Source organism: Salminus brasiliensis, chromosome 24, assembly GCF_030463535.1.
Source record: "Salminus brasiliensis chromosome 24, fSalBra1.hap2, whole genome shotgun sequence".
In the NCBI taxonomy this organism is placed as follows: domain Eukaryota; kingdom Metazoa; phylum Chordata; class Actinopteri; order Characiformes; family Bryconidae; genus Salminus; species Salminus brasiliensis.
The window spans coordinates 20,210,165-21,205,153 of NC_132901.1; the positions used below are offsets into that span (position 1 = coordinate 20,210,165).

Below are 994,989 nucleotides of genomic sequence, written 5' to 3' on the forward strand. Positions count from 1 at the left end.
AAAGCATCAGCATAGAAACATCATATTTAGAGACTTAAACGCTCGATTTGATAGATTTTTCCTCGATTTAATATATCCTTCGCTCAGTTTTACAGTCCCTTCCCTCAATTTAATACATTTCTCCTTTAATTTAACAAATCATTCCCTCAGTTTAATAAATTGTTCCCTCTACTAAATAATTCGTTCCTTCTTTTAAATAATTTGTTCCCTCAATTTCATAAATTGTTCCCTCAATTTAATACATTTCTCCTTTAATTTAACAAATCATTCCCTCAGTTTAATAAATTGTTCCCTCTACTAAATAATTTGTTCCTACTTTTAAATAAATTGTTCCCTCAATTTAATACATTTCTCCTTTAATTTAACAAATTATTCCCTCAGTTTAATAAATTGTTCCCTCTACTAAATAATTTGTTCCTACTTTTAAATAAATTGTTCCCTCAATTTAATACATTTCTCCTTTAATTTAACAAATTATTCCCTCAGTTTAATAAATTGTTCCCTCTACTAAATAATTCGTTCCTTCTTTTAAATAATTTGTTCCCTCAATTTAACAAATCATTCTCTTGATTTGATCATCTGTTCCCCCAATTTAATACATCTCCCCCTTAATTTAACAAATAATTCCCTCAATTTATTACATTGTTCCCTATACTAAATAATTTGTTCCTTCAATTTAAGAAATCGTTCCCTTGATTTAATAATCTTTTCCATCAATTTATTATTATTCCCTCAATTTAATAAATTGTTCCCTCAATTTAATAAATTGTTCCCTCAATTTAGCAATCTGTTTTCTCAGTTTAATAAAATGTTACCTGAATTTAATCAATTATTCGCTTAATTTAATAATGTGCTCTCTCAATGTAATAATCCATTCCATCCATTTAATAAATTGTTCCCTCTATTTAATAATCCATCCCCTCAATTTAACAACTTCTTTCCTCAATTTAATGAATTGTCCCCTCAATTTAACAGTTCCCTCAGTTTAATAAAGTGTTCCCTAAATGTAATAAATAATTCCCTCTATTTAATAATGTGTAAAATTAAATAATTTCAAATCATTTAAAAATCCATTTCATCAATTTAATAACTTGTTCCCTCAATTCTCTCAGATTATTAAATAATTTCACGAATTTAACAAACCATTCCCTCACTTTAACAATATGTTCCCTCAATGTAATAAATCCACCCCTTAATTTAACAAGTCGTTCCATGAATTTAATAAACCGTTTCAATTAAATAAATTTTTTCAGGTTTACATTATTCAAAGGATTGTGCAGAGAGAGGAATACTTAGTTAGACAGCATAAGTTAATAGCACATGACCCCTGCATGATTCATTTTGTTGTGTTGAGTAAACACAAATCTGCCATGGATATTATTACACAAGGAGTACCCCAGGGATCAGTCCTTGGCCCTCTTCACTTCATCTTCTTCATGTTACTTCTTTGGTTAGGTCTTTCACCATTATGGTCTTTTTATATTGCTATGTCGACACACAGATCTATGTAAGTACCAAAGCTACCACTATCCTGCTACCTCCAGCCCTACTGTCTCGTACTCAAGAACTCGAACAGTGGATGAACAACATACATGACTAAAAGAGAACCACTCAGACCTGCTAATCTCACAGTGTCAAAGTTATTTCCTATCAATGTCAAGGCCTGGCCAGAAATTTCTCAAGCATAAAGTCACGGAGTCAGTGTCAAGATCCAAAAACCTTTGCTGTACTCTCAAACCTATATATGTATGTTGTTGACATGAAACAATAAACACACATGACCTGTGTCTATAGAACCACACAAAACAAGTCAGAGAAAGACAGGCTATATAACACAGGGCAGTGCAACACCACTTACGATGCAGGTAAGATACAACGCTATCTTATAGGATGGAAACATTGGGAAAGTCATATTACATATTACAGATTGTTCATATTATAGCTAACATTAGTTTACTTTACAATAACTCATCAAATGAAAGATAGGCAAATCCAGAGTTGTAGAGAACTAAAGTGGAACCACCGATTTCAGAATTTCTACATAATTCAAAGGTTGAGGTGGCTGGAAGTGGTTTACTTGGACCCCGTTGAAAAGAAACTTACCAACTCTATATTTCACAGTGCTGATAGTGGTGATAGGAGCAAGGCGTTGCAACATTAACATAGATATAAACATTTTGTATTTTGTATACATGTATTCTGAGTTTTATAATGTGAATGTGTGTATATATATATATATATATAAACTTGTCATAAAACCATGATAAAAACAGTGTTTCAGGCATCCGGCAGTGTATTCATACTCATGTTATGTTCCTCCATCTGTGAGGGAGCTTTTAGAGGCATTAAACACTTCCATTTACCACCATCTCATATCATATCACTCTGAATGACTTTGTTTGCATCTTATTGGTGGAATTACACAGCAATTAGAAAAATTAGTTGAATTCTCGTTGAATGGACAGCACATATGCTTACCTGCGTGTTATATATTAATCCCAAAAAAGGTTGATTTCCTTATAAATGACATTAATGAGTAACAAAAAGCTGTAATGAAGGGGTTGAAAGTATAAACATATACTGTAGCACATGCTATGTTCACACTGCCTATGTGACATGAAATAGAGCTGTATGCTAAGGTAGCACAACTCTAAAAATACATGAAGCGTAGCGGTACTACATTCTTGCTGATTGCTTGGTGTGTTAAAGGTCATGTTAGATAAATATGCACTATAATAAGTCATTCATGGATTCCATATACAGTCATATGCAACTGTACATTTGCTTCTCCATCTGCATCCAGTAAAATGTAGCTAATACATAATGTACACTGTTACAGACAGTGATAGTGATGTTAGAGATAAGTTATGAGATGTCCAATAGTACCCATAATGCAAACAGTCCAATACATCAGACAAAAAAGTGTGAGAATTACAGGAAATTATTCAGTAGATGTAATGTAATCCCTCCCAGTTCACATAGGAGCAAGTAGTAGTTTCCTCTAGCATGTTACTCTTACACTGCTTTGCATTGTAAGCCATGTAAAGCTGCCTGTGCAATGTGCTAGGCTGGCTTATTCTCAGTTAGCGGGCTCTTGGATTACTGTAACATGTATGGCGGCTGCTGTTTCCGTCCCTCAAGCAGGCATTAAGAGACATACATACGAATGTCCTGTTCTGGCAGGTTAGAACATAATGTTCAGGTAGTAAAATGTGGAAGAGTGAGGCACAACCCTAAACAATTCGGATTAAATTGATCTAAATAGTTCAAAAAATAGTTGTTATAATCCTCGCTTTAATCAGCCTGCAGCATCTCACTTTTCTGGTCGACTCTCTTTTCTTTCTCCTCCTGCTAATGATCTCCCAGCGTAAAGAGGAAGTTCTACCACCCACACCAAGTAAGTGGTTGAGAAACTCTTTCAAATCACCCATCGCTTCACAGTTGGGGAAGTGTTTAAGATGGACTTCTGCAAGAAAATAGGAAATATCTGTCCAACTGCTGTGAATGGTTACAGGTTACTAGGTTTCAGTACCTTGTCCTAAAGTGTGGACCCAACAGAAAAAAGGTGCTGCAATTCCACCCCCTCAACCAATGGGTAACATATAACTTGTATGTTATGTAACTTATTACATCCTTATTTTTCCAATGCATGTTAGTCAGTGCTAATTCCCACCCACTAGTTGAGTCCCCCATCAGTGCTAGCAAGTGCTTCCTTCAAGACACATGAAGCCCCACCCCACTTTCAGACAGCTGAACACGCTTAGAGGAGAACACTAACTGTCAGCTCTTTTACATCAGCTAACAGGCATCTATGGCAAGAGAGATGAGGAACAGGAAGGGCCATCCTACCCAACCAGAGAGAGCAAAACCAGTTGCGCTGTCTTGGACTTCTTGCTATGGATGGCTGTGGCATTACTGGGGAGCGATCTAATAACCTCCTGGTGCTCATGTTTTTTCCTTTTTTTTAATTGTATTTTTGGCAATTTAAGTTCAATGTAATGTAAAATGCTTTGGCAAAAGCTCTATTTCAAACCACTTCATTTGTAGAATTACTTGTGTGTAAATCTGGCCCTAAGCCCACAACAATCAATGCACTGTGGCCCCTCAAGACAAAAAAGTGGGGGCACCCATTTCTCATTTATTTTGAGTTGTTTCAAGACATTCACTCAGACATTCATTTGATGGCATTTCTGGGCAGGCCTTGAACAGTTCCCGAAACAGCATTGGGTATTTCTCCATGGAGAACAACTATGAACATGTGATGCAGATTAATTTAAGTGTTCTGTTCACACTGTTTTCCACTGAGTGACGTGCATATGCTTCATTTACTCAGATGTTCCTTATTGTAAGGTCCATCCAACATCCAACCAGGAGCAGTGGAGCTTACCTTGAAATACGGCCTTTGCAAACTGCATTATTTAGTTTGAGCACCACACTTCACCCCTGACTGTATCTGATTCCTACCGCAGTGGAAAAGAGAGAGTGAGTATGTTGCTTAGCTATAACCAGTAGTAGCTGCCATCTTGATGCCATTTTTGTGGATAACATCAGTACTGTCATACAGTGTCTGAAACCACATAAGCAAGTCTAACAGAGATCCCTGAACAACAGAATGCAGTTTAAGGTTAGAAGAGTGAGCACCATGCTATCTGCTATATTATGTGTTTTTCTTACACGTTAACATTGTAGCTAAAGAATTCAACTGGGCATGGATGACATTTGGGATTATATTTGAAGTTGTGTAATTTATTTAATTGTATTTATTTATTATTAACATTTGGTTTAATCAAACAAACATGAACAGCAAAACTATGTCACTCTCTTTCAGCTTGTTGTGAATGGAAATGCAAAACTAGTTGAGCCAGATCCCTGCAAGCCGTCGGTATCTGAAGAATGGGGCCTTGCTCTGAAAGTGGGCTCAGATAAGGGGCCAAAAAAAGGTCTGTCTGCGTCCATCAGTTCTTTGAAGCATGAAGACTGACACTCTTTTGGGGGGCCTTACAGGGGCGGGCTTTTGACAAACTGCCAAAGTTCTGATTAAGGGTTTTCCAAGGGTTTGTGGCACACAAGAGGAGGATCACATGTTCAGGATTTAAAGGCCTATGCTTCTTTTACGTAAGGGGACTGAGTTTAAAGACGATTTAAATATACACAAAACACATTTCTATTTAAAACTATCTTAATAAAATGAATAAAAGAAGTTAAACGTTCATTCAAATGTGTTCGCCTGCCTTGAACAAAATTATTCTGGGTAGGCTTTGGACCCACTGCAACCCTGACCATGACGAAGAGGATAAGAAGATTGATGAATGACTGAACTGGCCAATAGACTTCAGACGCTGGGCTGTTAGATTAGCTTCCAGTATTGTTAAGAATCAACCGATCATGTTTTTCTTTACAATGGGACAAGTGTTTGAGACAAAACTGGCATTCTGGGCCTTCTGGGAGGCTAAGATACATCACCGACTGTAAATACGAGCAGTGTCTACCCAGAATTCAGTCAGCTGATTAGAAATGGCACACAGTGGCAGCAGCTCTGTGCCAAAACTATTTGCTGAGTTAAACTGCTACATACAAGGTAAAGTAAATGACTGTTACAATACTCAAATAAAACATTTAAATGTCATTTACAAGCTATACATGTTTTGGCACATGTGGCACAAATTGAAGGCTAGCTTTTATTTATGTTAAGTGGTTTGTCACTGTTAAATGTAAGCAGTATCCCTTTTTTTCTGTGTTATGTGCTTTCTATAATGCTGTGTAGATGTTAATATCATTATAACTATGTTCTCAATGTTCTACAGTTTTCCTCTACAGTCTTTAGAATCACCTATTCTATTCATCATTCATTCATGTGATATTTCTCAATTATCTCACAGGTTCCTTTACTGTGGAGCTACATATTATTAGCACCACATTAGAATCACATTCTATCATATTTTAGACATTTTATTAGTATACTGTACTGAAAGAGGTGGGACTGAGGTAAGTAACTGCAAGTGGCTAGTAAGGCCCAGCCTCAAGGCCAGAAGTAGCCATTTCTGCAGCCAGTTGTTTGGCTAGGCCGCTCTCTTTTCATAGGTGCTGATGGAGCACCAATCAATTAAGTTTATTTTTAAGGCATGTAAGGGGATAGCCTGGTCTCCTTGAGAGGAATCCTGTTTTAGGTGGCACTCGACTAGAGTAACCTTCCTACCTCAGTGGGCAGCTAAGCATGTGAAAGCTTGAGCCCAGTCCAATGAAGCCCTGATTCCCAAATTCATTGAACCAAGCCACTGGCAAGAGCCAATGTCCATGATATCATCCCTGCTGGTGTGCTTGCTTGAGGGGTTTTAGAGGAAGTGAGGGGTACCAGAATAAGAATATGGACTATGACTAAGAACATCATGATGACAGCATGCTCTTAGTCAGCTGCTTATGCTAAAATCCTCTGACAAAACGCTTTTTAAAAATACAGCGTGGTACATTTGGGAAAGGGCTGCTGTGGGTGGAATAACCTTTTTTAAAATGAAGATCAAGAATCAGGAATAAAACAAAATGCTTTTGACCCCAGTTGACCTCAGAGGGAAGGGAGAAAGTCGATGTTTTAAACAAAATACAGGAATCCATTTTAAGTCAATGTGGACTACTTGGCTGGGCGTTACACCGTCACAAAGTGAAGGATATTCACAGTTTGAAGGGCAGGCTTTGACAGGATTTGGGCGGACGAAGGATTTGCTATCATTCTTTACAGATAAGAAAAGTATTCCAGTCATTCCTGTGGGCTCTGAGGCCTGGGAGATGGCACTACGCCAGTGTGAAAAGTGCAGAGTCACTGGCATAAAGACGAGGGCGGTACTGTATTCCTCTGGGCCTGTCAGAGAATAGCCTGTGATGACCCCAGATTTTAGGAATGACCAGAGAATGACTCATAAGCCACGATGAAAGTAAACACCACATGCTCTCCTTTGGACAGATAATATCTGTTGGATACACGACTGTTACGTACTGTAGAGATACTTTAGGGCACTATATATATATATATATATATATATATATATATATATATATATATATATATATATATATATATACTACTAAATGGGACAGCCAATCAGAACAAAGTTCTTTTACATGTGCTTTAAGGTACAGTAACAAAATGGAAAAAAGGATAGAAAATGATATATAATTATAGAAAATTATAAGTCATAAGTAGAAAAAATACAATATAGGATGTGGGTCTCCTAAATGCTTAAACCCTGTCGAAAAAGTTTGATTCATTAAAACAATGCTAAATGCTAAATCACGCTAAATCAAGACCTGAGCAGCCAGCTCAAATAGTCAACACTTGAGTGCGTGGCGTGCCGACTCCATGGCACTGGTAATATTTTGATTGAGGCTCCTTGATGGATTTAAGACTGTGCTTTGGCTCAGGTTTATTTCAGCCTGGGTATCATATTGCGCGTCTGCTTCGGTTCCCAACTCTGCAGTACTACTGCACTACGTTTATCGATGAGACAGCTGAAGTGGCTCAAGGCTGATTAGAAAAGCTTAGTTGTTCACAGACATAAATCTCTGTAGTGCAAGTCAGACTTTGGCTACACCTCAAATGGACAGTTAAAATGAATTTCTACGCTATAGGTAAGGAGCAGATGGATAGGATGGCTAATAATGGAATTACAGTTTACAGTTTTACAAGGGCTGGAGAGAAAAAAGGTGTTGTAGGCCATTATAAAGTACAAAGAGTGTGTGTATAAAAGACAACAAGGAGGGAGTTACAGATGATGCGAGACTTTAACCTTGTATACAAAAAATGTGTTCTCTTGGTGCATTGGCCAGGCGGCTTGCCAACCCAAACTGCCTTAAAGGGGAATTCCATCCAATAATCAGATTTGCTTGTTTACCAAAGGCCTTTATTAATGCTTAAAAAATGGGTTCAGTGGTTTTTAGACAGTACTCTCCATGTGTCTTTCTGACTTTCTGCCCTTGAAAATAACCTCTCATTATGAGTCCATTTAGACAGTCATTCAACTCCAAATTTCCACATTTCCCACAAGGAAGGCATTTGCTGACAAAGTTGTAAATACAGGTGGAAACAGACCATTTACCTAAATTATTCAGTTAATATTAAAAAGCTAGCTATGCAGCTCTGGATACTCTACCTAACAATTTGTGAAAGGATTTGTTGTATAGTTAGTTTTAAGTTGCTTTTTAAGATTGCTAACAGGCATAACAGTTGCTAGCTTGGTGCTAACACAAGAATAAAATCTACATAGTAGTGCTAATGCAAAATATGTCTCTGGACACCATATAGTGCATTCATGTGATTAGATTTAACATAATATGTTTGTCTGATTTTCATCATAAATATGTTTACATTTACAATTAAATTAAAAGCCACTAAGTGTTTTTTTTATCATTGATGGTTGAAGAAAACTAAGTATTTCATCATTGCAACCAACAAGTTATGGTTAAATTATGTAGAATTTTCTGACTTTGCTTTTAATCATTAGCTCTGGTTGTAAACCTCACAATCTCACCCTGTTTTTACAGACTCAACACAAACTGGAGCAAATAAAAATATGAATTTCTTGGGTAAAGAAAAAGAAATAAAACCCATTTCTACTTTACAGTTCCCAAAGCTCTGCTTTTCTTTCTGTGTCACTCAGGCCAAAACTGAACAAACCAGCACAGAAACAGCCTTTAAAACCACTGGAAAATCACTAGTTTGTTCTCATGACCACACTTAAAACACTCCTGAAAAAAAGCGTCAACACGTGTCCAGGACTGTTTACACACAAGCTATTCTATCTCTATTTAAAACTAAACTCTTTGTTGCAGTTGCTGGAGCTCACTATAGCTGATGGATCTGCAGAACAGGGCTTCGTATATGAGCTTCAGCACCTTCCAAAACCAGCAGACATTATGCTCTCATTTCCAAAAGGAACACATCTAGAGGCCGTGGAACAACCTAGTTCAGATAAAACTGAATATACAGTATATATTTTTTTATGGTCAGGGCTAAATTGGAAGAGGATAGACTATAAGGCTTGATGTTGTTTGAACTTAAATAAGTCATTTACAGGGGCCCTAAAATGGAAAATTTAGCTTGGCATAGTTAATGAGAATTCAGTACATGGACAAACCATGAACGTCAAACACTGTTGTCTCTTCATTCAAATACAAAACTCACATGAACGATATAGGGGCAGTAAAGTGGGTCAATTTCAGAACCCTAAAATATACGTAACAGTGTTTACTCATTTCATTTACATCCCCTAAAATTTACATGCATGCACCAGCACTCTTGCCATCATCAAGATGGCGGCGTTGTAAAAAAAAGTATTGTATTAAGTGGTCTGAGAGCATCTTTTCCATCTTTTCTAAGCAGCACATTACCTCCAGACTGCTAAGCAGTGAGCTTGGAAGTATCCATGCTAGGCTAAATGCAAATCCTAGCCAACTAGCTTTAACATCTCTTCAGCTAACAACAGGATATGCACTATGCGAGAATGAGCAGCTGGAGAATGATTATAAAAAACAATGACATGATATGCTATGTGGTTTCTGTGTGACCTACAGCAATGCCTCCCAGCCCAAATGGGAACCAAAAATCTTGTCCATGGATTTCGTGTTGGCCACACATATGCCCACCAGGGTCCAACCAGGGTCAGTTATGGGATTGGGAGGTGTGAAATGTGGGCTCTGTCTGGGTTGTACACTGCACACACGGCCTAGATGGAACCCATGTGCGAGTTGGGTGGGCTGTAACAATGGGGACCATTTGTGAAACCCAGTAACAATACATATACAAACCTCCCAGCCCATGTTCAACCCCATGAGCATGCTGGTTGTTTAAATTTTAATATTTGGTTGAACATTTGTTCTGAATGAGAATGTGGCAGGGTTTCCCAGAGTTGTTGGCTGTTGCTTGTTTCCAGCATGGGATGTTTGGCCAGGTCAAAGATGTAAAACGAACAAAAATCCAGACTTCTGGGTCATTTAAATGATTTTAAATAATAATGACATACTTTGGCCTTTTCTCACCTTGCAATAATGTTACAATTTAGACTAATCATGATCAAAATAGTACAAATTATGACCTGGCCCAATAAAATGGCCCAAAAGGTATCAGAGCATGTACCACGGTCCTGTAGTCAGCAACACGGAAGAAGAAAAAAGTCTTTATGCTTCCTAACATGGGACAAACGCATTGTTTTTAATGACCCAATATATGAATAGGAAACTTCACACCAGCCAAGCAAAAGCGTCCTCACGCCCAACTCAGGCCTTTCCTGTGTGTGTTGGATCCTGGATACCAGAACAGCATGTACTGTTTAATAGCTGTGTGTGATTAAGCTAGGTTAGGCTACTGGAGGCCATCCATTAGTGCCCTGACTCTGTGGTTCAAAATGCGCCCTCACTCTCCGTCAGCCACACTGGGAATCAATGAGCTATTTTCCATTCTCTCCACAAGCCAATATTAGCATTCATCTAATCCATATAAACCGAAATAACGTGGACGCTCACCGGGCAGGTACTACGAGGGCTAAATATAGTGAGCAGAGGCCAGCAACGGCCATCAAAGGAGCTCTGACTGATGCAATATTTGTGTGTTTCTCTGACATAGCTGAATGCTTAGACAACCTTTAGGAATAGAAAGTTAACAATGCTGTTAATTCTTCGCTAAACCCAGGGCACTAAACCCTTGAGTAGCACTTATTGAAGCTGTAAGTGGCTGGAAATGACTCAATGACTCAAAAAGCTCCACGTCTGTGCCACACAATGGCCCCGCACTGGTCGGCTGAGCTTTGGCCAGCGGCTGTGTTCCCTAGACGGTCACGTCAGTTCACACAGCAGACGCTGTGGCTGACATGAGAGAGAGCAATTCAGGGCCACTGCCTTGACGTGGCTGGATTCAGGATCACAGAGCCAGATCACGAGCCTCAGGAGAAAGTCTAATCTTTAAAAATGCGACAGTTCACCTGTGTCGACAGTGTCAGTTCGACAGTGTGACCTGAAGTTTCAGTAACTTCAGGTGACATGCAATTTACTGAACACATCAAGAAGAATTCAAGACTTTCCAGGAAATTAAACAATGGAAATTTGGACAATGTTGGCCCAATCTGACCCAGTGGATTGAGATAAGAGCTAAACCAGGCCTATTTTGAAGGCCTGCGTCACTGAAAATCACTCACTGTTTTAACATTAATGCGTTTGATGTAGTAAATAATCATAGCTAAGCTTTCAAAACATGAATGAATCAACATGAAGTGCTGTTTAAAGGGGCTGTATGCGATTTCCAGTCAATAAAATTTCACGTTTATTTTTTGTTTTGTGCTATGAAAGACAGAATTACTGTGCATTATAATATGTTAACATATTGTGTTTTATGTTAGATTAGCTACAGAGCTATGTTCACTATTTTTCAATTCAAAAAAGGGGCCAAAGGGGGCCAAGGGGGCCAAAGCTTTTGCATAAGATGGTATGCATCTAGCCTGGTATGTCATACAGTGTCACATGTAATAGGTTACTTACCAACTCGACAAGGCAAAGATATGGTATTTACACAGTGCTAACTGCTGTAATGCTAGCTGTTATTACTTGTTAGCTACATTAGCCTCGAAGCTCCAATGCAAAACTAAATGACTGAACGTCAGACACCAAACATGGCTTGTGGCTACATTTTGGCCACTGGTTAAACTGTGTACTTTCAGAGCGAGGGGGAAATGTGATTTTGGGCCGTTCAGCTTCTGTTTGATCAGCCTGTGCAGTCAGACATTGTGAGCATAACGTACATGGATATGAAATGAGAGCCGCAGTGAGGAAAAGAAGCAAGTCATGACACAGTAGCTGTGCTGGACTGAGGGCCGGGCAGCGCTATGTGAGCTGAGGTGAGGGTGCGGTGATGCTGCACTGTGCAACACACTGACCCAGCAGCAGCTTCAAGCTCGCCTCAGCTTCCCTTGCTGCAGGCAATCAATGACGACCGTGGCGAGCCGAACAGCCAGAAGCTGAGACAGCACACACACACACACACACCCACACACACAGACACACACACCCTTTTTCTCATTTATCAGCATCTTGTACAATAGCTCCTTTTGTCCCATCCCCCTAGCATAGGAAATCCTGAGCAGACTGATAATCTATACAAGTCTACCAGAGCAAGTCACCATGATTCGAATGGTACACAAATATACACACACACTTTAAAAATGATTAATTTAATGAAAGATTAATTCATTCTTGATCTTTTGTTATAATACATGGTGTCATTGGGGTGCAGGGCTAAGCTTTATCTTTTATATTATATTCATTTTGTATCTAGAATATTCAATTTATGAAATATCATGAAGTATTATCATTTTAATGTTTTAATATCATTTTTTCCATTATTATTGTTATTAATGTCAGACTGAGGGGCTACTTGTAAAAGTTGCAAAAAGGTTTGGTAAATCACACAGTTATTTTATTATGATTGAATTCAATACAAACAATCCAAATCTAATTAAAAATGGCAATTCAATCTCTCATAATTAACCCACCCATTACCAGCTTCCCCTAGCACTAGCAGTGCAAGAACTTACATACAGATACATGCAGAGCCAGCCACCACCTTTTTATAAATGACGGCATCGCCAGGCAGCTGACATGCCCAGAGAAAAGCATTGGTCCCCAGCTCCAACGCACCAGCTAACAGACGCCTGTGCCAGCCAGCATTGCATTAAGAGTAACCAGGGGAAAGAGCACAGCCAATTGTGCAATCTCAGACATCAGCTGGTGATGGCAAAGCAGCGTGGCTTGGTATTCGAACTTGCAACCCCTCCTGCAAAGCGGCAGCGCATTAGACCACTAAACCACTCTGAGCCCCCCGAGGCCAATTTCTTTTGACCAAAAAAGGAAATCAAAAACATAAACTGAAATATGAAATATGTTTTTGATAAACATGCATAAAACCATCCTAAATATTAAATGTTTTGAGAGTGTCCCTCTGGTTCAGGGAGAAGGCCTGTACAGTGCAATTAGAGATAGGATGGCTGGGACTGGTGTTTGGGGGTGCTGGGAGACTGTGATTGCTGAATGTGGGTGTTGTTTGTGGACTGAGGGGGCGCCGTTTGCTTTCATGTGCCTTGTTACCATAGTGGCTCAGCTCAACAACAAAGAGCCCACTGTATGTGTGGGCCGTCACAAGGCTGGCCTTTTCTCCCGACTGCTGCGTCCTCCCAGCGCGGTGGCATCACGGCACAAAAGACAGACAGGGTTAGACGGATCTTTTAACTCGAGAAAGTGATGCTGGCACAAACACGCATTTATCTATGCATTCAGCCTTCAACGAGCATCCACATAAACCTGTCATCTGCACTACTAGCTGATGATGGACTATGTACAGGATAAAGATGGTCAGTGAAAATTAAAGAGATCATTTGAATAAAAAAACTGTAGGTGATGAGTCAAAGCATGTTTAGTGTCTGACATTTTCACTAGCAAACAAGTAATGAAAGCTTATGGACCCTTTTCACACTTTCGAGTTCTCTCTTCCGTCGGTTTCTATTAACAGGTCATGTAGTTTCCAGTCGAACCCAAACAAATGGCCCAGTCCAAATTTAAGGTGTTTTGCTGTGTTTCTCAGTGCCTTCTCCAAACAACCACACCAACAGCCTGGGCATTTACACATTTCTGACCAAACACAAGCTAAGAGCAATCCATGGTAGAGGTCCCAATTTTTTATGTGGTTTCCATGATTTCTCTGGTTTAATATACAATTTACTGCCTACTTTTGGCAAGTTATGCCTTGCGTTTGTGTTACAAAAATGTACCAAATGGTGAATCAAATAAAAACAAAATTAAAAACATGATTGCTTATTACCTCTAGTACCTTATCTTTACCCTCTGATACAGTGATTCAGACTATCCAAATATCCTAATTTCTGATGCGGTGCTTTTCGGCTATTCCAAAATCCTGCATGTTTTTTTATAGGCAGCTCTAAGTCTCCCATAAATATACAGCATAGTAGCACACTGACAAGATGGCACAACTGGCGTTCACGTCTGCAGCCGTCACTTTTAAGACAAGACAACCAACACAGTGATAGACACAGATGGAATTTGGCCTCTGCCTTTAACTTAGTAAACATACTCAGTGATCAAACACACACAGTGACAGTGAGCACTCATGCCCGGAGCGGTGGGTAGCCATTGCTGCTACGCCTGGGGAGCAGAGAGGGTGAAAGGCCTTGCTCAAAGGCCCAACAATGGCAGCTTGTCGAGCCTAGGTATAGAACCCACAACCCTGTCATCAATAACCCAGAGCTCTAACCGCTGAGCCCCCACTGCCCGGATGCTCAGATGTGGTGCGTTACCCTGCGGTTTCTCTGGGAATAATTTAAAAAAGCCCTTTATTCAAGAGCATCCACAAATATTAACAGCCATGATAATGAGGATAACGCCAATGAGGTTAATTAATTTAATATGTTTGTTTTGATATTGGTGTAATTTTATCTAAATGGAAGAATAAAAATAAGGTCCTTGTGACAACAGGTGAAGGCTAACCGGATGTGAGCTTAACGGCATCGGAGTGTGAAAAGAGTCATGCCTAAATCATCACACATTTGCCCTAAACTGTGTTGACCTATTAAGTAAAATAACTAAAATATAGTTATTAACTATAGCACACATTGCATGATCTAAAAACATGGACTGAAGTTTATTACATAGCTAAAGTCGGTAAAGGCAGTCACCAAGGACCCCGGACTTGTCCTAAAAGCAGAGTTCACTGTTCATTTTATATAGATTTGGGGGAATTAAGTAAAAATGTGTATACACTATTTTTCTGCTCAAATAATCACATCCCAACCCTCAACTAACCCTCAATTGCTAAACAGGCACTTTCTGTTTTTAGAGTTAGACTCAGATCTGTTGCTTGTGCGCCACCTTGTGGCCGGCTTCCTACATGAACACATGATCCATCAGCTCGGCACTCTCTTGCTCCTGAGGGAGGCACATGGCTCCAGGCTGGGACAGCAGGGTGGAGATGATCTTCTGTGCCAGCTGAGGCCGCTCCTTCTGCACACAGCGAGTGGCAGTCTCACTCCAGCTCTCAGCACTGCACATGACGTCATCCAGGATGGTCTGCTGTAGGGCACCTGCAGACAGTTATAGACAATGGACAAATGGGATATGGTCCAATCATGTTACAATCATGCCAATCATGCCTTTAGGGTTTAAGTGCTAAATAAACAATATGTTGTGGAACCTTAATGTTAAACAGCCAAGTCTTTTCAGTAATTAGTAAAAAGATAAGAAATCAACAACATAAGAAGACATTAAACCTAAGACCACCGGTGACCAAGCCTAAGGCAACAAAAAACTCCATATCTCAGATACAAATAAGCAACCGTTGCTACAAAAGTCTGGTAAAATGAAGGAAAAAAAAATTAACAGCATTTAATAAAAGATGAATTGTACTAACCTTGCCCATCAGCATTAATTTTCTCTAGCAGCTGGAAGGCCAAATCCTCCAGGTCAGAGCTGAGGAGGGAGTGGCAGATGAAGCCCACAGACAGAAGGGTTGGCTTGCCCCCATACGGCTCAGTCAAATCCTGCAGCAGAGTCAGACTGGGACATCCCCTCAGCACAAACATGAGGTCCTCTGCACACACAACAGGAAATACTGTATCTCACAAAGACTATTTACACTCCTCAGGCCTCAGGCAAAACATGATGCATCCTCTTCACTGCGTAATAATGTTTAATTATGTCATAATTAGGGACAACAGGTCTGGTAATTTTGCTGGTCAGTCAGTCCCCCATTATATCTCTTGGACAAATTATACACATACACCTCACAGCGGTGATCCTGTAACTGCTGTGTTCTGCTTAGACATGAAGCACCTAGATAGTGGAAGAATAAGCTAGAATGTACAGGAACACAGAGGTGGGTGTAATCTCTGACTGGCAGGACTGACACTGTCATTAAGGCAAGGACACACAAAAACCCAAACATGCAGAAGAAATGATGCATGCAGGGGTGTATGAACTACGTAGGACCAGAAGGACATACTCTTATCTATTTGTACATGGACTACCATGGCCCCACTAAAAGAATATATACAGTATCAAGCTTGAATTAATAACAGTATATTTTATTCATGGTGTCTAATGGCAGTGATTATCATAAAAGCTACTATAATACACACACACACACACACACACAAACATATATATATATATATATATATATATATATATATATATATATATATATATATATATATATGCTGTGCGCCTACTACAGGTGCAATGCTGGATCTCACCTACTGTAAAGTCTCTGTTCTTGTAAATGAGTTCTACAGCTCTGCTGGTCAACCCTCGTCTGCACAAGCTAAGCACTGCCTTCCTCAGCACACCGCAGGCTGAGTACACAATGTGGGCCAGGGCCAAACAAGTGTCTGCTATGCGTGGGTCCTTGTCGCCATGGTTACTGATCATATCCCCTAATTCTTCACTGTACGTTAACCTGTGGGGGCAGAACAGGGAACATAATCAACCACTTTTAGCTCAGAACTAGCATTTTTAGCTTTGAGTTTTCAGTAAACCAAAGTCTACATTAAGGAGCCCACATTAACCCACAGCTCTGCACTGAATCAGTAATACTGAACTGATAACTTTTTACCTTTTCATTTACTTATGTTTCGCAATATTGGGCCATGTCATTCATTAAGTAATTCTCACATTCTAAAGTAATTCTTTACATGACAAAATGTTGCACAAGCCAATGCACCCGACCTACCCAATGTTGCCCTAAGGCAACAGACACATACGAAGAATATCTTTTTTTTAAGTAATAATATTTGGATGTCCACAGTACACAACAAAGAAAACTCAACGTGTACTTTCTATGGAAATAAATGTACTAAGAAGCTATTTCTATTATCTATTCCACCATTAAGTAAATAGTCCTGCTGCCACTATGATCCAAGGATCACTGGGTCGAATCCTGGGTCATGCTGCTTGCCATCAGCAGCCAGAGTTAGACAGAGCACAATTGGCCTTGATCAGGGGTGAATTAATGGCACTACCTCCCCACATCACTCCTAGTGTGATGTTGGTCAGCACAGGTGTCTGTTAGTTGTTGTATCTGAGCCAGCGTGCTGGCTGCATTGCGATGTGCTACCTGTGCTGGGTGACCCCGAAAGTGACCAGCTGGATGCAGCCATAACGCAGAGCACAGCGGACACCCTCCACAGACATCTTCCCTGGCACCTGCTTTCCGGGTTGGGCTGAGACTATTAAGACCTTAAAGAAGAGCAGTACAGGAGGAACCCATCCCTCATACACAGTGATAGCTGAGAAAGAAAGTGGAGAAATATTACTCACAACCCTCCACTCCAAAACCAAGCATGAGAGAGGAACGTACATTTGAATCTCTCCATGGTCTCCATGTTTCTTAGGACTCCGAGAGGGGAGTTGGCAGCATGATATGCGGCAGCCTCGTATTCCCCTAATTTAAACAGATCTGAGAACCTGTAGGTGGAAGAAACACCAGCATTGCTTTATTATCATAGTTCTTGTGAAAGAAGCTCAAAATTAGAAGAGCTGACCTACAACCTGTTTAGTACAGATGGAGAAGGGTCTTGTTTGGCATCAGTTCTTATCATATCGAGAAATAAACATCTTCTCCATGGCTAGCTTTTGTCATGTTCTGTCTCTTAGCTCCATACCTTTCAATGTAATCTACCAAAAGCTCTGATTTGTGGACTTCTCCAGGATCATCTTCTTCTTTGTCTGTGTTGATGCCATAGCTGTCAGCCTCAGAGACTGGAATATAAAAAAACTTAATTAGCCCTTAGAGAGCAGGTCAAACGCGGTGCAAATGTTCTCCAATGACCTGCTGTATGGTGCACGTAACCAAAAGGCACCTTTCATTTCAGAGACACGTTCCAATTTGGAGAACAGAAATTCAAGCAGAGGAGGGCGGCTTGATGTTTTTTCCCAGGAGCTCATGGCCTCGTTCAGAAAGGTCAGCTGTTTAAAACTGGAGAAAAGGACAATTCAGTGGTATTATAACCAGAAATATGGTATTGAGCATTGCTAATAGCAAGAACTAGGGCTGCACAATATGGACTAAACACCATATTGCTATTACATTGGTGCAATTGTGCAGCTCTTGCATGGAATCAGATAAAACATGGAGCCAAACTGCGTTTTAGCAAAGTGACATTCTTACCGAAGCTGCAGTCTGTCGTTCTCTAAGACTAGAACATCTTTTTGGGTCAGGCTGACCTTCATCTTTATATCCAGGGCTTCTTTCACTTGCACTGGTACATACTGAATCCTTTTCTTTCTCAGAAGATCACCTTGCTTTTGCTCCAAGAACTCCAGATGCTTATCCAGGGTTTCTGGATTTAAAGACTCATTGAATGTAAGACCTAAAAAAGGGAAAGGTAAGATAATACCCTAAATGTGAAGGACACAAAGCTGTGGTATAATCAGAGTCTGGGATTAAGCTTTAATGCACCTGCAACAGTAGTACATAAATGAAAAAGGGACATTTTTTACCTGGCAAATACAGGAAATGCAGAACACTCTCACTAGAATTCTCCAATAGCTTCATATTTGACACCAGAGTCGAGTTCTGAGCACAAATGTGTCTTTTTTTTAAGATACCTTTATATGTGGTAAAGACTATTATTTTATATAGCCACTCTACATCAAAGTTCAGTGCCACATAGAGTGAATTCTGGACTGTCGGTTAAAGTAGCAATGCTTACTGTGCCTTTTGCTGTGTTTAGTTGCAATTCCTGGTGTCTTTTGAATAATGTGAAAGGTAGTTATAGTACCTTTGTGTTTTTTAAATTGAGAGAATGGTAGGTACAGTACCTGGTATAAGTCCAAGAGGATTTTGTGAATGGTCATCTAAAGTTTCCTGCTTTTGTGAATCCCTCTGATTTCTTCTGCTGTCCTGAAGCCTTTTTATCTCAGCTCTGACCTCCACAGTATCTCTCTGAATAATAGCAATTCTGAAAGAACAAGTTATAATGTTGGCCATCTCACAAAAAGCTACTTCTCAAAGATACTGGGCTAAATGAAAAGGGACATCAGAGAACCATTAGCATGAAGTAGAGGCACACCAACCGGCACATCTTAAGGCACCGGCACACTGAACAGCACATCCGAAAGCAGTGGCACACTAAACGGCACATTATCTGGCACATCAACTGGCATATCTCAAAGTTCTAAACATTTTGCACATGTTAAATATGCTAGCCCACCAATCGGCACATCTTCATATTCTAAAGCAGCCACTAACCAAGCTGCCACTGTTGGGCCCTTGAGCAAGGCCCTTTACCCTCTCTGCTCCCCGGGCGCTGGAGTTGGCTGCCCACCGCTCTGGGTGTGTGTGTACTCACTGCCCCTAGTTCACTAGTGTGTGTGTGTTTACTACCACAGATGGGTTAAATGCGGAGGACACATGTCGCTGTACAGTGTACAGTGACAAATACATGCACCTTTACCTTTACCTTTTACCTTTTAACCAACACACCAACTGGCACATCTTAAAGCTGCTGGTATGCCATTTGGGACATCTAAAGCAGTGGTGGCACACTCACCAGCATGCCCACCGTAACAAACCATTTGGCCCATCTTAAAGTTGCTGCCACATCATCTGGTACAACCTTAAGCAAACACACACTAACCAGCACACAAAATGGCACAAATCCTAAAGTTACTGGCACACTATGGTGCTAAAGCAGTAGCAGACTAATCTGCACATCCTCACATGTTAAAGCAGCAGCACTCTAATCGACACTAATCGCAGAGGCTTTAAGATTCCTTAAAGAACTTTAAGAGTTTCCACCACAGTATCAAACTAAAGACCCTCTAAAAGATCTTATACTTTAACTGTGGCAGGTGTCAGCCTTTTAAAAGGGATCTGACTCCTACCATGATACGGTTAATTGGAGCTGTATTGGTGGCTATTTTCCATTTTGAGTAACAGAAGGTTTACTCATGCATGGTTCAAGCAACTCTCCCTTCTCTTCTCTGATTTACACCTTTACTTCTCTGATTTAGGCATTTTACCTCTCTTGGAGTTGGGCAGCTCTCCTCTGAAAGTTCATTAAGGAGGTGGGATGTGCTACCATGGCTTTCATTTTGCCATGAGCAAGCTTGGTCTTGAGGTCATTAGATTTCACAGCAGCAATGAAATCATCATATTCTTTCTTGATGGATGAAAGAAGCATTTTGTACGATGCTGCATGGTCAATTACCTAAAATTAGGAAATAAGAGTTAATTAAAGGTAGCTGCTAGTGAACATTCACTTCATTCACAGTGTTGCTTAAATTCAACCTTCAGAGCTTTAAATAAAATAGTTACTTTAAACAATGACCCAGGAGACAGTAATGTCTCCTTTATGAATATGACTTCAGTATAATTCATTAATTATAATGAAAGAGCCTCAAAACCAGCCCATAAATATTTGATTCATATATTTTCATTTAATTTAGGAGATGAATGGGAGCTGAATAAAATATACTGGAGCAGTAAAAGTATCATCATTCAAAAATACTCATGAAAGTAAAAATCCTTCATATTGTTAATTGAGAACATGTAACTGGGTGCATTTAACTAGTTCCTACCCACATCTCAGTGTAAGGCTTGTAAGGCCGTATAAGGATTTTTACTTTCATGAATATTTTAAAATCATAATAATTTTACTTCTGCTCCAGTTATCTTTTTTTTGTCTAACTAAACTCTAGTTGATCTCCTAGATGACATGAATATACACCGATCCGCCATATCATTACCCACACCTGCCTAATATTAAGTAGGCCCCCCTTGTGCCACCACAACAGATCTGACCATTCAAGCATGAACATGGCTGATGCATTTTATGGTATTTTTTGCATTTTTACGGACAGTCCACAAAACTATGAAAAGACTAAGGCACACTAAACAATATATCGTTTAGTACCAGATGAAAAACATGTATCTCCAAAATGCAGACTTTACAGGAGAAGGCAAAAATGTTCTTAACTTTGAATGGAAGTCAATGTAAGATAACAGTATAAGAGCACTTCTATTGGTCTATTCTTCCAGAATTATGTGTACAGAAGCAGCTACAGGCCTCTAACCATGGAAAAAACTAAAAACAGACAAAAATAGAGATACATGTTTTGCATTGGACAGCAGCAATATACTCTCCCATAAATCAGAGTTTATCTGACACATACATAATCATACATGGTACAACTAGTAGCGAAATGCTGTAAAAAGGGTTGGCTCAAATAAAACAATAAGGTGAAAAGAAAGAATATATAAAATATAAGGATCAAACCCAAGAATACATAAAATACAAATACAATTAAAAATAACATATGCACAGATTTCATAAGATAATATCAAAATATAAATATAAATTAGAAGTGTAAAGAATATACAGTATAAAGAATAACCGCCAAAATTCATGTTGTCAAAAGTAAGGTTTTCTCCTTTAGTCGATCTCTTAGATGCCATGAATATACACCGATCAGCCATAACATTAACACCACCTGCCTAATATTGAGTAGATCCCCCTTGTGCTGCCACAACAGATATGATTATTCAAGGCATGACTCTACAAGACAAAGGATAAAGGTGCACGTATTTGTCACTGTACAGTGTGGACTGTACAGCGAAATGTGTCCTCCGCATTTAACCCATCTGGTCGTGAACACACACAAACACACATACACACACACCCAGAGCGGTGGGCAGCCAACTCCAGCGCCCGGGGAGCAGAGAGGGTAAAGGGCCTTGCTCAAGGGCCCAACAGTGGCAGCTTGCCGAGCCCGGGAATCGAACCCACAACCCTGTTATCGATATCCCGGCGCTCTAACCGCTGAGCCACCACTGCCCCCTCTGAAGGTGTCCTATAGTATCTGGCACGAGACGTTAGCAGCAGATCCTTCAAGGTCCTGTAGGTTGTGAGGTCGGGCCTCCATGGATTGCATCAATGAGCCTCAGCTGCCCATGACCCTGTCGCTGGTTCACTGTTGTCCTTACTTGGGCCACTTTTTGTAGGTACTGACCACTGCATACCAGACAAAAAAACCCCAAAAGACCTGCCTGATGTTTTGGAGATGTTCTGATTTGTCAGACTGGCTCAGATTATTACACTTGCCCACTTTCCCTGCTTTTAAGACCTTCAACACCTTCAAACCCTGGCTATTCACCTGCTGTCTAATACAGCCACCCCTTGACAGATTCCACTGTAGATAAAGATAATCAGTGTTTTTTACATCACCTCTCAGTGGTATCAATGTTATGGCTGATTAGTGTAAATGTAGATAGCTATGATTCAGATATTTATAGCCATGTTTTGAGGCTGTTTTATGAGAAGTAATGAATTACACTTAAGCTTAGGTTAGCTAGCTACTGTTTAAAGTAGCTAACTAGTCTTTTAAAGCTCTGAATGATTAATATAAGCCAGCTACATAATCTTGTTAGCTAGCCATCATTAAGATAGCACCAGCTAGCTAACTTTACCTTATCAAAAGCCTCCTTATATATAATGTATCTTTTCTCATCAGGCACTTCTCCTGGACAGCTCAGGCGCTCGTTCTCACTCGATATAAACTCCTGCAGTGACTTTATGAACTCCCTGTCATTTGCATTTGTCTTCCCGAGCGGATCCGTTTTACCTTTTAAATCCATTTATGCACTTTTCACGGTTAGTTTTCTAATATAATTAAGATTTAAGTTTCATCTGATGTATCTGTCCTGCCGAAGACGCGTTCACAGCCCTGCACGGTCGCCACGGAAACGGAGGTGCAGTATGGGTAATGTAGTTCATCTGCTTAAACTTATTTTAAACATTTCTGCGAATCAAAGCATCTTGGTTATATTTGAGTATATATGCAAATCATGTAGTTTGTGTGAATTTAAAACCACGCCGCAAACCGCTGTTTGTTAATTTATCATGTTTTCATTCAGGCCTCGCGGTGGACTCCTGTGTCCCTGCGATCGCGGCGAGAAAACCCCGTCGCGCCCTCCTCAAGCCCTCTTCTCATGATCCGCCATTAGCGAGAGGCTTGTGGTGAGTGGAGCTCCGGGTTCATCATAAAAAATAAAGTGGAAAATGGTCGCATAATACATGTCTAATCGGTTCTAACGGTAGCGAAACGCTTGTATTTCTCTGCTTTAAGGTGGACTCGACGGCAAAATGCAGATTTTCGTCAAAACCCTCACGGGGAAGACTATAACCCTTGAGGTGGGCAGAGGAGTCGCATGTGTTCACGCTGTTCTCGTAGTCTGTGGGGTTTAGTTTTAATGATCAGTCCATCAGATCTGATTCACACGATTATTGATCAGCTTTAGCCAATATTACAGCCTGTTTTAGTTGTGTGTGTTTTTGTTAGGATGTCTCGATGTGTAAATGTTGCCTGTTGTAGCACGTGTGAGCAGCTCTGTTAGCCTGGTCAGGAAACCCCATTAATACCTGACTGGGGTTACAGTCTTCAGTAGGTCTCGGCTCTTGTTTTATGCAGAAGTATGTGTAGTTTTTAATGGGTAGGTCAAATATAGCAGATCACTTGGTGTGCTAGCTGGTAGCCTGCAAAATAATTTGTTAGTATGCTAGTGTATGGGCTACTGATGTGGTGTGTATGTATAAATATATGGGTAAATATGTACATTATGTGTACAGTAGATGTGTATATACACATTTGTATAAGTATAAGGTACAATCTGATACAGAATAAGTATGTACAATGCGATGTGCCTTCTCAGGAATACCTCTGTCCTGTATATACAATATATGGGCAGTTATGATTTAGTCCCTGTAGTGTGGAGGTTAAAGTTAGCGTTCATTTATTTTAGAGCTGAATAACTTTCCTCCAGGACCATGATGTAACATAGCATACTAATGGTGCCAAGAAATGCAATTATGAAGGACAGGAGAATGATGGGGTTGATGGGGTTGATGGGGTTTTCACACTACCTTGTGCATGTTGCATAATCATCCCCCTCTTTTGCAGGTTGAGCCTTCAGATACTATCGAAAATGTCAAGGCCAAAATCCAAGACAAAGAAGGTAAGATTAAATTAATGTTTAAATTGCCCTGAATGAATGTGCCTTGTTGAAGCAACAGTCTCTCTGTTCTAGGCTAAAGTCATTTACAGGTTGTTGTTGTTTCTACCAACTTGCCAGGTATCCCTCCTGACCAGCAGAGGTTGATCTTTGCTGGAAAGCAGCTTGAGGATGGACGCACCCTGTCTGATTACAACATCCAGAAGGTAAGCAGTGATTTACTTGTTTGTAAATATAATTTAAAGGTATTTTATTCAGGCTAAGTGTGCACATCTGTACAGTGTTAGTTTAGTTATTTTGGTAATTACAACAATTTCAGCTAGACACTGCTCTCCCATCCTAATAAGATAATCCTTTGAAATTGTGGGGAAATTCTGTATCACAGCAGCAAAGGGATAGAAAGACATTAGATGCAAAATGTTGATAAATTACATATATACATACACATACATATACAATATAAAGAACAAAAAAAAAAAACCTGAGGAAAACCAATATGTACAGATTCTCATGGATCCCCCAGATTGTCCGTTCATTCTGTGTTGCAAGCTGGAATGGAGAGGACAGTCTGAAGAATTTGGGTTTTTGAGGGCAATTTTAAGAACCACTCTTGGAGTAGACCAAGACCTGGTTCTGTCTCACTAATGTAAATATTACAAAACGTGGATATGCCATGGTAATGAAGTATGATGAGCCAACTGTTAATACATGGGCATTGAAAGGCCGAGCAGTCCTAAGCATTTGGTAGAATCGATCATTTATGCTCGTCATTACTAAGATTTATCCCAATATCGTATTCAGGCTACAAGTGCACAGAAAAATGGTGCTTGTAGACACTTCAGCCTGAAATTAGGATTAGGCTATGGGGGATGTTCTCCAGTTAAATAATGCTCATTGTAAGCATTCTAGGTTGGTAGGAAATGGACTACTGTATGTGCAGAAAATAAAATAAAATGGTGTCTTTTAACCAGTGCTGTGAAGCTAACTGACTTCCCAACTCTGTCCAGGAGTCCACCCTGCACCTGGTGCTGAGGCTGCGTGGTGGTGCCAAGAAGAGGAAGAAGAAGTCCTACACCACCCCAAAAAAGAACAAGCACAAGAGAAAGAAGGTCAAGCTCGCTGTGCTCAAGTACTACAAGGTGAGACTGGATTTCTAAAGGTTAATCAATTCAGCACTCTGATCATGGCCCATCTTGGATGTGGGAACCTGTAGATAACTTTAGCCTTGCCAAATTAACACTTTCTTCTTCTGACAGGTTGATGAAAACGGCAAGATCCACCGTCTTCGTCGTGAGTGCCCCGCTGATGAGTGTGGTGCTGGCGTTTTCATGGCCAGCCACTTCGACAGGCACTACTGCGGGAAGTGCTGTCTGACTTACTGCTTCAACAAGCCAGAAGACAAGTAAATGATGTACAGTAGTCAATAAAATTTTCACCACCCAACCTTCCCTCTCTGGTCTTGATTTTGTCTTGTCAACATGTCTGAGGACTAGATTTAATCAGTAAAAAAAACTGTAAAGTTTATAATCTGCTTGACAGTTAGAAAACCTGAATACAGTTTACAATTGGCTTTGTAGGCTAAGTCTAACGTGTGGGGAAAATTGGTGGTTAAAAATAAAACTGCATAGGAACCAAGTGAAGCACAGAGCTGATAACCCTTATGTGTAAGGCCCTTGTTGAAGTCCCTGTTAAAGGTATATAATTTATAGGTATGGGCGGTCAGGATATTCCGGCTTTGGTTTGGGCTTCTTGTGGAAATATACATTAATAAAAAATTCAATGAAATTTCAATATACTTTTAAATAGAAGCAGCAAAGAGGTTTTCCTTTTGGTTGTAATGATTTGTGCTGCCACCTTGTGCTTAAAGGCTGCCATTTCATTTCTTTCAAGACAAGACCACCATATTCATGGAAGTTTGCCTCTGCTTTTAACCCATCTGTAGTGAACCCGCACGGTGACAGTGAGCACACATGCCCGGAGCAGTGGGCAGCCGTTACTGCAACACGCAGGGAGGATGCAGTGTGTGTTTGTATGGGGAGGAGGTGTGATGATACAGATGAGCGAGACTGGACCGGTCCACTACGCTATTGTCTGTTCAGCAGCCTAATTGTGTGAGGGTGGAAGCGGCCTCTGCACCCACTGGTCCTGGTCTTCAAGCTTCTGTACCTCCTGCTGCTGGGCAGCTGTGAGAAGAGGCAGAGGCCTGACTTCCTCAGACAGCGGCTGGGGTATAAATCGAGAAGGTTTGGAAGCATAACACTCTGCAGAGCTTTCTGCTCGGGAGCGTTGCAGTGCCTGTACCAGGTGGTGATACAGCCTGTCAGAATGCAGGACACCCTGAGTATGCAGGGGTTCATAGCAAACCTCCTCAGTTGGAAGAGGCCCTGGTGTGCCTCTAAAATTCCTGTGAAAGTCTTTATAATAAAAAAAGTGTGTAGTTGACATAAATGGCTGCTGATGAAATGTAAAGTGGACTATCTACCAGTTATTCTGTATTTTTACAATTTGACCACTAGGGGGTTTCCTACCCTTAAATACCTGATTTTAAATGCGAGACAAATTGTAGAAAATTGTAATTAATTATCTTTATGTACAGTTCAAAGAATCAAGAAGGTAGAGGTTTGACAAAGCTACTTTCTGAACACGCCTTCCTTCGCTCCATGGTTTACTGTACACTTCTTCTTTATGCTTATTTAATGCTTGAAGTCTGAACAGAAAACAAGAATCTGAGGTCAAAAATATACATATAGTAGCCCTTCAAAATCCCTATGACCTCAGGAAGCGGTGTGTTTATGTCTGTGTTTGCTGAAGGCATCAGATCTTCAGGGGATACTTCCATCAGGCGTCATGAGATACTGTACTAAAGAGAAAGTCAGAAACATCAGTAAAAAAACAAACATATTAATTCATTTTATATTGATAAGATTTATTTATTGTATGAATTTTATTATATTATTATCATTTATAAGAACTGAACTGGGTGATTTGATTCATTAAAAAATGCAGGAACTGATTTTCTTTATTAATTAATATTTAAATTCAGCATGATCATGGGGCGGGAGATGGTAACATGGGGAAGATGGCATTGATCAGTAATTGGTGTCCATTGTTATTAGTTTGCCCTGCCCCGGTGCATGGTGATGTCATCAAAACCCTTTTATAGGCATACAGATGCCATTATATTTTAATACAGTATAAAAAGAGACAGAACTTACTCATTATTGTTACAGAAATCAGCCATCGGTTAAAATCCGATTACATTTATTACAGAGAGATTTGCAGATTTCTTCACAGTGGTGAAGAACACAAGGCACACAAGGCAAATACAGCCATTTGATCTACTATCCAGCACCACCAGTGAACCTCCATGTGATATTCCATGAGTCTGGACATGAGCCTGGACACAGGCCTTCAGCTTCATTTACATTTATGGCATTTAGCTGACGCTCTTATCCACAGTGACTTACAAGGTAACTCGTATTACAGAGGTGGGCCAATGTAGTGTTAGGAGTCTTGCCCAAGGACTCTTATTGGGGTAGCCCAGCACAGTCACCCAGACCAGGAATCGAACCCTGGTCTCCCACATGGTGTGGTAGCTCACTGGCAGGTAGTGGGGTTATCTGTTGCGCCACACCAACCACAAGAAGTTATGAGATCCTCACAACAGCACTGACCATCAATGACCAGCTTAGACCATCTGAACCCAGCAAAATCTGTTATTGGACTTTGCAGAAGGGGCACCTAAAGCTCAGTGAGCTCAATGCAATGGGAAGCTGTGTGTGTGTTTTGAGTGAGGGGGGTTGGTGGGGTGAGTGAAGCTTGCCCAGTTGAGCCAGTCTGAGGAGCATGGATGAGATCACTGTTTGCAGTGTTAGCTAAGACACAGTTTTACACCTCTTTCAGGAATTTTGTACCATTTTGCAAGATTTTCCATCTGTCTATGACTCGCGTGCTACTTAGGGACCCTTGTTGGACCTCTGGGTCGTGGTCCCTTGTTTTGGAGGCCTTGTTGTTGTGGAGGAGGAGAGAGAGAAGGGAGGGAGGGAAGGAAAGGGAAAGCAGCTGCTTCGCTTATCTCTGCCATTTTGAAGCAATCCAGTCAGTCCAGAGGAACATCCCCAATCATGACTTGTACCGGAGTTGAGAATCTGTGTGAGTACAAACTTCATCTGCTCCGGCATTTATGGAGGTGTTTACATGGAGTTGGCTGCGGAGCTGATGGCGCGGTGTTTACCAAACTTCCGAAAGTCCGCGAGACAGCCCTTTCCACATCGCCGCCGTGTTTCTGCAGCATACTAACAGTTATTGGGCCGGATTGTGTCTTTTTAGCGTAATTAGAGGCTGTAACGTTGATTTTAGGGAGGTTGTTAGGAGTGTGGAGGGGTGCATACGTGTAAGTTAGCTAGCTGTCTCTATAGCTGTCCCACGACAATGCGGGACAACTTGGAAAAAGCGAGGTCAAAAAAGAGGGTTTAGCGGTTTTTAGCGCATCGACCAGCTTAAAGATTTGGGCTAAATGTATTTTTGGAAGGACAATAAGCCACTTTACCAAGAGCAATGTTAACAATAAGGTGGTAAATGACAGTTATCGGAGTTGAACTGATGGAGAATCGCTTGATGCTCTGGCTTAGCCCGGGTTGCCAGATGTTCTGATTCCCCCTCGAGCGTCAACCCATTGGGAAACTGGTGAAGCTGTGTGTAAATACACCATTAAAAGTAGTTTATCAGCAAATTTAATTTATGTTTGATACCATAAATACTGAGAAAGTAAAAAAAAAAAAAAAAAAAAAAAAAAAAATCAGTTTCTGTGGATGTTCATGGGGTGTGAATGCACCATGCCTGAACCATTCCCATTAAGACATCAGATTTACACAGATCACTATTTATCCTAAATAAAATATAGGCCTATATATTAGTCTGGATCTATATTTGCATGACCTGTACAGGATCTATTAGACTTATGTAACTAAAAAGTAATGGAAATGTTTGGCAGCCAAAATCTTGGGTATCTTTGGGTTCTCTGAAGGCATGCATCATTCTGCAGTTGGTGTCATGTCCGTATTAGAACCTAGAAAAAGTGCAGTTTCTTTAATATGCAAAAATAACTGATGTTAGGAGACGAGAGCGTGTGTTCTTGGTAGGCGACGAGTACTTATTTAGATAGATAGCTACTTTATTGATCCTGAAATTTAGCAGCCAGTAGCAAGTAGTCGCACAATATAATGAGAAGATTTAAATAAATGTAAAAAAATATGAGACTCAGTCCTCACCCTTCCTCCTCCCTCTTTACACTTATTACATTACATTAATCGTATACCAGGGGGTGCCCAAACATTTGCAAATGACTGTGTGTGACGAATATAACCACCAGATGTTCAAACTGCGCTCTGCTACAGCCAGCTCAAATTAAAACACCACATTTAACAAAGCTTGTAGGTTTGTTTGGGGATATTTAGGTGAGGTTTGTAGTTTTGTGATGTATTATTATGATATTTAAGGGATCTCTTAAAGGGAACTCTTTAGCAACTTCACCATAACTAAAAGGATTTTCTGACAAACCAATTTTGGAACAAGTTTGATTACCACAGGGATCGTTGATGATGATGGTGGTGGTGGTTGTAGAAAAAGCCTTTCGATCAGGAATTCCATATATGTCACCCGTCACCACCTACAGAATGATGCATGACTCCAAAACTCCCAAACTACGGCTGCAGACTTTATATACCAGACCCATTTTGGCTGATCGACTGGGTTTGCAATTAGAAGAAAACTAGAAGTTTGCTTTTTCATTCAGTGCTTATTTTTATTGCACGTGATGATGAGCTTCTCCATGCATGGTGATCTGTTTTGGAGCTGATCCCAGGCAACGTAAAGGGATCTTGGCTGATTATGCAGACACAGATGCTCAGATTAGTTACACTTTTCATGCACGACATCTGAGAATGACTTTCCGATTATGTTTAATTTTGTACTGTGCAATTATTTGTACTCAGATCCTCCCTCTGCTGACTTTGGAGATGTATTTTGAGGTCCTAGACTTTGCTAATGACATGTAGCCTGAGGAAGAGAGAGCTGTTTGCAAGGTAGACTTGAATTGAAGATACACTGTATTTCTCGTGTTGTGCTATGGCTAACATCATAACGTGGGAACAGGGAGTGTTCAAATTATAGTCCTCCAGACCATAAAGAGAAGAAAAGAAAGAAAGGAAGAATGCAAAAAACACCATTGGGTTTGTGAAAGGTGTTATTATTATTATTATTATTATTAGCATGGTCACATAATGGCTAAATGAATGGCTCTCTGTCAGACCCTTCAGTTTAATTTTCAGTCAAACCAGCAATTATTAATTTCTTTATATTTCATGAGATTTCAGAGAAGATTCAAAATAAGATGAAGGGGAAACTTTTAGGGAAGTGGAAAAAAACAGGAGTTGCCAAAACTGGATTTCAGAACATAATTAAAACACTCAGGGAAAGTCATGCAAGACCTGGTACACCACCAAAACCATTCCCATCAGATAAACAACACTTACAACACTTTCTTCTTTGAGAGAGATGAAAATCAGGCTCCACCTTTGCTACATATCTGAAAACATCTAGAGGTGTTTGTGTTCGTCCTTCCACTGTGAGAAGACGTCTGTGGGTCTGAAAGGACGTGGAGCTGTACAATGAAAGATGTACATTTGATCAAATCCATCAAAGGAGCTGTTGGTGTTCCCAGAACAGCAGAATAACCATCCCAGAGTCCAGACCTCAACATCACTACATTTACATTTAGCATTTATTGTATTAAGCTGATCCAGAGCTACTTATAAGGTTACTCGTATTACAGAGGTGGGCCAATGTAGCGTTCAGAAAATATCTTATTGGTGTAGCTCGGCATTGAATCCCAGTCTCCCGCGTGGTGAGGGAGCTCACTGGTAAATAGTGGTGTTATCTGTTGCGTCCAGACCTCAGCATCACTAAATGAAGCTGAAAATGCTTTGACTTTTACAGCTGAAACACTAAAAGTGAGACAAATGGAAGTTAAAGGGTGGTAAAGGGAAGGTAAAGGGGCGACTCACTGAATACTTAAACATCTGATATAACATTTAGTTGTGGAGGCTTCTGTGTCATTTTCTAAATAACACAGTATGTGTGTTCTACGTTTATCCCTTATGCTGAAACTAACTTGCAGTTTAAGGTTCTGCCATACTGCACAGCCTATGACCTCAGCACATCCCTGCCAGAGTTTCCACCATGCAGCATGACCACAACACTGAGCGTCATACAGTTCTCTGTTCTGTCCCTCATGAATCAGTTTCTCCTCATCCATATTTGGTTAGCCTAACCATGTTTTGATGGTTAGGCTCAGGGCTGCTTCTCGAACCTTTAGGCTACAGCTGCCCTATGGGGAAAAAATCTGTTTGCTTCTGTTTTATTGCATGGCGACCTGAAGGGAACTCGCGCTTTCCAAGTGAACAAAGGATCTGCTTGCTGCTAAATGGCTAACATGCGAGCACAGGCATCCAGTGTTGTGCTGCAGTATTACAGCAGATGAAGTTGGAAAGTGGCACCATAGTGTTCCCCCTGGGCTGAGAGGCAGAGATAGTATTGATGTTTTTTTTTTTCCAGGAAATATACATCGATCAGCCATAACATTATGACCATTGAAGAACAGGATGAGGGGAGGCTAGCAAAGTATGCAGAGAAACGGAGGGACTACAGGACTATAGGAGCTACAAAGTGCTCCTAAATGGGAAGTGGACGGGTGTAGAAACAGGGAGGTGGTGTTAATGTTATGGCTGTGTTTGATTCTGAGCCTATACATGTTTTTTCTGGTAATAGAATAGTTCAGAGGAAGTTTTGTGATAAAACAGTCTAGACTAGTATGGCTTACATAACCATGTGTGATTCAGTGTGCACTTACATGACCTTGATTTCCATGCAGAAGAGGTTCTGATCACAGGACAGTGACCAGTCATGTGAGTTTTAGACGCAGTTTGACTGTGACCACACAGAAATAGCTAATATGATTAAGTCTGTGCCAGAAAAATGTACTAGTGATGTGCTAAACAGAAATAGAGACATGAAGGGCTTTTCCCCATTATATTACAAATGTCTTTATTCTTTATTTAATAAGCAGCTATTTCAAGCAATGAGGGGCAGCCTTGGCTTAATGGTTGGAGAAGTGGGCTTAGGACGAGAAGATCACCAGCTTGATCCCCTAGACCAACAGGAAGTGGTGAGGAGGAGGAGGACTGAAGAAACAGCACTATGTTCTTCCTCAGAATTAAGGCCCAAAATGTACTTCACGCAAGGATGCAGACGCATGTAGTTGCATCCAAAAATGCACAAGCAGCGTTCTGAGCGTTGAGAGTGTTGGCACTACAGCGTCAGCCAAGTTGTTTTGTACCCTTGAGGTTCTTGTTGGACCAGTTATGATTGTTTTGCTTTCTAGAGTTCCTTCCTCTAGAACCTCTAGATGGAGCTATAGAGCTCACGACAGCCAGCATTGAACTGAATCTGCTCAATGTGCTGTATTCGTCAGTCTGGTGGTTTTACTGTATCTTTCTCAAGCCCAAATATTTGTGGAATGAAAGCAGAGTGAAACTTTTTAACACCACTAACTGGATACCACAGTACACGACTCATCCCAGTGCAGTGAGTATTTGAACACAGCAGGGCTAACAAACACCACTAACTACACAAAACGGCCAACAGTGCAGACCATGTTTACCCACGACCAGAAGTTCAGCAGCAGCCGTCGGAAAGCTAAGGGAATGTGGTTGCGTTTCCACTTTCTTGAATTCTTGAGAGAGACGATGCGGGAGCATTACAGAAGCCTAGCACAAAGATGTGTTTGCACCAAGTTTGCTTGGAAAGGTTAATGTGGCATCCAGCCACACGCTCGATCAGTATCTGCTATCAGCTTCGCCCCCAAAAACACTGAACTAGTATGTCTTGGATGGTTTAAATAACCAACTTGCACTGCTGTCTAATGGCCATAAGGGTGTTCTTAATCTTACTCATATTCCGTTCATTCCATCATACGAAGGAATGAACGTCATAGTGGCAAATCAAGAAGATTGGGTTTGAATGAATTCATGGACAAGACATAGGAAAATGGTTACACATCACTGACACACAATAGCCATAAGAGTTTGAGTGCTTTTAGCAACTGACTAAAAAGGCTGAAAACTAATTAGTGGCAAACAAAGACAGAAAGTGAAGTCTGACTATTGGAGTGCACTGTGTGTGAACTTAAAGGGGCAATTAGTGAACGCTTAATGTATGAATTTGCAGAAGGGAGTTTTGTGTTGGTATTTCCTGTGTCCATGGTGAACGTCCCAGAGGAATGTGAAGAATGTCTCTCGTAGCCTCCAAAGACTCTGAAACCTCTTATTTCTCTGCCCACTCATCAAGTGCTACTGGATCTGGACCTGTGCCACAGTGGCTGGCTGATGCTGCCTGTGTCAGCTTTGTGTTTATAGCTGGTTTAGTTTCTCCAGCTGAACAGGGATGATTCAGCTCTTCTCGTTATGAGATTTCTCCTCAAGCTGATGCATTGTTTCGACTTATTGATTCCAGCACACACTTCTCAATAACAACATCAGTCTGGAAGAACGGTGAACTCTCAATACTCTGTGTTCCATAATGAATATGTCTGTGAGTAATGGTCTCCTCTAGATTCCTAAACAAGAGCTTTTATTGGATATGCAAGCCGAAGACCATTGATATTTATTATGATTATAGAACTAGGCCTGGTCGATATCTTAACATCTGGATTATCCATTATATTTACAGCTCATTCCAAACATCAGTTCCCACCCACTAACTAAGACTCCCTTTATCACTAGTATTGTTGTGATTAGGTTTTTTGCCCCCCAATCCAATCTGAGTACCTTAATGTTTGACCGCACCACAACTTAGGTAAGATGGGCTTGGGACTGGGCAATATGATGATATTTTATTGTATCATGATAAATGTTATCTTGCTACACAGTATGCTTTTCTAAACATATCGAGGATATTGTTGGTGCTTAAAGAACACTGATTAGCTGCACGTTTCAATACTAGCAGTGTAATTAGGCTGGTTTAAGTGCAGAAGATGTCGAATAAAAATTGCTGTCCACAGTACGTGAGAGTATCTGAATAGTATCTTTTAAGAATCTGTTGCTATAGATGTATTTAGTCTGATTACATGTGATAAATATTATTTATTGTAAAAATGTCTTTAAATACCGTGATATAGTATTTTTACCATATCGCCCAGCCCTAGATGTGCTGTTGATTAACACTAGTACACGTCAGTAGATTATATTTAGATTTTAATTACTGTTTTAAACAAAGTCTCATAGCTGGTTGTGTATTCTTTCGATGACTTTACATTAAAAGTAATGTCTGAGCATCTCAGTAAAAAGTCTCGGACAGGGGGCCTGGCTTAAAAACAGTCGCCTTTAGCTAGAGAAGCATTTCTTAAACTGCCGTGGCACTTCTCTGCACATTATTGTGTTTCCCCTACTTCCAACACAACCGCTCCCACAAAGTATGCCATCGCCAGACCCAATAACACTGAGAAATCAGCCACAAGCCCTACCCTTCGTCGGACTGTGTGAGAAGCTGCACACTAGGCTTGCTATGGTCCAAGGTGTTGCTTGAGCCTGCTGGCTGAAAGAGGGGACACCATATGGGGTGCGAGAGGACAAGCGAGCCGGAGTATGCGCTGGGCTTAGGCTAACTCCAGCTGTTAATGTGGTTATTTCATGTAGCTAATGTTAATGTGGTCATTAACAACTCCTGACTGGGTCGATATGGGCGGGAAACACTCTACAATGTGCAGGGCAATAACTTTATGGCTCTTGTTTGATAGCATCTATCCGCAAAATGACCCGCTCATGATTACGTCATGATGACCAGCGGCTATTCCTCCAGGATCCTGAAGAAGTGGTGGACAGGAGGCTGGGTTACAAATGTTGGGGTTGCTCTTTTAAACACTGCAGTCAAATCACTTTGTGTGTGTGTGTTTGAGTGTATAGTGGTACACACTCTGAACTGACAGCTGCTGTAGTAGTCAGTAGTCACTGATGTGTAATAACTCATTTATTGTGTGCTGGTAGAACAGAGCATTTCCACCATATTTTAATTTCCAACCTAATTCTAGAGTAACGACGGGATGGTAGGAATGCTAGATCTTCCCAAATGGAGATAATGGTTTTGGCAGCATAAACAAAAAACGGCAGAAAATAGACCAACATTTTCTGGGAGAGTGAAAAGTTTAAATACTCCTCATGTGATGGATTAACTGACACACTTTTTAACCGCTGCATACTTGCATTGTTGCTGAATCATGTTTACAATGAGACTATTTAAGAGTGGAGAGTTGGAAGAGTAAGAATTAGAGTCAGCTTCAGCTTTTGTTTTGGGTGTGAGCTGATAACATCACAGCACTTATCAGTTTAAATAAAGCTCTTTTATTATTTTGCTCACCGAAATAATGTCACAATTCTGCTAATGGTGGATGGAGCTCTGCTTTAGGGTTATGTCGAGATTTAGCCTAATTCCGACACTGCATCATTATTCATCTTGGTCGCGAATATTAATCAACATACAAAATGGTGCCTCAACAAAGAGAAGGAAAGGCCTATAGATTTGTTCAGCTTGCCAGTCCCACAATGTGACCAGACAATGCACAGATGATTCAGGATGTTATTTTAAAATCTCACATGAGGAAGTTAAAACATGGAACATATAATCGGCCAGAAAGTGACAAATTTCCTCCTATCCTTTCTCAGCTGTTACAATGACTTGCTCAAGGTGGAGATTTGTAGCCCAGATGTTTCCACTTGGATGTATTTAGAGAAAACTGCAGCCAGTGAAGGCGGCTAAGAAGCCAAAAGCTTGTGCCGTGCCGTTGAATAATTAAAATTGCAGTCATGTGAGAAATCGGCTAATGGAGACTGGCTGCATGACTGTATCCAGCTGCTCACTTGGCAGAAGGTCTCATTTGGACCCATCTGCGATTCTGTAATACCTTTAGACAATACCTTCCACAACGCACCCCATCCCATCCACAGCATACCCTATCCATCACATCATTCTTTAGGTGGGATGTGTATGGAAATACTGTGCAAGCAACCAGCTACTATGGTGGATTATGTTTTGGGCAATGGTTACCTCACAAATGCTCCTTTAAATGTTGTTTTTGATTGGTAGTTTGGCAGACTGTATTGTTTGGAACTCTGCTTTGTCATTAGCAAAAATGTCTTGGATCGCATGAATGTATAATCGCATGATGAAAGCCACATTTCTCTGGAAGCATTTACACCGAAAAGCAAAGTTGTAGCCCAGTCTGTTTGGTCCTGAAATGGGTTCTTCTAGTGAGTATTTCACAATAACAATCTTCCTGAATTATCGAATTCCACCTTTATTGTGTCAGTGTTGTGCCCCAGTTTGAGTGTCTGGTTTCTTTGAATTTGACATTTTGCATTCTTTTGAGATGTTTAATTTTTCACAAGTACTACAGTGTTGTGTTTCTGCTCTTATTTCAATACAGATGACCCCTAGGGTGGGTTTCGCCAAGGCAGACTCTGGACAGGATTCTGAGAAGGCTGTGTTCACAACGTTCTTCAATACAATGTGCTCCACTAACCTTCCAACTAACTGGGTGACGTTCGAGGAAGAAGGCACCCCACTCTCGTCACCTCAGAAAAACCTTAGGTCTCCATCTTCAAGTTCCGGGTCAATCCCTCGCCCAAATGGCTTGAAACTGGTGTTGCCTCCTTTGGGAAATCCATCAATGAGCTTACCCAGCCCTCTGGAATCTCCGCAAATTCACTTAAGCCTCAATGGGAGCTCACGTGTGCCCAGCAATACTCCGATGTGTACTCCAGTAAGGGAAATTCCAGTTGGTCCATCTCCTTTTCACTGTAGCCCCCGAGGACAGCCTGACTTCTTCAGCAGTTTCTCCAGCACACCAATCAACATCTCTTCTCCTGAGAAAAGTGCCTCCAATTGGACTCCTGATGTCTCCAGTTCCTTCCCAGCATTCCAAGATAATCCAGGGCACTTTAACCCATTTTGGGTGGAAGACAAGCACAAGAGAGACTCTGGAAGCTCCTCCTCAGACTCAGAGCCTAGCTCAAGCTTGCCTCGCTTCTTTATTCGAAGCAAAGATGGTTATGAGCCACCCAGAGACCATCTTCAGAACTCTTACTCCTACATATGCCATAAGTTAGAGCGGCTAAGGGCAAAGGAGGACCAAGAGGAAGGAAATGGAGAAAGGAGAGATTCAGATATAAGGACATTGAAGGATGCTGAGATTGGAAGAGGTCCTTCATCCTTCATTCCCAAGGAACTGTTCCACAGCCAGAGGAGGCATGGTTGGCCCTTAATGCTGAGGATTCCTGAGAAAAAGAACCGTATGTCATCTCGCCAGTGGGGTCCCATCTACATGCAATTGCTCCCAGGAGCCGTGCTCCAAATGTACTACGAGAAGGGTTTGGAGAAGCCGTTTAAAGAGTTCCAGCTTCATTCCAACTGCTCTCTTTCAGGCCCAAAACTAGAGAGCTATGGTGAGCAACGCAAGATCGCAACGTTGAAGATTGAGCATGTGTTGTATGTGGAACGAAAGCGTTATCACCCCAAGCCCGAAGTCACACATGAAGCTGAGGTTGAGCAGCTGCTGAAGTTTGGAACAACAGACTATGGAGACATGGAGGACTTGCTAGTGTCCCTTGAGGAGGAGCTGATGAGACTTCCAGGTCCCCATAAACAGCAAAAACATTACGAGGAGCAGGAGTTGTCTCTGCAGATTACAGACCACATCTGGATGCAACTAGATAAGAATGGAGCCACACTGGAGCGTGCAGCCATCACTCGGATCCACTGCCTGGCCTTCTTGAATGGTACGGGGGAATGTTTTCTGGCATTGAACGACCTTGCACTGCTGAGAAGAGACTCTGGATATGGCTCAGAGGAAGATGAGGAGGTGTGGATGGAGATTGATGACTACCATTTCCATAAGTGTGTGCGAGAGTCAGAATACGAAGACACAAGACTAATAAAATTCTCGCCCCCAGATGCCTGCAAGGTGGAACTTATGCGCTACAGGACTGTATCCCTCAGTTGTGGCGACCTGCCATTCTCACTAAAGGCAATGGTTACCGTACAGGGTGCCTATGTTGAGCTGCAAGCTTTCCTCAATATGCAGTCATCCTTCCCTTTCCCTGGTGCAACTTCAGAGACTCAACCAGTCTGTGAAAATGTGCTTATTCAGGTGCCATTGCCGGGTGACTGGGTCAAAATGCCTCGCTCCATGTCACTGCCATGGCAGAAATCTCTGAAAGCTCGAATGAACAGAAATGCCTGTTTGGGCTCAGTAAATGTCACAGACTCTCATCCTGTCATGCAGGTAACTGTTGGTACAGTCAAGTATGAGAATGTGTATGGATCCATTGTTTGGAGGATTGACAAGCTTCCTGCTAAGAACATGGGTAAGGGACCACTCGGTTTTTCCCCTGAAATTTGATTTTGAGGGATGGTAGCTTTTAGAAAGTAGATTAAATCAAGCAGATAATGTGTACATGGACTGTTCCACTTCTGTAGTTTTCTACTGGCACTAAAACGCTAGTATTAAGTGAAAGTGTATATCTAACAATTAGCAAATCCCATGCCAGAATCCCTGTTGTGCTGTAAAGTAACACCAGACGCTGGGGAAAACCAGTGGTAAACCAATGGAAAACCAAAGGGAAATCAGTGGGGAACAAACCACATTTTGGTGAACTCTGAAGATTTTGCTGGTGGTAAATGACTCGATTCTGGGGTTTGTGGTTGTTCTTTAATATTTGTAAAACTCAAACAGTGTGTGCTTATCTGTTTACATGAAACTGGGAACACTGGGTTGGTTTCTCAAGTATTAATAATCAGTGAATCCAATGAACTGCAGACAGCTTAACAACAATATATATATTCCCAGCCTACCCATGAATGAAAGTCACAAGTGTGATTAGTACCTTGCATGTTCGGACCATGCTTTCAGCCTATGATGATTTGGGAGAAGACTGTAAGACAGGAGGAAAAATTATGATAACTTTTGGACTGGGTGGCCTCTGGTTTGTGGTAGGAAGCCAGTCCCTCCTCTGATAAGTGGAGCCGGGAATGATAGATGACAGGGTTAAAAGGGAGGTGACTGGGTTGTGGGGGGTTGTCGTAGACATGTAAACAAGATAGAGATGGAATTTATAGGATGTTAGATTAGGGAGGAGGATCTTCAGGTATGCTCCTCCTCCCAAAATGTTATTTCATAACTCCACATAGTGCAATTCAAAATGACCTTATGCTTATTGGTAGCTACTGGCTGCCACTCATTCACAATATGTGGCAGCCAACTAAAAATAATATAAAAAAATAATAATAACATGATGAATAATGAAATAATATTAGGCATGCGCAATTAAGATTCTGTAGCAGGAGGGTCCCTAAATACTATACTATATAATATACTATGACACTTGTGAAAACAATTAAAAGCTACATAAAAGCTTTATAAATACAATAAAATTCAAAACCTTTAATGAAGATGTCAATTCTAGGTGTGTTGGTACTATATGATAGCTGGCACACTACGCTCAGTTAAGGGTTTCTCTTTTTTTGTCATTTTTTCAGTATTGGATCTGCGCAGGTAATTCAAGCCATCTTTGGTTGAATGTGTTACTGAGAAAAAATTAAAAAGAAAAACAAACAAAAAAACAAACAAAACGGTACAACAGAAAAAAAACAACAACCAAAAAAAAAAAAAAAAAGTTGCTAGGAAAACAGCATCAACTTTCACAGGAGAGTTGCGCCTCTATGTCCACTCTGCAGATGGGGCACTTTTTGTTAGTGAGGAGCCACTGATCCACACACAGCTGATGGAAGAGGTGCATACAAGTCCCTAAAGGTGCTTAAATGTACCTCTAATTTTGCACAGCTTATTTACTATGCAAATTGTTATATTTATTAATTTAAAAGTATAAATTTAGATGTTAATTATAAATGCTAAATAACAATATTTATGTACAGTTGGCTTTGAAGTGATTATTAGATTTGACCAGTATTTCAAACTGATATTTGATGTTTTTTCTGAACTACAAAAGAGTGGCATGTTTGACTACTTGCTTTTAATCAGCATTGGTGGATACACTATATGTCCAAATGTTTGTGGACACCCCTTGTAAGTTGCACTAATTGCAGACACAGATGTGCAAATGCACACACACTGCTTGTCTAGCCTCTGTAGAGACGTGTTGCCAATGGAATAGGACTCTCTGGAGCAGATAAACATGAACCTACTGGCAGCATGCCTAATGCCAGTCTTGGGCATACTTTTGGGTCTGAGTTATGGAGTTGGGGATTACGAGGTGGGGTGCTCATCATCCAACATCCTGACCTCACTAAAGCTCTTGTTGCTGAATGCAATCAAAACCCTGCTGCAGTGCACCAAAATCTAGTAGAAAGCCTTTCTCCCTGGACAGTAGAGACGGTCATATACATTAGCAGGATTGGCTCTTTTTAATACTCTTGATTTTGGCAGAAACAATGAAAGAGCAGTTGTCCCAATACTTTTGACCGTATAGTGTACATACATTGAAAAGACCAGATATCAGCACCAGCCCAGATTTCCCACAGTATGGATTGAGCATTTCTTAGCCTCTGAGTGCCTGTATAAGCCTAACTCTTATTTGTGATTTTCATGTACTACCCCACTGGAAGCACCTTTCCTCTTTAAGGGAGGAGAATGGCTGTGTGAAGCTTGTTTTTATCACATGCAGACCTGTCTCTGTCAGGCACAGTCATACCGTGTACCAAGACGGAGCACATTTCACTGTAATCCATTGCACTTGGATCTGTGCGTCCTTGTATGTAATGTTATGACTGGGGCAGGATTAATGGTTGTTGGGCCTACTTTTGTATTTGGATAAATGTTCAGGTTTGTATGTTCTGGACACTCTTCTTGATGGAAGTCTGATAACTACATTAATTCCAGTATTTGTCTTTCCTTGGCTTACAGCAGTGGACCATCCACACTCCTTCTCTTGTAAGCTGGAACTTGCATCAGACCAAGATATTCCTTCTGACTGGTTCCCTTTTATCACTATGGAATGTGAGGTTGCAGATACAGTTGCTTCACAGACAAGAGTGAAATCTTTGGGCACAGAGAGCGACATTCAGCCTCAAAAACACATCAGCAGCAGGGCCTACTATAAATGCCAGGTAAAGCCACATACGATACACATGAGGAATAGAACTGAAGGCCATACAAACTGAAGAATAAGATCTTAAGCTGTTTCATAAGGACTTAATAAGTGATTTTCTCTCTTTCCCTTTTCTGTCTTTTTTAGGTGGAAATTGAGAAGAAGCTGATCGAAGCAGAATCACAGAAGCCATCAAGTTGTGCTACACAGTGATCCAGCATGTGCTCTAACGTTATCACACCTAAAACCAACGCATTAAATGTTCTTACTTTGGTCTGTTTGTTAACATTTACACGCATGGCTCTTCCATATAAATGCATGAAATCATGTATGTGTTTGATAACCACAGAGTCAATATAATGCATACAGTGTATTGCATTCTCCCAAAGCAATGCCTTCCAGAAAGCTTATCCAGTAATATTGCACTTTAGCCTGTATCTCAAGACTGCCGATGACGAAAAAAACATGATACACATGTATGAAAATGAAATCTCCATTATACAAAGAACCCTGCTGCATAGATTACCCATTCTAAATAAAACCTCATATTGACTTTTGATATTATTTAATAATGTGGTTTGTTAAATTGCATTTTGTTTATGCATTGTGAACAATAAACAGACATGCAGCGGATTGCAGTTGCTGAAAAATATGTGTTTTTCTGAGGATCTCTCTGACGGTTCTAGCTAATTACTGAGACGCCATCTACGGTGCATATCAAAGAGAACCGAGGCTGTTAATCGAGACTTGTATGCCTTTAGTGTACATAAGCAACACTATTGAACTATTGAGTGGTGCAGTACAGTGGGTAATAACACCATGGCAGGCAGGATAGGGTTCAAGTCCCTGACCCTACATTGGCCTACCTGTCTAAGATGATGCATATGAAGGTTGCTCTGGATAGGAGTGTCTGTGAAATGAAATATAAATATATTGTTTATTATATTATGAAACATGACTAGCAGATCACCATTGCTGCACTGTGATATATGGATGGTTGCACTGTGGAATGGTCATCTGATCAGGGCCCAGTTTCCCAGAAGCATCTTATCTGGACCACCAAGTGGTCCAAGACCGTAGATTCTGCGCAAAGCTCTCTTGACCATTTAAGAACCATCTTTGTGCTAAGAAGCTTTCAGAAAGTTGGTGTTATTGGGTAACATCACCTTCTAGTTACAGTTGAACTGTGGTAAATGATATATTTGAATTAAATGAGATATTTAGATGTTTCCTGCTTAGTGGACAACACTGAGCGGCCATATAATTGACCCTTTTATTCTGCAATAGAAAGGGCAGCCCACTAATAGAGAGAGAGGTGTTTTGCTTGATTTATACATCACTTTTAAGATTATTAGACATGCCTATCCATGTTGAGGCCTACATGTCTTCACACCAAGAGTTCCCCATAATACATAAAGGACTTCTGTGGTCTTATGGGGTGTACTCTGCTCAGGTACTGGCTTTAAAGTCCTACATCAGCAGGTTAGCTGATTAAAATGACACAGAACAGCTGTGTAAGCTGTATAGGTCAGGTCCTTCACCCACACTGATGATGGGTGAACGTCTACTCAATGATGACAGACTGCTTGCTTGCTACCTTCGTCTGGGAAAATGCTCTCAAATTCTAACACTTTAGTAAGTATATGAGTGGTGTTTAGGTTTGCTGTAGCAGCTAACACGAAGATGATAAAGGCAACCTTCCCCTCAACTATTCTTATCAGTTATGTGCTTATTAGATACATTAATAACTAAATACAGAGGTTTACTGTGTCAAAGCTAGCTAGCTAGCTTAACTAGCGCTAGCAAGTTAACTGGGTAGTTGGTTAGCTAGCATTAGCTAGCTGGGACTAATTTAGCTAGAGCTAGCAGCTTGTCAGTCTGACTGTGTTAAAAACGACGTTAAACTACAACTACTGTCGAGTATGTGGTCGTAATTTGACCAAATTACTATTATTTACTTGCATAAATGTTAGCTTATGTTAGCTAGCCAAAAGATGTAGAAATTGGAAACCTTAGTCCTTATTCCCTCCCTTATTTTTCTCAGCCTCTTCAGCTAGCTATGTATTACCTTTTATAAAAGGTAGCTACATCTGCATTTCCATAGTTTCATCAGTCTAGGCTTTCCTCTTCATCATTTTCCTTTGCCCAACTAGCTAACCTACTCCTTTCAGTCATTTTCCTCTGTCTAACATCTGTTGCTTTCCTCAACCTGAGCTCTTACTACATTTTCTTTTCCGTCTGCTAACCTAATCCTTTCTATAATTTCACCCACCTAACTAGCTATACTTTCCTATCTTTATTTATTTTATTTTTTTTTACATTTCTAATGTTTTCCTGAGCCTAAACCTGACCCTTTTTTGTGTGTGTCTTAGGCTACACCTAAGTTCTCAGACTAGCCCCTGCATTTTCATAGTTCTACCAGTCTAGGCTTTCATCTGCCACCGTGTTTCTTCACCAACTACTTTCCCCCCTACCTAACTACTATTTTTTTCAATAATTTTCCTCTGTCTAACATCTGTTGCTTTCCTCATTATAAGCTCTTTCTTCTGCTCTTTTTCTTTTCTCTCAGCCTAAACCTAAACCCTTATATAATTTAACCCAACTAACTATACTTTCCCATTATTTCTTACACTTTACATTTCTATTGATTTTCTTCAGCCTAAGCTTAACCTGTTATATAATGTTCTTAGACTAACCCCTGCATTTTCATAGTTTCATCAGTCCAGGCTTTCATCTGCCACCATGTTTCTTCACCTACGTATTTTTTTCAATAATTTTCCTCGGTCTAACATCTGTTGCTTTCCTCATCCCAAACTCTACGATTTTGTTTCCCTCAGCCAATCTAAACCTTACCTTAATTTCACCCACCTAACTATACTTTCCCATCATTTCTTAAACTTTACCTTCCTCTTGATTTTTCTCAGCCTAAACTTTATATAATGTTCTCAGACCAACCCCTTCATTTTCAGTTTCATCAGTCTAAGCTTTTCCCCGCCATCATTTTCCTTTGCCTAACTACTCCTTTCCATCATTTTCCTCTAACAACTACCTTTCCTCAACCTAAACCCGGTGTTTTCTTTTCCCTCAGCCAACGTAAACCTCTTCATAATTTAATCTACTACACAACTACACTTTCCCATCTTTTCATACACTTTAACCTTCTATTGTTTTTCCTCAGCCTAAACTTTACCTCTCCATCATTGACGATGTGATGGAGAGTATTCGTGAACTGTTTCTTGAAGAAGGAGTGGAAGAGCAAGTGCTAGATGACTTGAGGCAGGTAAGAGTCAGTAATACATTCTGAAACTATGAACATGTTGAAAACGGTATTTGTATCAACAAACAAATTTGATTTTTGTTTGGTATGTTAATGTCAGTGGAAGCACATGACCAAAAGACTTCAACTTAATGAGAAAATGGTTTGAGTTGGGCTCCATCAAGCTCAGAAATATCAACCTTAAGATTCAGGGATTAATGGGTTTAGAAACTGTTGGTCTTTGCTGGTGAAGGCTTTAATGGTTTATTTCTCAGTGGGAAAATCCATTTCTCCTTATAGCTGTGGGAGTCCAAAGTCCTGCAGTCCAAAGCTGTGGAAGGCTTTGGAAAAGACAACACCAATCCATCAAATTTTGTTCTGCAGCTCCCAGCAAATTACTCTCAAACTCTTCAGAAACCCACAGGTGAGTTAAACACTGTATTTATCAGGATGTTTAACAAAGGAAAATATTCTAGTGTAAAGATGAAGGTTTCTTGAAGTCACGAAAGTCACAGACTTTAAAGCAACACTATGTAGCATTTTGACCTTAAAATAACAGCTTAAATCATTGTGATGCTCCACTGACCTGTAAAATGGAGAATGATTTTCATCCCTACTCTGGGCTCGGCACTCTGCTAACTGCAATATGTAAGAGATAAGATAAGATAATCCTTTATTAATCCCACAGTGGGGAAATTCTTAGTGTCACAGCAGCAAAGGGATAGCAAGACACTCAGATGCAAAGCGTAGATAAACTATTGCACATTGTATTTTTACATACACATACAGGGGACCTCTTTTCCCTGAACATGTGTGTGTAGTTGTGAAGTGCTGGTTGTGGAGTCTGAAGGCAGCAGGAAGGAAGGATCTGCAATATCGCTCCTTCACACCCTTTGGGTGAAGCAGCCTGTTACTAAAGGAGCTGCCCAGTGCTGCCAGAGTCTCATGCATGGGGTGGGAGCTGTTCTTCAGCATGGATGCCAGCTTTGCTGTCTCCCACCACCTGCACTGGGTCTAAGAAGCTTCCCATGATTGAGCTGGCCCTCTTTATGAGTTTACTCAGTCTCTTCTTGTCTGCTGTCGAGATGCTACTGCCCCAGCAGACCACTCCATAAAAGATGGCAGATGCCACCACTGTGTCAAAGAAAGTCCTCAGGAGTGCTCCCTGCACTTCAAAGGACCTCAATCTCCTCAGTAGGTAGAGTCTGCTCTGGCCTTTCTTGTAGAGTGCAGCAGTGTTAACTGACCAGTCCAGTTTGTTGTTTAGATGAACACCCAGGTATTTATAAGAGTCCACTCTCTCAATGTCCTTACCCTGGATGTTCACTGATTGAGGGGGTTGTCTGCACCTGCGGAAATCAGTTTCATTTGGTCTTTCCCGTGTTTATCTGAAGGTGGTTCTGCAGACACCAGTCCACAAAGTCCTGAATGAGTTCTATGTACTCGCTGTCCTCCTCATTAGTTATGAGTCATCAGAGAACTTCTGGAGGTGACAGGTCGGTGAGCTGTACATGAAGTCAGCAGTGTACAGGGTGAAGAGGAACGGTGCCAAGACTGTTCCTTGAGGGGCCCCTGTGCTGCTGACCACCATATCAGAGACACAGTCCTGTGCCCTCACATACTACAGCTTTCTTAGTCATTTAGGAATAATCTACATTTTGTTCTTCATTATTTTTTATTTATGGTGTTCAGCTGCTTATATAAAACCTGGACTGCCCTCCCCATTCATTTTGTAATTGCAAGTGTTTTCTTTTCAGCTTCAGTGGTTATTCCTGCTGGGCAGCATGCACAGAGTTTCACTGCAAAAGCGGTAAGCGATTATGCATCTTTTATTATTTCTGAATGAAATCAATCATTCTAAATTCAAAATAAACCTATATTGTTCCTTCAGATGTTTGTTTCACAACCAAAATCTTATTAAAACCCAGTAGACTAAAATAATTACATTACACTCTTCCTGAAAAATCCTGGCTCCACAATATGCTAGTGAACTATCTACAAGTGTGCACACCCTCCATTCCAGACATATGAAAACCTGCTGCATTTAGCTGTGTTTTATTACTGGGGTCTTTGATACCTTAGAAAAACAATTGTTTACATTTCCGTGGGTTAAGGACGCTGTTGTGTAGTCGATTTTGTGTTGAAATACTACATGGTGAGAAGATTGTATTAATACACACTTTTCTTTCAGGGCAACACTGGCACTATTGCAACATTTTCTCTTCCACCTGGGGTTACCTATCCTGTTCATATCCCTGCAGGAGTGACCCTACAGACTGCCTCAGGTGAGAGAACCTCTCTTAAACCCCTGCAGATTTTAGCCTATATCACAGTTGGTGCGTTAGAGCACGGAAAATATTAACTATGCAGTGTAAACACCAGCACAGGGATAGAGCCCAAGGTAATATATTAGCACTGGAACTTACTGCAGAACAATAAGTCCGCTATGCTTATTGTAGGCCTTATCAAATTAAAAAAATGAGTCTTTTTTTTTTTTTTTTACTTGATCGATAATTAACAAACACTTTCGGAAGCCCTAATGTATCCTTGTTCTCCTACAGGCCATCTGTATAAAGTCAACGTTCCTGTCATGGTGACTCAGGCTCCAGGGTGTCAGCGGGTCTCTGCCCAAGCTAATCAGCCCTTTGTGGAGCAGAGAAATGTGTCCACCGCCATCATTCACAACATCCCTGCTCAGGTGACTGGCCCATGTCCCCAGACTCAGCCTGTAACTCAAACTTCCAAACCAGCCCTGCCACCACACCAGCAGAGCCAGAAACAACTACTCCATCATCCCAGTATCCCTCTGAATCAAAACACCCAGCCTCAAGCCCCTGTCACCCCTGAGCCTTCCATTAACCAGCAGTCCTCACAGTCACCTTCAGAAAGCCCCAGTGAATTCACCCTGGACGGCATTGAGTTCAGTCCCCAGCCATTAGACATGAGCATGTCCTCACCACTGACCACACAGCTGTCTGCAGGCTTACAGAAAGAGCCAGGGAATGCACAGGTGTTGGATTTCGGAGCCAGTGCACAGGAGATGGTGGAGAGAGCTGTTAAAGCAGAGGAGGAAGCTGCAGCCATGGCCAGCAGTGATGACACCATGAGTCTTTTGCCAGACTTGGAAAGAACACCTGACAGTGCAGTTAAGGTAAAGTGGAAAATGTTAGACTGCAGTGCTGTAATGTCTTCCAAATGTGCAGTACATCATCCTGCGACTGCTTACAGTTGACCTCTAACACTCCAGAGCAATAAAAGCAACCCAGAATCATATACTTGGCTTTGATTGCAGATTTGAATGTACATGTAGTGTCTGGATTCCTACCATTGTGAATTCTGCAAAAATGATGGGAACTGAATCTGACAACTACTGCTATGCAGTAGTGTTAAAAAAACAGTGTAGTTAAAAAAAAGGGATACATTTATCTAAACGTCTCATCTTTCCACAGCTTGAGATGGAACTCCTGAGGGACTACAACTTTAACGAGTTGACCAACATAGTGCAACTGGACGGAGCGTGTGACAGCAGCTCTGAGGCGGGAGAAGAACAGCAGGAGGAGGAGGATCCAGGAGCTATTGGAGAGAACGAGTTTCTAGGCATGATCAACACCGAGGCCCTAAAGGCTCTACAGGGGGCTGGGGACAGCAGTGACCCCAGTGACAGCTCCAGCAATAGTGATTTGCATGACCTAGAGGAGGTGGAAGAGGAGGTGAGGGCAACACAGAAAAAAACTGAGCCTGTAGATATAGCATGTGGTGAAGCAAAACTTGGTGATCTACAGTTAGATCTCTGCAGGTATTATCATATATAATATCATGACTACTTACTTCTGGCAAGAACAATCTCAAACAATCAAAAAGTTCAACTTCAAAAAGTTGTGGTGGCCTCTAATACTTGGCATTCTTAGCAGCATAGTTGTTACAGTCTACTAGATATAAAAACATTAGCACTACCTGCCTGTCCTGTAAGTTGTGAGGTGGGGCATTATGGATTGCACCACTGAGCCATTGCTGCTCATGCCCCTGTCGCCAGTTCACCAGTTATTCTGTCTTCGACCACTTTTGGTAGGTACTGACCACCACATACCAGGAAAACCCCACAAGACCTGCCTGATGTTATGGAGATGCTCTGACCCAGTCGTCTAGCCATCACAAATTGGTTCCTGTCAGAGTGTCTCAGATTCGTATGCTCGCCCATTTTTCCTGTTTTTAACACTTTTATCACCTTCAAGAACTTGACTGTTCACTTGCTGCCTAATATATCCACACCCTGTCAGATCCCACTGTAGATGAACACTGTTTTTCTCTAATTCAAAAGCTCTCCGTTGTGCTAGACCATGAAAGTAAGTGTAATCATTTACAGATGCTTTTCTGTGAATTATTCACCACTGCAAAATTTCTGTACTTGGACAGAGTACAACACAATGACCACAGTGGCATGAACTGTATTTTCCTCTGAACTCAGCATATTACTGAGCATATTACCAAACCATTTTTTTCATTCCTAAAAATACGAGTTGTTTTTGGCATTTGTTAGTTTTTTTTGTTTGTTTGTTGTTTTTTATATGCAGAACCAACAGTGTGCCACAATGTTTTGTAATATTCTGTTTAATGTTTACGTATTGCATCAGGCTCTTAATTTGAAAAGTTCTTTATAATTATGGGCCCTTTTAAGTAAGGAAAAAACTGGAGACTGAATGCTGAATAACTGGATGCTGTTGATATTATTTCTAGGATCCACTGAACTCTGGTGATGATGTGAGTGAGCAGGATATTCCAGAGATCTTCGACACTGAGAACGTCATTGTTTGCCAGTATGATAAGGTAAGATCGTGTGTGTCTGTGTGTGTGGTTTTTTTTTTGGCATATTTTTCTTTTTCTTGGTTACCCAAAATGACCAGTGAACCCACACTGTTCTGTATGTGTTGTCAGTAAAAATACAACTTGGGGGGGCTATTCATGAGCTTTTAAAAATATTAAATGTTTTGAATCTGGTCTGGTTCCCAATAGCACTGTGGACACAGTCTGACTCTGTGTGTTTATTTTTAGACGAGTACATTTCCCATGAAACCACTGTCAAAGATTGTGTGTGTCTTAGTGATTGAAAAGTTTGTGTGTGTGTGTGTGTGTGTGTGTGTGTGTGTGTGTGTGTGTGTTGTGTGTTTTTTTTTTTTTTTTTTTTTTTTTTTTTTTTTTTTTTTCTGGACAGATTCACCGCAGTAAGAACAGATGGAAGTTTTATCTAAAAGATGGTGTTATGTGCTACGGCGGTAAGGATTATGTTTTCTCCAAGGCTGTTGGGGAAGCTGAGTGGTGAACTGGGAGAATTGGTAACCCAGTCTTTAGTTCAACTGGGAAATAGATGCTGCACTTGGTGCTATTACAATGTGGACGGTTTACTTTGTATATCTTTTTGTTATTTTCTTTGACTGTTCGAATCTCAGTTTTCCTCATAGCTAACAGAAACAATGTTTAACTGTTTAATGTATTTATTCATTCATTTTTAGTGGGGTAAAGGGGTGGAGTGTACTCCATATATTTAAAGAAATAACTTAGAAATGCTTAAATGTTTAATTCTTGGTTCTGGGTTTCTTTCACTGTTTAAAATGAAACGCACTGCAGACAAAACTAAACTGTTGTCTCTCTCAAATTATTTATGCGGTCTTGCACCTGATATCAGTGGTTTCGAGATATGTTTGTGACACGTTTACTGATTCTAGGTTTAGTAAGCCAATTTGTAACCCAGTAAGTAGGACACTGGACTGTACCTATTGATCGTCAAGGCTAGGGACAGCCCATTATGCGCCTCAAGCAAAACCAGGACATACTGCTGTCTAATTATTGCATTATTTCTGCCTGGACACTTTCTGGTCTGGATTAGTTACTGCCACACATGTAGCGGGTGTTGCATTTACATGTCTGAGGAGTGTCTGGACTCAACACAACTGCAGGTTGCAAAACTAAGTAGGCCGATTGTCATGGCTTTTAAGGAACAGTAGTTTCAAGGGTTTTGACTCATAGATGCCACCTGTAGGTCACTTAGTTTTGCACTCCATTGTGTTGGAATACTTTTATGGTCTATATAGATGTGAAAATGAAACCCATAATATTTTAAATTCAGTCTAAACAGTGGTGAAATGTCAGTGTCGGAGAAAAGTAATTTCATACAGCCATTTTGCTAGAACTAGTTCAAAAACAGTCATGTTGAACCCTGCGTGTTGAACCTTAAGGAACCTCTTAAGGTGCTTTGAGGAACTTTCAAGAAGGTTTTTGGAAGAAAAGGGTTCCTTGAAGGTTCCTCCAGAAGTTCCTTATGCTTTTAGAATCTTATATTTTAAACAGTGTACAGATATGCAGTTCCAGATTTGCCAGGTTAAAGTACAAATCTTCCAAAGGAATATTACAGTAGCAAAGTCCAGTTACTCAAGTGCTTTCCATCCCTGTTCCGTGGTACATAGCGGCATTCTATTGTGAGATTTTTAATAAGCTGAGACCTTGATGGCATGTTAATGAAAAACATTAGTAGAACCATGTTCATTTAAATTTTATTTGGGCAGAAAAAAATCCATTTGAAAAGTCTCATTTAAAATATTAGCATGTGCACCTGAAGATGAAGTAAAAAAAATTAAATAACTGTATAAAAAAGCGTTCACAGTATATATTAACAGTATGTACAGTTTATATACAGAATGATGCTGTAGAGTAGTTGTATACACATTTTTTTTTTGTTTGTTTTTCTTTTTTTGTTTTTAACATTAACCTCATGTTGCATCCTTGTTGAAGAAGCAGCCCTGCAGCTTGCTGTGGTATGTATGAAACCGGTTTGAACAAGGTTTCCTGGAGCTCTTGTTCTTGGGAGCCAAGGTAACTGCTGAAAGACCTCGCACTCTGTAGAACTCTGCTTGTGTCTGGCAGCAGCCGCAGCGGCTTAAAAGCAGGTACATGTCTCTGCGGAAGGCTCTGGTGAAAATTGTGTAAAGGAACGGGTTACACAGTGAGTTGATGGGATAAAAAAGGATAAGGAGGATCTTGGACTGTGAGACCGTGATCAAAGGCATGCGCAAGGCAGCCGAAATGGCAAAGAACGAGATGGGCACCATACACAAGAAGTCTGTGAAGATGAGCACCGCCATTCGCTTGGCTATCCTGGTGTCCCCGTGCCGCGTTACCACGTTTGGGTTATGCACGCTTAAGTAAATGCCCATGTAGCAGCAGCACACCATTAAGAAGGCTGCCATGTTTAAGACCAGCACAGCTAAGACGTAGCCCTGCGAGGCTGGGGTTTCGATGTCCATTGGCAGACAAATGCTAACTTTGAAGTAGCTGCTGACGCCAAGCACAGGGAGCAGAGCCACTAGAACAGAAAAGACCCAACCAACTGCCATCATGGTCATCATATGTCGCAGTCTTAATCTCCTGTTCCTCTGCATGGCGTAGTTGATAGTGTGCCAGCGCTCCAGGGTAATCATGGTCAGAGTGTAGACCGACAACTCGCTTGCAAAGACTGTCAGGAACCCAGCTATTCCACATCCAGCCCCCGTCTGCCAGTCCGTGGCATGGTTATAATACTCTTGACTGGAGCGGTAGTCCACTAGTGCAATCAACAGCAGGTACAGGCCCATGCACAGGTCAGCAAAGGCCAGGTTGCACATGAGGAACCTGGAGACGGTCAGCTTCTGGTGGCTCGAAAGCAGGACTATCAGCACTGCCAAGTTTCCCAGAAGAGCGAAGACAGTGATGATCCATGTAATAGAGCGCAGGAATCCGTAACCCAGCAAGTCCTCGCAAGGGTTGAAGGCATCGGGTTCTGGGGTGCACTTGAGTATACTGCTGCTGACACACAGATCCAAATCAGGGTAGTGGAAGTTGAGGTCATAAAGGTCAGACAAGTCTTCTGCTGATGGGTCCCTGAGGATAAGTGGAAAATATCAAAGGGCTCCATTAATTGATTGATTGGCAGTTAGTTTGAACCATAATCGGAATATTAAATGAAATGGCATGACTGCTTACGGGATATCTGGTTGGTTGTCCACATTACAAAGCCTAGTTAGGTTCCTAAAGCGACTGAATACAGCATTCTCCCTAGATGGGGACAAAACAATAGTGTGTCAGTGTATTGTCCAACTTTTCATATATACTTGCCAGTTTATTCAAAAGCATTCACTCATTGGCTATTTTATCAGGTGCGTCACCCATATAAGTTCACTGTGTATGGAAAGGGGCTGCCATTGTGCCCAAGGTGGTGGGCCGTTCTCTGCATAGCACTGTTATTGTAGTGGATGTTGCACTGAGACTTTCAGTTTACAAATAATCTACATAAAATGTCCAACAATAAAAAGAAGCTGACAAATGATGAAGGCTGGTGGATAGCTAACATCAACATGCAGTAAGAAACCTGTACACCTTCATGTTTCACAGTAATCAGTGTACAGTGCAAGGTGGCTGGTACACAGCAACAGCTTAACATACACTACCATGCCACTGGAAGTCACTGCTAAGCTTAGAATGGTCCACTACCCAAATGATATTTTGTTGGAGGTTGGAGGATTTTATAGGGTGATGAATTATTAAGCTAAAAATGGGTCACAGTCTGTAATTGTGAACCTATAAAGTGAATCAATATAGTAGAGGTATACACCTACAAGGTAGGTGTACCTCGCAACCATTGTCATAATCATCATAATCATTCTCGACTGGACATTCTGAATCAGACCTGTTGTTGCGTCTCCAGGTGTGGAAGGCACAGCAGTGACTGGGGTAGGTGAGCTCAGCTTCTTGTAGGTCTTGAAGGTTCTCAAGTGGGGGGAGAGTCTTAAGAGCAGGTGCAGACCGAGCTACAAGAAATTTCACCTCTCTAAGGCCCCGGGCGGGGAGTGAACGGAGAGCAGTGGATGACACGTCTCTACAAACACACAAAAGTAAAGATGAACTTATTTTCTTCTTTGAAGCAATTCGATTGTATATCTAAATACCTGTGAAGACAAAATCTGGTGGACTGGAATTTTACTTTCCTTAACAAAAATCGGGGCGTGTGTGTGTGTGTGTGTGTGTGTGTCGTCTGTACATCTATAGTGTTTGAGATTTCACAGATTGTTCATAACACTCTTAGGACTGCTTTCCATTCATGGCGTGCCTTTTTTTTTTTACCTACTTTGTTTCTCTCTTAAAAATAAAGGTGGTTTAAGTGGTTCTTTAAGGGGTGCCATAGCAGATCTTCTTATCCACTTCTTTCTGGTCAGGTTCACGGTGGGTCTGTTGCCCACCCAAAATATTTGGATGCAAAGCAGGACTTTCCCCTGGACTGGGCAGCACTCCATTGCCCACACATTCACATTTAGGAAGGAATATAGCTCCCTGTTAACCCACCATGTGTTTTTGGGAGGTACGGGGAAACCCACAGAGACACATGGAGAACATACCAAACTGCTCCCAGGCAGGGACTGGAGTAAGAATTGAACCCACAGACCTAGGCCCCTGCTAGCAAGAGGCTAAGTGACGTTCTGCTAATGCCAGGACCATGAATCCAATCTGCAAAGGTCTGGTGTGGCTGCAGGGTTTCCTTCCAATCAAGTAGAAGCCCCCCTGATTCCACTTGCTTAATCAGATGGTCTTCAAACACGTGAGGTGTTCTTCTCTTTGGGTGGTCATGGGGCCTCTCTAGTGGAAGCATATAGTTATAATGGCACTTTGCGGATAAGATTGTTGACCCTGGTTGTAATGATTTTACTCTGTATGTAATAAACATAACGGATACCTTTTTTAAACATGGCCCTGTAGAATGGGTACATGGCTCTTTCATAACAAGGCTAAAGTTTGAGGTGATGGTGACACTTGCCTTGAAATACTTGAGTGGGAGGGCCTCTCTGCTCCCCATAAATATACAGACCTTGGCCAATAGATAGGAACTTTTAAATATATACTTTTTCAGTCGGTTTTGCTTAAGTCACGGTTGATTTCAACATGCTCTTCTGTTTGTTAATGTTTTCAACTAAATAATACCCAAGTAAAAGTCTCGTGTTCAAAGCTTACTTACAGCAAATTTGGTCCCAAAGCTCCTTCAAGTGCATCATCATGGATTTTACAGAGTTGCCTGTTGTCCTTCAGAATTCTAAAGAAATGGAAAAAGTTTTTTTGGTTGATCAGTATTGATTTAATGTAATACTTACAGTACGGAGCAAAAGCTTATCTGCTTATCTGTGTAGCAAATGTTGATTTACTTGGTAAACCATTAAATTTAAAAAGTAGTGACTTTACATCACTGTGTTCATTAAAACATCTCATCTTGGGAGTATTATTTACAGTGATCATCCAACACCTGGTTTGGTAAAACAGTGTTTAATAATGGCGAATCAGGTGAGCTGGTGATGGAATTGAACACATCCACGTTTTTTTTTTTTTTTTTAAGCTTGCTCAAAAGATCGTAACTACTACAACATTAAAGATGTTTTTATTTATTTTTTTATATATATACTGTGTTTATGCTTACATGTATCTGTCCTAACATGATGTCCTAACTGGTGTTTTTACAGTAAATAATGAGATTGATGACTTTAAATAATGTACTAAGGTGCTTAAAACATATATACAGTACTGAACACTGTTAACCTTAAACATTTAGGGGTTCTTCAATCTGAAACTGGAGGAAGCTCTTAAGGTGCTTTGAGGAGCCTTCAAAAAACATTTCTTGAAGGTTCCTCAAATCACCTTAAGAGCTTCCTCCACAGTAAAGAACCCCTAAAACTTCCTCAAGGAACCTTTAACAGTGTATATCTGTAGACTGGTACTGCACAATATCATAACAGAGAAAAACGCAGCACACATGCAAGCTTAAATATATGGCCTTAACTCGATGACTACTGTACCCACATTGTATTGTACCCAGATATTGTACATGCTAACGACAATCTGCTATCTGGCCACTCAGTCTAAATAAACACTCAAAGTGTACATGGTTAACAAAACACTGCAGCACAGTTTTGTCTCATTATATATTTATTTGATCTGTACAATATGTTCTTTTGATTAGACAGAACCTTCAACCTCAATACAAACAACTGATCCTGCCACTCAACTGGAGACAAGAGAGACTGCTTCCTGTAAACATGTCTGAAAGTGATGCATCTGAAAGAGTGAACCTTCTCACAGTGATAAGAGATACGTACAGCTTATCCAGTTTGGTCCCATTGAACGCGTGAGATTTGATCTCGGTGAATCCGTTCCGGACTAGATTCCTGAAAGAATTGATGCAAAGAAACCAGTGTTAAACTGTGGTCAAACGTCGGTGCGGTTATAATTTAATCTTGGAATGTCCATAAATAGTTACTTTGCAGTAAATAGAAAACAGAATAAACAATAGTATCATTATGGTTTAGCACTTCAGTTGGAGCTCTGTATAGTACAGTAAAATGTTCAATTATTCATGATTATGGCATTTTCTTTTACCCTAAATTACATTACTGTGACAAATTACATTACTGTGCTTACACATTAATTATAATTTTTTTTTTTTTAATTAAATTAGAAATAATTAATTATGTTTAACTTCTGAAAGGAAACCCCTGGTTAACTTCTTGAAAGTTATCTCACTGACCCCTTTGTGGGTTGTGATACTGAGAAATATATTTTATACAAATTATTATTATGTTATTAATTTTAACAATACAAAATATATTGTTGTACTATTGTAATTTATTGCAGACTGTTCTCTCTTTCTCTATTTCTCAGTTATTGTATGCCTTTTTTCTATTTCTATTACAGGTTTAGCAGTAATAAAGGTTTTAAAAGTTAAGAGTTTAAAATAACACGAAAACCCTTCACTAAATTCCTACAGCAGCTCTAGAGTTTATGCTACAATTTAGATGTCTGATAATATTAATTCCACAAAAATATGTGCTTCAGTCTAGATCTATAGTTCCATTGTTCACCAAACAAATTTTGATCAGTCTGAACAACTTAGTGAAGTTTCTACAGTACCCAGCAGTCAAATGCAGTGATCTTTCTGTACTCACATGTACATGTACTCCTTGGATATACCTTGAAATGCATTGGCTGGTATGCTGTTGATGTGCATGTTGTCTCCAATCTCCCTTCAAGTAAGAGAGACAGAACAATGAAACAAGAGAATGTGAGACGGATCACATCTTTAGTAGACATTCTCATTATATTTAACTTCAGATGCATAAACTGAGCACGTTTCAGTTTTCGAGGCAGCCTTTTGAGGTACTGAGGTTCTTTCCTTCTCAGCAATCCTCAAAGGTATATTTATGGAAATTAACATGGAGCGTCTTAACGCTGTATTAGCCAAACTGGGCTTAAATCCAAAGATATGTGCTGCAGCTCTGCAGGTGCAACTGGAAGGCTACAGTCTTAAATCTCTGAGAGACATGAGTACTTACAGAAAGAAATATAACTCCATTGAGGAGATAGTGGAAAGGTCTGGAAAATGCCTCATTCCTGTGTTACAGATGCTCCTAAACACAGCAAACCAGACAGACATAAGACACCGCCTGACACGACACAACTACGTAAGCATTGTAAAAGAATAGCTCAGAGTAGATGGTGAGATTGTCTTACAGGTATCTTAATTTGGGCAAGTCTGTGAAGGCACCGTTTTCAATGACCATCAGCTGATTGATATTCTGTATTGATCTGAAAAAGACATCAAAGAGAAATTGCGTGTTATCGGATGTTTTCCGTCATCAGTTTTATGTTAAATTGTGTTTTATAAAATATCAAAAAAATATCAGTGCAAACATTTGGACACCCTAAGTGTTGTAAAGGCTCAGATTTGTCTGAGAAGGTCTTAGACCTTGATTTGACCTGGGGCAGGTCACCAGCTGTAATCCGAAAGTCAATTGAATCAATCAATTTCCAAGCTTCATAACTTATCTGACTTTTCAAACCTTGTACTAACACTCAGCAAAATCGTAAGGTGGGCCTCTTAGCAACTGTGTAAAAATCTGATAAAGTAGGTAACCGATTTCTTACAGGCATGGGAAGACTATAAGGAGGTAGCCAAGCATGTTCAGTTTGCTGTTTCCAAAGTGTGTAATGTTCAGGGCAACTGTGGAGGTCAAGATGAGATCTTAAAGACCAAGAAAACTGCTCATATGCTGGTAAGACAGGCAAATCTAAATCCCTATATCACTGCAAAGAACCTGCATAAAAGTCAAGAGGGTGGTGCATCATTTCACTGTGCAGTGTTTCTGTCATTCTGACATAATTCTCATTAAATAGTCGAGTAAGGGAAACCTTGTCTGCAAGTAATAAAGTATTCTACAGAACATCTGGAAAACCTTGTCTGCAAGTAATAAAGTATTCTACAGAACATCTGGGAAACCTTGTCTGCAAGTAATAAAGTATTCTACAGAACATCTATGCAAAGACAGGTTCTGAAACCAAGGTAAAACAGAATGAAAAAAAGAGAATCCATGAAACTCCAACTGAGAAGCATGTGAGTGGCTCTATCATGCCTCAGGGTTGAGCTGCTACCAGTGGCTTTGGCAGTACTAAAGAGGTGGAGGCAGGAATAAATTCTGACATCTTTTAAAGCAGCACTATGGAAAATTGGCATTTCTCCCCCTACAGTCGGGAAGTGTAATTTGTGCATTGAGCCACCACTTCAGGACATGTATTTCTGGACAAGCTGACAGAGACAGAATTGTCACTGAAAGTGAAAGCAGCATGTGGACGGAAGTGGTAGAGTAATATTACAAGATTTTACACAAATATGACTTGTTACACAGGAGAACTATCCTGCCCGCTTCTCCAAAGTTAGCAGCTTACTGTGCCCGGAGTAGCAACAACAACGGCACCATTCTCATTATTACAGGCCAATGGAGCATCATGATTTTAAAGCTGTTTTAGGGTAATTTTAGGGTAAACTGCTACATAATGTTGCTTTAAAATACTGAAAAAGAGTCTGACAGGAGCCTTGCTTCTACAACAGGATAATGACCAAAAATGTACACTCTTAAAAGTAAAGATGCTACACATGGTTCTTTATGTGATGCCATAGAAAAAGAAAACACATTTTGGTTCCATAAAGAAACGTGTTATCATAGAGATGAGTGTGAAGAACCTTAAAAGACCAAAAAAATTATTTAATTATTAATTAACTGGTCACATCTCTTCTGCAAAAATGATTCTTTATGAAACTAAAAGTGGTTCTTCTGTTTTTTTAATATGTCCCTCAAAAACCATCTTATGCATGCAAGATGACCCAGGGATACATCCCAATACCTAGAGGCCTTCTGCAAAGAAGAGTGCTGTGATTTCTGCCAGGGGGTGCTGCTAACTATGACTCTGACTCTAGTGCCCGTGCCCAAACTGTTGCACAAACAACATTTGATGATTGTATTGCTGTATTTCTGAATGTTATGAAAGACCAAGTAACTGTGCATTTCAATTTTCCAAACAGTGATGTATTTTGCACAAGGTAAGTTAGACACCCTTACGGCTGTAATTGAATAGAAAGGACTTACATTTCTACAAGGCTGTGGATGGAGAGAAACGCCTCACTTCGTATTTTCCTGATTGAGTCACTTTGGGAAATTTCACTGCAGCAGAGACAGATTTTTTTAGAGGTTAATTCACAAGGTTTTAATGTATTTTATTTTAAAGCTAATACAGCGACCAGAGCATAAAGATGAACTGCTGAATGAACTGCTCTTTAAGTGCTATTGATGGCTCAGTCCTCAGCTTTTTATCCTCCCCAACGTTTTACTTATCCAGTTGCCATAATGGCAGTTCATTACAGAACACTCCTACGTAATCAGGGAGCACTTACACTCAGTTTAAGAACATTTAAAATGCTTCTTAGGTGTTTGATGACGTAACGCCCTCCTCACTTTTCGAGAACGTAATTGCTGTTGCAATTGCCTTTTCCAATTCAAACAAATTGCGGAGGATTCTCAGGAAGACGTGCGCTTTTACTTGCGGAGTTTGTTACTCTGATTTATATGTAGACTATGTAGAATATTTGGTAATTGAACACTCCTGCCATCACACTGGTGACCTTTCTGGCCAAGGCACTCGTTAATACACAGTTATTATTGAGATCTGTTAATACACAGTTATTATTGAGTTATTATTGAGATCTGGCTTAGAGGTATCTTTGAACTATTAGTCTATTCTAACTAGCTATGGTCTTTCTTGGGTAAATAGCAAAGCACTTTTGTAAGTCGCTCTGGACAAGAGCGTATGCTAAATGCCGTAAATGTAAATGTAAATCTGGTGTTTCTAAATCATCACATTACATTACACACGTTAATTATTGTACAGTGACACTGCAACTTCAAATATGACCATGTTCATGGAATATCTCCACAGTACTGCTCTTCAGCAAGATGCACAGTCACCCCAATGTTGCCAACTTAAAACCACATTATAAACAGCCTTAGGTTTAAGCTGATTAAAATACAGTGAATAGGCAAAGTAAACTCTATAAAACTAGGTGTTAATCAATAACCAGAAAGTCATATCCCTGTGGGTGCTTGAAAGATATTTTGTAGAGCGCTAAATGACTGTACCAAATCTCAACAATGATAAGAAAGACTGAAAGTGGTTGAGGGTTGAAAAGCAGCAAACCCCTGCAATCAGTGTAAAACTCAGCAATTGTGTATCAGCTGATGCTCTGGACAAAACATGCTCTACTAATAGCTGGAAAACACACTCACTGTTCATTACAAGATTCTGAATCTGTAAATTTAAGGATTTGGCAGCAATGAGTCACACTTCCTCAGGTTGGTGTATTTACCTTGGATTAACATTAACATTGGATTAAGGAGACCTTGTGTACAAGGATGACCCCAAACTCACATTCTTGACACGTTGAGAAGACCTTTGAAAGTCCTGCTGGCCACTTCTCTGAAAGGCAGATGCGTCAGTCTTCTAGAAATACAAAAACACATGGCAAATCTTTAACTTGAGTGATGAGACATGGCCGAGACACATTTACCCCTAGGTCAAATCTGCTCTCCTGCTTTCTTGAACTTTGGTGACAGGACCTGTTATCAACTGGAAACGTTCACTTGAGGCAAAGCCTGGCGAAGACTTGCACCGTTATTTGGAAAGACGTGTCCCAATTCAACAGTTAACATGTAAACAAAGACAAGCAAAGTCATTCAGTGTTGTCTGATTGTGAAACAGTCCAGTTTGGGGAGACGTTCAAAGTCAGAACTGGTCTCAGTGGTGGTGAAAGGCACCAGACATCTGAATTGCCTCTCAAATCTCCTTCACTGAAAGTCATTAGGAATATGCTGCTTTATAAGAGTTTTTGGATTTACCACTACTGTCCACATTACATATGAAATTCAGAACATATAGAACATATAGGTTCACTGGTTGTGACGTTCTTACCCAGAGCCACTTCCAGTTAAATCATGTTACACAGGTAGGTGAAAGTACCATTAGGAGCCCAAGACTCCTAACCTTGTGTTACAGGAAAGAGGGAAGGGGGGTCAGTATTATTAGTTAGTCAATTTCTGTACTACTTCTGTACCACCCTTGACCTGACCACTCTGACTGACCACTTTTTCAATGTTATTCTAATGTTACCTGGAGATTTTACTTTTGACTTATTAAGTGCTTAAGACTTTTGATCAGTACTTTATGATCTAGGCACATAACTCTTAACAAACAACAGTACCGAGGTTCTTTGTAGCAGTAGTTGACCCCCTTGATTTGTAGCAAATATCTGGATCACTAGAAGTACCACCATATTTAACCACTGCCTTGGCTAAAGAACCCTTGGAGATGTACTACACTGTTAAATGTATAAGATCCTTGAGGACCTTTTGGGGGTTTTCAGTTTGAAACTGTAAAGGAACCTCTTAAAGTGCTCTGAGGAACATTTTTCTTCTAAAATCCTTTTCCTTTAAGGAACCTCCAAAGGTCTAAGGGTCCAAACACACCATCGAATACAGTAATTTATCCAGGGGTCCCCAAACTTCAAACTTTTGCATACGACTGTGTCTATCTTTAAGGATTCTCTAGTAAAGTAAGTATTCCTCAAGAACCCCCAGATGATCTATAATCCAAAGACACAGGGATAACGCAACAATCTGGACAGTCTTAGGGTCCCTGAGGTGAGTTTGAGAACCACTGATATATAGTAGAACCCTGACAACTGAAAGAACATGTTTAAATGGTTCTTCTGTTGGATGGATAAACTGTGTATAATAATAATAATAATAATAATAATAATAATAATAACTCATTTAGGCAAACATTAACTCACTAACTTCATCTGAATTTGATCATATTCTCTTAATTTCAAGCAAACCTGAACCTCCTTTCCTGAAACACTGAAGCTTTACTCACAGGCTGCTGATCGTGGATGCACTCTGAGTTTGTGTGTGTCTCGTGCAGATCACTCTGTCCGGCGTGCACCGGCAAATCGGTGGGCAGGAGAAAGTCCAGCAGCGAACCACGTTCCCCACACTGACCACCACCAGCAACATCATTAGCACCGTCCTGGACAGCCGCAGAGCCATAGTTCCTCTCCAGAGGTCTCTCCGCCCCACAGACGCATGAGCCTCTGTCCTCCTAGAGCCCGTGCACCTGCTGCTCGGAAACGCGCGGCCTTTCTGATTTAGTGCGCGCGCGTCACTGCACCAAGGCGTAGCAGGAGCCACTCAGCAAGGTTGGTTTCCAAGCTCTCTCTCTCTCTCTCTCTCTCTCTCTCTCTCTCTCTCTCTCTCTCTCTCTCTCTCTCACACTCACACACACACACACACACACATACACACCACGAGGGGGGCGTCTTTTGTTGGCAGCAAGTGGGCATCACCCAGCCAAGATATAATGCTGAACATAACAGAGGAGTGCTTGCCCTAGTGTGCTAAGTGTCCTAACTGTCATTAATCATGAATAAAATAATGATGAATTATTACTATCATTATTTCTCTTATTATTATCACTGTCTTATTATTATTATTATTATTATTATTATTATTATTATTATCTTATTATTATTATTCTCACCCCAGAGCAGCTCCACTTGTTTTTTGTAGGTTTATGTATCTGAACTTTGTGTCTCATTCAAAAAAAAAAAAAAAAAATATATATATATATATATATATATAAAATATTAGGGGTTACCTTATATTGGTCCACAGCATTATTGCATATGCTGAGCAACTTAAACTGTTGATTTCTAATTAAAACTAAAATAATAAAAAAATTATATTACTATAATTATTCATAATCACTTTAGTCATCGTTTTGGAACTGATACTTGGTCATTATTTTTAATAATACGTTTTTCTTTTTTCACAGACGGATGTGGAACCAATAATCTCCCTATGACAGGGTCAATGACTACTTTGAGGACACATTTAATCATGTTTAATAATATAATAATAATAATAGTTGTATTACTTTTTCACATTAGAGTTTGAATAAACACACTTTGGGATATGGAAAGGCACTTAAATGTCAAGTACTAATAATGACATTGGTACATTGTACAAAACATAATGATGTGCATCTTAATTAAAATGTTAAAAAGAGGACAGACTAAGGCGCTGCCACTATGACCCTGATCATTAGAATCCTGGGTCAAGCTGCCTGCTTTTCATATTAAAAACAGAAGTGATTTTAAAGTTTGTAACCTGTCAAACTGCAGAATTCTTACTGGACGATCCTCACTAAGTTACCATCTACGTTGCTGAGAATCCTGTTTTTGCAAAATCATAATTTAAGTACTTTTATAGTTAGTAAAGTTGTACAGTTAAATTGATCTCTTTGCATAATAAATCTTGGAAATCCAGGGTCCGAACACAAGGTCAGCCATGCAGTGGAACCCCAGGAGTAGAGAGGGTTCAAGGGGCCCAACAGTGGCAGCTTAGTGGACATGTCTTCATCAGGCTTAATCCTCAGCATATTATAAATGCTTCAGAGGCACACGACCACAGACGTCTTCTAACTTTCATAGCGACTCGTTTCTGATGGAGATTATTTCTGAAGATGATTTCATATCGTGTTCATATAGTCTTGTATGTGTGTGTGTTAATTAGATTTAAGTGACTGGAATTACACAGGAGTGGCTTTGCAGAGATGTTGTGCCCTGGGTTGGTGGATGTTTGTCAGCAGTGGTGAATGATGATGATTTTAATTGTTATTCTTGGTATTTTCAATTTAGCTTTGACTGCTGGATGCTTAATTACAGTGTTCATAGAGCCACTTTGACTTACGTCTTTGCCACGGGTTGACATAAAGCTTGTGTAAGTGACAAGGTGAGTCACCTGGAAAAGCTTTGAGCTTTCATGGTCACTGTAATAACAGCAAACACACAGATATTCCCACATTAACACTCACCGTTTCCACAATCATACACTTTTGAATATCTCTGCAGGATCACCTTGCAGGATAATGCCCAGTCATCCTCTCCTCGGGTTCTGTTTAGACTGATTCTTATCTTCAGGCTTTTCTATTGCAGACATATTGTTTAAATAATAATGCTTCCTTTATGTAGCTCAAGGTTGCTTAATGGAGCGTCAATAAGAGACCGTCAACAAAGCACACCAAGTGGAGCACAGTGACAAAACCAAGGAGAAACGGCAACATACAGCATTGTGAACACTGTAAAGTGGAGGCTGTAACATAGAACGGGGAAAAGAGAAAGATAATCACTTCAATTTTGGTTAAAAAGAGGTTAAATGTTAGTCAAATACAGAGGCTAATGGTGGTGGCAGATGCAGTCAGCTCCATAAGTATTTGGACAGTGACAAAGTTTTTGTAATTTTGACATTGGACATGGTGGTCTCCTGCTTTGTGAGCATTCGTTATTTTAATGTTCAGAGTGCTAGGCAACTGCTCAGAGGAGCCCATGTCTGCTGATTGTTAAGGATTTCATTGCTGCTGATTGTTGAGGAGCCCATGGCTGCTGATTGTTAAGAATCTCATTGCTGCTGATCGTTGAGGAGCCCATGGCTGCTGATCATTTGGCCCAAGGCTTCTGTTTGTTGAGGAGTCCATGGCTGCTGATGGTTGAGGAGCACATGGCTGCTGACTAAAAAAAATTAAGCAGTAGCTGTGCATTGCATTGAAATGGGTGTTCTCAGGGCTCTCAGAATATACTGGATTTATAAAAATCAAATAAGTAACATCTAAAGTTTGGCAATTTATTATGGTAGAGTTTCATAAGAAGACTCAAATATTATTGACACAGGCAGGCAATATGTATAAATCCAGTGTCAGGAGTCAAAGTCAGCCCATAAAGATGTTGGTAACTCTTGATTAGCTGACATAATATGAGCAACACTAAATTCTGCAGTGCAGTTCCCCTGAACTATCACACCCTGGCCATAAACTGAAGTGTAATTACCCTGAACAAATGAATGACAACAAAACACCAAAAAAAAAAAAAAAGCACATAAAAAAAGCCTGTGCGGCTCATTGGTTGTTTGGCCTCCCTAAATATGGGCTCCTGAGTACAGCTGGTACAGGTTGTTCCCGTATCTGTTTTGTTTTTTACAACCATAGCTGTCTAGTTTCAACCAGTCAGAGTAGTAGCGGATTAATAGTTATAAAAAATGTGTCACATCCACTAAATGGCTTCTACCCTACCTATCTTAGTGCTTTTCTATTTTAACATACCCACTTCAACTGTAAAAGGGCTTGTTATTTACTGTGGCTGATTAGCCTATTTACCCCACTGTTATTTTGCCTCAGAACGCCCCCTTTCGCCCCCTTTTGCCCCCCCCCCCTTCTTTTATGGAGTTGTCTGTCTTCAGTGTTACGGCTAAAACATAAATAAGCCAGTGCTTTTTCCTCCTAAGGTATGTTTAGCTCCAGTTTGGCTCAGTTGAAGTAGTCCAGTTTGTTTTGAGGGGTCAGATGTTGGAGAGAAGAGATGGCCTGCATCGCAATTGTGATCTACACACTGATACTATACGGTATGGCCTATATACTAATCTTAATCGTGAGGGCTTGGCAGGTTAGTACACTAAATGTTAATGTACTAAGCTGTTTTGCACTAACAGGAAGTGATAAATAGTTGCTGTGCCAACATACATCACTGCAAGGTCTCTTCTTTTTCACCCTAAGTGATGGGATTGAGAGGGAGGACCATCCTACCAGAGAGAGCGAGACCAATTTTGCTGTCTTGGATGCCTGGCCATGGATGGCTGTAGCATCACTGGGGATCGAGCCAGTGGTCTCCCGATGAGGAGGCCACTGCTTAGACGTCTTAGACAACCTAGGGCACTACTAAGGAGCCTATTCTATTACAGATTACTTAACAGTTTGACATGGTTTGAAGCAAGCATGTAATGCTTTAGGCATTCAGTTAGTACAATGGAAATTGACGGTTCATAAGCATCCATTATTTGTGAACCACTTCAGCAAATGTCCGTCACTAAACATATCTTGGCTGATCGAACCCATAGGAGGTAGATTTATTTTGCCAAGCATTTCCTTTAAAATTAGAACTGACGACAGAAGTGGTAGGAGGGGCCAGAGCAGAAAGTTAATTTGTCCAACCAGCGGTTCTGCAGGGATGACAACGACCGGCTCAGAAGTCGGGGAGAGAACGAGAAAGAGCATCTTGCTTGCAGCAGTATTCATGTGAGCAACACAGTCATGCCATTTTGCCTGTCAGTCAACATCAGTAATGTCTGAACTTGCACACACTGAGGTGTCTGCACCTGAAATAGAAAAGGGCACTCTGACCGAAAAGCCCACTGCTTCTGACGCAGAGACACACTCTTTTGTAAAGCTGTTGAAATCATTAAGCCCTCCACTACCTATTGTCCCTCACTGCTTGGAGGACAAGATACGAAGCACATGACACACTAAGAATGGGTGATATTTTCCTCGCGCCAAAAAGGGGGACGAAACCATGAAATGAGCGAAGAACCAACTTGACCATAGCAGGTGTCTGAGTGCCGACCTCGCTCTTTCACAAAGTAACGTGGCGTGGCCTACTTTTTAACGGCAGGAGGTCATCTTTTGAATAATCTGTCCCATTGTCATGGCTGTAGAGAAACTCAGTCACACATGATAGCTATTCACTCAGCCAGGGCTTATTGTATGAGTGAGTGAGCAAAAGCTCCCTATTTGCACCTTGGGAGAGTGACAGTCAGCCTGTTAGCTAATGCTGGCTTCAGCCCTTATAAGCTATATCTTGGTTCATCATTTTGCAGACAGTGGTCTGTGTGGTTTTATGTTAGCATCTTAAGCCTATCTGATACATTTATAATCGGCACCCCGCTGGTGTGAGACGTTTCTTAAGGTACACAGAGGGTCGGACCTGTATGTAAGCCCACACTTCATTAGTCTCATAACTACTTTACATCAGTTTCATAGGTCCTAGAATAGAACCCTGTGGGACTCCTCAAGATATGCTAAAACAAACAGTTGCAGAATCAGTTACAAAAGCTGAATACTAAACACATAGTTCAAGTAGTTTAAGGGGTTACGCTTATTTAACACACACAGGTAAAGTTTTGTAAATGTACTCTATAAGTTGTCATGCTTTTGTCCTGTTTGTGCCCCTCTGCTTTGTGTCTCTTGGTTTTCCTTCTGTCAGTTTGTTTTGGTTTGTGTCTCCTCCCTTGTCTCAGCCCAAGTCCTGCCTCGGCAAGCTGCCACTGTTGGGCCCTTGAGCAAGGCCCTTTACCCTCTCTGCTCCCCGGGCGCTGGAGTTGGCTGCCCACCGCTCTGGGTGTGTGTGTGTACTCACTGCCCCTAACACGTGTGTGTGTGTGTGAGTGTGTGTTCACTACCAGATGGGTTAAATGCGGAGGACACATTTCGCTGTACAGTCCACACTGTACAGTGACAAATACGTGCACCTTTACCTTAGTGTTCCCACCTGTGCCTGCTTTGTAGCCCTGCTCCATTGTTAACTCTGGTCAGGGGTTCCTCATTTGCCCCTGTGCATAAGTAGTCCTTTTGTTTCTGTGTTCCACGTCAGTTCACTGCAGTTAGCTTGGCTAGTGGACTGTTTGGTTCTCCTTTAGTTTGGGTTTCTGGTTCTATTTGTTTTTGTGGACAGTTTTTGTTTATGTTTTTATCCTGTTTTGTTATTTCTGTTTAACATTTTACCTGCATTTGTATCTGTGACAAAAGTAGTGGTGTTTTACCTCTGTGCTTGAAGAGTCATTATCATATTGGCCCAAACGACTATTAGCCATGTAGAAATAATGTGAATCTGGCAGTTCTCTACATTGTGTCCAAAATTCATGATGACTGAACCAATAGAAATAATCCAAATGACATGGAATAATTATATTTTATTATTATTTTTTACATTCTTCAGACTTCCATTTGTGTTTTGATATATATATATATATATATATATATATATATATATATATATATATATATACACATACAGCATGTCCAAATGTTTGTGGACACCCCTTCTAATGAATAAATTCAGCTACTTTGTTCAGTTGCACACACACAACCTGTCTAATCCCTGTACAGAAGTACTACAGACATGGGTTAGAGGGCTTTAAAGCCCCCCCAGCTGCCAGACATCTGAATGCTACATATGTTAATATCTTTATTTTGACTGCTGTTGTCTAATGCGAATGATCTGCCAAAACACTAATGATTCTGCAATGCTGCCTTTGACCACAGGGTGGCAGCACAGTGACCCCAGGCAGGAAGAAACAAAGGGAACAGGCTGCTCACAAAACACTGCTGTTATGAAGAAACTTTAATCATATGGGTTTTAGTAACAGTGTCATATTGGTTTATTTTAGTGTTGTTTTGATCAACCTTAAGAAAGGGTTGAAGGCACCCAGTTGTTGCTGAATGTAGCTGGCAGCTCATCAGATTAGCACTTTTATGGTCACTGATGTGCCGGTCATATAACACATCATTTGAAAGCCATGTTTCTTTGCAACAGCACAACAATAATGAGTTTCGTTGCAATTATTTTCTTATGTAATATTAATTGCCAGTGCCGAGGGGTCTTTCTCATGCTGCATTCATTAACTTAGAGAGGGTTTGTGTTCAGCTTTGTAAATAGAATACAGTAAATTGAAAGGTTGGGTTCCAGCTGAGTTTGAGGCTGAATTTCAGGGGGTGCACAAAATAACAAAAACACAACACCAATTATTTATTCTCACTGGGTCATTTTTATTTTTTACCTAACATATAGATCCACATACCATATAGGTAGGCTATAGACAAATATATTTAGCAGCACTCTATTTCTACCCTGCCCAGGGTCAGTATAGAAAGAATATGAGATCAGTATGGGATCAGTATAGAATCAGTATAGGATGTGTTTGAGATCAGTATAGAATTAGTACAAAGATGGGGTTGGGATCAGTAACGAATCAGTATGGGGTCACTAACAACCCAGTATGGGATCAGTATAGAATCAGTATAGGATGTGTTTGAGATCAGTAAAGAAGGCTCAGTATAAGATCAGTATGGGGTCACTACAGGTTCAGTGTGGAGTTAGAATTGGATCACTAAAGGCTCAGTATGGGATCAGTATGGAATCAGTATGGAATTAGTATGGGGTCACTAGAGGCTCAGTATGGGATCAGTATTGGACCAGTATGAAATTAGTATGGGATCAGTTTGAGGTCACTATAGGCTCAGTATGGGATCAGTATGGAATTTGTATGAGGTCATTATAGGCTCAGTATGGAATCAGTATGGGATCAGTATGTAATTAGTATGGGATTCGTATGAGGTTACTATAGGCTCAGTATGGGATCAGTATGGAATTAGTATGGGATTCGTATGAGGTCACTATAGGCTCAGTATGGGATCAGTATGGAATTAGTATGGGATTCGTATGAGGTCACTATAGGCTCAGTATGGGATCAGTATGAAAATCAGAATGGAATTAGTATGGGGTCACTATAGGCTCAGTATGGGATCAGTATGAAATTAGTATGGGTCACTATAGGCTCAGTATGGGATCAGTATAGGATCAGTATGTGATCAGTATAGGAACAGTGTGGGATTAGTGCAGGATACGTTTTGGAACAGTATCACTGACACAAATACCCCCCAAAAAGCAGATGAGAATGGTTAAATCTTAAGTCGACTTCAAAAAAATCAAAACACTTTCTGTGATTTCCAAAGTTAATGCTTTTCAAGAGCACTCAGGACATGGACATGAAAACTTTAGAGTGCTTTAAAAATATAAAAGAGAAACCCTCCACTCGCCCTTGATACTAAAAGGCTCACAGAACATTTAAAGGCCTCTTAAATAGACGTTGTGTTCTCTGCATGGTATGTTCTAGACCACCAAACTGCTTTCAAACATCTAAAGTGCCTCTCCTTTATAGGATGAACAGCCCAAGCAAAAACCTGAAGTGTTGCTACAAAGGTCCTCATTTTTCCCTATTTATACTAATACTATATTCCATATGTCATCTCATCTCAAACAACATGAAACAGTAAGATCGCCTAAGTGTTCATGTTCCAGTACATTTAATTTGTGACTATGTAATGATATTTTTCACAGGACATAAATCTGCAGTACCTCTCTTCCTCCAGAAGGTGGCACTATTGTCTTTATCACAGCTCTTTTTCGGTTTCTGATCTGTTATTTTCTCTCTCTCTGGTTCTGGATTCTCTCAGAGAGATGACAGCTGCTCTTTGATCACTTATTCATTCTGATCCAGAGCTAACAAATAATAAATGGCTGGAATATGAGGCAGAGGCCTGTGGTTCCTGCTGATGTGGGGTAATTACAAAGTGATTTGAGGAGGCGTAGAAATTCCCTGTTGAGTATAGAGATAGCCACGCCTCTTATTTCCTAAGTGCTTCTATTTATTACATTTTTATTTTATTTTTTACATCTTTTTCTTTTCTTTCTTTTCTTTTTTTCCACAGATGCTTCTGGCAGTATAGGCTTATATAGCTCATTCTACAGCAAATAGCGAACCACAGAATACAGGTTTATTTTTTCTCATGTCTTTAAGTGTGTGTGCATTAACAGTCTAGTCTTCATGTAGATGCAGATATATGTCATGTTCATGAAATCATAATAATTTCTTGATTATATATTACATCCCAACGGCCTCTTAGGTTTCCCCAGAATGATGCAATAAAGAACAACCATTCAGTGAGCAGCAGTTCTGCAGATGAAGATGTCTTGTTGACGAGAGAGGTCACCGGATAATGACCACACAGGTTCAAGCTGAGAAAAAGGCTACAATAACTCAGATAACCGCTCTGTACAACTGCGGTGAGCAGAAAAGCATCTCAGAATGTACAACTTGTCCAACCTTGAGGCGGATGAGCTACAACGGCAAAATAGCATGTTTCACTTCTGTCAGCCAAGAACAGAAATCTGAGGCTGCATTGGGCACAAGCACACCAAAACTAGACAGTTGAAGACTGGGGAAAAGTAACCTGGTCTGCTGAGGCACACCGGTGATAGGCCCAGAATCTAGAAACAACAGCATGAACCTAACCTGCCTTGTGTGAGCAGTCCAGACTGGAGGTGGCGTAATGGTATGGGGAATGTTTTCTGAGCACACTTTGGGCTTGTTAATAGCTGTGAAGCATCTCTTGAATGACACAGAATGTCTTCTAGGTGATGGCTACATCCAACATGATAATGTCACAAGGCGAAATCTGTCCTAAACTGATTTTGTGAAAATGACAATTCTCTTGAGTTCTCTTTAGTGTGGTAGAACAGGAGCTGCACGGCATGAAGGTGCTTCAGGAAATTATGGACCAGAATATCAAAGGAACATTTCCAACATTGTGTGGAATCCATTCCATGAAGAATGAATGTTGTAGTGGGAGTATAAAGTAGCCCCTATTAGTATTGGGAGACCCAGCCCAGGATTGCTTGGTGAATGAACCTCTGAATTGGTTATTTAACATCAAAACGTATATTTTCATAGAGGCCTTGGCTTGTGGGGGGCTCTGGGCAGCTGCCTACCTTTGCCTATTACAAAGACCAATCCTGCAGCTGAGTAAGTCACTGAGCAGAAAGACTGAAAGCCCCTGCATAAAGAAAACAGCAGCATGGAAATGTTGTATAGTACAATAACACCATTGCAGTGGCTACTAATTCATTACCACACATTTCCAAATCCATTTCCATGTAAAGCTCACTTTACTGTGCCCTCAGTTTTTCAAATTAGGCCCACATATTTAAAAAATATTTAAAAGTGTTCCCTTCAAATGTCCAACAAGCTTCATGTGCACTGTTCTGACCTAGCCCCTTCTTCAGGACACTGCTGTTAGTAAGCTGTGTTAAATAAAGAGAAGTCAAGGAGAGAAGTTTCCTGATCTGTAAGCTCTTCTCTGCGCTTCAGCGTTTTGAATATCAAAGGTTTCAAAACACTACAAGTGGTGGCAGCTGAGCTGCCGTGAAGTCTGAGATGTCAACCCCTTCCTTTTTAAGTGTTTACAGATGGAAGCTCTGTGAAACAGTGTTTTACAGGGATTTGGAGAGACTTCTAAATGTGTTATGATGCACTAGTCACAAAGAGGTTTACTCTGTCTTTATCTAAGAACCAAGTCTGAATCTGGAGGTCTGATAAGCTCATGTCTGACTCCTGTTGAGTTGGTGTCACCATCTGACCAACTAACCACACAGAACTCTACATTCTGTGCAGCTCAGCAGAACAAAGGGTTCAATAAAGAAACATGGTGGCCCTTATTCCTCAGTGTTCTGCATATTCATGAGATCTAATCATAATCCACATGTCCACAAAATCCACTGACAGTTTTGCAATTCATCAGTTTCGACTTTGGTGTGTCTGTATGATCAGACACATGTCTGGTTGAAGTGTGTGTGAATTGAAATGTACAAGTTTAGCAATAGTTGTTAACAATGAATTCAATAAAATGATCAATATCAGTAATAATAATATAGAAATTAATGATGCTACTAACTGTACATACAGCAGTCTATACACCAATGTGCATGTACTTATAATAATAATATTTATGCACTGTGCTATTGCTTTCCTGCTGAAAAATCCATCTCAAGGCCTCTCTTGATGGTCTTAGAAAGCTGGTAACCCAGGCAGAAACACAAGATAGCTGGTTAACCAGCTACTGACCAGTACAATGTATGTAGCATCTGATTTTGGTCATGTCTTGACATGCTGGTCATGTTGGTCAACCAGCATGGTCGAGCTTGGTCTGCAGACCAGCTAAACCATTAAACTCAAACAAAAACATACCCTATGCTGGTCAAGAGCTAAACTGGTCAACCAGCATAACCAGCTAAACTAGTTTGAGCTGGCCATGCTGTTTTTTTAGCAGCGTTTATACTACTGATACAGCTTTGCCTACAGAAATCAGGACATTTTAGTAATTTTACTCACTCAATTTGTTGCAGTTGTAGATTTAACTTGTACGGCCTTGCAAAATTGACTGGGGCTGAATCCGAAGAGGCCATTTTGGTACAGTTGTCATGCTAACATTAGCTAAGTTGACAACCATGAGCAGTAAAAAAAAAAAACGAAGTAAATAATTCTGATAAACCTGAAATTAAGAGAAATGTTTATTCTTTAATATATATACATTTCCTACATTAAAAATGTTTGTAGTCTGGTCCTTGGTGGTTAAGGCCGAGAGGAGCCGTGGTGGGCATCCTTTATTTTCATTCTGAAAGGTGGCTCCCCTAATAGACACTAAAGTGAATATAATTATGCCATGCCTTAAACTAACCACAGTACAGTTCCACACACATGGTTTTAGTATAAAACTATGTATAACAGCTGTGGCTGTGAGGTATATAAGCATGGTTGATATGTGCTGGCTCTTCTCAGCTGAGGGGGCAAATTAGCGATTAGCGTTCTGGCTAAATCGCCAACAGTAAACAGAAAAATCACAGAAATATGATATCACTGAAATACAGACTCCCGGCTGACTGTATGTGCTGTCTCTCTCTTTAGTAGTTTATTTAGAGTCAGCGGGGAAGAAACCCTGGAGCTTAGACATCTCTCTGTGTGCTGTAACGTGTTCTTGTTTTTATGCAACTTTGATGGATAAGAGACGATGTACTTGCAGACACCAAAAAATATTGAATTCCATCTGTGTTATCAACTCTGCTACCAACTACAAACTCAACTGAATCAAAATACATAAATTTTCAGGGTCAGTGCTGCAGAAAACTGTGCTTTTATTTTGATTCTCTTTCCTCTGCAGTGTCCAATAACATCAGTCAGTCCCCTCTCTACAGAAAAGATGTATTTTTTATAGCATCAGGTTTAGATTGTTTAGGCTTTAGCTCTTATACTTTATCTGTGGTATGTTTTCATTTCCACTTCCACCCAGCGCACTGCTCATTATTCCTCACTTATAGGGGTCTGGGGGACGAGGTCTGGCTGTGGTTCTTTAAGAGTCCTTTTAGGAAAGCCATTGGACATGGACTGTAGTCCACATGATGTACTGTTACATTTCTGGAACACAGTGTTCACCCAGTCCATACAGTCCGAATATGGAAACTAAATGTGTTGCAAAATTGTTGTTGTAAAGTCACAAAAAATACATAGATCCTGTCATTCTGCCCACAGCATCTAGTTCATTTACATATATCAGTCTGATTGTATCAGTATCAGATTGTCTTTAGTACATAACGCCCCCCCAACCCCACAAATAATATTATATGTTAAATAATAACGGCATATATTTAGCAGATCAAAGGAGGAAAATTACAATATTACCAACATATAACATACCATATAACATATATTATATCTATCTATCTATGTATCTATGTATCTATCTATCTATCTATCTATCTATCTATCTATCTGTCTATCTATCTATGTGTCTGCCTTTATATGTGTCAATCTGTCTTTCTAATCAGTAGCAGACAGTATTTATCACCAATCGTGGTTTTAAACTAATCCACTCCCCAGGACTACATCTCCAACTTTGTCAGAACACAGTGACTGCATGATGAAATTCAGTTGTTATAGACTTTTCAGTCCTGGAGTAAAAGTATGGTCAATAAAATGTCACTTGGGATACCCATCTGAACCCTTTAGCAGGGATAAAAAACACTTCCAGAGTTTTCAGGTGAGAGGTGCCAAATGATCTCCTCCTCTTTGCTTCCACTGCTGGATGCTGCTCAGTCAGAGTGTGCTTTGAAACAGGATTTAGGAAGGATAATCTATTTCTGTGAATAAGGTTAACAAATGCAGTGGCCCAGATTTTAACTGTTGGAATCTCGGCCCGGGCCCCAGCAAGCACATCCCTGCCAGCGCGGTGGACAGAGCCACGAGAGAGCACACTCCTGCCTCTGAGTCGGGGCTACCGTCTGAGTATGTGAGATGTCCCTGCCAGGAGGACCCTCTGTAAGGCTGAGTGAGATGATATACCAATATACTATAAACTCACTCTCTCTCTCTCTCTCTATATATATATATATATATAAATATATATAGTATATTGGTACATTGGTAATTTAACATACAGTGAGGAAAATAAGTATTTGGACACCCTGCGACTTTGCAAGTTCTCCCACTTAGAAATAATGAAGGGGTCGGAAATTTTCAACTTATGTGCATGTCCACTGTGAGAGACATAATCTAAAAAAAAATCTGGAAATCACAATGTATGATTTTTAAAATAATTTATTTGTGTGTTACTGCTGCAAATAAGTATTTGAACACCTGTGAAAATCAATGTTAATATTTGGTACAGTAGCCTTTGTTTGCAATTACAGAGGTCAAACGTTTCCTGTAGTTTTTCACCAGGTTTGCACTCACTGCAGCAGGGATTTTGGCCCATTCCTCCACACAGATCTTCTTCAGATCAGCCAGGTTTCTGGGCTGTCGCTGAGAAACACGGAGTTTGAGCTCCCTCCAAAGATTTTCTATAGGGTTTAGGTCTGGAGACTGGCTAGGCCACTCCAGAACCTTGATATGCTTCTTACGGAGCCACTCCATGGTTATCGTGGCTGTGTGCTTTGGGTCATTGTCATGTTGAAAGACCCAGCCACGACCCATCTTCAGTGCTTTAACTGAGGGAAGGAGGTTGTTCCCCAAAATCTCGCAATACATGGCCCCGGTCATCCTCTCCTTAATACGTTCAAATACTTATTTCCAGCAGTAACACACAAATAAATGATTTAAAATTGAAATCATTTCCTCACTGTTTATTGGTATTGGTGTATTAGCAATTTAATTATTTAATAATGTTTAATATTTAATAATAATATTTATATTACTGTACTAAACATTGCCCAATTAGCTCTTTAACACTTAGTTTCACTTAAGTTTTTTTGCCTGCACTGAGGATGTGTATGCATTGTGCTCAATAACAGACGTAAACACTTGTGTGTGTGTGTTATTAGTTTAGTTAGGTTGTTTGTCTATACTTGTGACTTGGATAATAATCAGACCACATTTGATTAGTAATTAATACGGAATTCCAAGTACATATGAAGTGTTCACTTGCTTTTTCTTGCAACTGTGTGTCATCATTACTAAACAAGCATTACCTTTTTTTGCCAACAAGGGATTTAAAGGTCAAATGGTAAGAAAACACTGAACTACTATGCAATGCAATTCTTGCCAGAGAAGGAGATTAATATATAGTGGATGAGGTATTTTTTAAATTAGCTAATTTGTTTTTCCGCAGTGGCATCATTCATATTACAAGCATAACACAGCTCAATGACCAGTTAAATTAATAAACGAATGCCTTTTTACTCACATCTGAACATCCTCTTCTCTGTAACGTTGGCCAGACAGCTGCAAACATGCCCTCCACTCAAGAATTGTTGGGTACAAGGCTGCTTCTGAATATAATAAAGCCTGTCAAAAGGGCACTCAAAGACTAAGTCCTATCAGTATATATAAGAAAACAAAACTTACTGACTGTACTGTGTATCAATGTGGAAGGGTCAAGATTTTTCTCAGATTGATAGCAGAGGTGGTCGAAAAAGTAGTACAGGCCCCACCAGTCATCCATTAGAAAACAGAAGAAGAAAAATAACTGGAAAAGCAGCAAGAATGAACAATGAATGTGCATGTTTTCCCATTCTTTGGACCATATAGTTGGTATATAGTTTTTAGCATTTAGCATTTGGAGCGGTTCGATAAGAGGCAGTGGCTGACTTCACATGGATTGGAGGAGACCTGTTTAGTCCTTACCCTCCTAATGTCGGGAGCATTGCTAGTGAGCCACAAAATGGTGGGTTATTTGAAAAAAAAGACAAAAAAATGACAAAACATTTAAAAAAAATTGGTAAAGAGTCAATATCCACATCTTTAAACCATTAAAAAGTGCTTCACAAACATCTATTTTTCAAAAATGATTCTTTATGGAATAAAAAAAGTAAGCTCCAAGTGGCTCAGCGGTCTAATGCACTGCCATTATGGCCTAGGGGTTGCAACTTGCCATACTGCTTTGCCATCAGGCTGCTTTTGCCTTTTGTAGTAGCTTCATATTTAAGAGAGTACACAGATAGTCCATGTATGAAAGCATTCAGATAAAAACATGCACTTTATCTGCCACAGGCAGCTTCACTGGTTTCATTCAAATCAAATCCATTCTTTGGATAAAATAATTTACAACTGAGGAACGCTCCAAACCCATTTTTCCATTTTTCACAGTGAACTCAGCTGCTTGCCTATAAATAGTTGGTGAGGTGGGGGACCAAGCACAGCTGGATGAGTCAATGTGGCGCTCATCTGTCAACGCCTCAACCCCCCTGTCTCTGCCTGTAACATGCATGATGACCCAAATTAATGGCGGAGTGGCAACTGACTGCGCCACAGTGCAAGACAAATTCAAAGGGTGTAACAATAACAGAAACGCGTTCCTTCTCTGCTGAAAATATCTGAAAGCCAGATGCAGGTGTTTGATATAATGGCAGGTCCGTCAGGGCTTTTACTCTGGTGATAATTTCTATCTGTCACATTTTTATTACTCCTTGCCTTCCAGTGCCCTGGACATGCTCCAAAAGCTAGGCCTACTCCAAACACTGATTATGAATTTTGCTGGAACTCTAGGAAACCAAAGGAACTTACTCAGAGCTTTCTCAAAGTTTAAACTCCCATACCAACGTAACAATTCTACTTTTGACATCCTGCTACCAGCCCTTCACAACACAACACAACGCCCACGGAGTAGGATTGGATCCTCCAGCTACTGTTAGCTATTAATTTCTGATATACACTGATCATCCTTAACATTAGTACCACCTTCCCAATATTGTGAAGGGCCCTCTGTAGGCGTCCTGTGGTATCTGGCACCAAGACGTTAGCAGCAGATCCTTTAAGTCCTGTAATTTGTGATGTGGGAACTCTATGGATCACATAGACCGGTTGTCCTTCCTTGGAGCAGTTTTGGTAAGTACTGACCACTGCATATCAGGAATACCCCACAAGACCTGCCTGATGTTTTGGAGATGCTCTGACCCTGTTGTCTAGCCATTACAGTTTGGCTCTAGACAACATGGCTCAGATCCTTGCTGCTTTCAACATCTTCCTCAGCTTAAAGGACTGACTGTTCTGCATAATCATGCCAATCTGCCAATCGTGCAGCAGCAGTGCAGTACATAAAAGCATGCAGAGATGGGTCAGCAGTTTCAGGTAATGTGCACATCAGCCATAAGAATGAGGAAGAAATCTCAGTGATCTCAGTGATTTTCAGTGTGGCATGGTTGTTGGTGGCAGAAGGGCTGGTTGGAGTGTCTAAAACAGTCTCTAGAGGTCATTTAAACTGGTGTAATAAAGAAACAACGTCCAGTGAGCAGTTCTGCAGACAGAAATGCCTTGTTGGTGAGAGAAGTCAACAGCGAAGGGCCAGACTGCATTGAGCTGTCAGAAAGGCTACAGCAACTCAGGTATCCACTCTGTACAATTGTTTTGAGCAGAAAAGCATTGCATAACACACATAACACATCGTCCAACCTTAAGACCGTTGGGCTACAACAGCAAAAGACTACACCTGGTCAGCCAGGAACAGAAAGCTGAGGCTGCAGTGGGTATACAGGCTCACCAAAACTGGACAGTTGAAGACTGAAGAAACATACCCTACTCTGAAGAATCTGGATTACACAAACACAAACAGTAGGGTCAACATTTTTGGCGCCAACCACATGAATCACTGAACCCAACCTGCCTCGTGTCACCAGCCCAGGCTTGGGGAGGTGGTGTAATAACGGAACTGGAGAGGTTTTCTATTCGTATTAGTATGTAAAAACACAACTGCATCAGAAAATAATGGCAAATAAGGAGAACTGGACATGCGAGTGATGGATACATTCAGGACACCGCTGACACTCGCGTCAGGCTGCGCACTCGCGTCAGCCCAGCGTGGCAGGTTGTGTGAGTGAGTTTGATTTGCTCACCTGCTGAAGGGATTGCATTGCCTCCCTGTTTCTCTACATGCCTTCACTCTTTCTTCCCCATCACTGTCATGGTGCTCATACACAGACACATGCTCAGAAAGAAATCCTGCTTGGCTAAGAACACACTGGAGACTATTTTAGAGTGATGTGCCTGCAGAGAATGAGAGGATGGACTTGCTGAGTGCTGAGTGATTGGCTAGCAGTTGCAGGAGCCTTAAACACTAATAATCCAATGCCCTACACCCTCCCACGCCACTGAGTTTCTCAGCTGATGTTGACGTTGTCTCCTGATGATGCACTGATGTCTTTGCACTGATTCACAAAATTCACATTTCGCGTTGGCACCATGTCCTGCATTTTGCACCAAAAAATGAATGCAGTATGGTGTAAGAAACCTGTCGTCACAATCACATAAAAAAAATCTTCTCAAAATAGCAACTTTTCAAGAGGAGAAAAAAAACTTTTTAGATTTTATTCCAAGCCATTTTGGAGCATTTCTATTGGTCCGTTCACCATGAAACTTGTAAAGCAAGTGAAACAATGTAAGGAACAACTGCCAGATTCACACTGTGTCAAAAGTTTCAAGAAGTGAGGAAATGGAGATTTAGTGCGACAGCAGCAATAGGTGTCTTTCTTTACACTGCATTCATTTCCCCACCTTTCACATGTATACTTTCACACCATAATATGCTGTTATCATGTGTTCAATTAAAACATACATCACACAAAACACACCTCTTTTTTACTCTATTATGTGAGTTTTTCTGAGGGTGTAATTTAATCTACACTATATTTTCAAATGTTTGCATTTACATTTAAAGCATTTAGCAGACACTCTTATCCAGAGCGACTTACAAAGTGCTTTGCTATTTACCCAAGAAAAACCTCAGCTAGTTTGAATAGACTAATAATTTAAAGATCCTCTAAGTTTAGACACTACTAAACACAAGTCAGTAAGGTGACCATAGTACTCTGCTATTCGCCCAAGTATTCTCAGAAGAGGTGGGTCTTCAGTCTGCGTTTGAAGACAGCAAGCGTTGGACTCTGCCGTTCGGACACCCAGGGGAAGTTCGTTCCACCACTTTGGTGCAGGACAGAAAAAAGCCTGGACGCTTGTCTTTTGTGAATTTTGAGGGATGGCGGGTCGAGCCGAGCCGTACTTGAAGCTCGAAGGGCTCTTGGTGCGGATCGGCTTTTGACCATTGCCATCAAGTACGGAGGGGCTGGTCCGTTCTTGGCTGTGTAGGCCAGCGTCAGGGTTTTAGAGACACCCTTGTTTGTGGACACCCTTTATAATAAGTGCATTTGGCTACTATAAAAACACACAAACACATATATATAGCACACATATAGTACCTATAGAAAAGTACTGCCAATAGAATAGGATTCCCTGGAGCATATAAACATGAACCTACTGGCATCGTGCCTAATGCTAGGCGTGGACTAGAGGTGTTTAAGGCCCCCCAGCATTGAGCTGTGGAGCAGTGGAACTGTGTTCTCTGAAAAGATGGTGGTGCTCTAGGTGTACTAGGGACAGTGAGCACACACACACACACAGAATGTTGGAAAGCCAGCTCCTGCGCTCAGGGGGCATTTGGGGGTTAGGGGCCCTGCTCAAGGGCACTTCAGTCATGGATTGAGGGAGACAGTCTTCACTCCCCCCTACCTCCAATTCTTACCTGCCGGTAGGATTGGAATCGGTGACCTTCCAGTCCCAAGCTCACTTCTCTAACCATTAGGCCACATGCTGGTAGAGTTGGGGAGTTGAAAATGAGGCGGGGTGGTGATCATCCAACATCCTGACCTTGTTATTGAATGCAATCAAATACTTATAGCAGAAAGCCATCCCTCCAAGCCGGATAAACTCTTTTTAATGTCCTTGCATTTTGGAGCAACTAATGAATGAGCAGGTGTCCCAATATTTTTGTCCATTTAGCGTGTCTACAACCTAACCAAAAAATGGGTTCTTTGAGTTATAATAGTGCACAAGACTTGCACAAAAAGAAAAATCAGTTGGTCTCTGAGATTTCTATGGAGTACTCTGAAGCTCTATGTGAAATTGTAAGGGGTAAAATGTGTGTAACTGAGTACAAGGTACCAAGGTACTGACATACTTTCCACCCCTGCATACTTATTGGAAAGTACATACAGTAAAGTGTGTAAGAGAGGATATACTATCTATTGCGGTGCATTGTAGTATTGTAGGACTGCAAGAGAGAATATTCTCCATGGTCAAACCTCACTTCAACACCTCTATAACTTGGAAGCCACAGCAGAAAGGCTTTGATGTGAAGAATTATTCAGAGCAAACCGCTCTCCGCAGGCTCAGTGGCCGTCACTAATCAAAGCTTCAGACTCATATGTGAACTGGCGGTGACCCAAAACCACCATAACACAACTCTCCTTTTCCTTCAGGGAGATTTAATGTCTGGCTAAAGCTAAAGCACTGGGTTTGGAGCGGCCAGGCAAGGTTTCAGGCAGGGTCTGAAAGAGTGGACAAGCAGACTTATATATATATATATAGAAGCTTTGGTCATTGCTGGAATCCAAAGGCAGTAAAAGGTGACTCTGCACTTTTACGTTGTAAACCAGCTGCACACCATATATGGTACACACACACACACACACACACACACACACACACACACACTTTGTGATTGTGGAGCATTGGTGTGAGGATTTGATTGCATTCAGCGACAAGAGCATAAAAGAGGTCAGGATGTTTAATGACCCCCACCTCACCTTATCCCAAACTCACCTAGAAAGTTTTGGATGGAGCACCATCCTTCATTCCAGGGAACACACTGTTTCTCCACTGCTCCACAAAAGGGCGGGCCTTTATACCCCCTCTAGCCTACACCTTCTATGGTGGCAATCGGTTCATGTTCATCTGTTCCTCTGTTCATCTGAGTCCTATTCTATTGGCAGTGCTTCTCTAAAGGGACTAGACAGACACATCTGGGTCAGCAATTGGTGCAACCTAAAGTAGCATTCATGATCAATTAGAAGGGGTGTCCACAAACATTTGGACACATAGTGTACTGGCTTCATTTAAACTTTAGAACTTTAGTGTAATACGTTTTGTATTTTAGCATGGCAGCTACCATCATAGGGAGGGTGAGGGCTATGTTTAGAGCTCATGAGTGTAGAGATACAAGTCCAGACACACACACACTTTTACACATGCACAGGCAGGGTAAAGTAACGACAGGTTAAGGAAAAATGTATGAGCAAAATAAGGCAAAGATACAGGATTTTTAGCCGCTTCTAAATCCTCCAATTAGTGTTAATGAGGGACTCCTGGGGACTGAGGCTTAGACGTAAAAAGAGAAGCGATGGCTCTGCTCCCTCTCCCTGCACATTCAGCTCAGTCTCCTAATCACACGCAGTCTCCCCTAACAAATTACAGCACAGATTATCAATGGATATGGCGAGCTTTAAAGGGATAAGCCATGAGTGTATGGTCATGGTGTGAGAAATCGTACAATCCAGGGAAATGAGCAGGGGATTCATTCTGTGCATAAAGTGCGTAGGGACACTGAGAGCCAACAACTTTATGAGAAACTCCTACCTGATGAACAGTCAACAGCTCATCTGTTTACGAAGCATTGGGGTTAGACATCCTCGAGCTCTTCATCAGAGCTGTTTTGGTGGGTGGTGGTGGACCCACCTAGCAGTGATCTCCACCTAATCACCTCTGTGCCTGATACATTTGTTCCGGTGAGTGGAAGTACCGGGTAGGTGTTTCAAATAAAATGGCCAGTGAGTGGACAGACAAGAGAGGGGTTTCAAATAAAGTGGCCAGAGGATGAACAGACAAGGTAGATGTTTCAAATAAAGTGGCCAGAGGGTGGATGCACAAAGTAGGTGTTTCTAATAAAGTGGCCAGTGAGTGGAAGTACAGGATCTGTGTTTCTGATAAAGTGGCCAGTGAGTGGAAGTACCAGGTGGGTGTTTCTAATAAAGTCGCTAGTGGGTGGAAGAACAAGATCTGTGTTTCTGATAAAGTGGCCAGGGGGTGGACATACAAGGTAGGTGTTTCCGATAAAGTAGCCAGTGGATGGATGTACAAAGTAGATATTTCTAATACAGTGGCCAGTGCATGGAAGTATAAGGCAGGTGTTTCTGTTTAAGTGGCCAGTGAGTGGAAGTACCAGGTGGGTGTTTCTAATAAAGTGGCTAGTGGGTGGAAGAACAGGGTAGGTGTTTTTAATAAAATGGTCAGTGAGTGGAAGTATAAAGTAGGTGTTTCTAATAACGTGGCCAGTGGGTGAAAGTACAAGGTATAAGTGTCTAATAAAATGGCCAGTGGGTGGATGTACAAGGTATAGGTTTCTAATAAAGTGGCCAGTGGGTGCACTTATAAGGTAGGTGTTTGTAATAAAGTGGCCAGTGCGTGGATGTACAAGGTAGGGGTTTCTAGAGACAACAATGTCATTAAAAATGTACACTGGTAGCTTGGATGACATTTGTATTAGGTAAATCTGTGTGAACTGCAAACCTCCATGTCCCTAGCTTGCACTTTCAAGCATCACCAGCAGGTGTCAGCAAAGTTCTGCTGAAAGGTGGCACCCACATGATGACTGATAGACCTAGACAAAACACAAAGACAGGCATTCTAGCTCACATATAGACTTGCATACAAATATATATGTCTTAGTCCAAAAACAAAAGCATTTCATCTCTCGCTCCCTTCTAAATCCGAACTCCAGCCGATTGGCCCGATTTGGACATGAACCACCAAAGCAGCACATGAGTAAACAGCTTGCTCTTTCCTGTGTGCTCAGATGTATAATCCTGTCTGCTTTATGAGCCAAAAGATGAGGCAACGTGTCTCACACCAGAAGCTTTTAGCCGTAGATCCGAGATCACTTAACAGACAAAGAGAAGAGAACATGCAGGGAATTGGAGGGGGTGTTGTGTGGGACACACACACACACACACACACAACACAACTAAGGGTGAGCTTAGTTTTTTATTTATTTTTTTCATGCGCCGCAGTCTTCAGTTGCCATGGTGACTAGCCTCAGGAACTCTGTGGTAAACTCCCCGGAGTGGACCCGAGCTGGTTGGGACGAGACCAGGGTTTTGAAGTGCCCCAGTTTCGACTGGGACGGCTGGACGAGCTGCTCTCGCAGGTGGCCCTTTCAGGGCTTGGGGACAGCAGCTGAGGATAGGGGGCTGGTGGGGTGAAAGAAAGCGCCCTTTTAAGGCTGGCCGTGTCCTACTGGCAGCACAGTGGCTGTGTTAATAATGTCACTGTGACTCAGTGTTGCTTCTATCAGATAATGTTAGTCAAGCGCAATATTCACTACCTTACTGAACAACCAGTGCAATAACTGCTCATGTGATTAACATAGTCACTGTCATAATAAACCCATGACTCTTTACAGGGAAGGATGTTCATGTGAAGATAATTTATTCCACATCAGTTTGGACCATTTCTTATAAAATGTTCTGATGTCCTATAAAGGACACTCCTTCTAATTAGCGATGCACAGCTAATCGCACACACACAGCTTGTATAATCTCCATAGAAAAGAATTGCCAATAGAATGGGGCGCTCAGGAACATCCGCAGGCTGCCAGTGCCAAGTGTCTATAAAGCTCCCTCAGCTCCGGGCTGTGGAGCATTGAAGTTCGATGACACGATGGAGCTCCATCCAGTACCTGCGGGATGAGTTGGGGTGACATTTGTGATCTTGACCAGCATGGGGTATGTTTTTGGGTTTTTGAGTTTATTGGTTTAGCTGATTTACCTGCCTGACCAACCTGACCAAGTCAGACAACCAGTATCATCAAGCTTGACCATTATATTATATACCAGCTTAATTATGCTGGTTGACAGATTGGTCATGCTGGTCATGGCGTTTTTGCTGGTCTACCATAATCATTCTGGTCATCCAGCATGACCAAACATGACCAAAATCAAATACAACACACACTATACTGGTCAAGAGCTGGATAACCAGCTACTCTACCAGTATAGGGTATGTTTATGCCTGGATGGCCAACCTTTTAGCCACCTTGACCATCAAGCTACCAGCAAAAGCTGGTCTTGGGCTGTTTTTTCTGATAGTGTGTAGGCCTCCTTTATGCCAACAAAACAGCCCTGACCTGTCAAGACATATCCCCTAAAGATGTCCTGTAGTAATAGCTCACACCAACAAGTTAGCAGCAGATCCTTTACGTCCTGTAAGTTGTAAGGTGGGGCCTTTATGGATTTCATCAGTAAGCTTTGGGCTCCCATGATCCTGTCGTTGGTTCACTGGTTGTCCTTCCTTGGAGCACTTTTGATATTTAGTGACCACTGCATATAATGAACACCCCTTAAGACCTGTCATCACAATTTGGCCCTTGCCAAAACAATGGTATTGGAAAAGCACCCTTGGTTCCCTAAAGAAGCATGTTTTAACACAGGACATTAAGGTTCTGTAGCAATTTAGGAGTTCTTCTGGAAGTTTGAGACTATGTGGAGGTTCTTTTAAACTTTTTCTTTATAAAGTTTCAAGAAAAGGTCACAGGCACACATCTTTTTCTTCATATAAATAGTTTCTGTAAAGCGCTACCCACTTAAAGAGATGCCTTTTAGGGACCAGGAGTTGTTCTTTTATGGTCTTGCATAAATAAACATTTTAGGCACCTTTATTTTTAAGAGTGAACACTGACTGGTGAAGCCGTATATTAGGTCAGTGTTCTTACTCTGGGACACTTGATAAATTTGGGCCACTGGCTCTAAGTGACATTGCGACTCTTAGTAGTCTCTTACATCTAGTATTTATACAGCCTCTACTGCGAGCAGGTCAGCTCAGTTCCTTCGTAAGCTTAATATTCATAACCTTTGGAAGGAGATTTCCTCATTTTAATCTTACATTGCATTTAATGGTTAAGTGCATCTTTAGCAGAATCATTATTTATTATATGGTCATGCTCTTTTATTACTATTCTATTCGAATGTTTTTTTGCAGCTTACTTTCACGGTAGGTGCAAATGAAACCACACACTTCATAATAATTCTGAATTAAATATATGCATGCATTGTTTTTTAAGTTTTTTTAAATATGTCTTAGGAGTTGCACTGAATGGTTAAGGTTAATGTACAGGATGAGAATTGCTTACAATGATAGTGATGCCTATAAAATCTAAATCACCAGTTATGATGGTTATATGGTTCAAATAGTTCTAAATATGCTGCCTGGTGCCTGTTTCTGAAATCAGCAGGGTCAGAAATATACATACAGATCCTCTAATATTGGTTTAAATGTCGAACTGCCACGGATGCAACACCACCTGGCAACAAACGGCAACCAACAGAGAGAGCTAGTCATCTACCGGAGCAAGGCCAATTGTGCTCTCTCAGGCTCCTGCTACTGATGGCCAGCATTTTGGTAGCCATCAACAAGCTTCTGTCAGAATTCTGGTTGGTAATTTGACTGCTCTTCTTCGCAGAATTGGGCTCATTTAAATTTGTTCCAGTTCATGCACAACAAGAATCAAAAATGATGCTTGAGCACCAAATTCTTCTTTGTTTCCATGGACATGATGACTGCATGTAAACTTTGACCTCTCTCTCTTGCGCTTCACAGCAGTCCTCCTGCTGTCTTAAGTCAATGTAAGTCTGGCCGCACCCTTTTCTGCAGAGCGCTCTCAGATCCACACACATCATCACACACAGAGAAAACCAACTCCTCACACCACCTTTTCCTGCACGTGGTCACACACTCCACCCCACAGGCTGGGGCCGTTTAAGCCTGCTGTCTGTTAATATTGGAAACAGCAGGAGTCCTGTATGACTCTTACATGATCTTCAGGGTAAGAGGGAAAGATAGACTGAGGCTAAGTGTTAGCAAAGATGGTCAATTATGCGGGTTCTTGTGTTTGGTTTGAAACAAAAAAACAGACAATGTCTGATTTGTTTCTGATTTTGTAGCATAATTTTGAAGTGCCTGCTGCCCGTCCAATAAGTTAACCTATAAAAATGGTCCAAAGGTAGCTGAAATATTAACCACTTAGACTATTTAGACAAAAGTATTGGGACACCTGCTTGTTTTTTCAAAATCAAGGGTATTAAAAAGAGTTTATCCTGCTTTTGTTGTTTGAGTAACTGTCTCTACTGTCCAGGGAAGAAGGCATTTACTAGATGTTGGAGCACTGCTGTGAGGATGTGATTGCATTTAATGACAAAAGCAGTAGTGAGGTCAGGATGTTGGATGATCATGCCCAACCTCGTCCCCAACTCCGCAACTCCTCCCAAGAGTTTCGAGAGTCATTCGAGAGTCCTTCCACTGCTTTACAGCTCAATGCTGGAGGGCTCTTTACCCCTCTAGCCCACACCTGGCATTAGGCATGGTGCCAATAAGTTCATGTTCATGTTTAAGCATGAACCCCGTTGTTACAAACCACCTTAATCTCACATAGGACATTTACACTGCCCGCTGCATCCGCAAAGCAACCAGAATTGTGGATGACTGCACCCACCCTTTACACAGACTGTTCTCCCTCCTGCCATCAGGAAGAAGGTACCGCAGCATCCGTTCCAACAAGACCAGACTCTGCAATAGCTTCTTCCCCCAAGCCATGAGACTTCTCAACTCAACTTCTGAACTGATGTCTTTTCTGTTACATGTACACTCTCTCTCTCTTACTCTCTCTCTCTCTCCAACCATTTAACCCTGATAAAATTGGAAGCATTTTTTGCACAAAGCATTTGCACTAATAACTTTACTACCTCACAGGACTCAATATTTATTACACACTGCATAATTTGCACACTACCGCCAATTATTTATTATTCTCTGTCTGTACTGTGTTGTGTTGTCTGTCCGCACTTGTATTGTATTGCACTTGTGTTCTGTATGCACTGTGTATATGTTGCACCATGGTCCTGGAGGAACGTTGTTTCGTTTCACAGTGTACTCTGTGTGTAGTTGAAATGACAATAAAACCCACTTGACTTGACTTGACTTGACTTGAATTGACTTGGGTCCCATCTAGGCCCCATGTGGAGTGTACAACCCAGATGGGGCCCATGCTTAACCCCTCCAGATCCCATCATGGCCCCTGGTAGTCATCCCAATGTGCGGTCAACGTTAAACCCGAGGACCTGTTTCCCAGTTGGAATATACATACAGGCCCCACCTGGACATTTTTTATGTTCATGTGTATACATTTTTGTTGATCCTAACTCACACTTTTTAGCTTTGCATCCAAGTTTAATCAACAATACACATTACGTTGAGCCCTAAAAACATCAGTAAATGTGCTGCGGCTGACACTGATTAAATACAGTGCACTGTGTAAGTCTGTGGCTCCTCCCCACTCAATTTGTTTACTGTTTATTCCCATCTGCAGGTCAGAACAGGACAGATTTAACAAGTTAGATAATGAAATACAGAGGTACCTAAAAGCAGAGGCATGAGAACACATTTATTTAGCTATAGCAGCAGGATACATCATGATGGATGAAAAGCGCATGTGTTACTGTTAACAGGTTATATGTCAGTGCAGTTTATCACACTGAATAGTTACACGAAGGTTTGTGAAGATTTTTATCAAAAACAATTTATATTTACATCCAATTACAGAACTCGAACTCAGCTCCATTTGCCTTTCACACCACTAAAGGTGCTGGAGCTCCACTCTGGGGTACTCTATTTCAATTTAACCCCTGTGTGTGTGTGAATGTGTGTCAGATAGAGAGAGGGAGAGAGAGAGAAACAGAGAGAGAGGGAGATACAGAAGGGATAGAACTGCACTTTATCTACTTTACTTTAACAAAGGGGATATGTTTAGCCCCCGCCCACACATCCAGATGTTTTAAAAAATATATATCACCACCATGACTGGTCAACATGTACCTGCATCTACATCAACCATCGGTCAAGCCACTTAAGTCCCGCTTTCTCATTGCCACAATTCGTTTACATGTACATGCATCTACATCAACCATTGGTCAAACTGCTAGAGTACCGCCTTCTTACCACCATGATTAGTCTACATGTACATGCACCTACATTAACCATTTGCTTAACCACTTAGGTCCCACCTTCTTAATGCCATGATTGGTCTACCAATCATCAACCATTGATCAACCACAGCCTAAAAACGCCTAAAGATGGTCTATTAAAACTATTATTTTAAGCAAGGAGATTTGCCCATATAGGCTGTTAAGGCTATTTATTATTTTTGGTGAATGGGTAAATATTTATGTATTAATGATCATTATTATAGCTGTATGATAATAAAAATATTTAAGTCCCTCCTACCCTACCGACATACACACAGCCACAGTCCCACAACTTAGGCCTACATGAATCTCCCCAGCCATAATATCCCAACATGACAGATGTCCTGCTTTTTGAAAACCATAGTAACACTAGTAAATACTACTTTTAATCAAATTTATTTAGTCATAAATTAAGTTTGCTTATTAAAAATAACTGGTCTGCATATAAAGAGCTGACAGGAGTGTGAGGAGTTTAATCATTTTTGTGTGGATACTGCACACTCACATAATGAGAAAGCCTACTGCTTTGCTAGCTGAGCAGCACGCGCTGGTCCAATTCAGTACATACTGATCGAGTATGCCATCTTGGGTGCAGCCTATGTCTTACAATCCATAGGGAAGTGTGCCAAAACCTTACAGGGAACAGAATTTGACACGGTAGTGCACAATTTCGAACATGCCGTTATGTGTGTGAGCACCCTGCTCATTGCACAAATCTTCAAACCACACAAAACACAATGGTATTATGGGTGTTTTATGTTCAGTGTAAACCATTTGTACCTTACATATTACAGTGCATTATGGGATTGTTACAGTGCACAGAAACAGAACTAGGGGCAGTGGTGGCTCAGCGGTTAGAGCGCCGGGATATCGATAACAGGGTTGTGGGTTCGATTCCCGGGCTCGGCAAGCTGCCACTGTTGGGCCCTTGAGCAAGGCCCTTTACCCTCTCTGCTCCCCGGGCGCTGGAGTTGGCTGCCCACCGCTCTGGGTGTGTGTGTGTGTGTACTCACTGCCCCTAACATGTGTGTGTGTGTGAGTGTGTGTTCACTACCAGATGGGTTAAATGCGGAGGACACATTTCGCTGTACAGTCCACACTGTACAGTGACGAATACGTGCACCTTTATATACCTTTTATAACTACAAAATGGCAGAACCCCAAAGTAGTGCACTATGTAGTGAATAGGGCACAGGTTAAGACACAACTCACATTTTGGCAGTTACGCTTGTTTCTTTGAGGAATCTGACATCCAACTTTGTGAGTTAATAGTGACCCCTCCAGGACTGGCATGCTCACATGAACGTTTTCAGGTTGATTTTGAGTTCTTGTGTGGATGAAGATTTTCCAATGTACTGCTGAAGCCAGAGGCCCTACGGATACATGCGGAAATATATTTAATTCAGGGAACAATTTGGCCAAAGGTCAAGTTTACGCCATTAGCTTGTGCTTGTTGTCTTCTTTAGTTTTGCACTACAATGAAAACTGTTTACCACACAGTGTCAAAAACTAGAGCCTGTAAGAGATTACTTATCCGTGATGGGATAATAATTCTATTGTTTGTCAGCTACATTAGCCTTGTGGCTCCAAACTTAACTCATTCATTATTGGGTGCAAGGAAATGCATGCATTATTAGTATGTTTCGTGAATGTGTGTGAGCACATGTGTGGGAGAAAGCAGAAAGAAAGACGTTTTTTGCGCCTTTTGTTTGTAGTTTTTTCTCAGCGTTATTGCTGCATTAGCGGAGTAATGCTAATGTGCTGGTGAAGAGGGGTAATCTCCTCTGTTGGAGGCTCTGCATGCTTCGCTGGAGAAGAGACAGTTCTCTGCCTCTGACAGTTTGTTACACACTAATCATTTGTCTGCGTGAACAATTACATCTTCTTTTGCAGCAGACAGAAGAAGGAAGCCGACGGAACGGATGGCAGGAAAACAGGATATCGCAGGATACATACATTTATACTAGCCTAGAGTTAAGCATCCAAAGTACGCCATTTTCCATACAGAAGTCTTGTGCACATTTAATCATCACTGGTTAATGACTTCCTGATTACACAGAGGTTTAAAGTTCTTAGTGGTATTATTTTATAAGTAACAGTGTGTTTGCCTCTAAAATCAGCTGCTGTTGTATTTAATGGAAGCTAATTGCCAGAGAATACTGAAGCTTGCACTTGTGATCTCTCTGCAAACTGTGCAAGAAATCTGTATTTAATATTCATTGATCTGTTGACGTTCAAGTCCTTTACTCTGGTTTTCTTGTTTCTCCCTCATTTCCTGAGTTGTTCCGGCTCCTGATAGATCCTTTTCCAGCCTGTATTCGCCAGCACAGTAGGTCTTCCAAGGAGACATGAGGATCGATTCTACAACCCCCATTTCACAGGTAACAATTTTATGTATTTGCTCGCTTACTTATTTCACATATATCTACCAGTTTTTTGTAGTTTCATGAACTTGTGAAGTTTCACAGGTCTGTCCACCCCTGTAAATAGTGAAGTGAGTAGAAGAGGATCTGATCTCCAAAGTTTTTTTTTATTGTAAAGCAAAAAAAACAAAACAAAAAAAAAGAAACACCTTATAAAAGTTTGGGCACACCACGATTTAAGCTTTCAGATTACTTCTAACAACCTTAATTATCTTGTCAAGCTGAAAGAGAACTGCTTTTAGTGTTGCTAAAAGATGAATCAGAACCCCTGCTTGACTGCCTAAGATCTTCAGGAAGTTTTAGCAGGTTCTGGAGTGGTTGTTGCACTGTTCTACTGTTTATGGAAGAGCCAGCTTAAAGCATTTTTCTCTTTTCTCGAACAGTTCTGGGCTCATCTATGGCTCTGGGCTCAATGTTTTGGATTTCAAGTATTTAAGGATTTAAGAAGACTTTCATTTGCATCACATGTGGTACATAGGGTGGAACGAAATTGAGATCTCAAGGTCCCTGTTACACCCAATATCCAATTATGAATAAATAAAATTATAATAATAATATAAAATCTAGATTATAAGATGGATAGACATACATAGGGAAATGGGAAAGCAGAGACATTAAAAAAGTGGCAGCAATCTAATCACAATATGAGATGGGTGTAGCAGCATGAATGAATTATGTTCATTCAGGATCATTTCCTCTGAACTGTGGATCAATTGCACCATTCCATGCGCCCTCGTTTGTGCGCACAGCTTTTGCAAAACGGTAGACAACAGGCCCACGTGTCTTTGAAAATAAAGGGGTGATGACTGCCAATAGGCTCATACCTGTATTATTGTTATGTTCCTTTGGTGGGCTACCAAAACTCATACAGTGATAAACAGTGGTTATTGAATGTGTCCTTGAACACGAAGCTGCAAACATGCAGCCTTTTTTTATTTTTTAACCGTGTAGGAGACACAAGATGTGAGTTTCATGCAATAATCTAAGTGCAAGCGCTCACATGACTTCTGTATGGACTGTGCAGTGAAAGCTACATTTCACTGGGGCTTCAGGCATGTTTCTCCTCCCAAACTGTGGCCTTTTCTGAACCTAAAAAGTCTTTGTCTTATATTCTGCTTTTCTTGGGGTCTCTTCTGTTGTTCTACCAGTTGCTCACAGTTTGCAAGTTTGGACCATGCCATCAGCATATGGTCCCAACTCGCTGGGCTGGAGTTCAGGTGGCTTCAGCCCTAGAATAGAAGGCCAGACCATTCTCTGATAAGTAAAGCCAGCACTGAGAGATTGAGAGAATGCATTAGGAGAGTGTACTGTAACATTTGTCTCACAGACATAAAGGCATGCCATTAAAAGCCCTCCTACAGACCTCCAGCAGAAGCAAGGCCTCAGCGTTGACAACTCTTGCAGACTGAACGGAAAAATATTTCCTTTTTGAAAGAGGGAACCATTTTTAGGCATTCTAAGATTTCCTGAAGAACAGCCTGACATTTTTTTTGTCTGTTTCCAACAAACTCTATAACTAGACCAACAAAACAAAAAATACACACACAGAAAAACTCAGGTCCTCTTATCTGCATTCAGTCTTCTTTAAATGAATCATTTAGCACGGCTCACAGAGGGGGGTCAAATGAAATTCCAAGCTGCACCTATCAGTTTAAAGCTAAATTTTAATTACTCATTTCAGGTTAGTTAATGTGGGACGCCAGGCACACTAAAGATAATTCTTCTTCGTAGTTAATCTTCTAAAAGGAGCGCTCGGCCATTCTGTGACAATCAGCCAGTAATTATGTGCGGGGAACCAGCCAAGCGCGTCCGGACTCAATGTCATTAACAAGCCTGTGGGCCGTCTCTATGAGAGGAGCGGTCATTACTTTCTATTATTTCGCCAGGAGCATCACTCATAAAGAGGTGAAAACACACACCCAGGTCTTCTCCCTGTGCCATGGGTGCAACCAGCTGTGTCGCACATGACAGTTAGACCTTTGCGAGGTTGGGGGTGGGGGGTGGAGAGGTGTGAGCAGGTGCAGAGGACAGGGCCGCCTCATTGGAGCCGTCATTGCTGTGCATAATATCTTCCCCAGTTGGACAAATGGAGAAATTTGTATAACTGTTTTGCCTGTCCATAAGAAGGTCTCAGGACCCTAAATAATGGTCCAATAGTATAGATCCTCACACTCTTATATAGTATGTTCCATTCACTCCTCAGCACATACAGTGCATATATATTATATCTTAGGTCTGCCCATTCATCCTGACGTTATATACTATTTCAACCTGGACTGTTTTAATAGGATACAATGCAGTGCATCCAATCAGAATAGAGCTTATTTACATCTGATTACATCAGATTATTTACAAAGCACAGTAACAAAAACATTTATTTATAAGGGACAAAAATAAAAAGCAGATTCATGCTGGACTAAAGTCACTCTACAGCTATAATTAGAATATTGCAAAAACTATACACCCTGCAGATTCATACTGGATTTAAATGACAATTAGTGACAAATGAACTGTAGAAACTGCACACTCTGAAAACTTCATACTGGATTAAAATTATTCCACTTTCATTATTGTCAAAAATATTGTTCAAATGTACACAGCCCTGCAGATTCATGCTGGATTAAAATGATTCTATAATCATTACTGTCAGAGTTGATACACACCTTAAAATCAGTAGCAGATTAAAATACGCCAGCATGCTGTATTAAAACACTCACACTGTTACTATTATCAGATTGTAAAAGTTACACACTCTTTATACTCTTGATAAATTCACTCCACACACTGCATATTCATACTGGATTAAAATGACTGATAAATAATTATTGTTGCTGTAGAAACTACTGGAATAATATTATTTTGCACATTTTGTTAAATTCACTCCACACACTGCATATTCATAGAGGATTAACATGATTCTATAATTGTTACTATCAGACTGACTGTTACTTCACATACTGTGTACAGTTCTAACTCCAGATTGTTCGGTTTGGGCTGGTATACAGCTTTTTGTTTTTTACAGAATGTTTCCCCATAGGACATAGTTTGGTGCAACAGTTGGTGCACCAATGATGCAAATACACTAGTAATGGGTTACCATAGCAACACATGAGAAACCACCTAAAACAACCACTTCTAATACCATAGCGACCACCTAGCAATGTCTTAACAACACTATAGGAACAACCTGGAATGCCATGGCAACCACCTAGCAAAACAGATTCAGCCTTGTAACCACTTAGCAACACCATATAAACATTTTAGAAGCACTATGGGAACTGCCTGCATATATTATCAGATTCTAAAAATGACTCCACATATTGCATATTCATAAAGGCTTAAAAAGACACATATTATTTTACGACTGTAAAAACTAAAAATGCTGCAGATTGATACCGGGATAAATCACCTAGGTGATGATCAATTAAATGACAAATCTAACTCCACTCTGATAGGTCTTTACAGTTTAAACTTGGGACAGGATCTCTCCACCCTGGTTCATCAGTGACACTCAGTTGTGCACCAGAGAACCCAAACTGGCACCCAAATGATTGACAGCTTTCCAAACACCTTTTCTTAAAAGCAGGATTCACAAAAGGTGTGCTCTGGATTTAGCAGGACACGTCTGTAAAGCTGAGCATTGCCAGGCTACCACCTGCATGCCTGATACAAATCTGCATAAATTTGTGTACATAATCAAGTTTTTGGCTCAATGTGATACAGATGTGATTTTTCTCCCCAAGCTGTGTTAACAAAATCAAATCTTTACAAGTCGCACATTTTATTCATGTGTTTTATTTCCCAGCTCAGTTCGGTGCACATGCTAATATCACTATGGTCATCATTTTATCGTCCAGCAGCAGAAGCGTGATGATAAATGTGCACATGCACATCCTTTCAGATCAGAAGCTTGTTCACATTAAAACCTGCTGTAAACTGTGTGATAACTGCAGGATTATGCGTTATTGCATGTCACGGCGCATGACATGCAATAACTGCACATGAAATCTTAGCCAAATCTGCAGCGGGCCGTGTGCAATCATTTACGCTCACATCAGCTGAAAGTCATATTATATGACACACTGTATAAGATTTTCTGGTGATAGGCCAACCTTACAGGAAAAGGATAGCTTTTCCACTGGTGATGTGTGTGTGTCTATACAATTGATGGATGCTTTGGAAGAGACAACCATTTTCTCGTCCAGATGGCAAAATGTGACCCCGGTGCATTTTAATCAAGGTTCTCTAAAGAATCATTTAGAGGTCCTCATTGCTGTTAAAGTGTTAAAACTCTTTAACCAGTTTTTCCAAACCTTTCTAAGAACTTGTGGTGGCATGGTTTTATTGGAAACCCCTGTCTTTAGGATTCTCTGAACCCCTTCATTACTTTTTAAAGAGTGTATTACGTACAAGACCTCATTAGAATGCAACATTATAGTTGTACAACATATCTTAAGTAGTTCTCATTTTCAGGCAGTTGTTAGGCTGTTGAAATGTGGTAACTAGGGTGAACCTGCTTTTGCTTAGTGGTCGCTATGGTATCCCAGGTGGATGATATAGTGTTGTTAAGATGTTGCTAGGTGGTTGCTTTTGTGTTGCTAGGTGGCTGCTATAGTATTTCAAATGGTTGCCATTGTGTTGTTTAGGGGTTGCTCATGTTTAGTTTACGTGGTTGCTTATGTGTTGTTGAATGGTTGCTGTGGTAACCCATTACTAGTGTACTTGTGTAGTTTTTAAACAGGAATTACAGGTTAAATGCTCTCTTATACAGTCCTGATGTTACAGGAAAGTGGATAATAGGCTGAAACTGTTTTGCTAGGCTGTTGTCATGGTATTCTAGGTGGTTGCTGTGGTGTTGCTTAGTGGTTGCTAGCATGTTTCAAGTGCAATGGTAGTACAGGTGCTTGTTAGGTGGTTGCTAAAGCATTCCAGGCAACTTCTATCGTGTTTCTAAAATGTTTCTATGGTGTTTTTAAGTGGTTTCTAGGGTCAAACTGTTTTGCTAGGTGGTTGCCATGGAATTCCAGGTGTTTGCTATGGTGTTTCTTAGTGGTTGATAGCATGTTGCTAAGTGCATTGCTATCACAGGTGGTTGCTGTGGTGTTTCTATGTGGCTGCTAAAGCATTCCAGGTGATTTCTATTGTGTTTCTAAAATGTTTCTATGGCACTTCCCAGGCAGTTTCTATGTGGCTGCTAAAATGTTTCTGTAGTGATTCTGGTAGTTGCTTGGTGGTTGCAAAGGAAGAAAGGGTTTAGTCAACAAAATGAAGACAGGAAAAAGGAAACGAAGGAAAATATAAAGAGGGTAATAATAGAGTTGCACATTGCTTTGCAAAATCCAATAAACATTTGATGTTCAGAAATTAAAAACATTGCCATCATATCAGCCTGAAACATATTCGGATGCTGTAACCTGGAGTTAAAAGGTAAATTCTCTCCCTTACAATCCTGGTGTTACAAGAACACTCTGAAAGCAAGTAAAAAAACTGCAGCTCTGCACATCTATATGATTCAGCCTCACTGCTGGAGTTCATTCTGTATTCACATTAATCATCTCACAAATAGGAAGAAAAATCCTTCCAGTCATTTTAGCTTTACGAGAAAATGTCACAAAAAGGCCTTTAAGAAGTACTTTCTTTACTACCTCACAGCCCTCCCCCACACTAAATTAGCATAACAAGTGGCACTTTCCAATCTAATTATCATTAACGTTTAGTCACTAACACTGTATTTTACTATGCAATCTTGTTGTATTCTCTCTGACACAAAATGGTGTGACATGCACTAAAACATAGTCATTTAATGATAGCTTTACTCAAGCAATTAGGCTGCTGAATGAACATCAGCTTGTGGACTGTAGACTTCATCATACAAACACACTCTGCACCCTGCACTTACTACTGGAACCCCTATGCACAGTCACACAGCACCCACAAAGACTTTTCCCCACCCACACTACACCTGTAAATAATGTAAACATTCACATTATATTAAACCTGTATAATTAAACTGCTTTTAACCAGTGCGATATTGTAAATCTAGAGTATATAGAGTGCATATTGTGTGTAATGTGTGTATATGTATAGTATAAGTGTATATATGTATATATAGTGTAAATATTCAGTATTTCTATTTGGTAAATATGCATTCCTTTTTTGTAACGCTGTACAAAAACAAGGGGGGGGGGGGGGGGGTGATGAGACGATGCAACTACGTTTTTCACTCACTTTTACACCTGTGTAATGTGATGTGACAATAAACGTGATGTGATTTGATTTGATGACAGGTCTGTGTTTCCCACAGGGCAGGAGTTAAATGCTATACTGTATCTAGTTTGAATTAAAGAGCCAGATGCTACCATTAATCTCTATTACCAGATATAAATGCATTCTACTGCCTATTCAGTTTAGGTTCATTTTATTCCTCAGCAAAATACAGTTTCTGCTTTCTCTACATTATACTGCCGTTCCAGATGGAAAACAACTGAAATGAGACCCAAATGAGGAGGTGTGAGGTAGGGATGGAAGAGCTGTTCTGAATGATATTTCCGACATGTTTTTTTTGTCATTTCATCATTGTTATCCAATGTCCACTATTAAAATACCAAAAAAAAAAAAACAATCAAAATTAATTTCTTCAGAATTGTTTTACCATGCCTATATAACTGCTATATTGTCTGAAAATGCAAAAAAAAAGTATACAAATATTTCAATCCAAGCCATTATGGAGCATTTGTATTGGTCCATTCTTCTAAAAACTTTTTTTCGTTTAACATTTTAGATGAATTTTCACCCATTTTTTCCCCAATTTGGACCACTAATTACCCAAACCGTACGTAACCACCCCAACCTCATCGCATGTGATGTCCCCAACACTAGTGAGGGTGGACCCTCCGACGCCCCATCAACGCGCCAGGCTGCGTACCCGACTTCGACGCACCAGCCCACAGACGCCAGTGACTGACAGCACCGCAGCAAAGCAGTGTGGGGAGAGAGGGCCATCTACCCACCCTGGAGACAGCAAGACCAATTTAGTGACATCACACGATTCCCGGGCTCGGCAAGCTGCCACTGTTGGGCCCTTGAGCAAGGCCCTTTACCCTCTCTGCTCCCCGGGCGCTGGAGTTGGCTGCCCACCGCTCTGGGTGTGTGTGTGTACTCACTGCCCCTAACACATGTGTGTGTGTGAGTGTGTGTTCACTACCAGATGGGTTAAATGCGGAGGACACATTTCGCTGTACAGTCCACACTGTACAGTGACAAACACGTGCACCTTTGCACCTTCACCTTTTTTTTTTTTTTTTTTTTCAAAAGCAATTTCCATAATAGAAAGGACTGTTTTGCTGCTTAGTTTCCATATATGGACTGCATGGAAGTTTAAAACTGTTCTATTGTTTTGGTGACATCACAAACATGATTACTAAAAATCTTTTTTTTGCATATTAGTTTTCATGTGTTAACTGAGGAGTAAATAATGTGTTACACTTCCATTATAAAAAGAGAAGGAAATGAAGTTTTCCTTCATATGGGAGCTTTAAAAATATTGAAGGGTCTATACAATTCAATAGTTATAATAACTTTTATAAGTTTTTATATAATAAGTTTTTTATATTGGTGGAAATAAACAGCATACTACTACATTTTTCTGTAAAGCACATGACAAAGAGTTTTTAGTTATAAACAGTATGAACAGTAAACAGTAACCATGCAGCATCAGCATCATGGACTTTATTTAGCCCAAAAAGAGATGTTGAAAATTCTCTGCTCAGTCCTTTTTCCTTGGTTGGCTTATCGTTAGCCTTTTTTTAAGCTTCTTTAGCTTCCATATTGCCCTAAAGTGCCTGTTGTTCAGTGGTGGGCTGGGTGTATTTTAGAGGTATACATATGAGTGTCTGCTTCCTTAATAATTCCTTAAAAAAAAAATCCATGAACAGAATTGTACCAATAATTTTTTTTGTCAATGTATTTGTTGAGAATTGGGTCATGTTTAGTCTCTCTGACTTGGCCCAAATATAGCCCAAAGTGGACCACATATAGCCCTAATTTAGCCATGAAAATAAGTCGATGAAAATGTGAACACAGGAAAGAAAGTCTTTCTGAACATAATCTCTGCAAGAACTATAACGACTAGTATAACGATCACTTTTGACAAAGGCTCTTGTAGCAGTGAGGGACAACCGCCCAATGCAGTGCGTTTAATTTAGACATAGAGGGACGTATTATTATTAGCTTTTCATCTTTCACTTTTCGACCAAATATCAATGTTGGTAAAATGTCATGCAAAGTCAAGATTTTGCTGGGTGGGTAGTAGTGCTTTTAATAATTTCATAATTATTTAAATTGCAGTTTAAATTTTTTGGTGCTATAGAAAATACAAGCGGTTCAATAGAAAGTCCATCAAAAACAATAGCCTATTTATTCCTTATTTTTCCAGTATATTTTAATATTTAATACAATTATGATCAGTTTGGTCTGGTGATTTTTTGGTTCAATACAAAGTCTACCGATATATGACCAATACATTAGTGCTTTTGAAACATCTCCAGTTCATTTTACAACAGGGAACCGTGGTCATTTAGTCACAAATATCATAATAGAGCATTTCATTGCTTCCCTAGTGTGAAGTGGAGTGGGTAAGTGCTAGTCTCCATTGGACACTTGGCCTCCTCATCTGCTAGAAAATGTTGACCACAATCTCTGTTAATTATGCACATTTCATTTCAGGAGTAATATCCCCAGCCCCATCATTCCGTCCAGCAACAAGACAAGTGGAAATGAGGTGGTTTTATCAGGCCTGCTGGGTCGTCATATGCACTCAAGCCTAAATGAAGTCCCCTATGGCCTGGTGCAGCTGTATCGACCGCCAGGCCGCAATGATGGATAAATATTTCAGAACTTGACGGACCAGAATCCAAGCTGAATCGTTTCCCTCACCTTTTCTCCCCCCCCCATCACATGACTGCGGCACAACTGGATCACATTTCTGCAAACGCCACACAGTTTCTCACCGCCTGCACTGCATCTCGATTCTGTTCTGCTAGCCATGCTTCCTTACAGAGAGAATCGATTTGCAGTTGCTCAGATTTGTTTATGCTGTAGCTACTGTTGTGTTTTGGAGGGTTCTATATCTATTTCTCCCTTTAATACATTTATTGAGTAAATTGGTCTTTGGAGTATAAATAGTGTGTGGCTTTGTTTGGGGTGAAAAATGCTCAGCTGCAGTTTTACAAGCCGAGTTACCACCCTGTTATGTTGCTTCAGAATAAAACATGCTGATTTTATTTTTAAGGAGGACTTGTGAAAATGAATAGCACTTAACGTTATGGCCTGGTTCACATCACTGCAATGGGTCACAGGAGCCACAAAACACAGCATAGCAAAGTCTAGCCCTTTTCCTTCTCTGGTTGACTAATTGTTAGCTTTTAGCTTTTTTCCCCCCATATTCTCCGAAAGTGCCTGTTGTTTTAAGAGGGCTTTCAGTGGTGGGGTGGGTGTATGTACATTTTGGGGGTATAGATATTAATCTGCCTTCTTAATAGGGCATCTGGAAAAAATATACAAAAAATTATTTGCAAATATATTTTATAGTATAACTAGTATAACTGTTAAAGAATTCTATAAAGAAATCTAAATGGATATTTTATTATCCAGCTAGATTGTTTCTCTGGTCATATTAAGCACAATTAATCAAATAGAAGAGGCAATTTCACTTACTGACTGACTGACAGACCTGCATGCACAATAAATGTCTCTTGTTTGCCTAGAAGAGGCATTTTCTTGTACTGTAACAAGTAACAAGTATCTGTACTGCAATGCAGACATGTAATTTTAGGTAAGCTGAAGTTATGTCCATGTGCTCATTGTGAGATATTAATGTAGTGGAAGTGGTAAGAATACATACTGTTGCATTAATGTGTGTGTCAAAGTCCATAGTGATAGCGTCACTCAATGTCCCTACCACAGCATTAACAGCATGCTGCCCGCCCATAATCACTACTATGGTGACCACCAGCCTCATCCAGCATCGCTACCGGAGCATCAGTGTTGCTATCATTGTATTAGCATTGCTATTGGCTACTGCCGTTTCCATCGCTACCATGACGTCGTCGGCCTTGCCCAGCAATGCTATAGTGGAGTTAGTCACAAACCATGTTTATGAGATTCAGGGCCTTCACATCTAAACACTAGTAAATCCGTGTCCTACATCTTAATGGTCTAAGAACAAGGCTTGAGTCACACGAAATGCTACCTGAAACATAATAGAGGTTATTTTATGCCACAAAACCTTTTTCACAATGAAGAGCAGATATATTTTGCTCTCAAACTCCCCACTGTTGAAACACCATTGATGATTCTATGCAGCCAATGGTGCATTCAAAACTACGCTTTCCTGTGTTTTCTTGTTTGCACCAGACCCCATGTGATCCTTGTTACGCCACTGGCTTGAGCACTTCTGTCAGACCTAAGACATGACTCAGATAAGCCTTAATGCAAAGCTGACAGGATACAGGCTGAGGAGGAACATATGTAACCTTTCAGATGGACAGTCCAAACAGGCATCCAGCAAAGTTAACCATCCGTCTGTGGTCACGCTGTCCGATCTCCGCTGACCCGAGCATCTTCATCTGCTTCCCCTCGTTCAAACTAGCTGAGCTTGTTGTTGAATTGTTGAAGTGTGTGTGGTGGTGGTGGTGGGGGGGGGGGGGGGGGTGTGTGTGACAGATGTGATGCAAAGGAAAGGTGTGTGTGCACATGTGTATGCAATAGAGGAAGATAGCGAGAGAATGCGTGCTGTGACGATTCAGTATAATTGTCCTAATTAGACCTGCTGGGGGGTTTAATTGAATGAGTTTGGCAGCGTGATGGTGAGGATGCTTCGCACACACAGATGTGATCAGGCCAGTTCCATAAGAACGCACCTGTCTGGAGCTGTCTGCCACTGAGGGCTCCGTGACAGATGGAAGGAAGGTTTTGATGGGGATTGAAGCAAGATTTCTTATTTTAGCCAACCAAATAAAGCCAGTAAAGTGTCTGTCTGTGACCAGGACACCTTGCTTTCTATAGTGTTTAAATACTAATGAGCATGTTTTCTATATTGCTTTGCAACTTTTGGATTGCTATACTGCACAAAAAAGATCAAAACAACCATTATATAAAGGTTATTGATCCTACAGATGATAGCTCTGAGCAGATTAGATATACAATATATGAAACAAACTGGAGTTTCCAAAAGTGGAGTTCAAAGATCCAGAGAAAATGGGAGCACCGGCAACCATGCAAGGCCATATAGACAGGCTCCTTTCAGATGAACAGCTTCACAGCTTCCATCTTTGAGAGAGAAGACAATCAAGCTCCACTCTAGCAACTCTAGCTGATGTTTTTGACCATCCTTCCATTGTGAGAAGATGACTCAACACTGTGGGTCTGAAAGGATCTGGAGCTGACCAAGAAGCTCTTAGTCAGACAAAGAAATAGTCAAAGCAGTATAACAAGAATAGCAAAATAGCAGCCAATCCCATTTGAGTCCAGACCTCAAAATCACTGAATGTATTTGGGAGGAGGTGGAAAGATTTACCTGCAGAAAAACTGAAAGCCCTTGAAAGCCCCTGAAAAGAGTGGAAGCTGTAAAGGCTGGACATGCTATTTACTGACACATCTGAAAGTGGCACGGAAAACTCCCTCAGAGCTGGAGGAAGAAACCTTGGGAAGAACCAAAACTTAAAAAGGGACCCATCCTCTTCTGGTCTGAATTATTAATAAATAATTGATAAAAGTTAACAAATCATCCCATAAGACTGTTTTACTGCTCAGGTGTGCTGATATTGACTCTCTTAAATGAAATAAATGGACGGTTTTCTTTGACTTTATGTGCTGTATTATGTTAAATTATAACATTAATAGCATTTACATACCTTTTTATTATTCTTTTTTCACCTTTCAATAAAATGACATTATTAGTAGCTGATAATGTTATTGAACTGCACTCATAGCATTATTATTTCCTATGACTGACATACATTTTGGCCATCAAGTTCTAGACCTTACAGCTGACAATGCATATGCTAATGCTTGCAAAATGATTTGACTTGGAATGAGCCACATCTGTCAATAAAGGTGAAAGTCCAATACAGAACTGTAAACCACCATTGCCTGAATATACAGTGTCCTTTAAGCACTCTGCAGCACTATCGAAGCCTTCATATGAATAATTAATGAACAATAATTATACTTACTTTCCTTTATGAGCACTCAGTCATTCAACATGGCTGAACACAGCGCTGCCTGTAGACGAAATTACGCACTGTGAATTCAGGGCTGCACTGTTTTATTCATGGACATCTGCGTTCTTGGATCATGCAAGGTCTTGGCTGTATGTTTCGCCTGTAAAGCAGTCTTTTGGCATCGGCAGCAGCTGTTCTATAAGCTAGAGGTGTGCGCAGATGTTCCTCTGAGCCTCTAGCCATTCCCAGCCATGCTTGAATCTCTCTCTCTGAGCCAAGAAAAGCCAAGACTACATTAACTGCAAACGTCTTCCTGGGTCATCAAGAAGTGCCTAGGGGAGTAGCTCTCAGGACCAAAATCCTTAATGACTTGAGGATTTGTACACTCTTAAAAATAAAGGTGCTAAAAAAGAGGTCTTTGAAGCAATTCCATAGAACAGGGGTGGGGTTTCCTGCTTAAGCACACCTGATACAACTTACAGGTTAATTGGCAGGTTTAATGTATGCATTAGAACAGGAAAATCACCAAATGGTGATTTTCAATGGACCAAATGGACTCAGGCACTCACGTTCCCCACGTCTGCCACAGAAGAACCGGTTTTGTAAATGAGATGAGCACGTGTTAGTCTTAAGCAACTTAAGATGCAGTAAAGGTTATCTGAGACTGCAAAAAAAAAAAAAAACACAACCCACAAAGAACCTTTCCACACATTTTTTAAGCCAGAATGAGGTCTGAGAACAAATGACACTGTGATTAGGACCAGCCAGGTGTCAGGGAAAGGTCTCAGAACAAATGTCGCAGTGATTAGGACAAGTTGCAGTCAGGGTAGGACTCAGGGGAATCAGCAAACTGTGCTAGACTCACAGTTTCCCTCTTCTGCCTCAGAAGAACTAGATTTGCAAATAAAATGGGCAGGTTAAAAACCTTTACCTAATTTAAAGGTTCTAAACCAACTTAAGGTTTTCATCTACTCTCTCTATGAAGCTATGACGGTTCTCTGGGTTTGATATCACAAAGACCACATAGAAACCATGTAGAACCTTTCAACAAACATTTTTCTAAGTCTGAGTGAGGTCTGAGAACAAATGACACAGTGATTTGGACCAGTTAAAGTCAGTGAGAGGTCTCAGAACAAATAATACAGTGATTAGAACCAGTTGCAGTCAGAGGGGGTCTCAGAACAAACAGGACAGTGATTAGATCCAATCACAGTCAGGGTGAAGTCTAAGAACAAATGACACAATGATTAGGACCAATCAGGTGTCAGGCAGAGGTCTCAGAACAACCTGGGAGAGGGCCCTGACCTCAACCCCACTAAACACCTTTGAGATGAATTGGAACATCGATTGCAAGCCAGACCTTCTCACCCAACATCAGTGCCTGACCTGACAAACGCTCTTTTGACTGAATGTGCACATATTCCCACAGACACACTTCAAATTCTGGTGGGAAGCCATCATAGAGGAATGGAGGCTTGTACAACTATAATAGGGAGCTCAATTCTAATGGCCATGGTTTGGACGTAGACATGGTTTGGGATGTCTAACTGGAGTTGTGATGGTCAGTTGTCCATATGGTTATTCTGTTTATTTCTGGACATTACAGAAACTATTTATCAAGTAAAAAAAATATTTCAGCCACTGCTAGTTCATTTTTCAGTATCTTCAGAATTCACTATGAAAGATTAAAAAACACTATGAATTATTCAGTACCAACTAAACACCACTATGAATTATGTAGTTATTTATTAACCACTATGAATTTTTCAGTATCTACTATAATTCTATAACCACATTGACTTTCATTTACTATGAATGATTCAGAATCTATTATGAATTCTATATTAACCAGTATGAATAAATCAATACCCTTTATAGATTATTCAAAATCTACTATAAAATATTTAGTGTGAATTATTAATTCTACATTAAACAGTATGAATTCTTTTGTATCCAATATAAATTATTCAGTAACCACTATGAATTATTGAGAATCTTCAAAGAATTCTTCTGTATGCATTATGAATCACTCAATTTCTGCTATCCGGTATTCAGTAACTATTATGAATGATTTAGTATCTACTATGAATTCCTCATGATCTGGTATGAATTAGTCAGTATCTGCTATACGTTTTTCAGTATCAACTATTAAACTAATATATACATTATGTCATTTGAAGGTGCATAGTTGATGTATGGGCCCACATACAGGCCTTTGGGGTTTAAAACGTTCTTAAAGGTGAGAAAGACACTGAGAACAGTCTTGAAACATTTCACCAATAAGAAATTAGGTTAGATAGGGTTAATGGCACCGGTGCAGTACAACAGTCAGGGGAAATAGTACTTATTACTGATGTCATGCAGACTTAGCAGGAAACAAAGTCATTCAGAGAGCATACAGAGCATAATAATGTCTCAGTTTAGCAATTATCCTCTCGCTCAAGTGACCTGCCAAATAAACTCGCAACTCTCAAACTCATAATGCCACAAAAGTGACCTCCACAGTAATCCATTATTGCCTCCATCCAGGAGACTGTCTAAAACAGACTTGGCAGCACTCGAGCTATACAGTTTCACCCCAGCACTCCTTTGAGGAGTAGATGTTGGGTCAGGGCCTAATTTAGAGCACTTTTAGGGCTGCTGCTGTAGTGGGAAAGGCTGTCACAGTAAGATTGATTTGATTGAGCCAGTGGGGACGTATGGGTTGGTGGTATGGGAGAGTGTGAGTGTGTGACAGAGAGTTTTTGTGTGGAACTCCTATTCCTTACGGGAATGCTCTCGGTTCCACCATCTGCTGCCACCAGTCGATACATCCCTGAACACTACACGTACCTGTCTGACGGCTCCAATTGACTTCAAAGGGCAGAAGCTAGGATCCATCAAGCATAAACAGCCTATCAACATGCATGCATTATGAGAGTACCAATAAATCAAGGGCTACTTTTAGCCTTTGTTGGCCATTGTGTTGTTTGCAGAGTTCCAGAAAGCCAGCAAATCTTGCTTCTTATTTCCTCATATCAATGGTTATCCTCAGGCTGACTCTAGAGAGGCACCTCTATCTGATGTCAGAGTATTTCAATGAACAAGGTCAAGGTTGCTTAGCTTATCATTATCTCACTGTGCAGCCAAATGCAGCCTTTCAATGTAGAAGTGGATGAATAGGGATATACATGTGCAAATGTATCGGTGCTTATAAGTGAACGTTTTATGGAGATTAAGGAGCATTAAGGAGAAATCGGAAATGTATTACTGTTGGGCAGTGATCACCAGCCCTCCTCCTGGTAGATCTATCCCCCTGTGGTTCAATCAGCTAATCAAGCACTTCTGAAGGCAATAATTAGAATGGGGAGGTGGGATTGATTAGGGTTGAAGCTAAAGTCTGCAGAAGGTAGATCCACAGGAATAACATTGGTGACCACTACTGTAGGGTTACAAATGCAGTAACATGCAGGTCATGCATATTTTAGATAGTAAGCAAACAGGTGAGACGTCAGTTTGACACATGCCACCTACCCATACACCTGGCACACCTCGTTATGACAGTGGTATTCCCTGATGGCATGGACTCTTTCAGTAGAAAGAGTACACTACCATTTTCAGTGGACTCTTTCAGTGGACTCTTTCAAGGGTCTTTCAAGGAACTCTTTCAGTGCCCCCTGCCACACTCCACACATTGTTCAGCACTGTTGACCTACTGAGTCAGATAGCTAATGCTTCATCCTGGGCAACTTGACTATTCACTGGAATAGGAAATGGGAAAAAGCAAGCACATTTTCTTTAACGGACAAAGATCATCAGGGGGCTGTGCCCCCCCCCCCCCACCCCATTAAAACTCTGCTACTATATCCTGCGGTAATCAATCTGAAAATCAGCTCAAGTTGTCTATACACTGTCAAAAAATGCCTTAAAATGCCTATTAAATGTTAACCGCTCCAATAAGATTAGGACTTTCAGTTTCAGAGCTGAATATCTCGTGGCATGTTGGGCAAGGTGAGGTCTGTTATATATGCATGGCACTGCTTGAAACTGCCAGCAGAATGTCTAATGATTTTAGCATTGCACAAGGTGGGTGTAAGAGTGGGTGTTCAGGAGGTTACCCAGTCACAGTTTAACTGTGTCTAGCCCACAGTGTGGGATGACCTTAGTCTAAATTTATAACGACTGGTAAAACACAGAAATTGTTTCCAATTAGACTGTACTTCCAAACAGTCTATTAATGTGGGTGTCAATGTACAGCCTAGAAGTTGCAAGCATGTAATAATTGTATATTAATTAATTAGTCATAGCACATTGAAATAAGCACAAAAGTGAAAATTCTGAACTTTCAGTTAACACCACATCTATGTTTGTAAGTAGAAGAGAAGGATTTGTTATGATGATGTGAATTTGTTGGATAGTTACTGTTGTGTGTATAGTCTTGTTTTGCAGATAGAAAAAACTGTCCTTGGCATTTTTGCCACGTTTCTGTCACTTGTTGACATCAAAGCAGATGGCAAAAAGACAGAAGTGCCCTGACTAAAACTCTTGAAACAGAAAGGAAATTGAATGTTCACTGTCAAAAAGAGAGTACTATACAAGGAACAGTTGACTCTCCAAAAGGTACAACAGTGCAACTGTGTACCCCAAGTAAAGCTACACTACATTCACATTAACAGGTGCAAAGTGCATGATTTTACCTTTTTTAACCTCCATATGTAAACCTTTTAAAACAGCAAAATAAAAAATCATGATGTTAGGGAGGGGTGGGCATTGAGGGTCATGAGGCCCTATCTTACACCCCGCAAACACCTTTCAGGTGCGTCATTTTAACAGCAACTATACTTATAAATAAATATACTTACGCCGGTGGTTGTGGTCTCAAAATGAGGTGTGTTCAGGTAAATATCTGGCATGTTGCTATCTTGGCTACAGAAAACACAGGAGCGCCACTGACTGAAAACAACCCAGACAGATGTCAACAGTCAGACGTTCATTGCTATCTAGGTGCAAATGGACGCGCCATTGAAATAGCACTCAGCCAAAGTCACACCACACCTGGCTCTTAAAGAGAATGGCGAGTGACACACTGATTGGTTTATTGCATGTTATGCTCAAAACACACCCATGAATAACTAAGAGGCTTAATATATAATGTTTGCACATTTCAAGCTGCGTAAGGCACACTTTTCCCGTTGTTACCATAGCAAAGACACATCGACACACACTAAATCAAGTTGCAGGGTTAACGACTCACCTAAAGATTGCTAAAACAGGGCCCATGGTGTCAATGCAACTTCTAAAACCAGACAACAAGATCTCATAAAATTCATACATAGACCACAAAACTGTACCCCTAGACATTCATAACATTTACACACAGACATTTGTACATATTTGCCGATTCACAGGAAGTTCCTATCCATTATATCATGCCAGAGGTGTGGCCTTGAGTCCAAGTCATTGATTTGAGTTGTGAATTTGATTACAACTCGACAAAATAAAAAAAAGTCTTATGATTTGACTTTTAACCTACTGTCAGTGACTCAGACTTGTTGTTGGTGTTAAATAATGAAATTGCATTGCATGTCACACTATACCACAGTCATGTTTAGAGTTATGATTAAAATTAGATTAGAATTAGGTCTAGTAGGTTTAGGTTTTTTTTTTTAGGTCGAGGTGTAGGTTCTGGTTACATTTTCAGTTCTAATTGTTTGATTTCTGATTGTCTGAGTTGCATCAGTAATTTGTGCTCATGTACAAAGGTCAAACTATATCCTAGAAATGGTCTTTTACACATTTTACGAGTTAAGATTTCCTCTTGAGACCAGACTGAATATGGAACAAATATGGTGCAATTATTCTCCTTAACTAAAACTACACTCTTAAAAAGAAAGTGCTACAAGGGGTTTGTTGAGTGATGCTATAGAATAATCACTTGTGGTTCCAACTATGGGCCTTGGTCACCAACAACTATGGTTATTTATCTGATCATTATAGATCCCATTGTTCCCACAAATTGAACAATTTTCAAGTAAGACAACACTGGTAAATGTCTGAATCTTCATGAAAACTGTGTAAGTGTGTTTTAAGAAGAAAGCCAGTGTTTCTTCTTAAAAATGTTTTTTTAATAAGGCCCAATGTTTGTAAAACCTTTATAAAGGTTCTCTTACATTAAGTGAAGAATTGTTGAACCCTTAAAAGTTGCTTCACACCTCTATTCCAAAATGGAAACTGGTTCTTTTAGGAACCAAAAGAGGTTCTTCTTTGGCATCGCTTAAAGAACCCTTTGTAGCACCCTTGCAAGACATGGCCTTAAAGGTAGCACTCCACTGATAGTGCTTATACCCTAAAAGTAGAGTTTGGTACTATGTAATAATGTAATTGTGTACTTTACATTACAATAGTAAACAATACTCCAGACCTGAGAGTTAAAGCACTTCTGGCTGTAGTAGCCAGCTTACTTCATTGGTTTTACAGTATATATGTGGGTGACCCAATTTAAAAATACCAAGAAGTTCCCCGAAACTTTATTTCAGAGGCAATTTGTAGTCATGCACTCCTCTCATCAGCCCATGGCATTGGCAGTTAAGCAGCCCACCCAGGCACTCTGCTGCTCCTACAGTGCATAGATAAGTTTCCAGAAATCCCAGTAATGTTAGATGGTGTTGCTCTCCAGCTCTAGCTGGTGGGTTTCTGGTTGGGCACAGGTAATCTGTCCCACACCAACTATATTTCCATGCAACCCAATAATCCTTCAGTAATTTGACTAATGGTTCAATGCTGCAAGAATCACCCCCTTAAATACATCCTAATTTGAATAGTCAGACAGAGCTTAATCCAAATTGAAATTCTATAATAATTAGCAATAAGGTACAATGGTGATATCACTACTGTACATGGCCACTGTCCTCCAGGCCAACAGGAGAAGTCAGAAGGCTTTGTGTAAGACACAGGTGTATATACACTGGAACGCTGGAATACTGTTCACAGGGTTGAGGATGCGATTTCCATGTCTTCAAAGCTGTCACCTAACCCTGCTCCAGGAGCACTGTAACATGGTAAACCCTAGCTTTCTAAACTGGCATATGTGAAGAGGACAATTTTTGGGGCAGTAGTTAGAACACTGGGTTATTGATTGCAGAGTTGTGGGTTTGGTACCCATGCCTGCTAAGCTGCCACTTTTGGGCTCTTAAGCAAGGACCTTAACCTTCTCTTCTCTAGGGCCCCTGTAGCATGGCTGACACTGTGCTCTACTCCTGGCTTTTCAAACTAGGATATGCGAAGAGAACAATTTTTGGGGCAGTGGTTAGAACACTGGGCTATTGATCGCAAGGCAGTGGATTCAATAACCTCATCCACTAAGCTGCCATTGTAGGGCCCTTGAGTAAAGCCCTTAACCCTTTCTGCTCCAGGGGCGCCGTAGCATGACTGACCCTGCACTTCTCTTCACTTAAGCTGGGATAAGTGAAGAGAATAATTTGTTGTATTCTACATAAAAAAGATAAAAGTAAAATAATAATAATTTAATGTATTGATTTTATATACTACCTTTCTCAAACTCAAGAAAACTCCTCATCAACAAAGAAAAGAACACAAAAACAACCACAACACACACACACACACACACACACACACACACAGTTCCCCAACAGTCAGGGCAAAAACCTCCCCAGACCAAAGCCCAAAGTCACTTAGCTGGCTCACATAAAAAAAAACTCTCAAATGTCCTGCCCAAGGGGCCCAGAGCCGTGCAGCACAGACACAGCCTGCCTAGTACATTTCCCAGCTGCAATGCAATCCCTCAGACAACAAAGTGCAAAACATAAATGCCGCAACACATAGCAACTCCAACGGTGGCAAAACTTCCATGCTGTGGCACAGAGCAGCTCCTACAGTGGGCCGGCAAAACTTCCACGCCGCGACACAGAGCAACTATACACACTGAGATGCAGAGCTACTCCGACAGCAACGACTTTCACCCACAGCAACACAGAGCACTTCCCCACTGCAGTGCAGAGCAACTCCAAACGTGGCCCGGCAGAACTTGCAGAACACGCTGCAACACAGCAACTCCGAGGCAGGCAAAAACAAAACAGGTAGTCTGATCCAAAATACCCCACAGCTCTAAAACTTGCCATGCTCAGAAATGACTTTCAGCCACTGGGAAACAGCACAACTAACATGAAAACACAAATGATATAAAGCGGCAGCCAATTTGCACCAGCATTCTGACACCCGAGAAACAGAAACCCAATAAAGATCTTTACAAGTTTGAAGAAGTTTCAGCTTTTAAAACTCTTAAAACTCTTTAAAAAATCTTTTAAAGAAAAGTGTATATAATGACACTGATATATCCCACACAACCTCACAGGACAATCAGTCGGACACTGAGAAATTCTGAATGAATCTTAAGGCAGCCAAACTTAGAGGCTACACGTAAACAGCTAATTCAGGACCTGCAATCAGAACCAAGTGATTCAGATTGACGGGAATCTCTGCATGTAAACGTAGTCACTGAGGTGCATAGTGTTTCAGTCAGTCAGGGGATCTGCCAGCGTTCTCCTTCCACCGTGCTGAGCTGTTTAACGATGGTAAGCCTCCAGTAGTTCTGAAAGATGCAGTGGCAGACTTATGCACTTTGGAGGAAGGCATGTGTGAGCTTTCACATTTCCGCAGTGCTGTGGCTGCTGCATGATGGGTGAGAGCTCCACAACAGAAGTAATTGGCTACAGCTAACACTGAAGGGAAACTGTGTGAAAGGGAAGAAAACGATGTGGCCTAACTTGCTGATCCTATAGGAAGCAATAGCCTTGGTTTTGTGTTGTTGAGGTTTGGCCCACTCACAGTGAAGTGTTACACTGCAAAACATATGTAGAATTTGGGCAAAAATATAAGTGATTATGGCTTCATTCATTGATAAGAGGACAGTAAGACATTAATTAAGCATTTCAATGGTGATTTGCTAAAGTTTGGACCAATTCATGTCTGGGATTCCAGCTCTTACTGTAGAGGTAACCAGGTACCAGTCTGGAAATTGCTATAGCTAAAAGCTGAATAAAAGGGGTTAAAGCATGGTATCCACTTCAGCACTTGAAGTCACTGATATGTTGGTCAGAAGAACACAGTTAGAAGAACACTGATTTGGTTCCTCCAGCCACTGTATTGATTTGTTCAGTTCAACCAGCTTTAATGAAGGTCTGATTAAACACACTAGATTGTGAATGGTAACTATAAACTAGGCGTCCTCGAAATGGAAAATGGTTCGGCTTTGGAAATGGTTAAGCTAACACACTCACCGACAATCTCAATTTATATTCCAATGTAAGTATTTTATTTAACAAATAAACCCATCCTGTCTAGATGAACAGCTTTATTAAGTATTTTCGTTAGCATATTGTATTCAGCAGCCCTCACAAATGAATGCATATACAGCTAAATCTGAGGTAAATACAATGTTGCTATTATTTATTTATTTTTGTTTTTGCCATGTGCTGTTTTTTAAACTGGAGTGGCATAAAAATTGAGCGAGCACTTCTTCACAGCCCGGTGCACTCCACTGACCCGGTCGTCAAATCTATCTGCCTCTCATTAACTTCAGCCAAATGAGAGATGAAGTGACCATGAAAAAAAAGTTTACTGCATCCTCACTCGCATATGCCCCCTTCCTTTCTCAGAAACTGGGTTACACTGACCCTAAACACTTGTAATTTGTAAAAAGTCAGCTTGACTGAAATTAAGGTACCAAATGGAGCTTATTTAAAGTTGTAAGACTGAAATACGTACATGGAATGTTCTGTTCCACCTTAAAAGGTACTACTGGCCTTTTTTATACTTTATTTTAAAATTTTTACTTTCTTTATTTTTTATTTATAATTTTACCCCAATTCCTGATCATGATAACGCTCCCCATCACTAGCAGTGCCCCCAACACCAGGAGGAAGTGCCATCAACCTTTCCTTGAGAGAGAAAGGCCAATTGTGCTTTCTCTGACCCAAGATCATAGGGTCACAGTGGCAGCGCCTTAGTCCACTGGACTACTCAGAGCCCCGACACTGGTGTGTTTAAAGCCTTATTTTTAAAATATTGTACATTAGTCAGTTTCAGATTACAGTAAATATAAGCCTCTACCCATTCAATATTGCCAATGCTGTTGGCACCACTAAGAGCAGAAGTTAAAAATTGATGATCTTCATCTACAGAGGTGTCCGTCAAGGGGTAGATATATTAGGCAGTCTTGAAGGTGATGAAGGTGTTTAAAAGCAGGATGAGCAAGAGTAAGAGCCACTTTCATGAGAACCAAACTGTGATTTCTAGACCTGGTCAGAACATTTCCATAACATCAGGCAGGTCTTGGGAGGTTTTTCTGATATACAGCAGTCAAAACTTACCAAAAGAGTCCAAAAAAAGGACAACTGGTGATCCAGCAACAGGGCCATGGGCACCTAAGGCTCACTGATGCTCATGGATGTCCCATCTCAGCTTAGAGGAGTCGATGGTTTTGCTGCTAACATCTTGCTACCAGATTCCACAGGACGCAGATCTTTTGTGGTGGCACAAGAGGGACTTAATAATAGGCAGGTGGTGCGAATGATGTTGTGGCTGATCGGTATATATACATATTCCAAGAAGCATCTTTTTTTCTCTGAAATTCCCCAAGGTTTTCTTACTCTGTCACTGTCACAAGATTCAGAATACTCATAAATCAGTGCCGACCAAATATCCTCTATTATTTCTTCTATAAGCCATCCTTTCCAACACCTTCTTCTGCTCATCAGTGTCTTCAGAAGATCTGTATTGGCTGGATCGGGTGTGTTAAATATGGGTTCAAACTGTACAAGTCCATTATTTTCCTCCAGCAAATCAAATAACTGGCCATCGACAAATCAAAGGAAGGGGGCAGTAAATAGTGAGGTGGGATTTACTGCCTTTCTCCCTTTGTGTATTGAGCGTGCAAGCAGCCAAATCACTCAATTCTGCTCCAGCGTGAAATGAATCCGGCTGCAGACGTCACTTTGGAATTTGTTATGGCTGTTACTGAAGCGGCTGCACTGCACTGGTGCATAAAGAGCACACCAAATCAGCGTCAGCATAAGAGCACTGCTCACTAAATGATCATGTAGAGAAATATCCATTAGAGAAATGAGCTTGAAGGAATACTCTTCTTTGCTAAATAACCGAATGCTTGGCTTGGGTAAATGATGTCATATGCACTTCGGAGTGAGTGCACTAATCTCTGAGGAACCCAGTAAAACCGAATTTTAGAATTTCCAAGTGGAAAATAAGCAGAATCAATGAATACAGCGTAACTGATTTGAAGCATCACTATCCCATATCACCCTCGCTTTTCCTGTGGTCATCTCCAGATGAAAGAGAACATTTTTCATAGGGTGACAAAAGCCGTATTTGGACGGGATTAATTTACCATAGGGAGGAAATGTGGGGTAATGTAATTATTACCAGAGTTTTTTTTGTAATTTTTGTCCTGTTCAAATGCGTCATGTCAGTCATTTATATTAATCATGTGTGAATCGACATGTGGGTAAATGTTCCATCATATCTTGAGGAAAAGGAGCTTTTTTAGTTAGTTTTTAGTTTTTTCTGCACTATGGAGGAGGTTAAGGAGGAACTGTCTCACTGATACCTCGTGTTGTCTGTTGCAAACCTCAGTCAAATCCATAAGATGAGCCAAAGGACTCCTCAGAGGTGTGACGCTTCTGGTAGCTTTTAGAAACTCATTATGTAGTGCAGCCTGTAGCCAATTTATGTGTTATGAATATGTAGCTTCTAATTTTCAAGCAAACATGTTATAAGATAAAGTTACATTACATGGAGAACCTTCCCATGTAAAAACTACTCCCATCCGAATAGGGCTAAAGCAGAGTAGCCTGGACCTCAAACACTATTCCAAATGTCCAAATGCAAAGTGGGTTTAATAGGATGGAGTCATTCCATCCTATTATAACAATACACTTTTACAAATAAAGGTGCTACAGAAGTTTTTTTTTTTTAATAATGCCATTGAAAAAACATTTTGGATGCATAAAGAACAATTTTACCATCGTTAAAGAGATGTGCGAGTGAAGAACCTTTAAATTGGTAAAGAACATTTACATTAGTTTCTTTGTAGCACTACATCACCCTTTGTAGCACTTTTATTTTGAGTGTTTATCTGTAGCACTTTACACTAAAGCCTGGAGGTGGATGGGTTAGGGCTAGAACGCATTTATGATGCAGGTACAGCATAATTATGATACATGTCACAATGCTCAAACCAACATGATGTTTTACTGGTTTGATTGTACTTCGATATAAGTGTATTAAGTGTCTATTATACATTACTAACACTATACATACACACCTACAGGAAAGTCCATTTTTTGTACTTTTTTAAGAAGTTAAGCCCTAGGAAGCAAAAGGGCACACTGAGAGGACACAACAAGAGGACAGCAAGAGGACATCTGGTAAGACTTGGGAATAATAAAGTTAAGTTAATAATAAGTGTTTTTGTTGCGGTGTGTGATCAGAACTGAACAAAAGAGCACTCTTCAGTGTGTACAAACACACTGACCAGAGATAAGAGATAAAGTGACCCATTTATGATTTTATTTAAAAAACAAGGGATTGTACTAAGAAAACTGCAGGATACCCAAAAAAGAAATTACGAACTGGGAAAAAGGGTAAATCTCTCTACTAAGCTCCTGGTTGACAGCGGTAGGTAGCATCAGGAGGTCAGTGGCTATAGGGCTGTGTTTAGTGGAGACACAGTGGATGGGCCTAGGTTCAGCTAGCAGACGGTCAGTCTCCTGGTCGGTATCTGTCAACGGGCCTGTGGTGAGAGATGAGAGAAGAGAGATTAACGTGGTGTGCTACTTGTCGACATTATCTCCCAACTGGACCTGGAGAGTCCATTTTATGGCGGGTTTTGGCCATGTATTCATTATTGGTGGCCAGCTATGCCGGATCGGCAGTTTCCGTCCCTTCTTTGCACGTTGTGGCCTCGCAATCCACAACATTGGTGCTGAACTGTCAGCCAAGTGGTGGATTCAGCACCATGGCCAGCGCTTGTGTGCTTTGGGGTGGCTCCTCTCTTTTCCTGTGTGATCCGGTCCAAGGTCCAAAACTATGCTATAATAGGTGGCTTCTGCGAGCCATCAGGATGCCGTAAACCAGCCAATAAATACAGAGCTTATCACTTTTTTCTCACAAGTCCACCATAACAGGAAAATCAGCATGTTTTCTAACTAAGTAACAGGGTGGTAAATAGGCTTGTTAAACCGTTCTGTATTAGAGGGTATCAAAGCTGCAGTTATGATGTCATAGGGCTGTAATATCAGAGGGAAATGCAGTCAGAGGAACTCGATTAAGTGGCCGCGCCCTATGTTTAGCATGCGTTTGCATGCGTTTTGATTGCCATATGCTCCTGTGCCTGCGTCCGTTGGTGTTGGCATGCAGATGGACAGACATGCGGCTGAGACATCTCTCTATCTCACCCTCCCTCCCTCTCTCCAGTGCTCTCCAAATCAAGCGCCGAGTGCTGAAGAGCTGTTTCAGTGGTGCAAATCAGCCTCCCTCCAATTGTCCTGTCTCTTGCTGCTTATGTCTCTCGCTCTCTGTCTCTCTCTCTCTCTCTCTCTCTCTCTCTTTCTGCCAGTGTGAGCACAGGGAGATGCTTGCTGAATTACCCCCTCAGGCAGCTGGAGGGGTTCCAGATGCACAGGCTGCTCAGCGCTCGGGAGATCACGAGAGCAAGAGCGAGAGAGAGAGAGAGAGAGTGAAAAAGAGAGAGAGAGAGAGAAAGAGAGAGAAAGAGAGAGAGAGACCTCCGCATTCACACTCACGCATACACACACACACACATCCGGCTTCATCTCCCCTCATTAATATTCATTCCCTTTTCGCTCAGACCCCTTGCGTGCTACCCTCGCTCTCAATTTACACTTCCATTTTTTCTAACTCTCTCTCTCTCTCTCACTCTCTTTTTCGTAGGTTCTGACTACGTGCTTAAAGTGGCCAATAATGGCATTTTAATGCTTCATGTAACTAATCTCTCTCCTGGTAGAGCGAGACAGAAGCGTGCTGGTCCTTGTTTGGAATAGGCTAGAAAAGCATGGCGTGGTGAAAGAGCAGAGTTAAGAGCACGTCCTCTGAGGTTTGTTTCCAAAAGGCCCTGCTGTTCCCTCAGCCCCTAATGACAGCATTTTCATGGACGTCTCGTTAATAAATGACCACGCTTTCTCTGAATATTCAGATGGCTGTCCTGTGCGATCCACCGCACACAAATCATCTCGATATTCTCGATTTGGACAACAGCTGCAAATAAAGCCAGCTCGCACCTGCACGCCATTATGCAGCCCCATCCTTTCTCATACTGTCTGTCATCGCTCATCACATTTACTTATTACAGCAGTGGTTAGAAGTTTACATACACTCATCATGGACATGAATGTCCTGGCATAACTGGGCTTTCAGTGATTTATTTAGACTGTTCTTTTGGGGCAGAAAAACAGAAAAACTTTAAGAATAAAAATGAATAATAAAAATGTATTCTGGTGCACAAGCTTACTTTTGTGTTTTCTAAAATCAATAATATACATATATATATATAATATATGTGGGTGGGTATATGTATATAAAAAATATACATATACCCACCCACAGATGATTAATTCAGTGTTGCTGAAAGTTCCAAAGTATTTTTATTTGCCACACAACTTCCTGTCAGTGATCATGATTGGCTACAGCTGGTGTCTTCTCCTTGCTCATTGTACTTCTCTGATTACAGGTTTTTGATCATTAAGGCAGTAGTCTGCTCAATGCCAGTGTGGGTGCTGCTGCCTGCCTACCCCCTGGTCCAGACTCTCCCACTGTGTAAGTTCTCCAATATTTGCCACAATCATCTTAACCCCTTTGTTTTTTTATTGCCCATGTTTTGGGATGCCCTGATCCAACAGTTCTGTACCAGTACAGCCTGACCCAACTCTCCACCGTCCTGAAGCCAGCTGCGATGCTGTCCTGCTTTGGTTCCTCGCATTGATTAATTTACACTGCTCTTAATACTACATAGCTGTGCATATGGCTTTTCAATCTGCATGGACTTTCACATTGACACTGAGCATGTGTCCTACACTCACACACATTCTCATAACCTGCTCTCATATTAGCCACATGACTTCATTATCTAATCTTTCTGTGTTTTCTTCTCAAGGTTTTTCCCTTTCAGTATGAGGGAGTTTTTCCTTGACACTGTCGCCTTTGGCTTGCCCAAAGTGGCTTGGCTCCGGATCTCTGTAACCCGGCGCTGCTTTGTGACAACATTGTGACACATGGTGAAAAGCACAACTAAAATAAATTTTAATTAAACTGAATTGAATTCCAATCATCAATTCAAACATATGTAATGACAAGCTATTGGGAGTAGACACTTTCAAGGTCTACTGAACAAAAACTGGTTCAGTGGATCAGCAACAACCCAAAAAGCACCCAGGCAAAGGTCTGCTATGAACTGGAGTCTGCTAGAACACCAGAACACCATCACAGTCTAAAATGAAGTGTTACATCACCATGGACTGAGAGACTGCTATCTGAGAAAGAAGCCCCTGTTTCATAATCGACACCTTCAACTCGACTCGACTAAAGTTTGAAGCAGACCTTCTGGAGGCAAAAACTGGTCAGATGAAAGAAAGATGCCACAGTGACCACTGAAACATTTGGAGGAGTGAAGATGAGGCAGTTAACCTGATGTACACTGTACCACCTGTTATGCAAAGTGGATGAAACAAATGAAAGTAACGGAATAATGAAGTAGGAGGACTACCTCCAAAGTCTTTAGCATAACCTCAAACCATTAGCTGGATGATTAACACTTGGACACAATTGGGTGTTACATCATATTGTTACATCTCTTGTTCTGATTGGCTGTCACATCATGCAGCCCTATTGGTTACTTAAATTTTGTATTGCATTTGTATTCCTTTAAAAAAATGCCTGTTTTGATTGGCTACTTGCCACTCTGTTTAGCATCCTGTATTATATAATATGATATCGGTTCTGATATTTTAATCTTACATTCAGATTGGCTAGTTTCATTCTATGCTCTAATTGGCTACTTAGATCTTGCAGTCTGATTCACTGGTTACTACTTGTACTCAGACTGGCTTCTTGGACCATATGTGCTGATTAGCTTCATTCCAATGGCAAGTTTCTAGACTATAGAGAGAAATCAGAGAACCTTCAGGAAATCTGAACCCACACAACCCCAACATGCTTACTACCACACTCCCTCTCATCAATATTGAGCAAGAAGTCCAAGGCCTGGAGTTTCTCCAGCTGTGCCTATCTGACTTCTGTTGGGTATTAAACCTGACTCAGTCCCTCTTATGTCACTGGAAGTCAATTATATTTCCTGCCTGTTAATTTGGTTGAGTTAATATTAAAAAGAAATACTTTTATTGGCAGTTTATCACAGCTTACATTAGTTTCTAACTATGCATATAAAAACACATTCAGTGAAGGTTGTAGACAGTCTTGCTATTGATTCTCTGCCTTAGTAAGTAAGTAATGATGAACCTGAAAAGTAGCCTGATTATGACTGATTAATTGTGGCAGTCAATGCTTCTCCAAATCTCATAGCATTAACACATAAAGGCACACTTACTGCACATGACTTGTCAATGGTGCCATTATCAACTCATAATCTTGGCATTAAATTTAAATTTAAGTGAAATATTTAAAATTGGCTTCTGAGGCACAAAAATGTCTTTTAAAAATATTTTCTATGCAAAAATATGCTGAAATGAGATTCTCCACCAAGTTTCAACGTAATCTTGTCAGTTTCGTGAATCAGGGTTAAAGCTGTGAAGTAATTAATCACCAAAATAAGAGCTTTTCAACAGATATGTCCAATTAGTCTTAAACGCCCCTACTGAAGCCTGCAGACAGTCCTCCAGCACTCAGCAAAGCCCAAGTACTTTGGAAATTGATAACACAGGCCTGGCACTTTTATTATCCTATTTGCTCTCATTGAATTTACTATAATGAATAACCTGCCTCCACTAACTCACTAGGAAAGTTCAGTGTTTCAGGACAATTTCATCATCGTTCATTAGGAGTTTACTGGCTTCCATTAGACGGGTCAGCTGGCAACAAACATCCATGGAGAGTTGTAGACAGAAAATAGTATGGTAATGAATGTCTATGAAAAACTCACCGAACAGCAGCATTTATCTTATGAAGGAAGACACAGAACTTGCCAGACTAAGAGAAAATATGCCATAGGTTTCAAGCTTGGAGGAAACGTTCTGTATATTTAGCATTTAATCTGGCTTTATTAGGGGTGTTACAGTTCACAACATTTGATAAAATACTGGAAATGTGCTTTGCGTTATTTCTCTTATAAAAACTGTAGTAGTACTATAAAACAAACTTCTACATCTTGTGAACATAAATATTACTGGTGTAGCATTCTGCTGTAGGCTATACTAAGCGTCCACATTTCCTATAAGATCCTTATGGGAAACATGTAGAATTTGTTCTAGGATAACTATAGAATTGTTTCTTACAACACTTACTTACAATTAATATATTCACACATGACCATTAAGATACCCCATCTTAATTGTCATGTGTGAGTATATTAATTGTAAGTGTTTTACCCTGTTTACCCTGGGTAATGACCCAGCACAGACCAACATATTGGCCAATACCTGGTTTACAAGAATAAACCAGGTATTGGCCAGCTGTTGTATCAGCATTAGGTAAAGGTAAAGGTGCACGTATTTGTCACTGTACAGTGTGGACTGTACAGCGAAATGTGTCCTCCGCATTTAACCCATCTGGTAGTGAACACACACTCACACACACACATGTGTTAGGGGCAGTGAGTACACACACACACCCAGAGCGGTGGGCAGCCAACTCCAGCGCCCGGGGAGCAGAGAGGGTAAAGGGCCTTGCTCAAGGACCCAACAGTGGCAGCTTGCCGAGCCCGGGAATCGAACCCACAACCCTGTTATCGATATCCCGGAGCTCTAACCGCTGAGCCACCACTGCCCCAACTTCAAAGTGTTCAACTTCAAAAAACAATGAGAGACTCTGGTACAACACCATAGAGTATTGATCCATTCAGGCTGGTTTCTCAGCTAAAAAACATGGCTGTAGCCATAGTTAACATGTTAATCAAAAGCCACAAGCTAATGACCAAATCATGGATTGTATTTGATTTATGTGTTTTAAATTGACAGCCTTGTCTACTATCAAACTATGGAATTTGATTTGCTTTACTGTTACTAAACTTATGCTGTCAATGTTGCAAAATGTAACATTCATATGTAAAATGAGAATTCCAAATTTCTACAGAAATGCAGAATGCACTGGGGCATAAATAAAGTCCTTCTGATGGTGATACACTGACAAAATGTTTTCTTTGGATAATATTTCACCTTATAAAAGAAATGGATCCCATACCATGATTTGACATTTAAAATGATGTTTTGAGCTAAAACTTTTTCTCTTTCTTAAATCTAATTTAAAAACATTGTGAGATGAGTTAAGATGTCCTGTCAAAACCACTGTGATTAATTCTGAATCGCTCTAAATGGTTTTGTTTACATCCTAACCATTGCATTATGCAGAAATTTAGAATTGTTATAAGCAGAATTCTACTACAGTGCTAAAACCATTGTATGACCCCCCCCCCCCCCCAAAAAAAAAAAATAAAAAATCACAATTAGTGGCTCAGAATGTACACACACAAAAACAGAAACAGCTGAAATTGTTTTTGAGATCATAATTTCAGTTTGAGAGCTTTGTGATGATCACAGTTTGGGGTTTAGAGACTCAATCACAATTGGAGTTACATAAGCACTAAATAAATATTTCATTTTTCACTCTGAGATGTGTGTTACATAAATAAATAAAAATGAAGACAGTCCTCTGTGCTGGCACTGATATAAGCAGATTTTATGTAATGACAGGCATTTCAAAGTTACTTTATTTTCACTCTGTCTTGCACTGAGAAAAGTAATGTGGAACTTTGGGGGATGATGGGTAAAATGGGGTTGGTATTAGGACAATGTGGGGATAATGTTAGATAATGTTAGATAATGTTAATGTTAGTAATGGGATGATGGGGTGGGGGTTATGGGTAAAATAGGAATGTATGGCTTAGATAATGTGGGGATGAGGATGGTAATGGTGTTGGGTAGCACATGGATGCTATGGGGACAGTGTTGGGTAATGTGGGATGGGATGGGGATGATGGGTAAAATAGGGTTGGTATTAGGACAATGTGGAGATGGGGAGGGGAATGGTTTAGCGCAGGGAAGGGATGGGACGATGGTGGGTTAAGTGGGGATGATGTGAGGCTAATGTTGGGTAAAACTATGTTGTATGATGATGCTGATGGGACAATATTGAGTAATGTGGGGAATGTGGGGGAGTGGGGAAAATGTTGAGCATGGGGAAGTTGTATGCTTAGGTGGGGATGATATGGGGAGAATTTGGGGTAATACAAGAATGAGGACAGTGTTGGGTATTGCAAGGATTGGCTGAGGACGGGGTTACAGTCGTCAGTGATTTTATTCGTATGCTGTTGTTTAGTCTGTCTAGTAGACACACAGAGACACACGGACACACACACACACACACACACACACACACACACACACACACACACACTATGGACAGTTTTATATTTTGTTCGGTTACGGCTTGTTGAAGGCTGTCCTTATTGCACCTCCAGGAGAAAAGCTTTTCGTATGCTGTGCTTGTACAGTAAAAACTGAATGGATTTTCAACTGAATCCTATAAAACACTAATCTCTTCCTCTTCTTACTTGGCTGATCTAGCCTGGCAGCCTTTACATAAAAGTCCATGAGTGATGTTTATCTAATTGAAAGTATCTGAAGGTTGATTATAGAGTTCTCGTATGATTGCACTCAAGTTCCTTTAAGTCAGGAATTTTTTTAAGAAAATGCTATACAGCCCTCATCATAGACAAATTACCTCCCCATCCCTTCTCTCCTGCTCTCTCTGTCTGCCTCTCTCTCTCTCTCTCTCCCTCTCTCGCTTTGCTCTGCGGTTCGAATGCAACACAAAATCCTGAGTAGATGTGTAAACAGCCTGGGGGCTTCAACCCACCACTGCTGCATCCCTCTCCTGCCAATCACTTATAATTGGACAGCCAGACACTAGCAATTTGTGAATCATGTCAAAGCAGTCATACCCAAGATGCAAAACACAAAGCAGGCCAAAAAGCAACATGCACACTCACATTCAGGCTATGAGAAGATGTATGTGTGCATTTGTGGGTCCATGTGTCTTGGGCAGTAGTGATTTGTTTTTTTAGGAGAAAAGTCCAAACAGAACCATCCCACGCTCATAGCAGGTAGATACAGATTCCAGTACACAGTCAAAGTGATCGTTTGGTAGAAAATCAAATCGTCCCAATCATCTCAAATGGACAGTAGGTGATTGGTCAAGACGTCTGAGATTTGCTTGTTTTCCTCATTTGACTAGTCTAATCCCAGTCACAATTGTAATGGAAATGGCGTGTTGAGTTTGTAGAGCTATAAATAGTCTCTTTTTCTACTAAACGGTAATGTCTAAATGAAATTAGAGGTTGTATTTATTTGAAAGGAAAATCCTAATGTGGGTGGTTTAAATGGTCACATGAGAAGAGGGATTTACTTCAAGCCTGCACCTGCAAGGAAAGCATGTTAGAATACAGCCACTGCTCTCAGATTTGGTACACATATTGACAGACATACTAAAAGAGGTGTTGATTACTGACAGCCTACCAACACTTTGCGCTGATAGGGGTGGCCATTTTAACAAGGAATAAGAACTGTCATGCAAATGCACACAGACGCAACTCCGTAATTAAATAATGAGCAGCGCAATGTATATTTAAAAGCCCCTGTCTGCTTCAGAGACTTGTTGTATGGAAGCCTGTTTCCACTTCCAATTCTGACTCATTAGGACAAAATAACAGCTCTCAGACAGTGCTGGTTTTAGACCTCTGGCATCAATGAGCAAAACTTGACTTGGGGCTTCCATCCCTCACCTAAACCTATGTTGTTAAATCTGACATGACTTGATTTGTGAACAATACAAACTCAATACAAACTGCGTAAGACTATTTGGATTTCCTGCAAAAAAATTGAACTGGCAACCGTCAGGTACCACAGCTGCCCTGTAACTTTCTGTTTTCACATTCCTTTCAGCTAGTGGTTCAACCTAAACCTCAAGAGCAGAGTGGGTTAATGGCCCAACTGTGGAAGCTAAGGAAACATGGGTATTAAACCCACAACCTCCCAAACTTGTGAGCAACAACCTAGTGCATGAACCTCTGAGCCACATTCTTCCCATTTAGACTACAGAACTATGTTTAAGTGCATTTCCCAGTCGCTACTAAGGTCTCTACATGCTTTTTCAAGGGTAAAACAACAGGAGCAGTTGACCAGAAAATGCATCATGCTGTAGCTCTGATATCAACTGTAATATGCTGCTTTGGTCCAAATGCTCTGTCCAGGAAAGCCTGTAGGCCTTCCACGTGCTCCACTCTGCATTCCAGAGGCGGTCAGTCGGGATGAGGACGAAAAAGGTCTGTTTATTGCTTGGCTGGAACAGCTTCTTCATACAGACAGACATTAAGACATCCCCAGTCACATCATTTATACGCAAACTCCCTGCAGTCCTGGTCTCATCTATTTTAAAAATGTGTGGTTTCCAAGGCAACCCACAGTTGTGGGCTCCATGGCTTGTTTTGCCAAAGCTTTCCGACATTTGGCCATAGGTCCCAACGAGTACAAAAGCAACAGCAAAGGCAAATGGTAAGAATCCCACTGCTGCCTGTTTGTGTGGTCCTGATAGTCTGTGGGGTCTTAAAGGGTCCATAATACTGAAAAATGTTCTTGCTTTTTCAAATAAAGTGAGAGATTAATGTAGTACATAAACACTGTTACATTTTTATGAAATGTGTTTGTTGTTTAGTACATGGAAACTAATCTAAAAAGTTTTTGTGATGTCACTGCGATGCAAATACCTTTCTGACATAATTTAAATCAGGCAGTGATGACCAAAATGACCAAAATGACCAAAAAGGTTTTATTCCTTACCTGCAAAATTTTTGAGATACAAGGTTTTTGACCAAGACAGCGACAATACAGTATGTAGTTTAGCTCCGCCCACTCATGCTGAAGTGTTTCCATTTAGGCTGCTTTATGAATGAAGCGCAAAGCAAGGCATCTGATCAGAAGAGAGAGTTTTATCTTTAAGACATATAACATTTTTATTACAGTTTTAAGTTTCCCTGGTAAACAAATCCAATCAGAATATGCCTCATGACTGCTTATCCAAGCAACAATCTGTGGAAATCCTGATGTTTATGGATGACACCAACAAGGTTGACAGTGATGAATCTGCCTACAGAAAGAAAGGTGAGCAGCTGATGTTATACTGCAGAGGCAGCCACCTGTTGCTGAAAACACAAAAGACTGTAGAGATGGAGGTGAACTGAATATATACCACCATCACACCCCCATCAACATCAATGACTCTGAGATTTCCATTGTGGAGTCATACAAGTTCCTGGCCACCACCATATCGTGAAGTGGGAGGACACAGCCTCCATGGCATCCAGTTCCACACAGTGATCAATGGGTCTATCCTCACACCATCCATAACCAGCATCTGGTTTGAATTGAGGTTCAAACCCTAGTTCATCATCAGGACAGCAGAGAACATAACTGAGTATACTCTGCCCAAGATTCAGGACATTTAACAGCAGGGTCATAAGACACCCAAAGTATTGGTGCTCACCATAAAAATGGACCTCCAAGAAAAATATACACATGGCATATGTAACTTTTAACACACATTAAGAACGTCGTATTAAGTAACCGTTTGGGATACACAGGATTTCCTTACACCAAGGGCAAAGTACTATATTTGAGGTGTTAAAAAAGGCTATCTGCATGTGGTCTTGATGAAGCTGGTGGAGAGGTGGTTTATGCCTGCCATATCTTCTGGAAAGAACTGGACAGTGAGCAGTGTTTCTAAGTCGGCTCTCTTCAACAGCATGCAGTAAGACTTGGCTCTTTGTTTACAGGTCATCCACTCGTTGGTCAGGGAAAAAGATGATGGGGAGCATCTCCATTTGCAGAAGTGCGCTTTGACCCCTGTGGCCCTTCAGAGCCTATCCATCAGGAGTTATGACAAAAAACTGTATTGATTGTGTGCCGCAGCCTATCGGCTGGGGAGAGAGAGTAAGCTGGGGGCACTGAGATGTATTATGATTGCATTTTTAGTGCTAGATCTAGCAGAGCTTATGGCTTATGGCATCACTGTATGTGTGGTTTCTCACATGGGGAGAATAAATGGCCCAACTGGACATATTGAAAACCAATACATAAATAAAATGTTAAAAACCAGTGTAGAGTTATCGTTGCCGTTTTGATATACCACTTAATGTATATCAAAATAGCCATATTCAGGGAAACATGCCCCGCAAGCCATGTTTTGAAGGATGGAAATTGTTCCCCTTCAATTATTCCCATTCGGCTCTTTCCTTATGTTTTTTCTTGGGCCTAGTTTTCAAAGAACTATGGCTTAAATTTATCAATAACTATATTTTTATTTTGTGTTTTTATATCCCAGAACTGTGAACTGTGACAGGTTTTCAGTTCCGGTAATAAATATTACATGATATCAACATGGTCAACGATAATACTATTACTACTTCTCTGGAGATTCTAATAGTATGTAGAGCTAAGCTAATACTGGTGAATCTTTGGGCTATTATAGATTAAACACATACATTTGAAGCTTGTAATCTATATTTTACATCTATGAGAAGACACTACGTAGACATATGTATTGGGACACACCTCTTAACCATTGAATTCAGGTGTTTCATGCAGCCACAGGTGTATAAAATCAAGCCTCTAGCCTCCTAGATATTCCACTATCAACTGTGAGTGGTTTTATTGAAAAGTAGAAGCGTTTAGGGGTCACAGCACCTCAGGCAGGACGTGGCAAACCACGTAAAGTTACAGAGGGGGTGGCAGAGTGCTGAGGAGCATTGTGCAGAAAAGGTATAACTTTACTTAGATGATCTATTATAGATGCCTTGCAGATGCTCACCTGACATTCAACTAACATTCAACTGATTAAATGTATTAAATGCAACTGAAAGTTGAATGTTAATGACTGTCTGTTAAATGTAACCACACACCCTAACCCTAAACTTAACCTTGAATCAATCCTAAATCCTAACCCTAACCTTCACCTGAACCTTACATCTGACCCTTAACTGAATTCTAACAGTTAGGATTATTCAACATAGAGTTCAGTTGCATTTAAGATACATTTAGTTGAATGTTAGTTGAATTTCAGGTGAGCATCTACAAGGCATCTACAATAGACCCTCCAAGTCTCCAGCGTTCTGCTGATTCAAAGAGTTCTTAACCTGCTGTCAGAGCTGATCCATAATGCCTATAGATTTAGAAAGGGATGTCATAAAAGCTCCTGTAGGTGTAAAGTAGGCTCCTGTAGGCATTTTTGGTTCTCTAGAAAGCTTACACTAGCTGGGTCTCAAACGAATGATTTTAGTAAATGAGAAGCCCAAGTGTAAATGACCTGATTCTAAATGTATACGGAACCCCCAGATAATGTAAAGGCTATATACCAGGTGCAAGTTTTTCCTGAAGCCAAGAACCATTTAGGAAACATTCTTCCTAAGAATGTTAATCCACCCACTGGTCCACACCAACCATTTTCAGAAGAAAACTAGTTTTCTCACAGGTCAAAACCCATCTTGGTGAAGATCATCACCTTGCAGCACTGAAATGTCCAAATTGAAAATAAAGTGAAAAGGTAAAGCTGGAGGTCAGCAGGTTTCGGTGTGTCAAAAATAGTATTGGAGATTTAAGCATGTGCTGGGGAAAGACGCCCGTGGTCACTGGCAAATATATACAATCTCGAAATTTCCTAAAGTTGGCACATACCCTTTCAAAGGAATAGTGCGAAGGTCTTTACAAGGAATGAAAAATTACGAGCCTCACAGAGCTGAATATTTAGGTTATTGGCCAGAATCCACCACATGAATATTGCCTCTATTGAAGTGGTCCAAGCAATCAACCTGCTTTGTATGTGTAACTGTCTTGCATTTTGATGAATTGCCCTGTGAAACCCTGCTAGGTCTCTGGACTCTGGGTCTAAACTGCACTGGACCTACTTTTGTGCACAGTATTGGAACACCAGGCCATCTACACATGCAAGCTGAGTAGAGGTCATTTCCAAATCATCTTTCATCCAGGAAGTGCACAGCTGGCCTGAATAGTGGTGTGTGTGTGTGTGTTTGTGTGTGTATTCCTGTGGGAAAAGCAATTCTCAGAGAGATGCTAAGAGCAACAAAATCTTTTGCAATTAGAGTAAACATGTCAAATCCAAGGGCAGGAGACAGGCCTTGGGTGAAAGCCGATGGCTGCAAGGATGGAGACAGAAATCTGTCTCACTTGATCAGAGGAAAACACACCCAGGTTTGCTTTACAATGAGAGATTCATGCAACTTTAAATTTGATGTGAGTTGCACAGTGTAAAGCCTCCTGCATTCACCTAAAATTAAGCAGCACCAGTTGTAAATAACAGACTTCTGGATGGTTGAGAAGGAGATACTCTTAGTAGGACATTTTGTTGATCACCTGAGCCAAGATGAGACTAAGAAACAGGAACTCCACCTAGTTTGAACAAATAGTACTGTGCTGTTAACCAACTATCTTAACTAGCTAGCTAACCAGCTGACAATAACTTGATAATAAAATGCTTAGCTAACTGGAGAATGAAGAAGGGACAGCTGGAGGAAGATATGCTTCAGGTATCCATGCCATGCCACATGGTGCAGGGAAGATGGAAGCTAGTGCTAGATCTAGCAGAGCTTAGGGCAGTGGTGGCTGAACGGTTAGAGCGCCGGGCTATCGATAGCAGTGTTGTGGGTTCTCCCTGGGCGCTGGAGTTGGCTGCCCACTGCTCTGGGTGTGTACTCACTGCCCCTAGTTCACTAGTGTGTGTGTGTGTTCACTACCACAGATGGGTTAAATGCGGAGGACACATTTCGCTGTACAGTGACAAATGTGCACCTTTTACCTTTATGGCTTATGGCATCACCATGTGTGGTTTCTGCACATGGGAAGAATAACCCAACTGAATGGCCCAACTGGACATATTGAAAACCAATACATAAATAAAATGTTAAAAACTAGTGTAAAGTTATTGTTGGTGTTTTGATATACCATTAAATGTATAGAAAATAGCCATATTCGGAGATGACTGGATGACTGCTGCTAAAAAGTAAAGTAAAACGTCTCTAACACTCTGGTGGCTGGCTGCAGTACAACGTTTAACCCCAGCCATGTAAGTAAACAGAGCAGAAAGGAAACTTTAATTAAAATTGACACATTCAGCATTTTTTTCACCAGTTGTGTTCTGTCAATTCTGCAAGCTCCTCCCACATTAATATGCCCAATTTCATAGGAGCTATTATGGGTGATATTTAAAAGGGTGTGGCAAAAAGGTGATAGCCAGCTGTGGGCGAGTTGATAGACAGCTAATATTGACCATCTGATATTGTGAAGGTGCATGTATTTTAAAACAATAAATGGCATGTTTATGTACTTACAAACTTGACATGCGGTTGCTTGAGCTGTCATTGTGTTACTGTGCACTCTCCTGGCATAGGGACAGGCAGCGGGCTAGCCCCTAAAAAGAGGGGGCATGGTTCTTGCCCTCTGTCTCGACTGTGCATGTCTGGCTCAAATTTCGCTCTACTGTGCAAGTGCAAACAAGATGGCGGCAGCGATTTTGGCCACCTTTTGCCTTTAAAACATAACAAAATAACAGGGTGGTAAACAGACTTGTAGAATTGCTTAGGAGCATTTTCCTCCTCAACCAAAGTCACATACCTACTGTTTATATATTATATGTATTGGCAGCCAACTTACAAACCCATGGCAGCTGTTTGTATGGCTTCCTGGGTCTGAATTTGGTCTCTGTTGGTCCTTGTTACCCTGGTGTTATCACAGTCCACATAGCACAACACTACATATTAGATAGATTAGGTACTAGTATTGCTTACTTGTTGAATTATTTTATGTAAATGAACATTATGCAGCTATGTTTAACCCTGTAAAGCCAGTTTAAGGGTACTTTCGCTGTCTCTCAGTGTAGATTAGCGGCAAGGGGTTTCTATCTCTTCATACATGTCAATGGTCAATAGTCAATGGTCAAAAGCCGATCCACACCAAGAGCCCTCCAAGCTTCAAGTACGGCTCGGCTCGACCCGCCATCCCTCAAAATCCATGGAAGGCAATTGTCCAGACTTTTTTCTGTCTTGGCACCAAAGTGGTGGAACAAACTTCCCCTGGGTGTCCGAACAGCAGAGTTGCTCGCTGTCTTTAAACGCAGACTGAAGACCCTCCTCTTCAGAGAATACTTGGGCAAATAGTAGAGTGGTCTCCTTATTGACTTGTGTTTAGTAGAGTCTAAACTTAGAGGTATCTTTGAATTTTTAGTCTATTCAAACTAGCTGAGGTTTTTCTTGGGCAAATAGTGAAGCACTTTTGTAAGTTGCTCTGGATAAGAGTGTCTGCTAGATGCCGTAAATGTAAATGTAAATACATGCAATGTCACAAAACAGAGCAGCAATGTAGCAAATCTCAACACAATGTTTAAGGCAGCATATTGTTAAAGTGAACTTTAAAGTGCCACTTGCTTTCTCTATAGGCAGACAACAGCATTGTTAGCACATAGCAGCTTTGCAGCTTAGCATCTGAAAGCACACCAACACTACACACTGAGCAGAAAAGTGCATGAATTTTCAGCAGAATCCATCGAGCACAGTAGTACAGTTTGTTATAATTATGTACCATAACAAACCTATCACACTAATTATGCTCTCCTTTTTGTAAAGCTAAGAGCTTGTTAGTGGAGACAGGTGTTGGTGGCATTATACCGGTAGAAGCTGTGGCCCTGTGGAATACTGGGGTGTGACATGTTTTTTGCTTGCGACAGCATCACTAGACACATCATTATAAACAAAAAAAATAAATAAAATGGGATGCTAGTTGCATTTGCATCAAAAAAAGATCCATTTGTTGAACATCTCTAGTTCAAAACTAAAAGCTTTAAGCAGCTTGTTCATGCTTAACGAGAGTGCGGCTAGTGGCCGGCTAAAATTATGCAAGGTAGTGCATTTGGTGACCAGTTCCAGTACAATATGTCATTGTTGTTTCCCTAAACAGGTTCAATACCCAGAGACTGGGTCATTTTCACTGCAAATCATCCTTTTGCAGACAAACAAAACAACCATTAGCCTCCCAATGAAAAGAGCTGGAGCAGGTCCACTTATTTACGATGAAACTACATAACAGCTACAATAGCGTTTCGGTCCCTACTGAAATGCCCACATGACCGCTCCAACTGCTGCCCAATGACAAAGCAAAGATTCCCTTTTTCTCTTTTCCCAGCAGCCTCCTCCAACACCTCCAACCACTCCCAACCCCTTCCTCCACCACTCCACCACTTCTAGAGCATTGATTTCGACGTAGACTCTGCACCAACTGGACATGAGAGCTGCTGCAATCCCCATACGAATTGACTGCATTTTGGTGAATCAGCGGCAAATCCACGGACAATCAATTCTTTATTTTCCCTGACCCCAAAAGCCCCACCTCCCTTTCTTTTCCAGCAGTTTCCTCCACGCCTTTTCGGTTGGGCAGCGCTCAGCAGCCTCCCCTGAGCCTGCCGGCATAGCTGGAGGTATTTATAGCCAGGCAGGGTTCTGAATCACAGCTATTGTTTTCATCTGCTTGGCTGTTGCTTTGCTAATCTAGCCGCTTGCTATTGTTCAGGTGCTGCCATGAGTCAGGTAAAAATTTCTTTTTTTTCATATACCTTCTCTTGGGGTGGGTCTTCACCCACTTTCCGCTTACATCTTTTGGCCCAAAAAAAAGTCCAATTTTCTTAAATTTTTTACTCAAGTGCTAAACAACAGGGGCAGTGATTTTGAAGATGGTCTTCTTTCAGTGCTTTGGGCTTGACCAATAAAATTACACAGTGCCTATACGAGATATTCACCACCTTGGATATTTTCCCCTTTTATTGCTTTTATAAATTGAATCATGGTCAATATACTTTTACAAGACTTTACAAAAAAAAAAAAATAATAATAATGTCAATGAAATAATGTTAAATAAGTGACTGCATATATATTCACCCCCTTTAAAGTGACTGGCCTAATTCAACAGAGGTCCAGGCAGTTGGTGCTAGTAGTCTCAGAGTGAACTGGACGTCACCTGAGGGCAGTAAATGTGTCTAAAGCAGACATGTATAAAGTACTAGAGACCTAAACTTGAGTAAATCTACAATTGCTACATTTTTGTACTTAAGTATTGCAAGTAATTTATTCTAAAATTTACGACTTAAGTACTGAAAGTACAAGTATTGTGTTATGTAGTCATGATAGCTCAAGCGGGTGTGCCATTTGTGTATTATATGTTTAACCTTGATATGTTTCTTCAAATTCGACTGTGAATTGAGGAAGGCCATTATTTTACAATCTTTCGGGGGGCAGATTTGGCACTCTGGAGGTGATAATGTGGGTTTGAAATGATTCATACACTTTTTATAATTGTAAAGAGTAACAATACAGCACATACAAATGCAACAGAGTAATGAATGAGCCAGTGTCCCAATACTTTTGTCCATTTAAAGTATGTGGTCAGTGACATTGGATAAACAGTGAATAGCAGCAATGGATGGGTTACAGTCAGTAAGTGCAAACCTACAAAATACACCTACACATTTAACTCTTCAACCCATTAAGGGTTCTCTGAGAGATGCCATGGAAGAACTACTTTAGGTTCCATAAAGAACTAGTTTTAGAAAAGAGATTTATTGAGTAAAAAAGCTTTTAAAGGCTCTTCAGCTGATGTAAAGTTTCTTCATCATGCATCTCACATAATGTTGTTTTCTTTATGAAACAAAAGTAGTTTCCCATGGCATTGCTCAAAGAACCATTTGTAGCACCTTCATTTTTAGCAGAATATCATCGCTGTCCAGTGGAAACCATGTATCTCCAAAAACTGTGACTGTACAGGAGAAGGCAGACCAAAACTTTGAATGGAAGTTCTATGGAAGGTCTATTCATCCAGAAGTATTTACAGAGTGTACAGGACAGCTACAGGGTTCAAACGATGTGGAAAATGTGGAAATACATGTTTTTCATTGGACAGCAGCGATAAATGCAGGTGTTTTGGATAAAGTGGCCAATGAGTGCATGTACAATAGCCTAGATGAGCTTAATTAACTGTAAGCTCAATAGACAGAGTATGTCTCAATAATCCTGTATTGTATCAATGTTAACTAGACAGTCTCATTCACAGGCTCTGATGAAGGCTTTTTTTAGCTGCAGTGCATCAGTCACCACTCTCTATTATGACTCAGCCCTAAAGAAAGCTACTTAATTGGAGCCTGACATAACTGCCCGGGATCCAGTTTATTATTAATATTTAAGTTTTTTTTCAAACGGGTAAAACTCATCTGCTTCTATACTTTAGAAAAATCCTGCTCCCAACATTATAGCTAGAGCTATAATTTACCCTCAGCATCCTCACTGGAATAAATATTGATGGGGAGCGTTTGCTGCAGATTTGGGCTAAATTAAAGCGCTTAATTTTGGATTTCTGTGCAGACGATATTTTGAGATGTGTTGAAAATCAAAATAAATATTTCTACATCATCGAGTGTGCAGTTCTGTAAAATGGATTAGATGATTTTAGAAAGGCATCTGAAAGAACCACATCCAAAATATAGGGTTTGCGGTATCCTGGCACACTCTGTGTGTTTCAGTGGTTTATATTTGTTCTAATCTGGTTTTATCCCTCATGGCTCTGAAGGACGGGTCTACTAACCATCTTAAAGTTTCCTTTTCACTGCTTGGTCGACCTCATATCAGAACATAGCTTCAGCTATTGAATATGAGGCATAACCGCAAAGATAGTGCTAGCTAGTGCTTAGTATAGGTGGGGATCATAATTCCCATTTTCCCTATATATGTTAAGTATATGCACATATATGCAATGATAACATGTCACGTAGGTATTACATAGTGTATATGTAGCTATAAGCACCCATATTTAGAACAATTATATTTCCTACATGTATTATACAGTAGATACTATATGTCAGTGAAGGCAAAGGTTGTGTGTTAGCCGCAGGGTTCACACAGCTCCAGGGTTCAATCCTGGAGTCAGTGTCAATGCAGTGATTGGTGTGTTTTTCTCATGTTTCATGTTTCCTTCCACCTCCCAAAGAATGCATTGGTAAGTGATTTGGCTATACTATATTGCCCCCTAAGTATGAGTGTGTGTGTGATTGGTTGTGTATGGTACCCTGCAATAGACTGATGCCAAATGATTCAGTGGTAGGCTCCAGACACACCATGTCCCTGATCAGGAAGAAATGAATGAATAAATAAATGAATGATAATGAATGATAAATGATGCTTCGGATAGAATCTTCTACATCATATGAAGTTCCTTTAGATCTATAAAAGGTTACGTCTCTATTCCAAACATGTTTTATGGAAACAAAGAAATATCCAAAGCACCTATTATTTTTAAGCATGTACATGCAATAATAAAGCCTAGTTTTGCCGGACTGCCACTGTCTGCATTGGCGATTCCGGCTTTCTAACAATGGGGAATTTGAGACACATCTTAAAAACATATCTGCCCCTTATTTTGAAAAGCTTCTGTGGCATAAAATGTCATCTGTTATGTTTTAGGCAGCATTTCATGTGACTCTGCCTGGTAAAGGAATCAAGCCTTGCCCTGCCTTAAGGTGTAGATTAGTTGTGAGATATGAAGGGCCCAGGACCACATTAACATGGCTTGTGATTAATGCAGCGGTAGCGTTTGTAGTCATGGCTGGCAGCCAGGACAATAGCAATGCTAACACTGGTAGTAATGCTAACATCGCAGTAGACTGACGCAGTAATCATGCTAACGCAGAGGCAGCAATGCTGTGTGAAGCCGGTACCTGACGCAGTAATGATGCTTACGCTGAAATAACGATGCTGGGCGATGCTAACAGACAACACACTAATATCCAAGTAGCAATACTGGGTGAGGCCAAAAGCTGGTGCAGGAAGTGGGAGAAGGATAACACGGCCTTCCTCTAAGACATGTAAAGCACCACCGCATCTTTTTAAACTGACTCGATCGCAACACCAATGGACAGTTGAACACGCTTGGAGGAGAACACTAACTGCCAATTTTGTTACATCCGAAAACAGACATCCACACTGAGAGATGGAGGAAAGAGGGAGGGTCATTCTACCTACCCAGAGAGGGGGAGGCCAGTTGTGCTTCTGACCCAACTCATTTATCAGACCGGGCTACATTTCTCCAGGCGTCAACTGTCCAGTTTTGGTTGGCCTGTGCCCACTGTAGCCTCAGCTCTCTGTTCTTAGCTGGCAGAAGTGGAACCTGAAGCTGTTAAGCCACAGATGGAACTATGGATCTTATGATGGAGGATCGAACCCACAATCTCATGATAACAGCACTAAGACCACTTGCTGTGCTATACCCTGCTGTGTGCAGGGGTGTATGTTATACATGTGTCTGGAAATAAATGACAAGCAGGACAGGGAAATACTGCTTGTATGTGTGTTGTGACTCGACCCCTGGGGAAAGAGGTGTGACCACCGTGACCTGATAGGCAGCGGGGCTCAGAGTTGACACAAACACAGGGCTCAAGACACACATACCTTTATTTTGTACCCTCCAGCACACCCAAACGAAAACTCAGACGAACATGGTGGCCCTAGAAGGGGCTCTAACAGTCCCATCACTCAAGTCCTTGGCCGCTCAGTAAGCGTAATCTTCCTGTGGTCTCTCTCGTGAATGACTGAGTCTTCATTTGGCTCGTTAGCCTGTAGGGCCATGGCCACGGTACACTCCCGCCTCCTCACCGCCACAGTGTGAATGTGTTTGAGTTTTCAGAAAAGAGTGTTCAGGTTTTGTGGTAGTGTGTTTTGTACTTGACTGAGAAATGAAGGACCTGTAAGTGGTTTATTTATTAAATGATAATAGATACAAACATTTGAATATTTGATTGGCAGGCACCACCTGTCCTCCTCCTCAAATGACATTAGAGGAGGTGCTGACAGTAGTTAAAAAGGAAAACCGGATTGCTCTTAACCATTACTTCAGCCTCAGTGGGTCATCTCTTTGATAGGATCAGTGAGCAGAACAGGCTTGTGCACATTACTGATAGGAGTGATTTGGCTCTGCCACCAGCCCCCAGCAGTCTGCCCACTGATACAGCCCCTCTATTCTCTTTTAATCAATGCAGTCAATAAGATGTTAAATGCCTTACTTCACATCGGCACGAGGGAAGTGTCTGGATGCTGATGAGTTCCACCCACATCTTTTAGAGCTTGCAGTGAGAGCCATGACATTCCTGCAGTTGGAAAAATAAGCCCAAACTTTGCCTTATCTTGCCAAAATAATAAAACTGTAAAACAAAATTGGACAGATTTTAATTATTGGAACAACTTTCATTTAAAAAAAATAACTGAATTTATTTCTGTTTATTTATATATAAATAAACTTATAAACTTTATATATTTATATATTTGTATTTTTTTGAAACAATGTCGTGCTCATTAAAGTTTGAATCTAATAACAGAAACGGCTCAAAAAATGAGCTACGGTAATATGGACATGTACAGGGATTTAGACTAGATTGTCATTGTTCATGCTCCTCTTACTGATCTTATTCTGCCACGCCCACTTTCAAGAATTTAAACTTCAGGTAATTTGGTGTCAAACAGTTCGCGGCCGTATCCTATTCTGAGTGAATGACATCAGAATTATGCTAATGCTGTGCATACTGATCATTGAGTAGCTACCTATGCTAGCCCTATGCTAACATTCCAACAGGCTGTTTAACATTATTTAGCACTATTTAGAGCATAGATAACTAGCTACAGTGCTGTTGGGCACCATATAGCTAACGTATATCCACCACCTTCAAAAGATGAGGACCTGCGTCTATGGTTGAAGACACTGAATGTAAAAAATACACTTAAGGATTCAAGGATTCAAGGATTCAAGGAGACTTTATTGTCATTCGCATCACATGTGGTACATGGGGTGGAACGAAATTGTGGTACCCAAGGACCCAGTTTTACCCAGACAGCAGTACTTAAATAAATAAAATATACATAAATATATAAAAATATATGTAAAAATGAAACTAGTGTGACTAGTGTCGTCAAAGTGTCGTTGCAGTGGTTCCACTAAGTGGCGTTTAAAAGTCTTACAGCTTCCGGAATGAAGCTGTTCCTCAGTCTGTTCGTTCTACACTTAATGCTCCGCAGCCTCCTGCCTGAGGGGAGCGGGACAAACAGTGAGTGTACTGGGTGAGTGGGGTCCTTCATGATGCAGGTAGCCCTCTTCCTGCATCTGGAGGTGTATATGTCCGTGGTGGTGGGGAGGCTGACTCCGACAGACCTCTGTGCAGCCTTCACCACCCTCTGCAGAGCTTTCCTGTCTGCAGCAGAGCAGCTTCCGTGCCACACGTTGATGCTGGAGCATAGGACGCTCTCCACCACACATCTGTAGAAGGAGGTGAGGACCGAGCTCCCGAGCCCAGCTCGCCTCAACCGCCTGAGGAAGTAGAGCCGCTGATGTGCCTTCCTGACCAGGCTGGAAGTGTTGTTGCTCCAGGTGAGGTTGTTGCTCAGGTGAACACCCAAGTACCTGTAGCTGGAGACCACTTCCACCGCAGACCCTCCGACATGCAGGGGGAGGTGGGCATGTCTGCCCCTTCTGAAGTCCACAATCATCTCCTTCGTCTTCTTTATGTTGATGCAGAGGTTGTTCTTTCTGCACCAACCCTCCAGGTGTTCTACCTCCTGCCTGTAGCCAGACTCATCACTGTTTGTGATGCATCCGACCACTGCCGTGTCATCTGCAAACTTCACAATATGACAGCCTGGGTGGATGGGTGAGCAGTCATATGTGAGCAGCGTGAACAAGAGGGGGCTCAACACACAGCCCTGAGGGGAGCCAGTGCTGAGGATTGTGGTGGAGGAGGAGAGGTTGTGGATCCTCACAGACTGCGGCCTGTTGGTCAGGAAGTCCAGGACCCAGTTGCAGAGAGAAGAGCGCAGACCAAGTGAGGAGAGCTTATCTGTCAGGGTCTGGGGTATCATGGTATTGAAGGCGGAAGTGAAGTCCACAAAGAGCATACGGACATAAGAGTCCTTCTGCTCCAGGTGGGTGAGGGCAGTGTGGACCACAGAGGAAATGGCATCATCTGTGGATCGGTTCCTCCTGTAGGCATACTGGTGTGGGTCCACAGTGACGTCGATGGTGGCTTTGATGTGGGTCATAACCAGTCTTTCAAAGCATTTAGTGACTATCGGCGTGAGAGCTATCGGCCGGTAGTCATTCAGACCTGTCACTGTGGAGCTCTTGGGGACCGGGATGATGGTGGCGGTCTTCAGGCAGGTGGGAACAGCTGCCTGGGTGAGGGAGACATTGAAAATGTCTGCCAGTACCTCGGAGATCTGATCAGCGCACTCCCGTAGTACTCGTCCGGGGATGTTATCCGGACCAGCACTTTTCCGGGGGTTGATCCTCCTGAGGGTCCTCCTTACCTCTGCTGGTGTCACACTGAGGGGTACTTCTCCAGGTGTAGGGGTGAGTCTTATGCTCTTAAGTCTTAAGCTCTCCTCTAGCCCTCCTGAGTTCCTGTGAGTCGCCAGACCTGAAGGCAGCATCCCTGGCTTTCAGTAGAGAACGCACCTCTCCATTCAGCCAGGGTTTCTGGTTCGGGTAGCAGGTCACTGTCTTTGTGGTGGTGACATCCTCCACACACTTGCTGATGTACCCGAGGACAGCAGATGTGTAATCCTCCAGATCCAGCTCCCCCTCACTCTCAGCAGCCTCCCTAAAGACATGCCAGTCTGTGCAGCCGAAACAGTCCTGCAGTACAGACGTACAGACGTCTGCTCTTACCATTTCCTGGAGGAAAACTGGTCAAGTGAACATTTCTGGTGTTTGTGGGGCTGTGAGGTAAAATGTTAGCCTCTGCCTCACTCGAGGCAATTCTCTGAGTAAGAATGTTCTGGTGTTGGTTTCCCCTCCATAAAAAGTAACTTTATGGCAAGTTAATGTATCAACATGTTATTATAGGTTATTTTGAATCATTTCTATTGGTCAATTCATCATGAAAGTTCGACCTAAGTCTAATTGTCATCTGTTTCTTTTAACTTTTAGCATTATATTACCCATAAAAATTAGAGATACAGGGTTTTGTTCTGATAGTGACGAGGCAGATTTGAACAGTGAAGCTTCCAAACTGCCTCCAAAGGAGGTGGCCTGAAGGTCTGGGCCTGCGTGCACACTGTGGCCAGATCCATGATGGAAAAGGGACAATTGAAAGTCACCCTCAGGCTCTATCAGCAATCCTGTTCTGCGCTCTTCTTGGAAAACCTCACTTCCTAAGCTAAAGTATGAAAATCCAGTGGTCACCATATACAGAAAAAAGGTTACAGATGGGTTTTAAGGGCTGACGTGCTAAAATATTAACAGGCCTCATTCTAGTCCCCCGGGGATTATTCACTACATTTCTGGAGTCCCATAGCTTCTACTTTATGGCTTCAAAAGTGCCTCTGGCTCTCAGGGGACATCTCCGTAAGTTTTGTACTGGAGTCAGTATTCTCAGAAACTCTCGCTGTATAACTGTTTTATTTATAAAGGATCAGGCAGAGGACTGCACTCTTGTGGGACCGGATAACTTTCTGTTTACCTGTATGTGCATCGAGGTAAAGGCCAAAGTTCTGCGAACTTTGCACTGTTTTACCATGGCACCTTAGAAAATGTGAAGCCCTTATTTTTTAGTGTGGCAATTACAAACGAACAGATGTTCAAAGTATGAAAAGTCCTCTTGTTTGTGGACAATTTCATGCCATTGTGGGAGAGAATGAAGTGCTTTCACAGGAAACATGTAATTACAAACAACAAACAAACAAAAACCTCATTAAAAACATTCGTAAAAGTAACGGTACCCAAGGTTGTGTCTGCGTTTTCCAAAAGCCTTTTGGCTCCCTGTAATCAACTAGCCTAGACTCATCATTTAACCAGCGCAGAAATCTATGGCAACAGACACTTGGCAAGAATGACTCCTCTGACAAGGATAATAACAGCATATGAGAGCTGGAGGAGAGAAGAAAGAGCTTAAGCAGCAATGCCATGCATTTCAAGCATTATTTACAGTACTGGAGATCCGTACCAATGCTCTCTGTACGGTGAGCATATGCTTTCATTCCACGCCATCACGTCGAGCCCTGTCTTGCCCTTGTTTCTGCATTTGTGTCTTCCCTCGTTACTGTGTTTACGTTTCTCCTCCATGTGCTCTCTGCTTGTTTACGTCTTGTCTCCGCCTTTCCCGCGCCTGCTCATTAGTGTTTCCACATGTGTCTTCTTCGCCATTATTCTCGTGCTCTCTTCAACTCCCTCAGAAAGCTGTTGTTGCTGGTCCAACAGTATGTTCCGGATGCTGTTTTGGAGGGAAATGAGGGGTTGTTAGAAATACTTAGGAATACAATGTTAGAAATGAGAGCATGGTATTATGGCCAATTACGTGACAGTTGACAGCCCTGCTTCTGTTTTGGAACTTATGTCAGCTTCACTCACCATGTAGAAGCACGTTGTAGTTCTATAATTACAGACTATAGTCCATCTGTTTCTCTGCATACTTTGTTGGCCTCCTTTCACCCTGTTCTGTTCTTCATTGGCCAGGACCCCACATGGCCACCACAGAGCAACTACTATTTGGGTGGTGGTCATTCTCAGCACTGCAGTGACACTGACTGACATGGTGGTGGCTTGTTAGTAGTGTGTTTTGCACTGGTAAGTGGATCAGACACAGCAGTGCTGCTGGAGTTTTCATACTCTTTGTCCACCCACTGTCCACTCTATTAGACACCCCTACCTAGTTGATCCACCTTGTAGATAAAGGTAAAGTCAGAGACTGAAGCTCATCTGTCGCTGCACAGTTAGTGTTGGTCACCCTCCTTCATCAGCGGTCGCAGGACACTGCCCACAGGATGCTGCCGGCTGGATATATTCTCAGTCCAGCAGTGACACTGAGGTGTTTAAGAACTTCAGCAGCATTGCAGTATCTGACCCATTTGTACCAGTGCAACACTCACTACTAAAACACCACCACCAAGTCAGTCTCACTGTTGAGAATGACGCATCAGCCAAGTGCTACCAGCTCTGTGGTGGTCCTGTGGGGTGCTGAGCATTGAAGAACAGGGCTAACAAAGTTTACAGACACACAGAAGGACTACAGTCTGGAATTATAGAACTACAGAGTGCTCTTACATGGTTAACAGAGCTGATAAAATGGGCCGAGTTTAGGGGTGGTCATAATATTCTGCTATGACTGTGTAGACGTACCCATTAATAAGGAAATGGAAATGGCTGAGACAGTGGGGTTTTGTAATCTACTTTTTTCAATGGGAGAAACTCCTATTGCTCACTTGTTGAAGCAGGGTCTGCAGTGAGTACCCAGAATTGTACAGGCTTTCTGCCTGTACCTTTTAAAATCCAAGCTAGCTGGCTAGCAAACCAACTGATAGACAGTTAGGATGCTACAGTTGCTTAGAAACAGAGTAGTGTTCAAAAACACAGTGTGAACCTCAAAAGAAAGGCAAAGCTTCACATTTCACATTCAGCCTTCAGGAAAAAAGAATGATGTGCTGTTATTCCACTGTTTTAGGAAACTGTTGTAATGACTTAGGAATGCTGTTTGCACAGTGCTCACCCAGTGGGGTATAAGCTGTGTTAGTTGTTTTCAACATTGACCTTGTAGATCCAACACAAAAGTAAACAGGCCTGAGCCGCATTCTGAGCGGTTCCCTCGTTAACTCAGACACTATTCACTATATAGCATTTGCTGAATAGAGAACTGACCAGGGGAACAAATCAAATTACAGTCCATCTGTTTCTCTGCATACTTTGTTGGCCTCCTTTCACCCTGTTCTGTTCTTCATTGGCCAGGACCCCACATGACCACCACAGAGCAACTACTATTTGGGTGGTGGTCATTCTCAGCACTGCAGTGACACTGACTGACATGGTGGTGGCTTGTTAGTAGTGTGTGTTGCGCTGGTGGTTTGGGTGGATCAGACAGAGCAGTGCTGCAGGAGTTTTCAAACTTTTTGTCCACCCACTGTCCACTCTATTAGACAGTCCTACCTAGTTGATCCACCTTGTAGATAAAGGTAAAGTCAGAGACTTAAGCTCATCTGTTGCTGCACAGTTAGTGTTGGTCATCCTCTAGTCCTTCATCAGTGGTCGCAGGACGCTGCCCACAGGATGTTGCCCACAGGATGCTGCCCACAGGATGCGGCCGGCTGGATATTTCTGGTTGGTGGACTGTTCTCAGTCCAGCAGTTACACTGAGGTGTTTAAGAACTCCAGCAGCACTGCTGTATCTGACCCACTCATACCAGTGCAACACACACTACTTAAACAAATCAAACACCATATGAAAGTGCCATATGAAACATGAACGGTCGCTGAGTTACTGATTTTGGGGAATTCATGCTGTAATTAGAATGTTTACACAAAGAGTTATGTTTAAGTAAATAAAACTGGAATAATGTTATATTGGTTATAAAGTTATATTGGTTGACATCCTAATGATTTTATATAAATAAAAATGAAATGAAATCTATTCACAATTTGTATATAAAACTGGCAATTTGGGCCATTTGTGTATTTCCGCCACTCTCTGGCACGTCTGACCAGAAATGTTATAAAATAAAAACACCAGCCACTGGTTGAAATATGAATGGGAGTTCTGGTGATGCTCAACATGGCATCCTGCCCTTTAACAGAAACAGCCAATCAGCTACAAACACTACAAACTATTTATGAGTTTTTTGTTCGATTTTATCAGAAATTTAAACTTCTGACTTTCTGACCCTCAGACCTTTGGTCTCTACCCATTCATAGAGATGGGAGCCCTATCATGTGTGACTGGAAATAACTGCCCGGCGTTGCAAAGATGGCCACCTAGTGAACTCTAAACGACTGTCCTATAAGGACTTTGCGTCTGAAGTGTGGTAGCGCGACATCATCACATTGCATTATGGTATACGTTGGGAATTATATTGCACATCATCTGTACACTAAATTGAGATGCATTATGTGTTTTTGGTAGTGAACTTAATACAGTAGGGAGAGAAATGTAATGTTTAGATTTGAAACAACTCTACAAAATGGGTGGCACATTATATAGTGCACTTTGTCTGTAATGGGGAGCGATTAAGAACACAGCTCTGGACTAATTGGGGCCCATATTTGATTATTCACTGCTGTGTCTGGGCTTGATCTCAGTAAGCTCTGGCAATGTTTTCGTCAGTAGAGTTTGAAGGGAAATTCAACTGCTCACCTCTTCATCCTAAACTTCTTTGTTTACAAGGAAGACAATTTGAAGTTTGTCTTCCATAACCGAACAAAAGATCTGGAGTCTGCTTTTAAGGCGATTCATCTTTGTCTCGTCTTTCTATTTCTCCCCATCGCCGCTCCAGCACTACTCCACTCCAGCATCCAAGTCCAGACAATTGCTTTAATACTGCCTGAAACCAGCACTACAAACTGTGAACTGTGACCTGACAGCACCATGGCCACTGACGCCCACGCAGTACAAGAGGGAAAGCCACGGCAAACGAACAGAGCACCTCACTTGTGAAGGAATTTAAGAAGTCTAGCAGTCTCTCGCTTTCTCCTTTTTCTCTCCCTCACTCTCTGTCCTTTGCATCTCCTTCATAAAGCCTCTTTGAGGCCTCGCTTGGCCTTCACCGCAGGAGGATCTTCCAGCACAGGTGGAGAGAAAGAGAGAGAGAGATCAGAGCAGAGAAAATAGGACTTGGCTTGTGAAAGGCCTGCGATTGTCTGGTTTCACAGTGCTAGCTGAAGGACGGGGGTGGCCTTTGAGGAACTTGTCTGCCCACCGACTCTTTATCCTTTAATGATGCTTTTAATGCAGCCTAAGTATTCACCTCATACACTCTGATTAGTCTTAATGTTTGGCATTGGGAAGTAGCCCAAGGCTAGTGTGTTTGAGTGAAAGTGAGAGAGAAAGACAGTGAGACAGAGAGAGCGAGAGAGCTACTAGTTGGGCTTGATTCCGAGGAAAGACTGTGGTAATAGCTCGGAGGAATAGAGAGATAACAGCGTGATGGCTCAGCTGATTAACAGTCAGTAATAACGGTCAAGGTCATGCACGCTGGGAGAACACACACCGCGCCTTCAGACCTCGTTCTGCTTCCCTCGTGTTACTCTTAAATGTTTGCTATTATCAAACCTGTGGGCTGTTTTCACCGACATGCACAGAGCGCTCCTGACAAGCCTGGTAATGCCATTAAAGATAAAGGAGCCAAAAAGGTCTCTTTAGAGATTTCTCTGATTTCTCAGCAGCACCAGAGAAAGTTTCAAGGGTTTTTCTATTAAAGAAAGAAAACACTTGAAACTACTCCACCAGTCTCCACTCACAACAGCAGTTGTGCATAGCTACTGTTGTATTAAACTTTACAGGATAAAAGTCTAGCTCTAATGAATGCATTTAGGGTGGAGTTTCCAGAAGAACCTATTCAGAAGTTTGATCCACCACTGATCCAGCAATTGATTCCAATACCATGCTTAATGTGCAGGAAACTGGTCCTTGGTGTTTTGCCGTAATAGTTTGACGGTGGGCTATGTTGCTGCAACCAATAGAAACTAGTCAGGTTTGAAACAAGCAATTTGGGCTCATAAAAATGAATCATAAAATTCATTAATTGTGACATATAATTAATCTTTTAAATAATGAATATAGCTACCCAGATTTTACATATAAAAATGACTATAACAGGAAATTGGGCAAGCCTTTTTAAATGGGTTTTTTCTAAAGAGAAAATATACACAAATAATAAAATCATAATTATTTGCTTAATTTAACATTGAATATACAATATATACAATGAATATACAATATACACATTTTTACTTTTGTTCTCAGTATTGTAAACTCAGCAAATAAAATAATTAAAATTCTAATAATAAAATGTGCTATATATAGCCAGTTTAACAAATTACAATAAATTACATTCATTCATGACATGGAAAGGGTTTTTTACTCTGGTACGTAGTTGTGGGTGGCCACAACTGACTCTGATTGGCTCTGTACTCCCATTCCCACCACTTACTAAAGCCCCACCACCACACGCTTATCAACCTTTTAACATTTTTCAAACGTGCTGAGAGAGTAGGAGAGTGGATGTACTGTGGAAAAAGGGCTGCTTGAGCAATCAGTGGAGCAATCCAAGTGTTTACATGTCCAGATCTATTGCAAACAGTCTACTGGCCTTCTGCACATGTTTTAATCTGTGCTCATTCTAATGAATGCATTCATCTACTTTAAGTTGTAGCTATCGCGGAAACAGGCGTACAAATGCACACAGACACAGCTTGTCTTTTGTAGTCTGTGGAGCAGTGGAAGAGCTGTGTTCTTGGGAATGTTGGTGCTCTATCCAGTACTGTTGGGATGAGATGGGGATGAGGTAGGCTGGTGTTCATCCTAACGCTCTTGTTGCTGAATGCAATGAAATCCTTACAGCAATGCTCCAACATTTTGTAGAAAGCCTCATACACTCTGATTTTGTAGAAAGACGTCCTAATACTTTTGTCCATATACTGTATATTAGCTGGACTATCAGTAATAATGTGACATTACCTTTTGTGTTGCACTACACTTCCTCATTAGGTTGAGTTCTGTGGAGCTTGCCTAATCTGGCAACAGTTACTATGAAAGTAAACCCTTGTACATGGAGCATGGTTTTTTAATCTGCACATTCTCTTACCCTGTTCAAACATTCCTGCCATTAGAAACTTCTAGCTGGCTGAGGTGTTTACCCAGCTAGTATATTTTTCTGCCGTATAAACACCCACGTAGTGGTTTTACTGCATTCAGAGTCAGGGTTCCAGCAAAGTCCTTGACTGCCCTTTAAATCAAATCCATAGAGGCGTTTATGCAGGTGAGCTCTGCCTTAAGTGCAGTCATATCTCTCACAAAAGAGCCGCCCGGCTGCTGGAGTAACTATCTAAAGACGCCTTCTTAAAAGATATTTTCGGCCGTGGCGAATGTGTCAGAGTTTGCCTTCCCTGCTGCAATGGTTCCTCGACTTAGCACATACAAGAAGCGCCCGTATGGGTGAGTGGGTTGGTGGTGAACTTATGTTTGCTCAGGAATGTACACTCGCAAACGAATGTTTTTTTGAAATGTGGGCTTACTCTGGGTATAATAAAGTGGAAGTTGTTGTTTCTCTGTCAGGAGTAGGTGTATTGTGTACTGTATGTATAGACTAACCTTGGTTTCTTCCATTCGGCGACATTTTCAATAGACATGAATACAAGGAATCTATAGACACACATGAGAGTACAGACCTGTCACTCACAACGATTTCCTGCCACTAGAGTTGAATGGGACCAATCAGACTCCATTTCATACATTTTCAAATCAGGATTGCGTTGTTTGAAGACATTGCTGTGACAGCTGCAGTTGGTGTAATTATGTTCACTGTGCTGGATTGTGAAAGTTCCTTGGCGAAGAGAAGACTACAGCTCATTTTTAACAGTGGAGAAAACCTGTGGGTGGCTGGGAGCAGGGGCTGGCCATTGGGAGGACTGGGATAATTCCTGGTTGGCCGTTGTAAGTACAGGCTGCTGATAGAGTAGAAAAGAAATAACTGTAGGGTGACCATAGGTTCTCTTTTTCCTGACTATGCCTTCTTTTTAGCATGCCGGTCAGGATTTCTCAATTGTGTAAAATGTCTGAAATTTTTCATTGATTCACATCAGCGTTTGTTTTAGCATTTGTACAGATTTAGCTACAGATAACAGCTATTGGTTTACATTTACCCACATATACATCAACCATGTTTGCTCAAAAAGGGGTTATTTACTAGGTAATGCTTCTACATACCATAGACCAAAGGGGTCACACACATCACACATGATCCCTTTGGATGCTTCCATGTTTTTGGGCCTAGGTAAAGGTTTTTTTCATTGGTGGAAAACCTTTGGTACATGGTTCTACATTGATCTCCTTTAAAAAGGGTCATGAACAGTGCGGATTATTTAGAACCTCCTTTGGTTAGAATGTGTGATAAGCTTTGTAAAGTGTCAAATGAGTGAAGTGGAGCTTGAAAGGCAATGTTATGGTCATTACAGTAGGTTAGAATATGACCTAATCAGATGCCATCATGCAGAAAGAACAAAAATGGTCATGGGAAGATTTCTGGAGTGTTCTGAGACCGTAGGTTAGTTAGACATTAACTGGCGTGGGACTTCATTGCACAGCGTGACATTCACGCAATTGGGAGTCTTGCGCCACAGCTGATAAAGTTATCAACCCTGCATTAGAATGCCGCTAACAACTGAATATTTTCTACTACTAAACATGAATTCAATCAAATTCCATCCCATTTTCTTTCGACATGACTGTCCTGCTAGCTGCAGTGAAGATGAACACATCTCTGACGCTGGAAGACGATCAGGTGGAAACCTGTTGTTCAGATTTACAGATTGTGTTTGTGTGCCATTCACAGGAGCCAGCTTTATGGAGGGACAGTAATGACTAAAGCTAGCAGAGCGTCTCTCTGTGGTCAGCAAGCGCTTCAGACTGTGTTCATCACGCAGACACCTTTACGGCTGCTTCAGATGAGGGAGCCGCTGTGCGTCTTCATTTAAAGGCTGAGAGCCTTTCATTAGTCGCAGTCCGCTCTCATTATTTTCCATATTGTCACTGTAACATCATTTGCAGTATGACGGGACAGAGGTTTTTTTCATGTCTATCCTGCCATTTCATTTGTTTCAATTCCCTTTCATTATATTCTTCACTTTGGGCTGGGGCGTGATTTGCACTATGGCAGATGGATGGGATTTTGGTTCAGAGATAAGAAGCATTTCACTTTAGTTGTGATTGTTAAACAACACCTGGTTTGATGAGTCTGAGCATGTTCTCAGTCAGTCATTTCATCAGTGTACCTTGTGGGACTGATGCTGCTTTCACGTGAACATTGGAAGATCCTATATCCCACCTGTAATTACGACCATGTCACGTTCAAGGTCTTTATTGTTGGACCAACATGGAAAATGGCAGACGCAACATCAGTTAATGTGACATTAATAACTGGCATCAGACTAGCGGAGTAGGCAGCTATGGATAGAATGATAAATCACAAGTTAAATGCACATGGATTACAGATTAAAATAACCATTGCTAGCAGCTCCCACTGTAAACCTCAAAACATACAACTGAACTGTACCAAACCGGACTGAACAGCTATTTTGCACTTTGCCTATTTGCACTATGTCTATTTGCACACTGTACAGATGTTCTTTTCTGTAAATATCAGCTCTTTACTTTCTGTAAATATCAGCTCTTTATTACCTTTAGTACTTTTTAATTTTTTAATTTATCCCCTACCCTATTTATTGTTTAGTGTCATTTTCCTTTAGTTTAAGACTGTGTGTTTTTTGTTACTTGTCATACGTGTTGCTCTCACCAAGACAAATTCCTTGTATGTGTAACATACTTGGTGAAATAAAGAGATTCTGATTCTGATTCTGATTCTGATTCAGCTGCATTGTTAAACATTAAGACCTATTTACCATTCTCCTCCATGTTGCTGCCATGAATTGAGTCACATGACTACACACATGGTAGTGTGTTTTAAGGAGAAATAATCTACAAAGATTACGTTGATTAGAAGTTCTGAATGTTGGTTTCAATTAATTTTGGATTTAATTGTCCAGCCTTAGTATTAGCCATATTAGCATATTTCATAAACCATCCTGTTAATGCTAGGTTCTTGAGTCCCTGACTGTTTTTTGAGATCGCAGTCTGAGGCAATTCAGCGTTCACTTGCCGCTGGCCTGGTCGCTTTGTGTGAACTGCTGGAAGACGTGACAGATCTTGTCGTGTGAACAGTGTTGTGACTGGATGTTATTGCAGCAGATAGCTACAGTCTCAACCAATGAGAACACAAGAAATGGAGAAAAGAAAGATGAGGGGGGTGGGGGGGTTCTATGTAGTTTTACCATGGTGAAAAACTGATCAGTTGTGTAGCCTGAAACCACAACCACTAAAAGACTCCTGATTATGTTGTGTAGTGTGAAAGGTACAGCAATCTGATGACTCTGAAAGTCGTGTAGTCTGAACCTAACAGTAGTCTTAAAGTAGATTCCTGTCTGGCTGGTGCATACTTTTTGATGTCTTTCCTTCCCATTAAAGCCAAAACTGAACACCTGCTGTAGCGGTGCAAGGAGCCCAAACATCCTGTAACCTAAGGAAATCTACAGAACTGCCTTTTATTTCCCTGCATTCGAGATCTTATCTAGGGGTTTACTTCTGTTATTCTGGGGGTTCAGTTCAAATGAAAAATCTTACAGCCATGCCACTTGAGCTGGGGTTGTAAGTGTGTCATGCTCATGTATGCTCCAAAGACACAATAAATATCTAGGCTGAAAGCTGGAGTGGAGTTCTTTGATACTTTCCAGGAGTAAAAAAATCTCTCTGAAGTGTTAGATTTGTGTTCTAATACGCAACAGTGTGTGACTGCAGCCTTTGATCACGAGGAGAGCCTTGCTGCGACAGCATTTGCTGTAAATGTCCTTGATGGATGACAGGTTTGCTCCTGCGATTCCCTGTGTTATGTAAATGATGCGCTGAACGGCCTTGTTATTACGAACTGATGTGTCACTGTACCAAAGTGTCATGCGTCCAGTAGTGGCCCAGCAGTAAAGCGATGAAAGTTAACCTGTGTTTTTTTGTTTCATGTTTGACTTGGACAGCAGTCATAGAAAGCACAGATGTTGCCTCAGCTTCTTAGGGATATGCTCAGTGTTATAGTCCCAGAAAAAGACCAGAGTGGAGCATAAAACAGGCCTGAAATTTTCATCCAAACCCAAACACGGCCTTAACTTTCTGTCCATGTCTAAAACCTACCTGATCCACAGCTTAGAGTTTTGAATCTGGAGTCCAACCTGTAATATCATGATCCCAAATCCAAAATAAAGAGGAATTTTAAAGTAGATCACTGTTGAGGTGTGTTTAATATCATTATCATATTGTAGAAGCCATCCTATTTTCAACTTTCATTACAGATGATTTTATATTACAGAATTTTCTGGTATTCTTCCTTTTACCATGAAATGCTGCCCAGGACACTGGCTGCTACACAACCTCATGTATAACAGTTGGAGTGGTGTGCTTTTCATTACATTACTTTTTCTCCAAACACATTTTTGCTTATAGGCCAAAGAGTGTAAACTTTATCAGGACAGGACAGGACAGTCCATCTTCCTTAGAAATGGTCAAAAATAGAATGATTCTATGATCTTTAACTTCATGCATTTTGGAGAGCGAACTGATCTGAACTGATCTAACTGCAAGTTAAAGATCATAGAATCATAGAATCATTCTATTTACATCTTCTACTCACTACTCCCTCAACAACTAGTAATATATAGACATAACTTAATTAGTATTATATAACTATAATATAAATATTACATTTATATTGAATGAAAATAACTATAATAAAACTACAAATTAAAACTACAAATTAAAAAGCTTGTGAAAAGTGTTTTTTTTGTTTGTTTTTTTGTAGGATTTAGTGCACCTCAAAAAAAATATATACAGTCATGCCCGAAAGTATTCATACCCCTGGCAAAGTTTGACTTAAATTTACTTTTATTTAACCAGAAGTTATATTTTTGCCTTGAAACGACACAGGCATCTCCCAGGAGATAACACGATGATGTACAAGAGGCATCATTGTGGGAAAAAGTATTTCTCAGCTTTTATACACATTTGAACAAAAAGTGGCATGTCCAAAATTATTCATACCCTTTGAAAACTGTCACAGTATATGGGAAAATCCAAAGTTCTATACCATTCCAAATAGTCCAAGCTGTTTTAAAGCATCCTAATTACCCTGATTCATTGGGAACAGCTGTTTTAATCAACTCAACAGGAGAAAAACAGCAGCTCTCTGCAGTTGGTTTGTGGACAGTCATGGCTAAGACAAAGGAGCTCACTAAGGACCTGCGGCTGTGCATTGTGGCCGCTCACAAGTCAGGAAAGGGCTATAAAGCCATATCAAAATGTTTTCAAGTTCCAGTGGCTACAGTGCAAAGTATTATTAAAAAATACAAGAAGTTCCGCACTGTGGAAAATCTCAGAAGATGTGGTCGGAAGCCAAAAGTGACACCTGTGCTGGCCAGGAGAATAGTGAGAGAGGTGAAGAAAAATCCAAGGATCACCACCAAGGCCATCCTGGTGAATCTGGACTCTGCTGGTGGCGACATCTCAAGGCAGACAGTTCAACGGACACTGCACACTGCTGGGTTCCACGGACGCAGGCCAAGGAGGACACCACTTCTCCAGAAAAGGCACACAAAAGCCCGCTTGACCTTTGCAAATGCTCATCTGGACAAAGAAGAAGACTTCTGGTGTTCTGTTTTATGGTCAGATGAAACAAAAATTGAATTGTTTGGCCACAATGATGTGTGCACCATTTGGCGTAAAAAAGGAGAAGCCTTCAACCCTAAGAACACCATCCCCACTGTCAAACATGGTGGTGGGAACCTAATGTTTTGGGGGTGTTTTTCAGCCAATGGACCAGGGAACTTGATCGCAGTAAATGGCACCATGAAAAAAGAGCAATACATCAAGATTCTCAACAACAACATCAGGCAGTCTGCAGAGAAACTTGGCCTTGGGAACCGGTGGACATTTCAGCACGACAACGACCCAAAACACACAGCCAAAGTGGTGAAGAAATGGTTAGCAGACAAAAACATTAATGTTTTGCAGTGGCCCAGCCAGAGTCCTGACTTGAATCCAATTGAGAATCTGTGGAGGGAGCTAAAGATCAGGGTGATGGCAAGGAGACCCTCGAACCTCAGAGTTGGAGCTCATCACTAAAGATGAATGGGCAAAAATACCAGTGGAGACATGCAAAAAGCTGGTCAGCAATTACAGGAAGCGTTTGATTGCTGTAATAGCCAATAAAGGCTTTTCTATTAATTATTGAGAAGGGTATGAATAATTTTGGACATGCCACTTTTTGTTCAAATGTGTATAAAAGCTGAGAAATATTTTTTCCCACAATGATGCCTCTTGTACATCATCGTGTTATCTCCTGGGAGATGCCTGTGTCATTTCCAGGCAAAAATATAATTTCTGGTTAAATAAAAGTAAATTTAAGTCAAACTTTGACAGGGGTATGAATACTTTCGGGCATGACTGTATATATATATATTACAAGAATACTATTAATCTTGGTTCAGAACTAGCTGAATCCCCGAGATCAGGTAACAGACTTGGAATCGGTGTATTCCTAATTTTGATCCTATTTAACAGCCCTACTCTGATGGCTGCAGAAATCAACAGCTCTTTCTTTCTTTCTTTATTTATTCATGCTGGAGAAGGCTGATATCTGAGCACCAGCTTGTCATATTTCAAATCTCAAATCCCTGCACGACTGGGACTATTTTCAGGAAGCTAGCTCGCAGTGTCCCAGCAGCACTGCAGTGCTAAGATCATCAGAAGATGCCAGAAAGTTTATCATTTGATTGCCTCCACTAACCGTTGCTTTTGGGGAATCTAGCCCCAAACAAATTACACAGGCAATGTCAGCAAATTCAATAAGGTGGTCTCTGCTGGGTTCAGCTTTACTGCTGGATAAACAGAGAGGACATGAAGCACATGGGACGGGGGGAGATGTACTAGAGTGCCATTACCTAATTTCACAACTTGAGGTATGTCTGCTAAAGCTATAGTATGGTCGAAAACACATTTACACAACTTTCTGCACATTGGAATATATCCTACATGTAGGCCAACTAATCTGAAACTGCCCTTTTTATAAATATGGCACTTATATTTCTCTCATCAATGCAAAAGTTTTTACTGTAAACTCCAGATCACATTAAAACAAATGCAGGTAAACATAAATTCTCATTGTGAAGAAAGTAGTTGAGATCTTCTGAGCTCTTCTGAGGTAAAAACCTTGGTTCCAGATTTCTCCTGGACGCCCCCAGCCAACACAGTAAGGATGTGTTCAATTCCATAAGCAGCTCACCTGTTTTACCATCATTGTTACTGACTTACCAAACCAGGTGTTGAATTATCACTATAAATGATACTAGACTCTCATTAGGGGAGCTTTAGAGAGGTTTAATGAATACAGTGATGGAAAACCATGACTTTCTGTGGGAACGTTATGAATATTTATTCTAATATTAGTGTTTTCCTGAGCAAATCAACACTTACTGCCAGATAAGCTGCTTTTCAATCAAATTTTCACAGGCTCTAAAACTACATACAGTACAGTATAGTACAGTATATCTAGCAGTACATAATAGAAAACTATCGCTGCCAAGAACCTTGGATTCCTGGAATGTTTATTTACAGGAAAAGAGAACAAACCTGTTTAACTTTCAGTGGAAGTCAATTATTGGTCATTATTGGAGCATTTCTATTGATGCATTCATCATGAAATTTGGACACGAAAACAAAATTGTCAGATTCCAATTATGAAAACTCAGCAAAACAACAGAGATACAAAGCTTTCAATCAAAAATAAATGATACATATATTATATATATTATATATACAGTGGGGAGAACAAGTATTTGATACACTGCTGATTTTTCAGGTTTTCCCACTTGCAAAGCATGTAGAAGACTGTAATTTTTATCATAGGTACTCTTCAACTGTGAGTGATGGAATCTAAAACAAAAATCCAGAAAAATACATTGTATGATTTTTAAATAATTAATTTCCATTTTATTGGGGGAAATAAGTATTTGATACACCAGAAAAAGAAACGTAATATTTGGTACAGAAACCTTTGTTTGCAATTACAGAGATGAGACGTTTCCTGTAGTTCTTGACAAGGTTTGCACACACTGCAGCAGGGATTTTGGCCCACTCCTCCATACAGATCTCCTCCAGAGCCTTCAGGTTTCGTGGCTGTCGCTGGGCCACACGGACTTTAAGCTCCCTCCAAAGATTTTCTATTGGATTCAGGTCTGGGGACTGGCTAGGCCACTCCAGGACCTTAAGATGTTTCCTACGGAGCCACTCTTTAGTTGCCCTGGCTGTGTGTTTTGGGTCGTTATCATGCTGGAAGACCCAGCCACGACCCATCTTCAGTGCTCTTACTGAGGGAAGGAGGTTGTTGGCCAAAATCTCACGATACATGGCCCCATCCATCCTTCCCACAATACGGTGCAGTCGTCCTGTCCCCTTTGCAGAAAAGCATCCCCAAAGAATGATGTTTCCACCGCCATGCTTCACGGTTGGGATGGTGTTCTTGGGGTTGTACTCATCATTCTTCTTCCTCCAAACATGACGAGTGGAGTTTAAACCAAAAAGTTCTATTTTTGTCTCATCAGACCACATGACCTTCTCCCATTCCTCCTCTGGATCATTCAGATGGTCATTTGCAAACTTCAGACGGGCTTTGACATGCGTTGGCTCGAGGAAGGGCACCTTGCGTGCACTGCAGGATTTTAATCCTTGACGGCGTAGAGTGTTACTGATTGTTTTCTTTGAGACTGTGGTCCCAGCTCTATTCAGGTCATTGACCAGGTCCTGCCGTGTAATTCTGGGCTCATTCCTCACCTTCCTCAAGATCATTGATGCTCCACGAGGTGAGATCTTGCATGGCGCCCCAGACCGAGGGAGATTATCCGTTATTTTGCATTTCTTCCATTTTCTAATAATTGCACCAACAGTTGTTGCCTTCTCACCAAGCTGCTTGCCTATTGTCCTGTAGCCCATCCCAGCCTTGTGCAGGTCTACAATTTTATCCCTGATGTCCTTACAAAGCTCTCTGGTCTTGGGCATTGTGGAGATGCTGGAGTCTGACTGATTGAGTGTGTGGACAGGTGTCTTTTATACAGGTAACGAGTTCAAACAGGTGCAGTTAATACAGGTAATGAGTGGAGAACAGGAGGGCTTCTTAAAGAAGAAGTAACATGTCTGTGAGAGCCAAAATTCTTACTGGTTGATAGATGATCAAATACTTATTTCCCCCAATAAAATGGAAATTAATTATTTAAAAATCAAACAATGTATTTTTCTGGATTTTTGTTTTAGATTCCATCACTCACAGTTGAAGAGTACCTATGATAAAAATTACAGTCTTCTACATGCTTTGCAAGTGGGAAAACCTGAAAAATCAGCAGTGTATCAAATACTTGTTCTCCCCACTGTATATGTGTTCAATATATATATATATATATATATATATATATATATATATATATATATATATATATATATACCACTGTCACATGCACACACACACAGAAAAAAAAATCAAATTCTTGTATTCTAATTTTATTAGTTTTATCTAATTTTATTCTTACATTTTTTTTATTATAAATTTATTTTTTTTATTTGTATTATTTTTTGCCATTATTGACATATTTTTTTTATTGACATTTTATTGACATTTTTATTTAAAACTTTTCTTGATGAATAGGACATAGGGCATTTTCACATTGACTTCCATTGAAAGTTCCTTCTCCTGTAATATGATATTTACATATTATCATATTTACTATACATACATATTTATAGTACCTTATGTTTACACACAAACTCTCTACACAACCTGCATACACAACCTTTTTTCTTACTGTAGGAGAGATTGATGACTGCTTTAGGGTTGGTTACCATGGAGACATGTTCTTTAGCTGTGTTCTCTTGTTGATCTAGCTGGTGAATAATCACTAGTAGACTCAAAAGAGAAGGTCATCTTAAGTAAAATGATGAGGAAATCTACAAGCAGGAAGAACATCAGAAGAAAAGGAGACTGCCCTGCACCTCCACGCTAACGGACTGATCTTTGCAGTGTCGTTTTAAAATGTGGCGCCTCCATTGACTGGCAATAGTGGCATTGATTTGATGTCATTTTAATTGAAGTGCCTCATAAGCGTCTCTATTGTGTTTGCCGCTGTTTGCCAGGTCGGGATGCCAGATTTACAGTGAGTGTGAGCTTGGAAAATAATGAGAACGGACCACGGCTAATGAAAGGCTCTCAGCCTTTAAATGAAGACGCACAGCAGCTCCCTCATCTAAGGCAGCCATAAAGGTGTCTGTGTGATGAACATGGCCTGAAGTGTGCACTGACCACAGAGAGACGCTCTGCTAACTTTAGCCATTACTCTCCCTCCATAAAGCCGGCGCCTGTGACTGGAACACAAACTCAATCTTTAAATCTGAACAACTAGCTTTCATCATCATTCACACAACGAGTAGCTGATATTCATCTCTGCTGAGGACAGTCATCAGGACTTTATTCTACTGGTTGTAAACAAAGGTGTAGTTTTGGGTTGGGGGCATTGGAGACTATACACACTTGGCTGGAGGGTCTTTTTCCACTGTATGGCTGAATAGTTCAGAGTATAGAGAGTAACTGCTTCAGCATACCGTTTCTGCCCAGACGGAGTTTGGCAAGGAAGCTCTTACAAGCTGTACTCAGGACAGTTTCCATAGTATATTGTGCAGCCTCAGCCTTCATTAATCCAACATTAAGAAACAATAGAATAAAAAGTCCTGTTCGCTTACACAGCCACTTAAAGCAGGCCTGACCTTTTTCAGAACCAAAACAGCTGTAAAACAGGCTAATTCCAAAACATCAAAACTGTTACATCACAGTCTTGACTCATTATATTTACCCACCAAAAATGTACATAAACCAGTAGTGAAAGCCCCAATCAAAGTTGGAGGAACAGTAAAACCTCACAGTGACTTCAGGAGAATATGGTGTTGTTGATAATGGAGAGCACCTCCAGACTCTGCTAGGCATGGGAATACAGGTAACTACAAGATCCAGGCCTCGCAACCACAGCTTTTCCTGTGCCAGTGTCCACAGAAGGGGAGCTTAAACCCAGCATGTGCCGGAGGAGCAAAGACGGATCTGTGCTTGGTTAAAAGCTAATGCTAGCCAGTCTCGCTTTTTTCACCAAATTTGGGAGGGTAAAGGCTTAACACATGTTTTTACCGATACATGCGAAGCCAGCCACTACCTCTTTTTAAACTGACGGGCAGGAAAGCGCTGGGTTCCCCAGCTCTGGCACACCAGCAAAGAAACCTGTGATGGCACCATCTACCCACCTGGAGAGAACATGATCAATTGTGCTTTCTCAGATGGCAAAGCAGCAATCCCTGGGCCATAGTGAATGACCAATGGGCCACTCGGTTTCCACATTTCTACCATAGGAACTGCTTAGAAACACCAATTGTCCTCCCAGAAAGAGCCAGGATAATGATGTTCTCTAAGATTCTAAGACTCACTTTTTCCTGATAATAGGGTCAGTACTTGTTGTGTCACTCAAGAGCTTCCAAGAAAGTCTTATTCAGTCAGATTCAGTCAATAAAATTCAGTTCTTCATGATAGGAGCCCCACTATAGCCAAAGCTTCACTGCTATTTACTAAATGATCTGACCAGCGCTACACCAAAAGGCTCAAAAGCAGCAGCCGTTCTGAGGGCAGCAGGTGCACAAGTGCTCACCACCTGGCGAAACAGGCCAAATGAGCTACTACTCTGTTGCGAGTCCACCGTGGCTATGTAGCGGATTTCACACCCTTGTACTTGTAAGGGCTGCTCTGGTCTGAGGCCTGGTGTTATCACAGGCAGCTTACCCTTGCTGCAGCTGCCCTGTATATCAAACAATTTATTCCCTGATCCCAAAGTTGTGCTGAGACCATAATTGAAGAGGCGCGTTCAGCTGTTCGCACTTTGTTCCCCACTCAGAACACCTTTCCGCACGCTCCTGCACAACATGCAGCACCGTCCTCCTCTGCACTCTGGGCTGCTGCCAGAAAATGGGATTTCTCACCCAGCATGCCTAAACCTCCCCACACCCTCCCACCCCTTTCCCCACTTAGATGATTTGGGTAAATAAATAAGCAGTCTTCTCACGCATGGCGTGAACAGAGGCCAAATGAACCACTCAGGGAATGTGGCTTTAAAAATGGATAACGTGCGACTCCGTGCGAAGAGGATAAAGAAGGCAGTAAAGGAGGTGAGGAGTGAAGGAAGAGAAAAGCTGGTTTTCGAAAAGCCCTGCACTTGTTCTTTATTCTGGAGCATGGTGTTGTGGTTTACATCACTATTCATTTTCAGAGTATCACATCATCGAAAGAGTAAGCCCTTAGAAAATGTGCATAATTCATAACGCTATTCTTGGCCGAGCTCATTACCTACAAGGGCGGAGGGAAAAAGGCAGAGCATGATATGAGCTGTCACATTCCTGTGTTTGTGCGCTGTTTCTTTAGTGCAGCTTAATTTTTTCTTTTTTTTCATGCAAAAATTAGAGCTCTCCTGCATATTCCTCTCACTCGCCATTATTAGTCTGCTCTTTTATACCTGATAATGTGTCGTGGTTGCTGAGGTGAGGAACCACAGAAGTGCTGGCTTATATCACAAAAAACCAACAACTCACCACTGTTTTATAATGATAGGACCAACACTTAGACAGTTGCACCACCCAGGGGCACTCTACATCGTCTTATATATTCAGCTCAGAATTTTTTTTTATTATTGTTTTTCAATCATTAAAAAGAAGTGTAAAAATAACTCAAAATATATAATATAATAAATATAAATAATATATAAATCAATAAAAAAATAAGAAAATACACAACACACAACTTTAGCTTTGGAATTTGGCCAGACATGCCTTTAACAAAATCAATGGCTTCAGACCACTGTTCAATATCGGCTCATGCATGATGTAGTTTGGCAGAGGTTCGTTCAAGCATAAGAACATCCAGAAAGAATTTACATCCAGCAAATTTAGTCTGCTTCTTTATACCTGTTAACATGGCATAGTTGCTTAGGTGTGGAACTATAGTCCAGGAAAACAACAAAAAAGAAATTGGTTAAAAAAAAAACAACAACTCACCACTAATGATAGGACCAACACTTAGACAGTTGCACCACTCAGGGGCCCTCTACATCGTCTTATATATTCAGCTCAGAATTTTTTTTAGGTTCAAGTCCTTAATGATTTGAATTTGACAAATCCAAAATGGCACTTCTGTAGTTTAATTTCTAGATTCTAAAGATATATTTCTACTAGTGATGTCAGTGCTAATGTGTTAATGCACACAATTAATCTACAGACTTTAGCGTGTTAACATTTTTTAAATGCAAATTAATAATTTAAGCAAGTTTGGCCCTTAACTTCCTCCTGTAGATTGCTCTCTTTACAGAGCCTGGTGATGTGTTAGCAGTTTTATTTAGGGATGTAAACACAGCATCACTTCTGTTGAGCTCAGAGGGTAAATTACACTTTATTTACGCTGAAATATGGATTAAATCTCATAACCAACCCTCATTCTCTTACCCCTCCCTCATCTCTCTCTCTCTTTCTCTCTCTCTCTCTCTCTCTCTCTCTCTCTCTCTCTCTCACACATACACATAAACACACACAGCTGCTCCTCTCTTAGCTCTTAACTTAATCCAGCCCAATGACAGATCATCAATTTAGCTCTTAAAATGTTGTTGAAGCATTTTCTCGATTAAAGTTTCTGTTTGAGGCTAAAATTCTCAAAACTACACTCAAATATTATAAGAAACAAATTCAAGGAGATGCTAGCTAGCGTTTTAACTTGTGAATAATCCTAATTAATCACAGAATATTGTTATGGTTAATGTAACACCATTGTCCTTTTAATAGATTTCACATCACTAATTTCAATGTATTTAAATGTATAAAAATTAGAGCTTCTCCACATGTTCCTCTTGCTCTCCATTATCAGGCTACTGTATTTGTATTGTTTTTCAATCATTAAAAAGAAGGGTAAAAATAAGTCAAAATATATAATATAATAAATATAAATAATACATAAATCAATTAAAAATAAGAAAATACACAACACACAACTTCAGCTTTGGAATTTGGCCAGACATGCCTTTAACAAAATCAATGGCTTCAGACCACTGTTCAATATAGGCTGCTCATGTGTGATGTAGTTTGGCTGTGGTTCGCTCCAGCATAAGAACATCAGCAGCAAATGTAGTCTGCTTCTTTATACCTGTTAACATGTCATAGTTGCTTGGGTGCGGAAGTATAGTCCAGTAAAAAAAAAAAAGAGGACTGGTTAAGAAATGGTTCTACTTTAATAACAGAGGTTCAGTGAGGAGCAGCTGTGATAGACTTTTCACAACAGCAAGTTAAATGTCCATCAAACTCAAAAAAGTGGTGTACACCCATCACACAGCTGTTTGGTGAAAAAAGTGCTGCTTGTGGGTAATAGCACACATACAAGATGATAGAGCTGCTGCAAGAAAAGACACACTGCTTATTTTGAAACATTCAGCAGTACTGTGTGTGTGAATATACTGTATATATATATATATATATATATATATATATATATATATATACACACACACAGTTAGCCCTGTACGTGCAAGCTGACTGGTTGCGTTCTAATCATGCTGTTTCATCCATAACACCACATTTTTTTCACACTGTATCACTTTGCGGAAGCAAATGCTAACATTAAAATGCTAACCAAATAAATCATTTATTTGTTTATTTGCTACTTTATTTACTTTCAGAACTGTTGCATAAAACCAATTCACTTGAGGTTGTGTGTTTTTTCACGATAACACACTCCCTCAAGCATAATCAACCATGTTCATAAATGTATTAGTTTTGGACACAGATGGAATTTGACTTTAACCCATCCGTGCAGTGAACACACACATACATACACTCTAGTGTAACACACATGCCCGGGGAGCAGAGAGGGTGCAGGGCCTTGCTCAAGGGCCCAACAGTAGCAGCTTGCTGAGCCCTGGTATCGAACCCACAACCCTGTCATCAATAGCCCAGAGCTCTAACCGCTGAGCCTCTGCTGCCTCTCGTGTTCTAGTGCTTTATATATTTATTGTCGCTGTCCTTTGATAAACATGTATCTCAAAAATGCAGACAGGACTTTTAATGGAAATCAGTGTAAAAAGATTTCTATTGGTCCATTCATCCAGGACTATTTACATAGTGCACAGAGCCGCTCCAGGTTTCAAACCATGGAGAAAAATGGATGTTTTTCAATTTTTCAATATATATATATATATATATATATATATATATATATATATAAATACACTTTCCTCTGATGGTTCTTCCATGAAAATGATGTTATGTCATAAAGTGTCATAAAAATGTTTTATGTTGTATAAAATGAAATAGTCACAAAGCCACCAATTGTGCAGCAGCGAGTCCTTCAGTGTTTATGTTTAGGAGATTTTAACACATTCTTCCTTCCAACACTCTATCCACAGATTTTCAATGATATTTAGGTCACTAAAACTAAACTACATTTAGGATTGTGAGGGCCTTGGCAAAACCTTCAGCTTGCATCTCTTGAGGAAGTCCATCATGAGTTTTATTGTGGTGAGCCAAACTGTGTGTGTATTGTAAGCCATACTGTTTTTCTGTTTTAAAGGTGGTGTGATGTTTGCTTTCAGAATTTGCTGGTATTTATGAATCTATTGTTGCTCCTACTACTGGCATGTTCCCTGTGCCACTGGCTGCAACACAAGGTCAAAGCATGATCAATCCACCCTGTGCTTAACAGTTGGAGAGGTGTTCTTTTTAGAATTTTCTGCACCCCTTTCTTCTCATATCTTTGCTCATTCCAGCCAAAAAAGTTCAGTTTGAACTGGGTTTTGAGTCCCCTTCCTAGCAATCCTACCAGCAGCTCAGTCTGAAAGTGTTCTTTGTCTTCCAGACCTCAACTTGACCTCCACCATTCTTGTTAACCACCAATTACATTGTGAACTGCTTCGCTTCGCTATCTTCTAGAACCTTCTCCTGCTTTGTGACATCAGTTATTTTAATGTTCGGTGGGAAAACCTTTAAGACCGTACAAACAAGCCAGGCATGAAGAAAGAGCGCTATCTTTAAAAGAAAAAGAAAGGTGCCCCCCAACCCTCCAACCCCCCAACCTCATAACCCAGACTATCTTAAACTGTTGGCATATCTTGATGGATGATGACTCTGAATTATCTTGTCCACTGGTGGGCTTTCTGAAGTCACCTTGCAGACCCTTCTTGTGTTAGTGGCTCTGCTCTGACAAACTACAGATGAGTGGGACTGAAGGGTGTGTGTGTGGGGGTTGGGAGCACTTTGAAGCGTGATACATTGACTTACCCGTAATGAACTGTGCTTGACAAATGACGATAAGGCTCGGCGCAACGTAGGAGGCACAGAAGGTCACGCAACGAATATGATAAGCTGACAGCAGACAATGATATATTCGCAGGCGCAAATGTCGTCGGATCTGTACAACTCTGACATTAGTGCGAACTGTGCACGGGGCTCTATTATCACGTAGATTCACAGGAATGTGCTTGAACATCAAATTTCTGTCTCTATATAATTTGAAAGACATCGCTTGCAGAGATTTCCTCATTCTTTCCTCATCATTTTCTCAACAGATTGTCTAAAAGTCTGACTAAAAGACATGTTTAAAATCCAGAGACAAGTCTTCATGATAAAACTGTCAGCTCTACATGTCATGGAATCCACTCATTCTAGTAATATATGATAACAAAAGAGCCACAGTGACAATGATAATGGACCATAACGCATAATCCTGTAATACACTTTTTATTAGGGCAGTTAAACTGCAGGGTAGGGTAAACTATTTCTGAGTAATGTAGAGCTAGGATGTACAGAAACCCAGAGTAATAATAAATGAAGCTGATTAACCCCTTAACACACTAAGGCGTATTACTTAGTAACTACAGGGACTTCTAAACAAACTGGTGGGGCTATTCTTTGGTAATAGAAATGTGTAATAATCCATAAGCTTTTTAAGGTGTTAAATTAGGCATCTAGACAAAGAATCTCAAAGGGCCTGATGGGGGAGAACCTAGTAGTACTATTGTAGGTTCGACTGCTACTGTGATTACAATTTATTTGTTTACAAGTAAAGGTATGAATGGGCCCATATCATCAAAAAACTGAAGTCAGAGTCTGATGTATAGAACGTAGTGTGTATTTGTAGGTTAAACCAACAAAGCATTTATAGATTTCCACCCATTGAGCCTACAGTAGGGTTTTAGTGTGTTAGTAACTGTAATAGAATAGACAGTTTGTAACAAGTCTGGTAAATTGATATTAGCACAATTCGTTCAGTAGTTATGAGAAGTTATAAGAAATGAAAGAGGGTCTGTCCACCGCTAACACATTTAGTTTTACCACAAAGCATATATACACCAATCAGCCCTAACATTAATACCACTGCTGGATGAAGTGAAAAAACATTGATTATCTTCATCTACAGTGACATCTGTCAAGGGGTGGATAGGTGATGTGATGTACTGGAAGGCATAAGAATCTGAGACAGGAACTATATTGTGATGGCTAGACGACTGGGTCAGAACATCTCCAAAACATTAGGCAGATCTTGCGTCGTTCCTGGTGTGTAATTGCTCAATCCCTATAATAACTGTTATAGTTGTCTGTCTTCTAAGCGATTATTTATCATTATGCTTTTTTTAATGCTAATGTTAATCATCAAGTGATGAATCTGTACTTTTAAGACATACATTAACCATACATCCATCTTCTTATCTTCTTACAGTATTCCTGATCAGCATCATGGTAGATCCAGAGCTTACCTAGAATCATTGGACACAAGGCAGGAAAACCCCATTGATGCCAGTGTGCCACTCTATTGCAGGGCACCATGCATACCTGAGTGCATTTTATCTTAGCAAATTTACACACCCTGTGTGTTCTTGGGAGGTGGGAACTGGAGTGCCTAGAGGAAACCCACATGGACACAGGGAGAACATACCACACTCATCACCAACAGATTATTAACTGTAAAATAATATTATATTAATAACATCAGCCTCTCAAAAATGCAACTTCTTAACTTTTGGTGGACAACTTTTAATGATTTTGGAGCATTTCTATTGGTCCATTCATCAGACAATCTTGACCCAATATAAAGAACAGTAAAGCAACAATTACATATTTATACCATAACAAACTGGTAGATAATAATTAAAATCATGATGATGTCTTACCTTTAAAATTAGCCAATTGCTACTTTCAACCTCTGGGCATAAATTAGTAGAGCTGTCTCAAAGGAGTGTCGGAGAATGTCCTTACATAAAAACATAAGAACAGGCCTCAAAGACATGCTGAAACAATGTTTACCCATAGAGTAACACTTTTAATTCTCAGCTCTCAGAACGCCAAGGTACCGTTTGCCTGTAAATAGCTACAGCCGTCGAAGGTTAATTCTGTCGCTCGCACGTCAGGCCCACAGAGAAATTCGCTTAGCTTTATTGCTTTAGATTTCTGCTGGATTGAATACAATACAGCTGTGCCAAATCGAAACAATGCCACCAATCCTACGAGCATAAGTCTGACTTAGTCTATCTGTGTCCCTGTCTCTCTCCTCCTCTCTCTCTTTGTGTGTGTCTACTGACCCATATTCATCAACAATTCCAACCGACTGTCTGAGAGTAGCGGTCTCCTGGTGTATCTGCTGTCATGCGAGGTGAGAGGCGGTGTACGGTGTTTGCCGCTGGGATTACCGCGCTTGAAATCCGGCTGACAACTTCAGCTCCCCACATCCACGCCATGGATTACAGCTCCAAACCTATTTGCTTTGATATATTTACACACAAGGATTTTCATTGCTGTGGTTTTTTTTCTTTCCTTCATTTGCTTAGTCAGGACCATAAACACTAGAATGGCTATAATGGTTGTGCTCAGTGTGGCAGTGCACAGTAACTAGGCTGCATTTCATTCCAGATGGAAACCTGTATTTACTTGGGCAAGGTTGAGGAATGTTGAGGAGTTCGGTACGTGGACGTGACAAACCGTGACCCTTAAACACCCAATTGCCCAATTCTAAAACCTCCAAAACTGTTACATAACAGTCTTGACTGATGACCACAACATTTACATACACCCAGCTTACTAGCGAAAGCTTTTTGAGACTAAACACAATGGCTGCTTTTGAAAAACATGGAGGTGAGACTAAAAAGCTGGCAAAGGCTAAAAGCTAATGCTAGCTGACGGTGAAACACTGATGCTGCAGGTTTTAATGCAGTTGCTGGAACAGAGCAGCGCATCACAGGGATACCATTGAAATGAATGGGTGCTAGCTAAGTGCTAACTGGGTGCTGGGCAGAAAGCTAACCCTACAATCGATTCAGCTAAATAACTAACTAACTGCAAACCTTGCCAACTACACACTGAGAGGAAAAAGAGAGGACAGCAACACTATCCAATAGTAATTCAGTTGTAATTACAAAAAGTTCTTGCAGTGTTAAAAGGCTAGGCTAGGCAAGGCTAGGCTATGCGGTTGTGAGCATTCACAGTGCAGTAAACCAATAATAATTTTCTTTAAAAAGTAAAATCAGTGCGTTTCATTCTGAGGCATAATAACAGGGTTGTAAATAGGCTTGTAAAACGCATCAATGTTTTTAGCCCAAGCAAAGTCACATCCTTACTAATTACACATCGATAAACAACTGAAGTACTCAGTGAAAGTATTCTGTGGCACAGATAAAGTACATTTGTGCAACAGACATCATTGGGATCACAAAAAGAAAGACCTCACATCTCTAATAACAAAATGCAATTTAGCTCGCAGCACAGCCCATCTGCATTTCCAATTAGTCCAAGACATTTGACATGGTATTTTCATGTGGCCTCCAAGCAGACATTGCTTGACCTCTGTTTTTATAACTTCCCTAAGGAATCTTCTCCTTAATAAACAGAAATGCCTTCTCCCATTCATAAACATTAATGAAAACTAACACCAGGGATTTTAACTGCATCTTTTTTTACACTGTTGCCTGATAACAGTGGAGCATCTCGGTCTGAATGAATGACAAACAGTAATGAGAAAGTAGCTTAGAAGACTAGAGGCCCTGATATCCAGCAGAATACCACCTTCCACCTCCATCTCTTCTTCTTCCACACACCACATCGCGTATCCTTCTGTTATCACTATTGAAGTGAGCACTTTACACCTCCAGTCTGTTGAATGTATTGTCTGATATGACTGTATTGAAAAATACAGTATGACGTATACTGTAACACTCCTGGTGTCTAAAGTGGTGAACCACAAGTAAGGAATCGATCTTCCAGCAAGACAAGACGCCACACCACTCATCAGGTGACAGAGTCAGCCGAGGAGTGTGGAAGGTCAGGTGATGTCATGACAACACAATCACTGGGACTGTGTTGGGAAATGTGTGGAGAGGAAAATCCAACTGCTATAAGAGGTGTGTGGACAGGAGTGGGAATGTGTGGGTCAAGTCATCAAACGTATTTGTAAAGCACTTTTTACAACTGGTGTTGTCACAAAGCAGCTTTACACAATCAGTAATTAGTAAAAGACAAGAAATCAACAACACAAGAAACCTTGGAAGGAACCTAGACTCACAAGGGGGACCCAGCTGTCCTCCTCTGGTCAGAACTATTTCTAAATCACACAAACAGTCGTACTGCTCAGGTGTGCAACATATTCTTAATAATGATAATAATAATAATAATGAATTTCAACTGATTTCAACATTCCAAATTCACTACAGTTCAACTGATTAATGCCTCATGATGCATCTCCACACCTCTACTGCTCTGTGACATCTGTTGGAAAAAGCCCTGGATAAACAAAGCTAAGTTAAATGGAATTGAATTGAATGTCGCTGTGCTGTGCCTAATGGAGAGGAGGTGATGGACTCATATGCTTGATTGACCCAGTGATTGCCCTTCAGCTTATTCTATCAGGAAAACAACTAACCATAATGCCAGCAGAATGCATAAACTCGTTCTGTGAAATTATGATCGACATTGTTTATACACCACTCTGACTCCGAATACATTGTTTTCAGCGTGAACATCTTCTGTACTTATGAGCCTTTACATTATATGGAGGTTCTTTAAATGTCAAGAAAGATTCTTCACAACCTGTGTTCAGTCTTATCTATGAAGAGTCTGAAGAGTGTAGCTGCAGGTTTATCCAAATCAACCCATGTTTCCATTTATTTAGTCAGTTAGCATACAGACAAAAGGTGGCAAAAAATGTCCTATGATGCCATCCTCAGCAAGAACTTAGCAGGGAATGCTTCTTTAATGAAAGAGTGGAAAGTGCATTTCTAAAGCCCTTTTCAACGCACAGGTTTTGTACCAATGAAAATTTCCAGAACTGTTTGCCCAGGCCAAAAACCTAGGAATCCTTATTTCTAAGTATGTCAGAACTTGTTTATTGCATATTGTCCATCAGGCGAAAAGATTGCAGTGGTCCATCCACACCTGCATTTCTTTGGAGAAATTTCATAGTAGGACTGCTGGTAAAAAAAGATGGGAGGAGTGAGAGGAACCCTTTTAAAATGAAAATATTCCCAATTGTCAGCCCCTCGGTATCGGGCCCTCCCCCGGGACGATGCCGAGCCGCCGCCCACAGACTCACAGAAAGACTTGACACTTGTTGTGTTTTCGTTCTGGTTTCGATTTCGACTCGGTTCTTGTTCGTTTGTGTTCATGTGTGTATCGGTTCAGTGTTTTGTTCATGTTCACGTGTTTTGATACACAGGTTCACAGGTTTGTCATGTTTTGTTTAGTTGATGTGTTTCACCTGAGACGGGGGGTACTTAAGGGGCGTCGACGCTCTGTTAGATGTCGAGAATTATATGGATTATATGGTTTATGGTTAAGAAACCTCAAGGTTGACCGAGAGGTTCCCATCTGTTTCCACATAGTGTTTAGGCCAGCTTCAACTCGACTCCGTTGTTTGCTAGCAATCCACCCGGCGGTTTGAGCTTCCAGCGAGGTTTGCTCGCTTTTCACGGATAGACACCCATGACTCTCGTTCCAGCTAGGAAACCCTCTGCCACGTGGCAGTTCCAGGTTGGGTCGGCCTAGCCGCTCTTGCCAGTTAGCTGGTTCCCCAGCTAAACCCCCGGTCTCAGGTCTGTTTGTTTTCACCCTCTTGTTTGTCATGTTCTGGTTTTGTTGATCACTGTATCCACGTTTATGCCCTTTAGCTGCTGCATTTTTGTCTCACTTGCCCCCTTTTGTTTCTTTAATAAATTACTTGCATTGGGTTCATCTCTCATCCCTCCTAACCATAACCCGCCATGACACCAATAAAGGGTTCTACATTGATACCAATACCAGGTGTTTCCTAGAAATGTATCACCAAACCAAGAACCACTGAAAAACCTATAGCATAGAGCTAAACACTGCAGCTGAATATGAGAAGTTGATGTGTGAGATTAAGGTTGGCGTTAAGCAGTGCAGGGTCAGGGTTCTCTGCTTTCACGTGTTTTCAGTGACTCTTTTATTTCTCCTGGTTTCTCCACCTTCATCTGTGGTTTTACTTGCTCTCTGTAAGTGAGATCAAAAGGTGATCATTGACGGGAGGTGCAATTTATTCCCCCCTGACAGGTGGAATACTGGCAGAGACGCCCATCCATCAAGCCCCCATCAAACTGTCAAAGTGATTTCTTGATCAATCGTTTGAGCGAAGGGAAGTGGCCTCGTTCTGGTCTCGAAGGAACGAGCGTGGAACGTGATAGGTGCTGTAGGAGCTGCTGCTGCTCCTGCACTCTGGGCTTCATAATAACTGTGTGTATTCACTGCAGATATTTTTGAGAGGAGCTGAAAGTGAGGCCTTATAAAATCACTATGATATGAAATGTAACATGGTACCCCAGTGGCTCACAGTCTTGGTCCTGCAGTAGCCTTGCATGCTGTAGTGTTTAAAGTTCACAGCAGGAAGACCTTGTTATGAGGTTCATTATTTGGACAAGGTGCGTTGAAAGCAGGAGAAACTAAAATGTGCTATATCTCAAATATATTAGGTTTCCCAGAATCAGAATTCAGCCCCATTTAAAAAAAATGACACTGGCTGTCATTTACACTGTATGGATTCTTCACGATGAATAAAACGTGACTTGCGTTTGAAGGCTATATCTGTTAATTAGCTAACTCTGAGCAGATGTGATGTTCTGATGGGTGAATAATGGCCAGAAGTGATCTTCTTTCATACTGTGGTAGGTTTAGGAAATTGATAGAATTCCGTTCACTACTCCACACTGATATATTAGTTCCTCCCATACACTCTTTACAAAAGAAATAAATTGGGATGCGAACATGCCTGAAGTCCCTCCTCCCTAATCTAACATTCTATAAATACCTCTTCTCTTATTCCTTATCAGAGAGGGTGGACTGACTGACTTAGCCACCTAAACTCCAGCCCAAAGTTCTCTGCATTCTCTCTCCTCTCTTCAGCCTCCTCCAAAATCACCATATGCTGAGGGCATGGACCAATCTAGCAAAATGTTCTTCAAGGTTCTGTAGTAAAGACAATGGTTCTATAACTAATAATATATGTGGTTACACTTCTCTTTTTTAACATATAGATATTTGATCTTCATCTGAACAATATTGAGAGATGGAGGCAATATAACTGCCAGTGTGGCCTTAACTGGCCATGTTGGCTGTTATAAATTATTTAGCGGACATTGCAATAGCAGGTATCTAATTGTTTTGAGATCTTTTTAAACTCCTTCCCTGACCCATCAACATCTACAACCTTCTTTCTGAAGGCCTCAGAGAGAGCTTTCTGGGTCTGGCCATGGTGAGCTTCACCCCTCACTTCAACAATCAAGAGAAATCCAGACTAAATGTCTGGAAACCTCTAACCATGTTCAAATGATCTGCTGCACCTGATTCTAAAATGTTAAAGACAAAAGTTGCATGCGTTTAGTTCTATTCCCTGCATCTCTCAAAATCATTTAAACGAAGATCAAATCTCCATATGTTAAAAGGTTTTCATGGGTTTTTTTTTCACACGACTATATATAAAAACAAGGGTTTCAAAAGTTTAAATTCTGTGAATGTGCAAAAATGTCACTTTCAATGAGTCAACAAAGCACATGGGCAAATGTGTGACAGAAACCAGATATTAAAAATGCTAATATCTCTAAAAGCAGAAAACCTCACGCCTCCTTGTATGCAAATTTCTACATTAGATTCGTTTTGCCTCTGAAAAAGCTTCAGAAATAGCTCGTCTTTGTGACTACACCCCTCTGACGTCGCTCTCTGCAGGGGCTAATGAAGTTGTCGCCTTCTAGTGCAAAGGATATATGAACCCAGCCCAAGTTAAACACGTCTAATGCCAGAACTTCAGAACTTATCACATCCTATTAAATGGAGCAAATGGGCCCTCCAAAGCTGTTTGTCTGAAACTACTTTTGCAGTCGTTCCTCCCTTGCTTAAAAGAACAATTTTAAATGACTTTAAATCAAGCCTTTACGACCAAACACTACATGGAAGGCTGTGTCTCAGTCCATTTGTAAACAGATCCTAATTTATGGCCAAGCACTGGTAAGAACCTGATTGGGAGGGTTACCGCTCAAGGGCTTTCGGCCTAATAAATATTCATGGCTCCGAAATTGTCACCAACACTGAGATTAGAGGATGCAAATTATGCATTAATAAAGTATTTTTCCCCCTCCACCAATGCTGGAACACTTTCGACCCTTGCAAACGCTAATAATGACTGATTACAGAAGTCCAGCGGCGGTAGCCTGTTATAATGAAGTAAAGTGTGTCTGCCTGAGCTCATAGCCACACTGCCACATAGTTCATGGGTAAAATGTTGGTTACAAAGAAGTCATTAAGGAGCTATTTGTAGCCTGTTCTGGCTAATCCGAAGCTGCCGATTGATGAAGATGGATTATATGTGTGAAGCCCGTGATTTGTGGTGCAGAAAAAGCTTTTTGATGTGTCTACCTGCTGTGACTTGCCCGCGTCCTGCAGGCCCACTCTGCAGCGCTGCTCTGAGGTCAGCGCTGCCAGTTCAATACACCTGACAATGCGCCTGAACATCTCAGCAGTAAAATACAGCAGTTGGCAGAGAAGAATAAGGGAAAAGTCGATAGACAGTGACCTCCGACATTATCAGCAGTGGCTTCTCCTAAAAGAAAGGAGAATGACACATACCAGAGTGAGAACTGTGAAAACTGAATGTCTATTTTAAAGCCAACTAAATGCTGAGAACCATGGATATCATTGATGTCATGAATGAAACCAGGTACATTTCTTAGCCACTAGGCACTAAAGCAGTGGGAGAAGAACTTCATTGATGGTTGAGTGAACTCTGGAGCTACACTACATGTCCAAATTGTTTTGGCCACCCATAATTTACCCATTGCTGACACAGATGTGCAAATGCACACATACAGCTTGTCTAGTCCCTGTAAAGAGATACTGCCAATAGAATAGGATTGGACTCTCTGGAGCAGATAAACATGAATCTATTGGCAGCAAGCCTAATCCTAGGCATGGGCTAGAGAGGTATAAAGCCCCCCAGCATTGAGCTGTAGAGCTGTGTTCTCTGGAATGATAATGGTGCTCCATCTAGTACTTTTAGGATGAGTTGGAGTGTTGGGGATGAGGTGGGACAGTGATCACCCAACATCTTGACCTCACTAATGCTGTTGTCACTGAATGCAATCAAATCCACATAGTGATGCTGGATAATCTAGTAGAAAGCCTTTTTCCCTGGACAGTAGAGACAGCTTATCCAACTAAAGCAAGTTGAATAATAACTCTTGAATAATACTCATCGAACACAATGAACAATAAATAAGCAGGTGTCCCAATACTTTATTTTATTTAGTGTACTTAATATTTTAACATTAAAGATCAACTAAACATAAATGCATTACTAGGTATCTTTAAAAGTGTAGTTATACACTGTCTAATTAGTGTAGTAATATGATTTGTAGCCTTGAAGAACCAATGCTTTCTTAACAAGACTCTACCATCCCTGTGTTGTGATCTCAACACAAAAAGCTATCGTCACTCACCTGTAACATGATAAAGTTATGCAGACAGCACCTTCAAATAAAAATAAAAAACCCTGATACTGATTTGATCAAATATCACTAACCAATCACACATTTCATACATTCATTCATGCCATCACTTGATCCCTCCCCCAACCCCAAAACAGCCACCATTGATTCTGTCTCGATCCCTTCCCCAGCGCTGCAGAGCCACAGATTTAAAAACAATCCGGCAGCAGGTCAGCAGGCTGTTGAAGATGCCTTGCCCTCTGGATAGAGCGAAAACGCATCACTCTACACAAATTGCTATTTATTCTTGTGCTCAAAACCTAGCGTTAACCAAGGCAATGCTTGAACAGGCGCCATCTATATTTAATATAGAGAAAGGCCAGGGTGCTTGATGTCCATCCCCTTGCTCTCTGAGTGGGAGAGAGTGAGGGCTGCAGTTGCTGGGGTGGGGGTTTGGGTGGTGGAGATGGGTTGAGCAAGCTCATCGGCCGAAGAAATACAACCATTTCCAAAGCCGCTGACCCGCAAAATCTGCTAGAAGAGAAACAATGTTAGTAACTGGGGTCCCCCAGTCAACCGGCGCGTTCGCTGAAAGAGTGACATGCTCTTGAAACATTTATGGGGAAGGGGAAAAAATGAAAAGAGAGAGTGAAAGAGAACAAAACCTGAAGTGTGGGCAGAGAGAGAGAGAGAGAGAGAGAGAGAGAGAGAGAGAGAGAGAGAGAAAAGGACATTCAGCAGTGTGTATGCACATGCCAATTTGGTATGAAATGCACTCTAATGCGCAGGGGGCTAAGGAGAAGCACTCACTTTATTTCTGAGAGATGAACATGATATTGCTTTTCTCCAGATAGTTGCATCTTCCTATTGTAGCTGTTTGTGAATAAGGCTACACCTTCAGGTGATGTTTTGTCTTCAGTCCATTCTCAATTGCAGCTCAATTCCAGAAGAGAAAACAGTGGAAAAGGCATCATGCTCTCTTATTCAGCTCCCTCCACTCACTCACACTGAGACGTGAGGCTCTGAGAGTTGGCTGGTGAATTTTAAGCAGCCTACATTAGGCCTGGGTGATAGGGGGATATGATGATGTAATCGGATAGCAGCGATGACTGACATGTGGTTGAATGACCAAGATATAGTGCATGAATAACAGAGATTATCAATGCTTAATGTGATGATTGATATTTAAATATAACTGATATATAAAGTGATGATTATTGAGTGATTGATTACTCAATAACTGCCATGTAACGTTATGACCGGCATATAATGCAATGACAATGCAACTATGCAACGCAATGTAACGAGGTAACAGACTAACATACCAGCCTACATGCTTATGTGGGGCTCACATGGGAGGAACGTGGGCTTGGTGGGTCCCAAGTATGCTTAGGCTCTGAGTGGGTTTGTACATGTGTTGTTATTGGGCTCCAGCCCACCCTAATCTCACATAGGTCCCATCTAGGGTCCCATGTGCAGTGTATAACCCAGATATGGTCCATGAGTAACCCCTACTGGTCCCATCATTGACCCTGTGGGACTCCATATATGTTATTTGGGACATCATGTGATGACTGACATTTAATGAGATGACTGACATGAAATGCAATGACCGGCAATAGACCTTTATCGTCGCCATGTCCGGATCTGTATCTTAGCTTTATCCGTCCACTGGTTTTCAGCCTCCCTCTAATCTTCATTGGGCTTCAGCACAGTCAATAGGAGGGCAGTTAAAATGCCTGGAAGTCACGCAAAACATCTGAACAGGTATTTGGTGTGACTCTGTACGTCTGCACAGAGCTTAGTGGTGATAACATTCAGATGGCGGAGGTCATCAGAGTCGGATCTGCTAGGAATCTGCATGTGACGGGTTTTGCAAAGCAGAGAAGGAGCAGAGCGTTTCTTTATGTTAACCCCACATCACATCTCTGAATGGACAGACCACCCAGACAGAAGTACTTTGTTCGTTGAATTTCATGTGAATTCTCGGAACATTAAGATTTTGGTTCTTTGAACATTCAAGCAAGTCTGTTTTCTGAAAGTTCCTAGAGCGTTTTTATTGAACATTTTTGTAATGTCTCCCTCTGCTGGCCTCGGTGGGGAGCCCATGCACAGGGACTGGGCTCCGCCTCTCACCTGAGGCTTGGCTCTAAGCACACAGGTGGATTTGATCACTGGACTGATTAGGACTTAAGCTCCTCTGCTTGGAGCTTCCATGACATTACTCGTGACACTACTGCTGCTCGCACTTGTGTTGCTTTGGCTTTGACACTTTGTGTTTTTTTGCTACTAGAGTATGGATTTACCTCTGGTGTACCTGCCTGCCCGTGAGTTGACCCCTGCCTGTCCTGATGTTGAGTTTTGCCTTAGCCCTTATAAAGAACCTTTGGACCTGCAGCCTGCCTCAACCACTCTCACAGTTTTATGGGAAAATTTTGGTTCATTTATTCTCACAGTTGAATTTGAGCTTTTCACATTTGATGGGTGTATTTACAAAAGTAATGGAAAGTTTGGAAAACATTTAGGACATTTGTTAAATATTATTTATTTGTGTGACTGATTGATTGCACAAGTTTCATCAATGTTTTTATTGCATTTTAGTTATTTAATTTTTAGATTTGGGAAATGACTGACATACAATGTGATGACTGACATGTTATACTATAGCCAGCATCAAATCCACTGACAATGCTTCAAATGCAATGATTCAATTGGAATCATTATTACTAACTTGTCCTCTGCACCCTATGTAATGTATTTCTGTCAGATACAAAAAAACAACAGCTCAGTACCGCGATTAGTGATGTGATAAACGTCATGGAGCATAAGAGGTTAATGCAGGACTCAATGGACAAAGCTTAGTTACACTGGTTTGATGTGACAGTGGTACATTGTAGTAAAACTTGATTTCTTTACAGTGGTGGTATTGATGGGAACGAAGGGTTGCCATGGTCTCCTGCCGTCTCCAAACGCAGAATGAAGACTCTTCCAGGGTAAGTGCCGAGTCCTGTGGTCTCCATACTGACTTTTTTATTTAGCTGTATATAAGCTTAGATGTATCTTTTGAATCCCAGCCTATAGAAACTAACCAAAGGTATTTTCTAAATAAACAGTGAAGTGCTTTTGTAAGTCGATCTGGAGAAGAGCATCTGCTAAATGCCAAGTAAATGCAAGTAAATGGCATAAGACAAGTATAACCACTATTCACTATCCCAAAGCACCAGTGAATGTACAGATGATGTTTGAGTTTTAAAAGGCTATATAATGTTAAAAATGGTGTAAAAAAAATGTAGATCCCATTCCCATGTAGAAAATTTTGTGACAATCTCAAAACTTGTGTAAACATTCAGGAAAATCATCATGAAATATGTTCATCTCACATATTGTATAATAACTTGCTGAGACATTTAGAGACATTAGAGACTTTTTAGATGTCTTGTTCCATTCACCACCGCTCTAAACAAGTAGAACAGAGCATTTCAAATCAAAACACTGAATCTCAAAAACTTATGCTAACTTTAGCTGATACCATTATCTATGAAATTGCACAGAAGTGCATATCATAGCTACAGTAGAAGCAGCTGCAGCTGCCATGTTTGAGGCTTAAAACATGCACTTCTGTTCATGTTTATAACCGAGATATGCAAACTTGTAGGAGATTAATTAGCAACTCGATGTAGTTGAAGGCGAATGTGTGATGACTGCGACATGTAGTTAGGTGATGCAAAGCTTCCACTGCTTATTAGCTAGATTAGCCTCACAGCTACAGTACATACCAAACATGGCTGGGTTAAGGGGAAAACTGTGAATTAGATTTTTCACTGAACTCTTCCATCAAGCTTTGCAGTAGATGAGCATGAGTGTGTAGGTGAGTGTCTGTGTGTGTGTGGGGGGGTATGTCTCAGGAGCCTCCTGTCACATGGTGCAGAAGATGATGGAGTATGGCAGGTGACAGCAGGGGATGTTTCGTCCTTGTGCCTATAAGCGCTTCTCGCTTCTATTATCTGCATATGGATTATTCCCTCAACCGCCCTCAGGTGACTTAGGCATTGTGATGGTTTCATTTGAGCCCTGGCAAGCCATGTATGAAGGAGAAGTCATAAGCTCAGCCCATTTATGCAAGGCTAGTTTTCTGGAACGTAACTGTCATTGTGCTGCATATTCGTCCAGAAAAAAATTACACTTCAGCTAAGATGGGTACGCAGTGTATACTGATGCCCAAAATATTGAAAACTCAATGTGTTTAAGTACCACAACAGTGATCTCCAAAACTCCTCCTGAACTCAAACATCTAACATCTCTGAAGGACTTCTGAAAGCAGTAATTAGTTAGATCAGGAGGGGTTGTATCCAAAAACTGTGGGGTAGCTCTCCAGGAGCAGCTATGATGGAGGGCCTGCCAGGCCCTGCTGCCACAAACCATGACATTTCCACTTCCATGCTTCACGTGGTATAAGGCTGATATGAGGTCTTGTGCTTAAATGCTGTGTTTGGTTTGGGGTAAACTGCTGCCAAATAAATGACATTTGTTCAAAGCACATTGATTGCGGAGTCTAGATGTTCTCTGGAAAACTCAGCAAGGGTTGCACACCTTCCATGAAAAGCAAACTTGTGCAGTCTCTATCTGTTGGAGGATGCTGTTTAGATGCATTTGAGGATTGTTGGAGACTTCTTTATGAATCTTGTGGTCTGTTCTTTTTAAAAAAGCATCTACAGTTCTGAGCCAACATCTAATGGAGAGATCAGAACCAGAATCAGGCTTTCTTGTAATAGAATGATGGCAAGAGAACATTGTAGTGAAGGGAAGGACCAACGTTATCAACATTCAACATATGGATGTTTCAGAAACAGAAAACAGCAGAATTCTTTAAGAGATCTAAGAGATAAAGATAGCTTAGAAAATGGGCTATGTAAAATAAATTCTGGTACACAACCTAATGTCATAAGTAGACTTCAGGGAAAAATAAGATACAAGGTTTCTGAGTGGTCTAGCAGACAAAGGTTCTGCCACTATTACCAGAGAGGGCTCCTGGTTTGAACCCTAGGTCATGATGCCAGCCAACACCAGCCGAATCCTGAGAGGGCACAATGCTTGCTCTCTCTGCTGTAGAGAGAGAGCATCTACCAATCCAGAGTTGGGTAATTGGCTAAAATGATACAAATTATAGTAAGATAGAGGCTCTTGGATATGGGCTCTTTAAATATCTCAGCCTACATGTTCTTGATGAATAAACTCACTGCAATGCAGTCCTCTTTTGCAGAATAAAAACATAACAAACAGCATTCAAATTTGATGGATATTAGACTAGAAAAAACAACAGCCCTGATAACCTCAGTAAAGACACAAACACTTCTGCCCCTTGCTATGATAGAATATGTAAGTCCAGCAGCTCCATTATTGCAAGTTATAGCACAGTTATTGCAAAATCACAATGGACGCTTGAATAGAGAATACATGAATGTATGTATCTGAATAGGGACACTGCTGGTGTGCATGGCTATGCAAGAATGAACATATCCGAATGCAGTAAACAAACAGGGTTGATAAACCCAAACCCCGCAGACTAAGGTTTTTATTCGGTACGTTTCATTTCTCACATTGTGTTGATGTTTTTTCAATGGTTCTGTCAGCATAAGCTTGTAAAGTCACTTGGCAGTAATTGCTTGTAGGCCCTGGAATAACACCGCTGCTCCACAATCAATGCATGCTATTGTTACTAGCAGAATTAAAGATTTATTACTAAAGACCCTTTAGTATTCACTCAGTAAAGCATGAGATTGGAGCTTCACGCACTTATCAACAACCGCCGTCTTCCTCACAAATGAAACGCGGCAGCTTGCAACATAACTCGCAGTTCCCCATTACCCAATCATCTAACATACGTTTGCATTAGAGTGCCATATGTAAACCCTCGTCTGGCATGCATATTTCAAAAGAAATAAAAAGTGAGCACATGGCAAACGGCCTTATCTGTCATCAATGTAGCTTGAAATGATTTGGTTAAAGCAGTTAACTCAACCAGCACCTGCCTTCCTCACTCCAGTCTTAGTACTCATAGTTTAGACAGGCCTACTTCTAAAACCACAGCTAACTTTCAAACCTGCTTCATGAGAAACATAAATTATTCAGCAGCATCTAAATAAATGATGATGATAATAGCTAGTAACGAGGCTCCCACTGCCCACGCTTCACTTATCTAAACTGAATGTGGCAGCTACTTGTAACTTAATCACTACCCGACACTGGTTATTCCACTGGTTCCTTTTTTTTTTTTTTTTTTTAACAAGAATAAATGCGCTAAGCATATACAGTGGCCTTGGCACCCCTGTTGCTATGAAGAGTTAAGTGAGTGGACTGATCTCTAAAAGCCATAAAGGTTCTGAAAAAAACATTCTTATTAACACGTTAAACAAGATTAGTGCATTTTTAGGACAGGAAAAAGGACAGGACCATGCAAACAAACATCTGCCCAGCCCAAGATATTGGAGCTCTCAGCTAACTTCTAAGGTCTCAGACCTTAATTAGCTTGTTAGTGCTGTGGCTTTTTCACAATCATCATTAGAACAGATTTATACTCTGACTCCTTAAACCATGTCCTGACAATCAGCAGCTGTGGGCTCCTATAGCAGCGGCCTAGCACTGCTATAGGCAGGAGAAGGCTATAAAGTGTCTTCAGGTAGCCATTTCCTCAGTTCATAATGTAATTAAGAAGTGGCAGTTAACAGGAATGGTGCAGGTCATGCTGAGGTCAGGAAGACTTGGAAAACTTTCAAACAGAACTTCTAAGATTGCAAAAGATTTAGCAGACACTGTTGGAGTGGTGGTGCACTGTTTGTGCAGCGAAATCTGCACAAATATGAGCCACAAATAAAAACAGTATGGCTTCTACAGCAGGATAATAATCATAAACACTCAAAAAACACAACACATAAAATTCACGCTGAAGGTTTTGCTATGACCCACAGTCTTTTTGTAGGGAACCATAGATCCTTTTGTAAAGATGAATGGGTAAAAATAACCCAAACAAGAACTGAAAAACAATTGGCTACTGATCATGAAAGTGTCTTTTTCTGGCATTTTTCCATTTTTAAAATTCTGAACCTGTAGAAGATGGATATCAAACAATAATCTTTATTAAATATTGAATAAATGTGCCATCATGCTCAAATCTTATCACATCAGTTCATGTTCTACTCATTTAGCTATTCACAGTCACAGAAATGTTGGCCAGGGGAGCCCAAAATTATGCATGCTCCTATACAACATTAGGTATAGACAGACAGATTAGATGGACAGATAGATAGATACAGACAGACATGGATAGATAGATAAACAGACAGACAGACAGACCATGACTAAGTAGATGATATATATCCTGTTGGGCGAATAAGGAAATAAAGTGTCTTAGTGAACAATAACATGTTGTAAACATTACTATCCGTTACAGCTTAATTTGAACACAGAACTCTGGTCAGCTAATGCACCTGTGCACTTGACCATAATTATTGCACTGTAGTCCATTGATACCATATGTCCCCACTCTGAAGAACTGAAGAGCCTAATAGCATGAGGGACAAAAGATCTCTTCAGCCGGTCTGTTGAGCTGCTCTGTGACAGTAACTTGCCACTGAACTTGCTCTCCCTGTCCATAATGATGCAGTGCAGTGGATGGCCCACATCATCCATGGTAGAGAGCAATATACAGTCACAGTACAGCACTCCTTATAACATGCTACACTATCTAAACTGCTGTAGGCTGCAGTTGTTTTTTACAGAAGTAGAGTTTTAGGTTTTTACTTATGAGAAGAAAAGTGAGCACATTTCAGTTTTCCAGAAAATTGACCTGTACATACAATTATGAAAAACTGAAATGTTCTTTAGAAAGCTTTGATAATGCACTCCTGTCCTCTGACAACAAAAACACTGACTCAATCCTATCCAACACATAGTCACTGAAAGCTGGCATGCGCTGGTAGTATCATATAACCCCACATAAAATCCCGCAGAATCAATTCTCAGGCAATGACAAAGAATGGATTGGAGAGGAAGTGGGGCAGTCTGTCTTGCAATATTCAGCAGAACTTGAACTGGATCTCTCAGTAAACGGATAAACCGCAGGTTCACAGGGGAAAACAGGCGGAGGGCGTTGGGAATGCAGCGAGAGAAAACAGAGGGGGGAAAAAAGGAAAGAACCTGAGCTGATGGGCTTTTTTAATGTGTAAAATTGCTGGAAGAAGTCAAAATGAATACATGAATAAAACTGCACACATTACATGCTTGAAAGTGTGTGCAGTAGCAGATGTGTGGCATTGCTGGACTGCTGTCTTTTTTAACTTCTTATTTGTAATTTATACTTGATTGACCCTCACTGGCATGAATTGAGGCCACTAAAAAGGAAGTAATCACGGGCTGGTGCTTGGCCCCCATTTTTGCTGTTTGATGTGATGCCATGATAAGCAACACGTTTTCTAAAACATGACGTTTTAGTCACGTGAGACCATCTGGTATTTGTTCCAAGGTCATTTTCTAAACATTCTGCTGTCTGTCTGTCTGTCTGTGATATTACTTTGTACAGTCTTCATTCTTATTAAAATAAATCAGTTTCCCATCATTCCATAGTTAGTTGGATTATTTTTGCTATGCTGGGTAGTTTTAGCTAGTAGTAGTAGTTTGGCCTCTGTGTATGGCTCTAAGTCACAAGTCTTGGTTTGTGTAATAACTCATATTCTAATAACTAGCTCTGAGTCTGGAGGTGTTGAGCTGCTCTCCAGTATCCACAACATCATTCTCTCCTGAAGTTGGCATCATGTTTTACCCTGCAAAGCATTTTGAAAAAAACTGGTACATGGTAATTTACTCAGAATCTGCTGATGGTTTTAACAAACACAGCATTCCCTGTAAAAAAATTATTATTATTTATTTTATTTATTTATTTATTTATTTTTTTTTTTTTGGGGGGGCGCGTTAGTGGACGAAGGTGCCTTCCAGTATGATCTGGTTAGAATCCCAGGTCATGCCATCCCTGCTTGCCATCAGCAACCGTGCTTTCTTCTGAGCACATTGGGCACCTAGCGATGCTGCATCACTGCTTCACATGTGTTGGAGGAAGTGTGCTGGTCTTCACCCTCCTAGTGTTTGGGTCATTGCTAGTGATGGAGTTCACACAGGTGCACAGTTAAACTGGTGCATTACGTCATTACCTCCATTTTGCAAGATTGGCATTAAGTTGAGCAGAGCTGTATTCACAGTATTCAGGCAGAACACTTTTTATGATTTCAATATTAATAGATGGGGCTAACCTGCCATATATGGACTACTGGAGCTGTGATCTACATGTTAGAGAAGTGGGTTGCTGGTTTAATCCTCTGGACCCCTTGCATTCTCCTTCCTCAACATTCACGGCTGAGGTGACCTTGAGCAAGGCACCTAACCCCCAATTGCTTTTCTGGACCCCCCCCGCCCGCTTTCTCTTTCGCTTACTACCTCTATTCACGAGTGTGGATGTTCACTGCCATGGAGGAGTTAAATGTGGATGCTAAATTCCTTTGTACTGCTGTGCAATGGCTAAAAAGTAAAAAAGAAGCAGAATGATGTGAATTAAATATGTAATCCAGGAGTTCAGCATAGATCAACTTCTTGCTCCTATTTCCCAGGCTACATCTACAAACCAACAGTGAGAGTAGAGGTGTTAAGTTTGCCTTTTCCATAGCTCTGAGACGGCAGCGAGAAGAGGAGCTGAATTAAGTTATGTATAAACTTCTTTATTTTTGTCGGCAAACACTCCATTTCTGCACAAACTGGAGCATAAATCCCCCAGACTATTTAAACAGAGCAATGATTTCTGAGGAAGCCTTGTCTCATTATCTTGCACTCGTGTACAGATTAAGGCGACATGTTAAACGCACCTGCTTGATGCCTGTCTCCGATCCCCTGCTGAAACTTACGCCATCCGCCTAAATAACTCACAGCTAGCTCAGATGAGTAAAATTTTGCATGTGAAGGTTGGGGTGTATGTTAGATTGTAACTGAGCAGTCGTTTTTGTAGTCAATTTGATAAATTTAGGAGAAATGGTCTGGTGTGAAGATCTGAGAAATTTTGACACATTGATCTAGCAAGATGACTGGGCCGGAGCATCTCCAAAATGACAAGCTGACGGTGGTCCAAGGAGGGACAAATCAATCAATTTTGGGCACCCAAGGCTCAATAATATGTGAGGGCAACAAAGGCTAGCCCATATGTGTGGAACCGACAAAGTCTCAGAAATTTCAAATCGGTCACAGGAACAAGAGGAATATCTTATTGCATAGCTGAAGACCAGTCAGAGTGCCCATGCAAACCCCTGTCCACCATCAAAAGTGCCTACAATGGGCCCACAGGCATCTGCACTGAACCTTAGAGCAATTCAAGGAGGTCAATCTGGTCTAATAAGTCCTGTTTTCCTTTACATCACTTGAATGGTTGGGTAGGCATGCAGTCTGCTCCTTTGGGATGTGGGTTGCTCTAGATGTGACACTAGCATCTATGTAAAATAACTCGCGTAAGTAAGAAGCCACAAACATGTAATAGGCGGGACCTCTGCAGCTACTGTGATTGGCTACCAGCAGCGTATATTCTAGCAGAGGTTGTGTTTGGACCTCTCATCTAATAAGGCTGTCCCGTTTTCGGATTACTGCCTGTTCTTTCTGTACCTTCTGCTCCTCTCCTTCGTGTTCTTTTAGGGTAGGGCGGGAGACGTAAGAAAGCAGTGGGAAGACAGGAGCAGTAGCAAAAGTTTCTGGACACAGCCTCTTTCTCTCTGTCATTTTTTATGCTTTGAAATTGTTGAGGAACTCTTAGTGTGGGGAAGGTACTATATAAACCATCAAAAAAATCTTATCTTCAAAAGGTATCTTATCTTAAACAGATGTAATAATGAAAATAGTAATATGTCTCAGGTATGATATGTACAGTTTGCACTCAATACAATGTTTGAGGTCATGTTTGAGACACCCTGCCCTCCACACTGTAGTGCTTTTCCTGTACCTCACAAACCTGATTCATTAACAAGCCCTTTGACGGTTGCAGGGAATTCACAAAATTGTATAGGACAGGGTGCCAACAGTGATACAGGCTTAGTTTCACAAGCCATAAAATCAAATGACGACGTGTCTTTAGGATAAAGGGGAGTTCACTTCATGGAGAAGAATGTTGCTGGTTCTAGAAGGCTAAAAGCTTTGGTTCTGCTTTGCATTTTACTGAAACACTACACTGAAGCAAATAAGAATATGGATTTACGACCATGAAATATAGTGCAGAAAGACTCTCACTCGCTTCATTTCCGGGAAAGCAAATTAGAGAGAGGCTTACTATAAATAGCACATATGCAGACACTGTAATGATTAGAATAGTAGATGCAGTTGGTGTACATATGCTCATCATAGACATGAATTTTATGTCATGACAATAGAATTTTAAATATTTAAACATGTGAAGACTTAATATTCATTTGAACAGCATTGGGAGATGGAGGTCATATAACTGAACACACACACAACTAAAGAAATGGGACATCTGGGACGTCCCCAACATGTATTACTTCTTAAAATGACTAAAATTAGAATCAGGTGCAGAACATCAGCTGCAGATGATCAGAGCATGATTAGAGAGGATTCTGGAGGAGCCTGTCTTATTTAAACCTCGGGCATTTAGTTTGGTTTGCTCTTGATGGCTGAAGTGTGTGGGATCACCATGGCCTTCAGAAAGATTGTTCTAGATGCAAATGAGTCTAGGAAGGGGTTTAAAAAGATCTCAGAGCGATTAGAAATCAGACGTTCCACTGTCCACTAAATATTTTACAAGTGTAACATCTGCCAGGATGGCCAGGTCAGGCTGTCCAGGCAAGTTCAGCCCAACACAAGATGAGCAAAGAAGCCTTGTACAATCTTAAACGGTCATCATGGGACCTACAGGTACGTAGCCATTGCAGATCCATGCAAAGTCGATGCATCTAGCATTAGAAAGAGACGATACACGTTTCCTCAAAGCACATTGATCCAGATGTCCTATTCTTTGCCAAGGGGCTACTTGGTAAACGTAGTCCTGCCAGGTCTTTTGTCTTTAACCCCTTTTCACTTTTTGTATTGTGCTCAAAACGCATGAAAAATGGACCAATAGAAATGCTCCAAAAATGACTGGCAATGAAATCTTTTTACTGAAAGTTAGGAAGGTTTTTCCTACTGTGAATTTGCTTTTTTTGAATATGCGTGTGTTTGCATTACATTGACAATACACTACATATCCAAATGTTTGTGGACACCCTTTCTAATGAGTTGCACACATTGTTGACACAAATGTGCAAATTCACACACACAGCTAGTAGAAAAGTACACCCAATAGACTAGAACTCTCTGTAGCAGATAAACCCCAACCGTTTGGCACCGTGGGGAGTTGGGGATGAGGTGGGGTGGTGGTATTGACCTCACTAACGCTCTCGTCGCTGAATGTAATTAAATCCTCACAGCGATTCTTCAAAATCTAGTAGAAAGTCTTCTTCCCTGGACAGTAGATACAGTTGCTCCAACAAAAGCAGGATTGGGTCTTTTTTAAGGTCCTTAATTGTAGAAGAAACAATGAAAAATCTTCACCCCGTAGTGGTTCACCCAAATGACCCTGGCAACAGACAAGTACTAATTGTGTAGTACAATACAAACAATTGATCAAAAACAAATAAACCTAAAACTACAAAAAATAACAAACACATTTGCCTCAAGGTGGCAGTGTCCAGGCAGGCTGCAACAACCAAGAAGAAAGTCTCTTCATTCAGAGAAAGGGAGAGGGAGAGAGAGGGAGAGAGATCATGTTCCGTGTATGAGACACACATTATCAGTGGTGTGCAGGACAGGCAGGGCTGCACCCTCTGCACCGTCTAAAAACGCTCATTTCTTGTGGAAGCGATGGCAGCATCCGGCCTATTCATCCCACCACCGCTCTTGCTCTTTATGTAAGGGCAAGGAGTTCAGCTTCCACTTCCTGTTGTTACCATGGCTACCGGAACCTCTGGGCCACCTTCATAGTTGCTCACACCACCAACACCCCCCCCCCCCCAAAAAAAAAAAAAAAAAAAAAAAAGCACTGGTAACACTGTCTGAAAAAGTTTGCTGTGGGAAGTTCTCTGTAACAAGCAGAGAGTGACCAGGAGCTGAAAGGGAAACACTCAGAGCAGTTTTCCCTGCGTGTAATTGTCAAAGCGTAGGTGGCAACCTGACTTTCCTCAGCATCTCCCTTGTGACTGACTCCCAGACAGTGTGAAGTCCACAAACATTTAGTGTGAATCATATTTAAACGCATCTAACAATAGTGCACGCTGCTATCTCCTACCTTAATGTCTGCTGTGCGTCTCAACGCAGCATCCTTTAACCTCTTGAACTCCACAGAACTGCAGATGACTTCACATTTCCATTCCTCACTTCCTACAACTCAAGAATAACTCAGCCAGTTTGCATACAGTAGCTTTCTGTGTAATTACTGAATGATAATCTTTAGAAAAGTCATGGAGTTGCTGATGGAGTTACTGAGAAGAAAAGTAGTCTCTTGGAAAGAAAGGTTCTTCGGTGGTTCTTGGCTTGGACAAACAGTTGTATATGTAAAGGTTCTATAATTAGGGAATTAGTATTAGAACCTTTATGTGAAGTGGAGACCCTGAAAGTTCTTTACACTCATCTGCAGATACTAATTTGGAGCCACATATTAGAGTTTTAAAGCTAGTGTTCTACAGCTGTGGCTTCACTCCTACTATCTGAAGTAGGTATTTAACATTTCATAATGTACCTCTAGTAGAACTGGATAATGACCATGCTATGCAACGAGATGTCCACCTCTGCTTCAGCAGATAAAGTCTCCTCAGAGTTTAGTCCCTAACCCTGAAAACACACTTGCCTCAGATATTTAAATACGCTGGTTAGCTGGATTAGGTGTCTGGTTGAAAAGTTCTCTGTGAATGTCCTCACAAACCATTTTGTTTTTCGAGACCTCCCTCATTGTTCTGAGCAACAGTCAGACCGCTGCCTTCCTGTGATTTGTCCTAATTACATTATCTTTTGTTGTGAGACCTCCCCCTGACTGTGATTCGTCTCAATCATTACATTGTCTGTTCTAAGACCTCCTGCTGACTGTGATTGATTGTTTTAGGACCTCTTCCTGACTGTGATTGGCCCTAATCACCAATTTTACTTATTTAAAGACCTCCTCCGGCTTGTGATTGGTCCTAATCACCCTGTTGTTCACTTCCCTCTGCCTGGGATTGGTCGTAATAACCTTGTTGTTCGTTCCGAGTCCTCCTCCAGCTTGTGATTGGTCCTAATCACATTGTTGTTTGTTCTAACCTCCTTCTGCCTGGGATTGGCTGTAATGACCTTGGTCTTCTAAGATGTTCCCCTGTCCATAATCAGCCATATTTTTTGGTCACAGACCTCCCAATGATTGTCCTAAAAAAACATTTTGTTCAGAGAGCTCCATTTTTGTTTATCTTTTGTTGTGAGACCTCCTCCTAACTGTGATTCGTCTCAATCATCACATTGTCTACTATAAGACCTCCTGCTGACTGTGATTGATTGTTTTAGGACCTCATCCTGACTGTGATTGGCCCTAATCACCAATTTCACTTATTTAAAGACCTCCTCCGGCTTGTGATTGGTCCTAATCACCCTGTTGTTCACTTCCTTCTGCCTGTGATTGGTCGTAATAACCTTGGTGTTCTAAGACGTTCCCCTGGCCATAATCACCTCTCTTTTTCGGTCACAGACCTTCCCACAATTGTCCTAAAAAACATTGTTGTTCGTTCTAACCTCCTTCTGCCTGGGATTGGCTGTAATGAGCTTTGTGTACTAGGACGTTCCCCTGGCCATAATCAACCATATTTTTTGGTCACAGACCTCCCAATGATTGTCCTAAAAAAAAACATTTTGTTTGGAGATCTCCCTTTTCGTTTGGAGACCTCAACCTGACTGCAGTTGTTCCTCATGCCACAAAGTTGCTCACATCACTTTACAGAGCAGATCTCCAGTTGAGACATGCGCTCTTTCTAAGTTCTTTATAGGCTAAGTACACTTACAACAGCACTTGGCAGTTCAATTTCATTTAGTTCTTTTTATTGTATACTGCCAGCATTAGGAACCTTTATTTTCAAGAGTGCACAAACAGCTTCAGGGATGCAACCTCCCACGGCATTTCTTGCAAATTTAAAAAGCTTCTCTGTGAATCTTTGGTTGTTAAACAAATGTCTCTTAACCTCTTGAACCTCCTTGAACTTTCAGAGTTTTGTGCATACAAGAAGAAAATACTTATGGAAGTCTAAGAAAGCTGTCGCTCCATCAGATCTTGTTTAAGATCTTAAACCCTTAAAAATTAAGGTCATTATTCAACACTATGGATTACGTGGTACCTACTATCAACCTAATATGCCAGTTACATAAAGTGTGTGCTCACTATATCTGTCTTGCAGTGATTTATTGAGAACATGTTGGGTGTGGGTGAATCAGACGGAGTAGTCATATAGCGAGTGTGTCTTTTATCAGCCAGGAGAAGACAACATGAGCTGTAACGTTGATGTTCAGCTGAAAGACTCTTTCAGTACCTTGAGCATGTTGTAAAACTTCACCTACAGATCGCATCACTGGATGTTCCCTATTTATAGTGTGACCTGACAACCCAACTATCATTACACACTTGTGTCTCCCTACATACTATAATGTTCATATTTCCTATCAAATATTGATTTACCCTCATGAAATGAAGATGCTATGTTTTGGATATACTGCAGCTGTTCTTGTACCTATTTTTCTATGTATATGGTTTCCAGTGTCTAGTGTCTTTTAATGATTCATAAGCTGATGTTATTAATATTTCATCCCTGTGCATGACAGCAGGCACTTTTTTCCATATGTGTCACAAACAAATACTAAAGTAAAATTATTTGTTGTAAACAAGGCTGCAAATACATGACACACTACAAATATGACACTACATGTAGTTTCCCCTTGGAGAAGGGTGAATACCATAGAGCTGCCTGCTTATCTGGCACATTTTCACTGATTTAAAAAGTTCACTTGTCACATGTAAAATGCTCTTTCACTAACTGGCACCAAGATATGTACTATGAATTTAGAATAGTGGAAACTGAGGCTGGGGGAGTTTTACTGTAAAGCTCCTGTATAGCACATCAAGAAAACTTCATATTATAAATAAATTAATAATTATAAAGAATTTTTATTTTAATTTTTAAAACAATATTATTCATCAAGTATAACATTTTTTTATCTACTAAAGTATGAAAGATTCCACTTGAACATAAGTTATTACACAACTGAAAGGAAGCTGGAAATGTCAGTTTTGTTTATTTATTAAAAGGCTGTTTGGGAAGACTTCCTTCTCTAAAGGTCGAACTTTTTTTTTTTTTGCTCTTTAAATTAATATATTACTGTCTCCACACCCTCCTTATAAACATGTATTTTAACAACTATTCTTGTACAACTTCAAACAAATGTACAGACTACTATTATCCTGTATTGGAACTTGGACTACAGTTAGGTCTAGGCCTTCAGTTTAGTCCAATCTAACAGTAATGAAAAGTTCTTCTAGCCCTCCATGGGATTCTAATATTACTTTCTTGAAAACAGACTTGCTAAAAGTGTACTTTGAGCAATGTCATAAAAAAAAAAACTTTTTTGGCTCCATAAACAACCGTTTTTCCAAAAAAGCTGTGAGTAGGAAGAACCTTTACATTAGTGAAGAACTTTTTTCATGGACATCTTTAAACATTTAAAAGGTTCTTTGGCTCAAAGAAGACCAAGAGTAATATTTTTTCCCAAAAACTGGTCCCGCCCATGGGACATGTTTTGGCCTTCAGTTCTGACTGTGAAGTCCCAACCAATAAAAGAGCATGCTTAGTTTTAAAAGACCGGACAATTTTCTGTTTGGCAGTTCATATATAAACCTTTTGTTGTAGACCAAACCTTAACAAGGAAATAAAACTTGCATTGAAGTCTGACAAAGCAAAAAAGTATAATTTTAACTGCTGAAAAAATAACAAAACATTTTTTTTTTTTTAATTCTGTGAAATCATTGGGCCTTCTCCAAAGGCCTAGAAGATGCTGAGGGTTCCTCACTGCTTCCTGTAAAGGCATAAACTGATCCTATTGATTTTATTTTATGGGGGAATACATGCCAGCGATCCAGTCACCCAGATTTCAACATTAATTACATCATTGGTTTCCAACCAACATTTCTGCAGTTAGTGTTGCCCTTAGTTCCAAAGCACATGATCCAACTTATCAGCTTCTCCACACACTTCCTGTATGTGTTTTAGAGCAGAACAACACAAAAAAGGCAGGACAGGGTATCCTCTGGGGTCACGACTGAAAACCTGTAAATTAGGCCCCAGCCACTCAGTAAATATAGACTAAATCTTTTAATTAGAAGGCAAAATATGGTGGGCAGAGACATCTAATCCTGGGGGACTTCTTCAGAGATGTGCATAGACTGCAAATATATTCTGATCTTCAATCACTGACATTGATACTTTAATAACAGACTGTAAGGATGACACCCTTTAATTACTGTCTAATCAAATCCTTAAATATGCATAATTAAAAGCAGGCAATATAAGAAATGTAACTTTATAGAGTCTGTTTTGGAGAATTGATTGATACACCCATCCATCTTCTTATCTGTTGCTTCCTAGCCAGGGGTCAGACTGGGTCTGGAGCCTATCCAGAATCATTGGGTGCAAAGCAGGGATTCACACAGGGTTTATCACAGGGTTTGATTGTTAGTTATTTTAGTGTGCTCAAAAAGGAAAAGGTTGAGCACTTTAAATACAAAGCAGCCAATCAAAACAGAGGTCATTTACATTTTGAATATAGACCACTTCAGCCTATTGTAGTTTAATCATTCATACTAAAGGTAAGCACGGTTTCATTCACAGTACAGTTGTAAAATGTATTTCAGCCTAGGTGGCTTTTCGAGTGAGGCACTATACATGACAGCCATTCAGAACAGAGCTCATTTACATACTGTTTATCCATTTATGTATTTTATTTTCTTCTGACTATTTTTTTTCTTACAAGATTTACACTATAGGACAACTGACCTGCATAAGTGTCATTTCCATGTATCTGTCTTGAAACAGCATTGTCAGGATGTGTCAGGATTGGTGCTCCTGGGCTCCCTCTACAGTTGGAAAGTGTAAGTCACTCCACTGCTGTGAATACAAATCGTGCTTCGAGCGCCCCCTCATGGACAGCTGTACTCATGCATTTGTTGACAAGCTGAGAGATACAGAAGCTGCATCTTAAGTGAGGAGTTTTCACAAATACGATTTGGGTTATGCTACGTAGTTCTGGTGCAGCTCCACCAAACTTCCATAATGCAGTAGTAGCGTCCTGGCAATGACCGAGATGCCATGCTACCTATTACAATCAGTGGAGCGTTAACGTGATTCTGCAGCTGATATTTTAAGGTAAGAATGCTACACAGTGTTTCTTTAACTGAAATTGGCTCCTCTGGAAAATCTCATTACAAAGCAGTTCTCTGGCCTTTTTCTTTCTTCTCGCGGATTTATTTGTGGATTTATCAGTTAATTTAACTGTTTTGACAAGCAGAAACCTAGTAGTTATCTCTGCAGAGCATCGTTTGAGGCGCCACAAGCCAAGAGAAGGTTTGCTCATCGGTTCGTGGAACAAAGCTTTCCCTTTTTTCCAAGCTTCGAAAAGTCTGTTTTCTTCTCTGCCGATGGTCAATGGAGAAGAAAAAAGAGGGGAATGACAAATCTAGGGGATTAGAATTTGAGGAGCTGGGGAGTATTTAGACAGGAATTCAATTACCAGGAGGGATGCAGCAGCCATGGCCTTGAGTTTAAAAGGCTCCTTTTTCTCATATATCGATTCGGCGAGAGGTAATTGTGCCATTGTTTGGTATCTGTGAGTGACACCTTGTTCAGCAGAGGGAGGATGTGCTCGGAAGTTCCTCGGGATCAATGAAAAGAAGAATACGTGTGTGCGTGCTTGGAGACAAAACGAGCACTCGCTGAACGAGCCCACCTTTGTTCAGAAATATAACTTTGTTAAACTCACAACAGGCTATACACTGAAGAAAGAAAAGACAGAACCATGGAAGAACACAGAGAACACATCGAGAGTATGGAGAACCTAATATTTTCTTTTTCAAAGGGCTTGTATCATATTTGAGAATTCTCATATTTAGTCCAGCAGACTAAGGCACTGCCAGGATTGCTGGTTCAAATCCTGAACCATCAGCAGCCGGAGCCTGAGAGCACAATTTGCTTAGCATCTTTATGGGTAGGTGGATGGCTTTGCTTTCTCTCCGCATCACTTCAGTATGCTAGCTGATGCATCTGAGCTGGACACCTGGTGTGTTCCTCGGAGTACGCTGGTTGCCTGGTGATGTTGCGCATGTGTCGGTGGAGTCATCATGTGTCGGTCCTCATACTGCTTCAAAACATAGCATTTATTCCTCAGTCCATATATGGAAATGAACCTGCAAGGACTGCCCATTCATAATTCCATGTTCATGGCATGTTATTAAACCCAATGGATTCATGGATGTACATAGATCTGCCTAATTAGCCCATATTAGCTTGCATTAGCTAGCACCAACACAGACGCAAACAACAATGAAATGACCTTCTTACTGTCCTTCAGGTAACATCCCACATTAGATCTGCAGTCTTAAAAACAGTAAAGGTTCCTTAAGGGTTCTTGCCTGGAACATAGTGTCTCAAGAAACATATTCAGCTGCTATGGAGGTTCTCAAAACATCAGAGGTTTCAGTTAAAACTGGTTATTTAAACAGCTATCCATTGAACATTTCAGTATCAAAAGTATCAAAAGCTGATGTTCTATGGCATCCCTCAAAACCCTTCACTTTTCGGACACAAACATGGTCAGAAAAGCCAAAAATGTCAGTTTCCATGGAATCATCACTGACATACAATCATCTCCTTTAGCCTATAAGTTGTAGCTTAGCTTGAGGCCTTCTTCAATAGCAAGACAGCTAACTTCTTAGCAAAAAAAACTTTTATAAAAAACACAAAGGGGGTAATTTGACTCTCAACAGTAGTGGACCCTGTTTAGGTGCTATGTAGGACCCTTGCAAAAATTGATTCCCAGTAAAGAATTCTTCACTTACAATTGCAGAATAGTGGAACTTTCTTTTATTTAATAGAACACTTAATTTTCCCTTTCCATGTAAGGGTCAGATGTAGTATCTAACATGTATTCTATCTAGATGTAGTATCTATTTTAGGTCCATAAAGTCCATATATGGAAACTATATAAACCCCAGTGCAAGTACATAGACCTGCCTACTCATCCCACCTTAGTTTAGCTCTGCCTACTCCCATAAAATCCATGAGTGTTTCAGCCTGGACTGTTCTTTGAACGAGGTTATTACATATGTTATGTTATGTGTCTTTGTACAACAACAAATACAGCCAAAACATCTAATTCTAAGGGACAAGGTGAAGCTGAAAAAATAAACCTTCAAACAATATAAAGGTACAAATTGAGTAAGGTTGAAAAGTGAGGCTGAGTGATTTAATGCTACACTAATATTGCATAAAACAGGAAATGACAATAAATGGTCATTTTTAATTGCCAGAAAAATGTAGGATAAGGGCCCTTTAAATATATCAGATGCATCATGCACTTCTGACTTCCACGACTGGCAGGGGCTATTTTTGCCTTCCATTCCTTAATCACTATAAAGTATTATAAAAACTGGAGGGCAAGAACAGTGGAAAATGCTGCGCTTTAAACTATTATAGCCCATAAATACATTTTAAACAGCCCAAGGCATATTAGCATCAAAGAAGCACAGAAAAAGACAGAAATCTTACAGTTAAAAATGCATGAAAGTGTGTGAAAACTGGGAGGCCGGGTAGCCTGGTGCCTTTCTTCAATCACAGGCCTCGGCTCTGCTGATTGTTCAGATGGAGGGACAATAACACTTCAGCTGGAACCAACAAGCAAACAAACAAATTATTTTCCCAAAATAACAGGGCAGTATGTTGCAATGTGTGGAAACAAAGTCCACAATGCTGGACAAATTGTAGACCAGAAAAAGCTACCTGGCACATGCAGACAGTGACGAGCAAAAAGCATTTATCACCTGTTCTAGTTCGTTATATATTTTGGTCCTACTTTAGTGTCTGTAATAACTGTGCAATTACACATTAATAATCATGCAATAATGCTGTAACTACTGGTGGTGTAACAGTAAATATGTGTATCAGTTGTCACTGTCACTCATTTGTAAATTACACAAGTGGATCTCAAAAGCTGTAGCAGGAGATGCAGCAGGAGTTTATATAAATACAGGTACCCTCTTCATATTACATGTTTAACTCTAACACCCCGAGGCTTATTACACACTAGGTGTATTATTCAGTAACTACAGGGACTTCTGTACAGACTGGTGGGGCTATTCTCTGGTAATAGAAGTTTGTACACTTTTAGCCTGACAGTGGGCCATAGGCTGTATAAAGGGTTAAGAGAGAATATGCCATTACTGCTATTGGGATGCAATCGTGGAAATGCATGTGACACACATGCATTTCCATAAGCTGTGTGTACTACAGCAATATATGTGGGACACAGTTATTAGAGATTCATAATATAAAGTAGGTTATATTTAACATTAAAACATAGATTTAAATACCACAAATGAGACAACAGACTTCTTTTTCATTCAATATTATAAATGTATAAGACATTATTAAATAATAAATATCATACTGTTGTTATCCACAGATAATATTCTTTTGCCAGGTTGCCTGCCTTGAGATTTAATCAGCTGCATATTCCAGCTATTAAAGGGGCGTTCCAGCCTAAAATTAGCATTTAATATGTGTCTGTAAATCTTCTTTTCTTGTTCTTTTTTTTCTTCTTCTGTTGTATATTGTATGGCGATGGGCTTGGATTCGGGCCAAACTAAATAGTTTAAACATGTGAAAACCTCTTCGACTAATGTGCTTCATCAGTTTTATTTATTTTTTTTATTTTTAATCCATTTTTTTCCAATTTTCAATTACCCAGCCCACTGCAGTCCCCACAATCACATGTAATGCTCCCAAAACTGGGAGGATGAGGACCGACACATGCCTGCTCTGACATATGTGCAACCAGTTACTGTCTCTTTTTGAATTGCCACTGATGCAACATCACCGGAAAACCAACATGCTTGGAGGAAAGCACTGGGTACCCAGCTCTGGCGCTAGGAGACATTCGTGCTAGCCAGGATCACACTAAAATGATGTGGAGAGAGAGAGACCTCTACCTAGCTAGGCCAATTGTGCTCTCCCAGTCATGGCGTCATTACCCAGATCATAGCGGCAGCACCTTGGACTACTCGGAGCCCACTATCATTTTATTCTAACTTCAATCTTGATGTTCTAGAGCGGGTGTAGGCAATTTCGGTTCTGGAGGGCTGGATTGCTCCACAGTTGTTGTTTTTTTTTTTTTTTGCTTTTCCCGCACAAGCACACCTGATTCAACTGATTGACCTGAGTCTGTTGGAAATCAACACAATGTGCTGTACTCTGGCCCCCATTGTCCACCCCTGTTCCTCAGCTTTTTCAGTAATTTTGGAACCTTTTACAGATTTGATTTTTCAACATCATCTCAACAGGATACATCAGACTAATATGCTGGAACCAATTAAACATAAATAATATTGAAAATATTGATTTTAGTCATTTAAATGTGGTGTAAGCAAAGGCCTCTTGTGTTCGGCAGTGCTGAAGTGATTGCTAAACCCTAAGTATCTTCTGTAAGAAGCAAGGAGATTAGGTATCTTCTGAAAGAACCCAGTTGTGAGGCAAAGTCCAGCTGCCCAACAGATTCCAGCAGAGTTTCATAAAAGATAAAATGAATCATTCCCTTCCATCTGCTTCTCAGCGTTGCATTTGACCCTCTGACTGCAAGAGAACAAGGTTCAGCATGCAATATTCATCAGGCAGGTTGCTGGAGAAGCGTTCAGAGCTTCATTTTAATGTGCGATCGTTGTCATCTCACCTGTCGCTGTAAGTGCTGATGCAGAGCCTCCGTGGATGGACCTGCTGAATGATGTATCACCTGTCCACTTATCACTCCATTTCAGACATGCCTGTAACGCGCCTCCCCAAAGCTCTCCTCCACCATCCCCCCAGCTGTGGTTTGCCATGCGATGAGATGGGAACGGTGCAGGTGTGATAACTTGGGAATGAGGTGGAGCGCCATTCCTCATTTTGTTCACCCTCCCCACACCACCCATCCTCCACGTCACTGTCACACGGGCTGTCAGTGCGAACCTGTCATCTTCTAGCAGTCAGTTTTCATTAGCCCCCAGTGGACGGATCCACTCCTGCCTCACTTGTGAAGCGCGAGGTAGCAGGTGGTGGACAAGCGTAGCCCCTACTCTGCTTTGACGCGACTGTCCCGGGCCACCTGACCCCACGCCCTACTCTCTCCACGCTCCAGCCTGCACATGAAAACACGGACACGAACCACAAAGACTTTCTTACTGTCCTTGAGATAAAATCCAATGTCAGATCTGCAGTCTTAAAAATAAGGTTCCCAAATGATTCTTGCCTTAGACATAGGATCCTAGGAAAACCTTTGCATTACATGCAGGTTCTTGTTACAAAAAATGATTCTTTAAGAAGCCGTCCATTGAAAGATTGTTTAGAGAATCAGAAGCTAATCTTTATACCTTTTATGCCTCATATATTTTGGCAGAAGTGGTCAGAAAAGCCAAAATGGTCACATTGTCTATGAAAATGTCATTGTGCGGTCACTGTTTGTCATTGTGAGGTCACAATTAGGCATTATGACATCACTATTTGTCATTGTTGGGTCACAATTTGGCATTATGATGTCACAATTTGACATTGTGTCATTGAGGTAATTTTGAGCCTGAAGCCTCTTACAAAAGCATTCTAAGCAAAAATGGTTCTATAAAGTACTGGAAAATGTAAATGGTTCTTTATGGAACAATTAAAAGTGTTTTAGAAGATGTGTTCTATGCTGGAAATATCACAGAAAATAATTATTTAGAATTCAAATGTTCTTTGGGTTTTCATGGTTCTATATATGTCTACAGATTAACTGTTCTGTTTTGGAAAATGTTCCAAATGAATTAAAATTCATAATGGCTTAATCTAATAAGAGTAGGATTAGATGTTCAGTTGAACTTGAGTACTACTTTAAGAGAACTGTGATTTCTAGAAAAGTCTAGTCCTAGGAGGTTCCATTCCTGGCAGTCAAAACACTACAGAATTTAGTGTCCCTCCTAAATTAACAGTTGATTAGCGAGGTCTTTGTGACTTGCCGAACCATGGATTTCAGTTTTGATTAAGATCCGCTTCCACCCTACATTTAAGCAGTGTGGCAGTAGTAATAAATGTAATGAAATAATAAATAATATAATAATAAGTGATAACTGTAGACTTCTAAGGGTTAAGAACGATGTGGGGGTTGTTTTATAGCGGAATGTGACATACTGACTGCGCTGGATGAAATCGGCTCTAGAGAAAAGGAAATGAAATGTGATACCTCTGCCTCGTCCTCTTGTGTCCCCTGCAGCCGCTCCCCCCTGCTGTCCCAGACTAATTAGCATTGAGTACTGGGGCGTCCAGCTTACCTCCTGCGCTCCCAGCTTCTTTCATCTACCGCCTTTGATTGTCTTCACCGCCTATTATTTATTTGCGTGACACGAATTCATGTCCCGTTGTTGTTGCATGCTTTTTACATCATATTTGGAAACCTCGAGAGTAGCAAAACAGTAATTTGGTTGAAGTGCCTTGAGAGAGCGCTTTTGACCAAATGTACGGCGTTTCTCATCAGAACGACTTCGGGTCTTTTTATTCCAGTTCAAAAAGTAATGAATTAGATTAGATTTTATTAATGGTACTTTGTGACCATCTTCAATGGGAATTCATCGTTGACTTTGCTCCAAAGCATGGCAAGATTAAAAAGCTTTCATTTATTAAGTTGTAAATTTGTACATTTCTACACATTGTGAATAATTTAAGATGAGAGATTTAAGAGACTACACTCAAATCAGTTTATCGTCTTAATTTAATTTAAAGGGACTAAATATTAGAAAACTTAATACTGTAATTTAATTTGTCATATCAGATCATAGTTTGTCAAGTTATTGTGAGGTCATAATTTGCCATTGTGTCATTGTGAGGTGACAATTTACCATTTTGAGTTCACAATTTGTCACTGTGAGGTCACAATTTGTTACTGTGAGGTACAATTTGTCATTGAGGTCATAGTTTCTCCCTGTGAGATCACAATGTGTCATAGTTATTGTGAGGTCACAATTTGTCATTGAATTATTGTGAGATCATAATTTGCCATTGTGTCAGTGAGTTCACAATTTGTCACTGTGAGGTACAATTTGTTAGTTATTGTGACATCACAATTTACCCTTGTGGATCACAATTTTTCCATTAGGTTACAATTTGTTGTTGTCATTGTGAGGTTACAATTTGTCATTGTGTTACCGTGAGGTCATAGTTTCTCCCTGTGAGATCACAATTTGTCATATAGTTATTGTGCAATCACAATTTGTCATAGTCACTGTGAGGTCACAATTTGACAAGGCATTCTTGTGAGGTCACAATTTACACTGCATTGTCTACAAAGCTAGTGTAATCTTTAGCTTAATATCTTTTGGAAATCAGCTTATCTTCAGGTATTTGGAACAAAAGCTGTGCCTTATAGTGTCCTGATCTAAAGCTCTTGCCACAGGCTAGTATATTACCACCAAGCTAACACACTAGCCACAACCTAACATATTAGTTGAGATACAATGATACAATAAGATATGCTGTGATGCAATGCAATACATTCCACACTTACATGTAGTGTGCCTTGTAGTGTTCTTATACAGACTACTGGGACTGGAAAGTGAATGGTGCTTTCAGAATCTTTAACAGTGTTTGGATTTTCTACTTTCTAAAAAGTGTGAAAAACTATTTTTTTCCAATGCTATTTCTTTGTTTAAGGGTATCTTTACTGAAGTTTGTGAGACTAAAGCTTGGAACTGTCACTGTTGAAAGTCTGTATGGCAAAAAAGTAATTTGGTATAGTGGGGCTTTGTAACTAGAATACAGTCTCCTGCATTACCAGATTCATTTCGCCCTGATCATGCGGTTTTCCTTCAAAAGAAACAAACTCTGTCATTGATGCATATCTCTGTCACCGATTGCAGATAAAAATCAATATCCAGCAGGACTTCCTTGTGAAGCAGAAATGAACGGTCGTCCGAAACGAGACAAGGATTGATGACAGGAGCAGCATCGCAGTTACTGAAACAAAGCCTCCGCCCTTAAATATTTAATGATGCCCATGATCCTTCTGTTTAATCACAGTCTGAATTCAGGCACCACTGTCAAGCAGTTTCGACCAACTGAGGATTTTTTTTCTCCCCCCCCCCCCTTATAATAGTGTGTTATGCAATCCTGAACTGCAAGTTGCTTCATCCAAAGGGCATCCATGCCAGTTAGAGAGAAAGAGAGAGAGTTTTGCAACAGTGTGGATAATTAGAAGGCAGCAGAACACCACGCCATGCAGGGAGGTCAGGCCAATCTGAAACGGACGACGCTCAGTTATTAGCAAATAATTCATGCGGCCAACTGAGTGCATGCAACATATTTCTGTAAATAGCTAATTAATGAGCGCTATACATGAATGGAAAAGTAATCTCTCTAAATCATAGAATTCAGTTTCTGGAAGTGGCCACAATTATATTCATCCCTTAAGCAAAAAGTAAGAGAGCTATCGTTTATCTGTGGAATACTCTCTATCCATTCTGGTTTGAGTAAACTTGCTAGATAGCACTTATTTTTAGAGCTACTTTTCCTTGTAGATCAAAGCTGGACAATCAGAAGTTTGCTTCTTTCATTTAAAAGTTCATTTAAAAATGTAGCTAACAAGTAGCAAAAGTAACTTGTTTACATACAGTGATGAAACCACCTAAATTAAATACCATGCTTGATTCAGCCCCTTCAGTTATTACTATTCAGAGTTGTCTCACTGTAAAAAAAAAAAACCCCGTTGTTTTCTCGACATATGTGTAAATGTATGAAGCATAACAACAACAGTAGTAACAGCTATCTTGTTGCCTGCATTTCCAGTGTACTTCAGACTGTTACACAGTGTCAGAAAGTGACCCTAATGGATATTACCAACTCAGTGGATATTACCACCCTCTCCAAGTCAGGGTTCGGAGAGGGTGCAAGTACCAAGGCAGCCTGGTGTGAAGAATAATTCGTACATAGGTGACTAACAGACCATTTCAGGATTCGTACAATGTGTACGATAACGTCGACTACTGATGCAACTCACGCAATTAGAAATCAAATCATTTGAACAGAGAATGTAACCAGTGAAATTTTAGGACCTGAACCTTCACCTTAACCTAAACCTAAACCTAGTTCTAACCTTAACCCTAAATATAACCGTTGTAGAATGTAAAATCATTATAGTTTCTGCAGGAGTTTTCGTTCATGCCTGTTAATTCCTATTTCAGAAGCTCCATAATGGAGAAAAGCAGAAGGCTGTGATGCCACAATTATTTTCAGATGTTTGTCGAATTCATGACAGGCTGGGTTGTGTGTATGGCAAAACAAAGCAACTATATATATATATATATATATATATATATATATATATATATATATATATATATGTGTGTGTATGTGTGTGTGTGTGTATATATAATATGTATATATGTGTGTGTATGTGTGTGTGTATGTGTGTGTGTATGTGTGTGTGTATGTGTGTGTGTATGTGTGTGTATGTGTGTGTGTGTGTATGTATGTATGTGTATATGTATATATATATATATATATATATATATATATATATATATATATATATATATATATATATATATATATATATATATATATACATATATATACACAGTGAGTCCAAGAAGTATTTGATCCCTTGCTGATTTTCTTTGTTTGCCCACTAATAAAGACACTATCCTTCTGCACTTTTAATGGTAGATATATTCTAACATGGAGAGACAGAATATCAAGACAAAAATCCAGAATATAATTTTAAAGAATATATTTTAATTAATTTGTATTTCAATGAGGAAAATAAGTATTTGATCCCTCTTGCCAAACACACTCAATACTTAGTGGCAAAGCCTTTGTTTGCAAGCACAGCGGTGAGACGTTTGTTGTAGTTAACCACAAGTTTAGCACACACACCAGGGGGAATTTTGGCCCACTCTTCTTTGCAGATCCTCTCTAAATCATGAAGGTTGGTGGGCTGTCGCTTGGCAACTCTGACCTTCAGCTCCCTCCATAGATTTTCGATCGGATTGAGGTCTGGCGACTGGCTGGGCCACTCCATGACCTTAATGTGATTTTTCTTGAGCCAATCCTTTGTTGCCTTTGCTGTATGTTTAGGGTCGTTATCATGTTGGAAGACCCAACCACGGCCCATTTTCAGATCCCTGGCAGAGGGGAGGAGGTTGTCCCTCAGGATTGTGCGGTACATGGCTCCATCCATCTTCCCAGTGATGCGGTGAAGTAGCCCTGTACCCTTGGCAGAGAAACACCCCCAAAACATTATGCTTCCACCTCCATGCTTGACGGTGGGCACAGTGTTCTTGGGGTCATAGGCAGCATTTTTCTTCCTCCACACATGGCGGGTGGAGTTGAGGCCAAAAAGTTCAATTTTGGTCTCGTCTGACCACAAAACCTTCTCCCAATAACTTGGTTCATCTTTCAAATGATCATTGGCATACTTGAGGCGCGCCTCCACATGTGCTCTCTTCAGCAGGGGTACCTTTCGGGCACTGCAGGATGTGAATCCATTGTTGCGCAAAGTGTTGCCAATTGTTTCCTTGCAAACTGTGGTCCCAGCTGCCTTCAGGTCATTTGCTAACTCCTGCCGAGTGGTTGCAGGACGATTTCTGACTGTTCTCAGCATCATTGCCACCCCACGAGGCGAAATCTTCTTTGGAGCACCGGGCCGAGGTCTGTTGATTGTCATGTTATACTCTTTAAACTTTCTGATAATTGCACCAATAGTTGTTACTTTCACATCCAACACCTTACTAATCTTTTTGTAGCCCATTCCAGCTTTGTGAAGGTCAACAATTCTGACTCTGAGGTCCTGTGACAGCTCTTTGGTTTTACCCATGTTGGAGACTTGAAATCTGTGTGATCTGTCTGATTCTGTGGACAGGTGTTTTTCACACAAGTGATTAGTGAGAACAGGTGGCTTCAGGTCAGGTAACAAGTTGATTGGGAGTGTCTAACTGGTCTGTAAAAGCCAGAACTGCTAATGAATACTAAGGGATCAAATACTTATTTCACTCCATGAAATACAAATCAATTAATATATATTCCTTAGATTTATTTTCTGGATTTTCTTTTTAATATTCTGTCTCTCCATGTAAGAATACATCTACCATTAAAAGTATAGAATGATCATGTCTTTATTAGTGGGCCAACGAAGAAAATCAGCAAGGGATCAAATACTTCTTGGACTCACTGTATATACACACACACACCATTAGAATACATCACAAGAATACATACACTGTGGGTATCCAGCTTCTAAAAAACACAAGATGATACTGGGCATGGCAAACTAGAGATATTTCAAGATATTATGAACATAAAAAAAGAAAAACAAAATGAAAGCATTTTAAAAACTACTTGTCTATTTCAGATCTTACAGTTACACCAGGGACACCCAGGCGTTCGTTCATTCAGGAAAATAAACACTATCATTTCTCGCTCTGCTAAGATGGTTGTTACTTAAAAAGGCCTCATCAACGATTCTATACAGAGTAATAGAGTATATAGTTTCATTTGGGGGAAAGCCTTCTGTAGTTGCAATGTTAACGCTCCACCAATGATTCTGACTGGTGGAGTGAGTTTACGTTGGCAGAAAAAAAAAAACATCACATTTTCACCAACAAAACAAAACCATATATGGGGTGTGAGGCACAAGTCAGACGTTTTTCATCTCATTTATTGATGAAGAATAATTTACATGACTAATGCTCAGTGTCTGAAAGCCTGGGTATCACTTTTGTTGGTGCAACGGGTGTGAAGTCCTCTCTAAATACTGTCTTGACTAGTGATTTATGATTTCTGAAGTTGATCTGGCACTTCTTAGTAGCTGTATCTCATCATAGCTGTATATACTAATCAGCCATAACATTAAAACCACCTACATAATATTGAGTGTGTCCTGCGCTTGCTGCCAAACTGCTCTGACCCTCTGACCCATGGACTCCACAAAACTCCTGAGGGTCTCCTCTGGTATCTGGCACCAAGACGTCAGCAGCAGATCATTCGAGTCCTGTAAGTCGTGAGGTACGACTTCAATGCATTGCGACAATAAGCCTTGGGCGCCCATCACCCTGTCGCCAGTCCATTTGTTGTTCTGAGCTTAGAGCTCTTTTGGTAGATACTGACCACTGCATACCAGGAACACCCCACAAGACCTGCCTGATGTTTTGGAGATGATCTCACCCACTGGTCTAGCTATCAAAGTTTGGTTCTTGTCAAAGTGGTTCAGATCCTTTACGCTTGCCCATTTTTCATTCGTTCCAACACTTCACCTTCAAGAACTGACTGTTTGTCTGCTGCCTAATATATCCACCCCATGACACATGGCACTGTAGGTGAAAAGCACCAATCAGTGGTTTTAATGTTCTGAATCTTACTAGCATTTCTATGAACTGAAAGAATAAACTATATTTTGTGTATTGGCTGCTGGGTTTGTCATTGGGTCTTAAAACAGGGTGCATTAAAAAACATTAATACATCTAAATATCACAGGTAGCTTTAGTGACCCCAGCACTAACCCTTGATATTTAGATTCATCAATATCTTTAATGCATGATGTTTTCAAAAAGCTGAACAGTTCAAACAACAACATTGAACACAAAGATTAGGTAATTGGATCACTTCAGTTCACCGAATACACAGAACGTAGGCCTCTGCTGCTGGTTCTCCCCGGCCATACTTCAGACATCTTCCCATTATCCCCTTCTTTTTTCACAAGACAGAGTAACTCCTGCCAAACTATGTAAGCAGATCCCTTTGATCCGTCTGCCTTTCCCGGCAAAGAGGTTTTTTTTTTTTTTCTTTTTTTTAATTTGAGATGGATGAGTGCCAGGCTCCGCCCTCTCACATCTCTCTAGCCTTTGGCGAGAAGTGGAGAGCAGAGTTGGATGAGGGCGGGTGTCATACTCTCTGTGGAATTCAGGGATGGTTGGGATCATGACAGTCAAATCAAAAGAAGCTGCTTCTAGCTCAGCTTAAGGCTAGGACTCAGTGTTGTGCCTGTTCAAGTTTAGGGGGGCACACGCCCCCTCAGAGTTTTTGATCCGGTGTTTTTAAGAGAGTAATTAAACCTTATTTACATTTAACCATAAATACGTCAAATTTATTTGTAGAACAGATCTTTCCATGCCCCATCTACAAATACATTCTTTCAGCACCTTGTTCTTTCAACCACTCCAGGGCCTTGGGGTTGTGGGTTTGATCCTCGCTCTGGTCCATGTTGGTTTCCTCTGGTTTCCTCCCACTTCCCAAAAACACCCACACCCTGGCTATGCGTAATTTTCCCTAGGTGTGAGTGAATGGATGTTTGTGGTACCTTGCGATGGATTGGTACTGCCTGTCCAGAGGGAATTCCTGCCATACATCAGTTACTCCTTCCATTTAAGCTTACCACTCTCTTAGAAATGTGCCACAAAGGATAGAGTAATCCCATTTATATATATATATATATATATATATATATATATATATATATATATATATATATATATATATATATATATATATACAGTGAGTCCAAGAAGTATTTGATCCCTTGCTGATTTTCTTTGTTTGCCCACTAATAAAGACACTATCCTTCTGCACTTTTAATGGTAGATATATTCTAACATGGAGAGACAGAATATCAAGACAAAAATCCAGAATATAATTTTAAAGAATATATTTTAATTAATTTGTATTTCAATGAGGAAAATAAGTATTTGATCCCTCTTGCCAAACACACTCAATACTTAGTGGCAAAGCCTTTGTTTGCAAGCACAGCGGTGAGACGTTTGTTGTAGTTAACCACAAGTTTAACACACACACCAGGGGGAATTTTGGCCCACTCTTCTTTGCAGATCCTCTCTAAATCATGAAGGTTGGTGGGCTGTCGCTTGGCAACTCTGACCTTCAGCTCCCTCCATAGATTTTCGATCGGATTGAGGTCTGGCGACTGGCTGGGCCACTCCATGACCTTAATGTGATTTTTCTTGAGCCAATCCTTTGTTGCCTTTGCTGTATGTTTAGGGTCGTTATCATGTTGGAAGACCCAACCACGGCCCATTTTCAGATCCCTGGCAGAGGGGAGGAGGTTGTCCCTCAGGATTGTGCGGTACATGGCTCCATCCATCTTCCCAGTGATGCGGTGAAGTAGCCCTGTACCCTTGGCAGAGAAACACCCCCAAAACATTATGCTTCCACCTCCATGCTTGACGGTGGGCACAGTGTTCTTGGGGTCATAGGCAGCATTTTTCTTCCTCCACACATGGCGGGTGGAGTTGAGGCCAAAAAGTTCAATTTTGGTCTCGTCTGACCACAAAACCTTCTCCCAATAACTTGGTTCATCTTTCAAATGATCATTGGCATACTTGAGGCGCGCCTCCACATGTGCTCTCTTCAGCAGGGGTACCTTTCGGGCACTGCAGGATGTGAATCCATTGTTGCGCAAAGTGTTGCCAATTGTTTCCTTGCAAACTGTGGTCCCAGCTGCCTTCAGGTCATTTGCTAACTCCTGCCGAGTGGTTGCAGGACGATTTCTGACTGTTCTCAGCATCATTGCCACCCCACGAGGCGAAATCTTCTTTGGAGCACCGGGCCGAGGTCTGTTGATTGTCATGTTATACTCTTTAAACTTTCTGATAATTGCACCAATAGTTGTTACTTTCACATCCAACACCTTACTAATCTTTTTGTAGCCCATTCCAGCTTTGTGAAGGTCAACAATTCTGACTCTGAGGTCCTGTGACAGCTCTTTGGTTTTACCCATGTTGGAGACTTGAAATCTGTGTGATCTGTCTGATTCTGTGGACAGGTGTTTTTCACACAAGTGATTAGTGAGAACAGGTGGCTTCAGGTCAGGTAACAAGTTGATTGGGAGTGTCTAACTGGTCTGTAAAAGCCAGAACTGCTAATGAATACTAAGGGATCAAATACTTATTTCACTCCATGAAATACAAATCAATTAATATATATTCCTTAGATTTATTTTCTGGATTTTCTTTTTAATATTCTGTCTCTCCATGTAAGAATACATCTACCATTAAAAATATAGAATGATCATGTCTTTATTAGTGGGCCAACGAAGAAAATCAGCAAGGGATCAAATACTTCTTGGACTCACTGTATATATATATATATATATATATATATATATATATATATATATATATATATATATATATATATATATATATATAAATAGTCTGTGTGTATGTATGTATGTGTGTGTAATAAATAAATATATATATATATATATATATTACGCACACACTACTGATGTCACAACGCAGCTTTACAGGAATCAGTAGTAGGACAAGACAGTGAGCTCAGTAAGCAAGGTAAAACTCCCTCAGAGCTGGTGGAAGAAACCTTGGGAGGAACCAAGACTCACAACTAAATTACTGAGTTAAAGTCATCAAATCACCACATATGATTTTCTTCTGATCAGGTGTGCTGATATAATTATAGTAGAGATGGTGAGAATAATGAGAGTATTGATGGTTAATGGTGGTAATAATAATAATGGCAGATAGTTTGAGTCCATGTAAATGGACTCAGTAGCAGGATGGAGGGCAGGTGGGCAGATGCAGGTAGCAGGGCTATCCAGTGGTCAGTCTTCCATCTGTGTCAGACTGGACAAGTGTGCAGCCATTAACTCTGTAAAAGAAGGTGAAGATATAATTATTTCTAACTGATTGCCAAATGCATAGCTGTTCACATCTGCCATTTTAAACCATTTTGCCATTTTAATCTCCTGCTTGTGATTTCTCGGATTTCTCACATCATTTTCGCTGGAGGAGGGACATGGCACATAGTTGAGGCACCTAGTTTTGCTTGCGCACCAGCCATGAGTATCGCCTTTGTCCAGGGTACCTGTTAATGCCAGGTGTGAATGGTGCAAAGAGGGTTGATGGCATTGCTCAAGGCCAGGTATTGAACTCACAGCCTTGTGACTCTAACCACTTTTTTTTCAGCCCATTTAATTCATTATTAAACAGACCTTGTATCTCCAAACAGAAACGTTACAAAACCCCTTCTTATCTTTCAATGGAAGTTTATGTAAATTGATTTTACTCTGAGATTTTGGAGCATTTCTTTTGGTCCATTTATCATGAAAGTTTGACGCAATATAGAAAACGTCCAAAAAACTATAAAAATTGAGATACAAGCGATGATGTAAATAACTTTTGTTCTGACTGGCTTGTTTTCAATATCTGTCTATAAGGCATCCAGGCTGCAATGTGGAGCCGGCTTTTCAGTAAATACTAAAATAGTCAGAGATGTTGGCACTCCCAAGTCAGAGATTAAGAGTAGGCCACTCTTAATGTTTGCTATATTGAAAAATTGATGATATCAGACACCCCTATTAGTTTGAGGAACTGCTAAAGACCTTCTGTGATGTAGGCCCTTTAGTTGATGACTATGTATAGTCATGTGATATGTCCTATTTAAACATCTAGCATTCACAGGCTTTTTTAAGATCTACAGTGGTCATTTGCAGCAAATGTTCAGCTATTTCTTGCACGTCCTGGCTGTCTTGCTATTTCCTCACACTCCGTATGAGTCATAGGAGCAAATGCCTGGCCTTAAGAGAGAATATTGTACTGCACTGGTGAAACCCTCAAAAGTTTGAGAGACAGGAGAAGTGTGAGAAGAAGTGTTTGAGAAAAAGTGACTCAAAAGTAGGACGACGAGTTTTTTCTTCTTCTCAGTTTCATGGCGCTATTTTTTGCATCGGACTTTCATATTTGCAGACTGTTACAGTAAGGGATGTGCGAGTCTGTGCACTAGCTTGGAAGATGTAAATAGGTCTGAATTAGTTGGGGGGGGAAACATGTAGTACTCGTTTAGTTCAATATTACATGAGTAAAGCAAAAACACCTTTGCGTGTTGCATCAGCGAATGCTAGCAAGTCTCACACTCGTCCTCTCTTTTGGATTTGATCTTGACTACAGTGGTTAACATGAAAACTGACAGCACTCATCTGAAAGCTTCCTTCTTTCCATTTCAGGTGAATTCCTGAGAAGTAATACAATACATTTTATTCATATCACACTCCAGAAGGAGCTGCACTCTCACTTGTTGCCTAATACTCTAGTTTAATTGACTCTGTAATGGAGCTTTCTGTTCCAGTAAAGATGCCATAAAGAGTTCCTTTGGAAGAAAGTCATAGAAGAGCCACTTTTGGTTCTGTAAAGCCATGGTTCTCAAAGTCTCAAAGGGCCAGGGGATCTATCTTATGTCTAAGCCAATCGAATAAAAGATATAAATGCCACAACATACCTCTTTCTATGTCACCAGGCTCTAGCAAAGGAGGCTATAAAGATAAGTGTTGATAGTATTGCTATCTCAGCAGAGCGAAAGCCAAAAAAGCCAAAACCCACCCAATAGAGATGATACATGTATTTAACCCAGTTTGTCCCATTTAAACAGCTGGATTGTATTCACAAGCTAAATCTGAGGGAGGATGTGGATAGTATTTCCACACAGCAAGGGTTCTCTAGCCACAAAAAAGGTAGAGAAGAGAACCTCAGCCGTAAAGAACCTCTTCAGCTCCAGTCTGGAAGAGCTTGAAGTTCTGAGATTGGGTGTGTAGATAGCTGTTCATGAACATCATCCATAAAGTTGCCCGGAACATCTTTCACAGCTTTCAGAGGGCCCTTTAATGTGTACATGTGTGAAGATCACCTTTAAAATGGACCTTCTCATATTGTCATGTATGAAGTTCTAAAAAGGGTTCCATCATAGAGAAGAAACCATTTAACCATATGAAAAAACATTAGAATACAGCTTATTCTATAGGGCATCTGGAGGTGTGCTGTGGTATCTGGAACCAAGATGTTTCAGCAAGGATTGGACTTGTTGTTCTGGCACATCCCAGACGATCCTCTTCCAGTCCAGTTCCAATGCTTGCATGTCCACTGTATACACTTTTCACAGTGGACAGGTGTTTGCATAGGCACTTTAACAGCTCTACGGCTATGTAGACCAATACACAGCACGGTATGGTGCAATGTGGGTTGTGACGGAGTCCGTGACTTGTGCCCAGTAGCCTTTCTTTTGTTTCATATATCCAACCCGATAGCCTCACTGTCCTTGGTAAGCCCGCATACACAGCATCTTCTTGCGGAGAGTAAATATCATTAAAAATCTATACACAGTATGACAAGGTTCTACAGTATGTGTCCAAATGTTTGTGGACATCCCTTCTAATGAACACTTTCATCTACTTAAGGTTGCACACATTGCTGACACAGATGTACAAATGCACACTCTCAGCTGGTCTAGTCCCTGTAGAAAAGTACAGCCAATAGAATAGGACTCTCTAGAGCAGGAATCTTTTGGCTAGAGGGATATAAATCAAGTCCTCACAGATGTGTTTACAGTAACAATTCTGTGCAAGAAAAGAAAATGACAACAAAAACAACTGCAGCACTGATGCAGAACAAGACTTGAGGACAGCCATCTTTGGTGGGAAAACAAGTGTTCTTTTATTGAAGCAAACGAGGCAATGTCCCGACTGGTTCTGTCTGTTCTGAATTGGAGAGTAATTGATTCACGAACATGGCTCACAGAGTTACAAATCCCTTATGCACAAATGAAGCCAAGTCACCAACCATATCAGACTTCCAGAACATGGTTAATGACCTAAATTGCCCATAAACAGGTCGAGGCGACCCTACACCATCTGCCAGAAGACGTAAGACCATACGTAGGGCCAGATGTATGTACAGTAAGTGAGATGCCACAGTGCAGATGTGCCCTGATGCAGCAGCACTGTGCACTCACGATGCATCTGCAATGGATGGTCAGGCTATAGCTAATCTCTCAGACTGCACACAGCACTGCCTATTAACTGCACTTAACCTGTGAGCTATAGGGATTTACAGGCTTCCTGGAGTCTCCTCTGATTCTCGCCTTATGACAAAGTTAGTCTTGATGGAGTCCAACTTTAACAAGCCAGAGCCTTTGATTAAGAAATGTGACCGAGATTCAACAATGCTAAACACTCAGTTTACTCAGCTCCAGATCACAGTAATATGACGACAGCTCGCAGGTAGCATGACAAAAGATTACTGCTGGGTAATGCTGGACAGGAGACACGTTTACCATCAGGTAGTCTATTTCACATAATGAGGCTGCCGGAGTGATCCTGAGCAGGCTGCAGGATGTCAGGAAATGAGGAGCGATATACTGAGAAACCTATTACTGTACAGTATGGTTGTTACCATACCACGATCTCACAGTAAGTCACGGCATATGATGGGATAGTTACCTCATTTCTGAGTTCTAAAGTGTCATGCATACTCTCTTGTGCACTTTTTGGCGCAGTTAATAATAATCATCACCAAATTTCGATACGCATGAAGTTACCAGCTTGCCTGTGAGCTGCACACTGCACATAGTGAGCAAGTACACTTTCACTGTAGAGCTATTTTAAGTAAGAATATGGTGTATATGGGGTGGAAAAAGCTCAGATGTGGCCTATTTACCACCCTGTTTTTTTGCCTCGGATTAAAACACACTGATAATCCCTTTACGAAGGACTCTGTTTAATAATAATCTCTGCTTTTTTATTGGTGGGTTTAGAGCATAAATATAGAATAGCTTTGTTTTTAGCACTGCTAGCAGCTCAAACTAAGCCATATGTGGTGTGTGTGCAAAGGTTTCTTCTCAACGAATCAGTGAAACTCCCACCAACTGTTCTCACCAATTCTTTTCTATCTGATTTCCTCGTTTTGTCTGATCTTTAGCTCAATCCCTCGGTAAACATTAGTAGGACTGACTAGCGGGTGGATTCACAGGGCAAGCAGTGAGAAATCAGTAGAAAACAAAGGCAAGCAGATAGGCAGTGAAACATTATTGAACTATTGGGACATTGCCCTCCACTGGCTTTCCAAAATGAAAGCAACCTACTCAGTGTCACAACGAATTTAGCCATGTTTTTCACATGTAGCCTTTCTGCGAGGCCAAAAATTCACTGAGCGAACATTAGAACAAGACCCAGATTCTCTCCCAGTCAATTACTGTTTGAGGTACCTGTTCAGCTGCACTCCAGAGAAGCTTGAAGTTCTGGGATGGTTGCTACGTTTACTTCAGGTGTGAAGACAGCTGTAGCTGTAGCCAGAAGTGTTCACCTTTCACAGCTTTCAAAGGCTGGAGGAAATCAGTGAACAAGCAGTGATGGATCAAGTGTGAGCGATGACCTGCAGATCAGGTGAAGAGACACTGCACAGCGGATGAAACATGACTGTGTACAAGGGACCAGGGATTGAAGAGAGACTGTGAAAATGGGTATCTGTTAGGGCCTTGAGAGAATAATAGGGCAAAGGAAGGCAGGGTGGGGGGTGTGAATCTGTACATTTTACCCGAAATGATTAATGACAGCTCCTCTATTCTCTACTGCTATTTATACTACAAACAATAGAGTATCTGATGGACCCTGACTTCCAATTTTCTACTTGTTTGTTTATCCTTTATTCTACCAGCAAAGGCTGGAAAATCTGCTTTTCAAAGAGGACCTGAACATCTATCAGGGGAGAAAGAGCATTTCAAACATGCGGCATTCACCCGGTTTCAGAGCACATCAGTGAAACAAGAACACCCTAGGAAAAAAACAAACGTATGTGCTCATAATGGGGTAAAGAAAAAAATCTCTGTCTAGCAAAACATTCTGAATGGGTGTAGTCATCTGTGAGTGTTTCCCAGGCATTTCCAGGTAATAATCATTTACATATTGTGTGTAATGTTAGCACAATTTTTCTGTTAACCTACTGCCCCATGTTCAATGAGTTCCACTTTCTTGAAAATGAACCCCTCTGATTGCAACCCTATAATGACAATGATGCAGTACCTTTGAATTGAGGTCAGCTCAATCTTAAAGATCGTAAAGCCTTGTGACTTGATTATGTGATGCCACAGCCGTCCGAGGCTGAACATCCCAGAGACGTTCTTTTTTATTAGACTGCAGCTTCTCAGTCCATGGCAAGGTCAAACTCGCTTAACTGTAGACAGTAGATAGGGGTTTTAGGGGCTTGGTGGTTTTTTGGGGTGTTCCTTACCATCCAAACCAGCTTCCTCTTAGCTGATCTTGTGAAGTGGTGACATCTTCCAGTAATTTGGTCTTAGATCCAATTGTTTGAACTGATGGACGTTTGAATAGAAATGGCAACATTTCTGATTTATGATCATCCTGCTCAGACTTTCCCACTGTACTGTGTGATTACTCTTCACTACACAATTCTTCACCAAAGTTATGTAGTTCAGTTAGCAGCATGCCAGTAGCACAGTAGTGACTCTACTCTCCCTACTACAGGTCAGTGGACGTGATCCACGTGATTTTTGAAGTTGCTGTTTTAAGGTACAATTGCAATGTGAAAATTTTACCCCACTCTCCACAGTATACCACCACAGTCCCTGCTCCCAGACTGCTGGAGCAGACGAGTCTTTAATCGACTTACTCTTGCTGTTCCTGCTGCAAAGCCGACACGCACTGGCTGTGCAGTCTCTGAGCAAGCAGGCATTTCTTCCATTGTGTTAGACTGAAGTGACTGCTTCATACACCACTCCTTGGTCCCAATTTGAGTCGCTCTCTGAAATTGGACGGAACAGAAGACGAGAGAAGGAGAAAAGATTGAAGTCTCTGATGAACGCATTATGTACCCCCTACACACACTCCCCCACCTAAATTGTCTTATTGTGCTGTGCGTGGGCTACCCAGAGAATTGTAGCGGTTTGGCACTGTCATTAAAGCAGCCTGTGTCCTAGCCTCCCCTCGAGGGGGTTTTGCTACCACACTTAATGATGTCGAGCTGCTCTTCTTCAAAACACATTTAATCTCTTCACAGACAGGAAGCTAGCAATGAAATTGTGCCTATTCCATGTAGGGAATTTCCACTGATTTGTGTTTGATATTGTGCAGTAAGGAATTCTGCTTCACTGTGAAGGCATGATGAGCATTGCAGAAAAGTACATTTCATGTGATAAAAATTTTGGGATACCCTGCACAATTTAGAAATGTAAAATCTGTTTATTAAATAAACAACTATAAAATGTAGATGTTTAGATCATTATTGCCATGAGAGGGCGCCCCCTCGGTAGGTGGGAATCCTGCACAACTAGTGTGGTAGTCTGAATTGGGGCGTCATTTGCTAATGATGCAATTAAGAGCCATGACCCATCATTTCATCTTTCCATCAATCAAGTCATTCTATCACACCAGGTACTCCTACTTTCACTCATATCTACACAACTTGGTGCTATAAGATCTTGTTTGACCCGATGGCCGAGTTCCTTCTGCCCTCATGCTGGAAAGAGCAGCTCCACCTCTGGGCCATGCTGATGCTCTACTGACTTGAAAAAGGGATTGCTACTCTGGGCTTGGTACGCTGCTAACTGCACCATGTAACTTTGACAATCCTGAAAATCTCTCAGCCTGTCCAGAAAAACATGTCCTTTAGGGGTGACTCACATCTCCACCTCATTCACACACACTCTGCACCCTGCACCTACTTACTTACTGGAACTGTGACCTCTGCTCTGTCACACTGCACCCACCAAAGACTACACTGGAATTCACACCGTGTCCAGTGTCTATATGTAAATAGTTATGTACATATTTCAGATATATATTAACCTGTAGATTTGAAACCTTTGAAAGTGCAATAATGTACATAGAGTATGTATTGTATTCAAACTGATTACCCAATATGACTTGCACTAAAGTGTTTTTATACTCCCTTCCACTAGGGGCTTGTTGGAAAGTTGCCCTTTAAGCACCTGTAGTCTCTTCTGAAATCTTCTATTTTTCCTACTGTGAGGGACTATGCACCTCAGTTTTTCACTTACCTTTACACCTGTGTCAATGTGATGTGACAATAAACCTGATTTGATTTACACTTCCCAACTGCTCTTACAAATCCCAATTACACTTCCCAACTGCCTTTATAATTCCCAATTGCACTTCCCAACTGCTCTTACAAATCCCAATTGCACTTCCCAACTGCTCTTACAAATCCCAATTACACTTCCCAACTGAAGGGGGAGCCCAGGAGCAAGAAATGCTAATTCTCCATGGGTTCAAAGTTCAAAAACGCCACACAGCAAATGAGTAGAGTCAGGGCTTTGACTTAATTTTATGTTACCTCCACATTAAATTGTTAAAACACAATTTAAACATTTTAATGCAATGTCTGACATTTTTGATTATTTAATAAAAAATTAAATACGTTTTTTAAATAAAGATTTTTCACCCATTTCCTCTGCCAAGTAAGACACTCTCTCTCTGGGCCTCAGCTGCGGATGGCTAGCGATCCTCTGATCATGGTGACAGCGCTCCAAGTGGTCCAGCAGACCCTGTATCTGAATTTCTATACAAAACTCCCAAACAATGACTCCGGCATCAGGCAGCATATTCCCAAACATTTCACGTAGTGTCTTATAGAGGCAAATAGCTTTCAGAGGCATTAAACTCTGCAGACATCTGGTTCCTACAACCACCACTGTGAACAATTCCAACTCCACTACAGCAGCGCTGCCAGAACTGCCGTTTAAATGGCCATGGCAAATATGAGGGTGGGCTGATTTCACCTTCACAAGCAAGGGACAAGGAACTAACTAAAATAGAACACTTTGGCTCTGCAACTGACCAAAGCACCAGAACCCTGCTGAAAACACCAGTCTGGCCAGCTCAAGCTTTGAGGTTGATGGTTATATTTGCACCCAGTCCTCTAACGAAAGGTTAAACATAAAAGCTACTTCAGGTCAACAGTCATTCATTGTTATCCTGGCAGTGAATTGCCAACACAGGTGCATGCCCAACATGCATATACCCCCGCTTTGCGCCACTGAAATGGAAATTCGCCAAAGTCAGACCACACCTGGCTCTTAAAGGAAAATGAAGAGACTTAGTTCATGCCTTTTGCCCATTTCGAACCGTGCAATGCATACTTTTTCCAGACACACTGACTCCCTAGATCAAGCAGCACGGTTGGCTGCTTGCTTAAAACAAGGCCCTATGGGTAAATCCTAGCACTACTGCTATGCAGTAAACATCTATACATTAACAACTTTAAACAACTGTTTACAATCATGTAATTATACAAACAGAATTCACAAAATGCTTTAACACGCGCATCTCTTCCAAGCCTGACTTAAAGCGAATCAATTAATGCCTGTGTTTAGGCAGCCACTGAGTTTGGGAAAAATGAGCTGGAAGGGGAAGGCAAGCATCTGAAGCTTTCCATGCCAGTTGTCTCTGCTGGCATCTCTTGGAGGCTGCCTCATTAAAGTGGTTATTAGCTGTGTGCACCATATGCGTGTTGCAGTTCTAGCTGCAGAGACGTGTGTATGCGTGAGATATTTGAATAGCCTCAATATCCATATATGAGGCGCTCATGCAGAAAACCTGCAGAAAGGCTCGGAAATAGCTTGCTATCCTGTTGGGTATGTTATAGAATTGCAGAATTTGCCGTTGGTCTGCAATTCACATGTGATGGAATGCAAACCACTGAGCTGAGATGAGACCAGCTCCGAGAGGAGGCTGGGCTTGACTTGGATTGACACCATCCAAAAAAAAAAAAAGAGAAAGAAATAAAAAAAGGAATGAAATAAAAGGACAAGTCAAACAAGAGCAGCTGTACGAGATGGTGAAGAGACATGATTCAAAACTCTGGAGGCCACTGCAAAACAACCTTGACAGCAATTGACCTGATGCCTTAAACTGAAAAGGATAAAAGGACCGAGGATCTGAGGAAAGTATAGCACTCGACACCTGCTCCTGTTATCCACTGAGGGAAAAGAACACGTCTGAATCAGAGGACCCTGAGAGACAGTCCTTTGCGTCACTTTGTGACATGAGGGATAAGTTAGCTTTAACCCAAGCTAATAGAAGTTCTCTGCTGTAAAAGTGTTTTTTTAATCCCCCGTTTCTAAACTGCTAATTAAAGGTCAAACGATTTTTTGTTATTCAGTTTTTTGGGTTTTTTTCCGGAGAAGAAGTCACTGAAGGGTAAAGCAATTCCCATTATTATTTATTTACAAGTCATTTACATACCATTTTTTTCTTCTTTTGCCTTTTGTGTGCACCTAATCAGGGTTTGTGCTGTGCTAAATGTTGGCTGGAGATATGTAAAAACGTTACGGTCACTGAGCTGTAAAATGCATTTAGCATATGCCAAATTGTTTCTCGCTCTCAGTTAAACGTATCACAGCGTATGTATGCATATTCCTTTTTTTTTTTTTTTTTTTTTTGCAACCGGTTTTCCTTGGTTAGCTTGTGAAATTACATTCCTGGGACTGCACATTTGCCTTAGTGTATATAAACCCAGACACACTGTTGGCTCCGAGATAGATCCTTTTTTTTCCCCAGTTTACCCACGTTTCTCACCATTTTTCTTATTACTGTGTTATGGATATTTCTTGAGGAGATGGAACAGCAAAGTTTGAAATGTTATTCTTCTTACTGCAGGGCTGTTTGTGAGTGAGGCTACTACCAGGAATTAGAATTCCTTTTCTTTAGGCTACATCAAAGCTACAGTACATTGATTTTTTTCACTGTTTCCATCATACATCACTTTTCAAATGCCTATGGATCACTGGTGGGCTTGAGGTCTTAATATTTCTTCTATTACCAATGAATAGACCCACCAGTTTGTTTAGAAGTCCCTGTAGTTACTGAGTAACATGCCTTAGTGTGTAATAAGCCTTGGAGTGTTAAGGGGTTAAAATAGAATGTAACGTAACAAACTGTTGAAAGGTCTATCTGTGAGTTTTAGAAGGTTAGTGGATTTTACATCTACGCCGATGAGTAGGTGGTCTCGAAATGAGGTGTGTTCAGGTAAGTTTCTGAAATGCTTGTTTTGGAGATGCTATTACAGCTAGCAATGGGCAAGTAGCATGATACCATCACAGCTAGTTTTGATTTAAAAAAGAAGCATTGCATAGTAGAACCACTTCTGGTTCCATAAAGAGCCATTTTTGTAAAAGAGATATGACTTTTAATCGATAAAGAATCTTTATATCAAGAGAAAGTTTTGGGGTCTTTTAAAGGTTTTTCCCTCAATAGCATACCCATTTGTAGCACCTTTATTTTTAAGAGTGTAATTAGCATTAGGCTTACTGAGGTTCAAGTGGAACGCATTGTGAGGACAGCTGAGAAGATCATCGGAGTCTCTCTCCCCTCCGTCATGGACATTTACACCACCCGCTGCATCCGCAAAGCAACCAGCATTGTGGATGACTCCACCCACCCTTCACACAGACTGCCATCAGGAAGAAGGTACCGCAGCATCCGGTCCAACACGACCAGACTCTGCAATAGCTTCTTCCTCCAAGCCATCAGACTCCTCAACACAACTCAACTTCTGAACTGACATCTTTCTGGTACATGTACACTCTCCCTCTCTCTCTCTTTCCAACCATTTAGCCCAGATAACATGGGAAGCATTTTTTGCACAAGCATTTGCACTAATAACTTTACTACCTCACTGGACTCTATTTATCGCACATTGCACAACTTGCACACTACAGTCATTATTTATTATCCTCTGTCTGTACTGTGTTGTTCTGTCCGCACTTGTTTGTTTGTTTGTGTTGCACTTGTGTCTTGTATGCACTGTCTATGTTGCACCATGGTCCTGGAGGAACGTTGTTTCGTTTCACTGTGTACTCTGTATGTAGTTGAAATGACAATAAACCCACTTGACTTGACTTGAAAACCGTTAACTGCTGTAGGTAGCATCTACAACAAGGTACAAGTTAGTCTGGGGTGTATTTTCATACTACAGAAAAATCCAAATGGTAAACAAGCCAAGTCTGCCTTAACCTTTATTTTATCAATATTTTATCAATAAAGCTTATTCTATGCTTTCTCCTATATACCCTGATCAAATCCACCTGGTTGTTGGTTTTGGATGATCCAAGCTGGATCCAAGATGGTGGTTAAAGCTGTTTATCCAGATGAAAACATACCTTATGCTGGTAAGCTAGCTGGTTAACCAGCTCCTAACCAGCATATTGTATGAGACAGGTCATGCTGGTCAACCATGCTGGTCAACCATCTTGGTTTTGCTTGGTCATTCTGGTTGTCTAGCTTGGTCAGGCTAATCATGCTTGTAGACCAGCTAAACCATCCAACTCAAATGAAAACATACTTATTACATACTTATTACTTACTTATCAGCTTGGCCAGCTTAATCCAGCCAGGCTGTTCTTTTGGCAGGGTAGTAATTATTGTTTTTTCTTCTTTTCTTTTTTTTTAATCCCAAGTAGGCTGTTGGACCTCTAATCAGGACATTGCTGACGATCTCCAAGTGTCAAATGTTCACAAAGAGCTCTCCAACAGACTTACTGGAAAATCTTCCATGATACCATTAGCATAATGGTGTTGGTTATTATTTAGAGTGAAACCTAACATTAGCTGGAAAATGCAAAATGAAAACTTTGTGAAATTCTAATACTGACCAAGCTCTTTGTGTCTGAACGAAAGAGGTACACTATATGTCCACATGTTTGTGGACACCCCTTCTAATGAATGCATTCAGCTACTTTAACCTGCAGCCAGTGCTGACATAGACAGCTTGTTGAGGCCCTGTCTCCTTCTTTCCTGAATGAGCAGGTGTCCCAATACTTTTGTCTAAATAGTGCAGTTGTAACCATTAGCACGATATATTACGGCTGGTTTAGTTAGCACTTTTGGGTGAAATATTGCATTTCCGTAGTTACTAACTGGCATGATGCTAGGAAGGCTATTTCACTCAATGCTAAACACTGGGTGAAATAGCCTTCCTAGCATCATGCCAATTTACTTCTCAAAACACAGCTTCTGAATACCTCTAGCTCTAAAACTGACAATTTCTTGAGATCTTGCCTTTAAGATCTACCACAGGTAGTGAAGAGCGATTAGCATGATGCTATTCGCATAACAATGGTCGCTTTTAATGCCTGCAATACAGACCAAATTCTTTATCCCTGAGGACAAGAAGTCCACAATAAAAACACTGAAGCTGCCATTAAGAGGCGCAAGCGAGGTAATTGAACATAAAGCACTACTGCCCATGGCAAAAACCTTTGCATTCACTTGATGATAAGCATCACTTTCCCTCCCTTTCTGCATGTTCTCCTACACGTCCTCCTCCTCATCTCCGGGGAAGGTGAGCGCTTGTTGATGTTCTCATTGTGCCTTGTCTGATAAGGAACAATAAGAATGTGTGTGTGTGATGGAAGAAAAAAAAGGCGAGCGAACAGTGAGACACCTCTCTCTGGAGAGCCGAGCCCTTTGGCGGCAGTCAAATTCCCTGACCTTATTTGTTAATATGTTCTATCAGGCTCCCTGTAGAGCTCTGGGATTAAGACTGTATAAATCTCTTAAATAAATGCAGCTGAGCCCTCGCTGTCTAAAGTGCGGCGTAGAGAGACAACAGTACGAGTGTACTCGTATGACGTAACTACAAAACTGGTCGAAGATCAAATGAACGAGTGAGTCAATATGGAAGTGTGTAGACACCTGCTCACCTGCTAGCGTTCATCTGAATTGTATTGTCTGTTCTTTTGCACACACTGCTGTGAGAGTTTGATTATATTCAGCCTCAAGAGCATCTAATGGATGTTAAATGCTAAGTTCTGAATCACAAATACCACTCCAGCTCATCTCAAAGATACCGGATGGACCTTAATCACTGCAGAGAATGCAGTTCCACTGCTCCGCATGCCAATGCTGGGAAGCCTTTATACCCCAATCTGACAGATGACATTGGGCATGACAACCTTGGTGCTCAAGAGCATCGCATTCTAGTGCGTTCAGTGCTTTTTTAACAGAACTGCCTTTAAAATAAAATTATTCTCTGTACTTCTCAAATAATACTAAGAGTCTTACGCTAGCAAGCTAAGAACTATTACTGTTAATGAAACGTTCAATCTGACCCAGTGTGGCTACACGGTCCCTCTAACAACATGCCCAGTCTGTTATTAGTCCTAGAGAACCAGTCCTTATGCAGTAGAGTTCATCCAAGATAAGTGGGTGCCAGGTTGGCAACAGCCATCTCAACTTTGGCCTTATGATGCTAATAATCGTTCGCTACTAGAACCACTAGCCAATTATAACCCTTTTAGAGGATAATTTGCTATTGACTTTTTTTAAAGAAGGGAATTACAGAAGCCCTGTTAGAATTGTTTATTTTTCTGCATCTTCAGTTTAGATACTGACTGCTTGAAGGTCTGAGGATTTATAGGAACAGTTTATAATTTCAGATAATGTAGTCTTTGCAAGTCCCGAAAAAAACAGTGGTGAGGAGCAGGATCAGTGTTATGAGATATGCAGTATTAAAACATGGGCAAACATTTATGCCGTTTTAGCTGATGCTCTTATCCAGAGCGATTCACAAAATAACTCGAATTACAGATGTGAGCCAATGTAGTGTTGGGATTCTTACACAAGGACAGTCACCCAGACCGGGACTGGAAACCCAGTCTCCCACAAAGTGCGGTATCTCGTTGACAGCTAGTGGTGTTATCTGTTGCTCCACACCAAGCCTTTTTATTGGACAATAATACCATAATACAAATGAATCAAAAGTGCAGTGGGTCATCACTTCATGACCTTCTATAGGAGTCCTGTAGGGAACTGTGGTAGAGAATCATCCTTCACCCAAGAGAGCTGGTGAATGAAGCAGTGATTCCAATGCACACAAGGCTTCACACTTGCAATGCATAACTGAAAGCTATTAACAGCACGGCAGTCCCAAAACACACAATCAGAATCATGGCAGATGTTCCAGTATAGCACATTGATAGCAAGGAACTGGGGTGCAGAGGCCCGTGTGAGTAAGCTCGGAGCAAACAGGTTGGTATGCTCTATAGTCTTCTAGAAGATTAAAAGCTTTCTTTCCCAGCTCGGACCACCAGCGAAGAGCTTTTTTTGTTAGTACTGTATTAGCAGGCCTTTCTGGTATGAGTTCAATTTCAAGCAGTCAGGTATCATGCATCAGCGCTCCTGCATATCCAGCAGTATCTTTGCTCAAGGGTATCTTTGGCCTCTGTCTAGCCTATTCACATCAGCCAGGGATATTTAAGCACTTTTGCACGAATTGCTCTGGACAAGAGCATCCACTTTATGCTACAAATGTCAATGCAGCCTGGGTACAGGTTAGGTTTGGGCTTCAACTTCATGTCCGTACACAGCTCTAGATCACGGCAAAGAGCCAAACGCTGATTCTTGGTACGTTGAGAACCTTGAAAGTTATGGAAGTTGTCATCTTTAAGTAGGGATCCACACGAAGCCCATCAGCATATAAAACAAACTGAAGCTCAGATGAAAATAACATGAATTAGCAGCGAGCGCGAAAGCTGAGCCAGCTGTAATCCTGAAAGAAAAGCCTCTATTTAGGTGCTTTCAGTCAAAAACTGCAGGAGTCCTTCATTTTCACAACGCTATTGATTTTCCAGCACACAGAGAAATCATTCGAGCAGTAAAGGAGAAACTCGATGCAAAAACAGTGATTAGTGAAGCTGAAGAGTTGGCTTCTTATTGAATAATATCCATCAAAATCTGATTCAAGCAGAGATGGAGGGAGAATGTGCCAAAGGAAGAATGGGGAGAGAAGTTTGCAAGTTGTTTTCAGCTTGCATTCGGAAAGACTGGGAAGCAGTTGTGGGATATAATGATGTGCTGTATTCAACTGCGTTCGGCGTCAGTCAAACACTGATGGCTACTCTTCGAATGCTAAGAACTGATGCCATTCTCTGTTTATACACTCAGCCCTTGGCATGGCCTGCTGAATGTATGTGGTCAGCCAGGTTTGCCTGCTTTTCTACTGGAAATGAGAAAACTGAGGGCAATTAAAGGTTCTCTTTCTTTGACTGAAGCATTAATTACTTCAATTATCATGCAAATAAATACGACTAGTTATCAACTGTCTTACAGTGTTGTGCCATTCTTGCAGGGTATTTTGCACTTTTGGATTGCTTTTGTTTGCTGGTATCAGTTAACAAGCACAGTGTCAGTGTTTAGCCTTTTTTACTACATTTACTTGTTTTCCTGGCGAGCAACATTTCAAAAAATAAGCCTTTGCTTCAGCCTAGTGACAATCTCTGGGAAATAATAAAAATAGCTCAAATATAAGATTAAAATATATACTGACTAATTAAACGTGTAAAATGGGATGGGTTTATATGTGAATTATTCCGTCACGAAGAAAACCAGTCTTAAAGGGGCCCTAGAATAAAAACTGTATGTCGTTGCTCCTGGCATAGCCAAAACCTGTAAAATGCAATTCCGTTTGTCCAGTCTTGTCCAAAGTCCAGTCTTGACTTATTATACTAATGCCCTAAAAATATACATACACCAGCCCACCACACGTCTTTCAAGGCAAAACACAACAGCTATTTTAGCAGAATATGGAACTGGCCCTAAAAATGGCTAAAAGCTAATGCTAATTTAACCACAGAAGAGAGAAGGGACAACTGGGGGAGGCACTGCCACGGCTATCAACTCAAGAAAGCCGAAGAGACTGCTAAGAGGAACAGAAACACTGTCCAGCAATAATTACAATGGAAAGGGTTTTTTTTTCTTCAAATAAACAATGATGTAATTAGCCATTAGTAACATGACTCTCACATTAGTTGTCATAGGTGGCTGGTGACTGGAAACTTCAGATGGTCCAATCACGACATTTCCACGTTCTGAAATGCAGACTCCAAAGCTTGTCTGAATAATGGGTTTGCACTGCTCTTCTAGAACTGTCTGGTGTGTTTGCACTCCCAGATGTACGGTGGATGTTGGGGTGGCACAGAGTTTTCAGCCCTTACTAGGTGGGGTACTGCTCATCAACGCAGCCATAAAAAGACTGCAAATGGCTGTAAAGAAGATTCTACCAAAAGCAAAGCCTGGGTCAAATCTTTCAGTTTCCCTTCCAAATCTGTAATCTGTAGTGGATGGAAACACAACTTATTTCATTTCTTTTTCTTTTGGAAAACATTTGAATGAAAATCAAGCTAATGATGATTTGCACAGATGATTTTCAGACATCCTCTGAATGCTGTAAAAGAAAATCAATTGTGTCAACAGTAGCACAAAATAAAGAGGGATAAAGAGAGGCAGTAGAACAGTCATTTAATTGACCATTACCAGTGACTTTTATTTTTATTTTATTTATAAAAAAATATAACTACACAAACATCCTAAATAGACCTTCTTACCTTGGACACGGCCCCTTTAAGACTTTTTTCTGTGTACTACTTCATGTTAAAAATCTCTCCCACCCTGCTAGTCCCCAGTGCTTCCCAGTGCTACCACAGGCTAATTGATTTTTATATGAGCATTAATTTGATTAGCTTTGCTGTTAGCCTTTGGAATGATGTTACACTCAAACACTCATTTCCAAAACTTCACGGTGTCTTGGATGCTCACGGCCAAGGCCTAAAGGCTTTTCCCGACAAATCTACACAATCTGCTGAATTAATTTGCTATCTCGGAGGCTCTGATAATGCATTTTTTTCGCTGATTATCCTCAAACCCAGTTCCACTGTGACTGGTAATGATCCACACATATACAGATGCTTATATAAAGCCACACTGAAATTCAGCGGGACTCAATGGAACCACCAAGATCTTTACTTGAGGCATCTGTGAAGGACATTAGTTTATAGGCTCGGGCTTGAAGCTTAAAAGTCTTTATTTTAAAGCACTGTTGCGGCACATCTGAGTTAGTTCCAAACCATAAAGTTCTGTACACACTGATGAAAACAAAGAGAGACTGAGTGAAGTAGGCCTTGGGCACTCAATAAAGTTAGTGACGTAGATCTGCTGAGCAATTGCTTCAAACGAAAAAAAAAAGAAAGAAAGAAAGAAAAAAGGCTGTTCCCTTAATACAAACAGTGCCTTCTGCCTAATCCAGCAAGAGACTACTACAATAACAGTAATGGTTGTGGTGTATTTTAACTGTAGTATGAATTTGCAGTCTGTCAGTAAGAACTGTGGAGTCATTTTAATCCAGTATGTCTCTGCAGTGCAGGTATTTTTACAGTACAACAATATTAACTGGGGAGTGGTTTAATCCAGTATGAATCGTCAGTTTTTTTTTTATAGCCAGCCAGTGTGGAGCTGTGGACTAAAATTACTGTGGAGTAATATTAATGCAGTATGAATCTGTAGTGTAGGTAATTTTTACAGTGTGAGAATAATAATTGCAGAGTGGTTTAATCCAGTATGAATATTTAGTGTGTCTGTTTTACAGTCTGTCAGTAAGAACTGTGGAGTCATTTTAATCCAGTATGTATCTGTAGTGTCTGTATTTTTACAGTGTAGCAATAGTAATTAGGGAGTGGTTTAATCCAGTATGAATCTGCAGTGTTTGTAGTTTTTAAATATGACTATTTGTAGAATGTTTACAGTCCAGTATGAATATGCAGTATGTTTTTTTTTGTTTTTGTTTTTTTTTCCGTCTTGACAGTAGTCATTGTGGAGCGATTTAATCCAGTTTGAATCTGCAGTGTTTGTGGTTTTTAAATGTGACTATTTGTAGAATGTTTACAGTCCAGTATGAATATGCAGTATGTTTTTTTTTTTTTTTTTTTTTTCGTCTTGACAGTAGTCATTGTGGAGCGGTTTAATCCAGTATGAATATGAATTGTATGAAATGTTTACAGTCTACAAGTAGCGATTTGTGGATTGGCTTTAATCCAGTATGAAGCTGTAATTTATCTATAACCTGAGCTTCCTCACCATTAATAGTCATGTAATATTCTGTCTGACAAATGCAAGAATGATACCTGCTAATAGAGGTTATTATTACAGTGTATGTCCTGTGCAGTAACAGTGACATAAACATCTGCATTATTTTCAAATACTGGCTATTGGTTGTAAATCAAGTGAAGGTTCTTTAGGCCTGCTTCTGTGACATTTTACCATTTGAAGCACCTTTATTTTTAAGTCTGTATGGTCAGGGATCTAGGTTTGATGCATTTGATGCAGCTCTGATGCATTGGTAAGCATCACACTGAGGTGATGTGGGGAGAGATAGCTATCTACCCACCTGAAGAGAGCAAGGCTAATTGTGCTCTCTCTGGCTCTGGCTGCTGATGGCATGCAGCATGACCTGGGATTTTAACCAGTGACTGTCTCAAGTAATAGTGGCAGCGCCTTAGCCCTTAGTAGCTGGACCACTCTGAGTCAGGGTTGTTTGGATTAGAGCAAGGATTAAGTTTTGGAAAGATGAAGGCTGACGTATGGATCTACACAGATCCTCACACTGGGCTTTCCAAATTGTTACCAACAGCTAATAACGACCCAGTTAAGTTCAGTGAAGTCTGCAGAACCATTGTGTGTTTGACTTCGAGGCAGATTTAGAGTGTAGTCTGTAAACAAACTTGCCTGAATGTCCTCACAAACCAATGTGCAAGAACAGTCTGATCATGCTGAATGTTTGCATCCATAACCTCACAACCCCATCAAGAGCATTTCGACAGCCCATTTTTATTCGTGTTGGATGGTTCCTTACTTTTTGCGAGCTTGTACACTTGTCCAGTGAAGCATTTCAGATTAATAGCTTTCTGGCCGCCCTCCATGTTTGGACGCCTTTTTCTATAAATGTAATTATGGACCTAGGCTTCTGTCCTCTCTTTCATAACAATACGCTACATCACACTCTTTTGACATTGTCCACACAGCAAAAAAAAAAAAAAAAAAAATTCATTTAACTCCATTTGCAGATATTGGATCACATTCCTCTCAGAGGAAAGTCTGAGTGGAGAAGCGGAGAAACGTGCTTGCACTGACAATTTATTTTTTTCGATAGAATAAAGAACAAAATGTGCATGAATATGATTAAAACATTTCAGTGAGTGCATGACTATCTCTGATGGATCTACAGCTATAAAAATAATCAATTTCCCTGCAGATCTGATTCAGTTCCTTCCCACAGGCATTCATCTTGACCCATTTGCTTAGAGTTCTCTAAGCGCCTCTCACAGGTGGATTGGGAAATTCAGAAATGGATTCTTAGTCATACTGCTGGACTGAGAGCAGTGCTAGCATTATAAATGTGCAAAAAACAACTGCTTAGCAGTGCATGAATCTCGATTAAGAAAGAATCAATTACAAATCCTCTTCTTAATACATTTGCTATGGTTATTTGATGGTGATAATGCATATTTGAAATCTCCTGCTGCTCTCTTTTAAGTCTTAGTTCTAGTTTATCTTTTTCCCTAATAAAGTATCTGTTCTATGGAGAAACTACTTCCACAGGACTGAAGTGACTGAGTACTGCCTGGCCCGTAACACAGCGGCCAGGGAGCACTTGGGCCCATAGCACCGCCTAGTGCTCCAGAGTTCACAGGCAGACTGCCACCCAACCACCATCCTCTATGCTGTCCAGAGCCCAGGAGGACACAGATAGGCTAGGCGTCTACTTCCCTAGAGCAACATACTATCCGGAAGTGCACCACAAGCCCAGCACCCGTTCCCTGAAGCAGCATAGTGCCTGGAAGGCTACAGAGTAGCCAGAACCCACTTCCCTAAAGCAGCATGGTGCCTGGAAGGCCCAAGAGTAGCCAAAATCCACTTCCCTAAAGCAGCTGTGTGCTTTTGAGGGCACAGAGTGGCCAGCATCCACTTCCCTAAAATAGCCTAGTGCCCGGAAGGGCACCCCACTTTCCTAAAGCAGCATAGTGACTGGAAGGGCACCGTGAGACTGGAACCCACTGCCCCAGAGTGGCATAGTGCCTTGAAAGGCCCCATGAAGACAGGGCTTCTTTGTGCAGCTCAAGTTTCCCCTCCTTGCCTCCGGTTGTGGAGCACCTGATCTTTGACCCTGGTGGCTGTGCTGCGATGGATGAGGATTGAGCTGGCTTGAGGGGCAGACCTGCCATGTCTCTCTCTGCTTAGGTACCCATACTACTCCCCATAAAAAAGAACATCTGATGCAGATTTGGGCAAAGAGAACTGGTGCTTTAAAGAGAAAGAGAGGGAGGGGAACAGATGGCGGCAAAGAGGCAAAAGTAAGGAGCTAAAAAGCTTGTGCATGTTTGAGGAAAGTCAGCGGACTGAAAAGTCTAAGTTCAAGCTTAAGCTGAGTTTGGGTTTTCTGCCATATGTTAATGTGAGACACTCTTCTTCTTTAGATCCTTAGTAAAGGCAGTGGTTCTCACTGAACTATTTAGATGCTTAAATGTTTTTTTGCCTGGTTAAGGATTCTATTCACCAGCTGATAATTTAAAGAATGTACTCCAGATTCACTCACACTTAGAATCCATGTTTTATTTAGAGGACAGAAAACGTGTCCTCAAGAATGTTTTCAAGGGTTTTATCTCTGACAGTCACGCAAGTCTTCTCTATTTCACATCAGATTTGACCACCGAAGCATTCTCTAACATGTCACCCACGATCAGCAAAATGATATCTGACACATGTTGGACAAAATTTTACTCCGGCATAAGGGGATCTCAACTGAGGGTTATGGTGTTGCTCAAGGCACTTTTGCCGTCTGCGCCGAAGGATGGAGGGATTATCAAAATCCAGCCTTTTCCCAGGGGTAAGAGTCATGCTCTGCACAATGGGTATTTTTGGCTAGGCCAGGGATGATCACCCCATCAAATCCTGCTTGGATAGACAGTCTCTGCACAATGGCACCCCCACCCCCACCAATCAAATTTCCCTTTGCCCAAACCCTCGGACAGGTTATTGGCTCATCACACCATAGAAATGCAGTATTGATTCACTTACCGTCTCAATCTCACACCCAGTCTGAAATTGATGACTTTTTGACTCACTGGGTCTGTTTGTTACTCACCTTCAACTCAAACACACGTAGGTGATTCAATTACCGATTGTTGGGATCCAAAGCCAAGCTCAACCTGCTGCATAAGCTGGCCTCCTCTGTGGTTCTTCTGTGGTATCCAGAAGACTCTGCATGTTCTAATCCCTCTTACTTCCCCCTGAAGCCTCACTCGGTTAGGCCATTATAGGAAAAAAGTAGACCACCGAAGGTCAGCTTTCACAAACACCCAATGGGTATTGGACTCATCATCAGACACTCTGCAGGAGGTGGCATGATCCACCGCTGGTTGATGGATTTCCAGGAATAACTGGCCTGAGAATGCTCACACGAATTGTCTACAACTTTTTCACCATCTCTTAGGATCCCTTGAGTTGGCCTTTTCTATCTCATATCTGCGATTGTGTCATTTCAAACCAAATGTGCAGTTCAGATGAGATGCTAGATATTGCTTAAGGCTGCGAACAAAGATGGTTTCTATGGTTACGATAAAGCTGCTATATTCTGACTTTCTTTGTGGCTACACCCACTACTTTAAGCTGCAGAACAGAGGGGAAATCCACTTCTACATGGTATGCCTAGAAACGAATCCTCTTCCCCATAGTAAACTCTTAAAAATAAAGCTTTTTTTAGAGTGATGCCATAGAAGAACCGCTTTCAGTTTTCTTAAACTACCAACTGATACTTTTAATGTTCAAATTTGCCAATGCCAGTGCATGACCTTAATGATCTGGTGCTGGATCTTCGTGAAATATGTATACATAGTTCTTATTATATCCAGTATTTTAGTAAATCTAAAGCCAAAGAAGCCTTTGCCAGTACTATATTGGACTTCTTAGAATATGTGATGCTATTTCTCACACACACACACACACACACACACACACACACACACACACACATATATTACAGCAGAACTGTGTGCTCAATCTAGTACTTTTGGGATGGTTTGTAGAGTTGATGATGAGGTGGGTGGTAATCATTCAACATCCAGACCTCACTAACACTCTTGTGGCTACATTCAACCAGATCCTCACAGCAATGCTCCCCCAAAATCTAGTAGAAATCCTTCTTCCCTGAACAGTACAGACAGTTACTCCAACAAAAGCAGGACAAACTCATAATATTAATATCCTTGATTTCAGTAGAAACAATGAATTAGCAGGTGTCACAATACTTATGTCCATATAGTGTATATTAAAGTTGCATGTACGTTAGATTTAGCTTAACACCTCTGTTTAGTCAGTTCAGTGTCTTGAACCTTAGCATGTTGTACAATCTTGAGTTTAGCTTCCCCTACAGAACTCCCTTTTTTTCCCCAAAGTCGAGCAAGCCTGCTGTGGTTCTGGAATCCCCTTATCTGGGGCGAGCATGTGTGGTGGCAACAGAAACTCATAAATCAGAGGCTAGATGCAGACGATAAGGAAGAAGCACCCATGTTTTTCCCTTGGCCTCTCCAGAATGGGCCTTTGCTGCTATTCATTTGACCGGAGTGTTGGATTTCGCTCCATTGTGGTGGGATTTAAAATATTCATGACTCATAAACAAGCTCCTCTGGATGGGGTAGTGGAGGAGACTGACAGTGACAGAAATGTGACAAAAGGCTTGCCGGGCTATTGTAAAATGAGGAAATGGGCCCTTTGTTGGAAGTTTCTTAACTGGGTAAGCTTCTCCTATGAGTGAACAAAGGAAAAATCCACAAGTACTTGGGATTTGTGGAACAGTACCGGTTATTTTAGTACCAAGCACACAATTTGTTTTTCATAACTAGACTGTTTGTAAGTTAAGGAAGGAGGCAGCTGGACTAGGAGGCACAAACTAAAAGCTATCCCAGACCTCCTTGAACTTTCACAATACTATTATTTTTCCTTAGAAAGACTGGAAGGAATTTGCATCAGTTCATTTAAGTGAGCCATAACTGAGTTATCTGAATTCAAATGGTTTGAGAAAAATGATTCCCTTAAACCATTTGAGTTCAAATAACACCCAAAACTGAGTACAAACAATCTACCTATTACATTTACATTTGCATTAAAGGAATTTAGCAGACGCTCTTATCCAGAGCGACGTACAAAAGAGCTTCACTGTTTAGAAAATACTCTTAGCCGTATTGACTATGATCCACAAGATACCTCTAAACTTAGATGCTACTAAATGCAAGGTCAGTGGAGACCACAATACTCAACACTACACTCTGCATATGTACTCTTGGAAAAAAGGAGGTCTTGCAGTCAGCATTTGAAGACAGTGAGCAACTCTGCTGTTCGGACACCAATGGGAAGTTTGTTCCACCACTTCAGTGCCAGGACAGAAAAAAGCCTGATGCTTGTCCTCTGTGAATCTTAAAGGATGGTGGGTCAAGCTGAGCCGTCTCTGCACCCCTTCCCTCACCGTCAGTATGTAGTCATTCCCCACAGACTACATTTTCTTAGGTATGGGGTTGCATTTTATGAAGTGGTTAATTGCTCAGTACTGGAGGCTGTAAGAGCAATTGATTATTTTCTGGGTTATTGAATGAGTCTGTGTTGCAGTGCTCATTCTATCATTACTATTAATCATGATGTAAACATATTTTTGGTAGATATTATTTTGGTTGTTATTACAACTATTTATTAATTTTAACATCATAAAGCCATTGTTTGCAGAACAGGACCTTTGTAGTTATCTTAACATTAAGCTCTTAAAAGCCTGAAAACAATCAATCTAAAAAAAAAAATCTTTTTAAGAATGACTACCAATAATGAATTACTCTTAATGCATCTTATCATCAAAATATTTTGAGTTTTCAAACATTTTCTTCTTGCAATGTCTTGTTGTCTTGTGTGGTTCTTCACCAAGAAAAGTAGAGATAGATTCCTTCAAACACATCCAGCACACATGCTAAACATCAGTAGATCACATATCACTGCAGTCAATAAAAAACATGTATCTCCATTTTTGTCCATTTTTAGTTTTCTCCATGGTTTGAACACTGTAGCTCTTCTGTACACTAAATATTTCTGGATGAATAGACCAATAGAAAAGCTCTAAATTACTTGGAATAGACTCTTATTTTTACGTTGACTTCCATTCATAGTTAAGAACATTTTTGCCTTCTGCTATAAAGTGGAGATGCATGCTTTTCATTGGACAGCGACAATATGTATATGTAAATTAGCCTTAAGGTTATGGATGAATGTCTTTGAGGTATGAATATTTGACCTCAATGTCAGTTACAACCAGTTATAACCAGTAAAACATGAATATGCCCTGTTGTTCATCTGCGGTTCTTAAAACTCAGTAACTGACTGAGGAACAGCACAACCAGCGATGACAATGAAGTGGAGATGCTTGTAAAGCTCTGATGTGAGTTGCCAGCAGACATTGGCCAAGTGCCTACATCCACTGGATTTCATGACTGTTACAATGTGGATATGGTCCACAGAGATGTGCCAAGTAAGGGACAGTGTTTTAAAGCACTACTTAGGGGATGCTACACTCTGGTGTACAAATCCCATACACTAGTCTGTAGCTGCGTAACAATACGCTAAGCCATGAAATGAGCCCACATTCAGATATCAGAATCATTATCAGGAGAAAGAGTTCTGTTCTCAATCTCTAGACCTTTCCATTGTGCCTACCGTTCAGCATACCATTTTTGTCCATCTATCTGCTTGGACAAAAAAGCAAGCTGTTCCTCAATGTCTTGCACTTAAAAGCTAGCTTTACCAATGCTACCCAAGTTCTGCAGCAGCATCTGGATTCTTTACGGTTTCTCTGGGAGCTGACTGGTGTGGGTTTCATTCTGTCCAGGCAACAAATTCAAGAGCAAAAAGCAATGAATTCCACCTTTTGATTTGCTGAGCGACTTGTGTTTAATACATCGTATTCACTCACAGTCTGTGTTTGGAGATCAGTTTCAACACTGCCTCCTAGAATCTGTCTGCTTGAAAGCACTTCAGGTTCAAGTTACCTGAAGGATGGTGGAGTGGAGGGAAAGGTGTTGCACTTGAGTGTTTCCACCCAGGGAAGTGAGAAGAGGTTGAGGGGATGTGTGAGAAACTGGGAAGAACATGCAGTTTTATTTTGGGTTTTCCATCCGTGAAAAAAAAAAAAAAAAAAAAGTAAACGGAAAAGCCAGAGACAAGAAAAGGGGAAGTCCAAAAAAAGTCTATGCCTAAATTATTTTGCAAAAAATGAAGTGAATCATGGGAAATGAATCCTCTAAATGTAGACTTAATATTTTAAATTTTTACTAATTAACATATTTCCAACTGAATCATTTTAAGTGATTTGTTTTACTAAAAGTGTCTTTTTCTTCTGACAGATATGTTTGATTAATTCAAGAAATAACAGAGCATTTATGAAATAATGCTTGAACCTACTAAAATAATCTGCTAGTGGAATAAAGACACGTTCAGTAGCTAAAATGATTGAAAACAAGCAAAAGGATAAGTTGAATGTTATAATATTCTCATAATATTCTTACAACAGTGTTGAAAGGTGAAGATTTAGACATTCAAACTCTATTTAAGAGGATTTCACTCGCTAAGATGTCATTTTTTGCAATGTTAATAGAAGAAGTAAAGGAGAAATGTGCAAAAACACTGATAGAAATGTGAAAAATTGCAGTTTGTAATGAAATATGACATAATTACAAAAGCCACATGCTTGGCCCAATGTTCTCTCTTCGACTATTCTCCAGGGTTAGATGGACAATGGGTGGGGTGGGATACAAACTTCAGTCTTTACCCACCACTCAAATACAACCAGCTCTGTGGTGGTCCTGAGCCTTGAAGAACAGGGTGAAAGGAGGCTAACAAAGTATGCAGAGAAACCGACGGGCGGCAGTCTGGAATTACAGAACTACACCATGTTACGTGGAGCTGATAAAGTGCAGAAACAAGGAGAGGTGTTAATATAATATTATGGCTGATCGGTGTGTATATAGTCTAAATATGAATTTGAAAGGGACAAAGTTTGCTGTTGCTGCAGATCCATGTGCTGAAAGTCAACTCTTGGTTGATTTTATTCTGGTAGGTCTAAAAACAGCCATGCTGAGATATCCACACAGAATACAGGGGTGAAAAAATATATACCAAGTCCTGAGGAAAAAGAAGAAGAAGAAGAAGAAAAAAATCCACTGTAGTCAATGTGCCTTCTGGACAAGGTACTTTTACTAGCGTCAGCACTTTGGATTTAATAGAGGTTAACATGCCATTGGCAGAGTGCACAGCAATATTTAGAGAGACAGGAGGCCATGCAGTCCCACAACAGGCGTTCCATCCGAGCCTAAAAAAAGAGGGGGGAAGAAAGTCCTCTGGGTTTTGTAATATTCATTCCAAGCATGTTAACATTTCGTGCCCTCGCCTCTATTCTGACTGGTTAGACAGGCAAAAAAAATCACAAACAAGCACGGGTCTATTCAATTAACCTGCCTTGCCACCACCACTGCTCTGGCTCTGATACTACATGTGCCCAAAACCGGAGAACTGCATCCTAGCTTAGCGATAAGTACTGCTTTTTTTTTGACGAGCAGTCTATTAGCTGTAATTATTTTTCAGTGTAAGCAACATATGGTAGCTAAGCCACAGGAGACTGGCCTACAGCCTAAAGCTGTATAGGTCCATGGTCAGACAATGTACTGCAGACCCCAGGTGTAAAATAGGGCCTTATTCTGAGATGACTGCAGCAATGTGTTTAATGCTAATGCTAATTCTAACACTGTCACAGTAAATCCACCATCAATGTCCCGGTCGACTTTAGAGAGCACCGCTGCTTTGAGTGAGCGAGAATTTCCCATGAAACTACAAATGTCGAGCTAATTAGCAAGGTCCACTGTGGACCTCAACATGGACCACTTCCTCCTGTCTGTGCTGCTCTGCTACCTGCTGCTTTGCCTTTTCTACTTTAAGACCTTATTAGTATTCAAGTACTTGAGTAGATTGGTTTTTTTTTTATATAATTAATTAAGGAATCATGTTTTTCAAATCAAAACAGACCCTTTTTTCACCTTAAAAATCAATCAGGCAAAATTGTCCAAAATGTCTAAATGTTGCGTCCTTGGTTCTGAATTCTGAACTGGACCTACAAGGCTGATGTTTCTAGCAAATACTAAAAGCCAATGACTCAGATTTTTTCTGTAAGTACCTGCCCATGCACTTCTTAACACCAGGCGGAAACAATCAGGGCTTAGCTCAAATGTCCAGGAACATCCAGGACTATGTTCGCCTCGTAAGATAATATTCATCACATAAAATTTCCAGTTTTCTCAACTCAACTAACGTTAACCAGAGCTCTGTCTCCAGGGTTCTGACGTTTGCCAACCTCAGCTCAGTTTAACTATGCTAACCACGACACCCACTCACTGTGGACGCAGCCTAAACAACATCTGTCTGCTGTTCACTGGTTGATGCTGATGCTGCTGAAGCTGAATCTCTCTCTGTGGCTGACATTTGTGGTTGACTCCTTCTCAAAAAAGCTTTCTTTTATCCATGGTTACCTATGGCTAGCTATGGTCAATAGCAATGGTCAGAGGCTGATCCACACCAAGAGCCCTTCGAGCTTCAAGTACGGCTCTGCTCGACCCGCCATCCCCCCCAAGCGTCCAGGCTTTTTTCTGTCCTGACACCGAAGTGGTGGAACGAACTTTCCCAGGGTGTCCGAACAGCAGAGTCCCTCACTGTCTTCAAACCCTGACTGAAGACCCTCCTCTTCTGAGAGTACTTGGGCGAACAGTAGAGTATTATGGACTCCATATTGACTTGTTTAGTAGTGTCCAAGCTTAGAGAATTTTTTTTTGTCTATTCAAACTAGCTGAGGTTATTCTTGAATAAACAGTGAAGCACATTTGTAAGTCGCTCTGGATAAGTGTGTTGGCTAAATGCCGTAAATGTAAATGTAGCTACTAGCAAGCTTGCTCACTGCGGCAACGGACTGAATGAGGACGGACGTGAAGGTTAACTTACCATTTCAATAAATCACTAATCTGACAAATCTGACAAATCTGACAACACTCATGAGTAGTTTGTAGCGTTCGACTCAATGATGCACAAAACCCTGTTCTTGTCAGCTTGTTCTGGCTACTACATCTGCACAGCTCTCCATTCAGGGCTTAAACCCCATAAACCACCCCCGCTCCACCCCTGGTATCAACCCACTCAAACCACCTACAGATTTTGGTTTAAGGTGTCACAGACTTGCCCACAAGGTTACAGCACAGTGTGTGACTTAGGGAAGATCTGTTGATTTTACAGTTCACAGTAAACCATTTGGTGTCCAAGACCACATCAATAAACCTGTGTCACCTAAATGAAGACCTAGATGCAGTTTAATCTGGTTAAGAGAAAATTCAGGAAAGTTTGCAGAAAAGATTTAGGTGACGATTGACTCCTAGGGCAACCAGTAAGCCATCAACCGTGCACTGTGCAGCTTGATTTAAGGCATGTTGGTGTGTCTTTGCTATCGTAATGACAGGAGTAGGGCACCTTGCGCAGCTCGAAACACACAAAAGACCTGTACCAAGTCTCTTAGTTGGAATTGGAAGTTTTTTTTTTTATTAGTGGAGTGTAAATGGGTGTTGCTTTTGGCTGAAGAAGCTGAAGGAGGCCTTCACAAATGGGTCAGTTTGCTCTAAACTCGATTGTAAAACAATAATAATAAAAAAGAAAAATGCCAGTAGCCAGAACAAGCTGAAAAGAACAGGGTTATGTGCACCATTGAGTCGAACGCTACAAACTACTCATGAGTGTTGTCAGATTTGTCAGATTAGTGATTTATTGAAATGGTAAGTTAACCTTTACGTCTGTCCCCATTTAGTCCGTTGCCTCAGTGGGCAAGCTTGCTAGTAGCTAGCTCGGTAACTATGGGTATAGAAAAGCTTTTTTTTTAGAAAAAAAGAAAAATGAATGGAGACTTTTTTTCCCATTAGCTGAGTTTGAATCTGGAGGGCTGTCAAAAATGACACCATGCAAAACATGAAGGTGTTCAGAAGCAGAAGGCCTTAAGCTTGGTCTGAAAGATGGTTAAAGAAAAATGAGACGAATAACATGTTATGAAGAGTGATAATTATTCTAATGTCCAACATGCAGGTGTGCAGAGCACTAAAGCAGCAAATCATCTCTGCGTCAGGAGATGGCGTCCAAATGATGAGGGCATAATTCAACACTGAAACGATGCCTCAGGAAGTAGGAACAGTGGATAGAAGTTGAGCTCATTAGCGCGTCATTAGCTTCACAAAGCTGATATTTATGGCAGTCCTGCGTTTGGAAATGACTTGGAACCAAAGCCAGCGCTAAGCACGTAACCCGGTGCAATGAGCGCAAAAGTTACGCCGTAGAGAACAGTAAATATGATGAATCGTCTTTAGCTCTTATTTTCTATCTGAATGAGTGTTGCTTTTGGCTGAGGAAGCAGAAGGAGGCCTTCAAATCAGGCTGCATGACAGCAACTGCTCAACAACAGATGAATTTCCTAATAGAATCTGTTCAAAATACACAGTGGAGAGTGGGCCACAACCTATCTACTGAGGGCTAACTTAACACTCTGACTACTTAAAGCAGCTGCCTAGTGTTCTGAACATTCAAAATATTTGAAGCAGGAGAATCAGGAAAGCAGGAGAAGGTTAAAAAAAGGGAAGCCAATTCCTCAGCAGGAACAGGGGATGTTCATGAAAACTGTTAAGTCAATCATCTCTGCATCAGGAGATGGCATCCAAATGATGAAGATGAAGACATGTTTGGAAAAAACATGGAGACAGAATTTCATGAAAAGAATACCTCGCCAACTGTTAAGCTTGTGGATGGATTGAGTCATGCTGTGAGTTTGTGCTGCAGCCAGTGGCCCATGGACCATTTCACCAGTGGAGCGAAGTAGAAGGGCTAGCTCTCACTGTACATGCTTCATGCTACATGCTTTAGAATGACACTGTTTTACAGCCCCAAGAGACAAATGGCAAAAATATTAGTGTGAATTCTGTGTTTTATAAACAATCCAGTAAACCCAGTAAAATCTGTAATAAACAATGTCTGTACTATACAGTGTTTTAGGCCACTGTTATAGTAGTTTAGCCCCACCTCTTCAGTTTAACCCTTTAATGCAGAAAGGCTTTAAAGACTACAGGGACTTCTGTGCAAACTGGTGGGGCTATTCTTTGCTAATAGAAGTTTGTATAGACATTCTTGACCCAGCGAGGGTCCATAGGCTTTTTAAAGAGTCAAAAAAAGGAAAAATTAATGACAATTATTTATTTCCCAGTAAAATGAGAAATGTCATGAGGGAAAGAGTTCAAGAGTAGAGAAAAATGGTTTGTTTGTTTTGCCTCAGTATTAAAGTCAGTAGCTAAAGAAGCCTAATCTATTCCAGAACAGCTCCGCAGCCAAGGCCGTTCTAAATGAACGGATCATCTTCCCATTCCCTGCCAGGTACTGTAGAGGTGTTCCTGTGATAGGCTCTGTCCCCTTTGGCCGACTACCACCTGGAATGCTAAAGACGCTCCCGCGGCCATATGCTGGTGTCATGGCTCCCATCCCATTGGAGGGGCCCCTCCAGTGAGGCTGAGGATGAATAATGAGACGCGAGCCATGCATAAATGTAGCAGGCTGGCCCCTGAAGGCGAGCATGGTAGCGGGTGATTGTTCGCAGGCCTCTGCGGGGCTGTGGGTAAACATGCACCCCCTGCAGCTGGTGGGGGTGGAGGAGGTGGTGGAGTGTGTGTGTGTGTGTGTGTGTGTGTGTGTGTGTGTGTGTGTGTGTGTGTGGGGGGGGGGGGGGGGGGGGGGGGGTTGCTTTCTCTTTCTTTTTTCGGGGGGTTGGTTGAAGCACACAGAGGAAATTTATGATCACATTTCCCCACCAAGCACTAGCAGCGTGTATTGGCTCCACACTTTCCTGCAGCGTTCTGTGATTTATTAGATGACTTGCTCTTCGCGTTAGACTGGGAGGTAACAAACAAGGGGGTAAAGAGCCTTTTTACGGAAGCTCTTATATTCCAGCTGTTTTTTTTAAACGGCTGCTGTCAAGAATGACAAAAAACAACACCCATTTTTATGTCTTTGATGCCGCAGCTACAGCAATCTAGAGTTATGCCTAGAGACAGCGGCATCGTAATGTGATAATTTAATCAGCTAAAAAGCAAACTGACCCATTTATGAAGGGAAAAAAAATGTACTGGAGTGGTACATTTTCCTTTTATGGCAGGCTTGTGAAAAAAAGATAAGCTATGCTTTATTAGCTGGTTACGTCACCATAGTGGCTCAGGAACCACATAGCACTGTAACCAGAATAGTCTTGCAGGACAGTATTGCTGTCCTCTCAGGGTCCTCTCAGTGTGGTGTGCAGTTAGGTAGCTGAAGAGATCATAGCCAGTCAGTTAGCACTAGCTTGTAGCCTAACATGGTACCTATTCACCTCCCTGGGTTTAAGCTTCCTTTGAGTAGCACTGTTGAGCTCTCGTTCTGATGGGTGGTTTAATGGTTGGTTTGTGAAAAATACAAAAAAAAAACATAAGCTCTGATTTTATTGGCTGGTTTATGCTGCTATGCGTAGCACATAGCATAGTGTAGCATTGTTTTTGGCACTGTAATAAAAACACAGCAACTCTCAGTGTGGTGAGAATGATTGTACCCATCATTTACATTTACAGCATTTAGCTGACGCTCTTATCCAGAGTGACTTATAAGGTTACTTGAATCACAGAGGTGGGTCAGTGTAGTGTTAGGAGTCTTGCCCAAGGACTCTTATTGGTGTAGCACAGCATAGTCACCCAGACTGGGAATTGAACCCCAGTCTTCCACGTGGTGTGGTAGCTCACTGGCAGGTAGTGGTGTTATTTGTTGCGCCACACCAACCAATCATCATAGCCACTTTGCAGTACCATAGCATCTACAAAGTAAATCCATTGCATGCATCTGGCAACAACATAACTACCTGAGGTATGATAGCAACTGCCTAGCAACTATGTAGCATGTAGAGCCACTACAGGGAATGTGAGAACCATCTATTGTAGAACCTCCACCAGTCTCTAAACTGTTCACAGTCTCCTGGTGCAGGGCAATTTGGAGGAGAAACAGGAAGTTGTTTACAGGAAGTAGGTCAGAAATGATGTACGTGTTGCTGTGCATGTTGTGCAGGAGAGCAAAGTCCAGTCTCCTCTGGCTCACCTTTTAATGACCAGTGTAAACAGAATCCAGATCAAGTAGATTCAGATAGTATCCAGATACACAACACATGTTAATGCCAGGTGTAAACAAGCCCCTTTAAAAGTCCCCAAAATACCCCAAAAGTCCCAGACCAAAGTTCATGACCTTTGCATCTTTAACACACTGTGAACAGTGATCGCACATGTTTCTCAGGGAAACTGTGTACGAGCTCAAAGCAGATGACCGTATTTCCAGTGTTCACCCACTGCCACACATAAACACTGTAGTGGATTAAATGTATAATATGTAATATTTCCATGCATCTGACAGCTCTTTTGAAGTTCATCCATTTTGATTGACAGAAATACATTCTCAGCTTCTCTCTAAGCTCTGCTTCAGAAGCAAACACTACGTTCTCTCAGCTCCTCCATGCCAACCCTGTTCAAGTGGTAAATACATGCATTTAAACTGGGCTGTTTTGCAGCTTGGTGTTCGTATCTGGACTGTGGAACTAAGACAGTTTTGGGCCCTGTCTTACACCCTGCGCAAGGTGCACTGCAATGCTCGTTGCGGTCTTACACCCTGCCAACAGTCTATTTTCAAGCCTTCTGTCTGTGCCATTATAAATAGCAACTGTACTTGGGAATATATCTACGCTGATGGGCGTGGTGGTCTCGAAGTGAGGTGTGTTCAGGTCAATTTCTGGCGTATTGCTACCTTAGCAACGGAAAACACGAGGTGCACCACTGACTGAAAACAGCCTAGGCAGACGTCAACAGTCAGATGTTCATTGCTATCTTGGCAGTGAATTGTCAACACAGGCGCGTGCAGCCCAATGCGCGTACACCCCCGCTTGTTACCCACACATGGATATGCAGCAGTCCATGAACCTATAGTGCGTGCCAGTTGGCAGCTATGCAAACTTTTACATCTACAATAAATAGATTACAGGTCCAGAGTTCAGTGCAGTTTCCTCTGCAGAGATGCGTGGGACACGTCCAGGTAACTGCATCATTGAAATAGCAATCCGCCAAAGTCAGACCGCACCTGGCTCTTAAAGGGAATGGCAAGTGAAACGCTGATCGGTTTATTGCACGTTATAAAAATACACCCATGGTTAATTAAGACACTTAGTACATGAATTTTTTTGTATTTTGAGCTGTACTTTTTCTGTCACTCCGATAGCAAAGGCACACTGACACGCCCTAAATCAAGCTGCGCAGTTGATGGCTTGCCTAAGATTGCTTAAATACGGCCATTGGTCTCCTGTATGAAAAGGTGGACATCTTATTTTAATTCTGAGTATTCATTCTATATACCCTGAAAACGGCTCCTAAAAACACTAAAAATCAAGGTGGTAATACGGAGGCTTCAATCAGAAAGAAGCCGCCTGATTCATTTAGGAGTTTGTAGACTGCTCTTAGGTTCCCTCACAGCCAATTTTCAGATGAACTCTCCTGCCCTCATGCCAAATATTTCTGACTTCACTGCCGCCACGCCAGCCACTGAAGCCACAAAAGCCACCGACATGGAATTGCATAATGATTTTTAAAAGCTTTTTATCCTCCTGTTATTACTGTATTCAACTTGTCGTAAATGTCCAGCTAAATTAATAATGTGGAAGGGCGCGTGGTGTTCGCTGATGGAGCGGAGGCAGGAGCTCAGGATGGGGCAATCAATCAGAGGTTAAAGTAAGGCTTCTCACTTTAATGGAAACTGGAATAAAATGGATGATGCCTTCAAAAGACATTATGGTCATCAGCTCAGAACTTCACCGCATGACACTTTTCTTGATGGAAAGATTGTGAAAGTTTCAATCACGCCGGAGGTGTATGTTAATGGGTTTGTTGGATTTTCTGGATGTTACAGAAGTATCGCTGAAATGGTCACCAGAAATAACGGGAAATGATTGCAGGCGGATTCCTGAAACCTGCGACAGTCAGACTTTTTTCTCAATGCTCTGAATTGCTATATTGCTCCACTATGCTATTAGCAGTCCTTGCAAACGCCCACCACAAGATTAAGCCACTGAAGAAAGCCACTGGAGGTTCTCCAGTATGTAAGTCCAGACAAGTTGTGAGGTTATTATGTTTGTACTGTTATCTTGTGATCTCAACTTATGTGATCTTAAGATAACAAGTTGATTTATCGGGAAAACAAAAGTTGTAATCTTGAGATCAGAAATTCTCATTTGAAGATAAAAGTTGGCTTGTTTGAGAAAAATAACTTTTTATCACAAGAAAACAACTTTTATCTCAAGATCACAAGAAAAAAGTTCTGATCACAAGAAAACTTATCTTGAGATTATAAGAAAAAATGTTCTAATTACGAGAAAATGTTTATCATGAGATCATAAGAAAGAAATCTTTTATCTTGACTTTTCATAACTTTTGATCATGAGATCAAAAGTGATCATTGTTCGATCACAAGAAAAATAAGTTGTGATTAGAAGAAAACAACTCTTATCCTGAGATCACATGAAAAATAAAGTTCTGATCCTGAGAAGACTTTGACCTTGAGATCACAAAAAAGATGCAAGATAAGTCGTGCCCACATTAGCTGTTACTTTCTGGACGTTTTCGTTTCTACTGGACTGATGTGACTTTTGGCCAAATGTCAGTTATGTTGGGGCAGCAGAATGATATTAGGGTTTTTGGGGGGTTTCGAGAGTATTTAGGAAGTAATGGGATGACAATGCTTCAAAGCCAGCAGATGTACCAACAGAGATAATAATAATGATAATGAAAACATTAATCACCCAAAATTCTTTAACTGTGACCCACAGATTAGAGACCAGCATGGAAATTGGGGACGAAAGATTTGATGCCCTGTGGCTATAAAGGATGATCTCAATCTTATTGTGTTGATCTGTTCCAGGTGTAGCCTGTCAGCTTGTGATTGGTTGTGCCAAACCCCCTATTCCTGATTTGGTAACATACCAAGGCTATTTCACATGATTATCCAGATAAGATGATGCATTTACTGGCACAAGCCTAGGCTAAATTGTTGCTGGTAAATTTCAGTGATAAGTCCAATATCGTTCTGATAATAATTAAACATTCTCATCATATATTAATGAGTAATATCAGCTGCTGATGTATCGTAGCGCCCTACAGAAAAACCTAGCTTAGCTAATGAACACCAGGAACTGGGAAGTCAGGCAGAAGAAGGGAGTTAATGAGTTGCACTTCTAAAACTCTTCTGTCTGCAAGTCCCCATCACCGGGACTCCGCTGGCGTGCTTAATGTTTTCTTTCTTCCGTGTTTTAAGTGCGTCTGACGAGGCCTCTGAAGCACTTTTCGGGAGGTTGCCTGCGGTGCACTCCACGCCGCGGCTTTGGAATCTTATTACAACTGCTAATGTCACGCCTCTAGATTCTGCTGAACGTCCATTGGTCTGCTGAATCCGGCACTCTGCCTAACAAATGAATCTCCTCACACGTCTTCCTGTGAAGAAGGTCCATGCCATTGGGATGAGGCATAAAGGAGCAGATGAGTGATGGGCATAGAGTTTAATGCACAACAAAAAAACAGCTCATCACTGACAGTTCATGAAGGAACTCCAGTACAAACAGGGTCTGTGTTAGGTAAAGATGTGCGCTGAATAAAAAGGGTGTCCTATAGAAGGTCTAACAATAATGAAACATCAAATTCTCAGGGTATTACATCCTTAAAATAAAGGTTTAAAATTGGCACCATGCCTAATGCCAGGCGTGGGTTAGTTACTTTTGGGATGAGTTGAGGAGTTGGGAGTTGACCTCACTGATGTTCTTGTCGCTGAATGCAATCAAATCCTCACGGCAATGTTCTTAAGTCTAGTAGAAAGCCTTCTTCTCTGGACAGTAAAGACAGTTATTTCAACAAAACCGGATAAGCTTAATAAATGAGCAGGTGTCCCAAAACTTTTGTCCATATAGTGCACACTTATAGGTATTCACACTGATGTAATAAGAAACATTTCAGCCTGGACTGCTTTTTGAAATGAGCTGGCCAATCAGAACAGATGTCATTTACATATACCAGGTTTAAAATCAAGTAATGTTAAATTGTGATGCAGAAAAATTCTTGATGAACAGAAATGTCAACAATGCTGCAATACTGTTTTCTCTGACAGAAAACACCAAGCTAGTGCATGAGCAATAATGCTAACGTTATTCCAATGTATTCCTGATGGAAATTTTATCCCGCCATTAGATTGAGGATCATGATAACTAGAACTTGACACTGAAAGCCGTGGGCAGAATAATGGGCGACGTTGGCAAAGAGAGGCTTGTCTGTCACAACAGCCTATCAAACTCATTTAGCAATAAGTGACAAATAAATCAGACAGCAAAGCAGACCACAAGGCCAGTGTGCGCGCTTAATTGACACAGTGGGTTTCCTGAATCGATTTCCTTTTAATAATTCATTTGCAATAATTTTTTTTTTTCAGTTTTAATCAGCCAACTTCAGAAAAGCTTTGGTTTGTCTTTGATAGTTCTGACAGATCTGAACTCAAATTCCAAACACAGTGGGCCTCATTCACCAATATTCCTTCCTGATAACTTTCTTAAATATGTTATTGAGGAAAGTCCTAACAAATATCTCATCAAATTTGTAGATACACGGCTAACCCGGTACCTAAGATATTTTCTGCTATTCACACTACAGCTCCCGTCCACTGGTGGTGCTGTTTTGCCAAATATACACAACCTGTCTGCCATGTACTCAAAGAAGAATTGAGCAAACAGCGTTGCTGCAGTCATGCTGCTTTCCTCCACTATGAAGCTTCTGAACAAGGGATTCATGGATGGGAACTCCTGCAGAAACTTCACATTTTAATACAGTAAAGTTTAGAGTTAGGGTTAGATTACGTTAGAGTAGGTTAAGTTTAGGTTGAGGTGTAGTAGGTTATGTGTAGGTTAAGATGAGGTTAAAATTAGTTTAGATGTAGTAGGTTTAGGTTAGAATTAGGTTTATGTGTAGTAGGTTAAGTTTAGGTTGGGTTAATGTTAGAATTCGGTTTATGTGTAGTAGGTTAAGTTTAGGTTAGGTTAAGGTTAGAATTAGTTTAGATGTAGCAGGTTAAGTTTAGTTTCAAGTTTAGGTGTAGTAGGCTATGTTTAGGTTAGAATTAGGTTAAGATATAGTAGGTTAAGTTTAGGTTCAGGTTTAGATCTAGGTTCCGGTAATAAAATTACATAGGTTAGGGTTATGTTTAGATTGGGTTATGGTTAGAATTAGGTTTAGGTGTAGGTTAGGTCATGTTTAGGTTAAGTTGAAGTTACAATTAGGTTTAAGTGTAGTAGGTTAATTTTAGGTTCGGTTGAGGTTAGAATTAGTTTAGGTGTAGTAGGTTAAGTGTAGGTTGAGGTTAGAATTAGTTTAGGTGTAGTAGGTTAAGTGTAGGTTGAGGTTAGAATTAGTTTAGGTGTAGTAGGTTAAGTGTAGGTTGGGCTAAAGTCAGAATTAAGTTTAGATGTAGTAGGTTATGTTTAGGTTAGGTTGAAGTTAGAATTAGTTTAGGTGTAGTAGGTTAAGGTTAGGTTGGGTTGAGGTGCAGTGGATAAAGTTCAGATGTTGGATCATCTAATAAAATTTCACTGGTTGCTTGGTAACATTCTCTGTTCAGATCATATGATTTCTGCATGTCTGGGTTGCGTCAGTACTTCGGGTAGATGTACGGAGGTCTATATTTAGTACGCATTGTATGATTCCTTGAGTGTTCTTTTAGTCGCATATGTACAAAACTACTCCGAACTACTATCAAAACTACTACTACTATACCAAGCTGCAGATTCATGATGTGTTTTTAAAGCCCAGAATTGTTCACAGCTCTGCTCTGATAAAGATGGATCCCACTGTCTCTATAAATGGAACAAATCCCAAAGAAGGAAAGATTGGTGAATGTCAGAATCTTTGTTAAAACTGCATAAGTGGGTCTTAAGAAGCTTTTTTTAAAGAATGGCTAGTTTACGAGGCCCTTTGTTCTTTCCAAAGTCAACCTGAAATTGAACCGTTTTATCCTGTTAGTTCATGTTCCTGCACTTAGAGCATTTAGCAGATGCTCATTTCAAGAGCGATGTACGAAAGTGGTTAGTCATTCATTTAGAATATCCAAAGCTAGTATGAATAGACCCTGTATTAAGGTACTTTTGAGCTCAGACACTGCCAGTAAAAAAAGCCCCATAATACCTAATACAAACAATTTACAAGCAATACACAGTTCCTAGAACCTGAATGTAGCGATTTCTAAGCTAGGCAGAAACCTGTGGAGAAGAACAAGACAAAAGAAGTGCAAGGCACAGTTAGTACACTTACTATGCAGTTTACTCTTACAATACACAGTAATTGCATATTTAAGCAATACATGGACAATAATGCCATTTGTAACTTTATTCCCATGGAAGACATTTTTTGCAAATTTTCTGATGCAAGCATGTTGTGTACAATGTATAATATCAAGTGTGGCTATGGGCGAACCACGCACCACACGACACACTTTGCTTCTGGTGTTAAATGGGCTTTATTCCCTGCTCATGTGTTCCTAAACTAGTGGCTGAATAGAGCCTGGAGTAGTTTGAGGACAAATCCATAGTGAGTCTCAAAACAACTGTATGTGTGACTTGAATTTATCTCTGGCTTCCACCTTAAGCATGCATCCAGACATTCGGACGCTCATGTCTGCACGCTTGTATTCCACCGACTGAAGGGTACAAACCATTGCAGGTGAGATGCATAGGTTCTGTCTTTGGGATGGACTTGGCAGAGGGCCAAGTCCCTGCAAGTGAGCTGGGCTCCCCTTGTGGAAGGTGGTGGGTAGAGGGGTTTGGTGGAATGGTACATTGGGAAGGAAATTATCCTGCTAGGCGTTGTAGCAATTAGATAGATGAATGACCATGGGTTTTAATTAGAGCACTGGGTACACATTCCACTTCATTATTCAATGAAACTGAGCTAATTCCGTGGACCAACAGTGGGAAGAGCCAAAGCGCTCAATCAGCACACTGCCTCCGAGATTGAGCAGGAGGGAGCAGGGGAGCAGAGCGAGAGGCACTGCCGGCCTGGAGGAAAACAAAAAAAGATCAGGATTCGGCAGTGCAGAAGCTCCAGAATATGCAGCGAATAAACGGACACCAAGCTGGCTTTTTATTAGCTACCCATTGTTGTAGGCTACATAATGTGCAGCACAAATCAGCCAGTCCAGCAGTCTAGCGTTGGCCTGCATACCACTGATGGTTGGCTTGGGAGAAACAAATCCTCTTAAGGACTTTGAATGTGGCATGATAGCTGGCACTAGGTGTGGGGGAAGCCAGGCAAATGGCATATGAACTCAACGTTGGAGTGCAGAACATCTCTAAAATCATTGAATAGGCCTCAGGAGCCAATGGCCATGTTGGGTGCTTATTAATACTGCTCTGATACCAGTCAGCAGAATCAGCATATGGGAATTGGCAATAGGAAACAAATGGCCTTCATGTCATTCCATTGTGATCCCATTCCAAGGTATTTAACCAGTAAATGCCAGAAATGTCGTAGTATATGCTATTTGTGAGCAGAACTCTGCCTTCCCCCAAATTAAAATGTATAAAACGTGGAATTCAGTAAGTTCTTTTTTCAGTACTTTAAGGAGTAAGGGATAAAATGGTATCAGTGCAACCCTAGTCAGGGAAAAACAAAAAAGCATGTCTCTAAGGTGTATCAGAAATGAACAGAAGAGTGGGAAAGGCTGGCCTGGTAAGTCCAATTCTTGTGTGAATAGTCCGGGATTGTGGTGGCAGGCCTCTGAAACCCACCTAAGAACATGTGAATGGCATAGTGTATTTTAACATTGCTACTGACCAAGTCTAAGATCGAGTATCCATGTGTCTACATATGATTCAGTAGACCTATGTCATAAAAGCTACTCAATAACAAGGTATACCATGATATTCGGCAAACAGGGCTGTTAATGAGGACACCTGAATTCTTTTGGTCAAACCAGCCGCTTCACCAGCTTTCTTTAGTCATGCAGACTGGCTGTGGTTATACAACGATCAGCCATAACATTAGTACTACTGATGGATGAAGTAAAAAAAAAAACAAAACGCTGATCTTCATCTACAGTGGCATCTGTCAAGAGGTGGCTATATTAGGCAGCAAGTAAACAGTCAGTTCTTTAAGGTGATAAAGGGGCTAAAAGCAGGAAAAATGGGTAAGCATAAGGATCCAAGCCACTTTGACAATGGCCAGATGACTAGGTCAGAACATCTCCAAAACATCAAGCAGGTAGTGTGGGTTGTTCCTGGTATGCAGTGGATAGTATCTATCAAAAGTGGCTCAAGAAAGGAATCACCTCTAAACCTACGACAGGGTCCTGGGCACCGAAAGCTCACCAATGTGATCCACCTCACAGTGTATAGGACTTAAAGGATCTGCTGCTAACATTGAAGGTGTCCTCTGGTATCTGGCACCACAGAGGTCTTGTGAAGTCCAGGCATCGATGGGTTAGGTCTGTTGTGGCAGCACAAGGGGGATCTATTCAATATTGGGCATTAATGTTATGACTGATTAGTGTTCAAACACCCACTATGCCGGTCATTGTAACGCCATACTTTATTTAATGTTTGTACAGCTGTTTTAGTGTGTTGTTGGCTATCTTATAGAATGTCAAGTGAATTGAGGCTGTGCTGAAGGTTAAATCGGGCACAACAAGCAACAAGATAGCCGAACAAACAGGAAACTCAGTGTACAAGGTCACAGGATACCAACAAAATTGTTGGCTGCTTGGGAAGAGAGGTAGAGGGATAAGTTTAAAGTGGAACATTAAGATTTCAGCCTCCGAGCTGGAGTCCCAGATGGCTCCCTGATGGCATGCAGTGATGTAAGGATTTGAGCTGGGCTCATTGCGAATTCCCTTTGAGGCCAAGTGGCAGCGGGACTTTGCTCAGCCTGCGTGTCCGCCTCACTTCGGCCCATCTGACTCCTAGAGACTGGATACATGACAGGTGTCTTCCATGAAAAAGTCGCCGCTGCGGTAGACCATGAAGTTTCTTTTTTTGAGGAATACCTCAAGCCTGAGACGCTGTCCTTCTGAATGAATGGTCACTGCTGAGACCTCTTCCATGCAGCCTTCCATGGTAGCTCAACTAACTAGGTCTTGCTTGGTTTTCTGACCCCATCAGTTTTGGTCCCGGGAGGTTAGAAAGGTGCAAGGCAGAGACAAACCTGAAGGTTGTGAGAAGAATACAATCCTGAAAATAAAGGTTCACAAGAAGTTTCCAAGAAAAATAAAATGGAATAAGAGTTCTTCAAGAGGTCTTTAGTAAAGACTGTGTTTCTATTTAGAACCGTGACACCTCAAAGCCCCATTTGGATGTATATATCGCCTGCTTAGATAGTTCTTTTAAAGTATATAATGATTCACCAAAAAGGCTTCCACTATTGTTACAAGCCAACACTATATAAAGCCCTTTTTGCTTAGAGTTTAATAAAAACTATAGCCCAACACTAAGCCATGAATGTAAAGGAAGACACTCGCAATTAGAAGAAGAGGATGTTGTGAAGTTTCTGCTTCATTGGAAGACTTTTAGGGCCCTTGTTTTCCAAGCTTGTAATCAGGTCTTCCCTTTCCTACGTGCGAAGCAAATCCAAGGCTTAGCAGATTAAACACCAGAAACCCCAAGCCCACAGAACTTTTCCCACTAATGAGAAGATGTTATTAGAATGAATGGAGGTGATTACTGGTCACTAACTCCAGGAATTTATCATTAGTCTTTAGTTTAAACAGAACCCTGTTCAGGGGCATTTAAGGGGCCTGAATCTTTAACTTTTTATTTTAAACCTCAATCAGTAATAAAGTGGCACGATCACTCATTATGTATACATTAGACTTAATATTCTGTGAGTAATCAGCCTAATGGCTCAGTCGGAACAGTTTAGACCTTTGACAATCTAAATCCAATGAGGAAGATATTAGCATCTAATAGGCCTTTAAATGCTTGAAATTGCTTATTCACTCAATGAGGAGACCTGCACTTTCAGTTAAAAACACAACGGATGTTTTTCTTTTTGGGAGAGCTAGAAATGAAATTGATCTACCTGACATTAAAAAATATCACCATCTGTACTGAGGGACAGAGCTGGACAGATCGTCATTGGCCAGGACTTTTTCCGTGCCAGTGTCTGACTGATGACCCTCTTTCAAAAATGCATGCACAAGAACTGCCTCCTGTTTGCCCAGAAGATACATTTTCCTGTATTAACGCCCTGCCTCTATATTACTAGCATTAGTAGGACTCTGGCCTCGCCCAACAACGCTACCGCAACATTAGCATTGCTACTGCGTTGCTCACCCAGCATCGCTACCACAGTGTTAACATGGGTACCGCGTTGGCCGGCAGCATCGCTACCGCAGGATTAGCATCACTTCTGCAGTGTTACCTTTGCGATCAGTAGCGTTATGCTGGGCGAGGCTGGCAGCTAGCACGTTAGCATTGCTACTGCGGCATTAGCATCACTACCACAGTGTTAGCATCTCTATCGCGCCGGCTGCCAGTCTGGCCCAAGATTACTACCATGGAATTAGTCACAAACCATGTTCATGAGGTCCTGGGCCCTTTCATCTAAGGGTTGCAGTAGTGATGCTGGGTGATCGCATTGCTACTGCGGCATTGGCATCGCTAACGCAATGTTACCATTGCTATCACGTCAGCTGCCAGCTATGCCCAGCATCGCTACCATGGCATTGGTCACAAGCCATGTTCATGAGGTCCTGGGCCCTTCATGCCAGCGTGTTAGCCTTGCTACTGTGGCATTAGGATCGCTTCTGCGACATTAGCATCATTACCTCGGTGTTAGCATTGCTATGGCATTGGTTGTCAACCTTGTCCAAGATCACTACCATGCTGTTAGTCACAAGCCATGTTCATAAGGTCCTGCTCTCTTCACATCTAAAAACTAGTAATTCTGTGGTCTACATCTTAATGCTCTAAAACAAGGTTCGAGTCCTTGAGTCCCAGGCAGGGTCACATGGTCATTTTATGCCGCAGAACCTTTTTCAGAATAAAGAGCAGATATTTTGGTCCCCAACTCCCCATGACAAAATAACAGGGTGGTAAATAGGCTTTACAGATGGCATCAGCACATTTTTACCCAACCAAACTCACATACTTACTGTTCATATCAAAGAACATTTAAAAATACTTTGTTTAGTATTTTAAGCCATTTACTGGAAGAGACGTCTTACTTTTACTGTAGACTGAGTGAGCTGAATGTAATGAACAGGACGTGTTCTAAGTGCTCAGTTATTTACATCAGTAGAATAAAGCCCCTGTCATTACAATATCCCTGTTATTCACGACTTATAATACGGAACAGAGTTCCTAATACACCCACTGTACATGTGGTTCCTTAAAAAAATAGATGGCCTACCTTCCCGAGCTGCACCACGCAGCTTAAGTGGTTAAACGCTAATTAAGGAGATTAATGTTAGCTGCTGTGCTGGTAATAGTTTGGTACATGATTTGTAGTGTTTCAGTCATCCAGGTTCTCCAGAGAACGCTCCCCTCACTAATGATCAACAAGGATGTGAAAGAGCGGTTTTGAATCTCATCCACTAATTGGGCGAAAATAGTAAAAGTCCTACGAAATATTCAGCATGCAACTCTAAGATAGGACGGACTTTGTATTACGGGGTAGCCCATGTTTCTCCATGTAATGAGATGGCAACAATAGGCTGCTTACAGGGGCCGATTTTAACACTCGCATAAAAAAAACCCTGAATATATTAAAGCTTTGTTATGGAGCTTGTTACAAAGATCAGTGGACTATTCCACATTAGCTACAACTTAATTTTTACAGCTTGTAATTATTGCTAGTGAGTTGATTGCTTTTTAATTGCTGCACTGTCTTACGCTCTAGCCCTCGCTGTCCAGATTCAGACACAGTATGATGAGCGCACAGCTCAGTGGTTGCTAGGCCCCAATTCCGATTTTGGAACAGGCACTCTGCTTCAAAATCACGACCTTTCCCATTTCATACATATATAATATAATTACCTCCATTGCCCCTTAAAGTGAGGTCATGCTATTTTTTCCCCTCTGTGAAACAAATACAATGCCCATGGGGGCCAAGTGGTTTAATGCCACTCCGCAGAGGCCATTTACCAAGTCTGCAAATGATGAATGAGCTGAATGTGGACATAATGGAGAAATTTAATATAATGGAGGCAAGAGTTATAGAGGCGTTAGTTCCTCATGAGAACAAACTGCTGATAGCTTGGAATGGCTGTAGCTTCCATTTCCCGACACAATCGACTTGGCTCTGGCTTTTTATTTCGCATAAAAGCTGTCACTGATGCCACTAGAGCTCCTCCTTCTCCTCTCCTCCATGGCAGGAACTCAATCTGTCGTAGTGCTCTTCGTTGTCCAAGATTATGTCAGGCGACTAATTGCAATAATTTATGCATGCAGGTGCTCATTTGTTTATCTTTACAGTTATAACTGTGGATATTTCTGGAAATGGAAGATTGGTAGCTACTGAGTCTCTGAATGAGAAAACTGTACTGACATCAGGGATTTCCTGTAACTGTGAATGTGAACACAACTGTGTGTATCAATAATAAACAAGTTTAGTAAACTATACTGTTGTGTGTGTGTGTGTGTGTGTGTGTGTGTATGTATATATATGTGTGTATATATATATGTGTGTGTATGTGTGTGTATATATGTGTGTATATATATATATATATATATATATATATATATATATATATATATATATATATATATATATATATACACATACACACACACACACACACACACACACACACATCCATAATTATTTACGGGTCCATTCATCATGATGGACAATATAGACCAAAGAACAGCTCATGTTTCCAAATGATGGGGTAAAAAAGGAAATTGTCTAATGAAGATTTAAGCTAAACATAACAGAAACTGTAAATTGTTAGGTTTGTATGGATTTTGTAGTAAAATAGATATTTAATGATGCATTTATTGTACTTTGGAAAGCCAGAACGTTTAGGGAAGGCTAGATTGCTGTGTTAAAATACACATTGCCCCAGAAATTTTATTTTGAAATTCTGAAGCAGCACTCACTGCTCAAATGCCCACAAAGTTGGCAACGTTATGAACCAGACACACCCATCTCATTTATAGCCTTTGCATCTACTGCCTGTTTATACCCAACCCATCTTCTCCATGGGTAATTTAAGTAAGCCGGGCATTAGGGTGGAGCATAAAAATAGAAACCGTATAAATGGAGGAAGAGATACTGATACACTTGTGTGTTCACTCCCTCTCCATTATGAAGTTGAAACATCCCTGTCTGGTTTCCAGCTTGAGGATGCATCTGAGGCAGTTATTGGCTTTTAAAAGCACTGGCTTTAGGCTCTCTGTGGTACGATATGTGGTTTCCTAAAAGGCAAACAGTAGTTTTTGCGGTTTCTCCACAGGGGAGGCACAGATTAGTTTTGCTGTCATTTGGTGGCGAAGCTGTAAACTATCCTGCTGAAAGTACTGCACGAAATGGAAGGTGACCCACTTTTATGACTGTCAAATATAATGGTGAAAAACCAGTGAAGACAACCACGGCTGAAATATAGTCTTTCTGTGTAGCGTGGACACTGACCAGTGCACACTTATATAGAGTGGCATGCAAAGGTTTGTGCAGCCTTGGTCAAAATATGTGTTGTAGTTTACCCCTTAACTCAGAAAGGCTTATTACACACTAAGGTGTATTACTCAGTAACTACAGGAACTTCTGTACAAACTGGTGGGGCTGTTCTTTGGTAATAAAGGTTTGTAATAACACTTCTGCCATTACTTACGTTCTTATTAATAAACAGGTCCATAAGCTATTTAAGGGGTTAATTATTATTTTTCATTTTGTACCATTTTAAAGTGAAAAAGATAAGGTGCACCTAAATACTTACGTTTAGCTTTTGGTAATAAATGTTTCCCTTCAGATTGATCACTCAGGTTTGCAGACGGTGGAGCAGATGGATGCTCCCATGTCTGTGTTACCTTCTGGCTCTAATTTTACTATTGCTTTTCACAATTTTTGTCGGGGAAAAACATGCGCAGAATTTAATGGAAAGAAGACCTTTCCAACTGTTAAGCATGGGAGTGGATCAATGGTGCTTTGGGCTTGTGTTACATCCCGTGTCAACAAGAACATTTTGCTGGTGGAAATAGGAAGGTATTCAATGAGATACAAGCAAATTCTGGAAGCAAACATCACACAGTCTGTAAAAGGGGTGGAAAAGCTTAAGATGGAAACAGGATGGCTTCTACAACAGAATAAGGATCCTAAACACACCTTAAAATGCACAATGGTTTACTTTAGAAGGCGCAAGCTAAGGTTTTGCCATGGCTCTCATAGTCTCCTGACCTAAACATCATCAAAAATCTGTGGATAGACCTAAAAAAGAGCAGTTCAGCATGACTGCTTAAGGATCTCACAGAAGTAGGAGCTTTTAGCAGGGAAGAATGGGTGAAAATCCCCCAAAGAAGAACTGAAAGCTGGCTACCAAAAGCATTTACAAGCTGAGAGATTTGCCCAAGGGGGAGTTAAGTACTGACCATGCAGGGTGCTTTTTTGCTTTGGGCAGTTTTACTTTGTTGCTGTTTTGAAACTGTAAAAGATAGAAATAGAAAATAATCATCTTTAAGCTTATGCCTTTTGGAAAAAGTATAATTAACATTTTACTCTGGATTCCTATGTTTGCATGCCACTGGATATGCATTTATACCATAATACTGGTGTTTTAGAGAAATAGTTCAGTAAGCAAAACACTTAGAATTACATAGCTAAAGGCAGCACAGACAACTGTGTTTCTTTAAACCACCAAAGTTCAGTATGCTCTTACTAAAGCATGATGGTGAGACATTTAAACCACTAGGTGTTTGTTACTTTCACAATGTGACTGCTGATGTTTTGTGGTGAGAGGTGGTATATGTCAGTATTCGCAGTGTGTATAATGGACTTATGGAGTGTGTGCAGGCAAATAAGCAGTGAACATGGACATGGGTATTATATTTATATAGCAGAATGTAGGACTGCTTATATAACTCACATATTGGTTGCAGTGGGTGTAGTGTCAATACTCTGTCCTTAATATTCGTAGATACTGAGTGCAACAATGTCATGGACACATCAGTATGGTGGTTGCAAGCTGGCTAAATGCTTTTAAGGCATACGTTGGACAAAAACCTCATTCTGGCTCTTCAGATTAACAGCAGATTCAAGTCAAAGGTGAGGTCTGCAGTAGCTCAATGTGGGATGATCTGAACAGTAGAAGTCGTCGTTTTCAGTGCCTCGCTTTGGTATTGGAAAACGTCATTCCCCACCTTACATCAAATGTACTTGAGTTCCAGGGCTGCCGGGGTTCGGCTCACGGTGCACAAATGCCCCACCTCTCCCAGAAGTTCCAGGAGTCTCCTGACTATTAGAACTGACTCCCTGATCCTAGCAAATTATATTCAATATTGTGCAAATGCTAAGCAGACCAGTTCAGTTTTCTCTGTGGGTGGGATTTATAGTCAATCTCTCTTTGTCAGTCAGTTCAGGTTAATGTCCGGCAGCTCCGTGGCAGAGTGCCCAAAAAACACCCCAGACTACACGAAAGTGTACCCTTGCATAATAATGCAAGAATAATGTCCGAGTTACTCACTGCACTGTTTGCAACAGTGACTTTTCTGTGGCCCATGGAGGTAAAATGACTGTAAAACACTGGGTTGAGCTGGATTTAACTGGTGACCTTAGTTCATTGGTAGGCTATAGCTAATGTATTTAAACTAGCTGGATAGCACGGTGATGGTGGTGCTACCTCCACCTTTTTTGCTGGATGGGAGGTCTAAGTACATTTGGCATGAACTCTATCCATCATACTGTAGTCAGCAAACTCTTTGCTTAGGTTTTTCACACTTGTCCCGAATACACAAGTCCACACTCAGAACAGACTATGGGCTGTTTTGGAACAGGGACTCATTATCACTGGTTTGCTTTCATACAGAGGAATTCCATAGGAACTGTGAATTGAGTTACTTACTGCACTTACTGTTTGCAACAGTGGCCTTCATTTGGCCCATGGTGGTTAAATGACTGTAAAACACTGAGCTGGGTTTAATATGGGCCATTAGTTCGTTGGTAGGTTATAGCGGATGTTATTTAAACTAGCTTGATACCTGGATAGCAAGGTGGTGGTTCATCCTCCCTGAAATGAGTTTCTGCTGGGTGGGATGTCTAAGTACATGTGACATGAACCCTGACTGTCATACTCTTTGTGTTGGCTGTAGTCTCAATGCCATAGGAAACCTTGAACGTCTCTACAGTCATCTCCCAATACAACACAATGATGAACTTGTTGAATGTTTGCTGTAAAAGCGACCAGACTCCTTCTGAATCACACAAGGACACCCAGTGGGCCGTTGGTCATATCTGGCCTATGGAGCAGCACATCATGACAGGCTTTTTTGTGTGCTTTCACACAGAAGAGCCATGGATATGAGCCATAGATTGATTGTGCAATTCTGTCACTTTTCTGAATGCAGTTAAGCCAAACAGTAGGACCTAGTTTCAGCAGTTTATCGCCTTTCATTATTCTCTTAGGAAAAGGTTTTTATATGCAGGATATAAGTTGAAGCAGTCACATGACAAAATGAACCAATCATGCATCCCCACACATGGCACAGAGAGCAGAGAGCCTGCACACCTGCATCAGACTGCCCCAGGGTCCGCATGAAGCAAACCCCAGACAAGGCTTGGCAGTACTGAACTCGCAGAGCAAGTGCCAGTGCAGAAACACCCTAAGAGAGGATCCTTCAATCTTATAACTGGAATCAAAGACCTCACATATTTGGGGGCTCTGTGGGTGGTATTCTAAGATGAAGGGAAATGACCAGCACTCTTTGCCTTTTTTGTACAGGAGATACAAGTTCTGCATGGTGGCTGTCCAGAAGGTTCTGAATGGGTTCTACACAGAGGTTTTCATTTAGGGGTGGGATGTAGAGGCTCAATCCGGCACATGGTGATTATCGGCTGTTGGGTTGGAGCTTTCTTGGTTTGTCAAATGGTAGTTGTGCCCCCCGATGTTTTGTAAGAAATCTTAGGAGAATTCCTTCACCATAGTGCTGAGAAACAGCATGTTTTTCATAAAAGCTGCAAGTCATTTTTTGGTTTGACTGAAAACTGAATGGCCGTGTTTTTTGGCTGGATGGCTTTTAATGGGAACATGGCTGAAAGGTTGGTGCTGATTAGGGAAGCCAAACCTTGGTGGTTCTGATATGGCTGTAAATGTACCAATTTCAAGAACAAATGCCTCATCCCAGAGGGATACACACCCAACCAACATCCAGCCTTTTGGTGTAAGCAGCATTATGGTGACCACTGATTTGTCCTTTCCCAACAACAAGATCTCAGCTTCTGAATCTAGAGGTGGATCTTTTAACTAGCTGTTGTCTTGCGGTGACAGAGGCTCTATGCATCTGCTAGAGTGAGAATTTCCTCTCTGTTACTAGGCATCATATTGCACTCCAAGAGTGTAGGTAGAGGAAGACTCACAGCTCCATCTGCAGACAGCTGTTTCTGCTACTTCAGTGCAGATTTCCCTGTGTAAGGAGCTGTGGGACCATTTATGCTGAACATGTCAAAGGATTTTGATCGTGCAAGTGATCTATTGCTTCGGTCATTAAGCATGGCATACATTCTTCCGCATTTGCTGAGGTAGCCACCTGGGTAAATGTTCACCAGAGATATCTTTGAGCTTGACTTTCCACTGAAGCCTTCCCCTCACACCTCAGTGCATTAAGATGTAACAGCAACACCTAGTGCTTCTTCATTCTCCCTGCCGTGCTGTATAAGTGGAGGAGATGACCGTGGTAGGCCATGGTTTTGCAAGCGATATTGCGTTTCCCGCGGAACCTCTCTGTCTTGCTTGAGACAGTAGAGAATGAGGGGAGATTAAAGCTGGGGTCACTGCGCAGTTTAGCTTGTCTGTATACACACTTGGAATGATAAGGAAGCAACCTTATGCTCTTGCTTATACAGAGACCTCTCCAACATCCATTTCTCTTGAAGGCCATAAGGTACCTCAACTCCGCCTTACATTTACATTTAGGGCATTTAGCAGATGCTCTTATCCAGCTCTTATTTACTCAAGAATAACCTCAGCTAGTTTGAATAGACTAAAAATTCAAAGATGCCTCTAAGCTTAGACATTACTAAACACAAGGACGATTCTAAGTGCCTGTGACTAACCCTTTTCAGATGCCCTAAAAAAATGTATTCATTAAGTACTTTGGCAGAATTGTTAGTTATGGGGCCCAGTGTAACAGGACCCAAAATCCCTGGCAGTGCCCCTGTCTCTAAACCCTTGTTCCTGATCTTTCAAGACTACTTCTTTTCTTGCATTGGATATTAGTGAACCATATATGTCTTCTAACCTCTTCCAGAAGAGACCTAGCCCAGCAGATGGTCACCTTACTTTAACTGACATAACGTGCCATGCTCTTGACTTGCTGCTCCCTCCTTGCACCACTGAAAAGTCAGAGAAGCTCACGCTAACCTACTGTGCAGCAGTGCCCACGCTGCTACGTAGATCATGGCCGAGCATGAACCCACCCCGAGGCAGCTAGCAGTCATTGTTGGCGAGAACAAGGAGAGCAAGTCTGTGAACTACAAGCATCGAATCGAAAGCACTCTGCAGGAAGTCCAGAAGCTGGACAAGGATGACGAAAGCTTGTGTAAATACAAGGAAGCTTTGCTTGGTTCAGCCTCCATAGTCTGGAGAGTGATCTATGGAGAAGTTTAACTTGTTGGACAACTGAACAGGAGATACAAGTGTCTCATACAATCTATATGTCTGTCAGAGAGTCCTCAACAACTCCACCCTGTTTTGAGGTAAGTGTGTGATTTTTGCAGACTTTCTGATCTATTTTACCTTCATTTGACTTGTACACTCCTAAAAATGAAGGTGCTTCAAAAGGTTGTTGAGTGATGCCTTGAGTAGAAGAACCACTTATTTAATTTCCCCCCCATTTCCTACCCAATTTGGGCCGCCAATTACCAAACCCGTACATGCTCTCCCCCCATCGCCCCCAATGCCCTCAACACTGGTGAGGGTGAAGACCAACACACGCCCTCTCCATTTGTCGAACTACCACCGATGCAAAATTGCTGGGCAATTGGTCAAGTCAAATTTATTTGTATAGCTTTTTACAACTGTTGTTGTCACAAAGCAGCTTTACATAATTAGTCATTAGTAAAAGAAGTGACGTAAGACATGAAGGATCAAAAACCCCCAGTGAGCAGCCAACGGCGACAGTGGCAAGGAAAAACTCCCTCAGAGCTGGAGGAAGAAACCTTGGGAGGAACCAAGACTCACAAGGGGACCCATCCTCCTCTGGTCAGAACTATTTAAACATTATTGATAAAAATTAACAAACCATGAACTACTTTGAGCATAATCATAATATAAAAATCATGGTGTAACTAACAAGCCAGGAGGGAAGTGCTGCATACCCGGCTCCAATGTGCCAGCCTGCAGGTGATGGCCAGCACCGCAGTGAAGTGATGTGAGGGGTGAGCACATCATCTACCCACCCTCGAGAGAGCAAGGCCAATTGCACTCTCTCTGGGCCTCGGGACCAGGATTCAAACCAGCAAACCTCTCCTCATAGTGACGGTGCCTTATTCCGTTGGACAATTGCGGCGGACATGGTTCCATAAAGAACAATGATTGTAATAGGCATTTGGAAGTGTAAATAAACTGTTAAAGATCTAAAACATTTTGATATGATGTAAAGATTGTTATTAGGAACTTAACGGTTCTTCACACTCACTCAGATCTATTAGAAACATGGTTCTTTATGGAACCAGAACTGGTTCTATGGCAGCACTCAAAGTAAGTGTAGCTCCCATGAAAAAAACAAAAAACAAAACTTCAGACACTAAACATGTCTTGGTTTATCGACTGCACCCATCTGTGGAGAAATTACTGTTTGTTTGTTTGTTTGTTTGTTTGTTAGGTTTTTATTTGGCAAGTTATTGCTTCAACATTAACCTCCAACATATTCCGCACGTACGGATAACAAACAGCGGAAGCAAGTTTTCCGAACACATCGTGTTTCACTCTTGTCCGCCCCCCGGCAAAAATATAGATCACCGTAAGGAGACATGACTCCTTGCACTTTGTGGAGACACTCTTCTTTTGTTGTTGTTGTTTATCTACATGCTCTATCTGTGGGGAGGGGAGGTATTTTAGAAGGCTATAAAAGATGCGCAGGCCAAATAAGTGCCGGGCTTTTTCATTTCCTTCCTTATCGGCATGCTGCTAGTATTTCATGTCGGCAAGGTTTGGGCTTGGGCTGCTGTCTCTACTGCTGCCAGCATTTCAGTCACAAGCCGGACGACCTTGAGGAAACAAAGCCCTGACAACAAAGGTGCAGCCTGCTGCCTCTATCCTTGCTCCCTCCCTGGCCAGCTCAAGCGGAGAGAGGGCTGGGCTGGGCAAGGGGGGGGACGATCAATAGCTCTGATCCTCACAGCACTTGGTGTGGGGGGGCGGGGGGGGAATCACTGATCCTTCCCTAAACAGAAAGCGGCGTTGGTGTGTCCCTCTGCCTTGAGCTCCAGCAGTGGCCGGGTAAGGGTGGAATTCAGCTAGACAGAGAGTGAGCTAGACACAGGGATAGAGAGAGAGGGAGAGCGCGAGATAGAGACAGCAGTCTTGTAGGGCTGCAACAGTTTGTCGATTAGTTGTCAACGCATCATTTACTTAAAAACAGATGAGCTCTGTATTGCTCAGTAATGTTCATGTTACACGCTGTGATTCTGAAAGACGGCAGTACACTATCGGAAGCACTGGGGAGGACTGTATTGCTTGTATTGCTTTGTTGCACCATAAGAAAAATATACTTGTTGCCTGAGACATTGAGTGTGCTTGACTTTAATATGTCTGAATGCATGAATGAATGAGTATTTTTAGTAGTTATTGTGTATAAAAAGTAGAAAAATAGCCTCTAACCATGCTGCTAAAAGACTGTACTCGATAAACTTTATTCATATGTTCGTTTTTGTTGCTGTGTCCATTGTGCCAACAGCAAATTTCATTAGTTGATCGGTAAAGCAAGCGATTTTCCCCCTTTTATGTTGGCTAATAGTCACCTATCCTTTGGTTCATTGGACAGATAGCATTACCTAACTAATATACTAGCTAGCATCTCGCTGCATGTTGCAAGTGCTTGTTTAGAGTAGTCCTGTGTGTTCGTCAGACCTCTTACCAAACGCACAGCAATGCAAATGGACTCCATTCCCCTCAATGCCATGTCACCGATCGCTTTCTAAGCCGATTTCGTGGCCAAGAGGTAATTGTACATTTCAGCCGGTGTTCTCTACATTTTATGTATGATACCAGATTTGGCTTTGGTTGGCGCTAAACGTGCACGGACACAGTTTTACAAGCCTGTGGGACAACTATCCAAATGCATTTTGGAGTCCCAAAATACTGAGAACTAATGAAAATCCTGAGAACTAATGAAATTAAAATAGAACTCTGTATTTCTTATAAATGAATGTTAATGTATTCATATAATAATAATAATGTTAACATGTGACTTTGGTTGGGGTGAAAAATGCTCAGATGTGGTTTAACAAGCCTGTTTACCACCCTGTTATTTTACCTCTGAATGAAACAGATTTTTCTTTTATAGCTCTGCTTTTAATGGCTGCTGGCCCACAGCTGTGTAGCCTAGCCTGGCATAGCCTAGCACAGCCTAGAATTGTATCAAGAACAAATTAAAACAGCATATTTCTTGTAATTATTCCAGAGTCTTGCTGGATAGTGTTGCTGTCTTTTCGAGGTCCTCTCAGTGTCCAGTTGGCACAGTGTGTGTGGTTAGCTAGCTGAAGGGGTTGTAGCCGTCATCTGGGTTAGCTTTCCACCTTTTCAACCACTCTAGAAGCTTATCTGTGCCGATAAGCACTGCTTATAGTTTAAACAAGACAGGCTGGGCTAAAAATGTTTCAAATTTGATATATGTGTAATGTGAGACTCTGGAGTGGTAAGTTTTTTTCTGGCCTGCTTTTGTGTTTAATATTGATGATTTGGCAACCTGCAGTAAAATATCTACATTCTTGATAATACACACTCTGAAGCTCAACAGCAAGGATGAAGAGGCCAAAGTTCCCTCCTCACTCTTTTCTACAGTGGAACAACAGAGAGCTGCCTGACCAGCTGTCTCACTATCTGGTATAAGGACTGACCATCTCAGGTGGTCTTTTGATTGCCCCATTAAAGGAATAACAGTTAATTGGTTAAACAAATACAGAAATAACCATTAGTCACAGAGCTACAATCATGGCAGTCCAAACGTGAAGTGGTGTCAGTGTGTCACACTTGTATGTAATACACCTGTACCAATTCCCTTTAGAAACCGAATATAACGTCTACAGGTAGGCAGTCATACATGGCCATATACATCTCTATGAATGCAGGCGAGTGAAAAGGTTGTGTCGTACGAGGGCGCACCCAGGGAGAAAGTGGAATAACTGCCGCAGTGGCCCTGTTTCTCCAACCCTGCATAAATAATAAATATGACCTTGCTCCGGAACACTCTAATTTGTGTTGCAGCTCTCTATCACAGTCCCATCCAATGCTCAAACTAATTCACAGTCTGGTATTATCACCTCTGTTCCTGCTAGATGACGCTCGGCTAGCTTTCAGGCGCTCGTAGGGGGATTTGAGGGTATTTTTAGTGATGAGGACATGGGCATATGCTCTTAAAGTCCAAATACACAGACTGTTCAAACTTTTAAACAATGTGAAAATGGATGGGATGTTCTGATGAGAAGTAATTTGAGTTGCTAATGAACTGAATGCTGTGAGGTTAGTGTTTTAGACGGCACAAGTAGAGGTCTGGGCCACGGTAAGAGGTCTTGCAGTTGATGAGTGCCACAGCCCTGGGGAAAAAGCATGTCTAGATGTGTTGGCTTTCATAGTCTTATACTATCAGCAGGCATGTGCTTCACTAAGTAAGTGATGCCTGCAAAACAGGAGAAGACTAGATATTGAGATTTCACAACAGAGTTTAGCATTAGGTGGTTTCAACAGAACATCTCAACAAGCCTGATGCATTTTGGAAGCAAGTCCTGTGGACACTGGGCAAAGGGATTTTGCAGATAAAGGTGCTGAATTCCATGAAAAGAAGACCTCTCCAACTGTTAAGCATGGAGGTGAATTGATCATGCTTTGGGCTTGTGTTGCAGCCAATTGGCACAGGGAACATTTTACTGATGGAGGGAAGAATGGGTGAATAAATTAAATGTATATAAGCTCCCCAGACAAATGAATTTGTCACCTAGATTGTTTGAGGTAGTAGTAACTGCAGGCTCCTGCAGATGCCGTTGCATAAGGATGATCAGGCTATAAATACTTGTGGGGAGTGTGACAGGGTTCATAGGCTGAGAAGAGGTGGAAGATAACATTGCATTGAGTGTGTTGTTGAATGTGCGAAAAATGGGTCGCGAAGCAAATGTTAATGATTGGCTAAAAGGAGTGATTTTCATTCACATACTGTTTCGCCTTTCTGCCAAAATTCTAACAAGAATTTTCTGTTGACTGGGATTTCTGCAACTGCTGGTAAACCTGTATGACCATATGCATCCATACATTTGCAATTTCGGCTACTTCCTTCACACTTTGGCCTTTGGCATGCCCAAATGCAATCACTTCTTCTCGCTGATCATTAACATCTGCTTATGATAAATAACCTTAAATACATGGTTAGTTAATAATGCAGTAACTGCTAGTAGATGTCTTATAGCAGATAAGTATTGAATAACTAGTAGACTAGTAGATAACATAAAAGGCAATACTTAGATTTTTATTTAATCCCAGATTTCTACCATGTGTAGCACCGCTGTTTGTCTTGATGTGGATGACCCAGTAGTTTGTGTTTCTGCTGACTTTAGACCCTAAACATGGACTTGGAAACCCCTGATGAACCTGCACTTGGAGCACCAACCAAACTCAGGCATGTATTTTGGCTCCTCATCTTTTAATCCACATTACATATGCCTCATTTTGTCTCCAGGGGTGCACCACTTATCCTACATATTGTCAGTGCACTCTGTAGAACGATCTCCATAAATATTCTACTTGTCCTTTGCCAGTTTATTTGTCAGATTTGTTAAATCAAGGTAAGAATTTGCAAGAACAAGAAGCTACACAGTGCTGAATTAGCCTCATAATCTCATCAGCGTGGATGCTAAAAATTGCCTGGACACGAAATAAGTGAGACGTCTTGGAGATGAATGTTTTCTGGCTCTTAGACATGCTCTCTATTGACGAGACCAAAATATCTATCAAAGTAAGCTAGGCATTCCCCAGTGAGTCTATATATATATATGCATCAGCAGCTATGCTACATTTATGTCTCGACTACAAAGAGTGTGATCTGGAATACAAATAGGCTACAGAAGTCAATGCTCTGAGTAGCACATCAACGTTTTCCCCTTAAAGTAGTCAAATTCACCCAGCGGGTCTTTGGCGAATACCCCGAAGAAGAATTCCATTTAAAAGAGAGTTGCTGAGATTTAAAGGGCCCTATCTTAAACCCTGCGCAAGATGCATCACAATGCTTATTACTATCTTACTACACCCCACCAGCAGTCCATTCTCAAGCCTTCCTTCTGCGTCGTTTACATAGCAACGGTGCTTGGGAATATATCTACGCTGATGGGTGTGGTGGTCTCGAAATGAGGTGTGTTCAGTGGTGTATTGCTATCTTGGCAATGGAAAACACAACCTGACAGAAAACAACCTAGACAGGCGTCAACAGTCAGACGCTCATTGCTATCTTGCCAGTGACTTGTCAACACCGGCACGTGCAGCCCAACACATGGACATGCAGCGGTGCACAAACCCACAGCGTGTGCCAGGTGGCAGCTATACAAACTTTTACATCAACAATATATTCCTGCTGTTCCCGTAAATTACCTCTGTAGTATATTCATTAGCTATGCAGCTATGCTATTTGCATGTTCACAGACCTGAAGGAATGGAATGGAGTTGAGGAATAACATAGGCCCATGGGTTAGACTTGGAAAGGAGAGCGAGATCCATTCTCAGGCCTAATTTGGTAAACTGTACATGAACTGAACAAATATAGGAGGTTGTTTAGATTGTACATACTTTTCATTGTATGTGACAGGGATGTTAAGGGGCCCAGCTGTGACTTCATGTGTACTACGTAAGTTAAACAATGGTGGGGACTGATTTATATCCCTTATGGATAAGATACTGACATCCTGCATATGGGAACAGTATAAAACGCGAGGTGTTCCTCTGTCTAAGGAGAGAGAGCAGAGGGGCACCGAGAATTGACGGGCTCTCTCCACACTGTACTTTTGATTGGAATGAAACGTTTAATTTTTGCAACTGAAAGATGGTGGTCACGAGTCTCCTTTTCCAAGAGAAGTCCTTCCAAGAACACCTCACCTGCTCACGTACTTTCACAGTGTGGAGCGTTGGACACGTCCAGGTAGTTGCTCCATTGTAATCAAAAGTCAGACCGCACCTGGCTCTTAAAGGGAATGCTGAGTGATATACTGATTGGTTTATTGCACATTACGCCCAAAACACACCCATGATTCATTAATAGACTTAGTACATGACTTTTGAGCAGCGCAAGGCGTACTTGTCCCGTTGTTACCATAGCAAAGACACACTGACACGGCCTAAATCAAGCTGTGATTGACTGCTTGCCTTAGAATGCTACAATAGGGCCTGGGTATTTAATCTTTGAGAACCTGGTTTCAGAGTCCTAACCAGTTTCTAAATAAACAACGAGACTGAGCTCTTTCCTCACTTGACAGTTGCAGTTTCAGTGTGGTGAAAATATCTCAGCCATGGTGACAGTCCAGACATGTCCTCATGGAGACACCGTTTCCATGGCAGAAAAACAAGAAAGACGAGCCCTCTAGAGAGGATGTTCTCTAGCCTGACCGCAGTGTCTGGAAATCTGCCTGATGGAAGAAAATGGAATGTAAAAACTGGACCTTTTTTTTTCTAAAGAAAACTTCTGAGAAGCTATTACTGGTGGTCTTCTTTGAACTCATTTGCATGTGGCTGCCGGAGTTCAACGCAAAGTAGGGCTACTGCTATTTTCGCTACATTAAAACAGGCAAAATGCAGCCAAAGCCCTAACAGAATATTAAGTATCATTACTGGTTCAAACCTAAGGAGTAACAATCTGCCACAGACACCATCAATACTGAGCACTCCAGTGCTTTTAAAGATGTGTTCTGTTGTTTGTGAAAGTTTCATGCCGATGATCGTCCTGCATCTTTGACAGTTCCGTCAAATCCACTGGCTTGCTCTCTTTGCATGGTTTGAAGTCAAAGTCATGATGAATAGATACTGAGTTCTTCTCCGCTGTCAAAGTCATCCATCTTCAAGCTTGTTTCTCAGCCTGGTGAAAAGGAATGAATCACTCTAAAGTACCCCGCAAAGCTTTGATGGTCTTCTAGTTCTACCTCTCATTTAAGCTAAAATTTACTACATTCATAAAAAGGGTTGTTGGAATAAGCAATGGTTCTACAGTTGTGGTCAGAGGATTACATATACTCACCATGGACATGAATGTCCCCTAGCAAGGTGCGTCTTGATCAGACTTTACTACTTTTGGTAGCCTTCAACAAGCTTCGGGCAGAATTCTGGTTAGATATGTAAGGTCGGGGCTTTGGGACTGTCCGTTCCACAACCACGCTTGAAGTGTATTTGGCTTCATTGTCTAGCCTAGATTCAGCTGCCAGCTGATGGTATGATGGTTATGCTGAAGAATTCAGAGGTACTCTTTCTTCATTTTTTTTATTAATGTATCAGTTCCACTGGCAGCAAAACAGTCCCAGAGCATGATGCTACCTCCACCATGTTTTTTTCAGTGTGTGAGCTGATTCTCTGAGAATGGCCTACAGTGTACACCAACTAAAGACTTTTCAGTAGACGTGCCTGTTTTTTTGTTTTACTGTGGAACCTCCTGGCAACCAACCTGAGGATGCTTTGCTGCATCAAGATACAGCTCTGGAAAAAAAATAAGAGACCACTTAATTGTTTTTCTTAAATTTGCATCATACGGCAGCCATTTTATTCCAGGAATTTCATCAAACAAAGCTGAGTTAGCTGAATTTACAGACTATAAAGGGTATAAAGTCACCCAAAAGCAATGTAAAAGACTAGTGAAGAGCCTGCCAAGACATGAAAGCTGTGATTGGCAGTCAAGGTTTTCACCATAGTGATTTGTGAATGCTCTTAAAGTTCAATTTGTACTGTGTTGTTTAAATTGTAATAATAACTTATTTGCATTATAATTATTATAATAATTTTGCATTATTTGAGCAGTTGCCATTTCTGCAAATAAATGCTCTAAATGGCAATATTTGTATTTGGAATTTAGGGTAAATGTTCTTTGTGGTTTATAAAATACAACACAAATGTTAATTTCTCTAAACACACTGCCTCTAAATAGTTAAGCCAGAGAAACTGTTAATGTAGGGTGGTCTCTTCATTTTATCTAGAGCTTTATATTCAGTACGTAAACAATTTCAAATCATATTAATAACTAGTTAGGAAGCCCTTTGTGGGCTGAACCAGATGAGCTCTATGACTGTCCAGACAGAGGCTCCTGCTCAATAAAATAAAGGGGGTTTTGACCGCTGCTATTCAATCTATGGACAATTTGGAGGAGCTACAGAAGAGCTTCACTACAGAAGAGCTTCACTTCTGCAGTTATCATTGTTCTATACAGAACTATTCTTAGTAACAAACCCTTGAAATACCCTTTTTAAGGATCTGCACCGAGAATGCATTAGCAGATGAGGAAAGAAAATGAAGCCAGAGGTCCCTCAGGCTGATTAAGAGGGCTATTACTAAAACATCCAGTCTTCTAGAATGTACAGCCCACTAAAACACATTTGTCATTTGTTATCACTGAGAATGTCCCTCTGCTAAACTAATCCTCTGCACAAGACGATGGAAGTGATGTCTGTAAGAAACTGGTTGGGGACGCTGGTTCAAGTCAAAATCTAGACCTAAACTTGCTCTGTTCTTAATACAGGACTCTAAAGGTCAACCTGCACCTCATATACATGACTTAAAGAAACTAAAGGAGGAGTCAGTCAAGGTTTCTGTACAGTATTAAGTGAAGAACTGATCAGTAACTACTGCTTTAGTTTAGCACATGGAGCTAATGCTAACTGTGGCAGTAAAGTAGTTATTTCAGTTATGAAAGTGAAGAACTGAAGCGTTGGTCTACACACAGGGTTTAAAGGATTAAATAAACGAAACCTGATACAAAACCTGCCATGTTATTGCATTTGATTATGCCTGACTACCTGTTAACATTGCTCATGGGGACCAAAACACAATGAAAGCATTATTCAGATTGGCTGATTCTTTCTCATAGCACCGTTGATTATAATGCATTATGATGCTTAACGGCAGCACAGTGAGGTAACGAAGGTCATTGCACCTCTAATGCATTAAGCTGCTTTAAAAACAAAGACGAAAATGGGCTTACGCACCGTTATGACTTTGATAACTGTGTTTTCAAATGTAAATTGCAGAGGTCAGCCCTATACAGCTCTCGGTAAATTAGTCTGTCTAAGTACAGGGGTCAGCGAGAACCGGTGTGAACCTTTCCATAGTCTTCTGAACTACAATCTGTTCAGAACAGTCGTGGGGCAAAAACACCTCTGAAAAATATGCAAAATCTGATATGCAAACTTTTTCAGATATCTCACTCTTCATCTCTGATATTGACAATGGCATGAATAATGAGAGTTCGGTCCACTCCGAACTGTGACCCTCGAACACTGCTGTATCCTCTTTCAAAAGCAAAACTCTTTTAAGTAAAACGAGTCAATTCCAAACCCCCCAAACTGTTACCCAACTGTCTTGATTCACTTTATTTTTTATGCCCCCCATATTTACACACACCTGGCCCACTAGCAAAAGTCACTTGAGGCTAAATGCAACAGCTATTTTAACAGCTATGGAAGCATGGTGAAAAAGACCAAAAGCTAATTGTGGCAGACCAGGAAAGGCAGTGAAGTTAGCCAGTTACTGTACTCAGATGGTTAGAGCAAGCCAGCCAATCCAGTCAGTCACACTGCGGCTTGTGGAAGCCAAAGTAGCCCAAGTGTCGGCCGCCGGAAGAGCAGCTAAAAACCTAATGCTAGGCTGACCAGAGAGCATCATGAAACTGGTACAATTGGGGTACAATCCCATAAGCTAGCTAACCACTCACTGGCCAGAGAGGAGCTAGAGAGAACAGCACCACTATTTGGTGAGACTAAGGAATAGGTTTGCTAAGATGGGCTAGTCTATGCTATTGAGCTGTGAGCCATCACAGAGAGCAGAGCTTATCATCTTTTCCCCACAAACCCAAAGTAAAAGGAAAAACAGTGTAACAGGGTTGTAAATAGCTTCAAAAACAGCATCTGGTCATTTTTCAACTCAAACTCTCATACTTACTTACTCTGTTCGTTAAAGAACATTTTAAACTAAATGCATTCTTGGACACCTTTATGCACACGCCAATAAATAGCCCAACCGAGCCCAATATTTTTGAAATATGTGTAAACCAGCCATGAGTCCATGAGTCACACAGATGTCATCTCGATGCCATCTCTACAGGTGACCTTTAAAACCACTACTAAACACAGGAGTCCATTTTCAGCCAACCTCATACGCTAACAGGCTACTGCTAAAATATTTCAAATGCAGCTCAAGCAAGACAAAGGGAACACTGCCTTTAAAGAACACTGAACAAAGCGTGTTTCTTAGGCAACAGCCTCTCAGAGGCAGGAAAACGCTGAGGAAAGCTGATCAAATGTTTAAGAGATGCTTTTTGGATTCATCTTATTCCGTCACTTTACTGCATATAACATAGGGTCGGAAGTACTGTGATACACCAGTCATGATATACTTTGCAAAAAAAGGATACTGGGGACACGCAGGTGTCTGTCGTGGTTAGGGGGCTTTAAGTAGGCCAGAGTTGTAGGACTGTGGCAGTCTGTGTATGTGAGGGTGGGAGGGACTAAAATCAGGCAGCTATGATAATGAACATTAATATAATATCTAATACGTAGACCTAATAGCCTATATGACTAAATCATCTCATTTCATTTTAACTGTGTGGTTAAATGGAATAAGTAAAAATTAATAAACAAATAAATAAAACAAATAAATAAAAAAGAAAAAATTAAAAAATGTCCGCATTTTTAGGCTGTTTAATCGGCTGTAGTGAGAAGCAGTTTGACCAGTGGTTGATGTAGCTGCAGGTACATGTAGACCAATAGTGTTGGTGAGAAGGCAGGACTTAAGCAGTTCAACCAATGGTTGATGTAGATGCATGGCAATGTAGCCCAATAGTGGCAGTGAGAATGCGAGACTTAAGCAGTTCGACCAATGGCTGATGTAAATTTAGGTACATATAGACCAATAGTGGCCGTGGCAAGGCGGATCTTAAGCAGTTCAACCAATGGCTGATGTAGATGTAGGTACATATAGAACAATAGTGGCTGTGGGAAGGTGGGGTTTAAACAGACAAGTTTAAAGCTGTAAGAATCTATGCACAGAATGTATGGAGGCAACATCCAAAAAGATGTCCAGAAAAAAAGAGGACTTTCTGCTCACCCTAGTTAATGTCCCTATGCCAAATCCATTGTCTGTCATTATTTTATTTTTTTTGTGTGTGTGTGTGTGTGTGTGTGTGTGTGTGTGTGTGTGTGTGTGTGTGTGTGTAATGCGTGTAGTGACAGTTGCACTAGTCACAGTGACCCCAAGACATGATCTTCCCACATCCCATTTGAGCTCTTATTCCCTGAATCACACCACATCTGCAGTGAACGCCATATATATATATATATATATATGTGTGTGTGTGTGTGTGTGTGTGTGTGTGTGTGTATGTGTGTGTGAGTATGGTTGGTTGGAACAGTGTGTCCTCTGTGCCCAGGCTGAAATCCTTTACAGTCCATTAGCACTGCGACACAGCCCCCGTCCTGCACATTGTCTTGTGACTCTGTGGGACATTACCTGAGACTCGCTCTGTCCCAAGCATGCCAACGCTCATCACATCACACACTCACAACACCTAGCGTTTAGCCAGACGCTTGTCTGAGAGAGGAAATTTATTCTCAAGTGATCTAAAAAAAGCACCGACACAGAAACACCTCCATAGAAAAGAAACGAGGACAGAAAGCTACACTACAGATCAGAAGAGTGGAACCGATGTTTCATGATCTAAAAGCTCATAAATACGTAAAATACTCCCAGTATGTTCATGAGACCTGTCCAGATTCTAAAGTGAGCCTGCAAAAGCTGAACAACACTGAGAATGAAGTTCTGCTGAATTTCACATCTAGAAGACCTCACATTTCCAACGTGACCAAAATTCAAAGCTGATGCACTGTTCACCCAAATGTTTGTGGACACCCCTTCTAATGAATGCACTGAGTTACGTTAAGTTGCATCCATTGCTGACACAGATGTGCAAATGCGCACACACATCTTGTCTCGACCCTGTAGAGAGGTACTGGCAATAAAATAGGATTCTCTGGATGCCAGGTGTAGGCTAGAGGGGTATAAAGCCCCCAAGCATTGAGCTCCACCCAATACTTTTGGGATGAGGTGGGGTGGTGATCATTCAACCACACTAACACTGTTGTCTTTTAATGCAATCAGATCCTCACAGCAATGCTCCTCCAAAATTTAGTATAAAGCCTTCTTCCCTGGACAGTAGAGGCAGGTACTCCAACAAAAGCAGATTAAACTTGCTGATTTTATACCCTTTATTTCAGAAGAAAGGATGAATGAGCAGATGTCCCAATAGTTTTGTCAAATATGTATATTGTATAATGTATATTTAGCATTAAATATTATTTATAAAAAATGTCTAAGGCTTTACAAATCAAGCTGTTTAAAGTGATCTTATTTGCTTCTCAAGACAACATAAATTAGGCTACAGTTCTCCAGCACTGATACCCATCAGTATTGATATGCCATTTCATCTAATATCTTCAAAATGTTTTTGTATTGTACATGTTACTGTACAATACGGTGAAATTACTCAGCTTTTCATTGCTGGTTAAATTCTCAATGAATCTGCAGTGATTATTTTTATAGAGTTTAAACTAAAGGTGACACTGAATATTTAATAAGCTACTTACTAAGCTAAGTCTCTCAAAGATTACTCCCACATAAGAGTTACTGGAGAAACTCAACAAGTTACTCAACAAGCCATTGCAGGAACCTCCAACTAAATCATTGGGTTCCTGCAATAGCGTATTGATGAGTTGAAGAGTTCCTCCAGTAACTCTATTATGTGGGGCCTGTTCATAATCACCAAGCTTTTGCAGAAACATCCAACTACATCACTGGGTTCCTGGGTTCCTCTTGATTATCAAGACTTTCTCAAGTAACATAATATGTAGGAACTCTTTATATTCAGCAAGCTCTTGCAGGAATGCTTAATAATTAACCAGCCTTTGTAGGAACCTTCAACTACATCACTGGGTTCATGCAAGAGCTTGTTGATTATGAAGAATTTCTCCAATAACCCTATTATGTGGGACCTGTTCATAATCACCAGGTTCTTGAATCAACGTCCAGCTAAATCCCTGGGTTTGTACTGGAGGAACTCTTCTCGTCCACTGGATACATTACTGGGTTCCGTCAGTCACATTACTTCATCTCCAGGTTTCTGAAGGAACCATGTTCTTTGGAATAAGCCCTCAAGCACCTTTGGAGGTTTCCAGAAAAAGCTATAGGCCTTAAAGTGACCTATCATCTGGGGTTCCTCAAAGTCTGTCTTTATTCTAACAGTTGATATTTTTATTGAACTTGGTATGTAACCCTATACACATACATGTGATATTTCACCACAGTGCGGTCCCAATGAGTCCCAATGAGTATGTACAGTGTCTGCATACGTTCATCTCCTCAGGTTAAATGCTGGGCCAAACATTGCCAACGTTAGCATATCACTGATACACAGTGTACTGTGCTGCTGAGGTTGGTTGACAGGAAATGACAATGAGACGAGTGACATTGGGCTGGGAGCTGGTGGGGGACGCAGTGGGACTGAGGAGCTGGAGTGGGTGAGTAAAACAAGAGACGAGAGAGAGAGATAGAGGTGTAAGGTGGTGTGTGTGTGTGTGTGTGTGTGTGTGTGTGTGTGTGTGTGTGTGTGTGTGTGTGTGTGGTCCTGGGAGAGCTCCTCTCTCGCCTGTCTTGTCGTGCTCTGACTGAAAGCCTTGCTGACAAGGATCTGTGCAGCATGCCGCCTGCTCACTTTGATAAGAGCGGCCGTGCCGTCAGTCCAAGAGGCTCCATCTTTCTCACATTCTCACACACACACACACACACACGCACCAACACTGTACAAACACAAATGTTAAATGAACTAAAGCCATAGAGTGAAAGTAAGTAGTGAGGTCTGATTCTGATCCGATCTTTGTGTTTGACCATATTATCCAGCCACACAGTTTAGATCAGATGAGCTGCTGATTAATCAGTTCTGTAAAATCCCTTTATTTTTAATATCAGTTTCTATAATTAGACATTCTGGACTGATTTAGTTTAGTAAAGACTTTTGCTTTATAGTGTTTAATATCTTATAATCCAGTCTGACTCTCCTTGCAGTACTCTGGCTGGTGAAATACAGCATTCTCATGGTAATTTTCATCCTTATCAGCCGTAATTTAAGAGTAAAGACATGATGAGGGTGTGTGGTCCTCACAAAGTTTAGCAGATTGGGCAAAAATGACAGAAAATCGGCCAAAATCAGTCATCAGTCACAACGTCAAAGCACTAGAACCATTAAAGTTTTCATGCTCCACTGTAACACTGTTCTGTTCTCTTTCTGAGAACACTCATCACTGCTGCAGACTGGGAATAATGTCTGTCATTGGAGCCTAGAGGACACCAGAGGGCGCTCTGCTTGAACACAGCAGTAAAAAATAAGTATCTGAACTGGAACTTACAAAAGCAGATACCCAGTCCTTAAAAATATGCCTGGATCAGCCCCAATCCTGATCTCCTGGCCCTGATCAGATCAGTATTTATCAGACTGGCTGAATTTGCAGAATAAAAGAGGTCAGACTGCTGTAATATCCCAATCAAACATGCAGAGAATGGCTTTTTCTCATTGTAGTTTATATTTTTTATGTGTCCCTTCTGCTGTTCATCAACAAAGTAAGTGGACTGGCAGCTTATTAGCCACGATTCTTTGCTGCAAGACATATTTTTCTAGTAATGAGGATAAGCTGGACACTATAAATTGGCCTTTTTGCTAAAATGTGAGTGGTTCAGGACAGCTGTGAGGCTGATATTTATTTTCAATGTTCTGGAACGACTATCTGTAATCATCTTCTTCCTGAATCTTAAAGGAGAATTCACTCGTTTTTCAACATTTCTGCATAATTCATGGACAAGACAGAAAGTCTTCTGCACACTTAAAGCAAAAAGGGCTGTATGTAGAACTGAAATAGGGACAGTTTGACTTGGTATGGTAAAGACATTTTGGTGGGATGTAGAACCATTTTAAATATATTGTTGTGGCCCATTTGCCTCAAAGTTTTGGAATGGTTGACTTCTTGAGCTTTATCACCAACAAAGCAAGTTTCCATCTTTATGAGCAAGTTTGTTCTTTATGACACCATTAAACTCTAGAGACTGTTGTGGTGGAAATCCCTGGAGTTTAGTAGTAGAAGTTCTAGAAATACTGAAGCGAGCCCTTCTGACACCAACAATCAGGCTGCACCCAAAATCAGTGAGGCAACGTTTCGTCCCTATTCTGATGGTTGAAGTGAACGTGCAGCTGAAGCTGCTGGGTCATATCTACATGAAGTTCTGGACCGCATTGCTGCTCTGACACATGATTGGATAATGTGCAGATGTAAAGGTCTTCCTATTACAGTTCTTGGTCAATGTCTACTCAGTAAGAACTTTGGAAACATTAGAGTGTGGTATAATTTCTTCAGTTTGACCGTTCAGTGGGTTCGAATTTTAGTTGAAGTTGAAAGACTGGTGTGCTGATTTTGTCACTGTGATTGATGTGCACAACAATGCGTTTGGACATGTGGGCCACATTAGCATATGTGGGCCACTATTAGCTCACATACTATTTGTCAAAGCTGACACAGACCTACAGTGCCATATCTTATCCCGAAGTGGAAGATTTGTTTTGGGAACGTTTGGTCTATGTAAGCATTTTAATACGAGGACAACTCTATTATTTTGAGTTACATGCCATTTCACATCCACAAGGTGTCTGTGTATCTAACTACAGTACATGGTTTAATAAAACAAGTTTATTTTACAGTTAAATTGCACTTTTCCGGCACAAATTCACAGACCGCAGACTCACAGTTTTGTGCCATCTCATTGATCCATCAGTAAAAGTATCCAGTGGTGGAAAGAGCACTGAAAAACTAATGAATATTTAAGTACCCTACTTCAGAAATAATCTACATGTGAAATGATCCACTGTTCTCACTCAGAAGTGGTAATTTTCAAACTCTCAAGTCAGCCAGCTGTGAGGTTGTGGTTAGTCTTACTGACAGGCCTGCTATTAGACCTCCATGACCTAATTTAAAACTTTAAACCTCTAAGACCTTATCTTTAAACCTTATCTAAATACTAGGGGAGTGGATCATCCATTCCCCGTGCTACAAAATGTGCAAAATCGATGGTTCATGGGGACAATTTCACAGAATAGAAGCCTATTGATGCGTTTGCAGCAATGTGTATGGATTTAACTGCTGAATTGTTAAAGGCTGGTCATGGCCATGTTTGAGACATTACAAATCCTGATATCTTTTACTTCGTGTGAATAGCATTAGCACCCAGAAACAATAGCATTGGATTTCAGTGTAAGGTAGGCAGCTATCTACTTCACAGTCTAGACAACAACAAGGAATATCAGGAATATCTTTATGTAACTTAGTACATAACTAGTTGCTACCACCTATATTCAGACAAATCCAACCGCCAGTCATTCATACTTGCAAGCAATCAGTCATTCAATCATTAGACCAGGTTATGTTTTTCCAATTCTGCAAAAAACTATTTTCTCCCCAATTTGGACTGCCAATTTCCCAACCTGTACTTCCCCCCCCCCCCCCCCCCCACCCCAGAAAGAGAAAATGATGTACGTTTTAATGCTGTACTTAATATAACACTTGCTTCTTCAAGCCAATGAAAACACGATTGGGGAGGAGCTGGATCAAATTCTCTCTCTGGATATTGCGTTTTTCTAAAGCATCCTAAAACCGACAAAAATGGAAGAAAATAAACTCTACATTTTGTAAGTGTTCCACATTTTTATACTATAATAATAAAAATAACCTTTTTCATAGCACCTTTCATACCTAAAAATCCATCTCGAAATGCATTAGCCAAATTTAATGAAACATCAAAGACATGCATGCAAAAAACATCATTACGAGAAACATTTTACATTTAAATAAAAAGCAATACAATTAAATTGAAATCTAGTACCAAAGTGAGAAGGAAAATGAAATAATGAATTGAGTGAAATATTTTATTCCATTTATTATTTCCATTTTAAATAAATACAGGTATAATAAAAATACAAAATCTTCTAATGAATGCTGTGCTAACTAAAATGGTTTTAAATAACAGTGAATATGAATTGAGTCCTACATGTTTGGTTTGTAAAAGCAGAAATCACCTCATCAAATGTACTACTTACAACACACATTTAGGCAATAATTAATGCTCAATAATTTTTGGACAACAGGGTGGTGTACTGCATTTGTACAGCCAATAATTACATTATTAGTAACAGACATCCAGTTATGGATTAATAAAGGCTAATAAATGAATCTAAATGCAGGAGTAATAAATACATTTATTGAGCAAAAAGTCTTTAATTAACCCCTAATTTGTGTTCCTTAAAATACAACACAGTTTCACCAATGAGAAATTGAAATGCTCACACTGGTTTATTGCCAATTCATCCAATGAACATCATCAAATTTCAGTGGATATTAAACATTTAATTTCCGATCCTGATGTGCTTGAGCAAAATAACAGAATGACCATATGAAATCCTAAAATGCTTTGGCCATTTAATTAGAAACACTTACTATACAGTCTTAAAAATAAAGGTGCTTTGAGCGACCGAAAAAGAAACATTTTTGGTCCCATTAAGAACCGTTCTTTGTAAAAGAGCTGTAAGAAAAACTGTTCATTTGGTAAGACTTCTTCAAACCTTTAAAATGTTCTTTACACAGTTCTCTCTTTCATAAAAATAAGGTTCTTACGAATAACCTTTTGTAGCACTGTTATTTTTAAGAGTGTATAGCTGCAGTTACATGCAGACTGTGGCTTAATCAGTGCACAATATGCCAGCCCTGCTCAACCATCAGTGGAAAAGGGATCATTATAGAAGCACCACTGAGAATATTATAGACTTCCTCCAAAATACAATTTGCACTGACCTCTAAAATATAAAGTTAGCATTGTAAACTCATTTAATGTTTAGTTATTCATATTTGGGAGTTCAAAGTTAGCAATTTATGGGCCACACTGTCAAGACTGAGACTATGAACTGCATGTAATTGTTAATATGGACTCAAACGACATCATTTCAATCCTGTGTTAATAATTAGTGTACTAATTAGTCACCCGCCTTTCTCAAACTTGTCCCTCCTGAGAAAAAGGGGAATAATATATATATATATATATATATATATATATATATATATATATATATATATATATATATATATATATATAATATGACCCGATGGGAAAAGTCCAAAAGCCCTCCATTCGAATCTGAGTTGGCAAAATAGCAGTGGAAGCAGCTCTGTTTTTCAAGATAAATAATAAATATGACCTTGCTCTGGAAAATAAAATATCATCTCACTAGGTTTACCTCCCTCATCAGCACGGGAGCACAGGAAGGGACAGGCATGGACGCTAAATAAAGTGTCACCGAATCCTTCTCATCTGGAGAGAATGAGGCTGTGGGAGGGAGATGGGCTACCGGTAGGGACGGGAGGGGAGATCAGGGCAAGAGGGGGACTCTCCAAAGTCACACTCCGACAGACGTAAGCACATTCACCCTCCTTACAGTTTTTCTTTTTTAAATAATTGTGCGTGTGTTTTTTATTTTTTATTTTTTGTCCATCTTAACTCTTCAGTTGTGTTCTTAGCTTTCTTCCTCACCTTTCTACCTTCTCTCTTCGAACAATGGGCCTCCTTCACCAATATCATCCTTGGCATTTTCTTAAAGATGTTCTTGAGAAAAGTCATCAGATTCATGGTGTGTTTTTAAACCGGAGAATTGTTCACAGCCCTGCTCTTATAGGGATGGATCCTATTTAACGAATCCCAAATTAGAAACTTGGTGAATGTTAGGATCTTCATAAAAACATAAAAATTAGGATTTAAGAAGGTGCTTCCTAAGAGCGGTTAGCGAATAAGGGCCACAGTAGTCCACAGTGTTCACAGTTGTCATTTAATGCTGAGCACACCTCTATAATAAGGTAATACCTTCATGTTTGGTGAGTTAGATGGCAAATAGTCCACCGGCAAGTTCTTATGGATTATTTTTGAAGGCCTTTGCTCAGAATTGTTATTATACACATCCTCAAATCAAATCAAGTGCAAGGACGGCAAAACAGCAAGCATTGATTCCGAGATATTAAATATTGATTGGAAAACTGACAGATCCTGTAGGGGAAAAGAGGGAATTACAATAAGCATTAAGGTGTTCCATGATTTTATAATCATCAGCATTCCTTCGGTCCATCACCCCTGTGGAGGTTCTCATCATTACTTATCTAACCAGCATCATCAGGATGCTAATGAGGTTCATAAGCGTTTGGTGGCTAATTTATCACACGTTAGATCTCACATTAGTCAACCTGACCAAGACAACTCCAGAAGCCACGGCTGTTCAGGCAAATACTTCGACTCGGCGGTGGTGACAGAAGCTTCTCGCTCTCTCAGAACGTCCTTCTTCTGTCTTCTTTTTGTGTCGGTGTTGCTTATTCCACATATTCCACATGCCACCCCCAAGTCACATACCCAAAGTTAACGTGAAGCAGGCCGAACTATGTCACCTTGGTCGTTCGGTGGCACCCTTCCATCCAGCTACCCTCAGAGAATTTCCAGTGAGGACTGGAGAGCACATTATTTTGAAGGGCTGTGGGAAAAAAAGTGGCAGCAATAAAGCCGAGCGGGCGCAGGGAAGCGAGCACGTCAGCGGTGATAAATGACACTCGTGCATCCGGAATGTGTGCACTGCCCTTGCTGGGTTGACCCATTCTCCCGAGGCCTAAAGCTCTGCACTAGGTTTGGCATGGGGTGCAGATGGTGTATGGACACAGGACAGCCCAGACAAAGGTGGGGCACAGGGACCAGGACACTGTCCACCAGCGTGACCGGACATTTTCTGCCAAGGTATCTCACCCTGGACTGAGGTTAAGAGTGCAGTCCAAGGTATCATCCACCAGTCTGACTGGAAACCTTCTGAAGGACAAGAGTACAGAAAGGCATCTCAACTGGTACAGAGGTGGGGCACAGGGTCCAGGGCATTGCTCAGTAGTGTGACCTGGAAGTCTTGTGAAGGATACAGAAGGCATGGTAATGGTGAGTTTCATTTTCCAAATGACTTTTCCACCAAAGGTCCCTCAGACTCTCGATTTGGCTTGAGGGAATGAGTCACAGGAGACTCATTCTCAGACTTTGATGGGTTAAATTGGGGATCAGAGTTACAGCTTGAAATATAGCATCTTAACCTGATGAGGCCTGACTGCTGCATGTGTGGATACCATTTTTTACCCCTTTGTTGGTCTGTGGCTTTGTTCAAAGTCCCTGTTCAGGTTCCCTCAGTTCAAGCCCCACTTTTATTAAGATTAAGATTTTATTAAGACATTTCCCCCTGCTTTAGACTCTCCCTTCACTTTCATTACTTTATTGAAAGGGCCCGTATTCTGCCATTCCTGTGGATTTCTCTCTCCAAGGTAGTTGGAGAATTTATGAAGCAAAGCAGTCATAATTTCCTTTTTATGTATCCATATTCCAACCTCTCTTTATCTCTTAGAGCTAAACATGCTGATTTTGCTACTGGGCCTTTAAGACTGATATATGTACATGTCCATAAGCTCTTGACACTTGACCTGAACAACATGGAGGAACAGAGCTGAATATGTGGATATATGTAAATGGCTTGGTTTTTATGACATTACAAAAACAATTCAGGCTGATTTTGCAAATTAGTTTTCATGTATAGGCTGCCCCCCCCCTCCCTCTACATCAGTGGCTTTACAGTTTCTACTGTGGAGTCAACCCGTTCCTGGGCACCATCATATCCAGCGACCTGAAGTGGGAGATGAACACAATCTCCGTTTCCAGGAAAGCACAGCAATGAATGTTCTTCTTGAGAAATTCAACCTGCCGCAGACCCTGATGATCTGATTCTACACACCGGTCATCGAGTCCATCCTCACATCATCTATAACCATCTGGTTTGGTTCCTCCACCGAGCCAAACTCCAGTGCATCATCAGGACAGCAGAGGAGGGTCACTGGATGTAATCTGCCAACGCTTCAGGAGATCTACACCAGCAGGGTGAGGAAGCGCTCTGGGAAAATTCCAGCTGGGCACATCTTCCAGATGCTCCCCTCAGGTAGAAGACTCAGGTCCATCAAAACTATATGTGTGTATCATCTGTAACTTATACAAGTCTACTCAGGCTACATATGGATGTGTAATATTCATAACTCTACAAGTATGTAACATTTTTCTTAGCCTCCTCATCTCTTCACTACCTTTAGTACTTTTTAGTGTATTATTTTTTATTCCATTTATTGTTTAGTGTACTTTCCAAGAAATTCATAACATTTGAACAAACATATTCATGTATATGAATTCATACATATTGTATGAATTCATATACATGAATATGTTCGTTCAAATGTTACGAATTTCTTGGGGGGCACTTAAGTTAACAAGTATTACACCAAGAGAGAAAGGAGCGCAAGGAGCTCCCGTCCACTGGTGGCACTGTTTTGTCAAATGCTCACAACCCAGCCTGGCAGGTACTGGAAGAAGATTTGAGAGAACAGTGGTGGCACAGCCCTCTGCTTTCCTCTGATGTGGAGCTTCTGAAACAGACCTTCATGAACTCCTGCAGACACTGTAAGACTTTACATTCTGAAATGTGGGTGTGGGGTTTGGGTTAAAGGTTAGGGGTTAGGTTAGTAAGTGTAGCCTATGTTTAGGTTAGAATTATGTTTAAGTGTAGTAGGTTAGTTTGAGGGTTAGGGTTAGGTTTAGGTTTAGTAGCTTATGTTTAGGTTTGGGGTGAGGTGTAGTAGGTTAAGTTTAGGTTGAAGTGTAGTAGATTAAGTTGAGGCTTAGGTTTAGTAGGTTATGTTTAGGTTTGGGGTGAGGTGTTGTAGGTCAGGTTTAGGTTAAGGTCAAGGTTTAATAGTTTAGGTTGAGGTGGAGGTGTATTAGATTAGGATTAGGTTGAGGTTGTGGTGGAGGTGTATTAGGTTAGGTTTAGTAGTTTAGGTTGAGGTGGAGGTGTATTGGATTAGGTTGAGGTGTAATAGGTTGAGGTGGAGGTGTATTAGATTAGGTTGAGGTGGAGGTGTATTAGGTTAGGTTTAGTAGTTTAGGTTGAGGTGGAGGTGTATTAGATTAGGATTAGGTTAGGTTTAGTAGTTTAGGTTGAGGTGGAGGTGTATTAGATTAGGATTAGGTTAGGTTTAGTAGTTTAGGTTGAGGTAGAGGTGTGTTAGATTAGGATTAGGTTGAGGTTGAGGTGTAATAGGTTGAGGTGGAGGTTCAGGTAATTGACTTTGACTGGTGGCTTTGTAACTCTGTGTGTTCAAATCATTTGATTCCTGTGTGTTTGGGTTGCGTCAGTAATTTTGTGCGAGTCCTGAAATGGTTGTATATGTATGATTGTATGTATGAAGTCCTGAGACCAGGCAGTTCCATGGTATGGGTTATTGAATGAAGCATGCTGGAGATCAGTGCTTGTGGGAAAATTAATTTGCAGAAAACTTCAGAAAAAAATCAGGAAAAAACAGTTTGGTGTCACCAAAAAGCTGTTTATATTTGTCGGGCCCAAATACCTTATTAATGTGTGCTATCTATTAAATCTAACATGATTTATTTCGAATGGAACAGGTTAAACTAGAATAAAGCTTATGAGTTGACTTGCTGATCATATTATTAATAATCAATGATCTGTTGAAGGTTATTATTGTCACTACACTGGCTTTATTCAGCACATTATGTGGGTTGAGTTAAGTCGGCCTTCTCTCAGTCCCACTTTTAATAGGATTTACCCAACATTTCCCTCTGTTTTAGACATTCCTCTACTTTCATTAATTTAATGAAAGGGCCCGTATTCTACAATTCTATTTGCGAGTGTTTATGAAGTAAAGCAGTCATAATTTCCTTTTTATGTAATCATATTCCAAACTCTCTTTATCCCATAAAGCTAAACAGGTGGGTTGGGTTGGGTCGGGTCGGCCTTGGACGGAAAGTTCTCGGGATGTATTCAGGTTTAGAACAAAATCCCTGGCCTGGTTAAAGCTCTAGTCATGGTTTGTATTCTTAAAGCTTTTCAAAGTACGATGGCTGAACTTAGATCTGTTACCGTCACTAAGTTCGTCATAAATAAAAGAGGAATCTGATCCTAGATCAACACTTAATAAATACGAACCCTGAAATTTAGCACAGGAGAAAATCCTGAGCTACAGTGGGGTTGCCTCTAGGCCTTGGGGATGAGTCTGAAATTCCTCACCTGTAATGAAATACAACACTTTTGTCCAAACCCAAATAGAAAAAAATGTGCTGCGTTTGTTATTCTAGAGCCTTTTCCCCCACAGACATCTCAGACCCTTAAATTCATAAAGTTCTTTCATTAATCTATTTGCAGACCCGGGACTTTAGACAACCCCCAGTGAAGTTCTGATGGCAAGCCTCATAGGAGCATTTGTGTTAGGAGAGGCTCTGCTAACTGGATCCATTTGGGTTGCTAAATATTTAAACTACACCAAGAGAAAAGTCGTAAGGCTGTTGTCTTCTGAAACATTTTCTGCCTCTGGAGTCTGCCCTCGCTGTCTTCCACATCTATTTTAATGCTGAATTCTGGATTTAAAGGCAGCGCAAGAGGGGCTTGAAAGGGAAAAATAAAAGACCAAGGCTGATAAATATGAATAGCTGGAGTGCAGTTCATGATCAAGTGGAATTATTATGAATGCAAATAACAAATGACTTCACGATCACATTAAAAGCTGTATCAGACTCCCTGGAGTCTTAAGACTGAGGGTACTGTGAAGGGTTTTTTGAGCGAGGCCATGGAAGAGCCATTTTTGGTTCCATGAAGAAGGACTGCATCTCTCAAAGAACTCTTTTTTTTTTTTTTTTACTCTAAAGTGTACACATAATGAATGCATGTGAGAGACATGGCAGAGTGACTCACAGAGCAATACTATAACTTTATAAATGATTATTATTTATAAATAAAGAGAGGCCTGATGCATACTTCCACTATACATCCAAATGTTTGTGGACACCCCTCCTAATGAATGCATTCTTCTGCTTTATGTTGCACCCATTGCTGACACAGATGTGCAAATGCACACCCGCACAGAGCTTGTCTAGTCCTATTAAATAAGTTCTACCAGTAGAATAGGACACTCTGGAGGAGATAAACATGAACCTATTGACACCATGCTGCCTAATGCCAGGCGTGGAGTAGAGGGTTATAAAGCCTCCCAGTATTGAGCTTTAGAGCAGTGAAACTAACTGCTTTCTCTGGAATGATGGATGGTGCCCCATCCAATACTTTTGGGATGAATTGGAGAGTTTGGATGAGGTGGGGTGGTGATCATCTACAATCATAATCCCTGACCTTGCTAAGTGCAATGCCCCAAAATCTAGTAGAAAGCCTTCAGGGACAGTGGAGACAGTTACCACGTGTAACTGTCTAGACCACGTCTGTATAGTGTGTCTGAAGCTGTGGGAGGTTTAGGAAGACATTACAGAGGGAGGCTGCATGCATTGAAAACTGTGAAATTCTGGATAATTGAACACCACATAAATTAGTCTACTGTGGAGTGCAAAAGCACTTTTCCTAATTTCTAATGTTTATATTTGCAATTTTGTAATCAATTACTGACTAGTAACGCCACTTAACCTTTGTGAAATAGATGGGGTTGGAGATCCGTGCGGCCGAATACATCACATTTGATTACCACTGACCAATTTCACAACCATCATCAGTGTAATTAATAGCCGTTTAATGAGCTGGCCTTCCCCGACTGTGAGAAGAAAGCCGGACTTATCTAGAGACCTTTATTATAGATACTACCACCGATCATCATCACGAAAGATCTGAACATTAGTTGTGCTTAATATTTGAAAGATGTCTGCAACATCATATAGTTCTGTTTTATCTCCTGGAGAACAAAGTATTTATAATACAATACTAATACTAACTAATATGATCATAGTAAATAACGTTAAGAATAACGAGTTATGATGATGGTTAATGGTGGTAATAGTGATAATAATAGTAGCAAATATTTAGAGTCCATGTTTACTTCAGCATAGTCCATAATGGAGGGTGGGCAACTAGTTGCAGGGTGGGCAGCTGATCTGACGCAGGTAGCAGATGATCATGACAGTCAGTCTTTCATTGGTGTCAGCCCAGACAGGTCAGCAGTCATTAGCTCAGAAAAAGGTAAAGAGGTGGAATTGGTTCTGATTGGATTCATGGAGGACAGATAATATGAACGTTGTGGCTAAAGCAAATCTGACTAGTACAGCATAAGTAAAACAGGAGAGCCAGAAGGTAACACAGACATTGGTGCACCCTGAAACACTAGCAAGCAGTGGGATGACTGCTGCACCAACATTACAGGTTACCACAATTCATCCATTGTCCATGAACCCCTTGATCACAAACCTTTATCTGAAGGGAAACATTAATTACCTAAAGCTAAAGCTAACACGTGAGTTTTTAGCCTGGACTTAGAGTCCTGAACATTATCTGGGATGATAAGGTAATGAGTTTGAGGGCTATATAAGAAAAAGCTCTTCCCCTTGCTAAAGCCTTCTGAATTCTGAGAATTAGTAAGAAGCCAGCACACTGTGATCTAAGTAGTCATAATAGAAAATGAGGTCCCACATGTATTCAGAGGTGAGATTGTAAAGAAGACAGAAGGACTTACCGGTTACAATAATACAAAAAAAGTCGACCTAATGTAGACCTCATTAATAACTGTTAAGCTTTTTAAGCTTTTAGGAAGACCTTTACATTTTAGTTTCTGTATAATATTCTATTTATAAATATCACCAACTGCACTATACTATGGAAATGTACACAGTGTCAGAATCATACATATGCAAAGCATTCATTCAGGATTGTAAGTTAGCTTGGTGCATAAATAGTTTATATTCTTCTAGTGTATATGACTTTGGTTGATCCAAGATGGGGTTTTACCAACCTATTTACCACCCTGTTATTTTGCCACATAACCCTTCTGTTTTTTTATGAGGGGCTTGTGGGGAAAAATGACAAGTTCTGCTTCTATTGGCTAGTTTATTCCACTGCGTAGTCTAACCTAGTGCTGTTTTTCACAATGCCCACATGAAAGGGGCTTGTTTGCACTTATTGGATTGAGCAGCACGGTACAATCATTTATATACAGCAAAAATGAAACTGATGTACAACAAAACAGTCACCAGTGGGATTTGAGGATGCTCAGATTTAACTGTATGCAACTTTAATGACTTTTCAATGACTGTCTAGTATTGCAATGTTAGTTTATACTGGATCTCCAACCTTTAGTTCAGACAAGATCCGTCATCTAAATCTCTGTCTAGTAATCGAAGTCTGTTTCTGTGGCTCATGACCAGGCAGGACCACGAGTCCCTGATGGCTTTTCTTATCTGCTAAAATCTAAAATGTGAATTTTCCCCAAACATATCGGAACAAACCTTGTGGGCTGTTTGCAAACTGTCTCAGAAGCTGATAAAGAGAATAGATTGAGAGAAGTAAAGGCTGTTTCAGTTGTGCTACAGCGCTAAATGTGGCTCACACCACATGGCATTAGACGATGTTTTATCACGGCGTCTTGCATACGCTTGCTGGGACTGTATCATGTTTCACAAACCTGACCTTGTCAACTGCATTATTTAGCTCCAGATGGTGAATTTGTGCTGAATTTCATTTAGACCAAAAGTGCATATATGGCGTCCCCATCCACCTACTAGCCTGCTCTGACCTTAGCCTGGAGGTCACCCTTTTCTGAATGATTCCTGCTGATAAATATTAGGGCAATGTTGTGCTGGTGTGTGTTTGCTGTTTACTGGGTAGGCAGTATTGGATTTATTTCGCCACTAAACTGCACACTGCAAGATCTGATGACCGTTTTAGGCCACGCGATACAGCTTTGCTACATGATATGAGCACATGCCAGCCTGTATTTCGCTTGTATTTGTCTTTGCTGCGTTTTTTCCCATGGAATGGTTTGGCTGCACAATATTTTATGTGTTAATTATTACTGTGATATTGGCTTTTGCAATACTGATACAGCTGACTGGTGCAGTATGCAGATGTAAGCGTTTAACCAGAGCACTGTGCACTGTGACCAATCACATGTGCTGATGCCTGATATTTCTCCACTCACCATACAGGAGCATGTTGGAGTTCTGTAATTACAGACTGTGGTCCATCTGTTTCTCGGCATACGCTCACCCTGTTCTTCAATGCTCAGGACCCCACGGGACCACCACAGAGCAGCTATGATTGGAGGCTCATTCTCAGCACTGCAGTGATACTGACATGGTGGTGGTGTGTTGGTGTGCGTTGTATGAGTGGATCAGACACAGCAGTGCTGCTGGAGTTTCCAAACACTGTGTCCGCTCACTGTCCACTCTGTTAGGCATGCCTACCTGGTGGTCCACCAAGCAGCCGTCCACTGTATAAAACACTGCTGTATTCCTAAGAGAAGGTAGCCTGGGTAGAATATGCACCCAGTATGCAAATAGATGATGCCAGGAGCCAATGGGAAAAGTTCAGGAACTGCATGTGGAGTTTCCAAGACGTCGTTCGTCTGTGTGTCCTAGAAGCTCCACCCTTCACTTGCCGTGTAGCCCTTCAGGGGTGTGTTTAAGAGATGTGCAGCAGCAAAGGAGGATCTGCCTCGGTGTAAATCCTGTGCTATGCTGTTGTAGACTGTAAGTGTCTGTGATGTCTGCTGCATATTTTATATCTGTAGGATCCACCGGGCAGAGTTTGCACACCCCCCCCCCCCCAAACAGTTTATAAGACATCACTATATATAAGACGTGGTGTGAACAATGACCTCAGACTGCATCGAGGGCGGGTTTCATCTTAAGAGGAAGGGTGTTTTAGGAGTTATTGACGTTTCTAGTTATTTAAAAATGATCTACAATAGAGTTTTCTTGTATATGAAGAAATAACCACACTTGGAGAGTTCCATATTTATGAGTGTAGCCAAAAACAGAGTCTCTGCTGTTTCTTAGGATAGAATTTATTAGGACTTAAGACCCATCTCTTTCAAGAGTACTTTGAAAGGCAAAGTGTAGTGGATGCTGAGTATTGTGTATCTGGGTACCCACACTGACTTTTGTATTTGGCTGTATTTACATTGAGCTATTTTTTTGGATTCTAGTTGATACAAACTAGCTGAGGATATTTTCTGTGTAAATGGTGAAGCACTTGCAAGTCGCTCTAGAGAAGAGCATCTGCAAAATGCTTTCAATGTAAATATTAACCATAAGGACACAGTTAGAGTCAGATTGGACTGTAATACTGATATTGCATTTAAATATGCTGTAGAAATGTCATGTGTATTAAAACACTTTAGTCTTGCTTTCTTCTCATTTTGCAGTTGAAATGTTGGGATCTTGGCCTCCAGGTCCACAGTATGGTGGGTTTTGACTTCATGCCCAGGCTGTATTTAGTAGCATTTCTATGCAGCAGGGCTTGTGTTTAAATCAAGGCTGTTTTTTTCTTTGCAGAATGTAAATAGACTTCCTCGTTGATCAGTGTTTGTGTAATTCTCACAAAATAAGTGAGACTGTGGTTTAATGTCGGCACTATACTCAAGCCTGTGTTATGCAATGAGGAAATCGCAATACGTAGCAATATGATCGCAGTGCTGCTATTTTGTCTATACCGTTGAGGTGCCAAATGCAAGTAGTCCAATTTAAAAACATGATTAGCGAGCTGAGCGCTAACACTGTGATTAAATTTTAAAACACTAATCCTAAATTAATATTAGGCCCATCTGCCTGCCGAGACCAAGAATATAAATCCTCTCGCTTCAATGCGTTCACATGAGGACAATGAGAATAATGAGAATAGGGATACATGGGCACGTACATACACACACACACACACACACGCGCTCTCAAATGTTTGGCATCCACAGCTGTCTACCAGTTTCAGGACACTTTCAGCTCCATCCTCCCTTTCCACCTCCCCAAAATCACTCTGATGTTCTGAAAACACAACGTGCATCAGATCAGTTTATCTGCACTCACACGTCTGCACCTCCACTCACTGGCCACTTTACTGGAAACACCTACCTTGTGCTTCTGCTTACTGGCCGCTTTATCAGAAACACCTACCTTGTATATCCACTCACTGGCCGGTTTATTAGAAACCCCTATCTTGCATGTCTGCTCACTGGCCCCTTTACTGGAAACAGCCACCTTGTACTTCCCCTCACTGGCCACTTTATTAGGAACACCTTCTTTTCAGTTCCACCCTCTTTCCACTTCATGAGGCAGCACCCACCTTGTACTTCCATAGACTGTCCACTTTATTAGAAACACCAAATTTGTACATCTACTCACTGGACACTTTTGGAAATGCCCACCTTGCACGTCCCCTCACTGGACACTTTATTAGGAACACCTTTCTTTTAGTTCCACTTTCTGTCCACTTTATTAGAAACACCTACCTCGTGCTTCTGCTTACTGGCCGCTTTATTAGAAACACCTACCTTGTATATCCACTCACTGTTCGCTTTATTAGAAACACCCAACTTTTACTTCTACTCACTGGCCACTTTTGGAAACGCCCACCTTGTATGTCCCCTCACTGGCCACTTTATTAGGAACACCTATCTTGCATGTTCACTCTCTGGTCGCTTTATTAGGAATACCTTCCATTTAGTTCCACTCTCTGTCCACTTTATTAGAAACACCCACCTTTTGCTTCTGCTTACTGGCCACTTTATTAGAAACTCCTGCCTTGTATATCCACTCACTGGCTACTTTATTAGAAACACCCACCTTGTACTTCCACAAACTGTCCACTTTATTAGAAACTCTGCTCCTTGGACACTTTATTGGAAATTGGAAAGTAATTAAGGATAGGGGGTTCTAATAAAATGCCTGGTCCATATGTTGTTGGCAGTCAGTCTGGGAGTGGACTTTGTGTCCAGCATTATGGTCAGAAATATCAGGTACCCAGCTTGTAGGTAAAAATAAGGTAAAAATGATTTGATTTCTGCACCATCCAGAAATATCCAGCCAGCAGCTACTCTGTGGTTAGAAACTGACCATTGATGAAAGGCTGGAGGATGGCTAGAAAGAATGGGCCACGATCTCATACTGTACTCAAACTGCAAGGTGGACCTACAAAGTAATGGTTAATCAAAGTAACTGACCTAGAGGATGGCTAACACAACATGGCCATGGACAACAGATCTCAGATCTACAGCAGTGCGCTCTGAGTATACATCCACCCCTCTGAGCCCAGTACTGTATCTCATATCACATGCTTAGCAAGTGTGTGCAGAAATCTCCCTATAGTCTCTACACATCCCGGCACAGCCTGACTCCGACTACAAGTGCTGTCATGCTGCATGGTTGAATAGGTCCAGCTCGTTTGAGATGTTCCAGCAGCGTGCATTTCTATTTACTAGTAAAAAAAAAAAAGAAAAGAAGCCTGATCTGCCAATGGGCCTGCTATTGAACGCAGTGCGGCGTGGGTCCATGCAGCTGCTTGCGCTTCTCTCCCGCTGTTACAACTTCATTTTCCATGCCTCCCTCCTGTCTGCATAAGAGACTACAGCTCTATCGCTCCCCGGAGGCCGTGCACAGGAGCTGTCTCCTTTTGCCTTCAAGTACCAGATCTAATGTATTCTCTTTGTGTTCTCCAGGACAGCTATATTGCCGCATTAAATAAGCGGAGGTGGAACGAGGGCGCCTCGCCACAGCGGCTGCCTCAGCTTGCGTTCAGCGGCATGCTGCCACAACCCGGCATAGAGATTTAAAGAAATGCCTAGATGGTAAACGAGCCGCAGTCCAGGTCTAGCCCACACTGACACATCTGGCTCGCTTACTGCCGTGGAACGACCGAGGTGATGGGCCGCATCTGGGTGCTGGAACACAGCCACAGCTGGCTACAGTCGGGCCAGTTTTGGACCAAAATAAACAAAATGCTGTGCTAACATTTTACATGGAAGACTGCATGTGGGCCAAATGTGGCCCAGAGATGTGATGGCGTAGCAAATGTAGCAAAAAGTGGCTGCCACAGCTGGACTGGTTTTGGCCCACTGACCTGTAAGGGTCTTAGCTGGGCTGGGTTTGCCAGAATGATGTTTGGCAAGAAAGGTCATTTGCATTTGAGGTCACTGTCTGTGTCCAATCAGTAAGACTAGAGGGGGAAAGTTTATAAGCTTCAAGTTGGCTTGAAAAGTTGAATAAGTTGTATAATCTCTTGACAAAAGTATTTAGACACCTACCCATTCATTGTTTCCTCTGAAATTAAGGGTATTCAGAAATTTGTTGGAATAACTGTCTCTGCTTTCCAGGGAAGACTGCTTTCTACTGGATTCTGGAGAATTGCTGTGAGGATTTGATTGCATTCTGGGATAAACGTTAATGAGGTCAGGATGTTTCACATCTTTGTCCACAATGGGTGCAACCTAAAGTAGCTGTGCTACTTACCTAATGTGTCCACAAACATTTGGACATGGTGTATGTAGTTGTTGTTGATCATTTTGTTAATCATTTTCAAATTGCTTTTTACTGTGTTGCTAGGTGGTTGCTGTGGAGTTGCTAGATAATTGCTAAATGGTTCCTATGGTGGTTATGCAGTTACTTGTTGGTTGCTGTGGCATCTTAGATGGTAGCTGTGGAGTTGATGGGTGTTTGCCATGGTTTCCAAGGTGGTTGCTTTGATGTTGCTTGGTGGTTGTTAGGTGGCTGCAATGATATTCCTAAATGGTTGGTATGACAATGCCATGGTATCATGTTGGATAACTATGGAGTTTCTATGTGGCTGCTATGGTAGTCCTAGGTGGTGGGTATGTCATTGTTGTGGTATCCTAGCTTGCAAGAAGTCCTGATCTTGAGTTGCTGTTTGCTATTTGGTGATGTAACACTGTCATGCTAACAAACATCTTGACAGCATTTGACATTGACTATGGCATGTTTGACATCTACTTATCATTTCATAGATACCAGCGAGTACCAGCTGAGTCATTCAGTCTCAGAGCCCACATAATCAAGTCTACCAGAGTTTACATAGCAGCTCGATGTAGTTTGCATAATCTGCATAATCACCTTGGCTTGTAATCTACAAAAGGCTAATTAAGCCTCCATCACTTGTTAGCTACAGTAGTCTCACAGCGCCGAAACTACAGAATGTAAACTTCGAACCCCAAGCATGTCTTGGCTGATCAGAGTAAAACTGTGTGTTTTATGAGTTTATTTATTTATTTTTTCCCAGAACTGGACTCATGTAGAGACAAATGTGAAACCCTGGCCGGATTGCTTTAGCAGGATTTGGAGAGTTGTCAGACACCACAAGCTACCTTTTCAGTGATGAATTTCCACTGCAGCTTTGCGTCCATCCGCACAGTCTTTCCTTCGGCGCCTGCAGCGTCAGAGACGACCATATTTCATGCATTTCTAAGACTTTTGACTGCTCCTATACCATCCATGACTTCCAGGACACATTATGACTGTGGAAAAAAGTATTGGGACACCAATACTTGTATGAGTTGGAGTTAGAGTAGCTGTCTTTGCTTCCCAGGGAAGGCTTTCTGCTTGATTTTGGAACATTGCTGTGATGGTTTAATTGCATTCAGTGAGTGTGAGGTCCAAATGTTGGATGATCAAAGACATTATTCCAGAGATAGAGTTGCACTGCTCCAGAGCTCAATTCCGCCTTTATACCTCTCTAGCCCACACTGGCATTAGGCAATCGCACAAAGACCCTTGAAGAAGCGCTGTGTCCCGGGCCGGTCCCAAGCGAACTCTGTAGCAGTTTGTTTGTGGTGAGAATGTGATCTCAATTAGATCCAACCTCCATCAGATGTACTCTGCAAATTTGAGCTAAAAAGCTCCTATAGTCAACCTGGTACACAGCCCAGATAATTAACATTACTACAGCTCTGAGCAGATGCCACCTCCACTGCAGCTCCATGTTAAACTGTGCAGAGAGATATGTGCTAGAACACAGAACACAGGACCTTCTTCCTGTATGTACGTTTGCTCGCTCCGGCCCCAGACAAAGAGCAAAGAGCTTCCAGTGAATCATTATAACCCATCCCAATAAAGCAGACTGGACTTTGCTGAACTGTCACTGAAAGGCCTGCACAGCCCAATGTAAAAAATAGCTTTTCCACAGAATATGACTGTGACGTGTTGATTTACATGGGATTAAGCTTATTTTTATGGCTTGTTTTACAGAAGGTAAAAGGTTACGCGATGTTGAGCATTTACTGAGGCTGACGTGGCGCATTCGGACAAGACTACGATCAGTGAGAAGCTCAGGTAAGAATGACATTACCCTACCTCCCCATGTAAAAATAATCCCGTCCAAATAAGGCTGTAGTGTGGTGAGAAATTTACGGCATGTTTGAAAAGACACGTCTTCTTGTAGAGTACAGCTTGAAGGACGCTTGTATTTCATTTAATGAACCCCAATGAAAGATGTCTCTATAAGAAGACCAGCAAAGCAGATAAGGAGAATGCAGTGATGTTTAGAATCATGATATTCAATGCAGTGGATGTCCAAAATAAAAAAAACGAGGTCACAGTTCGAGACTGCATGTGCTGAAATAATAGCCATTAGCTTCTGTAATCACATGCAAGAAGAAATAACCAAACATTCTGGTTCACTTAGGTAATATTTTATTTGTTGGTTTAATTTTTCAAAACTATTTTTTTATAATAAATTCCGTACTTTGAGGTCAATAAAGAATCATCACAATCGAACAGAAAATACTGTAGAAAAGAATAGCACTGGTAGAATTAGAAAATAAACCGACAGAAGAAAAAAGAACGCTGTTAATGCAGTTTAGCTCATGTTCGCCACTTCCCTCTTCTTGCTTTCCCGAAACAAAGGTGGCGGGCGGAGACGGACAGATAGATGGTGAGACAGATAGACTGACGAGAAGACAGGATGTACGCAGAGGGGCTGGAATGGCTGGAGTGGTCTGTACCTTCTCCATACATCCTGCATTGGCAAAACAACAAGGGCAGCTTCTCGTTCAGGACCACGGACAGCTCATAGTGTTCCTAGTCTTACAAAGGGGCTTCCTTGCCATAGGGGACAACAGGGGTTGTTGGAGATCAGATGGTGGGTGGGCAGTGACTTCTCCTGCAGGCCTGAAATAGTGGGAACGGACATGAAAACCCATTCACACACACACACACTTACACACTCAGTACTTCAGGCCTTTAACATGGTGTATCATTTGGTATGGCGTTTGTGAAAAAGCGTAAAAGAGGGGAAGGGACGAAAGCGACTGAAAGAAAAAAAACAAACAAAAAAAGCCATTGCCGGTGTCGTCGTAAAATCGTCTATATCTAGCAACACTTAATAACATTTATTTGTCTTTTTTTCTCTCATTTTCAAACATTTTATTATTGAAAAGAAAAATGGTTGAGGAGCAGATATAATTTTGCATCATCTATACAACAGGCTATAAAACACCACTGTCACACAGTCCAGAGAGCACATTTAGATGTGGGTGTACTGTATAAACATATGTAGTAAGATACTGTTTGCGTGCAATCGAGTGTTTCCCCTCCCATGTGATCACTTCTTTTGCAAAAAAAAAAAAAAAAAATCACTCCGCTGGCACCACGGCCTCGAGTTTCTCCTCCGACTGAGAAGTAAGGCCTTGAGATTGCTTTTCTGAGATTGCTTTCAGATCCCTAGGCCGGCGGGCTTTCTGTTCTTTTTTGCACCCTTGATAGATTTAACCAAACGGCCTCGCGAGAGTCCACACCAGACGCTGCTTCGAAAAAAGGTGCAAAAGACAAAAAAAAAAAAAAAAAGAGAGAACGAGATTTGGTTGATTCCTCAGATACCAGCTTAGATATTGGTCCCTTTTCCCCCCTCCCTATCTTCCCTTCGATCTCCCCGAATGTTTGAGTAACGTTCGCGCTTGTGCATGGTCTCTAGCCTTCGCTTCTTGGTAGAAAAACAAGTCCCGGCAGCAAACAGCAAGCAAACAGAAAGGAAACGTCGACGGCTTGTGACATGACCCTCCCCAACCCTTCGGTTCGCTGTTAAAACCAGCAAGTGCAATCGCAGCATCTTGTCCGTCCAACGCCAGCAGTGCAGATGGGCTTGTATTGATAATCTGCTTATCAGTTATGGGTAATTATTGGGTAGTTAATCAGCTTTGTTTTCCTCAGGCCAGTCTGTTCTTGGCCGGACCAACCGGCATGTCCAACAGAACCTGTGCCAGCCCGGTCCGCTGCCGCCACCACCGCCATCCTTCTGTTCCCTCCATCCGTTCTGGAGGAAAGCGCTGAAGAACCTTCAGCCCCTGCCACCCCCTCAGGTGCCTCTAGCATCTTGCAGTGTAATTCCACATTTTAGATAAATTTTCTACAATTTTTATAGCAGTTTGTTTTTGTTTCTTCAGTTCTTATTTTACACAGGATGGGTTTTCGTATAATTCTTTAGGAGACAAAAAAAAAAAAGAAGAAACTCAAGTCCTTGAAAAAACGTTGGTCCAGCAAGCACCCAGCGAAGAAGGAGTGATCAAACATAGTACTCCTTGTCCTTGTTTTTCTTGCCCTTGCTGGCGCTCTTGGCCGCGGCGACCGGTTTCTCCTTGACCACCGTGCCGTTGGACTGCGCCGAGTTGCTGATGTAGTTGCGGCTCTCGTCCACGTGGTAGGAGCCTTCGTCTCGGTTGCGGTACTTGTACATGGCGTAGAGGAGGATGAGGATGCAGAGGGCAGCGGCTGCGACGATCCCCACCACCATGCCCGTGGTGCTGCTGGACTCTCTGACCACCTCCACAGGATCAGGGTAGCCCTTCACGCCAGGACCCGTTGGGCTTGCTGGAAAAGAGAAGAGAAGAAGAGAAGGAACCATGAGTCAAAGTTTGTGCAGGCCACTGACACCTTCCACTGACTGGCCAATTTATTAGAAACACCAATTGTAGAGTAGAGCGAGCTCAACCTGACCTCACTGGGTGTTGGGAAGATATTACTGAATTATGATGGTGAACTATTCTCAACGACACCCCCGTCACTGCTATCACATGAGGGCCTTCCTATTCTCTGACTCCTGACCATGGAAAACTGTGATGTTGATGGCATTTGAATTAATAATGTCCTCTCTGTCTGTTGAGAAGCAGGCAGTTTGGCAGTTGCTCCACCCTAGAGCTGTGTACATTTCTGCCCAGGAAGGAACAGAAGGATACATTTACTCAGACCTGTGTTTTATATATTTATATATTATGTAGCGTAATTTCACAGCTCGAGTGGCCCTACAGTCTAACTGCTGCTCATCAATAATAAGAAAACCTTACGTTAAAATGCCAGCAACGGCTTAGTGCTTCATCGGTAAAAGCCTCCTAAGCTACACTCATGCAGCGGGTAAAGTGTCTCAAATCCGATCTTTTTAGCGCAACCTAGCTTTGACATTGGTCTAAACAGTTCACACTCCTAAACTGACCCACATGCGCTAAAGAGAAATGCTTCATGTGAGGTTTTGGATTAGTCTTCGCCAGCATCAGAGGAGCTATCAAGGAGTTCCAGTGGCGAACAGCTGGGCTCTTACTGTAAAAAGGGCACGTAGTTCAGGCACGGCCACTTCTTTGCTTGGCGTCCTTGGTTTCTTTAAACTTTGCTTTCAACCTTTTATTTTCCTTTGTTGCCGCAGTAGCGCCCTCCTGTGGCAGCTTTTGAAAAAAATTTTTTTTCAAAGTCTTCAAACACAGAACTTGGTCAGAAATTGGTAATATCTGCCAATTTCTAATATCTGCCAAGGTTTATTGCCTCGCTAGCCTGTCACTGAAATCCTCTCTCACTGCTATCGTCCATTTTTACTTCTACTTAGGGAATGCAGTGTTGGATTGGCGTAAAAGTCACATGAATTTTGATCTAGCTGTTCTGACTGCGTTGCTTTGCCACATATATGTTATGTATGCCACATATGAAAGTGACCCAAATTTCGGGATGTCATGTAATAGAGGAAGTTCTGTAGACAGGAAATACACAATAAACAAATTGAGGGGGAGGAGCTACAGACTAATCATCAGTATTTCTTTTAGCTCATTTGCTAATGGTTTTAAGGCTCAACTATATACGTATTGCTTTTACAGCACAACCTGCACATCAGTAGATCAAAAGATGGGGTAAGGTTGCAGGTTTCCAATAAAGTGGCCATAGATTTGCCTTTTTGTACTTTTGGGCAAGTTCCCATGACAATTGAATGTCTATAAAACAAACACTCCACTACATTGATAACTGCTTGCCAGGTTCTCTCACAGGTCGGGAGTGTTCTTCCTCAATTGCTGATCCCAAGTCTGGATCAGTAGCTGGCACAGTTGCTCCCTTTGGCCTCAGGAAATGATGCTGTAACTGATTCTGGCTGCGTGCTGGAGAATGCTCTCTCTGCTTGGTAATGAAATGACCTGCAAATCTCACGGAGCTGAAGCGCAGCATTACTGTGGCGATAGCCCTTATCAAGAGGAGCAGCTACTACGGTACACAGCGCCGCCGATTCGAACACTTGGCGAACACGCAGGCCACGGCATTATCATGCAAATTACAAACACAGAACCAGCACTGACTGTGACCCGGCCCTCGGATGAATCCAGTGACCGCCCTTTAACATACTCTAAATGCTTGATAAGGAGGGATTAACGACTCGTCAGACAGTGCTGTGGGAGCCATTTGCAGCTTTGAATGGGAAACTGATTACATATCAGTGGGCCTCCATTATGTACGAGAGCCATCCAAATTATAATCCCACTCCCATCAACTCTGATAGCACTCGGCACCATAACCCTTCATTATTCTGTCTCTCTATCTCTCTCACTCGCTCTCTCTTTCTCCGCTAATGCTCTCATCTGATAAAACGCCTCTTATCCTATACTGCCCCCCCCCCCTTTTTTTTTCAGCACCTTGAAGTTTTTACTTATTTTCTCTTACGTACACGACTTCCTGTTTTCAGCGGTCTGGCCTTTTAACACACTCTTTAAAAGTAAATGCTTCGATTTGGAAAGAGATCCATTACATTATGTAGAGATGCTTTATAAAAATGTATCAATTAAAAAATAATCATCCATTAACAAGCTTTGAGGGGTTCATGTCTGGTTTCTTGAAGGGCAACCTTCATAAAGCCTACAAAATCAGTTGCTATGCGAGGTTTACACTGATCAGCCATTGTATTAACATCAATACCACCTGTCTAATACTCTGCCACCACACAGATCTGACCATTCGAGGCATGGACTCCACAAGACCTCTGAAGGTGTTTGGCCCCCTTTGGTATCTGGCACCAGGAACGTTTAAGGAGCAGATCCTTAAACCCTGTTGTGAGGTGGAGGGTCCTCTATGGATTGCATCAGTGATCCTTAGGTGCCCATGGCCCTGTTGCTGGTTCACTGGTTGAACCAACACTTTTGGTAGGTAGCGACGACTGCATACTGGGAACACCCCACAGGACCTGCCTAAAGCTTTGGAGATGCTCTAGCGATGATGCAGCTGTCTAGCCACCACAATTTGGCTCGTCAGCGTTTCTCAGATTCTTATGCTGGCCCATTTTTAACTTTTTTTTTGCACCTCACCTTCAAGACCTGACTGTTCATGTGCTGCCTAATATATCAACACATCCAGCCCTCGACAGATGCCACTGTAGATGCCTTATTAATCTTATGAACATGATTTTGCTCCCTGGGCCTTGCCCAGCATCACTACTGCACCAGCTGCCAGCCTCATGCATCATCACTAACGCAAAGTTTGTCACAAGCCATGTTCATAAGGTCCTGGACCCTTCACATCTAGTAAAAAATAAATTGGGTCTACATCACTACAGAGGTCATTTTATGCCACAGAACCTTTTTTAAAAATAGGGCTGATATTTTGGTGCCAACATCCCACTGTTGAAATGACATTGATGATTCTATGCATCCAGTGGTAGTCTGGCAAAACTAGGCTTGCCTTGTAGCTAGTAGTAAAGATATAGCTTTGTTAGCTTGTGTGCTACCTGAAATAAATATATATAATATTTATTTTTATTTTATAGAGTGGTTTTTCTACACAGTACACGGTACACGGTTTCTACACGGTTGCAGCTGCAAATTTCCATCCTGGGATCAATAAAGTAGTTCTGATTCTGCTATATTTCAATTCAATATAAAATTCTATAAGAAATATCCCCAAGCATGGCTATGCATTGGACTGGGCAGATAATAACATTACTCGTCGATAAGAGCTTTTCTATACCCGGTGGTAAATGCAAAAAAAAAAAATGATAAAAAGAACCAGAAAGAAGCTCTAAGGTCACACCTGCCATCTTTCTGTGTTCCTCTCCCAGTTCCCCTCTTCTGCTGCTACGTTCCTCCTCCACCACCTTTCTGTCTTCAGTGTCAAACAACAAAAACTCACTGGTTCTCCTTCCTTCTCTGGGCTATAAAAGTTTGCGGTCAGAAGGTGCCCGTCATTGTCTAATAACCCTGTTGTAGTGGGAGTTGAGGCCTACTGTAAGTCCAGGAATGCTAACGGGGGCCAGCAGACGCTCAAGGACGAGGGGAGATGCCGCTGGGAATTGAGTGTGACTGAGCGTTGGAACAGATTAGTTGTGCCTGCCACCGCCCGTGTTATCCCTTTGGACAGGTGTGAAGAAAGCTCACTCCTTCAAGGCGAAAGCCTGTGGGCTGTCACCACATCAACAGGGCGAGATGGGGAGAAATCGGAGGCCGGCTTTGGTTATTTGTTGTTCAGGGTCAGAGAGTCGGGACAGGAGATAAGGACAGGGAACGGTGGAGGTGGAATCACAGCAAGAGAATTCTGGGAGAGAGAGGGAAAACTATGAGGCCCGATTTCTGTCATGCTTTAGAGACCGAGTCAGGGGACATACTATCTGACTAGGACTGTCCAGTCAGTGGCTCATTGTCTCAGGTATTTGATGATGGGGGTGTTTGCTGTTTGCTGCTGCTAATCATTCTAAGGGCATATTCCCTCCGGTTCCTCCGGTTTGGTATGTTCTCCTCATGCCCCCCCATTGGGGGGGGGGGGGGGGGGGGGATAACCCGTGATGGACTGGTGCCCTGTCCAAGGATGTTCCAGTTTTGCGCCCAGTTATTCTGGGTAGATTCTGGAAGGATAAGAAGATGGATGGAGGGATCCCAGCGGAGATCTGCTGCCCTCTGCACAGTATGTGGTCTTTGTAGGCTATACAGGCTCTGCTTTGTGTAGGTTCTGCTTCTCTGTGACAGTGGGAGGTTCGGTTAGGAAACGGCTGCTTGCGAATACTTTATAGGAAAACCTCTCCTCGATTCTCCCTGAACTGGTAGCAATGCGGGTCTAGCAGCTAGTCAGCTCAGACAGAATAATTATTGAAGTCAGGCAGAATCCAGGACACCAGCCAGGAAGGGAATTTCAGTAAAGCATCCAGATACAGCTGCAGATGCTCTCAAGTGAGCAGGGTTTATGGTGAAGGTGAGGGTCATGTCAATAGTGATATTGCAATAGTGTTCATTTTCAAAAGTTTGGTCCTAGCATACGTCGGACATCAATTGAACGTCGGACAGACATTGCATTTAGGTTAAAAAGGAAAATCGTGTTGAGGTTAAAACTCAATTTTGGCTGGAAATCAAAGTCACATATCCATCAGAAACCAACACTGGGTTGACCTCAAGCTCCAACGTTGGACAGATGTTGAAATTTGCTTCATTACCCACAACATAGCAGTGTGGTTGTGTGGACATTAATTTTAGGAAGTTTAGAAGATGCTGGGTTTTGGTCACCATACCTCACAACTAAATGCTAGTATTTTAGGTCAGTATGTAGATATGTATATATAATACATATACCTATAGTGTGTCCCTCCTTTGACTTTCCTGACAAGACTCCCTTTCCTTCTCAGAGTTTCGTAGGTGTAGCCTCGCCCTTTCAAACGGCATAGTTAAGATGCTTTCCTTCAACATGTGCATCTTCAAAACACAAAGAAGAAAAGCCAGGTTTCTGTCACAGGGAAAACAGATGGAGCGTCTCTCCCTCAAGTCTGGATCAGTAGCTGGCACAGTCGCTCCCTTTGGCCTCAGGAAATGATGCTGTAACTGATTCTGGCTGCGTGCTGGAGAATGCTCTCTCTGCTTGGTAATGAAATGACCTGCAAATCTCACGGAGCTGAAGCGCAGCATTACTGTGGGGATAGCCCTTATCCAAAGGAGCAGCTACTACGGTACGCAGCACCGCCGATTCGAACACGCAGGCCACGGCATTATCATGCAAATTACAAACACAGAACCAGCACTGACTGTGACCCAGCCCTCGGATGAATCCAGTGACTGCCCTTTAACATACTCTAAATGCTTGATAAGGAGGGATTAACGACTCGTCAGACAGTGCTGTGGGAGCCATTTGCCGCTTAGTTTTACAAATAATTTACAGAAACATTCTTTAAGTGTGGGTTTATGACTTTAAGATGACAACCTCTCTTTATTCTAACATTAAACAGGCTCTGTACCAGTAAGACCAATGTATTCCATTCAAAAAGCACTGCTGGCTGAAACACTCCTTATAACGTCAGTGTGATAGGGTGATGCTAAACTGCTGTAGGCTGCACAGGTGGATATATAAATGGTATATGTTAATTTTGTAGACATTTGTTAAATATTAAACATTTTTTGCTTTTATATAAAACAGGAAATGTCAATTTAATGAATGTCACATTATTTAAATAAATATAAAAATATTTTAAATTATATTTTATTAACATTATTATTATAATTATTTTATTATTAATTTTATATATTATAGTGACATTTCCTTTTTTGCATAAATGACATCATAATGTTTAGCATTGTTACTGCAAAAAAACTGAAAAGGTACCAAGTGTTTACAGCTTTTTACCTCTAAACCAGATTCTTCACCAACGAAGGTTCCCTACAAGAAAAGAGCACTTTGGAACGGAACTTTTCATTTCCAACTGTGTGGCTATGTTTAAAAAAAGACCTAAAATGTAACTTCCATCCTGTTCTAAAACATGTTTTCTTGTTTTTTTCTTTTTCTCATTTTCAGAACACTAGGTAGCTTCTGGCTACTTGTAGCTGCTAGTCTACTGCCAAGGACCAACCCAGGAAAACCTCAGCTAGGGAGCCTCAGCTAGGGAGTCGCTATTCCTGCTTACAGTATGTGAACCGGAACTGTTCAGAGGAATCTCATCAGGCTAATGCTGTGTCCGAGTGCTCAAAGAAAGACTGTGTTTTTATACCCAATGGTTATCTAGTAAATACTACTACGGCCACTAAGCAAATAGATCTGTAGGATATCCAAAAACAATGATATTGGGTCGTCCACAAACGCTGCAAAATAGTAAACCACACAGATTAATATTAGCTTACAAACAAACTCCTACAGGGTCTTCTGTATGAACTGGTGGGGCTATTCTCTGGTAATAGAAGTTTGTAAAAACACTTCCGGCCTACCAGCGGACCACAGGCTGTTTTAAGAGGTTAAAGGTTGCGCTGCCACATCTCGTTAAACTCACGTATCATCTAGAACCCAGAGTTTCCCCACTTGAAAATACCACTTCACTTTTTGTTTGTTTGCCAGGAACGCCAGGAGACACTGGCTCCCCGGTTGTTTCGGAGCAGGCAGTGAGCTAGCAGCCTCGGTTCTGGCTGCCTTTCGCACCTGCTAGCCACACAGATGTGCTGATTGGTCTCATGCGGGGCATGGCAGAGTGACAACAGACAGATACAGTACTGCCAAGACTGCGCAGATTTACATCAGTCCCCCTGTCTACAGACGCCCTCGCGATAATCCGATCGCTCAGACGGCCGGTTCCAGAGAGTCTGCAGTGGGGGTGGGTGGCTGTAACCTGCAGCTGCATGAACTGTGCTCAGTCAGTGAGTGTCATTCGTTTTTTTAATTCATGCGTCTGGAGAAAGACAATAGTTGGCACAGGTGTGTATTTATCTCCCTCTCCCTTGCTCCCTCTCCGGCCAGTGAACTCCTGATGAAAATCATCGTCACGTTTCATCATGACATTATTTAATGTACAGTCATGTGAAAAAGTTAGCACACCTTGTGAAACCTGTTGTCTGTTTAACATATTTAAACATCTGAGCAGTTGATCTTCATCTGACCAGATACTTTGCTTGGTTTGTTACATTTTACAACTGATTTGTAAAGGCATCTCTTTAGTAGTATGGCTTTAATTATATTACCCCAATCTCACAATATTCATCAGATGAAGATGAAATATCCAGATGTTTAAATATGTTCAAACACAAAGGTTTACTGGGGTTTCCACATTTTTTCCATATCCTGGTATACTGCAACATGGTGGGCCTAAATGAGTTACGAGAATACACTGAGACCTTCTAATCTATCTGTCTTTCACTCTCTTAGCTCTCCCTGCGTATTTCTGTACGTACACTTGGCTCTCCATTAGTGCTCTGCGGCTAAGCGATGACACTGGTGGAGAAACCATGCCTGAAACGAGTGTTTAAAATAATGGGAGGCTTTTGTAAATTCCACTTGAGTGCACCCAAGGGTAAAATTAGATAGAGGGAGAGAAAACGACCTCCAAATGCTGTGTGTTTTTTTTTATTTTCTCTCCTTTTTCTCACTATAGCGCAGAAGGGGCGTGGTAAAGACAGTGAGCAGCAACCCTGAAAGAGAACAGGAGTGTCTGTGTACAGTACGTATGTGTGCATGTGCATGTATATAGCCTATCTGTTTGCTGGGGATTACAGTGTTGAGTCTCTGCACACCTCATATTTTCCCTGCCTTCCAAATGAACAGATATGGGTGCCAGTGGAAGCAGACTGTCAGAGACTGTCACAGCATCTGTGCATTTGTAGAATGCGGCACATCGCTGCCATACTTGTTGCACATGTTTTGCATCATATCTGTGCAGTCCTAGTGTTCCTGAAATGTGACACAGTTGGTATTAAAGTCAGCGCTTTTAAAAAGTGTTCCTGATTACGCTGCAGTGCTACTTAATTGTTGCTCTGTGTGTTATTAGATTATTAATATATTTGGCAAAGAAAGTGTTTTTGAAGCCTTGAAGACTGCTTATGTCATATGCAGTCTGAGGGAATCTACCAGTTTATGGCTTGGAGTGAGTCTAATTTACCCTCTTTTATGACCTCACACTAATACTCTATTAAAGCCACGCCCACATCCGGTTTGTTTCCATATACAAAACCAATAATGTTGTATGTTTAAAAAAAAAAATCCAAATATAAACAACCATTTTTGATTCCTTACAGAGATTGAGACAGTCATCAACTGGCATGTTGACTGACCAGCCCCCTTAAAGGACCCCTGATAGTCATGAGAGCCAATCTACATATGTTAAAAATGTAGCTAGATAAATTGACTCCTTTGGACTCCCAGAGACCTAAAACGCTAGCACTTACACCCTAAAATGACATTTTATTTATTTATATCCCCCCCATTTTAGCTTAGCCAATTAACCCATCCTCTCACCAGGACTCCCTCCATCACTTGCAATGCTTATGGACAGATGGATCATCCTCAGATACATTTGTAGTCAGCCACTGCCTCTTTTCGAACTACTGTCAATGTAGCATCACAAGGCTCTAATACATCAGCCAACAGCTCGGCTAGCTAGCACCACAATAGGAGTGATGGGGAGGAGAGGGCACTATTTACCCTCCCAGAGAGACTATAGGCAATTGTCTCAGGCTCCAGCTGTTAATGGCGAAGCAGCATTAGCAACATGCCTCTTGTTCTGCCACTCTGAGCCCTGCACCCCAGAGACTTGACTCAGACTTGCACCTAAAGACTGGCTAGACTCGAACTTGCACATCAAAATTTGACTCAGAGTCTTGGTACTTGACTCAACACTCGACATGAGATGCACACGGCAAGGACTTAATACCCCAAAGACATGAAATTCAACCTGACTCATAGCTGCAGACTTGCTTACTAGACTCAGACTTGCATTCCAAAGACTTAACACTCGACTCAGACTCACAGTTTGAGACTAGACTCAGAGTCGCACCCCAAAGCCTCAAAACTTGACTTAGATTTGCCCCAGAGACTCAGGATTAGACTAGTGCTCACAACCCAAAGACTTAGAATTCGATTGAGACTCGCATCTATTGATTTGGGATTAGACTCAGACTTGAAACTTGAAAGGCTCAAGGGCTGACTCGCATTCACACCCAAGAGACTTGACTTAACCTGCACCCCAAAGACTCTAGGCTCGACTCTGACTTTGAATGGAGTGACTTGTGAACATTTCTGCAACAAAAAGCCATGTAATAGGCCTATGCAATGTCAGAGAATCTACCAGTAAATGGACAGTAGTAAGATAAAAAAAAAAATGGTACACTGTCCAAATACTTATGGACCTAACTGTGTACCCACCTCCCACACCCACTTCTAGTCTGTATCCATGTGGAACTACAAATACTAACTACGGATATCCCTCTCTCTGAACACCTTTAAGCGATATGATACACGGCCGGGGAAAGCTGAGGTAATGGCATGAAGTGAAGGTGGTTGTACGTGGCAGATGGCGGGCAGGATGCATGACGCTGGCGACAGCCCTGCCGCGTTTAAGGAAATCAGCAGGAGAACGGGCTCTGCGTAAAGTGTCTTTCGGCGGCCACTAATCCTTCAAGGATTCCGAAACGTGGCTCAGAGAGGGATTATAGCTGAGGAGAGCAGGGGCTGCTTGGCTAATTTGCTTTGAAATGCCTGACAAGCTTCCATAGGCTTCGCCTCCACTCTCCCGCTCAACACCCATCCCGCTACTGCCGACTCCCCCTTCACCCCTCGTCCCCTCACCCACGAGCCCATTTCCTTACCGGCTCGGCTTGTGGCCAGCCTGCTGTCGGGAGCAGAGCAGGATCAGAGATTCTGGACTGTCAGTAGGGATTTGAATATATGGCTCCTTTTATAGCCTATTTCCCTTGTTTGTCAGCAGCAAAGAGGTTCATTTGTTTGGTAATTTCAAGGGGAAGTGGTAGAGGGGGGTTCGGAGGGAAGCGAGATGGGGGATGTAGCGAGACACTTTCTCGCAGGTAAAGTGATCAGTCTGTCTGCTGGGGCTGTAATGACAGGACCGTGCACCTGTAGACCTATCATTAGTATGATTGATGGGGTAAAATGATTTGGGACAATGCCATGTAAGGGTGCAACAAAGTAGGGAAACACTGGGGTTATAGCGACGCAACCATGTGACCGTATGTGTCATGGAAATGTAGAGAATAGACTTTTTTTTATTAATAATGATATCTAATACTGTGACATTGTTTGAACACCAGCATGAGTTGCAGCCGAAACTGAGTAAATACTGTGTAAGATGTTTAGTCTGTAGCTCCTCCCCCTCAATTTGTTTACTGTTTATTACCACCTGCACCTTAACACCTACCATATCACATGACGTCCCCAGTCTGGGAGGCTTTTGCCAATGTGCACTGGGCCCTTGCTAGGATTTAAACTTATGATCTCCTCACAGTTGATAAGCTGCAGTTAGACCGTAGGGCCACCCTAGAGCTGTGAAAAGACACTACATACAAACATAGTTCATAGTAAATCTCATCAAGACCACAGCCTGCCATAGTCAAGAGATCGAGAATTGGTAGATCTTCGCTCACGTAACGGGGAGTTCTGACCTACAGATGTGAATATAGTGAACATTGAGGGGGAGGAGCTACAGACTAAAAATCATACACAATATTTAAGCAATTTCAGCTGCAGATCATTTAACTCATGTTTTTGGGACTCCAAACTGAGAAGCATAACTACAAATGTGAATTAGCAGAATGTTTGACCTTCAGTAAAGTGTTATCAAAGAGATCCCAGTTAGACTTCCAGTTACGACAAGCTGAAAAATCAGACAGTTTCTCTGTCCAGCTCGAGCTGAGGTCAGAATTAGGTCTGGATAAAAATGCAAGGCTTAAAAGCTAGACTGAGCTGATAGCTTTAATTAAGTGTAACAGCTAATGGCATGTACTGCCTATAGCTGTACAGTGCAAAGTGAGGCCTCTTTCTGCTACTGCTGTTTAATTGGGTAAAACATTGAACATTGAAAACGTACATGTAATGTAAAGCATAAAGTGGAACAGAAGCGAGGCAGCAGGGGATCCATTTGAAAACATTAGCAAGGCTTTCCCCCCATTGTTATTTCTCATAATTTGCCAGCATGTTTTCTAAGTTCAATGCACCATGAAACGCCATTAGTAATGCTGTGGAGTGCTCACACGTCTAGCTTGATGCTACCTGCTAGGGAGAATGTGAGACACAATGGATTTCTTTAGCATGCATGAAATACATCAAGTCAGTTCTGAATACAGTGTTAATATTAATATTAATACTGAGCCTGATTCATACTGGTTAATGCAAAGTTGATGACCACTAACAAAGGAAATATCAAGACAGCTCATGTACGTTGTGTAGCATAGCCCTCTCAGACTCTGCTACTGCATCATCAGGTATCATTCTGTAACAGGCAACATTATCCATTCAAATCATGCATCTGTGCCGTACAAATATGGATACAGTAAATTGCTCCCTTTGGCAAGATTGCATTTGCTTTCAGTAAAAAGGAAGCAGACAGCCGATCAAGTCTGCTTCCCTTTTTGGCATTCATTGCAGACCACTATTTATCTAAAAATGTCTAAAAGGTCCAGACGCTTTGTGTCTGCGTATTATTATAAGCACGCTCACAATTACAGTGTAACTGAATGCTGTCGTTTCTTTGCTCAGTGTCTTCATCATGGCTTATTTTACCTTGCAAAATCAACTGGCTAGTGTTTTTATAAAGCTTCACAAACTGCTCAGTGGCTAGGAGTATTAGCATTACGCTAATACATTTTTGTTTGTCATATTTGTGCGTGTTGATATGGCATGGTTTAGGTTAGACTGCTGTAAGGCCTCCCATCTTCAGTTAGCAGAACGTCTGGCTAAGCATTTCACAGTACAAAATCTGGTGGCTGTAATCTGTAGCCTCTAGAGTGGATCAGCATGTGAATGGGTCACTGCTCCTAGAGCAGCATCACTTCCAGCCACAATGCACGGGGGTATTCGCTCCCTTCACTAATTAGCTCACAGGCCTTGAGATGAAGCTTCCTTTGAGCACTATCCAGCAAAGTAAGCATATGGAGGAGGCTAACGCATAAACGTGCCTTGAAGAGGGTTTCCTAGTTCTTGCTTGCATTTTTCCATGAAGAGGGAATGTTCAACTGAGAAGCCACACGGTGTGTCAGGCTCGTAAAGAGTTGTGCCTTTAGATCATTAGTTTCCTGATGCTTTTGAAGATGCTGTTTTAAAGACGTCTGCAAAAAATGACTGCAAAATGGCTCGAGAACATTACAGTAGCCCAGCAAGGGGCGACGATATCTAGTAAAATTTGGAGCCTCAAGGAGATTATGAGCACAGTGCACAAATGATAGAACATGAAGCTGAGGCCATGATTTTTTAAAGAGATGGAGGCATCACAAAACAATGTGATCTCGCATGGTCACATAAAAAGCAAAAACAAGCAGCCGTGGGGTTGTTTACATTGGCATGGCTACCCCCCCCCCAATTTCTGAAATGCAGAGAGCTTTTTTTTTTTTTTTTATCCTGGTCAAAGATCTTTAGAGAAAATAAAAAATATACACATAGTTTGATGGTGGTTGGTGTGGCACAAGAGATAACACCACTACCTGCCAGTGGGCTACCACACCACGTGGGAGACTGGGGTTCGATTCCCGGTCTGGGTGACTATGCTGCGCCACACCAAAAAGAGTCCTTAGGCAAGACTCCCAACACTACATTGGCTCACCTCTGTAATACAAGTTACCTTGTAAGTCGCTCTGGATAAGAGCGTCAGCTAAATGCCTGTAATTATAAATGTATGGTCAGTAGAGATCACTAGTTCACTGGACACTTTCAAATCCCATTAGAAAACCATAAAATAGATCTAAAATCCCCTGCTAAACCGAAATGTAACATCGTCTAATGGACGAAGTGCTGGTTATTGCCAATTAAGCTTTCTATAGAATATGCAGGCCTCAATCAGTCAAATATTCCAATACTCTGAGTCACTCTTTTTTAGCTTTACTCACAGTTGGAGAAAGTTTGGCCATATGTGTCCAAAACCTTAGTGAACACACTGAGCAAGTGTAAGCAATTAGGGGAACCCTAATCACTGAGTGTTTATATGTTTGAGAACAGGTCAGCACAGCAAGGTTGCTGACCAGCCAGAAGAAAGAGTTGCGGCTTAAGGATTTCATTACTGTTTCTGCACACGTTTCACCATCGCAAGGTCTAGATGGAGCGATCGGCTGTGTTTATAGAAGCTTGCGCTTTTTATTGGCCCATAAAACAGGCAGTCCTAACTGCAGACACTTGCTGACTCTACACAAAGTCGTTGGTATATGTGTCCGGCTTAAACGTCACATTAACCTCCCTGCCACCAGCTGTTGTAAAAGAGCTCATTAAGAAATAATCAGTCAAATGTGACATTATAAGATGCTGCTGTCAATGTGGACAATACGTTGGTGTAAATACAGTGGGTCACATATAAAAGGAGCGGTAATGGCAGACACTCCATTACTGGTAATAAAGATTGGGGATTGGCTTGCCTTCCTTCCAAAGACTGCAAGTTATTTTTGGAGCCCTCAGAAGTAGCCATGAGCCTTTATCAGAAGATCAATGTTAGGAGCCAGGGTTGTTCAGAAACGCTTGCCCCCCTGTTCAGGAAACAAGGCCTTTGCTGCAAGCTAACGTTCAGTGTTTTATTACTATTATTCCATTCGTGTTCCCAGCTTGGGCCATAACATAACATAACATTTCACGGATCAGAGCTCCCTTTGTGTGGGTTTGGGCTGCACGGGACCGCCGGCGATCGTTCACGTTTTGTTTGTTCTGCATGACGGCATAGAAGCAATTCTGGACAGGGTTCTGAAGGAAGTGCTCTGAGCACCAAACAAGCTTCCACTGCCACCAGCGCTGGGTCTGCCGGTCTTATACTGCACAACATGTGGCTTCCAAAAAACATTAGGATCTGTCATGTAATGAGTGCACACTTTCCGTCAGCCTGGCAATGTCAGGTACTGAAGCAGGAGGAGCAGTCATCTATGAGAATCCAAGGGAATCAGTGACCTATGAATAATAGGTGCCTCCGTGTACAGGGTAATGCTAGGAGGTTGTATGAACACATTCTGATTAAAACAGAAGGAACTGTGCCAAAGCACCACTGTCTTATGCCATAGGGTGAGGCCCTGTTGCAAAACCTGCCTTATTAATAATGACCAGCCTTAAGACCTTAGGCTGAAGATGACACATCCTCAGCATCTGCCTAACAGGCAAGTGAGCCAGCCTGGTTACTGCAGTGACAAATGAGAGTAGCAGTGCCATAAACAGCTTGACAGTAGTTGATATGAGTAAGTCTCATCAATGTTTGCTCATGTTCTGGGTCGGCGTTCTTCAGTTGCGATCCTGGAAGGCCGGTGGACGAAGAGATGTCCAGCTCATTTTGGAGATTTCCCTGCCCTTACATTTTAGGCACTTGGCTGACAGTCTTATCCAGAGCGTTATCCTTACGTTTGCATCATGCCTCCCAGGTAGAAGAACGTAGCGTTAGGATTCTTGCCCATGGACTTATATTGGCTAAGTGTGGTGAGCTTGCACAGCCAAGGATTTTAAGCCTAGGCTACACCACCAATCTAGCTATTCAGGCAGGACCCATAAGAAGACCTCCACCTGGCAATTAACAGGTAAATTGTGTTAATCTGATGTGACACAACTCTGCTAGGCACCAGCCTTCCAGGAACCAGGATGAAGAACCTTGGTCTAGGGGCCGAGGGAGACCTCCACCACGACTGTCCTGAATGTACGTTATCACTCACGTTATCGCTTGCTTATTAGTCTGCTTGGGGTCCAGTAGAGAAGATGGCTTTCTGAGTTTATGGAGTTGGATATTGTTGTTGGGATAAAGAAGTCCGTTCAGTGCCAAGCAGTTTAAAGCATGGAGCAACACAGACTACACTAATGCACCAGTTTTCTATTTGCATCTCTCTCTCTTTCCCTCATTAAGTTCTTGTGCTGAGCTCAGTCATGCCACGCACCTCAAATGCAGTATTTATAGGTTTCATTAACACTACACATTAAAACCCAGTACAAAAGGACAGGAGGGATAATAGGCCCCCAAAGGTACGTCATTTTCTATGCTAGGCCTAGATAACACAAAATGCTAATCAGGGCTAGAACTTGACAGGGGCAAGTATTGTGCACTTTGCAGTCCCACTGTGTAGCATATACCACAATGGCCCATTAATCTTTCCAGGACGTTCCAGTATATTGCTGTATATTTCAACAGTGGTGATCCGGGATTTGAAACGCATCTATATCTCATCTGTTCCCCTGTTCTTATCCTCAAGCGTGCTGGCGAGGCAGAGTCTGCATTTCCTGTTCTGTGGTTTCACCAACTGAGAGGTTCAGTTTGCTGCAGTGTGATCTAATCTGGGTCCTGCTGGAAGATTAGCTCCGGCCCGCTCCGCCGCCAGAGCTCACCGTTTTCCGGCAGTAAAAGAAATAAAGTGCGGCGACAAATAAGGCTGGGGATCGATATCACTCGATCGCTGATAGTGCTGCCTCATGTATGATCTACAGCCTGCTGGACTGACCTTGTGCGGTGAGCAAGCCGCCATGACATCTTACAGTTGCTTCATTCTGCGCACAGCCAGGAGTGTGTGTATCCAACGAAGAATAAGGCACATAACCTGCTTTATCTTGCAGGTGGCTGGGGAACCAAGCAATTTTGGGGTGGAAAGAGGTATTTATCGAAGTGACAATTTGAGCACTAAAGAGTGTCCAGAAAGTGGAGCATGTACTTGATCGGAATCCCTCGGGACCCCAGGCAATTTTGGGCAATTCTCTGGGACTCTAGGACTATTGAGAATTTCAGCGAAAGCCTTTTTTTTTTCCCCTCTCTGCACAAAGTGAGATGTTCTCCTTCAGGCATGAACAGGACGGTGAGACTAAGGGGTAACCCAAGACACCTTCTCAGCGGCAATGAATCCAGTCCTTCGTGCGTGGGGCCAGGTATCGGGAAAATGCAATCCGCCGCTCCGCCAGCCATGGAAATGGCACTGAATGTAGATATTGATCAGTATATGCTGTTAGACAACTGTCACCCCCACAGCCCAGGGCAGCTGGTGTCGAATCTCCCAGACAGCCCTGCGGAAGCGCTTATGCACTCTTTTGCAGAGGAGAAAACAGTGTTTAGGCTTTCCGCATTGCCCTCCTTTGACCTTGCACAATACGCTTGGTGTAACACTTGCTACCATCCTCTCAAACGTACACAAGCTCATCTGCTGCATGGGAGGGGAAAAAATGTAATAGCAGGTCTAAAGCCTGGTGGTGGTTTTCCTCCAGAAAGCTGATCTCCATCTGTCAGGCTCAGGGACAAGGGACAGATACACCTCCTTATCTTCTCAGCTTGCACCCCAGACGCATGTTGGCTGCAGATAGACAGATGTTGGATTACCGTGGGGCGGACATTAATTTGGTGCAGGGGCTTATTGGTTATGCTCTGATCGATAGGGAGCGCAAGAGGCGGTAAGTCTTTGGACTTAATTGTTCGTTCCACTTATGAGGCTTGTAGGCCTTGACTGTAATCCTCTTCTCTTAAGGTGCCAGCAGGCGTACTTCCATTCAGGTGGTATGTGGCCAGAGAGGGGAGATTAGAACCGCCTACAGGGTGAAGAGTACATTTATGGATTTAAAGTGTTTTTTTTTTTTTACTTGGAATATTAAGTAAGGGCCCAGTTTTCTGAAATCATATGGGTGGCTTTTGGTTCCTCAGTTGAAATAAACCTTTTAAATAGTCCATATATAAGGTAAACCAAAATAGCACATGCCTGTTTAACTCAATGGGACAAAAAGTGTCAACTACTTGTTTAGGATCAAAATATCTCAAAACACACCTGGCTGAAAAGGCTAAAATTAAAATATTTTAATAAGATTCTAGAGACTCTGGAGTGGTGGTCATCAAAACAAACCCTTTCCTGTGCCCTCGCCACAAAATGCATCATCTAAACAAACCTGATGCTATTTTGGAAACAAGTCCTGTGGGTAGATGAAGTTAAAACTTTCTTGGCTGCAACAAGATACAAGCTTTGTTTGTAGAGGGTGCAGAATTTCATAAAAAGAAGACCTCTCCAACTGTTAAGCACAGGGGTGGATCGATCATGCTTTGGGCTTGTGTTGCAGCCAGTGGCATGGGGAGCACTTCACTGGCAAAGGGCAGAATAGATTCAATTAAGTACCAGCAGCTTCTACCACAGAGTAATAGTCTTAACCACATCTCAAAATTCACAATGAACTACTGAAGGTTTTCCCATGGCCCTCACAGGTCCCCTGACCTAAAGACCACTGAAAATCTGTGGACACCCTTCAAAAGAGCAGTGCAGCAAGAACTTCACTGAACTAGAAGCCTGAGAATTAAGTGTTTATTAGCTGTGATCCTTGTCAATGGGGGGATTACTAAGTACTGACCATGCAAGGTCATCTTGTACTTGCTACCTATTCATAGTAACAGATATTTTGACCAGGGGTGCTCTTTTTTATTGGTATACCCTAAACAAAAATATACATAATATACATTAAAACAAAAACAAGTAGGGCTAACTTTGATTCTAAAAGCTGATATATGATCATTTTTTTTATGCCAAACTAATATTAGAATGAGTCCAACTATGCATTATGGTTTATGGTTTTATATACATCATCTTCTTCATAATCTTGTAAGCAGCATTATCTGTTAAATCCAACTGATCTGTAAAATCAACTTGCTTACTGACAGCATAAACTGATAACTATTAAATCCCATAACTGCTCCCTACAATCATCTGAACACCTCCCACAACAGCGTCTCTTTTCCTGAGGAAATTGTCCTTGCTTCTGGAGAAATGACAGTGACTGTGCTTCTGGAGAAATGACAGATTTCTGGCTTATTGAAACAACAAATTGGAGCAGTTTGTGTTGCGCCCCAGTCCCCCCCGCCCCCCAAATGCTTTACTATCTCTATTTCCACTGACATTCAAGTGTTCCTGTTCTGACGGAACGCTTACCCAAGTGACAGAGCAGTGCTGGAGGTTGACGTGGCCTGCATTCTGACTGCTTCTCCTGCCTGAAATCAACTCAAGGAATACTTACTAATGCGGCCTATGTTACACACGTACACAGTTTAATTAAACCCAGGTACAGTAAAATGAGCTGTTTTCCACAAGAAATCATTTCCAGGTCAAAACACTTACTCATCCCTGGGTACAATTGTCTAGGTACAATTGCCCGTCCTCTTAATTAGGGTATTGTGTTGTTCTCCATGTGGCGCAGGAAGTCGAACACTCGGCACGCCAGAAAAACAGTGTTTGTTTTCCTCAGAGAAGGCACTTGACGTAGTCGGCGCACTAGGAGCGTGTCATGTGTAATCAGCTCCCGTAAACAGAGGCGCGCGCAAGACAACACAATTCTAGTTCCCCTGGCCGCCGCTGAGCTTAATTAATGACAGTGGGGACCTGCTGCATGTCACATAGCTGAGGCAGGTGGATGAACCGCTCAAATGGCCCAGCTTCCCCCGGCTGACGGCTCCTATCTGGGTTAAGATCCCTTCTCACACACTTCTCACGCATGGAGCATCAGAGCAAGGCATCTCTAATAAGACCCTCAAAGGGTCTTATTAGGGCTGGCTTAAAGGAAGCACCCCCCAAAATGTAGCCTTTAGAAGTCTAGAGCTATTGCTTTTCTTTTGTTTAAGCATTTAGATGTAATGACTAAATTAGATATGAGTGAGAAATCATAGCTGATATAAAACCATACCACTGTTTGGATATTGCCAGAGATAACGGCAACTGTAATGGATAATAATAAGTAGAAAATATAGATTCATACTGGTTTAAACGGGTTTAAAGGTCCCCTAGAGTGGAAAACTGTAATTTCCTTAGCATAGTAGAATAATGAGACCACAAGTAAAACAGAGCTGTAAAACACAACAATTCCAAAACCTCCAAACTGTTACATAACAGTCCTTACTCGTAATATTAACGCCCCTAAAATTTACATAGGCCCAGCCCACTAGCAAAGGCCTTTTGAGGCTCAATGCAATGGCTTCTTTGAGAGAATACAGAAGCGAGGCTAAAAAGACAGCTGAAAGAAAGGCCGACCAGAGGAAGCCAGTAAAGTAGGCTGGTGCCAGCTGGCTACAAAGCTAAAAGCTAACCCTACCAGACCCTACTACGATGCCACTGTCTTCCTCTAGCTATTCTCACACTGTGCTGAAAGGACGCAAAGGGGACACCGAGAGGACAGCAACACTGTCCAGTGAGACTCAGACAAAAACCATTACAACTCTTGCTACAGGTCTCAAAACAATGCTGGGCTATGCGGCGGTGGGCCTTCACAGGGATGTAAACCAGCCAATAAAAGCAAGCCCTCTATAAAAGGAAAAACAGCATGGTTCAATGACATGATGAGGCAAAAATAACAGGGTGGTAAATGCATCTGAGCATTTGGCACCCCAACCTATGGCACCTTGAGCACCTTGAGTTCCAGTCACTGTTCGCCAAATTAGCATGTTAGCACTGTTCTTTAGTCTTCCAAAGACGTTACCTTTTTTCCGCTCGTCCTTTGCTTTGACTTGCCTTGATATCTTTGCATAATTTTACATTAAACACGGGCTAAAGTAATTAGAACAAAGACAGTCACAAGACGGTCGACACACAGTTCACCAGGGCGTGGAGACACAGAGAGACACTGACACAACCAGAGAAGGAGTAATAAAAAAGATGACTAACCTAACCCACCTGAGCTCGGCTCACACGGGTCGATGTCCTCGTCATCACTTGGACATTCGGCAGACGCCACCAACGAGTCATCTGTCGTCTGGGGAAAAGAAAAGAGAAGAAAAAAAGGAAGAGAGAGTTCATGAACAAATTCAGTGCTTAAAATGACGACCTTTAATATTGAATTTGTCATTTGAAAATCAGCCCAGGGACATCATTTAGGCCTCTTTGTCAGCACTGACCAGGGTAGCCAACAGAAACTGGCCTGAAAATGAAGATTTTAGCAGTGATAAACACCCTTCTTTTTGGTACAGTTAGCTTGCTAGCAACCATAAACCATAAAACACAGAAGTGACCACACTGATTACGCCAGATAATGATATATAAAGGATAGTACAGTAGTACAGTGCAGTACAACAAGCTATTTCAAAGAAAGTATGTGATGATAACTGGTGTGAGTGGCACACCAAGTGCTTCAGTGCTATTTAAAGGACCACCAGCGTTATTGGTCAAGCATGTAAACTGACAGATCAGTTTTCATCACATTTACTCCGCCTTGAGGTCGGACATGCGGAAATGCTCGTTCTATTGAAATGATTTTAAATGATAAAAGCTAGAGCGACTGGACTGTTAGTCGTTACACTTTTCAAACTAGCTAGTCATACATTAATGATGCACTTGAGTAATGTATTAATCATCACTTACTAATTCTGTACTTAGTTTGTCACCCTCTCACTAAAATCTAGCCAATCTTTCACACTCTCACAGGAAACTGTTAAAGTGGTCCGTCCCCTCCATGGCCTGTGCTGTTACCCACATCTACAGACTGCACTATAGGTGTTAAATTGACACTGGCAGGTTTGCTATGTGTTAGTTAATCAATGGATTAGAAAGTGTTAATCCTTCTTTTCAGAAGTGTTAATTTAGTCCCATTTGGGGCTGTATGCTCAGTAAATGGAATTCCACTGAGTGACGTAAAGAGCTACAGTGTAGAACAATTCCTCAAAACAAGGTGAAGGGAGCTTTTAGAGGAAATGTCACAGCATCAGATGCACCCAGAACAGATGTAGCGTCAAAACAACCACGCCAGAGAACTGTCACATGTGATAAAGTACCTGCTATGACTTTCGGTTGGGGATTGCTTCAGCGGTGCTAGTATGCACAATTGTGAAGTAGAGCTGCAACATATGGCTAGTTTTTTTTTCAAACGCAATCTTGGCTTTTTGAATACTTATGTCTCAAACGTCTGCAAAATTCAGCCCTTAAATAAATCTCACCAAAGATATTCATAGTGTGTTGCGAGCATCCAGAACCATGCTAGACGTTCCAGATGAGGTTCTGTGGGTGTTTTGATGAATCAAGGAAGTAAATAAATGTAACAAATGTATATATTTGATCATATGTATTGTCGCTGTCTAGAATGGTGATTTTACAGGAGAAGGCCAAAATGCTCTTAACTTTAAATGGAAGTCAATGTGAAATAACAGTTTATTTGAAGCAAATTAGAGCATTTCTATTGGTCTGTTTACACAGTGTACAGAGCATGGCGAAAGCTTAAAAACAGACAAAAATGGGGAATGTTTTTCATTGGACAGCAGAGATGTATGTATGTATGTATATATATATATATATATATGTATGTATATATATATATATATATATATATGTATGTATATATATATATATATATATATATATATATATATATATATATATATATATATATACACACACACACACTATAATTGATTACTTGTCAACTACAGATTATCCTGATGATTGTACATAAAATTTACATAACTGAACAATAAACTGTGGACAGCCCTTTTTAAAAAAATCATGAAATACTTAATTGGGAAAAGACTGGCTTTAAATAATCAAACCAGTTACAGTGTTTTTTTTTGTTTTTTTTTACCATTTCGTGCCTGTCAAGCTCTGACCAGTAAGAAATTAAATATGTTAGATATGCTTTAGCATTATGCCAATAGCAACTTTATTCATTGTATTTTTTAAACAATGGGACAAAGCTAGGACAGTGAAGATTAGCATGTGCTTTCTCTAAGTCACAACTTGTCAGACATCTTTTCAGACTTCAGCTAACACATCACTAACCAGCTCAACACGATTAGAGGAGAACACTAGGTGCCAGTTTTATTACATCAGCTAATTAACGCCTTCCTACCCAGCCAGAAATAGCAAAGCCACTGTGGGTCTCTTTGGCTCCCAGCCATTGATGCTGGTAGCATCTCAAACAACAGAGCCAACACTTACACAGTTACACCACTCAGAATTCCTTTTTGAAAAATGGATAAATTTAAGTTCATTAAAACATTAATAATTAATAAATTAATATTTTTGTAATATATCACCACTGGACATATGTTTATTCTTGATTGATATGTCAAACTGATAACTGATGATGTATTTATTGAAGGCTCCAGAAAGTTACTGCAGTAACACATCTGCATTTAATTCACTTTGTAGCATTTATGACTCTACAGAAATAAATGCCAAATTCTCTGTAATGTGAATTACTTGCTATTAAGTGTTAGAAATGTTTATAAATCCAAATCACCAGATATGTACAAGAAAATCAATAGATTTTGGCATTAATCCACAATTCTCTAACACCCCTAACAATATTGCAATGTGTGATTTTGCCAGTATTGTGCCGCCCTAGTTTAAAGTGAAGGTAGATTCAGGAAAGTCGACGGCACTCCCGGGCTGTAGCCACAGCAGGCTTATTTGGGATCTGTGAGACAAATCTTACACTAAACCTTTACATCAAGCGCTGTTTCAGAGGGTGTCTCAGCATACAGAGAACCTGCAGGAGTAGAGGAAGCGGGAACGAGCTCTTTGGACTGTCTGGTCATGTAGTGCAGCATGGACATTACACAGCAATCATTAAAGGCTGATTAGGTGAAACCAACTGGAGCTCATATTTCCTCAATAAGAACTTGTGACCACCTCAGTTTCACTAATGATGTCTTTTTTTGTGCCTGTGGGTCAAAGGTTCTTCAGTCATCCAGCCCTGCGTAATTCACATTCAAAAGATCCATCAGTAACCGGTTCTAACGACGGGAGTGCCAATTAACCTAATGCCCAAGGTCTGTGTAATGTAGAAGAGCAGCTGTGAAGACACTGTACTACTGCAAATGAATTGCGGCAGGACGGACTACAGTTCTGTAACCGAGCGATATAAGAAGCCCGGCAATGAACATCTCAAACACGCAGCCAATGGGGGACTTGATTTTGATTAGGGGAATGGTTATAAAGGTTATACATTCATGTTAGGAAATTCTTCAGTACAAAATAAAAGCTTGGTTGTATATAGATATTGCAAATAATGATGCACAAAAATCATGGAATTTAATTTAAAAAAATGTTTTGCTACTTTGGCCTTTGGTCTGCAATTGCTCTGCTCCAGTCAATTAATAAAAAGTGTAAATAAAAAGGAATGAGTTCCTTTCAAATCACTGTTGAAAACACAACATCTAATAATGTTTGTATTTTTATATTACATTATTTATATGACATAATTGATTACATTATTATTTATTATTTGATAAAATATTAATATATTGTCTACAAAACTGAAAAAAATGACCACAACAGCTTGAGCTTGTAACATTTTTTTTATACTGTAACCATGAATCAATATGTCAAGAGAAAAGAGTGACATTTTGATTTCTGGAAAGTAAATAATTTATTCATTTATCCTCCTCATCAGATTTATTCAGCACTATTACTGTTTATACCATTATCACAATGTTTTATGAAAAAACGTATGTATTTGTATTTAATCTGTATGGCTCAAAACCTCTATTACCAGAGAATATTCTCACCAGTTTGGACATAAATCCCTGCAGTGTGTAATGAGCCTAAAGGGCATCTTATACTAGCTGTTGAGTAGCGTATTTTTCTTTTTTTGTCCCTTTACATGACCGCAATGCGTCAGCACTGACATAAAACCACTATGTTCAGCGAAATGTGTCCTCCGCATTTAACCCATCTGTGGTAGAGAACACACACACACTAGTGAGCTAGGGGCAGTGAGCACACACACATCCAGAGCGGTGGGCAGCCAACTCCAGCGCCTGGTGAGCAGAGAAGGTGAAGGGCCTTTCTCAAGGCCCCAACAGTGGCAGCTTGCCAAACCCCCGGATATCGAACCCACAACCCTGTCATCAATAGCCTGAGGCTCTAACCACTGAGCCACCACTGCCCCTGTGCTGGTAACGGCACCCGAAGATGGAAATAAGAGGTTCTCAGTTTCATCATCAGCATTTCCTTCTTTAAGTCTTTACTATAAAGCATGTAAACACAGTCACTGACAGAATTACAACACATTTAAGATGTTAAGATGGTCAAGAGCAGCCCCCAAATGAAGAACTGCCCCAATACAAACCCACAGCTAAACCACTGCTGTTAAATTAGCATGGAATGTGTACATTAGAGACCACCAGTGTAACTACCCAGCGTGACGCTGTAGATATTCCCTTAACAAGGCTGATTTCGCCGTGCCCTGCTCATCATGCTAAATGCTAACCTAATTTTACTATCCTTGGCGGAGAGGAAAGGAATGTCCAAGGGTAAAGTTATTGAGGTAGCGCAGCCCAGGGGCATTAAACTGAGGTTTATTCCAGTTCACCTTCCAGCCTAATAAGTGGCCGCACTCAGAGAATACCCTTAAAGTTCTAGAAATAGAGCTGGAAAACCTCAAGAGGCAAAATGCGATGTTATAAGCTTACAAGGGAAATGAGAGTTTAGGTACTCTATATGTTAACGCTTCATACCGGTGAGTAGCTACCAGTGCACTGCCCCTACAGTCATGGTCCAGGACGTGCACTAAGGGTGTGTGTGCATTAAAATGATGTAGTAGAGATGGCACTGGTAGCAAGCAGATATCGGAAGGAACGAAGCTGATCCGATCGGATCTGATCCGATCCGATCCATGCTGTTAGCTGTGTATTTTGTCCTGTAGGGAAGTACTGCCAATAGATTAGGCCACCATGCCTAAGGCCAGGTGTGGTCTAGAGGAGTACAAAGCCCCCTCAGCACTGCCCTGTTATTTGCAAAACTGCTGAATTACGTATCACTTTTAAAAGGCTCCTCCTCTTCCAGAGCCATATGGAGAGCATGTGATGAGCACTGGCGAGTGAGTGTGTTTGTGCGTGTGCATGTGTATGTGTGTGTGTGGAGAGCCTCTGTGTGCCCAGCTCCTCTTGAGCTGCCGGAGGAGGAGGCTGCAGTGGATGTAAATTTAATTTGCTGTGCATGAGGCTGATGTACAGTGTCGGCCGTCCAGATGGCAGAGCCCGCAGATCCTGGAGCGCCACATCCATCACTTTGCCGATGTGATTTGTTTTTCCTGGCGGGAGATCCCGCTGCACTGTGCCCAAAGACAGAGGCGCTGGATCGATACAGCTCTTCGCGCCGTATCCTTCCCCTCCCTCCTGCTCCCTCTCTCTCCTTCTATCCATCCATCCATCCTATGTTTTCCCACCTCTTATCCCCCTCTATAGCCTCCTCTGCTCTGGAAGAAGACAGGGTGTGGCTACACAAATTGTGGACGCCATACTCCACTTCTTGGATGTACGGTTCTAGATATTTGACATTTTTTTTAAGGTCCAATTATAACAACTCCTTCTTTACCTGTTAGAATCAAACCTTTAAATGCATTTAAATGACCTCTGTTCTGATTGGCTGCTGTGGATTGGGCCTCAATCATGCATTCGGCCTTACTCAAAAAGCTGTCAAGGCTGAAACACTCCTTATAGCTTCAGTGTGAATGGGTGGGGCTAAACTATAACAGGCTGAATAGGCAGATGTATGCTACACATGGTTTTTATGAAATCACAAAATTAATGGACTCAAAACAAGCAGTTCTGCAGCTTAGGTTCTACTAACAGGTTCTACTTCTATAGCATCACTCTAAAGAACCCTTTATACCACAAGACTGATGTTCTTTCAGACTGATTTTACATGATCGTTGTCTGAGCTTTAAGGCTGATACATGTAAATGAGCTCTATTCTGATTGGCAGTCGTGTACTGTGCTCCATTCAAACAGCAGTTGAGGCTGAAACACTCCTTATAACTTCATAATGAATGGGTACTGAGACTGTAGGCTGAATAAGCGGGTATATACGCATATATTTTTGTGACATCACAAAATCAATGAGTTCAAAGCCAGCAGATTTGCAGCTTAGGTTCTCTTAACAGACTATATGAACTTGGGAATGGGCCTCTAAGATGTTCTTTACGGTGCTGAAAGTGGCTCTTCCATTTTTTTTACTGTATCAAGGAAGCTTTATGCTGCCTTTATTACTAGATGCACTCTGAGGGTTTCTGTGCAAGCTAATGTTCCACCTTAACAAATACTGGGGTTCAAAGTGCTACAGTGGTACAAAAGTGAATCAGAACTAGATGTCCAAAGCTTTTAGTGCCTTTAAAAGCTTGCTAAGAAAGTTATTTCATGGAAATCGACTTGTTTATCTCATCACAGCAAATAAATAAGAGTAGGTAATGAATAAAACTAAAAGGCCCTGATTCTTCAAAAGGCTGTTAGCTAACCCATTTTGAGTGCAGTGGTTAACTGGCCTGGCTCTGGTAAGCTGGAGAGAAAAAAGCTAGTCAAAAATAAGTACTCAGCATTTTTCAGGGAATGGATTTTTATGTTGGCTTTTTTGCTTTTGGGAACAAGGAAATGTTGGTCTGAAAGTAGAGCTACGGGCCAGTTCTGAGACTTAATAACAACAGGCCAAATGTTTTTTTATCAATTGACAACCAAGGCAATTATCTTAGGCTGGAGGATGGACTGCATTTTCAGTGCATTTTTATCTAACCAGCCTCAGTACTTCCAGCTTGATGTACACTCGAATACTGCACCTGAAGAAAAACACCACAGTGTAATGGTCAGCCATGCTGTTTAATGTCCCCCAATGGCTGGGCCCCAGAACGCTATGTAGCCCACAACTATGGGTTACCAACAGTAGGCCTGGTAGTTCCTGGGCCTGGTCTTTCTCTCAAACTTTAGTAATCTTCTAACTCTGCAAAAAACAAATCTACAATCTACAGAAGTATCAGAGAAGCCAAGTTATTAAAGGAGGAGAGCTAATCAAAGACCAATAACATCTGGGGTTTGTCTCAGCATTAAATGGTTAATGGAAAGGTGCAGGAAAAAGAGCAAAATAAGCAAAACTCATAAAATGTCAAGCAAGTCTGCAGGTCCTTAGAAGTCTTTTACTGTTCTGTATTTTATTGCACAAAGTCCCCAAGTGCTCCTTCACTATTCTTCATGAAGGCCGTTCTACAAGTCTAACACATCACACTCAGCATGTTTGCCCAAGTCAAGAAAGCTTACTCGACTCCAACGCTCCATTTTAATGATGTTCTCTGACAGCTTCGTACGACCCGAATCATTGTCTTTGACCTGGCTCATCAAAGAGCTGACCCTCCAACCTCATCCATATTTCATAAGCGTGGGCCAGGGTTATAAACCGCCAGTGACCACAACATAAACATGCTCATGCTGCTGAACATGGCCCAATCGGGAGAGCCACCTTGACCCAACACTGTTCAATAACATCTACGGTTCTCACAAGCTAGTTCTACAGCTGTGATGACAAGCGATGTTCTCCAAACATACTGGAGAATCACTCAAAAGCAGGGGGTGATATTACAACGTGATATTACACCTGACTTGTAGCTCATTGACACAAGTGGAGAAAATCTGGTTTATTGATCCCAGGGTTGTGGGTTCGTTGTCTGGGGTCCAGGTGCCATTTTTGGGCTCTTGAGCAAAGCCCTTAACCCTTTCCAGTGGCGTTATAGCATGGCTAACATGAACTTTCCAAGCTGGGATATCCAGAGAGTACAATCTTTGAAGGCAGTTAAAGCTTAAAAAGGTTTGAGAATCAGTCTTGGAATCAGAAGGTTGTTGGTTCAGTGGTTGCAGGGGAGTGAAGGAACAGTGCTTTCTACTACCCTCAATGTTTATGGCTGATATGCCCTTGAGAAAGTCACCTACCCCATCCAATTGCTCCCTGGGTGCTGAGGAGGCTGCCCACTGCCCAAAGTGTGTTCACTGCCCCCCTAATCACTGGTGTTTGTGTAACCTTGCAGTGTAAATGTCATTATATTAAATAACTAAGATCAGTTACACAATTAAGCAATTATTAGCTAAACGATCAGGCCTCTGCAAGTCAACTAATGTAAGCAACACCAGAAGAGCATATCTGACAACTCAGGTGTTGACAGTCTTCAAAAAGCTTTGAAATATCCTGAGTTCTGACACAGAGCAAAAGCAAAGTTTGCATTTTAGCAGACATTAGGTAGAGTTCTGAAGCGGGGCCTAGAGCAGGACTGGCCTCATTAATCTGAGCACTTCTTAAAGAACCGGCGGCGTGCTGGCAGACTGGCCCGATAGCGCTCATTAATCTGCCGAGACTCAGAGCCGAAATAGATGCAATGCATCACGCTTTCCGAGACTCAAAGTTCCACACCGCAATGGTGAATTACCGTCTTATTTTGATGTACTTAGCAGAGTCGGCAGGTCACGAGAACTCCGAATCGCTCCGATTTCAAGGTGAATAATGGAAATGAAAGAGGAAGGTTCAAGGGAACGAGCTCAAGGTTCTGCTTTGAAAGCACAAACTCTTTCAGTCACCCGGGGTGGCCATGTTGTGAAAGGATAACAGTTTAGCCCCTTAAAATGACTAATTGCATGGAGAAAATCAATTCCTAAAAGCCATCTGTGCAAAAGGGCACGGGCACCAGATGCTGCCACCATAAATCTTTTAAGGCCAGGCCTGACAAATTGAAAATAAAAGTTTGAATGCCCGGGAGCTGAATGATGCTAACCTTGATTCTGATTGAGCTGCGGAGGGCATGATATGAACACATGGAGTTCCGGGTTCAGGGCCAGCCATCATCGTCGCTAACAACCCTGTCACGCGCTCTTGGATTGGCCGAGATGGATAATCAGGGACCGTAACGGGACTATGTTTCATGTCTGGTGAGACACTCTGGTCTGGTGTTTGATTTGGGTAGGGTTGCTGATGCCACTTCTTGCAAAAGGACGTTCACCCACAAATTTGTACCTCATCATTTTTCATTTTTTGACATAAATTGAGTCTACCAGTTGTTCTTTACATTTTGGCCAAATTTTCAAAATGACTTGCAAAAATTTTTTTTATCATTGACATTCATTGAATATCAGGAAGGTTTTTTCGTTCTCCTGTAAAGTTGCCATTCTAAAGGACGCCAATCTACTGTACACAGCAATGGCCAACATTCCAACAGTTGAATGCACTGGTGGGTGGAGCATGGAGGTGTCTATTAGGATGCTTAGTGCAATTCTTGGGTAAAAAAAAATAAATAAAAAGAGTGCTGTTGGGAAGTGAACCATACCATTAGTGTTTTTCTTCCCCAGCTCCCCGCAGAGCTTGGTGAAGGTGGCATGCTGGGAGCTCCTGCTTGTGAGTGGTGACCTGTCTGAGTGTCCCAGAGGAGAGCAGTGTTTCTCACCTACCTCCACACACACACTCCCTCTCCCTCTGCCTCTTGTTTACTCTCCAGTCTAATGTGATGAATGCTCCCTGGCATACTGCACAGCTCTCTGGAAATAAGGCTGAAAGTCAGAAGGACGTCGGAGGCATCTGAAGGTTCTGCGCCTTCACATCAGAAGCTTGTTCTCTCCCTCGCTTTCACGAACACGCTAACATATGCAGGTGTGAATGTCTGCTGGCTTCAGTGTCTGGCCTAAGTTGCTACATAAACAGCGTCAGACGCGATCTACGGCTCCTAAAAAAACAGAAACGCGAGTGCTTTAGCAGTAGCATGAGCCCCTCTTGTTAGCAGTGGCATGAATGGGGTAGAGGTTGACAGTAAAGCTGTCTAAGGCCCTTGGCTTTTACTAGGCCCACGTGCCATGCCTAGATTCATCCAAGCATTCTTCAGTGCAACCAAAGCTGAAGTTGTGCTACTAACACAATGTGAAATCTATATTTCAGCTTACTGTAGGGTCGGGTCTGCTCTGCTGGCTGTATTACAGTATTCCTGATTAGGACACTGCTGAAATGAATACTAGTAAAGCTATCTGAAGCCTCCTTACATAGGGACTTCATGACACATGCATTAGTACTGAATAACGTTGTTATAAAGTACTACTTTAAGTTAATGTCCGCAACACAGTGTCAGATGTTTATAAAGTACATGATGTTGTGACATTAATTGGCAGTTATGCTTAATAACAGTGTTATAATGGATAACAGCTATCCATTACTTGAGGTTAATTGACATTTGCAACGTGACATTAGAATCTAAGTCATGTTGCAAATAAAAGCAAAGCTGTAGCATAAAGAGAACATCAATAATCCTCCATAGAACTACATAAATATTGAATAGAACTACAGAAGCCCTCAATATAACTACAGGAATCTTCAATAGAACTACAGAAATATTTAATAGAACTACAGACATCCACTATAAAACTACAATAATATTTAATAAAACCACAAGAATCTTTAATAGAACTACAGAAATCTTTACTAGAGCTACAATAATATTTAATAAAACCACAAGAATCTTTAATAGAACTACAGAAATCTTTACTAGAACTACAATAATATTTAATAAAACCACAAGAATATTTAATAGAACTACGGAAATCCAGCATAGAACTACAGGAATCTTCAATATAACTACAGAAATATTTAATAGAACTACAGAAATCCTCCATATAACTACATAAACCATCCATAGAAGCACATGATCCTTTAATAGAGCTACAATAATGATAAAAAAAAAACACAGAAATCCTCCACATAACTACAGGAATCTTCAATAGAACTACATAAATATTTAATAGAACTACAGACATCCACTATAAAACTACAATAATATTTAATAAAACCACAATAATATTTAATAAACCTACAAGAATCTTTAATAGAACTACAGAAATTCACCATAGAACTACGTAAACCATCCATAGAAGCACAGGATTCTTTAATAGAGCTACAATAATGATAAACACAGAAACCCTCCACATAACTACAGGAATCTTCAGAATACTGACAGAAGCTCTTCATATACACTCAATGTGTTATTCAGTTCTTATACAGGTGTAATAGAGTCTCTGTGTATAAAGCCTTCAAGCATAGTTTTACCCAAATAATACGAAAAACCCCCCTCAAAGACGTCCCTCTAAACCCAAAATTAGGTATGGCAGTAATGAACCCTTGGGTAACAACCGCACTGGAACCAATTTGAGAAACTGGAAGGGAGCTAATGATATAGGTAAAATAGTATGAAACAGGTAGCCATCCCACAGAGCTCTGCTGGAGCTTGAACAGAAAGTGACAGAAATCCAAAATTCCATTTTTACACTCTCTGTTTGTTTGCAGAATGCTACTATCTGTGTAGCTCGTAAAAAAGGTTGCTCTGGTAGAAGTGCACATATGCATTTCACTCTGGCAATCTGGCATAGAGTCTCATCCTAAACTCCTGAAGGCACAGAGGGTCCAGTTCAGCAGCCTGAAACTAGGTCGCAGCTGAAGGATACTTTAAATTCAGATCTTCAACACACGGATGGCATCCGCAAACTCAACTTCGGCAGTTTCAACTGGCAAAAAGCAAACCGACCTTACGTGGAATCGCCACTCATCGGGTTTAAACACATGCATTTTTCTCCACATCGAGTGTTAACAAACAGAGAGCGGGGAAGGTCGGAGAGGACAGCTGTTTTCAGTTATTAGGTTTTAGGCGGCTTTCCTGGAGGGAGCGCGAGGTTGGAGTTTATTTAAAAGTGAGCAGCTGTTACTGAACCTGAGGCTGAGTGGGTGAGAGCCATACATCTTCCAGCGGCCTACTGTCAATGCACACTGAGCCTCTAACTAGACTCAGAGACCCAAAGGGAAATGGAGGCTCTCACACACCCTGTAGGGAAGGTCTGTCAGCCCTGGTAGGTTCTGCTATTAAAGGAAGGCTTCACCCAGGAATGGAGACTATTGCTAACAACAAATGCAATGCAAAACAAACAAATTTAGCACTGTGAAAGTACAGGAGCCAGTCATGCTTCAAGTTAAAAATGTTCACCATTTAAGTCAATTTGTCAACAGACCAACACAGCACAGCATGTTCATTGACATCTAGCTCAACTGAAATACTTTTCCTCATAATATTCTATTGGCCTTTCTATGCTAATTCATTACATGGGCAGAGTACCATGCTACTGATAACAGTCCCATCTTTTGATTTCACGTAATCACGCCTCTAGGAACACCTATAACTGGGGAAATCAGAAGGATAAGATAAGGGCAGGAGACTAGCACAGCATATGAAGAATCTAGTAGTAGACATTTAGTGAAGAAAAACTGCTATTTTATGTTTATTAACAGAATATTTAGGGTTGTAACAATACAGTGTATTGTATTATATCATATGCTTTGAAACAAGGCTATTAAAACAGGCCCAGGGCTTCGATTCACTATGTAGATTTCATCAACTCAGAAGACATCCAAGCCACAGTGTAGAGTCACTCTGGTGGTAGGCCTGGGAAAACACTTGATCCACGATGTAGAGTCATTCTTGTGGAAGGTCTGCAGGATATAGTCATGCCAGTGGTAGGCCAAGAAAAACATCCAAGCCTCAATGCAGAGTAACTCAGTGGGAGTGGGCTTAGGAAAACATCCAAGCCATGAAGTAGAGTCACTCCGGTGGCAGGCCTGTGAAACATCAGAGTCATGATGTCACTCTGGTGGCGTGCCATGATGCAGAGTCAGTGGGCCTGTGAAACATCCCAGTCTCAATGTAAAGTCATTCCAGGTGTAGGAAAACATTCAAGCCATGATGTAAAGTCATAGGGAACATGCAAACCACGATGCAGAGCCCATCCAGCAGCAGGCCCAGAAAAGCATCCAAGCCGTCATAGTCAATCCGGCTTAGGAGAACATCCAAGCTGTGATCAATAGTCACTCCTGTGGTGGGCCCTGTAAAAGATCTGAATTATGATGTACAGTCACTCCATTTGTACCCTGGGATACATCCAAGCCCTGATTTAGGGTAACTTCAATGACAGGCCTGGGAAAGCAGAACCACTCAGACAGAGAAATTTCAGAGCCATGTGGAAAATCACTTTTAGCCAATGGAGATCTCCTTTCAACTGATGTTTCAAGTGGTGAGGATATCCGTTCCCATATAACGAGATCCTTTCATCCTCAAGAGAGACATATGGGTCAGACATCGTTGAGGGTGCCCGTAGAGTTCACCTCTACGTCACATGCACCACGATTACGGCTCCTTTGATTGAGACTACAGGAGTTTGATTTGTGGTGGCTTCAGTAAGGCCAGCTTCCACTAGTCTGCTTCCGCTGACCATCCAGAACCATCACCCATCACTAGTCGAGGTCAGACCAGCGCAGCTGCAATGCGATGCCGTTTCCTGTTGTCAGTCTGTTTTGCCTTTCAAGCATATAAAGAGGTCCTTGAGCCGGATTTCTCTGGACCGGCTCTGACGTCACTGAGATAAAGCGTAGAACGAGAAGCTGAATGGAATCCCTGGAAACAGCTCGGGTAAGTCTATTTCCAAGGACGGCTGTCTAGTTTTTGGAGTGGAACAGTTTGTTCGTGTTCATTTTACGGTTTGTGGCGATGTCGGCCGTGTTCCGGTGCGCTCGGAGCGTTCGTTTTAATCAGCGTAAGATGAGGAACAATGCTCAGGCACAGCTGTGGATTAGAAAAATGAGGGAATCCCACCTCATTTGCGACGACTGATTAGGAATTCCGATTAGCTCCTCTCCCTGCCGTTCCCCTCGTCATGAGAAGCTCATTAAAAACAGGCGGTTGCGGGACATGAAATGGCTCATACATGCCAATAAGGATGAAAAGGAACAGCTGCTTTCCAGCTTAGATTAGATCTTGCAGGAGGATGTGAGCACCAGCCTCGTTGATGTGCTGGAGAACAGAGGAGTTTTATTGAGAAACAGCGAGTGGAACAGGATTCAAATCAACGTCTGAAACGAATCATAGGGATACAAATGTGTGTTTGATCTTATCAAGCTTACAAAGGCATTCACCGCTGTACTTAAAGCTTGCTAGGAAACATCACAGTATCTTTTATTAAAGAGCTTTATGAGAACTTGAGCAAGAGGTGCAAAGAGCCTGAGATACCACTTTGTTAAAGGGCAGCATTCACAGACCTACACGACTCTTACATAAGCCTTTCCTGACAACCTGACATAAACCTGCAGAAACAAACGTCAATGCTTGCCGAGTAAAACCACCACCATTAAAATGGGCAAAAACTGCTTAATTAACAACTGACGACCTTTATAATTCATTATGTTGGTTTTTGGTTGTCAGCTGTCATGAAAGGTTCATGTAAACGTCATGTGGCTTTACGAATGCTGCTGTTTAGTTGGAGAACACTTGTGCAGAAATAACTGCACATAAATTAGAACAATGGCTAAAAGCAGGAGAGCTCAATATAAATAGGCCTCTAGTCCCTTTAGAGAAGTCCTGCCAATAAAATAGAACTCTCTGGGGCAGATACGCATCTCTGGAGCAGGTAAACCTACTGGCACCATGCCTAACGCCATGCATGGGCTAGAGGGGTATAACCCCCCCACCCCTCCCCCCCAGCATTAAGCTGTGGAGCAGTGGGACTGTAGTTGGAATGATGGTTGGTGCTTCATCCCATACTTTTCGGAATGAGGTGGGGCCATCAGCCAACATCCTGCAATCAAATCCTCACAGCAAGGCTCCTCTCCAAAATCTACCAGAAAGTCTAGTTCTCCAACAAAGCAGCATAAACTCTTTTTTTTTAATTCCCTTGATTATGAAACAATGAGCTGGTGAGCAGGTGTCCCAAAACTTTTGTCCATTTAGTGTAGGTTTACATGCACACAAGCTTCTTAAACCATCTGAAGAACTGGATCGAACAATTGTAATGCTTACAAGAGCATTAAAAATAACATGTAAATTTACAGTCCTGTTTCCATGGAGACTGATTTTGTAAGGCTGAACACCCCTCACGTGACGGACTGGTGTAGTGTCAAAAAGCTACACCAGTCTGGACCACCTGATTCAATCGGGTTAAGCCTAACTTGACTAAGACCTAAACCATCTAAGCTTACTTTGCTTAATTGTGCTTTCATTTACTTATTTCACCACCCCGTAACATTGACAGGAATGGGTGGAGCTGTACAACTATGGCCCCGCCTACTCTCCTCCAAAGTCACAGGGAGTGTTTCAGCCTGCACTGCTTAATTAATAGGGCACAAAACAGAGCAGCCACTCAGAAGAGAGCTCATTTACATACATCAGTCTTTAAAGGTACAGTAACAAACAGAATATTAGAAGGTAATAAAGGGGCAGTGGTGGCTCAGCGGTTAGAGCGCCGGGTTATTGATAACAGGGTTGTGGGTTCGATTCCCGGGCTGCTCCCTGCTCCCCAGGCGCTGGAGTTGGCTGCCCACCGCTCTGGGTGTGTGTGTACTCACTGCCCCTAGCTCACTAGTATGTGTGTGAGTGTGTGTTCACTACCACAGATGGGTTAAATGCGGAGGACACATTTCGCTGTATAGTGTACACTGTACAGTGACAAATACGTGCACCTTTACCTTAGATAAACAAAGGTTGGAAAGGGTTTGGTAAATAAGAGTGACTGCTTTATGTCCATCATAAGTCAAAGTAACATATGGGCTCTTTAGGAACCAACCCTCCGTTAGGGCCTGGAGGCTTTTTATTCACAGAACCCTGCAGATACAACAGCAGCGCTATAGACTGGCAGTATTTTAATGGTTGCATCGTTTGGCCGTATTTCAGCATTCTGTTCAGTGCTTGACGTGCATTTCTGGGCAGAATGTGCACGAGAGACAGCTTTTCATTGAGAAATGATTTGGCCTTGTCCGACTGCAGCGCACTGCAGGTTCTGCTGCGCCGGGAACACGGCACCTGGTGACCCCAAATAACCGAACGCCGCTGCATTCTGAGATTTGTGCTTACTGTAAAACTCCGACAGCAGCTTATGAATTTGCTGCACTTCTGGCTCACCTAACACGACCGTGTTCCAGTGGAAGACAATGTATTTAATAAGGGAACAGAATATACTCAATACTCAGCTCAATTCCTGCACTCAAACACACACACACACACACAGTCCTCATACCTTGTGGCCAAAACCCCACAGGGTCTTAGCTTCTTCCATCCTCAAACAAACAGCCTACATTATTCAGAATGGCCCTGACCGGAGGACCTGCTGTCCAGCATTTCTAAAACAGCAGCTTCCACACTTCACACACTTCCACTCCCTCTCCCTGTCCATGTTTCTGATAAATGCAATCCCCGTCCGCAGTAAAGGATCATTCCTTACCTCTCAGAACCCCTCGCTATGATATGATCATTATCCAAAATCGAATCTAGAACCTAGGGGCTTGTCGCAGTTCTCCTCTCCAGCAATCTCCACGAATCACATGAAATTCACCCACAGCACGGAGGAAGGGGTGGAGAGGATTATAAAAAGACCGGCTGCCATTTCTCTTTTTCTTTGCTTTTGGTGGATTCCCCGACTCCCGATTACACTTTATTTTAATAGTCTGCTGAAGGTTCTTTTGTAGATGGGCAAATTCTCTTCAATGGACATCTCAAAGACCTATCAAAGGGGCATCTCAACCTGAAGCTAGCATCAAAAATATTTGCTGTGTTAGGTAGTATTCTCTACTGCAGCACTGCATCCCTCAGTCTTATTTGTTTAAGAGAAACCCCCATGTCCTCTGTCCTTTTTACCTTTTTTGCAACTGCAATGGATGAGAGCAACCATATGTCACTCCCCTGACGTCCATATGACCACAGCCCCCAACCCAATCATAAGTCGGAAAAAATAATGTCACCCTGCCTAAAACCTGCTACGTAACATTTAGCTCTAAAGAGCGAAAGACCACAAAAAAGCGACATCTGGAACTGTGGTTGGAATGATGGTTGGTGCTCCATGCCATACGTTTTTTTTTAATTCCCTTGATTATGAAACAATGAGCTGGTGAGCAGGCGTCCCAAAACTTTTGTCCAACTTTTTGACCACAGCCCCCAACCCAATCATAAGTCGGAAATAATAATGTCACCCTGCCTAAAACCTGCTACGTGACATTTAGCTCTAAAGAGTGAAGGACCACAAAAAAGCGACATCTGTGGCTTCAGACCATCTACAGGGAGGATGAAGATGGTAAATTGCGGGACCCGACCAGTTACTACTAATAGTTAATCTACACAGGTCAGTTAGCAAATAGCTGCTAAAGTCAATAGTTCTAATGTTAAAGGTCAGAGGACTGAAAGTTGATGCTGCACTGAAAGAGCAGAACATGGATGGATAGAACATAGATGTGTAAAGAAGTCTCCATCAACCCTAAAATGTCCTCACGGGACCTGCAGGGGATGTCAAAGTACAGCATCTACCACCAGAAAGAGGAAAAACTGCACAAAATTGATTTTTTTCATGGGAGTTGGGCAAGGAGGTAAACAGTCAGGGTATGGCTAAAGTTTGCCAGAGTACACCTAGACAAAGACCTGGACTTCTGCTGCCGTGTACTTTGGACTTCTGGATCTTACGTCTTCCCCTGAGGAGACTGAGGCAGAGCTAGGAGTCGACTCTGTTCTGCTTGGTCATGGGAAAGTTCCCCAGCTTGATGAGATGGAAATATATATTTAGCACTATGTTAACAGCACTGAGATAACTATGGAGGTATAAAAGCATGGGTTGTGGTTTGTAAAGACTTGCTACAGTCCCTTCCTGGAACTGCAGAAATGAGCATGATGGCTAGAACCGGTGCTGAGTTTACTAATGGACACCACTGTAAACAAACGCAGCTTTCAGCAGGTGCTGTTTTCGCAGCCAGGCCGCTGTTTGAAAGCTGGTGCCGCCAGAACAGCGGGATGCGAAGGCCGTTTCACCGCCGCCGCTGCAAATCCGTCAAGCCTTCAATTGCATGTTCCTCACTGTAATAAGCAGATGATGATGTGCCTGAGGTTGGAGTAAATGGGTACTATCAGTGTCGCCATCAGTGCAGCGTCTCGACACTGCTCATCACCTATGTGTGTATGGCAATCGAGAGAGAGAGAGAGAGAGAGAGAGAGAGAGAGAGAGATCGAGAGAGAGAGAGTGTAATAGAGATGTGTAAGAAGGAAGAGACAATATGACAGAGGGAAATTAAAAATAGAAACAGGGAGAAGGCGAAGGAGATAATGAAAAAGAGAGAGAGATTAAAACAAAGAAAAGAGAGAAAGAGGAGAGAGAGAGAGAGAGAGAGAGAGAGAGGAAAAAGATGTGTAGAGAAAGCAAGAAAGAGCTAGAGGGAAGAGAATGGTCAGATTAGAGAGAGAAAGCTATGGATAGAAAGAAAGAAAAAGAGAGAGAGAGAGAGAGAGAGAGAGAGAGAGAGAGAGAGAGAGAGAGAGAGAGAGAGAGCTGTAAAGGAGAAATGTAAAGTTTAGAAGCAGAGAGGAAAAGTGGAGACTGAGAGAGTCCATGAGAGAAAGACAGTACTTTTAGAGAGGAAAAAATGGGAGAGCGAGAAAGAGCGTGCGAGAGAGTGCATGAGAGAGAGAGCAAGACAGGGGAAAGCACACAGGAAAAGAGAGAGCTGGAGAGAGCAAAAGGGAGAGAGTGTGAGAAAGAAAGCAAGAGGCAGATAGAGAGAGAGGCAGAAAATACAGGGGGAGAAAGAGAGAGACACACACACACCTTACATGTACGTGTGTGTGTGTGTGTGTCTGAGCACTCATCACAGTGTAACAGAAAGCCCAGTACACATAGACGCTGCTAAGCGCGCCCACAAATCACCCCGCGCGAGTGTCCCCCGCGCTCTGTCGCGTGCTCCCAGTCGGCCGTCAGGTGACAGAGCCAGATTTGTCATCCTAATATAGCCGCACTGAGCTGCAGATGAATGGCTGCCGGCCGCTCTCTCGCGTGCTCACCTCTCTGGAAACATGACAGCAGAAACGCGAGAGCCAGCAGCCGAGGTTACCACCCCCCCCACCCCCCTTTCCTCCCCCCGCCTCCACTGCGAGCTCTCCACACGTCAGCTCTCACGCAGACCTCATGCGTGTCCTGCTCACAGCAGCCGGCCAGCCGAGCGCTCCCTAACCGCAAAGTGTGTCAATGACAAAGAGGGCGATCTCCATTCGGCCCAGCCAGGAATCACCTTCAGCAGCCAGAGCTCCACGCTGCCTGCAGGAAACGCTCTAAAACAATCACCTAATGATGTCATTACATCCCACTGAGTCTCTTTAACAGCATTTATCATGTTAAACCTAATCCTGACGCTGATATTAAGATTGAGACTTTGCCACATTGTAAAAAATGTACAGGCCAGTCAGGCCAGCTTCCAGTACCTGATTACAGGCCAAAAGTTCTCGCTACACAACTTTGGCCCTGAGTGGTCCAGTCAGGCTAGTTCGAATCCCGGTCATGCTTCTAGCCATCAGCAGCCAGGACCTGAGAGAGCACAATTGGCCTTGCTCTCTCCTGGGTGGGTAGATGGCGCTCCCCCTCCCCTCCCCCCCACATCCCTCCAGAGCACTGGCATCTGCTGGCCCATGCATCAGACCCGGGAGGCGATGGCTATCTGTACACGTGTCGGAGGAGGCGTGTGCTGTTCTTCACCTTCCCAGGGTCGGGAGCATTGCATGTGATGGGGTTATGTATGTAGGGGTTGTTGGAATAACTGGCAATTCAAATTCCAACCCCTCATCTTTAAAGCTGGAGAAAGGCTAAACATAGGTAGACAATACAAACCCCGAGGGGGCGCTCTGCCAGCGCGATTAGTACATCAGATCCTGTAGGATGGGAACTGCTACAGCACTGTCAGAAAGCGCTCACACCATGTGTGTGAATGCCGGAGGAAACGTGAGAACGCCTGCTTCCTTCACCACCCGCTGTTCCAGGTCCTGCTGGGAAATGTAGGCGTTGGGGCTGCTTCACATCCTGTGCTGTATATTTCAACAAGCCCAACTGTGACTGGGCATGCTGTGGTGTTTGATACAGAGTCATAAAACAACCTTCATCATGAGGGTACCACTGACTTGTCACTGTGCCCTGCACAGATTTTCGCTGAGATGGGTCTACCTATATACCAAGGTTCTCCACTGCTCAGTTGGCTTCTGCACCAAACGCTGACAAAACGGCAACACATTAGTTCACGGGTGCCTTCATGAGAACTTCATAAGACAGTGGACATTGTGTTCACATAAGAGGTCTTAGCATAACATTTACTGTATAAAACATGGGCTAACTCAGGTTTTGGTACTAAGCAAAGGTCTCTAAAGGCCTCTAAACACAGAACTTACCCATTCAGAGTGCATCTAGCCAGCTTTCCTGGTCTACCTTTCCCAGTTGTTGTCATTACACTTTGTCCCAGGGGTGGCAGCATTTGTGTGAATGGCTGAGGGACACTAAAGTATGTGCACTCCACTATTCACCCAGCACTTGCCGTTTATCCCAGGTGGTCCTCATTCATTTTGTATGAGACGACATCAGAAGCGACTGCGGCATGCATAAGCTGGTGGCTGTGCAAATACTTTAATGTGAGTTTAGAGGTTCTCCCGTTTCTGCATTCTCAGTGGTCCACACATGGAATACCCGCCAGGAATTCTCCAAGCCCTTTTTTATGTCCGATCCATCCCTGCGTAGTTGTTAGGAAAAAGGGGTACTGCTCAGGTCCATTTTTGCCACCTCAGAACGTCCAGTGAGGTCATTAGGGTCTAGATGAGTGCATTATATACATCTTTCTTTTGGGGAAAGGTGCATATTTGTACCCTTTCATAATCAAAAAGACTTAAGTATTCATGGCAGAGTGTATGTGGGCAGTGCAACTGCAAAGGTACCCTAACTAAAAGTACTTAAGCTGTACCTTTGAGGTACCAGTCCAGTGGCCACTCATAGCTGGCCACTGAAGTCAAGACAGGACTTTAAAATGACTCTAATCTCACATGGGTCCCATATAGGCAGTGTACAAACCAGATGGGGCTTATGTTTAACCCCTTCCAATCCCACCACTAACCCTGATGGGACTCTTGTGTGCATCCATATGTGGGGCCAACATGGAACCCATAGACAAAAACATTCTGGTTCCCAGTTGGGATACAATACAGGCCCCAGATGGGCATGTTATCTGGGACGTTACCAAAGGAGTAGCTCTGATATAGTTTTACAAGCAAGGTTACCACCCTGTTATTTAGCCTCGCAATAAAACATGCTAATTTTCCTTTAATATGGTGAGTTTGTGAAAACATAAGGAGCTTTGCTTTTTTATAGACAGGTTTACTGCACTGCAGTGCAATGTGCAGTTAGCTAGCTGATTGTAGACTGTAGCCATGTTAGCTTTTAGCCTAGCACCCAACATGTTTACTTGGGTTTGCTTTTCTCACATGGCACATTCCTTTCTTTTTTGCTTCAGTTTGGCTCAGCTGATGCAGTCCAGTTTGTTTTTGAGGGAGCAGATGATGGTAACAGCCAATAGTAAAAGATGGTAAGTGATGGTAAATGCCGGCCAAGCTAACTTTTAGCCTTATTACTTCTTTGGGTGTCAAGGTTAAGCTCCCTTTCTGTGAACACCTGATGCACAGAGCAACCCATGTCTGGAGGTCTAGTCTTCTGTATTCTCCTGAAGTTGCCGTCAGGTTCTACTAATACCCCAGCTTTGACTAGGGCATTGTCTAGTGGTGGTTTTCATTTGAAAGACACTACAGTGCCTGAGGTTCATGATATGTCAATGTGATTAAGTTTTCCATTCTAGGACACCTTTAAAACTATGAAACTATACAGTAACAGTAACTTTTTATACGAGTTTGTATCATCTTGACTGTCTTTGCCAAGTTAACCAACCTATTAGAGTTTGTACAAGACATACCGTACCTGCTGCGTTGCTAAAAACCAGAGAAATGTTCAGAGGAGCACTTAGGAAAACCCACACATCTGAAAAAGCTCCAAATGAGCTAATGATGAAATGCAGGCGTAAAGGCATGAATAATTTCTCGGCCCATTTTCCAGCTACCGTGGAGTAAGAATCCTCAGTGTTAACACATTTGGTGTCCATATAGGAGTGGATTTATACAGTAGCTGTTCATGTAACTCATTTTGTGGCTCCTCTGTTTGAAACTTCCCACTCTTCTCTTCCCTTTAACCTGCAGAAGGAAATTCGGTCTAAGCTCTGAAATCGATAGCAGCGATTGGTCAACTCCTACTCCAGGCTAAAAGATGAGGAAGATAAATTGTCTGCGCATCAGCAGAGCCAATCGGAGACTGCGCAGCTGACAAGGGAAGAGTAAAGGAGATGTGTATGTGTGTGTGGGGGGGCAGGGGGTGGATGGGATGGCGGTTGGAGGTTTAGTGTGGAGTGTGAGTGAATGTCTCACCTATTCTAACCTGCAGAAAAGTCGCCAAGGCTGAGGTCATACTCGAAGTCAGTTTCACTGTAGGATTAGTGCTGAGTATCAGGGAATACTCATACCATCTTTGTGTTTCTATATATAATATAAATAGAAATGATGTAATAACATAATTCTGTATTATATATTGTGATATTCTGGACTGATTTATTTAGTTAGGAACCCCTACGTCTATCCAGTCTGTATAATATAACGCATAATCCAGTCTAACTCACCTCCCTGACCATTCAGCTCCCAGTTCCTTTACATAACAGTCAAATCACTATATAGAGGTACACACTATTAACTGATGTCTGTTGTTAGTTGTCAAACACCGTGTGAAATAGCTAGTTTATAGTATTGTCTATGCTCTATAGCATGCGTGTTAGCATTAGCCTCCTCCACTCACATGCAATTCACTGAAGAATGGCGAGTGTTATTCCCACTGGTAAATGAGAGCGATTTATATTCACAGTGTGGCTCCAAACAGAGAATGTATTATGAAGCGATGGAGGCTACACCAGCCTTTGCCTCGCTGTCTCCACCAGAAAAGGGTCTTTTTCCTGCAGATTTCCAGCATTAACCCCACCCACTAAAGAATGCCCTAGTCAAAGCTGAGGAAGTAGTAGAACTTGACTGCAACTGCAGGAGAATACAGTGTTGTTGATACTGGAGAGAAGACTTCAAACTCTAGACTTCAAACTCTAGACCTCAATCTCTAGGCCTCAATCTCTAGGCCTCAATCTCTAGAGCTCAAACTCTAGAGCTCAAACTCTAGAGCTCAATCTCTAGGCCTCAATCTCTAGATCTCAAACTCTAGGCCTCAATCTCTAGACTTCCATCTCTAGACCTCAAACTTGACACCCACTGAAGCAAGAAAGCACAATATTTGCGCTAAGCTAAAAGTTAAAAATTAGCTGGCTGTCTTTTACCATCTCTCGCCATCTTTTACCATCGGCTTTTACCATCGTCTGCTCACTCTAAATCAAACATGACTACATCAGCTGCACCACACGTTTCAGTGACAGTTCAATTTGTAACCAGCCATCGACGTGACGTAACTGGGTGAATAAGAAAACATTGGCATAAGTGGGTTTTGAGAAGAAACCTCTACTTTAGAATGATTGGATGGTGGATAAGGCTTTTTAATGTCTGTTAGTAATGGCTAGAAGATGCCAGAGGGTGTTCTGCTAGAACACAGAGGTAAAAACAAAGGATCAAAACCGATTTGGGCTTTAAACAGCCAATGCTCAAGTCATTTTAACATTCCTGGATCAACCTCAATCCCAATCCACTGGACCAGATGTGCAGAATCAGCAGATTAATGCAGACCAGTGGAGACTAGAGTTTACTTGTGGAGGCTCTTTCTTTATTAAGGCTGTTTTGACTGGAAGTGAAATAAACAACTTTTTCACAGCACTGTAAATCTTCTCAGAGCTACAGTCCTGCTCTCTTATGAGAAAAAGAAACACACGGCTGTTGTGAATGGCCTGATTTATATTCACAGTGTGGCTCCAAACAGAGAATGTATCATGAAGCGATGGAGGCTACACCAGCCTTTGCCTCGCCGTCTCCACCAGAAAAGGGTCTTTTTCCAGCAGATATTTAAATGATCACTATGCATTGAAATCACTATCGCCGGCACACGGCACAACGCCAGCACCTATTACACGTCTGCAGCGGCGAGAAGAAGATTAAAGTGGGGCTTTTTGTGTTCAGTTCTTATTTCTTTTCTCTCTCTCTGTACCCCCCCCCCAACGCCACATGGGAGGCAATTTAGGGGGGCCATCACTAATCACACTCGGGGAGGCAGCCGCAGACATGAATTATTGATGTGATGTGTGTGTGATGAAAGACTGCAATGCCATCCAGGATGCCATTACATTCAGAGACAAGGAACAAATAAACAAATACACACACACACACACACACACACACACACACACACACACAGCCAGCAGGATTAATTAGAGCAAATCAAGAAAGGATGGGACAAAGAAGCAAGAGCAAGAGCAATTGTTTTACAAAGAGAGAGAGAGAGTTTGTGCTAGCGAGAAAATGTGTGTGTGTGAGAGAGAGAGAAAGAGAGAGAGAGCAAGAGAGTAAGGAAGGGTGTGAAAAAAACAGGAGGAGCTGCAGAGAGAATGGGAGAGAGAGCGATGATTATTGGACTGCTGGAGGAGAATCTCACAAAGAAGCACCAGCTGTTGTTGCAGAAAGCAAAAGAGAGAAAGGAGAGAGAGAGAGAAATAAGAACACCCCAGCAATGACACAACAAAGAGAGGATGACATAAGCTCTCTCGCCCATCTCTCCTTGGAGAAAACACACCTCGCCTTGAAAGTAAAGAGAGAGTGGAGAGAGGTTGTAAAAACACACCACAGCAAGAACTCCGCAAGAGCCAGGCCACTCACTAGCAGAAGCCAGCAGTCCGGTATGAATCTGGAGTGTGTATAGTTCTTCCAGCCTGACAGTAATCATTGTAGAGGGATTTTATGCCGGTATGAATTTGCAGTGTGTATTTTTTACAGTCTCACAGTAATAATAATGAGGTGGCTTTAATCCAATATGAATCTAGAGTGCTTATAGTTCTTTAGCCTGACAATAATAAGTGTAGAGTCATTTTAATCCAGTATGAATCTGGAGTGTGTATAGTTCTTCTAGCCAGACTGTAATAATTATAGTGTGATTTCTTTTGCCAGTATGAATTTGAAGTGTGTATTTTTCAAAGTCTCACAATAATACTAGTGGGGTGGTTTAATCCAGTATGAATCTGGAGTGTGTATAGTTCTTCCAGCCTGACAGTATTCATTGTAGAGGGATTTTATGCTGGTATGAATTTGCAGTGTGTATTTTTTACAGTCTCACAGTAATAATAATGGGGTGGTTTTAATCCAGTATGAATCTGAAGTGTGTATAGTTCTTCTAGCCAGACAATAATAATTGTAGAGTCATTTTAATCCAGTATGAATCTGGAGTGTGTATAGTTCTTTTAGCCAGACTGTAGTAATTATAGTGTGATTTTTTTTTGCCAGTATGAATTTGAAGTGTGTATTTTTTAAAGTCTCAGTATTATAAGTCTTATAAACTCACAGTAATACTAGTGTGTGATAGTTTTAATCCAGTATGAATCTGTGTGTAGACGTGTGTAGATATATAGTCTGACTGTAATAATGGTAGATTGATATTAGTCTAGTGCAAATGTGCAGAGTATAGTTCATATAGTCAGACAGTGATACTTTTGGTGTATGAATCCTCAGTGCGTTGATATGACTGTCCGTAATAACTGTGAATTGATTTCAATCCACTATGAATTTGCAACGTGTGTAGTTAATATAGTCAGACAGCAATTGTAATCAAGTCTGTCAGTAATATTTTGATGTGATTTTAATCCAGTATGAATCTCTAGTATCTGATAGCAATTATGGTGGATTGATATTAATCCAGTATGAATCTGCAGTGTGTATTATCTAGTGTAACTGGCTGAAGCTGGAGATTAATAATGTAATGCTGTTCTAATCCACCAAGGAAGGAAGGTTATTTTTTAAAGGTTTTAAGTCAATTTTCTTTCAAAATCAAAACCCGATCTAATCAGAACTGAGCCACTTTTGGATATGCCTAGTCTTAGATCAGATAAATCGAATATATTACAATGCTACCCTAAAGCAAGTGGTTCACATATACATATCAAGTATCACATATCAGTATCATCACTGTCCAGTGCCTAAAGTTGCACTAATTTAACAAAATGCGTGCATGTAATTTCTTTGAGGGTTCAGGGATGTGTTTACACTAACGACCGACATGGGTCACTTACACGCATGAATGTGAACCAGCAAAGCGGAAAGCCTTCAGACCTGAGCAGCACTGCTTATGTGAACATAAAGGAGAATGCTTCAGGTGCCTTTCTGAGGATCTTTCCAGTCAACTAATTACCAGCTCGCTCTGTAAGAATGAACGCAGACTACAATTTGCACAATGGTAAATTAACCTCACACGCACACGAGTGTAATTACGCCACGGCTACGAAAGCACCCGTACAGATTAGCATAGGTAGTACGGGTTCAGAGGAGGTGTAAATGTTACAATGGCTTTGCGTTTTAATTGACGCTTCAAAATAGGTTCACGGAAAACAATGTTTGCCTGTCGGGGAGGATAATGATAGCTGTGCGAATGAATACAAAACAGCATCACAGAACTACCTGCAGACCGAGCAGTTACAACTACACAGCTTTTCTATTGAAATCTGTGCTTTAAAACTACATCTGGTCCGCAATGTCGTCATCAGGGGTAGAATCGCAGGGGGCATTCCTGCTCTGTGCACCACAACCCTGACCAGGAGGACGCAGAGTAGGTCATTAAACAGTGGCCACACCATCATTGCACCTAACCCCACTGATTGTACTTAATCTAATGAACTTCATTTATTGACTACAATCTGTTTAGTAGACTAATCAATGCATTGTCAGATACCACAGTAACCGATTGGCGACACCAAAGCAACAGCCTGGCAACCCCATAGCAGCCACCTGATACTTGCTTAGCCTTACAGACCCTGTATATAAGCCCACGTTTCAGTTATTCCCTCCTATATCTACACTGCTGTCATATTTAACATCAGTTTCATAGGGCCTAAAATAGAACCCTGTGGGACTCCACAAGATTCGCTAAACCAAACATTAAACCAAATAATTCACAATAGTTTGTGAACTGATTCATAAATCTAGGGGATTGAATGGGGTTTAGCTGCACAAATCACACTGTTCTGGTCTATGGACTTTATTGTAGTTTATTTGCTGAATCAACTGATTTTGTTTTTCTTCCTTTCACATTTCCGTCATTTCCTGCCATCATTTGAAGAGTGAGTACATTTTTTTTCATTAACAAACATTTTTACATGCATACTTATTCAGCCATTTTGTTAAAACAAGTGATTTTTCCTATTTTATGAAGATTAATTCTACTTTTGCTGTTCCAAATCAGGGTAGTGCGCCCTCTAGAGGTTGAACATTCAGTTCTGCTGTGTCTGTACTCAACTGACAATAAAGTAAAATGGTGTCTTACAGTCTAACACTAATAACTTTAGAATGGTTTTGATCCAGTATGAATCAATATGAGTCTTTCTTACAGTTTGACAGTAATGGATATTCACCCAGTATGAATTTGTAGCGTTTATTTTTTACAGTCTGACAGTAATAATTTTGGAATGGTTTTGATCCAGTATGAATCTGTGTTTCTTACAGTTTGACAGGATTAACTATAGAGTGAAATTTATCCAGTATGGATCTGTAGTGTGTATTTCACAGTTCATACAGTAATAATTGTGGAATAGGTTTGATCCGGAATGAATTTGCAGTGTGTAACTTTTACAGGCTGACAGTAATAATTGAGGCATGATTGTGATCCAGTATGAATCTTCAGTGTGTGTTTTTTACAGGCTGACAGTAATAATTGAGGCATGATTGTGATCCAGTATGAATCTTCAGTGTGTGTTTTTTACAGGCTGACAGTAATAATTGAGGCATGATTGTGATCCAGTATGAATCTTCAGTGTGTATTACTTACAGTCTGAGTAATTACTGAGGATTAATATGTAACTTTTATATAATATAGTGAGCATTTTTCCTCTTTTACATAGTGGTGGGCGGACATCTTCCGAATGTTGCTATTTGGCACTGGGACATATGCATCAGAAAAGCCTCTGATTGGCTGGTTTCTATCCTACTTGAAACTTACTGCCTCCACACAGTAATTAAATACCCCATGATGTGCTTCTTTTTGTAATTCTTTTGTATATTGAGGGTGGTCGAACTCTTTAAGGTTCCATCAAAGCAACAGGTGATTTCTTCTTTTCTTTTAAGGTTGAACTTAAGAACAGAAGCCATATCGCCCCCTACACGTTTAGGAGTGTACTGCAACTTGTCAGACTGACTGTTCCATACAGACGGCATTGTGTCCATTACAGAGCCCATTACATTATACAGCATAACAGCTATTTTCTGTCACCACAACAGACACCATCCCTGACCATTTGGTGTAGTTATCTAGTCTCTGTAGAACCTTTAAATTAGCACAAGTCAGTTAAGGACCACTGACAAGTAGTGATCAGTAATGCAGTACATGGAGAAAGAGAGGTATATTCACTAGTGTGTGTGTTTGTGTGTGTTTGTGTGTGTTTGTGTGTGTGTGTGTCTGTGTGTGTGTCTGTGTGTGTGTTTGTGTGTGTGTGTGTGTGTCTGTGTGTGTGTTAGTGGCTGCTGAAGGGCAGTTTTCATCAGTGCGGCTGAAGGGGATTGAGTGATTGATATGGGCAGTCGCTCGGAGTGTTTGTCCCCTACTCAGGGCCAGAGCAGGTCTCTGACATCACATCCACCTCCATCCATCACGTCAGATCCGGGCGCCTAGTGCCATGACCCCTAGACCGGTCACACATCTGATGGCTGCAGGAGGGGCCACACTTGTGACAGCTCTCCAGACTAGACCACTGTCTCCATTAAGGACAGTAAACTCTCTCCCCATGATTCAGTTAGATTTGATTGTTGGTAGCAGTTTACTGAAGGGAGGCGTCTAGAAGCCTACATAAGCTTTTAATAGCAACTGATAATAACCTAAAAGACTCCATTTGTCGTAACACCAGCTGATGTGACATCAACACAGAGAAATGCAGCCATTATGAAAACTGATTTAACTGGAGGTTCAGATTTAACAGAACAACAGTGATGCAGTATAGATACTGCAGCTTAATCCAGTATGATTCTGCAGTGTGTGCATTTTTTAAAGGCTGGCTATAATAATTATGGAATGATTTTAATCCAGAAAGAATCTGCAGAGCTTTTTGTTTTTATAGTGTGGCTGTAATAATTGTGGAATGGGTTTGATACAGTATGCATTTGCAGTATGTTGTTTTTTACAGTCTTACAGTAATAATTGTGGAGTGATATTCATCCAGTATGAATCTGCAGTGTGTATTTCTTGCAGTTTGACAGTATAATGGTGGGGTGATATTGGTCCAGTATGAATCTGCAGTGTGTATTTCTTACAGTCTGACTAATTATTGTGGAGAGATTATCTGCAGAGTGTGTAGCTTTTATAGGCTAAATGTTTTAATTGGAAATAATTTACTCCAGTATGAATCTGCAGTGTGTATTTCTTACAGTCTGGCAGTAATACCTGTATAGTGATATTCATCCAGTATGAATCCGCAGTGTGTAGCTCTGACAGGGTGGCTAAATATTGTGGAGAGATAGCTACAGCGTGTCTAAATTTATTTATAGGCTAAATGTTTTACTTGGAAATAATTTCATCCAGTATGAGTTTCGAGAGGGTGACTGTAATAACTGTGGAATGATTTTTGTATGAATATTGACTTTGAGTCTTCAAAGTCTTCATCATCAGTCCTCCTCTCCGGGAAAAGGAATTGCATGTCACATACTAATTCACCTGGCATATCCTTCTCCGAGTTCTAATTACATGGAAGAGAGCAGGGTTCAGTCAGCCTGTCTGTCCTCCGTGCTCGCTAATTGTGGCCAGGCTACAAGCTCAACAATCGAAGGTGGTACCTGGGAGATGAACGAGGAGAGCAAAGCTAAAGAAACGTTGTTGCTAAGAAGGTGAGAAAGGACGTGGAAGACTCTCCCCGTTATTATAACTCTCTGACTTAGCTTAACTTAGTTCTCTGACCTTCACTGAAAGTTTATCAGACCTTTTCCAATTAGTACGTCTAACCGGGTCAGCTGGGCGGGTACCCTGTGTCTCAGTAGCGCGACGACCTCTTTTCCTACGGAAATGGAATGATCCTGAACTCTACTGAGACATTTATTTGGCTTCAGTTCCAACAAAGCTTCAGTCTCTGCTTACAATACAGCAGTGGTCTTTGTGTTAGCAACACTATTCAGAATAAAGGATCCTGTGTTCTTGGTTTGGATGTTGAGTGTAAATGATCATTATATACTTTGCTACTAATTTTTAAGCAATTAATTGTTAAACAAACTGATGTCTTGTGGAATTTTTTTTCAGAGGTTTTTTTAAAGGAAAGAAATTTTACTAAACAGCAAAACTGATCAAATTTCCAACCAGTTGCGCAAAAAGATATTTATCTCAATTTTTTGCAGTTTTTCACTTTTTGACATAAAAAGCAGCGGTTCTTTACGTTGTGTAAGAATTTCTTGACGAATGGACCAATAGAAATGCTCCAAAATAGAATATTTTTTTTCAGTTTTGAAATTGTAGAAGGCTTTAGTTTTTTTGCTTCTCCTGTAAAATTGCCATTTTGGAGATCCAAGATTTTTGCATAACAGCAACACAATATTACACAGAAATATTAACTCTTCATCCTGAACTTTAGATGTGCTAAACTTACTTTACTTTATAGATTTAATTCGGATCATTACGTAGAAAAGGTGAGGCACTTAGTTTTTTATAAGGAAACTTAACATGTAAAGTTTACAGTCTACTGTTCTAGAAACATCCTTTCATTTAAAAAAATAACTTTACATGCCACTTTGTACCCCCTGTTGTTATTGAGTAATACACCTTAGTGTGTAATAAGCCTTGGAGTGTTAAGGGGTTAAAGACCCATCTAATGAATTTTGATATATATATATATATATATATATATATATATATATATATATATATATATATATATATATAAAGCAGTGGTTCACAAAGTGCTCCTCAGAGACCTTAGACAGTCCACATTTGCTCCAACACATAGAGCTTTGAATAGAGAGCCATGTATTGAATAGTTTGACTCCCTTGGTGCATTGCAGAGGGATGAACTGCCTTCAGGAAAAAAGTGACTTTTCAAAACCGGGAAAATTCCTGACTGCAACTAAAATTCAAGGTCACTCATGCTGACTGAAATCTATGCTTATTGATTTTTCATGTTTTTTTTTTCTCTCCCAAAGTAGTTCTTAAATGTTTAAGAGCCTCAGCCTCCTGACAAGAGCTCCCATCAGTCTGGAGATTTTTAATTTTTTAATTTTATGAAACTACAGCATGATTCGCTGACAGCTCAGATGCGACATGCATTACACTGCTTTTAAAGAAGGGAGGGATGCACCCCATATACCCCCTCGGTTCTCTCCTTCGTCGCCCCCAAAGTATGATTCACAGTAAAGTTCCCTTAATTATCATGCATCGCTCAGTCACTAAGAATGCTTGATTGACACCTGGCAAGGCGCGTGAGCGAGCGAGTGAGCGAGAGAGAGGGTTAGTGATATAACCCATGCTACGTTTTTTTTTTTTTTGTTTGTTTTTCTGACAGTGGAAATGACGGCCGTTACGCAATGTTCCGTTCTGATACCCCGGCAGAGGCCTTATCTATTATTTAAAGCTAGCACAGATCGCGCTCCTCACTGCTAGCAGAAGCTCTATCATCAGAAGAAATAAACACGTTTGATTTGCAAGCAAATGCCTGGCAAATTATGTCAAGGGAGTGACGGGGTGGAAATTCAGCTTCCTTTTTTTCCCTATACGAAAATGTGAAGAGACAAGCGCCAGCTTCCTCAGCCCCTCCCTCCCTCCCTCCCTCCCTCCCAGCGAGAGTGGCCTAATTGTGCTGCATAATGTCTTAAATGTTTATGCATTGGGCTGCTCCTGCTTTATTATATCACGTTGAAAGGAGGAGACTCATGGGCAGGACAAAAGTTACGGCCTCTGGAGAATGGACAGGGAAACGTAGACTGAGAGATGTGAAAGTAGTTTTGCGAAAATGTCTTATTTAGGGCAGCCTGTGGACAAATTACCCCATGTTAAATACAGGATCGCTTCTTTAAAATCTTTAAAAGCAGCCAAGTATTTCCAGGAAAGTGAGAAAGTGTCATCAGTGGACTCCATATCATGACATTTCGAACGCTACCATTCCAGTCCCCCTAAATGACTTCATTTTCTAGCATCGCTTTCTTACTTTTGCAAGCAAGCACAGGCCAAACTTCTGCCCGCCACTGGAATACATATCCAGACTGAGTTTTGAGACACATAAAAAAGCACATGGTCTCTAGGTGGAGTTATAAAATAAATTAATTGTGGGAGGAGACATGCCTGAAGCCCCTCCTCCTTCTGATCTGTACTGTGTTCATGTGTTTACGATGAAGTTTTCCCAACCATCACCACCACCCACCACCTTCCACCAGCTCACTCATAGCTCCACTTATCAGAAGGTGTATGGGGGGGGGGGGTCTGGTCTTCTACCACAAAACAGAAACCCCCTGAGCTGATCATACCTCGCTAAAGGGGTTCTTGGCTTTTAAAAGAACGCACTGGCTGGTATTGAGTCTTCTAATCACGCAGAGGTTCCTTAACCCCTGGAGGCCTAGGTCTATTATTCAGTTATGAATCCTAATGCAGAAACTGTTGTCAATTATTCGGTAGGCATTCAGATTGGCAAATCTTAAGTCCCGCAGGGTTCTATTTTAGGGTCTAAAATGCACAAATTAATCTTTAATTAATAATCATTTTGCTGAAATTCACTTTAGTGAACTATATTCATCACTCTAAAGAACCCTTTGCTAGTGCAGACCTCGCCCTGAGATGGAATGGGAGGGCAACGACGTTGGACTGCAAAGTAAATAAGGGGCTTGAGGGCCAGGAGGAGGGGGTTTGGGGCTTTTTGGCACCTTTATATATATATTTATATTTTTAGACCCTGTGGTCTATTTATGGCATTTGTGTGGGTTTTTTAAAGACAATTAATTCTTACAAAAACAACTAATTTATCTCTAAATAAAACTGGTTGTTTTTGGTGCTGTACCTTTAGTGGCCTCTGTTCTGATTCACTGCCCTCTACTCTTTAAATGGGTGTTAAATCTGCAGTTATTTGACATGAACAGGCAGATTACAATGCTGAATGTTGAATGTGTGGTCATTGGTTAAATTGTGACCTTACCATTTATATACTGTAAAGTTTTTCAAGTATTTAAATATGTGGGAATTAAGCTGCAAAAACAGCCTTTTTTTAATTCCTCATGATTGTGATGCTACAATGTAGCACATAACCACCCCTTCTGTTTTCCAGGATACAGGTTCTTTAAGGATTCTGATTGGCTGCCACATACTGTGCATAAAAAAACAAAAAAATTAGGAGCAGTCTAAAACACTCCTCATAACGTCAATGTAACCAGGTGGAGCTAAACGGCTGTAGGCTAGCACTAGCACTAGCAACGCTCCAGGCACTAGGAGGGTTAAGACTTAACACACGTCTCCTCTGATACATGTGAAGCCAGGCACTGATGCAGCATTGCTCGCCAGCCAACACGCTCAGAGAAAAGCGCCAGGTCCCCAACTCCACCACACCAGCTTACAGACGCCTGTGCCGGCCAACATCCCTTAAGAGTGATAAGGGGAGAGAGCTCCATTTACTCACAGCCAGTTGTGCTCTCTCTTACTCTGGCTGCTGATGGCAAAGCAGCATGGCTCAGGATTCAAACCTATGACCCCCCCCCGACCACAGTAGTAGCACATTGGACTTCTGAGAAGCTCTAAAAGATCTGGAAAGTAAATACAAATATAACCCGAGCCCTTTAAAACCAAACCATCTCCAGCATCTAATGTCTGATTCCAGAAGAGGATCTTCTGAGTGATCTCCTCGTTCTTTTTCTCTCACATTTATTTCCAACCAGGAAACACAACTGAAGGCAAGCCTCTTCAAGGACTTCTATTACTGCTTCTGATCACACACACACACACGCACGCACACACACACACACACACACACATACGCACACACAAATCCTTTAACTAAATAAAGACAAGGACAACATTTGCTCACACTATTTGCAATTGGCAACACTTATAAGTCAATACTGAGAGGACGAGATTGGGGCTCTCTCACATCCAGTAAAAACCGCTGACCAGTGCGGATAGCCTTAAAGAACCTCAGCAGTAATAATTACATTAGCAGTTCTCCTGTTGAAAAATTAATATCATCCCTACAGGGCTACACGTGTTCCAGTTTTTTTTTGGCTTTCTTTCAAGATGTCTTTCTGAAACAGGCAGAGCTAAGAGGACAGCGCTATTACTGACATCAGAACTGATAGATGTTGTTGTTGTTGTACCATAAATAGTTTGATGGAAACTGCTTTATTTAAAGGGAAATACCCATCATACCCTTATCTGACTTTTTGTGGCTAAACCAGAGATCGAAAGGCCAGTTGTATTGTGGTTTAAATAAAATAAGCTAAATGTGATCAATGATGAATGTCTGAGATCTCTGTTAATCAGTTAATATCATTATTGTAGGCTTATTATTTATGCTTTACTTCCACAGAAAAATACTCTGAAACAGTGCCCTTTAGCTAGCTGGTTGCAGTGGGGTAGCTAGGTACTGTGTTTTTACTAGGTGACCATCAGCAGCCGGGGCCTCAAATGAGCACAATTGGCCGTGCTCTGTCCAGGACAGATGTAGTAGATGGCACTTTCTCCCCACATCACTCCAGTGCAATGCTGGCGGTCACTGGCATCTGCTGGTTGACCGGTGATGTTGCATAGGTGGCAGTTCTGGAAAAGAGGCGCTGGCTGGCTGCACATGTGGCGGAGGAGGCGTGTGTCGGTCTTCACCCTCCCAGTGTTGGGAGCATTGAATGTGATAGGAGGAGGCTAGGTAGGGGTTGGGTCAAAATTTCTGGTTGGGAGCTTTCTGGTTGCTATGATGTTGCTGGATGGTTGCTACTGTATTACAGCTAGTTGGTGTTGCTATGCGGTTGCTAGACGGGTAATTCAGTCTTGCTAGGTGGTTGCTATGATGTTAGATAGATTAGATGGATTGATGCTGTGGTATCTCAGGTGGTTGCTGTGGTATTGCTGCTTAGTGTTTGCTAGTGGCTGCTAGGCAGTTGCTATGGTATCCCACAAGGTTGCTATGGTTTTGCCATCTGGTTGCTGTGGGGGACCTAGCACAACTTTTTCACTCCATTTATTCCTATGGGTATAAAATCTATAAAGAAAATCCATCGCTATGCGTAAACCGTACATCAGACCAAAAAGCTGTATACACACAGTTGGACCGGAACCACACAGTTAGACCCATCAATTTGGAGTCGGAACAGATTCTTGGTGTCTCCAAAACACCTCAACAACTGAAACTGAGCAAAGCGGCTGTTTACAGCCGCACAAGTAGAGCCTGGTTTGTGACAAACACCAGCAGACAGCACAGCAGTACACCCTGGCCTTCCCAGCAAAGCTCACATATTGTTATCCCCGCAAAAGAGAAATTAAAGGACAGAAATGGTCAAAAGGATCATCCCAGGGGTCGCCACAACATCTGCAGAAGAGGGGGTGGGGGAGTGCAGCTATTTTTCCAAGCTGTATTCTATTCGCATCTGCCATGACTCACGTGGCCCCGGAGTTTGTATGAATTCCACAGGCTAAGGCAGCTTGACTTACAAGGACACTCCCCGAGGTGGATGGCAGTATGTCAAGTCTCAATCTGTCTCTGTAAAACAGTGGGTGGCTAAAGCTCTCTGGCGAGAGAGGCAGAGGGAGAGGGAGAGGGAGAGAGAAAGGAGGAGTGGTAGAAGCTGAGGACACGGTCACTACAAGGCAACTCAGCCGTAGCAAAACCATCTGCTAAGGCTAGCATACAGGTAGCGCTGGCCCGCACAGCGCTGAAAGGCCTTAACACCTGCAGGTGTTTCCATTTGCTTTAATGGAGCCATGGGGCTAATCCATCTCTACTAAAGTGCCGAATTTCACTATCTGAACAAATAGGACTTATTTTATTTCAAGAAGTTTTAGCAACACCAGCAAAACAATTAGCGTCAAGCATGGGGCCAACTCTAACAGCATCGGCCCAAGGCTAGCCAGGGAGAACAAGAGAGGAAACATGCTGACATGGCCAATAACAGGGCTGAAAGGTTGGCTGGTCAGTTCCTCTAGCTTTCATTTACTGCTAACAATGTTAGCATTATGTCAAACTAGCCCTTCAAAAACAATATGCTGGAGTGGCTAACAGTGAATGAAAAACCTGGTATTTCGACCAACAAAGAACGAAAGCTGACACGTTCATCAATGTTAGCATTTTGATATAATCATGCAATCATGCTAATGTGGCTAAAATCAAAAGTCCTTCTGGCTTTCAATTAAGTAGGTTAGCATTTTGCTACACTTGCTAATGTGGCTAACAACGAAAGAAAGCAGTCTGTACTGTTACATTGTTAAACAACACAAACATGCTAATGTGGCTAAAGACAAAGTAGACCGTCCCCCTTGCTTTTATAACATTTATAAACTATTATAATAAATGCAAGCATTTTTATACACAGACATGCTAATGTGGCTAAAGACAAAGTAGACCGTCCCCCTTGCTTTTATAACATTTATAAACTATTATAATAAATGCTAGCATTTTTATACACAGACATGCTAATGTGGCTAAAGACAAAGTAGACCGTCCCCCTTGCTTTTATAACATTTATAAACTATTATAATAAATGCAAGCATTTTTATACACAGACATGCTAATGTGGCTAAAGACAAAGTAGACCGTCCCCCTTGCTTTTATAATATTTATAAACTATTATAATAAATGCAAGCATTTTTATACACAGACATGCTAATGTGGCTAAAGACAAAGTAGACCGTCCCCCTTGCTTTTATAATATTTATAAACTATTATAATAAATGCTAGCATTTTTATACACAGACATGCTAATGTGGCTAACGTGAATAAAACATTAAGAGTATTCCTAGCTTTCATTTACTGTTTTAATACAACTACCAATGCTAATGTGGCTAACAATTAAAGAAAGCAGAGTTAGAATATATTGGTATTAACAATAAGCCAATATGGCAAAAAAATAAATAAATAAATAAATAAACAGTCAGTCCTTCTGGTTTTAATGGCTTTAATTTACCAGTCAGCGTTTTATTTCTAATGCTAATAAAGTCAATTCTTCTGGCTTTCAATTAGAGTTAGCATTCAGTTAGAGTTAGCATTCTACACATGCTAATGTGGCTAACAATATGTGGAGCCCCTCTGGCTTTCATTTACTGTCAACAATGTTACATTTTTTGGTAAAACTACACAATCATGCTAATGTTGTTAAAACCAAACGTCTTGTCTGGCTTTTAATTAAGTAGCTAGGTTAGCCACATTAGCATGTGCAGTTGTATCAAAATGCTAAAAAATAAAGAGAGCAGAGAGAGCAGAGTCCCCCTGGTTTTCATTTATTGTTAGCAGTGTTTATAATAAAATATGATATTGGTCAAATTTCACAATAAAGCTAATGTGGCTAACAATAAAGTAAGGTTGAGAGTCCTTCTGGCTTTAACGGCTTTAATTTACCAGTCTGCTTAGCCACACAGATATGCTAATAAAGCCAATCCTTCTGGCTTTCAATTAGCATTACCACTGTTAGCATTTCAATATAACTACACATGCTAATGTGGCTAACAATTAAAGAAAACTGAGCGAGCCCCCCTGACTTTCATTTACGGCCAATATTGTTCGTTTTTTTGGCAAAACTACACAACCATGCTAATGTTGCTAATCATTAAAGAAAATAGGCTCGGTCTTAATGGCTTGTATTTTTTCTGCTAACTATGTTAGCAACTTTTTCACTCAAATTACAATGTCAAGTGCGCCACACACCACAGCCAGTGGTGGTTATGGGGTTGAATAATTCGGCTGCTGCTCTGCTCGGCCTCCAGCCAGCCTCGGTTCCTGCAGCAGCTAAGCCTGTTACCCATTAGCCTAAATTAAAAATGAGCTTCATAAGACCAAAAGCCCTTTTGCTTTTGTAAACAATAAAAGAGCTGGGGTTTTGTCCAACAATTTGCAGACTCAGAAGCCGATTAATGAAACGGATTCTTGAATCAAATACGAGCGTTTATAAATGTGCTGTGTTTACTCTGCATATTTAGAGCAGGGTCTTAACGCGTGTGCAGAGGGGCGGCATGAGAATATGCAGTATATGGGTCAAGCCTAATTATGGATACTGTGCATAAAGTGGGTTTATTACTTTTTTCCTTTTCTTTTTTTCTTTAAGATGAAGGAACAGCCAGGTCCAAGCGCCGGCAGATAAGAGGATTTAATAAAGGCTGGAGTTCTGAGGTATGGGAAGTTTGCATTGCTTATTTGCTTGGTGGACGACATTATCCCACTTCCGCGCTGTACACAACTAAACTTCCTGCAGATTCCTGCAGTCATATTTCTTGGCACCCTTGATTAGCTGCCAAATGATGGTGTAGAAAAAAACAAACTACAGTTAATACAAGGAGATAAAGTAATTACAGTAGCTGTAGTGAGGACACGTTTGAGCGCCATCCTGAGACTGGATGTAATGGAAGGTGGCTTTCATCATCTTTCTAATAGAGGGAGGTCATTTGAAAACTAATGACTCACAAAGTTGCAATTATAGTTAATTAATTGTACTTTGATTGTGTGCGGGGACCACACTGGGAGGCGACGGAAGCATGTCTGTATCTCGGAGCAGAGCGTGTTACGCAAAGAGCTCAACGGGGTTCGCCCAAAGTCACTGCTGAGCAGTAACGCAGAAATGTTCATGCAAATACAAGCATAAAATAACGGAACTGGGGAAATTGGTGGAACTGTGTAATTTCACATTCGAGGAGGTCTTCTCGCTTTCGGCCCCTGTTGCTTTGTGCCCCTGCAGGTGAGCAGTAGCAAACAAGGCGAACGCTGTGCAGAAGACTGAGGCTCCACAGTGAGGAGGAGTAAATGAGGAATCCACAAGTTTGAGGCTGTTTGTCATAATTAGAGCTAAACTTCTCCTTCGTAGATGTTTGAACGGCCTCAATCACACTCGTTATGAGTTGGTCGCTGAAACTGTGGCTTGAAACTTATCTAATTGGTCTGATCTGATGTCTTTTCTAACATGTTCCCCTATCTAACCTCCTGTATATGTCTATTCCTGGAACGCTGCTTTGGGACTTTGTAAGAAATGACCCAAACATAATTGCATTAAACTTCATAACAGAATACATCATATTTTCACAAAGGTGCCAAGAGCCAGCAGTGGTTTAAAGTTTAAAAGATCTTTGGAGTCTCTGTTTTTAACAGGAAAACTGTTAAAATACCATTAAACTCTAGAAATGCAGACTTAGGCCTTTTCATAGAATTCCCTTAAACCAGATTTGAACTGGTTTGAACCAGCATTCATGCTGTATTTATACGTTTATTTCTTCTTCAAGGCCTCTGTGGTTTGTCTAGCAGTTCAGACCAATTCAATTTGATCCCTACCGCAGATGTTTTTTCTTTTGACATTGTCCCAAAGCAGCTTTACAGGCAAGTAAAACCCTTTTTCGAAAACTCGTCCCTACACTGGTTTTATTTCAATGTAATATCAGTTATACATCCACTAGTTTAAGAAGAGCATCAATCCATCAATTCAGTTTCTGCTCATCCACCCACCCATCCATCCTCCCAACCATTCATACATTCAACCAGGTACTGATCCATCTGTTGATCTGTCCTTTCATGCATTCTCAGAAATCCAGTAATACCAATTTATTTATTACTGGATTTATAACATTGGCACCACTAACAAGTGAAGTGGCATCTGTCAAGGGCAGCAAGTGAAGTTTAACAAGAACCAAACTGGCTAGAAGACTTCAGAGGTCTCAATTCTCTATTTATAATCTATTTGTATAATCTCACTGTTCAATCATCCATTCAGTCATCCATTCCTCCATCAATCCATTCATCCATCCATTCATTCAACCCATATATCCATTCATATGTTCCTACGTTTAGTAATATCAATATATTTATGCAAATTGTTGGCTATTGCTAGATGAATTCATCTATCCAAATGTATCTATTCATCCATTCATTTATTCTGCCCATCTATCATCCATCCATCCGTCCATTAATCCAATTATCTGTCCAACCAAGCACAATTAATCCATTCACATTCATCCATCCATTATTCCACAGACCCAGACAGACAGCTATATGCACCCACTCATATATACATCCTTCTATAGTAGAATCCATATTTTAATTCACCCTTTCACTTATTCAACAATACGCATCCCTATCTAATCCATTCACATCCAAACCTGCTCAGTCTACCCATTCACCCAAGTTCAGTGCAGTTTTGTTTAGGCAGTGCTTTTTACAGACTCTACAAGACTTCACCCCTTTCGTCCAGCTTTCCAGAACTGTAGGTGCAGGTCCCTAATGAGCTGCTGAGAGAGACTGTGTCAGGAAAAAACCTCACAAACAGCATGAGGAAGAAGCACTGAGAGAAACCGAGACCTAAAAGGAGAAACCCGGCCTCCTCTGGGAAGCACCGGATAGTGGAGTAGGAACGGCATAGCAGCAGAAGCCAGAAGTGGTGCAACAGCAGCTGCAGGACCATGACATGGACCCAGCATCCATTAGATGATCATTAGAATTCCAGGACTGGAGTCTATTCCTTCCTTCCCTGCCTTGCTCTGTCGCTACACACAGGTATGGGCTATCCTGGTCCATTAACACTTTTTCCCAACACATTACAGTTACAGGATTGCTAATTAACACTGAGAAACGTCTTTAATTGCAGCAGGAATCACACCAACGCCACTGTTCGGAGGAAGAACACAAATTACCAGCAGACACTTGTAGAATGGAAATGCCAAGATTAGACTTTGCAAACAGTTGCAGGAACTCTACCACGATTGCTGTGTTTGGAGTAAGCACAATAACGGAGGAGTCTCGGGATTGGCAGTGTTTGTGTTAGTCATTGTCGAGCCCAGCGCTGGCTGCTCCTGTTTATGCTAGTAATTAAGTGTGATACATCTAATCAGCGCTAACGCGGAAGGCAAAAACTGATATGACACGCGGTTACAATATCAGTGAGTGGGAGAGTGCAGATGTCTCCGCCAATTATCCACATTGCCCGGGACGATTCGGGAAGAGAGAAAGTTGGAGCGGCGTTTACTCGTCAGCGAGCGACTCACACACCCCCGTGAGCGAGGAACACAAACGCTTTGTTTGGAGAGCTAGCTGCTTAATCAGTGCTTTCCCATTTGACTTACATAATTGTGATAGTACTGCAACTACCCTCCCTCTCTCTCTCTCTCTCTCTCTCTCTCTTACTCTCTTTCCTTGTGTCTCAATTTACTATAATATAGCACTATTAATGTATATGGTATATGGTTATATCAGTATTAGTCTGAGTGTGAGTAGTTAGTAGTTTTAGTATTGATGTATATGATTTGTAGTCTTAGTATGAATGTCTATGGTTAGCAGTCTTCGTGTGACTGCATATAGTTAGTAGTCTGTGCGTCTCCTAGATTTGTTACACTATATACTAGCTGTATATAGTCACACACACACACACTTATTTATATATATAAAAAATTGTGATCCAAATGCTGGGTTGATCATATTTCAATGAAGGGGAAACAGAATTTCAAGAGTAGGCCTAAGTTGTAGGCTGAACTGAAGGGAGATTATTTGGTCATATAGGCTATTAAGGCTATTTCTTGGTCTTGAGTCTAAGAGCATTAAGGCACTTGTACAGTGGGGGAAAAAAAGTATTTAGTCAGTCACCAATTGTGCAAGTTTTCCCACTTAAAAAGATGAGAGAGGCCTGTAATTGACATCATAGGTGGACCTCAACTATGAGAGACAAAATGAGAAAAATAAATTCTGAAAATCACATTGTCTGATTTTTAAAGAATTTATTTGCAAATAATGGTGGAAAATAAGGATTTGGTCACCTACAAACAAGCAAGATTTCTGGCTGTCACAGACCTGTAACTTCTTCTTTAAGAGGCTTCTCTGTCCAGATCTCAACCCCATAGAAAACCTTTGGAGGGAGTTGAAAGTCTGTGTTGCCCGCCGACAGCCCCAAAACATCACTGCTCTAGAGGAGATCTGCATGGAGGAATGGGCCAACATACCAGCAACGGTGTGTGCCAACCTTGTGAAGACTTACAGAAAACGTTTGACCTCTAATGTCATTGCCAACAAAGGATATATAACAAAGTATTGAGATGAACTTTTGTTATAAACCAAATACTTATTTTCCACCATTATTTGCAAATAAATTCTTTAAAAATCAGACAACGTGATTTTCTGAATTTATTTTTCTCATTTTGTCTCTCATAGTTGAGGTCTACCTATGATGTCAATTACAGGCCTCTCTCATCTTTTTAAGTGGGAGAACTTGCACAATTGGTGACTGACTAAATACTTTTTTCCCCCACTGTAAGAAAATACCCACATGTTTTTTACCTGAAAAACTCTCTCAGTATAACGAATGAAACTACAATTCTTCATATTTCTTGTGAAAACATACCTTTACTCATGAGGTCAGATTGTTTGGGTGCTTGAAATGGGTTTACCAGAGTCTTGGCTTCACAATAGCAGTGGAATATATGAATAGTATATAATAGTATATAACCAGAGAGAGGCAGACGACAAGGTTCTGAGTGTCCATTGGTCAATTTCACTCTAAACCACAGATGGACACATGAATCCACCAATTGCAGAGGAGAGGCAGATGATGGACACATAAACCCAACAGTTAGACACAGCGAGAGGCAGAGGCAAGTATCTCAACATGTCTTCACAGTGTTGTAACTCCGGAAATGAGTCACGTATGATCTGGCAATAAGCAATAATAATAATAATAATAATAATAATAATAATAATACGTCTACAGATTCAGGAAACATTTGCACCGTACTTCTGCACTGTTTTATCACAAAGATATTAATAGAAACTTTGAGAAACACTGAATTTGATGCAACAACTCCAGAGGGTTACCTTTCATATGTTTTACTGCTTTTCAGCATTCTTAAATCATCCAGGCAGAAGGAAGCAATCTAGGTTTAGGTCATGAATACTCCCAGTTCAAATCTGAACACAGGCACACAGATGTTAGAAGCGTTAAACAGACAGTAACAGACTGTACCTTGTATCTTAATTTGTGCTATTTTACATTGTAACATAATATGAATGGGGCAGGTCTTTAAATTCCAAAATGCCATGATTAATGGACCAATAAAAAAACTCCAAAATTGGAATAACATATTATTAGTTATACAGGTATTAAGATATTATATGTATATAATCTATAGCATAGTTTTTTCTAGACCCATTTGTCCAAGCATAGAACCATGTTAGAACCCTTAAAATTGTGCACTTTTATTTCCCAGTGTTTGCAGTAAAAGTATCCAGTAGACTATGGAAGTTCTTAGTCTCTCTCTCTCTCTCTCTCTCTCTCTCTCTCTCTCTCTCTCTCTCTCTCTCTCTCTCTCTCTCTCTCTCTCTCTCTCTCTCTCTCTCTCTCTCTCTCTCTCTCTCTCTCTCTCTCTCTCTCTCTCTCTCTCTCTCTCTCTCTCTCTCTCTCTCTCTCTCTCTCTCTCTCTCTCTCTCTCTCTCTGTGAGCAGGTCTGGAAGCACCTGCGTGATTAATGTCCTGGCTCCGGACACTCCAGATAACACAGCGGCGAACAGCAGCAGCCGAGGATTCATCAGCACGGCCTCGTCTGCAACCGGCACCTGCAGCCAGTCTTGGGGCAGCCTCTCAGCACGGCCCTCGATTTAATTAAGAAATTCTGGGTCACTGTCGCAGTGACTCTTGTGCTCTGTCACATGTCCCTGTGAGTGTAACTGGGTGGGTTGTCCACTGCCTATGAATTACAGCACATATGACTTCATCTCACGTGATCTTCTGTGCTTGTTTGAAGATATAAAAGCATACATAGTGACAAATCTGCCATCATAAAGACTGATTATACGATGATACAATGAGCTGGAAGGTGCAGCAACGTGGTTGAATTAGATGTTTTCATGGTGTTTATAGATATATCTCCAACATTTACAGGAGAAGGAAAAAAACCCTTAACTAAAGTCAATATATGACTTTATGAATGATAAAATGTATAAATGTGTGTATATATATATATATATATATATATATATATATATATATATATATATATATATATATATACATATACACACACAAACATACATAGTCACTGTCACACAGTAACCTCACTTCCATTTTTATTTTTTTTTATTTCTTTACATAATTTTACATACTTTACAATTTTTTACATAAAATGTCTACAATTATAACTTTACAGAATGCACAATGCCGATGTGCAAATATTTTAAAGCATTTCTATTGGTCTTTACAATTTTACAAAATTGTGACACAAATGTAAAGAATAACAGCCAGATTGACATCATGTTAAAAAAAACCCACAAATAGAGATCCGTTATTTGTGGGACAGTGACCAGTATGCAAGTTATACCAGTCAAGTTATGTTGAACTGAAAGAAAATGACTTGGTCATAAAGGCTATTCATGTATCTAAGTATATATATATATATATATATATATATATATATATATATATGCTCTCTAGTGGTAGCCTATTTTCGCTAGCAATACTTGCGGACTGACAGTGATGTGCTTAAATCATGCAGCACTAAATGTCTTTCTGGGCTTTTTAATTGTGGTATACTGGTATGTAAGATACACAAGTTACACCCAGCATGTATGGTCTACTGTCATACCACCCGCACTAGCATTTAGATATACTGTATTATATATAAATATATTTAAGAAAAACAACAGGAGAAGAACAATGTCCAAGTTTGATGTCCAAACTTTTGACTGATAATATTGCATATTCAATCAGCTGGATCCAAACTTTTGCCTGGTGTTGTCTACATCCCGCCAGTCGTGCTACTTAAAGTCTGTTTCTGCCAGTAATTCTGCTAATGCCTGCTCGGAATGACAACACACACCGTGTGTCCGCTGCAGTGACATTGACCTGCTGCCCCTTTAGTTTACTGCATAAATCTAAATGGCAATTAGTCCATTCTTAAAATGACCAGGTGAAAGCTCTGTCTCTCCTGCTGTTCTAACATGGGTAGCATGCGGTCGCGGCATGGAGAGAAAGGAGCCAGTGTGTCTCTGTCACACACTTTATTTATCTCCGGAGCTCATCGCTCAACGCGTCCATTTGGGCTGGCACCTCTGGCCGCCATTAGTCATGTCTGAGCTTGGCGAACGGCAGATTTATTCAAAGGGAAGTGCCTCATCTGTCAAAAAGCCTCAAAGGACAGTCCAAGCCTCCCTAAAGGCAAGCCGGAGAGGCCTTGGACCGTCCCGCTGAAATTGAACAGACGTTGGCTGCGTTTACGTTACAATCCTTATCGCTCAATTCCGATCTTTCACTCAGATTCCGTCTTTCTGCCTTGATGATTCGCTTTTGTGATGGTAAAAGTGACCCATATCTGTCAGTAGCATCTGGACTGGTGCTTATGTAAAGCTTCTGAACTTCAGCTAAAACCTGGTTTTAGGGGGAAAATGTATTATTAAGTAGATAACCTAGATAACCTGGTAGGTTTTGGTGTTGAATGAATTATGGGGGCTGTCCTTCAGATGAGTCGATAAGCTAACACCTAGATGAACACCACTGGATCCTGGTGAAGACCAATGGTCTTCTACAAGATATCTTCTCCTCAGTGAATGATGCACTAAAGTTAGAGATAGATATACATTATAAAGAGTGACTATATTTTTGGTTTTTAAAAAGGGGACATGAGTATCCGTGTCTAATGGGCATCCAGGTAATGTATTTAAAGCAGAAAAAGGGAGCGATTGGGCAGGGTTGACCCCATAACACATAACAGGGTGGTAACAAAGTGCTTATTGTGCTTTAAAACAACTAATAATGCAACTTTATTAAAATTTCACATAACAGGCCTCCAGTTAAGTACTATACCTCCCACAATGAATGAAGCCAAATGTTTAGTGAATAGATCTCTTATAAATGTCTAATTCAGGCTTTTCTGAACAAACAACCAGACCTTAATAACCCATAATTTGTGTTTCCTACAAAGAAGTGTTATCCATATAATGTACTGTATGTGTCCAACCTATGAGAGCGACAGGGGCTCAAATCTGTAGCCCGTAATGTGAACAGAGCTTCAGCACTGGCCTTGATGATCTGTCAGTCTGGGACAGAGCTGAAGTGTGTGAGTGCCTTTTGCTGGGGGCTGGCCTTTTGCTGTCTGTGGCGGAGGCAGACAGTTTGTCAGTGTTGCATTAAGGCTTAATTGGACGAGATTGAGCTTGGTTACAGGGAGCTGACACTTCATTAGAAGACGCCGGCTTCGCTGACACTGCCGGGCGCCTCTTCCTCATAAGGAGCCTTAAGGAAAGCAAAATACAATGCAATACCTTGCATGCAGGTTCCTGTCCGGGTGCTTAAATTGCAAAGCGCACAATTCAGTATGTCAAGGTAAGGTATGATGGTTGAAACTAGTGGAAACCGAGGAAAATAACTCTTAAAATAAAGATTCCAGCAAATAAGTCCTTGTCTTAAAGAGCCGATATCATGAAAACTGAATTTTCTTTGCATTTTCTTGTAAATTAACCAGCGATTATAATCTATGTAAATTAAGCAGCAAAAACAGGATGTTTTGAATTTGGCGTGGTCGTGATGTCACAACCATGAACACAATTTCATATGGCCATCAATTCAACCTATAGCAGATTAACCTGAACAGTAATGTTAAAAAACTGCAGACTGCAGCCCTGAAAAGGTGATAGATTGCTGTGGCATCACCAAAGTTTATACCAATGATCTCCCAGTGATGGAACCAACAGAGCCAATGCTTAGGTCCACACTGACTACTTGGAAAAGACGTCCACACTGGCTAGCACCTCAACAAGCAATGGGCCAAAAGGAGGGCCAACCTAGAGAAAGCAAGGCCAATTATGCTGTCTGGGACTCCAGGTGATGGGTGGCTGTGGCATCACCAAAGTTTGAACCAATGATCACCCAGTGATTAGACCAACAGAGCGAACACTTAGAGGTCTGGGCCACTCAGGAGCCCACATGTTAAGTTTGCTACTTCATTATCTGACTGACCTAAGCCTAACATGGGAATACAGTACAGCGAATCAGAACAGGTCATTTACATAGATCTGTCTTAAAGGCACACCAGCAAACAATTCTAAGAGGTTGAAACAAAATGTTATGTACACACAAATAAAATATAACTTCAAAAAGAGGATAAAATAGAGGACTTTCCTTTTTTCCCAATTTTTCCCACAATTCTAGTCACTTCCAGTTCCCACCAAGTAGTTAGGACCAATTAGGACAGCTGAACACACTGAGGTCCACACTGGCTAGCACCTCAACAAGCAATGGGCCAAAGGGATGGCCAACCTAGAGAAAGCAAGGCCAATTATGCTGTCTGGGACTCCAGGTGATGGATGGCTGTGGCATCACCAAAGTTTATACCAATGATCACCCAGTAATGAGACCAACAGAGCCAACACTTAGACGTCTGGGCCACTCAGGAGCCGACATGCTACGTTTTCTACTTCAGAATCTGACTGACCTTAGCCTAACACGAATGTCAGTTCACTAGTTTGGAAAGTTGACCAGTGGTGAGCACTAAAGAAGTCAAGATCTTCATGGCATAGTTCTTTACCTGAATGCAGTCATGCGTACATTAGCACTGCGGGTATTTTTCTTATTCTCCAGCTTGTTCTGGCTTCTCCATTACCCAGCAGCCTTTAAGTTGTCACATTCCTCTCACCATCTAACAGCTCCAACCCCTCGGAGCATTCCACAGACTGGAGATAATTACTACACCACGTCCTCTGAGTTTTAACTTGTTAATGATGATAGGTGGATGGCGGCGAGAGCGTATTAAGCCGAAATTCCTATTTAGGCCGCAAGATAAGCCTGTTATGCCTCTGTTACGATTTCTTTTTTTTCCTCTCTTTTTCTACGTGCTGAAATTAAAGAGGCACCGGGAACAAGGTCATCTAAAAATAACACCAGCAGCAACAAAGAAACACATTAAGGCTGTGAGCAGTAAAAGCAAAGGCAGGAAAATGTGCAGGCATGCTAACATGTGGAGCAAAACGTACAGGCGCACATTACGCAAATGAGTGGAAATGTGTGGAATACGTCTGCAAAACACCTGAACCCACCATGCTAAGAACTTCACAGGTGTCCCTGGTGTACGTGTGTATATATATATATATATATATATATATATATATATATATATATATATATATATATATGCCCATCTACCATCCACCACATGGCCTATCACACAGCTGCAGGCAAAGGGGGAAGCGAGACCTGCTAAACGCTAATCAGACATCAAACGTCATAGCTGTTCTGATTATGCGGAAAGAAGAATGATACGAACGACAACGTTCAGCTCTGCATCTATATTCAATCTCAGAATTCTGATTCATTTATGAAGGCCATGAGCCTTGAAGGCATGTGTGGGTGGTAGTTTAGTAGACGTGAGCAGGATAAGGCTGTGCTTTAGGGAGCTCTAAAGGTGGAATGAGATTGTAAAACATTCTCAGTCAGACAGTTTACAGGCAATGTGGCTTACTTGATGCATCATCATCCTTGGAGCAATACTACAGAAGAGCCACTTTTGCTTCCTTCATGAGCTTTTCAGGAGATGGTTCTTCAGAGACCTACTTTTGTAAATGAGAGTCAACCTTCTTGAAGCGTAGTTTCATTTAAACATACTTTAAGGTTCTGCACCAATTAAATCTTTTTCCGACACTTTTAGAAAAGGGTGCCACAAAGAGCCCTGCGAGCGAAGCCATAAAAACAGAGGTGGGCATTTGCAGGTTTTTTTTTTTGGTAGGTCTGTCAGAGCACAGAAATCTGCAAACTGTGCAGGGTTCCGGCCCTAGGTGCCCACCCCTGCCATGGAAGAACAATTGTAGTTGTTTTAGAGTACAGTGTTATTTGTAACAGTGTTGAGGCCCTGAAATAATGAGGGTTCTGAAATTAAGAACTACTGAACAAACTTTATTTTGAGTGTTGAAATCAAGAACTATGGAATAATCTTTATTTTGAGGGCTGACTTTAATAACTACTGAAAAATCAGTGTTGAAGTCAAGAACTTTACTTAAAAATCTTAATTTTAAGAGTGCTGAAATCAGTAACTACTGAATAATCTTTATTTTAAGAGTGATGAAATCAATAACTACTGAATACTTTTTATTTTGTGAGAGTTTAAATCAATAACTACTGAATACTTTTTATTTTGGGAGAGTTTAAATCAATAACTACTGAATACTTTTTATTTTGTGTGTTTAAATCAATAACTACTAAACAATCTTTATTTTAATGGCTGACATTAATACCTACTAAAAATATATATTTTTAAAGAGTGCTGAAATTAATAACTACTGACAAATCTATTTTGAGAGTGCAAACAATGACACATTGTTGACAAATGACAAATCTATGATAACGACTGAAAAGTCTTTAATTGAAGAGTTAAAAGCAATTTCTATTAAATAACCATTACATTCAAGAGTGCTGAAACCAAAAACTATTGAGGAACCTTTGTCTTATGACTGCTATAATAAGAGACTAGTGAAGGACTATTGAGGAACCTGTATTTTCAGTGGCACTGAAGCCAATAACAATTTTTGAAGCCTTATTTTTAAGACGATTGAAAGTAAGATCAGGTAAGAAGCCTCTATTTTCAATAGTGTTGAAGCCAAGGATTATTGAGAAACCTCTATTTTTCTGAAGGTCAGTTTATTCTTAATGTTTCCACAGGAGAACTGACCACTTACCTTCTATTGCCACACAGTGCCTTTCAAAAACCCAAGGCCATTTTATACAGAATTTGGAATATTTGATATCTCAGTCATGTCAGAGGGAAAAAATGCTATGATTTCTTATGAGAGAAAAGACAAGTCAAGCAGAAAGAAGGAGGAAAAAAGTCTGAATCCTGCATCTGTCAAAAGGTAATTCATAAAATGTAAAATGACTGAATTAGGGTTGATGATATGCTGTGGATCGTAGAAATATTCCTTGTGCCGTAATTACTTATTCCCTATGATCCTCCTTGTGCTTCTGTCAAATTAAAAAATTTTAAACCCTTTAATGTCTGAATTCATATACAAGAAGTGTTCCTGCAGCCGTTTCTCTGTAGTACGAAGGCCAAAACTATTAGGCGCCCTGGCTTCGGCCTGGCATCTGCCTGGCATCGGGGCAAATTTAAAATGATTATTTTGGATCTTTCAGAATTGAGCTGCATGAGTCTGGACAAATAATGAATTTTTTGCCTGGAGAAAAGCTCGAGGCAGCACTGGATATACTGCTGCAGCCTCACACTAACCATTTCTGTCCAAATAAAGCTTCTTATTAAATTCAGCTCCATTGTGAATCACTTGCTGGCCATGGTGTGGAAGCTCCTTTAAAAAATTGCTTGCATGCCACAAGCCTCAGATTCCATAGCTGATGACAGGAGCCAGAGCTGGACACAAGAACTCCGCTCAATCTGAACCCATTTGGTTCCACAGGGTAAGATATCACTCATAGGGGAACTGACTTTGCGGAAGTTAAGGATGAGACAAAGCCACACGTCATTGATTTACGTGGTTTTGATGACTTGATCATGGTTAGATCTGGGCTGGAGCTGAATTCTGAAGGACAGCTGAAGTTATTCATTTTTCAGCCTCCGGGGAAAAGACAGGAAACAGACACAGTACAGAGAATTACAGAGAAAACAACATATCAACAAAATACATTACCATATGCTTCAGTATTTACTGCAGAAAAACGTTCAGTGATGCAGACCTTGAGCTGAGATCTGGACTCGGGGGCGGTCAGCCCACTGTTCTGAAAACAGCAGCAGCTTTTAGTTTTATTTATAATATTCTTCTTCTATTCTTCGCAGTCTTTGTTTGTTTTTCTCAGTAAGAGCTTCTTGACCAGCTCCACATCCTTTTGGAGCCACAGTGTTGAGTCATCTTCTCACAGTGTAACGATGGGCAGAAAGATCTGGAGATGTTTTCAGATCTGAAGCAAGAGTGGAGCCCGAGTTTCTGCTTTAACTCAAAGATGGAGGTTTTAGGTGCTGTTTATCTGATGGGGACAGTCTTGGTGGTCTACAGAGTTTTGTATGGTTAATTTCTCTGTATATTTCAATCCATTTTTTAAACTCCAGTTATGGAAACTCTTAAAACTTCTGAAACATATTTTTATAACTGGAATGAATTGAATGAAGGAGGTCCTCTGGCTTTTACACAGCGCTGTAGAAAATGCGCTAATAAATACTTTATTTATAGTTTTTTTTCTCTATAAATTTTATCTGATTGTGTCCCATTTTCAGGTTGGACTGCCAGTTTTCAACCCGTACGTAGTCTCCCCCAACATTGCACACAATGCCCCCGTCACCGCCCCCTTCAACACATGAGCAGTCAAGCTGCAAATATTTTTAACTGCGGGCAACTAACGCACCTGGAGGGAAGTGGCGCATACCCAGCTCCAATGAACAAGCCTGCAGACACCAGCGACGGACAGCACCGCAACAAAGCAATGTGGGGGCGCTAGCTACCCACCCTGGAGAAAGCAAGGCCAATTGTGCTCTCTCAGGGCCTCGGCTGCCGATGGCTAGCAGCATGACCGGGATTCTATATTACATTCTTTAAAAAAAAGGTGCTGCAAAGGGTTCTTTGAGCAATACCATAAAAAACTTGTATCTCCTTAAAGAACTGTTTTTAAATAGAGATGTGAGATCTGGAAGAACCTTAATTTGATCTAAAGGTTCTTTATCAATGCAAATACAAATTAACATGTAAAATATATATGTAAATATGTAAAATGTCTAACATCTCTATTCTTTATGGAAATGTGGAAAAGTAGTTCCTCTATGGCATCAGTCACCATTATTTATAAGCGAGTAATATAACAAGATTTATTTAATGTAATTTTGATCTTTGAACATTTCTGTTGGTTCATTCAGCACTTAATATTAATAACAGCTGCAGCTTCCAAATAATAAAAGCGCCTCTCCTGGCGTCTTCTGCATGTATCCGAAGCAGAAATGTACAATGTGTTCCTTTATCTCCTCACGCGCAGACAATCATGTGCATGAAATTTCATGAGAACTGGTTCCACTGTTCTGTGACCAAGAGCAATGCTATTAACTGACAGGATAAAGCACGGCTTGGCTGTAAAACTTGCCCATGTTGCACAAATTCGTAGCGGGAAGAAATCCCTCTTCACACTAGTGTCTCAAACCAATTTAAAGAAGCAAACAGATTTGGGAATGCTTTTGGCACACGAGCTTCATTGGATTTCCCTTGCTGCCGATTAAGTTTGGCTTCCACGGCTCATAATTAGGTGAAACTGAATAAACTTTCAATTTCAATTTAGCCATTTTGACTTTTTTTAATCAAGTTACGCTAATTTTAACAAGCAGACGCCACTCAAACTGACGGGCTGCAGTTGGTCAACTCGCCGCACCAGCTCTTGGAGATCAGTGCACGTTCGGTTTCGGATTCTAATCAGAAAAATGGGGAGTTTTTCTCACAAGAGTCAGTTACACACAGTGAAAAGAGCTCCATGAGGGACAGAGGGCAGCAAGCAGAGGGCTGCATCCATGGGGCATGAATGTGGAAAGTGTAGCTAATGGCTAATGTGCTTTCAGAAAACAACATTTTAAAAGGTCTTATAGTCGTTCATATGCTCTCACAGAGGGGTAAAAATTTTTGTGGGTTTTTTCCCCTCGTTTTATCAATTTTTATTTTCTCATCTCTGCATTTTTGGCAGTAGCATGTCAACAAAACGCTAATATTATTTCGATGTAGACTCATTTAGTTTCTATTTCATTTCATCCTCAACTGCAGTGAATAACAATTTGTTTGTTCACGTTCACTTTCATTTGAATCTAGTAGCTGTTCTTTAGGTTGTGTTAAAATGTCATGATGAATAGACCAATAGAAATGCTCCAATATATGTGAATGGATCAACTACACAGGCTTTTGGAAGGAAACCCATCAGATATGTTTTTATGATTTAGACTGAATTTATTTAAAGTTTACCAGTGAGCTCTTGGCCTATCCTCTGTCACATGACCAAGTTTATTTCTGAATATTAACATTCATAAATACATATTTGGAAAAATAATGAAATTCACACCAAAAATGCCTATAAATATCAAATGAGCAACATAACACCACACCTTTTCATTTCCCTGCCCTTTCAGCATTCAGCTGTTATTCAAGCCTAATTTTCATATCAAGAAAAGACGCTTCCACTAGAGAGTCTGCATACATATATAGCTTCAGGTCTTTCAGCTTTCTGTGCCCATCAGCTTCAGTGTCCTCTCATATGGCGGGTTAGGCTGAGATTCTGTTGGAGCGATGGGCTTATTTACCTTTTTGTTTGCTGGTTTGGGGCTTTGTTATAGCTGTGCCTGGCTCTCAGTGGGGGATGTTTTTGTTCAATTATTAAACTCCCTACTGTAACCCAGCTTTGAAACGTTGCCAATTAAGAGTTTGTCCTCCGACTGTTGTTCTCACGCCCTGTTCTCAGCTAGTTTATGTGACACTCTGGGCCTGGATGGCTGTAAGGATTCTCACATGGATGTGGTTTAAAAAAAGTGTTATGATGTGAAAGTTAAAGTGACACTGGTGGGACAGAGTGAAGATGATCAGTGCAAGAGTGCTGGGACTGAGTTTCCGGATCTAAAGGAACTGGCTCTGCTGCATAAAGGGATGCGAAGCTGTATCCAAATTTCTACTTAGCAGGGGTTTAATGAAGTGACCTATCCATTCTACGCCCTGTAAAATGTGTTCATTCATAAGAAACTAGCTACATCCACATTGTTTATGTTGTTGTTGTGTTGCTGTTGTTTACTACCTGCCTGTTTCAGTGAACTACCCATCACGTTATGCACCAGCTAAGATATCTACCAACTCCTGTAGCAGTCCAATGTGAAAAATTTGGGTACACTAAAAAGCTAACAAGTATCCGTGCTACTGAGAGAAGATGTAATCTTAGGTAAGCTGATGGTTGGGTCTCCTTGCTTGAGACATAATTGTGAAGGGAAGTGGTGCAGAGACAAACTGTCAAAGTCTGTAGCGATAGCATGTGGAGTTGCCCAGCATTACACTGCAAGCATCACTTCCACAGTGACCGCTTGCATGGTAACTATAGCTACCGTCATGGTAACATCGCTATTGCTCTGTTAGCATCGCTACCACACCAGCATCGCTAATGTGGCATTAGGCACAAGCCATGTTTATGAGGTTCTGGGCCCTTCCCATCTAAAAACTAGTAAATATGGGGTTTACATCTTAATGCTCTCAGAGCATTTACCAGTCCTTTACCAGGCAGGGTCACAGGAAATGGCACAGGACACATAATAGAGGTCATTTTATGCCACAGAACCTTTTTTACAATGAAGAGCAGATATTTTGGTCCCAAACTCCCCACTGTTGAAATGCTATTGATGACCCTATGCAGCCAGTGGTGGTCCGATTTCTAGTTTTCCAGAATTCTATAAATCTTGTTCAACCAAGAACAGCTATGAAATATGTGTATTTGTGGGTGAGAGCACAAGGATGCCTTCAAGCTTGGCTAAAATTTGCAGTGGACCACATGGACAAATACAAAAGCTAAAAGCTAAAAGCTTTTTTATGGTCAGATGAAACAAAGATGTTTGGAAGAGTAAAGGTGAAGCCTTCAACCCCAACAAACTGTTAAGCATGGTGTTAGCGTGTTAGCAACACAACCTGGGGCTGTCTTGGTACTGAACTACCGATTCTGCCAGAAGCTTGTTAATGGCCAACAAAAGGGTCTGATCAAGGTGCAACGGTCTTCCAACCATGGAAAGAATAAAACATGCTAAGAGGAGCCTACAGGCCGACAGACAGACATAATAAGAGGCCCAGAAAGACGAGGGTGAGCTGCAGTACTTCAGTACAATATGGACAGACGCAGCAACAAGACTGGGAGCTAGACAGTAGGCACAAGTAATCATTTGTCACTGTCTTTCCAAGCACTAGCTGCCATCATCTTGATAAACTGGTCTAGATATTTTATTATCCCAATAGCAAAAGGCTCAAAGAACCACTAGAGACAACAGAGTGCATCATGAGTATCAGCAGTTCTTGTAGAACAGTGAACCACTGAAAAAAAGACCCAGTAAACCAATGATAAAGAACATCTGAACAAAAACAATCAGTGTGTAGCAACTGTAAAAACTGCATAGCAACAAGTAGCTGATTGGATGTCCCCATTATGATGTCATCTAATTATAATAAATAATAGTATTTTATTTTAACCACTCATTTGGAACTGTATGCTCCTTTCGCTGGATGATTATTTGCAAATGTTGAAATAAAACCTTCAGCACTTTTGGTCATAACAGCTTCAGGCTGGGCAATATGGCAGTATTTTATTGTATTGTGATGCATTTTGTAATCTTAGTAAACAATTTGTTTTTATCAGTGCTTAAAGAATACTGATTAACTGCACTACCTTTCATTACAAAAAACTGTATCAGCATATTTTGCGAAAAAATCACAGTACTCAGCAGTTTTTGAAATTTGACACTGTTGGTACATTTTATCTACATGACAAAATATTGCGATGAATATTGTGTATCATAAGAAATGTCTTTAATTATCATGATATATCATGTTTACCATATCGCCCAGCCCTATACCAACTTCACAAACCTCTGAGAACCTAAATTCACAATATTTAGTGTTATGAAGTGAATTGTTTTGCCATGTTAAACCCACCCTTAGCAAGTCATGGTAAACTGCATGTTTTGAACAGAACTATACTGCTGAAACAAACCTTCATCTCTTCCTCTGACAAAACAACTGGGGATATAAAAAGCAATCAAACCATAAAGGTAGATTGAAGTCTGTGGAGACCCAAGAGGGTTTCTGCAATACAAGTTCAATCAAGCTGAAAACGAAATAATAATACTTCTATAAAAAGCATCACAGAAATATTGTAATATATATTATAGTTAAAAAGACTGGAATCAGTGTTTGGAAGCTGTTGGGAAGCCAGGGTTTTGCATCACCATGGATTGAGTTTTCCATCCAAAATTCCAAAATTCCTTCAAAATCAAGAACTTCATGCTCGACTAAAGTTTGCAGACGACCACATGGACAAAGAAGAAGAAGCCTTTTGATGTTTGGAGATGACTGTCCCTGCAGCATCTGACCCTTATCCTCTAGGCTATTAGTATCTCCTGAAAGTCTGCATTCCTGGTCCACCTAGATCATACTACATTTTCAGACATTAATTAATGTAAGATTCAACAGGAGGAGTAAAGGTGAAGGCCAAGAACACCAGCTTTAGCAACTGTTAAGCATAGTGGTGGTAGCACCATGTTCTTGGGCTGGTTAGTAGATGGAAAAATGAAGATAGAGGAGGGCAGTCTTAGAATTCTCTAGCATAACATCAAATCATCGGCTGGACGGTTGAAACCCGAACACAATTGGACACTCCAACAGTACAGTCACCTCAAGCACACATCACATTCTACACATGGTTACAAAATGGATAAAGCAGGCTAACATTAAGCTTTTGGGAAGGCTTTTGGAGGAGGGCAAATGTCCAACCACAGCCACATGCCAGTGGCTTTCTGATGGCTGCCAAAAGAGTCTGGTCACTGTGAAAATATGGAATAAAACATCTAAAACAAACATAAATGTCTTTTAAAAACATTTATAATATTCAAATAACAATAACATTCAAAATTCAAATTTCAATAACAAATATGACTGATATCACTGAAGAGATTCCGAATGTTTGACCAGTAACTCGGCTCTTTATACTGTGGCCTACATTTAACAGCCTGGCTGTCTCCTTGGTTTCTGATCAAGTGGAACCCGGCAATGCCCCCTCCAAGCTTTAGCACATTCACCCCGGAGGCCGGCCAATGCTCCGGTCCACACAATGTCCTGCTCCATCAATTTGGCACGAGAGCAGCCCACCGCTCATCGCATGGGAGCGATTGGACGCTTTCCGCTCCGCCAGCAAACATTCCTTCCCTTTTGTTCAAAAACATGCAATCAGTAAGAGCCCGCGAGTGCAAGGCAATCAAAATGCCAATGGCTCCAGCTCTTATACGTGTTCCTTGAAGCATGCGGTCAGAAAAGGGCCCTTCAGGTCGCGTGGGCTTGTGTTTAGCATGGCTGCAACACTTAAGGATGTCACTCGTTCCACACACTTAACGACTGCCTCTGCCTCATACGACACACAAGAGGGGCCCGCATTCGAAGCTAACAGAACCCCCTGCCCCGACATCCATTTGCTGACCTGAATGCGTTTCCCACGTCTATCTCCGCCTAAACCACTTCCTCAGCACAAAACTGCTCCTGCCACTCCAAAGCAATAAAGCCATTGTTCGGAAATTGTATCTTAAATGAAAGGAGCGGACAAGGCCGCACAGGCACAAAGGCGGGCGCATTGAAATAAACCAGGTCATACAGGTGGCTATTTTTTTTTTATAGTGACCTAGTACAAATGAAGTGTGTAAACAGCTCAGCTCTGCTCTGAGAAAACACACAACTGAAACATGTAACCTGAACATCTTCACCCTTCAGAAGGTTCTTTAACGGTTCTTCATTAAGAAAATAGCTTCATATGAGTCATTCTACGAAATAGATGCCATCTGCGTCTGCAACGTTTAATGAGACACATTAAGCACAAAAACAAAAAATGTGCCAAAGTGTGTTTCCCAAGCTTAAAGCTATTGATTCTAGTCTGGTTGTCTACATGATGTATAAAAATATGTTTTCTTAAAAAGTATTTTTAATCATTTTTCATTACTACATGGTCCTGTTCACATGCCCGTATCGACCAACATGATGTCTGCATCTAAAATATCACCAATAAATGTTATTTATTTATTTATTTATATTATTTTTAAAACCTTTTTTTTCAGAAAACAGAAAATACATTATTGTTTACATAAGATACATTCATTTAAAAAAAATATTAATGACCTCTCCAAGAGCTAACAGGCCAAAGATGTTCCAGTTAAAAAGATTAGACAGGAAGTGTGGGTTATCCATGTGCTTAGCAGTAGCAATATTAATACTAGCAATAGTGGAACGCTTACTGGTGCTACAGAACCCTTTTTAAGAGACTGAACCACATGGTGGTACCTTAGAGTAATTTATCCAGGCAAAGAACCAGCTACTTTTAAATGGTCCAAAACATAGCGAAATATCCATTATCCTAGAAAACCTCTTTCACCTCTTCTACAATATTATCCTAGCAAATTTCAACATGTTTGGTACCCTTATTAGGGGGTGGGGTGGGCGTTGTTAGTATGGAACATCTGAACCTCGGTCCGATTACTCGCATTCCAGAATAAAAGTCCTCTAGTCAATAACAGTATTCCTGCCTAATCCACCATAGACATCAACCACCATGAACACCACGGCTGATACCTTCCTCCATTGATATAAAAAGCACAGAATGGCCAATATCAGAGGCATCATCTCCAAATCCTTGGCATGCATAAGAGGATTAGCTAAAGACATGAATTCTTAAAGCTGCGCCAACTTACTGCTACGGCTGTAACTGTAAGCTCCCTGCTCTTATCCTGCTCTTCTCTGCATGTGAGGTGTCTGGAGCTCCGGTTCGAAAACGTGTGATGTTGTGAAAGTTAATGTGACAGTGATGAGATGCTCCTAATATGATCAGTGAGAAAGTGCGACTAAGTGGGACTGGGTCTACTGGCCTTACGGGACTGGCTCCATCACGTGAGACTGAACATGTGTAAAGGTTTCAAACCGCTAACTTGGGATACACTGCCATGTGTGCATCAGCAGAGTGCCTCAATTAACCTAATCAATCTTAAAATGAACAGCTAGCTGTTGCTATAGCTATTGCTAGTCAGCATTGCAATTGCAATCTATGAGACAGTTAGTCAGCTAGCTAGCATGACCAGCTCTGATCAAGTGTCACAACTGTTAGAGCTCTGCATTCAAAGCAAGCAGCAGATGTCCTGGTTTCTAACTACTAGCTAACGCTACGATTTGGACCAGGACTATGTTTAGGACCAAGGTGAAGGTTAGATTTAGGTTTTGGGTCCTACCCAAATGTCCACTATTGAGCTTTTGTACTGGCAGCAGTCTGACGGCATTAACAAAGACAACATTAGCCCGGCAGAAGAAAAACAAAGGGAAGGAGGCCAAGCATTATAAAAAATGATAGCTAGTTATCTAACATTACCATAAGCAAACGATCCTGCCAGCTAAGCCTAACCCCAGCAACGTGCAAGTGAAAGATTCAGCCAGAAATTATTCCATGTTTGGAGAAGCGACCTGACAACTCAGGCAAACAGCCCGACACCATGAACCAACGCTCATTAGTGTAGCAGGAAAAGGTACATAAGGAAAGAAGCCAGCAGCAGAAACCAAACGGAAGACCCTCACCTGCTGTGGCTCCCTGGGCGTGGTCTGCTTGACCTTGCGGCTGGACGCCGTGGTGGTGGTGGTGGTCTCTATGATGGAAGTGGAGGTGTCAGAGTGGTTGGCCGTGGCGCTGGACCGAGGCGTGATGGAGGAGGAGGAGGGCGCCTCGCCCACCAGCCGGACACTGCCCTCGATGCGGATGTTGGAGTCGCCCTCCACGGCCATGTTGAACACCTTCAGGCCGTTGTAGTACAGGCCTGACATCTGGCCCTGGAAGGAGCGGCTGCGGTCCCGGTCCCATCCCCCGATCTGGATGGTGGTCTGGCTGTTAAAAATGGTAAGCTGGCGACCTGTGGGACGGCAAACAATGGCACCAAATGTACGGCAATGCTAGAGTGCCATGCTGGCAAGATCTTAACACATGAACAGGGGGGTGGGGTGGAGGGAAAGAATAATGAGGAATAATCGCGCCTGGAGAAAAAGACGGATTATTTGGCCGCTGGGTAATGAGCACAATAAATTACCCACTGCCGGTGGGAGTGGCTGGTAATTTATCGTTGTTATAATGTTGGGGGGTGTGGGCGGGGCGGGAGTGCCCGTGAAATGAAGATATAATGATAAAGGAAAGAATGTGGCGAAACACAAAAAATAAAAAAAACTAAACTTGCCAACATGTTGCTGAAAGGCCACGTTCTGATGAGAACTTTTTGAGGAGGCCAGGAAAGCCTTCCTGACTACCACTGGCAGTCAAGTCTCGGAAATGATCCGAATGTGCTAAGCTTAGGTCATTTCTCAGAATTAATGATGGCAGCACCTCTCCATATGAACTCCCCATATGTGGTTAAAGAGATTTTTGTGGGCTAATGTCATCTGCGCTCTGAAGGAACGCATCCATGACAGATGTTTCCTCTTTGTCAACCAATTAACATTTGACGACTCGAGCTTCTTTAAAAGTCCTCGGTGTCGTGAAGTTCTACGTGGGAGGGTTTCGGCAAGAAATCATGCGAGACAGATTTCAGTTCCCATAACTTTTAGCCTTGTAGCGAGTTACTGAGATACGCGCTAGCCAATCGGAAAGCACATTTTCGGGACTTCAAGGCCTTTTAGCAAGTTTCTGAGATACGGGAGTGTGGTCTGAAAATCTGGAGAATGCAATGGCGAAAGAAACGGACGGACAGTCCAGTAACACTCATTCAACAGAAGCAAACTTAAAGCAGAACAGAACAAATAATAAAAAAAAGGAACGATGGCACATTTCCAATGTGGGGACATATCATTTGTTTATTCCCAAAACATGGAACACAGGCATGCACTGAAAACTTTGTGGTTGACTTTCTTTTCCTTGTTTGTATGTTTTACTTTAAGCCCTACATACATTTAAAATGTCTGTTAAAGGGACTTACATTCTCAGGCCAATTAAATAAGGTTTCAATCTAGTTATCAGTTTAATATCACAGATTATACGAACAGCACATACATCTACACATATGCACTTAACAAGCAGCTGAGCAACTACAACAAATGTACTTTACTTTAGGCTTCTTTTTTTTAATCATTTAACATTTAAGCGTTTAACAGAGAAACAGAGAATCTTAATGAATGGTTTAAATGTTAAATTAATTTTAATATTAAGAATGCTGGCTTTAATGCTTGTTAAGATTTATCGTTACAGTCCCTTTAACCTGTGGTTAACACACACAAAAATAAAAATACAATTAAATACAGTTCAAATACATTATTAACTTTATGTGCAAAGATTACAAGCTACATTTAGCTGCTTTTAAATCTTTTTATATTTGATTTTATTTACTGCACATTTAATTTATGGGTTTATTTAAGGCAGAAAAATGCTACTTTAAAGCTCCATTAACTCGTTAAGTTTTAATCAGTGTTTTTACCTTTGTCGAGTAGCCATTCGTCAACTACTCGACCAAGTCGATATGGGATTCGCTGCCTAGCGATCGCCAGTCGTTCGTTATCAATGTTTCCTTTAAAGTTTAAAGAGACATTTCATTGGTTAAAAGTCTGGAAGGTGAAGGATTAAAGCCTAGACTGTTTTAATCTTTTAGGACAGTTTAGGAAGGTTTATAAAAAAAAAAAAACAAAAAAAACAAAACAAAGCTGCAACATTTCACCGAAACAACTTTAACCTGAAACCATTTTAATTTACGTCGTCTTGAAACACTACAACTACATTACGTGACCATTAAGTTCCATTAATTTGTACCGAAGATTAAAAGAATTACGTTAAACCAACACAGATCCAAGACTTCTATCAAAATCCCATGAGACAACTTTATATTTACAAGTTTACTTTTCTCTTTTTTTTAATCTTTTTTTTTCTTTTTTTTTTTATTGCCAACTTTTATCTAGTTACACATTACTCCAGGGAAATAATGCATTCCGTACCTTGCACCTAATTATCAGTTTGGAGGCATACAAGTACCTAAAACATAACCCATATTTTCATTTCCATCCACCTTTTAAAACATGGGAACTAATTATCAAACTAATTAAGCTAGCAATAAAAAACACAGTGATTACAATATTTAGAAGGTCAAGAGACAGAGCATGAAAATAGTAGTAGCACAGGATAAGTAAACAAGTGAATGAGGTTTTGACAAAAGCTTATATGGACCCCTGTTTGTTTCTCTTGGTCTTTTAAAAAAAACAGAACACCTACAGGAAACAATACAGCAGAAGGTTGGGAAGATAAAACAGCACAAGCCAAACAGCAGCATTTGCACAGAAATAACCTGTTAAGCAAAGGGACAGAGGAGAAGAGTGGGAATGAAGATTGATGCCGTGCTGGAAAAGCCTCATTGGTGTGGAGGACTGATAATCTGTGAAGGAAAAATGAGGACTTTCAGGTGGTGCCGGTGGTGGTGTTGCTATGGGGGGACGGGGGGACAGGGGGGGTTCTCAAGGGGCTTCAGTCCTTTCTCCATAGTCTTCACTGATTGAATTCCTGCTGCCTCAATTGTTCCGACAGATTGAAAATATTCCATCCGTTCCCGCTACGTTAGTTCTGTCAGACCATGGCAGAGGCAATGGTTTGGGGGGGGGGGTGTTAGGGGGGGGGCAATTTAACACTGGTCAAGAAAGGGTCAAGCCAGGCAAGGGACATCTAAAACTAAATCTAGATTACAGCAGACTCACTGGCCACTTTATTAGAAACACCTGCATTGTACTTTCACTAACTTGTCACTTTATCTCTGTATGTCCACTCACTGGTCACTTTATTAGAAACACTGGCCTTGTATGTCCACTCACTGGCCACTTTATTAGAAACACCTGCCTTGTACTTCCAGTCACTGGCCACATTATTAAAAACACCTACAATACTTTGTACTTCTATTTACAGGCCACTTTATGAGAAACACCATCCTTGTTCCTCCACTCACTGGCCACATTATTAGAAACCTCTACCTTGTACTTCCACTCACTGGCCACATTATTAGAAACACCTGCCTTGTACTTTCACTAACTTGCCACTTTATCTCTGTATGTCCACTCACTGGTCACTTTATTAAAAACACTGGCCTTGTATGTCCACTCACTGGCCACTTTATGAGAAACACCGTCCTTGTACTTCCACTCACTGGCCACATTATTAGAAACACCTACCTTGTACTTCCACTCACTGGTCACTCACTAGCTACATCACCATCTGTCCTTATTAATAATTGGTCAGTTTCTGACCACAGGAGCACTGCTAACCAGATAGTATTTGGGTGGTGGACCATTCATGGTAATGTGTGTTACTGGTATGAGTGTGTCAGGCAAAGCAGTAAGGCTGAGGGCTGTACACGTCACTGCAAGGTTTAAAGTGGACCCCCAGCCAAGAGCAACTCTCAAGTACTCAGAAACGGACCACTGATGAAGGGCTGGAGGATGACCAACACAAACCGAGCTTCAACAGATGAGATATAGCCGGGGGACCGGCCAGGCAGGGGGCTCTAATAAAGTGAGTGTAAATGGCTTTAGGGTCAGATTCAGAGGCCCATGTCCTACACGACCCACCTGCAGTCCGCTGCAATCTATCAGCGTACAGTCCAGTGCACCGGCGCGTCAGATGAAGCGCTGCTCTGGCTTGGAGGTGGAAGGCAAAAGGGTGACGGCACCTGTCTCAGACTCTTTCTCTGTGGCACAGAGCGTGTTCTTTGATTTAGAAAAGCCTTGACATGTAAAATAGGCCGCGGACTCACGAGCGCAGCGTCTGACAGCATTAGAGACTGTGCTGTGTTCTGACTCACAGCCCCTGCAGAACAGATACGGTTCGGAGACGGGCTGAGCTGAGGTAGCTTTAATCTTTCAACGCCAAAGAGAAAATCTGGGAGCACTCGCAGCCCTCTTTTAGTTATTTTGAAACAAATCTGTCCATGTTTAAAAAAACAAAAACATTCGCTTTCCAAGGATAACAAGAAAATATTCAGAGGACACCTAAAGGGCCCATATCAATATCAAAAAATGAACTGTTTACCACCTTAAATGCTCCAGATATTGAAAAACAGCTGCAAAAGCATCCAGGTGAATATTGGTCATGGTTGTGATGTCACATTTGAATATTATTAAAGTGGAATTCTGGGTTTTATTCTAATCTCTTCCTGAAACAAATAAACAAACAAAAAAAAATGATGGGAAAAAATTACGAGGACACTTAAATGGCACTGAATACGCATGTGATACTTAAAACTGGTCTGCACTACCAAAAACTGGTCACTACCAAGTCCAAACTGTCCAATTATATAAATAAAGCCACAAAAGCATCCTGTTTTGAACTGGTCATGGTTGTGATGTCACAGACCAGGTCAGAACATATGTATATGCGTATAATTTACATAAATTTCAATCTTAAAGGTACAGTAACAAAAAAGGCATTTAGGTCCTACACAATACAAATATTTAATACATAGTTAATTCTGAAAAAAAAATATTTATGACTATTTTGATGTATTCGCATGCTTTAAAAGTGGATCCCTGTAATGTAGAATATGGGCCCTTTAAAAAACATTCTAAGAAAATAAGGGAAAGGGCCAGCAATGAATACTTGTCACCTTCCATCTGGGCAACTGTGGTAGGCCAGTGCCCACTGTCCCCCTGCCCCTCCTGTCCCACCTCAACCAACCCACTTGAATCTGCTGACCCCATCAGCCCTCTGCTGACCCCCAGACCCCTCGCTGGGAAGGGGTTAGACGCAAGGTGGGGAGATCAGACGCAACGTCATCAAACACACTAGCCTGAGGATCGTGAGGGAGAAGCAAACAGAGAGAGAGAGTGTGTGTGTTTGTGTGTGGCCTGAGGTTTTGATTTTCTATGTCAGAGGCAAACACGTTGAGAGTTATTACTCTCTAATTATGCACACTCTGTAAGAGGGAGTAGACGCCCTCAGGCCACAGGCTCGGTCAACACACTGCTTCCACTACATCAGCCTGTAGAACAAGCCTGCACTACACACAGTGCCAACCCTCGGAGCCTGTACTGATCATAGACGACATGTAACAATATTACAATTGAAATGTATATTTATTTAAAGGGTAACTACATACTGACTTCATAACACATACATAAGGATTGAATAATGTGTATAAACCGATATTCAAATATTTATGTCATCTTATGCTTTATGAAGCTAAGGTCAACATCCAGCACGTTTTATTTGAAAGGAATAAGGTAGTATTTATGATCAGTTTATGTAAATAATCACAAGATGACAAGCTATTTTATGTTTTTAAGGTCAACATGCAAGTTTAATTAGTTTCATAGAGACTTTATAACATGTATAAGCATTAAATAACATTAATAAACCAATATTCAACTATTATACCAGCTTATGTCAGTAATTGCAAGGTGACCTTGCAAGCTGTTTAATGATTTTATGAAGCTACGGTCAACAAACATGTTTTAATGAATGTTTATTGGACGACTACCTACACAGGAATGTTATAACACATGCATAAGTGTTAAATAACATTTATAAATCAATATTCAAGTTTATAAGACTAGGTTATGTTAATAATTACCATATGACATATTATTACCATATTACTTTATGAAATGAATGTTTATTTAAAGGCTACTTATATAGAGACTTTATAACACTTTCCACACTCACGTTCTTTATGGAACCAAAATTGGTTCTTTTATTGCATTGCAGAATACCCTCAGTAGCACCTTCATGGTAAAAAGTGTACACCAAGTACTAGGTAGGTGTAGGTGTGTCCAATCAGATGATCTATTAGTGCTACAATAATGCTCCTGAACCTGATACACTTGTACCAGCCCAACACACACCACCACGACTAGACAGTGTCAGTTGTGTCAGTTGCTGTGTGCTGAAAATATTCCACATTCTAAATATCATTAACTGGTCAGCAGTGTTTAGTGGTTCTGTGGGTTCTGTGGTGGTCCTTTTGCATTATTGGTGATGGGTTGAGGGGGTTAATCAACTGTGCACCAGCAGATGGGCTACAGTCAGTGATTGCAGACCTATAAAGTCAGCTCTAATGAAATTGAAAGTGTTTCTAATAAAATGGCCAGAGAGAATTTCAGGATAGCATTAGGCAGATAAACTGTATCAGCTCTGATGATGGCGGGGGGCTCTTCAGGGCAATTTTGTTTTTCAAAAACGACTTTCTTGCTGCCTCAAGTTTACTTATTTATTTATATAGCTTTGTGTTATATATTTTTGTATCTCTGATTCGGCTGACGTGTGTCTATGCCTCCCACGCGGCCTCCTGACAAAAGACTAATCTCTCTCAAATGACAGGGTTTTAGAAATTGTATGGTGTCTTTTCACTGACTTGGCAGCTCCAGTAAACACAGATAAAGATCCATCAGTAACAGCGCTAAAGAATACGGGTCAAAGAGACACACATGTCCACCACTGGGCCTCAAAGCCTTCAATGTTCAGAAGGGAATTTGTCTGGATTCACACAAAAGATATATATATATATATATATATATATATATATATATATATATATATATATATATATATATATATATATATATATAAAAGCAGCAGAGCAATACTGAACATTCAATACATTAGGGCCTACCTGCTGTTCTCTTTCTTAGCGTAGCCAAGCGGCCTTCGTATGGGTGGTGTTAATTAAATGTAAATGTAATCGAGCGCCAATCGAATGTGAATTCTTTTATCTGGGAATGTGGGGTGGCTGCACAAAGCTATCTCGCAGCCATCCAGCACTGTTCTAACCTCTATTCATCCAGCTAAACACAACCGTGCCCCCAAAGGGAGAACCGGCTTGGAGCTCACTTATCAGCACCGCAGGAGAGCTGTAGCGTTTTCCTCCTGCTGCCCCGGCTCAGGCTGTTTCTCTGCTCCCTCTGCACGTTCATAATGTGGTCAGATAAGACCCTGCCATTTTCTCATTACAAGCCACTGAAAGCAAGCCGCCTCCACAGGAAAAGAATGAATCCGCTACACAGAACGCTGAAGGAATTCAAGTTCCTCGAAAACTGCAGCAAGTCTTTAGCGATACTTTGCAAAATGCACTTCTTATGCTGAATGATGATAATATTTAGGACCTGACACTACAAAAAAAATCATGGACTCACATCTAAAAAATACCAGAAAGCCTCTATATGAGGTTATAGGACCTCTTAAAATACTGTGCAAGTATTTTGATTCCAGAACCTTTATAACCAACAACCTGCATATGGTCAAATGTTTATGGACACCTCTAGACACCCCTAGGGTGTAAAGCATCCTAGCATTGAGATGTGGAGCAGTGGAACTGAGTTTACTGGAACGAAAGAAGCTCCATCCAATACGACTGGAATGGTTTGGGGAGTTGGGGATGAGGTGGGGTGGTGCTCACCCAACATACAGACCTCACTAATGCTTGTGTTGCTGAATACAATCAAATCCTCACAGTAATGCTTTAATATCTAGTAATATAGTCTAGACTCCCTGGACAGTCCCTCCAACTAATACGGGATAAAGCCTTTTTTACACCCTTCATTTCAGAAGAAAAGATGTATGAACAGGTGTCCCAATACTTTTGTCCATATAGTGTATCTAGTAAGTGACCAAACTTCAACTTTCAACACTTTCTGTTACTAAACACAGCACAGCATGTGGTAAGTGAAGAATGCAGATACTACCAGACCATTTCTCAACATCAGCCTGCCCATTAAAAAAAAGCCTCCCTTTTAACCTCCTCAGGTTCTGCAAAGCTGAAGTAAAGCCACTGCTCAAGAAACTTACCCTATTAACTACAGACTGATCCCCTTTCTTGTCCAAAATCTCACACCAGGCTGTTTTGCCAGAACCTTCCCATCTTGGGAAGAACTTCACCACCAGAAACCACCCTCTTGAAAACTCCATGTCCCTGTCTTCGTCCTCCTTGATGTCCGCTCACTTTGAAGCAACGTGTACCTACGAACCACTGATACAACACTGACACACTGACATCAAATGTTGGCATCGGTAACACTGCTCTCTCATCTTCAGGACAGCAGCCTTGAAAAGTTTCTCTCTCAGCTCTCTGCAGCCTCACAACTGGAGTCCCCCAGGGCTTAGTTCTTGGCCCATTTCTGTTCTCCATGCATTGGTTTATCCCGCCACATATGTTGATAACATTTAATGCTGTACCTCTGTACAAACCTGAGCCTTTGCAGCATCGTTTCATTCCTGGATGGAGACCGGTCATCTCAAACTGACCTGATTTACCTATTTGCAAGGTACCTTCCAACACTACACCTCTCTATCAGCATCCGTCCTGTAATGCATGGCTGAAATAATGCCACTCCTGATGATAGGTTGATAGATTGGCCATTCTCTAATTATATAATATCTACAACCAGATCCTGGAAATTCCTACAACAGAACATCAAAAGAATATGGCCCTTGCTGACTGCAGAGGCTGTTCAATTTTAGTCATTTCCAGACTCAATTATTGCAATTCCTTGCTTGCTGGCTTTCCCTCAACCTCTTCTCCTCTACAAAAGCCTCCAGAATTGCTGCAGCTTGTCTGGTCTACAACAAAGTTCTCCCATATGACGTCTCTTCTGAAATCACTTCACTGGCTCCCTGCGGTGGCACAAATCAGACACAAAGCTCAGGTTCTCCTATTCCAGGCTTCAAAGAGCTCAGCTTCACACCAAGTCTGCACCTTAGTTGGGAATAACACATTTGTAGTGAACTTAGGTCTTCGACATCCGGGCAGTTGGCATGTCCTAAGATCTAAGCATAAGGTCTTTCCTTTTGAGAAAGCACTTCCCTTCCAAAGAAGGAAACCTACCTCGGGCAGGATCTGAGATAACACATTTTGGCTGGACCTGAGAGTGACCTCTCAATCCCTAGGACCAAGACCCATCCCAGCTTCATGGTAAGAGAAATGAAGAGGTGCTTATAGCACAACATGGAATCAGGGCTGCAGTGCTTGCCAGAGGAACCCATTTTTCTATATTTCTCTGACACAGTTTCAAGATGGGTTAAGCAGTGCTGGTCTGTAGTGGCCCAGATCCTGGCTGCTGCTTCCCTACAGTCACAGGCAGCTTTAATATCAGAACATCTTTCCAAATCTGAGGATTCTGGTCTGTTCATCAGTGCTGCTACTACTACTACTAGTAGTAGTGCTATCCCTACTACTACCACTTGCGCTCAGGAAATACACTGCTGGTTTTGAAGCTCCACTAAAATCAGCTTTTAACTAACCCTCAGCTAGATGAAATTTGTAAGCCTATGGACATTGCACTTATCTCTCTCACCACTGCTCTCATTAAAATGTTTAATTCATTTGGGTTATCAGAGCCTTCTTGAACTGGTGAGTCAATCAAAATCCAAATAATACAAAGTAGTCACGATTTCAAGACTTCAAGAAGTCTCTCCAAGCCAAATCTCTCTTTGCTTAAAAAAAAACCCCAGAGGAACGCTGATTTATTTTCGTAGACTTTTTTTTTGTCTTCTAGTCTTGACAAAAGGGTACTGGGAATTTAAATGCTTCACAAAAAGCATCACCATGCAATTAGGTGGCCACATTTGCGAGTTTGAGAGCTAGTGCCTGTTCACTCTTGCTTCAGGATGGTTCTTTGAGCGATGCCATCGAATAAACACTTTTGGTTTGATAAAGAACCTTGTCTATAAATTGGTAATAGGCCTTTATGTGATGTGAAGGTTCTTTAGACCTTCAGAATCTTCTTCACACTCACACATCTCCATTACAACCATGCTTCTTATGAAACCAAAAGGGGTTCTTCTGTGGCATCTCTCAAAGAACCTTTTGAATTGTGTACATATGTGCTTTAGATTCACCAGGCTGGATGAAATGAGATCCAAACAGCAAACATGGAGATCCACGACCATGCAACTAGGTGGCCACATTTGCGAGTTTAAGAGCTAGTGTCTGTTCACTCTTGCTTCAGGATGGTTCTTTGAGCGATGCCATCGAATAAACACTTTTGGTCATGTAATATACCTTTACATGAAATGAAGGTACTTCTCTGGCATCTCTCAAAGAACCACTTGAAGCACTTTTTTTAAGATTCTACACCTGTTTTGGCCAGGCAGATTTGAATTTCTCCATTATACAAACTGCACTGTCTTACATCACTTTGCTATATTACATGTAATGATAAGCAGACTGAAAATATCTTCAGTCATCCTGACAGCAACGCAGGAAAAAAAAGCCTCTCCTTCGCTCTTGGCCTGCTGTCAGCTCTCGCTCGCTGTCCTTGTGCTTGCGATTCTTGAAGCGATATTAATAAGCTGGCAGTCAAAAAGAGTTGCACAAGCTTCGCTGTTGTAAAGATCGATGAGTGGGTTGAAGCATTTTGTAGATCTTCTTCTAGACTTGAAGACCATCATACAATACATGCTCTGTCAAACTGTCATGACCGTAAGAAGTGGTCACCAACGCTGTTCCTAGAGGGCTCCCTTCCTGCAGAACTCATGTCTAGTCTTACCTGATCCATTCATTCGGGGGACAGATGAGTCAAGCTCTTTAGGAAGGTAGATCTCCAGGAGAAAGGGCCAGTGACTGCTGATGTAATGTTTTAAAGAAACCCAAGCTTCTCAGATATTCTTCACCAATGTTGTCCAATGTATAGACCATTCATAAACCTACACAAGGGACAAGACCCTTGAGAAACTTTTGGAGGGTTTTCATTTTGAACCCCTTAAGATGATTTGTTGAACTTTCAAGAAAAGGTTTTTAGTAGAAAAAGATTCCTTGAAGTTTCCTCAAAGCACCTTAAGAGGTTCTTTCACAGTTTCGATTGAAGAACCTCAAAATTTCCTTAAGGATCTTATACTTTTAACAGTTTGCTTTAATGATCCTTCAAGAAAGGATTCTTAGAAGAAAGCCTTTGCAAACAGCTATAGTTGGATGTTCACATACAGTAATCTAAAGAACCTCTAGGAATCCAAAAGAGTCCTTCAAGGAACCAGATTCTGACAAGCACCTCTAAGAGCATTAAGAAACATTCCTGTTCTCAACTGAATTTAAATCGGGCTACAATGACATCATCTCAGCATCCTGCTACTCAAACCACTTCACCACTCTCAGGTTTGTAGATGACATTGCTTTGCTAGAATATGTCAGAACATCCAACTTCACCTTTTAGAAGAAACAGAAGGAACAGACATGTCAAATGCAGTTGCTGACATCAAGGTATGGGACACAGGCGTCTGCAATTCTTTTTGACTGCCAGCATTTCTCTGAATGATGGAATAGAAAATGCTTCCATACTTAGAGACAAACACTTTAGAGCCTTTTAAGCTCCCTTGTAGAAGCCTGAGCCTGTAACAGACTTTCATTAAAAGCCAGCACAAAGTGATAATTGCCTGTTTATGTAGCAAAAAAAAAATACAAATTGCCAGGTGTCGAGCAGTCGCTTTAACGGAGGCGAATCGGCTGCGGGATTCTTTAATTGCCTTTGCGAATGATAGCGGGTCAATCGCAGACAGCGCAATTTATTTAAGGCTCTTGACTGGAAATAGTCCGGAGGTTAAAACGGTTAAAACTCCCCCCTTTCTCGGCCCTTGAATTTAATCTTGCCTTGGCGGCAGCGCCTCCGTAAAAGTGAATGATCGTAATTACTCCGGTCCGTAAAATGAAAACCCACAGCTTCGAATTAATGAGAAGACTAACCAACCTTTAACTAGATTAATTCACCCTCCTTCCCCAAAAGCTTTTGTGGATGTCTTCAGTCTGTGAAGTGCAGAAATATATACTACATATGTGTGTGTGTGTGGGTGTGCGTGTATGACCACCCATGGTTTGAAATGAACTGGGTCCATTATACCATATATCATCACTCTGTAGTTCTATGAATCCAAACTGTATTCATCTGTCTCTACATACTTTCACCCTGATCTTCAATGCTCAGGACCCAACAGGTCTGACCACCACAGAGCAGGCAGTATTTGGGTGGTGGGTCATTCTCAGTGCTGCAGTGACACTGACTGACACAGTGGTGGCGTGTTAGCATGTGGATCAGACACAGCAGTGCTACACATTCCCATCTGCAGGTTAGAACTCCCCCTTTCACATGAGGGGAGGCCTTCTTATTCTAAGACTCCTGATCATGAAGGACTGTGGTGTTCATAGGATTCACACTTATGAGCGTCTGACTCTTGACAAGCAGGCAGTTAGAAAGTTGCTCCACTCAAGAGCTGTGAAGACATGTACATATGTGTACATGAAGGAACAGAGAGGTACATTTACTCGGGGCTGTGTTTATGTAGTGTAATTTCACAGCTGTAGAGTGGCCCTACAGTCTAACTGCTAATCAGCAATGGTGAGAAACACTCTGTAATCAGTTACTTTCATTTTTTTAGTGGGCCTGACATTAAATGTGTTTACAGTGTGTGTGTGTGTGTGTGTGTGTGTGTGTGTGTGTGTGTAAATATTAAAAATGTCAATCTATGAAAAAGTTTAATGCTTTTAATCACAACAATATTCTATGATTAATCACGTTCAAGTTAAAATGCCAGCTAGCACGTCCTTGAATTTTTGGCCGCGAGAACAAATAATTAGTGCCTAATAAACTGGCTAGAGGATTTTTTTTTCTTATAATATTTCAGTGTTGTTTTGAGAACTTTAGCCTCAAGCACGATGAAGCTCAAACACAGAAGCTTTAAAAGAGAAAATGCTTCAACTATTTTTTAAGAGATAAATGGATGATCAGTCATTGGGCTGGATTAAGCTAAGAGCTAAGAGAGGAGCAGCTGTTTGTGAGTCAGTGTGTGTGTGTGTGTGTGTGAGTGTGTGTAAGAGAATGAGGGTTAGTTATGAGATTGAATCCATATTTCAGCATAAATAAGTAAAAAAAGTTTTTATCTACCCTCTGAGCTCAACAGCAGTGATGCTGTGTTTACATCGCTAAATATAGCCGGTAATACGTCACTAGGCTCTGTAAAGAGAGAGATCAATAGGAGGAAGTTGGGGCCGAACTTGGTAAGATGATAAATTTGGGTTAAAAAGGAAATAACGTTGCGTTAAAGTTTGTAGATTACTTGTATCAGTTAACACATTCATATATATACACCCACACACACACACACATATAAAAGTCCCACCCCAAGGAGGAAGGCCGCGCTACCGCTACGTAATGAATAACGTTTAATGAAATAAATAGTGCTTTGGAGTCAGCGAGCTGGATGAAATGAGATCCAAACAGCGCGGAAAACAGCTCCTCGTGATGTATCATAACCTTAAAGAGATAAGAGCGGACTTCTTTTCAAAGCCGGTGCTGCCGAGCGTCGATCGTGAAAAGTGCGACTTCTAATCGCCAGTGGCCTGCGCACGCACGCCCCACGATGAAAATCAAATATTTGCAAGCAGGAAAGAGGCTATTACCGATGGTAAGATTTAATCAGAGGCAAAAAATAAGGTGCTCTATCCTCATTTACCAGCTCCCGCGCATCTATTGAATGCTGCTTTGGTGCACTGAAGAATACCAGAAGAAAGAGAGAGAGAGTTAGAGCGAGAGAGCACGCGAGAGAGAGAGAGAGAGAGAGGGGGGGGGGGGGTGCATGCCAAGAGAAGATGTGTATGGCGTCTGAATTGTGCGGTCAGATTTTTTAGGCCCAGGCAATTAACCCGCCGGTGCTTTCCTCCATGTTGGCTGCCTGTCAAAAGCCATTAATTCCTGCTTCTACCTGAGGCGAGGGGCGGCCATAGAGTCCCTCCACCACGAAAAAGCTCTTTCACTCCGATGAAAGCGACGTGCATGGCTGAAAAGGTCAGCGAACGTCTCTGGAGGAGGGCTGGAAGGAGGCGACGCTGAGGCGAGAGACGGATAGCACTCGCTCAAGCTCCAGCCGTAGCTGGGCTATGAGCTTATGAAAGGCCCATTCACCGCTGATCACACAGTAGATCGATCACGCGAAGCCCCCTGGGTGCAAACTGTAAATTGCACTTATACAACTGGGAGAAATTACAAGACCAAAGAAAGGTTGCTGTCCTACTAAAAGCAATAGAGGGCACACATGGCATGCTTTCAAAAGACAGGAGATGCTTTGGAAGCACTGTTCAAAACTTTTGAAGGAATGAAACTATGATACTAATCTGAACCTACACTTTCACAAAATACAAGTGCGATGCCACAGAAGAAGCATTTTTTGTTCCCTGAAGGAAATGTGGGTGTGTAACAATTTACAGAGGTGTATGTGAAGGTTCTTTACCAGTGAAAGTCCACACAGTTCTTTCATGAACTTTAATGTTATAAGAAATGCGAGTGTGAGGAACCTTACATTTGGTTGAGAACCTTTACATCTATTTCTTCATATAACCATTTCTCAATTGCAAAATTGTCTCTACAATATCTACAGAACAAATTATGGTTCTTTTTAGGCATAGTTCAAAGAACCTTTTGTAGCACCTTATTTTTAACCCCCTAATGCTCTGTGACTTTTATTATGCCTCAAGAATAAGTGGTCGGCACCCAGATTAAAAAAGCAATGCAAACTGGCTGAGGTGACCCCCCACCCCCATATATAAAAGTCCCGCCCAAGGAGGAAGACCATGCTGCCACTTTATGAATAAGTTTAATGAAATAAATAGTGCTTTAGAGTCACCGAGCTGGATGAATGTATCATAGCCTTATGATGCATCATAACCTTTAAGAGCAAAAGCAATGCAAACTGGCCAAGGTGTTCCTAAAAAAAGGCCAGGAACCACTGATATTTCCTTCACAGATCTTAAGAATCAGTGGTAATGATAGATTTTCCATCACTTTAGTTGTAGGGGGTGTTTACTTTCCTAAAACAATGTACACCATCTACATTCAGTACTGCATGTACTGCAGTAGCTACTGAATAATAATCATAAGAAGACAATAAAAAAATTAACTTTTAATGGCTCTTAAAGGCCTGAAAATTAAGCATCAGCACTGAAGACCTGAGGAACTGCTTGGTCATTTCAACTGCGTCAAACAATTTTATATCTGAGATGAATCTTCTATTCAACAGAGGTCCCAAAATAGACAAATCCGCTGAGATGCCTGATTAGCGATTACTCATTTCTTGCTAAATGATGAGTAACAAACTGGTCAGAGAGGGATGAGAGCCGTTTGTGTTGGAGTAGGCTCATAACGTAGAAACCTTTAATAGCATTAGACCTTTGAAGCTTTTGTCAAAACCTCTTAGCATGTCAAAAGACTACAAAACCAAGAAATCTAAGCATCACCATTTACATGTTAAGGCCAAGTACTGATTTGGGGCGCAGAACTTCTTCAAGACCTTCTGAATTGGGATTGAGATGAGATTGAGAATTACCACCTTATGCATTATATTGTGTTCCTCTTTCGTGTTACTTCTTGTGTTACTTTGAGAACCTTAGCAGTAAAGGTTCAATACCAAGGATTAGTATCAGATCATGCAGCAGACTGCCTTTATATCTTCATATGACTTACAGGTAGTAATGCGCAGAGACCTTGACCCTGATTACACCTGGTCACTTCATATGACTAGTATCTGGATTGTAATCTGAGAAGATTTTAGCCACATGTATTTACACTTGGTGTTTGAATATGTCTCCGGTTAGTGTTCTGGTTGTTGAATGTAGGGTTTAAATGTGGTCTTTTTGAGCTAGATCTTCAGTTTGGGTGCAGATTATCCTTTTTTAGGCCTTTCAGGACTAAACACGGGCATTCAGAACTTTTTAAAGCTTGCAATTGGCTGAAAATCATCATATTCAGTTCCTAGTTAAAGAATATTGGTGGTTAATGTGATGTGCCTTCAGTACAGCCCATAAAGACCTATCCAATGGGAGAACTAGCTTAACTATATCTATGTAGATACCATTTAGTTGGCCAGTTGATTAGATCATTTTTCATGGGCAGTTTCAAGGTCTTAACCCTTCTGCTTCTAATCAAACCATAATACTACAGCACTTATAGTTCTCAGAAATCTGTCCTTATGTATCTACTTGACCATTTAACGGCATTGAACTACATTCATTATATAGTCAAAAGTATTGGGACACCTGTTCATTGAAATCAAGGGTATTAAAAAAGGGTTTTTCTTGTTTTGGTTGGAGCAACTGTCTCTACTGTCCAGGGAAGAAGGCTTTCTATTAGATTTTGGAGAAGCATTGCTGTGAAGAAGGGGTGTCTACAAACATTTGGACATACATTGTATGTATTACTTTTTTTTTTTATGAAATTTCCAGAATACTGTTTGCACTTCCTATTCCATCACATTCTACAGTTCATTCTTTTACAGTCCACGGACCCAGACGAGGTTCTGTTGAGCTTCTCTAGAACAAATTCCTCTGTAAAAGGTGAAGCTTTAAATGCAGCAGTACTGCTGATGATTTCTATTAACTTCTAATGACAGTACTATGGAAAAAACGCCAACGGGTATCATTGAACAAGTGGTTTGAAAAAGCAATTATTGCTATAAAAAGCCAGCACATGGCCTTATTCTGCTGTGGTGAGGTTATTCTGAGCTGTTGACAGTTTCTCAATCTGTGTAGGGCCTTTATCAAGTAGTGTGCACATCCAATTGCTTAGAAAACAGATTCAACAGGAATCTCACACAATGCTCAGCCATTAAATGTACAAATAGGGCTGAGTTTCTTGAGGCGTCAGTGTTTCAAGGCATGGTTTGACATGGTTTGATTTCAACATATCCCATAAGGCTCTCTGCAGCTTCCAAGGTCACTAGGGCACTTTGTCATGCAAATGATTTTAATTGTAGAGCAGGTTACAATCCTGTGTTTTTTGTCCTCTGTAACAGAGTGGAAGGACTTCAAAGAGGGCACAATATGAGCAGGTATAATCATGGGCCCAATAGGCGCAGTTATAACCACCTACATAATGTCCTTCCAAGAATGTGCTGGAACAGATGCAACACATTTGTATATCTACACTATACGTCCAAATGTTTGTGGAAACCCCTTCTAAAGAATGCATTTGGCTATGTTAGGTTGCACCCATTGATGTGCAAATGCACACATACACAGCTTGTCTAGCTTCTGTAGAGAAATACTGCCAATAAAATAATCAGACTCCTTGGAGCACCATGCCTAATGTCAGACGTGGGCTAGAGGGGTAGAAAGCCCCCCCAGCATTTAGGTGTGAAGCAGTGGAAGAACTGTGTTCTCTGGAATGATCCAATACTTCTTGGATGAATTGAGGAGTTGGAGGATGAGGTGGGATGGTGATCATCCTCCAACATCCTGACCTCACTAATACTCCCTTCACTGAATGCAATCAAATCCTCACAGCAATGCTCCTACAAAATCTAGTAGAACGTCTTCTTCCCTGCACAGTAAAATCAGTTAGGAGAAACTCTGTTTTAACCTTTTACCTTTGAATTCAGAAGAAACAATAAATGAGCAGGTGTCCCAATACTTTTGTCTATAGTATACATATAGTGTATAACCACCTTTGTGATATGCGTCCAAAAATGTGTTGGAATAGATGCTACATATTTTCTCTGAGATGCAGGTTCATGTTGACGTGACTGCCATTATTTATCAAAAGCACTTTCACAAATCTCCCACATCTTAAGCTGTTCTCTAGCTGATTTAGACAGGCTATATTTCTCTAGTGTTGGTGAGCCTGTGACCACTGCAACCTCAGCTTTCTGCTCTTGGCTGACAGAAGAAAACCCTGATGTGGTCTTCTGCTGTTGCAGCCCATCCGCCTGCTTATCTGCTAACCACCTCTCTTATCAACAAGACGTTCTTGTCTGCAGAACTGCAAAACCGCTCACTGGATGGGTTTTCTCTATAAACTCTGTAAACTCTGTTGGTGGAAATACCAGGAGATCCACGGTTCTACAAATACTCAAACCAGCCCTTCTGACACCAGCAATCATGCCATGCTCAGAAACACTGAGAACACCTTTTCATTGTAAGGGTTGATGTGACCATTACCTGAATCTGCCGGCTTGTATCTGCATTATTTAATGCACTGCACTGCTGCAACATGATTGGCTGATTAGATAATTGCATGAATACGTAGGTGTGCAGGCCTTCCTAATAAAAGGCTTGGTGAGTGTGTATCTATCTATATCTAGCTCTATATCGTATTTATAAATGGTGTTCATAAACTAGAATTAGAACTTACATTAGAATATAACAGAATCCAGAGGTCTCAAGTTGAATAAATCGACAGATGCTGTTCCTCAGCCATTTGCCCCCTCCATTACTGCACACCAGGGTTATATATCCTCCTAATTATATTGAACTGGTTGATTAGAAGGCTCTTTCTACCTAAATGGAATGGTATCTGTCACTGTAAAGTACTCAGATCATGTTTTCAATAAAGACTGAGGGTCTGATTCATTGGTTTTGATGTTTGTAATCAATAGTACAAGGACAATTACAAATCTGAAGGAAATATGTTTTTGAAGGACTGAACAATGAGGACATGCTATTATATATATATATATATATATATATATATATATATATATATATATATGTGTGTGTGTGTGTGTGTGTGTGTGTGTGTGTGTGTGTTTCTAAATTGATCTATGTTAGAATGTTAAATAAATAAAAAAAATAAAATAAAGGTTCTAAATCCATTAAATAGTTTTCCAAGAACTGCACCTCCAAGCCAAGATCCATTTAAGGACTTTTATTATTAAGACTTTGAGACAGAGTATGATATGAAAAAAAAACACTCAGTATAAAAAAAGCTTAAGGAATAAAAAATACTATTTAAGGTTTTATATAAAGTGAATATTTTCCTAGAACCTTTTGTTCTGATCAAGAACCACTTAAGAAGCTTTATGTTTAAGACTGTGAGACATTTGGTCTGATTGAGATAAAGATCAAGCATAAGGACCTCAGCATAAGGTTCTTTCATTTCAAGGTTTTATAATAGTGAATATTTTTCCTAGAACTCTTTGTTCTAATCGAGAATCATTTAGGAGCCTATATTTGTAAGACTGTGAGATATTTGGTGTGACAGGGTTAAAGAAAAGGCTCTTTAATCTTTCAGGTTTTATACCTGGTGAAAATGTTTCCTAGAACTCTTTGTTCCTATCTAGAACCATTTAGGACACAGATATGTGGTCTGATAGGGTTAAAGGTTCTTTAATCTTTCAGGTTTTATACCCGGTGAAAATGTTTCCTAGAACTCTTTGTTCCTATCTAGAACCATTTAGGACATAGATATGTGGTCTGATAAGGTTAAAGGTTCTTTAATCTTTCAAGTTTTATACCTGGTGAAAATGTTTCCTAGAACTCTTTGTTCCTATCTAGAACCATTTAGGACATAGATATGTGGTCTGATAAGGTTAAAGGTTCTTTAATCTTTCAAGTTTTATACCTGGTGAAAATGTTTCCTAGAACTCTTTGTTCCTATCTAGAACCATTTAGGACATAGATATGTGGTCTGATAGGGTTAAAGGTTCTTTAATCTTTCAGGTTTTATACCTGGTGAAAATGTTTCCTAGCCTCTGCTCTTCTACTTTAATGCTATTCTAAACAAGAACAATTCAGAAACCTATATTTTGTAAATGTGAGAATCCAGGTCTTGCAGGGTTAACAGGGACCAGCTACAAGTGTCTGCGCTTGAGTAACGTCAAATTTCAGTTATAGCCCCTCTTTTATTGACTCATTTTCCCTATAGACAAGCCAACGTGTCTGTCTGTACTGCATCATCTCTACTGACCCCAATTTTGGCCTACACTGAGCGAGCCGGTGCTCACTCATACATAACAATAAGCTGCTGTTCGCCGCGCTCTTTGTGCAGCTTCTGAGGCGCGTGTTGTGAACGTGGCCTGACAGGCTTTTAGATTTCACACTATGTGGTGAAAGCACCTGGCTGACGTTTTGGTGTTAAGTAGTGGAATATGCTGCTTGCTAACACATCAATCAAATTACTGCAAACAGTCTGCAGGCAAATTGAGCTTCAGATCAGAATGCAGGTATTCTTGAAATGAACGGGGAAAGCTTTCTCCTTTGTAGCAACTGACCAGGTCAGATATCACTTGTGTTCTTTAAGACAGGCCATAAGAACCATGTCTGTAATTGAGGTGTGTGAGTGTGAAGAAGAATCTCTCCATTAGTACATCAACTGAAGGTTCTCGCTTCCAGCCTTAGAGCAAGGATACACTGAATGACCTCTAACTTAATAGAACAGGGGTACCTCATACTGGTCCCAGGCCACACAGGCCAGAATATCTCCAAAACGTCAGACAGGTATTGTGCAGTGGTCAGTACCTGCCAAAAGTGGAACTGGCGGCAGAACCATTGGCACCTAAGGCTGACTGATGCTCTTGCTTGACCCTACCTCATGACTTACAGGACTTAAAGAATGTGCTGCTAACGTCTATGTGGTAGATACCACAGGAGGTCTTCAGAGGTCTTGTGGCCTTAATGCCTCGGATACTCAGATCTGTTGTGGCGGCACAAGGGGGACCTACTCAGCGTTCGTTGGATCGATTTTCTTAGATTTGGTGCTAGCAGTGTTAGCATATTAACTTAATTAGCTAGCAGCATTGAAACTGAAGCTGCAACCAGTGATGTTTCTATTCAGTCGATCAGATGCGACGTTGGCTGGCACAGGTGTCTGTGAGCTGATGTGGTGGAGCTGGGGACAGAAGCGTAACGGCATGGCTAAATCGGCTGCTACAGAATAGAAAGCTTTCCTCATCAATTGTGACTGCAGACGTACTGATGTGTCTTCAAGAAACAAATACAACTACTTACGCCTTCCAGTGAGGGCTCTTACTGCTTGTGAGGTTAGATCACTTTGCATGGTGGTGGTAACATTCTGAATTTTCAACCATCCTTTGACCAGTTTCGACCCCAAATCAGAACCTGACCATAACAGTTGCACTTTTCTGACAGATGAACAAGGTAGAGAACTAGTACATGATTCTAGAGATCAGCATAAAGAAAGAAAAAGAAAAGCACAAATACAAACACTGACAAATCCCCAGAAAACACCGCCGTGCTAATCCTAGCCCTGCACCTCCGGAAGCTAACAGCTAATAGCTAAATATCTGGAGCTCAAGAGTAAGGGTTCTTACCTGTGGGGTACCGCTCAATGACTGGCAGGTCATCCACCTGCAGCGTGGCATTACCCCCACTCCTTGTGAACTTCACCACGTGGTACTTTCCATCGTTCACGAACTTCGACTTCTCCTCGATGTTTATGTCGTCTGTGCCCACGTTGAAGATCACGGCCACATTTCCCTTTTCCTGAGGGGAGAAAGGACACAGAGGAGACACTGGGCTGAGTTACGGTTTGAAAACTCAAGAATACTCAAGGTACTTTTGGAGTGTGAGCGTGAGGGAGTGAGTTAGAGTGTGACTAAGAGTGTGCTTCAGTATTGTATAAGTCCACCTCCTCTTGATGACCACCTCCTACTGCATGCTCATATTTTCACAACATTTTCCTAAAATGATCTACAGCTATGGCTTCCCACCCATCCACCCGTCTCCTATACTGATTAGATCATTCTTCTCCACGTATTTCCCAACTCAGTCCCACAAGTTCTCCATGATTTTTATATCTGATGATTGTTCTGACCATGACATCTTCTGAACTTCCTTCCTATTCAACCCACTCTTAAGACACTTGAGGAATCCTGCATTGTCTTGTTGGCAGATCGTCGGCAAGTCATTTTTGTGGTTCTTTGCCAAGAAGAAAACTTTAAACACCTCCCAAAATGCACTAACCATCTGTGCAAATGGTTAAAAAAAAGTTTGTGGACACCCCTTTTAACTAAGCCATTCAGCTACTTTTGTACTGTTGCACCTATTGCTGACACAGATGTGCAAATGCACACACACACACTCTCACAGCATGTCTGGTCCCTGTAGAGAAGTACTGCCAATAGAATATATTTCTCTGAAGCAGAAAACATGATCCTATCGGCACCATGCTGCCTAATACCAAGCGTGGGCTAGAGGGGCATAAAGCCCCCCAGCATTGAGCTGTGGAGAAGTGGAGAAGGTGTTCTCTGGAATGATGGATGGTGCCTCATCCAATACTTTTGGGAGGAGCTGTGGAGTTGGGGATGAAGTGAGGTGGTGATCATCCAACAGCCTGACCTCACTAATGCTCTTGTTGCTGAATGCAATCAATTAAATCCTCACAGCAATGTTCCTCCAAAATCTAGTAGAAAGCCTTCTTCCCTGAAGAGTAGAGACAGTTACTCCAACAAAAGCAGGATAAACTCTCAGGATAAAATACCCTTGATTTCAGAAGAAACAATGAATAAGCAGGTGTCCCGTTACTTTTGTGCATTCAGTAGTTAATCAAGTTAACTACTAATCTTGAACATTACTGCAATAATCTGAAAAGAGAGATACGTACATGAGCTATTAAGGCTATACACACTCAACATACACATATCTATGTAATACAGCATAATAGCATAAGTGCCATGTACTCAGTTTTACTGCATCGAGTATCTGTCACCTCCACTTCTGCTTTTAAAGGACGATATTGTGGGACTGCAGAACGTGACTGCCCTGCCCTGTTACATGGCAGTGTGAAAAATAAAAATGCAGAAAACTAGTTAAATTATATTTAACTGTGTTTGAATGACACAAAGAAATGTTAAGAAAGAACTTTGTGTCCTTGAGTTTCCTTCACCCGAACCCACGCTACCCAATCTGCCATATTTCCACTGCTCCGCAAGCTCTTAAAGCTTATTGCTAAAAACAACAGCTTATTCATCTCCCACTCTCACAGAATAAACCCCTTTACAAAATCTAGAGTATACACACCGCTCCCTTCACTCTCAACGTCCTTCAGTCATTGTTTGCACTGGAGCTACAAGGCTAATGTAGCAAACAAGTAGTGGAAGCTTAGGCATGTGCAAATTGCATGCCTAAAGCATTACACACTTGACTCAAAGTGTAGTGAAAGGGGAATCACACTGAATTTTCAAAATGTAGTGTATAAGTCAGTCACACTGCAAAAAAGGGATATCTTAGCAAGTGAACACCCCAGCGGACACCCCTTCTACTTTAAGATGCACCCATTGCTGACATTGAGCTGTGCAAATACACACATACTGCTCGCCCTGTTGTCTGGGTCCCTGTAGAGTGGTACTGGCAATAGAATAGGACTCTCTGGAGCAGATAAAGATGAACCAATTGGCACCATGCTGTCTAATGCCAGGCGTGGGCTAGAGGGCTATAAAGCCCCCCAGCATTGAGCTGTGGAGCAGTGGAACTGTAGAACTGTGTTCTTGGCATGGCAACGCTCCATCCAGTACTTTCTGAGTGAGTTGGGGAGTTGAGGGGATGAGGTGGGCTGGTGACCGTCCATCATCCTGATCTCACTAACGCTTCTGTCCTGGAATGCAATCAAATCCTCACAGCAATGTGCCTCCAAAATCTAGTAGAAAGCCTTTTCCCCTGGACAGTAGAGACAGGTACTCCAACAAAAGCAGGATAAGCCATTTGTCTGGGGCAGTGGTGACTCAGCGGTTAGAGCTACTATGACAGGGTTGTGGGTTCGATATCCAGGCTGGGTGAGCTGCCATTGCTGGACCACTTTTGGTTGGTACTGACCACTGGATACCAAACGACTGTTCACTTGCTGCCTAATATGTATAAAACGTACGTACAGAGTCAGAATTCAGGCCCCAGATCAGCATCTGCTATTACTTTTAACTTAGTTCTGAAGACTGACACATACAGAAGGCTGGATTAAGCACAAAATAGACATACGCATCCATACAAACATGATTAACCAGCAGATTTCAACCATAATCTAATTCTCAAAGCCGCGACTAGAGCTGTACGTAATCAGACGGTCACTTTCATTTCATCGGCCATTACGGTCAGTCTTGAGCCCCAACCAGCGCTGCAGAATCTCTAATTGTGTTAGTGAAATGGAGGGCTTGCTGTGTTCTGATTGAATTAGACTCCGCATGTGTGTGTGTAATGGCCTCGTGGCAATGCAGCTTAGCCTTGTTTTCTAGTCAATATAAAGGGGGTCATCAATACTAATTAACAAACAGCATAGGGACGTTCTTTATCCTCTTTATTCAATGGCACATGGGCTTCAGATCAGATCAGAAGGCTCATTATACCTGAATGGGACGTTAAATGTCAGTACATTTAACGTCACATACAAAGTACTGGACTCATGGACTTGTCTGTAGTAGTAACTAATACCTTGTTTTCTTTAATCATAATCAAGGTTAAGCATCTCGTACAGCAGGAAATCTAGATTATCTCCATCAAAGCCATAAGGGTATTCACAGCCTAAAGAATGCAGGATGCATTATGTTTTATATTTTATTTATATATCTATATATTGCATATTTTATCCCAAGTCATTTTGGAGCATTTCTATTGGTCCATGGTTGACACATTGCAATGAGGTTTTCACAGGATGGTGACAATATGGCTTTTATTTTCTGAGTTCAGGTGTTTCAGCTACACCCACTGCTGACAGGTGTTACAAAATCAAACACACATGCAATAATCACAGACAGAGGCGGTGATGGCAGTAGTATAAGCTGTACCTAGGAGCTTGGTGACTTCAAACGTGCTATTACACATGTCCAATACATATTACTAAATGCCCAGGCACACTGGTAAACTGCAACCAGTACAGAGTTCAGTTATTTACCCATAATCATTTATTTTGGAGGAGAAATTGTTGGTGTAAAATATTTTATGTAATGATTTTAATTAGCTGTGCCTTCAGCTGACCCACACTGGACATTCCATAATACTTTTCACTGTACATCAAAGGTAAAGGTGCACGTATTTGTACGTATAATGTACAGCAATGTCCTCTGCATTTAACCCATCTGTGGTAGTAAACACACACACACACACTAGTGAACTAGGGCCAGTGAGTACACACACACCCAGAGCGGTGGGCAACCAACTCCAGCGCCCAGGGAGCAGAGAGGGTAAAGGGCCTTGCTCAAGAGCCCAACAGTGGAAGTTTGCCAAGCCCAGGAATCGAACCCACAACCTTGTTATTGACAGCCCGGCGCTCTAACTGCTGAGCCACCACTGCCCCAAATGATAGTCTACTGTATGTTTGGTGTTTATATATGTGAATAAGGGTTTATACACTGAATTTAATTAATCATGAGTAAAGTCTTGCTTTTTGGAAAAAGATCAACTGTCACTGTATTCGCTTGTGTAACTACGTACAAACATGCATGTACATTTAAACGATTACGCAATCCGAATCAAGCGCAGTGATCTGGAAGGTGCTATCTCTAGATGTCTAACGGTTCCATTTCTGTGACTGACAGTATGATGCAGAAGTGTCGTGTGTGGATTCTGCAGTGCTGTCCACATCATTCTGCTCTCGTTGTTTGTGTGCTCAATCCCGGCAGACGTCTGTCACTCGTATTTCTCCAGCTCCTCTTTAAAGCTGAAACGTACACAAGCGCTTTCTCTCCTTGAGCTATTTTACCCCTCTGCCAGCAAGAGTGACCATCTGTGTTTTGAAATTTGCCCTGAAGCGTCGGCCTCGTTGCAGACCCATCCGTGTCACACATGCCTGCACGGCGGCATTAGCGCCAGACAAAGCGATTCCAAGGAATCCAACAAGATGCTTGAAAGATGGCCCTTCAGGATCAATCATTCTCCAATTGGTTAAATAATACAAGTTTTTATTTTATTTAAAAAATATCTAAGGAAAAAAAAGCAAAGGTAAGCAGCAAACTACACACATGTTATTTATAAGTCCAAAGAAGAATTGTCAGTGTAACAGCCGAATTACAACAGTACTACAGCATTTGTCGGTATCCTGGCAACGTCATGACGTACTGCTAACCTCGAAGTGCGTCTTGAATGTAGTTCGGTTGTAGGTACGAAGGACCATGACAGTGCTGCCTACTAAGGTACTGACAGTACACAGCCTTAGTGTTTACTCTGCACCTGATTCAGCTAATCAGCTGAATGTGTTGGAACAGGAAACCACTAAAATGTGAAGTACAGGGGTCCTCCAGACCCACAACCACGGTTTTAAAGGACCCATATCACATTAAAACTATCCGTCCTCATGGTTTTGAAATGAAATGGTGTGACGTAGTGTGTCAGCACTGCTAGCATTTCAGAACAGTCACAAAAATCGCATTTAAATAAACACATTTGCATATATTCACCTATACAGTGTACAACCATTAAGCTCTGCCCATTCACACTGAAGTTATAAGGAGTGTTTCAGGCTGGACTACTTTTTGAATGAGGCAAAATTCAGGACAGCCAATCAGAACAGGGCATTTAAATATATCAGTCTTAAAAGGCACAGTAACCTGTGTCATGTTAAGGCGTAAAGAATGTTTTGGGCACGAACAAAATCACAGATACACCAAAAGTGGACCTTGTAAAAACTAAATTAGAGAAAATAAATGTGAGTATTGTAAAACGAAAGGTTATTTAATTAACCTGAAGATCTATCCCTGCTATCCCAGAATAGCTCATTTTGCCACCTATTTTCTGAAGAGGCATGCCACTTTCCACCCAGCATCTGTGGTGTGTAAATCTGCTCCCACTTTAACTACTGCTGCTGGTTCTAGCCGCTGCAACACAGCATGTTCTAGCTCTCCTGATGTTGATTTAGCGCATCCCGTGCATCAAATCGTGGGTTTTAGTGGCTCTAGCAGCGGTAAGGACGTTCCGAGCAGGCAGATTGCGTCATCTCGCAGAAGTCACACTTTAAGTGTTTAAGTTGTGGCGTTTAGAAAGAGCTGACAGGATGAAGGACTGATTCAGAGATGAGAAGAAGATGGGAAGAGAGGGGATTTACTAAGTAATCTAACCCAGGAGGAACAGAGCACTTCAGTGTGGAGAAGAAGCTACCAAAACACTCAAAGCTTTGTTTGTAGCAGGACAGCAGCAGAGAGAGCCTCAGTGTTTCCTTCTCCGCTCTCCACCCACCGACCCGAAGCAACAGCTGCCCCTCATCACTGTCTGAATATTTATGCACCTCCTCTGTAACAGTGGTGAGAGAGTACTTAAAGGCAAAGTCTGGGCTAAAAATGCAGTTTGTCATGTTGTTTAATATCTAGTAGGAGGGTATTCCATCAGGTTTCCATAAGTTTCTCTCTACACTACAATACCCAGCATGCATTATGACAATAAATCGTACAACCTTCATGGTGAAATGACAAACAGCCCCCCTTCAGGCTCAGAGTGGCTCAGCGGTCTAATATGCTAACACTATGGCCCGGGGTTCGCGAGTTCGAATCCCGAGCCACGTCGCTTTGCCATCAGTGTCCAGAATCCGAGGGAGCACAATTGGCTGTGCTGTCTCTGGGTGGGTAGAAAGCGCCCTCTCCTCTGAAGATGCTCCTGGAAAAGCTGCAGGAATTACAGATCAGAACCTCAAAAGAACAATTCCAGCATCTTTTGGTTTCCAATGCCAAGAAGAACTGAGAGCATAAGGAAGTCCTAGTCAGTGTAAGTATAGAAGTGGTTGGTGTGGTGCAACAGATAACACCACTACCTGCCACGGAGACCATGTGGGAGACCAGGGTTCAATTCCTGGTCTGGGTGACCATGCTGCGCTACACCAATAAGAGTCCTTGGGCAAGACTCCTAACTACGTTGGCCCACCTCTGTAATATGAGTTAGCTTGTAAGCCGCTCTGGATAAGAGCATCAGCTAAATATCATGAATGTAAAGTATAGTGTATAAAGTGTATAATAAAGTGAGTGTATACAGCACTGGCTTAGACAAGCAATGCACATTTACTGCATTGGCATGTGCGCTGTGTTTGCTAGCCGGGACTAATGCCTGCATCATTCGAAGCCTCTTTCTTTCTGTCTGAGCCTCCTGCCTCCGAACCCAGCTCCCCTCTCAAGGACTGGCTCACAGCAGGGAGCTTCAGCACAAAGGAAGTGGGCCGATGGGGCACCCATTCCCAAGGACTGTCAAACGCCTGGCCAAATTTACTCACTTCGTACGGGCCCATTACTTTAAAGAGTGCAGGGAAAAAAAGAGAAGGACAGAAACCAATTAAAGTGCCATTTTAATAGCATCCTACAATGGACTTTTAACGCTCCCCATAGACGCAATAATAAATTCGATGCATTTAGTGGCAAATTATCTGCACAGCTTTTCATAGCATGAGAACGAGGGTCGTGGTTGTGCATCTGCAAGCTAAAGCCTGGGAACTAAAATCCATATTTCTCTGTTTGCTTTGGGGCTTTTCATCAGTACGTGTGCCACGATTCATCAGTACACAAAGCACAATACACAATACTGATCAGCCAAAGCACTGTAGGTGCCCCAAGTTTGGTTCATTGAAGAGATAGAAGCTGATCTCACTAATTAGCACTGATTAAACTGCATACAGCACCTATCATCACATCTATCTAATCTGTATTAAGTAAACTTGCTGATGTAGTTCCAGATATTCTACTGCTTCTATTGCTTACAAGCTACATTAGCCTCGTAGTTCTAGAGTAAAACAAAGCAATGTCCACATGTAACATAAGCAAAGCAATCAACTAGCTAAAATTTCCATTTTTCCGAAATTCAGCTCAAAGCTTTTAGCAGCCTTTCAGTCCAGAAGTGTGTAAGGAACGGTCAGCGGATATTCAGCTCCAGGGCTAAAGCTCTCCCTCTCACAGTTGTACTATCCTAGGTGAGTAATCCATGCTGCTATTCGCCCCTGTTCCCTCCCTGTCCCTTTGCTGTCCTCTCACCTCCATTTCACTCCCAAAAAAACAGAGCTATCCTCAAACACCCCACAGCCCCCCACCGCAGCGAGGCCACTAGGGAAATCTATATATACGCAGTAGTCAGAGAAGTGGTGGTGGCCTGTCCAGCCAGCTGTCAGCCAGGATTTAGCGTTCATCAAGGCGAAATGGGGTTTAATTAACTGATGGAGTTGATGCAGGAGTCCCCTGCTCTGATCCTGTCAGATGCAGGTGATGGAAGTTGGATGAGGAGAGAATGGGAGGGGGGGGATTACTTCCACTATAACACTTCGGCTTCCTCTTGAAGAAACCCCACCAGATTGACCCTGAATTTAAGTAGAGGTCATGAAGAGTGGTTAGAGTACCAGAAAAAAAAATGTAATACACCAGACTGAATGTTCTTCATAGTCCTCTGTACACATCGGCCTGAAAATGTATGCTTAAATGCTTGTGCACTTTTAAAAATACAGGTGCTACAAAGGGCTCTTTGAGTGATGCCATAGAAGAACCACCTTTGGTTTCTAAGAGAACCTGTTTTGTGAAAGAAACGAGTGTGAATAACTTTTACACTGGCAAAGAACCTTTAGATCAAGGCCTTCACTCACAGATCTCTTGTACATAGATGGTTCTTTAAGGAACTAAAGGTTTCTTCTTCACCACTGCTCCCTTCTGCTCCACAGAACCCTTTGTAGCAGGTTTTTAAGAGTGTAAGGGTGTAGGTAGAATGTGGTAGTTATTAGAGGAGTGGTCATCAACCCTGCTCTATGGAGAGCTACAGACCTGCAGACCTTCAACGCTAATCGACCTACTTGACCATGTATTTATATGCATTAGCAGCAGTCTGAAAAGAGGCGGTGGCTGGCTTCGTATGTATTGAAGGAGATGTGATAAGTCATTACCCTACTAGTGTTGGAAGCATTGCTAATGCTAGGGGTAGCTAAGAACAGGTGGGCTAATTGGTAGCACCAAAGTGGGACAAAACTATTTGTTTCTGTGTAATCAGGTGTAGCCTGGCTAGCTTCATGGCCTCATGTCTCAATATCATGACTTCTTCTGTTACAGCAAGCCCTAAGAGACTCCGATGGGAGACTAGAAGGCATAAACCTACCACAACATCAAGTTTAACTCACATGTAATGCGTCGTGGCTGGGGAGAACGTCCAACATAATCCATGGTATGACTTGAGCTGCAAATCACTGCAGGCCACATGTGTACTGAAACATGAAGTTCTATGGGCGCTCTTACGAGAAGACAGGCAAACACAGCACAGCAGTGTGTGCAACAGTACACCATTAGCCTGGGGAAAGAGTCCTCGGAGTAGCCAAGTAGAAATCTGAGCAAACACCGCTTCTTCTGTCTCTCTTCTTTGGCTCGTCGATGGCGCTCATTAGACGAAGAAAGCGAGAGGAAGAGGAGCAAACTGCTGGGCCTGTCAACATCTACCCCCCTCCATCGCCGCCAAACGTGGTGGGTTCTTGAAACGCTGTGTACATGAAGCGCTTTGAATATTGATTTGATCATAATCTTCTTCAGGGTCAAACGTGACAAGCACAAATGCGCAGAGCCAAATGCAGCAAGAAAAGCCTCTCATTACGGCGTCTTTGAACTTCTTTATTTTGCTATTCGCCGGAGAGAGATGGCACGAATTCTTGGTGGGTGGGTTAGTGAAGAAAAAAAGGAGCAAGACTGCAGCAAATGATGTTTGAACTGAAGCCTCGGTTTCCTTACATAGGCTACTGCAGAAGGTACTCGCCTAATTTCCCAAGCCTGCTTCTAATAGTTCCTTATGAACGGGCTGGAGAGAATTTCATGGTTTCTTTAGAAAGATGGAGCTTTCAAGGTATTCAAAAACCTCAAACTCAGCTTCCAGTTGTGGATTTTGTGCTCACTGGTTAATTGTCATAGTTCTGATGTAACTCAGTGGCCACCTACCCCACAGTAATCCCAATATCTAGGACCAAAAGCTTGAGAGCTGAAGACCTCGCTCATAGAATAAGCACCAAAGCTGACCCTGGTTCCTTAAAGAAAAAAGAATGTAGACCCTAGCAAATGATGTCTGAACTGAAGCCTCGGTTTTCTTACACAGGCCACTGCAGAAGGTACTCGCCTAATTTCCCAAGTCTGCTTCTGATGGTTCATCATGAACAGGCTGGGGAGAATTCCATATGTGCAAAGTCACATCGAGGCAACATGCAGGTGCTGAAAGGTTTCTTTAAAAAGATGCTGTAGAAGAGAGGTCTTCAAAAACCTTCAATTCGCTACGGGTCTTAGAATTTGTGATCGCTAGTAATTGCTGAACTGCTGATGTAACTCTGTGGCCACTGTGTTTCATACCCTTCCAGTGATTGCAATCTCCTGGACCACAAACTGGCTTCCAGCATCAGAGCTGAGAAGACTTTTCTCATAGAAAAAGCACCAAGAACGATTTAAAGTCCAGGGCTAAAGCTTCCACTGGTTCCCTAAAGAACAAGAGACTGCTGCAAATGATGTCCAAACGGAAGCCTCACATTTCTTGCGTAGGCTACTGGGCACTACTGATGTAACTCAGTGCCCACCTAGTATAATACCCTTCCAGAGATATCCAGGACCGAAAACTGAACTGAAGGTGCTGAGTTGAACCTGCCTTTGGTTCATGTGTGCTTCTGATGGTTCCCCAATGAAGGGGCTTGAGACAATTCTGAGAGGTTTCTTTGGACAGATGGCATAGACCACTCTTCAAGAAGCTCAATAATCCTCAAAAATCCAGTTTCCAGTCCGAAAGTGTTTCCTTACAAAGGCTACTGTGGAAGGTACTCGCCTAATATTCCATTTGTTTATACATCATGCGTGTTGACAAGCATTGTGCACCTGTCATATTTCATTTTTCATAATTATGGCAGCAAGGCAATATGGTGTGTCACCCTCAGTCCACGTCAAGGGGGGGGGAAGCTTTGTTCCTGTCTGATCGCAGCTCCCAGCTCCCTCCCATGCAGCCTCTGCAGCCTTCCCTTTCATCTGGCGGAAAAAGGAGGTTTTTTATTTCTCCTCTTAACCTGCGAAAGGAGCTCTTCTGGGTCAACCGCCAAATTCCCCGCAAGCACAGAAATATTGTGGCATGCTGTAGCCGTATGTTTTTGTGCTGACCCTGCGCTGTTTGAGTTTCACTGATTTGCTTTGTACTGTGCCTTTGGGATAGATGCTTGCAGCCAACCTGGGCTGGGCTTTGAAAAGTGCAGCAGTGCAGAGTTTAGTAAAACCACATGGCCTTCAATGTTAAACCCATCTCTCATTACCAGGTTTAAGGCCTGGTAATTTAAGGCTCTTTTGTCTCTGCTAGTTTAGTCATTGTCTTCTATACTCTAGCCTGAGTAGAGCACTCATCCAACCATTCTGTCCATCCATCCATTAATTCATCCATCTATTCATTCATCTGCTTACCTGACCACACATTCATTGGGCTGTTCATCCACCCATTCAACCATAGGACCAGCCATCCATGGCCTTAACTATTGATTTATTCATCTATCCATATCTTAATCTATTTATCCATTCATCCATCAACCATTCATCTACCCATCACTTCTTCCAGTTTCATACATTCATCCATCCATCCATCCATCTACTTATTTATCCATTGGCCCATAATTTGTCTACTACCTCTGCATCCATCCATCTCCTTTAATTCATCCACTCATCTACCAGTTCATTCATCCATAATTCATAATTTACCAATCCATTCATCTCCATCCATCCATTTATCCACCCATACCTTCATCCAGTGATCCATTCATTCACTGCCATTAGTTAACAGGGCTGTACAGTACATTGTCTGCTAATCTGTATAGCAATTATGGCCAGTGTAGTACTGATACTGCAGAAAGCTGCAACAAGACCATCATGTTCTGCAGCCTTGTTCCTTTTTAGGTGAGTTGATGGACCTGGTATAAACCTCCGAAGAAAATAGGTAGAACACATACACATACACACACATACATCTGCCACAAGAGGACGCAGCATGCACAGCTACACCAGCCATGTCAAAAGTTGCTTTCCCGCAACAGACCAACGAATCTGTGAATCTGTGGATTTGTACATGGCTATATACCAAACACAGGCAAGATTATGTACTACGTCTCAACTAAGCTTAGATCAGAGTGTCGTTTGCATCAGTAAGGGCGTATTGTTGTTAGCATTGCACAGCACTGACAGATCAGGTTATTAACGGAAAATGATGGATATAAGAGCTGAAATAGCTACGTTACTATGTCGGGCCCACAATAGCACCATAGTGGAAAGGCAGGAGATCAAAGCTAAGGACATTTTTCATAGAAGAAATGATGCCAGGATAAAAACGTTTGGCAAAAAAGACTTACTATATCAATAGAAGCGGTAAACATTCTGTGCATAGCTTATTTGACTTTTCTAATGGAAATTCCTAGAAGATGCCATAAGTGATATGGGTTTAAGGAACAGCCTTGGGATTATGGGAAAGCCTGGTTTAATGGTGAGATACTGACAAAATGCAACCACTGCAAAAAGTACATTGCGTTTCATCCTCTTTATAGTTATGTGGCCTTGTCATTAGCGAGCATGTAGAGTAGCCTTGTTCATCCTCTTTAATACACACATTCTTCACTGGGATAACTGGTCGAGAATAAGACAGTATTTCTCGCACTGGTTCTGATAGAGGAGGGAATTGGAGTTGCAGTCTCTCCTCTGCTGCTTTACCTTATCTTTTAATTACCTCTGACATTCTATGCTTTTTTTTTTCAAAGCCCATTAATGAAATTAGAGAGGTAATGGAATTATTAGGGGGAAGAAAATGAGCATGCCAGTGAGCATACCAATTTTCAAATCCAGCTACCCCCCCCCCCACCCCCTCCTAATTCCGCATACACACAGACACACTGTCTTTTACACTCTCTCTTTTAATGGTCTCCCTCAACCATTCGCATCCATGCATGCTTGCATGTATGAACACAGAGGCATATTTACACATGTGAACAGAGTCGATAACAAGCGCTGTTTAATCAGCCCTGCTCAGCGCTGCGTCCCGCTGCAAAACGCTCCCAACAAAGCCGGCGATGCTGCTGACTTTGACTTTCATTGCTTTGCAGTCTCATTAAGCGCAGAACGCACAGCTGCTACAAAGGCCGGATAATAAAGGACTCTGGGGTGCTTTGAAATGTATTACCTCAAGATGCTTTCGCTACGTATATTAGACAAGGGAAAAAAAGGACGGAGAATCAAGCCATATTACAGCAATTACTCACCGATTCACACTTGACGTAGGGCGTCATCAATCAAGCTCGGACGAAACAAAGTTGGGGAATCTCTGAACTATAAACAGGACTGAGCTGACTGTGAGAATGGCACAATAGCAGAAATGGGGCTCTGGTATGGTTGACTATGCTGTGGCTAAGTCTGAGCGATGTGAGCATTCAGAGAACGAGGCTTGCGGTAGGGATGCACTGATATGGAGACTGATATGAGGGTATTTGTAGTCCATTCATAAACCTACATGAAATATTCATGATACATTTATGGTACATACATATTTATTTATGAACATTATTGAGGCTTGATCCACCTGGATTAGCACTGAAATCATACATCAAGGTTCTTTACAGTACCATAACAATTGTGGAACCTTTATATTATAACTGACTGGCTAACAGGCATTGTGGTAAGTGATGGAGAGGGCTGTCCTACCCACCCAGATAGAGCTAGGCCAGTGGTGCTCTCTTCTACTCCCTGGCCCTACCATCAGGAGATCACCGGTTCAATCCCTTGTGAAAACACAGCCATCCGTGGCAAGGAGTCCCAGACGGCTCTCTCTGAGTAAGGTGGCCCTCCCTCTCCCGCTATCACTGAGAACAATGCTAGTCAGTCAGTCAACCACTATTCATGTACAATCTGTCCGGTGCTATATAGAACCCGTTTTTAAAAGGTTCTACACCATTAACCAGGCAACCACCCTTGAAGAACCCCTCCCAGCCAGCATGCTCATGTGGGGCTCACATGGATGGAACAGAAACTAGGTGGGTAGGCCTGAGTTCTGAGTGAGTTTATACGTTACTGTGACGTTACTGGGACCCAGTTAGCCTTCCCAAATTGGCTACCCTATACAGCCCACCCTAATCTCATAGGATCCCATCTAGGTTCCATGTTCAGTGTACAGCCCAGATGAGGCCCATGGTCCCATCACTGACTCTGGTAGAACACTGGTGGGAATCTATATGTGGGGCCATCATGGAAGCCATGGACAAAAGTTTCTGGTCTACCCGTACAGGCCCCACATGGGCATGTTGTCTGGGCAGATTCTAGAGGTGTACATCAGAGAGATATTGGGAAGAAATATCGGTCAGTGTCAGAGTGAGCTTTTAGGTCTTATGAAAAAGTGTTTAATGTTCGATTAGCTTGTAGACATTTAGCTAGGTGCCAAAAAAGGGCTTTTTGGAGTTGCGAGATTGAAGAACTGCTTTCGGTTCCCTCAGTAACCTTTCAATGGAAGGTTGTTTGACAATAAACAGCCATTAATACCATATCATATTTACAGCATAGTAGCTGCAGGACAGAACTATGTCCTGGTCGATCGAACGAGTATGTTTTTGGAAGTAAGACAACTGCACAAAGGTCATTTTTGGTTGAACCGTTGCTTCAGGCAAGTCGAAAAAATAGAGGAAGTGAACTTGGCTAGCATGAACTACTTTGCTTCTCCTGTCTTCCCATCACCGAAATGGACTGAGTGGAAGGGTGCTAATACAGGGGGCTGCGGTGCGCTGCTCTCAGAAATCAAGTCTGCCAGCTAAAGTGCCTACTTATCTGTGAAGTTGGCCTGAAATTGTTTCCACTGCTTGGAGAGTCTATCAAGAGGCTTTCTGCTGCAGAGCTTCATCAAATACCTCCAGTCAATAAATCATCAAGCCAGCTGAGAGATAGATAGAGGGTAGGAGAGAGAGAGAGAGAGAGAGAGAGGGGAGGATTGGGAAGCTCAAGAGCCTGAGCTGTAGAACCATAAAAATGCCCACCATGATGAACAACGTAACTAGAAAAAACATCCTTAGTCAAATGTATGTAGCACTACACTATACTTTCTCAACTGTCCAGGGAAGGCTTACTGTGAGGATTTGATTGCATTCAGCCACCACAGCGTTAGTGAGGTCAGGATGATGGATGATCACAACCCCAACTCATCGCTACCTCCCCAACTCATCCCAGGAGTACTGGATGGAGCACCATCATTCCAGAGAACACAGTTTCACTGCTCCACAGCTCAATGCTGAGGGGCTTTATACCCCACCTCCCACACCCGGCTTTACACATGGTTCCAACAGGTTCATGTTTATCTAGTCCTATTCTACTTGTGTAGCTTGTCTGTGTCAGCAATGGGTGCAATTTCTCCTTCGAAAGAAAAATTTGCTCTAGGACTACACACTAAGCCATCAGGCAGGTCTTCTGGGGTGTTCCCAGTGTGCAGTGGAAGGCCAACCGTTGAACTGGCAACGGGGTCATGGGTAGCCATCAACACCAACAGCATCAGGGCTGTTTGGGCAGCATGAAAGCGGTTTTAATGTTATGGCTAATTGGTGTATATCTTTAATGACCTGATGCTTGATCACAAACATTTCATTGAAAGACCCTTTTTAAAGAGATGAAAGGAGCCAAACTGTGCGATTTCAGAATATTTTCGCAATGCATCAATGTCCATGCAAGACACCGGTCCCATCGACCACCTCCCTTATAAACTCCCATTCAGTGGCTGTCGAGTTAAGCCGGCCTCATGAGGAAGCTCGTCGACTCCACTCTCCCGATCCGAAAGGTCAACATTAATAAAGCAGGCTCTTCTTCGGAGAGCTCCGCCGGCCGAGAGGGGACTAGGCAAACACTGGTGAAATGAAGCTGAATACCAGAGGTTGGCCCCCGTCATGATGCCTCTTAAAGAAACACTTGCTCTGTGGGGTGGATTGCAGACCCTTGGACTGAATTACGCTGTCAACGGGGATTCATCTGCTCAGGCTCGAACTGAGCTTAATGTGTCTCCAGGAAAGCCAGCCGTGTAAGCCTCAGCAGTGTGGCTTAGTACTGCTAAACTTGAGCTTGTGCCATGTTTACAAACCGCACCAGGAGAAAAAACGACTGCTCGAACAGCAAACACCGTTAGCATTAACTGCATGTAAGGAAAGATCATGACCTTGACTTTGGGAGCAGTTCCAAGTTTTCTTTTCAGCAAGTTCTGGATAAAACCAAGCTTGGCAGTTTACTAAAGTTGCAAAAATATAATAATAATAATAGTAATAATAAATGCCTTGTCATGTTATTTGTACAATACAACACAACTCTTTGCATATTCCAGCTATCCCAGGGTCAGAGCACAGGGTAAGCTGGAGAAGGTAAAGGGCCCAACAGTGGCATCTTAGTGGACCTGGGTATCAAACCCACAGCCTTGTGATCGTAATAAAAATGTCCAACTGCTGTCAAAATTGGTGATTTTTTTATATACATACACACACATATATATATATATGTTTATATAAGACCACTTACCCAACCCCATTCATATGACCCCCCCCCCCCCCCCATCACAAACAATACCCCCAACATTAGGATTACCACAGCTAAGCTCAGAGCAAAGCATGGCTTCCCAGTTCTGATACAACAGCCAACGGGAGTTGGGCAATTGTGCTCTCTCAGAGTTTGGCTACAGATGGCAAGCAGAAGTGAGGTACAGAAGCATGAAGACCAGAACCAGCCAGTTCTGAAACAGCTTCTACCCCCATGCAATTAGGCTGCTGAACAGACAAGAGTGCAGTGTACCAGTCTACAGTCCAAGTTCTCACCTGTCTCTTCAGACCTCCATATGAACCCCATATAAACACACTCTGCACCTTGCACTTACTTACTGGAACTGTGTCCTTTGCTCAGTCACACAGCACCCACAAAGACGTCTCCCCACACAGACTACAGACTTGTATTTACACCTAAGTTTTTCACTCACCTTTACACCTGTGTAATTTGACAATACAGTTAACCTCGCAACTTGACGACCAGCGTTCTTAGCATCTTAGCATTCACCTATAGCATGGATTTAACATAGTCTTGGTCCATCCAGACATCACATGAAAATCACTATTTCTTGCTGGTCCATCATGTGTAGGTCAGTTTCTCCAGACACTGAAACAATCTCAGACATGTAACCAAGTGGGACTTGATGCTGTCATTCAAGCCATTTCACCAATCATCTTCTTTCCACTCAAAGGAATTACTGCACTGAATCCTGGTGGGATTCAAGCTGTTTTGCAATGATAGCCGATGTGTAACAACCCCAGCGAGGGGTACATTAAGTACCTCAGAACCGAAACTATCTCAAAGTGATTTGTTTGATTGGCTTTTAGTCTTTTGGAGTTCTTGCGTGCTACAGATGCACCATGATTTATTCAGGATCTAATTTGCAGCTCCTAGCAAAACATTAATGAGACTATCTTTCATGTGTTAGCCGACCTGTAAATGTATTCATATCCATATTCAGCTGCGCCCACAAGAGCGGCGGGCATGTTTCCACAGTATTTAGAAATGATGTATAGGCTACCACATTCCTGCCAGACCTTAAGTTGCTATTTGCACACGCTCATGCTAAACAGGTGGTAAAAAAGAATTGCCTCTCATTTAGCTCCAGATGAAGCGCCCGATATATCTCTCCAGCATTCTGTCAACAGGTAGCAAGATCGCAAAGACAAATAAATGGTGCTGGGCAAAGGTCCTCGAGTGGTCCTTGTCTAGAGGGTTCCCACTCAGGAGAGTTCATCCTTTCACCCACATCAAGTGGAACCATAATCCTCTATCATGCTCTATTGCTTTTATAGGCCTCTGTGTGGCAGCACAGCGAGAAAATAGCCTTGCTGAATACTTATTCATGTGAAGATATGAAGCCACAATCATCTGGTTGCTGGCTTAACTCTATTACCATTAGGACACTGCCCATTCTTTTATTCAGGGCATTATGTCCATAAGAGCATACCAACAACATGGTAATTACAAGATGGTATGTGGGTTTGTTCCAAGACATCGTGTGCATGTATTGGGATCTGAACTCATAACCATCTGGTTGCTGACTAAACTCTCCTACCATCTTACCATTAGACTACTGGCCATTCTTTTATTCCATATATTGCATGAAGATTAAACAATTACCATGCTGCATGTATATGTACATGTACATGTATGATCCCATGTATTGTTTCAATACATTGTATGTATAGGGATCTGAACCCACAACCACCTGTTTGCTGACTCAACTTTCTTAGCATTAGACTACAAGCCATTATTTTATTAAATACACAGTATAAATGGTAAACAGCAGGCTGTCTGTAATTTCCTTTCGTTCCAAGACATAAGATGTACCGGGATCTAAACCCACAACCATTGGGTTGCTGACTCAATTTACCATTAGACTACTGCCTATTCTTCTATTCAATATATTATGTGAATATAACATATTCTCAGTGTTCTTTGTATACACTAATGGTCCCATGGTTTGTTCAAAGACATTATATGTACTGGGATCTCACCCTACAACCATATGATTGCTAACTTATCTCTCTTACCCTCTTACCATTAGACTATTGGTTATTCTTTTATTAAATACATTATGTAATCAACCTATTTTCAGTGTCCTCTGTATATTACTATGTTCCAATGATTTGTTGCAAGACATTATATGCACTGGGATCTGAACCCACAACCATCTGGCTGCTGAATCAAGTCTCTTAGCAGCCATGACTACCAGTCATTCTTTTATTCATTAGTATGCAATTACCATGCTGTCTGTACAGTGGTTTGTTCCAAGACATTAAATGTATTCCACATTTAACACCAGAATGTAGCTAAAAGGAACAATCCAACATCAGTAAGACCACATTCAGAACGCCACACACAATTACAATTTAGTGATTCAGTGATCCAGCTGTGTACTCAACTGTCCAGGCTCATTTAGGCCATGCCTGCCCTTCCATCTCCTTCCGTATGATCATGGGTGAATTCAGCACAGACGAGATGAGTTATGCATCTTATTTGCAATTCACATTTCCAGGGAAATAATGCATTCCATTCTATAGAGGGTGTTTTGCCGCAAGTCTCTTGACAGGCAAAAACTTCTCCCTCTGAGTCCTAGCTGCTGGAGAAAAGAGCCAGTGGGCACCACGGAATTCAGGAAAAACCCACAGAACTTGTTTTCAAAGAGGTTTTTCAGGACCGGGAGGCTGCCAAGCTTTAAAATTACCATCATCAATCAAAGGCTTTTCAGGAATGCAACATGCAATTTACTGAACATTTTTTCCGGAAAGCACCCAAATATTATTCCCCTACATCTCCGTGGATCACAAAAAAGTGCCTTTCCCTCCTTTTAGCCTCTCTCCCCACTTTAACCTGGCTCTGTAAGAGGTTTGTTTTGGTGTCTTACACCACCAATGGGAGTTCTATTGGCTGAATCGCTGCTGCTCATTTACGAATATTCCGAAATCCGGCAATTAGAGAACTTATGAGCAACTAATAATGGAGTTGTGCACACTCAGACTTATTGATGAGTCCAGGCCTCCCATATTAAAGGGTAATTTTATAACACTGGACTTCTAACTGATGTTTTACACTAATATTATTAGCGCATTGAAACCAAGGTTGGTCAGAAAAGACAGGGAGGAACAAATTGATTTTCCTAATTGAGAACAGGGAAGCTTGAGAGATGACTGGGGTGTTATTAACCCCTTAAACAGCTTAGGTTATTACAAACTTCTATTATCATAGAATAGGCCAACAGTTTGTCCAGAAGTCCCTGTAAGCACTGAATGATACACCTTAGTGTGTAATACACCTTGGAGTGTTAAGGGGTTAAAGAGTGGAAATTTTAGTGGAAATCTAGTTCCCTGGACACACTTAAAAAAGTTAAGGTGGGTACAATAATTCTATGAAGAAATGCTTTAGGGTCCATCCATTTTGGGTCCATCAGGAACCATTTATTAAATATGATGATTATATGATAAATGAGTCTGGAGACACTTTTAAAATTTCAAGTATCTGCCAAGTTCTTTACCAATGGACGTTCACCCCTAGAACAGTACATTCAACACCACAAATCACTCTGGAACCTTCTTTAAAAGCAGAATCCATGCTACTATATATATATATATATATAAATGATTCAAGCAATGCCATAGAAGAGTCCCTTTTGCTTCTATTTTGCTGATGACAAGTTTATTTCAAGACCTGCCATCTTCAGAGCTCAATTTATTTGCCTACTTCTGTAAGGCTAATTACTTCATATTTAAAGTGCCATTTTGTCAAGGACTGGGCTTAATCTACGTCCGGAAAACTGCCCTTGAGGGCCCTTCACTGCAAGCATTTGTGAACCGAAGCAATTGTTTTGGCATGATGAGGGCAAACTCAACAAGCCTTCAGCTGCACTGTAGAGTGCTGAAGATCTACACCAGATGGCTGTCATTTGCTCACATCAAATAGCCATGAGCATAAGGGGAATGTTGGATGAGCTATTGTGCGCTGTACAGAAACATATTCACTCAATATTCTTGCAAACACCAACAAATCCCCAGCCTCTGATGATTCACGGGCCAGATTTGTGAATCATCAACTCGGGAAAAGAAATGTTAAGAGCCAATTTTTTTTACATAATGGTGAGGTTAAGAGAAATCACTTCAGTGACTTCGGTGACTCTTTCTTCCAAAGTAGAAGAACTAGGAGAAAACGTGGTTCTTAAACTTTCAATGGAGACACTGAGGGAGACACTCGGGGCTTTGATTAGGGATAATTACTGATGAAATAAAGGCAGCAATAGCTATATATATCCTTAAGAAAAAATGCCTATAGATTAAAGACATTACATTGAAATTGGCACATTTGTATAATCTGTATCTACAACATTTCTCCTGTAAAATGTTATTTTTACTCATATGGAAAAGGATAAATAAATAAAAAAATAAAAAAATAAATATGCATGATATCTGGATCTTATATGTATTTGTGGTTGCTATGTAAAGACACACACACACACACACAATATATATATATATATATATATATATATATATATATATATATATATATATATATATATATATATATAGTAAACATAAGTATATCAGTTAGTATAGTGTAAATGTGTAGTTTAATATATATTTACAAAATACACATGCACACACACACACACACACACACACACACACACACACGCACATTTCTAGTTATTCCCAATAGAATAGAACTCTTTGGAGCAGATAAACATGAACCTATTAGCACCATGTTTAAGGCCAGGCATGGGGTAAAGGGGTATAAAGCCCCCCAGAATTGAGCTGTTGAGCAGTGGAATGATGGTTGGTTCTCCATCCAATACGTCATCCTGACCTCACTAACGCCCTTGACGTTGAAAGCAAACAAATTCTCACAGAGAATTGTTCCAAAATCTTGTAGAAAACCAACTTCCCTGGACAGTAGCGACAGCTACTCCAACAAAAGCAGCATGAACTATTTCATTTTGAATACCCTTGATTTTAGAAGTTTCTTTCTAATGAATATGCAGGTGTCTCAATACTTTTGTCCATGTAGTGTATATGTCATATACAGCAATATATCTGCCATACTTCCATGTGAATGACAAAATTAAGTTCAACATTCTCCACATATTGACTAGTACTAAGTCAGTAAGTCTAGTAAGTAAGTCAACTAGACCTGTCCTTACTGAAGACTTCAGGACATGTCCAGATACATCGACAATGACAAGGCAATAGACTAGTCTTAGTAAGTTCTCCGTACAGCCAGACAGGGATCCTATTCCTCAGCTTTCTCTCTTCCCACCTCTCCATGGTGTCATATCCTCTGTGCTGTTCCGGCCTTTGAGGTGGTATAATGTCAAAAAGGGCAAGCGGCATATGGTAAAAATCCCCCACAACCTCACACAATCCCAGCTGGGAATAACTGCTAGCCATGGAAAGAGTCTTTCAAATGATCTTCAGCACAGGTCTGCAGCAACCCATGCCGCATGTTCCGGATGCGGTGGGTATATCAGGGAAACACCTTTTTTTGTTCTTTTGCTGGAAAAACGAGATGTTAATTAAAAATTTCACAATGGCATCAACACGTCCTTCTGGAGGCTGACGACGACGTGTGGGCAGGCAGCGGCAGATGTGTGGACGAACGGCGTCTCCACAGAGCTGACGAGGCACTTTCCTTGAGCCGTCAAAAGCAACTTCTGTTCGAGTGCCGTTTTGGGCCTTTTTGCTCGCTCCTTATCACATGCTGTGATTCTCCACTGCTAAAAAACCTCTCAAGTGGCACCTTCGGCTCAGGATGGTGGCCGTTTCTGAGAATTGACCCTGCAACGATCGGTGCAGAGGCCTCTATTGTTGCACTCCATTCCGTTTCCAGTCGGTCTCAGGAGGAACAAAGCTGCTGACCGCTCGCTCTACTGCATCATTCGTTCATGTATATTACTTGTCACTTGATATTCATCAATTGATTATCACTAATGTCGCAGCGAACCTTGGCAGACTGTGTCTGCTAATTGCTTGCAATTCAGCGCCATTGTAAGGCGTATTGTCATATTGGCACTTTTGCATAATTATTTAACGGTGAGGTAATCAATGATATTCACGCTAACAATGGGGATTGATTTGGGGGGCTTTCATCGACAAATCAGTCATCTAATTTAAAGAAAGTCTTGGAGTATGCGGCAATTGAGCACACATGGTGACTACAGTCCTGCTGCAGTCACACCTTTTAATAGAGCAGAACTTCTCAAATTGGACCTCCACAGTAACAGCTAGAACCAACAGTTTCAGGCCCACAAAAAATAGCCCATAAACCTACAAGGGAGTAACCTTTGCACAGCTGTAGTTCAGACTGACTTGCCTGTACACTCTTTGAGCGATGCCATAGAAGAACCATTCTGAATGTCTGTGAGTGTGAAGAACCTTGAAGGTTTCCTCAAGGAACCTTTGGTAGCACCTTTATTTTTAAGAGTGTGACACCTCATCCTTGGAGTCGACCAGATACCACAGTGTGGGTTTCTGTGGTTACATGAATAGATTGGCTCCCCACCCCAAGAACCATGCTTATAATAGAGATCTGTGAGTGTGAAGAACCTTTTAAAGCCTTGGGGAAACGAGGCATTTATTTCTAATAAAGCTAATCTGGCTCCTCTGGGCCCCCAATGTGAAAATAAAGTATCTCTTTAATGAAGATCCTTCCAAAGTTTAATAAATGTCTGCTGCATTTCTGCAGTATTGCTCTCCTCTCCATGTAAAATGGGTGGTGCTAAAAGTGGTCATGCTTATGTCAGCATAACCCTCACCAATCACAAGGCTAACATGGCTCTGCTCTCTTTTCGAGTCTGAGCAACCTGGTGAGCTAATGCTAAAGCTAAACCTAGTGAGCTAAAGTTCGAGTCATGACTTGGGGTGCGGCTGGCAATCTGGCTCCATTGTCCCGTTCATTCGTCACCTGTCGTCTCTCTGCTCTCTGCTAAATTTAGCAGCTGGGTGCTGGGAAGTACAGGAGGTCCCAACGGAGAACTGTAGCCAGGGAGATCTGCGGCCCACTGGCATGCCGTGTAGCCGCCCATCGCCACTAAATGCCGTAGTGAAGTGGAAAGGGGCAATCGCTTGCTGAACCTTTATTTTGAAGTAACTAGACTAACAGCTGCACGGTTGTGGATTTGCTGATGCTACGTCTGCACCATAACTGCTGAATTTGTACATGCTGCGCAGTTTTCCGGGTTGCTCAGGTGAAACGTGGGTTGGAAGATTGGAAACTGAAGTCGGAGCCATGCTGAGTTTAGCCCCGCCCTTCACCTGCACCACCCTTGTGTGTCGGGTCTCATCTCCGTTTGAGCAGTCTTGGCTTTCAGGACCAGCAGGTGAGCCACTAGTGTCTAGATCTGTCTGGTCAATAACACAGCAGTATGCTGAACAGAGGAGTAAATTAGCCAATTAGCGCCCTAGGGGAATCGATGAATTGACAATTACGGAAGGATGGCAGAATTGAATTTCAACTGATGTCGTCCAACTAGAGTGCCTTGACTCTCAATCAATCAGTGCACATGTGTAGCGTGACTCCAGACTTCCAGAGCACTTAGGAGAGGAGCGTCCGACTGCAGGCCCAGAGAGCCCGCAACAGCGCTAGACCTACCGTTTCAGTAAATAATGTACTGTATCTATAGGCTGGAGGGGCCCAATGCCTTGTGTTAGCGACATACTGTCATATTTGTTGTGCTACGATAATCCTTAGGTAGCTTATTTATGCATATTAATGCCTCAGTAACTTCAGGGTTCCTGAACAAGGGTACTTCAGGGCCTGTTCCTTTGGATTTACGGGTGCTGCCTTAGGTAAACCAGTTAGAACAAGTAACCTATGACTCTACATTCCTAAAAAATAAAGGTGTCTTATTAGGAGTGAAACCACATTTGGGCTCTCTAAAGAACCTTTCATTGGGTGGTTCTTCAAAACATCTTTTGAAGCCTCTTGATTGAAACAGTCCTTGGGGAACAACTATTGTTCTTTCTACTGAATTTGCTACACCGTTCCCCTTTTTTTCATCTGAACACCTACATGTCCCATACCCAATCTGAGATGTCGGCCCCAATTAAAGCTCAGGAGAATTGATGCTAATCATAAAAAAAGATTTGTAGACATTTCTAGCATGGCTAACAAGGAACAGAAGCTAGTGAAGTTCAGCTGGCAGAAAGGGTCTTCCACTGGTCTAGATGTTTGATCCAACCCAGCTTGAAGCAAACAACTCTGCAACACTGAGCAAAAATGGTGGAGTGTCTGGGTGGTTTAGAAACATGGCCCTAAACAACCTTTCAATGCAGTGTTCTTTAGTGAAGAACCGTTCTGTAAAGAACCTTCTCGTCATTTACATTTATAGCATTTGGTGGACTTATCTTAAAGGTTCTTCTCTGGAGTCTGGCACCTCCATTCTATTTATAGCATTATATTAAGTATCCCTCACTAATGCGTCACTCCATAACTTTCTTTCAGCTTCGCCTGACCTCAGATCCTGTATGCTGGGAATAAGTCACCGCCCGGTGAGACAATGAGCCCAGGGGAGTTTGGGTAGCCATTGAGGAGAGGAGACCGGACAGAGGAACTCGTGCCAGGCCAAGTGATCTGGAACGAATGCCAGGGCTAATTAATGCTTGGAAAAAGAAAGCGCATTACCGTGGTGCCAAGATGTTAATTGAGTGCGATACTTCTGCTGGTGCCTCTTCTTTTCCTCAGGCTCTCCCCTCTCTCTCTATCTCTCTCTCCTTCTTCCATCTTTCTTTATCACTTCACCTCCCTTCACTCAGCCCTATGCTAATACATCCATAGATTGTCTCATTTTCTGTTTTCCGAGAACCTTGTTCAATTTCTTCTGCAGACGCCACAGAACTCATCCAAGGAATCCAAGCGCTCACAGTGCCCCCAATGTGAGGAAGATGTTTTCAGTGGATCTCTAGATCTCTCTCTCTCTCTCTCTCTTTCTCTCTCCAACAGGAGGCCTTCTCTGAATGATTATCCTGCCATCTCCTCTTAGGCTCTCTCACCTGCTTAGTACCCTGCTCCATAATTCATCCAGCCTAAACAGATGACCTAGGCAACATCCGCCACGACCGAGTTAGGCGCTCGCACACCGAGCTCTCACACGTGTGTGTGTGTGTGTGTATGTAAAGCGAGGCGCATCGGGTGCTCTGATAAATATGCAAATAAACAAGGTCAGAAAAATACGCTTGGTCCAGCACTTTTCCTCGAAGCTTTGGAGCAGCGTGGAGCATTGCTTTGACAGGTGCTTCTGCGGTTCCCCTTTTTTTTGTTGTTTATGCTGAAAAGAAAGAGAAAAAGGAAGATCCTCTTTCTAATGGGATCAAACCAGCTGCTGCCTCGGCTCTAGCCTCCTCCTCCAGAGTCTAAAAAAGGAGGCTTTCTTATTTGTTTGTTTCTTCTCCTTCTTTTCCGAACGCTACAGACACAGTCCTAATGCTTTTAGCAGGGCCGTCCCGCTGCATCAGTGTTTCTTCGGGTGGAGGGGGAAAACAGGCCAGAACAATCTGAGCCGATCCATTCATATAGCCACAAAAACACACACACTGTGGCTTTACTTCTGGTCCACTATATGGTTTGGGTGCCATTTAAGCCCTCAAATCTATATACCCTCTTAAACATGAAGGTGCTAAAAAAGCGATGGCATAGAGGAACCACTTTTAGCTCTCTGGAGGATCATTTGGTAATTTTAAAGGCGTAAGAGGGTCAAGAACCTTTAAAGACTTCAAACAAAGGTTCTTTAAGGTTCTTTACACTTAGAGCTGGCAAAACCTCCCTGTCCAACAAAAAAACAGCAACACACTTTTGCGAATGTTGAAAATGCGCATAAAAAAACTAAACCTAAATATCGCTAAGATTTTTCCGTTTCTACAAGGCAGAAAAGCAAAGATATCACTAAAGGCAACATGCTAAAAATTTAATGAAGTAATGGAAGTGTTTTTTTTATTTTATAAATGACGCCGAAACGAGCCGTGAGCATTTGCGTCCGGTCATTAGTTGCGTTCTTACTGCCTCACACACAGCGTACACAGTGTATAACAAGTACCTGCGGTCATGCTTGCCCCAAACCCCACCAGCCTCTACTCCGCACAAGTGTCCAGCAGTGGTGATCCTTCTCTCAGTTGGCATGAATGGCATCCCAGTTGGCATTCCACGGTTGGTCCGATCATCACACACAGCTTTTCAAAGGTTGCTTTCTACATTCTGAAATGCCGAATACAAAGCCCGTCTGCGTTGCTCTCCAGAACTGCCTGGGGCATCTGTGCTCTCAGATGTATAGTGGACGTCATCAGGATGGCACAGAGATGTTAGCTCTCGTTAGGTGGGCCACTGCTGGCCCTGCCCTGCGTGTCTGGGCTGCAAACAACTACACAGCCCTAAAGAAGATGGCAAATGGCTGTAAAGACATTGGATGCTGATAAAAGTTAAATCCCTCAGTTTTGCTTGTTTACTGACCGGTCGGCTGCATCTTCTGGTGTTTCTTGGCATAACTGTAGTGGATGGAATCACAACTTAACCAACATTTTTTTCGGAGGAAATTTTCGTAAGCTACAAGGCTTATGTAGGCGGTTTGCAAATCAGTTCTACGCAAACCGCATTTATAAGTCATTACAAACCACGCTTCACCAATCAGCCATAACATTAGTACCACAGACAAGCTGCCTACGTCATCTAAAGTTTTGTCACAACCTCAATTTTTTTGCAGCAAAATGTCAGACTTTCAGCTTCTCACAGTCATTCACCACATAATTCCTAACGAAAGGAACCAGAACTGGCTTGCTCAAAGAACTTCTCTGGGACCTTTATCCTTTCTTTTTAAGCGCCTGTATCGGCTTGTTAATGCTGTACCTTTGCTCACAGTGGCTTGAGTGAATACCAAGGTTAAACAGGGTTGGGTTTACAGAACTGAATAAGGAATAAGTGAATGTGTTCAGGTTGGTCAGGGACAGAACCAAAAGTACATGGTACTTGACAATGGATGAACTCATGAGGAAGGACATTTCATGCAGGATGTGTTAAATGGGTTCACATATTCATGCCAAAACAAAACAAATTCTGTTTTGTTAAGTATTTTTTTATTATTCTATTTCAAGGTAAAGTGGGGTTGTAGTGGATAGTGGACTGGAACAGTGCGGCAGATAGTTTTTAGTAATATTTTAGAGTTATTTATTTGTGTAAATGTTGAATCAGTGTAACACAAAAAGGATCGCAATTGAGGAATCACCTATTAAAGAATAAAAACCTACATTCTTTTTTAAGAAAATATTAATAATGGCCAAACTATCCCTCTTTCAAAACGTGTCTGATGTCTAAAGTCTGCTTCTTTAGTGGTGAACTAGAGCTACGAGGCTAATGTAGGAGGTTAACAAGCCTAGGAAGGCTTATACCTTACCAATCACTTCTAGGCAAACCGCAGGCATAAGTCATTACAAACCGTGCTACACCGAACAGCCATAACAATAGTACCACTGACAAGTGAAGTGAAAAACAGTGATTATCTTTGTCTACAGTGGCTTCTGACAAGGGGTGGATATGTTTAATGTTGAAAAAGCAGGGAAAAACAGACAAGCCACTTTAAAAAGAGCCAAATTGTGACTGTGTTTATTTGACGACTGGGTCAGAACATCTCCAAATCCTCAGGCAAGTCTTGTGGGGGTTTTGTGTGGTTGGTGTGGCGCAACAGATAACACCACTACCTGCCGGTGAGTTACCACACCATGTGGGAGACTGGGGTTTGATTCCCGGTCTGGGTGACTATGCTGCGCTACACCAATAAGAGTCATTGGGCCAGACTCCTAACACTATACTGGCCCACCTCTGTAATACCAGTAACCTTGTAAGTCGCTTTGGATAAGAGCGTCAGCTAAATGCCATAAATGTAAATGTTTTCTGGTATGCAGTGGTCAGTATCTACCACAAGTGGTCCAAGAAAGAACAACCGGTGAACCAGCAGCAGGGTTATAGGCACTCATTGGGACTCATTGATGCATTCCATGGAGGCCCCACCACCTCACAACTTACAGGGCATAAAGGATCTGCTGCTAACGCCTTGGTTCCAGATACCACGGGACGGCATCAGATATCTAACTGGTCAGTTTGCATCTTTCTCTGAACATCAGGGTTAAGGTCCAAAGGTGATTATTATACTTTCCGCATACATTAAAGAAATGCTGCCATTTAACTTGGACCTGCCTGCCATGAAGCTGGACCTCCAGCCTCACGCTGTATTTAGAGCTGTGTCTGAAACTGGAGGTGCCTAGCTGACTTGATGCCTTGTTGCCTGCACTGTCTCAGAAGAACATATAGTGATGAAGGTCTCTGTAACTAAATCACACAGACGTCAATACATCCTTACATTGCCATGGTGTCGACAGTTCACTGCTGGATATGAGCATTTAGCCATTAGCATATCTGCCCAATAAAACAGGAGGCTAATTGACTCGCCTTCGATTCAGATGTGATTGGGCGTCTTCCTGTCTCATAATCTTGTCTAAGTAGCATTTCCTACGTTTCAGTGACATTCTAGGTCTGTTTTTGGCTGTTACGCTGCTTCTTGATAAAGTCAAGAAGAGAGATGTTGGCACCTCCTGCTGGGCTGGCATGTTCACGTCAGTGTTTTAGAGGCATCGTTGTTTGTTCTGGTGTGTTCTGGTGTGGACGTCCTTTCGCCATAATCAAAGGAATGCTGTCACTTTAACTTGGACCTGCCATGGAGCCTAGGTTCCTCTCAATGGACCCATACACATGGTTCCTGACTCAGACTGGAGTCCTTCATATGTGCCATATTCAACACTGATATATGGTATATTCACAACTCCCCCCCCCCCCCCAAAGTTAATATAGTAGAGCTCCAACCTTCACTCTAACACACACACGCAGGCACACACACAGGGTTTTCGAGCCAAGGGGAATTGATTTTTCACTCAGAAGTATTGGTATGATATACACATTCCATTCAGCGATAACAGAGCAATTCCAGCTGCCATCACTGCAGCAGCGAGCCAGAAATACAGCCCCACCGCAGCCTGCCCGTTTAATAATAGAAAATCAAGAGGTGCCAAAGCTGCTAACTGAACATTCATCTGCAGAGGGATGGGGAGAGAGATGGAGAGAGAGAGACAGAGAGAGTGAGAGAGAGAGAGAGAGAGAGAGAGAGAGAGAGAGAGAGAGATGAAAGTAAAAGTGAAGGAAGACAGAGCTAGTGTTTAAAGAAATGCATACAGACGTGACTGTGAACTGTGACTCATGCCCTGGCCTATGGATGCCCATTCCCTCCATCACTTCCACTTACTGGCCACTTTATCAGAAACCCCTGTCCTGCACTTCCACTTATTTTGAGATACTATCTAATTAATTTGAGATATTAATTCATTAACTTGAGATAGTATTTAATTATTAAAAACATAACTAAATAACTCACTATTTTGAGATACTCTCATTAATACTATGAAATAGTTTTAAAATATTATGTCATTATTTTAAGATGGTTATTATATTATGATATTATCTCATTATTTTGAGATGAAGTCATTACTTTAAGATAGTAAGTCAATATTTTGAGATACTCTCATACATAATTTCTCATTATTTTGAAAATCTCAATATTTTGAGATGCTATCTCATTGCTTCGACAACCTTAAAATGTATAATTGCCAATTTAATAAAAAAATACATAATGCATAACTGAATAATACATATTAAGTACATAATTTACTTACAATATATCTTACAAGGCTATTTACTGTTAATAATAGGTATGTTTTCCAAAACAAAATATACGCAAAACAAAAAGCATTAGAAATACACTTAATAAAATGAATGACATAAATGTATTTTTAAATTATATGTATCTAAAACTAATTATATAAAAATGTATAAATGTATAAAAAAACATAAATAAGTACATACTGCTTGTATTAACATTTGTTTTGGGCAGTTACTTTTGGAAGGGAATTGCAGCTCGTCCCTCTCACCAACTTCCACAATTATACATGCACACCCACACACAACCCTATACCCACATTGCTGTCTACCTATAGACTCTTCATATAGAAAAATAACCCCCAACCAGGCTTTAGAAGTATTCTAGAAGTAGGAGTATGTGTGTACCAACCTCACACACACACTCACACACACACTGATGGCCATGCTCCAACACCTGCATGCCTGCAAACACCCATCACAGCTCAGCTCACAGCTCTTCTCCAGCAGCAATCTCAGCAAAGCAGCCTGAAAATCAGCACCTGCCTCGGCTCCCTCCACCATTCAGCCGAACCAGCCAGCAGAGAAATTCACACCAGTCAAGCGCATACACACCTACAACTACACACACGGGGCGGGCGTGGAGAACATCCCAAAGGTGGGGATAGAAATGACAGAAAACACCACGAACCATTAAGCATTTTACTGACAATTCAATAAAATAACAGGTTCCGGTGTTGTTTCTGTGAGGCGATTCCACAGCAATTCCACAGGTTTCCAAACCAACAAGCCCTCAAAACACAGAATGACATAAATAAACGGAGCTAAAAGATGCTGCTGTACACTTCAGTATGACATATGTTTAAATGACACAGTAAAGAATACTGTGCTCAACATACCAACCTTGTCCACTCACTGACCACCTTATTAGAACCCCCGATCCTGCACGTCCACTCACTGACCACCTTATTAGAACCCCCGATCCTGCACGTCCACTCACTGACCACCTTATTAGAACCCCCGATCCTGCACTTCCACTCACTGACCACCTTATTAGAACCCCCGATCCTGCACTTCCACTCACTGGCCACTTTATTAGAAACCCCTGTCCTGCACTTCTACTCACTGGCCACTTTATTAGAAACCCCTGTCCTGCACTTCCACTCACTGGCCACTTTATTAGAAACCCCTGTCCTGCACTTCTACTCACTGGCCACTTTATTAGAAACCCCTGTCCTGCACTTCTACTCACTGGCCACTTTATTAGAAACCCCTATCCTTCACTTCTACTCACTGGCCACTTTATTAGAAACCCCTATCCTTCACTTCTACTCACTGGTCGCTTTATTAGAAACCCCTGTCCTGCACTTCTACTCACTGGTCACTTTATTAGAAACCCCTATCCTGCACTTCTACCCACTGGTCACTTTATTAGAAACCCCTATCTTGCACTTCTACTTACTAGCCATTTTATTAGAAACCCCTATACTGCCCTTCCACTCACTGTCCGCTTTATTAGAAACCCCTGTCCTGCACTTCCTCTCACTGGTCATTTTATTAGAAACCCCCTCCTTGTATGTCCCCTTACTGGCCACTTTCTGTCTTTGTTCCTCCACTCATTTGTCACTTCATTAGAAACATCACTCTGTACTTCTGTTTTATAAGTACACAATTACAGAATGCAGTGTGTTGCTGCTCATTCGATCTGGTCTGTTGGCCGTCCTCTAGAACATTCAGCACTGGTCAGTATCTGACCTAAAGGATCTCTGTTCAACAGAAGTGGGAAATTCAGGTTGGAGAATTCAGGCCTTGTTGGTTTGAGCTAACAAGAGCAGTCCAGGCTGTTTGAACAAAATACTGGGGACCTGAGTTTGCCAACTTTCCCACTGACCAGTAATCTGGGTTGTGAAACTGACCACTGATGAAGGACTGAAGGACAGGCATCGAGCCACAGTTAGGGTTTGGTATTACTTTCTAATGTTTCTTCTTTCACTGTGTTACAGCCAGAAGGGATGTGAGTGGCTTTAGTGTGTGTGTGTGTGTGTGTGTGTGTGTGTGTGCGTGTGTATAAATATCTGTGGAGTTGACTATGCGTTGGTGTTCTGTTCTGTCAGCAACTTGCATTTCCTAACCCATCTAGGACCCTCCTTCCTTCCTAGGGTCAGTCCAGGGCCAAGCATGCATATTTCATCTAAGCTGTGTCTTCCTGGAAGTGTGTGTGCTTGTCCCGGGGCATGAAGTGGGTTACAGGGACGAGGGCGATCGATCGCTTCCACATTTGATGTCCTGACTAATGTGAAATTCATACTAAGTGAAACCGAGCCGTAGAGCAGCTGTCCGTACGATATTTATACAACCTCTACCTGGTCCTCCTCGTCTGGAAAGCATCTTTTTTTCTTTGTGAAATTGATACTGACTTCTACAGTTTTCTAGTTTTACATCACATCACATTTTGATTATTAGTAGTAGTCAACAGTACTGACCAAGCATATTCTGTTATAATGACCATAATATATGAGCCTACTTTGCTAGGGGTAGCACTTACTACCAACTTAGCCTATAATTACCTATTGAGGTAATTATAACTGGCTCGGCTAACTTAAGCTAACTGGAGTTTTCTAGTTCCACTCGCTAGTTAATTACCCTGCTGGTGGGGAAACACAGTGTTTGTCTAAGCTATGTCTAATCTGTATTTTTTAAGTGAACTACACTAAGCGCTGTTTCCAGGTTCACTAACTACACTAACTGCTGTTTATATCGTTAACTAGGCTAACTACCCTTTTCTAGTTCACCAACTAGGATAACTGTTGTTTAACTAACTAGGCTAACCACTGGTGTATAATTAACTAACTACTCCAATAGGCTGCTGCTTTATATTTAACCTACTATGCTAACTGGGGTTTTACAGTTACCTAATTAGGCTACATTATGTTTAATAGTTAACTAAACAGTACTTTATTAGAAGTACTGGTAACTTCATAGGTTACTATTTGGCCTAAGTGCTGTGTAGTTAAATTGTGTAGTTAACTGACTTGTCAAAGTCGTGTTGTTAATGAACTAAAGTGTTAATGAATAGTTCTCTGACTATTTTTTGTTGTTACTAACCAGGCAAAGTGCTGTTTTAGTTCACTATCTAGGCTAATTGCAGGTTAACTAGCTAACTAACTAGGCTAGCCTCATTTTTATTAGTTAAATAATTAAGCTAACTGCAGCTGTATAATTAACTATGATAACTGGAGTTTAACTAGCTAACTAACTAGGCTAACCTCAGTTTTATTAGTTAAATAATTAAGCTAACCTCAGTTTTATTAGTTAAATAAATAGGTTAACCTCAGTTTTATTAGTTAAATAAATAGGTTAACTGCAGTTTTATTAGTTAAATAAGCAATAATGCTACAAAGGCTCACAGAGGTTTTATGTTTGTCAAATAGTCTAACTGCAGTTCCATATCTAACTACTATTAACTAGAGTAATTGCAGTTTAGCTAGCTAGCTAACTAGGCTAACCCCAGTTTTATTAGTTAAATAAATAATACTGCTACTAGGCTCACAGGGGTTTTATGTTTAACTAATAAGATAATCCTAGATAAGATAATCCTTTATTAGTCCCGCAGTGGGGAAATTCTCAGTAGTCTAATAAACTGCTATTTATATAAATATTAATAAAAAATATTTATTAGTTATAAAGATAGCTAACAAAGCTAACTGCTGTTTTATTAGTTAAGTACATAGGCTAATCGCATTTCTAAAGGTAAATAAACAGCTAAGTGCAGTTTTACAGTTAACTAAGCTAACTGCTGCTTTATAGTTAGCCTACTAGGGTAACTTCTGTTTATCTAACTAATCAGACTAACTGCTCTGTCATTGCTAACTAAGCTAACTGCTATTTAGACAGGCCACCTAACTGTTATTTGTTATGTAACTGTTATTAAACTGTTATATAATGTTATACATTTACATTTATGGCATTTAGCAGACGCTCTTATCCAGAGCGACATACAAGGTTATTCATATCACAGAGGAGGGTCAGTGTAGTGTTAGGAGTCTGGCCCAAGGACTCTTATTGGTGCAGCACAGCACAGTCACCCAGACCAGGAATCGAACCCTGGTCTCTCACATGGTGTAGTAGCTCAGTGGCAGGTAGTGGTGTTATCTGTTGCGCCACACCAACCACATGTTATATTACCCTGCTAACTAATTACGCCAAACTAACTGGGCTAACCACTGTATTATAATGTACCACCCAGTCTGACCACAGGTCTAGAATTACTTAAACAGGCTAACTGTAGTTGTATTAGCAGAATCTTACGCTGCACACAGGGTGTGGTATTTTGTCATGGTGAATCTAAAGTTTCGGCTCCCGCTTCATAAACTCTTCTGAAGCTGCTTTACTTTTGTATTACCTTGATTTGAAACTTTTGAACAGTAGTTATTCTTACTGCCACTTTCTGTACAGCCTGGCACCATGTTGTGCCTTGTTGCGAGCGCAGACAGGAGGGGAGATTAAAAGTTCGTCTCCAGGGAAAGTTCCCGCTGAAGAGCCACACTACACAGATTCTCTTTTACGGCCCTTCCTTTATTCATCAGAACACGCCTACCGTTTTATTAACCTCTCCACTCAGGCATACATTTGCTGCAAAACCACACTTTCCCTCCGTCTGCTATACCTGGAAGCGCTCCAGCGTGACACGGCCTGGTCATGTGAGCGGGCACTAATGCCCTGGACGCACAGGAGCACTCAGGAAAGTACGGGGAGATTAAAATATGAAAATGGACAGTTTGGAGTGAATTTCTCTGTTTCAGTAGAACTTGTGATGCTTCTTTGCATCCATATAATAATCACACACACACACACACACACACACACACACACACACACACACACACACACACAGGCACTGATAGCGCATGGAAGCTACTCCTTTCCGCTTAGTGCCTAAGGAGGTCAAGAGGAGTGCTGCAAAAGAATAAACAAACAAATAAATAAATAATCTGCTGACACTCCGCATTAACCAGACACTCAAAACACAGCGGTGTACCCCTCCACATACGAGCGCATGGATGATGAATGCTTACGATAACGCCATTAAAGATACATGCAGCAGGATTCTTCATTAAAGCTTCAGCTGGTCGTTAAGGCACCTGAGCTGTTACGCTGTTATTGCACTTGTCACTTCTTCCCTCGCCATTACAGTCAACCGTACGCTGGTGATTGTGTGCAGAGACCATAAGGTGGCTTATTTACTATGTTCAAACCTTCATGTGAAGCAAAAAGACATCTGGAAATAACTTCGTAAACACGATTAGCATAATAATACAAATAACACAAAACTACATAAGACAGTAATCTGAATAAATTACTAAGGGAACTCCTGGCTCAAGCTGGTCAAGCTGGTCAACCTAGTTGAGCTGGTTGACCATCTTAGCTTCTAATAAGCATTGGGGATGCTTTCATGCAAGTCTGATGGTTTAGCTGGTCTGCCAACCTGACCAAACAAGTCAACCAGTATGACCATGCTAGCTAACCAGCACAACCAAGTTGGTTGACCAGCCTGACCAAGCTTGCTGGCCAACATGAACATCCTGATCACACAACCTAAGCACTGACCACAGTGGTTGACCTGTGTGACCACACTTGTTGGTCGACTAGCATGACCAGCCATCAGGACCACTGTGATTAACCAAGTTGGTCATGCTGATGGACCAGCTAAGCCATCAAACTAACCAGCTTTTAAATGCATGACCTTTGGAGCTTTTCAATCACCTTGACCATTAAAGACCAGCTCAGATTCATCTTAAACCAGCTACAAAGAGAACCGGGTCTTGGGCTGGATTTCTAAGCAGGGTGGTGGTATTCTGAATGAACCAGTAGACCTGTTTAGGTGGCAGCGTATTTTCTTATAATTGCATCCACATCAGCCAGGCTATGTAATGATTTATGTAATACTTTATGTAATACGTCAGATGATTACATCAGCCTATCCTGATTTTCCAAAAATAAATATTGGAAACAGTCTCTATGTTTTTTTTGTAAAGAACATACTTTGCTTTTCTAATTGCAGCAAGACTCTGCTCAGTTCGCACGATACAGCCAAGAGATCAAAACTTCCCTTAGCTACAAAACCGGCTCCCACAAGGGCTAAAGCAAACTCCAAAATCAAACAAACTCGAGTGCCGAATCTGCTGTAGGTGTGAAAACACTCTCACACACTGCCTACCTAAAAAAAGAGAGAGCGAGAGCGCGAGAGAGGAAGTGGAAAGACCGAAGTAACACATGAAAGGGAGGGAATTAATGAAGGAGACGGCGAGTCCAAGAGAGTCTGAATGGACTTCAAAGAGCCGTCTTCCTCCACAAGACACGAGCCTGTTGATGGACAGGCCAAGGTATTCAAAGGACCCCGTACACAGAGCACTAGGGTGGTGTCACTCAGTAATGGAGAGGGTGGTGGTGGTAGTGATGGGAGGGGGGCTACTTCTCTAACATTGGAAGATTTCATTAAGGAGTTTCTCAAAGAGGCCGCAGCATTTCAGCCCTGGGATTAGCACCTTTCGCTCGACAGGCCACTTAATGTTGGATTAGCGAATTGCTAATAGTTTTAGCTTATCGCAATTTTCAAAAAGTTTAGAGAGCCCCGTGTCTCAGTTTCCTCTTTCCCCTAAATGCAGTCAAACAGCCAAGACATGTTTGACCCGAAAATATGGACATGCAACACTTAAAGTATTGGGACACCTTCTAATTCATTGTTTCTTCCAAAATCAAGGATTAACAGGAGTAACTGTCTCTACTGTCCAGGGAAGATGGCTTTCTACTGGATTTTGGAGGAATATTGCAGTGAGAATTTGATTGCATTTGATGCATATTGGATGATCATGACCCCACCTCATCCCCAACTCCCCAACTCATCCCAAACATATTGGATGGAGCATCACCATCATTCCAGTGGACACAGATCCACTGCTCCACAGCTCAATGCTGGGGGGGCTTTCTATCCCTCTAGTCCAGCCTGGCTTTTAAAGTAGTGCCAATATGTTCATGTTTATCTGCTCCTATTCTACTGGCAATTACACTTCTCTACAGGGACTAGACGAAGCTGTGTGTGCATTTGCACAACTGTGTCAGCAATGGGTGCAACTTTATATTTATGAATTCTTTAGAAGGGGTGTCCACAAACATTCAGAACTTTTAGTGCATGTTTGCCCTCCAAAACAGAAGTACAAACATAATAAAATCTTTATTAAAATGATCCTTTTCATTCTGAAATGGGAGTTATAAACATAGATCCCAATACAAAGTGACGGGGTGGTAAATAAATGTCATCCTAAAATGGCCTCAGTTGCATTTAAAGACACCAGTACATTATATCTATACAAAAAAAAGTTGTGTGACGGGGTGGTGAGTCAAACCGAGAGAAATAAATAAGTGATATTTAAGATGCAAATGTCATGTTGGTCAATATGGAGATGCAGGAATGGCCAGGTCCTTTTTAGGAAACAGTATTTTCTTACATATCATGCTAACCATTACTTAGCAACGTTAGCCTTGCAGCACTAATGCTAAATGCTAAACACAATTTGGACACAAAACATGTCTTGGCTGATCGACTGCATGGACTACACAGTTCTCCTAAAATATCACCACTGTTCCAGAGATATGCAGTAATAGGCCAGTAATAATTGGTCAAGCTAGCCTATATTTGGCCCTTTAATGCAACCACAGTAGTTTCAATGTGTCTCTGTTGGTGTCTAGAGGCCTATGTTGGTTTGATATGACTGATGGACCTTGACAAAGGACGCGTCTCTGCTGCGGATACATTTCCCATCTTTCCATAACATAACACCATAAGTGGTGATCTTAAATAGAACAGGACCGGCCTATAGGACTGATTCTATTGGCTGGTCATCAGATACATCTTATGCATTTACACCTTAAATAATGCCTTTAATGACGTGTCCTTGATGTCTTCAGTGTGATCCGAGTTCTCCATTCTTTTGCGCTCTCGTCACCAAGTGGTTTCGGGATTTTTTCGGGACACATTTACTCTCGCCAAGTCGAGCAGAAAGGAAGGACGACTTGCTGTGTACATACTAGGGCTCAACCTGTATTGCCATTGTGTCCAAATGTTTGTGGACACCCCTTCTACTTTTGCATCCAATGTTGACACAGATGTGTAAATGCACATGCACATACATACAGCTTGTCTAGTACCTGTAGAGAAGTACTACCACTAGAACAGGACTCTCTGGAGCAGATGAACATGAACCTGTTGGCATCATGCCTCCTAATATCAGGTGTAAACTAGAGGTGTATAAACTTTGTTCTCTGAAAATGATGGATGCGATACTTCTGGGATGAGTTGGGGGTCGGGGGGTTCATCAAACATCCTGACCTCACAAACCTCACTCTTGTCGCTGAACGTAATCAAATCCTCACTCCAAAATGTAGTAGAATGTCTTCTTCCCTGGACAATAAATTCAATTACCCCAACAAAAGCAGGAACATTTGTTTTTCTAACCCTTAATTGCAGTAGAAACAATGAATGAGCAGGTGTCCCAATACTTTTATCCACACAGTGTATTTGAATTCCTGGCATACAAAAACAAGGTCAAAAGACACAAAAGCCTTGGGAGAACGTCTTGAAGTTCCTTCAAAGATGGCCTCCTGCAATGTTAATGGAATTACACGGAAAGACGAATGGATTTTAATGAGTGTTGGCGTTTCTATCTGTAGAAATCGCCTTGGAACATTCGAAGCAGCGATGCAGCTGCTTCCCGACCGAAGACGTCACCGTTTCTGTTTCTGAGACACACACACACACATGCACATTTGCTTGTCTGGTAGTCTCTCTCTGACGCACAAACACGTCCTGAGAGTGCTCACCGGAACTGTACGTTCAGCGGATGATAGTTATGATGGCGAGAACACACAGCACATGCTGACCTTGGCCGTCACAGCACTTACGAAAATGTGCACTAACATGTTTTGCGAAGAATTCACACACAGATACGGTAAATGCAATGATTCCGTGCTTTATGAGTGTACACGAGATCCATAAGGCTTGTCATTTCCAAAACGTAGCCAGCCTTGCTAACCGCATTATAAGCTAATTGCGGCAGACACTGGGCCTCTGTGTAAACAGGAAGACGCATCAGGCAGAGGATAATTTTTCCTCTAATGTGTCCCTGTTATGGCCAAAGAGTCAAGCGCCATGCCACGCTGGCGGCCATTACGCCACCCGATTAATACGATTACGGGAGCATTATCAAACTAGCATTACGCTACCTGGCACCAGCTGTCTGCATGCATCGGCACCAGAGGAACCCGAAGATGAGCAGAAACCTGGTTTTACAGAAAGTGGGCGGTTAAAAACAGGACCGATTTTGCCCAGAGAGAGAGGCCTAAACTCCTGGTGTAGGCTCAATTTCATGGGAAAAGCACGAGATAAAGGAATAACAAATATGAAATGGAATACTGTGACCCTTGGGTTTCCATTCCTGTTTTGTCTTTCAAGCTGACTGACCCTTAAAACCGCACTCGCGGGAATAACACGGCTTCCCTAGCTGAGCTATTTAGAACCATTCAGGCGATGAAGCCTGATATTAGCCTGTATCAGATACAGCTCAATGCTAATGTTGTAAGTCTAGTAAATATTATGTGATGAGTAAAAAGCTTTTCACCCAAATTGGATTTTTCATGTGAAACCCATCGTATTCCATCAAAAAGTCCCCCTTGTGCTGGCCCAACAGATCTGCCCATTTGAGGCATGGACTCCATGAGACCTCTGAAAGGGTCCTCTGGTATCTGGCACCAAGACAGATACAGCAGCAGATCCTTGAGGTGGGACCTCTATGGATCAAATCACTGAACCTTGGCTGCTTTCTTCAACCACTTTAGGTACATGGAATGCTGGGAAACACAATACAAGACCTGCCTGATGTTTTGGAGATGTTCTGACCCAGTCGACTAGCCACCACAGTTTGGTTCTTGTCAAAATGGCTCAGGTTCTTATGCTTGGCCTAATAATTTTCCCTGCGTTCAACACCGTCACCTTCAAGACTGTGACTGTGTACTTGATGCCTAATACATTCACCCCTTGACAGACTTCACCTTCACCCGTCATTGGTATTAATGTTACGGCTGATTTGTGTATGTCACAGTTTAGCTGTGACCCAGGGGGGCTGTAGCATGGCTGATTCTGTGCTCTGACAACAGCTTTCTAGGCTGGGATATGTGTGTATGTGTGTAGAATATCATTGCACCAGTTCCTACATATTACTGACAGAGCCTGTTAGCATGTTAGCTGACATTATCTGCAGACCATGTTGGCCTACACTCAACAACATCTAGGCTCATAAATGAGAGCATCAGTGTATTCTATGGTAGCCAAAGTGGACATTTGACCACTTGTAGTGCGAAATCTGAGCCAATCGATTGTTTAAATGAAAGAAATGAAAGAATTCAGATAAAAAAAAGAACCAATCCAAAATACTGCAGCATTTTCAATACCATCCTCCCATCCAGAGCGTTATCCTGAATCTGCACAGCAGGAAGATGCCTAGCATTAGCTTTCGGCTATACGCCGTCCAATGAAAAGTTGCCTCTCATGGATCTGTGCAGCTTGGTTACATGTTTAATCTTGCCCCACCATCCCCGAACAAAGGAAACAAAGCCAAACACAAGAGGAAGAAGAAGAAATGATGATGACGATGAGGAAAAGAAAAAGCTGCTGAGCCTCTGCCTGCAGGGTTTCTATCCCTACTAGAGCCTTACCAGGCTAAGGGAGGATTATCATTAGCGTTAGCGATAAAAGAACCCCTCAATCACTTCAGAACAGTGTTATGGCCACTCCCGATCCCACTGCCTCGGCAGCATACAGCCGTTAACACACTCCCTCCCAGGCCTCGTGCTGGTATCTGCTGCCATACTCTACCTATGTGCCTTTTCATCCCCCACATCCTACGCTAGCCTTAGACAAATGGCTAATTCTTCTACACTTAGCTCGAGTGCCTTTTCGCCTTAGCTACACAGTGCTGACAAAGCCAGCGTAAGAGTTACAGGACCGGTGCCAACGAGCCAGGAACTCAATGAGAGCTACATTCATCATCCATTGTCTGTACAGGCAGGGAGATAAAAAAAAAAAGAGGAAAAAAAAGCAACACTCTGCTCTCTCGTCGTCCGATCCCGACCATATGGCGCAGATCTGGGCCTAAACTGCTGCGGCAAAGAGCCGGCCAATTTATTCCACCGGAGGGAGAGGAGCACATGCGACACTTGGCACGAGCGTCAGACATCTTACACACAGCTGTCTTCAGATGGTTCACCTTTATGCACGTGCACACAGCGAAGAATCCAAGACCATTAGCCTTTCTAAACCATGCTAGATGTTTCTACAGCGTATGCTGATCTCTGCAGCTTCCTTAAGGAACAAGTTCTTTGAAGGTCAAAGCTATGAACTAGGAACAGGCACCCTTATATGCGAGCCTTTGCTTGCAATCTTGTGCTGTGCAGTGTGTCAAGAAGTTTCAGGATATTGAAGCTACAGTGGTGGTGGTGGGTCGTCAACTTATGGAATTTGAATGTGCTCGGAAATAGACATCCTTTTAAGCTATGTAACTCTAAGAGAAGTTGCTTGTAGTCATTTCTTAAGTGCTAGTGGTGGAGTTTCCCCCTGAGCGTAGCAATGAGTCGCTTTACAAGTCGATAACAGCGTTATCACTGTGGGATCAGGCTGCTACTGCCATGGTAACCAGGTATATCAGGTTATTAGAGGGTGCTAGGTGGCTGCTATGGTCAATAGTGCTATAGTGTTGCTTGGTGGTTGCTGTGGAATTGCTAAAAGCATTGTTGGTTTCATTTATCATAAGAGGTATCATAAGAGTCTCAATGAAAACTGTCAAACATGGTGGAGGCACTGCTATAGCATGGAAATCTATGGCTCTCAATGGAACTGGGTCACTGATAATGTGACTGCTGATAGATGAAGCTGTGTACAGAGCCATTCCTTCCGATCACATTCTATGAAATAGGACTGCTTTGAACTGTTCAGATGGATAGTGACCCAAAACATACCTAAAACAACGAAGAACTTCTTAAAGCAAAGACCCATGAACAAGTAGCAACTGAAGGTGGCTGCAGTAAAGGCCTGGTGAAGCATCTCCAGGGAGGAAACTCTACATGTCCATGGGTTCCAGGGTTCCAGGGTTCCAGACTTCCAGGATGTCTTTTGGTTGTCCCTGTCTTTTTAAAATGATGAGGGTTTACCCATTGGAAAACAAAGAAAATAGTGCGGACCACTGCTCTAAACACACAGCTGTGGGGAGGACTGACGCTTCTCTGTCACACACAGTTCTATGGGTTTGAGCTTTTGTTTGAATTTGTGCTGTTCTACTGACCAAGCATAATGGTCGCAGATACTGGGCGATAATAAGCGCTGCGTTTTGGACTTCATTAGATAAAGGGCACTGCATAATGACAGCACAGCGACATTCAGTGACTTGAAAAGAACATGATCTTCAGAGGAGTTCAAGCAAAAAGCTAAAGTTGCTAAGTATGAAGGACAAGTGAACTGTCATTAGTTAGCATCATGCAAATGAAGTCATGCTAAATGGAGGCTACTACAGTACCTTCTATTTGTTGTGAGCCTTGATACAAGGTTTGGTTGAGCTTTAACTTTAAAAGTGCCATTATCTGATCTATTCTCCCTTTTCCATGTGGCTAGATTTAGCCTTTAGGCTCCAGCCAGTTATCCTAGACCATGTTCATTCTGCAGGCATATCAGATCTGGTGAGATGACTGTCATATATGCCCAAGTTCCAATCTAGTATATGTATGGGGAGAGGCCAAAATATTGGAAACTAAAGGTGAAATGACTTTTATGACCAATTTTAAATCACTGATAAAATCTGACAGAAGCCTCAGGAGTTTGTAGTGTTTGGCTCAACAATGCACAGATAAGCATGATATTCGGCTTGGATTTTGACGTGGTGGTTGTTGCGTGTTGCGAAGGACACACTGAGTGTCCAGAGCTTCCAGACTGAGATGCAAATGTGGTTTGGATCCAATTAGCAAAAATCAGCTTCCACGTGGTTTGTCAGCTGCCCACACAAAAATCAGTCTGGATACAATCTAATTATACCAAATATTTGGGCTGGCAGTCTGGACATAGCCCTATTTTCTCTTATAGCTTTTAGGCCCTTCTCTGATGCTGCTAATGTTGGCATTTAGGCCTTGGTCTGCCATTGTCCCTTTCTCAGATGTGACCTAGCCCTAGCTTTTAGGCCCCATACAGCCAATCTCCCTTCTCTGATGCTGCTAGTGTTAGCTTTTAGGCTCTGGTCAGCCATTGCCCTTTCTCAGATGTGACCTAGCCCTAGCTTTTAGGCTCTAGCCAGCCATTCTCCCTTGTCTAATATAGTTAGTGTTCGCTTCTAGGGTCTGGCCTGCCATTCTCCCCTCTCAGGTGGCCTAGCTTTTTTCTTCTGGTCAGCTGTTCTTCGTTCTCTGATGCTGCTTACATTAGCTTTTAGGCTCTATTCAGCCATTCTTCCTTCTCTTATGCTGCTAGTGTTAGCTTTTAGGCTCCTGTTCAGCCTTTCTTCCTTGTCCCATGTGGTTAGTTTTAGCTTCTAGCTTCCATTCTCTCTTCTCAGGTAGAATCTAACCTTAGATTTTAGCTTCTGGTCAGCCCTTCTTCCTTCTCTTATGCTGCTAGTGTTAGCTTTTAGGCTCCAGACACACATTCTCCCTTCCAGGGTCTACCAATCATTCATTTTTAGCCTCTATAGTCTCTACCTTCAGTTTTCTCCCGGAGTAGCCGGTGCGTGTAGCCCCGAAAGGCTTTTGCTACAAACTTGTATGACTTTGCTTCCACAGAATCTGTTGTTTTCTGAAATTTAAGCCCCCCCACAGACAAGCTATTTTTGTTTTACTGAAACATTTTCCACCTGGTTGCCTATCTCAATGAAATTTATTATTGATCCGCTTTGGGGCGGACCTCTCACTGAAGCATTTCTGAATGTTACAGTGAGTGAATGTTGTGTGAGTGTGTGTGTGTGTATTGCTAGCATAGAGGTCACTGACGAGCCTCAGCAGATAGGCCAAATAGGACTAAATAAATAATAGAGTGTGGAGGCTTCCTATAGAGAGACGCCTGCATGCCAGTGAGTCTAATGAAATGCATCCATTAGCCAAAGCAGTCAGGTGTAAAAAGCCCTCACTGTGCCCTCAAAACACCACACACACACACACACACACACACACACATTGCTGAAGAAGTGTTGATCCTGGTTACAGTCCCTACAAATCAAATCTTCTACCCTTCTATTTAGAGCTCGTTTTCCAGACATAAATTAAGCGCAGCCCCCAGACTAAAAGGATTTTCAATGGAAAATCTCAAAGGAGTGCGAGCGTCCCTCCAGGGCTAGCCTTAATCTGTGGCTGGAAAGCCAGGCCTTCGCAGACGATTACAAAAAATGGTTTAAGCGTGAGAGTGTCAGACAGGGTTTGTCCAGATGCAGGCGAGTTACTTGCATGTATCACACACATGCATGCACACACTAACCCAAAATAATCCAAAGTATTGGGACACTTAGCTTTTCTCCTTAATCAAGGCCAAAACAGGTTTATTATAAGGGAAACAAAATCACATTTGTGACCATACTTGTGTCCATTGCCTCCCAAAGTCTCTCTGCGAGAGCAAGGAACCAGCAGAAACCATTTAGGAGGAATATAAGTGTTTTGTGTCCGGCAGTAGCTATGAAACCGTACTCCAGTACTCAGTACTCAGGTAATTACAGGTAAAGAAGTCAGTAGCACGGCTCAGAACCACTCCTACCTTCACAGGTACCGTTCTGTAACGGAAAACAGGCCCAGGTACTCGCTCAGCGTTGGAAGAAAGCATGGATTTAGCCTAGTATGGTGCTGCTAGGTGGAAAAACTCCATTCCAGAAAATGACTGTAGCTAGAACCTGCTTTAGGCCTACTTGGTTGGTTCTGAGCAACTTTCCTGCAGCCCATCCTACCATTCCTCTCACACTTCCTTCTCACAGCATCAAGCAAGCTGGAAGTGGTGTTTTGTAAATCCACACGACAGATCAAAGCTGAAAATACGTGTTCTAATAGCTGTCACTCGCCCACCAGCCTCTGTCAAAACAGAGAGAGCGAGAGAGGGAATGAGCAGAGCAATGAGCATCCACCACCAGAGCTTGATTTATCATGCGATTTATCATTGCCACGGCGGACGAACGAGACACACAGAAACACGAAAGAGAGAGAGAGAGAGAGAGAGAGAGAGAGTGAGAGAGAAGGCCTCTGAAGAAGAAAGACGCTCAAGCAGGCTGTGTTTCTGTCACCGCTTTTAAAACACGCATCCTTTTAACATCTCTTTCAGACTCGCTCTCCGCTTCAATCAAAACCTGTAAGCAGCTACGAGGCGGAAGCGAAAGTAACAACTTTCTCTCGTCGACCCCCCGCCCCCTCCCCCCATCCTACTCCCACCCCCCACCCCCCATCATTTTCAAAATGTCTTCCTTATAAAGCGCCGCAGGTGAATGAGTCACCAGCTCCCAAATACGGCTTGCTTGCGTCTACAGAAATAGACTGGCAGTGCTTCTCAAGCTTCTGCAAGCAGAGGAGAAACGACGCTAACGGAGGAAGCGAACGAGACGAAGCGCGGAAAGTGCCACGTAAAAGAAATGTTCACTGCGTTATCATATTCACACAATTTTCCTCTTAACCCAAAGGTAGGCTTCCTGCTAAGTCAGGCTAGTGCATCCAAACTTTGCTTCTTGAGTTTTGCGCTGGGACTACGAGGCTAATGCGGCTAAATACGAATGGAAGCTTATGGCACATCAATTGCTATTGCTTGCTAACTGAGGCAACGGCAAGACTACATACACTGTGTCGAGGTGTTCGTTCATCTCAAACAGACTTGCTTGTGTGGTTGCTGACACTGTATGACACGGCAATTTATTAGGAACACTACACTAATACTAAGTAGGGCCTCCATTTGCTCTCAGAACTCTCATTCATACCATGGATTCCACAAGATGTTTGAGATCCTGGTCCATGTTGACATGATCGCATCACTGACTCTCATGATCTGACAGTGCCTCTACCTTTCTACCACATTCAGAGCTGGTGACTGGGAAGACTGAAGGGCACAGAACATTCCCCACACCATGACACCACCACCACCAGCAGCCTGGAGCGCAGACACAGGGCAGGATGGGTCCATGGAGTCATGCTTTTGCCTCCAAATACTGACCCTACCATCTGTGTGCCTTAGCAGAAGTCAAAATTCTTCAGGCTATGAAGACCAGGCTAGGATTTTCCTGTCTTCAGCTGGAGCCTGTGCCCACTGCAGCCTCAGCTTTAAGTTCTTGGCTGACAGAAGAGTCACCTGATGTGGTCGTCTGCTGTTGTAGCCCATCCATCTCAAGGTTTGGTGATGTGGTGTTCACTCGGAGATGCTTTTCTGCTCACCACAGTTATACAGAGTGGTTATCTGAGGTACTGTAGCCTTTCTGTCAGCTCCAACCAGTCTGGCAATTCTCAGGCCTGCCAAATCAGGTGTTTGACGATGGACAAAAGGACGTAGCATGGCTAAAAACAACAGTAGCAGCAGCCATGCTGAATCCTGAATATTGCCCATGCTGGATAACTCACTGTGAAACCTTTCGAGAACCCAGAATCCAGTTCCTTCACTTTTCAGCCACGTTTTCCCCTTACAGCTCCAATGCGAAACTCAAGAATCAACTACATCTGGGGTAAAAGGAAGGACTGCATCAGTATGATTTGATTTGATTTATTTATTTCTTTTTTCTTGCCAGTCAAAAGGAGACGGCATCTGTCAGTGTAAACATCGGCTTCAGGTGTGCTATAACAGCCGTGGCTGAAACCGCGAGTGCTGTAATTACTGCCTTCGAGGATGAGCACTTCAGAAAGCTGTGTGTTGACAGGAAACATTTTACCGTTGCGAGTAAAGCACAGCTCCTGGGAGTGTTTAAGCCCGTCAAACCCGTCCAAAGATGGGATGCTGTCCGAGACGGACCCGAAGCGAAACAATAAAACCTGAGAGAAAGCAACTTCTCCCCAATTAAAATGGATATGAGCACAAAGCATACAGGCAGCCAGTGCAGGCGCTGGAAATGACTGCAATTTAGACATCAAGTGCTTCATTACACACACGTGTGTACACACTGTCTTGTGTCTTGACATCAGAAGAATCTAAACAGGAGCCCATAGGTCTACTGTGCTTCCACTATGGCCCAGGGGTGGCAAGTTCCCCAATCCCGAGCCATGCCACGATTGACCATGCTCTCTCCAGGTGGGGAGATGGCGCTCTCTCTCTCCTCATCACTCTTAAAGCGATGCTTCTCTTTAAGCCTCGGTTCCTCTCAGTGCTTCATAGTTCTAATCTGATCTGGACTGAATTTGGGAAGCCATAAGCTGGTTCTTAATCACGGTGCTTAGTGTAATATTCACCCACTGTGTGTAAGTGAGGGTATGAATAATATTATAAGCTCAATTCTACAACTCTCACAACAAAAACTGCTTAAACATAGCTTATCTCCAAAAACATAAAGATCATCGTTCAGCGAATTTACCTTCAGCTCTGCAGCACAACCATTCATTTGGGTCTCAGATAATCACAGCGCTGCTGCTTGAGGATTACGGGTTGTGCTGCAGGAGGGGCGCAACAAGTCTGACAGCGTGTTGGCCACAGGTAAAGTCAGAGTACGTCCAGGACTACTGGTAAATGGCCATGCTGATTCAATATGTCTGATGCACCTTCTGGCTTTAATCCAGGAGAAGAATCTGTTTGCAGAGTAAAGCATGATGGGCCCACAGAGAACCACCATTGCTTCCCACACTAGGAGGATAAGGACTTAACACGTGTCTCCTCCGATGCATGCAAAGCCAGTCTCAGCCTCCTTTCAGACTGCTGCCGATGCTGTGCTGGCCAACATCGCTTTAAGAGTGATGAGGGGGGAGAGAACACATCGACTCTGACTGCTAATGTGTGTGAAGAACCTTCAAATTGGTAAAGAACCTTAACCTCAAGTGAAGGTCCTTTAGACCTTTAAAAGGTCATATCAAATGTTCATCATCCTCATCTGAATTTGAAGGGTTTTTTTTTCCTCTTCTCAGATTCTGGAGTTTCCCTTCCCAAATTTGCAGTTACAAATAAAGCACGATGGTTCTAAACAGAGCCACAGAAATATGGAAGTGTGAAGAACCTTGAAATTGGTAAAGAACTTTTACATCAAGTGAAGGTTCTTCTTTAGACCTTTAGAAGGTTACCCAGCTAGCAGAGAGTGTTATAGGAATCTTTAGCAATGTTTTTAAAAGGTTTGCCTTAACGTTACAGGAATAAAATCCAACAACATTTCTGAAAATGTGTGACGTACTGATGGTTCACCTTTAAAAATAAAGAAAAGAATTCTAGGAACGTACAGAAACCTAGACAGAAACCAAAAGTTGTGATGTTCAGAATGTGTAATGTTCTACATAAAAAAAAGAAATAAAAACATAAAATAAATAAAATCGTTACAAAAAAAACCCCAGAACAGATTCACATAATTGTTCTATGTTAAGAACAGTTTAATAAAATGTTGTGGAAACGTCCAGAAAACTAGACAAACTGAAAGTTCAAAGAACCAAAAGCTGTAATGTTCAGAACATTCAGAACGTATGTAAAAAATGGGGAAAAAATAATTCAATATAAAAACATCCAGAAAGCCCAAACTCATGACGTTCAGAACATTATGTAAAATAATTTTAATAAATTAAAATAAAAAAGAAAACTGAAAATATTCACACAATGTTCTATGCTACAAAAAAGTTCTAGAAATGTCAAGAAACCTAGAAAGAAACCAAAAGTCAGAATGTTCAGACTGTTCGCCTAATGTTTTATGTAAAAATTAATTAATTAATTAATTAATTTAAAAAGTTATAGGAATGTCCAGTGAACTTGACAGACTGAATGATCCAAAAACCAAAAGTCATATCATTCAGCGAATTCACTATTACAGTCTAGGTAATAAATAAATAGAATAATTAATTAATAGGAACATCAGAAGTATTCTATGTAAATAAAAATAAAAAGTGAAATAAGTAATGTTCTAGGAACATCTAGAAAACTGGGCAGATTGATTGTCCTAAATTTTTATTGTCCTTATTTTTTTAAGTAGAACGTTACTTGAATGTTCTGAACTTTCAAAGGTCTGAAAAATGTTCAGGGAGTTCAGTTTTCTGGAGAGATTAAACGTTCTAGGTTCAGAACATTTGTGTAATGTTCTGCACACGGAAAAGAAAAGCGAGAGACATAGAGACAGCAAGTAACAAACCTTTCCGGTCCTTATATGACCAGTAACAGCAGCATTACCAGCAATTCAGGCCACTAGTCACTAGGTGACATATCTGCCGTATGGAAGCTCTACGTTAATGGCTGCTGGCGTAATGGATCTGGTGTTTTTCCATTTCCATTCATGACTCTCTATCTCTTTCGCTCCCGCTCTCTCTCTGTAAATGACGGGCAGGAAGGGAGCAGGAGGGGTGTGATGCGAGGCCTAAAAACTGTGGCTAACAGCTGCAGCTCTCAGAGCGTGATGAGGGACCTCAGCGGAGGTGCAAAGGGGACTGATGACTTCATCTACACTGAGGCTTTTTATAGGGTTCCCCTTCACTGCTGCTTCACAATTACCACCATTACCACCTGCAGGGAGGAGATAGGGTCCAGGAAGGGAATGGGGGGCTGTGAGAGAAGACAAGGCCTCTGTTTTGGTGACCTCTCTGGTTTTGATAGTTAAGGGGTGCAGCACGGGTGCAGCACGGGTGCAGCTCTTAGCCTAACAGCACACTTCATTACCCTTGATTTATGCCAGTATTCCATGACTGCCCACATCTGGAGCATCACCTGTGGAGCTTCTCAGGAGACTCTCCATTCAGAAGCAGAATGCAGGTCTGGCTGTTAGAGCCACTTAGTTCATATCACTTCATCCAGATGTGTGAAATTACTGTCATTCATTTTAAAATGGAGTTGAAGCCAATCTGAATGTTTCACGTTGTTCTAGTCTCACAGACGCCCAGGCAGGAGCGCTAACCTGCCCCGCTGGTGTGTTAGGAATGGAGCGGTTCCCTGCACGCGCAGCTGTGTGTAAAGGTCTTCAGCTCTTGAGAAAATGATATTTAAAATGCTTTTATCCGAGCAGTGAGTGTTTATCTGCTCACGCACAGAGTGTCACTGAGTGCCGAATGAGAGCAGCACTCTTATCCAGTACCAACAGCTACTTGAGCGCTAATAGAGGCTCCCCTGTTCATAATCTTCAGCCTGCTAAAGAGCGAGAGCGAGAGAGGGTGAGTGAGTGAGTGAGTGAGTGAGTGAGTGAGTGAGAAATAGAGAATGTAGGTGAGTGAGTAAGAGATAGAACGAGCGAGAGAGATATAGGAAGAGTGATGGTGAAATGATGAGTGAAATACAGAGAGTGAGTCGATGAATGAGTGAGAGTGATCAGTTAAAGATAGAGTGAGTGGGTGAACGGTAGAGAAGGAGTGAGACAGTGGGTTATTGAGTGAGTCAGTGAGGGTGTGTGTGATAGGGAGTGAGTGAGAGATAGAAAGAGTGGATGTGAAATAGAGAGAGTAAGTGAGGTAGAGTGAATTAGTAAGTCAGTGAGTGAGTGAGTGAGTGAGTAAATGATAAAGTGAATCGGGAAGTGAAAGAGTGAATGAGAGTGATTCAGTTAAAGAGAGTTAATCAGTGAGCGAGTGAGTGAATAACAGAGAGTGAATCAGTAAGTAAATCAGTAAAAGACAGTGAATCAGTAAGTGAGTGAATCAGTAACAAAGTGAATCAGGAAGTGAGTGAGTAAATGAGAGTGAATCGGGAAGTGAAAGAGTGAATGAGAGTGATTCAGTTAAAGAGAGTTAATCAGTGAGCGAGTGAGTGAATAACAGAGAGTGACCCAGTAAGTGAATCAGTAAAAGACAGTGAATCAGTAAGTGAGTGAATCAGTATGTTAGTAAATCAGTAAGAGAGAGTGAATCAGTATGTGAGTGAGTGAATAACAGAGAGTGAATCAGTAAGTAAGTGAATCAGTAAAAGAGAGAGAGGGGTAGAAATCGTAAAAAAATGAGTGAGTTAGTGAGTGAGAGTGAGTAAGAAATAGAGTGAGTGAGTGAGAGAGTGAGTGAGTGAGAGAGTAAGTGAGTGTGAATTACAATTACAGTCCATGTATGGAAACAGCCTGTTTCCAACTCCTCATGTTTGTGATGTCAAACAAGGTAAACTACAGAACACCCAATCAGATCAGAGATCATTTGCATGTCAGTTTTAAATAGCACAGCAACAGAAACAGGCTGTTTAATGTTGGACAGCGGTCACATAGTAATGAATGACGAACATCTCTGGCATATAAACAGTGAATTTCAGATGGAAACACCTGAAACGGACCCTTTAAACATCTCCACTGATCTCCCTGACTTTCATCTCATGCTCCTACACTGCAAATTAGACCCCCACCTCTCCACCCAACACCCCCCCCCCCCTCCACCCAAATAAAACTCTCTTCCTGAACCCTCCTGCGCATCCTGACAGCTTCATACAAACACTGCAGTGTGGGAGCTGACATCCGAGACGGAGAGTGAATGCGGATGAGGATGAGGACGAGGCCCAAAGCCTTCACCGTTTCGCTCCTGACAGGTTCTGAAGCATCTTATCCTCAGCACATGTTCAGCAGTGGTCAGGAAGCCAGCTGTCCAGCTTCCGTCAGTTTTTTTCTCTCAGACGATCTGTTTCCTCTGGCTGACAGGTTCGAGTTAACCCATTAGACGCTAGAGCTCTAACTGTACGCCTTATTGTTCAGTATGTACGGCAGTGTTCTTGGGCCGTTTCCCCCTTTAAACCTCCGGAGTCTCAGGGCATTTTCTCCATTCTCGTGTCTCTTTTTAATCCCTTAGATAATCCCCATGTGTTTTATATCAACATGTTCAACAATCTCAGCTCTTCCAATAATGAGGACCCATGTGACCTAGAGCACCGTGTGAAGAGATACTCTGACCCTAAACTTGCAAAATTGAAGTCTTTTAGATTTAGAGTCTCAGCTTCACAAAAGCAGTGGAATATAGGAATAAAACAGTGGACAAACTAGCATAGAAGACCAGTTTCTGAGTGTCCATTGGTCAGTTTCACACAAAACTATAGATGGACGCATGAATCCACCAATAACAGACGAGAGGCAGATGACAGATATCATTGGCTATTGGCCAGTTTTACACAAAACCATAGTCGGACGCATAAATCCACCAGTTAGACACTGTGAGAGGCAGGAGCCCAGTTTCTGAGTGCCCACTGGTCAGTTTTACACAAAACCTTAGGTGGACGCACAAATCCACCAATTGCAGATCAGGCAGATGACGTTTTATTAATAGAAACATTGAGAAATGTTGCATTTGAGGGTTAAACTCTACCCTCTTGATAGCTGGTATGTATGCATGTCCACCCTGACCACACTAAAATGAGTAACACTTCCTTTGAAGGCTACCTACACAGGTACCTAAATATGAATCACCTGTAAAAAAAAAACAAACGTTCTGCTGCTGAACTACGCTCTTCCATGCTTACTCTTGTGTTGTGAAGACCTCAGGAAGGTAGTGTTTTAACAGAGCATCACAGTAGAATACATGAGCATGTGAAGTCTGAGCTGTCTGTGAGCAACCAGGCTTTCTACCACTCTATAAGATAAGCTCCATGCCGTCCTTATTGTTGGCTGCACGGTTCACCCACACATACACAGCACAATTTACCACACCACTGAGGGCTTTTTACTCATTTACTCAGTACTCAGTGTCTGAAGTGTGAAGTACGTCCCTATTCATAGGTTTGCTAGTGTGTGGAATTCTGGGAATTCTAAGCTACATCAGGATTTAACAGTCCAGCGGATGAAGGATTCTCCAGGTTACTCTGAGTAAAACACTGAACACACACACACTCACACACACACATCCACATACAGAGAGAGAGAGACTATTCTCTGCTCTCCACTGAAGTCTCGACACTTCATCAAAAGCAGTACAGGAAGTCCCACAGGGGTCAAGAGCTCATCTGAGAGATTGAATCCACACTCCTGCCCAAACACACACACACACACACACACACACACACACACACAAACCGTACACACACACACACACACTCTTACGGCCTGCATGTCTTTTGAAGGATTCTCAGTAAACATTAAAACACAACTATGACAAAATCAGCAGTGGGTGAATGTCTCTTTCTCTCACGTGTGTGTGTGTGGGCAGGAGGCCCAGGCGTGGTGTGTTGTCTGAGCTAATGAGGACAGGCCTGTGACTGGCTGTGTGTGGGTCAGCAGACTCACACATACACACACTCTCACACACGCTCACACACGTCGAAGCCCCGCTGCGGGAGTTTTAATTAGGCTGGAGCATCAGGCAGCTGTTAAGCAACACACACACTCACACACACCTGAATTACACACCTGAATCTTTATGTATTCCTGTAGGGAAGTATTGCTATGTGTAAACCCGAACCTTAGCATCATGAAGAGATTAAACCGGGATGTAAAAGATACACACACACACACACACACACACACAGTCTTACTGCATCAGGAAGAGATTAAACCGGGATGTAAAAGAAAAAAAGGGTGTTTCCATGTCCATCACTGCAGTTAATCGTGATTAATCGTGACTAACTGTCTTATTTTTGGCTTCAAATTTGACTAATGAAAGAATAATAGGCTCTACAAGAAGATGGTAAAACAGAATGTAAACATATACATGGACGTGTTTGTATTACTGCCTTAGTGGGGGCGTTTGCACGTCCTTCACTTTAAAATAATCGCATTATTAATATATGAGTTAATCACAATTAATCGCATCAGCTTTGTTTGCTCAAATCTGACCCTAATAAAACATTTATCTGGTCCCCAAGAAAAAAGTAAAACATGTTTCCATGTTCTTCTGTATGACCGAATCACATCATTTTGTGCAGTTGCTCACGATTAATCATGATTAATCACAATTAATCGAACCCTTTTATGCCACTGTCATTCTATTCTAATAGTGACGATATTAGACAGAGAACACAGTATCGTTTTTCAGATTTTCAGCTGGAGCCATGGATCTTTCTGCCCCAAACACATATAATGGATAGCCTGCCTGATATCCAATGTCCTTGTAAACATCCTAAACTCCTAACGTCCTAAAATCTAACATCTGCAGACTAGGACCACAACCTACCCCAAAACAAACAGTGGCAATAACTGGGGTTGGACTTGACTAATGTAACCCTGCTCTGACCCAACCCTAACTTCAACCTTGCAAACCACAAGATCACTGGCCTCCTTCACTTCTTTGGACAGAAGTTCTGCAGTCAAAAGGCACTTTTTTTCCACCCATGCAGAGCAGCCTAACATCTCCACATCAAACCATTCATGTTTTCCAGCATCTTGGAACCATTTGGCCCCAAAAAGAGCTAAGAAGACAAACAAGCAACCCAACTGCAGCTTTGTTTATCTGTGAGATTCCCTCACAAGCCTGTGTAGATGCATCGTTCTTCATAGGAAGTGACAGTATTTAGCGCTCGGATTAGATTCAAAAGGGCTCGGAACGATGTAGTTCCAGCAAACTTAAGAGAGGCAACCTTGCTTGAAAGCTTTTCGATGTTCAAAGGGCTCTACCGCTCGTGATCTGTCAAACGCATCCGGCTAGATTTTCATCCAGGGGTTCAGATGTTTGCTTCACGCTGAGATTTTGTAGAAATAAAATAGATTGAAATTTGGCTCGGCAACGCTCGATAAAGCTCTGTCTCTCTGTCTCCCGCTCGCTCGCTCTCTCTATCTCTCCCTCTCTAATGATCTTCTCTGCTTCTTCACCTCGACCCCAGACCTCCACTGTAAATGTCAACACACTTTATGACGCCTGTGATGAGTTTACTGATGGGCTCCTTACTCTGACATTTTAGAACCAGACACGTCCGAGGTGGCTGTAATTCTTGCTTCTTCAAGAAAACCCAAATCATAAAGAAAGCCAGGCCATCAAGGTCCTCCCTGTTTGCTCACGCTCATGGCCAGCTGCTTAACTTTTTCTCTCTCTCTCTGGTCTCTTCATGAGAGGACGGCTAAGCCGGATTTGGACTAAACTTCAGGCTTTAGGCACACTAACGAATAACCTAATAGCCTAAATTAGGCCTGGCTGTTGGGAGAGCCAAAGCTAGCCCCTTCTATTCTAAAAGGGAAGTAGTGTATACACTATATGTCCAAATGTTTGTAGACACCCCTTCTAATGAATGCATTCAGATATTTTAAGTTCTATAATATCTGTAGCTTACATTAGCTGACAGCCCATATGTAGTCGCCCCTCCCGTCTGGCACTTTTGCATCTCACACACTGTGCTGGTAAGGTGGGGTATGGGTGGGGGGGGTGGGGGTTTGGGGGGGCGCGAGCAGTGGATCTCCCCAGCTATGGTGTTGCTTTCTGGACCTCCCGTCTGCCCCGGTCTTGACCCGGACGCTAAATTCCACAGTGAAGCGGAGATGCGACTGGGCACATGGGGCAGCCACTCCCTCAGCCATGTTAGCCTTACATTGGTCAGGGTTATGCTGACGTAAGCCTGCCTCACTTTTAGGACCACCCATTATACATAGAGAGGAGATCAATACTGGTGAAATACCACAGATGTTTATTAGACTTTGGGAAGATCTTCAGTAAACTTTGGACATTTACACTTTGGGTTTGGGGTCCTGAGGAGCCACATTCACTTCATTAGAAAGACAACTCAGATTTAGGTTCCCAGGAAACTGGATTGAACTGATTGAGTATATCAGGGTCAGTAAGAAATCATGGGAAATAGATTTTAGGCCAACCTAGTCCTTTAAAAAAAGGATGCCAGAACAGAGTCACAAAAGAACCCCTTTTAATTGAGGGTGAGGGTGAAGAACCGTCACACAGTGTAACGGTGCTATGCCAATTAAAAGCTGTAGGCCTATACATCCAAGCTAAGACCTATTTAAGGAACTGAATGTGAGTGTACTGCTCAGTGTTCCTGAATGAGCATTTAGTCACACCACTTTATTGAAAGAGAGAGAGCGCGAGAGAGAGAGAGCGAGAGAGAGCAGGGAGATATATGGCAGCATGTGAGGAAATTTATCAGCCTTGGCAGCAGCTCTTCATCTTCTGAAGCCGTAGCTGTAGTTTATCAAAACCACACTCAGCTGATGAAACACTTCAACCTACACGACTTGATGCCAACATCACTGTCCTTTCTCTTTCTTTCCGAGCACCTATTCCTCTCTCTCTCTCTGACTTTCCCTTTATTCCTCTCTCCCTCTCTCTCTCTCTCTCTTTCTCTACGTCTTTCCCTTTATTCCTCACTGTCTTTGGCTCCTATCAGTCATCTCCTAGCAAAGGGAAAAGGTAATAAAGGCTGGAGCATTCCAGGTTGCGGGCTCCATTGTGTCGGCTCACTGTTGACACGATGGAAGCTGATAAAGAGCTTTTTTATGTTCATGAAGACCGGCCTCCTCATTCTGGACACCTTGAGTTCCTCGGTGACGTCTGGAGCTAATGCAATTTCGCCTTCTAATCAAGCGGATTAGTCTCAGATTGGTTCCGTCTTATTTGAGTCACACCTCGGTGCTTACACACTTCGCTAGAACGACGCAGCTAACTTTCATTTGACATGACCTCCCCGAAGACTCGGGTTCGTTTGTTAGTGGCTGGAGTCCAGAGTGAAAATGGGCGGAAGTAGGTGGAAGTAAGGTGCTAAAGGCTTTGGTTGGGGTGAAAACTGCTCAGATGTGGTTTAACAAGCCTATTTACCACCCTGTTACTTAGCGTCACAATGAAACACAATGATGTTCCTTTTATGGAGGGCTTCTGAAACTAAAACGACAAGCCACATGCTACACTACATTATATTATAGACTAGTTATAACACTGTAATTACTGTAATCTTACTGTGCTGCTGTACTCTTGTTGTATCTCAATGTGATGTGCTGCTAGCAAGTGAAAGACACTGCAGCCACTTAGCTTTTAGCCTAGCACCGTCTCACTTCCCTGAGCTTGGCTTTCTTGAGTCTTACCGGTAAGAAAATAAGAAGGACCTTACTTTATGACATGTGTTTAGCATCAGTTTGGATCCCTTTGTTTTTGAGGGGTGGGCTACAGTAGATGTAAGTGTTGGCTAGCTCTAGCTTTTAGCGAACATCTTTTTTTACACTAGACACCGTACATCATTCTAACGGTCATTAACCAAGCCAGAAAGAGCTTTGACCACTCAAAGCGTAATAACTCTACAAGCACTAACTCCAACCAGCAATGCAGCATTGTCAGCTGTATCTGCTTCCAGTAGGGATAAAAGCACACTTGAACAACAGCTGCTGTTCTTCTGGAGCTTGTGGACGTCAATCGATGGCAGGAACACTATGACAGGACTCAAGTTTGTTGGTCGGCAACATCAATTCTAACCGTATAAAAACTGAACACAGAGCAAAAAATATAAATAAAGGGACATGTCCAATTCATCTAGACTACCCCACAGGTCTTCACAGTGGACACACGGGCAACCAGCTATGGCAGCTACTGCGTTAAAGACTGAAGGACAATCAACTCAACAATTATACAGAAGAAAGGTTGCTAAAATAAGAATACATCTGGGGAGACTGTAAAAACAGCCTCACTATGTCCATCCTCACTACCAGTTGGTTTTTGCACCCATTGGAAAAATGCACGTTACGGGGTTGCTAATAAGCGTGTAGAGGTGGGGCTAAGTTAAGAGAGAGGGCAGGGTAGAAAGCAGCCAATAAGTGGCTCTTCTGCTTGCCATGTTGCTCCGCCAACCAGTGGGAGTGTCGACACAAGGCAATGTAATAGTGGGAAAAATTAATTTGTCCCTTTTTTTAATTAGGCGGAGTTACAGACGCAGCAGAAGTTTCTCCACTTGGGGGCGCACTACCCAGGTTTGGAAAGGTAAAAGTACAATTTACATTAAATGATATTTACTTAGCAAGATACAATAACTTCTGTCTGATCATTTCTATACTTCCTACCCTATACATGATTTGTGTGTCCAAAGGTTTGTGGACACCCCTTCTAATAAAAGCTTATTAGAAGTCGTTACAACTTCCAGAAGCAGGTCAGCGTCAGATATTTATGCCACCAGCCATTAACAGACCCTGTTGGCTAATTCTCTCCTTCCTCCAGACGGATGCTAATATGATTAATCACAGAGTTGCGTGTCTCTACCTGCACTTTGTTTGGCAAACAAACACATAACTCTCCGTGATGACCAAATTCCGCTCCGCACATAACCTCCATTAAGATGTCGCAGAGCGGCAACGATTAAGCAATTACACGTGGACCTGTGTGGTCACGGTAATGGCCGTCTAGCGATTCTGATGCAGACTTTCCAAGAGTGGATGTTTATGGATTAAGACAGAAACCCGGGTGGACTGGTAGGCTAATTATTGATCAGGGGGCCATTATCGAGCAAACTGGTTGGGGAGGGGGTGGGGGGTGGTTTTGGAGGAGCAGCTCGATGTGGTGCGTGATATTTTCATATAAATAATGCTAGCTTTTATGGTGCATAATTGGCGGAGAGTAATCACACGGAAGAGCAGACGGCAGTACAAGTCGGCCGCATTGATTTTTCTTCCCAGGCCTGTCGTGCTTCAAAATGCTCTGAAGACGGTAGGAGGGATCTATATTAAGGCTGTGGAAGTTCTACTTTGCTGCTTTTGAATATTGCCTATTTTCCAGAAGCATAGAAAAGTCAAACACGGGAGCTTTCCTATGGAGGCCTAGAGTCATCATGGGGAAGCTCAGTCTTTCCTGAGGACATACCAAGGTCAAACGCTGCATATTAAGGTCACACATCACAATGCAATTACCATGTCATGAGGAAGGGGTTACTAATCACAGGGTTGGGGGTTCAATACCTGCTAAGCTGCCACTGTTCTCTTCCCCAGTGGTGTTGTAGTGAAGCTCACGTAGGTTGATGTTTCTAATAAAGTGGCCAGAAAGTGTAATTACAAGGTAGGGGTTTCTAATAAAGTGGCCGGTGAGTGGAAGTATAAGGTAGGTGTTCCTAATAAAGTGACCATTGAGGGGAAGTCTAAGGAAGGGGTTCCTAATAAAGTGGCCAGTGAGTGGAAGTATAAGGTAGGGGTTTCTAATAAAGTGGCCAGTGAGGGAAAGTATAAGGTAGGGGTTTCTAATAAAGTGGCCAGTGAGGGGAAGTATAAGGTAGGGGTTTCTAATAAAGTGGCCAGTGTGTGAAAGTATAAGGTAGGGGTTTAACAAAGTGGCCAGTGAGGGGAAGTACAAGGTAGGGGTTCCTAATAAAGTGGCCAGTGAGTGGAACCACAATGGAGGTGTTTCAAATAAAGTGTCCAGTGAGTGGCTTACAATATCAATAATGGATTTCAAAAAGAAACATGTCCCCCCCCACCTCTCTCTCTCTCTCTCTCTCTCTCTCTCTCTTTGTCTCTGTCTCTCTCTTTGTCTCTGTCTCTCTCTCCCTCCCTCCCTCTGAAGAATAGTTGTCATGAAATGAATGGCACATGCAATCTTATTGCAGCTAGGCAATCTCAGGGGTCCAGCAACTGTTTTCGCCCAGAAGCGTCATTAAACTCAGCGCGGCTAGCCGTGATGTTCACTTTTAAAAAGCCTTCCGAGGACAGGTAGGAAGCAAGATAAAGAAAAGTACATCTCGGAATGTAATTAAGTTGTCCAGAAAGAGAAAGCTGCTTAATATTTCACCCCAACAGGCTCCGCGGATGCCACAACAGGATGCCGGCAACAATTATGGAATAATTAGCAGAGATGCGCCTGGGACGATTTGTCTATGCCAGAGATCCATGTAAGTAATTTCAGCCCAACGCTTGAGCCAAATTACCCCCACACCAAAAGCCCTGGCAAAACAGCTGAGGCAACATGCATCTGTGCCTGTGCGGATGCCTATACGGCACGCATCCGCCCCCCTCCCCACATCCAAACGCGCAAATACACAAACACACAAATGCGTGTAATACCCTGCAGGAGTAATTACGTGCAAAGAGAGAGCCGTATCTCTTGCCTCTAATCTGAACAACATTAAACCAGCTACAGCAATTACCACACACAAACAACACCGCCCCAGCAGCACAAAACTAATACAAGAGAAAGAGCGAGAGGGCCGCATTCCTCCGCACTGCTCTTTAATTGAATCACCTTTAGCTAAATGCCAGCTAAGAAAATCAAGCACAAAAGCATTCTGCTGGCTATAACCAAAAACTAGAGACGAGGCTCTGTCCTTATCTACTTAAACTGAGGAGGAAGCAAATATGGCTTAATGGAATCTAATGTCATTGTAATTTTGACAAAGAACTACAAGTCAAGTCAATGTAGCATGTAGTAAAAATAGCAGTAAAAGTAGTAAAAGCAGTGCTAGTAAAAAAACGCCCCTGGATTTTGTTCCAACTGCCTGGGCAGATCTGGACAGTGTTGTTGCTTGGTAACATCACTGTCCACTGTTAAAAGTATCAGATACTTGAGGAACGTTTGGAGGTTCTTGAGTTTGAAACTGTGGAGGAACCTCTTATGGTGCTTTGAGGAGCGTTCAACGAACCTTTTTCTGCTAAAGACCTCAGAGGGGTATCCTCTACAACTCCCTAGAGCTTCGCTAGAGCTCCCCTTCTCCGGTAAAGCTCCTCATCAGCTGTACATGCTCAAAACTGAACTGCTCACTCATCCATCGGAAATGTATCACTTAATAAATCTTTTTTTTTATTTATTCAATTATATTAATAACATTTTGTACTTGTACACATTTTGAACACATTTGTACACATTTTGTATTTATCAGTACCATATGATTCCTGGAAATGCAAAAACTTTAATGCATATTTAAAAAGGTTTATTCAAACTATTTTTTAATTAGGACCACACTGTCCAAAAAGTATTAATTAGAATGAAACATATAGATATATAATATGACAATGAATATGTTAGATATAAATAATATAAATAATATAAAAATAATATAAAATGTTTATATATATTTATAAATGGTGTACAACGGTTTTATTAATCAATATGATATGGCTGACAAAAAATATGACTTAAGTGGAATTGTTTGACACTAAATATTCATAAATCTGCTATACCATTTTTATTCAATGGTATCATACTGTTTATAAAACATAACTACACTGGAATTAGTTGGAACAGCATTGCTTAAAAAATATTTATAAATATTTAAAAATAGGTAAAAATAATTCTTATGAATGTGTATCGTATTGCTCACAAAGTGTTATTTGGAATTTTACTATTTAATAAATATTTGCATGTAATCATAATCAAAATACATCATTTTTATTTGGTACCATAAAGTTTAAACAATATGAAATAACTGGAAAATGTACTCGGAAATATATAGGAATGTGTATTATATCATTCAAGTAAGATCCATATTTATTTTAATGAATTAAAACACTTTTTATCAACAGTATCAGAGTCAGTCACACTTTTCTTGTTCTTCCACAACGGTGAATGGTTTCATGTCTGCAGTGCTCGCAGAAAATACATTCAATCTCAATAAATTGGTATCAGTCTCTATATCGCCATAATCTGGAATCATGCATTCTATTATGGGCTGTGGCCTGATGCTATCAGTCCTATGGCTTTGCCGGTGTATCGTCCGAGCTCTGGTAGAGCCACTGCGTGCCTTACTTGAAGACATAATGTAATAGGATAGAGGCTCTCTATTTATAACCCAGCCTGCAGCCTTCAGCAACTGTGTCAGGACTTAACAACCTCCATGTGCTATGACAATACACTTCGCCAGCCTTTATCCCTCTTCTCCTCACTTCCCTCTCTCTCCCTCTCTCTCACACACTCTCTCTCACGCCGCCTTGCTCTCAATTTCAGGCATCCTTCTGTGGCTTGGACTCATACGATTCCATTTGAAAGCGCAAAACCTCTGATTTCCACGTTCCTCTCATTCTCTACGGCTCCTCATCTGCGGCCCTGCCTAAACAGATTTAAAGATTAACAATGACAGAACGTATTCCGGCGCAGAGCCGCGATCGAAGTGCCCTATTCACAGGCGGAATACGGAAAACAAAGTGATGTCATTGAGCACCTCTCGCCGTACACGCCGCGCCCGGCCTGAAATATCAGCATTTGAATAAAAATATAAAAACACATGAATCTGCAGCTAAATGAGCGGAACCCACACAGATGGAGCTCAGCATGTTAGCGCCGTGCTTAGCTGCTCGCTAACCTTTCTGGTCAGAGACTCCGGCAATGGCAGAACAAAGCGCTGAGCCACAGAACGCCTGTCAGAAGCATAAGGCTCTGAGCAGCAGTACGAAGAACCGAGGCCTGAAAACACGAGACAATGACAGATGTCTGCGTTCCATAAACCATGCTGATAAAAACAGTACCCTCAGCTGGCTCTCAGACTCTGAAATTGAGCCTTTCCAAATGAGTCATGAGAAAAAGGTGTCATCCATAAGGTGAGGATGAAAAAGCTATATTAAGCTTTTTTATATAGCCTTTAATCCCAATGCAGAAACGGTTGTGAATTTGGTTTAACAGTCAGTGGTTTAGCACATCTTGTGGAGTCCCACAGGGTTGTACTGTAGGGCCTATGAAACTGATGTTAATTATGAGATTAGTGTAGCTATAGGAGAGAATGTGTGGGCTTACATCCCGGGTTTAAAGGAGATAGCAGCGGAATTATTTAAATGCATACAAGGCAAATATTTTAATCAGAGAAAATGGGACTCCTAACAAGACCTGCAAGGCCTGGTAGACCCCCAAAACTGTCCACATAAAAAACAGCACTATTAAACATTTGGAAAAGGTGAAACATGACAGATCAATCTCCACTCTTGCTTCAGATCTGACAATATCCACAGGTGTTTCTGTTTACCCTTCCATTGTAAGAAGATTACGCAGTGATGTAGGCCTGAAAGAGTGTGGAGATGATCAGGAAGCACTTACTGAGAAAAGGGAAAATGCAGAAGACCAAACAGGAGACCATTTGACCAAATCAAACAAGGAAGCTGTTGGTGCTCCCAGAACAATAGATGGACCACCCCAGACCAGTCCAGACCTCCACATCACTGAGTATATTTGAACCCCACTGACTCACCTTCCTACTAAGTCTATCCTACAAGCAGTTGTCAGACCTCAACTTGACCTAAAGACTTTGTAGGCATGTATTTTTCCAATGATCAGAGTACTAGGCAGCTGTTTAGAGACGCCATGGCTGCTGATTTTTGAGGCAAGATTTGAGGAATCAGGTCAGAGTACAGAGTAGAAGTTTGGATCTCTTAACAAATCTGTAGTCCTAACAAGCTAATCAAGCTCTGAGATCTTGGTAAGAAGGCAAATGTCCATCAAGACTGTTCATCTTAACTTCATGCCACTTGGGGATCAGTTCATCTTCTTCTCACTTAACTATTCCCAGTAACAGAAAGCTTGATCAGAGGTTCGCTGCTCCAATGTATACATATAATGACAGCATTCTCGGTAATCTCCCAAACATCAGGGAGCGACTTAATAAAAAGCAGCAATTAATATGTGCCCGCAGGAGTGATGTACGTGCATGGGAGGAGGCTTTCCACCCCCCTCAAACACAGATAAAACCGATTAAACTGTTATCCCACGCTGTCCTCCGGTCTGTAGGTTTATCCTACTGCTAAAGCAGGGGTTCCCAATGTCCTCTTAGCTGTTCGCCCTCATCTAGCCCACCAGATTCAATTATAAACAAGCTTCCGATGGATTAACAAGCTCCTTATATGCAGAGTTTAGGTGTTTAGAGTGGCAAAATGCAGAAACATGCAAAGGCTAGAGCAAAGAGTCTCTAGGAATAACTCTCAGCATTTTACCACAGTCATGCAAAAACCTTCATTTCTGTCATTTTTCACTTTTTGACATAATTTAAACCCGGCAGTTGTTCTTCACATCCTGTCAGATTTCCATGATAAATGGACCAATAGAAATGCTCCAAAATGACTTTGAATAAAAACTTTCACATTGACTTTCATTGAAAGTTCAGACGTTTTTATGCTTCTCCTGTAAAGTTGCCATTTTGGAGCGACAATGTCTTTGTGTGACAGCAATGATTTGCTTATGAGGCAGCAGAGCCCAGCCCATTCCAGCCCTGTGCCCTTCACCTTCCGTTCCAGACTAAAACAACATGGCTAATGGAATAATGCTGGCAAATAAATGAAATCTCCTCCCCATTATACAGTGTGACATTACTCACTATAGCGCCACACACAGTTCGTTATTGAATTACTGCCCCCCAATGACGTGTTATTGACTACAATTTGCAAAAACCTTTTGCTCAACCCCTCCCTGACTGCTTTCCCCTCTCTCTCTCTCTCTCTCTCTCTCTCTCTCTCTCTCTCTCACACACTCCTGCTTCATATCTCTTCAGCCATCACTCGGCCTTATTCCCGCACTTCATCACTTCGTTTCCTCCTGCCTAACATGGATTCATTCGCCACTCTGTCAGATAACTCTTTGGCCCCGCTTTATCTTTCTGTCTCTTTATCTTTCTCTCCCTCTCTCGCCCTCCCGCTCAGTCGCTCATATACACGCTCGTCAGACAACCCATTCATTGCCTCCCTCGCACATACCCCCCCTTCAGAGAGCCACTCAGGTCTGTAGTGGCTGCAAACTCAAACGAATGGATAAGATGATTAGAAGTGAAGGACGAGTGGTGATAAATCCAGCACCCTTGGCCTTCACAATATGAAGTAGATGAGATTTGATCGTGGCACAGTGGCCGAGGCCTACGGCAGGTCAGCCAAAGCGCTTCAATGGAGCGGCCGCCATATTAGCCCCACAAAAAAGGCGGCTCTATGCCTGGCTAAGCGTGATATTCTCAGGTTTGTTTACTTAAGGATGTCGATCCAAACTGAACCGAAGAGGTTACGTTGAATAAGTCTAGAATCAAGTCTAAAGAAGCTTAGCTAAAGGCTAAATGCAGGTGTGTAGTTACATATTTATTACATAATAACATAGAGAATTCTGTAACATTCAAGTGTACCATCAACAGGTTCCTCTATATACTATACTATACTACACAAAGTGTCCTACATAGTACTGAAAAGCGTCCCTTTTGGTGCTATATATATATATATATATATATATTTATATATATATATATATATATATACAGTGAGTCCAAGAAGTATTTGATCCCTTGCTGATTTTCTTCGTTGGCCCACTAATAAAGACATGATCATTCTATACTTTTAATGGTAGATGTATTCTTACATGGAGAGACAGAATATTAAAAAGAAAATCCAGAAAATAAATCTAAGGAATATATATTAATTGATTTGTATTTCATGGAGTGAAATAAGTATTTGATCCCTTAGTATTCATTAGCAGTTCTGGCTTTTACAGACCAGTTAGACACTCCCAATCAACTTGTTACCTGACCTGAAGCCACCTGTTCTCACTAATCACTTGTGTGAAAAACACCTGTCCACAGAATCAGACAGATCACACAGATTTCAAGTCTCCAACATGGGTAAAACCAAAGAGCTGTCACAGGACCTCAGAGTCAGAATTGTTGACCTTCACAAAGCTGGAATGGGCTACAAAAAGATTAGTAAGGTGTTGGATGTGAAAGTAACAACTATTGGTGCAATTATCAGAAAGTTTAAAGAGTATAACATGACAATCAACAGACCTCGGCCCGGTGCTCCAAAGAAGATTTCGCCTCGTGGGGTGGCAATGATGCTGAGAACAGTCAGAAATCGTCCTGCAACCACTCGGCAGGAGTTAGCAAATGACCTGAAGGCAGCTGGGACCACAGTTTGCAAGGAAACAATTGGCAACACTTTGCGCAACAATGGATTCACATCCTGCAGTGCCCGAAAGGTACCCCTGCTGAAGAGAGCACATGTGGAGGCGCGCCTCAAGTATGCCAATGATCATTTGAAAGATGAACCAAGTTATTGGGAGAAGGTTTTGTGGTCAGACGAGACCAAAATTGAACTTTTTGGCCTCAACTCCACCCGCCATGTGTGGAGGAAGAAAAATGCTGCCTATGACCCCAAGAACACTGTGCCCACCGTCAAGCATGGAGGTGGAAGCATAATGTTTTGGGGGTGTTTCTCTGCCAAGGGTACAGGGCTACTTCACCGCATCACTGGGAAGATGGATGGAGCCATGTACCGCACAATCCTGAGGGACAACCTCCTCCCCTCTGCCAGGGATCTGAAAATGGGCCGTGGTTGGGTCTTCCAACATGATAACGACCCTAAACATACAGCAAAGGCAACAAAGGATTGGCTCAAGAAAAATCACATTAAGGTCATGGAGTGGCCCAGCCAGTCGCCAGACCTCAATCCGATCGAAAATCTATGGAGGGAGCTGAAGGTCAGAGTTGCCAAGCGACAGCCCACCAACCTTCATGATTTAGAGAGGATCTGCAAAGAAGAGTGGGCCAAAATTCCCCCTGGTGTGTGTGCTAAACTTGTGGTTAACTACAACAAACGTCTCACCGCTGTGCTTGCAAACAAAGGCTTTGCCACTAAGTATTGAGTGTGTTTGGCAAGAGGGATCAAATACTTATTTTCCTCATTGAAATACAAATTAATTAAAATATATTCTTTAAAATTATATTCTGGATTTTTGTCTTGATATTCTGTCTCTCCATGTTAGAATATATCTACCATTAAAAGTGCAGAAGGATAGTGTCTTTATTAGTGGGCAAACAAAGAAAATCAGCAAGGGATCAAATACTTCTTGGACTCACTGTATATATATATAAAGGTTCTATACAGAACTTTCCTCAAAAGGTTTTTAGTTTTTCACCACTCTGATGAACCCTTTGCCCAAGCCTTAGGGTCTCTAAACTGTCATGGTCCTACAGATGAACCATTGCCTTCACTAGAGAATCATTAAAGAACTTATATATCACCTGAATCCATAGATGAGCTATAACATTTAAACCAACAGGCACATCAAGTAAAGAAGACGTCTTATACCAATGGCACCTGTCAAAGGGGGTATTTTAAGCAACATGTGAGTTCTGAAGGTGTTGAAGGTGTTTAGGTGTTAAAAGCAGGGAAAAAGGATAAGCGTACGAATCTGAGACACTATGAAACAGGCCAAATTGGGATGACTACACTGAGTCAGAGTGTCAACAAAAAATCAATGAGGTCTTGAATGGGGGTTCCCAGTATGCAGTGGTCAGTACCTTCCAAAAGTGCTCCATGGAAGGACAACCGGTGAACTGACAACAGGGTTCTGGGCACCCAAAGCTTTCTCATTGATTCTCCCCATCAGATACCACACGATGCCTTCAGAGGTCTTGTGGAGTCTGTGCTCCAACAGGTCAGAGGTGTTTTGGTGGAACGAGGAGGACCTACACAATATTAGGCATACTGAAACCACCAAGTAACACAGAATATCCAATAGGCAAGCCTGATTTTCAGACGATGCTGTGGGTTCCCTCGATCTATACTGATATTAAAAAGGAATTAACCAGTTAAAAACTTCTGGCAGTGGCCTAAATTTGCTTCAAACTCTGGATGCAAGTGTAAGAATGGAAACAGTATGTTTTCTGTCCAGTCAGAAACTTTGAACACTCGCAATACATGAATATTTTATGCGATCATGTAAATCCTCTTCCAGCCCTGATTACCATAATGAGCAGTGTTATTTAATAGAGCATTAAAACATTAGGGGGAGGTTACAGCAGCGTAATGTGATGGATGTCAGTGGAATGGCTTGTAATGTTCTGCGCTGTCTTTCTATCGGCCGTAATTGAGTTCAGTATACATCATCCTTTCGCCATCCCGACCCTTGCCGTCTCCTCTCCCAGACAGAAACAATATGGAGGCACTAAACGAGGTCAGCGGAGCTAATGTAGCTTAGCTGCAGCCGCCCCGCCTGTACACTCTGCTCTCCGCTGCCGCCGCGCCATTACCCGGCCATTACCCTGCCATTACCCAGTCATTACGCTACGGGTGATTAGCAAGGTTCCCTCGATCTGTGGTTAGCAACATTGATGATATCGCCTACGGTGGACACCCCTCACCTCTGGGTGAGTTTATGTAGTGACCTCTCAAATTGAGCTGAAACAATAGCTTCTTGTTTTTTACTCAGGGGCGGGGGGGGGGCAGCTGTGTGGGTGTTGTGTCCAGGTTAGAAAGTAGGCCTTTGTTGGCTAGAGGAAGGAGGAGGAGGACCCATCTTTCGTCCTGGAGTTCTGCGGTGCAGCTCAGTTTGGTGATTTCCCTGTTGTAGCACACCTGAATCAACTCACCAGTTAATTAACAGGTTTCGAGGTCTGGAGACTGGCCCTCTCAGACAAGAATTGATGACCACTGCTCTGCAGTAATCCCACTACAGCTTTAAGGTGACCCTCTATTTTAACGTTACTGTCAGTCAGACACAGGCAAAATGCTCTCATAATGTATATATCGATGTGAAATGCCCCAAATATAAAACATGCTGTAAAAACAACTGCATATAAATGACTGTAAAATGTGTCAAAAGCATTTGTATGTTTAAAAAAAATCAAATGCTAGTTCTGTGGGTGAAATTACATATGATGACAGAAGTCTATACCCCCTATATACACTGACAAGACCACCAACCACCTGCCTAATACTGTGTAGGTTCCTCTTGTGCCGCTGAAACTTGTGCCAGCTTGGACACGTCGAGGCACAGACTCCACAAGACCTCAGATGGTGGCCTCAGTCAATTAAGGACACTCTGGCGCCGATGTGTAGCCGCATACCCTGTGCCATACCTTACATCGTACACCTCCTCAGACCACAACAACTAAATTGGTTTGCATGGTAGCATCGTATTTCCACCTTCGCCGAGACTTTGAAATTCAGTTGGATGACATGGATCATGGATTGTGGGAACTCTGCTGGGAGATAAATGGTTGACGAACCAATTCATCAAATCTATCTTCTCCTCCATCTCCTCTGCCATGTCTCTCACTGGCCAGACAAGCACAGAAAATCCACCCTACGTCTGCCTCGGTTTAATGGTCCGTACAGACCCTCCTCTCCTCTGATGTCTTCCCGCTCTTTCAGTGCAGATACATTAGTAAGACTAAACAACAGCTACTTTGCTCCCACTATTTAGCTCAGGTTTAGAGTCAGGTTTAGGTTTAGTAGACAGGTTTAGTCGACACAGTGGCATTAAGAACCGCCCCTCACCAGACTAGAGTTTTGGCTACAGAGAAGAGGGTTAGGATTAGGTTTTGGGTTGAGGTTAGGGTTAGGATTAGGGCCAGGATAAGGGTTAGGATTAACTTTTGGGTTGAGTTTAGGGTTAGGATTAGGGCCAGGATAAGGGTTAGGATTAGGTTTTGGGTTGAGGTTAGGGTTAGGATTAGGGCCAGGATAAGGGTTAGGATTAGGTTTTGGGTTGAGGTTAGGGTTAGGATTAGGGCCAGGATGAGGATTAGGATTAGGTTTTGGGTTGAGGTTAGGGTTAGGATTAGGGCCAGGATGAGGGTTAGGATTAGGTTTTGGGTTGAGGTTAGGGTTAGGATTAGGGCCAGAATGAGGGTTAGGATTAGGTTTTGGGTTGAGGTTAGGGTTAGGATTAGGGTCAGGATGAGGGTTAGGATTAGGTTTTGGGTTGAGGTTAGGGTTAGGATTAGGGTCAGGATAAGGGTTAGGATTAGGTTTTGGGTTGAGGGTAAGGTTAGGATTAACTTTTGGGTTGAGTTTAGGGTTAGGATTAGGGCCAGGATAAGGGTTAGGATTAGGTTTTGGGTTGAGGTTAGGGTTAGGATTAACTTTTGGGTTGAGTTTAGGGTTAGGATTAGGGCCAGGATAAGGGTTAGGATTAGGTTTTGGGTTGAGGTTAGGGTTAGGATTAGGGCCAGGATAAGGGTTAGGATTAGGTTTTGGGTTGAGGTTAGGGTTAGGATTAGGGCCAGGATGAGGATTAGGATTAGGTTTTGGGTTGAGGTTAGGGTTAGGATTAGGTTTTGGGTTGAGGTTAGGGTTAGGATTAGAGCCAGGATAAGGGTTAGGATTAGGTTTTGGGTTGAGGTTAGGGTTAGGATTAGGGTCAGGATGAGGGTTAGGATTAGGTTTTGGGTTGAGGTTAGGGTTAGGATTAGGGCCAGGATGAGGGTTAGGATTAGGTTTTGGGTTGAGGTTAGGGTTAGGATTAGGGCCAGGATGAGGGTTAGGATTAGGTTTTGGGTTGAGGTTAGGGTTAGGATTAGGGCCAGGATAAGGGTTAGGATTAGGTTTTGGGTTGAGGTTAGGGTTAGGATTAGGGCCAGGATAAGGGTTAGGATTAGGTTTTGGGTTGAGGTTAGGGTTAGGATTAGGGCCAGGATAAGGGTTAGGATTAGGTTTTGGGTTGAGGTTAGGGTTAGGATTAGGGTCAGGATGAGGGTTAGGATTAGGTTTTGGGTTGAGGTTAGGGTTAGGGCCAGGATGAGGGTTAGGATTAGGTTTTGGGTTGAGGTTAGGGTTAGGATTAGGGCCAGGATGAGGGTTAGGATTAGGTTTTGGGTTGAGGTTAGGGTTAGGATTAGGGCCAGGATGAGGGTTAGGATTAGGTTTTGGGTTGAGGTTAGGGTTAGGATTAGGGTTAGGATTAGGTTTTGGGTTGGGGTTAAGGTTAGGATTAGGTTTTGTGTTGATGTTAAGGTTAGGATTAGGGTCAGGATGAGGGTTAGGATTAGGTTTTGGGTTAAGGTTAGGTTTAGGACTAGAGCCAGGATTAGGGTTAGATTTAGATTTCCGGTTGAATTTAAGGTTAGGCCAGGATGAGGGTTAGGATTAGGTTTTGGGTTGAGGTTAAGGTTAGGATTAGGTTTTGGGTTGAGGTAAAGGTTAGGATTAGGGCCAGGATTAGGGTTAGGTTCAGGTTCCGGGTTGAAGGTAGGATCAGGGCCAGGTTTAGGGTTAGGTTTGGGGTAGGGCTGGGTTAGATTTTGCTTAATGGTCAGATATCAGTCAGATATGTAACAGGTAACAGTAAATCTGCTTGATGTCAGAAAAGCATCAACAGAACATCTTCACTGCTGCTACTGCTCTGATAAGCTGCTGATGTGTTACTGACACCCCGTTAAGAGTTTATTAATCATCTATAGAAGTGTCACCCTGATGGGAAAAGCAAGAGATTAATCCACAGACAAACTTTTACTTCTTCTGAGTCTTGAGTGAAAAGTTGAAAGATTCTTCAGTGAAGAACCTGCAGTATTTAAACCATGCTCTGATGTACAACACTTCACATCTTCAGGCCCTCTCTCTCTTATCACAGCCCAGCCTGTGAACTCAAATAGAGATCCAGAAGCCACATACAGTACATAAGAAAGCACTTCCATTTACTCCTTGGGTGAGGGACGGCGGTGGCGCTGGGCGAGAACGAGCGTTCCGGCCTGGGCTTGAGTGTATTTTCCTATTTTCTTTCCACCTTGAGATGAATAATGCAGCATGGGTAGCATATCCAGCCGCCCCCGCGAGTGTTCCCGATCCACCAGCAACACATCCGTGCGGCTTCTGCCGCACATCTGAGCCTAAAAATCACAGCTCCGGAGCGCGCACACACACACACACACACACACACACACATGCACACATGCACACACACACACACATACAAAACAAAAGAGAGGGAAAGAGGAAAGAGAGAGAATCCCAAAGGAGCGTGCGAGCTCAAAGATATATAGGAGTGCGTAGCGCAGATTAAGCCCAACGATGGTGGATCAGTGCAAGAGACGGATGGGCGGATTGTGGAGGTGTTCGCTTCACACTCCCGCTCATTAAAAAGAGGCTAGGTTATCAGAGGCGCCGAGAATGCGACGGGCCTCTGAGTGTGTGTGTGTATGCATGTGTGTGTGTGTGTGTGTGTGTGTGTGTGTGTGGCAAAGGGAAAAGTGTTGAAAACTGCCAATCCTCTGTCCTTAAAGTCCTCGCTGGAGAACTTTTTTTTTCGTCTTCTTCTGGTTTGGCTCTTTCAAGCTTTGCAAAGCTCACACTGGAGGGTGCAGAGTGAGTGGGAGGGAAAGCAGCTCTATCTATGCAGATTTCTGTACCTCCTCGTTCTCCTCATGCTACACACAGCGCTGAAGAGTTCAGGGGGTTCAGGCTCCTCCTTCTTGTGTTAGGAAGTGATAGCCTGGAAAGCATATGTGAACTGACAGACATTTATGTAGGTTATCAGTTAATCCTTCAATGTTTGGTGTAGCAAGTGGGACCGAGGCTATCAAGTAGCAACAAGGCTATCAACATTTACACAATACCGGAAACATCTGTATGGTAATCTGTATGGCCCCCATTCACACCTGGCCACATCATGTGACTACTATTTAGCTTGCATCCTCATAAGATTTTAGCCACATGTATTTACACTGGGTAGTCAAATACGCCTCCTGTTAGTCAGACTGAAATCAGATTACTGTGTGGGACGGAATTTGCAAATTCACTCGTTATCCAGCAATTATTACTGTTTTGGTTGTTGACTCCCTCTAGAAGAGACGGATGTGTTTACACTGCAATAACCTGTGGCTCAGATGCGTCTCAGACCACCTCCTGAAGTGTTTTGAGCGATCTGATCTGTCTCTGATTTAAACGAGTCCTTGGTGTGTTTACACTTGCATTTTCATGTGTCTTGGCCTTATCCAGAAGTCCATAATCCTGATACTCAAGAGGCATGAACTGAGCAGGTGTAAAGAGAGTCTGACAGTCCCCTCAGAGTACTCACAGCTCTCTAAATGGGCAAATACACGTAAATTACATGAACGTCATTGTGACTCGTAATTTTTATTATTATGTATGCATAGTAAATAAAGAATTATGATGCTAGATCAAGTAGTTAATCAGTACTCACTATATAATACAATAATATATGAAACTTAATACTTAATAAATACTGCAATCATTATTCTTACTCAAGTTCTTAAGTGCTGCCCAACCTGTCCAAATTGTACCATTAGAAATCACAACACCTCACCACCACTCTACCTCACTGCCTGTCTGTCCTCATGTTTCTAGCTACTCAAATCAGGGTCATTTTACACTCTGGCATGGATAGTATATATATTCAGTGGAAACCCAAACTTGGTGGGCTACACACAAATTTGAGATTTCACCAATCCAGTGCTTTAATAATTAGGCAGATGTTCCTGCAGCGCTTGAACAAATTCATCTCTGCTGGACGCAGTCGACATGACCGGTCAGCGAGGGTGGTTTGTTTTAGGTGAGTGTCACCGCTACCCTGTCCAGCAATTTGGAGGAAGGAGCTGGGCTCCATTGCCATGGCAACATCAGGGATAGTGCCACAAGGGAGAGCGAGTGAGAACGAAAGAGAGAGAGAGAGAGAGAGAGAGAGAGAGAGAGAGAGAGAGAGAGAGAGAGAGAGAGAGAGAGATATGCACATGTGGCTCGTCCGCCACTCCAGATCAGAAAGAGCATCTTCACACAGCTCAGTGTTTTAATGCCTCACACAGCACGCAGTCAGAACCCACACACACACACACACACACACACACACTGTACATAAACAGTGTATAAATCTTCCCTGTGAGTGTGAGCGACTCTCTCACTTTTAAACGCTGTTCTTTGGATCCTTTGGATGTGTTTAGGAAGCTCATGAGCACCATATTTCAGTGTTCCACCGGTCATCAGGTCGTGCTTGTATCTGAGACCATTGATTGCTGCTAGTTTTGCTGTGTTTGTACAGACTGGCAAACGGATGCTTAACCAGCAAAACCCTCTTACTGGATCTGCTCCGCTGTCCATATTAATCAATCAATATCCTACTTTTTTCCTTGTATGTTGTTTCCATTAATAATGCGTGTGTGGGTGTGTGTACAGTGTTTCATTTTTCCAGGACCATTTTCCATCCTCTCTGGACCCCATAGTGTGAACCACTTGCAAAAATGCCTGGAAACGCGCCGTTCCCGAGGAGAACACGATTGATTGATACAGCTTAAGTGGTTCCCGCTTTCACTTTCAGTGGTGAAACTGTTTTCATTAGGTGGTTGCTATGGTATTTCAGGTGCATGCTATGCATTTGTTAAACTTAGTTGCTAGGTGGCTGTGATGATGTTGCTACGTGGTTGCTATGATATTCCTGCTGGTTGCTAGAGTGCAGGGGCAGCTACATGCAGTCAAAGGACATTTTTAAGTGTATTTATTTTTCCTATTTATTTTTTGTTTTGTCGTGATGACTGAGGCTCCGCTGAGGATTCAGTGGCTTCACTTAGCAACTGCTGGGTTCATCAGGCTGCTGTATTTATGAGCCGCAGTCCCTTCGAGGCGGCACGGAGCAAACGAGCTGCTCTTAGACTACACTGGGGAGGAGGCAGGGAGGAGATAGCGTGCCAGACGCAGACCTGCCGTAATGCTGTGTAACTTGTGTGTGTAGGTCTTAAGGGATGTGTATGTGTGTCTGCGGTTCTGTGCGTGCGTGTGTGTGTGTGTGTGTGTGTGTGAGAGAGAGAGATTTATCTAGGCACGAAATGTGAGCTGCATCAGTTCACGTCTTAGGGCAGGTGCTCTAATAGGTGTGCAGGGGATAGCGTGCTGCAGGCCGCTCCCTAGAGAATGGGATGTCCCGAGTGAGCCTCGGTGAAGAGGATGCACACACACCAGCGATCATTCATACAGGAAAAAAAAACAAAACAAGCATAGCTGGCGGGATGAAGCATGGGAAAGAGAGAGAGTTTATTATTATTTATTATCCAAGGCATGCAGATGTAACAGAGCAAGCGGAGATGCTGTTTTCTATATGGACAAAAGTATTTGGACAGTATATGGAAAGTATGGGGACACCTGTTCATTCATTGTTTCTTTCAAAATCAAAAGAGTTTATCCTGCCTTTGTTGAAGTATAGCTGTGAGGATTTGACTGCATTCGACAACAAGAGCGTTACTGAGGTCAGGAAGCTGGTCGATAAGCATGACCAGCATGACTAAGCTGACTGACCAGCATGAGCAGCAAGACTAAAGAAACCAGCAAACTAGTTTACCATCAAAGGGTATGTTTTTGTCTGGATGACCAGCTATTCAATCACCCTGACCATCAAGGACCAGCTTAGACCATCTGAAACCAGCCAGCAGTAAAACCCTTAGAGGTTCTTCCACAGTTTCAAAATGAAGAACCTCTAAAAGTCCCTTAAGGATTTAAGTTTTTGGAGGTTCTTCAATTTAAAACTGGTTAGAAACCTCCGAAGGTGCTTTGAAGGTCCCTCACAGGTTCATATAAAAGAACCCCCAAACGTTCCTCAAGGAACCTATACTTTCAGCAGTGTACTATATGATATGCTATGCTAATTGGCACATCTACTATTTACCTACGATTACAAACTGCAAAAACTGTTCAATAATCTCTAAAGGATGAACGTGTGTGGTTTCTGAAGCCATATGCCACACATGCATGCTAAAAACTAACATACTAAATTAGCTTTCCTCACTAGCTATACCTGCATTAGCATAAGCACCCTCCTGTATTTTCTTCTCCATGTCTTTGAAGATACATGTGGCTGCAGTGAATGAAACTAGCCTCGTTCTTTTCCCTGCCGTCTGCGTGGGGGGCTACAAATGTAATTCTCTACTTTGCATAATGCTATCCAGTCACCTGCGCTCCACTTCTAATCACAATGCACATAATTTCACCAAGGCTCGGACGCACAGTCAGACACGGCGGCAGGAGTAGCTCATGTTTCACAATTCCCTAGGCTAAGGTCCTCCAGTCAAAAGGATTCCATGATTATTGCTTCACAAAAGCAGCTCCTACTACCGACGATCCCCCGGTCCCCGATATCGCCGCAGACGCTAATACGTTCACGGTTATACTGTGGTCTTTGCTGGGGTTTATTGTTGTGTGTTTAAACCATAGGCTTAAATCCAGCTCAGTAAAGTGTTTCCCCCAGCAGGAGAGCTCGAACTGTGTCCTTCAAGCCTCACTGACTCACCTATCAGTCATAAAACCTAGGCCCAAACTCCTGAGTGAATGGCAGGTGAGGAGAATTGCTCTTATCTCTTTGCTGCACCAACTGATACCACACTGATTTCATACATGCTCTCAATATTAGCCCGTGATGGAGTGCAGCCAAGGACAACAACCTACACACAGCATGAAGCTATGAAGCGGAGGTACAAGCAAAGTGATATAATGATAATAAAGACAAGCGACCTCCAAGAACCGCAACTGTCCTACTGCCTGTGAATCATCAGTTACATGATATTTATGGTGAGATTTGTCGGAAGTAGATATTATTTGCATATTAGCGTCTGAGCTTGCAGCTAGCAGCAGACTTGGAAACGATCCCCCTCTGTTCTCCTAAGGTTTAGCGTCTGAGACCTGATGAGCTGGAAAGAATATGGAAGAATAGAAAACAGTAGCTGTTTTGCCATAGCTGAATAATGAGGTAGCAAATCATCAACCTCAAGAACTGTTCTCTCTGTTCTCTCGCTATAAAAGAAAACCCAGCAGAACCAAAACAGAGCTGTAAATGGGCCAATTCCAAAACCCCAAACCAAATTTTATTTACGCCAACAAAATTTATATAAACCCTGCCAACTAGCAAAAGCCTTTCAAGGCTAAACTGCACAAGTAACTTCAGGAGAATATGAAAGTAAAGCCAAAAACGCTAAAAGGTAACACTAGGCTGACTGGAGAAGGGAGAAAGACTGACAGGATTAACAAAATAACGCTGCAGGTGTCATGGGAGCGCCGGACAGCTCCCTGAAGCTGGTAAAGCCAGTAGGAGTCAGGCTAGGCTAAAAGCTAACCCAGCCGACCAGATACAGATCAGATCTCTTCAGCTAGCTAATTCCTGGTCCTGTTACAGAGCTACAAATAATGCTAGGTTAGGCTAAGCTATGCTATGTGGCTGGTAATAGTGGTAAACAGACTGTAAAACTGTTTATTACCCCAAACAAACTCACACACTCAGTATTTATCCATCAAATAATTAAAATGAATATAATGAAACACCAGCCTGTAGTTATGGTGAGAATAAAAAAGACCTAGAAGGCAGGAACCAGTATAGGCTAACACAAGACTAACACTGGATAAAATAAATATAAATAATGAATAAATATACGATATAAAAATTAATAAAATAACAATAATAATAATAAATAAATATATAAATAAATCAAGCCATGCTGAAAGGTAAAAAATGGAAATCTTGTGGAGTGGCAAATGGTAAATCTCAGCATGTTCCCTGCAGGCATGGAGTCAATATTTTCAGAGGTGAGGGGTCAAGCTGGCAGTCGTGTTCACGGGTCAGACCACATGTAAGAGTTCACGCTATGAGCTGACCCTGTGTATTAGAAAGGCCTGGAGTCAAGCTAAGACAATCACACCTATTTCATAACTTTCATTTGAGCTCATACACACACTTTCTCTCTTTCCCCCATACACACACACACACACACACACACACACACACACACACACACACACACACATATAGATATATATATGATTTTACAACTATATAGTTGACTTTGAGGGTGCGCAGCGGTGCGGATGGATCTTTTCGCAGATGACTGAGTGAGCTCCATTAACACGCCTTATCATTAGCCCTGCCCTGCACACGGCTGAGTCATCGTGCACGCACACACACACACACACACACACACACACACACACACACACACACACACACACACACACACACACAGAGAGAGAAAAGTAGCACAATCTGCTTCTTCCTTCCTTACATCAAACCCTGCTGTCCTGCACACTACAGCAATCTCTCTCTCTCACATACTCTCTCTCGCTCTCTCTCACTCACTCCCTTGCTACACTCTCCAGGGTAGCGGTGATGCTAATGTTTGCTATATTGAGCATGTCTGTGCTTTTCCCTCATCCTGCAGAGCGCAGCATACAGAAGGGGCACACATGGACCCAGAGTGTGTGTGTGTGTGTGTGTGTGTGCTTGTGCGTGTATTTCTGTGTGCTCTAGAGAACCAGCTGTAGCCCTCATCCACAGCGCCCCTGAGACCACTCATGGCCAACTTTGATCTGAGTGTGTGTGTGTGTGTGTGTGGGCATGCATGTGCACATCCATAAATGAAGTGACTGCATTAAATAGGCAGCAGGCTGTGTGAGTGTGTGTGGCTCTCAGCTTTAAAAGAGTGCCTGTAATAATCAGGGCTTCAAACTACTGGAGTGGGTGTGGCTTAAACCTGAAATTCACATTTAAAGCAGCATTATGAACTTTATGAGATTTATATTTACGGCAGTAGAGAAGTTAAGACTCATTTATGCTCAACATATGAAGCCTTCTGTCCGTATTCAGTCTTCACCTCGTCCGTATTTGTGCAATGATGGATGGATACGGACAGAACAGAGCAGTACCACTGCAGTACCACAACTGTAGGGGGAGCCCAGGAGCAAAAAATACCAGTTCTCGCATAATGCTGCTTTAAGCACTGATTTACCAAACCAGGTGTTGGAGGATAGCTAGAAATAATACTAGACTCCCATGAGGAGATATATATGTGGACCAATAAAAATTCTCCAAAATGCCCTGGAATTAAATATTTTCCACTGACTTCCATTTTTTTCCTTCTCCTGTAAAGTTGCCGTTCTGGCGATACAAGGATTTTATTGTTACGGCAATGATATTTATATGTGCTCAAATCCAGCGCAATTTCAAATGTGAACACACACATGTGTTTCTGGCATGGTGTTAGGTTGTGTGTGTTTATGTGTGTGTGTGTGTGTGTGTGTGTGTGTGTGTGTTGTCAGTAAGTGGGTGGAAGGTCAGTAAGCAGCGAATGGAATTACAGGCAGGTCAGAGATGCGCATAGCAGCCTCCATTACACACACACACACACAGACCCCCCCACACACATATAAACACACGAGAACCAACAACACGTGCTCAGTGAGAGACAGAGAAAGAGACATACATCAGAGAGAGAGAGAGAGAGAGAGAGCAATAGAAGGAAGAGGGAAATAGAACAGTGAAGAGAGAGAGAGAGAGAGAGAGAGAGAGAGAGAGCAATAGAAGGAAGAGGGAAATAGAACAGTGAAGAGAGAAAGAGAGAGAGAGAGAGAGAGAGAGAGAGAGAGAGAGAGAGAGAGAGAGAGCAATAGAAGGATAAGGGAAATAGAACAGTGAAGAGACAGAAAGAGAAAGAGACATCAGAGAGAGAGAGAGAGAGAGAGCAATAGAAGGAAGAGGGAAATAGAACAGTGAAGAGAGAAAGAGAGAGAGAGAGAGAGAGAGAGAGAGAGAGAGAGAGAGAGAGAGAGCAATAGAAGGAAGAGGGAAATAGAACAGTGAAGAGAGAGAAAGAGAGAGAGAGAGAGCAATAGAAGGAAGAGGGAAATAGAACAGTGAAGAGAGAAAGAGAGAGAGAGAGAGAGAGAGAGAGAGAGAGAGAGCAATAGAAGGAAGAGGGAAATAGAACAGTGAAGAGAGAGAAAGAGAGTAAACGCAGACCTACACAGTGCACTCCACTCCAGTGCAGTGTATTATTATTATTACACACCAGACCTCAATGCCGCTCTACCACGACTGCTCCAGCAGTGCTTCAACACCAGAACCGAACCACGGAGGCCCACAGAGTGAACCGTCACACTCTGCACGTACTGACTGTACAGCTACAGCGGCCCTCTCACTGCACTGCTCAACTCCAGCACTGCGATGCTGTAATACTACAGCTCTGTGCAGTACTCTTGGACCAGCCATGAAGACAAGGCTTTAACAGGCTTCACCTGACCCAGTAGGCACTCTTAAAAATAATCTGAAGGTACTATAATAGGTTCTTAGCATCAGTATTTTAACACTATATTTGCAGTTATTCAATATTAATATTAATAACTGTAATAGCTATACTAAATAGTTACATTTTATCTAACTATAATAGTGTTATTTATTGTATACAATACAACCGAAAATAATATAATGTAATATACAGTCATGTCAGAATATTATGACCCCCTACCTAATAGTGGGAATAACTACCCTTGGCTCGGATGACACCAGCGAGACGTCAAGGCACGGACTGTATGAGGCGATGCTAGGTTAGCTGCTTCACAGTGACACAACGATAGCACTGTACTGCTCACCAGGGTTGTCAATTCCCTCTGGCATTCATGGTCATGAGGCACCACTGTTATGTCATTGGGAAGTCCATTCTCAGTACACCTTCACTACGCAGACTCTAGAACATTCCACAAAAGTAGTGGTTTCCGAGATGCTCCCGGTACCCTATTATCATGCCCTCTTTTGGACATCAGTCAAATCATGTCCTTTGGCATGCTGCTACGCCTGACTGGTGTGCTCGCTTATTTATACATGCAACATTCCGGTCAGGTGACATCTGTGATATCCTGTGCCGAGTTCATTCCGAACCAGGCATGGTCATACAATTCTGATATTACTGTGACAGTGGGGGAAAGGTGGTAGCATCTCAGAAACTGCTAACTTTATGGGATATTCTAGAGCCACTGTAGGGAAGGTATATCAAGAATGGACTTCTTGCACATCGAGTGCCTCCCAACGGCATAACAGGGGTGCCCCACAGTCCACTGACAAGTCCAGCCACTGGTACAGTGCAGTTGACGTGCCACTGTGGACCAGTTAACCTCTATAATGATCACCCTCCATCAGCTAAACCCAAGCCAAGGGTGATGATTTCCACTGTAAGGTAGGTGGTCATAATATTCTGACTGTGTATACCTATACAGGTGTATTAATAGTATAACTGAGTAAGACTCCAAATAAGCAGACACTGAAATCTTACACAATCTTTAATTTTCGAGCAGACCAACATTCCACCCAGATAAACAGACCCTCTGCACAGTGCTTTGAACCGTGTGTGGAACCTGATGTACGTGAAGCAGAACATGTCTGCTTATGTCCAAGTGTTTAAGTATTAAGAACCCGCATTGTACTCACGATGTGCAGCTTTAGATAGTCTCCGAGGCCGGAGGAGCTGTCCACCCTGATCAGCAGCGCGTCCTTTAGCTGCGTGCTGAAGCCCAGAGCCAGCCTGTCCGCTCGGGTGCTGGGCCTATCGTTAGGAGGCCACGTGTACGTGATTCGCCCACCGTCCCGCCCGAATATGTATGTCGTCCCCGCTGCAGGGAGAGAACAGAGAGGGAAGGAAGAAAGAGAGAGAGAGAGAGAGAGGCAGATTGTTAGAAACCTCTCCTTCTTTTACCTGGTAGCAAAGGTCAGAAAACCTCTGCAGTCAATGAACCACTTCCTGAATCTGTAGACTCCGCTCTTTCCAGTGCATCTCTTTGTGAGATCATACATGACTCTGGAGTTACAAAGCTGCGAAGAATGGGTCGAGAGCCTCGTCTTTGCCTCTCGCCATGTCTAACTGGTTGGTTTGTATGTCTGTCATCTATCGTCTGTAATTGGTGACTTCATGCATCCGTCTACAGTATGGTTTTGTGTGAAACTGACCAATGGACATTCAGAATCTCAGTCTTCTGCCTCCCGCTGTATATATACTACTTTACTGCTTTAGTGAAGCTAAGACTCTGGTAAACCCACTTCAAGCTCCAAAACAATTGATCCACATGAGTAAAGGCATGTTCTCACAGGAATGTCTGACTTTTCAGGTTTAGGGTTCAGAGTATCTTATTACACGGTGCTCTAGGTCACATGGGGTCATATTGTAGAGAGCTGAGACTGTTCTGAGCATTCAGATGTAAGACATGTGGGTATTATCATTATCACTTTGCTAAAGGCCACTAGTTCTGAGGTCCTTAGGGTCTCCATTCTTGGCTTGTCTGGCATGCAAGTGTCATTTGGTCAAGGGTGGCCAAACCATACGTTGAGCAATTCCAGCTGGTGTAGTGTCATGTGTCCATTTGAAACAACCTAATTCACTATAGACCTTCACTGCAGGTCTGATGTAAACTGAACGTATAGCAAAACGGTGCTAATATCCCTATGTGTTAAAATGGGCTTTAGGATGTTTTACGCTTCCGTCTGGCGGAATTAGACTGAAGGCGCTTGTCATCATGTCATCATCCAAGAATAACAGAGCGTCAAGTAGCTTTAAACTGCAGCGGAGAGGCGCACAGTCCGCTGCATTTCAATTAGCGACATCAAAGCGAATGAGGGGTTTATAAGCCTATTGGCAGCGGCCCCTTATTTCATACTGTCTCGCTGATCCCCGCACAGCGCCAACCAGTGTGAATTTTCGGCTCTGGTGAACACGCTCGGCTGGGCTGCCAGCAAAGGATTAAAACACTCCAACAACGGACTCAGGTGTCGGCGGGAAAACTATCTAATGCAGAAATTAAAGACTCAGAGCCTTTGTAGCCCTACAATTGGTGTGAAGTGTTGAAGTAAGGGGGCTTCCACAGGATGCTAAGAGTATGGCACTGGAAATAAAGAGGGGGGGGGGGGCACACAGTTTAAGACAGGGCTGCACGATACGAGGAAACCATGGTATTGTCATTGCATTGGTTTGTGTTGTGATTAAAGGTTGTTAAAGTGTGCATATTCTTAAGTGGTAAGGATGCCACCCCCCAGCTTCTGGTTCAGAATTGGGAATTGAGAAAAACTAAATTGGGAAGAAAATATCAATAATAAAAACCATAAAAATGCAATTTGGTCTGTGCAGAATGGTGTCCAAACTTTTTTTTTTGACAAGGTCGCAGATCAAGGTTTCTACAGTGTGGCATGTTAATACGAAATGGCGGTTAAAGCAACTGTGGAGGTCAAGGAGAGATCCTAAAAAACCCAGAAATCTCTCTGAGGCAGCTGTTTCTGGAAAGAATAACCCCATCAAAACACCATACGACTGCCAAGACCATGCAGGAAGGTTTAGCTGAGTGAGGAGAGTAGTGCACTGTTCCACTGTGCAGCTTTGCTTGTCCAATCCTAGTCTCCAGGGAAGAGTTACAAGAAGGAAACCTTACTTCATTACAAAACTCAACATCTAAAGGACTCAGCAGGCTACGCCAGGCAGCCAACGTGGGACACCTATGAATAACTGATTGAGCCACAAGCTCAATGAAAGCAGAAGCAGAGTGGAGCTCCAGTTTCCCTCGAGAGCCTTAGGTGTAACGAGCATCCATCAGACATATGAACGAGAGGCTGCGATCACAGAGGAACCAAACCACTGACCTGTACATCTGTGGCACACACTACATTACAGGTCAGTTAGCTAATGACGCTACAGTCAACAGTTGTACTGTTAAAAGTCAGAGGACTGAATGTTGATGCTGCACTGAAAGAGCAGATCCTGGAAATCCCAGTTTAATGTTAGCCTGTAACAGCTAGCTAACAGCACGCTCAGCAGCACTGGCTGCAGCTGATTTGCTGAAATCTTGGTACCAAAATAGCTTCACTTGCTTGTTTCCTGTAGTGATCTTTATGATTATGATTTTCATCGTAATAATCCAAATTCAAAGTGGATCTAAACACTGCATCCATGCCATGATAATAAAACTAATAAAAGGAACTTGAATCATCATGAATTAAATTAATCACTAAATATATTACAGAAAAATATATATAAAAAAATATTGTTTCTTGTTGTCTGTAATAAACAGTTTGGTAGGGTTGTTCGTCCACTTTGATAGAGGCATACTAAAAGGACACTCATCGGCTCCTATTTCTTTCATTATTTCTATATATCGACTCTGATTGTTGGCCGGCCACGACCTGTTATAATTGTCTGTAAGGCTGGCCATGAATTCTATACTCCTTAATCAAATTAAATTAATTTGTATTTGTATAGAACTGTCATTGTAACAAAGCAATTTAACAGAATTAGTTAAATTGAGATCAACAACATAAGAAGACATGAAAATCTAAGACCCCCAGTCAGCAGCCAAAGGCAACAGTGGCAAGGAAAAACTCCCTCAGAGCTGGAGGAAGAAACCTTGGGAGGACCCAAGACTCACAAGGGGGACCCAACCCGTCCTCCTCTGATCAGAACTGTTTATAAATTATTAATAAGAGTCACAGAACCACCACATAAGACAGGTGTGCAAAATAAGCACAATATGATAATCCCAACAATCATGGTGTAGTATACTTAATAGATAACTTAATATAATCATAGTAATGGTAATAGCTTAGTTAATGGTCCTAATAGCTATAAATCAGAGAGGAATTTTTATTTATGCAACTTAATTAAAGGTCAAAGATCTGGAAATGTGTAATTACAGCGACTGTTTTCACCCATAAAGGGGCGGGGCATTGCGCAAGGGCAAGGTATCCCGATGCATACATACAAAGTCTCATTTGAAAGTATTGCAACAGCAAAATTTTACGAATATGACATGTTTTCTATTTAATAATGCAACATAACTGCACTGAACTGAAACATCAGTAAAACAATCAACCACTAAAAAAGAAACCCTTTGTGATGACGACTGGACACCGTCCAGCAAATCTGGACCGGCCTGCATTCGCACCACTTTGAAATCTGGACACACGCAGTGCTACATGTGTCCTATGTGCATTTACACCTGAGATCAACATGCGGTTCATTTCAATACAGGGTGCAAAAAGGCAGGGGGAAGTGTGAAGGGCTAAATATCGGTAGGAAATAATAAACAGGGCTGCTTTTGAAAGGCCAGGCGTAGCATTTGTGTACAAACACGTAAACAAGACATCAGCAGATATAACGGGAGCAAGCTGTTCAAACTCACTTTGCTCATTTAGCTCAAGCACTTCGTCCGCGGGGCTTCGGCCTGTTCGCAGCGCCATGGCCAGAAATATGGGCGACGGCTGGCAGGCTGGAGATATTTAAATATTCATAGACAAGCTGCAAGTTAAACCGCTCCAGCAAGAACAATAGACAATAAATCATGCTGACTGTAATAACCACGCTTTCCTGTAAACCACCTCGCCAGGCAAGAGCAATATCAATAAACTGCTTTGCATTTATTTATATATTTGCTTCCCACTCCTCCACAGCCCAGCGGAATCGTTTACAGGGGAAACACAAACGCTTCTCTGTGGCCTCGTCTTGGCCTGTTGTCCATCACGCGCCCACCCGGTTCACCTTCCAGTGCAGGCAAACTTGCCCGTGTAAGACATTGACTCAGTGTTAAAATGCAGAGAACAGTGGCCAAATCTGATGCGTTAGATCTACATGTGAACTCTTCAAACGGAAAGAATTGGGTAGAATACGGACGCATGTTTCTATGGCCATGTTTATATTGAAGCACTAATCTGATCTATTTGGTCCAATGTGAGCACAGATGTGTTTATGTGTGAACAGGTACGTGAACACAGGATTCACGTTATCAACTTTCCGACATTAAATTTTACAGTGAATGAAACTGTGTAGAATTCCCAAACAGATTTCTAAGGCTCTTTTTACTTTACAGGGTAAAATTGTCCCGAATCTGATCTGTTTGGTCTAAATATGCACTCTTAAAACTTAAAGAAGTGTGTGGAATTCAGAAACACATTTCTATGGAGTCCTAAGGCTTACTTTAAAGGGAAAAGTGACCCAAATCTTAAAATGTAAAGAACTGTGTAGAATACAGAAGCACATTTCTATAGTCATGTTTACACTGAAGGGCTAAAAGTGGCCCAAATCGGACCTCTCTGGTCTAAATGTGAACACAGATGTGATTATGTGTGAACAGGTATGTGAACACAGGATTTACGTTATCAACTTTCCGACACTAAATTTTACAATGAATGGAACTGTGTTGAATTCCGAAACTGTGTAGAATTCAGATTTCTAAGGCTCTGTTTACTTTACAGGGTAAAATTGTCCCAAATCTGATCCGTTTGATTTAAATATGCACTTTTAAAACTTAAAGAACTGTGTGGAATACAGAAACACATTTCTATGGCCTTAAACCGATTCCTAAGGCTTACTTTAAAGGGAAAAGTGGCCCAAATCTTAAAATGTAAAGAACTGTGTAGAATACAGAAGCACATTTCTGTAGTCATGTTTACTCTGAAGTAAATCTGATCTCACAAATCTGATCTCTCTGTTCTAAATGTGAACACAGATGTGATTATGTGTGAACAGGTATGTGAACACAGGATTCACATTATCAACTTTTTGTAAAATGCTAAATATAACAATGAAGGGAACTGGTAGAATCCCTAAGCACACGTCTAAGGCTGTGTTTACATTACAGGGTTAGAAGTTGGCCAAACCTAATCTGATTTGTTCAGCCTAAATGTGAATACAGATGTTTTATACCCTTTCAGAGTTCACTGAAGTATTCATATCTTTCAAAGCTAGTTTTTGGTTTGAGCTTAGATTTAACAGGTATTACAACAATAATATTTTGTGCAAAATTGAAGAATTATAATTAAATTATTTTATTATATGAATCATTATTAATTCTGCTTATCTGAACACAATTACGCAGCTTCTGTAAACAAACACTTCTCTATGGCCTCCTCTTGTCCTGTCCTTCACACATCCACCCAGTTCAGTTTACAGGGTGAAAAGTGGCAGGGTTTAGATCTGTTTGGTCTGAATGTTTCACAGTTGTGCAAACATAATTCATTTTTTTGACCAATCAGATTTGATCTTAGATTGAACACGTACTGCAAGAGATATTATGCCAAATTACCCTCACCAGGACTCCCCTCAAAGCTCCCGACACTAGGAGGGTAAGGACAAACTCCTGCCTCCTCCGATACATGTGAAATCATCCACTGCTTCTTTTGCAAAATAACAATCTACAGGCCATAAGGTCAGCGTCTAAGCCTGCAGAACCACTCTGAGCCCCATTTCTGTCACATTTTAGCATTTTCAATTCTGCTCAATTAAATAAAGCAATTTCAGCTTTGGCCAGTAGAGGCACCATTATCCTATTTTATTATTTACATTATTTAAACTAGTCCTTCCTTGAAAATATTAAATATACAAATATATACAGTCATTCCTTATAATCTATAATCTGTTTAATTTCAGAATACCAGAACTAAATATCAAGAAAAAATAAATATATTAAAAAAACAATAATAATAATAATAATGTATTGTGCAAAATTAATATATTTGTGCCATATCACCCATCCTCACCTCCTGGTCTACTGTGCCCCACCCTGGCTTTGCTATTGTGATCTCCAGTGTGACTTTGATAAACGAGCCCTGTGTCCACAGTATTGTGCGATCATCAGCTCAGCGCTTCCCCCCCTCCGAGCAGCGCTACAGTTTCCGCTCCAAATTACCAACGCTGCGGCCTGTCTCGCCCCCAGCGTTCACACTCGCGCACACACACACACACACACTCGCGCACAAGTCCCCCCGATGAGTTTCTCCAAACTCCCCGCTTATACTAATTAAGCCCTTTCACACCATGTCAGCGGATAGAAGGGCCCTCCAGACAGCAGCGCCGGGTCCCGTCCTGCCTCACTCAATCAGACTGCTGCTGACAGCCGCCGTGCTGGTGACACCCTCCACCCCAAACAAAGCCACAACTGCTCATTTACACAAGCTGACATCATAATTATAGAGGAAGCACCAAGCTTCTGCGTATCTCCAGGCCAGTTGGGTTTACCATCCAAGCTGTGCGGCTTGTATAACCTTTGAAACGGAGGCTTGTGGAAGAGAAGTGCCTTGAGTGTGCATTAAAGGACAGGAGATCATCTGGTATCTCTATCTGTAAAGACTGTCACACTTTGTGTAAGTGCAGGTAATAGGGTTTTTACCCTAGTAGACAGTAATTAAAGGGTTCATGTAATTGAGAACTTCTCTTATTTTGTATGGAAGTGGTATGGGAATGTTGCTTAAGTCTCAAAACACACTATTCCCTCCAAGCTGTAACAACCTATTTTTAACTCACTGTGTTTATGATGTCCCAAAAACCAACAATTCAGCCACAGTACTACAGCTCCACCCATCCATACTACTGTGGAAAACCTGGACTGGACTTTTTGAACAAGCATAACAGGCAGGCAATCTGAACAGAGGCTGTTTACATACATTCATATGAAAAGTTTGGTCATGCAAAGTTAAATTACATGTGAGTTCACACTTTCTACAGAGACACAATTCTGCACATTCCAAGGGTTTAATCACTTGAGACGTGTGATGTGTGCAAAGGTAATGGTACATTAAATACCTTATGTTAAATATCGTAAGTACATATTGTATGCTTTATTTACTTATACTTATATTTATTTACCACACTCAAGTATGGTTAGAAAATAAACATTAATTTTAGAAATAAAAACTAAATGCATTTCCTATCTGATGGCACCTAAACATTCATATGACTGTGTAATATATATATATATATATATATATATATATATATATATATATATATATATATATATATATATATATATATGGATGTTATAATGTAATAATGCAAAAATAAAGAAAAACAAAACAAAACAAAAAAATTATAAAAATTAAAATAATAAATAATATTTGTGTTATTTATTTGTCTTTGTTTAGTGGGAGTGTAAAGTATGTACGTATTTTGCAGGCAAAAAAAGGAACATTTTTAAAAGATAGTTCCCAACTACCTATGTAGCTATTTAATGGTTGCCTACATAGAGACTTCATAGCACATGCTTGAGCACTGCATAACATCCCTAACAAGCTACACTTGAGTATTTATGATCTGCTTATGGAAATCTGTACGAGATGACCTATGATGTTTAATGAAGTAAATTGACTAAAGTGACTGTTATATGTCTGTCCATTTATCACACAGTAATTAGGCATTATCTGACAACACATATGTCAGGGTGTTTTTTAAGATTCTTTGTAAAGTTTATTAAAAAGTGTTGCTCACTGCTTATGCATGTGTTATGGATGTAGGTAGGGAATTACTGAAAATCCAGACCCAGTTTGAGCACTGCTCTGTAGCAGGGTCACTGTAATTGTACCTAACTGAATTAATTGTGCTGCCCAACATAGGCCCAGCTCATGGGTCAATAAACAGTCAAACAGATCATGTGACCCTGTTGACCCAAGGTTGATCTCATTGATCAATCTAGCGAGCAGGCGCACACAGTAAACAACACTGTTATTGATATTAACAGATATTGATGAGCCACAATTGTTGGATTCATGTGGAATTAGTATCACTATAAACAGCAAAGCTTGCCACGAGGTTGAATATCCCGATACTCTAACACTCCGTATAGCTTCTCCAGCCTCTCAACAGTAGCTCCGAAAGCATCAGGAGCACACACAGATCAATTCCGTGCCTAATATTTTGAGGCGATTTTATTATTTTTTTTAAGATTTCATACCTCATCGCTGTGCTCATCGGAAGCGGAGAAGGAAAACACACTCAACACACACCTCGGGAGCACGGGTGTGAAATCCTGTGCCTCGTGTTTTCCGCGGCTCCAGGGGTGAAGGATAATTATCCTGCGGCACACGGCTCTGTTTGCTTCCCTCTCCTGGGATGCTCCCCCTACGATATGAATCTGTTGTAGTCATTGGATATACTGTCAAGCCAGAAATATTACTCTCTCCGGCTGGTGCTTCAGTTGACGCCTGTCTCTTGGTTCCTCTCGCTTTCACAGCCTCTCTGTTCTAATCATCAGAGGAAAACCGGGATTAATGCGGAACTTGGTTTCACACGAACAGCTCCACAGGCTCAGCATCTTCATCATACGCAGAGCAAGAACACGTCTGATGTTTAATAGGGCCCAAATTATGGGAACTCTATGGGAAAACCACAATTCCGTAACATTCCATATAGCTTCTCCAACCTCGCAACAGTAGCTCAGAAACCATCAGGAGCACACAAGGATCAATTTTGTGCCTAATATTTTGATTATATATATATATATATATATCTCATACCTCATCGCTATGGGAATATCAGGGAAGATCACAATTCCTACATTTTCAAATTGTGATGTCACAACCATGCACATATTTACATGGAGCCACCCATTCAGCCTGGAGGGCCAGATTCCTACAGAATTTTGTGTTTGCCCCTCCTGTTGAAGCACACCTGATTCAACTCACCTGTGGATCGGCAGGTGTAGTAGAGCTGTGAGAGCAGGGAAATCAGCAAACTGCACTGGACTCTACTCGTTGGACAGAAACAGCTGAAGTTCATATTTTCCATTTGAAATCAGTCTGTTCTTAACCTGTCTGTTCCATGCTCTCCAGTCTGGACTATTCTATGAATTAGGTACAATGCAAAGATCTGAGCCACTCTGACAAGGACCACATTGAGATAGCTAGACGACTAGGTGAGAGCATCTTTAGAACATCAGGCAGGTCAGATCTTGTCGGGAGTTCCTACTAAAAGTGCTCTAAGGGTGATTGTGGGCTCATTGATGAGATCTTTGGAAGGTTCCACCCACCAAGACTTAAAGGATCTGCTGTTAGCGTCTTGATGCCAGAACCACAGGATGCCTTCAAAGGTCCTGTGGAGTCTATGCCCTGATGGGTCGAGCTGTTTTGGTGGAACAAGGGTGGTCTACATAATATTAGGCCTGTTCAGTCCTCATCCATGTCCATTTTACATGTAATACAGGGCAGCCAATGCAGAGAGGGGTAATTTACAGTCATCAGCTTTAAAAAGGCACAGCAACAGAAGTGGACTGTTCAATGCTATTAATATAGATTAATATAGATATTAATAGATGATAATTGTCATGTAAAAATAATTGATGAAAAAAAAATACATGACCAAAAAAACCCCATAAAATCCCGACCCTTTCAAATGCCACCTTTATGCTAAATGCTGGGCTTTCGCTCTTTGTTAACGGAGATGTGTAAATTAGAGGCACTTTTCCGGCCGCCAGCCCTGCAGGTCGTTGAAGGTGTGAGGTAGAACGACGCTCTCTTTGCGCCTCGTGAGCCTGAACGCAGAGGTCACTAATGCACCGTAATGGGGTTAAATCTTGGCACCCCGGCCTGTTCCTGCCGGCACTTAATGAAGCGTGATTCCTCCGCAAGCTCTGCGATTAGCATCTTAAATGTACTCCAGCGTTTGAAGCATGAGACGGGAGAAAAATCTAGGCAGCCGGCTGATGGTTAGAAAGTTAGAAAGAACACATGGGACGTTCCCACCCTGACCGCTGGTGCAGTGACGGCGCGAGTCTCCTAACGAGCCTCATATTACCTTCCGCTGCCCAGAAACGAGGCGAGGAATCCAATTAAAGTCCTGCTTCTATCATGGAAATAAGATGACACCATAGCTCAGCTTTCTGGAGGCATCTACCAGCCTTCATTATAGCCAGCAGGCCTAAGGCAGTGCTTTACACAACAATATCTGAGCAGGCATGGATAGTAGAAGCTCATTCATTCCTGCATGCAAACACAAACACAAACACACACACACACACACACACACACACACACACGTTCATTCATGCACAGACATTGCCAAGGAATGGTCGTCAGTTTTGCTTGGATATGTTTCCATATCCTACGTATTTCCTTCATTTCTTAAAATCACTATATTGTTGTGGTTCGATGTACCAAAAACCCATATAGCTAGAACATAGCAACATTATAGTAACCACCTAGAGATCTCCAGGCAACAACACTGGCCATAGCAGCCACCTAGTAAAACTAGATTCACCCTAGTGACCACATGTACCCTAGAGATGAAACCTAATTTACACCTTACTATAACCTACACCTTAATCTCCACCTAAACCTATTCTTAACCTAACCTTAACCTACATCTTAATCTCCACCTAAACCTATTCTTAACCTAACCTTAACCTATACCTTAATCTCCACCTAAACCTATTCTTAACCTAACCTTAACCTACACCTTAATCTCCGCCTAAACCTATCCTTAACCTACACCTTAACCTACACCTAAACCTATTCTTAACCTAACCTTAACCTACACCTTAATCTCCACCTAAACCTATTCTTAACCTAACCTTAACCTACACCTTAATCTCCGCCTAAACCTATCCTTAACCTACACCTTAACCTATACCTTAATCTCCACCTAAACATATTCTTAACCTAACCTTAACCTACACCTTAATCTCCGCCTAAACCTATTCTTAACCTAACCTTAACCTACATCTTAATCTCCGCCTAAACCTATCCTTAACCTAACCTTAACCTACATCTTAATCTCCACCTAAACCTATTCTTAACCTAACCTTAACCTACATCTTAATCTCCACCTAAACATATTCTTAACCTAACCTTAACCTATACCTTAATCTCCGCCTAAACCTATCCTTAACCTAACCTTAACATACACCTTAATCTCCACCTAAACCTATATTTAACCTACACCTTAAGCTACACATAAACCTATTCTTAACCTAACCTTAACCTACACCTTAATCTCCACCTAAACCTATACTTATTCTTAACATAGTTCTGACTTACACTACAATCTACACCTAACCCTAACCTTAATCTACATCTAAACCTAATCTTAACCCAACCCTAACCTATACTTGATGTGCACCTAAAACTAACCTAACCCCTTATTCTAAACCTAACCTTAACCTACACCTTAATCTACACCTAAACCTAATCGTAACATAGCTCTGACCAACACAGCAATCTACACCTAAACATAACCTTAACCTGCACCTTAGTCTATACCTAAACCCAATCTTAACCCAAACCTAAACCCTACCTTAACCACATCCACAGTGAAATGAGGAATTTCCCCATTAATGTCAACCCATTCATTTCTTTTCTGTAAGCTCCAAAAAGTTTATAAACATAAAACCTTGTGAACAGTCTGTGTTTTATCACTTCTTCTTCAAGTACATGATGTGTATTTTGCTCAACAGCGCTACCAGTGGATAGGTAAAAAAACTCTGTAATCTGTGAGCACTATTTTCTAGTTACTGAATGCCTTAAAACACTAATGCTCTATATTTACACAATTTATCCTCTGAGGAGAAGCTTTCTGTGGAAGATGAAACCCATTCCATGTAACTCTGCACTGGCTAGCTCTAGCATTAGCTTATCAACTCTGATCTGAAAATCTGAAAGGGCAGCCTTCATCGGCCTACTACAGTGACCAAAACATTTCCCTTGGCTATTTCATATGCAAAATGTTCATATGCAAAATGTTCATTCATGCTAGTGAACTGTTAGCGCCGGTGCACCTGTTTACTCAGAGTCCACAGCTAACAGTTCATTATCTCTAATAGAGAATCAAACATAAACATAATCATCTCTGCACTTAAAACTAAGCTGTAACTTCGTTCCCTCTTCAAAACTGGACGCTTACTTCTTTGGACATCATAAACATCCGCCTCTCGTCTTCTTCAGTCTGGACAGCTGAAGCTTTTGTCCAAATTTTCTCAGCAAAGCCAGAGTGGACAGCTTGTTATCATCCGCCCTTCACCACAGCAGAAGTGTCCATACAGTCCACACTCTGAACGATTTGGACTCTGCCAGCTTGCTGCCTGCCCTTATTAAGAGCAAAACAGTGCACAGCCATACATCCAGTGTACAGTAGTCTGCTGTTACTGCCTCCACGCTGACCTACATGCTCTTTGCTTGTCAGGCCACTTTGTCTCCCATTACTCTTGCGCCACCTTACAACTCCTGACACACGGTAGATCTACCTAATGTGCATTCCCTATCGGAGAGGAAGTGCTTTGGGTGAAGCAGGGGGAAGAAAGAGGAGACAAACTTTTCAGCATCAAACAACTACAGATAGAGTTGGCTCGGCAAGTTGCCACTGTTGGGCCCTTGAGCAAGGCCCTTCAACCTCTCTGCTCCCCGGGCGCCGCAGCAATGGCTGCCCACTGCTCTGGGCATGTGCACTCATTGTCATTGCGTGTGTGTTTGATCACTAGTGTGTATGTGTGTGTGTTCACTGCATGGATGGGTTAAAGGCGGAGGTCAAATTTACATTTACATTTAAGGCATTTAGCAGACGCTCTTCTCCAGAGCGATTTACAAAAGTGCTTTGCTGTTTACCCAAGACAAACCTCAGCTAGTTTGAAAAGGCTATGTAAAGATACCTCTAGGTTTAGACTCTACTAAACACAAGTCAATAAGGTGACCATAGTACTCTGCTATTCGCCCAAGTATTCTCAGAAGAGGTGGGTCTTCAGTCTGTGCGACTCTGCCGTTCGGACACCCAGGGGAAGCTCGTTCCACCACTTTGGTGCAGGACAGTAAAAAGCCTGGATGCTTGTCTTCCGTGGATTTTGAGGGATGGCGGGTCGAGCCGAGCCGTACTTGAAGCTTGAAGGACTCTTGCTGCAGATTGGCTTTTGACCATTGCCATCAAGTACGGAGGGGCTGGTCCGTTCTTGGCTTTGTAGGCCAGCATCAAGGTTTTGAATCTGATGCGGGCAGCAGCTACAGGTAGCCAGGGAAGAGAATGCAGCAGTGGAGAGACATGGATGAGTTTAGGAACGCTAAAAATTCAACACTAACGGTGATCTACACATACGTATGCGGTATTCTCCATCTGCCCTTATTTTTGGAGCTCCTTCGCGTATCTGATCCAGCTTTTCTACTTCGTCCTTGTTTTTAACAGTGACAAGTGCCATGCAAAGCATGTCGGGCGTGCGCTCGCTCGTTCAAACAGTGCACACGTCTAATTGAGGAGTGTTTCGATGCTAGCTTGCGTTTGGTGGTTATTAGCAAGCTGTGAACGGAGGGGGGTTCCATCTCACATTCTGTGTGAATAATACCCTGACAACTCTATTCCAATATCAGAAATGAAGTCATACAAGAATGATCAAAACACCTCCCTCCTACGTGAGCGCACACGCAGGCACACCAACACACACAAGCTCCAAAAGAAGGGCTGTGCTCCACTTGCTTGGATTCTCAGAGCAACGGTGCACATACAAGCGGCACAAACAGCAATGTACACCACGTATCCAGACCCCCCTTTTAATTAGCGAAGTAAGGGGCAACCATTGCTGAACGGACACTTGCTTGGTTTGTACAACCTCCATAGAAAAGGCTCGTGAGTAGAGTGGGAAGCACTGGAGTAGTCGTACATGAGCCTAAGGTCACCGTGCCCAATGTGTGCCCGAGGTGTCGCCTAGGGGGTATAAACTGTGGAACTGCTTGCTCTGGAGTAATGGGTCCTTCAGGATGAGCTGCAATTGTGACCCAGACATAATTATCCTACATCGGTACGTGACCTTTCTAACGCTTTACTGGCTCACTTAATGTCTCATAAGTCAGCACCTATTAAAACTACGACATAACTGTAGCCCCCACTTTAATCTGAGGAGCGACTGGACCAGTTAAAGAACCATTAAAGTACCCAAATGGTTCTTTTAGAGCAATCATGGTTCTACATAAGACCACTGCCATAACTCTGTACTGTAAACTGTCCACTGTAATGCCTTGATAAACCACCTAGGAACACCTTAGTAACAAAATAGCACCCACTTAGCAACACCTTAGAAACCACCTGGAACACTTTAAATACCATAGTATTTGAAATAATATTGCAGTTGCGTCACAACACCCTAGCAACCACCAGCAATACCATAGCTGCTGCATAGCAGAGGCCTAGCAACCAGATGCGATACCGCAGCAAAAACAGTTTTACCCTAGTGACCACAGAGCAACGGCCTAGCAACCACTTGAAATACATTAGCAACCACCATATCGGCCTACTTAGCAAAACCATAGCATTCACTTAGCAATACCTCAGCACCCACTTAGCAATACCTCAGCACCCACTTAGCAACACCTTAGAAACCACCTGGAAACACCTTGAATACCCTAGTATCAGAAATACTATTGTAACTGCACAACAACGCCCTAGCAACCACCAGCAATACCATAGCAGCTGCACAGCAACAGCCTAGCAACCATCTGGGATACCACAGCAACATTTAGCAAAAAAAGCTTTACCCTTATGACCACAGAGCAACAGCCTAGCAACCACTTGAAATACATTAGCAACAACCATCTGGTATACCACTGCATCCACCTAGGAACACCTTAGCAACCACCAGGAATATCACAGCAACAACCTTGCCATCACCAGGAATACCACTGCAACCACTTAGTAAAAAAAACAATTTCTCTCTAGTGACCACATATCAAGAGCCTAGCAACTGTTTGAAATACCTTAGCAACTGCCTATGTAAACACTTAGGAACACTTCAACCAACATACAACCCACTTAGCAACACCTCAGCAACCACCTGGGACACAGCAATCACCACAGTACCTAAAATACTAATTCTTTGCAACCACCACAAATACCATAGCAACAACACAGCAAACCTTTGGTATACCATAGTAACCACACAGCAACACCATAGCAACCATCTAAAACAAACAAAAGGTTTTCCATCCTTTCCATCCAGCACTTTACTCAGGCTTAAGCATCCAAATTCTTCGAGTTGTCAGGGTTCTATATGAGACCACTGTCTTTACTAAAGAACCCTTAAAGAACCCTATACTATACACCGTACATCAGTTCCTCTGAATCCACTGTAATGCCTCAATAAAACTTCTACAGAGGTAACAGCAGCTTCCTGCCGCATTACTCTCCACTGCTTGTCCTGTACACATCCCCTGTGGTCTTCCACTCCCTCTCTATCATCTACCCCGTCATTCAGGATGATGAATCCCGGCCTGTCCCTCACGGAAGCACTGGGCAGCACATTAAAACCGCTCCTGCAGTCAGCTACACTGCCAGCGTTAGGTCAGCAGCCTGGGTAAGCTTTGCATTTTGTAATGATGTCAGTAATACAGTAGGTGTCACTTTGCCATACTAACATTAACGTTAAGTAGAGAATTGTTATTTATGGTTTGTGACTTCTTTCAAATGGAATAAAGAACTGGGCCGTGACCACCATGACCTGATAGGCAACGAGACTCAGAGACAGCACAAACACAGGGCTCAAGTGACTCACAAACCTTCATTTTAACTTACCCTCCACCACACCCAAATGGAAACTCAAGAAAACGTAATAGCCATAGTGTCGCCACCTGGGCTCGCTAGTCTGAACGGCTACAGGTGAACGGCATCAGGGCGGTGCCGTCGGCGGGCACCACAGCTCTTTCCTGCCTTCTCACCGCCACAATATATAGCATATACAAATGACCACAACCAGTTACATAATAAATTACATTTCATTCAATGTACAAACTATATTCACACTTGCTAAATTAAGAAGCAATGACCAACCAGGTATAAATGTAAATGTAAAAAGCCTACAATATTTTTTTGTGTGAATGCCATCAGTCCTAACAGAAAGTTCTACATGATGTTCATGGACTATCTAGCTGTTTAAACATTTGGAACAGGGTTGGGTGATATAATGGTAATACAGAATACCGCGGTATTTGAAAATGATGACGTTTCTGATGATTTCTGTTCTGTATCTTTTCTAGTTGACCACCAAATAGGCTTATTCCCCCATGTGCATTTAAAAGAGCCACAGGGCGGAGGTGCTGTGGAAGCTCACTGATATCACACTTTGAAAACAGAGGGAAAAAAGCAAGCCCAAATGAATGAAAACTTACTGTTACTGTTTACTGTAAACAACACTTAGTACTTGTTTCAGTACATTGTTTGAGTTTGCTGCCTGTATGTTATTCTAATATCTCATCACTGTACTTACCAGCACATATCTTACCTACATAAGACTGAGAATAACGGCAATATCTGATGAGAATGGTGGTGAAAGTAGCACCGATCAACAGACAAGAATAACAACAGTAAAACAAAGTTGAGTTATACTTGAATTTAAATGAATTTTTAATGTTGGCATCAAGGAGGTAACAATACAGATATATGGAAATATAACGTGGCTAATTCTGCACTGAATTAGTATTCATTATTAATCATGAATTGCTCGTTACCACTTTTATTTTGGTATGTAAAAAAATGTCTTTCAAAGAATTTAAAGGACCATGTTTTAAACAAGTCAGAATAACAGTAGAAATACACTTCACATGGCCTTCATCTTACTTACTTTCATAAATCTCATTTGCATTGATCCCTTTTCTGCCTAACTATGCCTAATCTGAGAGCAGCATAGCATGAGCAACTAGACAGTCCTAGGATGTGAACCCACGACCTTGTGGTTGCCATCATCATCATCATCATCATACCTTACCATTAGGCTACCAGCCACCCACATTTTCCCTCAGAAATGACTGCAGCGCATCCACCAATAAGGACAGCATGGAGCTTCTGTTACATAGTGAAAGCAAACACTCTAGAACATAGTAAGATCCAATTCCACAGCTGATCCATCAATCAGGACTACAATAGGTTCTTAGTCATAGTCATAGAAGGACCCTTTTCTGCTTTTCTGAAGAGTCATTTTCGAAGGTTCTTAACACTCAGGTAACACAGCCAGCTCGGACCCAACATGGCTGAATAAAACCCTAGTTCATAGTTAGTCACTACCACTCTCCCTAGCTGTCCATCAGGCTGCCCAGCGAAAGCCCATCACTCAGAATGATGAATCTCTAGCCATTCCTCAAAGAATTGAACTGCACTCAACCAGACCGGTTCTGCTCTCAGACATCCCACTAGCGTTAAATCAGTAGACAGCCCAAGCCGCTGGCCGTCCTTGTGTTTGCCTAATAAGTCTGGGCCTATTGGCATGTATATGGCCCCGTCGATATAAACCTTTACAGCTCACCGCCTCACTCATCCATCTTCCGGAGAAATCCCTATAGCTAAAGGCTCATAAACAGAATGGAGATCCATAAGGAAGCCTGCCTGGCTCGCTTCAAAGCCGAGCCTAGTGGCACAGAGTTGATCGAATTCAGATCGCTCATAGCTGTTCATTCCGAAGTCGGGACAAGCGATGCTGGGTTCCGGCCAAACAGAGCGGTGGGTCTGCAAGAGAATTATGGAAGAGGATTGGCACAGTAGCGTCCGGCTAAGCAAGCATTCCATCAAATCAGCCATCTCAAGGCAGAGCACAGATAGCTTCCCAATAGGAAGGAGATTAGAGTGCTGACTGCCTTGGTTATGCTGTAGAAGGTCATTTCAAGCCCAGACATGCACTGAATGTCTACACTCACTGGCCACTTTATTAAGTACACTTACATTTACATTTAGATTTACGGTATTCTGCAGACTCTCTTATCCAGAGAGACCTACGAAAGTGCTTTGTTGTCACTAGAAAATGTCCTCAGCTAGGATAAAGTGGCTACACTCTAGAAATACACGAAAGTCAGAGTTAATAGACAAGACATGAGTGCTTAGATACAAGGAATACATCTTTTGGGCTTAATGACATTCAAAGACAACAAGGCTGTTTGGACAGTTAGGGGAAGTTCTTTCCACTACCTCACTAGCAGGACTAGTAAAGTCTAGAAGCTTGTCGTCCATGTGTCCAAGAACAGGTGCTGCAAATTCAAAGCTTTATAAATACCCCAAACCCTGTCCCAGCAACCAGTATGTTCCATAACAATCGGCAGCCATGTGCTCCTCAACAATCGGCAGCCATGTGCTCCTCAACAATCAACAGCCATGTGCTCCTCAACAATCAACAGCCATGTGCTCCTCAACAATCAACAGCCATGTGCTCCTCAACAATCGGCAGCCATGGGCTCCACTAAGCAGCTGCCAAGCACTCTGAATATTAAAATAGTTGATGACCACAAAGAAGGAGAAGTCTATAAGAGGACAGCAGAGGGATCAGGTAGACATTTCCTCAGTTCATGATGTGACCTTAGATTTTGCTGCCTTTGGAGTGATGATGCACTATTCTACTGTGTAGCAACCTTCATGGAAGACCTTTCCTGCGTCCTTATCACAAACATTTTCCAAGGAATGTGAACAACTTTGGGAACTGTGAACTGACGAAGCAATGATCAAAGCATGTTTGGAGAATTAAGGGGTATCATGTCATGGAAAGAACACCTCTCCATGTTTTGTGAGGACATCAAAATGGACTTGTAGTCCAACTGAGTGGTTAATTAGCGCTGAACAAAAGACTTGCGTTAGCTATGTATTACATAAAACACGATCAGTGAGTAAACACAGACCAGGAAGAAAAAGGTGGCTGGTAAAATTATGCCTTCAGGGCATGCCATGAAAAGAGCAAGGGAGTGTTGCTGGCACTAATGACAGAGGCTCAAAGCCTGTGAGAACATATCCGGGTGTAAAATAATGATGCCACACTGGGTTCAAGTTATAATAGGTAGTTGGCTGGGCCTAATGACAGATAATGTCATGCAGATAGATTGGTAGTAACTAGAGCTCATGTTAAAAAAAACTCGTGGTTGATGCTGACTTCAGGGGGCTATATCTGCAGGTATGGTTATTGACTTGGCTGTACAGTTCTAATGAATACATTCATCTACTTTAAGTTGCACCCATTGCTGACACAGCTGTGCACATGCACACATAAACCCACACAGCCTGTCCTTGTCCTTGTTGAGAAGTGCTGTCAATAGAATAGGACTTTCTGGAGCAGATAAACATGCATCTATTGGTGCCATGTCTAATGCCAGGTGTGGGCAAGAGAGGTGTGGGCATTGAGGTGTGGAACAGTGGAGCTGTGTTTTCTGGAATAATGGATGGTGCTCCATCCAATACTTTCGGGATAAACTGAGAATGAGGTGGGGTGGTTATCATTCAACATACTGACCTCACTAACACTCATGACTCATGATCAAAATCCAGTACAAAGCCTTCCCTTGGACAGTAAAGACTGCTGCTCCAACAAAAGCACAATTTTATGCCCCTGATTACAGAAGAAACACTGAATGAGCTGGTGTCCCAATACTTTTGTCCATATAGTTTAGTTTCTTCAGGTTTAAAATTAAGGTTTTTCATTTTTGAAAAAAATCATAACCCTCACAAATCTCTACTATAAAACAATCTTTTTGATAGAACCATCCACTGAAAGATTCTTTAAGGAACCATAAGTGTTTTTATGGCATCACATCAAGGAACCCTCAAACAAAGAGCATAAGAGTCACACAAGAGAAAAACCATAACAGAGATCAAACGATGCATCATAAATATTCTGTGCTACTGTATGTACCTAACTGAGGCAGGAAGTACTTCGTTGAAGATCCTCTGTGGATGTGTTGAGCTCCGAGAAGCTACTGCAAGGATACGTTAGCTCTGAAGATGTCCTTCAAGAGCTACAAGGACATCTGCGAATAGAATGGACCAACAGCTGTGACCGCTGTGAGTTAATCTCTCTGTGGTTGACTTCAAATGTGTCAAACCCCAAAGTACTGGTGACAAATGTATGCAAACTGAGAAGCCAAGATATGTGTGATGAGTTAAAGCTGGTGCCTTCAACCACGTTCTACCAAGGCCCTGAAAGCAACACCACACTGCAGAGCAAGCGATGGCTAAGTCCCTCCAAGGGGAGCCAGATTTGTGCGAACGGTAAGGAAATCTTAGTCCTGCTAAGTCGCCCACCCTCAACACGCAGATCTGCAGCTTGCCATAGCCACCGTGGAGACCTCCTCCCTGAGGGCTTCTGGAGGATTAGAATGCTAGGCGGCTGTAGCTGTAAGTGAGGGCCGCCATTGCCAACAGGCCAAATTGTCTTCATTAACCCATCCAACAGAGAGCTGCCTGGTCCTCTACAGGTCATATAGCACTAACAGTCCCCTGGAACTTTTAATCTTGGCTGCATTTGGTACGCTATCCTCCCTCGCTCTTATCTCTTGGCACTCACTGAAACTCTATCGCCCTGATGATGTGATCCCGGTATCCACAGTACATGTGTCTATTACATACTCTATTAAAAGTAAAGATGTCTACACTCACCCTTTACAACAGTTTCTTTGTGGATGTCATGCCTATTTGGTGACATGCCTAATGCCAGAAATGCGCTAGAGGGGTATAAGGCCCCCAGCACTGACCTTTTCCTACCCTTTGGCTTTTAAGTAAAGGCCACAGCTTCATACAGATGAATGACAATTCCCAAACCATCTGAATGTCTGAATGGTTCTTTGCCTGGTTAATTTTTTCTTCTCAATGATGGAAAACAATGGTTCTGTTTACATAATTAAAAGTGTGGATGTGTAAAAATACACCATTCAACAGGTGTTATTAATGTGCCTTCAGTTAAGACAGCAGTTCATGACATCTCAAAGAGCCATTCAAATGCTGAAGTGGTTCGCTGTCTGTTTAAATGGTTCTTTCTTACCTGTAGATGATTCCTAAAGAATCTTTTTAGTAAATTACGTATATAGCACCACAAGGGTGTCCTATGAAGCTCACGAAAGGGAAAAAATACAAATGTGTTTCTATAATTTGTTTAAAAAAGATTTTTTTTGGTCCGTAAAATGAATTATCACGAGATAATTATCTCAGGATGATCTTTTTGTACATACAGTGCTCCATCCAATACTAGGATGAGGTAGCATGGTGGTCATTTAACACCCTGACCTCACAACGGCTCATATTGCTGAATGCAATCAAATGCTCCAAAAATTGCTCTGGTAGAAAGCCTTCCCTGGATGGTAGAGACAGTTACTTCAGCAGAAGCACAATTTAATATCCTTGATTACAGAAGAAACAATGAATGGGCTGATGTCCCAATACTTTTGTCCATATAATGTAGTTTCATTAGGATACATGAAGGCTCTTTTATTTTTGAAGAGAGTTCTACCCCTTACAAAACAATCTTTTTGAAAGAACCATTCTTTTTCTTCCCTAAAATGAATTATCTAGAGATAATTATCTCAGGATAATTATAATTATCTCAGGTGATGTACCACATACTTGAATAACATGGAAAACTTATCCACTACCCACCTTTTATTATTATTTATTATCTCCCCAAGCTCATTGTCTGTTGTTCAGGGGTGCTAGAAGTTCATTTAGTGATCAGTGCTGCTATTGCGCAACTGACCACTTCATAGCATTTTACTTTGAACTTGGTCTTAAATACATGAGCTGTGTCCGAAACTGTGCCCTTTTTATTATATAAAGCATGACTTTGGGGTTATGCCATACTGTAGTGGTGTCCATAAACATAGTGCCAAATTTTTAGTGCACTGTAACAATCCTATTATGCATCGTAATATATATTGTGAGTAAAATATCGTATTTTTTTCAAATCTATGTGATGTAAAGGTCATTGTAGGTAAGAAAATAACCATTTTGTAAAAAATACAGCTTTAGGAGGAACCCATATTTACCCAAGTTGTGTAACCAAAGGGTTAAAAAAATCCATTTGTGGTGCCATTAATGTTTAAAAGAAAATGAATGCTTCCATGGTCTCAAAATCATTATTTCGTTGATGTCCAATGAAAACCATGGATCTTCATATTTGTCCATTTTCAGTTTTCTCCATTGTTTGAACCCTGTAGCTGCTTCTGAACACTGTGTAAATAACTCTGGATATATAGAGCAATAGATATGCCTGAAATTACCTGAAATACTTTTAATACTTTTACTTTTTAATACTTATTTTACATTGACTTCTATTCAAGTTCCATTCAAAGAGTGTTTTTGCCTTCTCCTGTAAAATCATCATTATGGAGATACGTGTTTTCCATTGAACAGCGACGATTTGCTTTTAAAGCCCTGCTCAAGCTGGGTTGGTAACGGATCATTGTGTAATTTGTGGGAGTTGACTGGTTCATTTGTACAAGATAAATCACCTTGTACTATCTGTGGGTAATTTTCCCAGAGATAGTCCAGACTGAAAGGTCAGAGTCTAGATCACAATAGCATTTCACCACAGGACACACTCTAAAACAATAGCAGCGGTGCACAGCCACGGCCCACGGCCCACAGCCCACGTCCATGACCAGGTTCTGCTACTCCACATTAGAGTAGAAGGTCTTAGGTTTGATTTCTTTAAACCTTTGCTACACAAAAAGCGATGCCATAGCAGAACCACAGACAAAAGTATTGGGACACCAAAATCAAGGGTATTAAAAAGAGTTTATGCTGCTTTTGTTGGAGTAACTGTCTCCACTGTCCAGGGAAGAAGGCTTCCTACTAGATTGTGAAGCACTGCTATGAGGATTTGATTGCATTCAGCAACAAAAATGTTTGCAAGGTTAGGATGTTGGATCCCCAACTCATTCCAAAAGTACAGACTGGAGAACCACCTATCATTTACCACTGCTCCACAGGTCAGTGCTGGCCAAGCTTCACCAGGGAGTCCTATTCTATTTGCAGTGCTTTTCTACGGGGACTACACAAGCTGTGCATTTGCACGTCGTTGTCAGCAATGGGTGCAAATGAAAGTAGCTGAACGCCTTCATTAAGAATAGTTGTGCTGTCTCCGGAATGAGTTACGAACCCTTGGTGAGTAGGTGTGAGCAAACGTTTGACTGATAGTTTACGTTGTTGGTGTCAAAGGATAAAATAAACATTTATCACGTTTTTGATTACTCGGCCTTCAGCGGCTAATTGCTTCTTTGTGTTCCAGTGCTGAAACACAGTGAGCAGCTGATTAGGAACACATTAGTGCTTTAAAAAAAAAAGGCATGAGAAAAAAAAAAAGCATCAACACAATTCTCACGCATGTGTAATTTGTCTGATAAACATTCATTTTAGTGGCTATCAAAACCTCAATGCTCCCCTCATTTAGGCTTTTTTTCAATCCTTTTTTTCCCCCCCTCCAACAACGATTGCACCGCCAACAGATGTGGTGTTCAACAGCGGTTCCAATTACTGAAGAAAAAAAACCTGGTGGGAGAGGAGAGAGAAAAAGAGAGAGAGGAGATAATTACGCCGAGGAAGCCAGCCGGAAAATGGGGAGGCGAGGGAAGGCACTCGGTGAAAACGGTGAGGAAAGAAAAATAAGAGAGGCATAAGGTCCACATCGGCCCTGCTAGCATCAGCAGAAGCTCCGGGAAAAATGAGGAGAACTTCTACCCACCGAGGCAACGAGTCGGTCATGCTGTGGAACTTCAGTATAAGACTGCGTGGGTGGTGTGGCCCGCTTGTGGTCTGGATTAATGAAGAAGTCAACCCTTTCCTCAGCCAGTTAATGTTTTTTTTGTACAAGATAGAACCGAGTTGATAGACTCACTGTGAGACCTGGTTGGTCAGTGGTTCTTTTTCCTCCTCCTGCAGAAGGCCTGCCTTGCTCTATCCACTCACTTTAACATAGGAAGGGCTTATTAAGGCGGTATTTAGGTGTGTTCCAGCAGGAATTATGAATAAATACAGGTGAAAGGCACTGCAGGACCAGAGTGAGAGGCATATCGGCGCTGTCAAGGAAAAGCATCAGTATCTTTACAATTTACCTCAATGGAGGTCAATGTAGAAGTCTTGTTTTTCTGAGTTGGAGACTGTGGTTTTGGTTAAATTCAGGTGAACATAGCTGGACAGAAACTACCAAATCTAATCAGCAGGATTGTGCAAGTGAGTTACTCTGCCATCACCTCCCAAATTTTCTGCCTGGCTTCCTCTGCGTAATTATGGCTGCATTTGAAAGAGCCTATGCAATGAAACAGCCTGGTCGCACCGCTGTGACGCAATCAGCATGCTAATGCAGCCTCTGAAGGATGCAGCTATAGGCTATCAGAGATCAGACATCACAACTAACAATCTAACATCAATGGTAGACAACTACTGCAGGTAAACAGACAGCTTTTGTAGGGGCATAAAATTTGGGCTTGGGAATTTACTTAGGACGTTTGCTCAGGAATTCGAGGACCAACACCACTGACAGGAACTGTATGTTGTCTCCTGTGACCTACCAACACTTACCAACGTCTTTGACGCATTGAGCTCTACAATAAGCAATGACTCAGAAACCAAACATAGGGAGTTCTTCTCCAAGAGCAGGCCAAGAAGAGCAACGGCTAAAACAGCAGAGACACGGGCAGCTGTTTTCTGTTTGAGGTAAGCAGACTTTCATCGTGGATGCCCAGAAAGTGCGTTATCAGAAGACACCGAGGGGTGTATCGCTGAGTCAAGTCGAGCTGTGGTCCCTCGCCGCCCCCCGGAGTCGCACGGCTGAAGAAAAAGCAGGGAATTAAAAAAAAACAAAAAAGGAAAGAAATGGCTTGTGGCCTCAAAGACACACGACTGAGTTCAAAGCTTTGCAGATCACACGTGTCCAATCGCTCCACGCCTGTGAATTTTCTCATTGCTCAGCAACGGCAATTCATCAGCCTGCCAACTTGAGCTTCTGAGCCACAGCATATATATATATATGTGTGTGTGTGTGTGTGTGTGTGTGTGTGTGTGTCCATGTGGCTTTTTTGAGCAGTCCCAAACCTTTATCTTTAGCTCAGACAGCAGATTTGATCTGTGCCTGCCTTGTGGAGCTAATGCCAACTCTTTGCAAGTGCTGTCGACTGACGGGCGGCTGTTGCATTGTGACGCAAAGTCATGTGACTTCGTTTCCGCCCCTTAAACTTTTGGTAATCCCGCCCCAGGAGACCCAAAAGTGTTCTCTGCCCTTAATTGCGGGATTAAGTACCCTCCTCTCTCTCGGCTTCTGTTGCCTGACTTTGCGAATAAGCCCTGCGCTAAATGGTGTGATGTTATTTAATTAGCCGCATAGCTTAAGGAAATGAAATTTTTAAAACGGGAAAGCGAGGCAAAGATCAAGAGGAGAGACTTGGCGGACATCAGTATCCGCATTACCCCGCAGCTCGAGGGAATCTTGCTTGCTTTGGAACGAGAGCGAGAGAGAGAGAACGAGGGGAAGATAACACATGGCTGTTAGCATGGCTGGCTGCCTCGTATAGGCCATACATTCACATAGTACTCTATATGGACAAAAGTATTGGGACACTTGCTTATTCCTTATTTCTTCCTGAAATTCAGAGTGTTAAAAAAGTGTATCCTTCTTTTGGTATGGTCAGGGTGGTCACCATTTATCCATCCATCCGTCATTCGTGCTGGGGGTGGGGGGGTGGGGGGGGGCTTATACCTCTCCAGCCCATGCCTGATATTAGGCAGGGCACTAATAGGTTCATGTTTATCCCCTCCAGAGAGTCCTATTCTATTGGCAGTACTTCTCTAAAGGGACCAGACCAGCCGTGTCAGCAATGAGTGCAACTTAAGGTTGCTGAATGTTTTTTAGATATTAGTAGGGGTGTCCACAAACATTTGGACAAATAGTGTATGTGATCTAGCTAATGGTAGCTGCTTCATATCTGTCACAACAGTTAAAGAACCCCCCTAGTGAAGATAACACACATGCTTACGCTCGTGCTCGCCCACACACGACAGGCTAGACAAGTGAGGGAAACCGCGGCGGGGGAAGTTAGCATGTATAGGAACGTGTAAGCTAATATTAGGCTACATTTAGGTGTTCTTTTGGCAGGCGTGCGTGCTTTATCAGTGCTTGCCAGCAGTGGGGAAGTTTTTTGGAGAGATGTGCGAAGAGGCCGGGATGGTGAAATCCCTCCCAATCCTATTAGCGGAGGGATTAGCGTGCGCTTTTTTGCACTGGCATCGCCACTGCTGCAGGTGCATGATTGTAAATCATGAGAAAAGAATAGTAATGACATCGCTGACTTTTTTTTTTTCCACCCTTCCCCTCCACCTTTCCTATAGGATGCTTCCACCACCTCCACCGAGAGTTTGAGTTGTTTATTATTTACTTGACTCCCCCCCCCCTCCCCTTACTGAAAGCCAATATGTCATTAGCGGGAGGCGCAGGAGATGCTGAAGAAGCCGGAGAAGCGCCCAAGGCCTGTGAGATCCCCTCGTCGTTGAGGTGCGTCGGGTGTGTTCTCTGAGATTAGGCAAGAGGAATGGAATAATCTGTGCTCCTTAAATCAAAGCCTGTCACTGTCGGATTGATTTGCGGGGGGTTGAGGGAGTTCAGGCTGTCGAGTTCGCAAACAGTTTTCTGCTTATGAAAGAGAATTCAGAGTTTGCGTCAGCGAAATTTCCCAGTTACCTGAAACTAAGACGCCACATGGAGGAAAAGACATGATAAAGGATTCCAATCAGAAAATATAATTTAACCCCTTCAAGCCTAAAAGTACATACTGTCTATAATAACTACATGGCTTGTGAAAAAATTAGGACAACCCATGGTGACTCCATTTGTCTTTTTTAACCATGGTCATCAGGTCATCCCAATTTAAAGCTTTTCAGTTTAGTTTGCTCTTGATTGTTGAAGTGAGTGTCGAAGATCACAATTGCAAGATCCAATAAGCTCTCTGAGGCCTTCAGAAGAAGGTTGTAGATGCTAATAAGCCTGGGACCGCCTGGTCTCACCAGGTTGGCAGCTGTTTGAAATGTTCTCCACTTGTAAATGATCAGCTGATTTCCCATTGTTCTGAGATCTTTATAAATCCCTCTCCAGACTTATCTGCATCTACAACCTTCTTTCTGAAGGCCTCAGAGAGCTCTTTGGATCTAACCATGGTGATCATCCCCACTCACTTCAACAATCAAGAGTAAACCAAACTAAATATCGTAGGTTTAAGACAGACAGGCTCCTTCAGACATTTGAAGTAGTAATAAATGTGGGAGTGGTCTAACGTATAGCTGCATCTCTCAATGTTGTTCAACTGAAGATCAAATGACCAGATGTTTAAATATGTTAAAAAAGGTTTTAATGAGGTATCCTATTTTATTTTCACTACTGGCTGAAGATGAATAACTGCTTAGCAAGCTCGCAGTTTAAGGGCTTAAAAAATCGTAATTTAAAAAACGCTGCCCTGTTTGCTTTCACAGTGAATAGGTTCAATACTCTTCTACACACGTACATGCATTTAGTCTTTTACAGCAGCGTAAATTCAAGGCTTTATACCAATGCTAAGTGCACAGAACTACAGCCGAAACTGAAGTGCTTCATCTTTCCTCCTATTTGACCTTTCCACACTCGATTAACTCATCTGAAATGATTACTTTCACCATCCTCTTTATTGGAAAGACGTACATTGTACTTGCAATCAGTGGCCACTTTATCGCAAACACTTTACATCCACAACGTAGTAATGCACTGCCAGTATCTGTATTTGATTCTGCATCTGTTTAGTGCTTTGAAAAATCTGTATCAGTGTTCGGATTTGAGCCAAATATGGGCCTGGCCTAAACCTGAAGTATGTATAATGGAGCAGTTCGGGCAGAAATCAAAGAGGCATGATTTATCACTTACTTAGATACAGTCGATCAGCCAAGATACAGTATGTTTGGTATATGGGGTTTGCTTCTTTAGTTTAGACTGAGAGATGCTGGACTAATGTTGTTAACAGACATTGGATTTCAACTGTCACCAATCGTATCTCTATGAATAGACAAAAACATATCTTAACCCCTTTAGAACACATCCAGATGTTTATCACAGAAAAATTGATGTGTTTTTGAATATGGTTTGACTTACAGAGAACACACTGAATTGTACAAAATGTGCAACTTCTGTACATATTTGATGAGTATTATTATTTTTTTTATTATATTAATTTCATTTAAATATTGGAGACCCTCCCAACAGGGCTCTGGGCTCAGTATGTGGTCCAACTGGGGTATAACGGCCAATCACGGTAGCAGGAAAGTCTGCCTTCGCCAGCTTTCGCTGGTGTTTTTGTCATCTTGAGAGAGCTGGTTGGTGAAATGTCTGGAAATTAAAATTCAGATTTCACTTGACTCACAGATCACATATTTATTTAGTTAGTTATTTATTTTTAATGAGCACTGGTTCAAATAGGTTCATCACAATGCAGCACAGTCATTTCTTTTTCTCCGCTCCTGATTTTAAGCATAATATCGATGTGGTGAAGTTTTCCCCAGCAGTGCCACATCTCAGCTCTAATTGCCTTCTGGGGATCTGTCTTGCTTTTGTTACCTGCGCCAATATGTTCTTGCCTTCTGGTCATCGTCCCTGGTGGGTTTTCAAAGCATGTGTAGTACTGGGTCAACGTCTGACGTCTCATTCATTCTACCCACCAACGCTGCTGAACGATAATGAATGTATTCAGTTCCGTTAGGAGTAAAGCCACTGAAATGCTTATTTATACGTCAAGTTCTCCGACTTTCCAAGAAGGCTGAAAAGTACTGAAAAGTAAGTGTGTACTCATTTCTTTTCAATGTACCGTCCAAAAAAAAAAAAAAAAAAGACATTAGCTTAACGGACTGACTAAAATGCTGTAAACAAACAGTTCAGGCTCCTAAACCGATGCTCATGCATTAAAGAGCAATGCTTTCCGTGAAGTGTAGCCAGGAGCTATCAAGGAGGGCTTATCATCGAAAATATGTTCCAGCTCGCTGTAAAAAGGGCATGTTAATCAGCCACGCCCACTTCCTTGCTTAGCATCCTTGGTTTCTTTGAACTTCGCTTTCAAGCTCTTTATTTTCCTTTGCCCTCTTGTGTCTGCATCCAGCCATTTATTTAAGAAATTCTTCGCACAAACACGGAGCTGTTGTTATTTATGAGGTCTGTTACGTCACTATGCCTCCACTGAAAATGTCGCTCACTGCTGGTGTTTATTATCTCTATTATCTCTAAATCCCGGGTTGGGTTGACGTAAAAGTCTCATGAATTTCGATCTAGCTGTTCAGACTGAGTATATATCGGATTTGTGGCCCAAATGTGTGAGCATAGCCAAAGTGCCACTACTGCACTGTGGTACCAAATTTGCTACTTCCTAATTAAGGACCACTTCTGCCTCTCTTGGAAGCTTAGTCCCTCAACTGCTGAGTCACCCCAAACCACCCCGTCACACGATTCAGATCGTATCAGCTAAGTATCACATTAAAAAGCCAATGTGGGTCTGATTACTTGCATTCTGTGTGAACCTAGGAAATGAAGAAGGGGATTAGGGGTAAGGAATTGGTTTAATCACTGTATATACATGCAAGTAGTGCCTCTAAATTGGACATTTCCACCTGTAATGCTGTTTAACTGTGTTTATATGTGTGCATGACAGAGCTGTTACACTGTATCTATGTATACACTATATGTCCAAATGTTTGTGGACACCCCTTCTAATGAATGCATTCAGATATTCATATATTCAGATCCCTGTGGAGACGTACTGCCAATAAAATTGGACTGGAACTGATGAACATGAACCTGTTGGCAACATGCCTAAAGCCAGGCATGGGCTAGAGGGGTATAAAGCCCCCAAGCATTGAGCTGAGGAGCAGTGGAACTGTACTTTTGGGATGATTTGGGGATGGAGTGGGGTGGCACTCATTCAACATCCTGGCCTCACTGACGCTCTTGTGGCTGAATGCAATCAAATCCTTACAGCAAAATCGAAATCTAGCAGAAAGCATTCTTCCCTGTACAGTAGAGACAGTTACTCCAACAAACGCAGAAGAAACACTTTTCTTTCAATGTCCTTGATTTCAGAAGAAGCAATGAATGTGCAGGTGTCCAAATACTTTTGTCCATACCACATATGTTTCTGTGACTGTGGCTATTCTATCTTCTGTTAGTATGTATATGTATGTGTGTGTGTGTGTGTGTGTGTGTGTTTTAGTAATACAGAACGTCTCTGGAATAATAATGACATTTCAGCATTGGTGGACATCAGCATCGTCTCGCTTCAGCATCATGTTCACCATCCCTGCCTTGCGCAAACACAAAGAGACAGAGCATGAGTGATAGCAGGGATGGGGGGAGAGAGGCGATATAGAGAGAGAGATAGAGAGAGGGAGAGAGAGAGAGGGAGAGGGAGGGAGATTATGATTCAGAGTCTGCCTTTTGGGGCTTTTGAACTCCCTCAATTCAAACCTGTCCTAGATATAAAGCTGAGTGAATGGAAGAAGCACTCAAACATCCCTTCTTTTCCACTGCTCACTGAAAAGCAGGACGCATTAGTCAGCTGACCCTGTCTCAGAGCCCTGTGCGCTGACCATGGCCTGGTCATTACTGCCACTGCTGCTGGCGCAAGAGGCCGCAGACTGGGTGCCTTTGACAGGGGAAGGGGGGAGGAGTGGGACGTGGGGGTCTGCCAGATGAGATTACACACAGCTGCCTTCAAAATTCTGAATTCACTTCAGTGGCAATAAAGCAGTAATTACATACTCCAGAAGAGAGAAGAGGGGGAAGAGAGAAGAGAAGAAAAGAGAGAAGAGATGAGATGAAAAGATAAGAAACAAGTACAAAAGAAGAGCAGAAGAGAATAGAAAAGAAGAAAAGAGAAGAGACAAGAAGAGAAGAGATGAGAAGAGACAAGACGAGAAGAGAACAGAAGAGGAGAGATGAGAAAAGACAAGACGAGAAGAGAACAGAAGAGAAGAGATGAGAAGAGACTAGACGAGAAGAGAACAGAAGAGAAGAGATGAGAAGAGACAAGACAAGAAGAGAACAGAAGAGAAGAGATGAGAAGAGATTAGACGAGAAGAGAACAGAAGAGAAGAGATGAGAAGAGACAAGACAAGAAGAGAACAGAAGAGAAGAGAAGAGATGAGAAGAGACTAGACGAGAAGAGAACAGAAGAGATGAGATGAGAAGAGACTAGACGAGAAGAGAACAGAAGAGAAGAGAAGAGAAGAGATGAGAAGAGACTAGACGAGAAGAGAACAGAAGAGATGAGATGAGAAGAGACTAGACGAGAAGAGAACAGAAGAGAAGAGAAGAGATGAGAAGAGACTAGACGAGAAGAGAACAGAAGAGATGAGATGAGAAGAGATTAGATGAGAAGAGAACAGAAGAGAAGAGATGAGAAGAGACTAGACGAGAAGAGAACAGAAGAGAAGAGATGAGAAGAGATTAGACGAGAAGAGAACAGAAGAGAAGAGATGAGAAGAGACTAGACGAGAAGAGAACAGAAGAGAAGAGATGAGAAGAGACTAGACGAGAAGAGAACAGAAGAGAAGAGATGAGAAGAGATTAGACGAGAAGAGAACAGAAGAGAAGAGATGAGAAGAGACTAGACGAGAAGAGAACAGAAGAGAAGAGAAGAGGAGACTAGACGAGAAGAGAACAGAAGAGAAGAGACTAGACGAGAAGAGAACAGAAGAGAAGAGATGAGAAGAGACTAGACGAGAAGAGAACAGAAGAGAAGAAAAGAGACTAGACGAGGAGAGAACAGAAGAGAAGAGATGAGAAGAGACTAGACAAGAAGAGAACAGAAGAGAAGAGATGAGAAGAGACTAGATGAGAAGAGAACAGAAGAGAAGAGATGAGAAGAGACTAGACGAGAAGAGAACAGAAGAGAAGAGATGAGATAAGATCAGAGAACATGAGATGAGAAAAGAGAAGACGAGAACAAGATCAGAAGAAATGAGAAAAGACAAGACAAAAAGAGAACAGGAGAGAATACACAAGAAGAGAAAATGAGAAGAGAACAGAACAGAAGAGAAGAGAAGAGACTAGACGAGAAGAGACAAGAAGAGAAGAGATGAGAAGAGACTAGACAAGAAAAGAACAGAAGAGGAGAGATGAGAAAAGACAAGACGAGAAGAGAACAGAAGAGAAGAGATGAGATGAGATGAGAAGAGACTAGACGAGAAGAGAACAGAAGAGATGAGATGAGAAGAGATGAGATGAGAAGAGACTAGACGAGAAGAGAACAGAAGAGATGAGAAGAGACTAGACGAGAAGAGAACAGAAGAGAAGAGATGAGAAGAGACTAGACGAGAAGAGAACAGAAGAGATGAGATGAGAAGAGACTAGACGAGAAGAGAACAGAAGAGAACAGAAGAGATGAGAAGAGACTAGACGAGAAGAGAACAGAAGAGAAGAGATGAGAAGAGACTAGACGAGAAGAGAACAGAAGAGAAGAGATGAGAAGAGATTAGATGAAAAGAGAACAGAAGAGAAGAGATGAGAAGAGACTAGACGAGAAGAGAACAGAAGAGAAGAGATGAGAAGAGACTAGACGAGAAGAGAACAGAAGAGAAGAGATGAGAAGAGACTAGACGAGAAGAGAACAGAAGAGAAGAGATGAGAAGAGACTAGACGAGAAGAGAACAGAAGAGAAGAGAAGAGGAGACTAGACGAGAAGAGAACAGAAGAGAAGAGAAGAGACTAGACGAGAAGAGAACAGAAAAGAAGAGATGAGAAGAGACTAGACGAGAAGAGAACAGAAGAGATGAGAAGAGACTAGACGAGAAGAGAACAGAAGAGAAGAGATGAGAAGAGACAAGACAAGAAGAGAACAGAAGAGAAGAGATGAGAAGAGACTAGACGAGAAGAGAACAGAAGAGAAGAGATGAGATAAGATCAGAGAACATGAGATGAGAAAAGAGAAGATGAGAACAAGATCAGAAGAAATGAGAAAAGACAAGACAAAAAGAGAACAGGAGAGAATACACAAGAAGAGAAAATGAGAAGAGAAGAAAAGAGATGAGAAGTGACAAGACGAGACAAAAATAGACAAGACGAAGAAGAGACAAAAAAAAAGAGAAAAAAAGAGACGAAAAGACAAGAGTCATAAAGAAGAGAAAAGCAAAGAACAGACAAGATGAGACGAGAAGAGTAAAGAAGAGACAAGAAGAAAAAAGAGGAGAAGAAAAGAAGAGACAAGAACAAAAGACAAGAATAGAGAAAAGATGACAATAGAAGGGGTGAAAAAGGCAGAAGAGACGAAGAGAGGAAAGAAAAGGAAAAGAAAAGACAGGACAATAGGAAAGAGGAGAAGGCTAAACACAGAAGCTCTCTGGCGGGTAGTTTCTGCTGTCTTCTGCAGGTCAGTAACTGGAGCTGATCCCCTGAGCTGGAAGATCTCATATCTGGGTTGTTATCAGATGCTGTTTGTCACACTCCTGCTCTGACTGACACTCATCCGAGCTAAAAACTTCATTATATCACACAAGTCACAACACACACATCCACAACCACAAGCCTCCCCCCAGCTGTCCCACCCTTTACAGCTCTCTCTCTCTCTCTTTTCTTCCTCTGCAGTCGTCTGCTGCGTGGTGGAGTGCTGCTTTTTAATCCATTTCTTCATTAGCACTTAAGGTAGAGACTATTAAGATTGATTATAATCACTTAAATTGCATTCGCGGCTTTGATGGAGCGCGCCGGATTTAGAAGTACAAAAGCTGCCTTAAAGCCTTTTAGCAAACCGGCATGGCTTTGTCTGAAGAGTGCAGCTCCAACCGATCGTCATCTTTAAAATGAATGGACTACCTGTGACTGGCCAGGCGAAGGCCATCTCATTGTTCATGTGTATACAGGGTCATTTCCTTTCCACACTCGAAACTCAACACGGTGGTTAGTATCCTCTCAAGCTGCACGACACGCTTTTGAAAACCATCACCCACGAAACAGCACCATACCTCATCACAGCTGAACAATCACCAGCTAGGTACCCATCATCCTACATGAAGGAGAAACTACACCAACCAGTCGTAACATGAATACCACCTGCCCGGGTACTGAGTAGGTCCTTCTTCTGCCACCATAAAAGATCTGACCGTTCGAGGTATGGACTCCACAAGAAGGTTTATTCAGTTCAGTTTGGATCTACTTATCAATTAATGGCTCTAACCCGCCCTTCTACAAAAGCAAAACATGTCTAGTGCCTAAAAAGACATGGTCTACACGCTCTGTGAGTCTACAAACCCAACTAGCCATTAACATTGATACATTGACATTGAAACTGGTATCTGGTTGAGCGCAGGTTGTGATCTCAGGTTACCAAAATTCAACATCTGGGAAACGTCAGCTGACACTGATATTTTGTGGTTGTTGTGATGTTAAGTAGACAAAATCCAACGTCTCATTCCAAACCACTCATTCTAGCATCATGTTGATGTTGAATACAAGCACTATCAGCAATACCAGAGTATTCATAAATCCCATATTGGAACTTGATGCTAACCGAATGTTGGATTTTGACAGATGTCCGGATTTAATCTGTCCAAGGGATCTGTCCAATTCCTAAAAAAGAAATGAATGGACGGAAGCTCCTGCAGAAATGTGTTAGAATTCCATATTTTACTATGGTTATGTTTGGGGGTGGGGTTAGGTTATGGTTAGGTGTAGGTTACAAATTGGTTTAGGTAGTAGTAGGTTAAGTTTAGGTTTAGGCTGAGGTGTAGATCAAGTCATAAAATGTCACTGGTGGCTTTCTAACAGTCTTTGTTTAATTCATTCGATTTCCGTGTGCCGGGGTTGAGTGATGTGTGTATCTCGTCACTGTCCAATGAAAAACATGCATCTCCAAAATAGTGGCTTTACAGAAGAAGGCAAAAATAGTTTTCACTTTAAATGGAAGTCAATGTAAAATAAGAGTCTATTCCAAGTAATTTAGAGCATTTCTATTGGTCTACTCATCCAGAATTATGTACACAGAGATTGAGATGTTTCTCATTGGACGGCAGTGATATATACAAGGGTCCAGCTATATTACACATTGTACTAATCCTGAACTGGTCACACATATGCCAATCCCTCTTACGCCCAGGCTGCACTGGGGGTTGATGTCAACCCAACATCTGCTACTGACATCAACCCAATTTTCAAAATACATCCAACATCTTTAGGTTCTGAGTTGTTTTAAGAAGCATTTAACGTATGCAGTGTAGCCTAGCTAATAATGGAAGCGTATTAGCATCGCTTAGCATTATAAAAACATGCCTAAACGCCCCCACAGCTGCCTCAAATGGTCTCAAGGTGTTAAGTAACATCAAACAGCCCTTCTTACGTGGCTTGAGACACCTATAGAAACATACATGTACACTAATTGGTGTGGTATTAGCTTCCACTACTCATTAGCTACATGAGTCTCATTAAGACAACTAAAGAAGCTAAACGTGTCACAATAAACACGTCATGTCTGCATGAAGATGAGAACTGTAGACATTTCATAATCAACTACGCCTCCTCTTCCCTTCTTCCAGATCTCCCCACAGCTCGGAAAAAAGCTTAGCGCATCCAGACCTTCCATGATGACTCTGGCCCCGGCATCCCCATCCGGATGCAGCTCACTCGTGCCCCATCGACCCCTTGCTCACTAAAACATACACGCCCTGCTCCTGAGGAAGTGGTTCCCTCATGCGAGACCACAGGCTGAAATCAATGTCTCTTCATCCCACCCTAACACCGCCCCCCTCCCTCCCTCTCCTTCCCTGATATGCCACCCAAACCTCATTATAGTCCATTCAAGCAGGGGACGAGAACACAAAGCCAATGTGGAACATTCTCTTATTATATATGACTTCAATAATTTTCCCATACATACATCATCCCCGCCTCCTCCAGGAATCAATTACGGACATTCTGGCATGCGGGAAATAAGGGTATATTAGACAAAGGTGTGAAAAAAAGACGTAGGCTCTGTTTTTAGCTTTGAGGGAAGAAGGGAATCAACGAGAGATCTTTGTGCGTGTGAATATATATATATATATATATATATATATATATATATATATATATATATATATATATATATATATATATATATATATATATATAGGTCCTTGAAATTGTTCTTTGAGTAATGCCATAGAGGAATCTTATTTGCATTAGATTTGTGTGAGCATGAAGAACCTTTAAACATGGCTGTATGGAGCCAGAAGTGGATTGTCTATGGCAGACGTCTTCAAATCTGGACCTTGAATGCAGTTTCCAGTCCTGAATTTAGTAATCCTTGGTAGTAGTGACACTATGTAGTCAATCAGTTACAGTATCGCACATTAACCAAAAATCCAGGACTGGAAACTGGAGTCAAGGTCCAGATTTGAGGACCTGATTTCTATGGCATTGCTCAAAGAACCCTTTAAAGCGCCTTAAGCGTGTTAACCACACACTTTAGGAGCAGTTTGGCACATTTTTAAAAAAGAAGGAATACACTGGCAACACCAAGAAACCTGGAAGACCACAGAAGACAACTAAAGCAGATGATTCTGTCCTTGGTGATGGAAAACCTTCATAACATCTAAACGTTCCCTCTCAAGGAGATGAGCAGATGTAAGGATGCTGAATTCATGATAGAAACAAACCAACTGTGCTAAGTCCTATGAAATTGCTAGGTAGTTACTATGGAGTTGCTAGGTAGCTTTTAGATGGTTACTATGGTGTTACTCAGTGGCAATAGTCTTGCAATCGTTATTATGGAATCACAGGTGATTGTCAAGTGTTTGCTATAGAGTGGTAAGATGGTTGCTATGGTATCCCAGGTGGTTAGCATGGTATTGCTAGGTGACTGCCAAGAAGTTGCGTAGTAGTGGCTGGCGTGTTGCTAGATGGTTGTAAGGCAATTGCTAAAGCATCCCAATTGGCCACTACTGTGTCTCAAGTGGTTGCTAGCATGTTGCCCAGTGGTTGCTGTGGGTTTTCTTATATGGGTGGGATTGGGATTTACTGGGATTTACTTGGGATTTACTGATGTATTTGTATAAAAGTGAAATAAGAATAAGATATACTGTTGCACAGTATTTATTCCTTATTCCACATTCTTAAAAAGAAGGAATACACTTGCAACACCAAAAAAACTGGAAGACTACCGAAGACACTGAAGTCCTTGGTGATGGAAAACCTTCACAACATCTAAACGTCTAAATCTAAAAGTCGAGAACCCTCTCAAGAAGGTAGGCGTCCAACATTCAAAAGCAGATGTGACGATGCTGAATTCATGATAGAAACAACGGCTTTGTGGAGCACTTTATTTGTGCTAATCAGCTGGGACCGACCGTGCTAAGTGCTGTGATGGTGATGGAGGAAAGTAGGTCCGCTTACATAAGCCATCTTTACTCCAAAAATAATAATAATGAAAAAATAGAAAAGCACAAAGAGAGTGTGTATTATAATGAACGTACACGTTCCAGATGAAAAGTGTGGTGTTTAAGGCCTAGAATCTACATTAGAGAGTAAAGCAGTGTGTAAAAACACACGGAAAAGCAGAGCAGTGCGTGAAGCTGTAATTGGAACAGTAAGCTAAAAGCTTAGAGTAAGACAGGCTGTTTAGATCACAGGGAGCGCAACGCCTATGGCAAAGCTGTAAGGGGTGTTTAGGAAAACACACAAGTTGTCTGTGCGAAATACAGCCCCTCTCTCAATGAAACATGCACACACACACACACACATACACACACACACACACAGTCTTACTGCGGCATCCTACTCTATAAATGAAAAATGTGTTTTTTGTGCAGTTATTTGTGATTATTCTCAATTAATTGCCTTTTTTGCCTTCACAATGGACTCCATAGGTCTCCAAAAAGATAGTAAAACTGTATGTACACACATATACACACGTTTGTATTAATGACCCACACACACACAAACTCTTGTAATACTATTTTCACTGGAGTTTTCTAGAATCTTATATTTTTATGTGGTTATATACAGCTGAAACTACACCTATCCTAGTGTCAACCTAAAGAAAGCTTATGTGGCTCCCACTTCCAGGCAGTTGCTGGGCTGCTGTTACTTGGTCACTTGGGTTTTTGCTGGGTGGTTGTTTCATGTTGCTAAGTGGTTGCTATAGTGTTGATATCTGGCAGCCATGGTGATTTAAGGTGGGTGCTATAAAATTGCTAGGCGGTTACTACGGAGTTGCTAGGTAGCCTCTAGGTGGTTACTATGGTGTTGCTCAGTGGTTGCAATAGTCTTGCAAGGTGGTTGTAATGGTTTTGCAAGGTGGTTGTTAGGTGGTTATTCCACAATGCTGCTAGATGGTTAGTATGAACTCACAGGTTTGATTGTTAAGTGTTTGCAATGATGTGGCTAGATGGATGCTATGGTATCCCAAGTGGTTTCAATGGCATTGCTGGGCAACTGTCATGAAGCTGCTTAGTAGTTGAGAGTGTGCTTAGTAGTTGCTAGATGGTTGTTAGGCAGTTGCTAAAGTATCCCAAATGGCTACTACAGAGTCCCAAGTGGTTGCCAGCATGTTGCCCAGTGGTAGCTGTGGTTTCCCTATGTGGTTGTTTGGGTATTAATAGTGTATTTGTTTCATAGTGGCATAGAAATACAAAAGAGGGACGAGTTACGCAGCGAAAGATTGACCGGTAATGACCATCAGTTTGGTTCTACCCCATGCGGACTCGTCCCGGGCAGGATTACGTAACCTAACGATGGCAGAATGAGCACATGTGAGTGCCTAACAGTTCCTGACATGACTCCAGAGGAGCAAGACATGGAGGACGCTTTTCTGTGACAGCACGCAGGCGGGGTGTACCTGTCTCTGCAAACAGAGGTGACTGGTGTGTGCAAGTGTGTGTATGTGTGGGGAGGTGTGTAGATGTGTGTCTCTCGCAGACAGACTCCAGTCGAGCGGCCTAATTGGTTCTGCTGCTACCTCAGCATGACTCTAAACCCCACAATGCCCAATCAGCTTTCAGTAAGCAAAGCTAGCCTAATCCATCTACTGTCATATATGTTCCCACAGCATCGCTGTCATCATCATCACCATCATCATCATCACCGTCGTCATCATCCTGGTCCCCCTCATTAGCATATCATTCTCTAGTGTGTGCAAGTGTGTGTTTTTGTTTGGAACTGAGGCATGTATGATTTATGGGGGCACATCTACATTGTAATTATTTGGCCTTATGTAAAAGCCTTCTGTAGGACAGTTACACTGGAATCCAGCATGCCAGTGGAACCACAGTTTATTGGAGGAACATACGGCCCAACACTATTTGAATGATAACTATATATATATATAAAATTGCATGTAATCTAAATATAAACTATGTGTTTATAATGTTAATATATCTAGTTAAGTTAGATAATAAGTACGATTATCCACCAGTATAGTGAGGAAGAGAACTTCCCTTGATGTTTTAAGGCGATTCTTAGTACTTAGGTCCCCTGAATTAAAAAAACTGCTTAGAAATAGGTTGAAAAGTCTTGTAATGACCTTCAGTCACCACAAATATGGTGTGGCTATGTTACCTTTATGAAGATTTCTCGGTAGGCCATTTATCAGTATGTCATCAGTGTATGCCAGTATAAACACCCTATCTCTGCACTTACCGAACATGGAGTAACCCATGGAGTAATGGGGCATTGAGGAGATGGGGTGAAGTAATGAAGCACTGAGGAGATGGGGTGAAGTAATGGAGTATCGAGTAAATAGAATAGGTGGAATAACAGGCCATTAATGAGATAGAGGTGGAGTAACAGGGAATTGAGGAGATGGAGGTGGAGAAATAGGGTAATAAGAAGGTGGGGAGGAGAAGGGTGGAGAAATGGAGGTTTGATGAGATGGGGTGGAGTAATGGCACATTGAGGAGATGGGGTGGAGTAGCTGGCATTAAGGGGATGGGGTTGGAGCAATGGCTCGTTGAGAAGATGGAGGTGGAGAAATAGGGTAATAAGAAGGTGGGGAGGAGAAAGGTGGAGTAACGAAACATTGAAGATTTAGAGTGGAGTAACAGTTTGTTGAAGAGATAATGGTGCACTGAGGAGGTGGAGAGCAATTCCACATATACTTAAAGAACAGTGTATATTTTAGACACCTGGACACCACGTGGATCAGTCTCAATCAGGGGAGGTCTCTAAACATCACTTTGTCTCTATTTACCATTCATTATTCTCCCTGAGAACTGGTTTGTGTTTATATGGCTATACCTGTGGTACAGTCATACCACCGTAGTTAAGCTAGGTCATTAAAACTAGCTAGCTAGCAATAAAAGTAAAGCAAGCTGAGGGCAGGGAAACACCACTTCATCTACTTTAACCCCCACATACAAAGGAACACCCACGAATCACATAAAACACTCAAGAACGTCAAGCAAACTAGAAAAGTGTGACTACTGCTGCATTTTGCTCAGCCTAAGTCAATTCATTGTTGCGTCTTCTCCCTCACTTTCCTGAGGGACGCTGCAGTGGGCCGCATTAACCCTCGACAAACAGCGTGTAAACGCATTACACTCTGACATCTCTGAGACTGCGGGGACTCTCAGAGCTGGAGCTCAGGCTGCCGAGCACAACATTGTCTCCAGCACCTGGGGGTTGTGGGGTAGACGCGTTGGGGGTGGGGGGTACAGCAGGCAGCACGCACGCCCCTCTAATCCCAGCTAATCTGCAGGGAAGCGTGTGGGGAGGGTGCGCTGAGATATGGATAGGCGTAATCTGAGCCGCAGAGGCGCACAAGGAAGAACTGTGCTGAGACAGACAAAGAGGGATCAGGCTAATCTGAAATAGCCAGAGGGGGGCGATGGAGGAGCAGGGACAAAACCAAAAATCTGGAGGTGAACATGCGAGAATGGTGGACCAAAGAGTGAGACAGCAAAAATGACAATGAAATGGCTCAAAAGAGACAACACTACATTCAAGTAAATGTGGAAAAACGTCCAGATGAGAAGCAAGAGTGCACAATCTTTTAAAAGTTTGAAGAACCTCCATACAATGTAAATCTGTAGCAGTTTCAGGTTGCACCTAAAACCAATTATGGACCTTATTTCATAGAGTGTGTGAGGCCAATTCTTGCAGAAGCCGATGCGATTAATTATGCAATCATGCAAAAATGTGAAATTGTGCCATAAATTTACCATTGTTATTAAAATACAAGTAAGATGAGGCTTTTCATTGTGCCTGGGCCATGCTGGACCCTAAGGACCTATTAAACTAGGCTGGAAATAATGGTGGGAGGGCTGCTGTCCAGCAGTGTATGGAGATTCTCTGTTCTAACACACCTACAAAACCTGCTAATTAACAGCTGAGTTGAATTATACGTGCTTGAGAAGTGAATTTGCCAGACTGTACTGGACAGCGGCCCTCCAGGACCTGAACTGAATACCTGAGGTATAGAGTTTCCCCACTTTCTACACTCTTCTCTACTCACTTTAATAACTTTAGACTACAAAACGGTAATGTGTGTGTGTGTGTAAGGATTCACAGCTACCCACCATGTCCTGCACGCAGTGAGGCAGGCGATCTATGGATGGCGACAGGCACTGAGTGGTGGTGCTTGGCCCCCTGAGCCGGGCGCGAACGCTGGGGTCCCGAATGGGCCTCTGAGCCTGCTGTGACCCTCAGGACCAGGGCCAGAAGGCAAAGGGCCACACAGGCCCAGTACAGGCTTTGGCGCATGCAAGGCAGCCGCTCCAGCCTCAGGCCCCCAAGCATGATGCCCCGAAAATGCCGGGACAAGGGGTGAGGGTAAAGGGGGACAGAGAGAGACAGAGTGTGGCGGGTTGCACTCAAGGGTGCTTCAGTGCACCCGGTGGCCCATGCTCCTTGCGTGCCTGGTTGCACACAAACATACACACTCACGCACACCCTTGGGAAAAAGAGGAAAAATGATGGCACGATAATCCACAGAGGAAACAACCGCCGATTAGGAAAATAACCTTGAAAACAAAGCAGAGAAAATGAGAAAAGTCCTTTTTCTTCTGCTCTTCAGTCACAGAAAAAATCCACAACAGTTTTGCAGCTGGAGGGAGACCACTTTAAGCCATCATGGAAAAAAATATAGAAAGAGGGGGAAAAACACAGAACTAGGGCACTCTCACAGCTGGAAGGAGCGTGATTGGAGATATCCGAGTCTATTCCTCTCCTGTTCTTTTGATTTCCAAAAGCAAGCTGCAAGAAACTGCAAAACTGCACGAGCTGTAACCTCCGTGAAACTCTCCAACCTGGCCAGGCATCAGCTTCCGAGGTGCCAGGACTTACGGACCCAATCAAATTGCTAGAGGTCTCTACTCAATTTTAACGCAAGATGCCCAAGTTTTCCCAACGGCTATCGGAAGATATCCAGAGAGACCCTCTTTCTTGCAGCTGATTCCAGTTGTGATCTACATCTCCCTCCAGATGGCGTAGGACAGGGGCTTCACCTGGGAATAGATCCAAAAGATAGATCGCGCGCCACTCTGTCCGCCGAATGGTTGGAACACCTGGAGCTCAAAGCAGCCCGTGGCCACGAGGCATCGGCAATGCAGCTCCGGAGGTTTGTGTGAAAGAGAGAGAGCGAGAGACCGAGAGAGAGAGAGAGAGAGCAGAAGGAGGAGAGGGAGGGAGGAGAGAGAGTGAGGGAGCGGGGGGATGGGAGGAGGCTCGGCAGGCAGCAAAGGAGCGAGAGCAAGAGAGAGAGAGTGAGAGAGAGGGAGCGAAAGAGAAGAGAACAGAGGGCTATGCAAATGGGCAGGCTGTATTCAGCAAATCAGTGGAGCCGGAGTGCAGTGCAGGGGAAAAAAAGTCTGTTTGGACAGAGGGAAAAAAAAAAAAGACAGAGATACGCTCTCTTCTCAGTCCCGTTTTCTTTGCCCCCTTTCGCTGTGTTTGCCTCTTTCTGCCTGTGTACAAACAAAGCAGAGTGCATGGAAGATTCCTCCACACTTTATTCTCACACATCGCCACTCAGATGCTGCTCTCGCTCCTCTCGTGTCTCTGTTCCTCTTTTTCCATCTTGCTTCGAAAAGAAAAGCGCCCAGAAGAGCAAGAATAGAGGGAAAGAACTGTGCCATGCGAGAAAGAAAGACAAAGGCGGAGTGGAGCTATGCAGCACCCGCCGCCAACTTCAAAAGCGACTTTCCTCTAACATTACACTTCTCCGTTCTCGTTTCCCGGCATCCAGCTGATGGCTTGGGATGACGTCAACGGCAGCTAGCCACAGCCTGAGCGTATTCACACAGCCCACACGCTGTCTTTACGCCAAGCATGCACATGCACACACACATAAAGGGTTGTATGCGGCAATGAGAGCAGCCAGGCAGACTTGGACAGCATGCGCTGTCCACTGAGGTGGTGCTGAATTGGAGGAATTCAGCCACGCTCACTGGCTAAAAAGAGCATTCTCCACCAAATAGTGCTCAGTAGAAAAAGCCATCCGAGCGACTGTGTGTGTTTGTGTGTACCCCAGTCTATGTGTGTGTGTGTGTGTGTGTGTTTCGAGAAGAGGCAGACTCTGCGGACGTGGATGAAATCAGAAGCTCCAAGTTCAAATCAGTACGGCCTGTTCTACCAAGCTCTGATTCCCTTTGGACGGCCACATGCCCCGGACGGCCAATCATAGTGCGTACCTCCCCTTTCTTCTTCCACTCCCTTCACCCACTTTATTTTCCCTCTCGGCCCTCCAGAAGCACATCTACCACGAAGAAAGTCAATTTAGCAGGCATGACAACCAAGACGATGGACCCCACTTCTTCTGATTCCACTTCTTTTCTACCTCCCGTAGTGCTTTCTCCAAAAGCTTTGCATATTAGCTGCGAGTCAAAATGAAATATTCCCAGGCTGCAGTGCAAGAGAGGATTCTTTGAAACATTGAACATCCTCATCCGCAGCAGGCGGTTAAATTTAATCTGATAGCCTTGTTCATCCTATTAGCAACCAAGGGCCTGCGTCTTGCGTTAGGGGCTTCACCGGGATTTCCTAATTCTTTTTTTTTTGTCTTTAAATATTAAAAAGACCGATATCTGCCCACTTCATTATGACTTGCAAAATGATCCATCAAGAGTCCAGCTTACAGACAGTGTGAGTCCAAACAGTGGACATTACTGCCAAATCTAAAACAAATGCTCTGATGAGTTCAGCATCACTGAGCCATGATGACGCGCCCGCGAGACACAACTGGAACGATGTGTCAGAGCGTGTCCCTTGACTTCATGATGGTCCCTTATCACAGCAACAAAAGCTCTGCAAGAATCTGTCGGACTCTACTCCCCCCCTCTGTCTCTCTCTCCCTTTTCGTCCTCTCCTCCTTAGCTTTGATTGATGCTCCAGTGCCCCCTAATGGTTGTACAGGAGAATTGCAATGCAGCATGCATTCTCTACACTGTCTTACTGCATGGATTCCTGCTTAGATGCTTTACAAATCAAATCAAATCTTAAAGCATCATGTTGGTGGATTAATGGAAGTTCTGAAAAGATGGAGGGCTGTCTCATCTTTATGTGCTATACAGTACATTAAATAAATACCACCACTGCAACAGACCCAGTGTGGTGCAACTGCATTCTGCCAACATTAAGATTAAGCACAACAGTACACGGGAACCCAACCTATGCATCCAGCCCATCCATTGCTGGGAACACACAACCGCACAATAGTGATTAGGCAGGGAGACTGCATACGCGGAGTGGTGGGCAACCACTCAGTAACAAGGAAGCAATTGGGGGCTAGATGTCTTGCTTAAGGACACATTAGCCATGGATCCTCATCCTGGGGATCAAACCAGAAACATATTAGGGCCCAAGCCTGCTTTTCTAACCTTTAGGCCCCGATTGTTTTCTTTCAACAGACGAATAGCCAGTGTATCCAGTGCTCTTCATACCTTTAGGCAGGAGTTTACATGTCCTTTTTGTTTCATTGTTTCAGAGGATTTCTGTCGAAAAAGGTCATTACTGTTTCTCATGCTCTGCTGGTACATATACCGAGTTAATAGACATACAGAAGGAGAAATAAGAAAGCCTAAGGACTGCACAAATTTCACCTTTTGCAGGCAATCAATAGCGAGAGCGAGACAGAAAGAGAGAGCGAGACAGAAAGAGAGAGCGAGCGAGCGAGAGTAAACTGTCCCCCCCTCCCACTCACACATCCAGCTCTAATAAGAGTTTTCAGACGGGTGAGCAAAGAGGAGCCTACCGATGAGTGAAGAGGGTAAACACACTCAGACATGTTGACTCCATTCTCTACACACACACGAAAACACATGTTTGGACTCCTGTGGTGTTTTCCCCATAGCCATTTTATTATCAATGTAGCTATGAGCAGCAACGCTACACCTAATCTGGCCCTAACCTTAACTCCAGAAAACAAAAACAGTTCCTAATCCTTTGGAAATTGTTTAATATTAGATATCTTAAAATTATTTCTTGACATTTATGTTCATATAAAAGTAATACTAAATAAAATCTTACTGTAATGTCATATTTTATGCCTTATATGCCTTATATGACTTCTTTCAAGAATTATTTCTTGAAATAAGCTAAAATTTATAGAACATCTACAAAAGATCAACATATAAAAGGAATATTAAATAAAATCTTACTGTAATGGCATATTTGTAACTTCTTTCAAGCATTATTTCTTATAATAAGCTAAAATGCATAGAAAATCCACAAGAAATCTACATCTGTAGAAGTACATCTATTATTTCACAAGATGAGACTGTTGCAAGAGTTGTGGGTAAGACTATCATAAGGCTGCATTTCACCTATGTACTAAGGCTGCTTTAGTCAAATTGGCTGTAATTCCATCCTAGAATCTGTAAAAATAACTGACATTTAATGAAATACGTCTTCATAGATATTTATGTAGGTTTATGTCAGTGTCCTGAAAAGCTTACAAGCCATGAAGCCCTATGAGTGCCTTACTTCAGTAAACTCTTGCCCAAACCTGCGCATAACCCTTGCAGCAACCCCTCATCTTGAGAAATATTAGACACACTGCATACATTTATTAAACATACGAACACAAAAAAATATGTTACAGACATAGCAAGCACGGTCATAGCTGTTTCACACAGCTGGTCCCATAACGCTACTTTCAGCTGAGACTATTCTTACATCATTTATAAGCACCAACTCAGTATGCAAAGGCTGCTGTGGTGTTAACTACACAGCTCATTAAGCACAGATTCTCTTACCTACATGCACACACCCCGCGCCACATTAAAACTACATAGGCTTTGCCCAATTAGCTAAACAAAAAAGAAAATCTGGAGACAAATGAGAAAAAGCCTTAGGTTTTCCAAAGTAATATGAAGCGATATTGGATGACAGTTAAGCCCAGAGATTGGGCTGAAAATGATGCAAAGCTGATGAAAGCATCCTGAAATATTAACATGATCAAATGACATGATGCTTAGATTCAACCTCCAGGCCATGACAGCCCATGACACTAAGTGGGTACTTTTAGTCACATAATAATCTGAAAAGCAAGACTGAACTTTTTAAACAAGTTATGTTTATTTGGCAATACTGTTTAAAGGTGTTCTGGAAAACTGTATTTTCTCTGTTATGGTTAAATGCCATGTATTTTCCTGTACCTGGAATTGACGAACCAAGGACCTCAGACACTGTTGTTGCTCCTGGCATAACCAAAACAGAGGTGAAAAACCGGCCAATTCCAAAACCTCACAACTGCTATGCAAACTTATTTACAATCCCATAATTTAATAAACCCAGCCTACTAGTAAAAGTCTCTTGAGGCTAAATGAAATGGCTACCTCAGGAGAACATGGAAAAAATGCTAACAAGGCTAAAAGCTAGCCACTGTGGTTTTCCGGCATGCAGAAGCCTCGAGCAACTGAAAAGGATAAAAGCTAACACTAAGCCAGCCAGAGAGATGGCAGAATGGCCGGTTACATGCTAGAGGACTCTTCAGCTAGCTATCTGCATACAGTGCCCACAGAAGGACCCATAAAGGACAGCAACTCTATCCGGTAAGTCAAAAATTACAAAAAGGGCTAGGTTAGACTATGCTATTTAAACCGCAGACTTTTTTGTTTTTCAACTCAACCAAAGTAACATAGTTACTGTTTATACACCAAAGAACTGTGTATACTACTGTATACATGCATTTTGGCACATTTTAATGTAATTACATATTTAATGGCAGTTGCACTGATCCTTCTGTACTGCTTTTCATTTACATTGTTTTTCCATGTCAATAACTGCTAAAAATCTGTCAAACATCAATAAATAATAAAATATTTCTCTCACAAAACAATGAGAACTATGAATGAGGATTATCAGTATAAAGCCACGAGATGCTTTCGCAGTCACTGCTGATAAAGGTTGACTTTAAAAGAAAAAAGAACAGTCACTTTACCTATTCACAATGTTTTCTCAGAAATCTTGATTAGAAATACATATCACTGTTACACCAGGAGTACAACAACCCCCACAGAAAGCACTCTGCAGACAAAACCTATTACTAATTCTTTATTATTACCACATTAACAAAGAAGTACAAGTCTCATAGTTTATTCATTTGCAAGTTCAGTGATTTTCCTTTAGGCTACTAAAGTTAAATGAATTGAAAGTTTAAGACTTCTTTTCAAGCTCCGATAAAGAGCATCAGCAACAGGCCTGATTACAGCACTGCAGACCACAGACCAGCCTGCTTTCAAGTACATTAAGAAAATTATTGGGTTTTTCCAGCATGTTTTGCCATTTCTGGGTTATGAAATGGCAAATGAGCTGGAAAAGCACAAACATTTCCATGTTTCAAGGGCACAGATTACTCCAATACTGCCCCATGACTTAGGAGTAGAGTGGGGTGGAGGGTGTTTGTATAATGTATAATGCAGGTGATCTGTTATCATGCTAGGCATGGTAAAAAAAAAAAAGAAACTGCATGTAGACGAAGTACTTCAGAAATGGACGTTGACAGGAACTGTGGAGGTCAAGTTGTGCAGTGGTGAACTATTCTATGGTGCAGCAACATCTACACAAGTATGACCTTACTGGAAAAGTCAATATACAAAAACCTTTCCAGCGTCCACACCACAAAGTGGCCAGATGCAGCCCTGTGTACTGATGAAGTTAAAACAGAACCTTTAGTCTGCAATTAAAAAAAGGGTGCAAAATTCCATGCAAAGAACACCTGTCCAATTGTTAACCAAGATGTAGATTAATTATGCTTTGGGCTTGTGTTGCAGCCGGTGGCACTGTGAGCATTTCACTCGTTATTTTGAAACTCTAGATATATAGAAAAAAAAGGAAATGTTGTTTTTAAATAGTTTTTTCTTTAAATATTTTTTTAGTTATTCTTTAACTTTGCAACTTATGCATTTAAAAATAAGGCCATCTTTTACTTGCTAAGACATTCACAGCGACATAAATTTGGACTGGGGTACCCAAACTTTCGCATGCCAAGAGGATATTACAAACAGCAGTTTAAAACAAGTGCAAGGCACACAGTCTTCCATTAAGCTCCCATAAGCTTCAGTTCAAAAATACAGAATCAAACCTCTGACACCAACAATGTCCTGGCAGATGACCACTCTGGCGGTGAGGGCTACTAAATTTAGCCTTTGACCAAACTATCATTTTAACCATGTATAGACTTGCCTTGAATACTGCAGGGCCGCCTCTGCCTGACCTAACAGGAAGCATAGCAAAGGTACATATTGCAGGTTTAAGTGGGCTAACCGTTAGATTTGGAAAGCCTCGGCCATTGCTGTGCCAAAACACCGGCCTGCCGGATATAGCCGTCCCTGATTGAGGCTTTAATCAATTGCCTGATCAAGTGCTTAATCAAGTGCTTAGGATTCAGAGTAAAGCACCATCTGGAAAAGCAAACAGCAGAACAGGGGGAAACAGCATGTAAACTCAGTTAAGGAAAAGGTGGCAGCACAAACTGACACACAGAGAATTACTTAGCCAAGTCTCAGCTGAATCACTGAACCAAAACACGAGGCTGCTCATAATCAGACGGACAGGTCTAGCATCGTAATACACAGTTCCTGAAATCAACTAGTGATCTCTCTGTTAGATCTCTCTGCCTTGTACTTCAACTCACTGGCCACTTTATTAGAAACACCCAGCTTGTACTTCCACTCACTGGTCACTTTATTAGAAACACCCAGCTTCTGCTTCCTCTTACTCGCCACTTTATTATAAATCTACTTTGTGCTATCACTTACCGGCAACGTTATTAGATACCCCTACCTTGTACCTCCACTCACTGGCCACTTTATTAGAAACACCTACTTTGTACTTCTATTCACTGGCTCACTTTATTATACACCCCAACCTTGTACTTCAACTGTATGGCCAATTTATTAGAAACATCCATCATGTTCTTTTCATCCTTTATGTACTTTTAACTCACTTTATTAGGAACACCATTTACTGTCCACTTACTGCTCACTTTATTATACATACCAACCTTGTACTTCAACTGTATGGCTACTTTATTAGAAACATCTGTCTTATTGGTGTACAAATTTGTAGGCAACTTGATACTGCACACTGGCAATGCTCTTAAAACCATGTGAGTAAACGCATAGTAATTCCCTTGCAACCACTTGAGATACCATAGCAACAATTGTGGCAACCCCATAGCAACAACTTGTAATACTATAAGACATCTTAGCAACATCAGGTCAACCAAAATGAACAAATGTATTACTTTTCATTAATGAGGCTTGTTGCTTTGTCTGCTTATCTAATTTTTCTGTCAGTTCGCCTTAGAAAGAGAAGAGCACAAGATGGATTAAGCCTTTATATATGTATATAATCCAAGTATGTTGTAAAATGAGATTATTATACCAGAAAAACAGCACAATTTCGCAATGGCTGGCTTGTAGTGAGGGGAAATAGTCGACATATAATGTGTTTAATGTGTTTACAATTGCAATGAATTCTCCTTCCTTTCATTTCTGTTGATGCCCACAGCAAACACTTAGCAAAATGACTTACTCCCCTCCACGTAAGAAATTAATCTCATTATTTTAATTAGCAAGGGCCTATTTCACCAGCAAATGCACTTGTGAGTGGGCTACTTAATGAATTTGCTATTTAAAAAAGGTCATTAGAGCTTTTACTATGTTAGTCCAGTGTATGTAAAGTAATGTAATATGAATGTAATGGACATCTGCCTGTCTGATCTCATCTTCTGCATGAGATGCATTGGAAATACATGATTGGTGTACGCGTGAGTGCTTTTAAGCTACTCTAAAATTCCTGAGTTGAGGGGCTCTTGATGGGGTTTTATGTATCAGCTTGAAATGCATTCAAAAATGAAACCCACTCTCAATGGTTTTCTTTGTAGTCTCATCAACAACAATAAACGATCACTTTATATCAACCTCTCCTGTAAGAAGCATACAAACAAACAGCAAATTGTGGTCTCTTAGCTTAATGAAAGCTGTTGCGTGGCAACATCAAAGTTGCACAAATCTCCTCGGGATAAATTTGTTTTGTTTATTGTGTTGGACTGTGTGTTTGCCTTTTTGATAGCAGGCCTGGAGGAAAATGCCTTTTAGCACTGGCTGTCTCAGCACAGCTGGTGATGCAGGATGAGAAAGGACGAGGTCAGACGTCCTAGACTACTAGGCTGAGCCTGAACATCCACACACACACACACACAAAAACACATACATCACATATCTGACATGTATTCTAATTAATAATATGTATATGTCCCATATGTGTTACTTATACGGGTTTCTGTTTGCTGGTTATGTTATTCACCATTCTCAGGTTATCGTAATCCCTATGTTTCATTTTAATCAAGTTCTGATTTCAGGTTATATATATACTCAACCTAAATTCAGTTGTATTCATATCAGGTTTTTAATTGTATAATAAAATATTTGTATATAACACAAACTTTAGAATACTTATACAGAATACTTCTGTATTTCTGTAACACACACATACATATATATGTTATTCAGTATGGTTTTAAAGTTTCAGTATTGTCATTTATTTATTTTTTATTCAATATTCAAGTTTTTTCATATACACGTTTTTTGTTGTACATATTCATGTTTTCATAGAATTTGATTATATTTATTTAGGCTCCAATCAAACTTCTCAGGTTTTATACTTATTCCCGTTTTATATAACAGCCCCCCACTTATCTGGTACTGTTTTTTTTATTGTAAAACTCCAGCTCCTATATATCTGAAAGCTACCAGTGAACCTATACAGTTTTTTTATTGAGTTAAAATGCGTTTCAGCCAAACAAGACAGCAACTTCACACATTTCAGTCTCCAAACATTAGAAGGAAGTTATAGCCAAAATTCTCTGCCTGAACTGAAGTCTGGCTTCATTTCCTCTCAGGCTGTTCAGCCAGCCAGAGTCAGACATGTGTGTAAACACACACCGCGCCCTCCTGTGAGCACTGTAGAGTGGTTTTAGGTTCCTAACAAAGTCAGTGTGTGATGCCTCAGACAGTTCTTGCTGCTTTTTTTTTTTCCTTTAACAGTCTGCTACTGAGACGAAAACAACTCGCTGAGAGAGGCTTCAGAGAAATAACGTGAAACGAGTAAATCTGAATTCTAAGGCCGCCAGAGCAAAGGCAAAGGCGACTACAGCATATGCATAAAACATCTTTGCAGTCTACGACATCTGTAGTCAGGACTTGGGGTGTGGATTCGGACAAAGCGGGTTGATGTTTGCTACTAAGACATGAAATTAGCTTTATTGTGCTTAATCTGTGGTGCAATTTAATGATGTAAATAATGCAACTGTACTGCAATTAAATGTCATTGCTTTACCTTGCTGTTTTTGTTTGTGTAAAAAACTTAAGTGCTACATATTACTGCATTTATTTCATTGCCTTTTGCTTTCAAAACAAATAAACAAGCAACATTTGAGATTGTTTAAGCTGTAAGGAAATCAAAAACTGTACACTCCTTGACAGAATTATCTGAGTTGAGACAAAAGCCTAAAAATCACAGTCCATACCAACCAAGACAGAAACATGACCAAGAAGTAGATCAACAGTGCAGTCCAATGTTTCCATATGCTCAGGTACAGAAATGTCATGGCAATTATGGTCTTTTAACTTTTAATTTTAACTTCTTTTCTGGGGCAGAAGGGGTCACAATATATGTGAAAGAATCTGGTGCACAAGTTTACAGTTTTTAGGGGGGGTTCTGAAATCAGGACAGGGTAAAAATATACACATACCCATTCAGATTCTTCATTTAGTTTGAAAATGTCTTTTAATTTGCCAAGGTTACAGCCTCTTAACCTTCCATTAGTGATCTTGATGGACCACAGCTTCTCCTCCTTGTTAGAGCGCATACACAGGGATTGTTTGACAGCACTCATTGGACTGACTAACACACAATAGAATGGGAAAGTTCAAGGAGCTCAGCGCAGAGCTGAGAAGCGTGACTGTTGATTTACCCAAGTCATGAATGTCTACTAAAGCAATTAAAAAAAAACACACAGATTCCAAGACCATCCATTTAAACTGGAAGTTGTTCAAATCTAAGTAGAAGTTATTGGGAGGTGTAGCCTCTTTGCCAAGCTCCTAAAGGGTCCTTCAAACTAAATGAAGAATCTGAAAGGGTATATGTATATTTTTGACCCTGTCCTGATTTCAGAACCACCCTAAAAATGTAAACTTGAGCACCAGATTCTTGTACATATAATGTTACTCCTTCTGCCCCAGAAAAGAAGTTCAGTTTACAGGTATCTTTGAATTTTCAGCCTACTCAAACTCGCTGAGGTTATTCGTGGGTAAATAGCAAAGCACTTTTGTAAGTCGCTCTGGATAAGAGAGTCTGCTAAATGCATTAAATATAAATGTTAAAAGATTGTAAGAAGAAACTGTCATGGCGGAGAGGAAAGGCTTGGTTTAGATGTCCAAAAAACCCAAAAACCACCCAGGAACAGGCCTACCATGGACTGGAAGCTGCTGGAACAACAGTGTGGGTGTCAGTCAAGTGAGTTTTACCTTGCTATGAACTGAGAGGCTGTTGTCCAAGAAAGAAGCCTATTCTTCAAAATCAACACCGTCAAGCTTGACTAAAGTTTGCAGCTGAATCGCGTGGACAGAAAGAACAAAAGTGTTCTTGAGAAAGGTTTTATGGTCAGATTAGACAAGGTCATTTAAAGGAGTAAAGGTGAGGCAATGAACCCAGAACCCAAGAACACAGGATCAACTGTTAAACATGGTGGTGGTAGCAGCATGCTATTGGGCTGAGTTTTGGAACTGGTAAATTACACAAAGTGGACGGAATAATGATGAAGGAGGACGATCTTCAGCATGGTACAATTACTTTTCTGCATCTTTATTATGTCACATGTATTTCATGTTAGCCCAATTTTGTGTGTACCATGTCTGTGTGCTATGTACATAGACTTGCTATAAAAAGTTATGAAATGTGTTTAATATTTTGATTGAAAATATGATTTATGGTTTGATAACCCTGCTCTTTACCCTTACGGTTGCTGATCACAAGAGTGCCAGATCTGCCAGAGGAGGATACTGTGTCCTCACAGTATAGACTAATATTAGCTCTGATATGAGAGACTTACAGTAATATGCAGCGTGATTCTTCATTACTGGAAAGAAACTGAGGCAGAATTAATTAAACTCCTACAGATACAGGATATTCACTTCTTATCTAATAAATCTAAGCCCCTTTCATTAAAAGCACAGGCGCTATGAGTGCCTCTGGTGAAACTGCATCAGTGCCTCCAAAATGGTATTAAACCTCCTTCGTAAGCATCATACAGTGTCAGTAGTGTAACATGCAAGGTCATGTCCTCAGTGCTTAATTGAGCTTAACAGAGATGGAAAATATATGATTTGCCAAGCACAAGTTCCTTATTTTCACTTTCACTAAAGCTATGGAGCAAAATTTTATATAAGTAACAAGGGCTTCATTCGTGCCGGAGCAAGCATTGGGGGTTCTGCGTTGATAATGCACTAAATTGGCTATGATTTTCATCACAACAGTCTCCAACATTGAATAAGGATGATGTAAAACAGATAAAACATCCAGTGAGAAAAGGAAGACCAAAAACCTTCTGGGCAAGACCAACACAAGAGCAGGATTTTACTGGAAAAGACTAAAGAAAGACCACAAACCTACCTGGAAAGACCAAGTCAGGCTTGACCACCCAAATGAGCTTATTAACATCTCCTGGCATCAATTTATCAGCTATATGTTTTAGCATGAACGTGTTTCGAAACTGTTTGTTCTGAAATAGATGTTTAATGAGTGTGTTCAGCCTTACTGAGAGAACTATTCCTGGACTACATGCCTCATGCACCTTCTGCATTTCACTGCATTTCACAACCTCATAGACCTTCTGCCAGTACTGAACATTACAGAACCTCAGAATCTATAATAGAAGCACTCTCAACCACACACAAACCCTATCAAACCCACAGTTGGCATGACTGGACAGAGTCCTGCTCTATTCCAAGAAGGTCAGCTATCGTCCCTGAAGTGGGACACTTGCATCGGTCGACCTTTGTTCAGATAACGGGCCTCATTCATTTTGAGTTTATTTTCTCGCCCCTTCTCTACCGCCTGAACGACTCCTCTGGGTGCTCCCTTGTTGTGGTTCACAAAAAGGCCATCTGTTCGATTTCTGAGAGCTACTGGTGAAACAGAGTGTGGAGATAATTTAATTATTTGTCAACCCTGTATGAGTGCCTCAGAATGGCTTGCTGCTTTTGTTCAAAATTCAGATGATATTTTTGGGACACCTTGATGACCGATCCACTGTTCGTAGCTACTGTTGTGAAGTCGGTCAAGTAACAATAAACCATAGCACATAATTCATTTTCAAGAGTAACCTTCAGCTTATTTCAGGAGTGCCCAAACTTTTGTCTTGGGGAACCAAAGTACAGAAGGTTGGTAGGTTGCAATTCAATTCAATTAAAAGTAGGAAAAATAGAAATCAATTACATACATGTTCTCTGACTGCAAATAACAGAATCCACATACTTTATGAATGCTGAAGGAAACTGCTTTGGGAATGTGGAAGTGGGTCAAATCAAACATCCTGAGATGTGCATTGAGGTACGTGCCAGCTGGATACACAATATCTAGAACATGTTTCTGTCTGTATGTTGGTAAACTGGCCATCATGCCCATTTTTGACCAATTATTTGACCAATCCTTTAAAACAAACGGTAGGTTACAGTGTAGATCAGTGGTTCTCAGAACAGTCCCAAGAACCCACAGATGGCCCACATTTTTGTTCTATACCTGTGTGCTGTAAGGTGGATTGGAGCAAACATCTAACTTAGGATCCATGACGACAGATACTTCTATCTTTTCTAGCTCGCAACATTATAACTGCTGAAGGTTTGTGAATCTTCTGCTCAGGGACATGGATAGATCAATTACATACTGGGTATGTCTAAAATCCTAACTTAAATAAAATACAGTGGTTTAAACAGTAGTAACAATAATGCTACTTTTAAAAGTAATGTGGCCACTAGGTGGCACATATTTCTGTGCCAAACCTGGGTGTTGTGAGAAGGATTGGAGCAAAGAGCTGTCTTGGGGTCCAAAGTTAAGTATCACTTGTGTAGACAATGTTAACTTATCCAGCTAGCAACATTAAAACTGCTGAAGGTGGGTGAATCAATAGATCAATTAAATGTGTACATTTAATGAGTTTGACCTAATAAGAGGCTAGAAGTAGCCCTACTATAACCACTGCAACTTATCTAAGCTTTGTCCCCCAAATTATCAACAAAATGAACAGTGAAATCAACAGCCAAGTCCAAAAGGTCCTTTTCACACAACTCCACTGTAATTTTCCACTCTTCCTCTACTCTAATCATTTGTCCTTGTTCTTCTCGTTTCTCAGTCCAGTCCATCTGGTCAGTTTGTTCGGAGAAACAACAGAGAATTTCCATCACTATTCTGCATGGACCTTTCTGATTGTTAGCAATGAGGAAGCAGAAGGCCTCAGCCAAGCTGTTAATTCATTCATCCCTGTTAACAACTGAGGAGACACCATCCCAGTGCCAAAGTGTGTCTATTATAGCAATATCAACATTCAGAAGAAACGTGCTTGAGTTAGAAATAGTCGCAAATGTTTGTAGGTTATTGTTAGGTGTTAAGTAATAGGGGAAAATGGAGCAGAAAAAGGAAATGAATATTAATAGACAATAGAGCAGCTCTTCTGTATTTCATATTCTTCACACAGCCAGTCAAACCAACCAATGGACCACATTGACTAATGGAGCTTGTAGGTCAGGACTTGTCGTCAGCTTCTAATTACAGCGTAAGGCATCTAAAATGGAATTCACACATCTCCAGCGACCTTTGAAATGCCAGAAAGGCAATTTGTGATGGCTGCAGGCTGGGTGAGGATGGCCAAACAGGAACAAATGACTTAGCACAAGATTTGCATTCAGAGAGTCCGACTCTACTTACCTTCCATTCAAGCGTTATGGTCCAAAAGCACTTTGGCCTATAGTAATGTCACTCTCATATCTACACAGCCTAATTGTGAGCTTCATAGGTTCATTAGGTACTAAATAACAAACCTTAAAAAACTTTAGAAAAACTCTTTGTCTGTAATTTACTATTATGTCTACTATGGATTTTGCACTTGTAAACTGTACTAATGATAATAAATAATACTGATTATGATTTGTAACACATATACAGTGCCTTTCAATGGTATTTAACCTAATTATCATTTAATTTGTTAATTTGTTAAAAATGACCTGGACTATACTTTGATATTTTGCTGTCATGTTTTATTTTGAAACCCTCAAAATCAATTCATTAATCGATTCAGTAGTAAGTAGTTCAGCCATGTAAAGTGGAAAAATGCTGGCTAACAAGTATAGCCAAATGCAACAGCTAAACGTAAGCCTAATCATAACCTAGTTTGAACGTAAACTGCTTCTACGTTTGAGTAGACGAGCTACTAAAATTTTATTGGTTGCACCAAGCACACTAGTTTTAACATATCTCTAATTTACAACTTAAAACTTAATGGTAAAATGGCTGATTGGATGACTGGTTCTAAGCGTTGTGAAAACTGCCATAAAAACCAAAATCCTCCTCGGATTGTGATGTAATGAGTTCTTAGTGACAGGTTAAACCCTGTTGATCAGTTCTTACATACATATTGCTGGTCAAAAATAAAAAGATCACAATCCTCCTAGTCACAGATTTACAGCTCAACACACACAGAAACAAAGCTCTTACAATCTCTACAACTTTGCCACGAAGATACTTCACTACAGGGTTATTTCTAAACCCAGTGGGTGACTCAAGTTCAGGTTCACAAGTCAATGAAGAGCCAGCAGAGCAGTTTTACTGTGAGCAGTTACTATCATGTAGACTCAAGAAACACATTTTCATTCATACTGCTGGCTTTACCATCCTGAAATACACCGTTTGTAACATTACATATAACCTGAGAGGGACACATTGTTGAAGATTATTAGCATTATTAGTATGTGATATATATATATATATATATATATATATATATATATATATATATATATATATATATGTGTATACTAATGTGAGCGACTTGTAAGTATATTACTTCTTGTTTATCTTGGAGAACATTCCTGATTGGCTGCAGAAGGTTAAAAAAACTTTTGCAGCAGTGTTTTGGTCTACCATCACTTTACACAGGACTAGCTGAGATGTATGTAAAGTCCCTGGGGAGCAACTGAAATGCTGCATGCTGCTAATTTTCAATTAACTATGTTCAACGTGTGGTTTAGGATGGACTTGACACCTAAACCACACCTAACCTACGACCAAAACTTATGTTGCAACTGGCTGCTGGCCTTTGCTTTCAATTATTAAAAAGTTCTCCTTTTCTGGATAAATGACCTTATATCAAGTACCACTGTTCAGACTGTGAATCTGAAGGAAAGCTGTAAAAAAACCAGTGAGGATTCTAAGGAAATTAGAGAAGTTATAGATATGCTCATAAAAGCTTAGAAAAAGATACAAAATTGTCTCCAAGAGTTTGAATGTCCCGATCAGCACTGGTGGATCAATTGTTAGGAACTGGAAGCTGCATCATAACACCCAGGGACTGTCTGCCCCTCAAAACTCAGAGTCAGAGCAAAAATGGAACTAAAGAGGGAAGCCACAAAGAGGTCAGCGATCACTTTGAAGGAGGTCAGTGGCTGAGACTGGAGTGAAAGTGCACCAGGCTTGATATAATCGATGGACAAATACAGAAAGATACTGAAGGTGAATCTTCTTCAGTCTGAAAAACTTTCAGCAGGACAGTGATAATCAAGAATAAGGAGAAACAACACAGAAGTGGCTGAACAACAGAAACATGTTGATTAAAGCCCAGATCTTAATACTGAATATACTCTCTGGAACAATCTGCCAAAGTGTTCTTCTTGTGTATATGTATGTGTATGTATACAGGATTCAGCTTCAACTCACAGCTGAAATCATCCAGCAAAAAAACAAAAATACCACCTAATGAATTGAAAACACCTCCTTGCCTCATTTAAGGTCAGTGTTCAGGATAGCACAGCTGGATGTCCACATTGCTAACTTAGAAGAATATAAAGGCTTGTTTCACTAAAGTTCTCCAAAGAACACCTAGACGATCCTCTGGAGTCCTAAGTGGAGTTGTTCAGCTGACATGGGCCTCTTTTTGTCTAACCACTTTTAAGTAAGAACCTCATATCAACCTTTCATCAAGGCATGGTGGTGGAAGTGTTTGGAGATGCTTTGCTGCACAGCCTAAACGCCTTGCTACCATTGATGAAACTCTGAATTCTGCTCTGTTTTGGAGAATTCTTCATGGAATGTCAGGTCTTCTGTAAAGGAGCTAAAACTGTAGCCTAGTTGGGCCTGGCAACAGGACAATGACCCAGAAGCACACAAGGACTGGATGTTAAATATATTTTTCTAACATGCATAAAAGGTTCACCTCATTGCTGTGTTTATTTGGTACCTATGTATTGTTAGGTCTTTGAGATGTAATGTCATTCAGTGTTCGGAATGTGCACAAATTCAAGAACTGAGACATGGAAAAAACATTCACAGCATGTATATACACTCAATAAATGTATAGATGCTCCCACTGCAAGTCTTCTGGGTCTCCCAGTATAAAGTACTATGTATTAATTAAATAAATAAAGCAAATCATTTAATTCAGCAGTGGTATGTCCTTAGCAGACCCCTCTGGCTATGTGATAAGCGTTATGATGAGCGCAGACAGCTAAGCCAGTTCACTTACCATCGCTGCACAGAGGCCCTCCGAACGAGGTCATACTACAGTCACAGCTGAAACCCTCCCACTGCTGCAGGCACACGCCCTGATTTGCACAAGAGTCCTCCTGACAAGTGGTGCTTGGGCCTAGAGAGAGAGAGAGAGAGAGAGAGAGAGAGACAGAGACAGAGACAGAGCATATATAACACAGAGAGAGGGAGAGAGAGAGAGAGAGAGAGAGAGAGAAACATAGATGTTCAGCACCTACATCCCATTACTGAGAGTGTCTCCAGCTTATTGGTTTACATCTGAATTCGACCACTTTATGTTTTTTTGTTTTGTTTTTGCAATTTCAATGTCTGGTTATAGAAAGTGAATCATCAGGATTCATAGAATTGAGGAGTCCATCTACAAAACGAGGGTCATTTGCTTTGGTGATGTTTCCTGCGATGAATTAAGCACAAAAATATTCCAAAGTGTTTTTTTTAAGAGTTCTTCTTAACATCAATATAAGGAAATGCAATTTCCTAAGGAGAAACATATTATTTCTAATTATTTTTCATGAGTATGTGACCCTTTTCACACTGACCGCATTGACCAATTTGATATCTAAAATATCACCATTTTCATTTCACAAAACTCATCTAGCTAAATGAATTGCAGGATGTAATTTTCAACTAGCCAATCAGACCACAGGAGGGAAAAAAATCAACTAGTCTTTCAGACTCTAAGAGGTTAAATCAATCAAATTGCAGGAGGGAACAAGCCAATTAGATTGCAGGAGGGGAAAACTCGACTAGCCAATCAGACTGAAAAAACTATTTACTACATTAAAATAAATATTTTCTTCTTTATTAAAACGTAAACAGTGTTTCCAAAAGTACTCAGACACTTCTTTCAATAAGTGAATTAGGCTACTTATAATGCACAGATTGGGATGCTATACAGCAGCCTAATGTCACTTTGCCCAATGCTCATCATTGACTAAAAGGGTATACACCAGTATCCAACTTGTATCTAACCTCACTAATGATTTACCTGCTGCTAAATGCAATCAAATCCTCAAATGAAATTCCAAATAAGAAGTGTAAAGCTTTCCTGGAAGAGTTCATTACTGTAGTAAATTGGGATGAGCATTGGATGAACGGGTATCTTCACACCCCTGAACCTATACACTACATATATAACTACATTTATACATACAGCTGAGACACGGATGCATACAGGGCTCACACAGAGAGTGTAACAGATACACTACCTGCAGAAGAACAACCAGAGAAAGACACACATTCATGCAGAAACAAATCCAGCCTCACTTTTTATTTCCAATATAGTTTAAGATTACCAGCACTTTTATGTAGATTTATGCACAAAGGTTTAGTTTATGCTTATATTAAATGCATATTCATAAAGCAAATAAACAAACAAACAAAATAAATAAAATAACACCAGAAAAAAAAAGGATTCATCAGCTTTTAGGAAATTACTTTCTGGTCTCAATCTTATAGCACTGTGCTTTGAGAGAGAGAAATTCTAAAGAAACCTTTGCTTGAGTGAAAGGTTCTTCACCGATATAAAGATTCTTCACACATCTCTATCACAGAACATGGTTCCTTATGAAACGAACTGTGGTTCTTGAATGAAATCGTTCAAAGCGGCTTTATTTTTGAGGGTGCACATCTTCACCTGCACACATCAGGGTGGAATTATAAAGGTATACAGGCATGTGTGTGTGTGTGTGTGTGTGTGTGTGTGTGTGTGTATAAGAGAGAGAGAGAGAGAGAGAGAGAGAGAGAGAGAGAGAGAGAGAGAGAAAATAAAGATTAAAAGCAGGGTCTGTCTGTCCAGTGCTTTCTCTGTATGCCTGTCCCTGTATCTGTCCTCAATTAATGAGAATGTTAATGAAATGTTAGTGAAATGTTAGTGACATGATTTCTGAGTCATTTTAGGTTAATTATTATTAATGTTATTGTTATTCACTGATTAATGTGTGACTTATTAGAAGAAACTATTGGGACATGTATTGGAAAACAACATGGAATGCTTTTTAATGTATGTTGGGATTATGGTTGTGATTATTATTGTTGTTATTATTATTATTATTATTATTTTTATAAATGTAGTAAAGCCAATGGGACAACAGTATGTTATTATTACCCAACAGTAGTAGTGGTAGTACTTATAATTATGGAATTTATAGCAATTTTAGCTTTACTTAAATCATTATTTCATTACCATTTGACATTCAATTGAACACAAATCTGCTGAACATCTGTAAGCACCTGCATGCAGTTGGTACTGAGAGCATGCATCTGGCAGGAGAAATGAGGAAATCTGTGGAATAAATGATAAATGGAAAACTGAACTGCATGGTAAAGTGGTCAGGTGAGCCCCATGGCCAGAGATACAAAGGTGTGTACAGACGTTTGTATTCTGTCCAAAAAGGTGAGCGGACAACTGAACGTACAGGAATCTCGTTTAGGATGGTGGTGGTGGTGGTAATGGTGACGGTGAAGGTGAAGGTGCGAGGTAGCAAGTGCAGCGATCTTTTAAACAAGCAAAGCGACTATCTACCTTGCAGGTCAGCTTTCATCATTGCAACTTTTGTCAGCAAAAACCAATCGAGGAAAGAAAAAGAAATATACAGGAGTTAGTAGAAGTACTGAAAGCAGATACCAGCAAGATGCTGCTGAGCACCCGACATACAGCCAGAAAATAGAGAGACAGGCATGATCGATAGATAGATAGATAGATAGCCAGACAGACAGACAGATAGATTGACAGATACACAGACAGACAGATAGAAAGAAAGATAGATAGAAATAAGAAAGAAAGAAAGAAATCTATGAAGATAGACATATAGACAGATATATAGACAGACAGACAGATAGATATATTTATACATATAGATTTATAGATCTATAGATAAATCTATACAGACAGACACATAGATAGATACATATATAGATAGATAGATAGACAGACAGACAGACAGACAGACAGATAGATAGATATACAGACAGACAGACAGACAGACAGATAGATAGATAGATAGATAGATAGATATACAGACAGACAGACAGATAGATAGACAGATAGACATACAGATAGACAGATATACAGATAGATAGATAGATAGATAGATAGATATATAGATAGATAGATAGATAGATAGATAGATATACAGATAGATAGATATACAGATAGATAGATAGATAGATATACAGATAGATAGATAGATATACAGATAGATAGATAGATAGATATACAGATAGATAGATAGATATACAGATAGATAGATAGATAGATAGTCTGGTTCACATGTTTTAGTGTCAGTGTTTGCATTTGACTTCGCCCTCTGCCTCACCTTTTGTTCATTAGCCCCATGTGCTTCTTGTTCCTTGCCCTGCCCCATTGTTATTCCTCTCAGGTGTTTATTGTCTTGTCCATGTAAAAGTAGCTCTTTGCATGTTTTATGTGGCTTTTGTCTGGTCTTGTGTGCTTGATACACAGTGGTTATGGGTTCTCATGTTTCTGCATGTTTGGCTTTGTTTTAATGGAGCATGTACTTGTGCTTACACCCCGCCTCCAAACCTCCTTTCAAACCGTAACAAGAACACAGGGCCATATTTACAACTCTGCAAATCAAATGATAATGAGATCCAACGCAAGGAGAAAAGGAAACTGATCACTGCATAAAATTAAATCAAAGACATATTTTGAACGAGGACCAAAAATAAAACAAGCCAAGCACATTCCCCAAAGCGAATCCAGCACAAGCACAAGCCCGCCATCCATTATTCAAAAGGCCGCTCCTGGCAAACTCTCCAATACAGTAAGCGAGCAGGAGGCACAATGGAACGGGGGTGAAGTAAGAGATAACTCTGACAATACAAATAATCCACTAAGTGTAATCTGATTATGGTAAAATGCTACACAAATGGCAGGAGGCAGCTTTAGAACATTCCAGCAGAGTCTACTCACACTTTATTAGCCATAAAGTCCGCCAGAGGGGTGTGTGTGTGTGTGTGTGTGTGTGTGTGTGTCTGTGTGTGTGTGTGTGTGAAAGAGAGAAAGTTGTTTACATTAGCCACTGAAATCCACAACAGTGAGCAATGTCTATTCAGTGAGTCTGAATTCAATCTGAGCAAATAGGAACAGTGGATGTGAGACAATGGAGGGATATAACTGTGTTTCTCCTAATCCTGGTCAAATGTAATTATAGTCAAATAATGACATGCAACTAGCAGAGTAGGCCTTAGAATTTCTGGGACTTACAAAACATGCATGACTGTATATTTTTGTACATTAGAAAGCTGATTGTATTTAAGCTCAGCAAGTATTACAGTACTAGTTTTGATCTAACGTTAGGGAGCAACCTGTGGTATCCAAGTTGAGAAAGCCAAGCAGTCTCACAAATTTTGTCAGAAGATTTTCTCTGGGCTAATATCTAAGTTATAGAATACAGATTTATAAATATAAGATGGTTTAGAATTCCTTCTAGATATAACCTTTAGGACTCAGAAGACAAGAATGTTAAGTACTGAAAAAGTGTATCAGAAAGAATTACCTGAGAGAGAATTTGGCAGTAAGAGTGGACAATTGGAATTAGGTGCTAGCTACCCCACAATATATACTGCCACAATAGCCACCACAATATATACTGTTTAGTACTGTGCTTACTATCATGCAGCTTTCTGAATCAAAATTGAATCACTGTAGAAATATGAGGAATTATGATAAATCTTTTTAGTATATTAACTTCTAATGTTCTTTAGCTGTCATTTTTGAATAATCTTCAGCTCCATTCATCATTCTGGATACCTCTAAAAACCTACAAATGTGAACTCTTTTTAAAATCTGTACCTTTTGTTCCATATCAGACAGACCTAGTTTGGAAAAAGCTCAACAAAATAATTATATTAGCAAATTATGAATAAAGTGTCTTCACAGGTACAGAAGATGAGCCATTAGGTCTTATCCCGTCTGAGGTATGTCATCACTAAAGCAAAAGCAGTTTGGGGTGTCAGGGGCTGTCTTTCTTGCTTCTCCTAACACTCGCCTGCATGCATTCGCCCCATCCACTCCCAGTTTAATTATTCACACGGTTTTATCCCGTCTGATTTGCTTTTTAGGCCTCGTCAGACCCCTCTCTTAGAAATATGCGTGCCTTCTCTTCTGAGCTGGATGCTTAATGGTTGGAGCTTCTCAAATGCTAGAGTGCATCTGAAGAAGAGATCAAGCCGTAAATTGAATCCTTGAGTGTGTAAAAACTGCCAAAGAAAGCCATGATCATTAGCAGTGAAAACACTGCTCACAAACTTCTGACGTGCTTGCTGTGGTCAGACGGATTCTGTTCAGGTCTTGAGTCTTGCACCAATTTGTTGCATTTGCTCCGTAATCATTTATTTACGCCTCTGAGCTCGCGGACATGTTGCCTGCTTGCATTACTGTATTTACATCTGTAGCTGGAAGCAAATGTGCTTACTATAAAACAAAACAATGGGGGGGGGGATTTGATTGTGCCACCTAGTGGCCAGCGCAGGCCAGGTCTTACCTTCACAGCCCCTCTCGATCTGACCCACGCACGTGAGAGCGTCCGAGATGAGGTCAGGAAGCCGGCCGTTCAGGTCCATGGAGGCAAGGCAGCCTTGGAAGCCCTCTTTGGCGTGCACCAGCTTGGGCAGCTCTTTGTACATCTCTTTGGCCACGCCCCCAATATACAGGTCTCCTGTAGATGGGAATATCCGATGTTATGCCATAGCAGTAGACAGATGTTTCTGGGCCTCATACATAATTCACATAACTTTCTACACTCTTAGATTCAGTGCCGTCAAACTTCTCATTTTGGCTTAGCTGTGAATTTCTACCAACTTAAAGAGGGATTTCAAGGACTTTTCAAAACTTTAGCATGATTCAATAACCAAGAAGTAAACAACGTACTCCAGAGTATTTTGATCTGAAGTGGTGCATCGTGGAGAAAGGAGAGTGTGAAAGTCCACCAAAATACATTTTCCTTAGTGACTGTGTGTTTTTACAACGTCCTGAATGTACCCTTTATCCTGTATGTATTTATGAAGTGTTTTAATCCAACATCCTATCATATGTCTATTGTATCCGGCATCATGCAGCATATTAACAACACATTTTGTATAAAAGCTTTCTCTGAAGATCTTTTTAGAGGCATACAACTCTCCAGGCGTCTGGTCCCATCTACCTCCACTGTGATGCCGTACGTTGCCCTAGAAGATCTCTAATGATGAAAAAATATTGAATCTTCTACGCTTGATAAGGCTCGTCAGCCTCAACTACATCAACTACGCGCTGGTCCTTCTCATGCAGAGGAGTCTTGTCTAAAACTTCATGCTGCAAGTGGTGTACACAATCATTGCCCATTGCTTTTACAGGTGGAGGGAGGGTTCTAAAAGCAGTACAGTTGAATCACCACTTTCAAACTGATGCACCCCTGTGTGTGAGTAATGAACGTGGAGAGAAGCCAAGGAGACCTGTGTCTCATGGTCATATGATACTACTGCACTCCAGTGGTGAACATGCATAGTGCTGGAAAGGGACATTGGCCTTAAGAGCAGACACTAAAGCTGATACTGTGAAGCTTTTATTACTTTACAAATTCAGAGATAGTATAATAATAATAATAATAATAATAATAATAGCAATAAAGTAATTCATTCACTGATCTTTATCAATGCTCTGCTTAAAAGATGTTCCAACAGATGAGGACCGCAGTGTGTGTAACTATAAAAATTCCTGCACTGCATTTTAATTACAACTAACATTAGTCATATAGTGCTGTATACAGAGCGTACTGTAATCAGTACTCTACTGATTAAACGTGGGCCACACAGACCAAAACTACCAACACGAGGAAGAATACAGTGTGTATACTGGGGTTTACTTTTAGGTTACAATTCTATATTTTGAATAAATCATCATGTAAAAAAAAATAGCACTGATTTACTACTACTATTATTCTTATTATTATTATCATTGTTATTATTAGTAGTAATAGTAGTAGTAGTAGAACTGGCTGTTAATTAATTTTAATAAATATTAGTATAAAATAGTGTATTTAAATAAATAAATAATATTGGAAACTACTTCTTTTGAAAAGCTCTCCACAGGACAACATTTAAGCATGTTTTTCATGGTTGAGATTAAGGTTAACTAGAATGAACAAATGTAAATTGAATGCAAAATAAGCCTCTGCAAACCTTCTATATGGTCACATGACACTACTGCTCGCTCTTTCTCTCTCTCTCTCTCTATATATATATATACATACATACATATAATGTTGAATATCTTTGTAAAAAAAAATGCAAGCAAAGTAAACATCATCATCATCCACTGAACTGTTTTATTTGCTTCTAATTTAAAAAAATCTGCATTTGATATAAAGTGGCATGGTAATATTCAAAGCTAATTTACTCTATTTAACCCCTACCTGACTGATGACTACCATCAGTTTGGTTTGTTTAATATCATCCACATAACAGGGCAGAATGCTTATACTGGAAGCCTACTAAATGCTCTGACCCCAACGCAGGTCCAACACAGCCTGGGATAATTTTAGGTGAGAAATACTGCAGCCTACAGTATTGTAGGAGTGTACCATACAAGCCCACTGACATGTCTCATCATAAGGCAGTATCCGCTTCCACTGGTACGGCTGAGCGGCGGGTGACTCACTGCCCACCATCTCGCCAAGCGCAGAGAGAGAGCCACGCTCAAGCCTGCTCTGCTGTTCGGCCATATGGCAGAAATGACCCTTTAAACTCACATCTCCACTGACGTCCAGAATAACACAGCTCAGCTTCCCACACTCGAAGAAGAAGCCTGTGCTCTGCTGTTTGCCTACACCGACTTTGACTCCATCCACTGTGAAATTAGCTGGGAAATCTCATCATTTGCTTGTACCACTCATTTCATACATCTCAAATTAGAAATGAGCGAGAAAGAGAGAGAGAGAGAGAGAGCCTTGAGATGAGCTAATCACAAAATGATGTGAGGTCTTTTAAGTGTGCATTGTTCTCACTGGACACCTTACACACTCCAGAGATGATAATACAGCGTGCAGGCAGAGGATAAAGCCTTTTAATACGTCGCTTTTAAAAGCCCCAGGAGATGCTGGTTCACATCTGTGCAAAAATCACCTGCACTTGTATTTTTGTGTAGAGAGCCACCTAGTGGTGCCAGAACTGCATCAGCAATGCTATAACAAGTAGGACGTGTGTAGTGATTACTGTGTGAAATTCACTGTGAAATACACCATGTGGACAAAAGTATTCAGACACCTTCTTTTTCATGGAAAAAAGAGCTTAATCTATTTAATAATTATTTCTGTGAGGATTTGGTTCATTCAACAACAAAACTGTTATTGAGGTCAGGATATTGGATGATCACCACTCCACCTCATCCTCAACTCTCCAACTCATCTCAAAAGGATTGAATGAAGCACCACCAACCATCATTCCAGAGAACACAGTTCCACTGCGCCAACAGCTCAAAGCTGGGGGGGGTGATTTATACTTCTCACCTGGCACTTTATAAACCACACCTGGCATTAGGCATAGTGCCAACAGGTCGATGTTATGCATTATAAAAATGCATATGTGTCTTTTTATATACAGTGTATGTAAACTTGTGGTTTCAACTGTGTGTCATGCATTATGCATGATGAAACTACATGCCTCCTCGGGCGACTCCATACCTTTAAAAACCATCCATAGGATAAGATATAATATTTAACCACATGTCCATTTGCAAGACCTGAGGTTATTGTTTTGACTGCTCGTCTTACAGAGCTTCTTGTAAAACGACGGACATGGCATTCAGACGAGACTAAAATCACTGAGAAATGCTGGTAATAATTACATTAACCCCCCTTCCCATTGTAAAACTAGTCCTGTCCGGACAGGGCATCTAGACTGTCAAACTGTATTTTTCTCGGCATAGTTTAATGATGAGAGTTAATTGGCCTCAAACACCACTGTGCCCTTTTCGTGTTTAAAAGCAAAAACCCATGTAATTGGCCAATTCCTAAACCTCCGAACTGTTACATAACAGTTCTGTCTCATTATATTTACACCCCCAAAATAATCATACTCCCAGCCCACTAGCATAATCTGGTATCTGTTGTATCTGAGTATGAAAGCCAGGATTGTTGCATTGTTTAAGGGGTCGGTTGTTTAAGAAGCTGTGTTGAAACCAAATGACAAATGAGTGTTGCAGGCAGGGGAGCACCTACGAGGCTAAAATCCAATGCTAGGCCAAAAAAGAGAAGCTGACTGGCTACAATCTTTTTAACTAGCTAACTGCACTCCTCACCCAAATAGGACAGCGGCACTATCCAGTATTCAGAATTAATTACAAAAAAATATTTGTTTTTGCTACAGTGCTATGCTAAGCTAAGAAAGGATATGCTACGTTACTGTGTTCCATCACAATGATGTAAACCAGTCAATAAAGTCAGAGTTCATCAGATTTTTGTTTGTTTGGTGTTTTTATTTTTTCACAAGCCCTTCTTAAATGAAGAATTGGGCAAAATAACAGGGTTATAAATAGGTATATTTTGCCCCAACCAAAGTGTAAATTTACTATTTATATATCAAACTAGAACTTAAAAAGAAATATTTACTATGTGTGTTCTATGGCACATTTAATTTAATTGTGGTTGGTGTGGCGCAATGGATAACACCACTACCTGCCAGTGAGCTACCACACCATGTGGGAGACTGGGGTTCGATTCCCAGTCTGGGTGACTATGCAGCGCTACACCAATAAGAGTCCTTGGGCAAGACTCCTAACACTACATTGGCCCACCTCTGTAATATGAGTTACCTTGTAAGTCGCTCTGGATAAGAGCGTCAGCTAAATATCATAAATGTAAATTTAATATTAATATCAATCTCAAAAAGGCCTGGCCTACCTTTTAAGTCCAGGTTTTTGGCCCCCATGGTGGTCTGAGTGGTGACTTTAGTGTCGATTTTGACCGTGTGCAGGTTGTTGGTGTCTCTGGAGATCATGACGTTGTGCCATTGGTTGTCATTCAGGGGCTTGTTGGAGTTTCCCTTAATGAGGTGGGCTCCGTTCCCCAGGTCCGCTACATAGTGCAGGTAACTGTGAGAGAAAAGCAATTACAGAACATGTGAGTGAAACAGTGGTCATCATTGGACGAATGCATTGGTGGCTGAAAGAAATCATTACGCTGGCACATACTAATCAGTCATTTGTGATATTTAATATTTGATTTTTAATATTTAATTCTGCACTGGTAAACCGTTACCAAGGAAACAACAGAGCTCCTGGCTGTTTAAAAGAGATGCAGATTTTCTGCATAATAATTCAGCAGAATGACCACTGATGATGCCCAAAAAGAGTGCACACATTTATTTATACACTGACTGGCCACTTCATTTGAACCCCCTACCTTGTAGCCCATCTTTTGATGCATAGTTTATATTATCATCTAGTCCTTTTAGCCCAGCTTCTGATCACTGAGCAGTTCTTGGCCAGATATTCTGGAGTGTGCCCCACTCTCAGCCTCACAGTGACATCTATGCCTGGCCAGCGCCACACATATTACTATGCCACTATCAGGCCAGTGTTAATAACTGTTACTGTTAACTGTTAATAACTGTGAAGTATAACTGTTCAGCAGAGCTCCTAAGGCCAGAAACTGACCAATGATGATAAGTGTTTTGTAGAGTGGGGCTTATATGTGTAATGGGTAAACTGGAGTCTGAGGTAATATATAGGCACAGTCTTTGTATGGAAAATACCCATCCAACATGCTCATGTGGGGCTCACATTGGTATAACGTGGGCTAGGTGGGTTCCAGGTGAGGATTGCCTGTGAGTGGGTTGGTACATGTGTTTTTACTGGGGCCCAGTTGGGCTTTCCCCCCCAAAAAAAACATTGTTACAGTCCACAACATGGAACGTAAGCTGGGTAACATGTGAAACCTGTGCGAATCAAATTTACATATACTTTGCATGTATTTACATATTGTCACCATCATATAAAAAACATATGTCTTTAAAATACAAGTCTCAGACCTTCTGAACAAATTAATGCTGCATCATACCCCCTTTAGGAAGTGCCCATTCCTCAACAAACACCATCCTAGCTGTGAAGCATGGTGGTGGCAGCTTCATGTTTCAATGGAGGTAAATGAGAATAGATTTTATATCAAGTCATGGAATAAAAGACCAATGGAGAAATGGAGATGCAAGTTTCTGGCATGACAGCATAGGACAATTAGTGTAAGATTAGGGCATCAAGCGATCTTCAAACTTATTAAAGGTGCACAGAGCTGCTGGCATCATTACAAGCTCCATCATTTATCTTACACATCAAAAACATACTGACATGGCCACGCCTCCACCAAATTCCATTGGCCAGTATGAGTTTGGGGCTTGAGACTGGAATTTCGAGTCTTTGTGATGGAAATGGACTGTGGACCTTCTTGATTTTTCAACTTCCACTTACCCCTTGACGAGCTCCACCACTATGAAGTCGTTGCCGTCTCCGCTGTTGTAGAGGATCAGGCCATCTGAGGAGGTGGTCTTGAACTGAAAGAAGAGGTGCATGGAGTAGTAGGCCTGCAGCGTGGTCAGGGACACGTAGCTGGAGCGTGACTTGAAGGTGACCGGGTCAGCGATGATGCTTTTGAAGCCAATCATGGCATTGAGCTCGCAGTAGTCAATGTCTCCGTTCTTGCACAGGTCGATGTAGGCCATACCGTTGAAGACCAGGCTCTGCAGGTGGCCGATAAAGTTGGACGGCACCATGGTGAGGTAGCGTTTTTCTGTGATGATGCCTGTCTCGATGTTGTGGAACTCCAGCTGGGTGTGGTCACCTGTGATATCACCTTAGAGTGAAAAATTTGACCGTCAGAAGCAGTAATGATCAGGATTTCCAGATTGCTGTAATTCTTTAATTGCTTATACTAGAGTGAAGCTTTTACAACCAACATGACATTATTCATGTTAAAGTTAGACAATGCATTATCTATCTCCATATTGTAATACAGCTTAACATCCTGCCTGGGCTTATTTTCTTTCTGAAGATTCTGAAGGCCAATGTCAGCTGGTCTTTAGAGCGTCTGTGACCACCGATGAGCTGAGCATGGTTAGTTACCTTGGATTTAATATGATGCATGTCTTTTGTTGGATTAGCACCCTGAGCAAGACCTCTGTAAGCTAGCACACTGACTGTGCAGGTAGATGTGGCACAAACTCCTATCATTGTTCCCATCAGGTTCTTTGGTGTGATCTCACAGAAGAGACACTTTTGGATGCTTAAGTTGACAATTCTTCAAAGCAGTGATTTTTCTAACCCTTCTACTGTGTTTCAGTTTTCACTCTAAACAATGTAGGTGATTCAATCAGATTATCATGAGCTTCCATGACTTTGTCCATGGCGTGTGTCTGAACTACAATTTTTTTTTTTTTAATAAACTTGGTAGTGCCGATTCTTTTCTAGCTGTCTGATAGACTTTAGCAATCACATGAGACATCATAGCAACTGCCTAGGAACCACTAAGCAAATCCAAAGCAACCACCACTGCCTGGACGTAAGAACCGCTGTACAATCATACCGCTTTTTCTTCAGGAAATGCACTTTTTTCTAGTGGTTACTTTCCTTTCCTTTTTTGTGTTTGACATCATTTCTTGTAATATGGTTAAATTTTGAAGTGTAAAGGCTGATAGCCTTTATTTACTAAGAAAATCATACTGGGTTTGATTTGATTGATGGGTTTCAAAACAAATGTCATTGTTTAACTTTGATATACAATGACATATGCTATATATATATATATATATATATATATATATATATATATATATATATACACACAACCATTTTGACTAAACAGTATGAGCTCAAAACATTGAGGCCCACAGGACATAAATAGCAAGTAGAAGTTCAAAACTTGCAATGATCACAACAGTTGATTAAAGATCTACCAGAACATTAGGTGATAATTTATGTATGTTTATCTTCTATGATGGTACAGACTTCTTTTTCTTGGGGAAACAGAAGAACAACATAGACCAACTAGGGATTCCTGAGAACTAGTTTGAGAACCAGTGCTTTAAGGACCCATCTCTGTAGATGAGAAGAGTGTGCTTTTTAAAGTATAAAGAACGTACACATAATACTATAGGTTTAAGATGTTTCCTAGAACTGTAGCAAGCCAAGCCAAGAACCATTTAGGAAAGTTTAATTATTAATTTATTAATAAGTTTAAATTTATCAGTGTTCAATCTTAAGCAGAAGTCTGCACACCTTTTGTCAAATAATTATTTTTTGAGAAGCATAAAAAAAGTAGCCGCTGTAGTTAATCAAGAATAAAACATAATATCTTCATCAAATCCTAAAGAACAGTTCTGTATACTCTGTATTTCATAAATACAGTAAAATTATCAGTATGGCCTGTACACCTGTAAAAAACTCTAGACACTGTACCAGTCCAGTCTCAAGACCTCTGACGAGGGATGTGAGAAATTTACACGTCGGCGACCTTGCTGTGCAAGTGTGAACGACACTATACCTTGTCAAACCACATGGGTTATTTATGGATGGGGAACAGTGTGAATGTCAGCACTTTCTGTTAATGTCCGCCGGATGGTACATCACATGCACAGAGTTTAACAGTGAGTGATCCGTGACCAAGAGCAGGGACGTCTGTACACATCACTGTGTATGTCTAAAGGCATTAAGGTATGATGTCTTGCAAAAGTCATAAAGTTTTTCGCATTCGTCTGGTTTACAAATCATACTGACACTTTAACAATTACACCGACACAAAGACTCAAATGCTGTGCTATTTTATTCGAAAGGGCTAACCCTGAAAGGCTGTTTTTCTTACACATTCACAGATGAACTTGGGCTGGTAGCATCATTTTATTTATTTAATTATTTATGTATTTTTTTTCGTTTACCTTAAAATTATGTTTGGCCCTGCTGAGCTTTAAAAGAATCCTCCAGCATTTTCTCAACCTAATCTCCATCAGAAAACCTGCTGACTCAATGCATACTCATAATACGAGCCAATGCACACTTGTTTAACACCTTGATTTCTAGTGTTTTGGGTCAGCAAGCTTTCTGTTCTTTTACTAAACACAACGAAACAAGCATTATTGTACACAGTAATAGAGTATGTGCTATTCTATTCGAAAGGCTAACCCTGAAAGGCTGTTGTTCTTAAGCATTCACAGATGAACTTTGGGTTGGTAGCATCTTGGAAGCCGCTAACTTTGAGGGTGTACCGAGAATGGACTTTGATGCCAGAGGGGAATGATGATTCTGTCGACTGGTACAGAGCAATCGTACCCACCACTGTCACAGTCACCTACGAGTGACTCTATAGAGTATTCCTAGAGTAACCAAGGGTGGTGATAATATTCTGATATGACTGTGTATATTTTATTGATGCCTTTTGAATGTTTATTTCATAAAGTTATTGTTGTCTCCAAGTTTTTCGCCTGCAGCGTAGATTGCTTCTTAATTAGCCTGCTAGTTTCCCGGAGGTTACTTTATACTGTTCGTGCACAGCAATACAATTTTTGACAGTTTAGCGTAGCAGCTGTGAGAAGTAATCTAGCAGCAACCGCACACTTACCTGCAGCTCGGAAAATCAATTTGTGAACTTTTCTTGCGCGTAATAAAGGAAGTTTGGATTCAGTGTGTGCAAACAGTATGAAGTCCTGAGGTTTGTGTGCAGTGAAAAATGTCCCCAAAAATATTTCAAAAATTCCAATTTCACCAGAATCCTTGAACTTTTTTTGCTTTTTCACTAATTACTCACTCGGTGCACTTGAATAGGCTGGATTTCAGTGCTGTCAGATTAATATTTTATGGCTGCGCAAGACGTGGTTTGAGCTGCCACCAAATTCGAGCTGTCAAGTCTCTTGTATTAGGCCTTTATGGGAGTGTTTACAGTCCATCTAAACGGCTATTAAACAGCCTAACATTCGGCAGTGCGCCAATGTGGACTGGGAATAGCTTTTAAACAGGATGCGGTGTCGAACAAACATATTTTACTTAGCTTCTTTGAATATTTATTTATTTATTTTATTTATTTATTTATTTATTTATTTTCTTTTACCTTAAAATTATGTTTGGCCCTGCTGAGCCTCAAAAGAATCCTCCAGCATTTTCTCAACCTAATCTCCATCAGAAAACCTGCTGACTCAATGCATACTCATAATACGAGCCAATGCACACTTGTTTAACACCTGTCCTCTGGTTTCTAGTGTTTTGAGTCAGCAAGCTTTCTGTTCTTTTACTAAACACAACGAAACTTTATTGTACACAGTAATCTGGTGTTTGGTACAGTTAGAAATTAGGTTGCAGAGAGTCTGTTTGGCATGGTAACCCACCCATGGTAAAACACTAAGAGAAGTTCTTGAGTGTTTTGGCACGATGGTGAAGACTTTAATCTTCTTTTTGGCTTTCTGTCACCATCCCCATGGTTACTTTTATATATTAATGTAGAGTTATTAATAAACACACAAAACAGCAAGTCATGGCCTGCTTATGCCAGTACCTGCAAGTAAATTGCACTGATTTGTCGTTAGAACCCTATAGTAATAAGTACGAATATTCGGCTTGTCTATTACTGAACTAAATTACTTCAGTTTATTTCTGAAAAATGATGAATAAGTGCTTATCTGTATCTTTCATCTGTATAAAAATGATTATTATCTGTATATTATTCTTATTCTAATGCCACCTGCAAAGGGACTTCATTACACATGCATAAGTATTATACATAATATATCTTACACACATGTAAGCATGTTAGTGTATACATTTGTATTCTATTCTTATTTATGTGTTTATTATCTCTGTATATGTTTTTATACTTTTTTAATTTAATTGAACACATTTGTATTTGTATCTGTTTTAGTAGCTGTCTCTCCTTTGCTTTTATTTTAGATATTCTACCCTATATTGTACCCTATTGTTACGAGAGCAGACAAATGCATCAAAGCATTTCATTGCTTGCTGTACTGTATATAACTATGCATGTAACAAATCACCTTTAAACTCAAACCTGTGAGGAGACACTTTCTTTGACATTGTTTAATTTAATTAATTTCATTACACTCCTCATTTAATCCATTAACAATGTGTCTTTTAACTGATTAAAACATAAAGACATCATTGCACACATATTACTAATGGAACTTACAAGAGCTCCACATACCTGTTCTGTAAACGATTTTTCATATTAAAAAGGCTGAAAAGATATTCATACTGAAGTGATCATTTTCATATTGCCATTGTCACACACAAAGCATTTCTATTGGTCCATTCTTCAAGAAATGTTGCTCTTTTTAGCTTTGCTTACCATATTTACCAGCTACTGTAGCCTAGACTTTTACTTGGGTAGGTGTTGGGTATGGGTTTACACTACCACAGTAACTGGTGAACCAAATCTAGAAGGATATGTAGAAGTGTGTAGTGTACCTTCCACAGGCTGCAGCTCATCCACAGTAAGCTGCAGATTCTTCCCTCTCCTCATCACCCGCACCGTATGCCACTCGTTATCGTTGAGATTCTGCCCCGCGAAAAGGGTCTCGGGTCCCTTGCCTGCAGGACAGTCCAGACACGGGTTAACACATGCCCCCGAGCAAGGAGGAAGGGAGAGAGACAAGGAGGGAAAAAAACAACAACACAGAAGACAAAAGGCAAATTAGTCACATTCATGACATCCATAAGAAACTTATAGTGAAGTCTGACGGAAGTGCTTGGACCCCTCCATTGCTTATCGGCACCTCACGGTTATCTGCCGACAGTCCATATGAACTAGACAGAAGCAAGGGAGTCTACACGTCTTAGAGACATAATAGAGTCTTTAGCATAACGGTGGGTGTCTAAATCGTCTTCCTACAGGTCAAATGAATGACAAAGATAAAAAAAAGAAAAAGCTCTGTTGAAATTTCCATTTTGTCACATTGCTTATGTGAGTGCCAGTCAGTCTTAAAGCTCCTAAGCGTTAAGCTCCCTGCGGAATACAGGTCAGCAGGAGCAGTACTGTATCTTCCTGTGCAACATTCAAGAGTTTGAAGGGAGAGGAGGAGAAGCTAGACTGTGCAGACTGCCTGGTGTACTTTTCCATCAATCGCCACTTGATGGCAGTACAATGTAAGCCTAATCCATCCACAGCCTCTGTAGGCTCAACCCAGGGAGTCAGCCTTGTACAAACACTCCATATTGTTTATTCATATCCTTAGCGCAGGATTCCTCCTCTCTCAGAGATATGAATTATGAATGATGTGCCAACATAATGATATTTTTCTCTGTCGAGTAGAAAGTGCCAGATTTCTTTTTTTTTTCTTTCCACCCATCCGAGGAACGCAGGCTGCATGAGGCATGCAGATGTGTTATTGAGACGGGGTGACGCTAAATGCTTGGAGGAAACAGAACTGGGGATCTACAAGGCAAACAGTTTTGCTGAGGCCTCAGGCTTCTTCCATGATAGCCTGGCTAGCTGCTTAGCTTTTGCGGATTCGCATTCACTCAGAATGTTAACAGACAAGTAAATTTGACTCACTTTCATTCAGTAAGTTAACACGAACACAGACAGTTTTCATCCAGTGGGTTTTGTTCACAAGCTAAAATGGCTAATTATGAGCAACAGTTATTTGAGACTGGTTATCAGGCACTTCTTTGCGACTAGCATTCACAACTAGCCTTGATATGCAGTTTTGGCGTTTCGCGACCCTGCCAACATGCAAAACCTGGTAGTACATTTATTAAAGAATAAAAACCGCAGGAAACTGGTCAGCATAATGGCTCCCACTTAGCTCTGGCCTTTGGGTACTGCCTTGCTGCTTGACTTTCATTTAGGAGAAATTTACACTTATTGGTTGTGTTCACTTTTGCGACCCTGCCAGCATGAAAAACCTGGTAGTACTGCAAAAAACAAACAAACAAACAAACAAACAAACAAACGTAAATAAATACATAAAAAATGAAATAAATTTAAAAATGAACATAATTCAGGTTTCCAAAACTCTCGAGCTCTCAGGTTTTGCAACTCTTCCAGCATATCACATTTCTAACAGATGTAAAAAGTGCACCATTACATTTTTGAAACATTTCTCCGCGGTAAACACAGAAAACTGATTAGCATGACTGCTCCCACATAGCTCCGTCCTTTTAGTCTGCCTTGCTGATTCACTTTTCATTCAGAAAGCTAGCAGACGAGGTAAAATGTCTTCCTGTGGGTTTTCAGTTATTACACTCCAGTGCTAACCCAGGCTAATTATGAACGACAGTCATTTGAGACTGGTTAACATGATCCTATTTGCAACTAGCATCCCAAATAGCTCTAACTTCATACAGTGTTATTATTTTGCAACCCTTCCAGCGTGTTACATCTGGTAGCGAAAAAAACAAATGTAGCATTTCAGCTGCCCTAAAAATGAACAACAGACACAGGCCACTGATTAGCATGATCTCATCTGTGTACAGGCAGTTCCAGCTAGCTCTTAAGCCAACAGCATTAGCATTTTGCAACACTGCCAACATACGGCATATGGAAGAGTCGAAAAAGAGTTCAACGTTAAATTCATTTATCTGGTAAAATACAGGCATTTATTAAAGAATAAAAACCGCAGGAAACTGGTCAGCATAATGGCTCCCACTTAGCTCTGGCCTTTGGGTACTGCCTTGCTGCTTGACTTTTATTCAGGAGAAATTTACACTTATTGGTTGTGTTCACTCTGTTCTTGCACTTGGGCTATTGTATGCTATATGTCCACATGTTTGTGGACACCCCTTCTAATGAATACATTTAACTATTTTAAATTGCATCTTTACACTGTTGACAAAAATGTGCAAATGCACACACACACACACACACAGCTCATCTATTCCCTGTAGAGAAGTACTGCCAACAGAGTAGGACCCTCTGGAGCAGATAAACATGAGCCTACTGGCACCATGCTGCCTAGTGCCAGGTGTAGGATAGAGGGGTATAAGCCCCCCAGCATTGAGCTGTGGAGCAGCGGAGAAACTGTGTTCTCTGAAAGAATGGGTGGTGCTCCATCCAATACTTTTTGGAATGAGTTGGGGATAGATGAGGTGGGGTGGTGATTACCTGAAACACCCTGACCTCACTAACGTTGCCTGTGGCTGAGTACAATCCCCACAGCAGTACTCCAAAACCTAGTAGAGAGAGCTTTCTTCCCTGGACAGCAGAGACAGCAGAGACAAACTCTTTGTTGTAAAATCCTTGATATCGAAAAAAAAAACAACAACAACAACGAATGAGCAGGTGTCCCAATACTTTTGTCCATATAGGAAACGCAATGTGGCACAACATGTGAAGAAACTGCACCATGTATATTTACAGGCCTGCTCTGAATCTGGGTTGTTTCGGTTCCCCAAAGGCACTGCAGTATAATGACCGTCATTATTTGGTAGAGCGGTTATTCAAAGTGCTACTCACTCTACTGTATAATGATGGTCATTGCAGGATGGGAAATGGCTTTCAGGAAAACAAAGCTGTGAATTGGGTGGGTTTGAGGAGAGCGACTACATCCTTCTTGTAACTGCCTTACCATTAGCAGGGGAGACAGACTGTGCCGGCAATAGCGCGACTGGACACGTATCTCGGCGGAGCAGTCTGCCAAGTTTAGAGATTCTCTGTTCCCTCGGCACGGGGAAAAGGAACAGCATGCAGACCTGACTGACATGGAAAGCCATTTACAGTTCCCCTGTGTGCAGATCTTGCACAGGAAAGCGGGAGAACGCCAAAACGGGACCAGATGTTCTCATTTGAAGAAAGAGAGCGCAAGAGAGAGTGTGTGGTGTCTTGAGAACGGAAGCAGACAACACGCTTGCCATGAAGTGGACAAAGTGTTCACGCTTGCTGAATCCCGTCCGTCTGCTATTGATCATTTTCCGACAGACATCCAAGGCTGCATCTTATACATGAGAGGGCTTATCTTCCAGACTTGTCTTCCAAGTAGGTTCTACAAAAGTGTCAAAAGTACAGCAGGTAGTAATATTGCTCCCGCTATAATAGGAAAAAAAGAAACCCAGCAGGCACTGGACATCAATTTGACATCAAGAAGACGATGGACTCGGACATCGGACAGACGTTGAATTTAAGTGATAAATAAAAATTGGGATGTCATTAAATTTGAGTTGGAAATCACATAAGTCACATATCGGTCAGAAGCCATTAGCACTGGGTTGACATCAAGCCCCAACATCAGACAAAAGTTTTGGTTACTGAGCACCATGACATAAAGCTTGTTAGAATTCCAGGTTGTGTGGACATGAGCATTGTGAAGTTTAGCAGACGTTGAGTTTTGGTCACCATGCCTCTATTAACTAAATGTTGGTTTTATGTCAATATGACGTTAGCATGTGACGTTTGGGAGGCGTTGGATTTTGGTCATCTATCGTGACTGTTCTGCTTCTAAAGGCATTAGACGTTGTCCTGACATTAAATTTTGGTCACCTGATGTCACGACCTACATTCAACCCAATATCATGGCCTATTAACTGGTTAGCCTGACCTAATTTGCTTAAGATTTACAGTCTCATTTAGCTTTAGTTCATCTCATCTTTGATAGGACTAGAAATCTCAGCTAACATGCCACACCTGATAAGATGTGGAGACTGGCCAATGGTGACTGGTTAGCATTTCATTTGCCCAGCAGTGACAGATAGCTCTTATTCTAGAAAGAGCAATAGCATGTTGCAACACTGCCAACATATTACACCTGCTGAGTCACAGAAAGGTTAAGTTTAACAGAATATGTCGGTTAAAACTGCTAATATAATAACGCTGGATAACGCTGCAGTGTTTCTTCTTTATTTAATTTTTAGGTATTAGGAGGAGGTTTGTTCCCTTGTACTTGCAGTAAAGGGAAGGCTTTCCACTAGGTGTTAGAACATTGCTGTGATGATTTGATTGCATTCAGCAACAAGTGATTAATTACATCAGATACCGATGCTAGAGGTTTAGTCCTGGATCACAACTTCAACTGTCGCTTATCCCAAATGTACTAAACAGAGCTCCATCACTCCATGAAAGGCTGTTCCACTGCTTCACAGCTCTATACCCCTCTAGCCATGGTGAGATTGTGAGTTGGCTTTGGTGCAGCTGCTTCAGGCCTCCTGATCTACTGGCAGTTATTTTGGCAGTATAGTGAAGATTATACAAGCTGTGCATGTGCCAGCAATCAGTGCACCTTAAATTAGCATTACACCATTAGCACAAATGCTTACTGTTCTAATGATCTGGCCTTTTTCAGTATTGGGGTACAGAATAAATCAATGAAGAACTACTAACAAATATATCTGTCCAAAATGCTAACATAGCTAACGATGATGAACTAAACGCACTGGACTCTGGTTAGCATGAGTTTATTTGCAAGCAGTCCCTGATTCGGATCTACCAGCATTAGCATTTTGTGATACACCTGGCAGAGTGTCAAACAGAGCTAAGCTAAAGATGTCAATAAAAATACAAGCCACTGGAAACTGCTTAAGTTAGTTAAACGACCAGTCCCAGCTTTTATTCTGTGAAAAATGTTAAAGTACATGTTTTGCAGTGAAGTGTCTCTGCAACGTTCCTCAGAGCTCTGCTTCATGTGGACCAAATGGAGCTCAGGATCGATCCATCGCTCTCAGCGTGAGCAGGCGCTACTAAATGACCAGCTAGCCATGGTCTCTTCCTGAAATGTTTGAGTTGAGAGCGGGGACTGGGGGTGGGGAGGGGTGGTGTTGGTTGGTTGGAGGTGGCAGAAGCCAGCCCAATCTCCTCTAAATACGCGCCTCCGGCTGCCCGAAGTCCCACTGGCTTCTCCGGGTACACAGAACATGTATCACTGTGATGCTCAAAATCCCGTTAGACATCTCACGGCCTCGCCGGGCTTACTCCAGTCAACACATTAATGGCTACTTACTTCCTCTTATTTTTATATTTTGCTTCTTCTTCTTTTTCTTCTTCTTCCAGATCTTCCCAAGGCACGGATGCAATGTATATGCAAATCCCCCCACCCCACCCTTGGAGCTTAGGGATGGAATGCACTCAATCTCACAGGGGTTGTTTTTGCCATGTAAGCAATAAACAGTGGAGGATAGGTCGAGCGCAGACAAATGCAGGAATGATTAAGAGGGCAGAAAGCAGAAAAAAAAGAAAGCTGGCTGGAACCTGAGCGAGTGCGAGACAGCTGTCATTTGAAGTAAAGCATTTTAAGGGGTGTTGGGGAGCTGGCAAGGCAGGGGGGTTCAAAATTGGTGACTCATTGTGGTGCAAACTCAGCGGGTGGGGGTGAAATGTTGAAGCGGAGGAGAGTTAGCAAGGCTGCTTTAATCAGAAAAAAAAACAACGCAACCTTCATCTAAAGACCCGCTCTGGCCTGAAGCTAAGAGATAACTATGAAGCCCGAGTGCTACTCCATCAAAGAGCCCAAAAAAACCCAGCGCTATAAAACAGAGATGAATCACCTGTCAACATTTAATCATTTTTTTTCTCACTTTCCTTTTTAGCAAATGTGCTACACCTTTGGAAGCACTGTGTTTACGTGTGAGCTGATGGCAGAATAATCTGTTTGGGAAGTCCTATGTTGTGCCGTTTTTTTTTTGTTTTTTGTTTTTTTTTGCATGTCCTCAATGAAGAATGTCCATCGGGGTCACTTTTCCGGATCTGAAAAATTGTGCCACATGTAGCTATTCTTCTTCCGCTCACCGTGTAAGGGAACAGGAGACGACGTCTAAGCCACAATCAATAAAATATCGGAATCTGGAATTCGTCCCCAGAGCTGAAAACGCTCAAAGCAAACAATTCAGGTCTCCCGATTCCCTGGAGAGCGTCAACCCAACAAAAACAACAACAAAAAAATAAATAAAACGAAAGGGAAGCAAGCCGTCCGTCTGGAAGCGTGTATTTTTAGAGTCGTCACGCCGCATGTTAACAGCGTTTAGTCTGAACGGTGTTTAAGCTGAAGTGGCAGAGATTCCCCGAGGCGGGGCAGGGACGCCCCAGGGAGTGTGGGGTCCTAATTGACAGTGATGTGCTCTTGAGTCTGCGTTCGGAATTTTCCTGCGCCACCCTGCCAGGCGAGTGTTGAGGCGGCTGACAAAGCACATTAATTAGAGTGTAACTGTGCCCTCCAGTTTCAACCGTTCACTGCGACATTCTGCCTTTGGGAAGAAGCTCTGGGAACTGAAAGGTTTGTGGGTCGGGTCATTGGTAGAGGAAGACCAACGACATCATTCGCAACTGATGCCGTTGGAAATTTGGAGCAGCGGCCAGTCTTCCCAACCTCTATGACCAGTGTCTGGACAAGGTGGCACTGGCCAGGTTCAGTTCAGTCTCAACAGTCTTTAGGTTATTGCAATTGTTTGGCTCAACTATTCTAAAGGAACTATGGGCACCTTCATTTCTAAAGGTGTCCTGGCAGCAATATGTTAGCACAATAACTTGTAAGGTGGTGGGGTCTCCTTGCATTACATCAATGAACCTCGGCCACCCATGATCACCCTGTCGCCAGTTCACCAGTTGTCCTTCCATCGCCTTGGCCCAAAGATCCTTATGTTCACCTCTTTTTTCCTGCTTCAAACACATCGACTTCAAGAACTGACTGTTCACTTGCAGCCTCATACGTACATTTCACCTGCCACTCCAACACAATATTCAAAAATGAAAATTAAAAAATATTTGGACAGCCTAAAGAGCTTTAAGTTGGTCAGGGTCGCGGTGAGTCTGGAGCTTACCCAGAATCATTTGGCACAAGGCAGAAAAACCCACTGGACAGAGCCCAATTATGTATCTACATTTTTAATCACAGAGTGATTATGTAGTGATTTACAGAGGGACTTACATTTACATTCGTCTCTACATTCCATCTCGATACCTTTAAATCTGCTCTTTAGACTTTTTCTGAAATTTCAATATCAAGAAACGATAAAAACAAATGTTGTTACTCCTGGTTACCATCGAAATCCAAATCAGTACATTTTAGAAGGGACTACAGCTCTTCAAAACCAAATCATTTTTGAAATGTTTTATGTCTAATTGTCCAGCTTTATTACTCAATCCTCCAAACTAATGATGTGTTAGGATATTTAGTAAATTCAAACATTTCTGATAGCAGATGCAACCAAGCAACCAATTTTGACACCATTAAGAAGCATATTTGTAACAGAAAGCCTGTTTACACCTGGTTCTAACAGGGTTGTTGGTGATCAGATCACATTCAGATTTCACTTGTCCATGTGTAAAGTCTGGTGTAAACATCCCCAATATACATCATGATCGGAATACAATAGGATAACTCAAATCATATTAAGAGGTGGTCAGAGACAGATCCCATCTACGTTTACCTTTATGTGTAAACTGTAGTATTTTCTGTCATCAGATTCCGTCAGGAAAAGAAAACATGAATACGAGTATTAATGTGCTCATACTTATATACAGATAGATGAGAACAGTATTAGAGTTTGCTCCCTTGCGTTCCCTTTCCTTGGTTTAAATAGGCTGTCGCATTTTCTAAAGAACCCCCACGTTCCTCAAAACTGTTTAAAGTTGATAGGAAATCCGTTGTTTACAGGAAGTAAAACTGAAGTGATGTACGCGTTGGTGTGTCTTTGTGTTATTTACGTGGGAAATTGGACCATATGATCACACTGGGGACGCGTTTTAATGGCAAGTGTAAACAGCATCCAGTCAAAGTAGATCCAGATACTATCTGGATACAAAAACGCATGCTAATGCCAGGTGTAAACAGGCCTAGAGATTTATGAGTTTAATGGTAACATCTAAATACATGATTTTCGTACATGGTTCTTTATGGAAATAAGGGTGGTTCTTCTATAGCATTAAAGAACCACGTTATTTTTAACTCAAATTTACCAGCATCTAACACCTAACAGATGGGGCAGAATCTAAAAGCCATTTTTTTTTTTTTTAGCTACCTTTTTTTTTTATCTGAGCAGACGTCTGCACTGCGAGACAGTTGCTCTCGCAAAATGTGTTTATAGAAGCCTTGTTCACTAACAGTCTAATATAAACATTACCTTGGGCCAAGAGAATTATCTCCTCCATAAAAAGAGTCCTTGTGTATCCCATTGTGCAATGATGTGTGTTTATTTCCACTGCTAGCTAATGTGAGTGCTGGGGAGCTGGAGGCTGGGAGAAGAATCTCTTTCTGGGGTGAGCCACTAGCATTGATTAGTGAAGGTCGTGCGAAGAAAATGGGTCATCTTAGGGGAAGAGATTGTTCACGCCTGGCTTTGGAGCCAAGGTTCTGCTCACCGAGCGCTAAAATAAAAGAGGGGGGTAGAGAGGAGCGAGAGATGGAAAAGAAGAGGGTACGGGCGGCGGTTGTTGAGTCATTGTGTATGAAAAACATGGTGAATCATTCGTGACCCCTGAGAAATCATTTATTCATTAGTGGACTCAATAATGGATGGACAGGCCAACTCCCTGCCTTTTCCCACCCTCGTTCTCGAGGCTCCTTCTCTACCTTCAGCCCCTTTTCTCTCTGTTTTTTCTGCTGCTGCTCACTGCTTCTGCACTTTGTCTCCTCCTCTCTCGTCCCACCTTGCTCTCTCTCTCTCTCTCTTTTTCTCTCTCTCTCTCTCTCTCTCTCTCTCAAACACACTCTCTTCGTGCTCTGCGAGGCAGGTTAATGAGAATAATAAAATCACGTTCCATATTTTCCTTTCTGCTTCAAAAAAAGCCTCATCAATTCACGAGTGGTTTGACAGAATGAGGGAAGCCAAGACAAAAAAGGCAAGAAACAGGAAGCTCTCGTACATTAGCATGCTGGTCGCTAGGCGTGGCCCGTTTGCTGTGAGCGCAGGCCGAGAAAGCCTCACAATTGTGGTCATTAGTGACAGAAGGGCTGTGGTGCAACAGAAGCCTTGGTGGCAGCAGCCATGTTTGAGCCTCTTCACTCAGATCCTCTTGCTGCTATCGCCGCCCGCCATTAGTGGCGAGCTAATGAGGCCCGTACCCATCTGCCTGCGGGGCTCGGAAGCTGTTTTTATTGGTCCAGACGTGATTAAAGGTGATAACTCAGATTTTACAAGTGCTGATCTTTAAGCAACGCCGGTCGCAGGCATCGCTCACGTTTAGCATGGGTTCATCAAAAAAAAACAGCTAATGCACAGCTAGCATATCATTCAAAATATATACAGCACAGTTCATACACACTGTGCTTAGGCCTCTATACAGCCTTTCAGTTAGTGATAAACAGGCAGGTCATCGATAACATCCAGCACAAATTGTTTAAAAACATGATAAGAATATAAAGAATAGGGCTGCACGATATACTGTTTGCTAATCAGCACTGTGATATTAGCTTCAATCACAATGTTTTGTAAGTATCTTGATCAGTCACAGTTCCAGATTATATTTTTTATGTGATTCTGCCTTCGAGTGCCAGTCTTTAAAAATCTTAAAATTGAAGCTTGACTTTTTATCATTTCTTCAAGCTGAATCTATGCAAACCTATTTTTATTAATTTAAAGCATTTTGATTATTATTAAAACTAGAAAAGTACATTTCCTGATAGAAACACAGGGTGGTTGTACAGTTTCAGTGGCTCCCACCTCCAGGCTGTTGCTAAATGTTCCCTAGGATGAAACTGTAGCTATGGTGTACTTGCTTTGAGGTTGCTAGGTGGTTGCTAGGATGTTGCTAAATGATTGCAATGGTATCCCGCATGTTTGCAGTGGTGTTGCTAAGTAGTTGCGCAGCTTAAGTGATTCCCACTTCTCGGTAGTTGCTAGGCTGTTGCTACATGGTCAAAAGAGTGAAACTGTAGCTATGGTATACTTGCTTTGGGGTTGCTAAGTGGTTGCTAGGATGTTGCTAGATAATTGCTATGGTATCCTGTGTGTTTGCTGCAGTGTTGCTAAGTAGTTGCACAGCTTAAGTGATTCCCACTTCTCTGTAGTTGCTAGGCTGTTGCTACATGGCCAATGGTCAGCTATGGTATACTTGCTTTGGGGATGCTAGGTAGTTGCTAGATGATTGCTATGGTATCCCAGGTGGTTGCTATGATGTTGCCAGATGATTGCTATGGCATCCTAGGTGGTTCCTATAGTGTTGCTAGGTGGTTGCTACGATGTTGCTTGTTAGTTAATAGCGGCCATAGCAGCTGATCCTTAATAAGGTGTTATAGTGGGCTAGAAGATGTAAAAGTGTTGCTTTCTAAGCACTGTTAATATTGTATGTATTTTACTGTTATTTAACACACCTATCTGTAAATAGCACTCTATTCCTGGAATCACCTGTATATGGATGTCTAATACACTATATCCAACAAAAGTAAACATTCTAGATCAAATATTAGATACACAGATATATATATATATATATATATATATATATATATATATATATATATATATATATATATATATATATATATATATATATATTAGATGCGTCAGTATAATCCCAACACCACTATTTTGTCCATATCGTGCAGCCCTAGTAGAGAAGAAACAGGAACAGTCACTTACTGGTGGTACAGTTAATCCTGATACAGTCTAGATGGGGGAGAACACATGAGATGTAAATTCAGCCTTCAAGGTTACAGCTGCAGACATCCATTAAAGTACACAGTCCACCCCTCTGGGGACGGCCACGCGGACACCACTGCCATTCCCAATGCTCTCCTCCATGCCACCTCCCTCACCCCATCCACCCTCTGCTCTGGCCCATACTGTCCACGCAGCAATAGCAGCTGAATCTGGTAGCTTTTCAAATAAAGAAGCGTCACACAATAATTCGACTGTTCAATATACATGGAAATGTTTGGAGAGATATTGGCTAATATATATAGCATTATAGAGCAATAGCACTACAGCAGTGAGTAAACAGTAGGCTATTTATAGGCCAGAGAGACACTTAGCTAATTTCAACATTTATGGCATGGGTAATAATAACGATTTTCCACAACCAGAACCTTGTTGTACCATCTTGTACCATCTTTAAAAGATTTACCAGTAAATGGAAGGAAGTATTAGTTCTGTGATACCAAGAACTGCTGCTCAACTAACCTGTGTGCTAGCATGCTAACCACAACTTCATGCCACTATCGGTCATATTAAAAGAACCTTTCTTCAGATGCACATAGCTAATAAATGAGCTGTTATGATATTGTTAGATGCTCCTCAAAAGCCCATTATTAACGGCTGCATGGGTTTCTGGCTTTCAGTTCTTGGTATATCAGCATCTTTCCCAATATCAATGGTAAGGAAAGGGTTCTGAAAGTGGAAAAGAGCATCAAGAGAGCATTGTGATGTGACCTTGGTCTGGCTGAGCCACTTGAAAAGGAACTGTTTTCAGATAATGTCTCTCCATCATTACTTCATTAGCTACCACAACAAGGGACCACTCCATGACCGTCCTCTCAATGCTTGCGCGATAGTGAGAAACTTTGCTAGCGAGGTCCACTGAATTATCAGCTCTCTCTCAGTGGAGGACGAAGCATCGGAAGTGATACCTAGAGCGGTAGATCTTTAACAGCACAACTCCTCAACAGACACTCCTGGAGATCTAAACTAAGGGAGACAAGTAGGGTTCTTTGGGTGCCTACAGAACCACTTTGGCTCCATGCATACTCTTTTAATCAATGGGAACCAATTGGGAACCAATTGGGAACCAATTGGAAGTGAATATTAAAACCTCTGTTTTTAAGAGTTTAACTTGCTCTTTGCTTGGTGTAGAACCCCTTATGTTCTAGACGTGGACACTTTTTCACATAAAAGTCAATAGTCATTACTAGTGTAAGCTACTAGCATGCTTCAAATGGTTCTTTGGATGATGCTGTAGAAGGACCACTTTTGGTTCCATAACTCTTTGGTATAAAGAACCATCACTTGACTTCAAATCTTCTCTTTTTGCCTTCTGTTTTTTAATGGATCCAAATGTGGTTCTTCTATGCCTTTGCTCAAAGAACCCTTTGAAGAACCTTTTGTCTTTAAGAGTGCAAGTCATTTGAGAGGCTAGAGCTTAGGACCCAGTGTGCTTCCAAACTAAAAGAGCCTGGGGGCAGAGTGTTCATTAAATTTAGAAGCCTGATAAACATTGTGTTCAGCTTTCAAACATTATATTTAGCTTGATGCTAATTTAAAATAAAGCCTCATTCAGGGCCGTTTAATGGCATTATTCCAGATTAACTCTCATCCCACCAACGTTTCCTGCATACAGAAGTGACCAGCTGGAGTCCCCGGGGACCCGACGTTCAGTTCTGAAACTATGTGTGCGATAAAGGTTTAAACAACCCACACTGTCAGATACCCCTCTCAGCATCCTAATGCCCCTGCTCCTTCGGGCCTATACTGCTATAACTACTTTAGCCTTAAATCTAATCCCACCGCTTTTTAGGCCTTTACCCAAACAGAGCTCCTGCTTTTTGGATCTCTCAAATCACATCCAACCCCAAGTACTCCCTACATCCAAATACATCCTCCCCCACAGCCAAAACAACCCCTTCAAATATCCTGTATACGTCCGATAACCGTAAAATCCCCACACAGTCAAAAGCCTGCTACACTCAACCGACTTCCAGTTCTGATACCGACTGTCAGCCCCCCTTTCCCAGGCTTTAATACCCTTGTCCCTTCAGGCTACAACTTCTTCAGCTGAAACCACTAGTCGGTGTTTACGTCTTGTCTATGAACTGTGTCTCTGCTTTTCCAGACCAAATGGCACTAGGACTCATTTTTAATGTTGTATTTTTGAATATTTTCTAGTTTTGAGAGAACATTAAAGTTAGGAATGTTGGATAACATTAAATCGAAGGCTATAGGCACAAGGACTTGCAACATATGCATAAGCTTCACAAAAATGTTTATGCCACTAATCACGAGGGGGGATCAGATGTTTTTAATGAAGTAAATGACATTGAAACTGATATAAGGGTCTTAAACTGAAGTGATGGACATTACCAACACTGTTGTGAAGCATCTTTCTCAAATTTCCATTTAAGGCATTTAGCAGACGCTCTTATCCAGAGCAACTTACAAAAGTGCTTCACTGTTCACTTAGAAAATACCCTTAGCTAGTTTGTATAGACTAGGTTCCAAAATATACCTCTAAGCTTAGATACTATTAAATACAAAGGTCAATATGGAGCCCACAATAGTCTGCATTACACTCCTCTATTGCACACTGAGTACTCTTGGAGGAGGTGGGTCCTCAGTCTGGGTTTGAAGACAGTGAGCGACTCTGCCATTTGGACACCCTGGGGAAGTTAGTTCCTCCACTTCTGTGCCAGGACAGAAAAAAGCCTGGATGCTTGTCCTCAGTGGATCTTGAAGGATGGCGGGTCAAGCCAAGCCGTACTTGAAGCTCGAAGGGCTCTTGGTGCGGATCGGCTTTTAAATATTGCCATCAAGTATGGAGGGGCTGGTCCATTCTTGGCTTCATAGGCCAACATCTACAGGATTTCAGTGCAGAACTCCATATATTAATCCTATGGAAGGTTCTGGTGCCCACTTCAAAATTAGTGGCCTTCTTAAGAAATTAAGTAAAAATATGTAAACTAGGCCTCCTAAGTTCCATTACTTGGGAAAGATTTGGTGTCATTTACTTCAGAGCATCGTAAGTCATCTGAAGATTACTGGCATATATTTTTATAGACACACAAGTACTGCTTTATGCATATGTTATTTAGTGCTTAAGAATGTGCTGTGACGTCTCTATGTAGCTAGCCTACAATCTAAATGTCAACAAATATGTTCCTTGCTGGAAATACAACCTGTCCAGCTTGACCAAGCTCTTGAGGGTATGTTTTCATTGGAGACTGATGGTTTAACTGGTCTACTAGCAAGGAGACCAGCATGATCATCATGACCATGTTGGTTGAACAGCACGACCAGCATCCCCAAACTTTAATGGTTTAGTCAGTCTACCAACATGACCAGCTTGATCAAGCTTGTCAAACTGAATGACCAAGCTGCTGTTGATGAAACAGCATTACCAGCTTGAACATGCACTTCCACCTGTATGACCTTCTTGACCACACTAGTCAATCAATATAACCAGTTTGATGACCAGCTTGGTCGAGTTAGTCATGCTGGTAGACCAGCTGGTCCAACAAGCTTAAATAAAACCATACTGTGCTGTCCAGTTTAACCAGCTGGCTTACCAGCATTGTGTATCTTTCGCCTGCATGTCCAGCTTTTTAACCACCTTGACCATCAAAGGCCATCTTAGACCTATCTGAAGATACCAACAAAAGCTGGAATTTTCAGCAGGTCTTACTTCTCATAGGACTGCAATCCTGCTGAAAGTTGCTAATCGCTACCCAATTTGCTACTGCATATACCCTTCCTAATCCATCCGATTATTACTGAATGTTGGTTGGATGAGAGTCAAAGAGCGAAGACACATCTTCAAACATCTACTCAAAATGCACTGTTTGAGGCTTTGAATGAAAACACACTTTTGTCCTTTAAGAGCTAATCTGAACAACATTCACTTCTACAGCTGAAATAGATAACGGCTCACCCCGTTTCTTACAAATCCTGAATTCTATTCTTCTACTTTTAACACATTTTGCGTGACGTAGCAGATAATTACTGTGCCACTGATCAAAACAAATGAAATGACTAAAGACGAATTTCACAGAATTTGAGAATAATGAGGGCTTCAGGGAATAATAAAAAAAAACCCTCTGCATAGCTCCTTTGTGGAATTTGTAATCATCGTTATAGTATGTTTTTGAGAAATGAGGTCATGGGAGATGATATTAGCAAAGATCCAAAGATTGCCTCAGCATTTAAATCTACTTAAATCTACACTGTTTTGTTCATGAATCAATATCTAATATAAGGAATAGCTTAACCTGTAGCTTATAGCTTCTAAAGCACTGCTGGAAAGAAGTCCCAAATGACCAACTGTCTCTGTCCTCTCAAATTTACGAGAACTTGGATTGAGATATTGCTAAGGTCATCTCCTATAAAGTAACCCTTCTGGAGATACAAGGTCTTGTTATGACATTTAAAGTAGACAGAAACAGAAGAATCAAACCGAATGCTCTGTTTAAGCCTGCGGTAATGTTCTGTTGAGGACTGTGCTGCCGAGACTCCAACGGTTAAAGCCAGTTCACCCTTCAGCATGGCAATAGCCTGTCGCATGTCGTCAACCTCAGCAGAAAAGTGGTCACAAACAGCCGAAGAGCAGCACCGGGTCCTTTTCTCTGAGAATGCTCTGTTTGAGTTGGGGTTGGGGGGTTAGGGTTTCTGGGGGGAGGGTAGAGATAGGATCTAGGATAATCGTCTGAAAACATTACTTAAACAATTTTTTTTTATATTTTAAGCTTCTTTTCAGGTTCATACAAAGTTCGGGTGGGTTTAAATGCCTCAAAATATAATAATTCACTTTATTTAATAGGTAATAATAGGTAATAATGTTTGTATGCTGTAAACTGTAAGCATCTCTACATAATACAGCCAAAAAAGCTACAAAAAATCCCATGATACAGGCCCTTTAATGTAATCGCCAAGGTGGTGCAGAGATATAGTGCTGTAAAGCTCCAGAGTGCTTTTCAGAGCAGGAATCTTTCTGCAGTCAACAGTAAAGCAATGAGCCCTTTCGCATGCAAGGTGAAACGCATCCATTTTTGGACTTCTTCTGCCGAGCTGAGGAGGAAAAAAAGGTGGCTGTAATTTCCACTGTGACGCTTCATTTGTAAGGTAGTTTTTTTTTCTTTTTATGGAGGTCGCTTTTCTTTCCCTTTTTTCACGTTGGCTCTACGCAACCCAAAATAAATTAAATGGCAGACCAAACATTTTATGTTGCTTGGAGAGAGAACTCGGTTTTATTGTGGGTTTAGTCTAATCTAGTAGCCCTTGCGTTCCTGCTGGCAGAGAGGCCTTGTGTTAATTGGGCTCTGGAGACCCATTGCTCTGACCTTTCTGCCTGTTATCTAGATAACTCTGATATATATCCGACTGCAGGGAAAATGGTCTGAAAGGCCGATGTCGCAATGGCAGAGCAGATAGGTAGAGATACCTCCAAACCAGTTCCACCATCAGTGTCTGTATGTGTGTGTGTGTGTGTGTGTGTATTTTATTGTATTAATGGCGCAAACTTAACATAACTAGGAGTCTGCTCTCGCCTCAATAGCTAGCCTTTTTTCTTTTGTGGGTGAGCTGAAAGAAACATGGGCGAGTCTGAAAGTATGGAGCCCTTCTGGTGATATCCCACACAGAAAAAGCTAAGCTGTGGCCCAGGCTTAGTAAGACATAAGAACGAGACAAAAGAGTCATGGGAGCAAGATAAATAAGTTGGAGACATGAGCACAAGATCTGGTTGGTTTTAATTGTGTCCACGACTTAATTATGTAGTGCCCACGCCTAAGTAAGTCTGGGCCACACCCTTTACTGATCAGTAAAACTGTCCTTTTTTAATTACATTTTATTTAATTAATTGATTTATTTTGTGGTAGCCATAAGCTTTCACTTCTTTTTTGCTTTTTTTTGTTTTGCTTTGTTAGCTCTATTAACACAGTAGCTTAGATAGAAAGAAGAAGCTAACTAGATATACTATATCTGGGTTAAAAGGAATGTAGGGTAAATTTGCTTATTTGCCAAATCACTTTTCAGAGGAGAGGGATTAAGGATGACAGAGCTGAAGTTAATAGTGAGGGTGGGACAGAGCATTCTCTCTAGAGGAAAAGTGCTGGCGTGCTACCATGGCAGTTAGTGAAGAGTTGCAGACTCTGGCCATTGAAGCACCTGGAGCCATCTCCCCTCTGTATAACACAGTACTACAAAGTGTGTATGTGTGTGTGTGTGTGTGCTGTTACATGTGCTTTGGACTTCATTTTCAAAGAAGCAGATTGAAGATGGGAATAAACATCTCAAAACCGACTGAGCTGCCTTGAATTAAACCATTTTGGCCAAGTGTATGATATTAGAGTTCATTATGCCATTGGGCATATATGAAAACATTGGTGTTTATTATCCACTACTGCCTAACGTAGTGAGCATTTCCAGCTACTAAGACAAATGCTAATAATAAGCATCTAATAATCTGTTATTTAATAAATAAATAAATAAATAAAACAGTGTAAGTGTACAGCATCCACTGTTGTATATAATAATGTTGTGTATAGATTCCAACTATACTATCTGAAATTAAACAGAATTGTATTTAATTTATTTAAAAATAAAAATAGAACAGCATTGCATAGGTGTTCCTTATCCACTTTTGAATACTGTAATAAAAATTAAATTAACAATATTGTATCTAATAACATAATATTGTATAAGGTATACTTAGGTGCTCATTATTCAGTTTTAAAAATGTAAATGATAATATTTAATATCTGAATAATATAATCTATAAATAATAGTGAATACATAATAATTACATTACATTAAAATAATGATATCTAAAATAATTGATTTTATTTAACACATTATTAAATTAGTGCTCATTATCCACTCAAATGTAAATATAGTAAATAAACAATAAAGATATTATATTAAAATAATGCCCACATTATTTGCATTTAATAAACAACATACATTTTTCTGATATTTTAATTCTAATAAATAAAACAAATATTGATCAAATATTTTTTTTTTATTTAATAACATAATATGACATCTCTTTTTTTTTTTTTACACATCATCCAGGTCTTCATTTCACACTTTCATATATTATCATTATAATACCTAATTTTAGCAATTTTTATATAATAAATAACACAAGCTTATGTAGGTGTTTGTTATCCATTTGTAATAAGAATAAGACAGAAGTTACCAATTAATACAAATTTTAAACCTCAGCCCACAGAACGTGGCCTAAAAACGACTTCTTTCGGGCTGGTGCAGCTGCAGACAGTTGGTGCGTTAGCCTGTTTGCTGAAGTTTTGTTATCGATCACAGCCTCTCAGCTGCAGCAGCATATGGGAGAAGACGCTGACGTTGGAGGACTAATATGAATTTTGTCTAATTAGTGGAAAGGACAGAACACAGAGCCGTGTGCCGCTGGCAATCATTAGTGTGGGAGAGTATTAGTATGCGTTGAGAGTCTGGGTGAGTGAAACACATCAGACTGTGTGCAGGACTGTAAGCAATATTACAGCTAAAATGACTGCATTTAATTAGCATTTAGAGATTGGGGGACACGGCATACTTGGACAGAAGTGGCACCAGGACACACACCGTTGATGAGAGGCTCTTAAGGTACGACCACTTGAGAGACAGCTCCACTGACTTATAGTACAGCAATCCCACCATACATAGCTGTCGTCATTCCCACACTCAGATCGGAAAGTCTTTGATCAGCGAGTGGAGGAGGGACGTTTCTTCTGATCTAAGCTCAAATAGACATTCAAACACTAGGATAGGTTTTCAGACCACGTCCAAAAATGGCTTTTTTCTCGTCACTGCAGCTCTGGCTGAACTCAGACCACAGCAAACAATGACCGTTACTGTCCATCTCGGTTAGTCACGTCTGATCTAGCTCAACACTCTGAGGGAAAGGTGTTGCCTTGCGAGGTCCCATTCTGTATGGGACCTCACTACTACTTTGACTGAATTTCTAAATTGAGGTTCTATCCTGGTTGAATATGTGTCCATATGGTTCCTGTAAGGGTGGTAGAGGAAACTATTCTGTATTGTGAATGTTTCAAAAATCCAACCCAAAGTGTCCAACCCAAATCCAACCTTTGAGTAATTAGATATTTGTGTAGTATTTAAATCAATCATGTATAAAGCATATTGTTTATACTCAACTGTTTATGTATACTATTTAAATAACTTGCAGTATTATAATACTCTATATTTATAATATTATTTTAATTATTTTATAACTTAAACTACTACCCCTATACCTAATTACCCAAAGTTCTATAGAATATTTAATTTTTGGTTGAATTTCTGTGGCATTCAAATCAGAATAATTGACCTTCACAAAGTTCTACATAATAATTTTTAAAACTACTATATGATCTTTTTATTGAGCAATAATAGCAGTCTCAGTCTCACGTTTATTGTAATACCTCAAAAGCACTTTGTCTGATATTGTTTGTTAATTTGATAAAATGTTAGAGATTATGATTCTGCTGAAGTGCACAAGCTTTTATGCAAATAATCCTTTGGGGGCGATACAGTGCTCAAAGCTACATAGATTTATTTTAGATCTTAAAATTTAGTCTACAGATGAACAAGGAGTACAGTTTGGTTCAGTCCTCTGACCTGAACAACTTTGCAATTACTAGTTATGTCAGAAATGACACTCTTTTTCCAATATTTTAATTTGTTTTTTCAACGCAACAGCTTACTGTACCAAGGTCAAAATGTCAATCAGTGAACTCAATAAAACTTTTTTAAGGCCCCTAATTAACGGTCCTAACATATATAGATCTTCTGATCAACTAGGCTTCATCAGGGCTCATAGGCCTAAACTGCATTACGGCCCAAGAAGTTGGTTGTACTTTTCTATTTGTCATTTCTGAAATGATCTGCTTCATTTAAATTCAAATGTTTTTATTTCCTTAGTTATTTGTAATAAGGCCAATAACACTTTACATTCCCTAATCCCTTATTGTATTTGTAGCTTTTACTTTTATGACCTTGTTCTCTTTATTATTTCTTTACTTCCATGGGTACTGGTCTTAATGATGTACCAATCTTTACCAATGTGGACCTACAATTGCTTGTATTATACCTGCTATATAAAATACAGGTTGTATAAATTCTAGAAATTCTACCTACAAACTCAACTGCCCAATAATACATTACATGTTTCACATTTTAGTTGGATTTCTGTACCTCACAAAGCAGAAAAATTATTTTTACTTATTTTACAATTATTACTGTTGCATACATATAGTTCACATTCTTGCTTTCTTGGTTCTCTGGGTTTCTTTATTCTAGGTACTAAAACATTGCTTAATGAGATTCTGGTCTGCTTACAGGAACACTTTTGCGTTAATCAACCTAATTTCTACCTGCCATATCTAGCATAGCATAGTGGATAACCACAAGCCATGGAGACAGTCTCTCATACATGTCTTCAGACTTGTATTGTTAGAATGTGATTGGTGTAGATCCAAGTTCATGTTATTCTATTATAAATGATGAAACAGATGCTGTAAATTAGAGATTAGGTTGGAACATGTAGAATTTAAAGTCCAGCTGCTTCGAGTTTCGAGCAGCAAAGCAGCTCAGTAGGTTTTGAGATAATTCCCATTGTTCTGTCTGTAGCATTTGTAGCCATAATGTAGAGAACAACATCAGTACATGAGATTTTCCATTATTTGACTGTAGGTGTCAGTACAGATGTGTTTATGTGACACAGGCTCTAATGACCTTCATACAGTGTCATACAGTGTGTGTAATCAGGTATATGCATCTAAATGGTGCTACCTAGATTAATAGTCAGGCGGACGCGTCCGGTCTCCAACTCCAGTCGCAGGGTATCGGCCGAGTCCCGGGACGTGGTTGCCATGAGCACGCCATAGGCCCTCTGTGACCGAAATCTCAACGTCACGTCCTCGGCCTCAGTGTGCATCGCCACTGGCAACTGGATCTTCATGAACTTACTGCCGTCGTAGCTCAGGATGGTAGCATCTGCAGGCCAGGAACAGAGATCAGGAGTTAAGTTAGATTTGAACTATTTCATTAAGCTTAGTTCAAGCATGAGGATTCCACAATTGCTCTAAAAATACTAAAAGCTTCTTCAAGTAGAAAAAGTGGACAATCAATGGACCAGCTTCACTGGACTGTGGGTATGATGAATATTTGCAATAAAGACCCGATGGCTTAAAACAAGCAAAAAACACAGCAATATTAAGTAGTTCAGCCAAACAATCCGATTTGCACACTTTCCACCCCTCATATAGCCAGTCACACAAGACATTTCTGGTCCTTAAAGTTTGCTCCTTAAGTTCTGTGCTGGAGCTACAAGGGCTACTGAAGCTAACAAGTAATGGAAACAAATGAACACCAGTTAGCACTGTGCCAACTGCATGCCTAAATTACCCATTCACACCAAGGTTATGAGGAGAGTTCCAGTCTGGGCTGCTTTTGGAAGTGAGGCGCAATACAAGACAGCCAATTTCGGAGTTTAGTCTTAAAGACACAGTACAAAAAACAGCCCGTTTAATTATTAGATATAGTCATAAGAAAGCCTTTTAATGGGAAGAGTAAAGTTTTTACAGTCAGATTTTAGCAAATAATAAATGCTATAAAATGTTTTGAGATGATTGACAGCTCTAATGACAGAGTGGACAGTGAACTTTTTTATTAAACCTAAAGCCAGACGAAATCACTGTTCATCTACTTTATATGTGCTTATAATGGTCAAAGTACAACCCTGTTACACCCATTATCAATTGGTATTTATTGTATAATGATGATTATTAAGATCAATCAGACAAGTTGTGGCATGGCAAGCTCATTTGTGTTTGACGTGTTCAAGCATTGTTCACATACCACTGTGCTATGATTCAAACAAAGACATCTAATTGTGCGTGACGGGGTGGTTGAAGCGGCGGTGCTATTCTTTAGATATCATTAAGGGGGGTTACTCTTGTCATTGTGGTGAAAGGGAGCGAAAGGACTAGCTTGCTGGAACGCTAACCACTCATAGACATGCGTCCTCTCAGCAAGGAGGATAGCGTAGACTGTCACATGCCCGTCACGACACGGCTATGACCCATGGTGTCATGTCCCATCCGAATTACAGCCGCCGCAGGAATACAGCAAATATATGTTCAACATTAAGAACAGGCGGAGTTAGCTCTGAGGCATCATCCATAATTCAGCCCTACTTGGAATTCAAGCTGTCTTTCCCTCTTCTCCACGTACTGTATATACAAACTCCTAAATGGAAGTAAACAAGCCGTCTAGCACGGAAACGCCTGGAGACAATCCTGATATTGGAGGCTACGCCGCCGAGATGGAGTAATCTTGGAGCTGCCTTTCAAAAGCCCAGCACCACATCTGTACCAGCAAACGGTGAAAACGTGAGCGCCCTGCTAAGAGCGCCGCAGCCCGTGCCGTGTTTTACATAATGAAAACATAGCCGACGACTCATTGTTAGATTACATACATCAGGTGTCATGAGCAGGGCAGCTCAGCAGACTTAATAAGGCAGCTTGTTCAGAGGCCACACGAGTTCTGTTGACTGATTCATAGGATAATTACTGCCTGGCTAACTGGGGTTACAGAGTACGAGATGCTGGAGATAAAAACGGCCTTGTACCGTAAGTTATGGCGGCATTACTGTCATTTAGAACTGTTCGCAGATAAATAAATGGAAAATGGACTGGGATGCACAGAAATAAATCAATTTATTTTGTTTATTGCATTTAGAATCCACCCCACACATGGCCCCCAAGGGACAGAGGTCTGCAAAAGCCTGGCCATTGGCTTTCAAAAACAGTCTCATAGAGATCAGCTGCTTTTTCATTACTTATTAATGCACTGAAAGCTCAAACAGCATGCTCCAAAAATGGTATTAAGTAGTACTTAAACAAGGTTCTCTGACTGATAATGACAAAGGAACCCTTTTTGGTGCCATGCAAAGCCATCTACCAAAGGTTTCACCAATTTGAAGAACGTTTTAACGAGACAATGGACCATTTAAGCATCAGAACTGTTGACTTGGTTATGAAAGCTCAAGCGAAAGTTCTACAAGGAGACTCTAATGCAACGTCACCTTTCTTCAGCCAATCTCCAGCCTCCAGCTGTGTTAAAAGATCTCGAATTACACATTTTTTGCTGTTGCAAGATCTGCGAGAGTCCCAGTGGTGCAAGACCTGGGCTGACTACAGGACCTACGCCAAAGACAATCAACAGTTCTAACTTGCCAACATTGAGTCTTTCTTCTGGTAGAAATGTGTAGAACAACTGCCTTTATTAAAGAAGGCAGAACCCTTCACAAGAACCCTTTTAGTGGTTATTATTATTATTATTATTATTATGTCTTGTCCTGGACTAGGTATAATTTCAAAGATGTGCCATTCGTTGTTTTAGAGGTGTTTGATGGGCTCATGTGTTTGATTTGTTTATGCAGTTTTATATTCTGCACTTTAATTAGGAAATAGTGGTTTTGCATGTAGTGTCCAGAAGGTCTTTTGGTCGGTCCATACGTTTCCTAGTCAGCACTCTAGGTAGCCAATGCCTCCCAGTCAAGGTAACAGTGAATCTACCCAGGATCATTTGGTGCAAAGCAGGAATATCCCCTGGACAATCACCACCACAGGGTACCACCTAGAGGCAACTTGGAAAAGTCAACAACCGAAGCAAGGATCGAACCCGTGATCTCAGGCTCGTGAAGCTGTGTGGCCCACACACTACCTGCTGACTGACAGTCAAAGTCATTGTCTAAGTACTAAATTGCCACCTAGGTGTAAGTGAATGGGTGTGGGTGGTAGCCTGGACTGGCACCTTGTCCAGGATGTATTCCTGCCTTGCATCCAGTGATTCTGAGTAGGATCTGCCACGCTAACCAGGAGGAAGCAGATAATATCATGGATGGATAGATAGTTGGACAATGTGATACTGAGTCAGTGTTGAAGTACAACCCCGTTACACCAATTATCAACTGGTATTTATTGTATTCATTGCACAAATATTTGGGTAAAATACTACACAATTCAGCCTGATGACCTCATGGCATTAGCGTGGATGCTAACTAACTTTTTTGAGCATTTGTTAAGTTTATAATAAAAACTCAACCCTGTTACTTTCAACTCTGTTACTCAGTCGACGCACTGTCAGAAAATAAACTGGTTTGAATTAGCATGTGTTTCTATTCTGTGTTTCTAAAGTGATAAAAATAAATAAATAAATAAAAAGTTTCATTTTGGAGAGTAACTTGTGCTTAACGGCAGCCCAGTTGTGAAATCAACCAGATAACACTGATCATCCAGCTTTCAGGACACACCACTGACTAACAGCAACAACACTATTTCTGTGTTCCAGCAAGGAGAAGTCTGAACTCCTGCGGGAAAAAAAAGCTTTGCACGTCTTGTTTTTTAGCCTCCAGCCTTGCCTGCATTTGTAATTCTGTCAAAGTATTGCAGAAAAGAATAACTCTATTAAGTGTTGGGTAGTAAAAGAATACATAAAAGCAAAACACTAAGTAATCTGTAACAGATACAGTGTGAAAGTAAGTAATTGGATTACAGGTACAGTTTAGAAACACTAGCAGGGATACATTACAGCCGTAAAAAAGGGTCACTACTCTTACCCAGTTTGTTTGCAATAGAGTGACCCAGCATGTGTTTGTAAGAGGCAGGTGATGTGGCTGGCCCTGGATTTCTTTCTCTTTTGTGACACAAACCAAGCTAGTTGAGCGTAACAGTGCCCCCCGGTGGAGAATCATGAGTCTGAGGGTGCAATCCTAGCACAGCAATTTTCCAAAAACATTTTTTAGTACCAGCAAACCAGCTGAACCGTTGCGGCTTTCATAATGAAAACATAGCCAACGACTCATTGTTATATTACATACATCAGGTGTCATGAGCAGGGCAGCTCTTAATAAGGCAGCTTGTTCAGAGGCTTATGTTGACTCATTTGTATGATAATTACTGTCTGGCTAACTGCGGTAACAGAGTACAAGATGCTGTAGATGAAAACGACCATAAGTTATGGCGGCACCCCCAACCCCCGTGGAAAATGATGAGTTTGTAGGTGCCATATCAGCACAGCATGCATTATGAAAATAGATCAAATTTGATAAAAATGTGAGCAAATTCTTCCAGCAGCAGTAAAGATTCTCTCAGCTTCAAAAGACCCTAACACTCCAATTTAAGGAAACATTTGAAGGTAAGAAAATTGCCATTGACTCATTGGCTGTCTTTCTGTTTGCTAAACGAGTGTTCAGGTGTATTTTTGTGTAATATCTCAGTAACTTGATAAATAATAGGGATGTTCCAATCTGATCCAGGTGACTCGGGTGATCCAGGCATTTTTCATGGATCAGATATCCGCTTTTAAGATTCAGATCAACTTCAGATCTTTAGGATTGTAGTAGCAGAGTGCCATCTGAAATATAGATGCAGATGAGTCCTGACCAGTTAGAACAGTTAGAAATCAGCTGTTCCACTGTCCCCTAAATCATTTACCATCAAGTGCCAACATGTCCAGATCAGGCCAGCCTAGCAAGTTAAGCCCAAACACAGACCTCAAGATGAGTGAAGAAGTCTTCAACTGTCCTAAAATGTCATTACAGGACCTACAGGTTGCTCTCTCACCACAGCTGGTGACAAAGTAAAGCATCTACCATCAGAAAGAGACAGAGCTAGTTTGATCTTAATGGGAGGTGTGCAAGGAGGAGACCTTTGCTGTCAAAAATAAAAGAAAACTCACGAGGCTGGACTCAAGGGCTAGACTCAAGATTCATCGGTCCTGGTCTTTGTCTGGCCCACTTTGGTCCTGTCCCAATTCTTTTTTTTCTTTTTTTTTTTTTAAAGAAAAAATTATATGTACTAAATTCTGCACACGACTGTATGTGTTTTTGGTTGTAACAACTGTGCTCTGGGATACTGAGGCTCTTTAACTGGTGAGTCTCATGTTTTTGAGGGATAGCGACAATATCAGACAGACGTATCAATCAGACAAAGCTCAACCCTGTGGAAGCTGGTGTGGTCCAGTCACGGAGGGGTCTCTGATCAGGGTAATTATTTACATGCCGCTGTCAGAAGCAGGAAAGGTGAGGGAAAACTGTGGTGGGACACTTTTGGGAAAATTGGGTCTTGTTTGTGTTAAGAAAACTTGTCACTTCCCGAGTTTGACCTGCACTCTGTCAGATTTCATTAGGGGAGTGGACACGCCTGGCCTGGCCGGCACCTTTCTGACCATCTGCATCCACAGCGCACACCTTCTCCTCTCCTGCGGCGGGAGAGCAGCGGGATAATTAAACAGGAGAGCGTGAGGGAGGATGCTTGGGACACGGGGAGGAAACAAACTGCTTCGTCTGTTTAATTAAAATCTGTCTGTTTTTTGTTTTGTTTTTTTTCTCCCCAACAGAAGGAACACTGCATCATTTACTACCCCCTTTACACACACACATACACACACACACACACACACACACAATCTGACTTGACTTGCGCAGTTCTCAGTTATTATCTGACTGCTCTCATATTTAGCCTGAATGCTGGAGTATTTTAGATTCAGCTGTTTTACATCCTCAGTTTTTATTCCATCATTTTTGTATTCTTTATATTAGTCCTTATTTATTTATTTGACTTTCTTTTTTCTGTCTTACTTTATTTTTCTTTATGTATTTATTATTTAATTCTTTTTTTCTTTCTTTTTTATTTTTGTTTTCAATTTTTATCACACTTTCTTTTTCATTTATTTACTCATTTACTCATTTCTTTGTGCCGCAGCTCTGTATTCCTGCACTGCGCACTCTGTTTACGTACGAGATGCTGTTTACTACACCAGACTGGCCTACCCACACTCCTGAACTCAGTGTTTACTCTTCATTTAATTTCACACCACATCCATCACTGCTCTACATATCTATTCTATTTACAGTTAGTTTAGTAACTTCGTTTGGACCTTAATCACCCAGCCTTCAGGAACACATTTGCACATACACATATTTGTATTTGTGTCATTTAGTATTATTATATCTACGGTCCTTGCACTCCTGTATGTCCTACCTATCCTGCACTGGAGAGCTGTATTTGTATAGTGACAAAGTTTTTTTCAACTTTTTCTTACTTTGTTTTTTTTATCTCTTTACTTATTTCTTATTTTCCTTTTTTCCTTTTTTCTGGCTCTTATTTTCATTTTTCTCCTTTAAAACACTTTAAAACACAAGAAGAGAAACTTTCTTCTTCTTTCGTTCTTTTTTTCTGTCCATTTATGTTTCTTTTTTCATGTCTTCCTTAATCCCTTCCTCTTCTCTTTCTTTACCTTCATAACTTTATATATTTTTTTGGTTTTCACATGCTTTCTTTTTTCTTTCTTTCTTTCTTTCTTTCTTTCTCTCTTTTTTCTTTATACCACACTTCCCATCTTTCTTACTTTATTCTTTATTTCTCTCAATCTTTATTTATTTATGTCTACATTTATTTATATCTACTTTATGTATTTATGAATACATACCTTACTTGTCTTTTATTACTCTTTCTTTCTTTCTCCTCTTTTGTTTCTTTCATATTTGTTTTTTTAATTCCTTCCTTCTTTCCGTTCTTTCTTTCATTCTTTTTTTTTATTTTTTTTCCTTTTTTTTCTAAACCTTAAAAAAGTTTAGTCAATCTTAAAATCTTAAAAAAAGAGTCAGATTTATTGCATACATAAGGGCATATACATATATATACTTCATAGTGTCTTCAAAGTTTCATATCTTGCATCCAAAAAGTTGCTCTGAGAACGCAGTTCAATCATTGACGGTGTAAAGCACACCTAGCTCCTCTACTGACTGAAACTGTGGAACTTCTCCTCCGTATGAACGTCTGTAGAAGGCCAGAGGGTGTTAATTGTACCCTGCTCGGGTTCTTCTGGTCTTTATGCTATGCATGATTTGTTTCTGGGTCTTTCTCCTCTCTCTCTTTCTCTCTCTCTCTCGTTCATTCTTTCCCCTCGTAGTGCCATATGCAGTGGTTGGGCTTTGCCACAGGGTGGAACGCCATGCATGGATAAGTGAGCGGCAGGCTAATTCTTTTGACAGCTCCTCAGCCTGCTGGTGCTGGCTCGAGCATACTAGCAAAGCAGCAATCTGGAGACATCACAACAGCTGGCTACAAGCCAGAGTCCGAGCAAGCAGAAAGAGAAAGAGGAAAAGAGAGAGAGTGTGTGTGTGTGTGTGTGTGTGTGTGTGTGTGTGTGTGTGCGCAAGAGAGAGAGACCCCTCTTCACTGTGACACCCACATGTCTGGCACTGTATGCTGAAAGCTACTGTCTTATGTAACTCTCAGTATATATGCCTCGGGGTAGCGTTAGCAGCCAGCTCCGTTTTATCATGTATTTAGCGGCAAAGCTTGACAGCTGGCTTCTCGCTGTCTGACTACACCAAATCTGAGGCTTTCAATCAGTTTCTAGGCAATATATATGTTTCCTAGGCTGTATGTGCTTCTAAAAAGACTAGCAATGCTGGCTGTTACACTGAAAACGATGTGTCCAAATGTTTACAGAAACCCCATCTAATGAATGCATTCAGCTACTTTAGGTTGCACCCATTGCAATTCTCCCATTGGAGAATAGGACTCTAGAGCAGATAAACATCATGAACCTGTTGGCACCATACCTAATGCCAGGTGAGGGCTAAGTATTGAGCTGTGGAGCAGTGGAACTGTGTTCTCTGGAATGATGGATGGTGCTCCATCCAATACTGACAATCTTGTGGCTGAATGCAATCAAACCCTTACAGCAATGCTCCTCCAAAATGTAGTAGAAAGCCATCCCTGAAGTTTAGAGATGGTTACTTTAACAAAAGCAGGATAAAGGCTTTTCTAATACTCTTGATTTTGGAAGAAACTATGAATGAGCAGGTGTCCCAATACTTTTGTCCATAACAGTTTTGCGAATGATCAGACTGAAGTCACTTGACACATATTCTCCCTCAGCACAAATATATTTTATATAATATTGGGGTCTGAAGGTAGAATGGTAGCTATGAGACTAATGTAGCTAACAAGTTATCAAAGCCAGCGTAAATCAGTTAGCATAATTGAACCTGCATGCAGAATACAGCCTGAGAACAAACCAAAATAGCAGGTGTGCCTTAGACCAAATCTGATCTGGACCAAACAAGAGACACTATAGAGAGAAAAGTATTGGGACACAGAGACATTACATAATAGTGGGCTAGTTTGAGTCAGTTTTGAACAAACCTTTAGCGCTCCAGTGGACTGAGGTGCTCCTACTATGACCCAAGGAGTGATGGTTCACATACTGGGTAATGCTGCCTGCCATCAGCAGCTGGAGCCAGAGAGAGCACAATCAGCCTTGCTCTCTCCAGGTGGGTAAATGTCTCTTTTTCTTCCCCCACATACAATGCTAACTTCAGTGCAATGCATGTGCACCTGCTGGGCGATATATCACAGCTGGGTACCTGGCACTTTCTGGTGACGCTGCATTGGTGGCAGGAGCATTGCATGTGACAGTAATGCTCCTGGAGGAGAGTAATACTCGCATTAGTGAGTACTACGTGGAGAGTACTGACGAGTTGGTTGGTCTATGATGTTAAACGCACCTCAAAATCCACAACAGACTACCTCAAGAGGTCCAAGCTGAAAGTTTTGTCATGACTCTCACAACCCCCCGACCTGAACATCATCAGAAGCCTGTGGACAGACCGCAAAAGTACCCTCCAAACCCTCAACTACTTTTTTAAATCAGTATTTTTTCAGTATATTTCTTTTCTTATTGTCCTTCACTGAGGTCCTGGATACATAGCGCATGATCTTCCATAAGCAGAAACTATCAACACTTAATCAGAGTTTCATCACCAGTGGATCAGGACAACAGCAGCGTGCCGCAGTCCTTTTTCGCTGCCGCAAGTGTGAAGGGAAGGAATTAGTGGTGTGAGACAGGGCTGCGGTTGGGAATTCAGAAGGAAGAGGTTGAAGGAAGCTGTGAGATGAAAACACATTGCATCAGACAACACACTTTCACATTTGACCAAACAGCTATTAATAGTGGATGCGCCTGTATGTTAAAAAACCATACACTGAGCTGTGCCATCTGTTCCAGTGGAACATAAAGCCAGAAGAAAGCCCTCTGAACTGTCAGACTGAGATCACCCACAATATACTGCACACTAGCGACTGCACATTAGTACTCCAGTAAGCTCCAGTATACTCTTAAAAATGGTTCCTTGAGAGATGCCATACTGTAGAAGAACCCACATTCGGTTCCAGTAAGAGCTGTGTTGAAGGATGGAGCACCCTATGTCCAAATTTTTGCGGACACTGCTTTCTAATGGATGCATTCAGCTATTTTAAGTTGCACCAATTGCTGACCCAGATGTGCAAATACACACACACACCAAACCTATTGGCACAATAGCACTGAGCTGTGGAGCAGTGGAATTGTGCTCCATCCAATACTTTCTGGAGGTTGGCGAGCTGGGGTGTTGATGAGGTGGGGTGGTGATCACCCAACTTCATGACCTTACAAACGCTTACATCACTGGATGCGATTAAATCCTCACAACAATGCTTGCCTGGACAGTAGAGACAGTTACTCCAACAAAATCAGGACAAACACTTTTATAATATCCTTGATTTTACCCTTGAAGAAACAAGGAATGAGTAGGTGTCCCAAAACTTTTGTCCATATAGTGTACATTTCCCAGTTGGCAACAACAGGCTATTGCTTTTGGCCTTAATCTGGTAGAAGCTAAAAGAGTTATCTGAAGGTAGAGGAAATCTGACTGCCCACACAGCTTTGTGGTTTTGGATCTACAGCTGGAGAAGAGGCAATAGAACTGGGCCTTAAGGCAGATTTTGGAGACTCTGGGGTCCCTACATGACTACCTCAGCTCCTGTCTTAGCGAGTGTACCTCTATATTTGATTACAGCGTTGTAGACCTCCTGTATTTCTCAACTCAGTGAAAACTCAATTTTTGTATTTTGGAGAGAGTCTTAATGCCGGCTGTGGGCAGGTGCAGCTACTCTAGAAAGGATGAAAGTGTTTCCCAAATCTTGTCCGCTAGTACCCCCTGTCCTGCACTCGTGTTTAATGTTTTCCTGCTGGAAGACTCCCAATTCAACTAAGGAGGGGCTTGTTAATGAGTTGGATCAGGTGTGTTGGGAGCAGGAAAAACACTAAGCATGATTTGCCCCCCTCCCCTCAACTCCCCCACTCCCCACACACTCCCCCTACAGACCTGCACTTAAAAATTCCAGCTCTTGTTGTGTTGCTACCTGATCCGATCTGTGTCACCTGCCTGATTTGGACTGTGCATGCATGGAACTTCACACAGAATGACAACGGTCAATCCGAAGATATTAATATAGATATTAGAGATTGTTGATACCCGAGCTGCGTAGCCTGAAATCTCTGATAATGTATTCTGAATGATCAAGAAGAGGTTGTTTATAAAAATGATCTCAATCCTTTTTCTACACGTACTCTGGTGCAATTCGTTAGAGTAAGCATGAACGCCACTTTTCCAACTCTGGTGGGTCTCGACCTGTTTCTATACAAACTCTGGTGTGAACCCTGCCTTTCCAACTCTGGTGGGTCTCGACCTGTTTGTAGACAAGCTCTGGAGCAGTTCGTTAGAGTAAGCGTGAACACTGCCTTTCCAACTCTGGTGGATCTCAACCCATTTCTATACAAACTCTGGTGTAAACCCTGCCTTTCCAACTCCGGTGGTTCTCGGCCCGTTTGTAGACAAGCTCTAGTGCGAACCCTGCTTTTCCAACTCTGGTGGGTCTCGACCTGTTTCTATACAAACTCTGATGTGAACCCTGCCTTTCTAACTCTGGTGGCTCTCGGCCCGTTTGTAGACAACCTCTGGAGTGGTTCGTTTGAGTATGCGTGAACACTGCCTTTCCAACTCTGGTGGGTCTCTACCCATTTCTACATGAACTCTGAGTGGGCCACTGAGAAGCAGAAGTCGAACACCTTCAAATTCCTCACTACTCACATCAGCAAAGATCTCAACTAGTCACACAGTACATCTCATAAGGGAATGAAGTTACAGAAGCATTTGCACTTCCTGTACAAGTGGAAAAAGGCTGGAAAAGTTTGGCCTGCCAATTCAACTTCTTAGCTTCAACTTCTACAGGGATCCCATCAAGAGCATTCTCACCACAGGGCAGCTCAATCTGGTGTGGGAACTGCTCTAAACTGGACTGAAAGGCTCTCCAGAGGGAGGTAAAGACTTCAGAGCCATCAGAGGAGCATAGCTGCAGGGCATTTATCACACCAGGGTCATCAGAAGAGCACACACAACATCATTTAGGACACAACCCTCCCCTAACAGTATTCTCACACTCCTGCCATCAGGGAGATGGTACAGCAGTGTGAACCACTAGACTCAGGAACAGCTTTTAGACACAGGCAATCAGACTTGTGAACAACTACCACTAACACAAGACTTCTAGCATTTTCCACATGTGTGAGGAGCTCCAGTGCACTCACATACATGCTGTTGCTGGCATGCAAAAACTGTACATTTACATTTACGGCAATTAGCAGACGCTCTTATCCAGAGCGACTTACAAAAGTGCTTTGCTTTTTACCCAAGAAAAAGTTTGAAAAGGCTAAAATTCAAAGACACCTCCAAGTTTAGACTCTACGAGACACAAGTCAATAGGGTGACCACTCTACTATTCGCCTAGGTATTCTCTGAAGAGGTGGGTCTTCAGTCTGCGTTTAAAGACATTCGTTCCACCACTTCCGTGCAGGACAGAAAAAAGTCTGGACACTTGTCTTCCGTGGGTTTTGAGGGATGGCGGGTCGAGCCGAGCCGTACTTGAAGCTCGAAGGGCTCTTGGTGCAGATCGGCTTTTGACCATTGCCATTAAGTACGGAGGGGCTGGTCCGTTCTTGGCTTTGTAGGCCAGCATCAGGGTTTTGAATCTGATGTGGGCAGCAGCTACAGGAAGCCAGTGAAGAGAGAAAGCAGCAGTGGAGAGACATGGCTGAATTTAGGAACATTGAAGACGACCCGTGCCGCTGCATTCTGGATAAGTTGCAGGGGTCTGATGGTGTGCAGGGGGAGACCAGCTAGAAGAGAGTTGCAGTAGTCAAGTTTTGAAATGATGAGAGACTGAACAAGCACAAGGCGGCCTCTCTAGAGAGGAATGGACTGTACATTTTTTAGACAAAAAAACTATGCAAATTTTAATGTAGTGGAACCTTGACCCCAAGTCTGACGCGCCTTTTGCTTTCTATGCTCTGTAAACATAGCTAGAAACTCCATAGCTCTCATGAATTTCCTGCTCCCTAGAAGGCTTAATACTAAAGCTAAGGTTTAATGCTGCCTACGTTAGAGGTATGCAACCTACTTTTAATTTGCCTAAAACTCATTTTTGTGCCATTTGTTTTTACATTTATAGCTCAATATTTATTGTTTGGACTGGTACCTTGTCCAGGGGTATTTCTTTTACCTTGCACCCAGTAGTTCCCAGTAGATTTCAGACCCCCTGTGACCCTGACCAAAAATAAATGAACAATAAGACATTTTTTTAGCCAGAATCCAGGTTTTGTTAATGCTCTGTAATACTAATTGTCCAACCCTGCAACAGTATCAGCTAAAAAGGATAGCCTTTGTGACCGGACCATAGGTCATTTGATTGCAGTTGATTTCGGAAAGAAAGGAAAACACACCCAACCCTAAGCAATACCAGCAAAGCCCTACACCTCATTATCCCCCACTACAGCTTCCACAAGCCGGTTTATCAGGCTTCTGTTGGAAAAATCCATTACAAAAGAGCAGCCGCCCAACCCTCTGAACTCCAGAAGCTGTTTTTCAAAGAGTGTTGGTGTAATAGAGCGTCCAGCGGAACCTTCCACACATCTATTACTGTACGAAGGTGCAAAAAATATAACATGAAGAAAAAAAGAAAGAAAGAGGAGGAAAGCTGACATAAGGTCTTGGAATGAGCAGAAACCATTTACATTATAAATGCCACCTAGCGTCGCGTTTATATCCGTCCAGCAGACCAATCTGGATCCTGCAATGGCTGGCCTGTCAGGACTGTGCCATATGGGAGCTGACAAACCGTACGGAGAGAGGTTAGTACATTTTGGGAAAATCTTGCAGAGCGCTGCAAAAATAAAGTGATTCACAGGCGTGTGGAAGTTAATGTAAGAGGGTCAGATTTATTACGTAAAGAAAAGGGCATCTGTAGCGGCAATTCTTCTGCAGGGGGTCAGAAATTCATTCTTTATAGGAGCTCGCATCGCATACTTTGAAAGTATCTCATAGCGTAGCTCAAACTTTGGCACTTCCTATACAGCTCATTCCTCAGTTCTCAGTAATGTAGAAGAACCTTTGAAAAAGATGGTGTAAGGTGTAACTGTACTGAACACAGCATATATAAACTCACTGGCCGCTTCATTAGAAACCCAACCTTTCACCTCCACCTTGCTGGGGTACAGCTAGAACAGTCCATCTGCTGATGCACAGTTTGCATTGGTAATTCTCTATTCGTTCATCAGTGGTCAGTTTCTGACTACAGGTTGGCTCTTGATTGGATATTTTTGAATAGGTGACCACCCCTAACCCATCCTTAACTCCAAAAAAGTAGTCAGTGAATCGATATACTGGGTAAGTGTTTCCAATAAAGTGACTAGTAAGTGGAGGTACACGGTGGGTGTTTCTAATAAAGTGGCCAGTGACTGAAAGTACAAGGTGGGTGTTTCTAATAAGGTGACCAGTGAGTGGAGGTCCATGGTGGGTGTTTCTAATAAAGTGGCCAGTGAGTTGAGGTACAAGGTGGGTGTTTCTAATAAAGTGGCCAGTGGCTGGAAGTATAAGGTAGATGTTTCTAATAAAGTGGCCAGTAATTGAAAATACAAGGTGTGTGCTTCTAATAAAGTGACCAGTGAGCTGAGGTACAATATGGGTGTTTCTAATAAAGTGGTCAGTGGCTGGAAGTACAAGGCAGGTGTTTCTAATAAATTGTCCAATAGGTGGACATTTCACAGTTCTAATAAAGTGGATAAAGAGTGGAAGTATAAAGTAGAAGTTTCTAATAAAGTGGCAGTTCTCATGGTATAAGCACTGATATAGCATAAGGCTGCAATATGCCAACGAGGCATCTAATGAGGCATGTTGCCAGCATGCTGACCAATCACAGTCCCAGATTCATTCAGATGATCCAACCGACACTGATGTGACATTAAACTACCAGAATATGGAAGTGCTGCCTTAATTAGCTTTCTAAATGCAGCCATTTCATTGCTGGCATGCTAATTAGCTAATTAGCTCCATCTGGGATCAGTTTATCTGAGTAAATTTGTTTTTCACAAAAGCACAATACTTCTTTCATGGACCTTAAATATCACAATTTGACGTTTCCCTCAGTATCGTTCAACCCTGCAGTGTCTCTGAGCCTTCCACTGCAGCCTACAGTGCTAATCTGTCGGTGTCTTAATCAGACACTTCTGGGGGTCATTACTGAACCGGGCCAGCTGTAAAGGCCAGTATCTGCTGGCCAAAAATGGCGTCAGTCACCTCTCGGGCTTCTGCCTTCTAGACACTGGAGCTCCAGCAAACAGCTTGGACTCGACAAACAAATCAGAGGAGATGAAACCGAACAGAAAAGCAAATGAAACAGCAGTGCACGCCGCCGTTTCGCTCGGAGGCCGACTCCACGCCTGCGAGGCGACGCAATTACAATAAACAGCAACATCTGCCACAGTGCACACGGGCCAGTTTGGCAAGACATCGCCTCTCAGGCACACATCAGCCAAGTGGGAGCGAGCTCTGTCTAATTACACTCCCAGGGACACACACATACACACACCGACAGAAAGGCAGATTCAGAAACTCTAAACCAATTACACTTTTCCACACAGACGAGCGGCACCATGACAGAAAGGTTAAGAGGTCACATCTTCCCCCCACCCCCCCTCCCGTTTCGACACTGGAGCGATATTCAGTCCACTAATAAACCAACTGTTACAAAGCTTAATGAGATACTGTTAGCAATTCCGGCTTTCAGTTTGCATGATGACACACATGCACATATTCGCATACATATTCTGACACTCAAGAAGAAGTAAGCGGCATGTGACACAGATTTGCCGAATCAAATTTTATACCATAAGAAATCTATTACCACCCTGTTAAGCCTAAAGCTTGTATCTTGCAAAGAATGGAAGTGACAGCTAAAGCTGGAGCTAATTTCACATTCTTTCCAAACTATGATATGGATACAGGACCACCAGCATTTTATCTGACTGTCAGATTTCCTCTGCTTTCAAAAGTCCCAGGTTTTGTTCCAGGGAAAACTGTATATAAATATTTTACATTTCTGCACTAATTTGTATCCTGATATTCCCAAATGTGGCAGAATTCCAATCTAAGCCTTACTAAGACAGAATTCGTTTTACATTGGGAGTTTTTACCAGTGTATCCACTATTTCATTCATGCTTCCAGGTCTGTAAAGATTCTGGCACCTTCCGACACTCTGATGTTTTACATGGGACAGTAGGATAATTATATTATTTCTGATCTCGCTTGTTTGTTTTTTCGGCCTGTCCGAATCCATTGTTTCACCACATGCTCCAGGTTTGTAAAGATTCAGGAACTTTCCAGCACTCTGATGTACTTTTCCCAAATGTACCTGAAATCCCTTTAAAGCCTTGTTCAGATAGGATATGATTTTAAATGGGGAGGTGGGATAATGTGATTTCTACCACTCTTAGTGATTTTAGGCCTTTCCACCATTTCATTAATTTCTTTCCGGAATGCATATTCCCAGCTCAGTAAAAAGTCAGGTACTTTTTACCCTGATGTTCTTTTCCCAAATGTAGCTACCAATCTAAAGCCCTGTTGAACAGGATTAGGTTTACAGCATAGGAAGGTGGGCTAATGTAGTTACTGCCACTGTATCTTAGTAATTTCTGGTCCAACTTTATCAGTCTGATAAACTGATGAGCTGCATGAGTTGCATGCTCCTGTATAATACGAATTCCACATGAATTCCATGTGATTTCCATGTTTTTCATGGGATTTTACAAGTATGGAGGAGCCCTTGAGGGTGTTTAGTTGTGTTGTATATGAGTGGCGATATGAAAGTACACTTGCAACATTTGGCATAAATAAAGCACTGTCCAACACAAAGTTCAAATCCTGAATACTTTCCGATATACCTCTGACCAAGTGCAGTCTCTGCAGTGCCATGTCACTTTAGAAGCTCACTCAACAACAGAGAAAATGGTAACTCACACCTATAGCCAACAACAATGAGGCCAGGCGATTAATCATGCAGTAGAATAGACGTGTACACCCAAGGGAAGGAGTCTCGGGGGGAAGACAACACTCAGGTAGTGAAGTAAAGGTAGAGGAGTAACAAACCCAAAATGCAAATTGATGAAACCAGGAGCCAAAGATTTGTGTTTTTCTCAGCCGTGTTGAACTGACCAAACAAACATTCATCAAGTAAACCTGACAAGTCGTTTGCTATTTTCAGTATGTCATTTTTTGGAGTATGGACCTTTTTTAGATTAGTTTATATTTATTATTTATTAGATTTTTTTCAATTATGTATAATTTAGGACAAGTGTGTTGATGATGTTGCCATGCAGTTGTGGTGCAATTTCGGTGTAACTAGTGGAATTTCCATTATTTGATAGCTACATTAGCCTCACAGCGCTAGTACAACACCAAAGCAGCCAACTTACAACTCCTCAATTTCATTTATCCAGCAGGAAGCTGTAAAAAAAGATGTGTCGATAAAGATGAACATATTGTTCTAAAATGACGGAGAAAACTGTACAACATCTAGAACTGAGTTAACATTCAGAATGCCCATCTAGGCCCCATGTGCAGTGTACAACCCAGATGGGCCCCATGTTTAACCCCTGCTGGTCTCATCACTGACAACTGGTGCAACCCTGGTGGGACCCTGTGTGGACATGTTAACTGCGTAAAGATGTCTTAATAAGTGACCAGTGAATCCAGCTTGTTGAATGCTAGTCTATCTATACACTGAGTGACCCCGGCACAGCCCTGCAGAAACAGTCAGTCCGCTCAGAATGACTGAATCCTTCTACAAAGTGTCCACAAGGGCAGTTTGGTGGAAAAACTTCTCTGATGGAACACAACGCAAATCTTTCCCTGAGCAAACAGAAGGGGGCCGTTTGTAAACCTCATGCTTGCTTGGGTCTTTTCACCAAAAGGGTGGTCTCTTATGACAAAGCACTTGAAATCTGCGGCATGTGTAATATGTTTTAAGCTCTTCTCATTTTACGCTCCCTTTGATGTCAATTACATCCACGTCTCTCCCCATGCTCAAATCCGACGCCTCCCCCCCGAAAAACACCAGGACGCCAGAGAGAAGGCTCTAAAACCGCTACATAAGCTGACATTGAGTGAAGCGTTGCAAAACATCCGGGCTAAACACGCCAGCACTGCGGAAAACTTCCACACACCTGAAACTTACACTGCTCCCACTGTTGGCCCATACCGGCTAATGCAGCTAACAAGTCGAATGGAAAATTTACATGTAACTCCAAAGTAGCTACACAATGTGTCCAAAAGTTTGTGGCCGCCCCTTCTAACAAATGCATTCAGCTACTTTAAGTTGCACCCATTGCTGACACAGATGTGCAAATGCTCACAATAGAACAGGACTCTCTAGAGCCGATGAACATGAACCTATCGGCCTAAGGCCAGGTGTGGGCTAGAGGGGTATAAAGCCCACCAGCACTGAGCTGTGGAGCAGTGGAACTAACTGTGTTCTCTGGAATGATGGTTGGTGCTCCATCTAATACTTTTGGGGTGAGTTGGGGAGTTGAGGATGAGGTGGGATGGTGATCGTCTAACCTCCTGACCTCACTCACGCTCTCGTGGATACAGTGCATCCGGAAAGTATTCACAGCGCTTCACTTTTTCCACATTTTGTTAGGTTACAGCCTTATTCCAAATTGTATTAAATTAATCTCTTTCCTCAAAATTCTACACAAAATACCCCATTATGACCATGTGAAAAAAGTTTTCTTGAGAGTTCTGAAAATTTATTAAAATTAAAAAACAAAGAAATCATATTTACATAAGTATTCACAGCCTTTGCTTAATACTTTGTAGAACCACCCTTGGCAGCAACTACAGCCTCAAGTCTTTTTGAATATGATGCCACAAGCTTGGCACACCTCTCTTTAGGCAGTTTTGCCCATTCTTCTTTGCAGTACCTCTGAAGCTCCATCAGGTTGGATGGGAGACGTCTGTGCACAGCCATTTTCAGATCTCTCCAGAGATGTTCAATCGGATTCAAGTCTGGGCTCTGGCTGGGCCACTCCAGGACATTCACAGAGTGGTCCTGAAGCCACTCCTTTGAGATCTTGGCTGTGTGCTTCGGGTCGTTGTCCTGCTGAAAAATTAACCGTCGCCCCAGTCTGAGGTCAAGAGCGCTATGGAGTAGGTTTTCATCCAGGATGTCTCTGTACATTGCTGCATTCATCTTTCCCTCTATCCTGACTAGTCTGGCAGTTCCTGCTGCTGAAAAACATCCCCATAGCATGATGCTGCCACCACCATGCTTGACTGTAGGGATGGTATTGGCCTCGTGATGAGCAGTGCCTGGTTTCCTCCAAACATGACGCCTGGCATTCACACCAAAGAGTTCAATCTTTGTCTCATCAGACCAGAGAATTTTGTTTCTCATGGTCTGAGAGTCCTTCAGGTGCCTTTTGGCAAATTCCAGACGGGCTGCCTTGTGCCTTTTACTAAGGAGTGGCTTTCGCCTGGCCACTCTGCCATACAAGCCTGATTGGTGGATTGCTGCAGAGATGGTTGTCCTTCTGCAAGGTTCTCCTCTCTCCACGGAGGAACGCTGGAGCTCTGACAGAGTGACCATTGGGTTCTTGGTCACCTCCCTGACCAAGGCCCTTCTCCCCCGATCGCTCAATTTAGATGGCCGGCCAGCTCTAGGAAGAGTCCTGGTGGTTCCAAACTTCTTCCATTTACGGATGATGGAGGCCACTGTGCTCATTGGGACCTTCAAAGCAGCAGAAATTTTTCTGTATCCTTCCCCAGATTTGTGCCTCGAGACTATTTTGTCTCGGAGGTCTACAGACAATTCCTTTGACTTCATGCTTGGTGTTTGCGCTCTGACATGCAGTCAACTGTGGGACCTTATATAGACAGGTGTGTGCCTTTCCAAATCATGTCCAATCAACTGGATTTACCACAGGGGGACTCCATTTAAGCTGTAGAAACATCTCAAGGATGATCAGTGGAAACAGGATGCACCTGAGCTCAATTTTGAGCTTCGTGGCGAAGGCTGTGAATACTTACGTAAATGTGATTTCTTAGTTTTTTATTTTTAATACATTTTCAGAACTCTCAAGAAAACTTTTTTCACATGGTCATAATGGGGTATTTTGTGTAGAATTTTGAGGAAAGAGATTAATTTAATACAATTTGGAATAAGGCTGTAACCTAACAAAATGTGGAAAAAGTGAAGTGCTGTGAATACTTTCCGGATGCACTGTATTTGCTGAACTGCTACACTTTAAAAGAAAAAAAAATGACAACAAAAGCTGGAAGAGGAAAAGAGACAGAAAGGCATACCTCTTTCACAGGAGCGACCCAGGAAACCGGTTCCAGAGCAGTCACACACATAGCGATTCCAGCCCTCCCTGCAGACTCCGTTGTTCAGGCAGGGGTTGCTGATGCACTGCTTGGGTGCCTCTTTCGAGCAGGAAGGTTTGACCCCCGTTGCCTTCTGCGACTCAGCCATGCGTCGCACATCCTTGCTCTGGCCGTCGATGAAAAGGTCCCGCACACAGCCCACAAAGCCGTAGTTCAGCAGGGCTGTCCAGACTTCGGTGGGGAAAACCAGGCCAGCCCTGTTCTCAGGCAGGCCTCCCAGATAGAGGTTGTCATCCAGGTCTAAGATCTCGCTCTCTCCTGGGGCCTGGTAGGGGGTCCGGATGGTGTTGACTGAGATGGTCCCTGTGGACGGAAGGACAAATCAGGAGGCTGGGAAACAATAGTAAACATGGACATTTGATGGTGATGCCTGCACTGAACTGCACTGATTTTACAATGTTGGTTTTTGTGGCCGTTATCTGTTATGTGTCAGTGGTATGAATCTCTCATTTCACATGGATTCTGTTACAGTTACAATAACGATGCTTTAGGAAATGATTCAGTGAAATCTTAGTGGCTTGATTTGATCATTTTGGAACAAGTCAAGACTTTATATATAAAAATACACTGAATACGGGTTCCCAAGTGCAGATCACAAGTTCGATACCAGGTAGGGAGTCCAAAAGAGAATAATAAATATAGATTGGCTAATGTGCATCATGTTGGCTCATGCACTTATGTGAATCAGAGGAAGCGCATGCTTGCCTTCACTCTCCCTTAGATATGGGATCATGTGATGAGTATTTTGGTAAAAATGGAAAAAAAGACAATGACAAAGACTAGATGTTGACTGATGTTGACCAAATACTCGGTCATTACAAAAACAAAAATTGAAATATGAAAAGTTAAAACGCCACTTATTACCATTTTACTTTTACTTTTTAAATGGTCCAAAATATGACTCATCACTCATAATGTAAAAATGTACCAAAGTTGCTAAACACCCCTTATAAAACATTGTTTTGTAAAGTCACAGAAACAATATATTTACACATACAGTATCATCCAGACCCACACTTGTCATGGCAATATTGTGTCCAAGCTTCTACCATCTAGCTAAATTCACTGTTTCATCCACTTTGTGCTATGTACCAGTTCTCAAACAGCCCTAGAGGACATTACTACCACCACCATGCTTAACAGTTGATACACTGTTCAGTGATCACTAACAGTACATTAAGCCTTGGCAAGTAAAAATACATTCTGGAACATTCAGCCCCACTGATTAGGGGCAGTGGTGGTTCAGTGGTTAGAGCATCAGGCTATTGATGACAGGGTTGTGGGCCAGATACCCTGACTCGGTAAGATGCCACTGTTGGACTTTTGAGCAAGGCCCTTAACCCTCTCTGCCCCCGTAGCATGTCTGTACTTACGGTCACTGTGTGTTTGATCACTAGTGTGTGTATATATATGTGTGTGTTCAGTGCTCGGCTGGGTTAAATACGAAGACAAATTTTATTTTGTGTCCAACCCTAATGGTCAAACCTGAATGGTCTTCTATATAATTATTATCATTATTTTTAGAGTGGGTTTATGTGTAGTATTTACACTGTATGTTTGATTATATTAAAGATGTTGTACGCTAATTCCACCCAGGAAAAAGAACACTTAGAAATGATGGGAAGCCCAATACTGCTACTGCACTAATTTCTATGAGCACTGTATGTAACACCCAAGCTAATTAGCATATACCGCTCCATTGACCGTTTTCTCTTTGATTAGTTCAGTGTGGTACGTTTGTGTATTCACTGTACACTTAAAATTACTTCTGGATAGTTCCAGAATAATCGAGTCGTACCATGGTGAAAATCTTCGTGGCATGACCTCATGACAAATCCTACAGAATCGTGAAAGAATTGACTGGATCAGTCTTGTGACCTGGCTTGTTAATCAATACAAGCTGGAGAAGAAAAGGCACTTTAATGGGCCTATAATTGCAGTTGATACACGGGTGGCTTTAAAAATAAAAGCAGTCAATGGAGGAGTCGATGCAGACGAAAATATGTTTAATTAGTGTTTTGAATCGATGGCGGAGTCACTCTGGGTATTGACTGAGGGCTGCAGCACGTGTCGTGGTTTTTCTTAATCATGTCCGAGCTTCACGTATCGAACCGCAGCGATGTAAACTGGGAGTAATTTGCTGTCTTCCGCTGACATGCTCTAAATCTCCCTCTGTTTCCTCAGCCGTTGCCAGAAAAAATGCCCACTGAAAGAAAAAAATAAATAAATAAACACTAAGAGGAGGGTGCTCCGGCTGTAATTTCAGCAGGCCTGGCGCTTTGTAGCACCACTACCGTCTTTAGGACGAAAGCCACTTCGCGCTTTCACTTAAATTCTCACCCAGGTCTAAATCTTTCAGTGCCTTTTTACTGAGAGTGACCCTGGTTAATTCCCAATCTGCAGCACAGTGAAGGCTTGTGGTCATGACTGGACTGCAAAGGCTACAGAGAGACAGTCAGGGTCAGGATGCTGATTCATATGCTCTGCTGCTAGCCACTGTAGAGTTTTGCCTTTCATATCCTTTCTGTGTATCCTTAAGATCTGTATATTTAATCCAATGTTAGTAAACATTGTGCATTTATTACTTAAGTCTTTTTGTTTCTCTTAAATGGCTGATATCATGGAAAGCAGAATTTTACATCATTTTTGTTGGAATAAAAGTTTTCTTGTGTGGTTTTAAGCATGTCACAACATCGAATCTGCCAAAACCTGCAATTTCAGCTATACTTAGCAGGTGATGCAACTGTGCTGTATGTGGGTTTTAAAATCTGTTGCATGTAATCGTCAAATATTGTGATTAAAATTGAATCCTGAAGTTGCTGCTAACCCCCAGTGCTTACAGTGCTAGGTTAGCTCAGCTGTCATCCCTATTCCACTAATACAGCATTTATCTACATTACATTAATGGTCACCCAGACCGGGAAACGCACCCCAGTCTCCCACATGGTGTGGTAGCTCACTGGCAGGTAGTGTGGTTGTCTGTTGCACCACACCAACCACAATATCTTTGCTATGACTCGGTGTGCCTTTGCAGGTATAGCTTGCTAACTGATAACTTGCCAGCTAGCTAGCTTGCTACCTGCACCAATATAAGGTCTTTGATGCCAGTCTGCCAGGCATGCCCACATTTTGCGTGGCGACGCCAACTCAAATATCCAGGGTGACGAAGGCTTTACAATGAAAGTGAGAGGTATAAATAGTAGTCTGTAGCGTAAACAAAATAATCTAAATAAACATACTTAAGGTTTGTTGAAAATTATGAGAAAGAGTAGATTCCATAGCACAAAAAGCTACTTTTACCTCAGCATTGAAGCGTTTACAAGCTAATAAGAAGTGAAACTGCAGAATCATCACATTGGCTTGTATTAAAAGTGAGGTTTGGCTCCTTTCTGATGGCTTCTCTTAAAGGACTGATATAATGGAAAGCAGAATTTTCAATCATTTTTCATCATTTTGGGGGAATAAAAGTTTTAAACATGTCAAAACATATTGAACCTGCAAAAATCTGCAATTTCACTCACATATTATATCCACCTATTAGAACCACCCATGCACAGTAAAGTTTTCACACTGAGTGTTTCACCTTACACTGCTTTTACAATGAGGCAAAATGCAGAACAGCTAGTAGCAGTGGTTCACATCTATCAGGCACATTCAGTACATTAGGATGAAGGAAGAGAGGTCGGAAAACAGGGAAGTAAAAATACATTTTGATTGTTTTTTTTTGTGCATAAAACCACAGAAATCATAATTGAGTCTCAGGGGGAAAATAACATGCAAGGAAAATGTAGACTATGAGTGCTGTAATGGCTGCCTTTGACAAAGCGATGACTGACGTCCATCATAATGGAGCAGAATCAAAAGGTACATTTTGTGGCTCAGTGTAGCAGCTCATTCTCTTTTTATTACCCATGTGCATTCATTCCTAACTTTGACTGGGGCTCAACACTATATAGGTACAGCAACAAAAGCAAGCTTGATTTAATAGGGATAAACAGAGGTTGGTAAAATGGCACATGGCTGTTTTGGGTACATTCAGCACAAACAGTGTATTCCACAATAGTTGAATTTATGGGATAATAATAAAAAAATTGAAAAAAATGTTTATTAATGTTATTTTTATTATTTTAATTTAAAGTGCTCTATTATGGAAAAACAATGTTTCAAATGTACCTGTTTACTCCACACTCGATATACCATCACTCTCCGAATAAAAACCTTACATTTCCAGCAGTCATCTGTCTCAATTTTACAGTTTTTCACGTCGTTTTAAAAGCCAAAAGTTGTGCGGAAATTTCATGATGAATGGACCAACAGAAACAGTCCAAATATTACTGGAGTAAAATCTTTTTACATTGATTGTCAATGAAATTTAGGAATGTTGTGGAAATTGTTCACTGCTCTAAATTACTCTTATTTTACATTGACCAAGTTCGGCCGGCTTCTGTAAAGTCACCATTGTGAAGATACATGTTTTTCATTGGACAGCAACGATATAAACAGCAAGGCACCTATTTAGTGAAAGTATTATTATTATTATTATTATTACAGCAGCTAATGGTGATAGCAAGTAACATCACATAGTTACATGCTGTCACAGTTATATGGATATAGATAGAGTTAGTAACAGCACACAGTTTTCATTGTTTTCATTGTCAGAGTGAGAGAGACAGAGAGATAGAGAGACAGCAAGAGAGAATCATGAAACAGAGAGCAATACAAACAAACAACGCCCACCAAACCGTGACCCACCCCCCTTTGGGCCACAGAAACAGCTCTATTGTCATAGTAACGTACAGAGACCCACTCATTTTCAAGTGGTTTTGTAAGTATTATAATCCTTCCCCAAGGAGCTGATGTCTAACACACTGCACTTCAACTGGCTAAACAGCAACAGTTCGACTTGACATTCTGTGTACATCCAAATCCAAACCCTGGATCTAGCAGACAAACAGAAGCGCTTACTGTGGGGAGGGGCAAACGCATTTCAGCTTATAAACATGAGATTTTATATTACTTTGTATTTTTGTAATTAGACATGAACCCTAATGCATTATCAGCCATACATTCAGACTCTTTGCCCCTTTAGCTGCACTTCCATGCTAGCTGTAGTAAAATGGATGAGGATACGGAATCGGGGCCTCTTGTGTACTATCATGTTTATTTCTATGAAGAAAGGATAAGATAAGATAAGATAAGATAGTCCTTTATTAGTCCCGCAGTGGGGAAATTCCCAATCATGCTGTCTCTATTGTTGTATGCACTGTGAGGGTTTTCCAGCAAACACGTTCATTTCAAGGAAATCATAGTAAACTAAACATCAGGTTCAGGGTTGGTGAGCTCTGAGATGTGAACTAGCTGTTTCGAGCTGATTTAACAGCACTGAAGTTTCAAAATGCTAATTTTATCACCTTCAAAGCTCAACCACAGAGATCCCCACACATGGGCTAGGGGCAGTGACCCACATTAGCATTTTCATTCATTTGAACCTTGCTAGTTGGTCACTAGTGTTAGCTATTCCTCCACAGACAAAATCTAGTTAATGGATGTGATGTCATAGAGCTGTTAATGCTTAGCAGATTATGCTAATGTGCTATATGTGGGTCTTAAAATCAATTTTAAGGAAAACATTGTCCAAAAAGCATTTTGTCATCAAATCATTGTGATACAAATTGAATCATGAAGTTGCTGCTCTCCCCCAGACCCTACAGTCATAGGTTAGCTCTCGGCTAAGCTCAGCTCTACATAAGCCATCCCTATGCTGATGTGCTCTTATATATATATATATATATATATATATATATATATATATATATATATATATATATATATATATATATATATATAAGCCCTAATAACTGATAACTGGCCTTGCTAGCTAGCTTACTAACTGCACCAATATAAGGTCTTTCATGCCTGTCTTCCACTCATGCTCACTTTTTGTGTGGTAAAGGCAACAGTGTGATGGGACATGACTGAAGTGTGAAGCATAAGCATGGTACAAAAAGTAGTCTGTGGCATAAACAAAATAAACTAACAATTTCAGCTTTGCAAATAAACTAAGGCTAAAGAGTAGATTCAAAAGCGCAAAAGCTACCTTTGCCTCAGCATTGAAACACTTGCAAGGTAAGCAGTCTAAGCTAATAAGTACTACAGTTGTATAATTATCTCACTGGCTTGTATTAAAAGCGAGCCTTGAGTCAATAGGTTTCCTGCTCCTTTCTAAGAACAGAGAAATGCAGCAACATTATTAACCATGGTTAACAACTGTAAGCTACAAATATGATAGATGAAGAGATTAGCATGAACATCACCCGCCAACGGGTCGAAAAGCATTATTACAAACTGAAAGCATTATTACAAACTTCTACAACCAAAAAAATAGCCTTTCTACTGTAGTTACTGTAGTAACACGCCATGCATGTGGTTGGTATGGCGCAATAGATAACAGCACTACCTGCCAGTGATCTACCACACCATGTGGGAGACTGGGGTTTGATTCCCGGTCTGGGTGACTATGCTGCGCTGCACCAATGAGAATCCTTGGGCAAGACTCCCAACACTACATTGGCTCACCTCTGGATAAGAGCGTCAGCTAAATGCCATAAATGTAAATGTACATGTGTTATAAGCCTTGCGGCCCTTACAGTGTGTCTTTGCTACCGTAACAATGGGAAAAGTTTGTCTTGCTTGGCCCGAAACGCACAAGTACTAAGTCTTTTAGTGTATTTTGGGCGTAACGTGCGATAAACCAATCAGCATGTCACTCGCTATTCCCTTTAAGACCCAGGTGCGGTCTGACTTTAGTGGATTGCTATTTCAATGGTGGAGAGCGGGGATGTACGCGCGTTGGGCACACGCCTGTGTTGACAAGATAGCAATGAATGTCTGACTGTTGACGTCTGTCTAGGTGGTTTTCAATTAGTTTCAATTAATTTCAATTAGTAAGATAATGAGCATGGCGTTACGCCTTGCGCAGGGTGTAAGATAGGGCTCTTGGAGTGTTAAGGGGTTAACACAGTTTTTGTCACTTTAGCTCTGTAATGAAGCACATTGGATCTGAAATGAAACAATGACTATGAGTGTCAGAATGTCAGCTTTAATCCGAGAGCGTTAGGCCACTGGCTGACACATTTGAAGGAAATGCATAATTAAAGAACAAGTACGTGACCTCCCTTCTGACTTTGATGGGCTCCGTGACTAAGACCATTCCTGGACAATGAAAAGACAGGATCCAGCTGATGCATTAATGTAGAAATCAGCAGAGAAAGTCAATGGCAGTGTCTCAGTACCACTGACCATAAGGTTGATGTATTGCATCATGGTCGTGCTCCAGTGTTCACCTAAACACTTCAATTACAAACATGTTTCTCAGTATGTTGAGTTTAGTTGGAGATCTAGACTTTAAATGCGAGTGTTTATCAAATATTTAAAATGAAAATTGCTTTAATGTCTGTATCTTACTGTATCTCATGTGCCACATTATGGGCAAATTTAAGTGCCGAAACGTGCGATAAACAATTGTTTATATTATCATTTTCCTCATTTTACCCCTTATGATCAAACCAGCTTTTGGTGTGTCTGATATACATAGGCTATAAGTATGACTGATATAGATAAAGCTGATTTGTCTCATGAATAAATCTTATATATGGATATATCATGAAGAATTGGACATATATGTAAAAAAAAAAAACAGGTATCTCCATTTTTGTCCGTTTTCAGTTTTTACCATGGTTTGAATCCTGTAGCTGCTCTATACAGTGTATACATAATTCTGGATGAATGGACCAATAGAAATTACTTATTAATAAACTAGTATTTTACATTGACTTCCATTCAACATTAAGAAAATTTTTGCCTTCTCCTGCAAAATCACCTTTTTGGAGATACATGTTTTTTCATATAGATTTTATAGAGATATGAATTGGTATTGGTCACATATGCATAATATTTTGATCTTTTTGCAGTTGTTCTTTAAACTAGCAAATATGAAATGTGATACATGAAGAATGGACCAATAGAAATGCTCCAAAATTGGAAAATTTGAATATAATCTTTTCCATTTTCTTTTGCTGAAAATATATATTTTTTCCTTCTCTTGTAAAGTTACAGTTTTAGAGAGCTGAATATACCGTATGTCTAATTTAATAATGGCCCATTTGGATTCAGTTGGCTAATTTTACATACATTTCAATATGTGACCAATATATGCTGTATATATTTATTCTATTATATGTCATATATTTAAATTCTTCATTTGGCCATATTTCACTGCTGTAGGCTGAAAAGGTGGGAACATGTTAACGCCTTGGTACAGTCTTAACTTCAGTGACAACAAACAGCAAATTCAAAGCAGGCCATGTTCGCAGCTCAGTTTCCATGTATGGACTAGGGAGGGAAATTATAACAATATTTACATTTATCTATCTTAAATTTCACACAAGCTAAAGTTGGCTTTCTTTTATGTGCGGTTTTTTTAAAACTGGTGTTAGCTCAAACTGCATTAATGATCTTTCTGTAGAGCGCGGTGCTGAAGCTTGCTCAGTGTGACTGCCAGTAGAGAATTCAGGTTTAATTTGATCTCAGAAATGTCTGGTTTAGAACAGAACAGAACACTCATGATTACTTCGATATTACCACCAAAGGCACTACGGTGGAGAGGAGATGCTGCTGCTCCTTTGTGGAAAACATCTAGCGGATTATATGCCTCCTTTGTCCCTGTTATAGGAGTTGATGGATGATGCCAGCAGCAAGTTGACCTTGCAGGAGGAACACAGAATGTGGGAGGTGATGCATAGATATTTGGTTTTATCAAAGTGAGTCATGTTTTCATCTTCCAATGTGGTGTAAATATAAGCTGATTGTGTTACCTTGTGCTTGTGATAAGTGATAAGATGTGTGAGAGCTAATCTGAATACAGAGCTAATCTCACTGACTGGACCAATCGATGATTCAGGCCCACGTTTAGATCTCTTAGTGTAGTGTTAAGTGCAGATTGTTATGGACAAAGACATGATGACTGAATAAAGAGTAAGGAGACCAGATTTTGAACATTTTCTGTAATATCTGGCAAAATGAGATCCTGTTCTTGAGGTGCGTTAACATATTTTCTTTGGGAAAAAGGAAAAAATCTATGGGAAAAAATTCTTAATTAACCCTGATTTACCCTCAATCGAGGGGTCATAGAACAGACAAGTTTATTTATCCAGACATAGTTGAATAATGAGAGTTCAGTACATAGAAGTGCAAACAGAGAACCTCGTCATTTAAAGGAAAAGCCAGGATAGCCAAAACAGAGCTGGAAAATGTGCGCTAAGTTTAGTCTAGTTGTGGTGTTGATAGTGAAGAGCAGCTACATTGCTACATTACCAGGCCTTGTGATCACAGCTTTTCAGGTGCCGGTGTCCGCAGAAGAGAAGCTCAGACTTGGCTGGCGAGCAAGCTAAAGCCAGGGATATGAGTGGGAATCAGTGACAGGCTAAATCTGTAGCTGATCTGCTGGTCTGCTCCCTCGAATACAAACTGGACTACCTTAGACTAGAGCTAACCGTCAGACAGAAGAGGAACTCCACAGTGCTGCAAGATAAGGCCAAAGCCAGGGAAACAAGCATGTGACATGCAAGTAGGCTTAAAGCTAACCTGGCTGCAATCTCTTCAGCTAGTTCTTCAGCACACCACGTCAAGAGGACACTGAGAGGACACTGAGTGGACACTGGCAATGTTACAGTGCTGAAAAACAAAGCTATGCCATGCTAGCTGGCATCTGTAAGGTAAATAAGGTAATAGTGCTTATCATCTGCGGTAAGTTAACAGGGTGGTACTTATAACTTGTATAACTTGTATATATGTCGTAGAACAACAACTTGCATACTCAATAAATGTATTCTAAGGCACTGTTAAGGTTTTAAAGAGTTTTATGTGTAAAATGGCACCAAATTCGATAGAATCACCCATCTAAATGAAACATCAACTGCTACAGTTCCCCCTTTCCATTCCGGTGTTATTTTCAGCATGGTGGACTTTCTTGCCTATGGTGCTCTACTGGTGACAGGGACTTTTGTATTCATAGCCTAGCAGTGTTTGTTTTCTTCCCCATTGCCCCTCATAATGCATTCATTTATTGTGTTGTGTTTTGTTGCATTTATTGGCATGGCACAAGCTTAATTTCTGCAGCAAATGCTTCCGAACAGGCTGCAGTTCAGCCAGCCGTAGTTTAGTGCAGTGGACCAAGTTGGTGGACTGTGCCAGTCATTTAAATTTGCCTGGCCACTCTTATCCCCACTTCACAGCCATAGTGATAGTGCGGCTCTTTGAAGTTTTTAATTAGGCTCGTTTAACACGAACACGCCCATGATGTCCTGGCCCACACTCTGTGTGTGTACACAGACACACACACACAGAAGACATAGTTCTCATGCCTTTTTTTTAGAGACTGGAGAAAGCTTAAGTCACTGGAGGCTTTTATGAATTCCTTGAGCTACAATTGCAAGTCATCAAGCTGCAGCTACCCATGTAGCTTGCCCATACATACAGAAATCTGATACATGTCCATGTATGCACATATATTCTATATATTTTGGCATAGATGTGTCATAATATATGTACATATATATTGTAACATTATATGTGAGTATTATTTAATAAACACATACACATAATGAAGTATATGGATCATACATTTGATTGGAAGTCCAGTAAATTGTGAATTTCATCTGTAGTCCATCTATATAATATGAGCTGTTAAGTATGATACACGTGTATGTGTATCATCGTATGTTGCTGTCCCACAAAACATCTCCATTTGTGCTCCAATTTTTCATTGAATTCTATGATGAATGGACCAATAGAAATGCTCCAAAATGACTTGGAATAAAATAATTTACATGGGCTTCCACTGAAAGTTAAGACGGTCTATACAGTTGCCGTTCTGGATGACAGTGACTATTTCATATCTGATATATTGACCAGCATTTATGTTCCACATATATATTTTGTATATGCTGACATATAGCTGAATGTACACAACATGTCCAAATATTTGTAGACACCCTTCTTCTAATGAATGCATTCAGCATCTTTCATTTAGGCCCATTACATTATCAAGATGTGGAGAGACGCACACACAGCTTGTCCCGTCCCTGTAGAGAAGTACTGCCAAAAGAATAGGACTCCAATTGAATCAATTGGTATCATGCCTACTGCCAGGTGTGGGCTAAAGTCCATATAGTGCTCATATTTAAAAGTAGCCAATTTCAAATATATTTATAATTTTTAACATAATTCATTTCTTATAACATACATATTTTATACATATTTTTTTTTCATAGATGATATGACATTAAATAATTTATGAAACTACATTAATAATAAACATGCAGTCTATGTGAGGCCAACAAGCTTTCATTGCATGTTGACTACATTAGCCTCAACACATAAATAAATCCATTTTGTGTGAAGGGGGAAATTCTCTAAATCTGAAATCTGTCCAAAATTATCAGTAACCATTATAGATGCCTCGTAGATGCTCACTTAACATTCAACTAACATTCACCTGAATGTCTACTTTCTATTAGCTAATGAATATCTAGGAATATAAGTATGTAAAAGATTCTCTATACTATATATCTAACCCTACATCTAACTCTGACCCTTACATTAAACTTAATCTAAATCTTACATCTAATCCTATACTTAACCCTTACAGAGACATGCAGTTGTTTGATAGTTAAGCATCTACATTGGACCATCCATGCAAAGTGTTGCCAAATCATCTGTAAAATGTCAAAAATATACAATCATATCACTTAGAAAGAAGCTTAATTTACTACAAATTCACAATCATCCCTAGCATAGCAGGATAAAAATGGCCTTTTCCGAGGGAAAATCATTTTGTACATTATGCTTCCTATTATGGGCCACCTATTATGGCATATGTGGCCCACCTGTTTTTTTTACCACCCCACCGGTACCTGCTAATCCCCAAAACAAACATAGTTATGGTTTAATTTAGGCAGGGCAGGGCAGTGACAGTGACTTGTCGCTCAGAGTCATCTCAGGACATCCTTGCTTTCATCCTCCTCAGACCATGACTGCCCATTCTGACACGTCTGCCATCAGACTTGTGCCTTCTGTCTCCATCTCACCCTCTTTCAAGTTAAAGCAACAAGGGTACAGAGTTAAAGCAGCACTGCCCAGAAACTGCCCAGCATACTGCCCTCGCATTACAAAATCCTTCCTGAAATGATCACAGCTAAAGCTTTTAAATTACCCAACTGGAGATTAAGATAATAAACAAGATTAATCACTCTGGGGGAAAGGAAATAGAAGTGATTAATCTTCATTGAGCAATTTAAAAGCCATAGATGTAATAAACAAACATTTTCCAAATGCAATTTTTCATTATCGCAGCATAAAGCATTACCAGCAGAAACCTGGCATAATGTAGCCATATGTGGCTTATTAGACTGCTCCCTTTAAGAAACAGGTCCACGGGTTACAGACCTATTCCTGGAAGATATTATGCACAATATAGAAAAACAGTGAAGGCATTTATGAAATGACACACGTTTAATTATGCTGTGATCAAACTAATCAAAGCTTCTAGATTCTATTCAAGATTCCTCAAAGTTTCTCTTTGCCTTGATGCAGCTTTACATGCTCTTGGCATTTTCTCAAGAAGCTTCATGGCGATCCTCTGGGGATGCTTCTCCAACACACTAGAAGTGTTGCTAATATTTAATTTTACATTTTAAAAGTAAATTCATACACAGGCACCAATTTCACTGTTTATATTTGCACTAATCTGAGCAGTCATTTTGATAGTGGACATGTTTGCAAGTACCAAGCAGAGCATCCGTGTTGTACTGGACTAATCTTGGCATTGCAGAACATAATGGACTCACAACAATACAGCTACCTGTGTTCTAATCAAATCTGCAAGACGTGTCTGATTTAAGATATGGCAAATTGCTCACAGACACTACCTATTACCTCATTTGATTTTGATCACCCATAACATTAGCACCACTGACAGGTGCAGTCGAAAACATTGATAATCTTCATGTACTGTGGCATCTGTTAAGGGGTAAGCATAAGAATTTCAGACATTTTGACAAGAGCCAAAAAGTGATGGCTAGACGACTGGCCCAGAACACCTTCAATACATCAGGCAGGTCTTCTGGGGGTTTTCAGGTATGCAGTGGTCAGTGCCTACCAAAAGCACCAAGAAAGGACAACCAGTGAATCTAAGGCTCATTGATACGATCAATGGATGCCCCGTCACCTAACAATTTACAGGACTTAAAGGATCTGCTGCTAACATCTTGGTGCCAGGTACCACAGGACACCTTGTGTCTTGTGGAGTCCATGTCTTGAATAGTCAGAAGGGTTGTGGGGGCACAAGGGGGGGGGGGGGGGTACTGATGTTATGGCTGATCAGTGTATAGCTTTTATGTTGGTTCTCTGGTGCATTCAACAAAGAGTGTCAGTGCTGTTTCTGGTACTGTGGGAGCAGACGAAGTGTAGAACTTCACAGGAGAATTGCTGTACCTAAAGAGAATGCAACCAGTATGAATGAGGAAGAGTGAAGAATTAACTTGTAAACGGAGCAAAATCTTTTCCTATCTGCCTTATCAAAACTAGTCTAAATGGATTCTAAATAAGCTATTTTTTAGGAATTGTGATGGAAGAATATTTTATTATATTATTTAAATATTTTTCCAGAGTAAAAGGACCTATAAAAATGTTCATACTTCAATCCCCCTCACCCCCTAAAAATCTATACAGTAACAGGCTGTATCGTGTCTGACTTCTTAGCGATCTGGTGGATTTTGTTACTCCAGTTATTCAAGCTTTTGTTCTGGCTATTGGTTAAAACTCCAGCAATTTGCATCTCCTTAAATCTGCTCAAGTCTTTTATAGAGAGAAAAAGAAACTCTTCACTTCTTCCATATGGTGGGTAACAAATGGCCTGTGAAGGAACTGTGAAAGGGGTGGCAGTTCAACTGCACTGATTTTGGACTTGTAAGAGCTAATTATAACTGAATTGAATAAAGCACACACTGACCCTGTTTACACCTGCTCACTTCATGCGTCTTGAGTATCAGGATTATGGACTTCTGGATAAGGCCAAGCCACAAAAAATGCAAGTGTAGGAATGCTCAACAAATCTGATCACTCTGATCACTTACTTCAGAAGGCGGTCTAAGGCACATTTAAGCCTCATGTCATATAAATGTAAACGCATTCATCTCTCCAAGAGGGCATCAACCACCAAAGCCCATCCCAGTACAACTGAAACACCAGTAATAATTGCCATGTCCCACACATCAATCGTATTTCAGTCTGACTAACTGGAGATGCATTTAACTACCCATGTAGATACAATCTAGATAGTACACTAGTTACATGAAGTGACCAGATGTCACTGATTATTTAGCCAAAGTAAAAAAACAATAAACCATTTCAAATATAATAAAGCATTAAAAATACTGCCGTTTAAATGATTCCTCCCTCAAATCATTAGAAAATGTTTTATTTTTTCTGTATTCTATTAATATTAACATTCATTTATTCATTCATCTTATCTGCTTAAGTCCTGGTCAGGGTTGCAGTGGGCCTACCTGGAATCACTGGGTCCAATTAAATCTAATAGAATCATGGGCAAATGTAAGATTTGATTCATTTTCAAATATTCATTTAATTTCCTAATAATCCGATCTGAATTGAACATCGTGCGGGCCCAGTTTCTCGCCCTTTGCTAAAACGATTCTATGAAATTAAAAAATCTCTGGCCTGCCAGCTAACCAGAGCTGGCCACCATGCCACGACTGGCCCTGACCCGGGCCAGAGTTACCGCAGCTGCTGGGCAGTTCCAGTGTCCAGCTTTTGGCAGGCACTCCGGAGCCCGGGGCCAGACACGTCCCCCCGGGCTGCAGTTAACGAGCCCACTCCATCAACCTCATTACTGGGGAAACTTCTCATGCACCAATCTCGGCACTAAAGCACTGAGGTAAAGCAGAAGGTGCACGTTTCAGTCTGTATGCTCTGACTTAAGCTTCATACTGGCCCTCTCAATGCATCCAATAAGGGCTGTTGCAGGTTGCAGGGAGGGGCTGAAAACTAGTAGTTAGCACACACATACTTTTCCATTATACATAAGATTATGCATATAATGGGGGAAGTGGTCATCTATTATGTGATAAATAAAGAAAAGTGAAAAATCTGTAGTATTGATTATGTTGGAGAACACAGTGATTATGATTATTATGTATGATTATCGATTGGTTTATGGAAAAATGTTCATGCAACAAGCTTCCTCTTAGGAAGAGAGATTGCAAAGTAAAGAAAATGTAAAGAGGCAGGAAAATGTAACATTATGGTAAATATGAAATATGACATTAAAAGCACTATAGATTGATGGAAATACAAGAAGCAGTTTGGAATAGATTATTTTAATGAAGTAAATGTCTTCTCAAAATATGAGATGGGATGGAAAAAATACATTTGAAGGAATCAATTTAGATCCAATATATGTAATTATTGTGTGTTGGCTCACAACATAACCTAGTAAAGGTGCCCTAGAATGGAAAACTGTACTTATTTTGGAACAGCTGAATAATAAAGAGTTGTGACAAACCGAGAACCTAAAACACTGTTGTTCCTCCTTTAAAAGAAAATCCCACAGAACCAAAACAGAGCGGTAAAACAAGCCAATTCCAAAACTCCAAAACTGTTACATCACAGTCTTGAAACCCTCAAAATGTACATTTTTTTTACTAGCAAAAGCCTTTTGAGGCTAAATGCAACAACTGCTTCAGGAGGATATAAAAGTGAGGCTGAAAAGGCTACAAGCTAACAGTAACTCCGACCCATCGGAGAAGGCCAACTGGAGGAAGCACCTCTGCAGGTCTCCGCACAATGTCCCAGTGAAGCACAGAAATGCTAGCCAGGTGCTAGGCTAAACACTAATCCTACCAGACCCTACTACAATCTTCTCAGCTTATTAGCACCACACTGCATCGACTGTTAGACTCAGGAATACTTTTTTGTTACAGTGCTAAAAACTAAGCTTGGCTAGGCTAGGCTATGCAGCTACTGTGAGTCATCACAGTGAGATGAACAGAGCTTACTATTTAAAAAAAAGCATGGAATAATCTTTGATTACTACGTTGTTCAGAAAAATGTGCCTCCTATTAACGAACTACATGGGAAATTGATCATGTGAAATAAATGTCATGCAGTGCCTTATAACTAGCACTGGCTTCTTTGAGCATATGTCACCAGCTCCAGTTCGATTAGCAATGACACTCACAATACATTCTGGTCCACATTTAGCTGATGTAGTGAGCTCTGATGTTTACTATAAATGACAAGTGCATTGTAAGAGATTTCAGTGGCTGGAATAAATCTCTCAATTGTGCTCTAATACGCAAATAGGGAGCCATTTCGACCATAGCCAGTGTGTTTCAGCCAGGGTGTTTTTTGAGGCAAAATAACAGCATGGTAAATAAGCTTGTAAACACACTGATCACTTGTCATCCTAAAGAAAGTCATATACTTACTATTTATATGTTAAAGAATAGCTTAAAATATCCAATGAAGACCTTATTTGACACCTTTAAATGCAAATGAAACACACATAACTCTCTCTGTATCTGTACGCTCTTGAGAAAGATCTATACTGTCCAAGCTAACCATCTGACACTACCTAAATGTCTGGATTCAACACAATGGAACAGGTTTCGCTCCCAGCTTTTGTGAGCTTGGCATGTTAAGACGGTCTCTAAAAAGCAGCATATTGATCAAACTAATGGCTTTGCTAGCAGGGTATTGACCACTTCGAGCCATGCTCATTCAGTTCCCCTCTCAAACTACTCTTCTGGACAGAAAGTGTTAACAAAGTTGAGTTATGGCTATTAAGTCATAAAGTCCAATAGTTTCTCCAGAGAGTTGAGTGATGTGACATGAAGAAGCCAAAGGATTGATTCCCCCGAGGCTAGCTGGAACTACTTATAGACGGCGGGAGAACGTAGTCAATATTTGTGTTGGAAAAACAATGTCAGGGAGAATGCTGAAAAATGAGAAGGTGCCTTAGCAAAGGAGACACAGGCAGGGAGACTTCTAAACAAAGGAGTAATGAAAAAGACCAGTGACAGGAATGGAAGAAAAACAAGAGCTAATAGGAGCTTGCGAAAGAACTAGCGACTCAGGGACAAGGTTACTGTAGAAGACCACTGATGAAGCGCAGTTTCCAGTAGGGCTAAAAGCGCACCGAGGCCTATCTCGTATTTTCATTTGATCCATGCGAAACGGTCTCATTAACACACTAGCGTGGGCATTAGCGCTACCTCCGTATAGCGCTGACTTTCATCTCCTGCTACTTAGCATCTTGGCTGGCCCAGGTCTGCCGCTTCAACACGTGTTCAGAGAGGATTAGCGGAATCCAGTTAAGTTGAGTCTTGGCATGTGTGCACAGTTTGGTTACAGGCTAGCAGAAGCCGCTGCTCCACGCAGACAAGACTTGTGAGCTCCGGAGCTGGCTGCTAGCCACGCTCTCTCACTTAGCAGCCACCGCAGGAGGGTCTCCGAGACGCTAATCTAATTGAGCATGGCTAAAACACAATGTCTGATGCTACTAACCCCATTTCCAATACGCATATGTTTGGGCCTCATTCATATGTGAGCAAATCTATCCTTGAACGTAGCTCTTCTAGAAAACATGTATATTGAATATAACGTTCTTTGGTATCTGACGACCTGGATGGCACACGTACAGCGCTAACAGTGATCTGTGCCGTTTAAAGCCCTTGAATTGGTGGAACTGGCAGAAGTAGCACCTCCTGCAGAAAGTTTGAGCTGTTTAGTTTTCATGTCCACACATGATTAAGTACGATTAAGCTCAGCGCTCACCACATTCGGCTAAGCGCATCGAGACTCAGCAGGTGGTTTGCGAAAGCTCCACATGCTTCGCAGAAAAACAGACAGGAGCTGCTGTCACTTAATGTGTGGTGGAGGTTGATGGAATTGGAGTTAAGACGGTTTTGTAAAAAATGTAAAAATCCATGAACGAATGCATTGATTTTAGGTATATCTTTCATCATATGATCTATACCTGAATATGTTATATATCTAAAATCACACCTAGCATTGTCCGAAGCCAGCTTTGCTGCAGATACATGTATAATGACATCCTAACTACAGGATTAACTACATGTAAAGCCAAGCAAGGTTGTTATAAAAGTTATAAAAGTGTGTGTATGGGGGGGGGGGGAGTGGAAAGCTAGGAACCGTCAGTGGTTCAAAAGAGGTCACAGGGTTAATTGCATTACTTTGTATGGTTAATCGCCATTAATCACATTGTCCATCACACTGAGTGAGGGGCGACCCAGATGCTTGCAGATGTAAAACATTGAGAATACTTTAATAAAAGGGAAACTGCAAGTGGGAACTTAACTGGTTCAGAAGGTGAACCAGAGCACAATAAACAAGGCGACCCAAACAGACATGGGCAAGGCCAGGGCAAAAACCAGTAAACAAACCAACAGTCTAAAGAGACAAACAACCAAGCAAACAAAGCAAAAGGGCAAAACCAAGAATCAGACAATGAGGAGACGAGCAGAGACCATAAATAGGAAGGCTAACAACAATTAATCAGAAAATATAGATACTACTAATACTATTTTTTCAGTGAATATTCAACATTTTTCACATTATTTTCTTGGTTTCTCTAAACAAAAACATGTTGACTGATGAATAATATTGGTCCCAGACATATTTACTAATATCAGCAAACTTCCTGATGCATCAGCATGTACACTAATTACAAAATAATTATATTTAATAATTTAATGTGTTCATTTATTGAGTTATCTTTGAAACCATGCATCCTGATGGAATTCAGTACTCTACATCTCTGTAATTTGAAAATTACTCTTAGTAAGTTGGCGTTAAAAGGTAGCGCTAACATTAAGAATTAAGTCATAATAAAATTAAAGATCCAAAATATCCAAAATGCTTTATATTCAGACGGTTAATTAATGTAAGGAACTGAATAAAAAAGGATAATAGAAATTGAATATATTTGCAATTTGATTATTTTTCATTTTACTGTTTGCAAATGACAAAATATAATATAAAATAAAAAATACCTTATGGTCTCTACGTTTATTATGGAAAAAAAATCAATATAACATTAAACAATTAAAAAATGTGACTTAAAGTGAAGTATGAAAAGTGGCAGCTGTCTTAAAATAAAAATCTAATTAAATAATATAAATCTATATTTACAATAAACATTTCATAATAAAGGTAGCAAATAATCTCCAGCCCAAATCCATTCCTTTCATAATTCATAAAAGACACTTACTACCTTGATTAATTTTCCATTCTTCACTAGATCAGACATGGCTTGTTATTTCTGATGGTCTTACTCTTAAGTGAAATGTGCATTGCCCAGAGGAGGAAAATAAACTAATCACCTGGGGATTATGTCCATGGTGTGTATTAATAAAGCATCTGAGAGGGAGATGAAAGGACCCAGTGCACCTCACACTTTGTGACTCACGCTCTCCTGGGATGTGTGCTTTAAATGTTACTTTCATCCTGATGCATTATTAATCACAAGTCAAAGGTCCCAGGACGATCAGGGGCAGGCTTTTTTTGTTGTTGTTACTTTTTTAATCAACATCACACACGCTAATAGCCAGGGACATGGGCAGATCCAGAGTCAGACAGACAACAGATTTCCCCAACCAGGCTTTTACACATTCTTAATGGGCCTAATACTTTTACTAGTTTGGAATGGGCCTGATAATATTCACCAATACCAATAAGTCCTGCAGGTTTATTGATAAGATCACAGATATAGCAACAGTTAGTGTTTACACTAAATTAAGATCAGAAGATGCTATAAGAAATATTAGAGTTAGTTTAAGACTAACAATCATTTTAAGGCTTGAAATGAAAATTAATATTTTTTTTATTATTATTTTTATAATTATTATTAATTTAATGAAAGTAATAATATTACATATCATAATAGAATATTATAGCAACACTATACAAATCAAGAATAATTATAATTAGTGAAATCATTGTTACACATTATTTTATAATAAACTGATTATATTGTATTATAGTTTATAATAATAATAATAATAATAATAATGTAATCATATAATATAATAAGCAACTTCAATTAGGAATTTTATTGAATTATTATTATAGGTTTGCATATTTCATCATATTATTTGTTGTCAAAAAGCAAACCAAAATAAAAACAATAAAAGCAACAAGGTACCTGAGAAGTGTTTCACTCTGCTTCATGATTTTTATACACTTTAAAACAGCATGGGTAACAGGTAGATGATTGGTCATCAGCCCATCACATAACATCACAATGACTTATTTCTAATTAGATTTTATTTTGATGTTTGATTGATCTTTTCTGCTTGATTTTAAATGTACAGTCATCAAGACTCATCAAGCGCATGACCTATTTTCAAGGGCTGAAGTTTTACTGCCATATACACAGCAAACAGTGGGGGTAGTAGCAAGGTAAGGATTTCACTGTACAGTGTAACACACAAGCTATTTAGGCAGAAGGTATAAGCAAAATGAAACTAGAGACATAATAAAGATATAAGCAAAAAACTATAGACATGCTTCATATTCAAACAGTTAATACATTTCAATGTAAGGAACAGAATAAAAAATAATTATAGAAATTTTACATATTTGCAATTTAGCTTTTTTTTTGAGAATCTTTTACTGTTTATCAAAAATACCTTTTAGTGTCTATGTTTTCTTTATGGAAAAACTATATACATATAAAGAGGTATACAGTTGACAGCTTAGTAAACCTGGTAACATTACTGTTGGTGTTGTGCTACAGTAAGAGCATGGCTGTAAACTCACATTTACATTTGCATGTGCATTAGTGCAGCAGTAGTAGTATCAGTAGACAGCAGCAGTAAGTGATATAAATGCGTGTGCATATGGATTTTAAATGTGATTTTGCTCGCTACAACTTGTTTGCACACCTCAAAAGTAATAAACAAGGAAGATATTGCCATGATATTGCGATGGCCACCGCGTAGCTGCGTATCATGATGTAGTTATATCCCTGCCACATCGCCCACGCTTGGTGTAGACCAGTTATTGATTTGTTTCGGCTGTGTTATTGACGTGGATGCCTCGTAAGGATTGTTGGGAGGGTAGTTTCTATCACACACCGCCCGTCTCCCGAGTTACTGAGTTCTAGCGTGGGCCCGAAAAAGAGAAAGAAAAAAAAAAAGAAAGAAGAAAAAAATAGTCACACTCGGGTCACATATTCGAGGCAGGAGGAAAAACAGGCAGCAATTGCATTATCCTGCATCTCAAGTCTAGCACAGTGCAGTAACAGGCTTGGTCCTTGGAGAGCCCGGCTCCGGTTTCCATAGCAACGCAGGCCGAGCAGAGAGATGGGGAAAGAGAGAGAAAGAGAGAGAGAGAGAGAGGGAGGGAGGAAGGGAGAAGGAAAGAAGTCGAACAAAATAGAAGCGATGTGGGATGAGATAGAGAAATTGAGAAGGGCGAGAAAGAAAAACGAGAAATAGATTTGGGGAGCGATTGGATCAGTGAAGATGTCGCTCAGAATGCAGAGCATTATCCTTTAATAATGTGATACTTGCCGAACGACGGCCGCTGAAGTCCCTTTTCCTCACGGCGGACCGGAATAGAATTTATTAATGCTTAATGCGAAATAGAAGGTATTAATCTTTCATAGCGTTTCGCATAGCTTTTTCCCGGCCATTCGCCGGGTCAGATGCTCTCGGATGAGATTACGCTTTTGCTGGGTGTCGGGAATGGGATGGTTTCACTAAAGGCCTGGGCCGGGATTACGTCTCGGTGCGGGTGGGATTCGCTGTCAGTCAGTGGGTGAGGTGGGATTACGCTTCAGTAAGAGTGCGAAGTGGGATTCTATTTCAGCGTGTGTTGGGAATGGGATTAGGTTTTGGTGAGAGCTTGAGACGGGACTATATTTAAGGAAGGCGTTTACATGCACTGTGTAATGTGATTACGGCTAAAACTCAGAACAAGACAACGGGACAATTAAGCAGCTCCGGGTTCCCGACAACTCGCTTCAACTGGCCTTCAGTTTGAATGCTCCAAATACTATACAGTGTACCAAGTTTGTTAGGCGTAACAAATATTTAATGATTTAATAGTGTAAAACCCTCCCTTGCATGTCCATTGGTGTACAATTAGATACTGAAGCTCACTATGTAAGCTAGATAGCTTTTGGTTCTTAATCAGTGGTCAGTTTCTGACCACAGAGCTGCTCTTGTCTGGATACTTTTGGGTGGTGAAACACTTTCTGAGTAGTAAGGGTTTCTAAAAATATGGACAATGAGTAGAAGCACAAGTATGAGTTTCTAATAAAGTGGCCAGTGAGTGGACGTACAAGTATGAGTTTCTAATAAAGTGGCCAGTGAGTGGAAGTACAAGTATGAGTTTCTAATAAAGTGGCCAGTGAGTGGAAGTACAAGTATGAGTTTCTAATAAAGTGGCCAGTAAGTGGACGTTTAAGGTAGAAGGAACTGCAAGTAAGGGGTTTCTTATAAAGTGGTCAGTAAGCAGAAGTACTAGGTAGGTGTTTTAAATAAAGTGGCCTGTGAGTAGAAATGCAATGATGTGTTTCTAATAAATTGGCCAGTAAGTGGACGTACAAGGTAGGTAGAGGTACAAGTAAGGGGTTTCTAATAAAGTGGTCAGTAAGCGGAAGTACAAGTTAGCTGTTTCTAATACAATGGCCAGTGAGTGGGCGTATAATTTAGATAGAAGTACAAGTAATGGGGTTACTAATAAAGTCACCAGTGAGTAGAAGTATAGGTTTCTAATAAAGTGGCCAGTGAGTAGAAATACAAGTAAGGGGTTTGTAATAAAGTCACCAGTGAGCAGAAATACATTAGGTGTTTCTAATAAAGTGGCCAGCGAGTAGAAACACTTAAGGTGTTTCTAATAAAGTGGCCAGTTTGTAGAAGTGCTTGTTATAGGTTTTTTAATAAATTGGCCAGTAAGTGGACGTATATGTTAGGTGTTTCTAATGCATTGGCCAGTGAGTGGACATAGACCTAATGGGTTTCTAATAAAGTGGCCAGTAGGTGGAAGTACAAAGCAGGTGTTTAGTATTCTACTGTATGCCTTTTATTTGTAAATGACTTCTGCTCTAATTGGCTGCCTTGCATTGTGCCTCATTGTGTCACATCTGTATAAAAGGGCGGAGCTTACCGGCTGTAGGCAGAATAGGCAGACATAAAGTAGGTAGAAGTGTTGTTTTTCCATAAATCTTTCCATAATATGAGCCCTTTAAACTTAACTCAAAGCTTAGCAGAGCTTCTAATCAGCAGCTACCCAGTTTCAATCAACACCTGGAAATAAAGAGTCCCAGAAGAAGCACTCTAGAAGCTCAGGAAGAACCACTTTTGGTTCCTTGACAAAGTATTTAGTGGGTAGTTCTTTAAAAGACCCACATTGGTGAATATGATGTCTGATCTGATTGTGAAGAAACAGTCTCAGAACCTAACGTAAAGGTTCTGTACAAGTTTTTCCTAGAACCGCACGTGTGAGCCAGGAACCATTTAGGAACCTTTCTTCTCCTCAACATAAGCTGCGAACAGAAGTGCAATGGGCTGATTTAAAGAGTCCTGACATTTCTACAGGCAAAGTGCCAGTTTCCCAACAGTGCCGAGACTCAGGTCCTCACTCTCCGTGTGGCTACAGGGGTAATGAAACGGCTAATGTGATTTCCCGCTCTCGAGATGGAGTGGAAAACATGGTTGGTGGGGGCGGATCTAATTTGCAGTGTGACATTGCGAGGCCTTGGCCACGAGCGCACGCTAACAAATTGCTGCTTAGATAAGCAAATCAACACGGAGCTCGGTGCCAGCGTGCCGGGGCACGGAGGACACGCAGCGGGAGAAAGGAGCCGGCAGATTCACGGCAGCTCGAGCCCACAGACTTCTAGACTGATGATCCCGAACCTGGCCGCAGGGGAGCTCCAAACGAGGAGCTCCGTAAAGAAGCCGGCCAGATAAAGCCGGATGTGGGGGGACCTGCTCGGCTTCGTTAAAGATGAGAAGGTGCTGAGGAGCAGATAAACTTGAGACCCCTGTCTTTGAAATGAGTTCTATACGATGTGACAGTGACTCGGTTGGCGAGTCTCAGCACTTTCCCAATGCTTTAGGTAGATTATATGTTGCCTGGGAGGGTGAAAAGATAGCATGGAATGAAATAAGCTGTTTAGGATTCTCGCCCTGTTCATTCTCCACCCACAAAATGCTTGTTTTGTAGCAACCGTTGTGAGGTTGGACAAGCTTAACAACTGGAAAAAAATCCCTTTCAACCTAAGGATAAATTGTAGCACACTTGTATATATGATCTGCATATATCATGTATAATCATATATCTCCAAAATGCCAAATTACAGGAAAATGGAGGTCAATGTAAACACATTTTGGAGCATTTCAGCATTTCTAATTGTCCTACTGGTCATTTCTACAGTTTGGAGGCTGTAAATATAAAACTGATTAGGCTAAATGAGATTTTTGACCATACCCCACACATCTGTAGGTAGATCTCCTAACAAAAAGGAATGGCGCCATACCTGCTCGTCCATCTCTCTGGAAGTCCACGTGATACCACTCTCCATCGTTCACCTTCTTGTTGACTGCCCGCGTCTTAGTGGTGCCCGAACCCATGTCAAGCAGCAGATACAAATGACCATCGAGCATCTCAATGGCAAAAAAGTCCACCTTAAGCGTGAGGGGGCTCTTGGCCTCCTTGGTCTGCTGCTTGGGTCGTCCGTGGCTGAAGAGAAGAAGCCCGTTGGGCTCAGTGGTGCGGAAGTCGAAGGAGATGGAGCCAGTCTTCTTAGCGTTCCATTTGTGCAACGTAATGAAGGCTTCTGGCGTTTCAAAGGTGATGGGGTCCAGAGTGGCTACGTTCTCACACTTAAAGGCCACCACACCATGGATCTTCATCTTGGGGTCACCCTGTAAGGCCAGCCTGGACAGCTCCAGCCGGACATCATTATTCTTGTACACCACCTTATAAGTAATTCGGAGTGGCAAGCAGAAGAAAAAGAGAAAGTCAACACACATGACGAAAGGTTGCGAAAGCAAATGAAACCATACGTTGGTCATCTCATGACACAATTGTGCTTGCAGAACTTTCTTGGAACCTAATACACAACAATAAATGGTCGCTGTTGGCATGACCAAACCAGGGCTGTGTTATGAGCTACTTCCAGAATCCCAAAACCATCTTAAAACTGTCTTGAGAGTTACACTAAAGCCCCCAGAATTGACATAAACCCAGTCCACAAGAGAAATCTCTACTCAGGGCTGGGAGAATATGGTGTTGTTGAAACTAGAGAGCAGCAGCTCATCACCTCCATCACCTCCTAGTTATAGGAATATGGGTTGCTTCAGGAACCAGGCCTTGTGACCGGGGCTTTTCCTGAGCCAGACGTAAGCTCAAACTCCACACACGACCAAGCAAAAGCCATGGCGTCAAATGGGGATTTGTGCTAGTCACACAGTAGCTGATGCTAGCTTTCACCATCTTCTTTCTCCATTAAAATGCCAGTAAAATCAGAGCACTCTGTAAAAGCAAAATTAGCGTGTAACAGGGTTGTAAATAGGCTTGGAAAACTGCATCTCGGCATTTTCACCCTGGTCACAAAAAACAACTTAAATTACTTGGCACTATTTGACATGTTTATGGTGTCCATTTCCAGTTTATCCTAGCATTCAACACTGCAAACATATTATTTTCGAATGAGCTAATATGTTAGCCCCAAGCTAATAACGACTTACCTGGGGTGTGTTTTTCCTCCTGGTACTCAATTCTGAGGTAAAAAGGTCAATATTTTTTTTAGACAGGGTCCTTGCTGAGGTCTAGCTTGTTAATACACTCCTTCCAACGTAATCACACTTAAAATTAGCACTTTATTTGCACCAGTATATCAAATATTCTGTTGGATTCTGATGTATATTGAGCTGAGAGACTTGTGTTGAAGGATACAGTGGGATATACAGTGTTCCTCTCCTCCTAAACATATTTACAATTGAAATAAGCACACAATGGGAACTGAATGTATAGCAAAATGCGAATAACTACGCTTCTTAAGACTGACTGGACATTTAAGCTCATGGCTAGGCTTACACTGTTCTTACCCTCAGAGCGTGAAAAGCTTGGATTGGAGAATCAGGCCAAACTGTCTCTTTCGGTAAGCGAGACAGCTTGGTGTATTAGCATACGTAACCAGACAATGTGTTAGCCAGAAGAGCGCGGGAAGCGATGACGGCCAATGGCACCTTGTCTGGCTGTTCCGAGGTGGTCTGATATAACATGCTGCCTGCACGGCAGAGATAGCCTACGCACAACCCTGTGTTTTCTGAACAACGAGTTATTTTCAGATCTGCACAATTAAAGCTAAACAGCACCCAGTTATAGAAACAAACATCCGTTATATTTTCAGCTACAGGAGAAAAAAAAAACGAAATCAATCCGAACATCAAACACAGTCTTGATGTATTGATCTTATAATCCTCTGTCAGAAGCCTCTTATATGACATTGCAACATCGTCCTTCTTTTCTGTCTTGTGACATGATGAAAAGGAACGACAAGACGTGGGCAGGAGATGGGTCAGTTCATCAAAAGCTGCAAACAGTGCACTAAATCTCAATAATTATCTGGACTGTGCAATCACAGTTAGGGCAAAAGCGATTAGTTGGCAAAGTCGATTAATCATTGATGATGTTGATTATGGGCTCTATAACCTTCATATGATACACCCGGGTGATTGCAAAACACCATGGGAAATGATGATGGTGCGATAGGGCTAAGCCGTCATAGGATATGGCTATACAATACACACTGTCAACTTAGCAGATCCTGAGAAATTGCATGAGACAGATTGGTTCGATTAATCAACATATTTCCAAAACAATAGGATAATATATATGTTGTCACTCTGACCGATTCAGAAACTGAAGACATTGCTCTGAATAATCGAATAATAGTTGACCGATTAATCAAAAAGTTATGTGAATAGTTATGGTCTTTTTCTTGTTCAATGAATGTCACTGCACCCCAGCGATGGGCCTCATTTATCATGCATCTTTTAAAGAGTTAAAAGAGTGAGCTAAGATCAGCCTAGCTTAATTGAATATCTAATTGAATTTACTGTTGTGCAGAAGACATGAAAGATGCTGGGCACAATTCTGGAGAATAACTGTTGATATTTGAACTCAACAGCAAAACAAATACACCCCTTCACCCCTTCACTGCGCTTTCAGAAGCTCCGCCCCCACAAAATTCATGCATGCGCACTGCCAAGATAACAACACTGGGCATGCAAGTCCAAAAGAGAGGCAACACAAACACGACCTGTAAAACACACCAGATACCGGCCTCGTCCAACACCGCTACCCTGGTGGTAGCCCGTTGGCTACTAGTCTCATCCGACATTGCTACCCTGAAGTTATCATGTTGAATACTGGCCTCGTCCACTCTTGCTACAGAGGTGTTAGTGGGCCAGCCAATCGCCTCGTCAAACATCTCTATGATGATGTTAGCGCTCTGGCTAATGACCTCAACTAACAACACTACCATGGTGTTAGCATGTCGGCTGCTGGCCTCATCTAGCATTACTACTGTGATGTTAAGATGTGACTACTGGTCTTATCCAACATCGCTACCGAAGTGTTAGCACGTCGATCAACGGCCTCATTCAAAATGCAGTTGATTGGCTGGAATAGTGTTGTGTGGCTTGAGACACTTGTAACATGTAAAGTGAAATGGTATATAGCACCTTTTACTGATCCTCTGAGATGCTTAATAAACATGGGCCAATGTTCATACAATACACATTCTGACAGATCCCAAGAAATCACAAAAGACATAATGGTATAGTCCTTTTCTTGTCCCATGAACTTCTGGCTCCTGCCCAGTAATGGTCATATAATACCAGAATAATCAAACAATGGTTTATAGATTAGTCGATTACAGAAAGTCCTGTTCACATACAAATTCAGGTCATCGATGTCATTTAGCTCTTTAACGTTCTTATTTTACACAGTTATTTCAACAGTTTCCAACAAATTGCAAATAAACACAATGGTTCATTTAAACCGATTAATCGGCAGTCTGCAAATGAATCAATTATATAAATAATTACTCATTTGTCTCCTCAGGCCATTAATGTCACTGCAGCTTTGTAATGTTAATAAGGTATGCAGTCATTTTAACAGATTCTGACAAACTGGAAAATATAGAATGGTTCAACTAACCGATTAATCGACGGTTGACAAACCAACTAATTTTATAAATAGTCACTAGTTTACATCCTGTTTATGTGCAGAATCTTTTTCTCGCAACATGGCAGTCTCTCCAGCTCCACAACATTCATATGAAACAGTCATCCTGTCAAATTCTTGAAATAATCAACAAATAATATTCAAATTAGTCGATTAATCGGGTTATTCTTGAGTGCAGTTTTCAGTTTATTATGCAGTATAACTTTTGTTCATGTGCAACTTCATGTGGTTGCATGCCTTTTTCCCCATTCCATGGATATGTCACTGCGGTTCAGCACAGCTCCGGCACGTCAGTGCAGATCCATTCAAAGGTGCGTAAGAGGGACCCGCTGTCACTCTGCTGTGGCACAGATAGTCTCTGGCATGTCACTGCAGTGCCCTTAAACCTCCACCTGAGCCTCTGAGATCTCAGCAAGCCAGTCAAGAGACACTCAGCAGAGGCAGAGAACCCAACAGGATGCAAACACCTTTAGGAAAGAGCAGCTCCTGAGAACGTGTTCCTGACCTTCATGAAAAACTGGGTGGGGTGGAAGGGGCATCTTTCACTCTGACAAGCACATTTTGTGTGTGTGTGTGTGTGTGTGTGTGTGTGTTCTTGTGCAGGTATGTGTGTGTCGCTAGCCAAGACGTAATAGGAACACACAGCTGAGCGCACCGCAGGTGTAGATGACCCAGATCTCTCCTGAGGGTTTGGATTGAAACGCAAAGAAGATGGCTGGAGGATTTTCTGTACCGAACTCAACTCAAAATTAATATACTAGCATGCGGCTCAAGCAAGCCTTAGGGAAAAAACGAGGCCCAGAGAAGCTGAAAGTGTTCTCGGGAAGGTCGTAAACAAACATTTAGCCAAGATTTTCTTGCTAAATCTACTTTCAGAAAATTATTCAGCTTGACCAATGTAAACATCTCGGACACTGATACCAACTTTATGGAATTCCAAAAATCATAATTCCATTAGGTAAAAAATAAAACAGACCTCAATCATTTCAAACTGTTTTAGGTGTAGATTCAGGTGTAGGTTGGAAATTAAGGTAAGGTTTAGGTGTAGATTAAAGTTAGGTTTAGGTATAGATTGAGATGTAGGTTAAGGTTAGGTTAAGTTCGTTTAGGTCTGGATTAAGGTTAGGTTTAGGTGTAGATTAAGATGTAGGTTAAGGTTAGGTTAAGTTACATTTAGGTGTAGATTTAGGTGTAGATTCAGGTGTAGGTTGGAAATTAAGGTAAGGTTTAGGTGTAGATTAAGATGTAGGTTAAGGTCTAGAGTTAGATTAAGGTTAGGTTTAGGTGTAGATTAAGTTAGGTTTAGATGTAGATTAAGATGTAGGTTAAGGTGTAGAGTTAGATTAAGGTTAGGTTTAGGTGTAGATTAAGGTTAGGTTTAGGTGTAGATTAAGATGTTGGTTAAGGTGTAGAGTTAGGTTAAGATTAGCTTTAGGTATAGATTAAGTTACGTTTAGGTGTAGATTTAGGTGTAGATTCAGGTGTAGGTTGGAAATTAAGGTAAGGTTTAGGTGTAAATTAAAGTTAGGTTTAGGTATAGATTGAGATTAGCTTTAGGTATAGATTAAGTTACGTTTAGGTGTGGATTAAGGTTAGGTTTAGGTGTAGATTAAGGTTAGGGTTAGGTAAAGATTGAGATGTAGGTTAAGGTTAGGTTAAGTTACATTTAGGTCTGGATTAAGGTTAGGTTTAGGTGTAGATTAAGGTTACATTTAGGTGTAGATTAAGGTTAGGTTTAGGTGTAGATTAAGGTTAGGTTTATGTGTAGATTAAGGTAAAATTTAGGTGTAGATTAAGATTAGGTTTAGGTATATATTAGGGTTAGGTTTAGGTGTAGATTAAGATGTTGGTTAAGGTGTAGAGTTAGGTTAAGATTAGGTTTAGGTGTAGATTAAGTTAGGCTTAGATGTAGATTAAGATGTAGGTTAAGGTCTAGAGTTAGATTAAGGTTAGGTTTAGGTGTAGATTAAGTTAGGTATAGATGTAGATTAAGATGTAGGTTAAGGTCTAGAGTTAGATTAAGGTTAGGTTTAGGTGTAGATTAAGGTTAGGTTTAGGTGTAGATTAAGATGTATGTTAAGGTATAGATTAGGGTTAGGTTTAGGTGTAGATTAAGATGTAGGTTAAGGTCTAGAGTTAGATTAAGGTTAGGTTTAGGTATAGATTGAGATGTAGGTTAAGGTTAGGTTAAGTTACGTTTAGGTGTAGATTTAGGAGTAGATTCAGGTTTGGTTTAGGTGTAAGTTTAGGAGTAAGTTTAGATGATAAAATTATATTTTACAGTCTTATAGTTTGCTTTGTCACAGTTATGTTGGATTTTAAGAGAAAATAATTCCTTGTAGTCTTTTCTTCTTCGCTAGAGGTCGCATTTCCTCTGAACCTAAAAGGGGTCTTTGTACAATACGACACAAACCCCCAATGTGGAAGCTTTCACTGTGAGATCCACAGCTCATGACATTTTAACACACTACTATGCCAATCAAAATATGCAGCACAGAATTCAAATCCTGTTCATAAACTATGTATTTTTAAACATGACTTTCATAGATAAACATCAGTGAAACTCCATGTTTATACATGCTGCCTGTGAAGATACCTGCATCAGTGTCAATTTGTGAAGGCACCATATATGTATACTTCACTGTGCTACGTAGCCTACAATCGTCTGGGTTAGCACCGGCTTGTCCAGAAGGAAAAAGCAACATGGTGGAAGCAAGCAGCAATCTATACCATAAGGTAAGTAACTTATGCTTATTTTCCCTTTTTTCATAAAGGTCAGTGTAATATGGGCTGAATTATGGCTTTTTTAAATTATGGCTATGCCGCCAGCTGAGAGTTGTCGTCGGTATTCTGGCAACATCATGGCGTATAGCTGCCTCCAAAGTGCGTCTCAAATGTGATTCGGTCGGAGGTATCTATTTATCACACTGCTGCCTTCTAAGGTACTGACTTATGAGACAGCACAGACAGCAAGGCATTGAGGAAGCTGCTTTCCATTTCAGACAGAGTCATTAATTACCAACACTCAAACCTATTTGTCATGCATGCTATGGACTGTGTAGTCCGGAACTTGTCCCAAAATCAGTTCCAATGGACAGACAGCCAACATGCAACTGCATCTGATCATGTGACCCCGGACTTCATTAATCACTGCTTCGTCTTGCCTTCCCCGTCTCTGGAATACTAACTGTTCACACCTGTGTCTGATATACCTGCCCTTAAGCACTCTGTCTGTTTTGTCTTCTGCTGTGTTTGCCACTGATGTGCCGAGTGTTAGCATCACTTTCTCAGTGTTTTGACTCTGTTTGTATTGTTGACTTTTGATTTTCTGGCTTTTGCCTTTTGGCTCTGTTAGTGTTTATCTTTCTGTTTTTTACTCCTTTTTGATTTCTGCTCTTAGCTTTGTGATTCTGTTCAGGTGTTTTGACTGCAGTACTCCTCAGTTTTGACCATGGTCTGTTTTTGACTGTGCCTTTGATATTAAAGTCTCTTTTTGTAACTTTTAACTATGAGTGTCTGAATATAATCAGTAATGTTTACTGAAATGTATTGTGCACAGAGAATCAATTGCTACAGACCTCCAAACTTCATGTTGCCTTCAGATTAGCTCAAGAACAATGCGTAAAGAGCTTCATTAAATTGGTTTTCAGGGCCGAGCATTACATTACCAAGCGCAATGCAAAGCGTTGGATGCAAACCTTTTGGAAAGCCTTCCCAGAAGAGTTGAAGCTGTTTTAGCTGCAAAGGGTGGCCCAACATCATATTAAACCCTATGGATTAAGAATGGGATATCACTCAAGTTCATATGTGAAGGCAGGCGAGTGAATACATTTGGCAATATAGTGTGTGTATATATAAATAAGGTTAATAGCGGAGGATTTTTTACCACATACTAATTTTATAAGGTGAAGAATCAAACAGATCTCAATTATTTCTAAACTGTTTTACTGACTGAACACAGTCCAAAACAGCTCAGCTCAGCTCTTTAAAGCAGAAATTCAGAAAATCTTACATAACTAATACTGTGGGTGACGTTTCCCAGCACGTTAAGTGGTTCCATTCTCTTCTGTAATATTTTCAAATGTTGTATCAGTTCTCTTCACAGGTTTCATGTGTCATAACCAACGTGATCCCACATTGAAATGACCATACAGGTCAACTGTTTTAGTCCTAAAATCAGGGTTTTTCACCTGTCCACTAGTAACGCTGTTGAGCAAAACACATACAAACATGCAAGAAGAAGAACTGATAAAACAGTGCTGGGGGATTGTTTTGGAGAAAATCCTGCTGTTTCTGAACTTTTTGAGGATAAAAAAAAATACTGGGCCGAATTTACTGGAGAAATGATTTACCATATTAGCGTGGTTGAGATTAGAATAAGGGTATTTGAGTAAGGGTTAAGAATAGGTTTAGGTGTAGATTAAGGTGTGGGTCAAGGTTAGATTAAGTTTAGGTTTAGGTGTAGATTGTCAAAAAATGATCAACTTCAGGACTTGGTCTATGTGATTAAATGTATATACATATTCAACATACATTTACATATACAACATATATAACTAAGAAGAACTAAATTAATTTCAGCTTCTTACCACACGGTTAGTTGTGGTGAAAGTTTTTACACGATGGCGTTTAGTTATAATATATATATATATATATATATATATATATATATATATATATATATATATATATTAAAAAGTAAATCCGGTGATTGACTTTATTAATCTAGCCCAATGAATTACTAATAACTACTTTTAATTTAATTATTGCAGCTGTCACACAACAAAATTACATCCCCAAAATGGAAACAGAGGAAGGAAAAAAATCTTCTATGTCTCCTAACTTCAATGTTAAAAAGGAATTTTGAAGCATTTCTATTGGTGCATTCAAAACGTAAACTGTAGTGACATTGAGAAGTTAGTTAAGTAAAGCATATCAAAACTGGTGTAGAAATATAAAACCCTACTTTTTTAGCTATTTTTATTTCTACCGATATATCAGAGCATTTTCAGTAAATCAGAAAGTAATTAATCAGTCAGGCCCCAATCAAGAACATGGTATCAAAAGAAAATACAGGCTTCCCAAAGTCAGACAGTGCAAGGACATACAGATGAATGGTTAAAATGGTAATGAGACATTTCACCAGGAACAATAGTGGCCCCACATCTCCAGTCAGTCATGCTGTCAGTCCTCCAGACCGTCACTAAGCCATTCTAAAACTGGCTTGTGTGATAGAGTAATCCCAGTGGTGTCGTTTCATATCACTCATTGGCCTTGAAGAATGCTATCTTGCAAGCCATGCCAAATTGCACAGGTAAATATTTCATACAACAGTCTTTGGTACACATGGCTTACAAAGGAGGTTTTCCTGATGAATTCTCAGCTGCACAGTAAAGCTCCTCAAACAAAAGCTACTTTTCTGAGGCAAGGATTTGGAAAGCTAGGTCTCGCTGTGTAGTGTGCACAAAGTGAGGGGATTGTAGCCTCTTTCAAGCCCTTGGATGCTTGGCTACAGTTATGTGGCAATTATGACAAGCTGAAGATATGGCGGGAGAAAGAAGTATTATCTACTGATGCAAGACCTTTAATCAGAAAAAGAGGAGGTTATGAATAAACCCACACAGCCACATCACACAGTTCCGCAAATGGATGCACGCTCCCACTGGAAATGAATATTGAATATGCATTAATACCTCAGGTTTCATAATTAAGGCCCCAGTAGGCTTGGTTCTGGTTACCAGTGCAATGAAAAAGAGATGTGAACGCAGGCAGTAAAAAAAAAAAACACAGCACTTTCCCCTCGTGAGGGGTTCTCACGAAAATGTGGACAAATTGTTTTGTCTAGACCTCCTTCTAAAAATAAGTCAAGCAAGTCTTCACCCATCAGCTCACTAAATGTACTACAATGTTACAATATGAAGGCACAGACAAAGTGCCTTTAATCTGCAGTGATGCAGACTGACACAACAAAAGTCTCCACTGAAAACCTCAAAGGTCAACACTGTCCTGTGCTATTCCATCAATAGGACGCAGTTTGAGCAGTGGTGTAAGCTAAGTATGGCTGGGTTCAACTACAGGTTTATTAATGCCATGACATACAACCAGCATTCAAATTCTGCAATAATAATAATAATAACAACAACAATTATACTGTATATATTATGTAAACATACCAGAGAATTGTCAATGTCACGCAAAAACCTTCAAAAATCTTCAATCTTTCGATGGAAGTCAATGTAAAAAGATTTCAAGGCATTTTGGAGCATTTCTATTGGTCCATTCATCATAACATTTGGGCCATTTTTTTGAGTGAAGGCCAACTGTTAGATTAACATTATGTCAAAACGTGAGAAATGACAATTAATTGACAGTGATGATATACACTGATCAGCCATAACATTAGCACCACTGACAGGTGAAGTGAAAAAACACATCATCTTCATCTACAGTGGCTTCTGTCAAAGAGTGGGATCTACATAGACAAGCATAAGAATGTGAGTCACTTTGAAAAGGCCCAAATTGTGATGGGGTGACACATGGGGTGACACTGGGTCAAAACACCTACAAATCATCAGGCAGGTCTTGTCAGTACCTACCAAAAGTGGTCTGAGAAAGAACAACCGGTGAACCGGTGACAAAGTCATGGGCACCTAAGGCTCATTGATGCGATACATTGAGGCCCTACCACCTCACAACTTACAGGACTACTTCAAGGATTTACTGTAAACATGTTGGTGCCCGATACCACAGGGCACCTTCAGAGGTCTTGTGGAATCCATACCTTGAATGCTCAGATCTGTTGTGGCAGCACAAGGCAGACCTAATCAATACAGGGCAGATTGGTGTATCATTTCATTAAAAAAGAACATTTGCCTGAGTACTTCTGTATGCTACATCACTGAGTGACTGTGCCAGCTTTTACAGCCCACTACCTAAAAAATCCACTTGGATTGGTGATTATTGTTTTGCGAAGGTGGACAGCTGCAGCAGTGGACAGATGTTTTCCTAAGCAGATCTTCCTTATCTAGAAAACGGTCGAGGATGTGATGATACACTGTGCAGTGTGAATGGCTGAGCTGGATTTACACTTCATCTACATCCACTGGAGCATTACTTAGTGACTTGCTTAGTCCAGGAATCATCAACATTTCTGGACAACACAGATGTTGTGCTGCTACTCATATACATGTAGGTATATGTTTTTAATGTATAGCATTAAAGTGCTATACAGTTCTAGCTAACTTGTCTGTTGTGATTAAAAAAAGGCTGGCTTAAATCAATACACCTTGTCAAATGCAGTGAATATCCATTTGATTAGCTGCATTATGTAAACAGTAAGACCTTAGCTCGATGTTCACTATTGTTCATATATCTGAACAGATGCTACAGAGGGTCCTTCAAGTGATGTGATAGAAGAACCACTTTTGGCTCTATAAAGAACCATGTTTAGGGAACCATCACTATAGCCAAAGGGGTCATGAGATCCATTCCTGAGCCATGCCACTTTGCCATCAGTAGTCGGAGTCTGATAGAGCATAGTTGGCTACACTCTCTCCGGGTGGGTAGATGGTGCTTTTCCCTCATCACTTTTAAAGCGATGGTGTAGTGGAGCTGGGGACTCGGACGTTCAGCAGACATTCGAAAAGAGGCGGGCTTCACATGTATCAGAGGGAGACAAGTCATGTCCTTACACTCCTAGTGTGGGGAGCATTACTATGGCTAGAGGGAGCTATGGAGAGGCAGGTTATTTGGCAAATTGGTTTTTTAAAAAAGGGGAAAAGAGAAACATATACAGCGCCGTTACTTGTTATAGATCCTACTGAAAACAATGATTCCAAACTTTTGAACAGTCTTTCATAAACTATGCAGGAGGAAAAAAGGAGGAAAAGGGATCATATCCTTACTTTGCTTAACATTCACGTAAAAACAGGGACATATCCAGTGGGACCATATTAGCATAGGACATGAAAGTCTCTCTATGTGCTTTAGGCATTCTCAAGTGGGTGCACAAATACTGTAAGACCACACACTAGTGGCAGGGGGTGAGCACCCTGATTTTGCCTAGAAAGAGCATAATCTGACTTCTAAGCATGTCCTGCTGAGAGAGGAACAGGGCTTGAGGGGTGCTACCTACTGTAACTTGAGGCTGAGATCTGGTGCCTTGCTCCAGGCTTAAAGAGCAGTCCTATGAGGACAATGCCGCTACAGGCCTTAAAGGAATAGTTTGGTAAAATCACAAGTTTCACAGTTTTCCACACTACCCCAACAATTTCTCACCAAAGACAAATGTGGAGGGTGAGGTTTGCTTCTTATGTTTGTATTGGAACTACATGGCTAATGTAGCAAACCATTACTGAAAGCTTATATGCTGCCAATTAGCAAAACACTGAAATCATCACTGACATGTTTATGTTGTGTAGCGTAGTAGTAGATAACAAGACCAGCGTCAACTGACTACCTGTGTAATACTGTGGGCTCTGGAATGATGGTACCCCATCTAATACTTTTGGGACATCCTAACCACTCTAACACTCATGTTGCTGCATGCAATCAAATCCTCACAGCACTGCTCCAACATCTATTTCACAATCTTCTTTCCTGGCCAGTAGATACAGTTACTCCATAAAAAGCAGGATAAATTCTTTTTTAATACCTTTAATCTCAGAAGAAACAATGAATGAGCAGGTGTCCCAATACTTTTGTCCATGTCGTCTAAAGCAAAGTATTCCATAATGTGCCAAAAAAACACACAAACAGGTCTAACAAAGTTTCCTCTGGACCATTTGAGGTTCAAGGCAAATTTAGGCATGTGGTTTGCACAATGCTAAATGATATGAGTAGCCTACATTACTCGCTAGCTGCATTAGCAGGGTAGCACCAGTGCAAAACTCAACTAGCAAAACATCGAACCGAACCTCTCTTGACTGACTGATGAAAGGTTTCAGAAAATGGTTTCAGGTGGGAAAGTGCTCTGAGTGGGTTTCTATTTGTGTTGTTACTGCGACCCAGTTGGGCTTTCCAAATGGGCCCATTTGGAAAGCCCACTCTAATCTCACGTGGGTCCCATCTAGGCCTCATGTGCAGTGTACAACCCATGTTTAACCCTTCTTAGTCCTATCATTGACCCTAGCTGGCATTCATATGTGGAGCCAACACAGAACCCGAGGACAAAGCGTTCTGGTTCCCAGTTGGGCTACCGCTACTATGTTAACTGCGTAATTTTAAGAGTTGACTTAACTTTTCTTTTAGTTTTAGTAAAACATTTTGTCAATTATGATCCTGTGCATTAATTTGCACATCTCTAAATAAGAAATTAGCTATGAGATATGGCACTGAGGAGCATAGTGATGTTAATGAAGTGCTTTCAATCCCTGGACAGTAAAATGTCAGGGAAAATGTAAGGCCAGAGAAAACCCGATTTGTAAGTAACTATTCCAGTTCCACTATTCACCGGTGACCTTCCCCTCCATCCCGTTGTTCTATGTAATAAGCTAGGGAAGTGTAATTTGGGTGCATTCCAAAGGGCAGTATTGAGACGATATTTGTTTTGACCTTCCTCCTCCCAAAACGCAGCAAGTAAACAAAGCCGGGCTCGTGACTCTGACCGAGCGCCAGGTACAATTTTCCATCAGCGTTTAAATTCTGCTATGAAAACCGTAAGAAGCCTACCAAGGGAAAACAAATAGCGATTTGACAAGAATCTCTTGGCACAGCTAGTGGAGGGATTCTATCTCGAAGGAAAGGGGGGAAAAAAAGAGAAAAGGAATGGGCAGAGCGCTGCAATTCTTTAGTCACAGAGCCTGAGTGCACAGCAGATACTGCCAATAAAATGCAATCAATATAGGGAGTCAAGACAAAGGGCACCTTTTAGAGGCCAGGGAGATTGGACAGAGCTACAGGCCCTGTGGTGTTCCACGCAGCCAGAGTGAGAGAGAGAGAGCGCCAGAGAGCGAGTGAGAGAGAGAGAGACGGTGGCGGCTAACTCATTTGTCACCAGGCCCGGAGAACTGACAAGTAGGCTATTACTGCAACAGCGTTTCATCATCAAAACAGAAGAGCTTTGCGCAGGGGGAGCCGCGAGAGTGCAGACATGCAGGAGGGGGACGACGAGACTCAAAGCGTGACCATGGGCCACTTGCGATCAATCAGGGGCCACCGTGTCAAAAACCTGGCCATTCCTCACGTGCCATCGGCCTTGGGTTCCAGGGTTCCAGCTGGCAGTAACACAAAGCCTCATCAAGGCTCACGCGAGCTTCTCCAATCGGGATGTAGCAGCTGTATTCAGACTGCTGGCATTCCAACACAACACAGTCGAAGATACTCAGCCAGTGCTTTCAGGCTACTGTCATTGGAATTAGGGTCCCAGTCTAGTGGCAGCCCTAAACCTGAAGGCCTATGCAAGCTTCCACTCTTTAAAAAAGGGCTCCAGCAGCAAACCAGTCTTGAAAGGTCCCATGGAACTTTGTCAAAATATACACCAATCAGCCTTAACATTAGTACCACCTGCCTACTTTGGAGTAGGTCCTCCTTGTGACACCACAGCAAATCTAACCATTCGAGGCATGGACCCCACACGACCTCTGAAGTCGTCCTGTAGTATCTGGTTCCAGATTCTACCTGATGTTTTAAAGATTTTGCGACCCAGTTGCCCAGCCCACAATTTGGTCAAAGTGGCTCTGTTCCTTATGCTGACTGTTCACTTGCTGCCTAATATCTCCACCCCTTGTCAGATGCCCATTGTAGATGAAGATAATCAATGTTTTCACTTCGACTGTCAGTGGTACTAATGTTACAGCTGATCACTGTAGATGCAAGTGTGAAAACATGGAGGATGGTTAGTCATTGAACAACCATTTTGGTTCCAGAAAGAACAATCCCAGCCAACCTGCTCATGTGGGACTCACATGGGTGGAACATGGGCTAGGTGGGTTTTAGCTACTCTGAGTGGGTTTGTAATTGTGTAGTTACTGGAACCCAGTTGGGCATCCAAATGGGCCCAACCATTACAGCCCACCCTAAGATCACATGGGTCCCATCTAGGCCCAATGTGCATTATACAACCCATGTTTAACCTTTTTCTGGCCCCATCACTGACCCTGGTGGGCATATGTGGATTTTTACATTTTTACATTTAACAGCATTTAGCATTTAGCAGACGCTCTTATCCAGAGTGACTTACAAAAGCGCTTTGCTATTTACCCAAGAAAAACCGCTAGTCAAAGATACCTACCTACTACTAAACACAAGTCTGTAAGGAGACCACTCTGCTATTCGCCCAAGTATTGTCAGAAGAGGAGGGTCTTCAGTCTGCGTTTGAAGACAGTGAGCGACTCTGCCGTTCGGACACCCAGGGGAAGTTCGTTCCACCACTTTGGTGCCAAGACAGTAAAAAGCCTGGACGCTTGTCTTCCGTGGATTTTGAGGGATGGCGGGTCGAGCCGAGCCGTACTTAAAGCTCGAAGGGCTCTTGGTGCGGATCCAACGTAGAATCCGAGGATAAAACGCTCTGGATCCCAGTTGGGTTACCCATTCAGGCCCCGCATGGACATGGTAGCTGGGTAATTTTAAGAGTTGACATAGAAAACAACTGGTCTTGCTTTTAGTTATATGTCTGTTTTATGTGAGGAGAACCTGTGCAGGTTTGTGAAGTGATGAAAATCAAGCATCAATTTGCAAATTTCTAAATAAGGCAATGTAGCACAGATTGATTTTTTTTTGCTGAGCCAAACACCATGATTACTTCAGGAATTAGCAATGAGATATGAATAACACTTATCAGACGTTAGTTTACACCGAGGTGCATGGCGATGTTAATGAAGTGCTCTCAATCCCTTTGCTCTCCTTCATTATTTGATTAAGGCAGGCCTCTTACGTCAAGCAGGCACACCATAATTGCTCGCTACACTAACGGCTTGGGTCGATAAACATCTTTGCTTATTTAATTTAACGTGATGTTAATTTGAAACAAAGCACCCACTTTGAAAATAAAACACTGGTGGAAAGATGTTAATTTCTTTGGGCTGCAAACTGACAGAGGGCTCTTAGTCTTTTATGAATGCAAAGCAAACGCAGTAAAACACACACTTTCTCTGCTTGAGAAAGACGAGGCCGGTCTCTTCGGTTTCCCTTGCAGATCCTAAGGTACGTTTATGTAATTCGGATACGCCTGACTTGTGGATGCTGTCGCCGAAAAAAAGCCCTGCCGGCGTGGCAGGAAGGAAGTGCTAATGTTATTTGTTCTGTGGATATGTGCTCTTTTTTTCATCCACAATGTGTTAAAACGTCATTGTTTAAACCACTGCCCGAGATGCTTCCTTTGCTTTAATGAGCGAAGTCGTCTAATGAGCCTGAGAAGAGAGCAGAGCAGCCATGTGCTCGAGCAGCGAAGAGCTAGTTACGGAAAGTCCCCAGAAGACTTTTTTTTTCAAGGTTCAGTGAGGACAGGCCTGTCTGATAGAGATGGCGATGGTGGTGGTGGTGGTGGGAGGGAGTTTGGGGGTGAATATAGGACAGCAGTGAAGACGCAGTGAAAGTAAACACAGAAGAAGAAGCTCTTTAGTCAAGCGGACGGGACTGATCTGGAACTATGCTCCGCAGGCTTAATACATTTAGGGTTCTGAAGGGTTCTAGCACTCAGAACAAGCTTTCTTCACACTTGTCCATCTCACAGAGCAAACATGGTACTTCAGAGTGCCTTCTAATAAGTTGCACCAGAACCTTATTATTTTTAAGAAGGTAATACAGCGTTTCAGACAATTCAGACAAAAGCTTGTGCCTTTTTGAGTAAAAATGGTAAGTCAGTAGAATAAGCAGGCAAGGCAAACCAGTAAAGATGGAAAAGCACTATCAAGGCAAATTAGGTTTGAGGGCCACTTTTATCCTTGAGCTATAAACCTGAACCTGCACATGCTGAACAACTGAAGATTCTTTGGCTGCTAGACTTTTCATAATTCTTAAATTCTTACAAGGACTGTCCTCAAAGTGTTTATTTATTTATTTATTGATTGATTTATTTATGTGTACACATTATTAACTACCTTTTGTACCCTGTGATGGACTGGCATGACCCTAGTCCTGGACCCTATCTCCTGCACAGAATATTTCAGTGCTGTCATTGCTTGAAAAACAACCAATGTAGCTAATCAAGGCCCAGTTTCTCAAAAGCATCATGGAAAAAGATGAAACCCGGGTGAATGGCCAAACTAGGGCTGCACAATTTATTGTTTTAGTATCATCATTCTAATGTGTGCACAGGCAAGTTATGGCAAACAAGATATGTTACAGCCTTTTGCTGCTTGATACAAAATAACAAATTTACTCTATTACTCTGCTATTATTTCCTCTGGCCAGGAAATGACTTCCAGAGTCAGATTATATCTGCCCAGCATCATTTGTTTTACTCCAATCTTGGACACATGGGGGCTTTATTATTATCATATAATGTTAGGTCACTGACCGCTGGTAAAATGTGGTGTAATTCCTGTATTTTTAAATATCACAATACAGATCACAGAACCAGACCAAGACCAGTATATATACTATGATGGTTGATTTATTTGCTGATTTTCTAGCCTAATCTAAAACATGTGTATTTCATAATGTATTTCATATTTTAATCATTTCAAGAACAAAGAATTATTATTAATAGCATGTAAGTTCATTGACTTCTGTGAAATCTGGTAAAAATCTGCATTTTTTTAACTATCCCAATTATATATCATAGATTTTTAAATTCTGTGCAGCCCTAGTCAAAACCCATCACTGGGCAGATGGTGAATTCTTGTTGGAAATCAAAGTCATAGCATTGGGCAATAAAAAACAATAAAGTAATCAAAATAGACATTCAGAATCTCTAATCGACCTAATCTTTCCCATATTAAATATTTAAATTTTTGATAATTCTGTTAATCTCCTCAGTGTGTGTGTGTGTTTATGTACTGTCCCTTTAAAAATATACAGCGTGTTTAGTCACATGACTCAGCCTGTTCAGTCTGCGACATGGCCGCAACATCAACTGGCGTCGCCACTCTTCATCAAACTGACAGGCATTAGACACTCTCATTGAATTTTGGCCTCTGAATGTCACAACCTACAGTCAACCCCAGTGGACTACCCCACCCACCCTTTCCACAGACTATTCTCACTGCTGCCATCTGGCAGAAGGTACCAGAGCATCTGAGCCATCGCTGCCAGACTCTGCAACAGCTTCTACCCACGAGCTGTCAGACTTCTCAACACACAAGGACTAAGCTGAGCTCCCCTCTCACCTCACACATACATTTAAACACATTACACACACTCTCACACACACATACTTGATACAAACTCACATACACACATCTATTGACACTCTCACCATGTGCCTACTTGCACACCTAACAGGATGCTTACTGCTAAGTACTGTATACATAAGTCCTATTCTCCTCTGCCTCAGTAACTGCTGTGTTCTCGTTTGTTATAAGCGGACTGTATAGCTATATGCGAGTGCTGTGTTGGCGTTGCACTGTCCTGTCCATTTACTGGGTCTTATGATCTGTACTGCATCGTTTCTGTTCTATGTTGCACCAGGATGGTCCTGGAGGAACGTAATCTCGCTCCACTGTGTACTTGTACTCAGATGGAATGACAATACAAGCCTCTTGACTTCACTTTAACCAGAAAACGACATTCATCAACGTTGGTGGTCAGCTGGGAACGGTATCCCTCCAAACAACCCCTTAAGGAACCTTTATTTTGATGAGTACAGTAATTGTAATAGACTTCCTGTTCCTCAACTGAAACCAAGCAGTAAATTTGCCTCTAACGTCTGCATTTCTTCTAAATCTTCTTCTGAACAGCTGGTGAATCATGCCAACCACAAAAGATGCGACCTACTCATTGCTTAAAGTGTTTCTTTGTTCTGCAAGCACAATTTATTTCCCTTCCAAAAAAAAATCCCTCAGAGGAAATCCAGAAGGAGATGAAAACGCAGACTGTGTAAGTTTTTACTGCGGAATTTAGGGAGCTCCCTAAGCAGCAGTGCAAAGTTCACAAAAAAAAGCTGTTTACCTCCTTGAGGCAACCCATAAAGTTGTTGCTCACAGGCGATCCGGGCAGGTCGGCTGTGCTAGGGCTCCCTCCGACATAGAAAAAGTCGTCCGAGCCTAGCATGGTGTAGTCCTCCTGCGTATATCCTGTGGTGGTCAGAATTCCATCCACGGATATTGTTACCTAGACAACAAAGCACAGGAAAAGGACACGCTATATTCCAATAAACCTTTGGCTGCAGATTGGTTTTACCGCTCTGGACCTACGACTTAACTTACTACTTTCCTGATTGTATTTATTTATTTATTGATTTTTTTTTTTTTATCTAAAACCCATTTTCATGTCTTTTATATTTTAATTAATGAAAGAATAGATTACCTTCGTTTTTCCATCCAGTTAGAGATTAATTTGCAGATTATGCTAGCCCCATATTCTTCCAGTTAGCTAACAGATTGCCCAAAGTTGTGTTAGTGTTAGTGTTAGCTTCTACTGCAACTCAAAAAACTAATTTAGCAGACACAAAAATGGTGTTAGTAAAAATGTTAACTTGGTTAGTTTCACTAAGTCTTATTAGTAGTTTTAGTTGTTTGTGTTGAAAGAAAGTAAAATGCCACAGGGTTAGACTGGAAGCACAAGCAATGCGAAGCACAATCACAGTTTGCTTTCGTCAGGTCAACAAAACAGGACAAAAAAACCCAAAACAACCAGATCTCAGAACTGAGCAAACTTCCAAATGAGCAAATCATGCTAGCAAGCTTTTCTTTTTGCTAGCCACAAGTGTGCAAAAAGAAACAGCCATTGCTATGTTCACAAAGCCACATAAGTCGTGACATGCCCGGGGGGCGAGTGATGGGTGGTAGCAGGGTGAGCGAAGGGACTGGGACTGGGACTGAGATCAGAAAGGAGACACCAAAGACAACCAAGCGCAATGAAGGGCAGCGATGTAGGCGAACGTATCGCTAAGCTGTACAGGCGGCGGGCGTTCGTAAAGCATGCCATGCCGAGGTAATGGGATCGGAAACTGGCTGAGCCAAAAGAGCATCAGGCCAGTCAGCCAGCAGCAGGTCCTCCTTGTGAACCACTGCTTGATGCGAAAGGCTCAAGACGATGCTCCTGAAAGGCGGACCGAAACAGAACTGGACAACAAGGTAAAACAAGGGAGGAAGAACCAACAAATGAAGAGAAAACAAATGAAAATAAAAGAGTTGGAAAAAAGTAAGCAGAGAAGTACCAACCGCAATTCCCCGTGTTTTTTTTTTTGTGTGTTTTTTTTTGGGTTATGACGTCTACATCAAAAAGAAAGGAAAGAAAACACACGGCAAACCCAAACTAAGAAACAATTAGAATGATATCTACCGAACAATGTAGTTTGTTTACCATAGCGTGTCCAATGCCTGAGTGCTTTGTGGAAAAGGGGGGAGAAAGGAAATTAAAACTGTGAACAGAACAACGACCGTTACTCAAAAAAGATATGATGGCTACTACCAAGGTTAGTACACTGTCCGTTAAAAAAGAAACGGTCTGTTAGTAGAATGACACATTCCATGAATGACGTTAGTTTTCCACAGCAGGTTAGTAAGAGACAAAAGAAAGGGCAACGAAAGTTTTCCAAGGAAAAATAAAAAGCAGGCTAACATTAGTTACAAAGTTGCTGCTAGCATTGATATCTCTAACTGCTCCTATGAGCACGCTAATAACGTTCACTAATTCCCCCCCGGTTCTTGCCCAACACAGTACAAGACTGACAGACATCACATGGCTCGTAAAGAGCGAGAGAAGGCCTAAAGCACATCAGTCGACCCTCTTTAATACAATTCCAGTATCGTGTTGATCTTGAGTGCATTGTTTTGGACAGTTGACCAGTAAGCATGCTAGCAATGGCGACTGGTGGCGCCGCTTAGGAAACCTTCCTGTTTAGGTCTCAGTGATGAACTTTAGGTTCACTTTATTGCAATGAGACAAAGCAAAGGAGATCCTTACACAGAATGGTGAGAGGATGATCTGTCTTTTCCTGTCTGACTTTGCATGCATTCGTAAAAGTGCATCTCATGATTTCAGAGTGTTCAGTCTAATCTGCTTATTTAGTAATTAGTAATTTAGCTGATTAAATAAAGGTATTATTTGAGCAAGGGCATACACTGTATAGAATGGGTCATAGCATAATAGACCTACTAGCATTGCCATTATCATCTTACAGAGCCTCCGTGCTGAAGTCAAATCGGCTAGTAGCGTCCTTTAAAGTGATGTGAAATAGTATTTTAGTTTAAACCAAAATTTGTCAGTTAGCCAGATCTCAGCGTCTCACCATATATATTCTTTAACTCCTACATCACCAATAAACCAATGAGCCACTAAGTCTACCCATAGATGAAGCAAATAAAGGTAATTCAGGAATTTCATTGTCCAAGCCGATGCCTTTTCGTGTGTACAACAGGCCTTAAATGATTGAGGCAATGGCCTCTGTGACAACCTCTGAAGATTTTAGTGTGGATTTTATATATTTTTTCCACCAAAACCCCAGTTCATATTATATCGTGATATCTTTTATGTTTCACATAGGCCACTCAGTTTTAGATATTCACCCAAATCGTCCCTTAATATATCTTTTTTTATAATGTATTTCTAATTTACCCAATTTTCTACCCAATTTGGAAGGCCATTACCCAATCCCCATATCCCTACTAATGCCCCCAACACTAGGAGGGTGAAAACCAGCCCGTCTCCTCCGACACATGTAAGGCCAGCCACTGCTTCTTTTTGAGGAGGAGAGCGCTAGCAGATACAACAGCTAACAGATGCCTTTGCTGACCAACATCCCCGTAGACGTGATATAAGGAGGAAGTGCCATCAACCCAGCCCCCGAGAGAGCAAAGCTAATTGTGCTCTCTTGGACTTCGGCTGCTGATGACAAGCAGCATGACCTGGGATTCAAACCAGCGATCCTCAGATCATTATGGCAACGCCTTAGTCCCCTGCACGCATTCCCTGGAGCTCAACTTGCTGTATCTTTTATACTATACAGTAAGTCCACTTCATCATCATATGTCAGTAGTAGACTTAAACAGTATACTCCCTGCAGACCACTTGGAATAGTATATTGGAAACGCAAGCCTGAAGGCAATTGTTTCAGTCCTAATGTTTGTAATTGCAGTAAGTACAGTTCTGTGGTATTTTCTCATCCAACATTGTACTTATCTTCCTTTGCTTTGAGACTTTGTACATAAATAAGGTATAGAATTAACCACTTTTGTAGAAGAACACTAATTTCTTAGCAAGTCTGAATTTGCACAGATCTTTACTGGGTGCTCTCATGGCCTCTGAAACTAGGTGGCCATTATATTTTCTGACCTTCACTGACTTTTCTATCTCCCTTGTGAACACTTTGGTTGAGCTGCTATTGTGTGCCTAGCTCACTTGTGTTCCTTGTGCTGCTAATTTGCATGAAAAACGTGGCCTCATTGAAGAGTGCCTGGACAGCATAAGTAGTAGGTGCTCTAAATCATTGACCAGGCTGGTTATTATTGATCTTGGGCTAATTCTAAGGGTACTGTGAGGATGTAGTCAGACAGCTGGCTTTGTTTCCTACATCTCAACGGAGCTAATGAATGTGCGTGTCAATAATGCCCATGTTTTAGAACTTATTGGGCCTAATTTGGCATAACTCCTGGCCACCAGCCAGTACACAGCGTAATATATTGAGGATGGGGGATCATAAAGGTATGTCCCTGCTCAAATGTCTGGTTTTCTAAGGAATTTGATGAAATCTTTGACTGGTCTAATTGATCTGATTAGGTCAGCACCCCCTGCACTGTTACCTGACGAAGATTCCTTGTTACTTTGACATCATGCCAATCATTGTCATTAAATTTTCCATTGACTGGCTCCACCAGGGCTTCAAAGGCCCCGGACCCCAAATTAATGACAAGCGAAACCGCCCCGTTTTTCAGCGCCAAGTTGACGTAGTCTGCCGATTTGCCCGTGTGCAGCATCAGTCCGTTCCTCTGCAGCGTCTTGAACGAGAGCGTGATCTCATCGCTGCTGCTTTGTATCGGGTTCTGTGACAAGTCATAGCAGAAGTATTCAGAGCCTTTGAAGGTCGCCACATATTCTTCTTTCCCTGAAAGAAAAGAGACAGAAGGACAAAGTTTGAGCCGGGTGAGCTTCCGTCAAACATTTTGTTACAACATAAATGCATCGTCCACAAAGTGGAGAGGACTGTTCGCCTTATCTGCTGCTACTGAAAAGGAAAAAGAGGCAGAAATTGAGTAATGGAGGATGATGGTTTCAGAGTATTGCTGTACTGTTATGCTAATGGATGCCCTTTATATACTGTATGGGATACAGCAGTGAATGCAGAGAGAGGCAGAAAGAGAGAAAGGGCAAAGAGCAAATAACTGAGCAATGTATTACTCCCTCATGGCTTGTTTGCAATGCTGATATTGCAGGCGTGTGCAATAATCAGATGAGCTTACACAACTGCTCAATGTTTTATTAATATCTGGAGTCTCTGTGAGTCAGAATTGACTCTCTTTGAGATGCAAGTCAGAGGCAAGTCCCTGGGGTGCAAGTTTGAGATCAAGCTCATGTCATGTCAGAGATGAGCCTTTGGGATGAGCATCCAAGTCAAGTTTCTTTGGGGATCTGAGTGAAGTCTGTATTCTATATGCTCAATTCCATGTTCAGTCTCCAGTCTCTGGGATGTGAGTCTAATTCAAGTCTCAAGTCTCTGGGGAGTCCAATTTGAGTCACTCTGGGGTGCAAGGTCGGGTCCAGACTCACGTCTTTGGGGAACAAGAGTCAAGTCTCAAGTCTCTGGGATGTGCATCCGAGTTGGGTCTCAGGTTTCTGGGGTGCAAGTTCGAGTCCAGTCTCAAGTCTCTGGAAAGTCCAAGTTGAGTCTCTAGTCTTTAGCTTCAATTCCTAGTTGAGTTTCAAGTCTTTGGAGAGTCCAATTTGATTCTCTGAGATGCAAGTTGAAGTCTTTAGGGAGTCTAAGCCAAGTCTTTAGTCTCAAGGTTTGATTGTGAGCTGAGTTTCAAGTCTCTGGGATGTGTATCTGAGTTGAGTCTCAAGTCTCTGTCAAATCTGATTCAAGTCTTTGGGGAGTCTGAGTACAGTCTCGAGTCTCTAGATTTGATTCCAAGTTAAGTCTCAAGTCTCTGGAATGTGAGTCCAAGTCGAATCTTAAATCTCTAGGTGTCTGAAGTCTGGAGTCTTAGTCTCATAATTCGCTGCAGGCATTGGATTGTACAAAAGTAAACATCTTTATCCACTGTATTGTTTAATTGGACTTCAATAGTCCTGAAACGCCTCCACTTCAAAGTCAGACTGTGTTTCCAGGACAGTCTGAAGATACCAAAGACACAAATATTTAAAGTATTTGTTCTATGTCAAAAATAAAAAAGTGAGCAAACAGTCTTTTGGTTGCTTTTCAAAACAAACAGTGACAAATCCCTCACCCATGTTCATGCTCTTGCTTGTTTCGTTTGTGTATTATTTTAGAGAACAGATAAATAAAGTCAAATCCTATTGACCTCTGTGCTTGCTGGCCTTTCTCTCCTTAGTAGTCATCAACATGATTGACACCTTGCCTTAACAGGTCATCTGCTCCATCTCCTCACGAAAATTCCCTCCCTCTCCACCTCCCCTCAGCTTTGGCCGCACGCTGCTGATCGATACTGCTGAAGAATGCGCTCTGCAGGATGCCTCTAGGAATGGATTCTGATGTGTTGCAGAGGTACTGCTATAGGCATTCAGTTACAAAACCTCCAGTGAACATTTCCTGTCTTCTCCATTCTCTGTTCATTACCAGCTGTACTGGTGTAGATGGATTTTTTTCTTCATTTATGCACTGCAGAGGCATTGAGATGAGCTGAATACTGTCTTGGAACACAGATTACTAGTGGCAGAATACTTGTGGGGGTGGGAGAAACAGTGGATATAATAACTGTGCTGCGATTTCTGGGGTTAAAAAACAGCACTGATTCAAGGAGGTGCAAACATATTGACTGTTGGTATTTTATTATTAAAGGGCGCCTGTCATACAAATACAAACTCATAACAAGCTATTCGCTCCTCAGTCCATACGGTCCATGTATAGAAAGTGAGCTGCAGGAATAGCATGTGTTGAATTTCATGACTTTTGGGCTGTTGATTGTTTTGCAGTCTTTGCTCGGCCTCGTCCTGGTTTCAGTCTTTCAGCATTCCCTTCTTCTGGTTTTGGTCTTCAATCAACCTTGCCTTCTTTTGGGGTCAGTCTTGACTCTGCCTTGCCTTCTCCAGGGTTTGGTCTTAACTCTGCCTTGTACGCTTCTGGTTTCAGTCTTAACTCTGCCTTGTACGCTTCTGGTTTCAGTCTTAACTTTGCCTCGCCCACTTCTGGTTTCAGTCTTAACTCTGCCTCGTCCACTCCTGGTTTCAGTCTTAACTCTGCCTCGCCCGCTTCTGGTTTTAGTCTTGACTCTGCCTCGTCCACTTCTGGTTTCAGTCTTAACTCTGCCTCGTCCACTCCTGGTTTCAGTCTTAACTCTGCCTCGCCCGCTTCTGGTTTTAGTCTTAACTCTGCCTCGTCCACTCCTGGTTTCAGTCTTAACTCTGCCTCGCCCGCTCCTGGTTTCAGTCTTTACTCTGCTTCGTCCATTTCTGGTTTCAGTCTTGACTCTGCCCCACCCGCTCCTGGTTTCAGTCTTTACTCTGCCTCGTCCGTTTCTGGTTTCAGTCTTGACTCTGCCCCATCCGCTCCTATATTCGGTCTTAACTCTGCCCCACCCGCTCCTGGTTTCAGTCTTAACTCTGCTTCGCCCGCCTCTGGTTTCAGTCTTGACTCTGCCTCGCTCGCTCCTGGTTTCAGTCTTGATGCTGCCTCGCCCGTTCCTGGTTTTGGTCTTAATTCTGCCTTGCCAACTCCTGCATTTGATTATGACTTGACTACCACAATGTCTTGTTCTTCACTCTGACTCAACATGTCCTGGTCTCTTTTTTCTTCCAGTTGCCCTGACTACAATGCTACACTGCACACCTGATTAATCTAATTTAGCCATTTCGCTGTTACGCTCCTGGTTTCAGTCTTAACTCTGCCTTGTCCACTTCTGGTTTCAGTCTTGACTCTGCCTTGTCCACTTCTGGTTTCAGTCTTGACTCTGCCTTGTCCACTTCTGGTTTCAGTCTTGACTCTGCCTTGTCCACTTCTGGTTTCAGTCTTGACTCTGCCTCGCCCGCTCCTGGTTTCGGTCTTAACTCTGCCTCGCCCGCTCCTGGTTTCAGTCTTAACTCTGCTTCGCCCGCCTCTGGTTTCAGTCTTGACTCTGCCCCATCCGCTCCTGGTTTCAGTCTTGACGCTGCCTCGCCCGCTCCTGGTTTCTGTCTTAACTCTGCCTCGCTCGCTCCTGGTTTCTGTCTTTACTCTGCCTCGTCCGTTTCTGGTTTCAGTCTTGATGCTGCCTTGTCCACTTCTGGTTTCGGTCTTAACTCTGCCTTGCCAACTCCTGTGTTTGATTATGACTTGACTACCACAATGTCTTGTTCTTCGCTCTGACTCAACATGTCCTGGTCTCGTTTTTTCTTCCAGTTGCCCTGACTACAATGCTACACTGCACACCTGATTAATCTAATTTAGCCATTTCGCTATTAGACACTTGACAGTAGCGTAACATTTATCCGTTGACAGAAATCTCACATGAAACACATTCTGCAGCCAGGCTAAAAGCCCAATCCAGAAATAGGCAGGCGGAAAAGGTGCACAGAGAGGGAGTGCTTCTTGGTTCCCCTACCTTGTACTCTCTCTCTCTGTGTCTCTCTCGCTCTCTCTCTCTCTAAAGCCCCTTTTTAGAGCATGCTGCACCACAACATGAGCCGTTTCAACAGCTAATCTCCCTTTACAAAAGGGCAAAGGTGTCACTCATGCATCGCTCGCCCCGCTCGAAACATTCCCTAGGTTAGCATCTTACATCCGAAATTAGATTACCTCAAATGGCAACTGTATTCGAGCATAACAATTCTCATTTGCCTCTGACATTCAATATGGACTGATCTGATATTTCACACAGATAGGGCGAACGCAGGGGAATAAAAACATGTGCTATAGATCTAAAGACTCCTCCAGCAGTGCCTTCTATTCAGGTTCATTATCTCCCTCCAACTGAAACCTTATTTTATCACATCGATAGATATGGACCGCTATCTCCTAACAGCTATGATTGCAGGTGGTGTTTCATTATAAATGGTGGAGTTGAATTTTAATCTGGGGTGGCAAAGATAGCACATATATTGATCGGCAGGACCACGTAAATGGGCCTCCCGTTCAGATCCATTCGCAGGAGAGTGAGCCACGATGCAAATAGCCACGTCTGCGTGGTGGTTAATCTGCTTCCCTGCATGTTCAGAGACGAAAGTGAACAATGCGAGAATTTTGTCAGTCATTACCGAGCGCAAAGTGGTGACAAGCTGCAGCGTCAATAGAACAGTGACAGAATCGAAGGGAAATTGAGAAGGTGCTTCACAGAATGCTTCATGAAAAGTCGGACTGGGTAAAGTAACATGCAGACTGGCGCATATATATATATATATATGTGTGTGTGTGTGTGTGTGTGTGTGTATATAAAGGTAAAGGTGCATGTATTTGTCACTGAACACACACACAACGTGTTAGGGGCAGTGAGTACACACACAGACCCAGAGCGGTTGGCAGCCAACTCCAGCGCCCGGGGAGCAGAGAGGGTAAAGGCCCAACAGTGGCATAAAAAACCCTTTAAGGCCCTTTAAACCTTTTTTTCAGGTTCTTCAGGTATTGCAGGTATAGACATAGGCATGCTGTGTATGTGTACATACACATACATACATACATACATACATACATACATACACAGCATGCCTATATCTATACCTGCAATACCTGAAAAACCTGGTTTAAAGGTTCTCATTTGAAGGTCACAAATGTCTGAATACCCCAATTTCAGTGCAACACAATATATAGTTAATTTTAATGAAAGTCAGTGCAAAGATTTTTTATTCCATGTTATTTTGGAGCATTTCTATTGGTTCATGACATGCTGACGCAATGTAAAGAACACCCAGCAGATTCGTATTGTGTCAAAATTGAAAAACGACTAAAATGAAGATACAAAGTTTTGTACAACAGCAATGACAAACATAAATCTGTCATTATGTGTGTTATTATTCATTGCCATAGGATTTGCAGATGACTTACAAGAGTAAACATGATACCCACTGTATTTAAGGGCATATACACAATGAGGATGAGGATGAGCAATTACAAATGTGTAAATTCTTGCTATTGTGCTATATTTGAAGGTAAAAAGTGCCTCAGTACCCAATTTTGGCATAAGTTTATGAATAAATGTTTATGTCAATCAAAAATTCATGTCAATTTGGAGCAATTCTATTGGTCAATTCCTTGAGCATGAGATACTGACACATTGTAAAGAACACCCTGCAGATTCACATTGTGTCAAAAAATGAAATATGAAAACGAATTAAAATAAAAATACAAAGTCTTACATATAAATCTGTCATTACAGTGTCATACCACTGCCATAGGATTAGTAGATGTCTTATAAGAGTAATTATGAGACTAACTGTAGCACACATTTACGGGCACACATACACTGAGTATGAGTATAAAAATATTTACATTATATAAAAAGTGTTAAAAGAGAAACTTAGCAGTGATCAGTTTGTTAAATACTGCAATCAGCCCTTGGTGTCACATAATCACCATTATGTCACTGACATACCTGTAATATTCTGAGCTACAAATTCAGTTGTCATAACATGCTGTCATTTCACCCCAGAAAGTGTTATGACACCAGCTAATGTCAGCCAAAATCTGTCACTTGTCATAGGTGTTACATCAGCTTGAAGTGGTTTTATTTTAGACACTGCGACGCCCGCTTCCCATCACCACCACTGTAATGAAATCAGAGTCGCTAAGATTCTCTACAACACACCTCTACAATCTCACAGCAAACCATCTGAATGAACAGCTGAAATATATGAAACATATATGGTAAACATTCCCTGTTTTTCCCTGTATGCTAGTAAATGTCTGTAATCATCCATCTACACAGTGGAGCTGTAAGGTAGAGGTTTCTAATAAAGTGGCCAGTGAGTGGAAATACAAGGTAGGCTGACTTAGAAACAGCTGTTGAAAAAAAAACATGGTCACTCACAACCACGCTTTCTTCGGGTCTAATTGGGTTTCAGTATACAGACAGCTCAGTTTAGAGGCTTATCTGATGGTACACATCTGCAGCAGCCTGCAGCTTGCCTCCAGTCTCTTGTGGTTCAGTAATGACATTCTTGCCAAATATGATGAAAACATCTGCTTTTTTTGTTTTTGTCCTACCCAAACCCATAAGCACTTCACTTACCATGCTCAGCATTTTGGCACCATTTGCTTTACAATTCATCTACAGATATAGGAGAAACTCATCAGGGCTTAAGACTGGAGGTGCCAACAATGTTCTTTGGCCTTCAGCAACATTTCTGCCTCCTTAAAAACCTCTCAATGGACGGTTCTTTAAAGAATCATTTTGTACGGAAAGAACCTTTTTTAAGGCACACAGGTCTATTCGACCTAATCCAATGGTTCTGTCATGAAAATAAGAGTTAGCCACTGTACTCTGTACTGAAAATTAAGGTGTGATAAAGGGTTTTTGAGCGATGCTACATAAGAACCATTTTTTGGTTCAATAAAGAACTGTTTTTGTGAGCCTTATAAATGTTTAAAGTCAATGTTATGGTTCTTTAGCAGTTTAAAGGCTCCCACGTCTTTCTTTTGTTAAAAAAAAATGGTTCTTCCACCTTTGTAGCACCTTTAATTTAACAAAAGGTGGATTGTACAAAGGATTTCCACCAATCTAAGAACCACTAAAGCATCCAAACACTTATTTGAGTTGACCTGGTTCTAATTAGAACCACTGGTTTTATTAAAGTAAATATTTTATTAAAGTACCAGTTAAAGATGTTTTTTTAATTCTTTGCAAGCTAACAGGAATAGTAAGGTAGCTATTCTACACAAAAACAGGCTGTCCTACAAAAGTACTGGATTTCAGCATTAGGTTCAGTGGTTTTCTACACCCAATGAGCAGCAGCAGAACCGACCTGAGAAAATACCAATTACAAAAATATAGAATCAATTAGGCTAACTGTAACTGTAATAACAAAGAAGCTACAGCAGAATACCTTAGTGCCTAGAAAGTACAGCACTGTACACTCCCTCTTTGTAGTAGATACTGAGGACATTCAGACCCTAGGCGTGGTTTTGATCTAGCACTTGTCAAAGAACTTGCAATTTTATCGAGTTCGCTGTCTTTTTACCCTTCAGCTCTTACCGTCAAGATCTAGCAAAGTTGCCCACATTCCGCATTTGGGCTTTCCAGCCCAGGCTACTCGGCAAAGAATCCTAATGGCAGCGTTGGCTATAAAACACACATAGAGTTTCTGGCACTCGTCTGTCGCAGTCGCCCAAAATAATGCTGCCAACATTAACGTAGCAAACTCTGGGGGGAAAAGCCCATAGGCTAAGCTATAAGCCTCCTTTTCACCTGTGTATCTTTTATTGCGTTTCCCAGTCGTGTTCAGCTGCATGTTCCCCATGTTTATTTTTAATTCAGGAGTTGCTTTAAGCTCTTTTAGCTTCAGAAGCAGGTCTATTCTAGAAGCCAGACTCAATCAAAGTTCAAGAGGAGTTCACAAGTGACTTAACGAGGCAGGGCTGTCTTCGGGTTCAAGCGCCTGTGTCTTGATGGCCGCTGCCGCAGAGCACATTTCCCAGTTAAAAGACACTGTTTAAATATTCTCCATCATTCTCCCATCACCTCAGTCAATTTACCTCCTCGCACTCGTCGGCCGTTCGGGTGATTGGCAGCCTATTAAAGCGATAGGGAGTTAGTGTCAAGTCTTGCATTGTGACGGGGGCTCCATTTGCCAGAGAGACGCCTCCCTTAAAAAACGTCTTTTATTCATGGCGGCCGCAGCATGGCAAGATTCTGAGCATTAGAGGGGAAAGTGCTGAATAAATGGATATAATGTGTTTGGCTAAACACAGCTGTAGTTTCAGAAGGGCCGAGTGTTTAAGCAGGGGGAGGTTTGAAGTTTAGGACCTGACACAACAGTCTTCAGACTACATACTCCCTTAGCAATAATTTGTACAATTTAAAACTGCTGTGTTTGCAAAGCACTGCAAAAAAAGGCAACTAGCAAACTTTAAACGAACTGTGAAATGTCAAGCTGTACTTTTCATGGAACTTTACATGAAACCGACAAACCACTGAATCTCAAACACTGTTTCTCCTTCAAAAGAAAATCTGGCAGAACCAAAACAAGTCTGAAAAAGAGCCAAAACCTAACAAGTCTTCTGTAACAGTCTTGTATTTACAAGCCTAAAATTTACATTTAAGTAAATTACAGTGAAAGTGAATCATAGAATAGACATAGAATCAACCCTAAATCTTAATCCTAACCTCACCATAGAATCAACCCTAAATCTTAACCCTAACCTCACTCTAGAATCAACCCTAAATCTTAACCCTAACCTTACCCTAGAATCAACCCTAAATCTTAACCCTACCCTCACCCTAGAATCAACCCTAAATCTTAACCCTAACCTACCCTAGAATCAACCCTAAATCTTAACCCTAACCTCACTCTAGAATCAACCCTAAATCTTAACCCTAACCTCAACATAGAATCAACCCTAAATCTTAACCCTAACCTCAACATAGAATCAACCCCAAAACTTAACCCTAACCTCAACATAGAATCAACCCTAAATCTTAATCCTAACCTCACCATAGAATCAACCCTAAATCTTAACCCTAACCTTACCCTAGAATCAACCCTAAATCTTAACCCTAACCTTACCCTAGAATCAACCCTAAATCTTAACCCTAACCTCACTCTAGAATCAACCCTAAATCTTAACCCTAACCTTACCCTAGAATCAACCCTAAATCTTACCCTAACCTCAACATAGAATCAACCCTAAATCTTAACCCTAACCTTACCCTAGAATCAACCCTAAATCTTAACCCTAACCTTACCCTAGAATCAACCCTAAAACCCAACCCTAACCTTACCCTAGAATCAACCCTAAATCTTAACCCTAACCTCACCCTAGAATTAACCCTAAAACACAATCCTAACCTTACCATAGAATCAACTCTAAAACACAACCCTAACCTCACACTAGAATCAACCCTAATCTTAATCTACATATTCTAACATTTAATACATATTCATTTGAATGTTAGTTGAATGTCAGGCGGCCATCTATGAGGCATCCACAATAAACAATTCAATTAAAGTGTTACCCCACAAACCTTAACCTAAACCTTAAATCTAACCCTAAACTCTAAAGAATAAGGTTAAGTTTAGGGTTACATTCAATAGACAGCCATTTAACATTCAACTTGGAGGTCAGAATTCAGAATCTACAAGGCATCTACAATGAACCATCCAAGTAAAGTGTTATCAACACAATATCACTTTACTTGGAGGGTCCACTGTAGATACCTAGTAGAAGCTCACCTAACATTAAACTAACATTCAACTGAATATGTATTAAATGCAACTGAACCCTACACCTAACCCTGACCCTAACCCTAACATTACCCTTAGATCTAACCCTAAATCCTAACCCTAACCTTACCCTTAAAGCAGCCCTAAACCCTAACCTTAACCTAACATTTAAATCTAACCCTAAACCTAAAAGGTTAAGGTTACGTTTAGGGTTACATTCAATAGACAGTCCCAATTTCCATTCAACTTAGAGTTCAGTTGCATTCAATAGACATTTAGTTGAATGATAGTTAAATGTCAGATGAGCATCTATGAGGCATCTGCAATGAACTATCCAATTAAAGTGATACTGTAAACTCTTATAAGAAGATATGGCACACATAGACTAGTGACAAATGGCACTAGCTGACATTTATATGCAGCAGGATGTGCCCCAGAAAGCCCTGTAACAGAGGAGACTGTACACAAACAGGTTAAATGTGTTTGAGGCCGCTAGTTCCATTTTATATAGCAGTATCACACAGAGACACACACACACCATCCTCAGATTGCTGTTCCACATTCTCACTTTGTTGGCACTCTGAGATAATCACTCCAATTCAGATGAGTTAAGTCCAAATGTCAATTTCTTTCCATATGAGACATTTTGAACTGCTGACTAAGATTAGTTTTGGGCAGAGAACGAGCGAATCACTGCAATGTGGCTAAATATACCCTCCGAGAAATTAGCGGTAGCAGCATGGCGTGTGTAACTACCTTCTTCTTAGTACACACACTCGCACATACACACACACTCACTCACACACACACACTCTCTCTCTCACACACACACTTTGAAGGCATGTGAGTGCGATTCTAAATTAGTCATGCTGAGAGAAATGAGTCTGTGAGCTTCCCCCGAGGACAGTTTCATATGCATGCAAAGGTGTTACTACAATCCACTCTAATAATTTTCAATACACTGTGACCTTAGCACAAAGAGGCACTGTCAAGGACAAATTAGGTAGCCTGGCTAACCTGCTAGAAGATTTGGCTACTGCTGAAAGATTGAACATCAAGCAGTCCAGAGGACTGACATATGCTGTACGTGGTGCAGAATGCAGAAAAAAAGAAGGCATTGATTGGATGGTGGTGTTTGTTTGACTCATACTTTTCGTGACGCTACATATAAAATAAAGCGATGCCATAGAAAAACCACTAACACTGCCTTAACCTCTCAACACACCAAGGCTTCTTACACACTGAGATGTTTTATTCAGTAACTACAGGGACTTCTGTACAAACTGATAGGGCTAGTCCTGAGAAATAGAACTGTGTAGTAAAATGGGATAGAAGAACCCTCGAGTTTCTACCATGGTTTGCAGAAGAAAGCTCCTTTTGGTAAACAAGACATGTCAACGTGAAGAAGCCTGACCTACCGTGACATACCGTGAAAGTTCTACTGTATATCTGTTGAAGGAGTTTTCCAGACCCCTATTTTAGCCAATAATCATTAAGAAATTACTTTTACATTTACATTTATTGCATTTAGCTGACGCTCTTATCCAGAGCGACTTACAAGGTTACTCGTATTACAGAGGAGGGCCAATGTAGTGTTAGGAGTCTTGCCCAAGGATTATTGGTGTAGTGCAGCATGGTCACCCAGACCAGGAATCGAACCCTGGTCTCCCACATGGTCTCCGTGGCAGGTAGTGGTGTTATCAGTTGCGCCACACCAACCACAGTTGGATTTAATTGAACCACAGTTGGATTTAATTGAACCACAATTCAGATTTAAAATGTTATTAAATTAGGAAGGTGAACACTGTAGGTCACATGGTTTGGCGTGCAAGGACATAAGTTAGGTAGGCCAGATAAATATATGTTGTCTGTATCTTAATCTTTTTTCCGTTCACTCCGGTCTGTTTTCTGGGATATTTTCAAATGAGGGGAGGTGTCCTGGGTATATGTACATAGAGGTACATGTAGCAATGGGTGGGTTTAGTGAAAAATAGCAAGTTAGACTGTGAGATGAGTGGTTTTTTTTGTGCTTTCCAGCTGTCTTGATGGAGTTAGGTGTATATACAGCCTCCTCTGCAGTCTGTTGATCACACAACAATATCCCATATCCCTTACCACCCCCACTCCCACCCCCACAGGACTTGCTTGCAAATAGCAGATTCCAAAAGGGTTCTCATCAAGTGTGAAGGACTTCCTTCAGGCCGATTCTTCCAGGTCATTCAGGTCATTGTCAGCTGTGTTTATTATATAATTTCTTTTATTTTACATGGCCTCCTTGACTCCTACTCTGGTAACATCAATTGTCATTGCCTTTGTATACTTATTTGAATGGCTCCCCTCTGCAAAAAGCAATATACTGTTGAAAACACAAAGCAGCAGAACTTCACAGATTCTCAGGCTTTGCCATCTCATATTTGCCTGGACAGCAGCAATAAACCAAGGCAAAACCCTTCCATTTTCTGAGCCATTTTGAAGAAAGGATGGAAAATGACTGAAACAGGGGGGTGTAGTTATACCTTAAAGCCTCAAAGAGGTCTTCAGAGCTGACAGAAAGAGGACCATGTGTGTCCATGTTCCACCTTTGTATCTTAAGTAAAATTACACTACCGTGACTTTATAGCCGATGATTAAAGGGAATGATGATGCGTCCCATCAGCTTGAAGATGGGCGAAGAGGACTAAGATGTGCCCGACATGTTTGTACATCAAAAGCTAAATCTAACAGTCGGCAAGATGAACAGTCAGAAAACGAGGTCGGTGGGAAAAGGGATCGGTATGATCACACACTCTTCTGCGGCGCTTTGCTTTAATTGCCGTTCTCTCAGTCAGGTGGCCATGTAACCCTTCTCCAGGATCAGCTCCCCAGAGGTGGTGGACCGCTAACAAAGAGAGCTAGGCAGGTGCAGCCGAAAACCGTGCAGGCCTTTGAGGTGCTCTTTGCTGGAGAACTTGCAGTAAAAATGGCTGCATGCAGAGAGAGTCAAACACTAACATAAAGTGATGTGATTTCTGAAGAGTCCGTTCCTGAAAATAAAGGTTCCTAAAATGTTCCTGTCTTGGACGTAAGCTTCCAGGAAAGGCTATGAACTGTTTCCTTCATGCAGAGATTTTTAGGTTCTCCAATCTCACATATCACAGTTTGCTCTTTAAAGTACAATCCATCAATGGTTCTTCTGAGGTTTCATCAAAATGAGTAGATTCTCAAAAGCTTTCCAGGTAAGCGTTAACCACTCTTAGCATCTAAGGAGAAGCTGTGTCTCTACCGCCCAGCTCTAGTCTAATGTCTAATCTTATAGAACACATATTATTCAGAAGCTCATCAAGAACCTCAAGAAGCTCTGCTTTACCTTCAGCATAAACACTATATGGACAAAAGTATTGGGACACCTGCTCATTCAATGTTTCTTCCGTCTCTTTGAAGGCTTTGGAGCACTGCTGTAAAAATTTGATTGCATTCAGCAACAAGAGAGTTAGTGAAGTCAGAATGTTGGATGGACTTCACCTCATCCCCACCTTCTGACTTGATCCCAAAAGTGGATGGTGCACCACCATCATTCCAAGAAACACAGTCCTCACAGGCCAAAGCGAACAGGTCCATGTTTTATCTGCTCTGGAGAGCCATATTCTATTGTTAGTACTTCTCTACAGGAACTAGGCAAGCTGTGTTTGTGTGCATTTGCACTTCTGGGTCAGCAACGGGTGCAGAATGGGCAAACATTTGGATAGGCTATATTGTAAACAGACTTAGCAGAATCCATCTGAAAATAGCGCAGTGATCCTCCAAAGTCCAGATATCGCAGTTTTATCGGCAAGCCGCTGCAGCTTAATGAAAGTTTAAATAAAAGTAGAGACCTTAACCTAAACTGATACCATCAATATCCAGCTTGGCGAATCCAAACACGCACTGCATATCTCCCGCTCGGCGGCGCGGCCCAAAGAGTGTTTAGTATGGCTAGTGAGGAGTCCATACTGCGAGTAATCAGCAGACAGTACAAGCTCTTGCCCACGGCCAATATCCTCAAAAGACAACACGCCTTAAAATCTGAGACATAAATCTAGCGTGACACTTCAATAGCAAGGTTTCTGAAAGAAAGAGAGGGGGAAAAACAAAAAAACAAGAAAACATCCACAGCTAATGTAGCCCGCTACCCACTGTGAGCTCTTATAGTACAAGACAGTCAGACAGTCGGGGGGGAGAGGGGGGTTAACATGGAGATTGTGGAAAAGAACTGAGGCTCTCTATTAAAATATTGATACAAAAATTAGCCTGAGAAATCTCTAGAAATCTTCAGCCGGCTTTAATTAGAGAAACAGAAGAAGATGAATCCGAAGAGCGGCGCTAAGATTAGCAACGGATATGTCCGCTTCTTTATTTTTGGCAAACGCGAACATGCAGGCAGCGATGTAGCCACAGCCCAAAATGGAGAGGTGATGAAGTGTGCCACCATGAAAGGAAGAAATAATTCATTGAAGGATAACAAGCATTAATTACGAGCAGAGACAGTATCTGACAGATACTCTCTCTCTCTCTCTCTCTCTCTCTCTCTCTCTCTCTCTCTCTCTCTCTGTCCTGTCAGGCTGGGATATTGTCTTTTCCTCCTCCCTCTATCTCCTCCTGACGCCAGCGAAAAATAATTGATGAAGCAAGACGGGCCCAGACAGACGCATGCATGCAGACATCAAGCTGGTGAAATGTCCCACATGCTTAGCGCTAAGCATTTCCACTATGGGGGGGGGGGGGGGGGGGGGGGGTAAGGAGATTTAGCCTAATTTAGCCTGGCAACTGCTGGTACAAACACAATAGTTAGGCTACCCCCCCTGAACATCACATTTCTTTGAATCTAGAATTAAAGAAATCAAATGGCCATACATCAAAATGCAGACAAGCTTCAAGATGCATACTACTAGCATATTTAACTAAGCAATGTAGGATATTATTGTTGCAAAACTGTTAGAAATCACGTCAACTCAACACAGCTGTGCTGAGCAGATATTCATGTATAATGTTAGCACAGTGCTATTTTGCAGCTGCTGTTATAAGCCTTTATAATTCCTAGTGATATTAGCCTCATAGCTCTAGTACCTCCAGGGCAAAACTAGATTATATTGAGGGACAAATGATGTCTATTTGACTTCGGGCCAAAATACTACAGTAACCCAAAGTCCACAAACTGTGAATGGTTCCAGTGGTGTACTTCCACTCTCTGGCCACTTTACTGGAAACACCTACCTTAGACGTCCACTCACTAGCCACCTTATTAGAAACACCTACCTTAGACGTCCACTCACTAGCCACCTTATTAGAAACACCTGCCTTGTACTTCCACTCTCTGGCCACCTTACTACAAACACAGACCTTGTACTTCCACTCTCTGGCCACTTTACTTGAAACACCTACCTTAGACGTCCACTCACTAGCCACCTTATTAGAAACACCTGTCCAAGACACCCACTCACTGGCCACTTTACTAGAAACACCCACCTTGTACTTCCAGTCTCTGGCCACTTTACTGGAAACACCTACCTTAGACGTCCACTCACTAGCCACCTTATTAGAAACACCCACCTTGTACTTCCACTCTCTGGCCACTTTATTAGAAACACCTGCCTTGTACTTCCACTCTCTGGCCACTTTATTAGAAACACCTGCCTTGTACTTCCACTCTCTGGCCACTTTATTAGAAACACCCACCTTGTACTTCCACTCTCTGGCCACTTTATTAGAAACACCCATTTTGTACTATCCCTCACTGACCTCTTTATTAGAAACACCAGTGACCCAGAGAATGGACGTATAGCTTTGTACTTCCACTCTCTGGGCCACTTTATTAAAAACACATGGCTTTGTAGTGTCGCAAGCCAGCACTATTACTATGTTGAGAATGGCTCTGTTGACAGAAAGTGACCACTGATGAAGAACTACAGGGCAGCTAATGGTAACTGGGCATCAACCAATGTGCTACAGTGTACACCAGCAAGGTGGATCTACAGTACTAGGCGTTTCTATACTTCTGGCTTCTGAACTGGCTGACAAGTGGTTGCTATCTATTAATCATAGGCCTTAACAGATTGTAATGCATGGAGGGCCCAGAGTCAGTCTATAAAAGCAATGGCATAATGGTAGACATGCCAGATCCACTAAGACCAGTGTGTTTGGGAAGCACTTTAACATGAACGATGGCTGAATGTTGTGAAGGCTCCCTCTGGTCCCATCACACATCAGATAAAGCTTGTACTTTTTGTTCTTGTTTGTTACATTAGCTCTAACACAAGGTTAATTTGGAGAGAATGTGATTAAATTTGCAAGCCCTAATGAGTTGCTAGTGAAGGCGGCGGATCCTGAAACACGGCCAGCAATTTTGATGCACTGCAGCGTAATGGCCAAACGCCACATGATTAAGACTCGGCCCAGAAGATCTCATCATAACCAACACTCTCTATAGCCTCGTGACCTCTAAAAAGCCAGACGCTCACACACACCATCACAATAGCTATTACCAAACTGTTTCATCCCTCTGGAGAAATTACTCTGTGGATCCGTGGTCGTTTTGACAAATCTGAAATGAGCAGCAGCTTCAACCGCTCGGTCCTCCTTTACAGTGTGGCGTGTGGAGTGATTAGAGCAGAAGTAAAAATAAAATTAACCTCTTAAACCTGGAGACAGCGACGGTAATGCAAATGCTAATGCAGCTGCCTGAGCAGTTGTTTGCACTAGCTTTCACTAAGGCAGCGTTACTGAAGTAGTGCTTCTTCAGAAACCGTGCACTTCGGGTAGGTCCACCCTGCTGGCACACAGTTAGAGACTGTAGCCCATCTGTTCATCCTCAGGTGAGGCTAGCCTTCCTTTAGCATTGCATCAATAGTCAATAGGGTTTTGACCATACAGCTTCTTTTGGGTGTATAAGAGAGATCCGGAAACTGAGCAATGATGGACAGAGTAGATAACAGCTGACAAATAATGAGGTGGATAGGCTACAGTCTGTAATTGTACACTTATATGGTGGAGTTAGGATTAGCCTTCCTCCAGTTCTTCATCAGTGGTCACTTTCTGACCGCTCTCAACATAGTAATAACAGAGGCTTCTGATGCTAGAAGGTAGGTGTTTCTAATAAAGTGGCCAGGGTTAGAAGAATAAGGTAGGTGTCTATAATTAAAGTGGCCAGTGAGTGGAAGTACAAGGTAGGTGTTTCTAATAAAGTGGCCAGGGGTAGAAGTACAGGGTAGGTGTTTTTAATAAAGTGATCAGTATGTGAAAGTAATAGGTAGGTGTTTCTAATAAGGCGGCCAGAAGCAGACATATAAAGTAGGTGTTTCTATTAAAGTGGCCAATGAGTGGAAGTACAAGGTAGGTGTTTCTAATAAAGTGGCCAGTGTTTGAAGTGCAGGGTAGGTATTTCTAATAAAGTGGCCAGGAGTAGAAGTACAGGGTAGGTGTTTTTTAATAAAGTGTCCAGTGAGTGAAAGTAATGGGTAGGTGTTTCTAATTAAGTGGAAAGGAGTGACAGACTATGCCAGAGATTTACTATTGATTTAATATTAGCTTTTGATGTAATGTTGGCACAAGTAACAGCAGTTCCTTGAAACGCTCTATATTGTGCTTGGTGCTGCATTACAAGTAAGGTGAATTGATAATTACAGAATGCCTCCCAGTCAATCACACTGCATTAAAAAGCTTATTTATCTCTTCCAGTGGTTCCATATCGGGAACCTAGAGGGAGATTTTCCAGTAAAACCCCTAAGGAATACCTTTTCTGATAATGTATCATGAAGGTGGGTGGAATAGTACAACTACAATTAATATATTTGGGTGGATCCTGAAGGTAGCTCGCTTCTACATCATATAGGATTATAGGAATTCTGATTTCTCAATGCTCTATATGATGTATTTGCACAAAGCATGCTGGGTATTGTAGTCAGAGAACAACACTGTCAAATCAATGAGGCTGCACTACACAATACTACACTACATGAAATGCTGGTTTTAGGAATGCTGGAATGTCCCTTTTCCATAATTGTATTGGATTTGGGCGCTGGGTTAAGTCTTCCACTTAACAACCACTACAACTCGTGGATTTTAAAGGCATTCTGGGCCGAACAGCAAATAAACTCAATGACTTTGAAATAGCCGAGCATTAATGTGTTGTACGTTGTGTTGTGCTGGCAGTTGAAATGGCTGCTTGCTCGGCTGCTTTCTTTCCCTAACCACGCGCAGCCGTTTATGCATTTGTCCACTTTGGTATTCAGGACTGCAGCTCTGGCTGCTTCCATCTGTCTCCTCCTGTCCTGCCCCACAACTGGGTCATCAAGGCCCAGGCGCCCTTCACTAACAGGACGCTTAGTTATTTTCCTCGGTAAAGGTATGCAATCTTCTCAGGCTTTTGTGGCAGTTTGCTCCAATCGGAATCTTTTCAGGAATATTAATCTTGTAGGCCTCTCGGAATGCAGGACAGGAGGCAAACTAGGGATGGGCGACATATTATTTCCCTAATATATCATAATATCAAATGGTTTATCAATTTCCTGTGAGAAGTCATAGTTTTGATCGGCCCCTATGTAGAAAAAGTGAATTTTCTAGGTGCCCTAGAATGGAAAAGGGTATTTACCTTGGCATGGTTGAATAATGAGAGCTCGGTACATGGAATGTGACAAACAGTAAACCTGAAAGACCTAAAAGCAAAACCCACGTAAATAAAACAGGGCTGGGGAATTGACCCCCATACTATTTTGTAACTGTCTTGACACCCAAAATTTGCATACACCCAACCACTAGCAAAGGACTTTTTAAGGTCTAAATGCAATGGAGAATTTGGGAGCATAGCTAACGCGAGAATAGCTAACGCTGACGCAGAGTTGTGAGGATTTGATTGCATTCAGCAACAAGTGTGTAAGTTCAGTGCTGGGGGCTTCATACCTCTATACCCCACACCTGGCATTAGGCAGCATGGTGCCAATAGGTTCATGTTTATCTGCTCCAGAGAGTCCTATTCTATTGGCTCTACATCTCTAGAGCGACTAGACAAATTGTGTGTGTGCATTTGCACATCTGTGTCAGCAATGGGTGCAACCTAAAGTAGCGAAATACATACATTAGAAGGGGTGTCCACAAACATTTGGACTCATAGTGTATTTGGGGCAATTTTGGGAGAATTTTCTTTCTAAAAACACATCGCACGCAATTCCACAGGGTTCCCTTTGCGCAGGCCAGACGTGCTGCTCCTAATTGCTTTGCTGTTGCTATGGATACCAGACCGCTTGCACTTATCTACGGCAAACATGTATGGCCAATGACTGACTAGCTAGTTAGCATGCTCTCTTTCACTCCATCAGAGAACACGGAAAAGCTGGCCTCGTCAGTCCAGACTGTTTTAATCAGTGAAAGCTGGAGCTGCAGCTGTAGGAAACTTTGTGTACTCAGATTCATTGGGAGGTCATTTCGAGTCTCCCGGCCAATGCGTGAGAGTTGGCAGCCCTGGAAGGCTGAAATTGCTGTTCAGGTATTTTAATAAGGCTGTAAAGCACAACTGTTTGGCTGGTATTTGTGACTTAGTATATTATACTTTACTGTAAGCACATTGCTGAGGACATGGTGCGTGACTGGGAAGGTGAAATGTGGCTGTAATTAGGCTAGCTACAGTACTTTAGCTAATGTTAGCTACAGCCAACAACAATTCAACGATTCCTCAGACCCAGAATGCAATGCTTGGCCACGTCTGACAGAACATGGCACTTCCCATTCCTCTTTGCAGTGTAACTGCAGTGTTAGGGACTCATCTGAAGGGGCAGCACAGTAACCAAGGTGTCCAAAAACGATGTCCTCAATATACAACTGGCCTGTCAAAGTTCCATTTGTACTATGATACTGCCAATGTCTGCTACCACCAATGCCTTGTTTACTGTGTTTGTGTATTGAGGCATTAAATAAAATGCTCAATCCATTTTTTTCTTCCTACAGTTAACTGAACATCCATGTATTAACTTCTATGGATGCTTCGATGAATAAAAAAAAAACTGCACATAGTCTGTTGACCATTAAACCATTGCCCCAGTCCTCATCTAATATCTTATTGGGGAAAGTGAACTTTATTAGTGCTACTGTTTAAATGCTTTATTTGAAATAACTAATCATTGCAATTTAATGGGCCTCATTGACCAATATCTTTAGCTCTGTCCGTGAATTTTTTTTTTTAACCCAGATTGTTCGCTGCTCTGCTTTTATAATCCTGTCCTCTGTGGTAAAAGACAGAATCTTCAGGCAAACCACTGAAAAGTGAAAGGATTTTATCCCCAATTTCTACATAGCTACCCAACCCACTTCTTAGTACTCTCCTCATTATGTGAGGACTGACACATGTACACCTCCTCCGACACACATGCGCAGGCACCACCTTCTTTCGAACTGCCGCTGATGCAACATCACCAGGCAACCAACACGCTCAGAGAAAATGCATCTGGTACCCAGCTCACTGAAGGGATTTGGGGAGGGAGCCAGCCATTTACCCACCCGGTAAGAGCAAGGCCAACTGTGCTCCCTCAGGCTCCGGCTGCTGATGGCAGGCAGCATGCCACAGGATTCAAACCAGCGATCCTCGGGTCATTGTGATAAGTGGGCTTGTGCCTGGCCAGTGCTGCCCTGTGCTTTTCGGCCGTTGACTCTCTATACCGTCTGCCACACATTCAGACAGCCTGAAGAACTGAGCTATCGTGTTTTGTTTTTTTGTGAAAACACTTCAGACATGAGATGAAATTGTGCCAGAGCCAAAAAATGGCTTTTTTATTCCTCATAAAGATGGCTTTTGACTTTTCTTCCCCATTTAAAGTGTGTTTACATAAAAACGGTTTGGATTGAAGGAGATAGAGCCAATTTAAAAGCTAGAGCTGGAGTATGAAAACGGGGCAGCTGTGCAATATTACGACTGCCAATATTTGAGAGAATCAGGCTCTTCTTGAGGTGCGTGAGGTATCAAACCAGTCGGGCGCTAAAAATATCACTCCGGTGTCTCCTCTTTGATCGCTAATATGTTGCCATGCTGGGATATGTGAGAACTAGTTCACTGACTTTTGAGGTTTTCAGTGTGTTCTAATGGTAAATTAGCATCCAGCCTTTTTTGATCCCTTCCTTTTTGGCAAGCTTTATACAGTTCAGACTGTATATATATATATATATATATATATAGAGAGAGAGAGAGAGAGGAAGTGAGAGAGAGAGAGAGATTAGCCATAACATTAAAACCACCCACCCAATATTATGTTGGTCGCCCTTGTGCCGCCAAAACAGCTTAAGACATTAGCAACAGATTCTGCAACCCTGTCCTTGGAGCATTTTTGGTAGGTACGGAGCATTTTTGGTAGGTACTGAGCTCTGCCTACTAGGAACAACTCACAAAAGAGATGTTTTGGAGGTGTTCTGACACTGGTCCTCTACAAGTCCTTCTTGTTAAGGTGGCTCAGATTCTTACACTTGTGCATTTGTCCTGCTTCAACACATCAGTTTTAAAAACTTGTTAATCAATGGTATCCCTTCACCTGTCAGTGGTTTTACTGTTATGGCTGATTGGTGTAGAAGAAAGCATGAACAGGGCCTACACTGATGCTCCGCTATTTCAGTCTATCCTCTGTGGCTGCCTAGATCAATCATTTTAGGCTAATTTAGGCCTTGCATTTTCACTTACATATGCTTTTACATTCAGTTTTATCATTAAATCATTACACAAACAAAGACATTTTGGTGGTTGATAATTGTAATGGATAATTGTAGAGGAAGTGCCAAGTCAGAATTGTGCACAGTGGTGGTGCAAAGAAAATCTGGATAAAAGTCAGTGTTCCCCTGCGGTTGAAGCGATTCACATGCTGAATGGACTTGTTTATACAGATTAAACAGAAATCATAGAAATTCCCCTTTAAGCTTCATCACTTACATATTTAATATCTCAACGGCTGTGTAGCTCAGTTTTGTGCATGTTGTCTATGAATTCAACACTGTTCATTCACTTGGCCAAGTAAGAGAAGGACGAATGCGTACAAAGCACCTCCTACTAAATCAGGTCTACAGATTTTGTGAAATTCAGAACTATGGAATCATTTTTGAGATTATTATGGCTGTGTTTAGGTCTGGTTAGGAGGGCAGTAAGTACAGGACTACGGGATTATGTTGAAGATTAATAAAACTGTGCTTTAGGTTTGGTTCGCAGCGGGGTTAGTACAGAACTAGATTAATAAAACTGTTTTCAGGTGATCGTAACCTACATTCCTCCAATATAATTTGAATGAATCCACTACAATTCCAAACAAATCATGGTTCATGCATTAATGTTATGTATTTTATTGAGTTACATCCTGAGGTTTTCAGTCTTAGCATGTAATTGATGGCAACTTGCAATATCTTTTTTAAGTGAACAGCTGTCTCTCCACTCCAGCCTATATCTTGCATACACTGCAGAAATCAAAGGAGTGTTGTGTTCGGAGAGAGCGAGAAAGAGAGACAGAGGCAGAGAGAAAGAGAGAGAGAGTCTAGGCATCATGCGGCCTGCCCTTTCACGTAACACGGACCTTTACTCCGACTAAAACAGAATACTTAATATGTGCCGGGAGAAGCTCCGATCACTCCCGGAGACACAAAGTCGAAATTCTGGGAAACATCAAAAGGCTAAAGACGTGCCTAACCTTCTACCTCTAATGAGAGTGGAGGAAGAGGCTCCGCGCCAAAGCTCCAGAAAAGCCCAATATCAGCATCACTTTCAGCATCCCGAGAGCTATTACCAACATCACCCATCTCTCTGTCCAACCAGAAATCATCACTGATCTACAGCTTTCACTAATGTAATAATCATTGTAGTTTTCAGTAATTCATTTATAAAGGGGACTGTATACACTATATATATATATACACACACACACACACACACACACACACACACACACACACACACTAATGCAAACCACATATCACAACATCTGGTATCTGTTCTATGTAGCATTTCATTATTTAGCTTAAAGTAGCTTTTGAATGATACGGTACAGTTCAAAAATTAGAATTTTTGCTAAGTTAAGAATTGTTATTTGTACCCAAAAATATCAATATCAAATCAATAAATAAAAAGAAGTGGAGATTGCACTCTTTTTAATCTATATTTTAAGATTTTGGAAGCAAAAATAAGATATCAACAATTATAACCAAAATACAATAAATAATTAAAAAACAAAAAATATAAAATATAAGAAAATTATTGTTTTATAAAAAAATGCCTAGTTCTTTAACATGATTTAATAATACTAAAACATCTTATTATAGTTTATAATATTATAATATTATATATTAAGTTATATATAGTTTATATACTATACACATCCATTCAAAGGTTTGTAATCACAACTTAATAATTAACAACTGATACTGTACTCAGAAATAACAAAATATAGTTGGAAATACTTTAAACTAGGCACTAAAAAGCAATACATTAGAATCTTTTTATTCATTTGTTTTCACACAAAGCTTATACATATATATATATATATATATATATATATAGAGAGAGAGAGAGAGAGAGAGAGAGACACACACACACATCAATGTATTTTCACATTTTATTAAATATATATATATATATATATATATATATATATATATATATATATATATATATATATATATATATCTTTCCAAACAATACTAGCTGTCTGATTAGAATGCTAATAATTGTTTTTTTTAATTAAGTAATAACTTAATGTGATGTAAAATTAACTATTGTTAAGTACACCTTTTTTTATATATATTTTTTAATAATCTTTTTTGGAGTGGAAAAAAATAAGCTATCACATGATATAAAATCTTTTATTTGTAATACCTGTCATTAATAATTGTTAAAATGCTACATGAACCAACAATATAAGATAAAGATTTTTACAGTGTAGATGTCTTTCATTTTTGTTTTAAGAGTTTTTTTGGCTAGAAAAGCTATAAAATGGCAACTAAAATGTTTTAGTTAATATATAGTATCAAACATTTGGCCTCACTTCTCATATGTATTTTTTTTTATTTATTTAGTAATAATATATAGTTCTAAAACCACTTTGTTTGGTTTGTTTCCAAGGGGGCAGTTTGATACATTTATAACAATAAATTGTCATTAACTGATTTTTTATATATACTATTATTAGCCTATAATACTAACACGATATACACTATACAGCTAGTATATAACTAATACATATAGCTCACTAACAGTACAGTAACTGTTATTAGCATAAACTGCTTACTATGCTGCAGATGGAAACACCAGAAGACATTTCCAGCTGCAGGATTAGAAACCACTCTATACGATTTATCTATAACTAAACAATGATTCCAAACTTTTGAACAGTGATTCCAAGCTTTTGAATGCTACCACTATTTACGAGGCGTTTGCTCTCAGAATGGAATATATCCGCTACGTGCAGCTCGCAGCAGTGACAAAAGAGGGCAGTCCGTCAGAAAAGCTGCTGACCTTAACACTGGAAATCACTCACTTTGTCATGTTACTGCTTCAGCAGTGTTATGTGGGCGTCGCTGCTGAACTCAAGGTCATTCTATAATGGCATGTCCACTGTCAGGCTGCTCAGAATGATGGCCTCTGAAGGGTGTGTGTGTGTACCCGCCTGTGTTTGCGTGTGCAGATGCGAGGTCAGGGCTGAAGCGTGTTGAGAACTGTAGGAATCAAGGCCAGGAACCTGTCAGCATGCCCATATTTTACTGTATTCTGAGAAGGATTGGGGGGAAAAGCAAAAGGAGAAGGTGGGGGGGTAGGGGTGGAGCATTGAAAAGAGATGAACGTGCATTTTGTCCCCGCCGCTTCTGAACCAGTGATAAATTGAGTCACTTTGTAGTTGGCATCTACACAATGTTTGCCTCATACATTACTGTACGCTGGGCACAGCGACAGGGCTTGTGAGAGGGAGGAGGATATGGATTTCCTTGGGTGCTTTCACAACTGCAGTGGCGCTCATTAAATCTGCCCCAGAACGACAGCATACACAGCGGCTGCTTATCGTCAGGCGGATAGCGGTCAAAGCCCGATCAAAAACGAGAAGCGCTCAAGCCAATTATTTCCAATGAGAGTCGCACACAGTCACACTGTCTCGGCATGAACTAGACAGTGACCCTAATGGCAATTATGTATATGAACTTATTACTTTGTAGAGCCACGCAGCACGGATGTTTAATGAGAGCTGGCTTTCGAATAGAGCACCGAACATTGCAGCATTTATGTAACATGAATAAAATGCCCTTAATAAAGGCAGTTTTAGGTCGTTTTCACCTACATGGAAGGTTTCAGGCTCCACCAATATTTCACCATCAACAGGCAGCTTTACAGTACCCTAATTTTTATTATACTTACACACTTCAGTTCAGAAAAGCAAAACTCTACCCTATGCATATCCCAGAGCACAAGGTCAGCCACCTCAGCGGGCAGTCTTCCAGCAGGTCGGGCTGGGTGACCATTTACTCGGGGAAGGTTAAGAGACAGAGTTAGTTCTGAATGGATTTATAGAGAGCAGAGAATGTTGAGCAGTATCAGAGTGTGTCTGACGACTCTGGCAGGTCTGACTAGAACAGCCTAGTTAAAAGGAAAGAGCCAGAAGGTAACACAGACACGGGAGCACCCTGAAATGCTAGCGTCCATCTTCTCCACCGTCCACAAACCTGAGTGATCGCGTACAAGCAGTGAGACGACAGCTCCAGCATCTCAGTGGAGTATAATTCCCTGTGTCCGTGAACCCCTACAACCTTTATCTAAGGTAAAACATTAATTACCATAAAAACTAAACTAAACAGATGAGTTTTAAGCCTAGATTTAAAGACTGAGACTGTGTCTGAGTCCCAAACATTATCTGGAAGGTTATTCCGGAGTTGGGGGTTTATAAGAAAAGGCTCTTCCCCCCGCTGAGGTTTCTGAGTTTTTGGAAACTACTAAGAAGCCAGCACCCTGAGATCTAAGTATTCTTGATGGTTCATAATATGTAATAAGATCTCAATGCACTAAAGTTAAACCCTGCAAAGCACAAGCCTCGATCCTAGAGCACAAGTTCAGCCACGGTACGGTGCACCGGGAGCAAATGGGATAAGTGCCTTGCTGGAAGACCAGGGTATCAAATCTATAACCATCTGATCAATAAAACAGTGCCTTAATCACTGAGCTACCACTGCTAATGCATTTATAGGGCCCCACAGTGGCAGCTTAATAGACCCGGGTATCGAACCTGCAACCTTGTGATCAACAAACCAGTGTTCTAACCACTGTAGCCCCAACCTTTTGATTAATAAACCCAGTACTATTACCATTGAGCCACTACTACCAAGAACTTAGTGGCAGCTTAGCGGACCCAGGTTTCGAACCCATCAACATGTGATCAATAATTCTAGTGCCCTAACCACTGAACCCACTGTACCCAACTGTGGAAGCATAGCAGACCCAGGTATCAAACCATTACCCCTGTGATTAATAACCCACTGCTATAACTACTGAGCCCAGTAGAGCTGAAGAATTCTTTTATAAAAGAGATGTATGTGTAAAGAACCTTCACAAGGTTTAAAGAAGTCAATGAGAAGGTTCTTCACCAAATTAAAGGTCTTTCACACAGAAAATTTCTTTTTCCATGGCATCGCTCAAAGATCACTTTGTAAGACCATTCTTTTGCCTTCTCACTCCACTAAAATCCACAGGAAATCTGAACTGAATCCAGATCAGTGTACGAATCAGACACTGTGAAAATTATGACTCATTGAGCTTAGTTGTCTCTGACTTCAGTGACAGCCATTTGACCAGATTTGTTGACAAAGGGTAATGAATGGGACCTTGCTCCGTTAAGGATGACTAGATTATAGACTGTTATACTGAAGAACAACAAATTTAATTGGCTTGCGCATAATCTGCAACTCAAGTCTAGACAGGCTTTGTGGACCATGACCACATGGCTTGCATATGATTTTTCTTCTGTAGCAATTTGTGCATCAGATCTAAGTTCCATTGATTCTATTAGTTCTACTCATTGGCCACTTTTTTCACTGGACACAGGTCCACTGTATGTCCAAAAGTATCCAAACAGACCTTCTAATTCGAGAACTCAGTTACTGGCTGCACTTGCACAGGTTCTTCTAGCACATTTGAAATCTTCTGCACATTAATGCATCCCTTTTACAAGCACAGTTGCATTTTAATAAAATAAAAAAACCGTATATCACTGGTTCACAGGTTCTGGACTATCCTTAAAGCAGCAAAGGTGCATAGACATAGTGCTGCTATGTAATGTGTGTTACCACTGATACAAGCATATCAATCACAGTGTTGCTGGGTCAGTGTTACTGCAGGGTTGTGAGTGGGTCACCACCCAAAATCCCGCAAAAAATCCAACCAAGAACAGCCCTGTGGTCAGAAATTGACCAATGAGGAAGGACTAGAGGAGGGCAGCCACTAGCTGTTATTTAATCTAATGAAACTGGAGCACCCAGATGAAGAACACACCAACACTCTTCCCAGAGAGTGACTGAAGCGAGGCCTGAAGCCACAACCCAATCAATAAGCCGCCTACATACCACCATCTCTCTGATCTGTACATCTTAAGCTATAGATTTCATAACACAGGCAAACTAGGCGTTAGCATGCTGCTAGCAGTCGGTTAATCTAATGACAGGGCACAGAAACCTAAACACAGAAAACAATTACAGAGCAATGAAGATTTGAGAAGTCCAGAATGTTGTTTTCTCTTTCAAAAAGGCCTAAACATGCTAATAGGCTAATTCCACTTATAAGGAATGAAAGCTAGTGGAGTCAGTTAGCATTACGCTAATGAGATCATGATAGCTTGCCCCCTCTGGCTTTCATTCAGTCTTCGCTATGGTAGTATTTTTCTTTCTTTAATTACCATGCTTTCTTAATAGGGTTTTTTTCTTCCATTTGAGGCTGAATTGTACACCGTTGTGGTGTAAAAATGATATACCCTGGGTCGCCCTTAGTGTTTTTGTTTTTTTTTTTTTTCTTCCCTGCATTAAAGCGAAGGTTAACCAACAGCGCCGCACGCGAGAGCAGTAACCATTACTGAAACAGCGGGGCTATTAAAATGCAGGGCGTATTTTTCAAATAAAATCCCTCCACAAGCTGTAACTAAAGGTCACTAGCGGACGCCAATGTCTCTCTGTGTGTGTGTGTGAGAGAGAGAGAGAGAGAGAGAGAGAGAGAAAAAGGGAAAGCCAGAGGGGCTAAAGATAGAAAAAGATGGCAGTGAGATGTATTGAGCAATACATCCACAGTGACAGTTGGAAAGTAAGTAAAGCGTGCTGTGTCAAACGCTACGTTTTGGAGAAGTCCCTTTCCAGCACTTTCCCTACGCGGGACCCAGTGTGTCAAAGCCTTCTACCTAGACTAGGCATCAAGCCACCTGCCATGGAAATCGCAACTGTTTGTGCCATATGCCCGAAGCTTCTGCCAAGTGCACTCTCTCTCTCTCTCTCTCTCTCTTTTTCTCTCTCTCTCTCGCCCGTTCTGTTACCGCATTCTCAGATGAAGTGCTGAGAGCATGAAGCAGTGCTCATTAAGACCAGGGGAGGTCATCATCATCATCACACTCACACAAACACATACTCACTCCTGGACACAGGGGGCAGCCTAAGGCCCTGCTTGACCCTCACATACAGTACCGAAAAAGATTTGGGCCACTTTCTGTAGTTCTTGCATATGCTGAACTATTGCATGACTATCTTACGGACCTCACACACTCACAAAGCACTCTACATTTGTTGGGGAGAGTGGGGCACAGTCTAACAGTTACTTCTGCTGCAAAATAGCTCATCAATAGTTCATCAGTTCATGGGTCTTGTTTCCAAAGTGCAACAGGCTTGTTTAGATGTTCCTTTAAAAACTGCTGATGCTGAACTGTGTGGTAAGGATGTAGGAAAAGTTCCTCTGATGACTTTTGCATTGAGCTCATATTTCTGCAGGTGTAGCTGCACAGTAGAACAGTGCACACACGCTCCAGAGTCTACTAGATCTTCCTGATTTAGATGTTTTGCAGCCAAACAGGGCTTATCTCTTTGACCTTATATCAGTGCTGCAAGAAGTTTTCTATGAGTACATGTTCCAGACCTCAACTTGACCATGACTGTTCCGAGAAACTATGTCTTGCTTTTATTACAACCTGAGGAAACGGCTACCAGAAAACACTTACCACAATCTTCTCATAGTCTTCTCCAGCTTTCTGGGCTTTAAATAGCTACATTTTTAGAGTGCTAGGCAGCTGCTTGGATGGTTGGGACTGATTGGAAAGGTTTGAGGAGTCAGGAGCTGTGTCCAAAACCGTGCCATGTGCACTATTGCGGTGGTATCTGACAACACAGTGCAGAATAGTGCACTATAACAATCCCACAATGCTCCGCAATAAGTAGTTTACAAATGGAGTACACTAGCAGACATGAAATACCCATGATTCATTGGGTTGTTTGGTTTGAAGATTCACACACAGCTTCTCTGAGGAAGACTGACATTCAGATTGCTTACATGACGCCATCTGCTATCACATAACAGTGAGCTGACACACATAATGAGGAGCTCTGTTCCCTATAATAGTGCTCTATACAGTGATCTGGATTTGTATGTAGAGGACAGTGATAGGGCACACTTCCAGACAAAGCCAGAGTATTTCTAAAGCTTTGAAATTTGCATCACCTGGCCTTTACTAATGATTATGATTATGAATAAGCCATAGCCAAGATAATTATGGTCTAAGGGCTTGGTAGACGTCATGAGGGAGCTCTTTACATTTGTGTCTTTGCGAGATCAGTTTATCTTCTATGTAGACCTTATGAATGGTACCATACATCATGTTGCATAAAAACATCAACAATGATGACATGTCTTGAAGTTATCAGGTATTTTTAAGTATTTAGAGACAAGAAAAAGTTTTGATTTTGTGGAACTAAAATATATATATATATATATATATATATATATATATATATATATTAATATAACAAATCTTAATGTTATTCAAGTGTCTTAATCAATTTACAAACTCCTGCATCTTTCTTTGTTCTGGACATTTCTAAGTATTCATTAAATTTAATTAAATTATATATAACATTTTGTCCATTTTTTTATTTAAAAAAAAAAGGATAAATAGTATTAATATTCTCAAGACTTATTAAAAATAAAATAAAATCTCACACAAGCTACATGAATCATGGAACAATTCCTCCATGAAATAAAGACGCTACTTTGGTAGCTCTACCAGAGAGAACAAGAGAGAGAGAGAGAGAGAGAGAGAGAGAGGCAGAAAGATTCCTATTGACATTTCCTCTCTTTCTCTTAGCCTTTAAGGTGGATACAGAAAAATGTGATTTGAACAATGCAGCCCGCAAATGTCAAGAACCGATCAGAGACACAAGACTACTGCCCTTTAGATTCACCTTCGCCCACTTCCACACTGCTACACTACTATACTATACTACACTACATTACACCACACTACTATACTATACTACACTACACTACACCACACTACTATACTACACCACACTACATTACACCACACTACTATACTATACTACACTACATTACACCACACTACTATACTACACCACACTACATTACACCACACTACTATACTATACTACACCACACTACATTACACCACACTACTATACTATACTACACTACATTACACCACACTACTATACTATACTACACTACATTACACCACACTACTATACTACACCACACTACATTACACCACACTACTATACTATACTACACCACACTACTATACTATACTACACCACACTACATTACACCACACTACTATACTATACTACACCACACTACTATACTATACTACACCACACTACTATACTATACTACACCACACTACATTACACCACACTACTATACTATACTACACCACACTACTATACTATACTACACCACACTACATTACACCACACTACTATACTATACTACACCACACTGCATTACACCACACTACTATACTACACCACACTACTATACTACACCACACTGCATTACACCACACTACTATACTATACTACACCACACTACATTACACCACACTACTATACTATACTACACTACACTACACCACACTACTATACTACACCACACCACACTACCATACTATACTACACCACACTACTATACTACACCACACTACTATACTACACCACACTACATTACACCACACTACTATACTACACCACACTACTATACTACACCACACTACAGAAAACACTACCACACTGTACTATTTGTATTACTTGCCATTCTTCAATTCCTTTTATTCTTTTGTTTGTCTTTTGTTGTCTTTCTTTCTCTTTCTTTAACAAGTCATTCTTTCTTTAGATCTTTTTTCTCTTTTCTTTCTTTCTCTTGGTTTCTTTTTTTCACAAGTAATAATTTTTCTAGATAATTTTCTTTCTTTCTATCTATCATTTTATTCTCTTTCTTTTTATTCTCTTTCTTTCTTTCTTTTTTTATATTCTCTTTCTTTCTTTCTTTACATATTTTTATTCTCTTTCTTTCTTTCTTTCTATCATTTTATTCTCTTTCTTTCTTTTTATTCTCTTTCATTCTTTCTTTCTTTCTATCTTTTTATTCTCTTTCTTTCTTTCTTTTTATTCTCTTTCTTTCTTTTTATTCTCTTTCTTTCTTTCTTTCTTTTATTCTCTTTCTTTCTTTCTTTTATTCTCTTTCTTTCTTTCTTTCTTTTTATTCTCTTTCTTTCTTTCTTTTTATTCTCTTTCTTTCTTTCTTTTTATTCTCTTTCATTCTTTCTTTCTTTCTATCTTTTTATTCTCTTTCTTTCTTTCTTTTTATTCTCTTTCTTTCTTTCTTTCTATCTTTTTATTCTCTTTCTTTCTTTCTTTTTATTCTCTTTCATTCTTTCTTTTTATTCTCTTTCATTCTTTCTTTTTATTCTCTTTCTTTCTTTCTTTCTTTCTATTCTCTTTCATTCTTTCTTTCTTTCTATCTTTTTATTCTCTTTCTTTCTTTCTTTTTATTCTCTTTCTTTCTTTCTTTTTATTCTCTTTCTTTCTTTCTATCTTTTTATTCTCTTTCTTTCTTTCTTTCTTTCTTTCTATCTTTTTATTCTCTTTCATTCTTTCTTTCTATCTTTTTATTCTCTTTCTTTCTTTTTATTGTCTTTCATTCTTTCTATCTTTTTATTCTCTTTCTTTCTTTCTTTTTATTCTCTTTCTTTCTTTCTTTCTTTCTTTTTATTCTCTTTCTTTCTTTCTTTCTTTCTTTCTATCTTTCCTGCATACTCGTTCCTCACTTTCATTGCTTGCCATTCTCTTGCTTGCTTGCGTTCTTGTGTTCAGTGTGAGCTTTGGCTGAAATGATCCTGATCATCATTAAGCTGCTAAGCTCCATTAAGCCTCGAACCGCAAGCACTCTCATCAGTGCAGCTATTTTCCATCCTGCACCGCAAGCCGTGGCCAGGCAGTGCTGAGCTGGACTCTTTTCTGTCCCCCAGCATGTGGGTGTAGGCCCGGCACAGCGGTCAGCAGGGGAGCTTTTGAAAACACTCTTGAAACAGAGGTTCAGTCTGGGGGAAGCGCTGAGGTTCCCAGCACGACGGTCAGTAGTCTGAGATTCTGTACTAACACACAGCTCCTGCTCTGAGATCTGAACACCAGCTTATGCTGTGACTCACACGCTGACGTCTTTCACTCCCACTCAGGGACCTGACTCGTTGTTTTAACATAGACCACAGCACTTTCCCCAACCTTCTGCAAAACGCAGATGCATTCCTGACATACACAATATACAGCATGCATAATTATGTAAGTTATAACATGTCTATTTATGATAACTAATTATGTGATTATGTAATATGTAATATTCAGTATATGTAATTACCTAATTTTCTATGTAATTACATAAAGAATCACATGATGACTGAAGAAGAATCGCATGCACACATAACATGAACCTATTGAAACAATGCCTAATGATTATGGGGGTGTATAAAGGGGGAATTAGGGGGGTATAAAGCCCCCCACTATTGAGCTGTGGAGCAGTGGAACTACTGTGTTCTCTGGAGTGATGGATTTTGCTCCATCCAATACTTGTGGGATGCACTGGGGAGCTCAGGGATGAGGTGGGGTGGTGTTCATCCAACATCCTGACCCCACTAATGCTCTTGTCACTAAATGCAATACAATTCTAACAGCAATGCTCCAAATTCTAGTAGATAGCCTTCCCTGGACAGTAGAGACAGTTACTGCAACGGAATCAGGATAAGCTTTAAATATCTATTGTTATATTTATTGATTTTATTTATATCTTCATTTTCAGCAGTTTGAGAGCTTGCAAATTCAGTTTCTGATTTACTGCCACTAACGGGAGCATCAACATGCAGAAGGTCACCCCCCCCACACCCACCCACCCCCCCTACACACACACACACACACACACACACACACACACACACACACACACACACACACATAATAGTGGGGAAAGTCCTTTCGTCAGCCACTATTTGTCGCGAGCTATTGAGGCTGTAAGAAGAGTTAACACCACAGGACTGAATTCTCTACCTCTAGCCAGGTTTGAAACTAAAAAAAATAAAGAAAAAATAATAATAATATAAAATGACTATTTTTAACAAAATACTCCAGGAAGTAGGTATTGATCTTTCTAGTAGGTAGTAAAAATGACGGCGAGTGACTATGAAGCAGTGTTAAATATGCTTCATGCTCCATGGTCCTAGTGACTCATTTACTCTCTCTCTCTCATGTCTAGACCCTCTCCACCTGTTTCTTCTTCGAGCTGGGCCCGTCTGCTCCAGTCATTTAAAAGTGCCATTCTGGAGAAGATTCGTTTTCTCAGGCGTGTCCGTATCGCCCCATCATCAAACAACTTTGAAGTTCAGAGTGCGCAACAAGTCTGCAGAAGTGTTTGAGACTTCTACATTTGCATGAACCAGAGGGCTTTGCCTTCCTTTGCGTATCCAAGCCTGTGTAAATTAGTCTAGGTAATCCAAGCTCCTTTTGGTACAGGCTCTTGCTTTAAATCACAGCCATCACTCGCATTTATCCTGGATCTCAGAGTAGAACCTCTGTCATAACTGCTGAGAAATTCGAAGAGCGATGCGAATTTGGCCCCACTTTTGCACATGAATAAAAGTAATTTAGCAGCTTCTACTTCAACATAAGAGTGCTTTCAGATGCATTCTGTGCAGTGCTGACAAGAGTGTTGGAGGAAAATGCAGCAGGACCAAGTGCCTGCTCAACATAATGAATTTTTTACCCACTCTGCTTCCATCTTGCTCCCTCTGCCTCCTTTTTTTTATACCTCTCGTCACTCCAAAGAAAACCAGAACTCCTTGTTCTGCTTCCCTCCCACGTTCAACATTGCAGCTAATTATGAAGGCCTTTTCTGAGCCAAGTCGAGTGTTTCATGGAGTAAAAAAGCAAAAACACAAGTCTGTGCTAAATGGGGGATACTACGATTTAGTAGTGTTGACCTTTGGACTAAGTAATACATCTCTTATGTACGCTGACTGGCCACTTAATCTCAATTATCTTGTATATCCATCCTTCTGCTGTGCAATTAGAGGCTTTAGTCCATCTGTTGATGTACAAGAGACAAGTTAGCCATTTCCAGGCCTTCATCAGTGGTCAGTTTTTGACAACTAACCCAAACTTGGATGGCTGGATGTTTTTGGGTGCTGGACGACTTTACCCAACCTAGCAGTGTCGCCCTGACATTAGCAACATCATAGAGCCTGATACACTCATACCGGCACCACACACATTGTTTTGATGGTGCACATTAGTACAATATTCTTCATCACTGCTGTGCAGAGAATAGTCCACCACCCAAATTAACAGTTGGTTCACAGACACATAGACATACTTTAGACAGACTTTAGACCAGTCAGACCAGTGATAGGGGTTGATGCCCATTATTGTGCATAACAACAGTGTATATTTATATTTATCTTAAGACTATAAAGTAGGTTGAGCTGAAAGTGGGCACGGAGTGGATGTACAGAATAGGTGTTATGAACTAACTGGAAATTCTTGCCCAGAGACATGTAGTAGAGTAGTGCACTGTTCATGCCAGAGCAGAAAACTGAACACCAGTCTGCCATGTGGATGCCATGCTCCTATACCAGCTGAATAAATGGGGTGTACAATTTGATGTAAATAGTAACAACGCCACAATTTATTTATTGTAATATTAAAGAGTTTTTGGTCAGCATTCCAGTTCAATTATGATCTTTGAAATCCACAGGAAAAAGTTTTAGAAGAATATTGTACGTGCTCTAGCCAGCACTGGATACCCTCTTTCACATTCTGCCATACTGCTACCTGCCATTTTAAAGTCCTCCTGGCTAGTGTAAAACCTCCCATTTTCACAGGTGCTAAAGAGCAAGGAATAATTCTATTCACTGCGGATAATTGAGTCAGACAGCTGCAAATATTGGTGTATTCTTAATGGGAAAAGTCATTACGGCGGAGCCGTACCTGAGGCGACTTTTCAGAGCTGCCGAGTGACAGGCGAGCAGAAGGAAGGGGCTGAAACTGGCAGTGATCGTGTCTGAGGCACATGGGGACTTGTGTCAGCCAAGAGCCGCTGGGAGCCAAAGGCAATGAAAGAGCAAGGGGGAAAAAAGTGTAGTAATCATGGTGGCAGGACAGCCTAGGCTAGAATGATTAGGTGGTATGGGTCTTAATCTGGAGGCTCCTCAGTGGGGATTGAATGCACAGAGAGAGAACTCAAGAGCAAACGGCACAACTTCAGTTCACCTAGCATTGATTACAAAGAGATAGCATCTCGGCACTTGGACATGTTGCACCACCAATAAGGAACCAAGTTGCCAGAAGCGTGACATGTTCCATTGGAAAATCAGACTGGGCATACATATGGAACAAAAGAATATTTGCTATTCGTATTATTGTAGTATTCATTTATTTAATAAAGATATGCAAATAAAGCATGAACGTGCCTCCTTTGATGATGATGTCAGCTGATAGGGCAACTTTTGATAAGCAAAACATTTAACTAGAGCTATTTAGACTCTTAAAAATAACAGTGCTTTAAATGGTTCTTTGAGATATGCCATATAAGAACCACTTTTGGTGACTTAAAAATCTTCTTGAAGGTCACACATTGGCTCTTCTTATACAGCATCTATCAGGCCACCATTTGAAGAGTGTAGGGAACTTTTTCTGCAGTGCTCCAGAATCAGAATCAGATATATTGGCCAACAAGGAATTTGTTCCAGCTGTTAGTGACTCTCTAGTGTTAACAATATACAGCTACTCTACGCATAATTTACAGACAAAGTGTAAATTGTGTGACTTATCATTCTAAAGAACAGCTGGCAGTGTTGCCAACAGTGCAATGCTTAGCAAAAATTGTTAAAGTGGCCATCGCCACTCATGGCCAGTGTTTCTAATCAGACTCTGTGCAGTTCATTTCACAGCGAAATAATACCGAATCGCAGAATTCACGCTACTGGCTAGAATCAATACTAATTGCTTCAGGTTGTTGTGGCCTGATCTATAGCAGTGTTAACTCCAGATATATAGGCATTTTCTTTCAATGGGCAATCTTACCATTGCTAACGGTGTGCAGGTTTTTTTAAGCCTTTCGCTGCATGAAAATTATGTTTCTCAGTGACCCATGGCTGGCACTTAGCCTAACGCATAACAGTGCTTAACTCAGCCCTGACAGGCCGCAGCCACAGCAGACCATCATGTGGATTCATTCTACTTCAAAAACAGGAAGCCTCTAACCACGCTCTGTGGCACAGTTCCATAAAGTGAGCTTGATCTGATGGCCTGATCTCTTCCAGTTAACCCTAGTTATCATCGCCAGTTCTACCCCAAGCGGCCATTAACGGGTCATGCCGCATGAGGCCTTTGTTCAGTGTTGAAGGGGGGGACGGTGGTCCTGTATTGTGTTCTTTTCCCTTTTTATTGGAGTCCTACTTCATTCAGAATGTTTTAGACCTTAAGGGAAGATTTATGACCAGTGTCTCAAACCCAATTGACCTGCTCTCTCTGCCATGTGGGCACAGGGGGCGTCGTTTAATTATGCATATTTCATGCAGATCTGCACAGGCTGGCCCAATTCCAACCGTTACAACAGTCCAGCTTATACAACTCTGGAGGTAAGGCACTGAGGTTGTACAGCACAAAAATATTTACTGACAAATTAATGCCGGCGTCGTTTTTCAAAAGCCTACAAGGTAATCTGCGCAATGCTAACACTTCAAGGGTAGGTAAACATTTAAAAAAGTGCAACAGTGCAACCCAAATAAGAACAGAATTCATATTGGTGCTCATTATGTATTGCTAACACACTTCTTGGCATCTATATCCACTTTAAAAACCGCATACCACTACATTATTCATTGCTAGCATTGACCAGACATGGTTTGCAGCTTTAGATCCAACCCTACCGAGATTATACAACTTTCTAACTGTGGTCAGATGGACAATATGCAAATGAACCTCTGTTCTTTGGGTGAAGAAATGCACATGGTCCAACACAACACATGCTGCATCATCTGCTAAAGAACAAAACTTTGGTATAGTTGCAGATGACCAACTATCAGTGTTAGCTTACGTTAAAAAAAATGACCCTGTTGAGCTGGTTACTCTCTACAACAAGAGACTCCAAACCTTATCTCTATGTTGGCCACCCAGATGCTTGTCCAATTCCTTGTTATCTCAAGACTGCATTACTGCAACTCTCTCCTGGCTGATCTTCCAATTTGTACCATCAAGTCCTTGCAACTGATCCAGAATGCTGAATACCCTTTATATTTAAGACATTGATGCTTGTCTACAAAGGAATAAATGAGCCTGCCATTGCTAACTTGAGGTCAGTGGTCAAATCCCAACCAATCACTATGTACAATCCTTTGTGCTTTAACTAATGGTCAACTTGACCCTCCATTCTTAAAGACATTCAGGTTCCTAGATGTCCTGACAGCTCCATTGAGATCTTAAAACAGCAACTAAATGCCACTAAAATGATTGCTAATCATAACTGTCTTGCTGTTTTATTACTGCTATTATGAAATACCGTATCTTGGCATTGGGTATTGTGCATATTTGTACCTAGTCTGTTTATAATAATTGAGACATTTTCTGAGTGGACATTTCTGCCTTTACTCTGTTTTTAAAAATCCTTATCCATTACTAACAGGGCAATTAGCCTCAGGTGGGAACAGATTACTTACAGGTTCATTTCTAGTTGCCCTTATTTCCAAGATTAATCCCAAAAGCCTAAACTATTGCATTTTTATTATTTCCCAGTATCATTCAAAGTTTTTAGTATTTAACATTTCGCCTCCATAACTGCACATACATTTACACTCACTTAACAAGCGAACAGTATTGTTCTCACGGGGGCACAAGGTCAACCACTAGTAATGCATTATTGTAAATAGGTCCTGCATGTTGGATGTAGGCGGGAGAGATCCAGGGCAAGAACAGTTGCATTGGAATATTCACTTCATGCCACTGTATGGGCTTAACAAGGACTTTCTGTGGGTTTATTGTTGAGGTTGTTAAATTTTAATTTGCTCTTACCTAGAAAGGCTGTTAATTATGAATTCCTTCTGAAAAAACAAGCATGAGCTTTACAAATACACGAAATTCACAGGAATAACAGAAATCATTTCGAATCCTAAAAGAAAGCTAAGCTGTAGGAATGCATCATCTCTACAAAACAGAATGAGATGCAACCACTGAGGAGGCTTCAGTTTCTTTTCAAGGTGAAGAGAATATTTTCAGCGTGACGTAATAAATGTATTATCGCTTTCAAAATCAATGCTGTGTGTGCACGGAAAGATTAACACCAGATATTTTATTTCAATGTGTGTGTGTTTTTTTGGCAGCGTAATATAATGCAGTGTTTTGCATTCGGTTCCTGTGCTGATAAATGCACATGGTTAAGAAAAAGCAATAACGAATATGTATTGCATTTCATTACTGTTCACTGTAATAACTGCATTGCAACTGGGAGTAAGTAATATTCCACAAACACACACACACATATACACACACACTCACACACACCAAGATGACATCCATTTAGATGTTATATGCAATATAGTAAAGGTTTTAAGTTATTGTTTACTGTAAATAATTTCTGTAATGACCTATTTAGCATAATGGTTTGTTAAGTTTTTCCAGAGTTCACGGTATTTTAGTAAAGGCAATGGTTCTTTATTAAACCATGACAACTCAGAGACCCATTTATGTGCCTAAATGGTTCTCTGCCTGGTTAACTGGCACTTCTTTATGTTCTACTATTATTACAACCCTGCTGAAAAATCCAGCTCCAGATTAGCTGTTGCTTTGTCTAGCTGGTTTCAGGTGGTCTAAACTGGTATTTGATAGTCAACATGGTTAAAAAGAAAAAAAATGGACATCTAGGTATAAACATCCCCTATGCTGGTAAGCAAGTTGCTTAAGCTGGTTAATCAGCCTAGCTCTTCAACATCATAGCGTATGGTTTCCTTTTAGTTTGTTGGGACTAGCTGGTCTATCAGCATGACCAGCTTGACCAAGCTGTTTGTCAAGCCGATCATGGTGGTGGACATTCTGGTAAGCCATCAAGCCATCAAACTTAATTGAAAACATACCCTATGCTATGGTGATTAACAAGCTGCTCCAGCAAGGAAGTCAAGGCCTCCTGGACAGAACTGGACAGAAAATGAAAGTAAAAGTAAAAGCATCCAGATATACAGGTGGTGTCGATACCTAAGATGAGAACCTCAAACACCTCAAAAAACAATTACTTTAACATTTTTGTCTGAAAAATTCTTCAAAATATTAAATGCTACCTTTAAGCATTTCTATTTACATCTACATTTAAGGCATTTAGTAGATTTAGCAGATTTAGTGTTTCACTGGTTACTCAGAAATATCCTTAGCTAGTTTGTACAGGCTAGGATTTAAAAGCTACCTCTAAGCTTAGATGCTACAAAATAGTCAGTGTGGAGACCATAATCCTTGACACAACACTTCACCCAAGTACTGTCGGAAGAGGTGGGTCTTTAGTCAACGTTTAAAGACAGTGAGCAACTCTGCCGTTCAGACACCCAGGGGAAGTTCGTTCCACCACTTTGGTGCCAGCACAAAAAAAAAGCCTGGATGCTTGTCTTCCGTGAACCTTAAAGGATGTTGGGTCAAGCCGAGCCATACTTGAAGCTCGAAGGGCTCTTGGTACAGATCAGGTTTTGACCATCGCCATCAAGCACCGTGGTATGCAGTATGAAGTTGACTGTTGCAAAAGCAGTAACACTGCATAAAAGAGACTAAAATAAAAGAACTCAGAAGCTACATTAGAAGGTGCAAGCTTTTAGAAGTCTCAGTTGCCAACAATGCACAAAAGCATGTGATTTCATTTTAATTATTTCTCACTTTATCGCTCTCTTGCAGCTCATTAAAACAAGCAGACTAGTTTTTTTCAAAGTGCAGATTGTAATCTTCCAGCTGAATCCCCTGAATTTGTGTCTGTATCCACACCAACGAGCGCTATTCCATCTAATATTACACAAACTAGCCAACTCCTGCTCAAGTCTAATAATAGGCTAATGTTTAGTGTAAACTTGCTAGAATTGACAGCATTTAGAATCAAAGCAAAATTTGCATAAAAAAACAGCACTTATGTACAGTTATGATCAGTAGTCTGGGCATAAAGGATCCCCTCCTCAGGTATTTGCACACTGCTGTGTTGTCTGCGCTTATGAAATGCTAATTTTATGAGTCATATTGGGATTCACAGAGAAGAGACTTCACCTGATTGACAGCCATAAACAGGACTTGGAGACTGGTTTTGCCTTTGGACATTCTGTGTGTGTAAGTGTGTGGAGATGGGTATTCATAAAACTCTGTAGTAACGGAGCAAGGCCACACAAAATATGGAGAATGGTATTTAAGGCCTATTCAGCTGCAGTGTTAGTTTTGTAGCCACAGATCATCACAAAAGAAACAAAGCTACTGTTTGGTTAAAAAAAGCAACACAAAAACAGAAAATAGAAAAAAATACATTTTAATACAAACAATATTATTCTATATTATCTGCTGTCAAAAGATGACTTTAGAAAGTGAAAGTAAAAGCATCCAGATATACAGGGAGTCTCAAAGCTTGAGCTGAGGACCTCAAACACCTTAAAGAATTGAAGAATTCAATTGCTTGAACAAGCTTAAAGGTGCCATAGAATGCCAATAAACTAGCAGCAAGCAAACGCTTTGCTTGTTGTTAGGCTACATAGGACAAAATAGTATTGCAAAGCTGGGGGACACAAAACTGCAACTAAGTGGGCATTGCCCCCTTGTGCCCCATTATGATTCTGGTCCTGAGTTTGTGTCAACATCAGAAAAATGACAAAAAGATGTCATAAAGATGGACAGCACGAATTTGTTTTATGCAAAATAAGACTTTAAAAGGAACAGAGTACACTGTACTAAATCCAGTTAAGTAACTGATCATGATGTAATTGAAAACATACATGCAGAATCATCTTCAGCTATAATGACCACGCCCTTAAGAAAGAGCCTGATCTCCCAGCAGCCCCTGCAGCCCTGCATCAGTTTTTCAAAGTCCTGCTGGAGCTGCCTGACAGATTCATTTTACACCTCCTCTATCGCGCACTGCAGGGAAGACTGTGAGACACCTTACATAAGAGTGCATTTCTTGATGACCCTCGGTTCTGCAGCAGTAAGGCACATGGAGGAGCACTACAGCTGGTAGTTTTCTGCATAGACTTGCGGTGGAAATCAATAACCTGCACTACATCATATACAGCATACTATAGGTCAGCTTCTGTTTATCAGCAGCTGTTTTTCACCATCTACTTAACAAGAAGAACATACCCCGTACAGCCTCTCACTGGCCACTTTACTAGAAACCCCTGCCTTGCATGTGCACTCGTTAAACAATTAATTAGAAACCCCTTCCATTTACTGGTCACTTAGAAATGTTGTTATTATTATTATTATTATTATTATTATTATAAATGATTGTTATTAGAAACACATATCTTGTGCTTCCACTCACTGGCCACTCTTAAAAACCCCTAACTTGTACATCAAGTCACTGGACAATTCATTAGAAACCCCTATTTTGTACTGTCACTCACTGGCCACTTTATTAGAAACCCTGTATGTCCACTGATTGGATACATTTTTTAGAACCCCCTTTCTTGTATGTCCACTCACAGGCCACTTTATTAGAAACCTCTAGCTTGGTGTTCCACTGACTGTCCCCTTTATTAGAAGCCCCTTCCATGTATGTCCTCTCACTGGCCACTTTATTAGAAACCCTGTACCTCCACTGATTGGATTTTTTTTTAACCCCCTTCCTTGTAGGTGCACTCACTGTGCACTTTATTAGAAACCCCTTCCTTGTAGGTCCACTCACTGACCCCTTTATTAAAAACCCCTTCCATGTATGTCCTCTCACTGGCCACTTTATTAGAAACCCCTAGCTTGTTTTCCACTTACTGACCACTTTATTAAAAATCACTGTCTTGTACTTCCTCTCACTGGCCTCTTCATTTGAAACCCTACATTGTGCTTCAACTCACTGGCCACTTTATTAGAAACCCCTACCATGTGTAAAAAAGCTTCTGGCATATGAGGATGAGGTTGTTAAGCGCAGCTTTTAGAAAGAGGATGGTGAGCATCGTTTGATGGGCAGAGGTGCCTCAGTCGCTAACTGTACATGACCAAGGTAGTCCTACAAGACAGGGGTTTCTAACACAGTTACAGAATGTAGGCCAAAATCACTTTAGGGAACAGGCAGGGTTTGTGCTGTTTCATCAACAAACAGAATGGATCTCTTTACAGCAGTCTGAGCTGCTGACACTCCTGTGATAAACACAAGCACAGAGTCTCTTAGCTTGTCTGTCTGATCTGGCTGTCTGATTAGCTGAAGCACATGTCGCGGATGTTTTCGCTCATCTCATCTCCGACTATGTTTGTTTTGCTTTTGTTTTCTGATTGGTTTCGCTCTCGTCACAATGAGCATGCCATGTCCATTTAGCGTTGCTTCACACAGTCAAAACTTGTAAGACCCCCCATCGGTGTGCCTAAGTAGAGGAGCCACAAATTGACTAGTGTGGCAGGCCAAGACAAACTGCCCAAGACTTTTTAATGGGAGAAAATGAGAAAAACTCACTGATCCAATTTAAACAGCATATTTTAGTGGCTAGGTCACTGTGCACCAACCACCAGGTCAAAATAATGGAAACAAATGGTGTGTTTATTCCAAATCCCACCACCCCCACCAACCATTGTAAAAATGCTTAGCTCAGAAGGCCCTCCCTAATGCCATGTTTCACGCAGAAATATGTCAGGGTGTGGGAGGAAGTAGTCCAATCAAATTCTGATACTTTGCTAGAGCTACTTTAATAAACTGCACTACATTTGCATGTTTTCTAAAGGTAAACATCCATGTAAATGCAACTATATATGTCCAAATGTTAGTGGATACCCCTTCTAATGAATGCATTCAGCTAATTTAAGTTGCACCAATTGCTGACACAGATGTGCAAATGCACACACAAGTACGCAGCCTGTCTAGTCCCTGTAGAGAAGCATTGCCAATAAAATATGACTGGAGCAGATAACCATGAATCTATTGGCACCATGTCTAATGCCAAGCTTGGGCCAGAGGGGTATAAAGCCCCCCAGCATTGAGCCGTAGAGGAGTGGAACTGTGTTCTCTGGAATGATGGTTGGTGGTGCTCTCTTCAATACTTTTGGAATGAGTTGGGGAGCTGGGGATGATGTGGGGTGGTGATCATTCAATATCCTGACCTCACTTATACTCTTGACGCTCTTGTTTGTTAACCTAAAGCTGTTAAGCTAAAGAATTTGTAGCACTTTCTCAGCCTTTTCAGTCATGTCCTTACCAAAGTATGTTTCTTTGTTCTAGCTAACATAAGTTAAATATGTTAGCCTAGCTAGAGGACTGGTAGCGTTGTCTCTGCCTTCTCAGGCATGTTCTTAGGAACTCAACATGTTCATGAAGCAGCTGTATTATCTACAAAATAGGCCAGTCTCTGTATCAGCAGATACTTAATATATAATTACTTGAATCGGGATCAGGGCAACCAAAGGGGGGGGGGGGGGGGGCATCTCTGTAATTTAAGAAGAACACAGTGACAGAACATCTTTGCACTAACATGTAGCAGTATGCTAGAAAAGGACAGTGTGGAGGAAGAGGGATGGGCAGCAAAAACTCATTAAAAAAAGGGTGTCCGGCAAAGGCTCTTAATGAGGGCTTTAACATCATAGGGCTCTCCCACTGGACACCTCTGACACAGATGAGTTGTTTACTCACCATGCACCTGGGCCATGAGGAAGCAAACATGACCTTAGTGACTGGAGTGTATGCGTGCATGTTTAGCCAAATGGACTCGGGATGATGGAAAACATGACCATTTTTTGATGTTTTTTTATGGGACATTTGGCTTTTTCCCATGAGGGAAAAATGACTTTATCCAAAAACTGCAGCTTTTAATAGAAAAGTAAAAGAGGTCAAAGATGTCCTTTCAGTTTTTGAGGTTAAATCGACCGTATTTCCCCATAACCCCTAAACAAAAATACATGCCCAGTCAACATGCTTATGTGAAGCTCACATGAGTGAAATGTGGGCTAGGTGGATTCTAGGTGGGCATGAGCTCTGGGTGGATTAAAAAAAAATGTGTTGTTACTGAGACCCAGCTGGGCTTCCCAAATAGGCCCCATCGTTACAGCCTACACAAATCTCCCAGTGGGTCCCATATAGGCCTCATGTGGGGACCCGTGTTTAACCCCTCCTGATCCCATCACTGAACCTTGTTGGACCATGTTGGGCATACATATGTGGGGCTAAAATGGAACCCATGGACAAAACTTTCTGATTCCCAGTTGGGCTACCCATAAAAGCTTGCTTACCAGCATAGGGCAGGTTCTCACCAGGATGACCAGCTTTTCAGCCACCTTGACCACTAAAGACCAGCTTAGATCAACGGATATCAGCTACCCATCTTGAGCTGGATTTTTCAGCAGGTTGCTAATGTAAAGCCATCAGAAACCCCCCCCACAGGATGAAATATAAACATGTGTGTGTTTGTGTGTGTGTGTGTGTGCTGTGTTTCATACTATCATATTCTAGAGACTGATGAGCATGAGTGTGTCTTTTTGTTCTGGCTTTGGCATGACTTTGCGTGCATGTCTTCTATCTTGCGGTGCATGACCACTACTGGAGGCACTAGTGCTCAAGTGAGAAAATAGACTTGGTGGTGGTGGTGGTGTGTGTGTGTGTGTATGTGTGTGAGAACATGCATGTGTGTCAGGGTTGAGAGAGAGCAGGAGGCGAGAAAAGTTTTTTTTTAGCCAGTCTGGAAATGAGGTGCTGGATGCTTGACTGCCCTCTCTCTCCATCTCTCGCTCTCTCTGTTGGGGGGGGGGATGAGTGTGGGTGACTTGTACATCAATATGACACCGCTCCTCAGGCACCTCCGACAGAGGACAAGGCCCCTTGCCCACGAGCGCCTTGTGCCGCGGCTCGTTATGCCAAACACCAAAGGGCAATAAACTCTGGCTGACAAGGTGCAAGTGACACTGGGAGGAAGAGGAGGAGGAGGAAGAAATGGAGAGAAAATGAAAGGAAGTGTTCAGAGGTAGCAAAGGTAACTTTAGCTTGTGAAAATCGAATTATTTAACCTAAAGCTAAATGTTACGTAAAAAAGTAACGTACACAATTTTCCCAGAATTCATCCTAAATCAGGTCAGTCAGTGTCTAAAGTTTGATACTAGGAGCATACTAGCTCACTGGAGCTATTAGGCTACTGTAGCTAACAAGTAATATAATTTACTAGCATTTACTAGCAGTGAAACAGTGAAAAAGTGTTCAAAATGTGCTTCTTGTCCAAATGTTTGCGGACACCCCTTCTAATGAACAAATTCAGCTATTTTAAGCTATGCCCATTGCTGATACAGATGTGCAAATGAACACACTCACACAGCTTGTCTAGTCCCTGTACAGAAGTACTGCCAATAGAATAGGACTCTCTGGAGCAGGTGAACATGAACATATCTGCACCATGCCTAATGCCAGGCGTGGGCTAGAAGGGTAGAAAGCCCCCCAGCATTAAATTTTGGAGCAGTGGAAGAACTGTGTTGTTTGTAGTAATGAAAGGTGCTCTGCTCATTACGTCTTGGATAACTTGGGGAATTGGGGATGTGAAGTGGCATGGTGATCATCCAAAATAATGACATAATGATCCCACTACTGCTCTTGTCGCTGTCAACGCAATCAAATCCTTATAGCAATGTAAGCAAAATGTAGTAGAAAGCCTTCTTCTTCCCTAGAGTAGAGGCAGTTACTCCAACAAAAGCAGGAATTTTTTTAATACCCTTGCTTTCTGAATAAACAGAAAATGAGCAGGCGTCCCAATACTTTAGTCTGTGTATGGGGCTAACAAGTAATAGAAGCTTATATTGGGCCACAGTAGAAAAGGTTTAATGGTTCAGATATAATAGTAACACAATTAACTAAATCATCATTATTTTTTTCATCAGAATTTTTAGCTTTTTTGCTATGTTACCTACACCGTTTTAGCTATGTGTCTATTTTCAATTATAAATAACAGACATACAGTGTCGGAAACCATCAAAAGCTAGACTAATGAGATTACTTAATAGCTTGATGTGGTTTGAAGCAAATATGTGAGGAGCATGCATTTTAAACAATGCTAACTATTTGCTATAGGCTTCACTTAGCCTACTTGTTAGGCTTGTAGCTTGTTTCAGTTCATCAGTAGTTCTGGGATGCCTTCCTCTTGTCCAGTCCTCTTCAAGCTGGGCCACAGCATCTTGATGAGGGTTAGGATCCGGACTCTTGACTTGGCCATTCCAAAACACAAACCCTCTTTTTTAACCATTCTTGCTTTGGGTCATTGTCTTGAAACATTACCCAATGTCTCTCTAGCTTGATGGCCATGAACTGCTGTCCTACAATTCACTAAGTTTGTGGCAAAAGTAAAATTCTGTCAACTTTTATTGAATTGGACTGATTCTGTGGCCACTATGCTACTAGCTAACAAGTAGGCTATACTGCAGAGCTGACGTGTAGACAAGTTAACGGGTCTACAGTGTTAAAGGGGTTAAACTGGCCTGCTTCAGGGACCCTGTTTCTTTTCTTTTTCTTTTCCAGCAGGCAGTTGTTAGCTGAGGCATTAATTCCGAGAGAGTCCTCCTCCCTGTGATTCTGTTGACAGGCGGCTGGATATAACAAGGTCAGCTCTTCCCTCACCCTGCCGTGCTTTTTTTGCAAGACCTGCATAGCCACTAACTAAAGAGGAGCTGGGCCAGGGATGGCTCGGCTGATTAGCTTCATGGAAATGAGGAGCAAAAAGGGACGAATTGCATGCGCAAACGCAAACGTACGTGCCCAAACACAGCCGACTGTTTCTCGTGTACTGCTTCGCTTGGAGACTCCTGGAGCCTTGGCTCAGTGGTATATTTCCAAAGGCATCTTTGGTAGCGCTGTTGCGTCAGGCTTTTTTCTTACGTTCTTTCATTACGAGCTTGCGCAGCGAGAACGAAAATGTGTCAAGGATAACGAGAGAATACACTGCCTGCTTTAACACTACTACTATTAGCTAGACCCAGACAGGCTTTGCAGCTCTTCTGCCATTGAAAAAACCTACATTTGGTCTTTCATTTCTGATGTTTAGCTTCTAGAGGTTTAAGAATTTATTCTAGCATGATAAAACCTGCTAGCATTTGAACTGTGGACATCCTCACAACAACACTGTACACTAATCACATTACACTCTCAAAAATAAGGGTGCTTCAAATGGTTCTTTGAGGAATGCCATAGAAGAACCACTTTTGGCTTCACTGTAACCATGTTTGTAGTGTTTTAAAGGTTTTAGTAATGAACCATCGTTTGATGTGAAGGTTCCTTACCAATTTAAAGGTTCTTCACACTCACACTTCACACATCCTTATTAAAAACATGGTTCCATTGGAAGTGGTCCCTCAAATAACCATTTAAAGCCCCTCTGACGCAACTCATTGGCCACTTTACGAGCTCCAGCCATCTTGCAGGTCCACAATATAGTGTACCATTTATATCTTCAGCAGTGGCCAGTTTCTGACCACAGGACTGCTGCTGACCAGATGTTATTTGGCTGGTGGAGCATTTTCAGCACAGCAGTAACATGGTGGTGTTTGTGGTGCCGGTGCGAGTGTATCCGATGCGGCAGTGTTAACTGGGTGTTTGCACACTGACGTCAATGTCACTGCCAGGTCGGGAGTGGAGTCAATTCTGTGGTTCTGTGGTTAGAAACTGACCACTGATGAAGGGCTATAACAGGGATGGTCAATTCCGGTTCTGGGGGACTGGATTACTGCACGGTTTTGTGCTTTTACTGCTCAAACGCACCTGATTCAACTCACCTGTTAATTGCCGGGTTTAGTAGGTCTGTTAGAGCAGGGAAATTAGGGTTGATAGGGTTCTAATAAAGTGGCTGGTCAGTGTAATATTTCTAGGCCCTAGGCCCTAATGTCACGTTCAAGGGACACGTCGTCTTGTCAGCTTACAGTGACAGATATGTTGCTAAAACTCAGTATCAATCAATCATATCAGTGTCATTGTGAGGGTGTGATCCACATATATTCAGTCAAGAGTGGCTTCATTTTTAAAAGGTGACCAGTGAACGAGAGCTGGAGGATATCTAACACACTAAATCTGGAAGAGCTACAAACTGTACACCAGATGACTAACCAGTCACTTTTAGCACTAGCTTGAGAAGAACCAATCAGTAATCTTCTCCATCGTTGACACTTCCATCAATGAGCAGGAAAGCTGGACAACCCCAGCTTAAAAAACTACAAACTGCTTCTCCAGGACAAGCACCAAAAGACCACGCAAGCATCTCTATAACCAGACTTATTTGAAGTCGTCTTGCCACCAGCAGCAGATCTAACAACTAGCAGGTCCAGCAGTGTAGTAGCATGGCCCTGGGGAACTCTTGCCTGTGTCCTGGGGGAGCCTTTTGCTCTTAAGCACTGACAGACAGTTGTAACAGCACATGAGCTGGTGTTAGGGGCCCCTAGGGGCTCCCCTCATCTCTTCTATGTGCTTTATACACCCATACTCAGCGAGACACACTGGGGCTGATGTGTGGTAGCGCTTCACATAATCTGGATGTATGTCAAAGACAGAAATCTCTTCAGAACATTGGAAAGAAGATCCTGGGGCCCAGGCACTTTCACTTGTAATTTGGTCCCCAGCTTATGCAGATACTGTAAATGAACTGCTGAAGTATAAATAAAGCAAAAACCCCTGAAGCTTCCATCTCATTCACCACACTGATGTAAGTAATGCCCAAGGAGCCCCAATGGCTGGAGCTTCTGGGGCTGGACCCAATGGAGAAAAGCACAAAGCTTTAGATTACAAGCGGTGGCTTAAGTCTCAGAAATCTAGAGTTAGTGTGGTCTTGCTCAACAATTGTAATGGAAGTAGTTACATCATTAAATGGTTCTGCGGTTCCAACTTTAATAAAAAAAAATATTAAAAATATAGCTTTCTTATGAAAATATAGCTAAGAAAATATATCTGTATTCAAAGCAGTAACGTCATCAAATTTACACTAGCGTAATAGCTGAATCATTATTCAACTATTCAATATAATATTTATATTTAAACAAATAATGTTACACTTCTAATTAAAATATTACAAATTAAAATGTATTATTTCATATTATATAGATAATACAATATTAAATAATATTATCTGAATTGTTAAAAAATCTAAATTGTTTAATATAATATTAAATATTATGTATTTATAATGTATTTTTCTAATAATTATGTGAACAAGAATAAAAAAATATATTAAATCGGTTTACATTCACTTCTTGTCACGTTTGCCTTAATATTTCATGTTTTTATTAAATATTATGATTCTGAATATTTACTTTTATTAGAATTTTATTGTCTCAGATATTTTGACAAATTGTCTTTTATTTAATTTTATTTAATTTTCTAACATACATTTCTAACATTACAAATGTTTTGAAACCAGTGACAAAATGTGTATAACTAGCATAGTAGATTATTTCCTGCAAACAAATTATGTCGTTTTATGATGTTGACTATACTGTTGAACAGTAATTTCAAACTAGTGCACTGAAACTTCTATTTAATTTTGTTTGTTTCTTATATTAAACTGGTTGAGGAACAGCTCAAATAAAAAAGATGATTTATTATTAACCTCTGAAAACATGATTACCTTATATTAACTGAAATATTACTATTAAACCTACAATGAATTTGTCTAAAAACACTTTAACACTAATATGTGAGGTATGTAGATTTGAGAATGAAGAAAGTTAAAGTTTAAAGGTTAAAGGGTTGACTGACTTGACTTGACTGACCTTATGGTACTATTTTTACAAATGAGATCCCACAAGAGGGGCCTAACAGTTCTAACCTTATACCCAGTGCACCTGTTCCCCATCCAGACATGATGTAACTTCAGCAGAGTTCTTGCAAACCTGAGCCATGCAGACTTTTTGATGCTAATTGATGGGCTACAACTTTCCATTACTTGTTAGCTACATTAGCCTAGCAGCCTGGTACATTACATATCCTTCCAATATAATCTCCAGTATTTCAAAATATGTTGTATACACTGCAGATACTGGTACAACACATCAGCCATGAGAGAATCAGAGAGGTTCATGCAGTGCCTTGCCACAGCTGTGACCAAGGGGCTTTAACAGTTTTGATATGTATGCTAATTAGAGATGGGAACATGAGGGCGTCAGTCTTTTTAAGCCACACAAGAGAACTCCATAATCCTTCCCTCGCAACTGCAACAAAATGCAAACCCTTCCAACCATCCACAAACCTCGCTTTCTTTCACTGAGATATAAAATATCTGCCATTAAAGCTTGGAAAATGTATGCTGCAGCTGGCCAGTTAGAACAGTGTGTCATTATGCCTGATAATGTAAAGACTTATGGACTTCCAATGTTGGCAAACATGAAATGTGTATTTTTCCAAATCAGTTTACCAACATATTAATTCTCTTAATTTTTTTAGCTTATTTTGTAATAAAAAAAAAAAAAAAAAAAAAAAAAAAAAAATATATATATATATATATATATATATATATTTTTTTTTTTTTTTTTTTTTTTTTTTTTTTACATTTTTTCACACATTAAATTGTTTCCACACTTTATTTTTTGTAAACTTACACCCGTCCCCCACTAGTCTCATTCTGCCCGGCTTACTGTATTATTATTTTTATTCATATATTTTAGTTATTATATATTATGGCAGATTCTTTTGTCTTTTTATGGATTTGTTATGGAGTCACAGTGAATTTTTTTTTAACATGTTGTATATTTATAATTTATACCCATTTGTTTTAACTTCCTGATGTCGTCCCTCACCAGACTCACCAGTCTCATCCTGCCTGGCTGTGCCTTACTGTATAGATTTTCCAGGTATGGCAGATTTTGTAATTTTTTGTATTTTATTATTTATTTTTTTAAGTTTTACAGATTTATTTTTTTTTGTAAATGTACACAACTTTTCTGTAAATATAGTTTTTGTAGATTGTAATTCACACTTTTTACATTTTTCCTCACAAATGTAGACTTGCTGATGTCACTCCACACCAGACTCTCAGAATCCTACTCTGCCTGGTTTACTCTTATATCACCCCCTATGTTCACATGCTGGTACTGCAGGATGCCTTTTGTGATCATTTTTGATTCTGTGGATTGCGTAGGTTGTAGATCTGTACACCTACTAACTCAGTGACTACGGCGCAACAATGCCACGATTTTCTTTAGTCAAATCAATTTGGGTCACTCTTTCGGGGAGCTGTTTCTATGACAACCGAATGCATAAGACGGCAGCGCCCCGTGCTGTGCGTCCCACAGAAACTGTAGTGTTTTTGCACTGGGAGGAATTTTACAGACCTGTCATTAGCGCCTGAGGTCTTCCACCACCGCTCTATACTTAGCTCCACAGTGTGGTCATGAGGAAAATGTAAAAAGTGTGGGGTTTGAAAAAAAAGGTGTGGAGATGTTTTAAGCTGGAGAGTGCTAATTGGGGTGCACAGACAAGTCATTATTCAAGCTGTGCAGCGGACGATGTGTAAAAGACACTGGAGTGCAGAGCGGCGGACTGTTCTACCTTCCTCTGTTACTACAGCGTCTGAGAGGAGGAGAGGGGAGAAAGAGGGGTGGAGGAAGGAGGGAGAAGAGAGTGGAGAGAGAGAGAGGAAAGAAAGAGAAAAGAGGAGACAGAGACAGACTATCAGACAGAGAGAGACAAAGAGAGAGAGAGAGAGAGAGAGAGAGAGAGAGAGAGAGAGAGAGAGAAAGAGACTATCAGACAGAGAGAGACAGAGAGAGAGAGAGAGAGAGAGTGAGAGTGAGAGAGCAGGCGAGCGAGCGAGACAGAGACTATCAGACAGAGAGAGAGAGAGAGAGAGAGAGAGAGAGAGAGAGAAAGAGACTATCAGACAGAGAGAGACAGAGAGAGAGAGAGAGAGAGAGTGAGAGTGAGAGAGCAGGCGAGCGAGCGAGACAGAGACTATCAGACAGAGAGAGAGAGAGAGAGAGAGAGAGAGAGAGAGAGAGAGACTATCCGACAGAGAGAGCCAAAGAGACAGAGAGAGAAAGAGAGAGAGAGACTATCAGACAGAAAGAGCCAGAGAGAGAGAGAGAGAGAGAGAGAGAGAGAGAGAGAGAGAGAGAGAGAGACTATCAGACAGAGAGCGAGAGAGAGACTATCCGACAGAGAGAGCCAAAGAGACAGAGAGAGAAAGAGAGAGAGAGACTATCAGACAGAAAGAGCCAGAGAGAGAGAGAGAGAGAGAGAGAGAGACTATCAGACAGAAAGAGCCAGAGAGAGAGAGAGAGAGAGAGACTATCAGACAGAGAGCGAGAGAGAGACTATCCGACAGAGAGAGAGAGAGAAAGAGACACAGAGAGAGAGAGACTATCAGACAGAGAGCAATAGAGAGAGAGAGAGAAAGAAAGAGTGAGAGAGCAAAAAAAGAGAGAAAGAGTGAGAGAGAAAGTGAGAGAGAGAGCAAAAGAGAGAGAGAGAGAGAGAGAGAGAGAGAGAGAGAGAGAGAAAGTGAGAGAGAGTGAGAGAGAGAGAGCAAAAGAGAGAGAGAAAGAGTGAGAGAGAGAAAGAGTGAGAGAGAGAGAGAGAAAAAGAGCAAAAGAGAGAGATATGGAGATAAAAAGAGAGAAACTGAGGCAAAAGGAGAAAGAAAGGGCGAGTGAAAAAGAGATATTGAAGGGTGTGGTAGAGAGATGCCATGAGAGAGAGAAGGAGGGGGGGTGGAGATGAGAGAATGAGAAAGAATGAGGGAAAAGGACAGAGGGGTGAGAGAGAGAGAGAGATAATAGGAGAGAGAGACAGAGAATGGGCTCTGCTCCCCTCGTTTGGCTAATACTGTAATTAGGGTCTCTTGACGGAGAATAGTGTGGAATTTCAGGGTTGCCTAATTTCAAAACAAGCTAGAGAAAAAAACTCTGTTAAAATAAAAGAATTAAATGGGGGGGGGGGGGATGTAGGCCGATGCAAATAGCCTAATCTATAAAACGATGCAGATCAGCTAAAACAGCTTCGCAATGGTTAAGGGATGAAAAATAATATAAATTTAACCGAGCGAACACAAGCGCAGAAACATATAGGCCTGTCGCACGAGCCTGACGCTCCCATCGCTTTTTGGGGGCAGTTGGTCTGCAGACCAATTTGGTGAAAATATATTAGCTTCAAGCTGCTCACTGTGGGCTGACAGATTCTCCTCTTCTAGAAGACTTCAGCAGACGCGTAAATTGAATGCTGACTTTCAGTAAAGCAGAATTTACTGATCTAGTCTGTTAAATAATCAGGTGAACAGTAGAGATCCAAAAATATGCTGATCTGTATGCATAACCCTTTAAATTCTAAAGGCTTGTTTGTAGACCCAAACCTCTGCTGAATCCTTTATTGTATATACTGAATCTTTTATAGTTGTTACAGAGTCATTTAGTGTAGATACTGAATCATTTACAGTTGTTACTGAGTCACTTATTGTAGATACTGAATCATTTACAGTTGTTACTGAGTCACTTATTGTAGATACTGAATCATTTACAGTTGTTACTGAGTCATTTAGTGTAGATACTGAATCATTTACAGTTGTTACTGAGTCACTTATTGTAGATACTGAATCATTTACAGTTGTTACTGAGTCATTTAGTGTAGATACTAAATCATTTACAGTTGTTACTGAGTCATTTAGTGTAGATACTGAATCATTTACAATTGTTACTGAGTCATTTAGTGTAGATACTGAATCATTTACAGTTGTTACTGAGTCATTTAGTGTAGATACTGAATCATTTACAGTTGTTACTGAGTCATTTAGTGTAGATACTACATAATTTGTCTAAGATTCTTCAAAAAACTTGAAATAAGCCCTGGATTCCAGATGTTCAAGATGAGATAAAGCTCCTTTTAATTTGATTAGCACTTTTATAGGTCACTGCACAATTCCATGTATGATAATAGACAGTTTTGGAGGACTCTGATTCTCTTAAATGTGGAAACACACTATTATTTTTTTATGTGGAGGTTCTATGAGGTATAATATGGTTCTTCACACTTTAACATATAATTTACAAAAATGACTCTTTAAAGAGTGGTCCATTGGAAGTTTTTTAGAGCAGTGATTCTCAAACCAGTCCTCGGGACCCAACAGAAGGTCCACCATGTTGCTTTGTCTCTATATTGATTGTGAGTGGGGATCACACAATTTGAACGATCCTGTGGACTGGTTTGAGAACCACAACTTTAGGAAACCGAAACCTTTTTATCTACATGACATATTTGGTTCTCCAAACAACCGGGGAATCGGCCCACTTCCAGATTAACCCTTGTTCAGTTCACTGACGACAGGAACACCTTTTTAGGACGGTCTGAAACCAAAACGAAGAAATTCAGGCAAGATTTCCTGGCAAGATTTCTGCTTCTTCTAGCAGCACATCTTGACAGATGCTCATATCTGAACTCTTATATTTCAAAATTCCTCACCAATAAATGAACGGCCATACAGTCGCCATGTGAAACCAAAAATACCAATAGAAGAAACAATACAACCTCAAAAAAACTCAAACTCTTGCTAGACTCTAGACGTGAGAACAGCCTAAAAGATCCACCCCTATTATTTAAGAGAGCTAGCTCAACTAGCTTCCTCGCCCCATTAACCAGCCACAGCTTATTTTCTACTGTTTTAAAGTGTAAGTGCTCATAGGAGGTGATTGATTGCCTAATTGTTGGCCTAATCTCTGCTAAATTGCTGCAGTGCCTCTAAACCTTGGCCAGAGGTTGTAAGTCATTGAGGGTACGCGTTTGTTTCAAGAGTCGTTCTCACGCGTTCCAATGGGGCGGAAACCCCTGACACGCTGCACTTAGGGAATATTAATTTCCCCCCCAGGGCTTTTATTAATGAGTCGCTTCATTAATGACCCAATTCCCCACCTTGAGGTCTTTCAAGACCTCCGAGTCTCACTCCTCCAGTCTTGACTCCATATGTTCCCCAATAGACACACAAACATAGGCCGACAGCACCCGTTTGCCAACGAGGCCACGCATGGAAATGTGTACTCCCACCCACTCAAAGGAACCAGTGAAGCTCTGACAGCTGTCATTCTGAAAGCGTGTGAAGATGTACTGGTGATTTCAGAATGGGACTGGGTCAGAGGGTGCATTTGGTATTTTTAGGGGTTGGGGTTTTTAGAGTCCACCGATTTGGCAACTGGAATATTTGAGATCACACTCCGTCAAGAGTTTAGCTCAAAGACACCAGGTTTTCTGTTTGTTTTCCTATGGTACAATTCTTACTGTTAAAACGCTTCATTCTAATTTGTAAATGCATTATTTCCATGCTTATATTTTCTTGTACTGCACTGCCAGGTTCAGTCTCAGTTCACTCCACTGCATTAATGAAGGTTCGGAATTTGAATTGAAGTGAATAATCATAACATAAGTCTGCAGGCTTTGGCAGAATTTTAAAGCCATGTTCAAGAATTACTGAAAATAGCCATTCAAGGCAGTTGAGCTAACATCTTACAACATAAAGCCTTTAAAAATAGGCTTGTATGTTTATCCTGGGAAAACCCTAAATCCTTATGCTGTCAAATTAGCAGCTCTTTATTCACGAATGAAGAAGCGATCCTGACCTGTCGCGTGAGTGAGCCCTGGTCCTTTTTCATTGATTGTTGCTAGCATCAAAGAGGCTGATTAAGATTCGTGTACATGGCAGGGCAGCGGGCTTGCTGGATGGATCCATTAACACATGGCTAAAAGTACTTGGACTCCTGGCGCACGGCAATCTTGGTGTAAAGTGCTCTAATCTCACCAGTGTTGAAAGGCCTTGCGTGTCTTGCAGATAAGAAGCCCGAGGCCTGCCAGTCAAAGGCATCAAATCAATCACATGCCCGCATGATGTAGAGGCCCACCCTGCTAGGTACGCCGCTAGCAGTGAGGAAAATATCTGCCTGTACCCTTTCAGATAGTACATCTGCCAACGTCTGTTCCTCTTCCTTCCTTTTTTACAGGGGTCATTTTCTGCATTTTATGAATGTTTTTTAGACCCACTTTTAATATTTGTGGATTTTTATGTATCAAAAAACAGCTACTAGTCATTTGTCATCATGTTCCATTAAGACGTTTCAATACAATTAAGGAAACCTCGGAATATCATAAAAAAAGCTTCAGCTTTCAGACATGTGGACCCTTTTGGATCCAATTGTCTCCTGATACCACACCATTTAAGCATTATCTGCATATTTGCAGTCCAATAACTCTACTTTACTATAAACTGAAAACATCACAATCCAAGAATTTTTGGATTCCAGGAACATTTTCAGAAAGTTTGTTTTGCTTGTTTTCAGGACAGTTTTAATTACGTTACCCTTAAGTTGGACACTGTGGTTCTAAGAACACCCCCTTAAAACCCTAAAACCATTAGAAAAACCTTACTAGTAACATTACTGGATGGTTGCAGTGGCCTTTTTCTTACCTACAGTATCTTTCAGATTCCATAGAACATTAGCTTGTAGTTACGAAAGATAAAACCTAACACCAACTTACAGTAAACATGGTGTGTTTGTCATAAGGGAACATTATTTTCTTATATAATTATTTTTATTAATTGTAATTAAGCGTCCTGGGAGTGTTGCCAGAATGTTACGGCATGGTTCCCCAAAAATCATAATCATAATGGAACAATATGCTAACTCCTGGTTCGACTCCTGGTGTTGCCACAGCCATCCATGGCCAGAAGTCCTCGAGAGCATAACTGGCCTTACTCACTCTGAGTGGGTAGGATGGCCCTCCATCTCCCCCCCCCATCACTCAGTGAAGAGTGCTTCTGGTCAGCTTGGATGTCTGTTAGCAGATGTAACAGAATTGGGAGATAGTGTCCCCCCCCTCCAAGTGTGTTTAGCTGTTCGATGACTTCTTTTGTGAGCAGCAGTTTAAAAACATGTGGTGGTGTTTCATAAGCGTCAGAGGAAGCACATGCTAGCCCTCACCCTTCTAGCACCCTTTCGGTGGCATTGTGGGATAGGGGGAGTCCTAGCTACTGGGTGGAAATGACAAATTGGAGTGAAACTGGGGTTAAATTAATAATTAAATAAAAAGTCAAGAATCGATTGGCTAGGAAATGAAACTTTAGTATTGTTGACATCAAAATCTGTCCTTTCAAGCAAGGTTATCAGAATAAGTTTTTTAATGCCATGGCCAATTAAATAATGCATAGGAACTAATTATGCATATCCTTATAAGTTAACAAAAATATTGAAATAGCAGAAATGAAGCCACATACACAGCATCGGTCTCATACATAGCTTTATACTTCAACCTATCTTTAATATTAGAGGAGAGAGTGCCTACAATGGCGGATGATGAGGGCTGGGTTATTTAGGGCTACTCCATGTGAATTATTCAACGATCTCATAGCTCACAGGGCTGTCCGATTCTGGGCCCAGCACTCACTCTTGCTAATCAGAGAAATATTACTGCACTTCAGTGCCAATTAAATGGCATGGCCTCTGCATATTACTTAGAATTAATTAGCACATTAGAAAGTCTCAGTCGGAACGCGTGTGACCAGCGAATGCAATTGGCCGACCGGCGCTTGGTTTTAGCGCCCCTTTTTCCCCTTTCTTTCGTCACTCTCTGGAGAGGACAGAGTCACATTGCTGAATCTGAGAGCTCTTCAAAGAAGTGACACCATTTGGAGGCTCGCTCCAGACAGAAGTGGGTAAACCCCTCGAAAAATCTCTCTGGCGATCATTTGGAAGTGCTACAAGCAATAGACTCTCCTCAAAAGAGGCTGTTTTGGCAACACTAAGCAGAGACCTACAACAATGACGCTGACTTTGGACTGAAAGGACGGAGATGCTTCTTAGAGTCCACTCACGTTAAACATACTCTGCCTGCCAAGACATGTTTGGTGTCTGAAGTTTGCTTGTTTAGATTTGCACAGAAGCTATAAGGCTAAAACTAATGGGAGCTAATGGACACAATGTGATTCTGCATTGAGTAAAACTGCAGACCTTAATCAATCAATAATGTGATGAATTTGCTAATCTTCAAAATCAAGCTACCCTCCATGTACACCATTATAGTAGCATTCCTAATGAAGTCGAAACAGTGAAAGGCTAACCCCACTTCACACATTGCAATTAAAGAATAATTAATATGCACTACTTCATCTTTCAAGCTACTGAAGCTAAGCTAGATCCCACTGCAAGTGTAGTTGATATGCAGTGGCATGCAACAGTTTGGGCACCCAGGTCAAAAGTTCCATTACAGTGAATGGTTAAGTGAGTGGAGATTAGAGAACTCCACTTTAAGCAACCATAATTTATCCAGTCATTCTTAATAATTCATGTTTGCCCTTTAATGAAGCATTCTCACAAGTAAACAGCTCTGGTTTGTACAATGTGACAGCAGAGCGTTGTCCATCCACATATTTTCAGTGTGTTTAGAAATATCCAATAACGACCTAAAGACAGAAATGGCAAATATGAAACAGAGGCAGCAAACTATTAAAACATTAACACGATTGCATCACTCATTCCAAATTTTGACCCTACTATCTGTGTACCTCAAAAGAATTCGAGATTCATCAGACCAGTTTTGGTGCCCACTGCAGCCTCAGCTTTCTGTTCTTGGCCGACAGTGTACCTGATATGGTCTTCTGCTGTTGTGGTCCATTTTTCCTCCATTCTGATGCCTGATGTGGATGTGGATTACATATAAACTGTGGGCTCATGACTGAGTTGTTGTACAGGCCGTCCAATCGCTCCCTGAATGTACGTGTCATTGAGTTACAACAGTGAAGATTTCTCTGTAGACCAGTTTCATATTGCTCAGGCGTTTCCATATGGTATATTTGGTTGCAGTTCTTATTGGTTCTAACACACACATGAATCCCCTCCTATCTCTCAAAACCTATTAGGCCGATGTATTATTCATGCTGAGATTATTACTTTCCTGGTTCACTTCCCATAACTGTCCTGACATCTCTCTTTCTGTAATCCGGAGCTACCGGAAATGCAAAAAGCTGGAAAACACCATAAATTATCCGCAGTATGCACTGTCACCACAAACCTGTGGAAGCCTTCTTGCAGTGTATGTCTTTCGGGAATTCTAATCCTAATGCAGACACCTGCAGGCCCAACTGATCTTCTGGCCAAAGCTAGTTTTATGCCTCTAAACCTCACTAGGATTCAGCAATAAATCCCTAGGATAGAAGATGTTTGATACAGGTGGTGCAGATTTCATTTTTACCCCAATGATATTCTCAATTTCAGGCCACTTGTGTTCCCAAAGGATGTCCATCAGATCCGGTCTAATGACCTTGATTGATGGCGCTAGCCATGAACCGTCAGAGGCCTGACTGACAGTAATACAGTAAAATCTGAACATTCTCCAATTTGCATCTCAACAAGCCCGCTAACGCTGGACTCTCACGCTCCTACTGCATTATTCCTTCCGTCTGCCTGTGTGTGCTACTCAAAGATATCTGCCCCTGTTGGGTCAGCATGTATTTTCTCGGCCGCACATAGCTTGAGACTCCCTTGAACACACACATTAAAGGCAAGGGGAGGGGGGGAAGACGGGCGGGCCCAGCGGTCCTCTGCATTTGTTAGCTGAGCTGGTAGATAGTGCTTTCTACGCAAAAGGTCTTTATCCGGGCCGAAGCAGTCGGGGGAATATCGCGCTGTCTCAGCCCCAGAGAGGGACTCTGCCCTAAATAAACACCTCCAGTTTCTCTGGAGGAGAGAAAGGCCTCCCTCCATTCAGACGAAGTGCTAACAAAAACAAGCATCATTGCTCTTCCCTGGCTAGTGAGAGAATGAGTGCAGAGAAAGTTAAGCCCTGTGCCTCGAGCTCTATACACTATAATCTGTAATCTTACACTATGCACGGTGTACGTCACTGTCTATTGCCTGGGGTTGGGTAGAGTAGAATAATGGCAAAAGGAATGGAATTGGAAAATTATCACACAGTAGCTTGTGATGCTGAATCGTGCCCTGGTTAGTAATTAGCTAAAGCTAACTATGAGAAACCATGGTAATTCCAACACTGTAAAATATGTAGCTACATATCACTTTTCACTTCACCCTACATTACCATCAGATGTCTCCCCATCTTTCCTCCAATTTATTCATATATTCCTGTTATACACTAATCAGCCATTACATTAATACCACCTGCCAAGGGCCCCCTTGTGCCACTTATTTGACTATTTGAGGCACAGACTGTACAAAGACTCTACAAGCCCTCAGAATGTGCTTCTTTGAGTCCTGTAAATTGTGAGGAGGTGGGGCCTCCATGGATCACATAAATGGGACATAGGTGCTTATGGCCCTGTCACCGGTTCCCCGTTTGCCCTTTCTTGGACCACTTTTGGTAGGTATTGACCCCTGAAAACCAGAAATTCACCACAAGCCTGCCTGATGTTATGGAGATGTTCTGACCCAGACGTCTATAGCCATCACAATTTGGCCTTGATAAAGTGGCTCAGATTCTTATGCTTCACTTGCTGCCTAATGTATCCATATAAAATCAATATAGGAACTGTGTTACAGACTGACATCTGCAACATCATCAGAAGACAGGTTTCTAAAAGAGTCAACACCTTGTGTGATAGGCAGCTCACATGACAACACCTGGTAGCTCAACTTAACACTGGACCAAGTCTCAGACTGAGCTGTAAAGAGAAGACTTGGAGTTGCAGGTTTGACAGGTGGAGTGGCAGTAGTCAAGTCAATGCTAAGATGGGTTGCGTGGGCCATGCAATACTGACAGTGGACTGCTGAAAAAAGGGAGGGTGTTTTGACCGTAGTAGTGTATGTATATTAGTATCCCCAACACTTGTTATTGTAGGACATAAATATAAAATCCAAGTATTAACCACACTGGTAATGCTTTAGAGGGCAAATATAATACTTTATAATAACACCATATTATAATAAATATATAATAATGCCAGGCTTGAACTAACTTGCCAAGCCACTGGTGATTGCCTATTGAAAAATCTTTTAGGTTAAGCCTACCCTTAATCTCTGAACTTATTAAGAGTCTGAGAAGCCAGTCCATTGAGTTCAAGGCCACAAGGATGTGACAGTGAGAATAGCAATTATTTGAAACGCATAATTTAAACAAGTAATTACAGTGCATGGCACAAAAATACAGGCCTATGCTTAACAATGTGCCATTATTCTTCGCTAAGTGCACGGGTAATTGTTTGGCTAATTTGTTTCCCCGGAACTAATATATTTTGTTGAAAAATGTAAATGATGTTCAATTTCTTCTGGGACGGTTCTCTGTGGGGCGATGAGCATTGTTCTTCAAAGCCACATTTTTATTCTGCTCAGAAGCTCTGCATGCATTAGTCATGTTCTAGTGTCTTCATGCAAGGCACACACTCTGATCGCATTCCAATACCTCCTCAAAGACTTTATATAGAGTATTATATAGAGAACTGAAGGAAAGGGATGAAGCCAACCTTTTTTTTTAGTTTTTGTAACATCTTTCACAATAGTGCACTATAAAAAATAAAGGTGCTACAAAAGGTGCCATCGAAGAACCACTTTTGGTTCCGTAAATAGACATTTCTGTGAAAGAGATGTGACAGTTAAATCAATGAAGAGGCTTCTGCATCAAGATAAAGTTTTTGGGGTCTTGTATAGGTTCCTTACACTCACACATCTCTATGAAAAATATGGCATCACTCAAAGAACCCTTTGTAGCACCTTTTTTTAATCGTTATTAGTGTGGCATCACGCTCATTAAGAAGCAAAAGGCATCAACCGGGGAACTTCTCAACCATGTTCGGAAACCTTAGCTAGGCTATGGCAAATGTATGGCAAACACTGCAACAGACTGCTGCTTGACACTTCAGTTAGCATAACGGAAGGGTGGTGTCTTTCACAACAGTGGCGTCAAACTCATTATCCAAACTGGCTTTCTCACAATCTCTGAAACTTCATTAGCAGCAGACTTTGTTAGCCAACTAACTGTCTAGCAAATAACTGAAAAGTTGCACTGATGCTTGAGTTAGCATAGCCACAAGGGGAATTTGACGAGCAAAAGGTATCAAGCATGGAGTCTTCAACACTTTATACCGCAGGAAATATATAAAGAACAAAAGCAGCAGACTTCGCTAAGCCGCTCATGATCTAACAGCTAACTGAAAAGTCGCACTGATGCTTGAGTTAGTATAGCCACAAGGGGGATTTTGTTTACAGCAGTGGTCTCACACTCATTTACAAACAAAAGTATCAAGCATGGAATTTTCACAACTTGATCAGCCTTCGTACAACACGTGCGTTTGTTGTTTTTGATGTGACCAAAGCGCCATTTTCGAGGTATTGTTAGAGTGAGCGGTGCAGTGAAAGTGACAGCAACAAACTTACATATGTTTGTAACCTTTAGAAGCACTGAAAGCAATAATCCGGGAGAAGCAAAGTGAGAGGATGTCAGTGAGAGGACAGTATGTTGGATATATTGTCATTTATTGACAGGAATTCATCTAAACTACCTCACCACAACAAGTTGGAATGCTGTCACTGCTGCCCCTAACCTCGTAATTGGGGATTACTTGTGGTTGGACTGTGAACAGTTCTGAAACTATAACGCTCTGAAGCCCACGGACATTTCATGGATGCAATGCAACAACACAGTGCTAACAGTAAAGGCTGTAAAGTTAGCTGTAATCAAAAATACTTGTGCTAAACATTCCTTCCTTACGTCTTTCAATTTCCTCCCATTAAAGCAAGATATTACAAATATGTACTATAATGACGACGATGTAGTATTGAAGTACAGTTCACTGCTCAACCCATATACATTAGTAAACAAGAGCATGTCATCATTAAGATGGCCTAGCACTAAAATAAAGCAGAGGATTGCCAGAAATGGTTCAGTTTTATCTTGTCCAGAAGAACCTGTTTCTACTGCCCACGACATGTGTGTGTTCTCTAGCATGGCTAATCCAAAACAATGCATGGACATAAGGTTAATGTTAGCTACTTTATAAAAAGGAAAATCTCAGAATTCAAAAAAGGTCCTTAAAATAACATCAAATGCACTTTTCTGTCAATTTCTCAATGATCAACTGTAGGATTGAGGCTTTAGTTGGCATAACCGCACAGGAACTGTCGTTTACAGCAGTGGTATCAATCAAGAAATCTTAAAAAATAAAACAGCTGTATTCTGAAACTGTCTAGCTAGGCTGAAGCAATTTCTGGTAAAGTTAGCGACGCATTAGCTTTAGCAAATTTAGCATTAGCTAGGTTAGCCACAAAGCGTACTTATTAGTTAGTAGTGACATCACAAGACTTTTACAAGCAAAACATTACAAGCAGGGCATGTGCATAAACATATCGCTGCTGTCCAATAAAAATAATAACATGTATCTCCATTTTTGCCGGTTTTTAGTTTTCTCCATGTTTTGAACCCTGTAGCTGCTCCGGTACTCTGCGCGAATAGTTCTCAATGAACAGACCAATAGAAATGCTCTGAATTTCTCTAAATAAACTTTTATTTTACACTGACTTTCAGTCTTCCATTTTGGAGATACATGTTTTTCATTGGACAGTGACAATATTCCGAACCAGTTCAGTTTTTTGAAGCGTATCAGACATCTTTATACCCAAGGTTGTAAATATAAACTTCAATATAGTATAGTATATTTTCCATTGCTGTGAGCAGCATTCCTCGACCCACAGATCTCTCCCCAGCTTCCTGCTGACATGTTGAAGGCATCTATGGCTTCTTGATATAGGCATTCCTAATATATAAATTCTTTATACTGTAAATATTTTATTTACATGTGAGAACCTTCATTTTGTATGTGAGTGGTAATGTGTACACTAATGCATTTTTAAACAGCTGGCTCACATTTATCAGTCGGGACACATGAGCCTAGTCCTGCTCTTTTAGTCATATTTCTAGCGAGCTAACAGTGTGCACTAGTGAACAGCATGCAATCTTAATAGTGAACTTCGATATATTTGGCCTTAGTTGCCATAAAAAATGTCATGTCGAGGCATGTCCAGTTTGAACCATGACAGCGGGAGTAGGTTACGGTCCATCATGGGAGCTTCAGGTAATTAAAAAAACATGCACTCGTCAAGAGAATTCATTTAGGAATTTTAGAGCATTTTCTTTCCCAGCATCTTCTGTAGAGAAGAAGGTGGGATATAGTTGTGCTGAGCTGTATTTTGATGGAATGTGTGTTAGGTCTATTTTCGGTAATATATACAGCTTTTCCTGTGGTAAGCAACTAGGCAGACTGCTACCAATTCCTCAGCCCTGGGAGGGCCAAAGCAGCACTTTCATAGGACATCTGGAGGGATGCAAGAGAAATGAGACAAGACAGTCAAGTATACACACACACACACACACACACACACACACACACACACACACACACACACACTCTCTCTTTCTAGGCTAACAAATACCAAGAGTTCTCGACCGCAGCACTAGCAACCCACTGCCTTGCACAGCTTTTAATTTCCTAGGCTCTAACCCACCTGACTCCACTCATGAAGGACTTAATAATTAGCTGATGAGTCCATTCGGGTGCACCGGAGTAGCAACACTAAACGGTCAAGAGCATTGGGGTTGAGAAACTTCTTGTCTTAACCAATTCTGCTGTGTGACGGGGTGGATCCCAGACCTATTGGACTGGTGTAGTATTGCTGTCTAGTCAGAACTGATCAATAATACCTGGGGGGGGCTGGGAAACAGCAGAGCCTTGACAAGAGTGTTTATTTATTTATCTTTTTATTGGACCAATATCTGTATTGTTGGTCTTTCCAATAAAACAAAACTGCTCATAGAAACTCCCTCAACTCTGGAAAAAGTATGGAGACACATTGCTCAAGGCCTGGACAGCACATGGCCCAACTGGAATGTGGACCACTTGCTGAACATTGAAGCTTTTACAAGTGTTTGGATGAAGATACCTATTCTACAGAGAGTTTGTCACAGTGTACCCTTCTCATTTAAATAACAGAACAGTCTCTTAACCCCTTAAACAGGCTATGGGCTGCCGGTGGGTTAAAAGTGTTATTACAAACTTTTATTAGCAAAGAATAGCCCCACCCGTTTGTACAGAAGTCATTGTAATCACTGAATAATACACTTTAATGTGTAAAAAGTCTTACTGCGGTAAAGGGTTAATCAGGGGTGGGCAACTGGGTCCAGAGTCCAGCTATGTTTGTTATTTCCCGGCTCTAACAGACCTACTAAACCTGGCAACAGGTTATTTGAATCATGTATTCTTGAGCAGGAGAAGCCCAAAACTGAGCAGGAATCTGGCCCCTTAAGGACTGGAATGGCCCACCCCTGCTCCTAATGCCTAGATTGATGCGCGAGTTTATAGTATAGGCAAGAGTTATTGATCCAAACCTCGTGAGCATCACCCTTTCCTGTAGGGTCATCTGGAACTCCAAGGACTTAATTGCTAGCTAGCGTTCCTCAAAGACAGGGAGAGAGGAATAGCAAGAACATCATGTAGTATATTAACCCCTCAAGCTCTGTGAAGCTCTGTCAAGCTTTTATTACGCCCTAAAGATTGGGGTGCAAAGCAATGTAAGCTGGCAGAGTTGTGCCTAGGTTGTGATTCCGAGGAGTTTGAGAGGTTAAACGAATTAGTACAAGCTGTTTGTACATCGGCTGCTTGTATTACAGGTAGCCCTGAAATGCTTTCAAACCAATCGATCTCAATCAATAAATCAAGCCTGAATCTCCACAGTGCCAGACAGCTGCTGCCCTCCAAGGATAACCTGACTATGCAAGCTGAGGTAAAGTTATTCACTGGCCCTGAACTAAATTAGACCCAACCAAACAGCAGTTCTGGAGCTTCAACATTTGGACATGGTTGCTTTGTTAGCCAGTGAGTGTTTAACTTAGACACTTCTGACATATTTAAGCGAATCCACAGCTAATACTAAGGAGAGATGGGATGGTTTTGTGAGAAATCAGCTTAATCCCATCAAACATGGTCCTGTTTATTGCTTAATTCGCTGACAATTCCAGTCGGCTCAAACCCCACCTTTGCCCAATACCCTACACAGCCAGCATGCCATAGCACAGTGCTAACGATGTTGCTGCAACTCATCTGAAAGCATGAACTGTCTTTTCCCATTGACTCTCTTTATCTGTGGCAGCAAGTCCATTCTTCACTCTAACTCTTGCGAAAGCTGGTTAGTCTTAAGTGAGAAAGGCCCAGCCGCTATCATCAACCACACGCCATCTCTGGGCCCCTAATCTAAATGTGCGCTTTCTGTCACTCGTTACTGCGGCAGACTGCGTTTCTAGTTTAAATATGGATGCTCTAGTTTCAGAGCAGAGCATTACGGATGAATATCATTTAACATGTTGGCAAGCAATAGGTCTGGCTCTTTACATTTAACCTTGAGGGAGGCCGGTTGTCAAAACCCCTCCGGGAGTTAATAAAAGAGTGAAACATAGATGCCGTTCGCTCGAGTAGCCTAGTGAACCTTTCCTTACAGAATTATAGGCTCTTAAATAAGGTGCCGGAGCAGGGTGGGGGTGACACACTTCTAGACCCCATGTCTTTAATTTAAACTGCCGAATCCATAAAGACCCCAAGACTTATATTTCAGGTGATTTAGGGTATAGTATTGGTTTTATGTTTGTAGAATCTCATAAACAGGTCTGCTGCGTAGGGGTGTTATGAGGGCTATATTAATAGTCGTTGTTTTTCAGTACATCAGTACTGGTGTGGCGAGACAATAGATACAGTCAGATTTTATTAAATATAGCACAGGAGCTGTAGCTTTGAACTACAGCTCCAGTAAATTTGAAGTGCAGTAACAGCTCTCATCTGAATTGAATTAGTCATGAACATTTCCCAGTGTTAAGCGCTCTGTGCTGGTCATGCCTGCTTAACTGTTATCCACCCAGAAGTGTCTTAAAGGCCTTTGTTTACAAATGTAAAAAGTCAATACATAGTCAGCATGCAAGTATTGTCCCCTTGCGTGTTTAAGGTGGTACTAACATCAGGCACGAGGATGATCAGTCTATAAATACATGTGGGGATTGCAACAGGACTTAGAGAAGTGTAGATAGAGAAAAGCGGGTACAGTGCAGTGTGTTGTTGGATGTGTGGGAAATGGGTCGCAAAGCAGATGTTAATGATTGTAAAAAAGGAGTGATAGCATTTGCTTGTGCCAAAGGCCGTAGTGTGAAATAAGTAGCTGAATCTGCAGGTGTATGGAAGCGTAAGGTCACACTGGTGTACCAGCAGTGGCAGGAATTCCAGTCTACAGGAAATTCTCCTCATTCTTGAGCAGAAGTGGGCAAAGGCCTCTTGCATGCCACTCTGCTCCATTTGTTAGTTAATTAGTTAACTAGAAACGGTGCTGATGATTTTTACTGAAGTAACTTTTACTGAAGTTACTAACACTTTAAACAAGCCAGGGTGGTAATTGCTTTTGTCTGGGGAACGTGTGAGGTCAGGATGTTGGGTGATCACCACTCCACCTAATCCCCAACTACCCAAAAGTGAATGGGGCATCATGCGTCAGTCCAGAGAGCACAGTTCCACTGCTCCACAGCTCAATGCTGGGGGGCTTTATACCCCTAGTTTCATGTTTATCTACTGTGGGTGACTAAAGGTCTAGAATGATACACCAAGGTGTGTTCTAGTCTGCAGTCTGGAGTTCCAGTTGCATAGCAGTTCTTGGTAAATGTGATTGCTCAGGAAATTCAGATGTTTTAAGAGATTTTAAGATTCCAATGTTCTGTTGGAAGGAAACTTAAAACTGCGTTAGAAGGAGAAGTAGTGAACGTCCGTTTAACATTTTGTAGGACATTTTTCCAATCAGTCGTCTTGAAATCTTGAAGAGCGTGTGCATGTTTGTATGAAGGGGTTGATGAAGGGTGTTCTGAATAGAGGAATTTAATCTACTGCAATTCCTTAAACAGACATTCCATGTTCAGTGTGAAAGGAATATACGGGTACTGCTTATGGATCCTGTGGAATGGAAGGCAGCTCTGCTGTGTCCTTCAATTTCTCTAAAAACGCAGGTTTCACTTCTCGGGTGCACTCAAAGGATGCTATAAAATGGCATAACCTTCAGTGACGAAACAGCTGAGAAATGTTGAGCCCACCACTGTTGCATCCTTGGCTTTGAGACATGGCAATAAAGCACAGCTTTGGTTTAGTTTATGCACTACCCTCTCAGAAAAAAATGCACCAAACAGTCTCTACGGTGGTACCTTGCTTGTCATCGTCAAGGTACACCTGCAAGACCTATAGGTGGCGAACATAAATCTACAATATTCCTATGTATACATTGTTGGAGTGGAGCTGTAACAAGTGTAACTGTTTACTGTCTAGAAAAGGCTTTCTACTAGACTTTGGAGCATTGCTGTGACTATTTGATTGCATTCAGTGCCATTATTCCAGAGAACACAGTTCCACTGCTTCACAGCTCAATGCTGAGGGGCTTTGTAGCCCTCTAGCCCACACTTGGCATTAGGCATGGTGCCAATAGGTTATCGATTATCTGCTGCAGACAGTCTAATTTTACTGCCAATTCTTCTCTACAGGTACTAGACAAGCTATGTGTGTGCATTCTCGCATCTGTGTCATTAATAGATATGATTTAAAGTAGCTGAACATATTTATTAGAAGGGGCGTCCACAAACATTTGGAAATTTTAAATGGATTGTACAGCATGTTACAGTCTGAAAACAAAAACAGTCTAGAAGGTTTAGCCAACACTTTCCTGTGTGGTCGTGTTTGTGGTTTGCTGTATATGAAATATGCTGTACTGATATTGAACATTAGCTATGAGGCTAACGTTGCTAACAACAACAACAAGTTAATAGTCACTCAAACAGCACTAAAGTCTTTACGAAAGTCATGCAGAATTATCACCATAGCCTTTAACTTCAACTTTAACAACACCTGTTGTCTACAATGGCTATCCTCAGCACTCAGCTACACAGTGAACAGTGTGGTTCCTTTTTTATAGTTCACAGTAAGCCATAAAGTGTCCTTAACCACACTGACAATACTGTATGACCTTACTGAAGACCTGGATGTGGTTTGAGAAAGTAGAGAAAAGTATATGGGCATGTATTTATGGAAATGGTTTAGGTGATTACTGACGTTTAGACCAAACATGTCTTAAACGAAGGACTAAATCGAGTGGTAATCGATTTCCGTCCTTTATTTAGCAAAGTAGCCAATCCATTAAGTAGCCTCAAAATAGGTCTGAAAAGAAATGAGAAGGTTACACCATGCCGTTGCTGTTTTATGATTAGGAAAGTAATCCAAACCGACTGGAACTATCTCCTGTAAAAACTGGCTACACTGACCCACAGTTCAGAAATAACACTGCCTAGCCAGCATGCTTTAGATTCTTGTACGCTCTGTTCTGATGGTAAATTGGGCGTATTTCACAGCTAACAAGAGAACAGATCAAGATTACAGCGGAACTTGTGGCGCAGCAGGGGAGATGTATTCTTAGCCTGCACGGCAGAAGCTGAGCTTACAAGCAGTATCTTTTTATTGGCTTGTGCTCTGGGGTCCAGGGCTTGAATTTAGGACTTATTGCCCCCCACCTGATACTGACTGAGGGTTTTATTGACCCCTTGCGATATTTACAAACAAAGATGTGTACACAACTGTGGACCAGAATGCTCCTCCCCACCAGAAGCTCACTTTCTCTCGTGTGTCTGCCGAGTGGTGAGTTACTTACTGATTACAGACACTTGGGCAGTTGCAGAATGAACCCACTCTGAACTTATTGAACACTGTATCAGAAGCTGACCACCTTGCTGGTGTACAGGCTGTAGCCAATCTGTTGAAGAACATTTTGTGTTAGCGACCCTCTAGCCTGAAGAACTTCCAGACCCTGAATTTGGCCGTCTAGTGCCATACTAATAGGTATGACTACTAACAGTTCCAGTGACCAGAAACTGAATTCTGGATACCTGGATTTGAAGGTTTCAAGGCAAGAGGAGCAGAAGATCTAACCTGCTCTAGCCGAATCGTTATGGATAAGAAAATGCAAAGCCTACAGAAATGCTCCTGAATGCAAATCAGAGCAATTTACTGATTCGCAAACAATAAAATTCCCACAGCCATGCATTTGCAGTTTGAAAAAACACAACTGCTGGGTCTAACATAGTTCTGTTGTTCCTCCAAAAGAAAATCTGGCATAACCAAAACATAGCTGGACAACGATCAATTCCAAAACCCACATAACAGTCTTGACCTGCTATATTTACACCTCCAACATTTACATAAACCCCACCACTAGAGAAAGCACTAGTCAAAGCTGGCAAAAAAATGCTGATGCTGGAGAGGAGCTCATTACCTTCAGACTCTGCTAGATATAGAAATTTGGGTTTCTACAAGAACCAGGCCTCATGGCTGTGGGTTTTCCAGTGCTAGTGTCTGCAGAAGAGGAGCAATGCTAGGCTAAAAGCTAATGCTAACTGAAGCTAGCTTTTACTATCTCTACTGTTCATTGTCCGATCCCTTGAAAACAAACTGGACTACCTCATCTGGACCAAACTAGAGCTAAACACACATCAGAAGGGAGAGCACTGGCTTATTGCTTTACCAGACTAAACCTAGAAAATTAAACCTGGAGTAAGTGAGTGGGGGTAAGGCTAAAAGCTGATTTTGTGCTGAGAAGACACAACAAGGGTACAGCAACACTATCCGGTAGGACTGGAGAATAATTACAGTGTTTCTATAAGTGTTAAAACTCCTCATAGTGCTGTGAACCAGCCAATAAAAAGACATCTCATCATTGTTTTCCTACAATCCATCCTTAAAAAGGAAAATCTGAGCATTTTTCACCCCATCCAGTAACAGTTACTATTTATACATCAAATTACAACTTAAAATCTCAGTAAATAGTAACACTTTATATGCCCCTTACTCTCAACACTGGCAGTGTCACTTGTGTAAAAACATAGGCAGCACTGCTGTACCTGATATACTCTTACCAGTACCCAAATAATATATTTGCTCTACGGTAGTCTTGAGTTCAGAAACTGGCCAGTGATGAATGGTGCAAGACGGTGATTGACAGATCATTCACAACAGCACATGAGCTACAGTCTGCAATTGAATATTTATAGTGAACCTATAAAGTAGGTGGGGCTTACTAATTGGCCAGCGAGTGAAAGCAGTCTACAAGTCTGAGGTTTCCAATAAAGTGGACAGTCAAAAATGTTACACAAAGCATAGATACAGTTGAATTATCTACACTGTAAAATATATGGGTGAATTACTGACCTTAAGCTTTTTGTTTACCCCACACTAACAGTAGCACAGCAGAAGGCCTAGAAAGCTGAGTTGCTATGTGGAGTGATGTCTGCTAAGCTTGCTAAGCCAAGGCCTCAGTAGGCGGGCAATGTAGGTCAAGGTCATGAGTTACAACCACACAAGCCCTATTAACGGGTGGTTATCCATCTCTGTCAATAGAGGGCTAATAAACTCAACATCACTAAAAGACAGCAGTGATGTGCAATTGAATAATGTCGGCTTTAGGGCCAGTGGCATAGAGACAGGCCTTGTAGATTTGACTTCGCTCTGTCCAAAGTCCAATGCTTTATTTGTCCAAATTGAATCTGTTCTTCTACTGATAAATGGGGACTGGAGTCCTGCCCGCTGCTCTCTGTCTGCCCACTGCTGTCTGGCGCTGTGATGGCCGCTGAGGCGGTAGTTGTAATTCCGGAACGTCCTCCGCAACCCTGATCTTATCTGGACAAGTTCTGTGAAGACCAAGCACACCCTCTCGGTGCAGCTTAGCATCAAAGAGCTCTTCCAGATTTCTTGCACTCCAAAAAATAAAGGTCCCACAAAGGATTCTTTAGGAGCGATGCCACAGATAAACAACTTTTGGTTCAACGAAGAACCTTTGGATGCTATGGATGGATTTTGTAAATGAGATGAGTGAAGGAGTAAAAAATGTGCCTTTTAATAATTTCCACATTATATAAAGATTCTATATCAATTAAAACATATTCTATTTATGTGTATCAATTTACACATAATTCATTCTGTATATTGCATTACATTAATGTAATTACTGCACTGCTTCTTACTACTATTTTAAGTGCCTTTATTATGCTGCTCTCTTGTTTGATTTTGCTGCTGTAAAAACTGACTTTCCCCATGGGATAAATAAAGTGATCTATCTATCTATCTATCTATCTATAGACTGTAGTGGCAAAATGACTTTATATGACTTTCTACAACCCTGCTGGTTCTGCAAATGTTTCTCTAAAGAACCTCATACAACATGTTCTCCATCATGGAGAAAAGCCATTATCCATGCAAAGAGCAATTTAAGCAATCAAAGGGTTGTTTGAATTATCATGGTTCTATATAGAACATACTGTAAAGGTTTAACAGAATTGAAATGTTCTTTCTAAACCCACAAAAAAATAATATGCCATTATGTGAAGGTTCTTTAAACTTTAAAAGGTTCATGGATCATATCATTTTCAAAAGTTTGTTAAATAGCAATTCACTAAAAGATTTTTTGGAGAATTAAAAGTGGTTTTCCGATAGCATTACTCCTAAAGTTTAAAGTACCTCTATATATGTAAAGCTTCTATAGAAATGATTTTAGAAGTCCTTTCTAAAACCATCTCTCAAAACTAAGAACCATTTTGGAACCAATATATTTTAAATCACATAAGATTATGTGATTAGGTTCTTCCACATCCAAGCCAATAACAGGAGCATTATTTTGATGCACCATCACCACCATATATATATATATATATATATATATATATATATATATATATATATATATATATATATATATATAGTGAACAGTGGAACTGGGTGTGGGCCATGTTTCCCAAAAATGAGTCAGACTAGCTTATCTTCTGAATGCAGCTTAGCCTGACAAGGCTCATCCACTTCCAATGTATGTGCACCAGTCTGGTTTAATTAGGCTCTAAGAGAGACACAGCACACATTGCCCAAAACCACAAGAACTACTATTCAGTCTTAGGTCATATTTTCATAGGATTGCATGTTCCACTACACTGGAAAAGTTTCCACACCAGAGCAAATGACCAAGGACTGGCCAGACACATCCTATCGTTAGCTTGACCATTTCACTGTCTGTCCACATTTCCAAATTGCCTTTGCCGTGTTTAAACCTTGTAATACACTGAGACCTACTGACTAAAGAAGCCTTGAAGAACCATTTAGAAACCTATATTTTTAGAGCATTTATTTAAACCTATATTTGTATAGTATATTTACATTGCATCTTTAAAAAATCTTAACACTTCTCCTTTACAAAAGGAGCTATTGAAAAAGACATCCACTGAAAGGTTTTCCAGGGAACTAAACACAGCTCTTCAATGATATTGCTCCAAAACCCACCTTTAGTTTGAAGTTTAAAGAACATCCACATAATGGAAAGGTCCTGCAAAAGAGAAAAGCTCCTCCTAAAACAATTTGTCCCATATTTAAGGAAAACATAACATTTTGTGGGGGTCCTTTAAACTTCAAGAAGATTTTTCACACTCACAAATCTCATTTACAACAAATCGATCATTAAATAATGGTTTGTTAAAAATTTATTTAGGGAACTAAACATGGTTTTTAACCATCAATCCAAGCTAAGAACTGTTCAGTAACACAAGTTACACAAGTTCCTAAAAACCCAAATATGTTAAAACAAAAAAATATATAAAACAAAAAAAAAAAACAGCTACTAAAGAACCATTCGTTAAAAGATTCTTCAGAAAATTAAATGTGGTTTAGAAATGGCAAAAACCTCGTAGACTAATTTTTCTTTCGTCACATAAATAATATTCGGTTCACATATTTTAGTCCATTTGGACCATGTATGGAAACTGACCTGTAAAAACAGTCCAACCAGAACCAGTGATGTCACTAAAAACCAGTGTGTTAATATGTATCCATCTATTCTGCCCAAGGCAATCAGAACCAAGAATTAGAATTTAGATCGAAAACACATTACAGCCATCACATAGCAGTATAGTGAATTTCAACCACTGTACTTAACCCATCAGTGGCAGTGAACACACACACACCCAGAACAGTCCTGTGCAGCTGGGGGTTAGGTTCCTCACTCGAGGGCAGGTGGATATCAAGGGAGGTGAAAACATTGTTCCTTCACCCCCCCCCCCCCACCCCCATTTCCTGCTAGTCAAGGGGATAGATTTGGTAGCCTTCAGGTTCTAAGTCTACTTTTTTTTAACCTTTAGGCCATGGCCCCTTGCCACCCCCTCCCCCCAATGCCTTGCTGAAGGGCAGCTTAGCAAACATGGGTATCAATAGCCCAGTGTGTAACACATACAAATCTAGCCAACATCATAAGCAGACAGTAACACACAAGGTAACAGTAGGATATACACCCTAGGAAGTAAAAATGTCTCCCATAAAGTTCCTATGTAAGAGATATGAGGTCTTTTTACACCAGTGGTGCAACATCAGGCTTACTTTGGTCCGTTTGGGGGTTCGTCTTGCCACAAAGGCTCAAAAGCATGCTCACCTCAGCTTCCCTGCCTCTTTTCCCTCTCCTCGTCTCCTCATTCCATCTCTCTTAATCGCTCTCGTCATCTCTCCCTCCGTCACTCCCTGCTTGCAGCCTGCTCTGTCACTCTCAAGAGCAAGCTGGTGTGATTTATTTATCTGGCACTGACTCTCCCCCGAGTAAGCTGTTATTCGCTTCCTCCATCGGTAAATGCAATCTCACTGCCGGCTAGCCGCAGCCATTTGTCATTATTTAAGCCCACATTTGCCTCCAGAGCGTCTGCCATGCGGGTCATTCTCCCAGTCCCCTGACGAAAGCGGCCTTTGGGTGCCACCAGAACTCATTAGTCATGTTTCGGCCCATATATTGAATGAATTGTGTAAAACTGTGAGGGAAAAGGGACACAAAAAAAGATGAAAAAAAACAACATCAGATGAAACCTGGTATGGTCGTAATGGCACCACACCAGCAGTCCAACATGCTAAGATCCATTTTGCTACAATGCTCAAATTGAGGTGGATTTTCAGAAGAAGTATTCTAAGAATTGCTTTAAATATATATATATATATATATATATATATATATATATATATATATATATATATAGGCATCTGAACAGAGCAACCCTGGAGGATACTTGAGCCTATGCCCTTCAGATTGTATTGGCTGTATAAATATTGTGTCTTTATATGGCCATTTTCCAAGATCCAGCGAGGCCAGGCTCAGCATCTTGCTAGGAATAGCTTGCAGGTTGGCTTCATTGCTCTAGAATGTCCTGCTGTGGTGCGGTATGGGCTGCCTTTACTTTATTCTACCCAGGTATGGATTCCCCACACCACGGATCACCACAGAGCTAGAAATCCTACCAATAAACAACTAAATCAACAATATCTCATTAGGAAGGTGGCACATTCCAAAGTCTGGTTAGTTTAAACAACCACAACGGTGCCAGTAAGACTTCCTAGTAACTTGTTGAAGTTGGATTACAGATCCTTCACCAAACTCACATTTTTTACTTCTCCGTACTTCTGTTTGGTCAACAATACATATTAAGTTGGGCCTCAAAACATTAGTAAATGAGCTGCAGCTGTACTTGATCAGATATTGTATAAGTTTACTGTTTATTCCCATCTGTAGGTTAAAACTCCCCCTTTAAAATGGGGCCTTCCTTTTCCTTTTCTCAGACTTCTGACCATGGAGGGTTGCAGTGTTGATGAGATTTGAACTTATGAGCCCCTGTTTCTTGACAAGCAGGCAGTTAGACAGCTGCTCCACTCTAGATCTGTAAAGCTGTGTACATTTCTGTGTCCAAAAAGGAAAGAAAATGTGTCATTTCACAGCTCTAGGGTGGCACTACGGTCTAACTGCTGCTCATCAACTGTAAGGAGGTCATACGAAAGACTCTAAGTCTGGGGATGCCATGTGAAATGTGACAACAGGGTGTCCTGACCTGCAGAGGAGACTAAACAGTAAACACATTGAGGGGGAGGAGCTACAGACTAAACAAGCTACGCAATATATAATTTAGCTCATTTACTAATGTTTTTGAGGCTCAACTCAATATGTACTGTCGACCAATCTGAGATGCAGAAGTACAAAATGTGAGTTAGAAGAGCTAAGTGAACTCCTGGTATATGCTTGGATTTATATTGTAAAAAACAGGGCAATGAACCATCACCCGTTCTCCCTCCAGACACTAGGCATACTAGCATATGCAAAAAGCATACACTCCACTTGATATTAAATAAAACCGTCTGCAAATTTGTTCATATGCCACACTGGAATAGCTGATATGCCACTATATATGTTTTGGTAGTGTCTGTAACTATCAGCAGCTGTTGAAGTCTGGTTCCTGATGCCAAGGGCATTTGTCTTATCGCTTCCTTCCTCCTCTTACTTCTGAATGACGACTCTTCTTCAGCTCTCTTTCTGAACATAGCGAATCTCTTTCCGTTGTACTTCGAGCCGCAAAGACAGCTGCATCTTTTACAGCAGATGATATTGATCTACACTATAAGGTCAAAAGTTATGGGACACCTGCTCATTCATTGTTTTTTCTGAAATCAAGGTTATCCACAAAAAGTTCATCCCACTTTTGTTGGAGGAACTGTCTCTACAGTCCAGAGAAGGAGGTCTTCTACTCGAGTTTGGAGCATTGCTGTGAGCATTTGATTGCATTCAGGGACAAGAGCATTAGTAAGGTCAGGATATTAAATGATCATCTGAATGATCATCACCCCACCTCGTCCCCGAGTCCCTAACTCATCCCAAATGTATTGGATGGAGCACCATCCATCATTCCAGACAACACAGTTCCACTGCTCCACAGCACAATGCTGGGGGGCTTTGTACCACCCTGGCAAATGTCTGGCATTAGGCATGGTGGCAAAAGGCGAATGTTCACCAAATGTTCTCTGAGTCCTATTTTGTTGGAACAACTTCTCCAGCTGAATGATTCTTTTGTAAGGGGTGTCCACAAACATTTGGACATATGGTGTAGAATGAGTAGCCAAACGAAGGACCGTCAAAACAACAGGAAGCATCAAAACAACAATTTATTATGTATGATTTGATATGATACCCGCTGTGTTTAAAAAAAGGGGCTCAAAAACGGCTAATATTTGCTTTTGAAGCCTAAAGCCCACTGAGCCACAGAACCCATTCACACAGTCCCGTTGTGAGGCATTAAACTCATTCACAGTCCCTTAAGTCCTTCACAGTTACAGCTGGAATTGAGACCTTTCTACCTAGCCCACAACCTGGTCAAGACAGGGGAGTGCTATGGCCTGCGGCAATATGTCCACTGCTAATTACAGTAAAAATCTGCAGTTGCCTAGCAACAACCCTTACCCCACACCAGTAGGGTTAGCAATGGAGAACAAGCCCAAACGTCCCCTTGACACTGTTTTAGCCCAATACAGACTTTCTAAACCTATGTCGCTAAGCACAAGCCATGTACTGTGAGCTAACAAGCATAAAGACTCTCTATAGACTTACTTTAAATAAGTAAGTTCTTGTAGAATTCTCTATTTCTATTCTATTATTCTAGAAAATTTTGAGATTATTATTTATTTACGTTTAGTGATAATTTAGAATCTGTTCTACAATAAGGGTGTGGACTGAAGGCCAAAGTCCAGCACAGGTTGGTGATTTCCCAGTTCTATCTATGCACATTAGCAGGCAACAGAGCGACAAGCGACCAGTCATTTCCTATGGGAGTACGTAGTTTGTAGCCTCGAATGTAGCGATAAGCGGCGAGTAACACAGTGACAGGGCGACAAGCAACAAATGGAGTCGAGCATTTTGTGTGGTGTGGTGCTAAACATGAAAGCCTTTTTAATGATTTACTTAATTTTAAACTTACATATTAAATACACATATTTGATCATTTTTTTTTTAAATGATATTTTTAAAAAATAGCACATATAGTATGTTTGTTTTTGCTATTACATATTTTTGCCGGAAGCTAGACCATGTGCATGCCCACATACGACAATGGAAGTGGCCTCGAACACCCACAAGAGACAAACTTGGGGTGATGTAAGCGACTTGTCATCTGCTAGTATGAACACAGGGTAAGACAACAGACCTGGGAGTTGTTGGTGTGGCGCAACGGATAACACCACTACCCGGAAGATAACTGGTGTTCAATTCCCGGTCTGGGGGACTACACCAATGCTGCACTACACCAATAAGAGTGCTTGGACAAAACTCCTACCACTGCAGTGGCCCACCTGTATAATACTCTAGTTAAAAGTGTCAGTAAAGTTGAATCAGGAAAACAACAGAACGGAAGGAATCCAGCCATTTAGGACCAGATATAAAAAGCCCTGATCTACAAGACCTATGGTTATGACTGCTGAAGGTGCTTGGACCCCTAATTAGATGCTAATATGAGATTTTTTTTAAAAGGTAAAGGTAAAGATAAAGGTAAAGGTGCACGTATTTGTCACGGTACACTGTACAGCGAAATGTGTCCTCCGCATTTAACCCATCTGTGGTAGTAAACACACACACACACACACACACACACACACACACACACACACACACACACACACACACACACACACTAGTGAACTAGGGGCAGTGAGTACACACACACCCAGAGCGGTGGGCAGCCAACTCCAGCGCCCGGGGAGCAGAGAGGGTAAAGGGCCTTGCTCAAGGGCCCAACAGTGGCAGCTTGCCAAGCCCGGAAATCGAACCCACAACCCTGTTATCGATAGCCCGGCGCTCTAACCGCTGAACCACTGCCAAAATAAAGTTTTTCCAAAATAAAGTTTCCTAAATGCCTCTTGGTTTGTATAGTAATATGAAATCACATGACTATTTAAGCTTTGTTAATTTTTAATAATATGAATTTCTTAGCTTGGTTCTTGGCTTAACTTGAGTTGTTATAGAACCTTTACATTATGTGGACAGACTCTGGTTATATGAGGAACCAACGTATTTTCCTTTACTCCACCATAATTTATTTATTTAGCATTTAGCATAGAATTTTTTTTTCAATCTGCCCTTTCTACAGCTGTTGATGTCTACCTTTAATATCAAGTGAATGCTGTTTTAATATTTAAATTAAAGAGAAACGCATCAGTATTAGGTGGGCTGCACAGATTCAGGGCCACAACATTTGTGAATTCACTTCTAAATGTCTTTGACTGTTTCCACAGAAACTTTACCCATCTTAGATGTTTCAGCAGTAGGTCTCGATGGAAAGCTCGATGGAGATGTCAAAGCTTTTTATTGTGTTCCTGGTGCAAGAATACAGTATAGGAGAATGACTCCAGAACAGACAGAGTTGTTCTCAGTCCCAGGTGATACAGGAAGCAGGGGAACACATTCTCGTCAATGCTGTTTGCCCTATTTGTGAACGACTTGGAGTGGCAGTTTCGACGTTAGCTCGTTTTCCATACCTATGACATTCTGCTCTCTCGAGAGAGAGAGCAATACTGGAGGCTTCTGATTTTATGAAAATGAATATCAGTCAGAAGTGTAAAAGAGAAAATGACGACTGAAGAGACTGAGTGAAGAATGACCTTTTTTCCATGATATACCAGCTTTAATGCAAACGGGTGAAAACTGTCTTCATCAAATAAACAGAACTTAAAGCTTTCATCTTTGAGAGAGAGGAGAAAATCAAGCACGGATCTCGCACTAGACCTGAAAACATCCACAGATGTTTCTGTCCAATATCCAGAACATGACTCAACTCTGAGGGTCTGGAGGGATGTGAAAGAAACAGAGACAAAGAGAAAGGTAAAGGACAAAGCATCATGGACCTCTAAGTGGCTGTTACTAGCTGATTAGCTAGATCAGGTGTGTCAGAGCAGGGTAAAGCAGGTATATGCAAAGCAAGAGGTCCTCTAGGACCAGGGTTGGGGACCATTTGTCTAAAGTATGTATCATGTAGAATCACAATACTATTTATTTTATTGTTGTTGTTTTTTTGCCACAGTACCCCTCAATGAAGCAAAACTTAAATACTGCCATGAGATTCACAATTAGCCAAAACTGACTGATCGGCTGCAATTGTCTTCACTTCAGGCTGAATCTGGTTACTATTAACCTGAAAATATGTAAGTATCGGAGTAAGCAGAAGTAACTAGAGTTCTTCACCCCTGATCTATTTACAACTAAGACCCATGATTATGACTGCTGATGGTGTTTGGACCCCTGATGACATGCAAAAGCTTTTATGGTTGTTTAGTTCTATAAAAAGGCATTATAATCTTTTTTTTTTCTTTATTCCAAAATGGTTAATTGGCTTGTATATGTATTTGAAAAGATATGATAATATAAGGTTTGTTGTGATTTATTTAAAAATATGTTGCTTGGGTTGTAAAGGTCTTTATAATGGCATGAATATAAGTTTTGTCAAGATTTTTTTTTTCCTAATGGTTCTTGACTTGTATGGCTTTATGAAATTATCATTTATTTTCCCTTCACATTTGTTAATGTATTTATTCATTTACTTATTTATGTAGGTTTATTAATTGGCAGAATATGAGTTAATAAATGGCTTGTATAGGTCTTTGAAATGGCATGATAATCTATTTTTTTGTTTTTCAAAACTTGAGTTCCTAATAGGTTCCTTGGCTTATGGAGTTTACATTGAAATGAATAAAAATAAGGAAACAGATTATTTTTTACAATATGAGTCCTAAGTAGTTCTTGAATTGTATAGTTCTCTTCATTATTAATATATGTGCTTCCTTAGTTATTGATGCATTTATTGGCAAATTATGAGATCCTATTTTGTTATTGGCTTAAATTGGTTTCTTGGCTTGTATAGGTCTATGAATGGCATGATAATATATTTTGTCAAGATGTGGAGGGTAAGGGAATATCACAGTGCTTTTTTTCGGGTGGATTAGTTCTACTCATGCAGGCTTTCTACTCACTGTGTAGCGCAGTTGCCTAGTTAATGCATGATATGGACAGGGTCTGAAACAAAGGACAACCATTTCCACGTCTATTTTCTGGTTAGAAAACCATACTAAATAACTGCATCTGACAATCTGTCATCATCCACGCATGGGTTTGTTAATGTTCTTTTGGAGCAAAACTTAAACACTGCCATGAGATTAACAATTAGTCAGAACTGACTGGTGGGCCGCAATTTTCTTCACTTCAGGCTGAATCATGCTTGTTTCTTTTTTTTTTAGCTCTTATAATTAACCAAAAATATGTGTATGTATCTGAGCTGTACAAAACTATCAAAAAATGCAGGCTTTTTTCTTCAGAGAAATGAGTGGACAAACTAACTTTACTCTCTCTCAAACTAACCCCCCCCCCCCTCTCTCTCTCTCTCTCTCTCGCTCACCAGCAGTATCTCAAAGAGACCACTCGCTCTGAAACGCTTCCCCATTTCATTCCGCCTCGCTCTCCCCTCCACACTGGCACTCTCTTTGGCTGCTAATTATGTTGTCGTTGTTCTTGCACTTGACAGCCGTGTCCCACCCAACACATTTTCTCCATCTCCTCCGCCTCCCCTGCCTCCGCCCTAACGACGCAGGGGTGTGCCGATGCTGTCCCAAGTTGATGTCCCCTGCTAGACGCTAGCCTGCCTTCCCTTGGCCTCTCGTCGTAATTACTGCCGCGTGTTTGCGCCGCGGGGATGTGCCTCGGCTAATTACGCTGAAATAATCACCTGTTTGTCAGGACCTCTAGTGTGTTAAAGCAGAGGGCCTCGGCTGTTTTCCCGTCATCCAGGAACACACTCCATGCCTTGCTCATCTCACACCTTTCCCTGTTTTGTTTGTCAGTTATTTCGTGAGGGCCTTTTGGACGGAAGATGTTTAGTGGAGTCACACATGAAGGAGCATAGTACTGGTCAAGGTCTGAAGTTTGCAACATTAGTAACTAAGAGTGTATCAATATCAATGTATCTAAAACTGTAGACAGTATCTGTCATTCACTGTCTTTAAAGGGCCCTAGAATTTCAAATTGCTTTTATCTTGGCATAGTTGAATAAAGATAGTTCTATACATGGATTTGACAAACCATGAGCCTCAATCACTGTTGCTTCCTCATGGAAAAGAACATTAAGCATAGCTAAAACAGGGCCAATTCCAACCCCCCAAAACTGTTATGCAATCTACCTAAAATGTACACCAGCACTTCCTATTAGAAAAAGCCCTGGTCAAAGCTTTCTAAACAGTCAAGTAGTCAGCATGGAGAATGATGTTGTTGACACTGGAGAGCAGCAGATCACCTCTAGACTCTGCAAGTTCCAGAAATACAGATTGCTACACAAACCAGGCCTCATGACTATGACCTTTTTAAGTACTAAGCAATATAATACAATTCTAAACATAAATGCTGAATCCTAAATAATTCTTAATAATTGGCAACAGAGCTTTTCCATTATGTGATGTGTGTTTTTTGCAGTCACATCTCATTTATAAAAGCAAAATCTTTCACAAGCCATCCATGGTAAGGTTCTATAAGAATGCAAAAGTGAATCTAGACTGAAGACTGCACCAAATAACTCTCTCCTTACTGTACCCCAGCCAACATGCTCATGTGGGGCTCACATGGGTGGAACGTGGGCGAGGTGGGTTCCTGGTGGGATCTGAGTGCGTTTGTACATGTGTTGTTACTGGGACCCAGTTGGGATTCCCAAATGGGCCCCATCATTACAGCCCACCTCTCACCATAAATTCACATGGGTCCCATCTAGGCCCCAGTGTGCAGTGTACAACATAGACTCCAACCCAACCCCTCCTGGTCCAATCACGTACCCAGGTGGGATCCTGGTGGGTATTCATATGTGTGCTCAATATGGAACCCGTGGACAAGACTTTCTGGTTCTCAGTTGATCACCCCATACAGGCTCCACATGTTATGTGGGAATTGCTGTTGTGTATAATCCATTTGAAAATGGTGTTGGTCTATCCTATAAGTTTGACTGCTGTCTGAGCTTGGACCCCTTCGAATTTGTTAATGATAATATGATAATAAAGAAAATTGCACATCTTTAAGAAGGTAGATGATTTGTTGTATAGTACTGGCATCATATAATGTGCAACTAATTTGGTTTTGGTTTTGTATGATTGAAAGTGGTGATGACAAACTGTTAAGAAGTCATGTAAATACGAGTGTGTAAAGAGACATGTCCAGTGCTGCCTACCGGTACTATTGCTCTCAGTGTTACACAGTAAATGGAGACAGATCGCCTCTACTAGCTAAGCCTCATATCATCCCAGTTCTTTTGGTGCCCATAAATGTGGGTGTAATGGGTGAATGACTTTTATTGTAAAAGCAGTGGAGCCATTTTCTCTCCTTATAGCCACCTCATGGGAATGTTGTTTTCTTTGTGGGGAATGCACAGGGTCTTCAAGAAGGAAAACAAGATGTTTAGAGCTCGCAAATTCAAATCAGATTAGTGTAGAGACAGAATCCATCAAGCTTTTTTCATCAAGCCTTGATTGGCAGGTAGTATGGTAAGTTCCTATAAGCATGTTTTACTTCCTGAATGGAATCACTACTAGAGCTTTAACTGGACAAGAAGTTACAGCTTAACAAAACTCAGTCTGAACCTGAGTCAGTCCGACCCACAGGCAAGAAGTTTTGAATCCAGACCTGACCCAAACAAAGTATTGTGCAAACTTAGCAGGAACCTGACCACAACTAACCAGAGACTAATAAAAGTGTATATTCTTAATGAGCACGTCTTTTGAATAATGCCTGAACTACAATGTGAATGTATGTAGTATTTTATAATAACTTCACTTATAGAGCAGATAGCACTTCTCAAACAAGTGATAAAAGTTCCCTGGGCCCTATAATTGAACCTGGTGGGACTTGGATTGCATGGATTCTGTTTTGGTGCAGGATTCTCCAAATGAAATAAAAAAAATATACATATTGCATTTGTTACATATGATATTAAACCATTCAAAAGGTTTGCATAGGACACCTACCAAGTTTTCAAGATGGTGGATTAGAACCTTGTGATCAATTGTATGATTTTCAGTTCTCAATAAAACCCCAAACAGACACAAATAAGACATGACTAATGACTGTCAACATCAGATCAGGGATAAACAACATAATGAGTAGCCTGATTATCAGCTATCCAAAATTCCACTTATCAAAGGTATTCATTACTGGCCTACAACCATACTCCAGGGGTTTACAGCATATTAACAGTCCTGAAAAACAATGTACTCTAATTTCAAACTAGATCTGGATAAACTTAACATACTGCCAGTGAGACATTTTGTGGATGTCTCAGAAACTCAGCAGCTCAACAACAGTGACTCCAGCATGCCAGACTCTCAAAACTCTTTTAAAGTAGGGTATTTCAGGACAAATTCAAGAACAGGCACTGACACTGCCTTTTATATGCAGTCAATGTGTTCACCATTATAAGCAGAGAACACACTGAACTGCAGTTCTTGACATTCTTTTAGTATCCCTCTCGCCCTTACTGACCATACCCACTCCAACGTCTGATTAAGCAATGGGTGACCTTCAAGTGCTGCTTGTGTGGACCAGACTACAGATTACCTATTTGCCCTGAAAACCTCAGCAAGTTAAAATGCTGACCGTGGTAGCCCTTCATAATCTGACCTTACATGTCTGAAGGCGATGAGGTACAACCGAGACTAATCAGCACGCCCAAGCTGAACTGGAACAGTCACGGCCATTTACGATGGAGCATTTAGCTGCGATAATTCCAAGCCTGGAAATTGTATTTGTTCCAGGAGAATATGCCTGGACCTCTCCTGGCCCTCTTTTCGACGTGACAGTGGTCTCAAATGTACCTCTGGCTGGTCTTTACGAATGCGTCATGCTCCTTTCTGACTTTACACATACTGTTGCTGCCCTGTTCTGCCATGCAAACAAACCAACAAACCAACACAAGGCAAAAGGCAAGCATGTCTGGAATAACTGAAGCCAAGCCACTGAGGTACTGGTAACTGTATTAGAAAACCCATACCTTAGACTTTTAAAAATAAGGGGGCTTCAAATAGGTCTTTGAGGAATGTCATACCAGAAATGCGTTTGGGTCCATGAAGAACTATATTTGTAATACGGATGTGTGAGTGTGAACCTTTAAACTGGTAACAAACATTACCAATTAGGAACATTATAAAGGCCTTTATAATGTTCTTAATGTGATCATTACATTAATTGTGCTGCCAAATTGTTCTGAAGTCATATATACAAATTAACTACTACAATATACTCAAAGTACTAGCTCAGGCCATTTAGGATTACACACTGGCCATAGGCTTAAGAACATACTTATTTATTTGCTCCCCTTAACAGATTCATAATATACAGTATGTACACTCTAAACATAAAGGTGCTATAAAAGGATCTATGAGGGATGCCATGACCATACCATTTTTGTAAAGAAGATGTGAGAATTAAATTGAGAGAGAGAACGTTTTTTGGGGTCTTTTAAAGGTTCTTTATGGAACCAAAAGTGTTTCTTCTACAGCATCGCTCAAAGAACCACCTAGATTTGTACCACCTATATTTTTAAGAGTGTAGCTGTTCCTGTTATATGTATTTAGCAGCATCCCTTGACAAGCGAGTTAACAATGCTTTCAGAGTCATTGTTATTGACTTCAGCTTGAAGGCAAGTGTGCAAAACAAATTGCCGCACATATGGGAGTACAGACCAAGCTAACAAACACTCCATAATTCATTGGGAAACAGTGTTAACTCTTGCTCTCTGCATTTTTTTAGCAGAATGAAATGTAAGTTACCTGTAAACCTGAATACATTTATTTATTTAAAGCCATGAATAAATCATAATCCTCATTTTGTAGCTTTGGACTACTGTGTTGTATAAAAGCACATCAGCCAAACAACAGAAACAAAGCTATATTCATATGTAAAATACATAAATTATGTAAAATACATCAAATTATTTTATATATCATATATATTCCACACTATAAGATTCTTAAAATATTATAAGATTAATCAAACTATATTTAGAAATTTTAATTGATTGATTTTTTTTTTTTAATACACAGATAATCCACATCCTGTCTAAAGTTGAATAGGGCCCCCTTGTGTCACCAGAACAGATTTGACCATTCAAAGAATGGACTCCACAAGAAGGGCCCCTGTGATATTTGGCATCAAGATGTTGGCAGCAGGTCCTTTGCTGTAAGTCCTGTAAGTTGTGAGGTGGTAGGGCCTCCATGGACCGCATCACTGAGCCTTAGGTGCCCATGACCCTGTCGCTGGTTCACCGGTTGTCCTTTCTTGGACCACTTTTAGTAGGTACTGTCCTGTCTGATGTTTTGGAGATGTCTGATGTTTTCTGACCCAATTATCTAACCATCATCACAACCTGTCAAAGTAGCTTCAAGAACTGACTGTTCACTTGCTGCCTAATATATCCACCTTGACAGAAGCCACTGTAAATGTCGATAATCAACGTTTTTCATTGCACATGTCTACGGTTTGCTAATGTCATGGCCGTTATACTAATATCTCAACATATTGGTATAGATAATATATAGCCCAGCACTAATCCAGCATAACTTCTCTTAGAACTTACTTCCTATATTCCTGTATGTGCTGTATCCTTCAGATCATCCTGCCTGTTAGCTTTTTGAAAGCGAGAAGCCACTGTACCATTTTACAGTAACCTTTGTGCTACAGTGTCTTTCTGAAACTGGGCCAATAGGTCTGGGTGTCAAGGCCAATATGCCTTGACATGCTCCCTACGAGCTAGCTCTCTAACTCCGCCGCTAGTGTCGGTTTAACACAAGCTTGCCAATGAATGTGTCCCCTATTATCATTTGTGTTGAACAGAGCTTTTGAAGTGCCATTTAATTAAGACAGGGAAGGAAATGGCTGGCAATGAGCACACCTTGCCAAGAGCAACGGCGCTGGATTACATGCAAAACTAGCTGCGTGCAATTTGATAGACCGGGACAATTGAACGTGTTGGCGCTAATGAAGGAGAAAGCGCTATCATATTCAGAGAAGACAAAGCGGCGAGCAAGTTCAGGCCTGCACTTGATAAATTGAGACTGAATGCTTCAGTCCCACTTCAATTTCGATGGGCCGTATCTTTACCGCTAATGATTTGTTTATTACATGTCAGGACTGCTGCGAGCGGCCCTGTAATTATTCCGAGGACGTGCTGTCAAAACTCTGATTGGAAGCCCTGCTTGTGTGTGTTTGTTAAATAAGCAGAATTAAGCATTTATCACATTTTGACCCCCACTGAACAAATAAATAACTGTGGCAACCTGAAAACACATCAATGTGCTACTTACTAAAGCTAACTAATCCACACCTAAAATCAGGCTGCAGTATTTCTGAAATCACTAAAACTAAGCATATTCACCGTAGAATCAATTACTAAATTCAGCCAAACTTAGATAGTAATGCATCCATGTGGTCTAGACTGTCCCACTAAGATAATTGTAAGGGGTTTACTTGAAGTCTAGCGTGTTTGGTAAGGTAAGACTTAAAACTAGTTTGCAACTCAATAAAGAAAAAAGAGTCAATGGCCAAAAAGCTGTGTTACTGAATTGGCTTTAAAGGGGTAAATGATATATCATAGCGTAGGGATGATAGGAACCCCTGATCCTGAGGATCGAATTTAAGCACATTGTATGAATCAAATACTTGCTAGTTTAAGTTCTGATCCTTTGTTTTCACCGCTGTGTTGTGCTCTTTGAGGTCCTTCATGCTCCAACACCGTACAAGGACTACTTTTGGTTGCCTTAAGTAAACTTTCAATAGCGCTTTTGTTAATGAAATGGGTGAGAATGAGGAACGTTCCCAAGTCGGTTCTTAGGACCTCCAAGAAGGTCTGCATTTTGATTACAATAAACTCTCAACACATACTATTGGAGCTGTGTTTGGACTGATTTGAAAGCCATTGGTCTACATAATTTAAAGGTTCAAGGTAAGTCAAAGGTTTTCCTCCATCCTTACTTCCAGAAGGTCTTCATACCACCTAAACTCGCTACACGTGGAACTGGAGCTGTGAACCATCTGGTGGGTCATAAAGACCAGTTTGAGAGCCACTGGTCTACACAGTGTAAAGAGCCACTGGTCTAAATAATGTATGACCATCCAATCCAAAAACCATTAAGGCACCTCTGTTTTCCAGAGTGCATGGTTTTTGGACAGGTAGACATGTCTCCATTAAAACCATAATTCAATTAATGCTATTATTCATTCCACAGAACCTTCACTGACCAGGACCGATTAGTCGACTTGTCTCTAGCGTTGAGCTGGACACAAATGAACGCTGTAGAAATGAATTCAACACTGGAGGTATAATATGCAGGATTACGGTTTCCAATAACAGACAAGGCCAGACAAAGCAAAACTGGGTGAGTATTAAGCCCAGTGCTGGTGCAGCCGAGAGCTCCTCTACCCTTCTCTCCCCAGGGGGAGCTATACGGCAGCTATGGGACGAGGGGAGGGGGGCTGTTATATTTCACACTTAATGATGGGAGAGGCATGTTCAGCTCTGATCTGCAGCCTTATTCCCAGTCACTAACATGCTCTCCTGGTTTCAGCAAAACAACAAGCGGATCTGGCTACAGCACTGTTAAATAATAAATCTGACGTTGCAGTTGCAACATGAGCAGCGATTCGCACATCCCCCCAGGTGAACTTTAATCTCTGGTCTGCAAGACAAGACGCATGAAATATGAAATATATGGTAAAACAAGGGCAGCTTTGTGTTAATTGGATTGGTGGAGCTTGTTAAGGCGCATCAATGCCATTTTGAGGGCAGTCACGTCTTTGAATGTTGTAAAAAGATGTAGTCGCTAAACGTGGCTTGCTATGAACTGTGAAGGTTATAAACAAGGTATATCGTACGCATTATTAGAGACAACCAGAGACACTCTAGTGGATATGCATATTTGAGTAGACTGGGTAGTGGCTATATTAAGTACAGTTCTTTTCCAGTCCATTGCGATCCATTTTGTGCTATATTTGAGCCGCTGTCGTACCTGGAGCCTGTTTTACAAAGGATTATTAACTTTAATGCTTGATTTCAGCTTTATAAAACCTCTGAAGCAATTCTTTGGTGTCTGGAACTAAGTTAGTAGCAGGTCTTTTGAGTCATATAAGTTGTGAGATGCGGCCTTCGTGAGCATCAATGAGCCTTGGGCACCCAATACTCTTCCTTGGAGCACTTTTGGTAGGTCCTAACCACTGCAAACAGGGAACACCCCACAAGATCTGTTTTTTTTTTCATTCTGAGGCACAATAACAGGGTGGTAAACAAGCTTGTTAAATGTTAGCTAAGTAGTTTTCACCCCAACCAAACTCACAACTCAAGAGTAACTTGAAATTCTCAGTAAATACATTGTTTGGCATCTCTAGAGTACACAGATTGGAAGGAGGAAAACAGTTGTATGCCTGTTCCGACACATTCATAAGCCCCTTATATAGCTTTCAAGCGTTTTCTTGGCCTTTGAATTCCACTGAAAAGCATGCCGTGAAATGCAAACTACAAGCTGTTGTGCCATAAGGATTCATTCACCTCCAGTGAACGAGCTGATGGCCACTACCAGTGCAAAAGAGTACCATCATTGTGCTACACACTGAGCAGCTGAAAAGCAAGGCTGCAAACTACATCTACCATGTAAGAATAGAGCTATTAATGGCCCTCCATAATGGCTTTCCTTATGTAATGATATTACAATGCGATTACAGCACACTTCATGTACGCTTCATTGAAGGGGACATCTAAAGAGGCACGTAATGTGTTTTAGTGCGCTGTATTCTGATATGGCTCATCTTTTGTATTGTGTTCTTTCATTCTATTATCTCATTTCTTCACCCTTCATGCATTCCTTTGGTCTTAATTCACTTTGGATGGTAACTGTGTGTCCTTTTAAGCTTTGTATATCCTCAAATTCCAATGTGGCGACTTTTAATGGTTGTACGTGGCATATAGTAAACTGAATGAAACTCTGATAGTGCAGATTAGAAGGACTCTGAACAGCTGGAACTGTAGCACACACACTAGAGACCGCCATGCAGAAGATATGTGTCAGGTGCTAACTGAGTTAGACTGATGTTCTGGGATAGAGACCAACCCCCCTACTCTCGCTGGGATTCGCTTTGCCAAACGCTGTAATGCTATTGACAGGCAACTGATTCCACAGTTGGCGTGATCTAACAAACTTTATTCTCAATGGAAACACAGTCAGTCAGTGTTACTTGGACCAATGTTCGCTCCTTGGACTACAACAGCAATTCCCATTAGGACTACAATAACAAGTCCCACTGAACTGATCATTACTGTTCCACAGACAGACTTCTTTCAACTCATTATTTAGACTGAAACAAAATGCGTTATACAAAGAGGGTGCTGATTATAAATGAAGTAGGCAAATCTCAGCTGAGACCGCTTGCCTATACAATAATGTAAAAAGGGCATTTTACTGCTGTAATAAGAGGAACTTATTCTAAGTTAAACGTACTATAACATGAAAAACTGAATGTTATATGCAATATTTATTGCTCTGGTTGGTAAAATGTGAGTGAAGGGCAGAAAAGTGTCAGCATTTCATAATGAATGGACCAATAGAAATGCTTCAAAATGACTTGGAACAAAATATTTTTACATTGAAAGTGGACTTTTACAAGATTTTGAGTTTTTTTTTTTTTTTTGCATGAAAGTAATGGCATAACATTTATAAGGATTATTACAATTAGCATCAGTTGCCATAACATCATTACATCATTAAAATCATTGCATCCTTTATAACTATTCATACTTGTTAAAATAAGCCTTTGCAAATGCTTTATGTAGATTTACTGTATTCCAGTTGTCATAAAAGGCTTACAAAGGGCTTGTGTTGCCTTAAATGTACAGTTCACTTCCAGTCCAGTCCATACAGATTATATAAAAACCTTTACTATTTTGTACTGTTTTGTTATTTTTTTTGTTACACAAGAATAATTAATTCTTGCTTTTGTTTTACATACTATTTAAAGGTCAATCAAATGACACATTTATTTACTTACATATTTAGATTTAGATTTGATTCAATATCTTTGTCAACAGCTTCTGGTCTGCTTTGATGTCAATAAAAAGATCAAAATGTGGCACAAATGTAATCATGTCTGTCTTCGCACAAAACAATGATTTCAATATAATAAAGCATATTCTCTTATGCTTGTGAACCTGCAAATGTGGTACAGACTGAAATATTTCACGTTACAAAATATAAATCAATTTTAGATGAATTTTTGAAACAGGCTTTTATCATTTCTTGTAAGAAGAAAAAAAAACTAAGAACATTTTACTCCAATAAAGTTACCATTAAACACATTAAACACATATTCTTATTATGATTTGATATTTAAATATCAAAAATAAGTATATTTAAGACTGTAAGATCAAGTCCTGTTCTTAAACAAAGCTATTCAAATACAGCACTGCATATTCTAGCTATGCTACTGACATCATCAAACCTTTAAAAAAGGCATCTCATTTATTCACAGGTGCGAAATTGCGGATTTCATCTTAAAATTGTGCAATTTGTGCAAATTGACTGCAATTGTGAATTGATGTTCAATTAACGAAATAAAATTCGACACAACAGTGTGTGTAGACTGGCTCAGTGTTCCAAACCGACATCCAGGCTTCAGAGCATGCAAAATCTGAACAAGCATATTTACTGATTGTTTTCTGGCAGACAACATAAGCCTAATCTATCCATTGCCATGTCAACAGTTTACAAATTAAAATTCAATTTGAATCAAAAATTCAAGTAATTTAAATAAACCTTTTATTTTGTATTTGCTCACAAGGCAATACTAATCTTCCCAGACTACTTTCAGTATATCAGCACTATCGACACAAAACATTGAGTCTTTATTTTTTTCATTTATTTTTATTTCCTTCATTTATTTAATTCATTTAATTTATTTGTTTCATTTTTTATTGCTTGGAAATTCTAAGGCGTTTCACAAATGTGGTCCTTGCTCTTGCATTCACAGCAGTAATATTGCACTGCAAATGCAAGAGCAGGGGTACACCATGTGCACTCCATACACATGTTGCAGGTGCAGTAAATAATAGTCTATCCTCTACTTCATTTCTGATCCACTCATCTAGAATGGAGGAGAACCTCTGGCAGCTACTTACTGTAGATCAGCCTGACATATTAGTGCACTCAGTTCTGCTCTTGTCCAAGAGCACAGCACAAAACAGGACCCTGTTCAAATCCACAGAGAATCACCCCTAGGGCTCCACACGCTCGGGGAACTTTTCCTCTCTTGGGCCGTTTCTGTGGTAACACCCCCCCCTCTAACCCCCAACCCCCCCATGGTGATTCTTATGACCTTCACCCAGAGCCAGCAGGGAGTAGCCTATTCAAAACACCTGCAAATTGCACCCAGTCCTATGATAGCCGGAGCGATGAAAATAGTGTTTCATCTAAGCAAGCGCCTCTAATGATATTTTTGGACTGCCTCTTAATAGAATTTAAAAGCTGGTAGGACTGCCGGCAAAAAGTAAAGGGACATTCCGGTGTATTTCAAGCTAATCTGTATTGTACCACCGGTTCCCTAAGGCGATAACGGCAATTTGTTTCCTCAGACTTTGAGAAGACAGGAAAACCTGCGTATATGAACCGTAGTATTGTGACATGATTTTCGGCAATACTCTGCCGATTCTTAGGAACACTATACTGACTTTTAATAATAGTTCACATGCAAATATTGGTGTCAGACAGTGGTGCATTTAGTGTTGTGTTTAACCCCTTAACGTAGCAAGGCTTAGTACACACTAAGGGGTATTATTCAGTAAATACAGGGACTTCTGTACCAACTTGGGGGTCTATTCTTTGGTAACAGTAGTTTGTAATAACACTTTCGGACCACCGTCATCTCATAGGTTTTTAAAGGGGTTCAATCCTGACCAGTAGATAGCAGTGTTGTAGTTGTCAGATCCCACTGTTCTGATTGGATAATGTCAACTTTTACTCAGAGTGTACAGTATACAGCAAACATACATGCACTTTTAATGGCTGACAAACCAAGTTCATCAACAGAATGGTGTGTTTTTTTATAGTCAAGTCAAGTCAAATTTATTTGTATAGCGCTTTTTACAACCGTTGTTGTTACAAAGCAGCTTTACATAATCAGTAATTAGTAAAAGACAGAGACAAAGAAGAAATAACGTAGGACATGAAGGATCCAAGACCCCCAGTGAGCAAGCCAATGGTGACAGTGGCAGGGAAAAACTCCCTCAGAGCTGGAGGAAGAAACCTTGAGAGGAACCAAGACTCACAAGGGAGACCCATCCATCCTCTGTTAAACTGCTCTGATCATAATCATAATATAACAATCATGGTGTAGATAGTTAATAGTGGTGATATTAATAGTTGCAGATGTTTAAGAGTCCAATTAGGTTTTAACATGGTCATTAGACAGGTAGCAGTGGTAGCAGGGTGTGCCACTGGTCTGGCATGGGTGGTGGTGGGGGCGGGGCCTGCTGGTTGTACTGGTAGGTGGCAGCTGGTCTGATGCAGGTTTCTAGAATGACAGTCTAAAATTTGATTTAAAAAAAATATATATTGCCTCACTTACAGTATCGCAATATAACGACTGGTGGCTATGTATCATGAAACGTATCCTACCAATACACAGCTGTAGCTGAAGTTCTGCAAGTATATATTTGAAATTGTTTTAAAAATAAAGGTCAAATAGTTTCTCGAGTGATTCCATTTTTAGTTCCAAAAAGAAACTATGTATGTGCGAAATGTAAAGAACCTTTTAAAGGTCTAAAGAATCACCACTTGATGTAAACATCCGAGCATTTTACACTCAAAGCAAAGTCACTTACTATTCATACATCATATAACAAAGAACTTTGACGCTTTTAGAAGGACGTCATTAAATGCAGTTGTATGGACATTGTGATGACCAATAGCAGCAGCCCTTAAAGGATAAGGAACAAACTCAGAGACACAGAAGAGCTTTGGAGAGCCTCTCTCCAGTCCTTTTTGAGAGTAGTGCAGGAAAACAAATGCCCATAGTAAAACAGAGCCTCATGAAAATGCATTAATCTCTCCTTGTAGAAACACAAAGCTCTGCATTTGTTAGAAAGTGCCTTTGAAACTGCTACAGTGCTGCACAGACATTACATTTCTAAAACAACCTGAACCAGTTTTGTCTTTTCTTTTTCTTTTTTTTTTTTACCTAAATCTCAACAGAAACAAATCTAATGCTAAAACGGAGAGATAATTTTAGGTCCCATTTCCAAATAACTCCAAAAAAGTGTGCTGATGTTACGAAGCCTGACTTTTTCTTTGTTGTTTTTTTTTTGGAGGAAGATTTGTTTCGTTTTGCAAGCTGCTTCTCTTGCTCCATTTAGCTGCCATTATCAATGAGCAGGAGGAAACGAAACACTGCTTTGAACTTGTCATAGAAAAAAAGCAGCGAACAGCAAACATGCCTTGACTTTTAATGGCTGTCAAACCACAAAAACATTTACTTATTTATTTCTCATTACTTTATTTGCAGACTTCAAGTCAAACCGTCAATCTAGTTCCACATAAGTGCACTTTCAAAGATTAGCATACTGTAGTCTATCCTACTGAAACTGACTCATGGCATCTTTAGTACAGTAAGTGCCACAATGGACAAGCTGCTGTTATGGTACATTTCTGCACTTCATGAATAATAGATAAAGATTGTTTGTGTTTATTCCCCATTGCGTTTGTATCCCTTTCATCTTAATAGGTACCAGATGTCCCAATACAATTACCCAGAAGTGGAGGCTTCCATTCGTGCTCCATTAACAAGCATGTCTTCTTTCGTTAAGCACTATAGGTCATGGAACGCTGTGTATTTTTTTATAAAGAAGAACAAATACATCAATAATGTTCTTATAATAGCCCTCCACTCAGGATGAATCTGCATATCATATGCTACGCATCTGTAAGTCCAGAGTAAGGGCATGTAAATATAAATATATATGTGGGTAAATAACCCACTAGGGCAGTCAGTATTGCTTCTCAGGGCTAATACACCCTTCAGTCTCTTCCCAGGTTCTTATATAGAGCCATCTATGAAAGGTTTTCCACCATTCAGACGAAACAGGCGATAAACCATCTAGCATCAAAGCCTCCAAATGGTTCTTTATACTGTAATGGTGTTAAGTACAGTGCTAAAACCTATGCGATGCTACATGAAATAATCAGCGTATGTAATTCTGAGGTAAAATAACAGGGTGGTAAATAGGCTTGTGAAGCCACATCCGAGCATTTTTCACCCAAAGCAAAGTCACATACGTCCTATTTACATAACACATAACAACGAACAACTAATTTTGTAAATGAGGCTCTGTTTCTTACTGTAAGAGAGAGAGTAATGTGAGAATTTAATATATGCATTATCAACTATATACCAGATGCCCACTAATTGCTAATCAGTTTGACAAGTAGGTTCAATCGTGACAGCCCTGAAATCAGCACCAAAAGGCTGAGCAGATGAGGTCAAAGCCCTTGCTGTGTTAAATCCAGAGGCAACACAGGTTGAAGATCTTCTACACTCAGCTCCTCGAGGATTCAGCCGCATTAAATTAGACCATGAAATCAATTCAGGGCTTGTCTGCGGGCTTTTCCCGGATGTGGACACATGCTAATTGGAAATGAATACATCTAGCTGCCATCATTCTTGCTTACATGACATGTATATGTGAGCCACTTGTAAGTACAGCATATCGAATGTCACCCTGCATAACAAAACCACAGTCGGTGTGTTTATGCGTGTGTGACCTTGCTTGTGGTGAGATTCCAATCTCATACTGTATTCTACAATTTTTTCTACAAGTTATTTTTTATTTGTGTGGAAGGATGTATTAAACAGGCTGCTTTCACTGCTGAATGAATGAATCTCTGTTGTGATTGGCTGCTCTGTATTGTGTCATTTATAAAGCAGACCAGAGTGCTTTCTTGTAAAGCTAATAGGAGGCTAAACTGCTGTACTGGTAGATTTGTAAATCTGTAAATGACATCACAAAGCCTGTTGAACTGGTAGATATGGAAATTTGATGTTTGTATGACATCACAAAGCCTGCTGAACTGGTAGATATAGAAATGCATTGCTTTTGTGACATCACAAAGCCTGTTGAACTGGTAGATATGGAAATGCATTGCTTTTGTGACATCACAAAGAATGTTGAACTGGTATATATGGAAATATGATGTTTGTATGACATCACAAAGCCTGTTAAACTGGTAGATATGGAAATGCATTGCTTTTGTGACATCGCAAAGCCTGTTGAACTGGTAGATATGGAAATTAGATTTTTGTATGACATCACAAAGCCTGTTGAACTGGTAGATATGGAAATGCATTGCTTTTGTGACATCACAAAGCCTGCTGAACTGGTAGATATGGAAATTTGATGTTTGTATGACATCACAAAGCCTGTTGAACTGGTAGATATGGAAATTAGATTTTTGTATGACATCACAAAGCCTGTTGAACTGGTAGATATGGAAATTTGATGGCACAAAGCCTGCTGAACTGGTAGATATGGAAATTTGATGGCACAAAGCCTGTTGAACTGGTAGATATGGAAATGCATTGCTTTTGTGACATCACAAAGCCTGCTGAACTGGTAGATATGGAAATGCATTGCTTTTGTGACATCACAAAGCCTGTTGAACTGGTAGATATGGAAATACATTGCTTTAGTGACATCACAAATCCTGTTGAGTTATTAAGATACTTCTGAATTTAAAACATTTTGTTATTATTATTCTAATTCATTTCACTTATTCATTTTAAGATTCAGTTAACTAGTTTGTCACATAGACTTGTTTTAAAAAAAAATATAACAAAATAAAATGAAATAAAACCGTTATTGTACCCGATTTTCTTTTTTTACGTAATAACCTTTTGGAGGTTTTTCAGTTTGAAACTGTGGAGGAACCTCTTATGGTGATTTGAGGAACCTTAAAATAACCTTTTTCTTCTAACAACATTTTCTTGAAGGTTCCTCAAAGCACCTTAAGTGGTTCCTCCACAGTTTCAAATTGAACAACCTCCAAAAGTTCCTCAAAGATCTTATACTTTTAACAGTGTACCACATTGTAACAGTACAGCACCTTTTTCCTGCGTGTATGGGTACTGTAAATAGTAAACAGTACATTACCTGGGGGCGTTCCTGCCAGGAATTATTCTAATTCTATGTTAATGCAGTTCACAGTGCTGGTGATATAATTACAGTGTGTTAGAGCTTATACTGACAACTGTGATCATTATAGTCTGATATCCTGATGGAAATTCTTCATACCACTCCATCTCCATGCCTAAATACATTAGCAAAGCCCAAGCAGCTTCTTCTATCACCGAACAACTATCATCATTACGGATTAACTCTATTTAATCATATATATTAAAATATTGATTGTAGAGCAGTCATGTGCCTACGCTTCCACGCGACAGCATGTCTGACTGAAAACAGAGCTCCAAACTCTATGCCCAGACAACAGAGAGGGGAAAAAAAAACAGCACTAAAAGCAAGGTGGCTTTTCATTTAATCTGCCTTTCTCTAAAATTCCTCCCCTTCTCATTCTGCTTCATCCAAATGGGTAAATATTGTATAACGTTAAATCTCCTTTCCACTGCAATCTCCACTCGCGACGCCCACATAGCCGCCTTTATGGCGCGGGCTCGCTGCACTGGCAGCTGTGGACTTACATTCATATCTGTGTCAGGAGAGAAAACACTGTCGTCAAGAGCAGAAAGAATCATCATTTTCTGTCTCATTTGTGCTCTCTTGACCGTAAAAAGAATAGAGACAGCGAGGGAGACGAAAGCTGAACTCAGTCTTTAGACGGATAATGAAAAACGCTGCTGTCCGTGAGTGCCCATTACAGAAGTGGAAGTGCAAATTATTCTTATCGATACAATCGCATTTCACACAGCCATGACTCATGAAGTACCGAACGAAATGAAAAGTGTCATTAATCCCGTAAAGAGGCCTATCTGTATAGTCAAGATAGGACAAAACAAAATGAACTAAAATTCACATAAGAACTCTGGATAATCTGGAGAATCAGGTGAGGACATTATCTGGAGTTACCCTTTCACACGCTTAACGTACAGCCAGAGAGTTTCCGGGTCAGATGCTTTCTCACTACAGGAAATGATCTGTTTGGTTTAGGCTAGGGGCGGCGTCTGTGTAGCACAAGCGGGAGGCACAGCAGGACGCATTGAGTATTCTGCCGAAACAGCAGTGTTGAAGATGTCGAGCAAGGCTACAAACTCATCCATACTGATGTTATCAACACGCCCACTGCGAATTCTCTAGAAAATGACCTGCTCTACTCACACATGGGCTCACTTGGACATTACCCGGGGTAGTGGTGAGTGGCGGTCTCTGAGCCTAGCTGCCTATCACGATGGCCACGCCCCTTTCTTCAGCGGCTTACCACACCAGACTTTGTATCACGGTACAACTGATCTGGGCTCCTCCATGCAATGTCTGGAAAAGTTCCAGGCTCGAGCTAACAAAAGCAGGAGGCCGGTAATTGACCCGCCCATGCTCCGCCCACAAATGCATTGTTTCAAAGCAACTGTTGCAAGATTGGACAAGCTTTAAACCATCATATTTTTAAGGTACTTCACACTCACACATCAATTACAAACAAGGTTCTTTATGAAACCAAAAGAACCATAGAAAAGCACTGCTGGTATGGACACTCTGGATCAGCTGCATATCAGCCTAAGGTTACATGCTCAGTGCTGAGCATTGGCTAGAGGGGTATAATAATATCTGCAGTGATGGAGTTCTGTCAAATGCCTTTCTCATCATCTGCCAGATCCCATCATCCAATACCAGTACCTCAGCACCCTAATTCTCTTGTGGCTGAATGCACTCAAATCCTCACAGCAATCTTACAACATCTAGTGGAAAGACTTCCCAGAAGAGAAGTGGCTCCGACTGCAGCAAGAGAGGACAGATTCCCTCTTAATAGCCAGGAATCTGGCCAATAGTGTATCATGAGCTGTGATGTAGATGTATCTATAGATAGGACAAAAGTATTGGGACACCTGCTCATTCATTGTTTGCACTTCTGTGAGGTTTAGATTGCACTCTGCAACAAGAGTGTCAGTGAGGTCAGGATGTTCACCATCTCCCCTAATCTCCAACTTCTCAACTCATCCCAAAAATATTGGATGAGGCACCATCCATCATTCTAGAGAGCAACAGCTCCACTGCTCCACAGCTCAATGCTGGGGGGCTTTATACTCCTCTCCCTCTTGCCCACGTATGGCATTAGGCATGGTACCAATATGTTCAGCTCCAAAGAGTCCTATTTTATTGTCATAACTTCTCCACAGAGACCAGATATACTGTGCATTGGTACATCTGTGGCAGCAATGCAGAAGGGGAATCAGGTGCCATCAGGGGTGTCCACAAACATTTGGACATTTAGCTTGGATGGCTTGGCTGCTCTTAGCTTTGCTACCCTCTAGGATTTCACAGCGTTGTGCAGGACTGTGGTAATGTGGCTCATTCCCTGATGCCTGGAGATCAGATGCATAAAAAAAAGCATGAAGGACATGAGGGAATAAGAGTGACTCTGTGGGACACTCTGTGGGACACTCTGGGGCAGATGAAAGTGTGCCCTTAAAGAGTCATGTTGGCCTTCAGTATAATGACTCTCTAGCGTGGCCCTGCTGAGATAAATTGTCCTCGACTCCACAAACTTGCATGGGTACGCCTAGTTGGACCGGGGTAATTCGCATCATCACATCTTCCAGCCCCCGCATTTGCCTGCACTAGACAAACCTCCTCCTTTGGCTTGGACTAATGGCCTGGAGCACACCAGCTTGTACTGTTTGAAGGTGTCTAAAAGGGTTTCTTTGAAAGGATGCCATAAAAGATCCCAAAAGAACTGTTTTTTGAAAAGCATTTTTGGAGATGAGCTGTGCAGGAGTAGAGAGCTTTTTGTAAAGATTAAATAACTTCCACCTAGGACAAATGTTCTGCACCAGGGATGATGAACTACAGTCCTGGGAGGCTGGTTTATTGGATACCCATTAAACCTGGCCAATTGTATAAATCGGGTTTGCTAGAATAGGAATTTGCTACCCCTGTTTTTGAACATTTAGAAGTTTGGTCCTCAAAGTCCAGAAACATTTAATAACTTTCAATTTTAAAACTTGATGTATGTGAAACCTCTGTAATGTTTAAAGAACCTCTATCTATGGTAAAGGTTCTGCAGCAGGGTAAAGAACTACGGTCCTGGATGGCTGGTTTATTGGACATAATCTACTAATCCTGGTCAATTGCTTGAATCAAGTTTGACAGAATAGGAATTCACCACCCTATAAATGTTCTAAACTATTTTGGGTTTTGCTTCCATTTAGGAACCTTAAATTGTAAGACTTGACATATGCAAGTATTTTGTAGAATTTAAAGAACCTTTATTGGACCCCCGCTAAACTCGGTCAATTGCTAAGAACCAGGTTTGCTTGATTATAATTTAACCCCTGTTTTATACCATTTAGAGGTACAGAACTATTTAGGAACCTTCTATTTTAAGATCTGATGTATGCAAACCTTTTGTAAAGTTTAAAGAACCTTCATCTGGAGTAAAGGTTCTGCACCAGGGGTGGTGAACTGCAGTCTGGAGGGCTGGTTTATTGGTCACCCACTAAATCTGTCCACTGACTGCTGAACTAGGTTTGCTTGAGTAGGAGTTCATCACCCCTGTTCTTTACTATTTAGAGTTTTGGTTCTCAAAGTCAAGGAAGTTCTCAAAGTCAGTCCTGGGAGGAGTGTTTATTGGATACCCACCCACTAAACCTGGTCATTTGCTGAATATCACGTTTCCTTGTGTATGATTTCAGCCCTGTTCTATACCATTTAGAGGTACAGAACTATTTAGGAACCTTCAGTTTCAAGACTTGATGTATGCAAAGTTTAAAGAACCTTCATCTGGGTAAAGGTTCTGCAGCAGGGGTGATTAACTACAGTCCTGGAAGGCTGGTATATTGGACAATCACTAAACCTGCTCAGTTTTAGGTTTGCTTGAGTAGGAATTCTCCACCCCTGTTCTTTCACATTCAGAGGTTCCTTCTCAAAGTCAAGACCCATTTTGGAACCTTCAATTTTCAGACTTCATGTATGCAATGCAAAATAAACCTCTAACTTATTTACAGATGCATTTGTGCAAATGCATTTTAATCTCCTTCATTCCAACTAGCAAATGCCACTGCCCCCCCCACCCCCCGCCTCATTTCTAAACGATTCCACCAGAGTCCTCATATGGCTCTGTAAGCAGACGGGGGCCAGAGAGTCATGGCGCGGCAGAATGAATATGAATCACTATGAGTCACACAGAGTGAAATAAATCACACCGAATCCCTCTCACAACACACACGCACACATACACAGTCCCGCTCCTACTCCAGATGGAACAATAAATGGCTGTAGTGTGAACACCAACAGCTTCTAACGTGGAGAACCGCCACGGATGGCTGATAAAATAAAATCAGTGTCGCAGCAAGTCGGCAATTTAGCCACTTCACTCTGTAATAAACCAAGAAGATGCTTCTCAGTAATGCATCCAAAATAATCCCACTTCCCACCCCTAGCTATGATTCTGTGTAGTTAAAGGTGGACAATATGTTCAGGTTTCCTGTAGCTGCTGCCCGCATCAGATTCAAAAACCTGACGCTGGCCTATGAAGCCAAGAATGGACCAGCCCCTCCGTACTTGATGGCAGTGGTCAAAAGCTAATCAGTACCAAGAGCCCTTCGAGCTTCAAGTACAGCTCGGCTCGACCCGCCACCCCTTAAGATCTTCGGAAGACAAGCATCCAGACTTTTTTCTGTCCTGTACTGATGTGGTGGTCCCCACCCAAGGCTGTCTTCTAACGCAGACTGAAGACACACCTCTTCCAACAGTACTTAGGCAGAGTGTAGTGTTGAGTATTGTGGTCTCCATCCTTTTGTGTTCAGTAGTATCTATACTTAGAGGTATCTTTTGGATCCTAGTCTATACAATAAAAAGTGTAGAGTAAAAAGTGAAGCACTTCTGTAAGTCGCTCTGGATAAGAGCTTTGCTAAATGCTTTAAATGTAAATATAAACAAGTGTGAAGGCCCAAAAAATGTAAAGGTTCTTTATCAATGTAATGGTCACATCTCTATAGTTCCTCTACAGCACTGCTTAAAGCACCTTTATTTTTCAGAAAATGGCAGAGACGGCTAATATAGACGGCATATCTTGGTCTGTGGAGGACACACTAGCATTCATTGGTATCTGGTCTGACCCGAGGATTCAAGAGCAATCTGAGGGAGCTTAGGAGTTAGGATTCTCCAGTTTGCATGTTAGTGTGTGTAATCAAGGGCGAATGTTAGACCAGACACGCCCGACAACAGCAACTGTGGCATAATTATTACAAGACACTGTGCACTTCCTGTTCCTGATTTAGCAACATAGCATAGAAACCGTTACCAGTCTAATGGGTCCACACTCCAGCCTTACTATTACTGCAACCATTTGGTGGAAAAGAAGTTCAGTTAAATGCACCAATCCACAGGTTTCAAACTAGGGCTTCTACCTAAGTTTAAGTCTCAAAGGCCTAATTAGTCAACTGATGAGTGGAATCAGGTGTGTTAAATGAGAAGGAACTTCTCAATGTAGTGAGCTTTGCAAAATTCAAACCACCAATTTCATTTAGCTGTTCAGTGTTGAATTGTTGACATTTTTGCTAATCTGTTTTGTTGATGTTCTGATGACTTTTAGAATTTACATAATAAAATGTAACTTTCAAATAGAAATAATTATTTAAATTAATTATTTTAAATGTTGTTTAAATGTTAAATTACTATATTTTAACATTAAAACAAATCTTACCTTAACGTCTTAACATTGCGATAAAAAACAAATCCAAACTCAACCATGGCTGAGAAACCATCCACTGGACTGAATGGTAAACAGGGTGCACAGTTACACCCATAACAAAGGCGTTTCAAGATATAACTACATAATTTATCCCTTTACAATGTACGTAACACCGTCCACAAAACAACACAACCCTGCTCAGTGATGCCGTTTTCTATGCATAATCTATGCTGGTGTCTCCCTTTCATCCCGGCCTTTGCCGAGATTTCCCGCATTCTTCCCTGAGAGAAGAGACAGAGGTTTTCATCCCTGCAGTTCCTCTCCTCCATCGACCCACAGTATTGATCCCAAGCCGCTCTCCTTCCAGTTCACCTGGGGAGGCAGCAGAGCCTATTTCATATTGATCCCTCTCCTTTTTTATTCTACACTCCCCCTCCCCTCCCTCATTCTTTCTGTGTTTTTTTTTTCACCCTCCTCTCTCACAGCAGAGGATTTATATGCTTCACGTTCCTTCCAATAAATACATTTTAGTGGAGGCCATTGAAAAACACTAATTCAGTGTTTTCTCCTCGCGCCCGGCTTTCTTTTTCGCCAAGACCAGTTGGGATCATGTCATATTGGTTTTTCTGCATGTCGCCGCTATTGACAAGCTGAAGATATTGTAGCTGAATATCAAGCGGGGTCTCTTCGCTTTTGGCGTGAGGCCAAACACAGACAAATTGAATTTAGGCTATACTAATATGTCAGGCTTTTTAAAACAACTATTGAATCTTGGAAAGAAGCGAGCAAAAATAATGACTACTTAGTTTCAAACATTTTCATTTTAAATTTCAATATTATTAAAAAAACTAAAAAAAGCATGAGACCACCCCCCTCCTTCTAACCCAGAACTGGTGTATTATCTTATTATACGCTGATTATTATGATTTTAAAACATTTTAAACAAAAAGTGTTAGAAAAGTGAATAGGGTTAAAAGTGCAAGGCTGTGCCTACTTGGAATAACTATGGTCTTACGACAGCTAGCAAACCTTTCAGTAATTCAGACTGGTCAGCTCATGGAATTAATGTTTTTCAGGCTATTTTTTATGATGAAAGTCTTTGCTTTTTTCAGACTCTCAAACAGAAATACAATCTTCCAGGGACATCATTTTTCACATTTGCAATTTAGGGCCTCCATTGTTTATGGCGTTCCATGGGATAAGCCATTACCCACCCACACTTTCACAGTTCAGCTTTAATCTAAGCCATTCCAGCAGAGAATAGTTTAAAGATGAACACTGAATTAATAATTACATCTGTTAAACCTTCACCTGTCACTTTTGTATGGAATATAGAGCTTTCTTTACAGACTGACTTACAGACAGTCTTACAGACCTACTCCAAATTGGAAGGATGTCTCCACAAATGTAGCTCATCAAAGTATTCAGTATAAAATGGTATAATACACAATGTACTTTACTGCTGATACCTGCTACAAAATGGCTTTGTGTTATTGTAGACTTTTGGAAGTTTGTATATGCTCCTATGATGAAAATGTTCAATTTCAATAATGAGCCAAATCCTGCACTTTGTTAATTAGACCCTTAAACAGCCTATGAGCCTCTGGTGGGCAGAAGGTAATATTACAAACTTCTATGACCAAAAAATAGCCCCACCAGTTTGTACAAACGTCCCTGTAGTTACTGAATATTTAAAGTTCAATGTAGCATTTAAAGTATGCAAACATTGTCAATATTTCAAAACATATCATTCCCTCCCTAATCCATACTGTTCAAATATGCAAACTAAGCTGTCCATTTTAGATTCACTGTTTTTGTGTGATGTCATTTAAATCTACACTTTTATCCTATAGTAGTTTACCTCCATCCTTTTTAAGGGAAGTTATAAGGGGTGTTTTAGCCTGGATAGTTTTTTTTTTGCACAAAGAACAGGCAATTTACATAGATCCTTCTTAAAAAAACAGTAAACCCAACAGAAATGTTGCATTGTAAGCAACACTGGTCTTGAAAAAGTCCTGTTTGTTGGCACATACAGGAAATCCACACCAGTGTAGGTGAGCTGCAGGGAAAATTTTAAATACAAGAACAGCATAAGATACAGGTTTATTTAGCAGTTACTACGTCTGTAGTGTTTGAACATAAGTAGGCTCAAGAAGAAGCCAGAAAGCTATAAATCAACTATACTGTATAATAAGATCAGTGGCCTACTTTACCTCTTGCAGTGTCTTTTCCATGATTTACATCAGCAAAATCATCCACAGCACTATATTGATAAAACATACTATTGCAGTAGTAGTAACTGGTGTATATGGAGTTGATTTTGCTTGATTTTATATTCAATCCAAAGGCAAAATTATTCAAAAAAAAAAAAAAAGATTTCAGCCAACAGATAGCTGGATGAAAAATACATGATAACTTAAACAGCGATGTCTGAGGTAATAGCTTAATAAAAGCAAAAATAAATAAATTCCAACAGTACTCCATGTGCTGGCCAGGCTAACGTGTTAATCCCAGAGGATCCGGGCAGCGTAATTAAAGAGAGGGCTTGTCCATTTTCAGCAGGGGAAGGAATTAGACCAAAATGAGACTAATTTAGCAAAAGCACAAATGCACCTGCGAGTCTGGCTTCCCTATGCTCACAGGCCCTTTTAAGCACCACATGGCAACCCCCCTCAGCAATGACAGCAATTAAATACTGCCGCTGTCCATGGTACCTGTGCTGCTCTGGCTTTACTCTACTACTCCTGGTGGAAAACAGGGCTGTCAAAAATAAGAAATACGTTGACGTCAAGAGTGATATTTACATTTGTCTGATGCTTTTATCCACACAATCATTTTACACAAGTAGGTGAATAAAGTGTTTCTGAACATAAATGGTAACACAGGGGGCTAGGGAATTTTATATTATACACAATATATTATAGTCATTCCATACAGGCTGTCATGCAATAAACTTATAAGACCAACGTTATCGTGGTTTCCAGCTGGCTTTAGCCAAGACCCTATAATTGTACGTGACCTTCAGAACCTTCAGAACGGGAACTAAATGTTATCATAATAATGAAAAACATTGGCAGGAAAGAGCGAAACGAGACTGAGCGAGCCCCATCAGTATAGCCTGCCAGTGACTGAGAGAACTGGACAACAGTAACCACAGAGAGCAGGCTTGAATCCTGAGTGGGACACTGCAGACTGCTGACTTTGTGTCAGGTCCCTGTGACCCTGCCTTTATTCGTATGACCGCTGCTTCTACGCCCCTGGCTAAGGCATTTAACAGCAGCATGGCACCCGAGGCTTTCCTATGCCTTCACAGCAGCCTTCAGAATGAGAGGTCCTGCTCCTTTGGCCTGTCTAAGAGCAAATAAATCCCTAACAAAAGGGCTGCAAGTAATGATTACTTCATTTAGAAGGAGATCACAATAGGCGACAAACTGCAAGTGTGAACCCTGGGGCAGACTAAAAGTTCTGGCTTTTGAGCATAAAGAAAGTGATTCATTCTTTTATGCTGCAGGGAAACACATTTTCATAGCTTCTCCTGCCACTACTACGCTGATAACACTCAACACATCTTTATTTTCCTATGTACTAAAATTGATTAACATCTCACCTATGGATTTCCCTAACTGATCCACCTGGAGCTGAATCCCAGCAAGACTGAGATGCAATATATCCCTGGAACTAAACTTTCTCACGGTGAGACTCACTCATGCAGGTTTCTCCTCTACAACATCAATCCTTTGTCAATTTGAGACTTTACTACTACAACCCCTCCCTTGACTGGACTTTCTATGCATGCCGTCAGGCCCTTGAAACTCCTCAAGAACACAACAGAGTGACTAGTCTCTAATTGTTCTATGGTCAGCCATCTTACTCCACTGATGTGTATCAGATCAGGGCTGCCCCTAACGACTACCACCTGGAGGCGATTGAGAGAATGTGCATCAGGTGGTGTTGAAAAGTACCCAGCTTGGACTAATAGAAGAGTGGGGCAGCACGAGGTGAGCAGCCAAAAGGTAGTTTATTTTGGGTGTTGGTGGCAAATAAAGAAAACTTGGAGATACTCCAGGCCTGTGTCCATGTGCTAAGCCAACTAATGGGTCACTGTGGCCATGCCCCTGTCCCAGAGGGTCGAGCCATAGTTTCTAGAATGTTTTTCTTGATGCTTCTCTAGACAGTCCTTCCCAGCCTGAAAGCAAAGGTCAGAACCTGATCCACACCTAGAGAACTCCTCAGGCTTTAAGTACGGCCCACCACCCAAACAGCCAACTGTTGTCATCAAATGCAGACTGAAGACCCATCTCTTTTAAGAACTCTAAAGAACACTACTCTGGTTCTTATTAAAGTCTTGTGTGACACTTGAAAGCTTTTTGTATCTAGGTGTCATGTTTGGTGTATTGTTGTATTATGTCTTAATGCCATTAGTCTTAATGCAAAACTACAGTGACATCACATTTTATGCTTCCTGTGGTGAACTGCAACCTGTCAGAGTGACCATGTGCCTCGAAATTGGGGGTCAATCTAGGGTTTCTATAGTTTTGACATTTTGTCATTGAATAATAATCAAGCTAAATCAACTTACTGTCTGATCCTTATTAAACAAGCTCATATTTGGGAGTAGTCTGAGCTTATGTTGTCGGTTGCACCGGACGACTAACAGTAGGCCAGAATTAGAAAGCGCATGGTGTTTGGCCCAAGTTGCTGATTCAGCATTGGAGCCATGGCTCCTTTTGGCTCTCCTTCTGCCTCCTCTGGCCTGCCCATGGAAACGGCGAGCAGCCAGGTCACCTCCAATGAGGCGGCTGCTACAGATGGCCCGAGCCATACTACTGTCCATTGTGACAGTGCTTGGGACTATGCAAGGAATTAACCTCTCTCTACTCCCAGCAGTAAAGTTTTTGATGTATGTCACTTCTTTTTACCGTGTTTTTACAAAAACGGCAACAATCCCTTCCCATTTTGCTCGGGACAACCAAACAGAAGGACGTTTGAAACAGGTCCTCGAGCGGCAGCAGAATTCTGTGACATCAGAATGTATCTGACAGGGCTTGTGCAGTCCATGCTGATTTGTTAGCGGTGATTGGCCGCAAAATAAAAAATCTCCAACAATCAGAATGCATAACGAGGCTCAATTGACGGGGAAAAGAAAATAGGGTAAATAAAACGTCTGCAGCAAAACAGCTTTGGAAAAGAAAAAAAACATAGCATTTGGTGGGAGACGCAGAAACCCGAACATTCACTTAGCATATCATGTCCCAAGGCTAGACTATCAAACGCAATGCACGCCATTACATTCAAATTTACTAGAGCGATCTGGTCTCTTTTTTCCCCCCAAGTAAATGAAAGGGAAACGCTATACAGGCCCACGTTCAACAGCTACTTCAAAGAAAGTTAAGTGAGCTGACAGTCTGTAGATTGTTCTCCACGGCGGATGCACACAACAGAACGACAAACAGCATGGCCAAGAGAGAGACAAGAAAACACACTTACCAAGACATCAGGTAACGCAGCTGCTCAGATTGCTGTTCTTAGATCCATAAGAACAAGCAGTCTATGTTCACAGGTTCCCATCAGGTGTGATTCTAACTGGCTATTTCAGAGTTTCTCCACTCTTCAAAAAATAAAGGTTCTTTTGGTGATTCTTGCTTTGGGAGTATGGTTATAGTACAAAACTTGGACCCTTTCCATGATGTGGAGGGACCCTAAAGGTTCATCAGGGAACCAAAAGTAGCTCTTCTGTAGTATCAATCCAAAGATCTTGGTCTTTTTGGCACCTTTATGTTCAAGAGTGGAGTGTTGTACAACTCCCTTAGTGAAGTAATTATATTTAATTTCAATCCATGATAAAAAGAAATTACAGCCTCGCTTAAATACGACCTCCGAGATGGTTTTCAGGAATGGTAATATGATGCATCTCATAAAGTGTTCCATAGACAGTGATAGCTTTCTTTGCCTTACCTGTAATGCTTAAATGCAAAGCTCCATTGCAGACAAAGCCAGCGAAATGATGGCAACTGTAATTAGGTCTCATATATTTCATAGCAAGAAGGGCCCATAAACCAGCCATAACCATATCACAGTTCAAAACTTGGCAACACATCACAGTTTCAAATGAAATAAGCATAAACAGTCTAGAACAGAATAGAAAGGAATACTTGAATTGCCCTCACGTCCAACACAAGACAGTGATCTTCTCCAATCAATACTTCTCTAATACGATTTCTATGAAATTGGAGTTTGCCTTAATACAAATTGCACTCATCTCAGTTACCTTAATGCCCAGTGAGACGGCATTCAAGTGTTCCGCAATAAAGAAAAGGTAGGCCACAAAGAATGCAATGAAATAATGAAGTAAATATAATAGCCATTATCAATTGACTCGACTCCATTGCCTTTTCAACCACTAATTATGCTAAACATGGAAAATTGCAGCCTTTTAGTCACAATCAAGGAGAAGCTTCTTTTTTTTCCTCAAAAACATTTTGGGGTCGTCTTTGGGGAGCAGAGTCAAGAGACTATTCTCAGACAGCCACTTACCTGCTCTGAAGGAACGCTCAATTTTCAAGAAAGATTCCTCATTTTCTTCACCGAGATGGGTTCTTGGAGAACCCATCTCAGTGATTGAGTAAGTAGTTACCACTCCGAGCGCTGCCGGCATGTATCGCCAGCCGAAAGGCAATCCACTTAATGAACAGCGCTATGCTGACATACTGTACATGCATCTCGAGCGTAGAGGAAAAGGCAGCGGTGAAGGAACACCTACCTTAAGGACATTCTCTTATACTCTTAGGTTCAGAGCGCACTATTCAGCAACCCACTTATAGGATCTGAGAAATCTACATTGAAGTGCTCAATGAAGGATCACAAAGCAATCGGCTAAGAACCATGTAAGCAGGGATATGGAAGAGACAAAAAGGAGATTAGGTACCTTTACTTTTACCTACAGAATTTGATGAAATGGTTCCATGGAGGAGGCAGAGCCCAAAGAAGGGGGAAACAAAGGGAAAGGGGAGAAACATTTCATAAGAGTCACGGTTATGCAAGGAGGGCAAAAAAGGGCAGATAAAGGATTAGTGACGTGGGTGAAGACATGGTGAAAAAGCTAGTGGTAGTCGGGGAGGGCTTGGGGATTCTTATTTGAGGTATTGTCATTCTCCGCCACATGCAAAAGCCCTTCATAAAAACTTAATTAAAAGTCTAAATTCTGGCAGAACACAAGGACATTTAGCTCCCTGAAACTTTGGAGGGTTTCCACATGCTTACTAAGAACAGTGACTAAATGTACGATGTGAGCAATAAAGCAATAATACTAAATCTAGAGCCACAGCTTTGGGTACAGTCACAGCTTAGCAGCCCGGTCATGCACTCGACACTTGCTTGATTAGCTTAACTAGCTGGACTAGCCATCTTGTTGAACCTACAACCTACACAGTGATTGATCCCTGAAGCTAATGAGCCAGATCAGAGCCAGACTGTGTGTTTAGATTGACACTGTTGAACTGGCCCACCCACAAATATGTCATTTCATAGCAATTGTAGCAAAACTGGGCTAACCTTTTAGAACACTGGCACACTGTCTTTAGCATGGTGAGAAATTCTCATGCTGGCTAGTTTTGATAAGCTACAAGCACACAAGTCTTGTTCTGAGTCACATGAAGTCATCCAATTACATCCTTTTGAACTGCCGCTAATGCAATGTCAGTGGACAGCTAAGCACGTCAGCTGTCAGCGCTAGCTGTCAATTTTGCTACGTCAGCCAACAGACGCCCGTACTGACTAGCATCACGGGAGGAGAGGTAGGGCCATTCTACTCAGCCAGAGAGAGAAGGAGGCCAATAGCGGTCTCTGGAACTCCCCGTCACAGATGGCTGTGGCAGCACTGTGTCTCAAACTGGCGATCTCCTATTAACAGGGTGGTTGAATTATTTTGCCAATATTCTCACAATACATTTGTGGGCGGAGCATTTTAGAAATCAATATGGCTGGTAAAAGCACAGATTTTGGCTGAACGCATGGTGCAATCAATTGCATTGAGTGGACCCTTTAAAAGCCATGCATCCTAGACTTTTGTAGATTCAGCTTCCCTTAACCATAGCTAACGCAGCCCCAGCACAGCGTGAGTGAGAAGCAGTCGGAGCAGAGCTTTGAGGTGAGAGCACAAAGGCGATGAAGAATGAGGCGGGAATGAGTGAGAAAGGAACAGAGGCCATACCTTGGTCGCCCATCATCATGTGCGCCAGACCTTTAAGGGACAAAACAAGAGTTACAGTCAGAAAAGAACGCAACAACAGTAGGGAAGCTTCTACTACACTGGTACGCAGGCCTCTCTCTACATGCCTGGTGGTTCTGACTGGGTGGACCATAAGATGAAAAGATAGAGAAAAGAAAGAGGATGAGACAAATGTCAGATAACTTATTTTATATACTTATAAATAATACTTACTCAATACCAAATAAATAAATACTTAAATATATAAATAAATATATATTTATATAGTCCCCAATCACCGTAGATAAGACATCTTTAAGGATCCTTCATCTAATCCAACCTACCTCCACCATAATCCTCTGCTTTTCCACCCGTGATTTACAGTGCAAACAGAGACAGATGGAGCTAAACACAGCCATATTTTCCAAACGTCTTTGGCAACAACACGAAACATAGCCCTATCATTTTTCTCTCAGTTCCCCAAAAAGCATTATTACCTTTATATGTATGCAGATATGTTATATACTATAAAAGTCCGAGTTTTTCAGAGTTTCAGAGTTCATTGAATTGATTGCCTGTCTAACCTTTCAGTTTACCTTTCAGATCCTTTATCATCAAGTGGAGGTCCTTTAAACCTTGATAAAATTCCTAATCATTTACAAATATGGTTCTTTATGGACCCAAAAGTGGTACTTCTATGGAATCGCTCAAAGAACCATTTTTAGCACCCTTATTTTTTTCTTATCTTGCTATCTATTTGCTGTCTGCCAATGTATGTATGTGTATTAGATATGACAGAATTTTAAACCTGGGACCAACCGGTTTCCAATCAAACTAAATAGCACTAATTGTTCAGACACACCTGATTGATTGTGTTATTCACAACCCTACCCACATTTTGACAAGATTGCTTGAAATATTAAAAAAGTATCTAAGGCAATAGAAATATTAAATATGGTGCCTATTCAGGAATTTCTTTCCAAAATTATTAATATTTTAAATGGAGAATAACTGCTGCTGGCTCCTTGTAAGGCTGCTTAAGGGAATGCCAACCCAGCTAACATGTCCATGTTGGGTCTGTATGAGCAGCCCAACTGGCAACCAGAATGTTTTGTGCCCTGGTTCCACATTGGCCCCACATAGGACTGGGTCATTGATTGTACAATGCCTAGATGGGCCTAGATGGGACCCATGTAAGATTAAGCGGTTGTAACAATGGAGCCAATTTGGGAAGCTAAATTGGGTCATACATATGTACAAACCTACTCATAGCCCATGCCCACCTAGAATGATGGAATTCCACCACAGATGGAATTTAGCCTCCGCCTTTAACCCATCAATGAAATAAACACAAACACACACACTAGTGAGCAAACCCTGCGGCACCTGGGGAGCAGAGAAGGGTAAGGGCCTTGCTCAAGGGCTCAGCAATGGCAGCTTTGATACCAAACCCACAGCCTTGTCATCAAGAGCCCGGTGCTGTAATCACTGAGCCTCCACTGCCTCCTTACCACCTATGTGAGCCCCACATGAGCATGTTAGCTAGAAAGCTAAAGCTGAAGGTTTTTGTGGTTGATGTAATTGATGTCTTCCCCAGTATTCTAAAATGTATTAAAAAATTATGAAAACTCTTCTAGGAGTAGGTGTGTCCAAACTTTGACTGGTACAACATTCAGACAGGCTAAAATATGAACCTACTGCATGTGGTAAACCCGGTCACATGGTGTCACATGGTATCTAAACCCAGGCTCTCTTGTAAAAAGCCACACATAAATAAAACTGAACTGAGAAAAGACCTTGATACTCCTGTTACTCGTTAGAAGCTTGAAACAACTCTAACCTTCGTTCTTCTGAACCGCCGCTGCTTTATTCCATGATGATGGATACTGAAGAATGCATTTGACATTTAACTGATATGGGTATGGTGGAGAAGGATGATTTACCTTTTCAACCTTGAAGGAGCATTCCACTCATTCCATCACTAGGGATAAGGAAGCCAGACTAAATGACCAGGCTCAACACCCCATGCCTATTTGGAGGTTCTGCGATGACGGAAGCCACACATTCTTCTCCATTACAATTTTTCACAGATGATCCACAGTGACTGTTTACACTCGTACAAATTAAAGGTGCCAGAACAGGTCTTTGGAATAAAACCATGGAAGAGCTGGTTTGGGTTGCTTAAAGAACATTTTTAAGGAACCACTTTTGAAAAGCGTGAAGAACATATACCTACTTTTTGGGTAAAGGTGCCAATTGTGCAACCTATTTTTGCAAATGGGGCTTCAGTATAAAGATGTATAAAGAAGAAGGTTTGAAGAAGCAGTTTAAAGATCATCAATGGAACGGAAATCTCTAATATGATTGGTAGGAATGTTGTATAGGAATCTGAGGGTTCTTCAAATCATTAAAATGTTCTTCTTACTAAATTATTTCAAATCTCATTGTCAACCATGACTTTTTAAGACACCAAAAGAGGTTCTTCAGTGTAATATGACTATTCTGTACCAACTGATGGAGCCATGCTCTGCCCCAAAATGCACTCTTTCATAGCAAGAAAGATTGGTTTCATTGTATGTTGGCAAACAGCTTATTCAAATTAGTCGTTTTTTTCCCATTGTTTTATTTATTTATATTAAATTATATTTATTTTGTGTCACACTATTAAGACTTGGTGTATTTATTATTTTTACAACGCTATACACCAGGAGTGGACAACATTGGTCCTGGAGGACTGGATTCCTGCACAGTTTGGTGCTTTTCCTGCTGAAGCACACCTGATTCAACTGCCGAGTTTAGCTGGTCTTCTTGAGCAGGGAAATCTGCTGACAAACTGTGCTGGACACTGGTCCCTGGTGCCCACCCCTGATCTATAGTCCTTAAAGGGTTTCAGTGTAAATGTAAGAATGTGATGAACCTTAAAACTACCTCAGTATACTGTAAAGGTTTCAGGATGAACCCTCAAATTGGTGTAGAAAATGTACCTATCTATTTAGCACTAAAACAACAGTAGGAACATTTACTACACAAACTACTACTGCGTGCTTAGTCATGTGACTCCGCCCTGCTCAGTTCAGTTCAGTCTGCGACATGGAAGCAACAGGGAGGAGGACTTAAACACTGAACCAGCTGAGCAACTCGAGCAGCTTATATAATTATTCATTTACCTGTAATCGAAGTAAAATGCTTAGCTAATCATGATATTGATTTAAGGTCAAATCGCCCAGCACTTGCTGAATCATAAATACTAATAAGTCATTTTTTTTAGGTTGAACGGATGAGGCACTTTTCAGAATCACTGAAAGTGGCACATTTCTCTTAAACATTGTGTAGTGTGAATGTTTGTTTGTTTTTAAGAAAGAATACATTTGTGGGTACAGCATGGAGCTAATTAAATATTTGTACCGTATATCCAAGCCAAGAACCAATTAGGAACCTTTATTTCTACAGAGAGTAGAGTTACCTCCCCCATAGTAACTCATGTACTATTCACAATAGAGTCAATTTTACAACCAGACCTTTTATCCTGATGTTTCACTCTGGCTTGCAGGCATTCACTTGACTTCCTCAACCCAAATTATAATGTTTCTTTTCAACTTCTGCCCTTTTTGCACAGTAGCTGAATTTGACATCTTTGGGCCATTTTAACAATTGGGTAATTTCCACCCCCCACTCCCAGAGGGTTGAAGGAAGCAAATCTGGGGTCCATCCTGACTTTTTCTTCCAATGCTAATGCTAACATTTCTGACTGCCATTATAAAAGATACCCCACAACCATTTTCCCCATTTGTGTTGAACACAGATGGAATTTGGCCTCCACCTTAAACCCATCTGTGCAGTGAACACACACACACACACACACACACACACACACACACACACACACACACACAGCACCCTGGGAGCAGTGACAGAGTCTTGCTCAAGGGCCCATTAGAGGTAGCTTGTCGAACCTGGGTATCAAACCCACAACCCTGTGAGTTTTTACACTATCAGGTATACACTATCAAGTTTTGTGTCAATGACAGGGGCCTGGTGCTCTAACTGCTGAGCCACCACTGCCCTAAACTGTTAGGTTCCCCTGAGATTTGAATTTGCTGGATTCAGAGTCCAGAAAGCTAAGCTTTGCACAATGGAACCACCACTTATCTCAAATTCAGCCACAGTGGAAATCTATGGATGTGAAAGATTAATGGCAAGGTATAAATTACCTACCGTCCACTCACGGCACATGGAATGACAATGATAAACCACATAATGGTTCAAGGTTGAGGTAAGTAAAATAAAGATAAAAAATAGAAAGATTACCCACCTTCAGCAGGGCTGTCTTCTGCGGGCACGGATGGGACAGGAAGAGAGAAAGGAAGACATTCATTAAGCAGCATGCAGACCAGTACTTGCCATTGCATGTTACCATGCAAGGCATCAAACATCACATGCAAGTGCTGTGGAGAGTCAAGGTGCTGCAGCAGCAACACTGCCACCACACAAGTTGAGCGGGTCATACTCATTCGTCTCGCCTCAACCCTGCAAACCGGGCTTGAAGACCATGTACAGGTGATGAGTGAATTGCTTCTAGAGAACATCATCTGTTAAAACAGTCTGCTGTTCAGAGTCGGACGCCACTCCTCGGCAACCTAAAAGTAAAATTGACTACCAGCATTGAGTCGGACTGCTTAACTGTAGGGCAACTTACATTTATGGCATTTATGGTAACTTCCAAAAGTGCTTTGCAGTTCGCTCAAAAATATCGCTAGCTAGTGTAATCAAAGACAAAATAGGGACAAAAGTATTGGGACACCTGCTCATTCAAACAGTCTCTGAAATCAAAAGACGATTGTTAGTCTCCTGTAATCAAGCCTATTAAAAAAAGAGTGCATCCTGCTTTTGTTGGACTAACTGTCTCTACTAGATTTTGGAGGAGCACTGCTGTAAAGATTTGATTGCATTCAGTGACAAGAGAGTTAGTGAGGTCAGGATGTCGGATGATCACAACCCCATCTCATCCCCAACTCCCAAACTCACACCAAAAGTACTGGACTGCTTCACAGCTCAAAGCTAGGGCTTTATAGCACTCTAGCTAACACCTGGCATCAGGCATGGTGCCTATAGGTTCGTGCTAATCTGCTCTAGAGAGTCCGATTCTACTGGCAGTACCCCTCTACAGGGAGTAGACAAGCTGTGTATGTAAGCATTTGCACATCTGTGTCAAACTCTTGAAGTAGCTGAATGCATTTATTAGACGGGATGCCCACAAACATTTGGAGTGCTACGTAGATACACAATACACGTCATATACTACACTTTGCTTGAATGTCAAAAAAATCTAAGTAAGATACAATGAGTGCAATCACAAGCCTTTAGTAAGGGCAGAAATGGTTCTGATTAGTAACTTGCCTCTTTGCAAATTTTAACAGTACGGTAAACTGGTACCAAACTGGTCTGTTTGATATGTTACATGGCACATGTTTCCACACCACTTGCGGTATGCATGGTGCTTGCCAGTTGGACACAAAAGTGGGAGGCACTCTTAGTAGTGAGGGAGGGTCTGCAAACATGTACAGGCTAGTTGGAGACAGCAGGTTATCTTGCCTGTTAGTTTATTGCAGAGAATTCCTCTTCTTAGGTAGTATCAACACTGGTAGTTACAAACCTAGACGACTAGCTTGGGCCAACACTTGACCACCGGCTTCCATGCTAAACCTCTAATGATAGGTCAATATAGGTTTTCAGACTGGTATCGTTCAGCCTGTGTTAAGACACAGATATACCTAGCTTTTTCTTTGTTGGAGGGGACTACCAGACAAACCCAGTGCTTTCCAATTGGCTGTGCTGAGACTCAGACGATGCATGGGCACACAAAAGTTGAAAACACTGGAAATAATTCTTGACAAATTTTCCGTCTTTACACAATTTACTCAAAATGTCAATTTACTCAAAATGAATGGACCAATAGAAATGCTCCAAAATTACCTTTTAACAGTGACTTCCATTGGATTGCATTCCATTGACTTGCAAATATTTGCTATTTACTTATTTTCCCTTTCTAAAAATTTTTAATTCTAAAAAATACTTGCATTGCTTTATTTGGAAATGACACTTTAGCTCCCTCTGTAAATTATCTGCAAATGTTGCAACTGTTACCAAAGTCTCTGGTGAAACAACAGTACTCAGTTCTCAACAGTACATTCCTCTGCTGTAAGATTAAATTGAACTTTGGGGTTATTTAGTTGATTATCTGCAAATTTCTCAGTCTTATCACAAAGCCTTACTGCAAGAATCAGGTCAGATTTCAGCGCTGCAGTAATAGAGGCTTTGTAATAACATCAACACGCCCACCAGCTTATCACACTCTCTATTAGCAAACTACGGGTTAGACACAGGCCAGGCAATGTGGTGCTGTTTCAGCAGTTCTTCACTGCATTCTTCATTTCATATGATTCAAACACTTGCAGTATAGCAGTGCTAGGCTACCTTCAAGTAAACAGACACAGCATAAATGAAAATGACTTTTAGCAATTAACATCTACCAACAGGTGCGGTATATTCATTCCTACAGTACATGCTACTCAGTATAGAGTCTATGTCTAATATTACTTTTCAATTTGCCCTGGTTTAACATTTATTTTATTTAGGTTAGGTGCTAAACCCTGCCACACAAACTTGCAAATAAGTGATTAATGGGTGCATTGGTTTGTTTTGGGTAGTGATGGAGAATGGGAGTCCCTGCAAACTTGGTTTTCAGCATCAACAGTTTGTCTAAAAGCTACATTGAAAGTGGCGCAAATACAAATACTAAGACTTACCCCAAAGCCAGAAATAACTGTAACAGACTGAGGGGCAGATTGTAGCATTTTGGTGTTTCCACTACATATATTTTGCAGCGGTGGCCCACAGCTGCTGAAGTATGGCCAGTGGTATTTCAGAATTGAATGAAATTGCATTTAAAAAACACAAAAAAATGAAAAAACAATGTTACATGTTATAGACATGGTGACGCTCAACCCAGTAAACCAAGAAAAGAGGGAACGTTAAGTCACAGCATTCATTAGCAATGGAACATAAAGCCAATCGCACACCGCCGCTGGCATACGCAGACGCTTCATGACTCAGAGCACTTTTAAATTCTTCAGTGCCCCAAAATGCACCACAGAGCATTTTGACAGCACTACATTAAATTAAAGCCATTTCATGGCCACAGAAAGCCACAGTAGATCACGCGTGACTTGAAATTTACACAGAGAAAGGCAGCCAGTTTTTGGTAAACATACAAATGCTAAGGCCAGGTTACCTCAGCTAACGTTACTGTCCTAGCCCTGTATTCAGTTCTTTATGTATATATTTATATTTAATATAATATTTATATTACTGGTAGATAATGCTAATGATAATGATGATGCTGTCTCAACCATTTAAGCTGCATTCAGGAAAAACAAGCCCAAAATGTGTGGTCACATCTTCCAACTGGAGCCAGCTGTCCAAAATTTATGGTGGGACCCCATATAAAAAGGTCTGAATGCCCTTTTTAAATGTGAGTGATTCACCCAATATAGATGTAAATACCTCTGAATTTAAGCTGACACGTTAATCCTTGTGGTCATTCTTTCATTTCAAATCCAGTCTGCTGGCCTACAGAACCAAAACAATGGAAAATGGTGTCACTGTCCAATTACCTAAGCAGTTCACTGTAAATCCTAATTGATTCAAAGCGTCTGGTCGGCTGCATCAATCTAAAGATTTTACTAGCAGCCATTTAATAGCATCTCACAGCTCAACCATCTCTCTTATTCTTCCAACCTCACCAGGATGGGATGGGGTGGAGTAGGAGGAGAGGGACATTTACATTACATTTACATTTACGGCATTTAGCAGACGCTCTTATCCAGAGCGACTTACAAAGTGCTTTGCTATTTACCCAAGAAGAGCCTTAGCTAGTTAGAATAGACTAATAATTCAAAAGATACCTCTAAGCTTTAGACATTACTAAACACAATACAATAAGGCGACCATAGAACTATTCGTCCAAGTACTCTCTGAAGAGGTGGGTCTTCAGTTTGCGTTTGAAGACAGCGAGCGACTCGGCCGTTCGGACACCCAGGGGCAGCTCGTTCCACCACTTTGGTGCCAGGACAGAAAAAAGCCTGGACGCTTGTCTTCTGCGGGACGAAATGGTTAAGTGTCCAGCCACTCTGCAGGAAATCGATGAAAAGCCACAGCAGCGGACGGCGGCTAGTGCCGGATTACGACTCTCGCTGCGATGGCTCTTAGCTACCGCTGTCTCTCTGTGTGGGATATTTGCATTGGCTGTCTCTCTCGTAACACTCCCAACTCAATCCTCACACCACTTATTTATGGCACTTGGCTGGTGCTCTTATCCAGAGCGACTGTACATACACATCCATTAGATTAAAACCACCTGTCTAATATTGTGTACATCCTCCTTGTGCCACCAAAACAGAACTATAAGCTCTGACCCATCCTGGCATGGACTCCACAAGACCTCATATACCTCTGTGGTATATGGCATCAAGACGTCCAAGATCCGTTTAGTCCTGTAAGATGAGCTCTTGGTGCTCATGACCCTTTCACCGGTTGACCGGTTGTCCTTCCTTGGAGCACTTTTGGTAGGTACTGATCACTGCATACTGGAAACACACCACAAGACCAACCTGATGTTTTGGAGCTGCTCTGACTAGCCTTCACAATTGGGCCCTTGTCAAGGTGTCTCAGATCCTTATGATTACCTTATTGTCCTGCTTCAACACAAAACCTTCAAGAACTGACTGTTCACATGTAGTCTAATATGAATATCTCACCTGTCAGTGATGTTCTGGCTGATCTGTGCATGAATGTTCACAGGTAGTCCGTGCCCTAACTGAACTCTAGTCTGATACTGGGAGAATGGTGTTGTTAACCTCTACGTCAGGAGTTCCCAACCCTGGTCCTGGATTACCCACTCCCAACACACCTGATTCAGCTAATCAGCTAATTAACAACCCCTTGCTGAGTTGAAGGTGGTGCCTTAAAGCAGCAAACCACTAAAATGTGCAGAGCAGGAGATCACTGCACTACACCACACCACTGCCAGTTTTCAGAGCAGTTTTACTGCTGTTTTACTTGCAGTGCACATAGAATACAATAAGACTGCTATCCCCTTCCTCACTCTTAAAAGTAAAGCTGCTACAAAGCGTTCTTTGAGCAATGTCTTAAAGATCCATTTCTGTAAAAAGAGATGTGTATGTGAACTGTTTAAAGATTTAAAGAAGCGTATATATAGGTTCTTCACCATTTTGAAGGTTCCTCACACTCACATCTGGTTCTTAATGGAACCAAAAATGAACCAAAAATCAGCTGCAAATGATCAGAACATGGTTAGAGAGGATTCTGGAGGAGATTGTCTTTATTCTAGATTTAAACCTCAGACATTTAATTTGGTTTGCTCTTGATTGATACTAAAATGGGGGGATTGTCATGGCTAGATCCAAAGAGCTATCTGAGGCCTTCAGAAAGAAGGTTGTAGATGCAGATAAGTCTGGAAAGGGGTTTAAAAAGAACTAAAGAATAGTTCAAAATTAGCAGTTCCACTGTCTGCACAATAATTTCCAAATGTAGAACATTTAAAACAATTGGGAACATGGCCAGATCAGGCTGCTCTAGCAAGCAGATAGATGCTCTATCCTCAAGATAATTGCTAGGTAGCTCTTTCCACAGTTGTTGATGTTTGAAGGCAGAGCAAGAGTACTTTATTTCTGTGTTATTTATTTTGTACAATGATTAATAAAACAATACCCAGCCTGGAGTGGTTCAATCATTAAGGAGGATCAAGCAATGGAGCTCATGAACAACAGTCTAAGATTTGCAGGAAATGCAGAAGTCAAAGATTATTCCATCAACAGCTCTTGGCATATTTACACAGAACTCAACTGATGTATGCAGTCAGTGGTTTCTACTGTGGCTCAGCCAATCAGACTTCAGAACCATAACTACCTGTTTTATGAAACCGATTACGACCTTTCCGAAATCAGACTGCTGTACAACAATGCCTCAGCTCGTTTTTACACCCCTACTGCCTCTGTACAGCCACTGGCTTCCAGGCTGTGCCACCGCTAACAACAGTTCCACACAGCAGTAATCCATAAACCACTGCACAATGCCTCTAACATCCTTTTGACATCCATTTCAGAAATAGTGGACAGCAGTGATCCTAAGCCCCTGTAAATGCAGTCGTTTATGAGCCAGCGTGGGCTCTCTCTCTCTCCTGCCGTGCTGCTTTTCATGATGCACTCACAGATGATAAATAGATAATGCCCGATCCTGCCTTAACGTCCAGGCCACAGATAGGGCTCTTAGACTGGCGCGACTGGGCGAACAGATGCGCCCCGGCCATCCCTCGTTCTTTCTGCATCTTGCTAGCCGACCTGATCCCTCCGGATAATCACAGAGTAGCTTATAGTTCTAATAACCTTAATCCCTGGATTCACGACAAACCCGGGCTAGCATTACAGATGCGCGATGCATCTTCTGCTCCGTCGTTCCATATCTCTGGCGAACGTGAGGGAGCGATCCGCCTTTAAAATGGGATTAGAGGCTTGAAAGTTATCTGCACACTGCATGCATACTGTGAGACAAGGTGAAAACAATTAGCTCCTTGTTTCCATAACATTGTGTAAATAATGCTTATTGTAAGTGATTACATCATTCTGGGTACATCAATTAAGCCCTTGAACCCTAGGTTTATTATTACTACTATTGTTATTATTATAACAGCTTGATTCAGTACATCTTGGGGAGTCCCACAGGGTTCTATTTTGGGGCCTCTGAAACAGATGTTACATATGATAGTAAGGTAGTTATAGGAGTTTATCAGTTTAGCCAGTCTAATCTGTTGCATTTGCAGCGTATGATCAGTTCCCACAAACGATAACTTCAATATACTTCTTTGTCCCTAAAAAAGATCAGATGACCTGACACACACTTATAATGGAAGTCAATGGGTAGATGCTAAAGCACCCTATGCTAAAGCACCTATTTCTATACTGAGCACATGTAGCAAATAGGTGGATTCAAAGTGAAAAAGGCTGGACAATTCTTTCAGCCCCAAGCACTCCCAAAGCTTGTTTGGAGAGCAGCAGAACAACCTTCTAGAAGGACTGACAACCCTCTAAAAAACACTCTGACCTTGCTGAAGAAAAAAAAAGAGTGTCTCTCTGTTACCTTGGAAATACTGTTATGCAGCATTGTTTCACTACCCATCATTCAGTTCCATGGGAAGCTTTAGCACACAGTGCCACTCTTTTTCCCCTAATTTTCTTTAAAACACTGGATTTTAATCCTATTTCCCACAATTCTGAATTTGAATTGTATTTCTTGTGTTTTTTTATTTAGAAACAAATACAAACACCCCAAGTTCAGACTGTAAATATAGAAGTGAACAACAAAATAAGTAAAGTTTGAAAGTAGGACCATGCCTGAAGCTGCTCCTCCTTCCATTCTGGCATCCTATTAACCTATAAACACCAGTGTGTTGGTATAGTGTCACTGTGGTTGAATGGCTCACCTTTACTCCTCCAAAAATACCTCTGTTCACTGTGACCGAAACAACTGAATCTTGGTTTTATATGACCATAAAACGCTCCTCCAGATGGCCTATTTCAGCAGCAAATGTTAGTCGAGCTTCCAGGTGATCAGGCTTCTTTCTTGGACAGCAGCATCTCGGTCCATGGCAAATTTGCTTAACTACACACGTTATGTGATGCTGGGGTTCCAGCAGTTCAGTTCGTGGCAGGCCTGAGCATTGGTGGTTCTTGGGTTGTTCCTAACCATCCCAACCAATTTCCTTTCAGCTAAGTTGACAGATTGGATCTTGTTTCAGATGTTGTAAAGTGATTTGCAAAGTGTATTTCAGGTTCTAAACCATGATGTTCTTCATAGAACCATTTCTGGAGCTCAAAATGATTTATCTAAACCATCTTGTTTCCAAAGATGGATTACCAGGGAACCACACATTCAAAAGTTCAAACTGAAAATGTAGGACCATCCTTATTCACAAACCCCAGAACAACCACAAAGCGCAGTTTTTTAGTAGTTTAAAATGAGAAACGTCATAGTTTCCTTTTCAAAATGCAGTTGCAAAAACAATGAATTAATCAACCTATTAACCATTCATTTTACTCTGAAGTACATTGAGGGTAACCCTTATTTTCAGTGCAGCAGAGCACTTACAACTTGATTGAAAGGTTTTAATCAGGTTAAACTAAAAGGGAAACTACATAAACTAACAGTAAAATAAGCCAAGGTAATTGCAACATTTAATTAAAAAGGGGAAATTTCAACATAAAAGGATAAGTGGACAAGCAAAAAAAACAGTACAATTTAAAAAAGTATTCATAAATATAAAAGGATAAATAAATAGAAATTTGATACACATATCATTTCATTACATTCCAGCTGGTGCGCTGCAGCTAAATCAGATTTTTCCAGTTCAGTAAAAAACTCTAGGAACCTGACAGGCAATCCAGTCACTAGAATAAGTGTCATAATTGCTGCTGTTTATAGAAATCTTGGATGGGATGTAAGATGGCATATGGCCAGAGAGTAAATTACAAATAAAAATTAAGCCAGTGTGTTTTCCAGCATGCTGCTAGTGAGAACCAACCAACTTTTTTCATACAGTCTGCAGTGGTGAGTGCTGTAAGGGTCACCAGTAATGGATCTCAAGCAGAGTGATATACTAAATTAATCATTTCAATAAGGCAGGTGAAACAACTTCCAATCTTATTGTAAAATATTAACAATAATGCATGTCTTTAAACTGGCAATTTGTTTTATATTAGGTTGCCAAGATACTGTAACTTTCAAGCTTAAACAAGAATACATTTTCTGAATGTTGAGACAGATCTGAAGCAGTCTAGGAACAAGGGTAAATAATATCTGCTGCAATTTTGTGGGCTGATTTTCTTCATTTGGAAGCCATCGCAGGGGAAAAATAATAACAATTGTTTACTGGAGTGTGAATATACTTGCTGGGAAAGCAGTTGGTGTGGCACGTGAGTTGGCGCATGAGAGCTTTTTCTGCGTTGATGTTATGGCTCCAACATATTAAGACTTCGAGATTTAATACAAGGGCATGTTTTACCATCAGATGTCAATGCAAACGTTCAGCAGATGGGTCACATCATTATTAAAGGCCTTTATCAGATGAATAGAATGAGATGTTGTTCTGCTGCTGCTGTTTCCACCTGGGCTCTAAATAAGAGGTATACTGCTGCACAACTACAACACAAATCAAGCTAAGAATCTCTCTCTTATTCTCTCTCTCTCTCTCTCTCTCTTTCTCTCTCTCTCTGTCTTTCTCTTTATCTCTCTCTTTCTTTTTCTGAGAGTTTTAACTCAACTCAAGTGTTGAAGTCTATTTTGTGATTTAGTTCATTTGTCACCTGTACCGTCATCTATTCACAATGCTCACAATAATGGCTAATAATGCTAATTTTGCTGGACATATTAATCATAATTATTTATCAGAATTACACAGTCAGAAATATTATATTATTAAATATAGAATATTCTATTGCACTTCAAAATCTATACTACTCCTACAGCTATTATTTGTTGTACAAATACAACAAATAGTACTACTACTACCCCTGCTACTACTACTGCTATTACTACTACCACTATTAATACTACCACTACTTCTAATACCCCTGCTGCTACTACTACTTTTACTAATATAACTTTAACTACAATTACTATTAGATATAACTACTATTATTACTGCTATAACTACAACTATTACCCTACTACTATTGCAATTATTGCTGCAACTACAAATCCTACTGCTTTCTCTGCTTGTACTAGTGTTAGTATTTCTACTACTACCCTTGCTAATACTACTAATATTATTACAACTACTACTATCCCTGTTTTTACTACTGCTACTAATATTCTTAATTCAACTACAACTACTTCTACTACTACTACTACTACCCCTGCCACTACTACTATTAGTAGTACTTGATCTTTTACCAAATCGTTCCTTTAGTTTGTTTACACGTGTTTACAATGCATTTGTGAGAATACATATGGTATAAATAAGGATAAAATGTAAGGATAAAATGTAGTGGTGTATGCTAGTATGCTATTACGTCAAGATCACCAAAGTGCACTTCATTCAGAGTTAACCATTTATACTATGTAAGCCACAGTCTTTCTTAACTATATATTACTGTCACAATTAGCATCAGTTTCATAGGCCCTAAAATAGAACCCAGTGGGACGCCAAAAGATACGCTAGGGCTGGATAAGATAGAGCTGGTTTTCTGGTCGGGATAACCAGCTCTAGATGTTGAATCAAAGCAATATTGCATAGCGAAGTCTAATTCGTGAGTAAATTGTCATTTGCAATTGATTCCTTTAAACTAATAGGTCCAACTACTTCATAAATACAACAGGATCAAAGAGATTAAAAGACTCTAATAACAGTTGATTAGAACTTAATATCGCATTGGAACTTATTAAGAGCAACTGCTGTTACTCAACTTAGACTAGAACATTCATTATCCTTACAGCCAGTTACAGTTTATCTGTGATTTAGTCTGAACGATGGTTGAGGCTGAGCAGAGTTCAGTTTTAGGCCTTGTAGTATTTTCCCTGTCCCTCTTTCTCTCTAATTATTAGTCTTGTCCCAGCAGACTGCAGTCACTTTGGATCAAACCGACTCCTGGTGACAGTCAAGTGCAGTTCTATTTAAACTCGAGACTCAAAGAGGGAAAAAATCCTAAGGGAAAATCCCTCTAATCTTCAGAATCCGATATGTATCTGCAGGCTTCCAGACAGCAGTATACTGGTAATCTGTCTCTGTGTGAGCCAGACAGACTTGACACTCTCCCCTGTATCACATGGCAGCTCGATCACAGTAGGAGAAAAGCTTAGGGAGTGCCTCAGAGAAACTTAGTTAGCCTACATGAGATAAAAACAGCATTCAGAATAGACTGCTGTTTATGCTTTTTAAACACGTTGGCCATATTTGAAAGGTCATATATTACATTTGTCCTCTATTCTGAGGTCCACTCATGGCATTTTGTGGGTTTCTGCACTGAAGCCAGACCAAATTCATTTGAACATACTTTATTTGTTAGTGTCAAACAGGCTTTTGTTACTGTGCCTGTGGATATGTAAATGTTTTGAAACCTTGTAATTTTACAGTGAATGGGAGGAGCTAATCTGCTATAGGCTGAAATGGTGAAATGTGAGGTTTTAGGCACCTAAGCCCATAATGTCAAGCCATTTTTCTCAACAACAAGAGTGTTTGCTTGTGAAAACTCCAGATCACATTAGAACAGATGCAGTTTTACCTGGGCGGCCTCATCAGTCAGCATGTGCATGTGTTCAATTCCATCAGCAGCTCACCTGATTTAACATCATTATGCACTGATTTACCTATAAAACTATAAATAATACTAAACTCCATGAGGAGAACTTTGGAGATGTTTTAATGAACACAGTGATGGAAAACTGGAAAACTGATGGAAAAGACTTTTTGTATAAATGTTATTAATATTAATATTAATAAAAATGGGCTGTTCAGTCTAATCTTAAGATGCCTTAAACTTGTTGTAGCCATCTTTCCATCCATCCGTCTGTTCATCCGCCTATCTATCTATTCCGGCCTCACAATCTGATTGGTTGAGCTGTGTCCTAAACATGTTGATATCTGTGATAGCAGCACAATTTTTCACACTAAAACTATGTCACTCTGCTGCGTTGACAACAATTAAAACGGCTGAGCTGAAGACCAAACTAGCTGAGAGACCAAACAACCCGGTACTGAAGGTCAAATTACGTATTTTAAATGGCCCACTTGAAATTCCACCAAACTCTCATGAATAGTTTGTAGCGTTCGGCTCAGCAGTGCAGAAAAAACTGCTTGCGTAGATCTTCAAATCGAGCCCCCTTTTCGAGCTTTCCCCACTAGCACGTCAACTCTCCTCCACTTGTGGCGTAACCAGCAAACTGATTGGCTATTTTTGCTGAATGGTGAGACTTACTATATCGCTAAACAGCCACATTAAGCATTACAAGAAGTCCTGTTTATATTTCCACCAGTGGCAGCTCTCCTCATTTATAATGTCTGAACTGGCCGAACTTGATACTTGAACAGTTCTGTGGCTTATAGTATCAGCGGTTATCTTGGACAGCGTACAGGGCTCAACAGCTATCGTAACGAACCTCCACTTAGTTGGTCCTGGTGTTTTGGAGCAATAAGTCATTAGTTGTGGAACTACTTTTTGGCGGAAGGATCTGACAGTATTAAAGCATATTCAGTATGAAATTTAGGGCTTTGTTGACTGATTTTGTAAAAATATATAAAATAAATATAAAAAATATATAATATATAAAAGCAAAAGAACAGTCAAGGTTGTGTTATTGCAGATAACACCATGTGTAGCCCCTGTATTTGAGAGTGAATTTTTATTGGTCCTTTATAAGAGTGCTCCATCATATAAACCTGATCTCTATCTGCTACGTCTTTGGCCACAGACAATCATTTCTCTTGTACTTAGAAAAGATCAGAAACACTGTTTAGAAGAAACATACTTGTAATAAAAGCCAACAGACAGCCGCTTCAGTCGATATTGTTTGTTCCCCCCTTATTTTACTAAGTAGTGTGGTTCATGTTGCCCATATGCTGAAGATCTAATAGACAATTAGATTGAAAAACAGTGGTGAATGTTTTTCAAATGTATAATGTCCTCATACTTCTTCTTTACACTTGTCGTCACCTTTGGACAATGACAAAAAGCACTTAATACAATCTGCCTAAACCATACACTACTGTCAGACACACACTTGACGTTAATCCTGCTTTGGCGTGCGCACTTTTGACATTTGACCACTAAATTAAAGTCTATGACCTCTAAGCAAACACTGGCTCTCAGTAAAACGGCTGGGTTAAACCTGTCCAGCACTTTTGACACCAGTTTGTAGGGACACAGTGCTGTGTCTATTCTATTTCCATCCTCTTGTGCTGCTTAAAAAACACCAGAAATACATTTCCAGTGTGAAGACATTTTTATGCATCTTGCAAATCTTACTGGCATCAGATTTTTAAATGAGCGTGGGAGAGAAAGCCAGCGAGCGGTTAAGCTTTTATTGACCAACAAGAAAAAAGGTCCAGAAATTCAATGCATAAAAAGAGAGGCAGATTATTACAGAGGTGGATTCACAGGTTAGCACATTGTACTGAGCAAACTGCAAAACATCTGGAAACTGTTTAATTCTGACAGCAAATATTCACTGTAGTCTAACAGTATGCTAATAAGCTACTGTTCTTCACACCAAGAACTGTAATGTGCTTGGCTCAAAACAGTGATATTCTAAACAGTGATATTCTAAACAGTGATGTTCTAATGATGTTCTAATGGGATTTTTAATTGATTATTCAATCAGTACCTTTCATAAAGCACACAATGTTTCACAATGTTTTATCAACGTTCGATTACAATTTTTACAAAGTAACATTGAAAATATCACATATTAAAAATTAGTAGCTTTAAATTTGTTTCAAATTAATATATATATATATATATATATATATATATATATATATATATATATATATATATACTTTCTCTCCTTAGATCACAGATGGCTTCCTCATTAATTTCTTCATTAATACCCTTGAACTCTTAGCTCTTTATTCTTTAGTTAAATAAATAATTTAATTTATTCTTAATAAATTAATAATTTTATTTTTCAGTAACTTCTGTAAATAATTTAGCAACTACTATGAAACAAATATGTAAGTAATTATATTATGAAATAAAATAATTTCATATTATGAATTAAGTTTTTTTCCCCAAATTCCTTTTTAAAAGATCTTAGTTTTAAGTCAGTCCACATGCTTCTTTACTTTCAGTGATGATTTAATATCTCTCAGCTTGTCCAGAAAAACACTTCCTTGGTGCCTCAAAGCGTGAATGACACTTCCTGGGAGCAGAGGAGCAAGAAATGTCATTTTTCCATAGTGTTGCTTTAATACGGAAAGATTGAACAGATTACTATCATAAAACTGAACTGACTGACATTCCTATCACTAACAGTGTGCCTCTGTATATCTATTGTGCTACATGCTAACAGAACTAGAACTGTGAGGTGAGTAACTGGAGGATTTTTTTAGGATTGAGGTAGAGGAAAATAGTGGCTATATTCATATCAGTGGGAAGTCTCATATTTTGTTTGATTTCTATTGTTCATTTATTGAAAAGTGGTGCTAATATCGGCCAGAAATGTTTATAGGACTTAGCAGGGAAACCGATGGAACCTGGCGCTTTATTGTTGGGCATTTGGTTTAATGCTTTGTATATTTTTGAAATTCTGAATGTGTTATTAATTTCTTGAGTTCTGCAATATCTCTCCAATTGGGTCCTTGATTACGGGGATTATTGTTTTCCCCTGGATTCTTTAAATGAGATTTGCTAGTAATTTACTACATATATAACTGTTTTCAAAGTTGTCATGCCTTATCTTTGTGGTAAAAAATGTTCCTCTCATTAATCAGTTCATTAAGTTGGGGTTTGTAGTTTCTTAAGTGTTTATGTGTTTCTTCTTTGTGGTTTCTTTGTTTGTTTTTTGCTCTAAGGTTAATTCTTTTTCAGTATTCTTCTTTTTCTTATATGTAGAATAGGATATTATTTCCCTCTCACTGTTAAAAATCTAAGATCCTGGAAGAACTTGTGGAGGTCTCTTTAATTTGAAATTGTGGAGGAGCATCTTAAGGTGCTTTGAGGAACCTTGAAGGAAAGAAGAAGAAGCTTTAGAAGAAAAAGAATCACTGAAAGTTTCTCAAAGCGCTTTAACAGATTCCTCCCCAGTTTCAAATAAAAGTGCACTGGTAAGTGGAATGTAAATCTTTTTTTTGTGTTTGGGTGTTTCAGTTGCCAACCACTGGCAAGACCAAATCACTCATGAACTGTTTCATTGATTTTGTAGATTTCCAACAGTGAATAGCTCTTAAATTGGTTGGTCTGTTTAGGCCTGGATCAATGACAGTGTAAAAATCACCACATAGTATAATGGGGGGGGGGGCTGAGAAATTGGAAAGTTGTTTGAAATGTTTGGGGAAAAAGGTGGGATTATCAGTATGGCCATAGACAGTATGGCCGTAGACAGTATGGCCGTAGACAGTATGGCCGTAGACATTTGCAGTAGTCACTACATTGTTGTTTATAGTGATATTTATTATAATTAATCGATCTTCAGGGTCAGTGATAGTGGCATGGCGGATAACATTTTTGGTTTATTAGGATGGATACACCTCTTTGTTTGGAGTTGTAATGGATTGAAAACATGTGGCTAAACTGAAGTGATTAAAATTGTTGATGGTCAGTTTCTATTAGGTAAGTTTCTTGTAAAAGGCATATATCTTCTTTTAAATATTTGAGGTGGTTTTAGACCTAATTTATATTTTTAATCCTGAGATACCAACAAATTATAGCTGTTACGTTAGGTTGTTGAGTATAATATGAAGACTATGGGTCTTAATGTTCAGCTCTGTATGTGTGTGTGATGCTATCTATATGAATATACATATATAAGTGTAAGCCGTGGTTTGTAAATCATTTAGTTGTTGGTTGAAAAACATGAATTTACAACCTAGAGCAAGAACAGTGACATACATACACAAAAAAGGAGTCTGAAAAAGATACTGAGCACTTAGATCTTGGTGCTTAGCACTTATAAAGGAGGCCTTGTGCTTTCTATGATTATTTACATATTATATGATTGCCTGTTTAATGTAATTACTATTTATGGTAAGATATTTGTCTTTGCCCATATAACTGCCTATCAACAACAGCTTCTTTCCCTTCTTTGAGCATTTGTATCCTGATAGAGTTTTTTGCATCTGTCCAGAATTTACGAGGACATTGGTCGATGCTGCTGTAGGTCATTCCTCTGAGCTCCTTTCCTTTGCTCATCATTTGTTGTTTATTTGTACAGTGTTCTACTTTGGCGGCGATGCTGGACGGGGTGAAATGCTACGTTCTTGGCTGTATCTGGTGGTAGTTTTAGCTCGGCTGGGTTTTCAGGAATGCCTGAGAGGACGATGTTGTCTCTCATGCTCATGAGTCTGTAGCTCTAGCATCGTCTCCTTCATTTGTTTGTTTTCTTTCATTATGGATGATAGTTGGGATGTGAGTTTGTTGACGGCATCCTTTCCATCGTTCTTCCTTTGCTCAGGATCTTCAGGTAAGCTGGGTGGACGAGGTCATTTGCAGGTAGGTGTTGATTTCATCTTTCAAGTTAAAGGTGCACGTATTTGTCACTGTACTATGTGCAGCAAATAGGTCCTCTGCATTTTACCCATCTGTGGTAGTGAACACCCAAACACACACAGGGGCAGTGAGCACACACACAACCAGAGCGGTGGGCAGCCAACTCCAGCGCCCAGGGAGCAGAAAGGACCTTGCTCAAAAGCCTAACAGTGGCAGTTTGCCGAGCCCAGGTATCGAACCTACAACTCTCTTATTAATAGCCCAGAGCTCTAACCGCTGAGCCACCACTGTCTTTGCTTTGTCTTTTCCATCTTCTTTGTCCTGATCCATTGTTAGTTGGTGAAAGTACAGGTCGATGAATTCCTCTAGTGCTTCCATGTGTGATGAGGAATTTTTCAATGAGGGTTTATTATGAGCCATAGGACGTCATCTGGTTGCTAGAACTGTCATATAGGAGTGTGCGTTAGCGTGTCATGGACATCAGGCACCGTCAATACACCCTGTCCCCAAAGTTCATACATTTATAACGAGAGAAAATATACAAAAAAAGCAATGCCTTTAAAAATCTGAAATGCAGAGAGGAACAAAATGGATATAATTGTAAGAGAGAGGGAGAGAAGGAGAATTTAAGCTACCAACTAATCACTGCAGATTCATCAAGACGGTGAAACAGCTTTTCATTTAGACCTCTTTAGACCTTGAAAATGGTTCTTCACATTCATTCATTTTAAAAGTGTTGATTAAGCCGAGCAGGTGTTTGACTGGAACAGAGCAAATGCAGCCAGAACAGTGCTGTACAGGAACAGCATCACGGCATCGCATCTCGTCACATCTAGCACCAACACTCTCGCAAACACAACACAGGGTGAGGGGGAAAAATTGACGGCATGGCTCGGAGTGCTGATACCCCACAGCTTGGCCTGGCGAGAGCGCGAGTGTGTAAGAGATTCCGTTCCATTAGAAGCGAGGGGAGAGTGAGTCATATTGCACGTCTGTGTGATTTCTCTAATGAGCGGCTCAGGCCAAGGACTAACACAAACACAAGCAGTGCATCAAAATAATTGTTTCAACCAAACAAAGGGATTTGTGTTCGTGAGCGGGCATGTGTGTGTGTGTAAAGGGTACAAATCCTTTAATCCTTTAGTCTGATCAAAGTAATGAAAAAAAGCTTTTAAATTATTTAATGGAAGCATAAAAATTTGCATTTGGAGATAGTCAGAACTGGTAAGAAACTAAATAATGGATAAATAAATAAATTAATAAAAAACAAACAAAAAAATGGTGCCCTTCATTGTTGTAAGCTAGACTAGTAAAGTAGTGTGATCTTCAACTTAGAGGCTTTTAACTTGGAGTTGCAGTGCGCAGTAAGTCAAATACACCAACAAATACAATCCCAAGTGTATCAGCCAGGACATGGTTGGTGTCTGTAGCTTGCATCTTCAGTTCTGGACTTGAGCTACGGGGCTAATGTTGCTAACAAACAATGGGAGCTTATGTGCCCCCATTAGCATTGTATAAAACTCCATGTCTACATCAACACACTTTGCTCTAAACGTTATTTCCTGCAAAAGAATACGTTTTAGTTTAGCAACATAACAGTTGAGTTTGCAGAAGGGCCGACCAGAGGAAGTGACGTGTGCTACAGGGAGGCCAGTAAAGCAAGCAGGTTCTAGACACCATCTAGGCCTAAAGGTAACCCAGCTCACAGGCTACAATCTCTTCAGCTTGCTGACCGCACAACATACTGAGAGGAGCACAACACCATCAGGTAAGAGTCAGGAACAACTAGAAGCTAGGCTAGGCAAGGCAATGTGGCTGTGGGACGTCTCTCTCATAAACCAACCAAAGAAAGCAGAGTTCATAAATTTTCATCAAAGCCAGCATGTGTTACTCCTGAGGCAAAATAACAGGGTGGTAAATTGGATTGTACACCTAAATGTGAGCATCACCCCAAACAAAGTCATGTACCTACTATTTATACAACTTACTATAAAGAACAAGTTAAAGCGATAGTCTGTAAGTTCTAGGGATTTGGGGATTTAGAGACCTCTCTGGTGAGAATGTGTAATTGCACAGAGAATTCGGAGGAAGTGCTGCAGCCCCCTTTAACGTGAAGCTGGTGAAACTGATCAGTCAGTGAAGACATTTAGAGTAGAGAATGAAATATCTTCAGAGGATTATATAGCCAATGTTGTCATTTTTATCAGCATAATAACTGTATTTTGATTTTAAACCATTACACAGCAGACACATATTGGCACTGTCTACAGAATATATATATATATATATATATATATATATATATATATATATATATATATAGATATATATATATATATATCGAGTGGATATACAATTATATATATATATATATATGTATATATATATATATGTATATATATGTATATATATATATATATATATATATATATATATAATTGTACATCCACAATTGTGATTTTGTAGTTGAAGGTAAAAAATGTTCTTCATTTTTAATGCAGGTTAATGTAGCATTTGTCTTCACTAAGAACTTTGTTAGGGGACTACGGGACCCTATTTTAGCTATCTTTTGGCGAGCCGTGAACCGTGCAGCTTGATTTAGGGCGTGGCGGTGTGTCTTTGCTATCGTAACAACAGAAGTAGTCATATATTAAGTCTTTTAATGAATCATGGGTGTGTTTTGGTGTAACGTGCAATAAACCAACCAGCGTGTCACTCGCCATTCCCTTTAAGAGCCAGGTGCAGTCTGACTTTGGCGGATTGCTATTTCAGTGGTGTAAAGCGTGGGGGGGTGTACGCGCATTGGGCTGCACGCGCCTGTGTTGACAATTCACTGCCAAGATAGCAACGAACGTCTGACTGTTAACGTCTGCCCAGGTGGTTTTCAGTCAGTGGTGCACCACCTGTGTTTTCCGTTTGCCAAAATATCAATACGCCAGAAGTTTACCTGAACACACCTCATTTCGAGACCACCGCGCCCATCGGCGTAGATATATTCACAAGCACCGTTGCTATTTAAGCGACGCAGGCTGAAGGTGTGAGGGTTGGTGGGGTGTAGGATAGCATGTTATGCATGTATGCAGAAATAAACAGTTGTTTATGGCTATAAGACTACAGCTGGCTAGCATGGGTCCGGTATTTCAGTCCGGTAGCGCTGTCTAAATGACAGCAAAGACAGCACTATAAATTGTCTGAGAATAGTGACAGGCTCTGTTTTTACAAACAACTGAGGCAAAAAAAACGGTGTTAGCTAGCAAGCTAACAGGCTAAGTAGCTAATGCAACAGTACTGCGCTACATTGTAGCCTGGCTGCCTGTTTTAGTAGCTTGACATGTCTTACCTGTTCAGCAAGAGAAAGCCACCTCAGCATCACTGTTTAACCTTTCAGGTCACGGAGCTCTGGCCTCCTTACAAAAGCCTAGCCAGTGTTTATCCTGGCTTTAACAAAGACTTTTCTTTGGTTTGACAGTGGGTGAATGAGCAGACATGATCAGCTCTTGAATCATAGCTATTAGCAGCGCCCGGTTGCTTACGTGAGCCAGCAAACGTGCCGGATCTTCTTTCAGAGGCTGTGAATGTTCATAAAGCTCAGCAAAGACCTACCAGACCACTCTGTTTTTAGATGAAATATTAAATATAATGGCTGCCACCATTTTTCGAAAATTCTGTCCTCTCTCCACTCGGTACTAAAACTACTTTAAATTGAAAAGAAATACCACTTTAATTTACAAAAATAAAAAATGCATTTAGGGCACCTTTAAAGGGGTGCGCTATTGAGTGTGCTTTTGTGCAGTTTGGGAAGCAGCCTTTATGTTTGTTACAGAAGGCAATTGAGGTAAATTTATATGGCACTTTATTTGTGCATTTCTGGTATCAAAACAGAAATTTAAACAGAAAAATGTTTACATTCATCAAATATTAGTGACAATTTCTGTTTCAACAAACTTTCTGAAGTGTTAAAATGTTAGCAAAACAATATTTTGGATGGAAATCCAGCTACTGTTGGTCATAAATACACTGGATAGCTAAACCAGATGCAGCAGCCATCTGAAGCCTGATTATTCTCTACATGTTTGTCCATGTTTTACAGATAAAATCAATGAAATAAATGTTACATAAACAAATATAAATGTTAACAAGTCTATTTTATTTTAAACTATTTTAAACTTACCATTCTGATGTGGTTTAGCCCACAGTTCACGCTATTCTAATTGATGCTAGTAAGCTTGCAAGACTGGTTAGAAATTGCATGCTGTGTTCTGAGTATACAGTTTTAATAATATAGATAAATGATATCGAACCCTGTCATCAATAGCCCAATGCACAATGTGGCAACTGTGATTCACTTCAAGTTGCAATATATTAAAATACATTGGAGAATCAATATTGAAAAATATTAGTCTCGCACTGTTTACGCTGTTTCCAATAACTGATTATTTTCTGGACTGTTATATCTGGAGTATTTATCACCAGGATGTCCAGTGGATCGAGATCGGCCCAATCCAGGCACACACGATGTTAACGGATGGGGTATCTGCTAATTCAACCCCAATTAGTTCTGATCCTTTTTTACTATGTTCTAGCAGAGCGCCCTCTGGTGTCTGGTGCAGGATTTTTGTCAACTTATCCTGTATAATTTAAATATTTACTATTATAATGCGGCCACTATAGGAAACTGCATGTAGTATGTAGTATAGTATAGTAGCCCTAAATCACTGTAATCTAATAATACAGTAAATGCTGTGATTTCTTGCTGGTCAAAATCAGTATTCTTCAATGGATACCGGGTCAATTTTTGCTGTTCACATAACAGAGCCCTCGCTTTATGAAACGCTTTAAGTGCTTAATCTAAAGCCCTCCAGAGCAGGTAGATAACGTCATAGGTCAACAAATCCTACGTGACCTAAATAGGGTGAGTGCTGCACACCTTGGAGAACGTCATGTATGTTTAGCTAATGAGGTCTTCTAGGAACAGATAATTAGGTCAGTGCTACAAACAATGATCCTGTATCATGGTTTCCACGCCAAAATTAGTTTGAAATTTTTGCCGCAAGCTGGTTTAAGAGGACTTCATGCACTTTTCTGAGCCCAAAAAAACAAACAAAAAAACTAAAATAGATTAAATAAAAATCATAAGCCATTATGAAGCATTACGCTGTGGAAGTAAACAGACAAATCATCTTGTCATGTTGTTCATCTTCTAATAAAACTAGAAACTGTGTGTAATATTTTGACCTCAAATATCAAATTCTACCCATAAACATGATTATTGTGAACAGTATCATTTAGCCACTCATAATAAAAATGCTCTTTATCCAATATAATTAAAATTGTGTGTAGTTTTAAATGACAGATTATACTATAGACTATAGTAACTGTATTATAGATTATACTACAGACTATAGTAACTGTATTATGGATTATACTATAGACTATAGTAACTGTATTATAGATTATACTATAGACTATAGTAACTGTATTATGGATTATACTATAGACTATAGTAACTGTATTATGGATTATACTATAGACTATAGTAACTGTATTATAGATTATACTATAGACTATAGTAACTGTATTATAGATTATACTACAGACTATAGTAACTGTATTATAGATTATACTATAGACTATAGTAACTGTATTATGGATTATACTATAGACTATAGTAACTGTATTATAGATTATACTACAGACTATAGTAACTGTATTATGGATTATACTATAGACTATAGTAACTGTATTATAGATTATACTACAGACTATAGTAACTGTATTATAGATTATACTACAGACTATAGTAACTGTATTATGGATTATACTATAGACTATAGTAACTGTATTATGGATTATACTATAGACTATAGTAACTGTATTATGGATTATACTATAGACTATAGTAACTGTATTATAGATTATACTACAGACTATAGTAACTGTATTATAGATTATACTATAGACTATAGTAACTGTATTATAGATTATAGTATAGACTATAGTAACTGTATTATGGATTATACTATATAGTATAAATATTGTAGTTTATACTATGGACTATAGTAACTGTATTATGGTTTATACTATATAGTATAAATATTGTAGTATATACTATGGACTACATAGTATATGTATGTATATTATAGATTATATTATAGACAATAGTGTCTATATTACAGATTATATTATAGACAATAGTGTCTGTATTACAGATTATATTATAGATTATGATATCTCTATTATAGATTATACTATAGACTTTAGTATCTACATTGTAGATTATACTATAGACTGTAGTATCTATATTATAGTATATACTATAGACTGTAGTATCTATATTAAAGATTATACAATAGATTGTAGTATCTATAGACAGTCTATAGTATAGTATATATAAAATTAGAACTGTGTGATATTTCATTAAAAATCTGGAAAAAAAATCAACTTTCCTGTATTGACTATTCCATGGCTTCTACGTTCTATCCTTTTCTCTGATTCTGCTCTCTCTCAGATATCCAAACCTTTGTCACACTGATAGATAATCATACTCTAACTGGGCTTAGTCTATTGTATTCTGTAAACAAGGCTGGTTTCCAAAATGAATCAGCAATACTTCTCAGCCTTTGAGATAACTCATAGTGTGTCAGTATTCTGGTGCTGGCTTTAGAAGATGAGTCATTGCTTCAAACAACAAAAAAGTTTGTTCACGCCATGTTTTTCTGGTGTTTTCACTTGGAATTCTGTGCTGATACCAATGTCTGATATTTTCCATGTAGCATACGTGTTAATGCTGATGTCAATAAACAGTTTTTTAAACTGGGACAAGAGCATTACAGAGTAAATCAAAAGCATGTAAAACAATGCTTTGACAGCGTGTCAGTGATTGTTTTATATACTTTCAGCTATTATGTTATGTTTTTATTGTGTTTTCATGTTTTGTGCTCTGCTACAACTGACTGGTGTGCTCGCTTACCATGTACCAACTGTGCAGTAAAAACCCTGTCACGTCCTGGGCCGAGTTCATTCAAACCATTGTAGTCATAATATAAGGGTGATAGCATCTTGGAAACGCTAACTTTGTGGGATGTTCTAGACTCATCGTAGTGAAGAGAGTCTCTCGCACATTGAGTGCCTCCCTATGGCATAACAAAGGTTCCCCACGGGCCATTGATGCCATAGGGGAACGGTGACTCCGAGTACAGAGCAGTCAGCACACCACTGTGGACCAGCTAACTTCAATAACGAACACCTGCTGTAGTAACAATACGGAGTGGTGAATGCTATGTTAACGTTGCCATTTTCAGTTTTTCAGAACATTCAACATTATAAAAGTACAACATTTGAAACACAAGCTGGGCTTCACTGTATCCCAATCCAAAGCTCTAACCACAAGCTAATGTCCCAAGCTAGCACACTAGCCACAAGCTTACATGCACCACTGGTACTAAATGATGTAATACATTGACATGCATACATAACATTTGTATTGTTCTATCCCTGTTAAATAGGCTTGATTAGAACATCCAGATCCAAGGCCCTGGAAATGTAAAGAAAGTGGAGAAGAGAATCACACACAATAACACAACAAGCCAATTCACATCCCTTACCCTCGCCGCAGAATTTCCCCTCAAATCCCGTCTCTGAACAATCGCACGTGGGTTCATCATTCACGACACTGCAAACTCCTCCATTCAAGCACACTGTATCGCCGCCGCAGACACTGTTGTCCACCCCTCCGCTGGTGATGATGGCAGGGACAGAGTTGTTGACCTTCAAGTCCGTTATCCATCCTTTAAAGGGAACTTGTTCCTTGACAGCATCCGAAGTGAGCCGCAGAGCGACAGTGTGCAGTTCTGGTGGAATCCCTCCCAAGAACAAGCGGCTGAAGACGGTCATGTCTCGTCGTTTGGACTTCACCTCCGCCCACTTGACCTCCTTGTCCACCACAAGCGTGGTGTTTTTGAAGTTCCTCTTTATCGTGACGCCGTGCCACTGGCTGTCGCTGACCACCACGTCCGAGAACACGGTGACGGGCTCGGCGCAGAAGATTGAGAAGCGGAGGTTGAGCTTGCCGTTGTTCATCAGCAGCTCAAGGAAATCGCAGAAGCCTTCATCATCAAAGTAGACCAGAAGGCCCTGAGAAGCCTTAGTCTTCATGTTGAAGCTCATTTCACTTTCGCAGCAGGCATTCCACATGGGAAAAGCTGCCCACTGGCCTTCAGCTCCGGAGAACTTCAGGCTAGCCCTGGCGTCCACCAGGGTACATACGAAGAGGCCAACCCAGAGCAGATGAGCGCCATGCCACATTTGTAGCACCATGATGTAGAAGTAAGCACTGGATAAAAATCAGACGACAAAGTTCTAAAATGTTCTCAGACAGAAGATCCCTCAATGGTCCTTGGATTCCCAGGGCTGGCTCGCAAAAAAAACACACATCAACTGCTCAGCTCTGCTGCTGAAGGCCAGTTTTGGCACATCCACCATGAATCCCACTCTGTAGGAGGAAATATCTCCTCCTATAGAGACCATTCTTCAGCCGGCATCTGTCCAAACACTCAGTTGCACAGCAATTCGAGCAACCGATTCTTCTTCTTCCTACTGCCTGCTTCTCTCTTTATAATCCAGACTCTTCAAAGATGACGGTGTTCATATCTGTTCACACACTGATCTAATGAGCCTGCAACATGCTAGGGCTATTTGTTGAGGCTAAATGAAGACAACATTGTCCACAGTATTCATGCTGTGGAGTCATAAAGGTCAATAGTCATCAGCTCTCCTCATGCTGCGTCTCAGAGAATCTGAAAAAAAAGAGATATATTTAACAGCTTGAAAGCTAATGGTGAAGACCGACAACTGATTTATACCATGAAAACACTTACTTATATATATATATATATATAGAGAGAGAGAGAGAGAGCTCTATACATAAAATGTTTTTAAGTAGTATATCTAATTTTTATGGTCTGACTATGTCAATTCTCACAGAAAGCACTGTCAATGATTTCTAGGCATCTAAGTGCAGCCTATCAGAGCAAAGTGGGCACGGCTTTACTATGTGGCTTGACTACTATACTACTGCACTATTCACCTTATTTTTCACAAAACATTGGAGAAGGCCACGCTTGTTTACTTTCAAATCAAATCAATTTTATGTATATAGCTCGTTTTGCTACGCAAAGTAGCTTTACAGAATCTGTATATCAGGACAAGAGATCAACAACATAAAAAGACGTAAAAACCTAAGACCCCTAGTGAGCAGCCAAAGGCGACAATGGCAAAAAAAAACTCCTCCTCTGGTCAGAACTGTTTATAAATTATTGATAAAAGTTACCAAACCACCACATAAGACTGTTCTACTGCTCAGGTGTGCAAAATAATCTTCATTTCATAATATATTAATCATAATATAGTATAACTTAATAGATAATTAAAAGAATATGGTGGTTAATAGTGGTTAATAGTGGTAATAATAGTAATGATGGCAGATAGGTAAGATATAGTTAAGACTCACAACCACATGATAATAAACATACAGTGAGTAGCTACTGTAATATGCTCAGTTATAGGGTTTCACAATAACTGGAAGAAGAGGAGAATTTGCCTTGAACAGCAACAGTGTTACGAACACAGCCCAAAATGATCGGAGTGTTGTGGGGCACCATATAACTTATATCCACCCCTTTATAAGGAAGAAGACCTGGGTCTGTGGTCGAAGGCGCTACATTTCAAACATCCACCCACGCGTCCGTACATCAGCTTTTACCATTTTGTAAAGAGAAACCAACACCAGAACACACCCAGAGAAATGGCTTGGTTATGAAGCTCTGGTGGAATAGACACTTCAGGGGCTTGTGAGGCTCCTTGGTTATCCCTAAGGCAAACATTTCATCTGACAGCCTCACAAACACCCGGAGCGTCCGCTTCTCCCGAGCTTCATAACCAAGCTTTTCCTCAACAAATGTATTTGTTAGTAGACGTTTGGACGTTTGGGCGGATGTTTAAGTTTAGAGCCTTCAACCAATGAAGTAAGCTCTCTTCTTCTCGGCATATGATGCAGCACTCCGATCTGTTCGTGTTGTGTTATGTGCATAGCTATCTACTTTATAATCAGTGTCCACAGCAGTAGCCTCCTTTAGACTGCACTCACTCTGAATATAGTACTAGACAAACTAATTTGATGAAAAAGTGGGTGTGGCCAAATAAGGTGAATACTACACTATACTAATGACTGGGCTATTTTTCCCCACTCACAGTTTCTGGCTTATACATGTTTAAGTAATTATTTATATATAAATATTTATAACAGAAAATTAAGAAGGTTCTTGCTTTTAGATATACCAATAACCCAATATATATACATAAGAGTTACCACAATATGATAAAATTCCAGCTGTAATTGCAGGTAAGCAATCATCCTATATATCATTCTGTCGGTCAGCATGCTGAAATTGATCACACATACAAGTAATTACATATATATATATATATATACATACACACACTTATTACTTAATGTATGTAATTACTTGTATGTTCTGATAAATTTCAGCATGCTGACCGACAGAAGGGTATATAGGATGATTACTTACCTGCAATTACAGCTGGAATTTTATCATATTGTGATAACTTCTGTTATTGTGATACAAAATATGCTTTTCTAAGGATATTGAGGTATGGTCTGTGCTTAAAGAACACTGATCAACTTTTACATTTCATTACAAAAGGTGTAATAAGTCTGGTTTAATTGGACTAGGTGCAGCACAATAAAAATCACTGTATGAAATATGAAAATACTTTTTAAGAATCTGTCACTACTTGTGCTTTTTGTCTGGGATCACGTCTATCGAATGATTTTTACCATATAGCCCAACCCTACATGCAATATATACACAATGCATAAAGCCTTACTGTCAGCTACATATTAATGTACTGCATTTAATTATATTTAACTATATTTTAAATCAAAGATGTGCCAACATAGGTAGATCTTCATTTTAATGATAGGTATAATTTGGGTTCTAGGTAAATGGTTCTATATAAAAGTCATTTTCAGTACTAAACAGAACCCTGCATTACTATTCTACTGCATTACGTGCAGACATTTGCAGTTTGCTTGCAGTTTGCATTTGCTTTGTTACATAGCCAACAGACCATCTGAGTAATCTGACTTAGATTCCAAAACACACTACCGACTTCACTAGCAACCACACAAAATGTTGGTCATTTATGAATGGCCTGTTTACAGATGGTATGGCCACTGTTTCTGACAGCACAAGCCGTAAGCCAAGTGACGTGCATGTGTAACAATGCTCAAGACTGTTTTTTCTGGCAGTTGGGGAAAATTTTTTCTCAATCGATACTCAACAACCTTTCCAATCTGTCGTCCTAACTGCAAACAGTTGACCAAAGCAGATACAGCTGAGAGTGGACATTAGGACAGTCTGCCTAAAAGCATTACCAGCCGACAGATTGAGTTAAAGGCCATTTATCAGCCCTATCTTTTTGGATTTCCACTCAGCTCTTAACATTCGGGCTGGGCTCGAAGGCTTTGCTCATAATTGTTCAAAAGTTTGGAATCAATGTTTTCAACAATATGAAGCGAATTGACTCTAATATGCTACTGCTGTGCAACTTCAGATCTCAATTAATAAAGCAAAGTTGTTGAAAAAAAGGTTGTAGGCCCTAATTTTAAGGCCTAAATTTGACTAAAATTGCATATAACACATAATTAGGTTATAATGTTGAAATCTCCCATTTGTATAAGGTGTCACCATTCACCATTATCAGAAAGAAAAACTCTGCATATAAAGAAAGACTACAATAAAAAGTCTAACTCAAAGGTGGACTATGACTACAAACAGCATTTGCACCATGCTGCCTAATGCCAAGCGTGGGCTGGAGGGGTATAAAGCCTCCCCAGCATTGAGCTGTGGAGCAGTGGAAGAACTGTTCTCTGGAATGACGGATGGTGCTTTATCCAATGTTTTTTGTGATGAGTTGGGGATGAGACGGGATGGTGACGATCCAACACCCTGACCTCTCTTATACTCTTGTCGCTGAATGCAATCAAATCCTCACAGTAATGCATCAAAATCTAGTTGAAAGCTTCTAGCTTCTTCCATGAACAGTAGAGAAAGTTACCCCAACAAAAGCAGGAAAAAATCCCTTTTTAATACCCTTGATTTCAGAAGAAACTTTATATGAGCAGGTGTCCCAATACTTTTGTCCATTTAGAGTGGTATGGTTCTAAATGAACTAAAATGTTTCTGAAACGTCCTACTGAAGCCAATGCAAACTGCATTCATGTACTGTACTACATTCGGTTTTGCTGCATTTAACATGTTACAAAAACCAGGACACGCAGTGTCATTAATGCAAAACACCACAAGCTATATGAATATAAGCAGCACCCCCTTGTGGAGATGTTTAGTCTGCTAGATGTAAGTGAATAAGGGATTGAGCTAAAAGCCAGCTGCAGTCCATTATATGAGCTAGGCCATTCTTTTGTAGCCAAAGAAACGACAAGTCTATTGAACTCCTCATTATCATCTACATCAGTGTTTCCCAATACTTCACCGCACAATACAATGTTCTTCCTGCTCCAACATATATATATAGTTTTGACCTCAGGAAGGTCTTATTGATGATCTGATGAGCTGAATGTGGTGTGTTAGAGCTGGGGAAATGCCAAAAAAAAAATCCAGCGGAGGTGGGATCTACTGGAGCAGAACTGAGAAGAATCATTGAACTTCACATCACAGGGACTTCCATGAACTTATCACTCAGCTATCAAACACCATTGAGACTACTATATTTATGCAGTTTATCTTTCAGCAACGCTCAACAGAAGCCTAGGCATCAGATATGCAAATCTGAGCCCACAGAATCATTGACTAGACACTTGTTTAGGCACTGTAGAATGTATTTTATTAGCTATGCCTTATAGTATACCAAAGTGTCCTATTTCTAAAGCCATTTTTAGTGTGGCCTACAAGCCATCCTCCATCATTAGGCTATATTGATTAAAATTAGTCATATTTAGTTAGTGGCATATCCCCATATCTCTTCAGTTCCAGTCCTGGAGGGCTGGTGTGAGGGCTCCACAGTTTGGTGATATCCTCGCTCAAACACACCTACCAAATCTCCTAATTAACAGATTAATTGAACTAGATGTCGTTCTTTGACTTACCAATAGTGCCACCCTTTTAAGTGCTATAAGAAGCATCTAAAAGATGTTTCCCAACATAGAAACAAGCCATTTCAACCAAGCAAAGAACCATTTAAATATTCTAAGGATTCTTTGGTGTTTTTATTATCGACCTGCTTTTACTAAGCCAGAAACCCTCAAAGAACCTCTTTTTAGGAATGTAGGAAAATTCCCAAACTGTGCTGGACGGGATTTGAAGAACCCTATCAGGCATGCTTCCACAGTGGTCCCCAACCCATCTCCCAAACAGTTACCTTCTTACCTGCCTTCAGGTAGGAAACCCAACATACCTCATCCAGCTAAACAAGTGATGTCTGAATGTCTGAATCCAGGAATTAGATGAATCTAGAAGGGTGGTGAACTGAACTTGAAGAACTTGAAGAACTTGAAGAACCCTATCATACATTTACATTTACATTTACATTTACGGCATTTAGCAGACGCTCTTATCCAGAGCGACTTACAAAGTGCTTTGCTATTTACCCAAGAAAACCTCAGCTAGTTAGAATAGACTAATACAAAAGATACCTCCAAGCTTAGACATTGCTAAACACAATACAATAAGGCAACCATAGAACTATTCGTCCAAGTACTCTCTGAAGAGGTGGGTCTTCAGTCTGCGTTTGAAGACAGCGAGCGACTCGGCCGTTCGGACATCCAGGGGCAGCTCGTTCCACCACTTTGGTGCCAGGACAGAAAAAAGCCTGGACGCTTGTCTTCCGTGGATTTTGAGGGATGGTGGGTCGAGCCGAGCCGTACTTGAAGCTCGAAGGGCTCTTGGTGCGGATCGGCTTTTGACCATTGCCATCAGATACGGAGGGGCTGGTCCGTTCTTGGCTTTGTAGGCCAGCGTCAGGGTTTTAAATCTGATGCGGGCAGCTACAGGAAGCCAGTGGAGAGAACGCAGCAGTGGAGTGACATGGCTAAATTTTGGGACATTGAAGACGACCCGTGCCGCTGCATTCTGGATGAGTTGCAGGGGCCTGATGGTGCGCAGAGGGAGACCAGCCAGAAGAGAGTTGCAGTAGTCAAGTCTGGAAGTGACGAGAGACTGAACAAGCACCTGGGTGGCCTCTCTAGAGAGGAAGAGCATCATACATGCTTCTACAGTGGTCCCCAGCCCTTCTCCCAAACATCTACCTTCCTACCTGCCCCCTGCCTAAACCAAAGACACCTCATTTGGCTAAACAAGTGATGTCTGAATGTCTGAATCCAGGAATTAGATGAATCCTGAGGTGGACTGAACTTGAAGAACTTGAAGAACTTGAAGAACCCTATCATACACGCTTCTACAGTGGTCCCCAGCCCTCCTCCTGAACATCTACCTTCTTACCTGCCTTCAGGTAGGAAACCCAACAGACCTCATTTGGCTAAACAAGTGATGTCTGAATGTCTGAATCCAGGAATTAGATGAATCCAGAGGGGTGGTGGACTGAACTTGAAGAACTTGAAGAACCCTATCATACATGCCTCTACAGTAGTCCCCAACCCTCCTCCTGAACATCTACCTTCCTACCTGCCCCCTGCCTAAACCAAAGACACCTCATTTGGCTAAACAAGTGATGTCTGATTGTCTGAATCCAGGAATTAGATGAATCCCGAGGGGTGGATTGGTCTACACTCTTAAAATTAAGGGTGCTATGAAAGGTTCTTTTGGAAGAAACCTGAATCTGTGAGAGTGAAGAACATTTTGAAGGTTAATGAACCTTAAAGGCTCTTACCTAATTTAACAGTTTACACATCTTTTTTTTTTTTTTTTTTTACATAAATGCTTCTACATGGCATTGCTCAAAGAACCCTTTGCATCACCTTCATTTTTAAAAGTGCAGGATGATAGATGGGTTGTTGACCACTGGGCTTCTGCACAGGCAGCTCAAATACTAAACCACACTAGAATCCAGGACTAACACCCATGCAGTTTTAGGTCCATTTTCCATCATCTTTTAGCATCGTGAAACCCACAGATCTCAGCAGACCACCAAAACAAATGCACCTTCAAAACCCACCTTTCAGAGCCCTAAAGTCCCACAGTACGTTCCTCCTTAACTGGGACGTGTGCTGCTGTTCTATGCAATTTTTCAAGCAACTTAAGCAGCTGGTGCAACTCTCTCTCTCTCATCTCTCTCTCTCTCTCTCTCTCTCTCTCTCTTTCTGTCTCTCTCTCTGTCTCATACACACACACACACCTGCATGCACGAAAGGGCATCAATCAAAGTCTATAAGACTCTCTACTATCCCTTACATAGCCGTTGTTCTGCTCCCATCACAAAGATGACAAAAAGGGACAGCATAAAGAATGGCACTAACTCCAAGTTATGACGCCCTTATCCCAACACCCATCCCATATCTCATCCCCTATATCTCTGACATGGACCGTTTCACATTGCATCTCTGAATTCTCACCCAGCCAAAACCAAATCCCACTAAATCAATAATAACAAAACCTCCTCCCACCTCCAAAATCCCCAAAACTGCTTTAAAAGACAGATTAAAATATATTTACCTCAGATATCCCTCCTTTTCTGTGTGTATTAGACTTCTACGGGTACAAAAATATCTATTTCTGCATGAGAGGAAGGATGCAGTACGCTTCCCCGCTGAGCTCCACCAGCACTGGCAGAAGGCAGAGACTGGGAGTCATGTGACTTCGCTCCGCCAGCAAGTGAGGCGTTTTTTTTCTTTTCCCACCCGTTATCGAGAAGAGCCCGTCCACCCTGCGTTACGATTGGCTGTCGTCTCACTCCTCCTGCGCTGGAATTGGACGCCGTTGGTCGAATCCGCCAATCCCAGCGCGGGAGGGCGGGACGTGGCGGAATGCGGGTGGGATTAAGCTAACGCGCTAGGCGAGGGGAGGTGCTGGATGCTGCGGTTCACGTTTGGGCAATTTTTCACGAATTAAGCGTGTGAAATGAGACACATAAAGGCACAAGGACGAAGGCTGGGCTATTGAAGGAGGACTTAATTTAAGTTAAAAGAGCACTATTGTGTTTTGCACTGGTTTAACGTGTCGCAAAGAAACTTGTCAGCCTATACATCAACCAAATTCATCATCATCAACAACAACAGGAGGAAAGACAGTCCAGGGTTTTGTAAAAGCAATGTTTACAAGATGGTATATCCTTTTAACCCTGATCTTGGAGAAGCAATGATGCCTCAGTACTTTCTTAAACCTAGTGAGGAAGATGACCACACTGACCTAGAGCACGTTAGAAATCAGGGGGGCGGGGGGGGGGGGGGGGGGGGGGGGTAATCTAATTAACAGGGGGCAAATTAGCAAGCCTGTCCCATAACAAACCCTGGTAAAAGAGAGTAGCTGTTTCTGGCATCAAAACATCTAACAAAGTACACTAGACAAAAGTATTGGGACACCGGCTCATTCATTTGTTCCCAAATCACGGATATTAAAAAGGATCATCCAGCTAAAGCCTTTCTACTGGATTTTGGAGGAGCATTGCTATAAGGATTTGATTGCATTCAGCACCAAGAGCTTTAGTGAGGTCAGGGTGTTGGGTGACCACCACCCCACCTCATCCCCAACTCCTAGACCCAGGCCTGGCATTGTATGATAGGCATGATAGTGCCAATAGGTGCTCTCTGCTCCAGAGAGTCCTATTCTATTGACAGAACTTCTCTACAGGAACATGTGTGGATGTGTGTGCATTTGCACATCTGTGTCAGCAATGGGTGCAGCTGTTTAGAAGGTTAAAGCACTGTCTATAGCTGACATTACAAAAAAACCCCTCTAGGCTGGATGACTGAGGAGTCACATCTACGAGGCCAGCGCTAATTCATTAGGGCTAACAGCCACTCTGGCTCATGTCTTTTCATTGAGTATGTTCTCTAGCAAGTGCCAGTGGAGCTGAAGTCCAAAACCTTCTGCTGAATGTATGTACAAAAAAAGACTGAGGCAGTCTATAATTGAAGGCTGAGTCCCAATCCACAGAGCCATTCACTGCAGGTTTAATGCATTCCCTGCTCCAATACATTGGATTCAGCTCACTGGCTAGTAATTAAATCCTTCATAAGTTGTGGCTGAGAATTAGGAATATCTATGAGTGTACAACAGGGAGACACCTGTGGCAGGTCAGACTTAGGACATGGGTGAAGATGGGAGCCAGGGGTATTCAATGTCCGAGTGCACTCTTTTTAAAAAAGTGAGGGATTCATTAGAAGAACCACTTTCAGTTACATACAGAAGCATGTTTGTAATAGAGATGTCCCAGCCAACATGCTCATGTGGGGCTCACATGGGTGGAATAGGTGGGTTCCAGGTGGGCATGGGCTCTGACTGGGTTTGTACATACTTTGTTACTGGGACCTAATTGTTACAGCCCATCTTAATCTCATATAGGTCCCATCTAGACCCCTTGTGTGTGCAGTGGACAACCCAGATTGGGCTCATGTTTAAGCCCTCCTGGGCCCATCACTGACCCTGGTGGGCATTCATATATGAGAACAAGGACCCAAGGACAAAACTTTCTGGTTCCCAGTTGGGCTACCCATGCAGGCCCCATATGGGCATGTTAGCGAGGGTATGAAGTGAAGAGCCTTTATTAGCGATGTCACCGCCCACTCTTGCAGTGATCACTCAGAGCAAGCAATGAGAACTCATTTACATACTGTCTATCAGTTTTAAAGGTACAAAAGTATTGGGACACCCACACATTACACCTACAGGAGCTTTTATGACCTCCCATTTTAAACCCATAGACATTGGTGTGGAGTTGGTCCCTCTTTGCAGCACTATGCTCTGAGCTCAGCACTCAGCCCTGACCCCACGCTGTAACTTTACGTGGTCTGACACTCGGTGGCTAAGTTGCTCCTAAATGCTTCCACTGTTCAATAGTACCACTCACAGCTGATGGTGAAAGATCTAGGATCGGTGGCTCCTATTACAGAACCACGCTGGAAATCAGTGACCTCTTTAGACCCACCCATTCTTTCACTAACATGTGTAAAGGCAGACTTGGTTTTATACACCTGTGGCAATAGGATTGAATGAAACACCTGAATTTAGTGATTAAGAGGTGTGTCCCAATACTTTTGTCATATAGTGTATGTGTTATCATGGTGGTTTTTAAATTCATGATCGAGATGGCAAAACAAATAGTATAACATCTGTCATCTGTAGTGATCATTGGCATTGGTCATTCATATGTATTGAGTTGTTGTATCTCCAAAATAGTTACTTTCAATGGAAGTCAATGTAAAAATATTTTATTCCAGGTCATTTTGAGCATTTCTATTGATTTCTTCATCATCGTCTTGCATCTGAATCATATTACGCAAGTAGAGGAATTCAGAGTTAGGAGTCTTACCCAAAGGCTCTCTTTAGTGTAGTGTAGTTTACCTGCTCCTCTGGGGAATAGATAGTCTGCCACAGGGAAAGTGGTGATGCTATGCACTGCACTACACCAACCACCACTACAGAGAAACAATGCTATTATCAGGCAGATCTAGAGGTTTGGTGCCATCTGAAGGTGAACTCCAGTGCTTTTCTACCTAATCTCTACCTGTTGCATCTGTAGATCCATGTCAATCAGCCCAGACAGTAACGTCCCTGTGGGTGGTTGCTCAATTCAAGTATCCATTGGATTCTGTCATATTCAGGTGATGAGTGAATTCCCTAGTCAATGGGCCAAAAGTATTGATCCTAAATGATTATCCATTATTAATCATTCTATTTATGCAGGTGGGTTGTGCTTTACAGAGGCACTATTCTTTTATAGAGGATGTTGGCATTATAATACAGACAGGCCAGTGTTTATACACAGTGAACTGGGTATTTACATAAGCTTCAGAGAGTTTTAGTGAGACCTGTATGCCACAACACCATTGATATTTCGGTTTATTTACCATGTCGAAGAGGCTTTTACCTTCCCACTCAGAGTACCAGCCAAAGTATGTAATTCTGCACCATCTGAGAGTGGATTACGTGTTCTGCAAGTGCTCCACTATCAACACCTACTGGTCAAATTTGACGTTTCAAGGTATTCACCACCTTCTACTTTGTACTGTATCTTTTAGGCTGAGATTTGGCCTCATATTCTTCATAATAAAGCATATTTTGGTTCTTTAAAGAATCTTTTAATGGATGGATCTATTAAATAACTATTTGTGCGTAGGAGTTGTGTCAGTGTGAAGCGCCACACGGGATGTAAAACCTCTTAAAACCTTTATATACTTCTTCATGGCCTGTCAGAGAGCCTAAGAGGTTCTCTACCTTGTCAGAGAACCCTTTGTCTTGGAGTGTCTCAGCAGGCTAAGATGCTGCCACTATGGCCTGTTGGGAACATAGCTCTTAGTCTATGCCCAGCATGCTCGTGAATGAGGGAAAGATCACACAGAGAGCTGTCCGCCTTGAGTAGAAGAGTTTTATTGCGTTGGTCTGCAGAGAACGGAGACTACATAACATACAGAGATGTCGGGTGTAGTCTGAAAGACACTTCAGGCTACGTTGTTTATATTCACAAAGCAGGGCGTCGTCTAGTCCTAACTTGGCTAGTTTCACTTCTGCCTCCTGTGTTTTGCGTGTTCTGATTGGTGCCTTTGTCGGCTGCATTTTATGTCTGCATTTTACACTTTCACTAGAGCTTCTGCTAATCTAATCACTATCAATATGTGTACGCCTTGGGCGGTGGTTCCTCTTTTCGTGAACAAGTTTCAACTGCCATGTGCTGATCCAGTTACACCTAACATGTACATTTTGTTATCTTCCTTATATGGCATTTCTTAGAATATACGCTGTTCTGCTTGTCTGGTTTCAGGGTTATATTGAGCAAGCAAGTTCCCTCTAGTCTCATGATATAATCTCACAGGCCCAAGGATTGAGACTTCAAATCCCGAGCCGGAGCCTGAGAGTGCACAACTGGCTATGCTCTCTCTGAGTGGGTAGATGGTGCTCTCCACAGGGCTGGCACAGGCGTCTGTTGGCTGATGTATCCGAGCTGGGGATCCGCCTTGTTACTCTTATCACTTTGGCTACATCGTGATTATGCATTGGCAGCAGTTCCTGAAAAGGCCGGCAGCTGGCTTCACATGTATCAGAGGAGGCATGTGCTTGTCCTTAGCCTCCGTGTCAGGAGCATTGATGCAAGTGATGGGGGGAGGTCCTGATGAGTGGGTGGGTTAATTGGCTCAGCTAGAATTGGGCAAATAAAGGGAAGTAAAAAAGTGCTTCTACTCTCTTGGACTCTACTTAGACTTATGATATTTAGAAGAACCGTTTGATTGCTGAAATGGTTCGTGCCTGGTGGTCCTAGATACAGTAGATCCCAAAAAGGACATTGTGGAGAGATCCTTTAAGCATTGAAGAGGTTCTTTGCCCTCATACGGCTCATTCACTAGAGGTGGTTCTTCTGTGGCGTCACTCTGAAGATCCTTATTTTTTGAAGAGTGGAACCCTTATTAAACCTTAAATGGGTTTTCAGCCTCATACAGAAGAGTTCTTCTAGTAGCCTGGAATCAATGGAAAGGTTCTCTGGTGGTTATGCTTATACCTGTTGCATGCTCTGCAGATCTCCTGCCTGGTGTCATGTAGATACACATGACTTCAAGCAACATGCCCCAGAAGTTGATTCTGATGTGCTGGTCTGTAAATGAAACAGACCAGCGTTTACATCCAGCAGACATGGCCTGAAGGTGAGCACCTTTCCAGAACATCTTAAAATAGATGAGATGTTTGAAGGCACGGTGCACGGTGCACAGGCCTTTAATAGTTTTATGATCATGTGTGTGTCTGTTCTTCTCAAACATCTTCTATGTTGTAGCGCCATCTACTGACTCTCAGCAGATGTACAATTGTGGAAAAGTAGAATACTGACAATATGTGGAGAGTCAAATCTTGGGTGGAAAAGCACCAATTTCAGGACAGTCTGGGTTTGGAGTTGCTGAGACCTTCTTTGTCTCCACTAATGCAGTGATAATGGCAATCCAGAGCCCACAGCCTGCACTCATTGCTCCTGTGTTCTGTTCTCATTGATTCATTTATTTGACCCCTCCAGAGATCAAGGATGAGGCCTGTTCATCAGGAAACACTTTGCCTTTTTATGCTTTGTTGAACTCTATAATTGCAGCGGCTTAATCCCATTAATCCCATCAGTGTGACTTCTCACTTGTAGGTAAACAAATGTTGGCGTGGGGGTTTACTGCACATGCTCAAATGGTTCCTATAGTTCAAATCAACTCTCCACTCTAATTGCTCTGTCAACCTTGTAAAACCATCCCAAACCACAGGAGCGCCTTTTGAAGTGAACTTTTGAAGTTCACCATATCACCTTAGCTAATAATACTTGCTGTATGTGAACAATAGATTTGATAGTATTTGATTGTGGGGCATATTAATGTGATATAAACCATATTTCTACTTGTGTAACTAAGAGAGGATTTGTCCAGATCAGCAAAGCAAATCATGTACAGAATAACTATTCAACATTTTAATTGGGTCCAAGTGAGATTGTCCATAGTTGCCCATATGCTGCCCTCTACTGGTGGACCAGCGCATGTGCCAGCATTCCCTCTAGATCTCAGATTCTCCCTAGATTTTCAGCATCAGTTACCATACACACAATTCATCCACGTGTTTACCAAGTAGGTATACACAGAGGGGTTTTGGTAGCATGACCCATACACAGCATGCATAATGTTCGGCTGTGCTCCAATTTACAGCTGTATGAGAACTAGTGGTGCTCAAATTCTAACCAGTATATTTACAAGACAACCATGTTCACCATTAGTGTTGGACACAGATGGAATTCGGCCTTGACTTTAACCCATCTGTGCAGTGAACACACACACACACACACATACACACTAGTGATCACACACAGAGACAGAGAGCACACATGTCCAGAGTGGTGGGCAGCCATTGCTTTGGCTCCAGGGGAACAGAGAGGGTGGAAGGCCTTGCTTAAAGGCCCAACAGTGGCTCAAGGGCCCAACAGTGTCTTACCACAGGGGCTAATCTGTGAGTTTGTCAGAAAATTGGTCAAAGTTATAAGCTATAAGGCAATTTCATATCAGTACTAGTTGTTTTAGCTACCGGCACTAACACTAGCTTTTCTGCTGTTGCTTGGTAAGCAGCACAGACTATGGTACATCTTAAAATACAGCGGAAATCAGTGCCACTAAATAAGGTTGTGCTGAAAAGTTGATGGCTAAATACAAGGGTTTTTTTGTCGCTGTTGCGTAGTACAATCTTTAATGCATTAGCACTGGTACTTATTTTTGAAACAGTGACTCCTTCAGTGAATGAAAATGTGATGCCCTTAAGATATCAAGGTAGAAAAACAGTATTTCGATTTTTTAATTTCTGATATTTTACCCATTTGGATTGCCAATTTCTCAGCCCGTACGTATTCTACCACTACCGCATGCAATGCTCTCGACACTAGTGAGGGTGAAGACCAACACACGTCCCATACCCACCCTGCGCCATCTACCCACCCTAGAGTGAGCTGGGCCAATTGTGCTCTCTTGGGGCCCCGCCTGCCGAAGGCTAGCAGCATGACTGGGATTCGAACTAGAGCGCCGGGCTGTCGATAACAGGGTTGTGGGTTCGATTCCCGGGCTTGGCAAGCTGCCACTGTTGGGCCCTGGAGCAAGGCTCCTTACCCTCTCTGCTCCCCGGGTGCTGGAGTTGGCTGCCCACTGCTCTGGGTGCGTGTGTGTGTGTGTGTGTACTCCCTGCCTCTAGTTCACGTGTGTGTTCACTACCACAGATTGCAGTGACAAATGCATGCACCTTTATTGGACCAATATTTAGATCAAATTTAAATATCTGCACTCACATACACACCTCTATTGCTGCCACCACCACGTCCCAATTTGCACACTTGCTGCTAAATACTGTACTGTAAATACTACACCCCTACCTCACATCAGCTCACATAGTCCATCCTACATACAGCAATGGGTCCATTAATAATTAAAGCAAAATCAACACATACATTACATCTGAATCCCATATTCTTTCATATCTTCTGAACCATGCAGCAGAGCTAGCTGAGCAATGATGGCTCAGTGTTAGGGAATAGTGAGCGAGTGAGCCAGGGCGCCGTTGAGGACAGAGCCCGCGTGTGTGGCTACGCAGCGGTCCGTCAGTCAGGAAGGGTCCAGGCAGTGATGTACAGCCGAAAGCTGACACGTCCTTAAAGGTAACCCCGGTGCTTTAATGGTCATTTTCTTTCACATGCAATTTAATAAGAGCCTTTAAAAAGCACAGGCGATGCAACAGCACTCTGGTAACGAGCAACACCCTGAAATATAGCCCGAAAGCTAGCTAAGTTAGCTAAGGCTACGGAAGGGGTTTAACCGGAAACCCATTCATTCAGCTGTTAGGTTTGCTAGCTGGGTGACACATGTTGCAAATTCCTTCACTGAATCCATGACATATTTGCAATTAACTTAATTTAAAATTAAATATTTCTGACTGAACTCAAGTTTAGCTTGATTTGTGAGGGTCGTCATACTCTTATTTTGAAAAAGCACAGCCAGCTAGCTAGCTTAGCTTCGTTGAATTAGCCTGCTGCACCTAGCTAGTGCTACATCAGCATCAGCTACATGTTCCTGTCTTGGCTGATTGGAAACCAGTAAGTTTTAGAGCTTTTCCTCTCATTCATGTCATTGATTTATTCCTAAAAAGGCCACTGTGAGGCTGAAATGGGCATGAGAGCAGGGTAAATGACTGGCTCCCAGATCCCAGTCCTCCTGAAGCTCCTGTAGACCACAGCTGATGATCAGACCCTTCTTGGGGCAGATCAGGTGGGCTAGAGTAGGGACAACATGAAGCTGGGAACAGCCTTGCACCCTCTAGTCCCCTGTAACTTCCTGTAACATGGGCGCTCTTGAAAATTAAAGGAGCCACAAATGCTTTTTTGACTGAAACCATTAAAAAACACTTTTGTAAAAGTCTGGGAGCGTGAAGAACCTCAGAGTCGACCCTCAAAGTGTCCTTCACGTTCACATCTTTTATAAACTGGCTCTGCCACCTTTCGCAGCACCGTTGTGTCATATTTTTAACAGGTGATATGATCTGAGGTTTAAAAACCTACGAGAAAAACTCAAGAACTTGGAAATTAAGCAAAAAGACAGAGAGCATGATACAGATTCAGGTATAGTGAGTATAATTAAATGGGAACGTGGAAGATGATGTAGAGAAACAGGCCGAATATGATAGACAAGCACCGTGAAACTGGCTCTGAACCCATGAAGCTCCAAGCTTGGTAATTGCACAGACAGGAGGCAATAAAAGTCCAGTATCGGCAGTAGAGAGCTGCGATACCATGAAGCTTACTGACGCCCTACATTATTATTATTATTATTATTATTTATTTTATTTTTCTTTACTTACTTGCATACTTAATGAAACCACATGTTTTAAATAACCAGTAAAAGCCAGTCATAAATAGGTATTACCATTAAACAGACTTTTACATTTACAGCACCTTTTGGAAATGCTTAAAGAAAACACACTGAAGTTTAGTACCAGAGATGTGTACCTGAAAGTGAAATTGCTGCGTAAGCACTTTCCGTTATAACGGTTAAGTGTTTTATTTACTGCTCTAAAATATGAATTTTAAACAATTAAAAAGCTTTTTAGCAAGGATGATGCTTCCCCACCTGCTCGTATTTCTGCATTGTGAGGATTTTTATTTTTCAGAGCTCTGAAACTTACTCAACCAGTAAACACTGTTCTTTCAAGCTGATTAGATCTTATTTGGGATGAGAGGGAAACAAGTACAACCTATAAAAAGTGGAACACTATAAATATCAGGATTTATAGCTGTATTCAAGTCCGAGTTGGTGACGGTTATCGGCAGATGCTTGTAAATCTGGTATCGGTATCAGAAAGGAAAAAGCGGTATCAGTGCATCCCTACCATCAACAAAGTGTCTCTGTCCAAATACTAATGAACCTGGCTGTATGTTAAGCATTTTAATGGGCACTTTTGTAAAATACTGGGACGAGGAACCGCCCCAAATCAGATTACACATAAATAATTATGCAGCCTTTTATACAGCAATGCTGTATAATCTCATTAAATGAAAAATGTGACAAATGTGGGACATGAAAGAAGTCACCATTCATAACACACAAGCTAATACACAGGTACTGTGTAATACTGCAGTGGTGGTGCCACAGTTCACAACCGGTTATATGAGCTACGCCGCCTCTTAGGTGTACCTGCTCTGAAGTGCCGGCAGTGAAATGGCTGCATGTCCTCATATTGCTCCCTCTAGTGGACTGAAACCCGCTTGAACAGCTTCACTTCCACACTAAGTTCTGACATGAGTCTTATACACACGTTTATGATGTTTGGGCATTTCAGTATGTGGCCTAAAATATCGCCAGTGATCTCAGTCTCAGGTTCAGGATCTCTGTTGTTCAGTTGTTCCTAATAGAAATTCTAATGTCAGATATCAACTATGGCATTTTTCTAGTATCAGATCTACAGATCTATTGGGTCATGGACAGGAGGGCATTTATCATCATTAGTAATTTAGACTAGTTTTTAACATTTTAACAATTTTGACTAAGACCTAGTCTACCATAAAATCCAACCACTCTCAAATCACAATCGAATTTCATTCATTTTCATGTCACTTTACAAATGACCTTTTTTTTTTAAGGTGAGTGAAAATCTTAGCTAGGTGCATAGTCCCTCTGAGTAGTAAATAATACAAATATATACACACTAAATACAGAATATACACATTAACTATACATACATACTAGGGAAAAAAAATCACTAGTCAAAACTAAATTAGAAATATCTTTCATTAGTATTTGTATTGCAAGCCGTTTTAGCCTAAGCAGCCTTTAGCAGTAAAACCTTTAACTCAGGATTTCTATAATGCAGTTTTTAGGAACTCATTTTAGATAATTTCAGAAGTTTTACTAGTAATAATGTCAGATCTAAAGATTAACAAAGACATTTTTAATAGTCATATTGCCGCCACAACATATCCTTAATGCAGTTTTGACTAGTCATATGTTACCATTGATTTACATGGAATTTCACTTTCTCTAATTACTTATTTACAGATCTTTACAATTATATATTTTTTTGCTTATAGACATTGTAGTTTCAGATCTCTACAATGTAATTCTTATTAGTAAAAAGATATCTCTTGTAGCTTTAGCTAGTTGTAATGTGCATTTAGGATATATGTAGTTTTGGATCTCTTTTCATTAGAGATATCAACAATTTGAGTATTGACAATAATATTATTATTGATATCAAAAGCTTGAGTTTTAACTAGTCGGTATTACTGTGTATATATATATATATATATATATATATATATATATATATATATATATATATATATATATATATATGGAATTACAATTTCTATCTACAGATAAATCAGTAAATCAATGGTAGCATTTTGCTAGTCAAAATTACATTAAGGATATGTGTTCCTGGCAATATGACTAGTCCAAATGGCTTCAAATGGCAGATCTGTAGATCTGATGTTACTTCTAGTATAAAAAATTACAGCATTACAGAGATCTTGAATTTAAAGTTTTACTAATAAATAGTTAATTTACACATATTTGTGGACCTGAACTGTCTGCTAGTGAGAATTACAGTGTAGATATCTGGAATAGTTATTTTTACTGTAAAAAAAAAACAACAAATAACTTTGGACTTTTTACTAGTAGAACAAATGTAATTACAGATAGGAGAGAGTGAAATACTGTGTGAATCAGTGGAAACATAAGACTAGTCAAAATTACATTAAGATAAGATAAGATAAGAGTCCTTTATTAGTCCCGCAGTGGGGAAATTCCCAGTGTAACAGCAGAAAGGGATAGCAAGACACTCAGTTACAAAAAATTTGGATAAATAATTTACACTATATACACAATATAAATAAGAATTAAAAGAGCAATAACAATACTATTTACAGAAATTAGAACATAGAAATAAACATTAGGGATATACTGTCATAATGGCTTAAAAGATCTGGTGATCTAATGTTATCACTAGTAAAATATGCTGATATCTGAAATTAGGATTCTACTAGGATCAATTGCATTACAAAGTTTTTGCCAGTTAAATTTGAAAAATCAGAAAATGGGGGGGGGGGGGGGGGGGGGGTTCCTAGTTTTACTGCAATATTGGTGAGATTTCAAGAATTTCTATAATTCCTAACCAATCTTTACAATTTAATCTCAGACAGGTCAGGCCAGGTCAAGGGTGGAAAAATGGGAAGGCAGAGGAAGAGGAATGTGACAGGTGATGGAGTGCCTCACACTCGGAAGGAGGAGAAACCCACTCTCCCGAGCCGCAAGGAAAAGAAAAAAAAGATGGACATCGGCAAGGTTTTCATCAACATCTCCATTGGCTTGTGCATTTTCAGCCTTGTCTGGTTCTTTTATGCCCTGTATATGCGCTCCTCCTTGGCCAAGAGAGTAGTGACCCTGCACCCTTCGCCACGGGTCTTAGACTCCAATAGTACCAGTGCTGCTGTGTTCCCTGAGAGGTTTTGGGGTTCCTACCGGCCGCAGGTGTACTTTGGGATGAAAACAAGAAGTCCAAGGTCCGTTGTAACAGGTATGTTTTTTACAGATCAGTTTTCTTCTCCTTATTTCCTCAGGCAATGCTGCCGGTGTGGATGCACTACATTGACAAAAGTATTTGGACATTTGCTCATTTGTTATTTCTTCTGAAATCAATTGTGTATATGTGTGATATTTATATACACACATTTAAAAAAAACATTTGGACATAGTGTATGATGTCCCCCGGTTCCCTGGTCACCCATACAACAGTAATGTTTCAGTATCTGTCTCTTGTCTGTGTCTGTGACTCCTTAGGCTTGATGTGGATGCGTCAGTTCTCTGAGCTGGATGTGAACCTTAGGCACACCTGTGAACAGGGGGACCGTTTGCAGGGCTATGGCTGGCTGATGCACGATGGACTGAACTTTGGTGTCCAGGAGATCCATGACAGTGATTTCACCCTCACGACAGAGTTTGTGAAGCGAATGGGAGGGGAACATGGAGGCGACTGGACATGGAGGATCACAGCCAAACAGCATGTAAGCAGAACAACAAAATGTTTTTTGTGTACTTCACTCAACATTAACTCTCCTCAGTGTCCATTTGTGCAGTTCTGCTTTTGACCAGTCCTCTGGTTTACTCGTTGTATTCATGTTTACCCACAACTCTTTCCAGAGCTCTGCCCCCCAAGCTCCTGTCATCTCGCTGATGTTCTATGTGGCTGCAGATACTCAGGGTTCCCTGCAGGCTCATGTGGAGGACAGGAGCCGTCTGAGCTCTGTTACTGGAACTTCGGAAGAACTAGGAAACTTCAAGATCACTTTCCGCAAACCCACTGCTGGCGGAGCTGCTAGTGGCAAATATGCCAGGTACGGCAGCAACGTTCTGTATATGCACAGGCATTACAAGAAAGTGGTAGGTTAGAAATAGAGTCTCTGGATTCTGTCTCTGTGTTTCACACATTGGAAAGCAATCCAGGTTGAGAATACTTGAGTGTGCGGAAACCCATTAGGTGTGATTTGATATGTAACATACCCACGCTGAAACAAAGTATCTGGACTATAAGATGACCAAAGAAATCTGCAGTATGGTAATGGAGTTACTGCAGTACGATAATGAAATTAAAACCTTGTGTTATCTAGTAGTAAGAACTGAATCACATTGAATCGATGAGCTATGTAGTGTCTGACAGTAAATCGAATTGGCAAGTCTGATGACCTGACTAAAAAGTCCAAATAGACCAGAGATCAGTGGAGTAATAAAGGCTAAGGATATCAGAGGACAGGCCCTGTTTATTTTAATAAGCCATTCTGTTTTTTTTTTCTTTTCCCCTCAGCTATAATTACTTGCAGACGCTGAGCCCTGGACTTGACAAGCTGACAGACATAGTGAAGAACAGCCTCAATCGCAGGTTTGTTTTCCATCCCCCATCTGGAGAAAAAAGACCTTACATTGCTGTGGATACCTACAAGCCTCCTCCCAACCAGCAACAACAGAAAGACAGCCGCATAGAGAGTGACTTTCTGGTGCACCAAGTTACCGTCCAGACCCCTTTCCAGATTGAAGTTTTGTTTGAGAGTGGAAGCTTTCATGACCGGCCAAACCAACTGGTGGGCTCAGTCCTGACTGAAGAGCTGGAGAAGAGGAAGGTAGCTTTCGATGAGAAGTTTGAGAAGACTTTTGGGCTTCAGGCTAAGGGGTTCACTCCATCCCAGGTGAAATTTAGCAAGGCTGCTTTAAGTAACATGGTTGGTGGCATGGGATACTTCTTTGGACAGTCTGTGGTACAGTCCATGTATAATGAGCACCCCTTGCTGTACCCTGAAGGTGCTTTGTTCACCGCAGTCCCCTCCCGCTCTTTCTTCCCAAGGGGCTTCCTGTGGGATGAAGGCTTCCACCAGCTCCTCCTGAGTAAATGGGACCCGCAGGTTACACGTGAGGCTGTAGCACACTGGCTGGACTTGATAAATGTGGAGGGTTGGATCCCACGTGAGCAGATCTTGGGTGACGAGGCACGCAGCAAAGTCCCATCGGAATTTGTGGTGCAGCGCAATGAGAATGCAAACCCCCCTACCCTTTTCCTGGTACTGGAGGAGCTTGTAGAGCAACTGGAGGCCCATGCAGACTCGCCCCTTTCCCAGGACACACTGCCTTTCCTCCGCAGGCTCTTCCCAAGACTTCAGACGTGGTTTGAGTGGTATAATACCACTCAGGTTGGTCCCTTGCCAAGCTCCTACCGTTGGCGAGGCAGAGACAAGGACACCAACCTTTTCCTCAACCCTAAGACCTTAACATCGGGGCTGGATGACTACCCCCGTGCCTCGCATCCTTCTGCAGATGAGCGTCACGTCGACTTGCACTGCTGGATGGTGCTGGCATCGAGGATCATGGGAAACGTGGCCCGACTGCTTGGGGAGCCTCATCAGGAGTACGAGCGTACCTACCTAACCCTAAGTGACAACAACCTCCTGAATGAGCTACACTGGTCCGAACAGCACCGTGCATTCTGCGACTATGGCAACCACACCCAGGCCGTGTCTCTGCAGCAAGAGAAGGTGTTTGTGCCTCCTGGGCAACCAAGGCACCAGTTCCCCGTGGCACGTCTGGTGCGCTACGTACGCAAAGCCCCTAAGCTTCAGTATGTGAATGCGCTCGGCTATGTGAGCCTGTTCCCCTTCCTGCTTCATGTACTGACCCCTGATTCCCCGAAACTGCAGCACATCTTGCAGGACATTCGGAATCCTGACCGCTTGTGGACGCCCTACGGTCTGCGCTCGCTCTCGCGTGCTGATCCCCTCTACATGAAGCGCAACACTGAGCATGACGCGCCCTACTGGCGCGGAGCTATATGGATCAACATCAACTACCTGGCAATCAGGGCGCTGCACCACTATGGCAGCGTGGAGGGACCTTACCAGGAAGAGGCTGCTTCCCTCTATCAGGAGCTCAGGACTACCGTCATCAATAATGTTTACAAACAGTACCAGGAAACCGGCTACATCTGGGAACAGTACAATGACAGTACAGGCAGGGGGCAGGGGAGCCACCCGTTCACAGGCTGGTCGGCTCTGACTGTGCTCATAATGTCTGAACAGTACTGATTGATCTGCCGATTCGGTGTTCATATTGTCGAATAACTACACATGTGCCACTAATTAATTGTCTCGAAACGTTACCTGTGATTGACTAAACGTTTAATTTCATGAAAATGGAGGGGGAAAAAAGTTCTCTTCAAAGTGCACTCACTGGAAATCAGCAACCAAGATCTTACTGAAGCAAAAGGACTATTTTTACATGGATGTATTGAGGTACTTTTATAAATCAGACTTTCTATCAACCCGATATGTTGCAGAAATGTTTCTCTTTAAAAGCCAGTTTAATGACAAGTCAATCCTCAGGTGTGTATTGCCACAGGCGGTGTGAGTGTTCCAGAATGTGCAGACAAAAGAATTTAATGTAATCGAACTGTAATTATACAGTGCAGTCTTTTTGTTCCAGGATTCGGGCGTGTTCAAAGGAATAAATCAATAACTTCCTACAAGGTCTTTCTTCAGTTTAATTGAGTTCTGTATCGAATGCCAAAAATCTGCAACCCCGCAGAAGCAGCTATTCAAACAAGGCTTGTCATGTTCTTTGAAAAATGTCCTTCAGGTGTCGCAGTGTTTCTCATTCGAATCTTGGTAATATTGACATAAATAATAAATAGTAGTGCCATGGCTTTGTAGGGATGTTTTTTTGGAACGTCTGCATGAGCTCAAAGCCCAAGCTAAGTAATGACTTCAGGAACTTTCTAGTGGTGTTTCCACATTTGCAACCTGCAGTCAGTACGTCCCGTCCCGTGCCGTGCAGTGATGCGCTCCAACTCTGGCCATTGAGCTCACCTGTTTTTCGAAATGTCTGTGCTATGATTGTGGAAACGGTTGATCCCACTTCACAAAGAAGAAGCTGCCGGTCTGAGTCTAGCCCATGACATTGTCACACCACACGCCAGATGAAGGCCGGCGGCTGACGTCAACCGGGCAAGGGGTATTGTTTCTGTTGCGCATCGTTTCCATGGAGAGTCATTGTGGGGAACAGAGACCGTTCACTGGCTTGCAGTGAATTGCCGTGGAAGCCAAAGCTGGAAAAGGGGATAGTTCCAACCCCCTCGCTCACACACCCCTTGCTTTGCTTAGAAGGCATCTCTTTCAGGTGAAGTTTTCCAAGCTTCACTCTTTTCTTTCACACCACGATGTTCACGTGCCCCCTGTGCCCGCACCGCAGAAGGAGCGAGGAACCATCTCTTTTATACCTCAAGTTTGAATAGATGCAGAGGCAGAGCTTGGTGCTGGAAGGTTACAGCGCTATAAATAGGCCTGCTCTCTGGCAGCTGAGCTGCAGCTTTTAAACAGCAAAATAACTGTACGCTCTTTATGCTCCCTGACTTTATATTTGTTGAATAGATAGAAGAACAGAGACATGAACCCGTCCTTTGGTGGTGTTACGTTGAATTATGAACCGTCTGCATCCTTTGTTCTGTCGTCTGATGTTCTGATAGAACTGCTGTTAATTTTATGCTGATTGATCATTTCACATTTTGCTCCTGGAGACCAGAAAGACGTGACTTTATACTGCAGGCGCTGGAGTTTATGCGTCAAGAAAGCTGGGCTCGATCAAATCAACTATAATCTCTCTTCATGACACGTCACTCCATGTCCACCCTCTGTTTGCATCAGCAGAGGGCTGGTGGTGGGGCCCTAGGATGATCAACAAAGTGCTTGACCTTTGCATGGAATAACTAAGGGAAGTGTCATGTGAGCACTAAGACTGCATAAGCTGAACCCACTTTCCCTTCCCCGGTCACAACAATTCGCATCCCCTCACTCCTTCACACAGAAACCTGCATCCCCTTGCAGCGTGCCCCCGTTTGAAATGCGCATCTCGGCCTTTGTAGTATGTGGCTGATCGGTGTGACTAAAGCATTCATTGCGCAATCCCTCTCCCCTTCCAAAGACCCTTTCTCACCGAGCAATGGGATAATAGCCAAAACAGCATTAGTGGGATCTAACACACAGGCATAAATAGATGAGTCAGAGGGGCTCCATTTGCGCATTGATGAGATCCTGAGCCTGTATGCGCTTCTTTTGATCAGAGCAGTTGGGCCATATCTGGATGACTCACGGCTTTGGGGAACTGTCTCCTCCCCCTAATGGGGCAATTAATGCATTATCTGCTCAAAGCTCTCTTCATCAATGAGAGAAACTTTTGCAAGATGAAGTGCTGAAGGAACAAGATGCTGTTCCACTCGCCACCGTGGCCAGACGAGTGCTTCGCTGTACAGGAACGTCATGTCTTCACACGTGGGCTAGATGGAGCTCTTTCGTTATGCTCGGAGAGAAGCCGGGATTCATTTGATTAAGTTCACCAATTTTGCCCACACAAAAAAAGGACGAGGGGAGGGGAAAAAGGCAGAAGGAGAAATCGTCCTTCCTACCATGTAATATCGTGGAAAAAGACTTGATCATTTCTTGCTGCCATTTCAGGTCAAGTCTGAGTAAAGAAAGGACAGTCGACTCTTGTTTCAGATTGATACACCTTTTTATTTTCCTGTCTGCGGAGCTCTAACGACTCTAAGCGCAGTGGTAGTTCTTGCACAAAGGGGAATATTGACGTATTTGCCAGGCAGCTATCAGGCCTTCAGCAATCCAGCAATCCTCCCACATTGTTATGCTTTGACGTTGCGGGTTGGTGTGTAAAACGGAGAGCGTGGCTCACGGAGCCTCGTGGCTAAAGCTTGTCCCTTTTGTTTTTCCCTGCAAAATGTTTTTCTCTCGCATTGTAAACACTTGTTACCTCAACGAGTCGGGAGGTGATGTAATAGGTGGTGCGGTGACGCTCGCCGGCCTCCCTCTTTTGCTGCCTCAGGCTGCTAGCAGATGTCCCATGGGAGTTTCCAATTGACAACTACGTGCTAGCCGCAAAGCAGTGCATCTACCTCTGCGCTAAAGACCAGTCACGTCCAGCCTGCCATTCAGGCTCGGCGCTCTCCTAATCCGCAGTCTGTTCTCCTTCTCTTGGTGCTCTTTGGAACCTTCTTCCCTTTTCTGCTGTCTCTCTTGTTCCCTGAGTTGCTCTCCTCCCTCCCTCCCTCCCTCTACTCTAACTCGAATCTCCTGCAGGAGTCATCTTCAGCATGACCTCCGGAACCAGCTCTGCCTCTGTCTGCTCGGAGCCCAGCGCCCTCCAACCCCTTCTCCCCCGGAATGTCAGTGCCCCCTGTGCCCGAGCACCATCCCTTCCATCACCCGGCTTCCATCCGCTAGCAATGGCCTGGATGAATATTATGTAAACTGGTGGCTATAAATAGCTTTGCCCAGGATCTTTTGTCTTTACCTGCACACTCTTAGCCCAACAGTTTTATTTCTGGAGAGCATGTGGAAGCAGTGCCATGCAGAGGGCCCGTTACCATAGTTACTTGTGTTAGTGAGGAGAGAGAGAGCGAGGGAGAGAGAGAGAGGCGCTACATTCTTCGCCGGTTTCCTCAGAAAAGCAGCGATCTGTTTGTTTGAATAGGCTCGTCCCTTTTCACACTGCGGTTGAGCTGCAGAAAAGGTGATGAATTCGCTGAAAGGGCTTTATTGAATTACCTTCATAGGGCCAATAGTTATGAAGTCTGCTATGCGAGCCATTGTGCGGCGCAGAATGTTGCGGTCGGATTCGACATCAATAGGAGGAGACAGACATCGGTGTAAACGAGCCCGGTTTTGAATAAGCTGTGCAAGCTGTGTTTCTACACTCGCCTTTATCAAGAGAAGAAGTAGTTAGCCCTATCTTCATAAAGACCTCAGCACCTAGACTCGCTCATGTACCAGCTGCATCCCCTCGCCACTGTATAAATTAAACTGCTGAGATCGAGAGCGCTCCGCTCCGTTTGTGGCGCATTAGACAACTCCAGGTAGCTCAAGCTGGGCCACGTTTGGCCTGCTGCCCTTCGCTGGAGCTGGGGTTCACTTCGGAGCAGAGGAGGTGGCTTGGGTTGTTAGGTGTGCGGGGGAGGAAGTCAGGTGGTTCTTCGGGGCAGGCCAGGAAAGCGCTTTAGCCCTCCGCAGTCACGATCAGGAAGAGCAGCTCAGCTCCTCAAGCCCCTCCCAGCCTGAGAGGCGAAGACGGGCGTCCGGGTACAGGAGTGGGCGAGCGGGGTGTATTTCTGGAACACAAGGGAAACCTGCAGCTCTGCAAATGGGGCTTCAGCACTGCATTGGGCTTCCCTAACCCTGCTCCCACACTCTGTAGAGATAGAGGAGGGAAGGACAGAGAGACTGCTCCTTCAAAAGAACCACGCTTCCGCTTCTTTTTCTCTCTTTCTTGCTGGGGCTCTAGAGCTAGTATGTAACCGTGCGTGGAAAAGGCAAAGATGGCTAGGGATTGGAAGGAGAGAAGGAGCGAGAGAGAGAGAAGGAAGGGAAAAGGAAAAAAAAGCAACTTGGCAGCTGAGGCGAGTGTCTTGTATTTATAGTGAGTCGTGTTTCCGGCCGAGGTTTCACTGATGGTTCCTCGCCCAATCCCTTTTTGCGGTTTCTTAGAAGCTCCATTGTTCCCTGGGTTTGATGGAGATGAGCCTTCCTCCGGTGCCTTTAGGGGGATTGTAATGTGGGACATGTTGCAGGAATATGATGTGTGTGTGGGTGGGGGGGACTATGATTCCTCCTCTGCTGATAGAGCTCCAAAAAATCTTCTCCCTTCTCACTTCTTCTTGCACAAAAATGCTCACAGCTGTGCGCCAGGAATAAAGAAGAAGAAGAAAGATGCGCGGGTCCCATTTCCACCTTGTCTAAATGAACGTTCAAACAGGCATCCACCATCATCATCATCATCATCATCTTCTTCTTTAGCAGAGGCTGGTGATCTTTTCAGATACAGATTTGTCATTTGCTAATAATGAAACTTGGAACAGCATAGACGTGATCCCAGAATTGCGGTAGGGTAATGGGACAGAGTGCCATGCATTGGATCAGGTGTTATTTCAGTTGATGCATTAATTGGAATTGCAACCAGGAACAGTGTTAAAGCAGTGGAGTAGTAACTATGGAGTCTAGCACATTTCCATGATATAGAAAAAACACCTTAATTACAACAGACAGAGCGTCTAGGCCCACCCATCCAAGAAAGTACCTGTGCTGTTCATGCTCATTTTAGCTTCCATTGTCAAGCACAACACACCATCAAAGAATTGCAGTGCTTTCATATTTAACCCTAGGCTTGTGTCTCAAGCTGCTAAGCAGAAACTGTTGGGATCCAATCTCCAGACCAAAATTAAGGCTCGGTAGTTATTAAGCAGGTTGTAAACAGGTTTTAATTTGTTTCAACAAAAGGTTGAGTATCAGGTTCACGGCTGAACATATGCCAGGCAAGTGCCTCATCCCTCCTGCGACACAGAATCCCTTGCTAAGAGTTTTGCTCAGAGTTTTTGCTAAGCAGAAATGCTTGAGATCCAATATTCAGTCCAAATTAAGGCTCAGTGGTTAATATGTAGGTTGTAAGCAGTCTAATGTCACCGTACCACTATGGCCATGTGCAGCTATGTGAAACATGGCTAATGTACAGTATGTGGTCTCATTTTCTGCTTAATGGAGGTACACATGGCTTTCCTTTAGCAATTCATGGATCAGTTCTGTTGCTATAGGTAACCAGGGGTGCTGTCAGAGATTTTGGGCCCCATGAAAAGATATTACACTGGGTCCTACAACACTAACCGTTCTGTCAAAATGCTTAATTAATATAATTTCTAAGGCCCCTGTCAGTCACAGGCCCATAGAACCGTCCTTACTCCCCACTTCAATACGGCACCCCTGTAGGTAACAGGGCTGAATTAGTGTAGCCTAATGAATTGTCTTAAATTGTACAGGTTTGCCTTCAGGTTTCCTAAGTGAGCTCAACCACAATTCTTCGGAAAATGTGCAAAATGTCTGCTGCAGGATTGGCAAACAGAGATTGTTGGAAGAATTATTACTCAACAGGTAACACGCAATCATAAATAATGTTAACACAACAGATTTGTATTGTGGGACAGAAGCATTTCTCTTTTTAAAGACATTTAATAATGTCTCGAAGATGGTCTGATTGCCTTTAAACCAAGCGGTTTCTAACACTAGCAAGCGCACACACAAAAATTTGAATGGACCTGATTAATGTTGCCTGAGTCAGGGTGACTGTACTGCCATTGGAAATAAAATAAAAAAACACTTAAAAGAGCAGATGGGTAGCAAGTAACAGCTCTCCAGAAGGAGATGGTTGTAGATGCCAGACACCCTGTTTCCATTCTCTTAGGCACAGCAGCCTAGCAAAGAGAAAATTTACATATTCGTTAACGGACATTATTATATTACTTGAACTGAGATTCTTCTTAGCCTCGGCTGAGTTTGAGTTTGTAGATGGTTCTTGGCTTGGACATACTGTAGAAACCTGTACCTGTAGGGAGAACCACATTCTCATGCCTTGTTTACAAAAATGGGTAAAGAACCATCTATTAAAAGCCTCAGTTTTGGTCCTGAAGACCCATTGCCCTGCATAGTTTCAACTATTCACTGTCCCAACACACCTGATCCAGCTCATCAGCTACTTAGAAAGTCCTTCATGAGGTGGACCAGGTGTGCTGAAGACATGAACACAATGCCTGAAATTGTCCAGAGCAGTGACTAGAGTTGAAATCTACTGCTACAGGTATGGCAGTAATTTCCACCCCTGGTCGCAGAATACACTGTGTCCTGCACACTTTAGTGTTGGCTCTGCTTCCAACCCACCAGCTCCAATTACTCTGGCCGTAACCTCCCTAAACGTAAAGGTGCTGCAAAGGGTTCTTTGAGGGCTGCTGTAGAAGAATCATTTATGTTTCCATAAAGAATCACTTGTGTAAAAGAAATTGCGAAGACCCTTTATATATGTTTTTCACATGTGAGCATCAAACATGGTTTTGCTATGGCATCGCTCAATAAACCTTTGTGGTACCTGTGTTTTTCCACAGTGTAGTTTCCAAAAGGCATCTTAACTGGTCAAGAGCATTCAGTGCGATGCTCGCTTCACCATTTTTGAATCATCTGTGTTGTGGGACACTTTGGGGAGACCTAGCTTAGATAATTAACAAGCTCCTCCTGAGATGATGTGAGTCATCAGGAACTACAGTAGAAAAGCATTACAACTCGCAAGACAGGGGTTACTCCAGGATCAGTATTGGGAACCTGTGCTCTATGGTATCACTCCAGACAATCCTTTTTTGGCACCTATATTTTTACGATTGTTATTTGTAACAGTGAGTCTGCTACAGTTACAGGTTCCCGAATCAAAGCTAGTCGATTCGGATCAATTGATGTCTTTGGAACGAAATACACTGACATGTGTCTCATTATACTTTTACCCCCAATTGCATTACTTCAGTGCCATAATCTTGGTAAGTGCACAGCATTACATAAAGCCATTACAGAGCTCCGTGGCATTTTGCAGAGGCGAGAGGTGAGCGCTGCTCGGCAGTTATCACAACAGCATCTTGGTGTTATGAACTATTTAATAGATTTAGGTCGACTGGAGGAGACCGCCCGTGGTGAGAGGCAACACATTGGGCCCTCGAATAAGAGCGCATTACCGCGGTGGAAACGATTTGTTCAGGAGAATGTCAGACTTATTTGCCTTTTCCGAGACGAGTGCGATTGTGTCATTATCATAATAAGTATGAAGAACACTCAACGCACCGTCACATCCCGTTTGACGACTGATTTGTATCTTCTCTTTTTTTTCACTTTGGTCCTTAATGTCCTACGTGGAAACGAGCCTAAATGCAAGAACTTCCATTCACTTCACGTATCGGCACATGCTGATTAAACGGATGCGCAACTACTGTTACACTTACTTGTGGCAATTTGTACAGTAGGCTGTTTTAAGATTCGCGAAAAGACAATGGTAGTATTTGGCGCTGCACTTAATGCCAGTTATTAACAGCTGTAGTGTGGCATAGGCTTTGAAGTGGCACTGTCCGTGGTGCTGATTTAAACCGTTTGCGCCATTTGTATGGGTGGCGCTGTCTATGGTGCTAGTTTAAGTGCTCGGATCTGTGATCTGAAACAGCAGGATGGATGGAGCTAGTCGTGCTCTTCTATGGGCAGTCAGAATCAATCAACTGCTCAGATGTTGTTTTATATAATCGTCACTGGAATCGCTGATCAGACCCAAAAATACCCCACCCCCCCCCGCCACACACACACACACACACACACACACACACACACAAAAAAAAAAAAAACAATGTGGAGTGACTATCAGTATTTTCTAAGTCATCTTCTGGTCTTGATGAGTTTCTCACAACGCTTGGTCATTTTTTCATAACATTTTCCTAAAATAGTCTAAATGACTTGCTACCCACATATTCTTCTCTGCTGTCCACACACACCTCCTTCTAGTGGTTGGGTTTTTCTTCTCCACACATTCCCCACAAGTTCTCAATATAGATGGTGCTCCCTATGGTGTTGGTTTAAGAGCTCTCACTGATACAGTTTTACAAATGGTGCTCTCCATGGTGTTGGCTCGAGAGCCTCCATCAACACAGTATTGTAGATGAGGCTCTCACCAACACAGTATTACAAATTGTGCTTTCTAAAGTGTTGTTGGTTTAAAAGCTCTCTCCCACGCAGTGTTTAAGATGCAGCTTTCCATGGTGTTAATGTAAGAGCTGTTGCTGACACAGTATTAAAAATGTTGCTCTTACCAACACAGTATTACAGATGGTGTCCTCCATGGTGTTTTCCATGGTTTTGACTTAAGAGCTCTCGTCAACACAGTATTATGTGGTGAAGGTGCTTTCTATAGTGTTGGTTTAAAAGCTTGCACCCACTCAGTGTTATAGATGGGGCTTTCTATGGTGTTGGTGTAAGAGTTTTCACCAACACACAATTACAGAAGTCTCACCAGTTTATTGTTACAGATGGTGTCCTCAATGGTGTTTTCCATGGTTTTGACTTAAGAGCTCTCGTCAACACAGTATTAGGTGGCGAAGGTGCTTTCTATAGTGTTGGTTTAAAAGCTCTCACCCACTCAGTGTTATAGATGGTATATAATGTAATTATAGCTGGTGCTCTCAATGGTGTTGGTTTAAAAGCGCTCACTGACATTTACATAGAACAGATAGTGTTTTCTATGGCATTGGCTTAAGAGCCCTCACCAACACAGTATTGGGTGCTGATGGTGCTTTCTATAGTGTTGGTTTAGACGTTTTCACTACAACAGTATTACATATGGTGTACTCCATTGTTTTGGCCCAGGAATAACACAGTATTACAGATGCTGCTTTCCATGGTGTTAATGAAAGACCTTTCACCAACATGGTATTATAAATGGTGCTTAAAAAGGTGGGGGTGGTGCTTTCTGTAGTGTTGGTTTTAAAGCTCTCACCCACTCAATGGTATAGATGGGGCTAAGAGTGTTCACCAACACGTAATTATAGATGGTGCTCCTCACAGCTTTGGCTCAAGAGTACTCATCAATACACTATTATATACTGAGCTCTCACCAACACAGTATTACAGATGGTGTCCTCTGTGATTTTGGCCCAAGAGCTCTTATCAACACAGTATTGTAGATGGAGTTCTCACCAACACAGTATTAGGTGGGGGTGGTGCTTTCTGTAGTGTTGGTTTTAAAGCTCTCACCAACACAGTCCTACAGATGGTGTTCTCCATGATGTTAATGTAAGACCTTTCACCAACATGGTATTATAAATGGTGCTCTCCATGGTGGTGGTTTAAAAGCTCTCACTATCTCAGTATTACAGATGGTGTTCTCTGTGATTTTGGCCCAAGTACAGTATTAGGTGGTGATGGTGCTTTCTATAGTGTTGGTTTGAAAGCTCGCACCCACTCAGTGTTATGGATGGAGCTTTCTTTGATGTTGGTGTAAGAGTTTTCACCAACACACAATTATAGATGGTGCTCTCCATGGCTTTGGCTCAAAAGCTCTCACCAACACAGTATTACAGACAGAGGTCTCACCAATTCATTAATTACAGATGGTGTCCTCCATGGTGTTCCCCATGGTTTTGGCTCCAGAGCAGGGCTCATACCAACGCAGTATTAGGTGGTGATGGATTATAGTGTTGGTTTCAACAAAGCTCTCACTACCTCAGTGTTCCAGGTGGTGTTTCTCATGATGTTGGTGTAAGAGCTCTTATTAATACAGTATTGTAGATGGTGCTCTTCACGCAAAGGGTTCTTTTTACGTTGCATAGAAGAACCATTCTTGTAAAAAAGATGTGACTGTGAAGAACCTTTATATCTAATTTCTCCTAGCCTTTAAACGGTTCCTCACACAGACACTTCTTTATAGAAATGTTTTTTATGGAAGCAAAAAATGCTCCTTTTTATGGCTTCCCTCAAAGAACCCTTTGTAGTAGCTTGATTTTTAAGAGTGTAGGTTTTGGAACTCACACTTACACAGTATTAACCGTGGTGTTGGTTTATCAACACAGTGATATTTATTTAGGTTTAAAGGTTTTCGCCCACAGAAGGTTACTAATAGTGCTTTCTATGGTGTTGGTTGAAGGGATCTCGTTCAGACAGTTTCTATAGTGCTCATTTAAGAGCTTTCACTAACACTGCTCCCACCAACACAGTATTGTAGATGAGGCTCTCACCAATTGTGTATAAGACGGTAAAGGTGCTTTCTGTACTGTTTAAGAGCTCTGACCAGTATTAGACGCTGCTCTCAACAATGTTGGCTCAAACCTTCCTACACACTTTAAAATACAGGGTTCTTTTCCACATACAAAATGCTCTGGCTTCCTAGAGATCATTGCATTGGATAAAAGGACCAATCTTGTAAAATGACCAGTGTCTAATCTAACCACTGACCCTGTCATTAGGAGAGAAAATGAAAGGCGAGTGTGTGTGAAGAACCATTTGTGAAGTGTAAAGAACCTCCACATTACTATCTACAGGTTTCTAGGGCCATACATGCAAGCTAACAACCATGACAAAAGTATTGGGACACCCTTTCGTTAATTGTTTCTTCTGAAATCAAAGCTTTCTATTAGATATTGGAGAATTGCTGTGAGAATGTGATTGCATTCACCAACAACAGTGCTTGTGAGGTCAGGATTTTGGAGGATGATTGGATACCAGAGGATACCGCCCCCACCTTATCCCCAACTCCCCAACTCATCCCAAAAGAACTGGATGGAGCACCATCCATCATTCCAGAGAATTCAGCTCCACTGCTCCACAGTTCTTTATACCCCAGGGGGGTCTTATAGCCCAGGGTGCCAATGGGTTCATGTTTATCTGCCTAAGAGACCTATTCTATTGGCGATACTTCTCTGCAGGGACTAGACAAGCTGTGTGTGTATGTGTGCATTTGCACATCTGTGTCAGCTGCTGAATGCACTCATTAGAAGGGGTGTCCACAAACTGGGCTGCCCAAATTTGGCCCACTTACATTTTACATTTAAGGCATTTAGCTGATGCTCTTATCCAGAGCGGCTTACAAGGTTACTCGTATTACAGAGGTGGGTCAGTGCAGTGTTAGGAGTCTTGCCCAAGGACTCTTATTGGTGTAGCACAGCACAGTCACCCAGACTGGGAATCGAACCCCAGTCTCCCACATGGTGTGGTAGCTCAGTGGCAGGTCGTATTACAGAGGTGGGTCAGTGTAGTGTTAGGAGTCTGGCCCAAGGACTCTTATTGGTGTAGCGCAGCACAGTCACCCAGACCAGGAATCGAACCCCAGTCTCCCACATGGTGTGGTAGCTCAGTGGCAGGTCGTATTACAGAGGTGGGTCAGTGTAGTGTTAGGAGTCTTGCCCAAGGACTCTTATTGCCCAAGGACTCTTATTGTAGCGCAGCACAGTCACCCAGACCAGGAATCGAACCCCAGTCTCCCACATGGGGTGGTAGCTCAGTGGCTCAGTGTTATCTGTTGCGCCACACCAACCACTACAGTTGGTTCCACACTATTCCACAGCTGCATATGTATTCCAACGAGTGGTAACACTGATAGATGGTGGTGTTGGATGGTATTCAGATGATGGTTTTAAAGAACCATCCACTGAAATGCTCCTCAGAGGACCAGAGGTGGTTCTTCTAGGGCAGCTCCAATGAACCCCTTATATGTAGTCTAGCAAAGCCCTGTTTAATGAAGCACTGTGAAATCTAACCATCAAGCCCAAACATCAACTCTCAAACGCATCCCGAGCGCTTCTCTGCCTGCTTCCCAGTGTCTTTACGAGGCACATTAGTGGAAGCGTCAGAAACGTACAACTCTCCTTTTTTGGGGGGAAGCCCGTCACATCCTCTGTCCATGTATGGCCAAGAAGACGACAAACGCAGCGGGGGAATCCTCTCAGTGGAGACGATGAATGGGGAGGAGGGACGACGGCTCAGCCCAAGTGTATAAAAGCGATCGGAGGCGAAGAGTCTGAGCAACAGATAGCGGGAGAACATCGAGCTGCAGGCACACATCTGAGGAACCCAAAAATAAAAGAAAACAAGCAAAAAAGGGGGAATTTCCACGTTTGTTGTTCTTCTCGGTTGGATCACAGCCTTTTCACGGAGCCGTTTGGCAGAACAGAAGCACTCTTGCACTTCCATCCGTTTCTTTGGTCAACATTGGTGTGTTTTCTCCTCTGCTCTTCACACTCCGGTCTGCTCGGATTGAGAGGCGCTGGCTAATCGCTTCCGCAAACATGCTCAACAACATGGATTTGAACTCTCAGGACTCTTTCTACCCTCAGTTTGAGAGTTGTAACACCTCAACCATGGGGATGGAAACTCACGGTGCCAAAGAAGAGCGGGACCTCGTCTTTATGGACGCAGCGCACTTTCAGCACGGTGAGTTTTCTGCTCTCTCTGGGTGATTGATTTTTTTGTCGTTTCCAATAATGGAGAAGTTTTATCGCTCAGCTGTGGCTGTTGGGCTGTTTGGAGATGTGCACGGGGGGTTTGGAAGAGGTTGTCCACCCTTTCCACCACAGTGCGCTTCTACGTAGCTGCTACTTATGTAACACCAACTGTAGAATTCAGCAGAATGTGGTCCAAGTGTGGCCTGATGGATGGAAAGACAGACAGACAGACAGACAGACACAGATAGATACATACATACATACATACATATATATAGATATAGATAGATAGATAGATAGATATATATATATAGACAGATATACTGATAGATAGACAGATAGACAGACAGACAAACAGATAGACAGATATATAGATAGATAGATAGATAGATAGATAGACAGATAGATAGATAGATAGATAGACAGATAGACAGATATATAGATAGATAGATAGATAGACAGATAGATAGATAGATAGACAGATAGATAGATAGATAGATAGATAGATAGATAGATAGACAGATATATAGATAGATAGATCGATAGACAGATAGATAGATAGACAGATAGATAGACAGATAGATAGATAGACAGATAGATAGATAGATAGATAGATAGATAGACAGATAGATAGATAGATAGATAGATAGACAGATAGACAGATATACAGATAGATAGATAGACAGATAGATAGACAGATAGATAGATAGATAGACAGATAGATAGACTGATAGATATACAGACATACAGATAGACAGATAGATATTTAGATAGATAGATAGATATATATATATAGACAGATATACTGATAGATAGACAGATAGACAGACAGACAAACAGATAGACAGATAGATAGATAGATAGATAGATAGACAGACTGATAGATATACAGACATACAGATAGACAGATAGATATTTAGATAGATGTACTTTGGTAATACTTTGGACGAGCATCAGCAACTCTGATAATCATCCATATATATATATATATACACATAAACACACATTTATAAACATTTATTTATATATATATATATATAGGTTATATATAAGGTTATATATATAACCTTTATATATAATATATAATAAATGTTATATATTGAATATATTTAATTATATATTATATAAATGTAGTAGAGATGTTTGTACATTGTATATATAATATATATATATAAACACATCATCCTAATCCTCCACGTGTTCCTCATTTCTCTTTTCCCAGCAGACACCTCGGTGACTCCAAAAACCGAGCCGGTCTCAGCGGACCTCTACTCGCCTTGCCTGGGCCCCCGGGGAAGCTTCGACTCCTCGCTGTCCTACTCGGGCAGCTTCTACGTGGAGGCATCGCGCGGAGCCTCGTGCAGCGCAGAGACTCTGCTCAGCATGATCAGCGAGATCGTCGGCGGCGTCTCCACGAGCCCTGGCGCGAGCACTACCCCGCCTCCGTTGTACCCCCCGGTGGGGCAACAGCAACAGCAGGGACAGGGCTACGCAGACTCCGTGCCCCTGGCCGAGGCGGCCGCGCTGCCCGTGCTGGTGGTGAAGCGCGAGCTGGAGAGCGATGGGTACGAGTGGAACGCGAGCGAGTATGACAACAACAACAACAACAACAACAACAACACAAACAACAACAACAACACAAACAACAACAACAGCAGCAGCAGCGGTTACTACTGCTACTTCCAGCCGGAGCCCTTCCAGCACGCGGACGTGAAGGACCTGCTGGACTCGTTCGGCCACGTGAACCCCGACGCGGACTTCAAAGCGGCCGAGAGCACCGTCAAGCACGAGCAGGACTTCGCCAGCACGTGCGTGCACGCTTTTGGCGCGTACGGTGGCGAGGAGGACAACAACAACAGCAGCAGCAACAACAACACCACCACTAACAACAGCAGCTACGTGACATCCTCTTCCTCCTCCTCTTCCTCCTCTTCCTCTTCTCTGTCCTCCTCTTCCTCGTCCTCCACCATCGACTCGCTCCTCTTCTCCTCCCTGCTGCCCGAAACCTTCGCGCAAACCTACGCACCCCGTGCGCCCAAGCCCACCCGGGCGCGCAAAAGCGCAGCCAGCGGCCCCGGCGGTGCGCCACCGCGCGCTAAGGAGAAGCCCTTCGCATGCCCCATGAGCGGCTGCGAGCGCCGATTCTCGCGCTCGGACGAGCTGAACCGGCACGTGCGCATCCACACGGGCCACCGGCCCTTCCGGTGCCGCGTGTGCGCGCGCAGCTTCAGCCGCAGCGACCACCTGACCACGCACACGCGCACGCACACCGGCGAGAAGCCCTTTTCGTGCGACGCGTGCGGCAAGCGGTTCGCGCGCAGCGACGAGCGCAAGCGGCACGCGCGCGTTCACCTCAAGCAGCGCGAGAAGGAGCTCGAGAGGCAGGCGGCCGGAGCGGCGGCTGCGGCTGCGGCGGCTGCGGCTGCTGCCGCGGCCGGTGGCTGGTCGTTTCCCAACACACGAGGGGGGCTCCTGAGTTAAACAAACAAACAAACAAACAAACAAACAAACAAACAAACAAAGGCCTAACGAGCTTCTGAAGGCCCTAATGAGCTTTGGAGGGGACGTGAGAGAGAGTGTGTGTAGGTGTGTATGGGCCGTGTGTGTGTGTGTGTGTGTGTGAGAGAGAGAGAGAGAGAGCGCAAGAAGCTACACCTTGGAAGACTTCAAAGCTTTTGTGTAAAAACAGTAAAACAGTGCAGTAGGGCTCCAGCCCAACACCAAAATCAAGGTTCTACAGACGCTTCTGTGAGGTGGTGCCATAGAAGAACCACATAGAAGAACCACTTTTGGTTCTTTAGACCTTTAAAAGGTTCTTCACATCCACAGATCTCTCCAAAACGGGTTCTCCTATGGCATCGCTCAAAGAAACATCTGAAGCACCTTCATTTTTTGGAGTGTAGGTGCTTGGCCCCCTAATTAAAGGCTATGTGATCAAAGCTTGAGCATCAGAATGGAGGCATAGAACTTTAAAGGAACCCAGATCTGCTCCTTCCTTCACCACCCCTCTGTGCCGCTTGCTCTCCGTGCAGCAACTGCAGAACTTAGAGGAAAGAAAGAAAAAAAAAACTCTGATCTTCTGGGGTTTTTTGTTTTGGTCTCCGTTTTTCTGTCTGACCTGCAGTTCAGCACTTTCTCCTGCTGGACAGCTCCTCCGACCTCAACTCCTCCTGAATGTATTGCACTTAATCTCCTTAAACTTAAGAGTCTTTTATTCAAAAAACAAAAAGATTTGTGCTTTTTTCTGAGTCTTTTTATATATCTATATATCTATATGACGTGACCCACCTGTTTGATAACTCTTGGAAAATGCATGTTTATGTTAATGTGTGACGTTGTTTTAATTAATAGCTGATGATTGACGGCCTGGCTGCACAAGCCAGGCCTATTTTACCTCGTCTGGCGAACTCGGCCTTGGCTACACCACGACTTGTGGTTCATTCGCAGCAAGGCTTATGTTGTTGTTTATTATTATTATTTTTGTTTGTTTTGTTTTGTTCTGTTTCTAAGGTATCATCGCTGTCACGACACAAAGGACCTTGTATGTCTAAAAGGGCAACTTTACAGGAGAAGGAAAAAACCCTCTTACCTTTCAACTGAAGTCAATGTAAAAAGATTTTATTCAGAGTCATTTTGGAGCATTTGTGTCGGTCCATTCTTCACAAAATTTCAACACAATGTAAAGAAGCACTGCCAGATTTTAATGATCCTAAAAAGTGAAAATGACAAAAATATAGGGACATATGGTTTTTAGTGTGTGTGTGTGTGACAGAGATGATACTATATTATGATTTCCATTGATGTGTTTACTTTTCAGATTTTCTTTAAATACATTTTTGGTTGCTATGCTATTGAATGGTAATTGTGTTGTTTTGATGAGGAAATCTATTCTCTAAGTGTCAGATTTGGACAAAAAAATGATAATAAATATATTTATATGCCTATGATCATTTGTATTTTTCTAAACGTTTGCCTATATTTCCATGGTTGCTTCTTTGGATTTTGAAAATTGAAAAAAAATATGAAGTTTTATTTATGAACAGTGTTTCCTATGTGTGTTAAACGGGGAAAAGGCAGAGCTCAATGGGAGACGTAACGGATTCCCAACGTCCGCGGGGTGAAAGACTCCTTTTCGAGTGTTTGAGTGTTTGTTCTGAATATGACTGATATAACTGCAAAGCGTCGGACGCCAGCCCCTCGGAGACGTGACACTGAGCAGCGCCTTGTCGCTGTCGGACAGTTAGTGCTTTTCAAACCCACCACATGTGTGTGTGTGTGTGTGTGTGTGTGTATATAAATCAATGAACTCTGAATCACATGGCTCTTTGTAGTTTGTAATGTGATGAAGCAGGACTAGAATAGCACAAGGCTAAACGTTGCTGTTGAGTAACTAGGTAGCACACATTGCTGCATTTCCTTTTTTTTCATTTTCCAGTAGTTCTTCTTCTACATGAAGGTATAACAATCTTACCACAGTCATATCGCAATTGTATTGTACCGGGCAAAGTGGTTTGTTTGAGAAATGAGGAGGGGATTGGTGTGTGTGTGTGTGTGTGTGTATGTGTGGAGGGTGGGGGGATGTTGATGGGGAACTTGCCTTAAGTTATTTTTAATCTCTTCCAATGCTGGGAGAACAATTTTGTACATACCGAGACGGTTTATACAAAAATACTTTGAATGAACATTGATGTTTGTTATTTTTATGACTGATGTTTATGAATAAAACTATTTGCTGAGTCTTTTAAAGAGTGATCCCGTTTACTTTGTCAAAGTGATGCTTATGAGAGGGCAGTGATGGCTCAGTGGTTTATGCAAAAGGTTGTGGGTTTGAAACCTCTGTCCATTAAGCTGCCACTGTTGAGCCCTTGAGCAAGGCACTTAACCCTCTCTTAATCAGGAATGCTTTATCATGACTGGCCCTGTGCTTTGTTCACAAGGTTGTGGGTTCGATACCCTGGTCCTGCTGAGTCTTTTAAAGTATAATCCCATCTGTTGGGTCCTTGAGCAAGGCCTCTTATCTTTTCTGCTTCAGGCATGCTTTATCATGGCTGGCCCTGTGCTCTGACCACAAGGTTGTGGGTTCAATATCCCAGTCCACTTGTAATAAAAATGAGTTCACCTGATGAGGTTTCTTTTTTACCAATGTACCTGTGGTTCTAAAAACTGGTGCATCTCTACTATAATCATAGTCAAAATTATCCAAAAGTGGTTCTTCTATAAAATTGCTCAAAAAAACTTTCAAAATATGTGTGTAAAATAGTGATAAATGGCAAAAATGGAGATACAGTGCAGTGCCAGCTATGATCTATAACCCTTTGAAAATCCTATAAGGTGTTGGGCAATTGTCACCACTTAAAGAGCCCTTTTCAGTACTACATAGTATATTTTTTTGCTTAGAGTGTATCAGGGTTCTAAAAAACCCCATGATTTCCAGTGCCGTCCCTAATACATCTAGAGCAACACAGTAAATGGTTCTTTCACAGAGCTTCATCAAGATATTTAGCATCTTCTTGCCTTAAATTGCTTGTTTAGATTTTCAGCTTTCTATCTGAGATGTCTCCCACTGGCTTTGGCGTCTGTTAAACGTCAGGCACTGAGTTTAAAGAAATGACCAATGTACAACTTGTCAATTTGACAGTATTATATTCAATAGAATTTGCCTTTTTCTGTTATTCTAGTTAGTCGTGTCTACTCCTTGCCTTACCTTGCCTTATTTTGAATCTGTCCTGCTATTAGCACCCTAATCAGGATCATTAGGACCCACCGTAGCTTGGTGAGAAAGCACTTTGCTGCAGGAGTATGAGAAAGATCCTATTCGAAGACTGCTTGGGGCAGCACGACATGCCAGAGGGCTGCAGGTTGTAATAAGTCCTTTTTTCCTTTTGGGCATGTGTGTATGTGACCTCCGTGTTGTCAAAGGCTTGAAGTGAAAATTGAATCCATTGCAGATTCCCTTTGAGATGCGGACTGCGTGTTCAGCTGTACTCGAGGTGAATTGCAGCTTTCCTCGCACCCCTTTTTTCTTTTTTTTTTTTTTTTAGTTTTTTACCTTTAGAGACGTGGCTCAGTAGACTACCTTCAGAAAGGCTGACACTTACAACTCTATTATTACCAGCTGAACACTCTACCTGCTACCCAACATGCCTCAATACTGTCGGAATAGGGATTAGCAGTTGTTGAGGGACCTGCAATCGGGAAGTGAAGCAATCAAGATCTGATTGAAGTGTAGACTTTCAGCTTTGATTTCAAGAGGTTTAACAAAAATATTGCATTAACCATTTAGGAATTACAGCCATTTTCCATTTTCCCAGGCTCAGAAGTATTTGGACAAACCAACCTAACTGCAAATATTAGGAGTATTTTTAATCATTGGATGCAAATGCTATAAAATGCAGTCTGGAACCCATGGACATCACCAAATATTGAGTTTCTTCCACTGAGATGCTTTACCAGGCCTTTGCTACAGCTGCCTTCAGTTCTTGATTGTCTGTGGGTCTTTCTGCCTTCAGTTTTTAGTCTTCAGTAAGTGAAAAGCTACTCAAATTGGGTTGAGGTCAGGTGACTGACCCAGCCATTTAAGAAGATTCCTTTTCTTTTGTCCAGTCGAAATCTTTGGCATTCCTCAGGTTTACAGACTCATAGACTTCATGTATGTACCAGTGAAGTCTAGGTGAAAGATCATAAAGCTGGATTTCAGAGATTTAGATTGGGCTATTGCCTTAAGAAGCTGTTTCAGTGTGCTGGGTTACTATCCACTCTTTTAAAAGTATAATATCCTTAAGGAGCGTTTGGAGGTTCTTTAATTTGTAACTGTGGAGGAACTTTTTAAGGTACTTTGAGGAATCCTCAAAGAGAAGGAGGTTCTTTGAAGGTTTCTCAAAGCACCTTAAGAGGTTCCTCCACTGAGGAACCTCCAAAAGTTCCTCAATGGTTATATACGTTTAACAGTATAAGCAGTGATGGAGCTTTATACACTCAGAATTCCAGATTAGTCGTCACATCATCAGTAAACACCAGTGATCCAGTTCCACTAGCAGCCATACATGCCCATGCCATAACAGTGCCTCCATCATGTTTGACAGATAATGTGGTATGCTTTGGACAAAAAGCCTTTTTCTTTTCCATACCATTCTCTACACGTCTGTGGTTTCATTACGTTTAAGAGGTTTAAAATAAATGTTCCTAAATAATAAAATAAAAATTTGCTAAATTGTTTGCAAAGTGGTTGATATGGCATTTCAGGTGCTTGCAGTGGTGTCTCTGGTGGCTGCTACTGTGTGGCTAAGTGGTTGTTGTGGTACCTTGCTGTCATTGGTTGGGTGTTGGTTGGGTGTTACCAGTGTATTTGTATCTTTGTAATGTAAGACGATTGCACCCCCAATAGTTGATATTCTTGCTTGCTGGTCCTTGAGACCAGTCCACTAATCAAGTATTGCTATAGAGAAATCACCAACAAACCATAAATCACTCGGGCACACCTGTGGGATCATGTTCTTCAGAGAGATTAAGCAGTGTTTAACACCTTTAGGAAGTCCTGGAGTGTTTATTGCAAGCCAGACCTACTCCACTGATCAGTAGCTGACCATAACAATGACCCAGTTGCTGAACAGATCTAAGCAATGTCCTTCCCAAAAGACAGATGTGCAGGCGTCTGGATACCTTTCTACATGTTGTGGACATCCAATGTGTACAAAAGAGCCTAAGAACCTTCCATTGCCTTTCTCCCAGGCCGGTGCCTCAACTGGGCTCCAGCCTACCGCAATCTGTTGCGAAGCGGCAGGCAAGAGCACTGAGGGGCTCCTCAGCGTGTAGCACATGACGCAGCCCACTGGCAGTACATCGTTTTCACCCACGCCGATGCGTAAGAGCCTGCGTCGTCTTCCTGACACAGTCCCAGCCACCGAGCAGCATGTGACCCACCACATGGGCCGCCGCTGCAGCATGGTCCTCTCCATCCATTGTGAAGCCTGGGGGCCCCCTTGATGTTCAGTCGGGCTCTGATGCCATTATTGCGCTCTTTGCATCAGAGAATGGAGTGTGCAGTGGCTGATGAGTGGGAAGGGAAATGGCCCTGAAACAGGGTTGGCCATAGCGGTACGGTAGCACTTCAAACATGGAGCACTGTTGAACTCGTGAACCTAGGGAGATATACACGCTATAGTGAGGAAAGGTGCTGGGGTTTGTGGGAAATGGCGAGCAACATATGGATGGTTAACATTAAATTAAATCAACTCGATTATTTCATGTTTGGTCAACCACACCAAGAAAGGCACCAAAAGGTTTTCCTGGAGCAAGGAACCACACAGAGGAACCACTTTCTGTAATGGATCTTTTTTTATAGATGTAGGGGGAATTCAACTGATCAACTTTTCAAATGTTCTGCATTATAAATGGTTGAAATGGTGCATTGTGAGGTGAAAGAATGGCAGCATAAACTGCAAAAGTGCATTTCCTGAAGAAAATGTTAAGTGGTTCCCTCATCCAGGGAGATGCTATGCTGTTGTTGCATGGTCACTAGAGTGAATTGATATTGGAAGGTGGTTGATATGGCATTTCAGGTGGTTGCTATAGTGTTGTTATGCAGTTACTGTAAGTGGTTGCTTTAGCATTCCAGAAAGTTGCTTTGCTGTTGTAACACAGTCGCTAGATGGATACAAACGAATAAGTGATCATTTTACCTTGGACAGTAAAACACAAACAAGACAGGAGATGTATTCTGACAGCTGGTTTTAAGACCATGTTTGAGGTCTGCACGTGTCTCTCCACCACTAAATGTTTAACAAATGTATGTGTTAGACCTAAACCTTTGTAAAACTACTTTGTAAAAAAACATACCACCAAAAATAGCTGTATCTCAAGCATCAGGCAGCATATTCATAATCATATAGTGCAATAACCTTCTGTAATGTAGCTTTTAGAGCAGTGGTCTCCAACCCTGTTCCTGGAGAGCTACCTTCCCTCAGACTTTGGATCCAACCCCAATCAACTTCACATAATCCAACTAATTACTGCCTTCACAAGTCCTTGAGTGGCTGAATGGGCTTTAGATTTAGGCTGGAGTTGAAACCTGCAGGAAGGTAGATCTCCAGGAGAAGGTCTGGAGACCACTTTTTAAAAGCATTACATGCCTGTGAGCCGGTGAATGTCTCTAGAAGGGAGCATTTCACATAAAACTTTATTTACACTTTAATTATGCAGAAATATTTAGGAATTAAACTCTCTGCAGGGGTTGTTCCTACATGTCCAGTCCAGTTGTTCCAAGGTGTTCATCATGCCATTTCTACCTACCATTGCTCTCTTTTTTCTGAAGCAAGATAAAGCCTCTTGCAGATCACTTAGGCCTGTGGTTAGAGCACCCTGGTCAATGGCTGTTCCTTAGAAACACCTCAAAGCTCTCTTGTTTGTTGAGGCACCGGCTATTAGAGCGCAACCAATAAATTTACACTGCCCGTCAAATTAAGTGTTTGCTTTAGGACGATGTAAAAGGCTGACTTTTGATGCGAAAGCCGGAGGTCTCGTTAAGTGCCGTTACCGGCTATATAGAGCTCAAGTGGCCCGTATTAATCATAGTCGCACTTCAGACAAGCTACATGGCAGCGTGACCGCTGGATTGATCCGTCCCAGCGCAATCATTGCGTGATTTTATATCCACCTTGACGATGTGTAGCCGGCAGTGCGCGGTCCTCGGGCGGGCTCCGTAATCAGGCCGCATAATCACACGCCTCCAATGGCAATCAAGGCCTAGCGGATTAATTTGTCCGATGGCTGCGCGGTCCGACAGTCCCATGTCTGATCCTGAAGAAGGGTGTAGGTGTGTTTTAAGAGTTCCAGGTGATTAAGGCGCAGAAGTGGCGAGGTAAAGGAGCTCATTATGCAAACATCGGAGTGTGTAATTCCTCGCCATTGTGTCCCCAAACCGAATTTCTTCATTAATATTACCGGTCAGGGAAGACGCTTAGAGGATGGATTGGAGAACTCACTGAGGAGTTTTTCATACCACGTTAAAACGGCGAGTTGAAACCAAGGGGTCAAGGAGTCTTATCTACAGCTATTCTCTTCGCTGCTACATCTCTATGGCAACAAGGGTCAAGCGTCACTGTGCGCCAAAATGGAATAGAGAGGTGAAATTTAGAGAGAGAGAAATTGCCTCAAAGCAATTCAATCACATCGCAGGACGACTCACAGCTGTCCTTGATTGAGTGGTGAAAAAAAGGGGGGCTTGTTCCGGACCTCGGAATACTTAATTCAATGTGCAGTAACTCGCAAAACCAAAGAGTTTGAAGATCCTCACTTTTTCAATTGAAGTTCCGCCCATTCCCCCATAAGATGGTCAACTTCAGTTAAGGCTGAAGTACATGGATTCTGGATAAAGGTGCATGAAGATCTCTGTAGAGGGAACTTGTTAAACAAGACCTTCAATGTTTGATGAACGTCATAATCTTCTTCTCAACCCTACAGTTTCTGTTCAGGAATGCAGAACTTCATGTCATTGCTTGTCTCTGTTCTTTCCTACAGTTTTCATGATGCAGAAAGCCAGCTCCATGCTGTTGCTGCTTGCAAGCTACTGTTACTGCTTGCTCATTGATTATCTTCATGTACAGGGGCTCCTGTCAAGGGGTGGGATAAATTAGGCAGCAAGTGAACAGTCAGTTCTTGAGGTTGAGTTAATAGCAGAAAAAACTGGCAAGCGTAAGAAGCGTAAGTGTCTGTGACCCAGTTGTGATAACTAGATGGGTTAGAACACCTCCATTACACTAAATGGACTTGCCCTCTACTGCTCCTCTGAATTCCTCATCCTTGGGTGTCATACCACTGTCTAAGGTCTGCTGGCACAGGTGTATGTGAGAGCAGGCCTTCTTATCCAGCTGTTCTGGTCAGTGTCAGGGTGGCTCCAAAGCCTACCCAAGAACACTGGGCCGTAAGGCGGGGACACACCCTTAACAGGGCACCAGTCCATCATAAGATAACAGAGACACCCATTCATTCTCACACTCAGCCTAGGAGCAATTCAGCTTAGCCAGTTCACCTACAATCTACAAGAAAGGTGCTTGAAAGGTGCCTCAAATAAAATAAAGGTAATTCATTTAATTTAATATTCAATTAAATTTTATTGAAATATATTAAATTTAATAAAAGATTCTTTATAAGTATTAAGATTCTTACCCAAAGAACGCTTTCAATCTCCTGTTTCTGGGAGTAGCCAGAGGAAATTGGATACAGGAAAAACACACCAAGACCCTCCCAGGCAGTGACCAGAGCAAGCATTGAACCCACAACCCCAGGCCTCTGGAGCTGTACCACCATTCCGCCCTTACAGAATTCACTCCTATGTCATTTTATTCATCCTCCTGGTGTGTAAAGTAGTATTATTCAGAATCTATGTTTTCTTTTATGCATTTTATACTGCAAAGTGACCTTGAGTTGGAGAAAGGTGCTACAGTATATATAAATAACATTTTACTATTATCACTCAGGTAAGATAATGTGGCTCAGATTTAGAAGTCATTGCAGACTTTCAATAAACACTGCCATTTAGTTTTGTGTTGATAGTTCTACGAGATGATTTGGCTCATGCACAGTGTTGCGAAAGTGTCAATACACTTGTGAATAGCTCAAAACAATCAAGACAGCAAGGCAAGAAAGTTGGGTGCTGATGGAATTTCTTCTTTGTAGTTTTTCACTCCAATTAAGCAATGTCTCTTTCTGATGGTAGATGCTGAAAATTGACATCAGCTGTGGCAAGAGAGCTACCTGTCCGTCCCATGATGACACTTTAGAATTGTTTCAGATTTCCTTGCTTATCTTGTGGTCTGCTCTTGGGCTGAACTTACTAGGACAGCCTGATCTGGCCATTTTGGCAGTTGTTTTAAATGCTTTCCACTTGTACATTACTAAGAAGACAGTGAAACGGCTGATTTACCTCTACATGGTTCACCTCTCATCTGCAACCTTCTTTTTGTGAAGGCCTCAGAGAGCTCCTCTGATCTGGTCATTGTGATCTTCACCACTCACTTCAACAATCAAGAGCAAACCAAACTAAATGTCTGAGGTTTAAATAAGACAGACTCCTCCAAAATCCTCTCCAACCACGTTCTAAACATTTGCAGCTGATGCTCTGCACCTGATTCTAACTTTAGGCAAATTAGTAATAAATGGTGGTGTCCTACCTTTATCACACAAGAAATCTACACGTCTATTCATTTGATTTTATAGATGATTTGTAAAGACATTTCTTCCCTTGTGTGTGTCTCTCAATATTGTTCAAATGAAGATCAAATGTTCAGATGTTTAAACATTAAGACAAAGGCTTGTCTGGGGTGTCCTAATTTTTTCACATGACTGTACATTACTCCTACTTCTGCACCCCTCCCCATGACGTCACCTATTTCAACAGACAAGAGGGACCCGCCTGGTGTTCTGTAGTTTGGGATTGATGGCAGGATACTGTAGTAACCATTAACAGGCACTGGCCCTAACCCGCCACTGACTGTTTCCTTTAACAAGACGGACGAGACAGGAATGGCTTGTCGCTGCTGTGTCACTAGGCTGGACTTTACCAGGTTGGACTGATGAGCATTCTAGAAGAACCCTGATCTGTTTCTGTAGCTCCTCAGCTCCAGATGTTCTTCTACACAGCCCAACAAACGTTTGAGGACACAGAATCTTCCTTCGAAATGTAAATTTTCTGGGAACTGGGAAAAGATCTATGAAGTGCAACACACAGTTGCGGACAAATTAATATTTTGTTATTTCTAAAGTAAAAATAAGTGAAATGTTGCTACTGGATACAAACCAAAATCTTAATGTTATGCAAAATGTAGTTTCACACACTGAAACTCCTAATTAAACCCATCTATGACAGTAAATTCACACATACTAGTGTTTTGGACAGTGAGAACATACACATCCAGAGTGCTCAAGGAGAATCTGAGGGTTAGATGCCTTGTTCAAGGGGTGACAGTCCTAAGGATGGAATCAGCGACCTTTCAGCCACAACAATCCTCAGGTGTAAACCAGTGACCTTCTGGTGCATTCTCTATCATTCTGGTCCCAACACTGTCCAGCAATCCTAAGGTTTGAACCTGCAACCTTCTGGTGCATTCTCTAACCTTCTGGTCCCAACATTGCCCAGCAAATCTTGAAGTTTCAACAGTGCATAACTTTGGTGCCTTCTCTAAACGTCCAGTCCCAACATTGCTCAAAAATCCACAGGTTTGAACCAACAACCCTCTGGTCCTTTTACTAACATTCCAGACCCAACACTGCCCAACAACCCTCAGGTTTGAACCAACAACCTTCTGGTTCCTTCTCTAATCTTTAGGCCAAGGCTGGCCTTTACGAGGAGAATGGGTTGTCATTTGAGTCTTGGTCCATCTCAAGATTCCTTCCGCTCACCCTGAGGGAGTTTTCATTGCAGCTATCACCACTGGTTTGCTTAAAAGAGGCTTGGACCCCGATCTCCACAAAGCTGCTTTGTGGCAACATCAGTTGTGATAGCTCTACACAAACTGAACTGAATTAAAAACCTTTAAACGCTTTCACTAAGAGCCCCAAATGAATGCATGTACATGGTAGCGAGGCTGTATTAGTAAGTAAGTTGATGTGGTTGGGAGGGTGCAAGCTTGGAAGATAGACCGTTAGCTTGTGCTCAGTGGGACAGTGATTGTGGTGTGGCTGACAATTGTGCTGTGGTAATGAGGCTTGGCCAGGGATGGCTGTGTCACATCGGGCCACCCATGTGTCAGTGTGTGTCACGGAGAGAGAGAGAGACACACATTCGACCACACACACACACACACACATACACACAATGAGCTGGGAGACATAGAGAGAGAATTATAGACACAGGAATTAAGAGAGAGCTTGAGACAAGGAAAGAGAGAGAGAATGTGATTATGAGAGAGAAAAAAAAAAGTGTGTATGTGTGTGTCTATGTGTGTATGTGTGTGTGTGTGTGTGTGATAGAGAAAGAGACGTGCTGTGGTCAGGGACTGTCACACCGCTCCCCTGCCACCCATGGTTCACCTCCGGTGTCAGACAGTAGAGAAACAAGCGCTTAGGCATAGTGAGGCAACAGTTACCTCAAATGAAGTGTACCACTTTGGAACAGGCCGGATTTCCCATGTGTAACAGGTCTGCCAAGGCATATGGCTCTATTCCATGGAGCATCTTCTATGGATTTTATATGAATGTAACTTGGCTTGTTTTGGCGATAGATTTTTGCCCGTTTTTTTCTTCTTCGCGAGGATGTACGCTTGCTCTGAAAGGGCATTAGGAAAATGAGTGGGTTGAGTAGAGCTTCTACTCATAACTGCTCAGCGGGAATAATCTATGCGTTCGCCGCGCATCTCCCTGTGTGATTCACACGGCCACGGCGGATATAACTTTATGAACCATGTTTATGAGCCTTAGCTGTGCTTTTTTTGGGGCTGTTTTGACCGTTTTCAATCTAGGTTGGGCTTAGGTAATAGGATGAGTAGCCTAGGAAGCCTACAGTGTCGGGTTAAATAGATTTAGAGTGGTAAAACAGCCCAGGCCTGTTGATGTCCTCAGCCTGCAACGTTTTTATTTTAAGGCGTTAATGATGTCCGAGGCTCTGAAATCTGGCTGGAAGGATGCCATGTACATGGCTAAGTATATCTTAGGGGATCCAGCTCATACTGAAATCAGCCTTGACACTAAAATGCTCAATTCACTGTTGGTGAGATACGTATTTTTAGCACCTTTAGGCAGCAGAGATATTAATACTGGTAGTGCAGGTGGGGTAGGAACTGCACTAGGGCCTGTAGTGTGGAGCTGAGGAAGGGCTTTGCATGATTCCATTAAAACTGTGGAGAAACCTCTCGAGTTGCTTTGGGGAACCTTCAAGGATCATTTAGAAGGTTCCTCAAAGCACCTTAAGAGGTTCTTCCACAGTTTCAAATGGAAGAAGTTCTTTAAGGATCTTACACTTTTAACAGTGCCCTATAACTATGCTAACTTTAAAGTATTTAATGAATAAATGTGGGACTATTATAATTAATAGAGCCCACTAGCATTTTTATCCTAGTTTCATGGTCCTAGTTATGCTGCTTCCAGGAGGTGTAAAACCTACAAACTATTAGTCAATGGAGCATGCTTTCATTGTGGTTTTTGCTGTTTTAGTATGCGTCGCATGTCTCTGGAGTGTTTGGCAAAGATGACATTTAAAGATGACATTTCGTAATTTGATCTCCTCTCTAATAGTCTTTATATACCAGATGTGAGCATTACGACACTTACTGAGCGTGTAACTTACTGGAATCCACAGAACATCTAGAGCGCCAGAGCTTTGAACGTGACAGAAAACCTCAATTGTCTTTGTAATTGGATTAATTTGAAATGCTATTACAAACACAGGGTAGTGTGATCTCTAGCAGTGCTTTTTAGAAAACACAGGCAGGGTGTTGTAAAAGAAGCTACGTGACGTGAAACAGTGTGTATGTTCCTTGTGGCCATCCCCCTCCTTCTAGGACTCAATGAGCCAGGGCCCCGACCTGCAGGGGTCATTGACGGAAGATGGATTGTCATTGAAACCAACAGGGGGCCCGGCAAGTAGGGTCTTTACTGCCTTGCTCTATAGGACCCCGGCTGTGAAAACACAGTGGCTTTTCAAAAAAGTTCATCTGACCTAATGTATGGGTCAGAGCCACATCACAGATCCAACCTGTCCTTTACCGGAGCCCCATGGCGTACAATTTAAATTTCTCCACGCTCTGGCCTCATATTTTATAGACTTTTGCACCTCGATAATGCCCATTATAATTATTACTCTGGCTAATTATCGTTCTGTGACAACCGGTACGACCGCTGGTGCTCAGCTGAGCTGTGGTAATTACTCGGCCGACACAGGTGGTTGGAAGATCAGCGGCTGTGCAAATTGAATAGAGGAAATTGCCGATGGAAATAGGAGTACGCGTGGTCGCGGCCCTTTGTGCGGGTAAGAGTGCCTGGCTCTCTCCACCTCATGGGGAAAGATACGGAGAAGGGTTGGGGTCCCATGAGGGAGACACGTGTAGTCTCTTCTCTACAGCAATTATCAGCATTCGCTACCGAGAAGAAAGCGTATCCACCCGAGACCCAGACGGCCCATTATATGGACGGAAATAGCAACAGCGTGCTTCTTTGCACATAATCGTTCCTATTATGAAATTCTTCAGATCGAATCCAGAAAATAAACCTTGGCCCCTCGCACACCACCCAATTTTCACCAAGGCAGAAATGTGATTAGCCGTGTGAAACACTTTAGCTTTGGCCACTCATCCTACTGTAGCCATGCCAAATCCAGGCTGCAGGTCTGCATTTGAAAAGCACTACTTTCGTTTGGAAAGTAGGTCAGAAAAGGGCACCTTTCACCACTCTTTCCAGAGCTCCAGCGCAATGAAACCTTCGTGTGAAGGAATTCGCTCTGCAATGCTAGAAATGCTAAAGATGTGGTTCATTACGCGCCCTGATAGTTTAGAATCACACTTGCTGAATGGGGAGGTTACAGTTGATCATGAATCAGAGCATATATCCACACTGTTAGATTATTTGTTGACTGGGCAAATGGCTATCTCACTCTCGGAGCTCTCAGGGGGCTATTTAGCTCAGAGAAAATACTATTTGACCTGTCACAGTAGTGGAATTTTATTTAGCACCATAAAGAGTAATTTATTAAAATGTTCTTTAAAAAATCTTTGCTGTGAGAATCAAACCTTGTATCTCCAAAAACAGCAAAATTTACAGGAGAAGGGGAAAAAAACTTCTTACCTTTCAATGGAAGTCAACGTAAAAAAGAATGGACCATTTCTATTGGTCTGTTTCACAATAAGTAATATTAATCCAAATGTTGACACAATAGACAGAACAACTGCCAGATTCACATAATGTCAAAAAGTGAAAACCAGCCTTTTTCAGTGGTATACTCCTCAGGCCCCGCTTTTAAATGCACAACCTTTCTAAACAGCTGTTCTCTTTGAGAAATTAACATATGCCTCTAGTAAATGACCATATATTAAGGTATCTTCTCATTTACTCATTCATTTATTCACTCATTTATTTATTCCTGCATTTATCTTTGCTTGCTGCTCGTTTTGGTTCCATATATTCACCTCCACTGTCTGGCTTCATCTATTTAGTCTCATCTTTTTTGTCTATTATTTCTCAAGGTGATAACCCAGGGTTTCCCTGCAAAAACTGAACTATATTTAAAAGTACATCACTGGCTATTGTCATGGATACACACCAAAAGACTGACTGCTTTTAAAACAGCCTCAAACACAATTTTAAAGTGCAGCATTACTCCACAAGTCCATGAAATCTCCATTCAGCTTTCTTTAGGAGCTTGCTAGTGTGTACCCTCATTCTTCGAAGACCTTGGATCTGGAACTGCCTACCACCTCATCTAAAAATCGTAAAAACGTATCATATATATATATATATATATATATATATATATGGACCTTTATATAAAAACTGTAATGGTACTAATCTTCTTTGACTCAAAAAATAAATAAATAAATAAAATAAAATAATATATACAGAATTATTTCTATTTATATTATTTTTATTATTATTTTATAATTATAATGATATATACTGATATTACTTCCATAGAAGTCCCTTAATGGCTTTTTACTTTCCCAAATTATTTCCCTCACCCCAATGTTGTATACTTTGCTTCTCTTGTATATCTGTGAATTGAATGAACACAATAACACAGACAACTAAGAGGGCTACTCTGAGTTCTGTATGCACCCTGTTTTGTCATATATTTTTTTTCTTGACAGCTTCTTAATGACAGAAGGGAACTGCCACTCACACGTTCTCCACTGCTGTCCACCGACCTCCTGTAGTGGTTAGATGTTTCTTCTCCACACGTTTCCCAATTTGTCTTCACCTTAATTTCCTCTTCCTTATACTACTCCTTAAGTCACTTGACAAGTGTGGAGTATTGAATTTTGTGATCTTCCTGCTTTAATGAACAGAGGTGACATACTCCTTCAAACATGTCATGGTTCGTCAGAGGAACTCATTTTGACTGACATGGCATTGAAGAGTTCCACTGTGAAACCCCACATAACCTATCCACTCACAAAAATGTTGGCCAATGGCCAAAAGAGTCACAAATAAGGTTGTCCTGATACGATCCAGGTGTCCAGGCATATTTTAATGGATCGGGTATTGGCTATTTTAATCCTAATCCAGTTCCAAATCTTTGTTCAGTACCACGGTGTTATTCCCAGCCGGCTGCAGCGGTGCGGACGATCTCAGAAGGAAAATAAAGATTTGACGTTCAGCAGCGTGGAGCTATTATACAGTGAAACAGGAAAACAGACCATAATATCTGACCCTTTATAAAACTCTCACTGAAAAGCTCTGTTTTACCAGCAGGAGAACCGGAGAATCGCTCGGCTTTTTCAAATGGAGGCTAATGCTAATGCTAATACACACATTACAAAAACCCAAACGACACACAGCACATTCACCCACTATAAACCAGTTATTACACACCAGTAGACCAACATCTGTCCAGAGTGAGTACCACTCCACACACACAGGAAGTGATTAGACTGCAGTGTAGTAAAGGTGCTGCAAGCTGATTGGACAGGGATGTCAGACTGGATTATTAAAGATATTAAACACACTATAAAACAGTCCTACTGAGCTACATCTATCAGTCCAGAATGTCTCATTATAGAAACTGCTACTAAAAATAAAGGGAATTTACTGAACGTATTAATCAGCAGCTCATCTGATCTAAACTGTGTGACTGGATTAATTACACAAACACAAAGATCGGATCGGGACTTTCCTCATCATTTATCATCATATAGCACTGAAATGTGTGTCGGGTGTTAGTCAGATAGCAGTAGATACAGTCTTATGCAAGTCTTATGCAAGGTTTGGGTTCTCCTGGTCAAACTGCATATTTAGTGGATTTTCTAAGTGAAAGTTAGAGTAAAAATTCTCTACAAGAAATAAATCTAACAAAATTATAATAATTATTTAAAACAAAGAAAAATCCTGCAAGATTTAAACACAACTGTCTATTTGTTTTCTAAATTGAACATAAAAAATGTAACATAATGAATGCAATGTACCATTATTCTTGCACACGGCACATTTATTTATTTATTTATTTATTTGTTGCAATATGTTAAATTAATCAAGTAAACAGTACTCTTGCTTTAAAAATCAGAAAGACACGTAATTTAACCAGCAGGGGGGGCCAAAAATGTTGCATAAGACTGTAGTTCCACGCCCAACACCTACTGCACTTAAAAAGTAATCAATGAAAATGGCGTTTAATGCACACCTGAGAACTGCAACAACATGAAAAAAAAAAAGCCCAAAAAAAACAATAACAGTAGGGTTCCATCACCTGTGGTGCTTGGACCCCTTCCCACTGCCTCAGGCAATCCCAGCAAGCCCAGAAAAGATGGAAAGGATAGATCTCAAACGACGTCAGCACCTTTTGATCTCTCAACGTTCTCTGCTTGTTAGGTCTGCCGTCTCCACTTCCTCTTGGGGCTGGCCGGCTGTCTGCATCCATTAGGAGTCAATGGAAGCGAGATTTTGCTCATGTCCCTGACAGTCCCTCTCTAATGGAGCTCCGACAGTGGCTTTGATTGATCTGTCCCTGCCACCTTTAACCATTAACCAGCACTCCATTCCCTGCCAGTGCAAGGAGGAAACAGAGGAACTATGAAGGAGCCTCATTCCTCCACAGCCTGTCTCCGACCTGCTGATTTTTTTGTGCCTGCCAGGCTGGACTCAGGATGCCAGGTTAAGCATTAACCTGCTGCGGCAGAGTGCCCAGCACTGCTCCGGGGAGATGGACGACCTCACAGGCCAGCTTAACCATTGACCGTGTCAGTGTTGAAGGCTTCTGTCAGGACAAACCGAGACATGCGGTGTCATCTGCCCTCATTTATTCCTCATTTATCTGTTTCTTAATTCATCTTTAATCTGTTGTTCACGTTTAGTGGTTTGGACACGTGGTTTAAGGGAAAATCTTTGATTGGTAGGTGGAGCCATGTGCCACTGTGGGATCTGCAGTATTTCACTGTGGCATTTTCTCTGAAGGAGGTCTTTTAGCCACCTATATTAAAAAAAATGGTGTGACCTTTCTGTGCAGTTAAACAGGTTGGGCTAAAACAGCCTTCTGCTCATTGTTGTCTATTACCACGGCAACGCCTCAGACAAATTTTACAGCATTCAGACTAATATTTTTTGTGAATTATTAAAATGTTTATTTGTTATATTTTTATTTGTTTATTTTTTTTAAATCACTACCAGACAAAGACTATAAACTTTAAATGGAAATCTATTATATTATTATAATATTATTAATTTATTAAAAATATTTTATTCCAAGCTAAGTTTCTATTTTTCCATTTATCATCAAATTTGCCCAGGATGTAAAGAACAACAGCCTGATTCAATAAAAAAGTCAAAAAGTCAAAAAGTGAAAATGAGCAAAAATGGAGATGCAAGATTTTTGCATGATAGCGCCAATAAAACCAATTACAGAGCCGGCAAAGCTAAAGTACAACCTCCACATGCTTACATTGCAGTGTTATGATACTCAACAAAGCCTTCAAAAGTGAACAACACAAGTTCATGTCCCAAAACATAAAAAATATATTATTCACAGATTAATCAGAAATATACTGTAGATGTATTTAAATGGAATATACACGGCTTCTTACACTAATAATCTATTTAGATGCCTATATTACTATGTATTTATTATTAAACATTCATCTAGTGTAAATAACACAGTACGGTACTGAATTTGCATCAATTTGCCCTATTGAGTAGCCCCTCAGTCTGTTATCCATCAACTATCCATCTGTTCCAATCCTAGTAGAACTACTTTGCCACGCAATGCTGAAAACCTTCATACTAGCTATGTTAGAAAGCTGCCAGAACACACAGAGCACACACTGAGCTTGTTGCGTATGGGGATTTATAGATGCAGACCAGTCAGAACGCCCATATTGATCACAGTCCACCAACAAAAGAGCCTACAATGGGCATATAAGCATCAGAACTGGAGCATGGAGCAATGGAGGAAAGTGGCCTGGAAAGAAGGGCAACATTGAGATGCTCTGGACAATGTTCTGTTGGGAAACCTTGGGTCCTGGCATTTATGTGGCTGTTACTAGCAGACCAAGAACACCATTCGAAGCCCTTTCTATACATGCCGATTAGCCATAACATTAAAACCACCAGTTGCTGCCAAAGGCTTCGAGGCTTGAGCTCTACAAGACCTCTGAAGGCATCCTATGGTATCCGGTACTACGACAAACCAGCAGTAGATCTTGTAAGTTGTGAGGTGAGGCCTCCATGGATCACATTAATGAACCTTAGGTGCCCATGATCTTGGACCACCTTTGGTATGTACTGACCACTGCATATCAGGAACACCCCACAAGACCTGTCTGATGTTTTGGAGAGGCTCTGTTGCCTAGCCTTCACAATTTGGTCCAAGTCAAAGTGGCTCAGATTCTTATGTTTGCCCATTTTTCTTGCTTTTAAGACATAACCTTCAAGATTTGACTGTTCACTTGCTGTATAATATGTCCACCCCTTGACAGGTACCATTGTAACCAGATAATCCATGTTATTGACTTCAGCTGTCAGTGGTTTCAATGTTATGGCTGATTGTTTCTTGAGAAAAATGTCTGCTGTGCAAGCAAGAATAGCTGTCATGCTGTAAGACGATGAGAAGGTTTATGGATACATCAGCAGGGGCTTTTTCCAAATAGGCACCCCCTTAACACTTCCTTTGACATTACATTTGCAGATTTAACTGAGAGCAGTTCCATTTGCTATTTAAGTCACTTTGACCTGTGCTACTGCGTGGCATTTACACTATATTAATAGCCAGTCCATTTCACAAATGGTGTTACAGTCAAATAGGTTTAATAGCTTTTGATGGTATCCCCCTACCACAAAGTAGAACACTCACAGACCACTTCATTAGAAACCCCTACCTTCTAGCTCTACCTCACTGGTACATCGGATTAGCCCCTCTACTGATGCACAAACCGGCCTGTGATGAATGGGATAGAAGCTGACCAATTTTGCATGACAACAGATGAGCTATGGGCTATAATTGCACGCCTATACAAAGGCCCTATATGGTAAATGGACCCCATAAAGTGGCCAGTGAGTGGAAGTACCAGGTTGATGTTGTTAATAAAGTGGATGGTGAGTGTATCTGGAGCACCTTCGTATCTACGGTCCACCATATTCCACACAATACTGTCCATTAAAAGACGGCAACAATCTTACAGTGGCTTTAATAATGGTCAATATGTGTACATGCTCTGAGCAGCACTTCCTCTCATTACTCCGTTCCCTCTCCTCACGGCAGATGCTCTCATTATACTAGAAGGGGGAGCTGAGCAAGGGCAACATAGGGTAACAAGTTCAAACACTTGAGTCTGTTTGTATGAGCATGAGGGAAGTCATCCAGTCTTCCATACTGTGTATGAGTATGATTCAGAGAGAGACAACTATATATATATATGAATGCATTCAGCTACTTAATGTTGCACCCATTGCTGACACAGATGTGCAAATGCACACACATAGCTCGTCTAGTCTCTGCAGAGAAGTATTGCCAGTAGAATAGGACTCTCTGAAGCAGATAAACATAAACCAATTGGCACCATGCCTAATGCTAGATATGGGCTAGAGGGGTATGAAGCCCCCGCCAGCATTGAGCTGTGGAGCAGTGGAACTGTGTTCTCTGGAATGACTGATGGTGCTCCACCCAATACTTCTGGGACTTGTTGGGTTGAGGATGAGCTCACTAACCCTCTTGATTGCTGACTGCAATCAAATCCTTACAGCAATGCTCCAAAATCTAGTCGAAAGCCTTTTCTCCTGGACAGCAGAGACAGTTACTCCAACAAAAGCAAGATAAACTCTTTTTAATATCCTCAATTTCAGATGAAACAATGAATGAGCAGGTGTCCCAATACTTTTGTCCATAAAGTGTATGTAGAGAAATCTTCCTAACATGTTTCAGTGAGTGTAGTGTTGAGTCATTTGAGCTCTTATCTTATCATTCATTCCCTTTTTTAGGTCTAGAACCCATAAATGTGAACTAACCTGCAGCCTGTTTTGAATGCAATGCTTTTGCGATGTCACAAAATCCTACACCTTTACAAATCTTCACTTTTTTAGTCTACAGGAGTCTTAAAGGCACAGTGAACCAAAACAGCCAATTTTATTCTAAAGGTGGGCATCACAAGTGGCCCTGAAGGGGTAAAAATACTACGAGAAACCCCTGCTATGGGCCCCTTTAACAGCAGATTTCTAGTGGCAGCACTCACAGACTTTTGTACCGCACTTTCACAGGATTTTCTATTGGAGTGTAGCCAACAGTCAGTTTTCCAACTGGGATTTCAGCCTCTCTCGACTTACCCATGGCAGTGTTTTCAGCTGATCACTGAACCGCTCGGGTGTGTTTGCACTTTAGAGTTTGAACGGAGCACTAAAGCCCTATCAGTCGCTGTGTGGTGCACACATACAAAACCCACCTGCAGAACAACAGCGGCCTTTCCTACCTCTGATCCACCTCTCTTCTCCTGAAACGCCTCTATTTTTAGTCTACAAGTATCCCTCGCCATTTACATAAAAGCTTCTATATATATCTTATTTCAGGCAAAATGACAGCGTTTTGACGAGACCTCTAGCCAAAGGGGGGAGGGGGGGTCTGAATTAACATACCATGGCTGTTAAATCTATTAACATGCAAATCGATGCAACAACTCAATAGCCTGTTGTCATACCTACTCTGAAAGCCCAAATAAGTTCCAGTGGAAAAATAAATAAATAAATAAAAAATGATAAAAAAAAAATAAAAAAAAACGCACAAGAGCCCTACTTGATAAGACATACTCTGTTACTATGGCAACATCTCTGGCTCAAGCTAAGAATGCAGAGGTTTTGTATTATTGTCATGGCTCATACGTTCATTGGCAACGTGGCATTAATGGGTTTCTGCTATGCATCGCCACTTAAGGTATTTCGCAGCGCCTTCGCTCCCAGACAGTCACGTGACGTGCAAAATTGCATACTGTAACTATGGCATCAGAATCATGCCAGGTTTCTTACACAACGAAAGCCCTCAGAAAGTACAGGCCGTCTTTGCAACGTCAAGTCCGGCCTATACAGGCCGTCTTTGCAATGTCAAGTCCGGCCTGTACAGGCCTTTGACGTCTCTGGTGCCTCGTTGGCTGTGGCTAGATTGTAGCGAGATGGCTAGACTGCTATTCACGCCGTGCTAGTTATGATCACGCCGTTCACCTTTTCTTTTTCTCTCAAAAAGTTGAATCACAAGCCCTCACAAAGCGCACGGTCATCTCGCAAAGAAAGAAAAACCAGCCTGTAGACCCCGCGGGCGCCTCTGGTGCTTCACTGGCCGTAGGTTACGCTATCGGCCGGATTGATATTCATGTAGCGTGCCAGTCATGATCACGCCGTTCACCTTTTCTTTTGTTCACCCATGTGTTCGGTCCACTCGGTGCGTTTAATGACCACTTGAAGCGTTCTGTTGGCGTGGACTTAATTTAAGTTGCGTTTCTCTTTATTTTAGCCTATTATGCCATTCCACCGAGAGAGCAAATTATTGCCAGGAGATGGGGGGGGCGTTCCGAATTCACTTCAGCAAATTCAGTTCATTACTTCAATTCATTAAAGACATATCCTCTGAATTGTAGGAGAAGGACGTCAGTCGTTGAATGAATTTCAATTAATCTCACCTGAGGTTCAGTTGGTATGCTTAAAATTTCCACTGTTTCCTTACTTTGTGTGGCTGGAATGTAGCCAAACGGTGGATTTTTCCCATATTTCAGCATCCAGGCTGTGGATAAAGTGAACCGTGAATGGAGACCTGTGTAGGTTCATCTTTATTTAGCTCAGCCTGCGGCCGAATGGCTTTGTGTGCTCTCGTTTCCCCCAAGGACTTTTATTTGTGTGCTTGTGAGCGAGACTATATGACTATATGAACATTGAATCCCTGTATTTATGTAGTTATATAGCTACTAAACCAACTTGAATGACGTTATTTTAAATGTTTTACAGCCAGTTTGGTCGTTTTCAGTGTATCTTCAGCACAATCAAGACCACAAAGTGGTCAAAATTCCAAAAAACTCTGAACTTGGCTAAATTCCCACATTGCTTTGGATGAATTAGCATGCTAACCATTAGGCCGCCAGGTCTGAAAAATCTTTGACAGCAAATATTTTGTGCAAACGAGGGAGGGAGCATTGTAAGACACATCAGGAATGCAACTTGCGTACAACAACTTGCTTAAAAATTAGGTAAATATTCAATCCTTCTTCAAATTAGGCATCATAATGACTAATGCTCATAACGCTAATGGCTGCATTAGTACAGTAAAGTTAGTTCAAGGATAGCCTTGTCGTTTGCTGCCCTCTGCTGGTGGGCGTTTGGTGGTACAGGTAGGAAAATGCAATGTTGCTGGGTCACTAGTTCCTTGACCTGCTTTATCTTTTATGGATTTTCAGCTGCAGCACCCTAAACAGTGTTCAACCTACCTTTTCGTGATACACGGTCAGGATCTTTGCTGCATTGTTTTTCTTTCCATGTGGAGTTCACCACTCCAGCCTGGTTCTCATTCATGTTTCCCCCTCCACCTTGCGTCCTCGCTCATCCTTGTTGCCTTGTTGTTCTCTTCACAGAAATGACTACGTTGTGGAAATGTCAGACGCATGTTATGGTTGCTAAGCGAATGGTTCCTAATAATATCCACACTAAGCATTTATGGATGAAGAGTGAGTGAAAAGCACAGCACGCCTCAAACGGAGCCAATCAAACCACAAAGGAGTTTGATAGGATGGTAATTACCCCATAGTATGGCTGTCACTTTTGATACATCTGCATGAAAAGAGTGTGGAGGGGTGTGTGTGGTGTCTGAATATGTGTGTGTGTGCACGCCTATGTGTCTAAAATAGCCAATTCATTCTTTTTCGCAGCTCTATGGGAAACGTCATGCATGGAACTGGCAGGTATAGAACTCCTTGAAAGGAGGCATGTCGGAAGTGGCAGTGTTTCGTCTACAGCATCTTAGTCAGTATTGCTTTCTGCAGCCATTATAACCACTGGAAACATTCACACTGATATTGTTTAACACTGCAGTATGTTAGCACCCAGATGAAGCATGTGTTGCGGTGGTTGAGCACTGATGGCGAAAGCACTAGCACCACTCAACACTACATACGGTGCTTACGAAGCTCACTCTGAAATGGGATCTTGGCTGATAACAAAGGTCGTCAAGATAGTTAGGCTGGTCGACCGGTTTAGCTCCTGACTAAGAAAGTCCAGTAAAGCCATGAGTTAATTCTGCTATATCTTCTGATGTGTTTGATGATGTTTAATGGTTTAACTGGTCTACAAGCAATTTGTCTTAACCAGCATGACCTGCAGGCTAAGCTGGACAACTTGCATGACCAGCAAGACTAAGCTGGTCGACCAGCATCTTTAAGTTGAATGAGCAGTATGACCAAAATCAAAGGCAGCATATCATAACCAGCTAGCTTACCAGCATAAGGTAAGTTTTCGAATGGCCGACCAACATTTCAACCACCTCGACCATCAAAGACCAGCTTAGACCATCTGAAACAGTCTTGAGCTGTATTTTTCAGTAGGGACTTGTTTTCCCAAGAAAAATAAGTTGTGATCCTGAGAAATCCACCAACGTTTGTTACTTTGAGATCACAAAAAATTAAGCACTCCAAAATGTGTTACACCAAACCATGAGAACGTTCTCTCAGCTTATTTGTCAAATCTGTCTCTGGGGTGGGAGCATGTAAGTAAATAAAGGAAGGTAGTCCTGTGTTCTGGACTAGCAGCTGAACATGGAGCAACGGCAGAAATGGCATTTATTCAGAGCTGTAGTAATTATTATCTAGGCAGTATCTCAGGTTATCACCTGACTACGGAAGCCGTGTAGCTCAAACTTGTACAGTCCACCTAATGGTTGGGTCAGATCACAAACAAACAGCACCGGAAGTCGTTTGGGACCAAACCCTGACCACCTCTTGGTGCGTCTTGTGGTTGTTTTGGTCCGCGTCCGAGTGCAATCAGTGATCATCCAACATCCTGACCTCACTTTGTCACTGGATACAATCAGATCCTTACAACAATACTCCAGAATATAGTAAAATCATTTCTTCTCTGGACAGTAGAGACAGTTACTCCAACAGATAAACAGCAGGGTAAACTCATATTAATACCCCTGTATTACCCTTGTCCCAATACTTTTGTCCATATATGAGGACATCCCTCAACCAATCAGACTTTAGAATCAATCTGATACTACTGTTCTTAAAGACTGTCTGTAAAATGACTGGGTTGAATTTGATGTTTGAAGGTTCAATTGGTCGAGTTGTCTCGTGGAAGAGAACACAACTGACCCTAGAGAAACACATGACTCTTCTAGTTCTTGAGGCAAAAGCGGTTGTAAGCTAAAAATAAGCTGCCTTTTTGTAAGCTGCCTGAAGAGACGGTGGTCTACTCCAGTGTTTCTCAGCCCTGGTCGTGCAGGCACCCTGGCCTGCACATTTTAGTGCGTTCCTTGCTCCCAACACACCTGATTCAGCTAATCTGCTCATTAACAAGCCCCAGAGTTGCAGGGGGTGTGTTAAAGGAGGGAGTCCACATGGTGTCTTTAGGATCATCACTGATCTACTCTATTTATGCATATTTTATAGAGTGTGGATTTATATAGGAAGCATTATTGAATGTTTTGGGGTGACTAGGAAGATGGGAAGCAGAAAATGCTCTGACTTCTAAGGCTAAATCTGCAATGAAGGCAGGTAGTTGTATAAAAAAAATAGTATTAAATTAAATGAAATAAAATAAAATAAAATTATATTATCAGTTTCATTTCATTAATTATTTTTTAGATCTGCAGTGGAACTCCTCACTACACCCAACATCCATCACCATAGGAACTGCAGAGGAACACAGCGGTACTGTGGCTCTATTATTCCTTATTAGCTGCTTTTAGTGTGAAATACCATGCAAAAGCTCTAAAGTGAGAGATGTGAGCGGCGCTGAAGCAACAGAACAGAATGAAATTAAGCCCAAAAAAAGGAAATGACTAACATGTAACTGAGGAAAGAGTAGATTATGTCAGAATACTCCGAAAAGTACAAATCCATTAAGCGTTTTTACATGTAATTAGTCACTACCCGCCTCTGTACTCTGCTGGACTGCTGCAGACAGGCTCATTTGCAGAGTATAAAACATTCGAATAAACACAGAACTGAACTAAATCTGAACTAAAGGTAAAAAAAAAAATACAAATCCTGAAACAAAGCCCTCAAAACACCAGAATGGGCACATCCATAATCCATGAGTTTCCACCCTTGCTGTGCTTGTAGACTTCTGGCTTTTACACAGAATCCCACTGGGTGTCTATCTCTAGGAAGCCAGCGATCATTCTGAACACCACTGTGAATTTCAGCAGTAAAATATTTAGGTGGATTAAGATTGCATGGAACCTAAATGAAAGAACTAAAGGAGGGAGGAGAGAGAGAGGGAGGAGAGAGAGAGAGAGAGGGAGGAGAGAGAGAGAGAGAGAGAGAGAGAGAGAGAGAGAGAGAGAGCAACTGTAACAGCTGTATATATACAGTATAGGCCATAACAAGGGTAGACACTGAGGTAAGGGTAGACCCTCTCTGATATCTGTGTAGAGAGCGCTCTTCCAAAAAAGTAAACACGATGTGGATGCCTTTCGGTGCTTCAGTGATCGAATTAATTAATATCTTTATAAATTAAAGAATTAATAAAAAAAATGCTGATTTCCATTATATGGTTAACAAAAAATGACAAGCTCTGCTTTTACTGATAATGATAAAAAAAAAAAAAAGTTCAATTAAATACCATAAAATGCTTTAACAAAGCCTCTGTGGCTCATACAAAGGTGCATTTTATCAACATTGCATGGACAAAAGTATTTGGACACATTCTCATTCATTGTTTCTTCCAAAATCAAGGGTATTAAAGAGTTTATGGTGCTTTTCTTGGACTAACTGTCTCTACTGTCCAGGGAAGAAGGCTTTCTACTAGATTATGGAGCATTGCTGTACAAATCTGATTCAGTGATGACAGTTAGTGAAGTCAGGATGTTGGATGATCACCACCCCAACCTATCCCAAACCGTATAGGCTGCTACTAAGGGTAGATGCTGGGGTAAGGGTAGGCCCTCACTGATATCAAACAATGCTGATTTCCACAAAAAACTAACTCTTAAATCACTGCAATCTCTCACAGGAGCTGCATAGCCTATCCTAGTCTGGCCTAGCGTAGCCTAGCATAGCATAGCATAGCTCAGCACGTAACCAAAACACAGGAATTCTTTTTTAAATAATTTCCAAGTTTTACTAGATTGTGTTGTTGTCCTCTCAGTGACCTCTCAGCACAATGTGTGGTTAGCCAGCTGAAGATATTGTAGCCAGTCGGCTGAGTTAGCTTTTAACCTAGCACCTGCTCCCTTCACTAGCTAGCTACGGCCATCCCCAATATCGGCCACTTCCGTGTATCCCATGTCTCTGCTCTATATCTCTAAAACAACGTTGTAATCTCGCACAAAAGGGGCACTACGCCGAAGTGGCCGATATTGGGGACGGCTGTTGTTAGGAAACGTAGGAGCTTTCCCACGACACTCAGCATGGCACTGACTACAATGCAGTGCATGCTCCCAAAATGAAATGTAGCCAAACTTGCTGATACATATCTCACAATGTCAACATATCATTTCTTCAAAGCTACATGTGAAGATAAGTATATAAAAGTATATTTTCTGTGCTGTTTAGCTGTTACTCGCCTTATATGAGCTTGTTAAACAGAGAATCTGCTGTTTCGTCAAATAGTACACTCACAGACAACGGCCTAAACCGAGGACACCAAGGGTTTATAGAGGTGATGCTTGAGTTCCTTGATGTGCTCATCTGAGCAGTTCTTTAGAAGTACAAGATGTGCACCAGCAGGGGGTGCCACTAAGCTTATCCTAAACTGGAGCCAGAGGATACTGTGGTCTACTCCAGTGTTTCTCAGCCCTGGTCCTAATCTGATCATTAACAACCACTAACATTTACATGGCAGGGTTTTGGGGACCAGGGTTGAGAAACATTATGTAGAGTATGGATATTTATACAGGAAGCATTTGTGAATGTTTTGGATAAAAAACATGAAATAAAAGTTAATTATATTTTCTAATTTGTTTTATTATTTGTTGTTTTTATAGATTATTATTATGATTATTAGTATGATTATTATTGTTGTTATTATGATTATTGTTATTATGATTATTATTGTTATTATTATGATTATCATGATTATTATTATTATGATTATTTTGATTTTTTTTTTTATAGATGGTTGTTTAATAAGTGTGAATTCATTCTAACGCACTACTTAATAGGCCTGGGATGGGTATGGTCCCAAAGTAAGGACATCACTTATGGCCCTCAAATATACAGAAACAGTCCTGGGAGTCTCTCTAATACTGGGCTGCAGTTTTAAACCCTGGGCACTAGGTGGTGCTGCTATTGTCCATATTGAATTTTCTTCACAGTCAGCAACTACACACTCAAACACCCAAACAGACTCTCCATTTGTTGTTCTTCCTTATACAGCTGGAACAGCTGTAGTGAACATTGTATATTTACTACATGGACAAAAGTATTGGGACACCTGCTCATCCATTGTTTCTTCCAAAATCAAGGGTATTAAAAAAAGAAAGAGGTCATCCTGCTTTTATTGGATGAACAATATTTCTCTACAGGGACAAGACAAACTGAGCATGTGTGCATTTGCTCATCTGTGTCAGCAGTGGGTGCAACTTAAAGTAGATGAATCCATTCATTGCAAAGAGTGTCCACAGACAATTTGACACATAGTGTATTATGTATGATCAGAATATTTCCACTGATCTAATAGTGGGAATAAGCACCCTGTGCTCGGATGACACTAGTGTTATGGCGTAGACTGCATTAGGTGATGAAAGGTGTTCATTACAGAGGTGCTACCGAGATGCTACCACCCTTCGCCCGATACCATGTTACCATGCACTCTTGGACATCACTCAAATCGCATCCTTCGCCCATATTGGTCGTTTTGCGCCCTGCTACTACTGACTGGTGTGCTCGCTTATTTAGAGAAGCAGCAAACCCTGTCATGTGGCATCTGTGGCGTTATGACTGTGACAGCAGGTGACTATTAGTAAGTAGTACGAATGACTGTGTATATATATATATATATATATATATATATATATATATATATATATATATATATATATGCAGCAAATCATTGGCATATAAATTTCCTTTTGTATATCACTGCTGTCCAATGAAAAGCATGTATTTCCATCATGTAAAAGTAGTTCTTAATGAACAGACCAATAGGAATGCTGTAAATGACTAAACTCTTATTTTACATGATTTAACCTTTTCGCCAAGAGTGTTTGTAACAATAAATGACCAGGAGTCCCAATACTTTTGTCCATATTGTGTACTTTCAAAGTATTACTTAAACACTGATTTCTTCTCTAATATGAGTGTGTGTTCTCCAATCTCACAGCTCACTTTCCCTTAAACTCCAATAAGTCATGAGAAACAGCCGGATATTTTTCTGTTCCTTCTATATTTAACTTGTTCATCATTTATTCTATAGATATATATATTCTGATATTACTATTTTCCTGTAAAGTCCCTATTTCAGAGATACGTGTATTTTTTCATTGGAAAGCAGCAGTGTATATATATATACAAACTAAGCAGAGTTTTAAGAGTGTAATTAGTTGGTCTGTGTGAGGAGCAGGAGAAGGAACTGCAGGCTGTGCTGTGAGGGAGTGGAGTTCGTTACTGTTAACTAGTAACAAGCTGCTTGTTAAGAAACTAAACTGTAGTTTGGCAGGAGGAAATGCTAACATTAAAACCTCCATTTATTGAACAGAACTCAACTCATCTGGTATTTCTTACCATATTTTATTTATCGTTGTATGAAAGCACTAGAACACTCGAGGTTGTGTGTTATTGTTATAACAGCATGGCTGTGATGAAATGCGGTAAACCATACATATATACACAACAATAAACACAATACGGCCAAATCAGTAATTAGTTTACATGTAATTGTGTAACTAATCACTGTGAAAAAAGACACAGTTGACATTTCAAGCTTCAGTGTCGTTGATTCCAATGTATTTTAATTATTGTGATTGATATTTATTGAATTATTGATAGATTGATATTTAGTTATTGTGATTGATATTTATTGAATTATTGATAGATTGATATTTAGTTATTGTGATTGATATTTATTGAATTATTGATAGATTGATATTTAGTTATTGTGATTGATATTTATTTAACTATTGATAGATTGATATTTAGTTATTGTGATTGATATTTATTGAATTATTGATAGATTGATATTTATTGAATTATTGATAGATTGATATTTAGTTATTGTAATTGATATTTATTGAATTATTGATAGATTGATATTTAGTTATTGTGATTGATATTTATTGAATTATTGATAGATTGATATTTAGTTATTGTGATTGATATTTATTCAATTATTGATAGATTGATATTTAGTTATTGTGATTGATATTTATTGAATTATTGATAGATTGATATTTAGTTATTGTGATTGATATTTATTTAACTATTGATAGATTGATATTTAGTTATTGTGATTGATATTTATTGAATTATTGATAGATTGATATTTAGTTATTGTAATTGATATTTATTGAATTATTGATAGATTGATATTTAGTTATTGTGATTGATATTTAGTTATTGTGATTGATATTTATTGAATTATTGATAGATTGATATTTAGTTATTGTGATTGATATTTATTAAATTATTGATAGATTGATATTTAGTTATTGTGATTGATATTTATTGAATTATTGATAGATTGATATTTAGTTATTGTGATTGATATTTATTGAATTATTGATAGATTGATATTTAGTTATTGTAATTGATATTTATTGAATTATTGATAGATTGATATTTAGTTATTGTAATTGATATTTATTTAACTATTGATAGATTGATATTTAGTTATTGTGATTGATATTTATTGAATTATTGATAGATTGATATTTAGTTATTGTGATTGATATTTATTGAATTATTGATAGATTGATATTTAGTTATTGTGATTGATATTTATTGAATTATTGATAGATTGATATTTGGTTATTGTGATTGATAGCGGCTTGCAAAGCAGTTACTATTTTGCATATAAGCAAAACAATCAATGCAAGATTTGCAAAGTAGGGGCTGAGTCCTGCTTCTCACCCTATAGATTTTTAATTGTGCAAATGAACTGAAAGGTGCATGCCTCCTCCTCACCATCATCATCATCATCATCATGCACAAACTAAATACATGCATTGCTTAGTGTGTCCTCAAGGGGCACACACACACACACACACACACGCACACATGCACACACACACACACAAATACACACTTAGTTCTCGGTTGTCTCTCTCTCTCTCTTCGAGGCAAGGGCTTCTCTGTGTGTTCTGCACGCGCGCGCACACACACACACACACAAACACACGCGCGTACACACACACACACACAAACACACGCGCGTACACAAACACACGCACACGCACACCGACACGCTCACGCACAGCCCGCGCGCGCCGCGTTCTGCTGCTGCAGAGTGCAGCCCGTGACGTCAGCAGCGGCAGAGCGGCTCCTCTCGGTCGGAGCGCGAGGAGAGAAAAGCGGGGCAGATATGAGGTGAGAAACGGCGTTTCTGATTCAACCTTATTGGTGTTTTTTCGGTTGATTATTGGTACGGCGTGTTCAGGTTTGGGGGGGGGGGGGGGGGGGGGGGTGAAAATCTCACGTTAACCCGTTACCGGCCAGCGGTACCAACCACACCGAGAATAGCGGGTATCCAGACAGAAATGGGCGCTGATGTCGCGGGACCCGTGCTGGAGTCTGGCTGAGATGGACAGAAGGTCTGGAGAAAGAAATGACCGTCTGCGGTGAAGCCTGGCTCCGACACGGTTATTTTTTGGGGTCGATGCGTTGCGCTGAAAAGGGAGTCGACGAGCATAGGATGACTGATGTGGAGAATAGGTAGGTAGCTAATGGCACGGTCTTGAAGATACCCCCCTTTGGGTGTCAGTGGGTGAGGACTGATGGTCCTGGACGCCTGGGTTTGGTTATCTAAAGCCCCTTTAGCTCCCTCGCGCAGAGGTAGGCGTGACCTCCGTTCTGATTCAAGAAGCTGCAGCTTTGGCTCCTCTAGCCTGGAGCTGTGGTGACCAACCCACAGCTGGCCCAGCTGATCCAGCTGTTCAGAAGATCATGCCCATCTCCATAAGAGTTGAGCATCAACCTTGAGGTCCATAAGTGCCTTCATTCAGGTCTATAAGGTTTGTAGACATCTGCTCCTCCTATGTTAAGGACCCCCCCCCCCCCCCCAAAAAAAAAAAACAAAAACAAAAAAAAAACAAACAAACAAAAAAAGAAGGCTCCTAAGATGTTGTGGACATGTTTCTCTGGGAATAGTAAAAATGGTCCATGTCTTAGCAGTACCTTCCCTTGGTTGAACACCTGGGTTTGGTCATCTAAAGCCCCCTTAGGTCCTCTTACTGAATTAGGCTTGACCCCAGATCTGAATCAAAAAGCTGCAGCTTTGGCTCCTGAAGCCAGGTGCTGTGGTGACCAACCCACAGCTGGCCCATCTAATCCAGCTGTTCAGAAGATCAAAGCAAGGTTCATGCCCATCTCCATAAGAGTTGAGCATCAACCTTGAGGTCCATAAGTGCCTTCATTCAGGTCTATAAGGTTTGTAGACATCTGCTCGTCCTATGTTAAGGACCCCCCCCCCCAAAAAAAAACAAAAAAAAACAAAAAAAAAAAGATGTCTCCTAAGATGTTGTGGACATGTTTCTCTGGGAATAGTAAAAATGGTTCATGTCTTAGCAGTACCTTCCCTTGGTTGAACACCTGGGTTTGGTTATCTAAAGCCCCCTTAGGTCCTCTTACTGAATAAGGCTTGACCCCAGTTCTGATTCAAGAAGCTGCAGCTTTGGCTCCTCTAGCCTGGAGCTGTGGTGACCAACCCACAGCTGGCCCAGCTGATCCAGCTGTTCAGAAGATCATGCCCATCTCCATAAGAGTTGAGTATCAACCTTGAGGTCCATAAGTGCCTTCATTCAGGTCTATACTACACTAGTATGACCAAAGGTTTGTAGACATCTGCTCGTCCTATGTTAAGGACCCCCCCCCCCCAAAAAAAAAAAAAAAAAAAGATGTCCCCTAAGATGTCCCCTAAGATGTTGGACATGTTCCTCTGGGAATGGCAAGGTTCATGTCTTAGCAGTACCTTCCCTTTGGAATCAGTGGGATATGACTGATAGTGTTGAACACCTGGGTTTGGTTATCTAAAGCCCCCTTAGGTCCTCTTACTGAATTAGGCTTGACCCCAGTTCTGAATCAAAAAGCTGCAGCTTTGGCTCCTCTAGCCTGGAGGCCAACCCACAACCCACAGATGAATAGCTGAATAGCAAAGCTGGGTTAATGCCCTACTCCATAAGGTAGGTCTTCAGGAGGAGGCCTTTCCTTAAGGTCTCATACTCTAGTCTCTAGTCTCTGGCCTGTAAGATAGACCTACAGGAAAAACAGTACAGTGCATGTCGAGAAGTTTGGAGACACCTGCTCAGTCAACAACATTTTGACAGCCTCTAGTCTTCTAAGAAGGCTTTGAAGACCATTCGATTAGATTCATCCACAAGAGCCTTAGCAAGGTCAGGTTCTGGGTCATAGTGCCACTCCAATACTGCATGAAGGTTCATCACTCCAGAGAACATGGGTCCACTGCTCTGCAGCCCAATGCTGGAAGTGTTACACCTCTCTAACCATTCTGTGGAGATCCTACAAGCTATAAATTAATACCCGATCTGATCCAGTGATTAGGGATCAGAGGCCGATCCAGGCATTTTTAATGGATTGGGTATCGACTTGTAAGGTTCTGAACCACATCCGATCATTAGGTTTGCTGAGTGTGGGAAATATGATGATATTGATACTGATGGACCTTGTTGAAACATGCATGCAGAAGAACTGCCTCTTGTTTGTCTCTAGGAAAGACATTTTCTGGTACTGATGGTCTGAGGACTACATTTAGCCACGAAGCTAACAAGTATCTATTCTGCCGAGAGGAGATGTAGTCCTACGTAATCTGAGGTTGGGTCTTCTTGCTTGAAATATTGTTAAGGGAAGTGGTGCGAAGACATGCTGTCATGCTAATGTGTGTTTGTCAAAGTCTGTAGTGCTAGCATGCAGACTCAGCATTGCTATCGCTACTGCACAGTGTTAGCATCCCTACTGCGGTGGTAACATCCCTACGGTGGGGTTAGCATCACTACCGGGGCATTAGCATCGCTGTCACGCCAGCTTTCCTGTCATGGTGTTAGCCTCGCTATCTCTGTGTTAGCATCCCTACCGCAGCATTGCTGCCGGCCTAATCCAGCATCGCGACTGTAGTGTTAGCATTAGCATGGCTTCCACGACATTAGCTTCCCTTCCACAGCATTAGCATCCTGCCTCCTGCATTCCCATCCCTCCTGTGCCATTAGCATCGCTGTTGCATTGACCTCATCCAGCATCCCTACTGCGTTGTTTGCCTTAGGTCCTTGCCTTAGGCCTCATGAGGTCCTGGACCCTTCACTTCTAAAAGCTATCTCTGCCTTAAAGCTCTGAGGGCAAGGCTTGAGGCCTTTACCAGGCTGGGTCTCATGAAATGGTCCCTGAAACATAATAGAGGTCATTTTATCCCACAGAACCTTTTTCACAATAATGAGCAGATCTTTTGGTCTCAAACTCACAGTAGTTTAATTACTTTGACGATTCTGTGCAGCCAGTGGCGGTCCGACAACTCTAGGCCCACAGTGCGGTACTCTGTATCTGAATTTGCATCAGGATAATATTATTTATCATGATAAATTAGAGGGTGATAATCATTTGTCTAAATTTACACTCCTCATCATCTGAATGCTATTAACTCCATCTTGCCAAACAATTCTACGGAAAATGAGGATTTTGTTCCAGAAATGACTTTGCTATGCCTTTTGTGGTGGCGTAGAACTGGTATATGCGTTAGGAGATGTTATGAATATAGTACACAGCCAAACAGGCTGGATATGTCCTACTATTTACATTGCAAAACCAACTAATGAATAATGCAAAGAAAGACAGGAATTATGCAGTAACACATAAACCCCTTATTACCCAGTTAGTACTATGAATTATTCAGTAGTTAATATATAAGGGATGTAGTAATGAGGGAGGAATGGACATGCCCATGGAACTGCCTATGATTCCTTGGAAGTTAAGAAGTTCTTTGGGTGCTTTGCTATTCAGCCTCAGCCTTCAGCAGATTCTACAGCACAAGACAAGTCCTTATCTCCACCTCCCCTGTTGTACTGTACACAATTCCACCAGTCAGGGGCTTCTGAAGAGACTGATAAGCTGGATGAGGAGTGGCAGAGTATGGTTTGAGCTGAACTAGGTAGTAGGTGAAGTAGATAGACCACTGGAATATGCAAGCCTGTCACATAATAACAATATATAACCAATTAAATATATGATACTTAATTACGTAGACATTTTTATGTGTTATTATGTATTATGTATTATTATTATTATTATTATTATTATTATTATTATTATTATCCATGCAGTGCAAAAAACTATAGAACATGGGGTTTAATATACTGTAAATATGTTCTAATGCAATCATCTAATGCATTAGACTAGAGGAAGTCTAAGACAAGGTGAACCAAAGCAACCCACAGAAGAGGCTGTGTGCAGACCTCAAGATCTTCAAAAAGAGAGATGAACAACAAAGCAGAAGACCTTCTGACATTTGACTCATGAAGGACGTTTAAGAGAGCTTAGCAGTAAAGCCTGTTCTAGATGCTCAGGGTAAACTGGGTTTTACTGGTGTTTCTGACATGGCCAAGTCTTGACGTTGGGGGTTATGATGATGTAGAAGTGTGGGAGCTAATTTCTTCAGCAGCCTCCAAAGTACAAGATCTTCTTATCTTCACCTTCACTGTTGAGTGCGTGGTTCTTAACAACCATCTAACACTGATTCCACTAGTTAGGGGCTTCTGAAGAGATTGATTTGGTGGATCAGGAGTAGCAGATTATGGTCAGAGCTGGGCTAGGTAGTAGGGATCGACTGTATAGATACACAGAGTGCTGATGTTGCCGATGTGTCATTGACATTAATGATAAACTTGTGAGATCTCCTTCTAAACACTCTGGGTTAACTGGGTTTTATTGACAACTCTGAATTGGCAAAGTTCACCTTGACGTTGGTGGTTATGGTGACGTAGCAGCGTGGGAGCTAATGTGCTGAATATTATGTCCAGCCAGTAGGCTGAATATGTGAACTGCCCTGAAGTTATGATCTCAACTTGAGTATATTCCACCAGTCAGATTGGCTAGGTGGATCAGGACTGGCAGATTATGGTTGGGGCTGAACTAGGTAGTAGGAGAAGTAGGTAGACGTTTATTGACGTCTCTGAAATGGCCAAGTTTCTTTGGCCTTGACGTTGGTGGTTATGGTGATGTAGAAGCGTGGGAGCTAATGTGCTGAATATTATGTCAAAAAAGCCTAAAGTTATAATCCTGACATGAGTATATGCTACTAGAGATGCAATGATTCACAAAATTCGTAAATGTCCGGAGATGACTCATTGCTTTATATTGTTGAGATCTCACACTATCCACAAACTGATGTCATCCCCAAACTAAACCACTAGCCGCAAGCTGACCTGCTGTTCACAATACACAGCTACAGTACAGTACAATATGATATGCTACAGTACAGTCTGATACAATACAACTGTGAACTAATGAAACTACTGCTGCTCAGGCTCCTGATATTGCAGTGTAACTAATATGTAAAGTGTGTAGAGAGTGAAATTTAGAGGAAAGGAAGTCAGGATCTGCCCATTTTTCCTTGACGTTTACAAGGTTAACAAGATACACACATTATAAATTTGAAATCTTAATTGAACTACAAGCCTACTTTAGCCTTGAGCTTGAGCCTTGATCAGTGAATATCATTATAATTTTAATAAGTGCCGATATTATGAAGATTATTATCAGCCTTTGTTTAACCTCCCCATTCGTACAATCTTTCTAATCCATGGTTATTTTCTGAAAGTGTACAGAAGAGAAGACAGCGCTGTATTTTAGGCTATATATATTTAGGCCATATATACAGAATACTATGATCACCCCTGGTTTGGAATGAACTCTGCGTCTCATATCAGCTCCTCTTCCCATATAGGAGCACTGTGTAGTTCTATAATTCCTGACTGTATCCATCTGTTTCTCTGCATACTCTGTTAACCTCTTGTTCACCCTGTACCTAGCCAGCTACCGGTCCACCTTGTAGAGAAAGTAAAGTCCGAGACTGAAGCTGATCTGCTGCTGCTGCACAGTTTGTGTTGATCATCCTCTAGTCCTTCATCAGTGTTCACTGGACGCTGTTGGGTGGATATTTATGGTTGGAGGACAATTCTCAGTCCAGCAGTGAGGCTGAGGTGTTTAAACACTCCAGCAGCACTGCTGTATCTGATCCACTCGTTCCGGTGCAACACACACTACTAACACACAACCACCACCATGTCAGTCAGTCTCACTGTAGTGCTGACAATGACCATTTAGCCAAGTAATAGCTGCTCATGTGGGGTCCTGACCAGTAAAGATCAGGGTAAAAGGAGGCTAACGATGTATGCAGAGAAACAGATGGACTGCAGTCTGGAATTAGAGAACCACATCGTGCTCCTATATGGTAAACAAAGCTGATATTTAGAACCTATTGAGAAGAATATAGTATAATATGGACCTATTGGCACCATACCTAATGCCAGGTGTAGGATAGAGGGGTATAAAGCCCCCCAGCACTGAGCTGTGGAGCAGTGTGCTCTGGAAATGAGGATTATCTCAGATGATTGATATGGTTGTAAAACAACCCCATCCAGATATACATGCAGTGTTTTTTATTGCTGCAGGATTTCATCTATCCTGCTTTCAGGTGGCAGATCTAGTCCCCAAAGTGTGTGTGTGTGTGTCCATGTGTGTAGATTTGTGTGTGCGAGACTGTAGATTTCCCATTGATCGCTTTAGATGGTCTTTTCAGCTATGAGCCATTTCTGCTACCATAGCACTGTAATGAGAGATTGTGTTATTTACAATGGCAGACATTTGGTTGTGCCCCACATGCAATTCTTCATTGATCTCAGGCTCAGTCGATACTACAGTGTGTGTGTGTTTCCCCTTCTTTCATTTGTTAACCTATTACAACTAGAGTTAATGTGGTCCAGGGTGATCATAACTGACTTTATTGACCTTCAGGATACTGAAGGCTTGGTTACTACGATACTTAGGATGCTACATATCTCTGCACCTTGTCCTCTGAGTGGCGCTAGACCTGTGGTTGCTTCACTTTTTAGAGATGGTGTACTTCATAGTGTACTGGTATGTGGTTGAAGACAACGAGGCCTCTCCAACTTAAATGTGAGGACAGTTGATCTCTTGCTAATGGACAGTCACTGTTAATGGACAACATCTACCCTGAGCCCTTTAACACTATCCTTAAAATAGTTCGTTGTGAAAGTAGGCATGGGAACCGGTAAACTCTCAAGGCTAATGGCTATTGCCATTGATCACGAAGGGAGCTGTGAAAGACTACACCTGGTAAAAATCATCCTCAATCTCATGAGGCCTCATTGTGCTTTCCTCCACAGATTCAGTCTGACACTTTGCAATTAGCCATTTCTCTGGCCATTTTAGTCCAGTCAGTGTATTCTTAGAGCTATCACAAGAGACCCTGTCAATAAAACCCCAGTGAAGGCTGTTTGTTTGGGAAGGTGGGTCTTCGCCCAACTGTTTTAGCAAGAGCTTGATGTACCAGCTTGCTGATGGGCAAGATTGAATTTGTGAACCTGAAACAAAAGCAAAAGCTCATGAGGTTCAGGGCTGTTCTTGAGGATGAGCTGTTGCTCATAGGCTTTCCTCATCCACTCTAAAATAACATCTTTGTAATATAACAATCACAGTATAAGCTGAAGTAAATAGCCAAGTACCTTCTGATGTTACTGCTAGCAGTCCTTAAGGTGCTGATAGGATCTGGCACTTTTGGATGACCAGTTATTCGGGATCGGGGGCTGATCCCGGCATTTTTAATGGATCGGGAATCTGCTTTTAAGGATCCAATCCAAGCCTGTTTTTGTTTGTGCTGCCAAAACCACCCAGTTTGATTGAAGTTGTGCAATGACAGAGATATTTTATTTCATTAGATCCATTTGGAAAGATCTAATGTTCCTCCCATCCAGTCTTTATACTTGAATCACGCCTGGTTAGAAAATAAACTATGGTGGAAATGCTCTGTTCTACCAGCGAGAGAACCATGCTCCTTTCTTTGGTTCTAAACCAGCTCTTAATGGCGCATTCAGAACCTCGGAGGAGGCTACTGCCTAGTCTGATTTTAGAAAATGCTACTAAATATAAGGGATTTTGCTGCTGTTTACTGTTATTTATTATTATATTATTTATTGAAATGGATTGGATTGGATCAGCCGATAGTGGGCATTAAGAGTCTGGATTGAATTGGGTGGTAAAAAACCTTAAACAGGGCAGCCCTACCTTATACACTTATCAAAGCCCTGGTAGAAGGTATTTTCCACATGTCTGGCACTGCTGTTTCAGCTGATTGATGAGTGCTGCGTAGTAGTGTTGCTTTTGACAAGCACCTGACCTGACAGTCTTTGAGAAGTTAATATAAGGGCCCAGATGACTTCCACAGGCTGCCATGGGCTTAGTGTATGGGGGAGCCTGGTCTGTTCTGTGTTTGGGGAGGGGGAGGGGGGGGTGGTATGAGGCCTGTGAGTGTTTTACTGCACTAGTGACATGGCATGAGCTGTGGGTAATTGAATATAATTGGTTCAGTGGAAAGCCCTCAGATCAATAGGAGCCTGTGTAATCTCTAGGTACTGGAGTCCCATCCTTTGAGAGACACTATTCTTAGCCCAAAACCATTATGGAACAGTGGAAGGAGTATTACTTTAAAGCCTACGGTCACGTTTTAAAGCTTGTATCGTGTTACAGCTGGGCTCTGACTTGCTCAGGTTCGGTCTTGTGGTTGCTCGTTTGGGCCGGTGCATCAACATCACATTTCATGTGACACTATATTTGACAGATTTCACAAATCCACCAACTAAACACACCAATCAGCCATAACTCACTTAAGGCCAGTTAATAACATTAATGATTTCGTTCCAATGGCATATGTCAAGGAGTGTATACATTAGGCAGTAGTCAGTTTTTTTTTATGTGATGGCTAGATGACTGGGTCAGAGCATCTCCAGAACATTAGGCAGGTCTTGTGCAGTGTTCCTTGCATGCATGGGTAATACCTACCATAAGGGGTCCAAGGAAGGACAACTGGTGAACCGGCAACAGAGTCATGGGTCCCAAAGACTTATTAATGTGATCAATGAAGGCCCCACCTTGCTACTTAGAAGACTGCAAGGATCTGCTGCTAACATCTTGGTGGCAGGGACCACTGGACCTTCTGAGATCTTGGAGCTGTCGGCCGAGTTTACACAAAAGCTTTGTTTGTGCATTTTTCTCTGATGAGGTTTTGATGGTCTTTTAATCATTTTTTTGGAAACTCCTGTTTTCCCACTTATTTTCCATTGACTTTCCTCTTTATTATGCAAGCGGATTATCTCATATCTGGCCTACACAGAAATATCCCCGGAAAATGTTCAGCTTGTGCTTAATGGCTGTTCTGAGTTTAGCTAAGCCCCTGTTAACTCATTAAAATCTGCCCCTAGAGGAGTTAATGTGCTACACACCCACATTAGCCATAGTAAAATGGATCAGGCATGAAGAATTGGAGCTCTCAGTGAGCTTGGATGGTTGTATAGCTATGTGATGCTGCCTTTCTTATTGGACTTACTGCACTGCAATAGATTCTTATATATGCAACTAAGCGATAACAATGACAATGAGTGTTTCCCAGTCCTGCTGTTGGAATTCCCCTGCACATCGCAGTGTCTCCCTGTTCAAACACGACAATTTGAGCCTCATTAAGCATTTGATAATGAACTAATGAGCTGAGTCTGGTGTCTTGGAGGACAGCACTTAAAATTTCAGTATGTGTGTGTGTGTGTGTGTGTGTGTGTGGAGGAATGGGAAACACTTGTAGTGTGTTTTGATATTGGTTCACCTTACATAAGTTTTTAGTAGAAGGGAGTAGAAACAGATGAGGGTCTCTGGATCTCTTGGAGAAGTTTGGTGTATTCTTGGTAGGTGTGAATGATTAGGGGTGTGGGGTACACTGCGATGAGCTATACCTGCCTCGTTCCCAGTGATTCCTGGCAGGCCATGGACCGCCCTGATGAGGACGTGGTCAAGTGGATAAGAAGATGGATGGACATTAAAGCAGGGCTGTGGCAGTAATTCAAAAGAATCAACAATTAAGGATGCAGAGTGATATCAGAGTACTCCACTCTGAGCATCACTGAGGAGGACCTTCAGCTGCAGCGGGGAAAGAAGCCCAGCCTCTTGCGTAGTCTGTGGCTGGGCTTCACAGGGGTATAACTCACGTCCCTTCACAGAGACAGCTGTGATAGACTGGCTCTGTGTGAAGCCTTACCTTCATGTCCCCAGTGGTCTAATTAAACAGTACTGTCGCAGTACGCGTGCCGCCTTCATAACCAGCTCACTGGGCTAAACGTGGGATACAAAGACAGAAATAGCTGAGGGAGTGAGGGTGAGAGCCATGCAGAGCCTTGCAGATATCTGATCTCACTGTGAAAGCATTCCTGTTGTACACTGTCTGTGTGAGCATTGTACCACTGCCACTGCCGTGCACCTCTGCTTCATGTCCTTTCTCCTTGTCCAGTCTCCGCTGCCCCCCCCCCACCCCCCCACTTCATCCCCACTTTCATCCCTCCATCTGTCTCTCCCCATATTCTCTCTCTCCGTCCCTCCGTCTACCTCCCACGGTCTTTCCGCATGTCCGTCCCGGCTGCACCGCCTCGTGACCTCTCACCGATGACTCATCAAAATTGCAGATCCTGTCCTTGCCGCGCTTCTCATTCAGAGCCTGTATCCGTGGCAACAGCAGACGTCCATCTTCACAGCAGCAGCAAAGGTTTACATCGCCCTGGAGTGGTCTCACGCATGCTAATCACACACAAGCATCATACATGACACATGTCCGCTGCCCCAGATCTCAGAAGTGCCCAGTTCGATATCTCACCGTGAGGTTTTTTTTATAGCTGCTGGTGATGGACCTGTTCTTGATCATGCATCCGTTTCACACCCCTCTTATCCTGAAAGCCTGGAAGAGGCAGGCCGTAATCAAAAGCCAGTGGAAGAGTGTTGAAGACTGCAAGCCAAAAATCTAATTCTGGCATCAGATTGTGTTTGTACTGATAAGGTCTTAGAGGCTTGAGAGAGAGAAAGAGAGAGAGAGAGAGAGAGACTGAGAAAAACATGGGAGAGAAAGGAGGACAGAGATTCACAATGGCACAATAGGGTCACGCCACCAAAAAAGAAGCCAATAAAAAAAGGAAACCCATGAAAACCTTTAAATTCTTTACAATTATTTGTAAATTGTAATTAATAGAAATGCCAAAAAACAAGTTTATTACATTTATTACTTCTAAAAATGCCTAAAATATTAGAATTAGGGATGTTTAGGGATGATCTGATCCGATCTTTGTGTTTTTATAATAATACGCCAAACAGTTTAGATACGCCTGCATCACCCCGGTCCCAATCCACTTCAGTTTGGTACCTCCCTAATTAGAACCAGGTGCAGCACATCAGCTGCAGGTAATTAGAACATGGTTAGAGAGGATTCTGGAGGAGCCTGTCCTATTCTTGACTGGTCCGTTTCTCCAGTACAGATCCAGAGACTTCTAGAATCTGTGCCAGGACGCTTTGGAGTTGTTCGGGTAGCTCACGGTGGCTTTAACCCTCTAGATTCTAAGGGCCTTTTCTGGACCTTCGCCTTTAAAGGCACTTGTGTGTAAGATAATACTCACATGTTTTATATCGAAATGTTCAGAACGATCTCAGCTCTCTCTATAAATATGTATTCCATGTGACCTAGAGCACCATGTGAAGGGATACTCTGACCCAAAACTTGAAAAATTGCAGTTCGATGTTAGAAATTCTTCATATTTCCTATGCAAACACACCTTACTCATGTGGACGAATTGTTTTGGTGCTTGAAATGGGTTTACCAGAGTCTCAGCAAAACCATAGATGAACGCATGAATCCACCAGTTAGACACAGAGAGGCCGAGGCGAGTATTTAAACCCATCAACCCATTGGGCTAAGATGCATTGGAAAGGGTGGTCTCTGCAGATCCAGGAAATGTTTGAACTGTAGTTCTGCTCTGTATTATCTCAAAGATTTTAATAGAAACATCGAGAAATATTAATTTGTTTGTAGACTCCAGAGGGTCCGCTTGTCCCCAGTCTGTACGAGTGTCCAGCTTATTAAAAGGTGGCCTACTCACCTCAACTGAAACCAGGACACGTGGCTTCTGTATCTTCATATGATGGTCATGCATGGCCCTGTATTCACAAACTGGTGATCAGCTCCCCTTAGAGCACAACAGTATGGTTTGTAGTCATTAAAAATAGCACATAGCGCGTTCCTCTGTGTGTTTTTCTTATGTAACACTTAAAGAAACGTCAGTTCTTTATCTGGGGGATGTGCAGTAGTGCACATTGAACCTCGACCAGTAACGACCAGGCCCTAATAACGAGACAGTAGCAGTGCGGGCAGCAGCAATTTGACACCATCTCCCTGCCTTTTAAGAGGTGCTTCACACCAACTAACAAGAGATTTGCTCCTGACCAAGCAGCACAGCTCAGAATTAAGATCCCATTTATGTATTATTTGTGTGGGAGAGGAAGCGTCTCTATGGCAACCAGACCTTAAGCTGGTGCCAAAAGCAGCAGATGTGGCCTTGGTTTAAAGCTGTGCGTGAAGGAGTGTTTTCAGACTCTCTCATTTTCTCTCTCTACTTGTGCTTTTGGAAGAGCGATGTATCTGTTACCTCCTTCCCATGCGCTCTTTGATGGGGTATCGACCATCGCCCAGGATGGGGATTGTTACTGGAGACTATGCTCCGCTGCTCCTGGAGGAAGCGGAAGCCCAAGCTTTGTGGGAGAAATCGCAAAGCTCCCAGATCAGCAGCAAAAAAGCAAGCCTGTCTAGCTCTGGAGGGATCTGATATAATGAGTTAGGCCAAGACTGAGACATTTCCATTACAAATAGGTCCCATTATAAGAGAATGGCGGTGCAGTGTCAATGGTGGTCACTGCTTTTGTATGTTGTATGTCTTTTAGGGTTACAAATGCAGTAACATGAAAAGCACACAACCACTGTAGTATAGTAGTCCAGCGTCACCTACATATTCTGCTCCACAACATAAATGCCATTAGAAATGGGTTTTTTTACCAGCCACCTCAGCCACATTTTGCAACCACTCCTTTGTGTAACATTTGGTGTCACATGAAGTTGTTTATTTCAAGATTGTCCTTATTTAGTCCCTATTTCAATCTAATCTACAATGAAATAGAAAAGAAAATCATTAGTAGTAGATCTAATCTAATGATACATTTACATTTGGTTACATTTGGCTAACCTACGCTGTCTACAATGTGTTGCTAGTGCTACTGTAAGGGAAAGTAAGCTAACGTGTTATTATAATAATCACTAATTAGTAAACTCCTACATGCTTACATGCAAAGCCATTCGTAATCGAACAGGCACTTCTGTAAAGTACGTTCAGCTTTTCTTGCTGGGCTGTTGTCAGGCTGGATAGGGCCCTCATTGTAGCCGTTTTCAATGCTTCAGGCTCTTGATAGCCTCAAATATAATTTTTTAACAATAAAGCTGTTAGTGGGAGCAAAACTTTGACTGGCTCTCATTGAAAATTTGCCATACTCATAACATGCTTATCAGCATTTGAGATATTTTAGTTATTAATTAAAACAATATATAAAATATTATCAAATCAATCAAATTTGGTCATAAACACAGTACAGCCAGCAGTAAAATGCTTATATGACTGTCCGGTCACATGGTAAGTCCAATTTAAAAACAGAATAGATACAATAGAAGATTAAATTAAGATGAAAAAAATGAAAAAATGAAAATATTTAATGAAATAAAATTAATTAGATTAGAATTAAGTAAAGAGTTGGAAGTCATTTAGTTTCCTAAATACAGAATGAAATAGTAATACATAAATGTTTAACATGTGATAATAAATAAAATAGAATAAATAAAAGCAAAAACACTATAAAACAATCTGTATGGATGTTCCCATTTATTTATTTTTCCTATTGTGACAAAAACCGGTAGAACAATTAATACCATCTGATTGTCTCTGACTGAAAAGATAAACTTTCACTGATTATCAGAATTAATTTTACTCTACAGTAATGTGCTGGTTGGCTGTTGTACATTTGTATTGTAGGGTTTGGTATAAAATATATAGAACTTGTCACTACAGCTACCTGGATTTACAAGAAATGTATCATTTCTTTTTTTACCATGCAGTAAAACAATTATACACAACCACTTTAGGTAAGTAGTCCAGCGTCACCTACATATTCTGCTCTTACAGATTGCAACGGATATGCCATCAGATATCGGGCTATAAATAATAGTCTAGTTCAGCCGTCTGTTTGATACCAATAATTCTGCTAATTTTATTTTAAGCAAACATTCACCAGTATTAAATATATCAAATCAAATTTATTTGTCATTTGCACAGTCATACATGGTACAATGAGCAGTAAAATTTATTAATGACTGTCCAGTTACATTGAAAAAGAATTATTTAGAGGTAGATAAAAAATTAAACCTCCATTAAACAATATAAAATAAAAACCTGTAAAGATAAAATAAATATATAGATGAAATAAAGTATACTCATAAAAAATATATACTAATACATAAACATTTAAGAGCCAAAAGTGCATCTAAATAGATGCGTACATTGAGTTTTTTTGTAATAAAAGCTATAAGCAGAATTTGTTACATTCAAATGACTCTTGTTTTTGCTGATTCATTGAAAAGAATGATGTTTTACTACTTGAATAATACAGACAGCCTTATTATATAGGCCTATTTGTTGTCTTAAAGGAATACTGGCATACTGACAGGCATGCTTGCCTTGAAACGATGTGTGTTCTTGTCTGTGCTTGAGATGCCTCAAGATAAGATTGCTCTGTTTCTATGGCTTAGCATGTTGGCAAGGTCACTAAAGTGCAAGACATCTGCACCATTAGCATCAGGAGTGACATGTTTATGACAGGCAACAGCCTTCTAAGCCTTCAGATTTAATAGATAGGTCACCTGAGCTGATGCTGCCCATTGTGTGATACACAGCATCATGCTACTAACAATCCTGTGCTGTGGCAGCTGAGTTCCTTACTTACTGTATCTACACTGTTAAAAAGAAAGATGCTAGAAATGTTTTTGGAGCAGCGCCATAGAAGAACCATGTTTGTACTCGAGATGTGTGAAGTGTGAGGAACCTGTGAATTGGTAAAAACCCTTTAAATCACGCGAAGGTTCTTCACACTTCACACAGATCTTTATTCCAAACTTGGTTCTTTATGGAATCAGTGACTATTATTATTAACAATATACCAAAGTACTAACGTTTCTTCTATGGCAATTCTGATGTTGATGCCGAGTTCACCTCGGAGGCAAATCAGTGTTCACTCTGGGCTCAAAAAAAGGCTCTCGAACGCTTTGTGTGAATACAAGAGATGTGAACAGTACAAGAGGTTTGAACAGTGCAGTAACCTGATGACTGTACAAGTCGCATAGTGTGTTGAAGCCATTATTTTTTGAGTCCAGGACCTGACAGACTTCAGTCATCCACATTTTCGCCTGAAGTTTCACGTATTCAGATTCCTTACTTTAGTAGATTTTCTAAAGTGGGCAAAACGGTGATGAAGTGCAGCAGATGTTGAATAAAAATCACTGTATTCAGATTGAACTAATAATACATAAACATTTAAAATATTCGAAAAAATAAGCTAAAACACTGAATGTGTCTATATAGATGTGCCCATTTATTTTTTTCCTATTATAACAAAAACCAAATGTAAAAGACACTGTATTCAGTATAGGAGAGTATCTGATTAGAAGAATCTGTCGCTACTGATGTCTAACCGGAACCAGCTACTGTGATTACATGTATTGTGACAAATATTGTGTATCATATATATTTTTATTCCGATTTTTTTTATCCCGATTTTCTCCCCAATTTTGACAACCAATTACCCAACCCGTATGTAATTTTTCACATATATTTTAAAAACTAAATAAAACTACTGTGAAAACAGTCATTTTTTCTTTCACTTTTAATTTAGAGAAGACAATATTCCAGCAGCAATTGACCCTTTGGTCCAAGAGTGTGCTAGAAAACACCAGAATGTCCATGTTAAAAACACTAAAAGATAAATACAGGGGGTTGCTTTCTGAACTTGTCACCTTTCAGTGCTAATGAGTTTTCATGCATGACCATTATTGTAGCTTAAAGGATTATGCTCATTACCTTTAAAAAAGGAAACGTAAATATCATGTCATACCGCAAAATGACCTGTATTTCCATGTAACCCTGATTATTAAACTCAGCATCATTTGATTCATTTAGTGTGCTGCAAACACTTTTTCCTAATCCTGATTACAAGAGTCTAAATCTGATGACTTGCTCATTTACTGGGGCTTAGCCTGTGATTCATTGCATGGAGAATGGGACCTCATTCTTTTTTTGTCATATCCATTTTTTTTTGTGACTGAGAGGCATTCGAACAGTGTTGACAGGATGGAGATGTGATGTAAGAGGACTGGAAGAATAATGATAATGATAAAGTCTTTGTGCTTACTTTGTGAAAATGAAAAATTAGGCCACAGTTTATAAGATTTGAGCATTTTGACTTACGGACTGACCACCATTTTAGTATAATAGGGAGAAATATAATACAATAATAATAATAATATATTACTATTGCCACAGAAAACCTGCAAAGTGCAATAAATACAGCATAAGAAAAAATACCTTTTTCATTACATTTACATTTAAGGCATTTAGCAGGCGCTCTTATCCAGAGTGACTTACAAAAGTGCTTTGCTATTTACCCAAGGATAACCTCAGCTAGATTGAAAGGGCTAGATGAAGTTTAGCCTCTAAATACCTCTAAGTTTAGACACAACATCCCTTTATTGCTTTTCTGTATTTTCCTTGGATACAGACACTCAGGCGGCGAAAGAGCAGCGCTTTCTAAAATCATGGCATTTTACTGTACAGGAACACTCGCAAACAAGTAGCCTTTCTCGTTAAACATTGAGAAGGTTGCAGGCATTAAGCTGAAGCAGTCACATAACACCACATGCAACACCAGGAGCAGATACCTTCCACACCTGCAGCAGGACGACCACACCAGAGTTCACTAGCAGCAAACCAGACCACACATTTCAGGAGGACCAGAGATTGGTGCTCTGGACAGCTCCTGGGCTCAAAAACAGCTTTCGCACTTAACAGAACGTACTAAACTCATGTAGGAAGTGGACCTCGGTCCAGGAACAAGCTCTAGTGAAAAGAAAACACCCTTAGAGTTATAGCATATCTCCATGAGGCCTGCTTGGAGCATTTCCATTACTGCATACATGCAAAACATGCAAACAGCTAACTCTGCACGAAGGCCTTTGTCAGTGACTAAGAGCCTGAACAGAGCCACTTGAAGAGATTAGCTGCCCCGGTATACTTTATTTACAGTATACTCTAATTTAAGCTGTAAATTAGCTGTAAATTTAAATGCCGTTGATAAATGTTCTAGCAAAGTGGCACCTAGGTTAGGAGATATGACTGGTGGCTTTGGCGATATGATTTTCTTATTTGTCCAATATCTCAACTTGATTAGTTCGGAATAAGATTTGGAGCTTCCGGACATCATCTCACAGACCTGAGAGTCTGATTACGCTAATGCGCCTGACTTCAGGCAGGCTTAACTCCCTTAACTTAATGTATGTCAGATTTGCTGAAGTGAATTCACCTAACTCACCTCCATTTGTTCCCAGCGTTAACCCTATCCTGAGTACAGTGCTTGATGGTACCGCTGATAACCGCCTTGCTTTGCAGACGCCGTCGTTCTCCTGCATGCCATCATATCAGTCTATAGTCCCACACCTCATTAATTAGATTCGCTGATTTCTGTAAAACAGTACGCACAACTGTCTCGCTGGGTTAATTGAATTTGGGACGGGAGACGTCAGTCTGAGACTAATTGCCCACTCAGATGCCTCTGGATTCAGCCCACTAGCTGCCAAGCTTGCTGGGTGCTCAGCATCCAGTTCGAATTGGCAGATGGTGCTATGTTAATAATAATGGAACATACAATGACAGCTAGTGTTCAGTGTGTACAGTCATTTTCATTTGTTTTTGTTTGATGGTACTTAGGTATTAATTAAATAATTAAGTAATTTTGTAATCTACCCAATATTTTGACGACTAATTTTAAAAAAGCCCAGTAAAATTGGTGGATTTGGGTGTTGTGGTGTGGACAGTGTTGAAACATTTGGGGATGGGGTTGCGACAGTGTTGGAGATGCCAGCTTGGGGTGGACACAGAGGGCTGTATCCCAAACACCATACTTAGGAACTTACTTACTACACTACTGAAAGCACTTTTTATAATTGTGTACCATTTGCTTACTATTTAGTGCAGCAATATGCAGTTTGGGACACAGCCAGAACTTGAGAAAATCAGCTTCCTTGGCTGCTGTAAATTATTCTAACTTCTGACTTCTTCAGGTGCTGTTAGTTAATGCTGATAATTGATCCATTGGCTGGGTTGTTGCTATGTCCCAGTCAGTAACTTTGGGCTACACTGTAACTACCCAAAAGCTGTCCAGTGCTGTAGAAATAAACCAGCAAATGGACCCAATTGGTAGACAAGTGGTACGGAAACAGGGGAAATGACTCCACGCTTAAAGCCAGGAGTTATCCAGCTCTTTCAGGATGATAACCAATGACCTAAACAGCTTCTGAGGCCCATAGAACAAAAACTTTGACCCAAAACACTAAAACCAAAACCTAATAATGAATAAACACTCTAACCATCCCTGCCTCCAGCCTCGAACACCAGATACACTTTATAGACAAAAGTATTTGGACACCCCCTTATTCATAGTTTCTCCTGAAACTATCTCAGTGGTAGTAAAAAAGAGTTAATCCCACTTTTGTTGGAGTAACTGTCTCTACTGTCCAGGCAAGACTTTCTACCAGATTTTAGAGGAGCATTGCTGTGAGGATTTGATTGCATTCAGTGACAAGCAAATTAGTGAGGTCTAGATGTTGGATGATCACCCCCCCCCCCCCCCCCCCACCACCACTTCATCCCAAATGTATTAGATGGAGCACCGACCATCATTCCAGAGAACACAGTTCCACTGCTCCACAGCTCAATGCTGGAGGGCTTTATACCCCTCTATCCCATACTGACATTAGGCATGATGCCAACAGGTTTATGTTTATCAGCTCCAGAGAGTCCTATTCTATTGGCAGTATTCTCTACAGGACCTAGACAAGCTGTGTGTGTGTATGTGCATATCTGTGTCAGCAATGGATGCAACTTAAAGTAGCTGAAGGCATTCACTGGAAGGGGTGTCCACAAACATTTGGACATATAGTGTATACAGTGTATTTATTGAATAGGACTATAGAAAAATGTTGACATGCTGATTCAGGCTTCATTAACATCCTTTTTTTTAATTGCTCTCATTTTCTGTCAGTAGTAAGCCTTTCAAATGCCAGCAAGGCATCTGAATTATTATGAATTAATTATTAATAAATAAACAAATAAATAAATACAGAATAAAAAGTACTGAGAATAAAGAATTGAATTGTTTACCAAACTGCAGCACTAAAAATCCCTGCACTTTCAATACTTTGTGCAAGTCCAGTATGCCGGCTCGCTGGGGAGTAGACTGAGGTCAGAGCAGAGGCAATGCCAGGACAGCAGGAACACTTGCACATCCGAGGTGAGAGACAAGCCTAGGAGCCTAGGAGTGTACACAGGAATCTCCGTAAGTGCCATCAAATGGAAAGGCGGGGGGGGAGCTCAACCAAGCCGTGTCCTTATCTAGACGGTTCCTAAAAGCCCTCCCAGACCAATGCAGCCCTAAGGACTCATGTAGTGCCACTAATGGGGACCGTAGTTCCCCCGTCCAGACTGTATCGCGAAGAAGAAAGAAGCGAGAGTGTGGGAGAATGGAGTTGTAGTGAGATACTGTCCATTCCTTAAGTGGCTCCTGGATGCCCTCCAGCATGTCATGCTCTCAGCTGTGGACTGTTAGTGGTGTAATGGTCAGCTTCATGCTTTCTCTGGAGCGAACAGCTATAACTCAATTGAGCTGTCTGTGGGTTGTGTAATCTATACGATAATAGAGAATTTAGCCAAAGATTGAACCATGAAAGTCCTCTTAAAGACTGGTTGAAGTGATATATGCGGTTAGAAGAAGGTAAGAGCATGAGGTGAATACTGGTGTAATAAGGAAAATGAACATGACAAAGATGGGTTTGCCAGCAGTCTCTTATTGTCTTGGTTTCAATGGGAGGACAGACCTTTGTTGCACTGCTGTTTTTCATATGACCTCCTGTCTTACTGTGTATTAATTATTTTATTATTTTCTGGAAATTAGCTATATTTTGAGACTTTGAGACCTCTGTGTTTGCTTAAGGCTCAAAAGACTGTATTTGTTAACTCAGTTGAAGAATTTGTCTTTTGAACCCTAGGCTTTTTATATATTCATTAGCCAGTAACTTCTCAGAAGTAGTTAAAGCATCACTATGTAGCATTTTTACCTTAAAATTATGGCTGAATCATTGTGACTTTTTGTAACTCAAAGTAACTTTAGAGAAGCAAAAACTTCACAGCATAATGCTGTGTAACCCAAGTCATATTGATGCCCAAATACATTAGTGTAATATTACTGTACCATCTCCGTCCACATGCTACTTTTACAGAAATGCACGTGAAAAGCGTGTCCTTTAGGAGTGTGTAAATTAGACTTCCTGACTATAGGGGGAGCGCAGGAGCCAGAAATACCAGAAAATTATCCATGTGTTGTTTTAACTATTATAAAATTAATATGTATGATTTGGAGTTTCAGTCCAGGATTGTTGTCGACGTCTTTACGCATGTTGTGGTCTGCTCTTGGGCTGAACTTGCTAGGATGGCCTGACCTGGCCAGACCATTGTGAGGTCTTTTTTTTAAAACCCCTTCCCAGACTCATCTGCATCTACAGCCTTCTTTCTGAAGACCTCAGAGAGCTCTTTGAATCTTGCCATGGTGATCTTCACCACTTACTTCAACAATCAAGAGCAAACCAAACTAAATGTCTGAGGTTTAAATAAGACAGACTCCTCCAGAATCCTCTCTAATCATGTTCTTATCATCTGTAGCTGATGTTCTGCACCTGATTCTAATTTTACACATTCAAAACAGTAATACATGTGGGGTGTCTTAATTCTTCCGCTTGACTGTTATTTTTGAATTATTTTATTACTTATTTGTGTTATTTGTGTTTTCAGGGCTGAATGTAGTGCCTGTTCAGAAGAACAAGTAAGGAACCATACAAGAAGGCAACCGCAAGACAACTAAAGCCAAGAAGCAATGTGTAAACATCCGAAAGAGAATGTGTGAGGATCTCACAGTATGTGGTTGAGCTTCAGTCCCGTTCTTGTCCATGGAAACCTGTGCAAACCTGAGATGAGCAGAGCTCTCCACTGTTTAGACCGTGTGGCAGCTTGTTGGGGGCGGCGCCCGGCAGCCTGAGCCTGACGCCACCCCTCCTTCCTGCTGGCCGGCCGCGGGAGCGCGGCATGGCCTCTCTGGACCTGCCGTACCGCTGTCCTCGCTGCGGGGAGCACAAGCGCTTCCGGAGCCTGTCTTCGCTGCGCGCCCACCTGGAGTACAACCATACCTACGAGACCCTCTACGTGCTGTCCAAGTCCAACAGTGTGTGCGACGCTGCCGCGCTGCTCCCCCTGGTGGCCGACAGCGCCCTGGCCGCTGAGTCCCGCTTCCCCTATCGCGAGCTTCCCTGCTCGGGTGACGAATCTTCTTCCTCCTCAGCTGCCCGCTACCTTCCCAATGTGGAGTTCCCCCTGGGCGAGATCCTGGTGAAGAAAGCCATGAGCTCCGCAGACGCCGGGAATGCCAACAATGCTGTGGCCGTGGCGGCCAATGTGGCAGCCAGTGCCGTGGAGGCTGCCTATGAGGAGGGCCTGGCCAGGTTAAAGGCCAGGGCTTTTGAGCGCCTGGAGCTGGATGAAAGGCTGGAGAAGCTGTCAGAGGAGGTGGAGCAGAAGATCGCGGCTCGTGTGGGCCGCCTGCAGGCCGAGCTGGAGCGCAAGAGCTCAGAGCTGGAGAAGGCCAAGGTAGAGAGCGAGAGGTTGAGCCAGGAGAAGCAGGAGCTGGAGGACAAGGCCTCAGAGCTCTCTCGCCAGGTGGACGTGTCTGTGGAGATGCTGGCCAGCCTCAAGCAAGACTTGGTCAACAAGGAGCAGGAGCTCACTCACAAACAGCAGTGAGTAGCCAGTTCAGGCACATTCTTCTCTTTTCTTGCTGTTGTTTGGTCAATGGTGAGCTTTTGTATCACATATATTCAATTATATGTAATAATAATAACAACAACAATAATAATAATAATAATAATAATAATAATCATAATTAAAAGAAGAAGAATGGTAAAATACTGTATACTAGTCACGTTGATGGATTTTCCCTCCACCTCTGTCAACCAGATCAACTAACTACAATTCCCATCATTCCCCATCTCATGACATAACACTCATACCACCTTCCACAGCCAATCAGATGCTGTTTACCGTTCACACTTGCCGGAATACTGATCACACACCTGTTCTCAATTACCATACTTTGTATAAATACCTGTTCAGTTCAGTTTTACCAGCCTTTTGTGGCATTCTGAGCAGGTTTCCTGTTTCATGCCTTATCGTGTACTGATCTCTGCTTTTCCTTATACAGTACTGTTCTCTGGTTTGTGGTTTTGCCCCTTTGGTTTGTTTGCTTGGTTGTCTTTTTGGGCTGTGTTTTGGGTCTGTCTAGCCCATGTCTGTTCTTATTGCCCTCTTTATTGGACCTTGGTTTACCATCTGCACTGTTAGCCCCGCTCTTTATATTAAAGTATTGATATAGATTTTTTGAGACTGTTAAAATCTCATTGTCACTAAAAAATCCCTAATTGTCACTACTTTGACACATTAAGGTCCATTTAGGTCTTAGAATGACCAGGGATTCACAAGGAGACTTTCGTAGCTAGAAATTTCTTTCAGGATCAGTCAGGATTAATAAAGTATATATCTGTCTGTCTATCTATATAGATCTATAGTTTAGTAAATAACACCGCTACCTTGTGCATTACAGACTGGGGGTCATTTCTCTCACCTGGGAAGGAAAAAGTCTGAAATAAAACCTAGACGAAAACCAAAAATCCAAACGATTAAATCATTAAAACCTATAATAACCACAGACAACAGTTTAGAAATGTTTCAGTATCATTTACACTGCTGCATTTGTAGTATTGTCAGGTAGCCGTTCCAGCCCAGGCAGAAGAAGAATTACTCTTAGCTAAGCAGTTTTCCTGACAGATCTTTCTGTGCATGCTCTAAGCACATGTTCAGGCCTCATTGTCTCAGATTCTGTCTACCAGATGTTTGCCTGTCCTTTGGCTAGGCCTATGATTCCTCTATTAAAGGGCACTTGGTCTGAAGAATGCTTTGAACCCTCTTAAAGGTTCAGCGTCTGATTCTCAGCCTCGACCAGATGACATGCTGTTGTTCCAATAAATCCTATGAAGGCTGTTGGAGTTCTAGGGATGTTGAGAGATATCATAGCATTGCTTAAAATGTCATCAGACAGACATGTCTTAATTTGGACAGTATTTCAAACTAATACTTGCTGATGTATTTATTGAATTCATGGAGAGCAGAATATTTGGTTGATGCTGGACTACTGCTCTAAAATATCTGGTCCTGGATTCACAAAAGCTTTCATAAGAAATAACTTAAGATAAACTAATAAAGTGTCATGCTGGGTCAAGTGTGGAAGTAAACACAAGGAAACACTTGCAGGGATGGACAAGGCAAGGCTTTTATTATCAGACAGGGCAAAGTTAACAGAAACAACCAAACAAAAGATAACTATGGATACAACTAAGGGACCAAACAGGGCAAAATAACACACCTGGGACTGGGAGGAAGCTGAACGGGACACCGGGGAAAACAACAGAATGTAAAGACAACAAAAACCAACGGAGACTAGTGATCCTAGCTCGGGTGGAAACAAAGGGAGAACCAAAACCTGAAGCAGGGCTTCGGCTAAACAGGGGGTAAAGGCTAAGACAGGACAAACAGGGAAGCAAGACCAAACAAGAGATCAGGGTTACCATAAACGAGACAAGACAGAGCAGAAAACGCCAAGACCAGAATGCTTCTCTCTTGAGCAGCCTATGAAACACAGTGATACAGAGGCTGTAGCAAAGCTAATTCACGGCAAAGTGTGAGTGTGGTGCGTGAGCTTAAGAAGTCACAGTTCCAGGTGTTGTGAATGAGTCTAATGAGGGAACATCCGGAGTCCCAGCTCCTTTTTTGGGTCCTGGGATTGCCCCGGGGGAGAGCGAGATAACAAGGGCCTGACATAAAGATAATCTATAATGAAAATAATCATTAGTTAGATACAAAATAGTAAATAAAAAAAGATCATCTCATGTGTAACTTTCTTATTTATTTATTTATTTAAAAACCAAAAGGGAGACTTTCTTATCTATGAGATTTTCTTCAATCAAACAACCTTCTGTTTTCACCCCTTTAAGGGTCATTATGTCTGCTTATAATAATAATAATAATAATAATAATAATTTAAAAAAGAAGAATTGTGAAATGAACCATTGTGTGTTACATCATTGGTGAATGATGTCCATTTAATCCTGTTAAAAATGATTAAAATAATAATTAATCAATTTATACTGATCATTTTACTCTTTAAGGAAATGTTTGAATATTTAAAATAAAATGTGTTCTCTGAGTTTTCCTTGAGAAAATATTTTAGATTGAAAGATTTTTGAAGAATAATGAGATCTTAAATTTTGTAGATTTGAAGTATGAAGAACACATCTAAGCAGAGTTTCATCCTTAAGACTTAAATCCCTTTAGAAGCAAATGCTGTGTTCTCTGTAATGCTGAAGCAGGTACACTATATGTCCTAATATTTGTGGACACCCCTGTCCCCATGAATACATTCAGCTACTTTAACCTGCACCCATTGCTGACACAGATGTACAGATTCATACACACAGCTCATCTAATCCCTGTAGAGAAGTACAGCCAATAGACTAGGACTCTCTGGAGCAGATAAACCTAAACCTATTGGCACCATGCTGCCTAATGCCAGGTGTATTCTAGAGGGGGTATAAAGCCTCCCAGTATTGAGCTGTGGAGCAGTGGAACTGTGTTCTCTGGAATGATGGATGGTGCTCCTTCCAATACTTATGAGAGGAAGTTAGGGAGGTGGGGTAGTGATCACCGAACATCCTGACCTCACTTTTGTCACTAAATGCAATTAAATCCTTATAGAAATGCTCCACACTCTAGTAGAAAGCCTTCCCTGGACAGTGGAGACAGTTAAAAAGCAATGAATAACTAGGTGTCTCAATACTTTTGTCTGTATGGTGTAGATTTCTGCATTGTTATCAGCAATACATGGAAAATATACATTATCAGCATCCGCCCCTCAACTTCCCATACCGGTGCATCCCAACTGATTTCACAGGAAAGTCATTTCTGGGTTATTTTTTTTTGCTCTGTGGAAATAGGAGACAGCAGTGCGATGTCATCTCGTACCTTTCATCTTGCATTGCTTCACTCTGAGGCTTATTCAGCTGTCTCCCGGTTCGACACGGAAATCCTGTCAACACTCCCTCTCTCTTTCTTCTTCTCCGTCTGTCCTGGTTCGACCTCCTCCTGACCTTGCAGGAACTCTGATTGAGGCTTTATTGCTGTATTGGTACCAGTCTGGCCAGACCACCAACTGCAAGACTGATGATGTCATTATACCTAACGCTTAACACAGATCTTGGACTGTTTGCCAGACAAGGTGTACACTGCAGAAGGTTAAGCCTACTGTCCATTTAATCCTATTAAATTTATTCTAATAATAATTCAAAAATCTATACTGAAGTAAAAGTCTAAGGAAATGTTTGAGCAAATATTTGAAATAATCAAATTTGAAAATATTTTAGATTGAAAGATTTTTGAAGAATAAAGAAGTATCTTAAGTTTTCTCTTAAGTATGAAGAACACATCTAAGCCTTGAATCCCTTTAGAAGCAAATGTTGTGTTTCTCTGTAATGTTGAACCAGGTGCACTAGATGTCCCAATATTTGTGGACACCCCTTTAAATTTATTGCTGTATTGGTACCAGTTTGGCCAGACCACCAACTACAAGACTGATGATGTCATTATACCTAACGCTTAACACAGATCTTGGACTGTTTGCCAGACAAGGTGTACACTGCACTACTGTCAGCGCTATCGTAGGCCCGGGTCCCTGTTCTCTGACGAGCTGCAGACGGCATAAGCTCAGCGTTACGCCGGCTGCCTGTTCTCTGTTGCCTTCAAAGCTTGGCCAAGCCCAGCAAGAGAACGAGCACATCATGGCCCGCAAATGTGCGGCTGACCAAAATGACTAAACCGTGTGTGACAGGTCCCCAGCGCCTCGGCAACTCTGACCAATTCACAGAGCCGCTACGGTCGCAAACAGAGACAATTCCCATCAGTTTCGGGCTGCGGCATGCTGGGGGATTTCATCGCCTTGTTGACTCTCAATGTAGGCTCGCGTCAACAGAGCGGGCCTCAGATCTCCTGTGTTGAATGCACTGCTAGAGTTCTTCACTTGACATTGTTTCCTGCTCACATCCGCATTAAAATGAAGGGAAACCCAAATCTTCTCCTTGGATATCTTACTCTTTTTCACAGGGGTGTATTCACTGTTTGCTTCGGTCTGGGTTAGAACATCCTGCACTTTCAGAACCATGGATTTTAGACAGTAGTCTTATGGTATTTATGGAATAATTTGTAGCAGTTTCAGAATGATAGGTTTTAAGGTTTAGATGAATGCTATTATTCTATAAGTTCTGATTTCTCCAATACCAGTATCGATTTTAGTTCAATCATACACAAATAATTAAGATTTTCACATAAAATAAACAATTTTTTGGCTATGTAAATTTCTCAGATCTCAAAATAAGGTGGAGTATTTTGCTGCTGTCCAATGAACAGCATGTATCTCCATTTTTAGTTTTGTTTTTAGTTTTCTCCATGGTTTAAACCCTGAAGATGCTCTGGACACTCTGTGAATAACTCTGGATGAATAGACCAATAGAAATGATCTAAATGACTTGGAATAAACTCTTAATTTTACACTGACTTTAATTCAGTTCTCCTGTAAAGTCACCATTCCGGAGATTCTGGAGGTTTTTCATTGGACTCATACAGGTTGTATATAGAATAAACTCTTCTGGAAACACAATGTCTAAGAAGTATTGGCTATTTTGTTTTGTGCATCTTGGGCTCAGGTAATACATCAGGTTTCTAAAATCATCGACTGCAGAAAATTGCAGATCATCCGGTGCTATGAATTCTGTAATTTTCCTCATAATGGCTTTGGTCTTTTCATTGCTAAAGTAAGAAAGCCGAGGCTGCTGGCTTTTTAGCCAAGACTTGCTTACTGCTGGCTTGTGGCTGGCTCTGCATTCTTGCTTTAGCATTAGTCTACCATCTTTTCTCGCTTCTATGCTCACTACATGCTGTGTGTGTGTGTGTGTGTGTGTGTGTGTCTGCACCGCTGTTGCATTAAGTATAGTATCGTGCAGAGTTAAATTTGACTGGCACAGAATGGGATATTTAAGACTAATCAGCTGGTCTCATGCCTTTTTCATTGGACAGTGATGATATGCCAATTTCCCAAGCCTATTTACCACCCTGTTATTTTGCCTAGGAATGAAACACACAGGTTTTCCTTTCATGACATAAAAAATGATAAGCATGGATATCCGCCCACTTCGCCAGCTTTTCTTCATCACATGCTGAGTTTGAGCTTCTCTACTGCCGACGTCGGCACAGGATAAAGCCACAGTCATGAGGCCTGGTTTCTTTAGCAACCCAAATTCCCATGATCAGCAGGGTCTGGAGGGGATGAGCTGCTCTCCAGTATCAACAACACCATTTTCACCAAAAGCTTTACTTGTTGAAAGGCTCTCGCGAGTGGCTGGGGTTTATGTCAATTTTAGGGGTACAAATATAACAAGCCAAGACCGTTGCATAACAGTTTTGAAGTTTGGGCCTGTTTTCCAGCTCTGTTTTGGTTCTGCTGGATTCTCTTTTGAAGGAGGACCAACGTGTCTAAGGTTCACGGTTTGTCACTTCCATGTACTGAACTCTCATTAACGGAGTGTATTAAAGGGCAGAAAGAGCCATGTTTTTGTGTTAGCATAGAATTACTGGATAATAAGCCCATTCATTTAGCATGATCGCTGTTTCCACAGCAACTATAAATCCTTGTCAAAAGTCATTTCTGTTTGAACAGTATTTCTGTAATCTAAACAGACAGGCAGCGATCAGAGCTTAGAGTCAGCTATCCTGCAGTGTGCCTGAAGCACCTGGGGCTAAGGGCCTTGGTCAAGGGCACAGAGGTGGCAAGTTGACATGGTGACATGAGGCTGTCCTGGGAGCTCCAGCAGGTACCTACAGGCTAGTCCCTATTTTGTGGGTGTCAGAGTGTTGAGCCTGACAGTCCATCCACCACGTTAGTGTGCCACTGTGCTTTCCTCTCTTGCTTTCATCTTTGCCTGTTTTAGTAGTCTCCCGGGAACAGCAAATAACTTATTTTTATCCGCCTACTTTCTCCATGTTTCCATAATCGCAAGAGTTCTGCATATTTGATAGCTAATTTTATTCTCTTCCGGCATTAGTTTTATTTGGCGTCAGAAACACAGAATCCTCTCTCTCTACATCTCTCTCTCTCTACACTTTGACAGAGTGAAAAGGAAACAGGAACACATTTGCATTTCAAAAGCTGTGCAGATGCCGTTACGTGTGTAATAAGTTCTAATGGGTTTGGATGGTAGAAAGGCCTTCAGTGATATTCTCACCGCAGACATGTTAAACAAAAGCTGATATTTAATGCAGCATTGCAGGCCTCTCTGTTTCGTGACTGTCCGTAAAACATTACAGGAGTTTTTACAGAATTTTCTTTATATATACTTTTGATACAAAGAGCACTTTTTTTTCAATTATGCAAAACATAATTTTTACAATTGTACCCCATTTTTTACCCAGTTTACCCAATCCTCGTTCATGTGAACCCCCCCTATCACTAGCAATGGCCCCAACACTAGTGGGTAAGGACTAGCACATCTCCTCGGACACTGGTGAAACCAGCCGGGCACCACCTCTTTTCAAACTGCCATTCAGAGACAGCCTCTATACAACATCTAACAGAAACCTGTGCTGACTAGCATCACACTTGAAAAAAATGTGGGGAAGAAGTGCCATCAGCTCACCCCTGAGAGAGCATGGCCAATTGTGCTCTTTCCGACTCCGGCTGCTGATGGCAAGCAACAGCTGGGATTCGAACCAGCGATTCTCTGGTCAGTGACCGGGAGCACTAATTCTCCTGATTTATAAAATTCACAGACTGATTAGTTCTCCTACAACATACAGTGCATCCCTTAAACGCTCCATGTTAAAAGATACAGAAGGTATGAGTATTTGTGCAGACCCTGAAGCAGCAAAGCAGCCCCAAACCATGATTCTCCCTCCACCATGCTTCACAATTGAATGGCATAGTCTCATCTGTCTATAGAACAGTTTCCTAGAAGCGCTGTGGAACATCCATGGTGGTCTTGAGCAAACTTGAGACTGGTCGAAATGTCTTTTTTTGGACAGCAGGGACTTCCAAAGTGATGTCCCTTTGTGAACACCATCCCTGTTCAGTGTTTTTCTAGTAGTGGACAAATAAACAATAGTGTTTGTAGTTTGTAGAACTTTATAAAATGGGTTCTTTATAGAACCAAAATTGGTTCTTCTATGGATTTGCTCAAAGAACCTCTTGTAGTACCTTTATTTTTAAAAGTGCACATACTCAGAATTACATTGAGGGGCAAACAGCACTCTTAGAGATAATCACCCTCAGCATAATGAGGGCAGATGATCCTCCTCTATAGCGTTTTATATAGGACTCGTTAGATTAAGCAGATGATTGTGATTAGACTCTGTTTCACTCTCTGTTCTCTCTGAGTGTGATGATGCAGTAGATTCAATGTGCTAATTACTGCAGTTCTGAGCTGCTATGGTGTCCTAGACTTGTCTTTGCTAACCATTAGTCAGTGTTGCTTGAGGTTGGATGCTAATTGAGAGGAATGAACAGTAAGGGTACTTGTAAGAATACGGTCATTATATTTTTTCAGACTTTGTACGGAGTATAATGAATCGTCCACTCCCCTTACAGAGTCAGGCTATCTTCAGGATTTTAAACTCTGCAGTCCCAGAGGATGCAGCAGTAGGCCTCAAGCCTGGGGACTCAATCTGAGGTAGAAGAAGAAGGAGATGCTACAATGAGTATGAAAGCACTGCATTGTTATTTTTACTGTTACCCAAACCACTCATTGGAACTCTCCCCCATCACATGTTATTCTCCCAACACTGGAAGGGTAAGGCCTGACATATGCCTCCTCCGACATATGCAGAACCATCTACAACCTCTTTTAGAACCGCTGCCGATGCCGCTGCGTAAACCGGTGTGCTCTGGGTGAAAGCACTGGTTACCTAGCTCTGATGAAACGGCTCTGAGACGCCGACATTTAAAATGATGTGGGGATAGAGAGAGAGCCATCTACCCGCCCCAAAAAATCAAAGCCAATTGTGCTTTCTCAGGCTCTGGCTGCTGATGGCAGGCAGCATGACCCGGGGTTCCAACCAGCAATCATCGGGTCATAGTTCACCTGCTGGACCACTCAGATACGCTCAATACGCATGTTATTCTTGTTATTATCTCACTCGGAATTCCAGGGTTTGGTTCCCCAGCGGGTCGAGTGATTTTTTTGGCCCCAGTTCTATCCCTGTTCCTGAGTGTTTTAGAGGGGCAGCCATGGCCTAAAGTTTAGAGAAGCAGTCTTTGGACCATCATCATTGGCTGAGGTGCCCTTGACCAAGGCTTCTAAGACCCAATTGCTCTCCGGTCACAAGGTGGCCGTGTCCATTAATTGTAAATATTGCAAACAGTTCAAAAGAGGTTACATGTAGACCTGACCACCTCCTTTCAGTCAGCTTTGTGTTAAGAAGTATAGTCTGATGGGGTAGGCTATCTTAGTGTTTTGGAATGGAGGGAATTATGTTGAAGGTTAAAGAGACTTACCCAGGCTCTAAGATGAGACAGGTATGGAACTAGACTTAACTAGTAATACTAACAGATCTATGCTTTTTCTTTAACACTAGCACAGATGGTCCTTGGGACACACAACTCCAGAGGGTGAGGCTACATCTAAACCACTGCCTTTAACCCAACACTTAAGCTCTCAATATTGTTAAAACTGGCATGATCTTATCATGCTTCTATTACACTCCTGCCTCAATGTCTGGTGAATTTCATGAAGGCAATTAATATACAGCAGGACGACATTTCTGTCGCACTTATATCAGTATGGGAAGACCAGAGGCAATGAGCCACGTGCACAAGTGCCTCCAATACAACTCTTGGGGGTCAGTTTTATTGCCTGGCTTTCTGGACCATGTAATAAGCTTGTAAATGGGTTCACACTAATATGAAGTCTTAAGGCCCTTAGCTTGACCAACTGTGGGAGACCAAAGAAGATCTTGTGTAGAGCGTCTTGTAGAACCAGACTTAGATTTGGTTTCTTTAGAGTGGTTGAACACAAGCTTTGATAGGAAGTGATACTGTAAGAAAGGCCTCCTTGAACATAAGTAGGGCAGAGGGACAGCAGATGTTGTAATGATGTTGGAGAGACATGTTCATCCCATTTCTTCCCAAACTAGGAGCATTTCTAGGAACCCCTCTTCTGGGAAGGCTTTAGACAGAAAGCCAGTGTTCATAACATTGTTGTGAAGATCTGATCGTCTTCTGCATCAGAATAGTCAGGTACTGATATTGAACGAGCAATTCTGGGACACAAACACAGCTCCACCTATTCTAAGAAGCTCCATAACTTTAGAGGAAGCATGAGAAAGCCCAATCCTTGGGGACTTTATACCTCTCCCATTGAAAAAGATGGTACCTTCTGTGGGTTTGTTCCAGAGTGTCCCATTCTATTGTTAATGCTTGTCTCCGGAGGCTACTCGAACTGTATAGGTGCAGTTAAATGCCTGTGTCAGCAAAAGATACACCTTGAAGTAGCTGAATTTACTGACTTGAAAAGCTGTCTGAATACTTTTGGACATATAGTATGCATTATAAAATACATATTCATACATATAAATGTGTGTATCGTAACACTCCTAAACTGCTGAGAGATCACAGTTTTGTCTGAGGACCAGATGAGGAAGGTCCCAGGACAGTATAAAATATTTACCGGGGGGATTGCGGCTTTCTTTAGAGGCCGGTCACGCACAGCTGGGATGGTGAGGGCTTCGAAATGGAGGTCGATGAATGCATCTGCCGGGGGCAATAGAAGAAAAATTCCCCTCATCTCTGTCCCTCGTTTTCTCCTTCTCACCTCAATCACCTCTTTCTCTCTTCGTCTTTTCTCTCACCCCTGTTCTGCTCTCTCTGATGAGTGAGCAGAGTCTCATTGCTAGTTGAAGGCCATGGTGCACCCAGTAATCCAGTCTGCTCTTATTAACAAAGCAAGACATTATAAATACAAGGTCAAATGAGAATATTATGACCACCTACCTAATAGTGGGAATATCCACCCTTGGCTCTGGTGACACTAGCAAGATGTCTATGACTATATTAGGTGATGGAAGGTGGTCATTATCGAGATTAACTGCTCCACATCAATCGCTCAGTACCACTCACCCCGCCATTCCTCTCTGGCATCAATGGCCCGTGGGGCACCATCGTTATGCGGTTGGGAGGCACTCAATAGATGAAAAGTCCATTCTGGGTCCACCATTATTACGGCGGCTGTAGAACATCCCACAAACTTGGTGGTTTTCCTTTTCCCATGATGATTGTTTTGCACTCTGTGACAACTGACTGGTGTGCTTGCTTGTTTTTGCGTGCTGCAAACCCTGTCATGTGGCATCTGTGATGTTTTGTGCCAAGTTCATTCCAAACCATTTGTGGTCATAATATTCTAATATGTATTATTATGACTGGTGATCTATATTGAATGAAATGGAAAAATATATTGCAATATGATTTTTATATATAGGTCTATATGTATTACAGAAAACTTCTTGGCCTAGTAAAGACCATGCCCATCTGATGTTTATGAGCTCCACAGATCTAGGCTGGAGTCCTGTATGCCCTTCTCTTTACATTAGAAAGCTCCCCTTACTGAAGGATCAAAAGATGAGGGATCGAGAAGGAATAGGGATAGAGAGGTGGCAGGGTCGTGTGAAACTTTCATCATGGAGAACAAAAGAAAGAGCTGAGAATATATAAAGGAAGCTGGTCAGCAGAGAAGAGCCTCCTTCCCCAGCAGAGATAAGAGTGGCAGATTTTCATATGTAAACGGATGGTGTGGAGATCGTGACTGGCCTGATTAATAAGCCCACTGGGGTCTGAGCGCTGCTATCGTAGCATACTGGTGAGGTGTGTATATGTATGTAACTTACGTGATGTTCATGAGCCTTTCCACCTGACCCATCTGTGAACATGCGGTGTCTCTGGCACCCTGGATAAACCTTTCACTGCTCTTGCCTTCCTCTGTTTCCAGGCCTGTGTGTTATCTGCTTCTAGCAGCCTGTTCTGCCATATCACCCGACCAAATCACAGCTGTGGAACTGAGGACCATGTGGTCTTGCCTTCTCAGTCGTGATGCACAGAGTGTGTGTGTGCATTACAGCTTGAAATATTTGGCCTAAACGGACCCTGGCTATTTACATCACGTTTAATGGGGTTGAGAAATTATCTCAAATATTTATTGGACTGTTCTAAAGTTCAGATTTCAGGTTCAGGTTTTCTAACCTTGTCAGATTTTGGCCTGCATCTGCATCTGCATCTTCTCATACTTCTTCTCACTCATATTAACCATCACTGTATGTTTTATGTATTTTTATTGAGCACATTGAGTATCCACAGAGCAGGCTAGAAAAAGTAAGTGAGCCCTTGACGTTTTTAGCATGCTTTAGCAGCGATGGTGATGTTCTTTCGTGAACATCATTCTTCTTCAGTTTTTCTAGTAGTGGATAAATGTTTGCAGTTTGTAGACTCTTCTGAACATCTTTTGCATGTAATATTGGGTTCTTTCTTACATCTTTCAGGATTCAGGGCTGAACTACACTGAATTTACGGGTATGATTTATGATTTATATAGTTTACAAATGCACATACTAAAAACTTGTTTTTCAGAGGCATTAATTCATTAATTCAAGTGGAATCTGACTGCAGCAGCCATTGTTGCTAAGTAACTTAGCAGCTTAGCAGTTTTATTTGGCCTCTTGCTGATTGCACTTGACTTGGGTTCAGGCCGGGCCAAGTTGAGAATTAGACCTTGCTGTGGGTTGGTTCAGGTCCGGGCAGAGTGTTCTCAGGCTGTATTCAGGTTCAGTCCTGAATGAAAAAATGAAGGCGTGTAGTGCTTAGCTTTTTTTATTTAGCTTGCCTCACTTGAAGCCTCTATCTTTCCTCATTTTTCTTTCTGTCTAATCACAATATCTTCATTCCTCTTCCTTCCTTTCTTCCCCATCTTTTCCTTCCTCGTCTCTTCTCTAATTAGCATTCAGACTCTCAAAGGATCTTGTTTTGCTTACAGGCCACACACTCCTCCAACAGTCTTATAACAGTGCCCGAGAGCTAGCTCTCCTTTTTTATCTTTCATTCCCTTTTCTTGTATGAATCCATCATAGGATGTAGCAGGTATTGCATTATTAGCAATAGGTAGATTACGTGTAACAGGGTGGTACACAGTCAAGGTAAGCTTGACTGGATATTGCTTGAATTTAGTTACCAGGCATGCTTCTCGGAGGAGGATAATAAAGTTAAGCATATTGATTAAGTCTTAGGATGACTGAAAATCACCATGAGGCAATTTGTCTATTCCAGTTTGATCACTTGCTACTAGCCCTAAAATAAACGTAAGTCCATTCAAAGCAGACTGTTTTGTTAATTCAATGTTAATTGTATTTGCTGGTTAGGCTGTTTTTGTATGAGTTTAATGTTTTAGCTGACCTAAAAGCATGATTAACCTGACCAAGCTAGACCACCAGCATGTGCGAAATCAAATGCAGTATACAGTATGCTGGTCAAGAGCTTATATGGTATATGGTATATGGTATGTTTTCGTCTGGATGACCAGATTTGATTGACCGTCAAAGACATAACAGCTTAGACCATCCGAAACCAACTTCCAGCAAAAGCTGTATATATAGCAAATATACACTGCTCAAAAAAAGTAAGGGAACACTCAAATAACACATCCTAGATCTGAATAAAGGAAATATTCTATCAAATTTATTAACCAATGGAGGCCTGGATTTGGAGTCACACACAAAATTAAAGTCAAAAAACACACTACAGGCTGATCCAACTTTGATGTAATGTCCTTAAAAAAAGTCATAATGAGGCTCAGTATTGTGTGTGGCCTCCACGTGTCTATTCCATTTGCACAACAGCATGTGAAATTGATTGTCAATCAGTGTTGCTTCCTAAGTGGACAGTTTGATTTCACAGAGGTTTGATTTACTTGGAGTTATATTGTGTTGTTTAAGTGTTCCCTTTTTGAGTAGTGTATAAATATAATAATATAAATAGCATTTTAATACTTTAATCACAGCCCATCATATTCTTATCCTATTGTCCTCTAAGCCTATTGTCATGCAAGTTGGTAAGGATGTGAGTCGAGACAACTGACTATTGTGGCAGAATTCTTACAGTACATGATAACATCATGATCCAAATTCAGAAACAAAGTAGTCCTACCTACCACATGTGAACATCACAGAGCCTTAACCTATGGCTTGCATTTCCCTGACGATAAATTTTAATTACTATAAAATTTCCAACAAGGCTAGTTTCTAATATTACATAATAATGTATAAAAATAACTCTCAATTCATGCATTTATGCACCAATTTAATGCAACACTGTTCTTCACATCCAGTTTTCCACACTTGTTAGGTTGGAAGCTGAGGAATTTTGCTGTTAATCTGGCACATTGGTACCCTTCTTCTGCACAAGCTCTCGCCCTCTTAGAGTGCAGATCACAGTTTTTGTTTCATTTGCATCCCAGCACTTCATTTGCATTTCCAGACTCGAAATCTATGGAATGGACGTATGTAGTTAGCCTAATTAGTTGGTGATGTTCTCTTTGGTATAGCCTATAATTAAGTGTAATCTTTTCTGCTGTGTAGATTGAACTAACCATTAAGATAGTCCTTTATTAGTCCCGCAGTGGGGAAATTCAACAATTAGATTGACTATATAAAGAGTACAAAGAATAGATCACAGGAAACAAGAAGCAATAACAAACGAGATAAAATACAACGAAAGGAACTATAATTTAAACAACTAATGCCTATTTAAATTATATTTAATTATAATAAACTAGCTTATAAATACTAATTTGGAGACATACTGTGAGATTAAAAATATCAATTATGTGTTCAAGGCCAATTATCAGCCAGTTGCTGGTTGGTGTAGTGGATAACAGACCCCCAGCTAAGCTAGCACACCACGCTACACTAATAAGAGTCTTTGGGCAAGATTCCTTACTCTATATTCTCCCACCTGTGTATGGTAATCATTCTGGATCAGGCATCAGCCAAAATGCTGTAAATGTAAACTTAATTTAAAATAATTTCATATTTTCCCCCTTTTCAATTTGGTACTGTCAGTTAAACCACTCCTTCGAAGCTCCACCTAGCACTAGCAATGCTCCCGAGTCTAGGTAAGGACTTAACATGCAATGCCAGTCATTGACTGGTAGCATCGCCAGACAGCAGCATCGCCAACCAGACAACACACCCAAAGGAAAGCGACACCAGCTAACTCGGCCAACATCACTTAGAAGTAATGAGGCGAAAGAGCACAATCTACCCACTGACGGCAAAGCGGCATGGCTTGGGATTCCAACTTGTGACCTGAAGACCCCATAGAGGAAGCACATTAAACACAGACTTTTAAAGGTTTCAGGAAGTGGATGTTAAGGTTCTTTACTAGTTTAATGGTTCTTCACACTCATCTCTTTTATAGAAATGGTTCGTCATGGAGACACTTAAGATTTTGTTGAAAATATAGTACAAATCTAAAATCTGGAACCCAGTATCGTGAATCGAATCAGTGGCTTAGTGTATCACAGGACATGGAATTCTTGTTTCTGCTTTTGCTGAAACAAAGGGGCTCCACCCAGACCCTTAAACGCAGAATGTACATGCAGTGTAGTACTGATCCCAAGGGTTTTACCTGCCTGTATCAAATACCCGGCCCTGTTCAATTCTCGGCTACAATCACAGGTAAAGTAGTGCAGACATGGTAATAATTACACGCTCTGCTACTCTCCGGGATCACTGCTGTCTGCTAAGCTGTAGCGTGTCGTCTCACACTCTAGACAGCACAGCCTGCCGAAGGGCTGTCACACAAGCCGCCGTCAGGCTTTCAGCTGTTCTAACCCATGCGACGGATGCTAGGCGTTTTAGACTCCATCCGCTTAAGAAAGGAAAGGCTTTTGTCACTTTTTTCTTTGTTATGGTTTTAGCATTTAGCTTAGCATTTCTTTGAAAAGCCTTTGCAGCAAGTGTGTCATCTATATCTTATTAATTCTGTTAGCCAGGGCTGCTACTAAGGATTAGCTTGATTCTACACGAGTTAAGCTATCCTTTACACTAAAAATAAAGGTGCTTCAAATGGTTCTTCGAGGGATACAGTAGAAGAATCACTTTTGGCTCTGTAAAGAACCGTGCTTGTAATAAAGATGTGCTTTTAGGCCTTTAGGTTTTTCACACTCATGTCTATTACAACCATGGTTCTCAATGGGAGTTCTCTACAAGTGGTTCTTCTATGGGATCACTCAAATGACCAATGACATCTACTCAAATCACTCAAATGACCAATATGTTTAAGAGTGAAACCTAGGTAGCAGAAGATGGATGGATGTGTTGATCCATTTCATTTTCATGCATCATCAAAACACTGCTGTGAAACACCATCTCTGCTTCATATATGTTGCACTGTACCACTTTAGTGGGTTAGAAACTCCCACTCACTCTTTAATCCTGCCATCATTCAGAGGTCTATCTGTACAACAAGTTTCTCCTCTCAGAGCAATAGAAGCCATACCTCTTCCTGCACCCTCTGGAAAAAGGTACCGAGCTGTCACTGAGGTGGTACCCTCAAGGGTATGTCTTCAGGCCCTGTAGTTAGAAAATATAACTGTACCACATTCTTTTTATAGGCGTTTATGTTGCATGCAATGGGGGTAGCATTTCTTTTGTAGCAAACAGCCATTACCATAGGGCATCATTTCCTGTTGGCTGGGGCTCCGAGCGGCACGCTGACACTATGGCCAAGGGGTTGAGAGTCTCCCAAGCCATGTCGCTTTTGCCATCAGCAGCCAGAGTCTAAGAGAGCACAATTGGCACAAGCTGGCTCTTTCCTCATCACTCAATGTTGAAGCGATGTTGGCCGGCACAGGTGCCTGCTAGCTGGTGTGGCAGAGCCGGGCACCCGGCACATGCCGCATCGGTGGCGGGCTTCACAAGTATTGGAGGAGACGTGCTAACCCTTACCCTCCTAGAGTTGGGAGCATTGCTAGTGCAACAACATTAGGGTTATGGATAGGTTTACATCTTCGGTTGAAGTTTACTCTGGCCGTGTAGGTCCACCTCATTGAGTCTTGTGAGTTCAGAGGTGGGGCCTTCATGGATCACATCAGTGAGCTTTGGGTGCCAACGACCAGGAACACCACACAAGGTCTGCCGGATTCTTTGGAGATGTTCTGACCTAGTCGTCTAGCAATCAAAATTTGGTTCTTGTCAAAGTGTCTCAGATCCTTATGCTTGACCGATTGTCCTGCTTTTAAACACATCTCCTTCATGTCGTCATTTACCTTCGACATTGACAAAACTTTGCAGCCCTATGAGTAGCTCAGCATTTACTGTTCACTGTGTTTTTACGCAGACAAGATAAACCACTAGGAAGGATAGAAGCTGTTGGCTGGGAACTGACCTCTCCTGCACCTGTGGCTAGGACATGGCCCCTCCAGTATCCAGCTGTGAGCACAGATGGTCCTCTCCTGCCTGGAAATATCACATGTGGACTGCAGTGCCTGTAATTCCCACGGTGCATTGCAACCAACCTGACAGCCAAAGGGGTTTGATAAAGCTCATATGCTCCCAGAATGCTTTGCAGTCCACATGCAGGGACCCGGAATTCAACTCCCTGTGAGGCTGCGGACAAACAGGCTTGTTTGTAGCCCTGTAACCCATAGTGGGTATGCTGGTTTGCATTGGGATTGCCAGCTGTACCGTCGGGGGTGTTTTAATTACTCTAAACAGCAGGAAACACCTTCATCTGTCTCTTGCTGTGTAGAGTGGACAGTCAGTACTGTCTGTCTGTCTGTGTTATATTTTCTCTCTTCTCTCCCTCAGCTAAGTGGGCAGTACAACAGATACATAACAGATGCTCATCATTTTCAATATGGATAACATCTATATGAACACATCTATCCATCTTCTTATCCACATCTTCCTGGTCAGGGTCATGGGAAGTCCAGAGCATTCCCAGAATCAGTAGGCGCAAGACAGGAATCCCCTCTAGACAGGACACCAGCCTGTCACAGGGTACCATATAGGGGCAATTTCCAGACAATTCACCTACCATGGGTTTTTGGGAGGTGTGATGAAATCCAGAGGAAACGCACACTCACAAACTCGGACGAAAGCCACATGGACATGCAAAGAACACACCAGACTCCTCACAGACAGCCACTAGAGCCAGAATTGAACCCACAAAGCCATGGGTTTTTGAGAAGTGTGTTGAAACCCAGAGGAAACCTCATGGACATGCAAAAAACACACCAGACTCCTCACATTAATGATGATTACACCCACAACCCCATGGGTTTTGGAAGTTTGGATGAAACCCAGACGAAACCCACATGGACATGGGGAGAACACACCAAATTCCTTATAGACAGTGACCTGAGCAAGGATTGAACCCACAACCCCATGGGTTTTGGGAAGTGGAATGAAACCCAGAAGAAACCCATATGGACATGGATAGAACACACCAAATTCCGCATAGACAATGACCGGAGCAAGGATCCAACCCACAAGTCCATGGGAAGTGGAATGAAACCCAGAGGAAACATGTGTGGCGCACATACTACCGTTTTATTTATTACCAAATATTTAAGGATATTTATTTATATTACTTCATTTATTATTTACTAGTTATTTGTTTCTCGATTCTAACCCACATTTAATCATTTATCTATTTCCTATTTTTGTTTATGATTCTGAGAGGGGCATGTCTGTCTGGGTGACAACTGATACATCACTGGCTAAAGGTTTCTGCACTCAGCTCTAATGTTTATGACTGGCATGAATGATTGCCACATCTGGGATTTTATTACTGACTATTTTCGATTTTAAGGAAAGCACCTTTGTCCTCAAAGCATCCTAAAACTGATTTATAGTTGCACGTATTATTTTTATCCTCCCTGCTACAGCTGGACAGCCTTAGTCTGGAATCTTACCCATCATTGGACTGGTACCTCAGAACAGCATTCAATTCACTACAATAATTGTGTACTTAAAGGTGCCCTAAAATACAAAACCACCTTGGCATAGTTTTGTGGTTGGTGTGGTGCAACAGATAAAACCACTAGCTGCCAGAACCAAAACAGAGCTAGCCGAGTGGACTGGGTAAAACTAAGGCTAACCACTCCTTATAGGGAAAAGCACCACACAAGAAGGCCAAACCCATGGAATTGAGCTAGGCTAAAAGCTAACCTGACTACAATCTCTTTAACCTTCTAACCACAAACCACATCAGTGAGGACAGAAGCACACGTGTTACAGTGTTGAAAGCTAGGCTAGGCTAGGCTATGCAATGCGGCATCTGTGAGTATAGCAGCCAGATCTTATTGCTTTATATTTTAGCAGTCCTTCCTAAAAGGAAAATCAGGGTGTTTCACTCGAATAACAGGGTGGTAAATAGGCTTTTTGAACCATATTTGAGCATTCTGTATGCCAACTAACATCATATACTTACTATTTATACACCAAGGAACAACATTAAATATTTAATATCATCTTTAAATTTGCTGAACTGCTTATTGCCTAAAGTTACCCTGACTGGGTTGACATTAGTCCGATTCTAAAATGATTCGCTTCAAGCTTGCCTTACCTTTCCTTCAGCAACTGTATTGGACCTTAGGAGCTTTAGTTTTGTTTGGTTTGGTTTGTGCATCATTGTCGTGATGCAGTAAAATGCTGCCTCTGCCTTGTATATCATGCTTTGCACACTTTCACGTCCGTGGGCATTGCTTATTTGGGCCTCTTTTGCGACAAAAAAAAAATCGACCTATTGATGTAGCCGTAAATTAGGCATAAATTATTCAGATTAAAATGACATCTCATCACATTGCCCACCCTTCCCTTCGCCTGTCTTTGTTTCTTTCTTTATTGTCACACACTTCAGCAGTGGATATGCTTCATCAGGTCAGTGCTCTACACCCTAATAGGAAAACAGACAGACAGCCAAACGAGAGCATCGAACACTGGATGGAAACAGATGGGAAACCAACGGAAGAAAGAGGAAACTAGAAAGACAGAACGACATGGCCTCCCCATGCTTTCAGCTCGCTCTCCAGCCTTGTTATACTAGCTTGGGAATGCGCTCAAAAGGACAGAGCCATTTAGTCCCATCTCTGCACGCTTTGTCAGCGTCCATCAGGACAGGGCAAGATCGAATAAACGCTGCAGTACCTCCCTGAAACGAGGTCACAGGGACTCCGGAACATCTCCTCTGTTTACTTCACCATTAAACACAGACATGAAAGCAGCATTAGAACATCCACTCACCTACTTCTGTCAGGACAACTCTACTCTTAACTATTTTTAACCCAGTGTGATTTTCCTCGCACCGTCTGGCTGTCTGGCTTCCTGTATCCTTCCATCTTTAGCTTTATGAGGTTGAAAATGGATTAGCGAAGTTTTGAAATTCTTTTGAAAGGATTAGTAACGTACTGTAATTGCAGAGTAATGGATCAGCCAATAAATGAGGTTCACATTTTCCTGTTTCCTACATGTACAGTCAGCTGAAACGATAGGATACCCCATTAAAAAACCCCATGTCTTTTTTAACATATTTAAACATATGAACATTTTAGGATTGTTGCAGACATCTGTACTAATCTTGAGGTCTGCTTTTGGGCAGAACATGCTAGAACAACCTGATCTGGCCATGCTGGCAGTTTTTTAAGATGTTCTCCACTTGTAAAGTACTTAGCGGACAGCAGAACAGCTGATATCTAGAGCTCTTGGGATCTGGCCATGGAGAATCTCAGCCCCTCTACCCCTCTACTAAGTTCGAATTATCTGCAGCTGATGTGCTGCACCTGCTGACACAGATGTGCAAATGCACACACACAGCTTGTCTGGTCCCTGTAGAGAAGTACTGCCAATAGAATAGGACTCTCTGAAGCAGACAAACATGAACCTACTGACACCATGCCTATTGATGGGTATAGAGCCCCGCCCCTCGCCAGTGTCCTCAGGAATGATGGTGGTGCTCCATCCAGTACTTTTGGGATGAGTTGGGAAGTTGGGGATGAGGTGGGGTGATGATCATTCTGCTACTCCAAAATCTAGTAGAAAGCCTTCTTCCCTGGACAGTTACTCCAACAAAAGCAGCATGAACTCTTTTTTAATACCCTTGATTTTGGAAGAAACAGTGAATGAGCAGGTGTCCCAATACTTTTGTCAATATAGTTTTTGTTAAAGGTGTGTGGTTTTCATGGTGTCCTACTTTGTTCGCATGACTGTAAGTGATGGGCCAAGATGTGTTTGATTCTCTTTCATTTTGGAGGGAAGTGTACAAATCTATGGCCAGAATGTAGGCTTTAAGATTGCTAATACTACTGATTTAGCTGTGGACATCTCTCCATTTAAATAGTCTATAGTCCAATGGGGAACCAGAAAGGTTTGTCCTCAGGTTCCATGTTCACCCCACATATGGATGCCCACCAGGGTCAGTGATGGGACCAGTAGGGGTTAAGCATGGGCCCTGTCTGAGTTGAACACTGCACATGGGGCCTAAATGGGACCCATGTGAGATTAAGGTGGGTTGTAACAATCGTGCCCATTTGAGAATCCCAACTGTTTCCCAGTAACAAAGTATGTACAAACCCACTCAGAGCCCATGCCCACCTCGAACCCACATTCCACCCCTGTGAGCCCCACATGAGCATGTTAGCTGAGTTAGGTGACTTTTCCTATCTAAGCACAACATGTTGTTGTGTGAAGGCAGGCTATTTTCTGCTTCGTCATTGCACACCATGCTGTGCAGGGGCCAAGTATCGATCCTCTGCAAAACAATACCTAATGAGCACAGCTTTGCACATTCATCAAGTTAACTAAAATCACAGTGGCACCTTAGGGCTGGAAATCGCCCATCAGCTCGCTAATTGCTTGCTTGTCATTACGGGGCCCTGGACCTCTTTTGTCTACACTTCCTGTTGAAAGTTTGGGGACGTCTAGCTTTTCAAAAAGGTCTTTGTCTCTTCGCCAGATAACATAGCATATTAAAGGGTATACAGGTTAACCTCTTAACACTTCAATACTTAGGTGTATTGCTCAGTAACTTCAGGGACTTGTATGAACTGGCTGGCCATAGGCTTTTTAAGGGTTTCACTTAAGAGTTTGGAGTGAGGTTAGAAGGAGTGTATCACCCTGGACTGCTTTTAGAATGGGGTGCAGTACAGGCCAGCCAATCAGTCATTCCATAAATAAGCCTTAAAAGCACAGGGACAGAAACAGAAACCATCTTTATGAAGGTTGTGATGGGACAAGAGACATGTGGGATATTTAAATACCATTAAACAGCTGTTATTAGTAACAAACACTATCTGTTTCTTAATGATTGTAGATATTTTGTATATGATTGTAAAGCAAGAAAGTTCTTATTTTAAAATAAAGGCCATACATGTACATATTTACACATGCTGCCTGAAGGAGCCTGAATGCTCTCTTTTTAGCCTCTCACAGCCCAGCACAGAGCTCTTTTTGAACAGAGTGTAAGTGACTGGCCCCTTGGCTTTGCTGGCTTTGCTGGCTTTGGCCAGTCGAGCCTCCACACAGTGAGGTCTGTGTGTACCTTCACTCTTATTAAAATGGACTAATGCTTGCACTGCTGCTCCTGCTGCTGCTGCTGCTGCAAAGAGCTTAAACTGGATTCTGTGAGAGGTTGTAGAAATCTCCCTTACTATCATAGTGTATGATATCTTTAAGGATAAAAGACAACAACACAGAATATCAGACAATTATGTTGTCTTTTTCTTTTAAATTCCATCCGATTTTTTACTCATTTTGAAACCCAATTTGGACCGCTAGTTGCCCCAACACATACACTGCCCCTGCACTAGGGAGGGCAGACCAACACAAGCCCCCTACGGCGCATGCGCAGTCGAGCCTCTCATTTTCTGAACTGAAGGGAGGCGCCGCATACCCGGCTTCGACGCACCATGCTCTCTCGTGGCCTCGGCTGCCGATGGCTAGCAGCATGACTGGGAATCGAACCAGCGATCCTCTAATAATAGTGACAGCCCTAGTCGAGGCCTAACTTTTTAAAATGTCCATTGAAATCCATCAGAAACCCTTAGATAAGTTCAGGTGTCATTTTTTGTGGGGCAGTGTTCTGTTACTAATGGCTAAGAGTGCATACCAATGGGGACAAGGGTTTGCCCACTGAATACTGATGTCCACCACTACTTACCAGTTGTCTGTACACACTGTGTCATCTTCCTACAGTTCCTACTGTGATCGATATGTTTACTACGTCTGGTGTTCTTTCACTTCAGCTCCTAATTGGTGAAAAATAACTCACTGCGGCAGAGAGCTGAAGTACTGTAACGAAGATTCATGAGGCCCGGCCTGTCTATGGATATTCATTTTTATTGCATTACGATTCTCAGTCATAATTTATAGGCTGTTATGTTAACCTAATTTGGATGTTATTCTAATGCAGTTTCAGTGTTTAATTTTCCTCTCCGTTTTTTCTCTCCCCACAGATAAAGAGTCGGCGTTTAGTACAAAGTCTTTTACAGAGCGTTAGTTCGTGTAATATTAAATCCGGACAAGGTCGAAAATCCTTTTAGACAGCGTAGAGAGGAGCCACAGGGAGGTGTTTTCAATTTAGCTCTCTCGTGCTGTGTGAGGAATACCTTGGTGGTTCAAAATTTAATGCATACCGGGGCTGTGCCATGGAGTTTACGCTGAGCAGATTTCCCTGTGTAAGCATGGTTGGATCTGCAGGCCTTGAGGATGGCTATACAGTGAGATACCTCCAAATTGAGCTTTATGATATTCATACGTACATCATTGTAGATCATCATAATTGATCAATCCTTGCGGTGTCAACTGAGCAACAGAACTTGAAACTAGAACTAGAAAACTATTAATTACTTTAAGAAAAAACTTTGGGCTGCTACCCCCTGCTGAAAAACAGCCTAGCAGGATGAGGTTGTATGGAAGCCACATTAACATAGCATCACTGTGCTACTTCTGCTCTAGGGTCCCCGTAAGACCCAGTAACAGTTACTGGGGTTATTTGTGTAGACGGTCTGAAGAACCCCTCAGTCCCAAGACTGATTTTGAGCTCTGTATCCGCGATAGTTGGGCAAAACAAAGTTTTGCATTATTGAGCTTGCCAGCTGATGACAGTATGAGTCTCAAGACCACATTGGTGTGTGTGTATATATATGTATATATATATATATATATATATATATATATATATATATATATATATGCACAGAATCACCTTGAAGTCACTTTTGCATTGTCTCTCATGCATCACGCTTGGTGACAGGATAGACTCTGATATCTTCAACTGCAGCGCCAGAAATAGAAGAAACAAACAGAAAAGGCCTCCAGGCACACACACACACACACACACACACACACACACACACACACACAGGCTCAGTATTCACACACAGAGCCATGAGAGAAAAGGGAAAAAGAAGGCCTCAAACAGTAGTGACTTTTCTTCTCTTTCTTCACGCCTTCCCACACACACACACACACACACACACACTCACGCTTTTTCTCTCTTTTCCAAGTGGGAAAGCATTTTCTCCTCCCTGTTTTTACAGTTTGGTCTCTGCCACCCGCAGCACACTGTATTTAGCTACTGTGAAGCAATTTCGTCAGCCTAGTAGGCCCTGTCCCCGCCCCCTGATTCCCATTCCAGCTCTGTTTTATAGGGCCTTTCACACCTAAAGGTTCACTTCAAAAGTCCAGACCAAGGCTTGTGTTTTTGTTACATTGAGAAATCCGGTTAGTTCTGGTCTCACATTGCTGTTTGATGAGCGCACCACAGCACGTGACACGATGTACCTACATCCCATCATCCTATGGGCTGCGTCTCCCTGTACTTGATACTGATTGGTTTGTAGAGGGGCGGACGTCTGCCGTTGGTGTGTTGTCAGTCCAGCAGGTCGTCTTTTTGGTGGCAAAATAAATGAACACATTCATAACCATGATGTAATCAGATGTACCCCAGCTGCCCATGTTTATCTTCTAGCTTCCTGTAATTAGTCCTGAACCAATGACTGTACACTGAACACATGGACAGCACAACAGCTCTCAAAGGTGAAGCTACCACAGGTCTAGTGCCTCTGCTGGCTGGTTGTAGAGTGTAGCTCCACCCATCTCCTTGTTTCAGTGACAAAATAGCCCATCTTTCATCTCATTCTTCTCCACTCTACTAAACTCTTTCTATCTCCAGTTTCTCCAAATTCCAACAGCTAGTTTTCTCTGTGCTAAAATTTTCCTATTTCTAGTTTTCCCTCAGAAATCAGATTTTGAACTCTACTATATCATAGGAAGACATAGGAACGGCACTTTTACTGTTGAAGCATCCATTACTGGGAATCCAGGAAAAAATCTGCTCTGCTTCTGCGCTGTAAGCTCAGTGAAGGTGATCTGAGACACGCTTGGTCTGGGAGAAGGGGCGGGTCTTCCAAACGAGTAGGCTAGTCTGGCTGCAAATTGGGTGCAAATTTAAAAACATGGAACTGAATCATGGTTCAGTTTGATCCAGACTGAGACCGAGATCTCTTGGTATCTTCTTTGGTCCAGACCATGGTCCAGTGCACCTTTCACACCTGCTATTCTGGTTCAGACCCTAAATGCATCATCTGTAGGTTGTTGAAGAATGTGGAAATTATTAGGTTCTCCCATAGTTCTCCAGAGCCCTCACTTACAGAATGACTGGAGCTTGCAGTAGTAAATAGTGATCTGATATTCATACACATCAGGCGTGCTTTCATGTGGGTTTACGCAAACGTCGCTTGTAATCTCCATCGCTGATCAGGAAGTTTCAGCCTGGGGACAGGAAAGACTTTCAGGAAAGACGTGTCTTCCAGTCCTCCAGAAGACACTGAAGGTCCCCAGTCGAAGTAGCGGCAGAGCAGCAGTGGCTAAGTGGACACGACTGAAACTAAATGAAATTTAAAAAGGTCTTAGTGTGCATATGTGTGTGTGTGTGTGTGTGTGTGTCGTTCTTTGTGTACAAGCTGCTGAAAATGGCTGAGGCCATGTTGTAAACAGTAGTGCAGGCGGCTGTTTCTAAGCAGAGATGTGTCTTCCACAAAGATAACGGAGGCAGTGCTCCTCCAGGGATTTGCAGAATGTCGGAGCACATAAACAAGTGGAGAGAGGGAGAGAAAGAGAGGGCGGGAGCTAGTGAGAGATAGAGGTGGGGGACACAGAGGAGAAAGGAAGACAATAGATAGACTCATTAGTAAGCTATGAGCAGAAGTTGGACAGTCTGGAGTGTGTGTGTACGCATGCAGAAAGCAAGACTCTGCAGTGTGTGTGTTGGTGGGGGATTGATTTGTCTGTGGACATCTTTGATTTAGCTGTATTATTCAGAATCGAACCCCTATTAAACTACTACGGGACACCAGACACTATTTGTCCAAATGTTCATGGACATCCCTTCTAATGAATGCATTCAGCTACTTTAAGTTGCACCCGTTGCTGACACAGATGTGCAAATGCACACTTACACAGCATGTCTAGTACCTGTAGTAATGGCAATAGAATAGGACTCTCTGGAGCAGATAAACATCAACCTATTGGCACCATGCTGCCTAATGCCAGACGTGGCTTAGAGGGGTATAAAGCCCCCCATTATTGAGCTGTAGTGCAGTGAAACTAACTGTGTTCTCTAGAATGATGGATGGTGCTCCATCCAATAATCATCTAACATCCTGACCTCACTAACACTGTTGCTGCATGCAATCAGATCTTCACAGCAATGGTCCAAAATCTAGTAGAAAGTCTTCTCTAGACAGTAGAGACAGTTCCTCCAACAAAAGCAGGACAAACTCTTTTTTAATGCCCTTAGTTTAGAAAAAAAACAGTAAATGAGCAAGTGTCCCAATACTTTTGCCCATATATTGTATAGGGCATTGTAGATATTTGTTTTGTAGATATAGAATTAAGGGTGTACTGATATGTGTAATGTGTATTAGTTGGAAAGTGTTGGTTACCCAGCTCCACTGCACCAGCTAACAGCTGATGAGGGAATAGGGTGCCATCTCCCCACCCAAAGAGAACACTGATGGTAAAGTGCCATGGGTCGGGATTCGAACTGGCAAACCCCTGGGCCATGAAAGCGCATTAGACCTAGCATTAGCCACTCCAAGCCCGTCTCTAGTTTTTTCTGAGTGATGTGGGGGAGCTCCCTTGTGCTTTCTGCCACAAGACTGTGGCATCACCAGACTTATGCTTAGACAGATGCACTACTCAAGATCCCCTTTGTAACCTTCTTTCTGATGCTATAAAGGGCCTTGAGTCAGTACAGCTGGGTGTTTTGAGTGGTGTGTGTGTGCTTGTATATCTCACCCTTTTCCTTGCTGTCATTCTTCTGTTGCAGAGAGGTGGCCCAAATCGACCAGTTCCTGCAGGAGACGGCAGCGCGGGAAGCCAGCGCTAAAGTTCGTCTGCAGCAGTTCATCGAGGAGCTCCTGGACAGGGCCGACCGAGCCGAGAAACAGCTCCAGATCATAAGCAGCTGTGGAACAACGCCCAATGGCAGCCTGGGACGCTGCAGCCTGCAGGGCTCAAAACCCAATGGACGACAGGTACAGATGGGGTGGTATTGTAGGCTTTTGTGTACTGTATGTCAATCAAATCTAGACATGTGTGCCACACAACTCCAGGGGTCTAGAGTTGTGGGTTCCAACCTCTCTCCAGTCAATGTTAAAGAGAAATCTGGGCCATTTTCTTCAGTGCATGTGGGTTTGCTCAGGGTACTTCCTGTATGTACTTCCTGTATCCTCCCTCCCCCAAAAACACACATAGTTGGTGAGTCGGCTATGTTAAAGTGCCCCCAAGGTTTTTTTTGGATAAGTGGTTCCCAGTGTCCTATCAAGACCCACCAGGTTATAGAGGATTAGATATGACTTGAGGATCACTGGTTGGTGAATCCCGGGTCAGGTTGCATGGCATCAGCAGCCAGATCCTGAGAGAGCACTATTGGCCTTTCTCTCTCCAGGTGCATAGATGGCATACTCTCTCTCCACATCGCTGTAGTGTTGGTGCTGGCCGGCGCGGGAATCTGCCAACCAATGCTTCAGAGGGAACAGTGTGTAATTCTAAAAATAATCACTGTTGGACAGGATTAGTTTTGGTGCATTTCCCCCAGTCCAGTACTTCCTGTCTCCTCCCACCCCCAAAACACACATAGTAGGTGAGTTGGCTATGCTAAATTGCCCCCCACAGTTTGGTACCCAGCGATGGACAGCGATTTCCTGTATGATCGGTTCAGCTATTTTTATTCTGTCCTCATTCACACTACACTGGATATAACAGTGTTTCCAGTGACCTATATTTAGGCAGTTTGTTGAAACGCGGTCTGAGACTTTGGGGAATTTTGGGAAAAACGTATCTATCCCCGTGGTGAGAGAATCAAGCATGCAAGCAAGTGAGAATATCTCCGGAGATACACACAAATCGCGGAGGCCGGCGTGTCGCTGATCTGCAATTTTCTCATTAATTTGTACGGAGCCGGTAAACCCAGCCATCCTGAGAGCGTGTGAAATATTCATTCAGGGTGTAGATGGGAATGCAGTGAGCTGTGAGCATCGGAATTAATCGAGGAGGGAGCAGGGGCATGTCTTATGGGCATAACACCCGTGTGTTTTCCTCCTGGTTCATCACCGAATGGCTGAGGCCTCACAAACAAAACATATCGTCTCTGTCATTTTGGGACCTTGCACCTCCTTTTTTAAACCTTGGAAATGTCCACGGCCTGTGCTGCACAGTTCCGGGGGTCTGGGGTGTTGGGGTGTCAATTCTTGCTCTGGTCTCTGTCTGTGAGAGACTGTGTGGGTCTGTGTGAAATCCTTACACCTTCCAAAAGCACAAGTAAATTGGCTGTGTTAAATTTCCCCAGATATGAGTGTGTTTGTGATTGGGTGTAGAAGTGGTACCCTGTTTGTGATGGACTGGCACTGTGCCCCTGGTATTCCTGCCCTGCCTTGTGATTCCAGGTAGCCTCCAGACTCATGGTGATCCTGACCAGGAAGAAGCAAATTAGAAGGTAGACAGCTGGATTGAAAATGCTCACTTCCCCTAAGATTGACATGATCCAATAGAGAAAGTCCAAAGTCTTGTTACATTTATGTTAAAATCGCTTGTCTATAAAGTTGCTTTATCAAAAGCTTCTTTGCTAGTGTTACGCACAGAGGCTTTGTTTACATTAGTGTTCTCTTGTATCCCCTCACCTTTCCGAGCGTCCCCCAAGTTCAGTTGACTATCAAATAGTCTACAGGTGTGCTTGCTGAGCTGAACGAGACTCTGTTCTGATTGGCTGAGCTGGTGTTGGAGGAGCGCTTATAACCAAGTCAACCAGCTACTTTTAGGCTCTTCCTCTTTTCCATTACCCTTACCTTACATTTACATTTATGGCATTTAGCAGACGCTCTTATCCAGAGCGACTTACAAGGTTACTCGTATTACAGAGGTGAGCCAATGTAGTGTTGGGAGTCTTGCCCAGGGACTCTTATCGGTGTAGCGCAGCATAGTCACCCAGACCGGGAATCGAACCCTGGTCTCCCACATGGTGTTGTTGTAACGCAATGGTAGATGGTGGTGTTATCTGTTGCGCCACACCAACCACATCTGTTGCGCCACACCAACCACTTACCTGTCCAGCCAGACCATGTGGTGGAGATGTGTGGCTTGCTCTTCATGAGTTACTAAATATTTAATATATATACCACTACTCTACAGTGGTATATTAAATCCTGTGCCTAAAGCTTAAACATTTAGGGGAGTTAGGTTATGTTTGTTGTATTTTCTTTTCTTTGCTTTTTGTAAGTTTAAGTCAGTTTGGGGAGGAATACCTTTGTCTTATTTTTGGGCTGTAACCATTTCTGAAGTTTTGTGCTTCCTTAGTGGCAAAATAAAAAAAACAACTGAGATTAGTATCTTTGTGTCTGTGATTGTTCTGGTGGGTCGAGATTTAGGAAGGTTGGGGAGACACTTAATGTTGTGGCCTACCCCAAACTGTCCGTAACAGCCAGTACTTGTATCTTGAAATGTAAAAAATTGAGTGGGATTCTTCAGTGGTTCTTTACCAAAGGCTGTGGCTCTATATAGAACGTTTTCAGGGGGGGGGGCTTCTATAGACCTTTGGAAAGGAAAGTACGAGACATGAGGAAGACCTAGTGGAGGAGTAGTTTAGGCCAAGAAAGATTCGATTTAAATATGGAGAGAGTGAGTTAGGCTGTTGGACTTATGGAGGAAGAGAGTACCAGTTGAGGAGCAAATCTAGAAAAGGCTTCCTCACCAAAGCCTTGGATGTTGGATGGAGGAATGGTGAGGATCCCAGCTGAAGAAGATCTGAGAGTGTGAGAGGGTTTGGATAGAAGAAGATTAGACAGGTTAGAATGAGCCACATGAGTTCTGGACCTAATGCTGGCTAGAAGATTACAGTAGATACGAGTTTCTTTAGCCGTTGAGGAAGAGATGGTCTGATTCTGGCGTTATTGTTCAAGTTGTAAATCCAGAGTCGAGGTTGGTGATGGACAATGCAAGCAGGCACAAAAAGGTAGATTTCTCTTTATGCAACTGCAGAACAGCCCTAGTCAGAGCCTCCTTGCCTCCTCTACCACACCCAGCCACACAAGGGACGTCCCGGTCCACCTGCAGTCAGGGGGTGGGGCTTTTGTTCAGCCAGTTCCACAGCAAATAGCACCGATGACTCACAGTGACGGCACCACCAGATACATGTGTTCCCAAATGTGCTCCCAAATGCCAGCCCATGACCTATATTCCCCTGCCCACTGATACCAAGTCTGGATTCAGTGATGTCAGGAGAAGGGCACACAGAGATTTGGAACAAAGCCTAAGTAGAGCACATGAAGGAGGTACAAAGGGTGAGGAGGCTGAAAGAGAAGAGTAAAGATAGCCGGTGCAACACTGAGATAAACTGAGGATATTTAAATGGCAGTTTGAGTTTTAGTTTGTGTGTGTGTGTGTGTGTGTGTGTGTGTGTGTGTGTGTGTGTAAGAGTGTGTTTCCTGCATTAGCACAATAGCACATTGATTGGCCCAGGTTTGGCACTGAACCATTAAGCCCATATACAAGAGATGTGTCACAGTACTTAATATCATAGTTAATAATGCCACCATACATCTTTTCAGCAGTCACACTTTATCACACTGAGGTGCTTTCTTTAGATATTTTTTTTTTTATAATTTTTTTTTTACACTATAATTGCTAATACAACAATTAATAAAATTGTTTGGCATGTGCAGAACAACACGAAACACTGTGGCCGTTTTAGGCTGAAATTTACCACCCTTTACACACTTCCACATGCCTCACTTTCATCAAGAGGCATGGCTGGCGTTCTCTCATGACTGTGCGGCTGTGCCACTGACTTAGAGAGCAGAGTAATAGGCCTCCAGTGGGGAAGGAAGATAGGCAGTGCGTTTATTGCTCAGGAAATCTCTCCATGTGGACTAGAAGGCTTTGTTGTGGTTTGTGTTTTGATTGGATTTTGGAAAACGAGGGCTGTGCAGTAGATTCCGCCTCATGTTGCCACTCCCTAAGGCGACTGAGAGGAAAACAGCATGCTGTAATAAAGCAAAATTTGAAGTCCCAAAATAGAATCTCTTATTATTATATATTATTAATGTCAAATCAAACCCACTAATATATTTCTGGAGATGCCAAAGCTATCATCAGTGGTGCCTGTCTGAAATGCTGCTGTTTTAATTTCATATAAAAGACATGAGACATGAGAAAGGTTTGGAGTAGACGTTGACCAGTCAGTGTCTTTGTGGCCGATACAGATTCAGTATAATCGGACGATTGCCGATACAACTGCCCAACTTATCTCAGAAGTATTGGATGAAGCACCATCCCTCATTCCAGAGATTTGTGGAGATTGAGTTCCACTGCTACACAGTTCAATGCTGGGGGGCTTCATATCCCTCTAGCCCACACCTGGCATTAGACATGGTGCCAATAGTTTCATGGTTATCTGCTCCAGAGTGTCCTATTCTATTGGCAGTACTGCTCTACAGGGACTGTGTGTGTGCATTTGCACATCTGTGTCAGCAGTGGGTGCAACCTAAAGTAGCTAAATACATACATTGGAAGGGTGACATAAGTGTAGCCTACACATAGCAGTTTGTGTTATTGGAAGGTCGGTAGTGATTCCAGACAAAAAACAGGCTACAGCCTACATCTACCTGACCCCTTGGCCACACGGCATTGCCTAGCACCTTGGCACTGGGGAGTGCTATACATTACATTTACATTTAAGGCATTTAGCAGACGCTCTTATCCAGAGCGACTTACAGAAGAGCTTCACTGTTTACTCAGAAAATACCCTTAGCTAGTTTGTATCGCTAGGATCCAAAATATCCCTCTAAGCTTAGATGCTGCTAAATACAGAAATCAGTATGGAGACCATAATACTCTACACTACACGTTGGATACCCAGGGGAAGTTCGTTCCACCAGAAAAACAGAAACAGAAAAAAGCCTGAGCGCTTGTCTTCCATGGATCTTAAAGGATGGCGAATTAAGCCGATCCGTACTTGAAGCTCGAAGGGCTCTTGGTACGGACCGGCTTTTGACCATGACCATCAAGTACGGAGGGGCTGGTCCCTTCTTGGCTTTGTAGGCCAGCATCAGGGTTTTGACTCAGCTACAGGAAGCCATACTCGCTATGACTGGGAGAGAACAACCCTGCTGCTCTTCTTAGAATATACAAGTCCTCACATGGTCCAGCGTGGCTGACTTGAGTGACATGCCAGTATGTTTGAGGGACAGCGGTTAAGCACCCACGCTGATAATGCCGTGAATTTCTGATTGGCATGAACGAATTGTGATCTGAGATGTTGTCAGTCATTCTCGTCATCAGGGTTTCTCCTCCCTCCCTCCCTCTCTCTCTTTCTTTCCCTCACCCTCTCCCCAGCCTCTCTCTATCCTGTAAGAGTTGTTCAGTCCTTTTTATTACTTCCTTTCCTGCTGTTTATATTTAGCTTCACAGTGGATGTCTTTTCTGCTGCTGCCTGACGTCTGGAATCCCTTTTCAGGGAGTTGTTTAAAAAAGCTGGAATTTTTGTCTTTGCTACTGAATCAGTTGGAGCTTCCAGCCTCTGATATCACCTCTTTACTTCAGCAGCAAGTCAGGCTACTCCAGGTCAAAGACATTCACTGTGGTATGGCCTTGAGGATGAGATTACGTACTGTAGATGTTTGCATTATTCTTGATGGAGGTCAAATAACTGAGTGATCTCAGGCTGAACTTCATTCTTACCCTCCTCTCTTTCTTTCCACCTGTCTCTAACACAGAGGAACTCCAGTATCTCTGGGTCCAGGGGGATGTACCAGGTTTCTGACAGGCGCTCCTCACCCAGCACTGGGTAAGTCAGTTTTGCACTCGTGTTGACTTCCATCTGTACCACAGAAGAGCCAGAGGCAGGTGAAGAATCAGTGAAGGATAACTAGATCCGCTCCACTGATGACATGGCTTAGACCTGCTGTGTACAGGCAAGACTTCAGCAGACAACTAGGCCAAACAGTGGAGTACACAGTACATGGCACCCCAAGATAAGGCCTATTGACTCAGAGCAGATGTGTTAGCCAGAAGCTAAAGAACAGTCCTGAATGTTCTGGTGATTTGGAGAAGGACGGCTCTGCAGGGTCTAGGTATTTCTGTTAAGATATTGGTGAATAGAAACATCCTGAAAGAAGCTTCATATTGTATAGCAGTAATACGGTATATCACATATATAGACATAAGTATTTGGACACGTGCTTATTTATTGTTTCTTCAGAAATCAAGAGTATTAAAAAGAGCTTATCCTCCTTTTGTTGGAGTAACTGTCTCTACTGTCCAGGGAAGAAGGCTTTCTACTAGATTTTGAAGGAGCATTGCTGTGAGCATTTGATTGCATTAAGTAACAAGAGGGTTTGTTAGATCAAACCTCATCCTCAACTCCACACCCCAACTCATCCCAAAAGTATTGGGTGGAGCACCATTCATTATTTCAGAGAACACAGTTCCACTGCTCAATGCTGGGAAAGGCTTTATACTCCTCTATAAACCAATAGGTTCATGTTTATCTGCTCCAGAGAGTCTTATTCTATTGGCAGTACTTCTCTACATGGACTAGACAAACTGTGTGTGTGTGTGTGTGTGTGTGTGTGTGTCAGCAATGGGTGCAACTTAAAGGAGAAGGGGTGTCCACAAACAGTTTTTTAGTTTATCCATTTGAGTCACCGAAACAGAAGCGGAGTTATAATGACATAATGCTTGAGTGATAACAGATGACAGTTACTAGACTTAATAGCCTGATATGATATTACATATAGCACAGTCAGTCAGTCGAATTGCATCAGATCGATCACTCGTATCTCTCTGTTATTCAATCATGTTGACTGACCGTGAGTCTGGTCTTCCCACGCATTGTCCTTCTGTCATCGCGACTTAGATCTGACGAATATATTTTTAAATGCATTTTGATATACAGTATATAAATATATACATATAAAATATCATCATCATCATCATTATATAATGCTGCAAAAAAAAAAAAAAAACATAACACACATGAGTAACGTCTCTTGTAGCGCTGAGAGCAGTGACTGACACAGGGCTGTCCATCTGTGTAGCGTGTATTTGTGTCTTGGACTCCAGAGAGTGTGGGTTACCCATATTGTAACATTCCCAAAGTTGATGACACTTATGCCTCAGAGATTCCCCTCTGTTCAGCCGGATGTTGTAAGTCAATATGGGGCTATACAGGATGTTTTGCATTGCATGTATTTTTGATACATGAAGAGGGTGATCTAATAATGTATTGATTTCTTTCTTTGGTACAAATTATCATTTAACAAATAGGCAAATAGGAATTTACTAAATGGCAGAAGCCTTTTATTGTTATTTATTTAATAAATCAATGTTATCTGTATGAATTCTGTAATATCTGAATGTGCACATATTTGCACAGAAACTACTTCAGTGCATCCAACAGCAAAGGCGGCATTAAACTTCTTTTAGCAATCAACCTTTTTTCCCACTTATATATAATACCTATATATAAGAAATACATTGAGGGTGACCCCTATTTTCAGTGTAGTCACATATAATACACAAATAATAAAAAATAATTAATTCAACTAAAATCTATGAACAAATAAAATGAACAAATAAAAAACAGAAGGACAACAAATCAAGTAACCAATAAGAGTAAGAATAAAAGCGTTAAGTGAATCTAGAATGAAATAAATAATAATACCAGAGTTAGCAAATAAAAAAGCTAAACATGAACTTCTTTAACTGCTTTAAAATAAAGTTAAAGTAAGATTTTAAACAAGCAAACAAATTATCTAATTTAAACAAAAGAAATGAAACTAACAAATCACAAAAATAAAAAAGACATACATACAAAAATGTTATTTATTTATGTTATTTAATAATAATAATAATAATAATAATAATAATAATAATATCTAACTAAAATTATGCAGACAGATAATAATGATAAATAAATAAATAAATAAGTAAACTGATTTAAATCAAATAAACTGTTACAAAGAGAGTAAAGGTGGTTAAAAATTCTACATTTTAATAATTTAGCTTATAGAGTAGAAGTAAAAATTTCGTCAGATTTTATTTTACTTCTGTTTCTAAAGTTTCTAAAGTTTTCCTAACATTTTAAACCACAATATAGTGAATCTAAACCCCTGTACCAAGATACACACCGTATCAACTGGTTCCTGCTAATACACAGCTCTATTATAGAGGATGATAGCACACAGAAAGCTCCACATCCACATGCTGATCCATTTACTATAATCAAGGTGGCCCAACTGCTGAAGTCCAAATTTTAATGAGTAAAATTCTCTGAAGGTGTAATTGACAGAATGCTAACATACAGTTAATCTGTTAAATGATGTTTTGTTGACTCTGACTGCTACCTACTTACCATTCACATGCATCATTCTAGATAATTCATTCTGTGGCTCTTACATATGAAGCAGTATTAATAGGCTATTTTCCCCACCAGCATGGAGTCAGCAGGAATGCTGTTGATGTTATTGTAAAATCACATTGCAATGTGGAGATGAGATGCTATTGAATAGCACTGTAATTGCTGCATTAGCAGTGTGTTAATGCAGTAATGCAGTCCTCCACCAGTGTGTAATTTAGCATGGAGGTCCCCGAAGGGGATTTTCTTGTGACTGGGAACAGCTGGGACGGTGGTGCTTCTGTTTGGAGACACGGCGAGGGTGTTTTCATAGCCTTACAAACGTCCAATCACGCGACACATCTGCACCTCCATAACAAACCAGCAAAGGTCAGTGAGCTGGCAGAGCTGTGGAGAGCTGACGGCATCCCTGGTGTGTGTGTGTGTTTATGTGTGTTACTACAAGACTTTTAAGGTGTGTGTAAACTGCAAGAATGTGTTGCCATGGTAGCCAGTAGACCGTTTGTGGTATTTACAAGTAGGAAATTAGCATTTTTCCCTAGGTCAAAGCAGTCACTGTCAGCAGTCCCAATAGCCAGTCTGCTTCGGCCAGGTCCCTCCCTTTTGGTCTGAGAGAGCAGCCACAAGCTGTAATGTCTAAGGAGTGACTAAGTGTCTGGCTGGAATCCCCAGTGGAAATTCCGTCCCAGCAAAAGCCCTGGAGGAGGACATTCTTTTCCCACAATGCCGTGCAGCAGCCTCAACTATCTGTGATACAAGACTTTAACCCATAAGACCCTGTATGTGAGCCCACGCTGCAGTTCTTCACTCTCGTAACTGCATTACTGGCTTAATCGGCTTAAATAAAATCAATTTCATAGGACCTAAAATAGAACCTTGTGGGATACCACAAAATATGCAAAACCAAGTGGTTACCAAATAATTCACAACAGTTTCTGCATTATTTAACAGACTGCTGAATAATTAACCTAGGGTTCAAGGGGTAAACACTGACATGACAGCAGCATGAGCTTTTAAAGTAGCTTTTAAAGTTTTATAAGCATAAGCACCAAAATACTACATCCACCCACCATTCCAAGCTGAGTTGAATTCAAAAGCATCTCTCCCACAGGGCGTCTGGCCGGGTCAAGTCGGCGTCACAGGGTTCAGTGGCAGGCTACGACAGTGACAGCGTGGACCTGCACGCTCTGGAGGGCAGCCTGGAGGCACAGTACTATCATGCGCAGTGCCGTCTGGGAGATTCTGGGGCCTACGAGCGGGGTCCTGTGTCTGGTGGGGGTGGACCCCGCAACTGGGGGCTCCGCAAGCAGGCCATCCAGAACTGGCAGCGGCGGCCTTACCGCAACAGCACGGAGGGCGAGGAAGGTGACGTGTCCGACGTGGGATCCCGCACCACAGAGTCAGAGGCAGAACTGTGGGAGCAGGAGAGGAGGGCGTCCGCTGACAGCCAGCAGCATGGGGGCCACCGTGGAGGATACCGGTTGGGCACAGGTAAGGTCAAAGGGGAATGGGCTGGATAAAGGCAGGTCAAAGAGTTAGTCACTTCCGTTCCTTCTCTGTACCTAAGAAAATTAAAGAAATAAAATTAAAGAAAAACATGACTATCTTAATCTAGTCATCTTCTACACTAAGAAAAGCTTGTCTAATATCTCTAATAACAAAATAATGAAGATGAGAGGCCTACTGAGTAATGCTGCTTTGCCATCAGCAGCCAGAGCCTGAGAGAGCACAATTGGCCACGTTCTCTCCGGTTGGAAAGATGGCGCTCTCTCCCCTCATCACACAGATTGTGATGTTGGCCGGCAGAGGCATCTGTTAGCTAATGTGTATCAGAGCTTGGTGATCCGGTGCTTTCCTCTGAGTTTGTTGGCTGCCCAGTGATGCCACATTGGCAGCAGTTCGAAAAGAGGCAGCGGCTGGCTTCACATGCATCGGAGGAGGCTTGTGCATGCCCATCCCCTCCTAGTGTCTGGAGCATTGCCAGTAATCGGTGTCCTTGGGGAGTCCTGGGGAGTCTGTGTGTTAAGTGACTCTGCTAAATTTAGGAGAAAAAGGGGTTTAAATAAATATAAATAAATGAATTAAAGTGAATAAAGCATGAGACCTACTGACCTAGAGTCCAATACCAGGAACGAGTCCTGAGCCATGAAGCACAAGCTGGAGGATTCAACTCACAAAGTCAGGTGTCAGTGCTGGAAACTACCAAACCCACCCGGTTGCTCTGGCTGCTGTCCTGACGTCACAGAAACTTGAATGTTCCTGTGCAATCTTTAGGTCATTGCCTCGTATTTACCTCATTACGATAATTCCAGCATTGCAAACAGGCTGCAAAAAGACTCAGGAAGCACAGTTTCCGGCCAGAAGACTACGCCAAACTTCCCTGATCCCTCCTTTCTGCATGACACACATTCTCAGTCATAGGGATGCCCAAGCAGTTTCACAAGTGGCATGAAGTCATAACGCATCAAGCAGTTATACAACTGTTCATATGCTACAGGTTGTGTCCAGCGTCCCTCCGACTGCATCCACCAGTTGGTAGACTCGCGGGTCACGGCTAGAGCTAGGAGTTGGGGTCTGTCTCCTTACACCCACAATAGTCCAGGCAGCAGTGCAGGACGCAGGCCAGGGAAACTAGGTCAGTGCGAAAGCCACTACTGCTGGAGCACTCCGGAGAACAGCCAGGGCTAGAGCCACAGAGGGATGAGTAATGAGCACAGCAGCCCACTCACTGACTTCAGATCAGCCAGGGGCGGCAACTGTGGGGGGGATGAGTAATGGCCAGACGGCTGCTGTTGCATGCACACACACAGACACACACACACAAACACGCTCTTAACAAATGAGTTGTGGACTCTAGGCTAGCATGAGTGCCTGCAGTGGATACAGTGTGATACAGTATCCCGATGGATGCTGTATCCAATGGATACAGAGTATGAATGACTTCAAATGAATAGGTTGTCCTAGTGCTTTTGCACTTGATCATGCCTCTCATATGCTGCCATACTGTGGATAACAAGTCCAAAAACATTCTACCAGCATCCAGCAGTTCTTCTTCAGCCGATCTCCCTCTCGTTTTAGCTGGCGAGGATGCTGCAGCACTAGAAAGAGTCATCTCCCTCCAGTCTATGTGCCATGTTCTCTCTTTTCCAGTATTCATGAAGCAGTCACATGATGACTCCCACTCATTCCCCAATGCAATAAGCAAAGATCTAATGTTTTTCAGCTGCACCTGCAGTTCCCCGGTTTCTTCAGTGCAGCCAATCTGTCTGACGCTGCAGCAATATGAGGGAGATCTGCTTGGGCTGTAAAATCTCACAAAATAGAAGACAAGGATCAAGACTGTCATTTGCACAGATTTAACAGGTGTTACATAAGAAATCATCAGAGTATACCTGTTCATTGGTCCACTGGGATTGAGTAATGCACAGAGAACCCAGTTACTTAATGACCACTGCAGCATATGAAGCACAAAAGATAGAGGTAGACTGCCCAAAAGTATGCCCTGTCGAAAGCACCAATGGTGGGCACAGGAGCATCAGAACTTAGAGCAATAGAAGAAGGTTGCCTGGTCCAGCGATATGTGGTGCACTGTGAAAGGACTACAGGCTCTGGACAATGTTCTGCTGGGAAATGCCTGGCCAGGATCCTCACCTGGACGTCAGTGTGGCAGGAGCCACCGACCTAGGCTTTGCTTTAGATCAGATATACCCTTATCATGGCATTGGCCTCTTTCAGGGGCATAATGTGCTCTGCCCTGATGGTTTGAGGAACATCACATCATCACAAAGGCTGATCAAGCTTCATTAGGATGAGCTGGAACAAGCCACAAGTCCAGCCCACAGCAGCTCCACCTTACTTACAGCTTACTGGTTCTGCTGCTAAAGATACTACAAGGCACCCTCAGAGGTCTTGTAGAGCCCATACCTCGAGTCATTTTGAAGGACCCACAGGATATTGGGCTTTACCCACAGGATATTAAGTTTGAAGAATCTGTCAAATATAAGTATCTGCTGATACCAATACGAATCTCACATCGTCCATCTCTTCTTCTGAAGCTCAAAAAGGAGCATTGCTCAGATCATGTTGATAAAGGCTTGCACACACCGGCTTACATCTCAGATTTGATCAACAGCTACACCTTATCCATCTCAACTACTTTGCTGTCCTCTAGTGGCCTCATTTTTTCATCATCCCCCTCTCTGCCACAGGGAGCCATGCTTTATTTATAATGCAGCTCCATTATGGAAACTCCTTCACCCATATTAGATGTTCTGAATTTGTTCATCTTCTCACTTGCTTTCACCCTCTCATTTAGCACTGAAAGCAACGACCTTTAATAACCTGTAGTAAAAACGGAAAAGAGCAACTCTGATATAAACATATTATTTGGATGTTGTGGATCAATCCGAGCTTCTTGCTCATGGTCGTTTCCCTCAGCATTCCTCTAAAAGCACCAGGAGTCATTTTCTTTCTTGCTCTTGGCTCTGGGCAATGTGTGAAAGTCTTGAGTGTGGGAGGGAGCCTTCAGCAGCCTGCTGTTACTTCAGAATGGGTCTCTGGCAAGCTGTGCAGTGCGTGACTCAAGAGGCAGCTGATCGCTCTGTAGCTGGCGCTGAGATATCCAAACGTTTGCTGATCACATGTCCTAAGTGACGTTTTGCAGTGCTCTAGGACGGAGCAGGCACTGCAATGGGGTCTGCGGCTTTGCTTTGTTTATGGCCCTCTGGTGTCACCATGTGACCGCATGCAGTATAGCACCCTAGCGGGCAAGGCATCCAGAAGACTTCCCTGTTGACTTCAATCAGGTTTAACAGAAAAGTTTGTCCAGAAAATCACATTTACACAATTTACCCTAAACGAAGTTAATCAGCCAAGACGTGTTTGATGTCCAACGTCTGCCTCTTTACTTTTGTCCTGGGGCTACAAGGCAAAAGCTTATTAGCCACCAGTTAACAATGTGCAAACTGTCTACCTGTTTATTAGAAATGAGTTAGTTATGACTGTTTTAACCTTTAATTGAAGACATAGGTGCATGTAATTATGTGTTATAGGACTCTATATATAATAAATATTTATGAGCCATTTATGACACTTTATATACCAACAATTATTTAGTCTTTTAAAATCAAACAGTCTGTTGTCAGGCTTTAAGACTGACTATATATACTATATAATAGCCTCTCTTCTGATTGGTTGCCCTGTGCCCCGATATTGTGTCTCAATCACCAAGCAGTCCAGACTACAACACTCTTTGCTTTATCATGGGCGGAGCTAAACTGCTCTTTTTTAGTAAAAATGAAACAAGCTGTTTTCATTGCGTCACCTTTAGATTGACATATGTAAATTAGCTCAGATTCTCTGATTGGCTGCATTGCATCAGGCTTTATTCACGATTCTAACAGTCCAGGCTAAAAAGCATGGGACAGCCCTTATTCAAATACTGTATGTTGAGAACAGGCTGTTTTTGCAGCTCAGTATTCTTATATGCGCTGTATAGACTGGGGAGTGTACATTTTGCCTCATCAACAGTGCTTAAAGACTACATGTTGGTATGGGTTCTTTAAGGTCCCCAATGGCCCCCTTAGACATTTGATATGTGGAGCTACCAGGCTAATATACAGTGGAGGAAATAAGTATTTGACCCCCCACTGACTTTTTAATGCAAAAAATGAATGAAACGTCTCATAATTGTATGCCAGCTTTATTTTAACAGTGACACATAGAATATCAAAAGAAAACCTGAGAAAATTACATGAAATGAGAAATAAAAATTAACTTGAATTTCATTGAAGGAAATAAGTATTTGACGCCCTAGAAAAGCATCATTTTATACTTGGTGGCAAAACCCTTGTTGGCAAGCACAGCAGTCAGACGTTTCTTGTAGTTTTTTATAAGGTTTGCACACACTTCAGGAGTAATTTTGGCCCACTTTTCTCTGCAGATCATCTCTAAATCCTGAAGGTTTTTAGGCGTGCATTTGAATTTGTGCTCTCTCCATAGATTTTCTATGGGATTGAGGTCAGGAGACTGGCTAGGCCATTCCATGACCTTGATATGCTTCTTATGGAGCCACTCCTTTGTTTCCTTGACTGTATGTTTTATGTGTTATTTGTATGAAATGCAAATTATTGTTATTTAAATATTATTTAATTTTCTAGATTTTCTTTTTGATATTCCATCTCTCACTGTTAAAATGAAGCTACCATAAAAATCATAGACTGTTTAATTATTTGTCAAAGTACAAACTTTCAAAATCAGTGGGGGATCCAATAGTTATTTCCTCCACTGTAAGTAACGAGTAATGTCAAGTCAAGTCAAGTCAAATTTATTTGTATAGCGCTTTTTACAACTGTTGTCGTCACCAAAGCAGCTTTACATAATTAGTACTTAATAAAGAAGAACAGGACTTGCTCATGTCTTTCCTGACACTGTATGACACACTGTTACTTCTACCTCCTTTCCCAGGGCGTTCTGAGGCAGGCTACAAGCCCTGCCGCCATGAGAAGAGCCCCTCCAAGTCCAGTGAGGTCATCAGCCCTGAGGTACTGAAGATGCGAGCCGCACTCTTCTGCATCTTCACCTACCTGGACACCAAGACCCTGCTGAGGGCTGCCGAGGTGTGCAGGGACTGGAAGTTTGTGGCGCGTCACCCTGCTGTGTGGACCAGAGTGCTCCTGGAGAACGCTCGCATCTCTTCTAAGGTTCCAGTTTTTAACAGCCACTTCATGTAGAAGTGTAGATCCCTGATCTTACAATCAGTTTGATTACAGTTCTTTAGAATACGACCCAGTGCATCATGAAAAATTTCACCACGACTCAATTAGATAGTGATGGTCCAATATGGAAGTATTAAAAAAACACAAATATGACTAAAGTATTTATAAACAAAGTAGTACTAAGTTTTAATATTTTAATTTGACCCAGATAACAGAAATCCAGCGTCTTTCAAACGTCTCACATTAACGTTATATTGATATACAACACCAACATTTAGTTATGGTTTTAGAGATATGCTGGCCAAAAACCAACGTCTGGTCAACATTATAATCTTAACATCCACTCAACGTGACATTCTGACATCATTAGACGTTGCTATTTTTTGCTGCTTTCAAGTTGTGGGGTCAGATAGCAAAACATCATGTTGACGTACCTACTGGCTATTAAGTGTCACGATCTGCATGAGCCGAGACTACAAACATGTGATAATATTAAAAACAGCTGATGTTATCAGAACGTCAAGACGAGAAAAGGTTAAGACAGCTACCCTAACATCTATCCTGACCAGCCTACTGCAACTCTGACAAGACTCACCTGATTTTATTCCGACACTAGAAATTTGTCTGCGGCAGAGTAATCTCTCAAAAAAACATTTGGTGTCAGGCCAGCATTAGATGTGAGAAAGCCTCAGACTTTAGTCTTTTAACAGTAGTAGTTTCAGGGTCGTCTCAAAGTCTCCTAGTCTATGGTTAGCGTGAGAAAACAAAATCCAGGGCCTAAACTTGAGACAAAAACAGAGACCAGGACAATGAGCACAAAATAACAGACTGAAGAGCATACAGCAGCTAGCAGCTAAGAGCTAGGATGCAAGGCCAAGAAACAGCACAAACACAGGGGTATAAGTACTAGACAACCCAGAGAGGCCTGGGGAGGATAACAAAAGTACTAGCAAGGCTACAAAGGTGGCATAGGTGGGAACACTAATGACTGGGTGGGGCTAGGGTGGCGGCCAAGACCAAAACAGACAGAGCCATATGCTAAAGTGCACATGGCAGACCAAAGCAAGGCAGAGCACCTTACAGCTTTTGAGAGCAAGTGAATTTCATGGTTTGAGCTAGTTTCATGTAACATTAGCAGAACGTCTGCTTAAATAATCACTTCCATTTTTATTTGAATTGTTTCATTCTGACTGAATTTGTCTATCTGGGCCTGCAGTTCTTGTGCACACTCTCTCAGTGGTGCACGCAGACGCACTCTCTGATCCTGCAGAACCTCAAACCCAGACAAAGAGGGAAGAAGGAGACCAAGGAGGAGTATCTGAAGAGCACACGGTACCACCCTCATTGATGTACTCTGTTTTAGAGCAGTGTTAATTCCAGCCTGTGCAGTATGTTTGGTATTTAGTGCCTGATGGGACGACAGGTCTTTGTCTGTGTTCCTCATTTTAGCCCCATACTTCTTTTCTTTTTTTCCTTTTCTTTATATAATGTCTGTGTTTAGCACTCTGTCTCCCACATTTATACTCATACCTATCTCGCTCTTGCAGACACACAGGCACACACGTACAGCATGCTGACTCAGTGTTTCTGCATTAAGATGGAGGTGCCAGGGGAACACTCTTTATCTCTAAATGAAAAAGCCTGTGCCTATCCAAATAAGGCTGATCACGTCCTCCACCAGAAGCAGCAGGACGTGATGTTGAAATTGCCCAGGGCTGGTTTCCATTGACGAACACATCAGCTCCCGCTCCTTTACGTTGTTTTATGGGGTCTGTCTAGACAAGAGAATTGTCCTCGCTTAAAGGGCACTCGAAAATATATTGAAGTAATCCCATTTTTTACTGAGGCTGCAGCTTGATTCTGAAAGAAATCAGGGACTGAAGGCAGGTCGTGACGTTGGATGACCAAAATTCAATGCCAAGGTCTGTTTGACGTAGAATAGTGATGACAGCTGACGTTTATATTTTTGTTGGTTTTACGTTGTGATGTTAAGTAGCCAACCAACTTCATGAGGTATGATGACCAAAACCCAACGTCTGGTCAATGTGAAAATCTTAATATCCACTCAGAGTGACACTCTAACATCACTAGATGTCGTGTTTTTTTGTTGGTTTCCAATTATGGTGTCAGGTAACCAAAACCTAACCTCTTCCAAACACCCCACGCCAACGTCATTCTGACGTAGAATATAGACATTTAGTTGTGAGGTACGATGACCAAAATCCAGTGTCTGGTCAACTTCATAATCTTAATGTGAATTAAGTCTGACATTCTAACATCATTAGATGTTACTATTTTGGTGGTTTCAAGTTCAAACGCCTTTCAGATATCAACATTATATTGACGTACATTGATCAAACCCAACCAGGTGACCAAAATTCAACATCTGGTCAACATCATAATCTTTGCATCCACTCAGTGTGTCATTCTAACATCACTAGACGTTTTTTTTTGTTGTTGTTAATTTCAAGTTGTGGTGTCAGTGAACCAAAGTCCAACGTCTTCTAAACGTCTCACATCAACGTCATCATGATGTATGTCAGGCAACCAAAATCCAATGTCTTTCAAATGTCTCACATCAACATTATATTGACGTACAACTTTAACAAATTTAGATGAGGGTATGGTGACCAAAACCCAACATCTAGTCAACATCATAGCATTCACTCAATGTGTAAATCCAACATTACTAGACATTGTTCTTGTTGTTGATTTCAAGTTGTGGTGTCAGTGAACCAAAATCCAACGTCTTCCAAACGTCTTGTACCGTTGTGAGATATGGTGACCAGAAACCAACGTCTGGTCTGCATCTTAACGTCCACTCAATGTGACATTCCAATATTACTAGACATTGTTGGTTGTTGTTGTTGGTTTCAAATTGTGGTGTTAAGTAACCAAAAATCAACATCTTTCTAATGTTGGCATTTGATGTCAACCCAATGCTGTTTTTTTTTAAATCAACATGATTTTCATTGTCAACTAAAATGTAACATCTGTCTAATATTAATAATCCAACATCTTTCTGACATCAGATTAGTGTCCAGTGTCTCATAATTTCTGCGCTGTGTTTTTTTTTGTGTGTGTGTGTGTGTGTGTATGTGTGTGCTTGTATGCATATGGCTGTGGACTCAGTGGTTGTCTAGAGGAGGGTTTGGAGGCAATGCTAAAAGCAACTGGAGGAAATCTGCTTATCCTGAAGGTGTCTCATTGTCCCAACCTGCTGACTGACCGCTCTCTATGGCTGGCCAGCTGCTACTGCCGAGCTCTACAGGCCGTTACGTACCGGTCAGTCCACTAGAGGGAGTTGCTTTGTGTTTAGTATTAGATATTGGAGAGATGTTTTTTTTTTTTTCATTCTGTGAGCACTAATACTACTAAACACTGTGTTTCAGAGTGGATGATGTGTGTGTTTGCGTATTTCAGGAGTGCCACAGACCCTGTGGGCCAGGAGGTCATCTGGGCGTTAGGAGCAGGCTGCAGGGACATCATCTCCCTACAGGTGGCGCCTTTACATCCCTGGTAAGTGCTTTAGTGTTTTAGTTAGGTCATTTGATCCAGGGTTTCTGGTTATTAGCTATCATTAGACATTCTAATGAGGGGTGATCTGCTCCAGCTGCTGGTTGTATTTTGTACTGTTTGCATGTTCTACAGTTATACAGTTTGCAGTTACATTTGAATGATTGGTAAAACTTTAAATGGATGGTCAATTGTAAATTTGTTGTGGATGCTCACCTGACATTCAACGAACATTCATCTGAATAAAAAGCAGCTGAACTCTTAAGTTGAATGTAAAAAAATGTCTGTTGAGTGTAACCCAACACCTAACCCTGAACATAATCCTAACCCTAATCTTAATTTTAAGATTACCATTGAATTAACCCTAACCCTACTCTTGAATACCCTTAAATGGGATCTGTATCTGTGTCCTGTCTGTACCGTTCCTATAGTGTAATACTGTGTTAACCTTAACCTTGAATCAATTTTAAATCCTAACCCTAACCCTACTCTTACCCATAACTCAACCCTAAATTCTGACCTTACCCTTAAACTTGAATCCACCCTAAATCCTAACCATAACCTTAACCTTACCCTTAAAACAGTCTTAAATCCTAACCGTACCCTTAACTCAACCCTAAATCCTAACCCTAAGTCCTAACCTTACCCTTGAATCAACTATAAATACTAACCTTAGCTCAACCCTAAATCCTAACCCTAACCTTAACTTACCCTTAACTAAACCCTAAATTCTAATCTTACCCTTAACTCAACCCTAAATTCAATCTTACCCTTAACTCAACTCTAAATCCTAACCCTAACTTTAACCTTACCCTTAACTCAACCCTAAATCCTAACCCTAAACTTGCCCTTAACAACCCTAACTCCTAACTTTACCCTTGAATCAACCATATATCATTAGAATTAGGGTTACCTAACCTTAACCATAACTCAACCCTATTTCTGAACTTAAACTTACCCTTGAATTAACCCTGAATACTAACCCTAACCTTAACTTCTCCCTTAAAACAATCCTAAATCCTAACTCTAACCTTAACCACACCCTATTAGGGTTATGTTTAGGGTTAAACTTAGGGTTAGGGTTATGGTTAGGGGTTAGGTGTAGGGTTACATTCAGTAGACAAGCATTAACATTCAGCTTAGAGTTCAGATGCATTTAGTTCATATTCAGTTGAATGTTAATTGAACGTCAGGTGAGCATCTACGAGGCATCAACAACGGATCCTCCAAGTAAAGTGATAGCAAATTATTGTTGCTATCTGTCATCATGTTTAAAATATCATATTTTATTTAATACATATTCTGTTTATTTAAAAATTTATACCTACAGTCAACAGCCAGCACGATTCAGTAACAGGTGCCTGCAGACAATTGGCCGGTGCTGGCCACACTTGCGAGCCTTGGGAGTGGGCGGGGCTGGATGTGGCATACAGGGATTGGCTTCTTTGGGTGAGTGACAGCAAAAACACAAGTGCCTACAGAGATTCTGGCATTTTTATATTTATTTTTAACCAAAGCATTTTATCAAAGATGCACAGTACAGTTTGATCCACCCTGTTGGGATTCACTGTGTGGTTTTATTTGTTCATGGCACCAGAGAATTCATTTATTGAGTATTTTATTGATCTTTTATGTATAAATAGTAAGTATGGGACTTTCGTTGGGGCGATAAATGCTCAGATGCAATTTTGCAGGCCTATTTACCACCCTGCTGATTTTTCTTTTATATGGAGGACTTCTCTTAATTAGTGTTAACATCTAGTCCCCAACATCTAAACATCCGCCGAGTTACAAATGTACACTTATGGAATATCTTGAGGAGGATATTGTAAGTGTGTCTGCAGCATAATAGGATAAAGATACACTATGTGTAAGAAAGTTAGTGGACACCCTTTTTAATGACTGTGTTCAGCTACTTTTGTGAGCAGGCAGCATGTACCGCCAGCCGCCAGCAGGGGGCCCGGCCAGCAAAGTAGGAAAGCTGGTGGGGTTGGAGCAAAGAACTCCAAGCCTGAGAAATTCCCAGCGGTAATCAACGCTGACCAGACCCACCTGTGTGGCACGGTATAAATACACCCAGCCAAACACACTTCCCCGTCGCACCTTTGTAGAGGGGCGAACGGTAATAGTGGGTTTAAGTTGCAAAGAGAAAAGCTTAAGCTGTGAACAGAAAAGAGAAAAGCATTTGAGTTGCTGTCTTTAGTTTGAGTAAACATCACTCCTGTTTTTTCCTTTGTTTGTTTTCCCGACATTTTCTGTGTTGCTTATGATCAGTGTTTATGCTGCCACCCCTCACAGCCGTGGTGGCACAGTGGAACTACACTGGGCTCCCATAAACAGGGTTGGGAGTTCAAGCCCAACAGTCATCAAGCACACACCACAAGTTGTTCCATTTGATCATAATAAAACAAACTTTGACTGCACTTGAGTCCAAACCCCACAACACTGTAACAACTTTAAGTTGCACCCATTACTGACACTGATGTGCAAATGTACACACACAGACAGTGAGCTCACTAACGCTCTTTTTGCTGAATGCAATCAAATCCTCACAGCAGTGCTCCAAAATCTAGTAGAAAGCCTTCTTCGGTAGACAGTAGTTACAGTTACTTCAATAAAAGCAGGATAAAGTGTTTTTAATGCCCTTGATTTCAGAAGAAACTGTGAATGAGCAGGTGTCCCAATACTTTTGTCCATATATTTTTGTCCGTATTTCAGGGTAGTTAACGTATTGCTGACACACTATGTGGAGATGCAGTGGCACAGGAAATTACCCTGTAAAGCAGATGACATAGATTTGTCCTCACGCCGAGAAAAACATGTTTATGCAGAGTGATTTGGTTTGTGAATCAGTGTTTTGAAAGAAGAAGAATCCTTGTCTGCATCACTGCCTTTGCCATTTACAGACATAATGGCTTTGACCTTTTTGAATCATGAGGCTTTAAACTATTTCTGTGCAGCGACCTGCAGTGTTGACTTGTGCAGAACATCAGTAGCTTGAATAAACAATGGCTGCTTATCGATGTGCTGTAGCTTGCTTTCCACATTGTCCTCCTGTGGTGGACAGGCTTTCTAAAGACATAAAAGCAAGGTGATTAGTAACAGTGACTGTGTGTGTGGGTGTGTATCTCCACAGCGAGGAACTGCATGCGGCTGCAGGTGCTGGAGCTGGACCACGTCAGTGAAATTAACCAGGAGGTGGCTGCTGAAGTGTGCCGAGAAGGTCTGAAGGGCCTGGAGATGTTGGTGCTCACCTCAACCCCGGTCACTCCAAAAGCGCTCCTCCACTTTAACAGTGCGTACAGATGAGACTGGGAGTGTGCTGAAGACTCTTGCCTTGAGATTGTTCATTTAAATGGAGGCTGAAATCTGGAGTGATATCACATAGCCACTTAGGACTAAAGCCGAGGCTTCACTACACGATTTTGTAGCCTGATTTTAGCCCCGATTCTCAGTCTGCAGATTTTTCGTCAGTCAGAGTCGACAGTTTGAGAGAGAATCGAGTAGTGTGTAAGAGGCGCAGATTCCAATTTTTGCCCTCCTGGTCCCGTTTCAGACCAGCTGGAGAATATCCAGTAGTGTATACTGGTCAGCGGCTCAGGCTGAAAGGGTTCTGTCTATAGCGAATGTAAAGTGAGCTTGGACAGTGCGTTTTTTAGGCAGTTTCTTATTTAGCCTACTTGTCCGATACTGCTGCACCATTTAAGGTGGAACAGATATTTCAAATAAGGAGCCAACATCTGACTCGTACATAGGGTAGCCTCCAATATGTGCTGTGCTATTCAGCTCCAAATCCCTCTGCAGTCTGTTTGTAATTGTAGTGCTATAGAATTAATAGATAAATAAATTATAAAAACATTTAATAATTTAATACAACTAAAGAAATCTGCATTTCATAAGGCAAGAATATGGTGCTTTTGCCTTTGTAACCACTGTGAAAACATGTGAAGTAGAGGCTAAAAATGGGTGAGTTACCACAGTGCATTTAGGGCATTGTGCCTAGAAGATAACATTGCGTATGGCCCTGTTAACACTGATGAACTGACTTTAATGTGTTTATTGGGTGAGGACCTTTTGGAGCACATGAACTAACCTGTAACCTGAATGGAAACGTTTTGGCCTGCTAGCGTTGATAAATGAAAGCTTTTTTAGCAATCAGTATTCTCATGGGGGTAAAAAGGTCATCCTGATATGAACATTACTGGCCCTCTCTTGCCAAATTAAGAGCATAGAATTATTAAACAATATGCAATAGAGCAAAATGGGTGTTTAATGAAAATAGTAAAAAGTATATAGTATAGTAATAACCAGCACCACTTCAGAAGTAACTATTGACCCTTCATCCAAAAAAATCACACTCCTGTCACATCTGTTTAGTTTGATGGTTTGTAATTTGTCAGTAAATCTGACATTTTAATAGAAATTCTGTGTGTGTGTGTGTGTGTGTGTGTGTGTGTGTGTGTCTGAAAGGGCTAGCCAGCCTCTGGTCCACTGCATGTAGCAATGATGTTGAATTAATGATGAATCCCATCTTTCTCACATCTCCCCCTCTCTCTCTGACTCCGTAGGTGTGTGTCGTAACCTGAAGTCCATCGTTGTGCAAATAGGAATTGAAGATTATTTTGAAGACCCCAACAGCCCGGAGGCTAGAAAGCTCTTTGATGAGATGGTGAACAAACTTCAGGTATGGATGAATGTAAATTCAGGGTTATGATTGTCCTGTCATGAAATCACTAACATTCGTGTGCTGAACTTGCACCAATCGGCTGTAACATTAGCACCACCTGCCTAATATCCAGTACATTTACATTTACTTTTAAGGCCTTTTGCAGACGCTCTTATCCAGAGTGACTTACGAAAGTGCTTCCTCGAGCCATACTTGAAGCTCGAAGGGCTCTTGGTACTGACTGTAGTAGGGTCCCCCTTGTGCCGCCACAACAGATCTGACCTTTCGAGCCTTGGACCTCTGAAGGACATTAGCAAGTCCTGGAAGTTGTTAGGTGAGGCCTTCATGGATCACACCAGTGAGCCTTAGGTGCCCATGGCCCTGTCGCCGGTTCAATGGTTGTCCTTTTTTGGATCACTTTTGGAGTAATGACCGCTGCATACTAAAAAACAATGATGTTTTGGAGATGTTCTGACCCAGTCGTCTAACCATCACAATTTGGCTCTTTTCAAAGTGGCTCAGATTCTTATGACCGTTCACTTGCTCACTAATATATCCACCCCTTGACAGATGCCACTGTAGATGAAGATAATCAGTGTTTTTCACTTCACCTGTCACCTGTGATCCTAATGTTATGGCTGATCAGAGAAGTTCTTTATACAAAAAATTAAAATGGAAAGATACGAGGTTCTTGTGTCACTGCTGCGATTCATATCCTATTAGAAAACTTCTAGATGAATCCTAACGTGTCAGGCATCTAGGAGTTCCTCCTCTTGTAAAGCATCAGCAAGTTCCCACTAAAACCTTTGGCGTAAACCATGTGGTGCACATTCCAAAACTGGACAGTCTTGATCAGTCACCCCAAAGCGAAACAGCAGGGGTGAAGTAGCTCAAAGTGATAACCCGTCTGTGTAGCCGCCTACCACCAGACTAAAATTAACTAGCCAAAGCTGTTCTGGAGTAAGAGGCCATGGTGTTTCCTGTCTCAGGGCCTGGCAGGCTCAGATGAATCAGTGACATTAGGGGAGCCCTTGTGCCGCTACTTTAGTGAATTGTGAGTCAACTGAAAGTGACTCATCTTGTTTGCTTGCTCCAGACTTAAGAGCTCAGGGGAACTTCTGCTGAGACTAAGGACGGAGAAGACTTTCACAGGAAGGGATGAAAGTGGAAGATTTCACCAATAGCCACAGTTCAGTTTTACTTTTAAGGGTCAAAGGTGTGAGATCACTGACGTACAGGCCATCTGTTCTGCAGCTTGATTTGAAGTGCTACTTTTTTTTCAACGTCATTTCAAACCTAATTTGGTTTTATGCTTTCTGTGAAACCAATACATCTCCTCTGGGTGTTTTTGTTTATTGAAAAGGATTGAAGTTATTGGGTCTTTTAAATGGGTTTAAAGCTGTTCTCTGTGTTCTTTTAAATAATTGATGAATTAGGAATCTGAATCTTTCCAGAGTGACACATTAATAAAGTAAGACTTAGAGACAGAAAATATGGTGGTTGCTTAATAATTCTTTTATCTTAACACCTATTATTCAGTTATGAATCCTAATACAGAATAATTTGGTATCTGTTTTGGTCCCACAGGGTTCTATTGTAGGGCCTATAAAACTGATTATGTAATTCTAAAATCAAGGTACTTGGTATCAAATATCAAGGTCAAAAGTGTATTCCAACTTTTGTTGGAGCAACTCTCTAAGGCCTTCTACTAGATTTTGGAGCGTTGCACCCCACTTCATCCCCAACTTCCCTACTCATCCCAAAAGTATTGGATGGAGCAAAAAACATCATTCACTGCTCTACAGTTCAAAGCTGGGGGGCTTTATACCGCTCTAGCCCATGCCTGGCACCAATTGGCTCATGTTTATCTTCTCCAGAGAGTCCTATTGTGTTGACAGTACTTCTCTACAGGGACTAGACAAGCTGTGTGTCTGCTTTTGTATAGCTGTCAGCAATGGGTTCATTAGAAGGGTGTCCACAAACAATTGGCCATATAGTGCACCCACGTTTAGTGGTGTGGTGACTAAATCCCTACGTCTGCTAAACTTCAAAACTGCATTACAGTCCACACAACGTGAATGTCTAACCTTGTTAGACGTTGATATGTCGCTGGTTTTACGTCATGGTGATGAGTAAGTAAAAATCAACGTCTCTCTGATGTTGGAGCTTTGATATCAGCTCAATATTGATTGTTTTTTAACGAACATGTGACTTTGGTTACCAACCAAAAATGTATGTCTGTAAAGACATTTAGATTTCCTGATTAGACTAACATTGAATGTCTGTCTGATGTTGGAGTTCAGCATCTTTCAGATGTCCATTTGACATTATGTTCTATTTGTTGCCATAATTTTTGAAGCGTTTGAAGAGCTTTCATGAAGAGATTTTATGACTTGTACCTTCCCCCACATCTAGGCGCTGAAGAAGAGACCCGGCTTCTCCAAAATCCTCCACGTCAAGGCTGATGGTTTGTGCTAACCCCCACACTACTGTGAAGGAACCCAGCACAGGGTTGTGAAATCCTCCAACCTGACCAAGTCATTATCTGCTCTAAGAAAAAGGCTGAAACTCCATCTTCAGTCTCAGCTACCATGTCACTGACGAACAGGAACCTCTACAGTATTATTGAAGACAGAAGACACACACAGCCAAGAACCTTGGGATTTTGAAGTACAGTCTTCAGAGGGACATTGTGATCCGTCCCCCTCGACGCTGTTCCAGCTGCACAAGCCAAAACAGATTAGGATCATGGGCTGAGTTTCAATGGATAAGACGTGTTCTTTGACTTTGCCAGACCCTGTCTTGAACACGACTTTGTTTCAGACGTCCACGTTCATGTCTTTTCCTCCTTATAGCACACAGCTGCAGTCTGTCTGAAGTGACCTCTTCTTCCAGCCAAGAAAAAATGAAGGTTTCAAAGCTGGTGGACCATGGAACTCAAGCAGCACATAGTTAGGAAGGTACATACTGAGGATGTGTATGGGTGAGTGTGTGTGTGTGTATGTGTGTATGTGGTGCACAGTTTTGCTCCCTGGTATCAAGCAAAACTCAAAATCAGCGTACCATCACCACCATTGACCTGGGTTAGCATCCTAATGGTCATATTTCTGAAGAACACTCAATCACATTAACAACACCAGCTTCCCCTTTGGTGAACTTAGGCCCTCATATAAGGAAATGGAAATATATCCCTATAGCAGCTTTGTCCTGTCCAATCAAAGAAAATCCCAGGATGTAGAAGAAGAATGCCAGCCAGTGTCCATCAGTCTGCTCCCATCAGCTGAATCGGCAACTTATGTCCAGCTATCTTTCACAACATATCACGTCATGAAGGGTTATTGCTCTGGTGTGTGCCCAGTTTAGGATCTACCTCTTCTTGAACTGGGTTGCATGCTGTTTTGTGGTGCCCTCCTTTAAAAATGTACCATTTCCAGATGTACGTTTTTGTAGAAGGAGCCTAAAAACGAATCTTCTGGTTATTTGAGTAATTAAGAATCCATGGTGCCATTCATGTCCTTGAAGAACATCAAGGGTTGTAGACTCACTCTGTGTCAGTATGTGCATTTTCATAGAGCGCAGTAGTGGGCCTTCATGAAAAGGAGAACATTCAGATTTGGTAGACGTGGTGCTATCACTACATATTACTGTATGTTCTCATAATCTTCTTATCAATCCATGGAAAGCCTTTTTTATTGTATGTGAGCCTTTTTGGTTGTTCCTGCAGCTTAGTTTGGCTCCCGGTTGTGCTACTGACCAAGACGGAGGAGATGAATGGTGCTGCAGCTTCAGCTTCGTTCATTTGTTTGAAGCATCCCTATTGGAAGCCACTGGATGGTGTCCTTACATTCTGCCTTTCTTTTGAGTGGGTTATGGCCATGGATTGATTAGTGTAGATCCCCCCAAAAGCTCAAGGATTGGACCTACTAGAGCAAACCACCTAATTTCAAGAACCCCCCCCCCCTCCCAGGCCTTAGACTTCTTGGAACTCTCAAAACAGCAGATTAACCTCATTATCTCCTCCACCCTTGTTTGCTTCCTTTTGCATTCATGAAACATTCATAAGGTCCTACATTTATCTTGACTCGTGTTTGTTGGGTAGAGATTAAGTTGAGTTGAGTTTGATGCAGCTTGCTAAACTCTTGATTTTGCCAAGATTTAAGAACATCTGGAGATGTTACAGTATGCCATAGCTCTGATGTTCCTTCAGAAACTTGCTGATGCAATAATAACAGATGCAGGCAATGGTTTCTACCAGTTTTCTGCACTCTCGGTACTGTACCGGTTACCCGTCAGGCATTGGTGTTCCCCTTGGACCAGCCTTCGAGATCCAACCTTGTCTACTCCAAGTGCTTTAGTCCAGGGGGATCACTCCCAAGGTGCAATGCTGTACTTCCTGTCTTAAAAAAAGAAAATTGGAGTGGATTGGATTCTGACGAGTTCCCTGTAGGGACCACTGTACACATTCTTCAGTTTGTGTAAAGAGTGGAAGGGTTGGTGTAGGATGGTTGTTGTGGTGCTCAGAGGAACATGGCGACTCTCTCCCCAGTTCAAACCACAATGCTAATCAAGTAGAAGCGAGTTGGTGAGATATTATTGCTCATTCAACATTCCTTTGGTTCTTAATGAGGACTGGTGTTTGGTTCTAACTTCCGGTACTGGAGTTTTGGTACCGGAACTGTGCACACCTTCAGCAAAGCCCACTCGTCTACGTTTTGAGTTCCTGACAATCTGGTCTCCTGAAGACTTTAAAAGTTGTACATATATCGTTTATGCAGATCTAAGGAATTATGTTATGTTAATATTCTGAGGTGGAAGTGAAGAGAAAAAAAACGAAAAACTTTAAAGTTCTGGAGCATCCTCAAGGTCCTCCACTCTAAACAAAGTTTCTTTTTCTTTCCAAAGTTTCTTCTGTGGTGCCCAGGTTCAACCACATGAAATACGTCTTTCAAAGAGTAGTGTGGAATTTGCAGTACGTTGTGTATCATAGATGCTTTATATATTGAATGTGTATCAGAGTCCTATAGAGATGGAAATTATTTAAAAAGAGAGCATAAAGTTTATTTGAGCTATTTATTTCTATAAAAAATGTCTATAATGATGGCATGTTTGTGTTCAAGCATAATACATCATGTTGCCTTCTTAACTGTTCGACTATAGTTGCTAGAATATTAGATGTAAGAGCTTTACTGCTTGCTATGTTTCATTTTTAGACTGAGCAATCTTTGCACCATAATATTTAAAAAAAAAAAAGAGGGTAAAATGCTAATGTTTAGTATTAAGGTGTTATTTGATGTCACTTTGTTTAATGTTGAGCTTTTTGCAGTATTTGGCATACAATGCACTTTTTATCCAGGCTCATTCCGAGATCAGTGATTGCTAGTTCTATATCATTCCCTAACAAACCCATTCTCTCTTCAGTAATGCCATGCAATCCTTTCTGTTACTGTGTTTCTCTCTCTCGTGCCAAAACACAACTTTTCTGTGATCGGAAAAGCCAGCTTTACCATGACAAACGGTATTTTCCAAGTGTTCCAACATAACAGCATGGTTTTAGGGGTGTAACGGTACGTAAAAGTCACGGTTCGGCATCAGCAGCCGGAGTCAGAGAGAGCACAATTAGCCGTGATCTCTTCAGGTGGGTAGATGGGGGTCTTTTTTTTATTACTCTTAGACAATGTTGGAAGGCACATATGCCTGTTATCTGGTGCGGTGGAGATGGGGACCGGGCACTTTCCTCCAAGCACTTTCCTCAGAGCGTGTAAGTCTCCTCCCCTCCCCCTTCTAGTGTTGGTGCTCGGGGGAGCTACAAACAGGAGGGTTAATTGTCAGTACCAAATTAGGGGGAAACAAGGAAACATTTGACAAACAAATGATAAAAAAGTCACAATTCAGGTCGAACTATGGTTACAGTAGTCGTCGAACTATACAGTACAGTACTACTAGGGAAAACAACAGAAAAACGTCCTTAGGTTTTCTTATGGACGAGAAACCAGAGAGAGGAGATAGGAACAAGAAGAGTGGTGGGGGGCAAACAAGACTACAGCTACCATAGCAGTTACTCCTAATTCACTACAGTTCCCACAATGGAATTGCAAATTCAACAGCTTACAGCTTAAGGTTTTAGCACTAGGGGAAATACTGTATTTACCATAATAGCATGTTCCATGTATTCTCTGTGCAACTGCTTGCTCCAAACCGTGACCCAGAACCTTTATTCTCATACCGTCATAGTTCATTATGAATACACATACCTTTACACCCCTACCTGGTTTTATCATAGCAGTGAAGTACATTGAGCATCAAAGATGAGTTTAAGACTGCAGTGCTTTGGTAAACTAGGCCCTCAGTGGTCTTTGGTGAACACCTACCTACTAGAACAAATGATTGTAGAAGTCCATTTTAAAATGTAGGACAGTTGCACAATATAAAATCACACATTACAAATGCTACTAGTGATACAAGAGGTTCTAGGAAAGTTCTGCTTAATGGTTTATTATTTATTGAACAGTTTGCCTTGGTTTGATTAGGGGTGTAACGCTACACAGAATTTAAAATCCAATTCAAAACAATGCAGTAGTGTCTCAGTATGATGCATTTTTCAACTGAGCAAAATGTTGCTTCATAATATTATTAACATGTTATTGTTAATATGCATGAACATTAAGTAATTTCAGGTCCAGTACTGTTCAAAATATTGTTGCTATAAAATAAAGTTCTGAATATTCCCTTTGAGTTTAAACCATTTGTATGTTTAAAATCAGAGCTCTAATTCTGTACTACAGACTAGACCCCAAAAATCACCCCTAGAATTTATCATCAATTTATTAAAAGCCCAGTCATTCGACTGTGGGCGTGTGCATAACATAAGCCCCGCCCTTTTGCTCCCACTTTATTCTAGTTCATCTTATTTGGCCATGCCCACCTTTAAGAGTTTGTTTCTTCTGCCTTTGTGTTAGAAATTTGGGTCATTTCTCATCAGAGGGTTTTTGCTCATATCATATTCAGAGTGAATGCGGTCTGAAGGAGGCTACTGCTGTGGACACTGATTATAAAGTAGCTAGCTATGCTAACTCAGCAATCCAGCAGGCTATTTAACTTTTTAGAGCTCTAACAAAGAGATCAGAGTGTTGTGGGGCAGCATTTTCAAAGAGGAAGAGAGCCTTGTGTTTATGGTTGAAGGTGCTAAATTTAAAACATCCCCCCAAACCTCCAATTATCTGCTTTTACCATTTTGTGGAGGGGAAACCAACACTAGAACATCCCTACCCAGAGAAACAGCTTGATAATAAAGCTCCGGTGAAGTGGATGGTTGAGTGCTTATGAGGCTCTTAGGCTTGCTCATTGGCTAACCTCTTACCTGGCAGCCTCACAAGCACCCAACACATCCTCACAAGCACCCAACACGTCCTCACAAGCACCCAACACGTCCTCACAAGCACCCAACACGTCCTCACAAGCACCCAACGCGTCCAAAGCTTCACCGAGTTTGCTCTCTACAAAATGGTAAGAGCAGATGTATGGCTGTTTGGGTAGATGTTTGGAATTTAGCACCTTCAACCACAGGTGGTGGATATAAGTTATATGGTGCCTCACAAGACTCACTGTGTTTACTATCGCTGGGCCTGTATTGTAGCACCGGAGGTTCTAACACAAAGTAAGCAAAGATGCCCCATCTATTTGTTATATGGAAATGGTAATGGAAAATAAGGTGAATAAGATGCACCAAGATGCCTAGTCTGCATTATTCACCACAGTAAATAACAGACCCTCAGAAGTGATCAAGTGCATATTGGCGACACATTGGCTATTATTTCAGATATATTCAAATTCTGACATCGTTACACCTCTAATTCCTGGAGATGTTTAAGGTGGAATTGTCAGTCAGTGAGCACTTTCTCAAACAGGTCTTGGACTTGTAGGGAACTCCCCACTGATAATCACTTTTAGTCTAAGACTGGACCAAATTGTCCGATTGTCGAATGAAACGTGAAGACAGTAGTGCGTCTCCTCTCATTGTTTCTGCCCTGTGGAAACATCCCTGATGGCTTCTTTGTCCACATTTTAGTGAAGTTTTGCTTGAATTGAATCACTTTTAAGATGTTAGCAGAACTCTCAACTGATGCAAGCCCACCGTTTTTTAGCTTTCAAGCCAGGCCATCGTAGAAACAATGAGTTTACTAGTGGTGTTAGCTGTTTTAAAGTGCCAGGTGTTGTCTCGTGTGGCTGTTCTGTAAAGCCTTGTATCCATACCGCCAAGCAATCAGAGCCGATATTAACGGGACGTCTGAAAAAAAGACAACGAGTGTACAAAGCTGATATGAAAATAGTTTGATTTCTACTTCCATCGCAAAGTGAGATAGTGAGTGTAAGTGAAATAGTAATGCTACATTATATTTACGACAAAATGTGTGTGAAAGAGAGAGAGAGAGAGAGACGTCGCTCACATCTTCTCATTGAGAAACAACAAAAAATAAACCATCTCAAACATCTCTGGACTGCTACACAGCTATTTATACTGTACATATCAAGCGCTAGAACCTAGAACTGACAAACTGTTGGCTTTTATGATGATATTTCCACGCCGTTTGTTTTGTAGCTAGCGTTTGTCTACTTTAAAAACCTTGCGTTGGAAATGGTCTGTTCCCAGATGCCTCCAGCAGGAGGCCTATCTGTCTCTTCTCTTCTTCCAGGTTCTGTACTGTCTACACCTTCAAAGATGCCTCCAATCTCCTGCTGAGGTTTTCTGTTCTCATAATACTTACTTAGCTAAACCCAGACCTCTTCTGCACATGCTCCTGGTGTGAATGATTGTACTCTGCGCTCATCTCGTCAGTAATGTAGACATACATGCATTACCTCAACACGTCGGCTACTGGAGAGAGACTTATTTTCTAAGGACTGTCATAAGAGCAAGGTGGCGCTGTTTCCTAGAACCCTGTACAGATCATCATGGTCGTCATCTACGAGCGCTTCTTCTCTGCCAACAAAAACGTTGAGGAACTGATGTTCATCTCTGAGTTTTGGACCCTCTGGTCATCATTGCCTGGCCTACTTTTCTGCTGACTGCTGACCGCATCATGTGTTACAGTTAGCTTAGCCTGCTCAGTCGACTTTAATCCTCTGCAAGTCTCTATCACAGTTTGCATTGCGTGACAAAAGAAAAAATAAGAGAAAAAAGTGTGACCCAAACGTTTACATTCCGAGTTTCATGCAGTTTTCAAACACAATTAAAAAACGGAATACATGAAACCTACAGTCGAGTCTGTGTTTTTGTTGGCTTGTCTGTTTGTTTGTTTTATGGAATGTATTTTGTCTCTTTATGAGGACTAACATTTAGCTTTATTATTATGTAGCTTTATTAAGCTGACATATCAACCATATCTAAGTCCTGATTGGCTCCCTGTTGGAATATGTGTTGGAAATGCACCATGAAGGCCTTTGCAGAGCTGTTTGAGATCCATGAAGGCTTCTGCGAACATCTAAAACTCTTAAAGAACAATCCCAAACGTGTTCAAAGTTCCTACATAATGAAATGCTTAAGATATAAATAAGATCATTCTGAGTGGTTTGGAAGTTCTCAGGAACTTAGGAGTCACAATTGTTTACAGCGGTGGTAAATGGGCGTCTGAAAAGTTCTGCAAAGTTCTGCAAAGTTCTGAATGCCTCAAAAAACTACAATGTAGACAAAACTATTGGGACCCCTCCTGCTCCTACTTATCTTTCTGAGATGCTACCACCCTTCACCCGGTAACCCTATTATCCTGCCCTTTTGGTCATCATTCAAATCATAACCTTTGCCCATGACAATCGTTTGGCATTCTGCTACAACTGACTGGTGTGCTCGCTTATTTATACATGCAGCAAATCCTGTCATGTGCATCTGTGACAGTGGGCGAAGGGTGGTAGCATCTCAGAAAACGCTAACTTCGGATGTTCTAGAGCCACTGTAGTGAAGTTGTACAGGAAATGGACTTCTCCCACATTGATGCTTTCCAATGCCATAACAGTGGTGCCCCACGGGCCACTAATGTCGTACAGGCAATTGAGTCGTACATAGCAATTGATGCCCCACTGTGTAGCAGTTAACCTCCCTAATGAACACCTTCCATCACCTAATACGGTCCATGCCACAACATCTTGCTAGTGTCATCCAAACCAAGGTTGGTAATTTTGTAGATGGTCATAATATTCTGACATGACCGTATTCAAACACTTTCTGGAGGATTTTATCAAGCACTGGTGACCAGTTTCTACGGGTAAAGTAACTACCTTCATTCAAGGCCTACATTTGTTAACTCTGAAGACTGACTGTGGGCTGTGGTGCCCACAAGGGGGCAGTAATGCTTTACTTTTTAATAAGCTCCCAATGTTTCATTCATTGTTTAAATTACCAGTTGAATGGTAGGGATGAATCAATTATTTTGGTCTATTCTAAAGGACAGCCCTACGTCCCAGCGTTGCACCCTCAGCATTCCAGCCATGAACAGGCATGTTGAGCGTGTCGTAAATGGTGTACATGCAAACTGACCTCATTACCTGTATTAATCTTGATACAGTCATATAGTTGAGTCTTTTATAGTCCTATTAGTGTCATTATTAGCCGTTAAGTTTGATTTAAGCACCTCTAACTGTAGGAAATGTAGTCATGTTTATTTTTAGTGAACCCTACCTGACCCTGCCTGCTTCTTTGCCAGGTGTGCAAGGCGTGGAGTGTTTAGCAGGTGAGCTCTCTGATAAGGCTTATCACAACTTAGCTGCAACTGCCAGGTGCTTCAGCGTGTGTTTGTGTATGAGTGTGTGAGAGTGTAGCTAGTGGGTCAGTGGGCCACATCATGCAGGCCAGCGTAAATACAGGCAAGCCTGATCTGTGGAAGCTGATTACTTAGACTTAGTCTTACCTACAGAGACGGGCACTAGAGGCTAATCAGGAGCTCCTAGTCCGGCGCCTGTGAATGGGCGAGGTTAGATAGTCTGTGAGTCACATTGTAGCTCCAAAAATCACAATCATCAAATAGGTATGCTAATCATTTGTGTGTCGGGGGTGTACATAGAATAAGCCACGCCCCCTTGATGTACTGCAATGTCTAGCTTGGCCATTGATTGTTTTTTTATTGACAGTGGTTTTCACACTCCTAAAAACAAAGGTGCTTCAGAGGGTTCTTCAAGTTAAGCCATAGAAGAATCACTTATGTTTATTGTTTATTTGTTGTTTATTAAAAAACAAAGGAAAACACACATACCTACATATACACACATACCTACATACACATGAGACTATAGCTTAGTTGCATAAAGAGCTCTATTATGTTTGTAATAGAGGTGAATGTGGACCATTAAATAGTACCTCTGTATTAAGTGAAGCTTCTGTAGACTTTTAAAAGGTTTGAGTTCTTGACTTTTGGTTCTGTTAAGAGCCATGTTGGTAACAGAGACCTTTTAAAGGTCTAAAGAACCTTCACTTGATGAAAAGGTTCTTTATAAGACACTTATGAGAGGAACATATCAGTGGCACACTCTTAAAAACAAGGGTGCTTCAGAGAGTTCTTCAAAATAAGCCCTAGAAGAACAACTCATGTTTGTATTAGAGGTGAGTTTGAGCGTGAAGAACCTTTACATTGTACCTCGACATTAGGTAAAGCTTAAAAACGTATGAGCAATGCTATAGAAGAACTACTTTTGGTTCTGTAAAGAGCCATGCTGATAATGGAGATCTTTTAAAAAGGCCTGAAGAACCTTCCCGTGATGAAAAGGCTCTTCACACTCATGTTGTTCACAAACAGGGTTCCTAAGGACACCAAAAGTGGGTCTTCTAGACATGTGTGTGTGTGTGTGTGTGTGTGTGTTATTAGTCTATAATTGTGACTTAGATTATGACCAGTCCAAATTTTATTAATAATCAGAGCAGAAGTTCAGAAGGGTTCTCTTACTTGCTGCTTGCCATAACTGTCATTGAGGCCAGATCCAAACCTGGCAGAAGATCAGCTGTACTGAAGGCGCCTCGAGGTGGGGGTGGTATAATTGTCTGAGGGTTATCTTTACTCAGGGCCAGGCCTAGAACCAAATACGCTACATCACAGATTATGTTCTACGTTCTTGGAATCAGTGTATTAATAACACACTGGTATTAAACGGAATGGTAATGTGAGTGAAATCCCAGCAGGCCACTGCCAGTGTGGCCAATGACATGACTCAGTGTTATGATTATGATTGTATGTTTTGAGTCTTGCATGGAATTACTGATGAAAATGCACCTTAAGCTGGAATTGCCACAGGTCTTCTTTGCTAAGCCTTAAAAGACAAAAAAGGAGGTGCCCTAGAAGAACCAATATCAGCTCTTTGGAGGTGTGGGTGTGAGGAACCTTCAAATTGGTAAAAAAAAATTAACATCAGTTGAAGGATTGTTAGACCTTTAATCCCTTAAACCTCAGACTTATTCTTTTTTTCATTTTAACTTTTGTACCTGCTAATCAGTACCTTCATAATTATTTAGTAACTACTAATTACGCAGTACTTACTATTTACTACTAACATCTACTAATGACTATTTATTTAGTAATCATTTAATAATTATTTGTACCTGCTAATTATTTAGTATATTTTAACTGTTTTATTTATTGAGTATTTAATATTCCTCAGGTAGTAATTATTCAGTAATTATTCAATTATTCATTACTCAGTATCCACTATTTACTACTAACTACTACTGAGTATTATTTATTTAGTTATTAATAACTAGTAATTCAGTAGGTAGTAATTATTCAGTAACTACTAATGACTGCATAATTAGCAATCATTCAGTGTCTAATAATTATTCAGTTCCTACTAATTATTCAGTAGCTAGTAATTATTAATTAACTACTAATGGCTGTTTAGATAGCAATTATTCAATGCATACTAACTATTCAGTAGCTAGTAATTATTCAGTAGCTAGTAATTATTCAGTAGCTAGTAATTATTTAGTAGCTAGTAATTATTCAGTAACTACTAATGGCTGTATAGGTAGTAATTATTCAGTGCCTACTAATTATTCAGTAGCTAGTAATTATTCAGTAACTACTAAGTATTGTATAGGTAGCAGTTATTCAGTAACTACTAATAATTCAGCAGGTCATAACTATTCAGTAACTACAAATTTGTCTATAGGTAGTAATTGTTCAGTACCTACTAATTATTCATTAGGTACTAATTATTCAGTAACTACTAATTATTCAGTAACTACTAATTATTCAGCAGGTCGTAACTATTCAGTAACTACTAATTTGTCTATAGGTAGTAATTGTTCAGTACCTACTAATTATTCATTAGGTACTAATTATTCAGTAACTACTAATTATTGTATAGGTAGTGATTATTCAGGAACTACTAATTATTTACGAAGTACTAATTATTTGCGATGTATTATGACCCTAATGCGTACCGTGTGGTATGTGCATACTTACAAACAGGCCTTTAGGGTTAAAAGGGTTTAAAAGGTTGGAGTGATGCCATAGAAGAACCACCCCTAGATTTCACTAAGAACCATGTTTGTGGACGTGTGTGAAAAAAACCTTTAAATTGGTAAAGAACCTTTACATCAAGCTTCTGTAGATCTTTAAAAAGTTTTTCACATTCACGCATCTCTACTACAGACTATGGCATTGCTCAAAGAACCACCTGAAGCACCTGAAGCATCATGAAGTCGTTACATAAAGCTACATAAGTGGATTAAAAGATTAAAATCATGAAGTAACAAACGAGAGGAATGTAGGATAGCTCCTTTAAGAGCTCATTGTAAACACTCAAGGCTTTGAGAGATCAGCTGTATAAGAGTACGGTACATGTAGCTGGATTAATAAAGGATTGGACGGACCCACGCATCCTCTTGTCTGAACAACTCTGAGCTCGTTCCTCACGTCGCCAGATTTCTCACGTCTCTCCTAAGTATTACTCATTGTGCCGAGTGTGTATTCAGCACGTAGAGGAGGCTGGCATTTCTCTCATTAACTCCATCTCTCTAGAAGTCACACCAGGAGCCATTCCTCACCTTCTTCTGCTGCTCTAGTTCTTCAGGATCTGTCCAGGACTTATATAACAAGGAGTGGTCTCACACATGCACTCACCTCACCCTGCATTTGTCCTGTAGGACAGAAGACATTGGAGGTCTAGTTATTGTTGCTGTTTTGGTATACACTGAATTTTATCTATATGTCCAAATGTTTGTGGACACCCCTGCTAATGACTCATGCACTCAGCTACTTTAAGTTGCAGCCATTGCTGAAACAGATGCAAATGCATACATACACACACACACACACACACACACACACACACACACACACACACACACAGCTTGTCTACTACCTGTAGAGAAGTACTGCTAATAGTAATGCCGAATGCCAGGTGTGGGGTATAGGGGTATAAAGCCTCTGAAAATGTGTTCTCTGGAATGATGGTGCTTTATCTACCCACCTGGAGAGCACAGCCAATTGTGCTCACTCGCGCCCCGGCTGCTGATGGCAAACAGCATGTCCCAAGCCTCGAAACAGGGTTTCTTTGGTCATAGTGGCAGTAGCTTAGTACGTTGGAGCATTCGTATGCCCTCTTTTTAAATGTCCTTATTTTTTCCAATACTACCAATAGTGCCAATACTACCAATAGTGTCCAGACGTCTGAAGGTGGTTCTCCTCGTTCTTGTGTTTGAAACACTGGCACAGTCTTTTTGTAGAAGCTTGAGATGGGTTACATTGTCGTCAGCTGTTTTTGGCTTGTATTGAACTTTGTATTGGTCTGGGAATCTGTTGCTTAGATGTCAGCAACCCTTATGGGTCCCTACTTTGAAAACCCTTTGAAAATAATAATAATAATAATGTTACATTTCTATATCGCCTTTCACAGACCAAATGACAGTGGGCGTTGAAGATGGAAAAAGAGTAAGACAAGCGAATAGACAAAGCTAAGGAGTTCCAGAGGACCAGAGGACTTATCAGAGGACCTAAGGACATAAAAAAGGGGCATGAGGACATAAAAGTTGGTGCAAGGCCTTAAAGGACAGGGGTCAGCAGACTCAGTAAGCAGCTGGGTGTTGAATGTACTGAAGAAAGTGCTGAGTTTTAGAAGGTAATCCATGACACAACGAATTGCTATAATCTAACCACATACACTAGCGTACTCTCAGCGTCTTCGGAAAGGAGAGCAGGGGGTGGAGTCTAGCAATACTGCAAAGCTGAGACTTGAGTCAAATAGGACACCACTTTTGTTTTTGCAGCAGAAGATGAGCTGATATGGGTGCCATCAACATCAAAAATGCAGTCTGAATAGGCAGAGACGGCTGATTTGGAACCAGCACTGAAACCCTGATTAGTCTTTGGTGGAACGTGACAAAAGTAGCTAGGAGACGACTTAAGCCTGTCTGCTGGAGAAAGAGACCACATTGCATCAGCAGAGGGTTTAATGCGAGTGGACAGAGAGAGCTCGCTGACCACATTCTGCTCACGTTCCTATCCTCCTGTGACGGCACTACATCTGAACCACATTTGCACACTGCAGAGCGCTGGACTCCACAGAGAGGAGGACGAGCCTGTAGGCGATGAGCATGGGACAGAAGGAGACTGTCCTGCACTCTGCTTGGAGGGTCGATGCAGCTCATTTACAATGATGTAGGACCTGTTCGCCTTCTTGCAAACAGCTGGTGGTGGGAAAGTCCATGAGGGCATCATTAAGAAGGTGTGGATTCAAGTGCAAGTGCAAGTGTAAGCAGGATTCACAGTTCAGATGCATCAATACCTCTGGAGCACTGAGTTATTAATCAGAGGGTTGTGGGTTCAGTACCCTGGTACTTGTATTGATGCTGTTGGGCCCTTGACCAAGGCCCTTAACCTTTCCTACTCCAGGGTTGCTGTAGCACGGTTGATCCTGCGTTGATGGATGGAGTGGTAGAGGGCTTAGAAATAGAGCCATAGAGGAACCATTTTTGGTTCCATGGTAAGCTATTTTTTTGGAGGCCTGAGTGTGAAGAACCTTTAAATAGGTAAAGAACATTTACATCCACTTCACACTCATCCCATATTTACCAAAAGGTTCTCTATGAAACCAACAGATGAAGGTCTTCTAATAAGATGGCAACTCAAGTCATACAGTGACATGCAAATCTTTAATTATACATAACATGGACAGAAGTATTGGGACACCTGCTCATCTATTGTTTCTTGCAACATCAAGGGTATTAAAAAAGAGATTATTCTGCTTTTGTTGGGGTAACTGTCTCTACTGTCCAGGGAAGAAGGCTTTCTACTAGAGTTTGGAGGAGCATTGCTGCGAGCATTTGATTGCATTCAGCGACAAGAGCATTGGTGAGGTTAGTATGTTGGATGATCCCCACCCCACCTCATTGCCCAACTCCCAAACTCATTCCAAAAGTATTGGATGGAGCACCACCAACCATAATTCCAGAGACCATGGTGCCACTGCTCCATGTTCAATGCTGGGGGGGCTTTATAGCCCTCTAGCCCACACCTGGCATTAGGCAGCATGGTGCCAATAGGTTCATGTTTATTTGCTCCAGAGAGTCCTATTCTACTGGCAGTACTAGACAAGCTGTGTGTCAGCAGTGGGTGCACCTTAAAATAGCTTAATGCGTTCATTAGAAGGGGTGTCCACAAACATTTGACCTGATTTGGACTTGTGGGCTTGTTTGGGAGATTTCTGCCCATTCTTCTTTACGAAAGACTTCAGAGTTCACAGGGAAACTCAGATGCTGCGGGTTCATGCTCAATTCTGAGTTCAGACCCGAATGTCATGTTGGAACCTCAACTCTTAACAGAACTGTTATCACATGTAATTCCAGGCAAGCTGCCACATTTACTTTCTCTGAGGACTGATTGGCTGTTGAGCTAAAGTTGACCGAGATGGTGCAACTATTCGTTTACTGAACGCGTCGCCCTACAAGCGCCCTTCTGTCCGAGCGGGTTGCCTGATAAGAGGGATCGAGTTGAGCTCTCTGACTGCTGCAGCAAACACTGACCACTGTAGCTACACCTTAAAGCTGTGAGTATAAGGCAGGACATCATGAGGAGCTGAGGTGTTTACCGAGGTGAAGGACAGTGTGTTACTGACAGGCTCTTCAGCCTGCCAGGCAGCACCATGTGTTCTGTACACACTGTTTGCAGTAATCGAACCTGGTTCTGGTTGCAGATACAAAAATTAAATGTATCTAATTACATGCAAATTCACATAATTACTAGGAAGCTGGAAGTAATAATAATAATAATAATTATTATTATTATTATTATTATTAAATACACAGAATGGTTGCACAGCTCAACTGCCTGGAATTTCCTACTGTTGCTAGGCGGTTGCTATGTGGCCACAAGGTGGTTGATATGGTATCCTAAGTGATTGATAGATGACTGCTATAGTGTTGCTAGGTGGTTGATATAATATAGGGAGCTGTTTGCTATGACGTTGCTAGATGTTTGCTTTTGCTAGTTGCTAGTCTGTTGTTACGTGGTCACTAGGTTGTCCATATGGTAAGGGTGCTATAGTTTTGCTAGGTGGTAGCTATGTGGTCACTGGGTGGTTGATATGGTATCCCAAGTGGTTGCTAGACGGCTGCTATAGTGTTGCTAGATGTTTGCTATGACATTGCAAGATGTTTGCTTTAAGTGGTTCCTTCTTCCAGGCAGTTGCTATGTGGCCACTAGGTGGTTCATATGGTAAGGGTCCTACAGTATTGCTAGGTGGTCGCTATGATGTTGAGAGATGTTTGTTTAAAGTGACTTTTCCAGCTCCATATGTCGCATAGATGGATGCTTACTTCAAGTGGGTTTCGCACCTCCAGGCTGTTTCTGTGTGGTTCTAGGTGGTTGCTACGGTGTTGCTAAATGAATGCTAGATGGATGCTATAGTGTTGATATATAAACATTTGTTTTCCTATTTCTGGACAGTTGCTTGGCTATTGCTAAAGGGTCACTAGGTGGTTCTTATGGTATCACAGGTGGATGCTATAGAGTTCCTTATTAAAATTATTAAGAAACTCAATTAAATAATATCTAGGTGTCTAATCTAAGTGCAGGTGAAATCTAAACAGAAACACTGTGGCATCTATTTGTGAAACATTGAAGCCCCCAGTGTTTAAAGCTGGGTTAAAGTAAAGGGTCTGAATTTGACTGACTGGTGTTGAACAGAGGGAGTGTGCTAGCATGTGCTAGCGTGTGCCTGACCAGCTGAAGAAAGAAGACCGTACTAGGGCTCGATTTTATTACCTCCAAAACTGGGTAATTTTATTTACAGTTCAAGTCAATCACATGCAACATCGTTTGAAATGAATAAAACACAAAATTAGCAAAACAACAAACGAAAAAAAATCTTCTTTGTTTTCTTTTTTTTATTATTTTCTCCAAAAGGTCAATTAAATATACAAAAATAGAGCTTACAAATACTGTACAGCAAATGTCTCCAAAAATATTCTGCTGCAGAATTTTTAGTTTTACAAACATGTCTGTGAGCTTCACAAACATTATCAGTGTTAAACACAGTGGGGGGGAGAGGAGTAAGGGTGAGGGTGAGGGTTGGGGGTTGTGGGTGTTTAGGGTAGGGTAATGCTACGTAGACACAGGTGGGTGCGTGAGTGCAAGGGTTAATGGTTGTATTGGTGTAATACTGGGGCACGCTACAGGGGCGTTTGTGAGGAAAGATGGGGGGGGGGGGGGGTGTAGGACACTATGGAGCTCAGGTTGACACTGGAAAAACACTCACTGTACACCACAAACCACAGAGAAGCAGAGGGGGGTTTGGGGGTTTAGAGGGTTGAGGGAGGAATGGAGAGGGAAGGTCTATACAATATCATGGCTCAGAGCCTACAATCTGAAAAACTGGCAGTTAATTATGAATGAGGACTGACTGAGGACTGGGTTAGTTCATCTGACCACCGTGATTTTTGGGGCATGTGTTTCCATGGACTTTTCATGGGCTTTTTGTCAGCGCCGTGCAAAAACCTTGGATCTGCATTTTTGACAGAATTTGAATCAGTCTGTTTTGGAGAAACAAGGTTTTGGTCCGATCATGACGATTTCTTAATCAGTATTGCGACTTTGATATCACTGGTATCACCAAAGGCAATAATGTGCAAATCAGCCTTCACCCCTTAATCTGTGCTGTGATAATCCCAATAAACCGTGACCTTAGCTGACCTTCTGAGGGAGTTTTGACTGATCAGGACACTGACACGATCCAACAAATGTTAAAAAAAATAATGCAGGCCAATCTGGAACAGTGCCAAGCATTCAATTCCAGTTTTTTTTTTTTTATGCAATTTTCTCCCCAATTTGTCTTTTAGCCAATTCCCACCCAATCCCCCTATTGCACAAAGCCACCAAGCTGGCCTGACGTTCTCCAAGTCTCTCTTCTCAAACTGCCCCTAACACCATTAAACAACGCAAGGAGAACACTACTGGACGTCCGCTTTGACTGGCCTTGTGCTGGGTGATGGGGGAGAGGGAGGACCACTGTACCTACCCAGATAGAGTGAGGCCAGGTGTGCTCCCTTAGACTCTCTTGGCTCCACTAGGGATAAAGGCTAATTGCAGTCCCTATATAAGCTCAATATTTGTACCATATCACAGAGCCCTTGCTGGCCAACATGGTGGCCCTTCAGCCTTTAATGCACTCCTCACGAGCTCATTCTGTTGGACATACCCAGTGTTGTTGCTGCCCTAGGGGAGACGCTCTTGACCACTCCCTTGTTACTTTCCATGGTCTAGTTTAGGCCTCACAGATGATGGTTCCTGTCCCAGTAATGACTGCTATCATGCAAAAGGTGACTTGATATCCAGATATTACAGATATTACATAGTACTGTGCTGACGTTTTAGGCCTAATCACACATTAACCTTTACATAAGTAAACATTTTACTGCAAAAACTCAGTTCACATTAGAGTAGATGCGGGTAAACATAAATACAGTAAAAGGTAACAAGAATTTCTCATTTTGAAGAACAAACACTGTTAAAAGTATGTTATCCTTGAGGAACTTCAATTTTTCAATTTGAAAATGTGGTGAAACGTCTTAAAGTGCTTTTAGGAACCTAAAAACAAGGTTTTAAGAAAGAAAAGATTCCTTGAAGGTAGTTCCAAGCACCTTAAGAGGTTCCTCCACACTTTCAAAACTGAAGAACCTCCAACAGTTCCTCAAGAAGCTTATACTTCTTCCTGTGAGCTGGTCTGAAGAACAAAGCTTGGTTCCAGAATTCTCCTGGACGGCCCAATAAGCCAGAATTCTCCAGCTCCGGCTCACCTGATTTACCATCATTAAGCACTGATTTACCAAACCAGGTGTTGGATAATCACTCTAAATAATACCAGACTCCCATGAGGAGAGCTGAGGAGATCTTTAGAGATGTTTTAATGAACACAGAGGTGGAAAACAATGACTTTCTGTATGAAAGTTATTAGTATTAATCTAATATTAGTGGTTTACTGAGCCAATCATCACTTACTGCCCAGATAAGGAGCTTTTTAGCATTCTATTCTTCACATGAGCCTCTAACCTCTGCACAGTACTGTAAATCACTCTCAGATTTATGTAAACTGTGTTTAGCTCTTGACGCCTCGGGGAACTGTATCTAGAACACTTCTTGTTTCTTCAGCACAATCTAACACAATTAAGACTCACTTGTGTGTTTTGTGTTTGGGTTTTGCTTGGCTAAGCTATGCCAATGGCCTGTTTGATGGCATTGATTTAAGGGGTTATACTCACAATCCTGTGGAACTAATACCGTGTAGGCATGGAGCAGCGTTACACGTGGACACAGTCAACTACGTTCACATTAGAATTCACATTTATACAGCACTCTACATCGTCACACATTCAGAGTCAGTGTGTACACATTTAAGCCTGCCATGGTTGTAAGTGATGGTGAATCCTAAAATATAGGCCAGTCCCAAAGAATCAATACTTATGCCTGAATTAAGACCTTTACCTGCTTAAAAACCTCTGCGCTCCATCAGAAATGCACTGGGCAGCATTTTCCCCTCGTAGCCGCTGCAAGCAGAGGTGACACAATAGCCACGCCAGCTAGGGTCACCCTGAACAATGCATGGAGGTTCACACCAGTCAGGTGGAAACGGCCAGAATGTGGCTTCAGAAAGAGCGGGCTTTGTTGTAGCGCTAGGTACAATGACCAGTGGAGCTAGCTGCTGACAGAGGAGCTGCACCTGGCCCAGAGCAGAAAAAGGGGTCACGTTGAGCCTTTTCCTTTTTTTGTGAGGACAAAGTGCTGGACCCCTCGGCGGATATGCTGAGCAATGCTGGAACATGCAAAGCACAGTCAGGAGCCACGGCAATCACAGATCCTTTCTGTTCGGAGCTGTTAGGGGCTCGCTACTTACATAGGGTTTGGAGCATGAGGGGTGCGGCTGAATGTTTGTGAAAGCGAAAGGGAGTCGGGGGGAAGTTTACTCAGGGTTTTGGAATTTTAAGCTAAGCTTCCCCTCTTCTCTGGAAAGATATGCCTTACTCCAGAGCCAAGACAAACAAACACATGCGCCAGAAGGTGTAGTGGATAATGTCGCAATTCCATGGAAGGCTAATCCTTTCGCAGTGGATCAGTTTGTGTGGCAAACCCAAACCCAAACCCGTAGGCATGTGATTGACAAGATGGCTGCCAAATTTGACGCTAAATGTGTGTCCGTGGCTCCAGTACTTAAAGACAGAGCTCAACAGTTTGAAAACTAGGCAGCCGGAGCCAAACACTGAGTAATGCTTTGAGATGATCTGTTTTAGGACGTGGGCAGTGCAGGTGGGATCAGTTATGTAAGTAAGAGAGAGGGGGACTGGTGATCTCTTTTGACACCCTGTGAAAGGGAACGATCTCAGAGCAGAGAAAGAGGATTGACCGTGTGATTCACATTGTCTTGTGTTACACAATGGGAGCCTAACATTCAGATTCTGGTGGACTAGCATGATAAACACCCCAGAACAACTTCAGATCAGCGCTTGAAAATGCTGATTTTTGCCTTATTCTTTTAGGACAGTCAGGTCTTTCTACAAGCTTAAACATAAAGGTGCTTCGGAAGGTTCTTTGAAGAATGGTTCCATCAAGTGAAGGTTCTTCAGACCTTTAAAAGTGTGAGGAACCTGTGGTTTGATGAAGATAAACCTTTACACCAAGTGAAGGTTCTTCAGACCTTTAAAAGTGTGAGGAACCTGTGGTTTGATGAAGATAAACCTTTACATCAGGTGAAGGTTCTTCAGACCTTTAAAAGTGTGAGGAACCTGTGGTTTGATGAAGATAAACCTTTACATCAGGTGAAGGTTCTTCAGACCTTTAAAAGTGTGAGGAACCTGTGGTTTGATGAAGATAAACCTTTACACCAAGCGAAGGTTCTTCAGACCTTTAAAAGTGTGAGGAACCTGTGGTTTGATGAAGATATACCTTTACATCAAGTGAAAGTTCTTTAGTCCATTAAAAGGTTCTTCACATTCACACAAGATTCTTTATGGGACCAAACATTGTTCTTCTATGGCGTCGCTCATAGATCCACCTAATGCACCTTCATTTTTTAAGGGTATACGACTTGTGTGCACAGGTTACTACAGATTACAGACGACACGGCTTAGAATTTAAAGTACGGCGATGCTAAAGGATACCGACGTTGTGTACATGTGCATTATCAGTGCGCGTGACAGCAGTTCAAACAATAACACCTACCAGAACTTGTGGAATTCCTCCACCTCCACTGGAGCAAAGTGACCTTTTCCTCCATCAAACTCCTCATTCACATTTGGTTGGTCAACGACCTGAGGTCACTCCAGTGCCAGTCCACAAGTCAAGCCAAGGAGGGTCCCTTTCACACTGATTAAGACCAGCTGGCCATCACGCTAACCTGTGTCACTCTAAGACAAGCCACCCAACCGGTCTCAGATCAGCATAGAAGGGCTCGTTTCTACCAATACCAACACTGCTTCATGACATTTCTGACAATCACCGAATCCAAAATGGCTCCTTATAACCAACTAAGTAGTGCATTATACAGCTTTCACACCCTTAAACCTAGTGCACTAGATATCCAATAAAGAGCCACTCGATTCAGCCTGATTTCTTGACGAGCCCACCTCTTCCCCTCTGCACACGCTGTACATGTACATGTTCATGTGGAAAGCTGTCGTCCCTTCTTTAATATACAGTATAAACTTCAGGAAAGTCCTCTCTATGACCAATCCAAATTGTGTGGCTTTGTATATGGTAATAAAGAATAAAGGAAAAATAGAAATAATACAGTTAATTGAAATAATATATAAAATATGACCTTGCTACTATCTTCACAAGCGATTAAGTTCGAGTCCATGTAAAGTGCTTGTTAAAAAAAAAACTCTCAACAAAACGCAGCCTTTTCCGACATTTTTTTTCTTTCCTTGTCGCCATTTTTAGAGTTTTTTGTTTTCCGTTGCCTCTTGTGCTGGTGTCCCCAGAAAAAAAGTGCTTTGGTGTGGAACAGTCTGAACGACCTTGGAAACGGTTCAAAGGAACAAACAAACAAAACAAAACAAAAAAAAAATCAAATAATAATGATCTTGGGACCAGCAGTCATCGTAGTATGGTGGGAATCCGGATGTGAATCCACCAAGGCGGAAACGGAGCAGAGCGCAGTCCAGCCTGCCCTTGTGTTGAGTACCTGTACAGTAGAGTGAGTGAGGCTGTAAGAGTGGAGGATGAAGGTCTGGAGGATTTCCAGGCTACACCAGATTCTCCACCCCTGGCAGGGGCTGCTGTATGGGGGCCGGTGCCGTTGTCTCGGACGTGCCCTGCTGTTGCGCCAGTTGCAAAACGGGCATGTTACACAGCGGGCACACCTTCCTCACTTCCAGCCACTTAATGAGGCACCTGAGAGGGGCGGAGTTAGTGAGGAGAGAGAGAGAGAGAGAAAAGAAAGTATGTTTAGGAACAAAGAACTACATTTAATGAAGACATACAGTCATGGCCAAAAATATTGGCACCCCTGTACTACTCCCTGAATAGGGTTGGGTATTGTTGTATCCTTGTTTTCTTGTGCCAGGAACAAGAGTCAGGAGACTTGACTCCTTAAACCATTTCTGGGTGCTTTTTAAAACATTGTCCTGCTGGAAGGGCCCCTGACCTCTGACGAAGACCCAGCTTTCTGACACTGGGCCCTGCATTGCTCTTCTGAATACTTTGGTAGTCTTCAGGATTCATAAAGCCATGCACACAACCAAGGCCTCATATAGCTGCTTTCTTTAAAAGGTACAATGCTCAAGAAACTGCACAAAAAAGAAGGCTGTGACAAATGAAGATATAGACATCTAATATCCAGGAGAATATCGAGAGGGGTGAATAAATCTCAGGGAAGATAACGAGAATAAATGACTGTAAACATACAACAGTTCATTACTTTTCATGTAACAGATTCCTTATTCCTCCCAAAGCACTTGAAATATCGATGAAAGCTGCTAATCAATCGTTTGCTGTCTATACTGTGTCTATATTAAAACTAGAGGGTGGCAATGAACCAATACACTGCATTTCTCACAACGTGCAAACAATGTCAGTGTCCTCACAGGGTGAGCTGAGGTAACTCGTAAATTATACAGCTGGACGTCATGTTCTCCGAACCTCATACCCCCACCTGCTGTGACTAACAAGAAAGACCAGTGCTAACACATCTGCCAACAGACACTTCTGTTACCACTTGTTTGTGAACAAACACTGGACACAATCTTTAAGCATGTGGCACGGCTTAGGACCCTGCTGCCCTGTCAATCATTTGACAGGTGGGTTAGTGCTTAGGACACAGTGTTGTCATTACACAACTGCACAGAGATGCACAGTGGCGGTTCTAGCTTGTACAGCGCTCTGGGCGAACCCTTCCCCTAACCGCCATCTGAAACCTGACCTTTCTGGTCTTCTTGGAATGCAAAGTCATCAATTATCGTCTCACACTTCTCAGCGGGAGACCTTCCCAGGTAGCCCAGCTGTGGACTGACCATTGGGAAGTTCAGGAAATTTCACAGTAGGCTGGTCTAGTAAGGCACTGGCACTGTATTACCTACAGTATATCTAGCACTCAATATCGAAACACTGACAGAAAGAGATGGTGCCGTTAAAAGTGTGCTTGGAAAACAGAGCAGTCTGCAGGACATGGTGAATACACCCATCCTCGCTTTCTGAATTTGTTGGTGTGGACTCCCTCTGCCACCCCCGGCAATATGTTACCCCATACCCATACTACTGTAAATGATTTGGTAACTGTTATGTTTAGTGTACCTTGTGGAGACCCACAAGGTTCTGTTCTAGGGTCCGTTCTTATAATAGTGAAGAACTGAAGTGTGGGCTTACATACAAATCTTATCTGTTGTGTTTGATCTGAGCTCTGTGTGCTGGAGGAGTTACACAGACAGGCTGAACTGAAGTCAGAGGGACTGTGGCTTTGCGTGCTCCACACTGCTGAATTATTCACTGCAGTTTTTCTAGGCCTCTGGGTCCCACAGGGAAGGCAACAGAACAGTGCAGAGTACTCTGAGGGGTTTTTAATTATATGACAACCCAACAGTTAGGGTTTCAACTTGTATGAAACTATCTACACTATGTGGGCAAAAGTATTGGGACGCCTGCTCATTCACAGTTTCTTCCATAATCAAGGATATTTAAAAGAGTTTATCCTTTTGGTGGAGTAACTGTCTCTACTGTCCAGGATTTGGGAAGAGATTGCCATGAGGATCTGATTGCATTAAACAGCAGGAGAGTTAGTGAGGTCAGGATGTTGGATGATCACCACCCTCACCTCATCCCCAACTCTCTAATTCATGAGTACCCAAAAGTATTGGGTGGAGCGCCATCCATCATTCCAGAGAACACAGTTCTTTCACTGCTCCACAGCTCAATGTGTGTGGTTTTATACCCCTCTAGCCCACGCCTGGCATTAGACATAGACACAGTGCCAATAGGTTCATGTTTATCTGCTCCAGAGAGTCCTATTGACAATACTTCTGTACAGGGACTGGACAAGGTGTCTGTCAGCAATGAATGCATTCATTAGAAATCCTTCTCATCTATCAAATTAAAAGGTGTACACTGACACTCAGCATGAGTCGCAGTCAACATTATAAAAAAAAGGCCTCACAATCCCTTCAAATTATCCATACTAATGAAAGTCTGACTAATATCTGATACTGTTTACTCATCCAGGCCTGGGCGGTACTGTGTTTGAATGTTTACTTACAAAGCACACTGTGCCCCTAAGCCCCTATAGCTGATTCCCTCTCCCCCTTGCAGTCTCCCACAGAGATGAACCACCGGGTCTGTTTACACATAGTGGAGAGCCTGTAAAAGTCACCGCCCTGTGACTTACACCGCTGCCGTAAACTAGGCCAAACAGGCCGGCCACAGCGCTCCTCTAGAGAAAAGAGAAGATGGAGAAGTGGGAGGCTGAAGGAGATGGCTGGCACTGTGCCAGCAGAGAACTCCCATTTATTTAGGTCAGCTACATTTCCAGTATCGTCCTGCTTCACACACACAGGCCTGCACATGCATCCACGTATTAACACACACAGCTGGTTTGCGTTAGCTGGCTAGTGAAGAATCCTCTGTTTGTGTTTCTCAGGCAAGCACACCCTAGTTAGGTTTGTAGATGAGGACTCACTATGTATCACTACTATCCTTCCTAGTTGGACCTGACCATATGATATTATTGCAAAGTTATAACCGTTAGCTTAATGTATTAATACTGTTTTATTTAAAATACTGAGATTCTACACTCTATGCCCAAATGTTTGTGGACGCCCCTTCTAACAAATGAATGCATTCAGCTACTAAGTTGCGCCCATTGCTGACATAGATGTGCAAATACATGCACACAGCTAGTCTAGTCTCTGTAGAGAAGTACTGCCAGTAGAATAGGACTCTCTGCAGCGGATGAACATGAACTTATTAGCACCATGCCTAATGCCATGGTGGATGTGAGCTAGAGGGGTATAAAGCCCCCCAAACATTGAGCTGTGGAGCAGTGCAACTGTGTTCTCTGGAATGATGGTTGGTGGTACTTCATCCATTACTTTGGTTGGGGACGAGTTGGGGATGAGGTGGGATGGTAATCATCCAACATCCTGACATCACTAACGCTCTTGTCACTAAACACAATCCAATTCTCACAGCAATGCTCCTCCAAATCCGGCAAAAAGCCTTCTTCCCTGGAAAGTAGAGACAGTTACTCCAACAAATGCAGGATTAACTCTTTTTAGTCTTGATTACGGAAGAAACAATGAACGATCAGGTGTCCCAATACTTTTGTCCATTGAGTGTGGCCTGACATTTCAGTGACATATCAATCAATCAACCTTTATTTTCACTTGAAAGCAGATTGTGGGTGACTCTTTTTTTCAGTGTAACTGAGCATTTTTAAACAAAAAGGACTGATAGAGAAAGAAAAACAAAAATAATCTTAAACTAAACTAAACTTAAACTAAAATTAACAAATACAAATCTTATTAAATTAAAATAATAGAAGATTAAGGGAATATAATCAAAGAAATAAGGATTTAACTTTTAAGAGAGAACAAAATAAATATAAAATATATGAAAATACAATTCATTTAATTTTTTTTGTTTTTTTGTTCATTTTTTATTTTTTGTTTTATAAATAAAGTTTTAAAATACAAAAATGCTACAATTAAACAATTAAACAAAACAAAGTTTAAATAGCAATCAAATAAGAAACCTAAAATGAAGCGAAAGTGACTAAACTCATGCATGTTCAGGTGCTCAAACCTGTGTCATTTTCAGTTTTCCAAACAAAACCACACAAGTGGGACTCACTTTCTGTGAAAGGCATGTTTGCACGGGCAAATCCCCAGCTCATCCTTCTGTTTGAACTCCTCCAAGCACACCGCACAGATCTGTGGAACGGAGAACAAGAGACGTGAATGGATATTCCAGTCAATGAGCACACAAAATACCTTGTTTATACACAGTATCCCAAAGCATCAACACTGCTGTCCACTGGACTACGCTGAACACTCAGGCTTACGCTGGCATTAGGGGTCACTGAGCCAGTAAGGTGAGACTGATGCTTTATGTATACAGAATGCGGGCGCTGGGGCTTTGGGTAGACACTAGCCTTTATTTCCAGTTATAACAACATCAACAGGACACAGTTCACTGAAGTATGACAACAAGCTGTTGGCCTCTGTTCGCTTATATTTGACTACAGGCTTAAACGATTCAACAGAACTCAGAGTTAAACCTCAATCTTATTAAAGCTCAGTAGGAGAAGTTTAGTTCAGTAGAGCTGCAAAGCTGTCAGTCGAAGAAGACACAACTTTCCAGCTGCCCACCAAGATCTATAGACACTGTTACCTGGTTGGTTGGGTTACCAACGTCATAATAACGTTCAATGGCAACATTTCGTTGTGAGGTGTGGGGACCAAACCCAGCATCTGCTAAACTTTGTGATGTAAACGCCCACACAACACGAAATTCCCACATTGTTACATGTTGACATGTTGTTGGGTTTTAGGTCAAGATCTTTAGTAAGCAAACGTCCACATCTGTCTAACGTTGGAGCACAATATCAGCTCAGTGTTGGTTGTTTTTTGATGGATACATGACTTAGATTTCCAACCAAAATTTAACATCTCCAAAATGTTGGGAAAAAATGTCAACCCAATGTTGTTTTTGACTGATATGTGACTTTGATTTCCAACAAAAATTGAACATCTGTCCAATGCCGGGGCTTGATGTCAACCCAATGTTGTTTTGGACTGATAAGTGATTTTGATTTCCAACAAACATTTAACATCTGTCCAACATTGGGGCTGGATGTCAACCCAATGTTGTTTTTGACTGATATGTGACTTTGATTTCCAACCAAAATTGAACATCCCTCTAATGTTGGAACTTGGCGTCAACCCAATGTTGATTGATTTTTGACAGATAACTGACTGATTTCCAACCCAAATTTAACATCTGTACAACACTGACGCTCAATATCAGCCCAATGTTGTTTTTTGACGGATATGTGACTGATTTCCAAATGAATTTTAACATCTGTATAACACTGTGTTTTGACACCAACCCAATTTATATTTCCAACGTCTGTCTGGCGTTAAGAGTCCAACATCTTTCTGACATCAAATTGACGTCCGGTGCTTACTGAAGACTGACAGTCATTTTTTATGATGACAAAGGCTTTATTAAAATACAGAACCTATCCTTCAGTGCTGGTAGATGGAGAACCAAAAGGAAAACCAAAAGTATAGTTCCAGAGAACTGCTACCAACAGAAATGATCTACAGTGAAGAAATGACTGTGTAATAAGGACACTGACGCCATGAAGAACGTTCCCGGGTTCTTAAGGAACATGTCCAGACAGAGGAATCAAACTGGTAAAGGCTCCAAGGAAGATTCCTGCTGAACATTTGGGCTTAAGTACTCTTGTAAAGGTGGAATGTTTGAGTTGAGAGCCAAAATGTTTGATGTTGACATACATACAGGTCTTTAGGCTCTTAGAGGTTAACCCTACCTTACCGAGCATCTTGTCAATTCACAATGCAAAGGGTGTATGATATATATACTTCATCACAGGAACCATAAAAGGCCAATGAGGTGTAAATGGAAGTATGTAGCTGTACATAGCCTGTGTATTAAAGCAAAACTGGACCGAATTCTGCCTCATATAACATAGGTAAACATGCAGGACCTCACTGTTTGTTAATTCTTCTTCATATACCGGCCTTCGCAATCAACGTAGCCCCAAATGCATTTATTGACTCCTTATCCTCTTCAATTCACCTGCTTTAAATATATTGTGGCATGCAAATGTTGGGACACCCCTGGTCAAAATTTCTGTTACTGTGATTAGTGAATTCTGGTAACTCTGCCATGAAGTGGTGTTGAAGTTTTGGGAGATGGACCACACCGCAACAGCTTTGCACCCACCGCCACCCCGTGTCCTCCTTTCAGTTCAATCACTCACCTAAACTACAGGGGGGCCAGGCTTCAGGAACCCTACACAAGCCACCCTGAACTTTAGCCCTGAGTTTGCCCCTGTCCTGTACCATCTCTTCAGGTAGGGTTCTTACTAGTAAAGCTCATATTTATGCAGGTGTGCACCATTGCACCTGAAGATCTCCTGCAGTTCATCTGGACTTTGATATGTCTATCTATCAATCCTACAAGCTGGTGTCTCTGGGCGTTTTGTGGTCTTCCTCTAAGACCTCCAAGACTTGACCCTCCAAAAAAGGTAAATGCTCTGCTATCTTCTTATAGTCTTCTCCTGCTTTGTGGCCATTAATTAGTTTAATGTTCAGAGTGCTAAGCAGCTACTTAGAGAAGCCCATGGCTGCTGATTACTGGGACAAGGTTTAAGGATTTGCATCACCAGGTCTTTCCTAACAATGACTGGGAACAAGTCAAGGCCATAACAAGCTAATGAAGGTCTGGTAAAAGTTATCTGAGAGCTCATGTCGCTCCTTGATTGCTCAGGACAATGATTCTATTGAGACAGAGACTATACAACTCCGCCTCTGTGATATGGCACCCAAGACAAACAGTGTTAGTACTGACAGCTTACTAAGCGTATACACTGTTCTACTTATCGTCTTTACCATATGGCATTGTTTGCTATATAGTGTTCTAGTGGGCCTTGCTGTCAGTGTCTCTGGCTGCCATTGTGTGCCATTTGTTTCCACGGTGAATGTAGGAGTGTGATGGTGTGAGGGATAATGGTGAGAGACTGGGACAGTCAATGCAGAACGAATGGACACCATCAGAATCAGCAAACGAGTGTTACACAATGGACATCTGTGCATCTGTGTGTGCATGTATGTGTATGGGGGTGGTGGTTTTAGGGGGGGGGGGGGTAAATGTCTCTTTCTGCACTGTGAGCTGCTTTTTATGCGGCGACAGTGCTAAATGTGGCACTACCAGGGTTTGAGACAGGAAGCCACCAGATCATGTGGATGTCTGCATTGCTTTGTATCTTCAAGACACTGAGTTGGATTCATTTAACCAGAGGAATTCATTAAACTGAGCAAGCTCTGGGTCCAGCCAATTACAGAAGGCTATTCACTCCACTACCTCTGGTAGTCACACTTTACGGACAAAAGTATTGGGACACCTGCGCATCTCATTGTTTCTTCTGAAATCGATGGTATTGACAATAAGTTTATCCTGCTTTTTTGGAGTTACTGTCGCTACTGTCCAAGGAAAACATTTCCACACAACATTGCTGTGAGGATTTGATTGTATTCAGCATCCTGCACGTCCTGCGATGTGACTATTGCGTATGTGACTGTTGCGCTACTGTTGTGATACTGATCCGATAATTCCAAGCGTGCAAACTCCTTCCAAGCCACAGTGCTGCCGTGATTAGTGCTAACCCCTGTCTAATGCTCTGAGTCCAATTCACGAAGGCTTTCCTTCTAATTAGCTGATGAGTTGAAATGAGGCAAAACACTGAAAATCTGCAGTGCTGTGAAACAGTGGATTCAGAGTTAATCCCCTCTAGGTTTATTATTCAGCAGTTAGTCCTAATGCAGAACTCATTGTGAATTATTTGGCAACTGTTTGGTTTAGCATAGCTTGCGGAGTCCCACAGGGTTCTATTTTAGAGCCTATGAAACTGATGTCATTATGAGGGTAATGCAGTTATGAGAGTGACGAACGGGAGTATGGGCTTACATAAAGGGCCCTGAGGGGTTAAGGGATTTGTCCAAGGTGGCAGTTGGCATTCAGGGAATCACACCTTTACTTGACCTTCTGTGGCATTATCGACTGTGGTGACCATGAGTAAGTGGTGTAAATGACCACCACTTGCTCCTAGGTCACCCGTCAGCATATATTGTTCCATATATATATATACATACATACATATATATATATATGCAGTGCAGCTGGATGGCTGCGGCACGGCCTCGACCAGCAGCTAAAGTGTAACTGTAGTGGGACCTTAATTAACACCCGAGGCAGGCAGTATCTCTCTCTCTCTGCCTCTCCTTTTCGTTCTTAGCTCTCTCTGTCACTCAGCAGTGCTTCTAAGGAACATGAAAGGGTCACCAAAAATGTCCAAGGTGATTGCTTCGTCCACAGCTGAAAATGTAAAGGAGGCTGTATTTGATCGTCTCTCTATCTGCTCTTCTTCTCCCTCTGGGCATATTCATGTTTTTAGGACAACCTAAGAACATGCAGACTCTCAAAGTCTTGCTTCAGCAACCAAGTTCTAACTAAATACTTTGGTATTTTAGGGTGTTTGTAAAGAAGTGAGATTTCTGAAGGCCTTTTTAATGAGGGCTTTGAAACCCTCTAAAATGTTCATCCACTGAGCATTTAAGAGTGTACAGTCTTTCAAGTCTACGCTCATGCTGGCTCTCTTTGACATCCACATATTGTAAAATCTGTTATTACGATGACCTGAAGCAAACAGGATCTCTCAATTGCGGTCACAAGACTGTAGGGTGTGAGTCTGCATATTTGTGTATTGGCAAGTGAGATAGATCTGCATGCTTGACAATCAACATATGTCTCTAAGTCTATGTTATCACATTTCAGGCCTATTACCTAATATTCGGCCACTTGAGCTCACTGGAAGCTGGCTATGGGCTGGAACTCTTTCTTTCTTATGTAAGTTTAGAGGCGGGGGGGGGGGGGGGGGGGGGCTTTATAGTTACAGCTCCCGCTAGACCACGCTCTTCACACACGGCCCTTAAACATACACTACAGACATTCCAAAGTCAAAGCCACAGGCCTAGCAACACCTTCAAACCCACTGGACCGCCCATTTTTAATGTCGCAATCTGAAATAGCACATGCAGTGTCCTTTATCTGGCCAGCGACACACTGTTTCTCAAATTTCTCTCCTGCTGGAGACCCACACGGCAGCATAATGAAAACATTGTCTCTCCTCTTGGCTTGTGTGTGCAAAGTCAAGAAGCCAAGATACTTGCTCATGCAAATCTACGCCCCTTTACGTAAGCCCTGTTTTCTTTTGCGTTCTTCTGCAAACTGGCTTTACCAGTGGAGAGGAGAGAGCCCCTTTAAAGCTGTGGATCTGTGAAACTGGCCCCCAGGATCCCTCAGGCAGTCTACATTTTTCTCAATCCCAGCTTCCAACATATACAGTAGCTTTACATCACAAGTGTGGACCATCACAGTTGAGAACTGTGAGAATCACAGTTTTAAAGTATTGGTACACATATTTTTCCACTATAATATCGTGACAGTGACACCAAAACCTCAATTTTTGCCGTTTCTCACTTTTTGACATAATGCAACTCTGGCAGAAATGCTCCAAAATGACCTGGAATAATTTTTTTTTACATTGACTTCCATTAAAAGTTAAGAAAGTATTGTCCTTCTGCCAGACATGTGTTGAAGTAGGCATGTGTTAGTCCTTACCCTCCCCATGTCGGGAGCATTACATGTGATAAGAACTAATGAGTGGGTTCTAATGATCTAAAACTGGGGAGGAACACCCAGATTCCCCATCTTGGTCTACTTCACTCAAAACACGTAGCCTGTGCTACATCTAGATTTCTGACCTCAACCCAGCACATAAGCCTGATTTTATTTCAGAAAGGAACGAGTGTTTATTCAAATTATTATTCTTATTTGGCAACACTCCTGCTGGTTGCTTCATGGAGAGATGACGTGAAAGAAAGCTTTAAGGGCTCTGGGCATAAGTGCTGAGGCTTGGGGGCCTCGTCTACATTCTAGAGAAAGAAAAAGAAAAAAAAACAACAGACGCAAGCACTGACGTTTCAGTTGAGGCACCACACAAAGCTGGAGGGGTGCAAATAACCATGCAAAACTGCCCTGAAGCTCTGACGATGAAGCACACTTTACTGCCATTGCACAACAGTACAATGGAATTCAACCTATGCAGTGAACACACACTCACACTAGTGGTTAGGGCAGCAAGAACACATCTGGAACCACCTTAGCACCTGCTAACTGGGGGTCACTTCAGCTGTGGATACCAGTCCTGTGGCTTAAACCAGCAACCTTCTGGTCCCAAGCCAGCTTCTCCGACCTTTAGGCCAAGGCTGCCTCCAAAGTGACGAAGTGTAATCAACTACATCCCTAGACTCTGAGGCCAAGTATCTCCCATTTAGGTTCAAACAACAGACTCTAGTCATGGTTTCTCCAAAGTTATATCCCATCTATCTACAGAAGCCCCATGACACTGTTTAGTGTGGGTGAGAGGGGTAGACTGGTATTATTCCACAGTAGTGGAAAGTCTCAAGCATGCAAGAGCTTGAGATAATTGATGTTTTCTCAGTGTGGATCTACACACGAGGTTCCACAAACAGCATTTTGCTCTCTGAAACCTTGAGTTAGGGAAGTCTTAGGTTTATGTGGGTCTAGAGTTGTGGGAAATTCCAGCACTTCTGTAAAGAGGCACTGTGCAGGAGCCCTGGAGAGTTTTATTGGCACTCGTATGGCAAGTAAAATCAGGGGAATAAATGTGTGCAGGCCAGTAGAATAACTTTGTTATACATTCACTGGCATTTTTATCAAATACAACTGCCTGATAGCCTAATGGTGTTTTCACAGACTCTTATATACACTATCTGTCCATTGCTTTGTGAACACCCCTTCTAATGAATGCATTCAGCTCCTTGAAGGTGCACCCACTGCAGACACATATGTACAAATACACACACAGCTTGTCTAGTCCCTGTACTGTCAATAGAATAGGACTCTCTGGAGCAGAAAACATGAGCCTATTGGCACCATGGCTAAAGCCATAAAGCCCTTCAGCGGTAGAGCAGTGGAACTGTGCTCCCTGGAATGATGGATGGTGCTCCATCCAATACTTTTGGGATGAGTTGGGGAGTTGGAGATGAGGTGGGGTGACGATCATCCAACATCCTGACCTCACTAATGCTCTTGTCACTGAATCACAGCAATACTCCTCCTAAATCTAGTAGAAAGCCTTCTTTTCCGGACAGTAAAGACAGTTACTCAACAGAACAGAAGCAGGATAAACTCTTTTTAATGTCTTTGATTTCGGAAGAAACTATGAATGAGCAGGTGTCCCAATACTTTTGTCCAGACAGTGTCTCTCATTTTGTTCCATGCAGGGTTAGCCAGTTAGTCAAAATTACTATGGCTGACTCTCACACCAGCACCATACACACACTTTCAATGCTACAACCAACCCATTGTCACTGCTGTGCTGCAATTCAGCCAGTATCTAAATAATATCTGGTCATCAATGGCTATGGTGGTCCCTTTTAGTCCCAACAGATGTTGGGATGGTGTTCAATCAGTAGCTCTATCTCCAAAGTGCACCTAGATAGAAATAAACTGGCATCTCCATGTACATGCTGTGCTTGTATATGGCTTCCATTTGAAAATGATGTGAGGTTGAACCTTGATCGGATGTCCACCTTTCAAGTATTTACCTACTACAGTGAGTATGTCCAATGACCATGGCAGCACTGGACTGTAAAAGGTCTAGACTATCTGTCCCGTCTTTCCTTCAGAAATATAAGCCCCTGGGCCAAACTCTACTGGTCAAGACACAGAACAGCTGAGGAACTTGGCTCTTCACCACAATGCTGGTGACAATCCAAGAGCTATGCATTTCCTAGTAGTCACACAACCCCATAGGCGTCTATTGGGTTGTTTAGCACTACCCAACTAAGACCCAACTGGTCATGGAGCCTGAGAACACACAGCACCCTCTGATGAAATGAATAAGCTAAACATGAGAATGCAGGTGCCTCCTCCCGTACGTGTGAGAAATATTACTCATTTGGAAGTCAGCGAGCTTGAAGCCTAGGTGTATTTATAGCTGATAACCCTCTCGCTGAGCACTCTATGTACATTAGCAAGTTGTTCTCATTATCGTCTGGCACAAACGCCTCATCACATGGCTCTAATAAATTATTTTAGCACCTGTGTTAGCGTTCTGAGCTTAATATGGAGCATATGACTTTTGCAAAAATGTCTTGTTGAAGGATAACAGCTATAGGATCCACATCTTTACCTTCTGATACACAGTACTGTGCAGATGTTTTAGGCACCTAAGCACAGTGAGTTTTCACTGTAGAAACAGTTCCAGACTCCAGATCCCATTAGAACAGATGCAGGTAAACATAAATACAGAAATGAGGAACAAGAAATTCTCATTGTGAAGAAAGTAGTTGAGATCTGGAGAGCTTGGTTCCAGATTTCTCCTGGATGCCCCCATCACCCGAAGTGTGGATGTGCTTTGGAGATGACGAAGCTTTGGAGAAGCTTTGGAGATGTTTTAATGTACACAGTGATGGAAAACCATGACTTCCTGTATGACTGTTATTAATATTTAATCTAATATTAGTGTTTTACTGAGCAAATTATCACTTACTGCCCAGATAACAGTCCTGTATAGGAATCATAAGAACCGCCTGGGATACCATAGCAATCACCTAACAACCATTTAGCAGGACCACAATATCCACTTGGAATACCACAGCAACCACAGGACCATGCTATCAGCATATGGTGAATAGGGAGGAGAACTTGGAGAACATTGGGCTTGAGTTCAGGTGGTTTCTGACTGTGGTACTGAGCCAGGAATGAGAGATGACACAGTTAAAGGGGGGTGACGGGGTGGTAGTGGGTTGCCAAGACTTTGCCAAGTTAAAGACACATGAACAAGGTAGAGATGGTATTTATAGGACCTCAGATTGTGAGGATGAGCTTCAGGCATGTTCCTCCTCCTCTCAATTTGTTTGCTATTTCATACCATCACTTAGCATAACCATAGCAACCACAGGGATACCATAGCAACAACCTAGAAACAGCCTATTGACTGCCTAGGAGTGAGTTTCTCTCAGTAAATGCACTTCTCTAGTTATTATTAGTCTTAAAAAAGGCCTATATATTTCCCATGCGACACTGGATAACTACGACCCGGCCAGGTTTTCGTTTCTATTTTTGCCTTGGTACTAAAATAAATGTGGCGCACTTACACAAATAACAGCTTTAGCCGACGTACAATGTGCTTACCTCATGCAGGTTTAGTTCTTTTACTTTTTCCTTCTGAATGACCTGTGAAATAGATGAAAAAGAAGAAAAAGAGCAGTGAGGATGACTAAACGTTCGCCAAAGTATTTCATCAGCACAATGCCATATTCACACGCTAGCTATAACTAACTACTGTTCAGATGAGAAGAGTGTGTCTGAAGGCTGTCTGACCCAGTGCTACCAGCAATTCAAAAGGAATCTGAAGAAAGTACTGCGCAGCTCCAAACATAAGACGTGAGGAAGACTGTGTGGATTCAGAGGGACAACATCTGCAGCCGTGTTTGGAATTATGTAACAGACACAGCGCTGCTGGGGACATATTAACCTTGCAGCTCTGCCTGCGTCTCTAATTTGCGCTGGTATTGTGCTAGTCTATTTATTACGCGTGTGAATAGCCAATGGCTGTTTTTTGTTTGAGCTATTTTTATTAGGCAAAGGATTTTTAGAAAGCCGACACTTTTGTTTATTTGCCCTTTATCTGAACCCCCTACGTGATGGGCTGAATGAACACACCATTACACACCAGGGAAACACAGGCTGGTGGATAGGCCAACCATATTCACAAATGTGTGCAGACTTTAGGGTCAGGCTATCCTACTCCTACATGTCCTCATTTTAATCAGTCTGGTCATAAAGACTCATTAAGACTTAATATAGAAAGTTTATTATAGCTTCTCGTGACTTTTTAGTTTTTAATGATCTTATTCAGACAGTTTGAAATATTTGGGTGATCCTTAAATTAGGGGATCTTTTATGTGCCCATCTATGTTAGAAATATGTCAAAATCTAGAAATACATAATAATTACAAAATATAAATAGGTCATCTTTTTTTTTTTTTTTGGTTTTCAACATAAATATTGTGCTAGTTTGGCCTCGTCCCCAACCCTTGCAAACCCTTTCTCTGCCCCAATAAAAATGATCATTAATTTTTAAAAAATCATAATATATTTTTATGATAACATTAAAAGACACAGGATGTATTTTTATATATATTTACATTTATATTTATCCATCATTTCCGCATACTGCACATTTTTAAACAATATATTACATGGCTGTCATTATCGTAACAACAGCCTGTGATTTCTGTGATTAAGGTTATTTATTTATTATTATTTAAAGGTAATATTTGTTTATGTTACAATCATGAAAACAAACACTGACAGAGAAGTAAATGTCAGCTTGAAAAGAAGTCATTTATTCATGTATTCTTCCTGATCGTGGGTTGGGTTTATTTAGCGTCATTACCGTTTATTTCCATTACCGTTACACCAAAGAAATGTAATGTTCACCTGATTTATAAGCACTTAAAGAAGTGAAATACACAAGTCGGATATACTAGCTGTTGAGTAGTGTTAGAAATGACATGACCTGGGGTTGGTTTGTCTTGAAAAAAGTGAAAATTGTCATTACCGCAACACATCATTACCATTGCAAAGCTGGTTGTGATGGCAATGACAGGTATTCAGTTTCACCATCATCATCTCATTGCATCAAACCGGGAGAGGGCAATCTTTTTCTCAATCTTTTTCAATCTGCCAAATTTGTATCATATCGTGATAGATTTTGCTGTACACAATATATGTTATTCTATATATATATTTTAAGCATATCAAGTATTTTGTCAATGCTTAATAAACACAGACCAACTGCATGTTTTATCACTGTACTAAGTATGGGACAGTTTTTGTATAATAGTAGTATGACAATCTGTCGCCACTCATGCATTTTGTCTGCGATCATGTGTATCACAATGAATGTAACTGTACTGTCAGCCAGTTTCAGCTGTAAGAGCTCAACAAGAGTAGGGATGACTTGTAATGTCCTGGATTTCTGCACTGGCATTTACATGAAATTACATATATAATATTTAAATTCTATATCAGCACAGTCTTGGCCTTCATTTTTTTACATTAAAGCATGTAAACACTGTCTTGGTGAGATGGTAAAAAGAGCCCCACTTCCAAATGGAATTGTCCATTTCCAAACGGTCAGCTTTTAAATACGACCCACATGCATAAAGCAATCTCAGCACTGATTAGCCAAAAAGCTGACTGCAGCTCAAATTTGGTGATGCATAAGCCTTTCAAACACATCTAGGATGGGCCACTTTGCTATTGGAGAGAACTATAGCTAAATAACAGGGACTCAGTCCTGCCCTCAGCGGTTGGGGATTATTTGACGAGGGAAGTGAAGCATCCCCCACCTCCTACCAGACATATGGGTGCTGACACAAGTGCAAATGTAATTAAGTCCTGGTGGGGGACATGGACCTCATGAGCGGGCTAAAAGAAACGAGCCCTGATGCTTGCTTCAAAAGCAGACGGGCAGGCCGTGCTTAGCGCAGCTGTTTAAAATGGATTCGCCAGTTACCAACCTGTTTGTATGCGTAGAGCTCCTTGTGCGCCTGATGTCGCAACCTGAAACGATGGGGGAAGAAGGCATTTCTGGTTTAGCCACAGAACTGGAGACAGATTTAAAACAATGAAATTTTTTTTATCTGTGTGGGGAAAAGGTCACAATGCATAGTAAGTACAGCAAGATAAACAATGGTATAACTGGATCTAATCAAGCCAAGATAATGGCAGGGATCCAGGCTCTAACAAAAGCCTGTTAATGTGCCAAGGTCTTGGTTTGAGAGAGTCAGTCAGCCAATTAAAATGAATTGCAGGTCTTTAAATGACAGTTTCTCCCACTTCCAGTCAATAGTAGTTCAATTACAGAAGAACAAGCAGGATTTTGAAGGCACTTGTTTGCATATCATGGTCTGGGTCAGTCCTGGAGGGCTGGTCTCCTACAAAGTTTGGTAGTTACCCTTCTGAAACACACCTGATTCAACTCAAGCAACGTGTTGGACTGGTGTGAGCAGGCCCACTACCAAACTTCGCTAGAGACCTTCCCTCCACCCTTGGCCTAGATGCTAGTAATGCAGTAGTTTCTAACAGTCGAAAATAATGTACATAGTGGACTGATTACAAATCTCCTTCCTGGGCTCTTTGTAAATGACCTGACTGCTTCAAAACTAAACAACGTACCTGCCAGTCGGCTCAGGTTTAATAATACGCTTTCCTTCTCTGGTAGGTAGCTAAATATATGTTGGTCTCCTTCCTGTGTGGCCACACAGCTTGTTTTTCAGACCTTGTACTAACCCCTAGCTTGAACCCACACTGGCTGAAGCCAGATGTAACATCAGGGGTAGCTGAAAGAGGCTTGGCCTGCGGTCTGGGGTGGTCATTACTAGGCCTCTGGAAATTCAACACTTCCTGTCCAGTGTTCAGACTATCTTTGCACAGGTGTCTGATTTGTGGACTAGACTGAGCCACTCTGAGCTAGTCTGAGCTAGTCTCAGCAAGTTGTGCAGACCCACTCTTAGGCTTAAGCCTGTCTGAGCCAACACTCAACTGGCCATTATAAAAATGCTTATTTGTGTGGGTATAAATGTGTGTGTCAGAGAGTGAAACAGAGCCTGTTTGGTGCGTCTGACTGCTTGTGGAAAAATACTGGAATGTTTGCGTCCTGTGGGAGCAGGAATAAAAATCGCAGTAACTGTTTTGGTTTATTATACTGTGGACCTGGTGATAGGGAATTAATGCTGGAGAACTTTCGGAATTATTCTGGCCAGATTTATGGCGTTTTATACACCAGAATGTCTCTAAAACAATAAACCATCAATCCAGCAAACGCTGCTTCATAACAGGACATCATCATTCAATACAAAAATAGCAAAAGACAATATAGCACAGTCAACCCCAATGACATCTTATATCATAGGCAATATCATCCATTAGGCAGAAGTTCTGGCAGAAAAGATGAAAGGGGACACAAATATACAATGAAAATAAGGTTGTAAGATTTACCTCCATTACAAGTAACCTTAACCTCTCGGAGCAGAGTGAGAGGGATCTGTAAAACAGGCAGCACAGTCTAGGAGATAAACTGACATTTCTGAAAAAGACCAGCAGGTAAAGGTGCAGAACTCCCATTGATGGAAGGTGGAGGAGTGGGGCCTGTTCTGAGGATGTTCTTGGTGTGAATTTGGAGGGGTTCTTTCTTGTACTGATGGGCGTGCTGTGGGTTTATACACTCTATATCTATGGAGCTATGGAGCATCATCCAAACCCTTTGGGATCAGTTAGAGAGGTGTTCATGGTCCAGAACTGACCACCCTACATCAGTACCTGACCTCATTAATACTGTGTAACATCTGTATCAGTGTCAAACAACAATGTTGATTTGAATTTTAGTATTATTTATTGATGACAAACTCTGGAAGATTTCCTAACATCTGGTTAATGTTTGCATTACAGTAGCAGTAAAGTGCCCCGGGGGTTCATTTCATTAAAAGAAACAAAACAATCCCATTATAACAAGCTACATAGCATGATATTATTAACTTTACCATGGTTAAAATCTAATCTTATTGGATTCTGTGATATACTTGGAAAATTCTGTGAGATTGAGTTTAGTCCTCTTGTTATGTTGCGAGTTAAATTGACTTGTTTCGATGATTAAAAAATATTTTATTATTTTTATTATTTATTATATTTATCATTTTGGAGCATGAAACCCTGTCTGCTGGCTCTTATAAATGGAAAATGACTCACTTAATGTGTTTGCAACACCACCCTCACTCCAAGTCTGCAAGGTCAAATCAAATCTAAATGTAAAAAATCTAAATAAAACATAAATACATTTGACAAAAGTGTTGAAAATCTAGTTTGTACCAATGTTCTGTATCTTTTTTTGTGAAAAATGAGTGAATTATCATAAACAAACCATGATCTGTAAGTGGTGAAATTTCTGATTACACTAGCCAGATAACATGCCCATGTGGGGCCTGTATGGGTAGCCTTTTTGGTGGAAACCAAAAAGTTTTGTCTACAGGCTCCATGTTGGCCCCACATATGGATGCCCACCAGGGTCAGTGATGGAACTCTAGGGTTGTACACTGCACATGCGGCCTAGGTAGGACCCATGTGAGATTAAGGTGGGCTGTAACAATCGGACATCAGTAACGACACTTGTACAAACCCATCGTTTTTATCCCATCAGTTTTATCAACTTTTAGAAACATGCACCAGGTCAATCTGACCCAGGAACATCACTGCTGTTTTTTATGCAGTTGAACGTAACAGGAGGGTTAATCAATATCGCCCAGCACTGACCAGTAGCATGCCATCTTTTCTAGTGTTTTGAAATGGTCAAGCCCCCAGACTGATGTGTAAACAATGTGGGAAATGTCAGACGTGACATGAATTTACATTTTGTTCCCTTTCGGAGGCCCTGCAAGATAAACACTAGCCTGCTCGTTGTGCACATGTGTGTATTCCCCAGGCCTCGGGAGTACTTCGCATATGTGTGTTGCTTCTAGTGAGAGGCTGCTACATTTGGTCTCTTGTCAGACTGAGTGTGTGTGTGGTGAATCACTGCCTTTTTCACACTCTCGCTCCAGCTCACGACTCCCTCGTGCTACAGGTACGGAGTGTGCTCATACCGAACACGAAGAGGTTCCAATTTTAGTGGCATTAGTCTGGGGTCTGGACAAGGAGGACCCCCTGTCCTGCACCTTTCAGTGGTTTCCGGCTCTAACCTGTTACCTTCAACTCAGGAACCTTAGAGACCTGTATAAGGGCCCCTACTTCAGTTCCTTACATTCTAATGACAAATTATATATTAGTGTCATAGCAGTTACTGAATCATTCATAAGGGTTACTGAATCATTTAGGGTAGGTACTGAATCATTAACAGTAGACACTGAATCATTACATATTAGTTTGATTGTGTTTGATTAGTGATTGGTGTGGCACAACAGATAACACCACTACTGGTCAGTAAGCTACCACAGCATGTGGGAGACTGGGGTTTGATTCCTGGTCTGGGTGACCATGCTGCGCTACACCACTAAGAGTCCTTGAGCAAGACTCCTAACACTACATTGGCCCTCCTCTGTAATACCAGTAACCTTGTAAGTCGCTCTGGATAAGAGCGTCAGCTAAATGTCGCGAATACAGTTTCATAGCAGTTACTGAATCATTCATAAGGATTACTAAATCATTTAGGGTAGGTACTGAATCATTAACAGTAGGCACTGAAATATTACATATTAGTTTCATTGCAGTTACTGATTCATTCATAAGGGTTACTGAATCATTTAAGGCAGGTACTGAACCATTTATAATGAATGTAAATTATAGTATTTCCTAATCCTTTATAGAAGGTAATGGATAATTTACAGTAGTTACTGAATCTTTTACAAAAGGTACTGAAATATTTACTGTAGCTACTAAATCATTTATAGCAGTTACTGAACCATTTATAGAATGTACTGAAAAATATGACAGTGGTTGGTAATTGTTTATTAACGGTACTGAATAATACAAATAAATAAATAAAAATAATCAGGTGCTACTGAATCTTTTACTGAAATATTTACTGTAGTTACTGAATCATTTAAAAGCAGTTACTGAACCATTTATAGACGGTACTAAACGTTTTACAGTAGTAACGAATCCTTTACACAACATACTCAATCATTTACAGTAGTTACTGATTTTTAATAGAAGGTATTAAATAATTAACAGTGATTCCTTAATCAATTATGCTGAATAATTTACAGACAGTACTGAAAAACAGTGATTACTAAATCATTTAAAGAAGATTAGAAGTTACGAAATAATAGGTGATAAACTAACAAAACTAAAAAATTAACTTGGGTTCAAAGGTTTAATTAGCTAATCAGCTGGATCAGATGTGTTGGAAGAAGGGTAACCACTAAAATGTGCAGGGTAGTGGGTCCTCCAGGACCAAGATTGGGAGCCGCGATTCTAGATTATTATGTTAGATAATTATATAACTATAATAATTATAATAATAATACAGTATAATCTCTCTTATTTGCATATTGACTGCAATTATACAATCCAGATTATACAAACCAGAACAGATTTTCTCATCTTGTTTTAATAAGCTGCAAGACCTACAGGATCAAAGATCATGCAGGTACTCCAAAGATGCCACTACTCCAGTATAATGACCACACCACTACTGGTTTACTCCAAACAGAAGCTGCGAGGAGTCCATCACTTCCCCCCATTGTTTTATACATGATGAATGGGAGCCATGGCACTGAGAAATGGCATGATAGAGGCTGGGTAGGAGGCTGCTATTTTCAGCGCAGGCTAAATTCGCCAATGTCGTCATGTCCGTCTCACCCTGCTGCTGTATGCGATATGAATATTTCAATGCTGGAGTTTAGGTGCAATGGAAGCTGGGGAGCTCTGAGGCTAGCAGGCTTGGCAAGGGGAAGAGAGGGACAGGGGACGCAAATGGATGCAAAGGGAGACTGCATCTTTAGAAGCTTTTCAGAGTGGATCTAGATGTAATGTCCTTTCTTCAGTGACTTGGTAATCTGACCACCTCCATCTATTGTAGACTTTTCTATATATTGGAAGCTGCTATTCTTACATGTTGGTGGTAGTGTGTGGTGGGTGGCTAAAGAGCAAAGAGAATGTGTATGAAGTGAATGAGATGGGAACTTACCCCCCACTGGTTAAGGTGAATTTAGCCGCTGGTTCGCACTGTCTTAGGTAAGAAATGCTACACATGTGCACGTTAAAGCTACAGCTGTCAGGGACGACTCCATGACAACAGCACTAACGTAAAATGTGACTAGTTGGCCACATCCCTACTAGCCTGCGTGTCTACAGCCTAGGGACTGTGTTGAGTTATAACTAAAACTATCATCCTGGATGGAGACAATGAAGATGTCAGCATAATTTGTAAATCACTATTAACCTCACAATCCAAATTACCAGCCAAGTCACTTAAACCCTAGGTTTATTTAGAAGCTTTATTTTTAAGACTATCATTCAGTAATTACAACAAATTCTTCCATTATCCACTATAAATAACTATTCTGTAACCACTGAGATATTCAATAACTACTATTCGTTATTAAGCATATCCACTATGAGTTATTCAGTAACTACTGTGAATTATTCTGTATCCACTATGAATTATTTAGTACCCACTATAAATGATTCAGTTACTACTATGAATTATTCAGTTATCCACTATGAATTATTCAGTTATCCACTATGAATTATTCACTAACTAATATGAATTAATGAGTATTTAGTGGGTATTAATCACTACATTGTGTATTCACAAACTACTATTAATCGTATAGTATCATAATGAATTACTTAGTATCCACTATGAATTATTCAATACCCTTTTAGTGAACAACTACTATGAATTAATCAGTAACTTCTATTAATTATTTAGTATTCTGTATATATTTATTAGGATCTACTATGGAGTAAACTAGTAAATTTAGTAACTAATATTATGGAGTACACTAGAAGGTAATTTAGTCACTAATATAAGCTATTTTGAATCATTTATGAATTCATCAGTATCTACTATTATAATATTCAGTAGATATAATATTCAGGATCCACTATGAATTATTCAGTAACTACTATTAATTATTTAGTACCCATTAAACAGAAACTACTTTATTTAGTTTAGTTCATATTTAGTCTCCATTACAAATTAATCAGTACATAAAATACATTATTTTGTTTCCACTATGAATTATTTAATAACTATTATAAATGATTCAGGATCCACTATGAACTATTCAATAATGTCTATGAATTATTTAGTAACTACTATCAATTATTTAGTATCCATGATGAATTAATCAGTAACTACAATTAATTACTTTCCACTAGTAATTAATTGTATTGTATTGTAATTGTATTGTTCCACTATAAATTATTTAGTTACTAATAGGTTTTATTCAGTATCCACTATGAATTGTTTCAGGGGTCAGCAGTGTGCATACCCGGTTTTTGGGTTTAAAGGGTTTAAAGATACTAAAATTGACTGACATAACTGCTCAATTTAAATTCATACACGCTTCTCTAATTGCTGTCCTTGACTTGCATCTGGAGGATAGATCAGCTGGGAGTAAAACACCAGCCTCAACATAAAAGAGGATAAAGGCATGCTGTATCAACCTCAAGGCTGAGCCCACCACGGTTCGTGACTGTGCAACTAAGAAGCTTTGGTACAGTGATTGTGTCAGTAAAGGGCCTTCAGCGGTCTGCTGAACAGGCAGCGGGGCCAGATTCAAGCAAAGAGAGCTTGTGCACTTTTCAGATTATCAAGTCAGGAGTTGGTACTAGCTTCTCCAAACTGTGCTGTTTGACCTTCTCACTCTTTGTGACAAACATCAATAAGCATCGGTCAACAACAACGTCATTCATGCTCAGAGCGGCATTCGCATGACATACAGCTGCAGCCCGACCGATGTGAAAGCTAATTTTGGAATTTAACAGTTAATAGAATTTCAGAAAAGAGCCTGGGATTTCCTTTATTCTGGTTCCAGCGGCCTGAAAGCTCTCCTTAGTTCATTTGCACAGGGCATGCATGGCTAAAGTTTGGTCAGTTTGGGATAAATGGATTCAGAAGACACATTTACAGGAGTGAATCCGCTACAGTGAGTCCTCTGAGTTACGTGTCACGGTACGGACATCGCTGTTCAGTGCAGGCAGTCATGTGGGGCTGTTGGATTAGTGTGCAATGATTGAAGAACGCATTGTGGGAATTGTAGTGAACATCAGAGTATCATTATGGTAATGGTATTTACCATATCTTATCTTATCTTCTCTTAGTTCTGTTTTTTGACAGGAAGGGCTTCCTCAAGCTTGCTTGGTCTCGTTCTGACTGTAGATGTTGTACTGTGTACTGTGTAGGTCTGCGCTCGGACTGAACTCGCTAGGACGTGGGATCTGGTCACGTTGGCAGTTGATTTAAATGTTCTCTACTTGGAAATGATAAAGCTGACAGTGGAGATCTTTTAAAAGCCCTTTTCCAGACTCCTCTGCATCTACAGCCTTCTTTCTGAAGGCCTCAGAGAGCTCTTTGGATCTGGCCATTCTGATGATCTTCACCACTCACTTCAATAATCAAGAGCAGACCAGACTAAATGTCTGAGGTGTAAATAAGACAGGCTCCTCCAGAATCCTCTCTAACCATGTTCTGATCATCTGCAGCTGATGTTCTGCACCTGATTCTAATTTTAGACATTTTAAGTAGTAATAAATGTAAGTGTACCATCTCTCAATATTGTTCAAATGATCAGATGATCAAATCGATCAGATGCTCATTAAATTTATTAAAAAAGGAAATAACGTATACCTTATTTCTATATATAAAAAGATATCTAGTAAGTAATATTATTATTATTATTACTATTATCATTCATTTTTTTATTTGTACTACTACTATTAACAACAGGCTAATTACAGCATTCAAGGTGGCCCATTCATTTCCCTTGCCTTATTGAGCGGCAGGCTAATGACTGGGGCATGTCTGCGGCATTCAAAGCCGCTGCAGCCTTCAAAGTAAACGTGATAAAAGAGCCTCGCTCTTCCTTCTCGGTGCGCAGATGAAAGTGAAGTCCTCCTAGGCAGCACCATCTGTCAGTGGTTTCTGTCCTCTAATGCAGGTTTCTTTTCCCCTACACCTCCCTGTCCCTTCTTCTCCCCTTCATGCTCATTTTCCGAAGGATAAAACCCACCTTCGGGAGGGCTGTAAAACCCCAAAACGTTGCCCCATGTGAGGTCACTGAGCCCTGAGAGCGAAAAGCGTGTTTTCTGGCGAGTTATGTGACGTTGCAACTGGTGTTTTTGTGTTTGTGGTGTTTGGTGTTTGTTCTGAAAGCTAGGCTGAGCTTTTATGATGGAAACCACTTAATCTTTTACAAGGGGAACCGGTGAAGTTATGAGGTGAACTTTCCACTGTTTACTGAATTTGCAGGCTTGCGGCACCTGACGCTTCTGCTAGTTTACGAGCTGTCTTCATTGGCTCTTTACTACCCAGTGCACAGCAGAGCTCAAAAGCCAGTAGGTCATTAAGGATGATGTGCTTCTGTGTGTGCAACTCCAATTCTGGCTACTTAATGCAAAGAGTGCGGGTTCAGCAGTCCTGAACGCTCGGCCGATTTGTATTCATTAGCATTTGCTCTGCTTATGTTACAACGGCCCTGAAGTGACAAATGAACCAAGGAACGCTGGACCAGTGTTAATGCTCCACTACTCGAACCCTCCTCCTTAAAGGAGACGTCAACTTCTTTGGGCAGGCTGCGCAGCTATATGCCATCTTACACCCAGCGTAAGTGAGATGACTCAATTTCACATGATCTTTAAGAGGCAGAGGGAAGAGTTCTGTGGGCTTACCGAATCAGATAGCAGCAGAAGAGAAGGCTGAGGATGAACACGAAGATGGCGGTCCCGAAGACGACGATGTAGATATTCAGGGGGAGGTTCTGAAACCCTATATTCGGCATTCTGAAACTGTAGTGCTGGAAATCCGAGGTCATGGATATCCTGGTGGAGAAAACCAGAGAGGAGAGACAGGATGAGAGGCTGGATGTTCACGCTGAATCTTAAATCAACCTTTCAAATCAATTTTGCGCAACTTTTATTTGTGGTCCCAGACTGAACACCAATCCAGGATGTGATCGGGCAATCGTAATGAGAATGGTCAGATCACAGCGAATGAATTTCCACACAGTTCACTCTGCAAGTGCCTATCGCTGTGGTCATCATCCAGTGTGGGCAGCACATCAGCAGCCAAACAACACTGTTTCATGGTACATTCTGGCCCTTTCGCACCTCATTCCAGCTCATGAAATCATGGTGGATCTGACGAGGACGGTTTGTCTGCGTTATTTGACAATTTTATTTACCTCTGGTTAGGTTAGGGCGGTATCCACTCCTGTTTCAAAATAATACCACGGTATATGGTATTACCGAGGCAGGGAGGGGGGGGGGGGGGCAGGGGTTACGTATCACAAACTCAAACTGTCAGGTCAGAAAGATCAGATCTGAGCAAAACCTCTGACACGTAGAGATAGGAGAAAATGAAGACGCTGAAACATCAAACCGAGATTCAGATCGCAAGCCTAAATGTCAGCCCAAGGGCTGGGAGAGCGAGTGCCCTTTCCGAGCCCCATCCGTCACCATGGTGTCAAAGCAGGTCAGGCCTAGCCAGCATTTCCCTGCAGCGCTCCTCAGCCCTGACTAGCATTAACCTGCAAGCCAGTGGAACAAGCCGTCTCGCGGATGCAAGCGCCTCCTGGCCCGTCTCCATAACAACCATTAGCGGCCTCCACTCCAGTAATGAACAAACGGACTGCCGCTTATCTTGCGGGCGTGTGTGAGAGGAGGCCCAGACGGCACACCAGGCTTCTGTTAAGTGAGTAAATTCTGTGGCGCAGGCTGGGGAACATCAGCCCTGCAGGACCTATTACCCAGCAAGCACACCAACCGCCGTCTGTGAGAGAATTGACATTAACTGATCTTTGGAGATTTGGTACTGCTTCACTTTGGCATGCCCTCTTACAAACAGGCTTTTTAAAACAATCTTTTCCAATAATTAAGGTCTGCTGTTGGCATTCGGGTTTAAATCCAAGCCTGATCTTAAAACCAAACGCTGTAGAATATTGAATCTGATTTGATCTGATTTATATTTTATATAAATATAAAAAAAAACATGGGATGTTACTGTATCTGGCCAGCATCTGTGGGAAATCTTGACGTGTGGTGATCTGATAATGTGTCTCTTTAGCCTGTCCTGTCACGATTACCTTAGATTCTGTCCTTGGCAAGTGCTGAAGTACCTTAATAAACCAAAATACTGTTTATTGTAGGTGAAGGTATCTGGTATTGTCCAAACTTTGTCCCTGGAATTAGCTGATATTTAGAGATATGGCCTAACTCCCATTTGGAATGTCTTTCCATGAAAATGCTCCAGAGCAAAATCTCATACAGTAGAGTCAAGTCCTGCCAATAAAATAGGACTCTGGAGCAGATACATATGAACCTATTGGCACCATGCCTAATGCCAGGCGCGGGCTAGAGTGGTATATAGCCCCCAGCATTGAGCTGTGGAGCAATAGAAGTAACTGTGTTCTCCAGTTAAGTCAGAGATAAGGTGCATTTCATCTCTTCATCCCTGACATCACTAATGCTCTTGTCGCTGACTGCAATCAAATCCTCACAGCAATGCCTCTAGTAAATCTAGTCGAAAGCCTTCCCTGGACAGTAGAGACATTTACTCCAACAAAAGCAGGATCAACTCTCTTTTACTAACGCCTTTGATTTCAGAAACAATAACACAAAATGAGCAGGTGTCCCAATACTTTTGTCCATCTAGTTGTGTACAAATGTTGCAATGAAACATGGTGGACTTAAGAATCTTAGAAACATCTGAGAAACAGTGAGAACACATCTACCTGCCTGGACTGAATTTGAGTCAATCTGCTCTATGAAGACCCCTCACCAGTCCAGTCTGGACATGCCTGGACATGTGTGAACATGCAGATGTGAGAGAGGAAAAGAGAGTGTGAGAATGTGTGTAGAGGGTGTGTTCACGCCCAGGACATTTTTCTATGTGCTATAATGAATGCTTTTGTGTGCTTTGACACTGTTTTCTACCTCAAGGGGACTTTCCCCCTTGCTCAGAAACCTGAGCTCCTACCAGAAAGCCTCCGACCACCAGCGCAGCCTCCCTTTCCCCGATTAAAGCTCCACTCGAGCGCAGCTTACAGACACAGCGGTGGAACCTCGTCCAGAAATCAATAACCCACCCTGATAGAAACAACACAGGGCTCCCACACACACACACACATAGACACACAGTCACAACAGTTGTAACAGTTCATGCGTAAAATCACTGCCGGTATGCAGTGGTAAACAGCAGTGGACGTTGGTTGGCTGCGTCGGGTCCAGCCTCTCTGTCTTCTGTCCAGTCATTTTTGCCAGTAAGCCCTGGAGCTGTTCCAGGAGGGCCCCGCCGCCTGTTGTTCGGTTCCCCTGGCCGAAGCACCCCTCCACTGTCGCCCACCCACTCTGTAGCTCTGCTTATCTGAGCTGGCAAACGGGACCAGACTCCTGTAGTCTGTTTTCCAGCCTCTACAGTGAGTCACGTATAAACACCCGGGGGAAAGCCTGGGTTATTGCTCCCTGATTTGTATGGAAACAAAATTAGCACAGCTGTTGCGCATGCCCATGAAGCAAGCCTAAATTACCTGGAAAATTGGGATGGTTTGAGTCTTTGAGCTTAACGTGTTTGCACACAAACTCATCTTCTGGAGAAGGCAGCTTCTGAGATGTATATTTCAGAAGAACAGAAGGATAGAGGGAGTTCAAGGCCACAAGCAGTGAAGCAGTGAAGTCCTACTTCACTGAGCTGGTCCCTGGCAGTGACATCCGTAAGTGTGGCCACACTCCGTCCCTGTTCTGCAACTTTTCATCTTGTCAGTTGGTGATGGCCAAGAAGCATGAGGCCTCCATGCGTTTACTGGCTTACAAACTGAGCTTAGATGTTCAAGAGCCGACGGATGTTACCTGCAACTCTTCCAGGTGCCTGATCTCCAGACTGAGTGCAAGCTGACTGACCGAGGGAACTAGGGGAAGGGTTTCATGTGTTTTACGAGACGCCTTGTTTATCAAAAGGTCACACAGACCACTGGGCGCTTGAGTTTAGCAGTTCCAGTGCGGAACTGGGACAAAAGTATTGGGACACCTTCTCATTCCTTGTTTCTCTTAAAATCAAGGGTATTAAAAAGAGTTTACCCTGTAATACTGTTTATTCTACTGTCCAGGGATGTGACGGCATTCAGTGACAAGAGTGTCAGTGAGGTCAGGATGTTGGATGACCACCACCCGCTTCATTCTCAACTCATCCCAAAAGTATCATCCATCATTTCAGAGCTCAATGCTGGGGGATTTTATACCCCTCTAGCTCCAATAAGTTCAAGTCCATCTGATCCAGAGAGTCCTATCCTATTGGAAGTACTTATCTACGGAGACTAGACAAGCTGTGTGTGTGTGCATTTGCACATCTATGTCAGCAACTTACTGGTGCAACTTAAAGTACCTGAATGAGTTCATTTACATGTATACTGAAACGGTTGCACCCTTAGCTCTTGCAGCCTTCAGTCAAACCCAGATGCTGCACAAGACAAGGGCCCAACTTTTCTGGACCATCACCGAAAAAGTTGCCAGCCTCCCAACTATCATAATGAACTTTACAAAGTCTCAACAAGGGCAAGGCAACTGGAGGTGAGATTTATTGCAGGAATGTCATCAGTATAACAGTGATTAAGCTAAGTTTTATGGTTTTATGATCCCGCTGGCGACGTGCCACTGTTAGGTGGCTTCGGCTTTCAAACCTCCATTCCTGCACTTCTATCGTCTTCCTGCTACACATGTCCAGTGTATGAACGATAACAACCTTACAACCTTTCCACGCAGACTTTCAGGTCTGTAAAGTAAGTGAAAAGTATCAATGCTGCCCACTTCAGCCGGCTTAGAAGTTTCAGTCCATAAATGTCAGCCCATCAAGGTCTCTATTATGTGGCGGTGAACAAGGACACAGAAGAAGCTTTCAAAGGTTATGCTGGAGAGATCAGCAAGGAGATTTAAGACTCAAGCCCCTTATTGGAAACTGAAATGACACCCCTCTCCACCCCCGGCTACACCTCTTCCCCTGCCTGTCACTGTCAGGATTCGGCAAGGATTCAGGAGCCATGCTGAACGAGCCTATCCCACTGCGTCAAATGAACTTGACCACAAAGCTGCTTTTGAGGAGGACGTTGGGCCAGATGCCTCCAGGTCCGAATAGGAAGGAAGCGGTCCTGACACGTCCTTTTTCTCCCTGTCTTTTCATTCTTTGGTTCCGGCAAAAGGTTGCTGTCTTTCCCTCTCGTCGTCTGTCTCCGTCTTACCACCCGAAGGTTTTTCAGCTGATGATGGTTGAACCGGCGGGAGATCACTTTCGATAATGCATTGAGTCCCATTCTCTCTTGCTTTTTGTATAGGGACATTTGTCAAGGTGGGAATGTGGGGGTCCTGTCTATGGGTTCAAATCAGCTTAGCATCTTTTTTGTACTGTCCCATTCAAGACATAGAGTTCCATGGTTCCTTGAGGTGCCTTTGAAACAATCCACGTCCAAAAAAAAAAAAAATAGGACATTAGATTTGCCTCTGATGTTTCATTCATATCCGTATCGCTCCAGATCTTTTCTAATTTAAGCAGCGTGATGTTTGCCTGGTTGTTCAACTCTACCAAGAACCTACCAGACACATTTTTTCTCCTATACCTCTAAAAATACACTCCAGTCACACAGAAGACGAAGTATCAGAAGTAACACAGCGAGAAGGAGGGCAAGCCTAAGAGCACTCTTAGCACAATGCATCCATAAAGCACACATGGCTGGATGTTCCTTGCTGTGAAAGAAAAATCTAAATGTACAGAGCAATTTCCATCCAACATCAGGAAACAGCCCCGACTGCACTCAGACAAAAAAGAAAAAAAATGCCATCCGAGTCTGAGCTTCCTAGAAGTGCCATAAGGCCCACATGTGGACAACCTGTTCTAGTCTAGAAAATGGGACATATACTGCACTACTGATGCTGCTGTGGTCCTCAGTTTCCCCCTCCCTTGCTCTGTTACATAACAGGCATATGCGTCTGCAATGCCACATTCCAACATACTCACGTTATCTAAAAAGCAGATCCCGCATGTCAAAGCCACTGTGGTGCGGATAAACACAATGCCTTACCCAGCCAGAGGAAAAGCCTCATCATACCCCCTCCCCCCTTCACCAGCCAAGAGAGAGGAAGAGGTCAAAACACCAAATCCCACTGGGCGAGATAAGAGAAGCCCATAAAACGTACGCTGAACCTTCACCCATTAAACAGAGAGTCGTCTTCGCACCGTGTAGAACTGTCTCCATTGTGTAGGTAGGCCTAATGTGTGGAAATACTAAACAGGGAGTTTTCCAGTACATGCAGTCTGTTATTATATAAGGTTCGCTAAGCACCGCAGAGCTGCTAAAATTACACAGGATCCACAGCCGTGGGAGAAGACAACCCCTAGACTCTCACACTTCTGCAGAAGGTGTGAACTCCAACTGCTGATGCTCAGAGGATGTTCAGAAGTGATCTGCGAGGCTGAAAGAGGAGGACCAGGGAGGTATTCTGGTATGCAAAACCATAGATGATTTAGGAGTCATAGGCACTTTCGCTCTGACCTGCTGAACTGGGACGCCATTCTCAAGACAACATCCCAAAGCAACGGAAGAGGTTTTAAGGAACTTCTTGGATTTCTTTTGGTACATCTGCTCAGCAATCCTAGGAACTGTGAGAATATCTCCATTAGAGTAACATGGGCAACATGACAATATTTGATACTAAGCTTATCTAAGCGTATTGAGCTGCATGTTTCACTACAAATAGTGTAATACGTCTGGTTTAACTGGATGAAGTGCTGCACATTTCCATAAAAATGCCTGTATTAAATATGGGAAAGTGTTTGGATGGTAGTCATTAAAAACCCATCACTACTGATGCATTTTGTCTGCGCTTACATCTATCCTGATGAATATCTTGTCTCGTGAAAATGTCTTTAAATATCGTAATACAATATTTTTGCCATATGGTCCAGCCCTAATCTCCATTTTTCACCTTAATTACTTAGGACAACCTGGACAACCACGCCTGACGCATATAACCATGCGGCTAAAACCCATGCTTAGCCTAGCCTGATTCGCTGTGCGCCCCTGCGGCCGCAAAAGGGGGCTTGAAAAACTGCATGCTGAGCAATCGGATTGCATTGTGGGACATGTAGTTCACTAGGTACCTACCAGATTTAACGTTAGCGTGTTGTGACTGCAACAAACTGGTCCATTTGCATTGCTGCATCTTTGATAAGGGCTCTGACGAACGATTGTTGGAGATATGGTGCACGGCAACCTAAACGAATGGCCTTTTAGTAGCATGGCTACGTTTCAGGCGTGATACCAGGCAGTCTTGCGCTACAACCCAGGTCGTCTTGGAAATCTACTGGGGGAAGGTGCAGCAACTGGGGAAACTTTCAAAAGCAAATATTAGCAAGACCTAACCCAAGTTATGTGAGCTAGGAGATAAGGAGATTGCAATGTTTCATATATGTGCTTATTACCTTCACTACACATGAACTCTAGCTCATTCGTGACTAATAGCTGTGGCCCATGACACAACCTCATAAGGAAATGCTATTGCGATATGCTAGGCTGTAATCACATCCCTCCGGCAGTTCTGATGACTGAAGTGTTTGCATTAGCCGGTCCTGATCTGAAACTCAGTCAGGCAGACTATAAGCGCATGGGTTTACAAGGACCTCTTTCGCACTGCCTGGCAGCCACAGTACGCATCCCAATTATACCTAGCAATGGCTGGCCGGTGGAGGAGTCTTGTTTAACCTAGATTGGTACGCCCCTTTAGACTGCATCTGCACTCTATGCTGAAAGGTTCTCTCAAGATTACACAGCACTTCTTTTAACACAGCTTTCGTTTAACCATTCATTGGAAGAGAAATGAGCTGTAGATGAAAGGTCAAGCCCTGTCCGGGCCTGTACAGTAAAAATGCTACAGTTTCTAACTTCCTATCTTCTACACATTACATTTCTGATCGCTGGTGTAATGGTCAGCCTTCTGGACTCTGAATCCAGCGGTCCAAGTTCAAGTCTTGGTGGGCCTGCAGTCATTTCTTGCTGACTCTCAACAAATCCAGCCATCCACATTACATTTTGTCATGTGGGTACGTGGTGTAATGGCTAGTACTTGTTGGGACCTGTGGTCATTTCTTAATGAAGGGGTTTCTATTAATGGATGTAACTTCTAATATCTTCTAATATGTTCTGAAGACTTGAAGGCCAATCAATGACCGTAGCACTGAAGGGTCTGGGAAAAACATGTGGATCATAAGTTTGTCTTTCAAAGTCAACAGAGCTTGAGTGCGCTCATCGTTTATTCGTTCTATAACGTTTGTTGATCTTTTGAGAACACAAAATCATCTCAGGTAGTCTCTTTTATAGCTCACAGCCTTCTCCAATCACATTAGCAAAATCCCCCGGGCCAGCAACAACCCTTTTGCTTATTTTATGCCTCAGACTAGACCACCACACAGCTCCCTAGGAGTGTGAGGCCCCCACAAGGACATCACATAACCTCCCTCTGACCGTGAAGTAAAACACATTTTTAGCCAAGTACTCCCCGCCAGACAGAAAGAAGAGCCGTCACATGGCCGTTCCTGTAATCTTCCACTGGAAGGCTGGGGAATGCAGTGACTGGCATGGCCGTAATGAGAGTGCTATCAATCTGGCCGATCCAAGAAGTGTAAATCTATGAGTCTGTTTACGCTTGCTCAACAGGTCAATGAGCCCTGAACGTGAACTCCAGACCAAAACACAATCAAGTCAATCCTCCACTAGGTTTGATTTGCCCAGGGAACCCATGCGGACGAGGCGATCAATACAACTCATTAGCATTGCTTTTGACCGCTGAGGTCATATTCAATGTGTCTACTCACGAGGTCATGAGTTGTCCTGATGACCAAATATAGCTGAGGGCTGTTATTTCCCTTTTTCCTGTGGTCAAAGACAGAAAAGTACCCAAAAGTCACTAAAAATACCAGGTTTAAAAGTGACACATTTGAAAAGGGTAGTTTTGTTTGTTGTCAAACGACTCGCTTTAATGACCTGGTTCAAAATTAACTTTCCAGTGGAATTTTCCGACGGCAAATCAGACCAAATCTGGTATTTTCACAGTTTCTGTTCACAAAACAAGACTGACTTCACACTTTCTGACTGTGGCATGACAGAAAGAAATTTTAGGCTTTTCGAGTGTTGGAATCCAGTTGTAAATTCGTGCTCTCTCTCTCTTTCTCTCTCTCTCGTACTATAAAAGCTGACTGTTTGCACTATTTCGCAACGGCAGCCTGAGCCAACTTCCAGGGACTTGTTGCGAGCCCCTGTAGTAGAACAAAAGGCAGCTCCCTCATTCTGAAGTGGAAATTTCCACTGGCAGCCCCGGCCCCAGCCATGCGGCCTGCACATTTGAAACCTAATATGCCAAAAGGTCGACAACAGACCGGGGGTCCTTGAGCCTCGTTCATCTACCAGGCTTCTCTAACACTGACAGTGAATATATTACCCATACGTGAGACAGTTTCCTGTCAGTGTGGCTCACTGATTTTAGCCAGTCATGAAGACTATCACTGGGAGAACACTTGCTATTACAAGTCAGAGCATCATTAGAAGAATTCCTACATTCTCTACTCCTTACAGGGAGTAGAAAGAAGCCTGGCATTGTTGTAACGCTTCTTGCAATTAAACATGGTGACACATCCCCCGTGTAAGCCTATCTTTCACAGAAAACAAATCAGAAAGGCCCCCAGGTTCTGAAATATCTGAAGACGTGGGCTGTTTTTCTGTGCACTTGTGCCAAAGCTGTAGAAGAAGTAGGTCAGGCCGTAAGTCTAAGACAAGGCAGGAGCAGGGGAATTTGACGAGATGCAGCAAGGAACCCTTGCATGTCAACATCTGTACCAGTATATTCTCAGAAGATGCTTTCAGTTTCTTCAATTTACCAAACTTTCCACCTCAGCCTGGGCTTTCGAAACAACACTTTCACTTTCACATCAACGTGCTATGTCACCATTAACCACTACAACTACTAATGCTACTGACCAAAGCGAAACTGCTCGTGCATTGAGGTTAGTTGATCGTCTTGCCTAATAAACACCACATAGAAACAAACAGTGCTGTTAATGTAGAAGTTCCATTAAATGAACTTACTTTTTACTGCTTTTACTGGTTTTTAAATGTTTGGTTTCACAACAAATATATATGCAAACAAAAATATTTGTAGGGCGTCAGTAAGATTTATGGTATCTGTGCTCTCTAATGCCGAAACTGTGTTAATATCGGTGCCAATACAGATACGGTATTGGTATCAGTGCAACACTACTAACAGCCCAGTCATTTTAATATCCTTGGCTTTGGGTTGTGAAGCCACAACAACCAAACTGCAATGGAAAAATGTGCTCTCTTTGTGGTTTGCCGGTGACTAACGCTAAACCAAGCACACATATTTGGGCACTTGTACAGCCACTGGGGTTCATTAGCTAGCCCAGGATTAGGCCTAGTGCTGTAGCGAGTATAAGGGAATCTCATTTACTCCACTGATAGTGGGACATTTGCACAACTGCTGTCACTACTAGCATTATGTTAATTAATAAGGCCACTCTTTCCCTCTCAAAGCTGATCACAGGCCAGCATACAGTTCAGTAAAACTGACCTCGAACCAGTACATAGTAAGTAATCTTAGCCCGCAACCACATCACTGGTCCCTTCATGCATAAAAGGGTAAGCAGAAGCTCCAGTTCGGCCGAGTCTCTGCATGACTCAGTGTGCGGGCAGTGGGATTAATGGGGCTTTTAATCCAGGGCAATGGTGTTGCTCTGGCAGCTAATTAATCCACTTTACCCAAGAGCTCAGCTGTCCAAGAGGGAGCAGCCAGCAGAAGGATGGATGGAGGCTGACTGAGCAGGATATGAAGCTGAGGTGATGTGGGAGAGATCTTGCACTATGGGGACATGTCCCAGTACGCACCTTCCTTGAAGGTGAAACCACTCCGGCAAAGAGTGTGCATTCAGGTTTATGATGTACACTCTAAATGTACCTCACTTTGCAATTCACACAGTTCATGCAAAAACAGCCTATTTTGAATGTACTGTTTTGGGGATTTTATGAAAACAGGTCTATTTAATTACCTATTCAGCCTGCAGGAGTGAGGCCTTAACTCCTGCACTCAAGGTGAAGTAACAAGGGACTTTTTAAAGGCACATTATTGACATAACATTGAAGCCCATGTAATTTTATTGACTGGTTTTGGTCCATAAACATGGAATGTACTGCACTCAAGGTGAAGAAATAAGGGGTGTCAAAGGTACATTACAGAGCCTTTATAACACCCCTCAGTTACAGCATCGTCCTTCCAATCCTCCTCTTTGCTCCCTCTTCTTTTTGCCGCTGGTAAAGCCTGTGTTTTTAAACTAATCTTAGTATGGACATGAAGGAACCAACCTTAGATCAGCAAAGCATAGCTCCTTCCTAGAGGCCTGTCTTGGGGCTTCAACGGTAACACAAGATGACACAAACAAGCCATATAAGTGGCACACGCAGCTGTCTTGTCTCTAGACGTCCCGCCACCCCCCCACGGTTTCTCCTCGCAGCCTAGATTCCATGCATGGCGTTCCCTTAACCCTTTCTCAGACCACCTACACTCACAATTATAGACCTTTCACCTTCTTCTACTTAAACCCTGATCCTACAGACACACTGAGACCTTAACTAGTAGACAGGCAATTCCTGTAAACCCAAAGCTGCCCTAAGTATCAATCTGGACTTCTTCTCCAGATGATAAGTCAAGCCCATAGTCATCTACAATATACACCAATCCGACATAATATTAAAACCTAACATCAATGCCATTTGGCTGACGCTCTTATCCAGAATTACTTACACAAGTAGGCAAATATAGTGCTGGGAGACTTGCCCAATGACTTTTAGGCCGCAATGTTGCCCACTACTCTATCCCAACCAGCTAATAATAATAATAATAATTACGTAGGTCAAAACAGCTCTGAACCATCAAAGCATGGACTCCACAAAACCTCTGGAGGTGTCCTGTGGTTCACTGATTGTTCATTGATGTCCACTACATATCAGGAAAACTCTACAAGACCAGCCTGATGTTTTGGAGATGTCCATCACAATCTGGGCCTTGTTAAACTGGTTCAGATACTTAAGAGAGTTGACCAACGCTGGCATATCTGCAATACTTGCTTCCTTGGTTCCCCTATTTTATTAGCAAATTGGCAGTTACCCAACTACAAGATCCACGATCCCAGTCTCTGCTTATGCTTTAACCAGCCACACTGTATAATGTCATGAAATCGAATGTTACCAAGATACCATAAAGCAACAACAAATAAAAGTGGCCCTCCTTTCTAAACCCGGACACTCTGCTCATGTTTCGGAGTAGATAAAAATACAGCTCATGTGACCTCCTGAAACAAGGTCGCTGAAAATAAATGCATCCTTCACACATGTGATGGCAAAGGGTGGCCAGAAGCGAGTAAGCATGCTGGCCTTTCAAGGAATATGAAACTACAAGCCCCATTCAGAGCAACACAAGCTGAAACCCACGGCACTTAATATGTTAATGTGCTAGTGTTCATCCAGCAGTGTACAAAGTCAATCATTACGCTAACAGAGCCCACTGACCATGTTTATGAGATTGCGAACAGAAGCACGAAGCTTTGAGATCAGTCTAAGTGTGTGCTGTTTTCCTTGCAGACCATCTGACAGTGTATTTCCTGTGGTAAGCATCCTGGGTCAATAATAAGCCTCGATGCCTGGCGGCAGGCTATTATATTATGCTAACTGTCAATATGACCTTGAGCTTTATGGCTTTTTTTGAATGTGCAGTCATAAAGTTTGAGGACTAGGTTTGTTTTGTTGATTTTCTAAGTGAAATTAAGTCAGATCAGCAGCAGTGCTGTATGTTATGATTTTCCAGTATTTTAATTTTAGCTTATAAACAGAAATTGGGCTCTAAAAAAGATAGGACGATGTTTAATAACATTCAATTATTATCATTAATAACTAAATAATAATTAATAACTAAATAACTAAATAATGTGACATGTGGTTGGTGTGGCGCAACAGATAACACCACTACCGGCCAGTGAGCTACCACACCATGTGGGAGACTGGGGTTCAATTCCCAGTCTAGGTGACTATGCTGTGCTACACCAATAAGAGTACTTGGGCCAGACTCCTAACACTACACTGACCCTCCTCTGTAATACCAGTAACCTTGTAAGTCGCTCTGGATAGGAGCGTCCGCTAAATGCCATAAATGTAAATGTAAATAAGCCATGGGTAATAATGAAAGCATGTCATTTGGACAGCGATGTGCAAAAGTTTGATTGAAAATTAATAAAACTACTATCCAGAGATCTGTGTTTAATAGATGCAGAGTTCTGTCTTTCAAAATACTGTATAAGAAATCTGTTGAGATCATTACAGACCTCCAGACATTTACCATCATATCTCATCTTGTTCCTTGTTGTTGTTCTTCACCCCGTCCATCATTTGTCAAATTAGTTAAACTGCTACAAAACCAGATCCGATCATCCATCCTGTGACATTTAATAAAAACGATGCCTTATCTGGGGAGGGATCGGTCAAAGATTGATGGCTTTTTGTATTTAACCCTTCCAGTGCTAAGGGCAGGTATGTGGGCCAATACTTCAGTCCCTTGTTAACCCAACTACCCAACTAAGACATTTACTTACTAATAATTACTGTATACTACAAATGTTTTAACGCTGCCACAGAATGCATTTATTGTGCATTTATTAATTATTTTAATTAAAAATTTGACTGGTTTGGGTTAGCTTTTAGCCTAACAACGATGGCCGCTCGCTTTTGAGGCCTTGTGCAAAGTGGCAGTCACGAGGCCTGGTTCATGTAGCAAGCCCTTTGCTCATATCTAGCAATGTCTAGAGTCTTGGGTGAATGGTCGGCACTATAATTCTGCAGAGTTAATAAGTGCATATACAGCATACAGTTTCCACATACAGACCAAACTGTGCACCATGCCTAATGTCAGGAGTGGGCTAGAGGGCTATAAAGCCCCCCAGCATTGAGCTGTGGAGCAGTGGAACTGTGTTCTCAGGAATGATGGATGGCGCTCCATCCAGTACTTTCGTGATAACTCATCCAACATCGTGACCTCACTAATGCTTCTGTTGCTGAATGCAATCAAATCCTCACAGCAATGCTCCAAAATCTACTAGAAAGCCTTCAGCTTTTTTCAGTAGAGCCAATTCCTTCAACAAAACCAGGATAAACTCTTTGTATTAGCCTTGAAGAATATCTGAAGAAACAATGAATGAGAAGGTGTCCCAATACTTTTTTTTCCTTATGATGTACATCTCTATTACAAATAAGGTTCTTTTTGGAACCAAAAGTGGGTATTCTACGGCATGGCTTTAAAGAACTTCTATTTTTTCAACAAAAAGTGAGGAAATTTCTATTTTAAGAACTTATTAATAACTGAATAATAAGCTGTGGGTTCACGGGGTTAACCCGAATAGAGCCTAGAACTTAGCTGCTTGTTGCTGCGATGTTGATGTTACTGATACTGATCTCCTCAGGAATTCCATGCGGCCACAGGGAGAGCCACTCTTGAGCCATGTCAAGCTTGCACTGTGGCTCAGATGGAACTGAGACTTTCCAAAGCATTATCAAAAAGCAAGGTCATGACAAACAAAGCCCTCTGTGGGTGGGGGTGAGTTTGCACGTGTGTATGTGTGTTTATTCGCCACAAGAGCAGCAACTACACACCATAAACATCAGCTATGTGGCTCAAAACCACTCAAAAAACAATAGGGAGTTTCCGTTCCTGAAGATAAGTTAGTAGGTATTGACATTTTTTCGGAGCTGACTCAGTCTTCCCGACTAGAAAAAACGCCATTTAAGGATCTAGCCAGATTATAAAAACAAGTGATGGCAGAAATCAATGAGCTTACTGCACTATTTCACCTTAAACATTGCTGTGCTCGGCTTCCCCGTCTTGACATGGTCCTCTCTGAGAGAAGCGTAATGCAAGAGGACTGCTTCACATCTGGCCTACCTAAACATTACATAACCCAATAAAGCCTAACAGGATCCAGCTTGATGACTGGTCATCTCCAGAAGCCTCGCGCTGTTCTTCTATTCTGGCTTTCTGACTTTCTGATGGCCTTCAAAGCTCACTTTCCACTGTTTTGGTCACGGGTGTTCCTTCAATATTGACCTGCAACAACCGAATCCTCTATTTTTGGCTATAGATTACTCTGTATAATCAATAATCAATGAAATCACACTTAAGAGCCACCTAGTTCAGGTCAAAAACAGCCAAATTGAGGTTAAAGGAGGTGTTCCCTGAGGAAACACGTAAGACCCTGACTTAAGAGCTCCTTCGCCCACAGGTGGCTGCTCTTTTCTCTTTCGGCCACAGGTGCAGCCAGGACGGCGAGCGCTGTGTGCGCAATAACAAGCCTCTGATTAGTTGTTAATGGGCGCTGCGATGCAGGAGAGCACAACTGTACATGCCGTTCAGTCAGGAGACTGCAAAACACCCACCTGACTGCTAAGGCTGGAATATCGGCCAAAGGACTGCAAACCATTAAGGCTGGCTGCCCAGCTCTGGCGTGAGAGGATAATCAAAGCTGAACCGAGTTAACCCTTCACAGTGACCAGACTGGGGTGAACGACGCCCCAAAGGCTTCAACTACGAGACTAGGCTGAATGTTGAACTCCTGTTTAACAGCCTGGCCTGACTGGTTAAGCTGGTTGACAAGACCTGACCAGACCGGACAACTAACACAATGACCTGCGGGACCAGCAAGACCAGCGAGACCCCACTAGTCAAACCCAAAGTCTAAAACAGCTTGGTCACACTGGTGGACCCTCTTGGCTATTTGACTGCTGTGGCCCTGCTGGTCCCCTGGTCAAGTCAGGCACACGAGTTGGCACGACCAAACATGCCAACCAGTACAACCAGCTTGATGGTCAGGACCAGCACTGGGTGCGTTTTTTCATTTTTCACCTGACCAAGCGAATTAAACCAGTTTGGACAAGATCATTGACCAGCATGGCCAACCTGACCACTCTGATCCAGCAGTAATCAACCAGTAGGACCAGTTGGTCACACTGGTCCAATGCTGATGGACTGACTGGACTGATGGTCCTCTGCTGCTCAAATCAAAACACACCCCAGCTTGTACGGACTGTCAGAAGTTCTCCACCTGTCTGGAGAACAGTTTCATCCACGTCTGGGCTCTTGATCATGTCCTGAGCAGGCTTGGGAAGGTCAGTATTGTCCAGCTATGGCTGTGATGACCACATCTGGACCTTCTGTCAAGAGAAACAGAGCAGGGGGGTAGCTAGATAGATAGAGGGGAAAGGAGGGCGGGGTGGCGTTCACTGCTATCACCAGCCTCATGGATGAATCTCCAGGACTGCATATGAAAGCTACAAGTGGCAAAACACGAGAAGACGAGCTTAGTAATGAAATATGATGATTTCCACCCAACTGACCGAGCCAAGACGGCTCGCAGCGGTGCTTTGAGACAACGGGCGGTGGTGTGCCTTCATTTCAGCTTAATCAGACAGCATATCTATGTCAAACAAACCTTATTTTCATCTTTAAAGCAACTAAACAGCTAAATGAGCAGTTTACCTCCATAACAGAGCTCACTGAGTGCTCTGCAGAACAGCGCTATGCATGGCAGTAGATAGATATAGATAGATAGCTATAGCTTGCTGTTAGCACTGACGGCTAGCCAGCTAGAGGACAGGCAGGCAGGCAGGCAGGCAGGCAGCTACAATAATAACACAAGCTGTGTGTTTATAATGCGTTTATAATGCCGTAATAACGTCTTCATACTGTTATTCAGCCTCGATCTAAGCAAAATCTAACTTACCGAGCTGTTAGATAGATGTGCGCTTCTGCTCTCCTGTGTTTTGATGGCAGTGGCTGTTAACCCACGTTAACGGAGCTCAGATCAGACCAGCAGCAAGCCCGAGCATCGCAGGGCGGATCGGTGGCTGGATAGCTAGCTACCTTCAGTCAACCACACGGGGTTCAGTGTTGCTGGAGAGAGAGAGAGAGAGAGAGAGCAGTAGGATGAGGGAAACAACGGGGAGCTCAGCCTCCGAGCTGCTCTGCTGGGCGAGGAGAGCCAGTGTGTGCACGTAGCTCACGAGCAGGGGGACCTCCCTCCCTCCTCCCTCCTCCCTCCCTTCCTCCCTCCCTTCTTTCTAGGGGGGGGGGGGGGGGTAGGGTGGGGTGGGTTGGGGTAGGATGAAAAGGTGTGTGTGTGAGTGTGTGTGTGAGTGTGTGTGTGCTTTGCAGCTACACACAGAACATCTGCATGCTAATGCAGTGGCTGCAGGTGAACTGTCCTCCACCCAGTGTTCAGAGGTGGAGCTGCTAGTTATCTGCTGTGAGAAGGGGTGCAGGGTATCTTCACATTGCAGGACGGTGTGTTTACCTCTGGGAAGGTTGTTGGATCATATATATATAAAAAAGGTAAAGGTAAAGGTGCACGTATTTGTCACTGTACAGTGTGGACTGTACAGCGAAATGTGTCCTCCGCATTAAACCCATCTGGTAGTGAACACACACTCACACACACACATGTGTTAGGGGCAGTGAGTACACACACACCCAGAGCGGTGGGCAGCCAACTCCAGCGCCCGGGGAGCAGAGAGGGTAAAGGGCCTTGCTCAAGGGCCCAATATCATATATATATATGGACAAAAGTATTGGGACACCCAAGCCTGCTTGTCCTGCTTGGCTTTCGAGTAGTTTTTGAAAAATTGCCGGGAGGATCTGCTTGCAGTTATTGACAAGAGCATTAGTAAGGTCAGGATGGTGGATGATCTCCCCAGCTCATCCCAAAAGGATTGGATGGAGCACCGTCCATCATTCCAGAGAACATTGCTCCAATACTGTGGGGATTTATACCCCTCTAGTCCACATCGGGCATTAGGAGGCATTTATCTGCTCCAGAGAGTCCTAATGTATTGGCAGTGCTTCTCTACAGGGGCTAGACAAGCTTCTAAAGTTAATTAGCTGAATGCATTCGTTAGAAGGAGTGTCCACAGACATTTGGACTTGTAGTGGATACAGTATGTTAAGGGTAGGAATCAGGGTAAGTCACTTTGACAAAGGCCAAATTGTGATGGCTAGTGGACTAGACTGGTCAGACCATCTCCAAAACATCAGGCAGGTCTTGTAGGGGTTTTTTTTTTGGGTCTAGTATGTAATGGTCAGTATCTACCAAAAGTGCTCCAAGGAAGAACAAGCAGGAAACCAGCGACAGGGTCATGGTGCACCAAGGCTCCTCCATGGGTTTAAAGGACCTGCTGCTAACGTCTTGGTGCCAGATACTAGATCAGGCACAAAGGGAGGCTTGTCAATATTAGACAGGTGGTTATAATGTTATGGCTGATCGATGTACAGTGTTACATTAGGACGTAGTGATGCATTACCACCTACAGTGTTGAATGCAAACCAGCAGGGGTTAATTGACATCTATGGCGTTCAGTGTTGGACACAAATGAACATTATCGCCAGTTTTAATTCAACGCTGGGGATCTTGCTCATGGTCATGAACCATTGCACAGCGTGTCTGCAAAGCAAAAGCTCTGACAGTCAAAGAAAGCCCCCATCTGATTACAAATCCAGTGGGAAATGCCGAAAGTGCTCGAGTTTAACCGTCTCAGGAAGTGCATTGTAACACTCCCCGCGGGCGTGAACAGAGGGCACACTTGGTGGAGGCGCGTCCACGTGTGTCAGTGCATGCCAATGAGCTGGCCATGACAGACGCACATTGTGCCAGGGCCAAGTGGGTGGCATCATGTGACCCTGTGAATAGGCGGGCGAGGGCGGGTCGGGAGACGGAGGTGCCAGAGGCCACAAAAGCTCATTGAGGCTGGCACACGGAGCATGAGCACGGCTGGCAGTCACTCTGCTGCCATGTAGGGACATGAAGGGGGCGGGGAGGCAGGCAGTCAATGATGCGTCTGGCACAAAACCGGAGACTACATGGCACGTAGTCTTAATGTAGCACAAAGTGTCTTGGTGTTACCAAAGGTCACCTCAGTGGCCTCAGTTTCCTTTGCTGACCTCGGAAAGCGAAGGGAATGCCAGGCCTTCTTTTGAGATGGTCCAAGTATTTCAATGTGTCATTTCTGCTGTTACTTTTTCAATAGGCCTATTATTCATACAGTGCCCACAAATGCATATCTCCTAGCAAAGCGAGGTCAGATAAGCTCTGCAGAACCTTGGCAAAGGTCCAATTCAAGCGAATACACTCAGGCTTCAGCTCAGATTCTCTACATAAAACTAAGGTTTCAGGTGAAAATGCTGTGCTGTTGAGGAGTAGGTCCCCCTTGTGCCGCCATGGCAGATCTGACCATTCGAGGTACGGACTCCACAAGACCTCTGAAATCGTCCTGTGGTTTCTGGCACCAAAACAACGTTAACAGCAGATCCTTCAAGTCCTGTAAGAAGTGAGGTGGGGCCTTCATGGATTGCATTAATGACCCTGTTGGTAATTCCCTGCTTGTCCTATCTTGAGGCACGTTTTGGTACGTACGAAAACCCCCTTAAGGTCTGCATGATGTTTTGGAGATGTTCTGACCCAATCATCTAGCCGTCATGGGTGGGTTCCAGGTGGACATGGCCTCTGAGTGGGTTTGTACATGTGTTGATACTAGGCTACCCAAATGGGCCCCATTACTACAGCCCACCCTAATCTCACATGGGTCCCATATACGGCTGTGTACAGCCCAGATGACAGCCCATGTTTAACCCCTTGTGGTCCCACCATTGGCCAACATGAACCCATGAACTGTCAGGTTCCAAGTTGGGCTACCCCTACAGGCCCCACATAGACATGTTATCTAGGTTGCTGCCTAATATATCCACCCCTTGACAGACACCACTGTAGATTAGCGCAATCAGTGTGTTCACTTCACCTGTCAGTGGTGCTACACTGATGTCTTGTACATTTCCATGTATGCCTTTGGTTAGGAGTCTTGCCCAAGGACTCTTATTGGTGTAGCGTGGTGTGCTGTGGCCAGGGAATTAAATCCCAGTGATGTTACCCAACACACTACACCAACCAAGTGTCTAGCAACTGTCTTGGAGAATGTATTTCTTGTTGTCAAACCAACAATGGACAACTATGGATGCCACAGTGGACAGAGATGAAACACGTTTGGGAAGCAGTATATATTAGGATCATTTAAGAAAAGTGAAGTGACCATCAAGGCCAGATGAGAAGTAACAGTCACAAGTACTGGTACTTTGTTAAAACTGGTGTTTATGGGTAATCAGCAGTGTAAACTCCTAAAAAGGGAGGTTCTTCAAGGTAAAGGGAGGTTCTTCAAAGGAAAAGGGAGGTTCTTCAAGGAAAAGGGAGGTTCTTCAAAGGAAAAGGGAGGTTCTTCAAGGTAAAGGGAGGTTCTTCAAAGGAAAAGGGAGGTTCTTCAAAGGAAAAGGGAGGTTCTTCAAAGGAAAAGGGAGGTTCTTTGGTAAAGGCAATTGTCCTACACTGATGTTCTACATCAGTGATATCCAACCATTCTCCTGGAGAGCTACTGTACTTTCTTGCAGGTTTCAACTCCAACCCAAATCTAATACACTCTAATCAGGGACTTCTGAAGGCAGTAATTAGTTGGATCAGGTTGGGTGGATTAGGGTTAGATCCAAAGCTCTGTAGATGCATGCAGGGTTGAGACCACTGTTCTACATATTTGAATATTTATTTCTATATCTTCCTTATGATGAAAGGCCTACCGGTTCCTTCAGATATGGTTCCTCAAAGAACCTTTTTAAAATGGTTCTACATAGCACCAAAGATTTAAAGAACCAAGTCAAAGCCAAAGAACCCTTTGTTCCTGAGAGTGTGACCACCTAATCTATCCAAGGATAAGACCTTTCACACACTTTTTAATTCATTCAAATGAAAAAGATTTGAAATGATCAACACTCTGTAGATTTCCATCATTTATGCCCAAACAGTGTCAACAACGCTTTCAGTTTCCCAGAAAGAGCACAAAAGCCAGTGTTTATGAACCTACGACACCTGTGTCTGAAATGTATACACCCCACCCTTTCCGCCCTGTTACAGCCATGTTGACTGTAAACAGCCAGCCTTTCAATGTCACATTGACAGCAGTTGACAACCTGAGTGGATTGCCTTGTTAGCTACCTTGTGGTCTAAATGATGTTCCAGGCTTTGTTCTTTCCAGTAAAGCAGTTATCTGGGTCCAGCTCTTGATGTGTCCAGCTCTTGGTGGTCCCTGAGGTCCACTTTTGATGTCTGTTGGTTTATGTACCGAAAAGAGTTGCAACTCATTATTACATGAGAATACATCTTCCAACCGCAAGCAGACACAGGACGTCAGTGTGACGTCAGAAAGATGTTAGACCTCGAAGGTTGGACAAATGTTGGATTTTAGCTGAAAATGTAAAAAATTTGTTTGATGTCAAAACAAACATTGTAGAGATGTTGAATTATGGTTGGAAGTCAAAGTCATATATCCTTAGAAAACAACATTGGGTTGACATCAAATTCCAATGTTAGATAGACGTTGAATTTTTTATTAAACCCAACAAGATATTTACATCTAACAACGTTAGAAATTTACATTATGGGATTGATGGATTTTGGTCACCCACTAAACGTTGGTATTTTCTGTTAATATGACATTTGGAAGACGTTGGATTTTGGTTATTCAACATCATAGCAAATTTTAACGTCAGCTGTCATCACCTCTTCCCGTCAAATTAACGTTGGCACTAAATGGCACCTGACATTTACTTTTGGACACTCAATCTACATTGGTGGCCAACTGGATCCTTTCTTAACCATTTAGAATTATACTGTGGCTTTAAGACTGCTATATTTAAATGAGCTCTGTCCTGATTGGCTGCACAATATTGTACCCCATTCATAATATATAGGTATATGTAAATATGTTTGGGGTTGTGACATGACAGAAACAATGAATTCAAACCAGGCTGCTTTTTTCCATTAAAACAACCTGCATGAACTAAAACAGTAAGTTTTGTCAGTTTAACAATGTTTATGGATCCTGAACAATGTAGAAAATAGAAGGACCGCTTGGTTTTCTATGAACGGGCCCTTTAAACTCACTGTGTACATCCTTGGAGAACTCACTGCATGGCTTATATCATATTTCCTTTCTTTACATAATGCCTAGAGGCCTCCCTCAAACTGTAGGAGGCGATACAGGGTGAATAAGTGTTTACACACACACACACACACATACACACACACACACACAGGTTCAAGTAGTCCTCTTTTTCTGTTACTCTTGCTCTTTTCTTCAGCTACCTCTCAAGGTTTCTCTCTCCAAACACTGTTAAAGACCTGCTCACCCAACATAACTCAACCGAACCCCTGTGGAATTCCTGCCAAAAAATCTGTCGTAATTATTTTTTAGATTATTAAGAGAGTTGTTTTTTTCTGAGATACTATCTTATTATTTTGTAAGCCTTCTTCTTATTCTTCTATGAAGATAATACATTCATATTTTTGTTAGTATATATTTCAATATATACTATCTTTATGTTGAGATAATTTTATATTACTGTGAGATACTAAATCAATATCATGAGATACTATCTCATTATTTTAAGAGACTTAACAGATTATTTTGAGATACTTTGAGAAACTCTCATTATTCTGAGATACCTAAATATTATGAGGTGCTATAATTATACTACTAAATTATTAAATACTGTCATATTTGATCTTTTTTTGAAATATTTGATTATGATACTAAGTCTATTTTAAGATATCATGTCATTACTTTAAGATACTATGCCTATTTTTAGATGCTCTCATTACTTTGAGATACTGTTGACATGAGATACTAAGTCACTATTATGAGATATTATCTCATTATTTTAGATGTTCATTAAGTCAATATTTTGACATGCTATCTCAGTATTTTATGATACTTAGTCTGAGACAATTACTTATTATTATATTGAGTCTTATTATTCTGAGATACTAAGTTATAGTTTGAGACACTAATTATATTAGGATACTATCTCATATTTATCACATTTTATTTGATATATTTGATTCTGAGTCTATTTTAAGATATTATGTCATTATTTTGAGATACTATGTCTCCATGTATCTTAGTTGCTCTATTATGCTTTTGGAATTGGAAGTGGTGGGAATGGGCTTCCACAATTCCCAGTCACTTGCACTCAGTGAAGTCTATGGAACAGTACAAGGCTGCTGCATGCATGGGCCCATACATTTTGACTCCACAGTTACAAAACATGTTATGTAGAAACTGTAATGTAGGGATGAGACGTGCCAGAGCCGTTTCAAAAAATACAACCATGGTTGAAAAGCCTGGAAATGAGTGTTTCACAATGCACTGGCCTGTATCTCAGAAAACTGACGTTCCTTTAAGAATCAAAAATACCTTTATTGTCTAAAACTCGTCTAATCGCCTGAGCAGCAGTGACGAAGCGCTGTTCTCCGGGTGAATGAGTCGTAAATGTAGGTGTTATTTTATGAATCATTCCTTTTTTTAATTCACAAGAAGGCCGGAAGTGGTGAGGCAGCGAGAGGGCAGTATCTAAGGTCAATCTCCATGGTGATCACTCAGCAGGAAATCAGCCATTCAGGTAAGAAGTAGGCTACAGGAAGTGTGCCTCACACATTTCTGTCAGTGTATCGACCTCTAGTGGTTGAGATATGACGTTACATAAACACTGCAGCAAACAGCTCACGCAGTTGTCCTTTTACAGAGCCTGTATCATCAGGTGACCAGGATTGATGGACTTGTCACAAAAAGGTGTAAGCAGGCAGTGTGTACCGTCAGCCACCAGCAGGGGGGCTGGCCAGCACAATAGGAAAGCTGGTGGAGCTGGAGCAAGGAACTCCAAGCCCCAGAAGCCCAAGCGGTAATCAATGCTGACCAGACCCACCTGTGTGGCACGGTATAAATACACCCAGCCAAACACAGTTCCCTGTCGCACCTTTGTAGAGGGGCGAACGGTAACAGTGGTTCTAAGTTGTGGGAAAAGCTGAAGTTGTGAACAGTGAAGAAAAGCTGAAGTTAAAAGAAAGAGCTTAAGTTGTGAACAGTAAAGAGCTGAAGTTAAAAGAAAGCTCAAGTTGTGAACAGTGAAGAAGAGCTGAAGTTAAAAGAAAGAGCTCAAGTTGTGAACAGTGAAGAAGAGCTGAAGTTAAACAAAAGAGCTCAAGTTGTGAACAGTGAAGAAGAGCTGAAGTTAAACAAAAGAGCTCAAGTTGTGAACAGTGAAGAAGAGCTGAAGTTAAAAGAAAGCTCAAGTTGTGAACAGTGAAGAAGAGCTGAAGTTAAAAGAAAGCTCAAGTTGTGAACAGTGAAGAAGAGCTGAAGTTAAAAGAGAGCTCAAGTTGTGAACAGTGAAGAAAATCTGAAGTTAAAAGAAAGAGCTTAAGTTGTGAACAGTAAAGAGCTGAAGTTAAACAAAAGAGCTCAAGTTGTGAACAGCTGAGTTTGTTGCAATCAGTGGTGAAAAGGGACACTAGAAAAAAGAAAATATTGAGTTGGAAAAGGTTTAGCTTTAGCTTTAGCACCACTCCTGGTGTTTCCTTTGTTTGTTTTCCCGCCTTTTTTCTATATAGCTTTGACAGTGTTTATACTGCCACCTCTCACAGCTGTGGTGGTGCAGTGGAAACGCACTGGGTTCCCATTTCATTTCCAGGGTTGGCAGTTTGAGCCCGCCACAGTCTCACCAAGCACCAATCTTGAATTGACTTAAGCCGTTCACCATCTGTTACACACACCATAAAATAACCCCCCCCCCCCCCCCAAAAAAAAAAGGGTAGTATCATTCAAATAAATAAATTAACTGCACTTAAGTCCAAACCCCACACCAAACTGTAACACTGTAATTGGGGGGTTGGGGGGCTTCACATGAGCCTAGTTGTAGGACCGTGGCAGTGTGGGTCTGTGTGAGGGTAGCGTATGATTATGCTGATGAACAATAATACATGTACATTTACTTAAATGGCCAGGTCATCATTTTTATGTGAAAATATTAAATATCATAGAAAAAATACAAAACCTATAATAATGCCAGTTACTATAAAGAATCCACTATTTGAGTGGACACTGTTCAGTCCCCCTGGTGTGTCCGACAAGCTATAACTGTGTAAGAGCTTTTGGATCATTCTGAATAGCTGGTTAATTTGGTTCCAACGAGACGAAACCACAGGATTTTTCAGGTGTGGTGGTGATGAGGCATGTTTAGAGCTGGTGAGTGGGGATCGTAGAAGCAAGCGCTGATGTGAAATCAGTGCTAAATCCCAGAAATCCCCCAAATACTCCATATCCACTAAATGGACAAAAGTATTGGGACACATGCTCGTTCATTGTTTCTTCTGATATCAATGGTATTAATGTATAGTGTATCCTGCTTTTGTTGGAGTAACTGTCTCTACTGTCCAGGGAAGAAGGCTTTCTACTAGAACTTTGGGCATTGCTGTGAGGATTTGATTGCAAGAGTTGAGCAAGAGAGCACAGTATGTTGGATGATCACCACCCAACCTCATCCCCAACTCCCCAACAGGAGCACCATTATTCCAGAGAACACAGTTCCTCCACTGCTCAATGCATAGGGGGGTTTTATACCCCTCTAGCCCACACCTGGTATTAGGCATGGTGCCGGTAGGGTGCCAAAATGTTAATCTGTTCCAGAGAGTCCTATTCTGTTGGCAGGGCTTCTCTGCAGGGACTAGACGACAATCTGTATGTGTATATGTGCACTTGCACATCTGTGGGTGCATATTAACAAAGCTGAATATCCAAACATTTGGACATGTAATGTATGTTAATATAGGGGGAATACCTTAGTAATTCATTATAATAACTGATATTACTCAGAGTGTCCTCTAGGCCGCAGCAGATACACTATATTAGATCAGATGAGCGTCTCCAGCAATCAGACTTTCTTATTCCAGCTTATTAAACTGGTCTTAGCTGAGCTAAATACACCCTGCTACCTGCTCCCTATAGCCCAGCCTGCTCAGATGAGCTAAACCTGCACAAAACTGCATGCTCTGATCATCTGGGGGCAACAGCATATTGCAGTTTCTTTGCTGGCCATCAAACAGGGTTGCTATGGTTTCTGTTAAAGCCAGATGCACAGTGCTTATGCCATCTCTCTGTCTGTCACATGGCCCCACATGAGCAGCGAGAGGCCGCAGATGGCTCCCGCACTGCAGGGCGAGGGCTGGATTTGCCCTAGCGCTTTGGGGTTGCATGCTTATGCTATTCTGAGACTAGCGTTGTCCTCCGTTTCAGACAAGGTCTGAAATCCCATGACCAGCAGGTCAATCTGGCCCACTCCTCTCTCTGATTGTAATCTAAATATTGGTCATAATTTAATTGTTAAGATATAAATATAACGGTAATTGATAAGAAATGGTGGATTGCAGAGAAACCTGACAATTCT

The 994,989-nt window shown here is 41.5% G+C and overlaps 10 protein-coding genes across 39 annotated transcripts; 6 read left to right on the forward strand and 4 right to left on the reverse strand.

Annotated features, from left to right (window-relative positions):
- Positions 1–14,349: 14,349 nt before the first annotated feature.
- On the reverse strand, positions 14,350–22,678 carry LOC140546725 (clathrin heavy chain linker domain-containing protein 1-like). Its single transcript, XM_072670113.1, has 11 exons — positions 22,511–22,678; positions 20,065–20,252; positions 18,862–19,001; positions 18,209–18,410; positions 17,901–18,016; positions 17,703–17,799; positions 17,399–17,505; positions 17,156–17,327; positions 16,296–16,498; positions 15,452–15,631; positions 14,350–15,125 (listed from the first exon to the last, which is right to left on the reverse strand). The coding sequence occupies exons 1-11, from the start codon at positions 22,676–22,678 to the stop codon at positions 14,929–14,931; spliced, it is 1,770 nt and encodes a 589-aa protein (XP_072526214.1). The 3' UTR covers positions 14,350–14,928.
- A 343-nt stretch (positions 22,679–23,021) lies between these two features.
- Positions 23,022–25,495, forward strand: rps27a (ribosomal protein S27a). The gene is made up of 6 exons (XM_072670114.1): positions 23,022–23,060; positions 23,170–23,234; positions 24,001–24,055; positions 24,173–24,258; positions 25,060–25,191; positions 25,309–25,495. The coding sequence occupies exons 2-6, from the start codon at positions 23,187–23,189 to the stop codon at positions 25,456–25,458; spliced, it is 471 nt and encodes a 156-aa protein (XP_072526215.1). The 5' UTR covers positions 23,022–23,060; positions 23,170–23,186; the 3' UTR covers positions 25,459–25,495.
- Positions 25,496–28,109: 2,614 nt separating this feature from the next.
- Positions 28,110–41,903, forward strand: ston1 (stonin 1). Of its 2 annotated transcripts, none has more exons than XM_072670752.1 (4): positions 28,110–28,204; positions 36,588–38,526; positions 41,082–41,284; positions 41,413–41,903. In XM_072670752.1, the coding sequence occupies exons 2-4, from the start codon at positions 36,588–36,590 to the stop codon at positions 41,476–41,478; spliced, it is 2,208 nt and encodes a 735-aa protein (XP_072526853.1). In that variant the 5' UTR covers positions 28,110–28,204; the 3' UTR covers positions 41,479–41,903. The 2 variants fall into 2 exon arrangements, with proteins under 2 accessions (XP_072526853.1, XP_072526854.1); XM_072670753.1 differs by having other exon boundaries at positions 41,085–41,284.
- A 973-nt stretch (positions 41,904–42,876) lies between these two features.
- Positions 42,877–50,138, forward strand: gtf2a1l (general transcription factor IIA, 1-like). The gene is made up of 9 exons (XM_072670756.1): positions 42,877–42,900; positions 44,444–44,545; positions 44,822–44,945; positions 46,279–46,331; positions 46,713–46,806; positions 47,083–47,672; positions 47,971–48,231; positions 49,256–49,345; positions 49,731–50,138. The coding sequence occupies exons 1-9, from the start codon at positions 42,877–42,879 to the stop codon at positions 49,836–49,838; spliced, it is 1,446 nt and encodes a 481-aa protein (XP_072526857.1). The 3' UTR covers positions 49,839–50,138.
- Positions 50,139–51,282: 1,144 nt separating this feature from the next.
- Positions 51,283–62,016, reverse strand: LOC140547167 (lutropin-choriogonadotropic hormone receptor-like). The gene is made up of 11 exons (XM_072670754.1): positions 61,844–62,016; positions 60,341–60,412; positions 59,005–59,079; positions 57,095–57,169; positions 56,917–56,991; positions 56,530–56,607; positions 55,684–55,752; positions 54,555–54,629; positions 53,235–53,423; positions 52,532–52,603; positions 51,283–52,429 (listed from the first exon to the last, which is right to left on the reverse strand). Exons 1-11 carry the CDS (start codon positions 62,014–62,016, stop codon positions 51,283–51,285), a joined length of 2,100 nt encoding a protein of 699 aa, XP_072526855.1.
- Positions 62,017–291,939: 229,923 nt separating this feature from the next.
- LOC140547029 (neurexin-1a-like) lies at positions 291,940–787,156 on the reverse strand. Of its 24 annotated transcripts, none has more exons than XM_072670515.1 (23): positions 787,056–787,156; positions 778,953–780,143; positions 755,388–755,402; positions 751,079–751,108; positions 639,640–639,941; positions 637,202–637,225; positions 635,846–636,007; positions 617,079–617,520; positions 592,349–592,732; positions 572,547–572,750; positions 562,674–562,700; positions 551,640–551,762; positions 546,648–547,029; positions 545,086–545,276; positions 540,694–540,867; positions 537,711–537,737; positions 535,164–535,283; positions 475,896–476,077; positions 395,115–395,286; positions 375,547–375,636; positions 373,670–373,998; positions 314,072–314,159; positions 291,940–294,128 (listed from the first exon to the last, which is right to left on the reverse strand). In XM_072670515.1, exons 2-23 carry the CDS (start codon positions 779,662–779,664, stop codon positions 293,824–293,826), a joined length of 4,485 nt encoding a protein of 1,494 aa, XP_072526616.1. In that variant the 5' UTR covers positions 779,665–780,143; positions 787,056–787,156; the 3' UTR covers positions 291,940–293,823. The 24 variants fall into 24 exon arrangements, with proteins under 24 accessions (XP_072526616.1, XP_072526617.1, XP_072526615.1 ...); XM_072670516.1 differs by having other exon boundaries at positions 314,081–314,159; positions 755,388–755,405; XM_072670514.1 differs by having other exon boundaries at positions 755,388–755,405.
- A 7,473-nt stretch (positions 787,157–794,629) lies between these two features.
- Positions 794,630–802,780, forward strand: mogs (mannosyl-oligosaccharide glucosidase). The gene is made up of 5 exons (XM_072670112.1): positions 794,630–794,706; positions 798,738–799,115; positions 799,379–799,602; positions 799,739–799,932; positions 800,400–802,780. The coding sequence occupies exons 2-5, from the start codon at positions 798,767–798,769 to the stop codon at positions 802,162–802,164; spliced, it is 2,532 nt and encodes an 843-aa protein (XP_072526213.1). The 5' UTR covers positions 794,630–794,706; positions 798,738–798,766; the 3' UTR covers positions 802,165–802,780.
- An 11,733-nt stretch (positions 802,781–814,513) lies between these two features.
- Positions 814,514–819,662, forward strand: LOC140546721 (uncharacterized). 2 transcript variants are annotated; one of them, XM_072670107.1, is made up of 2 exons: positions 814,514–814,905; positions 816,139–819,662. In XM_072670107.1, the coding sequence occupies exons 1-2, from the start codon at positions 814,761–814,763 to the stop codon at positions 817,395–817,397; spliced, it is 1,404 nt and encodes a 467-aa protein (XP_072526208.1). In that variant the 5' UTR covers positions 814,514–814,760; the 3' UTR covers positions 817,398–819,662. The 2 variants fall into 2 exon arrangements, with proteins under 2 accessions (XP_072526208.1, XP_072526209.1); XM_072670108.1 differs by having other exon boundaries at positions 816,142–819,662.
- Positions 819,663–848,454: 28,792 nt separating this feature from the next.
- fbxo41 (F-box protein 41) lies at positions 848,455–930,209 on the forward strand. The gene is made up of 13 exons (XM_072669932.1): positions 848,455–848,752; positions 869,695–870,692; positions 897,476–897,683; positions 903,417–903,487; positions 907,170–907,549; positions 912,524–912,759; positions 913,991–914,106; positions 915,907–916,059; positions 916,198–916,293; positions 917,621–917,739; positions 919,427–919,585; positions 920,859–920,974; positions 923,372–930,209. The coding sequence occupies exons 2-13, from the start codon at positions 869,986–869,988 to the stop codon at positions 923,432–923,434; spliced, it is 2,424 nt and encodes an 807-aa protein (XP_072526033.1). The 5' UTR covers positions 848,455–848,752; positions 869,695–869,985; the 3' UTR covers positions 923,435–930,209.
- An 8,973-nt stretch (positions 930,210–939,182) lies between these two features.
- Positions 939,183–985,686, reverse strand: rnf24 (ring finger protein 24). Of its 5 annotated transcripts, none has more exons than XM_072669649.1 (7): positions 985,403–985,686; positions 977,390–977,447; positions 969,208–969,357; positions 960,336–960,378; positions 957,940–957,981; positions 948,760–948,839; positions 939,183–944,814 (listed from the first exon to the last, which is right to left on the reverse strand). In XM_072669649.1, exons 2-7 carry the CDS (start codon positions 977,395–977,397, stop codon positions 944,667–944,669), a joined length of 471 nt encoding a protein of 156 aa, XP_072525750.1. In that variant the 5' UTR covers positions 977,398–977,447; positions 985,403–985,686; the 3' UTR covers positions 939,183–944,666. The 5 variants fall into 5 exon arrangements, with proteins under 5 accessions (XP_072525750.1, XP_072525755.1, XP_072525752.1 ...); XM_072669654.1 differs by lacking the exon at positions 977,390–977,447 and adding an exon at positions 984,725–984,830; XM_072669651.1 differs by lacking the exon at positions 977,390–977,447 and adding an exon at positions 984,725–984,833.
- Between the last annotated feature and the right edge of the window lie 9,303 nt (positions 985,687–994,989).

Excerpts from the sequence above, each read along its gene's own strand:
- LOC140547029 (XM_072670514.1), bottom strand. The coding sequence starts at position 779,664 with ATGGTGCTACAAATGTGGCATGGCGCTCATCTGCTCTGGGTTGGCCTC. Across the intron at positions 562,701-572,546 it reads CCGCCTGACTATTAATCTAG|ACTGTATCAGGATTAACTGT; the intron begins GTAGCACCATTT and ends TCCCCCATCTAG. Across the intron at positions 294,129-314,071 it reads GCCGAGCTCAGGTGGGTTAG|CAAGCCCAACGGGTCCTGGC; the intron begins GTTAGTCATCTT and ends TCTCTTTTCCAG.
- rps27a (XM_072670114.1), top strand. The coding sequence starts at position 23,187 with ATGCAGATTTTCGTCAAAACCCTCACGGGGAAGACTATAACCCTTGAG. Across the intron at positions 24,056-24,172 it reads CAAAATCCAAGACAAAGAAG|GTATCCCTCCTGACCAGCAG; the intron begins GTAAGATTAAAT and ends CCAACTTGCCAG. Across the intron at positions 24,259-25,059 it reads CTGATTACAACATCCAGAAG|GAGTCCACCCTGCACCTGGT; the intron begins GTAAGCAGTGAT and ends AACTCTGTCCAG.
- rnf24 (XM_072669649.1), bottom strand. Across the intron at positions 948,840-957,939 it reads AAGAACTAAACCTGCATGAG|ATCTGTGCGGTGTGCTTGGA; the intron begins GTAAGCACATTG and ends TCCGTTCCACAG. Across the intron at positions 944,815-948,759 it reads AAACATGCCTTTCACAGAAA|GTGCCTCATTAAGTGGCTGG; the intron begins GTGAGTCCCACT and ends CGCCCCTCTCAG.
- mogs (XM_072670112.1), top strand. The coding sequence starts at position 798,767 with ATGGGAAGGCAGAGGAAGAGGAATGTGACAGGTGATGGAGTGCCTCAC. Across the intron at positions 799,603-799,738 it reads GGATCACAGCCAAACAGCAT|AGCTCTGCCCCCCAAGCTCC; the intron begins GTAAGCAGAACA and ends AACTCTTTCCAG. Across the intron at positions 799,933-800,399 it reads GCTAGTGGCAAATATGCCAG|CTATAATTACTTGCAGACGC; the intron begins GTACGGCAGCAA and ends TTTTCCCCTCAG.
- LOC140546721 (XM_072670107.1), top strand. The coding sequence starts at position 814,761 with ATGCTCAACAACATGGATTTGAACTCTCAGGACTCTTTCTACCCTCAG. Across the intron at positions 814,906-816,138 it reads CGCAGCGCACTTTCAGCACG|CAGACACCTCGGTGACTCCA; the intron begins GTGAGTTTTCTG and ends CTCTTTTCCCAG.
- ston1 (XM_072670752.1), top strand. The coding sequence starts at position 36,588 with ATGACCCCTAGGGTGGGTTTCGCCAAGGCAGACTCTGGACAGGATTCT. Across the intron at positions 38,527-41,081 it reads GCTTCCTGCTAAGAACATGG|CAGTGGACCATCCACACTCC; the intron begins GTAAGGGACCAC and ends CTTGGCTTACAG. Across the intron at positions 41,285-41,412 it reads GGGCCTACTATAAATGCCAG|GTGGAAATTGAGAAGAAGCT; the intron begins GTAAAGCCACAT and ends TGTCTTTTTTAG.
- gtf2a1l (XM_072670756.1), top strand. The coding sequence starts at position 42,877 with ATGCTCTCAAATTCTAACACTTTA. Across the intron at positions 47,673-47,970 it reads CACCTGACAGTGCAGTTAAG|CTTGAGATGGAACTCCTGAG; the intron begins GTAAAGTGGAAA and ends ATCTTTCCACAG. Across the intron at positions 48,232-49,255 it reads TAGAGGAGGTGGAAGAGGAG|GATCCACTGAACTCTGGTGA; the intron begins GTGAGGGCAACA and ends TATTATTTCTAG.
- LOC140547167 (XM_072670754.1), bottom strand. The coding sequence starts at position 62,016 with ATGGCTCTGCGGCTGTCCAGGACGGTGCTAATGATGTTGCTGGTGGTG. Across the intron at positions 59,080-60,340 it reads CTTCTCAACGTGTCAAGAAT|TGAAATTTCCCAAAGTGACT; the intron begins GTGAGTTTGGGG and ends TCTCTGCTGCAG. Across the intron at positions 52,604-53,234 it reads ACCTGGAGACGCAACAACAG|GGAGAATGCTGTATTCAGTC; the intron begins GTCTGATTCAGA and ends GTCCCCATCTAG.
- LOC140546725 (XM_072670113.1), bottom strand. The coding sequence starts at position 22,678 with ATGGATTTAAAAGGTAAAACGGATCCGCTCGGGAAGACAAATGCAAAT. Across the intron at positions 18,017-18,208 it reads AACGACAGACTGCAGCTTCG|TTTTAAACAGCTGACCTTTC; the intron begins GTAAGAATGTCA and ends CCTTTTCTCCAG. Across the intron at positions 16,499-17,155 it reads TTCGGGGTCACCCAGCACAG|GTTAACGTACAGTGAAGAAT; the intron begins GTAGCACATCGC and ends CTGCCCCCACAG.
- fbxo41 (XM_072669932.1), top strand. The coding sequence starts at position 869,986 with ATGGCCTCTCTGGACCTGCCGTACCGCTGTCCTCGCTGCGGGGAGCAC. Across the intron at positions 903,488-907,169 it reads CGCTCCTCACCCAGCACTGG|GGCGTCTGGCCGGGTCAAGT; the intron begins GTAAGTCAGTTT and ends TCTCTCCCACAG. Across the intron at positions 916,060-916,197 it reads CTACAGGCCGTTACGTACCG|GAGTGCCACAGACCCTGTGG; the intron begins GTCAGTCCACTA and ends TGCGTATTTCAG.